The 1122308-nt window shown below is 42.1% G+C and overlaps 3 protein-coding genes and 2 long non-coding RNA genes across 21 annotated transcripts; all 5 read left to right on the forward strand.

Annotated features, from left to right (window-relative positions):
* Positions 1 to 130476: 130476 nt before the first annotated feature.
* LOC121275778 (triple functional domain protein-like) lies at positions 130477 to 781436 on the forward strand. Of its 9 annotated transcripts, XM_041183387.1 has the most exons (58): positions 130568 to 130682; positions 306843 to 306951; positions 326598 to 326672; positions 344918 to 345032; positions 359883 to 360075; positions 364391 to 364903; positions 380502 to 380624; positions 391851 to 392042; positions 405689 to 405820; positions 419328 to 419558; positions 446366 to 446488; positions 461049 to 461240; positions 467343 to 467512; positions 476834 to 477008; positions 481287 to 481482; positions 483079 to 483245; positions 484830 to 484949; positions 493663 to 493854; positions 503043 to 503192; positions 504852 to 504966; positions 515861 to 515976; positions 519551 to 519673; positions 520477 to 520665; positions 520767 to 520882; positions 521306 to 521372; positions 522071 to 522180; positions 526377 to 526446; positions 529916 to 530005; positions 530996 to 531088; positions 531405 to 531516; positions 531993 to 532183; positions 551179 to 551280; positions 552024 to 552163; positions 565690 to 565789; positions 608784 to 609027; positions 679732 to 680027; positions 692653 to 692823; positions 694190 to 694285; positions 695167 to 695321; positions 696812 to 696878; positions 697531 to 697634; positions 715073 to 715142; positions 715701 to 715790; positions 717056 to 717148; positions 718869 to 718919; positions 725394 to 725471; positions 726118 to 726309; positions 728604 to 728784; positions 730235 to 730968; positions 734934 to 735181; positions 737179 to 737317; positions 740956 to 740983; positions 744856 to 745018; positions 745117 to 745238; positions 749978 to 750056; positions 758146 to 758346; positions 775891 to 776029; positions 779511 to 781436. In XM_041183387.1, exons 3-58 carry the CDS (start codon positions 326618 to 326620, stop codon positions 780051 to 780053), a joined length of 9057 nt encoding a protein of 3018 aa, XP_041039321.1. In that variant the 5' UTR covers positions 130568 to 130682; positions 306843 to 306951; positions 326598 to 326617; the 3' UTR covers positions 780054 to 781436. The 9 variants fall into 9 exon arrangements, 8 of the variants coding, with proteins under 8 accessions (XP_041039318.1, XP_041039320.1, XP_041039323.1 ...); XM_041183384.1 differs by lacking the exon at positions 306843 to 306951 and having other exon boundaries at positions 130477 to 130682; XM_041183386.1 differs by lacking the exon at positions 306843 to 306951 and having other exon boundaries at positions 130477 to 130682; positions 737179 to 737305.
* Positions 148687 to 174135, forward strand: LOC121275779. The gene is made up of 3 exons (XR_005942564.1): positions 148687 to 148788; positions 166567 to 166692; positions 172704 to 174135. It is a non-coding gene; the product is annotated as an uncharacterized LOC121275779 (long non-coding RNA).
* Positions 781437 to 919841: 138405 nt separating the features above from the next.
* Positions 919842 to 986654, forward strand: LOC121276099 (inactive ubiquitin thioesterase OTULINL-like). Of its 4 annotated transcripts, none has more exons than XM_041184043.1 (9): positions 919842 to 919962; positions 970728 to 970884; positions 972202 to 972224; positions 972326 to 972417; positions 975178 to 975327; positions 977839 to 977964; positions 979851 to 980120; positions 980860 to 981054; positions 981920 to 986654. In XM_041184043.1, exons 2-8 carry the CDS (start codon positions 970754 to 970756, stop codon positions 981037 to 981039), a joined length of 972 nt encoding a protein of 323 aa, XP_041039977.1. In that variant the 5' UTR covers positions 919842 to 919962; positions 970728 to 970753; the 3' UTR covers positions 981040 to 981054; positions 981920 to 986654. The 4 variants fall into 4 exon arrangements, with proteins under 4 accessions (XP_041039977.1, XP_041039976.1, XP_041039979.1 ...); XM_041184045.1 differs by lacking the exon at positions 981920 to 986654 and adding an exon at positions 951783 to 951989 and having other exon boundaries at positions 919848 to 919962; positions 980860 to 981435; XM_041184042.1 differs by lacking the exon at positions 981920 to 986654 and having other exon boundaries at positions 980860 to 981435.
* Positions 986655 to 1029968: 43314 nt separating this feature from the next.
* Positions 1029969 to 1099199, forward strand: LOC121275822. Of its 6 annotated transcripts, XM_041183480.1 has the most exons (13): positions 1030226 to 1030510; positions 1038327 to 1038761; positions 1047813 to 1048022; positions 1049149 to 1049370; positions 1055356 to 1055583; positions 1057414 to 1057707; positions 1068723 to 1068802; positions 1071542 to 1071633; positions 1072066 to 1072206; positions 1075023 to 1075148; positions 1081682 to 1081951; positions 1098099 to 1098138; positions 1098649 to 1098831. In XM_041183480.1, the coding sequence occupies exons 2-13, from the start codon at positions 1038541 to 1038543 to the stop codon at positions 1098651 to 1098653; spliced, it is 1929 nt and encodes a 642-aa protein (XP_041039414.1). In that variant the 5' UTR covers positions 1030226 to 1030510; positions 1038327 to 1038540; the 3' UTR covers positions 1098654 to 1098831. The 6 variants fall into 6 exon arrangements, with proteins under 6 accessions (XP_041039411.1, XP_041039414.1, XP_041039413.1 ...); XM_041183477.1 differs by lacking the exons at positions 1030226 to 1030510; positions 1098099 to 1098138 and adding an exon at positions 1029969 to 1030043 and having other exon boundaries at positions 1098649 to 1099199; XM_041183476.1 differs by lacking the exon at positions 1098099 to 1098138 and having other exon boundaries at positions 1030228 to 1030510; positions 1098649 to 1099199.
* A 9748-nt stretch (positions 1099200 to 1108947) lies between these two features.
* LOC121275806 lies at positions 1108948 to 1110432 on the forward strand. The gene is made up of 2 exons (XR_005942569.1): positions 1108948 to 1109098; positions 1110097 to 1110432. It is a non-coding gene; the product is annotated as an uncharacterized LOC121275806 (long non-coding RNA).
* Positions 1110433 to 1122308: the final 11876 nt, after the last annotated feature.

Raw genomic sequence — 1122308 nt, forward strand, 5'->3', positions numbered from 1 at the left:
TGGAATCATTCTAATGAATCTTTTCTGCACCCACTCCAATGCCTTTGTATCTTTCCTAAACTGTGGCACCCAGAACTGGAAGCAATACTCCAGCCAAGGCCGAACTAGTATCTTATACAATTTCAACCTAACCTCTTTGGCTTTGTTCGCTATGCCCCTGCCCTAAAATACCTGCAATTGGACCCAAAATATTTTTGCACTTACAGGATAAAATGTTCTGTCAAAAAAAAGTTTGGTAATGGCCCATCCCCTATTCCACAAGCTATAACAAGAAACATTAATCAGTTATAACAAATCAAAGCATTGTAAATCATGGCTTGGGAGCATTCCTGTTCTGTATAGGTCTGATTCTTTTAACCACAATACTGCAGGTGGGATTTTATACTGGGTACACAGCTGGTTTAGCCATCAAGTGTTTAAATCTTGGAACATTATTTTAAGGCAATTACAGTATTGATTGGTGAATGGCGACACTACAGTAATTGAGTGCTCGTAAATCTGGTTTCATTTTCTCCCCTACCTACCTTTCTCAGTTGTTTTAATGTCTACAAAATATCACAAATTCTTTTTCCAAAGCCTTTGCCCAGTGATGTATTGCACTACCATTGCACCACTTCCAAGATAGTCCAGCTTTTTTTGTTGTGTTGAAACCCGTGTGACAGTGACTGTAAAATTGTGTTCCAATTCAGAGGACCAAATTCACTGACTATGCATTGTCACGGCAGGAGAATGGCACTCAAAACTTCATTAAATATTCACAATATATATCAATGATTTGGATGAGGGAACCAAATGTAATATTTTCAAGTTTGCAGACAACACAAAACTAGGTGGGAATGTGAGTGGTGAGGAGGATGTTAAGAGGCTTCAAGGCAATTTAGACAAATTGAGTGTGTGGACAAGATGCAGTATAATGTGGATAAGTGTAAAGTTATCCACTTTGGTAGGAAAAGCAGAATGACAGAGTATTATCTAAATGGTGATAGATTGAGAAATGTTGATGTACAAAGGGCCCTGGGTGTCCTTGTACACCAATCACTGAAAGCAAGCATGTAGGTGCAGCAAACAGTTAAGAAGGCAAATGGAATGTTGGCCGTCATTGTAAAAGGACTTGAGTACAGGAGCAAGGATGTCTTACCGCAGCTGTACAGGACCTTGGTGAGACCACACCTGGAGTATTGTGTGCAGGTTTGGTCTCCTTACCTAAGAAAGGATATACTTGCCATAGTGGCAGTGCAGTGAAGGTTCATTAAATTGATTCCTAGAATGGCAGGATTGTTGCATGAGGAGAGATTTGGCTAATTAGGCCTATATTCACGGAAGTTTAGAAGAATGAGAGGGGATTTCATTGAAACGCATAAAATTCTGACAGGGCTGGACAGACTGGATGCAGGGATGATGTTTCAACTGGCTGGAGGTCTAGAACAAGGGGTCACAGTCTCAGGATCTGGAGTAAGCCATTTTGGATTGAAATGAGGAGAAACTTCTTTGCTTAGAGGGTGGTGAACCTGTGGAATTCTCTACCACAGAGGGCTGTGGAGGCCAAGTCACTGAATATATTTGAGAAAGAAATAGATAGATTTCTAGATTCTAAAGGCATCAAGGAGCAAGGGGAGAGAGCAGGAGTATGGCGTAGAGATAAAGGATCAGCCATGATCATATTGAATGGCAAGCAGGCTCAAAGGGCCAAATAACCTACTCCTGCTTTTACTTTTTATGTTTCTATGACCCTGCAGATCAGGGCTTAAATGGTCCAGTACTGGCTTTCAAATAAGTGTGATTTATGCTGATTCATCTTGGGCAGTAATGTGATTGTGAGAGATATACCATGCACAGTACAGTGGGTGTACATTTCAAACACACTGAAATTTATAACACTGAAACAGGCCATTTGGCTCAACTAGCTCGTGTCAGCATTTATCCTCCTTATGACTTAATTGTGTTAATCATATTTATGTATCCTGTTTCATTTCCCCTTATCTCATTTCCTGTCATACCCAATACATTCTTGAACCTTGCCACAATTACTAACATTAGAAGACAATTATGTAGTCTCACAACTCTCCTACCCTCTGTTCTAAATCTTGAACATTTAATCCTGTATCTAAATTGTACAATGTTAAAGTGATGCAAGAACACAGCAATCTGGGTGCACTTGTGCACAAATCTTTGAAGATGGCAAGACAGGTTAACAAAGTATTTGGGATCCTGGACTTCATAAATAGAATACTAAAGCCAGGAAGTTATGCTAAATCTATGTAAAAGAACATTTTTGCCCAGCTGGAGCCCAAATTTGGGAACCACACTTTAGGAAGGACATGAAGGCTTTGGAGAGGGACAGGAGAGATTTATTAGACAGTTTCAGGGATGAGGGATTATAGTTATATGGATATACTGGGGAAACTGGAGTTGTTCTCCTTAGAGCAGAGAAGAATAAGAGGAGCAAAAACAAAAATCGCTGGAAAAACTCAGCAGGACTGACAGCATCTGCAGAGAGGAATACAGTTCCTATACAGAATAACTGTGTTCCTCTCCGCAGATGCTGTCAGACCTGCTGAGTTTTTCCAGCTACTTTTGTTTTTGTTTTGGATTTCCAGCATCCACAGTACTATACTTTTATCTAAGAATAAGAGGAGATTTAATAGAGGCATGTAAAATCATGAAGGGTTTAGATACAGTACTTAAAGAGAAACTGTTCCCAATAGCTAAATGGTCGATAACCACAAGGCATAGAGGTCAGGTGATTGGCAAAAGAATCAGAGGCAACTTGAAAAACTTTTTTACACAACGATTTGGAAAGCATTGTCTGGTAGGGTGGTGAATATGGATTCAGTAGTAGCTTTCAGAGGGAAGTAGATAAATAGTTAAAAGAGAGAAAAGTTGCGGGGATAGGCAAAAGAGCTGAGGGAGTGAGATTAACTGGATTGCTCTTTAAAAGAGCCTAAGCGAAAGTGATGGGCCTAGTGCTCTCCAGCAAACTCCTCTGCTGAAATGGATAAGTTCAGCTGAAACTTATGACTACGCAAGGAATTTAGTTCCTGCGATGGTGGTCCTCCCCACCAGTTGGAGAACCAGTGGGAGGCCCCCGTTGCTTCTGTCCGAGAGACCAAATTCTACTTAAGTGCAATCAGGCACATAACTGGGCAGCAGCAGGCCTCTCACTGAATTAAGGCCCCATTGGGAGGAAATCCTGCCCCGGAAACCTGCCAGCTCTCCTTTGCTGTAGTGCAACCGGGAGCAGTGGCTTCTGCGAGTAATGCTCTGGGGCCCTCAGCAGGAATCATCGCGGGATCCATGAAGACAAGTGAGTGGGGCGGAACGGGGGATTGCCGGTGAGGGGGGTGCAGGGGAGTCAGATACAAGGGCAGCACCCCCTTCCTGATGCGGTGCCCCTCAAGCAGCCACTGAGTGCCTATCAACAAGAAACTCCCGTTGGCCACTGACAAGCCCAATAAGTTTTGCTGGGTGGCCTTTGGGAGGAACAGGAGACCCATGCAAGTCCTGTTAAATCCCTGAACCACCATTAAATCCCAGTTGGCCCAGGGATAATTGGTTTTAAGTGGCTTATTAATGGGATCCCACTAGTGGGATGATGTCGTCTACTTGATATTCTGCTTGCCCCCACCTCAGTTGTCTTAACACTAAGTACACCTACATGAGGCAAATGGACTAGCATGCAAGGATCAGGTGCTGGCAGAAGTGTGGCACACCAATAATTCAAATGACAGTTTCTCAACAGAAAATTAAAGCAAAAACAACAACTTACATTTAATATGTAAAATGTCCCAAGGTGTTGCACAAGAACATTATCAAACAAAACTACTGTGAAAATCTGTAAGTTTTTTTTGTAAATCATCTTCACTCAACATAGCTGATCTCTCTAATGTTAAGCATGGGTGTCACCCTCCAGATTTAATGTCCCATCCCCTTGGATTTGAGATAGGATCAGAGATGTTGCAGACTGGCTGCTGAGCAGCTACCAGAGAAGTCCAATATATTCAAGTAATTTGTGTACATAGCAAAATTATATGAATAAAGCTACCAACATAAAAGCTTAATAGAACCTGTACACAGAGTATCCTACTGATAACCCCAAACAAAGCAGGCTTGACAAAAAGTTTCAGGGAATGTTAATGACACATGAATATAGCTGGAACGTCTCAACATAAATTTGTCAGTCAGTATAAGTTGAAAGGTCTGATTAATCAACCTTAGCTATGAGGACTTTGTGAAGCTCCACATTAAGCAAAGAACATTGCTGGAGTAGGACCCACTGATAAGTCGTCTGACACTAAAGAACAAATTCTGTGTTGCTGTCCACCTAAGCCTAAAACAAGAATGGAGGCATGCAAAATTTACCCTGTGATGTTCCCATTCATGATTTGGCGATGTATTCAACCCTCACTCACTTTAGCTATTTAGCACCAAGATATACCATGGCTAAAGCAACTGATGTAATTAATGGAGACAGGAATATGCTCTCATTTCTTTTTTCTTTGTTTAGCTTTTTGAAGAATGTTAGGCAATAGAGATAGTTTAAGTAAGTTATATTTGTATTTGTGGGTATTAGGAATGAGTTTTAGCTTTAAAGTTTAAGTTTGATTTGTATCTGTGTTAGGAAAGGTCAAATTGAGTTTTAGTTTCACTATAAAAGGCTGCTTGCATTTCTAATGAGACATTTATGACCCCCATAAAGTAAAGGTAGACACACAAGAGTAGAAAGAATAGTGCTGTTGCCTAGCAACAGGGGCCCAGATAGACAGGTGCCTCCCACAGATGTACACACAGGTCTAAAGAAACAGCAGTTTTAAGTTCAGTTGAAGCCAGGACCCCAGAGAGAATGGACATTGGGAGAGGGAACTGCAGATTTCCCAAAAGAACAAAAAGATCCCAAGCAAAGAAAAACCCCAAAAATCCAGGAGAGAGGAAGAGAAGAAATTCCAAAGGACACCTAGCCATCAAAGGAAGGACAGGAACCTAGGAAAAGGTCCTGTTAAGTGAAGTTAAGAGTGAGGGGAAGAGAGAAAGGCTCCAAGCTTCAGATTTAAAGTGAGAACAGCTTGCAAGAAGCTAGAAGGTTCAAAGGGACAATGGAAGGTCTGTAATTCTTTGCTATGGGCATGTGAAGCAGTGCTGTACTGTTAAGGCTGCGTTGGTGAGAGAGATTGCATGGAAGACAGCTTGAGTGATGACCCAGGGAAGAGGAACATTAGAAGGAGAGTTCGAAATCCTGGAGGTGAACCCTTATGGAAAGCATCTGTGAGAAAGCATTAGTTTGGGAGAAGATTCCAAGGTGAGCTCTTGGAGAGTGGAGATTGGAAACCCTCGTGTGAAGGACAGAATTCAGTGAGACTGGTTGGTTCATGGTATGACAAACATTTGGGAGGAGTTGAGGAGAGAGCCATAGCATCTGGTTGAGGTGGCACCTGTCCCTTGAGGTCAGAGTGTGGTGTGCCTGACCACAGGATTTACATGGACTGGGTACTTACTGTGTACATTAATGTATAAGATAACTTTTGTAACTTGCGTTATCCTTACGAACCTGTATATATCTGTGAAGGTATAGTTGTGGGTGAAGGAGTATTGTAATATAGTTCATCTTTTCTTGTTGAATAAATTTCTTACTCTTTTGTAAAAAGTCCATCAGCTGACTCCTGTGACTCTGTTCAGTAGCTACTCTCCACGTATTTAAACAAACAAATAAAAGTTAGGATCTATCAGGCTGGGTTCCACCCTGGGATCAGGATTGTCCAAGGTAACCTCAGCTGGGGATCATAATAAAGAGATCAAAGGCAAATCTAATATTTGCAGCAGTCAGAGAATCCATTGCAAAAATCTTGGATAAAACAAAATTTGTTTGAAGGTATAGGATGGGCGGCAAAGTGTATTAAGGCAATGATGTGGTGTATTACAGATTTAATTCCACAATCTCTTGAAGTTATTGACCTCAGTCATTTGTTTGTGAAGGAGCATTGACCAAATTTCAGACACTTCCCTTTGGAAGGAAGGGAATCTAAAGAAAAGCTGCCCAGGCTGCTATCACATTTCTCCCACCAGCTGTTTAAAAGTGATCCAACTATTCTTTCAGTCAAGGGCTCCATTAAACAGATGGACCCATAGAAAGAAATTGTGAATAAAGTAGAAATAATATAAAAACAAAATACTGTGGATGCTGAAAATCTGAAATAAAAACAGAAAGTGCTGCAAGCGCTCAACTGGTCATGTATCATTTGTGGAGACAAATGGGCTGTAGTCCCAGCAGTACCATCAGGAGCCATTGCTGGGACTACAAACAGTCTCCAAAGCTTAGGACCCTGGACTGACAGATAATGCCAGAGTTGGATGAGTGGGAATGATATGAGTGAGTGGGAAGGGAGGGGGCAGAGCTGGGCCGGGTTCACAAGGCTGGGGGGGGAGAGTTAAAGGAGGGGATGACCTGGGGGTGGCCTCCAAAGGGCCAAAGGGGTACCCCGAAGGGCTGTCCTCCACCACCACCACCGCCCCCCCCCACTTGCCCAACACCAACCTGTGCGGCTAAAGTTACCAGGCTTCTGTACGGCTTAGGCCTCCTCTGTCAAAGGTTAAATACTGTAGAGGTGGGGTGAGGCCCTTAAATGGCTTTTTGATGCCTCCTCCATCCTCGTAAAATTCCAGACAGGCTGGGGAGAGCAGGTAGACAGCAGGAAGGCCATCTTCTGGATTTCACATTCCTCCCCCCCCCCCGCTTCAAACCCACTAGTGGGGGAGTGTAAAATCCAGCCCAACATTTCTCAGGAAGGGTGACTGACATGAAATGTTAACTGTTTATCTCCACTGATGCTACTTGACCTGCTGAACATTTGCAACATTTTCTGCTTTTAATTTAAAAAATGTAATGTGGGAATGTCACTTTAGGAGTAAGAAATTATTTGGGGAAAAATCTCTCTTCACATTGAGGATCCTGTGTTTAAAATCAGCCCAAATTGCTCTGCCCTCTCCCAATTGTAAACAAAATACAATGTCAGCCCACCTTCCTGTGTTACTGGGCCAACAGTACAAAGCTACCTACAATCCAAAAGAAATTCTAGCATTAAATTACCATTCTTATTGAGAGAGACCAAAAGAGTGGCTGGTTTACTACTGCTTACCTAAGGTTAAGCCTGACGCATAGTTTAAAGTGAAGGCAGGATTATTTTCTATCTAGCCATGCCATATGGGTCTGCTGAATACTGGCATTTGTAACTAGAAATTGCCCCACAAATTATACTTATCCCACTTTCAAATTAAACAAACTTTATTTCATTCAAGAAGCAGTTGTCCTCTGCCTATGTGTTACAAATGTGTTATCTAACAATGGACCACATTGATTCAAACTATTTAAAATTAAAATTGATACCAACGTCAAACAAATCCATAAGTGTAACAACAGCTTCTTTCACTTTGTGAGTGATGAATATCCTACACTGCACCCACAAAGGCTGAATTTATTACACATCTGCTGAGCGCAGCAAAACCCTGGCATCAGCGAGTTCTTTTGAGGGGCTCAAAGCCCCAGGGACGGTCAAGAATCGCAAACTAACACAGAGTCATAGAGTCATTCGTGGCACTGAAAGAGGCCATTCAGCCCATCAAGACCATGCCAGATCCTCACAGAGCAATCCAGTCAGTCCCACTCCCTCACTCGGTCCCAGTAGTCTCAGGTAGGAAACTGTTCATTTAAACAGGGAACCTTAGACCTTCCGATACTAATAATAAACTGTACTGTCTTGGCCTGTGCATTTACGTACTTATCTGAAGGAAAGGCGAAAAATAGTAACTGTGATTTTATGTCTTGGGTAAAACAGCACACCTTCCTTTGTTCTCACCAATTGCCGGGAGAGACTGATGTAAGAATAAACAGTGATGGTTTATTGAGACATAGGGCAGAGCACCAGATCATACATGCTCACTCAGAAACCTCCAAAACTACACGTTCCTGTTCCCAGTTTCCCATGCTGTACAGTGATTCGTCAGTGCTGTCACATGATCAGTACACTTGCATTCTCTTAAAGTATCTCACTTTACCACATCCCTCCCCTTTTACTTAAAAGTACAACTAACAAGCTTAAGACACATTAATTATTTACACAATTACTATTTACAGGTCAAGTCTCTCAGGAAGCCGTCTTTGACGGGTTGAGCGTCATAACCCAACAACCTTGGCTGGTGTTTCTGAGACCTCCTTTTCAGGGACAGTTACCCACTATGTCCCTCAATGGATTATTTCACCATCTCCCGGGTGCAGTCACATTCACTCCTGATGCCCCTCCCCTCTGAGCTGAAACAGATAAATGGCAACAAGCACAAAGCAAGACAGCAATGAGCTACATTGTGTGAGGAGAAAGAGAAAAACGGGAAAAAAATTTGCTTTTCTTTCCAAGGACTGTGAATAATTTCTCTTTTTCTTCCTTTGTGTACTTTTCTTGGTAGCACTGACCTATACCTCTGTCTTCGTTTTCATTTCGCTGTTGGCTGGATTAGACTCAGGCACTAGCTGAACATGAATGAGCTCAGTAGTTAGGTTTTCCAACAGCTCTTCTGAGAATCCAGGGCCTTCTAGCTTTAAAACTTCAGGGCTTTTACACAGCTGCTGCTTCAGCTCTTCCAATTCTTTCCTATTCTTATTAATAGTTTCCTGGAGAATCGTATATCATTGCCCCTTCTCAGTTAATTTGTTTCTTAACTTAGCCAGAGACAGATTTAACTCTTCCTTTTCTTCTTCATATCTTTTTGTGGCACAAATTGAGAGCTGATTGAATGTTGTAGTGCACAAAAAGTCCTTTAATAGGTTTTCCATTTCCTTTCAAAGGATGCTGACTTCAGGTTGAATTCTGTCCCAGCGTAACACTTCTACGGGCTTCTCCCATTGGGTCTTTGCATACTCATTTTTTCTTGCAACAACACTCCTGGTTTCGAATTGGGAACTTATCGGGCCCTCAAGATTTACCTCTCCCAGCCAGTTCCTTCCAATGAGACTCAGTCCCCTGTCTGACATTATAAATAAGGGTAATTTTGCAGATTGTTCCTCATACTGCACCTTGACTTGACATACCCCTTTCACATTTATTTCTTCACTCGTGTATGTCCTCAGCTTCATGTCCAAAATTTCTAACTTCAAAGAATGGGTTCCTTTACTCAGATATCTAAATGTATGCTCTCCAATGATGAACATCGATGCTCCAGTATCAACTTCCATCTTAATGACTACTGTAATGACTACTTGGATTGGCTCAGTTCTACCCACTTTGAGGTTATATAATGAATGGATGTCTGATTCTATTTCTTTTGGCTCTTCCATGAGGCATATTTCACGATTTTTCCTTCTGCATTTATAGTGTTGTTTTAGCCTTTCTCTGCAGAGCTGCATTATGGGCATTGTGGTGGCAGAAAAAGCTTTCAACTTGATTGAGTTGTCGTTCACTCACTGGAGGCTTGGGTGTATTTCTTTTATTCATTTTGTGGTTTTTCACTGCAGTATCGTTGTTTTTCAATTGTCTGGAGCTAGAGAGTGTTTCCTGCCTTTCCGTGGAGTCTGAAGTTTTCATGCCTTTTGCAGCCAGATTGCCCCGTTTGACCAGATGGACGGTGCCATTTTGTGTATCTTTTATAACTTCGGAATTTCTAACAGCACTTTCCATCATGGTAGCTAATTCTAAAGCCTTATTGAAGTCTAGATTAGGTTCAGCTAGTAATTATCTTTGGATAGTATCATCGCCAATCCCACATATCAGCTGGTCTCTCAACATATCATTAATGGACATTCCGAATTTGCAATGCTCTGTTAATGCCTTTAAAATGGCCACATAGTCAGCTATTGTCTCCTCTGGAAGCCTGTTCCTTGAGTTGAACTTGAAGCGCTGCATTGTAACTGAGGCCTTTGGTCTCAGGTGGCTCCGTACAATTTTTATTAACTCATAGAAAGTCTTCAAATCTGGAGCATTAGGTGACATAAGGCTGCAGATCAGTCCATACAGTTTGCTCCCGCATGAAGACAAAAGAATCACCCTCTTCTCCTCCCCTGCGATGTTGTTAGTGGTAAAAAAAAGAACACGCGGCATTCAACATACCAGTCATCTGCAATGGGGTCAAATGGATCGACATGCCCAGTTCGGGCACAGCATCGTGAACAACTGCAAGAGGGCTGCACTTCCAATAGGCTTTCCAGATTATGACAAATCTAGGTGTTTGGTTTACTACAGAGACGCCCTCTCTCTGGGGTCTCTTATAATTTTCTGTTCACAGCCATTTTTCATGTAGTTGCCCTTTTAAATGTATTTAAAGACTTTAAGAGCAGTCACCATTTTTTTAAATTCTGCTTCTCCAGCTGTCAGATTTTCTCTGCTGGGTTTAACACTCTTTTTGAGTTTTGGAGGATCCCCACAATCGTGATTCTGCAGGATTTTTTTGTAAATTTTAAACTGCAGCATTGCTTTCTGCTCCAATTGCCGGCTGTCACCTATTTTACAAGGTAAGGACATTTGCTCTTTCCAATGCTTTGCTCACCCTTCTTGAAATTTATTTTCTTTGTTCTTTATCCTCATCACCACTTGGGTAAATGAGTTCGTTGGCCAACCAAACTTGAACAGCACACCTTCCTATGTTCTCATCAATCGCTGCTTGCAATCAATAATGGGGAGAGGCTGATGTAAGAATAAACAGTGATTGTTTATTGAGACATAGGGCAGAGCACCAGATCATGTGTGCTCACTCGGAAACCTCCAGAACAACACTTCCAGATCCCAGTTTCCCATGCTGTACAGTGATTCGTCATTGCTGTCACATGATCAGTGCACTTGCATTCTTTTAAAGGGACAGTGTACCTCACTTCACCACATGAGACAAACAGATAAATATCCTCGTTAAATACCCCGATATGCAATGTATTGTCAGCAACAATATTAACACCCTTTCCTCTATTACAACAGTGAATATACTTTAAAAATACTTCATTAGCTGTGAAGCACTTCAGGGCACCCAGAAATCATGGAAGACGTTATATAAATGGAAGTTTTCTTTATTTAATTAATGGATTGACAATTTGTAAATCATGATATAAATGAAGCATTTTGGTGTATCTCCTTAAATATTTATTTGGTTGCCCTTCTGCTTATTTTAGAAGTTTATGCTTATTTATTGCATTAAATCTAGATAATAAAATGATATAGTAAATTACTGTAAAAACAAAAAACATAATTTTGGTTATGTACCTGTTTTCACACTGCAATAAGAAAAAAAACTGCACAATCTGTTTTCCTGTTCCTGTTCTCTGAATTAGTTCCAAGACCTCTTTAAATATTGTTACTTTGAGAGCGTGTTCCTTAACTACCAATGAGATAATGGAGAGAGTTCAATGTTCTCTGGTGAAACCTGATATTATCCTTAGTCAATAAGCTTTTGATTACTCCCTCATTTTTTTCATATGAAAGCATTTCTGTTCAGTCATGCACAGTTTTGAAAAAATATGATTACTGTTCAGATGACCAGTATTTTATATTGAAATAGCCCTGCCTGCTTGTCATGGATCTATTAATGAATATAATATTTTGGAAAATATTTTTCTTTTGAAATAGAGGTTTAGTCTGCGGGTGTGTCTTAATTGGATTAAAGTCAGCTAGTCTGGGTGCTTTGATATGTACTAGTTTGAGATGTAAACAGAGAGGTAGAGTGTATTTGCATTTTTTCAATAGAGCATTCAAGAAGTGGGGTGAAAACTTGATGCCCATCTAGCACATACCAAGCCATATGTTTATAATACTAATAAAATTGGTACTATGAAAGGGGTTTCACTGTTAAAATTTGAAGCTCAAAGAGGCTATTGAGACCATGAAAATTTGAACTCAATCAGTGCTGGTAGGTATAACTTCAGTAGTTTTTGGGTGTGCAGAGCAGAAGCAATGTGAGATCAAAAGCAAGACTCCAACTGGCCACACAGTGAAAAAGACATAATTTTGAATTCGTAAGGTGAAACTGCTTTGCCTGGTGTTTGGTTAAGTCTATGGGTTATTGCTGCCTTAATGGAGATTAGTTTGGGAATTTGTTAAAGTTATGATAGTAGTAATTTATAGCCATGTGTATATATCTCAACCTCTGTAAATTAATAAAACGTTTTGATTAGTTTAATGTAAAGCCTCAAGAACTGGTGGTCTGATTCTGGAATTTAGAGTCGCATCTCAAACACAACACTTAAAATTATAGGTTATGACAGTTGTTTAAAGTTTCCCCCTGGGAATTTTAAATAATTCCGCTTTATCAATTGCATCAGTCATAACACTGCTAAATAATTTTATAGAAATCATAATTTTGCTAAGTGAAGCATTTCTCGAAATGTTCTATTATGTTAAAGATATCAGAATAATGGTGCTGACCTGAATTTGCAAATAAATGTCCTTTATCATTCTTGTTTTCAAACGGTGGAAAATGATTTATCCTTTGTAGTGAAGTTCAAACTATTTCACAAGTGAAGGAACTGGAATAGCCACTCCATTGTATTTCCAAACTCATGTCTCTCTCTCTCTCTCTCTCTCTCTGTCTGTAATAGAGGAAAAGTCAGGGAAATTGCTACTTTTTCAAGCAGCAAATCTCCAAAAAAGTAATATTGCTAAACCATATTGGCCTCAAAGACACATGAACCATTTATAGTGGTTGTTGTACTCAGAGTGCATATGTGGGATGTCCAAGCTGGGAGAAGTGTCTCACAATCTAGTCAAGTGGTAGCCTGATGTAATTAGACTCACATAATTCATTCCATCACAACCATCTCAGAGATGGGGTAGCTGGTGTAGTGGTAATGTCATGGGATTAATAATCCAGTATGCCCAAGCTAATTGTCTGGGGACAAGGGGTTGAATCCCCACACAGCAGCTGGTGAAATTTAAATCCCATTATTAAAATCTGGAATTGAAAGCTAGTCTCAGTAATGGTGACCATGAAACTATCATTGGTTATTGTAAAAACTCATCTGGATCATTAATGTCCTTTAGGGAAGGAAATCTGTCATCCTTACCTGGTCTGGCCTACTAATGACTCCAGACCTACAGCAATGTGGTTGACTGAAATGGCCTTGCAAGTCACTCAGTTTAAGGGCAAATAAGGATGGGCATTAAACACTGGTCTTGCCAATGACACTCACATCCCATGAAAGAATAAATAAAAGTCCTCCAGCTCTTGTGTATGTCCTGTTCTATGGTCAGATGAAGGTGAGTAGCTGTCCACATCCCATGAACTGTCATGGCTTCGGGCCAAACAAGGTCAAGTTAACCTCCTGTTGATAACTACTGATAGGGAAAAAATCTGCAAGTTGAAAACAGGTTGTCAATTCACTGTCACCAACATCACTGAACACAATAAAACTTAAAATTATCTCAATATGTCTGTTTGGAATGCTGCTGCACTTTTGACTGTGATGAGAATCCGAATTCCAAGAAAGGGAAAGGAGAAATAAAATTGAAACTTTGCAAATTAAGGTGCGCTCTGTACAACATTGACTTAAGGAACATTAAAACTATTTCTGCACAGCTTGATGGCTATATATTTTCATGTTTAGTAAAGGTACTCCTGGCAGTAGGACATGAATTCACATCTGCAGGACTGCACAAATTGACTTCTCATTTTCTGCTGCTCTGAAACAGGAAGACACCAGCTGTAGATCAAGTGTTTTCCTCGAGGAGAGAGGTTCTGTAACTGGAAAACTGCCAGTGGCAACTTAATTTCACAAAGAAAGCTACCCACAAATTCTGCACACTCCTGCATCCAGACTTGGACACTAGTTACAGCAGGGGGAGGCTCTATTAGTTCCTGTCAAAGTTAGAATTGCTTTGAATCTTTAGATTTCCAGGCAAAAGAGAGCTGCCTCTGTCACATTTCCTGATATTCGGTCCACAAATGTGTCAGTCATGGCTGAGCTGGTAGCCCAAAAATCAAGGCCTCTACCCCAGTGCAGTACTGAGGGAACACTGTACTTTCAGGTGAGATGTTAAATCGAGGGTCTCAGATGGATGTAAAATATGCCATATGGCAATTTTCAAAGAAGACCTGCGGAGTTATTATGAGTGTCCTTCCAATATTAATACCTCAATCAACATCACCAAAACAGATAACCTGCTCATTGTCACATTGCTGTTTGTGGGAGTCGGCTGTGCACAAATTGGCTGATATGTTTCCAACATCACAACACCTCAGAAGTGTTTCATTGGCTCTAAAGTGTCTTGAGATGCTCACTGTCACGAAAGGCACTATATAAATACAACTCTTTCTTTTTCTTTTTTGTAAGAATTGCATCAGCTCTGACTGCCTCTCCACAGAAGATTTGGGCCACAGAATCATTAACGGCATGTTTCTGACATCATAACAATGATTACAGTTCAAAGGTACTTCATTGGTCATGAACGGCACTATATAAGTACAACCTTTTCTTTTTTTTAACAATTGCGTCAGCCGTCTAATTGACACATTATTTTTCCACAGTCAAATGCTTCATCACACTTTTGGTAGAAAGAGTCAGCATCAACAGAGGCCATGCGATAGGGCTCCCATGAGTGTAAGGTATCACTGACTGATCTCTTGTAGTCAGGCATACCCTAGTCCAAACACTGTACTATTCATGAATAAAAAAGACAACTATTCTGTCAACGTAGAGGTAGCCTGCAAGCACAAAAGCAGAATTGTATTCGTAGATTCACATTAACCTGGCAGATTCCCTGATTCATTCATTCATTCTGTAGCAATCAACCATATAAGCCTTATTTGAAAGGCCAAGAAGATTCCCAAGACAGTTTTTGGGACACTAAGGATATTCCCTGCAGCAATAGATCATGGTACAAGGGTTGCACAGAAGGCCAAGAGCTGAGGAAAGGTACAATGTGGTGCACATATTCTTCAGGGCATATTGGCTACAGTGTCATAGCATCCTGAATCAGCAATTCCATTATTTGGATTAATTAATATGAATCCACAGGATAACCTAGACAAGGACCATAGGATTATTCTTGCCTGCCGTGTCTTCCACAAGTTTACCCTGCAAAGGGCCTTAACAACAGAGCAGTCAGGAGAAAGAAAGTTGAGAGAAGATGAGCACAGAGGAGCAGAATTGCTTATTGAATGAGCTGCTGATGCTGTTGCTGGCATCAATCAAGATTTAACTGTCCAAATATTTTATGAATAGTTTTTCTTTCTCCCACATGTGCTCAGACTCATGCCAAACAAAGATTTCTCTTTAATCGGCCCAGCTGCACAGCAAAATTCATGAATGCAACCTCATTTCTCTAACAGCTTGAATTGGCCTCACACCAAAATAACTTGCAGTAGACGGTCAAATATCAGTTAGTGATTGGCATCCTTCCATCTGCAAGAAATGATGGGAGCGCAGCCGCAGAATTTGGTTTTATCATGGGAAAAAAAAACAAAATCTTTTGAAAATTAACTGACAGAAAGAGGGACAGCTGCTTTTGGACACAGGGACACAGAGAGAGATAAAGAAATTACTTCTGTGAAGGAGAAGCAACATCTGTGAAGAGCAGGGTAAACTGTTTTTCTGTTAACAACTAAGCAGAATGTTTGTAAAAGTTAGTTTTCTGGTTGAAAAGAAGGAAACAGGACTGAAGGGGACAATTTGAGATTTAAGGAGCAAGGAGCCTGCAAGGTGTGCTGGTGAAAGTCAGTGCTGGAATATTCCAGCTGAGTGGAAGGATTTTCGAAGGACATCAAAAGACTTGACCTGACATGGCAGGTGGGAATGAGCCTGCTGGAAGCTAGAGGTGCCTTGGGACTTAATTTGTATTGTTACCCATCTGCCAAAAGTGCAGTGCACAACAAAAGGAGTTGAAAGAGGTAACCCGAATGAGTTAATTACTTAATGAGCAAGTATCTTTTCTTTAGTTTGGTGTATTAGTTGCCTGCTAAGTAATATTTTATCTATACTGATTTTATTTTGTTTGATACAGTATAAGTCTTAAAATGTCAAATCTTGTCTTTTGGGCATTTTCATCAATCACTGGGTTATCCACCTTTTTAGAAGTTATTGGGCTCAACGTGGTCTCAACGGATTGTAACAACATGCAAGGTTCCTTAAGGAACATTGAGCTGAAATATTTATTAGTGCTTCATGGTCAATACTAATAGCATTGTGATATGACAATTTGGCTCAATGAAAAACTAGGATAGCCATTCACTTATGAAGCATTTCCTGACTCATTTCTCTCTCTCTATCTCTGTCTTTGTCTGTCTTCCTCTCTTTCTCACACACACGTGCTCAATAATAGAAGAAAAGTAACGAAAACTGCAATATTTTTAAGCAGCAAATCACAAAACGATGCAAGATTGCTAAATTATATTAGCCCCAAAGACACTTTGACCATTTACGCTGGTATTGTGCCCAGAGGTGAGACTTCCACCTGTCGATTTTCTGCAGCACTGGCCCTGCTGTTAAAAAGTGCATATGTCGGATGTCCAAGTTGGAAGAAGTGTCTCATAGTCTAGTCAAGCAGTAGCCTGATGTAATTGGACTCACAGAATTCAATCCATCAGCAACCATCTCAGAGTCATCTATCAGCTCTGTATGCCCTGTTCCACAGTCAGATGAATGCAGCCGTCAACATCAGCTCCCATGAACTGTCAAAGCTTCAGGAAAACAAGGTCAAGATAACCTCCTGTTGATAATCACCTATTGTTCAATTGATGGGATAAAAAATCTGCCAAGTTGAAAACAAGTTGTTGATTCAGTGTCACCTATTTTTTGAACACAATAAATGTTAAAATTATTCCAATATGCCTGTTTGGAATGATGCTGCACTTTTGGCTATGATGACAATCCAAATTCCAAGAAAGGGAAAGGGGAAATAAAATTGAAACTTTACAAATTAAAGTATGTTCTGTATGACATTGACTAAAGGAATATTGGGCGGAACCTTCCGCTCCGGCACTAAGTCCCGAGGTAGGGGCAGGAAGCCAGAGGGACTTCCGGTACAAAGCTTAGCGGGTAAACCCTCCAAATGGTGTCATGTTCAGCTAATTAATTATGCAGCTGCAAGGTTCACGTCAAATCTCGTGGCAGGTTGGGCAGGAGTTTGGCCGGCCCCCCTGTCATGTCAGTGTGCCATATTTAAAATGCACCCAGACTCCCCCCACAACCCTTACAGAGTCGCCCTTCCCAAGACCGCCCCCACCCTATGCAAAGTTACCCTTTGCTGGACACCCCCCCCCCCCTCCCCCATGCACCTCGCCTCTCAATTTGTCCTTCCATTATGTGTTCCAACCTCCCCCTTCCCTTATGTGCATACCATTGAATGTGCGATATACTGCCAGCACCTGGGAGAAGACCAGTGCAAATGATGAAGGCAGCGTTTAGTGGCAGGTAAGTCAAAGGGATCTCCTGCACTGGGTGCATGCCACGTTTGCAGATTGGGAAACAGAACAGTCTGATATCGCACTGGCAGGGTGGAAGATTTCATGGGGCACAAGATTCTGGTCTGTAGCCCCATGAATGAGCACTCATGACATGTAAATAACGATCCCGATGTTCACCAACTGGAAACATGAAAGCAGCAAGAGGGAGATTGCAACTTGATTTCCCGCCGGCAGATTTTTGACTTTTGGCCTCACTCCAAATTTTCCAGTCCCACCCCCATAATTCTCACCACTGGCAGGATTGAAAAATTGCACTATGTTTTTGCACAGTTTGACTGCCATACCTTTTCATGTTTTGTAAAACCTAGGCCGGGATTTTCCATGCCTCCTGGCATCGGGCATGAGCAGACAATATGGTGAGAAGGCCAAAAATCAGCTTCATGGCATCATGAAACCAATTTGCAATCATCCACTTTGCCTGTCAATGATGGGCCGCATTTCCTGCCATCAGACATTGGCAACCTCATTGTAATACATCAGCATATCATTATAAGGCAAGCTCACCACAATCATCCCCTCAGCTGGATCGTCCACCAACAATGGCAGGAAAACACACCAACATGTTTCACAACAACATAATTAAGGAGTGCACCAGGCGGCTGCACTTCGCTCGGGACTTCAAGGTTTGTTTGCCTACCTTGCTTCGGTCAGCACTCGCAGTTATCAGTGCCAGGCTTCACAGTCAGCATCACATCACTTTTATGCGAGCTCATGGGTAGGTATCTACCTACCAGATCAGACATATGTTGATGGCTTTTCAACGGCTGCAGAGCTAGGGCTTACCTGGGCAAGAGGGAGAAGTGGTTGCAGGCAAGGGAAGAGGTTGCAGGATGAGGGCTGTACTGGGGAAGGAGGGTATCCCAGGGTGTGTGTGGGGGCACATGTTGATCTGTGCAAGTGGCCTCAAGATGGTGATGCCAGAGGAGGCAGTCTGCAGAGGAGATGAGGCCAGATGGACATGTGAGGGTATGTGTGTGAGAATGGCTTGTGATGTCCCTTGAGCTGGCAGTGAGTGAGATGCCAGTGAATGTGTGATGGGCTTATGTGTGTGAACTTAGAGTGATGAGATGGTTGCCATACCTTGGCTGCACGAGTGAGATCACTCATCCTCTGTATGCATTGGATGCCCAACCTCTTCTGTGCAACCTTGGCACTAATCACCACTGCCACCATCTACCAGGCCAGGGTGGTAATGTAGCTGCCCCTCCTGTAGCAACAGCGGAGATAGTGGACATCATAGCGGGCCTTCATAGCGTCCAAAAGGCACTCGAGTGCTACAGTCTTCTTTCCTTTCAGGGCCATGTCTTCTTTGCTGCAGTCCTGGGCTGGAAGCATGAGCATGGCTGTACATTGAATGTGGTACCTGGCATGATGAAATGGCGAGGTGAAGGCATGGCAGGCAAATCGGAGCACACCTGCCCTTGAAACGACATGTATGTGGTGGGTTTGGGAGATGACTTTAAAATAAATGTCAGGGAAGGGGTCTGGAGGGGGGATATGTAGGCTTACACAGCAAAAGGACATGGCAGCTTGCAGGGCAGCTACTTAGGTAATGATACCCAGAGTGTGACAGGAAGGGACAGAGTGTACAAACATAAAAAAAAGCAGCAAATAGGGTCAAAGGTGGAAAAAATGTTAAAAAGGCAAAATTAATGTCTCTTTAGTTAAATGCACATAGTATTAGAAGCAAAATAAATGAATTAATGACACAAATAGAGGTTAATGGGTATGATCTTACAGCCATTACAGAGAAATGGTTACAAGGAAATCAAAAAAGTACAGGCAGGAAGGAAAGAGTGGTGGAGTAGCTTTGTTAGTAGGAGATGGAATAAATACAATAGCAAGAAATGCTCTTGGATCGGAAGATATAGAATTCATATGAGTGAAGGTAAGAAATAACAAGGGGAAGAAGACACTGGTGAGAGTATATAGGCCCCCTAACAGTAGCTATGCTGTCGGACAGAGAATAAATCAGGAGATAATGAGAGCATGTAAAAAAGGCAGCACATTAATCATGAGTGACTTTAATTTTCATGTAGATTAGGAAAATCAAATTGACCAAGAATTCATAGTGTGTATTCGGGACAATTTCCTAGAACTGAATGTTGTGGATCCAATCAAGGATCGGGCTATTTTGGATCTGGTAATGTGTAATGAGGCAGGTTTAATAAATGACCTCAGAGTAAAAGATCCCCTAGGAAACAGTGACTATAACACGGTAGAATTTCAGCACTCAGTTTGAGAGTGAGAAACTTGGGTCAGAAACAACTGTGCTAAACTTATAAGGGTGATTACAAAGGAATGAGAGCAGAGTTGACTGGACTGGACTGGGAAAAGAGTTCAGAAGAAAAGACGGTTGATGAAAAATGGCAGATGTAAGATATTTAAAGGAAGTAGCTACAGAGGATAGTGGATGAACTGGTAGTAATCTTCCAAGAATCCTTAGATTCTGGAGAAGTCCTAGAGGATTGGAAAACTTCCAATGTAACACCCTTATTCAAAAAGTGAGGGAGACAAAAAACAGGTAATTATAGGCCAGTTAGCTTAAAATCTGCCATTGGGAAAGTTTTGGAGTCTATTATAAAAGATGTAATAGCAGAGCATTTAGAAATACATAATATAAGCGAGCAGATTCAGCATGACTTCATGAAGGGGAAATCATGCCTGACAAATTTATTAAAACTCAGTGAGAGGGTGAAAAGCAGGATAGATAAACGGGAATCAGTAGATATAATATATTTGGATTTCCAAAAGGCATTCGATTAGCGACCGCACATATGGCTACTTAATAAGAGCCCATGGTGTTGGGGGTAATATATTAGCATGGATAGAGGATTGGCTAACAAATAGAAGACAGATAGTTGGGTTAAGGGGGGCTTTTTCAGGATGCCAATCTGTAACTAGAGGAGTGCCACAGGGATTGGTGCTAGGGCCACAATTATTCACAATATATACTAATGACTTAGATGAGGGAAGTGAATGTACAATCACCAAGTTTGCGGATGACACAAAAATAGGTGGGAAGGCAAGTGGTGAGGATGACACAAAGAGTCTACAGAGGGATATAGACAGGTTAAGTGAGTGGGCAAAAACTTGGTAGATGGAATATAATGTGAGAAAATATGAGGTTATGCACGTTGGCAGGAAGAATACAGGAGCTGAATATTACTTAAATGGAGAAAGACTACAGAAAGCTGCAGCACAGAGGGATTTGGGGATCCTCAAGAATGAATCCCAAAAAGCTAGCATACAAGTTCAATAGGTAATAGGGAAGACAAATGTTGGCCTTTATTTCAAAGGGAATGGAGTTTAAAAATAGGGAAGTCTTGCTAAAACTATACAAGGCACTAGTTAGGCCACACCTAGAGTACTGTGAGCAGTTTTGGTCCCCTTATCCAAGGAAAGATATACTGGGATTGGAGGCAGTCCAGAGAAGGTTCTCTAGGCTGATCCCGGATATGGAGGGATTTTCTTCTGAGGAGATGTTGAGTAGTTCGAGCCCGTATTCATTGGAGTTTAGAAGAATGAGAGGCAACCTTATTGAAATGTGTAAGATTCTTAGGAGGCTTGACAGATGCTGAGAGGTTGTTTCACCTTGTGGGAGAGTCTAGGACCAGAGAGCATAATCTCAGAGTGAGGGGGTCATCAATTTAAGACAGAGATGAGGAGGAATTTCTTCTCTCAGAGGGTAGTGAATCTGTGGAATTCTTTACTGCAGAGGACTGTAGAGGCTGGGTCGTTAAGTATGTTCAAGGCTGAGATAGACAGATTTTTAATCAGTAAGGGAATCAAGGGTAATGGGGAAAAGGTAGGAAAGTGGGATTGGGGGTTATCAGATCAGCCATGATCTCATTGAATGGCAGAGCAGACTCGATGGGCCAAATGCCCTATTTCAACTCTTACGTCTTACGGTCTTATGGTCTAACTCGCCAAGCTTCCTTAGACAGCACCTTCCAAACCTATGACCTCTGTCATCTGGAAGGACTAGGACAGCAGATGCATTGGAACAAGTTCCCTTCCAAGCTACTCACAATCCTGGCTTAGATCTATATCACCGTTCCTTCACTGTCATTGGGTCTAAACCCTGGTACTCACGCCTTAATAGCACTGTGGGTCTCAAGGGTAATTAGGGATGGGCAACAAATGCTGGCCTTGACACTGATTCTCACATCCCCTGAACAAATAGAGAAAAATTACAAGATACATTATATTCAGAACCTAAACTAAGCATGTACAGCAATCTAGTGATGTTAGTGCCTTAACATCAACACAACTGTACCTACATTAAATTGATCACATGTAGGTTGTTATGTTGTATATTTCTTTAGAAATCTTAATTTTTGGTACTTTCTTAAATGATTTTTAGGTTATCGCCTTGATTCATTGGGCAAAAGATAAATCCATGGATATGGGTGCCCCAAAACTCTCATGCGTCTGATCCACCAGTGCAAAAGTCATGCATGCCCTAATGCCTTGTGACACTGGCCTTACCCAAAATCCAAGAGTTATACCTCTGAGCAGGTTGGAAATTCAAATACCGTATTCTCTTCAGTGACCACTTACGCTGGTGGGGAGGAAAATCCAAATGGGAGAAGAGAATAGGCTCAGCATGTTTAGCTGCAGCAGGCAAATGTCTGGGTCTCGGCCAAGAATTCCTTACAAGAAGGTGGCAGCAACTAAACAGCGCGTAACAAACTTTTCCAACAGAGATTTTTAGGTCCTCCTGAGTCACATGCAACAAAGGAGAGGTGGGATGTTTGGGATAGGGCACAAGAAAGCATTGGAACCTGCAATTACAATCTTAAGGCAGGCAGTTGTGGCTGTGAGTGAAAGTTCACCAAGTGCCAGAATGGCTATGCAACGTAGGAGGTTCCAGATGTATGGAGGTGCAAGGCTATCGAGGGATTTGAATTTTAGGGGAGGGATGAGAATTTAAAATGGAGGAATTTCTGAACCAATGTAGGTCAGTGAGCTCATGGAGTGATAGATGATTGAGACTTGGCACCAGAAGCAGAGGTTTGATTGTGTTTAAATTTATTAAGGATAGTAAATGAAAGCCCGGCTAGCCAGGAAAGCCATTCGGGGAATCTGAAGTTAACTAAAATAATGATGCATTTTTCAGTAACAGATATTCTGAGTCAGCAGCAGACACCAACAATGTTATGCAGCTGAAAGTAGGTCGTCTTTATGATGGAAAGGATCAAAACCCCTGCTCAGGATCAAATACGTTGCCAAGGTCACAAACAGTCTGGTTTAGCCTGAGACTGTAAGGCTCATAATAGGATGGAATAGATTTTTAAAATTCATTCACAGGATGTGGGCTTCACTGGCTGGGCAAGCATTTATTGCCCATCCCTAATTGCCCTTGAGAAGCTGTTGGTGAGCTGCCTTCTTGAACCGCTGCAGCCCATGTGGTGTATGTACACCCATGCTGCTGTTAGGGAGGGAGTTCCAGGATTTTGACCCAGTGACAGTGAAGGAACGGCAATATAGTTCCAAGTCAGGATGGTGAGTGACTTGGAGGGGAACTTCCAGATGGTGGCGTTCCCATGTACCTACTGCCCTGTCCTTCTAGATGGTAGTGCTCATAGGTGCTGTCGAAGAAGCCTTGGTGATTTCCTGCAGTGCATCTTGTAGATGGTACACACTGCTGCTACTGTGCATCAATGGTGAACGGAGTGAATGTTTGTGTATGTGGTGCTAATCAAGCAGGCTGGTTTGTCCTATGGTGTCCAGCTTCCTGAGTGTTGTCGGACCTGCACTCATCCAGGCAAGCAGAGAATATTCCATCACATTCCTGACTTGTGCCTTGTAGATGGTGGACAGGCTTTGGGGAGTCAAGAGGTGAGGTATTCACCACAGGATTTCTTGCCTCTAACCTGCTCTTGTAGCTGCAATATTTATATGGCTAGTCCAGTTCAGTTTCTGGTCAATGGTAACCCCCAGGATGTTGATAGTGGGGGATTCAGTAATGGTAATGCCATTGAAAGTCAAGAGGTGATGGTTAGATTCCCTCTTGATGGAGATGGTCATTGCCTGACACTTGTGTGGTGCGAATGTTGCTTGCCACTTGTCAGCCCAAGCCTGGATAATGTCCAGGTCTTGATGCATTTGGACATGGATTGCTTCAGTATCTGAGGAGTTTTGAATGGTGCTGAACATTGTGCAATCATCAGCGAACATCCCCGCTTCTGACCTTATGATGGAAGGAAGGTCATTGTAGAAGCAGCTGAAGATGATTGGGCCTAGGACACTACCCTGAGGAACTTCTACAGTGATGTCCTGGAATGTGAAGGTGAAGCCATACGCTTCAGTGTAAAAAACAGAAAGGCAGAGTATTATTTAAATAGTGATATATTGGGAAATGTGGATGTACAAAGGGGTCTGGGTGTCCTTTTACACCAATAAATGAAAATAAATAGGCAGGTGCAGCAAGGAATTAGGAAGGCAAATGGTATGTTGGCCTTCATTGCAAGGGGATTTGAGTTCAAAAGTAGGTAGTATAACTTACTGCAGCTATACAAGGCCTTGGTGAGATCACACCTGGAGTATTGTGTGCAGTTTTGGTCTCCCTACCTAAGAAAGGGTATACTTGCCATAGAGGTAGTGCAGCGAAGGTTCACTAGGCTGATACCGGGATGGCAGGACTGTGTATGAGGAGAGATTGGTTCGACTGGGCCTGTATTCACTAGAGTTTAGAAGAGTGAGAGATGATCTGATTGAAACACATAAAGTTCTAACAGGGCTAGACAGACTGGATGCAGGGAGGATGTTTTCTCTGGTGGGGAGTCAAGAACCAGAGGCCACAGGCTCAGGATATGGGGCAGGCCATTTAGGACTAAGATGAGGAAAGATTTCTTCACTGAGAGGGTGGTCAACCTGTGGAATTCTCTACCACAGAAAGCTGTGAAGGCCAAGTCACTGAGTATATTCAAGAAAGAAATTGATAATTTTTTGGATATTAGGGGCAACAAGGGGTATGGAGAGAAAGCGGGTATATGGCATTGAGATAGATGATCAGCCATGATCATATTGAATGGTGGAGCTGGTTTGTAGAGCCAAATCGCCTACTCCTGCCCTTAGTTTCTATCTATGGTTGGTCCGAGGACACTATCTTGCAGTGATGTCCTGGAGCTGAGCTGACTGACCTCCAACAACCACAACCATCTTCCTTTGTGCTCGGCATGACTCCAACCAGTGGAGACGTGTCCTCCTGATTCCCATTGACTCGTTTTGCTAGGGATCCTTGATGCTACACTGAGTCAAATGTGGTCTTGAGGTCAAGGGCAGTCACTCTCACTGCACCTCGGGAGTTCAGCTCTTTTGTCCATGTTTGAACCAAGGCTGTAATGAGGTCAGGAGCTGAGTGACCCTGGCAGAACCCAAACTGGGTGTCAGTGAGCAGGTTATTACTAAGTAAGTGCTGCTTGATAGCACTGTTGATGACCCCTTCCATTACTTTACTGATGATCAAGAGTAGACTGATGGAACAGTAATTCACCAGGTTGGATTTGAGTTGCTTTTTGTGTACAGGACATACCTGGGCAATTTTCCACATTGCCGGGTAGATGTCAGTGTTGCAGCTGTACTAGAACAGTTTGACTAGGGGCGCAGCAGGTTCTGGAGCATAAGTCTTCAGTGCTTTTATGGAAAATTGCCAGGGCCGGTATCCTTTGCCATATCCAGTGCCTTCACCCATTTCTTGATATCAGCTGGAGTGAATCAAGTTGACTGAAGACTGGCATTTGAGATGCTGGGGATCATCCACCTGGCACCTCTGGCTGAAGATTGTAGCAAATGTTTCATCCTTATCTTTTGCACTGATGTGCTGGTCTCCCCCATTATTGAGGATAGGGATATTTGTGGAGCCTTCTCCAGTGAGCTGTTTAGTTGTCCAGCACCATTCACAACTGGATGTGGCAGGACTGCAGAGCTTAGATCTGTTGGTTGTGGGATTGCTTAGCTCTGTCTATCGGTTGCTGCTTATGCTGTTTGGAACACAAGTAGTCCTGTGTTATAGCTTCACCTGGTTGACACCTCATTTTTAGGTATAAGCAAAAATACTGCGGATACTGGAAATCTGAAACAAAAACAGAAAACACTGGAAAAACTCAGCAGGTCTGGCAGCAGCTGTGGACAGAGAAACAGAGTTAACATTTTGAGTCCATGTGACCGTACTTCAGAGCTTCAGACTCAAAATTCCAGATTTTTATTAAATTCAAATTCCACCCCTTGCCATGGTGGGATTTGAACCCCAGAGCATTACCCTGGGTCTCTGGATTACTAGCCCAGTGACAATACTACAAAGCCATCACCTCCCCTGACTATGGCTCAGATCTTCCCAAGGTTTAATTGATAAAAATTGTGATGCAGTCTGACAATATAAAGGTAGCAGAGAGATTGAGAAAAGCGGTACTGAGCCAGAGCTAAATGTCAGGTAAAATCATGTCATATATGTAGAAACTGATGTCTTGTCTCCAAATGATGTGGTCAAGGGACAGTTTGTAGATGGCAAATGAGACGTGGCGAAGGATAGATGCAGGCATGAGGAGAGCCATTTCAAGAGGTGCTCTGGCTATGATTGAATGGTTAAGAATGGAACCAACCAAGGACAATCTCTCTTGGTGCAACACAGGGGCGGGGTTGGAGCAGAAGAAGATATTGTCAACCATATCAAAGACTGCAGAAAGATTGAGAAGCTGAGGAGGGATGGTGGATCATGGCCACAGTTGCAGATAATGTCATTTGTGACTTTGAACAAACTAGGCAAGTGATGGTCAGTATTGACTGGAAAGCTGTTGAGAACAGTGCATGATGCTAGTTGTAGATGACAGTTGACAGATGTGACCCAGCAGATGTCATGGGAGTAGTCTTGACAAGCATTTGGTTGAGCAGGAGATGCCACATTGCTTAGCATCCTAAATCAGAGCAAGGTCATTACTATAGCCCCAACTTTGTAGCCCATCGAAGTCATCATCATAAAAAGGAGGCAAAGATAAACACAGCAACTACAGGCCAGTCAGTTTATCCTTGGCAGCAGGAAAGCTTTTAGAAACAATAATCCTGGATAAAGTTAACAGCTACTTGGAGAAGGTTGGGTTAATTAAGGGAATCAGCAGAGATTTGTTACAGGCAAAGTACGTTTAACGTGACTAAGTTGTTGATGAGATAAGAGACTTGATGAAGGTAATGTAGTTGACGTGGTGCTGTAAGAACTCTCTATATAATAACCTTATTAAATCTCAGGTACAGGTTTACAATGAAACACACCACGCCCTGGCACAGGGCCCCAAATGACAAGGGGCCCCCAAAATGAATGAGTATCAAAATGTATGGAGGGGGGGAATCTGGTTAAATAGGCTTGTCCAACCCGCAGCCCGCATCTGGCCCCTGGGAAGAGAAGCTTTCTGCTGTGGGCCCAGAGATGGAGAGGCTGTTTGCCCCAAGGATAAGAAGCTTTCTGCTGCAGGTCCAGGCGATGAGAGGCTTTCTGCCATGGCTTGAGGGAGGAAAAACTGTCTGCCCCCGATAGGAGAGGCTGCCTGCCCCAGGGAGGAGTGTGTGTGAGAGGGTGTGTGGGGGTGGGGAAGGGGGGTGAGAGTGTGTGTTGTGGGGAGGGGCTTAAGAGTGTGTTTTGGGAGGGGGGGTGAGAGTTTGTGTGGGGGGAGCGGGGTGAGAGTGTGTGTTGGGGGTGTGAGAGTTTGTGTTGGGGGGGAGGGGGGTGAGACTGTGTGTTGTGGGGAGGGGGGTGAGAGTGTGTTGGGGGGCAGGGGGATGAGAGTGTGTGTTTGGGGGAGGGGGGGGTGATAGTGTGTGTCGGGGAAGGGTGGTGAGAGTGTGTGGCGGGAGCGGGGTGAGGGTGTGTGTTGGGGGGTGAGAGTGTGTGTTGGGGGGCGGGGGGTGAGAGTGTGTGTTGGGGGAGGGGGGGTGAGAGTGTGTGTTGGGGGGAGGGGGGTGAGATTGTGTGTTGGGGGGAGGGGTTGAGCATATGTGTTGGGGGAGGGGGTGTGAGAGTGTGTGTTGGGGGGCGGGGGGTGAGAGTGTGTGTTGGGGGATGGGGGGTGAGAGTGTGTGTTGGGGGAGGGGAAGTGAGAGTGTGTGTTGGGGGAGAGGGGGGGGTGAGAGTGTGGGTGTCCATATGTGTTGGAGTGAGAGTGAGTGTGTTTGTGTGTGGGAGTGTGAGTATTTGTCTTACTCCCAGCCTCAGGCTTCTCACTCATTCTCACCAACACACATTCACACCCACACACACTGTGCATGAGTACACACCCTGAGACTGGACACACACACTCTTAACCTCTCACACTATGGGTATTTTAATTAATTAATCCTTTTTTAACTTAGTAATGTATTGCTTTGACATTGCTTTATTTTTCTCAGTAATGTTTCTGTTCTTAATATCTCAACTATTTTTTGAAATTCAGTTTGATAATGTACCAAACCTTATGGGCAGAATATTGTATTCGTCGGGCGGGCGTGTGCCCAACTCAAACAAGCATAAAATGATGCGTAATGATGTCAGGCGACCATCCTGACATCATCGTGCGTTTGCGCGATATTTTAGTCGGTGGGCGCATGCGGGAGTCAGCCATCAAAGAACCAACTGAATTATACTTTTCGCCACCCGTCCAAACTTATGGTTGACAGGCAGGTGAAAAGGTCATCTGGATTTTTTAGGAAACCTCATCCATGGGTGGGATGAGGCTTCTAACAGCAATTAAGAATTAAATTAAAATTTTAACATTTCATTCATATCATGTCCCTGCTCATGTAACAGAGTCACATGAGGGGACATGTTTTTTAACACCTTAAATTCTTTATTTTTCATTTTTTAAATCTTCAGCTCCCTGAGGCAGCTTCGTGCCTCAAGGAGCTTTCATTGTGCACACTCACATGCATGCGCGAACTTGCACACCTGCTCTCCTCCCACCCTGACCCAGGTAGCTCTGCAGCTCGCATTTCACGGTGGGCGGGCTTTAGTTGGCCCACCAGCGTGAAATCACGATTGGGGCCCAATCACAGGCGGCCGTCACTTTCGCAGCCGCCCCCCTCTGAGCCAGCCTGACAAGGGTCCTGGCCTATCTTTCCAAAATTAGCTCATCAGCCCTGAGTGTGAAAAAATGGAAATGTGGCCCCTCAAATGATAAGGTTGGACAAGTCTGGGTTAATGTGTTGAGATGGTACTGGGATTAGAGATGCCATTGCGTGAGGATAACAGCAACCTATAATGGTAAAAGAAAATACCACGGGAGTTGGTGGGCTTGTGAACTGATTCATTCTGGTTACAAATTGTCCAGCACTGAATTTTGGCTGAGTGATTAGTGAATACTGGGAAACTCTCATCATCACTCAAGATTTGGACAGCTCACAGCATTTTTCAACAGCTCCCTGATCACAAGGTAGACTGCCAGTGATAACACACTGTACCAAACAGATATAAGGTATATATAAAACCCCATAGAAGCAAATGTCTGTTAACATTTCCCCAGCTCTTCAAATCTAATAAGCATTAACTGTAGAAGATATTGTGCGGGATATTGAGTTATACAATTTTAAAACATTTCTCCAACTATAGTTCCTTACATCTGTCGCAATATATAGATGCATATGTAAACCCGCTTTAAATGCTTTCCACAAACTAAAAGTAATTTCATTTATTCAACTTCTGGAAATCTTCCACATTCTAAATGTCTATTCCAATGCCAATTTCAACAGATTGAAACTGGATTTACAAGGATGCTTCAGGTGAAACTGTCGTGAAATCCCTTCCTTCTGCAAACCCTTCGTCAGTTGTGATTGAGCCCAGCAAGTTCCTCGGAGTTAGATGTCACCTGCCCTTGGTTTGCGCCAGTGTCAAAGTAGCAATTGTTTCCCAAAAATGAATTTTGCTTTAAAATCATTATACCCTGTAGATTCTACTGTCAAATTCCTTAATTCACTGCTTTTGACACTCATTGTTGCTGTGTGGTAGCCTCGCTTGATGGTTGAATTAAAACTTAAAATAACACTTACAAAGCATGTTGGGGATCTGATAGTAAGAATGGTGGTGTCAATAAGAAGGAACTGTATGTGTTTGTATACAGCTCAGTCATTAAATATATATATTATATATATTCAATCACTTTCCACATCGAGATCTATTGATGGGTTCCAACAAGTTACTTTTCAATTATATTTAGCACTATTTCAGTAATTCCACTCGTTTTATTTGATGTTCTGTATTTGTGAAACAAAGTATGTAAGAGAAGCAAAAGGACAGCTTCAAACTAAATCCAAATTAATTGTCCTTAACATAAATGATACCCAATTTTTAGGGGTTTATTTTACCTTACAACACCTTTAAATATACAAAAACAAAAAAACTGCGGATGCTGGAAATCCAAAACAAAAACAGAATTACCTGGAAAAACTCAGCAGGTCTGGCAGCATCGGCGGAGAAGAAAAGAGGTGACGTTTCGCGTCCTCATGAACCTTCGACAGAACTTGAGTGAATCCAAGAAAGGGGTGAAATATAAGCTGGTTTTACCTTAAATCCTGGATCTGCAGAGTTTTTGGAAGATGTTGTTAGGGGGAGGCTGCTCTCAGCGTGTCCAATCAGATGGTTAGTTTTTGATGGGAATAGGCTCACAGTGAACATTATATTGCTCGTTTTGAAAATGTTCAAGGTGGTTAATGTAGTATTAGTCACCCAGATTACTATAAAACTTACAGAAAGCAAGTTGGAGGTCCGAGCTGCAGTACTGGAACAGGATTTCAGTACAGACATACTGAGAGTGTCCTACACTGATAGTGAGATTATTTCACGATAATTGTACACAGGAATGTTTTACAAGTGAAGAAGCACTGATCAATTTGTGTATTTTCTTGGCTTCGGTCTTCAAGTCCTGAGTGAGGGGGGGGGTGGGCAAAAATGAAGCTAAGCATAGGGCTCCACTAAGTGTAAAGCCGTCACTGTAAAATCGTGAGAAATTTAATGAATATCTTCGGAATAGCTCTCTCTTTCTCATGAAGAAATCTTCCTGAGTTGACAAACGCAGGACAGCATGGACCGTTATCTCTGCCACGTATAGCCCTTTACCGCAGGTCCTGAAACAAGGCATTCCCGATAAGGTTGGGTCTCATAAACCAATTGTTTGAGTAAAGGTTAAGCAGGATGTCCTAGCAAGTGATCGTCCACGAGATGACTTCAAGGGCTTCCCATGGAAATAGGGGGATTACATTGAATACCTGTTGCTTGCCAATGGACAATTGAATAAATGATTGACATAAGACAATTCACTAAGTGCGGCAGCAGATATGAAAAACAGCGTTCTACCCACCGGCCGCAATGGCAGGTTTTCACGCTGTATCTCCACTTCCCGCCACATTAATTATGCACGCACAGGGAACACCCACCCTGCCATGAGCTCACTGTTTCCTCACTCCAGGCACCATGTTTGAATGGCACCCGTGCACAGCTTTTCTATTGTCTGCAGCCCAGGGCTCCACAGAAGACATGGCTCCCAAAGGGAGAAAGCATGCTGCTCCGAAATTCAGTGATGCTTCACTGGAACACCTGCTGGATGCAGTCGAGGCCCACTACAATATTCACTATCCCCATGATGGGGGTAGAGGATATCTCCTCCCTGGCTTGGGAGGCGGTGGCAGTGGTGGTCAGTGCCAATGCAGCACAGAAGAGGACAGCCACCCAGTGCAGAAAGAGGATAAATGATCTCATCCATGCCACCAGGGTAAGTCAACCATCTCATCATTCTCAACTCACACGCTCACCAGCCCATCACACATTCACTGGCATCCCACATGCTGCCAGCCCAAGGTACATCACCACTCACTCTCTTACACACACCTTCACATATCCATATGGCCTCCTATCCTCTGCAGTTCATGTCTTCATCCCACCCATGGCTGCACTCACCACCCAAACATGGCAGACATTCTTATCATGTGCCCTGGCATGCTCACACTCTCCATCTGTCTTTATGCAGCATAAGCTCGCACACAATCAAAGGAAGAGGTCTCAGGCTGGGGTTGGAATCACCGAAATCAAAGTCCTCACACCCTATGAGGATCAAGCTGGCTGGAGGGGACGTGGACCATGCCTGCACCGATGGTGAGGTGCACATTCAAGTGAGGATCCTACACTAGCTCATCCCTCAGACAACTGTACTGTGAGTACATTGTCCTGTTTTAGAGTCACCTGCCATGCACTAATTATCTCTCCTTTCATTCATAGTCACCTCTGGTAAGCACCCAAGAGCTTCCACAAACCAGGCCCTCAGCTGCAGCCTTGACAACACCTCAGATGAGGAACCAGAGGAGAGCACATAGAAGACCCATCACAGCACTCACCCACACCCTCCACCAGCACAGAGACACATACCTCAGTGGGGCGTAGTTCTAGAGTAGCCTTAGGGTCACAATCTGGTGAGCACAGCACACAATCTCACCCACAGCAGGAAGAGGCAGGTCCCCAGCAGGTCAGTGGCTCTTGGAAGATTGCTGGGGGGGCCACAATTCTGCTGTGTCTAAGCCAGATGACAAGCCTCCAGAACCAGTCCTAAATCAGTTGGTGGAGCTGCAGCAACAATCACAGGAATATCAGAATGGGTTGTCAGCTGCATTCTTCAGGTTGCAACAGACAATGGAGGAGTCTGTCCGCATTCAGTCTGTGTTGATTGCGCTGGCATGCCAAAGCACCAAGGCTAACACTGGTAGGAAGGCACCCACCATGGGACATTGGTCCTGCACTGCTGCAGGAGCAACACTCTATTGCTGTAGACCTTGGTGGCATCCATCAGTGGCTATGTGAGAGGGACAGCAGGACACTTAGATCTCATTCCAGCTGCCCCTTTTGCTCAGAGTCAGCCAGGGGCCCTTGGGCACCCATAGGGAGGAGGACCAGCAGCTGGACACCCTGAGGCCATCCATCCAGGTGACTCTAGGACTGTCTGGCTGATCCCAATCCGCTCTTCCTGTGACCCCATCACCTCCAGCTCCACAGAGGAGGGGGCACCTGACCCGCAACAGGACACTCAAAGTAGGCCAGGGCCCTCCAGGTCTCAGCCCTCAGAGGATGCCCGCCAAAGTCATCACAGACATCAGGGCATAGCAATCAGCAGGCTGCCTCCATCTCCACCTCCACCAAGGCGTAACGGTAATGTTAGGAAAGTTAAAGAGACTTAAGAGTGCAGCGGTGCCACGGGTGTTCACAACATGTATATAATGTTCACAAATGTAAATAGAATCACATCCATTTCACATCTCCTCTTGTGTACGTCTCCTTTTTATGATGAACTGTGCTGCTGTCAATCAGGTGTGAGACTATGGTCCCTCCCCCACTCTCATCTATGTCGTGTGCTTCCATATCACCGCAGTGTGTGGCCCTTTTCCAGGTCATTCTCGACATCAGTGATGCCTCAGCGGTAATGTAAAGTGTGCTTGTGGAACAAACCTTGTTCACTTGCTTTGTAGGGGTCATGTCATGTTTATTCATGGCTGTGTAAGATTGAAGCAGAGGTGTTCTCCTATCTTGTCTGCATTCTTGAAAGGTGAAGCTGTAGTGTACAAGAGGGGCTGTGTTCATATATCGTACAACTCCATGTGCCCTCTGTCAAATGGCAGGGTTTTAATGCTATGAGCCCATACTCAGAGCTTTTGTGCACTGTTGTCTGCTAACCGCATTTCTGACTTTCCAAGTGTACATCTGCTAAGCTCACCAATAAATTAAAGGACCTTGCCACCTCAAACTGCCAATGCTTGGCCTCTCTCAGCCACATTATTGTCCTGGTGCTCGAACCTACAACCTTGAGCATTTCTCAACTTGTAGTTGTCTGGATTGTGGCCGCAAGGCTCTCGTCACAATGCTGGGATACAGCGCTGAGCGTCTCATCAGCTAAACACTCACTGAGACTTCTGTTGCTCATTGCCTATGGTGATATTTGGCAGTCAGTACAGCCCTTGAGCATGCTCTGGAAGTGCAGATCATAGCTTTAGACAATATTGAGGGGAGCAATGGGATAGGAGCAAGGACATACTGAAGCTGAAGTCTCCTCTTTATTAGCAACAATTTGTAACTTGAGGGCTGCATAATGTGAGAATTTTAGAGTTCATAAGGGACAGGGCTGGCCATGAGGCCACAATGTGTGTCTTAAGGAGGAAGCATTTTAGTGCAAGTAGTTGAAAGCCGTCATCCTCAGGTGGTCCACATTCATAGTAAGGTGAGGATAAAAGTGGGCCAGCATCCCTAACTGAGAGTGCTGGATGTTAATGTGATGAAGAAGAAGATGACACAGAGGATTGAGTCATCTCTGAATAGATGCACACCCATGGAACATCCTCGGCTACCTTGGCCCAAGTGTCACCTCTCAGTTTCACCATTGAGGTTACACAGAATGCATTGTCCCATTGCTGGAGATGGAACACCTTGAGGAGCTCTGTCAGATTGAAGGCATACAGCTATAAGCCCACTGAGGATACTGGAACAGCTCCTGGCTCTTGTAGGCTGCCACTGCAAGTGGGATGCTGGAGAGATGCTTCAAGAGGCAGCACCTTCTGACTTCTGATGCTGGGGCACCCTCCTCCTGTTAGCACTTCACCTCAGCAAGGACACATGCTTCCAAGGCTTCTTCATCCTTCAAAGGATCAGCACAATGTTAGCTTCATGTGTAACTATTCACTCTCATATCAAAGTGCATGGTTGAAATGAGAGGAATAGCAACGCTGGTCTTCATTATGGATGGCACTTGTCCAAGAGGGTACTCACTGCAACTTATCATCCTCCTCGTGAAATCTTGTGGCAATGAGGGCCACATTTACATGTCTGCCTAGTCTGGCCCATGCTATGGCCTCTTATTCTGCATCCTCAGCTTCCTCCAACTCAATGCCCTCATCCCCTTTGATGTTCTCATCATCAAGGAGATGTGCAGCTCCTCCATGTCAGCATCTGGCAAGTCCTTCCCCCTTTGTGGTGCCAGGTTCTGCAGCAAGCAGCAAGCCACAATGATGTGGGAGACCCTCTGGCATGTGTTCTGAAGTGCTCCACCAGATCTGTCCAGGCATCTTGTTGTACCTTCTCTCTGCAGGAGTTTGAGGTCGAGCATGGGCATCACCAGCTATGTCCTTTGCGAGTACCCTTTGTCGCCGAGAAGCCAACCCTGGACCCTGTGGGGTCCCTTGAAGATGCCCTGGATCTGCGATCTACTCAAGATGTATGAGTCATGAATGTTTCCTGGGTATCTGGCATAAACCTGCATGATAAGTTTCTTATGGTCACAGACCAGCTGTACATTGAGCGAGTGGTAGTCTTTCCTATATATGTATTGGAGTACCTGTTGCCAGGGAGCTTTTATAGCCACATGAATCCAGTCGACAACAGCCTGCACCTGTGGGAATCCGGAAATCTCAGCAAAGCCCAGTGCTTTGGTGTCCTCGCTTGCCTGATCTCTGTCAAAATTGACATAATTGTGGCTGTAATTGCCAAAAAGGGCATCTTTGACCTCATGTATGCATTTGTGCGTGGACGCCTGAGAGATCCTGCAGACCTCTCCAATGGAGCCCTGGAAGGAGCCACTGGCGTAGAAGTTGAGTGCGGTTGTTACTTTCAGGGCCACTGGCAGTGGATGCCCTCCCAGACCCATGGTGCCAATTCCAGGAGAATGTGGCAAATGTGATTCACCAGATCCATGGACATGCTGAGGCATTGGCAACACTGGTTCTCACTCATCTGCAGGTAAGACATGCGAGATCTGTAGACCCTTAGCCTTGTGAACAACTTACGCTTGACATCTCTGTGAGCCTCAACCCCTATGTCTGGGGGGTGCCTGCTGGCCCTTGGTTTTGAGGGTTTTGCTCCTTCTTTTGGTGAGACAGAAGCCCCTGTCGCATTTATTAACACTGCCATCCTTCCTCCTTTTCTCTCCAGTAGATCTTCATATGTTCATTTAGGGATGGCCAATAAATGCTGGCCTATCCAGCAATACCCAAATCCCACGAACAAATATTAAAAAAAATAGAAACATAGGTCAGGATTTTCTGGCCCAGTCATGACACGACCTACCATGGGAGATTCGGCAGCCCAGTCACAAGTCCATTGCCTTTCAGCGGGATCAGACAATCCCAGCTGCAGGCAGGGCTAGAAAATTCCGCCCACAGAAACATCTAAAAATATATGGCACAGAAGCAGGCTATTAAACCTATTATCTGTGCCTACCAAAAGTAGACTAACAATCCTAATTGTACCTCAAACCTATGGTCTATAACTCTAGGTTACGGCACCTCAAGTGCATATCCCTCACCAGGGAGAAAGGATCACGTGGAGAGCAAAGACATAAACAAGTTCTGCTGCAGAGACCTCAGACGAGGACCTCAATGGGGTATACACAGAGAAATATTTGGTGCATTTGCAAGTCTGCCAGAAAGCTTACTATCAGTGTCAAATAGCAGGGAGAAGTCCATCTCCAACTTGGCACTTATCTAGGAGCCTATCCTTTTCCAGGGTGGAAGTGGTGGCCAATTCCATGAGAGTTTTTTGCCGAAAAGGCCAAGATGCAGCATTCAATGGCCAATATCTCAAGTTGCATTGCAGCACAAGCAGAACCCACACAATATCTGAGTGCTGGACAGGAAGCCCAGACTGAGATCATGAAATCTCAGCTTGTTGCCATACAGTGGCTCAAATGGATGTCAACGTTAAAAGGAGCTTTCAGCATCTCATAACAGTCCATCAATCTGTCCTTCAATAAGTTACGAGGATTGCTGACGTGCCATCTGGGGGAATGGCAGTTGCTCCATGATTGCTGGATGACAGAATTTGTGCTCTAACCCCTGCCACTCTACCAATGCACCTACTGTTGCCTGTGTTACGGACAGGTCTGGGGTTTAATTTAACAACCCTGATTTCTCCACTCATTACCCGTCTGTAAACAAAAAGGTGTTTTTGACTTTTGATTTCCCCTTTTTATAAGTGGTGGCATATGTTACCCAATCCTTCAGTTTGAAGTGATCAAATTCTCTATCGTTAACCCCACTGCAAACTCAAGATAAGGTAAAATAAGAGGGTTGGTTTATTTTACTCACGCACACAAAACATGGGAAAGGGGTTTCACAACATCCACCCTTTTTTTGCATTCATACAATAAAAGAGGATTAAGGGAAAGAAAGGGGCTCAGGGCAAAGGCCACAATAAAACTAAGAATTATGGTTTCACATGAGTCCAGTGTCCAGAATCAATGTTCAATGAGGAATTCTTTCACAGGGTTCAGCTGGCTGAAAAACCTGATTGTGTAAGATTTGCTTTTCCAGTGGTGTTGACATCCCAAGATAAGTAGGCACACAGAGATTGAATCAGCTCTGTAGGTGATAATACAAATTCTTCCCAGCAGAGTAAGGTTAGCTGGGGGCCAGTTATCCAACATGGCCGGAGCTTGCTTCTGTGTGGCCTGCCCAGCAGACTGAAGATGGAATCCAAAAGCTGTGTAATTAAAGCAATTCAAACAGCTCAAGTCTCAGTCATGTGACAGGTTTCAAATCGAGCTATTCAGCTAACAAGGGTCCCCTGGTTAAAATCCATTGTGGCTTGTGCAGACAACTGTAGAACCATTAGCACAACATTGGAGATGAGGGGTCATAAATAGCTCTACCTTTGTCCATAGTTGGCTGGTGCAAATGTCTCATCTTCTATCCTTTGTGTTGGCTTATCTGGAATATTTTTACAATGTAAGGAGTGTTCCATTCCAGGGGTTTGTCCAGTGGCCTTTGTTCACTTTTAAACTGCTCAGAAACTTCGACAGCTACCATCATATGGGAGCGGTGGCCATTTTATCAGTCCAGCCATTTGTCCATTTTAAAATAAAAATAATAATTTTATAAAGTTGCCTGGGTGATGTAGATGAATATATTATATATATAAATATATATTTCCTTCATGTCTTCTGATCATGACACCCGTCAGCCAGCCAGTCCAGACTACTGCTGCCAATGCTGAGATGGAAACAGGCCTCCTCAGGCCAGAGCTGTTCGAGCTGCAAAACCATCTGCAATTTCCCCCACTTAACATCAGCAGCCTTCTACCTACAATGCTGCAGCCTCTGGAGAGAACACAAGCAAAGGCTCCAGCAAAAAAGGTAAAATGGGAATGCATAAGGGTGACTAATTTAGTTTTTGCATGGGTTATTAGATATTACATTGCATAAGGTTGATATGGAATGGTTGTTTTGTGGTGCTTTTATTTCAGGAATTTGGACAAGAGGATGCTGTGAAGGTTAGTAACTGAGGGATTGAAAGTTGTATGACTGTTGGACAATGCACTTCTGGGGTTACATTCAGGTTAACTGGATTGGAATTCGATGCTTATGGACAGCACACCCATTAAGTAGATGTGCCAGCTGCCTGCTCCCCCTCTTCCACATCCTCCTTCTTCACCTCCACTTCTTCCTCAGATGGCTGCCAAATCCACAGTGGGAAAGGCTATTCCCTCATGATAGCCAGGTTATAGAGGATGCAGCAGACCAATACAAATTAGGAGATCTACTCCAGGAAGTTCTGATGGACTCCTCCAGTGGTCCAGGCAACAGAACACTGCTTCAGCACTCCAATCGCCTACTCAATGATGTTTCTCATGGCTATAAATGGTTATATTGTGATAGGAATTCATCAGGCAGGGTTGAAGTGGACAGTCCTTGCTGCCCACTAGCCATGCTCTGCTTTGACGCAGTGGCTGAAAGATGAATGAGAGTGTTTGCACATCAACTCTACATTGAATCCTAATCTTTGTGGTTGTGGTACATCTCAATGTTCAGATGTAGTGGCTGCAAAGCCATGTACATAAAGGCAATGACAAGTTGCACCTTAGGGAAGCCTACTAAGCTGACAAAGCCACAGGCACACTCCACCTGCTTCTCCCTGTTCAGCCAGAAAACAATGAAGCCCCTTTCCTGCCATTCGACACCCCAGTCACCTCCCAGATTCAGTGCTGGATGAACTGTGAGATATGTCACGTACCTAGAAGGATCTCGATGTGTAGAAACTGAGAGCCGCTGTCACCTTCATCACCACTGGCAGCGCCAACCTAACGCAGCTCTGAAACTGAAGGTCAAGTTCCAAGGGGTGTCAGAATTAGGTGAGCACCTCCTTGGTGAATCACAGAAGCCAAACACACTGCTCCTGACTTAGGTGGAGGTTTGAAAAGTCTTCTCGCAAAACCTTAGATGGAGAATGTCTCCAGCTGGAACCCCTTCTCCCCCTCATTTTCCTCTCTCTGCAAGAAGTCTCCATTTTTCTTTGCCTCCTCTGCACCATCTCCCTCTCCTGCTGCAGCCCCAGGGCAAAAGTTACAATAGCACCTGTGACTGGTAGTGAGTGATGTGCCCAAAACCGTTGTAGTAGCAACTGAAAGGTCCAAGGAATACTCTGGTACAAAATTTCAACACTCTGAGTCCAGATGCAATATTCAAGTGGTTCCTTTATTACGCATGCAGGGAGCAAATGCTGAGCAATCCAGGAGCTTCTCCACCGAAGTTCAAATGAGCAGAGTTTATATATCTTTTACTATCAGTTACAACTTAATGGTATTCATTAGACAAAGGCCACAGCACAATGACCCCCCGATGGGCTGATAATTGTGCTCTTGTACAGTAATTGCAGTGCAGAGACTGAGCATTGTCTTTTTTGAAGATAGCTATCAGACAGTGCGAAATGCTCTTCCCCATCTCTTGATTGAGTTATCCCGTGGCCCCGCCCGTGTGTCTCCCATTTCCTAATTGCAAATTTACAGCTGAGCCCTTTGTACAAGTTTATAGCTTTCATGTAAAGCTGCGACTGTTTGTGTATGCTTTGGTGCCTTAGCTGCTGGTCCTGGCTAGTACTTTAAAATAAATCCAAATTTTCTGCATCTTCAGTCCCCCCTTTTGGGTGCGTAACAGTTAGGTTAAGCTAGCCAATTAAGCTGCGTCCGTTGATCTTCCTAATGTCCGAGACTCCTGCCTTTCCAGTGGTGCATGGCCACCAAGACGGGAGGTTGGGACTCTACTACATTAATATTGTGTCCTGTCCCAGCAGCCGTTGTTGCTCTTTTGACATTATTTTTACCCTATGTCTAAGGGCTTTCTTCTTACATGCTGCAATTCCCCACGCCAATGCTAACACTAGCTGCACAGTGATGAGTATATGAGAGATTATTCTTATCCAGGGGTGTGTATCCACATTCAACCCCCAGTCCCACACTTGCTCCCACCATGTCGGATCTCTCAGTTGTTCTTCCGTATCATTGATTAGCCTTTTAAACACCATCTGTAATACGTAATATTGTTTCATAACCTTTTGTAAGTCACCTTTAATCTTTGTCAAACTTTCGGGAAGGTGGAGAATTGGGGCCTGCTTAGGTTCCTCATACTGTTTCAGAGTGTATCAGAGGCGTTGACTGAGACCTGACCTTTTTGTTGGATGTACACCATTCGCGTGTGTCCGATAGTAACTGGGAGCCGGTGTTTAAAGCAGAAGTTGGGGGTGTTGATGTTACAATGTAGGCCCCCGTACATATTTGACTGCTCAGTAGTTGTCACACAGTATTCCCCCTTTCCCTTGTATCCTGAAAGGGTGTGATGGTTTTCTCTGTGGGTAATTTCTAACATACAACCCTCCGTTCGGTTGTACCCACATTCGTTGTACCCACATTCATCCAGCTCCCCAGTTCCGACTGGATGGGGGCAAATCGTGAGGCTACCTTTCCTCCTGCACCTGCTCAGTGATATTCCATGTATGACCTCATTCTTGCATATGGTAGTACCAGAGGGAGTCATTGTCTCAGATTAACCCAATGTTTTCCACTTGGTACTGAGTGTGCGGGCCTGTGTCTGCAGTGACTGAGGGGATTGCCAATACCATGCCTATCACAGTCATTTGGTCTGTGGTGGACTTCTGAATCACCGGATATACCCTGGTCATTCCTTTCAATGTACAGGAGTCAATGGGTTCTTGGCCATCCCGCGCAACCGGGTACTGTTGATCCAGCCCGGTACCTTCCCCTTTTGGATCTGGGCCAGATTGTATCTTAATCGCCCGATCATCATTGGCCATAAGCATGGCACAGCAGGCTTTTTGGGATGCTGTCCTCTTGTTGTTCCTCCCCTTCTATTAATTGGTTGGTGGTTTTAGCATGGGTCTCTATAACGTGTTTGCTTTCCAATAGAGATGCCACACTCTTGCCGCCTAGGGCCGCTGCTGTTTCACCGCCCTTTGCTGCTCTTATAAGCAGCTGCCTCATGATCCCTTTAAGATTCATGACCTCGGAGTTGATTCCTTGAATGTCAAGAGACTTTACCAGTGAAGTCCCTGTGTTCACCCCTGTCAGTGCGTTGTTAAATAACCCTCTCTTCTGGCAGTGGAAAGCTGCAGGTCCCCTGAATCTAGTGGCGCCCGTGGCGTCAGCTTCCTGATTAATCACAGCCTTAATCAGTAATTTGTACAGTTTTTGTAGGGGCACTTGGTTACAGCAATACTCAGGCAGTTGTATACCTGCCAGGTTCACAATTATCGGTATAATTTCATGCTTAACATTATCATACAATAGTTCACCGTCCCTATACAGTATCAGTCCATTCTGTAGCCCAGGGTCATGTCTGGGCAAGATATTCTCTGTGGTGTCGTCGTGTCCTGCGATAGCGGGGTGGTGTCAGTCCAGGGGTCCGCCGTTGTGGTCAAGTCTGCGTGTTTGGGCCTCAAGATTCAATGCCAGGTATCTGTCATTCCTAAGTCGTCCTCCCTGGGATGGTGACCCCAGCTGTTGTTGTCCTGGGGTGTGAAGGTAAATTGCGAAAACTTCTCACACATTGTATCTGGACCTGTGCCCCCTTCGCACATGTCCAGGGTCCATCCAAACCATCACTGATCTGGAAGCATATTGGGCTCTCATTTTTCCATCGGAGTTCCATTTCCATATGCGAGCTCTGCCCTAGGCGCTCTCCATCACTCATTCCAACAGATAGTTGCATAAGCCCGGTGCCACACTTGAAGAGCATCGACCTTTGCATTATGACATTCACACCTCCTTTCACGCAATATCCGTCGCTGACATTCTTGTAGCATAAGCCCATACCGGCTGCTGCTTCATGGTTTACGTTCTGTATGTCGGTGGCCATGATAGCCAAGGCCCTAGTAATGATTATCGACACCCATCTTTTTTCTATCTTGGCATGGAGGTTACCCAGTTATTGTTATTTCTGTAATGAAGTATACTGCTGGTGATCACCAGGAGTTAGATCGTATATAAGAGGCAGCTTTCTCCTATTCACCTCTCCTTGTGCACAGCCCATGGTGACCAACCCCTTTGTCTTTTGGATGGTCAGTCCTCCAGATCGGGATTGAATCCTAAACCACTTGGCTAACACAGTATGGACTACTCGTTACCCGTTTTCCCCCCACTGCCCGGTAATTCAGTCCTTCTTACTTACATCACACCTTTTCAGTTGCGACCAGTGTTTCCACCTACCTTTTCCCTTCATATCGACACAGGCACATGAATTGCTGGTCAAAATAATATTGTCCAGTCCATTTTGGGGCAAAACCCTGGTTGGCTCGGGCTGATTTGAACAATCACCATGTCTCCGACCTCAGCCGGTGGTGATGGGGGCCCCCCTTTTGTCCTCTCTTCTAAATCTCTAATAGCCTGTTGGTCATTTCACTTCCTGTTGTTATTTCTTTAGCTGTCCATCCAATTGCTTAATATAGTTTTTAATTTTATCTCTGATGGGTCCCATATCCTCGCTTCCGGTGCTATGTCCTCTGGCAAGCGCATAGTCCTCCTGGTCATCAACTCATAAAGGATTAACCTAGGTCCTGTTAGGGGTAGCTCTCAGTCACATCAGTATGCAGGGGAGCACATCCACTCATCCCCTACCAACTGCTGTGATTGCCTTTCCAATAGCGTTTTTTAATGTGTGGTTCATACGTTCTACCATTCCTGAGCTTTGTGGATGGTAAGGTACGTGAAATTTCTGTTCTACCCCTAGCAGCTCACACTTCCTTTTCATAATATTGCCCGTAAAATGCGTTCCTTGATCTGAATCTGTCTGTAAAGGGATTCCCCACCTTGGTACTACTTCAAAAGTGAGGATCTTTGCAATTGTGGTGGCGCTGCAGTCCCTGATGGGGAAAGCCTCCACCCATCTAATGAACTGGTCGATTATGACCAGGCAGTATTTCATTCCCCTGCTGTCGGGAAGGGGGTCCCGTAAAATCTATCTGTAGGTTTTCCCAAGGGCCCTTGGGGTGCGGCTGGTGTGATAGCCTTACTTTGATTGGTTTGCCAGGGTTATGCTGGGCGCAAGTGATGCATCTCTGACAATACTTGGCTATATCCCTGCCAATGCCAGTCCACCGCCAGTTCTGAAGCAGTCTACTGAGCAAACTGCCCCTTCAGCTGTGGTCTGATTCATGATACAGTTTCAGCAGGGTGTATTGAATACAATTCAGGGCCATTTTCCTGTCCTGTGGTAGAATCTTGTTTACAAAACAAAAAAAAAATACTGGAAAAACTCAGCAAGTCTGGCAGCATCTGCGGAGAGGGACACAGTTAACCTTTCAAGTCCAAATGACCCTTCAACAGACCTAAGTAAAAATAGAAGAGAGGTGAAATATAAGCTGGTTTAAAGGGGGGTGGGACAAGTAGAGCCAGCAGTAGGTGGAGATAACCAAAAGATGTCATAGAAGATGTCACCGGCTCTACTTGTCTGTGACATCTTTTGGTTATCTCCACCTACCACTGGCTCTACTTGTCCCACCCCCCTTTAAACCAGCTTATATTTCACCCCTCTTCTATTTTTACTTAGTTCTGTTGAAGGGTCATTTGGACTCGAAACGTTAACTGTGTCCCTCTCCACCTACTTGCACCTTTTTGGGGTTTATCTTAAATCCAGCATTTTTCACTGTCTTTAAGACTACCAAGAGGGCTCCGATGTGGCCTCTTTCTGATTTTGACTCTATTAGGATATCATCTACATATTATAAGATTGTACTGTTGTAAGACTCTACATCGCATTGACTCAGCTTCTCACTCGTGACCCGATGGAAGATATTCGGGCTGTTGTGGAATCCCTGTGGGAGCCTCACCCATGTATACTGTCTCCTTCCCACTGTGAAAACGAATTTATCTTGGGATTCTTGGTCCAGTGGTATCGACCAAAATCTATTGGCTACAACTAAAACTGTAAATATTTTATGTTTGGGTTTTTACAATTAAAACACACCTCGGGTTTAGGGACAGCTGTCGCGGTGGCCACCGTTTCAGTGGGGTCTGTAACCTCCACTGCCGACACCTTTATCTTAGTTTTCCCTATGTGGTTATCTACCCCAGTGGCTCATCTTTCTAGCTCATCATATGTGTTCTTGTCTACTAGCCCGGTGTCTAGGATTGCCTGGTGGGCCAGGCTAAGGCCATCCTTGTACAATTGCATAAACCATACATCGTCTTGGTCCGGTGCAGCACCTACATCCCCCATAGTTACAAAATGCCTCAAACGTCCGATTGCCATATTCATGGGCACCCACGCCCTTTTCTTGTTTTACTCCAGTGACTATATTCCAATTAACTGGGGCTTGCCCTAAGACTTGTGCTATTTCTGCTCTAAAGGCTGGGAAATCGGCTTGCTGCTGTGCATGGTCTGCCTGGTTGTCCGGGCACCAGGGGTACATACTCCATCTTAATTGGGGCCATGGGATGTGGGGGTGGTGATTCCCAACCCGCTTCCCATCGTTCCTCATATCCTGCTGTCTGTTCCACCAGCCCTTTCCAATCTACATTATCTGCGTAGTGTGGAGCTGCTGGTAGCTGTGTTAAAGCTGGCGAAACTGACATGAGATTTTTGTTAAAAACAAAAAAACTGCGGATGCTGGAAATCCAAAACAAAAACAGAATTACCTGGAAAAACTCAGCAGGTCTGGCAGCATCGGCGGAGAAGAAAAGAGTTGACATTTCGAGTCCTCATGACCCTTTTTGTGCCTGCACTAGCTCTTCATTTTGGGATTTGTTGGCCAACATTCTGTTTACTTTCTTACTTAACTCTACATGTTGTCTTAACTTAAGGTCCACGCTCTGTCATCTTTGTCTTTTTTTTAGATTATCCCACCATTTTCTCTGATCAGTGGGTGAGTCAAATGAGTTCCAATCGTTCTTTATCATTTGGCCTATCAATTTCTTATTTTGTCAGCTAAATGCTGTGTCAGGGATCTCTCTGGTCCCTACTCGAGTTTGTCACTACTGGCCATATCCGGGTAAGACAGTCAGGGTATAGTTGTCGACAGCGGTACAGTTCTTATCTGGGTCCTTTCTGACCGAACTCGTTACCTTTGACTAATACCACATGTAATTATAATAATTTATAATACAAGCGTTTCTACCCCACACTTCCCACCTCTCGAACTATTACCTGGAGCCTAGGTTTCAGATACGCGGGGCGCCTGACACTACCTGGGTCGGGATGAAGTCGGATTTAGTATGAATAAAAATGTACTCACACTGTGACTCGTCCAGGTTCCCATTTGGTGTCCTGCGTCCTTTGTACCCTGCTCGCAGTGCCAATTGAAAGGTCCGAGGAATACAAAACTTCAACACTCTGAGTCCAGATGCAATATTCAAGTGGTTCCTTTATTATGCATGCAGGGAGCAAACGCTAGGCAATCCAGGAGCTTCTCCACCGAGTTTCAAATGAGCAGAGTTTATATATCTTTTACTATCAGTTACAACTTAATGGTATTCGTTAGACAAAGGCCATAGCACAATGACCAACCCCCCCACCGTGGGCTGATAATTGTGTTCCTGTACTGTAATTGCAGTGCAGAGACTGGGCATTGTCATTTTTAAAGATAGCTATCAGACGGTGCGAAATGCCCTTCCCCATCTCTTGATTGAGTTATCCCTTGTCCCTGTCCGTATGTCTCCCATTTCCTAATTGCAAATTTACAGTTGAGCCCTTTGTACAAGTTTATAACTTTCATGTAAGGCTGCGACTGTTTGTGTATGCTTTGGTGCCTTAGCTGCTGGTCCTGGCTAGTACTTCAAAATAAATCCAAATTTTCTGCATCTTCACAGCGAATGCCCCTGCATGTGAAATAACACTTCCTGCAGTCCTCACCAACTTTAAGCAACTTCTCCAAATGCCCGGTACTTCCATGAACTCAAACAGAGCCAGCAGAAAGTAATAATGAACTAACCTGCAAGTTGGATGAGAATGCCTTTAAATAGCACAGCTGAAGGTTCCTTCCTGCTGCTGAACACGTGTTTAGTTGTATGTGTTTAAGAAAGGGTATTCACTAAAGCATCAAAGTGCAAAAGGAGAGCACTGGTGTCACAATCCTCCTACTCTGCATACTTCTGGTGCACACACGGAATACCCATGCTAACATCAACAATACCACCAAGACCACCATGTTGTTTAGCAGGCACCACACCAGGAGTGGATGGAATAGACACAGGCACCATTTCACTTCTAAAATGTCACCCATAGTGCAGCACATTGAAGTCAGGCTTTGTGATCTTTAACAAAAACAGAATTACCTGGAAAAACTCAGCAGGTCTGGCAGCATTTGCGGAGAAGAAAAGAGTTGACGTTTCGAGTCCTCATGACCCTTCAACAGGACTGATCTTTCTTTACAAGGAGAGGGAAATATAAGCTGGTTTAAGGGGGGGGGGGGCTAGAAATGGAGGGGGGGCTGTTAGGATAGGAGCAGATCATCAAAAGATGTCACAGACAAAAGAACAAAAGAACACAGAGGTGTTGAAGTTGGTGCTATTATCTAAACGAATGTGCTAATTAAGAATGGATGGTAGGGCACTCAAGATATAGCTCTAGTGGGGGTGGGGGGGCAAAAAAATTTAAAAATAATGGAAATAGGTGTGAAAAGAAAAATCTATATAAATTATTGGAAAAAAAAACAAAAGGAAGGGGGAAGAAACAGAAAGAGGGTGGGGATGGAGGAGGGAGCTCAAGACCTAAAGTTGTTGAATTCAATATTCAGTCCAGAAGGCTGTAAAGTGCCTAGTCAGAAGATGAGGTGCTGTTCCTCCAGTTTGCGTTGGGCTTCACTGGAACAATGCAGCAAGCCAAGAACAGACATGTGGGCAAGAGAGCAGGGTGGAATGTTAAAATGGCAAGCGACAGGGAGGTTTGGGTCATTCTTGCGGACAGACCGCAGGTGTTCTGCACAGCGGTCGCCCAGTTTACGTTTGGTCTCTCCAGTGTAGAGGGGACCACATTGGGAGCAACGAATGCAGTAGACTAAGTTGGGGGAAATGCAAGTGAAATGCTGCTTCTCTTGAAAGGAGTGTTTGGGGCCTTGGACGGTGAGGATAGTGGAAGTGAAGGGGCAGGTGTTACATCTTTTGCGTGGGCATGGGGAGGTGCCATAGGTGGGGGTTGAGGAGTAGGGGGTGATGGAGGAGTGGACCAGGGTGTCCCGGACGGAACGATCCCGACGGAATGCCGACGGTGGGGGGGGGTGAAGGGAAGATGTGTTTGGTGGTGGCATCATGCTGGAGTTGGCGGAAATGGTGGAAGATGATCCTTTTAATGCGGAGGCTGGTGGGGTGATAAGTGAGGACAAGGGTGACCCTATCATGTTTCTGGGAGGGAGGAGAAGGCGTGAGGGCTGATGCGCGGGAGATGGGCCGGACTCGGTTGAGGGGCCTGTCAACGACCGTGGGTGGAAAACCTCAGTTAAGGAAGAAGGAGGACCTGTCAGAGGAACTGTTTTTGAAGGTAGCATCATCGGAACAGATGCGATGGAGGCGAAGGAACTGAGAGAATGGGATGGAGTCCTTACAGGAAGCAGGGTGTGAGGAGCTGTAGTCGAGGTAGCTGTGGGAGTCGGTAGGCTTGTAATGGATATTTGTGGACAGCCTGTCACCAGAGATTGACACAGAGAGGTCAAGGAAGGGAAGTGTCAGAGATGGACCACGTGAAAATGATGGAGGGGTGGAGATTGGAAGCAAAATTAATAAATTTTTCCAAGTCCCGACAAGAGCATGAAGCAGCACCGAAGTAATCATCGATGTACCGGAGAAAGAGTTGTGGAAGGGGGCCGGAGTAGGACTGGAACAAGGAATGTTCCACACAACCCATAAAGAGACAGGCATAGCTGGGGCCCATGCGGGTACCCATAGCCACACCTTTTATTTGGAGGAAGTGAGAGGAGTTGAAGGAGAAATTGTTCAGTGTGAGAACAAGTTCAGCCAGACGGAGGAGAGTAGTGGTGGATGGGGGTTGTTCGGGCCTCTGTTCGAGGAAGAAGCTAAGGGCCTCAGACCATCCTGGTGGGGGATGGAGGTGTAGAGGGATTGGACGTCCATGGTGAAGAGGAAGCGGTTGGGGCCAGGGAACTGGAAATTGTTGATGCCATGCGTCGCCATATGAACACACTCCCTCCAGCAGCACCGCCGTACCCTTTTTCAAGGCTGCGCGTGCCCCCAGTTTCATTTTATTCTTCGTCTCATCCGACACCTCAACAAGGAACTTTTTCTCTTTCTCTCAAGTGCTAAGGTGTCAGAGGAATCATGGATGTAGGTGGGAAAGGACTGGACAAGGGGAGAGAGAAGGGAGTCAAGATAACGAGAAATGAGTTCTGTGGGGCAGGAGCAAGCTGACACGATCGGTCTACCAGGACAGTTCTGTTTGTGGATTTTGGATAGGAGGTAGAAGCAGGCCGTCCGAGGTTGGGCGACTATCAGGTTGGAAGCTGTGGGAGGAAGATCCCAGAGGAGATGACGTCAGTGACAGTCCTGGAAACAATGACTTGCTGTTCAGTGGTGGGGTCATGGTCCAGGGAGAGGTAGGAGGAAGTGTCTGCGAGTTGACGCTCAGCCTCCGCGAGGTAGAGGTCAGTGCGCCAGACAACAACAGCACCACCCTTGTCAACGGGTTTGATGACAATGTCAGGGTTGGACCTGAGAGAACAGAGTGCAGTAAGTTGAGAGAGAGAGAGATTAGAATGGGTGAGAGGAGCAGAGAAATTGAGACGACTCATGTCGCGCCGACAGTGCTCAATGAAAAGATCAAGAGAAGGTAAGAATCCAGAGGGAGGGGTCCAGGTGGAGGGAGAATATTGGAGGTGGGTAAAAGGATCCATTGAATGGGGAGAGGACTCCTGCCCAAAGAAGTGAGCCTGGAGACGAAGACGGCGGAAGAAGAGTTCAGCATCATGCCGAGCCCGAAATTCATTGAGATGAGGACGTAAGGGTATGAAACTAAGTCCTTTGCTGAGCACTGAACGTTCAGCGTCAGAGAGGGGAAGGTCAGGGGGTATAGTGAATACACGGCTGGGGCTGGGATTGGAAGATGGAGCGGGGACGGAGGGACAGGCAGGGGTGGAGGGTCCTAGATGGGTGTTGGTGTCGATCAGTTGCTGGAGCTTGCACTCCTTAGCACTTGAGAGAAAGAGAAAAAGTTTCTTGTTGAGGCGTCGGATAAGACGAAAAATGAAATGAAACTGGGGGCACGCGCAGCTTTGAAAAAGGGTACGGCGGTGCTGCTGGAGGGAGAGGTCGAGTGTGTTCATATGGCGGCACATGGCACTGAGTGTGGATCTCAGAATGTAACGGGAACAGCAGTCCGAGAAACGTTTTATGTCCCGGAGATACCTGTAATCCTGGGTGGGCTCGAAACATGAGGGGTGGAATTTCAGTTGAAATCCACGTGGGGTAAGTCGGAGACGGAGACCGTCACTGAGAAAGGAGATATGGCTGTGAAAGCAGGTTTTAGTAAACACCTTGTCAAACACCAGGAGAGAAATGGAAAGCAATGAAGGTGAGCAAGGCAAAAGAGAGATACGGAAATCTTGTCGCAGAGACGAACAGAACTTCTTCAAGGTAGGCATTTCTTGAAGAGCAGTGGCAGTCAATTAAACACAGAGATAAAAACAAAAAACTGCGGATGCTGGAAATCCAAAACAAAAACAGAATTACCTGGAAAAACTCAGCAGATCTGGCAGCATTTGCCGAGAAGAAAAGAGTTGACATTTCGAGTCCTCATGACCCTTCAACAGAACTGATCTTTCTTTACAAGGATAGGGAAGTACAAGCTGGTTGAAGGGGGGCGGGGGGGAGTGGAAGGGGGGTGGTGTTAGGATAGGAGCAGATCATCAAAAGATGTCACAGACAAAAGAACAAAAGAACACAGAGGTGTTGAAGTTGGTGATATTATCTAAACTGCGAGTTGACGCTCAGCCTCCGGGAGGTAGAGGTCAGTGCGCCAGACAACAACAGCACCACCCTTGTCAGCGGGTTTGATCACAATGTCAGGACTGCTGTTCTCATCACATTCTGAGATCCACACTCAGTGCCATGCGTCGCCATATGAACACACTCGACCTCTCCCTCCAGCAGCACCGCCGTACCCTTTTTCAAGGCTGCGCGTGCCCCCAGTTTCATTTTATTCTTCGTCTCATCCGACACCTCAACAAGGAACTTTTTCTCTTTCTCTCAAGTGCTAAGGAGCACAAGCTCCAGCAACTCATCGACACCAACACCCATCTAGGACCCTCCACCCCTACCTGTCCCTCCGTCCCCACCCCGTCTTCCAATCCTAGCCCCAGTCGTTTATTCACTATACCCCCTGACCTTCCCCTCTCCGATGCTGAATGTTCAGTGCTCAGCAAAGGACTTAGTTTCATACCCTTATGCCCTCATCTCAATGAATTTCGGGCTCGGCACGATGCTGAACTCTTCTTCCGCCGTCTTCGTCTCCGGGCTCACTTCTTTGGGCAGGAGTCCTCTCCCCATTCAATGGATCCTTTTACCCACCTCCAATATTCTCCCTCCACCTGGACCCCTCCCTCTGGATTCTTACCTTCTCTTGATCTTTTCATTGAGAACTGTTGGTGCAACATGAGTCGTCTCAATTTCTCTGCTCCTCTCACCCATTCTAATCTCTCTCTCTCTCAACTTACTGCACTCTGTTCTCTCAGGTCCAACCCTGACATTGTCATCAAACCCGCTGACAAGGGTGGTGCTGTTGTTGTCTGGCGCACTGACCTCTACCTCGCGAAGGCTGAGCGTCAACTCGCAGACACTTCCTCCTACCTCTCCCTGGACCATGACCCCACCACTGAACATCAAGTCATTGTTTCCAGGACTGTCACTGACCTCATCTCCTCTGGGGATCTTCCTCCCACAGCGTCCAACCTGATAGTCGCCCAACCTCGGATGGCATACTTCTACCTCCTACCCAAAATCCACAAACAGAACTGTCCTGGTAGACCGATCGTGTCAGCTTGCTCCTGCCCCACAGAACTCATTTCTCATTATCTTGACTCCCTTCTCTCTCCCCTTGTCCAGTCCTTTCCCACCTACATCCGTGATTCCTCTGACACCTTACGTCACATCAACAATTTCCAGTTCCCTGGCCCCAACCGTTTCCTCTTCACCATGGACATCCAATCCCTCTACACCTCCATCCCCCACCAGGATGGTCTGAGGGCCCTTAGCTTCTTCCTCAAACAGAGGCCCGAACAGTCCCCATCCACCACCACCCTCCTCCGTCTGGCTGAACTTGTTCTCACACTGAACAATTTCTCCTTCAACTCCTCTCACTTCCTCCAAATAAAAGGTGTGGCTATGGGTACCCGCAGAGACAGGTGTTACTTCTGGACTGAATACTGAATTCAACAACTTTAGGTCTTGAGCTCTCTCCTCCATCCCCACCCTCTTTCTGTTTCTTCCCCCTTCCTTTTGTTTTTTTTCCAATAATTTATATACATTTTTCTTTTCGCACCTATTTCCATGATTTTAAATTTTTTATGCTCCCCACCCCCACTAGAGCTATACCTTGAGTGCACTACCATCCATTCTTAATTAGCACATTCGTTTAGATAATATCACCAACTTCAAAACCTCTGTGTTCTTTTGTTCTTTTGTCTGTGACATCTTTTGATGATCTGCTCCTATCCTAACACCCCCCCTCCACTTCTCCCCCCCACCTCTTAAACCAGCTTATATTTCCCTCTCCTTGTAAAGTAAGATTAGTTCTGTTGAAGGGTCATGAGGACTCGAAACGTCAACTCTTTTCTTCTCCACCGATGCTGCCAGACCTGCTGAGTTTTTCCAGGTAATTCTGTTTTTGTTTTGGGTTTCCGGCATCCGCAGTTTTTTGTGGTCTTTAAGTCTGTTAATGCTATTGACATGTTTAACAACATAAAAAAGTTACACTAATGAGGACAAGTTCCTGGTCTTGTACTGCATATAATTTATAGTGGCAGAGGTCAATTCACCCCAATTTCAGTCAATAAATGTCATTGTGAACTGTCCAGTTTTACAAGGTCCAACTTGGCAACAGACAAGTTTGACCCATACCGAGAAGAAAACTAACAATGTCTAAATTGAGCCAAATAGCACCAATTTTTTAAATGTACTACACAACCATCTAAGTTTTCAAAATGATGTCCAAGATGCACACAAGCATTTCTTACTGGAAATGCACACAGTGGACAGAATTTACATCTCGCGGGCGGGTGCATGCTCGACCCCATTGGGCTTAAAGTCAAGCAAGATGACGTAGGGCAGGCATTCCTATGTCGTTGCACACTCGTGCAATATTTTGCTTGGCAGGCATGCACAAAAGTCAGAAGCATGCCCGCTGACAATTAAGTGGGAAATTAAGCCCATTAACAGCGCAATTGATTGCAATTTTTCATGGCCCATCTAACTTTACGGTTGGCGGACGGGCGAATTGGCCAGGCGGCCTTTACATTTTTCATGAAACCTCATCCAAGGGCGGAATGAAATCTCCGTTAGGAAATAAAATAAAAATAAATATCTGGAGGCAGCATTTTTATGAGGTATGCCTCCAGGTGCTTAATTGTGATGCACGGACATTTTTTTTACACCTTTTTACTGCTTTGTTTCATTATTTGCAGGTGTGCAGCTCTCTAAAGTAGCTGTCTGCCTTCAGGGAGCTCCCTCACAGTGCTCACCTGCAACCACAGTGACGTCGTTGCCCACCATCTTCTGCCCCCCCCACCCCAGCAGCATTGAGCTTTCATCGCAGTTGGGGGCCCATTTCCCAGCCATTCCTGGGCCCAATTGTGTGCACCTGACGACCGAAAAATTCAGATCAGTGTCACCTTGGGGAAAGAAGCTCGTGCACACATTTCTGACAGCCACTGGCTCAACACAATGTTAAACATCATGAATGAAACTCCATCCCTTCTCTCCACCAGTGATATATAAAAGGATAATGAACTAGTCACAGGTTAGTTGCAGGATTATTTCCTCTGGCTGCTCGTTTGAATATTCTACAGGAAATCGTCTGGTTCATACAGCTGAAAAAAAATTGCATACAAACATGGATGGTCTGGGTAGTACTTCCTCTGGGATTTGAACATTACTGGAAGAATGAGTGTGCTCACATAATGCAGGGCAATCTGATTGAAAAGGGAGAAGAAGGATGGAAACCAATGGATTAGCAGGAGCCAGTATCTGTTGAGGGTCTCCAAGAAGCAAACCTCTTACCTAGATTTCAGTGAGGCCCAGTGCATTCCAATCCTTAGCTTCATAAAGGAGTAGCAGCTGAAATTGCTTTACCTGCAGCTGTCAAGGAGCCTGTAGCCTTAATTTTACAGACTCTGTCTACTTTCAGGTTGCTTCTGGAGGCACAAGCAAGTTCAGTGGACCCCTGTAGGGAGGTCACTGAGGCTCTGTATACAATGAGAAACATGAATGTCTCACTCCCTCATGAGTCTTACTCCTTTCTAATATTCCTATAGTCCTGTATTTTATATGCATGATTTTTTTTTCTTTATTCTTTCAGAGGATATTAGGATTTGTTGCCCATCCCTAATTACCCTGTGATATATAAAAGGATAATGAACTATTTACAGGTTAGTTGCTTGCAGGGCCATTTCAACCATATTTCTGTGGTGTTGGTGTCACAAGTAAGCCAGACCAAGTGAGGATGACAGATTTCATAGATTCATAGACATTTACACATAGGAGGCCATTCGGCCCATCAACAGATCCCAATATCCAGCACTTGGCCCTTAGCCCTTGTGTCCCATGGGCTCTTACTTTCTTGACCTTTCTTCAAGTCCAGATGGGTTTTTAATGACAATCAATAATAGTCTCATGGAATAATAGTTTCATGGTCATCTTTACTGATGATTATATTCCAGATTTATTGATAGAATTCAAACTTCCCACAGCTGCTGTGGTGGGATTTGAACCTATGTCCCCAAAGAATTAGCTGGGTGTCTAAAATAGTAGTCTAGCAGCATTACCACTACACCACCATCTCCCCTGATAAAACATGAGAAATAGGAGTGGGAGTAGGTCATTCAGCCCTTTGAGTCCACTTTGCCATTCAATAAGATCATGGCTGATCATCAACTACAACTCCACTTCTCCATCTTCTCCTCATATCCCTTATCTCCTTATTGTCCAAAAATCTATCTAGCCCTGTCTTGATTACACTCAACACTTGAAGATTCACAACTTTCTGGAGTAGAAAATTGCTCAGGTTCACAACCATTTGAGTGAACAAATTTCTCCTCACCTAAGTCCGAAATGGTTGACCCCTTGCTCTGACACTGTGACACCTAGTTTTAGACTCCCCAGCCAGAGAAAACAGATGTATCTTTTCGATAAATGAGGTTGGAATTTAGTGCTGATAGCAACTAGGATGTTAGTACAACTGTTAAAAAGCATTCATTAATCTTGAAAATGAGCTGATGCAATGCCACTAGATATTTACCTCATGAACACCATGCAGTGACTGTTTCTGGAAGCTCATTTTGGTGTGGTATGATGTTCAGAAAGCCAGACAGGAAGGAGTAGCGGAACCTAGGGAAACTAAACACAGTATCAAGGGTAAGTATTGAGGTAAAGATCTAAGCTAAAGAACTAAAACATGTAATAGGGTTTAAAAAGTGTGAGGCTTTAAGTTTTAAATCCAACGTTTTTAAGTCTTCACTTCTATTTCTGGTAAGTTTTGATCTTCAGTGAGTGCAAGGTGATTATTTGGTGACTTTTCTTTTTGTCCAGTTCAGGGACAAGTCTTAAGTTTATTACTGGTAAGTTTAGCTCCAATACTAGAATGGAAGGGTATCTCAGCTCCATCAAGTGCACATTCTGCGCCATGTGTGAAGGTCAGGGCACTTCTCATATGTCCTGGACAAACACATGTGAAGCAAATGTCGTCAACTGGAGGAATCGACTTCTAGTTTTAAAGATTGAGCAGCAATTGGCATCACTTCAATGCATCCACAAGGCTGAGAACTATGTCAATGGCACATTTCTGGAGGTGGTCATATACCAGCTTAAGAATGTGAAGGCAGAGAGGGAATGGATGACTGCTAATCAGACAATGAGGAGCAGACGGGTAGTTCAGGAGTCCTTTGAGTGCATCTCGTGATCAAACTGATATTCAGTCTTGAATACTGGTGAAGGTGATGGTTCCTCTGGGGAGTACAGCCAGAGCCAAGTCCATGGCATCATAGTTGGCTCAACTGTGCAGTGGGGAAGAAGGAAACCCAGAAAAGCAATACTGATAGTGGATTCAATAGTTTGAGGAACAGGCAGTAATTTCTACAACTGTAGACTTAACCCCAGGTTGGAATGTTGACTCGTTGATGCCAAGTTCAAGGATGTCACTGAGCAGAACATCCTGAGAAGGAAGGGTGAACAGCTGGAGATTATGATCCATATCAGCACCAATGACATAAGTAGAAAAAGGGATGAGGTCCTGATGGCAGATTTTAGGTAACTAGGAAGGAAATTAAAAAGTGGATGTCAAAGATAGTAATCTCTGGCTTACACCTGATGCCACGTGCTAGTGAATAAAGAAATGGGGGATAGAGCAAAAGAATGTGTAGCTGGAGAGATGGGTTTTGATTTCTGGGGCAATGGGGCTGGTTCTGGTGAGTTGGGATACTTATAAGCCAATGGGCTGCACCTCAACCAGTATTGCAGCAGATAGACTTGCTGGTGCTGTTGAGGAAAGTTTAAACTAGCTTGGTAGGGGGATGGGGATCTGAGTATAGCTTTAGAAGGGAAGAAAGCAAAGCTGAAAGTGGAAGACAGAAAATTACTAAGCAAGCGTAGAGGACAGATAAAACAAAGGCTAGAAGATATACAACAAAGGAGTTGTTCAGAGATTAGAGGTATATATTTCAATGCAAAGAATCTAGGGAATAAGGGAGATGAGTTGAGGGCACAGAAGACACATAGATGCATGATACCATAGTTATTATTGAAATATTGGGCAGAATCAACCTAGTGTTGCACTAAGTGCGGTAGCGGGCTGGAAAAAGAACGTTTTACCTGTCAGTCACAATGAACATACAAAGCAGTAGGAGTAGGCCATTAGCCCCCTCAAGTCTGCTCCGCCATTTAATAAGATCACAGCTGATCTGATAGTAACTTCAAATCTGCATCCTGCCTACCCCGATAACATGATGGCCTCTCATGCTGTGTCGTCCCAATCCTACCTCATTAATCATGCACTCCCAGGAAACATGCCGTTTCAATGACGGTTGTGCTCCGATTCACCCTTGCCGGGTGCCACATTTAAAGTTCAGCCGTGCGCACACCTCTCAGTGCTTTCAGCCCAGGACTGCTGCACAGAAAACATGGATCTGAAAGGCAAGAAAACTGCAGCCACCCAATTCAGTGACACATCCCTCGAGCGCCTTTTGGATGCCATGGAGGCCCTCCGTGATGTCCTCTACCCCACTCTGGCTGCAGGAGGGGCAGCAATATTATCAGTCTGTTTTGGTAGGAGATAGCAGAGATGGTCAGTGCCAGTGCTGCACAGAAGAGGTCAGCCATTCAGTGCAGAAAGAGGATGAATGATCTCATCCATGCTGCCAGGGTAAGGCAACCATCTCATCGCTCTAAACTCAAGTCCACCAAACATTCACTGGCATCTCACTCACTGTCAACTCAAGGGACATCACCACTCATTCTCTCACACATCCCTCACATGTCCATCTGGCCTGATCTCCTCTGGAGACTGCCTCCTCAGCCCTCAGCATTTTGAGGCCACTTGCACAGGTCAATATGTGCCCCCACACACACCTTGAGATACCCTCCTTCCCCAGTACAGCCCCCACCCTGCAGCCGCTTCCCTTGCCTGAGGCCACTTCTCCCCCTTCCCCAAGCAAGCCCTAGCCGTGCGGCCATTGAAAAGTCACCCATGCCTTATGGCTGGTCTGGTGGGTAGGGACATGCCTTTGACTCCCTAAAAGACTGACGCTGATGACTGCCGGAAGCAAGGTAGGCAAACAAACTTTGAAGTCCCAAGCGAAATGCAGCTCGCCAGGTGCACGTCGCTTTTGTACAGTTGTGAAACACATTGGCAGTGCTATAATGATCCAGCGTGGGGGGATGATTCCAGGAAGCTGGGCTTATAATGAAATGTAGATGTATTACAATGAGGTTTCCAAAGTTTGGCAGTGGGAAACATGGCCCGCCATTGACGGGCAGAGTGGACGATTGCAAACTGGTTTCACAATGTCACAAAACCGATTTTTTTGTCTTCTCGCCCTATTGTCTGCTCATGCTGCCAAACACACCCGATGCTGGCGGGCATGGAAAATTCCACCCATAGTTTAAAGAAGAGCAAGAATGACAGTTAAACATTCCTGGCTACAGGCTTTCCAGTTGGGATAGAGAGGGGATTTTAAAAAGAGGGAGGGGACATTATATTGGTTAAAGAAACAATCACAGCTTTGGGAAAGGATATTATGCTTCAAAGGTCATCAAATAAGACCATGAGTTGAACTGAGAACAAAAAAGGGGCAAAAACAGTGTTGGGAGAATACTACTGTATAGACCCTTAGACAGGGAGAGCTAGGGGAAGAAATATGTATGCAAATTGCTGTAAAGTGCACAGCAGAAATAGTAGGAGATTTCAATTACCCTAATATTAATAGGGATAAAATCAGTGTGAAAGGTGTTGAGGGCACAGAATTATATATTCAGGGGAACATTTTCAGCCAGTATGTAGAAAGCCCAACAAAAAATGGGGTAATTTTGGGTTTAGCTTTGGGAAATGAAGCTGGGCAGGTGGAGGAAGTATCAGTCAGAGAGCATTTAGGTGATAGTGATCATAAGAACATACATACAAGGAGCAGGAGTAGGCCATTCAGCCCCTTGAGCCTGCTCTACCATTTAATAACGTCATGGCTGATCTGATAGTAACCTGAAATCTGCATCCCGCCTACCCCCACCCCCTACCCCAATAACCTATTACCCACTTCCTTACCAAGAATCTATCCACCTCTTCCTTAAAAATATTCAAAGACTCCGGTTCCACCACCTTTCCAGAAAGATAGTCCCAAGTGCTCACAACTTTCTGAGTGAAAAAATTTCACTTCATCTCTGTTTTAAATGGGCAACGCCTTATTTTTAAACAGTGACCCCCAGTTCTAGATTCTTCCACAAGAGGAAACATTTTCTCCACATCCACCCTGTCAAGACCCCTCAGGATCTTATGTTTCAATTCAAGTCACCTCTTACTCTTCTAAACTTCAGTGGATACAAGCCTAGTCTGTCCAACCTTTCCTCATAAAACCACCCAACCATTCCACTAATACTAGATTTAGTCTGGTAAATCTTCTCTGAACTGCTTCCAACACATAATCGTAATTTAGTTAGATTCAGTGTAGTTACAGGAAAGGATTAAGACCAACAATAAGTCTTAAATTGAGGAAAGGCCAATTTTACCAAGTTGAGATGTGATTTGGCAAAGATGGACTGGAAACAGCTACTTGAAGGGAAATCAGCATCTGAGCAACGTAAGATATTCTGGGAGGACAGAGGAAAGGTTCTAAAGAAATATGTTCCCATAAAAAGAAAGAGCAGGATTCCCAAAGCTAGACTACCTCCTCACCCAAGCCCCACCCACCAGATGTCAAAGAGCATATGGAGTAGGATAAAGCAAATGAAGCATATGTCAGATTTGTGAGAGCTCAATACTGCAGAAAGCTGAGGAGAGTATAGAAAATGCTAGGGTGGGGTTAAAAAGGAAATTTGAAAACAAAGAGAGTGCATGAAGAACTATTAGCAAGCAATTTTAAAGCAAACCCAAACATGTTTTATAAATACATAACAAGCAAGAAGTTAGTTGAAGAAGGATTAAGGCCAATTAGAGGCCAAAAAGGTTACTAGTGTGCAGAGGCAGAAGATGTGGACATGGTTCTCACTGAACACTTTGCATTTGTCTTCACAAAAGAGGATGGTGTTGAAGACATTGTCGTTAAGGAAGAAGGGTATGAAATATTGGAGGGAAACCATATTGAGATAAGAAATATTCAGGGGTTTAGCACCTATGAAAATGGATAAATTGCCAAGCCCAGATGGAATGTATCCTTGGTTGCCAAGAGAGGCAAGGGAAGAAATAATAGAGGCTAATACTATCATTTTTCAATCCCCTTTAACAACAGGCATGGTATCGGAGAACAGGAGAATTGCTAATGTTGTACCATTGTTTGAAAGGGGGGAAAGGGATAGACCAAGTAATTCCAGGTCAGTCAGCCTAAACTCAGTGGTGGTCAAACTACTGGAAAAAAAATTCTGAGGGACGGCATAAATCATCATTCAGAAAGGCACAGATTAATCAATCTGACAAACAGTCAGCATGGATTTGTTAAGTGAAGGTTGTGTCTGACTAACTTGATTGAATTTTTTGAGGAGATAACAAGAAAGGTAGGACATTTGGTGTTGTCTACATAGGTTTTAGCAAGCCTTTTGACATGGTCTGACATGACAGCCTGGTCAGAAGTGTGGGGGTCTATTGGATCCAAGTGAAAGCCACAAAGTTGGATCTAAAATTGCCTTAGTGGCAGTAAGAAAGGGGTAATTGTCTTTGTGACTTCAGCATGTCTCTAGTGAGATCCTGCAGGGCAAATTACTGGGTCCCTTGATTATAGTGGTATATTTCAATAATCTAGACTTCAATGTTAGGGGTATTATTCAGAATTTTGCAGATGATACGAAAATTGGCTGTGAGCAGGAAGATACTAATGGACTGCTCAGATGGGCAGAAATGTGCCAAAATGAAACTCAATCTAGAGAAGAGTGAGGTAGTGCATTTGGGTGATAAATAAAGCAAGGGAATACAAATAACTGGTGTTGTGTACTAGTTGAGGAAGTGTGGAACAACAGAGGAACCTTGGAGTACATATCCACAGATCCCTGAACATAGAAGGACAGGTAGTCAAGAAAGCAAACAGGATTCTTTTCTTTATTAGCCGAGACATAGGACATAAGGGCCAGAAGGTTATACAAGAACTATATAAAACAATAAGATAAAAGCAAAAAGCTTTGGATGCTGGAAATCCAAAACAAAATTAAAAATACCTGGAAAAACTCAGCAGGTCTGGCAGCATCTGCGGAGAGGAACACAGTTAACTTTTCGAATCCATATGACTCTTCAACAGAACGAAGCAAAAATAGAAAAGAGGTGAAATATAAGCTAGTTTGGGGGAGGGGGGTGGGACAGGTAGAGCTGGATAGAGGGCCAGTGATAGGTGGAGATAGCCAAAAGATATCATAGACAAAAGGACAAAGAGGTGTTGAAGGTGGTGATATTATCTAAGGAATGTGCTAATTAAGGGTAGAAAGCAAGCCAAGCAAGGGACAGATAGCCCTATTGGGGGTGGGGTGGGGTGAAGGGAAGGGATCAAAATAGACTAAAAGGTAGAGATAAAACAATGGATGGAAATACATTTAAAAGTAATGGACATAGGTGGGAAAAGAAAAATCTATATAAATTATTGAAAAAAAAAGAGGGATCGGAAAGGTGGTGGGGATGGAGGACAGAGTTCATGATCTAAAATTGTTGAACTCAATATTCAGTCCGGAAGGCTGTAAAGTGCCTAGTTGGAAGATGAGGTGCTGTTCCTCCAGTTTGCATTGAGCTTCACTGGAACAGTGCAGCAGGCCAAGGATGGACATATGGGCCTGAGAGCAGGATGGAGTGTTGAAATGGCAAGCGACAGGGAGGTCTGGGTCATGCTTGCGGACCGACCAAAGGTGTTCTTGCAGAGACCAAATGCAGACTGGGTGACCGCTTTGCAGAATACCTTCATCTTCCCTGGAAGGTTTCTCTGAGTATTGCAGCACGTTGCTCCTTCATTTCCAAGGCACTGCTCCTCTACATCCAATCTAATGGGGATAAGTGTATTCCACTAGTGGAAACTTCTCTAAAGAGGGAGAGAGGGGCAGGAGGGAGAGGAGGCTGTGAGAGGCACAGACTCAGTTGGTGCAGGGCCAGCAGGGAGCCCGAGGCAGGAGGGCACGCCGAAGACGCCACTACCCAGCATCAAGAGTGTTCAAGCAGCACTCTCACTACTTCCAGATGTCCAAGGTCCAGTGCCACAGGAGGCTCTGCCTCTCCAGGGACACAATGACAGCAATATGTCACATGATAGTTGGAGGTGATTTTCAGACCTGCAAGGGCGGACACCCCATGCCGGTGACTTTGAAGGTCACAGTGGCCCTCAGCTCCTATGCCTTCGGTTCTTTTCAGAGCTCAGTGGGGAATCTGTGCAGCGTTTCTCAATCAGCTGCACACAGTTGTGTCAAGCTGTTGACTGATGCTATCTTTAGACACATCTGCACTTTTATCTAGTTCTGGACAGACAAGGCGAGCCACGCGGAGAGAGCATGAGGCTTTGCTGCGATGGCTGAGATCCCCCACATCCAGGGTGTAATGTATTGCACTCACGTAGCTATCAAGGCACCAGCAGGTGAGCTGGGAGTTTTCATAAACAGAAAGGGGTTCCACTCAATGACTATTCAAATTGTCTGTGATTCTCCAAGCTTGTGCCCGTTACCCTGGGAGCTCACAGGATGTTTACATCTTGCGGCACTCACAGGTACCAAGGCTGTTCATGGCTCCTGCACAAGTGAATGGATTGTTCGTTGGTGACTAGGGCTATCGCTTGAAAAGATGGCTGAAGACCCCACTCCTTCACCCAAGAACTGAGGCCGAGGAGAGATACAACAGGAGTCATACCTCCACAAGGGCAGTGGTGGAGAGGACCATTGGGCTGCTGAAGATGTACTTCAGATGCCTGGACTGGTCAGGGGGAGCAATGCAGTATCCTCCAGAGAATGTCTCCCTCATAGTCATTGCATGCTGCGCCCTGCAGAACCTGGCCTTGTCAAGGGGGGACCCACTGGAAGCTGAGGGAAGCAAAGCAGCTCCAAAGGCCACGGAGGATGACTCAAGTGATGGCTCAGAGGAAGAGTCTGGGGGGGCGTAGGGTGAGGACTTCGAGGCAGAGGACAGGAACCTTCACGGAAGCAGGGACACCAGATATGCTTTGATGCAGCCTTCTGCTAGGCATCCAAAGTATCGATGCCTCTTCAAGCCAATGGCACTGTGTCCTTTGCTAACAATCAGTAAATGAGAACCCAACCCAGTATGCTAGCACCACACAATGCCATACTTTTACAAACCTGTGCTTCATCTGGTGCCTGTTCAAACCATCCAGCCAACTCAGCCCATTTAAGTCAAATAAATGTTTCTGGTACTTAACACAAACGAGCAAAGGACAAACAAAGTGTCCATCCCTAATACAAGAGTCAAAAAATTTAATGGAAAAAATGTCACCTGTGACATGTCCCTGCTGTGCTCAATGTGCCTTCAACCTACGTCTGCAGGTGCTGCGTCTTGGTGACCCCCTCTTGCTGACAGTGGAGTTGGAGGCAGCCTGCTGCTGACTCTACTGTCCTGGCAGCCCTAAGGACCTTGTCAGTCTTCCTCTAGCCGCTGGAGCCTAAGAAGGCTAATCTGGGAGGGTACATCCAGCCCCAAAGCTGGGCGGTCCTCAGTCGTCGCGACATCATCAGATGCAGCGGCCACTGGCAGAGGAGTGGATGCCCTTGAGGCACTCTGAGAGAAGCCCATAGAGATGACAGCAAGCTTGTCTACCAGCATGAGGTACATTTGCACCTCCCTATTCACCATTGATGGGTGGGGAGACTAGGTGCCTCATCCATCTCTCACACTGACACTGACCTCCTGAGGTCACTGTCTGTGTGAGGGCTTGCAGGTCCGAGTGCAACGCCAGGAACCCCTGACACTGCCTCTCCATGAGAATTGCCACTCTTTCAATGGAGGAGACTGTGCGCTCGGTGTTAAGGGTTAACACAGAACTCACGGACTGCTCCATGCCAGAGACCATGGCACACAGACCCTCATGGATCTCCGTCAGTTCTCCCTGCGCATCCAGCTGGACATCCAGCATCTGCCACCTAATGGATGACTCCAGAGGCTAGTCATCTGCCTCGGGCTCAGCATGGTCCTGGTCTCCAGCTGTGCTCCCACTTTCGGCTGCGTGAGGCCTCTCTGCCTCTGCCAGCTCCTCACGCAAGTGTGATGTGCCCTCTCCAGTGTGCATTATCCATGGAGCTGAATATCTAATGCCCACCAACACGTGAATATTTGCACTGGTACCTAGTTCAGAGAGACTGTGTGACCCTGGTGCAGGTGTGATGTTTTGCTGGGAGCTCGATGGGGGACCTTCAGGGTCACCGGCAGCTCCTGCGGATAGCGCATCTGTGGGTAGAAGGCAAAAGGTCAGTACAATCAATCATCAAAGTCACTATGCATGCTAAACAGTTCAGTTTCTGATGAGAGGAGCCTGTTATGTTTCCAGCACCCACCACACACGCGCCTTGCCCTCTTACCTCATCAATGACCGGAGGAGCGAGCTGGCCAGTGTCATTCAAGATCCAGTACGCCACTTTTATGCTTAGTGAGGAAGCACAGATTTGGCACTCCTACACCCATTCTGCAGCGCTCCATGACATTATGACTCCTCTTCTCCTGACAGGGAAAAATAGCCTTATTATTGCTCAGTCTTCCTGAAGGTCCTTTCCTGGTTCCCAAAGACATTCCCAAGGCCGTATCACTGTGGCACATCTCACCCTGCAATGCACTGAGGGCAGCAGTGCTGACACCCTAGCCTTGGCAGGGCAGGTGTAAGTGCCAGTTGGCAAACATACTCTTAGACCCCTGAATGCTCCGAGAAACTGGCACCCGGCTAACATTCTCCGCACATGCCCATTTCCTTTCTGTACTTACCCTTGCTGACTGCAGCAGACCATTGAATCTTTTTCGGCACTGAATCCACGTGCGGCGCACCATGTTGTGCCCACTGGCCTGGGCGGCAATCTCTGTGCAGGCCTTCTTGGTCAGATGGGGCAGTCTTCTCTTGCCGTCCCTGAGCATTAAGATATGCCACCTGGCACAGACCTCCTCGACGAGCACCCCCAGGCACTCATCTGAGAAACGGTGAGGTAGAGTGCCCGCCCAACTTGCCCTCCTGCCTGCCATGACCTCCAGGTACTGAGGCCATGACTGCACACAAGGACACATCTTGAACAGCTTCCAGACAGCTCCCTCAGCCTCCCCCTCAACTCCTGGCAGCCTTCAGGGAGACGCCTCTTCCATTTTTGAACACACCGCCGGTTCCCAGTTGGATCCCGCACCTAACATGTTCCCACCCCCATGCACGGAAAAAGCATCCGGAGGTCGCTTTTCACGCTGGGTGGGCCTTAACTGGCATAAGATCGCATTCACAGTGCGATCTCAGCCAGGAGCAGGTTTTACATCCGACTGTGCTGGATGCACCCTGGTGCACTCTGAGAGTCAAATTCAGGCCTATGGTATTTCAGTGGAAACCCGCAAGCAGATCTATAGAAGGTCCAGAGTGGGATGATACTTCAGAGAAAAGATTAAAAAAAAACAGATTATTGCTGAAATTCCATTTGAGGTCATTCACAAACTAAATTATTTGAAAATGTGGGGATAGATCAAGCTGACATTACCATGTTTGAACACCACATGCCCTATTTTATATCCTTGTACTTTCTTCTTCCTTTCACAGGATGTTGGCATCGCCTTCTAGGCCAGAATTTGTTGCCCATCCATAATTGCCCTTGAATTTTAAAATGTTCATTAAAAGAACAGGGACCCAGGTCTCTTCCCTTCCTCTACCTATGTTTTCACTGCATTTGTTATGTGATGATTACCACCACAAGAAGGCAATATTGCCAAAAAAAACTCTTAAAAAGCTAACAGAAATACCTGGAAAAATTCAGCAGGTCTGGCTTAAAAAGCCAGTTGCGGCAAGATTCTGCAGGCTTGTGTTCTTTAGCCAATGATTTATTCCATACTTCTAAAGTACTGCCAATGAAACAAGATAATAGTGTGAAGATTATTTGTATATTTATGTATGTTGTGGAACTAGCAAAAGCATAAACTGGAACTGTCTATTTTAGTCAATAATAATTACCATGTAACCCTTCTAAGATAATAGGAAACAACCACAACTCTTGTCATACCCTCAGGATGTCCCAAAGAATTTCAAGGCCACTGCTGTAATGCACAGCGGCATGGCATAAATTAACCCTCAACCACATCCCACAAATAGTCATGAGATAAGTGACCAGGTAATCTTTTTTTCAGCGATATGTATTGGCCAAGCTGCTGGGAGAACTCATTAAATGGTATCACAGGATATTTACGATCTGAGAGGGGGAGTGGGAACCTGGGATAATGTCTGATTGGAAAAATTGCACATCTGAGAGTGCAGCATTCCATCAGTAGTTCACTGGAGCATCAGCCAATTGTGTCCTTGAGTTTCTGGAGCAAGGCTACAATCTTTTAACTCAGTTATAAGATAGTGCCACCACTGAGCAAAAGCTGACTCCTTGGACAGAGACGTAATCTATAAGATAATGTTTTAAACTGCATGCACTTCCAGTTTGGTTTTTTTTACATTTTCTTCCTCTAAAACCATAATTTTGCTGTCACACTTTACTTTCCATGCTTTGATTGGCTCAAAAAAACTTAACCTGGATAGAACTGGAAAGAAAGAGAACAGACAAATCAAAAGTGGCTAGACAAAGATCAAAGAGAAGCTATGAAAGAGTTATGAAAACAATAATGATCCAAGAGAACAGAAGAAAGGAAAATGTGAACCAATTGTTTCATTCAAAGCATACTAAAATAAAATTGCCTTTCCTCAGTAAATAAAATTTTAATTGTTTAAAGTTAGACTTTAGTATACCTAATTTAACTGCTTGATGTATTTAAGATCATAAGACATAGGAGCAGAAGCAGGCCATTTGGCCCATCGAGTCAGCTCCACCACACCACATGAGACCATGGCTGATGTGATAATCCTCAACTCCACTTTCCTGCCTTTTCCCCATTACCCTTGATTCCTTACTGATTAAAAATCTGTCTATCTCAGCCTTGAATATGCTTAACGGCCCAACCTCTACAGCCATCTGCGGTAAAGAATTCCACAGATTCACTACCCTCTGAGAGAAGAAATTCCTCCTCATTTCTGTTTTAAATGGGCACCCCTTTAGTCTGAGATTATGCCCTCTGGCCCCAGACTCTCCCACAAGGGGAAACAACCTCTCAGCATCTACCCTGTCAAGCCCCCTAAGAATCTTATATTTTTCAATAAGGTCACCTCTCATTCTTCTAAACTCCAATGAGTACAGGCTCAACATAGTCAACCTCTCTTCATAAGAAAATCCCTCCATACCCTGGATCAACCTAATAAACCTTCTCTGGACTGCCTCCAATGCCAGTATACCTTTTCTTAGATAAGGGGGCCAAAACTGTTCACATTATTCTAGGTGTGGTCTAAATAGTGCCTTGAATAGTTTTAGCAAGAATCCCTATCTTATGCTCCATTCTAGCTTTTTGGGATTCATGCACGAGGACCCCAACTCCCTCTGTGCTGCAGCTTTCTGCAGTCTTTCTCCATTTAAATAATATTCAGCTCCTCTATTCTTCCTGCCAAAGTGCATAACGTCATATTTTCCCACATTTTTTCCATCTGCCGAGCTTTTGCCCAAGCACTTAACCTGTCTATATCCCTCTGTAGACTCTTTGTGTCATCCTCACCCACTTCCCTTCCCACCTATTTTTGTGTCATTCGCAAACGTAGCAATAGTACATTCACTTCCCTCATCTAAGTCATTAATATATATAGTAAGTAATTGTGGCCCCAGCGCTGATCCCTGTGGCACTCCACTAGTTACAGGGTGCTATCCTGAAAATGCCCCCCTTATCCCAACTACCTGTCTTCTATTAGTCAGCCAATCCTCTATCCATGGGTTCTTATCTTATTAAGTAGCCTTATGTGTGGTACCTTATCAAACACCTTTTGGAAATCCAAATATATTATATCTACTGGTTCCTCTTTATCTATCCTGCTTGTTACCTCCTCAAACAATTCTAATAAATTTGTCAGGCATGATTTCCCCTTCAGGAAGCCATGCTGACTTTGCTCGATTATATTCCTCTGCTGTTATATAATAGACTCTAAGTCTAACAATTTCCCAATGACAGATGTTAAGCTAACCGGCCTATAGTTACCTCTTCTTTGTTTCCCTTCCTTTTTGAATAAGGGCATTACATTGTCAGTTTTCCAATCTTCTGGGACTTCTTCAGAATCTGAGGATTCTTGGGAGATTACTACCAATGCATCTACTATTTGTGTAACCACTTCCCTTAATACCATAGGTGCAACCCATCAGATCCAGGGGACTTATCGGCCTTTAGCCCCATTAGTTTCCCTCATACTTTTTCTCTTGTGATAGTTGTCGTATGTATTTCCTCCCCCACATTTTTGGCCCTTGATTATTTAGTATTTTTGGAATGCTAATAGCGTCTTCTACCATGGACACTGATGTAAAGTGTTTATTCAACTCCTTTGCCATTTCCTATTTCTGTATTATTATTTCCCAAACCTCGTTTTCTAAGGGGCCTATGTTCACTTTGGCCTCTCTCTTCCTTTTTATGTACTTAAAGAAGTTCTTACTGTCCATTTTTATATTACTTGCTAGTCTACCTTCAAAGTTTATTTTCTCCATCTATTTTTTCATTGATCTTTTGCTGGTTTTTCATACTTTCCTAATCCTTTGGCGTACCATTAATCTTTGCCACATTATATGTTTTTTCTTTCAATTTGATACTATCCTTAACTTCCTTGGTTAACCATGGTTGGTTTATCCCCTTCCTTGAATCCTTCTTGCTCACTGGGATATACCTTTGTTATGAGTCATGAACTATTTTCTTAAACGTCTGCCATCGTTCATCAACCGTCTTTTCTGCTAAACTCCTTTCCCAGTCCAATCCAGCCAACTCTGCCCTCATTCCATTGTAATTACTTTTATTTAAGTTTAGCACAATTGTTTCTGACCCAAGTTTCTCACTCTCAAACTGAATGCTAAATTCTACCATGTTATGGTCACTATTTCGTGGGGGATATTTTACTCTGAGATCATTTATTAAACCTGCCTCATTACACATTACCAGATCCAAAATAGCCTGATCCCTGGTTGGATCCACAACATATTGTTCTAGGAAACTGTCCTGAATACATTCTATTAATTCTTGCTCAGGGCTATCTCTGCCAATTTGATTTTCTCAATCTACATGGAAATTAAAGTCACTCATGATTAATGCACTGTCTTCATTACATACCCTTATTATCTGAATTGAGCATTCAGTTTGAGAGTGAGAAACTTGAGTCAGAAACAATTGTGCTAAACTTAAATAAAAGTAATTATTATCTCCTGATTTATTCTCTGTCCTATACTATAGTTACTGTTAGGGGGTCTGTAGACTACTCCCAACAGTGTCTTCTTCCCCTTGTTATTTCTTACCACCGCCCACATGGATTCTACATCTTCCAATCCAGGATCATAATTTTGCCTTTTTATCATTTTTTTCCCCCTTTGACACTATTTGTTGCTTTTTTAATGTTTGTACACTTAAATGTTTGTACACCTGCAATCCTTTTGCTTTGTAAGCGTACATATCCGGTCTCCAGAACACTCCCCCTCCTCTACTTAGTTTGAAGCCCTCTCTACAGCCCTAGTTATTCAATTCACTAGGACACTGGTCCCAGCATGTTTCAAGTGAAAAAAAAAACAAAAACAGAATTACCTGGAAAAACTCAGCAGGTCTGGCATCATCGGCGGAGAAGAAAAGAGTTGACGTTTCGAGTCCTCATGACCCTTCGACAGAACTTGAGTTTGAGTCTTGGACTCAAACTCAAGTTCTGTTGAAGGGTCATGAGGACTCGAAACGTCAACTCTTTTCTTCTCCGCCGATGCTGCCAGACCTGCTGAGTTTTTCCAGGTAATTCTGTTTTTGTTTTGGATTTCCAGCATCCGCAGTTTTTTTGTTTTTATCTCTATGTTTCAAGTGAAGCCTGTCCCACTGGAACATCTCCCTTCTATCCCAGTACTGGTGCCAGTGCCCCATGAAATGAAACCCATTCCTCCCACACCAACCTTTGAGCCATGCATTTAAGTCCTTGGGCAGAATTTTCCATTGGGGAGCTCATTGTGATACATCAGCAATTCATTAAAAGATTCACTTCACTTGGTAGAGCAGCGCTAACCTCACCATCAGCACAGGACCAATCCAGATTGTTCCCAGCCAGCTGGATGGCTCTGTTTTCAAAGTCCGTGAGGACCTTGATTTCAGGCATTCCTCCACCAGCCTGCAACATCTCCCTCTTGTTGTGTGCTAGCTTGTCCTGCATGGAAAGAAATGGAGAAAGTGTAAGCAGGATGCCTGCCAGGCCAGATGATAAGTATGCCTGTCCTGTGCAGGTGCTGAGTGGATCTATGGATGGGCTGAGGGCAATGAAGGTATGTCTGAGATAGTGAATGGTGATGTCCCTTGCACTGGCAGTGAGTGAGGGCCCTGTGGATAGGTGATGGGTTTCAGAGTATGTGCGTTGAGAGTGATGAAAAGAGTGACTTTCCCTGGCAGGAGGAGATCATTCATCCTTTTGCGGCACCGTGTGGCTGTCCTCCTCTGAAAGGTGTTGGCACTGACCATCACTGCCACCGCCTCCCATGCTGGATTGGTCACGTTGCAGCCCCTCCTGTGGCCAGAGCAGGGTTAGAGCACATCCTGGCAGACCTCCACAGCATCCAGCAGTCACTCGAGGGACCCATCATTAAACCAGGGGCTGCGGTCCTTTTTCCTTTCCTGGCCATGTCTCCCGGGCAGCGGTAATGAGCTGGTGGCGATGAGCAGTGTGCTGTTGGCTGCCTTTTAAAGATGGTGGCTGGCGTGATGCAACAGCGGGGTGATGGCAGGAGGGCAAATGAGAGCCCGCCCACCATGGAAATGGTGTATTTCGCAGGAATTCATAAATAATGAGGCGGGTTTGGGACAATACAGTGTGAAAACCTGCCATCCCAGCTGGCAGGTAAAACATCGTTACAGCAGTTTCCAATCCAAAAATTGTAACCCTTACATTCCCAAATACATTTGGCCCTTCCAGTTATCAACTTACTGGGCAGAAATTTTAGGATGGCAGGGTTTCCCGCCACCAATTGAATCAGCAGGGAACATATCCCCACCACTGTGTCTCCTGCCAATGCAATATGACCATGCAAGATGGCCACCATTACCTGACTGTGCATGCGCACTGCTCCACACATGCGCAGAAATCCAATGATGTCACTGCTGGAGCCCACAGCCTGGAACTCAGAGTGGCAGAAGGGGGAAGATTGAGGAGAGACAATGTAGTTCTAACGCTCACAGCAAGCTACAATCCACATTACTGGGATAGTGAGACAGAGCTTAGAAACACTGACCAACATGACTGCAGTGAAGAATCTGCAAGGAAAAGATTTTGTGGCACTTTTCCATCTGCAAATCCTCAAAACCCTTTGTAAAAGAAGTTTCCAAGATCCATCACTGTCAGTCCAGGATTGAAATTCACAACATTCTCTCCTCCTGTTGACAGGAACAGTGATGACTGCAATGACCCCTGCTAAATGTTGCCCCCGAAAAAGATGGCGGCCACGCATGCTGCACATTGCCCCCTATAATGATGGTGGTCACGAATCTGGGTCCACCATCAGCACAAAACAACATTGGAAGGAAACGCAGCCTATCCCTGCCAATGTCAGGAATCCCACAACCACTTAATACATTGATTGGCCAAAAACTTAGGAGCCTCAGCAGTGCCACAAGGAGCGGTGGTCATTGCTGAGGAGGACAAGGGCCCTGGAATCTACTGAAGTTAGGCTGAGATAATTGAAAAAGCACAACAATTATATTGATGGAGGCAACACCCCTCAGAGATGACCAATTTCCCTGCCTGCGGCACCCCCTTTAAGTAAAAAAACCCTCCCCAAACTGCCACTGGGAGGCCATCTACATTCAGCTGGCAGCCTCCCCACCTGCTCAGGGTTGATCTGCTGTCAGCAAAATGCCTAAGGCCTGGTAAAATGTCTCTCAATAAGGCATTTGAATATTTAAATTTTCCTCCAAGTGGCGGGAAGTCTGTCTGAAGCCAGTCCTGCTGTCGATAAAATTCCCCAATGGTGGGACATGATCGGGTTTCCTGGCCCCTGCCATGACCCTACTTCACATGGACCAGCAAAATTCACCCAACTGATTCCCGAGTGAATATATTTATACATATTATAATGAGGGCCAGCGGTGCTGCAACTTTCAAGTTCCAGTTTCCTGCTTTTACAGCCACAAAGAACTCAGAGTGTCGTAGACTGAGAATTAGGAGGCACAGATGTTGCTAACAGAAGCTGAAATATATGAAGGCGAGAGCCAGTTGAGGCTGAAGAGTGTCGAGGTTGCCTGGTGATTTCTGCAATTGGGAATTACTTTTAGATGTGATTTTGTTTTCCCATTCTGCCTACACAGACCTGGATTGCTTCTCACTGTTTCGAACGCTACACACCACTAGGGAAGTTTTGCCCTCCCCCACAAACACCATGAGGGCTTTGCAGGATTCTATGGTGTTATGTTTTGTGGTTCCCACCCAGAGCAAAATAATCACACTTTTATACATAAATGCTGGTGCTTTCTTCGAATGTATCTTACAGATCACACCATGTGCTGCAGACTAATACATTGGGGGGAATCGTCTCAGATTTGCACTATGTACGGTAGCAGGCAGGTAAAACGAGGTTTTACCCACCAGCCGTGATGGCGGGTTTTCACGCCGTATCATCCCAAACCCGACACATTAGTTAAGCATTCCCGGGAAAGGTTCCATTTCCATGACGGGCGGGCTCTTATTCGTCCACTCACCATACCTCGCCTCTTCATCATGCCAGGCATCATACTGAAAAGTCCAGACACAAGCAAACACCTGAGTGCTTCCAGCCCAGGACTACTGCAGGAAAGATGTCCAAAAAGCAAAAAGACAGCAGTCCCCAGGTTTAGTGATGCATCACTGGAACACCCTTTGGATGCCGTGGAGGCCCACTGTGATGTCCTCTACCCCTGCTCTGGCTGCAGGAGGGGCAGTGGCATGACCAACCAGGCTTGGGAGGCAATGGCAGTAGTGATCAGTGCCAATGCTGCACAGAAGTGGCTGGCCATCTAAAGCAGGTAAAGTGATGAATGATCTCATTTTTCCATGTGACTATTAATTCTATCCCGAGTAATTGTTTCTACAGGTTTCCTCACCACCGAAGTTAAACTAACTGGTCTATAATAGCAGGGCAGATCTTTACAACCTTTTTTGAACAAGGACCTCATGTTTGCAATTCTCCAGTCCTCTGACACCATCTCCGAATGCAGGGAACATTGAAAGATTGCCAGTGTCTCTGCAATTTCCACTCTCATTTCCTTCACTTCACTTTTGGTGCTGTCTATGAAGCCTGGTGTTGATGACTGCAAGTGCTTACCGAAGCAAGATAGGCAAACAAATCTTGAAGTCCCAAGCGAAGTGCAGCTTGCCAGGTGCAAGTCAGTTATGTGCTGTAGTGAAACACGTTGGCATGTTTTCCTGCCAAAATGGGCAGACAATCCAGCGGGTGGGGATGATTCCGGCAGGCTGACCTAATAACGATATGCAGATGTATTACAATGAGGTTCCTGACATATAGTGGGAAATGTTGATCACAAACTGGTTTCACACTGTCATGAAACCAATTGCATCATATTGTCCACTCGTGCCATCGAACTCGCCAAATGCCAGCGGGCACAGAAAATCCCAGCCATTGTTTTAGTGCCTTATTGTCCCCTTCCCACCTTATAAATATGCAGTTATGGAAAATATGCTAGATTGCTGGCAGCCAGTCTCCAATTGGCCCGACACGCCGTTACCTCACCATTGCCTCACACCGGACGCCATGTCTAAACTGCAGTCACGTGCACAGTTCTCAATGTTTGCAGCCCAGGACAGCTCCGGTCCCCAAAAGCCAAGAAGAGTGCAGACACTGTGACACATCCTTGAGGCCCGCCGCGATGTTCTCTACCCTTGCTCTGGCTACAGGAGGCCCATCAGTCTCAACACTCCAGCTTGGGAGGCAGTGGCAGAGGTGCTCAGTACCAATGCTGCACACAAGAGGTCGGCCATCCAGTGCAGAAACCAATGAATGATCTCATCCATGCCACCAGTGTAAGTCAACCATCCCATCAAACTCAACTCACCCACTCACAAACCCATCACACATTCACTGGGATCTCACTGCCAGCTCAAGAGACATCACCACTTACTCTGGGATCATCCTCATGACTTCAATGTCCATCACCAAGAGTGGCTCAGTAGCACCACTACTGACTGAGCTGGCCAAGTCCTAAATGACATAGCTGCTAGACTTGACATCATCCTCACCAACCTGCCTGCCGCAGATGTATCTGTCCATGACAGTATAGGTAGGAATGACCACCGCACAGTCATTGTGGAGACCAAGTCCCACCTTCACATTGAGGATAACCCTGCATTGTGTTGTATGGCACTACCACCATGCTAAATGAGATAGATTTCAAACAGACCTAGCAACTCAAAACTGGGTATCCATGAGGCGTTGTAGGCAATCAGCAGCAGCAGAATTGTACTCGAACACAATCTGTAACTTTATGGCCCGGCATATTCCCTATTCTACCATTACCATCAAGCCAGTGGGTCAACTCTGGTTCAATGAAGAGTGCAGGAGAGCATGCCAGGAGCAGCACCAGGCATACCTAAAAATGAGGTGTCAACCTGGTGAAGCTACAACACAGGACTACTTGCGTGCCAAACAGCATAAGCAGCAAGTGATAGACAGGGCTAAGCAATCCCACAAGCAACGGATCAGATCTAAGCTCTGCAGTCCTGCCACATCCAGTTGTGCATGGTGGCAGACAATTAAACAACTCACTAGAGGAAGAGGCTCCACAAATATCCCCATCCTCAATAATGGAGGGGCCCAGCACATCAGCGCAGAAGATAAGGCTGAAGCATTCGCAACAATCTTCAGGCAGCAGTGCCGAGTGGATGATACATCTTGGCCTCCTCCAGAGGGTCCCAGCATCATAGATGCCAGTCTTCAGTCAATTCGATTCACTCCACGTGATATCAAGAAACAGCTGAAGGCACTGGATACTACAAAGGCTATGGGCCCTGACAATATTCCGGCAATAGTAATGAAGACTTGTCCTCCAGAACTTGCCGTGCCCCTAGCCAAGCTGTTCAAGTACAGCTACAACACTAGCATCTACCCAGCTATGTGGAAATTTGCCCAGGTATGTCCTGTACACAATAAGCAGGTCAAATCTAACCCAGCCAATTACTGCCTCATCAGTCTACTCTCGATCATCAGTAAAGTAATGGAAGGGGTCATGGACAGTGCTATCAAGCGGCACTTGCATAGCAGTAACCTGTTCACTGATGCCCAGTTTTGCCAGGGTCACTCAGCTCCTGACCTCATTACAGCCTTGGTTCAAGCATGGACTAAAGAACTGAACTTCCAAGGTGAGGTGAGAGTGACTGCCTTTGACATCAAGGCTGCACTTGACCAAGTGTGGCATCAAGGAGCCGTAACAAAACTGAAACCAATGGGAATCGGGGGAAGGCTCTCCACTGGTTGGAGTCATACCCAGCACAAAGGAAGATGGTTGTGGTTGTTGGAGGTCAGTCATCTTAGCTCCAGGACAACACTGCAGGAGTTCCTCAGGGTAGTATCCTCGGCCCAACCATCTTCAGCTCCTTCATCAATGACCCTCCTTCCATCATAAGGTCAGAAATGGGGGTGTTTGCTGATGATTGCACAATGTGCAACACCATTTATGACTCCTCAGATACTGAAGCAGTCCATGTCCAAATGCAGCAAGTCCTGAACAATATCCAGGCTTGGGCTGACAAGTGGCAAGTAACATTTGTGCCACACAAGCGTCAGGCAATGACCATCTCCAACAAGAGAGGATCCAACCATTGCCCCCTGATGTTCAATGGCATTACCATCACTGAATCCCCCACTGTCGACATCCTTTGGGTTACCATTGACCAGAAACTGAACTGGACTAGTCATATAAACATTGTGGCAACAAGAGCAGGTCAGAGGCTAGGAATCCTGTGATGAGTAACTCATTTCCTGACTTCCCAAAACTTATCCAGCATCTACAAGGCATAAGTCAGGAGTGTGATGGAATGCTCCCCATCTTGCCTGGATGAGTGCAGTTCTCACAACACTCAAGAAGCTGGATGCTGTCCAGCACTAAGCAGGCCGCTTGAGTGGCACCCCATCCACAAACATTCACTGTCTCCACCACCGACATGCAGTAGCAGCAGTGTGTACCATCTACAAGATGCACTGCAGGAATTCACCAAGACTCCTTCGACAGCACCTTCCAAACCCATGACTACTACCATCTAGAAGGACAAGGGCAGCCTATAGATGGGAATACCACCAGCTGGAAGTTCCCCTCCAAGTCACTCACCATCCTGACTTGGAAATATATCACTGTTCTTTCACTGTCGCTAAGTCAAAATCCTGGAACGCCCTTCCTAACAGCACTGTGGGTGTACCTACACCACATGGACTGCAGTGGTTCGAGAAGGCAGCTCACCATCATGTTCTTAAGGGCAACTAGGGTTGGGTAATAAATGCTGAACCAGCCAGCAAAGCCCATATCCCTTGAATGAATTTTTAAAAAGCCTCTTTTGCACATACCCTCAAACATCCATCTGGCCTCATCTCTTCTGGAGATTGGTTCCTCATCCAGTCCATGGCTCCACTCAGCACACATGCATGCCTGGCATCCTTCTCATTTGGCCTGGCATGTGCCTTGCTCACACTCTCTCCTTCTGTCTTTATGCAGGACAAGATCGCACACAATCGCTGGGAGAGGTCCCAGGCCAGGGGTGGAGTGCCAGGCATCAAGGCCCTCACCCTGTTCAAGAGTCACACGTTGGAGCTGGCGGAGGGGACATGGATCGTTCCTGCGATGACTATGAGGTTGGCGGTGAACACCCACGTAAAGATCCTGCACCAGATCATCACTCTCTCAATGCTATTCTGAGTCCACTGTTCTGTATTCAATGTGGCTGCCAAGCACGAATAATCTCCACTTTCTCTTCTCGGCACATATCGTCCTCAGGCAAACTTAACCTCGATCACAGCAAAGGGAACAGCTCAGATGAGACACTGAGGGTAGCACCGTTGAAGACCGAACAAAGCGCTCACTCACACCTTCCACCAGCACAGCAACACACGCCTCAGTGGAACTTAGACGTAGCGTAGCTTTGGGATCACAATCTGTTAAGCACTGCACCAAGACAGAGCAGTAGTGTTAGGAAAGTTAAGAAGATATATTTTTAATAAAGTTTCTCTCTGGGAAGACAGCTTGGGCATGGGTGTTCATCACTTGTACATAATGTTCACTATTGTAAATAAACTCCCACAAATGTCTCCTTACCTATGGCTCCTTGTTCTGATGAGCAGTGTTTGTGTCATTCATGTGTGAAACCTTGGTTCCTGCACAAGATAAAGGCAGATGTCTCAGTCCAGGGCCTCTTCCCTTTGCAGTGTGTAACCTTCAGACCAAAGTGCTGGTCTGGCTTCACACTCACTGGACACATTAGTAATGCCTGCACCTCGATGGTACATGTCATTGCTGCCAGAATGTCATGGGCAGGCGTCACAGTTCCGTCATTCTCTCTGTGTGTTCTCAGCACCTTTGAGGTGGAGCTGGCCTCCATCTCATCAGCATCTGTGTCCGGTGACATTGAGCTCCTGAAGGGGTCAGGTGCTGAAGGCTGACAAAGGATCAGATGCATTTAAAGTTTCATGGCTGCGTCTCCACAATATGACCCTGACCACAGAGTGCAAGTGAGCTGCCCTCAGCCAGACAGGAGTCAGATATTCTCAGGGGTTATGTGAAGATCTATGGAGAGTCCTCACTGCATGTCTTCATCATCCTCCTGGAATCTAGCTCCTATTAGGGCCTCCGCTGTGTCTCCATGATAGGAGTCTGAGGGTATGTGAGCTGCCATCAGACACACAGGAGTCAAATGTTCACAGATGCGAGGTGAGGATGTCAGGACTGTCCTCACTGCATCTCGTCATCACCCTCCACAAATCTTGTGGCTATGAGGACCTCCTGAACGTGCCTGCCCCATCTGGCCAGTGTGATGGCCTCATCACCATCATCCCTTTCAATGTCCTCATCATCAGGGAAGACGTGCAGATCTTCCATCTCCTCCTTAACCAGGTCCTCCCTCCGTTGCAGTGCCAGGTTGTGTAGCACACAGCAAGCAATGATCATGCATGACACCCTCAGTGAATTGTATTGCAGTGCTCCACCTGCCGTAACCTAATTTTCAAGATGCCTACCATTTGCTCCACCAAAATCAAGGTCACGGCATGAGCCTTTTTATATCGTCGGTCTGCTGCAGTCATCAGCCACCTCCCCCGACTAACCTCCACAACCACACCCCCTCCAAATACATCCTCCAACTACCTCTCCCACTACACCACCCAACTACAGCTCCCTGACCACCCCTCACCCAACTACCCCCCTGACTACATACCCCACAACTAATCTCCCACCCCCTGACTAATCACCACCTCCCAATGACAACCCCTCAAAATACACCCCAAACTACCCCTCCGACTACAGCCCCCGACTACAGCCCCCGACTACCCCTCACCTGACTATCCTCCTAACTTCAACCCCCACAACCACCACCCAACTAGCCCCGACTACTCCCTCAACTACCCCTCAACTACCCTTTTCCCAACTACCCAATGCGAGCGGAGGATCCTGGGACAGGCAGTCAGCAGCACCTGGAGGAGAATGTGAGAGGAGGGCCTATTTCTAGCTGTCAGAGCCGAAGTGTGAAGTCAAAGGAAAACAGGTAGGTGATTGGTGGGTATCTCTTCTGTGTCTCTTTTGATTGACCAAGTGGTTTAAATCAGGAGATGTTATTACAGCTGAAGAGCACAGTTAAGAAATTCACTTTTAAAATATTTAATATCCAAATCAATGAATTGAATAGAATAGAGATGGCTGGGCAGGCGATGTGCTGCAGCTGTAGCATGCAGGAGCTGGTGGACGCTGGTGCGATCCATGGTGACCACATCTGCAGCAAGTGTTGGCTGCTCGAGGAACTTTGGCTCAGAGTTGATGAGATGGAGTCCAGCTGCGGACATTGCAACAAGTCAGGGAAGGGGAGATTTACCTGGACACTGTGTTTCCAGACAGTCACATCCCTTAGATTAATTACATTAAATTTGGTCCATGGCCAGGGACAGGAGGGTGGGGCAGGTATGGGGATCTAGAATTTAGCTTTGGAGGAGCCTCAGCTGGTGCCCTTGTCCAATAGGTACGAGGTTCTTGCTCCTCGTGTGGACGAGGGCACAGACAGCAGGGAGGATGAGCGAACTGACCACAGCACCGTGGTATACAGCGTGATTCAAGTCAGGGAAGAAAAGAAACACAGCATAGCATGGTTAGGGCAATAGATACTGTTCTCTGCAGCAAACACAGAGTCTCAAAGGCTGTGTTGCCTACCTGGTGCCAAGGTTAAGGACATCTCTTCTGGGTTGGAGAGGAGCTTGGAGTGGGAGGGGAAGGATCCAGTTGTCGTGGTCCACGTAGGTACCAACGACATAAGTAGGATTAGGAAAGAGGTTCTGCTGAGGGACTACGAGCAGCTCGGAGCTAAATTAAAAAGCAGAACCGTAAAGGTAATAATCTCCAGGTTACTACCTGAGCCACATGCAAATTGGCAAAGGGTAAATAAGATTAGAGAGGTAAATACATGGCTTAAATATTGGTGTGGGAGAACTCATGTGGCACTGGCACCAGTTCTGGGGAATGAGAGAGCTGTTCCGTTGGGACGGGCTTCATTGAACCATGCTGGGATCAGTGTCCTGGCGAATCGTGTAACTCGGGTTGTAGATAGGACTTTAAACTAGTTGGTGAGGGTTCAATTGAAGGGAAGTTTAAAAAAATCAAAAAGAAACGAGACAGCAGAGGTACAGGATAGTGACGAGGTGAACGATAATCAAAGTGTCACAGGAAGGGGCAGAAAATATAAGCAGAAGAGTGCAGCAGAAATTAGAACCAGAATGAGCAATAATGGTAAAAAGTCAAAGCTTAAGGCTCTTTATCTGAATTCATGCAGCATTTCTAACAAGATAGATGAGTTCACAGAAGCTCAGTGCAGAAGTGGCCCTTCGGCCCATCGAGTCTGCACCGACATGTGAAAAACACCTGACCTACTTACCTAATCCTATTTACCAGCACTTGGCTCATAGCCTTGAATGTTATGACATGTCAAGTGCTCATCCAGGTACTTTGTAAAGGATGTGAGGCAACCTGCCTTCGCCACCCTCCCAAGCAGCGCATTCCTGACCATTACCACCCTCTGGGTAAAAAAGTTTTTCCTCACATCCCCCCTAAACCTCCTGCCCCTCACCTTGAATTTATGCCCCTTGTGACTGATCCTTCAACTAAAGGGAACAGCTGCTCCCCATCCACCCTGTCCATGCCCCTCATAATCTTGTACACCTCAATCAGGTTGCCCCTCAGTCTTCTCTGCTCCAACAAAAACAACCCAAGTCTATCCAACCTCTCTTCATAACATAAATGTTTCATCCCAAGCAACATCCTGGTGAATCTCCTCTGCACCCCCTCCAGTGCAATCACATCCTTCCTATCATGTGGCAACCAGAACTGCACACAGTACTCCAGCTGTGGCCTCACCAAGGTTCTATACAACTCCAACATGACCTCCCTACTTTTGTAATCTATCCTTGATTGATAAAGGCAAGTGTCCCATATGCCATAAGTGTCCCAAGAGTGTCCCAGTTGACGGCACAAACAGAAATAAATGGATATGACTTGATAGCTATTATAGGGACGTCGTTGCATGGAAGACCAAACTGGGAACTCAATATTCAAGGGTATTCAACATTCCGGAAAAATTGGCAAAAGGGAAAAGGAGGTAGGGTAGCTTTGTTAATAAAGGAAGGTATCAGTGTGGTGGTGAATAGTGATGTGGGTATAATAGATCATGATGTGGAATCAGTTTGGGTGGAAATTAGGGATAGCAAGGGGAAGAATTCCTGGGTGGAAGTCGTCTATAAGCCTCCAAAGAGTTGCTTCACTGTAGGACAAAGTATGAATTGGGAAATAACGGAGGTCTGTAAGAAGGGCGCTACAATTATCATGGGTGATTTTAATTTGCATATTGACTGGACAAATCAGATTGGCAGGGATAACATGGAAGACAAATTTGTAGAATACATCAGGGATTGTTTTTTAGAGCAATAGGTTGCAGAACCTACCAGGGTACAGGCTACTTTAGATCTAGTTATGTATAATGAGGTAGGATTAATAAGAGAAATCGTAGTTAAGGATCCTCTAGGGGGTAGCGATCACAACATGACAGAAGGCATTCGATAAGGTGCCACATAAAAAGTCAATTGCACAAGATAGGAGCTCACAGTATTGGGGGTAATGTATTAGCATGGATTGAGGATTGGTTAACACACAAAAGATAGAGAGTCGGGATTAATGGGTCTTTTTCAGGTTGGAAAGACGTAACTAGTGGAGTGCCACAAGGATCAGTCCTAGAGCCTCAATTATTTACTACCTATATTAATGACTTAGAGGAGGGGCAAAGTGTAAGGTATCCAAATTTGCTGACAATACAAAAATAGGTGAGAGGGCATGTTGTGATGAGGACATAAGGAATCTGCAAGAGGATATCGACAGGTTGACTGAGTGGGCAAAACTTGGCAGATGGAGTTTAATGTAGGAAAATGTGAGGTCATGCACTTTGGTAAGAAGAATCAAAAGGCAGACTATTATTTAAATGGAGAGACACTCCAAAAAAGTGCAGCAAATAGGGATCTGGGTGTTCTTGTGCATGAAACACAAAAAGTTAGCATGCAGGTGCAGCAAGTAATTAAGAAAGCAAATGGACTTTTGGCCTGTATTGCTAGGGGGTTGGAGTTTAAAAATAGGGAAGTCTTGTTACAACTGTACAGGGTGTTGGTAAGGCCGCACCTGGAATACTTCGACAGATTTGGTCCCATTGGGGGCAGTTGAAAAGAGATTCACTAGGTTGAATCCTGGGATGAAGGGTTTGACTTATCAAGAACGGCTAAACAGGTTAGGCCTTTATTCATTAGAATTTAGAAGAACAAGGGGTGAGCTTATTGAAACATGCAAGATTCTGAGGGGGCTTGACAGAGTAGCTGTTGAGAAGATGTTTCCACTACTGGGGGATTCTCAAAGTAGGGGACATAGTTACAGAATAAGGGGACACTCATTTAAAACTGAGATGAGAAGGGATTTCTTCTCTCAAAATTGTGGAGGCTAGATCACTGGAAGTATTTAAAGAGGGGGTAGGTAGGCTTTTGACATATCAGGGAGTTATGAGGACCTAGCACAAAAAAGGAGTTGAGGCCTGCGGCAGATCAGCCATGATCTTATTGAATGGCGGGGAAGGCTTAAAGGGCCTAATGGCCTACTCCTGCTCAAATTTCTTATGTTCTTATGTACCCTTCATTCCCCCAGACTACCCCTCCCCCCGACTACCCTCCTCTCCCCGACTACCCTCCTTTTCCCACCGACTACCCCTAAATGATTACCCCTCCCCTGACCACCCCTCCCTCCCCGACTATCCTCCCCACACCCCCCACTGACCATCTCTCCAACCACTTGACCACCCCATAGCCCCCAATTGACCACCCAACACCCCCCCCCCCCGCAACTGACTACCCAACGCCCCCACAACCACCTGACCCATCCTACCCACCATCCCTCCCACAACCGCCCAATCCTACCAGCTTACCTCATGCACTTACCTACTCCCTGGCTTCTCAATGTGGCTGGACCTTTAAACCTACCTGCTTTACAGCAGCTATTGCCATAAAAAGAAGGCATGGGTTAATTACCTCTGACTCTCCTGCCCTTGACAGAAGGCCTCAAGAACCTGCTGCACTACACTGTTCTCGCCCAGTCTGAGTCGGAAGATTAGATGAGAAAGGAGCGGCTTCATTCCCAGGTAAGTAACTAGGAGCAGAGTGGCATCCAGCTCTGACTGCCACTCCACAGAAGATTCGGGCCACAGAATCATTAACGGCATGTTTCTGATATCATAACAATGATTACAGTTCAAAAATACTTCATTGGTCATGAACGGCACCATATAAATACAACCTTTTCTTTTTTTTAACAATTGCGTCAGCTGTCTAATTGACACTTTATTTTTCCACAGTCAAATGCTTCATCGTACTTTTGGTAGAAAGAGTCAGCTTCAACAGAGGCCATGCGATAGGGCTCCCATGAGTGTAACGTATCACTGACTGATCTCTTGTAGTCAGGCTTACCCTAGTCCAAACACTGTACTAATCATGAATAAAAAAGACAACTATTCTGTCAACGTAGAGGTGGCCTGCAAGCACAAAAGCAGAATTGTATTCGTAAATTCACATTAACCTGGCAGATTCCCTGATTCATTCATTCATTCTGTGGCAATCGACCATATAAGCCTTATTTGAAAGGCCAAGAAGATTCCCAAGACAGTTTTTGGGACACTGAGGATATTCCCTGCAGTATTAGATCATGGTACAAGGGTTGCACAGAAGGCCAAGAGCTGAGGAAAGGTATAATGTGGTCCACATATTCTTCAGGGCATATTGGCTACAGTGTCATAGCATCCTGAATCAGCAATTCCATTATTTGGAATAATTAATGTGAATCCACAGGATAACCTGGACAAGGCCCATAGGATTATTCTTGCCTGCTGTGTCCTCCACAAGTTTCCCCTGCAAAGGGCCTTAACAACAGAGCAGTCAGGAGAAGGAAAGTTGAGAGAAGATGAGCACAGGGGAGCAGAATTGCTTGTAAAATGAGCTGCTGATGCTGTTGCTGGCATCAATCAAGATTTAACTGTCCAAATATTTTATGAATAGTTTTTCTTTCTCCCACATGTGCTCAGACTCGTGCCAAACAAAGATTTCTCTTTAATCAGCCCAGCTGCACAGCAAAATTCATGAATGCAACCTCATTTCTCTAACAGCTTGAACTGGCCTCACACCAAAATAACGGTCAAATATCAGTTAGTGAAAACTCAGCAGGTCTGGCAGCATCGGCGGAGAAGAAAAGAGTTGACGTTTCGAGTCCTCATGACCCTTCGACAGAACTTGAGTTCGAGTCCAGGAAAGAGCTGAAATATAAGCCTATATTTCAGCTCTTTCCTGGACTCGAACTCAAGTTCTGTCGAAGGGTCATGAGGACTCGAAACGTCAACTCTTTTCTTCTCCGCCGATGCTGCCAGACCTGCTGAGTTTTTCCAGGTAATTCTGTTTTTGTTTTGGATTTCCAGCATCCGCAGTTTTTTTGTTTTTATTTAAATATCAGTTAGTGATTGGCATCCTTCCATCTGCAAGAAATGATGGGAGCGCAGCCGCAGAATTTGGTAAGGTCAGATGAGATTATTGTTGCACTTCTTTTGATGGCTGAACAAGCCGATTCTGTTAAAGGCACTGTCTACAATAAGTGCCACATATGAAGTTGTCCCTTGCTGGTGGTGTGGGATGATCTCTGCTGATATTTTGTTTGCAGGGCTGGCATCTGCTTTGGAGCTTCTGAAACCATCTGTTGTCCTGAGATTCTGGGGCATGTCCTTCTGGCAGTAGCCATGGCCTACCCAGTGACGCTGCTGAGCATAAGAGCTGCAGGCTTCTTATTGGCCGGCAGTTCTCATTAGGCGGGACTTCTGTACCCAGGGTCTTGATTCCAGAGGAAGTCCATTGGTGGCCTTGCCACTGCCTGATTGGCTTGTGATGTGGTGGGCCTTTCCAAAAAGAGAAAATGCGGTCTCTCGCTGGCTTTGCAGCCAGCTGGCAAAACCCCTGACACCTCAACAAGATTCCTCCCACAAAGTCCACGCTACACACAAAGTTCTAGTAGCCACTGTCCATTTTAGTTCATCTTACCAAAGCCATGATGACTGAGGCACATTTGCTATGAAATTGTGTCTGCTCCAACTCTTGCATTAAAATCCTCCAGGAACAATAATTTTTCTCCATGTGGCAGATGCTCCAGAGTTGTAGCAGTGATCTTTGTCTTTGGCATTGACATACAAGGTTGATACATAAGCACAAATAATGGTGAGAAAACTTCCATCTCATGGAAAACGAAGTGATCTGAGGTGTTCACAGATTGTGACAGACATCTCAATTATCTGTGTCAATCTGTTGTTGACAGCAAAGCCACTCCATGTTCGCAGTGGGCAGCTGCACTTTTACAATGCCAGGAGAAGGTATAATTGGCCTCATGTATTGATCCACTGTCAACCAATCTAGTCACTTAGAGAGCAGCAATGTTAATGTTGAACTTGTGTAGCTCATGGTCAGTCAGTGCTGTCTTTCGTACATCTTCTCCTGACTGCAGGCCTGAATGTTGTAAGGACACACAGTCCTGATGTTCCAGCTTCCAAGCCAGAGAATCTCCACCTTTTGTTTCTTGGGTACTCATTTACTGTCTGCTTGTCAGGATAGGATCTCTAATCCTCTTGCACCTATAGAGGAAGGCAGACTTTGGTGGGTCAGTACATTATTATCAGGGCTGACCAGCTTGAGGCAGGCAGTGTCTGACCAATAGAATGCCATGGTTCTTCCCACTGTCAAAGGTAACCTGTGGTGCCCTGCCCATACACGCATTGAGCTGGGCTTATAACCTGTAAACTGCTACCTCCCATGTTGATCCCTTGACAGGTAAAAGTAAGGATGAAGTGCCCTCTTCATTCGATTTTTTAAGGATGAAGTATCCTCTACATTTCTTTTATTGTGAAGGATGAAGTGTCCTCTCCATTTGTTTCTTTGGCTGCATAGCCTGGGCAGTATTTGGAGACACAGACTTGCCCAGTATCTGCATCTCCCTCTCGTTGTTATGAACTGAATCCAGAGGAAGAGTGGTAGGGTGGTATTGTTGCTTGACTAGTAATGCAGAGGGTAATGTTCTGGGGATCTGGGTTTGAATCCCACCATGGCAGAAGTCAATAAAAATTAAGAATCTAATGACAACTATGAAACCATGTTGATTGGCATAAATTCTTCATAAAGCTCTGCAGTCTTGTCGCATCCAGTCATGAATGGTGGTGGACAATTAAACAACTCACTGGAGGAGAAGTGCTGCACAAATATTCCCATCCCCAATGATGGGGGGGCCTAGCACATCAGTTGACACTGAAAAGTCTTCCTTGCTAACATCTGGGGGCTGGCCACAATAATGAGATGCAAATGCTGATGCTCGACGGCAGGAAAGATGGCCTGCCATTGACAGGGATCAGTGGGGACAATGACTTCCTGGATTCATATCAGCGGGAAGTGCACCTAAGGCTTTCTCATGAGATTCTCCAAACGTGTCAATCACAGTTGGGTATGAAAAATCCCAGCTTAGGATAAATCTTAGACAGGTAACAACCCTTTGGCCCATAAAGTTGTTTCTCAAATGTCTCCTCCCTAAGTCTGCTCTCAAGGAATGTGGTGGGGTGAGTCAGCAAAAACAGATGCCATGGTGCCACCATGCATCAGAAGGGATATGCTGCAGCTGCTGCTTCAGCCACCTGTCAGTGCCTGGTTGGTTGTTCCCGTCCTTGTCTGTCGCTTCATCACCCATTGCAACATGCAAGACCCAAACAGGAGAGCAGTATGCTGGACTCACTCTGCTGGAATAGAGGAGGTCATTTACCAGATTGCAGTGGCATGACCCCCCCCATGGCTGATGATCTCCTCTACAATCAATCTGGAAGCTTACTTGTCAGGTTGGAGGGTCTCTTCTTGCCATCCTTTGGGAAGAGTACCTCCTGCCTTTCCCATGCAACCTGGAAAAGAACCTGCAGGGATATATCGCTAAACCTTGGGACCACCCAGTGACTTCTATCTGACATTTTTGTAGCAGCCTCTCAATCTGCTCCTTGGGTTCTCAGTTGAGCCACGGGGGCTCAGGGCTCTTCAGTGCATCCATGGGGTGGGAGGAGTCCAGAGTGCAGCCAAAAGGGTCTTCAGTACTACCACTGCAGCAACCCTGAGAAGCAAGGCAGAGCTACATGCAGGGCTGGCAGCTCTTTAAAAATGACACCAGCACAACTTTTCAGTCAGATGATGCCAAGATTGGCATCTTGTTTGCCCGACCCTGCTTATTCATTGGACACCCCTGTGCCGGTAGCTACACGATCATGGTCAGCAAACCATATGTTGCACATGTGGCAAGGGAACCCACTTCTGGTGCCAGAGCTGAAACCAGCTCATACACATAAAATTCAGCTCAGAATGTGTGCTCTTGACCTTTGCTTTACCCAAAATGAGCGTCACACCTCACAACAAGTTTACACTACAAAATAATTTGTTGCATGTGAAGGACTGTGAGATAATTCTGAAAGACATGATAAGATACCATACGTTTTGATCTGTCACCATGTTTTGGTGAAGTTTCACTGTTACCATGCCTTATTGTCTTACTATACATTGTTGAGATTTTGTTCGTTCTATGACAGACTAGAAATCATCGGTATATAGTCATTCTTGAAACTATTTATTAAGAATTAATGTTCAACGGCCTCATGGTTTTCAGGGCACAGACTGTTCTGATTCTTGTTCTCTTGGAGCCTCTTGGCCATCTGACTCTTGATCTCATTAAAATAACTTTTAACCATTACTCTACATCTCCCCCAAGTATAATCTCCAACTGTTACATTCTTTTGTTAAAAAATTAAAATTACATTTCCAATGTATTTAAACCTCCTTCACTGTTTACAGGTTTTATCCAACTTCTAACCTTCCACCCCACCCCACCAAGTCATTGCCACCCAAGACTTCAATCTCCAACAGTGTTCGCAGCTCTCTTGGAGGATGTTGTGGTGTATGCATCCCTTATCTTCTCCTTGGAAAGCAAACACATTGGTGGAGTGGGGTAGCAACTTCTGATGACTGCTGATATCTCGAGACATCTTCAGGACGATCGCATCCACTTCAAAAGGAAGAGAACAAATTAACATTCTCCCTGTAATCTTCTGCTTCTGCTTTGGACACTGGGGAAAGGCCTGAGAATATGGAGCATCTTCAACTTTGATGAAGAATTTCACAGCTGTTAAGACGACAAAAGAAGTATTCAATACCTGAGACTTGAATAAATCTGGTAGACGAAAAGAACAACAAAGAACACCCTGAAGACATTGCAGGATACGAAGAATAGATGACTTCCCTACTACCCTTTGAGTAGGATTTGCACTTTCTGTAGGTGGCCGTATCATTTCCACACTTGCTTCAGCATGTGGCTGCTCCAATAGAGGCAATGGGATGATGGTGTCAACATGAGAAAGTAGGGCTGTACCATCTTCGGCAATGGAATAAACCTCCAGACCCAGATCTAGATGAAATTCCTGTGTAAGGCTCATCAGCTGTAGAAGCGCTATAGTTTGGACCTCTGCTTCTTCAGTGAAAGATGATTTGAATGTATCCACGACTTGCTAGTGCGATTCAAGTGTGAGCTGCAGCTTACGTTCATACAAATTAATAAGCTCTGAACTTCCTCGAGTGGTTTGATCTAACTTGAATTCAAGCATCTCTATCTCCTTGGCAAGCTTACTGTTGTCAACCAACAATTGTTGAAGCATATCATTGTTGGGTTCAGTGGGACAAGTAGATGTTTTCAGTTCTTTAGTACTTTCTTCAATGTTAAGCTGGAACTCCTCAAAAAAGACAACAAAGATTTTAGTAGCATTGGCAGTGGAGTCAAAGAGTGTAGCAATATCTAGAACCACTTCTTCCAAATGATCACCTGTTTCTGCAATGGCTTCATTCTCATGAACTCTGTCAAGGAAGAGCCATTGAGTCTAAAAGTTCCTCTGGTGGATGGTCACCATCTTTTTTCAGTGCCTTCTATTTCCATGCCCTCCAATCTGTCTGTGAAAAGAAGTGAAAGATTTGCAATCTCCTCCTGTGGTCCAGTGGATGGTGTTTCTACGATAACGAGGGACTCACTGTATAATGAGTGAACTTCAATTCTACTGTTGTTTCAAAGTCTGTTGCTCCTATAACCAACTTCAGAACTTCATCCTTGAGTATTGCTTTGCTGTCCTCTGCTGATACTTCATCAAGCTTCTGTATAAGACCAAGTTCTTAAACACACTGACCTGCTGGGCACAGAAATTTGCTGGTTTTGGAAAATATAAAGAGTTTTGTGAATTTCTTTTTCTTCATGCCTAAGGATTATAGTGAAATGGCCCTTCACTTTGAGATCTCCAGATGCTTATAGCTTTAAGTCAGATGGTTCATTTTTTAACCTCCTTAAGCCAATTCTCAAGTCAGTCCAATTTGTCCAATAGGACTAAGGCTCCTGCCCCGATGTCCAGTTTAAATTCTATCCTGTAACATTGGGCTTCCAACTCTACAGACCAGAACTGTTTGTCAGTTTCTTTGATTTCCCCTAGGAAATCATCAGGTCGGTAAGGTGTACCTCCTATTTCTTACACCTCAGAATGGTTGGGAATATGTTCTAGTTTTCTTCTCTTGAATTAGGTTTTAGATCAACAAAACTGTTTAAAATGTACAATCCTGCAACAGTGGAAGTATTTGGCTTTTCCTGCTGGGCAGTCTTCACAGCGATATTGTCTGTTAGCACTGCGTCTAGAACATTTTAGCATAGGTGAAAGAGTTTTCCCCGCCTCTTTGGTGGTTTTGGCAGGCTTTTTTGTGGGCTTGTCAGTGGGCAGGATTCCCAACCTTGGGTCTACATACCTCCTGAGTCTTGATGTCATCTAGAATTACGCCCCAATTCTGTCATCGCAGCTCTGTCTGCTTCGCGATCTATTCGGGCTTCTCTAAGGTTAAATCTTCTTTGGATTATAACAAATCCTACAGTGTGTCATTGAGCATGCCAGCTATGATGCGGGCTCAAACAAATTCATGCTTTAAGGCTTCATAACCTTAGGTACTAGCCAATCAATATAAATTGTTAATGAAGGAATAAATGGGCTCACCAAAGCTTTTGCTCTTTCAATGACTAGATTCTTCTTTGGGCTGAAATATTTATCGAAAGCCCCCATAACCTTTTTGTATGATGCTGAGATATCGTCAATGCCTTTTCATGCCAGGACATCATCAGCTATAGCCCCAACTGCAAATAAAAGTGTACAGACTTGATGTTTCTGAGTTTTTCCTTGTAAACTCGAAGCTGTACAGTACCTTTCAAATTGTGTTTCCAGAGCTCCCATCATTGTCCTTGCTGCAGACCCTTGATATGTTGGAAAGGCTGTGGAAGGGATGGTGGCTGTTCAGTAGCTGTCGACATCGTGTGTGTCTCGCTGTCCCCTCCTCGCAGTACTTTTCCGTTTTGGTCGTTGTGAAGTTGATCTGTTCCAAGGTCTTCACCTGTGGTTATCGATCTGTGGCCTCAGCTTCTTAAACTGTGGCCTCCAGTACTACCATCATGCTTCAGTCTGTCACCATGTTTTGGTGAGGTTTTATTTTTACCTGTTTTATTACCTTACTATACCTTGGTGAGGCTTTGTTTATTCTATGACAGACTTGAGATAGTATATAGATTTTCTTGAAGCTAGTTATTAAGAACCATTTGCAAAGACATCAGGGTAAGCAAATAATTTTCCAGACCCAGACATTTCTGCATCTTGCTCTCTTGGTCATCTGACTCTTGATGTTACACTTACATATTTAATATCATTATGGTCTCATTAACATAACCATTAACCCATTACTCTACACTATACAAAGGCAAATATCTTTTTTGTATTTTTTCCCTGCTTCTGCAATCTGATGTGTAAGATTTTGCTTTAATACAAAACCCTTTGCTTAAATTGTTTTTCTTACAACCTTTATTTTGACTCCATATTTATTATTTAATTGTATAATTAATTAATTATATTATATTTAATTGTATAATTAATTATATAAATTTTTATTCATTAACCTGTTTTAACTTTATTTTAATGATGCCAATGCTTATCGTTGATGTAGTGCACTTTGTACAAACACTACCCCACCCCCTCCTGTTGCACTCCTCCATTTGGATTTGAAGGGAAAGAGGTATGTAATTGATGCACGAGTAATAAGTGTGATATCCTGCAGATGGCATCACTATGACAACAGCCTTGTGTTAATGCACGAAACATTCCGGGCAATGAAAGAGGCCGTTTAACAGTCATATATTAAAAGGCACTGCAATAGAGTCTGTAAGGTACATCTTACAAAGTTTGTGTTTCCACTGTAGAGCTCCACTGCTGGGAGCACATTTGGTAATTCAAGTGCAAAGGTAATCAAACAAAACTGTAGCATATTGATTCCATATGTACCGTAATCCAAGCAGCTCAAGAACAATTAAGTTTTATGCAGAATTTGATGCTCTATATTCTTATGACTTCATTTTTCACCAGCTATTTATCCAGAATCTATTCTGAGTTTCACATCAACCTCTTCTGTCAGTCTCAATCTGACATCAGGGTATGGATGAAACAACAGTTCCTCCAAATGAACATTGGGAAGACTAAAGCCATCATTGTCATAAATTCTGCTCTCCCTTTAAAAAGATTTCAAAGCCTGAGCTGATGTTTTTACCCACTGCTTTTCATCCATTTATTTTCATTCCTTCTATTCATGTTCTCCCCTCTGTAAGATACTCAAGTTATCCTCTACATAAAAAGTGTAAATTAGATATTAATTCAAATAGCCATCCATTAAATGGATTAACTTTGCTAGTTGTGTGCTGACCATAACTGGCTATTTTGAATTGAAATATAGGAATAAAACCCATGAGGGCAAATCTTGAAAGGCTCACTGACCTCAATGCCTGACATGCTCTCTCAATAAGCAAACTGCCACTTCAGAGTATGAATTCATAAACTCCACATGCCAAGCTTTGCAGCTAATCGGTTAAATTTCAAAAGCTGCTACTAATTATAATCAGATTATTTTTAAGAAATGTGTATTGTAATTTTCATAATTATTACTTCTTTTGTTCATTATACAAAAAACAGAGAAGTAATGGCATAGCTTAGATTGCAACTGAAAATAGAAAATTCTACATTCTGTAGTGGGGCACAATGGATTGTACAATAGGCTTGCAATCTGTGCCGGCAAGTAACAGTCGAGGTGAGAAGTTTAAAATTACCTCAACTATCATCTTCTACTGAGATATAGGGAATTGAAGCCCCCTGACTTACTCTGGTCCTACTCTGACTACTTTGCCTGTATGAGACCAGATAGTGATTCTTGATAGGCTATTCCACCGTACCAGAAAGGAGGAAGCATCCCAGCTAAGTGTGATCCTTGTGTCTACAGCCAAAATATCATCATGACTTAGTTGACAGTATACCTTCCTTTGGAAGGTATTTTAATACATTCCAAACCTAGGCTGGCAATGAAGTGCTGAGAGAGTATTATATTTTTGAAGGCCAGGCCTTCAGGTGAAATGATAAACTGAGACCAGATTGGCACATTCAACTGAACTTTGGGGATTCCATGAGACTTTCTGGACAAAACCAGGCAATACCATCAAAAACAGCTAAACTGCTCCTTTGTCACATAACAGCCTGATCGGCACCCCATCCAACACTGTAAACATTCATTCCCTTCATCATTGATGAACAGTTGCAGCAGTGTGTACCAAGAAGGTGGCTCACCACCACCTTCTCAAGGGCAATTAGAGATGGGCAACAGATGCTAGCCTTGTCAACGAAACTCACATCCTTTGAAAGAATAAAAACATGCACAATTAACCTTTGCCAATGCCTTCCAATGTGGACAGCAGGTAAATTTTTTGCTGCCTACTCATTTACAAGATTTTAGTGTGCAACGAACACTTTTCATGCTATGTGGGCAGGGGTGCAAAGTCTTGAGAAGCTAGCATGAGTTTAAGTTAGCCTGCCCCAACTTAATTGAGCTTGCACCTCCTAAGGGAAAGTGCATTTGAAAAGAATAAGCGTAGGAAGTCATTCTAAAAGTGAGTTTGAAATGAGAAAGGCACAAGGACAGCACAACATGGCAGGGAGCATGCTACAAGTTTCTCCGGCTAAGCAATGGATAAGCAATGTATAAAATACATAAGCTTAAGCTTACCATATTTTATACTTTGTATGTTGTATAATTTATCATATAAAGCAGGGCTCCAGGGATAGTGTGGGGGAATGGGACTCATTGGATTCCTCTATAAACAGCTGGCATAGACTTGATGGGCCGAATGGCCTCCTTCTGTGCCAAAGTGACTTTGTGGGGGTAATTTTATAGAGCCTGCAAGAGTGAGAAACTGGCAGAGCCAAAATTTTAGATTCCCAATGACAGGTTGAAATGCAGAGATTAAGTCTGCGAGGGCGCAGTGGCGGGTTGGGCCTCACATGATCCCGTGGTGGATTTCTACCTGTAATACATTTGCATACCATGAATACCCATTATTTTAAAAGTAAAACCAACATATCTATATAAATTACCTGCCAACAACCACATGCCACAAGTTCATCTATGCTGATGACATCTGTTGTACCACCCAAGCTCCATCTTTCTGCACTCTGAACCAGATCCATAACAAAGACATTACAAAGTTGGTGGACTACTGCAGCTAATGACATCTCACATTAAATCCCTCTAAAACTATATCCAGTGTATTCCACCTCCACAATGCCAGTGTCAAAAAAGAATTGCATATCAACATGGATGGCCAGAGATTAAAGCTTGATTCCAACCCAACATACTTAGGAGTGAGTATAGATAGGACTCTGTCTTTCTGGGAACAGTTGAACAAAACAACAACAAAGGTTAAAAACAGGAACAACCTACTAACCAAACTTGCTGAATCTATGTGTGGTGCTGCAGATCTAAGCACTCGACGTATCATACTCCGCAGCAGAGTACTGTGCAACCATCTGTCAAAGGTCATCTCACACACACATCTTGTTAACGCTCCATTGAATGCAACAATGTGCATCATAACTGGATCTCTCTGCTCAACACCCTCCCCTGGCTTCATGTCCTCACAAACATCACTGTGCCACACATCCGCCAACTGATGAAAGCCCACAAGCTGGTTGAAATCATCCACGATGCACCTCACTTGCCACTTCATGATGACCTGTTCAACCCACCTACTGTCTGCCTTCCATCTCAGCACGCTATATGGAATACCCTTCCTGAGCAAGATCTACCAGCAGGCATCCTTTTGATTAAGGAATAGTAAACACAGAAAGTCACTAATAAATTCCTTGTGACAAACCCCATCTGTCAAATGGCAGGCTTTAAACTGCCATGGTGAGAATGGTCCTTGATAAATAGGTTCAGGACAGGCCAGGGCAGCCAACCTCCATGGCTGGGGCCTCAGTACAAACCCCTTATGCACTTGTGGAAAGACACAAACAATGCTGCACATAATTGAGAGTGTCCCCTCCACAGAATAGGTGGCTGACTAATCACTTTAAACTCAGTAAATGAGGAGGCTATCAACTGGCTTCAGGGATTTGCATTCGCTAAATAAAAATAAATTTGTTTTAAATTTTGAAATTAAGTCCTACCATCAACATTAAGTCAGCAGCGCACAAGAATCTCAGGGCACCTGGTTCACGTTCATTTAAAGTTGGCCTACAACAATCAGCTTTGTGCAGTTGTGTCTGAAGGCAGTGGTTTTCATTGTTGAACTCTGCAGCACAAGGGAGGGCAGCAGGAGAATAATAACTTGCATGCAGGGTCAGGACCAGCAAGGGCGAGTCAAGTGTGAGGGGCGGTGTGGAGTGGGGTCAGGGATATGGGGGTGTGAACTAGGTAGTGCCTGACATCCTGGCTGTGTGGGAGTTTGGTTGGGTCAGTCAGTCAAGGTAAAGAAATGAGAAGCCTAAAGCTTGGAGTCAGCACTGTCCAAATGTGGGTTTGTTTCAGGGTGTTGGAGGAACATTCACAGTCATGAGGGAGGTTGATTCAGTAGGAGGTGGCAGGGGTGTGAGGTGCAGGTTGAGTCTGAAGTTGGGATAAATTAAGCTCTCGTAGGGCCGGTCATGGAATCTAACAAAAACTCCAAGGATGATGTGGGGAGGGTATAGGATCAGAGGGAGAATGTCAACGGGGATGGCTGTAGGCTCGGGAGGGAGAGATAGCATTTCCAATTGGAGGGTGACAGGGTCCAGGTTAATGAGGGGAAGGGTGTAGGGTTATAGAGGGATTGTACAAAGCACTTTTAGGAGGGCCAAGTGTGATGGGGACAAGTGAGAAAGTGACAGGAGGAGGGTGGGGGCTAACGGCTTCTAATGCAAACTTTAGAAGTACCTTATTCGCAATGCCTCCAAAGGCATATGTGACTGCCATGAATGGAAATTGAAGTGGGACAGCCCAGTGTCGGGTGGGTGGAGTTTTGTTATGAACAATAGAAGGAGTTGAAAATCTCACTGTTCATCAGTTCGATGGATAAAATCCATGGACACACATTTTCTGATATCATTGTCTGCCTTCTTCACACAGTTCAATTAGTGGAATATATATGGGTCTCATTCACCCAATATTCCAACAAACTTGGGAGCAATGAAGTAGGGCTCTCGCCAGTCAACAACAGAGGCCGCAACGCCAGCAGCAGAGGGGGAGGCTGGTCAGGATGCAGCTATCCAGCGAAGGCATCATAGGAGATGGGCACTGGTACATGATCGAATCCTCAGAATAAGAACTATTGCTTGCAGATGTCTTAGAGACAATGGCTTCAGGGATGGAGTCTGTCCCGGGAAGTGGTCACTGAAATACGTGAGATTGTGCAGCAAAACCTGCAGCCGCATGGATTTGGTTGGAATCCCATGCCAGTGGCTTTCAAGGTGACTGTGGCGCTCAGTTTTATTTTTAGCACCAGTGATTCCAGCATTCCATGGGCAACATATGTGACATATCACAGGTCACATGCAGCTGCATAAAGGATGTTACCAATGTCTTCTTCCATCATGTGAATTAATTCATCAACTTCTCCTCAGATTAGGACAGCCAGGCGGCAAAGACATTGGGCTTAGGGGCCATTGCTCATTTTCCAGTAGTGCAACAAGTCATCGACAGCACTCATGTAGCCATTAGAGCTCCCTGGGACCAACCAGCGATATTTGTAAATCACTTTGGATGTGAAATTGTTCTGCGACCACAGGCAAAGAATCATGCATGTCTGTGCTTGTTTCCCAGGAAGCTCTCATAACTCTTCCATTTTGTGCAACTCACAGGTCCCAGGACTTTTTGAGGCCCCAGCCCAGAGGATCCTGGGTAACAAGAGCTATCCCCTCTGGACTTGATTGATGGCACCAATGAAGCATCCCCACACTGCAGCGAAAGAGCGCTACAATGCATCTCATGATTCCACCAGAGTCATCACTAAACAGACCATTGGCTTGTTGAAAATGCACTTCCTTTGCCTTGACCAATCTGGAGGGGCTCTGCAGTGGGCGCCACAGAGATATCACAAATAGCCATGGTCTGCTGCGCACTGCACAAGGTGGCCATGAAACATGGAGGACTTTTGCAACAGGGAGAGTGGGAAGAGCAGCAATCCTCCTCAGATGAGGATGAACTGGATGTCATAGAGTCATAGAGGCGTACAGCACAGATAAAGGCCCATCAGCCCATCGAGTCTGCGCTGGTCAAACAAGTACCTAACTATTCTAATCCTATTTTCCAGCACTAGGCCCATTGTCTTGTATGCCATGACATCGCAAGTGTACATCCAAATATTTCTTAAATGTTATGAGGGTTTCTGCCTGTACCACCCTTTCAATCAGTGAGTTCCAGATTCCCACCATCCTCTGGGTGAAAATAATTCTTCCTCACATCCCCTCTAAACCTCCTGCCCCTTACCTTAAATCTATGCCCCCTGGTTATTGACCCCTCCGCCAAGGGGAAAAGTTCCTTCCTGTCTACCCTATCTATGCCTCTCATAATTTTATACAACTCAATCATGTCCCCCCTCAATCTCCTCTGCTCCAGGGAAATTAACCCCAGTCTATCCAATCTCTCCTCATAACTAAGACTCTCCAGCCCAGGCAACATCCTGGTAAATCTCCTCTGCACTCTCTGTAGTGTAATCACATCCTTGCTATAATGCGGATTCCAGAACTGCACGCAATACTCTAGCTCTGGCCGAACGAGCACTTTATATAGTTCCAGCATAACCTCCCTGCTCTTATATTCTATACCTTGGCTGATAAAGGCAAGTATCCCATACGCCTTCTTGACCACCTTATCTAACTGTCCCGCCACCTTAAGGGACCAGTGAACATGCACACCAAGGTCCCTCTGATCTTCAGTACTTCCCAGAGTCCTATCATTCATTGTGTATTCCAGTGCCTTGTTTGTCCTGCCCAAATGCATCACCTCACACTTATCCAGATTAAATTCCATTTTCCACTGATCAGCCCATCTGACCAGCCCGTCTATACCCTCCTGTAATCTAAAGCTATCCTCCTCACTTTTTACCGCCCCACTGATTTTCATGTCATCCGCGATCTCACTGATCAACCCTCCTACATTTAAGTCTAAATCGTTTATATATACCGCAAACAGCAAGGAACCCAACACCGATCCCTATGGAACCCCACTCTACACAGGCATCCAGTCACAAAAACACCCTCCACCATCACCCTCTGCTTCCTGCCACTCAGCCAATTCTGGATTCAATTTACCAAATTGCCTTGGATCCCATGGGCTCTTACCTTCATTATCAGTCTCCCATGCAAGACCTTATCAAAAGCCTTGCTGAAGTCCAAGTAGACTATGCAAATGCATTGCCCTCATCTACACACTTGGTCACCTCTTCGAAAAATTCAATCAAATTGGTCAGACATGATCTCCGCTTGACAAAACAATGCTGACTGTCCTTGATTAGTCCCTGCCTCTCCAAGTGTAGATTAATTCTGTCCCTCAGAATTGCTGCCAATAGTATGCCCACCACTTAGGTTAGACTGACTGCCCTGTAGTTCATTGGTTTATCCCTTCCTCCCTTCTTGAATAACGGTACCACATTGGCTGTCCTCCAGTCCTCTGGCACCTCTCCTGTGGCCAGAGAGGTATTGAAAATTATTGCCAGCGCCCCAGCTATCTCCACCCTTGCCTCTCTCAACAGCCTGAGATACATTTCATCCAGGTCTGGAGTTCTATCTACTTTTAAGCCTGCCAAAGCACTTGGAACGTCCTCCCTTTCTATGCTAATTTCTTTAATTATATCACAGTCTTTTTTCCTGATTTCCATACCCACATCGTCCCTCTCACTTCTCAACACCGACACAAAGTATTCATTTAGAAGACTACCTACATCTTCCGGCTCCAAACACAAATTACCATTTTGGTCCTTAATGGGCCATTCTCTTTCCCTAGTTATCCTCTTGCTCTTAATGTACTTGTAAAATAACTTTGGATTTTCCTTTATTTTACCTGCCAATGTTTTTTCATGCCACCTTTTTGCTCTCCTAATTTCCTTTTTAAGTTCCCCCCTACACATTCTATACTCCTCTAGGGCTTCCATTGTTTTGAGCCCTCAGTATCTGGCATAAGCCTCCCTTTTCCTATTTATCCAATCCTGTATATCCCTCAACATCCAGGGTTCCCTGGATTTGTTGGTCCCACCTTTTGTCTTTACTGGAATATGTTGGCCCTGTACTCTCCCAATTTCCTTCTTGAATGAGTCCCACTGCTCTGAAGCAGATTTACCTAAAAATAGCTGCTCCCACTCCTCTCTGGGCAAATCATATCTGATCTTATTAAAATCGGTCTTCCACCAATTGAGAACTCTGATTTCTGGCCCATCCTTGTCCTTTTCCATAACAACCTTGAATCTAACAGAGTTATGATCACTATCTGCTCCCTCACTGATACTTCTACCACTTGCCCAGCTTCATTCCCTAAAATTAAGTCCAGTACCACCCCTTCCCTTGTAGGACCTTCTACGTACTAGTTTAAAAAGCTTTCCTGGATTCATTTTAAGAATTCCGCTCCCTCTAAACCTATCATGCTATGACTAATCCAGTTAATGTTGGGGAAGTTGAAATGCCCCACTATTACTACTCTATCATTTTTACTCTTCTCTGAAATTTGCCTACATATCTGATCTTCTATTTCTCTCAACTGTTTGGGGGCCTATAGTACACTCCCTGCAATGTGATTGATCCTTTTTTGTTTTTAGTTTCTACCCATATGGTTTCATTTGAGGAGCCTTCTAAGATGTCATATCTCCTTCCTAATGTAATTGATTCCTTGATCAATATTGCAATACACCCTCCACTTTTACCTCCTTCCCTGTCTCGCCTGAAGACCCTATATCCTAGAATATTGAGCTGCCAATCTTGCCCCTCTCTCAACCATGTCTCTGTGACAGCAATGACATCATAATTCCATGTGTTAATTTGTGCCCTCAACTCATCTGCCTTATTCATCAGACCGCTTGCATTAAAATAAATACCATCCAACCTTGCCCTTGTGCGTTAACTGGCCTATAATCTCTATGCCTTCCAGACTGACTTGCTCTCTCTTCTAATTTTGGTTGTGCATCTCCCCCTGCTGAACCTCCTCTCAGGATCCCACCCCCCTGCCAAGTTAGTTTAAACCCTCCCCAAAAGCACTAGCAAACCTCCCCACAAGGATGTTGGTCACATTCTGGTTCAAATGCAACCCGTCCACCTTGTACAGGTCTCACCGCCCCCAAAAACTTTGAGGTCCTGTTTTTTAAACTGCTTCCAAGCTCCTTAAATTCTGCTTGCAGGACTTCATGCCTCTTTCTACCTAGGTCGTTGGTACCAATATGTACCATGTTCTCTGTCTGTTTGTCCTCCCTCTTTAGAACGCCCTGCAGCCATGGGAGGAGCCCTTGAATGTGCATGAGCCTGTACTGGATGCCACAACCATGGAGAGAAGTGCATGGATTATCAAGAACAACTTAATATACATCAGATCTGCCCCAAGTGAAGCACCTGCATGACCATGGTTCCATCGCTGGGATTCCATTGCCTGCTTGGGATGTAGAACATCCCTTACCAGTCACCTGGCAGAGCTACCTCTGAACCTGCATTCTCTGACACCTGGAAGAGCAAGGGGAGAGGAGTTTTTGTCACACACATTCACTAGTGAATACTGGCCCTGGTGACATCTGTGTTACACTTGGACATACGTCAATCAGCCTAACATGAGCGAGAACTCAAATTCTGCACCATCCTTACAGAACTTTGTGTTCTCCTACAACATTTCAATTATCTCCGCTGAGAGTGATCTCAGACAATCTCCTTTACAATGCACAGAATGCAGAGTCAACTAAGCTTGCAAGTTCATTCGTGTCCCACAGAGTGGCAAGTACAAAGCTGGACATGAATATGAACTTTCAATAAAGAGTGAATGCAAAAACACAATATTATTTATTCTACAGTCAAGAAAATGTCCCTAATTCTCCTGTAACCACCAATGCGTGCCAACTATGAAAGTTCATTTAGCTCTCTGACTAAGCTAGTCCCATTAAATAATGATGATGTACACATGAACAAAGTGAAACCAACGTAAGGTGCAATATTTACAAGTGACATTTAAATTTGAAAAATACCCATGCCACCTTTGAGCTCTCAATAAGGTTTATGTTAATAGCAATGGAGTCGGGCAGGGAAGTTGTGGTCATAATGCAGAGTGACCCTCTTTGTCCAGGAAACTTTTTTATAATACGCTCTTTAAAGCTGCATTGTCAGCTGACAAATGGTTTCACCAATAAGAAGCACCCACATCTCGTGATTGCACATGCCTCGCATGTCCGCTGCCAACTGTATTAATTTTAACTAGAATCGTGTGGGAACCAGCAAAAAGGAAGAGAATGGAAGCGCTGCCCACTTCTGGTTCCACTGGTGGGAACAGTGTGCCAAGGAAAAATATCATCCTATGGCAGTATTTTAAGCGAAGCTGTTAGCTCAGCCCGCTAGCTGAAATTTCAAGGGCAAGTCTGCTTCCAGCAGCCCGGGAAGCCACAACTAGACTTTATAGTCATCAGCCAGTGAATGACCTGGGTCTTAGCTCCACCCCTATGAGGGAAGATGTGTCATTTCCAAGAGTTGCTGGCCAATCAGAGAGCTGGCAGTTCTCCAGTCGCAGCTGCGCCATTGGGAGAGGTGGCAGCTGTTGGGACTTCAGTCAGTCCCCCCAACAAGGAGGACTCTCCGATGAAGACTTGAAGGTAATTGGGTGAGCCTCACCAGGGCCAGTCAGGCAATTCATAATGAGGGGCAGAGGATGGCAATCGAGAGGCCATTGGTGGGAGGTTCAAGTGGGTATGTCCCTTTCTGCTGAGTGGACCTCCATTGTGCACAGGGTGCCAAACCCTAGCCCTGAGCCCACAGCAAGTCTTCCAGGGTTTACCTGGGAACCTTGCCATCAGATATGGGCAGCCCCTGCCACTGCTAAAATACAAGCAATGTTGGGAGGAGGTCCTTAGGTAGCTATTAATAGCCAACTTAAGGGCCTGAATTGGTCCAAGGGTGACCAGGCTACCCAACACCTACCCTGCCACTGCTAAAATGCTGGTGGAGACAGGTAAGCAATGGGCACCACATCCCCCACGCCACACTAAAATTCTATGCCCTCCTCACCTGCCAACCCATTTCCAAGGGGAGTGTAAAATTCCAGCCCATGACTCTATAACTCTATAATTACAATTGTGTGCAATTAATCAGATCTGAGGCAATAAGGTTAAAATTAAATTAAGAGGGATGGTAATGTTAAAGGGATCCTAATTTTAATTAAATTGAGATATTTAAATAATAAGAGTCAAATAAAGCATTTAAGTAAAGCTACATATAATTTGAAGTGACATCAGCACAGGGGAAGCAGTTGATTGGTGAATAGCTGGTGAATACTTATTTAAGACTTAAATTTATTTTTTTAAATCGGTTAATAAAGACTGTCAAAATAGGGCACCTCATTCCCAGGAAATGTGCAACCTGTTCCACATGGGAACTCCAGGATGTTTCTTGTGTCCTGGACAACCATATGTGCAGGAAGTGTCACCAGCTTATTAGGAATTAGAGATAGTTTAAGTAAGTTATATTGGTATTTGTAGGTATTAGGAATGAGTCTTAGCTTTAAAGTTTGCCAAGAAGATATAAAAATGTCTATAATGTTATTGGAAATTATTTTAAAATAGAGTTTAGTGGTGTCTGAGAATACGTATGTGTATGTCTGAATTGGATCAAAGTCTGCTCGTCTAGAGGCTTTGATGTATAGAAGAGAAGTACGTTTGAAATGTTAATTAGACAAACATGGGGAAGTTTAGAAACATAGGTGTCAAGGGACAATTTGCATTTTTAAATAAGCCATTCAAAAGAATGGGTGAAATATCATACCTAGCCAGAAGAAGCTAAAAACAAAAAACTGCAGATGCTGGAAATCCAAAACAAAAACAGAAATACCTGGAAAAACTCAGCAGGTCTGGCAGCATCGGCGGAGAAGAACAAAGTTGACGCTTCAAGTCCTCATGACCCTTCAACAGAACTAAGTAAAAACAGGAGAGGGGTGAAATATGGAAGAAGCTAAATGTGTTTATTTTTCCAAATCTTATTAATAAAATTGGTGCTATGAAAGGGGTTTTATTGTTAGAAGAGGTGAAGTGCAAAAGACCTAGTGATACAATGAGAATTTACAGTCAAAGAGGAAAATATGTATAAAGGAAGAAAAGGCTACTGGAAAAGGAGGAGAGTTTCTAAGATCTAAAGCCTCCAGCCTATAAACCTCAAGCCACTGTCTGTAAGGACGCAGAGCTGAAAGAAACTCATTTTGAATTTGACTGTCCAGGGGGTGCTTTGCAAGGAGTCTGTTTAAATCTATGTGTTTTACTGTTGCCTTATCAGAGGTGTAACTAGGAGTCAGTTAATTAGGGGATTTTTGTAGTTATTATAGTAATAATTTTGTAGACATATGTATGTGCTTACAATCTTTCTTGTATTTAAAATGTTTAATTTAGTCTTATAAAAACCTCTTGAGACTCAGTTGTCTTATTACAACTGAATTCAAAGCCTGCATCTCAAAACATAAATTGCAAATTAGGTTATGACAGTTGTGTCATGTTTCCCTCTAGGATTTGAACAGCTCAGCATTTACCATTGGCTGTGTCATAATAAGTTTAAGTTTGATTTGTATTTCTGTATTTGTGTGTTAAGAAAGGTCAAATTGAGTTTTAGTTTCATTTTAAAAGGTGTTTGCATTTCTAATGAGAGTTTTAGGACTATAAGCTAAGTTAAGCAAACAACAGAAGGAAAAAACAGTGCTGTTGTCTAGCAACAGGGGTCCAGAGAGACAGGCCCCTCCCACAGATGCACTCAGAAGAAGAGAGACAGCAGTTTGATTTTTGAAGCTGTTTGAGTTCAGTTGGTTTTGAAAGTAGCTGCCAAGAGAGACTGGAGCAAAGGGGACAGATAGCAAATCCAAAGCTAAAGGAAAGACTACAAAATCCAGTGAAGTTGAACAGGAGAAAGTTCCAAGAAGACCTCCTAGTCAAAGGAAGGACAGGAACCTGAAAAAGATTCTGTTAAGTGAAGTTAAGAGTGAGGGGCTGAGGTAAAGGCTTCAAGCTTCAGGTTTAAAGAGCCAAAATCTACAGGAAGTAAATTTAAAGCAAGAACAGCTTGTAAGAGGCAATAAGGTCCAAAGAGATGGCTGAAGGTCTGTAACTCTTTGCTATGGGTTCCACTTTGGGATCAGGCTTGACCAGGGGTAACCTCAGCTAGGGATCATAACAAGCTGGAGCAACTCAAGCTCCAGGGTTCAGGTCTTGAGTGGCAGCTGGCATCATTGCAGTGCATCTGCGAGACTGAGTGCTGTGTGAATACCAGATTTCTAGATATGGTAAACCTGCAGCTTAAGGGTGTGCAGCAGAAAGGGGATGGTTGTCTTCCATACAAATAAAAAGACAAGAATCCCCTGAGTACATCTCACTCTCCAAACAGCATTTAGTTCTGGTGAAATTGATGGTTCCCCTGGGAGGGCAATAGAGCCAAGTCCATCAAGCCATGGATGGTTCAGCTGCACAAGACACAGAAGGAAGATTGGGAAAGAAATACTGCTGGGGATTCTATAGTTAGGGTGACAGGCAAGCATTTCTGCAGCTGCAGGCATGATTTGAGGATGCAATGTTGTTTCACTGGTACCAGGGTCAAGTATATCACTGAGTGGTTGCAGAGTATTCTGAGGAGGGAGGGTGAACAGACAGAGGTAGTGGTCCATAACATGCCAACGATAGAGGTAGAAAGAGGAATGAGATTCTGCAGGCAAGTCTAAGGTAGCTAGGAAGAAAACCATCCAGCAGGACCTCAAGGTAGCAATTCCTGGATTATTCCCAGTGCCATGTGCAAGTGAATGTACAAATATTATAATAAAGCAGATGAATACATGGCTGGAGAGATGGTGCAGGAGGGAAGGCATTATATTCCTCGAATATTGGGACCAGTTCTGGGGGAGATGAGATCTATACAGGCCAGAGAGTTTCCATGTGAACAGAGTGGAGATCAATGTCCTCACTGGGCTGTTTGCTAGTGCTGTTGAGGAAAGCTTAAAATAACTAGATAGGGGGTGGGAAGCAGGATATCACTTTAGAAATTAGAAACAAAGAGTTGGGGGAATTAGATAGCACGAGAGTAAGAAATAATAAGGTGCAATACATATTTGGAATATGAGGGAATTCCATAAAGCCTAAATTGGGTTTGAGTACATATCTGCAAATACACGAAGCATGATAAATAAGGTTGATGAGCTACAGATGCAGATTTTCACATGAGAATCTTATGTTGTGGTGAAAAGGGAAACCTGGCTCAAAAATGTCAGGACCAGGTACAAAATATTCGTGGATAGATGGTATTCAGGAAAGATAGGAAAGGAAAAAACAAGGTGGCAGTGTTTTTTTTTATTCATTCATGGGATGTGGGCTTCATTGGCTGGGCCAATATTTATTGCCCATCCCTTGTTGCCCTTGAGAAGGTGGTGGTGAGCTGCCTTCTTGAACCGCTGCAGTCCATGTGGTGTAGGTACATCCATAGTGCTGTTAGGGAGGGAGTTCCTGAATTTTGACCCAGCGACAGTGAAGGAACAGCAATATATTTCCAATCAGGATGGTGAGTGACTTGGAGGGGAAGTTGCAGGTGGCGGTGTTTCCATCTACCTGCTGCCCTTGTCCTTCTAGATAGTAGTGGTCATGGGTTTGGAAGGTGCTGTCGAAGGAGGCTTGGTGAATTCCTGCAGTGCATCTCATAGATGGTGCACATTGCTGCTACTGTGCGTCGGTAGTGGAGGGAATGAATGTTTGTATATGTGGTGCCAATCAAGCAGGTTGCTCTGTCCTGGACGGTGTCAAGTCTCTTAAGTATTGTTGGAGCTGCACTCATCCAGGCAAGTGGGGAGTATTCTATTACAATGACTTGTGTTTTGGACATGGTGGACAGGCTTCTGGGAGTCAGGAGGTGAGTTACTAAGCACAGGATTTCTAGCCTCTGACCTGCTCTTGTACCCACAGTATTTATATGGCTATCCCAGTTCAGTTTCTGGTCAATGGTAACCCCCAGGATGTTGATAGTGGGGGAACTCAGTGATGGTAATGCTATTGAACATCAATGGGGTGATGACTGGATTCTCTCTTGCTGGAGATGGTCATTGCCTGACACCTGTGTAGTGCGAATATTGCTTGCCTCTTGTCAACCCAAGCCTAGGTATTGTTGTCAACCCAAGCCTAGGTATTGTCCAGATCTTGCTGCATTTGGACATGAACTGCTTCAGTATCTGAGAAGTCGCGAATGGTACTGAACATTGATCAATCATCAGTGAAGATTCCCGCTTCTGTACTCATAATGGAGGAAGGTCATTGATGAAGCAGCTGAAGATGGTTGTGCCAAGGACACTACCCTGAGGAACTCCTGCAGTGATGTCCTGGAGCTGAGATGATTGACCTCCAACAACCACAACCATCTTCCTTTGTTCTATGACTTCAACCAGCAGAGAGTTTTCCCCTGATCCCATTGGCTCCAGTTTTGCTAGGGCTCCTTGATGCCACACTCGGCCAAATGCTGCCTTGATGTCACTCTCACCTCACCTCGAGAGTTTAGTTTTTTTGTCCATGTATGAACCAAGGCTGCAATGAGGTCAGGAGCTGAGTGGTCCTGGCCGAACCCAAACAAGGCATCAGTGAGCAGGTTATTGCTAAGCAAGTGCCACGAAATAGCACTGTTGATGACCCTTTCCATTACTTTACTGATGATGGAGAGTAGACTGATGAGGCAGTAACTGGCCAGGTTGGATTTGTCCTGCTTTTTGTGTACAGGACATACCTGGGAAAATTTCCACATAGCTGGGTAGATGCCAGTATTGTAGCTGTACTAGAATAGCTTGGCTAGAGATGTGGCAAGTTCTGGAGCCTTCAGTACTATTGCCAGAATATTGTCAGGCCCCATAGCCTTTGAAGTATCCAGTGCTTAAGCCATTTCTTGTTACCACGTGGAGTGAATTGAATTGGCTGAAGACTGGTATCTGTGATGCTGGGGGCCTCTATAGGAGGCTGAGATGGATCATCCAATTGATACTTCTGACTGAAGATTGTAGCAAATGTTTCAGCCTTATCTGTTGCACTGATGTGCTGGGCACCTCCGTCATTGAGAATGGGGATATTTGTGGAGCTCCTTCTCCAGTGAGTTGTTTAATTGTCCACCACCATTTATGGCTGGATGTGGCAGGACTGCAGAGCTTAGATCTGATCCGTTGGTTGTGGGATCACTTAGCTCTGTCTATCACTTCCTGCTTATGCTGTTTGGCATGCAAGTAGTCCTGTGCTATAGCTTCACAAAGTTGACACCTCATTTTTAGGTATGCCTGATGCTGCTCCTAGTATTCCCTCCTGCAGTCCTCATTAAACCAGGGTTGATCCCCTGGCTGGTTGGGATGGGTAGAGTGGTGGAATATGCCGGGGCACAAGGTTACAGATTGTGGTTGAGTGCAATTCTGCTGCTGCTGATGGAAAACACCATCTCATGGAGCTCCAGTTTTGAGTTGCTAGATCTGTTCGAAATCTCTCCCATTTAGCACAGTGATAGTGTCACACAACATGATGGAGGGTGTCCTCAATGTGAAGAAGGGGTTTTGTCTCCACAACTGTGTGGTGGTCACACCTACCGATCCTGTCAGGGACAGATGCATCTTCGGCAGGCAGGTTGGTGAGGGTGAGGTCAAGTATGGTTTTCCCTCTTGTTGGTTCCCTCACCACCTGCCGCAGACCCAGTCTAGTAGCTATGTCATTTAGAACTCAGCCAGCTCCGTCAGTGGTGGTGCTACCAAGCCTCTCTTGGAGATGGACATTGAAGTCCCCACTTAGAGTACATTATGTACTCTTGCCACACTCAGTGCTTCCTCCAAGTGGTGTTCAACATGGAGGAGTGCTGGTTCATTAGCTGAGGGAGGGCGGTACATGGGAGGTTGCCTTGCCCATGTTTGACCTGATGCCATGAAGCTTCATGAGGTCCAGAGTCAATGATGAGGACTCCCAGGGCATCTCCCTCCCGACTGTATACCACTGTGCCACTACCTCTGTCCCACACATCTCTCCCACAGGCAGGACAGACCTAAGATGGTGATGGTGGTGTCTGGGACATTATCTGTGTGATATGATTCTGTAAGGATGACTGTATCAGGCTGTTGCTTGACTAGTCTGTGAGACAGCTCTCCCAATTTTGGCACAAGCCCCCAGATGTTAGTAAGGAGTACTTTGCAGATCAACAGGGCTGAGATTTCCATTGTTCATTTCCGGTGCCTAAGTCGATGCCAGGTGGTCCGTTCAGTTTCATTCCTTTTTTGTGACTTTGTAGCGGTTTGATACAACTTGAGTGGCTTGCTAGGCCATTTTAGAGGGCATTTAAGAGTCAACAATATTGCTGTGGGTCTGGTCACGTGTAGGCCAGACGAGGTAAGGACGACAGATTTCCTTCCCTAAAGGACATTAGTGAAGCAGATGGGTTTTTACAACAATCGACAATGGTTTCATGGTCATCATGAGACTTTTAATTCCTGATTTTTATTAAATTCAAATTCTACCATCTGCCGTGGCGGGATTCGAACCTGGGTCCACAGGGCATTACCCTGGGTCTCTGGATTACTAGTCCAGAGACAATACCAATATGCTATATTAAGGAAAATATTTCAGTACTAGGGAGAGAAGATGTTCTGGAGCAGCCAAGCACATAATCTATTTGTTTAGGGTTCAGAAACAATAAAGGTGTAACTACTGGGTGTATTCTCTAGGCCACCAAATGGTGGCAAGGAAATTACAGAGAGCTGCAAAAGCTATGGAGTAGTGATAATTGGAGACTTTAATTATTCCAATAAAGATTGGAATAGCAACATTGTAATATAGCTCTTGGGGCAAAAGGGATCAAAGGACATGGGGAGAAAGCGGGAGCAGGCTATTGAGTTGGATGATCAGCCATGATCATAATGAATGGCGGAGCAGGCTCAAAGGGCCAAATGGCTACTCCTGCTCCTAGTTTCTATGTTTCCATGTAAAGAACAGAGAGAGGAAAGATCTTTTGAACTGTGTTTGGGAGAATTTTCTTGATCAGTATGCTTCCAGCCCAACAAGGAAGGAGACATTGCAAGATCTGGTTTTGGGGAATGGCACAATTCACTTGGCTGCATGAGTGCAGACCCTTGAGTGCTTGGAGCTAGACACCATCCAGCACAAAAGCAGCCCACTTGATCAGCACCCCATCCACCACCTTAAATTTTCACTCCCCCCACCATAATGCACAGTGGCAGCAGTCCTTATTATCTCCAAGGCACACTGCAGCAAGGCTCCTTTGACAGCACATTCCAAACCCTCTATCACCTAGATGGACAGGGGTAGCAGACACATGGGAATACTAGCACCTAAAATTTCCCCTCAAGTCACACAACCCTGACTTCAAACTCTATGGCTGCTCCTTCACTGTCATTGGGTCAAAATCCCCCAAATCCATCCCTAAGTGCACTATACAGACTGCAACAGTTCAAGTAGGCAGATCACCACTATCCTCTCAATGATAATTCAGGATGGATGGTAAATGCTGAACTTGCCAGTGATGCTCATTCCATGAGCAAATAAAAATAAAGATTGAGCAATCTGCTGAGGTACTAAATGAGTATTTTGCATCTGTCTTTACCAAAGAAGAAGATGCTGCCAAAATCGCAGCAAAAGACCAAGTACGTGAGGTAGTCAATGGGCTAAAAATTGATAAAGAAAAGGTATTAAAAAAGCTGGCTGCATTTAAAGTTGATTAGCCACCAGGACATAATAGGCTATATCTGAGGATGCTGGCAAAAGAAAGGGTGGAAATTGGCCATAATCTTCCAATTCACCTTGGAAACAGAGAAGTGCCAGAGGACTAAATAATTGCAAATGTTACAAAGAGTGTAAGGATCAACCCAGATATTACATGCTTAATCGTGAAGGTGGGAAAATTTTTATAAGTGATGATCCAGGGCAAAATTAGCAGTCACTTGGACAACTGTAGATTAATTAAGGAAAACCAACATGGATTTATTAAAAGCAAATCATAAAAGCAAAGATTTCTCCATGGCAACAACTTGGCCAATCAGAGTTGACTTGCCAACCAATCAGCACCCTTTTCTCCTGTTGTATAAATTATTGTTATCATTTGAAATTGGCATTCTTGCATTTGTCCAGATGAGTGCAAGACAAAAATCTTTGGCAACATGTCTCCCTTTTCAGCAATATTTAACTTGATTAAGTTTGTTGATGAGAGTAATGTGGTTGATGAGATTTTTGTGGAATTCCAAACGGCATTTGATAAGGTGCCACATCATAGGCCTGCCAGCAAAGTTGAAGTCCATGGAATAAAAGGGACAGTGACAGTATGGGAACGAAATTGACTGAGCAACAGCAAACATAAGACATAGGAGCAGACCATACAGTCCATCCAGCCTGCTCCGCCATTCAATATGATCCTGATTGATCATCAGCTTCAAATCTACTTTCCTGCTGGCTCCCCATATCCCTTGATTCCCTGAGGGGCCAAAAATCTGTCTATCCCAGCCTTAAGAATATTCAATGATGGAGCACCCACAACCCTCCCGGGAAAAGAATTCCAAAGAATCCCTCTGAGTGAAGAAATTTCTCCTAATCTCAGATCTAAATGATCAGCCCCTTATCCTGAGAATGTGCCCCTGTGTTCTAGATTCCCCAGCCAGGGGAAACAACCTCTCAGTATCTACCCTTCAGAATCTTATATGTTTTAATGTGATCACTTTTCATTCTTCAAACCTCCAGTGAGTATAGGCCCAATTTACTCAGCCTCTCACCATAGGACAACCCGTCACAACCAATTTGGTGCACCTTCACTATACCACCTCCAATGCAAGTACATTCTTCCTTAAGTATGGAGACCAAAACTGCACACAGTACTTCAAGTGTGTCTAGCCAAAGCCCTGTACAATTGTAACAAAACTTTTTTATTTTTGTTCTCTAATCCCTTTTAATAAAGGCCAACATGCCATTTGCCTTCCTAATTGCTTGCTGTACCAGCATGCCAACATTCTGTGTTCCTTGTATGAGTACACCCAAATCCCTCTGAACATCAACATTCACAAGTTTCACACCTTTTAAAGTATTCTGCTTTACTTTTCTTTCTGCAGAAGTGAATAACCTCATATTTCCCCTCATCATTGTCCATATGCCACATCATTGCCCACTCCCTTATATTTCTTTGTAGCCACTTCTTTTCTCCTCACAGCTTTCCCACCTAGCTTGGTATGATCAGCAAACTTTGATATATTACTCTCTGTCCCTTCATCTAAGTCATTAACACAGATCGTGAACAACGACAGCTCCCCACTGATCCTTGCAGCACTCCACTAGTCACAACAGTCAACTTGAAACTACCACATTTATCCCTACACTTTGCTTCCGGTCCATTAACCAATACTCTATCCATGCTAATATATTATCACTAATTTCTTAGCTTGCATATTAACCTTTTATGTGGCACCTTATTGAATACTTCGTGGAAATCCAAGCACACTAACCCTACTGGTTCCCCTTTATTTACCCTACCAATTACATCCTCAAAAAACTCAAATAAATTTATCAAACATGATTTCCCTTTCATAAAACTACATGGGCTTTGTCTGGTTATACCATGATTTTCTAAGTGCATTATTAAGACTTCCTTAATAATGGATTCCAGCACTTTCCCAATGACTGATGTCAAGCTAATTGCCTTGTTTCCTCTCTCACTCCTTCTTTGAATAATGATGTTACATTTGCTAGCTTCCATTCCACTGGGAGACAGAGACCAATGATGAACGGTTGTTTTTCAGACCAAAGGAAGGTATATAGAAGGGTTTCCCAGAAGTCAGTACTCAGGCCACTGGTTTTCTTCATAAATATCAATGAGCTAGACTTTAACGTAGAGGGCAAGATTTGCAGATGACACAACACTTGGAAATATTGTGAACTGTGATGAGGATAGTGATGGACTTCAAGACAACACAGGCAGGCTAGTGGAATGGTTGCCCATGTGGCAGATGAAATTTAATGCAGCGAAATGTGAAATAATACATTTGGTGGGAGGAATGAGGAGATTCAATATAAAATAGAGGGTACAAGTCTAAAGAGGGTGCAGATTTTGGCTACCAAGGCGGGCAGCTTGAATCTGGAAATTTCTCAACTCACCAAACCCACCTCAGTAACAAGGGATGAAATAAGGCCTAGAAACAGAGCATAGGTGGCCATGGGAGCAGGCAAGTGCCAAAGTACGTGATTTGGATGTCCCACTTCAATTCTCTGGAACTTCATCCCATTTGCTTTAGAAGTTCTTGGCCCTGTACCACTCACCTCTCATACCCCTTCACCCCCCTGACCAATAGATCTGAGAACACTGATTTAAGCTGATAGGCAAAAGAACCAATGGACATGAAAAATAAATTTTTGATGCAGCAGGTGTTTAGGATCTGGAACACATTGTCTCAGAGCGTGGTGCAGGCACATTCAATTGTGGCTTTCAAAAGGGAAAGAATTTGCAAAGCTTTGGGGAAAAGTCAGGGGAGTGGAAATAACTCTTTCACTGAGCTGATAAGGGCCTGATGGGCCAAACAGCCTAATTTGGCGCCTTCTATGATCTTACGAGTTGAATTTTTCAGTTGGCAGGGTTTCCCAACCGTCCACCGGAAAAGTCAGTGGGGAACACAGCCTTGCTTTTGATGGCTGTCACATAGCCATTTAATGCTTTACAGAGTGTTAATTGGCTGGAGGCAGGTCTTCCACACCAACATGGGGAGGAGATTTAGCCTCAGTTAGCTGCCAGCCATCTGATTGCCCAGCAGCTCTTTAATCCAAGCAACACCACTAGGAGCAGTGGTCACTGCTGGGACTACATCATGTCCTACGGAATGAAATATCTCTGGCCCAGGATTGAGGTAAGTCCGGGGGTCTCTCAGTAGGGTCAAAAGAGGAGGCCCCTGCAAGGGGGGGGCAAGTGATTTGGGGTCAAGGTCGCAAAGGCCAGGGAGGACCGGCCACAGTGTGGCGTGGAGGTCTTGGGGGCCCCCCAATCAGGAAAGGCAGCCTGTGAGGCCCATGCAGGCTACCCTGCCAGGATCGCCCCTAGCTCATGCCTAACCTCCTCCCATTGGCCTAAAAATTGCAGCCAGTTAGGAAGTAGCCCTTAAGGGCCTCATTTTTTTATTTGTTCACACGACATGGGCATCAATAGTTAGGCATTTATTGCCCATCCCTACTTGCCCTTGAGAAGATGTTGGTGAGCTGCCTTTTTGAACTGTTGCAGTCCATGTGGTATAGGTACAAGGTATGCCCACAGTGGAGTTAGAAAGGGAATTCCAGGATTTTGATCAGTGATTTTGACACTAGGCCTCAAATGCCACACTGCCCCACTTCCTTGTTAAGTCACTGCCAGGTTGGTGACAGACAGGTAGGCAGCAGCATGGAAACTGGCAGAATTTTACATGCCAGCCTATCTGCAAACCCATTGGCATGGGACTGTACTCCATGATTCTATTCTATAGGAGATGGACAGGAGGAGATAGTCTTCTATCTACGGGAAACCAGCAGGCCCTTCAAACAGACACAATGGGCTCTATTTTATCTGGCCTCTAGGGACAAGCTGGGCACAAAGAGGGTGGCCATAAAATGTTAAGGGAAAGTGTTGGATTGTCCACCATCTTCCCGATGCATGATATTTTATCAGCAGCAGGGAAGATGGAAGATAGTCTTTCTGCCCAAAGGCCAATTGAAACCTTAAGAGGCCAATTAAAGGTAAACGCTTACAGCCTCCCTGCAAGCAAGGGGAGGCCCTCCTAATCAGGCACCATGTGGCCCATGGAAGGGTCCCCTGGCAGCAATGGCCACCCTCACAGCAACATCACCTCAACAACCACTACCCACCCCTCACTGAAACCTGCCTGACTACCTAGTGACCCTCATCTCACTTAGCTTCTTTCAACTCCATAACTTTTTTTGAAGCTAGGTTCAGATCCAGCAGTGGCCATTGGCCCTTCAGTTGACAGCAACTCTTGGAGGTGAGATCTCATCAGTTAAAGGGACAGGAGCTTGTTAGCTGCTTGATTGCCACAGAATCTGGTTGGGTCTTCCCATAATGTCTTAGGTGGGGCTTTCTAGCCCCCCAATGAGGCCATCACTACCCCAACAAAATCCAGCCCTACAAAGATAGTGGGAGCAGATCGCAATAGTGATCAATCCAAGCAGTGCAGCCCTGAGGATCTGGATGCAGTGCTGGAAGACGTTCAATGAACATATATAAATGGTCAAGGTCAGCGAATTCATCTTCAAATGCCATATCTTGCCAACTTTGCAACTAGCTTCCCAACTGGCCTCCCAATTCATGCCCACCACCCCCACTTACAGTTCCTAACAATTCCTATCAACCATGACTCATGCATCATTTTAGGATCATGAGAACTTGGGCAGGTCATTTAGCCCTTGAGTTTGTTCCAATTTGAATGAAGTCATGGCTGATTTGCAACCTATCTACATATATCTGCCTTGCCCTATATTCCTTAAAACCTTTGGTTGACAAAAATCTATCAATCTCAGTTTTAAATTTAACAATTGAACTCATTAATTTGCATAAAAGGGTTGCAAACTCCTCCCACTTTTGTGTGTTGAAGCATTTTCTAATTTAATACCTGGAAGGTCTGGCTATTAGTTTTAGACTATGCTTCTAGAGCCCTAGATTCCCTAACCAATGCAAATACTCTCCATCTCTATTTATCCTACCTTTTCCCCTTAATACCTTGAAAAGTTGAACCAAATCACCCCTTAATCTTCTAAACTCCGGGGAATACAACCTTAGATTGTGTAATCTCTCTTCTTAATTTAACCTTTGGTGTTCAGGTATCATTCTGGATAAATCTATACTGCACTCGTTCCAAGGTCAACATACCCTTCCTAAAATGTGGTACCCAAAACTACTCACAATTCTCCAGATGTGATCTAATCAAGACTTTGTACAGCAAAAGCATGATTTCCATTCCCTTCTATTCCAGACCTCAAGATATAAAGGCCAGCACTTCATTAGTCTTTTTGATTTGGACTGTGAACTTGGACATTCAAATCTCCTTGTTCTGCCATTGTTTCTACATTGCCACCATTTAGAAAGTACCATAGGTACACTAAGCTCTACCTCACCACCACCACTTGCGAACCCTCCAGTGTCTCTGATTTGTCACGCTACTTGTTCTGCATCCAGTTGTGGATGGTGTTGGAATGTGCTGGATTACTTTGTATCTTAGATTATCTTTTAATCTCAGAACAATGCAGTGATGACTCTAGTTCTAAATCTTTATTTACAATACTTTAAAACATCTCAGAATTTACAGGACTTCCAACACACATGGTCTTTGCTAGACCTAAGTCCTTTCCAGAACATTCCCAGTCTGGTGTTGGTACTTTACTTTCTAGCTCTACCCACAGGCTTAAGCAATAAGCAAGTGTACAAGGATCTGTTACTATACTAGCATAATCAAATACAGAACAATTAAACCATTGAGCACTACAGATGGGCCACAATTTCCTCCAGTTAAGAATTGTGATGACTGAAGTTATTGTTTTTGGGCTTCACTTTCTAGCCACCAATTCCATTCCCGCTTCCTGGCCATTGTCTCAAACTGAACTAAACTATTCACATATTCAGCGTCATCTATGACATGGAGCTGAGTTTTTGAGGCCATTTCTTCTTCACCTGCAAGACTGCCTACTTCCACCTCCATCATATCACCCGTGTCTGTCCTACTTAAACCCATCTGCTGTTGAAACACTAATCCTTGCTTTGGATACCTCCAGACTCGACTGTTCAAAGCGTCTCCTGGCCAACATCCCATAATCCATCTTCCATAAAAATCAGTGCATTCAAAATCTGTACCCTGACTTGGGCGAAGTCCTTCACATGTGTGCCTTCTGACCTACATTGGATTCCAGCTCACCAAAGCCTCAATTTTAAAATTCCCATGCTTGTGTTAAAGACTTTCACAGCCTTGCTCCTTCCTTTCTGAACCTACAACCCTTTGAGGTTCCTGTGCTCCTCCAACTCTGGCTTCTTGTGCATCCACTAATTTTGTTCCCCTGTTGGTGGCCGTGCCTTCAGCTATATACACCCTAACTCTAGAATTCCCTTCCTAAACTTCCCCGTGTCTCTACCTCTCTCCTCTTTTTAAAACGCTCATTAAAATCTAACTATTAAATATCTTGATCTATGGTTCACTGTCAATTTTTGTCTCAGCTTCTGTAAAGTAGCTTAGGACATTTTTCTATATAAAGGTTCTATATACATACAAGTTGTTATTTTGGAGGTGCAATATTGAATGCTAGCAAACATTTCATTGCAGTTGACTGTGACAAGAAATTTTATGAAGCATTCTACACAACCTTACTTACTTTTTATACATATACACCTTTCATATATAAATATATACAGTTATTTGCAGAAACAAATTTGCTAAATTTCTTAGTCATTTGTTTATGCATAATTAAATTACACTAAATTCTCAGTTGTTTTTTTTTTCACTCTAACTTCTCCCCTACTTTGCAGAAGGTGGTGACTCATGTTGGGAGAGGTTCTACGAATCGTGCACCTCGTCCCAGTAATTAATCTTTATAAATGAGCCCAGACTGAAAACGTTGCAGTCTGTTCAATTGGGAATAGCTTTACAGCCAAACCCAACCCTATCCTCACTCAAAATATATGTAATTACACACATGTTTTCCAGTAATGTCTCTGAATAGCAACCAGAGACAGGAATGCTGGTTGATTTTTCCATTTGCCAAGCCCAGGGCATTGAAGCCAGTTGTAGGATTTCCACCATTGCTCCTATTCAGTTAATTCAGCATGACTCAGGGATTGAATGGTGATTGTCCTGGACACAGAGCTCCAGGATCATTAAACACTGTCTAGTTGTCTTCTGAGGATCAATTAATAGCCCAGCAACTTCTCAATTGTCCCTTCAAGTCAAATGATGAATCAAGAGAAACATTTTGATTCTCAGAATAAAATATGTAAAGCTATTGAAAAGAATGCTGAGACCCAAAAATCATAGTTACATGCCTCATATACAAGAGATTGCAGGCTTAATTTCTAACTTATATGTTCACCAAGCTGACATAGGTAGAATGAGGAATGATATTCTGCTGAGAACATTTGAAGAGTTAGGGTCTAAATTATAACACAGAACCTGAAAGGAAATAACCCAGGATTGTTAACTGAGCCACCTGTCAATTAATTTAGGATCACACAGATTAGAGAATTGAATGCATGGCTCAAATAGTGGTATGGGGAGAAGGAGCTTTGATTCATGGGGCACTGGCAGCAGTACTGGGGAAAGAGGGAGCCATCCCATTGGGAACATTCCACCGCTCCACTTAAATGGTACTGGGATTATTGATAGGCTTTGAAACCAAAAGGAGGGGTACAGGTAGGGATCAGGTGAAGAGACATTTAGAAATCTAAAGAGAAAGGTTGAGGCGATAGCGCAGGCAACATTTACAATTTAGATAAAGACAAACAGAGTGGGACAAAGGGACAGAGAGTTTAATGATAAAATGCATCAGAGTATAATATCCATGCAAAGAATAGTAGGAAGAAAAGAAATCATTAAGAAAATCTTAACAATGCATTTAGAAATTCATGGTATGATTAGACAGGGTCAACATGGTTTTATGCAAGGGAAATCATGTTTGTTAAATTTATTAGAGTTGTTTGAGGGCATAACTAGTGAGGTAGATAAAAGGGAGCTAGTAGAGGTCGTATAATTGGATTTCCAAAAGGCATTCGATGCAATGCCGCACAAAAGGTTAATATGCAAGATAAGAGCTCATGGAGCTGGAGGTAATATATGAGCCTGGATAGAGGTTTGATTAACGGGCAGGAAGCAGGGAGTGGGGATAAAGGGGAACTTTAAAGTTGCCAGACTGTTGCAAGTGGATTCCTGCAAGGACCTGTGCTGGATCTCAGCTATTTACAACATATACTCGTGACTTAGGTAAAGGGACCAAGAATAGTTTATCCAAGTTTGCTGACGATATAAAGCTAGGTGTGAAAGTAAATGATGTGAAGGACACAAGGAAGCTTGAAAGAGATATAGACAGGTAAAGTGAATAGGCAGATGGAGTATAATGTGGGGGAATGTGGGTTTTATTTTTCCTTGTTCTTGGAATTTGAGCATCACTGGCAAGGGCAGCATTTATTGCCCATCCCTAATTGCACTTGAGAGTTGCTTTCTTGAACCACTGAAATCCCCACTTGCTGTTAAGGAAGGAGTTCCAGGAGTTTGACCCAACGACAGTGAAGGAATGGCAACAGAGTTCAAAGTCAGGATGTTGTGTGACGTGGAATGGAACTTGCAAGTTGTGGCCCTTGTCATCCTGACTCCCCAAAGCATGTCCACCATCGACAAGGCTCAAGTCAAGATTGTGATGGAATATTTTCCATTTGTCTAGATTAATACAACTGCAATAATACTCATGCTTGATACCATCGAAGACAAACCAGCCCAACTGATTGATCTCTTGTTGGTTCTCTCACCACCGGCCACAGGCCCAGTTTAACAGATACATCTTTCAGGACTTGACCAGCAAAGTCAGTAATGGTGCTACGAAGCCATTGTTGGTAATGGACATCAAAGTTCCCAACCAGAATTCGTTTTGTGCCATTGTTCACCTCAGTGCTTTTTCCAAGCGGTGTTCAACATGAAGGAGTTCTGATTAATCAGCTGAGGAAGGGCAGGAAGGTAATCAGCAGGAGATTTCCTTTCACATGTTTGACCTGATGCCATGAGATTTCATGGGGTCTGGAATCAATGTTGAGGACTCCCAGGGTCACACTATCCCACTGTCCTGCAGATGAGCCGGAACGTACCCAAGGATGTTGGTGGAGGAGTCTTGGAATGATTATGTAAGGCTGTTGCTTGGCTAGTGTGTGGAACAACACTCCTAATTTTTGGCACAAATCTCAACACATTGTTGAGCAAGACCTTGTAGGGTTGGCTGGGCAGGTTGTAATTTAACCATTTCCAGTGTCTAGTTGATGCCAGGTGATCCGTCCAAGTTTATTCTTATTTGACTTGTCTGCAGTGGTTTGATAGAACTAGGCCAATTCAGAGGGCAGTTAAAAGTCAACCATAATGCTATGGATCTGGAGTCAAGTGTAGGCCATATCAAATAAGGATGTTAAATTTCATCTCTTGAAGGGCATTACTGAGCCAGATGGTTTTGACAAGAACTAGATAGTTTCAGCATCATTATTAATGAGATTAGCATTTCATTCCAGGTTTAACCATTAATTGCATTTAAATTCCCTAGCTGAGATGGTGGAAATTGAACTTACTTCTCTGGAGCTTTGGTCCGGGCCTCTGGATTACTAGTCCAGTAATATTACCACTGTGCTACAGTCCCCTATTCATCTTGGTGGTAAGAATTCAAAAGCAGAACAATTTTTAAACTTCTAAACATTGATGTTCAGTGGGAATTATTGGAGGTCTTGTGGCGCAGCGGGAGTTCAAGTTCAATTTCCGTGCCAGGACTTGTTGACCATGGAAGGAGTGCTCATGACACAGGTTTTTTTTCCATTCATTCACGGGATATGGGCTTCGCTGGCATGGCCAACATTTATTGCCCATCGCTAGTTGCCCTTGACAAGGTGATGGTGAGCTGCCTTCTTGAACTGCTGCAGTCCATGTGGTGTAGGTACACCCACAGTGCTGTTAGGGAGGGAGTTCTAGGAGTTTGACCCAGCTACAGTGAAGGAACAGCGATATATTTCCAAGTCAGGATGGTGAGTGACTTGGAAGAAAACTTCCAGATGGTGGTGTTCCCATGTGTCTGCTGCCCTTGTCCTTCTGGATGGAAGCAGTCGTGGTTTTGAAAGGTGCTGTCTAAGGAGCCTTGGAAATTCCTGCAGTGCATCTTGTAGATGGTATACACTGCTGTTACTGTGCATCAATGGTGTAGGGAATGAATGTTTGTGGATGTGGTGCCAGTCAAGATGTTTGCTTTGTCCTGGATGGAGTCAAATTTCTTGAGTGTTGCAGAGGCTGCACTCATCCAGGCAAATGGGGAGTATTCCATCATACTCCTGACTTGTGCCTTGTGGCTTTGGGCAGATAGGAGGTGAGTTAAACTTCACAGGATTCCTATCTTCTGACCTGCTTTTGTAACCACAGTATTTATGTGACTAGTCCAGTTCAGTTTCAGGTCAATCGCAACTTCAAGATGTTGATAGTGGGGGACTCAGTGGTGGTAATGCCATTGAACACCAACTGGCGATGGTTACATTCTCTCTTGTTGGAGATGGTCAAAGCCTGACAATTGTGTGGCACAAATGTTACTTGCCACTTGTCAGCCCAAAGCTAGATGTTGTCTAGGTCTTGTTGCATTTGGACATGGATTGCTTCAGTATCTGAGGAGTCACGAAGGGTGTTGAACACTGTGCAATCATCAGCGAACATCCCCACTTCTGACTTCATAATGGAAGGAAGGTAATTGATTAGGCAGCTGAAGATGGTTGGGCCGAGGACACCAACCTGAGGAACTCCTGCAGTGGTGTCATGGAGCTGAGATGATTGACCTCCAACAACCACAGCCATCTTTCTTTGTGCTAGGCATGACTCCTATCAGTGGAGAATTCGCCCCCTGATTCCCATTGACTCCAGTTTTCCTGGGGCTCCTCGGTGCCACACTCTGTCAAATGTAGTCCTGATGTCAAGGGCAGTCATGCTCACCTCAGGTCAGGAGTTCAGCTCTTTTGTCCATGTTTGAACCAAGGTTGTAATGGGGTCAGGGGCTGAGTGGTCCTGGCGGAACCCAAACTGGGCGTCAGTGAGTAGGTTATTGCTAAGCAAGTGCCGCTTGATAGCACTGTTGATGACCCCTTCCATTACTTACTGATAATTGAGAATAGAGTGATGGGGCGGTAATTGACTAGGCTGGATTTGTCCTGCTTTTTGTGTACAGGACATAGCTGGGCAATTTTCCACATTACCGGGTAGATGCCAGTGTTATAGCTGTATTGGAACAGCTTGGCTATGGACTCGGCAAGTTCTGGAGCACAAGTCTTCAGTACTATTGCCGGAATATCATCAGGCCCCGTAGCCTTTGCAGTATCCAGTGCCTTCAGCTGTTTCTTGATATCACGTGGAGTGAATTTAAATTAGCTGAAGACTGGCATCAGTGATGCTGGGGACCTCTAGAGGAGGCTGAGATGGATATCTATTCGGCACTTCTGGCTGAAGATTGTAGCAAATGTTTCAGCCTTATCTTTTGCACTGATGTGCTGGGTTCCCCCATCATTGAGGATGATGTTGTTTAATTGTCCACCACCATTCACGACTGGATGTGGCAGGACTGCAGAGCTTGGGTCTGATCTGTTGGTTATGGGGTCACTTAGCTCTGTCTATCACTTGCTGTTTTTACAGTTTGGCATGCAGTTAGTCCTGTTCTATCGCTTCACCAGATTGACACCTCATTTTTAGGTATGCCTGATGCTGCTCCTGGCAGGCCCTCCTGCACTCTCCATTGATGGGCTGATAATCTCTCCACTATTCCCCAAAGGGAAAAAATCTGTTTGTATGTGAAGATAGACTTAAAAAAAATGGTGACTTGGTTGTACTCATAAAAGGAACATAGAAAGTTAGCATGTAGGTACAGCAAGCAATTAGGAAGACAAATGTCAGGGTGGCCTCCATTGCTGGGGAAATGCAGTCCAAGGATAAGGTAGTCTTGCTACATATGTTTAGAGCTTTGGTGAGACAACACCTGGAGTACTCTGCATAATTTTGTTCTCCATATGCAAGGAATGAGATACTTGCATTGGAGGCAGTACAGCAAAGGCTCACTAGATTGGCGCCTGGGATGAGAGGATTGCCCTATGTTGAGAGGCTGAGTAAATTGGATTGATTTTCTCTGGAGTTTAGAAGTATGAAAGATTATCGCATTGAAACACACAAGAATCTGAAGTGACTTGACAGGGTGGACACTGAAAGGTTGCTTCCCCTGGCTGTGGAATCTAGAAGACAGGGACACAGCCTCACAATAAGGGTCAATAATTTAGGACTGAGATGAGGACAAATTTCTTCACTCAGGGATGTGAATCTTTGGAATTCCATATCGCAGAGGGTTTTGAATGCTGTATTGTTGAATATATTTATGGCTGAAATAGACAGATTTTTGGTTTCTCAGGGAATCATGGGACATGAGGAACTGGTAGGAAAGTGAAGCTAAGGCAGAAGATCAGGCATGATCTCATATTGAGTGACAGAGCAGGCTCAAGGGGCGGTACTCCTGTTCTTATTTCTGATGTCCTTATGTTCTTGTATTTTCAGTTTTCTAACTGGCTGCTAGATTTGATTTACTTGTGCAGTTATGTTTTACAGTGGTCCTAGAATTAAGAGTCTGATGGTGCATCCTCTTTCAACTCAAATGCTGTGTTCATTAATTTAGGGGTATGATTCTCACTTGGAGATTTTCATGGTGTAAGTATGCGGGAGGTCCTGGGTTCAATTTGCCGACGAATCTTAGTCCCGCTTTTAAGGATGTGAATGCACAGGAGGGGGTGCAGAGGAGAGTCAGCAGGATGTTGCCTGGGATCAAACATTCTAAGTTATGAAGAGAGGTTGGATAGACTTGGGTTGTTTTCGTTGGAGCAGTGAAGACTGAGAGACGACCTGATCGAGGTGTACAAGGTTATGAGGGGAATGGACAGGGTGGATAGGAAGCAGCTGTTCCCCTTAGTTGAAGAGTCAGTTACAAGGGGACATAAGTTCAAAGTGAGGGACAGGAGGTTTAGCGGGGATGTGAGGAAAAACTTTTTTACCCAGAGGGTGGTGACGGTCTGGAATGCACTGCCTGGGAGGGTGGTGGAGGTGGGTTGCCTCACAGCCTTTAAAAAGTATCTGGATGAGCATTTGTCATGTCATTACATTCAAGGCTATGGGCCAAATGCTGATAAATGGGATTAGGTAAGTAGGTCAGGTGTTTCTCACATGTCGGTGCAGACTCGATGGGCCAAAGGGCCTCTTCTGCATTGTGTGATTCTGTGAATTGAGAACCAGTGGACACCGATTTAAGGTTATTGGCAGGAGAATCAATGATAACATGGGGAAAGGCTTTTTACACAGTTAATGGTTCGAATCTGAGAGTGTGGTAGAGGCAGGTTTAATCAAGGCCCTCAAAAGATAATTGGATAATTATTTGAAGACAAAAAATCTGCAGGGGTGCAAGAAAAAGGCAGAGGAGTGGGGCAAGGTGTGTTCCTTTTGCAGGGAGCCTGCACAGGCACAATGGGCAGAATGCCTTCTTTCTATGCAATATTCATTCTGTGATTTTTATGATTCTTTCTCACTACTTGTGTCTGCTTTAATAATACACTCACTTTAAGGATAGTAATACTTTTACTCCTGTTTGTGAATTTAGTACTGACCAACGATTGAACTTGGACCTTCCTGGCCAAAATTTTTCTTTTTGTTATTCATTTGTGGGATGTGGGTGCTACTGCTAGGCCAGCATTTATTATCCATCCATAATTTCCCTTGAGAAGGTGGTGGTGAGCTGACTTCTTAAACTGCTGCAGTCCATGTGGTGTAGGTACACCCACAGCAATGTTAGGGAGGGGCTTCCAGGATTCGGACCCAGCGACAGTGAAGCAACGACAATATATTTCCAGGTCAAGATGGTGAGTGGCTTGGAGTGGAAGCTCCAGGTGGTGGTGTTCCCATGTGTCTGCTGCCCTTTCCTTCTAGATGGTAGTGGTTGTGGATTTGGAAGGTGCTGTCTAAGGAGGCATGATGAGTTCCTACAGTGCATCTTGTAGATGGTACTTATTGCTGCTACTGTGTGTCTGTGGTGGAGGGAGTAAATGTTTGTGGATGTGGTGCCTATCAAGTGGGCTGGTTTGTCCTGGATGGCCTCGAACTTCTTGAATGTTGTTAGAGCTGCACTTATCCAGGCAAGTGGAGAGTATTCCATCACACTCCTGACTTGCATTTTGGACATGGTGGACAGGCTTTGAGGAGTCAGGAGGTGAGTTATTCGCTGCAGGATTCCTAGCCTCTGACCTGCTCTTGTTATTTGTTATTTATATAGCTAGTCCAGTTCAGTTTCTAGTCAATGGTGAACCCTAGGATGTTTACAGTGGGGGATCCAGTGGTGGTAATGCCATTGAATGTCAAGGGACACTGGTTAAATTCACTCCTGTTGGAGCTGGTCATTGGCTGGCAAAAAATAAAATACTGTGGATGCTGCAAATCTGAAATAAAAACAGAAAATGCTGGAAAACTCAAGATTTGCTGAGTTTTTCCAGCATTTTCTGTCATTGCCTGGCACCTGTGTGGTGTGAAAGTTACTTGCCAGTTGTCAGCCCAAGCCTGGATATTGCCCAGATCTTGCTGCATTTGGACATGGACTGCTTCAGTATCTGAGGAGTCGCAAATAGTGCTGAACATTGTGCAATTATTAATGACATCCCCACTACTGACCTTGTGATGGGAGGAAGGTCATTGATGGAGCAGCTGAAGAAGGTTGAGCCAAGGATACTAGCCTGAGGAACTCCTGCAGTGATGTCCTGGAAATGAGATGATTGACCTCCAACAACCACAACCATCATCTTTTGTGCTAGGTATGGCTCCAAACAGTGGAGAGTTTCCCCTTGATTCCCATTGATTTCAGTTTTGCTAGGGCTCCTTGATGCCACACTCGGCCAAATGTGGCCTTGATTTCAAGGGCAGTCACTCTCACCTCACCTCTGGAGTTCAGCTCTTTTGTCCATGTTTGAACCAAGGCTGTAATAAGGTCAGGAGCTGAGTGGCCGTGGCAGAACCCAAACTGAGCACCAGTGAGCGAGTTATTGCCACTTGTTAGCACTGTTGATGACCCCTGCCATGACTTTACTAATGATGGAGAGTAGACTGATAGGGCGGTAATTGGCTGGGTTGAATTTGTCTTGCTTTTTGTGTACAGGACATACCTGGGCAATGTTCCACATAGCTGGGTAGATGCAAGTGTTGTAGCTGTACTGGAACAGCTTGGCTAGGGACTCAGCAGGTTCTGGAGCATAAGTTTTCAGTACTATTGCCGGAATATTGTCATGGCCCATAGCCTTTGCAGTATCCATGCCTTCAGCTGTTTCTTGATATCACGTGGAGTGAATCAATTTGGCTGAAAACTGGCATCTGTGATGCTGGGAACCTCTGGAGAATGCAAAGATGGATCATCCACTCGGCACTTCTGGCTGAAGATTGTTGCGAATGCTTCGGCCTTATCTTTTGTGCTGATGTGCTGGGCTCCCCCATCATTGAGGGTGGGGATATTTGTGAACTCTCCTCCTCAATGAGTTATTTAATTGTCCATCACCATTCATGGCTGGATGCGGTAAGACTCCTGAGCTTAGATCTGATCTGTTGGTTGTAAAATTGATTAGCTCTGTCTGTCACTTGCTGCTTATGCTGTTTGGTATGCAAATAGTCCTGTGTTCTCGCTTCACCAGGCTGACAAATCATTTTTAGGTATGCTTGATGTTACTCATCGCATGCCCTCCTACACTCTTCTTTGAACCAGTGTTTATCCCCCTGGCTTGGTGGTAATGGTAGAGTGGGGGATATGCCCAGACCATGAAGTTACATATTGTGATTGAGTACAATTTTGCTGCTGCTGATGGCCCACAGCGCCTCATGATTGCCCAGTCTTGATTTGCTAGATCTATTTGAAATCTATCCCATTTAGCACAGTGGTAGTGTCATAAACATGATGGAGAGTATCCTCAATGTGAAGACGGGACTTCGTCTCCACAAGGACTGTGTGGTAGTCACTCCTATTGATACTGTACATGTCATGAACATGTGCAGATCTAAAACAGATTCCCTTAAAATTTTAAATTAAATTTTCTTTCCACTATAAACTTTGATTCAATATAGTTGAGTTTTATTCTTTTGCAATGTTGAACTAGTGTGAAGCAGCGCTACAGGACATTTTGCAGCAATTATTTTTTATGTTTTATGTGACATTGTCAGTTGGTAAATGGTATAAGAAAGGGTTAGCATTAAGAAGTTAGTGTATGCCGGCTAATTATTACAACATGATGGTGTGGCTTTCATTATTTTTATTTTGGTGGTTGCTTTATTTAATGACAATAAATTAATTTAGAAAAGAACCTGCAGAGCTATGGGCTATTAAGCGAAATACTGTAATTCAATGGCATACCAATAGAGTCAATATATATTAGTCTCACTGTGCATGTCTCTTTCTTAATGAGTAGTAAGCATAATGGAGAAGCAGTGATAACGGGTTGTAAAGGCATATGTGGTTTGTTGGCATGGTAACGGTTAAGACACTCAAGGATCCTGAAAACCAGCATTAAGATGTTCAATTTTTATTTTGAGTTAGTTGCATAGAGCAAGCATTCTTTGTTTGTGGTAGTAATGTCACAAAAAGTATTAATCAGTTGTTGTACAGGATGTGGCTAAGATTACGGCTGATGCTCACTGGTGCTAAGAGTGAATGCAGTTTTGTTTGATTTCTTTTCTAGCGACAGTGGTCTGTTGGAAAGTAATTCTCATTTGGTTTCCCTCTGTAAGCCTGTAAGCTTGCCATCGTCCAAAATTCTGTCATCCATGCCCTTACTCGCACCAGGCTCTGTTCACCCTCCAGATGGAGAGAAACTACTTCCTCTGTTGAGAGAGTCCAGAACAGACATGAGTTTAAAAATTAGAGCTAGGCCATTCCAGGGTGATATCAGAAAGCACTTCTTCCTACAAAGGTAATGAAAATCTGGAAAACTTTCTTCCAGAAAGCTGTTGAGATTAAACCAATTGGTAATTTCAAAACTGAAGTTAATAGGTTTTTGTTGTTCATGGATATTAAGGGTTACAAGACCAATGTGGGTAGATGGAATTAAGATACAGAACAGCCATGATTTAACAGAATAGGGGAATCCTGTTCCAAGTTCCTGCCTATGCTCTTAATACTTCTGTGTATATATCTATAGTCTATAGTGATCAATCTAGGTCACAAGATCAGAATAAAAGCAAAATACTGTGGATACTGGAAATCTGAAGCAAAAACAAAGATAGCTGGAAAAACTCGGCAGATCTGACAGCATCTGCGGAGAGGAACACAGTTAACGTTTCGAGCCTGAAGAACTCTTTATAATTACTAATGAAATATGAAAATGTGGTGAAATATAAGCTGGTTGAGGGGGGTGGGATAGGTAGAGCTGGATAGAGGGCCAGTGATAGGTGGAGGCAAAGCAGAGATTCCCAAAGATGTCATAGACAAAAGGACAAAGGGGTGTTGACGGTGGTGATATTATCTAAGAAATGTGCTAATGGTGACATTAAGGGTAGAAAGCAGGACAAACAAGTGTTCCAGTAATGCCTACCTTGAAGAAGTACTGTTCTCTACAACAGGATTTCCGCTTGTCCCTTTTGCCCTGTTCACCTTCACTGCTTTCCAATTCTCTCCTGGTGTTTCACAAGGTGTTTACTAAAACTCGCCTTCACAGCCATATTTCCTTTTTCAGTGTTTGCCTCCGTCTCCGACTTACCCCACTTGGATTTCAACTGAAGTTTCATCCCTCATGTTTCAAACCCACCCAGGATTACATGTATCTCCGAGACATACAACACTCCTCGGACTGCTGTTCTTGTCGCATCCTGAGATCTACGCTCAGTGCCATATGCCACCATACGAACACACTCGACCTCTCCCTTCAACAGCACCAACTCATCCTATCTCTAAGCTGCCTTTGTCCCCAGTTTTATTTTATTCTTTGGCTCATCCAATGCCTCAACAAGAAACTTTGTCTCTTTCTTTCAGGTGCAAAGGAACGCAAGCTCCAAGAACTCATCGACACCAATGCCCATCCAGGACCCTCCACCCCTGCCCATCCCGTTGACTCCATCCCGTCTTCCTATCCCAGCCCTGGCCGTGTATTCACCATACCCCTGACTTTCCCCTCTCTGATGCTGAATGTTCAGTGCTCAGCAAAGGACTCAGTTTCATACCCTTATGCCCTCACCTCAATGAATTTGGAGCTCAGCACGATGCTGAACTCTTCTTCTACTCCAGGCAGGAGCCCTCTCCCCATTCAACAGATCCTTTTACCCGCCTCCAATATTTTCCCTCCACCTGGACCTCTCCCTCTGGATTCTTACCTGCTCTTGATCTTTTCATTGAGATCTTTCGGAATGGCATCAGTTGTCTCAATTTCTCTACACCTCTCACCCACTCTAACCCGTCTCTTTCTGAACTTGCTGCATTCTGTTCACTCAGGTCCAAACCTGACTTTGTCATCAAACCTGCTGACAAGGGTGATGCTGTTGTTGTCTGGCGCACTGACCTCTACCTCACAGAGGCTGAGCATCAATTCGAAGACACTTCCTCCTACCTCTCCCTGGACCATGACCCCACTACTGAACATCAAGCCATTGTTTCCAGGACTGTCACTGACCACATCTCCACTGGAGATCTTCACTCCACGGCTTCCAACCTCATAGTCTCCCCAACCTCAGACAGCCCACTTCTACCTCCTACCCAAAATCCACAAACAGGACTGTCCCGGCAGACCAATATGTCAACCTATTCCTGCCCCATGGAACTCATTACTTGCTATCTTGATTCCATTCTCTCTCCCCTTGTCCAGTCTCTTCCCATCTACATCTGTAACTCCTCTGACACCCTACATCATATCAACAATTTCCAGTTCCCTGGCCCCAACCGCCGCCTCTTCACCATGGACGTCCAATCCCTCTACACCTCCATCCCCCACCGGGATGGTCTGAGGGCTCTCCGCTTCTTCCTTGAACAGAGGCCCGAACAATCCCCATCCACCATTACTCTCCTCCACCTGGCTGAATTTGTTCTCTCACTGAACAATTTCTCCCTAAACCTGTCTCACTTCCTCCAAATAAAAGGTGTGGCTTTGGGTACCCGTATGGGCCCCAGTTATGCCTGCCTCTTTACGGCGTATGTGGAACATTCCTTGTTCCAGTCCTACTCAGGCCCCCTCCCACAACTCTTTCTCCAGTACATTGATGACTGCTTTGGTGCTGCTTCATGCTCTCGTCTGGACCTGGAAAAATTTATTAATTTTGCTTCCAATAAGCCTACCGACTCCCACAGCTATCTCGACCACAGCTCCTCACATCCCGCTTCCTGTAAGGACTCCATCCCAATCACTCAGTTCCTTCACCTCCATCGCATCTGTTCCAATGATGCCACTTTCCAAAACAGTTCCTCTGACATGTCTTCCTTCTTCCTTAACCGAGGTTTTCCATCCATGATGGTTGACAAGGCCCTCAACTGCGTCCGGCCCTTCTCCTGCGCATCCGCCCTCACTCCTTCTCTCCCTCCCAGAACCATGATAGGGTCCCCCTTGTCCTCACTTATCACCCCACCAGCCTCCGCATTCAAAGGATCATCCTCTGCCATTTCCGCCAATTCCAGCATGATGCCACCACTAAACACATCTTCTCCCCCCCCCCCTACCCCGGCGGCATTCCACAGGGATCGTTCCCTCTGGGACATCCTGGTCCACTCCTCCATCACCCCCGCATCTCAACTCCCTCCCACGGCACCTTCCCATGCAACCACAGAAGGTATTTCACCTGCCCCTTTACATCCCCCCACCTCACCGTCCAAGGGCCCAAACACTCGTTTCAAATGAAGCAACACTTCACTTGCACTTCCCTCAATTTAGTCTACTGCATTCGCTGCTCCCAATGTGGTCTCCTCTACATTGGCAAACGCAGACTGGGTGACTGCTTTGTGGAACACTTTTGGTCTGTCCACAAGCATGACCCAGGCCTCCCTCTCGCTTGCCATTTCAACTCACCACCCGGCTCTCAAGCCCACATGTCCGTCCTTGTCCTGCTGCAATTTTCCAGTGAAGCTCAACGCAAACTGGAGGAGCAGCATCTCATCTTCCGACTAGGCACTTTACAGCCATCCGGACTTAACATTGAGTTCAACAATTTCAGATCATGAACTCTCTCTCTGCCATCCCCACCCACTTTCTGATCCCCCTTTTTCCAATAATTTATATTTTTTTAAATATATTTTTCTTTTCCCACCTGTTTTTAAACTTATTTCTGTCTACCATTTTATCTCCACCTTTTAGCCCATTTTGATCCCTTCCTCCCACAACACCCCCAATAGGGCCATCTGCCACTTGTTTGTCCTGCTTTCTACCCTTAATGTCCCCATTAGCACATTCCTTAGATAATATCACCACCGTCAACACCCCTTTGTCCTTTTGTCTATGACATCTTTGGCAATCTCTTCTTTGCCTCCACCTATCACTGGCCCTCTATCCAGCTCTACCTCTCCCACCCCCCTTAACCAGCTTATATTTCACCATATTTCTATATTTCTTTAGTTCTGATGAAGAGTTGTTTGGACTCGAAACATTAACTGTGTTCCTCTCCACAGATGCTGTCAGACCTGCTGAGTTTTTCCAGCTATTTTTGTTTTTGTTTCATAGATCAGGAGTCTGATACAGATAAGAAAGGTATTTGGGCTTTTCTTAGCTCAACCTTCTAGAAAGATTTTACAGTCCTCCGTCACCGTCATGGCACTTAACTGTTTCTTAATCGATTGCTGGACTTCTAAATAAAAATTCCATATATTGGTCACTTTGTGAAATAAAACTTCTTGACATCTATCCTAAATTTTCCTCTGAGTGATTTGAGCTGGTGTTAACTTCCAGTATTTATTTTAAATAGCTTTCTGAATTTTTCTACATCATTTACTATCCCTATTTCTGGCCTTTTGTGCATTGCCAATCATAATTGCCCCCACTATTGGTGGCCGTACCTTTAGCTGCCTAAGCCCACGCTCTGGAATTCCCTCCCTACACCTCTCTGTCTTTACTTCACTTTCTTCCTTTAAGACACTTCTTAAAAACTATCTTTGATCAGGCTTTTGGTCATCCGACCTAATATCGCCTTATGTGGCTTGCTCCTTTGAAGTACCATGGGACGTTTCATTATGTTAAAGGAGTATATAACCATAAATTGTTGTTATCTTATATACCTCTATAGACTCACTTCCTTCCAAGGCTGACTGGTTCAAGTTTCCCAGGGGTCTCATATTTCATTTGAACTGAAAGTAAGAATAATGATTCTTCTTTGAATTTGTTCTGCATTTACCTTTCTATTGTTCGATCCATCCATCCTGTATTTATATATTCAATATCTAACGTATATATTGTGCATGCTGTATCTTGTGTACAATGTATGAACCTATAAATTGTAAATCTATTTCGGTTACGGAAAGAACGTGCATTTCTGCATATTTTAGTTTTGCATCGTTCTGCATATTGTCAATCCGTCCATTGTGAACATTTGTACGTTTCGGAACAATTTAATTGCAATTATACGTAATTATATTTCTGTATAGAAACTTCGTCTAATTCGCACATTATGTGTTTGTCCCTATTTAGTTATGATGCATCCACAATTTAAATTGTGTAGTTGCACCTATTGTAAAAGCTCTAAATCTTAAACTGTTCGTATATCTATATTGCAAAGGCAATATATTCTTTATGTACGCAATATTTCTAAATTATATGTTTGTTTTCGATTCAACTTGATGTAGCCATGCATTTTTGTAACCTTAGCTATTGTCAATGCATCTAGTTCGTAAAGTGCGTACGATTCCATTCTCTTCTACACATATATTCGTATGTTTTGTAACATATGTGTCCGTATCATTGCATATTCAGAACGTGTCTAATTTGTACATTTTATTTATTTCCAGCAAAATACAGCCGTTCATATATTGCGTTTCTGTTCATAATGCATCTTTGTGACTTTGGTTACTGTGAATGTTTCCAATTCGGGTATGTTTCAATCTCTGTTCACCATGCATTTATCTGAATGCTGTCCCTGTGCTAGTATCTTTGAATCCTGGTAATGTTTTGCCTTCGTGAATTGTATCTATTTCTGCCTTTGCTAATACCATAAACCTGCGAGAGTTTGTATCTCTTTGAATGTGCGAAACGATCATTTGTATATTGTTTATGTTTGTATCGCTGTGTCTCTTGGTGCATCGTTGTTGTCTTTGTATTTGTCTCCACATTGTGTGGTACTGTTTCAGGGATTTGCTCTGCTGTTTGCCGGCTTCTTGCTGCTGGAGGAGCAGTGACCTTGGGATGGGGATGGGGATGGGATGGCTGGAGTTCCGGAAGTTGCCGAGGTTTGTCGATGTTTGCCGGACGGTGACTCACGGCTCCAAGATGGAGGAGAGCTGGTAGAGGTGGCAGCGTTTTGCTGCTCGCTCCCTCCTTCCTTCCGCTTGGTGGCTGCCAGTCAGGATCGGGATCCCCGCTTCACGGGAGGATTGTAGCCGCACAGCCCGACAAGGAGAAGAAGGGCGCTGCCGCCGACATGAGCTCTGCAGAGGGGGCGGAGGACGCGGCCGGGGACGCCGATATCGCCGCGTTTTTCCGATCGGGTGAGTGAGTGGGAGACGTGGGACTGCAGCCGGGCTCCGGGAGCTCGGGGATGGGCCGGGCCGGGCTGGGTTGGGCCCGGCCCACAATTGTGCCAGATGCGAAATCCATAAGAGAATGGGAAAGTAGGAAATGGAGGATTTACAACAGTAGATAAGGAAATGAGAAAGAGACTAGGAAGAAACATAAGGGGGGATGGGGAAGGAGAAGAGAACGAGGGAAAAGGGAATGGGAGGTTCTACTGAAAGAATGACGAAGATGCTAACGGGGGTGGGGGGGGGGGGGGTGGGTGGTGCATGTGTGGAAGAACTGAAGACAGAAAAAGAGGTGACGGAAATAAGGAATAGAGGAAACATTGAAATGAACAGAGGGAGATAAGGTAGAAGAGAATGGGAAACTTGGAAGAGGGAGGTAGGGATTAGAGGGGGCGTGGGACTGTTAAAGACGGAGCGAGGGATACAAAAGAGTTGGGGAACTAGGATAACTTTGGAATTCAGCTTCATTGGGCAAATGTGATTTTAGATAATATCAGCAAACATCAAACCTGAGCTTGATTCTGACCTTACTTGTACCCATGTGTACCCTTCAGCTGGTCATTGAATAGTAATCAGGGTGAGGGTTGATTTTATATTTCCCATCACTAGCTCAGGGGTTCTCTAACCAATTATAAATGCTGGTGCTGTTGACTTGAGAAAATGCTGCCAACTTGGTATAGACAAGGAATTGAAACTGGGATTTTTTGGCTTCTGTGGCTCAGTACTAAAATGGGCAGTGAACCAACCAACTGAAACATTAGAAGAGATTTCAAATTTGGCTGTGATGAGTAATGTATGATAAAGATTTGGAGACTTGGAGAGGGTCCAAATTAGAATGGGAGAAAAGTGAGAGTCATGGCAAGCTTATGGAAGGAGATTACGTGGGAATTGAAAATAGAATTGCGCAGCAAGAACAGAGAAGAAGAGGTTTGAGAGGTACAAAATGGAAAGGAATGGTGAGATGGGAAGATAGTGGGGCATAGAACCAGGTATGGGTAATAGGAGAAAAAGGGAGATGTGAAAGAAGACAATATGAGCCAATGAAAAGAATGGAATGTATAAAGTTGGAGGATAAAGGTTATCATATTTTTGATTTATTGGATCATTGGTTTTAGATGTGTGATGGAGCTAGGAAGTACAGTAAGGCAACAAGGTGAATTATAGGGAAAAGCAGAATACCAAAAGATAAACGGAAAATGCTGGTTATAATCAAGAGGTCAGACAGCATCTGTGGGGAGAGAATGGAGTTATGAGGCCTATTTGGCCCTTGGCCAAAAAAAAAGGAGTATAGGCTTCTGTAAATTCATAATGTCACACTGAATATAAGGATTTTTTGTGGAAACTGCTGACTTTGCTTACACATCTGGGAGTAGACGGGCAAGTATAGAGTGGAACTAGAAGCAACATGCATATCAAGGAAGCAATTCTCTTTTGATAAAAGGTGGAAATTGTGACAAAATGAAATTTAGGAGAGGCCAGGCTGGATTTAAAAAATCCATACTGGGAACTGCAGTGGACTTCAATCTAGCTTTTCTGATCTTTTAATTTTTGAATTTTGTTCTGAAGAATGATTTTTTTGTGAGGCAGTAACTGGAAGGCTGACCAGTAATAGCATCTTAGGACTGGCCTGAATCATTCAGCTTTCTGGTTGAACCTACAGGGTTGCCTGTCCAGCTACAAGACATAATTCACAAAAGTTATTGATGTGTTCTTGTTATAGAAATTGGGCTGGGTAACAAAGAAGATGGATAGACAAACAAATTTTGGCTATTTTCCCTTGGTATTTAAAATGAGTATCAGGTTTTTTTTTGTTCAGGGATACTTGTGTTATCCATTAGGTTCAAGAGTCCACCAACAGCTCTCATCTTTTTCTGAAGGGCATAAAGAAGTCTCCTTTTTCTTACTCATCCATAGGAGGATGGCAAAGTGGTCAGCTGTGGAATGGCCCCTAAGTAAAATGTTTAATGAAACTTGAAAACAAACCAGGGTCTTCTGCTTGTGTGGACATTGGAATTATGTTGCTAATTTTGTTTCTCTATCAAAATATGTCAAATCTTATAAAACTTGCTATGTGTCTGGATGTAAACTGTTGAAAAAATACACCATCACAAACATGAATCTTCTATATTTTGGACATCTTTGAGAGCCTGATTTATGTACTCTGTCAAAGTTCATCTTCTGATGGAGAGAAACAGATTTTGTAATTTTGTTTGCAAAACTTAAGTAGTCTGAAGTATTATGTAGCTTCTGCTGAAATTTCTTATCGCTAAATTGAGAGACTCATCTAAACCAAAAGGGTTTTTTTGCTTCAATTGCTGCACCTTTGTGACAGATATCTTTGAAGCTGTTTGCTGTCTGCATACACACACAAGTATGCCACCATAAACTGGATAGTCTTATCGGTAACTTGCATTTGAACTGTGATAATTTCAACAATAAGACACTTCGGTTTTCTTGGTTTCTGGATCAGCTAACCTTGAGTTTAACATCATTCCAAACACCTGAATATTTCTAATTCTTGCAGTTTAATTTGATTGTTGTGAAATGTAACACAAATTTTCCTGCTTGCTGCTGATTGTAGATTGTACATATATGTGAAACCTTGTGATAAATGTTTCTAATGTTGCTTTGTTGACACTTCTCTCAAAGTAAATTCTTGGGACTGCATCTATGAAACAATATTGGCTAAATGTTCTGAACAAATTTGGTGCTTTTGGTCTGTTTCTACTTGACTGTTTATGGGGACAAGAAAAGTAGTAATTTAGATTAATATTTATTGATTAAAGTTCTAATATAGTTACATAAGGTTCTTTACTGAAGATAAGGTATGAGGAAAGCTCTTTCTGCCTATTTAATGCACCCTGATTTAATTACATTTTTGTAGCTGTATTTTGAACTCTTTTTAAATTTTGTCTAAAATTGTTTCGTACAGAAAAGTTGCTATTGGGTTACTAATTACAGAGTTACATAGAAGGTAGAAGCACAGAAACAGGCCATTTGGCTCAACTAGTCTGTGCGGGTGTTTTTTTCCAAACAAGTCTCCTCCAATTTCATTCACCTTATTTCAGCACATCTTCTATTGCCACTTCTCTCATATATCTAGAATCAGGTCCACAATTGTATACGTTAATTTTCAGTACCAGAGAGGTTGTTTGGCAATGATTAAGACTTATCACACCTGTTTAAAGATTTATATACACTGGAATAGACATGTCCTGAATTTAGCTATCACATAAACGCCACAACACCCCCTTCCATGTGTTTGAATGGCAAGTTGCTTGGCAAGATACTGGTCCAGAAAAGCTCTGAGGAATAAAGCAACTTGGACAGCAGCTTCCTGGTTTCTGTGTTTATCTGCACGTGCCCGAGTAATCTTTAAAGGTAACCTCACCATTACATTTAAGCTCAAAATTTGGGCCATTCTCTCCACATATACTCTGCCCAGTCATTTATAATTTCAAAGACCTTTATGAGATTACCAAGTTTTCTCCTTCCTAAAGTAAAAAAACACCAACCTATTCAATCTTTTCCAATAGCTGTAATCTCACAGTCCTGGTACAATCCTTGTAAATAATTTTTGCACTTATTCCAATGCTCCTATGCCCTTTTCTACAGTATGGAGATTAGAACTGTGCACAGTACTCTGTGGTTTGACTAGGGTCCTCTAAAAGTTTAACATAACTTCCCTACTTTCAAACTCAATGTCCCCAGAAATAAATCCCAGCAATCTGTTAGCATTTCTAATTGCTTAGCTGACCAACAACGTGATTCTAATGATTTGTTCAACTGTATCCCTTTGTTCTTCTCCACCATTTAGTTTCTTATTTTTTAAGGCTTAGGTGATGTTTGTTTTTCCTGCCAAAGTGCATCACCTCCCATTTATCCATGTTCATTTCCCACTTAACTGCCCAGCCTGCAAGTTTTCTAATGCTTTGTATTATATTGCATTCTCCCTCAATTTGGTAACAAATCTAAATTTTGATATTAAATTAATTTTATCTAAGTCTAAACTCATTAATGTAAGTTATGAATAACTGTGATCCCTGCACTGATCATTGTGAACATTGCTTTCTATCTTTCTCTAATCTGAAGAACGATCCTTTATCGCTACTCTCTGCTTTCTGGACTTTTTTTAAAGCTGGTTTGCTATCTATTCAGAAATCTGCCCTCGACTCTCATGCCCTAACTTTGGGCATGTCGTACCTAATCAAAGGCCTTTTGAAAATCCAAGTATATGACATCTACTGAATTACCCATGTGTACTCTTTCCATTATCCTTTCAAAGAATTATATGAAGTTAGTTAAGCATGACTTAGTCTTTCAGAATCCATGCTGACTATCTTTGTTTTATCTCAATGTTCTTCAGTCACTTTTTTAGCATAGATAAAGCATACTTTAGCCAGTATCTTTCCTATCACAAACTGGTCTATAGCTCCTGGCTTCTTCATAATTTCTGTATATTAGCTGTCTGTCAATATTTCCTCTTCTACAGAGCTTCTATTTAGTGGATCTGCTGGCTTCTCCCTAGTTTCCTTTATTATGTATGGCTGCATACCATCCAGAACTGGAGTTTTATCCTCTTAATTTTGTTAGTTTGTCAATTATATTCTTTCTTTCTATCCCAACTGTGTTAATATTCATTTCAAGCTCATCTTCTAGCGAAATGTATTTCTTTACCTTGTTCAGTAACAACTGAGGAAAAGTACTTATTCTATACTTCTGCCATTCCTTTGTCATTATGTGTGTGTTTATCTTATCCTTTAGAGGCCCTCACCCTACTTAAATTTTCCTTTTTGTATTTTTGTGTCTATAGAACACTATTATTTCTTTTTATCTTCCTTGATACTTTGATTTTGTAATTTATTTTGCCTGTCTGATGGATTTTTTCTGTCTTCTCTCAAGTTCCTCATTCCTTTCTGTTCTCTTCCTTGAGTATCTTAATTATTTCTTTCATGTCGTCTTTAGATTCAGTTTTCTTTTTTTCTCTCAATTCATGGTGCTCCCTAATTAATTTGCTTATTTTTGGCTTTTAGTGGAATTATATTTCTCTTAATCTATCTTTTGAAGATATTCCACTGTCTCCTTGATTTTCAAGTTTTTCTCCCAGTTTGCTTTCTTTAGCTCCATCCTCTTTCCACATTATTTGCTCTTTTCCAATCCATTACCTTAGTCAGAAATCAGGAAACTTGGCTTGTTAGTCCAACATCTGTCATTGGGAAAATGCTGGAATCCATTATTAAGTAGTAGTTGCAGGACATGCAGAAAATCAAAACACAGAGACATGTCTACAAGATGACAATGGCTGGGACCTGAATATTCAAGGGTACATGATATTTTGGAAGGACAGGAAGCTAGGAAAAGATGGAAGGATATCTCTGTTAATTAAGGATGGCATTAGTACACTAGAGAGGGATGACAGTTCTAAAGATAAGATGGAGACACAGTTTGGGTAGAGATAAGAAATAGTAAAGATAGGAAGTCACTTATGGGATAAGTCAAAAAGCTCCCTAACAGTAGCCACACTCTAGGATGGGGTATACAGGAAGAAATAATGGGGGCTTGTGACAAGGCACCCTTAGGTAGCAGTGATCATAACAAGATTGAGTTTTGCATTCAGTTTGAGGGAGAAAAGAGTGGGTCTATGATTAGCACTTTAAACTTAAATAAGGGCAATTATGAGGGCATGAAGACAGAACTTGTTAAAGTGAACTGGGGATTAGGTTAAGGATAGGTCAGTAGAGGTGAAGTAGCAGACCTTTAAGATATTTCATAACACTCAGCCAAGATACAGTCCAGTGAGAAAAAAAGACTCTAGGAGTAGGACACACCATCTGTGGTAAAGTTAAAGATAATATAAAATTGAAAGAAAAAGTCTACAATTCCATGAAGATTAGTGGCAGGTGAGAAGATTGGACAGAATACAAAAAAAAACCACAAAGAATGACAAAAAGAATAATGCGAAATTAGAGAATGAGAAAACTAGCTAGATATATAAAAATAGGAAGAGTTTCTACAGGTATTAAAAAGGAAAAGAGTAACTAGGGTGAGCATTGGCATCCTAGAGAGAGAGTTTGGGGATCTAATAATGTAAAATATGGAAATGGCAAGTGAATTGAACAGATATTTTGCATCTATCTTTACTGTAGAGGGTACAAATAACATCCCAGAAATAATTGTGAATCAAGAGTGAAAGGGAGGGAGGAACTTAAAACAATTACAGTCACCAAGGAAAGGGTACTGAGAAAACTATTAGAAGTAAAACTGACAAATCCCCAGCTTCTGATGGATTTCATCCTGGAGCCTTAAACGAATAGTATGAGATAGTGGACGCATTGGCTTTGATTTTCCAAAATTCCCAGATTTTGGAAAGGTCCCATCAGATTTGAAAATCACATATATAACTCCTTTCTTTAAGAAAGGAGAGCGACAGACAGCAGGAAACTATAGGCCAATTAGTTTAACATCTGTCACAGGGAAAATGTTGGAATCTATTATTAAGGATGTTATAGCAGGGCACTTAGAAACTCTCAGTGCAATCAGGCAGAGTCAACATTGTTTTAAGAAAAGGAAATCATGTTTGACTAATATTTTAGAGTTCTTCGAGGAACTAACAAGCATCGTGGATAAAGGGGAGCCTGTAGATGTGGTGTACTTGGATTTCTAAATGGTATTTGACAAGGTGTCATATCTAAGGTTACTACACAAAATGGGAGCTCATGGTGTAGGCAGTAACATATTAGCATGGATAGAGGATTAGTTAGCTGTCAGGAAACAGAGAAGGCATAAAAGGGGCTTTTTCAGATTGGCAGGAGGCAATGAGTGGAGTGCCAAGGGATCAGTGCTGGGACCTCAACTATTTACAATCTATATCAATGATTTGGATGAAGAGTCCAAATGTACCATTGCTAAATTTATTGATGACACTTAGATAGGTATGAAAGTAAGTTATGAAGAGGATATAAGAAGTCTGCATAGTGATATAGATAGGTTAAGTGATGGGCAAAAAAATGGCAGATGGAGTATAATGTGGGAAAATGTGAACTTGTCCACTTTGGCAGGAAGAATATTTCCTAAATGAAGAGAGAGATTGCAGAACTCTTGAGGTACAGATGGGTCTGAATGTCCTAGTACAAGAAAATTAGTAGGCAAGTACAGCAAGTGATTAGGAAGGCAAATGGAATGTTGTCGATTATTGTTCATTGCGAGGGGAATGAAATATAAAAGTAGGGGTGTTTTGCTACAGTTGTACAGGACATTGGTGAGACCACATTTAGAGTATTGTGTACATTTTTGGTCTTATTTAAGAAAGGATATAGTTGCATTTGAAGCAGCTTGGAGAAGGCTCACTTGATCGTTTCCTGGGATGAGGGGGTTATCCTGTGAGGAAAGGTTATACAGGTTGGGTCTGTATCCATTGGAGTTTAGAAGAGAGGTGATCTTAACAAAACATGTAAGATCATGGGGGAACTTAACAGAGTGGATGTTGAGAGGATGTTTGCCCTTTTGGGAAAGACTAGAACTAGGGTACAAATTTTATAAATAAGGGGTCTCCCATTTAAGACGGAGATGAGGAGAAAGTTTTTCTCTTAGGGCTGTGAGTCTATTGAAATCTCTTCCCCAGGGAGTGAATACTTTAAAGGCAGAGGTAAATTGACTCCCTTGTTGGTAAAGAATCTGAGGATATAGAGGGTAGGCAAGTAGGCAGGCAAGTGGCATTGAGGTGACAATCAGGTCAGTGATGATCTAATCAAATGGTGGAGCAGGTTTGAGGGGCTTAATGGCCTACTCCTGCTCCTAATTTGTATGCTCATACAATCAGACAGAATCAATATGGCTTTATGAAAGATGTTTGACAAATTTTAGAGTTCCTTGAGGATGTAACAAGCAGGGTAGATATGGAAGAAACGGCAGATGTAGTGCACCAGCCTCCGCCATTTCCGCCAACTCCAGCATGATGCCACCACCAAACACATCTTCCGTTCACCCCCCCAGCAGCATTCCACAGGAATCATTCCCTCCGGGACACCCTGGTCCACTCCTCCATCACCCCCTACACCTCAACCCCCTCCTGTGGCACCTTTCCATGCAACCGCAGAAGGTGCAACACCTGCCCCTTTACTTCCCCTCTCCTCACTGTCCAAGGGCCCAAACACTCCTGTCAAGTGAAGCAGCATTTCACTTGCACTTCCCTCAATTTAATCTTTTGCATTCGCCACTCCCAATGCGGTTTCCTCTACATTGGAGAGACCAAACGCAGACTGGGTGACCGCTTTGCGGAACACCTTCGGTCTGTCCACAAGCATGACCCAGACCTCCCTGTCACTTGCCATTTCAACACTCCACCCTTCTCTCATGCCCACATGTCAGTCCTTGGCCTGCTGCAATGTTCCAGTGAAGCTCAACGCAAACTGGAGGAACAGCACCTCATCTTGTGACTAGGCACTTTACAGCTTTCTGGACTGAATATTGAGTTCAACAATTTCAGATCATGAACTCTCTCCTCCATCCCCACCCCTTTCTGATCCCTCTTTTTTCCAAAAATTTATATAGATTTTTCTTTTCTCACCTATTTCTATTATTTTTAAATGTATTTCCATCCATTGTTTTATCTCTACTTTTTAGCCTATTTCGATCCCACCCCCATTAGGGCTATCTGTACCTTGCTCATCCTGCTTTCTACCCTTAATGTCACCTATTAGCACATTCCTTAGATAATATCACCACCGTCAACACCTCTTTGTCCTTTTGTCTATGACATCTTTTGGCTATCTCTACCTATCACTGGCCCCCTATCCAGCTCTACTTGTCCCACTCCCCCCTTAAACCAGCTTATATTTCACCTCTCTTCTATTTTTCCTTAGTTCTGTTGAAGAGTCATATGGACTTGAAACATTAACTGTGTTCCTCTCCACAGATGCTGTCAGACCTACTGAGTTTTTCCAGGTATTTTTATTTTTTATTTTTGTAGTAGATATAGTGTATTTGGATTTCCAAAAGGCATTCGGTAAGGTGTAACGTGAAAGGTTACTATACAAGATAAGAGCTCATGGTTTATTAACATGGATAGAGAATTGGTTAACTAACAGAGTCAAGTGGGATCTTTTCAGGTTGCCAAACTGTAACTAGTGGAGGACCATGGGGATCAGTGCTGGAGCCTCAACTATTTACAGTTTATATTAATGACTTGCACAAAAAGACTGTATTGTGGCCAAATTTGTGATGATGCAAAGGTAAGTCAGAAAGCCAGTTGAGGCGGATACAAAGAGTTTGCAAACCAAAATAGATGGGTTAAATGACTGGACAAAAATTGACTTGGTAGGAATAATAGAACAGCTGAATATTATTTAAGAGGGGAGAGACTGCAGAATCCTGTGGTGCAGAGGGATCTGAATGTCCTTGATCGTGAAGAAAAAAAGTTAGCATGCAGTCACAGCAATTACTTAGGAAGGCAATGTTGGCCTTTATTGCATGGAGGATGGAGTATAAAAGTAGGGAAGTCTCGCTACAGCTTTACAGGATTTTGGCGAGATCACATCTAGTACAGTTTTGGCCTCCTTACTTGAGGGATATACTAGCATTGGAGGCAGTTCAGAAAAGCTTCACTTGGCTGATTCCTTATAAAACAACCCCTTCATCCCAGGAAAGGTTGAACAGGCTGGGCCTATGGTCACTGGAGTAGAGAACGTGAGGTGATCTTATTGAAACATATAAAATTCTGAGGGAGCTTGACAAGGTTAGATGCTGGGATTATGTTTGCCCTGGTGGGGAAATCTAGAACTAGGGGGCACAGTTTCGAGATAAGGGGTGTTTCATTTAAGATTGAGGTGAGGATGAATTTCTTCTCTCAGAGGGTGTTAATCTTTTGAATTCTCTACCTCAGAGAGCATTGGAAGCTGGATCACAGAAGGCTGAATTAGATTATTTTACAAGAATGTCAAGGATTTTGGGGGGCAGGCATGGCCATGATTAAATCAGATATGTTCTTATTGAATGGAAGAACAAGCTCAAGGGGCCAAATGGCCTACTCTCCTGTTTATTATGTTTGTTCGTAGTCTCTGCCCTACATGTGTCACTCATGACCCTAATCTTGAAACTTGCTATGTTGTGATCACTGTTACTAAGTTGCAATTCTACTCTTACTTCTATCTATTCTTGTTCATAATTATTGCTGGATCATGCAATGGGTGCTTTAGTATTTTTGAATGCTTGAATTAGATTGATGTTTAGGTATAGGACTTCAAATATTTTCCCCAATAACCACCCCTTTCTGCAGTAGATATTTGATAAAGTATTTGTACCTATATCTTGTGGCTTGGATGCTGCATTTACTCGTAGTTTCTGTAACATATTTAAGGGCAAGACTTACCATTTATTGAGCCAGAACTTTTAAACATATCGGCTTAAATAAAATTCAAATTTAATAATTTGATTTCACAATGATAGGATCAAAGAATCATATTCACTGCTGATGTTTTTTGTTAATTCACAAGTTCCAAATATCATAATATGTAAAGCAATATTCTGGCAATAAAATACATTTTGGGTGCATTTTTTTTAAATAACTTAAATAGTCATAACAAAAAAAGACTAAATAATTGAAACTTTTATTGACAATGCACTTTATGGTAGTGAATCAGATTAAGATCATCATGATGTATGTGTATGTATATATAGGTAAGGTTTTAGTGCAGCAGACATTTTGGTAATTGCTTTAAAGTAAACAATGTGGTTACTTTAAGATTAAGATCCAGAAATTAGAGACAGTGTGACCCACAACTGTACTTACTTTGTGTGATGTTGTTGTGGTTTAAATCTGGATGTTGGTGAAACTGTACAATAACCCCAAATGGTGCTGGGTCGTTTTTGATGTGTGCTACAGGTGGAGCTTTCTTATTAAGTAAATTGATTGATTGTGGATTGCATCAGATCATGTTTCGCTGTATATGTGGCTGCGTGTTGTTAATCCACTATGGATTACAATCTGCTTGATGATGACTAGGTTGTTGCATTCTGTTAACGTACTAGGGGGAAATTGATAACAATGCTATATTTTTCGTTTTTATAACCTGGACTAGAATTCAGTAGTGATAACTAATAAAGGGTCTTTCAAATCATGTATGTAAAAGATCAGGTGGACTCTGGCTTGATTTAGAAAAGTTGTCCAACAATGTAAGTGATAAGCTCAACTCAGTAACAAAAAGTGCACAAGCTCATTGTTTTCATGATGTACAAGCATTTAAGTTACTTAGCATTTGTGGGTGGTACAGAAGGAAGCTTGCATGAGTCCATCATCAAGTTCATGATGGTAGATAATTAAACAACTAATTGGAGAAGGTGACTCCATGATTATCCCCATCCTTAATGATGGCGTAGCCCAATATGTGAATACAAAGGAAAAGGCTGAATTGTTTGCAGGCACTCTTCAGCCAGAATTGCTGACTGGATGATGAATCTCCATCTCCTCCTGAAGGCGTATCACAGAAGCTCATCTTCGGCTAATTTGATTCACGCCAAGTGATATCAAGAAATGACTGAGCATGTTGTACAAAGCAAAGGGCCTGATAATATACAACTATATCACCTAAGACTTGTGCTTCAGAACTATCTGCATTGCTAGCCAAGCTGTTCCACTATTGCTACAACACTGGCATTTGCTCATGAAAATGGAAAATTGCTCAGGCATGTCATGTCCTGTCCTGTCCTGAATAAGCACAGAAAATCCAATCTGGCCAGTTACCACTACATAAGCCTACTTCCAGTCATTAGCAAAATGTTGAAAGATATTTCCAATAGTGCTATCAAGCAGCACTTACCACCAATAGTCTGCTTACTGTGTACAGTCTGGGTTCCGTCAGGACTACTCAGCTCATTACAGCCTTGGTCCAAACATGGACAGAAGAGCAGAAATGCAAAGGTGAGGTGTGAATGACTGCCCTTGACATTAAGGCAACATTTGACGGAGTGTGGGGTAAAGGAGCCTTAATAAAATTGAGGCCAATGGAAATCAGGCTGGAATTCTACCTAGCACAGTAGATGGTGATTGTGGTGTTTGAGGCCAATTATCTCAGTGCCAGGACATTGCTGGCATTCCTCAGAGCATTGTTCTAGATGCAACCATCTTCAGTTGCTTCATCAATGACCTTCCCTCCATCATAGAATGGGGATGTTCACTGAAGAATGCACAGCATTCAATGCGCCGTGCAAGTACCAGGCACTGACCACCTCCAACAAGAGAATCGAATCACCTCCCTTTCACATTCAACAGCATTACTATGATCAAACTTCTCCACCATTAAAATCCTTTGGAGGTCACTATTAACCAGAAACTCAACTGGACCAGCCACATAAATACTTTGGCAACAAGAGCAGTTCAGAGGCCGCTCTGTGGATATTCCGTGATGAGTAGCTCACTTCCTGACTTCCCAAAACCTTTCCACCATCTACCAGGCACATCAGGAATGTGACAGCAAACTATCAGCTTGCCTCGATGGGTGCAGCTCCAACGACACTCAGATTGCTCAATTGTATCTAAAACTAAAATAGTCTGCTTGATTGGCAACACGCCCTACATGTTTCACTCCCTTCACCACTGTCATATCATGGCTACAGTGTGTACCATCTATAACGTGCACTGTAGCAACTTGCCAAGAGTTGACACCATCTTCCAATCATGTGCATGGGAACATAACTGCCTTCAAACCCCCCTCCAAGTCACACACTATCCTGATTTGGAAAAGTATCGTCTTTCCTGCATCGTCATTGGAAATTCCAATAACCAGTTTTCCTTTTCACTTCTGTTTGCTGTGTATGGCTGGCTTGTTACATGCACCTTAAAAGGAACATAGCTTATGCATAGCCTGTTTATTCCCTGTGTGGTATATTGTGGATTGTCGTGCACACATGCAGCTTGGAGGGAACATTGCTCCCTACTTACCTTTGTGTGCGGCTGCATCAAGCGGTGCGTAAACCCTCAGTACGCAAACACTAAGTGTCACTACATGCTGACGTTCTACCTGTCCCCAGTGTTACGAAGGATGGGTCTGGCCACGCTGCCGCGGAACGCTCCAAGTAGTTGGACCGTGCCGTACCACCTGTCCCTCGTGGGAAAATTTATGTAGAGAAACACCTTTGACCACAAGTCCATCAGGCAGTGGTCGGCACGTAATGTCTTAAAGGCCCTGAGGGAAAAGGAGAGGGTGGATCCTGTGGGATGGTTCCCTGAGCAGACTGACAAAGTCATTTGGCAGAATGCCTCATCGCCAGAACTTTCCAACAAGCACCAAGATGTAGCTTGGCTGGTGGTGAGAAAGGCCCTCCCTGTAAGATCCTTCCTACATGCCAGGAGTCTCACCCCCTCTGCACGTTGCCCTCGAGGTGGCTGTGGTGGGGAAGAGACCGTTGTTCACCTCCTTGTAGATTGTGTCTTTGCGAAGAAGGTCTGGAGAGAGATGCAGTGGTTTCTGTCGAGGTTCATCCCGAGCAGTTCTGTGACAGAGGACTCTGTGCTCTACGGGCTGTTCCCAGGGACACACACCGAGACAAACATCAACTGCAGCTGGAGGATCATCAACTCGGTGAAAGACGCTCTTTGGTCTGCCCGAAACTTGTTGGTTTTCCAGCGCAAAGAGTTGTCCCCGACCGAGTGTTGCAGACTGGCATATGCCAAGGTCCAGGACTACGTGCTGAGGGACACAGTTAAGCTTGAGGCAGCTGCCACAAAGGCGCAATAGGGAAGGGTCGCAGCCTAAGACCTTTCTGCCACAGTGCACTGAGGAACTGGGAACTGTTTAGAGCCCCTCAGGCTGTACAGCTTAAAATGAATGTCTGCCAGTGATTGTAATATTCATTGTTTGTACTGATACACCTTGTGATTCATGTTGTAAAAGTTGAACCTGATTGTATTTTTGTAATGGTGATTTTGAAATGGTTCGAAATGTTTTTGAAGATTTATGAATAAAGTATATTTTTGCAAAAAAAAACATTGCTCCCTACTTAACAGCACTGTGGGAGTACCTTCACCACATGGACTACTGTGGTTTCATAAGGCAGCTAACCACCATCTTCTTGAGGGTAATTAGGGATGGGCATTGAATGTTGACATTGCTAGTGTTGACCAGATCTCGTTAATGAACAAAAGAAGGGTGGATTTGTGGCATATTCCAATGTTGGCATGTTTCTGAATTGACATCGACATGAAACCTGCTCCTGAAGTGGTTTAAGTTTACTTATTTTTGGGGAATTATCAGTGAGAAACAGAAACTGGATTTCAGTAAATAATTCAGTGGTATGTTAATGTGACTGAAGTGCACCTGCTCTGATATCAGCACTGAAAGATACTGGACACTCTGAATGTTTGTGTTCTAATTGTTGAGACATTCTTTTTTGCTACATTATGCTTAATCAGTTGATCAATTGTAACTCTTTCGAGTACAAACCCATTTCCTTCTGTTTCAGATGAAGTTACATTGTTTCATAGTTTACCATTGTGAGATTTGAAGTTACATTGTTTCATAGTTTGCCATTGTGAGATTTGAACTCTTGATAGTTTTGCCATTGTGAGATTTGAACTCTTGATACTCTTTTGAGTAAACCTGTTTCCATCTGTTTCAGATGAAGTTACATTGTTTCATAGTTTGCCATTGTGAGATTTGAACTCTTGATCTTGGGGTTACAAACCCAATACCATAACCACTTGGCTATTTAGGCCAAGCCCCCTTGATCAATTGTAATGGAGCATGAGGGATTTTACTGCTTAAATCACTTTTGGTAATTTAATTAACTTGTGCAATAGCTTAATTTGGCTCAAGTTTAGATCCTTCCAGATATCTGAATCTGCCATGCTAAAACAGATGCAATATAATCATGTAGTGGAATAGTTAAAATTTGCTCTGTTACAGTTACAAGGTCTTTGTGATTACATTATACTTGGCTTGGTGTGACTTCATGGCAGTTTCTCCATGCGCAGCATTTGTTAACCATGTAACATAGCAAGTGCTGATAATAGTCTATATTGATTGAGCTGACTGAATAGATCCTTTGACTTGGTTTAGATCTCTAATTTTTGTTTACATCTTGTTCTAAATGACTTTGCATGAGGCAGATTTTCCTGACAGATTACCAAAATATGTAACCAGGTAAGAAATTTGGATCTTTTGTGTTCTAAGTATATAGGTGCACCTTAACTTGATGCAACTTTACATTCCTGAATAATTCTCAGCACTGATAATTTTCCTGCAATGAATCATGAATAAAGTCTGAATAAAGGCATATTGTGCTGTGGACAGTTGTTTAGCTTTGTACATCCTGGCAGTTTTTCTGTTTTGCCTCTTTTGTTATTTCATTTGGACTTGCTGCTTTTAAAGGTGAATGTTTAATGTACATAAAAGGCAGGCAGATTTTTCAAATATTGCTCAAAATGCTAAGGAACTCCAGCTCTAGATGCCTTGGCCTGACACTTGTGTTCCTGCTCCCAGGTTCTTTATGCTTGGGGCTTACAAAACTGGCTGCAAGTCAAATGCAAAACAAGGCTGTGCCTTGATCTACAATTATCCCTCAACCAAGATCAGTACAACAGTAAAACTGACCATTTACAACATTAAGAAAATAGCAGCGAGGAACTGCAGAGGAGCAGAGAGGTGCAGGGGTCCAGTCACGAAAAGCTAGTGAACAGACACAAAAATAATGAAACAGGCTAATGCGATATTCCTTCAGCTCAAAGGTGAGAGTTGGAGGATGAGGGATGGTTGCAGTGCAGGTTTACCAGAATGATACTGGAACTAAAGGGGTTAAATTATGAGACTGACAGTATAGGCTTGTCATGTAATTCCCTTAAGTATAGAAAATTAAGGGATGATCTAATTCCAGATGTTAAAGATGACTAAAGGAGTTGATCAGGTAGATAGTTTTTCTTTCTTCTGGTTGGGAAGCCCAGAACAAGAGCTAGCTCATTCAGGGATGATGTCAGAAAGCATTTCTTCAAAGAAGGGTAGTGGAAATCTGGAGGTCCCCCTAAAAGCTATTGAGGCTAGGTCATTTGAAATTTTAAAGCTGAGTGTGGTGATTGTTGCTTTAAGGCCAGCCTTATTAAGTAACAATCATGTGGTCAGAACAGCCAATCAGCACTGAGCATGGGGAAGTTTATGAGGGGTGGAGTTCTCCTGGTCTGTATTGTAGCCTTGTTGGAGGCCTGCAGCTAACACAGTAGCTCTGTAAATTAAGTTCAGTGTTCAATTAAAGAAGCCTCTTAGTGGTACATCTCGACATCTGGCGATGAGGATAAATGGTCCTGGTGCTGCCTCTCACCCTACAACTGAGAGTATCTTGTTTTAAAGAAGGAAAAAAATATATACTCCCCAGGATGCCCCATTTGACTCTTCCACGGAGGACTGGACTCAATACATCAAGCTTTATTTTATTTGCAGGCCAACGAAATAGGAGAGGAGGAAAAGCGCAGGAAATGAAATTTTTTTACCCATGAATATGAATTGAGATATCAGGATGACATCATAATCTGGGGAGCAAGAGTAGTCATTCCTGTACCAGGCAGGGAACTACCCTAGCCTAATTACACAGCCCGCATCCTGGTATTTCTAAGGAGTCACGTGAGGTGGCCTGGTATAGACGCAGATATCGAGAAGTTAGTCAAACACTGTGAACAGTGCCATCTGCAACAAAAGCACTGTGGGTGTACTTACACCACATGGACTGCAGCTCACCACCACCTTCACAAGGGCAACTAGGGATGGACAATAAATGCTGGCCCAGCCAGCGAAGCTCATCCATTGAATGAATAAAAAAAAAACTTCCCAGCCGCAGCCCCACGACACACTTGGGAATGGCCTGGCCGACCATGGGTATGGATCCATATAGACTAGGTGGCTCCATTCCTAGGTGCAGCGTCTTTGCTCATAACCGACTTGCACTCAAAATGGATGGAGATTTTTAAGGGGAAATCACAGATGTCGCATGGTCCAATCGAAAGGTTACGCCAGTGCATTTTGACTCACTGTATCAGACGATGGAGCTGTATTTCAGAACTTCACCAATCTAAATGGCATTAAACACATCCAAACAGCACCTTACCACCCAGCATTAAATGGGTTAGCCAAGAGAGCCGTCCAAACTTTCAAGTCAGGACTAAAAGATTTTTTGGGAGAAATCTTGGAAACCAAAATCTCACGCTTTCTTCTTAGCTGCTGCATGACTCCGCGTGCAAAGGTGGGAGTTCCACCACCAGAACTGTTTATGAAACGTCGTCTCAGAATGAGACTGAGTCTCATATTTGCAAATTTGCCAGGGAGAGTTGAGAAGGATCAGGGTAATCAGAAAACAAGCTATGATCTGCATAGTAGAGCCCAGAAATTTATAGCAGATGATGCAGTATACGTAAAAAACTTTGGTAGTTGGTCTAAGTTGGATCCCAGGTATTATTGTCTGAGACCGGACCCCTTTCATACCAAGTAGACATGGAAGGCTGGATCGTGCGTAAACACCTGGATCACCTGAGGAGCAGGGAGATGCTTCCACAGTGTTGCCACCAAGGAATGTTATTGAACCTGTAAGCACCGCAATACCTGATCAACCTGTTATGGACATAACTGATGTCTCCATTGAATCAAATAGTGATGAACTGCCTGTGCCAAAAGAGGTACCCGTCGCAGTTCCTGTTAGTGTCGGTTCTGTAGGAGAGCCTCAGGCTATAGAATTACCTTGCTCAATGCAGAACAGAAAACCCCTCGATGACTTGATTTGTAATTACTGGTACTAAGTATATAATTTGAATTCATGACAAAGTGCCAGTATGATTATTTCTAAGATTTTTGTTGTGTTCTATTCACCTGTATAAAGTAATTTGTGTAAATAAGAAATTAAAGAGGGAGGGATGTGGTGATTGTTGCTTTAAGGCCAGCCTTACTGAGTAAGGGTCACGTGGTCAGAACAGTTAATCAGCAGCGAGCACGGGGAAGCTTATAACGGGCGGAGTTTTCCTAGTCTAGAGAGTGTATTGTAGCCTTGTTAGAGGGCTGCAGCTCATTCAGCAGCTCTGTAAATGAAGTTCGTTGTTCAACTAAAGGTAGTGTATCTCTACACTTGAGTTTGATTCATTTTTGTTAGGCAAGGATATTATGGTTAGGAGAACAAGGTAGATGAAGTTAAAGCATAGATTAACCTTGATCTTAACTGAATGGCCAGAGGAGATGAGTGTCCTTTCCCTGTTTCCACTAATCTTTAGCATAATTGTGTGCAATTGCCTTAGCGCAAATGTGCTTAGGTCATACATGGCGGAGGTGATTTTAGCATTGCAATCACTAGATTTATAGAAATATCCTTTGTCCAATTTGATTACTGAGCCCTGGAGAGTCTGGGCAGCACAATCATCACTAAGGGATGCAGAAACTGTCTGTCACCTTGTGATAATGGAAGATTCCAATTAACAAGGCCTCACAGTGTGCCATTGCCCCTGATTAAACTTCTAGCTGTCTGCATGTTTACCAACTGAAGTCTGTTCTACAATAATATATGTAGGTAAGAGTAATAATGCAGATTTGATTCCAGACAGGAGAGTTCTTCTGGCTCCTGTGCTGTGCCTTGAATTCCGCCCTGTAATTTTGCCAAAGTCTCTGGTGGAAAAACAAAAAGCAAGTTTGAAGTTCATTTTTTATAGTGATGATTTACAGTTCAACAATGTTACTATATTGCACAATTGCACTTAGCAATTGTGTTTGGAGAGGATAAAAGAAGTAACTAAAAAATAACTTTCATATAGCACCTTTAACATAACCAAATGTCCCAGGATACTTCACAGGAGCATTACAAACCAAAGTATGCCACCAAGCTAATGCCACATTAGGAGTTATTACATCAGATGACCAAAAGCTTGGTCAAAGAAGAAGGCTTTAAGGAGCATTTTAAAGGGAGAAATTGAGGTGAAGAGCTGAGAGATGGAATTCTGGAGCTTAGGGCCTTGGCAACTGAAAGGGTGGCCAGCAATGTTGGCCTGATTAAGATCAAGGATGTTCAAGAGACCAGAATTAGATGAGCACTAATACCTTTGAGGGTTGTGAGGTTGGACAAGATAACAAGATATGGAGTGTTGAGGCCATAGAGAAATTTGAAAACAAGGATGCGAATTTTAAAATCTAGACATTGCTTGACTGGAAGCCACTGTAGGTCAGCAAGCACAAAAATGATGGGTGAATGGGATTTGGTGCGAGTTAGGACTGGGACAGCAGAGTTTTAGGTGACCTTAAATTTATGGAGGGTAGAATATGGGAAACCAGCCAGGAGTGCTTTAGAATATTCAAGTCTAGAGCGAACGAAGAAATGAATGAGGGTTTCTGGAACAGATGAGCTGAGATGCGGCAAAGTCAGACATTGTTGGGGAGGTGGCAATAGGCAGTCTTAGTGATGGTGCAATTATATGGTCAGAAACACATCTTGGAGTCGAATATGACACCAAATTTTGAACAGTCTGGCTTCCAGTCTCAGACAGTCACCAGGGAGAGGGACTGGTTTGGTCGCTTGGGAATGGAGCTTTGAGCAGTGACTGAAATCTATGGCTTCAGTCTTCCCAATATTTAAGTGGAGGAAATGTCTGCTCATCTGGAACAGGATGTTGGATAAGAAATCTGATTCAGCAACAGTGGAGGATTTGAGAGAGGTGATGGTGAGGTCAAGTTAGGTGTTGTCAGTGTACATATGAAAACTAGTCCTGTAGTTTTGGATAATATCAACATGGGGCAGCATGTAGATGAGAAATAGTGGGCCAGGATATATTTTTGTGGGGGCACCAGAGGGAACGGTGTGGGAGCAGGAAGGGGTATGATTAGATAAATAAGAATGAAACCAGGTGAGAGCTGTACCATCCAGCTGAATAACAGTGGAGAGGTGTTGGAGGAGAATGGTGTCATCATACCTGTTAAAGGCTGTAGAGAGGTCGAGAAGGACAAGGAGGGATAATTTATTTTTGTCATAGTCACATACATGTCATTTGTGATGTTGATGAGGGCAGTTTTGGTAATGTGGCAGGGCTGGAAACCTGTTTGGACCAATTCAGATGTGGAATGACAATGTATTCAAGGACTTTGGATAGGAAAAGAAGGATGGAGATTGGAAAGTAGTTTGCAAAGATCTTGGGGTCAAAAGTTGTTTTATTGAGAGGAGTGGTGATAGATTTAGAGGAGAGGAAGACAGCACTTCAAGAGAGAATTTTTAACAATATCAGCAAACATGGTGACCATGGGCAGAAGTTGGGTGGTCAGCAGTTTCGTGGGAATAGAGTTGAGGGAGCAGGAGATGGATCTTATTGACAAGATGAGCTCAGAGGGAGCATTAGGGGAGATAGAAGAGAAATGAAAGCAAGATGTGAGTTCAGGGGGGAGCTTTGGAGGAAGCTTGGCCCAGTCATTCAGTGGAAGGGAGGGAAGCGACAGTCAGCTATCGAATGGTCTTGATCCTATGACAAAGAAATCCATGAGCTTCTCATACTTATTGTTGCAAGTGAGGGCATAAGAGCCAGGGGAGAGGAGTTTTAGATGACAGTTTGCAGTAGAGAATTGAACCTGGACGACCCTAGGATAGTGAGCAGTTTTAGCAGATAAAAGCAGGACCCAGTATTGCTTTGTGATCCAGACAGATGTAGTGCTGGATGGCTAAACCAGTTGTCTGTCATAACCCTTCAAGTCTGCACCCTTTGGATTTAAGGGATAGGAGATGAGGGTTGTACCAGGGGGAATAGCCAGGGTGAGAAAGAGTAATGGTTTTATTGAGAGCTAAGCATCAGAGGTGGAGGTAAGGGTGTGGTTGAACGGATCTGTAACTGCAGAAATGGTGTGGTGAACAGAGGACTAAAGGCTAGACGGTTGGTATCTTGAAATCATAGCTGTAAGTGCATTGGGAAAAAGTTTTTTCCAAGGACAGATGCAGGGGGAGATAGAATTGGGGTGTGGATGGTGAGTGATATGAAGAAGTGATCAGCGATAGCCTTATCTGGGATTGATGTGATGAGCCGAGCAAGATCACATGAGCTAGCGAGGTTCAGGAGATGGCTGTAAATATGGATTGGAGAGTTTACATGGAGAAGGAGATTTAAGGAGGATAAGAGGGCAGTGAACTCAAGAGGAAAAAGAACATGGAGAGTTAGGACGGAGGTTGAGATTGCCAAGGATGAGAAGCCGAAGCTGAGGGATGAAAACTAAACATATCTCAGTGAGATCTTTTTCTTCGTACTTAGGTGGGCAGTAGAAAATGATGATTTTGAAAGAGAGTTGATGGGGGAGAACAAGGTTAGGTGTTCAAAAGAGAAGAAAGTGCCAGAGAAGTAAGGCGTCAGGTCAAGGTGTAACCTGGTGTTAAGTGCTAGGCCACCTTTTCAATGGTCTTGATGAGGCCAGTGGTGGAAGATATAGCCAGGTGGGGAGGCTTAATTAAGGGGAAAGATGTCATCACCCCTCATCCAGGTTTCTGTTAAGGACATGATTACATAGAATATACAGCAGAGAAACAGGCCAGTTGAGCTAACCAGTGTTTATACTCCACTCAAGCCTCCTTTTTTTTTCCTCATCTAAATCTATCAGCATAACCCTCCATTATCTTCTCCCTCAAATGTTTTCCAGCCTCACTTTAAATGTATCTATACTATTCGCATCTATCACTCTGTGGCACATTCTTTCCACCCTTTGGGTAAGGAAGTTTCTTCTGAATTTCCGACATCTACTCTGTCAAAACCTTGCATAATTTTGAAGACCTCTATTAGGTCACTTCTTGGGCCTTTCAAGAGAACAAAGATTCAGTCTGTCATTTTCTGATAGGTGTACTGTCATATTTTTGATATCCTCTTTGTAAATCTTCTCTGCACCCTCTCCATTGTCTCTAAATCCTTTTTGTAATATGATGACCAGTGTGGTCTAACCAAGGTTCGATACAGTTTTGGCATAACTTTCCCACTTTTCAATTCTACACCTCTAGAAATGAATCCTAGCACTTGGTTTGTTTTTAATTATGACCTTGTTAACCTGTGGAGCAACTTTCAGTGATTGGTGTTTTTGTACTGAGATTTTTTTGTACCTCTACCTCACCTAGACTTCTAATTTACTGTTGACTTCCCTAATCCTACTACCAAAATGTATTACCTCACATTTTATCTGTGTTAAACCTCATTTGCCAATTATCTATCCATTCTGCAAGTTTAAGATGCTTTCCTGTAATTTTTGCTGTCCTCCTCAGTAATGATGATTCCCCCCCCCCCCCACCACCCCTTAATTTGATGACATCTGCAAATTTCGAAATTGTAGTCTTTTCCAAAGTCCAAATCATTGATGTAAATTGTGAACCCAGCATTGATCCTTGTGGAAGGAACACCACTTCCCACCTTCTACCTCTCTAAGTAGCTACCTTTTACCAGCATTCTCTGCTTTTTGTCTTGAAGTCAGCTAGCAATCCATTGTGTCATTTGTCCCGATTCAATGATTTTATTCATTAGTGTACAGTCACTAGGGGGTGGGGGGGGCAATCGTGTAGTGCTGATGTCACAGGACTAGTAATCCAGGGGCCCAGACTAATGCTGTGGGGACATGGGTTCAAATCCCACCATGGCAGCTGGTGGAATTTGAATTCAATTAATAAAATTTCCTTTAGGGATGGAAATCTACCTTGCCTAGTCTGGCCCCTATGTGAATCCAGACACACAGTAATGTGGTTGACTCTTAACTGACCTCGAAAATGGCCTAGCAAGTCACTCAGTTCAAGGGCAATTTTCTCTCCCCCTCCTTGAATATATGTATTATGTTAGCTATCTTCCAGTCCTCTGGCACTATACCTTTTTCGAACAAATTCTTAAATATGTGTAGCATTTCCTCTGCAATTCTTCCCCAGGTACTTTCAAAATGCATGGATGCAATCTATTGGGATCAGGGGTTTTATTTTCTTTGACTTTGATTAGTTTATTTAATACACTTACTTCTTTATTTTAAATGCACTTACCTCACAGAATCACACATTGCAGAAGAGGCCCTTTGGCCCATCAAGTCTGCACCGACATGTGAGAAACACCTGACCTACCTATCTAATCCCATTTACCAGCCTTGAATGTTATGACATGCCAAGTGCTCATCCAGGTACTTTTTAAAGGATGTGAGGCAACCTGCCTCCACCACCCTCCCAGGCAGTGCATTCCAGACCATCACCACCCTCTGGGTAAAAAAGTTTTTCCTCACATTCCCCCTAAACCTCTCGCCCCCTCACCTTGAACTTGTGTCCCCTTGTGACTGACCCTTCAACTAAGGGGAACAGCTGCTCCCTATCCACCCTGTCCATGCCCTTCATAATCTTGTACACCTCGATCAGGTTGCCCTTCAGTCTTCTCTGCTCCAATGAAAACAACTCAAGTCTATCCAACCTCTCTTCATAACTTAAATGTTTCACCCCAAGCAGCATCCTGGTGAATCTCCTCTTCACCCCCTTTCGTGCAATCACATCCTTCCTATAATGTGGCGACCAGAACTGCACACAGTACTCCAGATGTGGCCTCACCAAGGTTCTATACAACTCCAACATGACCTCCCTACTTTTGTAATCTATGCCTCGATTGATAAAGGCAAGTGTCTCAAATGCCTTTTTCACCACCGCACTAACATGCCCCTCTGTCTTCAGAGATCTTTGGACGCACACTCCAAGGTCCCATTGTTCCTCAGAGCTTCCCAGTGTCATGCCGTTCCTTGAATACTTCCTTGTCAAATTACTCCTTCCAAAGTGTATCACCTCACACTTTTCAGGGTTAAATTCCACCTGTCATTTATCTGCCCATTTGACCACCCCGTCTATATCTTCCTGTAGCCCAAGACACTCAACCACCCGGCCAATCTTTGTGTCATCTGCAAACTTATTAATCCTACCCCCCCACATAGTTATCTATGTCGTTTATATAAATGCACAGATCCCTGTGGTAAGCCACTGGACACGGGCTTCCAGTCACTAAAGCAGCCTTCTGTCATCACCCTCTGACTCCTACAACTAAGCCAATTTTGAATCCACCTATCAAATTACCCTGTATCCCATGTGCATTTGCCTTCTTTATAAGCCTCCCAGGCTTTGCTGAAATCCATATAAACTGCCTTATTTTACTAAAATCCACTCTCCCCAATCCAAAACATATTTTTGCAACTTGTCTGTTTCTTTGTCCATAACAAGCTTAAATTGCACCATGTTGTGGTCGCTATCACTAAAATGCTCCCCCAACACCACTTCAGCCACCTTTCCAGCTTAATTCCCCCGAATTTCATTAGTCGTCATCTCATCGAATGTTCTCTGTCCCTGGTAAATGTCAAAGCAAGATAATTAATATTTCTGCCATCTCTCTATCATTACTTGCAGTATTATTCTATCTCTTAATGACCTATTCCAAACCCAGACTTCCATTTTTTTATTATTCCTGTAAAATATTTTATTTCGTTTTGTTCCTTGAAAATTTAATTTCATAGTTACTCTTTGCCTTCATAATTTTTTTGATGTTTCTCCTAAATCCAACCATATTCTCCCTTCTCATGCACTTGCCTGTTGCCTATGCACTTAATGTATGCCCCTTTCTGAGCCCTCAATTGTTCCCTCATTTATTTATTTATCCATGGAATCTCACTAATGTTCAGTTTGTCATTTCTTTTTACGGAATATGTTTTTCCTACAGTCCAGTTTTAAATATCGTTGTTCTACATTGTCGTTTGTCAATTTTGTTGCCAATTTTGTTTTTCCAAATTCTCTTCTCAGCTCCTCAAAATGAGCTTTTTCCCAATCTGTTAACTGGGTTTTCATCATACTTGACATCCTTCTTTATTATCATGTCAGAGCATATTCTATATTAGTCATTGTTGCCTGACGTTCCCCTACTTTTACTTCTGTTATTTGCTCTGGTTCATTGACCGTTACTAGACCTAGTGGTGACTCTTCCCTTGTTAGGCTTTTTACATGGAAAAGAGTCCTATGCACATTATAGGAACTCCTTCCTCTTATCACCTTTGCCCTACCTCTTTTCTATCCAATTAATTTTGGAGTAGTTGAAATCCCCCATGGTTATGTTTTTTATTCAGTTCTCTAATTTGCCTATTTCTTCCACATCTCCCTTCCACTATTATGTGTTCTGTAGACTATACTTATTGGTATGATTAATTCTTTATTTTTTTTTTCTATTTCTGTCTGGTGATAGCTAAGTCCTTTATCGTCTACTACCCTCTATGTTTCCATAATATGCATGGCTACTCCGCATTCCATCCTTTTTCCCGCAATCTTTTTAAAAGTATATTATGCGCTGCAATACTTAATTCTTAGTCTCAGATCCCTACTACGTCTGGTTCCACCAAACCCTTGATTTCCTCTAGCTTCCCTGTTTTATTATGTACACTGTGAATTGCTTTGCAGATAGTTTAACTCATTTTTAATAGGATTTGTTTTTACTTTATGTTTAACCTTCTTAATTCTATTTCCTCCCTTGCTATCAATTTCCTCCCTTATTTTATTCTTCTGCTCTGATTTCCTGTTTTGTTTACGTTTCGTCTGCTACAATGTTGATATAATTATCTACAGTAAGCTAGTGGACAGCAAGGGCCTTGTTCACAAGTGAACAGATATTTTGCAATGTCTTTTTTAAAAAAAAATCATTTATGGGCTGTGGGTGTTGCTGGCTAGGCCAGCATTTATTGCCCATCTCGAATTGCCCTTGAGAAGGTGGTGGTGAGCTGCCTTCTTGAACAGCTGCAGTATATACTGCTGCCACTGTTCATCAGTGGTGGAGGGAGAGAATGTTTGTGGAAGCAGTGCAAATCAAATGGGCTGCTTTGTTCTGGATGGTGTCATACTTCTTGAGTGTTGTAGGAGCTGCACTCATCTAGGCAAGTGGGGAGCATTCCATCACACTCCTGACTTGTGCCTTGTAGATGGTCAACAGGCTTTGGGGAGTCAGGAGGTGAGTTACTGACTGCAGGATTCCTAGCCTCTGACCTGCTCTTGTAGCCACAATAATTTATATGGCTAGTCCAATTCACTTTCTGGTCAATGGTAACCCCCAAGATGTTGATAGTGGTGGATTCAGCGATGGTAACACCATTCAATGTCAAGGTGCGATGGTTAGATTCTCTCTTGTTAGAGATGGTATTTGCCTAGCACTTGTGTGGTGCGAATGTTTCTTGCCACTTGTCAGCTCAAGCCTGGATATTGTCCAGATCTTGTTGCATTTGGACATACACTGTTTCAGTATCTGAGGAGTCGTGAATGGTGCTGAACATTGTGCAATCATGAGCGAACATCCCTACTTCTGACCTTATGATGGAAGGATGGTCATTGATGAAGCAGCTGAAGATGGTTGGGATGAGGAGGCTACCCTGAGGAACTCCTGCAGTGATGTCCTGGAACTGAGATGATTGCCCTCCAACAACTACAACCATCTTCCTTTGTGCTAGGTATGCCTCCAACCAGCAGAGAGTTTTTCCCCAATTCCCAGTGGCTCCAGTTTTGCTAGGGCTCCTTGATGCCACACAGTCATATGCTGTCTTGGCGTCAAGGGAAATCACTCTCACCTCACCCCTGGAGTTCCAATCCTTTGTCCATGTTTGAACTAAGGCTGTACTGAGGTCAGAACTGAGTGACCCTGGCGGAACCTAAATTGAGCGTCAGTGAGCAGGCTATTCCTAAGCAAATGCTGCTTGATAGCATTGCTGATGACCCCTTGCGTTACTTTACTGATGATCGAGATTAGACTGGGGCAGTAATTAGCCAGGTTAATTTGTCCTGCTTTTTGTGTACAGGACATAATTGGGCAATTTTCCATGTAGCCAGTTAAAGGCCAGTGTTGTAGTTGTACTGGAACAGCTTGGCTAGGGGCGCGGCAAGTTTTGGAGCGCAGGCTTTCAGTACTATTGCTGGAATATTGTCAGGGCCAATAGCATTTGCAGTATTCAGTGCCTTCAGCCCTTTCTTGATATCATGTGGAGAGTTGAGGACTGGCATCTGTGATACTGAGGTCCTCTGGAGGTTGCTGAGAAGGATCGTCCACTCGGCACTTCTGGCTGAAGATTGTTGTGAATGCGTTAGCCTTATCTTTTGCGCTGATGTGCTGGGCTCCCCCATCATTGAGGATGGGGATATTTGTGGAGCCTCCTCCTCCAGTGTGTTGTTTAATTGCCCACCACCGCCTGTGACTGAATGTGGCAGGACTGCAAAGCTTAGACCTGAACTGTTAGTTGTGGATTTGCTTAGCTCTGTCTGTCGCCTGATGCTTATGCTGTTGGCACGCAAGTAGTCCTGTGTTGTAGCTTCAACCAGGTTGACATCTCATTCTTAGATATGCCTGGTGCTGCTCCTGGCATGCCTTCCTGCACTCTTCATTGAACTAGAGTTGATCCCTGGCTTGGTGGTAACGGTAGATTGGGGGATTATGCCAGGATATGAGGTTACAGATTGTGGTTGAGTGCAATTCTGCTGCTGCTGGTGGCCCACAGCGCCTCATAGATCCCCAGCCTTGAGTTGCTAGATCTGTTCAAAATCTATCTCATTTAGCATGGTGTAGAGCCACACAATACGATGGAGAGTATCCTCAATGTGACGACAGGACTTTGGTCTCCACAAGGACTGTGCGGTGGTCACTCCTACCGATACTGTCATGGGCAGATGCATCTGCGGCAGGCAAGTTGGTGAGGATGAGGTCAAGCATGTTTTTCCCTCTTGTTGGTTCCCTCGCTACCTGCTGCAGACCCAGTCCAGCAGGTATGTCCTTTAGGGCTTGGCCTGCAGTGGTGCTACCGAGCCTCCCTTGGCGATGGGCATTGAAGTCCCCCACCCAGAGTTCATCTTGCACCCTGGCCACCCTCAGTGATTCTTCAGAGTGGTGCTTAACATGGAGGAGTACTGATTCATCAGCTGAAGGAGGGCAGTACATGGTCATCAGCAGGAGTTTTCCTTGCCCATGTTTGACTTCATGCCATGAGACTTCATAGGGTCCGGTGTCGATGTTGAGGACAACTCCCTCTCGACAGAGTCTGCCAGGGATGGTGATGGTGGTGTTTGGGACATGATCTGTAAGCTATGATTTTATGAGTTTGACTATATCAGGCTGTTGCTTGACCATTCTGAGACAGCTCTTCCAATTTTGGCACAGGCCCCCAGATGTTATTGAGGAGTACTTTGCAGGGTTGACAGGGTTAGGTTTGCCATTGCTGGTGCCTAGGTCGATGCGGGGTGGTCCGTCCGGTTTAATTCCTTTTTTATTGGCCTTTTAGTGGCTTGACACAACTGAGTGGCCACTTCAGAGGGCATTTAAGAGTCAACCATATTCCTGCAGACCTGGAGTCTCATGTTGGTGAGGTGACCGGGTGAGGACAGCAGATCTTCCCTGTAGGAACCAGATGGGTTTTTATGGTAATTGACAATGGTTTCATTGTCATTATTAGACTTTTCATTCCAGATTTTTATTGAATTAAAATTCCACCAACTGCCATGGCAGGATTTGAACCTGGTCCCCAGAGTGTTACCATGGGTCTCTAGCTTACTAGTCCAGTGACACTACCATCGCCTTCTCCGTATTGAGTATTTTTAGTATTCTCTGTTTTCATTTCAGATTTCAGGATCCGTAATATTTTGCTTTTGTATTTGAGATTCCCAATAGTGCAACGTGCTAACAACTGCATGCATGTGGCTCTGCAGGCCCCACATCTCTATGGGGGATGTACCAGTCCAGTGACGATACCACTATGCCACCGTCTCCCTCGTATTCTGTTGTCATGGCATCACCTTATGCTTTTGGCATGTTCAAAATCAAAGATAACCAAATTAGCTTGCTGTTTTCTTTCCTCTAAACTGCCTAGGATTTTGTTTTAAAATTATTCATCTTTACATGCTTTTGCTGCTGTCTTTTATATTGCCACTTTTGTGATTGCACATTGCACTGTCTTTTGCATGTGAAAATTAATGGTTGGGTGATAATGTTGTTACACAGGCGATGGACATTGTTTGATTATGGACAGACATATTAAGACAGTCTACTGGGACACTGGGTTAGTAGCTAGGAAGGAGAAGTCAGTAAAGCTGCATCCTGTGAATAACCCCACTATCTTGTTTTGTATTTCATCATTTGGCTTGGACCCATTTAACAAAAATGACCAATGCAACTCTGTCTTAAACTCTCTAATTCAGAAAGAGAAGTATGCATGGTGCCAAGAGCAATTCTGGCTACTCTTGATGCTGCTTCAACATCCAGTTTTCCCTTGTGTCAGTTTCTACAAGGTAATATCATTTAATGTTGTTTTGAAGAACCAGTGACTAATATTTAGAATACGCATTTCTCTTCCCATTTCATTGTTTTTACAAGCCTCCCCAATGGTGGGATGGGCTTAAACATAACACCAAGACAGTTGTTATTCTGTGTACAATAACATTTTTTTGCTAAACAAAAACAGAATTACCTGGAAAAACTCAGCAGGTCTGGCAGCATCGGTGGAGAAGAGCAAAGTTGACGTTTTGAGTCCTCATGACCCTCTATCTCTGTGTTTTTATCTCTGTTTTTAACACTTTTGCTTATAGTCATGATCAACCCTGAAGAGAGAAGGTGCAGTTTTCAGTAATTCAGCAAAATAGTTTTATGCATTATGGAATGCTAAAAACAAAACTTTCCTGGTTAAATGATTTTCATGTCGTTTTTTCTTGTCATACTAAAATCATGAGTATTTACTGGAATAAACCTGGATTTTCAGAGCACCCTTACCTGAAGCCACTGGATGTGCATAAACAAAACAGAGATGTTCAGCTTGACGCTGAGCTGAGCTCATGATCCCCGATCTTCCACCACCAAGACTACCTATTTCTATCTCTGTAGCATCACCCATCCCCATCCTGCCTCAGCTCATCTGCTGCTGAAACATTGAGGAAACCCTGTTCTATGCCATACTTAACTGTAGCCTCAACTATTCCAGTGCTCCCACGTGCACCCTTGATAAACTTGAACTTATTTAAAACTCTGCTGTCCATACCCTATTTCGCACCAAGTCCCATTCATCAAACACCCCACTGTGCTCGCTGACCTTAATTTTAAAATTGTCACCCTTGTTTTCAAAACCCTCCATGGCCTCACCCATCTCTATCTTTTAACCTCCTGCAGCCATATAACCCTCCAATTCCGGCCTCCTGAGCATTCTGCTCCCACTTTGCTGCTGTTGGTGGCCATGACTTAGGTTGTCTAGACCCTTCGCTTGAAATTCATTCCCTAAATCTCTGCATCTCTACCTCTTTCTTCTTTTAAGACCCTTATTAAAAATTATCTATTTTACCAAGCTTTCAGGTGAACTTCCCAATACTTCCTTGCCAATTTTTGGCTTATTACACTCCCATGAAGTGCTTTGGAACATTTTTCTACCTTTCAAAAGCTATGTCACTGAAAGTTGTTATAGTTATTGGATTTCACTCAGCCCTGTGCATAAAAGCGGTTTGGTACATTCAAATTGTAATGTGTTAACAAGAATTAATTTAGTTCTTTATGTTTGCATTGTGAGGTTATCTGTAGTAATTGTGTTGTGGCTATATTATTTTAACAAATGTAACCTCAGAAATGCCTTTGTCATTGTTAGATGGTTTAAGTGAAATGCATTATATGTTTAGTTCCCAGTATGCAGAAAAAGGATCTGGATCGGCTGAGCAATATAATATAATAATTGAAGATTTTTTTAAGCTCCTGAGTATTGTGCATGTACTTGTTTTGTTTTCTTCCCAGCCATTGAAGTGTGTATCTGACTTGCTCCTAAGCTTTCACTCTTGCTGCTTTGAGGCCATTATTCGCAGGCATGCATGTAACTGTGGCATGAGAGCAATTCTTGTTGATTCCAGTTCTCTCTCCCCCTCCCTTTTTTGTATTTTTGTTCTGTGATCTGTGGAGCTTGCTGGCAAATTGTGTTGCTTGATGCAAAGATGATGGTCATTTGACGAAAACGTGCAGAAATAATAATTCTGACAAAATTAATAGTCACATTTGGGTTAATTAAGGAAAGCCAACATGGATTTGTTAAGGGGAAATTGTGTTTGACTAACTTGCTGGTGTTATTTTGTAGAGGTAACAGAGATTGGTGAGGGTAATGCTGTTGATGTGGTTTACATGGACTTCCAAAAGGCATTTGATACAGTGCAGCACAACAGACTTGTGAGCAAAGTTATAGCTCGTGGAATAAAAGGGACAGTAGCAACATGAATATAAATTATCTGTGTGACAGGGAACAGAGGGTAGTGGTTAATGAATGTTTTTCGAATTGAAGGAAGGTTTGTAGTGGAGTTCCCAAGGGTTGATGTTGGGACCCTTGCTCTTCCTGATATATATTAATGCTCTGGACCTTGATGTCCATGGCGCAATTTCCAAATTTGTGGATGATATGAAACTTGGAAGCATTGTGAACTGCGAGGAGGATAGTGTAGAACTTCAAAAGGGTTATAAACAAGTTGATAGAATGGGCTGACAGGTGGCAGATGAAGCTCAATGTGGAGAACTGTGAAGCAATTCATTTTGAAAAGAAGAACATGGAGAAACAGTATAAAATAAAGGGTGTAATTCTAAAAGGGGTGAAGGAGCAGAGGGACCTGGGTGTATATTTGCATAAATCTTTGAAGGTGGCAGGACAGGTTGAGGGAGAGGTGGATAAAGCATACAGTATCTTAGGCTTTATTAATAGGGGCATTGAGTACAGAACAAGGAAGCGATAGTGAACTTGTACAAGACATTAGTTTGGCCTCAGCTGGAGTATTTCATCCAATTCTGAACGGCACATCTTAGGAAAGAAGTGAAGACATTGGAGAGAGTGCAGAAAAGAGTCACAAAAATGGTTCCAGGGATGGGGAACTTCAGTTACAAGGATAAATTGGAAAATTTGGGACTGTTTATATGAATGCTTAAAATCGGAAATAAAAGTACTATGCGCTGGAAATGCACAGCATACAGACCAATTAAATATTGATGAAGGGATGCATACAAGACATTAATATTTTTGCCTCTTTCAGATTAACTTGCTTTGCATTTTGTTTTTATTGCTGACCCATGTGGATTCTGTCAATGGTCCCTTTTTTTCCTTCCGCATGTCCTGTGCCCTGGTTATGGTAAATTATGACTTCAAATATTTTGTGTGATAAATTTGAATTATTTTGTGAAAAATGTAAAATATGGAATGACATTTGGAGTCAAGGTTCAATTTTTAAAATAACCTGTGAGCTAGTTGTAAAATGCAGCTGATGCCTTCCTTGCGTTGCATTTCTCCTTCATCTGATGTACACACTCTCAAAATTCCATTAATAACTGATGTTAATGACACTGGTTAACTTGGTTCATATCCATGAATTTAGCTGTGTTCCAGGTGATTTGTGCCTGTGGACGGAGTTTGAACTCCCAAGTACTTAGGAAAAGAAAGTCGTCTTATTCTGGCAAAAGTGAAAATGAGGAAGTTTTCATTTAGTAGTTGGATTTTGTGATCATTCTGAATCAATTCATAGCCTTTAACTATGTTGCATCTTTGTCGTATATTTTACTTAAAATAATCAGCAAATTAACAGCTATTCTGTCATTTCTGTATTTGATGAGATACTAACAATTATATTTAATTACTCTGATTATTGGAATCTCTTAGTATGGGCTGATAGCCACATTTTTTAAAGTTTACAGATTGAAGTGAATCATGTTGCTTGTGATCAGCTGTGATATTTCCATTTTGGGGAGGAAAGATGATATTTCCATTTTGGGGAGGTAAAAAGCTGTGATTCAGACAGGAAATGATGATAAAGCAGTTGTTCAAGGAAGACAATTTTTTTGGAATAATGGAATTTGGTAAAGGATGTGACTAAGTGCTAGAAGGATTTTCTTTCCTATTTTGGGGAAAGCAGAGCAAATAACAAAGCTCAAGCATCAGAAAGCCGAAAATAAGGTAAAAACATTGGCCCTCCACCTCCTAATTCCTAAATTTTGCACAGCTTATAATCAATAAAACAGAAACATATTTGGTGCTTCTATTATTTTAGTAGGAGATTGGAAGCAAAATGGAAGTGAGAAAATGTCAAAGAAAAAATTTGAGCAAGTGGCTTAATGTGCCTACCCAGTGAATAACTAAGTCATACTGACAAAGAAAATTGCAGATTTGGTCCCCAACTGTGTTGAATTAGTAAGAGTGCTCAGTTGGCCTCAGTGTAGTTGGGCCAGAGTTCCTACTCTTGAACACAGTACAGAGGCCATTAAATTTGGACAATCAACAAAAAGAACTTATATTTACATGACACCTTGAATGTAATGAAACATGCCAAGACATCACAGGAGCATTATAAAAACAAAGTATGACATCAAACCACATGATGTATTAGGTCAGATGACCAAAAGCTTGGGCAAAGATGTAGGTACTAAAGAGTGTGTTAAAGAAGGAAAACGAGGTGGAGAGGAGTAAGGCGGGTATTCCAGAGCTTGGGGCCTAGGCAGCTGAAGGAGCAATTAAAATTGGGGCTACACAAGAGGCTGAAGTTGGAGGAGTGCAGATTTTTGGAGGGTTGTGGGGCTGAGGAGAGTTAGGGAGGGACGAGCCTTGGAGGGAATTGAAAACCAGAATCATTTTAAAATCGAGGCATTGCTTGATCGGGAGCACAGGGGTAAGGGAAAGGGACTTGACGTAGACAGCAGTTTTGGATGACCTCAGGTTTATGGAGGGTAGAATGTGGACGACCAGCCAAGAGTGGGTTAGAAGAATTAAGTCTAGAGGTGACTAGGGTATGAATAGGGTATGAACAGATGAGTTGAGATGGGTGAAATTGGGCAATGTTATGGAGGTAAATAGGCAGTCTTAGTGATGGCATGAATATGAGATTGGAAACTCATCTTGACACCAAACTTGTGAAAAGACTGGCTTAATCTCAGACTGTTACCAGGGAGAGGGATGCAGTCATTGGCTAGGGAACTGAGTTTGGAGTGGGGCCCAAAAACAATGGCTTTGGTCATTCCAATATTTAATTGGAGGGAATTTTTGTTCATCCAGTAGCAGATGTTGAAAAAGCAGTCTGATAATTCGGCAATAGTGGAGGAGTCGAGAGAGGTGATGGTTAGGTAGAGTTGGGTGCTATCAGTGTACGTGCGAAAACTAACTTTGTGCTTTTGTATGTTGTCATTGAGTGGCAGCATGTAGATGAGAAATGGGAGGGGGCCATGGATCGATCCTTGGGGGAACACCAGTGGTAACTGTGAGGGAGCAGGAAGAGAAGCCATTGTAAGTGATTTCCTGGTTACGATTAGGCAGATAAGAATGGAACAAGTTGAGATCGCTCCCAGTCAGCAAGATGACAGTGGAGGGTATATTTCAGTCATGCTTGATTGTGATATCACTACAGCAATGGGCAGTGCCCCTACCTCTGAGCCAGAAGCAAGTCCCACTCCAGGATTTGATTGCCACGGAAGATGCGTTCATAATGTGGTCAAACAAGTTGAGTATCAATCTGTAAATCCTTCCAATATACGCCAGTGGCAGGTGGTGAGAGAAGCAGAGATTCTTGGTCAGCCATGTAATGGAAAGAAAATTGGAGTCTCTACCAGTACTATTCGCTCCAGACCACAACGTGGATTTAAAAGTGCATGTTACCACAGTAACTCGGACTTCTTGGGGGTCCAGTTGGCTCAGTCTGGTTAGACTCTGATGAAGTATGTCCCACATGAGTGAGGCTGCAAAGGACTCTGTCCACTGAATGCTATCCAAGCACATTTGCGGAGTTTTAGGAGAGAAAGCAAGAAATTGAAAGATGAAAGATTTCATTGTTGCTGTAATTTGTTAGCAAACAATCACACCAGTCTGTCACTGTTTATTGGCTCACTGAGCACTCACTCCTAAACTTGTTGCTAGTGACTTTGTGCAGCAATTTCTGCATGGCTATTGTGTGCAATGCCAAACACACACCGTTGATCACAAATTGAATTGGAGAATAGCTTAATTAGTTCAATTTGGTAATCTATATGATTAAATACAGAATATTGTACATTGAACTTGAAACTAAATTGATTATATAGCTCAACTGGAGGTAGAAAACTGCCCACATAAGCAACAAAATAAATGTTCCTTTTCAGTAAGGTTCTTATTATTGCTGCCTCTTGCTAGAGTGCCCAATTTGATATAAAAACGAAAAATGCTAGAAACACTGGCCAGATCAGGCAACATCTGTGGAGAGATAAAGTGAACGTTTTAGGTTGATGACATTTGTCATTTGGAAAATTTTGGAATGTTTTGAGCAAGGATAGAGACTAGGAAAGGGGGAGGGGAGGAAAGAACAAAAGAGAAGGTTTTCTGGTAGGGTGGAAATTCAACAGCATCTTTCCATCTGTGTAAGATTGTGAACATGCAGCAAACCCATTGGTCATAGTTTTATACGGTGATTTTTTTTGCTGATTGCTGATGAGACCAATCCATGAGAAGCAGATTCTGCCACAAGTGCTGCATATGGAGTGGTTATCAGATGTCATTGTGGGTTGTTGTTTACGGTGTTGGTGCCTGTTAAGCTCCTATAGCCACTGATTATCGTGGTGGCGCATGCCAGCTCATAGGTGATGATGCCATTTCCCACTGCAGTTGGCTAGCGTCTCCCAGGTGTGAAAGTCAATGGTTAAGGCCTTCGTGTCATGCTTGCAAGGATCTTTGAATTGCAGTTTTGGGCATCTTGCTGGTCTTCTGGCTCCGTTATGTCAGCATACAGAAAATTCTTTGGAAACTGCCTATTTTTCATCCTGTAACTGTGCCCAAGCCAGCAAAATCGCCTCTGTTTGATGAGTACTAGCATACTTGGGAGATTTGCCTTTGAATTTGCATTTGTGATTTTGCTCTTCCAGGAGATGCCCAGGATGCGCCGCAAGCAATGAAGATGAAAACTGTTGCACTTTTTTTCTTGGTAGCTGTAAGTCATCCATGCTTCACAGCTGTACAACAAAGTGCTGAGAATGTAGTGTAGAAGGCAGGTGAGATTAAATGACAAAAATGATGATTGTGCAAGGCAAAATGGGATGGCACTGGGATAAGTGAAGAAACAAAAGATGGGTCTCAAAGTTGTAAATGGCTATAGCAAAATCATAACCCCAACAGTTGCTGTCTGAAAAAATGGGAGCGATATTATGATCTGAAATTGTTGAACTTGGCAATGAATCCGGAAAGCTGTAGAGTGTCTAATTTAAGAATGAGGAGCTATTCCTTGAGTTTCTTTTGAGCTTAATTTGAACAGTGTAGGAGGCCAAGCGCACAGAGGTTAGAGTGAGAGCCTGAGGGATAATTAAAATGCTAGGCAACTGGAAAGTCAGGGTCATGCTTATGGGCTGCAAGGAGGTGCTCTACAATGTGGTCATCTAATGTGGTTTTGGTCTCCCCAAAGCGCAGTGAATAGGGTATACTGAAATGTAAGAAATACAAGTGAATCACATGTTTGAGGCTCTGGACAGTGGGACGGAGAAGATAAAAGGACAGGTGTTGTATCTTCTGCACTTGCAAGGGAAGGTGTTGAGGGTGTTTGAAGAGTGGACTTGTGTGTCATGGATGGCATGGTCTTTTCGGAATTCTGTGCAGGGAGGGGAAGGTGTGTTTGGTGGTGGCATCACGCAGGAGGTGGCAGCAATGGAGGAAATTGATCTGTTGAAAGTAGAAGCTAGGTGGAAGGCAAGGACAAAATGAACTTTATCATGGTTCTGGAAGGAAGGGGTAGGGGCGAGAGCAGAAGTGCTGAAAATGGAACAGACATGGTCCAGGGCCCTGTCAGCCACTGTCAAGGAGAATCCTCTGTTAAAGAGAAAGATGGTGTTGGAAGTACAGGTTTGGAAAGTGGCATCATCTGAACAGATGCATGGAGAAACTGAGAATGGAGTGGCATCCTTATAGGAAGCAGTGTTGGAGGAAGTGTGGTCAAGATAGCTGTGGGACTTGTTGGGCTTATTTACTGATTGCCGATTTCGAGAAATAGAGCTGGAGAAATTAGAGAGAAGAGTTGGAAATGGGCCATGTGAAGACAAGGGAGAGGTGAAAGTGGAAAGAAAGTCGATGACATTTCCCAGTTTGAGATGAGAGCTGGAAATGGCACTGATAGTCATCAGTGCACCAGAAGAAGTAAGGAAGGGGACCTGAGGAGAATTGGTGAAAAGAATGATCCATATACTCCATTGAAAGGCAAACATAGCTAAGGCCCATACCGATTCCCATAGCAGCATCTTTTAATTTGGAGAAAGTGAGTGGAGTCAGAGAAGTGGTTGCGTAGCATGAATACAGTGCAAAAGGCTTTGGTGAGAGTGGGAACTCTGGTAAGTATAGGTGAATAATTCCCAAACTGATATTTAGCAATAAGGCAGATTCAGTTAGCAGTTAATTTGCCTAAATGCAATTGTAATATAATTGAGTTCAAAGTAATGTTTGAAAGGGAGAAGTACAGAACAGCTGCTAAGATTCTAGATTGAGGTAAGGCTGACTTCAGTGGGATAAGATAGTGTCAGGAAGATATAATAATTCTCATAATATTATTGGAGTTTATTGTAAAATAGAATAATAGTGAGATTTGTCTGTGTGTGTGAATTAATTGAATTAGCCTGGGTGCTTTGAAGCAAGAAGAGAAGTTAGGTTTGAAATGTTATTAGGTAAACATGGGGAAGTTTAGAAACATATGTATCAAGGGAACATCTGCATTTTTAAATAAACCAGTCTAGATTGTTTTCAAAAAAAGGAATGAAATTGTCACCTAACTAGGTAAAGTTTAGAAAGAATGTGTTTATTTTTCCCCAAAGATTACTGGTAAAACTTAGTGCTATGAGTGGGTTTTATTATCAGGAAGATAAAGTCCAAAGACATAGTGAAACAAAGGGTATTTGCAGCCAAAAAGGGGAAATATATATAAAGGAGAGAAGATTGTTTGTAAAGAAACCCATGTATGAGATCGACAAGTGTGAAAAGCCTTCAGCAGCTATGCTTCAAGCTGTTGTCTCCAGGGACTGAAGTTAAGAGAACTTACTTTGAATTCGACTTGTCTAGGGTATGTTCAGGGTTTCTTTGCCTGGGTCTTTTAAAATCTGTGTCTTACTATCGCCTTAACGAAAGTATAACTGGGAGTCAGATTAAGGAGGAGATTTAGAAGTTATCATAGTAATTTGTGGATCTGTATATATATTTAAAATTATTTCTGTTGATAAATGTTTAATCTAATTTTTTAAAAACCTATAAGACTTGGAGGTCTTATTATTACTGAATTTAAGGCACGTATTTCGAAATTAATACAAATTGCAAATAAGTTGTGGTAGTTGTTTCAAGTTTCCCTCTGGGATTTGAACAACTCAGCATTTACCATTTGCCGTGTCATAACAAAAATTTTGCGGGATATATTTGAAATTCCTTGATTTTTTTTGGTGCTGGCGAATCTTAAGGTTATGAGAAGCACTTTGAATTCAGGAGTTTTTTGTGAGGTTTTTTTGCAGTGGTGAGACTGTAACATGGCTTTGGCAGTTGCTCAGGCTTGTTTGGGAGTTGAAGGTATAACTTTGGTTGGTTTACAAAAAAATAAATAAAGCCATGTTAATTGGATTGGAAGATAAGTTACAATTAGGATTACCTGCAGGGGTGAGGAAATCAGGCATAATTGAAGAAATAGCACAGCATTTGAATTGGAAAGAATACCTGAGAGGCTGAGTTCTCCAAGGATGGTTCATTGGAATGGGCTCAAATTCAGTTGCAAATTAAAAAAATGGAGCTAGAGGCAGCAGAAAAAATAAAAGAAAGAGCATTTCAAAGGGAACAGGCAGAAAGACAGGAGAGAGTAAAAAAAAACAAGAAAGGGAATTAGAAATGTCGAGGTTAGAAAAGGAGGAAAGAGAAAAAGAGAGAGAGAATTCCAGTTTAAAATGCAGGCAGTTAAAAAAAGACACCAGTAGGTGAGGAAGGACTTATTTCCAGATCAGATCCCACTGGGGAGATGTTAAAATTTGTACATGCTCTTCCAAAGTTTGTGAAAAGAGATGTTGAAGCATTCTTTATTTCATTTGAGAAGATAACTAAACAGTTGAAATGGCCACAGGAAAGCTGGACATTGTTATTCCAATCCAGGTTGGTGGGTAGAGCGAATGATGTTTATGTTTCACTGTCAGAAATATTGGGGAAGGATGATGTGGCAAAAAAGGCTATTTTGAGTGTGTATGAGTTGGTTCCTGAGGCATACAGACAGACATTTAGGAATATCAGAAAACAGCCTGGGCAAACTTATATTGAGTTTGAGAGAGTAAAAAAAATAATTTTGACCGGTGGATATGGGCATTAAAGATAGAGACAGCATATGCATCTCTTAGAGAACTAATTCTTTTAGAAGAATTTAAAGATTTTGTTCCTTCGGTAGTGAGAACTCATGTGGAGGACCAAAGAGTTGAATCTGTAAGACAAGCAACAGAGTTAGCTGATGATTGAGTTAGTTCATAGAGTTAAATTTTTTATTCCATCACCCTTTCAAATTGAAAAAGGATAGAAAGTGGGAAGGTGAAAGGAAGGTGCGTAGTCAGGGAAGAGAAGGAGTAGGTGGAAATTCCCAAGAAGTTTTTCCTCAGGATAAAAAGGAAGGTGCTGAGGGTAGAGGTGACATTCAGAAATTGAGGTGTTTTCATTGTAATAAAGCTGGACACACGAAGTCAGTGTGCTGGAAATTGCAGGGAAAATCTATTGGAATTATAGGGGTGCAAAAAAGTACCGGAAGTAAGAGTACTGTGTGTTCTGAGGTTCAGGCATAGGAAAAACAGGAAGAATCAGTGATAGGTAAAGAAGTGGGAATGTGTTCACAATTTACCCAGGAGAATTCTGAGGAGCAGGTTGCAGAGATGTTTAGAGATTTTGTATGTGGAGGGAAAGTCTTTCCATGTGTACAGGGTGGAGTAGGTAAAGATCTTAAAATTTTAAGAAACGCAGGGGTTAGTCAATCCTTAATGTTGTAGAATAGTGACATTTGTTGTTCAGAGGGAGTGTTGCAGGAACAGGTGAGGTTCATGGAGATGCTAAACCTATTCCCTCGTGGAAGGTAAATTTAAAGAGTAAGTGGAAAACAGGCAAAGTGACTGTTGGACTGATGGAAAAATTGTCCATTGCAGGAGTTCAATTTACCTTGAGTATTCATATAGCTGGATCATAAATGTGGGTGATACCTATGGTGGCTGAACAGCCTGTAGAGGTGTTTTCAACAGAAGTGTGGCAGAGAGAGCATCCTGGATTGTTTCCAGATTGTTTGATAACAAGATCACAGGCTCATAGTTGAAACAAGAAAAACCAGAAGGACAGGCAGTTCAAAGGCAGGAAGAAGGTGTTGAAATCCAATAGTTCACATTGTGTTTGGGAACATTGTTCAGGAAGAAAGACTGGAAAACAATGCAGTTGAAGTGTTTAACTCAAGGAGGATAGTGGAGTTACAGAAAAGGGATTTGCAAATACGACATTTATATCGAACAGCTTACTCAGAAACAGTGGCAAAATGTATTCCAGAATGTTATTACCTTAAGGGCAATGTGTTAATGAGAAAATGGAGGCCATATCATGTTTCAGCAAATGAAAGCTGGAGGAAGATGATTAGATTGTTATCCCAGTTGGGTATCGAAATGAGATTCTGAGGATAGCTCATGAAATTCCAATGGGGGGACATTTAGCTATTAGATACAGAGGAAGATACAAAACATTTTTTGGCCTGGATTGCGTAAGGATGTAGTCAAATTCTGTAGCCCATGTCACACGTGTCAGGTAATAGGGAAACCACAAGCAGTGATTAAGCCTGCAACTTTAATTCCAATTCCAGCATTTGAAGAGCCTTTTACAAGTCGTGGTTGATTGTGTAGGACCCCTCCCTAAGACGAAAAGTGGAAATCAATACTTACAATAATGAATGTATCTACCAGATTTCCTGAAATTATACCTTTGAGAAACATTACAACAAAGAAGATCGTGGAAAAGTTAACTAACCTTTTTACAAGATATAGTTTACGTAAGGAAATGCAATCAGATCAAGGTTCAAATTTTATGTCACAGCTGTTTAAGGAATTAATGAACAGTTTGGGGATAAAACAATTTAAGACAACAGTTTATCATCTTGAGTCACAATGGGCTTTGAAAAGATGGCATCAAACTCCAAAAACTATGATGAGAGCATATAGTCAGGATTATCCACAGGATTGGGATTCTTGTTATTTGCTATTAGGCACGCCCCTAATGCATCAACTGGTTTTAGTCCTTTTGAACTAGTCTATGGTCATGAAGTAAGGGGACTACTGAAATTGATTTATGAGAAATTGGTGGATCATAATTCAGAAACTATTCTCCTGGACTAAGTATCAAACTTCAGAGAGAAATTGGACAGAGCATGTGAGTTGGCTAGGGAACATTTAAAGATATACCAAGTGATGAAAGTGAAAGCAGATAGAGCTACAGCTCGGAATTTTGTTGCTGGAGAGAGAGCGCTAGTTCTGTTACCAGTACTGGGTGATTCATTAAAGGCAAGGTTTAGTGGGACTTACAAGATTGAAAAGAAATTGAGTGAAGCAAATTATTTAATAAATTCTCCAGATAAAAGAAAGAAGCAAAGGGGCCATGTAAATATGCTAAAAAAGTACTTTGACAGGGAAGAGAACCAAAAGGAGGTGTTATTGGTGGTAGATAATGAGAAAGAAGTAGAAATGCAGGATTCTGAAATTGATTTTCCTCTAATCAAATTGAATAATAAGGGGGTACTTGAAAATTTAAATGTAATATTGAATTATCTTGCAGACAAGTGTCAAAGTGATTTGGAAAAGCTATTGCAGTCACACAAAGCTATTTGTGGAAATAAGTTGGGGAGGACAGATTTAGCTAAACATGATCTGCCTGTAGACATTGCATCTTTGGTAAGGCAACATCCTTATAGATTAAATCCGGCAAAATTATCACAAGCACAGAAAGAAATTGACTTCATGTTTTAAAATGATATCACTGTGTCTACTTGCAGTAACTGGAGTTCGCCTATTATACTGGTACCAAAACCAGATGCAACACACACTCTGTGTGGACTAGTGAAAGGCGAATGCAGTGACAAAAGCGGATTCATATCCTATGCCAAGGTTGGAAGATTGCATTGAGAAAGTGGGACAATCAAAATTTATCATAAGGATTGACGTGCTAAAAGAATATTGGCAAGTACTGTTATTGGAGTGAACAAAGGAGATATCTACTTTTGTGACCCCAAATGGACTATATCAGTTTAAAGTCATGCCATTTGGTATGAAGAATGCACCTGTGACATTTCAAAGACTGACAAACAAAGTAATTGCAGGTCTGAGCAATTGTGCTGTTTATATTGATGACTTGATAGTTTTCAGTCCTACGTGGGAAGAGCATTTACGACATCTGGAAGAATTATTTACTCGATTACCAGAAGCTAATTTGGTCATAAACTTGGCTAAAAGTGAATTTGCAAAAGTGCAAGTTACATTTCTAGGCCATGACATTGGACATGGTAAAGTGGCTCTGAGAGATGTGAAAAGCAAGGCTATCATGGATTTCCCCATGCCTACAACAAAATGAGAAGTTTTGAGATTGCTGGGCATGTGTGGGTTTATTGGAAATTTACACCAAATTTTAGCAGTGTGGTTGCTCCACTGACTGAACTATTAAAAAAGAACAAGAAGTTTCAATGGACACTGGAATGTCAGAAGGCATTTGGCAGTTTGAAAACTGCATTACTCCAATTTTGGCAGTTCCCAATTATGCCAAGCAGTTTAAGTTGGCCATTGACACAAGTGATATAGGCATTGGGATCGTTCTGTTACATCAGGTGACACTGGAATTGAAAAACTGATAGGATATTTTTCACGGAAGTTAAATGCACAACAGAGAAGACATTCAATGATCAAAAAGGAGACTTTGGGTTTGGTGTTAGCATTTTGGCATTTTGAAATCCATGTGGCAAACAATTCAAAAACAATTGTTTATACAGACCATAATCCTTTAAAGTTTCTGGACAAATTTTGAGACAGAAGTGCAAAGATGGAGTTATTCAGAAGGAGTTATTGCTGCAATCATTTAATCTACAGATTATATATGTCACTGGACGAGAAAATCTGATTGCAGTTGCTTTGTCAAGAGTTGGAAACTTAAAGGGAAAATTGGACATTTAAAAACCTGGACTCTGAACTGGAATGATTTCTGTTGATGCGAAGGATTTGTATATATATATCATTATGTTAATGCATGCATCTGGTAATGTGATATAGATAAGTATAGGAGATAGTGTAAGATGGGTTTAATAAAAATGAAGCTATCTTTTTAAATCATGATGCTTCATTTTTCAATACGGAGGGCGATGTGAGGATAATTCTCATCATTTTATTGAAATTTATTGTAAAATCGAGTAATAGTAGGATGTGTCTGTGTCTGATTGTGTGTTTGAGGCTTCATTGAATTAGTCTGGGTGCTTTGAGGTAAGAAGAGAAGTTAGATTTGAAATGTTAATTAGGTAAACATGGGGAAGTTTAGAAACATAGGTCTCAAGGGAACCTCTTCATTTTTAAATAAACCAGACTAGATTGTTTTCAAAAGAGGGAGTGAAATATGTCATGTCGCGAGGTGAAGTTTAGAAAGAGTGTGTATTTTTCCCAAAGATTACTGGTAAAACTTAATGCTATGAGTGGGTTTTATTATCAGGAATATAAAGTCCAAAGACATAGTGAAACAATGGGTATTTGCATTCAATATGTATAAAGGAGTGAAGACTGAAAGAAAAAGGCATTTTTGAGATCTACAAGCGTGAAAAGCCTTGAGCATCTATGCCTCAAGCTGCTGCCTTCAGGGACTGAAGTTAAGAGAACTCGCCTTGAACAAGTCGAATTCAAAATATCATGTTTCTTTGCCTGGGTCTTTTAAAATCTGTGTATCTTACTGTCGCCTTAACAAAAGTGTATCTGAGAGTCAGATCAAGTAGGAGATTCAGAAGTTATCATTGTAGTAATTTGTAGATCTATGTATGTGTTTAAAATCATTTCTCTTGTTAATAAATATTTAATCTAATTTTTAAAAACTTACAAGACTTGGGGTCTTAATACTACTGAATTCAAGGCACGCATCTCGAAATTTATACAAGTTGCAAATAAGTTGTGGCAGTTTCAAGTTTTTCTTTGGGATTTGAACAACCCTCTGCTGTGTCATAACAGATAGATAGAAATTATCCAGAGTAAAATTGGACAAATCTGTTTTTAGTTAAAGCAGATCATTGGGAGGTGTTGCAAAAAAGAATTTAAGATGATACAGAACCAGTTTATGCCCTGAAGGGACAAGAACTCCACTTTCCAGAAAAGACAGCCTTGGACAACTGAAGAAGTAAGAGACAATGTAAAACTAAAAGGAAAGGTCATATAAAACTGCATAGATCTGCAGTGGTTCAGGAAGACAGCTCACTACCACCTTCTCAATTGGTAGTTGGGGATGGGCAATAAATGCTGGCCTAGCCAGTGAAGTCCACATCCCTTGAAGGAATGAAAAAAAGAGAATGGGACAGATATAAAAGCTGATAAAGCAGATAGTAAGAGCTACAGAAGTGGAATATGGAAAGAAACTTGCAAGGGTTATCAAACTCAACACCAAATTTTTACAATTACGTTAGGATAAGGAGGGTGGTTAGGAGCACTGTGGGCCCCTTGTAAACTGGTAACACTGATATTGTCAGTGAAAATAAGGACATTTTGGCATTGCTGAATAATTACTTTGCATCAGTACAACGGTAGGGGAAGAGGTCAGCATGCCAGACATCCCAAGGAAACCAATATTGAATTGGGGTCGAGGACTCACTTAAGTTAACATAAAAATAACAGTAATGAGGCAAATAATGGCATTAAAGAGTGACAAATCCCCAGGATCAGCTGGTATCCGCTCCAGGGTTCTAAAGTAAGTAGGTAAGCACATTATAGATGCCTAACTATAATCTTTTGAAGTTCTCACAATTTGGGAATCGTTTCTTTAGTTTGGAAAATTGTGCCTGTCACTCTGGTTTTTAAGAAAGTTGAAAGAGGGAAGCCAGGGATTTACAGAGCTTAGCTTAGCTTAACATTTCTTGTCAGGAAATTACTAGAGCCTGTAATTAAGGATAGGGTGATTGTCTTGAAAACTTTCAGTTGATTATAGAGAAGTGGCATGATTTACAAAGTGTAGGTTGTGCCTGATGAATCTGATTGAATTTTTTGAAGAGGTGACTAAAGTGCTGGAAAGGGGAATGTCTTTGAATGTTATTTATATGGACTTCCTCTCTGGCATTGATAAAGTTCCTCAAAAGAGACTATTGTTTAAAGTTGAAACTCATGGAATTGACAGCAAATTATTGAACTGGCTAGGAAATTGGCTGAGTGGCAGGAAACAGAGTAGGGAGAATGAACAGGCACTTTAATTGACAGAATGTGACTAGTTGTGTCTTGCAAGGATCTGTCTTAACTTTTTGCCATATTTATGAGCAACTTGGATAATGGGACAGAGAGCTACATATCCTGATTTGCTGTTGACCCAAAAATAGACAGCATTGCAAGCACTGTAGAGGGAATTGTGAAATTATGAAGAGATATTGATAAAGCGAATAGCAAAACTGGCAAATTGATTTCAATGTTGGTAAATGTAATGTTATGCACTCTGGACCTAAAAAGGATAGAATTGTACTTCCTAAAAGGTGAAAAGCTAGAAACAGTGGAGGCCCAGAGAGTTTGTGATCCTGGTACAAGAGATAATAAAAAGGCTAATTGAATGCTGGCCTTTATATCTCGAGCACTAGAATACAAGGGGTTAGAAATCATGCTTCTGCTGTACAAAGCCCCAACTCCTCCATACCTGGAGGACTGTGAGCAATTGTGGGTACCACACCTTAGGAAGGATGTATTAGTTTTAGAGGGAGTGCAGCATAAGTTTATCTGAATGATACATGGACTCCAAGGGTTAAATTACTAGGAGATGGCTGCACTTCCTGGAATTTAGAAGATTAGGGGGTGATCGAAACGTCAACTCTTTTCTTCTCCGCCGATGCTGCCAGACCTGCTGAGTTTTTCCAGGTAATTCTGTTTTTGTCTTGGTGATTTGATTGAAGTTTTCAAGATATAAAGGCGAAAGATAGGATAGATAGATGGTATTTCTTCTGGCTGAGAAGTTTAGGACTATGCTGCAAAATCTTAAAATTATAGCCAGACCTTTCAGGAGTGAAATTAGGAAACACTTGGACATGCAAAGAGCCCTAGAAGTTTGGCACTGTCTTCTGTAAATGGCAATTGATGCTCGATCAATTGTTAGATTTAAAATTGAGATTGATAGATTTTTGTTAACCAAGGGTATTAAGAGATATGGAGCAATGATGGTATGTGGAGTTAAGTCACAGATCAGCCCATGATCTCGATGAATAGTGCATTGGGCTTGAAGAGTTAAATGGCCTACTCCTGTTCCTGTGTAAGAACAAATTCAGCCAGGTGAAGGAGGGTGGTCGTGGATGGGAACTGGTTTGGCCTCTGTTCAAGTAAGGAGCAAAGAGCCCACGGGCTGTTCTGGTGGGGAATGGAAGTGTAGAGGAATTAGACGTCCATAGTTAAAGATGATTAGGGCCAGCAGTCAACTTTAAAAATGATTGAGGATGTCAAAAGCCCAGCAGACGCAGATGGAAAGAGACAGGTCAAGGGGAGAAAAAATAGTCAGGATAGGAAGAAATTTGTTTCATGGGGAAAAAGCAGGGCTGAAATAATGGGTCTCTCAGGACAGTCCTGATGGTAGATCTTGGGAAGGAGGCAGAAGTGGACAGTGAAACGTTGAGGCACTATGAGGTTAGAGACTGTAGGGAAGGTCTCCAAATGAGGTAAGGTCAGTGATGGTCTAGAAAACCAATACTTAGTGATGAGGTAGCGGTCCTGGGGAGTTAGGAAGAGGGGTTGGAGAGTTGTGTTCAGTCTCTGCAAGGCAGAGGTTCACCAATTATCTTATTGACAGGCTTGCAGTTTGCATTCCACACCAATTTAGAGTTATGAGACAGGAGTAATTTTTTGTTAATAACAAGCTCTTTATTTAAAGGGATGGGTTCTTGCTAAAAATGATAACTTGATGCCAAGATCAGCTTTCTGTAAATAAGCTGCAAACAGCTATTTCCTGCTAGTAACTTTTGCCAGATGAGATGTAGATAAGGGTAATGATATTAGGAATTATAGGAGGCTTTGAACTGCACATTCGTATTCATTAAATGCTTGTGGTTGCTCACAAAATAGAGAAACCTTTTATTAAAAACCTCAGGCACCCATTTAGAATTTGGTTTCGGAGGGTTAGTTAGCACCCTTTAGTTTGAATCCCTGTCTTAACACAGTCTTTCACAAATTGAAATTTCAAGGATGCCATTTCGGATAGTAATTCTGTTAGGCTCTTGTTGAATGCATCATGAGAAAAAGAATTAAACTGGTTTAACATTGTTGAAAAAAGACGTTTCACAAACTTTCTTCGTTTGTTGGTCCGGTTAATAGGTGTGTAGTGATAGAGAATTGCTAATGTGGGAAATATGAAATTAAAACAGAAGCTATTGCAAATGCACAGCAAGTCTGTTGGCCACTGAAAGAAAATTATATAGCAATTACCAGAAATGTTAACAGATCTTGAAATCCAGATTAACCTGCTGTGCATTTTCAGTATTATCCATTTTTGTTTAACTGCTGAGGCTTTAATTATTGAAGTTGGAGGTGAAAATTCCTTTGTGTTTATCCTTAAATCTAGCAGGAGATTATTAGAGTTGGATTTCTTTGATTTATAAGATACTTTTATATTGTGTAACACTTGTGCTGGTGCTGTCCTGTTCTCCATGCTAGCTGCAACTCAAATGTAAGACAATGCCTTAATCAACATTTATCCCTCAATCAACATCACCAAAACAGATTACTTGATTATTTCTATTTTCTAAACGCCTATTGAATTTTAGTTTTTATCTCAAGCAGGCTGGAATACAAATGGGCGTAAGTTATGCTACATTTGTGTAGTCTGGCTGTACTATATCAGTCCTGGACACTACACTTTAGGAAGGATATGTAATGGTCTTGGAAGGGGTGCAGTGAAGATTTGAGGCTAAAAGATTTAATTTATCAGGATACATTACATGGACTGCTCTTGTATTCCCTTGAGTATAGAAGGTCATTTGAGGTGCTTGATGGTGAAATGAGTTGACAGGACAGATAGAAACTATTTGCTCTGATTAGGAAGTCCAGGAAATGATCTAATTGAATGGCAGAGCAGACACAAGGGGGCTAAAGGCCTATTCCCATTTCTACTGAATTTGGTGTTTGTGCCAAATAAGTGTGCAAATCATTTGGCATGATTGCCTACATAAATAACAGTCCTTTGTAAGTAACCTGAAATAAGCTGTACAAGTGCAAGTTGTTCTTTAAACTGCTTTATTTGCTAAAGCTGTTTAGACCTGTTTAGCAACTTTTACATTTGGCTTGCAGCTGGTTGTGAGAGAACTGTGCTTGAGGAACCCAGCATTACGTGTGCAGTATAAAAATCCCTTGCGGTTCCAGTGACCAAAAGCAGAATTTTATCCAATACTAAATTATTTCACCCATTTTAATATAATAGTAAACTAAGTACTATGTCTTGTAGACAGTACAAATTTGAATGTAGTTATTGACAAAAAATGAATTGCACTCCTTTGTTTAAAGAAAGCAAAAGACTAAAATTGTGAAATTAGTATTCTTCCTGACAATGGTATAATATAAGGATGAAATTGCACCAAATGAAGCATTATCAAAAATACATGCACTGGTGCTGCTTGTGGTTCAGTTGTTAAGAGTAGTATCCTGTTTGATACTTCACTGTCCAGAGCAGGAAGATGCCAGGTTCAATGTATGCTGAATTAGCAAATCACAGTAAGGATAGCAGATGGTTTACTGCAGTTGCTGTCATTGTCCTTGTACAAGAGCAGGAAAATGTTCCCCTCTTGAACGCTACTCATAAACTACTGCATAAAGTCATATCAGGTGAGGAACTGGACTTAGATGGTGAAAGTTGGGTCAGCTTAGGCTGAATAGCACGTCCACACACACTAAGTTTAGATGTGAGGAATGACCATCTGGGAAGAGTAGAGGACAACAGTTGACACCATTTTGGAATCATGCCTCCGCACTTGGGAAAGAGCGAGAGTGAGGATGAAAAATACATGCATTGGATCATCATCCACATTGGCTAAAGGCTGATCAATCATATGGACTGAGGGATAAGAAGTCTTTTTCTTCACCCCCAACTCCAGGGTTCAGCCTTCCTTTCCCAAAGATGCTAATTTGCCCAGACACTTTATCCCACGAGTACCAGCTCCCACTGGCACCTACCCCAAGTGACCATTCTTAATGGGTACTTATTAAGAGTTGGATTTATCTTTGGGAAACTTGATTGACACAAAGCACAAATCTCATGGCAACAAAGCTTCTCAAAGTCCAGTAGGATCAAATGTGGATAAAACAGGGATTATTATAAATTCCTTACGGAGTGCAAACATGCAGTTGCAGCTCCCCAGTATAAATAACTTCCTGAGTGCCAGCATCCATGTAAAATATGTAGATTGTTTCAAGAGGGATAGTAGGGCCCTATATTGATGCACCACTCTTGATATTCCAGGACAGAGGCCAGACAGAAGGAATTTGTCCTGATGAAGGTTCAAGTAGGCAGTCTGAACTATTGTCCATAAACTGTGATTTGAAACGAGTGTTGGTATTCTTCGAATGGCATAGTTGGTGGTACAATCCAATGCAGCATAGAGTGACAAGTTAATACAATGATCAAAATGTAAAACCAGCTGGATGCTGGAAATCTGAAATAAAACAAAAAATGGTGGAAGTACTCATCAGGTCAGGCAGCATCTGTGGAGAGAGGAACAACATTAATGTTATTAATACAGCAGTCTCTTGTCATGGTCTAAAGATACATTCATAGTAGCCCTGGAAGATTTAAATGGATCGCAATTATATCTGTATTCTGCTTACAAGTGACTGACTAGCCCTGTTCCTTGGCTAAGCTTATACATAAGATGAACCTTTGCTGCTGTTGCTATGACTTAGAGTAGCCTGGGAATGATTCCTCTTAGATCTTTTCTTCCTTTCAGTGGGGAGGTCCCTACCACAGTTTGGTGGCTCCTGTTGACAGCAATAGTGTGACATTTTGGCTGTGAGCCTACATTCTATTTTCCGTGGCACGTCCTTTTAATTTACCAGTGTTGTATGCACCTCTTGATTTCCAGAGTTCTTTGGGAAAATAAAAATTGGCAAGACATTCAGGATTCCCTCCCCCCCTCAAAAATCTGTTGAACATAAGAACATAACACATAAGGAACAGGAACAGGAATAAGCCATGTGGCCCCTTTGCCATTTGGTAAAATCATGACTGACCTTTCTCCACATAAACTACACTTTCTTGCCCTATTCCTGCATTCCTTGGGTACAGAGGGTGCACAGAAGATTTGCAAGAATGATGCCTGGACTGGCAAATTTTAGTTATGAGGGGAACTCTAACTGAAGTAGATAAAATTATTTAGTGGGGGTGGTGTTGCTGCAGCGGTTCTGGATAGATGGTTAGGAAGGACATATTCCCCTTGATTTTATGGGTCCGTAACCAGGGGTATAGATTTAGGGTATTAAGTTTAGAGGGGATTTAAGGGGAAATATTTTCATCCAGAGGGTGGTGGGGACCTGGAATTCACTGTCTAAAAGAGTGGTAGAGGCAGAAACCCTCAATTTTTGAAAAGTACTTGAGTATCTTTACTTACAAGGCGACAGATCAAGAGTTGTGAAGTGGGATTAGGCTGGGTAGCTACTTCTTGGCTGGTGTGGGCACAGTGGGCCAAATGGCCTTCTTCTGTGCTGTACATTTCTATAATTCCCTTAGTCAGGAAGAATCTTGAAGCTTGAATATACTCAGCGACTGAGCCCTCTGAGATTAAGAATTCCAAAGATTCACAACCCAATGAATAAATAAACTTTTCCTCATCTCAAACCTAAGCGACCAACCCCTTATTTTGAGATTGTGACCCCTTGTTGTAGACTCTTCAGCCAGGGGAAACAGCATCTGCCATGTCAAACTCTCTAAGAATTTTATGCATTTAATAAAGCAGTTGAATGGTCCATTCTATAATTTAGATAATTTTAAGGGATTGTCACTGAAGGACATGTTGAACTGCAGCTGGTAAATAAAATGCCAATGTATGCTTCTGTACTGTCATCAAGTATAATTTTCCATTCGCTGCAACTTGTGGAGTGAACCTTGCAATATTTCCCCAGGCAACATTGGTTGTGATCCTTAGCTGTTTAGCATGACCTTCAATGTTTAGGTTCTCCATGTAACTATCTATATGAATATTATTAACTCATATTGCATACAATTTTCCTTGTTCTCTTGGATAAGTTTTTTAATCCCATAGAAGATATTTTGTTCCAAATCTCTCCATTTGCTATGTTTTTTTTTCTGTTTAAATGCCATGTGCCTTCAGCCAGGAAGTTTTTTTTTGTCAGCTAAACCTTCTGTAGTAGTGAAAGAGGTATCAGATTCCGTGATGAAGGAGTTGTTATGTGTTTCTGCAGTTGAATTATTTTGTTTGTCCTGCATAACAAAGATAATTAATTATCAAAACTTTCTCAACTCCTTGGGTGCACTTTTTAGGAAGTGAAGTGTATGTACCGTGACGTTATGATGGTAGCCATGTCTTCCCATAAGTGGGAACATGAATTGTTGCAACATTGTCTTTCTCTTCCTGATTTACTTATCTTTTCTGAAGGGACTGATTCCTTAATGTGGTAATTTTCTATAGGTTAATTTGCCCCCATTACAGGATCAAAACAGTCATTATTTATGAGCCTTGACTGGTCTATGTGACCAGGAGACCATCACAGCTCTCTATGCTCATGTGCCCCTGGATAGTGATCAAGGGAGGAACTTTAACCCCCAAGGGCAAATGGGCAGATTGGGGACAGGAGGGGAGGAGAGATTTTTAAAATTTCTAACTGGACCCCAACCTGCCTCCGACTTGGCCACTTCTGGTTTTAAGGGAGGAAGGTTGGGGAGCAAGTGACCAATTCACTCTTGGGAGGCAGGTCTGTCAAATAAAGCTTTTAAGGAGGCTGCCTCCCTCCATTTTAACCTGTGGAGGCTAGGTTTTCTAGGGCCTGGCAAAAGGAGGAAGTAAGGGCTAGATCTGTAAGTACATTTACATCATTGCTTGTGGGCCAAGAGGAGCAGGAATGTTTCCTCCAGACTCAATAAGTTTACCTCCTTTCAGGCCTAGTGATTGATGAACTCGCCTCACCCAATGTTCCCTGACTTCCCAACTCCATCCTTGATTTCCAAATCCCCAAACCCGCCCTCCACTCACCGGCATCTACGATCTGGGCCATCTCGCCTTTCCCCACCCCGGCCTCTATGATCTTGCCCATCTATTGCTAGCCCACTCCCTGCCCAGCCCCCATGATCCTATCTGATCTCCCTTAAGTATTTTCAAAATGAATTAATAGTTGTTGGATGCATTCTGAAGTGTAAATTTATCCCAGCTCTTTCAAGCTTACTAGATTGAAGTGGGTGAGGTTGGGAGATGGAGGGGAGGAAATTACTTTTTTGGGGTTTTTGAGCATTACTTATGCTTTGTTCTCAGTATAGCAATGCATATTCTCTGCCTTAATAAATGTATATTGTATTTATAGACTGTCTAGCAGCATATAAATTTGAGTGTAATGTGCTGTGGTATATTTCTCATGAAAGTGGTAAATTACTCGTTAATTTATGGATGTGAATCATAAAATAGGTTTTAGCAGTGGCTGTTTTAATCATGAAAAATGACTTCATGAGTCAGTAAGGTACTAGAATTTTGGGGACAAGAATTGAAATTTCCTTTCAAAAGCAGGAATTTTCATCTCTGGGCTTAGTCATTTAATGCATGATGATGAATGTATCATTTCAATTGGGATTCAACATCTGGTTTATGTTATTTGTTCTTTATTCCTGCATTTTTGTTGGTGGTATCAGTTTGGAAATAGAAAGGAGCAACTCACTCAGGCTGGTTTTGAGGAAAAGGTGAAGATTTCAGAATTGGCACAAAAGGACATGTCATTTGAATGAAATCCTTACTATAGTGCTATATTTCACTTCATAACTGAAAGGCTTGATTTTCTGTCTTGCAGGATTTTAGCCACTCTTTCTCTTCCCTGGCCTCCTCCAACCCCATTCTAAATGTTTTTCTAATACAAAAGCAAAATTCTACAGTTTCTGGATATCTGAAATAAAAACGGAAAATGCTGGAAGCACAGTAGCTCTGGAGAGAGACAACTTCTACCTTGCAGAGGCTGAATATCAACTCTCCAGTATTGTCTCCAGGTCTGTCACTGACCTCACCTCCTCTGGAGACCTTTGCTCCAAGGCTTCCAACCTCAGTCCCCCAAACCCGAACAGCCCACTTCTACCTCATTCCCAAATCAGGACTCCCCTGCCAGACCTGTTATTGCAGCCTGTTCCTTCCCTACCTAACTGGTTTCTTCCTATCTCAACACTTTTTTTCTCCCCGTCCAGTCTTTTCTCACTTACATCCGTGGTCCTTCCGAAGTTCTCTGTTCACTTCACCAGTTTCTAATTTCTTGGCCGTTTCCTCTTTCCTCTGGATGTCCAACCTTTCCACAACTACATCCGTCAACAAGAAGTTCTTGAAGGCTATCTGGTTCTTTTGAACAGGGGCACAACCAGCCTGCATCCACCATCATCCTTCTGCATCTAGCTGAAATTATTCTCACATTGAACAGCTTCTCCTTTAACTCTACTTGCTTCCTCCAATAAAAGGTGTTTATATGGGTACCTGCATGGGTCCCAGTTATACCTGTCTTTTTGTGGGATATGCGGAACATTCCTTGTTCCAGTCTTACTCAGGCCCCTGCCTTCACTTCTTTTTCCATACATTGATGACTGTATCTGTGTGGTTTCTGTGTCTCATCTTGAACAGGAAAATTTCATCAACCTTGGTCCCGATTTCCACCCTTCTCTCGCCTTCACATGGTCCATCTCCAACTTTGAGCTTCCCTTTGACTTATCTGTCTCCATTTCTGGGAGCAGGCTTTCATTGAATATTCACTCTAAGCCCATTTATTCCTGCAACTATTTCAACTACACTTCCTTGCATCCTGCTCCCTGTAAAGACTTCATTCCATTCTCCCAACTTCTCTGCCTCCATGCATCTGTTCTGATGATGCAACTACCATAAGAACTAGGAGCAGGAGTCGGCCATTTGGCCCCTCGAGCTTGCTCTGCCATTCAATAAGGTTATGGCTGATCTGATTATGGCTTTGATTCTACTTTTTCTGCCTGCATCCATAACCCTTGACTCCCTCATTCATCAAAATTCTGTATAACTCAACCTTGAATGTATTTAATGACCCAGCCTCCACTGCTCTCTTGGATAGAGAATTCTAAAGGTTAAAGACCTTCTGAGAGAAGAAATTCCCCCTTATCTGTCTTAAATGGGAGACCCATTATTTTGAAACTGTGCCCCCTCGTTCTTGATTCGTCCACGAGGGCAAACATCATGTCAGCATCTACCCTGCCAAGCCGCCTCAGAATTTTATATGTTATAATGTGATGACCTCTTATTCTTCTAAACGCCAATGAGTATAGGCCCAATTGCTCAAGCTTTCCTCATAAAACAACCCCTTCGCTTCAGGAATTAGCTGAGTGAACCCTTCTCTGAACTGCCTTTAATGCAAGTGAATCCCTCCTTAAGTAAGGAGACCAAAACTATACACAGTACTGTAGGTGTGATCTCACCAATGCCCTGTACAGCTGTATCTACACTTCCCTACTTTTATACTCTATCCCCCTTGCAATAAAGGCCAATATTCCTTTTGCACTTGCTGTACAGGCATACAATCTTTCCATGATCCATGTATGAGGACACCTAGGTCCCTCTGAATGTAAAGAGTTTTGGAAGTTTGCATACCAGTACTTCTGATATTTCTCTTTTCCTCAACTGAGGATCTCTTCCCCTGCCCTCCCCACCTACACCCTAGTTGACAGGACCTTTGCCATGTTTGCCCCATTTCCTGCATTTCTACTCTCTCCCCTTCATCTGCCTTACAGAACCAGATGGGGTTCCTCTTCTCTTCACCTTCTAACCACCAGCCCTCTTGAATGGATCATCCACTGCCATTTCTGTCATCACCAGGGCGATGTCACTACCAAATACACCCCCCCCCCACCCCACCCCTCCCAAGCACTCAAGGATCTGTTCCCTCCATGATACACGCTGGCCCACTCATCAATCACCCCAGCACTCCCTGCCTTCCCACGGCACCTTTTTATGCAAGTGTTTAAGATCCAACACCTGCTCTTTCACTTCCTCTCTCCACACCAAGCAAGGTCCCAACACTCCTTCCAGGTGAATTTGCATGTATTGCTTTCATTTTAGCATACTTTTTCATCAACCACAATGCAGTCTGCTCTGGGGAGACCAAGCACAGATTGGCAGACTGCTTTTCAGAATTGTTCACTCAGTCCTCAATCATGACCCTAAACTTCTGGTCACCTGCCATTTTAATTACCCAGCTTGCTGTCACACTGACTTCTCTGTCCTCGACCTCCTGCAGTGTCCATTGAAGCTCAATGTAAGCTCGAGGAACACCTCTTTTGATTCAGCCCTTGACAGCTTTCTGAACTCGATATTGAGTTCAACAATTTCAAACTGTAACCTCTGTCCTTGTTTTGTTCCCTTTTTCTTCGCAGGTTTGGTGTTCTACTTGTTTTTCTTAGGTTTTTGCTCTTGGATGTCAGCTGAAAACCTTTCATTGGAGCTAGGAAATGTTAATCGACCTGCACATATGCTGCCTAACCTGCTGACTTTATAGCATTTTCTGTTTTTATTGTTGGTTTCTAATATTGCTAAATTGGCCTTCCAAATGACTAAGCATGTAAAAAACTTACCTTTTGAAATCATTACATTCACTATTATCAATGTAGCGGCTGTGGAATATCTTACTTATGGCTTACATTGGTTGTTCCTGTTAAGCACTTCCAGGTCAGGCATAGCAAGTGTTATGTACAAGCTGAAGCTTTCTGTGTGCATTCTGCCCCAACAGTGTACTTTGATTTCACTTTATTCAAGCATGTTCTCCCACCACATGTTTGCAATTTTCATTTCCCACTATTACAGACTCTTCTAAACTGTGAATTTTTGGTGGACTGCTCACACTTGTGCTGCGGACCTGTACCTTTCAGGAACCGGAGCTTGGAGCTGAGGGAGAGAGGATATATAATCAGCTTTGAAATTGGTTTCACATCTTGTCAGTGCTGTTAACTATCAATGCATGGGTCCTGTGCACCCAAAGCTTAATGTGTTAGGTTCATTAATATCGTTGGTTGAATTGACACAGTAACGTGTTCGGAAGGCTACCGTCATAAAACCAACATAATTTTCTTTCCATCATTCAGGACTAAATTTTGATGAGATATAGTTGTGGAGGGATATTATGTTAAGATCCCCTGGCACTTAGTCCCATGACTTTTAATTTAAAGAATTAATATTTTACTAAAATCCCTGGTTAAAAATGACTAAACTGACATTCCCCAGACTATTATGTGGCAGAACACAACCATTTTATCAATCATTAACTTCTGAAAAGATCAGCTTCAGTTGCTGCGACACTGATCTTTTGAAGATTGCAGTCTCTTTGAGTTGATAATGTGTGGAGCAAAGCATGTTTATTGGTGATTGGTGGGTGTCTTCGTACATGATCATTTACAGATGCTGCATAAGCATTCCATTTGAATCGCAATTTACTAATTGCATACAGAATTTATTTAATGGTCCGATGGGAGTAGTGATTAAGCTCTATAATAGTATGAGAAGCAGTTGGAAGCAGGGCAATAACCTTGTACAGTACACATGGAGGATTGCAGCTTAGCCCTACTCCTAGTGGATGAGGGCTTGGAATAACTTCACATGACTGCATTTCTTCTGTGGCCAGAATTCACGACAGATAATCTGTGCATCTTGGTTAATGTTTCTCCTTCACAGGTAACTTCTAACAATTTTGGGTACCAGATGAAATATTTTAGAGCTAAAGTAAGTTTATAATTTCAAAGAATCACTGAAAAGTGCTTTTGTTGTGTTCCGCAAAGCATAAAATTTAATGGGGTATTTATTTTACAATAATATTCTTAAAGGGAAAAAGTAAGAATAGGTTTATTATGTTCCCCAACTCCTTCACAGTGTACCAGAATGTTGCACACAATATACTGGAAAATGTCTTTAACTCCTTTTCCTTAGAACCAAACCTCAATGTGCTACTGTTTATAGTTGAAGGTTCCCTAGTTACCAACTCTATCCCTCTCCCTGACAACAGTCTGAAATTAAGCCAGCCTGTTCGCAACCTTGGTGTCACATCTAATCCCAAGATGAGCTCCCGACCTCCTATTTGTGGCATTGCTAAGGTGCCTATTTCCATCACCATAACAATGCCCAACTTCGCCCAGATCTCAGCTCTTCTGTTGCTGTAAACCACATCCATGCCTTGTTACCTCAAGACTCAACTATTCCAACATGCTCCCGTTTGATCTCCCACCCTCTGTAAGCTTGAGGTTGTCCAAAGCTCTGCTGCCCGTGTCTTAAATTCCAGCAAGTTCCGTTCCACTACCACCTCTGTGCTCGCTGACCTGTATTGGCTCTTGGTCAAGCAATACCTTGATTTTAAAATTCTCATCCTTATTTTCAAATCCCTTCATGGCCTTGCCCTTCCCTATCTCTGTAATCTCCTCCAGCTCCCCAATCCACTGAGATATTTGTGCTTCTCTAGTTCTGGTCTTTTGTGCATCCCCAATTATAATTGCACTACCACCTTCAGTTACCTAGACCCCAGGCTCTGAAATTCCCTCTCTTTGACCTAATATCAGTTTATGTGGCTCAATGTTATACTTTGTTTTAAAATGCTCCTGTGAAGATGCTTGGGCCATTTCATTATGTTAAAAATACTATATAATTATAATTTCTTTACATAAAAGAGACAATAATCCAGAACAATAAGCATACCTTTGTGACTAAGGTTGCATCCACAGTTCTTATTAAAGAGCTCAGAATTGAGTTGGATTTTCATATGTTATGTTTAAATAATTTGCTACATGGTACAAATGTGTTTGTTCCTTCATCTTGCAAAAAGTAATTTTACAAATACCTGTAATAATTTTTTTTAAATGGCTGACATAGAGTAGTTTCTCAAGGGGAATTTAGTATTCAAGAATGAATTTCGAGAAAATGGAATAAAATATTCTGCCAAACCAGTTTGTAGAAATGCCTTTTTTATGGTATTTCGTTTCACTAAGTTTGCAAATGGTTAATGGGATAGAAGATTTCAGTGTCTGCTTGGATGTATGAAGAAGAAAGCAATTAAGTCTAAATCACAACAGAGAGCTTTGCACCATCGGCCAGTGGGACTGGTGACCCAAAATAAGAAACACTAGTTTTACAAAACTGCAAGTTGCTGTGCGGGAAATCATATATACAACTGTGGATCCTACTGCTCAGTAATGCTCCATATGTTCAAGGCAAGATGCTCTACTACTTGCCCATGATCAGCAAAACCATTTGTGTTTAAGCACTTATTAATTGTAATGGTAGGCTAATTAATGAATTTCAGGATTTGCTAAATTTCCCCCCAACAACTTTTTCTTTTGTTTTATACCTAGTGATATTGATTTTGGTTCCACTTCCATAATAAATATTTGGAGCATTTTAAAGAACAGCAGATAGTGAATGGGGGAGGAAGAAGAGGTTCACAAAGTATAGAATCATAGAATGGCATCACCGAAGGAGGCCATTCAGTTGTGATGGCTCTCTGCAAGAATAATTTAGCAAATTGCACTCCCCTATCCTTTCCCCATGTCCCTGTATTTTTTCCCCTTCTGATGTTCATCTAATTTACTTTTGAAAGTCATGATTGCCTCCACCACCTTTCAGACAGACAGTACCGGGGTTTTGGTGAGACCATATCTGGAATACTGTGTGCAATTTTGTGCTCCACATTTAAGAAATTATACACTTGCATTGGAGGTGGTACAATGAAAATTCAATAAATTTGTCCCTGGGATGAGGTGGATGTCCTGTAATGAGAGGCTGAGTAAATTGGGCCTATATTCTCTGGAGTTTAGAAGAATGAGAGGCGATCTCATTGAAACCTACAAAATTCTGAAGGAGCTCGATAGGGTAAATGCTGAGAGATTGTTTCCGCTGATCGAGGAGTCTAAAATGTCAGGCCACAATCTCAGGATAAGGGGCCAGCCGTTTAGGACTGAGATGAGGAGATACTTTACTGAAAGGGTTTTGAATCTTTCAAATTCTCTTCCCCAGAGGGTTGTGGTGCTCCATCATTGAATACATTTAAGCCTGGGGTAGATGAGGTTTTGGTGTCTCAGGAATATGGGGAGTGGGCGGGAAAATGGAGTTGAAGGCCAAGGTCAGCCATGATCGTATCGAATGGCAGAGTACGCTCGACTGGCCATGGCCTACTCCTCCTACTTGTGTGTTCTTGTGAGTAACCACTCACTGCATAAGAATTTTTCTTTACATCGTCTCTTGTTCTTCTGCCAATCGGTTAAATCTGTGTCCCCCAGTTCTTGACCCTTCCGCTAATGGGAACAGCTTCTTTCAACCTACTGTTATGATTTTGAGCACCTCTGTCAAATCTCCTCTCAACCTTCTTTATTCCTGGAACCATTCTCATAAATCTTTTCTGTGCCTTCTCCAAAGCCTCCATATCCTTCTTAAAGTACAGTGCCCGGAATTGGACACTACTCCAGTTAAGGCTGAATCAGTGTTTTTATAAAGGTTCATTATTACTTCAGTATGTTTGACGAGCATTATGTTTGTAGGTTTTTGAGGGCAGGGCAGGGAAACAATAGGTTTGAGGAGGGAGTAGCAGATGCTAGGGCGAGTGACAGATGATAGGACACAAATAGGAGTAGAAGTAGACTGTATGGCCATAGTAGACTGGTAGGAATAGGCAGGGCCATGAAGGGATTTGAATTTGAGGTTAAGAATCTTAAAATTGATTTTCAGTAGCACAGGAAGTTAGTGGAGCTTTTCTTCAATATTGCCAATTATAAACACATGTTGGCACAGTATAGCCTCCAGTTATATTGCTTTATTAGTCTTGGATTTTCTCTAAATTAAAACTATGGTTTAGAAAAAATCAATAATATGAATAATGTTCCATCTTGCCCATCCTTTTTTGACTGGGAAATGGGAAGTCAAGTCAGCAGTTTTAAATCTTTGGCAATCTTGTAAACATCCCTGATTATTTGATTAACAAAAACTGGAGGTTTCGTTCCTGAAGAGAATACAGTTGCAGTAGATTTATTAAACTGAATACAACTATTAAGATTCTGAATATAGTTATTTTCCAGACTTTCTTCAAGAAGGTGGAGCAATTTCTCTTTTTTGTCCCCAGACTAGAGAGGAGTACTTCTCTTGAAGGTATTGCATGTGAATAAGGGAGCAGGGAAAATCGTAGGCTGAACCAACCTGCAGTGTTTACGCACACAACCTCAGGGACCGTCCCAGCAGCTTTGGGGGAGAGAACATCATCTAATGAGGCATAAAGTAGAAAGCCTTTATTAATTTAAAGAAATGAGGGTGTTTTTTTTTAAAAAAAAGTACTTCCTTGGCATGGATTGCAAACACTTGGTTGATATCAGTGGTTTTCATTCAAATTTCCTGTTTCAAAAGCTGGCCTCATATGTTGAAATAACACTTTCTTAATTTAGTCTGTACTTCAGAGAATATATCAATATAATGTAATTGCTTTGTCACACATGTTTTGATTCCCCCAGTTTTCTTTTTGCTTGCATGAAGAAGTACAGTTTCATGAATTTCAACTGTCTTCTGTTACCTTGCATGAGGGCCTCATTTTATTAATAATCCTACATTTTAAAATTTGGCTGTGGGGTGCTGGGGATTTTAGGGGATGGGTAGAGGGGATAGCAGGGAGGTGAATGTAAAGTTACATCATTATGGTTGAGCCCTTTGCATCATTTTTTTTTGAAGAAAAAAGAGACAGACACTTTCTAGAAGAAGCCAGAATTGATCAGAATTGAGAAGACTGGCTGTGCGATTTTTCTCTTCACAAGGCAACTGCGGCCAATTGTAGTGGCCAATTTGCTGCATTCACTAAGCTGGGCAAAGTCAGCACAGACCATGGAGAGAGTCAATATGGGTCCATAGCGAATTTAGTTCAACCAGTCAGCCACTGATGCAGCCCGTCTACATAATTATTGGATGCATTTTTAAGCATTGGTTGATTCTGACTTTCTCTGCGAAAACTGTCTCAGTTACCAGAAACATGAGGAGAGGCAAAAAATGTTTCCAGCATAGCAAAACATTTACTGGAGAAACACAAGCTGGAGAATCTAGGGGAGAAGTGAGAGCAGGAAGTGTGCATTTTTAAATATTGTATAGTTTTTTTTAGGGATTCCAGGACTAGTGGCTTATAACAAATTCACTTTCTAACATTGAATATCATTTAAAAGAGGGAATATTTTAAATGAGAAATTGATGAGGATGGGCCGAAACTGATCCACGGTGACGCAACATATCTTACTTGCCTTGCCTCAATTTTACACCATCGGGCCTTAATGAAAGTGAGTATTTATGAAATAATTCAAGCAAGTAATCTTGCATGATTAGCAGGATATACTATTTCTGAATTAATTGATGTATTTAAATGTATTTGTTTATATCACACTGTGTTCTGAATTTATGATGTATGTGCAGTACTGGAAAAAGATGAGATGGTGCTCAATATTTATATTAAAAAAAACAACATCCACTGCCATAGCAAAATTGGTACTTTCATGTCAACTGAAAAGCGAAATATGCCTCTCGGCTTATGTATTTGCTTGCCTGCCTGTATTTAAAAACATCTTGTGTGATGTAGTACTGTAGAATTCATTTGATTAGTCAGATTGCAGAAGCATGACCACCGTCCCTTCATTCAGTTACCTCATCACAAGGCACGACTGCTATCCACCTACATATTAGCCAGTAAGCCTTACTGCAATCTGTATTGACCATTATACAGATTTCCAATTTGTTATCTTCCATTTCTCAGTAGCATATCCCTTAACTAGCAGTGAATAATGCCACATCAGTTAAGATAAAGTTAAGATAGTTAAGATAAAGAACTGTTCTGCCTGGTATTTATGGAAAATCTACTGTGTGGCACTTATCACCAAAGCACCCCTTGCTCTGTTTACTTACTCATCTGGTGCTTTCTCCTCCTGTGAGCACTTCATCTTGTTCCACCCCTCTTGGCTCATTCTCAACCACCCACCCAAATACCATGCCAAGATTCTTAGAGATATCATCACAGTTTTCCTCCCTCAGCCTCTGCATCGAATGACTTGCCATCCTTGGTGATTTCAGCCTCCATCTCAATTCATCATGTTCTCCCCCCCCCCACTGAGTTCACTGCCTTCCTATCCTCCCTCAATCTCTCCCACCATATAAAGGTCCAGAGCCATATTCACAGTCAGCCCCTCGATATTGCCATCTCATGTGACCCCTCTAAGCCCGTTCTGTCAGTCATGGATGAAACCATCTCTGATCACTTTCTTGTATCACTCTCCACCCATAGCCCTGTTCCACCCACCCCACCAACTCCACTTCCTTCTGTGTTTGCCGTGTAGGGGGTGGGGGAAGGAGGAATTGTCTCCAAATCATTTACAAATGGAGTTTCAAATTCCCAACTGGTTAGCCTTTGACCCTCTGTTCACCACCACATTTCTGTAGTTACCGATCTGCTTGTTCACACCCTGCTCTCGCCCTGAATTCAAATCTTATTCTAGTTTCTCTCTTATCTTCTCATATGCCATCTCTGAGCTCATCTTGTCCATGAGGCCCACCTCCTACTCCCTCTATCCTATTCTTACCAACTTTTGACCATCTATTTTCCAAATCTGGCCCTCATGAAAGCTAATATTGCTAACTTGATTCCTTGCGTCAGGTACTGTCCCACTTCTCTTCAAATCTACGGTCAACACCCCTCTCCTCAAAATATGTGTTTTTGCCTCCAGAATCTGTGCCCAACTTTGCTGCAATTCCATGTTTGAATCTCTCCAATCAGGTGTCTTCCCTGCCACTGGAAGGGCCTTATCAAATAACATCCTGCATGAATTTGGCAGTGGTAAATTCATCCTTCTTGACCTGTCTGGAGCCTTCAACATAGTTGACCAAACCATCCTTCAGTGCCTCTGCTCCGCTGTTCAGTTGGGTGGGTAACCAGACAATTACTTGGAACACTGAAGCCATTGTCTTCAATCTTCACCAAAAACTACATTCCCTTGCCATTCGTGCTCTGGCAACTGTATGAGTCTGGACCAGCCTGTTTTTAATCTCGGTGGTGTACTTAACCCTGAGCTGAGCTAAAAACCGCATATACAGCCCATCATCAAGACTCCCTACCTCCATCTCTGTGATATTCCCAAACTCTGCCCTGCCTCAGCTCATCTGCTGAAATCCTCATCCTTGCATTTGTTACCTCTAGCCTTGACTATACCGCTACTCTCCTTGCCAGTTTTTCATCCTCTTAAACTTGAGCTCATTCAAAGCTCTGCTGCCCATATCCTCACTTAGCTCTTTGACCAAGATTTTGGTCTTCTGCCCTAGTATCTCCTTATATGGCTCAATGTTAAATTTGTTTGATAAAGCTCCAGTGAAACACTTTGGGACATTTTGCTATGTTAAAGGTGCCATGTAAATGCCAATCATTGTTATTGGCAGAACCAGCTGGTTGGGTGTGATTGGTTGAATGGGCAGTGGTCTACGGTTCTATATTTAGAGAGATGCAAGATTTAATACTGAGTGATTTAATCTTTCCAGTAACTTAAAAAAAATGGACTTTCACTTTTTTGTGTTCTCAAGTATTCATTTCTCTGTTGGTTTTGAATGTCAATTAAGTGATGTTCTAAACTGTCCTTGATGTGCATTACCTCTTCCCTGGTTTCACTGTATAAAGTTATTCAGTTGCAATGCAAAGGTTTGACATGGGGTTGGTCTGCAGCTGAGTTACATTAGTGAAAGGCAAGGTGTTGCTCATGATGCTATCAGCCTACCTGCCTTACCTGTGTTATACTTTCTATTATAATGTTTGATGTGTTTTGCTATTTAGCAGCTGAAGTGCTAAAGGTGACAGGTTTTGTTAGGTTAATGTCATATTAACATCGAATACCCCAGTATCCCCTACAAATTTTTTTGCTATAGGCTGATTTATAGATAAATGTTTGATCATTTGTCAAACATAGTGCTTTCAACAGATCTGTGTATTGCTAACTTTTAACTTAGTGACTTTTGAGCAGAATTTGGTTGAAAGAATGTGTACGTTTGATCCGTTTCAATATTTAAAAAAGTACAAATTTAGATATTTTAAGCCATGTTGCATGTTGTTATTTTGTAAGAATAAATTCCTTTAGTCATTCCAAATTTAAAACTAAAATAATTTAATGAATAGAAATCTGCTTTGGAAGGTTTTGGAGGATGGCTCTGTAAGTTTCCCTTTTCTTTGGTATGACCAGAAAGTGGAGCTCTCTAATTGAAATGCAGATTTAAGAGAACATCACTCCCTGGGGGAGGGATTTGCTGATGATCGATGGACTCTCAGTATAATCAGATCTAAAATTCTGAAGTAATGTAATGAACAATCACCAGGTTTTATGGAATGTAGTGCATTGTGTACTTCAGACAGGACCTTGTATTGTCAGATTTTTAAACCGACCTTAGTACTTGGAACTTTAATCGTTAATCATCACCTTATAGTTACGAGAGGAAATGACAAACCAGGCAGATGATAATCAAATATGCATTTTTATTTTTGTATAAGATATTTGCTTTCTTTGGCATGGCAGATAGTGTGTGTCAGAATGTGACTTTCCCTAATACGTGGTGACACTAATGACTGTTGATATCCAGGATAGTTTGGATTTGTCTTTATTATATTTGTATTTGAGCAGGCTATTTTAGATACAGCATTGTGAAATGAGACAGGATTAATAATCTTGCAGTAAAGAAACCTGGGGAAATGTAATATGATAGAATTTTATCGTGAGTTTATGGGTGTTTGAGTTAAGTCTTAAATCTAAACAAAACAAACTACCTTGTTATGAGGGACAAGTTAGTTAAGGTAAATTGGGAAGCTGGATTTAAAGCTGTGATGGTAGATAAGCATGGCAAGTTTTTAAAGAATTAATTCATAATCAGTTTATGCATTCCTTTAAGGAACAAAATCCCCACAGGAAAAATGGTCCAACCGTGGCTAACCAGAGAAGCTAAAGATAGTATTACATTAGAGGAAGAGCCTTGTCATGTTGCCAAAAAGACTAGAAAGCCTGAGGATTGGAAGGATTCTGAAATTCACAAAGATGACCCAAAACTAGCTAGAGACTCAAACAAATTGTTAAAGTATCAATACGTACAATATGTAAAAAGCAAGAGATTAGCAAGAGTAAACGTGGGTCCTATAGAGGCAAAGAAGTTATAATGGGACATGGTGGAGACATTAAACAAATACTTTGTATCTGTCTTCATGGTAGAATACACAAAAAAAAAACATTCTGGAAGCAATGGGGAAGTAAGAACCTAGAGAAAATGCGAAACTTAAGGATATTAGTATCAGTAAAAAAAAAGTAGCGGAGAAATTTATGGAACTAAAAATTAGTAAATGCCCTTGACTTGATGGCTTACACTATAGGGTTTTAACAGAGGTAGCAGCTGAGATAGTAGATGAAGTGGTTTTGATCTTCCAGAATTCCTTAGGTCCTGGAATGGCTCTTGTGGATTGGAAGTTAGCAAATATAAAAGTGATATTCAGTAAGGAGGGAGAGAGAAAATAGGGGATGATAGGTCAGTTAACCTGACATGAGTAGTAGCAAATATGCTAGAATTCAGTACTGGGGAAGTGATAACAGAGCACTTGGAAAATCATAGTATGTTTGGACAGAGTCAACAAGGATTTATGAAAAGGAAATCGTGCTTGACAAATTTGTTAGAGTTCCTTGAGGTTTAACTGGAAGGATGGGTAAATGGGAACCAGTGGATGTAGTAGATTTGGATTTTCAATTAGGAAGGCAAATGGTATGTTGGCCTTTATTGCAAGAGGATATGAATACAGGAGTAAAGATGTCTTGCTGCAATTGTATAGAACCTTGGTATGACCAACCTGGAGTATTGCGTACAGTTTTGGTCTCCTTACCTAAGGAATTATGTACTTTTCGTAGAGAGAGTGCAATGAAGGTTTACTAGACTATCCCTGGAATGACAAGATTGCCATTTGAGGAGAAATTGAGGAGATTGGGCCTCTATTCTCTAGAGTTAAGAAGAATGAGAGATAATCTAATTCCAGTATACAAAATTCTTACAGGGCTTGACAAGGTAGGTGCTGGAAGGATGTTTCCCTGGCTTGGGGAATCTCGTCTCAGAATGAGGCCGTTTAGGACATTGATGAGGAGGAATTTCATCACTCAAATAGAGGTGAATCTTTGGAATTCTCTACCTCAGAGGGCTGTGGAGACTCAGTCATTGAGTATTTTCAAGACAGTGATCAGTAGATTTCTAGATATTAAAGATATCAAAAAATATGGGGATAGTGTGGGAAAATGGCATTGAGGTAGATCAGCCATAATCTAATTGAATGGCAGAGCAGGCTTGAGGGGAAAAAATACCTACTCCTGCTCTTATTTCCTATGTTCCTTCCTATTTGACTGCACAAAGAGATTGTACAAAATTAGCACTCATGGGATTGGGGGCAATAAATTAGCATGGATTTGAGGATGGTTAATGGATAGGAAACAGGAAGGGACTAACTATTTACGGTTTGGCAGGCTGTAACTAGTAGGGAACTGCAAGATCAGTGCTTGGCCCTCAGCTATTTACAATCTATATCAATGACTTTGATGAGAGTCCGAGTGTAATGTAGCCAAGGTTTTTGTTGATGCAATGCTGGATGAGAAAATAAGCAGTGAGGAAATACAAAGAGTCTGTAAATGAACTTGGGTTCAATGAGTGGGTAAGAATGTGACAGATGGAAACATAAGCTTCAACAATTGCAAAGAGCTCATTAACATCCTTGGTGATCTCAATCCTTGGTGATCTCAATCTTAGTGACAATCAGCTGCATTTGCTACTTCCCTCACTTTCCTGTCCACAAGGTCAAGTTTTCTCAAAGATTCTCCTATCCACCCTGGACCTGAATTCCAATTGCTCTCCAGTTTCTCTCCTACCCCCCGTTGTGCCCTCTCCAAGTTCATCTTGTCCACGAAACCTGCCTCCTGCTTCATCAAACCAATTCCCACTAAATTGCTGATCACCAGCTTCTCTTCCTTGCTCACATGTTAACTGATGTTAATGGTTTTCTCTCTTCAACAACTGTCATCCTCTCCTTCAAATCCACCTTCATTATGCCATTTCCTCAAAAAAAAGCAAATCTTTTCCCCCTCTGTCCTTGTAAACTACCGCCTAAGCACCACCCCCCTTTCCTCTCCAAATTCCTTGAATGTTGTCTGACTTCCTAAATCAGTATCCACCTTTTATGGAACTCCATATTTGAATCCCTCCAGTCAGGTTTTCACCCTTGTTACAGTTCCATAAGTGTCCTTATCAAAGTCACAAATGATATCCTATGTGACTGTGACAAAGATAAACAATCCTTTCTCATCAACCTGTATGCAGCCTTTGACATGGTTGACGACACCATCCTATTCCAATGCCTCTCCGCTTTTATAAGACCATAAGATATAGGAGCAGAAATTAGGCTGTTCGGTCCATTGAGTCTGCTCTGTCATTCAATCATGGCTGATAAGTTTCTCAACCCCATTCTCCCGCCTTCTCCCCATAACCTTTGATCCCCATACCAATCAAGAACCTATCTATCTCGGTCTTAAAATACACTCAATGACCTGGCCTCCACAGCCTTCTGTGGCAATGAATTCCGTAGATTCACCACTCTGGCTAAAGAAGTTTCTCCTCATCTCTGTTCTGAAAGGTCTTCCCTTTACTCTGAGGCTGTGCCCTCGGGTCCTAGTCTCTCCTACTAATGGAAATATCTCCCCCACGTCCACTCTGTCCAGGCCTTTCAGTATTCTGTAAGTTTCATTCAGATCCCCCCTCATCCTTCTAAACTCTATCGAGTATAGACCCAGAGTCCTCAAATGTTCCTCATATGTTAAGCCTTTCATTCCTGGGATCATTCTCATGAACCTCCTCTGGACCCTCTGCAGGGCCAGAACATCCTTCCTGAGATACGGGGCCCAAAATTGCTCACAATATTCTAAATGTGGTCTGACCAAAACTTTATAAAGCCTCAGCAGCACATCCCTGCTTTTATATTCTAGTCCTCTTGAAATAAATGCCAACATTGCATTTGCCTTCCTATCCAGCTGTGTGGGACTGCACACACTTAATTCCATTCCTATCTGTCTAACCCCAGCTTGTGGGCCACCTCCAGTGGCTTCTGTTCTTGCTCCTGCACCATTACCTCTGGTGGCCCCAAAGAACCTATCCTTTGCCCCTTCCTGTTTCTCAACTACGTGCTTCCCTTGATGACATCATCTGAAAACACTAGTATGCCGATGACTCCCAGCTCTACCTCAACACCTCTTGACCCTCCACTGGCTCTAAATTGTCACAATGCTTCATCCGACATCCAGTACTGAATAGGTAGAAATTTTCTCTAAACAGTGAGATGACTGAATCTATTACCTTGGGCCCCCACCACAAACTCTGTTTGCTAGCCACCAATTCCCATCCCACTCCCTGGCAGCGGTCTAAGGCTGAATCAGATTGTTTGTAATCTTGGTCTAATATCATTGAATCTCAGAATTGTTACAGTGTGGAAGGAGGCCATTTGGCCCATCGTGTCTGCAACGGCTGTCCAAGTCAGCAAAATATTTTACCTCGAGATGGGCTCCTAACCACATATCCATGCTGTTGCTAGGATCACCTATTTTCACGTCCATAACATTGCCCAAATTTCTTCCTGCCTCATCTACTACTGAAATCCTTATCCATTCCTTTGTTACCTCCAGACCTGACTATTTTAATACATTTCTGCCTAGCCTCCCACATTTTGCCTTCTGTAAACTTGAGGTCATCCAGAGCTTTGCGTGTGACCTAACTTGCATCAAGTCACATTCACCCATTACACCTGTGCTTGTTGACCTAAGTTGATTCTCATCCTTGTTTTCAAACCCCTCCCTGCCCTCTCCCCTCCATATCTTTTTAATTTCCTTCAGCTACAAACTCTCCGAGATACTTGTGCTCCTCCAGTTCTGGACTTTTCTGCATCCCCAAGGTTAATTGCTCCACAAATGGTGGCCATGCCTTCAGCCCCCAAGGCCTCAAGCTCTGGAATTGCCTACCTCTTCTATTATATTATCGTGTTATTTTATAGGTGCTATGTAAATACAAGCTGTTGCTGTTGTATGATGTGGAGAAATGTGATGTTATCCATTTAGGTAGGAAAAATAGAAAAGCAGAATATTCTTTTAATGGTGGGACATTGGAAAATGTTAATATTCAGAGAGATCTGGGTGTCCTTGTATGGAAATCACAAAATTAACGCACTTATAGCAATGAATTAGGAAAGCAAATGGTATAATGCCATTTAACATAAAAGGGTTTGGAATATAAGAGTAAAAAAGTCTTATTGGAGTTGTATAAGGCCTTAGCATGACCACACATGTGTACAGTTTTGCTCTCTTAACTTAAAGAAGGATATACTTATCTTGTAGGGAGTGCAACAAAAGTTCACCAGACTGATTCCTGGGATGAGGGTTTGTTCTGTGAAGACACAGTGAATAGCCTAGGCTGATATTTGCTAGAGTTTAGAAGAATGAGAGGTGATCTCATTGAAACATATAAAATTCTTAACGACAAGGTAGATACTGGAAGGATGCTTCTCGTAATACAAGAATTAGGAGCAGGAGTAGCCCATTCGACCCTTCAAGCCTGCTTCGCCATTTGATAAGATTGTGACTAAGCTAATTGTGGCCTCAACTTTACTTTCCTGTGTAACTTGTATAAACCTTTGACTTCCTTGTCAATCAAGAATCTATCTAAGATAAAAGCAAAATACTGCGGATGCTGAAAATCTGAAACAAGAACAAAAATAGCTGGAAAAACTCAGCAGGTCTGATAGCATCAGTTAACGTTTCGAGTCCAGATGACTCTTCATCAGAACTAAAGAAATAGAGAAATATGGTGAAATATAAGCTGGTAGAGGGGATTGGGACAGGTAGAGCTGGATAGAGGGCCAGTGATAGGTGGAGGCAAAGAAGAGATTGCCAAAGATGTCATAGGCAAAAGGACAAAGGGGTCTATCTAACTCAGCCTTAAAAGCATTGTTGACCCTATCTCCACTGCTCTCTGAGGAAGAGAATTCCACAGACTAACAATCCTCTGAGAGAAAAATTTTCTCCTCAACTCTTTCTTAAACGGTAGACCCCTTATTTTTAAACAGTGTTTCCTAGTTCTGGCCTCCCCCATAAGCACAAACATCCTCTCAGCATCTATGTTGTCAAGTCTCCTCAAGATCTTATATGTTTCAATAAGATCAACTCTCATTTTTTTAAACTCCAGACTTAGGCCCAGCCTGTCTTGCTTTCCTCATAAGAGAACCTGTTCATCCCAGGATTTAGTCGAGTGAACCTCCTCTGAACTGTTTCGAATGCAATTATGTCCTTCCTTAAGCTAGTCTCAATAATGGTGATCATGAAAGCATTGTCGATTGTTGTAAAAACCCATCTGGGAAGGAAACCTGCCTTGGTCTGACCTACATGTTACTCCAGACCCACAGCAATGTGGTTGACTCTTAATTGCCCTCTGAAATGGTGTAGCAAGCCTCAGTTCAAGGGGCAACTAGGGATGGGCAACAAATGCCGGCTTTGCTAGTGATGCCCGCATCCCCTGAAAGAATAAATAGATGAAGTAAGGAGACCAAAACTGTATTTCAGATGTAGTCTCACCAAAGCCCTGTACAACTGTAGCAAAGCTATTAACTTTTATGTTGCATTTCCCTTGCAATAAATGTCAACATTCCATTTGCCTTCCTAATCACTTACTGTACCTGCATATCAACATTTTGTGATTCATGTATCAAGCACCCAGATCCCTCTGTACTGTAGAGTTCTGCAAGCTCTTTCCATTTAAATAATATATTGCTTTTCTATTCTTCTTGCCAAAGTGGACAAGTTTACATTTTCCCACATCATACTCCATCTGCCAATTTTTTGCCCACTCGCTTAACCTATCTATATCCCTTTGCAGACTCCTTATGTCCTCCTCACAGTTTACTCCCCTACCTATCTTTGTGTCATTAGCAAATCAGCAAACCGTAAATAGAGTAGGCTTGAGGGGCCTCTACTCCTATTTCATATGGTCATATGTATTTTGGAAATGCAAATGCACTAAATCTACAGGTTCCCCGTTATCTGTGTTGCTTGTTACTTCCTCAAAGAACACTAATAAATTTGTCAAACATGATTTCCCTTTCACACAACCATGTTGACTGCTTGATTGCATTAAGATTTTTTTTAAGTATTCTGCTAAAACCACCTTAATAGATTTTAGCATTTTCCCTGTGACAGATGTTAGGCTAACTGGCTTTCAATTGGTGTAGAAATTTTGTCATACTTCTTGTTAACCTAAACAAGTGAGGTTTCTCAAATCAGCTGGAAACATTCACCAGGCAAGTCAGCATCGGTGTAGGAAGTAGACAAGCCAACATTTCAGAAGCTGAATATTTCACTGTCATTGACACTGCATAATCAGGGCATAAATTTCTTACAGTCCTCCAAAGGAAACACAGTATTGCAATAAATTTAAAAAAGCAAATTGAAATTCCCATTGGTTTTTAGTTATGTGCTTTACAAATTGACTTTTGCCCCTCCATTTAGTAATACTGGAAAAATAAATGAGCTCTTTTCCAATTTTTTCTTTTTAATAGTCAGTGACTATGGATCATAAATATTTGGCCTTTGGTGACCTCACAGTGAGTATAGAATTGATATTAAATGTAACATTTGCTTTTCAAGAAGAACTGACCTTTTATTAACATTAAAATCTGTTGTGTAATTTATGTTGCATTGTTGGTTAAAGAGGAAATTAACGCAACCTCAAGGAAAGATATTAGCTCCGACGATGTGGAATCTGTATGGGTAGAGCTGAGAAACACTAAGGGGCAAAAAACGTTAGTGGGGGTTGTTTATAGACCCCCAAACTGTAGTGGTGATGTTGGGAATGGCATTAAACAGGAAATTAGAGACGCACGTAATAAAGGAACATCTATAATTATGGTGACTTTAATATGCATATAGATTGGGCAAAACAAATTAGTAACAATACCGTGGAGGAGGAATTCCTGGAGTGTATATTTTTTTCTGGACCAATACATTGAGGATCCAACTAGAGAACAGGCCATCCTTGATTGGGTATTGTGTAATGAGAAAGGAATAATTGGCAATCTATTTGTGTGAGGCCCCTTGGGGATGAGCGACCATAATATTCTTCATCAAGATGGAGAGTGATATAGTTGATTCTGAGACTTGGGATCTGAATCTTAATAAAGGAAATTACGATAGCATGAGGCGTGAGTTGGCTATGAAGGATTGGGAAACGTTACTTAAAGGGATGCTGGTGAATAGGCAATGGCAAACATTCAAAGAGTGCGTGGGTGAACTGCAACAATTGTTTATCCCCGTCTGGCGCAAAAGTAAAACAAGAAAGGTGGCCAAACCATGGCTTATAAGGGAAATTAGAGATAGCATTAGATGCAAGGAAGAGGCATACAAATTGGCTAGAAAAAACAACAGACCTGAGGATTGGGAGCAGTTTAAAATTCAGCAAAGGAGGACCAAGGGATTGATTAAGAAGAGGAAAATAGAGTATGAGAGTAAGCTTGCAGGGAACATAAAAACTGAGTGTAAAAGTTTCTATAGGTATGTGGAGAGAAAAAGATTGGTGAAGACAAATGTAGGTCCTTATAGTCAGAAAGAGAGGAATTTATATTGGGGAACAAGGAAATGGCTGACTAACTAAATTCATACTTTGGCTCTGTCTTCACAAAGGAGGATACTAACAATATACCAGAAATGTTGGGGAACACAGAACTGAAAGAAATCAGTATTAGTAGGGAAATGGTGTTGGGGGAATTGATAGGTTGAAGGCCGATAAATCCCCAGGGCCTGATAATCTACACTCTAGAGTACTTAAGGAAGTGGCCCTAGAAATAGTGGATGCATTGGTGATCATCTTCCGAGATTCTATAGACTCTGGAACAGTTCCTACAGATTGGAGGGTAGCTAATGTAACCCCACTATTTAAAAAGGGAGGCAGAGAGAAAACGGGGAATTATAGACCAGTCAGCCTGACGTCGGTAGTGGGGAAAATTCTAGAGCCTGTTATAAAAGATTTAATAGCTGAGCACGTGGAAAATAGTGGCAGAATCGGACAGAGTCAGCATGGATTTATGAAAGGGAAATCATGCTTGAAAAATCTACTGGAATTTTTTGAGGATGTAACTAGTAGAGTTGATGAGGGGGAGCCAGTGGATGTGGTTTATTAGGACTTTCAGAAGGCTTTTGACAATGTCCCACATAAGAGATTGGCGTGTAAAATTAAAGTGCATGGGATTGGGGGTAGTGCATTGAGATGGATAGAAAACTGGTTGGCAGACAGAAAACCAAGAGTAGGAATAAATGGGTCTTTTTCCGAATGACAGGCAGTGACTAGTGGGGTACCGCAGGGATTGGTGCTGGGACCCCAGTTATTCACAATGAGAGAACTAAATGTAATGTCTCCAAATTTGTAGCTGACACAAAGTTGGGTGGGAGGGTGAGCTGTGAGGAGGATGCAGAGATGCTTCAGTGTGATTTGGACAAGCTGAGTGAGTGGGCAAATGCATGGCAGATGCAGTATAATGTGGATAGATGTGAGGTTATCCATTTTGGTAGCAAAAACAGGAAGGCAGATTATTATCTGAATGGCTATAAATTGAGAGAGGGGAATGTGCATCGAGACTTGGGTGTCCTTGTATACCAGTCACTGAAGGTAAGCATGCAGGTGCAGCAGGCGGTAAAGAAGGCAAACGGTATGTTGGCCTTCATAGCCAGAGGATTTGAGTACAGGAACAGGGATGTCTTGCTGCAATTGTACAGGGCCTTGGTGAGACCACACCTGGAATATTGTGTGCAGTTTTGGTCTCCTTATCTGAGGAAGGATGTACTTGCTATAGAGGGAGTACAGTGAAGGTTTACCTGACTGATTCCTGGGATGGCGGGACTGACATTTGAGGAGAGATTGATTCGATTAGGATTATATTTGCTGGAGTTCAGAAGAATGAGGGGAGATCTCATTGAAACCTATAAAATTCTAACAGGACTAGACAGGGTAGATGTAGGAATGATGTTCCTGATGGTGGGGGAGTCCGGAACCAGGGGTCACAGCCTGAGGATATGGGGTAGACCATTTAGGACTGAGATGAGAAATTTCTTCACCCAGGGAGTGGTGAGCCTGTGGAATTTGTTACCACAAAGTAGTTGAGACCATAACATTGTAAGCTTTCAAGAAGGAGTTAGATATAGTTCTTGGGGTGCAAGAGACCAAAGGGTATGGGAAGAAAGCGGGAGCAGGCTATTGAGTTGAATGATCTGCCATGATCATAAAGGCGGAGCAGGCTCGAAGGGATGAATGGCCTACTCTTCCTAGTTTCTATGTAACCCCTGATTTATTTGTGCAAACAGCAAAAATAAACTAAGCTCTTCTGAAAAAAAAATGATATTTTGTGTGTACATACTGACTTGTAAGTTGGCTGGAATCAATTGGAGTACCATCTTAGACTGGCATGGTTGTGTCAGACAATTTTTTGAAATGAGATGAGATAATTTGTTGCATTTCCATTTTCCATCGAGCAAATAAACAGTAACATAAAAAGCATCTGAGGCATTCGTGTTTAAAATAAGTAAAAATATATTTCTTATGTTCTTAATGACTTGTATTTAAGCTGTCCAGGAGAAGCTGCTTTAATTGGTTAGGTAATGCTACAGGGTAGTGTTAGCATGGTGGTGTTCCAGAGAGTAGTAGAAGAGAAGTAGTATGAAAAATGCTGGTATAACCATGGTTTTCTGGAGACCTATAATGGTGGATATGCCTTTCTTAAAACTTTTGAGGTGTCTTAAAACGCTGAATCAGGACAAGTACTGCAATGCTATAGTATTGAAGGAGAATAAAATGTTGCAACTGGTTCTTGGAGACATTTATGCTAACTAATTTAAATTCTTTCATAAGATGTTTAGTAAAAAATCAGGGTGGATGCATATTTATGTTTGAGTTTCTTCCCAAATGTTGTTCTGAATATTGATTGGTTTACAATATAATTATCTTTAAATTCTACAGTGAGTGGTAGGTATTTGGCAGTTATATAAAGTTATATAGTAAATGTGCCTTGCACCACAGTGAATTACAGTTGCAGTGTGCTGTAACTTGAATAGTAGAGCATGGGGTTGTGCTTAGAATTCTGAATACAATCCAGTTTGTGCCATGGTGAGACCACAAGTTTTCCTGAAAAGCGCTCAGGAAAATTGGAGAAGTGTTTCTCTGGGCTGATCTAGTGCATCTTCTATGAGGAGTAAAAAAATTTAGCCTGTAATTTGTGTGAGAAAGCATGTAGTTGAGAAAACTGTTCATCATTGAATTACTTTGTCCTGTCACAGACTAACTTGCTTTCTCACTCTTGAGACATTTCTAAATCTCTACTTGCTCTATAATAATTGTCCTATTGTGAATCCTGCATATTAACACTTTGTTCTGCTAAGTTCCTTAAAATCGTCTTTTGGATTTCCTTACAACCATCAGAAATTTTGGAATCAAAATCTTAAAAATGCTGCCCTAAAGACTGTGGCTGTCCTGAATTTAGATTAGTGCAGTGGAAAGTACCAGATAACTTTTCTGACCTAGAGTAAGTTGTACTACCAATGTGTGATTCTGTGGCCAAACGCAGAGTAAGATCCAGAGACAATACTGCAAGTAGAGTTGGTGAGCACCCTTATCAAGTAGAGTCCATCTGCACCCAGAAAATTGGCAACATATATGTAAATGATGCCATCAGAGTTATAGAGTCATTACGACACAGAAGGAGGCCATTTTGCCCATTGGGCCCATTCTGGACTTTAGAGCAATCCAGACAGTCCCATTGTCCTGCTCTACGCCCATTGCCCTGCAAGTTTATTTCCCTCAGAGGACCATCCAGTTTATTTTTGAAACCATTAATCGTCTCTGCTTCTGTCACCCTCATAGGCTGCGCGTTCCAATTCATCACTATTTGCTGTATAAAAGATTTCTTTCTTGCATACCTCTCCTGCACCTCTTGCTCAAAACCTTAAGTATGTATTTCCTGATATTTGTACCATCAGCTAATAGAACAGCTTTTCTTTCTCTATCTTAATTAAACCTGTTGTAATCTTGCTCACCTCTATCAAGCCTCCCCTCAAACTTCTTTGCTCCAAGGAGAACAGTCCCAGCTTCTCCAACGTAACCTTGGAGCTAAATTCCCTGAAACCATTCTGGTAAATGTCCTTTGCATCCTCTCTAAAGTGTGGTGAAGAGAACTGCAATGCAGTAGTTGTGGCCTAGCCAGAGCTTTATTAAGCTTCAGCATAACCTCCCTTCTTTTGTATTCAATACCTCTATTTGTGAAGACCAAGATTCTATCTGCTCTCTTAACTGCTCCCTCAATATGTGCTGCCACGTTCAAGGACCTGTGCCTCTTTGTCCTTGCACACATATTATAATTGTGCCATTAAGTCGATACTGCCTTTCTATTCTTCAAAATGGTTCACCTAATTATTAAATTTCTTCATCTACTTGTTTGTCCATTCTGCTAGCCTATCTGTCCTTTAAATTTGTATCATCCTCATGTTTGCCACACCAAGTTTGGTATCATCAGCAACTTCTTAAATTTTACTCTGAATTCTAATATCCAAGTCATTTATATATCTAAAAAGCAGGGGTCCTCGCACTGAACCTTGGGAATGCCACTGTGTGCTATCCTGCATTCTGAAAACAACCAACTACCATGACACATTGTTTTCTGTCCTTAAGCCAACCTTTTATCGAAGTTGACACTAATACTCTTATTCCATGAATCTCAATTTTGTTAACCAGTCTTTTATGTGGTGCTTTGTCAAAGACTTTCTTAAGATCCATAATGACAACTTCCGTTGCATTCCCTTCATCCATCTTTGTTATTTCATCAAAAATTTCAATTATATTAGTCAAGGAGGAACTACCTTTTCCAGATCCATGCTGCCTCTCATGAATTAGCTCACATCTTACCCAAGTGCCTGTTGTTTTTTTCTCCAATTTATTGTTTTTAAAACCTTCCCCACCTTTGATGTTAAACTGACTAGCCGGTAGTTACTAGGAATGTTCTACCATCCTTTCTTGAACAAGTGTGTCACATTTGCCATTCTTCAATCCTCTGGCACTGCCTCATATACAGAGCAGATTGGAAGATCATGGTAAGCCATTCACTATCTCCAATCTAGCTTCTTTTAGCAAGCTGGGATGCAAGCCATCCGGACCAAGTGATTTATCCACTCTTAAGCATAGCTGGCCTTTCCAGTACATCTTCCCCATCAATTTTCATCCCATCCATTATTTCTACTATCTCTCCTTCTACCATTGTTTTGTCAGCATCCTTTTCCTTATGAAACACCTACACAGAGTACTCATTAAACATTCTTACCTGGCCCTGCCCCATCACCCTTTTTAGCCCTTGTCAGTTCTCTAATACTTTAGCTCACTCTTAATCCCCTATTACTCTGCATAACTCACTCCCAACCCTCTGCTACTCTGAATAATTCACTCTTAAAACTCTATTACTCTTTGTGTGACTCAGTACCAGCCTTTTAATTTTGTTTGTAACACAGGGGAGGTTAGGATCCAGGGTAGGAAGAATAAACAGAGCCAACTCCTGGAGCAATATGTAAATTCCCAGGACCTATTGCCCACCACTGTTATTATAACAAGTACCCAAATTGGAATTGGATTCTTTCTCTAGTGATTTATTCTCCTGATCGTTGCACTTAATTCTGAGCACCCCAGTAAGTTGCATTTTTCACAATGTGCAGTGTTACAAATAAAACTAAACAGCCTGAATAACATTCCAATGTTTCCACCAACTCCATAACGATGCACCCCTTCCCTTCACCCCCTTGTCAGCATTCCATAGGGACCGTTCCCTCTGGGACACCCTGGTCCACTCCTCCATCACCCCCTACACATCAACCCCCTCCCACGGCACCTTCTCATGCAATTGGAGAAGGTGCAACACCTGCCCCTTTGCTTCCCCCCACTTCTCACTGTCCAAGAGCTCAAACACCCCTTTCAACTGAAGTCGCGCTTCACTTGCACTTCTCTCAATTTGGTCTGCTGCATTCGCCGCTCCCAATGCGGTCTCCTCTACATTGGAGAGACCAAACGCAGACTGGCTGACCACTTTGCAGAACACCTTTGGTCTGTCTGCAAGCATGACCCAGACCTTCCTCTTGCTTGACATTTCAATACACCACCCTGCTCTCATGCCCACATGTCCGGCCTTGGCCTGCTGCAATGTTCCAGTGAAGCTCAATGCAGACTGGAGGAACAGCACCTCATCTTCCGACTAGGCAATTTACAGCCTTCTGGACTGAATATTGAGTTCAATAACTTCAGATCATGAAATTTCTCCTCCATCTTCACCCCTTTGTGATCCCCTTTTTTAAAATATTTATTTTTATTTTTTATATACACATTTTTCCCCACCTATTTCTATTATTACTTTTTGAATTTATTTCCATTCATTGTTTTATCCCCGCCTTTTGATTATTTGATATTTTATCCTTGCTCCCACCATCCCCTCCGCCCACCCCACCCCCACTCAGGCCATCTGTCGGGCTCATCCAGCTTTCTACTCTTAATGTCACCATTAGCATCTCCTTTAGCCAGAATCACCACCATCAACAACCGGTCGACCTTTTATTTATGACATCTTTTGCAATCTCTCCTTTGCCTCCACCTGTCACTGGCCTTCTATCCAGCTTCATCTCTCCCACCCCCCTTATATAGTATATATTTCCCCACATTTCTACTTCTCTTTAGTTCTGAAGAAGAGTTATCTGGATTCGAAACGTGAACTCTTTCTTGCTACAGATGCTGTCAGACCTGCTGAATTTTTCCAGCAATTTTTATTTTTGTTTCAGATTTCCAGCATCCGCAGTACTTTGCTTTTAAGATTCCAGCAATGCCTTTCTTGCTATAATCTGGTCCATAATAAAGTTATTCAGGTTCATCACTGCACAGAAGTTGTGATCTGGGCTGTGGGAACATGAGGTTCTAAATTATTTTCTTTCATGGGCTCAGATTATTAGAAACCAAAAGAAGGGAATGAATGGAACCGAAATGTTTTCAGATTTCCTTATGTATTCCTTAAATTTATTTGTTTTGTTGGTTTCCCTGCCTTGTTCAAATGCTGTTTGGCTGAAACGATATAGATCAGTTGCTTTTAAAAGATTTCCACCGAACTTTTAAAAAAAACATCAGTTCCCCCTTCAGTGAAATTGATTTTTCAGTTTCCTCCTGATTAGCTTGTGATTTTTTAAAAACTGAACATCAATGACTAGGATGTTTTGGGAGTTCAAAAAGCTTTTTTTGAATGTTTTCACGAATAGCCTTTTTTCTCTCTGACCTCTGCGCCTGTGTGAGGCAATGTGTGGGATTCACAAAGTCAGAGAGGGCATCATTACTTTATCAATGAGATTGAAATTGTTCAGAAAATTAGAGGATTGTGGTTTGTATCATTTTGCTTGTGGATTAAGACCTTGCCCCAGAGCCTGGGGCGTGGAGTTGCAGAAGCTGCAAGTCCAGTTACTTCTCTATTTGGCCCTGGCTAGCAGAGATGGTCACCAGTGGCCTGTGGCCACCAAAATCAATTTGCTGTAGGTCCCATTAAAATTCCAGCAGAGTGTAACAGTGAAAACTAGCACTAAGCACTCAGTGACAGACACTTGCCCGATACTGTCGGTCCATACTTACAAACTTCACCTGAACATTGGCTGGGACTCCATTTCAATATCCTTCCAGAGCTGAAGTAGGTTATGAAATGTAAGCTTTTGAACATCTGTGGAAAAAATACCAGATTTCAGAGTTCTCTCATGAGGTCATTAGTGAGGGTGAAGCTTCATTTTACTAGGAAATTGTCCTTTGTGATGAATTTGTGAGAGTTGACATGTGTAGTATAGGAAGAGTTAATTCACAGCACACCTGGAGTAAACAGAGTGGGTTAGTAATGTTGTTTGGGAAACTTACACAGGAACCAAAGCATTTTTTTAATGCCGCCATACAGGTAATAAAGCTTAGTTACCAACAAATTAAGTTTTAGGATTACAGCTAAGAAGTTGTTCAAAATGTAGCAAAAGTTAATGACATTCACTGACATAATTGTGCACTGTCATCTGATCTGGGGGAATTCAGGCTGGGAAATCCTGTTGCCTAGCAGCTCTTTAAATTACTGGCTGCTCATGTGATTTTAAAATTAAGCGCTGTCTAGTCAGCCTTTCCAGACACATTTGAGGTCTATTTGAATGTGTGTTTCAATGTTTAAATACAAGAGAATATAAACTGGAAGAGTGATTCATAGTGCTTTCACACTACAACAGTGGCATCAGTGTAATAATTTCAGCCAAACAAAGAGGGTGAATTGGTGACCTGCAGTTCCATTGACCTGACCTGGATAATTCCTCCTTCATCTCTTGTGTTCACTTCTTTGGGCAGGAATCCTTCCCCCGTTCCACGGATTCTTTCACCTGGCTCCATAGTCTTCCTCCACTTGAACCCCTCCCTCTGACCTCTTACCTGCTCTTGATCTTTTCATTGAGAACTATGGACGTAACATCGGCCCTCTCAATTTCTCTGCCCCTCTCACCCACTCTAGTCTGTCTCCTTCAGAACTTGCCATACTCCATTCCCTTAGGTCTAACCCTGACTTTGTTATCAAACCTGATGACAAGGGTGGTGCTGTTGTTGTCTGGTGCAGACCTCCTACCTCGCAGAGGCTGAGCGCCAACTCACAGACACTTCTTCCTACCTCTCCCTGGACCATGGCCCTAGCACCGAACATCAAGCCATTGTTTCCAGGACTGTAACTGACCTCATCTCCTCTGGAGATCTTCCCTCTACAGCTTCCAATCTCATAGTCCCCCATCCTCAGACAACCAGCTTCTACCTCCTCCCCAAAATCCACAAACAGGACTGTCCCGGTAGACCGATCATGTCAGCCTGTGCCTGCCCCACAGAACTCATTTCTTCTTATCTTGACTCTGTTTTCTCTTCCCCTTGTCCACCTTCTTCTGCGATTCCTTTGATGCCCTACGTCATTATCAACAATTTTCCATTCCTTGGCTCTAACCGCCTCCTCTTCACCATGGATGTCCAATCCCTCTACACCTCCATCCCCCACCAGGATGGCCTGAGGGCTCTCTGTTTCTTCTTTGAACAGAGGCCCAAACAATCCCCATCCACCATCACTCTCCTCCATCAGGTTGAACTTGCTCTCTTCACTGAATAATTTTTTCTTACACTTGTCTCACTTCCTCCAAATAAAAGGTGTGGCTATGGATACCCATATGGGTCCCAGTTATGCCTGTCTCTTTCCGGGATATATGGAACATTCCATGTTCCCAATCCTACTCAGGCCCCCTCCTACAACTCTCTTTTTGGTACATTGATGACTGTTTTGGTACTGCTTCATGTTCTTGTCTGGACCTGGAAAAATTTATCAATTTTGCTTCCAATTTCTACCCCTCCATCACCTTCACATGGTCCATCTCCGACACATCCCTTCCTTGACTCGTCAGACACCATATCTGGTAATAGACTGTCCACCAATATTCATTACAAGCCCACTGACTCCCACAGCTGCCTCTAATACAGCTCCTCACACCCTGCTTCCTGTAAGGACGCCATCCCATCCTCTCAGTTCCTTTGCCTCCATCGAATGTGTTCCGATGGCCACTTTGCAAAACAGTTCTTCTGACATGTCTTCCCTCTTTCTTAACTGAAGTTCCCCCCCACGCGATTGACAGGGCCCTCACCCGTGCTTCTGCCCTCACACCTTACCCTCCCTCCCAGAACCATAATAGGGTTCCCCTCACTTTTCACCCCACCAGCTTCCGCATTCAAAAGATTGTCCTCTGCCATTTCTGCCAACTCCAGCATGATGCCACCACCAAACACATCTTCCCTTCAAACACCCCTCCCTCCTGTTGGCATTCCATGTTCCCTCCGGGACACCTGGTCCACTCCTCCATCACCCCCAACACCTGATCCCCTTCCCACGGCACTTTCCCATGCAAGTTCGGAAGGTGCCAATACCTGCCCTTTTACTTCCTCCCGACTCACCGTCCAAGGGCCCAAACACTCCCTTCAGGTGAAGCAGCATCACTTGTACCTCCTTCAATTTGGCCTACTGCTGCTCTTAATGCAATCTCCTCTACAATGGGAAGACCAAATGCAGATTGGGTGACCACTTTGCGAAACACCTTCGGTCTGTCCACAAGCGTGACCCAGACCTTCCGGTCGCTTGCCATTTCAATACACCATCCTGTTCTTGTGCCCACATGTCCATCCTTGGCCTGCTGCAATGTTCCGTAAAGCTCAATGCAAACTGGAGGAACAGTACCCCATCTTCCGATTAGGCACAATATAGCCTTCTGGACTCAACATTGAGTTCAACAACTTCAGACCATGAACCTCTGTCCTCCAACCCCTTCTGCATTCATTTTTATTTTTTATCCACTTATTTTACTTTTATTTTTATTCATTCATCCGTAGTTTTATCCCCTTTTTTTTATCCCATTTTAGAACCAGAGAAAAGTTACAGCACAGAAGGAGGCCATTCGGCCCATCTTGTCCATGCCAGCCCGAGGACACCCAGGTGCCCTTTCTAATCCCATTTTCCTGCACCTGGCCCATAGCCCTGCAGCTTACAGCACTTTAGGTGCAGATCCAGGTACTTTTTAGAAGAGTTTAAAGTTTCTGCTTCTACCACCAACTTGGGCAGCGAATTCCAGACCCACTATCCTCTGTGTAAAAAAGTTCTTCCTCATGTCCCACCTACACCTTCTGTCACTTATCTTGAATCTATGCCCCCTGGTTCTAGAGTTCTCTATCAAAGGAAACAACTTTATCCTGTCCACTCTATCTATTCCCCTCATAATTTTGTACACCTCAATCAAGTCACCTCTCAGCCTTCTTTGTTCCAGGGAAAATAACCCCAACCTATCCAATCTCTCCTTGTAGCTACACTTTTCTAACCCTGGCAACATTCTTGTAAACCTCCTCTGCACTTTCTCCAGAGCTATTACGTCCTTCCTGTAATGTGGTAACCAGAACTGCACACAATACTCCAGTTGTGGCCTCAGTGTTTTATACGATTCCAACATTATATCCTCACTTTTATATTCTATACCTCTGCCAATGAAGGAGAGCATTCCATATGCCTTCTTTACAACCTTGTCTACTTGAACTGCTGCCTTATGGATCTGTGTACTTGTACGCCAAGATCTCTCACTTCATCTACCCCTCTTAGTATATTCCCATGTGGGACCTTGTCAAATGCATTGCTAAAATCCATGTACACAACATCCACTGCACTACCTTCATCAACCCTTCTTGTCACTTCCTCAAAGAATTCAATCAAATTTGTGAGGCAAGACCTTCCTTTAACAAATCCATGCTGACCATCCCTGACTAGTCCATGCCTTTCCACATGACAGTTAATCCTATCTCTCAGGATTGATTCTACTAATCTGCTCACCACCGATGTAAGACTAACTAGCCTATAATTGTTTGGCATTTTCTTTGATCCCTTTTTAAACAATGGAACTACGTTTGCATTTCTCCAGCCCTCTGGTACCTCCCCTGTATCTAGCGAAGATTGGAAAATCACCCTCAGAGCATCTGCTATCTCCTCCCTGATTTCCTTCAGCTGCCTCGAAAACAATCTGTCTGGCCCTGGTGACTTCTCAACTTTCGAGGATTTCAACCCTTTGAGTACTTCCTCTTTCTTTATGACTATCCCGTCCAATATCTTGCAGTGTTCCTCCTGGACTACTATATCTACATCCACCCTTTCCTTTGTAAACACGGAGACAAAATATTCATTCAAAACCCTTCCCACAACCTCTGCATCTACACACATAAGTTTCCATCTTAATCTCCGATAGGTCCCACTTTCTCCTTAACTAACTCTTTAGCATTTTCTATCCTCCCTCCCACCACTCCATCCTCTACAGGGCCATCTGTCACTTGGACCATGATGTCCTTTCACTCAATGTTACCCTTGTTCTGCTATTATCACATTCTGCTTTCTTACCTTTATGTCACTCTTAGCCCCTTTTTTTTTAGCACTAACCACTACCATTAACACTCCCTTTGTCCTTTAGTTCATGACATCTTTGTCAATCCCTCCTTTGTCCCCACCTATTGTTGGCCTTCTATCCAGCTCCACCTGCCCCACTCTCCTTAAACAGTATAAACATCATCACATTTCCACTTCTCTTCAGCTCCGAAGAAGAGTCATATGGACTTGAAATGTTAACTTTGTTTTTCTCTCTCCACAGATGCTGTCAGACCTGCTGAGTTTTCCAGCATTTTCTGTTTTTGTTTCTGGACAAGGTACAGGTGTTTTGCTTTGTACTTCACCATGCTATACTTGTCCTCCATGCTGACGCTAGCTGCCAAAACACAAAAAGTTGCAGGTCTTTTTAGCATTTTTTTTAGTTTGTATACGATAATTGCCTATCTTGTCAAAGCAGTTTATTTTTAGTAATAGGATGTAGCTTTCTATTGAAAATATTAAAGTTGTCCAATTACTCAGTAAGTTTCTCTCAATAGCTGGGCCATCCAGATGACAATGACCAATATAGCAATGACATATTGTATAAAACATTTTGGATTGTTGAAATTGTTGAACGAATACAGGATGCTATGAAAGAGTTCAGAATCTTAGTGGCATATACAATTGGACAAGAGTGCGCATTACCTGATTCAGAACCAAATGGACTGCACAGGCTTTGAATCATTGAAGTCTTATCATCCTGTTATCTTTAACCTGGCAGAGCATTATCGAAGGGCTGTATGGTCTAATCCTGCTCCTACTTCCTATGAAGTTTGCGACTCAGCAGTAACACGAACCAGCAAACCTGGCAGAATTGTGAAAACTTTACCTAAAACACTTGCAGGATTTTATTTGAATAGATAATTCCATTGAATGTTAATTAATTTTGAAATGTTGATCACCTTCACATTGGTCTTCATCATCATGTACTCATAACAAGGAACACAGCTTGAATACAGCAAACAATTACAAAGGCAAATGGCATGGTAGACACGGAGTTTCCTTAGCTGACAAATCTAGAATATTTGGGCACATAGGATAAGAGGTCAATTATTTTGGACTGAGATAAGGTGAAATTTCTGCCTTCAAGGGGTTGTGAATCTTTGGAATTTTCTACCCAAGAGGGTTGTGGATGTTCCAACATTGAGTGTATTTAAGGTTGAGATGGATGGATTTTTGAGTTCTCAGAATGATGGGATATGGGAAGGTGACAGGAAAATGGAGTAGAGGCAGCAGATTAGCCATGATCGTATTCAATGACAGAGCAGGCTCGAGGAGCAGTATGATCTACTCCTGCTCCCATTTCTTATGAGCTTATTTTGCCAACATCTGCCATGTAGGTGTGCTATAAAACTTCCCAGGAAATTTGGCATGCAAGCAAATTTTTTTTATGATGAGCCAAAGTTCTTTGGAAAGAATTAAACAGGGGTGTGGAGTTTTATGGTATGGCTGTTGAACACAAGCTGGCTGAATTACTAATTTTCTTTGTTGCGCACAGGAGGTGGTTTAATTTTAAACACCCACCCCCCCGCCCCCGATTTTCCCCCTCACTTCCTTCCGTGGACAGAAAGGTGTTTGGTTTTTGATTTTCCCCCTTTATAATTGGTGGTGCCATTTCTCTGATCCCTCAATTTTGGAGTGATCCAATCCTCTATTTATAAATGGACAGCAAGCTTGAACTAGGATAAAATAGAGGGTTAGTTTATTTTACACGCACTCAAAATGTGGGGTGGGAGTGTTGCTACATAACCTCCAGGACATTCATATAATAAAAGGAGGATAAGGGAAAGAAAGAGGTACAGGGCAAAGGCAACAGTGAAGATAAGAATTATTGTTTCGCGTGAGTCCAGAGTCCAAAATCAAAGTCCAGTGGTGTAGTCTTTCGGAGTCGGCAGGTTGAAGATTGATGCTGGATAATTTACCTGTCCGGTAGAAATGACTTCCATGATGAGATGGGCCTGTAGAGGTGAATTAGCCTTTTAAGCACTGGTACAGAAGTTCTTGTAAAAACTGTAGATGGGGACCAGGCAATTTAAACCTGGACAAAGGTCTGGTTCTGCTGTTTGGTTGATGGAAGATGGCAGACTGCCCTTTTCAGTTCCACAAGGCAATGGTGCAGGTTCGAGCAGCTTGGGGAGGTGTGTGTGTGTGTGTGTGTGTCTGTGTGTCTGTCTGTGTGTGTGTGTGTGTGTGTGTGTGTGTGTGATTTCTCCATGTTAGTATCAACATGTAATCTGTACGGTTTTTGGTTCTTTTGCTCAATGTACTTAAAATGAATGTCTTTTTCTGTGCATAACACTGTTGTCTGGAGATGTTCTATTTCTTTTTCTCATATGGATATACAACTTCCAGAGCTGCATTGAAAAGAGAAGATTTTCTACATCTGTCTTATTACCCTTACGCAGATCTAGTACAAAGCACCTAGTGTTGATTCGTTCTGCAGAGTAGTATGCAATGAGACTCTTTGTTGGTCATCATTGTGTCATACTGCTGCTATTCCTGTCTCTTCAGGTATGGTTGAATTTATACCAAGATCAAGAGGGGGATGGACCCAGGCAGTATGCACCCTTGTGCAGTTCAGAGTTGAGATGAAATTTGAATTGAATGTTGCTTGAAGCATATGCCCAGGCCAGATGAAATGTGACCTGAACCAGAAGCCTAGGCAATTACATTTGTAGTTTATTTGCTTTCATTTAAAATGTCCTTTTCCCTTTGTTTTTCCTTCTCTTTTCTGCCTTTGGTACCACTCTCATGGTACAATTCTTCATGTCTGACTGCAGAGAATTGAGAGGCAGATTTAAGTTAAATGAGTAGAATATTAGGCAGGCTCAATTTATTCATTCGTTCATTCATTCATTCATTCATGCATGCTCTGTCCGAGTATAGCTCCTTGACTTGTTTCAACTGGAGCCATTTTCTTGCCAGTTTTTGTCAGTGGTGGTTTGTCATTGCTTTCCACTGTCTGGGGAGCGTGAGGAGGCAGGTCCCAAGTCAACCGGAATAGGAATCAAAGCTGTGTTGTTGACATTAATCTGAACTACATGCTAGCTGACTTATTATGGGTGTGTAACCTGTCCTGCCAATTTTTCCTTCTGCAGATTGCCCAGGGAGACGTTTACACTTAAATTCAAAAAGGAAAATCTGGCCTGAATATCAGTAGGCTTTTCTGATGATGGGAACCATCATAATTGATGCAGATTGTATCTGCAAAGAACCCCTGTGAGTGGAATTTGCTAGATGATAGCACAAATGTTTTGTTATTTCATCATTCAAGTCCAAGTGCGTTGAGGTACAATGGTAGCATCACAATTCCCACCCCAGTGGCTTATTGTCATGGTGAGTATTGAGCCATCAGGGAGAGGGCTTACTTTCCCGCCATCAATAGTCTTTGTACACCTTCCACAGCTGGGAGAGCAAGAATGCAACTTAATGCCTTGTTGCACTGTTATTTTGTAATAGCCTAATTCGGGGAAATGAAAAAGCAATCCAGGATGATTTTTCTGTCTGCCTCTCCTTCCTTGTCATAGGCCAGTATCTGACGGATAGGCAGGCAGTGAAGAATAGAATTGGAGCCAAGTCTTGGTGCACTCACAAGCTTTTATTTAAAGAAAGAAAAAAAAGACTAGCATTTATTGTGCCTTTCACAATCACTGGATGTTTCAAAGTGTTTCACAGCCAATGAAGTACTTTTCAAGTGTAGTCACTGTTATAATGTAGGAAATGTGGCTGCCGATTTGCACACAGTAAACTCCCACAAAAAGCAATGTGATAATGACTTAATAATCTGTTCTTGTGATGTTGATTGAAGGATAAATATTTGCCAGGACATCTTTGATAACTCCCATCCTCCTCTTCAGAATAGTGTCACAGGATATTTTACATCCACACTAACAGGTAAAAAGAACCTCTGTTGAATATCTCATACAAACGACGATACTTCTGACAGTGCAGCACTCCCTCAGTACTGCACTGGGGTGTTAGCCTTAATTTTTGTGTTCAAGTCCTCGAGTAGGACTTGAACCCAGAACCTTGTGACTCAGAGGCAAGTACATTCAGAGACACACATGTGCGCCTACAACCAACAACATCTCTTTCAAACTATATATACTAAATATTAAAATAAAAAAAACACACACAAATATAAGCATAGGTGAGTCCCAAATTATTGCCAAGCATGTGAGGATAATTATCCCCCAACTTATATGCAGTATATAATTTTGTTTAACTTTTGCCCACAGCTGCATAACTGGTAAATCAGCTTATGGGTAACTACAGATTCGAATCCATGTCTCTCTAATGGATGGTGCGGTCTTCCAACATATTAAACTACCTGGGGCCTTTCGATTTTTGACTTGTATAGCTTTAGTTAAGTGGGTTAATTGCATTTTTTGTGATTTTGTAATTTTATTTCTAGGCTACCATAAAGGTGATTGCTTTGAGCTACTAATAACTATCTGTTCATTTATATTTAGAAAGTGTGTGGGGAAATCATTGTTACAAAAATGATGTGACCACAGTATGCTGGCTGTCATTTGATTGACAATGTTCTATGGTTACACCAGGAATAACTACTGCAACACAAATTACAGATTTATTTTGATAAATAATATAGTCCTTAGATAAAAGTGATTATTTGAAGTGATGTGGAATATTCCCAGTATAATGTTGTAGTAATTTGGAGGAATGAGACTTGAAGCTGTATACAAGTGAAGGGATGGTGTTTACATCTCTGCTGTTGCCAGTGCTATAAAGATGCAATCTAATAAGCACAAGTGAAACTAGATTTACACTAAATACAAGTCAGTGCACTGCTAATATTGTTTGGGGATCTTTATGACGTTAAAAGCTTGCTTTTGATCTGCCACAAATTTGGCACTTTAAGAAACCAACATCTCTGCTGTCATGTTATAAAAATGATCTTGCATAGAATCCACAATCAGGTTTTTAAAAATTGGGGTGGTGAGCAAATTATGTTGTCAAAAGTGGGGAGCCTAGTGGAATCACTAGCAATTACAACATAAAATTGGATATCTGTCAACATTCTGTCTTTGGAAGCTGTAGAACTAACATTCATTTTGGTTCATCAGAAGTTGTCCTATAAATGGGGCACATGGACGCAATTGGTATTCCAACTCCATAAGCCACTTGGAAGATGAGAAAAATTTTGTCCAATAATCAACAATCCGACCTGTGATTAAGCAATAATTGTGTGCTATTGTGATTGTGTCAGTAACTTTGAAAGTAAGTAGTAGGAAGCTGCTTATGATGTAGGTATTCCTATTCTGTTGTGTTTTGTCAAATTTTATGTTTATTTTTTTAGTTTGTTTTTCATCAGAAACTGAGAGATCCTAAATTAATTGATTAGTGCAGAGTAGTGCACAAATTGTGTTGGAATTGCTGTGATGTGTTACATTTTTCTTCATTGAGAGTTAATATACCTTTACTCTTTGTTAGTTGCTATCAGTACATAAAGTTTACTTATTATAAGCCTGAGAACCCACATAGCAAAGTGCTAGGTAGCCCATCAAAATGATGAGTTGAAGGGCAGTCATTTGCTACATAAATAGGATCTCAGAGGGTGGCTCCCTATAAGACACTTGTGTGGCCCTATTTGAGTGCCAGTTGTAGAATGGCATTGATGGTGGGCTTTGTATTGGGCTCACTGCAAAAATTTTGGAAATGTTGCATTTGTAGTGGGGAGAAAAAAATACCTGAAGAAATTGTTAAAATATTCCTCCTCTTTGAACTAGCACATGAAATGTTATTGTCTATTTAAAAATTCTGAAAGAATAGTGTATTTTTTTTCTTTAGGACATGTAAACACTTTATTTTCTTCTTGTGGCATGTTTGTGACTAGTTGAGAGGATGGGTGTGCCATCTGATCCCAGGCCCTTAACAGTACCACAATGAATTGCATAAAAGCAAGTGACTGCCTTTGCTTTCCCTTTCCCTTGTGGTGAGTCATTTGGTTTCTGCTTGCCTCCTTCTCACGTCAGTGTGATTGAGATCAGAAACATGATGGAGTGTCTGATTACTCTTTAATGTTTTCTGACTCTGCTCCAAAATGCTGTATGAAGTAAGATGTTTAAAAGTTCGACCACTGCCTGAAACTGTCAGTGCTGGACAGTATCATTCTTTGAGACTAATTCAAAACAAAATACTCCGCTCGTACAGAAATCCATTCACTGTCTATGAGAGGCATTGTGATAAAAAGGTGGTTTAAAGCAGATTTGCTAGCTATCACTTTAGTTGTACAGTGTGTTGCAGAGGATGCTACGCCAGTAACAAATTTTGGGGGGGAGGGGAAATCTTTGAATCTCAGTTTTCAAATAGACTTCTGGTTTGTTCAGTTGATATTTTATGCACAGCTCTTTGTTAAATCTGAGAGGCTGGCTATTCAAATTACAGGATATTTCTGGCCTGTTCATTTCCAGATATACAAAGTAGAGCTTCCTCTGAACACAGTTAGTTGGCTGTGGGCCACTGTAAGAAACACATTGTTCCTCCTTTCTCAAGAAAATGTGTTTTATTTTCAGGTTTGGCAACTACAATGAAGGTGAAGGAACTGTTCATTTTATATTCATAATTGCTTCATGTTTTTATATTTTCAGCATTTTCTATTGTGAATCAACAATTTTGAAAACCAAATGATAATTTTTCTGATAACTTTAGATAGTTCAGCAACTCAACCATTATTACTGAATGAGATGTGCTGCTGGTTTACGAAAGTATGTTACTAAAGCTTTTCTTGGTAAATTAGACAAAGATAGAAACACTCCTGCCCATGAGAATAGTCTAAAATACAAGAGTCTAAATAATGTAAGATAAGATTTGGAAAGGTCCAAAAACTTGGTATTAACCAACATGGCCATGAATAGGCAGGTACCCAAGCCTCACAAACCCTGAGAACCCAGGGCAAGCTTCCTTGGCCCTGGTCTGTTTGGCACTTGGCTGTGGCGATACATTTCTTCAGGAGGCACAGTGCAGTCAGAGTGCCATCAATTCATAAACCATGAATAGGAGTGTAAACTTTCATAAAATATGTACAATTGTATACCTACATATATTATGACCTAAAAAAATGTCTGCACCATTAATTGTATGTCAGCTGTAAGATTTTGCACTAATAGCCTCATAAAATATATATATGAATTTTAGGCCTGCATGTGTAATGGATTAAACATGATTGTACATTCCTGCAGCCCAATTTAAAACAAAAAGTTTCTGTAGTTCAGAGGCTCATTCGTACAGCTTGTTACTGTTTGAAATTTGAATAATGTAATCTAAATGTAACTCCTTTTAAATTCAAAAGTTTTGATAAGTAATTTGATAATCGTTTCACTGCAAGTGAAACATTCAGTATTAGTTTTAAGATAAATCATTCAAAAAATCTATGACATCAATGGGACATAATTGCACTTGGTGTCATTTTACTGTCAGACACAGAAGTACACTATTAGATAGAAGTTTTCTTGTGATACCCTTGGCAGGTGATACAGTGAATTCAGTCCTTTTGTACAGTGGGGTCAATTCCCAGGAGCAACAGCAACAAACAGCTGTGTATATGAACACTCGTTTCCAATGTGCTGTTTGAAATTTTATAATATTAGTAACTAAAACATTCTGAAAATAAAATCCAGTGCTCTGAATAGAAAAAACAACTTAGGTCACTTGAGAAATAACATTTTTATAATATGACTTAGAAAAAAAACTTTTTTGATCAAATGTTGAATGGCTTGACGAATTGTCCACATCTCTATGTAAAATCATTGGCCTTACTGAGGACTTCAGTTTTCTTCAAAGCAATGTACTCTCCCAGGATTGTATGGAATGAGAGAGGATTTTACACCAGTTAAACCTTGGTGTTATAGCATTAGAAAAGTACAGAAACCAATATTTGCTTTGAATTTAACGTAATTCTAGGATTCTCAATCACTTTTTAAATGTGTGTGAAATGGAAATCCTTAAGATGATCTGCTTCTATCACTGCTTGTTTGTCGCTACAACCACACCAACCCCCTCCACCTCTCTGTCTCTCTATCTCTCCGCCCCCCACACACACACCTTAAACCAGCTTATATTTCAGCTCTTTCCTGGACTCGAACTCAAGTTCTGTCGAAGGGTCATGAGGACTCGAAACGTCAACTCTTTTCTTCTCCGCCGATGCTGCCAGACCTGCTGAGTTTTTCCAGGTAATTCTGTTTTTGTTTTGGATTTCCAGCATCCGCAGTTTTTTTGTTTTTATCCTTAAGTGTACTGATCTACTTTCACTTTCCCTAATCCAATGTCTTTGGCTTGCTACCTTACACACACTGTAAGGTTACATTTGTGTCCTATTCAATTGCACTCATTGGTTGAAGCCTAGCAATGAAGTACAGTCATTTCTCCTTTGGTGAGCACACCTGATTCTGCAACCTTCGCTTCTGTTCATTGATTAAATGATCAAAATAAGAAGGCTGTCAGAAACATTGCATTTGTTCATGTAGTAGAAGCTAAAACAAAAAAAATGGAACTAAGATGCAAATTTGTACTGTAATTGAGGCAATTCAAAGAGTATCTTTCACCATAATTTTTGTATCTCAGATTTGGATTAAGGATCCTATCTCTTTGGCATAAAATTATCAAAGTTTTAATATTTTTTACATAAAAGGTTCAGCTTTTTAGATTTATTTGAGTGTTGAGTGATGTTTACAGAATGGAAGCACATTCCTTTATTATGATTAACGTTCTGATGAAGAGTCATACGGACTTGAAACATTAACTGTATTCCTCTCCGCAGATGCTTTCAGACCTGCTGAGTTTTTCCAGCTATTTTTATTTTTGTTTTAGATTTCCAGCATTCGCAGTACTTTGCTTTTACCTTTATTATGATGCTTCAGCTTTATTGGAATATAATATTTCGTCAATGATAGAGTAGTTTTAACTACAGTGCAGTATCTGTTACTGTGAACATCAGAGTGTATGCTGCAAACATTTTTGGGAGTATATTGGTCTTTAATGATCAGAATTAGATTGGGTGTTTATTTTTTTTTTGATTGATTCTAATTTTGGATGTCAGGGTAGAGACCTTTTCCATTGGCTGGAGAGTCTAGAGCTAACAGTCATAGGCTCAGGTTAAAGGGTCAGCCATTTAAAACTAACATGAGAAATTTCTTCACTCGGGCAGTGAATCTGTATTCAACATTAAGATTGACAGATTTTTGGTAACTGAATTAAGGAATATGGGAATAGGATGAAAAAATGGAATTGAGGAAGAAGGTCAGCCGTTATCTTAATGGTTGGTGGAACAGGGGCTGTATTCTCCATTCTTAATTCTTATGCAGCTATGTTCTAATATCAATCACTTTATGGCAGTGACAAAGACTCAATATTGTCAGGTATGTGGGAGGTGGGATTATGCTGCTTAATTTTATCATTTTGTTAAGCGTTATTTTATAATCTATGAAGCTGACCAAGTAACAAATTAATTTTGTGAAACCTCAACATAAATCATTTTCATTAAATTGTTAAAGTTTCACAAAAGAGTAGTTTGAAAGCATTTGGTTGCCTTGCTTTGAGTCATTTATAATATTAGCCAGATTAGCACAATACAAAAGTGATAGGTGTGCTTATTTTAAAAAAAAAAATCACAATTCAGACTTCTTTACACAATATTACATTACACATTCTGCACTTTACAAATACTTTGAGCCCCCTTCTAGTCGCTGTGCTTCGAATTTGCTTAAATAGGTCTTGTCAACAAAATGGTAAGTATAAAACATAGCTTTGAACTCTTTAGCAGAGTACCACTGAACTCGCTCCATGGGTTTAGTTCAACATTTGGTGAATGTGAATTGTGTTATACGTGATATGATGTGGCATGCTGAACATCCTTCAAACTATGTAGTGGTTAATGAATTTGAACATCAACATATACATTGTTTGATACAGGTGATTTGGTTTAAGAGACAATATTTTTTCACATTTCTGGTGTCCTCACTGATCATTCTTTCTCAGACCCAGAATTTGAAAGTCAGGAGCTCCTAAGAACTGAAATACTGTGTAGTCAGGAATGGATAAACAGATTCTAAGCTTAAATCCATGATTTGCCATCTACCGATTAGGCTGAGTTTCATAATCTGACAGCTACCATAAATGGGTGGTTTATAATAATCAAACACACTCTTCTCAACGTGCTGCCAACTACGAGACTCAGGTCAACAAATTGGAGAGGTCTGTGGTGTGGACACTTGGTCTTGTAATGGAGAAAGAAACCTGGAAAACAGAAATATGTGGGAAAAGGAAATCAAAAAAGGTTTGTGTAGAGGAAGGCATTTATTGGATTTTGTGTTACATGATTATGAGATTTATGAGTTTGTGTTTTGGGACTATGTCTTTTATTAGGATAAAATGGAGAGGGTCATGTGACCAGTCTGAAGTCTACTGAACAACAGGCCTGGCTGATGTGGCTGTTACAGATTATAAAGAGGCCCGGGTTCTTTTGCTGGGTAGAAGGTGTAAGTCATTCACACTAGGAGACAGTGGCAACAGTATCTGTGTTTACAATGATTAGACTGCTAGTCTCCAAAGTCCTAGGAAGGTATTGAGAATGTTGGATTGTAAATACTCATGCTTTAAACTGTCCAGTTAGTTCCAAGATGAAAGAGAGTTGGGGTCTCAAGGATAGCTCATTAGCACTTCTACCTGTTATGTTGCTATGGAGGTAGGCTTTGAGAGGCAAAGGATTTCTAAGATATCCCTAAGAATTCACAGATACAGGCAGTCTGCCAGTATCCAGGAGAGAGAGAGAGCGCAGCTGGATTATGGAGTCATAACCACACAGAAGGAGGCCATTCAGCCTAAGAGATTTACCAGAATGGTTCCAGGGATGAAAAAAATTATCTACATGGTGAGTTTTGAGAAGATGGGGTTGTTATTCTTAGAGCAAAGCAGATTGAGGGGAGATTTGATAGAGCTGCACAAGATTATGGCAGGTTTAGATAGGGTAGACAAAGAAAAGTTGTTCCTGTTAACTGATGGTAAAAGGACTAAAGACTCATGATTTAAGATTTTTGGCAAGAGATGCAGAGACTCGGTGAGGAGACAATTTTTTACGTAGCAAGTGGTAATGACCAAATCATTAGTCACTGTGGTTCACTATGCAGGAATGCAGATGGGAGCTCAGACGTAGATTGAAAAGACCTAAATTGTGAGGTTTTGAAACAATGCTGAAAGAATTGCCTAGTTAGAGGGAGGATTGTCAGGAAAAACCCTCTCTGTGAAAGACAATTCTTGGGTTATAAGTTACCAGGCTGGGAAAGAAAAGGAACACAAGTAAACCCTTGGGAGTTGGGAATCACTTTGGACTGGGTCCTGGAAAATCGAATGGCTACTTAAGGGACAGCGTAAAGTATACTGGTGAAGTGGTTTTTTCGGTTATGTTAAAGGTAAAAGGGGAAAGTTCTGTTTTTAAAATATAAGTTGCCTACAAAAATAGTGTTTAGTCAACCATGCTTTTAGTCTGTTTATTACAGTAAAAGTCTAAAAACATGAAATGCTGTTGTTATCCTTTCAGCTTTCAATACATTTCTTTTTTAAAAGTTATTGGTCTCTATGGGGATTGTAACATGAACTCTTAGAAAATCTGCTCAAACGTATTGTAGTTCTGAAATTGTCTTAATGTTTGGAAGTTGACCACCCTCGGATAACTCTGTGCAACAGCTGTATATTTGAAATTGTCCAGATTTCTCTGTGTTCACAGTTGAAGTACATTTTGAAAATGGTACACACATGTTTATGTTTTTATTCCTTTGAAGTTGATGAACATCACCTCCTAAAGAGATTTATAGCAAATTACTTAATATCCATCCTTGGTAAACAATCCTCATTTGAGTTGCCACTGACTAATACATGTAAGGTACATATACACTATTATAGTGATTTATTAGTGTGTTAAGTGTGTGCAGCTTTGGGGAGTACTTTGCTGAAAGTTGAGAAACATCAAAACCCATTCATATCTACTTGAACTTCCAGGTATACAAGAGTAAAGCTCACTTCAGGATGTTAAGTCATTCAGTTTTCACTTGATAAGTGTAGCCTGTTGCATGATTGTAATGTGCATAGTTCAATTTAGTAATCCGAGTTCTGTAGATTAATTTTCGCACATTGTCTCTAAAAATTTTGGACTATTCTGTCTGGTTAGTTGAGTCTTTGTTTGATACAGGTTTGTGTCATTTTTATTTGTTCACAATAGTTACTGCACTTCGAAATTAACTCATTGCGTGAAGCATATTGAGACTTTTTGAAGAAGTACAGTGCTATATGAATGCAAGTATCAGATACCATTACTTCTGCAGTCAACCAAGACAGGCAAAAATCTTTGTAATTCCTGTGGCTTTGTTCATGGAGGTCGTTGAAAATCTTTTGTACAAATGCTCCAATTGACCTGAATTCTGTGAGGACTTGTTTTGATCTTGGGTGACAATGTATCAAAAATGGCAGATTTGAAAAATGGCAAATTATTTTGATGTGCAATACAGTGTGGAATACTAACATCTGGGTTTTCACTTTGAATACCCATGTAGTACATTCTTAATCTAGTCAAGGCAAGGTGGCTCCTTGGAAGGTTAGAGTCTGGGTCACCCGCATTGCTCCTGTCCATCACATAGTGGCTGATTATACACAGTATTGATGGAAGCCTTGAAAGCAGTTGATTTGACACAGTGTGTGTGTAAGAGAAAGAATGTGTGATTTTATTTAGGAAAAGCAAGAGCTGGTTGCTCCCAAAGATGGGTAAATAACCTACATGCTCATGATTTAATACTCCTTTGAAGATTGATGCTTTGAGATTTCATATTTTTGAAGAAATTTGACAAATAGCCATTACATTGTAGAGTTTTATTTGAACAGTAAATATCATGATGTAACATGATGTTATGTGTTTTTAAATAATCATTTTAAAAAGTGTTTGTCTGTGGTTTAGTGTGGTGTAGACATTGTTAAAGTTTGCATTGTTAATCAGAAACAGCAGAGGCAAGGTTCCTAATGCTGTTTTGATTTCATAGTTGCCACATATGTGTTTAAGACTACTTGGCCCCTGTCCAATCAAACAGAAATATTTATCTCACATCATTGCTGGGATTTGCACAAGTGAGGTTACACCAATAACAATGTGTATAGAAGCAGAAGTTGAAAAACTCAGCAAAGAAAACATGTTTTAAAATTAACAAAACCAACTATGTATTTGTTCAAACATTAAAAGCCTTTGGTACTGTCTTGTTAGTACTGTCTGCAATTCTTTTATGCTAATGTGTCCTTAGGATGTGGATAATGTTGACAAGATGGTGGTTGTCTTTTTCCTTGAAGTGTTGCTTATATTTCACCTCTTTTCTATTTTTACTTAGTTCTGTTGAAGAGTCATATGGACTCGAAATGTTAACTGTGTTCCTCTCCGCAGATGCTGCCAGACCTGCTGAGTTTTTCCAGGTATTTTTATTTATGTTTTGGATTTCCAGCATCCGCAGTTTTTTGCTTTTATATATATAATGTTGCTGTCCTGGAACAGTGTGTGCCATGAAAGACAGGATGGTGCTGAGGAGGAGTCTGGCCTAATGGGAACTGCCTGATAAAGTTTTAATTGACTCCTGACCAGGGTTTGTGTGAGAGCAGTGCAATAGAATAGCTCCTAGCCTGAAAGGAAAAAGACCTAAGACCTCTCCTATGTGTGTAAAATTGCAGTAATTCCACAATAATAGCCAGTTGGCTTCTTCTCATATCTCTATAACCTGCTCTCTCTCTGAAAACCCCTGTCAAGAGGCAAAGGAGAAAAATCACTGTTAGAGACATTGAAAGGCAAGTGCTTAACCAATGAATTAAAGGCTGGAAGACCACCTCGTGTCATCAACAAAGAACTGAAAGAAATTTGTAAGACGTCGATCAAAATCAACCCATCGCATCCTGTACTCTGGAATAGGTGCTATTGAAATATTTTAAAACACCCTTTAAAATCCATGCTTTTGTGTGTCTTATGTGTTTTGTAATGGTGTACCTAGGGATTTAAGAAGGGTAGAGTTTAAGTTATAGAGTGACAATTTTATTTTAAAAAAACTTGGATATGCAAGTAATCTACAAGGCTACAGGCCAAGAACTGGAAAGTGAGATTCGGATGGATAACTCTTTTTTGGCTGGCACAGACACGTTGGGCTGAAAAGCCTCCTTCTGTGCCATAAGTTTTCTATGTTTCTGTGCTTTGTCTTGAATGCTTCTTGTGTGTTGTTGTGGATGCTGCCTTTAGGGTACTGCCGAACAATTCCATCACATTCTTCACTTGAGCCTTTTAGATGGTTAGATGCAAGGGAGTCAGGAAGTGAGTTGCCCATAACAGAATACTCAATCTATGCCCTACGCTTGTAGCCATGGTCTTGATATTGCTGACGCAGTGAAGCTTTTTTTGAATTTATTCTTTCATAGCCTAACCTCGTTGCTAGCGAGGCCAACATTTATGGCCCATCCCTAACTGCCCTTGAGAAGATGGTGGTGAACCACCGCTTTGAACTCCTGCAGTCCATGTGGCATAGGTGCATCCACAGTTTTGTTCGGAAGGGGATTCCAGGATTTTGACCCAGCGACAGGTGAAGGAACGGAGATATAGCTCCATGGGGTGTGCCTTGGAGGAGAACTTGCAGGTGGTGATGCTCCCATGCATCTGCTTCCCTTGCCTTTTTAGGTGATAGAGGTTAAGGTTTTGGAAGGTGCTGTAAAACCTTGATGAGTTGCTGCAGTGCATCTTGTGTATAGTACATTCTGCTGCCACTTGCATTGGTGATGGAGGGAGTGAATGTTTTAGTTGGTGGATGGAGTGCCGATCAAGTATCCTGCTTTGTCCTGGATGATGTAGAGCTTCTTAAGTGTTGTTGGAATGGCACTCATCCAGACAAGTGGAGAATATTATATCACACTCCTGACTTGTGCCTTGTAGATGGTGGACAGACTTTTTGGGAGTCAGGAGGTGAGTTTCTCACCTCAGAAGTCACAGTCCCTGACCTGGTCTTGTAGCTGTAGTATTAATATGGCTGGTGCAGTTCTGTTTCAGGTCAATGGTAACCCTCAGGATACTGATTTTTTTTTTAAATTCTTTCACAGGATGTGGGTGTTGCTAGCTAGTCCAACATTTTTATTGCCCATCCCTAATTGCCTTGAACCACTGTAGTTCATGTGGTGTAGGTACACCACATGTGGTGTTAGGAAGGGAGTGCCAGGATTTTGACCCAGTGATAGTGGAGGAACGGCGATATATTTCCAAGTCAGGATAGTGTGTGGTTTTGAGGGGGACTTGCAGGTGGTGGTATTCCCATGCATCTCCTGCCCTTGTCCTTCTAGGTGGTAGAAGTTGCAGGTTTGAAAGATCTTGTCGAAGGACCATTGGTGAGTTGCTGCAGTGCATCTTATAGATGGTACACACTGCTGCCACTGTGCACCTGTAGTCGAAGGAATGGATATTGAAGGTGGTGGATGGGGTGTCAATCAAGTGTGCTACTTTGTCCTGGATGGCATTGAGCTTTTTGACTGTTGTTGGAGCTGCATTCATCCAGGCAAGTGGAGAGCATCCTATCACACTCCTGACCTATGCCTTGTAGATGGTGGACAGGCTTTGGGAGTGAGTTACTCGCTGCAGGATTCCTAGCCTCTGACTTGTATTTATATGGCAAGCCCAGTTCAGTTTCTGGTCAATGATCACCCCCAGGATGTTGATAATGGGGGATTCAGTGATGGTAATGCCATTGAATGTCAAGGGGAGATGGTTGGATTCTCCCTTGTTTGAGATGGTCATTGCCTGACACTTGTGTGGCGCGCATGTTACTTGCCACTTGTCAGCCCAAGCCTGAATGTCGTCCAGGTCTTGCTGCATTCAATACCTGAGGAGTCAAGAATGATACTGAGCATTGGGCACAGGTGAGTTTGGGTGCACACTCTTTCCACCTTTGCCCTCATGAATATTGCTGAGTCAGAAATGGAAGTGGGACATCACAGCCACGTTTTCTGGGTGCTCACCTCACTTCTGACCTGAATTGGGCCATACAAATCTGGTCTCTGGTATTTCTAGTTGACTTAAAATGACATCATGCTGATGCTAGCTTGTATGCTTTGTCGTGCCAAATATGGCCACGAGGAAGCATTAATAATATAAGCTAATCACACAGAACAACTCATGCAAGCAATCTGTTTGATATGCTCTTCAGCTGAAATTCCAGAAATTGACCAGAAGTTTAAAATCTCAAGTTTCCTTCATTATGAAGGAGTCTTAACAGGCAAATACTATATATGGTTGCAGTTTGTTTCTTGACAGCATATCATTCTTGCCCTTTGTCTCTGTGATTGCAGTCACATTTAAAAAAAAAAAATTAGTCAAGATTTTGCCTACTACATATCACTCATTAAAGTGATTAATGTCACTGGATAAACACCCTTCAGCCCAGGTTTCTCTCATGCTTTTTTAAAGTTAGTGAGTCATGCGCTGGGGCACAGTTCTACAAAAGCCCTGCAGTACAAAATCCAAGCTACACTAGTCCAGAATAGTATATTTGTTTGAGTGGGTATTTAACCAACTTCCACACATGTTCTTTCCAGTAGGGATGCTGTATTCCCTCCTAGCCACCAACTATTGAGGCCTTTGCATCGCGTCCATCACCACCCCCCTGTCTGAGATCAGATAATTGAGATAAGTGAGCACAGGCTTTCTAGCTTGTGTGGCTGAATATCTCACACTACTTGCTGGCCATCAGCAGAGCTTATTAATTGGAGGGCGAGTGGAGGAGGGTTGGGGGGGGGGGGGTTCAGTGTGGGGTTACATACAAGGTCTAAATTGATCTGTTCTTATTATTTTGCATATATCTCAAGCTTGAAGTATTAACTGAACCAGGCGCTTGATTTAGATTCATCCATCAATGAGGCATCATGTTTAAATAAAAGAAACTCAAAAAATTTCAACAGAGCAAATAAAATGTATAACTGGAATTGACTTCCCTCGGCTTTGAGGGCTTGAGAAGCACAAACGATATCTTTGCATTATTCCTGTCTCAGTTTTTTTTTATGCTGCAGTAAGGTTAAGCTGTTTTTGGCACTTTTTATTTGAGTACTGTTTTGAAAAAAAACAAGGTTGATGCTTTTGGTAAGCATCAGTGCACATATGGAATGACAGATTGTGATAAATGTGTTCTATCTGCTGCATCTCATTCTAGATCATATTTTTGGCATCATTGCTTTATGTTAACCGGGTTGTGGTAATTGCCAAGGTAGGATTGAACTATTTCATTTCTTTCTGGGTTATGTGTAGGGATAATTCACTGTGTAGATTATATGAACCATTAGTTCATTGAGAAAAGAGCTGCAGTCTGAAGAGTGATATTGATATTTATTGTGAAATAAAAGCAAAATGCTGGAAAAACTCAGCAGGCCTGGCAGCATCTGTGGAGAGAGAAACAGAGTTAATATTTCGAGTGCAATATAGCTCCCTTTGGAACCTGAGTTTCAAAGAAGCCGGCTCATGGATGTAAAAGGATTGTGGTTTGAGGAAATTAGCAAGTTGAAAGTTGGAGCACCCTGAGTTGTCATTACTATAAAACCCCTTTAAATCTTTTAAAAAAATAAACAATCTCAATTGTTGAGACAATAGGGATTTTTAAATATTATTCATTATTATTAATATTTTATATTTCTGTTTAATTTTTTAATTCATTCATGGGATGTGGGCTTCGCTGGCTGGGCCAGGAATTATTGCCCATCCCTAGTTGCCCTTGAGAAGGTGATGGTGAGCTGCCTTCTTGAACCGCTGCAGTCCATGTGGTGTAGGTACACCCAGAGTGCTGTTATTTAGGGAGTTCCAGGGTTTTGACCCAGTGATGAACCAAGGATGACTAGTGTGAGATATGGAAGAGTGTTACGCTTGTTGTGCATGATTTTCTGGCTGAGGAATTATTCTGGGTGAAAGTAAAGGAGCCTTTGTTTTGTGTCTGACTGTTGTTCTTGAACAGGGAGTGCTTGATGTTGGCGCACAGCGTCCCTGAAATGATGTGTGTTGCATTCTTCAACAGTAATATTTCTCATCTTGAAGACCACAAAAAAGAAAGTTTAGAAGAAAACTGGGGTGTGAAGTGGAAAATCTGTGAATATTGGATTTCTGTCATTTGTGAGATGTTATTGGTGACACAGTAGATGGCCTGGAACCTGCCAAGTTTTCCTCCATATAGCTCATAGTCCGGATGCTGTGCGCACTGATTAGGAACACACAAAGTGAGGCAAGAATTTGTAGTTGTAGATTTCAAAAATTGTAGAGTAGTTCAATATGCTGAAGTGGTTACTTTGAGGCATGTAGATTGTTGCAAGGATTTGTTTTTGATTTTCTTCATCCATAAAATTTTTGCAATGATAAAAGCAAAATATTGCGGATGCTGGAAATCTGAAATAAAAACAGAAAATACTGGAAAAACCCAGCAGCATCTGTGGAGAGAGAAACAGAGTTAACGTTTCGAGTGCATATGACCCCTCAAAACATTAACTCTCTTTCTCTCTCCACAGATGCTGTTAGACCTGCTGAGTTTTTCCAGCATTTCCTGTTTTTGTTTCAGATTTTTGCAATGTTTAGCTTACATCACTTCTCAAATGACAACATTATTGTATTTGTATTGCTACTGCAGCTAAGCCTTCTATATTGCTTCAAAATTAGCGGTCACTCTTAAGTACTGGATTTTTAATTGTAAATTTTAAAAAATTATTGCACAACAGTGATGGGGTGGTGTTAATTATGTTTATGTTATTAAATTCTAAACTTATTCTCAAAAGTTAAATTTCAGAGATGGGAGAGTACATCTGAACTTATCAGTTAGTAAACATTATCAGTCAGGAGGTAGAAAGGTAAAGCAATGTGGTAAATGAATGGCTGCCACTTCCTACAGTAAGTTAAATTGGTTTTATTTTTATTACTGCATGCAAAGAGCCTGTAAAAAGGTTTGAAATGCTGTTGATTCTGGAGGGGCTGCAACTGGCTGTTATTGATGCCTTTAATGGGTATATATAAGTTAAGTGCTCTGCATTTTGTATATATTTGTAAAAGTTGGCCCCTTAAGCCATGACCTTTGGCTTAAAAAAAACTAATACTTTATATACTTCGTGTAACGCCTACCCTACTTTTTCAAAGATTAAATAGTGTTGTAAATATTAAGTACTTAACAGTAATTGCTACAGTTTATAAATTTAAAGGCATGCACAGGAACTTTGCGACAATCTCCCAGCCAACTGATGAGACTAATATGTACCATGTGATCTATCACAATGCTTTCAAGAAAGAATAACAAGTACACAGTTCAATTTAAACTGGAGAATGAAGTGGCAGAAAGGATTAACGAGCTTTGGCAAAATGGTCAAAATGCGGAGCCATCTGACTTTACACCCTTAGAGAAGTGAAGAAAGGTACTTTTCCAGAAGTAAAGCCCAGTGCCGGTGCGATTTAGTTCTTCGTCAGAAAATGAAATCTGTGTCTGCCGCTGGAACTCGACAATAAATAATCAAAATTTCACCATTTTGTCACCGACGTTGAAAGAATGTGTACCAATTGGCCTGCGTTCGAAATATGGATGAAACGCCAGTGAACTTTGACATGCCAGCAAACAAGATTGTTACCAAAATTGGTTTTGAAAAAACCACACTTGTAAAGACAACTAGCCACGAGAAGAAGTGATTCACAGTGGTTCTGTTTTGTATATCGGATGGCACAAAATGAAAACTGATGGTGATGTTCAAGTGAAAAATTCTGTTCAAAAGAGAGATTTCAGAAAGACATCATCCATGTTCACCAGAAAGGCTGGATGGATGAAGGCAGTTTCAAGAAGTGGATCAAAAAAGGGTTAGAATTTGAGACCCAGATGACTATTTGGGCAAAAATCAAGTAAGCCATACAGCCGCTAAAACATCCTAAAAAAAAATTTGGCTTTTACATGAGGAAATATGCTGTTTGCACTTGATTTGTTTGTGCATTGTCACTTGTTTATGTTGTTCTTCCAAGAATAAGTGAACAAAAATTTGGACAAAATTCGCTTTATAGACTAAAGTACAGATGAATAATAGCTGGTTTGGTCTGAGCTAATCAAGAGATTCTGGTGATGTAGACTGTGGGAGCAAAGCCTGATTACTAAGACATTTGAATTTCTAAGTTGACCTTTTAACTGGAATATTGTGTCCAAATCTGGACACTATAGTTTAGGAAGGATGTGAAGTCATTGGAGAAGGTGCAGAAAGGATTTAAGAGAATGGTTGTGTTGACACAGGGATATAGACTTCAGTTATGTGGATAGATTGGTGAAGCTGTGGTTGTTCTCCTTAGAGAAGAGAAGGCTCCGAGCAAATTTGATAGAGGTGCTCAAACTCATGAGGGGTCTGGGCAGAGTAGATAGGGAGAAACTGTTCTCGTTGGCGGAAGGATCGAGAACAGTAAGTGGAAAGCTAATGATGCATTTACTACATTAACTTATGCTGCTGAATTTGCTTTTTCTCACATCCCTTATGGGGTGTTGGATGATGTAGGGGTGTCAACACAACCCAACATGCTGAACATTCACATTCTGTGGCTATAGATGTAATCCTGCAGCAGTCATGGGTTACTTTCCTTGATAGTTGGCTATTCAGGCTGTTTCCTAATGAATACCAGATTTCCCTTATTTTGGTATGCTTTTCTTTGTTATGTTCTTTTTATTGATATTTAACAATTACATTACATTAATGTCTTTCTGTGGTGCTAAAACTGGGCCTGGAATTTATTTAATGATTGTGATCATTCATCCAGCAATTAATTTTGCTAGCTTAATTACTTGCATAAAGTGTTTAGATTTTGTTCGAACTTGAATAAATTATCGCGAAACAGACCCTGGGTTCCTTTTTGAAAATGCCCTGCTGAGAACTGTCTGTTCATACATCTGTGAATACTTAGAGCTCTAGTCCAAGCATTAGTGGTACTAAACATATTGCATTCCTGTACATTTAACAGGATAAGGGTTAACAACCTGGCTGGAAAATTGTAAATCAATTATAAATGCTCCCCTGCCTCCCAAAAAACTGGATCTTAACATATTTGTCTAACATGGACTAATAGCTTCCATAGTTTTTGGTAAATTGTATTACAAATTTGAGAATATTCAATAAGAATGACTTGATAAGCTCTGAAGACATTTTTTGAATATCTTTGGATTGTGTTATAGCAGATGGGCAATAATGTCAGTTCAGGCTGACCTTTCTGCATGCAGGCCTGTTTATAGGGTCATTTTTATTTTTAGAATCCTAGAATGGTTACAGCATAGAGGGAGGCCATTTGGCCTGTTATGTTCTTGCCAGCTCTCTGCAAGAACATCTAAGCTATTCCCACTCTGTTGCCTTTTCCCCTTAGCCCTGAAAATATTTTCGCCAGATAATTATCCAATTCTCTTTTGAAAATCATGATTGAATCTGTCTTACCACTCAGGCAGTGCATTCCAGATCCTAAGTACTTGCTGTGCAATAAAATTTTTTCCTTATGTTGTCTTTTGCCTGTCACCTTTAATTGGTGTCCTCTGGTTGTCAGTCCTTCCGCCAACAGAAGCAGTTTCTCCCTATTTACTCTGTCCAGATTCCTCATGATTTTGAACATCTCTATCAAATCTCCTGTTACTTTTCTCGTCTCTAAGGAGAACTGGCCCCAGTTTCTTCAATCTGCCCATGTAACTGAAATTCCTCATGCCTGGAGCCATTCTTGTAAATCTTTCTGCAGTTTCTATAAAGGTTTCTTCACATCCCTCCTAAAGTGTGGTACCCAGATTGGACACATTGCTCCAGTGTTAAGCTAAGCCAGTGTTTTACAAAGGCTCATCATAACTTCCTTACTAAAAGCAAAACACTACAGATTCTGGAAAACTGAAATAAAAACAAAAAAAAACAATGGAAAATCTTAGGTCTAGCAGCATCTGTGGAGATAGAAACAGAGTTAACATTTCAAGTCCATGTGACTCTTCGTCAGAGCTCTGAAAAAGTCATACAGACTTGAAATGTTAACTCAGTTTCTCTCTCCACAGATGCTGGCAGACCTGCTGAGTTTTTCCAGCATTTTTTGTTTTTGTTATAACTTCCTTGCTCATGTGCTCTATGCCCTTATTTATAAAACTCAGGATCCCATGTCATCTTCAAATTGTGAAACTGTGCCCCCCAAATCCAAGTCTAAGTCATTAATTTAGATCAAGAAAAGCAGTGGTCCTAACATTGACCCCTGAGGACCCACTATATTCTGCCAGTTTGAAAAACAGCCGTTCACCACTTTCCTGTAACTCAGTAAACTTTGTATCCATGCTGCCACTGTTCCTTTTATTACATTGGCTTTAATTTTGCTGACAAACCTGTTCTTGATTATCCCGGATTAAGACTGTGCTCTTATTTGATGTCATGAGCACCTTTTGATTTGAGACATATATGGCGTGTGCCCATGTCCAAATCATTTGCAAGCTGAGAAAAATATAGGTCCCAGCGGATGCCACTAGCTCCATCGTCTAAGAAAAATCCACTTAATTTCACATTCTCTTCTGTTCTTCAGTTGTGTCTCTATTCATGTTGCCACCTTGCCTCTAATCTCATGGACCTTAATTTTCATAACAAATCTCTGTGTATCAAACAGTGTTTATCAAACACTTTTTTGAAATACATATGTATTCACTGCTTTTCCCTTGTCCATCCACTCAATTGTTTTGTTGCAGAATTCAATTAAATTATGCAAGCATAACTTGACTTTTGTAACTCTATGTTGACAGTTCTTGATTAATCCTTACCTTTCTAAGTGCTCATTAACATTTTCTCTCGTTATGATTTCTAACAGTTTTACTGCTACCAGCTTGAAGCAACTGGTCTGTTTTTTTAGAGAAATAGGGATGCAATATTCACTTCCTTCCAGTATCTTGGTTGAATTTCTGTTTACAGCAAATTTTGGAAAATTATAATTTAGTGCCATTATTATTTCCTCAGACTTTGCTCAGTTTAATGCTGTGCAGTCGATATGTGCCTGCTAATTTAACAATTTAACCCGCTTAACAGTATTTCCTTTTCTTATATTAAAGCTAATCCATAAACATAACTTGCATTCATTTTTATGGTGCCTTTTATGCCTTCCAGATGCCCCAAAATACTTCAGTCAATTATTTGCTTTTGATGTATAGTCATTGTTTGTCTGCATGCAATCAGCAAATGAGATACGTTGACCAGATAATCTTTTTCGGGAAACATTTTGGCCAGGATATGAGTGCCTTGCTTTTCTCTGAATGGTATCGTGAGATCTTTTGTGCCCATTTGTGCAGGTGGACTGGGGACCTCACTTTAACTTTTCACCTGAAAGATGTCACCTCTGACAATATAGTATTATAGATTGCACTGACGTATCAGTTGTTGAGAGTTCAGTTGCTGAGGCAAGCTGTAATAAAGTAACCCGCCAGGATTTTGTGGTTAGCAAAGAAGGAGTGACACTTGACATTCACGATGTTGACAGCTGCCCAAAAAGTTTTGGCAGGCACTTGAATGGAGACTTGTGCCTCATCTAGTGTGGTGCCCTCTGCAGAGCATCTCTGGCATCTGTGAGTGGGGCTCTTGAACCAATTAGGTTGAAGAATCCTCACTGAGACATGGTAAGATTTTGAGTTTCTGCTAAAGCAGGGAACAGACACGGGTGGGAGCTAAATATAGCTCTGCCAGATGGTGGACTAATTCCCTGGCTGCATCCCACCTCTGAGCCATTTTTGAGGAGGCAACCTTTGGGGAACAGCAGGGCTATCTGCCCACACATACTGGGTAACCATTGCAACTTATTAAGAGCCTATTGAGGCCAATTAAAAGCAGCCCACTAGGACTCTCCTGCAGGTGGCAGGAGCTAGTTTAGATGTCTGGTGTTAGATTCCATGTGGCAGGTCCAGCATTTCAGGCAGATCTAGAGATTTGCCTGCCGAGGCACAGAGAACAGCCACAGGCCATCGTATAGAGAGGATCTTCCCGATGCCCCCAAACCCTTGTCAGAGTGGTGGCCAGGCTGCAAGATTCATTTTTTAAATAATGTTTAAAAAGTTGGAGAGAGGGTGCCTCCATCTTTAAGTGCCCTTTTCCTCACTTGGAGCCTGTTGTTCGTTACAAATTGGAAAGCTTCTGATTGGCCCTTCAGTTTCAACAGCTACTGGCTGCCCTTAACTGAACAGCAAGCCTATGTCCAGGCCAGTTAAGGGGGTGCCCCATAAAAATCACAATGAATGTTTCCCTCTGGGTGCGTGTTCAGGACCTGGAAACATTCCTGACCCCTCTCTCCCACTGTCAGAGGGAAAATTCTGCCCACACAATCGAAATCAGGAAGTAAACATTAGATTTAAATCGTGTACAGAAAGCAGAATAAAGATTGGGGAAGGAAGATCAGATTAAGAGAGGAAGAGAGAAAAGAAACAGAAAAGTATTTTATAATTTAAAAAAAATTTCCAGCATTAGCTCCCTTCTAAAGGGGAGGAGTGGCGTAGTGGTATTGTCACTAGATTAGTAACCCAAAGACCCAGGATAATGCTCTGGGGACCCAGGTTTGAATCCTGCCATGGCAGACGGGGGAATTTGAATTCAATAAAAATCTGGAATTAAATGATGACCATGAGACCATTGTAGATTGTTGTAAAAACCCATCTGGTTCACTAATATCCTTTAGGGAAGGAAATCTGTTATCCTTACCTGGTCTGGCCTACATGTGACTCCAGACCCACAGCAATGTGGTTGACTCTTAAATGCCCTCTCAACAAGCAATTAGGGATGGGCAATAATTGCTGGCCTAGCCAGCGATGCCCACATCCCATGAATGAATAAAAAAAAATGGAATGGGAGTCCACACATCTGTAAAATTACATTTTCAGGACCAGAGAGATGTTTATAAGTAACAATTGCTCATCAAGCTGTTTAAAATCCACTCCTAAATGCAATAACCATAACTTTTTTGGCTGTGTTTGATGGGTAACTACAGTAAATACTCCAACTTCATACCATAGCCATATCTTTGAAATGGATGCAATTGGTTGGTTTTGGTAGTGCATCCTATGGAGGTGCATGGTAACTCAGACCACAGTTCCTGGATTTCCTTGTTTAACTGTGCATGTATGTACTCTGAAGATGGTTGTATGATTTACTCCATAACAATGGTGAGTGCTGCCAGCCTCACTGATTATTAATGCATAATCTGAATCAAGAATTAATTGGGTCGTCTTTATTGGAAATGTTACAAACAGACATGTTAATTTGTTGGTTGGAATTTTGATGGTTTGGTGTCTTGAATTCCCCTGGCAAAGTACCTGAGAAGCTGGAGGTTGCTGTTTCTGCTCTAGCACTAGCCTTATTTGAGCATTCTGGCCCTCTATCAACTCCTCAAAAATTAGCTATCTGTTTGAGCTCATACAGTAACACACAGCTTTTCATTACCTCTGGTGCATCAGTTTTGGGGTGTGATTTGCTCCCTCTCTCTTGCTCTCTCTTTTAGAAGTAACATGCAAGATATTGGCATGGGAATGATCTGGCTAGAACACTTTTAAAATACTGCGTCTATCAGATACTGCTCACTGACTCTCTCTAATCAGTGCAGACTGTCTCGCCCTGGAAACCTACAGTAATGACCTCACTAATCACCATCCATGAAAGTCTTCCTGTGGTGTTTTCAGCCTTTAAGTTACCACAGATATGTGTAGAAGATAAGTTAACGGATGCCTTTTAAAAAAAACCCCCACCAACATACTGAACCAAGCCTTAACCCCTTGTTTTCTTACTGCAACTTTCAAAAATGTTGTCAATACTCATAACAATGCTTTTTTTCTAAACTAATCAGTCGACTGACTTCAAGACTGTATAATGTATTTGAATGGTTCAGATGCAATAAACAGCTTAGGCTTTTTTGTGATTCACCTGTACCGTCTGACTGGGTGTTCTCTTAATTGATACAGAGGAAGTACAATCAAAAGCATTGTGAAAGGAATTCTTAATTGTGAATGCATTACGATTTTACACAAAGTTCCTCTGTTTCATTGTTTTCAATTGTCAGGGCATTTTATGAATTTAAAAGTACCTGTTGCTCTGTTTCCCTGAAAAGAAAACTGTATATACTTTGCCTTTTATATTAATGTATTATTGAGTATGCTGTTCAACAAAATGTTTGCTTTGGCATTTTACATTACGTTGACTCTTCAGAACTTCTGGACTCGAAACGTTAACTCTTTCTCTCCACAGATGCTGTCAGGCCTGCTTAGTTTTCCAGCAAATTTTGTTTTTGTCACCTAAGGATAACTGCATTTATACTGTTTGTCCTTAGATATTTCTTCCAATTTAAGATATGTATGAATATTTTAATACTCTTACATTGCGGTTTAATATTTCAGATTTTACATTATTGCTATATGTGGTTTAGCTTTAAAATTCATGGTAGTTACTGAGCCAAGCTTTTTTTTTTGTTTTCGCATTTGGACAGTGAGGTTGTGTGAGCTAACCTTTGTGAATGTTTGTCCTCTGTATGATGTAAGGTAACAGTGGCAGAAGAGTGTTTCTCAGTTTTACACTTGTGGCCCATTCCTTCAGTTTATTTCTTTCCAAATTTTTGAACTGTTTAAAAGCTCATGTTGCATACGGGAAAAAGTGCCATGCTCTCTGTGAAGTCTACCTAAAGCTCACGTATTCGCATCATTGTAAACATTTTGCTTGGCAGGAAATCACGCTGCTACATGCCAGGCTTTGCAAAGCATGCTGGCATTGTCCGTAGCAAATTGCATTAGTTGATTTTTTATGCCAGGAAGGGTAGAATTTGTTCGTGATAATACTGGATATTGAACCCACCTAAAGTTTAGCAACTGTTCAAGAGAATAGATTCTGAAATGGGTTGTAAATATAAATTCTTTTTATTTTCAAAATTAAAATTTATCTTGAGCCATGTATAGGATGCTGGATAGAAATTGTACGGTATTAACCCTGAAAATAATTTAGTAATAAAAATTATAAATCAGCTAATTGTATAAGCTAAACTTGCTTTATCAAAAGAAATTAGTTGAAAAAAATGCTGCATTTAAAGATGATTCTGAAGCTTCCACAGGCTCAGCTAATTTACTCTCCTCTCAGGCTGGGTATTTAGAAGCCCTAGAAAAGGTTCAAAGGAGGGCCATTACTTTAATCCTAAATTTAAGGGCTCTCAGTTGGGAGAAAGAGAACTAGGCTGGACGCTAGGAAGTACTTTTTGCAGAAAATCTTCAACTTCATTTAATATAAATTCACATACATCTTTACTCAACTGTTTTTGATTTCTGCTTCATATCAGCACTTTGTCCCTCCTAAACAGATTTTGTATTTATTTTTATGTGATGCATCAAACTTGGATGAACAGTTATAATCCAAATTACTTCGGGTGAGGATCCGCTCTCAAATCTTCAAATTACACCATTCAAATCTTGATTGATGATACAAGCTATGGTAGTAGATCACTGACTGGAGGGTTTAAAGCCTTGTTTACTTCAGTGATTTGGTTCCCACAGATCAACACACAGAAAGATCTCTGTGCTCTCTTGCCAGTAAATTACACCTTCTATTTAACACAGCTCTACTCGTAACGTTGTTAGAGGCAGATTTTTTGGGATGACGATCCAATTTCATACCAAGCCATGATGCATGCAGAATGTCATAAACTGGAATTGACAGACTACCTTTTGTTCATTGAACAATAGAGAACAGGAGGAATCTAATAAAATAATAGATTGCAAAACTGACCCATGAAAATCTTCATGTCACTGTTGCTTAAGTAAAAGAAAAGGGTACTGGTGCTAGTAAGTCTGCCAGAATGGCTCCCTTACTCATCCTTCACTTGCACCTTTCTTTTCCTCTCCTCTTCTTTCATTTTACGTGCATCTCTTTCTCCTTTGCCACTTCTGTTCTCCTTTTGTGCCTTCTGTCCACCTAAGAAGGTTCTGAGTTTATGTTCACTCCAGGACTTGAGCATAAAAATCAAGGCTGGCATGCCAGAGGAGTGCCGCTACCGAGAGAGTGCTGTACTAGTAGGAGGTGCCACCTTTCAGATGAAATGTTAAATTGTATGTTAATTGCCTGCCCCCTCAGGTGATGTGGAATATCCCATGCCATTATTTTAAACTAGGGCAGGGGAGTTATCCCCACTGTCCTGGCCATATTTATCCCTCAATCAACATCACAAAAGCAGATTATTTGGGCATTACTACATTGCTGTTTGTGTAATGTACCAAGGTTGCATACAGAGAGTATTATTAACCAAAATTAGAAGGTGTCCATCTAATTTTATCGAATAGTGATTATATCTATAAAGAACAAATTGATAAGGTGTTTGTTTACTGTCCTCTCATAGAAAGTTATTTCAGGTTTAACTTAAAGGCGGGGGGTATTGAAAAATAGAAACTGACCGAACTTCGATGTTCATTCTGGTGCCAGGATATATACCTTTGCCAATGTGTGACCATTACACCAATTAAGTACTTTGAGAAACTGGAAATGAAAAAGTATTTATCTTCTCTTTGTTGCCTCCCAGGGCTGTGTAATCTAGACCCTGACTGTTGGAATGAATGAATAACTGCATACATTTACATAGTCTCTGACGATGCCATCTGTGGCATGTCACTAAAGGGGGAGGCGGGGTGCTTAAATGCAACCAGTTGTCTAGGCACTTTGCCTATGCTTTGTTCAGTGCTGCAGTTGATGATCCAGCTGAGATCAACGATTTACTGTCTGGGGGAAGTGAGTGCAAGTGCTAATTAAGCCTGGGATTAGAATGGAGTCTGCTAGTCTGTGGAACAAAGCAGCAAAGTAATGCCCTTGACAAAAATTGTATAAATTTGCAACATTTTTAATAGCTTGGGGCTAAAAATGTAGCGGGGATGTGCAGTGGGGGGATGGTTAGGGGATAGATGCGAAGAGAATGAGTTTAGTGGCTGCCCTCAGAAATTGCTCATTGGCAATAATACATTATGAAACATGTCTATTCATATGATGTGACCATAGAAATGTTAATTATGCCAAGAAACTGGCCAAACTGAAATAAAACTGGCATAAGCGATTTAATTATTCTGGAACAAAAACAAAAAATGCCGGAAAAGGTCTGACAGCATCTGATAAGAGAGAAAAACAAGGGTGCCTCTTGTTCTGCTATAATCACGTTCTGCTTTCTTACCTTTATGCCAATTTTAGCACCTTTTTTAGCACTAACCACTACCATTAACAATCCCTTTGTCCTTTAGCTCCATGACATCTTTGCCAATCCCTCCTTTGACCCCACCCATCGCTGGACTTCTATCCAGCTCTACCTGCCCAACCCTCCTTAAACAATACAAATTTCATCATATTTCCACTTCTCTTCAACTCTGAAAAATGGCCAAATGGTTTCAAATCGTTAACTTTTTTTTTCTCTCTCCTCAGATACTGTCAGACCTGCTGAGTTTTTCCAGCATTTTCTGTTTTTGTTTCAGATTTCCAGCATCTGCAGTATTTTGCTTTTATCTTAATTATTATGGAATTTTGCTTGATTGTCCTTGGAATTTAGGGAGAAACTTTGCAGATCCTTTGTGTAGTTGATTTAAAGAATTGAGAGATAGGATAGACGACTGGCAGTTTCCAATCGAAGTAGTTTTGTGGCTGCATTGATTTTTCTCATTCCATGCTTTGTGTACCCCCCTTTCCACACTACTATTGGTCTTAGATCCATTCATACTTGCTACTGTCAAGAATTTTTTTTCCAAGGCAGTGCTGATTTCCATTTCCAATTTTAATGTAAGGCCATTGACCTGAAACGTTAATTCTGTTTCTCACTCCACAGATACCGCCAGATCTGCTGAGTATTTCCGGTATTTTCTGTTTTTATTGCTAATTTCCATATTCTTGGCCTGTCCCCAAATTTAAAAGAAATCCTGTTTGCATCAATTTATCTCCCTTCCCTATCTTTACTTTCGAAGCTACTAACTCCTTGATGGGGTGCAGTTCAATCTGCATTGGTTACTGCCCACTACCTTACTCAAGTGCTTACTGTTTCCATCATTTAGCCTAGACAGTGGACATTGGTAGACTGTCTGACTGCAGTGATGTTATTGATGAGCTTATTGCCCCCACACACTCTTTGAGCAGAGATTGCTGCATAACTAGGGATCCTAGCTGATATTTCCCTTCCTAACTTGGGCATCTTGAGCCTTGTTGTTGTGATCATATTGCCTTCCTGGTTTTTGTGGCATTGTACATTGAATACTAATTTGTTGGGGTAACTGGTGAGACGATTGTGTAACTTTTATAAACGTAAGAGTAAAATTTTGTACAATTTTGGTAGTATAGATTTTGAAAATGTATAGTTGTACAGATAGGGGAGCTTTCATGGAATCTGATTATTAATATTAGCTGTTCTGTATTTAATTTTACAGCTTTAACTTGTTCTAAGCCAGGTCTCTGACTTTAATGTTAGGCCATGCTTTCAGTCTGCTGGTTGCTTCCTGTTCCAATGATGAGGCCACTGGTCAGTCTGGCCATCTCGATGACCTCAGCTGTGTGTACTACATTGATCAGTGAGTTGTGAAATTTATTAATAATAAATACCTCAAGAGAGATCTGTGCTTGTTGCAGCTGTGCTTTGATGGCGAAGGTGGAGTCGGACTGTCTCCATGCTTGGCACAGACTAAGCTATTTGACAACTGGAGTCTGCTGTCCAGTGGATGAAATCTGGCCTTTGACTGCAGATGAAATGTTATGGCTGACTAGCAGCCCTAAATTTATTTTTATTAATGAAAGGATAACAAAAACAAACATTATAACATCTCAAAGTAATATAATCACCTCATATCTTTCCTGCAATTTAGTTAATTTATATGCTGAGCCCGGGACTTATCTTCTGAAGAGTAGCTTATCCACTGGGGCCAGGTTTTGGTCAGTTCAAATTGATGGGGCAGAGGATAGCAATTTCCTTTTTTCCTTGGGTTATAGACTCCAGTGGGAAAGGAATGTAGGTGAATCAAATGTATGGAACAGACATGATGAATTGTATGACTTTTGATCATATCACCTGCCAAAAGAATTAATGTCAATATGAGTTTTACAATAAGAGATTTGGTCTCCATGATATTTCAAAGATCTGGAAGGCTAGAAAATCTAGAAAGCCTCAGGATTTTCGCACCAAATGAGCAGTCAAACAAAAAAGCAATTATTCAGTACTTCCAAGAATTCTGTAAACAAAGAAATGTTCCACAGCTGATTCTGTGTCCAATGTATCTATTCACAGGATTGAGAATTTCCTGTTCTACTGCAGGTTGCCTTTCAAAGTGTCTGCAATAATTATGTCACAAACTATCTTCCGTATCTGTTGTCATGCGTCAGGCAGTTCCTGCTGGCACATAAAATGCTAGAAATCATCTTGGATGTTTTGTATCTTTTTTGTTGGATGATATAATATTGAATAATTACTACCTATTTATAAACCTCTAATTAAAGATAGCAAATACCATTAAATATGATAGTAAAGTCAGCATTTTATAATCTTGAAATCACTTTCTTAATTGTTCTTTGCATTTTATTATTTTTAAAAGATTAAGTTTTTAATTCTAACTTCCTTTTGCCAATGGTGGCCGATGTCAATCCTTGCACACATTTATGATGTCATTGCTAAAGTTAGAGAAATACTCGAGTTTATACTAAGACAAATAACCTGTTTGATCATTGAGCCCTCAGATCAGTAAAACCATTTACAAATAATAGTTGGTAAATCACTACGCTGCAGATGTTTTTGAATAACTAATTTTTCCAAATGTACATGTTTGGAGTATGAGACAAGTTTGTTTTTAAATTTTTCTAAAACATTATAACATTAATATGGTGGTTTAAAAATTGTAACAATGAGCATATTAATAAACAATTAACATGGTAAGTATAATGTATATTTTGTAAATTGTATGTTAGTTTTACTCTAACAGTGCAAAGTATTATTTTGTATTCTTTGATCATTCACAACATCTGAGATTGATACAATGTTCTAAACTATCACCTGGCTTGTCAGACCCTGTTTGTTGTCCTGTTCAGTGGAATGTAAATATATATCTCCCAAAAAACCCCAATAATCAATGGAAAATACTAATTCATACAATATTTCATTGTTTACTAATGACTCGAGTGACAAAGGGGTGTTTATGCAGCTGCTTATTTAAAAGGCCTGCTCTACCTCACTTAATTCAGCAGCAATTTAAAAAATTTCTTTTAAGTTTATGAATTATACACATTTAAATAATTAAGGACAAATTATTTCTAAGGCCACCTATAACTAAGTTGGTCAACTAACATTGGCCCTCTTGTCTTCTTCATTGTAATACAGAACTGCATTATAATGTAGCTAAACAAGACATGCTGTCAACAGAGGAGGTGGTCATAATGGTGCGGCTTTCCTTGCTGGGTGCCTTCGTACTTGCTTAAGTAACCAATGGCCATTTCAAGCTCAATGATGAGGGTTCTTTGGGCAGAATATTGCATTTGTTGGGCTGGTGCGTGCCTGACCCGAATGAGTGTAAAATGACTTGCGCGATTTTTCGGTTGGTGGGCACGTGTGGGAGTCAGCAGTGTGCCCGCTGACAGTTAACAGGCCTATTAAGGGCATTAAAGTTCTAATTAAATGAAATTTTTCACTGCCCATCCAACCTTATGGTTAGCGGGCAGGCGAAAAGACCAAGTGGCCTTTGGATTTTTTGTGAAACCTCATCCATGGGGTGATGAGGCTTCTATCAGAGATTTTTTTTAAAAAATTCCATCACATGAGCAGGGACATGTTATTAACATTTGTAAGTTCCTTAGTTTTAAAGTTCTCCAGCTCCCCGAGGCAGCTCTGTGCCTCAGAGAGCTTTTAATGCAGGCACTCCCAAGCATGTGCACACTTCTGCACTTGTGCTTCTCCCGCCCCTACCCTGGCAGCGCTGATCGCTGCAGCGCACATTTCATGCTGGCTGGCCATTAATTGGCTCGTCAGCGTGAAATCTATGTCGGGGCTGATCGCTGGTGGCAGTCAGCTTCGTGACCATTCCCGGGCCTGCCTGCCCGATGAGGGCAAAATTCTGCTCTTTGTCTAACTCAACTGTAACAGGAAACTACAGGAGAATGTCAAAAACAGACTGAGAGTTGCCTGTCTCACAGGAGTACAGCGCACAGTAGTATTCAACCCAGCAGGACATTTGTTTGCTCCTGTTGGTGAATACTTGGCAAAGTGCTGATATTTGGCATCACTAGGGGTGTCGATGTGTAGTGGGTCACCATATTTGGAGCTGTGAAGTTTCAGGGTTGCACTTTCACCCTGCTGCTGATGAGAGTGGTCAGTGTCGCAGTTTGCAGTGTGGTAGGTACGGGCATGGGGAACACTGGGGCAGATCACATCTTTTTGTGTTAATTAGGTCAAGCTGATGTCAATGGCCTGATCCTAGGCGATGCCACGATACCTTATGGTGATGTTTGCCTTGAAAGTAAATGTTGGTGATGCAGAATTCATTTAGGGCACAAAGATCAAGAAGTCCTCATCTATTGAACACGTCTTGATAGAGAACTCCTTTATGTTAATGATGTCATGCTCATCATCACACAAAACTCAGCTACAAAGACTCATGGACTGTCTTTCCCATGCCTGTAACTTGTTCTCCCTTTACAGTAAGCATCAAGAAAACTATGGTTATAGGAGGGGGTATCACATCTCTGCCCTTGATCACTCTAAATAACAGCTAGCTGGAAGTGGTTAGCAAATCTGTCACCTGGGGTCCACAGTGTCAATATGTCTCTTTAAGCATAGCTTCATACATGCATAAGGAAAGCAGTTTTAACCTTTGGCCAACTCTCAAAACGTGCATGGATAACATTATGCCGACTCTTATAACCAAGATGCTGGTTTATGAGGCCTAATGCTGAAACATGGATGACTTGCAGCTGTCAAGAAAGGAAGCTCAGGAACTTAGATCTTTGCTACTATGGTGGGGTCTGAGCATTTCATAGAAGGACAAAATCACGATTGCGGCAGTCCTCTCAAAGGCAAATTTCCCAAGTATGTTGGCACTCAGCAAGCCAGTGCGACGTTGCGAGCTTGGACACATTCGCAGGATGGAAGGCTGACACATACCAAGGATTTTCTCTATGGCGAGGTATCCAGACCCGGATGACCAGCTAGACCCCCAAAGCTCTGCTTCAACGATACTTGCAAGGATGCCAGAAAGACCTTAAACATAGATTTTCACTCTTGGGAGATACTAGCCAACGACCAAGGGAAATTTTGACGTTACCTAGGGGCCGGTGTGCTCCACCATGACTATCAGTGGGTACAGTGGTTTGGCACAGGCACCAACACCAAAACCAACAACAATACCTGATAACCACTTCATATACCACACTTGTGGCAGAACCCACCTCTCATGGATTGGTCTCTTCACCCATCAGCAAAAGTGCGCCATATGGAGCTACTCCATTCCAAAGGGATTTGATTTGCTTCATGTCAGACATCTTATGTAGAATAAAGGATTCCGTCAATCTAGTTAATTGTAAAATGGGTACCTAGTTTAAGCAATAGTTAAAAGGTTATTTTGCTGGAACCCCCAGGAGCCATTTGGTCATAATTCTGATATTTGCAAGCTTGCTGAATTTGTCCAGAAAAAAATAACATTAAGAGGTGAGATGTCTTTGTGAGAAAGTTTTCATCGAATTTGTGAAGCATGAAAAGTTTGTCTAGCTATGTGTAGTTTTGTCCATATGCTTAGCAGTGACTGGATGAGTGCCAAAGGATGTAAATTAGAATCATAAAATGTTGGTCTTACCCTCATTGTACCCCTTCCATGTTTTGTAATTGGACTGGTGAATTGTTTTACTGATGCCTTGAGAATTAGCCCAAGTCAGTCGTTTAGCTGCATTGTATTTTTTTATATTGCTGCTGTTTCAACTTGTATTTAGGGAGATTTGGCTACTGCACTCTGGTAACAATGGTCCGGATCTTTCTGTCTACGGATGGTTGGAGACCAGATGTAACTTGGAAGATGCGCTACCGGTCCCAATGCAAGGACTCAAAGAGAACTGCAGGGAAGTTTCAACTTCAGATGGACAATTCCCCTGCATTGGGAACCCTCCAGAAATGTCTCCAACTCTGAGTTAGAGTCACAGGCTTTGGAGGGTTCTGACTCACTTTTCTAGATAGTTACCAAGGAAATGTTAGACAGAAAAACCATGTCTAACTCCTGGGTAACTATATACATCTGAACACACCCACTCCCAGCCCCCTACTCCCACGCTCCAACTCACCACTGCCCCCACCGACTCTCCAACTCCTTCTAACACTCCCAATCCCAATTCACCATCTGATGCCCCCCACCCAGCTACCCCACCCGACACTGTGACTTTCTGCTGACTCCGACCCTGTGACCCCCCCCACCCCCTGACACTGACTTCCCGCTCACCCTGACCCTGTGGCAATACCCTTCCCCCAGCCCCAACCCTGTGGCCCAGCCCCTCCCTCGTGGCTTCACTCCTCCCATGGCCCCTCCCCCTGTGGCCACACCTCTCCCTCAGCCTCATGGCTCCGCCCTGACCTGACCCAATCTGACCTGACTTTGCCAGTCTATTCAATTTGCCACCCACCCATTTACCTCGCTCACGCTGATTCACTAACACAGTGAAACACTATTTTAAGTGTTCCAAAGCTTTTCGCTGTATTAAATGAATACTTACTGAAATACAGCAGCTAGTGCTGTATAAAGGGGGTATAGCCTGCTTCCCTGATGACCCTGCACTACAAAGAAGGACTCTGCATTCTGAAGAGGCCTGTTTTGTGAGTTTCGGCCCAAAATGTGGAGCTCTGATGACGAGTGTAAAAAAAAAATAAAAAAAAGTTAGTGGGGGGAATGGTAATCCGATGGTGATTGCTACCTCTCGGAAGATTCGGCCCATTGTACACAGTGCAGTGATAGATACAACGATCTCAGTTTTGTGTCTTGTCACTTTTTTACCTGTGAAGAGGTGGAAGCAGTTGGATAAAGGAATCACAATTTCTAATCTAATCTAATGAAGACTGAGTGCATTTAATTTATATTAGTTAATTCCATTGGCTGACATGGCTGTAATAGACTTGGAATTTTTGCTTGTGAATTTATAGAGTAGTAGCTGAATAACTAGTGTGAATCTGACCATTGTTGGTGTCTTGGCCATCTTGAGGTGACTGCACCGAACATTCAGTACTCCATGTGTGGATGTTTTCATTCTGGTGGTTTCAGATTGCCAACATTAAGCAGCATCTATAGGAGTTAAAAACAAAAAACTGCGGATGCTGGAAATCCAAAACAAAAACAGAATTACCTGGAAAAACTCAGCAGGTCTGGCAGCATTGGCGGAGAAGAAAAGAGTTGACGTTTCGAGTCCTCATGACCCTTCAACAGAACTGAGTGAATATAAGGAGAGGGGTGAAATATAAGCTGGTTTAAGGTGTTGGGGGCGGGGGAGTTGTGGAGAAGGGGGGGTGGTGTGGTTGTAGGGATAAGCAAGCAGTGATAGGAGCAGATAATCAAAAGATGTCACAGACAAAAGAACACAGAGGTGTTGAAGGTGGTGATATTATCTAAACGAATGTGCTAATTAAGAACGGATGGTAGGATACCTTGAGTTTTCCAGTGATTGTTTTAAGTTCCTCCTTTTTGCCCTCTGATTTTCTAATATTGGGATGCCTTTAGTGTCTTCTACCATGAAGATACATTCAAAGTATTTGTTCAAAGTATCTGCCATTTTCTTGTTTTTCATTATTAATTGCCCAGTCTCATCCTTAAAGTGACCAACATTAACTTTAGGAAAGCGAAATACTGCGGATGCTGGAAATCTGAAATAAAAACTGAAAATGTTGAAAAAACTCAGCCGGTCTGAGAGCACCCGTGGAGAGAGAAACAGAGTTAACGTTTCGAGCCTGTATGACCCTTCTTCAGAGTGACAGACTCGAAACGTTAACTCTGTTTCTCTCTCCACAAATCCTGTCAGACCTGCTGAGTTTTTCCAGCATTTTCTGTTTTTATTTCAACGCTTACTTTAACTGCTCTCTTCCTTTTTGTATACTTGTAGATGCTCTTACTCTCTGGTTTTATATTTCTTGCTAGTTTACTCACTGACTTCATAACTCTCCCTAGCCATTGGCTTAGGCAGAAGCTGACTTTGCAGCCTTGATGCCCAATTCAAACCTGAGCTGAACTGTTGGCCCATATTTCTCCATCACCAAGGTTGTCTGCCTCCACCTTGATAACATTGCCCACTTCCACCCCCGTTTCAGCCCATCTACTGCTGAACCCTTATTCTGTGCCATTATCATTTTGAGTTTTATTCCAATTCTCTCATGACTGACCTCTCATCACCCAATAAACTTAAACTTATCTAAAACGCTTATGCTTCTCCTACCCTGTACCAATTCCTCTCTATCAATTGGCTCCAAATCCCATAGTGTCTCAAATTTAAAATTTCCATCCTTTTGTTTAAATGCTCTATGGTCTCACTTCTCCCTACTTCAGACCTTTTCCTGTATTATTGCCCTCCCCCAGAACTTATTCTTCTGACTCTGGCCTCTTGTACATCTCTCCCCTTCACCCCACTATTGTCTGCCTTACCTTCAGCTGCCGAGGTTCCAGGCTCAATTCGCTTGTTAAACTCCTTTGCCCCTTAATCTCCCTTGCCTCCTTACGAACTTGCATTAAAACCAACCTCTTATTAGTCTGTTGTTCCACTGCCCTTGATATAATTTTCTTTTGAGTCTGTTGTATTTTCTTTCATTTGTTTCTATGGAAAGCTTTAAAATATTTTTCTACATTCAATGTGCTATATTAATGCAAGTTTTTTTATGAATCAGTAATAGTTTTCCTGTATATGTGCTTGAAAAATGTTACTAAGTATTGACATTTCAATTCTTATCCTAATTCCTGCTTATTATATTTTTGGCCTTGCATTTTCAGAAAGTGGTTGATGAGCTGCATTTCACATTGAGAAAAATAAATATCTGAGAATAAATATAAGATAGTTGTAGTGAGAGGGATTTGTCAGGATAGTCTGATAAACTGGACAAGCTGCCTCACATGCATTAAAAAATAATGTTTTTTTATCTGTCCCAACATGTTTTTAGCTATTCCATTAGCTTTAAAATGAACTTTTTAAAAGGAGAGCTAATATTGCAACTCTTGTCTCTTCAGTAACTTGCAGTCTTTCCCACAACCCTCCTAATGCACCTGTCTCTGTTAAGCCACAATCTCCTGGCATCCGAATTGCATTGGTCAGAAAAGAAATCCACTCACAAGCCAAGCTGAAAAAGTAATATAACATTAATGTCTACTACGAAAGACTTATTTTAAATTCTGGATTAATCAGACCAGTGTGGATCAGTCTATAAACTATATGCCACTTGGACTGTTATCCGATTATGAATTTTCAATGATACTGTAAACCAATTAAATCTTATAGCTGACTTGAATCTTAAATGAAATTGTAACCTTATTTTATGTGTATAATTACTTTTTTGAAAATAAATGTGTACTGGGTAGCTTGTTTTTATTGGTATTTTTCCTTCTATGCTTTTAATATGGTGCAACTGCTTGATGTTATTGGTGCTTGAAGGCAGTCACACCAAAGATTTAATATATCCTTCGGTGTAAGAACAAATCTTTTTGGACTGACAAATTCTGACTCAGTGTTACTTCTTAAAATAGCATGCTTGTATTCAGAAAAAACAGAAAATGCTGGAAAAACTCAGCATCTCTGTAGAGAGAAAGGGTTAATGTTTTGAGTCTGTATGACTCTTCTTCAGAACATCCGCAGTATTTTGCTTTTATGCTTGTGTACAGTACTCACCTTAGTAGGATCATTTCTGGTTCAAGTGAAACAAATCTGACTAGATCGGATTGTTCAGCAAAAGCTACAAGTGTTTGTGCCATGCAGAGCTAACTTTCTTAAAGTATAGAAATGCTCCTCAAGCACACCAAATAAAGAACAATATTGCAGATTTGAGATTTATTTTCATTCTATTTGGACAACATATATTTGCATAGTGCCATTAATGTAATAAAAGATCCCAAGTTGCTTTACAGGAGCATTATAAAACAAAATATGACGCCGCACCACATAAGAATATACAAGGTCTGATGACCAAAAGTTTGTCCAAAGAAGTAGGTTTTAAGGAGCCTCTTAAAAAAGTGAGGTAGAGAGGTGTCGGGGGAATGCCAAAGCTTAGGGCTGAGGCAGTTAAGCAGGAAAAGCATTTATATTGTGATAGCTGACTCAGAGTTGAAATAATTTATTATAGCGCATCATAAGATATAAGCGTACTTCTGTAACTGTGCCATGATCATGAGAGTATCTGAGCCTTAAATTTCTGTATTTATGTTGTGACTTTGCCATAATAAAATATCCCAAGGTGCATTATCAAGCAAAATCTGACACTAAGCCATTTAAGGAGATTTTAGGGCAGATGACCAAAAGCTTAGTCAAAGAGGTAGGATTTAGTAGTGCTTTAAAGGAAGAAAGAAAGGCAAAGTATTTTAGTGAGGTAATTCTAGACGTGGTGCTCTGGCAGCTGAAGGCACAGCCGCCAATTTAGGAACAATTAAAATCAGGGATGTGCAAGAGGCCAGAATTGAGGACGGAGCACGTACCTTGGAGGTTTGTAAGACTGGAGGCCCTTATAGAGATAGGAAAGGTGAGGCCAAGAAGGGATTTGAAAATGAGGGTGGAAATTTTAAAATTGAGATACTGCTCAACTAGGAGCATGGTGGTATGGCAGGTGGTATTTGCTGGGCTGACTAAAACCCAAAGGGAAACTTGGCCAGGCTATCACAACAATTTTGCAATTTGTATTTATTACAAGAAGGTATGTGTACTGAAGTAAGAAGTAAAGGTTCCACTACCCATTTTGGAGATTTTAAATATTAAGTTAAAAGATTTATTAACAAAAGGGAAGAAAACGTAAACACACAAGATTATAGTTATACAGTTAAAGTTAGCCTTATAATATTTCCCATAAGATTTTTACTTAGACTTACAAATAAACACCCTCTTTCAGGCAGCAGTCCCAATAGATTCTTAATCTATAAAACATCCAGTAATATTACTGAAAAATATCCACTGTTGCTATAAGGGAGGTATTTAACAAGCTTCTCTCTCCCTCTCATTTGATGATGGAAATCTAAGGTTTGTAACAAAACCTTGCTTTCTGGAACAAGCAAGCACTTCTCTGGGGTTGCTGGAGACTACTTTTTCACAGGCCTGTCTTCGCATAGCCCAGCCTTCAAAATCTCACATGGCCACTCCCTCATACAGTTTTCAATCTTTGCTTAAATATATTTTGACTCCTTTTCTCTTTTAAATCCATTGTTCTTAACCTTCTTTTGAAATTCACCTTTCCCAGAATCTAAAAATCTTTGCCATTACAGCTAGTACTTTTGGGGTAATAAACTTAACTTTGCTTTATTTATTTATGATCTTTGCCAGTTGTAATAACTTCCTTTGTCTCTATTGTAAATCAACAGCTAAAAATTCAACTCCCTATCTATCTGCTAATGCAAATTCCTATTCACACTGTATCTACTGGGATTCCATCTTAGCTCGTCCATCTCCACTTCAAAATGCCTGCTTTTACATCCACCCTTCGATGGTTTAACGTTTGCAGTCTGACTGTCACACACAAGCAACATACACACAGCCCCCACAAGCCTGCTTTACAGTATCCCACAGTCATATTGGAAAAAATGGTATTTTATTTACAACAGGATTTGGTGTGAGTTAGGATAGCCCTGTGGACTAAGAAGGTCCCAGGGTGATTTGTTGATCTGTGCAGTATAAATTGTTTTCCCCCTTATATTAGTATCCTTGCGAGTGCCCTGACAAGTGCAAGACAAAAAGCTCAGACATGTCTCTTTTTCCGCAGTGTGCAGATTTTGTTGATTTAAAACTTGTCACCATGCAGTCCCTGTGTTGGTTTCTGTACCTGGTCAAATTCTGTAAGGCACTTCCTTCTGATTGCTTTATGACTGCCCTAGTATGGGCGAGGAAATGATGTCTCCTTTGAATAATCTGTTGACATTCATTGTAAAGCTTCCCACACAAATTAGGCTGTTTAGACAAGTTACTGGAGGTGAACCAAAATTCATCGATTCATCGAAGATGAGGAGAATTTAGTGAAGCAAAGGGAATTGTACCCTTGCTCAGGTTTCACACAAGGGAGCCATCTCCTTAAAAGTCAGCATGATGACATGGCTTAAAACTGAAAGCATTCTCTTTTGGAGACGAGAGAAATGGACACAATGCTAGCTCAATTGCTAACTCAGTTGAGTTACTATAAAGCCAAGTCTAACCATACATTAAATACATGTGCTATGTATCCAAAACCACATTTTTGAATGCCTGAATTTTTGTTCAGCCAGATTCCCTCACTGTGTGCTCTTGTATGTCAGAACATAACCATAATTCTTAGTTTAACAGTGGACATTTTATTCCTCCAGCTGTCTGTCTGAAAATGCAGCAAAATCAGAATCCCAGAAATATGATCTGACATTAAATGTTTTGCTGCAAATGGTTTTAATATAAGAACTGAAAGTAAAATATCCATATCAGTCATTCCAGCTGCACTTCTTAAACCTCTAGTGGAATTTATTTATGAATCAGATTTGAACATCTGTATTTCATGGGGTTGTGGAAGTGCTGCACAATGCAAAATTATTTGGACAATTAGGGAACTTTCTAAACATGATGAAATTAATGAGTTTGATTAACAGAACCCAGAGATTACACGTGTTTAAGTGTTTGTAAAAAAAGTTAAAGTGAGAAAAGTGCTCATCTTCGTAATTCATGTTGCAAAGAATTATTTTGTGTTTGAACCTAAGTGGTAACCACTCAGCTGTATTCTGTAGGGAATGTATTATTTGAAGTGTTCTGGTGAGGGGAAGTAAAGTAAATATATGTCAGTCAAGCAACATGCCTTTGTACCAGTAAAGCCAATGTGCATGTAATTATCTCCACCCGCCATTGAAAGTGCGCAGAGGTAACGTTTTCACCTCTGTTAGCCTGCTTGTCCATAAACAATATATCTCAAAAGTGCACGGACAGATTTCAACGAAACCTGATACGTAGATAGAGAATGGCTCAAGGAAGCACTGATTAGTTTTTGGTGAAGACGTGGATCCAAATCCTGGAATTATTTAAAAGACCCATCCATTGACATTGGGAGATAGGACGAATTTACTTTTTCTTTAGAATATTTGTGTGGTTTCATTTAAAATGTTGTGGATTGTCTCAGCTGTTGTGATAAATTTTGTCATAGCTGTCAAGATGTGAGCAGAGTTTTCAGAGCAGCTTATTTGATGTGGATTGGCCTGAAGCCACCTCAGTGAGATGGAATCTCTTAATAAAAAGATTTCTCTTTTTTAGCTTTTGCAGTTACAGAGCTTCAACCAGACAGGGAGAAACCTTAAGGAAGTGCTGCATAATTGTAATAATGTTGAGTTAACACAATGTGATGGAGGTATGTACTCTACTCTTTGCCCTCTTCACTTGTTCTAAGCTGCTTTCAGTCAGAAGTGAGATCAATTTCAGATTCCCCACCACAATTTGCAGGCAATCTCTTAAATTTGTTGAACCTGTTCTATTAGTAGGAAAGTAATTTTCAGACGTTAAGCATCAGGTACCTACATTTGTTCAGAAAATATAGGCACATTGTGGACCTCAGACAGAGTACCTGTACTTTCCTGGGCAGGATTTTTAGTGTTGGACGTAACCTTTTGTTTCTTTCTTCAGCATTGTTATTTTCAGCAACTGCATTATTTTCAGCCCTCTTTGCTCCTTCTCCTGTTTTTAAATTTACTTCCTCTCTCTTTAGATTTTTCCCAGGGAGTTGCAGGATCAAGTTTTTATTGGTGCTATCTCTGAGACAGAAACTGGTGGAGGTGATTTCACAAGTCTGCACTGGTGGGAGAAAGCCTCACTAGTTGGCAGTGCTGTTTTGGAAATTCAGTCAGAAATAGTGAGCAGCATGAATGCCTAAATATCCGATATGCACTAACAGGCAAGGCTGCCTATTAGCAGTGCAGACAAGTAAAATTTACCCCGGGAGAAGCATATGAGAATGGATTGGGGTGATCCATGCCAAACAGATCCATTTTTTAACCCTTAGCCTATCTTGGGCCAAGCTACAAAAAAATCTATGATAATCCTTTAGGTGGCCTAAAAACAATTATGTGAAGTTAAACTGAACCATATAGCATAATCTTTGATCTATCATTTGATAATGTAGCTACAGTTGCCGTTTGAAAGAAAATATTAAATGAAACAAACTTATGACCCCATTGATGAGACTGATGATGAATACTTTAATTCAGTGAAAAATAGCCTACAATGATATATGAACTACTCGTCTCTTTGTGCTTTTCACATTGATGTGTGGTTTTAAAAGCTCGTACATAAATGGAAATCTTTCAAGCAGCTTTTGATGTATGCCTTTGAGATTCCCAGCTGCATTTTAACAATTGAAAAATGCTTCACAGCAGTGTGGAATTAATTTGGCAATCACTTTGGTGGCCCCTGTTCATGCCACAGTGTTGAGGCATAGTGATGTTGGATGGTGTGTAAGCAGCTGACATTCCGCAAATTCAAAACTGTAGGAAGCAATTGAATTAGAGTTTTGGAGTGTACAATTGAATGCAAACTGAGCTGGTTGTTTCTGCATTGTGTTGGTAATGCAACTTCCAGGAAGCAAGAAGTGAATGAGAAGCAAATGACTCCCAATCACAGTTGCGCTATAAGACAAATGCCCTATTACTTTTGTAAACTTCTTGTTTACGTGCCACAAAATGGTCATTGTGTAGTTTTGGTAAGTTATGACGTTGATTGATTGTAGACCTCTGTCCAGCTCCTTTGGACTTGAAAGGCTGAAATGTCTGGCACTTTTTTTTAAAGCACTTGAGCAGCTGTGAGAAAATGCAGTGCTGATATAATCACACTGTGGTGTTTTGGTATGAAAGCACTCAGAAATATCTGAATGCAGAATTGATGAACAGTAATCTCCTGTCATTTACAAGAGTTGCATTTCAATCATTCAAAATGTTTGGGGTAAGATCTCATAGTATTTTTCTCCAATTTAACATTACTGTTGTGAATGACTTGGCAAGGTGGTGTGGGGGTGTATATACTGCATTATATGCATGTGCCACAGCCACAGAATGAGGGTAACAAGGTAAAAGAAACCTCTGAGTCAATTATATAGATAGAATTCTGTGGTGAGTCATGATGTGCATGTGTCTATAGTTTGCACCTGACATGTTTTGAGTTTATTTTGCAGTTCGCAAACTCCTATTTCATTTTTCGATTTTGTAGATGATCTGAACTGTAGTGAAGAATGTGATATGAGACAAGTGAGTGTAAAGAAATATTAAGTATCAGACTGTGGGACAGCAACTAACCTTTTGGTACCTGTGACTGTAACAGGAAATGTAATAAGGATCTGAGAGTATAACAGTGTGGTGCTCAATGTTGTAATAGGACAAAAAGATAGTTTCAGAGGGTGTTGACCTAATTGTGTTGTGGTATCTTTTACATCCATCTAATGGGCAGATGGCTTTGGTTTAACAACTGGTCTTGAGTACAGATGTCTCTGACACTCCATCAGTTTTGCACTGGGGTATTATCCTATGATTAATTGTATACCTTATTTCTCAATAAAATATCAACATCCAAGCCTGTAATGGGAAATGTAATGAAGAACAGTGAATGTAAAGATCTTTATATTCTTGATTACTAAGTGTTAGAAATCAAGATTGAAATGTGGAATTAAAGAAAGGGCAGTCAACATAAAGGGGAAGCTACTGAACTATGGTGTAGTCCAGGAACAAATTCTCATCATAGGAGAACAGATGTTTTGAATTTAAATTTATTCTTTCTCTTTAGTCTGGTTTGATGTCCCTTGCAGCAAAAGAACTGAGTATAGGAGACACCTCAGGATGAAATCCAATATCCCAACACTTAGCAATGAGTCTTAATATTGTTACAGCTGAGTGATCTACTGTAAATAACTTGGATGTATTTTGTTGCAGCTGTTGGTTAAGTGTTGTGTTGCCTGTGTTACATATCTAAGAGTGGCTTCTGTAGAATCCAAATATTTGCCTGAAATTCATTCTTTGTATTGATGTATCCAATTTGTATTCTGGAAAGTGTTAAGTGATAGAGGTTATTAAGTACTAAATAGATAAAATTGCTGATTTATCTTTTCCTGCAATAATTTTCTAGGGACAATAGTGTAACGATGATCCAGTCTGGGACCCTGTTCACTTCAAAAAGCAAATGAAACCTATATTATTACAGCACATACCTCCTTCCAATTTTAGGGTGCATTCATACCAGGAAACCAATTCAGCCCCTCGAGCCTATTCCACCATTCAATTAGATCATGGCTGGCCTGATTCTATTCGTCTGGCTCTCATCAATTCTTTAATGTATAAAAACAAGTTCGCTTGTTTCCGGCAGAAGCCTATCACTTGTTAGGGTGATGTAGGGGTTCCCCTTTTCCCTCAGAGACCCTCCCCACACTCAAGTTTGTGACACCAGATTCACAAGTGTATGGCTTGAACAGAATGACCAGCGAGACAAGTTTATTCTGACAATTCACAATTGCTTCATTGAATTACCCACAACCCCACAGTACAAAACCCAAAATTTAAAACAACCTATTCCTAGCACCTGACACACAGTTACCATGACTCAGTTAAAACTTACAAAAACACTGGCAAAACACCACATCCTGTCCTGAAACCTAAGAGGAAAAAACCCTCAGACGAATATCACCAAGATATGGCTGAAACAAGTTACAAAAAACACCAAGTTTTCGCTCCAAACCTTCACAAACCCTCAGAACATATCACTACGATTTGGCTGAAACTTACAATCCCCAACACGGCTGGCCTGGCCGGTGTTGACTGTAGGTCCAAGTCATGGTGACCAAACTTAACCTTTTTTGCGACTGCATCCCAAAACCTACAGGCCAGTATCACCACGATATGGCTGAAAACATTTATAACCCCCAACATGGCTGGTCTGTTCGGTGTTAACTGTAGGCCTGAGTCAAGGTGACCAGACTCAATTCCTCTTCCAACTACAGCTCAAAACCTTAGATCTGCTCTAATATAAAAACAAAAATAAAAACAAAAAAACTGCGGATGCTGGAAATCCAAAACAAAAACAAAAACAGAATTACCTGGAAAAACTCAGCAGGTCTGGCAGCATCGGCGGAGAAGAAAAGAGTTGACGTTTCGAGTCCTCATGACCCTTCGACAGAACTTGAGTTCGAGTCCAAGAAAGAGTTGAAATGTAAGCTGGTTTAAGGTGTGTGTGTGGGGGGGCGGAGAGAGAGAGAAAGAGAGAGAGAGAGAGGCTCTCTCTCTCCGCCCCCCACACACACCTTAAACCAGCTTATATTTCAACTCTTTCTTGGACTCGAACTCAAGTGCTGTTGAAGGGTCATGAGGACTCGAAACGTCAACTCTTTTCTTAGATCTGCTCACCTTTTATAATAATTTAACTCAGATGTCAAAACATATTTCCTATAGTGTCCATTTAGTTGATTCCACGCAAAGTCCTGACAAATGTCATCAGCTGCTGCTGGTTGAAACAATGCAGGGTTTTCCATGGAAAATATATCCAGATGAAAATTATCAGTTCTCATTGTATGGGCAATTCTCCTGCTGTTTGAGGTGGCATAGTAACAGCACCTGGCTCCAAAGTTAATGAAGGTTTGAATGACCTTATTCCAGTACTATTACCTGTGGTGGTTGAATAATTCCTTGGGTGTACTGTATTGATGATATGTCCTTTGTACCATTATATTGGGTAATTAGACTTCTTGATCATGTTAGTCAATGTCCAAATCCTTTTGATGAGTCACTCTGTTTTCACTAAATGTCCAAATTAACCCCTTGCTGCCCAGCCCTGTACTGCTGACTGCAGTTTATCTTCTTGAAATTTATAGCTCCAATCATGAGGTCAAAACATGTCCGTGGGTTTGAAATTATGTTCCATAAATTTCCCAGTTAGGGGGGAATCCGATCCTACAATGATTAGATGCTAATACCTGAAAGTCTAGCATTTGTGAATCAGGTTTAATGCAGAAGTATAGCAGCTGTTGAAAGAATGATAAGGACTGAAATTATCAATGGGAATTTTTTTATTGGTTATTTTTGAACAAAGGCAGTTATAATGGTGATAATATAAAAAGGCAAGATCTGCACTGAAAGCATCTAGAGGAAAATGCCAGGACGTTAAAATGGCAGTATGTAGAGAACTGCAACAGAAAAGCAGGATGCTTTGTCAATGATAAATGTAAAATACTGCGGATGCTGGAAATCTGAAACAAAAACAGAAAAAGCTGGAAAAACTCAGCAGGTCTAACAGCTGAGCAAGGGCAATGGGGATAACTCATTGCTCTTCTTTGAAGTAATACAATGAGATCTTTCACATCCACCTGAGGGGGCGCACAAGACTTAGGTTAAATATCTCAGTGAAAGATGGCATCTCCAACAGTGCAGCACTCCTTTACTATTGCTCTAGATTGTCAGCCTTGATTTTTGTGCCCAAGTTCTGAACTTGAATTCTCAACTTTATGACTTAGAGACAAGAGTTCTACCAACTGAGTCACAACTGACAGAGGAGTACCGGAGAAATATTTGTTTGAGGTTGAAATTATCATAAGGTACGTCATCAAAAATAGTTTTGAGGCAACCATCAAGACATAGTTTTTCTAAAGGAATTTATTATTTTATTTCAAAGTCAGAATATCTTTAGCCATGGTTCAGGTTACTTTAATTAAATGTTTCTTTTTTGTTGCAATAATAGTGACTAGCTACTTATTATTGTGAATGCTTCAAGTTCGACTGATTTTCAGTTTGGTAAGACCCAGCACAGCCTGGTCATTTAATGTACTGCATTTCAACAATACCTTTTTGTTGGAACAGTGCTGTGTGGAGTGAATATATATTTATTTTAAAACATTGGCGTTGGCTATTTTCCATGTTTTCCATATTGGTGATGATCTTTGAGTGTGGGTAATATAATGCACCCAAAACAAGTTTTGCCCCTTTAAATTGTCCTTTGATCACATGATTGTTACAATATCCTTGTGATAAGGAATCAGTTTTACTCAGTCGTTTGAGATTTTTATGCATTTGAAAGCACAACAGTTAATGATATCTTGGGTCTGCCTTAGTATTTCTGTTTAATATGGGGCATTCTTTCTCAGTTTCTTTCCCTGCTGCCCTTAGCCCAGATGTTGTAGAGAGAGCTTTGCTTCAAGTGGAGGCTGGTTTCTTTGGGACAGTTGGAAGTAGATGCTGACTGTCAGGAATAGAAATGCTCAAAGTATGAGAGCTCTGTGTAGAAACTGGGGCAAAGATTGTCATTTGCAGTGTTTCAGTCTTTCCCTCTGTCATTCTAAAGGTGAAACACCTTTTTGTGTGTCACTTCAATGGAAGTGACATTCACTGAGGCGCATCATAAGCCAGTGGGCAAAATAAAACATAGTTGTTATTATTATAATATCATTGTGCAGCTGGTGCAAACATTGAAAGCTTCTTGCCAAGATCGTGTTTACTTTTATTTCTGGATGAAAGCAAAGATGTCATTTACTTGAGGATTGCAATGTGCAAATTAGTTAGTGGTAAGTTTTAGATTTTAAAAGCATTTAAATATTGGAACATATTCTCAGTGAAAGTTAGGTGATGTTGGATTAATTGTCCCCAAACCCCCCCTCCCCCATGAAAAAAATCCAGATCATTATTTTTTGGAAAGGAGGAAGGAAGGTTACAGAGTTAATAACAGATTTATATTTTTCAGGAAAGGGGGGAGCAGATGATAATAGAGGAAGAGAGAGCCCATGGTATACCAATAATAGATTCAACTGATGTTATTGGGTAGAGAGGAAAATGGGAAATTGCTTGCTCCATGCTCAGAAGTCCTGTAGGCCAGTGAAGTGCCAGCATTGATGTGTTCTACCAGCTCGACTGCTTGAATATCCTATCCCAGGTCTGAAAGGCGAGAAATTACTTCAGCTTAGAGTTTGGAAATGCGGTTTGAGAGAATAGTTAGTAAATGTAAAAGCAAAATACTGTGGATGCTGGAAATCTAGAACAAAAACAAAAATACCTGGAAAAACTCAGCAGGCCTGACAGCATCTGCGGAGAGGGATATAGACATCTTTGGCAGTCTCTTCTTGGCCTCCACCTATCACTGGCCCCCTATCGAGCTTGACCTGTCCCACTCACCCCCCTCTACCAGCTGATATTTCATCTCATTTCTACATGTCTTGGTGCTGATGAAGGGTCATACGGACTCGAAACGTCAATTTATCCCTCTCCGCAGATGTTGTCAGACCTGCTGAGTTAGTAAATGTATTTCTGCAATAAAATGATCACATTGTTGATTGTTAACTGACTACCGTTCAAGGAATACATCAAACACACGGGTTATTACAGAATTAAGAAAATTTAGAGATAAAAGATGATGAACAACAAGTATAATCTGTTTCACTAATCTTGCAAGCATGATCTTCAGAGGTGACCAAGACTATTGAGTTAAACTTAAAGAGCAGCAAATGATAAGACCAGGGTTTTTAGAGTTTTAAGGAAAATACCTTAAGCAATTGCATTTAATGCTTTCACTGCTGTAAATATTAGGGCTTAACAAAATATCTTTTGAACAACAGAAGAACAGAAGAAATTAGAGCAAGAATAGACTGTATGACCCACTAAGTCTGGACCACCATTCAATACGATTTTTGCTCATTTATCTCAAATCCAGTTTCCTGTCCACTCTCCATATCCCTTGAGAGAGCAAAAATCTTCTCCTCTCCCAGCCTTGAATATGTTCAATCACGGACCATCCACAGCTCTGGGGTAGACAGTAACCCTCTGAGTAAAGAAATTTCTCCTCATCTCAGCCCTATATGACCAGCTCCTTATCCTGAGGGGGTGCCCCCCACCCTCCACCCCTGCCGCACTCCATGTTCTACATTCTCCAGGTAGGGGAAACAAGTTCTGAGTCTACCCTGTCAAGCCCCTTCAGAATTTTGTACATTTCATTGATTCTCATAAAACCCAGAGAGTATAGACCTTATTTACTCAGCTCCTCATTGTAGGAAAACCCTCTCATTCCAGGAATCAATCCAGTGATGTACCGCCCCCAATGCAAGTATATCGTTCCTTAGATATGGAGTCCAAGAGTGCATACACTACTTCAGGTGTGATTTTGCCCAAGCCCTCTGCAGTTGTAGCAAGACTTCCTTGTTCTTATACTGCAGTCCCCTTGAAATAAAGGTCAGCATGGGCTATTTGCCTGCTGTATCTGCACTTTAACTTTGTATTCCTTATATTACACCCAAGTCTCTCCGAATATCAGCATTCAAAAGTTCCACACCTTTTTAAAAAAAAATTCTGCTTTTCAACTCCCTGGCATTATACTCCATATGCGGCTTTGTTGCCCACTCAATCTGTCTCTATCTCTGTGTAACCTCTTTGTGGCATTCTCATAGCCTGCATTTCCAACCCACTTTGTATCATCAACAACCTGGACTCTATCTCTTTGTCTGAGTCATTAATGTTTATTGTAAACAGCCGAGGCTCCTGAGGATCCTTGTGGCGCTCCGCTAGCTACAGTCTGCCAACTTGAAAATGCCCTGCTCTCTGCTTCCTGTCAGTTAACCAATCCCCCATCATATTACGATGTTATTCCATGAGTCCTTACCTTGTGTATTGATGTTTTATGTGACATCTTATCAAATGCCTTTTGGAAATCCGAGTATGCTATACCTACCAGCTCCACTTTATCTACCCTGCTTCTAATGCCCTCAAAAAAAATTGGAGTAAGTTTGCCATATGTGATTTCCCTTTCATAAAATCATGATGACTCTGCCTGATCATACTGTGATTTTTTCTAAGTACATTGATAAAAACTTTTTAAATAATAGGTTCCAACATTTTCCTGACAACTGATGTCCAGTATTATGAACCTTGTAGAGACCAATAATTTTTAAAAAGATATTTGTGTTTGCTGTGACTGGATGGATCACATGACAAGACTTCAAGTTTTGAGACTTGTGCTGTAACAAACTAAAAGCAACATAAGAAGGCAACTTATATTTTAAACTATGGAAAAAGTCTCCCATTTAATTTTTAAAACAACCAAAAAATCCCACAGCACAGTTATATTTTACTCTGTCCCTTTAGTGGACACTTCATTCTCCAGGAATCAGCCCAAAGCTATTCTGGATCATGATGGCTGGCTTCCTTTTTCCTTTTCCAGCTGGATAACATCTATTCCCCAAACTGACTTTCATGGTGAAGGATACCCTGGAAATTCTTCCCTCTAGCTGAAGCTAGGCAAAGCATCCGGCCTCATTTAAATCCTCATGAGTTTGATCTCTTTAATCCAAGCATAAGCTCCTTGCTGCATTCTGCGTGGTGAAAAATAGAGACTGGCTGTCTCCATCTCTCTCGCTCTCAGATTCTTGCAGACGGACTGTGTTCTGTGAGGTTCAGGGATCTCTTAAGAAGACCTGCAACCTAATCTTACAATGACTTCCAATGGACTATTCCCTCTTAAAGCCCATCCCCATGGCAACGTGTATCACATGGGCCTTGTACCCAGTTAGAAATGCAAATAAGCTATCCTTTAGACTCTGAACTCTGTTCTATAATGGAATTGAACAGATAGTTTAACGTATAGCCATTTATAAAGCCTGACATTCCTAACACCTCCCCATGAGCCTTGGAGACCAACCGTATGGCCATTGTTAGCATAGATGTTCTTACCATTGTCTACAGTTGTGAATACCTTGCTCCTTCTTCCCAGTAAAAAAATCTGGGGTCCTGTTTAAATTTTAAAAACCAAAACACCCCAGCTTGTCAGGCAGAATTCAGAACATGTCACATGGTCCCCCTTCATTCCTCTTTACCCTAAATTGAAGAAACATTCCCAAAACATCATTATTTTATAAACTTTGCATTTGTAAGACAGCCCAGCTGATGTGTAGTTCTGGGTTTCCTCTCTCTCCTTTATTGAGTAGCAGTGTTATATTTGCTAGCTTCTAATCCACTGGGACCATTCTAGAATTTAGGAAATTTTCAAAAGTTGTAACCAGCGCATCTGTTATCTCTGCGGCTACCTCTTTTAGAACCCTAGGATGTATGTCACCAGGTCCTGGGGATTTGTCAGCTTTTAGTCCCTTAAGTATTTTGAATGCCCCTTCTCTGCTGATATGAGTTAATTTAAGCTCTTCACTCTTGTAAGCACCTTGCTTACCCTCTTTCTGGTATGCAATACATATCTTCTACTGTGAAGACAGACACAATGTTTATTTAATGTCTCAGCCATTTCCTTATTCCCTATGATAGTTTTCCTGCCTTTGCCATTAAAGAACTAATGTGTCCTCCAGCTACTCTTTTTATATCCTTGTAAAAGTTCTTACAGTCTGTTTTTTATATTCCTGGCTAGTTTACTCTCATTCTATTTTTTTCCCTTTTTGTCAACTTTTTGGTTACCGTTTTCTGGTTCCTATATCTCTCCCAATCGTTAGGCTACCTATCATTCCATAGAACCATAGAAAAGTTACATCACAGAAGGAGGCCATTTGGACCATCTTGTCCATGCCAGCCCGAGGACACCCAGGTGCCCTTTCTAATCCCACCTTCCTGCACCCGGCCCATAGCCCTGCAGCTTACAGCACTTAAGGTGCAGATCCAGGTACTTTTTAAAAGAGTTTAGAGTTTCTGCCTCTACCACCAACTTGGGCAGACACCCACTACCCTCTGCGTAAAAAAGTTCTTCCTCATGCCCCCCCTACACCTTCTGCCACTTGTCTTGCATCTATGTTCCCTGGTTCTAGAATTCTCCACCAAGGGAAACAGTTTTATCCTGAACACTCTATTTATTCCCCTCATAATTTTGTACACCTCAATCAAGTCACCTCTCAGTTTTCTTTGTTCTAAGGAAAATAACCCCAACCTTTCCAATCTCTCCTCGTAGCTACACTTTTCTAACCCTGGCAGCATTCTTGTAAACCTCCTCTGCACTCCCCCCAGAGCTATTACGTCCTTCCTGTAATGTGACCAGAACTGCACACACTACTCCAGTTGTGGCCTCACCAGTGTTTTATACAATTCCAACATTATATCCTCACTGTTATATTCTATACCTCTGCCAATGAAGGAGAGCATTCCATATGCCTTCTTTACAACCTTGTCTCCTTGAACTGCTGCCTTCATGGACCTGTGTACTTGTACGCCAAGATCTCTCACTTCATCTACCCCTTTTAGTATATTCCCATGTGGGACCTTGTCAAATGCCTTGCTAAAATCCATGTACACAACATCCACTGCACTACCTTCATCAACCCTTCTTGCCACTTCCTATTGTGTAATCCTTGTAACTGTTTGACCTCCCTAAATGTATGACCTCTCACTTCTCTATGTTAAAATCCATTAACTATTTTACCGCCCACTCTACCAACCCATCTATATCGTTTTGGAGATTATGGCTATCCTCTACACTATCCACTACTCGGCCAATCTTTGTGTCATCTGCAAATTTCCCAATCTTGCCCCCCACGTTCACGTCCAAATCGTTAATATATAACACAAACAGCATGGGTCCCAACACCGAGTCCTGTAGAACACCACTTGAGACAACTTTCCATTCGAAAGGGCATCCATCGATCATTACCCTTTGTTTCCTGTTACAAAGCCAACCTTTTATCCAGTTTGCCATATTACCCTGAATCCCATGGGCTTTTACTTTCCTGACCAATCTGCCATGTGGGACCTTTACAAATGCCTTGCTAAAATCCATGTACACAACATCCACTGCACCACCTTCATCAACCCTTCTTGTCACTTCCTCAAAGAATTCAATCAAATTTGTGAGGCAAGACCTTCCTTTAACAAATCCATGCTGACCATCCCTGACTAGTCCATGCCTTTCCACATGACAGTTAATCCTATCTCTCAGGATTGATTCTACTAATGTGCTCACCACTGATGTAAGACTAACTGGCCTATAATTGTTTGGCATTTCCTTTGATCCCTTTTTAAACAATGGAACTACGTTTGCAGTTCTCCAGTCCTCTAGTACCTCCCCTGTATCTAGTGAAGATTGGAAAATCATCCTCAGGGCATCTGCTATCTCCTCCCTGACTTCCTCCTTCAGCCTCGGAAACAATCCATGTGGCCCTGGTGACTTATCAACTTTCGAGGATTTCAATCCTTTGAGTACTTCCTCTTTCTTTATGACTATCCCGTCCAATATCTTGCAGTGTTCATCCTGGACTACTATATCTACATCCTCCCCTTCCTTTGTAAACACGGAGAAAAAATATTCAGTCAAAACCCTTCCCACAGCCTCTGCATTTACAGACAAGTTTCCATCTTCATCTCTGATAGGTCCCATTTTTTCCTTAATTAACCTTATTGCATTAATGTATTGGTAGAACATCTTTTGGGTTATCTTTAATTTTACTTGCTAATCTTTTTTCATGCCCTCTCTTTGGTTTCCTTATTTCCTTTTTTACTTCGTCCCTGCACTTCCTATGTTCATCTAGGCTATCTGCAGTGCTTAGTCCTTTGTGCCTATCATATGCTTTTTTTTTCTGTTTGATCTTCCCCTGTATTCTTCTAGACAACACTGAGATTCCTGAGAACATCATAAACCTCTTCTTTTAATCCAGTGCTATCCTTAATCTGTTTAGTAAACTGACCTTTTTCACTGAGTTTTATTTTTTTGATGGGACATATCTTTGAACGTTTTGAATCATTTCTTCATATGTTTCTGACTTGTTATTTACTGCCATACCTTTTAAGCCTATTTACCCAATTAACTTTAGACAATTCTTCCCTCATAACCATGTATTTGACTTTGTTTAAATTTAAGACTCTTGTTTGACACTGGAGTATGCCACTCCCAAAATTAATATGGAATTCAATTATATTATGATCACTTTTTCCCAGAGCGTCTTTTAGTATTAAATGACTAATTAACTCTGCGTCATTACACAATACAAGGTCTAAAATAGCTTTATCTCTAGTTGGTTCTATAATGTTGTTCTAGGAAGCTATCGTCTTCCAGACTACTTTTGCTAATTTGATTTGTCCAGTATATATGAAGATTAAAGTCCCACATGATTACATTGCCTTTATTACAAACTTCCATAATTTTTGCGTAATGCTCTGTCCAATGGTATAACTGCTGTTTTGGGCCTATAAACTATTCTCATCAGTTTTTTTTTTACTCTTTTTATTCCTAATCCTCTCACGTTCTGATTCTACTTCCTGATCTTCTGAGCCAAGATCTTACTACTGTCCTTAGCCATTTTTTACTATCAAAGGCACTACTCCTTTTCCATTCTGTCTGTCTTTTCGAAAGGAATATTTATTCCAAACTTTGGTCACCGTGCAACCATGTGTCTCTGCTGGCGATTAAATCAAACCCATTTATCCTATTTTGCAACTAGCTTCTTAATGATGTAACAAATGCTTTGTGCATTCAGATATATTTTATATTTTTTAACACTGTTCTTTCCATGGTCTCATTTGCTGATGCATTGTTTTATCGTTCAACACTGTCTCTTCTGCTTATCTTCATCCAAATTGCAACATTGCCCTGTTGCCTTCTCTTTGGATTTCTGACCCATTCCCCAGCCCCATCCCTTTTTGTTCAAAGACCTATCCACAGCCCTAATTGTACAATTTGCCAGGACACTGATCCCAGCCCAGTTTAGGTGGTTGAGGCTTTCTCTTGGATTCACTTTTCTTAAATGCAGTTGCCTCATACATGTACATCAGCAAAACTGGGAAAAAATATAAGTAATATGTAATCTAATTGAGAAGTCACCTAAGACAAAAATAAACAATTTTCATCAGATGAGTTTTCCTTTTTAATGTTTTTGCCCCCTCTTTTGTATCTTGGACCTCCCTCTGCTTTATTGGCTGAGATGATGAGTAGGCATCCTGCTCCATGTTTCCTTTTATGGCGACCTGAAACCAGACATGAAGGTGAGGTGGAATTTTTAAGAATTAAGCCTGTGACTGATTTGATGTACAAGCAGTAGCAGAGGGAGAGCTGTCCTCATTTACGCTTCTAATGACCAGTTACTGAGTGGCATATTTAAAATCCTGGAACTAGGTTACCTGTTTGGTCTTTGGTAGGGGGAATTGTGTGTGACTTGGATATTTAAAATTATTCAATGTAATCGATAAATAAGCTTTTCCTGAAAGTGTGAAATAGTGCAGAACAATCTCAACATTTCTATAATTGAATAAACTGGCCCGATGGGAACTCATTTCATTGAGTTGGAATTTTGTGTAAGTAGACTCAGCATATTAGTTTACAGCACAATAGTGTATATGAATCATTTGAAGACATGCTGTTAATTATTTATGCTTTTCAAAAACCTCCAATCATTACATTGAACATTCAGCATGGCAGTTTATTGGATCATATGTTTTTTATCAAACCTTTCTCCTGTATTTGCCATTGACTTGACTTTTAAAAAAAAAAATTAAGAATCATTGTAGTAATTAGGCTAGGTTCCTAGCAAATCCATAGACACCTGTTCTTATTTGACAAATCGAGAATATAATTCAGTTTCATATGTTTTGAGTTCAAACTAACCCCAGATTTAACCTTTCTACATATTTAAAAAATCCATGATTGAACCATGTTTAAATAGTGTAGATGGTTGTTTAAAATGTTATCTAATCCAAATTGAATTCACACTGGGAGGATTTCACGTATGGGTTTAAGTGTTCCTTAAAGACTTACTGTAACCTAACTTTCAAGATAGAAGAGGTTTACTTCAACCTAAAAATAAGAAGTGCAAATCATGGGATAGTACAGCACAGAAGAAGGCCATTCAGTTTTTCAATTTTTGCAGTTTTTGAAGAGTAGTCCAGTTAGCTCCATTTTCCTGCATTTTCTCCATGTTCCTGTAATTTTTTTCTCTTTTTGAATGTTTTCTTTTGAATTTCCTTTTGAAGGTTACTATCGAATCTTTATATCCCATAGTATCAGACAGCATATTCCAAATCTTAATATGAAAGCAATATACTGCGGATCTAAAATTAAAACAAAGTGCTAGAAATACTCAGTTGGCCTGGTAGTACCTGAGGATAGACAGAGTTAATGTTTTGAGTCGTGTGACTCTTCAGAAGGTAGAAATGTGATAGGTTTTATGCAGGTGAAAGGGTGGGGAGAGGGGTAAGGGAGAACAAAAAGGATAAAGTAGAGGGTGAGAGATTAAATGATAATGATGTCATGGAACATAAGGCAACAGGAATGATAATGGTAAGAAGCAAAGTATTTGTCCAGAGTGAGAATAAATGGCAGAACAGCTCTGCCCAAAAGCAGAAAAATGAAAAACATGATTAGCCAGGCATGTGGCAAAAAACAGAATTAAACTGGGGCACAAAGTTCATGGTCTGACATTGTTGATTGGGTCCAGAAGGCTGTAAAGTGCCTAATCAGAAAATGATGTGCTGTTACTCGAGCTTGCATTGCGCTTCACTGGAACATGGCAGCAGAACGAGGACAGAAATGTGAGTGTGAGAGCAAGGTGGTGAATTAAAATGGCAAACAACCGGAAGCTCAGGGTCATGCTTGTGGATGGAGCGGAGGTGTTTTGCAAAGTGGTTAGCCAATCTGTATTTGGTCTGCCAAATGTAGAGAAAACCGCATTGTGAGAAGCAAATACAATATACTAGACTGAAAAAAGTACAGGTAAATTACTGCCTCACCTGACAAGAATGTTTGAGGCCTTGGACAGTGAGGAGAGAGGAGGTAAAGGAGCAGGTGTACACCACCTGCAATTGATTGGAAGGTGCAGTGGGAAGGGGACAAAGGTGCTGAAGATAATAATTTGAGGGGTGGACCAGGGTGTCCTGGAGGGAATGGTGCCTTCAGAATGCTGATGGGATGGAAGGAGAGAGGTAGATATGTTTGGTGGTGGCATTACACTGGAGAACACGAGAAATAGGAGCAGGCTTGTTGAGCCTGCTTCGGCATTCATTATGATCATGGCTGATCTTAGACTTCAGCTCCACTGTCCTGCCCATATCCATTGATTCCCTGAGAGACCAAACATCTGTCTATCCCAGCCTAAAATGTTTTCAACGATGGAACGTCCATAACCCTCTTGGAAAGAGATCCAAAACTTCACCACCCTTTGAGTGAAGTAATTTCTCCTCATCTCAGATATAAATGATTGGCCCCTTATCCTGAAACTGTGCCCCTATATTTTCAACTCCCCGAGCAGTAGAAACAATCTCTCAAACAATCTACTTAACAAGCCCCTTCAGAATTTTGAAGGTTTCACTGAGGTAGCCTCTCATTCTTCTGATCTCCAGAGAACGTAAGCCCAAATTACTTAGCCTCTTATCATAGGAGAACGCCCTCACCCCAGGGACCAATTTATTGAATCTTCGCTGTATGCCTTCAATATCCTTTCTTAAATGTGGAGATCAAAACTGCTTGTGGTATTCCAGATGTAGCTTCACCAAAACCTTGTACAGTTGTAGCGAGACTTCTTTATTCCTGGATCCAATCCCTTTGCAATAAAGACCAATATGCAATTTGCCTTCCTAATTGCTTGCTGCACCTGCATGCTAATGTTCTGCATTCATTGTACAAGCACACCTACATCACTTTGAACATCAACACTTATAAGTTTCTCACCTGTTTAAAATTCTGCTTTTCTATTCTTAGGACCAAAGAGAATAACCGCACACTTCGCTACATTATACCCCATCTACCATCTTGTTGCACACTTACTTAACCTGTTCATATCTCTTTGCAGCCTCTCTATGTCCACCCTACAGCTTACCTTTCCATCTAACTTGGTATCATCAACAAACTTGGGCACATTACTCTCTGTCCTTTCATCTAAGCCATTCTTATAGATTATAAATAGTTGAGGCCCCAGCACTGATCCTTGTGAAATTCCACTATTCACTGCTGCCAAATTGAAAATATCCTGTTTCTGTCCACTCTGCTTTCTATCTGTTAACCAACCTTCTGTGCAAGGTGGAGGTGATGGAAATGTTGGGGAATAATCCTTTGAATGCGTAGGTTGGTGGGGTGAAAAGTGAAGACAAAAGGAATCCTATTGTGATCCTTGGAGGGAGGGGAAGGGTGAGAGCTGAAGTGCAGGAAATGGGGTTAGGCATGATTGAGGGCCCTGTCAACCACAGTGTGGCGAAGGGGAAATCCTCAGTTGAGGAGAAAGGAAAGCATATCAGAAGCACTATTGTGGAAGGCTGCATCATCAGAACAGCTGTTACAGAGATGGAGATACTGGGAAATTGGAATGGAATGCTTATAGGAGGAAGTGTGTGAGAAGGTATGGTCGAGGTAGCTGTGGGAGATGGTGGGTTTATAATGAAAATTAGTAGATAGCCTATCCCCAGACATCGAGACAGAGAAGTCAAGGAAGGGAAGGCAACTGTAGGAAATGGACCATGTGAAGGTGAAAGGAGGATGGAAATTGGAAGCTAATGTGAAGACAGGTATAACTAGGACCCATGTGATAATCCCTAGCAACACCTTTGAGCAATTTCTCTTTTACCTTGTTTTAATGGGAGATCAAATTCAGCCAGGCAAAGGAGGGTGGTGGTGGATGGGGACTGGTTAGGCCTTTGTTCATGGAAGAAGTGGAGAGCCCTCAAAACGTTGTGAGGTCATGTAGGGGGTTCTGGAGGTGTAGACAGTTTGGACATCCAGAGTGTAGAAGAGATAGCTAGAACTAAGAAACTGGAAATTGTTGAAATAACATGGGGCATCAGAAGAATCACAGATGTAGGTGGGAGAAGACTGGACAAGGGGAGAAAACAAATAGAGTTGAGATAAGAAGAAATCAGTTCAGTGGGGTAGGAACTGGCTGAAATGGTGGGTCTACCAAGACAGTTTTGTTTGTGGACTTTGGGAAGGAGGTAGAAATGGGCTGTTGAGTGTTGGGGGCTTTTGAGGTAGGTAGCTGTGGAGGGAAGATCTCCAGACAGTCCTGAGAAGAGCATGAGAAGGGCAGTGGCGGCGGGAGATAAAAACATTCAGCAGAGAGGGAAGCCTAGCACATGGAGAACAGACCTGTGTGAGAAGGGCAGCGATGGTGGGAGATAAAAACTGGCAGCAGAGAGCCCTTTTAACCTGTTTCTACCTGTCAGAGCTAAAGTGTGACTTCAAAGGAAAACAGGTAGGTGATTGGTGGGCATCTCTTCCCTGTCTCTTTTGATTGGCCAGGTGATTTAAATCAGATATTCTTACAAAGAGTATAGTTAAGAAATTGACTTTTAAAATATTTAATATCCAAATTAAATAGAATAGAGATGGCTGGGCAGGTGATGTTTTGTGGTATGTGGGAGCTGGTGCGATCCATGGTGACCACACCTGCAGCAAGTGTTGGCTGCTCGAGGAACTTTGGCTCAGAGTTGATGAGCTGGAATCCAAGCTGCAGACACTGCGACACGTCAGGGCAAGGGAGGGTTACCTGGACAATGTGTTTTAGGAGACAGTCACACCTCTTAGATTAATTACATGAAATTTGGTCCGTGGCCAAGGAGAGGAGGGTGTGACTGCGAGTGAGGCAGGTATGGGGATCCAGAATTTAGCTTTGGAGGAGACTCAGCCATTGCCCTTGTCCAATAGATACGAGGTTCTTGATCCCTGCGTGGACGAGGGCACAGACTGCAGGGAGGATGAGCAAACTGATTACAGCACCATGGTACAGAGTGCTATTCAAGTGGGGGGAGCAAAGAGAAATGTAGTAGTAATAGGGGAAAGCATAGTTAGAGGAATAGATACTGTTCTCTGCAGCGAAGACAGAGTCCCGATGGCTGTGTAGCCTGCCTCGTGTCAATATGAAGGACATCTTTTTAGGGCTGGAGAGGAACTTGGAATGGAAGGGGAAGGATCCAGTTGTCATGGTCCACATAGGTACCAATGACATAGGCAGGACAAGGAAAGAGGTTTTGCTGAGGGACTACGAGTAGCTCTGGGCTAAATTAAAAAGCAGAACCACAAAGTAATCTTTGATTACTACCTGAGACACTTGCAAATTGGCATAGGGTAAATAAGAGAGAGGTAAATCCATGGCTCAGAGATTGGTGTGGGAGAAATCTGGTTCCAATTCATGGGGCACTGGCACCATTACTGGGGAAGAAGAGAGCTGTTCCGTTGGGACAAACTTCATTTGAACCATGTTGGGACCAGTACCCTGGCAAACTGTACAACTAGGATTGTAGATAGGGCTTCAGGCTAATTAGTTGGGGGGAGGGTTCAATTGAAGGGAAGTTTATAAAATCAAAAAGAAACAAGAGAGCAGAGGTGCAGGGTAGTGAAAAGATGAATGACAATCAAAGTGTGACAGGAAGGGGCAGAAAATATAAGCAGAAGAGTGTAGCAGAAATTAGAACCAGAATGAGTAATAATGGTAAAAAGTCGAAGCTTAAGGCTCTTTATCTCAATCCACGCAGCATTTGTAACAAGTTGGATGAATTGACGGCACAAATAAAAATAAATGGATATGTCTTGATAGCTATTATAGAGATGTGGTTGCAGATTGACCAAGACTGGGAACTCAGTATTCAAGGGTATTCGATGTTCTGGTAAAATAGGTGAAAAGGAAAAGGAGGTAGGGTAGCTTTGTTAATAAAAGAAGGTATCAGTGCGGTGGTGAATAGCGATATAGGTGCAATAGATTATGATGTGGCATTAGTTTGGATGGAAATAAGGGATAGCAAGGGGAAGAAGTCACAGCAGGGATTTGCCTATAAGCCCCTGAAGAGTCGCCTTGCTGTAGGACGAGGTATAAATCAGAAAATAATGGAAGTGTGTAAGAAGGGCGTTGCAATTGTCATGGGTGATTTAACCTGTATATTGACCGGACAAATCAGATTGGCAGGTGTAACATGGAAGACAAATTTGTAGAGTGCATCAGGGATTATTTCTGAGAGCAATACATTGGAGAACCAACCCAAGATCTAGTAATGTGTAACGAAGTGAGATTAATAAGAGATCTCATAGTTAAGGATCCCCTGGGGGGTAGCGATCACAACATGGTAGAATTTCAAATTCAGTTTGAGGGCGACAGTTTGGGTCTCAAAACAGTGTCCTCAACTTAAATAAGGGCAGTTACAGAGGCGTGAAGAAAGAGTTCTCTAAAGCGGGCTGGGAAAATAGACTAAGGGGAAGGTCAGCGGATGAGCAGTGGCAGACATTTAAGCAGATATTTCATAACGCTCAGCAAAAATTTATCCCAGTCAAAAAGAACTCGATGAGAAGACTGAACCACCTGTGGTTAACAAAGGCGGTGAAGGAGAGTATCCAATTAAAAACTAAGTCACACAAAGCAGTGAAAACTAGTAGTAGACCAAAGAATTGGGAATATTTTAGGAACCAGCAGTGGATGACTAAAAAGCTAATAAAGAGAGAGAAAATTGATTTTGAAAGTAAATCGGCAAGAAATATAAAAAACAAACAGAAAGAGCTTCTATGGGTATATAAAAAGAAAGAGAGTAGCTAAAGTGAGTATGGGAACCTTGGAGGATGCGACTGGAGAATTGATAACGGGAAACAGGGAAATGGCAGATAACGTAAACCAATATTTTGCACCGAATTCATGGTGGAGGACACTATAAACGTTCCAAAGATATCAGATAAGCAAGAAGCTAATGGGAGGAAAGATTTTGTAACAGTCTCTTTCACAAGGGACAAAGCAGTTGAGAAACTAATGAGACTAAAGGCGGACTAGTTGCCTGGACCTGATGGCCTGTATCAAAGGGTTTTAAAGAAGTGGCTGCAGAGATGGTGGAGGCATTGGCCGAACTATTCCAGAGTTCGGTGGATTCCAGGATGGGCCCAGTGGATTGGAGAACCACTCATGCAATGCCCCTGTTCAAGAAAGGAGGGAGACAAAAAGCAGGAAACTGTAGGCCAGTCAGCCTGACATCTGTCATTGGGAAAATGCTGGAGTCCATTATTAAGGAAGAAATAGGACATTTAGAAAAGCTTAATGCAATGAAACAGTGTCAGTATGGTTTTGTGAAAGGGAAATCATGTTTGACGAATTTGCTAGAGTTCTTTGAGGATATAACAAGCGGAGTTGATAAAGGGGAACCGATAAATATAGTGTATTTGGATTTCCAGAAGTCATTCAATAAGGTGCCACATAAAAGGGCATTGCACAAGCTAGGAGCTCTCAGTATTGAGGGCAATGTATTAGCATGGATTGAGGATTGGTTAACGCAGAAGACAAAGTCAGGATTACTGGGTCTTTTTCAAGTTGGAAAGATGTAACTATTGGAGCGCCTGAAGGATCAGTCCTAGGGCCTCAATTATTTATATTATTATCTAATATTTATATTATACTATCTATATTAATCACTTGGCAGAGGGGGCAGAGTGTAATGTATCCAAATTTGCTGACGATACAAAAATAGGTGGAAGGGCATGTTATGATGAGGACATAAGGAATCTGCAAGGGGATACAGACAGGTTGAGTGAGTGGGCAAAAACTTGGCAGATGCAGTTTAATGTAGGAAAGTGTGAGGTCATGCACTTTGGTAGGAAAAATCAAAAGGCAGACTATTATTTAAATGGGGAGAGACTCCAGAAAAGTGCAGCACAGACGGATCTGGGTGTTCTTGTGCATGAAACACAAAAAGTTAGCATGCAGGTGCAGCAAGTAATTAAGAAGGCAAATTGAATTTTGGCCTGTATTGCTAGGGAATTTGAGTTTAAAAATAGGGAAGTCTTTTTACAACTGTATAGGGTGGTGGTGAGGTCACACCTGGAGTACTGTGTATAGTTTTGGTCTCCGTACTTAAGAAAGGATATACTGGCATTGGAGGTGGTTGAAAAGAGGTTGAAAACTAGGCTGATTCCTGGGATGAAAGTGTTGACTTATCAAGAACGGCTAAACAGGTTAGGCCTTTATTCATTAGATTTTAGAAGAATGCGGGATAATCTTATTGAAACGTACAAGACTCTGAGGGGACTTGACAGGGTAGATGTTGAGAAGATGTTTCCACTATTGGGGTAATCTCGAACTAGGAGACATAGTTACAGAATAAGGGGACACTCATTTAAAACTGAGATGTGAAGGAATTTCTTCTCTGAGGGTGTAGTGAGTATCTGGAATTCTCTACTCCAGAGAGTTGTGGAGGCTAGATCACTGAAAGTATTTAAAGACGAAGTAGATGGATTTTTGAACTATCGGGGATTTGAGGGTTGTGAGGAGCTGGCAGGAAAGAGGAGTTGAGGCCTGGGGCAGATTAGCCATGACCTTATTGAATGGCAGGGCAGGCTTGAAGGGTCGAATGGCCTACTCCTGCTCCTATTTCTTGTGTTCTTATGTCCTAGAAACAATGGCTTGATATTAGGTGGTGGGGTAATGGTCCAGGGGGATCTGGAATTGTCTGACAGTTGGCACCCAGTCTCTGCAAGGTAAAGGCCAGTATGCCTGACAACAGCAGCACCACCATTGTCAGCAGCAAGTTCAGAGGGAGACAGGTTGATGTGAGTGACGGAAGCAGAGAAATTAAGATGGCTATTTAAATCCTAACAACTCTGCATGAAAAAGTCCTTCTGAATATCAGCCGCGTTCATATCTGGGATATCTGAATGTAAGAAGTCTTGCTTGCCGAGATCTGCATTTTTTTTCCACTATGACTAAAATGTATAATCTTGAAATGCTGCAGAGCTCAATGTTGATGACTACAGTAGGATTAATTTCTGCACAGCTGTTTCTCTCACTATCATTCCTTACTTCTGGGATTTATGACTTCGATGAGGTTAATGACCTAAGGAATTAATTTTGAGGAACTACTGTGCTCAATGATATAAGGGAGCTGTGAAATATAAACATTGATTCAGTGGCGTTTCAGTAATTGTGTCATTTTGACAATGCATTAATTCAGTTTACTCGGTCACTAAATTCCTAACACCAGTTAAGTTCACTGTTTAAACACTTATTCTACCAATAAGCCAAAATAGGTAGAAAAGCAAAAGGGCACTTATTTTTGTTTGCCAGTTTTCATCCCTCTTTCTTGAGAGTTACTAAGTCCTTTGGAAAAATGGGTATTGTATTCAGACAACCAGTGCTCCATTGCCCAAGTGTCCATTCTTCATGTAAAAGTCTGGACACGCAATATCTTCAAGCTGTTTGAGTGAACTTTCAGAGTCAAGCATCTGACATCTACATTTGTATTTGGAAGCAGCAGATGTCACAGAATCAAGGTAATTCAAGCAAATGTCAGTCGCAGTGCCTGTACTGTTGAGCAGCATGCGCAAGATCCTCTTAACTCAGTTCACATCAAAAATTGAACCTGGGACTTTCCAGTCTGTAAAGATGTTAAAATGAAGCAGAGTCTTGGTAATTGTTTTTAAAAAGGAACACTGATGGTGAAATCTTTTAAAATAAATGCAGCTTTATGAAGCAACCATTTTTTTCAAATATTGTAAATTGTTTTATGTAACAGACTGAAGAAATTGCTTAAAGGATAAATGTTTAAACAGTCATTTGGATGCAGGCAGTACCTATAAAGTGGGTGTCCATTATTTCTGCACTTACCATGGCTCTAATCATTTCTCGATTCCTTGTTTTTCTTGACTTGTACTTAATTTCTAATTCTACCTATTTATTGTGTATTCTCTTACTATATTGTACACTGTCCAGGAAATGTTTGGTGGATGGTTTTCCATCCACCGCCTTAAAGATTCACTCCCTCTGCCACTGACAAACAGTGGCAGCAGTGTACCTTATACAAGATGCATTGCAGCAAGTGGCCAAACTCTCATCCAGAGCACCCTCCAAAGCCATGGACTCTACCACCTTGAAGGTCAAGGGAAGCAGACCCATAAGAACACCACTACCTGCAAGATCTCTCTCTCTCTCTCTCTCTCTCTCTCTCTCTCTCTCTCTCCGCCTCTCCACCCCCCCCCCCCCCCCCAAACACCCTGCCCCCCAAGCCACGTGCCATTCTCACTTGGAACTATATTGCAGCTCCTTCACTATTACTGGGTCAAAATCTTGGAGCTCCGTAACAGCACTATGGGTGTCCCTATACCAGATACGCTGCAGTGGTTCAAGAAGGAATCACCATCCCAAGGGCAATTAGGGATGAGTAACAAATGCTGACCTTGTCACTGATGCTGACATCCCATGAAAGAATGAAAATAAACATGCAGCTGCAGTTAATCCAGTATTCTTGCAAATTGGCAACCCCGTTGGGTATCTGGAGCACTAATGCAAAAGCAATATACTACTTCACTGCCTAAAAGGGTGGTAGAAGCAGAAACCCTCATAGCATTTAAGAAGTATTTGGATATGCACTTGGCCAAAAACATGGGCAATACAGTAGGTTTTGAGGAGTTTTATAACTGATGAAAGAGAGGTAAAGAGGCAGAGAGGTTTAAGGAGGAAATTCCAAAACTAAGTGCTACACAGTTGAAAGCACTCAGCATTTGTGGAGGAAATGAAATTCAGATTCTGAAGGTTTAAATGAATGCGTATCTCAGAGAGCTGTGGGGCTGGAAGAGATTAGAGAGATAGGTGTGAGGCCATGGGAAACGAGGATGAGAATTTTTAAATCTCAATGTTGCTTAACTGGGTATTATTGTAGCTCAGGAAACACAGGGATGATGGATGGACAGACCTGGAATGCATTGGAATAGTTAAGTATCAAGATAAGAAAGGCATGGATGAGGGTTTCAGCAGTATTGATTGAGGCTCAGATGGATGAGACAGGATCTAGGTGATGTTAGGGAGTTGGTGGTCTGTGATAGCATGGATATTTGGCCATTAGCTCACCTTGGAGTTAAGTATGAGATCGAGCTTGTGGAAGGTCTGGTTTAGCATCATACCGTTGTCAGGGAGTGAGATGGTGATGGCAAATAGAGTTTGTTATAGGGACCAAAGACCAAAGACAGTGGCTTCAGCCTTCCCAATAATTGCAGGAAATTTCTGTTCATCCAGTCTGCATGTTGGACAAGCAGCCTGATAATTTAGAGACAGTGGAGGAGTCAAGAGAGGCAGCTGTCAGGCAGAGCTGGGTATCATAAGTGTATATGTGGAAGTTAAATGGCAACAGGAATGATGGTGGAAGACAACGATAATAGGACAATGATTGAATCAAAGGATGGGTCTGGGGAAGCTAAACGTGACAATGCAGAATCATTACTAGCAAATGCTGTCTGGAAAAAATGGGAAAAATGGTTATGATCTGAAATTGTAGAATTAAATGTTGAGTCTGGAAGGCTGTAAAGTGCTTAATTGAAAGTTGAGGTGCTGTTTCTTGAGCTTCTGTTGAGCTTAATTAGAATAATGTGAGGAATGGAAGACAGAGATCAAAGTGGTGGTGGGATGGAAAATTAAAATGGCAAGCAACAGGAAGATCAGGGTTGCAGTATAAACAGAAGTGTTACACAAAGCGATCACCACTCTGTTTGATCTCCCCAAATCATGAGCAGCGAATATAGTATACTTCATGAAAGAAGTGCAAACAAATCGCTGTTTCACCTGGAAGGAGTCTTTGGGGCCTTGGATGATGTGAAGGGAGGAGGTAAAAGGACAATGTTACATCTCCTACACTTCCATAGTAAGTGCTTTGGAAAGGGGATGGACTGTCTGGGGTGAATGAAAGGTGGTCATGGAGGGAACTGTTCCTTTGGAGTGCTGGGAGGGGAACATCTTTTACAGCGTCATGCTGGAAGTGGTGGAATTGATGGACGGCAATCTGTTGATTACGGAGGTTGGTGGGGTGAAAGATGAGAACGAGGGAAATGTTTGTAGAACTGGAACAAAGAATGTTCCACATACTCCACGAAAAAACTAGGCATAGCTAGGACGCATACAAGTTCTCATAGCAACACCTTTTATTTGGAAGAAGTGAGAGGAGTCAAAGAGGAAGCTGTTTGTCTGGCAGAACTTGTTTTTACAGTAGAGAAGTGTGGCATTGGATGGGCATTGGTTGGAAGTCCATTCAAAGATGAAATGGAGAGCCTTTAGGTCGTTCTGATTGAGGGACAGGGGTGTAGAGAGAATGGACATCTATGGTGCTAAGAAGTCAGTTTTGACCTGGAAACTGTTAAAGTAGACGAGGGCATTGGAAAATTTGAGAATGTAGGTGGGAAGAGTCAGGGCAAGTGGGCAAGAAATAGTCAAGCTAAGAGGAAATCAGTTCCATGGGGCAAGAACAGGCTGAAACGATAGGTCTACTAGGGCAGTCCTAGTTTGTCAATCTTGGGTAGAAGTGGCCTATGTTGGTTTGGGGCACTGAGGTTGGAGGCTGGATAGGGAATGTCTCCAGAGGAGATGAAGTCAGAGACAGTCTAGGAAACGGAGTCTTGATGTTGGTGGTGAGTCATGGGCCAGGGGCAGGTAGGAAGAAATGTTAGTGTTGATGTTCAGCTTCTTCAATGCAGAGAGGTTGGTTCACCAAACAACAATAGTGCTGATCCTATCCCACTTTTAATGACAATGTTGGGGTTGGATATGAGAGAATGGAGTGTTGCAAGGTCAAAGTTAGTGAGTGGAGAAGAAACATTGAGGTGGCCAATGTCATGCTGGCAATTTCCAAAGAATAGATCTTATGAGGGTGGGAGGCCAGGTGGAAGGACAATTCTGAGGATGAAAGATTCATTCGAGGTTAAGGGGGTGAGTCTTAAGGGGATGAAGCTGAGGCCTTTCACCTCCATGAGCCCAACTTGTTTTGAGCCCAGCCTGATGCCAAGCTCTTCAGTTGCCTTCACCTCTTTTACTAGCAGTATGTGCACTGTTACTCTATTTGAATTTTTTTTCTAAATTAACTTTTCATGTTATCTGATTATATACTTTTATTTGGTAGATTAATAAAATTGCAATATTGCTGATTCCCAGCAGTGTTCCAGTTGGCTCTGGACCTTTGAGCTATACCTAAAGAAAAAAAAATCAGCAGGATTTTTGCTCTTTCCATCAGGCCATCCCTGTTGGAAATTGCCCCTGGTTGGTGTACACTAGGATAAGTTCTGATGTGATTTTTGCACCCCTGTCCCCACCCTTGCCACCCTGCTTTCAGTTATTGCAGGATAGACAGTTGGGCAAGGATATTTTAGCACTCTGGTACTCCATGAAATGTATTGCAGCATTGCCTTCAAGATAAGAGGATTTAAAGAGTAGAAAATTGGGAGTTGGAAAATTGCAACAATAGCAATCTTACCATGTTCAGGCATATAGCTCCAAGTGCTGGGCTTGTAAATTGATTATTAACATTTGATGGGCCTATGCTTGTTGGCTAAACATGATGATTCTAACCTGCAAACAAATGGCAGATGCAGTACCTTGGATTTGCAGTGTTGTTTAATAACAGTGGCACTTTTAAGGAAACTTGGTGTACTTGGTTCATAGGAGAAAATTAATTGATAAATATGTAATATATATTTTTGACTTGCACTTAGATTTTACAATTGTGATAAAAATATTAGAATCAAAACTGCCGTTACTTGACTTAGCAAGTATATTTCAGGAAATGGGGCTGTTGTCAGATGCCGTTCTGATAATCCCTGGGTTTATGTTATTCTAGAAGAACCCAGTACTTTGAGGAATTGTTAATAACCATTTGTAGTTTTTAATATAGATTTGTCTATTTTTGGTAGCAGTGAATCTCCAGTAGCAAGTAAAACCTGCTGTCATTAACTCACAAGTTGAACCTTAGTGTTATAGTGGATTAAATGCAACCATCGGCAATACTTTTCAGTGGCATATTTGGCTGAACAAATAGTTGGCAAGCTACTAATTTGGTGGAATGGTGTGGAAAAACTATGCAGAATCATCCTGGGATACTTTGAATGTGTGAAGCAGGAATTAAAAGGCTGCATATTTGTCGTAATTTTGTAACTTTTTGTATCCTGTTTAGACTCTGGGCCATTCTTGAATTTACTGCAAACATTTCACATTGGTTCTGGACCAAAAGCAAGCCCTTGTTTCTGTGACTTCTGTAGACCTTTTTTTTTACAAGAATGCATATTTTCTTTTGTTTGACATTATATATAAATGTTCTCAATCACTCCGCCATTATTCATTCTGGAAAAACAGTGAGGCCATCTCCACTTTTTTGTCCCATTACCATCTCCTTTTGCCTAGCACTGTCATCCCATTTTGCTATCAAGGTCTCCTGCCTTCCACCCTATTGTAGGTCTTCTCTTTTGTCCTGTCCCTGTACCTGTTTAAAACCTGTTGCGTCTCTAACTTTTTCCAGCTCTGATTAAAGATCATATACCTGAAACATAACTCTATTTCTATCTCCACAGAGGCTGCTTAATCTGTTGAATATCTCCAGCATTTTCTCTTTCTATTTATGGGAATGAGTTATGTTGGCAGTGATGCAAGTGGTTTATTTTTCAGAAACCACTCATACCTCATGTGATCTGTTTGTACAATACAAATGTCACATTTTTTATTGTTACTTGCTCAAATAGTTTAAAATGCTATTCTTGCTGTTTAGTGACCTATTTGCGAGGTCACAGTCTGGACGTGGAATTCGGAGATTGGATGGGGGAGAAATTGGCTCTCAATTAGTTTTAATATTGCTATTAAGATGCTATTAAAATGAATATTAATTAAGTCACAAAGTTGATGTGTCATCGAGTTTGTGACAACTAATGTTCACCTGAATGTTTCTAATGATTGTGCATCTTTGAGTTGCTATTGTGTCACAAAATTAACAGCTCTTGGTTTGGAAGACACTCCTGTAAATTTATTTTAATATTACCAATAGTGATTTGACCGTTGTCCAGCATGAGAATGTTATATTAAAACTTATCTGAATATGTTTAGTCATGTATTTGTGAGGTCACAATTTGAACATGGAATTTGGAGATTGAATGGAGAAGAAATTAGCTTTTAATTGACATTAATGTTGCTATTAAAATGAATATTAATTAAGGTAACATGTCTCTCTTTCCAGCAATATTCAAGTTCTGTACTACCAAGTGATTGTTTATTTACAGATATACAGTGCCAGGAAGCTGTGGACATGTATCCTTGTTGGTTGCTTTTCTACAGCACACCAATAGCTCAAGTAATTTTCTCTTTGTTGAACTACTGCTGATAAAACTACTTAAACGTTTTAAAAGGTGTTTCTTGATTAAAAATATTTAAAAGGGATTAAAATTATTTAAAAGTATTAAAAACTTCCAAACTACTTAATCATTACGAAGCACCAAGCTGAACACTGGCTTGATATCAAGGAGTATGACAACTTCTGGTGATATGCCTCACTGCTCGGCTTCGGGCATGAGTTCACCACTGGAACTATGTTGCAGGAAGGAGAGAGCAAGTTCCTGCTGCAGCCTATGTACAAGGTAATTTTGGTTTCTCCCGGGCAGTCAGTGGCAAAAGCTGCAGCTTCACTGTTCAGAGGAAAATCTGGGCTGCAATTTTAACTATAGCCTACTGATACTTTGAGTGAATTAAGATTAACCTATGTAAGTAAGCAAAATAAAAGATTGTGATCAAACTTTGTTAAACAACTTTAAATTCAGAGGTTGAAAAAAATTGCCAGTGCATAGATTCCAACCAGCAGCCTGATGAAGGCGGATAGTGTAAGAAATGCTGTTTTCAGTTTCTCCTAATGGCTTAGTGAACTTAGCTAGTGAGTAACTGAACCATACAAATCAGAGGTTCCAGTTCAGTACCCAGTCTGAGTCAGCTGACTGCAGCCAGGACAGGAGAAGCAGCAGTGCACTGTTTTAGTGAAGGGAGAATTGCCCAGGATTATTGTTCCTGAACAATATTCAGAAACCCTTGCTGGAATTGTGAATGTATCAGGTGAGCATATCTTCAAGCTTCAAATGATGCCTATCATGGTATATTGCCCACCAATAATTGCTATTTCGGCTCATATCTGATTAGTTGCTACTTGGGCATTGCGTGGCGGATAACTGCTGCCAGTGGAACCCTATCCTAGGAAGGTTAGATGATATTTGCATCTTGGTTCTGGGAAGGGAAATTGTTCTGACCCCTTATTAGTATCCAATAGCCCCTTCAGGAAAGCTGGAAAAAATTACAGAAGAAAAAATGTAAACAAAATGATGTGACAAGGAAAACATCCATAATGCTGAACTTATTCTACTGCAGTTACACTGTAGTGCTGACACTAGTGGCAGTCCTGCAAGGCAAATAGTGGAGCGCGACTGTCTTTAGGGAGGTACAGACCCTTCTTTAGGGGAATTTTTCACTATGCTATCATAGGAAGCAGAGTATAACCAGCAAGCTACCAGTGACACCACCTCCCATTTTTTTTTCTGTTTCAGGATGGTTGAAGATTATCCCACCCATGCAGACTAGCAGTATATAATTTTTTTTTGTATTTCTACTAGTACTATGGAGCATGCCCAGCAACATAAGTGGGCTGAATTCCAAGCATTGAGAGCCTTGGTATATTATAAAACAATTAAAATTAGAAACAGTTTTGTAATATAAAATCAGCATTAACGGTTTAAAACACATCATGTTGGTTTGTTCAGCTGCACTGGCAGACTGAAAGCCATGTTGCATTCTGATGACAGAATACAATTAGCAGTGGCAGCATTTCCCTTTTTCAGGCTGGATTAGGCATTGCGAGTTGCAGCTGTGACCAAAGCCTGACTGAGATAAACAGCATGAATGATTGCTGTGCTTATGGCAGAGTTATTGGATAATATTCAGAATCTCTGGTTCCCAGAGGATGGTGAGTAGAGATGATGATATCATCTGCTCGGCTCCACATCCTATTGATCATGTGATTAGATATATTGTAATTGGCAGCTACACCGATGGTTAGTGGTACCAGGCATCATCATCTTGAGAGCTGTGTAAAGCAGCAGCATTTGGAATTCAGTAATATTCAGTAGTGGGTCTCAGAAATTTGTTTTCTCTGAACATAAACATTTTTTTTTCTGTTCATCATTGATGAACCGTTATGTTTGGGATGCAGTCAATTCCATTATGTGCCACTCTACATATAGTACTTTAGAACACACTGCCTGTAATCCTTGACAGTGTTGCTTCCAGCAAGCACCTGCCAATTTATCTTCTCTAAAACATGGTTCAGTGGGTTTCCAGTCAGTGCCTTTTTATAAATTTTATAGCTCACAAAGAATTGTAAAACAATGTTGTTATGAATAAAATGTGTATTTTCAGTTGTTCTCAAGTTAGTGAAAAGCCCAGAATTGTTGAGTGACTGAGATATTTTATTGTACAGAAATGATCGACTTTTTCCCTCTTTAATGTCTTTTTGTACTTGATAGCTGATAATTTCCATTGTGAAATATTCTGAGAGATTTTTAAATTCCTCTAGAGGAGAGTGCATGAGGAGGACCCTGAGCAGGCAGTCAGCAGCAGCTAGAGGAGAGTGCAAGAGGAGGACGAGCCAGGTAGCTAGCAGCACCTTGCACCTAACATCACAGGAGAAACATAAATTCATTGGTTGGTGAGAAACTGCTCTGAGAGAGTGTCATCAAGTAGCTCAGAATTAGAAAAACACATTATTTTTAAAAGAAGGGGCTACTGACATTTAAGTAAGAAACACAAGAAATAGGGAAATAAAGTTGTCGAGGCCAGGTAAAATAAAGTTGCATAACGAAATCAAAGTAAAATAAAGTTAACGCAAGGGAAGTAAATTGAAGCCATGGCAGGACAGCTGGATCATGTGGAATGCGTGTCTTGTAATATGTGGGAAGGCATGAATGCAACTGGTGTCCTAGATGACCATATGTGCAAGAAGTGCCACCAGCTGCACAACCTTGAGCTCTGGGTTTTGGAGCTCAAGCGGCGGCTAGAGTTACTGTGGTACATCTGCGAGGCTGAGAGCTACGTGAATAGCACACTTCAGAGAGATGGTCACACCACAGCTTAGGAGCCTGGAGATCGAAAGGGAATGGGTGATGGCAAGGCAGTTCAAGAAAAGTACGCAGGTAGCGCAGGAGTCCCCTGGGGTCCCGCTCACCAATTGGCTTTACATTTTGGATACCGGTGGGGGTGTTGGTTCCTCAGAGCAGTGCAGTCAGAGCCAAGTTTGTGGCACCAGGCAGCACTGTTGTGCAGGAGGGGAGAAAGAAGAGGGGATTCGTTGGTTAGGAGAACAGACAACCATTTCTGTGGCCATAGATATGACTGTAGGATGGTTGCCTCCCTGGTGCCAGGGTGAAGGATGTCACGTCTGCAGGACATCCTTCTGGGAGTGGGTGATCAGCCAGAGCTCGTGGTCCGTGTTGGTACCAATTACATAGGTAGGAAAGAGGATGAAGTCCAGAAAGCAGACTTTAGGGAGCTAGGGAGGAGATTCAAAAGCAGGACCTCTAAAGCAGTAATGTCAGGATTACTCCCGGTCCCACGTGCAAGTGAGCATAGAATTTGGAGAATTAAGCGATTAAACATGTGACTGTAAAGGTGGTGTAGGAGGGAAGGCATCAGTTTTCTGAGGCATTGGGACTGATTCTGGGGAAGGTGGGACCTGTACAAGCCGGACGGCCTACACCTGAACAAGTGTGGGATGAATATCCTTGCAGGGAGATTTGCTAGTGTTGGTTGGGAGGTGTGAGGGATGGGGTTTAAACTAGATTGGTAGGGAGTGGGAACCTGAGGGCAAATTCAGAGCAGGGAACGGGAGATGGAGAATTAGTGAATGACTCTGAAAGACAGAAGCAACACAGACTAAAAAGTGTACAGCACAGAAATTTGGCAGCGATAAGTGCAATATGTAAATGCAAGGAGCATAGTAAATAAAGCCAGTGAGCTGAGGGCACAAATAGACACATGGTTGCATGATATCATCGCTATAACGGAAACTTGGCTTAAGGAGGGACAAAAAAATTGGCAGCTCAACATCCCTGGATGTAGAGTTTTCAGGCAGGATAGGAAGGGGGATTAAAAAAGGTAGGGGTGTAGCATTATTGGTTAAAGAGGAGGAATGATATGCTAAACGAAACATCAAATGAGGCCATATGGGTGGAGCTCAGAAATAAAAAAGGGGCAGCCACACTGCTAGGAGTGTACTATAGATCCCTAAATAGTGGAAGGGAGCTGGAAGAACAAATGTGCAGTCAGATTTCTGAGTGCAAGATCAATAGGTGGTAATCGTTGGGGACTTCAACTACCTTAATATCAATTGGGATGTGAACAGTGTGAATGGCACAGAAGGCACAATATTCTTAAATTGCTTTCAAGAGAACTTTTTTAGCCAGTATGTAACAAGCCTAACACAAGGGGGTGCAATTCTAGATTTAGGTGTAGGAACTGAAGCTAGGCAAGTGGATGAAGTAGCAGTGGGGGACCATTTTGAAGATAGTAACCATAATATAGTCAGATTTAGCAGATTTATGAAAAAGGACAAAGATAGAACAGGAATAGAAATTCTAAACTAGGGAAAGGCAAAATTTACAAATCTGAGAGGTGAGCTGGCGAGAATGGACTGGATACAGCTTTTAGAAGGAAAAGCTGTGTGAAATCAGTGAGAGGTATTCAAAGGTGAGATTCTACAGGCACAGTGTAGACACATCCCCACAAAGGAAAAAGGTGGTACTGCCAAACCTAGAGCCCCCTGGTTATGCAGAAGCACACAGGCTAAGATAAAGCAGAAAAAGAAAGCTTATGACAGTCACAAAAGACTTAATACTGTAGAAAGCCTAAAGGAGTATAGAAAGTACAGAGGTGAAGTAAAAATGGAAATTAGGAAAGCAAAGAGAGGATACGAAAAAATATCGGCAGGTAAAATCAAAGAAAATCCTAAGATGTTTTACCAGTATATTAAGAGCAAGAGAATAACTAAGGAAAAGGTGAGGACTACCAGAGATGCACACTTGTGGGTTGATGCAGAAAATATGGGCGGGGTTTTCAGTGAGTACTTCACTAAGGAGCAGGATGATGCAGTCTTTCTAGTTAAAGAGGAGGAGTGTGAAATATTAGATTCAATAGGCATAGTGAGAGAGGATGTACTGGAGGGTCTGGCATCCTTGAAGGTGGATAAATAACCAGGGCTAGATGGATTGTATCCCATGCTGCTGAAAGAAGCCAGAGAGGAAATAGCAGATGCCCTGAGGAACATTTTCCAATCCTCACTAGATACAGACGAGGTCCCAGAGGATTGGAAGCCTGTGAACGTTGTACCATTATTTAAAAAGGGAGCAAGGGGTAGGCCAGAAAATTATAGGCCGGTCAGTCCGACGTCGGTGTTGGGAAAATTATTGAAAACAATTCTGACAGACAGGATAAACTGTCACTTAGAAAGGCACAGATTGGTCAGGGATAGTCAGCATGGTTTTTGTTAGGGGAAGATCATGTCTTACTAACATAACAGAATTTTTTGAGGAAGTAATAAGGAAGATTGATGAAGGTAGTGGTAGTGCAATGGATATTGCATAGTGAGAGAGGAAGTACTGGAGGGACTGGCATCCTTGAAGGTGGCATGGATTTCAGTAAGGCATTAGACAAGGTCCCTCATAGCAGACTTGTTAGGAAAGTGAGATTACATCGACTGAATGGCCTCTTTCTGTAACTTTTCTGTGGCGCTCTGGTATTGGTGGTAACTTTCTAGTACTTTTTGATAATATTTTTCTGAAGTATTAACAGCTTCTAACTGTGGTGTTAAGTGAAAACAAATTGAAATGATGACCTTTTTGGGCGAACAAATCCAAATCATGTTGTTACAAATAGGATTTTGTGGTTCAAGTTTCCAGCACCCAAGAAGTAAATCATAATTAATCTTAGGACTCCAAACCTTCAGGCCAATTTACCATAAATTCCAAGTTCTTCCAGAGGAAGGTGGCAGGTTGGATCCATAATTGGCTCAGTGACAGGAAATAAAGGATAATGGTTGATGGATGTTTTTGCGAATGGAAAACAGTTTCCAGTGGTGTTCCACAGGGCTCAATGTTGAGTCTCTTGCTGTTTATTGTATATATTAATGATTTAGACATAAATGTGGGAGGCTTGATGGGAAAATTTGCAGATGACACAAAAATTGGTCGTATAGTTGATAGTGAAGAGGATAGCGTTAACTCCAGAATGATATCAATGGTTTGGTTGAGTGGACGGAGAAATGGCAAATGGAATTCAATCTGGAAAAGTGTGGGGTAATTTGGGGAGGGCAAACAAAGTGAGGGAATAGTCAATAAGCGGCAAGGTAGTGAGAGGGGTTGAGGAAGTGGGACACCTTGGAGTGCATGTCCACCGGCCCTTAAAGGTGGCGGGACAGGTGGACAAGGTGGCCAAGAAAACATATGGAAAGCTTTCCTTTATTGGGCAAGGTATTGAATACAAAAGCAGGGATGTAATAATGAAACTGTATAAAATGTTAGTTAGGCCACAGCTAGAATTTTGTGTACAGCTCTGGTCACCACATTACAGGAAGGACATAATTGCTCTGGAGAGAGTGCAGAGGAGATTTACAAGAATGTCACTAGGGCTTGAAAATTGCAGCTATGAGGAGAGTTTGGATAAGCTAAAGTTGTTTTCTTTAGAACAGAGGAGGCTAAGTGGTGACCTTATTGATATGTACAAAATTATGAGGGATGTGGCTAGGATAGACAGGAATAACTTGTTTCCCCTAGCTGAGGGGCCAATTACCAGGGGGCTTCGATTTAAGGTGTTTGACAAAAAGCTTAGAGGGGACATGAGGAAAAACTTTTTCACCCAGAGAGTGGTGGGCATCTGGAATTCACTGCCTAAGTTGGTGGTTGAGGCTGAAATGCTCAATTCATTTAAATCATCTGATGCGCAGGAACCTGCAAAGCTACGGACTAGGTGCTGGAAAGTGGGATTAAAATGAGAGGTTAGTTTTATTTTCCCTTTTTGACCGGTGCAGTCACAATCGACTGAATGGCCTCTTTCTGTAACTTTTCTGTGGCTCTCTGGTATTGGTGATAACTTTCTAGTACTTATTGGTAAAATTTTTCTGAAGTATTAACAGCTTCTAACTGTGGTGTTAAGTGAAAACAAATTGAAATGATGACCTTTTTGGGCAAACAAATCCAAATCATGTTGTTACAAATAGGATTTTGTGGTTCAAGTTACCAGCACCCAAGAAGTAAATCATAATTAATCTTAGGACTCCAAACCTTCAGGCCAATTTACCATAAATTCCAAGTTCTTGAAACCATTAAAAAAATACTGTAGTTATTGCAACTTTCAGGTACTCTTGCATCAAATGATTGTAAAGGAAGTACAAATGCAATGAAATCTGTCCCTCCTGGATCTGCAGTGCAGTAATCTATTCAGACAGCAGCATCTTTCAATTTGTATTGTAAGATGTTTATGTTCCCAGGTACTTTAGTCCAGATTAATATTGGAATAGGTTGGAACTTGTTGCACACTTGAAATATTAACCTTGATGGCATTGCCCCTGCTTGGAACATCTTTCTGTTTTTTAAATGTAAAATATTCTAAAATAATACTCTTGCTCTAGTGTTCTTAAGATAAAATGGCTTGGTCAAATGTTCAAAGTTATTTTTTTATCTTTTACCCACTGAGATCTCTGACCATTTTATTCCACACTAAGTAACTGTTGATTGTGCAGAACTTTACAAATGGCATGTCACTACTAGGTGAATTAGTCTCATGACTAACGTCCTCTCCTCCTTGTATTTCTCCTCCTTGGCAGCTTGTGTGGTACCTTTAAGTATTTTTGCTTTGCTGCTTATGTGTGCTATCTTAAAGTTTGTGAGTGGCCTGTATAGTACACACACAGCTTATGGTGAACATAGCTCATGGCTCTCATTTCTTCAATCCCCATCCAAGAATTAGGGTTATTTGAATCATGCTGACAACACTAGTGTACCATTTGTAAAGGAAAGTACTTATGAAATTTATTGATCCCTGCTCGAAAAATCAATGCTTTTATTTAAAAAAAGGCTGACAGTTACTGTGTGGGGTTAGGAGATTGTTTTAACAGAATATTATTATTTGTGATGAAACCAATTTCTCTAGTTTTACCATTTGATAAAATGATGGCAGCGGCGTATGGGCTACAATTTTGGAGTATCTGGTTCATCAAAAAATTGTTTTGCAAAATCATGGCTTAATAATGGTGTTTGACTGTCTCATTGCTGCTTTGGGTCATTCCTGTTTACAAATTGGCTACTTTGTTCATTTATATCACAAAAGAAACTGCATACTAAGCGTTATTCATTCTTCATGAAGTGCATTGGGATGTTTATATTTTTGAGACCATTGAATTGGCTAGTGGCATTTTGCAGCCTGTTTCCGTTGCTCAGTTGGGTTTTGTACTGACAGTGGGAGGTGGAATTTTCAAATACACTTGCCCCCTCTATTAGTTGCTGGGGTTAGAAAGTAAAATACATATGAGGTAAAGTGATGTGAAAGACCACCTGGTCCATCAGTCTACTGTATCAGATGTGGTGCAACCTCATGCTCTTGAGAGAGAAATGAACCCTGTTTGTAAATTTCCTAACTCTCTGCCTGAAGAATTTCAAGCAATCCATGTGCCACATACTTCAGTTTTACATTGCAGATGTCGATGACTCTCTTGTGAAAAGGAATGTTTACACACCTAACCTACCTTTTTATTTCTCTTATATTACAATGCCTTCTAGTTCACTTATCTCAACGACAGCGATTTGTATTTATATGGCGCCCTTGAAGTAGTAAAATGTTCCTAGCTATTTCACAGGAACGTAATCATACAAAAATTGACACAAGCGAAGAAGCCATTTTGATAGATGGCCCAAAGCTTGGTCTAAGAGGTAGGTTTTAAGGAGTCTCTTCAAGGAGGCAGAGAGCGAGAGGTGGAGAGACGGAGAAGTTTTTAGGGAGGGAATTCCAGATGGCTGTTTCCTATCCAGCTGGTCAGAATCTATTCTCTTTGTTATTTTAATCATAATCTATTCTAAGCCTCCATTTCTCTAGTGAACAAAGGAAGCACGAGCAATGCAAATCTGAAACCTTATTTGCGTTCCCAATAGCTTTGTTATACTGCTTGCACACCTTCAGAAATTATAAGTTTTTAGCATTGTTGCAGCTGCATTCAAAAGGGAATTAGATGGTTATCTGAAAAGGAAGAATGTGCAGGGTTACGGGGAGAAGGCGGGAGAATGCCATTAAGTGAATGCTCATCTGAAGAGCTGGTGCAGTCTTGATGGACTGAATGACCTCCTGCTGTGCTGTAACAATTCTGTGACATTGCAATGCCTGGAGTTTATCAGCTTGAAATACATCAAATACATCTCATTTGTATCTATTCACATTGAAGGATGTCTGGCACACTCAATGCCCATTCTTTAAGTTACCTAAATCGTTCGGTTACTGACTTATTTGATTGTAATTCCACCACCTTGCATGCTGTGCTATTTGCATATTTGTGAAGGTTCTATTAATGCCCTCATCTAAATCAATAATGAGGATATCTGAGGAGCTTTCAAGTCTTTTTCAGGAGTGCATTGTAAGCTACATGATTTAAGATTCCAACTAGTTTAGATAGCAAGTTTAATGTCAATAAAAGGTTATTTTGTATAAAAGATAACTTCCTTTTAAAAATTATTTTTTTTTAAGGAAAATCAATGTTAGGGGTGGGGCAAGAGTTTGTATTAAATTTAATGCTCTCTGGAAAAGTGCAAATTGTTAAGAATATCTCCTCATGATTTCTGTTTCATTGGTCAAAAGACAGTTAAAGTGGGGATCTATCATTTGTCTGTCAGCAGGAAGATCTGTTTTGTTGATGGGTCTGCCAATTCTCTTGCCAGCTGACTAACATTGACTTGAGTGCAAATCAAATGTTCATGTTTCATGGGGGAAGCACAGTTCCGCTTAAAAGTACTGCATTCGCTCACTAGAAATTAGGGGGATGGCAACATAGTAGTAATGTTACTGGACTAGTAATTCGAAGGCTCAGACTAATACTGTGGAGACATAACTTCAAACTCCACCATGACAACAACTGGAGGGTTTAAATTCAATTAATTAATGAATCTGGAGTAAAATGCTAATCTCATGAATAATAATCATGAAAATACCAGATTGCCATAAAAACCCAGCTGGTTCACTAAGGTCCTTGAAAGAAGGAAATTTGCTGTCCTTCTCCAGTTTGGCCTATAGTTGACTACAGACCCACAGCAATGTGGTTGACTCTTAACTACCCCTGAACTGGCCTATGGGCCATGGGTTCATGGGCAATTAGGAAGGGACAATAAATGCTGACGTAGCCAGCAATGCCTGCACCCCAAGAACGAATATTTTTAAAAATGTTTAAAACAGAGCATTTGACAAATTCTAGACAATAGTCGAACATTGTGGTGCAGACTTCAAGTTGAAGTATGAACTTTTCTTTGAATCGAGATAAAGAAGTATTCATTTATTATGCATTTTTTGAGTTCAGTATGAGGGATATGAGTTCTGATGAATAGAATACTTTAAGTTTTAGACGCCAGGCATTACACCAAGTATTTCCAGGTTAAGCATGTTGCGAAGATGTCTTTTTTTTAATGATGCAATTTGTAACTTCCTTTTCCTAGTTGGGTTTAAAAAAAAGGTTGAAACCCTGTAAAAGACAATGGAGACTGTCAGGCAGCTACAATATACACAAAGATAAAAGCAAAGTACTGCAGATCCTGGAAATCTAGAACAAAAATAAAAATACCTAGGGTCATACGGACTCAAGAAATGTCAATTGCATCCCTCTCCGCAGATGCTGTCAGACATGCTGTGTTTTTCCAGGTATTTTATTTTAGCTACAATATACAGCTTGTGTTCCACCAAGTGGGATGGAGAAAAGGACACTCAACCCACTGGGGAGCGTGAAAGACCCCATCTCCTGTTGGCTTTACGCTATTCTGAAACTTTGCACATACATCTGAGATAAGATATCAAAGTGTTCTAAAAATGCAGCAGTTGTGGATTAATAGAATTTCTGTAAAATACACACTCAGCAGAGTACTTTGAGTCTGCTTGCAAGCAGGAGACAGAGATCAGAAAGCTGCTTTTTCTCTCTCTCTCTCCACCTCCGTCTTGCTCCCCTCTTTCTCTCTCCTTCCCTCTCCCTCCCTCTCCTGCTCTCCCTGTCGCGCTCTCTCTCCCTTCCACTCACTCGCGCTCTGCCTCACTCCCTCCCCCAGTCTCTCTGTCTTTCTCTCTCTCTCTGTCTCTCTCCCCCCCTCTCTCCCTGTCTCCCTCTCTACTCCTCACTCTCTCCCTCTGTCCCTTCCTCTCTCCCTCCCTCCTGCTCTCTCCGTCCCTCCGGCTCTCTCCCTCCCTCCGGCTCTCTCTCTCTCTCCCCCCCCTCTCCTCGTCTCTCTCTCCCTCCCTGTCTCTCTCTCTCTCCCTCCCCCTCCCCTTCTCTCTCTCGCTCTCCCTCCCGCACTCGCTCTCTCCCTCCCGCACTCTCTCTCCCCCTCCCGTGCTCGCTCTCTCCCTCCCGCGCCCGCTCTCTCTCCCTCCCGTGCCCGTTCACTCTCTCCCTCCCGTGCCCGTTCCCATTCTCCCACCCGCGCGCTCCCGCCCCTCCCGCGCACGTGCTCTCCCCCTCCCGTGCGTGCTCTCTCTCCCCCTACCGCGTGGGCTCTCTCTCCCCCTCCCGCGTGGGCTCTCTCTCCCCCTCCCGCGTGGGCTCTCTCTCCCCCTCCCGCGTGCGCTCTCTCCCCCCTCCCGCGTGCGCACTCTCTCCCCCTTCCCACGCGCGCACTCTCTCCCCCTTCCCGCGCGCTGTCTCCCCCTCCTGCGCGCTCTCTCTCCCCCTCCCGCGCGCGCTCTCTCTCCCCCTCCCGCGCGCGCTCTCTCTCCCCCTCCCGCGCGCGCTCTCTCTCCCCCCCGCGCGCGCTCTCTCTCCCCCTCCCGCGCGCGCTCTCTCTCCCCCTCCCGCGCGCTCTCTCTCCCCCCTCCTGCCGCTCCCTCTCCCCCTCCCCGCCTCGTTCTTTCCTCCTCTGCCTGTCTCTCTCTCTCCCCTCTGCCTGTCTCTCTCTCTCTCCCTCTGCCTGCCTCTCTCCCCCTCTCCCCCTCTGCCTGTCCTTCCCCCATCCCCTTACTACTATGCCTGTCTCTCCTTTTTTTCCCTCCCCTCTCCCTGTCTCTCTCTCTCCCCCCCACCTGCCTCTCGTTCTCTTTTTCTCTCCATCTGCCTGTCTGTCTGTGTCTGTATCTGTCTCTTCTCTCTCTCTCTCTCCATTGTCTGTCTTTCTCTCCACCTCTGCCTGTCTATCTCTCCGCCCTGTCTGTCTCTCTCTCCCTTCCCCCCGCCTCGCTCTCTCTCTCTCTCTCTCTCCCTCCCTTCCCCGTCTGTCTCTGTCTCTCTCTCTCCTCTGCCTTTCCGTCTCTCTCTCCCCACCGCCTGTCCTCCCCCGCCACCCCCACCACTCTGCCTGTCTCTGTCTCTTTTTCCGTCCCCTCTGCCTGTCTCTCTCTCTCAAGTATTGTGCCAAGATCTTTTGAGAATAAAACATGGCAAACTGCTCGATACAACTACACCCAGGAACACAATTGAACAACACAACTGCAATGTTGAATCACTGCATCGAGACCCACCAGTAATCAGCTAACCATATACTCCTTGGTTTTATCTTTTTTACGAACTGTAAAGAATCCTTAAGCTATCTCCTTAATCTGCTATCTGTACTGGTGTGTGTGTGTGCGTCTATGTGTGTGTCTGTGTGTGGGCTGAGACGAATGTGTGTGACCTATGAATGCTGGTTGTGATTTACCCAGTTTTTTCAAATGTGTGAAATTGTTTCAAAAAACTTATCTTGTTCTTTGTTTAACCTAAGAAAACCTGGCTGAATATGCTTTCAGATAGTAAAGAATTAAATAGTGGGACCCCTGCAGTATTGGCAAAGCGCATCCTCTCTAAATTCACAAAAAAGCCTGTTATGGTAGTACCTGGAGTGTTAGAAAAAGGGAGACAATTTACCCCTCCTCAGGTGGTGGTAACAAGCAGGATAAAGCTCCCTCAATTCTGTTACAGCAATCTGCTTTAACTGCAATCTCAGAAGAATCTCTACTGAAACATTGCAACATTTTTGCGTCTCATGGTAGCAACCTGAGAATGAGGTTTGTTAACTTAGTGCCACTTCGCACTGTTATAAGAGTGGGCTTATGCTGAGAGCTCATGAAAATGTCCAAATTTATTTCACATTGGACCCATATGCATGAGGAAAATTTGATTTCATTATTTGGAGCTAGATGTGGAACCAGAGGTAAAAACTACAGTTTGTTCTGTCTCCCACATCACCGGCATCACTGATAAGCTTGCTTCTATTTTTTCAATTGGTTTTGCAGAATTTTCATCAGTATTTTGGTGATTATATTCTATGACGCTATATATTTATAGTTAGGGCAGTGGTTTATGTGAAAACTCTGAAATACAAGCAAAATACTGCGGATGATAGAAATCTGAAGTAAAAACGGAAAATGTTGAAAATATTCAGCAAGGTCTGGCAGCATCTGTGGGGAGAAAAACAAGAGTTAACGCTTCTGGTCCAACATGACTTCTTCGGAACACGAGGTATTTTGTGATCCAGTCTTTAGTGCAAACCATGAATTGGTGGCCTTGGCTGTGATACACTATTTCTACAACTTTGTCAGTTGTACTGTTTTTGGCATTGGTTCTTTAATTACTCATATGTGTATCACACTGAGATTAATGAGATTTTGTTCTATGTGATGGCAAGTGTTTCAAAGAAATAGCTGGTGGTGACTGTTGTTTTGGTTGGGTCTAGTATTGTGTTGATGCTGCAGATTCTGTTAGGAGTGTAACTTTGTGGTAACTTTTAGGTGTTAAGCGTTCTGATGGTAGTGATTTCTGGTGTGTTGCTTTTAAGGACTCACATTGTGTGGTGATACAAATTATGGAGGTTGGCCTGTGAATGATGTGGAAAGGAATTTTACATTTTTTTTTATTGTGAAACCCCTCAGCATTTTTTCTTGCATGTAACTAGTGGGTTGCTTACTGTTAGATAGTTCAACTGGAACTTTTTTCTTTTTGGAAACCTAAATTTGACTAAGAATGACATCATCAGACTGCTCTAATGCTTTTGCATAAGTTCGGGATAGCATGCAAGGCCTGCTCATGAGTACTAGAGGCAAGGGTGCAGAATATGTCTTTAACGTGAGTGAAATAATGTGATGATGAAGCCATAAGAATGGACCAAAGTGAGTGTAGTCCCACCCCATGGGACAATGGTGGAGAGGCATTGGAGGATTATGATACAGTCAACTATGTCAAAAGCTGCAGACAGGTTGAGAATGATGGGTGGGGGAGGGGTGGGAGCAGTTTACCTTTGTCACAGACACAGAGTGTTATGAGTGACTTTGGTAAGAGCCATTTCAGTACTGTGACAGGAATTCAGTGATGAGTCTGCTACCATTGAGTCAAACTGATACCCCTAGAGACAATGGCCTCAAATTGCTACACCTATGTTAGCAGATGAGATTGCTAAGAAGGGAATATCCATGAAATCAGTTTTACTAAAATGTTGACATATGTTAATATTGTGTTAATGCATTGTTTAGTACACAAATGTTAAGTAATAGCTGTATTAATAATGACTAAAAGCGCAGATCGATCTTAGTCATTTACTGTAGGCAGCTGAGTTTTGTAGGAAGAGGAAAGGTGATTCTTATAACTATCTGCTTTTCCTCCTACTATGAGGAGAGGAGTTGAGGGTGGGCTCGCTCACTTGGCTAGATGGCTAGTGTGTGGTGCAAAATGACACCAACAGTACGGGTTCAATCCCTGTACAGGCTGTGGTAGTTCATGGAGGTCTGTTTCCTCGTGTTGCCCATGCTTGCGGAGTGGTGACCCTCGAGCTATATATGTCTGTCTCGCTCATGGAGAGAAATGCCTATGACCCTGGTCATTACTTGTAAAACAAATGAGCCTATTTTGATTCATTGTAAAGATTTAAAGGTATTAAGATTGTCATAGATGGTTACAAAAAAGGCCATTCAGCCCATTGTGTCTGTGCTGTCTCTCTACAGGAGCAAACCACCTCGTACCATTCCCCTGCCTTTTCCCTGTAGCCCTACACATTTTCCTCTTCAGGTAATGATTCAGGTCTCTTTTTGAAAGCCACAATTGAATCTGCATCCACCACACAATCAGGCATTATTTATTACCACATTTGTGAATCCCACTTTTGTTGCACAAATCAAAATTGTAGTTTAAACATCCTTTTAAAAATTAACTTAGTTCAAACTTTTTATTGCCCTTATTCAAAACATCATGTTCCTCCATATTAAGTTTTTTTCAAGGCACAATACATGTGACTTCTGTCTATAATTTAGACTTTATATTTCTGTCTAAACTAGTCTGAACTCAGCTTGAATAAGTCCTAGTAGTGATTTTAAAAAAAAATTTCTCCAGTAAAATCCTGAATTTCCATGAGAATTGGCCGGATCTCCCGTCGTACCTTTGGTGAAAGGTAGTAGAACACAAAGTTCTATAGTGCAAATCACCATTCTTCACCTGTCTCTGCTGTTTCTGAGGTTCCTAATGCCAAAGTCATGCAGAAACTTCTTAGCAATTTGAGGCCATTGTCTCTAGGGGTATCAGTTTGACTCAATGGTAGCAGTCTCATCACTGAATTCCTGTCACAGTACTGAAATGGCTCTTACCAAAGTCACTCATAACACTCTGTGTCTGTGACAAAGGTAAACTCCTCCCACCCCTCCCCCACCCATCATTCTCAACCTGTCTGCAGCTTTTGACATAGTTGACTGTATCATAATCCTCCAATGCCTCTCCACCATTGTCCCATGGGGTGGGACTACACTCACTTTGGTCCATTCTTATCTATCTAATTGTATCTAGAGTATCATCTGAAATGGCTTCTGTTTGCATTCTAGCACAATTACTTCTGCTGTCCCTAAGATCTTATCCTTGACCCCCCTCCTATTTCTCATCTGCATGCTTCCCATTGATGACATCATCTGAAAATACAGCATTAGTTTCACATACACTAAGAACACTCCCTCACTAGCACTTCTCTTGATGACTCCACGGCCATTCAGTTGTCAGACTGCTTGCCTGACGTTCGATGCTGGTCGAGCTGAAATTCCCATGAATTAAATATTAGATCCTGAAGCCATTGGTTTTGGTTTCCCACAACACATTTGTTCCCTAACTACCAACTCCATCCCCCTCCCTAGCAATTATCTGACGATGGCCCATACTCCTTGCATTAAAACTGCTTATTTCACCTCTTTAATGTCACCTGACTCCGCCCTGCATCAGCCCATCTGCTGAAACCCTTAAACGTACCTTTGTTACCTCTAGCCCAGTGTTGACCAATAGGTTGCCAAACTTTTGGTGATCAGTTCACCATACTTGCCACATGGTACAAAATATGTGCAACATTAATAAAACAAATGTTCAGCCTTTTGAAAAGAGAATTGAAGTTTTAAACAGTCAGGGATCAAGACCAATACGCATGGTGCCAGAGCTGGGAGAACAGTTTAAAAAGGATTTTGCAATCTAACTGTTCCGTATTGCAAGCTTGTTTTCTGCGCTCTCAAAGGGTGCTTGGCAATCTGTTAACTGAAGTGTTCTGTTTCTGACACTGTGCTTCAGTTTTTTTCAAGAAGACAAATTTCAAGAGTAATCTGTCTTCATTTCATCAGAATTGAAATATTCGAAGCCTTGGAAGGGGCAAAGAATTAACTGAGCCCTGCGTATTGACTTTTGCACTGTGACTGTTGCCTTGCTTCCACTCTGTACCTGCCACTTCTGTAAACAGCGTCCGGACATATAATAGACCTTTTGGCTTACGGCCAACCTCCTGTAATCTCACCTAGCTCCAGTAGTACCCTATTCATTTTAATCATTCATTTCAACAGATCTATTAAGATGAAGGCTGAACACATTTGGATGTTGCTGCTTGCCAAATTGAACATTTCAACCCCATTGACATCCATTCAGTACTGTCCGCCCCTCACGTACCTCAACCGTTGTGCAAAAACTGCCAACTCTCTCTAAAACCAAGTTCTTCAGCTCGCATCCCTGTGTCACTAGATCCCTCAAGAAAATTTTGAAACCAGTTGGACCACTGTCCTTCTGAAAGCTCTTTCACAGCACTTCGCAGAGTCGTCTCGCAGATCTAAATGTCTTGTCATTTAGAGGCACCCAGAGAGAACAGAAATGGTGAAAGTAATGCACTGCGGACTATTTTTCTAGTTTCGTTGAACAAGCGGTCCTTGAGTTCAGATCACTAGAAACCTGACAACGGAATTCTATTCTGTCAAATATAGTTACAGTCTGACCGATATGTGACTCCTGCCTAACAGCAATGTGGTTGATTCTCCCTTGCTCAATTACAAATAGCAGTCTAGATATCCACCACTGCAACTTTAGTACAACTCAGTACTGTATGGCTCTGAAAATGATCAGTGTCAGTTTGCCACATGCCTGTGGCTGATTCGTCGCACATGACAATAATTCTCTATACTTCACTATTCCACTGGCTGGCTCACCATATTTTATCCTCCGTAAATGTGATATCATCCAAAATTCTGCAGCCTGTATCGTTACTTGCACCAAGTTCTGCTAACCTATAACTACAGTCCTTACTGATCTACATTAGCTCCGCATTAGCAACATCTTGATTTCCAAAATTCTCATTCTTGCTCTCAAATTCTTCTATGGATCCATTCCTCCCAAACTGTAATGTCTTCTGGCCCCACAACCAACCCTCTAAGACAGGCACAAAACATTCCCTTTAAATTGCCCCATGTGCAGAAGCACAAAAAAAATTTAGAGCTATCTGCACTAATTTTGACCTCTTGAGTATCCCTGATTTTAATTGCTCTAACTGTTAGTGGCTTCACTCAACCTGCATTGCTGTGAGTCTGGAGTCACATGTAGGCCAGACCATGTAAGGATGGCAGATTTCCTTCTCTGAGGGACATTAGTGAACCAGTTGGGTTTTTACAACAACCAACAATGGTTTCATGGTTATCGTTAGACTTTTAATTTCAGATATTTATTGAATTCAAATTCCACCATCTGCCATTGTGGGATTTGAACCCGGGTCCTCAGAGCATTACCTTGGGTCTCTGGAATACTAGTCCAGTGACAATACCACTCTGCCACTGCCTCCCCCATGAACTACTTATGTAGCTTGTTATCAAATTTTGCTTTATAATGATCCTGTGAAGCCTCTTGGAATGCTTTATTACATTAAAGGTGCTATATAAATAAATGTTGTTGTTGTTTGAATCAAAGTTTCAAGTTGAAGCCTCCCTCCAGGACCAACACCCTCTCAAAAAATTATTTATGGAACTGTTTGGAAGGACGTTGGAAGAGGCGAACATAAATGTAAAGCTCAGTTGGCTGAGAAGAGGGCCTGGAGAAAATAGAGCCCAGTGAATCATGCACCTTCTCAGCCCATTGTTTTCCTTTGTTCCTTCACTGTCGCTGGGTCAAAATCCTAGCACTCCCTTCCTAACAGCAAGAAGGCAGCTCACCACCACCTTCTCAAGTGCAACTAGGGATGGGGAATAAATGCTGGCCCAACTAGCAAAGCCCACGTCCTGTGAATGAATAATAAAAAAAAATGTGATGAGACTGCCATGCCAGGATGGAGCTCCTGAACCATACCAAGAGATAGTTGACACAGAGTTGACCCGCCATGGCGCAAACCATCATCTTAGAAGATAGGCTGCCAACCATTAATGTAAGTTATTGTTGTTTGTATATGCTTTTAAACCCGAGTAACTCATGCTTTATTAACCATTTTATCAACTTGCTCTGCCATGATTTAAGGATTTGTGAATAGACACTAAGGTCTCTTGGCACGTCTACCCTTGTCAAAATTGTGCTGTTTATAGTATACTGCCTTTCCATATCTCCCGAAATACATCACTTCACACTTCCCTGCACAGAGCTCCATCTGCCATGCTTCTGCCCATTTCACCATCCTGCCTATGTCAGAACAGGGTTGATGGGATGTATGGCCCACTCCTGTTCCTATCTCTTGCACCATCCTGAAGTTTACAACTGGCCTCATCACTATCTGACTTGCAGTTTGAAATTGCCTCTTAGACAACTCAATCAGTAGTGATTTGGTGCTTTTAGTGGTAATTTACAAATAATGGGGAACACCACTCCTATAGTAATAACCCTTCTCTTTACTATTGATTATATATTGAATTTTTAAAGGACATATGCATGACGCAGCTGAAATCAGCATCACACCACAGGCACTAGTGTTTGAACTAAATTGAGTTCTCCCTCAGGAAAAGTCAGCCCTCTGTTTTGTAAAAGCAGAAGATACGTCATGGCTTATATTGCATGGAATCAAAGTGACCTATTTGAGTTAAGATTTCTTGTATAAAGAGGACAAGGAGAAGAACTTTGCATTAAAAGGTTCAGTTTTCTCTCTTTATTTGAAGTGTTTGTGAGAATTTGTAATTGAGATCACAATGCTCTTCTGTTTGTCATGCTGATGTGCTGTTAGTTGCACGTGTGTGGTGGTGCTTGCGTCTATTTTTAAGGCAGATTAAGGTGATCTTCAGTAAAGGTATTTCATTATTGTATTTCTCATCAGTGCCTTTGAGAACTCTGAATTACCAGCTTCTTCATTGCAAAGCATATGAATTACCACAAGCTTTTGGATTCTGAGATTTTATGCTGCAGAGAAATATTTGTTTAGCAGAAAGAGGAAAGTTAATGTAAATTTGCCTGTGATGGGTGCAGGATAATTGTGCATAGTCTTGCATCATATTTCCTTTGGGCAGCGAAAACAAAGTTGGCTTTTGAGCGGTGTTATTCCTGAGTAAATTTACATTTATGTAAGTGTGACTGTATAAAACAGAAGCATTTTCATCATCACTAAGTTAAACATGAATGCAGAACCATTATTCAACGTACTACCCATGCATGATTGTGCAAAATTTGAATGCTTCATATCTGATTTTTTTTATATAATAAAAAAGGAATAATTGGCAAATGATTACAGAACTAATAGTTAAATGAACTGAAAGGGTTGACTACTGTTTCACAACTCTTAAATATGAATATTATGTTAAGTACATTATGTGTAGGTACTTTAATAGAAATTGCTGGATACTTTTCATGTAGTAAGTCAGAATGACCTGGAATTCGTTGCCTTTGAGGATGGTAGAAGCAGATTTTAAAAGAAATTTGGATGGGCACTTGAAAGAAATAAATTTAAAAGGCTAAGATTTAGAACAGGGGAATGGGACTGACTGGTTTGCTCAATGGAGAAACAGCATAGCCTCTATGAGCTGAATGGTCTCTTTCATGAGACCATTATGACTCTAAAATAAAATGCCAAAATTGTTATTTTTGTTGAATTGCTAATTTAACTGACCTGTGCTCTACTTATTTCCGCTATATGGGCTTGGTGTGCTACTGTAATGGCCTGAATTTAGTAGTCAGTGGCACCAGCTGTTCATTGTGATTAAACATCCCCACAGACTTTTTATGAGATCTTGCATTATAACGTACTGTGATTAGAATTCTATTTCGGCACGCCTTCAACATGGGTTCAGGGATCTGTGTAAACAGAGAAAGTAACTGTGTATCTATTTAACCAATTAGATTGAAGAATTATTAATGAAGTGCACAGAGTCTGAGCCATGAAGTGTAATGCCAAATCATGTAAAGAAAGTGAAATAAAGAGAGAGAAAGATTGGATTAAAGGAGAGAGGTAAGAGATAGAAAGACATTTTTAAAAATTTTTATTTTTATTTGTTTAAATCTCCAACAGTAATTAACGTGAAGAAATGAGACCCCACCCTCAAAAAGTTTATTTTCATTGCCAGAGAAGCTGTTTGATAGTGACTGGGACTTGGGTTGGTAAAATTTACTTACACTGGAACGGACAAGCCCTAATTTTTTCTGGTGTGTTTAGTAAGTGGATAAATAGTACAGCTTCATGTCCTTCCACGTGTTGACGAGATGCAGGTATAGCGAAGCTTCTGGAGCAGACTTAACTCTGAGACCGGCTTCCTGATTTCCATATTTAGCTGCACGTTTACTGTTGCCAAAAGTTTCTGCCTGATTCGCTCTTTCATTGTGCTGAGCACGGATATTCTTGCAGTTCTTGACATAAAATCTGGACCAATGTGCCAAGTGAAATCTCTGCTTTGTTTTAAGTACAGCAGGGACTGTCAAAGACAGAAGTATTCAATGGAACTACATCTAGATCTGCTCTGTATCTACCACTGTTTTACATGAGTGCAAGGTAGAACAGCTGCACATCATATGCGGTGTAACCTCTGTTCTCTGTGACCCATATTAAACTGTTTTACCCTTGGATTGGTTTTCACAGTTTTATATATATTTTTTTAACATGGTGACTGGTTCTGATAAATTGTTTCCCTTTACACAGCAGTTTTCCATTTATACCTTCCGAGGCTTCTCTCTTTTTGTTGCTCACTATCTATTGTGTTTGGGCTAAGAAAATTTTTATGTTGCTATACCAAGCGTAGAGTCACATTCTGTGCTGCTAGTCTGTCTTGGACCTTGGAGAAATATTAAATATCCTTATAAATGCATGTTCGTTATATGGTATCTATAATTAATGTTTTCCTTATAATATATTGTTGCTATATGGTATGATGTTTTACCATGTTTCTGTACATTTTTTTTTTAAAGAAGATCGCTGTTTTCAAAATTGTTTCAACAGGAATTGAATCCAAGATGGACATAGCAGAAGTTTGCGTGAGGCAGATAAAGCAAATATTTACTGTGGCATAGAATTGAGTATAGGTCAAGGTATCACTTTTCTCAGTTGTTTTGAAGAATTTTGTGTCAGAAGCTATACCTTCTTAAAACAACTATTGCAACATCATCCCTTTAAATGCAAGCATACATACATTTTCGTGACAGTATTTGAGAAATTGTAAGATAATATTTCATTTTCTGCAGTTCTTGAGATAGACTTCATGTTCCACTTAATTTGGGGTGAGATTGGGTTGAGATTATGCAGTAGCTTTATCAGTTTTCAAGTTTTCTTTTGAAACATCCAGTAGCCTTTACTGTCATGTTGCAGATGGACTCATGATTGTTTTAGTGTGTGTGAGAGAGAGCAAGTGACCCTTTGTGCCTGTGAATATAACTTTGGGTTATTGAACTATTAAATATGCTGTACTCAAGACAGATGAAATGAAAGCTCCAATGGAGGAGTGACAGACTCCCATGGCCAATACCTGGGTTCAGATTTTAGCATTTTAAATGGCATTCCAATTCATCTATTTTGATTAAATTTCTTGTCGTGGGGAGTGCAAAGATTTTATATTTTGGTGAGATGGAGAGAAGTGAAAATTGGTCTTTCAGCTAATGGGATATAATTCTAATTGATATATTCAGACACAAGTTAGTATGTCGTGGGATGTCAGTAGAAATGACGGGGTAAGAAATGACTTATAAACTATTTTTAAAAAATAAACATTAATGAAGATGAAAGCTATATATTCTCAGGAAATTGTGTTTCAGAGCTTGAAGGGATTGATGTCATGCCAGTGCAGGATCCAGAATGATTCTGTTTCATCTTCATAAAATTGCAAGGTTCAGCTCATTTCACCACGCTCATCTAGAAATATCCTAAAAGGTCCCAAGCTGCAATATTCAGCTGGTCCTTATATTATACTAGTGTTTTTACTTTCACTACTCTATAAGTCCATTCCATATCGATTACTTTGTTTGGAGAAGAATTTTCTGATATTAGCCCTAAATTTGCCTTTTGCTCTACACTCAGTTTAATTACAAGCAATTTTCTAGTTTGAACCTTTCCATGCTGTATCATAAATCTTGTGTACATTTGTAATATAATTTATCAGACATATCCTTTCAAGCCTAAAGAGACCAAGTTTTTCAAGGTTGTCCATTTGAAACCACAAAGGCCGGGGATTCGCATTATGTCCTTCTCTGCACTACATCCATGGCTCAGTGATCATCTACTTAGAAGTTGGACTGACCACTGTAATGTGAAATGAGATCATGCCTTGTTTCAACTTACTATTTGGCTTACGTAATGGTTTTGTTGACTGCTGTTCCGCATTCTTGAATCTTAAATCTACTGAAACTCCTATCTTGTTCAACTTCTTCCATAGTTATTTCAAACCATTCATGGTGCATGTACTAATACATTTTTCTATTTGTCTGAATTTGGCTTGCTACAGTTTAAATGGGATATTACTTTCTTAATGAGTTCAAGGAGGTTGGTCATGTGGGCTCTGTCAACTAAGTTGTTATTGTACAAATTATTACATAGCCTGTTTCAGTACTGTATTTTCTATTTGGCCCCACCAGTCAATGCTAGCAATTATGCTCCATTTGAGCCCTTTCCCGTCCTTCCTCATCTAACTTCATTAACATAACCCTGAGTTTTGTTCTCCCTAGTATCCTGGCCCTCTTTAAATGATCTGTATTATTCACCTTAACAACTCGCTGTTCTTGCAAGTTCCACATTTTCATCGCTCTTTGGGCAAGGAAATTTCTTCTGAATTTCCTATTTTGTTTCTTGGTAGCTATCTTTTATTGATGGCCTCTAGTTTTACTCTCACTCAAAAGTGGAAGCAACTGTTAGGGAGAGCACTTTGAGGTTATAATGGTCATTCAGGTGTCGTCAGAAGACATTGAAGCCAAATGTTTCCATTCAATCAATCGAAAACAATGGTGATTAACTTGCTGGCTGGAAGAGACACAGACAAGGTCACTGTTAAAAGGGTGTGTTGAGTATTAAAGAGTCATGTGATGGCCCTTATAATAAGAAAGATCTATTAATTCTGCAATAGCAGTCACTTCTGACTTCTTTCATTCTTCCAATCTTATTTAACAGAGCAAGTCATGGATGTGAACTAAGGGGGGAAAGAAATCATCTTTAAAGGGCAGTGTAGCCTGGTAAAGTGTCCAGTAGATGTTGAGCAAGTTTCAAAAAAGACCACACTTCATTGCAATCTGTATCACAATGATAATATTGTCTCTACATCAAAAATGTTTTGACTTGTAATGGAATAATATCTAAAGTTCTTGCTAGCAGTCTGATGTGTTCTGCAATGCAAGTCTTTCTTCTTTTGGAACAATTTAATTGGAGAATTAAGTCTGCCTGAACATGTTGGCAATGTTCTACATCTCTTGAACTTCATAACTTATTTTGTGTCCTTGCATTGAGCGATTTTTAAAGATGCTTATGCAGAAACTCCAATTTGATCAGGTATGAGGGAAGCAATGGAGAAGTGGTATTGTCTAGTAATCCAGAGACCCAGGGTAATGCTCTGGGACCAGGGTTCCCCAGAGCAAAAAAAAAATCTGGAATTAAAAGTCTGATGACCATGAAACCATTGAATACAGATTTCCTTCCCTAAAAGACATTAGTCGCCCTTATTTTGCCTACTCCAGACCCACAAGTCCAGACCCCCAGCCACTCAGTTGTGTCAAACTGCTACAAAGTCACAAAAGAAGAATGATCGGAAACGATAACAGCAATCTCGGCCCTATCAACCCAACAAAGTCCTTAATTACATCTGGGGGTCCTCCATCAAGTTGTGTGGCACTACCACCATGCTAAATGCTAGCAACTCAAGACTGGGCATCCATGAAGTGCTGTGGGCCATCAGTAGCAGCAGAATTATATACAACCACAGTCTGTAACCTCATGAACCGGCATATCCCCTGCCTCTACCATTACCATCAAGCCAGGGAATCAGCCCTGGTTTAATGAAGAGTGCAGGAAGGTATGGCAGGAGCAGCACCAGGCATACCTAAAAATGAGGTGAAACTATAACACAGGACTACTTGTGTGCCAAACAGCATAAGCAGCAAGTGACAGAGCTAAGCAATCCCACAATCAGCGGATCAGATCTAAGCTCTGCAGCTTTGCCACATCCAGTCATGAATGGTGGTGGTCTACTAAGCAACTCACTGGAGGAGGAGGCTCCACAAATATCCCCATCCTTAATGGTGGAGGAGCTCAGCACATCAACGATAAGGCAAATTGCATTGAAGCATTTGCTACAAGTGGATGATCCATCTTGGCCTCCTCTGGATATGATTCATTCCACATGATATCATGAGAAGAATGAAGGCACTGGATACTGCAAAGGCTATTGGCCCTGACAATGTTCCAGCACTAGCACTGAAGACTTGTGCTCTAGAACTTGCCATGCCCCTAGCCGAGCTGTTCCAGTACAGCTACAACACTGGCACCTACACGACTATGTGGAAATTTGCCCAGATATGTCCTGTACACAAAAAGCAGGACAAATCGAACCAAGCCAATTACCGCCTCACCAGCCTATTCTCCATCATCAGTAAAGCAATGGAAGGGGTCATCAATAGCGCTTTCAAGCGGCATTTGCTTAGCAATAACCTCACTGACGCCCAGTTTGGGTTCCACCAGGGCCACTCAGCTCCTGACCTCATTACAGCCCTAGTTCAAACATGATAAAAGAGTTGAACTCCCAAGGTGAGGTGAAAGTGACTGTCCTTGGCATCAAAGCCGCATTTGACGGTGTGGCATCAAGGAGCCCTAGCAAAACCGGAGTCAATGGGAATTGGGGAAAACTCTCAGCTGGTTGGAGTCATACCTAGCACAAAGGAAGATGGTTGTTGGAGGTCAGTCATCTCAGCTCCAGGACATCACCACAGCAGTTATTTAGGGTAGGGTCCTAGGCCCAACCATCTTCAGCTGCCAAATCAACGTTTTTCCTTCCACCGTAAGGTCAGAAGTGGGGACGTTGGATGTTTGTTGATGATTGCACAATGTTCACCATTCGCAACTCCTCAGGTACTGAAGCAGTCTATGTCCAAGTGCAGCATTTGGACAATAAGCTGACAAGTGGCAAGTAACGTTCGCGCCACACAAGTGTCAGGCAATGACCACCTCCAACAAGAGAGAACCCAACCATTGCCCCTTGATGTTCAACGGCATTACCATCACTGAATCTCCCATTATCAACATCTTGAGGGTTACCTTTGACTAAAAACTGAACTGGACTAGCCATATAAATACTGTGGGTACTAGAGGAGGTCAGAGGCTAAGAATCATGTGACGAGTAACCTACCTCCTGACTCCCTAAAGCCTGCCCACCATGTCTAAGGCACAAGTCAGGAGTGTGATGGAATACTCCCCATTTGCCTGGATGAGTGCAGCTCCCACAACACTCAAGAAGCTTGACACCATTGAGGCCAAAGCAGCCCACTTGATTGGCACCACATCTACAAAAATTCACTCTCTCCACTACCAGCACACAGTAGCAGCAGTGTGTACCATCTATAATATGCACTGCAGGAGTTCACCAAGGTCCTTTGACAGCACACATCCCGTGAATGATTAAAAAAATAATGCCCAAGTGGCCATCACTTGTCACCTACTCAGATTTTTCTGCTTCTCTCCCTGAATTATAAATAGGAGCCAAAAAAATTTCAACTTTTAAAAAATTTATTTTCCACTGGATATGGGTGTCACTGGCTAGACCAGCATCTATTGCCCGTCCCTAATTACCCTTGAGAATATGGTGGTGAGCCACCTTCTCGAACTGTTGGGAGTCCATCTGGTGTAGGTGTAACTACAGTGCTGTTCAGACTCGACCTAACAAGCAACGTTATGGCTGCATGTTTCCAGAGAAATGTTTCCCAGATGCCAGCACCCTATCTTAATATAAAGATGAAATGATTTGACCGTGGACGCATCATTATGTACAAGTTCTTCCATTGGATTTCTTGCATGAATTTATATAAACTGAACGCACCAACTCAATTTGGAGAGGTCTGGATGGCAGTTTTGAACGTAGTTTAAATACTCTTCAAATCTTCCTTACAGTTATGTAACCAAACAAAAGTCATTCTTCTCACTGGATTCTTCTTCTCACTGCTCGCTCCTCCACCCCCACCCCCTCCAAATAACTCCCTGTACCATCATTTCCTAGGTGAGTAATCTATTACAATTAATCTGCTCCTGAGGTCCTGGTTTTGGGTGTGGTTCAGTAAATCATTTGCTAAAGTATGTCCAAGAGTACTCAAGATGTTCTTCAGTTTTGCCTCTTCCTTGTCTCTTCTCATTGCCTCCCCTGGAGACATCATGTTGTCAGGAGCTTAACAATCGAAGAACTTCAGGTGCATTCCAGACGCAATGTAGATACTATGCAACATCTCCAGTTGAAGATATTCATGACACCTAACAGCACATTGTGCTGTGTTCAACTGGACTTGTCTACATAAAATAATCCTAACATTTCTCAAAGCAGAACTTTGTTACGGTATTGCCTGTGTACTGCTTTGCAGCTCAGAACTTCCATGGTGCCCATCACTTAGCTACTTCCCAGTTTTCATTATTTTACTCTTCAGATTTATAAATCAAAACCAAAGATTTTTGTCATAGATGTGGAGGAGAATCTTTCTTGACATTGAAGTGTTCATGGTGAAGATTGCTCAAAATTGGTGATTTGTGCTTTCATCACTCTCTCTGCCTGCCAATGTTCAGAATAAATTAAGTGAAATTTCTAGATTCAAAAGATAAGACCAAAAATAAGCCTGGCCACGAAGGAAAGCAGCTGAATTATACAGACCAGTTGTGTTCAGTTAACCTCGTTTAATCCAATGCCAATGAAGTACAACATCCTGAGAAAAAGAAAACCAGGGTTCCTTCTCCACACTATGTAAGAATCCCTGATGGAAATGTGAGAGTATATGCCTAATGAGATCAGAATTGTACTTCGGAATGAGATCCCCTGTAAATAGTCTGCCAACTCTGTGTATCGTCTGACGTGAAGAATCGGCTCTTTGGAAAAAGTACCCACAGGCCACGGCATCCATGGAAGTGTACTGGTGAAAAGGTGTTGATGCTTTCAAGAAGGAAAAAAGAAAAGATGGAGCATAAAGGGATAATTTTGTGTCTTGTGCAAGTAGTGCATAGTATATCTGATGTTGAGGGATTATTTAGTCACTTATCTGATGATATGTCATCCATGTAAGGTATCCTTACTGAAGGCAGTGAGAAAATAAATTATGGTAACTTTGCTACTAATTTAATTCTATATGAATCGTACAGTGAAAGCATATCTCTGTTGCAGAATGAAAGTAAATTACTTTATTGTACCATTACTTTTCAGTTGATCAAAATAAAGTGTGAATATTTGGCAGGAATTCAGCATTCTCTTGATTTGACTTAACATTTTAAGAATGTTGAATAAAGCTTTGTGTGTTCCATTACATATGAATAGGAGTAGGCCTTTCAATTCCTTGAGTTGATTCTGCCATTCTACACCACAATTCCATTTACTTATGTTTGATCCATATTCCTTTGTATCTTACCTAATAAAAATGTCTATATTGTCTTGAAAATGTTAATTGATATAGCAGCCATAGTCTTTTGAGGTGGGAATTCACAGAATTTCACCACTCTTTGAGTGAAAAAATGCTTCCTGATTTTGATTTCACTGTGAAATGGAGCAGCACTAATTTCAAGCTTTTGCTCCCTTGTTTTGGGCTCTCCCACCAGAGGAGTTAATTTCTCTAGAACCACCCTAACTAATTCTTTTATCATTTAAAACTTTGATTAGAGCATCCCTCAATCTTTTAAATTGAAAGGAACGCAAACAAAGTTTATGCAACCTGTTTCCATAATTTTAACCCTTGAAGCCCTGGTATTTTTCTGGTGGGCCAAAACATTGCAAGTGTGTTTGTATATGTGCACCTTTCCTTATTGTTAAAGGCCCTTGTGTAAGCTGTAATTTATGAGTCAATTTCTGTTCGGGTGCAGGCCCATCATTTTGTTCCAAATGTTGGTTGACTGGGCCAATAGCTCATTGTCTCCCACAACAGCAGAAAATCCTTTGTGTTCATGTGCTAACCATTTTTCAGTCATACTTAATTGTTGCAATTAGTCCTGTAGATTCCTGTAAATCTCTTAACTGCCCTTAGACAGTGCTTCCTGTAGTTACCTCATTTAATAACTTCCTGAAGCTACTGCAGTTAATCACTTGCTGCAACCTTGCAGTGTAACTGAGTTTCTGTTTTGTGCCTGGGATGTTGGCTCAGTACTTGATAGGGCAGACAGTACATTGGTGGACTAGTACAGTTATTTATGGTGCCAGCTCTGTCGAGATTTAGAATCTAGTTCACATACGTGGTCTGGTTCTAACTGGCTGAAACAGCTGTACTGCATCAGAAAATGGCTTGTTAAAATGCCCCTAATATTAATATCGAAGAAATATATTTTCAGTGATTTTTGTATTCAAAAAATGTTTCAATTTTTACTCAAACCAAGCAATCCAGAAGCATTTTAAACGTCATTGGGGAATTGAATCATTCAATGTGTTTCTTTTACTTCCTGGACCACTCATGGCTGAGATAGGGAAACAGCTGTCCAACACGAAGGCCCCTGTCAATGTCACTCTGCAGCACATACGAGGAGCTACACAACACTGAAAGAAAAGCAATTGCATTGATTCCAGCATCTTATAATGGTGTCAAACTGTCTCAGCATACTTTATGCAGTGAATACTTAGAAGTGCTTGAATGTTGGCCTGTGTGGTACTCGGCTGCAAGGGTAACTTCCCACAAAAAAGAGATGAGATATATGACCAATTAATTTGTTTCTACTGATATTTGGATTATGGAGCTCATGGTGGAAGCTGAAAATGGTGGAATAAAAACAAAATGCTCGAAAAACTCAGCAGATCTGACAGCATATGTGGAGAGCGAAACAGAGTTAAAGTTTTTATTCTGTACGCTTCTTCTTCAGAAATGATGGCTTCGGTCCTCCCAATGTTTAGTTGGAGGAAATTGTGGCTCATCCAAGACTGATGGCCAGGCGGTTTATTAGCATAGTGGAGAACTTTAAGAGAAGTGGTGGAGAAATGGACATGATAGTCAGCAATGCACATGATTCAATGTGTGTGGATAATTACACTAAAGACAACATGTAAATAAGGAAGAGAGGCAAAGAAAGACTTGCATTTATATAGCGCTTTCTCTGACCATTGGGCATTTCAAATTGCTTTACAGCCAATGAAGTGCTTTTGAAGTGTAGTTGCTGTTGTAATGTAAGTTGGCTCTATCAGTCGGCTGAGAACTCTAGGCAGGAGCAGACATCAATGTTGGAGATGCTGATAGTCAAATAGGTAAGAGTGGAACAAAATTAGGTCAGTCTCATCAAGCTGGACAACAGAGGAAAGATATTGGTGGAGACTGGTATTGTCAACCTGTGCATATGACATGTTTTTATAATGTAGCGGAACCTTATGCTTTCATGCAATTGTGCTTTCTTCATTGGTTTACTATAGTTGCTCCACCTTTTGGGGCACTGATTTTACAATTGATGAAAACCCCTTCAGCAACTGGGAGTGGCAAACTTGTAGAGAAAAAAAACTTGTTTATATAAGATATTGTATCGTGTTCCAAAGTGATTATACTCAATGGATTTCTTTTTGAAGGCAGATATGATCCCGTATTCAGCATGCCCTTGAAACAGCAAATGAATAAATGATCAGATAATTTCTTCTTGATTTTTGACAAGATATAAAGGGAATATCTTGCTTTTTGTAGAATAGTGGAATGGGATGTTTTATGTCTACCTGCCAGGAGGATTGATTCATGGTTTAATGTCTGATTGCAGTAGTGCACTATTGGCCTCAAGGCCTGGAATTTGAGTTTGAGATGTTCACCTTTATGCTTGTCTGCCTTAAAGGTACATTGATTAATACACTTGGAATTGGGTGCTTGCTATCTTATGTTACAGTTTCCAAGTTTGTGTTTAATACAAATGCGCTTCTTCAGTTTATAAGTGTGCCATGATGAATATTTATATTGTGACATTAACTTCTAGTAATTCACTTGCATTCATTGTGGTTTGCATCAAAAAATGTAGTGTGCAGTAAAAACCTTCAGTATTGCTTTCCAACATGACATTGGATTATAGTTTTCTTAGGCAATAGTGCTAGAGGAACAATTTGATTTTTCTCTTGTTTTGTTCAAGATGACAACCAAAAGTAATTGTTGCTAATTCAATTGATTAGCTCCATCTCCTAGTGGATTGAGTTTTAGAGAGACTTGTAATTGCGGCACTACTCCTGACACCTGTATGATCACCAGCCAGACCCTATGATCAACCCAATGCACGTGCGCACATTTCTTTCTTGTCTGTCTTTGCAGCAGGCATCAAAGGAACAAGAATCTGGCATATTTTTCCCAATCATAGTATAAAAGCCCAATTAATTATAGCACCAGTGCTGCCACCCTGGATGTGATCAGTTAGCTTAGTTCAGACCTAAACTCAAACAGATTAAGCATGGTGTTTTCTTTCTATGGTTTAGTGCCATAGAGGCACTATCAGGAGGACTGCAATAGAATTTTAAAGTTTTTTTTTGGTGGATCAGATTGGGTGGCAAGCGGCATTACAATGGAACTGAACTTCTGGATGAGCCTGGATAGTTTTGTTTTTTCTGCACTTTTAAGCTGAAAAACATTTTTCACCATAAATTGCTCGAAATGCTAGTGATGGCCTCTGGGGCCTCTGAATGGTAGGACCAGCAGTGTTTCTCTTTAACCAATGAGATTTAAGGACAGAGAAAGAATGAGAGAAACTGAGAAGGAAATAGGTGAAATCACGTGCAAAGGGAGAAATAGGGAAAATTTATATTGCAACAGAGAAAGAATGCAGCATAATGGGAAATTGAGGGAAGAAAAGCAAAATTAACATTTTTAAAATCTGAAAACAGTTTGTCACCTTAAAGAATGAGATTACACAATTTAAATTATTCAACCTGGGCAGGATAGGTTTGAGTGGCAATTCATTAACAATTATGACATTAAAAAGTACTTAAAACACTGGTTATGTGACTTACTGCCAAAAGTCTAATGGTCAATTAATGTGCAATGCCATCAAGTTTGCAAAAACACAATGGGCTGTGTATGGGCGAGTTGCTGTTTGTGCGAAGCAACAGTGTAGTGTAAATTGGCCAGCAAGTTCCAGAAATTCACGAAGCAAAGTGACTCTTTCAATCCCCTGAAATTGTTGGCTGTTTTGCACGTTAATAATGGAATGCGTCATTAACACTACATTATTTTTCTGTGAAGACCTAGCCTAGTATGTTTGAAAATGTAAATAAATATGAGTTGGCTGTTGATTAAGTTTTATAACTAAATGTATGTTGCACAGTGCTATAGTCTGCCTGAATTTGGCTTTCTCACCATTATTTGGAAGTAGTATAACTGGATAACTGTTGCATTTCTCATAATTTATTTTTGCACACCTGTGTAATGATATTATGTATTTTGTCCGGTTGGGCTGAATCGTGCTACGGAGAAAGTAGAGAGCTCCTGTTGTTAACCTGCCACAGATCAACTCTGGTAATAATTGCAATTATGTCAGCGAAAATTGGAGTGAAGCACCTGCTTATTCTACAATACAGTTTTTAATGTATAATTTTAAATATTTCCTCATATTCAAGCAATTGGAAATTAAATATTTTTGACAGATGAATTTGGAATTGTGCAGTATTACATTGAAATAGATCAGAGATTATTAATTAGTCCCATTTATAGTTGTATATGGGGGAATTGTAGAAAAGATAGAAGTGGTAGAAAAAGGTGATTAAAATGGTTTAACATCTGCAAATGGGAATTTTGATGTATTATTTTTTAAAGACTTTTAGTTTGCATTACTACCAGCTGAATTAATGTAAAGTTTATGGTCTTAACTTTTAAATGAGTTTAAAAATGTACTGTACGAACTTAAAAGTATTTTTAAAATTGCAACACTTTAAGAAGTAAAAAATTTACATTTTTGTTTTTATTTATATTGCTTTCATACACAAAATAATTTCATTTGCTGAAAAGCTGTACAGTCAGGTTATGATTTACGTCATTCGAAGGATCTGTTTCCTATGACCTTACTTGTTTAATCAGGTCAAGTAATATCTCTAACATATTACTGAAACATTTTAAAGTAACTTGTTTCAATATACAGTACCAGCAATATTGGTTCCTATACTGCAATGTCAATTCCCTTGTTCTTTGGGAAAACTTTTGCTGAAGCCTGTGTTCTGTTGGGTTTGCTTGATTTGACATAGCAGTATCATTGCAATAATTTGAACTATTTAAATTGATCCAACTTTCATTCCAATTCTGTCATGTATGAATATGTATTTTATCAGCAGTGTAAGCTCTTCAAAATAATTTAATTTGAAGTAGCTCTAGATTTATAGTTTTAATTGAGTGTGATTAGATTATAAGTACTATATTTCAGTTTGGGATTCAGAACATTGAGCACCCTGCACTACTATTTTCCCTCCTGCTGCAAAACACAACTGGGTCCTTCAGATCAGTGGAAGAGAACATGCTGTTTCTATGTTCTGTATCCTAGATCAGGAATTTAAGCCTGTGTGGCTGGATTAAATGGTGGTTGGTCATTTAATGTTGAGTGTTTCCAATTGGGCAACTACACAATGAAGTTTTACAAGAAGAAGCATGATAAGTGTCCACATGGGCACACAGCCAGTCGTTTCGGGGGGAGGGGGTTGTAATTAATGATGACTGGCAGATAACTTGAACACTTCCTTGTATTACCTTCCACCTTGAGCAAAGAGCACACAAAGCATTGGAAGAGTATGTGGCAGGTGGGGTGGTTAGTTTTGGCAGTTTTAACTGAAAAGGTTTTAAGGGGGAAGGGACTCAATTTCCATTTACAACAGGTTAAAGCAATGCTAGAGTGCAGATTGGTATTAAGTTAACTTCTGGCATGGATCCTGTTTCTTTTCTAGCTGCTTTGGGTTGGAATGCACAAATCATTTTAAGACAGTAAGATCTATTAAAGGTAAATCATGTTTGACTAACTTGCTGGAGTTTTTTGAGGTAACAGACGTTTTTCATGAGGTTGTTGAGGGTGATGTAGTTGATGTGGTGTACATGGACTTCCAGAAAGTATTTGATAATGTGTCACATAATAGGCTTGCCAGACAATTTGGAGCCCATGAAATAAAAGGGATAGAGACTACGTGGATACAAAGTTGACTGAGTGACAGGAAGCAGAGAGTAGGTGGACTGGAGGAAAGTGGATTGGGGTTCCCCAGGGGGTGCTGCTCGGACCACTGCTTTTCTTGATCTATGTTACTGAGGTAGGCTTCGAGGTACAGGGCACAATTTCAACATTTTCAGATGAGACAAAACTTAGAAATATTGTGAACTCTGAGATGAACATAGTCGAAGAGGACATAGGCTGGTGGATTGGCAGGACACATGACTAATGGTTTTTAATGCAGAGAAGTGCAAAGTGGTACATTATGGTAGGAATAACAAGGAGAAGCTATGTAAAGTAGGTGAAGGGTACAGGACCAGACTGGGGGGGTGGGGTCGCGTGGTTGTGCATAAATGTGCATATGGCAGGGCAAGTTCAGAAAATGGCTCTAAGGGCACAGGGGATCCTGAGCTTTATACAGAGAGGCATAGAGTACAGAACTGAGGAAGTTATGATGAACCTATATGAAATACTGGCTCAACCTCAACAGGAACATTGTGTCCAGTTCTTAGCAGTGCACTTTAAGAAGGATGAGAAGGCATAGAGAGGATTAAGAACCAGATCTCTCAGATTTCAGGTGATTGGAAAAAAGAATGATGATTAGGCTCTGGAATGTACTGCCTCAGTGTGGTGGAGGCAAACTCAATCATTGTTTTCAAAAGGAAAGTGGATAAGCACCTGTGGAGAAGAAATTTGCAGGGCGACGTGGTATGGGCAGGGAGCTGGCATAGACTTGACCGGCTGAATGGCCTTCTGTTCTGGAACTATTCTGTGATCCTGTGCACCGTTCTTGTGTTGATCTATGTTATTTGCTCACTCACTGCAATTGGGATATGATGCATCAGAAGATTTTTAAACATTTTCTGCAGCGTTACCAATCAAGTTGTTTAAGTTGAATTGTCGATCAAATAATATCCACCAAAGCATGTACGCGCATATGATGAAAGAACATTAGTTGTGGTGATTTATACATAGTCTGCTTGCTTGCTTTGTGTCGGTGAGTGTGAAAATCTTGGTTGGAGATCTTCAGCTGCAGATATGGGTAGAGAAGGAAGGAAGTGAATATAGACCTGAACTATGAGTTGGGAATGAGACATTAGTTGTTGTGACATCACCTCGAATCAGGCTGGGGAAAAATATTAATTTTTTTTATAATTTAAAGCGCACACCCTAGTTAGCGGTCAACTTTTCAGAATATATAAAATAACATTGCAAGGCCCAAATCCTGGAACATTTAAAGGCATAGAACTATAGAACTATAGAAAAGTTATGTTGCAGAAAGAGGCCATTCAGCACATTGTGTCTTCGCCAGCTAAAAAAAAAGGAAAAAAAGAAACTAGTCGCTCCTTTTTAATCCCACTTTTCCAGCGCCTGGTCTGTAGCTTTGCAGGTTACAATGCTTCAGGTACTTATCCCGGTACCTTTTAAATTAGTTGAACATTTCAGCCTCAACCACCAATTTTGGAAGTGAATTCAGATTTCTCTGGGTGAAAAAGCTTTTCCTCATATCCCCTCTACCAATCACCTTAAATCTATGCCCCTTGGTATTTGACCCTTAGGCTAGGGGAAATAGTACTTTCCTGTCTATTTTGTCTAGGCCCCTCATAATTTTGTACACCTTTATTAGGTCACCCCTCAGCCTCTTCTAAGGAAAACATCCCTAGCTTATCCAATCTTTCCTCATAACCACAATTTTCAAGCCCTGGCAACACTCTTGTAAATCTCCTCTGTACTCTCTCCAGAGCAATTATGTCCTTCCTGTAATGCGATGAACAGAACAATAGACAAAATTCCAGCTGTGGCCTAACCAGCATTTTATACAGTTCCAGCATTACATCCCTGCTTTTCTATTCAATACCTTGTCCAATACAGAAAAGCACTTGGTTTATCAAGCCTATTTCTCTGACAGACTTTTTGCACAATCAACTTGACCTATCCAATTTCACAAAGGATAACAGTGAATAAGAATTCAAGGTGAACTTCAAAAAAATCATGCATCTTCATTTAGTGATTCACATATCCATACCTGAAACCTGATAATGTAAAAAACATAAAAAGGAGCAGAAGTAGACCAGACCGTCCCTCAAGCCTGCTCTGGTCGTTCAGTAAGACCATGGCTGAACTTCTACATCAACTCCATTTTCCCACCCAATCCCATATTCATTGATTCTCTTAGTCCCCAAATTTTTATCAGTCTGTGTTATCTTTGGAGTATTTGATTATTCCCATCTACGCATATTCCATAAATGTCAAATTTGGTGTGAACCAAATGTTTATTTGATTGCTTTATGACATAATTGATTTAAAACACACTCGGTTGCTTTTAGCAAGGCCCATTGTGAGTAATATCAATTCTGTAAGAAAGAAAATTTATTGTAACCTCCAGTTTAACCTCAGTTTTATCAATATTAAAATCACACATTTGACTCTCTCCTTACTCCTGGCATAATCTTATTCAAGTGTTTCATCATATTCGCCCATTCACTTCTCCTTTATAGTTGTTACATTCCCCCCGCCGCGCCCCCCCAACACACAGGGCCCCCCCCATCCTGAGTTTGACCCTCTGAGTCAATACCCTGCTTAAAACCCAGACTTTTCAGTCAAGCTTTTGTCACCCATCCTAATATCACCTACTTTGGCTATTTTTGTCTGGGTACACTTCTGTGAAGTGCTTTGGGACATTGTTCTACATTAAAGGCACTACATAAGTACAATAATGACAAAAATATGTCCTCTGTGTCTAAGTTTGCAGTCTCAAGTAAATTACTATTTGGCAAACCTACAGCAGATGAAATGTGATCAATCATAAAGGTGCTAAAACTCCTTTGTGATGGGGAGGAGTTGAGATACTGGTTCCTGATTATGCTCCATAGCACGATATCATGCATGCCTCAGAGTGCCATCACCTCTGCTGAGGAGTACAGGAACAACTTAACACTATGAAGGAAATGAAAAGAAACATGGGTGAATACATGTAAAGATGTTTTCTTCAAATAGTCATTGGCTACCTGAAAGGAGGACGTATTGCTTTTGAGAGTTCTAAAGATCTGAGATGTTGGCTCTGTTTCACTCTCTAAAGATGCTACCAGACCTACTGAGTATTTCCAGCATTTTCTGTTTATATTCAGATTTCCAGCATCTGCAGTGTTTTGCTTTTGTTTTTGAGGGCGTCAGAGCGAAGGTGAGAATTGTGTTTTTTCTCTCGCCACCACTTTCATGGCTTAGAGAGCCATGGTATTGTAGTTAGCAGGCAGATGCTTTCTTGGACATGGGGAAAAAATTTATCTTAAAGTCTTTCAGTTTGAATACAGTGTACAAGTTGCAGACTTGTAATTGTTCCATGCAATGATTGAAACATGAGGCATTTGCAGAGCTTCATTAGCTAAAATCTGGGTATTAATTTCAGCTATTAACCTGGATTTCTTCTATTAATAGCTTTGGACAGAACTATCTGTGTCTTCTATTAAGTTTGACATAGTTTTAACCAAGTGTCTATAAGCATTAACAGTTGACATAACATTCTCATTTAAAATAGTGTTACAGACAAGGGAGGGAGGCAAACTGAACTCCTTTATTTATCTCGCTGTCTGTCTATAATTTTTGAAATAGACTGGCATGTTTCCCCAAGCCCCCTGTTTGTGAAGTAAGTGTTAAAGTAACTTGCAGCAAACTCTCCTTAGGTTAAATCAGAAGTATTGTTTACTCATACATTCAAATGGTCATTGCAACTACATACATACACACTCAAATACACAAGAAGCAGGTAGGAAAGAAGAGTTTTACAGCCAGGAATAACTTTAAACAAAAACACCCCAAAGATAGTGAGATTAATTCATGTGAATGTTAGAGTCCAGAATTTCAGAGCCCAGTGAGGTTTCCTTCACTTAGGAGTTAAAATTCAGGCGGGTTCAGCTAGCTGAAAGCAGGAATAACAGAATTCCTTCAAAGTTGGTAATGACACAGCAAGTTGAGGTTGCTATATAGAAACTTGGGCCAACAAATAGGCGATGGCAGGAGAGAACCAGGCTTCGAAGAGGTTTAGATTTGAGGCAGGCCTTGTTGCCAGACCGGAGCCCAGCTTTAGCGTTGACAGTCTGGATGTTAACAGCAGATTGCATTGGGAGTACAGGAATGTAACATTGAAACTTTCCAAAGGCCAAATGAGTTTGGGGCATGTGGTGTTGTCCATTGATGTGTCAGTTTCAGGTTAGCAATCAATTTCTGTGCCTGTGGTCAAAATTCATTGTTCACTTTAGGAGATGAATGGTGGCTATAAGCACCTCCGCAGATATAACTAGTTTCGATGGCTCTCCCTCTCTTTGTTATTAGTCCAGGCTGGGGAGACAGACTGTCTGCTCTTCCCTTGTTGCATTGATTGTAATGGGCTCACATAATAATAGGTGTGAGATTCCACAAGGATGAGGGTTGAACTTTGTTCTGTAATTACTGTTGGAAGTTTCCAGAACTGCAGCCAACTAGCAAATCCTGTCTCTTTATAGGGTATGTGGAACATTCCTTGTTCCAGTCCTACTCAGGCCACCACCCACAACTCTTTCTCCGCTACATCGATGACTGATTCGGTGCTGCTTTATGCTCTCGTCTGGACCTGGAAAAATTTATTAATTTTGCTTCCAATTTCCACCCCTCCATCATTTTCACATGATCCATCTCTGACACTTCCCTTCCCTTCCTTGACCTCTCTGTCTCAATTTCTGGTGATAGACTGTCCACCAATATTCATTACAAGTCGACAGACTCCCACAGCTACCTTGACTATAGCTCCTCACACCTCGTTTCCTATAAGGACTCCATCCCATTCTCTCAGTTCCTTTGCCTCCATCGCATCTGTTCTGATGATGCCACTTTTCAAAACAGTTCCCCTCTGACATGTCTTCCTTCTTCCTTAATGGAGGTTTTCCACCCACGGTGGTTAACAGGGCCCTCAACCATGTCCAGCCCATCTCCCATGCATCAGTCCTCACACCTTCTTCTCCCTCCCAGTACCATGATAGAGTCCCCCTTGTCCTCACTTATCACCCCACCAACCTCCACATTCAAAGGATCATCCTCCGCCATTTCCACCAACTCCAGCATGATGCCACCAGCAAACACATCTTCCCTTCAACACCCCCCCACACCCCGCAGCATTCCGCAGGGATCGTTCCCTCCGGGACACCTTGGTCCATTCCATCACCCCCTACACCTCAACCCCCTTCCACGGCACCTTCCCATGCAACAGCAGAAGGTGCAACACCTGCCCCTTTACTTGCCCTCTCCTCACCGTCCAAGGGCCCAAACATTCCTTTCAAGTGAAGCAGCATTTCACTTGTACTTCCCCTAATTTAGTCTACTGCATTTGCTGCTCCCAATGTGGTCGCCTCTACATTGGAGAAACCAAATGCAGACTGGGTGACCACTTTGCGGAACACCTTCGGTCTGTCCGCAAGCATAACCCAGACCTCCCTGTCGCTTGCCGTTTCAACACTCCACCCTGCTCTCATGCCTACATGTCCGTCCTTGGCCTGCTGCAATGTTCCATTGAAGCTCAACGCAAACTGGAGGAACAGCACCTTATCTTCCGACTGAGCACTTTACAGCCTTCTGGACTGAATATTGACTGCAACAATTTTAGATCATAAACTCTCTCCTCCATCCCCACCCCCTTTCCAATCCCCTTTTTTCCAATAATTTATTTAGGTTTTTCTTTTCCCACCTATTTCCATTATTTTTAAATGTATTTCCATTTTTATGTTTTATCTCTACCTTTTAGCCTATTTCGATCCCTTCCCCTCACCCCACCCCCACTTGGGCTATCTGTACCTTGCTCGTCCTGCTTTCTACCCTTAATGTCACCTATAAGCACATTTCTTAGCTAACATCACCGTCAACACCTCTTTGTCCTTTTGTCTATGACGTCATTTGGCAATCTCCACCCATCACTGGCCCTCTATCTAGCTCTACTTGTACCCCCAACCCCCCCCCCCCCCCCCCCCAAACCAGCTTATAGTTCACCTCTCTTCTATCTTTCCTTACTTCTGTTGAAGAGTCATAAGGACTCGAAATGTTAACTGTGTTCCTCTCCACAGATGCTGTCAGACCTGCTGAGTTTTTCCAGGTATTTTAATTTTTTTGCTGTGTAGCAAATCATGTGACCAGTTGCAGGGATTTTTTTTCATGTTTTATGGGCATGACAGTAGCAAAAATTACCAACTGGTATTGTAATGTAGCATTTACAATGATAAATTTGGAAAACTAGAATTCCTAGTAATGTGTTATATCCCTGAGATAAATATCTTGGAATGACTTTTCAATAACTTTAAGTAATTCCTTTTCAGGTTTTCGTAAAAATGATGAGATGAAGGCGATGGAAATTCTTCCAATACTGAAGGAGAAGGTTGCGTTCCTCTCAGGTAAGGCAAACTTGTTTCAATTTTAACCTTTTTTTCAAGAATTCGCATCCATATTCATAGTGTATTTGTGCTGCTGTGGTTGTCTTAATTTACAATTGCAAGGAGAAGAATGAAAAATAAAAAAAATTGATTAAGCAAGGATAACTTTTTAAAAGAAACAATGCAGATGAATTATTGAATGTAGATAGTCTTATTGGACATGGAATGTGTGTCAATGCAAGATAAAAATCTCCGGTCTCTTAGTGACCTCTTATTTCAATATAATGCTTGCAAATATTAAGGTATTTGGTGTGACCAGAATAGGACGAAATGCAATAAGATCTAAATCTAATTTACAGTGCAGGTATGCAAATGCGTGGAGCATGGCAAATCGGGTTGCTGCACTGCAGCCACATATAGACATCATGGAATATGATGTTGTGGCGATAATAGAGACTTGGCTCAAAAAAAAGCTCTAAATGTCCCTGAACACAGGATGTTATGCAAAGATAGGGAGGGAAAGCATGGAGAGGAGTGGCGATATTGATTAATGAGAATATTACAGTACTGGAAAATTAATATTCTACAAGGGTCAAGGACGGAAGCTGTTTAGTTGGAACAAAGAAAGATTTGAGATATCATTTTGACTACGGGATTTATTCTATACCGTTACACTACTGGGTTTATTCTCTGGGCTACAATGGGAAAAATATAGAGGAGCAAATTTACAAGGAAATTATAGAGTTGCAAAAGCTATAGACTAGGTATAATGAGAGACTTCTGTTATCCTAGCATATAGACAAGGTATAATAATTATGTAGAGGGCAGAAAGGGGAAAGTTTCTTGCATGGGCATAGTAGAAATTTCCAGATCGGTATGTTTCCAGCCCAACAAGAAAGGAGGCATTTTTGGATCTGGTTCTAAGGGATAAGGTGACTCAAGTGGGACAAGTGCCAGTAGGGGAACATTTAGGAGACAGTGGTCATAGAATCAGAGCATCATAAGGTTTAGAATAGCTATGGAAAAAGACAAGAAGCATTCTGGAGTAAAAATACTTAATTGGAGGAAAGCTAATTTCAATGGGTTGAGAACAGATCTGGCCCAGGTCAAAAATTGGTAGATAAAACTGTAATGGAACAGTGGGCTGCCATTAAAGAGGAGAGGGTTCAGATACAATTCAGATACATTCTCACGAGGAGAAAATGTAGGACAAACAAAGCCAGAGCTCCCCAGATGATGATAGAATAAGATGTGGCAGAAAAAGGATGCATATGGCAAATGTCAGGTTGATGATGCAAGTGAGAGCCAGGCTGACTATTGAATGATCAGAGAGGATGTAACAAAGAAATGAGAAGCAAAGAGAGACTATGATAAAACTAGCAGCTAACATAAAGGGAATCCAGTAGTCTTCTGTAGGCATATAAATAGTAAAATGGCGTTAAATGGAAGAGTGGGGTGAATTAAGTTCCAAAAAACAATATTATGCATTTAGGTCGCGGGCATGGTGAAGGTACTAAATGAGTACCTTGTATCTGTCTTTACCAAGTGTTATGACCAGGTGAGGAGGGGTTTAATCACTCCTCTCTTTTACCCTTCCTCATTTGGTTGTAGCACAGGTTTTGAATTTTAAAAAGGATGGTGTATTGTTAACACACTATTTACTTGACTGTGTGCAGTTTTTAAGAATTAAGACAGAGATATTCTTGAGTTAAACGCTAAACCCTACCCAGGTAGAATAATTAAAGATGTACAATTATGTCCCACTAATGCTTGTAAACACACACACTGAAACCCCAAGCATGCAGAATGAAATACAGCTTTACAGAGTATCAGAGGTTCAAATTGGCCAAGTTAAAGTGCAGATTAAAAAAAGGAAAGTCAATAAAGATTCACTGATTGTATCAGGATGTGTTGGTTTTTCAGCTGAGACTGTTTAAAGCTATAGCTGGTATGTTCCTTTTCTCTGGAAACACTGTTGTAGAAATCCATTGGCTTTCAGTAGAGTCTCTGCAGGAATGTCTGCTATAGGAACGTAGAGACACTTTTAACTCAACAAAACAGGGTTCAAGGCTTAGATGGAATACTGTAGATGGAGAAAGGCAACCATTCTCTCCGGCAGTTATAATATCTCTGTCTAAAGCCCAAATTCAAACATCCATACAAATGGTTGTATCACGTGACCACTCTCCATGTTGTTTCTATATTCCAAAAGGAAGTTGATCAGCTCATGTTTTGCAACAGCTTCTCTTAGCCATTGTGAAAGCTGAGCTAATTAATTTTTAATGCTCCAGAAATTAATGCCTGAATGGATAATTCTCCCTTTTAGATGAGATAGGAAGGAATCTTTTTCACAGCAAGGTCATTGTCTATTGCGGCCTCCATAGACCCTCCTCCTTAGTGAAATGGACTGTGGCTCCACAGATGCAAATTGGCAGCCATTTTACGTCAGCGCCTTTGTGTTCCGGTGAAACGTCTCTTTTATAAAATGTTTAACATGTGAAAACAGCCAATGAGCTATCAAATTAATTCCTTTTAGCACATCTTTGTGGCACAAGAAAGACTATGTTTCCAAAACCACAGTGAAGGAGGAGGTAATTGAGATACTGGATGAGCCAAACATTGATAAAGAATAGGCATTTGGAAGGCTCACTGAACCAAATAAGTTGATAAGTCTACAGGACCAGATCTGATTCTCCTGAGGATGGAATGGATACAGCACAGGAGGAGGTTATTTGGCCAGTCATGTCCACATCAGATCTCTGCAACAGCAACTCATCTAGTCCTAATCCCCCATCTTTCCATCGTAGCCCTGCAGATGTTTACTATTCAGATAATTATCCAATTCTCTTTTGAAGGCCTCAATTGAAGCTGCCTCCACTGCACTCAGACATTCCAGATCCTAATCACTGTAAAAAGGTTTTCTCTCATGTCTCCATTGCCTCTTTTCTCAATCATCTCAAATCGATACTGAGGGAAGTAAGGGTGGAAATTGCAGCCATGATCTTCCAATCCACCTTAGATACAAGGGTGGTGGTAGAGGACTGGAGAACTGCAAATGCTGCACTCTTGTTCAAAAAAGATTGTAAGCATCAGACCAGACAGTTTGACATCAGCTTTTAGAAAAGATAATCCAGGACAGAATGAACAGTCACTTGGACAAATGTGGCTTCATTAAGGAAAGCCAGCACAGATTTGTTAAAGGCAAATCCTCTTTAGCTAACTTGATTGGGTTTTTTGATGAGGTAATAGAGAGGGTTGATGAACTGAGGGTAAAGCAGTTGATCTGTCCGTGGACTCCCAAAGGTGTTTCATTAAATGCCACGTAACAGACTTGTCAGCCAAGTTAAACCCCGTGGAATAAAAGGGACAGTGGCAGCATGGATATAAAGTTGGTTAAATGACAGGAAAGAATAAACGACAAATGGCTCCTTTTCAAATGGGAGGAATGTAAATAGTGGAGTTCTCCAGGGATCAGCCTTCAGACCACTGCATTTATTGATCAGTGTTAATGATCTAGACTTGGTTGTGAAGGGCACAATTTAAAACTTTTCACATGACACAAACGTTTGAAGTATTGTGCACTGAGGAGAAGGATAATGATTGACTTCAGGAGGACTTGGACAGGCTGGTATGGGTGGACATATTGCAGAGGAAATTTAATGCAAAGAAGTGTTAAGTGATACATTTTAGAAGGAAGAATGAGGAGAAACAATATAAAATAAAGAATACAATTCTAAAGGCATGTAGGAGTAGAGAGATCTGGGCGTGTTTATGCACAAATTTTGGAAGTGGGCTGAGCAGATTGAGAAATTGGTTAATAAGATACATGGGATCCTGGGCATTAAAAACAGAAGCATTGAGTACAAAAGGTTAAGGTAAACTTTTATAAAACGCTGGCCTGACCTCAACTGGAATACTGTGTCCAGTTCTGGGCGCCACACCTGAGGGAGCATGTAAAGGCATTGGAGAGGGTGCAGGAAAGATTTACGAGAATGACTTCAGGGATGAAGAACTTCAGTTAGGTGGATAGATTGGAGAAGCTGGGGCTGTCCTTCTTAGAGGAGAAAAGGCTGAGAGGTGAATTGACAGAAGTATTCATAATCATGAGGGATCTGGACAGAATAGACAGAGAGAAACTGTTTCCATTGGCAGAAGGGTGAGAACCAGAGGACACTGCTTTAAAATGAATGGCAAAAGAGCCAAAGGTGACATCAGGAATAACATTCCTGATCAAGTGGTTAGGTTCTGGAATGTACTGCACAAGCATGGGATGGAGGCAGATTCAATTGTGGCTTTCAAAAGGGAATTATCTGATGATGAAAAAAAATGCAGGGCTATGGAGAAATGGCAAGGGGGTGGAGTTGCTCTTGCAGAGGACTGGCGTGGACACGAAGGCTGAACAGCCTCCTCCTATTCTGTAGCCATTCCATGGTTAATCTTGGAATTAATTAAAGAATTTTGCCAATATTTAAAGTGCATTGTTCAAAAGTTCGAATTATGAAGCTTGAAAATAGAGATCAAACAAAGACTATACTGAAACAGTACATTTTCTGGTCCATAGGACGTTTGTGAACATGTTTTTCCACTTTTGGCATCTGGCACATCTAGTTCGGATATTGTCCAGGCCAAGAAAAAAAAGTAAAGCTTGTTCCACTGTACTTATATCAATACACTAAACTGAGAAAGGCATCTTTTAGTACAATATTGTTAAATGTCTTTGTTTACAGGGCCTAACCACCAGTGTTTAATCATGTGCAGGTTTTGACCTATTGACTTACTTCGACAGTTTGCTATTTTGAGACTACCATAAACTAGTGTAACTTAGGAGCTGTACAGCATTTAGAAAGAGAAAGCTTCCCTCTCATCATTCTGAGATGTTGCTTAAATTAAGCTCTATATTTATTTATTTGTTGCCTTTCCTCCTGAAGGCCCTGGCTCTTGTTGTGCTATGCTGCACGGATATTGAATGCTGTCTAGTACCTCAAATAAGTTTTTTTTAAATCTGAGTGTCTTGGCAGGATGCATGACCTTGAAGGGAATCATAGCCGATTTCCTTAATTGATGTCTATTTTCCCGCAGAGATCTATGGATATAAAATGAAGCATAGGTATTGATCAGAAGGAGGAATCCTGGCTAATTTTTATCCTCCTTACCCTAAGGACATGAAGCCCAGTTAAAAAGCCCGAGGTGATATCAAATATCTCAATATAGATAAGGAATCAGACTTTGGACCTTCAAGGAGGGCATGCCAGGAGCAGTACCAGGCATATCTAAAAATGAAGTGTCAATCTAGTGAAGCTATAACACAAGACTACTTGCATGCCAAGCAGCATAAGCAGCAAGTGATAGAGCTAAGCGATCCCACAACCAACGGATCAGATCTAAGCTCTGCAGCCCTGCCACATCCAGCCATGAATGGTGGTGGACAATTAAACAACTAACTGGAGGAGGAGGCTCCACAAATATCCCGTTCCTCAATGATGGGGGAGCCCAATACATCAGTGCAATAGATAAGGCTGCAGCATTTGCTACAATCTCTAGCCAGTAGTGTCGAGTGGATGATCCATCATGTAGAGTGAATCGAATTGGCTGCAGACTGGAATCTGAGATGCTGGGAACCCCCGAAGGAGGCCGAGATGGACTCATAAAGTCTCTCTGACTCTATCTCGGCCTCCTCTTCCGGAGGTCCCCAGCATCTCAGATGCCAGTATTCAGCCAATTTGATTCACTCCACATGATATCAAGAAATAGCTGAAGGCACTGGATACTGTAAAGGCTATTGGCCCTGACAATATTCCAGCAATAATACTGAAGACTTGTGCTCCAGAACTTGGCGCCCCTAGCCAAGCTGTTCCAGTACAGCTACAACACTGGCATCTATCCGGCTATGTGGAAAACTGCCCAGGTATCCCCTGTACACAAAAGGCAGGGCAAATCCAACCCAGCCAATTAAGACCCCATCTGAGTCCATTCTCGATCATCAGTAAAGTAATGGAAAGGGTCATCAATAGTGCTATCAAGTGGCATTTGCTTAGCAATAACCTGCTCACTGACGCCCAATTTGAGTTCTGCCAGGGCCACTCAGCTCCTGACCTCATTACAGCCTTGGTTCAAACATGGACAAAAGAGCTGAACTCCCGAGCTGAGGCGAGAGCATCTTCCCTTGATATCAAGGCCACATTTGACTGAGTGTGGCCTCAAGGAGCCCTAGCAAAACTGGAGCCAATGGGAATCAGGGAAAACTCTCTGCTGGTTGGAGTCATGCCTAGCACAAAGGAAGATGTTAGTGGTTTTTGGAGGTCAGTCATTTCAGCTCCAGGGCATCACTGCAGGAGTTCCTCAGGGTACTGCCCTAGTCCCAGCCATCTTCAGCTGCTTCATCAATGACCTTCCTTCCATCGTCAGATCAGCTGATGATTGCACCATTTGCGACTCCTCAGATACTGAAGCAATCCATGTCTAAATGCAGCAAGACCTGGACAGTATCGAGCCTGGGCTGGCAAGTGGCAAGTAATATTCGCGCCAAACAAGTGTCGGGCAATGACTATCTCCAACAGGAGAGAATCCAACCATCGCCCCTTGATGTTCAATGGCATTATCATCACTGAATCCCCTGCTATCAACATCCTGGGGGTTACCATTAACCAAAAACTGAACTGGATTAGCCATATAAATACTATGTCTACAAGAGCAAGTCAGAGGCTAGGAAGCGTGTGACGGGTAACTCAACTCCTGACCCCCAAAACAAAAACAGAATTACCTGGAAAAACTCAGCAGGTCTGGCAGCATCGGTGGAGAAGAAAAGAGTTGACGTTTCGAGTCCTCATGACCCTTCGACAGAACTTGAGTTTGAGTCCAAGAAAGAGTTGAAATATAAGCTGGTTTAAGGTGTGTGTGTGTGTGTGTGTGTGTGTGTGTGTGTGTGTGTGTGTGTGTGTGTGTGGTGGGGGGGCGGTGGAGAGAGAGAGAGAAGTGGAGGGGGGGTGTGGTTGTAGGGACAAACAAGCAGTGATAGAAGCAGATCATCAAAAGATGTCAACAACAATAGAACAAAAGAACACATAGGTGTTAAAGTTGGTGATATTATCTAAACGAATGTGCTAATTAAGAATGGATGGTAGGGCACTCAAGGTATAGCTCTAGTGGGGGTGGGGAGAGCATAAAAGATTTTAAGATATTTAAAAATAATGGAAATAGGTGGGAAAAGAAAAATCCATATAATTTATTAGAAAAAAAGGAAGGGGGAAACAGAAAGGAGGTGGGGATGGGGGAGTGAGCTCATGACCTAAAGTTGTTGAATTCAATATTGAGTCCGGAAGGCTGTAAAGTGCCTAGTCGGAAGATGAGGTGTTGTTCCTCCAGTTTGCGTTGGGCTTCACTGGAACAATGCAGCAAGCCAAGGACAGACATGTGGGCAAGAGAGCAGGGTGGAGTGTTAAAATGGCAAGCGACAGGGAGGTTTGGGTCATTCTTGCGGACAGACCGCAGGTGTTCTGCAAAGCGGTCGGCCAGTTTACGTTTGGTCTCTCCAATGTAGAGGAGACCACATTGGGAGCAACGAATGCAGTAGACTAAGTTGGGGGAAATGCAAGTGAAATGCTGCTTCACTTGAAAGGAGTGTTTGGGCCCTTGGACGGTGAGGAGAGAGGAAGTGAAGGGGCAAGTGTTGCATCTTTTGTGTGGGCATGGGGTGGTGCCATAGGAGGGGGTTGAGGAGTAGGGGGTGATGGAGGAGTGGACCAGGGTGTCCCGGAGGGAGCGATCCCTACGGAATGCCGATAAGGGGGGTGAAGGGAAGATGTGTTTGGTGGTGGCATCATGCTGGAGTTGGCAAAAATGGCGGAGGATGATCCTTTGAATGCGGAGGCTGGTGGGGTGATAAGTGAGGACAAGGGGGACCCTGTCATGTTTCTGGGAGGGAGGAGAAGGCGTGAGGGCAGATGCGCGGGAGATGGGCAGGACACGGTTGAGGGCCCTGTCAACGACCGTGGGTGGAAAACCTCGGTTAAGGAAGAAGGAGGACATATCAGAGGAACTGTTTTTGAAGGTGGCATCATCGGATTTTTCTTTTCCCACCTATTTCCATTATTTTTAAATATCTTAAAATCTTTTATGCTCTCCCCACCCCCACTAGAGCTATACCTTGAGTGCCCTACCATCCATTCTTAATTAGCACATTCGCTTAGATAATATCACCAACTTTAACACCTATGTGTTCTTTTGTTCTATTATTATTGACATCTTTTGATGATCTGCTTCAATCACTGCTTGTTTGTCCCTACAACCACACCACCCCCCCTCCACCTCTTTGTCTCTCTATCTCTCCGTCCCCCACACACACACCTTAAACCAGCTTATATTTCAACTCTTTCTTAAACTCAAGTTCTGTCGAAGGGTCATGAGGACTCGAAACGTCAACTCTTTTCTTCTCCACCGATGCTGCCAGACCTGCTGAGTTTTTCCAGGTAATTCTGTTTTTGTTTTGGATTTCCAGCATCCGCAGTTTTTTTGTTTTTATTCCTGGGCCCCAAAGGCTGTTCACCATCTACAAGGCACAAGTCAGGAGTGTGATGGAATACTCCCCACTTGCCTAGATGCAGCTCCCACAGCACTCAAGAAGCTTGACACTGTCCAGTACAAAGCAGCCTGCTTGATTGGCACCACATCCACAAACATTCACTCCCTCCGCCACCGACATACAGTAGCAGCAGTGTGTACCATCTACAAGATGCACTGCAGGAATTCACCAAGGCTCCTTAGACAGCACCTTCCACACCCATGACCGCTACCATCTATAAGGGCAAGGGTAACAGATAGGTGGGATCACCACCATCTGGAAGTTCCCCTCCAAGTCACCCATCATCCTGACTTGGAAATATATCGCTGTTCTTTCACTGTCACTGGTTCAAAATCCTGGAACTCCCTTCCAAACAGCATTGTGGGTGTACCGACACCACATAGGCTGCAGTAGTCCAAGAAGGCAGCTCAGCACCACCTTCTCAAGGGCAATTAGGGATGAGCAGTAAATGTTGGCCCAGGCAGTGAAGCCCACATCCCGTGAATGAATAAAAGCACGTGTAGAAACTGACGTGTTGCTGGATGATGACACCTAGAGGCAGCATGTTGGTGAGCAATGGGCGGGGAGCTAAAGATGTCCCCATGGAACTCCAGCTGTAACAATGCAGGTGTGGGAAGAGAAACCATTGGACATGATTCTGTGGCTTTGATTGGATAGAGAAGGATAGAACTAGACCCAGCTGGACAATGGAGCACTGGCATTGGAGGAAGATGGTATGTTTTGATGTGTTAAAGGCTACAGACAGGTTGTGAAGGACAAGGCAGGAGAGGTTACCATGGTCTCAGTTACAGAGGATGCCATTTGTGACTTTAATAAGGGCAATGTTGATGCTGATGTGGGATGAAAACCCAAGTGGAGGGATTTACACATGGAATTGTGGGAAAGATGGGCACAGCTTTGGATCTCAAAACTCAAAACCTTGGGACAACCCCAGTTCAGAAAGCTGAACCATAGATTTGCTGCACAGTATGAACATTTCACACATGTACTTGTTACATATTGCTGAAATTCTAATAACATTGAGAAAAATATTTAATATTTTTCTTTTCCATTTTACATGCATGGCCAGAGTGAAGAAAATATTTGACAGTGGCAACAACATGTTTAAAAACTTTGGAGGAGAAAGGAGTTTTGATATGGGGCAGTAGCTTCCAAGGCCAGAGGAGTCAAGAGTGGGTTTTTTGAAGAGGGGGTGATGATGGCAGCTTTAAAGATGAGGTGGACAGTACCTCAGGAGAGGGAATGGGGAACGATATCAACTAGCATGGAGGCCAGGAAGGAAGGTTGAGTGGTCAGCAGCTTTGTGGGAATTGAATTCAGGGATGAGGACATGAGTCTAAAGAACAGGATGTCCTTGGAGAGGGCCCTCTCCAAGGGCTCTTAAGGCCCCAAGGGCCCTTCGTATCAATTTGAAGAAAAAGCATATAATGTGCCAAAGATTAGTGGTAAGCCAGAGGATTGAGAAAGTTTTAAAAACCAACCAAAGATGACCCAAAAAAATAGAGGGAGAAAATAAACTTTGAGGGCAAACTAGCAAGTAACATAAAAACGAACAGGAAGAGTTTTTTTAAATCTATAAAAAAGAAGAGAGAGGCCAAAGTGAACATAGGGCCCTTAGAGAATGAGGCTTGGGAGCTAATATTGGGGAACCAGGAAATGGCAGGAGAGTTGAATGAATGCTTTGCATCAGTCTTCACGGTAGAAGACACTATTAGTATTCCAAAAATACTAAATAATCAAGGCGGGGGAGGAAATAAATACAATAACTATCACTAGAGAAAAAGTACTAGGGAAACTATTGGGGCCAAAGGCCGATTAAGACCCTGCATCCTAGGATATTAAACGAAGTAGCTACACGGATAGTGGATGCACTGGTAGTAATCTTCCAAGAATCCTCAGATTCTAGAAAAGTCCCAGGGGATTGGAAAACTGCCAATGTAACACCCTTATTCAAAAAGTGAGGGAAATGAAAAACTGATAGCTAAAGGCCAGTTAGCTTCACATCTGTCATTGGGAAAATGTTAAAGTCTATTATAAAGGATGTAATAGTAGAGCATTTAGAAATACATAATATAATCAAACAGAGTCAGCATGGCTTCCTGAAGGGGAAATCATGTCTGAAAAATGTATTAGAATTCTTTGAGGAGGTAGCAAGTAGGATAGATAAAAGGGAACCAGTAGATGTAATATATTTGGATTTCCAAGAGGCGTTCGATAAGGTACTACACATATGACTACTTGATAAGATAGGAACCCATGGTGTTGGGGGGTAGTATATAAGCATGGATAGATGATTAGCTAACTAACAAGGCAGAGAGTTGGGATAAAGGGGGGCATTTTCAGGATGGCAATCTGTAACTAGAGACGTGCCACAGAGATCAATGCTGGGGCCATAATTATTTACAATATATATTAATGACTTGGATGAGGAAAGTAAATGTACTATCGCCAAATCTGCAGATGACACAAAAATAGGTGAGAAGGCAAGTGGTGAGGATGACACAGAGTCTACAGAGGAATATAGACAGGTTAAGTGAATGGGCAAAAACTTGGCAGATGGAATATTATGTGGGAAAATGTGAGGTTTTGCACTTTGGCAGGAAGAATAGAGGAGCTGAATGTTATTTAAATGGAGAAAGACTGCAGAAAGCTGCAGCACAGAGGAATTTGGGAGATCTCGTGCATGTATCCCAAAAAGCTAGAATACAAGTTCAGATAATAGTGAAGGCAACTGGAATGTTGGCCTTTATTTCAAAGGGAATGGAGTATAAAAATAGGGAAGTCTTGCTAAAACTACACAAGGTACTAGTTAGATCACATCTAGGATATGTGAACAGTTTTGCTCCTCTTATCAAAGGAAAGATATACTGGCATTGGAGGCAGTCCAGAGAAGGTTCACTAGGTTGATCCCAGGCATGGAGGGATTTTCTTCTGAGGAGAGGTTGAGTCGGTTGGGCCTGTACTCATTGGAGTTTAGAAGAATGAGAGGCGACCTTATTGAAACATATAAGATTCTTAGAGGGCTTGACAGGGTAGATGCTGAGAGGTTGTTCCCCCTTGTGGGAGAGTCTAGGACCAGAGGATATAATCTCAGAGTAAGGGAGCGCCCATTTAAAACAGAGATGAGGAGCAATTTCTTCTCTAAGGGAGTGAATCTATAGAATTTTTTTACTGCAGAGGGCTGTAGAGGCTGGGTCATTAAGTATATTCAAGGCAGAGGTAGTCAGATTTTTAATCAGTAAGGGATATCGAGGGTTATGGGGAAAAGGCAGGAAAGTGGAGTTCAGGAATATCAGTTCATCCATGATCTCATTGAATGGCGGAGCAGACTCGATGGGCCAAAAGGCCTATTCTGCTCCAATGTCTTATGATCTTATGGCATACAGGAAGATATGAGTGAAGCCAGAGTAATGTAAGTTGAGGGCTGGGGCAGTTGGAAACCGTAGAGGAAGTTTGACTTGGTGTGCTAGGGGTAGGGTGGAAAGCAGCTGATTAGAGGTTCTCAACCTTGGTGGTGAAGAAGTCCATATCATTGAAGTTTATGTCCCTTGGACTTAAGGGAACGAAGATGAAGGCCATTCCGGTTGAGCACCCAGAATGAGAGTAATGGTTTTAATGGAGACAAGTGCATCACACTGCATAGTTTACCCACTAAGGTCATTAAAGCTAATTCGACAAAGAATCATAGGCATCTATCTCCATTAGAGAGAGACAATATTATATGTAGCTTGTGGGGCAAGATGCAGAGGCGTGCCTCCATGAACTACCATAGCTGGCACAGGGATTGAACCTGTGTTATTGATGTCATTCTGCATTGTACTCTCACCATATAGCCAACTGAGATAACCTATCTCTTATGGCATCCAGAGCTACAGGGGGGGTTGTTGCTACCTCTTGTGCCTGTCACTCCCCTCACGTGCCTCTGACTCCACTTCTACACGAGTTCAATTTTAGGAGACAAAAAATGACTCTTAAGATCAATATTCTCAAGATTCAGTGGAAGGATGATTTTGGTTCCACAATTAAGCATTTTATTACTTATTCATGAATAGATGTTCTACTTTGCAATGACCACACGCATTGTCAGATCTGGTTTTTATTTTTGCATTTCTCACCCTCCTTTATAGCAACATTTTGGCAGTTTGTAGCTATGGCATCAGGACAAGCAGTGTGGTGAAAGCATGTCCACTTCCTTATCGAAACCATTGAAAATTAAGATGTTGGATTTAATCACATAATTTGACCACATACTTAGTGAACCTCATTGTGACTCTGGTGCAAATTTGTAAACTCAAGGCTATCGGCTGTTGACAGGATATTAGATTGGGATTTAGGTTTTTTTCCTGGGTTTTCATGTGTAATAAATTTGAAGTTTTGTCCAATAGTTCGAAGCTCACTCCATACTTGAACAAAAGTGAGAATGAATATATTACAACATTTGAGCAGCAGTCTACAAGGAACAGTTGAGAATTGCATTCCTCCACTGATCCTTGGGTAGAAGGCATGATCCATTCCTTGTCCCAATTACTCATGTGCGTTTCTACACTTGATTGGCATCCTCCTTGGCTCTTCTACACTGAGAATGACCCAAATCTCCTTGGAAGCACCCCAAAAATATGAACTACATAAAAATCCATACACTCTTAGGCCCAATAAGTTCTGTGCCCAAGCACAGACCTTGTGCCTCTCTTATTTGCTTTTACCCTTAGAACAAGCAATCTAGCAAAGCTTAAAACTGAATAATAGTAAAAAAAAAGGGATTATATTTGAAAAATTATCAGAAATTCTCAGTGTATTCCTGCAGACATAAAAGAGATGGGTGTTACTCTCTTCTAAGAATAATAGTTTTTTCCACTTCTAAGAGTAATAGTTTTTGGAATAAGGAGGGCACTTTGGTACTGCAACATCCAACACTCAACAAACTGTCCTAAAGCATTGTATTTTGCAGAACAGCAGTTCTAGCAAAAAACTTAGTGCAATTTAAAGCTTGTAATTCGTAAACCCTCAATATCCATGTAAGCCATTTTTTAAATTATTCGGCTTGACACAACTCAAAAGGATCAAAGCACCATACTGAGTAAACTCATGTAACCATTGACACAATCAAAGCAAAATTAACATTGAACAAAAGGCACAATTTGATACATTACTAACATCTACTTTATTTCACTACCTCTATGCAGTAAACTGTAGTAAAATTCTTAACTTAATCATAAATAGAAAACTAATTATGTTTGGACTTATAATAATACAATCTTAGCTAAATTCAATTAATAGGGTAGTTCAGTTCAGAATTACAGTGTCGCAACCTTAACTTGTTCTGCTTAACAAGGCATGACAGTGATATCTAGTTTTGAAAATAACACTACGTGCTTGTCAAATTTATTTGCTTTCATTTTAAGTAATATCAAACGTTCATTTCTTCTTTGTCAATATTTAGATGATGCTAATGTAAAAGTGTAGAACTTCTTTAATAAAGTAGAGGTTTATTTACTAGATCCAGAACAATTCCATTTTCTGCATTATGCTCATTCCAGCCTCTGGAATGCATCTTCACAAAGGCATTTAAATTTCTTTTTTTGCTCGTTCTTTAGGTAACAACACTAAACACTGGAAAAACTCAGCAGGTCTGGCAGCATCGGCGGAGAAGAAAAGAGTTGACTTTTCGAGTCCTCATGACCCTTCGACAGAACCTTCTGTCGAAGGGTCATGAGGACTCGAAACGTCAACTCTTTTCTTCTCCGCCGATGCTGCCAGACCTGCTGAGTTTTTCCAGGTAATTCTGTTTTTGTTTTGGATTTCCAGCATCCACAGTTTTTTGTTTTTAACACTAAACACATCCATTATATTGTTCATTATATTTTTGCTTAATATTAATGAGACAGCACTTATGTGACAACTGTTGTGGTGCTCTGAAATATGCTTGAACAAACTTGTCCTGACTTTTGAAATTTAAGGCAAAAATGTTCTCAATAATGCAGCTTATCAAAACTGAAGCATTATTTCAGCCATCAATCATAAACTAAAAAAAATCTCAATCATAAAGTATGAGTTTCTGTAAAAGAAAAAGCAAGCATATCATTATGGACATTTTGTTTCTGTGAAGTTGTTCAATTAATTATTAAATTAAACAAGCAGTATGTTAATAATGAAATTAATTCTAAAACTTTGGCATTTTTGAGGTTAATTATAAGGAAGAACTGCAATTTATTGATACACAGATATGGTGTTGCCTCCTGATGAAACTTATCTTGTTAGTGATATGCAAAGCCATTTGGAGGAATTATGATTAGACTTTGGTTACCAGACTCATTCATCTACATGTATTAGCCACAAAGTGAAGCTAACAGTTCTTACTTATTTGCGGTCTGTCAGGTTTTTTGGCCTGATCAAAAATCCCAGAGACGCATCTAAGAATGACCCCAGGCAACTGCAAACTTTAGAATGGCCTGAGTTTAAAGCATAACTATTTATTGTTAAGGATGCACTGGTAATGTACAGCATCCATTTATTGTGTAGTAAAAGCAAATCATGTCCTTCAGCAGAAAACTCCTCATTCTCAAAGACTCATTAAAGAAGAAGAAAAAGTTGCACTTTACACTCCAGTCATGATATGTGGGACATTGCAAACTAACTTAAAATGGTTGTTCCGTATCTTTTAACAAAAATATTAATGTGGGAAAGATGATTTACAACCCTGGACAGAATGCATTCAGTGGATTGAACAACTAGAAATAATTTGTGCTTGGAGTTCCATAAAATGACATAATTTTGATTCTGTACCAAATCAAATATGATACATGCTATTGCTAGCAGGCTATTTCCCAATACACTTTATTTTTGTTCACCACAAATCTTAGTTTTTTGAATGAACTAAAGCTTACAGTGGGGTCAGGATAGGAGGTTTGTCAGAAAGAACTGGAGTAGTTGGGTCTCTGGAGATCAGTGCTAGATGGGTTGAGGTAGGGACATCATGCGATGTTAGGGAGGTGGAAGTAGGCAGTCTTTGCAATGGTGAGGTTGTGGAGCCAGAAGCTCAACTCAGTGTCAGACAGAATTCCAAGGCTTCGAAAAGTCTGGTCAGCTGAGACAGTGGTGAGAGCATTGAATTTATAATGAAAGCCAAAGAAAATGTTTCGATATTCTCAGTTTTTTTGGTGACAGTTTGGCTGCCGCATCTCTGACATACCAACAGTGACTCCACTTCAAATAAACTACTACTTTGGCTAAAAAGCATTTTGAGATGTCCGGTTGCCATGAAAAGCGCAATATAAAAGCAAAACTGCCTTCCACCCGGCCCTGCCGGCTTCCGCCCGGCCCTGCCAGCTTCTGCCCCCCGTTCTTGCCTCCTTGTCTCCTGCTATTGCTCCCTCCCTCTTTTGCCCCCCTCCCTTCTTCTTTCTGCCTCCCTCCCTCTTTCTTTTGCCCCCTCCCTCTTTGTTTCACACCCTCCCTCTTTGTTTCACATCCTCCCTCTTTGTTTCACACCCTCCCTCTTTGTTTCACACCCCCCCTCTTTGTTTCACACCCCCCCTCTTTGTTTCGCCCCCCCCTCTTTGTTTCGCCCCCCCCTCTTTCTTTCGCCCCCCCCCTTTCTTTCGCCCCCCCCTCTTTCTTTCGCCCTCCCTCCCTCTTTCTTTTGGCCCCCCCTCTTTTGCCCCCTTCCTCTTTCTTTTGCCCCCTCCCTCTTCCTTTTGCCCCCCGTCCCTTTTCCTCTCGCCCCCCCGTCCCTTTTCCTCTCGCCCCCTCCCTCTTCCTCTCACCCCCCACCCCTTTCGCCCCCCCCTCCCTCTTTTCCTCTTTCTCACTTATCCAAATTAAGCCTGACAGCACAAAGGTAATTCGAAGAAAAATGATGGAGAAGTAGAACTGGGCATCATCAACTTTTCTGAAAATTAAGTATAATTTGATCAGTTGAACTTCAAAGGGCAACCCAGAATTTCTACAACAAAAACAGAATTACCTGGAAAAACTCAGCAGGTCTGGCAGCATCGGCGGAGAAGAAAAGAGTTGACGTTTCGAGTCCTCATGACCCTTCAACCAGAATTTCTACAGCCAGTAATAAATTCCTAATAAAAATTGAAATTTCAGAGCCTTCAGATGGGAGCCCTCTATGTTCACATACAGAAAACCAGTAAGCACTTTTTACCCCAACGCTTTACAGAAACCAATTAAATTTGCCCATTTGATCAAACTAAAATTTTATTTAAAAATCAATAAGATTAAATATACAGTGACATAAAATTGACTTTTTACTAAATCTGGACAGATTTTGTATCTATCACACATACTTTTTTGACGCTGCTTCACATGTAATATTAAACTTTAAATAAAGATGATATGCTGGCAACTAGCAATCACTTTCCTGACATTTGGTTGCATGGATTCTGAGAGCATTATTTCCTGAAGGGTGGATTTAATGGCCTCATTAAATATTTCAAATTGTACAGAGTTTTCATCTGATGAGCAGAAAACTACAAATTTGGGGAACCACAACTACGAATAAGGTTTTAATAAAAACATAAAACACTTGAAATACTCAGCAGGCCTGGCAGCATCTGTGGAGAGAGAAACTTATAAGTTTTGCTTGGCTAAGTTTGAAGCCATGTCCTTGAGTATTCAGTTAAATGAAGATAAAAACTCACTGTGTTAGTTACCAGATGATGAGACTGACTTTATTTTGCTATTTAACACATATATGACGAGGAATTTTCATTTCTGGCAGAGCTTGCACTGTAGAGTGTTGGAACATCCCATTTTAAGATGGCCATGTAGTTGATCTTATACAGCACTACTATGAAGAGTGCCTTCTGTGTAGATGGCAGGTACTTATTGATGTAAAGTGGGTAGGGGACATCAATAACAACTTACATAGCAACTGTACTGTAATAAAATGTCCCAAGGTGCTTCACAGGAGCATCATAAAGCTTAGCATAGCACTGAACTACAAAAGGTGATATTAGGTCAGATGACCAAAGGCTTAGTCAAAGAGTTAAGTTTTAAGGAGTATCTTAAAGGAGGAAAGCAAGGTACAGAGAAAGAGGCAGAGAGTTGTAGAAACTCTCTAGGAATTCCAGAGCCTAGGTCCTAATCAGCTGAAGGTGTGGCCACCAGTAGTGGAGCGATTAAAATTGGGATGCTCAGGAGGCTAGAATCAGACGAGCTCAAGAATCTTGGAGGGCTGTGGAGCTGGAGAAGATTACTGAGATAGGGAGGGGCGAGCCCATGAAGGAATTTGAAAACAATGATGAGAATTTTGAAATCAACATGCTGTTTGATCAGAAGCCAATGTAGGTCAGCGAGCACGGAGGGGAGACAGATGAACAGGACGTGGTGCAAGTTAAGATACGAGCAGCAGAGTTTGGGATGACCTCAAGTTTATGGGGTAGAGAATTTGGGAGAACAGGTAGTGCATTGAACTAGTCATTGGCTTCTCGTCAGTTGGTCATCTCTGTGTGACACAGATGTTAGAGCTATAGCTATTATACTGATTAAAATCACTATTTACTAATCTCTTGCTTTGGGTTTGCTCCATTTTATAACATTTAATCTCTTGTAAAAAGGACAATTTCCTTCCAAATAAACTGGTGAGGAAACTCATTACAGGAACATTTTTCAGAGAAGAATGAAGAATTGCATTTGCTATTACTTGCTTGTCTTTATTCGTCCTTGAATTTTTTTTCTTCAGGTGGGCGAGATAAGCGTGGAGGTCCTGTCTTGACATTTCCAGCACGTAGCAACCATGACAGAATAAGACAAGAAGATCTTAGGCGGCTTATCTCCTATTTAGCTAATATTCCCAGGTATGACAAATACACTGCATTTATTTATCCTGAAAAATATACCCGTGTAGGAATTTTATAGTATTATGTTTTCCTTCCAGAGCTCTTAATTTATTACCTTCAAAATGTGAACCGATAATGAAAACATAAATATTTTTACTAAACACATATATATATATATATCATTGAATTTTACTTAGTGCAAGACACTAAAGGGATGGTAAGTATATAGAGAACATTGAAAATAGTTCTTTGTGACTGATGATGTCGGATTGCAAGTATTTATGGCAATATAAGTTGCTGGACACAATTGGAAGATGATGCTTTTGTTCTTAAATATTGTCTTCCCTGATTTGCAATTCAAAGCCCTTTATGCATGTACAAATGCTAAATTTGATGAGTAATATACTGTGCACTTCAGTAATACCTCCCATTGTTTAAAAAAAGTCTTGATTTTGTTTTAAGTACAATTTATACACTGAGTGGTTTTGTTCCACAGGGTTTGAAAGCTAAATATTTATAAGTTACCTTAGGACTTAGAGAAGAAGGGAGAAACAGCTTCAGTTTCACTTCCACTAGCCCAGATATGATATATTTACTCCGCCTCTCTGTGTCTTTGATTTTGGTTTCCCCAGCTTTGATTCAAAATTGCAACCAGAGGTTACACTAGGAATAAATTGTAGCCCCTGTTGCTTTGTTTCTGGTTTGAATGATACAGATTATCTGAAAAAAGAGTGAAAATTAACAGATATATGTGAGGAGGTGGTAACATAGCGGGAGGTGGTGGCATAGTGGTATTGTCACTGGACTGGTAATCCAGAGCTCAGGGTAATAGTCTGGGTCCGAATCCCACCATGGCAGATGGTGGAATTTGAATTCTTAAAAATCTGGAATTAAAAGCCTAATGATGACAGTGATACCATTGCCAATTGTCGTAAAAACCCATCTGGTTCACTAATGTCCTTGAGGGAAGGAAATCTGCTGTCCTTACCTGGTTTGATCTGTATGTGACTCCAGACCCACAGCAATGTGGCTGACTCTTAACTGGCCCTCTAAACAAGGGAAGTTAGGGATGGGTAATAAATGCTGGTCTAGCCAGCAATGCCTACATCCCATGAATGAATAAAAAAAAATATATGCACACATTGATAGAGGATAATAAATATAGGTTAATTTCAACATACTTTGGTAGAAAATAGAACAATTTTTTATGCACCATGTGATTTAAACATATCACTTTTTGGTGACCTAGTTTGGATTCATTTTTAAAGCCCAATCAAAAGTGAAGGCAGAATACCTGGTGTTTTTCCTGATTGTAATAAGGAAGTAAAATTAATGTAATGAATTCTTGCCATTTTTCTAGTATCCTATCAGAAGGGGAATCCTTTTGAAAATTGGTGATTGCATTAAAGAATTTTATTTAATCTGCAAGACTGAAATATATAAAACTGCTGATGACTTTCAAGTAGACTGAGTAGTGGTCAGTAAGGGATTTCTAAATCTTGGAAGAAAGATATTATCTGTAAAGGAGGTTGGAATGTAAGGTTTCTAAGTCGGGAGAACTAATTTCTATAAACATAATAGTATATAGTACATATCATTGTATTATAAATCATGTCATTTTACTAATATGGAAATGTAAAGCATAAAACACTTTAAACTGATTATTTAAAACTTGTACACAAATCTCAAATAAATTTAAATGGGTGACAGTGTTCAAGTGACAAAATGTTGAATTTAGTTTTGCTTACCCAGGTGCTTATTTCTGCACACTTAAATATGCAGAAATTGTGAAGTTTGCCAATTGCATCAAGAATAAGCAAGTTGCGTTAATATAGAACAAAGAACAAAGAAAAGTACAGCATAGGAACAGGCCCTTCGGCCCTCCAAGCCTGTGCCGATCATATTGCCCGTCAACTAAAACATTTTGCACTTCTGGGGTCCGTATCCCTCTATTCCCATCCTATTCATGTACTTGTCAAGCTGCCTCTTAAACATCACTATCGTATCTGCTTCCACCACCTCCTCTGGCAGCGAATTCCAGACACTCACTACCCTCTGCATTAAAAACTTGCCCCGCACATCTCCTCTATAGTTTTCTCCTCTCACCTTAAATCTATGTTCCCTAGCAATTGACTCTTCCATCCTGGGAAAAAGTTTCTGACTATCTACTCTGTCCACTCATAATTTTGTAAACTTCTATCAAGTCGCCCCTCAATCTCAGTCGCTCTAGTGAGAACAATCCGAGTTTCTCCAACCTCTCCTCATACCTGGTAACCTCCAGACCAGGCAACATCCTGGTAAACCTCCTCTGCACCCTCTCCAATGCCTCCATATCCTTCTGGTAATGTGGCAACCAGAATTGCATGCAGCATTCCAAGTGTGGCCTAACCAAGGTTCTATACAGCTGCAGCATGACTTCCCAGCTTTTATAGTCAATACCCCTGCCGATGAAGGCAAGCATGCCATATGCCTTCCTGACTACCTTATCCACATGCGTTGCCACTTTTAGTACACCCAGATCTCCCTGCACTTAAGTGTTCTGCCATTTACTGTATAATTCCTGCCTGTATTAGACCTTCCAAAATGCATTACCTTGCATTTGTCCGGATTAAACTCCATCTGCCATTTCTCTGCCCAAGTCTCCAACCGATCTATATCCCATTGTATCCTTTGACAGTCCTCTTCAGAATCTGCAACTCCTCCAACCTTAGTGTCGTCTGCAAACTTACTAATTAGCCCAGTTACATTTTCCTCCAAATCATTTATGTATACTACAAACAGCAAAGGTCCCAGCACTGATCCCTGCGGAACTCCACTAGTCACAGCTCTCCATTCAGAAAAGCACCCTTCCACTGCTACCCTCTGTCTTATAGTGCCTTTGACATAGAAAATGTGTTGCCAACACTTCACAAAGACATGAAGAATGAAATAGATGCCATCCGAAAGAGATGCGAGGAATGGTCATGGAGGACCCGATATTATTTTTGATCTTTTAGTTTAGTCATTATAAATTAAGGCTCAACTTAAAATGTTTTCAGGGTAGAAGTGATGAAGCATCACATTCAAAATGCCAATGTAGCTCTGATTTCAAATGCTGATTGACCTACTGTGCATTTAGACCACCTTTTGCTTTAGGTCCAGATTTCCAGCAGTTTTGTTTTCATTTTTATTTCCTAGCAGAGGTATTTTTTTCATGAATCTATATTTTTTTCAGCAACATTTAAAATTCAGATTTTTTTCTATTTTCTTTTTCTGTTCTGTCCATCCGACAGAGAACCTTATCCAACTCCTTGGTCTCTCACTAGTCCTCTGACCTACTGACTGCTGTGCATTCTCTCCATCTCCATTCCATCTTTGTTAGCAGAACTTTCATCTGCATTGCATCAGCAAAGGCTGTAGTCTTTAGAATTAACTCCATAAAACACATCTTTTTGATGAGACCTTTGGCCACCCCATTCGAAGTGACCCATAGATCACACATGTGATTTGATTGATCTATTAAATCTAAGAATTTGTGATATTGTATTTTATTCAATGAGAATTAGTGTTGGTTATTGGTTACTTCAAAAATGATAAACTGAATAATTAATGGTGATCTTTAAGTGTGCTTTTGCATCGAAGTTGTGCAGTGAAATAGCTGTTAGAGTGCATTGTGTGAGATAGCAGAATTAGAGTTGACATGTTACTATAAAATATAGTTTTGCGACCTGATTTGCCATCTGTGCAGATCAGATGGCTAATTGAAATTTGCTAGTATATATGTTTAATGTATATATGTTTGACAGCAACATGAAAGCTGACTCTTCTGATCACCATTAATTTTTTTGATGTATTTTGCCGAAATATACTGTAAAATCACTGGGCTGTAGCTGCTTACATTTGGTTGAGCACATAAGTTTAAAGCGGGAATTAAATTGTTTGCGATGCAGTAGAAGATTGAAACTACAAACTTGTAAACTGAAAAAACTTTTTATTCCTTGTTTATAAAATTTGCCATTTTCTGGGTAACAGTTAATTCATTTCTAAATATGACAGCTGGGGATTTATCCTAGATTTTCTTCAGTGTAGGTTGCAGGCAGGTGATTCCAGTGATACTAAATGAAATGGGCATGGTCTTGCGGTGGACCTACTATATATTCACTTTAGCTGTTTCATTTGTGTAAAAAAAAAAGCAAACTGTAAATTAGTTAGACCCAATGTTCTGTAAAATTGAAACAAATATTCCAAGCCAGTTATTGGCATGGAAACCCCAAACGTTCGGTATGTTTAAACTGTTGTCAGGCGCACCAAACAGGAATATTGAGGACCGTTATTTGATGTACCCTTTTCACACTTTCCATTACAATCAACATAGCACATTATTTATAAATTAAAGCTAAGTATATACAAATGGAGGGCATTGATTGGATGATTACTTGAACATATTAAAGAGACAGTTATTGACACTGGGGGAAGAGTGGAGTTGTAATGTTTCACTCTTGAATAAATGTAAAACTGAGTAAAGATTGTGATAGTGGTTTCTCTTGTTAACTTATATTTATATTTGCATGCTGGAATATTCCTCTCAGCCATTCATGATTTATCTTGAAAAAAATTGAATTTGACCTTCTACCTTTTATGAACAGAACTACACGAAATGTTCAATGTTGGAAAATCATTAATGTTATTGTCCTTTTAAAACACAGATATATTGGTTAAAAATTGCATTTTGATAATATCTAGATTTAAGAAGTTACTGTTTATAACAGAATTGTTGTACTTTCTATACTGCAATTATAGAAATATTACGCTGGAGTTAGTATTGGCTTGTTAGTATTGGCTTTATTACCAACATAGTGTTGAATTTTTGTTTCTGTGTCAGAGCCCTGATGCAGGTGCATTTCCGGGTACTGTTTATGCGTTATGTCGGCATGAGACACCAAATGCAATTTTTGAAGTGATGGCCAATATGTGGCCATGGAGGATGCTCACCATCCAATTAAGGATGGTGCAGGCCCCAGAGATGAGAGAGCCAATAGGAAGCCTTCCAGCCCTGAAAAATCGGCAGACCCACTATCAGAGATAGGAGCTGCTTATGCACGCGAGAGAGGAGTTGATGCCTCAAGATGGAAGAGGCCTCTGAAGACTTTGTTCAAAGGTTAGAATAAAACAGGTTGCAGCTCCCAGACTGCTACTGTACAGGGCGATCCCCTGCACTGAGTGGCCTGTGGCTGCAGCTGTGACCACCTCACAATTGTGGCCACTGGGTGGATCAGAAATGTTAAATGGAGTGCTGGACCCCGGCTTGCACCTGGGAACTTGTCTTGATCCCAGAGCCATGTTTTGACCTGAGTGGATGCCTGCTGCTAAATGGAAAATTCCATTTGGCATCTGTACGGTGCCCTTAATAGGCCATTTAAGGGCCTTCATTGGCCACCCTCCATCTATCATCCATCCACTTCCAAAATGGCTTGGTGGTAGAAAGATGCTGGCCATAGCTGGGAAGTTGCTGGCCTGTCCCCCTCTGTTCCCATCTTCAGGGCCATTTATTAATTTGGCCCATAGTGTTTGCCACATGTTGCTCTTCAATAAACATTAAATGTCTTATACAGTAAGTATGTTGTTTGCCAGATCCAAATACAGTTCTTGAAACCCACTCCAATTTTCTCTTTTGTCAGTATTTATATTTTCAGATTCCTTTAGCTTAGATGCAAAAGGATAACCCAGAATTGAAATATTGAGTTCACTGTTGTGTATTTGCTTTGAGGAGGTTTGTAGACTTGAAGGGCATTGCATACCTAGATCTTTCACATCTTTCATACAATATAATTTGTTTTTTGCCTTTTTGCAAGTAGGGCAAAAGAAACGCTTGCATTTATATAAGGCTTTCTAGTGAGAGTGCAGAATATGGAACTACACCAGCTTGCAGGGATCCCCAACATATTTGCCCTTTTGAGTCAGCAGAATCACAGAGTGCAGAAGAGGTCCTTCGGCCCATTGAGTCTGCACCGACACGTGAGAAACACCTGACTTACCTACCCAATCCCATTTATCAACACTTGGCCCATAACCTTGAATGTTATGACGTGCCAAGTGCTCACCCAGGTACTTTTTAAAGAATGTGAGGCAACCTGCCTCCACCACTCTCCCAGGCAGTGCATTCCAGACCGTCACCACCCTCTGGGTAAAAATTTTTTTCCTCACAACCCCCCCTAAACCTCCTGCCCCTCACCTTGAACTTGTGTCCCCTCATGACTGACCCTTCAACTAAGGGGAACAGCTGCCCCCAATCCATCCTGTCCATGCCCCTCATAATCTTGTATACCTCGATCAGGTTGCCCCTCAGTCTTCTCTGCTCCAACGAAAGCAACCCAAGTCTATCCAACCTCTCTTCATAACTTAAATGTTTCATCCCAGGCAACATCCTGCTGAATCTCCTCTGCACCCACTCCAATGCAATCATATCCTTTCCATAGTGTGGTGACTAGAACTGCATACAGTACTCCAGCTGTGGCCTCACCAAGGTTCTATACAACACCAACATCACCTCCCTACTTTTGTAATCTATGCCTCGATTGATAAAGGCAAGTGTCCCATATGCCTTTTTCACCACCCCACTAACATGCCCCTCTGCCTTCAGAGATCTATGGACGCACACGCCAAGGTCCCTTTGTTCCTCAGAACTTCCTAGTTTCATGTCATTCATTGAATACTTCCTTGTCAAATTACTCCTTCCAAAGTGTATCACCTCACACTTTTCAGGGTTAAATTCCATCTGCCACTTATCTGCCCATTTGGCCATCCCGTCTATATCTTCCTGTAGCCCAAGAACTCAACCTCACTGTTAACCACCTGGCCAATCTTTGTGTCATCTGCAAACTTACTAATCCTACCTCCCACATAGTCATCTATGTCGTTTATATAAATGACAAATAATTGGGGACCCAGCACAGATTCCTGTGGTATGCCACTGGGCACTGACTTCCAGTCTAAAGCAGCCTTCTGCTATCACCCTCTGTCTCCTACAACTAAGCCAATTTTGAATCCACCTTATCAAATTACCCAGTATCCCATGTGCATTTGCGTTCTTTATAAGTCTCCCATGTGGGGCTTGTCAACGGCTTTGCTGAAATCCATATAAACTACATCAACTGCACTACCCTCATCTACACACCTGGTCACCTCCTCAAAAAATTCAATCAAATTTGTTGGGCATGACGTCCCCCTGACAAAACCATGCTGACTATCCCTGATCAAACCTTGCCTCTCCTAGTGGAAATAGATTCTCTCCTTCAGAATTTTCTCCAGTAGTTTCCCTACCACTGACGTGAGACTCACTGGCCTGTAGTTCCCTGGCTTATCTCTACAAACCTTCTTAAATAGCGGAACCACAGCGACACCTTTGGCTGGGTTATGCGAACCAAATGGTTGATAGCCACATTACCCATGACATGCTCTATGGTGAACTTGCTACCGGCACCGGACCAACAGGTCACCCATATATGTGATACATATATGTCTGTAGGAGAGACTTCATGTTGACTTGGATTGGAGTCGATGCATGGGTGTCCTTGCTGTTGACCAGGAGTGCCTGGAAACAAGCATTCAAGAAGAGCGTGGAAAAAGCAGAGGGCAAAAGAAACGACCAGATGGTGGAAAAGCGAGTCTGGCAGAAGGAAAAACATAAGTTGTCTTAAGGCAAATGTTTTTCATCTGTGCCAGCTGCAGAAGGGACTGCCATTCACGAATTAGTCTCTACTGCCAAAACAACTGATGTTCAGTCCAGAAGTGACGTACACCCCAGGCGCAGTCCATCATGTCCCTAAATGGATAATGCCTATACTACACTTTCATGACCACAAGATGCCCCAAAGTTCTTCAAAGCCAATTAAGTACTTTTTAAAAATTGTAGTTACTGCTCTAATGTAGGAAAGAGCTCAGCATATCCTATAGTAGCCTGCACTAATTGTTAGCTGTGAAAGTAAAGTTAGACAACAGTGCTGCTTAATGTGCCAGCACAAATAGTGACTACAAATGTTGTGTTTATGGAATTTGTTTAAATTCAGGCTGTTTAAATATTCACACACGTACTTTCAATATAGCATTGTTTATATTTCTGTTTTCTTTATTGCATCCTCCTTTCCTTAAAAAGTGTGTATCTTGACATTAAGGATCCCACTAAATTAACAGTGATGTATGCAGAATGAATGCCATCAACATCTCTTGTGGTGGATTGGACTAGCAGAGCAACTTGTTTGTCAGTACTTGAAGTCAAGTTGAATTTTCTTGGCTACAACCGTTATAGAATTGTAGCCCCAGGACAACGCTGCAGGAGTTCCTCAGGGTAGTGTTCTAGTCCCAACCATCTTCAGCTGCTTCATCAATGACTTTACCTTCATCTTAAGGCCAGAAGTGCAGATACCCACAACTCCTCAGATACCGGAGCACATTGTGGCTACATGCAGCAAGACCTGGACAACATTGAGGCTTGAGCTGATAAGTGACAAGTAATATCATGCCACACAATAGTCCTCTCCAATGAGAGGATCTAAACATCATTGATGTTCAATGGCATTATCGCCACTGAATCACTCACTATCAACATTTTGGGAGGTTAACTGTTGACCAAAAATTGAACTGGAACAGCTGTATAAATACTGTGGCTACAAGAACAGGTCAAATACTGAGAATTCTGCGATGAGTAACTCAGCTCCTGACTCCGCAAGGCCTATGCATCATCTACAAGGCAGACGCCAGGAGTGTGGTTTGGTTCTGGCTTTTGGAGGCAAAACATCGCTGCAAGAGTTCATCAATAAGATGTCCCATGCTGAACCATCTTCAGCTGCTTCATCAATAACCTTCCCCTCCATCCTAAAGTCAGAAGTTTGGATGTTCATTGATGATTACAGTTTTTAGCGTCATATGTAACTTCTCTGGTAACGAAGCAATGTCTGCCCTGTGGAGCAAGACCTTGGCGAAACTCAGGCTTGCCTGAGAAGTGGCAACTAACATTTGCACTATGTAAATGTTACGTAATGACCATCTCCAATTAGAGACAATTTAACCATCTCCTCATGAAATTCAGGGGAATTACATTGCTGAATCCCCCATCATCAACGTTCTGGGAGTTACCATTAATTAGAATCCTAACTCGACTAGCCATGTAAATACTGTGGCTACAAGAACAGATTAGAAGGTGGGAATTTGGCAACAACTGACTCACCACCTGGCTCTCCAAAGCCTGTCCACTAGGCACAAGTCAGGAGTGTGGTATAATACTCTTGACTTGTCTGGATGAATGCAGCTCGAACTACACTCAAGGAGCAGGCTAAAACAGTCAGCTTGATAGGCACCCCAGCCAACACCTAAATATTCACTCCCTCAACCGCTGGCGCACAGTGGCATCTGCTGTGTACCATCTACAAGATCCCCTAAAGCAAGGGAGTGGGGAGGCAATGGCGTAGTGGCATTGTCACTGGAATAGTAATCCAGAGACCCAGGGTAATGCTCTGGGGGCCAGGGTTCAAATCCTGCCACAGCAGATGGTGGAATTTGAACTCAATAAAAATCTGGAATTAAACCATTGTCGATTTTTGTAAAAACCCATCTGGTTCACTCATGTCCTTCAGGGAAGGAAATCTGTCATCCTTACCTGATCTGGTCTGGCCTACTTTAACTCCAGACCCACAGCAATGTGGTTGACTCTTAAATGCCCTCTGAAATGGCCTAGCAAGCCACCGCTACAAAGTAACAAAAAAGGAATGAAACCGGATGGACCACTTGGCAACGACCTAAGCACCAGAAACGACACTGGTAATCTCAGCCCTGTCGAACCTGCAAAGTCCTCCTGACTAAAGTCGGGGGGCTAGTGCCAAAATTGGGAGCGCTGTCTCACAGACTAGTCAAGCAACAGCTTGACACTGTCATCCTCACGGAATCAAACCTTATAGATAACAGACCACCACTAGCATCCCTGGGTATGTCCTCTCCCAGGCCCAGCAGAGTTGGCGGCAGAGCGGTTTACAGTCGGGAGGGAGTTGCCCTGGCATTCCTCAACAATGACTCCAGACCCCATGAAGTCTCATGGCATCAGATCAAATATGGACAAGGAAACCTCCTGCTGATTACCATGTACCGCCCTCCCTCAGCTGATGAATCAGTGCTCCTCCAAGTTGAACATCACTCGGCGGAAGCAGCGAGGGTGGCAAGGATACAGAATATACTCTGGGTGGGGAAATTAAATGTCCATCACCAAGAGTGGCTTGGCAGCATCACTACTGACTGAGTTGGCCAAGTCCTAAATGACATAGCTGCTAGACTTGGTCTGTGGCAGGTGGTGAGGGAACCAACAAGAGAGAAAAACACATTTAACATCATCTTCACCAACCTGCCTGCTGCAGATGCATCTGCCCATGATAGTGTCGGTAGGAGTGATCACTACACAGTCATCGTGGAAAGGAAGTCCCACCATCACATTGAGGATATCCTCCATCGTGTTTGGCAGTACCACCATGCTAAATGGGATAGATTTCGAACAGATCTAGCAACTCAAGACTGTTCATCCATGAAGTGCTGTGGGCCATCAGCAACAGCAGAATTGTACTTGAACGCAATCGGTAACCTCATGGCTCTGCATATCCCCCATCGTACCATTACCATCAAGTTAGGGGATCAACCCTGGTTCAATGAAGAGTGCAGGAGGGCATGCCAGGAGCAGCACCAGGTGTACCTAAAAATGAGGTATCAGCCTGTTGAGGCTATCACGCAGGACTACTTGTGTGCCAAACAGCATATACAGCAAGTAATAGAGAGAGCTAAGCGATCCCACAACCAATGAATCAGATCTAAGCTCTGCAGTCCTGTCACATCCAATCGTGAATGGTGGTGGACAATTAAACAACTCACTGGATGAGGAGGCTTCATAAATATCCCCATCCTCAATATGGAGGAGCCCAGCACATCAGTGCAAAAGATAAGGCTGAAGCATTTGCTACAATCTTCAGTCACTAGTGCCGAGTGGATGATCCATCTCGGCCTCCTCTGGAGGTCCCCAGCATCACAGGTGCCAGTCTTCAGCCAATTCGATTCACTCCACATCATACCAAGAAACGGTTGAAGGCACTGGATACTGCATGGGCCATGACAATATTCCGGCAGTAACACTGAAGACTTGTGCCCCAGAACCTGCCGTGCCTCTAGCCAAGCTATTCCAGTACAGCTGCAACTGGCATCTACCCAGCAATGTGGAAAATTGCCCAGATATGTCTTGTACACAAAAAGCGGGACAAGTCAAATCCAGCCAATTACTGCCCCATCAGCCTCCTCTCCATCATCAGTAAAATAATGGAGGGGGTTATCAACAGTGCTGTGAGGCAGCACTTGTTTAGCAATAACCTGCTCATTGACATTTAATTTGGGTTCAGCCAGGGATACCCAGCTTTTGACCTCATTATAGCCTTGGTTAAAACATGGACAAAAGAGCTGAGCTCCCGAGGTGAGGTGAGTGTGACTGCCCTTGACATCAAGGCCACATTTGATTGAGTGTGGCGTCAAGGATCCCAAGTGAAACTGGAGTCAGTGGGAATCAAGGCGAAAACTCTCCACTGGTTGGAGTCATACTTAGCACAAAAGCAGATGTTTGTGGTTGTTGGAGGCAGTCATCTCAGCTGCAGGACATCACCGCAGGAGTTCCTCAGGGTAGTGTCCTCGGCACAACCATCTTCAGCTGCTTCATCAATGACCTTCCTTCCATCATAAGGTCAGAAGTTGGGATGTTCGCTGATGATTGCACAATGTTCAGTACCAGCTGCAACTCTTCAGATACTGAAGCAGACCATGTCCAAATGCAGCCAGACCTGGACAACATCCGAGCTTAGGCTGAGAAGTGGCAAGTAACATTTGTGCCACACAAGTGTCAGGCAATGACCATGTCTAACAAGAGAGAATTCGACCATCACCCACTGATCTTCAGTGGCATTACCATCACTGAATCCCCCACTATCAACATCCTAGGGGTTACCATTGACCAAAAACTGAACTGGACTAGCCATGTAAATACTGTGGCTACAAGAGCAGGTCAGAGGCTAGGAATTCTGCGACGAGTAACCCACCACCTAACTCCCCAAAGCCTATCCACCATCTGCAAGGCACAGGTCAGGAGTGTGATGGAATACTCCCCACTTGCCTGGATGAGTGCAGTTCCCAAAACACTCAAGAAGCTTGACACCATCCAGGACAATGCAACCCGCTTGATTGGCACCTCATCCACAAACATTCACTCTCTCCACCACCAACGCACAGTAGCAGCAGTGTGTACCATCTACAAGTTGCACTGTAGGGATTCATCAAGGCTTCTTCAACAGCACCTTCCAAACCCACAACCACTACCATCTAGAAGGACAAGGGCAACAGATAGATGAGAATACTACCACCTGGTAGTTCCCCTCCAGGTCACTTACCATTCTGATTTGGAAATATATCGCCGTTCCTTCACTGAAGCTGGGTCAAAATCCTGGAACTCCTTCCCTAATAGCACTGTGGGCGTACCTATACCACATGGACTGCAGCGGTTCAAGAAGGCAGCTCACCATCACCTTCTCAAGGGCAATTAGGGATGAGCAATAAATGCTGGCCCAGCCAGCGAAACCTACATTCCATGAATGAATTAAAAAAACTCAATTCTTCTTTGATACTGCCTTCCAAACTTGTGAGCTATACCACCTAGAAGGCCAAGGGTAGCAGATGCATAGGAATACCATCACCTGCAAGCCGCACACCATCCTAACTTGGAATTATATTGCATTCCTTCACAGTTGCTGTGTCAAAAACCAGGCATCTCCCCTCCTAATAGCATTGTAGATCTACTATGCATCTTATAGACTGCATTGATTCAAGAAGGTGGCTCACCATCATCTTCTTAAGGGCAATTAGTGATGGGCAATAAATACTGGCCATGCCAATGGCACTGATATCTCATGAATGGACAAAAAAAGTGACTGAAAGCTCTGAGATGGGGAAAGCACTGGATAGAATTTACCAATTGAAGCACTGTATAGGCTATGTTGAGAATGGGGCTGCTATGTGGGTTCAAAGGTCAGAGTCATGCAGTATTGAAAAGGATGCAATTAGGTTATATGCTGCAGATATACTTATTTATTTTGAAGACATTTTTACATGTCTGATGTGTTAAATTTTCTTGAATGAAACAGTCGAATGGAATGCCACATTTCATACAAAATTCTCATTATTTGCTGCCCTCCCAAGCCTTATTCAACCTCATCCTTCATATAAACTCTCCCATTTTGGTCTTCCCTCCACCTAATCATTTTTCACATTTCACCGTTCCAGATGTTTTGATTACTGATAAGGGTATCTTTGAGCTCATCCTAATTATCAGTTGCATCTCCTTAATTTATCTCCCCCTCCAATTTCACTTCCCTTTCCATCTGCGTCTGGGAAGAACACTAGCTGTCTCAAATTCACTTTTAAACTCACCGCCCCCTTCTGGCACTGCACCTGTCTTTCACTTGCCACAGTACCTCTGCTGTTGTCACCTGCAAAAATGCTTCCTTGCCTTTGCCTTCAACATTCTTGCCCCAAGAAAATCAGTTCCAGCCTAGATTCAGTTTTAACACTGACATTATTTCAGCCAATGTAGCTAAATAAGAGAAGGCATGAATTCTATTGAATCATTGAGTAGAAGCAAAACTAGGAAAGTAAAATTGGCAGACCTCCTCTTTTCAGTTAGCCATCAAGTTTGTCTAGCTGTAAAGCAGCATTGTTGGGCTTTTTGTGGTATTGGAATTCCTTCATGTATCAGAGATGGCCCTGCATACAAGTATATGTGACTGAACTATATCCTTGAAAGGTGCTTCTAACTGGGCTAAATGATGAGGATATAGAAATTATTGTAGTTATGAATGAGATTTACAATTTTGTGCTTGTTGTCATATGAAACTGGGTTAAGACTAGCCAAATTCATGTAAATCCAGTGATAAGATGTTCATCTTGCTGAAGTTGGTTAAGGCCCAAGTCCATGAGGACTCAAATGGAGTCACCCAGCTCTGTTCTTATTTCTCTCAGCACTTCTGCATCCTGTCCACTGTTTGGAGAGTTACCAATTAGGTACTTTGGCTGGAGTTTTCTAGCCACTCATGCCGGCAGGATCTTCTGGTTCTGCCGATGTGAATTGAGATTTAATTGGCTCGCCGGCCCTGCCACGAGGAAACCTGTCGCAGGGGTACTGCAAAATTCCAGCCTTTATCGCTGATTGTGGTGTTCTGTCGCTTCTCAACCTCCTTGATATGGGATAAAAGATATAGATGCAGAAGTATTGTGTTTAGTCCCTATTTGGTGCTGCAGCAGCTAACCTCAATCAGAGTGGTGATAAAGCTGCTGGAATTGATTTGGCATTCTGCATTAACAAAGGTAAAAGTTGATGATTCCAACTCCTGATTGTTATCCGTTCATCCCAGCTATAAATATTTACCTGGGCATTTGATGAGAGTAACATCAAATTTACTTGTGATGCTCATATAACCTGCTGTCCCTTGACTGTCTGGATTCACACATGAATGATAACCACTTGGCTGAGTACTGGAAGATGGAGGGTGCTCAGCATCAATGAAATCATATTTCAGCGAGGAGTTCCAGAGAGCCAAAGCTTGAAAAAGGAAAGGGAAAGCAAAAGTTACTTCAGGTTACTTATTTGAACAAAGTCAATTTGTAGTCTTTCTCTGACTTTAAATAAAAATAAAAGTTAAAATTTTTTTGGAAGGAGTCAGCCAAAATCTATCACCACGTCTTCATTTGCTGCTGCTATTCATATGCTATCTGGTTTGCTCTGTACAAATCTATTTTCAGGATGTGACTTGTGTTTCTTTTCTCCAGTGAGGAAGTGTGTAAACGAGGGTTCACTGTGATAGTTGACATGCGTGGATCTAAATGGGACTCCATTAAACCGCTGCTGAAGATTCTACAGGAGTCTTTTCCTGGCTGTATTCATGTTGCACTGATCATCAAGCCAGACAACTTCTGGCAGAAGCAAAGAACTAACTTTGGCAGTTCTAAGTTCGAGTTTGAGGTATTTCCAAATATAAATATTAGACTAATGTTCCTCTGCTTCTAAAGTAACATTTTTGGTATCACCATTTAACTATGTTTCCTTCCTACATATTAAGGTTTGAAAGCTTATTTTAGCCATGCTGCACAGGACAAAGCAATTTTGATAATGTGGGAAAATTACAACGTTTCTAAATACACTTTGTGAAAACACATCCATTATTGTCATAATGTGGTATAATTGTTTAACCCAGTTAAACAGTGCTTGGAAGAAGTTTAAGAAACTAGTCTCACTAGCTGTTAGTGTACTGGAGGACTAACTGGTGAATTTCTCCTGATGAATTGTACTGCTTCACATTCAGTTTGATTATAACATTTTCATTCAAAAAGAATTCCAGGCTCAGACCATATGCAAAAGCGTTGTGTTTGGTCCTTATTCTGTGCTGCAGCAGCTAACCTCAACCAGAGTGGATAGGATTCTATTCTATGGTTCTAGGAAAAATTTTTTAATCAGCAGTCTGGAATAGACTGCATGAGAGGATAGTGGGGCAGATTCAATCATGACTTTCAAAGGGAACTGGATAAGCACCTGAAGAGAGAAAATTGCAGGGCTTTGGGGAAAAGGTTGGATTAGCTAAATTGCTCTTGCATTGACCGACACTCTCAAGTCTAAAATAAAAATAAAATACTGCAGATGCTGGAAATCTGAAACAAAAACAAAAATTGCTGGAAAAACTCAGCAGGCCTGACAGCATCTGTGGAGAGAGAGACAGAGTTAACGTTTCGAGTCCGTATGACTTCTTCAGAACTAAAGAGAAGTAAAAATGTGGTGAAATATATACTGTTTAAGGGGGGTGGGACAGGTGAAGCCGGATAGAAGGTCAGTGATAGGTGGAGGCAAAATAGAGATCGCAAAAGATGTCATAAACAAAAGGTTGAAGGGGTGTTGATGGTAGTGATACTGGCTAAAGGAGGTGCTAATGGTGCTTTCTCTTCCCACCTACATCCGCGATTCCTCTGATGCCCTACACCATATCAACAATTTCCAGTTCCTTGGTCCCAACCGCCTCCTCTTCACCATGGACGTCCAGCCCTCCATCAGGATGGTCTGAGGGCTCTCCCCTTCTTTCTTGAACAGACACCCAAACAATCCCCATCCACCAGCATTCTCCACCATCTGGCTGAACTTGTTCTCTCACTGAACAATTTCTCCTTAAACTCGCCTCACTTCCTCCAAATAAAAATTGTGGCTATGGGTACCTGCATGAGCCCCAGTTATGCCTGTTTCTTTATGGGGTATGTGGAACATTTCTTGTTCCAATCCTACTCAGGCCCCCTCCCACAACTCTTTCTCCGTTACAATGATGACTGTTTCGGTGCCGCTTCATGCTCTTACCTGGACCAGGAAAAATTTGTTAATTTTGCTTCCAGTTTCCACCCCTCCATCACTTTCACATGGCCCATCACTGACACTTCCCTTCCCTTCCTTGACCTTTCTGTCTCAATTTCTGGTGATAGGCTGTCCGCCAATATTCATTACAATCCCACCAATTCCCACAGCTGCCTTAATTACAACTCCTCACACCTTGCTTCCTGTAAGGACTCCATCCCATTATCCCATTCTTTCAGTTCCTTCTCCTCCGTCGCATCTGTTCCAATGATGCCACTTTCCAAAACAGTGCTTCTGACGTGTCTTCCTTCTTCCCTAACCAAGGTTTCCCCACCCACGGTGGTTGACAGGGCCCTCAACCATGTCCGACCCATCTCCTGCGCCTCTGCCCTCACACTTTCCTCTCCCTTCCAGAACTATGGTAGGGTCCCCCTTGTCCTCACTTTTCAACTCACCAGCCTCTGCATTCAAAGGATCATCCTCCGCTATTTCCGCCAACTTCAGCCTGATGTCACCACCAAACACATCTTCCCTTCACCCCCCCCGTCGGCATTCTGTAGGGACCTTCCCTCCGCAACACCCTGGTCCACTCCACTATCACCCCCAACACAACAACCTCCTCCCATGGCACCTTCCCATGCAATCGCAGAAGGTGCGACACCTGCCCCCTTACTTCTCCCCTCCTCACTGTCCACAGGCCCAAACACTCCTTTCAAGTGAAGCAGCATTTCACTTGCACTTCCCTCAATTTGCTCTACTGCATTCGCTGCTCCCAATGCGGTCTGCTGTACATTGGAGAGACCAAACGAAGACTGGGTGACCGCTTTGCGGAACACCTTCGGTCTGTCCGCAAGCATGATCCAGACCTTCCTGTTGCTTGCCATTTCAGCACTATCCTGCTCTCATGCCGACATTTCCGTCCTTGGCCTGCTGCAGTGTTCCAGTGAAGCTCAACGCAAACTGGAGGAACAGCAACTGATCTTCCGATTAGGCACTTTACAACAACTTCAGATCATGAACCCTCTCCTCCATCCTCATCCCTTTTTTCAAATATTTAGTTTTAAATTTTTATATATATATTTTTCCCCATCTATTTCTATTATTATTTTAAAAATTTATTTCCACTCATTGTTTTAACCCCACCTTTGAGCCTATTTCAATCTTTTCTTCCACACCGTCCCCTCCCCCCACCCCACTCCCAACAGGGCCATCTGTCACTTGCTCATCCTGCTTTCTACTCTTAATGTCATCATTAGCACCTCCTTTAACCAGTATCACCACCATCAACATCCCCTCAATCTTTTGTTTATGACATCTTTTGCAATCTCTCCTTTGCTTCCACCAATCACTGGCCTTCTTTCCAGCTTCACCTGCCCCGCACCCCCCCTTAAACAGTATATATTTCACCACATTTTTACTTCTCCTTAGTTCTGAAGAAGAGTCATACAGACTCAAAAGGTTAACTCTGTCTTTCTCTCCACAGATGCTGTCAGACCTGCTGAGTATTTCCAACAATTTTTGTTTTTGTTTCACTCAAGTCTAAACTGGTACTCGATGGACTGAATGGTCTCCTTCTGTCCTGTTATATTTCTATGACCTGAGCAAGTGGAGATGTAGGAGAGTGGAGTTAATGCTGTAACTGGAAAGCAATCTTCCCATTTGTTACATCATTTCTAATTCATGATTTAACATTGGATAGTAGTGTGGTCACATGGAGTTGGTAGAGAGAGGAGGCAATTGAAAAATAGTGCTAAGTATAATTAGCATACATATGGAAACTGCCCCTTACTTGTAGATAATGTTGTCAAGGGGCAGTCTGTGGAGCTGAGGGAAAGGAGTGGAGCTAATTGTGAAAACTATAGTGACTCTGAAGGTGAGGTGTTGTTTGAGATTTCTTGGTTACAATCAATAAATAGTAATGGAACTGTGCATAGCCAGTTCCATAGAGCTAAAAAAAAAGGAGGACAGACAATCCAAGAAAATGTTATTATCCACCTTAAAAAATATTGCAAGGACATCAAGAAGTAACGTCAGTAAATAAAATCAGAATTTAGTCCTGGCACCCTAACCATCCACTGCCTGCTTTAATTATCTCTTTCCTCCTGAAGGGTTGAGCTCATATAGGTGAACAATTTGATGTTTGGTATATTAATGTAACAATATTGCCCTTATGCCAGTAAGTATTTTTTCAATGTAAAAATGAGCCCTCTTGAACCAAGTACTTAAAAATCTGTGTGATTTTCCCTGCCTGATGTTTTAAATTAAATGAATTATGAGCTTCCAACAGAAAAGAGTCATGGAGGTTAAAGTTAAAATGGGAACTGGTTTTAATATAACTAAAAAAAACTTCAATGGTTGATGGTTGCTTCATTTTTCAAACAAATAAGAATGATGAAAACTTTAGAAGACTATAATGTTTGCCAGTGTTTTACACTTGTGTGTTTTACACACAATCTACAAACAGTGAACCCTTAAATGCAGTGCCACGATCCCTGTTTTGCTGCAGACTATTTTTAGGAATGCACCAAAATGCTGTGCGGGGCATGGGTTTGCACGACCAATCACAACGCAGTGTATTCCTGTTTCAAAACAAACCATCCTGTATATTTGCAAAGTGAAGGCTAGGCATTTCCCTCAGAATTGGGAATGAATCTTTAGAATTGGTATTTTTCAACCATAGGTCATGTAATTTTCTTATTTTTTAACTTCAATTGATAATCTTGCTTCTTAAATGTATTCTCTTGCTTTCTCTCACTGTACTGCAGAGAGGAAAAACCTCAGAATCCCAGCTGTGAAAAGCATAAAGCAAGAGTTATGCTGGAATGAATGGAAGTTGATCTGCAAGTGACACCAGGGCTATATGAAGTGTACCACTAAAGTGTAATTCTCAATAATGACTAATTAACTCACGAGAATGACGTATGCTTTTTATTCTGTCTGTTTTTAGACCACCATGGTGTCCATAGAAGGTCTTACCAAAGTTGTTGACCCATCCCAGCTCACTCCTGAGTTTGATGGCTGTCTGGAGTACAACCATGAGGAGTGGATTGAGATCCATGTGGCCTTTGAAGACTTCATAAGCAATGCATCACACATGTTGTCCAGACTGGAAGAACTCCAGGAAATGCTAGCCAAAAAGGACTTCCCTCAGGACTTGGAAGGAGCTAGAAAGATGATTGATGAGCATACACTACTGAAAAAGAAAGTCATCAAAGCTCCGATTGAAGAGCTGGACCTAGAAGGGCAAAAATTGCTGCAGAGGATTCAAAGTAGCGAAAGTTTTCCCCATAAGAACTCTATATCAGGGAATGCAGACTTTCAGGGCCTTGTACCAAAAGTGTCCAGTATGTTGGACAGACTGCACTCAACCAGGCAGCATCTGCATCAGATGTGGCATATACGCAAGCTGAAACTGGATCAGTGTTTTCAGCTTAGGCTCTTTGAACAAGATGCAGAAAAGGTGAGGTTAAATTAATTATTCAAAATGCATTAACAACTCTTTTTGGTCCTGGAGAGATTATGGTATTCCTGGTTTATATTCATGAATTTAGTTTGAATTTATACATTATAAGTTTAACATGTAAACTTTATTTGTGAGCACTTTAAAACAAAACTGTATAAGTTGAACATCTTTTTATTGATTATGCAGAGTAATTGTGCCAATACTGTGCTATGAAAGAGTGCATTGGGCTTATGAATCTTTTGTAAACAGATTTAAACTGATAGCCATTACAGCCCATCAAGTCCATGTTGGCTCTTTGTAGAGCAATTCAGTCAATCCCATTCCCCTGGTATAGAGTGATGTAGAGTCAGAAGTTGACATTGCTGAAGCAGCGAATGGTTTTGATCCATTGACTTCAGGGGTTATGGGCCCAGCATTCTTTTGTTGCTTTGCTCACATAATTTATCAGAAAATGGAGACAAGAGGAAGGTATATTAAGTGAAGTCCCAAAATAAAGGTCACTTTTTTATATACGTATATATATTAGTGGGGAGATGGTGGCGTTGTGGTAATGTTACTGGACTTGTAATTCAGAGGCCCAGCTAATGCTCTGGTTCCCAGTTCTGGTTCAAATCCCACCACAGCACCTGGTGCAATTTAAGTTCAATGAATAAAGCTAGTCTTATTAATGGTGACCAGGAAACCATTGTCGATTGTCATAAAAACCCATCTGGCTCACTAATGTTCCCTTTAGGGAAGGAGAGCTCCCATCCTTATCTGCACCAAAGTGGTTGACTCTTAACTGCCATCTTAAATGGCTTAGTAAGCCACTTAGTTGTGTCAAACCATTACAAAGTCAAAAAGGAATGGAAGTGGACAGTGGCAATGGCGATGGAACACCCAGCCCTGTTGACCCTGCAAAGCCCTCCTTACTAATTCTGGGGGCTTGTTGTCAAAATTGGGAGAGCTGTTCAACAGACTAATCAAGCACCAGAGCCATACTCACCGAATCATACTGTACAATGCCTCAGACACCACCCTGGGTGTCCTATCCCACCAGCAGGACAGACCCAGCAGAGGTCACAGCACAGTTGGAATGGAGTTGCCCTCGGAGTCCTCAATATTGACTCGCCACCCAATGGCACCAGTTGAATAATGGACAAGGAAGCCTCCTGCTCATTACCATCTAGTGTCCTCCACCACCAAACCCCCCCCCCCAACACCCACCCCTGACCTCTGCTGACGAATCTGTATGTTGAACCTAACACCAATTGGAAGATGCACTGAGGGTGGCAAGGGCACCGTCCATACTCCGGGATTTGATGACTATTACCAAGAATGGCTTGGGAGCTCCACTGCTGGTCGAGTCCTGAAGGACATTGCTGCTAATCTGGGACAGATGGTGAGGGAATGAACAAGAGGAAAAATCCTACTTGACCTTGTCCTCCCCAGTCTACATGTTGCAGATGCATATGTCCATGACAGTATTGGTAGGAGTGACAAGCACACAGTCTTTATGGAGGTGAAGCCCCATCTTCACATTGAGGATGCCCTCCACAGTGTTTTGTGCCACTGTAAGCATGCTAAATAGGATTGATTTCGAACAGATCTAGAAATTTGAGACTGGTCATCCATGAGGCACTGAGGGCCATCAGCAGCAGCGGAACTGTACTCAACCACAATCTGTAACCTCATAGTCCAGTAAATCCCTCACTCTACCATTACCATCAAGCCAGGGTATCAACCCTGGTTCAATGAGGAGTGCAGGAGGGCATGCCAGGAACAGCATCAGGTATACCTAAAAATTATGTGTCAACTTGGCGAAGCTACAACATGGGACTATTTGCCAAACACCGAAGATAGCATGTGATAGGCAGAGTTAAGTGATCCCACAACCAACAGATCAGATCTAATCTCTGCGGTCCTGCCACATCCAGTTGTGAATGGTGGTGGACAATTAAACAACTAACTGGAGGAAGCTTCACAAATATCCGCATCCTCGATGATGGAGGAGCCCAGCACATCAATGTAAAAGACAAGGCTGAAGCTTTTGCAACCATCTTCAGCCGGAGGGTGCCAGGTGGGTGAACCAGTTTGGCCTCTGCTGACATCATCACAGATGCCAGTCTTCTGCCAATTCAATTCACTCCATGTGATATCAAGAAATGCCTGAATGCACAAAGAGTCTTGGCCCTGACAATGTTCTAGCAATACTACTGAAGACTTGTGCTCTAGAACTTGCCACACCCCTAGCCAAGCTGTTACAGTACAGCTACAACACTGGCACCTACCCGGAAATGTAGAAAATTGCCCAGGTATATCCTGTCCACAAAAAAATGGATGAATCTAACCCGGCCAATTACCACCCCATCAGTCTACTGTCAATCATCAGCAAAGTAATGGAGTACTTACTCAGCAATAACCTGCTCACTGATGCCCAGTTTGGCTTCTGCCTGGGCCACACAGCTCCTGAATTCATTGCAGCCTTGGTCCAAACATGGACAAAAGAGCTGAGCTTCAGAAGTGAGGTGAAAGTGACTTCCCTTGACATTAAGGTAGCATTTGATCAAGTGTGACATCAAGGACTGCTGGCAAAACTGAATTCAGTGGAATCAGGGGGAAACCTCTCCACTAGCTGGAGTCATAGCTAGCACAAAAGAAGATGGTTGTGGTTATTGGAGGTCAATCATCTCAATCCCTGGACATTGCTTCAAGGAGTTCCTCAGAGTGATGTCCTCGGCCCAGTTAGCTTCAGCTGCTTCATCAATGACCCTCCTCCCATCATAAAGCCAGAAGTGGAGATGTTCACTGATGATTGCACAATGTTCAGTACCATTCGCAACTCCTCATACTGAAGCAGTCCGTATCCATATGCAGCATGACTTGGACAAGATTCAGGCTTTGGCTGATAAGTGGCAAGTGACATTTGTGCCACACAAGTGTCAGGCAATGACCATATCCAACAAGAGATAATCTAACCATCACCCCTGACATTCAATGGCATTACCATTGCTGTAGTCCCCCACTATCAACATCCTCGGGGGTTACCATTGATGAGAAACTGTACTGGTCATATAAATACTATGGCTACAAGAGCAGGTCACAAAGCCTGTCCACCATCTGCAAGGCGCAAGTCAGGAGTTTGATGGAATAGTCTGCACTTGCCTGGATCAGTGCAGCTCCAACAACACACAGGAAGCTTGACATCAACTTGGACAAAGCAGCCCGCTTGATTGACACCCCACCCACCACCTGTAATATTCACTCCCCCCAACACCAGTGCACAGTGACCATGTTTACTACCGCAGCCAATCACCAAGGCTCCTTCTGTAGCACTTTCCAAACCCACAACCCCTGTCACCTAGAAGGACAAGGGCAGCAGATGCGTGGGAACACCACCACCTGTAAGTTCCCCTACAAGTAACCATACTGACTTGGAACTGCATCGCCGTCCCTTTACTGTTTCTGGGTCAAAATCCTTTCCTAATAATAATGTGGATGTACCTACATCACATGGACTGCAGCAGTTCAAGAAGGTGGCTCACCACCATCTCCTCAAGGGCAATTAGAGATGGGCAATAAATGCTGACCTAACTGGTGACGCCCACATTCCATAAAATAATTTTTTAAAAATTAGGTAATTGCCTGTGAGATCATCCATAAAAAGGTTGATATCTAGAATATTTAGAGTAGGATAGAAAGTTGTAAGTAGGTCCAAAATTGAATCGTGAGTATCAAAAAGCCAAACCACGAAGTTAGTCAGTTATCAAGCATTGCCATGCTTTGCCAAACTAAATGACAGAAACTGTTATTATGGCTGAGGGACCTGGAAGATCCACAAAAGTGCAGGAGGTGTGATGTACATTGGTGCAGCAAGATTGGCAAGCAAGGAAGATGTGGAATGGGAAACAAGGATGTGCATTAGAGGGAATCTGTAATCAGGTATTGAAGGAGAAAGATCCAAAACAATGGGAAGTAAATTAAGAAATTGGTAGTAGGAGTTGTTTGGGAAAGAGGAATCAACAGCAGGAGTTAGAGGCATGAATAAGGGGTATTAGGTCTACAAAGGCAGGCCTATGGGAAAAGAACAGTCAGACATTGATGCAGAACAGGGGATGCTCTGCTGCCAACCCTAATGCCCAAATCTGATCAAAATTCCTTGGAAGGCAGATACCAAATATTGAGCTTGGTTGCATAAAGGCAACAAGGCAATAATTTACAGCAACAAATTATAGAAGGATGAAATGCACACAAGCCAGTCTGCTTGACTCAGATACTCTCACCTGTGAGTCAGAGGTTTGTTCCGAAGCTTCAGTGCTTTATGTGGACTGACTTTTCAGTGCAGTACTGACTGAGTGCTACATTGTTGGAATGGTGTCTTTTGAGTGAGGTATTAAACTGAGGTTCTATTTGCCTGTTCAGGCACTATTTTTCAAAAAAAGAGTGGATGAATGCTAAACATCATTAAATTAGATTAACTGGCCATTAATATCATTTGCTTTTGTAATATATTACTATATTATTAATTACTATTGCTGCAATTCACTGACTGCAAAGTGCTTTGGGATTTCTTGGGGATATTATTGGTCCTTTATATAAGAGCAAATTATTTTCTTTCCTCTTAATTATTAATATATATTAATGAAAATAAAAAAATCATATAGTTTTCAATGATCCCTTGGTGATGGTGGGTAGATTGGGTATGCAGGGTTTTAGTGCCTCCCACTGGAGTGCCAACTGGCAACCCAGAACTGGGTCACAAAGGGGCAATTCTTAGCAACTTCGAGTTCTGTGCTATTAGTGGTTGCAGGCAATTAGGGGAAAAGCAAACTTTCAACTAATCTAAATGGAACATAGGAACAGGAGTATGATACTCAGCCCTTTAAACCTACTCTGCTATTCAATTAGATCATGGTAGGTCTGTATCTTAACTCCATTTACCTGCCTTGTTTCCATAAGCCTAATAAAAATCTCAGCAGCTCACGCAGTTGAGTTCAGTTTTAATGACACCATGTATGCCCAATTAAATGGTGTTGCCATGGGATCCCCTTTAGGCCCAGCTCTCGCAAATATCTTTGTTGGGTTCCATGAGAAATGTGAATTCAATGGGATGAGACCCAACCTCCTACCCCTCGCATATTTCTGATATGTGGATGACACGTTGGCTATATTTAAATCCACAGCTGCAGGTCATAATTTCCTTGCATGTCTTAATGGGCTCCATCCTGCGCTTATATTCACCTTTGAAATGAATCAGTCAAATGAAGTCACTTTCCTTGCCATACTAGTTGAGAAAACTGCCAGGGGAATCTCTACTGCGGACTACCGCAAGCCTACCTTCATTGGTCAATACACACGTTGCAACCTTACAGTTCCAAGCACTATAAGATTGGCCATATTAACAGCCTCGTAAATATGGCCTGAACTATTTGCTCACCATACAAGCTTGGTACTGAAATAGGGTGCATCAAAGCCATCCTGCGAGATAATGGCTACCCTGATCAGATCATTTCGTGCTGCATATCGCGCGAACTCATGAACAGGCCCAAAGCTGTCACTTTCGGCCCTGAAAAATGCCCAGCCTACCTCAGATTACCCTGGAAGGGCAAGGTACCTCAAAGATTTGAGCAACAGATGAAGCTAACTGTTTCACGCTGCTATTATGCATTAGCAACATGAGTGGTATTCGCCACTAACAGGATGTTGCTGCCAAGCCAAAAATATGTTCTGCCTATCACACAAATGAATAATGTGGTATATGAATTTCAGTGCCAGTATGATGTTAGGTATGTAGGCTGTACTTCCAAAAGACTGGCGGAGGGTATCAGACAGCCTGTCCTTTCTGTTGTTCGCAAGGCCAAGGTATCGACCGTACCCAACCAGCGCGTGCTTGCAAATTTCAAAACGCTGTGTCCAACATTAGATGTGATTCCGCAATTGCACAACATTTGCTAAATAGTCCTCAATGTGCTAAGAATATGTGTCAGAATCTAAGATTGTCTAAGAATCTAAGATTGTCAGTTGGGCTCACAGTATAGTGCATTTATGTGTATTCGAAGCTGCATATACTAGTATACAGGGCCCAGTTCTTTGCAGACAGAATATGTACACACATTGCACCTGTATCAGCTAAACAAAATAAGTGACAACCATTTGTTGGTTCATTTGCTTGGCAGTTAACTGTCAGTCACTATCAACTTGTGCATTCTCCATGGCAATGCCTCTACCAATCAGAGTCCACTTGCCAACCAATCAGCACTATCTTCTCATACGGTATAAATAGCTTATTTCTCCTGATATTGGTGTTTTATTGCGAATTGTCCTGATGAGTGCAAGATAAAAAGCTTCAACAAAAAAAATCTCTCTTTTTCAGCAATACTGAAGTCCTGTACTACCAAATAACTATTTGCAAAACCTATTAATTTATCTTGAAGGTTTCAATTGACCTAACCTAAAGCTTTCCAGATAATCACCCCAAACAGTCTAGCTATAACTTTCAAGATTTATTCTTGACTCCCCCCCCACCCACCCCCAGAGGCATTGGTTTTCATTCTGTCTATTCTTGTCAATTCCTTTAGCCATCTTAAACATCTCAGTTAAAGGTATTATATTAAAGGGAGTAAAGGCCTAATCCATCGTTCTGGTGAATCTCTGCTGTACCTCCCTGCCAAGGCCATTATGTATCTTTCCTTAAATGGGATGTGTTGAACTGAATAAATGGGCTCTCACCTGAACTTTATATAACTGTAATGCAATGTTCATCCTTTGTATTCCACCTGCCTTTCTCGTTGTATTCCAGCTCTTTTGAGGTAATGGCCAACATCCTATTAGCCTTTTTGTACCTGTTCATTAGCTTTTAGTGATTAAAAACAAAAACAGAATTACCTGGAAAAACTCAGCAGGTCTGGCAGCATCGGCTTTTAGTGATTGTTGTACTTAGACCCCTAAATCTCTCTATGCCTCCACAGTTCCTAACTTCTCACCTTTTAGAAAATACTCTGATCTATTTATCTTAGCTCCAGAGTGAATGAGGTCACACAGTGAATTCTTTCTGCCAGTTTTGGCCATTTAGTCAATCTGACCATATCCCTTTGCAGCATTCTCCTCCTAGCTACACTATTTACTGTGCCAACTAACTTGGCATTGAGAGCAAACTTGGATACATGGCTCTCTTCTTTCATCTAAGTCATTTATAAATATAGTGAAAAGGTGAGGCCCCTGTATAAATCCCTGGGGAGCACCACAAGTCATATCTTGCCAATTTGAGTACATACCTATTATTGCCCTACTCTTTGTGTCTCTTAACCCCTAACCAATTAAGATTTTAATTGAAGGATATAAGACAATCAAAATGTTCAAAAATACTTTTTAAACTTATTGGTTAAGAAAAAGGAGATGCTGCTGCACTGAAGCTATTGGAACAGATCAAGTACCTGGAGAATACTGATTGTAATGTGACAGTCAAGTATGACCTTATCATTCTAATATAGCATTTATTGGATCACAAGGAACCATTCAGACTTCTTGATATGGGATAAGAAATGTTTAGATTGAATTTTCTAATGGAATATACAATGCCACATAGTGGTTTTAGTATATCACCAGCTGATGCTCCGTGGAGTCAAGACCAAGGTGAGCCAGGGCTAGAAGGTAGGGGATAATTAAGTCAAAGCATGCAGTCATGTTAGAGTCACCATTTTAAAGTCATACGTTTTGTCCTTTTAAACTTGCATTATAAATTCCTTTGCCCGCATTTTTAATGGGAACTGTTGATATAGATTTATGTAAATTTATTGTGCTGTAAGAGGTGGGGAGTGGGATTTATTAGATAAATCTATCAAAGACCCAACACTTACACAATAGCCCAAAAGGCCGTCTCCTGTGCTGTATCATTCTATGATGCTAATTGCATCCTCTTGCCAGAAATAGTGGTACAGCGCTTCCAATGTGCGCTCACTCGCTCTTGCTTGCTTGCTCTCTCTCTCTCTCTCTTTTCTCTAGCACCATGCATTAATTAACCCATGATGTAAAGAACCTGTATCATGCTGTTAATCTGTTATATTACCAACTATCCTACAGCAACCTTTAGTTTTTGGTGCTTGTCATTCAAGGCAACTAAGTATTGCAACAGAAACAATGTGCAGGGTTAGAGAGAAAAGGCAGGAGAATGGCACTAAGTCAGAATGCTCATTCGAAGAGCTGGTGTAGATATGATGGGCCGAATGGCCTCCTGCACCATTACAATTCTGAGATATTTGCGGAAATAAACAAATAGACTAGATGCTGCAAATCTGAAGACAAAAACAGAATTACATTCAGAAACTCAGTAAGTAACAGCAGTGGTTGTGGTGTGTGTACTAGGCTAGAAAAGATTACTATAAAGCTTTAAATAGCAGAGCAGCAGAATCATGGCAGCTGAGTCTTATAGGGTAGTCCAACGAAGCTGTGTGGCCCTGATCGCAGAGAAATCCAGGAGACTGGGAAGCCAAATTTGAGCCGATTTCAAGGTGTTGAAAAGAGCTTCAGAAGAACGCAGGATGAGCAATGTGCTCTGTACAGGTAACTTTAAATGTATAGTTTTGAACTTGTAGTCTGATGTTGTAATGTGTCCATTATTTTAGCCATGGACTTTAAGGAGTAGAAAAGAGCAGATTGGATGGAGGATAGGTGTATTGACATAATCCTGCATTATTCACCATAATCTTTGATTTGTTTTATTCTCTCACACTGCCACACTTCACTTTGATCACAGAAAAATTCCTCCCCACAATTATTTAAAAGCACATACTGTACAGTATATATTTGTACATGAAATGTATAAATATTATAGGTATTTTCTCTCCCGTTAAGATCCTCATTGTATTTGTAAATACTTGTTTTGAAGTGTCAGCCTTGGCTTAGTGGTAGCACACACTCACTCTGAGACAGAAGGTTTTGGGTCACTTGAAATTTGATCCTAAAATCTAGGCTGACGCTTCTGTGCAGTACTGAGTAAATACTGCACTTACTGCAGTCCTTCAAGTTAGGCATGGAACTGTGGCCCTGTTTGCCTTCTCAGCTGACATATAACATCCCTTGGTACTGTTAAAGGTGTGCGGGGTATTTCTCCCGGTGCCCTGGCCAATATTTATTGGCCCACACCACCCTTTGGGACTTTGTACAGTGAGTATTGACCACTGTGCTTTCCTACATCACAATAGGTACTAAAATTTAAAAGTAATTACCTGGTGGTGAACTACTTTGGGGCATCCTCCAGTTGTAAAAGGCACCTTTGATCCCTACTTGATCACACATTACAGTACATGGTCACATGTGCCCAAATACTGGTGGTGTCAAGCTCAAATGGGCACTTGATTGATGTGAAGTTTTGCGCGTTCTATGGCATTCAGCAGCCTAAGACAATATTGGTGCTAAAAGACCCTTTACTATGATTGCTCCTTTCATTTCTCACTGGGCTCAACCCCATATTCTGCCTTACTTTCTTCCTTCACTCCCCCCCCCATCCCTCCCCCTCAAACACCCTGATTGGCAAAAAAGAAGGCCTTTTTTTTTCCAGTTAGGGAAATTTGTCAAAAACCACTGGGACCAATGTTTGTGCGAACTGCATAATTAGAGAAGTAGAGAGGGTTTTAAACTAAATAGTGGGGTCTAGAGATCAAATGTAGAAAGATGTGGTATATCAAAGAGTAGAGACAAGGTAAGAGAGGAAAATAGTAAGTTAGGAAATAAGGGTCCGAGAAAGGCAGGAAGAGACAGAAAGAAAAACCTAAGAATGCACAAAGAATCAAGACCAGATGTTAAAGATAACAAAAAGACTAAGCTAAAGGCTCTGTATCTGTGCATAGCATTCATAAAATAAATGAATTGATAGCGCACATTGAAGTAAATAAGTATGATCTGATAGACATTACAGAGAGCTGGCTGCAAGATGACAAGGATTTGGTCCTGAGTATTGAGGGGTATATGACTTTGAAGAAGAATAGGAAGCTAGTAAAGGTGGAGGGGTAGCACTGTTAATCAAGGATGGCATTTGTGCATTAGTTAGTGATGACATTGGTTCAAGAGATCAGGATGTAGAATCGGTTTGGGTGAAGATGAGGAATAGTAGGGGAAAGAAGTCACTAGTGGGCGTGGTCTACATGCTCTCTAACAGTAACCACAATATAGGACATAGAATGAAAGAAGAAATATTATGTGCTTGTGATAAAGGGACGGCAATAATCACGGGTGACCTTAATCTACATATAAACTGGAAAAATCAGATTGGCAGTAGTAGCCTGGATGAGGAGTTCATAGAATGTTTCAAGAGAGTTTCTTAGAGCAGCACGTTCTGGAACCAACCAGAGAACAGGTTAAATTAGACTTGGTATTGTGTAATGTGACAAGATTAATTAATGACCTCAGGGCAAAGGTAACTCTAGGTAGCAGCAACCTCAATATGATTGAATTTTACATCCAGTTTGAAAGAGAGAAGAGTTGGTCTAAGACTAGTATTTTAAACTTAAATAAGGACAACTATGTTGGGATAAAAGCTGAGCTAGCTGAAGTGAACTGGGATACTAGGCTAGGAGATAGATTAATATAGAAGCAGTGGCAGACATTAAGGGGATATTTCAGAATACTCAGAATAAGCATATCTCTACTATAAAGGGAGGACCCACCATCAATGGTTAACTGAAGAGGTTAGGGAAAGCATCATACTTAAAGAAAAAGCATATAACTGCACAAAGATGAGTGCCAGGTCAGATGATTGGTCAGAATATAAACAACTGCAGAGAATGACTGAAAGGTTAATCAGGAGAAAAAAAATTAGAGTATGAGAGGAAGCTGGCTAGAAATGTAAAAACAATGGCAAGAGTTCCTACAGATATTTAAACAGGAAAAGAGTAGTTAAAGTGAGTGTTGGTCTTGTAGGGAGTGAGAAGTTAATAGTAGATATTAAGGAAATGGTGGATGAAATTAACAAATATTTTGCTTCTGTCTTCACTATAAAAGATACAAAAAACTTTCCAGTTCTAGCTTTAAATTGGGAGATGGAGGGGAGAGAGGAACTTGGTGAAATTATAATCACTAGGGAAGCAGCACTGAGCAAACTGGTGCAGCTGTGGGCTAACAAGTTTCCGGGTCCAGAGAGACTTCATCCTAGGGTCTTAAAGGAGGTGGCTTATGAGGCAGTAAATGCTTTGGTGTTAATTTTCCAAAATTTGCTAGATTCCATCAGACTGGGAAATAGCAAATATTAGCCCTCTACTCAAGAAAGGAGAAGCAGAAAATAGGAAACTTAGTCCAGTTAGTTTGACGTGGGGAAGGTGTTATAATTGATCATTTAGAGATTATAGCTGGGCACTTAGAAAATCTCAAGGTAAAGAGTTAACTTGATTTTATGAAAGGGAAATCATGTTTAACCAAGTTATTAGAGTTCTTTGTAGGGGTAACATGTGCAGTGGATAAAGGGGAGTCTGTAGATGTACAGTACTTGGGATTTCCAGAAAGCCTGTAGATGTGCTGTACTTGGATTTTCGGAAAGCATTTGATAAAGGTCCAACATCAAAGGTTATTGTGGAAAATAAAAGCTCATGGTGTAGTGGGTAACATATGATCCTGCGTAGAAAATTAACTGGCTGGTAGAAAACAGAACGCATACATAGATGGATCTTTTTGGCAGGGTATGATGAGTGGAGTCCCGCAGGGGTTTGTGCTGGGGCCTCAACTTTTTACAATTTACAGCAATGACTTAGATGAAGTAAGAGAAGGAATGGTAGCTAAATTTTCAGATGACCCAAAGATAAGTAGGAAAGGATGTTGTGAAGAAAACATAAGGAGTTTGCAGTTGGATATAGATAAGTTAAGTGAGTGAGTAAAAACCTCGCATTGGAGTATAACGTGGGAAAATGTGAAGTTGTTCACTGTGGCAGGAAGAATTAAAAAGCAGAGTATTACTTAAACGAAGAACGACTGAAGAATTTCAGGGTGCAGAGGGACCTAGGTGTTTTTCAAGTATAAGTCACAAAAAGTTAGTATGCAGGTACAACATTTAATCAAAAAAGCTAATAGAATGCTATCCTTTATCACAAGGGGAATTGAACATAAAAGTAAGGATGTTATGTGTTACGACATGGCAGGTGACAATTGCCAGGCGGACCAAATCCACAAGGGAAACTTGGCTATGCCATCACATTGGTTTTGCAATTTATATTTATTACAAGAAGGCTTATGTACTGAATTCAGAAGAATTGAGTCCACTAACACCTTTAGAGATTTTAAAATTAAGTTAAAACATTTAATAAAAAAAAACAATAAACATACACAAGGTTCCAATTACAAGATTAGTTAGTTTTAACGGTTCCCAAAATTCTTAGTTAAACAGGTTCCCAACTGCATACCCTCTTTAAGGCAACAGTCCAAAATAGATTTGAAATTATACAATCAACCCAGCAAGGTTACCACAGCACCCACTTGACAGTGGAATTCCAAAGGCTTGTAACACAACTTTAGTTACTGGACACAGTAGACTTCTGCTAAAGTGGCTGGAGGCTTTTCCACAAGAACTGCTGCATACAGTGTACCTTTCAATCTCACACAGTCACACCCTTGATATAGCCTTCCCTCCCTCTTTTTATATATGTTTTCTCTTTCTTTAATCTGTAAATTCCATTGTTCTGCAGGTCTTTGGAAATTTACTTTTCCCATAATATAAAAATCTTTCATGTTGCAATATGGCCTCTTTCCTTTTGGGAAAAATAAACATCATAACCTTGCCCTATTTAGCTGTTAGTTGTAAACATCCTACCATCCCTTTGAAACCCAAACATCTTTCCACTTATTTTAAAATGCAAATTTCCACCATACCTTATCTATGGAACCCTCATCCTAGCTTGCCTATCTCCATTTCAAAAGCCGGCTTTACGCCTAATTCTTTTGATAATTTCAGCTTTGCAGTCTACCTGATTCTAATTCAATTAAATCAGTCACACAGACAGAACCATCCACACTCTCAGCCATAAACCTACATCAATGTTATGAAAAATATTATAGTAGTTTTGTGATAAATGCTTCAGTTATACAGGGCCTTGGTGAGACTGCATCTCAAATGCTATGTGCAATTTTGTTCTTATTTAAGGAAGGATGTTAATGTGTTGTAGGCAGTTCAGAGGAAGCTTACAGATTGATACCTGGAATAAGTGGGTTGTTTTATGAGGGTTGATACCTGGAATGAGTGGGTTGTCTTATGAGGATAGGTTGGACAGGCTGGGCTTGTTTCCAGTGGAGTTTCGAAGAGTGAGGTGTGACTTGATTGTAGTATATAAGATCCTGAATGGCCTTGACAGGGTGGACGTGGAAAGCATGTTTCCCGTTGTGGTTGAGTCATGAACTAGGGGGGCACTGTTTTAAAATTAGGGGTCGCCCTTATAAGACAGAGATGAGGAGAATTTTTTTCTCTAGTGTTGTGCGACTTAGGAACTCTCCACCTTAGAAGGCGGCTGAAGCAGGGTCACTGAATATTTTTGAGGCAAAGGTAGATAGATTCTTGTTAGACAAGGAAATCAAAGGTTATCGGGAGTAGATGGGAATGTGAAACTTGAAGCTCAAACAGATCAGCCTTGATCTTATTGAATGGCAGAGCAGGCTTGAGGAGCCGATGACCTGCTCCTATTTCATATGTTCATATTCCATGACAATCCTCAGGAAGGCCCCAAATCTCACCTTGCTGCTGCAATAGCTTCATAGTTTTCCAAATGTCGTACATGGGTGCTTCCTGGTCATTTGTCAATCGACTTATACTTAATAGCACATATAAGCCTATCACTTGGAGCAATGCTTATATGCTTAAATGTTTCTAAGTATCACTAAATTTAGCTGCAGCACACTATCCTCTAACAGAGTTGTCATAATAGTGCAATGACTCCTGTCCCTTACTACTTCGTGTACCAATGGCATGTGAGGGATGCTAAATGAAGAAGAAACATAAGAATACCTACCTAATAAGGTTGCCTATATTCTTTAGCTGCGTTATCTGGATATCCTAAGCACTTGCCTGCTGGATAATAGGCTGGGTTTTGCTGGGGGTGGTGGGAAGGTGGTTGATGGTAAGCTGTCAGTATGTGTTTGAAACCCCTTAAAATGTTGCACCTTAACAGAGGTTTTAAATGCTGAAATGATTAACAAAATTTGATGAACAACAGAATTTGTTCTGAAGCTATAATGTCAAAATCCTGGCACGCTGTTAGATGATTAATTAGTAAAACTGTTCGATTGGTGCATGGGTCGGGAACCAAAATGCACAGATTGAAGGTAATTGGCAAAATAAGCATTAGCGACACGAGGAAACGCTTTTGCTCATGCAGAGAGTGGTTAGGAATTGAATGGACTGCCTCAGAGTGTGCTGGAGGCCGTGACAATCGAGTCATTCAAAATGAACTTGGATAATTATATGAACAGGAGGGAAACATCTGACCAGGAATTATTTTAAAAATAATTTCTAAAAATTCTGAATATTTTAGCTTCCACCTTCACACCAAGTGTGCCCCAGTCTTTAATTTATTCAACATTAAAATTTTAGAAGTGATTTTATTTTAGTGCTTTTAGTTTCTTTCTATGGTGGGAGAGGGTTTTTTTTGTGGAAACCCTTTAATCTGATTGGCTGCTTTGAGAGCCTAGTGACATCACTTCAGCTGCACGCTGTGAATCCTCCATAAAGAATGCTGCAAACAGTTACAGTTCCTCTGCTTGCCACTAGAGGTGAAATTCTCACTAGAGAGATTGCTAGAACAAGACTTAATTCCTGCCCTTGCTATACTGCTGACCGCAAGATCTGGCATAATGATTCGTAATATCCATCTGATCCATCAACAGTTTAAAACTCAGCCGAATGTGGGGCAATCTAGAATGTCTTCAGCATTTCATTGAAGTATCATCTTAGCTTATGTGCTCAAGTCCTGCAATCAGGCTTCAATCCACAATCTTCTGAAGCAAGAGTACTACCGACTGTGCCAAGCCTTCACATTTCCATGTATGTGTTCAGTGCACAGTTTCCCCAGCATCTATCAAACTAGGCAATACTGCAGTGTGTGAAGGATGCATGTCATTCAAATACTTTAAAAACCTCCACCTGTATGATGCATTTTTCATTATGCTGTATCTATTAGTACAGCTATATATGCTCCAACATAAATTTGCAGTGTGTTTGTCAGGTAATTTTCCAACCTGTAATTAGTTGTAAACAATTAATGTAATACCATCAACACTGCAACACTGATTCCTTTATTGTACTTTTGAAAACAGTTTACTGTGTGTCAGGCCCCTTTAAATTCTCAAATTATTCTGCTGTTACTACGCACGTGTAGGGTTGTTGCCAAATCTCTTATAAACGTGTGCCCAGAGTGCCTGGTAAAATTGCCTGTTGCTATTCAAGCAAGTTGTGTACAAGGAAAAGATGAAGCTGAAGGAGATGCAGCCTGTGTTAAATTAGACTGATCTATCTTGCACACTGTGCCTTTTTTGTTTTCAGTCACTGGTGTGCAATAACTTACAAGTCACCCAGTGTCCATTGTAATGTGTCATTTCATAAATCTAATTGAGATTCAATGTGTTTAATAAATCTCATGCTTCTATTCAGATGTTTGACTGGATTTCTCACAACAAAGGACTCTTTTTGAATAGCTACACGGAGATTGGAGCTACTCATCAGCACGCAATGGAACTTCAAACACAGCACAATCACTTTGCAATGAACTGCATGGTAAGGATCTATAGATGAGAAACACAAAAGTTGATGCAGTAAGTATTGCGTTTCTGCTTTTCACATGGAGCAAAGAGAGAAGTTTTGGTAAAGAGCTGCGATGTGTTTCACTAATGAATAAGGCAAATTATTTATTATTGCTTAAATCCTTTCAGACAGGTTTTCGCTAACTCTGGTACTTCAATGCAAAATTAATGGCGTTCTAGCACCACATTGCAGTGTATATGGTTGACATTTGTGGAATTTGGCGAGGGAAGCTGTATTATGGCAAATTACTAACTTTGCTAATTAATGAGCTCTACCCAACTATTAATGGAGGGGGACACACTATAGGCAACAGTTTTAATTCAGATCTGAAGCTTTTATACTGACCAAATTACATGTATTAATCTATTGAAGCAATAAGTGACTTCGTGTGTTGAAAGGTAATATAGACCTTCCGATTTAGCAATGGTTGTGAAAGCTGTCTTGTATTTTTGCTCTTAATTTATCTATTGCTATCGAACAATTGCTGATAGAACTCCAGGATTGTGGATTTTGGATCACAATGACGACTGAAATTAAACAGAACTGTGTAACCTGATACATGCCTTGATTGAAGAACTGTTCAGCTTTTGCTCTCTGTGGAACTGTGGATCTGTAGAAGTCAACATTATTTTCTAGGTAAAGGGAAAGGGTGGAAGAAATAATATATTGGCAGGTAGGCTGTGATAATATAAACACACGTTGCTTTGTGTTTCCACACATTGGGATTTTGGCATTAATGGTGCTGTAGTTCGGAGATTACTATCAATTCTGCTCCACACCTTATCCAGCACCTCAGACCCAACCAAATTGTTTGCAACATCATCTTGTTTGATCCCAATCTGAGCTACTAACCTCATCATACCTTTGACCAAGTGCTTAGCCTCCCTATCTGATATCTCCTTTGGTTCTAGAAACATTTCTACCTTAGGGTGTGATGCAAATACAAGTTTATTTTGTGGTGTCAGGTGAGGATCAAGTGCTTCCTTGCAGATAATTTAGAAAAATTTCAGAGAGCATTGACAAATGCCATGGGGTAGGTAGCTGGCCAAATTAGCTATGCATTGTGCAAGGCAAGATGAAATAGTCACATTGTTGCTATTAAAACTATAATATTTCAATTTCACTGCTAAAAAGCTGCCAAATAAAATATAACTCAAAAAACATGGAAGTAAAACAAGAGTAGCAATCCTGCTATCGCACTATCACTGCCAACTTACAGCCGGGTAGTGGTTTAAGAAAGAATGAAAATCTATAGGGAGTGCTTTTTGCTCAATGTTACAAAATAGCAGATACAAATATATTTGCTTTTTAAAATTAATTTCCTTTCCTCTAGTAGAGACCAAGTATTTTTTGTTGAGCATACAATCATTGATGATTGGTCTTCCAGAATGGCTCCACCATGCCTATCTTTGAACATACATGAGAGCTGATCTGCAACTTTGTCAACTAAAGGAAAGTGTATTCCTGCTGGGCACAATGCCAACATGGCAATTCTCATTTTAAATAGAAAATGGATGTCTTACAAAAATATTTGGTGTCTTTTTTTAATCTATTTGCAATGCAAGATGAGTACTTCACGAACTCTCCTTCCTCTACTGATGCTTTAAGTTCCTATGCCCAAGCAATCTGACGTATTACCCCAATGATACTTGGTAGGGCAAGTGGCTCACACTCACTGCAGCTCAACTGAAGAGAGAGGAGGCCAGCTGTATGATTTCCTAATTATTTAAATTTAACAACCATTTTTGAACTCTATTTTTAAAACTGCTCTCATGAGAAAAGGTGTGCTAAGTTTATACATTTTGAAAAATGAAAAGTATGCAACCGATTTAATTAAAATGGTTAAATGTGGATTTATTTTGTCCTATCTAATTTAGCACCCTCTCTTGTTAATTATTGCTGATGATGCAATTCATCTATTTCACTTCATGAAGAAATATGTTTGCTGTGATTCTGTGAAAGCTGCTTCACTCTATAAACATACTGGACAGGTTGTAAAGCCATTTTGAGTTGCTGACATAGGGAATGTGACTGTATTCAGTTACAACTGGAACAAATTTGACATAGTAATATAAAAGCCAAATTCTGTAGATGCTGGAAATCTGAAATAAAAACAAAATGTTGGAAGCACTCAGCAGGTCTGACAGCATCTGTAGAAAGAGAAACAGAGTTAATGTTTCGACTTGAATATGACTCCTCTTCAAGATGCAGTCAGACTTGCCAAATTTGACATAGTACCTTGTTTCTTTCAACTGAATCAGGATATCCTACCATTTATCCATGTCTACTTAATTAGTAAGTCTCTATTTTCCATTAGATTCTGTATTTTTTTTGAGTTTCCTTATAATCAACCACAAGATATTTTCCAATAAACTTGGCCTATGCCACAGAAGAGTACAGTCCCTTTATATGAAATCTTTCGGAACAATGAGCTTGGTGCCATTAAACACAACACTAAAATTGAGATACTTTCAAATTTCATGTCAAGAAATCCTGAAAATGGTTCAAGTTAATTTTCATGTCAAGAAATCCTGAAAATGGTTCAAGTTAATTTTCAACTTATAACACAAATATAGCCCATACTGTACAAAAGAAGATATTATGGCTGAAACACAACTTGCAACCTAATACTGCAAACATAATTTACTGTCTGATAACATCATCCTTTGCCTGAATTAGGTACTTTTCAAATTGCTCCAAGATGGGTGTTATTTTAGTAAAAAATAATCTGGAATACTTTTTGTTTAAAGAATGATGCTGCTGCATTTTTAAGCAGTGAGACATTTATTATTATTTTCAGTTTTAGGAATTTTTTTTAATCAGACATTAATGGCCACTATTGTAACCAATTCAATCGATGTTCAGTTTTACTTCCAAATTTATATTGTATTCCATTCAATATGTATGACACACGCCACTTATTTGGGCATTACCAATGTGACACAGTCACTTTTGCAGCCATACGCTTCTACCAATAGAAGCAGTTTCAGAAGTTGCAGATGCTCCCCTTGCACTAATGTTTTTTAGAACAAGGAGGGGAGAAGTACCAATATATGTGAAAAACAAATAGCCTGTTTCAACCAACTTAATGTGTAGCGCTACAGGGTAGGACAGGTTGGTTTCATATTTCATGTCCTTGGTAGCAGCACATAGACTAGATGAGAACTTGTCAAATCCTTCACTTGTCAAGCTAACACATTGTTCCTGCACCCCCTTCAAAATTGCACCCTTTATATTGCCTCTCTTTGTTTTTCCAACAAAACATACTACTTCACACTGTATTAAACTTCATCTGCCACTTGTCTGCACATTCCAGCAACCTGTCTCTGTCCCCTTGAAGACTGTCACTATCCTCCTCACAGTTTACAATACTTCATAATTTTGTATCATGTGTAAACTTTGAAATTGTACGCTGCACGTGCAAGTGTGGGGCATTAATGTATTTCGAGAAAAGTGGCGGTCATAATATTGACTCCTAGGGAACCTTAATCTAGTCTATTAGAACAACTGAAACAAAAACAAAAATACCTGGAAAAACTCAGCAGGTCTGACAGCATCTGCGGACAGGAATACAGTTAATGTTTCGAGTCCGTATTACTCTTCACCAGAACTCAGTCAGGCCTGCTGAGTTTTTCCAGGTATTTTTGTTTTTGTTGCGGATTTCCAGCATCCGCAGCTTTTTGCTTTTATCTTACTGATAAAATGACTGTTCACCACTACTGTCTGTTTCCTGTCACTCAGCAAACACCATACCCTTGCTGCCGCTGTCCCTTTTTAGTCCATGGGCTTCAACTTTTATGTGGCACTTTATGAAACACCCTTTGGAAGTCCATACGGAACACATCAATCACATTACCCTTATCAAGCATCTCTACCACTTCATTCAAAAACTCTGTCCGCAAACATGAGTTGCTTATAGCAAATCTGTACTAAGTTTCCCTAATTAATCCACACTTGCCCAAGTGATTTTGTCCTGTATAATCATTTCTAAAAGCTTTCCCATTACCAATATTAAACTGACTGGCCTGAAGTTGCTGCGTTTATCCTTACACCATAAGATTTTGGGCTGTACCTTTGCAATCTCCAATCTTACTTCCCTCAGTTTCCTGAGATGCATCATACCTGCCTCTGGTGACTCCAATTTTAGGTAAGCCAGTCAGTCTAATACTTCCTCTTTATCTGTTGTTAACTCATACAGTACCCCAGCTACCTCTTACACTGGACTTTGGTAGCATCTTCTTCCTTGGTTAAAAAAAAACATATGTAATGTAGTCTTTTAGTACCTCAGTGAGGTGAGAGTGACTGCCCTTGACATAAAGGAAGCAAATGACCAAATGTGGCATCAAGGAGCCCTAGCAAAACTGAAGTCAATGAGAATCAGGAGGAAAACTCTCCGCTGGTTGGGGTCCTACCTAGCACAAAGGAAGATGGTTGTGGTTGTTGGAGGTCAGTCATCTCAGCTCCAGGACATCACTGCAGGAGTTCCTCAGAGTAGTGTCCGTGGCCCAACAATGACCTTCCTTCCATCATAAGGTCAGAAGATGATTGCTGATGATTGCACTATGTACAGCGTCATTTGCGACTCCTCAGATACTGAAGCAGTCCATGTCCAAATGCAGCAAGACATGGACAATATTCCAGGCTTGAGCTGACAAGTGGCAAGTAATATTTACACCACACAAGTGTCAGGCAATGACCATCTCCAACAAGAGAGAATCCAACCATCGCCCCTTGATGTTCAATGGCGTTGCTATCACTGAATCCCCCACTATCAACATCCTGAGGGTTGCCATTGATCAGAAACAACTGGACTGGCCATATAAATACTGTGGCTACAAGAGCAAGTTAGAGGCTAGGAATCATGCAATGCATAACTCACTTCCTGACCCCCCAAAGCCTGTCCATCATCTACAAGGCACAAGTCAGGATTGTGGTGGAATACTCCCCACTTGTCTGGATGAGTACAGCTCCCACAGTACTCAAGAACCTTGGCACTGTCCAGGACAAAGCAGCCTGCTTGATTGGCACCACGTATACAAATATTCGCTCCCTCCACCACCAATGCACAGTAGCAGCAGTGTGTAACATCTACAAGATGCAGGAATTCACGAAGGATCCTTTGACAGCACCTTCCAAACCCATGACCACTACTATCTAGAAGAACAAGGGCAGCAGATAGATGGGAACACCACCACCTGGAAATTCCCCTCCAAGTCACTCACCATCCTGACTTGGAAATATATCACCATCCCTTAATTGTCACTGGTCAAAATTCTGGATCTCCCTTCCTAGCAGCACTGTGGGTGCACCTACACCACATGGACTGCAGCGGTTCAAGAAGGCAGCTCACCACCACCACCACCACCTCAAAGACAACGACGGATGGGCAATAAATTGTGGCCCTGCCAGCGAAGCCCACATCCCATGAATGAATATATAAAAAATCTCAGTCATGCCCTCTGCCTCCATGTGTAAACCCCCTTTTTGCTCCCTAATTGGCCCTACCTCTTCTCTTACTATCCGTTTACTATTTATATGCTTATATAAAACTTCTGAATTCCCTTTTATGTTAGCTGCCAGTCTCTTCTCAGACTCGTTGTCTCTCTGATTTCCCTTTCTTTCCACTCTGAATCTTCTGTATTCAACCTTGGTTCTCACTTGTACTATCAACCTGACACCTGTCATACTTTTCTGCTTCATCTCCCCATCTCTCTCGTCACTCGGGGAACTCTAAGTTTGGCTGCCCTTTTTTTCCCCCTTCTCATGGGAATGTATCTCAACTGTACCCGCACCATCTCTTCTTTAAAGGCAGCCCATTGTTGTGCTACAGTTTTGCCAGCCAATATTTCGTTCCACCCCACTGAAATTGAACCTTGTCTTTATCCATATTGAACCTAAAGCTTAATATACTCCTGATCACTGTTCTCTGAAAGGCCCTCAATTGTCACTTGATCCATTTAAATCACCTCATTTCTGAGAACCAGATCCAGCAATGCCCCCTCCTTAGGTGGGCTGAAAACATACTGTTCAAGAAAATTCTTTTGAATACACTTCAGAAACTCTTCGCGCTCTCCACCCTTTTCACTGTTAGATCACAAACTATGTTAGGATAATTAAAAAACCCCATTATTCCACTCGATAGTTTTTACACTTCATTGTACTTTTCCCACAAAATTGCTCCTCTATATCTTTCCCACTATTTGGTAGCATATAGAATGCATCCAGTTGTGTAATGGTACCGCTGTTGTTTCTTAACTCTAACCAAATAGATTCAGTCCTTCAGCCCTCCAGGACATTTCTCTTCAGCACTCTTTAGTCATTGTAGTCACCCCTCTTCCTTTCTTGTTGATTTGTTCTCGCAGCGATCTCTCTGCCCCCTACTGACTTCCTGCCATTGCTTTTACCTGTTTGCCCTGGCACTTTTTCACTCAGACTTGTTCTCTTTGAGTTTTGCCTTTTACAATTAAGAATTTTGATGTACTGAATAGTGAAAGGCTTAATTTTTCTGGTTACTGAAATGGTGATCATAGTTTATCAATTTCAAATCAAAGACATTGAAGAGAGAGGTTAGGAGAAGCAGCATTCCTGGAGCATGGAGTGCTTTGTCAGAGGAATGATTATGGCAGACACCATTGCACCTTTAAAAGGAAATTTGGTTAACTGGTTGAAGCCGAGGAAGACACTGTGCTTTGAGAAGAGAATGGGGCAATGGGAGTAGTTTTGACGCTGTAGGAAGGAACTAGCATGAACTTTGGGTTGAATAGCCTCTTCCTGTATTGTAAACCTGTCTGGTTCTATGCCACTGGATCTTAATGAAATGCATCATAAAATGCTATTAGAAGTCAGATGGAGATTTTAACCGCTGAAGGAATGAAATAGTTAATTATGCATCACCCAGCTTAACCTCAGTAATGACGAAGGTTCAAGTGGCTGTAATTTGGATAAGTTAACAGTCAAATTAAAAAGATGTAGGTTAATTAAAGATAACCAACATGGACTTGTGAAGGCAAGTTATTCCTGGCAGGTGATAGAATTCTTTGAACAATTAACTGATTTGAAGCGAATGCAGTAGGTTTTGGGTGCCACTTAGGAGGCTTGTTGATAAAATTAAGCAGCATGGTATTGAATGGAATGTGGCAGCATGAATAGGAAGTTGACTATAGGAAGAAAATAGAGAGCCAAAATTAATAAATGTTTTTGGATTGGAGAGATGTAAACAGTGGTTTCTCCCAAAGATCACTTAAGACCGTAGTTTATATCACGTTCTCTCTTGTACGCGCTCTCTTCTATTTGTGGAGAAAATGATTAACTTGTGAAGAGGATTGTAAGCATCTTCAGGAGGACATAGGTTAGTAGATTGGCCAGATAAAATTTAATATGTTTTAGGAGAGAGTAGAGGAGGAATTAGATACTTAACAGTAAAACTTTAAGCCGCCTTTAAGATTTTTTTAAATTACTTTTTTTTCCAACAAAATAAATATGTTGCTTTCAAACGGCAAAGTAAAATAAAACTTCACTGATGTTTTTTTTTAAAAAAGAGATTTATTTAATTGTAATTCAAAATAAAATATTAGCTGGGAAATTATTAAGTGATACAAGTTTGCATCAATTTTAACATCAAATTAAATGCCTCTGTTTTTGTTTGAAACTTCGGTTTTCACTAAAGTAGCATATTTTAAGCGGTGGTGTAATGTATAATTACCACTGTAAGATTGTGTTAAATTGAGCCATATGTGCAGGTGTCCAATCCTGGTTGACATTTTAATTAGAAAGCATCTGTTAAAAATGGGATGGGCTGTCGGTATATTAAAATATGGTGTAGTAATTGGGCACTTAGTCGTCATAAGTAGATTGTGTTTAAGAAACACTAATGTACAAATTATATAGCAGAAAATTAGCCACTTATTCTACCATTAATGCTGTTCATGTAACTCCGTCTTTCTACTTGTTTCTAACTCTTGTTTTCTCTTTTATAGCCTTTGTTGTCTTGTTTTTGTTTTCCATGCTCACTCTCTCCTTGTTTTCTCTTTGTATATTTCTATACACTTCTTCTCAATATCTTTGCTTATCTTTGATTTTTTTAAACGTTTCATTGTCTGGCTCTACCCTTCTTATCCCTGTCAATGCCCGTTTCTCCTTTCTCCTGTTCACTTCTTCTCTCCCATTTTCCTTCTGTTTTGGCTCTCTTTCTGCCTCTATCTTTTCTTTTTCTTATATTTCTTGCCTTGCTCCTTAATCTCTGATGTTTTTCTCCTTCCCCTCTTTCACTCTTGTTTTCTTGTCTGATGCTATTTTCATCTTGCCTTCTATTTCTGTCTGCTTCTTGACGCTTACTCTTGCTACCTCTGTACCTTGGTGTTTGTCTAAGACTATTTTCTCTGATCCTTTTATTTAAGTTTCTGTTTCCCTGTTCTTTTCTTGGGTAACTCTTTGTTTGGTTACTGTAAAATAGTGACACTGAACGGCTGCTTAACACCCGTTGTTCTAAAACAACACAGCCTCCAACATGCCTTGAGTGGTATTGCAAGAGATTATTGCATGCAACTATCATAACTGACCCTCAAACATCACATTGTAATGAGGGTTAAAATATATTTACTTAACCAGAAAAGTCAACTTCTTGAAATGCTACAGAACCACTTTTGCACATTAGCTTTTACTTCCAGCTGCGTGTTATTTTGAAATATTTGTTCTTGATAATTGTTAAACTGCCTAAATATAGAAGTTTTATGTGGCCAACTTCTTATGATGGAAAAACAAATAACAGTGTTAAAATTGAAGTTATACATTGGTCCAGCCTCATTTTAATATAATTACAATGGACCTTTGATATAAGGAATGCTGGTTAACAATGTTAATTTTATGTTATGGGGCTGGTGAGGCTTTGTTCCATACAGGAAAACAGAACCAAAGGTTTTGCTTCATGCAATATTTGTGAAGCTGGAACACAGGATGTTAACTAAATTCATGGGAGCGGCTTGCTGCTGGGTCATGGAGTCACAGGGCATGAGAAAATGAGCAGCCAAAAATCAATGAGTTAAGAACCTTCTAGCAGGGAAGAGATCAGTTGATCTCTTAATCGCCTGAATTGAACAATAATACTGATCGCAATAAACACTGTACAAGCTAATTTCTGTTGTGTTATCTTAGATACATTGGGGCACATTTGACTTTTTAGTGGGAGAATTATCTGAGATGATCAGATAATTGAATTGGAGCTCAAGAACGATGGGCAGAGATAGTCTAGAGAGAAGAAAAAGGAGCACAGGGAAGTGGAAGAAAGTATGGGAGAGGATGAAGGAAGACATTGGAGGAAGGATGGATGAGTAGCGGGGAAAGAGAATGGGAGAAAATGGAGATAGAAGGGAAGACGAGAGAGAAGGTGAGAAGTTAAGTGCCTCAGGAGAAGGGATGGTATAATATCTGAGCTCAGTTGCAGAGAGATACCTAATGTGAGGTTGTGGTATATTTGCAGTACTGCAGGGAGGGTAGTATTAATGTTGTGATTTTGGTTCTGCTAAGGGGCTGTTTGGAACATTCAGTAAGTTTTTTTTTAATCGTCTCACCTTGTCCACCACAAAGCTTCTTCAGCAACTGCTACATTTTGCATGCTTATTTAATTATATTTCCACTTCTTAACACAGCTGTTTGGCTTCTTGTTTAAGACTTTAGAAGACCCACAATTGTGTAAGCAACCATGGCTATCGGGCTCAGACTGCATGCATTGGTTTACCTTCCTTCACATTTGTTTTACCAATTTCTGGAACATAGTAAATGTGATTATTTTTATATGTAGGACACAACAGCAGTTGATTGCTCAGGGTAATGTTTGGAGCTGTCCTATAATATTTGGCTTTGTTTTCAATCTGTCACAATGTTATTTTTACCTACTGTTGTTTCAAGGCTTTTGGAACCTTGACTTGCTATTTTTATATGATGGTTAATTTATAGCTAGGAGCTTGGGGGGGCATGCTTGTTAGAAACATTTAGATATAGTAACAGCTATTCTGCAAATATTTTGAATTTTCACAGCAGGAACCTATTTCAAGAATGGATGGCAGTGATCCTTAATATTTGCCTATCTGGCCTTGCAGTAAGATTTGGCAAAAACACAAGGTTGTTTTGGATGTTCAGACATCATCGGCATGATTACACTTGGTGGTGTTCCTAATATTGGTCATCACTGTAAAAACACAGCTGTGTCTTTATAAAGATGTTCAGAGAAAGTTTGTTTTATTATAATATGGGCAGAACCTTCTGTCTGTCTGTCAGGCGGGCTGGTCGGGAGTGTGGGCGGGCGCAGAGCCGATCAGCTGCGTGTCACCATTTTGTGTGGGTGGGCTAATTAAGGCCCGCCCAGTGTGACGCCTGCCTGGTAGCGCAGGGGGAGGAGGGAGAATCGGAGTCTGTGCTGAAAGAACGCAGAAGTCTCCCTGAAGCATGGAGCTGCCTCATGGAGTTTAAGCTCAGATTGAAAGTTTGAAAAAAAGAAAGATTAAAATTATTCAGACATATCCCTTCATGTGACAGTGTCACATGAGCTGGGGCATGCTAATGAACTGTCAACATTTAAAAAATTTATTTAATAAAGCCTTCAGGAACCCTCATCCCGCCCGTGGATGAGGTTTCCTGAAAAACGCGAAGGCCACTTGGGCTCTTCGCCTGCCCGCTCAACTTAAGGTTGGATGGGCAGCCCTGTCAATTACCTAATTTGGCTTATTAAAGGCCTTAACAAGCTTTTGACAGTTTGGTGGGTGCGCAACTGTCTCTGGCGCACGCCTGCCGAACGAAAGATTGGAATGACGCGCGGTGACGCTGGGACGCATGCCCGACATCCCACACGCCAATGTGAAAATTCTCCCCATAAACTCTTTAATTGCTAATCTGATGATATGTTATTTGGGCAATGCAATTATATATGTGAGTGGCCTCTTAGCCTATCTTGATTGCAAATTTAAGTTAAGCAAAAAAGTTTACATTGACAATTTAAACCCCTGCCTTTGTTATAAGAAAAGTGAAAATTAAGCTGAAATATCTTATTGGAATGCATAAACACATGACTGAGACGATTCATTCCATGTTGCTTTGCACAATCACAGTAAAACTAATAATACATTATTCAAACTGCCTATCATTTAGATATCCCTTTGCTTATTTGACAAAGACTAATAGTTGTTTGTGTTGTGTGCTTTTCAACAGAATGTATATGTCAACATCAACCGCATAATGTCAGTGGCCAATCGTTTACTGGAATCTAACCATTATGCATCTCAGCAAATCAAGCAGATTGCCAGTCAGCTAGAGTTGGAGTGGAAGGCATTCGCAGCAGCATTAGATGAGCGTAGCACCTTGCTTGACATGTCTGCTGTCTTTCATCAGAAAGCTGAACAGGTCAGTAAATGTTTACAACATCTGTAACTGCTGTTTATATGGACAGGTGCCACAGGTAATTAATTTGTTAACCATCTGTGTGTTTTTCAGCTGCTTTATTCTCTTAAGAAAAAGCTTCTTGTAGAGTCCAAGCATTTCAACAGGGCAAACCAGACTAAAAACAAAAAAACTGCGGATGCTGGAAATCCAAAACAAAACAGAATTACCTGGAAAAACTCAGCAGGTCTGGCAGCATCGGCGGAGAAGAAAAGAGTTAACGTTTCGAGTCCTTCTGTCGAAGGGTCATGATGCTGCCGGACCTGCTGAGTCAAACCAGACTAATATTGATACACTTCTGCAATACATATGTAAGATTCAAGGCATCCTGATTCCTTGCAAATTCTACTATTCTGAATGCAATCTAAAGTAATTTCAAATGTACTGCCCAGTTTTCAATGGCATGGTTTACACCTCAAACAATTAATGCACCTCAAAAATATTTTTTTTAATTATACTGTAGGAATTGACTAAAGAAGACAATAACTGCTGGTAATAGAATGCTGGTGGTGCTTTTGTGTTATTTGCGCATTTTGTTCATAAAACAATGGCATGATTACATTGGGGTATTGTCATTCAGGGTGATCTCCATCAATTCAATCAACTGGATGCACCAAATAGCTGCCTTTGGAAGCTGCAGCCTGTTTCCTAGCCTTCTCCCAGTTACCTGGCCGTTCAATTTCTGAGGCTTTGTTGAGGATGTTTGTAAATTTGAGTATTTTGGTCATCCATATTTGCCTTGGAGTTAAGTGGTTATCTTATATAGAATTTTACCCCTTTTCCTTGGATGACTTTTCTTTGGCACCTTAATATTGGCCCTGTAATGAGCTGTACAATTAAGAGTGCAACTAATGGATCCCAATATCAAGCGGTATGCAAGGTTGGCTTGTCTAGTCACTTCTTATGACTGGAATTAGCTGTTATAGATACAAAGTTACATCATTAACATAATTAAAAAAAGACTAGAGTTTCTATTGAAAATTACCTCGGGAAAAAAATGCCATTAAAGTCCTTGTACTGAAGTCTGCGTGCATTCTTTATTTGTAGATTGATACAATGGTTTAGCCTGGAGGCTTATGATCAGACTAAAAGTCTAAAATGTCGAGCAGAACCACCAGTCAGGCCCATCTATTTAACAACTGCCTGTTACTATGAAAATACTTGTGCCCAATATCTTTGTTAGTTGGGAGCAAAATCCATTGCTGTAATTGTAACCTAAAAAACAGCAAAATTAGAGAGAAAACATGGGCTAAAATAAGGTATTCTAATGGTATGAATACCTGTTTTTCTCTTCTATGCACGAGTTTTAGTTAGCATATTTAAAGGACAGCAAAAACTATTTTTAAAGTAACTTGATGCCTAGTTGTTGATAATTTTGTGTTACTAATGCCAGAGCATAATTGTGTTGAATATAAAAGTCCAGCAATCATATTATAAACTCTGCTCCATCCTAGTTACTACAGAAAATTTTTGCAATTCCAAATGACCGTTAAGATTAATTTTCATACCTTGGCAAAATGGGGTTTAATGGTCATAACGTACTTATGAACGTCCAGACGCTGAATGTATTTAAGAAGGAAATAAATTTCTAGATTCTAAAGACATCAAGGGATATGGGGAGAGAGCAGGAGTATGGCATTGAGATAGATGATCATGTAGATCATATTGAATGGCAGAGCAGGCTTGAAGGGCCGAATGACCTACTCCTGCTTCTATTTTTCTATGTCCTATGTTCCTGTGACACACGCTAAGGTTACATTCTGCTATTTGTTTAAACATTACATTCTATGTTTTTGACATATTTCACCTTTTACGGAAATATTTGCATATAGAGAATCATAGTCGTAATGGCACAGGAAGAGAACACTGAGTCAATTCTGGCTCTCAGGAGGCCAATCCAATCCATTCCATTCCCCTGCCCTATCCCTGTAGGTCTATTTCGCTCAAGTGCCCATGAAATTTTTTTTTAAAATCATTCATCATCTCCAATCCCCATCCTCATAAGCAGTGAGTTCCACGTCATAACCACTCGCCATGTAAAAAAGTTCTTTGTCATATTCCCCCTCCACCTCTTGCCCAAAATCTTAAATCTGTGTCCCCCTAGCCCATGTACCATCAGCTAATGGGAACAGCTTTCCTTTGTCTACCTTTTGTAAACCTACCATAATCTTGTACACCTCTATCAATTCTCCCCTCAACTTCCTTTGCCCCAAGAAGAACAATACAGCTTCTCCAATCTAACCTTTGTAGCTAAAAACCCTCATTCCTTGAATCATCTGGTAAATCTCCTCTGCGCTCTCTCAAGGACCCTCTCAGGTTTGTCAGGTTTCTTTGTAGTTCCTGTTTAATGAACATCTCACTGGTGTGGAATAATCTATAAATGTCATCAAATAGGCAAGATTTTAAATATATATGGAGTGTATTTATTCTCTTGATTTTTTTGATTGTGGATAACCATTACCATTCCATGTTTCTATCAAAATACCTAGCAATAGATCCACTTAAAATCTAAAATATAATGTTTTAATTTCCATGACAAATTCTGAGCCAGGTGTGTACTTTATTAAAGGTTCTTCATTTACCATTTCGCTTCACAATATGCACTTTTTAAAAGGTAATATAGGACCACATTGAATTTTCAATTGCAACAATTTTTGTCCTCTAGTGCATTAAAGGGAAAACTTAAAAAAACACACAAATCTCTTTCTACACTACCACTTCTTGGCTTTAAATTCTGTTTTCAAGCAGTGATACTCCCTGTTTTAGATTATTTATTATCAATGTACAGTTAATATGATAATTGTGGAAAAAGATGTACAAAAGCTTCCTGTCTATTATGAACCTGCTCTAATCTATTCAATATTAGAAGTGCAAACTATTCCAAATTTAAAGCTTATATTGAAACATATTTGTTTTTATCATATTGTTTTGTTTCCAAGAGCTAATATTTTAATACCCTAGTGAATAAGAGGTATTATCATTCATCCACTGAGACATTCATTTGATTACTGAGTAATATGACTTTGACTAGATGATTTCTCCATTCTTTCCAAGTAACATCTTGTTACAAATTCGGTTGTCGCAAGTACCTACTCAGCTTCAATGGTACAGTTTGCTCTCATAAGGGATCTGAGCATCTTAATCTTACGGAAGTTGATTCATAATGTCCTAAATCATCATGGCTATAGGCACACTCCAGAGGATAGAATCGTGATTTGAACTGGACATTTATATTTCTTGCATGGGCTCAACTTCAATTTCTTTAAGGCAGACCAAAGACTCATTTGAATCAATAATCTAATTATGTCACAAAAGCGTTGTTATGGCAAGAGTTCACATAATTCAATCTGCACACTTTACCTTCATGTAAGCAATACAAAATAAATAATGCTACCCTGCAACAGTAGCTTAGTTTACTTAAGTAGGTTGGCTTCTAACTATCCTCCAGTATTTGTACTTGCTTTACCTCAATGAAATCCCTGTTTTCCTTCAACAAATTTGATTGTCTTCCTGTTTCAAAAAGCCTCCCTGCCACCCTCTGTCCCAGTTTCTGTCTTATTTCTTGTTGTTCATTTGCTGAAGAGTAGTTATAAGACTTTGAAACAATGGTTTTGAGATTTTTTTTGACAATGTAAACTATTTTTTATTTAAAGTGCCTTTTTAGCATATGAACCAGCTTTTGCCCAGATATTTTAAAGCTTATGAAAATACATTTATCTTAAAAAATGAGCATTTTTTTCTATCCCTTCTGATACGTGAAATTTATGGCTGTTTGTATATAATTGAAACACAAAAGTAGCATTTCTTTTTATGCAACAACTATTGTATATTAAAAAAAATAGAAAAAATGCTAATTATTTCCTGCTGTTTTTCTGACCTTGAGAAGGTGGAGATTAACCAGCAGTTGTCAACCTGGAGAGGAATAAAGTGCCCAAGAAGCCACTAAGTTGTATTAGAATATGCCTGTTTAGAGTAATAAGTTTTATGACCTTTTACAGTTCAGGGCATATTATTGTTAAATGTAATAATAGAACAATACATTTTGCATTCAGTGGATCAATACTTCTGCCTTTATGAAAAAGTGCATCATCTGACTCACTTTGAGCAGAGCCAGGGGAGATCTTGATAATATATGGTAAAGAAACGAGCCCATTCATCAAATGTTTTATCCTGTTAAAGAGATTTTAAGATGGCATTCTGACACTTTGTTGCTGTCAATTGTGAGGATTTAGTTTAGTTGACTTAGTAGCCCACTTTACTAATTGGCCACAATTGCTAAAAGCCATGCTACTTTCATTAGTAACTGAATCACAGTCAACCAGATGAGATATATATGGGAGCCCCAGTAAAACTGGACATTGACACTGCACAAGCGCATTTAGTAGCAAATACAGATAAAAGAAAGGCTATTTGTTTATCATAACTCATCAATTAGATAAACTTAAGATCCTTTTACACAGAATCTGAATATCTCTTAAATATTTCCATAATTTTTGTTTCTGCTACCTAACATTGAAGTTTATTCCAAGTATTTGGCATTTTCAGTGTCAGGAATGACTTCCTGTCATCAGTCTTAAACTTATCTTTTACCAGTTTGGATTTGGATTATTTTGGATACCATTATGAAATTTACTTCTTATCACTTGTTTTCAAGGCTGAAAAGCCTTAGATTATCTGGTTCTTTGACAGAAACCTCTGTAGTAGTATTGCATTTGATCTAATTTGTTGAGGGTTTGTTATAATCAGATTTGTCTACTAGGAAGTAATTTCAGTAGCAAATATGTAGCATAAACTATTTGTCATTTGGCTGTTGCTGCAGTAGATCTGTAATTATATAAGGAATTGTTGTACATAAAACCATAGGCAAAGTTGGGTGGAATATCAGTGTAGATATTCCCAAAATTGAAAAGAGGTGGGTTTACACCAATCTTCTCTGCTGTACGTTCTTGATATATTGATGTGGGAGAGCGCCACAAAGTACTGAGCAGCAGTCGTTATGCTTCCTGAAGTCTTAACTGTTGATTGGCAAAGCTGTAGGGAGAGTAAAAGCAGGGAATTTAAATTGGACCCTTAAAAAGATAAATAAATTATGTTGCATGGTTGGAAAGATTTTGGAAAATAAAAATTGTCTGTGGAGAAGATTTTAAGTAAACTGCAAGGCTGGGTGTTGTGAATTCAAAATGTTTTAAAGGTTTTATGGGCATGAGTTTCTGCTAGGTTGTGCTGTCTTTTTCAGCGCAATTTGCTCAAGCTCAACCAAGCTCGTGCAAAAAATCATGGAATTTTAAGCTCTCATTATGTTTAGTGAAAATCATTTGAGCTAAGACCATCGCACAAAAAGCCAGACTTGCCCAGAAAATGACCATGACCGTCAGTATGAGTTTTTACTAAGTTACTAATTTTTATTAATCCTATCAAGGATGTTCTGAAAATTGAACTTTTTATTTAGGCGCAAGGACATCAATGGGCATGTTTTAAAGCTTTTAATTTTAAAAAAATTCTGCAAATCTGACTGCAGTGCACCAATGCAACTAGTAAGTGGCTCTGCATAGCTTTTGATAGTCATTTTCAATTGTTTAAGATCGTTGCTCACAGGTGGTCACTGATTAAAAATCATTAATTACTTTGATAAATACATTTTAAGCTGTATTAATAAAGTTGCTTTTCTTAAGTATACTTAAGTATACTCTTAAGTATATCACAAATATTTTCTAAATGCAAAACCTTTCAAAAAATTATGTTCTAAAGTATGCTGCCTGATTGCATTGGTTTATGGAAGAGTTTTTTGTTTGTAATATGCAAATTATTTCGAACAGCAACTTTGGGGGAAAAACGTTTTTCAATGCTGTTGCATTTTTTGCACCCAGATCACCAATTGCACCAAAAGTGAAACTTTTGCCCTGTTTATATATCTCCCCGTTATAAATTTCACAATACCTAATTTTGGTAAGGAGAATAACTGAATAAGATTTCAGTGAAAGGCAGATGTGATGGTATTGGATATATTTCAAATAGTTCAGCAGTGAGATTATCGCTAAGGTTATCGATTATTTAATCTTTTTATTGGCAAATACAACCCCAACTGAAATACTTCAGTTTACATGTAAATCCAACTGAAGAGCTAATTAACTGCCTGTATTAGTACTGTCTGTTTAGCATCTCATTGCATGTTTGAGTGCTTGAAACAGAAGACATTTTCTCTCCTACTTAAATAAGTAAGAAAGAACCTGCATTCACACAGTGCTTTTTGTGACCTGCAGGCACCCTAAAGTGCTTCACAACCAATGAAGTCAATGTTCAATTGTAGACCAACATGTCTTTAAATTTGCTGACTACAAAGTTCCTCAAGCAGCAACGAGATAAATGACCAGATAAGCTATTTTAATGATGATGCTGAAGGATACATATTGAATATTAGTCAGAACTCTCGGAGAAGTCACCTGTTCCTCTTTAGATAGTGCCATGGGGTCTGTTTTGTCCACCTGAGAAGGCAGACAGGGCTTTGGCTTAACCTCTTATCTGAAGAACACTTAATAGTTAGATACTGTTTCAGTGCTGCACTGAAGTGTCAGTTTTAGATAATGCTTTCACATTTCTGAGTCTAACTGGTAGCTATTTTTTCCAACATTTTGTTTCAAGTATTGCTGAATGAAGTTAATTTTCTTAGAGAACCATTTGTGCAACATTAAGTGCAACTGCTGCCATCATAATATATGGAGACCCCATTTTTGGAGTGATTTTTCAAGGCTTCTTAATGTTGACACATATACACCAAAGTCTATGGTAGTAGTTGCTGCATCTTAATTGCTATATTACAGTACCTTTAACATTGCTCAAACCTAATTGAAATTTAAAAATAGAGGCATAGCTCTGTCTTCCAAAGAATTATAACACTTTATACTTCCTTGTTGTACAATCATCTTGCTGGAAATTTTGATTAAGTCATGGTAAGATAAACTCAAAGAAGTATTTTATAGAAGATAGGCCAAGAATCAAGTTGACTATATTCAGATTGCTTCTGTTGGGGATTGTGTGCAAATGAAATGCAAATTGTCTAGATGCGAAAGATGTACAAAAATGGAATTGGGGGTGTTTAGTGGTTCAGAGCAGTAGGCTTACTGCTTTGTATGTTACAGAACCATATAATCAAATAAAATCACTGGTATTTGATGAGCTAACTCTTAGCCAATGAATCAGTAGAGTAAGGAGAAAATGGCCTGCTGGTTGGGATATTGCAGGTTGGGAGAAGCAGGGAAGAATATTAGCCAGTTCCTGCCCTTGGTTGCCATTTACAATATGCATTTGATTGTAGGTATATATGTAAGAAAGGAACAAGTCTCTCATCAGTCTTAGCGCACCATCAGTCTAGTCTCAACAATGAAGAATTGTCATTTGGGTGAGATATCAGAGGGCTGACGATACCTGCATAACCTTACCCTGCAGCACCTTCAGGATAAAATTAGGGGAGGAAACACTTTAAAGGAACAGACTACAGTCAAACCCACTTAAATTAAAAATTGATAAAATAATAAAATGCTTGAGAATAAAATTTTCATGCACAAATCCATTTTCTATCTTTTCTAGCACTTGCTGTCCATGTTAAATAAATAAAACATTTAAATAAGTTGCAAAAGTCTGGCTCTCTTCATTTAATTTGTTTGCTGCCTTGCTAAAGCCAGTTAGTGTATTAAGCACATTATACAAATGTTTTTATCTCAATGTGAAAGATCCCCAGTAACCAATTCAGTGATGGTTCAAAATCTTTCATTTGATAAAGTGCTAGGACTGGGGCATTTTTGGCAATCGATAAGCACATTTATTTAGATGTGAAAAACACCTCATCAGGTGTTAATGGTCAAGCTTTGTAATGTTTATAGATCACTCAACAGTTTGTCTTTTAAATGATGTTAAAAACATGCTGCATTTGTAGATATGATTAATTTGTTCTTAAGTCCTATTTTAAAGATTTGTTGAGCTTTATTATATTGTATGGATCGTAATGCAGCACATTACAAATATGCTTGCAGCTATCAATAGCAACTGTGATATTTTTACAGAGCTGCAGTCCAGGTAATATTACGTTGGCAAATTCTAGCTAAACTTGAATGTAGCTATTAAAACTGTTTAAAAAAAGAATGCTTGGCAAATATTAGGCCAAATAGTTTTGTACATATAACAATGAGTTCATGATTTATGATGTTATTAATGTGTAAATTGGTTAGCAAGTTAAAGCAAAGAAAAGATGCACTGTGGGCTGCAAATCTCCATAAACACACATGCGGCAGCTTGGTCTCAACCACACCCCCAATATTAGTTAGAACTTGATGGATTTTCATATTAATTGGCTATTAAACTCACCACAGAATGTTAAGGCTCATCATTAACAACATAAGTACCTATTTAATTACTTGATAGTTAATAAAGCAATTCCACTTAATTTCTTGGCCCAGAAGGTTTAAACTGTTGAGTCTCTTCCTACATGTAGTAAATTGTCTGTAAAGTTTTTTTAAAAAATATATATATTTTTACATTTTTTGTTTATCAATCCTTTTATTCCTGTGTCTCTTAATCAAACCCTTTTCCCCTCCCTTTATTTCTCTTTCTTTACCCACTTTTAAATCACCCTCCTTCTCCATTCTTTTCTTTCTCAATTCTTAAATGTCACTGGTTAAGGTTTAGACCCATTGTTCTCCCTGTACTGTTCTCAACTTGCACTTCCAGCAAGGTATTGTGTAAATTATGCTTGAACTGAAGAGTACAGGAAAATATCTAATGTCACACATTATGAGAGTGCCACTCAGAATCACGAAATCACAGTGCAGAAGAGGTCCTTCGGCCCATCAAGTCTGCACCAACACGTGAAAAACACCTGATCTACCTACCTAATCCCATTTACCAGCACTTGGCCCATAGCTTTGAATGTTATGATGTGCCAAGTGCTCATCTAGGTACTTTTTAAAAGATGTGAGGTAACCCGCCTCCACCACCCTCCCATGTAGCGCGTTCCAGACAGTCACCACCCTCTGGGTAAAAAAGTTTTTCCTCACGTCCCCCCTAAACTTCCTGCTCTTCACCTTGAACTTGTGTCCCCTCGTGACTGACCTTCAACTAAGGGGAATAGCTGCTCCCTATCCACCCTGTCCATGCCCCTCATAACGTAGCAGGAGGGATACATGGAAACCTAGCAAAGAAGAGAATGCCCTGATTACAGAGACAGTGAGGGATAAGGCCATGATGAGAATTTTAACATCGTGGCTTTGCTGGACTGGAAATCAAGGTAGGTCAATGTAGCAATGGGTGAAAAGAAGTCAGCCTGAGTATGAAATGGTCAGCTTATATGTACTGGGGGTGGAAGTTGGGAGGGTGGCCAGGAGAGCGTTGACATGCACACAAACTTCACATCAGCTGTTAGGTTTCAGGAATGAATTCCCTAACAGGTAATTCCCTTCCATAGCTGAAGAATACTGCAGCTCCAACCACTAGAGGTACTCACCAAATCCATCTGGAGGATGCAATTGAGCAATTTTGTGGATTAATATTATGCACTACGGTGATTCCACTAATCAACTTGAGTTGGTCAAAGGTTTCAGGTATAATTACAATTCCTCCTAGCAACAGTTTTTTGACTCAGCACTTTGAATCGTCCACTCCAGCAAGATTTGGCCCATTATTGCATTGTGTACCCCATAAAATAGGAGTATGTGTTAGAAGATTAAAATTCAAATGGCCTTTAAACAGTTTGGCTAGATAGGAAACCTATCCAAATTTAAAATGTATTGGTAAAAATCCTTGCTTTCCTGTTGCATTTAGAATTAATTCAAATCCTGGTTCGGGGCACCCATTTCTAAGGTACAGTCACTTCTGGTCCAGAACTATTTTTGAGGTGAGGTCAGGTGGAAGGGAGTAATACTGTTAATGCTGAAGGTAAGAATATACAAAACCAGCTTATTGAATATTAGATGTGAAAGAGGAGACACTTGTATGAGATAGAACTCATCAGACCAGGAGCTGTCAGTTGACCCATCACTAACTGTGTCCAAACGTGTCGAGTTAGCAGTACAGATAGTGGGGATGGGATGGTTCAGTTGGCTAGATGGCTAGAGTGCGATGCAGAATGATGCCAATAGCGGAGGTTCAATCCCCATGGTAGTTCATGGAGGTCTGTCTCCTCGCTTTTCCCAATGCTTGCAGGGCGGTCCCCTTCAAAAAACCAACTCTCTCTAAAGGTGTCCGTGATCCTTTGTGGACTCTGGATAATTACAATATCAAAATTACCTTAGCAATAAGCTGAGTTATATTGTCAGTTCAATTGCTTTGAAATGCCCAGAATTAATACTGATGTCAGTGCTCTGGATGGGCCCACCTAGAATACAACATACAATTTTGCTGTGACATAAGAGAGCTGCCCTGCCCTGAGAGATTATGCAGGAAAAGCAATGCTGGCAAATGATTATGCAAAGCATCCTAAGATAATTAGATGTGTAAGTATCGGTGGATCGATGTAGTGTGAATAGCTGTTTTGCTTTCTTGGGTTTAGGTAGAATGTGGAAGCATGAGGGCATTCAAGACGCCAGCAAAGTGAAAAGATATTTTCCTGGAGTTGGTATTGAAAGTAGTTTAAAGATATTCTTGTCTGTTGCTGCTTCTAAATCCCATTTATTTTGACAAGTCTGGGAGAAAAAGAAAAACTGCTAGGCAACATAAGCAGAAATAGTGCAGGATTTTATAAACACACAATAAAGATGAAACAAAGTCAAAGAAAGGATAGGATAGAACCAGTTAGAAGTGAAAATGAAAATAATTTTATGGAGAATGAAGGAATGGTGACAGTACCAATTAGTTTGCCTCACTTTTCATAGAAGAGTGTGCTAGTGGCAATGAAAAGGTGCAAGGAGAGAAGGTGGGACAATTATACAGGATAATTGCTGATTTTAAAAAAAGTAGCATGAAATTTGAGTGGAAAAGGCTTTTGACAGTGTGCATCCCAGAACATGAAGGGACACCAGACAGGAAGGGGTAGTGGCTCTGTCCAATGCCTTTTAGTCATCTTGAAATGTAAAAGTTGTGCCAGAAGACTGGAGGGTTGTCAACAATGTTCCCTCTCAATTTTCTTTGCACTGGGCAGGCTGCAAATGAGTACTTTTTTTTTGTCCATGGGCAGTTTACATTTTAAATGTCATGACTTACATTGTGCTTGAAATTTGTCCTGACAAACTGACAGTTATAAGCGCCCTGTTTATTTCAATGTATGGTAAATGTGGAAAGTTGGTTACCAATGCAGCACCTGTATTTAAAAAGGGAAAAGGTGATAAGCCTGGTAACTGTAGACCAGTAAGTCTAACATTGCTAGTAGGTTGGTTTTCAGAGGCCAAAGGAAATACATGGTTCAACTAAGAGCACCCAGCTAAGATTTGTAAAGGACAAATTATGTCCGATAAAATGTATTAAGAGTTCCTTGAGACAAAAAAAAACTAATTTGATTGATAAAAGAAGTGCAGTGGCTGTTGCGCTTATAAATTTTCAAAAGGTGTTTGGATATGCTAGAAAGGAGACCCACTAATATAAGTAAATCATTAAAGGGAATGTAGCAGAATGGTTAGGAAGTTGGTCAAAGGACAGAAAACAGTAACACTTAATGTTTTCAGTCTGGAGGAAGGTAGACATTTGTGTTCCCAAGAATCAGAGTTGGAACTAATGCTGTTTTCAATATGTGTGCATGTATTTAAACAAATGATTGGAACATACACATGGGATTACAGTAGAAGCTTAAGTATCAATGAAACTTCTAAAAAGTATTGTTTCAATGATGATTTTCTATCATAATGGAAAAATTTGACATTCAACAAATATAAAACTGGTTTTACAGGAAGGTGACCAACTCTCAGGGGGTAAAATTAAGGGATAATTTGGCATTTGTGACTGTAGGAGTGGGGATTTGCTACCAAGACTGTTTGGGAGGGTGGGGTGGTGTAGTTATGATGGGGAGCGGCGAGTGGAAATGGGAGGGCAGGGGTGTACTGCACATGTGCAAGAATCACAGACCTGAAATACAGGACAGAGGCCATCCTGGCAGCAAACACGCTGGGGCACTGGCAAACAGCTTCAGATACGGTCCTGTAAACTCTAGGACAATTGGTCGCCCTGTTTACAGGGGACAGTGAGGTTGCTTGGTAGTAATTATGAGGTCAGTACTCAGTTAAAAACCCAGTTACACCATTCAAAAAGGTCTCACTTTTTCAAGGATTTTTGCAGTGAGACTAATGAAATAAAAGGACAAGTTCTTGTCAACTGAGTGATTTCTACTTGATTGCATTCGGGGTTGAGTGGGGGTGGGGGGATCTTGAACAGCATACTCTATGGAGAAACGTAGAATCACTATCAACAACTTCTGGATTTCTGCATTTAATTGCCCATATGCAGACTTCAAAAGTTGCTGTCAGTTTTGGAGGAGTCATAATGGTGAATGCTGAGAGCTTTGTCGTCATTACTAGATGGGCCAACCCAGTTTTGGGTACCTTAATTTAGAAAGGATGCTAACACCATGAAGAGAGTCAAGAAGAAATTCACTGAGATGATACCAAGGATATGAAAGATAAAATAAATTAAGAAACCTGTTTGGGTTTTGTTGAAGTAAATCATAAAAGCATTGTTTTCACTTGTTGGCTAGTGAGTAAATCAACTATAAATTTAAAGTCATCATCAAAAATAGGGATTGAAAAGCGTAGATTCACCAGATGATGTTAGAAATAGAAAACTAATAATTGAGAAATATATTAATAATGAGATGGTAGGACTGTTTCCACCAGAGCAGGGAAGACTAAGGAGATTTAACAGATTTTTTTTAATATGAAGAATTTTGGAAGTGAAAATGTAAAAATATTTTCTCTGATTTGTGAGTGAGGAGAACTTTTTAAATATAGAGAGTTGTTTGAGAATAGAATGCTTTTCCACAGAGAGTAATTAAAACAGAAATCATTGCATCTTTAAATGAAAATTTGGGCAGATAGTTCAAATTGATAATGTTACAGAGGCTTTGTAGAAGAAGGCAGGAGCAGTGGCATTTGTTAAAGGTAGGAGCAAGTCAATGGCTTAGTGCCAAACGTCCAAAATAAAGTATAAACAAAAGATCTCTCCAAGACTGCAAAATACTGGAGCCTCTTGCTTGACATCATCCAATATTTATTTAAAAACAGCAACCTCTTAAAGGGCTGCACCTACACTTCACAGAATCTATTTTGCATGGCATTATAAAACAATGTGCAACCTGACTCACTGTAAGTAACGCCGTGAGGGAATATTCTGATATTATTAAAAGCAGTAGATGTAGTGTTTACTTCTGCTCTGTGGTGCTGAAATTTCTACATCATTTCAAACAAAAAAAAACAATGTATCATGAGGCAGGGGTGTTTGTTCATGTAGTGCCGCATCTAGCAATGGTTGATACCATTGAAGAATGCCACATATGGTTTATGCCTGCCCCCAGGTAATCACCCTAGTCTGCATAAAGAAGTGGCACTAAGCAAACAAATTTCTCCCCCAGGAACTTTTTCAAATGCAGTAAGCTAAAGAACTGAAGTGTCCAACATTGACCATGGGTTTCTATTCCCCAGTACATGAGCAATGTGGATTCATGGTGTAAGGCCTGTGGAGAGGTTGAGCTTCCTTCAGAACTGCAGGATCTGGAAGATTCCATTCACCACCACCAAGGTTTATATGAACAAATAACATTGGCGTACTCGGAGGTAAGTGATTTACTTTGGAGCGAATGGCAAGGTGTTAGGGAAATAGGACCAGCTATGTCAAATTTAATGGAGGGTTCTATAGTAGATATGCTGAAGTTCCAAGACCAACTCATTTGCATACACCAGAATATAAAAAAAACTAGTGGAAAGGCACATAACCAATCAGGACACAAAGAAAGCATGGAACTTGTGACATTTTCCTTTAAGACCCACTTTATGCATGTTTAAAATTTGAAGTATCAAACCAACATTTTTACGTACATTCGGCACACCATATTTAAGAAAATACAGTACTGGAAGTTTTTAATTTTTAATGTAACTCATTCTGTTGCCATAAAAATGTATTCACATATACGGAAAAGGTAACAGAGGTGAGCAATTTAAAAATTACCATTAAACACTAGAAATCTGACCTTGGTTTTAGCTGGACTTAAAATTTTAGATGTAAATTTACAGGCTACTCATAACTGACATTGCCCTGGATTTTACATGGGTGACTGAGCTTTATTATTGCAAGACAGAGCTTTTGCAGAGGTTCTGCTAAATTGCTTTATAAAGGAACCTGGGCATAGCGTAAAAACACTTATGTGCAAATTTACATAGCCTTCTATGTTAAAGATCAGCGTTATGCCATACTTAGGCTGTTGTCTTTGCAAAGGTTTAGAGGAAATTCAAAGCATTCCCCTGTGAAATCTGTGGTGGTTTTAAATTAAGAATCCTTTGAGACTTCCAAAACAGTATTTGGTTGGAACTGATTGTTTTTGAATTTTTTTTGTCAAATTATAATCTTTGTCATAGTTCTTTTATGTTGGAAAAGATAACATTTAATGAGTGAATTTAATCTCTAGATTTCAGTAAACTCGATTTGTGGAAAAACGAATACAATTTGTGCATAGATTTTTTTATCAAGCTTCTTACAAAGTGTGGGATCTTCAAAAAAAGAGTCTACCAAAAACCTAATTTCCCATAACTAGCACTTTTGGAAAGGCTGGCATGCTTATAATCACTTTAAAAAAAAACTTTTTTTTAACCTCTTCTGAAAACAGTAACTCTTGATTTGTTGTGATTTCATGAGTTTGAACAGGCATGAGTGACCACTCTTAATAAGTAAACATTAAAAAAGTTACTAGCTGATTTGATTTTGAGGATATCACAGTAAAGCTGAATCCTGTTCTTGACTAATGTGTACATTTGTGCACCTTCCAACAGGGACCAGTAGAAAGTGGTCAATAGCAAGAAGTTTGGCTGATTTTTATTAAATCTTATTTAATCCAGGGACATGAGGCAATTGGAGCAATCTATTTCTGCTCTCCTTACAAACCAGAAGTTTAGTTTGGAATATTTGGAGTCCATATTATTTATACAATTCAGAGATAGAATGCCCAAAATCATCATCTCCAGATAGCATCCTTCATTATTTAAGGATCGTGAACCATGGCTCAAACCGTGATTTTACTATGGGACAGGAAGAGAAGCCAGGCCCCCAAATCTACCACAGCTGGGAAGGGGATTGAACCCTGAGCTGCTGGCGTAATTCTGAACCATACAAGCCAACTGAGCTAACCGATCCCGCCACCAACCTCCCCCCCACCACCTCTCCTTCCCCGCCCCAGTGCATTTTATTAGATCGATTAATGTGTGGTCAGTTTTCCACTTAACAGATACACACGCTTTGTGTAGCTTTCACGTATTCTGTTAACAGAGGATTGTTTTTGTAGGAATAGCTACTGTTAAAGGATAAAAATGGCTTAGTTTTGAGGGAGTAAAATTTTTGCAATTCTGTCACGAATAAAATAGTACTAATTAAAATGTTCTTTTAGTGTCTGATGTTTCCCTATATGAAAGCAAAGTACTGGATGCTGGAAATCTAAAATAAAAACAGATAATGCTTGAAAGTACTCAGCAGGTCAGGTAGCATCTATGGAAAGAGAAACATAGGTCAGTGACTTGAAATGTTCACTTTCATTCAAAGACCATCGGCCTGAAACAATGGCCTGGATTTTGTGAGGGTGGGAGTAGGCATGGTTAATGACAAAATATCAGGGTTTCCCATTCTTGAACTCTGATACTGATTACAACTTTGGAATATAGCACATGCACAAATTAGCGCAGAAATCCAGAAGTTGCAGTCTGTACTCAGTTCTCCCCTACAGGCTGCCCCCACCCTCCCCGTTATGACTATCATTGAAATGAGGAGGAACTTTGACTTTCCTGCTCCCACATCGCTGTTGGAAACCCCATAAAAAGTTAAACTTGCTCAGTCAGGTGTAACTGGGTTTCTAATGGTAGTGTGATCAATAACATTTAATTAATAGAACTGGCAGTGAAAAAGTAATTTTATACTTGTGGAGTGCTGTCAAATGATTAATTTTTAAACTATTTTTTGAAATAGTTTTTAATTTTTTAAAATTAATATTCTAATACCCTAATGTAAACTTGGATAACAGTGTAAAGGGGAGAGAAGATGAAGGGTTTCTGAATTGTGTTCAGGAGAATTTTCTTTATATTTCCAGTCCAATGAGGAAGGAGGCATTGTTTGATTTGGTTCTGGAGAATGAGGTTGTCAGTAAGGGAATCTTCAGGGAACAGTGATCATGATATCGTAAGGATTAGGTTAGCCATGTAAAAGGACAAGGAGCAAGCTAAGCTAAAAATCCTAAATTAAAGGAGGCAATTTGTGAAGTGAGAATGGATCTTTCCTAGGTAAATTGGAACCAAAGAGTGGCAGGGAAAACTAATGGAACAGTGAGCTGCATTTAAAACTGAGATAGTTCAGCTACAGTCTTTGCAAGTTTTGCATCATCTGCAAATTTTAAAATTGTGCCCTGCCTACCCAGTCTAGATCATTAACATATATCAAGAAAAGCAGTGGCCCTTGTACCAACCCTTGGGAAACTCCATCTTCCTCCTGTCCAAAAAGTAACCATTCATCACTACTCTCTGTTTCCTGTCACTCAGCCAACTTCATATCACAGAATCACAGAATTTCAATGGCTCAGGAGGAGGCCATTTGACGCATCGTGTCTGCACTGGCTCTCCAAATGAACGTTATAACCTAGTGCCATTTCCCTGCCTTTTCCCCGTATCCCTGCACATTGTTTCTATTCAAATAGTCATCTAATGCCCTCTTGAATGCCTTGATTGAACCTGCCTCCATCACACTTCCAGGTATTGCATTCCAGACCCGAACCACTCGTTGTGTGAAAAAGTTTTTTCTCACGCCACATTGCCCCTCTTGCAAATTACTTTAAATCTGTGCCCTGTCATCCTTGATCCTTTTATGAACAGGAGCAGTTTCTCCCTATCTACTCTGTCCAGCCCCCTCATGATTTTGAACATCTCTATCAATTCTCCTCAGCCTTTTTTTACCCCAAGGAGAACAGTCCCAACCTCTCCACTCTATCTTTGTAACTGAAGTTTCTCATCCCTGGAACCATTCTTGGAGACCTCTTCTGTACTCTCTGCAATGTGTTCACATCCTTCCTATAATGTGGCACCCATAACTGTGCACAATACTCCAGCTGAGGTTTAACGAGTGTCTTATATAAATGCAGCATAACCTCCTTGCTCTTGTACTCTATGCCCCTATTAATAAAGCCCAGGATACTATATCAAAAACAGAATTACCTGGAAAAACTCAGCAGGTCTGGCAGCATCGGCGGAGAAGAAAAGAGTTGACGTTTCGAGTCCTCATGACCCTTCGACAGAACTTGAGTTCGAGTCCAGGAAATCGAACTCAAGTTCTGTCGAAGGGTCATGAGGACTCGAAACGTCAACTCTTTTCTTCTCCGCCGATGCTGCCAGACCTGCTGAGTTTTTCCAGGTAATTCTGTTTTTGTTTTGGATTTCCAGCATCCGCAGTTTTTTTGTTTTTACCAGGATACTATATCCTTTATTAACTGCTCTCTCCACCTGTCTTGCCACCTTCAATGATCTATGTACATATAAGCCCAAGTCTTTCTGCTGCTGCACCCCCTTCAGAATTTCACCACTTATTTTATATTGTCTGTCCATGTTGCTCCTACCAAAATACATGACCTCACACTTCTCTGCATTGAACTTTATCTGCCTCCTATCTGTCCACTCCACCAACTTGTCTATGTCCTTTTGAAGTCCTACACTGTCCTCCTCACAGTTTACAACACTCCCAAACTTTGTAACATCTGCAAACTTTGAAATTGTCTCCTGCACACCAAGATCTAGATCATTAATATATATCAGGAAAAGCAAAGGTCCCAATGCTGACCCCTGGGGAAACTCAACTATAAACTTTCCTCTAGCCCGAAAAATATCCATTGACCAATACTCTCTGCTTCCTATTTTTCAGCCAATTTTGTATCCACGTTGTTACTGGCCCTTTTAATTCACGAACAATAACTCAAGTCTGTTGTGTGGCACTGTTTCAAATGCCTTTTGAAAGTCCATGTATACCACATCAACAGCATTATTCTTATCAGTCATCTCTGTTACCCTTCAAAAAACTCCAGCAAGTTAGTTAAACACAATTTCCCCTTTCGAAAACCATGCTGGCTCTTCCTTATCAATCCATATTTTTCCATGTGACTACTAATTTTATCCCGAATAATTGTTTCTAGAATCTTGCCCACCACTGAACTTAAACTGACTAGTCTGTAGTTGCTGGGTTTATCCTTACAATCTTTTTTGAACAAGGACGTAATGTTTGCAATTCTCCAGTCCTTTGGCAGCTGCCCTGAGTTTAGAGAAGACTTAAAAGTTATGGCCAGTGCCTGCAATTTCTACTCTCACTTCCTTCAATATCCCTGGTTGCATCTTGTCCAGTCCCGGTGCCTTGTCAACTTTAAGTTCCAACAGTGTATTCAACACTTCCTCCTTATCAATTTTGAACCCATCTAGTAGCTGCCCCTTTCCATTTTATTCCATGGACTTCAATTTTGCAACTATGTGGCTTTTCATGAAATGCCTTTTGGAATTCCAGATACAGCATATTAACTGCAATATCTTCATCAACCATCTCCATTACCTCACCAAAATACTTAATCAAGTTTGTTAAATATGATTTGTCTTTAACAAGTCCATGCTGGTTTTCTATCAGGCAGGGAAGCCAAAGCCAGGCACCCCCTGGATAATGAGAGAGCTAGAGAGTAAGGTGAAGCAGAAAAAGGGAGTGTATGACAGATGTCAGGTTCATAATACAAGTGAGAACTAGGCTGTAGAAAGTTGAGTGAGAGTGGAAAAGGAAATCAGAGAGACCAAGAGAGAGTATAAGAGACTGGTAGCTAACATAAAAGTGAATACAGAAGTTTTCTAACAGCAAATAAAGAGTAAAAAGGGCAATGAGAGGAGGGTCGGGGCCAATTAGAGACCAAAAAGGGGATCTGCGCTTGTAGGTAGAGGGCATGATGATGGTGCTGAATGAGTACTTTGCATCTGTCTTTACCAAGGCAGAAGACCCTGCCACAGTCATAGTGAAAGACCAGATAGTTGAGACTTTGGATGGGCTAAGCAATGATGATGAGGAGGTACTAGAAAGGCTGTCTGTACTTAAAGTTGATAAGCCACCAGGACCATATATGATGCATCCAAGAATGCTGAGTGAAGTAAGGGTGCAAATTACAGAGATACTGACTGTAATCTCCCAATCCTCCTCAGATGAGGGGATAGGTGCCAGAGGACTAGAGAGTTGCAAGTGTTTCTTACACCTTTAGTGAAAAATCGATGCAACGATAAGCCGCGCAACTACAAGCGGTGGGAAAGCTTTTAGAGATGATAATCCAAGACAAAATTAGCAGTCACTCGGGCAAGCTTAGATTAATGAAAGAAAACCATCATCGACCTGTTAAAGGCAAATCATATTTAACTAACTTGATTAAGTTTTTTGATGAGGTAATGGAGAGGGTTGATGAAGATATTGCAGTTGATATGTGGTATCTGGACTTCCAAAAGGCATTTCACAAAGGGCCACATAATTGCAAAATTGAAGCCCATGGAATAAAAGGGAATGGGATGGAAATGAAATTGGTCGAGTTCCAGGAAACAGTAGTGATGAATGGCTGTTTTTGGACTGGAGGAAGATGGAGCTTCCCAAGGGTTGGTACAAGTGCACTGTTTTTCTTGATATATGTTAATGATCTAGACCTGAGTCTGCAGGGCACAATTTTAAAATATGCAGATGACACAAAACTTGCAAATATTGTGAGCTGTAAGGAGGATAGTGTTAAACTTCAAGAGGACAGAGGCGGGCAGGTGCAACGGGTGGGCATTTGGTAGTTGAAATTCAATGCAGAGAAATGTAAAGTGGTGCATTTTGGTAGGAAGATCTTGAAGAGGCAATATAAAATAAAGGATACATTCTAAAGTGGATAGAGAAACAGGGAGACCCGGAGTTATACGTTCAGAAATTCTTGGAAGATGGAAGGCAGGTTGAGAAAATGGTTAAGGCTACAACCCTGGGCTATATAAATAGAGGCATAGAGTACAAAAGTAAAGAAGTTATGATAAACCTTTATAAAACACTGGCTTGGCCTCAACTGGAGTAGTGTGTCCATGTCTGGGCACTGCACTTCAGCTAGGATGTGAACCCTTGTGGGTGTAGAAAAGATTTACAAGAATGATTCCAGGGATGAGGGACATCAATAATGTGAATAGATTATGGAAGCTGGTGTTTTCTCCTTCAAGAAGTGATGGTTGAGAGGATATTTGATAGAAGTATTCAAAATCATCAGGGATCTAGGCAGATTAAATAGAGAGAAGCTGTTCTATTGGTAGAAGAGTCGAGAACCAGAGGGGTCAGATTTAAGGGGAATGGCAAAAGCAATAATGGTGACACGAGAAAAGTCTTTTTTTTTACGCAGCAAGTGATTTGGAACTGGAATGCACTGCCTGAGAGTGTGATGGGGGCAGATACAAATGTGGTTTTCAAAAGGGAATTAGACAAGCAAAATTTGCGGGGTTACAGGCAAAGTTCAGGGGAGTAGGATTAGCTGAGTTGCTCTTGCAGAGAGTACGTATGGACTCAGTGAGATGAATGGTCTCCATCTGAGCAGTGGCCATTCTATGATTTAAGCATCTACCTTCACTAGTGTATGTCCCAATCTTTAATTTGCCCTATGTAAAAAAAAAATGCAAAACCAATTTTACTTCACTGATTTTTGTTTCCTGGTTGGAAAAACCCTTGAAAGTGATTGACTTTTTTCGGCATTATCACATCAGTCCAGCTCCACACTGGGAATTCTCCTGTAAAGAACACTGCAATCAGGTGCTGAACCACACGTTGTGGTAGAAGTGAAATTCTTATCAGATAGATTGTTAGATCTGCCAGCAAGGCTTGCTTCAAGGTCAGTGGTGAGCGCCTTTTCTTCACCACTGACTGCAAACTCTGAGCCATTGTTATTTTCTCTGCTCAGATGCTGCCTTACCTGTTGAGCATTTCCAACATTTTCTGCTTTTATTCCAGATTTCTCCTTGTAATACATAATGCTACCACTCTGCAACCACCATCTATCCCTCCGCTGTACTGCCAAACATTCCTCCAGCTGTACAATGAAAATCCAAAGTCATCAACTCTGTATCCTCACCATTGACGCCACCCACTGTCATATGGTGAACCAGACTGTTCATGACCATGGTGTCTTTGGTAGAAGGCACTAAAAGCTTTCCAATAATAGTAGGAAATGAGGGGGCATACGGAAGGAACTTTAACAATCAATATCACTAGAGAAAAAAATAGCAGGCAAAATAATGAAACAAAAGATTGTCAAGTGCCCCACGACTTGATGGCCTGCATCTTAAGGCCTTAAAAGAAGAGAGAAACCCAGAAATTATAGGCCAGTTTGGCTAACATCTGTCATTGGGAAAACACTGTAATTCCTGCCACCAACCGGAAAGGTGTCTGGAATGGAACAGTTTCACATGTGCACTTGGCCTGCACTTGCATGTGCAAATGTTCTTGACACCTTTCCAGTTGGGGGTAGCAGGAGTTACGGTGATTTTGAAATATTTAAGAGGGGGTTACTTGTGCAGCTGTCTTTAGATGCAGTGTCACCTTTCCTGCTTTATTAAAAAGGCTGAGTTTATTTAAACAAGTGAATAAGTCTGACAAGTGCAGGGATTTCCTACACAGCCTAGCTAGCTCAGTTGATTGATTGTAGGTCTCTTAATTTCAGGGTCATTTTTGAGCCCCAGGATGGGGTGATGCTTTTTTCTTAAACATTGTAAAGAATTTTTTATTTTTCTTAAATTTTTAACAGGTTGTTGGGGAAAGAATATCAACATGTCACTCCCAGGCATCATGTGTTCACTACTGTAAGACTGAAAAACAATATTTCTTTATTTAACTTGCAAGCCTTTACCTTTAATAAAACTCTCCATCGTAAATAAAGCATAAATAAACGGTTACAATTTTTCCCATTAACTAATTTTGTTGTACATAGTTGTAAGACAGCGCCTTGCAAAAAAAATTTAAGCAACAGAAAGCAGAGCTTCACTTAAAAGCATCTCTCACTTTTAACAGTCACAAGTTGACACTGACTACATCTGTGCAAGTGCAGGAAATGCTCCTCCTAGTGTTGTGGTACAAATAAACAGCCTTGGGGAAAATGCTGGAATCCATTGTTAAGGAACTAGTAACAGGACATTTAGAAAATCACAATACAATCAAGGAGGATCAACATGGTTTTATGAAACTGAAATAGCATCTGAAAAATTTATTAGAGATTTCTGAGGATGTAACAAACAGGATGGAAAAGGGGGAAACTAATAGATATAGTGTATTTGGATTTCCAAAAGACATTTGATAAGGTGCCACATTAAAGGTTACTACACAAGATCTTGGGGGTAATACATTAATATTGGCCAACTAGCAGAAAACAGAGTTGGGATAATTGGGGTTTTTTCGGGTTAGCAAACTCTAATAACTACAGCTGGCCAGATGGATCAGAACTGGGGCCTCAACTCAAATGCAGTCTGTATTTGTGACATTAATGGAGGGAGGCAGTATATTATAGCCAATTTTGCTTATTATGCAAACATGGGTGGGAAAACAAGTTGTAACAATGTCACAAAGTATCTGCAAAGGGATGTAGGTAGGCTAGCTAAGTGGGCAAGAATTTGACAGATGTTTAATGTGGTAAAATGTCAGATTGCCTCATTTCCCTGCTCTATTCCATAGCCCTGCAATTTTCTTCCCCTCAAGTGTCTATCCAGTTTCCTTTTGGAATCACTAATTATTTCATTAACACTCACTGTGTAAAAAAATTCTTCCTTATATCTCTCCCATATCTCTTGTTCAAAATCTTAAACCTGTGTCCAAATATTAGTTAATGAGAACAGCTTTCCTTTGTCTAACATAGCTAAATTGCCATAATCTTTTACACCACTATCAAACATCCCCTTAACCTCACTAAGATAAAAGCAAAATACTGCGGCCGCTGGGAATATGAAATAAAAACAGAAAATGCTGGAAAAACTCAGCAGGTCTGGCAGCAACCGTGGAGAGGGAAACAGAGTTAATGTTTCAAGTCCGTATGACTCTTCTTCAGAGTCATGTGGACTCAATGTTAACTCTGTTTTCCTCTCCACAGATGCTGTCAGACCTGCTGAATTTTTCCAGCATTTTCTGTTTTTATCTCCCCTTAACCTTCTTTGCTCCAAGGAGGACAATCCCAGCTTCTCTACCCTAACATTATAGCTAAATTCCCCCATCCAGGAACTATTCTGGTGAACCTTCTCTGCACCCTCTCAAGGACATTCTTCCTAAAATCTGGTGAGCAAAGCTAGACGCAGTACTCTAGTTGTGGCTTATAAGCTATGTTTATAAGCTTCGGTTTGTCTTCCCTAGTTTTGCACTCAATAACTCTATTTATGAAACCTGAGATCCAGTATGCTTTGCTAACCACTCTCTCAAAATGTCCTGTCACCTTCAAAGATCAATGCAGATGAATCCCTAGGCCCCTCTGCTCATACACATTCTTTAGAACTGTGGCAATAAGAATATATTGCCTCTCCCTATCCCTTCTGTGAAAATGCATCACCTCATACTTCTCTGTATTAAATTCCATCTACCACATTTCTGCCCATTCTGCTAGCCAATTGATGGCCTATTGCAGCCACTTAGTCTCATCATCACTGTTTGCCATACCTCCAAGTTTGGTATATTTGTCAAATTTTGAAACTTTGTATTCCAATATTCAAGTCCACTTACATATGTCAAAAAAAATGGTGGTCCTCACACTGACCCTTGGGGAATACCACTGTCTACCATCCTTCAATCTGAAGAACAATCATTTCCCACGACTTGCTGTTTTCAGTACTTGAGCTTTTTTTAAATCCAACTCAATGACCCTTTCATTCTATGAGCCTCAGTTTTGTTAACCAGTCTTTTATATGGCACTTTGTCAAATGCCACTGCAAACATTCCCACATGGCTGTGTGTGCTTACAGCTCACCAATCTGTATTTACATACCTGCATTCTAAACTTGTCTTATATTCCTTATAGCCCTCCTTCGTCTGCTCTTATGTAATATGATACCGCTTCCTTCTCCAGTACAATCGAGCTCCTCTCACTGCTTTATACACCTTACTCTTTTCTACTTCAATATAATGGTGACCACCTTCCAATTTAGTATAGACCCTCCCCAATCATTAGTAAACCTCCACTCGAGGACATTGGTCCTAGTCCTGTTTAGATTGTCCCAGTCCTGTTTAGGTGCAACCCACCCCTTTGCCCCAAGACACTCTAGCCCTCCCTCTTGCACCATGCTTCAAGCCACATACTGATCCTCCCTCTCTTCCTATTTCTACTGTCACTAGCGCATTGCACTGAGTGTAATCTAGAGATAACTACCTTTTAAGGTCCTACTTTTTAACTTCCTTCCTAGCTAATCTGACCGAGAACCTCAATACCTCTTCCATGTCACTGGTACTGATGTGTAGCAGAACTTCTGGATCACTACCTTCCCCCTGCAGGATATTCTGAACCCTCTCCATGATGTCCTTTACCCTGCCTCCAGGGAGGCAATACACCTTTTGAAATTCATGATGGTTACAAAAACACCTGTCTAACCTCTTAGCCATGGAATCTCCTGTAATGACCTCATTTCAAAGCTTTGCTGTTTTCCTAGTGTGCAGCCCTTGCTGATTGGCACTATGGTCAGGACTGCACTCCTCCGAGGTGTCATCATGACCAGCAGTCTCCAATGCTGAGTACTGGTTTGAGAGTGGTACACACCATGCGATTCCTGTGCTTCATGTCTCTTCCTGCTCACATGAATGGCCATCCATCTCCTATCCTGAGCACACACTGCCTGTGAGCTGGCCACTTCGCGTACAATCCAACAAACTCTCAGCTGCGCTGATGCTCTTCAGTGACTCCAGCTGCCCCTCAAGATCAAAGTCTGAGCTCAGCTCAAGTAACTGGTGACACTTACTATACACAAGGCCATCCAAGGCACGTGAAATGTCCTGAAGTTTCCACATGGAATTGCAGGCAGCAAGTCTCAGTTGTCCATCCATGATCCAAAGAAAAGAAAAATCTCTATTCTCTCTTTTAGAGTATAACTGGTACCTTGTTTAAACTATTAATTTTAATTAATGTCTCTAGATGTCAGCTTTCAGGTCTTGCTTTCAGCTTCCAGCTTTCTTATCAACTCTTGTTTTTTTTAAATGACACCACTTTCCTCACTGCGCAAAATTGTGCAGAAGCAGTATCTTGTAGAACTGGCCTCCATACTTGCTAGGAAGAATTGAAAAGCGAAATATTATTTAAGTGGAGAGAAACTAGAGAATACTGCAGTACATATGGATTTGGGCTCCTTTGTACATGGAAAGACAAAAAGCTAGCATGCAGGTACAGCAAGTAATTAGGAAACTGAAATGTTAGCCTTTATTGTCAAGGGGGATGGAGTATAAAAGTAGAGAAGGCTTGTTACAACTGTATAGGGCATTGGTGAGACCACACCTGGAAGTACTGCACACAGTTTTAGTCATCTTATTTCAGGCATGATATACTTGCATGGGGACAGTTCAGAGAAGGTTTACTTGGTTGATTCTGGGGTGAAGGTGTTGTCTTTTGAGGAAAAGTTTAGCAGGTTGGGCAAATACTCATTGGTGTCGAGAAGACTGGGATTTGACATTATCGAAACATTCTGAAAGTTTCTGAGGGAACTTGGCAGGATAGATGCTGAAATAGAGTTTCCCCTCATAGGAAATCTAGAACTAAGGAGCATCTAGAACAGGTTGCCCATTTAAGACAGTGATGAAAAGGATTTTCTTCTGAGGTTCGTGAATCTTCCCATTTCACGGAGAGTTGTGAGAACTGAATTGTTGAATATTCTCAAGGCTGAGATGGACAGATTCTTGAACTATAGTGGGATCAAAGATTGAGGTACAGGCAGGAAAGTGGAGTTGAGGACAATATCAGATCAACCATGATCTTATTGAGTGTCTCTGCTGCTTTAAGACCCAACTTAAAACCCAACTGTTTGACTAAGTTTTAGCCTCATCTAATCTAATCCTTCTAGCACTTGAAATCCTTTTTGGGACTACCTTAGTCGGAACAGTGCTGCACAATAGTTTATGAATGCATTTATAAATTTGTTTCCAGAACAATACCTTAAAGCAAGACAAGGATAAATTTGGGAAATTTTGCTGAAAATGTAATTATTGATTCCCTTATAACCTGTTAGTAAAGGCATTGCCTGGTGTAGCGTGAGAAATGCAGACCAGAAAATCTGAAATTGGACTCCTGGATTGCGTTGGGTTAGTCAGTCTTTGCCAGGGCACATCAACTGAACAGTAGAAAAAAATTCAGCCAAACACCTGTGCTATCTAGTGGCTTCTGCTGGAACACATGCCTTATAGACATTGAATCAAACTCAATTGTGATATCCTCCACAAAAGATTTGCGTTTATATAGTGCCTTTCATGACCAATGGCTGTCCCAAAATGCTTTGCAGCCAATGAAGTACTTTTGAAACATAGTCACAGTTATAATGTGAAAAACATACCAGCCAATTTGTGCACAGCAAGTACCCTCAAACTTAAATCTGCTGTTGCTGTTGACTGAGGGATAAATATTGGTCAGGATTTGGTGATAACCCCTCCTTCTCATTTCTAAAATAGTACCATGGGATCTTTTGTCTACCTGAGAGGACAGACGGTGCCTCACTTTAAGTACTCACCTGAAAGGTGACTCTTCTGGCAATGCAGCCCTCCCTCAGTACTGCACTAGAGTGTCAACCTTGGATTTTTGTACTCAGGCCCTGGTGTGGGTTTTGAACCCACAACTCTTTGACTTAGAGATGATAGTGCTACCAACCAAGCCCGTGGCTGATGCAGTCCAAATGTTTTCTAGTATTTACTGCTGTGGTTCATGAATGAAGAATGATGCCACTGTAGAACTGTATCCTGCCTTCAGAAGAGGAAGGGAAATGCACATACTGTTAGGTTTCACTTTAGATTATATTTTTATTTTTAAAATATCCCTAGTTTAATTTTTAGTTCATATTCATGATGTTTTAACTTGTGCAGGTGAGTCAAGATGGGAAAGCTCTGCTGGATAAACTCCAGCGACCCCTGACCCCTGGCAGTGCAGACTCATTAATGGCAACAGCCAATTATTCAAAGGCTGTTCATCATGTCTTGGATATTATTCATGAAGTCCTCCATCATCAGCGACAGCTTGAGAACATCTGGCAGCATCGAAAGGTTCGACTTCACCAGCGGCTTCAGCTTTGCGTTTTTCAACAGGATGTGCACCAGGTGGGTGCAAAGGTTTTGCTGCTCTTGATGTAAAATGAAAGCAATGGAATGCTTGTTATGAAACGTCAAGGATTACCTGTTTTTTCTTAGTCCATTGTGATTTTTTTTCCATATGTTATATTTTCAGTAATTTCTAAAGGAAAGTCTGTGGATGATTAACAAGAAATTGTTTGTATGTTGGTGTCTTGTTAGGACTGCTGGTAAAATAGTGATGCAAAACGGAATTTTTAAACAGGTTATTTTACTTTGGAATGTCTCTTTTCTATTTGTTGAAAGCTGATACCTCAACGTTTGAAATTATCGCCAGAGTTACTGATTTAAAGTGTATGACTTAAAGGATATGGTAGCATAGTGGTTACGTTACTGGACTGGTAATCCAGAGGTCTAGGCTAATGGCCAAGCCACATGAGCTCAACTTCCACCATGGCACTTGAGGAATTCAAATTTAGTTAATTAAATAAATGTGGAATGAAAAGCTAGCCTCAATACTGATTTTTTTCTTTTATCCTCTCATGGGATGCGGGTGTCGCTGCTGGGCTAGCATTTATCACCCCCATCCTTAATTGCCCTTGAGAAGGTGGTGGTGAGCTGCCTTCTTGAACCGCTGCAATCCATATGGTGTAGGTACACCCACAGTGCTGTTAGGGAGGGAATTCCATGATTTTGACCCAGCGACAGTGAAGGAATGGCGATGTATTTCCAAGTCAGGATGGTGAGTGACTTGGAAGGGAAGTTCCAGGTAGTGGCATTCCCATGCATCTGCTGCCCTTGTCCTTCTAGATATTAGTGATCAAGGGTTTGGAAGGTGCTGTCTAAAAAGGATTGGTGAGTTCCTGCAGTGCACCTTGTAGATGTACACACTGCTACTACTGTGTGTCAGTAGCGGAGGGAGTGAATGGTTGTGGATGGGTTGCCAATCCAGCTGGCTGCTTTGCCCTGGATGGTGTCACACTCCTGACTAGTGACTTGTAGCTGGTGGACAGGCTTTGGGGAGTCAGGATTCCTAGCCTCTGACCTGCTCTTGTAGCCACAGTATTTATATGGCTAGTCCAGTTCAGTTTCTGGCCAATGGGGGAATTCAGCGACGCTAATGCTGTTGAATGTCAGTGGTTAGATTCTCTCTTGTTGGAGATGGTCATTGCCTGACACTTGTATGCTGCGAATGTTACTTGTCACTTAGAACCATAAAAAAATTACAGCACAGAAGGAAGCCATTTGGACCATCTTGTCCATGCCAGCCCGAGGACACCCTGGTGCCCTTTCTAATCCCACCTTTCTGCACCTGGCCCATAGCCCTGCAGCTTACAGCATTTAAGGTGCAGATCCAGGTACTTTTTAAAAGTGTTGAGTTTCTGCCTCTACCACCAACTTGGGCAGCGAATTACAGACACCCACTACCCTCTGCGTAAAAAAGTTCTTCCTCATGCCCTCCCCCCCATACCTTATGCCACTTACCTTGAATCTATGTCGCCTGGTTCTAGAATTCTCGAAGGGAAACAATTTTATCCTGTCCACTCTATCTATTCCCTTTATAGTTTTGTACACCTCAATCAAGTCACCTCTCAGCCTTTTTTTTTCTGAGGAAAATAACCCCAACCCATCCAATCTTTCCTTGTAGCTACACTTTTCTAACCCTGGCAACATTCTGGTAAACCTCCTCTGCATTCTCTCCAGAGCTATTATAACCTTCCTGTAATGTGGTGACCAGAACTGCGCACAATACTCCAGTTGTGACCTCACCAGTGTTTTATACAATTCTAACATTATATCCTTATTTTTATATTCTATACCTCTGCCAATGAAGGAGAGCATTCCATCTGCCTTCTTTACAACCTTGTCTACTTGAACTGCTGCCTTCATGGACCTGTGCACTTGTACGCCAAGATCTCTCACTTCATCTACCCCGCTTAGTATATTCCCATTTATTGTGTAATCCCTGTAACTGACCTCCCTAAATGTATGACCTCACACTTCTCTATGCCACTTTACCACCCACTCCACCAACCTATCTATATCGTTTTGGAGATTATGGCTGTCCTCTGCACTATCCACTACTTGGCCAATCTTTGTGTCATCTGCAAATTTCCCAATCGTGCCCCGCCATGTTCACGTCAAAGCGTTAATATGAAACACAAACAGCAAGGGTCCCAACACCGAGCCCTGTGGAACACCACTTGAGACAACTTTCCATTCGCAAGGGCATCCATCAACCATTACCCTTTGTTTCCTGTTAGAAAGCCAACCTTTTATCCAGTTTGCCACATTGCCCTGAATCCCATGGGCTTTTACTTTCCTGACCAATCTGCCATGTGGGACCTTGTCAAAAGCCTTGCTAAAATCCATGTACACAACATCCACTGCACTACCTTCATCAACCCTTCTTGTCACTTCCTCAAAGAATTCAATCAAATTTGTGAGGCAAGACCTTCCTTTAACAAATCCATGCTGACCATCCCTGACTAGTCCATGCCTTTCCACATGACAGTTAATCCTATCTCTCAGGATTGATCTATTTGCTCATCACCGATGTAAGACTAACTGGCCTATAATTGTTTGGCATTTCCTTTGATCCCTTTTTAAACAATGGAACTACGTTTGCATTTCTCCAGCCCTCTGGTGCCTCCCCTGTATCTAGTGAAGATTGGAAAATCATCCTCAGAGCATCTGCTATTTCCTCCCTGACTTCCTTCAGCAGCCTCGAAAACAATCCATATGGCCCTGGTGACTTATCAACTTTCAAGGATTTCAACCCTTTGAGTACTTCCTCTCTTTTTATGACTATCCCGTCCAATATCTCGCAGTGTTCCTCCTGGACTACTATATCTACATCTTCCCTTTCCTTTGTAAACACGGAGACAAAATATTCATTCAAAACCCTTCCCACAGCCTCTGCATCTAAAAACAAGATTCCATCTTCATCTCTGATAGGTCCCACTTTTTCCTTAACTAACCTTTTTGCATTAATGTATTGGTAAAACATCTTTGGGTTATCTTTAACTTTACTTGCTAATCTTTTTTCATGCCCTCTCTTTTGTTTCCTTATTTCCTTTTTTACTCGGAATATTGTGTGCAATTCTGGTCGCCACATCACCGGAAAGAAATGGAGGCATTGGAGAGGGTGCAGAGAAGGTTTAAGAGGATGCTGCCTGGTCTGGAGGTTATTAGCTATGAGGAGAGGTTGGAGAACCTTGGATTGTTCTCACTAGAGCAACGGAGATTGAGGGGTGACTTGATAGAATTTTGCAAAATTATGAATGGCGTGGACAGAGTAGATAGTCAGAAACTTTTTCCCAGGGAGGAAGAGTCAGTTACTAGGGGACATAGATTTAAGGTGAGAGGCGAAAACTTTAGAGGAGATGTGCAGGGCAAGTCTTTTACGCAGAGGGTAGTGCGTGCCACTCATAGTTTTGTAAACTTTTGGTAAACCTTCCAAAATGCATTACTTCGCACTTGTCTGGATTAAACTCCATCTGCCATTTCTCCGCCCAAGTCTCCAACCGATCTATATCCCGTTGTATCCTTTGACAATCCTCTTCACTATCTGCAACTCCTCCAACCTTAGTGTCGTCTGCAAACTTACTAATTAGCCCAGTTACATTTTCCTCCAAATCCTTTTACAGAAATTACTGAACACAGTGGGACTGGGGGTCTGAAATGCATTTATTTCAATGCGAGAAGTATAACAGGCAAGCAGATGAGTTTAGAGCTTGGATTAGTATTTGGGATTACGATTTTTTTGCTATTACAGAGACTTGATTGAAGGATGGACAGGATTGGCAGATAAACTTTTCAGGATTTAGATGTTTCAGGCAGGATAGAGAGGATTGTAGAAGAGGTGGGGGAGCTGCACTGCTGCTTAAGGGACATTTCACAGCTGTACGACAGGAGGACACTTCAGTGGGCTCATGCAGCGAGGCAATATGGGTAGAGCTCTGGAATAGGAAGGGTGCAGTCACAATGTTGGGGGTTTACTATAGGCCGCCCAATTGCCGGCAGGAGATTGAGGAACAGTTACGTAGGCAGATTTTGGAAAGATGTAAAAGCACTAGGGTTGTTGTGGTGGGTGCTTTTAACTTTCCCTATATTGACTGGGAATCACTTTATGCTAGGGGTTTGGATGGTGCAGAATTTGTAAGGTGCATCCAGGAGGGCTTCCTGAGACAATATGTAGATAGTCCAACTAGGGAAGGGACAACACTGGACCTGGTATTAGGGAATGAACCCGGCCAGGTGGTCGAAGTTTCAGTAGGGGAGCATTTCGGGAAAAGTGACCATAATTCATTAAGTTTCAAGGTACTGGTGGATAAGGATTACAGGAGTCCTCGGGTTAAGGTGCTTAATTGGGGGAAGGCTAATTATAACAATATTAGGCAGGAACTGAGGAATCTTGACTGGAGGCGGATGTTTGAGAGCAAATCAACAACTGACATGTGGGGAGGCTTTCAAACGTCAGTTGATAAGAATTCAGGACCTGCATGTTCCTGCTAGGATGAAGGATAAGCATGGCAAGTTTCAGGAACCTTGGATAATGAAGGAGATTAGTGAAAGAGAAAAGGGAAGCATTTGTAAGGGCTAGAAGGCTGGGAACAGATGAAACCCATGGAGAATATAAAGAAAGTAGGAAGAAACTTAAGCGAGGAGTCAGGAGGGCTAAAAGGGGTCATGAAAAGTCACTGGCAACCAGGATTAAGGAAAATCCCAAGGCCTTTTATACATATGGAAAAAGCAAGAGGGTAGCCAGGGAAAGGGTAGGCCCACTCAGAGGTGGGAATCTGTGTGTGGAGCCAGAAGAAATGGAAGAGACACTAAATGAATACTCCTCATCAGTATTCACCAAAGAGAAGGACTTAGTGGTCAATTTGTCTAGGGAAGAGTGTGTAGATAGCCTGGATCATGTTGAGATCAAAAAAGAGGAGGTGTTAGGCATCTTGAAGAATATTAAGGTGGATAAGTCCCCAGGGCCAGATGGGATCTACCCCTGAGTACTGAGGGAGGCAAGGGAGGAGATTGCTGGGGCCTTGACAGAAATCTTTGTATCCTCACTGGCTATGGGTAAGGTCCCAGAGGATTGGAGAATGGCCAGTAGTATTCCATTGTTTAAGAAGGGTAGCAGGGATAATCCAGGAAATTACAGGCTGGTGAGCCTTACATCAGTGGTAGGGAAATTATTGGAGAAGATTCCTCGTGATAGGAATTACTACCATTTGGAAGCAAATGGGCGAATGAGTGAGAGGCAGCATGGTTTTGTGAAGGGGAGGTTGTGTCTCACTAACTTGATTGGGTTTTACGAGGAAGTGACAATGATGATTGACGATGCAAAGGTAGTGGATGTTATATACATGGATTTCATTAAGGCCTTTGACAAGGTCCCTCATGGCAGACTGTACAGAAGGTAAAGTGGCACGGGATCAGAGGTGAGCTAGCAAGATGGATACAGAATTGGCTTGGTCATAAAAGACAGAGGGTAGCAGTGGAAGGGTGCTTTTCTGAATGGAGAGCTGTGACGAGTGGATTTCCGCAGAGATCAGTGCTGGGACCTTTGCTGTTTGTAGTATATATAAATGATTTGGGTTTGTCACTAATTGGTTGCGTTTGTCACTAACTTATTAGTCCAAGCCTGGGTAATGTCCAGATCTTGTTGCTGATGACCTTGAAACAACTGGATTGTCATAAAAATGTCCTTTAGGGAAGGAAATCTGCTGTCCTGACCCAGACTAACTTCTGTGACTCCAGACCCATAATAACGTGGTTGACTTTTAACTACCCTCTGAAATTGCCTCACAAGCCACACAGTTGAATCAAACCACTATTATACAAAAGTATAATAAGAATAAAACTAGATGGATCTCTCAGCATCGATCTAGGCACTGGACAAAACAAAGGTTCACACTGCCCAGCAATCCTGCAAAGTCCTCCTTTCTGACGTGGCAATTTGTGCCAGAATTGGGAGAACTCCCCCCTAAACTAGTCAAGCAATAGCCCAACCAAGTCTTGTTCACAGAATCATAAATTATAACCAAATTCCAACAACACCATCCCCCAGTGATAGGTTATGTCCACTGGCAAGACAGACCCACCAGCGATGGCGGTTGAGTGGTATACAGTGAGGGCCCTGGGAGTTCTCGATATTTACTCTGGACCCCATGGTGCCTCATGGCATCAGGTCAAACACGGGCCATACTGTAGCTGCTGGAAACCTGAGCTATAAAAAGAATACTCAGCAGGTTAGGCAGCATCTGCGGAGAGAGAGAAACAGAGAGAACTTTACAGACAGATGACCTTTTCTTAAAACCTGGTTAAAGTTAGAAATGTAATAGGTTTTATACAAGTGAGAGGTGGGAGAGTGGAAAAATAAGTAAAGGGAATGTCTGTGATAAGGTAGAAGATATGAGAAATTAAAAGGGCTGGTGGTGCAAAATCAAATGGAGTGGTAATGAAACAAATTGGGGGCTGAGATTGTTGTCTGAAATTTTTGAACTCAAACTTGAGTCTGGAAATTGTAACATGCCTAATCAAATGATGAGGTGTTGTTTCTTGAGTTTATGTTGAGCTTCATTCTGCAGGCATTCTGCAGGTGACAGGAGGTAAGGGTCATTCTTGTAGACTGAAAGGAGGTGTTCCACAAAATGGTCACATAATCGGTATTTAGTCTCACCAGTATAGAGCAGACTGCTTTGTGTGCAACAAATAGAGCATTCTGAATTAAAAGAAGCACACACAAATCACTGTTTCACCTGGAAGGAGTGTTTGGGGCCTTGGAGGGTGAGGAGATAGGAGGTAAAAGGGCAGGTGTTGCATGTCCAGTGCTTGCATGGAATGATGACATGGGAAAGGAGGTGGGGTTGGGAGTGATTGAAGTGTGGATTGTGATGTAACAGAGGGAATGGTCCTGTCGGAATGTTGAAATGGTAGGGAAGAAGTATTTTGTGGTGATGCTATTTTGGAGATGGCAGAGATGGCAATGGATGATTCGTTGAATATGAAGGTTGTTGGGGTGGAAGTTGAGTACAAGGGAAACCCTATCGTGGTTCTATGAAGAATGGGGAAGGGCTGGGAGCAGAAGTGCAGGAAATGGGACGGAAATGGTCGAGGGCCCTACCAACCATTGTGGGCAGGAATCCTTGCTTGAAGTAAAAGGAAATAGTTCCAGAAGCAATGGTATGGAAGGTCGTTGTTTATTTAATTAACTGGGAGAATGGAATGGAGTCATTTTTGGAAGCAGGGTGTGAGGAGGTGCTAAGTTAGCTGAGAAAATCAGTGGCCTTGTAATGAATATTCATTGACAAATTATCTGCAGAAATGGAGACAGAGAAGTCGAGGAAGGAAAGAAATAGAAACAGACTTTGTGAAAGTGAGAGAAGGGTAAAAATTAGAAGTGAAGTCAATTAAATTTTCCAGCTCAGGATGAGAGCAGGAAACAGCACTGATATAGTCAACAGTGTACCAGAAAAAGAGGTGAGGGAGAAGGCTCGAGTTGGGCTGAAGCAGGGAATGTTTCACATAACCCACAAAAAGACAGACATAGCTGGGACCCATGTGGGTATCCATAGCAACACCTTCCTATTTGTAGGAAGTGAATGGAGTTAAATGTAAAGGTAAAAACAAAAAAACTGCGGATGCTGGAAATCCAAAACAAAAACAGAATTACCTGGAAAAACTCAGCAGGTCTGGCAGCATCGGCGGAGAAGAAAAGAGTTGACGTTTCGAGTCCTCATGACCCTTCGACAGAACTTGCGTTCGAGTCCAAGAAAGAGTTGAAATATAAGCTGGTTTAAGGTGTGTGTGTGGGGGGCGGAGAGATAGAGAGACAAAGAGGTGGAGGGGGGGGTGTGGTTGTAGGGACAAACAAGCAGTGATAGAAGCAGATCATCAAAAGATGTCAACGACAATAGTACAATAGAACACATAGGTGTTAAAATTAAAGTTGGTGATATTATCTAAACGAATGTGCTAATTAAGAATGGATGGTAGGGCACTCAAGGTATAGCTCTAGTGGGTTTTTTTTTATATAATGGAAATAGGTGGGAAAAGGAAAATCTTTATAACTTATTGGAAAAAAAAGGGAAGGGGGAAACAGAAAGGGAGTGGGGATGGGGGAGGGAGCTTACGACCTAAAGTTGTTGAATTCAATATTCAGTCCGGAAGGCTGTAAAGTCCCTAGTCGGAAGATGAGGTGGACTGATGAAGATGAAGGTGAACTGGAGGAACAACACCTCATCTTCCGACTAGGGACTTTACAGCCTTCCGGACTGAATATTGAATTCAACAACTTTAGGTCGTAAGCTCCCTCCCCCATCCCCACCCCCTTTCTGTTTCCCCCTTCCCTTTTTTTTCCAATAAGTTATAAAGATTTTCCTTTTCCCACCTATTTCCATTATATAAAAAAAAACCCACTAGAGCTATACCTTGAGTGCCCTACCATCCATTCTTAATTAGCACATTCGTTTAGATAATATCACCAACTTTAATTTTAACACCTATGTGTTCTATTGTACTATTGTCGTTGACATCTTTTGATGATCTGCTTCTATCACTACTTGTTTGTCCCTACAACCACACCCCCCCCCCCTCCACCTCTTTGTCTCTCTATCTCTCCGCCCCCCACACACACACCTTAAACCAGCTTATATTTCAACTCTTTCTTGGACTCGAATGCAAGTTCTGTCGAAGGGTCATGAGGACTCGAAACGTCAACTCTTTTCTTCTCCGCCGATGCTGCCAGACCTGCTGAGTTTTTCCAGGTAATTCTGTTTTTGTGTTGTAAATGTAAAGGTGTTCAATGTAAGAATGCGTTCAGCCAGGCTGCGGGTGGTATGATAGATGGAGGCCGGTTGGGCTTCCATCCAAGAAAAAACAGATAGCTGATAGTGAGGCATGGAGGTATGGAGAGATAGGACGTCCATGGTTAAGAAGAGACAGTTAGGGCCAGGAAGCTAGTAACTGTTAAAGTGACAGAGAGCATCAGAAGATTTACAAATGTAGGTGGGAAGAGACTGGACAAGGAGAGAAAAATAGAATTGAGCTAGGAAGAAATGTGTTCAGTAGGGCAGGAGCAGGCTCAGATGGCAGGTCGACCAGAGCAGCCCTATTTGTGGATCTTGTGGGGAGATGGAAGAGGGCTGTTCAGAACTGGGGAACTTTGAGGTTGGAAGTTGTGGAGGGAAGATCTCCAGAGGAAATGAGGTCAGTGACAGCCCTGGAGACAGTGGCTTGATGTTTAGTGGTGGTGTCATGGTCCATAGGGAGGTAGGAAAAAGTGTCAGAGAGTTGGTAATCGGCCTGTGCAAGATAGAGTAAGTTCAACGGAGAACAAGAGTATCATGCTTGTCAGCAAGTTTGATAGTTTTATGAAGGGACCTGATGGAACAGAGCGCAGCAAGAGAAGAAGGGGACAGAGGTTAGAGTGAGCGAGGGGAGCAGAGAAATTTTGACGGCCAATGTCACACTGGCAGTTCTGAATGAAAAGATCAAGTGAGGTTAAGATGCTAAAGGAAGGGGTCTGGATCAAGAGACAATACTAGAAGCAGGTAAAAGGGTCTGCTGTGCAGTGGCAGGACTCTTGGCCAAAAAAGTGGGCATGGAGGCAAAGGTGATGGAAGAAAAGCTCAGTATCGTGTCAAGCTGGAAATTTATGAAGGTGGGGCAAGCGGATGAAGCTAAAACCTTTGCTGAGGACAAGGAAACCTCTCACTGATTATTATCTACTACACTTTCTCAGCTGATGAATCAATAATACACCACTTGGAATAAGCATTGAGAGATAGCAAGAGTATTTTGGTGGGGTACGTCAATGATCATTATCAAGAATGGTTCAGTAGCCCCATTACTAACCAAGCTGGCTGAGCCCTTATGGATGGAACTACTAGACTGCACCTGCAGCAGGTGACGAGAGAACCAACATGAGGGAAACACCTTCTTGACCTCATCCTCAGGTGTCTACCTGAAACAGTTGCTTCTGTCCATGACAGTCTTGATTAGAGTGACCACCACCGCAGTGCGAGTGGAGACAAAGTCCTGTCCTCACATTAAGAGCACCCTCCAGCATACTCAATGGTTTGATTCAGACAGAATTTCTTATGAGGATCGTTAGCCTTTGGAATTCTCTTCCAGAGAACCGTTGAGGCTGGGTCATTGAATATGTTCAAGACTGAGTTAGACAGATAGTTGATCTACAAGGGAGTTGAGGGTTATGGGGATCAGGCAGGAAAGTGGAGTTAAGGCCACAGTCAGATCAGCCATGATCTTATTAAATGGCATGCAGGCTCAATGGGAGCCAGATGACTTACTCCTACTTCTGCTCCTATTTCTTTTGATCTCTTTGTCTCCATTGTGCTATTGAAATCTGTTTTTCTACTTTTTAGTGCAGATCACCATTGCACCACCAATGGCTAGCTGCTGCCTCATTGGATTTTCTGTGCCACAGACCACGTTTCCTGGACAAGCTTTCCCTGTGCCTGTAACCTATTTAAATTTAGGGAAAGGGATTGCTTGCCCCAAGCAAGCCTGTGCATTGGGTCAGTTCAAATGGAAAATTGTGGTTTATCAGTGATAGTCTCCAAGCTGGCTAAGCATTCTGTTTACTACATTTTCTGTTATCAAAATTTAGTGTAAATTACAATGGGGGAGCGCCCAAGGGAGTCCCAATTTATGAAAGATATTTTAGACGTGTGAATTATTTTCCCCCATCTTATATCTATGCAGGATTTGTTCAGAACCTTTTAAATCTATGGGTAAGCCGAAGTTTTCATTTCGAGCAAAATATCTCCAATTATTTTGTGGACCATTTCAATCAGGCATATAAAACCATAGCTCTGAGCAACAAGATTTTTTTTTAAAAATTCAAACAAATGCTTCCTCTTCAAAATGTATACTGCTATTATTTTCTTGCCAGTAGATGGCAATAATTAGTAGTTAGCTATGCCTATGAATGACTCAATAGATACTTTGCTAGCTCTTGTTAGCATCAAGAATCGGTAAACTGCGTGCATTCATGGTAAAGTTAACTGACCTTGTTCTTGAAGCATCTTGGGATATTTTTGCTATATTCATGGCACTTGTCTCAAAATCATTGTGCTGAAGCTTCATTTATAAACCCACACTTTTTTCATTGATAAATACCACTTGGTTATATGCGTTAAAGGCATTGGCCTTTTTTGTATGTAGGCTGAAGGAACTTTGTGAGTTTACTTTCGGTGGTTGTGAATTTCCAAATGAGACAACATTGTAGATTCATAAACAACTAATTTACAATTAATAAACAGGTTGGGAAATTGGCACGTGGTCTCCTATACTTGTGCTGTGCTCTCTAGCATATTGGCCGTGGTAGCAACTTACTGTTGTCAATAAAAGAAATGTGCAGCCAGACACAGTCATTTGCGTAACCATATGCAAAATGAGGACTATATTGTGTTATTTGTTTGTTCATTTTCTGTCAGATGTGATTAAGACAGGAAGATTTGTCTTCGACAAATTGCCGACGAGAAGAGCTAGCTTGTGATTACGGATGCTGCATTTGCAAAATTAAGCATTAGAATAAAGTACTTTCACTGAAGGATATGGATCCCATTAAAGCACATAAATCATCCTTTGTGATGTTTCAGCAAATGGGAACCATTCATAATAATTCATGACTCAGTTCAACACTTTTCTTTTCAGATATTGTAGCCTATGGATAAATTAATACATATGCCTGCATATCTCTATTGTAAGGAGTACGAAGGGCACTTGATTGGTTTTAATTCACTTATGTTTATTGATCTATGAACTGTTTGAATTTTTACTATACTACCTGTTGGATCTGGTTTGGTCATATATAATTGCTTATTAGAAATAGTGTCTCGTTAGTCAATGTCAGTTGAGCCATGCAGACCAAGTTACAGGACAATGATGGGGAAACAGTTTAAATTGTGGAAGAGGAGGTAATTCAAAAACTGCAGTCATTACAGGACATAGAATGAAGGCTGATAGAAGATTAAATGTAGAATTTAAAATGAGCAAGAGAAACTTCTTTACACACAGAATTTTGTTCCAGGGTTAGTGGTTGAAGCAGAAGCTGTGTCAGCAATTCAAGATTAGATTGGATATTTGGGTAAAGGAAGAGGAGATAAAAGGATGTGGGAACAAGGTTTGTGATTAGGAAAAATTGCTTGTGTCGAGCATAACCACAATCACGAACAGATTAAGCTAAATGGTCTATGTTGTCATTGTTAACTCCTATGAAAAAGGAAAGGCTATTTATATAGTACTTTTCATGACCATCTAGCTCCCAACATACTTTACAGCCAATAAAGTACCTTTGAAATGTAGTCACTGTTGCAGTGTGGGAAATGCAGCAGCTTCCATATGCAGCAATATGACAATGATCATATAACCTGTTTTTGTGATGTTGATTGAGAGATAAAGATTAGCTAGGATATAAGGGATCTTCATCTGAGTGTCATGTGATCTGTTATGCCCACCTGAGAGGGCAGATGTTTAACTGTGTAATGTCTCATCTGAAAGACTCATTTAACAATGCAGCATTCCCCCAGTACTGCACTGATGTGTCAGCCTGGAACATTGTGCTGAAGGCCTGGAGTGGCACTTGAAACCACAAACTATGAATTATGTTTGATTCCCTACAGAGTGCTGAGTTATTTGGTGTGAATTGGACAGGTGGCAAGGCTCCTATTATTGGCCTTAGCACTTTAGGATTGGGGAAGCCAGTCAAGTCCTCACTCCAGCAAAGGAATCAGTGCCTTCAGGAAGTGAGGGAGAAAAATTAGTGAGAGCAAGATGCAGTTTTATTTTGTCCTTGTTCAAATCTTTGAAACATTTTTGGAACTGTATTGGATTTTAACTCCTAAATTAATGATACTTTCCTATTTGTATAAAAAAAACTATTGGAAGTCAAACTGGCCCTGACACATGTAACATTTGCACATTAATGTACTGGATTACAGACTGAAGAAGTTTGAAGTTGAGAGTTCCTAGATGTTAAGTTGCTTAGGGAGACATGCTTATTGATAGACAAAAATCAGAGGGTGAGTGACCTTCACTTCCTCTCATGCACCTCCTAGAATGAAAATATCCAACCATTTGCAACTGAATAGGCTGCTAACTTTTGAATCAGGGATTATTTAGCTGTAGCATAGCATGAAATTGAGGCCACCTATGTCCTCTCATATTTATCCTTAAAGTCAGCTCCCTGTGTGCAAACATTTTATAGGGTGTAGTTAATAGAGTTCCTCTAAAAAATCACTGTCTGGTGATTGATCTTCCAAATGATGTAATAACAAAACTATCAGAGTATTTTATTTTTAAAGTCTATTTTTTTAATATTTGTAAAGAAAATCTTTTTGTAGTTAGTGAAGTAAACATTTTGTAAAATCATCATAATGCTGTACATTGTATTTTGATATTTGTACAGTCACCGAGATAATATTCTGTGTCTTGGAAAAGCAGTGAAATTTATTTAATAAGTGTTTTTCTTTTTTGAATTTTACAAGATTTATGCAATCACCATGCTAATTTTGGTTACGTTTAGTGTTTTAAGAAAGAAGGAAAAATTGACAGACTGGCAATTTGCTCCTGCCCTCCAGAGGCTTGGCCTACTTCCCTGCTTATTTGGATCGATGGGGAAAATTTGTAATCTCCCCTCCTCCCACACATCTCTGAAAATTTTTAATTTATTTAATTGTGACACAGATCATTAAAAGTATGAGTGTGAATAAGCTACATTCAAAGAGCTACATGCTGCTTGGGATATTTAAATTTATGTGAAAGCTCAAATCATTCAGAAGTCAGCCTACTTGACTCTCAACATGAGTCAGAGAGGTTTCTAACAGACCAACATTGGAGGAGTCTGGCAGAATGTGTTAGGAGAGGAGAACGAGGAAAGCAATCAAGAATTTGAAAATCTTTCCATTCCACTAAAGTACTTTGCCTATTCAAATTGCTTTCTCAGCAGATGCCATTCCCAAACAGCCTTGAAACTATAGACCACATTATGGCTCAAATCTTACAGCCTTCTGATCGCTGGAGACTGGACATATGACCGAAGATGTGTGTCAGGACCCATTGGAAGTCCTGACATGTGGTCCTATGCAGGAATTGCCCTGGAAGTTTAAACTTCCAGTGGGCAATTCCCCTGCTCCCCAGGACCCTGTGCAAATGTCTCCGACTTGGAGCTAGAGTTAGAGATTTGCGACTGATCTGCAGTACTTACCTAAATAGATATCCCAAGCTTTCTCCACTCGTCCACTCACCCACCTACCCACCTCCTACTTCACCCACTCACCCACCTACCCAGTCACCCTCCTCACCCACCATTTCAGGATGGCAACCTGTAACTAGTGGAGTGCCACAGGGATCAGTGCAGGGGCCACAATTATTTACAACATATATTAATGACTTGGATGAGGCAAATGAATGCACAATCGCCAAGTTTGCAGATGACACATAAATAGGTGGGAAGGCAAGTGGTGAGGATGACACAAAGAGCCTACAGAAGGATATAGACAGGTGAAATGAGTGGGCAAAAATGTGATAGATGGAATAAAATGTGGGAAAGTGTGAGGTTATGCACTTTGGCAGGAAGAATAGAGGAGCTGAATATTATTTAAATAGAGAAAGACTGCAGAAAGCTGCAGCAAAGAGGGATTTGGGCGTCCTCGTGCATGAATCCCAAAAAGCTAGCATACAAGTTCAGGTAATAGGGAAGGCAAATGGAATGTTGGCCTTTATTTCAAAGGAAATGGAGTATAAAAATAGGGAGGTCTTGCTAAAACTATACGAGGTGCTAGTTAAACCACACCTAGGATATTGTGAACAGTTTTGGCTCCCTTATCTAAGGAAAGATATACTGGAGACAGTCTAGAGAAGGTTCACTGGATTGATCCCAGGGATGGAGGGATTTTCTTATGAGGAGAGGTTGAGTTGGTTGGGCCTGCACTCATTGGAGTTTAGAAGAATGGGAGGCGACCTTATTGAAACATATAAGATTCTTAGGGGGCTTGACATGGTAGCTGCTGAGAGGTTGTTATGGGAGAGTCCAGGACCAGAGGGCATAATCTCAGAGTAAGGGAACGCCCATTTAAAACAGAAATGAGGAATTTCTTCTCTCACAGGGCAGTAAATCTGTGGAATTCTTTACCACAGAGGGCTGTAGAGGCTGGGTCATTAAGTATATTCAAGGCTGAGACAGACATTTTTAATCAGTAAGGGAATCGAAGGTTATGCAGATAAGGCAGGAAAGTGGAGTTGAGGGTTATCAAATCAGCCATGATTTCATTGAATGGCAGAACTTGATGGGCCAAATGGCATACTTCTGCCCCTACGTCTTCTGGTCTTACCTAATAACCCACTGACCCATTTATCCACTCACCAATACACTCACCTGTTCACTAAATTATAAAGACTAAGCTTTTAAACTTACTTGAATACCACAGCTAGTGTTGTGAAAATAGGGTGCCTGCTCTCTTCCCTGACTCTGCTCCTCTCCACAGGGAATGCTGTGTTGCGCATTTCTTTGATAGCCAGGATTGGAAGATTCCAGAAGAAATGTGCAACAGTGTTGGGTCATTGGAGAATCTTCATGCATGCTGCTCAGAAGATTCATGCCAGTATTAAAGCCAGAGTAACAACTGTGTTATTATGGAAGAAGATCTAACAATATTGATCGAAATTTACTGCAAATATCTTGAGCTTTTCAGGATGGGGAAGAGTAGAGAGTGGGTCGGGTATCACACTGGGGCATAGTTATAGATCAGATGGCTGAATTTTAAACATCATGTAAGGCAAGTTCAAATCTAATGTTACTGAAGCAATGCCTGCGTTTGGTGCTCTAATGCACATATAAACCATGACATTAAGTGACGTTTTTAATATCACCTCCAGATTCAACCCAGCAGGGACTGGCAGAGTCTCTGAAACTTTTCTGTGTACTATTAAAGGGCTAAGTTGCAGTACAGTTAAGAAGTAGGGTTTCAGATATAAATACAAGCCTGAGAATCGCACTTTCCATTTGTAAGAGATGTCTGTTTTCATCAATTTCACTTCAGAGTTCATTGAGGAGCTGTACATGTTGGACAGAATTTTTATTTGCTATTTTGCTTGAAATGCAGATCACTCCTGGACTTAGTGTCGTATTTGACCCCAGATTACCTTCCATTAAAAAACTGACAACTTCCACCTCTGTCGTATTGGCTATATCCACCCTGGCCTCAGCTCACCTGCTGAAACACTCATTCGTGTATTTGCCCTCTCTAGACTTAACTATTCCAGTGTTTTCCTGGGAAACTCCCCATCACCCATCCTCCATAAACTTGAGCTCACCCTAAACTCAGTGCCCCCATCCCAACTCGCATGAATTTCTGCTCGTTCATCACCCCTGTAATCGCAGACCTACAATGGTTTTCAGTCCAGCAATGTCTTGATTTTAAAATTCTCATCTTTGTTTTCAGATTCCTCATGGACCTACCCCTTTCTATCTCTGTCAGCTCTAACAGCCCGAGGACCCTCTTGAGATCTCTGCACTCCTCCAGTTCCAACCTCGAGCACATCCCTGATCACTTTGCCATTGATGGCTGTCCCTGCAGCTGTCGGGCCCATAGCTCTAGAATTCCTCGCTAAGTTTCTCTATAGCTCTCTCCTCTGATGTTCCTTAAAACTTCCCTCTTTAATCTTTTAGCCATATGTCTTATTACCTCCTTATGTGGCTTAATGTCATATTTTGTTCAATAATTCTTCTGTGGAACACTTTGGGGCATTTTACTACATTAAGGGTGTTATATGAATATAGATTGTAGTTGGTTGAAAGCATTGTGATTCTTTCCTGTTTAGGTTGTCCTATTTTTAGACCTTGTATTTTTTTTTATTTTTAAAACAGCTTTATTCCCTCAGTAGTTAGCTTAAACCTGGTGCATGGGCTGCACCATCCACAACTTTTGTTGAATGGAAAAAAATCAGTTGCATCAGTGGATATACACATCAACAAGTTTGCAGGTCATAAAAACCTGTATGTAAGTGAGAATTTTGCACTGGCCGTTACTATAAGGAATAATAAAACTAAAAATTTCCAGCCAAAAATATGATGGATTTGCCTGTCTTCGGTGGATGTATGTTCAGCAAGGAGACCAGTTGTTCACTTTACAGATTGGCGTTGTCTCGTATGTGATGTTAAACCAAATCTTGATTTGCAGACCTGATAGCAAATATTACGTATAGAGTCACTTTTGGAGGGGTGGAGTAAAGACTGACTTTGTGCAATGCTCACTTGGCCTACAATGAGTAACATGGTGGGATCCCATGTGTCCTGGGCCACTTTGATTACAGTGAAGGTCTGCTAGGAATGCTATAAATACCTCAGCACACAGGCTTTGGCAAACAAGTCCTCAAAAGTAGAACAGGTGGGGGAAGATGTGCTATCTGGAATATCTCAACGGCTGCTCCAGCAGACAAAGGCTGCAGCAGAATGAAACGTCCAGTTTTTTGGTTTCCTTGCCGTTGGATTAAGGTTTTGCTCTGTCACAACAAGTGTGAAAGCTGGTGTGCAATAGCTTCTCCATGCTTAAAGATGTCACGTACAGCTTAGGACTCGCGGAAGACAATCATCCATACCAGCAAGAGATAGCCAGTAACTTGTCCTTCAGGGACCTCCTCAGATGTTGAAGTTGCTTGATGACAGAGACTTCTTCATTTGGATCTGTCCAGGGTTGTTTGTTCCTTTTTCGTGGGGACCACCACTCTGGAATTGGCTTTCAGAATGTCTTTGTATCCAAGTTTGGGACAGCCTATGTTTCCATGCTAAGCTGGCTGTATAATACTGCCTTTGGTTTGCAGGAATCCTCCATGTGAACCACATGGCTGAACCAGGAAAACTGATGAGCACGCTCTCAATACTAGGTATGCAGCACCTTGCAAGAACTTGGGCGTTAGGGATTTTAATCCTGCTGCTTGATGTCGCTGATAGACCTTAAGCAGTGAAAATGGAAAGCACCTAGATGCTTTATATGATGCAGGTAGATTGTCCATGCCTCACAGCTGTAGAGAAGTGATTTGAGAACCAATGTTTGGTAGACTTTGATCTTGGTTCTGAGAAATTCTATGCTTCCTCCAAAGCCTGTGGATGAACCTGCTGAATTCTGAGTATGTCGTTGGCTGAGCTTGCTTTTACCAGGCTATGGGTGATTTCATCACCTGACGTAGATACTCTCAAGATAGCAGAACTTCTGAACTGAGTTGAGGAGTGTCTTGTTGATTGTGACAATGGTGTCTTGGAATGAAAACAGAAATGCTGGAAAAATTCAGCAGGTCTGGCAGCATCTGTGGAGAGAGAAACAGAATTAATGTTTCAAGTCCATGTGACTGTTCTTCAGTGGGGTCTTGGAGTTTGTGACCAGCGGCAGGATGGCACAGGACCTTTATTTTTGTCAGATTTAGGCCAAAGCATTGTGAGGCTTGAACAAAGCGGTCAATAAATAGCTGGATAGAGTGTGTACAATGAGAGCACAGCCGTTGACAAACAAGAGTTCACTTAGCTGTTCTGTGATCCTTATGCAAACCTGGAGCCTTTGCAGATTAAAGAGATTGCCATCTATCCTGAACTGAATATGTGTTCCTATGTCAAGATCTTTGATTGCATACATATAACTGTTGCATTTGTGCTGGCAGCTGCATTGTGGGTCAAACGTGTGTGTGCACCTGTTCTTGCTGCACTTCTGGTTGGCGGCAGGAGTTACAGTGGGATAAAAATTAATTTAAGGACAGAAAACAGCGAGTTATGGTAACTGGGTGTTTTTTCTTTTTTGAGTGCAACATTACAAGTGCCTGCTTTCTTCCCTAGCCAACACTCAGTGTCCCAGAAGTCTCTATATACCTCAGTTAGAAACCCAGTAATAATTGAGCCATTACCAATTAAGTGCCCGATTTGAAAGGGGTACTTTTACGTCACTGTACCAAAAGCAAACTTTAAAAGGAGACATATGAAATTAAAATAACATTTCCAGAGGTGATGATGCACACCCCCCCCACCACTGGTCACAGAAGGCCTCAGGTGTACCAGTGGACATTGCATGCTCTCTTTCCAGGGTTACCTGGATGCAGAAGTTGCTGCAGAATAGAGGCAGGCAGTCAGGCTGAACAACCCCTTCGACAGTCTGCTGCCTGGACCTGTTCAGAATCACCTTGGCCAGGCTTAGGAGCAGACCGGCAAGGAGATCCTCTGATCTTCCTGTTCCCCTCCACTGGGTGGCCAAAGATCATGAGCCTGGGGCTAAAGTGCAACAAATGGTTGTTTTACAGGCTAGAGGATGGTAGACAGTGGTGTTCCCCTAGACTTTGTGATAGGATCACGTTTTTTTTCATATAAATATAAGTGGCTTGGATATTGAAATACAGAGTAAAGTTTCAACATTGGCTAATGATACCAAACTTGGGGGTGTGGCAGACAGTGAGGATCATACCAATAAACTGCAACAGGACGTGGAGTTTTTCAGCAGCAAAGTGATGGAGAGGGTCGTCGACGGTTCTACCAAGCAGCATTCTGAAATAACCTGCTCACTGACGTTCACTGTGGGGTCCGCCAGGGCCACTCAGCTCCTGACCTCATTACAGCCTTGGTCTAGACATGGGCAAGAGAGCTGAACTCAAGGTGTAATGAGAATTACTTCCCTTGACATCGAGACAATATTTGACTAGGTCTGGTATCAAGGAGCCCGAGCAAAACTGGAGTCAGTGGAACCAGGGAAAGCTCTGCACTGGTTGGAGTCATACCTAGCAAAAAGAAAGGTGTGGAGGGTTGTGGTTGTTGGAGATCAATCATCTCAGTCCCAGTTCGTCACTGCAGGAGTTCCTCGGTAGTATCCTAGGCCCAACCATCTTCAGCTGCTTCATCAAGGACCATCTGTCCATCATAAGGTAAGAAGTGGGGATGTTCACTGATGTTTGCATAATGTTCAGCACCATTTGCGACTCCTCAGATATTGAAGCAGTTCATATCCATATACAGCAAGGCTTGGGCTGATAAGTGGCAAGTAACATTTATGCCACACAAGTGCCAGGCAAAGACCATATCCAACAAGAAAGAATCCAACCATCTCCCCTTGACATTCAATGGAATTACCATTGCCGAATCCCCCACTATCAACATCCTGGGGGGGCTTATCATTGACCAGAAACTGACCTGGACCAGCATGTAAATACTGTGGCTATAAGAGCAGGTCAGAGGCTGGGAATTCTGCGGCTGGATGAATTAACTATGCAAATAGATGTAAACAGGTATGATATAGTCGGGATTACAGAGACATGGCTGCAGGGTGACCAGGGATGGGAACTGAACATCCAGGGGTATTCAATATTTAAGAAAGACAGACAAAAAGGAAAAGGCAGTGGAGTTGCATTGCTGGTTAAAGAGGAAATTAATGCAATAGTGAGGAAAGTTATTAGCTCCGACGATGTGGAATCTGTATGGGTAGAACTGAGAAACACCAAGGGCCAAAAAACATTAGCGGGGGTTATTTATAGACCCCCAAACTAGCGGTGATGTTGAGAATGGCATTAAACAGGAAATTAGAGACGCATGCAATAAAGGAACATCTGTAATTATGGGTGACTTTAATATGCACGTAGATTGGGCAAATCAAATTAGTAACAATACCGTAGAGGAGGAATTCCTGGAGTGTATATGGGATGTTTTTCTGGACCAATATGTTGAGGAACCAACTAGAGAACAGGCCATCCTCAACTGGGTATTGTGCAACGAGAAAGGAATGATTGGCAGTCCAGTTGTGTGAGGCCCCTTGGGGATGAGCAACCATAATATGACAGAATTCTTCATCAAGATGGAGAGTCACGTAGTTGATTCTGAGACTAGGGTCCTGAATCTTAATAAAGGAAACTACAATGGTATGAGGTGCAAATTGGCTATGATGGATTGGGAAACATTACTTAAAGGGATGATGGTGGATAGGCAATGGCAAACATTCAAAGAGCGCATGGGTGAACTGCAACAATTGTTTATTCGTCTGGCACAAAAGTAAAACAGGAAAGGTGGCCAAACCATGGCTTACAAGGGAAATTAAAGATAGTATTAGATGTAAGGAAGAGGCTTATAAATTGGCCAGAAAAAGCATCAGAGCTGAGGATTGGGAGCAGCTTAGAATTCAGCAAAGGAGGACCAAGGGATTGATTAAGAAGGGGAAAATAGAGGACGAGAGTAAGCTTGCAAGGAACAGAAAAAACTGACTGTAAAAGTTTCCATATGTATGTGAAGAGAAAAAGATTGGGAAGACAATAATGTAGGTCCCTTATAGTCAGAAGCAGGGGCATTCATAATGGGGAATAAAGAAATGGTTGACCAACTAAATAGATACTTTGGTTCTGTCTTCACAAAGGAGGACACAAATAACATACCAGAACTGTTGGGGAACACAGTTTAGTGAGAGGGAGGAACTGAAAGAAATCAGTATTAGTGGGGAAATGGTGTTGGGGAAGTTGATTGAATTGAAGGCCGATAAATCCCCAGGGCCTGATAATCTACACCCTAGAGTACTTAAGGAAGTGGCCCTAGAAATAATGGATGCTTTGGTGGTCATCTTCCGAGATTCTATAGAATCTGGAACAGTTCCTCCAGATTGGAGGGTAGCTAATGTAACCCGACTATTTAAAAAGGGAGGCAGAGAGAAAACGGGAAATATAGACCAGTCAGCCTGACGTTGGTAGTGGGGAAAATTCTGGAGCCCGTTATAAAAGATTTAGTAGCAGAGCACGTGGAAAATAGTGGCAGAATCGGACAGAGTCAGCATGGATTTATGAAAGGGAAACCATGCTTGAAAAATCTACTGGAATTTTTTGAGGATGTAACTAGTAGAGTTGATGAGGGGGAGCCAGTGGATGTGGTTTATTTGGACTTTCAGAAGGCTTTTGACAAAGTCCCACATATGAGATGTAAAATTAAAGCGCATGGGATTGGGGGTTCTGTATTGAGAAGGATAGAAAACTGACATGAACAGACAGGAAACCAAGAGTAGGAATAAACGGGTCTTTCTCCGAATGACAGGTAGTGACTAGTGGGGTACTGCAGGGATTGGTGCTGGGACCCCAGTTATTCACAATGAGGGAACTAAATGTAATATCTCCAAATTTGCAGATGACACAAAGTTGGGTGGGAGGGTGAGCTGTGAGGAGGATGCAGAGATGCTTTAGTGTGATTTGGACAAATTGAGTGAGTGGGCAAAAGCATGGCAGATGCAGTATAATGTGGATAGATGTGAGGTTATCCATTTTGGTAGCAAAAACGGGAAGGCAGATTATTATCTGAATGGCTATAAATTGAGAGAGGGGAATGTGCAATGAGACCTGGGTGTCCTTGTACACCAGTTGTTGAAGGTAACCATGCAGGTGCAGCATGTGGTAAAAAAGGCAAACGGTATGTTGGCCTTCATAGCCAGAGGATTTGAGTACAGGAACAGGGATGTCTTGCTGCAATTGTACAGGGCCTTGGTGAGACCACACCTGGAATATCATGTGCAGTTTTGGTCTCCTTATCTGAGGAAGGATATACTTGCTATAGAGGGAGTGCAGGAAAGGGATGGCATGACTGACATTTGAGGAGAGATTGAGTCATTTAGGATTATATTTGCTGGAGTTCAGAAGAATGAGGTGGGAATCTCATAGAAAACTTTCAAATTCTAACAGGACTAGACAGGGTAGATGCAGGAAGGATGTTCCTGATGATGGGAAAGTCCAGAACCAGGGGTCACAGCCTGAGGATACAGGATAGACCATTTAGGACTGAGATGAGGAGAAATTTCTTCACCCAGAGAGTGGTGAGCCTGTGGAATTGGTTACCACAGGAAGTAGTTGAGGCCAAAACATTGTATGTTTTCAAGAAAGAGTTAGATATAGCTCATGGGGCGAAAGCGATCAAAGGATATGGGGAGAAAGCGAGAGCAGGCTATTGAGTTGGATGATCAGCCATGATCATAATGAATGGCGGAGCAGGCTCCAAGTGCCCAGTGGCCTACTCCCGCTCCTTGTTTCTATGAGTAACTCACCTCCTAGCTCCCCAAAGCCTGTCCACAAGGCACAGGTTAGGAGTGTGATGGAATGCTCTCCACTTGCCTGGATGAGTGCAGCTCCAACAACACTCAAAAAACTCGATACAATCCAGGACAAGGACAGCAGACACGTGGGAACACCACCCGCTGGAAGATCCTCTCCAAGCCACTCACCATCCTGACTTGGAAATATATCACTGTTCCTTCACTGTTGCTGGATCAAAATCCTGGAACTCCTTCTCTAACAGCACTGTGGGTGTACCTACACCACAGGGACTGGAGCAGTTCAAAAAGGCAGCTCTCCACCACCTTCTCAAGAGCAATTGGGATGGCAATAAATGCTGGCCTAGCCAGTGACACCCACATTCCATGAACAAGTCAAAAAAGTCAATTGGCACCCACCCGCCACCTTCAACATTCACTCCTCCTATCACTGATGCATAGTGGCATCAGTGTGTATAATCTCCAAAATGCACTGCAGCAACTCATCAAGGCTTCTTCAACTGTACTTTCCAAACCTGGGACCTGTATCACCATGACAAGGGCAGCAGATGTATGGGAACACCACCACCTGCAAGTGCCCCTCCAAGCCACACACCATCCTGACTTGGAACATTATCAGTTTCTTCACTGTTGCTAGGTCAAAATCCTGGAACTCCTTTTCTAACAGCACTGTGGATGTATTTACACCACTTGGACTGCAGCAGTTCAAGAAGGTGAGCCACCATCACCTTCTCAAGGGCTCTTTAGGATGTGCAATAAATGCTGGCCTAGCCAGCGATGCCTGCATCCTGTGAAAGAATTTTAAAAACTGGTGGGCTAGCAGAATGGACAGGCAAGTGTCAGATGGAATTTAATACAGAGGAGGTGATGCATTTCGACAGAAGGGATAAGGAGAGGCAGTACATTAAATGACACAGCTCCAAACAGTGCATAGGGACAAAGAGATCTGATATTCATGTGCATAAGTCCTTGAACATGGTAGGACATATTAACACAGTAGTTAGCAAAGCATAAAGGATCTTGGACTTCATAAATACAAGTATTGAGTACAAAAGCAGGGAAGTTATGCTGAACCTGCATACAGTTCTGGTTAGGCCACAACTAAAGTTTTGCAACCAGTTCTGGTCGTCACACTTTCCGAAAGATATGTGGTTCCTTGAGAGGTGCAGAGATAATTTACCATTGGTTCCATAGATGAGGGATTTTAACTACAAACTTAGGTTGGAGAACTGCGGTTGTTCTCATGGAGCCAAGGAGACTGAGGTGGGATTTGATAGAGGTGTACAAGGTTATAAAGCTTGGACAAGATAGATAAAAGAAAAGCTGTTCCCATTAGCTGATGATACATGGACTAGGGGACACAGATTTAAAGTTTTGGGCTAGAGCTCCAGCAGGGATGTGAGGATGGACTTTTTTTTAACGTAGTAAGTGGATACCTGGAAATCGCTGTCCATATGGTGGTGGAAGTGAAGATGAGAAATGATTTCAAAAGGCAATTGGATGGGCAATTGAGTGAAACAAACTTTCAGGGCTATGGGGATAGAGCAGGGGAATGGAATGATTAGATTGCTCTAGAGAGAGCCAGCCTGGACTCAGTAGGCCAGATGGCCCCCTCCTGTGCTGTTATGACTCTAAGAGCATCGCGGAAATGTAGATGACAAACAGAACTGAAGCTATTACACAGCCTTGCTTGGTGCCATTAGTGACAGGAAAGGCGTCTGATGCGGCACGATTCTATATCATAACATCATGAAATGAATAGATAACCTTGATCATCTTTTCAGGGAGGTCATATTTGTATAGTACCTTTCACAGGCGTTCACAAATTACTGTGTTGAAGACCTTGGTTGGGTCAAGGAGCACCAGGTAGAGATCCTTATTCTGCTCTTGGGACTATTCTTGAATTTGACGTGCTGCAAAGATCATGCAATTGTTCCTTATCTAGCATGGAAACCACACTGTGATTCCGGGTACACTAATTTTGTAAGATGAGTGACAATCCTGTTGCAAATAACCCTTGTGAGAATTTTTCCTGCAGTGGAGAGAAGTGAAAGGATGATTGTCACAGATGGACTTGTGTTTGTACAGGTGAGTTATGGAAGCATCCTTGGAATCCTGGGACACAATGCCCTGCTCCTACATTAAGCAGAAGAGACTAATGAGTTTTCTAATCGTTTAAGCACCTCTGTACTTGAATACTTAAGGTGGAATGCCATTGGCTCCCAGAGACTTATCCACTTTATGCCCTTGGTGACTTTGGCTTGAGATAGATCGAGGGCAAGGTTGTCCAGAATGTGATGCTATTGAAATAATTCAATGGCATCGTTGCACTCTATGGATTCTTGGTTCAGGAAATTGTTGAAGTTCTCTTCCCAATGAGAGAGAATTCATGCCTCTTTGTTAGGAGCTGATTTCCATCTGCTGAGGGGACAGGTGTTGTGCCATTGATTTGGGGCCATAGACAGTTTGGGGACCTTTATGGAGAGCCTTCAGGTCGTGCTAATCAGCAGCTTCCTGAAGCTCCTGGAGCCTTGTTCACCTACCATCAGTTCTTCATCTCTCTTAGATTAACCTTCCGTATGTATTTGGCTTGATGGTATCTGGCTTTTCTTGCTGGTGATTTTTTTGTCAGATGTATAGGATCTGTGAGTATTGTGCATATAAGCATATAGCTTGACTATATCTTGGTCATTCTTGTTGAACCAGCTTTGGTGCTTCCGTTTGATTAACCCGTGGTCCTCAGATGCCATGTTATGAGTGATATCCCTTAACATCTCCCAAGAAGCTTCAATGTTTTTGTTCCAGTTCCTGTTTCAGGGCCATGTCTTTTAGAATAGTTACATCAAACTTTCTTTGTGGTTTGATTGTGTCGTAGCACTTTAGTTGTTACTTTCAATAACAAGATGCTCCTGAGAAACTAATGGTCTGACCATTCAGCAAATATACCATCTGTAATACCCCAAATCAAAGAAACAGTGTCTCTGGAACTTTTTTCTATGTTAAATGCATTATATGGCCGGAATTTAATCCGGCCTATGGGACTGGGCCGGGAAGTGGGAATTGGAAGGGAAGGTGTGGTTGGATTGCCCATTCCCTTTCCCAACTCTGTGTAGCTAAATCAGCTCCACAGAAGGTCAAGGACAGCATTCCCACCCGGAAACCAATTGAGGCTCTCAAATGGCCAATTAAGGGCCACTTAAGTGTCCCTTCCTGTCACTGCCAGTGGGGCGGGCAAGTTCTCCATGAGGGGAGACAGCCCAGTAAAAGCAGGCAGCCTCTCTGCAGGCTTGAGGACTGGGTTTGGTGGGGCAGTGGTTGGCGTGGAGGGGCTCCTGAAAATGGCTGAGGTGCATTGCTCACAGCTTTCCAGCCCAACGTTGGACCACCACTGTTGGCATTATATTTAGACCCATCAGTGCAAGTTGTTATCATCATTGTTATTGTTTTGGTCTCTTCATTACAGCAGCCCAGAGCATGTCAACTGTAGTTGATTAAAATGAAAAGAAATTGATCTGACTAAGAATGTTCTTTATCTTAGTTGATCATTGTATTTATTACAAAAACTGAATACATTGATCATCACTAGAATTCATTTTATGACCCGTTTCCTCTACACAGATGCTGCCAGACCTGAGTTTTTCCAGCATTTCCTGTTTTTATTTCAGATTTCCAGCATCCGCAGTATTTTACTTCCATTTTATGATCATTGCTTTGGTCAAAATATCTGATAGTGTGTTCCTAATTGAGTGCTTTCGTTAAATTTTGCAGGTATTGGACTGGATTGAAAACCATGGAGAGGCCTTTCTCAGCAAACACACTGGAGTGGGGAAATCACTGCACAGAGCCAGGGCTTTACAGAAACGGCATGAGGATTTTGAAGAAGTTGCGCAGGTGAGGATATGCAAAGCCTGTATTAAATACCCTTACTCATGCAAGTTTGGAGGTTGAAGAGCTAAATGTTTGAATTTTTCAAGGAGATGCTAAAGGTTGCTACACATTATCTTTTATATCATATTTTCAGCACTTTTTTTTTCCTATGCCACCTCAATTTCAGCTGTGTTTCTACTTTTGACACTGCAGTTGTTCAGTGTATTGTCACCAGTTAAGTCAATTTCAATGATATTAGCCCTCCATGAATAACTCTAATTTCTACCAAATTCCTGAGACTACTGAATATCTTTGGGGAACAGATGTAAGTGCTGCTTTTATTTTCTATGTTTTATATATTATATTATTTATTTTTTTTAGGATTAGTTAACTTACTAAGTATTTTGAGAGTCCATATGCTAAGTCCAGTGTTTATTTTGTGTTACTTCTTTGAACTCTAGCTCAGCTGTTTATACTTCCTTTGACTCTTCATATTTTAATTTTTATTGAATTTACTAGTTGGTGCACAGAAACAAGAAGTGGTTTTATTACTAAATTTTAGTGATTTTTGCAGTTGATTTGAAAGAGCTGATGCAAGTGTTTCTATTTCTGCTTCAGTGATGCATTTAAGTTGTCTCCAATTTCCAGTTTCTAACACTTTGGTAGTGTTTTTGCAAATTTGCAGAAGACGGGATAAATCAATATAATCTTAAGAAGCAAACCTTTCACATTATGTACCACAACTATTCTCATTAATCAGAAACATGGCTGTTTAGGATAATATAAAAGGATGTTTTCAAAAACTTTTATGGCATTTAATGCCTGCAATATGTTGGGCACTGAGATAATGCTATTTAGAAACTTAATTCAGAAATCACCATTTTTCAGTGGGCTTCATCTTCATCAAAGATTAAACACTTTGGGTGTATGTGCTGTGAAGCAAGTATTTAAAGGCAAGTAAAGTAGCAGTCTTCTGGAATTTATTTTTTAACTAATTGCACTGTCCCCACAGTACTCTCGAAGATATCATTGTTTTAAAACGCACTCATCTAACCCAAACCAACATGCCCACTTTCCTCTATATTGTTTAGGTGGCTGACATCATAATGGGATGGATTGCATCTATCATTCCTATTACTTTATTACTCATTACGATTCAAAATGTTGGCTCTTTTGGGGAAGCCAGGGTGATAATCTGCTGGAATAATAATTTTTTAAAATTGTAATTGAAATAAAATGTAAAGAAAATTCTAGAGAGAAACATGATCAGGAAATAATGTCAACAAGTTCCTTAGATAATGCCATAATTGGCATGAACAAAGCTAATTTAGAACACTTTGAGTTCAGTTCTCAGTCATAATATTTCAACAATAACTCTATATTTTAACCTTAGCTTTGTTTTCTGACTTAGTTCAAGCTTTGGAGCTATTTGAAGATTAATCTGTATCTCTCTGCTTGACTTCTTTAAAATTTTACCATTACTTTTTTCTGTCTGGCTTCTCCAAACATTCTTGTTGCTCTCCATTCCCTCATGGGCGATAATTTCCCCTTCTAAATCTATTTCTTCCTTCTGTTGAAACTGGAATTCATTAACATATGTTTTATATTTAATTGGTAACATAACATTTTGCTGTCAGTAATGCTAATTTAGGCATATTGTTTTCAAATCATGTGCATTCTTCTTATAGAAAAGCAATTTATCATCCATACAAAAAGATGGATGTAGCTAAGTCACTATTTAAATGTTCTGAACAGTTGGAGAGCTTGAGATACTAGGAAAACATTTTAAATGGAATCCTGTAGGCCAGTGAGCTTGGGTAATTAGTGATTTGGTGCGGGTTAGGATATGCAAAGCTAGTTTTTGGATCAGCTGAAGTTTATGGAGAATGGGGGATGAGAGGCTGGCAGAGAGAGCATTGGCAAAATAGAATCCGTAGGTGAAAAAGGCAAGGGTAAAGGTTTCGGCATCAGATGGGCTTGGCAGAAATGGGTGACTTGTTTAGCTACATTATAACCTATCCCAATAGGACAAGCAGGGACTGATATTTCTGTGGGTCTATGGACAGGAAAATAAATGGTTAGCTTTGTGTGAGGGATTTGTGAGACAGCCCAATGTACAAAGGAAGCCTGTGTGCAATTCTATGCTTGAGTTAGAAGATACTTTGCTTTGCAAACACAGCATGGCATCAAGCTGACTTGATTCAACATGCATAGAGCTTCATCTTTTTTTTAAAAAAAGTCACCAATTCCCACTAGATTTGAAGCGAGAGTGCAATCACTGAGCCAAGTTGATATGAGTCAACTTAGAGCTGTCAGTTTTCACTTGGAAACTTTGTTTATTCTGCGTCACTGCTCTTAAAGTTATTGATTTGTGATAATTTTGTTCTCTTTAAACAAAAATTTAAATCAGCAGGAAGTTACAAGTTGCAAGCCTTATTAAAAGGCTTCTTCAAAATAAAATGCCAGCCTTGCACATTACAGGGAGTGCCTAAAAGCAAACCTAAGGCACAGAAGCAAATTGTTCCCATCTCAGAAATCAATTCGTTTGAATGTTTTTGAAGAATCTTTCTTGTTTGTAAATTACCATCTTCATTTCTACTCCTGAGAGAGTTCCCAGTATATTTTGTGTGAGATTTCCGCCAAGATGAAAATACTTTCTTTACAGATGAGGCGTAATAATTTGCTTATGGAATTAGTTTTTCCCTCCATCTCTCCAATCCAACTCTCCTATAGAAACTCTCTGACTATTTTGTGTTCTCCTCTGATTTACAAATGTTGGCCTCCCAAAAAATATCCTGACCCAGGCCTTCTATGATGAAGTGAATCAGGCAAGCATTTGAATCAGCACTTAAAGTAAAGTTACTGTTTCCTTTTACTTATACCATCATTCCTTTTATTATCTAATCTCTCCTGCCTTTCACAGACTTTCCCTTTTGTTCTCTCCTCCTACCACTCCTTTCCTTACCTCTGCACTTGCTTAAAACTTGTTGCATCCTGACTTTCTCCAGTTTTGAAGAAACATTATTGACCTGAAACATCTATTCTTTTTTTCCTGGTACCATCCTTGCCTCTGAATCACAAGGCTCTGGGTTCGAGTCGCACTCCAGGGCTTAAGCACAAAAATCAAGGCTGACACTCCAATGCAGCACTGAGAAGGTTGCATTGTTGGAGGTACCATCTTTCAGATGAGACATTAAAATTGAGGACCCATCTGCGTGCTGAGGTGGATGTAGAAGATCCCAAGGCACTATTTTGAAGGAGAGCGGGGGAGCTTTCCCTTGTGCCTTGGCCAATGTTTGTCTTTCAATTATCATCACCGGTCATTATCACATTGCTGTTTATGAGAATTTGCTGAACGCAAATTAGCTGCTGTGTTTCCTACGTTACGTCACTGCAGTACAACAATTACTACACTTCAAAAAGTACTTACTTGGCTGTAAAGTACTTTGAGGACCCGGTGGTCATGAAAAACAGGATATAAATGCATGTCTCTCTCTCTCCCTGTCCCCGCAGTAGTTTTCCTTTGTATTTAAAAACACTGATTACAAGCAGGCATAATCGCTACTGAAGTAATGTCGACAGAAATCTTCTTTACAAGCCATTTCTTCCATTTTTGGAGAAGTTGCTATGTTACTACAACACCACCTGGTGACAGTTGACCTCAGCTTATTGAATTGGAGATCTGTAATTGACTAAAAGTGAAGATTTGTTTTCAATTACTCTTGATCAAGGCTCTGAAACCATATTTGCCAATGATCTTAAGTTAAAAAAACAGAAAATGCCATAAACTGAGAAAGGGCCGACACCAAAACTATTAACCTCTTTTTTTCAGATACTGATGTCTCATTCCAGCATTTTCTGCAGTTCTGTCACCAGCTTCATTTAGTCATAAATTCATTTAGATGACTACATTTTGTCTAAATTAAGCATTTTATTATTGCTACTGCCACATTATTTGTGAGTCATTTCGTTTAGTAATGTTTAGTGTTATCTTTATTGATGATTGCTTCTGGAAATCTAGTCTGGCTGCAGTTGATAAAACTCCTTGGTTGTGTTTGTTTATAATGATCAGTGGGTATTGTGTTGATCAGATTAGGATTAGTTTGTTTCAGCATGAGAAAGAGTTTTGCAGTTCATTCTGTGACCAAGCTATGCAGTTCTTTCCTACTGTGAAATAATACTCTGATACAATGAGGACCATTGCTACAAAGTTTAAAACATATTGCTGGAGATGCAAAAGTTGGAAATGCACAACAAATCAGTCAGCAACTGTGGAGAAAGTGTTCTGCATTTCAGGTTCAACATTTATGTGACCAAGTTCCGAGGGCAATTGGGGATCGGCAACAAATACTGGCTTTGCCAGTGACACTCGCATTCCATGAAAGCAAGAAAAGTCCTAGAAGGCTGTGCACACTTGCAACATAGATTATCTACATCACTGCTAACCTGTTGTGTTTGCAAAGCACAACAGCATCTTATCTCTCAAGCATAGAATTGCTGGCAAGCTTCACTTTGCGCCTTTACCTGAGCCCCAAATCTCTTACCTAATGGAGTGAAAACCCTTTGAGAGCTGGTTGAATGCATTAGTGAGATTGATGAAGGCAATAGTCTTCTTTGTTCACCATGTTTCTCTTGCAGCTGCTGGACTCACAATTGTCAGTTGTAGATCTTGAAACCACACAAGGACCCAGGGTAGATGTATTCAGCCAAGATCTGCAGTCTTACAGGGCAACAGGGCAAATACTTTCCCACAGTGCTCAGCAGGAAAAAGCCTCGATATTTGTTGCAATTGTTGTGGTCACCCTTGTTCTCGTACAGGGTCACAGTGTTTGCATCACATATAACCTGGGGAACTGCCCCTTCCCTCCAGCAGAGACAGAGAAGATAGTGCAGATGCTGTAGGAGTGCAAGTTTCCCGTGCTTGATGAGTTCAGACGGTATAGCATCAGCACCTGGATTTTTGCCGATGGCAAGTGAGTCAATAACTTTGCTAAGCACCTCCACTGTATGTTCAATATCCAGCTCTGCCATGACAGGGAGGCTTTCCATGGTGTCTAAGCCTTCCTTGGTGACAGTGTCCTCCCTAGAATACAGCTCAAAGTAGTGTTCCGTCCATCTCTCCAGCTGTTTATTACAGTCAGTGACGACCACTTCTTTGTTTTCAGTAGAGCCGTTTTCTTTGTTGATGGACCTGTTGGCTTTTTTATCCCTTCATACATACCCCAAGCATTCCCTGTGTCAAAGGACGTCTGGATATTCTGGCTAAGTTGTAGCTAGTTATTGTCGCACCACTTAGCAATCTGTTGGACATTACTTTGAATGGCTCTTAGTGCATTCCAAGATTTTTTTGCTTGGATCTCTCTTTTAATTAATGAGAACGGCCAACCTGGCTTCAATGACAAGTTCCATTACAGTGATATTAGCCTTGAATCAGTCAGCATTTTAGCGCTTTTGCTTTTCAAATGTTGAGAATGCAGTACCTTGAAGTATGTTCCATTTTGCTCCTGCACTCTGTATGGGAATGCTAGAGAACGCCTCTTCAATAGAGTCGTAGAACTGATGGCTTTTATTTGGGTAGGCAGTGTGGCTGAAGCTGATACAAGGTCGGTGAGGATGGCTGACTTTGACACAAGGATGGAATTTCTGCTTTGAATGAAAAAGCTTCAAGGGTTGCATTCTAACCTGGTACCCACTGGAGAGTGATCTGTATCACATCCAATGCTGTGGTAGCTGCATGTGTTGAGAATGCTGTTCAGAGGCATACCTGGTGATGATCAGATCCAGCTGGTGCCAATGCCCTGACCTTGGTTGTCTCCAGGATGCCTTGTGGCATGGTTTATTCTTAAAGAAGGTTTTAGTTGCACAAAGCTCATGGTAGCAGCAAAGCTCAAGCATTCTCTATTCACTCTCATTTATCTTTCCCAGGCCATGATATCCAAGGTGAGAGGGCCGTGTCTCATGGTCTGTACCCACTCGTGTTGAAATGCCCCAGACGGTAAAGATGTTCTGACTTAAGGATTCTGCTGATAGCAATCTTAAGTCCCTAATAGAACTTGTAGAGCACAGTGTTGGAGCATAGATACACCTGAGATTAATTAGCACTGTTTTAGTTGAGAGGCTGGTGGAGAGAACGTGTTCTGAACCATATGTTTGGGACAGGGTGGGAGTGCGGGCCTATTATTGAGAGGAGCGAGTTCCTTACAACAAAGCCTACACCTTGTTCATGTGGTTCCTTTGAACTCTTCCTCTGCCAGATGAATGTGTAACGTTTTGCTTTCAAGTAATCTGCTCTCGCTAAGCCTGGTTTCTGGAGGGAAGCTATGTCAACATTCAGCCTGTCAAGTTCAGTGGTTATCATGGCTGTATTTTGTGCATTATGGATCTGCTGCAAGTCGTCTGTTAATCCTGTGCACATGGTCCTAACATTCCAGCTTGCCATTCAAAGTGTTGGCATCTTCTTCAAAAAGAAAAGATACCAGAAAAACTCAGCAGGTCTGGCAGCATCTGTGGAGAGAAAGTTAGAGTTAACATTTCGAGTCTGTATGACTCTTCTTCAGAGCTTTTCTTTTTGAGTCATATGGACTCGAAACGTTAACTCTATCTTTCTCTCCACAGATGCTGTCAGACCAGCTGAGTTTTTCCAGAATTTTTTGTTTTTGTTTCAGATTTCCAGCATCCGCAGTATTTTGCTTTTATATTATGTTTGCATCTTCTATTTGTTTCTTTTGTTTGTTCGCTTGCTGCGAAGGATTGCATCCACTTGTTGAGCAGAAACTCTAAGCTCCAAGCATCCATTGAAGCAGATGGACCGTGGCAGGTCAGTGCGTTAGTAGTCTCGGGCTGCTTAACTTGAGGTGGGCGGTGGCTGAACAGTGGGACATGACTGTCCCTCCCACCATTGGAGACAGCTTGTAACACCCATTCTCTATGCCAGTCTAGTTGGGCTTATTACTGGTAACTGCTGTCTTCTGTGTTGTGTTAACTTTCTGCAGCGAAACTGGAACGTCCTCTCCAGGGTGCAAGCCTAGGCAAAATTTATGGACACCTTTTGGCTGCCCAAATGTCAGGCTCGCCCTCTTGATCTCCTGAGTTGAGTCCAAAGGAATGCAAAACACTACGTTTTGCACTGGCTCGTTTGCAGGAGTTGCTGAAAAGATGACATATTTAGACATCAAGCAGCCTTCGGGCTCCACTCCAGATCTTTTGTCAGTGTTTACTCCCTTAGCCTTTAACTCTCCCGATGTATCCACAAGGCGCTAGAGCTATTCAGCGATAGTTGGGAGTTTGGATTATGAGTGCCAGGGCATGTCCACATGCCAGGTCTACGGGCCAGACCTCCTCTGAGTGCTTCTGAAGCTTTAGCCTGAGATGCAAGGCTCTCAGCTTTCATTTGTTGTCACAAGGAGGCACAGCTGAGGACTTGCCAATGGAGTTGCTGAATACTGACCCAGAGAAATTTACACACTGGGATCTCTTTGCATTGCTGAAAGCCAAATATGTAGGCTGAAAAAGAGAAGCAAGCTTGCACACAAAAGTGGAAAGCGTGCTCTCTTGACCCACACACCAGATGCATCACATCAATCTGTTGGACACTGGATGGGCTAAAAATTGATCAAGGGAAGTATTAGAAAGGCTGCCTGTACTTAGAATTAATAAGTTACCAAGACCGGTTGGGATGTATTAAGGATGCTGAGAGATGTAAGGATGGAAAATTGCAGAGGTGCTGACCATAATCTTCCAATCTTCCTTAGATATGGGGGTGGTGCCAGAGGACGGTAAAATTGCAAATATTATACCCTTGTATGAAAGAAGGTGTAGAGATACACCCAGTAACTACAGGCCAGTAAATGTAATCTTAGTGATGGGAAAGCGTTTAGAAATGATTATCCAAGACAAAATTGACAGTCACTTAGAGAAGTTGAGATTAATTGGAGAAAGCCAACATAGACATGTTAATGGCAAACTCTGTTTAACTAATTTGATTGAGTTTTCTTTTGATAAGGTAATATAATGGATTGATGAGTGTAAAGCAAGGAAACTATAATGAACTTTTATAAAAACCTGGCTCTGCCTCAACTGGAATATTATGAGCAGTCCTGGGCACTGCACTTTAGGTGGGATGTGAAGGTATGAGAGAGGATGCAGAAAAAATTATGAGAATGGCTCAAAGGATGGGGAGCTTCAGTTCTGTGAATAGATTGGAAGTTGAAAAGAGATTTGATAGAAATGTTTAAAATCATGAGAGATCTAGCCAGCGCAGAAAGAGAAGAACGGTATGCATTGGTGGAAAGGTCGAGAACCAGAGGACACTGAATTCAGGTGGTTGACAAAAGAAGCAATGGCAACACAAGAAAAACATTTTTTGCACAGCAAGTGATTTGGATCTGGAATGCGCTGCCTGAGTGTGTGATGGAGGCAGTTTCAATTGTAACTTTCAAAGGGGGATTGGAGAAATTCCTGAAGGGAGAAAATTTGCAAGGCCACTCGAAAAGAATGGGCGAGTGGTGCTAGATGAGTTATTCTTGCAGAGTGTTGCCATGGACATGATGGGCTGAAAGGCCTTTTCTGTGCTGCAGCCATTCTCTGATATATAAAATATATATATAAAATGCTTTTGCCCTAGTACAGATCCAATGGGTTGCCTCAAAATCCAAACATTTTTGTCAACAGTTTATTTTGTAAAACCTTGTTGAATGGCTTCTATAGGCCAGAAATATAAATATATATTATATGAACTATATAAATAACATGCACAAGCACTTCTTCGTCTACCATATTTAATACTGCTTCAAAACATTCAACCAAGTTCATTAGTCATGATTTACTTTTTGTATCCCTGAGAAAAGACATTTTGTGGAAGCACTCATCAGGACAATTGCAAGGATACCAATGTCAGGGGAAGCAACAGCTATATACTGTATGAGAAGAGAATGCTGATTGGTAGAGGCGTTGCCATGGAGAATGCACCAGCTAATGGTGATCGGCATTTAACTACCATTTAACTCAGGCAGTTTGACTCTGGTTAAGGCATTGTCCTGAGGAATGAACTACCGAGTGACTATCACATCTTTTGTTTAGCTAAAACAAGCACGATGCATGTACATGTTCTTTCTGCCTGCAAAGAACAGGGCCCTGTATATTAATATATGTGGTTTCCAGTACATGCAAATGTGCCACTCTGCAAGACTGACTGACAATTGGTTGTCAGCGTAATTTTTGACACACTGAGGATTATTTAGCAAACGTTGTCCAATTGTAGAATCACAACTAATGTTGGACACTGTTTTGAGTTTTGCAAGCGTGCGCTGGTTGGGTACGGCCTGTACCTTGCCCATTGCGAACAGCGGAAGGGAAATGTTGTTTGATACGATCCACCAGCTTTTGGGACATATGGCCTACATATCTAGCATCACGCTGGCACTGAAATTCATATACCACATTACTCATTTGTGTGATAGGCAAAGCATCTTTTTGGCTTGACAGCAGCATCCTGTTAGTGGCAAACACCACTCGTGTTGCTGTTGCATATTAGCAGCATGAAACAGCTAGTTTCAAATGTTTTTGACCAACTTGGACATACACATCAGTAAACCTGATAAAGGAACAGGAATAGTCATTCTTAACAAGCGTGATTATATCAACAAAATGCATGCCATTCTAAATGACGGGTCCAAATTTATTTCCATTGGACCTGCCGCTCAACATGACTGGACCGCCTTGCTCGAAAGTAAGCTAAAAAACAGCTTGACAGGGCCCTCAACCGTGTCCGGCCCATCTCCCACTCATCCTCCCTCACACCTTCCTCTCCCTCCCAGAACCATGATAGGGTACCCCTTGTCCTCACTTATCATCCCACCAGCCTCCGAATTCAAAGGATCATCCTCCGCCATTTCCGCCAACTCCGGCATGATGCCACCACCAAACACATCTTCCCTTCACCCCCCGTGGCGACATTCCGCAGGGATCGTTCCCTCCAGGACACCCTGGCCCACTCCTCTATCACCCCCTATACCTCAACCCCTTCCCACGGCACCTTCCCATGCAACCGCAGAATGTGCAACACCTGCCCCTTTACTTCTCCCCTCCTCACCGTCCAAGGGCCCAAACACTCCTTTCAAGTGAAGCAGCATTTCGCTTGCACTTCCCTCAATTTAATCTACTGCATTCGCTGCTCCTAATGTGGTCACCTCTACACTGGAGAGACCAAACACAGACTGGGTGACCGCTTTGCGGAACATCACCCAGACCTCCCTGTCGCTTGCCATTTCAACACGCCACCCTGCTCTCATACCGACACGTCTGTCCTTGGCCTGCTGCAATGTTCCAGTGAAGCTCAACGCAAAGTGGAGGAACAGCACCTCATCTTCCGACTAGACACTTTACAGCCTTCCGGACTTAACATTTAAGTTCAACAACTTCAGATCATGAACTCTCTCCTCCATCCCCACCCACTTTCCAATCCCCCTTTTTCCAATAATTTATAGTTTAAAAAAAAAATTTTCTTTTCCCACCTATTTCCATTATTTTAAAATTTACTTCCATCCATTGTTTTATCTCCACATTTTAACCTATTTCGATCCCTTCCCCCTACCCCATCCCCCGCTAGGGCTAACTGTCACTTGCTCATCCTGCTTTCTACCCTTAATGTCACCATTAGCACATTCCTCAGCTAATATCACCACCGTCAACACCATTTTGTCCTTTTGTCTATGACATCTTTGGCAATCTCTTCTTTGCCTCCACCCATCACTGGCCCCCTATCCAGCTCTACCTGTCCCACCCCCTCAACCAGCTTATATTTACCTCATTTCTATTTTTCCTTAGTTCTGATGAAGAGATGTATGGACTCAAAACGTTAGCTGTATTCCTCTCCGCAGATGCTGTCAGACCTGCTGAGTTTTTCCAGCTATTTTTGTTTTTGTTAAAAACATGCTTGCTGGACTTATGTAAGAGCAATGAGCTGGCGCATGACATATATGACATGGTTCATCCTCATGGCTCGCTGCATCTGCGTATGTATGGCTTGCCCAAGACATACACAAGTGATGTCCTATCTTACCTATGACCAAAGCTTAAAGCAGAGTCATACGGATTTGAAATGTTAACTCTTTTTTTCTCCACAGATGCTATTAGACCTGCTGAGCGTTTTTGGCATTTTCTGTTTTTGTTATTTATGACTGGTTCTGCACAGCATGAATTGGCGAAATAGTTGGGCGAGTTGTTAACTCCAGTTTTGAACAAGTTTTCCAGATACGCGGTGAAGGATTCCTTCACATTTGCAAATGCCACACAGGACTTGCATATCTATAGCAATGCTGTGTCCATGCGCTCATTTGACATTGCTAGTCTATTCACCAATGTTCCACTTAAGGAAGCCGTAGATGTTTGCTCTGTGGCACTATATCATGGTGATCTAGACCCGCCACCATTGCTTGAATCAGTATGCATTGAGCTTATGAGCTTGGCAACTCATGTGATTGAGTTCAGCTTTAACCATCCACGCATGCTCAAATAGATGTTGTTGCCATGGGACCCGCTTTAGGCCCAGCTGTCTTAAACATCTTTGTTGGGTTCCATGAGAAACGTGTTTTCAATGGAATGACACCTAACCTCCTACCGCTTGCATATTTCCGATATGTGGATGATACATTTGCTATATTTAAATCCGTAGCAGCATGTAATAATTTCCGGATATGTCTTAATGGGCTCCATCCTGCAATCAAATTCACCTTTGAAATGGAGCAGTCAAATGAACTCCCCTTCGTTGACACACTAGTTGAGAAATCTGCCAGAGGTTTCTCTATCACGATCTACTGCAAGCCTACCTTCACTGGTCAATACATGCATCAGGATTCTTGCAGTTCCACAGGCTATAAGATTGGTAACCTCATAAATGGGGCCCAAGCCATTTTCTCACCATGCAAACTTGATGCTGAAGTAGGGTGCATCAAAGACGTCCTGCGGGATAATGGCTACCCTGATTCAGACCATTTTACACTTTTTTTAATTCGTTAATGGGCTAGGCCAGCATTTATTATCCATCTCTAATTGCCCTTGAGAACTGAGTGGCTTGCTAGGACATTTCAGAGGATATTTAAGAGTCAACCACATTGCTTTGGGTCTGGAGTCACATGTAGGCCAGACCAGGTAAAGACGCAGATTTCCTTCTCTTCAGGACATGAGTGAACCAGATGGGTTTTTATGACAATTGACAACAGTTTATGTTTAATTCCAGATTTTTTAAAAATTGAATTCAAATTTCACCATCTGCCATGGTGGGTTTTGAATGGGGTTCCCAGATCATTACCCTGGGTCTCTGGATTACTAGTCTAGTGACAATACCACTGCCCCCCCTATATATCGCGCATTCACAAACAGGCCTAAGGCTGTCATTACCCTGGAAGGGCAAGGTATCTGGAAAAGGTGAAATTAGCTGTCACACAGTAACAACACAAGTGGTACTCGCCACTAACCGTTTGCTGCTGTCAAGCCAAAAAGACCTTCTGCCTATCACAAAAATGAGTAATGTGGTATATGAATTTCAGTGCCAGTATGATGCTAGGTATGTGGATCGTACGTCCCAAAGACTGGTGGATCGTATCAAACAGCATGCCCCTTCTGCTGTTCGCAATGGGCAAGGTATAGACTGTACCCAACCAGCACGTGCTTGCAAAATTCAAAACAGTGTCCAACATTAGTTGTGATTCTGCAACTGGACAACATTTGCTAAATAATCCGCTGTGCTAAAAATTATGCTGACAACCAATTTAAGATTGTCAGTCGGGCTTGCAGTGTGGCACGTTTGCATGTACTGGAAGCTACATATATTAATACACAGGGCCCTGTTCTTTGCAGACAGAAAGAACATTGCGCCTGTTTTAGCTGAGCAAAATAAGTGATAGCCATTCGCTGTTTCATTCCTCAGGGTAATGCCTTGACCAATCAGAGTCAAGCTGCCTGATTTAAAATCAGATGCTCACAACTGGTTTATTTGCTTATGACAGTGAACATAGTACATGAAGCATTGCTGGCGAGTTTACTAGTACATTGGGACCTTGCTCCAGACCTCAGGAGACTGAGTTACAATGGGGCCCTGATGTGTTTGGTGGGAAAAAAATCTAGCTGGGTATAAAAGTTAGAGATATATTCATGTTTTTGTTTCCTAGATTAGCAGCATTTCCTCCCAGGCAAGGAAGATGTGTATGCAATGGGCCCACTCATTGCGGTGTCTTTTGTTGGTGCCGAGTGTTCAGACTTACACATATATACACAATCCAGCAGGGGTTAATGGACAACCAGCAGTAGAGCTAGCAGGCTTGCCTCTTTCCCAACAGGGGTGTAGAGGTCAACTGAAATGCCTTTACTGCTGCCACAGCAGAGCTCAGTTACTGAGCTGGAAGCTTTCATGCTGAGCATGGTTCGATACCACTTTGGACAAATTCTATTTAAAAGAAAGTTTGAGTCCAAGACAGACCCATGTTATACAGAGTACCACACCACAGCAAACTGTGTTATAGCAGGGTTCCAGTGTAGAATCAATGTTAAAAGTCTTTGTCACTAACTTTAAACAAAAAAATACCAAATTTGCTTCCAAATGTATATGGTTCCTAGAATATTTTTTAAATATTAAAAGTATACATGCTGTTCCTTCCCTTTGTCATGCTCGGTGAAGGTATGTTCTATTTATAATTTCAAACATGGACTGTGTTCCTGTGGAAGCTTCTGGAATTGCCTTTTATATTTTAAAATGGATCGTGCTCACAAAGATGGCTAAGGTGGCTGCTAAGAGGTCAGGCGACCTTTGCTTATTCAACAGACTATCTCATGCTTCTGGAAAGTTCTAACTGAATCACCCTGGGTGGGTGGCCACCTCCTGGAATCAACATATCCAGACTGCACCCCTCTGGAATTCACACCTGCCATTGTTCAAAGCTTATTCCAAACATGGAATCAGTGGGCTCCCTGACTCTATCTCTCCAAGTTTGCAATTTAACAAAAGACCCCTCATCAGAACTATTACCTGAAATGTTGACTATGTTTCTCTGCACAGATGCTGCCTGACCTGCTGAGTATTTCCAGCATTTTCAGTTTTTATTTCCGATTTCCAGCAGCTGCACTATTTTGCTTTTGTATGAACTAACTGAAGGTAATCCTGTGTTTTACTTGCACACTCGTCGTTTCTTTCTCCATTACTCTAAACCTAGTTCTCATTAAATCCATTCCTTTTGTGGCATAATTTAAATTAGAAGCTCATTGTGTAAGGAATTGTGCAAATTCCACCCTGTCTTTCTATAGAGCACAAGCATGTTGCAAAAGTGTAGCATTTAGTCCATAATTAAACTAAGATGAAAACTTTCTGTATTTAATGTGAAAACCAAGATCTTTTTGCAAAAACTGTTCAAATTTTCTTGTGTATTCTCAAAATTTCTATAATAATTGTTAGTTCAATATAGAAAGTTAACATTTTCGTATAAAAACAGTAGCTCCTGTTGAGAGTTAGCAACACTTTTGTACAATTGATATTGTGTTGTGGAGTTCCGCTGAATGATACCAGGAAATATTGATGCATTCCTTTCTTGTTTAGAACACATACACCAATGCAGATAAACTCCTGGAAGCAGCAGAGCAATTGGCTCAGACTGGGGAGTGTGACCCTGAAGAAATTTACCAGGCAGCCCATCAACTGGAAGATCGGATTCAGGACTTTGTGAGAAGAGTGGAGCAGCGGAAGATCCTTTTGGATATGTCGGTATCTTTTCATACCCATGTCAAGGAGGTGAGGCAACATTTTATTTTCCACTAAGTAAATTCATTAAGTATATTGAAAATTCCACTTCTGCACAAACGTCCTGTTGACATTTTCCGTTAGAAATTTCTGTGACCACATTGGTAATGGAAATTGTCTCTGGAAACATATCCTGTGGACGTGAGTTGTGACACTGTTTGGCCGGTGGTGTTAATGGTCAGAGAACTGCGTCCAATCTGCTGACTAGGATCTTAAACAATATTTTAAGTAGAAATATGGGTCTGGAGAATGAGAAGCTGGTGGGACCAGGGCTTTTTATGAATTAGCATTGATGTTACTAACAAGGAAATTCCTGGAAGAATGCTTGTCTCTTTATCATGCTCTTAAGTGTTAAAGTCATTGATGAGCTATTGCCTTGGTAGAATTTGGCTGGATAGCTATTTAGGCCAGGAATCATTTAATTTTGGATGTTTCTACCTGACTGGGATCTCATTCTAAATTAGGAAGTCCAGCGCCTGCATCCTCCTTAGTGAATTAGGAGAGAGGGAGCTTTGCTCTCTAGCCATCCTGCTCAAAATAGTTAGCCTGCTGCGTCAGAGGAGATTTTTCTACTCCTGTTGACAATGGCTGTTTATTTAATCTGTTGCTTGTGCCAGGGTTTGCTTGTTCAGAAATTTTATGGCATTGGCTCTACTTCAGCTGGGGTTGTTGTCCTCCTTCTGAAGAAAACAGTAATCTTTGCTGGGACCAGTGATTACTTTTCTGTTTTAAATAGGTGCAGGACTTCCATTTTCAACTGCTTAGTCAGAAAGTTCCCTAATATTCTGGTTCAGGTGCCCTATTTGAGAATAATTTCCTGGAGCTTCTGGGTGGGTTCTCAAAGGTGAGTTCATTTTGGGACTTTTGTTGGACTTGAATAGTTTTCTAGCCACATTCCTTAATGACATGTTGTGGGGAGGAAATATGTTCTTTAATTAAATGTTTTGATTCTCTCAGGTAATTTCTGCCAAGAATTGGAATCAGAATGTGAAGCTTTTATCTTAGCTACTTAACTAATTCATCCTGAAACTGTAGGGCTGGTTTTCATTTTCTTGAGATTATTTTGCATCTGGTGCGTGATGGACAAAATGCGAACTAGCCGTATAAAAGTCAATTTTTATTGAAGTTAGAGAATATGGTGTGCCTCACTGGTCTTTGATGTCCTGTTGTTTCTTTTTCTGCTGAGGTCTGCCAGAAGCTAACAAAAGTTCTGTCAGTATAGCTGACTGAAAGGTACTGATGCATCCTGGAACACTGCACATGCTGAATTGGCACAATCCAAATTTAGTTTACAAAGTCATAGCTCTGGGTAAAAACATCATGTGCAAGTCCAAGCTTTTTATTTGTTTTTGGGAGGTGAGCATTGCTGGCAAAGACAGCATTTATTGCCATGCCTAATTGCCCTTGAGAAGATGGTGGCTCACAACTTCTTGGACTGCTGCAGTCAATGTGGTGTAGGTACACCCTCCTGTTAGGGAAGGAGTTCCAGAATTTTGAACCAGTGACAGCGGAGGAACAGCAATATAGTTTCAAGTCAGGATGGTGTGTGGCTTGGAGGCGAACTTGTAAGTAATGGTATTCTCAAGCATCTGTAGCCCTTGTCCTTCTAGGCAGTAGAGGTTGTGCATTTGGAAGGTTCTGTTTAAAGACCTTGGCAAGTTGTTGCAATGCATCATGTTGATAGTATACATTGCTTTTATTGTACATTGGTGGTGGAGGGAGTGAATGTTTAAGGTGCTGGATGAAGTGCCAATCAAATGGGCTGTTTTGTGTTGATAGTGTCAAGCTTCTTGAGAGTTGCTGGAACTGCACTCACTCAGGAAATTGAGAGTATTTCATCACATGCCTGACTTGTGCCTATTAAATGGTGGGTAGGCTTTGGGGTGTCAGGAGAAGTTACCCACTGCTGAATTCCCAGCCTCTGAAATGCATATGTCGCACAGTATTTATATGGCTGGTACAGTTAAGTTTCTGATTAATGATAACTCCCAGGATGTTGTTGATGGGAGATTCAGTGATGGTAATGCTGTTGATTGTTGAGGGCAAATGGTTAGATTCACTTTTGTGGCAAAAATATTACTTGTCATTTTCTTCTCAAGCCTGAATGTTATTCAGATCTTGCTGCATAAGGAAATAGGCTGCTTCAGTACCTCAGGAGTTGTGAATAGTACTGAACAGTGTGCAATCATCAGCGAACATTCCCACTTCTGACCTTATGTTGGAGGAAAGGTCATTGATGAAACAGCTGAAGGTGGTTGGGTTGAGGGCGCTACCCTGAGGAACTCCTGTAGTGATGTCCTGGAGCTGAGATGACTGACCTCCAACAACCACAACCATCTTCCTTTGCGCTAGGTATCACTCCAGCCAATGGACAGTCCGCCTCCCCCCCCCAACCGATTCCCATTGACTATAGTTTTGCTAGGGCTCATTGATGCCACGCTTGGTCAACTGCTACCTTGATGTCAAGGACAGTCACTCTCACCTCATCCCAGAAGTTCAGCTCTTTTGTCCATGTACGGACCAAGGCTTTAATGAGGCAAGGAGCTGTGGCCCTGGCAGAACTACTACTGCTCTGAAAGGGAATCATGCTCAGGGGAGGGGTTGTGGGGTCAGTAAACAGGAACCTGTCGTGGAGTGGCCAAAGGTTTAAATCGGTAGTTGGTCAGATCAGGACAGTAAAGAAATGGGGAAGCATTTACACCATTGTAAACTACCTCTGTGGGGTGGAGACAGGGTGGTGGGGGAGAGTTTAAATTGACCTGGTGACTTTCAAGTTATAATTCCAAACACTTGTTTAATGGTATTTTATTTTGTTCTATAATGACGGTGGTAGCCTCCTGAATTTTAAGATGATGGTTTGCGCTCTGGTGGTCAACTTGTTTTGAGTGTTACCTGGTGTGGATCAAGAGCTCTACCCAGGCATGGCAGTCTCTGCCATATTTGCTGAAGAGGAAGATAGTGCACTGAGATGGTGCATGATTCACTGGTCCCTGTTTTCTCTGGGCCCTTTCCTCACCCAGCTGAGGTTTTGCTTTTTGCTTGCCTCTTCTGATATTTCCTCAAACAGTCTTACCTTCAGAGGTCATGGCCTCCATCGATTGTCTTCCAGTTGTCAGTGTCAAAGTCCACCCTCTTCATATCTTACTTGCAGGTGAACTTGTAGTGGAAGTATGGAGGTTGAAGAAGTCATGACTCAGTGGTTAGTTTTTGGGTGACTGTCATCCATCCGATAAGCATGACCGAGCTAGGGCAGACATTGTTGGCTTAGCAATGAGTGTACGCTGATGGAATTAGCCTGTTCCAGGATCTCTGTGTTGGTGATCCTGTCCTGCCAAGAGATACCAAGGATACGTCTGAGACAGCAAAGGTGAAAATTGTTCAGCCTTTTTTCCTGCCTAGCATATATTGCCCAAGTACCGCCACAGTAGAGGAGTGCACTGAGGAAGAAGGCCTGGTAAACCCGCAGTTTAGTGCTCTCAGCCATGTTTCTGTTGTTCCACTTTCTCTTACCCAGCCTGGACATGACAACTGCAGCTTTTGATATGCATTTGTTGATTTCAGCATCAAGTGGCATTGCTGGTGAGTGTGGAGCCTAGATATGTGAAGCTATCAACAACACCCAGCATCATGTTGTTATATTAATGTTCTATAATAAGTTTTACAATTCTAGTCACAATGTTCATTCTACTGTGCATGTTAAGTTATTATTTTTATAATTAATGGTTGAGGTGTCTGGACTTACAAAGTGAAGTGATGAGAGATGAAAGGGAGTACAACATAATTGGGCGAAGGAGAAATGTGATGCAGATTTTCATTTAAAACAGCTGAATGTATTTTAACTTTATTACTTTTAGTTATGGATCTTAGGGATGTGTGGATGTTGGAGGAGAGCTGAATTGAGCTCAGCTGTGAGTGTTTGCTGTCAACCTGCTAATGTAAAGAATTGTCTTGGATGAACAATGCGAGGGCTACTGCTACCTGTGACACAGTCATTCAGCTCCTGACCTCATTACAGCCTTGGTTCGAACATGGACAAAAGAGCTGAATTCCAGAGGTGAGGTGAGAGTGACTGCCCTTGAGATCAAGGCAGCATTTAACTGAGTGTGGCATCAAGGAGCCCTAGCAAAACTGGAGTCAATGGGAATGCTGGTTGGAGTGATACCTAGCACAAAGGAAAATTATTGTGGTTGTTGGAGATCAGTCATCTCAGTTCCAGGACATCACTGCAGAAGCTCCTCAAGGTAGTGTCCTAGGCCCAAACAACTTCAGCTGCTTCATCAATGACCTTCCTTCCATCATACAATCAGAAGTGGGGACCTTCACTGATGATTCAACAACATTGAGCACCATTCGTGTAGCCCATGTCCAAACGTAGCAAGACCTGTACAACATCCAGGCTTGGGCTGACAAGTGGCAAGTATATTCACACCACATAAAGTGCCAGGCAATGACCATCTCCAACAAGAGAGAATCTAACCATCATCCCTTGACACTCAATGGCATTACCATCACTGAATCCCCCACTATCAACATCCTGGGGTTACCATTGACCAGAAGCTGAACTGGACTAACCATATAAATACTGTGGCTACAAGAGCAGGTCAGAGGCTAGGAATCCTGTGGCACGTAACTCACCTCCTGACTCCCCAAAGCCTGTCCACTATCTATAAGGCATAAGTCAGGAGTGTGATGGAATACTCTCCAGTTGCCTGGATGAGTGCAGCTCCCACAACACCCAAGAAGCTTGACACCATTCAGGACAAAGCAGCCCACTTGATTGGCACCCATTCCACAAACATTCACTACCTCCACCACTGAAGCACATTGGCAGCAGTGTGTATCATCTACGAGATGCACTGCAGAAGCTCACCACGTCTCCTTAGACAGCACCTTCCAAACCCACGACTGGTACCATCTAGAAGGACAAGAGTAATAGACACATGGGAACACCACACCTGGAAGTTCCCCTCCAAGCCAGTAATCATCCTGACTTGGGAATATATCCCCGTTACTTCATTGTAGGTGGGTCAAAATCCTGGAACTCCCTAACAGCACTGTGGGTGTACCCACATCACATAGACTGCAGCGGTTCAAGAAGGAAGCTCACCAACACCACCTCAAGGGCAATTAGAGATGGGTAATAAATGCTGGCCTAGCCAGCGATGCCGCACACTCTAAATGAATCAATAAAAATAGTAGAACCCCAGCAAAGTACCCTCAGAATTTCTAAAAATAAGCCAAAAAATGGTAAATGAGGACAAATTGTATCATCATTCTTCTGAAGCTAGTTCTGAAATTTAATACATTTCAAAACCATCAAGATGTGTGTATGTCTCTAACTTGAAAGGTCTATTGGATTGACTAGCGACAGTCACTAAAATGAGAAGTTGTAGTAGCCTTTCTCCCACCCACATCACAGATAATGTGGCTTTTGGCCATCAGCTAGCAGGAAATTAAGAGGACATTGAAGAAACACCCTTCTCATCCTATCATGGACATTGCATTGCAATTTATTAGGAATTTGGCAGAATGGGAGGTTTGAGTCTTGATTATAGCATTTCATGATGTTGCAATTTGACACACCATACTGTCACCTTGGCTACCCAAATTTTAAGTACGCTGACAGCTTTTCAGAGTAGTGTGAAGTTTTACATTTTAATTTGTTATTTGCTCGGAATTTTTTTTTCTAAAGCTGCTGCCTTTGTTAAATCTCTATGTAATCTCAACAGTTTAACCATGACTATGAGCTTGAACCTCGTAAGGTGAGTATATTGATTAAACAGCAGCAGCAATGCATTTCTAGCTGTTGTAAAATGTCCATCAATAGATCACTTCGTAGTAAATTTTAAGTGGAAAGCCACTGCTCATTGTGTTTGACTGCAAAAAAGCAGGCAATACAATGGAATAGGCCTGTTTTTTAAGAAATCTGATGACTGGTCACTGGTCCACCTGCAAAAAATCCTAACCTAATGTGGTAGGAACTCACTTCAATTGGCGCTTTACAGAGATTTGTACAGCAGAGATTTTTCCCCCTCAGATCTGTTCTCAATCACATTGTTAATGTTTTGCCTGTGTGTGTTTGCTGTTTTGCAGCTCTGGACGTGGCTGGAGGATTTACAGAAAGAGCTTCTGGACGATGTGTATGCTGAATCTGTGGAGGCAGTGCAGGATTTGATCAAACGCTTTGGGCAGCAGCAGCAGACCACCCTGCAAGTGACAGTGAATGTCATCAAAGAAGGAGAGGATCTAATCCAACAGTTGAGGTTGGCAATCAGATTGTTACAAACTTTAGGATTGTCACTGTCTCATTTAGTTCAAACTCCCTGTTCCTGATCTCAATTTGCACAGCTAAATTCCCCCCTCTTGTCCTAGTGGCAGGATTAGAGATGGGTGAAAAACAACGCTTAGGTGTCTGTCACTGGGATAACGAGACTGTTATAGCGGTGTGAACTAGGAGAGTTAGCACAGAGGTAGCAGTCTCCCAGAATTTTTGCTAAATGAGCAACTAGAAAAATCTAGCTTATTGCAGAAGTTAAGTATATTCCTTTTGAGACTGAACTGTACCGTGAGAGTGATAAATGTGATTCAAAAATTGAATCTTTCTTTGGGATGCTAAAACAAATCCCACCATGGCAGCTGGGGGAATTTAAATTTAATTATTAGAGCTGGAATAAAAAGCTAGTCTTAGTAATGCTAAGACCATAAGACACAGGAGCAGAAATTAGGCCATTCGGCCCATCAAGTCTGCTCCGCCATTCAATCATGGCTGATAAGTTTCTCAACCCCATTCTCCCACCTTCTCCCCGTAACCTTTGATCCCCTTACCAATCAAGAACCTATCTATCTCAGTCTTAAATACACTTTCTGGAGGTCAACAAGTATGTGACAAAATGATGATTACAAAACTACCAGATTGTCATAAAAGCCCATCTGGTTCGCTAATTTCCTTCAGGGAAAGATATCTGCAGTCCTTCCCTGGTTTGGCTTAGTTGTAACTCCAGACCTACAGCAATGTGGTCTTAACTGCCCCCTGAAAAGGCCTAGCAAGCCACTCAGTTATGTCAAACTGCTACAGACCAGTTAAATAAGAATAAAGCTGCATGGACCACTTGGCACTGATCTCTGCTCTGGAAACAATAAAGATGCATCCGGTCTAGTCGACCCTGCAAAGCCCTCTATCCTAGCGTCAAGGGTCTTGTACCAAAAATGGGAGAGCTGTCCCACAGATGAGTCAAGCAACAGCCTAATATAGTCATGCTCACCGAATCATACTCAATGTACCAGACTCCTCCATCATCCACTCGGCACTTCTGGCTGATGATGGTTCCAAATACTTCAATCTTGTCTTTTGTGCTGATGTGCTGGACTCTGCTGTAATTGAGGTCAGGAATGTTTCTAGATTATGACCAGATGCGGCAGGATTGCAGAATTTAGGTCTGATCTGTTGGTTGTGGAATCATCTAACTTTGTCTGTAGGATGCTACTTCCGCTGTTTAGCATGCAATTAGTCCTTTATTGTAGCTTCACCAGGCTGGCATCTCATTTTTAGGTATGCCTGGTGCTGCTAATGAACGGGCAGTTTGCATCTCAAAGGAGCTGGGACGCATCCTCACAGGGGGTTTTGCTAGTGCTGTTGAGAAGGGTTTAAACTAGTTTGGTAAATGAATAGGATTCTAAGTGTAGATTTAGAAGGGAGGGGCAGAAAGTTGGAAATGGAAGGCAGAAAATTAGTAAGAGTTTTGGAAAACAGGGAAAACAAATGCTGGAAAATAGACAACAATGGAATTTGACAGGGTTAAATATACTTCTTTGGAAGGTGTTAAGGTGAATAAGGCAGATGAGCCAAGAACACAGATTGACGTGTGGTAGTATTATGTTTTGGCTATAATGGAGACGTTGCTGAAAGAAAGGCTGGAATGGCAGTTCAAAATTCCTGGTTACAGGGTTTTCAGCTGAGAAAGAGAGGGGTATAAAAAATAGGAGGGCAGGGTCGCAATATTGATTAAATAAATAATAATAGCTGAGAGGAGGGATGATATGAGAGAAAGATCATCAAATGAGGCCAAATGGGTTGAACTGAAGAAGAAAAAAGGGGCAATCACGCTACTGGGAATGTACAATGGATGACCAAACAGTCAGAGGGTAATGGAAGAGCAAATATAGAGGCAAATCTCTGAGAATTGAAAAAACAATAGGGCAGTAATAATGGAGGATTTAGAATATCCTAATATGAGTGGCGATAGAAGGGCACAAAGGGAGCAGAATTTGTAAAATGCATTCAGGAGAACCTTTTTAGCTAGTACCTAGCAAACCCAACAATATAATGGATGGTTCTGGACTTGGTTTTAGAGAATGAAGCTGGGCAGTTGGAGGGGCTTTCAGTTGGGGAGCACTTTAGTGGAAGTGATAATTCAGTTTTTAAATTATCTTTTGGGAGATGTGAGCGTCACTGGCAAGACCAACATTTGTTGCCCTTTCCTGATTGCCTTTGAAAAGGTGGTGGTGAGGCACCTTCTTGAACTGCTGCAGCCCATCTGGTGTTTGTATGCCTACAGTTTTGTTAGGAAGGGAGTTCTAGGATTTTGACCCAGCAGCAGTAGAGGAATAGCCATACAGGTCCAGGTCAGGATGGTGTGTGACTTGGAAGGGGAACTTGCAGGTGGTGGTGTTCCCAAGTGTCTGCTGCTCTTGTCCTTCTAGGTGGTAGAGGTCACAGGTTTGGAAGGTGTTGTTGAAGGAACTGTGGTGAGTTGTTGCAATACATCTTGCAAATGGTACACACTGCTGCCACTGTGTATCAGTGATGAAGGGAGTGAATTTTTAAGGCGGTAGATTGGGTGCCGATCAAGCAGGCTGCTTTGACCTGGATTGTGTCAAGCTTCCTGATTGTTGTTGGAATCTTACTCATCCAGGCAATTGGAGAATGTTCCATCACACTCCTGACCTGTGCCTTGTAGATGGTGGACAGGCTTTGGGGACTTCAGGGTAAGTTACTCACTGCAGAATTCTCAGCTTCTGACCTGCTTTTGTAGCCACATTTTACATGGCTAGTCCAGTTAAATTTCTGAATAATGGTAACCCCTCCAGGGTGTTGATAGTGGGGGATTCATTGATGGTAATGCCTTTGAATGTTAAAGGGATTTGGTTAGATTCTCTTTTCTGTGGAGATAGTCATTGCCTGACACTTTAGAGTAGTTATGGAAAAGCACAAAGATAGACCAGGAATAAAAACCCTCAATTGGGGTTAAGCTAATTTTACTAAGCTGGGATGTGATTTATCTAAAGTGGACTGGAAGAGCAGGGGAGGTGATGATGTAGTGGTATTGTCACTGGAATAGTAATCCAGAGACCCAGGATACCTGGGGACCTGGGTTTGAATTCCACCACAGCAGACGTTGAAATTTGAATTCAGTAAAAATCTGGAAGTCAGTTGATGACTGATGTCGTTTAGTCCTTTGATGTCCTTACCTGCCTACATGTGACTTCAGACTATCCAGATACTAATCCATAGCCTTCTGGATGTCAAGGAAAAATACCAAGGTCTCTCTATTGCAGAAAACCTAGAGGAGTATAAAAAATGTTGGGCGTTAAAGGAAAGTAGGAAAGCGAAGAGAGAGCATGAAAACAATATTGTCAAGTAAAACCCAAAGATTTTTTGGGAACCACAAGGGTAACCTGAGTGTGGATGCAGAGGACGTTGGTGTGGCTCTTAATGAATACTTTGTTTTCACAAAAGGGAGAGACAATACAGATCTTGGGATCAAGGAGCATCAGTGTGAACTATTCGACAAAATTAAAATAGTGAGGGAGATAGAATTAAGGCATGCAGTTCTGGTCACTGCACGATAGGAAATGTGATTACACTGGAGGGAGCACTGGGGACATTCATGATGATGTTGTCTGGGCTGGTGATTTTTAGTTGTGAAAGATTGGATAGGCTGGGGTTGTTTTCTTTGGAACTGAGGAGGCTGAGGTGACCGAATTGAAATGAATAAAATTGAAGGTCCAGATGGAATGGATAGGAAGGCTCTATTACCCTTAGTTGAGGGGTCCAAAACCAGGATGCGTAGATTTCGGGTAAGCGATAGGAGGTTTAGAGGGGATTCAAGGGGAAATTTTTTTCACCAGGTGTGATGGGAATCTGAAACTCTCTGCTTCAAAGGGTGGTGGAGGCAAAATCCCATATAACATTGAAAAATACTTGGATATGCACTTGAAGGGCCCTAACTCACAAGGCAATGGAATAGAGGTGTAATATGGGATTTGGCTGAATTGCGCTTGTCAGCCGGCAAGGAACAATGGGACAAATTCCCTCCTTCTATGCTGTAAATTTCTAAGATTCTATGAAGTCAGAGTGCGATGGAATACTCTCCTCTTGCCCAATTGAGTGCAGCTCCAACACCATTCAGGAAGCTCCACACCATTCAGGACAAAAGAGCTTGCTTGATCAGCGCTTCATTCAGTGCCTTAAAACATTTACTTCCCGCAACCAAGGGCACATAGCAGCAGTAATGTGTACCATCTACAAAATGCACTGCAGGAACGTGACTAGGCTGCTTCAACAGTTGCTTTCAAACCCGCAACTTCCAACACCTGGAAGAACAAGAGCACGTATGAACACCACCACCTGCAAGTTCCCCTCCAAGCCACACACCATCTTGACTTGAAGTTAAATTGCTGCTCCTTTACTGTTGCTGACTCAAAAACCTGGAATTTCCTCACTAACAGCAATGTAGGTGTATCTGCACCAGATAGACTGCAGCTCAAGAAGGCAACTCACCCCTAATTTTTCAAGAGCATTGGGGATGGACAACAAATGTTGTACTCCCATACCATGAGCAATTTTTAAAAAATCTGTAATATATCTTAGCAAACTCAGTTGGGCATGCATGCAGTCGTGGAGACAGGCTTAGGGAGAGAAAATTAATCATCCCATCCTACTTTTGTACATACTCCAGCAGAATGGCAGAGGCCTAGGAATAAGTCATTTATGTATTTATGCCTCATCTGACCACTAGTCAGCTGTGAATTTATGCTATGTAAGGTACTTGGTGTGCAGAGATGAATCAAGTGGGGGCTAAAAGGAAACAGCCCAAATATTGGAAACCTGAAATAAAAATAAAATTGCTAGAAAGGCCCAATGGCTCCTGTCGCGGCTCTTTGATTGAGCTGATGTGTATTTCCAGCATCTTTTTTGTTTTAATTTTAATAAGGGGAATGGGATTGCATTTTTCTTGAAAAAAAATAAATCTTAAAGACAGCATCCTTCTTTCAGTCTAAAATAAATTAAAAACTTGAAGTTAAAGGCAATTATCAGGTTTTGGAAATCTTGATTGCCAAAACACAGTTGCAGTTGTATTCAGTTACAGATGTGATCTGATTGCTTTGATTTTAATTCCATTTTGTAGCCACTGTTCCCTCTGATATATGAAAGATCATACTAACAGTAAGCTGATGGCAGAGTTAAATTGTCACATATGAGAATATAGGATAAATTATTGTTTGGAACAAATCCTATGTTATGTAAAAATTCATAAGGTTTCATGAGCAGTTCATTTTGTGTGCAGTCATACTTTTAAAAAAAAACGCAGTTGATGTATGATGTACTTTTCTTCAGTAAGACTTGTGACAAAAATAACAACATAACCTTTCCTTGATCAGAAATGGATGGGATGCCTCATTAATAATATTGCCATCAAAAATTTGTTCCTTTTCATAATGCTAAAATGGGAAGCTTGCTCTCTTTCATCTCATGTCTTCTGTGATCAAGCACGAGAGATTTGTTTTGTACCTCTATACCATTATTTCACACTGTTACTCAGGCATGATCTGAAGAAGCACATGCTTTCCATTTTAATAATACCATGCACAGAAACAGTATTCTTTATGAATTCAGGTCTTGCTGAGTCAGTTGTTCTCAACCAGTGCAGCAGCAATGGGATTTGACTTAAGTCATCTTAAATCAGTGGCCCATGGTTCTGAGTGTCTTGCATTCAATGAATTTGGACAGTATCATTCCACTTCTTTATAGGCATGGGTCTAGAGCATAATACTGTCATTTTGCACTTCACTTTGTCATAGGATAGCTGATATGGGAAGTTGAAAAATGACACACCGTAGAAGGTGCTCTGTTAAGGTTAGGGCTGAGGCACATAATTGGGGCAGAGTTGAGAGAATTAGACTCTGCATTTAACTTTGCCACACCTGAATGGAAGAAGCTAGTTGCCTCATAGAGGGAAATAGAATATTACAATGCAGAAAGAGGCATCCCATCAAGTCTGCACTAGATATTTAAAGGAACCATCTCCTTAATCTCACTCTTTAGCCATGCTTCTGAAATTGTTTCTCCCTCCAAGTCTTCCCATCCTCCATTTTGAAGGCTGGTAATGCTTCTGTATCCACCACCCTATAAGTTCACTCCAAATTCTAATCACTTGTTGTGCAAAAAACGCTTTTTCTTCATACTGCTTCTGATTTTTTCAGCAATCACCTTAAAATTGTGCTCTCTGGTTATCGACCTTTCAACCCTGGAAACTATTTCCTTTTAAACATTTCATGATTATAAACACCTCTATCAAATGTCCTCTTATTTTCTGCCTTTTCTGCTGTCAGGAAAACAACCGCAGCTTCCAGAATCAGTTCACACAACTGTAATCCCTCATGCCTGAATAATTAGATGATTAAAAGTTTTTAATGCTTTTATCTCTACAGATTTTATAAATATAAAATACAGGATGTTACCAATTTTATTTCAGCATCGAGAATGGCTTCTTAACTAATGTTTGATGCACTAGTGAATCTTAACAGTAAAATATGTACCTGGCAGATGCAGCAATAATCTTGACTATAATGCACCATTGGGTATTAAAGTTATTTTAATTTTTTGTATCATTTAGTTTGTCTTTGGTCCAGAATATTTTGTGTTAAGGATGGAAGGGGTCTCCTTATCCAGTTATTTATAGTCAGGTGATTGGAGGATGTGAGTTTTTATGACTGCTGCTTAATGCGAGTTGTGAGCTGTGGTGGAGGCAGTTCAGAGGAGGTTTACTAGATTGAGACCTGGAATGAGCGGGTTGTCTTATGAGGATAGATTGGACAGACTGGGCTTGTTTCCAGTGAAGTTTAGAAGAGTCAGTGGTGACTTAATTGAAGTATATAAGATCCTGAATGGTCTTGACAAGGGGGATGTGGAAAGTATGTTTTCACTTGTGGGTGAGTCTAGAGCTAGCCTTATAGGACAAAGATGAGAATTTTTTTCTGAGGGTTGTGTGACTTTGGAGCTCTCCATCTCAGAAAGCGAAGGAAGCAGGGCCACTGAATTTTTAAAAATTATTCGTTCATGAGATTTGGGCATCGCTGGCTAGGCCAGCATTTATTACCCACCCCTAACTGCCCTTGTTCAGAGGGCATTTAAGAGTCAACCACATTGCTATGGGTCTGGAGTCACATGTAGGCCAGACCAGGTAAGGACGACAGATTTCCTTCTCTAAAGGAATTAGTGAACCACATGGGTTTTTACAACAATCAACAATGGTTTTATAGATACAAAAGCAAAGAACTGCGGATGCTGGAAATCCAAAACAAAAACAAAAACAGAAATACCTGGAAAAACTCAGCAGGTCTGGCAGCATCGCTGGAGAAGAGCACAGTTGACGTTTCGAGTCTCGTGACCCTTCAATAGAACTAAGTAAAAATAGGAAAGGGGTGAAATATAAGCTGGTTTGGGGGGGGCGGTTGTTGGGACAAGAAGAGCTAAGAAGACCCACCCCCCCCCCCCCCCCCCCCCCCCCCCACCCCAGACTAGCTTATATTTCACCCCTTTCCTATTCTAACTTAGTTCTGTTGAAGGGTCATGAGGACTCGAAACGTCAACTATGCTCTTCTCCACCGATGTTGCCAGACCTGCTGAGTTTTTCCAGGTAATTCTGTTTTTGTTTTTGTAACAATGGTTTCATGGTCATCATTAGATTTTTAATTCCAGTTTTTTTTATTGAATTCAAATTCCACTATCTGCCGTGTCAGGATTTGAACCCGGGCACCCAGAGCATTACCCTGGATCTCTGGATTAATAGTCCAGCGACAATATCACTACGCAATCAGCAGATGTAGATGGATTCTTGTTGGGCAAGGGTATCAAAGGTTATCTGGGATAGATGGGAATGTGGAACTCGAAGCACAAACAGATCAGCCATGATCTTATTGAATGGTGTAGCAGGCTCGAGGGGCTGAGTGGCCTACTTCTATTCCGTTTGTTCGTATCCTACATTCAAACACCTGTGCCTTATGATAAAGTAGTTTTGATTTGGTTGTTATCTCCTCACCTGGAATAAATTCTATCAGGTCAAATTGGATACAGGCCACTGATGGGGAAACATAAAAGAAATGCCACAAAAGTATTGCCATATATGTTGGAAAATTGCCAGTTTGCATGGTACCTTGAGGTATGATGCCGACAGTTAAGGCTCTCGCTTTCAGCACACATTTATTTAAGTTAGCCCTCTTAGCTTAAATTTGTGAGATAATTATTTCTCTCTGCCACATAAACAGCATCCTCACCATCTACTGTTTTGTTAAAATTTGTATTTTTGTTGATTTTGACATGCAGGAGCTGGTTTTCCTCTGACTAATGAATGGTGTTCACCTATTTCCAGTGCATTACATAACAGGAAAAATAACCATTTGCAATTGATGAAAGCTTCTGGTCATGGGTCCAGCAGTAGGCATGAGGAGGTAGAGGTTGGACATTGTTGCGCCTGTTGTACAGATGTAAAATAGTTGCAATGAGGACCATTCTTGAGGGCAGCATCCCACACCAGATTCACATCAGAGGTATGGTAGCTACTATATTGGCACAAGCAGCCGCTCAGGCAGCTGTAGCGGCAATGTAATGGCTGATGATGTTGAGAGATAGACAATGGCTAGTACCCTGGAGACACATCTCCTGCTCCTTTCTGAAACCGTGCCATGGAATCTTCCTCGTTCACTTGAGAGGGCAGACAAGTCCCTAGTTCAGCGCTCATTTGAAAGGTGACACCTCTGATAGTGCTGAGGGAGTGCCGCACTACACCGGTGAGCCTGTTCAGATCTCTGAGCCCGTGTCTTGGAGCAGGATGCAAGCAAAAGTGCTGCCAACTGAGCCATAGCTGACACTCTGATAAGCAGAATAGGTTCTGGGCTTTCATTTCTCAGGATTCTTCAGTGGTCACTAAAGCCCAAGCAGGAACTACTAAAAAAATAATTTTGAATAGAAAGATCCAGTGAAGATAAGAGCAACGTTAGTGAGGACTGCTGGTGGCCTGCAATTGTCTTTGCTCCCATTGTCCATCCTTTCTCATTAATAAACAGAATTTTTCTTTAGTAAGTTACAGTGCATTACCCACTTGAAATAAGATTGTATTTATATCTTACTGATAGGGCAATAGGGTGCTAAATTGAAAATTCAACAAGTTAATTGACTTCTAAGTAACAACTTCAAAGGATTTAAAGGTTTTTGTTTGTAAAACAAACCAGGAATTCAACCAGAAACGAATCAGTCATTGTGTGTATTACCTGTTGCAATTACCTTATTGTAATTTTCTTGCTAGGGATTCTGCTATTTCAAGCAACAAGACTCCACACAATAGCTCCATTAATCATATAGAGAGTGTTCTTCAGCAGCTGGATGAAGCCCAGGCTCAGATGGAAGATCTTTTTCAGGAGCGCAAGATCAAACTGGATCTCTTCCTTCAGCTCCGAGTATTTGAACGGGATGCAATAGATGTAAGTGTCACATGGAGGAAAACATAGGTTTTCTTAAACATCTGTTTTATCTTATGGATCTATGAAGTTCTTGGAGTGATTATTTCCATGCTGTTATTTCTTAGGTTTTCTTCCTTCCATGATAGAAAGGTACATTGCATTTATTCTGCTGTACATGTCATCTCCTCCACCACAAGGCAGGTAGAGGGCACAGATGCACCCCTGCCGTTGCTGCATTCTAGCATAGCACATGCAGATCACACCATTGTCACTATTTATCACAACAATTGGATAAAATTCCCACAACTCCATTTAATTGACTTAGTAATCAAAGGTTCTACAGGATTGCAGTCACATTTACCAGTTCTTCAAATCTTTTGAGAAGATTTTATTGCGAAGTGGGTAATCCTGAATATTTAACTGACTGTCAATTTTGTGGTGAAATTCTGTTGAATTCATCACACCCATTGTCACTTGTTAATACAACAAATACAAATTGAGTTATGATACCAGAAATTTTGTGATATACTTTTTCTGAATCATGATGCTAGCAACTATTGTGACAATAAGCAGCATTGATGTCACAGTAATTGCTGAATTCAGTGAAATGCTGTACTCATTACCTTCATGCTGAAAAAAAAGCAAATCCAATCTTTTAACGAAAATATTCTCACATTCAATAAATAATCCTACTTTAAAAAGATCAGAGAGTTCAAAGCACATTGTTCTTGCATTTCTTTGGTTTTGCCTATCACTTCCAGCTGTAAGACTTCCAACTCTCAATCCTATCATGTGCAAGAAGTGTGCAAGCATAGTTTCTCTTGCTGTGTTTCATTTATCCCCGATCCCTCTTTACTCTAGAATTAGCTATTGTTAGTCAAGGTTTTCTCCGAGGTCAAAAATCTCAAGTTTCTCTAGCCTCAAATAATTCCCAGACTGCTTTAATTTCCATTCTCCTATGCATCAATCAACAACAACAATTATTATCTTCTGTGCTATTTCTGTTCCACCTCTGAGCCCTTTCTGTGCTTGTCTCAGTAAATGCATATAGAAATCAAATGGGTGCTTTTAAAAATAACTTAAATTCCCAAATAAGTAAAGGAATTCAATCATTAAGCCAGTTTATGAATTCTTAGATTTGATCCTAGTTGTCCGTTTTAAGGGCCGTATCCAAATCGATTGAACATTAGGAAAATAACATTGTTTTAATCTGAAATTAATCCAATTTAGGCTCATATCACACTCCAATAACATTTGGGGATATTAATTTCTGATATATCCCTCAAATAATTATCTTCCTGTACTCCAAAAGAATCTGTAGTGATATGTTTTTGCATCAGGAGAAGCAGCTACAAACAAATCCTAGTCTTTAAAATTATATCTGCTTTATTACCAGAGCTGAATTTTCTCATAGCTTTATTCTACATACATCTAGCACTGGCAATAATAATTGGTTTAAAAAAATTACAACTAAGGGATTCAACCACTTTTGAGACTGAAGAGAATTGCTCTCAACTTCATTGATGCACTGCGATTAATGGAATGACCAATCATAATATGGTTTTACTAATTAGATGTCACTTTAAAAGCAGCAGTAACACCATAATTTTGGTTGTTGTCAGCACTGATTAGTATGTCTTTCATGAGCATAATAAAGTTTCCCCTTGGCCTGGATGCATGGCAAGAGCATGTGTTTATGTATGGCTTAATCCATTAAAAAAAAACACTTCACATGGATGAGATAATAATCTGCACTGCCTGTTCTTAAAAACTGAGTTTTGGTGATTACTGTTTTAAAGGTTCTAATGAACTGTTGCTAGGCAACTGAATGATCAAATTTCAATTGGTCATTTTCTTCATTCATGAGGATGAATTGTTAGCATGGATTTTTATCTGATGGTCAAGTTCGTATTTCCACTAAGATTGTTGTGGGTTAATATACTACCAAATGACATCAACACTGTGAAACTTCTACAATCATATATTTTGTTTTGTACATTTTCAACGATCCAGTTTGGAACTACACTTGTAAGTGTAGTGATGTGCAATTAGTAATCTCCAGTAGAAATCAGGGCATGCTAACAAAACAAGTAGAAAGATTGAAAAGGGAATCAGTTTTATTTTTCCTTGTAGCGATGGAGAATCAACATATTTTGCGTATCATCCCTAATCGCCTGTGGGCGACTTTGCTTTCTGCAGTTGCTCAGAAAATGGCTTATTCTGAAGGCACAATGGTCAATATCTGTTTTATCCATTACCTTTATCTTTGTCCTTTCACTTCTTCCCCCAGTGCTGTATATGCAAAAAACAATGGCTATAGCTTTGCCTTCTAAGTTCAAGGGAAAAGAGAACAGATTGCATGATATTTTAGGAGCAATAGCAATGATTAGCAAATGAAGGGCATTTTCTTAATAGTATTCAAAATGATTTAATGTTGCTAATATCATAGAAAGTAAATCTGACTCTGATATAATTGAAGTATCAAGATGAGAAAATCACAGGTTTATAATCCCTGGTTTATGTCAAATCAAACCTTATAATTGGCTTTAGTACCTTGAATTAGTCAAGCTTTCCACTCCCAATGGTGACTTTTCTTAGAAAATACATGTGTTTGAATGTTGGGCTAGGCCACAATTCAGTTCTGGTGCCCTCTACCATCAAATAGTTTGCCAATATACACTGTCTACTAACTCATGAAGAATGTTGATAATAGGTGATATGCTAGAGGGCACCCAGTTTGTGAGGAACAAAATTAACAAAAGTTAATTATTGCATCAGAAGATGGGGGAAAAATTGGAATGGAAGATGAAATACAATAACAATTTAACACTTCATAGTTTCTGTGTACATGTTAAAATTTGTGCTAATAAGTAGAATCAAGAGATATTTTCAATCAATTTCTGTTGGTGAGTAATTTGAGTTGTGCTGCCTTTCAGAATAGTACCGTAATTTCACAAAACTAACTCTCATAGGTTATACAAAATGAGCCATCCAATTTGTCTGTTTGCAGTTCAGGTTACATCTGTGTGGGTTATAAATGTGACTCTTTTTGCAGAAGGTTGGCCAGTTCCAATTTCCTTACAGTTCACAGGTAAGAATTTGGAAGTGTGGCAATGGGTTCAACTGTGTTTGTATGTGTAATCAGGTGATTGTGAAGTCCCTCTGCAAGGGTGAGTGAATCGGTATTTGTTGTGAGTCTGTATAAATATGAATTAGCATTCAGTGTCTATGTATAGAATTTATAGAAAATTATGGATTATTGGAAGTAATTCTTAGAGTGGCATTGGGCTAAATATCCTTTTGACACTGAGGTTAATTTTTCAACTTTATTGCAACAACCTGGGATGTGGATTGCCCATCTTTTTATTGATTTTAATGGACAGTGGTCAGCTGATCTACTCCATCAGGTAACCAACAGGGATGGGAGGTGGAAAATGACCCCCTTTGTGTTTAATTATTTCTGTAACCCTCGATCCCAAATCCAGTAGAGTTATTTTTGCCTCGTATTTGCATAGTTCGTTAAATAAAATTAGTTAGAAATGCTGGGATAGATATAAGACTTAAATCGATAGGTTTTTACTACAGGTTTGCTACATAGCTAATGGAAAAATATGACCATCTGCATCTTGTACTGCAGAATTTAGGGCAGAGGGCATGTCTGTACAGGCAAGACTTGGGATTTTAAAAAGTTATATACATAATAGAATTGAAATTGAGTTTGTCTCTATTGTAGTGAAGGTTATTTTGTGAAATTACGGTAGTTTATAAAAGGTGACATTTTCATAATTTATATAGCACAGAGCCAAATCTCAACAATGAAATGATTACTTGAAAATTCAGCTTCTGTTACTGGCCAATGATCCTAACGTTGACCTTGATAAATGAATGTTAGTGCAATTTAAATGAAACTGTTTCAACTGAGAACTGATAAATTATCTGTTTTGGCCTGATTATCTTGAGACTGAGCAAATGTATAAATGAATGCTGCAATAATTGATGTTTTTTTAACTGAATTTCTGATTAATTTGTTAATCTTTCTTCTGTTTTTGCCTTAAAATATTGTATATTGAAGCTCAGTATTCATTCATCTATTTTCTCTGAATACAGAACATTACATTTGCAACATTGTTACATATTAATACTGTATATAAACCTGAGTGTCTGTGACTGTCTTAAGTTTTTGATGCTAAACTGATGTTGTTCATGTTGAAAGTATTCCTTCCTGATGGAGTTTTCATTCAAGTCAGTGCACTAATTCAGCATAGTTTTCTATAAATTATGATGGCTTGCCTCTTTCAGATCATTTCAGACCTCGAGTCTTGGAATGATGAGCTGTCCCAACAGATGAATGACTTTGACACTGAGGATTTGACCCTTGCTGAACAGAGGTTGCAGCACCATGCTGATAAAGCTCTAACTATGAATAACTTGACTTTTGACGTCATCCATCAGGGGCAGGAATTACTCCAGTATGTGAATGAAGTACAAGCCTCAGGTATGTTACACAGAGTGTTTTATAACTCCAATCTTGGAGGCTATTTGACTGAGGTTTATAAAATAATGAAGGGACTAGATTGTGTCCACGTTGACAAATGTTTTCAATTGTATACTTGACCTTATATAGGGCTGGAAGTGCTAAAGTTATAATGGTGGTAGGCAGACCAGGAGAGCCTTGGAATAGTCAAGTCTAGGGGTGATCAAGGCATACATGAATGTTTCAGTAGCTGAAGAGCTGAGGAAGGGGCTGAGGCAGCCAACATTATGTAAGTAGTTTTGGTGATGGAGGGTTCAGAAGCTCAGCTCAGGGCCAGATAGGATGTCATGATTGTGAATATTCTGGTTCAACCTCAGGCAGAGACCAGGGAGAGAGAGCTGGGGTTGGTAGATAGGAAACAGAGTTTATAGTGGGGACCGAAGTATAACTTTGGGCTTCCCAATATTTAATGGAATAGTAACTAATTTTATTAACTGAATAGCAATTATGAAACATGGACATTGCAAGGTACTTACTTTATTAACTAAAACAAAATATACTTTTATAATTTGCTGCAATTTTTCTCTGAGGGTTGCTATGAAAATATATGAAATTGGGCTAACCAGCATGCAAAGGGTAAACTTGAAGCTCTGGTAATTTTGACATTTTGGCTCGTCTAAAATAACTGAAAGGCAGAACGGGGAGCAACAGCCGGATTCTAAAACATCCGCTATCCAAGGTCAATATGGGAGAGATATCTCTCCCGCTACAGTTACAACTTGGCTGTTTGAATAAGGTATCTATGCTGGAATAGGTAACAGTTTCCCAGTTACAGATCGTCACAAGTATCTTGTGAGCAAATTAGAAGTTCTTGTTAAACCAATCTGTGATTGTGACTTGAGCTTCTACTGAATGAAGAAAACAGCAATGCCCATTTTATTTTATTTTAATTTTTTATATTTTATCATAGTTTAAATGTATTGTGTTTTCCCAGTTGGAAGGATGGCCTGAAGAACTCCTCCAGTTTTTTACCTGGCCACTAGAAAGTACAGAAAAGTGGCTAGAATGTGTCTCAGATTTTCCCTTCCTGGAGAAAAGTAGCTTTTGTGTTGTTGAAACTCAGAAATTGCCATAAATTATAGGTATCAGCTCCCAAGTAGATGCCATGGCACAGCATCTTGGAAGTTGTGCAAGTTGAAACAGCTTATAGGATTTTCAGTGAGCATGATGTTAACCTGCACTGCCTGACACAGATAGAAATTAGTTCTTGATAAAAGACCAGCCTTTTAGCATGAAGTCCTTATTTCAGCAGATTGTTTGGGATAGACAATAAGTCACACTGCTTCTTGACAGGTTTGGAGCATATTAGATGATTGCTCTTATGACTCTGTTAACCCTGGTTACAAAGGTGTTGACAGAAAACTTTGAAGCCTTTAGACTGTGAATGCTTCCCCTTGGTCAAAGAACAATTTAAATAATTTGTTAAAAGATGAACTGGAAAGCTAAATGGTTAATACCGTAACTAGGTGAAGGGTCAATGTTTTGAGGAGAGGAAGCCACATGTTTAGGAGTGAATAAAATTTTCAAATATGTTTTGTACTTGCTGTTACCCTTTAGGTGTTGAGTTAACCTGTGACAGAGATGTCGATATGGCAACCCGTGTGCAGGACCTCCTGGAATTTCTTCACGAGAAGCAGCAGGAACTGGACCTCACCGCAGAGCAGCACCGTCGGCACTTGGAGCAGTGTGTGCAGCTGAGGCACCTACAGGCTGAGGTCAAACAGGTTAGCATTGAGGTTGTTTTGCATGATTATGACTAAAATGTCATAATTTGTTTTTGATGAGAGTGCAGCATTCACGTGGGAGGAAACCACAAATTGCACATTGTCATAGGTTGAGAGTTGCAGTTCTGAGGTTCCGTTATCGGCGCATTGTTTGAGTGCAATAAAGATTCAATTTCTGCACACCTTCACAAGCAATACTAGGCCTGGGAACGCATGATGCTAACATTGGGGCAACCATCAATGGGAAAGGGTAATTTTTGTTGCTTAGCACTAATACCCTCATCGTAAAAAAAAAATGAAAAATTTGGACTGCTATATGTTGTTGATCTTTTTAATCTTCCATGGGATGGCAGTGGATACATGGGAACAACACCACCTGCAATTCCGCTCCAAGTCACAAACCCCACACTGAGAACCATATCAGCATTTCTTTACTGTCCCTGGGTTAAAACCCTGGAAGTCCCTCCCTAACACCACTGTTGCTGTACCTACTGCAGAGGTTCAAGGAGGCAGCTCACCACCACTTCTCAAGGGCAGTTTGAGATTGGCAACAAATGTTGGCCTTGGCCCGTCACTCGCATCCTACGAAAGAACAAAAACAATGATACTACCCTGGGGAGCTCCTGCAGTGATGTCAGGTGTTGAGATGATTGGCCTTCAACAACCACAAATATATTTTATACTAGGTCAGACTCCAACCAGTGGAGAGTGTTCCTCTGATTCCCATTGATCTCAATTTTGCTAGAGCTACCTTGATGTCAAGGGCACTCAACTCATTTTTGAAATTCAACTCTTTATTTTCCATGTCTGTACCAAGGTTGTATGAGGTTTGTAATGACTATGAGTTCACCATATGTTTCGCAAAGCCATTCCAGTGGTATGAATGAGATTATTCATTTATTGCTAAATCATGGACAGCTTTGGACATTCAAATCCAAAACTCTTTAGGGCTCAGCTGAGACTTTCCATTCTGTGAAAGACCCCCCCAACTCCATTTGAATCGAATTAAAACCTGGGTGTCACAAGTAACATACTGTTGACCAGCTCGTCATTGTGTATTATACCTGAGCTGGTACAATTTCAATTTTAATGTGGTGTATTCTGCGTGTGTAGGCTCACGTACTTCTAAACTTATGCTCCCATTTATATTTAAGTTTTGCAATGGAGGGCATTTGCATATGTATCTGTTCTCTAGTTGTGAATTTGCATCTTGTTTGTAGGTCTTAATGGTAAATGTGGCAATCTTCATTCTGATACTAAAAGTAAAGGATCAAAAGAAAAATGTAAACACTTTTGTATGTCATGCATAAAATAATCTAAATTACAAAGCTGTGCATCTTGGCGCTAGTGGTATTAACAGTGAGTTACTGACTCTTCAAATATTATCTTCTACATTCCTCCCTCCCTTTCTCCATTGTTGGTGGATGTGTGTTCAGCTATCTGAACTACATGAGCTGGAATTTCCTTCCTAAATCTCTTTGCCTCCTCATCTCCTGCTCCTACTTTACATCTCTCCTTAAAACACAGCCCTGAGACAACTGAAGCCTCACTGTGCACTATTAGCAATATTTGTATTTCTTGCAGGTACTGGGTTGGATTCGGAATGGAGAATCCATGCTAAATGCAGGTCTCATCACTGCTAGCTCACTTCAGGAAGCTGAGCAGCTGCAGCGTGAGCATGAGCAGTTCCAACATGCTATTGAGGTAAGGTCATTTCTAGCAATAATGTGCTGTTATTGCATGATGAAGAACTTAAATGTGTCTCAGAGCAATTTAGAGACTTCCCTGGTCAAATTCTGATACTTTCCTGTTCTAAAGCCATAGTTTGTTTCACACTTGGTTTAAGATTATCTTTTTCTCAAAGTGTTGGCTCTGTCAAACAAAAAGAGAATAGTTAAGTTCTTAAACATAACCGATTTGTTTTTGAGTCCACATCTGAAAGTACACACAATGTGACTTCCAAACCAAAAGCATTCAGCTTAATACTCAGAATTGTCAATCTTCAGTTCTCTTGGACCTGGCAAATTTTGTAGAAGTTAGCTAGGATTGTAATGGAGAAACAAACAAGCAAGCTGCTCTATGCCAGAATGATGGAGATGGAGGTCATAGAAAAGTCCATCCACACTAAGCCCACACCCCCCCCCCACCCAGCCAGGTAAGCAGGAGTTGGTGGTTATCTGCTCCATCACAAAGACAGTTTGCTACCACCTTTGTTTGTAGTTCAGCTATTCAAACCCTAAATTGTGCCTTTTCTATGTCCACATTTGACTAATCCAATGCACTCCCTATCAGTCTCTAATCTGTCTCTGTCCACACACTGCAGCTCATCCAAATCTCTGCTGATCCAACCTTACTGTTCACCAATTAGCCCTTTCCTCACTGACTTACATTAGCTTCCAGTTCACCAAGATCTCGTTTGAATTTTTGTTCTTGCTTTTAAATGGCCTTGCCTCTTTTTTATTCTGTAATCTTCCCCCCTCCAAAATTGTTACCCTGACTCCAGCCTCTTGTAGATCCCCTCTCCTTCTGCCTCACCCTGAGTGACTGTGCCTTCAATCACCTATGCCCCAGTTTCTGAATTTCCCCCCGAAATCACTTCAGCTTTCCCTTTTCTGCTCTCTTTTAAGATTCTCCTTAAGGCCCTTCTCTTTGATCTTTCACCACTTTTCTCAAATCTCTGTTTCTTGGCCTTGGTATCTGTGAAAGGTCATAGGACATGTAGAAGTATTCTGTAAGTGTTGGTGAGCAGCGGGAAAGAAGATTATTGTGCAAAAACCTCTGCCACGACAAGAATTATCCAATTAACAAGGTAAATTGCCTAATTCTCATTAGACAGCTGTTTTTCTACATTTATATGGTAGATATTTAAAATATTACCTGAAATCTAAGTTACGTATAAATTAATTCAACAAATTATATGTTCCTGTTGGGAACTTGTGTGGCGATAAGTTAAACGATGGGACATCAGTATTTTAATAAGCGACTAAATTAGCTATTGTAGAAACTATTTTTAGTTTAATTTAATTTAATAGAAAAGCTCTCAAAGATAGTGGTTTGGTATTGCAAGTTACTTTGTGTTTTGATCTCTTCCCTTTTAATCTCCTCATATCATATATACTATGACAGCTAAGACCTGGAAGAGCTAGCAGACCATTTCAAACTGCAGATCAGAGAATGCATGACTTCAGTTCCAGGTGACCAGCATTTTTTATTCCCCCACCCCTATTACTGTGAAGAAGCACATGATGACTGATGGGATTGCCAATACTGAGACCACCATGTGGCACTGTGAAGCACAGCATTCCTTCAGAGCCTGGAAGTGCCTTGAAATGAGGGCAGCAAGTGGGAAATTATCAGAAATAATGTAGACATGCTATCTGTTAATACCAGGAGCAAATTTTGCTGTTTTTACTCAAGTAAATGGAGCTCCACTGATTCTATTTATTCCTCAGTGGAATGCATTTGTTCACAGGATTCATAATACTAAGGAGCTTTTTCTTGTTATCGTAGTTTTTTCTATTCATTCATGAGATGTGGGCTTCACTGGCTGGGCCAGCATTTATTGCCCATCCCTCATGGCCCTTGAGAAGCTGTTGGTGAACTGCCTTTTTGAACTGCTGCAGTCCATGTGGTGTAGGTACACCCACAGTGCTGTTAGGAAGTGAGTTCCTGGATTTTAAACAGTGAAGGAACGGCAATATATTTCCAAGTCAGGATGGTGACTGACTTGGAGGGCAATTTCCAGGTGGTGGTGTTCCCAACTATCTGCTGCCCTTGTCCTTCTGGATGGTAGTGGTAGTGGTTGTGGGTTTGGAAGGTGCTGCCTATGGAGCCTTGGTGAATTGCTGCATTGCATCTTATAGATGGTACACAATGCAGCCACAGTGCGTCAGTGGTGGAGGGAGTGAATGTTTGTGGATGTGGTGCCTGTCAAGCAGGCTGCTTTGTCCTGGACAGTGTCAAGCTTCTTGAGTGTTGTGGGAGCTGCACTCATCCAGGCAACTGGAGCGTTTTCCACCACACTCCTGACTTGTGCCTTGTAGATGGTGAATAGGCTTTGGGGAGTCAGGAGGTGAGTTACTCGTCGCATAATTCCTAGCCTCTGACCTGCTTTTGTAGCCATAGTATTTGCATGGCTAGTCCAGTTCACTTTCAGGTCAATGGTAGCCCTCAGGATATTGATAGTGGAGGATTCAGTGATGATAATGCCATTGAGTGTCAAGGGGCGATGATTAGATTCTCTCTTGTTGGAGATGGTCATTGCCTGGCACTTGTGTAGCGTGAATGTTACTTGTCACTTGTCAACCCAAGCCCGGATGTTGTCCAGGTCTCGCTGTATTTGGACATGGACTGCTTCAGTACCTGAGGAGTCATGAATGGTGCTGAACATTGTGCAATCATCAGTGAACATCCCTGCTTCTGGCCTTACGATGGAGGGAAGGTCATTGATGAAGTAGCTAAAGATGGTTGGGTCTAGGACACTACCCTAAGGAACTCCTGCGGTAGTGTCCTGGAGCTGAATTGACTGACCTCCAACAACCACAACCATCTTCCTTTCTGCTAGATATGATTCCAACCAGTGGAGAGTTTTCCCCCTGATTCCCATTGACTCCAGCTTTGCTAGGGCTCTTGATGCCACGCTTTACCTCACCTCAGGAGTTCAGCATTTTTGTCCATGTTTGAACCAAGGCTGTAATGAGGTCAGGAGTTGAGTGGCCCTGGTGGAACCCAAACTGAGTGCCAGTGAGTAGGTTATTGCTAAACAAGTGCTGCTTGATAACACTGTTGATGACACCTTCCATAACTTTACTGCTGATCAAGAGTAGACTGATGGTACGGTAATTAGCTAGGTTGGATTTGTCCTGCTTTTTGTGCACAAGACATACCTGGGCAATTTTCCACATAGCTGCTTAGATGCCAGTATTATAGCTGTACTGGAACAGCTTGGCTAGGGGCACAGCAAGTTCTGGAGCAAAAGTCTTCACTACTATTACTGGAATATTGTCAGGGCCCATAGCCTTTACACTATCCAATGCCTTCAGCTGTTTCTTGATATCACATGGAGTGAATCAAATTGGCTGAAGACTGGCACCTGTGATGCTGGGGCCCTCCGGAGGAGGCCGAGATGGATCATTCACTTGGCACTTCTGGCTGAAGATTGTTGCGAATGCTTCAACCTTATCTTTCACACTGATGTGCTGGGCTCCCCATTATTGAGGTTGGGGATATTTGTGAAGCTTCCTCCTCCAATGAGTTGTTTAATTGTCTACCACCATTCATGACTGGATGTGGCAGGACTGCAGAACTTGGACCTGATCTGTTGGTTGTGGAATGACTTAGCTCTGTCTATTACTTGCTGCTTCTGCTGTTTGGCATGCAAGTAGTCCTGTGTTATCATTTCACCATGTTCACTTTCCAAACCCACGACCACTACCATCTAGAAAGGCAAGGGCAGCAGATAGATGGGAACACCACCACCTGGATGTTCTCCTCCAAGTCACTCACCATCCTGGCTTGGAAATATATCGCAGTTCCTCAACTATCACTGGGTCAAAATCCTGGAACTCCCTTCCTAACAATACTGTGGGTGAACCACACCACATGGATTGCCGCAGTTCAAGAAGGCAGCTTACCACCACCTTCTCAAAGGCAACTAGGGATGGGCAATTAATGCTAGCCCAGCCAGCAAAGCTCACATCCAGTGAATGAATAAAAACAAAACACTTTATTTTTAGGTATGCCTGGTGCTGCTCCTCACATGCCTTTCTGCACTCTTCATTGAACCAGGGTTGATCTCCTGACTTGACGGTAATGGTAGAGTGGGAGATTAGATTACAGGTTGTGCCCGAGTACAATTCTGCTACTGCTGATGGCCCACAGTGCCTCATGGATGCCCAATCTTGAGTTGCTAGATCTGTTGGAAATCGGTCTCATTTAGCACTGTGCGGTGGTCAGTTCTGTTGACACTGTCATGACAGATGCATCTGCGGCAGACAGGTTGGTGAGGATGAGGTCAAGTGTGTTTTTCCCTCTTGTTGGTTCCCTCACCACCTGCCGTGGACTGGTCTAGCAGCTATGTCCTTTAGAACTCGACCAGCTCAGTCTGTAGTGGTAATGAACATTGATGTCCCCACCCGGTGTACATTCTGCGCCCTTGTTACCCTCAGTACATCCTCCAAGTGGTGCTCAGCACTGATTCATCAGCTGAGGGGGCGATGGTACATGGTAACCAGCAGGAGGTTTCCTCGCCCTTGTTTGACCTGATGCCAGGACCTGGGGTCCAGAGTCGATGTTGAAGACTCCCAAGTCCGACTGACTGTATACCACTGCGTTGCTGCGTCTTCACTGGCACGACAGACCCAGGGATGGTGATGGCGGTGTCTGGGACATTTTCTGTAAGATATGATTCCGTGAGGATCACAATGTCAGGCTGCTGCATGACTAGTCTGTGGGACAGCTCTCCCAATTAAGGCACTAGCTCCCAGATGTTAGTAAGGAGGACTTCGCAGGGTCGCCATTGTTATTTCCAATGCCTAGGTCCATTCATGCCTTTTTTGAGACTTTGTAGCAGTTTGATACAACTGAGTGGCTTGCTTGGCCGTTTCAGAGTCAAGCATTGCTGTGGGTCTGGAGTCATATGTGGACCAGGTAAGGACAGCAGATTTCCTTCCCTAAAGGGCATTGGTGAACTAGATGGGTTTTTACGACAATCAACAATGGTTGCACGGTTATAATTAGATTTTTATTGAATTCAAATTCCGCTATCTGCCGTGGTGGGGTTCGAACCCCAGAGCATTACCCTGGGTCATTGCATTACCAGTCCAGCGACAGTACCACTACACCATCGCCTCCCCTCATTTCTCTCCTGATGCTATAGTACTGAAAGCAGTACAAATATATTGGCTATATAATAGGAATAATCACACACTTACATAGAATACACAGCAAAGAAACTATTTGACCCCCAACTGGCCCATACTGGTGATTATGTTCATATGACCCTTGTCTCACCCTACTTCAGCTCACCCTTTCAAAATATTATTTTATTCCTTTTTCCCTCGTGTTTATCTGGATACCCCTTAAATGCAACTTTGCTGTTCGGACCAACTACTCTGCAATAGCAAATTCATATTCCAACCACCCTATGGGTTAGAATGATCAAGAGGAGGATATTTATTAACAGCAGAGAAACCTTAAATATTGAATTCCATTTTAACTCGTAGACATGTGCCTATAACAAAAGAGAAATATAAATATTTTGCACAATAAATTTAATTGATTGTAGTGCAGTGGCTAGATTGTGGATTCTTCGAAGGAAATCGGAGTCAAGGACTTATTAAATGAGTTAGCTGATGATCTTTTCTCTGGAATGTTTTGTTCTTATTTATTCTGTACCTGGTTCAAGCTCTCTTTTAAGAACATTGGTTGTAATTCAATGAACAGCTCAGGTTGCTGAATATTGGGAGGAGTACAAACAAGCTATTTTTGTTTCAGTAATGTACATCTGCTGCTGGTGTTTGGGAGACTAAACTGGTTGGTGGTCATAGCAACTGATAGTTTAATTTTCTGTAGCTGTGGGAACGCTTGTTAACAACTTGGATGAGGAGACCTGGAAGTTGGCATTATCCCCACCACAGGAGCCTTCACATTTCCCTAGTTTTTTTCTTCCCATCCTTTTTCTCATGTTTTCCACAGTGCACACCTGGCTGAGGGAAGCAGACCAGTGGCCTACTATAAGATTTCTGCTGATGCATGTTTTGATCTCTGAGCTAGGAGGTGAATTTCAGCATCATTTGATGACTTGCCTCCTGATATTTGCCTGTTGTCTTGTTTACTTTACACCTTTATCCAACTTACAACTGAAATCAGGAACTCATTGACTTATTATCTAGGGAATAGTGGAAAATTGGTTCTCAAGTTTTCAGGTAAAAAGCGATAGGATTCTGGCATCAGCTGCTAAAAACGGGCAATACAATGTGGAAACTACTGGATAAGCATTTTGTTTTCAGTTCCATCTGACAACAGCCTGACTCTTCCCCCTCCCCATACTGACTAATCTCATCAACCTGTCCTTTTTTGAACTACAGCTGAACAAACTGAACATTGCGTTTTGCCAATCTTGAGGACCAAAGAGCCATGTGGCCCCTTGGCTCCTCTAATGTGCTTATCACTAATGAACCCAAGATATTCAAATTAATTTGTGACTGTTAATAACTAAAATCTGTCACTTGCAATGGATCTGACAACTCTAACAATTGTAAAAAGACATGCATTTTGAAAGGGATAAAGTTTAAATTTTAACCATTCTTAAATTGCTAGTAACCACTTAAAAATACATTAATCAAATTTGGTGTGTTGGATTTTCTTTGTATTCATACTTGGAAGCATTTAAAAAATTGCTTGCAGCGTGTCAAATTTTCTCCAAGCTGGAAGCCGTGCCTTATTTAAAAGCACATCTGCAACATATTAGTTATAATATCTCAAAAATAACAACACCCACAACCTATTTGTATACTACCTATCACAAAGTAGAATGTCCCAAGGTGCTTTGCAGGAGCATTATAAAACAAAATATGGCAGGGGTTTGAAAGCAAGGATGTGAATTTTAAAATCAAGATGTTACCTGATTGGGAGTCTAACTGGCAGGCCCCATTGAGAGAGTAATTAGCAAAGCATATGGGATTTTGGGCTTCATAAATGGAGTTATTGACTACAAAAGCAGTGAAGTTATGGTGAATCCTATATAAGGCTCTGGTTAGGCTATAACTGGAGTATTGCGTCAAGTACCACACTTTAGGAAGGATGTGAGGGTCCTTGAGAGGGTGCAGAGGAAATTTACCAGAATGGTTCCAGGGATGAGGGATTTTAGCTGCAAGGTTAGGTTGGAGAAGCTGGGGTTGTTCTCCTTGGAGCAGAAAAAATTGAGGGGAGAATTGATAGAGGTGTACCAGATTATGGCAGGTTTATACATGGTAGGCAAAAAAAACATGTTCCAATCATCTGATGGTACAAAGTCTACGGACATAGATTCAGGTTTTGGACAAGCGATGCAGGGAGGATTTAAGGAAGAACTTTTTTTTACATAGCAAGCAGTAATAACCTGTAACTCGTTGCCCACAAGGTGACGAAGCAGCGACAGTCAGTGATTTTAAAAGGAAATCGGTTGGGTACTTGAAGTAAATAAGGTTGCAGGGCTATAGGGATTGAGCAGGGGAATGCTCTATAGAGAGCTGGCATAGGCATGGGCCAAATGGTTCCTTCTGTGCCATAATGGTTCCTTCTGTGCCATAATGACGCTATGACTGTATAAGCACAGAGATGAATGGTGAACAGGACATACTGTGAATTAAGGCAAGGGTAGCAGAGTTTTGGATGAGCCCAGTTTACAACGAATAGAATATGGGAGACCAGCCAGGAGTACATTGGAATAATCAAATCCAGAGATAACAAAGGCATGAATGAGGGCTTCAGTAGCAGATGAGCTGAGATGGGGCAAAGTTGGTGATGTTACGGATGTCGAAAAATTAATATTAATTATTGATGGTGCAAATATGTGTCAGAAGCTCATCCAGGGTCAAATATAACACCAAGATTGTGAACAGACAGACAGGTTTAGCCTTAGATTTTTTGATCAACAAGGCAGTTGAGGCTTATGGGGGGCAGACAAGAAAGTGAAATTGAGGCCACAATCTGATCAGCCATAATTTTATCAAATGGCGATGCAGGCTCGAGGGGCTGAATGGCATATTCCTGCTCCTAATTCTTGTGTTGAATGAGAGGAGTGGAGTTGGTAGTGAAGGAATGGAGTTTGGAGCCAGGATCGAAAACAATAGCTTCAGCCTTCTGAATATTTAATTGGAGGAAATTTCTGTTCATCCAGTGCAGGATGGCCAGATAAGCAGTCTGATAATTTAGCGCTAGTGCAGGAGTTGAGAAATGTGATGATAAATACCTGAGAATGCAGAAATGAAAGGGGGCATGATGATAGAATGGAGTAAAGAGAATAGTAGTAAAAAAAAAAGAGTAGAAGTACAATTGGAGTGATAGGTTCAGGTCTGGAGCAGCAGCTGAAATGTGTGCTGAAATGGATTAAAGGAAAACTCAAGTTACATCAGTCTGTTTTGGTAAGCATTTTGATTCGTAAAAACCTGATAGTAAATGGGAAATAGATAAGATAAAGGAGTCCAGAGTAAAGGCCAGATAATGATGATGTAGATAGGGTGGAGCATCAACGAACTGTTGCCTGAGTTTGGAGACAGGTGTGGTGTGTGAAGTCCAGAAGCATTAAAGTAATTAATAACGTGCATTTAAACAGCAAATTTTGCTTGAATACTTATATTGATGAGTCCTACTTGCACAAAAAAGTTAATGGATGTTCGAAATTATTTCTGACATTCCTATCATTTCTTTGTAATAGAAAACCCATCAAAGTGCACTTCAAGTGCAGCAGAAAGCAGAAGGCATGCTGCAGGCCAATCACTATGATATGGAAATGATTCGGGAATGCGCAGAGAAGGTGGCTTCCAATTGGCAACAGCTCATGCTAAAGATGGAAGATCGTTTGAAACTTGTCAATGCCTCCGTTGCATTCTATAAAACCTCTGAACAGGTAAATAATTCTAAAAGCCTGTAAAATGGGTGTTTTGTCTTGACTCATTTTCATTGCATGGCTACATTGTGCAAGTAATAATGATACAAAGCCCTTCATTAAATAGGTACTTCAGCAAGCTAGCACATTGCCCAATGAATAGGGCAAAAGTAAAAAGTGAGGCTGAATGATACTGACATGCATAAAATAGAATAAACGTGATTCATAACAAATATTCAGTTATAGCTATTGTTGCAAATCTACTTTGCAACATAGGGCAGGATTTTACATTGTGCGGGTGGGCTCACACCCGTCCCAATCGGGCATAAAATAGTGCATGATAATATTGGATATGTGCCTCGATGTCATCGCGCACTCGTGCGATATTTCGGTCGGTGGATACAAGCGAGAGTCAGCAGCGCCCGCTGACAATTAAGAGGCCTATAAGGCCTTTAATCAATTAATTTAAACCTATTTTTCACTGCTAGCCCAACCTTACAGTTAGCGGGCAGGTGAATCGGCCAGGCAGCCTTTTGATTTTTTGGCAAACCTCATCCATGGTACACAATCCAATTAAATAAAAAATAAATATAAATAATTGGGCAGAAGTTTTATTTTGCTAATGTTATTGTGAGTGAGTCCCATGTCGGGACATTTTTTTCAGATTTTAAAAATCTTAATTTTAGATTTTAAAATTGTTCAGCTCCCTGAGGCAGCGCCCTTCCTTCAGAGAGCTTTCAGTGCGCACTCCCCTGCGCATGTACAGACTTCTGTACTCACGCTCCTTCTGCCCTCCCCCCCCAACCCCAGCAGTGCTGAGCTTCTCGGCGCACCTGTCATACTGGCTGGCCATTAATTGGCGGGCCAGTCGCGGGCGGTGGACCACCCCGGCCCACTCGACGACCCGAAAACCCTGCCCAGAAGAACAAGAGTGATGCTTTCTTTTCGCTGCAGTACGGTAAAATGTTTGGACATGTTTAGCCACGTTGAAATAGACCTTAAAAAAAGGAATAAGCATGACTAATTAAAAAGTAAACCATGACTTCATTATTTTAGTAAGTTGCTTTGGATTGATAGCACAGATTAAGTTTTCGTGGAGTTTGATATTGTTGTTGAGCTTCCAGTCCCAGAACTCTCCCACACACGCCGCCCCCACCTTCACCCCAGAATTATTGTTTGTTTCAGAAGGCGATCAAAGGATATATCTGATCACTGTCACCCCCGCGGATCTTCTAGAAACTAGAGAAAGGGCAAAAATGCTCAAGAAATAATCATTTGTCCACTGTCCATTTTTATTGTGGAGGAAGGGGAAGGGAACACCACCAAAATAAATGAAAATTACCACATTTAACTAATAGTCATGGGTGACTTGTCGAACAAAACTAAAACTGCTTTTGGCTGTTGATTAAATTGCAAACGGGACTGCTTTAAAAATATCACTAATGCCATAGTGCTAATTTGAATAAGCTGCAGAAGCACATTTTTATCTGTTTATACTGTGATTATCTGTGTATTATATAATTAATGAGGTAATTCCATTATTCTCTGGATGATTGTGGATCCATATATGTAATCTATGAAGCAAATTATGAGTGTGTTTATTACAAGTAAATAAGCAATTGGGGAACAGGTTCCAAAACAGTATGGAAAAGCTCATAAAGCAAAAACTACGGATGTTGGAAACCTAAAGTAAAAACAGAAAATGCTGGAAATGCTTAACAGGTCAGCAGCATCTGTGGAGAGAGAAACAGAGTTAATGGGAGGAATCTTGTATTGTGTTGAATCACCTGATGTCGGGACCAGAAGTGCACAGGGCTTCCGTTCAGAGGTGGAATGACTGGCCACATGAAGGCCAGCCGATTATATACCGACTCGAGGAGCTCGGCTAATCACGCTGCAGGAGTGAGCATGAGGTCAACCTGCCATTACCTCACTGGGATGGAGGTCCAGATGCCATATTTAAAAGACATCTGGACAGGCATCCACTCCCTGCAATCCAACAGCATCAGTCTGACTGTGTAAGTGGATGTTTTGAAAGTTCAACCGCTGTTGCAAACGCTTGATTTGACTCCCCCACCGCCCACCCCACCCCATTTCTCAGAAAGCTGCAACTGCTGTTGCAACCACTTACTGTTCTTTATTAATGTTTCAGTGCAGAAAACGAGTGGCCCCATGGTTTAACGATGTCTCGCTGCAGGTTCTCCTTCAGGCTGCCCAGGAATGGCAGGATGTTCTGTTTTCTAAGAATGGCAGCAGGAGACCCTCCTGCATGACTAAGGCAGCCTGGACAGAGATTGCAGTGGCAGTGAGGTCTGCAAATGAAACTGGGTCAAATGGGTCAATGACCTCTTGTGCTTCACAAGAGTAGGTGGCACAGTGTAGTCACTGCAAAGTGGCACTCATGATGGCAAATATGCGAGTGGTGAGGTATCAAGGCAGGATTTTGTGTTCCAGGCCTCAACACCAGATGGATTATGTGGATTGAATGTGTGGGAGCCAGTTGTAGGAGGGTGCATGTGTGGAACACTTACTCGGGAAGCAAAATTAGCTGTCATAGACCTGCAAGCTCTTAAAGGGATTTGCTGTCTATTGAGATGATACTCAGTCCTGTCTGCCTGCAGAACAATGTTCAGAGTGCTTGACCCCTGACATCTGCATACTGACGTCTACAGAGGAAGAGGTGGGTGAAGTGACCAGGGAGCAGGGAGAACGCTCAGTTACAGAGGATGTTGAGGCCAGAGTATCAGGCCAACCGAATGACGATGCCTCCAATCTGATGTCGAGAACTGGGCATATGGGAGGCACGTGCGGCTCTGCTCTGGGAAATGGGATTGTGCATGACCTCAAGCTAATTCTTTGTATCCTCCAATAGAGGTCCATGCAGTCAGCAGACATATTGCCCACAGTCCAGAACACCAGAAATACCACCTCTGAGGATAATGACACGGAACATCTAGAGGATGCTCTATCACATTGTTCCCCTGCACCCTCCACCAGTGCAGAGACAGTCACCTAAGTGGGAATACTTCTGCAAATTAGCTTGGGATCACAACATGGTGAACACATCACAGGCACATTGCAGCAGTTAATGGAGAATTTGACAGCGGAGATCTCTGACAATTAGAGGACTGAAGACCAGACCCATGCTGAGCCCCACACTGATGACATGCCTCTGGAAATGGCTGCAAGAAATGTGCTGGAGATGCAGCAATAGGCAGGGTAATATCAGGCAGAAATGCCAGAAACTATGCGCAGCCTTGAGTGAATGGGGGAAGGAATCCATCCAAGTCATGAGTTCTGTCATGGCGCCAGCATATGAGCATGTGGCTCCCTCCATGGAGAGGTTGGCAACTGCCATAGAGAGCCAATTCCAACAGAGAACACTGTACAACTCCTGGATATGTGCGGGAACTTGCATTCTGTAACTCTGGCCATGGACTCCATACACTATTGGCTAGGCAAGAGGCGGACGAAGCACCGCAACCTCCCTCCAGGTTCCCCTTCTCCTCCTGGAGCCAGAAAACGCCATTGTGTACCAAGGAGTGGCAGCAAGCAGCCTTGGGACCATCGTTTCAGGGCGCTCCAAGGCTGAATTGCCACTTCTCCTCCTCCTCCTCCAGTGCCTCCAGTAGGTGAGGCCAACGAGGATGCACTTGTGCAAGAGATCCTCAGCAGACCAGAACCCTCTAGGCCTCGGACCACCAGAGGACAACTGCCAGGGTCGTGTCAGGCAACAGAGAATAGCACTGGGCCAGCTGCCTCCACCTCAACTGTGGATGTCAGGGTCACACCAAGGCATAGTGCTAAGAAAAATAAACAAAAAAGCCTCCAATGGCACAGGTGCCCAATCATTCTGTGACGTTATAGATCTATGATTAAATATATACAAACAAAGAACAAAGAAAAGTACAGCACAGGAACAGGCCCTTCGGCTCTCCAAGCCTGCGCCAATCACATTGCCTGTCAAACTAAACCACTCCCGAGATCTGTATCCCTCTATTCCCATCCTATTCATGAACTTGTCAAGCTGCCTCTTAAATACCACTATCGTACCTGGCAGCCAATTTCAGACACTCACTACCCTCTGCGTAAAAAAACTTGCCCCGCACAACTCCTCTAAAGCTTTCTCCTCTCACCTTAAATCTATGTCCCCTAATAATTGACTCTTCCACCCTGGGTAAAAGCTTCTGACTATCTATTCTGTCCATGCCACTCATAATTTTGTAAACTTCTATCAAGTAGCCCCTCAATCTCCATCACTCTAGTGAGAACAATCCGAGTTTCTCCAACCTCTCCTCATTGCTAATAACCTCCAGACCAAGCAGCATCCTGGTAAACCTCCTCTGCACCCTCTCCAACACCTCCATATCTTTCTGGTAATGTGGCAACCAGAATTGCACGCAATATTCCACTTGTAGCCTAACCAAGGTTCTATACAGCTGCAGCATGACTTCCCAGCTTTTATACTCAATACCCCTGCCGATGAAGGCAAGCATGCCATATGCCTTCCTGACTACCTTATCCACCTGCGTTGCCACTTTCAATGACCTGTGGATTTGTACACCCAGATCCCTCTGCCTGTCGATGCACTTAAGGGTTCTGCCATTTACTGTATAATTCCTACCTTTGTTAGTCTTTCCAAAATGCATTACCTCGCATTTGTCTGGATTAAACTCCATCTGCCATTTCTCCGCCCAAGTCTCCAACCGATCTATATCCCGTTGTATCCTTTGACAATCCTCTTCACTATCTGCAACTCCTCCAACCTTAGTGTCGTCTGCAAACTTCCTAATTAGCCCAGTTACATTTTCCTCCAAATCATTTACGTATAATACAAACAGCAAAGGTCCCAGCACTGATCCCTGTGGAACACCACTCGTCACAGCTCTCCATTCAGAAAAGCACCCTTCCACTGCTACCCTCTGTCTTCTATGACCAAGCCAATTCTGTATCCACCTTGCCAGCTCAGCTCTGATCCCTTGCGACTTCCTTCCTTGGGGGACCTTGTCAAAGGCCTTACTGAAATCCATGTAGATAACATCCACTGCCTTTGCATCGTTGATCATCTTTGTCACTTCCTCGCAAAACTCGATCAAATTAGTGAGACACGAACTCCCCTTCACAAAACCATGCTGCCTCTCACTAAAACGCCCATTTGCTTTCAAACGGTAGTAAATCCTGTCACGAAGAATCTTCTCCAATAATTTCCCTACCACTGATGTAAGTATAATTTCCTGTATTATTCCTGCCACCCTTCTTAAACAATGGAACAACATTGGCCATTCTCCAGTCCTTTGGGACCTCATCCGTAGCCAGTGAGGTTGCAAAGATTTCTGTCAAGGCCCCAGCAATCTCCTCCCTTGCCTCCCTCAGTACTCTGGGGTAGATCCCATCTGGCCGTGGGGACTTATCCACCTTAATATTCTTCAAGACGCCTAACACCCCCTCTTTTTTGATCTCAACATGATCCAGGCTATCTACACACTCTTCCCTAGACAAATCGACCGCTAAGTTCTTCTCTTTAGTGAATATTGATGAGTAGTACTCATTTAGTATCTCTCCCATTTCTTCTGGCTCCACACACAGATTCCCACCTCTGTCCCTGAGTGGGCCTACCCTTTCCCTGGCTACCCTCTTGCTTTTTACATATGTATAAAAGGCCTTGGGATTTTCCTTAATCCTGGTTGCCAATGACTTTTCACGACCCCTTTTAGCCCTCCTGACTCCTTGCTTAAGTTCCTTCCTACTTTCTTTATATTCTCCACGGGCTTCATCTGTTCTCAGCCTTCTAGCCCTTCCGAATGCTTCCCTTTTCTTTCTGACTAATCACACAATATCCTTCGTTATCCAAGGTTCCTGAAACTTGCCATGCTTGTCCTTCATCCTAGCAGGAACATGCCGGTCCTGAATTCTTATCAACTGACGTTTGAAAGCCCCCCACATGTCAGTTGTTGATTTGCCGTCAAACATCCGCCTCCAGTCTAGATTGCTCAGTTCCTGCCTAATATTGTTACAATTAGCCTTTCCCCAATTAAGCACCTTAACCCAAGGTTAAGTTTTGAGTACTTTATTTGTATGCTCAATTGTTATGTTGGGCTTTTAAGGACTTGGCGCTTCATTGAAACTCAGTGAAGGTTGAGGCTATGGACACACCATTTATTGTTGAGCCTTGGAGGTATTGGCAATTCTGAGCTTCTTGACAAATGGTAGTTCCTATGTTTGTCAACCCTGCTGGCAAGCCAGCATATGTTGCTCAGCCCTTTATCACCATTCAGAAGCTGTTGCCCCAGCAGCATCTGCAGCTGAGAAAATCCATATTTTGCAGTTGAGCGTGTAGAGTCCAAAGCCAGGCCTTGCCAGGATTGGAGCATGTGTGACTGAGTCATTGGTGACTCCCTCCAAGTCAGAAGTGTGTGAGGCTTTGGTGAGACCATGTATATGGGCTTTTTCATGCCACAGGCCTGAAGCCTTTTCCCTTCTTGGTGTCAGAGGTTATGGGCTATTGGTTGGAGGAAGTGTTCTGCATGTGGTGGCACTTTCACAGTAACATTTCCTGAGATGGAAATCAATAGATCTCATTGGGACATCATTCTGGCTGAAATCGGGATGCAGTAAGGCTCTCACAGGCCTGTCTGGTGCAACGTTCCATGACCCTGGCATTTGCATCTGAAGAATCACCTTACATCACCTCATGGTCTTCTGATTCTGTCCCTTTGCTGCTTGAGGTTGGGTAGGGCGCAGCAGACCACAATGATTCAAGTACTGCTGTGTTTTGCATGAGCGGTCCAAACAATGGAGCCTCATCTTCTGGCAGTCCAATATTCTGCTCTATTGGTGCCCTTGTTGAGGCTTGGGCAGCATCATTACCCCTTCTCTGTTGAGCTTTGGAGGCTCCACACAGGTGTCATGAGCCAAATCTTATGTGGCTATCCCCTTTCACCCAGGACTCACCCCTGGAGTGCACAGACATTCCAGGGAGCAAACAGCTGTGGCACCTGAGTGACTGAGAATGTACAAGTGAGCTCCCTGGGAAACAAGGGCACACCTGCAGGATTTGTTTTCGGTGGGTCACAAAATAGCTGCACATTGATGGAATGAAACCCCTTTTGTTTTATGAATGTTGCTGTCTGTTCCCAGGGGGCCCTGAGCTCCACATGTGCAATCAATTGCCCCTAATACTTGTGGAAATCCAGCTATTGTATCTAATCCAACTGTTCTGGTTATTTGCCAGGGATGCCACATATGTCCCTTGTGGAGTCCTGGAACAACTCAGTGGCATAGAAATTCAAGATGACAGTGACTTTTAAGGCTACCGGCATATGATTGCTTCCCATTGCACGGGAAGTAGGTCTTCCTGCAGGAGTTCACATGAGTGAATGACTGACTGCTATGACATCTCTCCTCTTCTGCCACAACATAAAAAAGTACTGGGTGCAGGAGACCCACCCTCCCTTTCACAGGCAGACAGCCATGCCCTGACCTGCCTCGAAAGCTGCCATCTGAGCTCAATGCAACAACTTAGGCCCCTCTCCCCATGTCCAGTAAAGCTCCTGATACAAGAAAGCAGTGCCCGTCAGGAAGACTACATTGCCTGTTATGCGCCACCTTTAACCAGTTGTGAATCTGAAGCCACATGTTTCCCATTTGCTGCCAGCTTAATTGCAATGTACAATATGACCTGGTGAACACGTGTTTTAATGAGTATGCATTTTGTGCTAATGCATTAAAAATAAGTTCCATTCGCTTACCAAAAGGAACCACAATCCACCTTTAATCCGCTGCCAACTTATTTCCCAACTTTCATCCCGTCGTCGGGAAGCTGACATTTGCCTCCTGCACAATTAAGCACCCCAACCCACCTTGTTTTCCGCTCCCGTGAACTTCACTGGATTCAGCTCGATGTTTCAGGTCAATGACCTTTTGTAAGAAGGAATGCCTGAATTGATCCAAAGTTAGGAGTCTTAATTCTTGAATTTTCTCTCATAGAATTCTCTCCCAAAAATTGTTGACTTTCAAATTTATTCTTTTAATCAACATTTTCCACCTTTTTTTATGCTCTACCTTCTTCTCCTAAAGTATTAATTTCTCACTGAATTATTGTTCCATGAGTGTCATATACCCTCTAATAGCTCTTCCAAGTAATTATTCAATTTGAAGCTTTATTGAGTGAACAACCGTGTCCTCATATGACATTCACACGCACTTGCACAAATACACATTTCTAAGGCATTGCCCAATCCTGATTGGGAACTGGAACTCTATTTTGCATGAATTTTATGCACCCATGTTCTGTTTATGTGCTTGTGATCACCATAGATTTTCATGGCTGGCAACAAGCAAGGAGTTGCCAAATATTTCTGGAGTTAGAACTGATGCTTTTTTTTTAACCTAACAGGTGGAGATTTGTGATTGAACTAATTTACCCAATATCCCCAGTGTGGTAAAGAGGGAGCTAGAACCAAATATCTATTTTTCTGGTTTAGTATATATAATTGGATTCTTAGCAGTCTTTATTCCTCTCCGCAGATGCTGTCAGACCTGCTGAGTTTTTCCAGCTATTTTTATTTTTGTTTATGCACTTTTGGTTTTGTTTCTTGCTGATATTGTGACAGCATAGTAAACATTGATAATCGTTAGCAATTTGGCCTGCTGATTGGTCAGCCTTATGCCTTAATTACATGTTGGTGTGGAGGTGAGTATGCAAATCTGTTCCCAGTTGGTTCTAGGGAGACTTGAATAAAAACTAGCAGGATTGCTTCTTTAGATTTAGCTCTGAGAATGCCCAGATCCAGAACCTCAGAAGCCAAGCTGCAGAAAAATTTGAACTTTAATCTTTTTATTGTATGACTTTTGCTGGGTTGAAGATGAAAATATTCTTTAACATGACACCTGATGTGAACTGTTAAGTCTTATTTTGTGCTTCTGATGGAGTAAAATATTAACTTTGGTGCCTACGGAAATATCAATTGTGGCCAAGATGTAAAATTATGTTTTCTTTTTGTTTAATGTGAAGCCAAAATAACACAGTACTATTCATGTTAAAACAAAATTTATTTTTAACATAAGCGATGTCAATAAGTTAGATAAATATCCGTAAAATGCCTTTCACTTATTGTGAATTACAGGCACAGTATTTTTATTGTTGCTGTCAGCCTCCAGTGAAAGACTTTAATTGAATTAGCAGCTGTTTATTTGGTTTTTGTGCAAAGGTCTGCAGTGTTCTGGAGAGTCTGGAGCAGGAGTACAAACGGGAAGAGGACTGGTGTGGAGGAATTGATAAGCTTGGTCCAAATTCAGAGTGTGATCACGTGACACCCATGATCAGCAAGCATCTAGAACAAAAGGAAGCCTTTCTCAAAGTAAGTGGAAACACAAGTGTCCATTTGTTCACTATTAGTCATTTCCAAGTAGACATTCACCAGCTGAAGGAGAATGTGTGATTCTGCCAGCAACTCTTAAACATGTAAAAGATAACAGATACAATATTCAATACTTATACATACAAGGCAGCTCCACTTCCAGCTTTAAAGTGGGTATTCCAAAATTAGTGTTATTTTTCAGAAATGAGTGACACAGGTGGGGAAGAGGCTTTTATAATTTTTTTTACACTGAATTAAACGACTAAGTTTCAGCATATTTATGAGTTGAAAGAATCATTAAAAACTGATTTTTTTTGGCCAAATTTTCCCCTTCCTTGCGGATAACAAGATACGTGCGCAGTGCACTAATTACATGATTATACATGTTGAGTAGTGACATCATGTATACAGAGCTGGTTCAGACTAACTTTGTTTCACTCACGTGGAAAGCTCAAATAAGATGTATTAAATAATGTCACAGCATATATACATACCTGCGCATGTGCAGAGGTTCTTTGAATATCAAAGGATGCCAAATCATACAATTTTGTGCAAAGTAGCCCATTGTACACAAAGTACATCTACCTATAGCATAAATTTATGTACTGACGAGCTTGGATTTGACATGGTAGACTGATATAGAACAGGGTCAACGTTTCATAACATAACCTGGCTTTGAGGATTCTGCATCAGCATAAGATTTTATATTGGTAGCCACGTAATATTATTTAACAGATCACCACCAAAATAGACCCTGGTGGAGCTAGTACGGCTAAATGTAATTTAGCAGTTCTGTGTTAGCTATAATCCACAAAGGACCATAGGCATCTCCCTCCATTAGATGGAAACAATTGGTTATGTAGATTGAGGGACATGACTTCACATCAAGCATGGGGCAAGGCAAGGGGGCAGGCCTCCATAAAGTACTACGGCCAGTACAGGAGTTGAACCTGTGCTGCTAGTGCCATTCTGCACCACATTCTACTCAACTTGCCAATCCCAACCCTCTAAGGACAGGTCTATTCTCACAAGGATTTAAGTATTTCTAGGTGGGCTGCAGGTGTAAGGAGCTCCTTGAATACACCACCATCTATCCATAAAATATGTGTACTATCCTTCTGACCAGAACATGGATAAAAAGTTTTAGCAGTGGCTGCTTCTCTCTCTACAAACCAACTTCATAGGTGCAAAGCCCTGTTTCCAGATACTACCAGCAGCTGTTGCTTCAAATCTCAGAGCTGCCTCATCAATCAAAAAATGGACATCTGTTTTCAGCATATTGGAAGGATCTAAAACTAGCAGCCAGTCACCTTATTCTGCTCGATGCCCACTTCAGCAAGGAAGGATGCTCTGTACCATATCTGTTGATAGTGAATCCAGGTCCCTGTGTGAGAAGTTTTGGTAAAGACCCCTACATGCCTTGAGTCTGGCTCCTCTTCCATGGTATTGGGAATGAGTATTTTAGATTATCCCTTGAATTTTATTAATACTGTTAATTTTTGATAATTTGTAATCAAATGCCATGTGAGCATGAATCGTTTAAAGTGGTTAGATATCTTTACATGGGGACAAGAGTAAAATTGTGCTTGAGTGCAAGATTTGAGCTAAACAAGTGACATTTACTTTCTATGTTTAATTTTAGTTAACCTTTTCTTATAGGCCTGCACTTTAGCAAGGAGGAATGCTGATGTTTTCCTGAAGTATCTCCATAGAAACAGTGTCAACATGCCAGGAATGATGAGTCATGTCAAAGCACCTGAACAGCAAGTAAAAAGTAAGACCTTGTTACTGCAGACAGAAACTAGGTCTTTATCATAGAATCACAGAACAAGGCCATTTGATCCATCATGCCTCAGCTGGCTCTTAAACAGAACTTGTGTCTAGTCCCTCACATCCATTTTTTGTTTATAACCCTGTAAGTTCCTCATTCTTAAATATCTGCCTCTCAATTGCCTTCTGGAATTATGGAATCATCATCTACCATCTTTTTAGGTAGAATGGTCCAGATTCCACCAACTATGAGTAAAAACATTTCTGCTATTCTCCCCTCTAGATCTTTTGAATATGTGACCTCATAACTTAAGGCTCCCATCCATGGGAACATTGTTAAACCTCCTCTGTACCTTTTCTTAGGCCTTTACATCTTTTCTTAAGTGTGGTGTTCAGAATATTCCACTGTACTCCAGCAGAGGCCTAACCAGTGATTTATAAAGTTCTAGTACGAACTTTTGCTTTTGATGTTCTACCCTTCTCTGTAAACTCAAGTAATCCATCTACTTTTTGAAACACCTTATTTATGAAATTGCCATATCATCTTTAAGGATTTGTCTACATGAATGTGATGGTCTCTCTACTCATCTAGACTTATGAAAATTGTGCCATTTATAGTATACTTTTTTATATTAGACCTCCCAAAGTGCTTCAATTCATACTTCTCTGTATTCAATTTGACCTGCCGTACTTCTGACTGTCTCACCATCCTATCTATGTCACCTTGGAGCCCAAAACTATCGTAATCACTATCTATTACCTTGTCAAGTTTCATATCACCTGAACATTTTATAATACTGGTCTCTGTTTATATTGTTTATAAAAAGTGGAAATAATAGACCCAAAACTGACTCTCAGGGATACCACTGCAATTCCCTTATCGTCCGAAAAACTTACATTCACCCACCACTGTCACTTGGCAATTTTGTAACCCTACCACCACTTTCCTCTTAAATCCCCGAGTGTCCATCTTCTTAAAAAACCTCTTATGTGGCACTTTGTCTTCCAAAAGTCTATATGTACATCTACTACACTATCTTGATCAGAATTCAAACAAGTTAGTCATACATAATTTTTCTTTAACAAATCCATGTTGACCTTCTTTAGTTAGCCTGTACTTTTCAAAATGAAAGTTTAATTTATCCCTGATAATGGTTTACATAACTTCTCTAGCACTGGTTTGCCTCTCTCTTTTCTTCAATAGTGGTAGGGGGTAACATATTAACCTGGATAGAAGATTGGCTGGCTGGCAGAAAACAGAGTATGCATAAATGGGTCTTTGTCTGATTGGCAGGATGTGATGAGTGGAGGCTTGGTCGGGCCTCAACTTTTTACAATTTACATCAATGACTTAGGTGAGGGGAGCGAAGGCATGGTAGCTAAATTTGCAGATGGCACAAAGATAGGTAGGAAAGTATGTTGTGAAGAAGACATAAGGAGTTTGCAGACAGGTATAGATAGGTTGAGAGAGTGGGCAAAAATCTAGTAGATGTATAATATGGGAAAGTGCGAAGATGTTCACTTTGGCAGGAAGAATAAAAAAGCAGAGTATTACTTAAGCAGAGAACGACTACAGAATTCTGAGTTGCAGAGGGATCTATGTGTTCTCGTGCATGAGTCACAAAAAGTTAATGTGCAGGTACAGCACGTAATCAAGAAGGCTAATGGAATGCTATCCTTTATTACGAGAGGAATTAAACATAAACATAAGGATGTTGTACAGGGCGTTGGTGAGGCCACAACTGGAATACTGTGTGCAGTTTTGATCTCTTTATTTAAGGAAGAATGTAAATGCATTGGAGGCAGTTCAGTGGAGGTTTACTAGATTGTTACCTGGAATGAGCTGGTTGTCTTATGAGGAGTTGGACTGGATGACTTGATTAAAGTATATAAGATCCTGAATGGTCTTGACAAGGTGAATTTGGAAAGAGTATTTCCTGTTGTGGATGAGTCCAGAACTAGGGGGGCACTGTTTTAAAATTAGGGCTCGCCCTTATAGGACAGAGATGAGAACTTTTTTCTCTGACGGCTGTGAGACTTTGGAACTCTGTGCCTCAGAAGGCATTGGAGGCAGGGTCACTGAATATTTTTAAGGCAGAGGCAGATAGATTCTTGTAAGGCAAGGGAATCAAAAGTTATTGGGGGTAGATGGGAATGTGGAGTTTGAAACACAAACAGATTAGCCATGATTTATTGAATGGTGAAGCAATTTCAAGGGGTCGATTGGCCCCCAACTTCTATTTCGTTTGTAACATTGGCAACCCTTCAGCCCTCTGGCACTACTCAAAAATCAATGAGGATTTAAAGATTGTGATCAGTGCCTCTGCATCATTGGAATCATATAGTGGTTACAGCACAGAATGAGACCATTCAGCTCATTGAGTCCGTGTCCATTCTCTGCAACAGCAACTCAGTTAGACCCACTTCCCTGCCCTTTCCCCATTGCCCTGTAATTGTTTTTTCTTTGGGTGCATATCCACTCCTGTTTTGAAAGCCATGATTAAATTTGCCATCACCACAAGCTCAGGCAGTGCATTCCAAGATCCTAACCACTTGCTGCATAAAATTTTTCTCATGTCACCATTGCTGCTTTTGCCAATCACCTTAAATTGGTGTCCTTAGGCTCTCAAGCCTTCTGCCAATGGGAACAGTTTCTCTCTATCTTTTCTGGCTAGACCACTGTAATTTTCTAACAAATCTCCTCTCAACATTCTCTTCTCTAAAGAGAACAACTCCAGCTTCTCCATTCTGTCCAAATAACTGAAGTCAATCATCCCTGGAATCACTCTCGTAAATCTTCTCTGTACCATCTCTAAAACCTTCACAAAGTGCGGTGCTCAGAATTGGACACACTATTCCAGTTGAGGCTAAATGAGTGTTTTATATAAATGTTCATACTTCCTTGCTTTTGCCACTCTATCCCTCTGTAAAGCACAGGACCCCATAAGCCTTTTTAAACACTTCATCAACCTGCTGTGCCATCTTCGAAGATTTATACCACATTTACGTAAATATTTCTCTGTTCTTGCACCCCCTTTAGAATGGTAAAAATGTATTTCATATTGCTTGGCCTCATTCTTCCCAACAAAATGTATCACTTCACACTTCTCTGCATTAAATTTCATCTGACTTAATCAAATGACTTAAAAACAAATTGTCTTTTACAAATCTGTTCTAGCTTTCCTTAATTAATCCACAATTGTCCAATTGACCGTCGATTTTGTACCAGATTGTCATTTGTAAAAGCTTTCCTACTACTAAGTTTTGAACTGTTTTGCCCGTGATTGCTGGGTTTATCATTCCACTGTTGTTTGCAAATCTCTACCCTCTGGCACCATATCTGTATCTAAGGAGGATTGGAAGATTACGGCCAGTACCTCCTACACTTTTCCACCCTTACTTCCATCAGCATCCTCCGTTGAATCCCAGGTGGTCCTGGTGACTTATCAACTTTTAGTAAAGCCAGCCTTCCTAATATCTCTTCATTAATTTTTATTCCATCCAGTATCTCAACTATCTCCTCTTTCAACTATGACTTTGACTGCATCTTCTTCCTTGGTAAAGACAAATGCAAAGTACACATTTAGTATCTCAGCCATGCCCGGTGCCTCCATGCATTGATCTTTTTTTGGGTCCCTAATTGACTACACCCCTCCTCTTATGACCTTTTTACTACTTATATGCATTTAGAAGACTTTTGGATTCTTGTTTATGTTAGCTGCCAGCCTCTTCTCAGACTTTCTCTTTGCCTTTCATTTCCTTTTTTGCCTTTACTCTGAACTTTCTATATTCAGCCTAGTTCTCACTTAAATTATCAGCCATACACTTTTTTCAACTTCATTTTACTCTCTAGCTTTATCATATCCTGGGAGTTTTGGTTGCCCTAACTATCCCACTCATGGGAATTTACCTCGGCTGTCCCTGAAACATCTTTTTAAAGCCAACCCGTTGTTCCCTTGCTGTTTTATCTGTCAATCTTTGATTTTAGTGTACCTGGTTCAGATCTGTTTTCATACTACTAGAATTTTCCCCCCTCCAATTAAATATTTTTACTCAAGATTGCTCCTTATTCTTGTACTTAGCTAACCTAAATTATGATCATTGTTCCCTAAACTTTTCCTTCCTGACTCTTGATCCAACTGACCCATCTCATTCCTCAGAACCAGATCTAACAATGCCTCATCCCTCATTGGGCCGGAAACCTACTGGTGAAGAAAATTCTCCTGAACATATTTCAAAACGCTTCCCCCTTTCTGCCCTTTACAGAATTACAATCCCAGCCTATATTTGAACGATTAAAGTCCCCCATTATTACTACTATATAGTTTTGCATCTCTCTGTAATTTGCTTGCCAGTTTGCTCCTCTGTATGTTTCCCACTATTTGGTGAGCTATTGAAAACACCCAGTAGAAGCTATTCCACCTCGATCTTACCAACTTTCAGTAATGCTAATTATTTGAACTTGCCTTCTCTATCTATTACTATATTGTGCATAGCTTCCCTCTGTTCTTTTAGTGTAACCTTTACATCATCCACTTCCTTTGTGAAGACAGTTGCAAAGTGCTTATTGAATACCTTAACCACATCTTTTGTATCTACATGAAGATTTTCTTTGGGCCCTCAATGCCCCAATTTTTCCCCAGCTAACTGCTTACGCTTTATATGTTTGTAAAACATTTTTGGCTTCAATTTAATGTTGCTTACTAATCTTTTCTCAAAATCTCTCTCTGTCTCCTGTATTAACTTCTTCACCCCAATCCTGTACTTTGCATACTCTTCCTGGTTATTAACTGAATCCTTCACCTGCTTTTTGTCATAAGATTCCTTTCTCTGTTCTATTTTAACTTTTATTTCCTTTTGTCATTCAGGGCATAATAACTTTCAATGTCCAACTTTTCCCTTCAAAGGAATCTGCCTAGTTTGTACCTGATCTGCCTTTTCCCTGAATACCCTCCATTGCTCCATTATTGCTTTACCCTGCAATCACCTTTTCCCATCTACCTGTGCCAGATCCCTCCTTAAATCACGAATTCATACACACCCAGTTGAACATTTTTCCCTTTGTTTTTTGTTTGGGCTTTTTTCCTAATTAAGATGGTTTAAAACGAATTATGTTGTGGTCACTGTTAGCTAAGTGATTTCCTTCTGTATCACACACCACTTGCCCTACTTCATTTCCCAGAACCAGATGCAACACTGCTTCCTTCCTCGTGGAACGGAGACATTGGATATTAAAATTCTCCTGTGTGCATATTAAAAATTAAAAATATTAAATGTTCCTCTCCTTCCCCTCATTAACACCATGCTTTTTCCCAACTTATATTTAGGTAATTAAAAGTCTTCTAATATTAGTACTCAATTTTTCTTATACACCTTAGAAATTTACCAACAAATGTCCTCATTGAACTTTTCAATGTTTGGGACACTATTTTTAAAAATCCACATAATAACGTAAAAGCTCCTGCCCTGTTGCTTAGCTCATGCAAAATAAATTCAGTCCGAGAACCATTTAGTATATCCTTTTTATTTAAAACTGTAATATCCCTAACCAATACTACCATGTGGCTCTTGTTTTTTCTGCTCTAGAATTTCTGTCTACTTGGTAACCAGGAATATTAAGAACCCGGCCTATTTTTGAGCCATCTCTCTGTTAATGAAACCACATCGTAATTCCATGTCACAAAAACAGAAAATGCTTGAAAAACTCAGCAGATCTAGCAGCATCTGTGGAGAGAAAACAGAGTTAACATTTCAAGTCCGTATGACTCTTCTTCAGAGCTTCATAATGCTTCACAATTCCATGTGGCAATTTGTGCACGATGCTCACCAGCCATATTAATTACACTACATAAATCAATGTACTTTAATACCTCCTTTGCCAATTTTGATATTATTCTCTACCTGGCTCCTGCAGTTTTTGGCTTATTTTTCATTTTACTGTTATTTATATCGCTCTGTTCTCTGAACTCATTCCTGTTTCTTTTGCTTTACCTCCTCCCGTCAAGTTGGTTTAAACCCTTCCCAGCATTACTAGTTAACTTCTCAGCAAGAACATTGGTCCTAGCTTTGTACAGTTGCAGTTTCAGAACCATGTGCCTGTGTCTCTATTGAATTCTCAACAACCACTGCATTGTTGATCTCTTTCCCTTGTGCAGTCAAGTCTTCTATGGTGCTGGTGGTTTAATTCTTACTGCATTCCACCAAAGAGTCATCACCCTCCTCGGTATTCAAATCTTTTAAACAGTTAGTGAGCTCCACTACTTGTATATTTCTCCGATCCAGTGTGGTGGCCACTCCCACTCTCACTTCTGCACTTTTAGGCGCTGTGGGTGATCACCTCTTGGAGAATAGGTTTGAAGAAACTCTCAGGTTTCCAGATGCACTGTAGTGACTCACGCTGCTCCCCAAGCTCCAAAGCTCAGAACTTGAGCCCGGACAACTCGCGGCACTTTCTGTACATGTGATTATCTAGGATGCATGAAGTGTTCTGGAGTTCCGAGATAGAACAGGGTGTGCCCACAGCAGATATTGGCTAGCTAGTAGTCAATCCACTGACCTTAAAATCACTGATACCCTAACTATTAAAATACTTGACACTGAATTCTCAAAAGCTTTAAACAGATGTCTAAGGCATTGAGGCACTGACCTATAAAAAAATCTAGGAAACTGACCTCTGAGTTTCTAAAATAGTTGAATGATAACTAAAGACAATGGAAATTGTATCTAATAAAGCTAAAACACAATGAAACTATGATGAAGTGAATTTCAACAGTGAAAAAGAAAGTTTAATAAAACAAACTTAACACTGACTGGTTATCCACAAGTACACTACCTCTGTGACAGTGGCATCATTTTGAATTTCTTTCTCAATTTTCCACAGTCAGTTTGCACTCTGATTCTGACTCTTTCCTTTTGCACTATTTTCCCAAAGGCTCATTCTGTTTCCCTTCAGTCTTGTCCTCTGCACTCTCATTGACTCTTGCACTCTTTGCCTTCATAGGTGCCTTCTCTGCTCTCACTGACTCTTGCACGGTTTCCCTTCAGCCACTTTTTTCGCTTTCACTGACTCGAAGTGCTTCTCCTCGAGTTCTTTTCGCTTTTACTGACACTCACATTTCTTCCTCTCAGACTCACCCTCTCTGCTCTCACTGACTTTCACACTGTTTCCCCTCAGACTCACTCCCCACTCTTGCTGACTCCCACGCTGTTCTTCTTCAGTTGCACGCTCTCGCTGACTCTTGAATTGCTCCCTCTGACTCTCTATCTGTTGGTCCATCATGTTGACTCCCCTTAAGCTTGTTCTCTTCATTCTCTTTTTATGTAATGTTTTGCAGGGCTAGAGGGGCAATAATCTGAGCTAATCTGCATCAGGAGAAAGTCTGCGATGGATGTTTATCTTTTGATTTAGCCATTAATGACAAAATTTAGAATTTGTATTATATTGAGACATATTTAATATATCAGAGTAGAATCAAATTTAGTTGTTAATGACATATGACATAGCTCAGATTTCTTCATATTTGTTCATTGCAAGTACCTGAGAAATTGTGTATTATTGCTAAACTTAAGAATCAAATTAAGCTGTGATGCTGAAGACCTGTGCTCCAGAACCATCCCTACCACTAGCCAAGCTGCTGTCCTATATGTACAAAACTGGCATTTACCTAATAGTGTGGAAAATTGTCCAGGAAAGTACTATGCACAAAAGGCAGGATAAATCCAACCTGACCAATTTCTACTCCAGCAATTTCCTCTTAACCACCAGCATAAAAATTGACAAAGCACCATCAAGCAGCATTTACAAATAACCTGCTCATTGATGCTCAGTTTCAGTTCTTTCTGGACTATTCAGTTCCAAAGCTCATTGTAGTCTTGGCCTAAACATGGACAAAGGAGCTGAATTCCAGTGATGAAATGAGAGAGCCAAGCTCCCTTGACACCAAGGGAACATTCAATCCAGTGTGGTACCAAGGAACCCTAGCAAAATTTATGTCAATGGAAATTGGGGTGGGGGGTAAACTCTCCTCTGATTGGAGCCATGCCAGACACAAAGGAAGATGATGTGGTTGTTGGCACCAGTCATCTCAGCCCCAGGCCATGTGGAAGTTCCTTAGGGCAGCATTCCAGGCCCAACTATTTTCAACTGCTTTGTCAGTGTGCCTATCTCCATCACAAGGCCAGAGTTTTGCTGCTTGCCAATAATTGTACAGTGTTCAGTTCCTTTTGCAATCCTTGAGCTAATAAAACAGTGCATGTCTGTATGCTGCAAGACTGGACAACAATCAGGTTTATACTGGTAAGTGGCAGATTAACATTCATGCCAAGCAAGAGCCAGGCAATGGCCATCTTCAGCAAAAGGGAGTCAAACCACTTCCTCTTGATATTAAATGGTATTAGCATCACTGAATCCCCTACCATCAACATTCTGTGATCACCATTTATCAGAAATTCAACAGGACCAAGCTGGTGGCTACTAGAATATACCAAAAACTTCTAATGGTCCATGGCTGTGTCTCCCCCTCTGTCCCCTGCAAAGCCCAAATCAGAAATGTGATGGAATACTCTATACTTGCTTGGATGGTTATAGCTTTAACAACATTAAAGAAAGTTCACACTATCGAAGCCAGTGCACAATGCTTGATCAGCACTTCATCCACTAGCCTAAGTATCTACCCACTCCAATACCATTGTATCCTGGGCTGCAGTGTATTATCTATAAGATTGACTGCAGCATGTCACCATAGCTTTTTCAGTATCTCCTAATTTTGTGACCTGCCTAGCTGACAAGGGCTGCAGGTGCTTAGGAACACCATCACCCCCAAATCACACACTGTCTTGGATTAGATGTATATTCTATTTCATTTTTTTGGGCCATATCCACTGTCTCTCCTGCTGTTCCTTTTTTTTGTCATCAAATATGATAACCCCAGCAGTTAACTTTGTGTCCAGACTATTTAGAAAGATTAGAAATTACTTTGGCAGAAGTATATAGGATTCCAATGAACACTTTCACCCATAAAAACAAAAAACTGCGGATGCTGGAAATCCAAAACAAAAACAGAATTACCTGGAAAAACTCAACAGGTCTGGCAGCATCGGCGGAGAAGAAAAGAGTTGATACTTTCACCCATAGTTTGACATTGCACCTCTTACAAATACTTTCTGTTTCTTGTTATTTTCAGCTGGTTTGTAATGCTGTGCCATATTCCTCTGGTGTTTTGGACAAATTTCATTTTAAAATCTTCCAACTGAACTGAACTTTCTGAAACCCTAAAGTGTGCAATATACTGGGGAGTGTCACTATTCACTTTAACTGTAACATACTTAAAGAAGTCAGGCAGCACTTTTTCCTTCGAAATCCAATGTTAAACACGTCTCTTTGTTGTTGTTATTGTTAGGTATTACTTTTGACTATTTCTAGCCCTGCAGAACCTCACCAGTGGCTAGTGGTTCTTTCTTGACAATAGCAATGCCCCACAATTTCCTTCCTAACCACCACAGCATCCTAGGCTATACATGATAAGTACAGGAACTCACCAACGCTCCTTAGACAGCACCTTCCAAACCCACGACCACTACCTTCTAGAAGGACAGGGGCAGCAGACATGTGGGAACACCACCACCTGGTAGTACCCGTGAAAGCCCCTCACCATCCTGACTTGGAAATGTGTTACGGTTGCTTCACTGTCGCTGGGTCAAAATCCTTGAACTCCCTCCCTAACAGCACTGCGGGTGTACCTACACCACGTGGACTGCAGCAGTTCAGGTAGGCAGCTCACCACCACCTTCTCAAGGGCAATTAGAGATGGGCAATAAATACTGGCCCAGCCAGTGATGCCACATCCCATAAATGAATTTTAAAACATGACCTGGTCACAAGATTTGCCTGTCATATGCCACCCATAATTGTCAAGCAATGGTCACACTCTCTTCAAAATCGTCTATAATACTGTGCTGGGTATATGACAGAATGATAAGTTAATATTTCTATGCAATACTTCTAGAAATATATATTTATTAAATACTTGAACTATTTTATCTTTAATGGCATGTTTTATCTTTTGCCATTCTAACTTCTCAAACTGTTTTTATAGATCTGATAAAGGAAGTTCTATACCTTTTAGTATTATGCTTAACATCTTCAGTTGTACCCACCTTTCATATTCTCACTGTACTTCTGATATTGCTTGTCACTTTTAGCAACTTCCCATATTCCTCCCAGACCACACATACATTTTATCCTACAATCTTGGTGTAGTTTCCTTTTCATTTTAATTCCCATATGATTGGCATGTTCATTCATTTTAGAGGATGTTTCCTAAGTAATTTTTCCAGCATACAACATCTTTATCTTACAAAAAATTTTAAGAACAGTTCACATTACCTGTCTCCAGCAGCTTACCTCCTGTTTACTCTGTTGGTGTCAGAGCAAGATATCAGCTATGCTCACTCTTCCTGTCTCATTCTGGTCTCTCTGTAAACTTCTCCAGCTCTTCAACCCTTCCCCTTAAGCTCTGCATTCCTCTGACTCTGCCCTCTTGTGGACTTTCCTCCCTCTCGATCACAGCCTTCAGCTGCCTAAGTCCATTGCTCTGGAATTTACTCCCTAAACCTCTCAATCACCTCCTCCTTTAACACACTCCTTACAATGTACATCTTTAACCTCCCTTAGTATTTTTGATTACCCTCTTTGAAGTACATGAAATGTTTTTCAATATTACACACTTTATAAAAGCAAGTTGTTATCCTTCCTAGAAATCTGTAGCATACTTACAGTTAATCCCATCCTCTGTCTGCTTGTTAACACTTGCAAATTTCTTTTTCACATTTGAACTCAAATTGGTATAGTCATACAGACTTTCTGAATGTTAATGTGGTAAAATCTTTGCATGTTACAGACATTCTTAATGAGTTATTACAAAGGGAGAACCGGGTGTTGCATTTTTGGACCATGAGGAAGAAGAGACTGGACCAGTGCCAACAATATGTGGTATTTGAGAGGAGTGCTAAACAAGTAAGTAATGTACTTTATTGTGTGTGTGAAGAGATCGTCTTGAATTAATAACATTCAGAATTATTTTTCACTTTTAGGTAAATGGGAAAAAAAAGGAAAATGGATACAAACCTGACGTATTCGGACCAATTTTTTCCCCTTTATAGATTCTAACAGATCTCCTGTGTATTTCCAGTAATTTTTTTAAAAGTTGATTTTCTAGCAATTCCAAATTTTCAATTTTATTTGAAATTCCTTCAATAAGTTTTAACTCCATACGACAATAGAAGTTTTGGATGAAGTAGCGATAGGGAATGTGTTTCTAATTTCTTCTTTCACACTCACCCTGCTTTATATTCTTGACTTAACAACAATTTAACTTTTAAAGAAAAAGCACATGCTTAATGAAAGCATTGTCTTAAACAAGTTGAAATGCGCATGTTTTGAAAATGTCATGGCATTTCATTATGCAGACAATAGAGATGTGCCAGCAATAAAATATTTTACCTGGAAATAAAAATGGGAAATCATGACAGTCAACAGATATACTTTATTTCACATGGTTAGATTGCTCAGAATTATTTGCACTTCACATAAATTATATAATTCAGAATGGGTTAAATTTATGTTAAAATGTTCATTTTACGCAAATAATATGAAAAGTATGTTACACACTAATAGGGAAACTAAGTGTTAATTTAATCATTCTGTAGTTTTTAACTTCTGTAACTTGTTCTGTCTAGTCTAGCAAACAACCCTAACTCTGAAAATAGGTGCCTCCACTAGCAATATAGAATAAAACAGCAAAAGAATGTTTGAAGGGTAAAGTGCACAATCCAGATGTGATTGGCACCAACCTTTGGCATTCGCACTTTGATTAATTTTGAACTGCTAACTTTTATATTATCGGCTTAACTGAATTTCAAGCCTATTGCATAAAGATATCTGTAGCAAAATAATGTACAAGTTATAATATTGCAACTCGCTCTACCTGTAACACCTTCTCGCCTAATAAATGTGATACACTTGACAATTTTTTCTCTTCTGATAAAGCTAAAATGTAGAGAAACCAGCATCAACAAAACATTAGAGATTGTCACATATCTGTGTTAGACATTGTAATAATTCAAATAAAACAGAAAATGCTGGAAACACTCTAAGTCAGGCAGCATCTGTGGAGAGAGAAGCAGCATTAATGTTTCAGGTCGATGACCTTTCATCAGAATTGCGAAAAGTTAGAGATGTAATAGGCTTTGAACACGGGCTGGGTGGGAGAAGGACAAAGGAAGGTCTGATAGGGTGGGTGAGGTTGAATGACAGTAGAATTAGTTTTCCAGGGCCAAAGGGAATGGTGATGGGACAAGAAAAGAAACTAAAGATGTGCCTAGAGCAGGTGTGCTAATGACTGAAAGCAAAAATAAGAGAAAAACTGAAACATGCAAAAAGGAAACAAAATGGGGGGACAGTGTTAAGTATGGAAGGCTTTAAAGTGCCTAACTGAATGACGAGATGCTGTTCCTCAAGCTTACATTGAGCTTCATTGGAACAGTACAGCAGGCCAAAGACAAAGATGTTAGCATGAGAGCAAAGTGGAGAATTAAAATGATAGGCCAACAGAAGCTCAGGGTCATGTTTACAGACTGAATGGAGATGTTAGGCAAGGCAGTAACCCAATCTGCTTTTGGTCTCCCCAGTGTAGTGCAGACCATATTGTGAGCAGTGAGTACCTTATATTAAATTGAAAGCAGTACATGTAAATCACTGCTTCACCTGGAAAGAATGTTTGGGGCCTTGGATGATGAGGAGAGAGGAGGTAAAAGGGTGGGTGTTACATCTCCTACATCTGCATTGAAAGGTGCTGTGGGAAGGGGGATGGGTTGTTGGGAATGATGATGATAGAGTAGTGGACTAGGGTATCATGGAACGGACAGAACCTTCAGAATGCTGAAAGGGTAGAGGAGGGAAAGGTATGGCATCACACTGGAGGTGACGGAAATAGCAGAAAATATGGAGACAGGTGGAGATGGAAGGTGAGGACAAGGGGAATTCTATTGTGGTTCTGGGAGGGAGGGGAAGGGTGGGAAACATGCAGAAACATTTGACGGCCCTGTCAACAAGGATGTGGAGAAAAAAAGACATCTCAGAAATGCTGGTGTTCAAGGTTACATCATTGGTTCAAATGCAATGCAGCTGGAGGAAATGGGAGAATGAAATGGATTCCTTATAAGAAGTGGTGTGTGAGGAAGTGTAGTTGAGGTAGCTGTGGGAGTCAGTAGGCAAACACTTTTTACCTTTTCCCATTCAGAAGGGACTGTTTTCTCCGTGATACCCTGGTCCCTGGTGAAAGATAGAGTACAACACGCTGCAAAGGAAATATTGCCAAAACAGAAAAGAGAGAGAGACCAGGAATGAATGGCACATGAGATACTAGCAATGAAGGTAGAAAGCGGAAATAAAAACACACCTGAGTGTGATGAAATTGAAAAGAAAATAAAGAATGCATGTAGGCAAGCTAAAGAGAAATGGTATAATAAGGTGCGTGATAAAGTATTGCAGCTGGAAAGAAATCACAAAATGAGAGTTGTGCTCTAGAAAGTGAAATCCTTGATAGATAGAAAGAAAGGGTTAACAGCAGATAGTGGATGCATAAAAGACAAAGATGGTAAGATTTTATGCAGCAGTAGAAAGGTGGACGGAATGTGTAAATGAATTGTATGATGATCCAAATCGAGGGAGACCTCATGATATTGAGGCAAATGAAGGGCCAAACATTATGATATCAAAGATAAAGAATGCTTTGAAATTGGTGAATACAGGAAAAGCTTCGGGCATAGATTAACTAACAACAAAACATCTAAAAGTTCTTGGAGAAGAGACCCTACAAAATATCATAGATCAAGTAAAATCTAGAAGTTTAGAATATGTATCAAGAATGAACAGCAAAAAGACAAAACATTGTTTGAAGGAATACATTAGAATAAAAGAGTGAAAATTGAAGTGAATGTTGTCACACTGGAATAAGTAGATAAGTTAAAATCAAAATACTGCGGGTGCTGGAAATCTGAAATAATGCAGAAAATGCTGGAAAAACTCAGCAGGCCTAGCAGTATCTGTGGAGAGAGAAACAGAGTTAATGTTTCGAGTCCAATATGACTTCTCTTTGAAAGTAGATAAGTTTGTCTATTTAGGACAAATGATAACAGAAGATGGTAGATGAGATGCCAAAGTAAGAAGAAGGATAGATAGTCAGAAGTCATTTCGTGAAAATGAAGGATATGTTAATGAGGAAAATCAAGCTTGTAACAAAGAAAATACACATAAATGCTACATTCTATCCACTTTCCTGTGTGCCTCAGAAATCTAGACAATAAATAAAGATATGTGGAAGAAAATAGAGGCCTTTGAAATGTGGATGCGAAGACATCTGCTTAAAATTCCATATGCAGATCACAAGACAAATAAAGAGATGCTCAAAGTTGCAAAAGCACAAATAATTCTAAAAATTGACATCCAGAAAAAAAATGTCAGTTTTCAGGCATTTGATCAGAGCTGAAATGGCCTTGCTTGTGACACAGTAAACTTCAATTATTTGTAGGCTTTGGAGTGGATCCATGATACTGGAGAGTTCTATCTGTCCACACACACATCCACAGGCTCCAGCATTCCACATACTCAAGAGCTTTTAAAAGAACATGAAGAGTTCCAAATTACTGCAAAGGTAAGCAAGATGCCTGGGTTTGAAAGAATGATGTACATTTAGTCCATATGTGGAGCAAAGTCGGGAAGTCTACTTTGCCCTAAGTGATTTGAATAGCATTTTGAGCGATGTCACCATTTTCAACTGAACCCAAGATAGGATAACAGGTAGAATAGGACTATGGAAAAAGTTCAAGGGCATTTATGTCTATTTGCACTTTCTAGTGGATGTAGTATAATTACCACCAGACTTAATGATATTTGAAGACATAACATCATCATCATTCCTTATTAATTCTTGCTTTTTTTGCTTAGTTCTGCTCTTGTGCTGTTATGCGCAAGGTTATATTTAAGTGTCATACAACTTATCTCCATCTTGGCATTTTTTTTTAAATGGCCTTGTATGAAAATAGTACCTTTACACAGCCCATGATATTAATGATTTAATATATGGTACTCTTACACAGAGTGACCTAATATTTACACTTGAGTTGGCATAGCTGTAATATAAGGGTATTGGGCATAGCAAGGGTTAATATAGGACTGGGAAACAGTACGCCCACAGTGTGATGTTAAGAGATTAGTGTCAATTGTGGACTGGACTGAGACCTGTGTAGAAGCAAGCATGGAGTTAGCTCATAGCTTGGGCTATGCCCTGTATATATGTACATAGTTATGTGTTATCAATAAACACTTAATGTACAACCATACAAGACCCAGAACCTCTTTGTGAGACCTACTGAACATACAATTTACAGCAATGTCTATTCTTAAAAAGAAAATTTCAATGCCAACACCTTAAATTCGGTTGAACCTTCTTTCTAGCAAACCAAAGATCGGGTGAAACTGTTGATACAACTGGCCGATGGCTTTTGTGAAAAAGGGCACTCCCATGCAGTGGAAATCAAAAATTGGGTCACAGCAGTAGATAAGCGTTATCGAGATTTTTCCCTTCGCATGGAGAAATATCGTGTAGCATTAGAGAAAGCACTTGGAATCTCAGACTCCAAAGGGGTAAGTTAACATGGCAACCAGGGATTATGTTATTTTATTTCCAATATCTTTCGCACATGCATAGAGAACTTATGTACTGTTTTCTGCACCTCCCAATGCAGAGCAAAGACTTACAATTAGACATCATCCCGGCAAGTGCTCCTGGTTCAGAGGTGAAACTCCGTGATGCTGCACATGAGCTGAATGAAGAAAGGCGTAAATCAGCTCGCAGGAAAGAGTATGTTTTGATTTCCTTAAAATTTTAATTGAGTTTTCCAGTTTTAATGTAAGAAAATTAATTATATTTAATTGTTTTACAGAACCTACTCCTTTTACAACTTCACCAATCTATAGTCATGAATGTAGACACATGAATGTTAACTAAGTTTGAAAGCATCGTAATTTTTTTTGTAAAATGGAAAGGATATTCCATAAGGAAGACATGTTAGTTTGGGTACTATTGCTGACATGTACTATGTTGTATTTTCTGCTTTAAGTTCTGTATAATTTGTGCAATAATGCAACCTTTAAATGCCTATACACAGGTTTGGTTTCTCTAAGTCTGGGTAGGTAGTTTAGAATTGATTAAGATTACTTTTAAACAGTGAACAATGTTAATAATTATAAATCTTAATGAAGCAACCTATTGCCTTATCCTCAGATTTATTATGGCTGAACTGATCCAAACTGAAAAAGCTTATGTACGAGATCTTCGAGAGTGTTTGGAAGTAAGTTTCTCTTATTATAACTGGGCATACTTCTAGAAATGATGTACAATGTGGCAGAAATCCTGCAACTCCGTTGTCTTTGCCAGTTATTGATTGAATACTATGTTTAATGATTTTTAAAAACAGGGCCGATATTAAAAATTAGCTTAAAAACAAATAATTAAATTTTGTATATATTTATTCCCATGTTTTATTTTTTTAAAAATCAGTTAAAGCTAAAGTACTGCACAAATATGCACTATTTTTGAAAACTTCTAGTCAACATAATTTTAGCAATAGTAAGAGTAATTTTGTGGAAGTATTTTTTTCTTGGCATTTGTCCGCCTTATTGTAAATAAACCAGGCTGTCATGTATTGGTACCATAAATTCCTGCATTTGGAGATCTAGATCTTGCTTACAAACTTAAAACTATTGATAAAGTGTGAATTATTCGAAGCAGCGTGCTTTAAACCTTATCAAGTATAACTCTGAGAAGAATAAAGAGTAATCCTTCTGTCCTTTAACAGGGAAAATATTTTTTTTCAGGGTAATTTTCTTTAACCCATTTGAGAGAGAGAGACACCATTTTCATTGGAAGTTTCTAAAATTCTTAGTTGTAAAATAGCTAATGATGTTTCACCCTTGTAAAGATGTAACTGCTAACAATTAGTGTGTTCAGTGTATGGTCCTCAAAAATGTTTTTCTCCTTCCAAACTAGACATATCTCTGGGAAATGACGAGTGGTGTAGATGAAATTCCACCTGGGATTGTAAATAAAGAGCATATAATATTTGGCAACATGCAGGAAATCTATGAGTTCCACAATAAGTAAGTAAGCCTAATATATGATGTCACAGTTTTGTTGCACAGCCTACATTCGCAAGTTTTAAGAACAAATTGTAGCATTATCCAGGAGCAATCTGTTTTGCAAAATGTTTCTTGTTTTGGGGGTGAAAATCAGAAGAGATTTATGTTTTTGCATTGTCTGTCCAAGAATGCTGAATCCTCACTTCAAAAACTTCAAAATGCTTTGTCAAAGGGTATTGTATTGGAATAGGCCTGCATGCCACATAGAATGGTGCAAGGTCATGTAAATGCCTTACTCTACTGAATTACCTGATTGCAATCATACTGCGAAAAGTTGCTCAAGGTCAGGTGGGCTAATTTCCAAATCTGCGAACACACTTGGCAACACAGAAGATTTTTAGAATTATTTAGAACATTATGCCAATTGATTTGCTTGAAAACATTCTGCACTTGAACATGATCTTGTAGTCCTATTAACACACAAGGGTACGAACGGATTATTATCACCAAATTTGATATGGACCTCGTTTTTGTCAAACTCAGTTAATTGAGGGATGTGTTTCTCTTCTCGTAGAAGTAATCAGTCGAATGTTATCGCAGGGCCATTGGATCCCATCAGGACCATATAAGAGCCCCAAGCCCACATCTGCTGGCAAGGAGACCAGCAGCATAATCTTCCAGGAGACAGCTTCCTAATTGGCTGCTTCCACGTCCAACATCCTATTAATGAAAGCGGACAAGGTTCCAAGGTTGCAGGCCCAATCATAAGGCTGGTACCTCCAGCATAGGAGCCTCAACATGGAGGTTCTTTCGCTAGCCTCCAGAGAAGATAAAGATTAAAGGTTCCTGAAGCCAGTAGGGCCTCCCTGAGATCAGACATGGCTCCAATTGCTGCCTTTCAACACTGTAGCCTTGCCACCTCCAATGAGCTGGCAGTCTCCGCATGCAGTGAGAGGGCTGCTCCACCAATGAGAAAGTTCTGACGATGGCACAGAATTGCCTCTAATGGAGGTTTTAACTACCATAATTGGCAACCTTTCTCTGTGGAGCAGACAGCCGACCCTTTTCGCAGCCTGCCTCTGGCAAGTTCCCAAGTTATGGGCATGTGTGGGGAACAGTCCTGATGTGGCTCCTCCCTATTTACTCAGACCCTCATCTCTAACCTTGTCTCCACAGGACTGGGAAAATACAGCCCAATAGCTTTTTAACACCCAGAAAATTGAAGGCTTAGTTAGATTGTAATCCAAGTATTTATCCATCGTCTGACATTGGATTAATTAAAAATAATGAATGAGAAGGAACTTTCCATCCGTGATTGCAAACACCCTCAATATTGCCCTGAACTAAAGCTTAATTGAAAAACTACCTATTACGTAATGCGGGTGCAAAATGCACATTTTCAAATTATAAGCAACAGGTTTTCTTTAGTGTATCAAGCACAGGGAAGAAATTAACACCGAGCAGTAATAGGAGAAGTAACTAACGACAGAGTTGAAGGGATAGCCAAGCTGTTCCAGTACAACAATAACACGGGCATCTACCTGGCAATGTGGTAAATTGAACAGCAGAAAATTGAAAAGCAAAACAAGTCCAACCTGGCCAATCACAGCCCTATCAGCCTATTCTCGATGATCAGTAACGTGATTGAAAGAATCATTAACAGCACTAACAAGTGGCACTTGTTTAGCAATAATCATCTCACTGACGCTCAGTTTGGCTTCCATGGGGGTCACTCAGCTCCTGACCTTATTACAGCATTGGCTCAAACATGGACAAAAAAGTTGAACTCCAGAGGTGAAGTGAGAGTGACTGCCTTTGACATCAAAGCAGTATTTGACCAAGTGTGGCATCATGGAGCCCTAGCAAAACTAGAATCAATGGGAACCAGGGAGAAAACTCTCCAATGGTTGGAATGATACCTAGCACAAAGGAAGATGTTTGTGGTTGTTGGAGGTCAGTTGTCTCAATACCAGGATATCACTGCAGGTGTTCCTCATGATACTTCCTAGTCCCAACCATCTTCAGCTGCTTCACCAATGACCTTCCTTCCATCATAAGGTCAGAAGTGGGGATGTTCACGGATGATTACACAATGTTCAGCACCATTCAGGATTATTCAGCTACTGAAGTAGTCCATCTCCAAATGCAGTAAGACCTGGAAAATATCTAGGCTTGATCTGACATGTGGTAAGTAACATTCATGCTATACTTTTTTTATCTATTCATGAGATGTAGTCATCAGTGGCTAGGCCAGCATTTATTGCCCATCCCTAATGGCCCTTGAGAAGATGACGGTGGGCTGCCTTCTTGAGCCACTGCAGTCCATGTGGTGTAGGTATACGCACAGTGCTGTTAGGGAGGGAGTTCCAGAATTGTGAGGCAACGGCTGTGAAGGAATGGTGATATATTTTCAAGTCAGGGTGTTGAGTGGCTTAGAGGGGAACTTCCAGGTGATGGTGTCCCCATATGTCTGCTGCCATTGTCCTTCTAGATAGTAATGGTCATGGGTTTGGAAGGTGCTGTCTAAGGACCTTTGGTGAGTATCTTGCAGATGTTACACACTGCTGCCACTGTGGATCAGTGGTGGAAGGAGTGAATGTTTGTAGATGGGGTGCGAATCAACCATGCGAATTGAAGCTGCACTCATGCAGGCAAGTGAAGAGTATTCCATCATATGGCTGACTTGTGCCTCATAGATTGTGGACAGGTTTTAGCGAGTCAGGATGTAAGTTACTTGCATCTGAACTGCTCTTATAGTCATGGTATTTATATGGCTAGTCCAGTTCAGTTTCTCATCAATGTTAACACCCCCCAGGATGTTGATAGTGGGGGATTCAATGATGTTAATGCCATTGAAAATCGTGGAGCAATGGTTAGATTCTCTCTTGTTGGAGATGGTCATTAGTGGCACACAAGTGCAAGGCAATGTTACTTGCCTCTTGTCAGCCCAAGCCTGGATATTGTCCAAGTCTTGCTGCATTTGGACATGGACTGCTTCAGTATCTGTGGAGTCGTGAATGGTGCTGAACATTGTGCAACATCAGCAAACATCCCCACTTCTGACCTTATGATAGAAGGAAGGTCATTGATGAAGCTGCTAAAGGTGGCTGGGCCTAGGACACTATCTAAGGAACTGCTGCAATGATGTCCTGGAATTGAGATAATTACCCTCCAACAACTGCAACCATCTTCCTTTGTGCTAGGTATGACTCCAACCAGCGGAGAGTTTTCCTCCTGATTCCTATTGACTCCAGTTAGCTATGGCTGCTTGATGCCACTCTCGGTCAAATGCTGACTTGTGCCAAGGGCAGTCACCCTCACCTCACCTCACCTCAGGAGTTCAGCTCTTTTGTCCATGTTTGAACCAAGGCTGCAATAAGGTCAAGAGCTGAGTGGCCCTGGCAGAACCCAAACAGAGCATCAGTGAGCAGGTTATTGCTGAGCAAGTGCCACTTGATAGCACTGTTAATGACCACTACCATCACTTTACTGATGATCGAGAGTAGACTGATGGGGCGGTAATTGGCCGGGTTGATTTGTCCTGCTTTTTGTGTGCAGGACGTACCTGTGCAAATTTTCACATTGTCAGGTAGATGCTAGTGTTCTAGCTGTACTGGAACAGCTTGGCTAGGGGCGCGGCAAGGCCTGGACCACAAGCCTTCAGTACTATTGCCATAATATAGTCAGGGCCCATAGCCTTTGCAGTATCCAGTGCCTCCAGTCGTTTCTTGATATCACGTAGAGTGAATCGAATTGGCTGAAGATTGGCATCTGTGATTCTGGGAACCTCCAGAAATTGGCACTTCTGGCTGAAGATTGTTGCAAATGTTTCAACCTTTTCTTTTTCTTGGCTACCTCATCATTGAGGATGGGGATTTGTGGAGCACCCTCCTCCAGTGAGCTGTTTATTGTCCACCACCATTCATGACTGGACTTGGCAAAACTGCGGAGCTTAGATCTGGTCATTGGTTGTAGAATCGCTTAGCCCAGCCTATGCTGTTTGGCATGCAAGTAGTTTAAGCTGCGCATTATAAATTGAGGATTTTAATTTGAAATCTTTATCACATTATCCAACTCCTTTGCACGCCATCTGTAAAATTACTGACAAGATATCCTCATCATATTTATCTCAATGCAGACCATCCTGGTTGCAAGTCAACATTGAAACTATATTTTATCAATTGTTTGATTTTGCATACCTCAAAATATCTTTGCAGTTTATTTCTGAAAGAGCTGGAGAAGTATGAACAGCTGCCGGAAGATGTGGGGCATTGTTTTGTCACCTGGGTAAGTCATTTGTCGCTTTCAGGAGATTTTTTGCACCAGAGAATTATAAGAATTATGGCAACAGTTTTGTGCGGCGTATTACTTTAAACTATGCAAACTATATTAAGCTATTATTTTAAACTATTTTTGTAGTGCAAACATATTATGGCCCACTAGTTAAATTCAAAATCTGAATGTCAATATATTAAAAATCATTGAATTTTCATCAAACCATGATTCAGATTCTATGTTGCAGTGGAAAATTGGCTTACCAACAATTATCAATAAACACACCCTGGCATCCAAAATTATCTGAATAAGTTAAAATACTTTGTGGAATGCCCTGAATGATAAATTGGTTAAAGCAGATGTAACTGAGCTTTCCATAGTGGTCCACTCTCATTAGTTAGCTGTTCTTTGGTCAATAGTAAGGGTGAAAGAAATGGCCGCCTCCCTGTGGTCTAAGGAAGGGAAAATTTAGCCAGGGTTCCTCCTGCTAACACTAGACAATGATTTCTGATGTGCACATAAGGGCATCAGATGAAGACAGGGTTATGCTTAGCTGTCATACCTCACAATCAGCTTGTCAGTTTATCTGGCCACCCTGCAAAGTCTTTTCCATTAACTCGTCCTTCTAGAAGATCAGAAATTGCTTATTTTCCAGATGTCACCTGAATAAAGGCAGTGATTACATAGTGTATACTGTATTCTTACATCATCAAAAATTTTATGCAGTTGAATATATTTCTACTTGGCATATTGAAAAATATAATAAAAGTGAATTATAATTTATAGATAAAAGATCATCACATTTCTTAAGATCTGCGTATCAAGAAAAATCTTCTTGATTTTTCACTTGTTACACTGGCTTATTTACTGTTTCCAGCTTGGATAATCAGATTCACAAGTTGATGGGAGTTCACATGTATATTCTAAATGTTTAGACCTGCTATGTGTTGGTCTTCAGAACTCATGATCGCCTAATTTAAAAAAAAATCTGAACTATCTGAATGTTTTCAACTTCTTTAGAAAACAAATCACAAGTGCATGTGTGTAAATGCACAAACCCTGGTAAATAAACATGTGGCTGTGGGGAAATTTCTTCACTTAGAGTTGTGAACCTTTGGAATTCTTTACCCTGGAGGATTGTGGATGTTTAGTTCTTGAATATATTCAAGACTGGAGTTGATGAATTTTTGGACTCTAAATGAACAAGTAATCAGGTGGGAAAATGGAGTTGAGATTCAAGATCAGCTATGATCTTATTGAAGACCGAGCATGTTCAGAAGGCTTTTGGCCTGTTCTTGTGCCTAATTATTGTACTTTTATGTTCTATTTGACCCTGAGCTGAGCTTTCATCCCCATATGCTCTCCATCATTTAGACTGCTTACTTCCACCTCCAAAACATCACCCGACTCCCCTCCAACTCAGCTCAGCTGTTGCTGAAAATCTTTACCATACCTTTTGTTACCTCTAGAATTTAATAGAATTCCAGTGCTCCCTTGGCTGGCCTCCCACCTTGGATCCTGCTGCCTATATCCTAGCACTCAACAAGTCCCGATCACCCGTTACCCATTTATTCTCACCCAACAAAGTCCTGATTGTAAAGTTCTCATCCTTGTTTTCACTCCTTCTGTGACCTTGCCCTTCCATTTCAGTGTGACTATCTCCAGCCCTCCAATCCTCATATCTCTGTGCTTTTCCAATTCTGGCCTCTCCCACATTCCTGATTTTCTTCTCTGCACCATTGGTAGCTGTGCCTGCATCTGCCTCAGCCTTAAGCTCTAGAATTCCATTCCTAAACTTCACAACCTCTCTACCTATTTATGTTGATTTTTAAAACATTTCTCTTTGACAATGTTTTGTTCACTATCCTGATGTTTTTTCCTGTAGCTCAGTGTCCAATTTTGCTTGGCAATTACTCCTATGAAGTGCCTTGTGATATTTTACTATGTTAAAGCCATTATATGAATAATAATTGTTGTTTCAGGATCACACCAACAATACATTAAGCCATGCTAAGGTATTAGGGAGCGTTTACCACTGCATATCCTAGCCAACATTGTTCACTCCAATGTGCCATTAATTTTTTTTTAAACAAAGCAATTTTGGAAAATTCTCATTTCTTCCCATTCTCCCTCAACATGCACACAGACCATTCCATAAAAATTTATTACATCCCATCATGAATGTTTAGTTTGGTGATGTACTGTAGATGTCAGTGTATGAGTTAACTTTTGGAGCATTGAAACGTCCCTCCGCAAACATGTCAACTCATACGCTGAGTATAAAAGTGAAGTGCCTGTGTGTGTGTGGTCCCCATCCTTGTCGTTCGCCACGTGGGGTTTCCTCTATATGGGCTTGTCTTAACTCTTGCCCTTCATTGCCTGATTAATCCTTTCCAGCCAAGTGATAAGGTACCAGTAGGTAAAATATCTATTTGTGGGGTGAAAAATTGAAGCTGACTACTAATGCGAGTATAGAAAGGAGTGGCTGAAAAGCAAGGTTGAGTCTTATTCTGAGTGTATGCAAAAACATGACTTTTGGGACTGGTAAGATTGCGTTGAATGTTATGCTGGGTGGATTTATATTACCGTAGACCACAGCATATAAAATAAAATAACTTGTAATTAGGTGGTGTGTTCCACATTCTCAGGATGCACCAGAGCATTTCACAGCCAAAGTGACAAAGTATTAATGACAGGATAATCTTTTTTAATAATGATGGCTGAGAGATAAATATTAGCCTAGGTGTCAGTGAGAACTCCCAGCTGTTCTTCAAAATAGTGCCATGGAAACTTTTGCAACCACCTGCATGGGCAAACAAGGCCATTAACAAATCACCCAAGAGGGCGGCACCTCCATCAGTGCAGCAATCCCTCAGTGGAATGTCAATCTAGATTATGCGCTGATGCTGCTCAAGTGGGACTTGAACCCTCAACCACCTGGATCAGAGTCAAGAGTGTTACCCCTGAACTAAGGCTGGCATCTGCTATCTTCTGCTATGATGTTTATGTGGGTCTAGAAGGGGAAGGTGCAGGTTATTTGGCAACATTGGATATTCTTATATATACTGCTTAATTATCCTCTGCAAAACAAACTTGTCAAAAATGCAAGGCAGGGGTACAGTGCACAAGGTGTTTTTGAAAAATTTGAAATTCTCCTTTTTGTGTTACTATGCAAACAAAGGGAAGCTCCTTAATTTCCTACGCAAAAAGTGACCAGTATGAAGGTGTACATCATAACTGCCAGTCTCTCTATTTTTATCTCACCATTAAGTCATATTTAAAAATTATTACTTTTTAACTCAGAATGCTAGGCTTGTCTCTGCACGTTACTGTCTCAAGACAGTTATTAACAAATAATTTTTAAGTTTTATTTTTCTCCCATAAACAGATGCTCCAGATGTTACCATTCCTTCAGAGTTTGACTAATGAAGCAATGAGAATGTGGTTTGTGACTTTGTTGTTTTTGTTTTCTCCTAAACAGGCTGACAAATTCCAGATGTACGTAACATACTGTAGGAACAAGCCAGACTCCACACAGCTCATACTGGAGCATGCAGGAGCATACTTCGATGTCAGTACTATTCATTGACTTGGTGCTTTTTACCATTTCCTATTCCCTTTGCTTAGGATGGTCATTCTTAGCAATAATATTTAAACTTCCTTTCAGCAAAATTTCAAAACTGAGAGAGATTTGTATTAGGCAACGGTATTAAGGGTTATGGAACCTGGGTGGGTAGATGGAGTTAAGATGCAGATCAATTGTCATCTCTTTGCATGGAGGAAGGAAACAGACTGAAAACCTACTTCTGTTGCTATGTTCCAGACAGGTGGGCAACCTCTTCTTGGGTTTAATAATGCTGCTTACAGGTTAAAAACTGTCCCTTTTTTTATTGTCATGTGGGGAAAAACTTGCCTTTAGTTGTCACTTTTCTCAAAGTGGCTTCATTTGGATTGGGAACTCAGTACCATGAGGTGAGGAAGGAGAGGTTCACACACCTTGAAACTGATAGATAAACTTTGATCCATGGGTTTCAGTATCATCTATACCCACAATTTCCCTATCACCCCTCTAAGAATAACTTGGTCTGCCATGTTTAAGAAAAAAAAGAAAAACACATTAGTGCTAAACCTACCAGAAATCATCAAAAAATATCGGGGTAGAAATTGGAGAGTGCCAAAATTGGGCATGATTGCTGTGTTTGAGAAGCAATGACAATCCAGATTGGAAAGGACTGCCTGAAAAAAATGATCCCATGCCAATTTGTCACTGCCTGAAAAGCTCATACAAAGACCTCTGCTCTGCTAAATTGTTTATCATTGTGCCAATTTTACACCCGGGAGCAGCAAAGTTTAATTTAAGCCCCAATGTATCTAGAAAATGTGTCAACAGCAATGCAGGCTTTTTCAATATAGATTTGCAGCTATCAATATTTGGAGATGATGAGAGTTGTTGGCACCTAAGAAATTGTCTTTCACTGTGAATTACTATATTTTTCTATATTTATAGTCTATATTTAACTGATTATTGCAATCTAAAATTACATTTATTTAAAAAAAACAGGAAATACAGCATCGGCATGGACTGGCCAACTCGATCTCTTCCTATCTTATCAAACCTGTCCAGCGAATAACTAAGTATCAGCTGCTTTTAAAAGTAAGTTAAAGTGATAAGACAGGACTAACCAGTTGTTTTGCAGAACTTAAAATATAACATGTCTGATGGTTTATATGAGTAGTGGGTCTGCATATTCCATCTACAAATGGATAGCTGTGCTTTATTAGAATGGACTCCAGAATTAAATACCCTGTTTAGCCATATCTGCTTTTGTGTATTTGTATTGTTGCCAACCCTTTCAATAAATCAGGAAAAATATCAATTCAGTGGAACTAGGTCTTTTGGAATTTGTGCCTTCACGAAAATTTCTAAATAGCAATAAAGCTGAGTTCTGCTTTGCATTTTTAACTTGTAGGAACTGTTAACATGCTGTGAAGAAGGAAAGGGAGAAATTAAAGATGGCCTGGAGGTGATGCTAAGTGTGCCAAAGCGAGCCAACGATGCCATGCATCTCAGCATGCTAGAAGGTGCGCCTTTTTATATACACCTGAGCACTGAGGTTCAGAATTATTGTGAAGTAGGTCAAAAATTGTAATATATTTATCACTATGTTCAGATGGCTATATTTGGTTAATATTGCAAAGTAAAAATTGAATTGTGTGTGAAATTCTTGAAAGTTGCCTTATTTAACTAGACTTTTAGCTTGAAGTTATTGGACATGTAAAGGACATAAAAACCTGAAAAAAATTGCAAAATTCTCCTTGAACTATATTGTTCCACAGAAAGTCAGACTTACTTGTCATTTAGAAGCAAATGTCAGAATAACCATGCTGTGTAACCTGTTCATTGTGTTTAGAAGGCATGTTCATACAGAACATAATACCTTTTTATTTGATCTGAATATTTACACAAAGGCCTTTTTCAGCAAAATCAGAATGTGAAGGAAATGACTTATGCTTGCATCCTAAAGAAAAAATATGAAAGTTGTTGTTGTCGTCATTAGGCTTTGATGAGAATCTGGAATCCCAGGGAGAGCTGATCCTTCAAGAATCCTTTCAAGTGTGGGATCCTAAGTCTTTGATCCGCAAAGGCCGAGAACGACACCTCTTCCTGTTTGAAATGTCACTTGTCTTCAGCAAAGAAATCAAAGATTCCAATGGGAGGAGTAAATATATCTACAAACACAAACTGCTTGTAAGTTCAATGAGTGGAAGCTGGAATGCCGATGCTTCAAAATGAGGATGGAAATTAAATCTTGTGCATTTAAGGATGTGGCTGATCAGAAAGCATTTTCAGTGTGATTATTCACCAGAGTGGTGAATTTGAACTCTGATGAAAGGTTTCAGATGGAACTAATCATTCTTTTTCAGTTTCTGATTAATCATTCAGTTTCATCAGTTTCTGTTTAAGTATTTATGTAAGTTGAAAATAGCCTCATTATTTAACTTCTCCATTATTTTTACAACCACTAGCATTTGTAAAGCACCTCTTTAACATAGTCAGACATCGCAAGGAGCTTCACAAGAGCATTACCAAACAAAACTTAGCACCAAACCATATAAGGAGATATAGGCTGATGACCAAAAGCTTGGCCATTGAGGTAGGTTTTAAAGAGCATTTTCATTGAGGATTCAGGGAGGGAATCCAGAGTTTGGGCTTCGACAGCTGAAGGCATATCTGCCAGTGGTGGACCAGTTAAATTCAGGCATGCGAAGGAGGCCAGAATTGGAGGAGCACCGATTTCTTAAAGGATTGTAAGGCTGGAGGAGGTTACAAGATTCAGAGGGGCGAGGCCATGGAGGAATTTGAAGACGAGGGGAGTTTTAAAATCAAAGCATTGCTCAACTGGAAGCCAGTGAAGGTCAGTGAACACTGGGTGATAGGTGGATAGGACTTCTGTGCAATTTAGGATACCAACAACAGAGTTTTGTGTGAGGTTAAGTTTATGAAAAGTGAAAGATGGGACTGCTTTGAACTAGTCAAGTCCAGAGATAACAATGGCTCGGATGAGGGTTTTGGCATCAAATGAGCTGAGGCAGGGCAGAATCAGGTGATGTCATAGAGATTTGTTGTCAGGAGCTCATTCTGAGGTCAAATAAGGTACAAAGGTTGTGGGCAAAGTGGGTAGCCTCAGTTGCCAGTGAAGGGAATTGGAGCTTGTGTCAGGGAACCAAAGATAGTTTCTTCAATTTTCTCAATATTTAATTGGACAAAATCTCTGCTCATTCAATACTAGATGTCAGATAAACAGTCTGACAATTTAGCAGTTTAGACAGTGGAGTGTTTCAGTGGCAAGGTAAAGTTGTGTGTCATCAGCAAACATGTGAAACTTTGTGATTTTGAGTGATGTTGCTGGGGAACAGCATTTAGATGAGAAATAGGATGGAGCCAAGGATCGATCCTTAGGGACTGCAGAGGTCATGCCACAGGAGTAAGAAAAGCCATTTCAGGCGGTTCTCTGGCTATGACTGGATAAATGAAAATGGAGCCAGGCAAGGACAGTCCCATCCAAATGGACAAAGAAGGATAGATGTGGGCAGAGGGCACTGTTTTCAATTGTGTCAAGCCCTGCAGATAGATTGAGAAGGATGAGGAGGGGTAAGTTGTCACCGTCCTAGTCAAATTAAATGTCATTCGGTACTACGGCAACACTGGAAATCTGATTGAGGGGATTTAAACATGGAGTTTTCAGAAAGATGGACACGAATTTGGAAGGAAAATGCAATTTAAGGCTTTGAAGAGGTGAGATGTTCAAAGGACAAGAAAGTGCCAGAAGAGCAGGGGGGACAGATCAAGCTCTGATTTGCTGATTAGAGCCATGGCTGTTAGGGCAGGCAAATGGTGGTAGGGTACAGGCATGCATGAGGGTCTCATTTCAGGGAAAGATATCATCACCCCTCAACCAGTTTCTAATAAAGCCATGATGTTGAAGCAATTATCCGTAACAAGCCCATGGATGGCCTGGGCCTTGTTCAGAAGTGACTGAGACATTCTGGTGGGAGATGTGAAGAAGGGCATTGATGGCTGATCTGTTGGCAGAGTGCACACAGACAACATTTAGAGTGGTGAGTGGGATGGGAAGGAGGTAGATTAGAATAACCCCCAGTTATTCCCCCACTTTTCCCCAGTGGAAAAGTTGGCGGAAATATCTGTGAGGAAATAAGATGGAGCAGCTTGGGTTGCTGATTGTAAGGAGTTAAGGAGGCAACAACAAATGCCCCAATGTGCTCTTAGGGGATGCCAAGAAAGACTTAAATTTATTTAAGAGGGAGTCAAAGCTGGGATGGCAGCAGGAGAGTGGCAAGGCCAAAGAGTGCTGATGAGTGGAAATAGGAATTTTACATCAAAATTGACTTCTGGATGTTGATCATGTTACAAGGTGAGTCAGTATCTAATTAAGTAGGAATTGACTTTAATTTCTACAACTGCAATGGAAGTTTCTTACCTCCTTACCTGAGAATTGTCTAGTAGTAGCAAAGTTTATAATCTAATAGTAATGCCAGTGCTGCTGTGACCTCTATAGCGCACATCCTGTGCTGAGTGGGAACTCCAGGATGCTTCCAGTGTTCTGGATAACCATTTGTGCAGGATTCCCCTGAGTGCATCCCACTCTCCAACCAGTATTCAGTTTTGAATTTTTGTTTTTCCATTCATTTACGGGATGTGGGTCTCACTGGCTGGGCCAGCATTTGTTGCCCATCCCTAGTTGCCCTTGAGAAAGTGGTGGTGAGCTGCCTTCTTGAACTGCTATAGTCCATGTGGTGTATATACGTCCGTAGTGCTTTTGGGAAGGGAGTTCCAGGATTTTGACCAGCGACAGTGAAGGAACGGCGATATATTTCCAAGTCAGGATGATTGATGAGAGATCATTGATGAGAGTCTTGATTCATATCGGGAGTGCAGCCAGAGCCATGTCCATGGCTCAGCAGGACAGGGGTCACAAATAAGTCTGGAAGAACAATTTTGATAGGTGATTGAATAGTTAGGGGAATGGACAGGCGTTTCTGTAGACACATTTGAATTTTCTTCATTCATGGGATGTGGGCATCACTGGCTAGGCCTGCATTTATTGCCCACCCTAATTGCCCTTGAGAAGGTGGTGGTGTGCTGCCAATGTTACACAAATGTTACTTGATACTTGTCAGTACCTATGGAGTCATGAATGGTGTTGAACATTGCACAATCATCAGCGAGCTTCCCACTTCTGACCTTATGATTGAAGGAAGGTAGGTCATTGATGAAGCAGCTAGGTCACTGATGAAGCAGCTGAAGATGGTTGGGCCGAGGACACTAACCTGAGGAACTCCTGAATCCAGAATGCTGAGTTGCCTCCCTGGTGCCACAGAGCACCCTGAGGTGGGAGGGTGAACAGCCAGAATTGTGGCCCATATTGGTGCAATGGGCAAAGGCGGAAAAAGGGATGTGATCCTGCAGTCATAATTTAGGGAGCTAAGCAGAAAATTAGCAAGCAGGACCTCAAAAGTAGTAATCTTCAGGTTATTCCCAGTAGCACATGCATGGGAGTATAGAAATAGGAGGATAAAGCAGATGAATGCATGGCTGGAAAGATGGTGTGAATGGGAGGGATTTAGATTCCCGGGACATTCAAATCAATTCTGGGTGAGATAGGATCTGTACACGTTGGATGTGTTGCACCCCTAAGCAGAGCCAGGATTGAGTTCCTTGCAGGATGATTTGCTAGTGCAGTTGTGGAGGGTTTAAACTAACTTGGCAGGGATGTGGGAACTAGCAGGTAATATTGGAGTGGAATACCAAGATGCATAGAATGCTGGGAGAGAAAGATAGCACTAGCATAGGAAATAATATGTTATTAGGTCGGCTCAGAGTAAGGGAGAAAGTAATAAAGTTTAAATCAGGAACACTGTGCATATATGTGAATGCATGGGGTGTAGTAAATAAGATTGGTGAGTTATAGACATGGATTGCCATCTGGAAATACAATGTTGTGGCTATAAAAAAGACCTGGCTCACAGACTTGCAGGACTGAGTATTAAATATTCTTGGATGCAAGACGTTCAGGAACGATAGAAATTGGGGAGGGCTGGCACTACGGATTACAGAGAACGTTTTCAGTGCTGGAGAGCAACGTTGTGTCAGGGGTCAAGGACAGAACCTACTTGGCTAGAGCTAAGGAATGAGTAAAGTGCAATTACATTGCATGGTGTAGTCTTTAGGCCACCAACTAATGGGAAAGATGGCGAGAAACAACTTTTCAAGGAAATTACACATAGGTGCAAAAATTAGAGGGTTGTTATAATGGGGAATTTTAATTACCTGAATATAAACTGGGATAGTAGCAGTGCAAAGGGCAGAGGGTTAAGAGTTTCTAGAGTGTGATCAGGAAAATTTTCTTTGTTTCCTGTTCAATGAGAGAAGGAGGACTGCTAAATCTAGTTCTTGGAAATGAGGTGGGTCAAGTAGAGCAAGTGTCAGTTGGAAAATATCTAGAGGACAGTGAATATTGCATCATAAGGTTTAGGATGGCTTTGGGAAAGGACAAAGAACAATCCATAGTACGAATAATTAACTGGGGGAAAGCTAACTTCAGTGGGGTAAGAATGTCTCTGGGCAGACAACAAATTGGAATTAATGAATGGCAGAAAAAAACTGAACAATGATCTACCCTTAAAGAAGAATAGTTTGGGCACAGTTAACATGAAGGGATAAGGTAGGGGAAACAAATCCCGAGCTCCCTGAATTAAGAAAGAGTTAGAGTTTAAGTTGAAGAAAAAGTGCGCTTATGAAAGATATCAGGTAGATTATACAGCCACAAACCAGGCTGAATATAGAAGGTTCAGAGAGGAATTGAAAAAGCAGTTGAGGGAAGCTAAAAGAGAGTATGAAAAGAGACTCAGGGGTGTGGGTAACATGAAAGGAATTCCAAAGTCTTTTATACGCATGTAAAGAATAAAAGGGCAGTAAAAAGAGGACTAGGGCCGATTAGGGACCATAAAGGGGATTTATGTCTGGAAACAGGAGGTACTAAATGAATACTTTGCATCTGCCTTTACCAAGGAAGAAAATATTGCCCATGTCATGGTGAAAGAGGAGGTAACTCAGGCACTTGAAGAATTTAAAATTGATAAAGCGAAGGTATTGGATAGGCTGTCTGCACCTAAGTTTGATAAGACACCAGGACCGGATGAGATGCATCCAAGGATACTGAGGGAAGTGAAAATGGTAATTGCAGAGGCACTGCCATAATTTTCCAGTCTTCCTTAGACTTGGATGGTGCTAGAGGACTCGAAATTTACAAATGTTACACCCTTGTTCAGAAAAGGGTGTGAAGATAAATCCAGTAATAGGCCAGTCAGTTTAACCTGGGTGGTGGGAAAGCTTCTAGAAACAATTTCTGTCCCAAATTATTAATAGGCACTTGAGGAAATGTGGGTTAATTAAGGAAAGCCAGCATGGATTTGTTAAGGGAAGATGGTGTTTAACTAAGTTGCTGGAATTTTTTGAAGTTGGTACTGCTGTTGATGTGGTTTACATGGACTTCCAAAAGGCATTTGATACAGTGCTGCACAACAGACTTGTAAACAAAGTTATAGCTCATGGAATAAAAGGGCAGTAGCAACATGGATACAAAGTTCATTGAATGACAGGAAACAGAGAGTAGTGGTTAATGGATGTTTTTCAGACTGGAAGAAAGTTTCCGCTGGAGTTCCCCTGAGATTGGTGTTGGGACCCTTGCTTTTCCTGATATATATATATATGTATTATATATATATACAACCTAGATCTTGGTATACAGGGCACAATTTCAAAATTTGTGGATGATATGAAACATGGAAGTATTGTGAAAAGGATAGTATAAACCTGACATAGATTGTTAGAATGGGCAGACAAGTGGCAGATGAAATTTAATGCAGAGAAATGTGAATTGATTCATTTTAATAGAAAGAACACAGAGACAAAATAAAATAAAGGCTATAATTCTAAAGGGGTGCAGGAGCAGAGGAACATGGTGTATATAGGTCATTAAAGGTGGCAGAACAGGTCAAGATTTTCTTTCTTTATTCTTTCATGGAGTGTAGGTGTCACTGGCAAGGTCAGCATTTGAACTGAGTGGCTTGCCATGCCGTTTCAGAGGGCAGTTAAGAGTCAACCACATTGCTGTCAGTCTAGGGTCATATGTAGGCCAGGTAAGGATGGAATAATACCTTCCCTAAAGGACATTAGTGAAGTGAACAACTGATGGCCATTTCGTGGTCACCATTATTGAGATTATCTTTATATTCCAGATTAATTAATTGAATTCAGATTCTACCAGCTTCCATGGTGGGACTTGAACTCTTGTCCCCTTTGTTCGGCCTCAATTGAAGTTTTGTATTCAGTTCTGGGCACCACACTTTAGGAAAGATGAGAAGGCATTACAGAGGGTGCAGAAAAGATTCACTAGAATGGTTCCAGGGATGAGGAATTTCAGTTGTGTAAAAATTGGAGAAGGTGGGACTGTTTTCCTTGGAGTTAAGTAGGTTGAGAGGAGATTTGATAGAGGTATTCAAAATCATGAAGGTCTAGACAGAGAGATAGAGAAAAACTGTTCCCGCTGGTGGAAAGCTCGAGAATGAGAGGGCCCAGATTTAAGCAATCACAATATGAGGAGAAACGTTTTCACAGGAGTGGTTAAGATAGGGAATGCACTGCCTGAGAGTGTAGTGGGGGCAGGTTCAATTGAGGCATTCAAGAGGAAGTTGGATTATTATTTGAAAAGGAAGAATTGTGCAGAGTTAAGGGGAGAAAGCAGGGGAATGGCACCACGTGTATTGCTAATTCGGAGTGCTGGTGTACACCTTATAAGCTGAACGGCCTCCTGTACTATAACTATTCTGTGATTCTGAGAGTTCCACACTCGTCTCATGGCAACTTTTCATGTCATTTAAAGATCAGTCAGAAATATAACTACAATTAACATGAAAGTTATAATTATCAGTGTGAATAGAGCAATTCGTAACATCGTATTTAATAAGTTAACTGGATAGCACTCAGATTCTCAGGGTACTCATTTACAATTTTATTTTCTACATTGTATTATGCTAAAAAGCAATATATCATTTATTTTACACTTCTAGTACAGTATTTATATTTTCAGTGATTAATATTTAGATACTCCTACAAAAATATTTTTAAAAGTCCCAGTGAATTTTTATGGCATATATTAAACGCCTAATTGAACATTAAAACTTAATTTCCTCCTCCCATGATCCGTCTGACTGCAAAAGGATCAGTTTGCTAGTAAAAGTTCATACCCAATATGGGTGGAATTTTAACTGCTGGAAAGGAGGCGAATTTGGGTGCAGACAGTGGACTAAAGCCCTAAAATGTGGCAGTGGGTCAGAAATCTGGCATGATACTGCCCACTTCCAGGTTTCACCAGACAGGATAGGAGGCGAGCAAGGATCCCCTGTGGATCTGTTGGTGAGTAATTTAAACCACCCAAGTCAGCAATTGACCCTTGTTTTCAGCCAGAGTTCAGGGTTTAACAGCCAAAGCTCCAGCTTCCGCAGTTTTTTTGTTTTTATCTCGGGTTTCATGAACTGTGTGAAACTTGCCAGGTGCAACCAGGCAAGAGCACAGCAGGGATTCAATTTTGCATTGAAACTGACAGGCTGGGAATCCTTCATACAGTGAAACTGAGGAGCTATTTCCCTTCCTGAGTGAAAGGATGGTACTCGCACCACTTCCGACAGGTGATTTCAAACTTCTTGGATTTCAGTTCACATACTTTGCTCTTCATTCACCTTTATCTGCACTTGCCTGCTGTCAGCCTTCACTGTGGCATAGGAGCAGCTTATGCAATTCTACCTTGCACCTCTGATGGCCTAAATGAACAGCACTAGCAGCACCAGGAGAAGCAGGAGCAACACTATCAGGAGTAGTAACTGCCTTCTGCAACAACTGCAGTTACTACCAAAATCCTGTACCAAGATTATAAGCACATCTTGTTAAAGGTATCCCTTTTAACGTTTGCGATACAAAGGCAACTTCTGCTGCTCCACAGGACAGAGGGATTGAGCTCAAATGAGAGGGGATCCCAACACACGATCCACAGCAAAGGATTAGCTCTCTTGATATGTTTTTTTAAATTCATTCACGGGATGTGGACTTCCGCTGGCTGGGTCAGAATTTATTGCCCATCCCTAGTTGCCCTTGAGAAAGTGGTGGTGAGCTGCCTTCTTGAACCGCTGCAGTCCATGTGGTGTAGGTACACCCACAGTGCTGTTAGGAAAGGAGTTCCAGGATTTTGACCCAGCGACAGTGAAGGAATGGTGATATATTTTCAAGTCAGGATGGTGAGTGACTTCAAGGGGAACTTCCAGGTGATGGTGTTCCCATCTATCTGCTGTCCTTATCCTTCTTGATGGTTGTGGTCATGGGTTTAGAAGGTGCTGTCGAATGAGCCTTGGTGAATTCCTGCAGTGCACCTTGTATACGCACTACTGCTCTTGTGCGTTGGTGGTAGAGGGAGTGAATATTTGTGGATGTGGTACCAGTGAAGCAGGCTGCTTTGTCCTGGATGGTGTCAGCCTTCTTGAGTATTGTGGGAGCTGAACTCATCCAGGCAAGTGGGGGTTATTCCATCACAGTCCTGACTTGTGTCTTGTAGATGGTGGACAGGTTTTGTGGAGTCAGGAGGCAAGTTACTCATCACAGGATTCCTAGCCTCTTACCTACTCCTGTAGCCACAGTACTTACATGGCTAGTCCAGTTCAGTTTCTGATCGGTGGTAACCCCAGGACATTGATAGTGGGGGATTCAGTGTTGGCAATGTCACTGAACATCAAGGGGTGATGGTTAAATTCTTTCTTGTTGGAGATGGGCATTACTTGGCACTTGTGGCATGAATGTTACTTGTCATTTGTCAGCCCAAGCCTGGATATTGTCCAGGTATGCTGCATTTGGACACGGACTGTTTCAGTATCTGAGGAGTCGTGAATGGTGCTGAACATTTCACAATCGTAAGCGAACATCCTCATTTCTGATCTTATGATGGACGGAAGGTCATTGATGAAGCAGCTGAAAATGGTTGGGCTGAGGACACTACCCTGAGGATCGCCTGCAGTGATGTCCTGGAGCTGAGATGACTGACCTCCAACAACCAAAACCATCTTCCTTTGTGCTAGGTATGACTCTGTGAGTGTAGCAGTTGGTAAAGGTTGAGCTGTGTGGATCACAAAGGGAAACTTGAACAACTGTCATAACCTATATTTTCAATTGGTATGTTTGAGATGCAGCTCTGAATTGTGGAATAAGATCACTGAGCCTCATGAGGTTTTTTTTATATCAAACTAAATTAGACATTTATTAATTTAACAACAAAGTAAACACATACACAGGTCTACAAATTACTACCCTAATAACTTTTAAACAAATCAATCACTCCCAGGTAAACCTTCACCAAGGCAATAGTAACCTATAGACTTTAAACAGACACTAAGCAAAGCACATTTGACTTCCAACAATTTCAAAATGAGCTTCCTTGCAATTTGGCTCCTTTGCGGACACAGTTATAGGTTTACAGCCTGGTTAGATCTTAAATGCCTCTGACTTACACACGAACTCCTTTCTGTTTATACCTAGCTTCCCCATTGAATGTAAATTTTCCATGGTATCCTAGGCTTTTAACGTTACATCTTCTAACAAGAACATCTTAATCCCACTAATTTTCTTAATAACATAAACACATTGCTTGGTGCCTCCCAGCTGGGTGCAAGATTTTACTCCCACTTTTGAATGTTTTATTCAACAAATGCAAATTTACACTTTACCTTCTATCCTCCTTACTGTTTACCCAATTAACATATCAAATTACTATGCAGCAAAGCACCCAGACCAGCTGGCTTTAATTTAATTAAGACACACACAGTCAAAACACATGGACACAGACCCTACTACAACTCTATTTTAAAAATAATTTTCAGTAACATTATAGATATTAATATCTCTTCATGACACCCTACCTATCAAAAAATGAACCGTGATCATTTTAAAGGACGGCTTCATTTTTAATAACCCATCTCACAGTATCTCCTATACTTATTACACTATTACATTACCAGGTATATGCATTAACATTATATATATATATGTAATACACTCAAGCCCTTGGTATCAATAGAAATCACTCCAATTCAGTGCCCAGGTTTTTTTAAAAATGTCTAATTTCCTCTTTAAGCTTCAAACTCTTGATAACACATCTGCAAACAGATTTGCTCTACCAACAACATGTACAATCGTTAGATTGAATGGTTGTAATAATAGACTCCACCTGAAAAGTCTTGCACTTTTGTCTCGAAATTTGTCCAAAAACTTCAAAGGATTGTGGTCTGTATAAACAGTTGTTTCTGACGAATTGTTTGCCACATAAATTTCAAAATGCTGCAATGCTAACGCCAAACTCAATGCTTCTTTTTTGATCATTGAATATCTTCTCTGTTGTATATTCAACTTCCATGAAAAATACCCTATCGGTTTTTCAATTCCAGTGTCGTCCTCTTGTAACAGTATAGCCCCAATGCCTACATCGCTTGCCTCAAAGGCCAACTTAAATTGCTTGACATAATTGGATACTGCCAAAACTGGTGTCATAGTTAATACAGTTTTCAAATTGTCAAATGGATTCTGATACTCCAGTGTCCATTGAAATTTCGTGTTATTTTTAATAGTTACCAGTAGAGCAACCACTTGGCTAAAATGTGGCACAAATTTCTGGTAAAACCCACTCATGCCCAGAAATCTCAAAACTTCTCATTTTGTTGTAGGCACTGGGAAATCCACGGTAGCCTTGACTTTCACATCCCTTGGAGCCACCTTACCATATCCAATGGTATGGTCTAGATAGGTAACTTGCGCTGTTGCAAATTCACTTTGAGCCAAGCTCATCACCAAATTAGCTTCTTGTAATCGAGAAAATAATTCTTCCAGATGCTGTAAAAGCTCATCCTACATCTGACTGAAAATAATCAGATCATTAATATAAACTGCACAATTGCTTAGACCTGCAATTACTTTCAGTCTTTGAAATGTCACGGGTACATTCGTCATACCAAATAGCATGACTTTAAACTGATATAGTCTATTTGGTGTCACAAAAGCTGATAATTCCTTGGCTCTTTCTGACAACGCTGGCTGCCAATATCCTTTTAGCAATTTTTGTGATAAATTTCGATTGCCCCACTTTCTGAATGCAATCCTCCGACCGTGGTATGGGATATGAGTCCCTTGTTGTCACCACATTCATCTTTAGATAGTCCGCACGCAGCCTTTGTGTTCCATCCGGTTTTGGTAACAGCTCAATAGATGAATTCTACTTACTGCAACTAGACTCAGTGTTTTCATTTTGAAGCATAAAGCCAATTTCTTTTAGTACTTGTGATAACTTTGCCAGATTTAATCGATGAGGATATTGCCTTATTGAAGATGAAACTTGTACAGGTACATCATGTATAGCTAAATTTGTCTTTCCCCAACTTATTTCCACAGATAGCTTTGTGTAATTGCAATAGATTTTCCAAATCACTTTGACATTTGTTTGGAAGGTAACTCAATATTTCTTTTAAACTTTCAAGCACCCCTCATTATCCAATTTGATTAGAGGAAAATCAATTTCAGAGCCCTGCACTTCTACCTCTTCCTCAACATGCACCATCACTAATTCCTCTTTTGTTCCTCTTCCCTGTCACAGTACTTTTTAAGCACATTTACATGACACACCCTCTGCTTCTTTCTTCTACCTGGAGTATTTATTAAATAATTTACTTCACTCAATTTCTTTTCAATCCTAAACCTTGCGTTTAATGAATTACCTAGTACTGGTAACAGAACTAGCACTTCTCTTCAGAAACAAAACTACGAGCTGTAGCTTTCTTGCCTGCCTTCATTTTCATTACTTGTTGTGACACCTTTAAATGTCCCCTAGCCAACTCACATGTTCTGTTCAATTTTTCCCTGAAATTTGATACATAATCCGGGAGAATAGTTTCTGAATTTTGACCCACCAATTTCACATTAATCAATTTCAGTGGTCCCTTACCTCATGACCATAACGTAGTTCAAAAGGGTTAAAACCAGTCACTGCGTTAGAAGTGTCTCTAATAGCAAATGACAAGAATGGAACTCCTCTATCCCAATCCTGTGGATAATCCTGACAGTATGCTCTTATCATAGTTTTTAAAATTTTATGCAATCTTTCCAAAGCTCCTTGTGACTCCAGCTGATAAGCTGTTGACTTAAATTGCTTTATCCCCAAACTGTTCATTACTTCCTCAAATAGCTGTGACATGAGTTTTGACCCCTGGTCTGATTATATTTTCCTTTGGTAAACCATATCTTGTAAAAAATTTAGTTAACTCCCCCACAATCTTCTTGGTTGTAATATTTCTTAAAGGTGTCACTTTAGGAAACCTGGTAGAACCATCCATTATTGTTAATAAATATTGATTTCCACTTTTAGTTTTAGGGAGGGGTCATATACAATCAATCATGACCCTAGTAAAAGGTTCTTCAAATGGTGGTATTGGGATGAAAGGTGCAGGCTTAATCACTGCTTGTGGTTTCCCTACAACCTGACATGTGTGACGTGCTCTACAGAATTTGACTACATCCTTATGCAACTCTGGCCAAAAAAACTTCTACCTTTTCCTATGTTTTCCTAATTCCTAAATGTCCCCTCTTTGGAATTTGATGAGCAATCCTCAGCATCTCATTTCTATACCCAACTGGGATAACAACCTGATGCACCTCCCTCCAGCTTTCATTCACTGAGACATGATCCGGCCTCCATTTTCTCATTAAAATATCACTCTTAAGGTAATAACACACCGGAATGCATTTTGCCTCCGTTTCCGAGTTAGCTGCCTGATATAACTGTTTTAATTGAAAATCATTTTTGTTTAACTCTACTAACCTCCTTGAGTTAAACACTTCAGCTGAATTCTTCCTAAACAATGTTATCAAACACAGCGCCAGCTAATTGGATTTCGACACCTTCTTCTTGCCTTTGAATTGACTGCCCTTCTTGTTTCTCTTGGTTCAATCTATGAACCTGTGACCTCGTTACCACACAATCTGGAATCAGTCCAGGATATTCTCTCTGCAGCACCTCTGTTGAAACCACTTATACAGGCTGCTTAACTACCATAGGCATCACCCAAATCTGCGATCCAGCTATATCATTACCCAAATTAAATTGAAACCCTGCAATGGGCATTTTTCCACTACCCCAACAATAATTTACCTGTTCACCTTCCATTTGCTCTATAAATTCAAACTCCAGAAGGGGATAGTTTTAGCACCTCCAATAACCCCATGTATTAGTACCTGCTTCTGCAATACTCCCTCTGAATATCAAATGTCATTATCCCACTACAGTAAGAATTGACTAGCCCCTGTGTCTCTTAAAATTTTAACATCTTTACCTATTCCACCCTGTACACATGGAAAGATTTTCCCTGCACACACAAAGTCTTTAAGCATTTCTGCAATTTTCCCCTGGGAATTCTCTTAGGCAAATTGTGAACACATTCCCCATTCTTTACCTATCACTCCTTCTTTCTGTTTTACCTGTACATTCACCATTGGTTTTTCTGGAACCTCAGAATCAGTAATACTTTTATGTCCAGAACTTTTCTGCACTCCAGTAATTCCAACGGATTTTCCCAGTAATTTCTAACACACTGACTTTGTATGCCCCACTTTATTACAATGAAAACACTTCAATTTTCAAATGTTACTCCTACCCTCAGCACCTTCCTTTTTATTGTGAGAAAAAAACTTCCTGAGAATTTCCAGCTACTCCTCCTCTTCCCTGACCACCCACCTTCCTTTCACCTTCCCACTTTCTAACCTTTTCCAATTTGAAAAGGTGACAAAAAAGGATGAGCTAACTCATAATCATCAGCTATCACTGCTGCTTGTCTTACCATTTGAACCCTCTGTTCCTCCATATGAGTCCTCACTACTGAAGGAATTGAATCTTTACATTCTTCCGAAAGAATTACCTCGCTAATGGCTGTATATGTTGTCTGTATTTTTAATGCTCATATCCATCAGTCAAAATTACTTTGTTTTGCTCTCTCCAACTCAATATAAGTTTGCCAGAATGTTTTCTCATATTCCTAAATTTCTATCTGAATGCCTCAGGAACAAACTCAAATGCACTCAAAATAGCCTTTTTCACTGCATCATAATTCACCCATACCTCTCCAGATAGCAAAGCATATACCTCATGCGCTCTACCCACCAACCTGGATTGCAACAACAATGTGCAGTGATCCTGTGATCGTTTCATCTGTCTATCTACTCAAATGAAATAAAGAACGCTTCAACATCTTTTTCTTCAAACTTTGGAACTGTTTGTACAAATCTAAACATCTCCTCACTGGGTTTTAGGTTAAAGGTTTTATTATCGTCAGAACTCTCCTCAGAATCTGCGATCTCTTTTTTTTAACTTCCAACCTGTTAAACAGGTATACTCTTTCTCTTTCTTTCTCTCTTTCCATTGCCTCTCTTTCTTTATATTTCCCTCTTGCCTGAAATTCCAGTTCCAGTTTCCTTGCTTTCGCCTTCCTTTCTGCTTGCTCGCTTAGAAATGCCCTTTCTCTCTCCTTTGCTCCTAATTCAAATTTTTTCAGTTCATTTGCTTGTTCAATTTCAAGCGTCTTCATTTGTAACTGAAGTCTCACTATCTCCAGCTGTGACTCACTAGTGTCAGGTTTCACTTCCAACTGTAGATGCTATGCTATACCTTTATATCTGCTTTCTTCACCCCAACAGATAACCCCAATTTTAACTTACCTGCCAACTCTGTTAACTTATTCTTAGATTTTTTTATAACCCAATCAGAGTTATATCTTCTACTCCCAGACAAGTCTTAGAAATTGCCAAAGCCATCTTGCAGTCTCACTACTTATGAAAAACTTCACCAACTCCTATATTCAAAGCGCTTCTCGTACTCGTAATCTTAAGATTCACCAATTTCAAAGCCGATCAAGCAATTGCAAATGTTATCCCGGATGAGCCCCCAGTTGTAATGGCAGAGCAGTTGGTAAAGACTGAGTTGCTTAAATCCCACAGAGAAACTTGAACACTGTCAGAACCTTTATTTTCAATTGGTATGTTTGAGATGCAGCTCTGTATTGAGGAATAAGACTACCGAACCTCAAGAGGTTTTTTATATAAAACTAAATTGGGCATTTATTAATTTAACAACAAAGTAAACACATACACGTATATAAATTACTACCATAATATCTTTTAAACAAATCCCCTAATTAATCACTCCCAGGTAAATCTTCACCAAGGCAACAGTAACCTATAGACTTTAAACAGACACCAGGCAAAGCATATTTGACCATATGAATTTAAAATGATGTTCTTTGCAATTTGGTTCCTTTACAGACACACTTGTAGGCTTACAGGTTGGTTAAATCTTAAATGCCTCTGACTTACACACAAACTCCTTTCTGTTTATACCTAGCTTCCTCTTTGAATGTAAATTTTCCATGATATCCTAGGCTTTTAAAGTCACACCTTCTAACAAGAACATCTACATCCCACTAATTTTATTAATAATATAAACACATTGCTTGGTGCCTCTCAGCTAGGTGCAAGATTTTACTCCAGCTCTTGAATGTTTTAATCAACAAATGCAAATTTACACTTTACCTTCTATCCTCCTTACTGTTTACCCAATTAACATCTCAGACCACTATACATCAAAGCACCCAGACTAGCTGGCTTTAATCCAGATAAGACACACAGTCAAACACATGGATACTGACCCCAATACAACTCTATTTTTAAAATAATTTTTCAGTAACATTATAGATATTAATATCTCTTCATGACATCCCCCTCCCTATCAAAAAATGAACCATGATAATTTTAAAAGACAGCTTCATTTTTAATAACCCATCTCAAATTATCTCCTATACTGGTTGGAGATGTACCTAGCACAAAGGAAGATGGTTGTGGTTGTTGGAGGTCAGTCATCTCAGCTCCAGGACATCACTGCAGGAGTTCCTGAGGGTAGTGTCCTCTGCCCAACCAACTTCAGCTGCTTCATCAATGACCTTCCTTCCATCATAAGGTCAGAAGTGGAGATGTTCGCTGATGATTGCACAATGCTCAGCACCATTTCTGACTGCACAGATACTGCAGCAACCCATGTCCAAATGCAGCAAGATTTTGACAATATCCACGCTTGGGCTGACAAGTGGCAAGTAACATTTGCACCATGCAAGTGCCAGGCAATGACCACCTCCAACAAGAGAGAATCCAACCATCGTCCCTTGACGTTCAATGGCATTACGATCACTGAATCCCCCCACTATCAACATCCTGGGGGTTACCATTGACCAGAAACTAAACTGGACTACCCATATAAATACTGTGGTTACAAGAGCAGGTCAGAAGCTAGAAATCATGTAACTCACCACCTGACTCCCCAAAGCCTGTCCACCATCTACAAGGCAGAAGTCAGGACTGTGATGGAATATTCCTCATCTGTCTGGATGAGCGCAGCTCCTACAACACTGAAGAAGCTTAACACCGTACAGGACAATGCAGTCTACTTGATTGGCACCACACCCACAAACATTTACTCCCTCCGATGCAAAGTTGCAGCAGTGTGCACCATTTGCATGATGCACTGCAGGAATTCACCAAGGCTCCTTCAACAGCACCTTCCAAACCCATGACCACTACCATCTAGAAGGACAAGGGGAGCAGATAGATGAGAACACCATCACCTGGAAGTACCCCACCAAGTCACTCACCATCCTGACTTGGAAATATATTGCCATTCCTTCACTATCACTGGGTCAAAATCCTCAAACTCCCTTCCTAACAGAGCTGCGGGAGTACCTACACCACATGAGCTTCAGTGGTTCAAGAAGGCAGCTTACCACCAGCTTCTCAAGGGCAACTAGGGATGGGCAAGAAATGTTGGCCCAGTCAGCAAAGCCCACATCCTGTGAATGAATAAAAAAAAATGCCTCGGAGGGCTCAGGCTCTCATGGCAGGTCATTGCCAATATTTAAATAAAAACAAAAAAACTGCGGATGCTGGAAATCCAAAACAAAAACAGAATTACCTGGAAAAACTCAGCAGGTCTGGCAGCATCGGCGGAGAAGAAAAGAGTTGACGTTTCGAGTCCTCATGACCCTTCGACAGAACTTGAGTTTTTGAGTTCTGTTCAAGGGTCATGAGGACTCGAAACGTCAACTCTTTTCTTCTCCGCCGATGCTGCCAGACCTGCTGAGTTTTTCCAGGTAATTCTGTTTTCATTGCCAATATTTGCAGCTCCTGGAACAAGACCTCCTTCACGGTGGCTGTGAAGATAGCTATCAATAGAGGGCCACCCCTTCCCCCGGTTCTAACTGCTTGACCCTACTCTATTCTGCTTGAAAAGAAAGCAGAATGTGTGAGAAGTGGAATGTGTGGAGAGAAAAGAAGGCCATCATTTTTGGAGGGTGACTGTGAGCTCTGTCTGTGAGATGGCCCAAAATTGAGGGTGTGTGAGAGTTTTGGCTGTTCACATGGGTGAGTGAGGGGGTGGCTGGAGAGAGGAATGAGTGTAATTGCAAGGTGCCTTAGTACAAGAAGTGCTGTGCAGGAGAATGCTGGGATGTCAGAATGTCAGGCTTGGCATCTGAATGTGTTACACCACTCACCTGCCATACCCTCCTGAGGTCCTTGAATCTCTTGGGGCACTGTCTCCAGATTCACAGGACCCTCTCCTGTTCATTTTCCTGAATACTTCCATCCATGACTGCTTGTTTAGAGAAACTGTCTCCTTCCTCCCATCCTTGGCAAATGTCAGTTTCAGTCTCTCCAGGAGTTTGGTGGTGGTGGTGGTGGTGGTGGTGGTGGTGGTGGTGGTGGTGGTGGTGGTGGTTGGGGGCGGCGGCGGTGGCGGGCGGGCGGGCGGGTTCTAGTCTTCCTAGATGTCCTTTCCATTCCAGTGGTTGCTGAAGCCTGAGGAATCCATGTGGAGTTCATCCATTCAGAACTCTGACTTGGTCCATTTAACTACAAATTCACCAGATTCAACAAATCATCCCACCCACACACTCTAGAAACCTGGAAGCAGGATGCTAATGCTGTGTTCACAGCAGTTTCCAGTGGTTTCCCAACCCACTGCAGGTCCCTCCATTTCAACTTGAACTATAATTTCAAATTTTTGCCCTATATGTTGAAGATATGTCAGCATATAGTAATATCTATTGTCTATCCCACAAAAATAGATGGTAATTGGGGGCTTGGTAGTGGTCAGTGGGAATGTCACTAGACTATTAACCGGAAGACCCAGGGTAATGCTCTGGGGACATGGGTTCAAATCCCCCTATGGCAGTTGGGAGAATTTAAATTCAATTAATAAATCTAGAATTAAAAGCTAGCCTTAGTAACGACGACCATGGAACTATCATCAATTGTCTAAAAATCAATCTGGTTTACTAATGCCCTTTAAGGAAGGAAATCTGCCATCCTTACCCAGTCTGGCCTATATGATTCCAGATCCACAGCAATGCGGTTGACTCTTAACTACCCCATGAAATGACCTATAAAGTCACTCAGTTCAAGGGCAGTTAGGGATGGTCAACAATTGCTGGCCTTGCCAGCAACGCCCACATCCCAAGAAAGAATAAATACTAAAAAAGCAGTGCTTTACATTATAGCTTTTGTTTTCTGGAAGATGTATGCATGATCAGCATGCCATCAGGGTAGACCCTTGGAAAAATGACTAAATTTGCCATGTCTTAAATATACATCTATATGTAAACTCTACATAGTATCATATTCCCTCTGCAATACGTTATTTAAAATACTCTCCAAGGAAGACTAATGATACATTTTGGTGCAGACACTGCAGCACTTAATTTTTCTGTCTGTTTTGTGATGATCTTTGAACAGTAATGCAGCAATTATACTTGTTCATCCTCTCAGCTATCATTATGATATTACTATTTTCTGTTTTATTTTGTTGATTTTGTATATGTACTAACTGTGCCTTCTGATCTGCTGTAGACTATTCAGAAATTTAATTGGTGTAGCAATAATACTCTAGAAAATTGACACGTCAGATATGAGCATTTCTTGCCAGTGCATGTATTATCAGTTAGAAAACAAAGGAGGATTGAACAAATATTTTTTCTGTTTTTTAGACCTCAGAACTTGGGGTTACAGAGCACGTTGAAGGAGATCATTGTAAGTTTGCATTGTGGGTTGGACGGACTCCGACATCAGACAACAAAATTGTTTTAAAGGTAATTTTGATTTGCTTTTAGAATTTGAGAAGTTTCAGGTAACTTAACACAAGGTCATTTTTGGCTTAGCTCTATTCATGCTCTGTTCAGTTGTGAGAAGTTGACTGTGGTTCAGCACTGTTCCATCTCCTTTTCTTGTTCTTGAAAAAATAGTAATATGGATCGAGATTAAGGCCCTTCCATGTAGCAAGCAAAAGAAGCTGAAAATAAAACTATGCATCCTATTTTTATTCCTTTTTCTTCCTTCAATAAACACCTGGCTTCCACTCTTCAGCTGCCCTCATTAGCATGATGAAAGCCAAAAACTCCCCATCTGGAGAAACCCACATGCCTGACATAGTTACACCACTCCATGGTATTGCGCCAGTCATAAGATTGGCCTTTGATCAAGACACCAGTTGAGATTGTGGACCTCAACAGTGAGATAGTAACACAGTAGATTAAATCAGTGAATTAATAATTAATTAATTGCAGTAAAGCAACTGACTTATTTCATTGTCCACCCCATTTTAGTTCTATTAATCTTTGTAAATAATGAGCATATGTTTGCAAGAGGTAAATTTTATAATCTGGTCATGTGCCCCTCTATATGCTTTGTGTAATGAAATAATTTATAATTGAAACCTATTTTATAAACAACTGTCTTACAATTCCATAACATACACTCTGCAGAGAAAATATTTCATCTTGATTATTTTCTCGTGTGTACCTTTTTGTCTTGAATCTTACTGTTTGTGTTGAAGGCATCCAGCATTGAAAATAAACAAGATTGGATCAAGCATATACGAGAGGTTATACAGGAAAGGACTATTCATCTGAAAGGTGCCCTGAAAGAAGCAATCCACTTGCCCAAACCTACATCTCACAAACATAAAGGGAGAAGGTGAGTGTTGACATCTTGCTGCATCACATAACAGTTTAGTACTTGTTTTGCATATTGTCCTAGTAAACTAAGATATCATCAATACTTAGTGTGCATTGAATTTTAAGCAAATCCTTTTCAAAAATCATGACATTGGATGCATGTAACCTTTCAGACACCTTTTAACACCATTTAAATGTGTCTTCCTCTATAAATGCACAAGTTAGTTATATGTATGTTGAACAGTGAAACCGACGCCAAATTTACAACAACCTACTTACTCATCAGCGTGTAGGACTCAGTTTGCCACCTTTGACTGATTAACTTATTTTGTGCATCTGTAATAGGTCTAAGTTAGCGAACTCCATAGGTGAGGGAATGACAGATGAGGAATTAGGTTGTTGCAAATCTGATTTGAGTTTCAGAGTGGACTGCTCCGCAATGCGTATATTTCTTTTCTCGGGCGTTTGAAGATACAATCGGGTATACACTTGTGTAAAAGCCGATCCTAGATTTTCAGGGAACAAAGCCAGAAAATTCAGGGCCAAAGTATAATCCTGGAGATGTTGACAATTCAATTTCATTGTAAATGTATAAATAATAATGAAAATGAGTATTGGTAACTAAATGCTTAAAACATTCATGTTCAAGTTTTGTTTTTATTTCTTCAAATTATTGAAGTGATCAAACTATGAATGATAATTAATATGAATTCTTTAGTGTTTTTGATTTTTTACTTTATTTCATTGTGACGGTCTTTTTTGGATTTGACTTGAGTCCAAATCAAGCCCATATATGTCAACCCCTTGAAAACTTTACCCATATAAAAGTCAACTCCCCTGACTTTTAGCCTAAAAAATTTGACTTCTACGTCAGTATATATGGTAATTTAATGTTAGCAATGCAAATGAGCACTCGTCTGCACAGTGTCACTGAATGGATTAAAAAGCAGCTGAACCTAAACTGAGCTACCACAGGGACAGGTTCACATTGTGTTAATTGACTGCTGATCTTGTTCACTTGATTTGGTGCCAAGACTGAGGGGACTGGTGGTGTGTAACAACATGTCAGGAATGAAAAATATTCAGTGCCTTCTACCATAGATTCATATCTGAAGTCAGAAGGTTCTAATTGACAGCTATGTAGTTTGCAGGAATATTGGCAGAAAATGCAGAAGTTTCTTGAAAAGATTATTAAATTACATTTCAACATTTATGTAGCTACAAGTCTGTAGGTAAATTTTCAGCAGCATGATGGTTTAACAATAATAATATTGGATGTGCAAGAAGGTAATATCAGGCACAGGTTCCAGGGACATCGGATGCACAAGTTTGCAGTGCTTCACTTCATCTAAATGTCATATATAGTGAACCAATGTTAGCCTATTTCTTCTGATTACTCTGAGTATCAAGTACTAAACAAAAGTTGAATGTCAGCCCCATTAGAAATATTGTCACTGACACATTTGCTTTCTTAGTTGAGTGTTGCTAAGAACTTTACCATTGTGCCATGAGGAGACGGAAGGCATTCGTTAAACAAAGTGAAATGTCAAAAGATTTTGATGTCCACAATATAACATTTGTGGTTCGAAAATTCTGTTTGTCTTGCAAATTGAAAGAAGTAATTTTCTGTAAATATTGCTGAATGGTACTGAATATCACAAGTGCAATGGGTTGCCATAGTGACTGCCAAATTAGAGAGTAATTTGACTGCAGCGACGCCTGATGATCAAAAGTCAGACATTTACAGAAGTGCTTTTGTGTGCTGTGTAATGTCTAGAAGTGTTTTTATAATCAGTAAAAAGAGGTTAATCTTGATCCACTACTCAGAATCTGAACTTTAGGCCTGTCTTTCTCTCTGGTTCATTATTTTTGTTTAATTTTTATGGCCGCTTTCAAAATCCATTGATGTTCAACTTTTAAATTTTGCCGATGTTTTATGCCAGAACAATTGATATTGTTCAAAGGGATATTAAGTGATTCCTTTGATTTCTTTTCCAAAACCAGCTAACACACTAAATCTTTAACTTGAATGAGAGATCAACACATGGGCATTGCTTTTGTGTCATTATTTATTTGTATTTTTTAGCAACAATGTGATAAAATATAAAAGGAATATTGGATATTTGAAATGCTACATTCTGTGTGGCGTAGGTACACCCACAGTGCTGTTAGGAAGCTCCAGTATTCTGACCCATCAGCAGTGAAGGAACCAAGTCATGATGGTATGTAACTTGGAGATGGTGTTCTAGGTGGTAGAAGATACAAATTTGGGAAGTGCTATGAATGGGCATTTGTGAATTGCTGCAATGCTTCTTAATATGTGCTGCTGTCCTGCCAGGTAGTGGAAGGAGGAAATAAATGTTTAAGGTGATGGATGAAGTGCCAATCAAGTGTGCTGCTTTGTTCTGGATGGCATTGAGCTGTTGTTGAGTGTTGTTGAAGTGTTGTTGAGTGTTGTTGAAGATGTGCTCATCCAGCTAACTGAAGAGTATTCCATCACACTTCTGACTTGTGCTTTGTAGGTGTTGTAAGGAACATATCTCGATATTTTCTGTTGGACTGTGGATTAAAATTATAATGGCTACAGTTTGAAAGACATGTCCACTGGAACAGGATGAGAGATGTATACAGTGTTGCATTCCTGGAACAGAGTGTGCCATGAAAGACAGGATAGTGCCAGAAAGGAGTTCTGGACCAAGGGAGCTGCCTGGTAACAACATTTTAATTGGCCCCTGACCAGGTGACCAGGTTTTGTGTGAGGCCAGAGCAGCTGAATAGCTCCTAGCCTGTAAGGAAAAAGACCTTTGACCTCTCTCTCCTGTGTAAGATTCCAGTAATCCTATAATAGTAGCTAGCTGGCTTTTTCTTCTCATATCTCTATAATCTGTTCTCTCTCTGAAAACCTCTGACACGAGGCAAAGGGGAAAATCATTGTTAGAGATGTTGAAAGGCAAGTGCTCAACCAGTGAACTAACTACTGAAAGTGCTGGAAGACCACCTTGTGTCATCAACAAGATCTGGAAAAAATTTGGAAGACACTGATCAATATCAACCTATTGAATCCTGTACTCTGGGATTGGTGCTATTGAACTGTTTTATCCCACCCTTAAATCCATGTTTTTGTGTGTCTTGTATGTGTTTGTATAGGGACTTAAGAAGGGGTAGAGTTTAGGTTGTAGAGTTAGAAATTAACAGTTCATATTTCTCTTTTTTGTCACTGGTAAGTGACAGTTTGTTCAATAAACAATTATTTACTTATTAAGTTTACAAACCTGATGCTCGTATTCTGTTAACTTAAATTAAATAATTATGGGGCAATCAGGTGGTTTGGTCAAAATTCTCTCATTTGTTGCAGCTCGGTGGCAGTGGGGCTTGATATGACAAGTCTCCAGTGAGTAGTGGCAAAGTTGGGGGCTTAGGTCGGGGATATTTTGGAACAAAAGATAATTACTTTGAGTGTAGATTTAGTAAGTAATAAAAGCTAAAAGGAAACACCAGGTTTGTACTGTCAAAAATAAGATGGCACTAGAAACTGCATGTCCTTGATGATTTTACAAAGGATCCCAAAAGCCAGGTTTATTGAATTGGCAAATAAATTAAGAGTAGGATTGCCTGCCAAAGCTAAGAAGGCAGAGGTAATCGAAGAGATGGCACAGCATTTGAAATTGGAAGGAATACCCGAGAGACTGAGTTCTCCAAGGGGTGGTTCATTGGTCAGGGCTCAAATTCAGTTGCAAATCAAAAATATTGGAACTAGAAGCAGCAGATTAGGAAAGAGAAAGGACATTTCAAAGTGAGTTAGACCTGGTGAAGTTAGAAAAGGAGGAAAGAGAAAAAGAGAGAGAATTCTAGCTTAAAATGCTGACAGTTAAAAAGGTGACACCAGTATGTGAGGCAGGGCTTATTTCTAGATCAGACCCCAGTAGGGGGATATTTAAATTTGTACAAGCTCTTCCAAAATTTGAGGAAAGGGATGTTGATGCATTCTTTATTTCATTTGAGAAGATAGCTAAACAGATGAACTGGCCAAAGGAAAACTGGACATTTCCCATGCAGCGCAAATTGACAGGTAGAGCACAAGAAATTTATGCTTCACTGTCAGAGGACTTTTCTAGGGATTATGATGTGATGAAAAGGGCCATTTTGAGTGCCTATGAGTTGGTCCCTGAAGTATACAGACAAAAGTTTTGAAATTTAAGGAAACAGACTGGGCAAACTTACATTGAATTTGAAAGGGTTAAGCAAAGTAGTTTTAACAGGTGGATTCAAGCATTAGGAGCTGAAACTATCTATGAAGTTCTCAGAGAGATCATTCTCTTGGAAAAATGTAACAACTCCCCACCTTCTGTAATAAGAACCCACATTGAAGGCCAAAGGGTTGCAACTGCTGGACAGGCAGCAGTTATGGCTGATGATTATGAGCTGGTCCATAAAACTAAACCTTTTTTTCATCAACCCATAAATTTGAAAAGGATGGAAAGTGGGAGAGTGAAAGGAAGGCAATTAGCCAGGGTAAAGAATGGATAGCAGGGAATACCTTGAGATCTCCTCCCCAGATCAGGAAGGAAGGTACTGAGGGCAGAAATGAAACTCAAAGACCTAACTCATTGGAGTCCCTAAAAATGACCCTGAAAAGGGAACTCAAAGAAAATGTCATGGATCTACTTATAGCTTTAACTACAAATAAGCGCCTGGAGGTAAACACTGCTGTGAATGCAGGTGAAGTGAATACGGTAGATAAGAGATATAAAAGGTTTTGTCTAAAGGGAAGATAACCCCTTTTTCATCAAATGATGCAGCTAAACCCAAAACTATATTAAGGGGAACTGGAACTACTCAAACTCTTGCTGGAGAAGGACCCAGTTTTCCCTCCAGAGAATTCAATGAAAGCTATAGTATTGGTGAATGAGATAAGTGGAGAGTATATCCCGGTTCCATTGTACAAGGTGTAATTGGAGTGTGATTTGTTGTCTGGATCGGTGGTTGTAGGACTGGTTAAGAAATTACCCGTGATTGGAGTTGATTTACTCCTAGGGAATGATTTGGCAGGAATGAAGGTCATAGCTTCGCCCATAATTACTGAAAGCCTGAGAGAGGCTAAAGAGATGGAGCAATTACAAGAACAAGTTCCTGGTACTTTTCCATTGCGTGTGGTGACCAGAGCAATGGCTAAACAAAGTCCATCACCAGAGGTCAAAGTAATACCATGAGCAGATCTTAGCGTAGCTGAAATTTTTTTAAGGATGAGGATAATTCAAAGGAAGTATCTGGCATGTCTTCATTAATTGAAGCTCAGAAAGCAGATCCAGAGTTAAACAAGTTAGCACAGTCAGCTCACGCTGAAGCTGAGGCGGAAGGAGTTCTGGAGCGCTATTACATTAAGAACGGAGTTCTGATGAGAAAGTGGAGGCACCCTCACAGACCTGCAGATGAGGAATGGACAGTTGTTCATCAGATAGGGGTACCATCCAAATATCGCAAGGAGATATTGCAGTAGCGCATGAAGCTCCTGTGGCAGGACATGTAGGAATACGGAAAACCCAAATATCGATAAACGTAACAATATCAATACTTCATCTTCTTGGAACATTCTAGTTGTAGCATGTTTGTCTGCCCATTCTTTCATTTTGGCTTAGGAAATTTTTAAGCGCTCTTGTGTTACTTTACATGCTCCTGTGAGTCTTTCTAGAAACTTGGACACATAGGATTACTGGAATCTTACACATATAGGAGAGAGAAGTCTTAGGTCTTTTTCCTATTACTATAGGAAAGTAAATATAGTAGCGAGGACAGATTCGTACTTAATTCCTCGGTTAAAAGTTGCATCGATGGGGTTGGCAGTGCGTCATTTCTTTCTAAAATGGATCTATTGAAGGGGCACTGGCAAGTGCTATTACATCAAGGGCTAAAGCAAAGGGGAAAATCATTGTTAGAGACATTGAAAGGCAAGTGCTCAACCAATGAACTAAATACTGAAAGTGTTGGAAGACCACTTTGTGTCATCAACAAGAACTGAAAAGAATTTAGAGCCATAAATGTCTGCAGCACAGAAAAAGGCCCTTTGGCCCATCAAGTCTGCGCCAGGCAAACAAGTGCCTAACTATTCTAATCCCATTTTCCAGCACTATGCCCATAGCCTTGTGTGCCATGGCATCACAAGTGCACATCCAAATACTACTTAAGTGTTATGAGGGTTTCTGCCTCTACCACTCTTTCAGGCAGTGAGTTCCAGATTCCCACCACCCTCTGGGTGAAAAAAAATCTTCCTCACACCCCCTCTAAACCATCTGCCCCTTCCTTTAAATCTATGCTCCCTGGTTATTGATTCCCCCCACCAAGAGGAAAAGTTCCTTCCTGTCTACCCTATCTATGCCCCTCATAATTTTATACACCTCAGTCATGTCCCCCCTCAATCTTCTCTGCTCCAGGGAAAATAACCCCAGTCTATCCAATCTCTCCTCATAACCAAAACTCTCCAGCCCAGGCAACATCCTGGTAATTTGGAAGACACCGATCAAAATCAACCCATTGAACCCTGTACGCCAGAATTGGTGCTATTGAACTGTTTTATCCCACCCTTAAAATGCATGTTTTTGTCTGTCTTGTATGTGTGTGTATAGGGATTTAAGAAGGGGTGACGTTTAGGTTATAGAGTTAGAAATTTGCAGTTCATATTTCTTTCTTTTGCCACTGGTTAACGACAGTTTGTTCAATAAACAGTTATTTACTTAAGTTTACAAACCTGGTGCCCATATTCTGTTAACCTAAATTAAACAGTTAGGTCAACTTGAGGCAATTTGGTGGTTTGGTCGAACTTTTCACATTTGTTGAGGCTCAGGGACCGTGGGGCTTGATATGACAGTGCACAATCCCCAGTGAGTCGTGATAGTATGGCCAGTGTTTGGAGTGTCAGGAGATGAGCTACTCCCCACAGAATTCTCAGCCTTTGACCTGCACTTGTAGCTACAGTATTTATATTGCTGGTCCAGTTCAGTTTTTGGTCATTGGTAACCCCCCCCCCCCCGCCCCCGGGATGTTGATAGTGGGGGATTTGGATTTGGTGATGGTAATGCCATCGAATGTCATGGGGAGATGGTTAGATTCTCTCTTGTGGAGATGACTGGTGCCTGTCATTTGTATGGCATGATTATTACTTGCCACTTACCAGTTCAAACCTAAATGTTGTTCAGGTCTTGTATCATGTGGGCACGGACTGCTGAGGATTTGCACAATTTACTGAACACTGTAAAATCATCAACAAAGATCTTCACTTCTTACCTCATGTGGTAGGGATGGTTATTAATGAAGCAGCTAGAGAACGCTGGACTTAGGACACTACCCTGAGAAGCTCCTGCAGCGATGTCCTGGGGCTGAGATGATTGGCCTCCAACAACCACAGCCGTATTCCTTTGTGCTCAAAGTGTTGGTTTGAGCCTAAATTCACAATAGAGGTGATTCACAGAGCTCTAAAATGCATCCCATAACTCAGATTCGCTATATCATCCTTCATTTACAAGTGTTGCATAGAATCTACTGAACAGAAACAGGACATTGAGTGCAACTGCTCTATGCCAGTGTTTATATGCTACACAAGCCTCCCCCATTCTTGTTACCTTTTCTTACCCTATCCCTCTATTCTTCTCGTTCTCATCTATGCATTAAGCCACCCTTAAATGTAGCAGTGCTATCTGCTTCCATCATTCTATTATGCAGCAGGTCCCACATTTTCAACACACTTTCTTTAAAGAAATTTCTCCACACAATAAATTGGCTGTTCATTTGGATAGTAAATAAAATTTACCTTAGATATGTACTTTGCGTGAGCCTTTGGTTACAGCACCACCTGATGAACATGGAACATCTTTTGCTCCCTTCAAGTTGTTGTTTTTAATTGAGCAGAAAGAACTTAAAAATACTTATTCATAGATAGAAATAAGTGTACAAAACTGCAGAATATTCCTTGATGCATAGTTTTCTTCGAACAACATTTAAAAAAAAATCAATCCTCTTTGATAATCAGAGCTAAAAGTTTGTGTCCCACAGGATATTTGTACAATTAATTTCGTTAGTTTTTCTGCAGATTATTTCACCACCTCCTCTCATTTTCGACACTGAGCCAATTTCTAACTTTGTTTTTCTATGATCATTTTCCGGTTATACTTCTCTTGAGGTCTGAGGTTTTGTGAGGCTGTGACACCAGTTGGAATTGAGGATTTACCACACGTACGACAATGCACCCAGCTTATTCTCACTAACATCCCACTCAATCCTTCCACTGTCTCAAAATTATCAGACTGCTTTCTGACATCCAGTACTGAATGTGCAGAAATTCCCTTCAGTTAAATATTGAGAAGGCTGAAGCCATTGTCTTTAGTTACTCCAAATTCTGTTACCTTGCCACCGACTCCATCCTTCTCCCTGGCAACAGTGTGAGGCTGAACCTGTGTGCAACCTCAGTGTCATATTTGACCCTGAGATGAACTTTCAACCACATCTGCACTATTGCTAAGACCACCTATTTTCACCTCCATAAGATTGCTTAACTCTGCCCTTGCATTAGCTGCTGCTGATAACCCTCACTCATGCCTTTTTTACCTTCAGCCTTAATTATTCTAGCACATCCCTGGCTGGTCTCCCGCTTTCTCATGGAGAAACTCTGCTGCCCTATGACACCAAATTCCGTTTGCCCATCACCCCTGTGCTCACTTGCCTATTCTGGCTTCCAGTTAAGCAGTGCCTCAATTTTAAAATCCCCACCGTTGTTTTCAAATCCCTCTATGGCCTCGCCCCTTCCTATCTCAGCAATTCCTCCAGCCCTACAACGCTCAGATATCTACTCCTCTAATTTTGGCCTCATGGATATTCCTGATTTTAGTGGCTTCACTACTGGTGGCTGTGCCTTCAGCTGTCCAGACCCTAAGCTCTGGAATTCCTTCCCTAAACCTCTCTACCTTTCTATCTTGCTTTTCTAATTGACCAAGCTTTTGGTCATCTGATCTAATATGTCCTTATGTGGCTCAGTGTCATATTTTGTCTCTATGCCTCTGTGAAAATGCCTTGGGATATTTTAATATGTTAAAGGTGTTCTCTAAATACAAGTTGTTGTTGAAAGCTGTCTTCTCTGGCTCCACCTTTGAAGCAGAAAAGCTCAAGTCTCTTCAGTCTTTCTTCACATGTCAATGCTTGATGTTACTAATCAATCTCATGGTTTCCCTCATCATTGCCTTCACAGTTAGCATGTCTCTGTTGTGGTTCACTCAGTAGCACTGGACACAGCAAAGTATGGTCTGACCAGAGCATTGGAAAATTTTTGCATAATTTTCTCTGACCTTTACTTTTTTGGTTACTTAAGCCTTCAATTTGTTTTGCCAATTGTTACTCCTCCATGATTGGACATATCGAGTGTTAGATCTGCTAATATCTGTCAATTGCTTCCAATTTCTTACCTACCTATTCCAATTTCTTGAAGTGCTTTATATTCCAGTTCTTTACACTTGTCTATATTTAACTTCTGAAATAGTTTTAAATAGATATTACAGCATGGAAACAGGTCATTCAACCCAACAAATATGTATTTGTGTTTATTATTCACCCAAGCAGTAGTTCTAATCCCATACGAAAACCCTGTTCCTACATTTTTTTTATTCTCCTATCCCAAGGCTCCATGTTAATCTGTTCTTGGAAGGTGACCTGATATCTGCTTCAATTACTAACGCCAGTGTATATTGTAGTATCAATCCTTTGTGTTAGAATGTTTCTATTGTTCTCTATCCTAAATCTCTTAGATTTAATTTCTTGTTCTAGACCCCCTCAACCACTGAAAACATACACTTTTCTATACACTTTGGCTCATCCATTTAAAAATTCAATGTGCCCACTTACATTTGACATGATATTGCTTGCAGGGATATTTGTCTTAATGTTTTTGAGGGGAGGAGTAGAGCTAAAACAAGTGTATGAAAGTTAGCTTTGTGTGTGTCATACAAATGGTGTTGGCTAACAGTTATTCAGATCTCAAATATAATGGGTTGACTTTTGATTGGAATAAAGTAGATATGAATAATTATGGTGCACAAATAGCCAGAGAGTCTTGCTTTATTGTATTTCTTTGCTTTTCTTCACACAGGTAAACAAAAGTTCTCATTTATTGGCCTGGTTGCTTTTTGTAAAATTCTGGGCCCATATAAATATTTTTAACTGAGTGGTTAAAAGGAAAATATCTTAATTTTGGGGATTGTCAGAATACACAATAACTTGCATTTATTTGGCATGTAGAAAAGTGTTCCAGGGCACATTACAGAGGGGAAAAATAAAAAGTAATATACACCAAGCCATCTGTGGATATTGATGAGCAGGTTCCAGAGTGTAGTGTGATGGTGGCCAGTGGCACCCCCAACAGCGGTCCAGAGGGAATGAAATTTCTTCAAAGGCCAAAGTTGATGGCAGGATAAGACATAGCTCACGGAAAGGTTTGAAGATGAGAACAAAGATGGTCGACTTGATGCACTGGGGTACAAGGGTGGTGGTGATGAGCATATAATAGGCTACAACTTACTCAGTTTTGTATAAGTTGCAGTTTGGGAATGGAGGCGGTTGAAAAGTGGGTAAGGAGGATGTTGAGGAATTAACTCTCGATGTGACAAAAACCACAGATAAGGATTTTGTTGGCAGTGGGATTAAGGTGAAAGGCATTCAGGCCACAGATGTAGATGTATGCAGCCTTTGTAATGAATAGGTTTGCAGTTCAAAAATCCATTCTGGATCCTGAAGGATACCTTGGTGTTTCACAACCTATCTTTACCTGATGAGTAACCACAAAGGTGGTAGAATAAGTGGCAAGGAAGGAGGTTTATGATGGCCAAAAGAAAAGGCTTTGGTTGTCTAAATATTCAGTTGGATAGAAACTTTATCTTATCCTTGATTTCATGTCAGGCAATCTGTCAACACAGGGATGATAATGATGAATTTAAGGCTAGTATTAGAATGGTAGAGCTGGATTGTGTTAACATTTTGGAGTTGACCTTTTGCATGCAAATGAGGTCATTGGGGGCCACATTTAGATGAGAACGAGGAGGTGGCTGAGGATAGATCCATGTAGAATTCCAGAGATGACTGTGCAGGGCAAGAAGAGAACGCATTTCTGGAGATATTGTGTTGGAAAGCATGCAGTTGGAGATATGCAGCCTTTTTCTTGTCCTCGGAGCATCCCCAAATGCTTTATAATCAATTAATTGTTTTTAAACAGTAGTTTGTTATGATCCCCGTAGAGACCAGTAACTTTTAAAAAGAAATTTGAACAGCCAGTTAATAGGTGAAAGGATGACATGACAAGGTTTCACATTTTTAAGACCTTTACTGTAACAAAAAGCAGCAATGACTAAACATTATTTCATAGGCAAGTTATACTTTAAACTACAGAATGGAACGATGGCCTTTTACTTTTAAGACAGCTGAAAATCCCACTGTCCCATAAGTAGTCATTTGATTTTCCCAGACCCAGTCCCAAAGTGATTCTCTTCCCTTTCCTGGCCTGGTAACTTTTAACCCCAGAACTGTCTTTAATGGTAAGGGTTTTTCCTGGAGATTTTGTCTCGAGTGCAAGCTAGGCAAATCTTCCAGCCTCATTTCAAATCCCCACAAATTTGGTCTTTTCAATCGGAGCGCACGCTCTCACCACCTCTCTTGCACAGTGAGCTATAGGGACTTTTGACCTCTCGCTTCTGATTTGCTCCCAAGTCCTGGCAAACTGCCTAAGTCTGAGAGTTTTCAGGGATATTTTAGAAACCCTCCCCTTTTCAAAGCCCATTTCCATGGCACCGTAAATCATGTGGGTCTGGCATCCAAGTAGAAATGCTGATTAGTTATCCTTGAGACTCAAAGGCCTGAATTTTTCAGGCGGCGGGTGGGCTCAGCAGGAGCGTGTGGGGGTGGTCACAGAGTCGATCGCTGTCAATTAAGGCCTGCCCAGCATAAGACGCTAGCTGTGGCAGTCAGTGCTAACTGTGTGGGAGGAGGGAGAGACAAGGCCAGCACTCTTTTGCGCGAAAGAGCGCTTCAATCTCTCTGAGGCACGGAGCTGCCTCAGGAAGATTAAACCAACATTGAAATAATTAAATAAATTGCTCAAAAATTTATTTAAACATGTCCCCTCATGTGACTGTGTCATATGAGATGGGACATATTTTTATATTTCATAAATTTTTAAAATTTAATTAATAAACGCTTGAGGAAACCTCATCCCGCTCGTGGATGAGGTTTCCTAAAAAATGTGAAGGTTGCTTGGCCTTTTCGCCTGACCGCCAACATTAAGGTTGGACAGGCAGCTTTAACAATTACATTAATGGCCTTAATAGGCTGTTTAAATATCGGGAAACATCGCAAGACAGTGCAATAACTTTGGGACCCATGCGCAATGTCATCACGCTTCATTTTACACGTCGGCATGTCAGGCCCACCCCCGCATGCCAACTGAAAAATCCTGCCCCAATTGTCTTTTACCTTGGAAGTACATGGACGGTTTAAAGCATAACTTGTTGTAACCCGACATTCTCAACACCTTCCTGGAACTTTAGAGACTAGCGGTCTAATAACTGTAAGCACCTTATGCTTTGCCTCCAACAAACTTTAATTTCCCTTTAATCTTCAACAGCCACATCACCCAGGCCTGTTGTTAGGCAGACTTCAGAACAGGTAACATGAGCCACTTCATTTTATCCTAAATTAAAGACAAAAACTCAAAACATAACAGCCTTATAAACCTCATTTTTGTAAAAAGTTATTGTATTGAAAGCAAATGCGGCAGCGAAATTGTGAACAGCAAAATTTCAGAAATTGCAGTCAGTTAAATAACCAGTTATTCTGTTTACATTGGTCTTGTTGAGATTGAACTAGACTCTTTTTGAAAACTTTGCCATCTCAGAGTCAAATATGAACCTTCTGACTATGTATTCCATCACAAAACCACCTACTTCTTCCATAACATCACCTGACTTTGCCCCTGCCTCCGTTCATCTGTGCTAAAATTTACAAAATTCACGTCCAGGCCTTTGTTACCTTTCACATTGACTATTGCAATGTTTTGCTGACCATCTTTCCATTTTCCTCCTTCCATAAACTTGGGTTCATCCAAAACTCTGCTGCCCATATCCTAACTGGACTCTGCGTTCACTTACCTATACTGACTCCTAGTCCAACAGTGCTTCAGTTTTAAAATTTTGATCTTTGTTTTGGAATCCCTTGATCACTGCACCACTCTCTATTTTTGTAATCTTCTTCAGCCATGTGACCCTCTGATATATCTGCCTCTTATGCAGCCTTTAGCTGGTCAGGATAAATGAGTCAAAAATAATAACTAATCAGCAGACATCAAAATATGAACGTGTTTTTATTAAGTGGGGTGTGGTCCACCTTATTGAGTCAACTAATTGAACTTGTGACAGCCCAAAAAATTACTATAATGAGAGATCTGTAATAATTAAGAACCACGGTCTTTTTAGTACTTCAGATGAATGTTAACAGACAATGAGACACTTTATTTTATTTCAGGGATGGAGAAGAACTAGACAGTCAGGGAGATGCAAGCAGTCAGCCCGACACAATCTCCATTGCATCACGGACCTCACAGAACACTTTGGACAGTGACAAGGTAGGTGATATTCTGTAATTTTCAACTAAGCAACGTTAAGCTTTCACGGTTTGAGTTCATTGCAATGATTTGGCTGCAGAAATTGTACTCTTCACAATTAAAAATGCAGTTGTGAACCAAGGGTTAGGATTTCTTAGTCTTTTGATTAGAAGCCATAAACATCACATAGATGAGTTTGTGACCAGAAACTGAAATGTGTTAAGCTTACTTAATGTTTTAGTTTGCTGCCAAAATGCCACTACAAACCTTGAAAGGTTAAATGCGCGCATTGATGTACTGGAAAGAGGAAGGTGAAACATGTTTCATGCAAAGGACCAGCAAGTATTGCTTGCAGCAACATAAAATTTAATTAAAAACTGTGGTTTATGATTATTGTTCTGGTGCTGAAAAGCTGTGTGTCAAAAAAAATGTTGCTCATGCTGATTACATTTTTGTACCTTCGGTGTTATTCACAGAGAAAAATACTGCCTGTAAGAAAACAAAGAAGGCAGGCTATAGATTCATTTTCTTGGCCTATAACCAGAAGTGAGGATATTTAAATGGTTGAAAGCCAAGCCTCCAATTTCAACATGCGCCTTATTACCTTAAGCCCTCTTGTGGCTCACAATTTCACAATCTCTCAGTTGGAAGTGACACTGAAGCTTTAAAGCATCAAAGTACTTCAGAAACAGCTGGAAAATGATCAACAAGAATACTGTTTGATATGGTGTTGAACCATATGAATGAGGAAAGTACCAGGCTTCATCTTTAAATTGTGTTGAGTTAGATGGAGTGGTGGTGGCTAGAGAAAGCAAGAGCAAAGCATGGTTCTGGATACTGACCTTTAGCAATTGAACAAAACCGAAGAACGCTTACATCTGGATTTTGGGTGTGAGGACAAACTGAAGAGCTGCTGTGATTTTTCCTGTGGTCAGAAAGTTGCCAGGAGTTGATTAAAGGTCCTCACTTCACATTAGCATTTAATTGCTATAATAGTATAAATCTTATAGCTAAATTTAGCATCACCCACCTTCCAGAGAAGTATATATTCATGCAGTAAACTGAAAACACCATGAGAAATCCTTTTTCAAAACTGAGTGCCAGAAATAACTCTCATTAGCACTATGGCCTGCAGTTTCACTCAGTTGCGCTGTTTTTCCTTCAGCTCAATTCCCCAGTATCAGTGATCAGCGAAAAGGATCACTGAATTGAAAGCAAAAATTATGTTCGACATAAATTGAGTTTCCGTGATCTTTTACTCTAGTTTTAAAAACATCACGCCGGAAGCAGGCCACACTCTAGGGTGAATTAATTAGCATTGGGAGTTTTTGCTAATTGCACTCTTTGTAGGCATTCTAAGAAGCTCCAAAAATTAAGCTGGATGCTATTACATATATTTTGATCATTTCTAAATGATTTCTATTACTAAGGAACTGACTAACGTACCCCAATTAAACTAGAGAGTAATTTTTTTGAAATTATCTTATGTAACTTAACCATTGGGTGACTCAGGTTGTGGATTACACTTATTTAAAATGAGTTAGCTTCTTCTTGCTTTTCAGTGAGATATATTTCTCCTGGATTCTCTTGATCGCCGTTTTAAATGTTACCAACTACTTTGACTACAACTGGAGTACTATGCGTAGTTTTGGTCTCTATATCTAAAGAAGGATACACTTGCATTGGAGGCAGAACAGTGAAGATTCACTAACTTGGTTCCTGGGAAGCGAGGGCTCTCCTGTGATGAGTAGCTGAGTAAATTTATAGAATCATATGGCTACAGCACAGAAAGAGGCCATTGGCCCATGGTGTCCATGCTGCCGTCTGCAAGAGCAGCTCACTTAGGCCCACTGTTCCCCATTGCTCTGCAATTTTTTTCTCTTCAGAATGTCATTCAATATCCTTTTGAAAGCCATAATTAAATCTGCCTCCATACTCTCAAGCAGTGTGTTCCAGAACCTAACCACTCAATGCATAAAAAAGAATTCCCTTTTGGTCTTTTGTCATTCACCTTAAATCAGTGTCCTCTACTTCTTGACCATCCTACCAATGGGAATAGTTTCTTCCCATCTACTCTGTCCAGACGCCTCATGATTTTGCAGACCCTGATCAAATCTCTTTGGGAGAACAGCCCCAGTTTTTCAAATCTATCCCAGTAACTGAAGTCCCTCATCCCTGAAAGCATTCTTGTAAATCTTTCCTGTACCCTGTATAATGCCTTCACATCTTTCCTAAAGTATGGTACCCAGAACTGGACACAATGTTGCATGGGGTAGCAGTGTCATTTAAGACGTGAGGATGGCCATCCCTGCCTTTTTGAGAATTGCCCTAGGCCCAGGAAAAGGTCCAGTGCTCCGGATTATGAGCCATGGCTAATGATGGAACTGACAAGTTTTCACTGGGGCTGGCAGAAGTGCTAGAATCTTGAGAGACAACAGCTGCATTCAGGTTCCCTTAGGATCCTTCAGGAAGGGAACTTGTGTTTTCTTTAAGCACACACAAGGAAGGCAATGGGAAACCACCTCATACTCTTTCCTTAGTCCTATTGTTCGTTGCCCATTGAAATTGAAAATGGGAGGCTCTCACAAGCAAATGAAGAGGAAAGCGCAGAACTGTGAGACATGGAGAAATGGGCAGAGGACCTGCCCTTGGACAGATTACCATTACTCCATTTCATGCTGAAGCAGCATTTGAAAAGGTTCACCATAATTTCCTTTTGTACTCTGTGCCTCAATTTATAAAGCCCAGAATTCCATATGCCTTATTAACCGCTTTCTCAGCCTGCCTTGCCACCTTCAACGATTTGTGCACCTATATGCCCAGGCCCCTCTGCTCTTGCATCCCCTTTAAAACTCTCCTTTATTTTATATTACCTTTCCTCATTCGTTTTCCTAAAGTGTATCAAATCTCAACTCTCTGCATTAAATTTCATCTGCCATGTATCCGTTATTCCACCAGTCTATCTATATCCTCTTGAAGTTTTTTTGTGTCATCCGTAAATTTTGAAATTGTTCCCTGCACACCCAAATCTAGATCATTAATATAGATCAAGAAAAGCAATGGTCCTAAAACTGATCCCTGAAGAACCTCTCTATACAGCTTACTCATCTGAGGAACAACTGTTCACCATTACTCTCTTTTCCATTAATCAACCTATTTTGGACCTATATTACCAGCAATTCAGAAGAGAGGTAAATAAGAAAGTCTTGCTACAATTGTATAGGGTTTTGGTGAGATCACACATGGAGTACTCTGTGCAGTTTGGGTCTCCATATTTAAGGAAAGATATCCTTGCATTGGAGACAGAACAGTGAAGGTTCACTCGATTGGTTCCTGGGATGAGAGGATTGCCCTATGATGAGAGGTTGAGTAAATTGGGCCTCTATTTGCTCTCTGGAATTGAGAAAAATGGTGATCTCATTGAAACATGTAACATTCTGAAGGGGCTTGACAGGATAGGCACTGTGAAGTTGTTCCCCTGGCTGGGAATCTAGAATATGGGGCACAGTCTCAGGAAAAGGAGCTGATCATTTAGGACTGAAGTGAGAAGCATCTTCTCTCAAAGGGTTGTGAATCTTTGGAATTTTCTACCCCAGAATGTTGTGGATGCTCCAGCGTATATTTAAAGCTGAAGTAAACAGATTTTGGGGGTCTCAGGGAATCAAGGGAAATATGGGGAGTGGGTGGAAAAGTGTAGTTTAGGCAGAAAATCAGTCATGATTGCATTGAATCATGGAACAGGTGCAAGAGCTCATATGTTCATCTCCTAGTTTTTCTTCTGATCTTTTATTCATTCTCTGCCATCCTCCCAAGAACTTATTCTCTGCCAACCTCCCAAGTCCCCCATTTAAAATATGGTCTCACTGAGGCATCTTCATTGCTTCTCTTCCTCAGCCTCTGCACAGAATGACTTCTCAGCCTTCATCTCAACTCATCGTGTTCTCTCTCCTCTGAGTTTATTGCTCTCTTATTCTCCCTAAATCTCTGCTGCTTGTTATCTCTCAAATCCATATTAACAGCCATCTTCTTGACCTTGTCATCACATGTGATCTCGCTACTCTGTTGTGTCAATCACAGATAAGACTTGATCACTTCCTTGTATCACTCTCCACTGAAATCCCCCTTGCATGCCCTAACCCTCCCTCCTTTCTGTAACCACCTCTATAAAAAAGGCTATTCCCCCAATTCACTTAGGACTGCACTTTCAAAACCCCAACTATCTAGCCTTTGGCCCTCTATTCACCACAGCATTTCTGCACTTACTGATTTGTTCTCAACTGCACCCTCGCCTCCACTTTTGATGCCCTAAACCCAATAAAACCATTACTCTCTCTTACCCTTTCTGTTTCCCTTACCCTCATTTCTGCTCCTTTAAGTCCAAGGATTGTAAACTTGAAGGGACACGGCAGACAACTGATTTAGCCATCCACTTCCAGATGTGCTTGGACCACATAAAATACCATTGGTGGTCCTCCTGTGTGCTAAGACTGCTCAATATTTCAGGATCATCTGGAAATTAAAGAAAAACTTCCAGCTTTTCTCTAATGCAAACCATCTTCTGAAACACCTCTCCCTATCTCCTCCAACAATAAGTGCAGACTTCTTTGCCACTAAGATCAGCTGCCTCTGGCTCTTCCCTCAATTCCACCAGCCCACTGGACCAAACTTCCTCTAAAGCCTCCCCACTTGCCTTAGCCCTGAACTCATATCTTTGTCTCCTATGTCCCCTCATGCCCTTTTCAAGCTCACCTTTTTCAGACAACTCATCTCCTGCTCCCTCAGCCCTATTCACATTAAACTACTGGACACCAATTGCCCCTCCTATTCTCATGTTGTTATTATTAATGGTTCTGTACATGTACTCTGTCTCTCTTTTATCACTCCCCTCAAAAAAGCCATGACTTGACCCCACTGCACTTGGAAACCTATACCCGTCTCCCCCCACCCCGGCATCAGTCTCCAACCTCCCTTTCCTCTTAAGTCCTTGAACGTCACCCCCAAATCCATGCCCATCTTGCCAGGAACTCCACGTTTGAATGCCTGCATTCAGGTTTTCATCCTTGCCACGGTACTGAAATGGCCCTTAAAGTCACAAATGACATCCTAGCTGAGTGTGAAACTGAATGTAAACTATCCCTCCTTGTCTTTCGGCCTATCTGCAGCCTTTGACAAGCTCAACCACACCATAATCATGCCCACCACCGTCATCCAGTTGGGTGTGTCTACACTTGACTGGCTGCATTCGTTTCTATCTAATTGTAGCCAGAGTGTCACCTGCAATGGCTTCTTTTCCACTCTTGCACTGTTATGACTGGTGTTCCCCAAGGAGCTATCCTTGGCCCCTCCTACAACTCTTCTACACACTGCCCTTGGAGACACCATACAAAACACTGCATTAGTTTTCAAATATACATTGATAACACCCAGCTCTACCTCACCGCTGCCACACTCAACTTCTCCACAGTCACTAAATTTTCAGACTACTTGTTAGACATCTAGTACTGGCTGAGCAGAATTTTTCTACAATTAAATATTGGGAAGACCAAAGACATTGCTTCATTCTTTGCCTCGCACATACAGCAGTTCATCTGCAACCTCAACAATTATGTCTGGATTTACATATTAAACTCAAACTAAATTCACCACAGAAAATCAGAATTGGTGCTTAACAGCATAAGTATCCTTTTGATGACATGATAATTGTTAGTGTAATGCCAGTTAACACCGCACCCCCTCCCCCCCACCCCAGCTCAGAAAGTGTACTATTTAAACTGCTGAATCTGATTCGTGCAGATAGTAAATTCTTCTCAGAGACTTTAAGATAATTACATTTTGTTTTTTCTTTTCTATCTTTTTTCTTTCTCTTCCTTCAGTTTCTCTTTGCTTTAATTCTGTACCTGTATTAACTCTAATTCACCCTTATTTCAAATTATTCACCCTTCTTTCTTAATTCTTAAATCTCATTGGTTATTTGTCAAGATCCCTGTGTTTCGTTGCCATCAGCTCGCACATATAGGGCAAAAATTATATCAGCTGAAAGGTGTAGGAAAAAGTCAACCCAACAGCATACATAACAGGGTGCCCTGCTGCAGCAAGATTTGGACCATTATAAAATGATCACAAACATCTTTGATCTTATCACATGTTGCTTGACCAATTATTTAGTTTATGGACAACATCTGTTGAAGCTGTGATACCATTTTGAATGTTCAGTGTTCCAATGTTAAGAATACTGCACCAATAACCAGTAAAGTTTCCCAATCCAGATCAAAGGACCAACTGATGTTACAAAGTCTGTCAACAGCAGTCTTCTATTTAAATATTTATTAGAACAAACATTTTATATGCTTTTGTTTAACATTTACTAATTTGTAAAATTTTAAAACGAAATAATCTAAAATAACAGAATTTTAGCTAATGAACTTGTATATAAATGTTTTTCCCTCAATGAAAAAGCATTTGAAGAATGACTTTCTATACCTGTAATTTATCTCCTTATTTGTGGATCTTCTCCAATGCCGGACAATTATGCCTGTTAAGGTGCAGGTACTAATGTTGTTTCCATGCAATACCATGTTATTAGATATTAGATATCAAAAGTTTTGAGAAAGGAAGAAGAATACTTTATTTTCAAACAGAACATTCAACTAAACCAATTTCGCCAGAAAGGAGGTGGGTATTTCTAAGTTTCACATTGAAAATAGTCTTTTTTAGTGAGGTTGACATTAAAAACTTTAAAATATCCTCTAGGTTTAACCTAGGATGGCATGAAATGGAGTCTATCAATCATATATCTGAAAATATTTAGCATAGAACCAATGGAGTCACTTTAATCCAACAATGATTTATAAGTAGGTGTTAGTGTCAACAGATCTGCAACCAAAACTTAAGTGCCTGATTATTTTTCTTAAACCATTTGAAGCGGCTGTTTTTATTTAAGATTTTAAATTCTTCCAAACATGTCTACTCTTGATTGAAGTGTCATTAATCATTATGGCAGCTTAACACATGCATTCTCAATGTTTGTGTTCAATAAAATCACATTTGTGCCATGGGTCTGAGCTATGGAGTTGTCTATACGTTCGTATTTCTTTCAGTTTGGGAAGAAATAATATTCATTGCCATGAGCAATCATCACAAACTTATAGGAAATTCACATCAAATCTGTATTAAAAATGAAGTAAATATAAATGTATTCATAGAAGGCAGGAACTATTTGCACTATGAATTTTAATTGGACAAGTTTAGATAATATGCCTGCTTTCATACCATTCCAACAATTCTGTGGATACATCTGAGTCCATTTGTAGATTGTGTTCTGAAAAATGACATCAGTTTTCTCAACATTAATAATTTTCCTACATTACCACTGTACTTCACTAAAACACCATTGAAGTTGTGAAAGGCACTATGTAAATGACAGTTCTGATCAGTAGAAAAATAACACTTCAAACAAATGATCATAACATGTACACTGATTCTAACTGTAATATGCCTGGATTTTGCGGTAAAAATAACGGAGGCTATTAGGGCTATCATAATGGGGAGATTAGACATTCAGCGAATATAAAATTACTCCTTCAGGACTAATGAGGTGGTTTAGCAGTAATTATGAGTTTAGTCGGCCAATAAAAGTACATTTACCCTTCATTCCGGTGTAATCATTACAAAGGTTTTACAGCCAGACTAAGCACGGAATAGCCCCAGATTTGTATGGTAGTGGGTAGGCCTCAATGGCGGCTTTTCACGCCGTATCGTCCCAACCGCTGCATTTGTTATATATTCTTGGGAAACATGCCATTGCCATGGCGGGCAGGCTGTCATTCGCCTGCCACGCCATCACCTCGCCGCTTCATCATGTCGGGTGCCAAATCTGAAGTCCAGCCACACGCACACATCTCAGTGCTTCCAGCCCATGACTGCTGCAGGGAAGATGTCCACAAAAGGCAAAAAGACTGCAGCCCCCAGGTTTAATGACGTATCACTGGAATGTCATTTGGATGCTATGGAGGCCCACTATAGTGCCCTCTACCCCCCAGTCTGCCAACAGGACAGGCAACGGCATCACCAATCCAGTATGGCAGGCAGTGGCAGCACTGGTTAGTATCAATGGCCTGCAAAAGAGGACAGCCACACAGTGCCACTGCAGGATGAACAGTCTCATCCGTTCCAGGGTAACTCATTCTTCTCATCACTCTCAACTCTCACACTCACAAAACAATCACACTTTCACAGGGATATCATGCCTCAAGAGACAAAATCACTAACCCTCTCATACACCGTCACATCTCCATCACACTCATCACCTTGAGCTTGCATCCTGAACCTCTCCATGACTCCATTCACCACACAATCATTCCACACAGTGCCATGTATCCTGCTCACACTCTCTCCATCTGTTTTCATGCAGGAGAAGCTGGCTCACATCAGCAGGGAGAGGTCCCACATTGAGGGAGGGGGGGTGGAGTGGCCCACATTAAGCCCCTCACTCACTTTGAGGAGCCTGCCATCACGCTGACTGGTGAGGACATGGACCGTGCCTTTGGTGACAGTGAGGTCGGCGGCGAACACCCACCTGAGGATCCTGCACCACATCATCCCTCCCTCAACGCAACTGTGAGTGCTCTCTCTCCTGTTTTTGACTCTGCTGTCACGTACTTATTATCTCTACTTTGGTTCACAGGGAGCTCTGCCAAGGGACCGACACCTTCAACCAGCCAGTCCTTCAGCTCCATCCAGGTCCTCATCTGCAGCCAAGAGGACACCTCCTCCAATGAAGAGGTGGAAATAAGCAGACCGGAAGGCATGTCATAGCACTTACCCACACCCTCCACCAACGCAGAGACACACACACGGTGGGACCTAGATCTAGAGCAGGCTTGGGTTCACAATCTGGTGGTCACTGCACAGACACATATCCGCAGCAGGAGGAGGCAGGTTCAGACGAGCTCCCTGGCACTCGGAGGGCCACTGGGGAAGAGGCATCTTTGAGGTCTGAGTCAAATGATGAACCTCTGGATTTGGCCTCCTAACTCATCCTAGAGAGTTAGCATAAAGTGTGGGAACATCACACAGAGCTGTTGGAAACCCTCAACAGAGTGGCTCACACGTCAGAGGAGTGCGTCCACCTGCTCTCTGATGCAGTGGTGTCTCCATGGGGAGGATGGCAGATGCCATGGAGACCCTTGTCTAGCAGAGCGTGGCGATGTGTGCTGACCTGCACTCCATCACGGGAGCCAAGGGTGAATTCCTGCAGTGGCAACACGAGAGGGAAACCGGACACCTCAATATCCCTTTAGGTGCTTCTTCCCCTCAACGTTTAAAGTTGGGGCCATCAGGCACCCAAAGGAAGGAGGAGCGGCAGCTGGACACTCCTGGGTCATCCACTGAGGAATCTCAGAGGCTGTCTCTCCACCACCACCACCCCCCCCCCAAGTCCCCTTTGCCTGTGAGCCCCTCAACCTCGTCCTCTGTCACTGCAGAGGGAGTAGCTGGCCCACGAATGATTCTGGAGGGAAAAGTGTGTGTGTGGCAGGGCCTTTCGCAGCATCGTGCAAGCACTCTCACGTGCACACAGATCTTTTATGTATCACACTCATCTCAATGTCCTTAGCATTTTGAATGCTGCCAGCTGGGGTTCACTTTCAATTGTTCATCTGAGCTGACCTGCATTCTGTCCACCCAAGGATCACAGTCCCATGCAGCACCTGTTCTCACCCACCACGACTGTTATTTTACTTTCGATTTGGACAGCATATTCTAGATTCACTTTTTCATCTGCTCCCTTGTCTTTTCCCCTCCCCTAGTCACCCAATTCCTTTCCCCCATCACAGTTGACCCTCCTGCAGGATCACTTTCCACCTCCCTCCATGACATACCAGCCACAACCCTTTTCTCTCGGGGATGTCCAGGTGAACGCACACATTTCCTTCCTTCCTGAAAATTCCACCCCCATCCACATTAACCCTCCCGACCTCTGCCTTCCCACCCCTAGGGTCCGTGTCTGTTTCCAAGTCCCCACCAACCACCCTCACCGTCTCTTCTATCACTACTGTCGAACTCTCACCCTCCCCTACCACCTCACTCTGCCCTCGGCCATTCTTACCATACCTTCGTACCACACTCACCCTCAGTTCGCTCCCCAGGAGGCGGACATGGACCTATCAGACCTCTCCCTTGCACTTTTATCTGCACACCCCCCTCCGCCTCCAGAACCCTTCCCCCCCCCCCCTCCCCTTCTGCAACCCTTCCCACCCCTCCACACCGCTTAGCCCCCTTCCGCACCATTTAGCCCCCCTCTGCACCATTTAGCCCCCCTCCGCACCATTCAGCCCCCCTCCGTACCATTCAGCCCCCCTCCGCACCATTCAGCCCCCTCCGCACCATTCAGCCCCCCTCCGCACCATTCAGCCCCCCTCCGCACCATTCAGCCCCCCTCCGCACCATTCAGCCCCCCTCCGCACCATTCAGCCCCCCTCCGCACCATTCAGCCCCCCTCCGCACCATTCAGCCCCCCTCCGCACCATTCAGCCCCCCTCCGCACCATTCAGCCCCCCTCCGCACCATTCAGCCCCCCTCCGCACCATTTAGCCCCCCTCCGCACCATTTAGCATCCCCCTGCACCATTTAGCATCCCCCCGCACCATTTAGCCCCCCTCCGCACTCGTTCTCCCCCGCACCCCTTGTCCCCTCCGCACCCCTGCATCCCTTCTCCCCACATGCCTTCCCCCCCACCCCCTCCTCCGCACCCCTTCACCCACCCCCCAGCTTTGTCCATCCCCTTTCCTGACTCCCTCAGACACCCTTGCATCTTCCACCAGCTTTACTCCTTCCCGACTCCTCCCTTCACTCTTACTTCTTCCTCCACCCTTTCTCCCTCCCCTCTCCACACTGTTTCCTTCTCTCTCTCTCTCTCTCTCTCTCTCTCTCCCCTCCCCCCAGACTGCCCCCTCCGCATTCCTTCCCCTCCCCAGACTACTCCTCCCCCTGCACTCCTTACCTTACACCAACTCTTGCCGTCTTCTCTCCCGTTAACACTTCTTCTCCCCCGCCCCCGTACTCCCTGCCCCAACCTCCTCTCCCACCCCACCCTGACACCTTCATTCCTCCCTCCCAACCTCACCCTCCTGGCACATTCATTCCCCCCTCCCAATCTCCTCCCCTTCCGACACCTCTTCCTTCCCCAGTCAATCCTAGACCTTTCTCTCCCACTCCCTCAAACATCATCCGTTGTGAACATCAATAATGACTTTCCAGCTGCCGTGAGCTGCTTTGCAGCAGGGCCATGTCCATGAGAATCCACCCAGCATGCCATGGACATTCTTCCAGTGGGTTGTTGCTGTCGGCTCCAGCATCTTCTGCTCCTCGGATGTCCGCAATGTGAGCATGGCCCTAGCGGGTAATTCCCGGCTTCTGCACGTCACATTTGTCAAGATGTGTTCCACACTGGCGTGTTTTCCCACTGACATGGGTGGACAATCCAGCAGGAGGGATGAGTCTGGTGGGCTGGTCTTATAATGCTTTTATTACAATGAGCTTCCCGATGTCTGATGGTGGGGAATGCAGCCCGCGCAAACTGGTTTCGCGACATCGTGAAACCGATTTTTGGCCTTCTCACCATATTATCAGCTCACACCTCCGAGCACGTCTGATGCCAGCAGGCACGGACGATTTCGCCCTGAAAGTGGAAGTTTTTGTCAGTTCACTGCTTTCTGATTTATTGCATTCGAGGGCAACCTCAACAGTGACACTCTCTGGAGAAGCATTGAGTCACTGACAGCAACTTCTGAATTTCCATGTTAACTATGCATGCGTAGATCTCAAAAGTTGTCAGTTTCAGAGGAGAAATGTCAACAAATGATTATGGTTTTGCAATCATTACCACTGCAAAATCCAGGCCATTATGTGTTAGGTTCCCAAACTAATCTGCATTTATCTCCAAGCCAATAATTTTTCATATGTTTCTCATTGTGTCATGATGACTGTCAATCAGCCATTTCAGACTCCAACACCTAAGTTCAGTAATCTTTGTTTCCTGTGAGAATGAAAGGACACCTGCTTATATCTCTGTACATGTGCGATAACCTTTCATTATATTTTCTGATGTTTTCCCTTGTGACAACTTAGAGATACGTTTGGAACAGTCATTGTGAATTTTGACTTGGTAGAACTAATTTTACTGACATATATAAATGCCAAAACAAGATTGTGAGCATGTGGTATAATTAATAGACTCAAAATTAGTCTTCTGTTCTGGTAATCTTCAGGGAGATATTGTTATTCCTTTTCATTCTTTTAAAGCTGTACATGGCATCTAACTTTTTTAATGATTTCCTTTCATTCTGTCTCTGCCTCCATCTTCAACTTTGCAGATAAATTGTATCTATTCCCTTCATAAAAATATTAGACTCTAGTTGTGTTTTTTTTTTACAATTTCTGTGTTTTTACTGCTAAATTTCATAAAACCAGAACATTTTAAAGCACAGAAGAAGGTGATTTATCCATCAAGCTGGTACTGGTTCTTTGCTCACCAGTCTCTGTCATTCAGGAGTTGCTTACCAGAGAGAAAGAAAAAACCGGAAGGCATTGGTCCTAATCTTGATCCTTCGGAACACCAACGTTTTTATCACCACATGTCTAATAAGTACTATAAATCACCACATCTAAATTGACTTGGCATATAAGACAGCCCAATTTTTCAAGCCCTAAAAATCATGTTTTTGCACATACTCAGCATATAGGTTAACCCCCCTTTTCAGCCACTCACATGTGTTATACTCTCATTAGTTGTCAGCCTCAATTTCTCACCCCACAATTGGATGATTTACTTACTGGTACTGTATAACTGAGTGCAAGGGAGCAAGCAGGGAATATGGTCTGTATTGTAGGGATGTGCCCAGTATCACACTCTCCTCTTAATTCCTAACCATGGCTGCAGAAAAAAATAAGTGTGGATAAGACAGTATACTGCACAAGCCATCCTTGTGATTTTTTGAGTGAGACTACCAACTAATGCAGGATTCTGAGTAGGTTTTTGCTGACTGTAAAATGAATTGCAACTACAATAAATCAGTTTCACTTAGGGCATTTACAGCCACCAAAAAAATTAATATTCATCCCATCACTCTCTACTGAATTCAAAACTAAAAATGACAAGGCAATACACCATCCCATTCCAGTAGATAAAAGCAAAATACTGCAGTTGCTGGAAATCTGAAATAAAAACAGAAAATGCTGGAAAAACTCAGCAGATCCGAGAAAGAGTTCTGAACAGAGCTCTGAAGAAGGGTCATACAGACTCGAAATGTTAACTGTCTCTCTCTCTCTCTCTCCACAGATGCTGCCAGACCTGCTGAGTTTTCCAGCATTTTCTGCTTTTATTCCGTTCCAGTAGAGCCTGGGAAAAGATAGGGTGCAAGAGAAATCTACCTTCCACTAATTTATCATGGGTTTGATTCCAGAGATTACATTCGTCTAATTCTGGTCACCATTTAAAATGAGTCTTGGGGAAACTGCAGTAGAATCACATGCTATACCGAATACTCCATTGCTTTCAGAGATTTCAGAGCTTGCTGATGGATGCTATGTTAATATTCGGGAAGTAGCATTTAAAATCATTTTTTAAGAATCCTCTACTTCCAGTGACAGCAGCGATAAAAACTGAAAAATGCTAGAAGTGCTCAGCAGGTCTGGCTGCGTCTGTGGAGAGAAATAGAGTTAACATTTCAGGCCAATGACCTGTCATCAGAACAGAAGGGAGATACAAATGTAAGATTTTTAAGCCAGTGGAAAGGGGCAAGAAGAACAAAAGGGAAGGTCTGTGATAGGGTGGAGAACAGGAAAGATGAAATAATAAACGATTTCATGATGCAAAAACCAAGGAGAGTATAGTAAAGAAACAACGGTTGTGACCTGATGACATATGAATGGCTGTATTGTAGCCATCTAAATACAACATTCAGAAGAGATAAAGAAAGGGACAAGCCAACCAAAAAAAAAGCCAGCAGCCAGTGGCAGCAGGATCAGCATCCAGAGAAAAGGTGGTGATGTAAGGTGATTGGCAAAAGAACCAAAGGTGAAATGACTTTTTTTTGCACTGCAAGTTGTTATGGTCAAGAATGCACTACCCAAAAGGGTGATTAAAGCAGATTCAGTAGCATCATTCAAAAAAGAATTGGATAAATAATTAAAGGGAAAACGATTGCAGAGCTCTTGGGAAAAGGCAGGGGAGCTAGCACAAGCAAGATTATCTAAATGGCTGTCTCCCCTGCTTATTCATTCTTTGATTCTCTGGGTGACAAGGTACCTCAGCCCCAGACAACGCTCAGCCTGTTTGCCCAGTTAAGATCGGTTGTACTATCTTGTCGAAGACCAGCAAATTTTAGATTAAAGGTACAGTGCGTAAATATGTTTCATAACTTGTGTTGCCTGTCACAAATTAGTCTTAGGAATGATATAAAATACTGTGTTCACTTGATGGGAAAGAGCCTGAGCAATCCTCTCCTATAATGAAAGGATGAAGAGATTCACTCAATTATTTTCCTGCATTGGCAGTGGTTTATGATACTCATTAAGACTGTTCCCTCTTCAGTGGAAGGCCATATGTTTTTGGAATCTTTGTTTTCTATCCCATCATGTCATGGAGTATTACAGTTTTGGTTACTAGAATGGGATACAGTTAAAGTATGAACCTTTGAAATATGGAGGGTGGCAGCTGTAAATTAGTTGTATTTTGTAAATTAGAAAACAAAGCTGCAAGGAGGTGAAAGTAATTGGGAATAAAAATGGGATTTTTGGTCTATTTGGTAGGTTTCCATGCACATGCTTATTCTATGTCACAAGTGAGCTGCTGGCCCTATTGGTTAGGTGTACACACTGGGTAAGTAAAACTGATAGGCTCATTGTATGTGCATGTTTCAGGCTCCTTTCCAAAATTCGACTGCAGATGATTGCAGCATGCCTGCTGCAGCAGGTCCTTTAGGTGTACAGCAGCCAAACTGGCAGTCCTAGAAGGAACTGCTGGAGACTGTCACTGGAAATGAAAAGTCTATGTTTTCAATTTTCCTTTTTGTGGAACCAACGGAAGCAGGAACATAGGACTTAGGACCAGGAGTAGACGTTTGAGCCTGTTCTGCCATTCAATAAGATCATGACTGATCTGGTTGTGGCCTCAATTCCACTTTCCTGGCTGCCCCCATAACCCTGGACTCTCTTGTCTATCAAAAATCTGTCCAACTCTGCGTTGAATAAATTCAATGACACAGCCTCCATTGCTTTCTGGGGAAGAGAATTTCACATACTAACGACCCTCTGAGAGAAAAACTTTCTCTTCATCTCCATCTTAAAAAGGAGACCTCTTATTTTTAACCTGTGTCTCTAGTTCTAGTCTCCCCCACAAGTGGAAACATCTGTTGTCTACCCTGTGAAGTCCCTCAGGATCTTATTTGTTTGAATAAGATCACCTCTCATTCTTCTAAATGGGTATAGACCCAACCTGTTCAACCTTTCTTCATAAGATAAGCCGCTCATCCCAGGAATGAGTCGAGGGAACCTTCTTTGTACTGCTTCTAATTCAATTATATCTTTTTATAAATAAGGAGACAAAATTGTACACAATATTCCAGTTGTGGTCTCACCAAGGCCCTGGACAACTGCAGCAAAACTTCCCTGATTTTATAACCAATACTTTTACCTTTGCTATAAACCATTTGCCTTCCTAATCACTTGCTTTACCTCCATACTAACTTTTCAAGATTCATGTACCCAGATACCCAGATCCCTCTTTACTACCAACTCCTGTAACCTCTCTCCATTTAAATAATGTAACCCTTTTCTATTCTTCCTGCCAAAGTGGACGAGTTTACATTTTCCCGCATAATGCTCCATCTGCCAAATTTTTGTCTGTTCACTTAACTTGTTGATATCCCTGTGCAGACTCTCTACCTCCACTTGTCAACTTACTTTCCTGCCTATCTTGGTGTGATTAGCAAACTTAACTACCATACATTCGGTTCCTTCATCCAAGTCATTGATGTAGATTGTAAATAGTTGAGGCCCCAGCACTGATCCCTGTGGCACTCCACTGTGTTACAGCTTGCCAACCCAAAAAAAGACTCATTTATCCTATTTCTTATCTCTGTCTAAACTGATTCTACATCTTGCTCTTTTAAGCTAAGGTCATCTCTCAATAGTGTATGAATTACATCATTAATTATCAGAGCTGCACTAGCTTCCTACCATTTCAAAATGTTAAATACCCTTCAATGTTCAGGCCCCAGCCTTGGTCACCCTGCAACCATGTCTCTGCGAAGGCTACTTGTTGTCCCTTTCCTGATTGCCTCCTTTTTCTCCCTCACCCGGACTGACCTGAGAACCTCATCCAGCATCTGAACAGGCCTAATGAGCTGCTGCTGGGGTGCAAATGGAAACCGCAACTCACTGTTACTATCCCGGTGAGGCCAATAGACCAATTTGCCACTGTCCTACCAATGACCTCACTAGGTATGTGCAAACATAGAAGCATAGAAAATAGGAACAGGAGTAGGTCATTCGGTCCTTTGAACTTGCTCCACCATTCAATTTGATCGTGGCTGATTTTCCATCTCAATGCCATAATCACATGCTCTCCCCATACCCCTTGACACCTTTAGAGTCTAGAAACCTATCTATTTCCTTCTTAGATATATTTAGCGGCTTGGCCTCCACCTTCTATGGTAGAGAATTCCAAAGATTCACCACCCTCTGAGTGAAGAAATTTCTCCTCATCTCGGCTCTAAATGGCCTACCCCACATTCTGAGACTGTGACCCTTCGTTCTAGACCACATCCTCCCACCCAGAGGAAACATCATCCCCGCATCCAGTCTGTCCCACCCTGTCAGAATTTTGAGTTTCAATGAGAGCCCCTCTCATTCTCCTAAACTCTAGTGAATACAGGCCTAGTCGACTCAATCTCCTCTCCTACAACAATCCTGCCATCCCAGGAGTCAGCCTGGTGAGCCTTCACCTCACCCTCTCGGTGGCAAGTATATAATTTCTTAAGTAAGGAGACTTACCTAACTACCAACGTGCGCTGCACTGGGATCACACCCAAAACAGGGCAATCATTCATTTGATTTTTTTTTCATCCATCTTCTTTCTGTTGAATTTGACTGCATGTAGCAGGGGGGAGATCCTTTGTGGTGAATAATAAGTTAAATGGGCAGTCCCATATAATGACAGGAGGCAACCACTACCCACTCACTGCTTTTAATGCAGACCCATTAGCTGAAGGTAGGAAAAGCTGTTCTGCAGTTATTGATGTAGCAGTTAAGCGTATTCATCCAGCACTGTTCTTGTAAGACTATAGGTGCTCTCAGTTAGAAATTGGATTAATAGAGAGCCCTTCAGTTAGGATATTTTACCTTTAATGTGAAGGCAGTTGAAAAGAGTACCAATTGTGCTCACAGTTTTCAGGCATAAACATGGTTCCTCTTTGCTACTAAATAAGCAAAGAATCCGAACCAATGTGGGTGCAAACCTATCTTTAAAGCAGCCTCAGCCTTTGAAGTAATAGGAGAAAACAGTGAAGGATTTAAACAGCTCAGCTGGAAATACAAGTAGAAGTATGGAGTCTGTAACGCAGCTTCTGAGTTCATTAGCTATGCCTCATCAAAATTGGGTAAGTTTTTTTGTACCACAGTTTATACTTCCAGGGTATGCATGTTTTTATAATCAAACAAAATGTGTAAATGTACTATTGGTCTTTATTTCCTAAGCTTGTACTTAGAACATTGTTTACTGGTCAGAGTATTACCCAATCTAACTCCGGTAATCAAATAATGCTCCACTAATTTTGTGGCCTTTGGAATTTCATAGAATTGTGTGTAGAAGAGAATAATTCATCAATCACCTAATTTTGTTCCTCTTCAATTTACGAGATAATTTCTCATTCTTGAAATTTCTGTTGACCCTACCTTATGTGCAACATCCATATCTAAAAAGAAACAGATTATATATGAACCCTTGATCTGTTACCAAATTTATATGAAATTTTGCTTTTCAGCTGGCTAAAATTTATCATGGTAGTCTGTGAATGTAACAGATGTTTATCACATAGCTAAAAATGTTACATGTCCTCAAAACAACTAGTTTTGCTGACATATGGAACTGCATTCAAAGTAATACTTTATGCAGTGGGTTATCCATAATGATTTAGTGAATGATCGTGCTAATGAGAGAGTTAACAATAGATTGGTGCTTGCCCAATGGAACCCACTTAAAATCTGATTAAAGAATAATCTCTGTTTGATTGTAGAAAATAACATCACCAAAACATTTCTTCATCACCAATTTATGATGTTTTTAATTCTATTTATGAAGCTTGTTGGCCTTGATCCTAAATTAATTTTATATCTTCTGAGCTGAAACTCCGTTGTTTTGATACTTAAATAGGTTCAGTCTTAGCCTAGTTGGAAACTAGGAATAATGTAATAAATTGCTCTGTAACTACAATGGAACCAATTTATAGTGAAATCACGTCTCCATTTTACTTTGTCATTTAATGTAACTAAACGGTTTTTTCAAAAAATATAATTGAGTGAAAATGCAATTTGTAGGTGCACTCACAGTGTACAATGATAAATCCTGCTTTTATATTTTGATCATCTTTCACTGTTTCATACATCTTTACAGTTTGAATATGTGTGTGAGATGAGAATGATTCTTCTGGTATAAGGAGGTAGCATTCACAAGGAAAATCCAAGTGGTAATCTGAAGCTTAGTTCAGAAGAAGCAGTAGTTATGTGACTCACAGGTGGAATTTGGTGTCCTGTAATAGGGAGCTTAGATTTTGTCTGTGTATTAAGAGATTTCCTTTTTTAATTATTCAATTTGGTTTAGCTTCAGGATTTTAATTTTGCAAGTCACATAGAACAATTCAGCGAACCACATTGAAGTTAAGATCCCAGTGTATTTAAATATTCAGAGTCTCCATGTTACCATCAGAATCCAAGTCAGCCATGCAGCAACTTCCAGTTAAAATGTTTGCATAACTGAAACTGGACTTGAGTTTGCATTCTGTTGCTAAATATTTGTGGAGTAAATAAAACTTGAATATAAAGGAGTTTGACTTTTTGGTATCATGTGACGATCTAATTGGTGTTAACTGTGACTCAGTGATGGCACTGTCCTGACACACCTATCCTGAGGCGTGCTGCACTTTTGAATGTGCTGCCTTTCAGATGAGACATTAAATCGAGGCCCTACCTGCCCTCTCAAACAGATCCCAAGGCATTATTTTGAAGAGCAGCAGGGGGCTTTGACCAATATCTATCCCTCAACCATCATCATCAAAACAAATTATCCATTGCTGTTTGTGGGAGCTTGGCATGAAGGTACTGGCTGCTGGGTTTCCTACACTGCAACGGCAATTAAACTTTAGAAGCACTTCATTGGCTGTAAAACACTTTTGAGACATCTCCAGGTTGTGAAAAGGGATATATAAATGCAAGTCTTCCTGTTCTTTTTACAATATTGAGTAAACATGCCTCTTCCAATGTTAGATTCATCCGTGTCTCAGTCCACAGATAGGTAGTCATTTGCTCGACCCTGATTGTTTCACCAATTCTAACTTGGCTTTCCGAACATACATAATTCCTAGTGTTTTTGTGATATTTACCATATTTTTCAATTATTACAGTTGTGTATTTAGTGCTGAGCTCCTGCCACAACATACTGTTACTGTCTTAGAATTGTTCCAGTTAATTGAGTATTCTAATAAAAGAACCTAGTAAATAGTGGATGTTTAAGGGCTGAACATCTCTCATGATTAATTTATTGACAGTGCCAGCATATTAGCACCCATTTGTTAGATGAAATGCTATACGTTGCATTTAATATAATGCTTATCATTATTTTCATCACAACATGAAATCCTAAATTGTGAATTTTTAAACCAGAAAACAAGACCACAAAATAGTGAGATAAGGAGCTCGTTAGCTTAGACTGCATTTGCCTATACAGTATAAACCTCAGCTTGTTACTACTCTGTCACTTACTTATCCATTGATAAGAGATTGCAAGGTCAGCATTTATTGCCCATATTTCAATGCTCTTGAGAAGGTGGTGGCGAGACACTGTCTTGAATACAACCAAGTGTTTTGTTAGGCCATGTTAGCTGGTTGTTAAAACTCAACTCCATTGCTATGGATCACATAGAGGTCAGACTGGGTAAGAATGGCAGATTTTCTTCTCTAAAGGATTACAGGATATTGGTGAACCAGTTGGGTTTTTAATGACAACCCAGTAGTTTCATCGTCACTATTATTGATACTAGCCTTTTGATTTCAGATTTACCTAATTAATTGAATTTAAATTCCCAGCTGCCATGGTTGTATTTGAACTCATGCCTCAGGATTATTAGTTCATGCCATAAGCAAAATACTGCAGATATTTGAAATCTGAAATACAAATAAATGTTGGAAATACTCAGCAGGCCTGGCAGGATCTGTGCAGAGAGAAGCAGAGTTAACGTTTCAAGTCAACAACCTTTCATCAGAACTGGGCAACTGGCATTTCTAACTTTTCCCAGTTCTGAAGAAAGGACATTGACCTGAAAAGTTAACTCTTGTTTCTTTCTTCACAGATCCTGCCTTACTTGAGTATTTATAGCATTTTCTGTTTTCATTTCATTAGTTGATACCTATGAGTTACTAATCCAGTAACATAACTACTATCTTACCATAATCCATCAAAAATGTCAAAAATACATATTTTAAAATTAGAATTTATTCTATAGATAAACTGTGCATTACCAGTGTAAAGTACAATAAGTTGTGAAATCCTCAATGATCATCTAATTTGATTTTTTTAAATATGCGAAGTTCAAATTTTATGCAAGCCCAAGATGAAATCCAATATATGTTAATCATTGAATTAAACAATGCTTTCTGAGCCAATATCAAGAAAAGGTGAAGCATTTGATATTTCATTTATTTATTGCATTTCAGCCATTGCAAAAACAAGCACCCAAAAAAACACACTTCCCAGCAGTGGTTTCCACCTCAGGCATAACTCTAATTAAAATTTTGAAAGGTTGTAAAGCCCAGTGAAATCTGTGTTGGTGAAAAGTCGTCATAAATTGCAGAAAAGGCCATTCTGCCTCATGTACTTTTAATATTGTTGATGAAAGAAGAATTTTCTATGGGATAAAATGAGTATTAGTATCCTTTATTATTATTCATGCAGCAGCCTACAGGTATTCCAGCAGAATGCACCATAGGAAATAGTAAATATTGTGTTTAAAAAAAGCATTTGTGCAGTTGTTGAAGAAAACAGGATCAATAATGATTACAAAGTCTGTCTATGTATGGTTGACGGTACTCAGTTTTTCCTAAATTATTTTATGTTCTGTTATTTAAAAAGAAATTAAAGGTGCCAGTATAATTCCAGAGTCAGGTTCTGACCTGACGCCACACTTGAACGATGTGAGTTTGCTTTGCGAGAGGCTACATCACACTACTTGGGTTTGATGTTGCATGGAATCACTTGGATCTCCTTGCCACTTCATATTGTTAAGCAGAGAGGGTTTTTTTTTGTTTTGAGAGACTCACTGCCCTGTGCCAAAATTATTAAAAATTTGGAAACAAAACTCAACGTATTCATCTAAGTCCTGTTATGGCCTTGCAATGCCATTTGGCTTTTTGAATTTTCAGTTCTGTCATTCAAGTGTTATTTTCAGAGGTATTAAACATTAAAATAAGGAGAAATTACCTAATGCCAAGATATTTGAACATTAACCTGCTCTTTTTCTATGAGTGCAGGCTTTTTCCTGCAAACGATCTGTGACTTTCATTTCAGTACAATTGAAGTAGTCTGGAAGAACTTTCCAGAAATTATCCAATTCTGGGAGAAAATATGAAAGAGAATAACATTTATTTTGTGAAGGGCCTTTTTATTCAAAAGTCCGCATCATCTGTTTTAGTTTGCACATTCAAATGTTATCCTTCAATAAAATAACAATCTTCTATTGCTTTATAAAACTTTTGAATATTGGCTTCCAGGATTATGTTAGTTGAGGGGGTTATAACAATTATTTAAATCCATTTTGATTCGCAAAAATGAATAGTTTGCATTGCTAGACCTAATTGAGTAAATATCTTTAATGTCCGTTTTTAAAACATCTATATTTGCCAAGCTTGAGCTGTAACACTATGTTAAGGCTCCGTTCAGTTAATTTCTATTAAAATTATTTGTTTGACATGGAGTGTAACCTCCTTTCATTTTGTTAAGGTTAGTAAAAAGAGATGCTTTTAATATTTTCATTTGGCATATGCTTGGGGGGAATCAGATATTTAAAGCTGATATTTAAAGTGATTTGCCTTACATAATGCTTAAAAAATAGAATAGAAGACTGCTCTCACACTCAAGTCCCAGTCAGGAATAATGGATGGTTGAGAAAGGTGTTAGAGAGTGAATGACAATCTTCTAACCATGTTGTAACAAGGGGTTGTGCACTATATTAATTTGAAATAGCACTAAACAGATTTTTTAAACTTTAATGTAGGGAAATTAAAATGTAGATGTATGGAGTTTAAAGGGAGTTTGTTATCTTTTTATTATTGTAATTTCTTCATAAAATAAGAAGCAGTATTTGCTGAACTGAGAATGAATAATCCTGCTTAATAATTAATTGAAAATAAAAGTGTATGTTCACTAATTTTATTACCTGAAGTAATGGGTGACTTTTATATTGAAGAAACCTAAGGAACAAAAAAGGTGCAATTATATTATTTGGTGCAGTCTATAGGCCACCAACTGGTGGGAAGGATGTTGAGGAACAAATTTACAAGGAAATTACAGAGAGGTACAAGGGGGGTCTCTAGTTACACCAATATAGACTGGGATAGTATTAGTATAAAGGGTAGAGAGGGTCAAGAATTCCTAGGGTGTGTTCAGGAAAAATTTCTTCAGTACGTTTCTAGTCCAACAAGGAAGGAGGCAGTTCTGGACCTGGTTCTTGGAACCGAGGTGGGCCAAGTAGATCAACTGTTAGGAGGAGGACATTTAGGGGACAGTGAGGATTGTATCAAAAGTTTTAGACTGCCTATGGAAAAGGGCAAAGAGAAGTCCAGAGTAACAAAAATTAACTTGGGGAAAGCCAACTTCATTGGGATAAGAACAGACCTGGGCCAAATAAATTGGAGTCAGTGGTTGGCAGGTAAAATGGTAGCTGATCAATGGGCTACCTTCAAAGAAGAGATAATTCAGGCACATTCAAGGTATGTTCCCTCGAAAGAAAAAGGTAGGGCAAACAAACAATTCCCTAGATGACCAAGGAGATGGAAATTAAGATAAACAACTTAAAAGATCACCAGCTTGTTGATAGCCAAAGGATATTAATTACTATAATTACAAACCGCCTATGGTTTTCATGCCATGCATAATAATCAGAATGTATTATTATTTGGTAAACACTTAAAGTCAATTATGTGGAACTGTGGTACGAATTTGCTATGGATTATGAAATGTCACACATTGAGTTATATATGCTTAAGTGCAGTAATTTGTCATGATAACATTTTTGCAAAGCCCAAAGCAAAACATTCACCACAAGCTTAATAATGAGTCACCAGAAAGCTTTTGAGCTTGGTTGCATTTTTTCACTTTATAAAATGTATCCTTCTAATTGGAGTAAGGGTCAGTCATTACAGAAGGTCACAGATTCACCAAGAGGTAAGTGCAAATTGTAATGAGCAAGTGAAAAATAACGGTCGTGTGGGAACAGAACATTCTTGCTTTTGTAAGATCATTTGTAAGCTGAATAGAAGCAATTTCAACCATTATATATTCAGGTAAAATGCATAGTGAATATTTAAAGTAAATACATAAAGCTTTTCTATTCTTCTTCTCAAAAGTAAAACAGAACCCAGAGCTATTTGAAACATTTTATCTTGTATTTAATCCAGTGAATTGTGCTATTTAACTTTAGAGTTGTCATCCAGTTTGTCAAAGTCATAGTTGCTAGAAAATTGCACTCAAAAGTTTCCTTGTAGTCAATTTTCCTAATGGCATTTTTGATATAAAGAGATATTATTTCAGAAATATTGTATAATCCAAATATTTAGTCCAAAAGTTCATCAGTACAATTGAGCCATCAATTGAATTTAAGAAAAAAACACACATATTGTTTTCAATATTAATAACTGCTGTCATTTGACTTAGTGTGCAATATAATGAAATATTTTGGAGATTTTTTGTGAAAAATAAATGTGACAATCTTTCTCAGAAGTTTTTTTGCATGGGACAGATATAAGTATTAGGCTTCACCTGTCGTTCGTGAACTGCAAAAGATTCATCTTAAGAATCACATTGGCCATTACTGAAAATATTTGGAAAATGTTAATATGTTATTTTGTAAATTTTGCTTCCTGGGAGTTTTTTTTGTCACTGCCACAAGGTATAATGGCATGAGTAAGAATTTTTTTCCAGTACACAGAAAAATAGTAAGCTTCAGGAAATGTACAGAATTCTCCTGACTGTATATTGTTGCTTGTAATTATTTTTATATTGAATATCTGGATGAAATACTATTTAATTTTTGTAATTTGGTAAGAATAGCATAAAGTGAAAATGGACAGTTATGCTCCCTTTGCCTAGAATCCAAATACAAAGAGTAAAACTTTAGGTTTTCCTTTCCTTATACAACCAACACTAAGAAATCTGTTCAATTTGTGTCATTATCATTACAGGCAGGGAATTTCACCAATTTCAGTTCTCAAAAAATGGTTATATAGTTCAGCTTTGTTTTTTGCAGTGTTTCGCCCTATAATTTGTACTGCAGTCCTCTCTTATTTTCAATAATATTTTTAATAGGTTAGTAAAAGTAAGCAATTTCACTTCTGAAATCAATAAACAGTGATCTAAGCACTTTATATGTCTTTTCCTGCAAGATGAAAATGAGAGAGGACATTGGGTTATATCTTGCTAGTAATCTGATTTTCTCTGGAATTTTGTAATTTTGGCATCGTGTAACCTTTAGCTTAAATTGCCCTCTAGTTCTGCTTCTTTCAGAAGAAAGTATTATAATGAAACGTTATTCAAAGCCCTTTACAACTCTGAAAGCGTACACAATTTCTTCATTTTTTAATTCACTCCACAAGTGGCAAACAGCTAAAGCATTACATTTTGGGAAGTTTAAAACATCATTGTTTGCTGGTATGGAGATGTGCTCAGTTGTAATTGGTCATAAATTATTGATCCATGGAAGAATAACTTGCCTTTTGTTCTAATATATCTTGATGTTGATTCACACAAAGAATTGGACAAAAGTTTCCACCTTGAGCTAAATTAAGGATTTATACAGACTTAGCACAACTTATTGACTTTTACACACAATACCTCTGATTATAAATCCCAGGATTCCGTATATGTTGTTAACTGCTTTGTTAACCGATCCTACCACCTTCAAAGATTTCTATCCAAGCCCCCCCGCCCCCGGTCTGACTCCTCTTGTGCCCCTTTAAAATTGGCCCATTTAACATGTATTGCCTTTCCTCATTCTTCCTACCCAAATGTATCACTTCACATGTTTCTGAATTGAATTTCATCTGCCATGTGTCTGCCCATTTCAGCAGCCTGGCTGTATCCTCTTGAAATCATACTATCTTTCTCACTGTTTGCTACCTAAGTTTTGTGTCACCTGCAACTTTCAAAGTTGTGCCCTGAATCATAAGACCATAAGACATAGGAGCAGAAATTAGGCCATTTGGCCCATCGAGTCTGCTCCGCCATTCAGTCATGCCTGATAAGTTTCTCAACCCAATTCTCCCGCCTTCTCCCCGAACCTTTGATCCCCTTACCAATCAAGAACCTATCTATCTCGGTCTTAAATACACTCAATGACCTGGCCTCCACAGCCTTCTGTGGCAATGAATTCCATAGATTCACCACTCTCTGGCTAAAGAATTCTGGGAAACACAACTGTACAGCTCACTCCAATCTGAAAAACAGTCATTCATCACAACTCTCTGTTTCCTATTCTTTAGCAATTTTATCCATGCTGCTACTGCCCCTTTTATGCCATGGGCTAACAAGCCTAATATATGGTACTTTATCAAACAGCTTTTGAAACTCCATGTACTCCACAGTGAAGGCACTGGCCTCATTCAGCTTTTCTGCAACTTCTTAAAATTTGGTTAGTCAAATGAATGAATGCTGATTCTCCTGTATAAGTCCATGCTTGTCCCTGTGGCTGTTAATTTTTTCCTCAGATTATTATTTCTAAAAGCTTCCCCACCACCAGCACTAAATTGACTGGTCTATAATTGCCTGGTTTATCCTTCTCCCTTTTTTAAACAAGGGTGTAATATTTGCAGTCCTCTGCTACCACGCTAAAGGAGGATTGGAAGATTATGGCCCATACCTCTGCAATTTCTACCCTTACTTCTATCAACAACCTAGAATGCATTCCATCTGGAATGGGCAACTTATCCACTTTAGTTACTGCCAGTACTTCTAGTACCTCCTCTTTTTCTATTTTTATCTTATCCAGTATTCTGACAACCTCCTCAAATTTTTGAAGCTTTGGAAATGTCCTCTTTCTTGGCAACCTGCGATGCAAAATTTAGTACACGAGCATTCTTTCTGCCCTATTGGTAGATCTCTTCATTAGTCCTGACAACCTTTTTCTTGTTACTATGACTATAGAAGATCTTTGGGTTCCCTTTTTATGTAAACATAGTTAATTAGATTATTATACTAAATATGCTGACATTTTTGGATCTTGTTATCAAAACAAAATGAAATTGTAAAAAGCAATTTATTTCACTCAAAGCAAATCTGAATGACCTAGCAATAGTACAAAAGAGTCCCAAAAGTAGTCTCTGTTGTTAAATGATGTAATTGCAGGAATTTTACAAGAGTTGGAATGTAGTGAATTATTGAATAATTTTAAAAATGGTTGTGTTTGTGATCTTTAAGTTGGTTTGCTGCATACCTTCATTTTTTTTAAAATGTGGTTAAAAATCTCAACAAAAGCCAAGAAGAATAAAGCCCCAAAATAATCCAAGCATATTGATGTCAATGAGAGGAAATAAAAAATACAGGAGGACCTTCTAACTGATTTTGTCAGTGCGCATGCATTTCACGAAGCAATTGCAAGACATGAAGGAGAAATCTAAAGATGTGATCTTGGTCATAACAAATTCTTTAAAATGTGCTTACGATTTGTAGAATCTGTAAAAAAAAAATGTATTCTACTTTATTGCCACTTGTCTATTATCATGTCAACACGACAAATCTATATAAAATATCCCAAGCATTCCTTGCATGACAACTGGAAATGGAAGCTTTTTGTGCCTCAGCTGCTTGTACTGTTCCATGCTCATTAAATAGGCACCTGAAATTTTTGATACATGCCCCAATTTTATTTAATTATTTCATGCCCCTCAGTACCTTCTCTCAATCAGTTCATATGTTTGCAATTTGACTGTGTCTGAGCAACAAATATTGAGTATGATTTGAATTCAGTTGAATTGAAAACTTGCTTCAGAGTGCATGTCTCAAAGCCATTATGTTAGTAATAAATAAGGTCAGAAACCAATGATTAGTATTCAGAGTAAGACAGACATTTTCTATAACCAGCTGAAGGACTGGACTGCCATCTCTTTTATCCTTTTTATTTCTTTTATGGTGGTGGTATCACTTTTTGCTACAAAGCAAAATAGAATTGTTTTTGGCCCACTGATCTCAAGTCTACAATTTATATTTTTCTAATTAATATTTAATAGCACTTGCATGACCGCAGGTGTTGGGTTATAATTGTATATAGTTGACAAATATCAAATTGTTGATTGCTTTAATAACAACAATCTAAGATATGTTGAGAAAAAATTGAAAAAAGCTTTGGTAATCTAACCATAACTGTCAGCCGTGGCTCAGTTGGTAGCACTGTCACCTCTGAGTCACAAGGTTCTGGATTCAAGCACTACTGCAGTGCCTGAGCACAAAAATTGCTGACACTTAAGTACAGTTCTGGAGGAGTGCTGCACTCCTGGAGGTGCCATCTTTTTAATGAGATTCTAAACCAAGACCCCATCTACCTGCTCAGGTGGCTGTAAAAGGTCCTTTGGCAATGTTTGGAAGAAGAGCAGGGACATTATCCCTGGTGTCCTGGTCAATATTTTTCCTACAGTCAACACCACAGATAAAAACAGATTATCTGCTCATTATGACATTGCTGTTTGTGGAAGTTTGTTATGTGCAAATTGGCTGCTGCGTTTCCCACGTTGCTACAGTGACATCACTTCAAAAGTACTTAATTGACTGGCGCCCTGTGAACATGAAAGGCGCTGTATAAATGCAAGTCATTTTTCTTGTAATGGTCATGGACTAATCAGTTCCGAGCGATGCAGTGGTAGTTATCTCATCCTTTTTAGATGTTTTACCAAATAACTTTCATCAAATCTTTAATACTGTGATCAAAACAAATTTTCCATTAATTTTCTCATGTTGATCAAAGATATCAAAGACTTTTTGTACAGCTATTTGTGTCATAATTACAGTGATTTGTCATATTTTTGAAGCTGAATGCAGCACTTTTCAGCTGCCACTAGATGTCTTCAGCACACTTCAAAAATGTTTTGCACATTTACTACTTACTAAGAGAACTGGTAACATGAAGAGCTTTTCCTTTATTAATATTATATCAGCAACCTACAGATCTAGGATTTTTCTGATGTCTTGTATGTTAATGTGCAGCTTAACAACAGTGCAAGTACATGTGTCTCACAGGTTGATCTTTATGGTTACTAGGAGTGCAGGAAGTCTTTTATATCAAATGTTGCCTTTTTGAAGCAATAGAATTGAGTTTGCATCTAATGGCAAATGCATAGGGCATGGGAAAATTTGGCAATAAGGTCTTACCTTAAAAGCCTCTGAAAGGCAGACAGTTCTGATAAGCAGACCTTGCTGATTAATTGGAAGCACTCTAGTGACTAAATATGTACAAGCCACAATTCACTATCGTTTTAACAAGTCACTACATTACTTAACAATATTTATCTTCACTCAAAAGCTAGCAATTAAAAAGAAGTAGCTAATGGTTTCTTGGTCCTTTAAATAGCCATATTGTATCCCTGCACAACCCACAATTATCTCTTCCCAAGTCACTTAAAATTGCACTTGCAAAATCCCAACTGTGTAGCCTTTGGCTCTCCATTTGTCACAATGCTCTTGTGGCTGCCAAATTGCTTAATTATTCCCTCACCCTCACCTTTGTTGCCCTTGTCCCTTGATATGGTTCCATGTTTTCTGCTGTAAGTCTTAAGATGTACATATTTGACTGGATTTGACATTCAGTTGACTTTCCATCCATCCCAAATCTGGTTGGATCAAATCAAGCCTCATCAGACCTCACCCACTTCTGCCAAACTGTCCACGACTTCAGGAATGTCCTGGAGATCAGTGGTAAGCCCTGGCTTCTTTCCTATACTACTAATGTTTCCTTACACCTGTCCCCCCACTTCCTTAGTCCTCCACTCCAACTAATACAAGGAGCTCATGGATTTGTTTTTATCACTAAAATAGAGACCATCCACTCAACTTCCCTCTGCTTCTTACTTATTCAGCCACCAGCCAAGCTAAACATATGCCAACCAGCACTATCACCTTGGCCCCCAAGGCTCCACCCTCCTATTCTCATCCCGATCCCCATATTTCTCTAGTTTTTCTCCCACCTCCCCTCATGTCTCCACTGTCATCTTGCCTATAGAGCCCACCTGCAGCTCCCTTAACCCATTAAAACTAAATTGTTAATCAATAAGCTTCCCTAGCCCCCATGCAAGCTGACATTTTAACTGACTCCCTCTCCTCAGCTATTCCAACCCCCTCCGCTGCCACTGTGTTAGGTTAAGCCACTCTGTTCACTTCTTTGCTGTTCAATTCAACCCTAAACTGAGTTTCTGACCCTATTTCCTAAAGTCATAAAATCATTTCCAGACTTGACAGTTCTAATATCCTCCTGGCCACACTCCCATCATCCATCTACTATAGCTCATCCTTAACTTTGCTGCCTGTATCTTATCCTGCACCAAATCCCACTTGCACGTTATTGGTGCCTTTATTGGACTACATTTCCCCCAAGTTGTTCTTCTCGTGTTTAAACCCTTCATGGTCCTACCCTTCCCTATCTTGTGACCACCTCCTGCCTTACAACCAGAACCCTTGCCCCAGGAACACTGCTTCTCTGATTCTGGCCTTTTGTTTGTCCTCCCCCTGCACGCACCCCACCTCCCCCAACCTTGGTGGACATGCCTTCAATTGCCTAGATCCCACATAATAGAACTTCCTTATTATTTGAACCTCTTATCTACTTTTCCTCCTTCAAAACCACTTTTTCAAAAAAGCTTCTGGCTCCGCCTTCTAGTATCTGGCCCTTTGGCTCAGTCTTAGTCTTTTGGATTATACATTTGTAAGCACTTTGTAACGTTTTTGTAATTGAAGCTGCTATATAAACACAAATTGTTATTATCTTTTAGAAATTAAATTTCTATGCTATAATATTATTCCCTTACTGGGTACTCTGCAACAAGTGGCTCACCTTGTCCAATGCCTTTCCACCATCTACAAAGCTCAAGGGTGTGATGGAATACTCACCACTCACTTGGATAGGTGCAACCACAGCAACGTTCAAGAAGGTCGGCACCACCCAGGACAGGACAGTTCACTTGATTGGCACATCGTCACTGGACTCAATATTCAACTATCCATCACCCGCTTACTGTGGCTGCGCTAAGTACGATCTACAGGATGCGCTGCAGATACTCACTAAGGGCACTTCAACAGCACGTCCCTCCTCTATGACCTCTACCATGAAGAAGAAGAGCAGCAATGTTGAATGAATATTATCTCCACATTCCCCTTCAAGTCATACACCATCTTGACTTGGCATTTTCTTCATTGCCTCAGGTCACAATTCTGAAATCCCAATCTAATATCATTGTGGAAGCGCCATCACCACAAGGACTGCAGTGGTTCAAAAAGCCTCAGGGTGCCTAGAGATGGACAATCAATGTAGTCTTTCCCCATATCCTCAGAACAAATTAAAAATACATTCAAGAACTCAAGCTTGTTCTCTTTTGGGAGCCAGAGGTTTGAGTTCCAACCTGTCCCCAGACCTTGAATCCTTTACATGAACGTAGAGTTCTAGCTTCTGCTGGAAGATTTTTTGTGTATGTGTGAGGGAGAAAGGGAGCTCCATAATTGGAGTTTCTATCCTTAGAACCTTTAGTTTCCACACCTTTCCTGAAGAACCAACTAGTTTTCTAATAATCTCAAATCAATCATACAAAATATTCACCTAAACATCCTTGAAATACAGGGAGGAGGGGGAAATTAAACATTTTTTAAGCATTTTATTAAATTTAAGACATTAAATAAAGAAAGTATTTGAAATAAATGTCTTACTTTGGGATAGTTGACATGTTTGCACTGAGGTCAGAAAAGCTTTAATGCTGAACTTAGATATTGTGGCTGCAACAGTCAGGCAGGCCTGGACTATAGCCAATTACCATTTGTTTAAATTGCTGTTCATTGGAGACTTAACTTTAGGAAGATCACCATGCGTAGCACCACACTGACAACTGCTTTTGTAAAATCTACAAATCCTCCTGAGAAATTTGAATGAGAAGAAATATCTTTCTGAGGACAGAGGAAATTAAAGCAAATACGTATCTTAAAATTCGACAAACCACATGGGTGGTTGGACTAATAATATAGATCATGCAAAATAGCTGAGTAAAAGGTTTGGAGCAAAGAAGAATAAAGTTACTTGTATCTTAACCATGTTTTGTAAAGCTGTAGGTAAATAAAATTGTATTGCAAATATATCAGAGGCCCTGTATCCTTTGAGCTGTGTCATTTTTACTTATCAATCACATGAACAGCAACAGATTTTGCATTGATGGAACCATGATACATGTCAAAAACCATACTTGCGTCCAACCAGAAAGCATAGGTGGAATATTTTGGGGTTATATATATGGAAAAAATTGAGAAACCATTGGTAACAAAAGGCTTTCAAACTGAGCATTAATCCAGTGGCCCACTTTTGAAGCTTTTCCAGAGCCTATATATCAGTAGCTATGTGAGGGACTGGGTTGTGAAGAGGGGACAGGTTGAGTGGAGGCAAAACAGCACAGTCAACTTTAAACATACGTACAAATTAGGAGCAGGGGTAGGCCACTGGGCCCTTTGCACCAGCTCCACCATTCAATAAGATTGCGGCTGATCTGACTGCAACCTCAACTCCACACTCCTGTCTACCCTTGATTGCCTTTCACCCCTTTGTTTATCAAGAATCCATCGACCTTGGCAGTTTTAGCTCACTACCCACTATACTTTCTATACATTAAAATCACTGGAAAATAACAATACTGCAGCACATATAACAATATGATCTCACATTATATCATCTGATATCACTGGTTTTATGCCTCCAAAATTGAAAGTTAACCCCCCACCCCACTCCCCAGTATTCTAAATGAGACCTAACCAAGGTCTTATAAAAGGAAAGTATAGTACGTTTTGTCCTTGTACAAGGTGGTGTGATTTTTATTGTTTAGCCATGCAGCCTAGCTCTATTTGCATTTGCAATATCCTCACAGCATTGTTAGTGAACCTTCAGAGATTCATGTACTCTAACCTATAGAACTTTATCATGCTGTACAGTCTTAAGCTTGCATCTTGCATGTTTGGCTGTACCAATGCGCATGAAACTTGGCTCCAGGACCATTCCCCTATAGCATCTAGATTTGCTAATATTCAATTTTTCTCATCTAAGGTCATAACCCCCACCCAGATCTTTGTATCATGAGTGAACCTGCAGACAATTCCCCTATTGCTTTCAACTGGATCACTTAAAGATGGTGAAGAGAACTGGCCTTGACACCCAGCAGGAGTTCATCTCTAACCAGTCCCTCTGCCAAGTCACTGTCACTAATAACAATTGTGTCGACAAGAATGCAACTAATTTCTTATCTGGCCCAAAATCTGCCAATTTATGTCTTTATCAAATACCCTAAGGTGTTTTGTCTCACGTCAACGTTAAATTTTATGTGCCACCCGTCTACCTATTCTGCTAGTATGTTTATGTCCTATTGAAGTTTTTTGCATTGTACCTTGTTGTTTGTTAACCCCAGTACAAGAGCATAAGAAATAGTAGTAGTTCATTTGGCCCCTCAAACCTTTAATAGGATCGAAGTGTGGTCTTAACTCCACTTTTCTGCCTGGCATTCCCCCCCCCCCCACCCCCCACAAACAATAACCCTTGACTCCATTTTTATGTCGTCAGATTTCAATATCATTTTCCTTATACCTTTGTCTAAATCATACATTTACAACCAATGAGGTACTTTTGAAGTGTAGTCACTGTTGTAGGAACGCAACTCTGAGCTGAGCTTTCGACACCATATCCTCTCCATCACAATGACGGCCTATCTCCAACTTTGTAACATTGCCCGTCTCTGTCCTTGCCTGCTGCTGAAACCCTCATCTATGGCTTTATCAATTCCAGGCTTAACTATTTTAATAAAAACACAGAGCAGGCCAGGAAATATCTGTGGATAGAAAAAAAGTTAATGTTTCAGGTCAATGACCTGCTGTCAGAATTGGAAAACATTAGAGACGTAATACGTTTTGATTAATTATGAGGTAGAAAAATGGAAGACAGGAAAAGAACAAAAAAGGAAAAATCGTATGATGGAGTGGAAGGCAGGAGAAACTAAATGAAATGGAATGATAGTGCAAAGTCAAAGGCGATGATAATGGAACAGATAAAAAAAACAAAAGATGTATCTAGGGGGATAGATGCGAAATAATATCAACAGCTGCTGTCTGAAAAAATTGGGGACAAAGGTTATGAGATGAAACTTTTGAACTCAGCATTGGGCTCAGGAGGCTGTAAAGTGCTAATCGAAAGATGAAGTGCTGTTCTTTAAGCTTCCCTTGAACTTCAAAGGAACAACATAGGAGACCAAGGTCAGAGAGGGAGTGGGGTGAAGAACAAAACTAACAGAAAACCAGAAACTTGGTGTTATGCTTATGGACTGAACTGAGGAATTCTATAAAGCAGTCATTGCATCACAAGCAGCGAATGAAATATACTAAATAGTAAGAGGCACAAGTAAATTGCAGTTTGCTCTGGGAGGCAAAAATGTAGGTATTTTATCTCCACAATCATGGCAAGATGCTGACAAGGTTGGCACTGTTTTTGTTGGCAAACCGACCTCTACTTTGGAGAGGCCAAATGCTACCACCCTGGTCTGTGACCCCATCAAGATTGCCATAATCTACTGTGGAGATTTTCTCTCCCCCTCCAATCTCATGGTCTCCCAACTTCGCACAGCCATTAATATCTCCTTCCCAAGATCCACAAACAGGACTGCCCTGGTAGACTCATTGGGTGGAATTTTACGGTGGGATTTTACGTTCCTGAAGTTAGTGGAGTTTAGAATGGCTTGCCGCATTTTAGAGCCTCGTCTCCGCTGCAACGGGGGCCATAAAGTGCCGGCCATTGTTTCAGCCACTTGTTGCCACAGAACTATTTTCTTCCCATCTCAAGTCTATTTTTTCTCCCCTTGTCCAATCTCTTTCTAGCTATAGCCACTACTCTTCCACATCTTCCACAATTTTAGCAGTTTCCTTTCCCAATTGTTTCCTTTTTGGGCACGTGTATGCCCAATTCCTCTTCACCTCCATTCCCCCAGCAGGAGGGTCTGAGGGTTCTCCACTTCCTCCTTGGACAGAGGCCCAACCACTTGCCTATTTGTAGAATATGTGGAGCGTTTTTTGTTCCATTCCTACTCATGGCCCCTTCCCCATATATTGTTCCACTACATTGATGCAGTTGCCTACTCTGACCCTGAACTGGATAATTTCATCAACTTTGCTTTTAGCTTTAACCTTTACACAGACCATTTCTGACCTTTCCCTTTCTCAATCTCTCTGTCTACATTTCTGGGAAAAGGCTTTCGATCAGTATGCACCATAGGCCCACTGACTCCCACAGATATCTTGACTACACTTCCTCCCATTCCACTTGCTGTTAGGACTCGTTTCTATTTTCCCAGTTTCTCCATCTCCATTGTATCTGTTGTGACTGTCAATCTCGCTTCGGAATAGTCTTCCTATTTCCTCAATCCAAGATTCCTCTCCACCGTGGTCACACAGCCTTCAACTGTCTCCATTCCATTTCACATACTTTTGCTCTCCCTCCTCCCACTCCCAGAATCATGATAGAGTTCTACCCTACCAGCTTCCATATTTAATGGACCATCCTCTGCCATTATTGCCACCTCCTGTGTGATGCCACCACTAAGTACTTCTTATCCTCATCTCCCTTTCAGCATTCTGAAAGGATGGTACCATACTGTGCTGATCCTTAATCACAAGGCCCCACCTCACCAACACCTAACCCAACTGTTCAGGGTCCCAAACATTCCTTCAAGGTGAAACAGCAATTTATTTATGTCTTTCAATTTAGTACACCGCTGCTTACGGTGCAATCTCCTTTACTTTGGGGGCACCAAACGCAGCTTAGACCACTTTGTGGAATGCAGCCATTCAGTCAGCAGGCAAGACTTTACGCTTCATGTCTTCTGTTACTTTAATTTCCCACCTTACTCTTTCATTGATCTCTCTGATCTCAAGCTCCTTCACTGTTCCAGTGAATTGAATATAAGCTTGAGGAATAGTACCCCATTTTTTGATAGGTGCTTTAGAGCCTTCTGGATTCAAACATTGAGTTCAAAAATTTTGGTTCATAACCTCTGTCCCCATTTTTTCAAAAAGCAGCAGTTGTTGGTGATGATTCTGCTATTTCCTTCCTCCAGACCCATTTTTTGTTTCTCGCCCCATTTGAATCTTCTTTGCTGAGCGCCATCATCCCTTTTGTCATTTAATATCTCCTGTCTTCCATCCTATCACAGACTTTCCCTTTAGTTGGTCTGCCAACCTTTCCCATCTCTACCAATTGAAGCTCATCGATATGAAACATAAACCCTGTTCTCTCTCCACAAATGCTGTCTGACCTGCTGAGTATTTCCAGCATTTGCTATTTTTATTTCAGATTTCCAGCATCCGTTGCATTTTGCTTTTGTATTAGTGTTCAACTACTTCAATTTTCTCCTGGCTGCCTTCCCATTTACACTACCATGAACTTAAACTCATTCAAAACTCGACACCAAATCCTACTCAACAATCATCCACGACTTTGCTGACCTACAATAGGTCATGATCAACTAGCACCTTAATTCTCATCCATGTATTAAAATCCCCATATAGCTTTGCCTCTCCTTATCTCTGTAATCTGCAACCTTACAACCATCTAATAATTCTGTTCCTTCAACTGTGACACCTTATGTCCCACCACTGGCAGCTGTGCTTTCAGCCATTTAAAACTATAAGCTTTGGGATTTGCTGCTCCCAGTGCGGTCTCCTGTACATTGGAGAGACCAAACACAGATTGGGCAACCGCTTAGTGGAACACCTTCACTCAGTCCACAAGCGTAACCCAAACCTTCCTGTCACTTGCCATTTCAACACACCATCTTGCTGTCATGCCTACATGTCCGCCCTTGGCCTGATGCAATGTTCCAGTGAAATCCAGCGCAAACTGGAGAAATATCACCTCATCTTCCGATTAGGCACTTTACAGCTTTCCGGACTTAACATTGAGTTCAACAACTTCAGGCCAAGAACTCTCTCCTCTATCCTCACCCCCTTTTTTAAATATTCATTTTTATTTTTTACCGCTTATTTTTATTTATTTAAATTTTTATTCATTTATTCATTGTTTTATCCCCACCTTTTACCCTATTTTCAATCTTTTTTCCCACCACCATCCTGTCCCCCCACCACACCCCCACAAGGGCCATCTGTCACTATTTCATGTTCTTTTCAGAGCGCTTACCCTTGTCCTGCTAGTATCACATTCTGCTTTCTTACCTTAATGTAACTATCAGCACCTCCTTTAGCCCTTAACACTATCATTAACACCCCCTTTGTCCTTTTCATGACATCTTTGTCAATCTCTCCTTTGCGTCCACCTATTGCTGGCCTTCTATCCAGCTTCACCTTCTCCACTCCCCTTAAACAGTATAAATTTCAACACGTTTTTACTTCTCTTTAGCTCTGCAGAAGAGTCATATGTACTCGAAATGTTAACTCTGTTTTTCTCTCGACAGATGCTGTTAGACCTGCTGAGTTTTTCCAGCATCTTCTGCCTTAGTTTCAGGTTTCCAGCATCTGCAGCATTTTGCTTTAGCTTTGGAATTCCCTCCCTAAACCTCATCACCTTTTAAACCTCCTGAAAACCTATTTAACCAAACTGCTGGTCACCCATCCTAATATCTCTTTCCTTGGCTCAGTATCAATTTTTGTCTGATTATATTCGTGGGATGTGTTCCTGTGTTAGAGGCAGGTTGTTAACATTGGTTACGGCTGGGATACCACATACACCCTTTTCCCACTAGGGGCAACATCAGTTAATCCTAACCCTTCATTTCCTATCTGCAAACCAATTTTCTATCTATGTTGCTACAATTCCTCTTATACCATGTGACCTAATTTCATGTAAGAAACCACTTATGAGGCGTTTTATCAAACACCTTTTGAAACCCACTAACACAGCATCTATTGTATTCCCTGATCTATCTAATCTGCCCCTTCCTCATTTTTCTCAAAACATTGTGATCCTTGGCAACACCCCGGGTCGTTGGGGTGGGGGGGGTGGGGTGCGGGGGGTGCGAGATCCGGCTAAGGATCAATAACATTTTGTTTAAAGTAAATGAAGTTTGCGATTCAAGATGCTTACTAAGTGAATAAAGCCACAAGATTCCACGGGTTTTGAATAAACAAAAATAAACTTTACAAGTTCAGAAAGATAAAACAATTTACAATATCCATCTTATACTCTAATATTCAGAGTAAGGATGAGGTTCGTGTGGATTAACAGGTGAACAGTGGTCGGAACTGCCACATTACACAATAGATGACAGATGAGACCAAAACAGATTCCATGGATTTCTCAACAACCCACCCAGATGTTTGTCACATTGTGAGACAACCTGTCTCACTGAAACTTAATCTTTCTCACAAGGGTTTCCAATCTCCACATATGAAGATCTCGTCTTGAAATTCTCTCCAAAAGTCGATCCCACTCAGACAGCCTCAACAATGACCCACGTCGCAGGGTTTCAATCTCACCTTCTAAGATTCCTTTCCCCTGGATTTTTGAATGCACTCAAACATCACTTTCCAAGCACAATTTCAGATATTTAATTGTGCCAAGCAGAACACCACTGTTTCAAAGGGGTTCCTTTGCACCATCGGTCCACAGCAACCTTCAGCTGCCTTCTCAGAACTTCATGGCTTCTTTGGTGCCCACTTTGCTTAAAGTCTGCTCCTTGCAGCACTTCCTTTAATTTGGAGCATTTTTCTCTGCTCCTTTTCTTTAACTAATGGAACCTATGTTTGTCCCCCTCACATGTACCTCTCCCTGGGACACCTACTTGATAATGCCACTCCAAATCATGTCATCTGACCTGTCCTTTTCATGCCTTTCTTCTCCGGAGGCTGGTTCTCGGCCTAAATAAGGTAAAAAGATAGCACTGCACATGTGCACCAGTTCCTAGTCAATGCATATGCGAGAGGTTCAAAGATCATCAGGAATCGGAGTTCCCAACCTCCAACTAAAAAAGGTGAGTTTAGGTTTCATTACAAAATTCAAACTTGTCAAACACAGCTTGACTATGAAGAAGACTCAAAATGATAACTCTGTTTTGCTCTCCGCAGATGCTGCCAGACCTGCTGAGTTTTTCCTGCATGTTCTGTTTTCTCTCAGATTTCCAGCATCTACAGTATTTTGCTTTTATTTATTTGACTTTAATAAATCTTTGCTGCCTATTGGTTGATTCATGCATTTCTGAATGCTCGCTAATTATTACTTTCTATAATTATGTACATTTGTGCCTTACCAAGAACTGTAATGGCATATAAGATCTGTCACTAAATACAGGAGGATCTGTTGTGTTGACTTGGTAATACTAATTTGTACATGCAACTTTTGTAATTTTTACTCTTCCGGTTTTACCTTCCCCTCCACACATCCAACCATTCCAATACCAACATTTCAGTATTTAATTTTTGAAATAATAGCTAAGAATAAAAATCAATGAATTAAAAATTAAACCTCTAATATTGCAACATGGATATTCTTTGTTAATGACTGCTTATTTGCCTGCATGCTCTGTTCCTCATTGCAGCTATAGCAACAATAGCTGTTGGAATGTTAGAATATCACTGATTTTCTTTTTAAATTTGACTCCTACATACTCTACCTCATTTGCAGTATTAAGTAACCATTGATGAAATTGGTAGTAGCATAGGCAGTACCATCAGGAATATTTTTTCTCCTCTTTTTATGATTCATACCCTAAATGCAACCCTGATTGTTTATTGAAATGTCCCTTAGAAATCAGGTTGTCACTGCTCTTCAGTCTTGTTGCAAATGTGCAGATAAAGTGTTCAGGCTGATTGAGGATGCTGTTTTTTTCCTATTTAATTTTTTTAGGTTTAGATATGCTATAATCCCTGCTTGTTTTAAAAGTTTCAACATGGAATCCATACCAAAATTTTTAATACCTTCTAACTATTAAAATGTTGAGTCCTTTCCATTATAATTTTTATGTGGTCTGATTGATTTGTATTTTGTAAAGAGCCAATTGAATTGCAGAAAAATTAGTAGAAAGATTAATTCAAGCTTAGTGCATCATTAGGAATGCATAGGTGAAAGCTTAGCTTTTAGTCCCTTAAATCCATGCTTCAAATAATAACCACAGCTGTGCTCACATTAAACACCTCAAATATTCTCATGTTTAAAACTCTATATCTTACTTACACCTAATTTGAAGTGCATAAAGGCATTGTAGTTCCTAGTATGTGTGTAAACAATGATCGGCACAGTTTCTGAGTTCCACTCTTAGCAAAGATAATTGTGATGTCATTCTTTGGAACTTTTTAAAATCATTTCTTTCATGGGAAGAATTTAGGATTCAAATTTGCAGGAGATTTGTAACCACCTTTATTGGCAAGCCTACTGGTAGGGTTTTGCTTGGTGAAGGTGTCAGAAACAGCACTTGGTGAAGAAACAGCACTCTGACTGGGAAGACAGTTGAGGACACAGGGACACATAATAAGTTAGCCACCCAACTGGTTGGAGGAGGAAATTTTGGCCAAGTAAGCAAAAACTCATTCACTGAAGCCAAAAAATGATCAGAATTGGAACAGTACCCAGGTAAAATTAAGTGAGCCCACAACTGGCGAGAGTGTGGCATATTTATTATTCATTTCATTGATTTTGAGATTTCTGTAGTTAGTTTAATTAAGGTGAAATTTTATCACTTCAATTTCTTTGCAAGTTCACTTGCCATTTATAAAAGAAATCATAAATATAATTTAATTTGTAATTGGCCTTCATTCACATTGTTTTAGTTGTACTCAGAAGGATTGGAGATGAACATGTATTAGAGACATGTTCCAATCACAAAGGCTCTTCCTGTTACTCCCCTGAATTATACTATTCCATAATTAGGTAAAGGATACAGTGCAGAAAGATATTGGACCATTTACAGGAGTAGCCAGCATCTATGCACAGAAAATTCCCCCTGTCGGTGGGATTGTGCGGGGGCAGGCGCAAACCCGATGGGCACCCCCGATCGGGGCCACACCACCATTTTACGTGGGCAGGTCTTAATTGTGCTGTACGCCCAGGAGCGCTGAGTGCTCCCTTTGCGGGCAGGAGAGGATTCCCCGAGTTGGGGCTTGCGCTCTTTCGCGTGCAGGCGCATCCACTGAACTGAAAATCTAAATGATGCGCGGTGATGTCAGAATGCCCACCCGACGTCACCGCATATCATTTTATGCGGGCCCTGCCCCTGCTCACCGACCCAAAAAGGCAAGCCCAAAATTTGCAACAGGTATATTTGTGAAGAACTTGCAAATCTTCTGCGCATCCATGCATGCATTGTTGACTCTATCATCTGCAGAGAAGCACAGTTTTCATCAGAAATAATTGATGATCAGAGAGACTTAAGATCTCTAGGTTGGATCCAGGGGATTGAATGTCACATACTTTTGAAATGAAATATTTTCACTTTTTGGACACTTTGTGAGAGCCATTAAAAGAGCCATGCAAATTAATTAAAAAACAATATGAATAGTTAATACATAATGCAGTATAGGTATATGTATATATAAATATAGATGTTTTGAGTACTGTGATTGAGACATGCAATAGTGTAAAATGGGTGATAGTAAATTGGCAGAGAGATAAAACAAGCTGTCAATTTAACCTGTTTATACTGCACACATTCAAAATCTGTCCCTATAATTATTTATCAACTGTTATTTGGCTCCCTGGCCAGTGACTCTGGACCCCAACCTTCCAAACCTCAGCAATAAATCTCCCATTGTCTTAATGACCACTATATGATCCACTCCAATCCAGGAAGCACACTGGCTCTGCTTTCAGCGCTGGCCCCAGATTATCCCACACTGGGGCCTCTCTACTTGAAACTCCAGGTCTCAGATCCCTTCCTCTGTAGCTGCACCTCACCTCAGTTTATTGGGTTCCTGTCTCCCTGAGCTCTTGTTTGGGAAGGAAGAGAAGAGAGGGATTGACTCGTTACATGGGTGGCAGAGCCTTTTGGTGCTGGGAATTTGGTCATCATTGGGAGCTCACTGTTGGTCCTTTACCAGTTCTAACCAACATTAAATCATGAAAATGATTGAGCCTCGCATCAGTGAAGAAGATCTGTTCAAAGAAAGAAAAAGCATTTATTTATATGGCACCTTTCGCAACATCAGAATATCCAAAGCACCTTACAGTCAATTAAGTATTTGTTTTGAAGTTGTACTGTATAGAATTCACAGGGCAGTAGATCCTTTCAGGTACAATAGGTCTATGCCAGTGTTTATTCTCCCTCCAGTATACTTCATCTCGCCCTATCAATATATCCCTCTATTTATTTCTCCATCATGTATTTATCTAGCTTCCCCTTAACTTATTTATGCTAGTTGACTCAACTACTCCATGCTGTAATAAGTTCCACATTCTCATCTCTCTCTGAGCAAAGTTTCTTTTGACCTCCCGAATGTGATGTAGGAAATGTAGGCAGCAAGGTCCTACAACCAGCAATGGAATAATGATCAGCTAATCTATTTTACTGATGTTAGATGAGAGATAAATATGGGCCAGGACACAATGGAGAACTCCACCATTCTTCTTCGAATGGTGTCTTGGAATCTCTTATATTCACTGAGAGTACAGATTGGGCTGCTGTTTAAATCTCATCTGCATCTCCCCACAGTGCAGCACTCCCTTAGCAATACACTTAAGTGTCAGCCCAGATAATGCGCTCAAATCTCCGGAGCTGAGATCTTGAGATGATGAATGACCCAAGTTAGCAAAGTTGGGAACTTGCATAAATGAGGTGTCAGTGAGTGAGTACTAAAGAAATGCTTGAATTTATATAGCCCCTAGTGCCTCAGGATACCCCAAAGCACTTCACAGTCAATGAAATACCTTTTTGAAGTGTAGTCAATGTTGTAATAGAGGAAACGCTGATGTGGCATCACATGAGATCCCTCTACCGAGACCCACCTTCTGCGCATCTGAAACCATGTCATGGACAAGCCTGTCTCTTCTTCAACCTAGATGCCACTTTGACAAGATCCACTGGTAGAAATATATAAAACTCGTATTTAGCTTTTTGACTCAAGCTTTTTTGTATGATTTTCTTTGAAATAAATCGCGTGATTTGCTCAATGCAATGTTTAAATATTTATTAGAATCTGATTTTTTTTTGTAGACAATTTTGCATCAAGAGGGAGTTTTAAACTATTTTTTGTAAGTGGAAGATTTTATTTTTGTTATGGCCAGTATGCTGCATCATCTTTGTGTTTCTTTTCTCTCCTTCACAGCTGTCCGGTGGGTGTGAGTTAACAGTCGTCATCCATGATTTCTCGGCAACCAACAGCAATGAGCTGACCATTCGCCGGGGCCAGACTGTGGAGGTTTTAGAGAGGCCTCATGATAAACCAGACTGGTGCCTGGTCCGGACAACTGATCGGTCCCCTGCTGCAGAAGGAGTTGTTCCCAGCAGTGTTCTATGTATTGCACATTCACGTAGCAGTATGGAAATGGAGGGCATTTTCAACCATAAAGGTAAGATTATTAATTACAATTCTAGTTTATAATGTGCTTATCTTTGATTCTGAGTTACGCTGGAAAAACATAATGCAGAATCTAGTTCACCTAGTGGTGTTTTGAAGTCAGTAAGCCAAACAAGTTACAGTATTTCCATTTGATGCTTGTTTGTTTGAATTTCCAGTGGAACACAGTTAGCCAGGTTTTTAGGGCCAGCTTTTCATGCCCAGATTTTCATGCCTCTGTCTGTGTCGGAATGGAGTGGAGAGGGATTTAAAAATGGCGGACAGAACACAATTCTGGGATTTCCACCCCCATATTTGTCGTGTGGGATTTTTGTGACCTTGAGTTAAGGTTGCCGGTAGTGCGCCGGCAGGCAGCAATCTAGCCCATGCCTACTCCATTCCAGGGTGGGAATTTTAGACCCCGCACTATTTCCATGGAGTCAGGCCCATTTTGTTAGGAAATGTGGTGCACAGCACCTAAGAGAAGTTGTGAACCACGGGAAGCCTAGTCTGGAGCTTGGAACCTTTTGACAGGTATGTTCAAAAGGTGCTGACAACTTTACATGTCATAATGTAATAATGTATAATAAGTTAAATATGTTTATAACATAGTGATTAATAATAGACCTTTGTTTAGAACAGATAAGTGACTATGAGGGTTGTGTGAGGGGTGAGGATAGGATGCCTAACAATTATTTACAGAAATAAGCCAATGTCCTAGTGTATGAAGGCAGACCCCCTAGCTTGCTGGCCTCAGCATCCGCCTGCCTCCGTTCCCACCTCGGACCTGCTTCTAGAGGCGGCAGGCCCCAACTCCTGCTCACCTTAGACTCCCCTTCATAACATAACATGGGCAGACACTGTCTGGCAAGAGGCAATGCCAGGAAATGGCCCAATTCTCAATTCCCACCTCAAGGATGAAAATCTGGGCCCTATTATACTCATTTTGGGAGCAGAGTAGTACTCTGGGCTCTCTGTATTCTGCTCCTGCCGGCAAGACCAGCTGACCCAAGAATAATTTGTTGATTTGCTGGCTCAGTTCTCTCCCATTGGCACCCAATTGCAACTTCAACACCTGCACTTCCCAGAGATCCTAGAGAGATGACCAAACTGCTTTTAAGTCATTCACAGTTGCGCGAGCATAAATATAAGTGTGGAGTCAATTGCAGATGCAATGATGTTAGTGTAGGTACTGACTGCTTCACTGGAGTTGAGCACATTGCCTTTAGCACTCACCTCTGAATCTCAGTATGCCTATGACTGATGTTGATGCACATGTCCAGTGGCTGAAATCACAAGGAAGTAAAAACATTGAGCTGATGGTTCAACCTTTCCAGTGCCAGCTGTGATTGTGCTTACAGAAGCACAGTAACATAGGGGAACACTGTTAGAGAAGATTGAAGCAAGTGAATGTGGCGAAGAAACACATTTAAATATTAATTTAATTCATTGGATGTGGGTGTTGCTGGCTGGGCCAGCATTTAATGCTTATCCCATTTTCCCATTGTTCAGAGGGCATTTAAAAGTCAACCACTCTTGGTTGCTGTGGGTGTGGAGTCATATGTAGGCCAGATCAGGTAAGGATGGCAGATTTCCTTCCCTAAAGGACGTTAGTGAAACAGATAGGTTTTTACAACAATCAGCAATAGTTTTGTGGTCATCATCAGACCTTTAATGCCAGATTTTTATTGAATTCAAATTTCACCATCTGCCATGGTGGGATTCAACCCTAGGCCCCCAGAGCATTACCCTGGGTCTCTTGATTACTAGTCAATGACAACGGCACTATGCCACAGCCTGTCCATGACATTTAAATGTCGTATGTGATCAGCATTGTAATTTAGGCAGTCTCAATTGTCGTTACTAATGTGTAATTGCAGGACGGCCACTCCAATATGGCAGATAAAGATTGTCTCTTTAGTCCTGTCAAAATATTGATGATGATTGCATGTAAACTATTTATGCAGATAGAAATCTAACAACTCCCATTCAAGTTACAATCTTATTCCTTTCAGAAGATTGTCCCTTGATTATAATGGAGGATTCTAATTCACATATTTAGAGCTGCACAAAAAGAGCATGCTATCCTGTTTTAAAATTGTACAAGCAAGTGAACACCAGTTTATTGGCAGGGGGTGGGGAGTTTCTCATGTCTTTACATAGGAAAATCTTCCTAGAAGCAGTGACCTGGAATTTCTTGAAAATTTATGCCATTATTCAATCACAGAAGTTCCTGGGAAATATAGCTTGTTGATTTTTTATGCCATTTCCTCTGCTTCGCCAATATCCTTGCAGAAGCAGATAAAAACTAATTAAGTTAATTCACCCTCCACCCTCCATTCAATGCAGTAGTGATGGCAAACTTTCTTGATTTGCTGAAGAAAAACAAATGCATGCACACACGCGCGTGCACGCGCACACACACCCACCCAGCCATCACTACCACCACTCATTACGACCAACAATAACGACAATGAAACTACCCTGATTGGTAAATAAGTGCAGTTCTGACATTTCTATGGAGATTTAAGCAAATAATTCAATTCCCTTGGCAGCTTGCTTCTGCATTGCAATTGCTACAGTTTTTATTTCCTGGATCTATATATCTGTGTGCACTGAAATTGAACTCAGTGCATTGGGTAGAAAAGCAGCTTGGTCGGAATGGCTGTCGCCACAGAGTCTTTGCATACAGTAATCAGTAGTTGATGCTTGTGTGAGATGAAAAATCTCTAAAGAATCTCATTAAACAAAACTAAAAGCGATAAAAGTGAATATTATTTTTGTTAATACTCAGAAAGATCAAGTTAGATAAATCGTCAGTTATCGTTGTTGTGATTGTCCTTCGAACCGAGGATGATGTCTGCTCAGGATCATGAGTTTCTGCCATGGGTCTTCATGCGACTGGACAGGCCAATTCTTGATTTACACATCTTTGGGCATGTGGGATAGGACATCTCTCAAGGGAGTGGGGCCCAGAGTGCAGGATTTGCTTTCTTTTCTTTCTGTCTCCGTTGCTGCACTTTCTCATCATTAAAGCATTTGGATTCAAAGCATGATGCAGCTTTGAATGATAGGAACATAGAAAATAGGAGCAGGAGTAGGCCATTCAGCCCTTCGAGCCTGCTCTACCATTCATCATGATCATGGCGGATCATCCAATGCAATAGCCTGCTCCCATTTTCTCCCCATATCCTTTGATCCCTTTTGCCCCAGGAGCTATATCTAACTCCTTCTTGAAAACATACAATGTTTTGGCCTCAACTACTTTCTGTGGAAGCGAATTCCACAGGCTCACCACTCGCTGGATGAAGAAATTTCTCCTCATCTCAGTCCTAAATGGTCTACCCCATATCCTCAGACTGTGACCCCTGGTTCCGGACTCCCCTACCATCGGCAACATCCTTCCTTCATCTACCCTGTCTAGTCCTGTTAGAATTTTATAGGTTTCTATGAGATCCCTCCTCATTCTTCTGAACTCCAGCGAATATAATTTTAACTACGTCAGTCCCGACATCCCAGGAATCAGATTGGTAAACCTTTGCTGCAATCCCTCTATAGCAAGTACATCCTTCCTCAGATAAGGAGACCAAAACTGCACACAACATTCCAAGTGTGGTCTCACCAAGGCCCTGTATAATTGCAGCAAGACATCCCTGCTCCTGTACTCGAATCCTCTGGCTATGAAGGCCAACATACCATTTGCCACCTTTACCGCCTGCTGCACCTGCATGCTTACCTTCAGCAACTGGTGTACAAGGGCATCCAGGTCTCATTGCACATTCCCCTCTCTCATTATAGCCATTCAGGTAATAATCTGCCTTCCTGTTTTTGCTACCAAAGTGGGTAACTTCACATTTATCCACATTATACTGCACCTGCCATGCATTTGCCCACTCACTCAGCTTGTCCAAATCACACTGAAGCATCTCTGCATCTTCCTCAAAGTTCACCCTCCCACCCAACTTTGTGTCATTTGCAGATTTGGAGATATTACATTTAGTTCCCTCATCTAAATCATTAATATATATTGTGAATAGCTGGGGTCCCAGCACTGATCCCTGCGGTACCCCACTAGTCACTGCCTGCCGTTCGGAAAAAGGCCCGTTTATTCTTACTCTTTGTTTCCTGTCTGCCAACCAGTTTTCTATCCATCCCAATACACTACCCCCAATCCCATGCGCGTTAATTTTACACTCTAATCTCTTTTGTGGGACTTTGTCGAAAGTCTTCTGAAAGTCCAAATAAACCACATCCACTGGCTTCCCCTTATCAACTCTACTCGTTACATCCTCGGAAAATTCCAGTAGATTTGTCAAGCATGATCTCCCTTCGTAAATCTGACTCTGTCCGATTCTGCCACTGTTTTCCAAGTGCTCAGCTATTAAATCTTTTATAATGGACTCTATAATTTTCCCCACTACTGACGTCAGGCTGACTGGTCTATAATTCCCTGTTTTCTCTTTACCTCCCTTTTTAAATAGTGGGGTTACATTAACTACCCTCGATCTGTAGGAATTGCTCCAGAGTCTGTAGAATCTTGGAAGATGACCACCAATGCATCTACTATTTCTAGGGCCACTTCCTTAAGTACTCTGGGATGTAGATTATCAGGCCCTGGGGATTTACCAGCCTTCAATCCCATCAATTGCCCCAACCCCATTTTCCTACTAATACTGATTTCTTTCAGTTCCTCCCTCTCACTAAACCCAGTGTTCCCCAACATTTCTGGTATGTTATTTATGTCCTCCTTTGTGAAGACAGAAAGTATAAAGTCACATTATGTCTCTGGAAGGATTTCCTCCCTCAGCCACAGGAAATAGGTGATTCTGGAGAATGTGTGTCAGGATTTTCCCTGCTGTGGGCAAGAGGGAAATAACTTCATAGTTTCCACAGCATGGTTTGTATCATGTCTTGAAGATAGTTACAACTGTCGCAATCGTGATGTCGGGAGGAATTTTTTTTCCTCCCTAATCTGTAGGATAAGTGTGTGGAACCTTAATGTAAACAAAAGCCCATGAGCTTTGAAAACTCAGCTGCCAATCCCCAGGAAGGTGGGTTTCACTGAGGGCAGCGATGTCAAATTGAAGTCTTACTAGCTCTTGTGATGCAATTGCAGTTGTTCTTTTCAAACAGTCACTGTTGAGATTATCCATGAGTGTTCTGACATTTCAAGTCACAAAATTTAAAGTTTTCTTTCTTAGACCACAAAAATAGTGATCCACAGGATGTGGTTCCCCAGCCAGGGCACTTCTTCTAACCCCTCCCGATTTGTGATGGTATCCTGAAGAGGACTGCTCAGTCACAGATGCTGCTGCCCAAAGACACCTCTGTCCTAATATAATTGTCCAATGACCTTCATGTATTTGTGGCCTGTGTGCAGATTCTCGACTAGGGGCTCCCAAGCTCACAGCCCTGTGCCTGTCGACAATTCTCCATCATCCAGGATTTGGGAAACAGACTTTGGTAGAGCCTGTACATGACTTTGTTTAACATGGGGACCTTAGGGTGCTATCATTGTCCACATGTTCTTGACGGGTTGGTGGTCAGATTTCATTGATGTGTCAAGCCGATGGACCACTTTGCCTGCAGCCTTCCTCCACCTTTGCAGCTGGTGAGAGGTACCGTCTTTCTTTGCTTATTCTGCCATTGAGGACTTTCTGGACCACACTTTGTCTGGCACCTCCGTCTGACCTTGCTGCCATGGGTGGCCCTACCAGGAGCCAGGAGCTCCTGATGGCATTACCCAATGGATCATTGGAGCACTCAGATCTCTCCATCACCTCAAGGCAGTGATCACAAAGACACTAGATAAATTTTTACCTTTATTGGCCATAGGCCATGCCTTCATCCTCTCTGTGGTGTATTTAAATCAGCTTCCCAGTAAATTAGCTTTTCAATTCACCACAAAACAGTCTAATTTATGGTTGATATGATTGTATCCTTTTCTGTTCAGAATGAAATATTAAATCTTTTTAAATCCAAGCCAAAAGAAAACATATTGCTTTGTGGCATTTTTATTCCCTGAAACAAACTTTCAGCCTGAGCAACAATTTATTTTAAGCACAAAATCAAGGAACAAGATAATGTGCATGCTTATAAATAGGCAGACAGCTGAGAAGGAAAGATAAATCTAGTCACAGGAAAACATCATGGGCGCACACTAAATAAGAGAAAACCAAGAAAGACTGAAGAGTGAAAAGCACCCAAAGAGGGATTAGTTGGAGTGCCATGCAATACATGTGACACCACCTGTTGTTTTTAATAATGTTTATGTTTTGCGTGTGGGCCAATGTGTTACTTTAAATATACGGCTGAGTCAGAACTTAAAATGTCAAATCTGAATTTGTCTAATGTTGCTAGTTCTGGCTAAGTGGGCAGTGTGGAAGCTGTTTGAAATTTAGAGAACCGAGTGTAAATCCCTGTATTCATTAACATTCACACACCTGTGATTCCCACAGTGTGGAGGTTTTGCCAGGTAATCTGTAAAGGGAAAGTGACTGGCTGAGGTTTGGTTTTTCTTCAAAAACCCTAAAATGTGCATTCAGGTAGGTCACTTAAATCATGGAAGATCTCACGTTCCTGATTCAGAATTCTTTGCTTCGTTACCATTTTAGAATTGCAATTAAATAGCTTTCCCAAAGAACCAAATGAATCAAATGCAGCTTTGTTTCATTATCTTCTATTTTAATGACAAACTAGTGACTGTCCTCCTTGGGGTTGGAGGTAAGCTGGATCTTTTTAGGGTGAAGGACAGCAAGCCTGGTGAAAGTTTTGAGTCACTCTTTTGTGGCACTTCAGGTTAACCAATAATCCAAATCAGCCAAAACCACAGTATTCCAGAAAGTCATTAATAATTGACCAGCCAGTCTGGCTCATTGATGGATACAGTAAGATGAAGCTGTTCAGGGACATGGGATAGTTGGTTGGATTGCAGAGTTCTTGTTTGGCTGCAGGCAATTTTGCAAACTAACAATTGCTCCATACTGCATGGCTTTAGCTGGTTCAACTCCAGCAATACCTCTGTCCACTATTGGGTGGCCTTAAACCTTAGCTGTTGCCAACTTGTTTTAGATGACTGGATATAAATGAGTCAGCTGCTTCTCTACAGAGAGAGAGTGCATTTCACATTGGGCAAACACAGTTTTTACATGGATGGATTTCCCAGTACTCTGGAGATTCTTGTGATTGTTGTGGGTGTCTGGGCATCAGCTGATGAAACAAAACCTGTTATGTTAATGTGACATTGGTTTTGAGTTTTCACAAGGATGTTTACATATTCATTATTTTGCTGAATGTTTTTGATTTATTTACTTAATGTTTACTATTTACAAAGTAATCATAAATGAGGTTTTATGGGAGTGAATTGCTTTCCAGTGAAGTCAGTGGAAAAGAAATTCAGATAATGTTGAAAACAGACTTCTGATTCACTGTGAGCCTTTTTCCTGCTACTGGCCAGTTTCATCCCCTGTTTGTGTTATGTTTATATGTCTGTTTTTGTTGTTAAAGATGAACAGTGGAAATGTTGCCTTTGTTTTTGTTGCACTATTAACGGCTGTGGGATAAATATTCTCTTAATAGTTTTGTTTTTATTCTGCAAACAGATTTAATAGGAAGGAGCATTTCAATTGCAAATAGTAAGATTTAATAGGAAATTAACTTTGTATTAATTCCTTGCATATACAGGATATTTAATCACAGTTTAGTCATTATAAAGGTAGTAGTGCTGGCATCTTGTGGATTGGCATGTGATACTTGATTGCACAAAATGAAAAGGAACAGTCCAATGATAACACAAGTGGCCACCTCTTTTTCATTATCTGTTATGTCATTGAATGTAAAATCATGTAGATTCAATCATATTCATAAAGCTGATTGAAATGTTGCTGTTGCTTAAATTTAGAAAACATTAACTGATGTCTCCCATTTACGCTGTAATGTTTCAAAGGACACGACCACTATATCTACTGTTTCCCACAGCATCTGTGTAAATTTAACAAGATTTAGGATTACCTCATTCCTCCTTAGTTTTCTGTGCCATTATGTTGATCTTTCACTTGTTTTAATAAAGTCTTGTACTCATCTCCTGAGTGATTGCTGGGGGGAAATTCTTTTTTCACAATTTGAAAAGCTGGAAACTCAGCTGTAACTGACAAATCCCTGGCTGCAAATTTACTGCAGAAAGAAACTTCTTTTGCAGGTAAGCAGTAAATCAGTAATGGGAGGTCTTCAAAGAGGCGATAGTTTGGGTAAGGACTAGACACATTCCAAAAAGGAGGAAAGACTAGCACCCAAAATTAGACTATCCTGGATGTCTAAAGATATAGAGATTAAAATGATATAGAACGTGGAGACTTATGATAAAAGGCAGGCTCATAATACAGCAGAGGACCAAGTACAGAGGAGAACCGAAAATGAAATAAGAGTGGCAAAGAATAGATGATAAATGAAAATAAGTTAATGGGTAACATAAAAGGCAACCAAAAATCTTTTATAAATATATAAAGAGTGAAAGGCAAGAGGGCAAGACTGAGGTACAAAATGAGTACTTTCTACCTGTCTTCACTAAAAAGGAGGATGCTGTCACAATAAAGGAAGAAATGGTACAGAATTTGGATAGGATAAAGTAGAGAAAGTGGAGGTACTTAAAATACTGGCAGTGCTCAAAGTAGTCAAGTTACATGTTCTGAATGAGATGCATTCTAGGTTGCTGAGAGGAGTAAGGATGGATAGAGTAGAGATTCAGGCCTTCAAATCTTAAATATGAGAGTGGTTCCAGAGGACTGGAGGATTGCCAATGTTTCCTTCCTGTTCAAAAAAGGGGAGAGGGATTGGCTTATCAGTGGTTGGGAAACTTTTAGACGCAATAATGTGGGAGAAAATTCATTGTGATGTGGAAAAATGGGGGCTAATAGATGACAGTGAGCATGGATTGTTAATGGAAAATTGTGTTTGACTAACTATTTGCATTTTTCGATAAATTAATGGAGAGAATTGACCAAGCTAAGGTGGTTGATGTTATGTATATGGATTTAAAAAGGTGTTTGAAAAGACAAGACATAGAAATTGGGAGATGCATGAGAGGTGAAATGTTATGCAGGGAAGTGTGAAATGATCCATTTTGGTAGGTGTGTGACTGCCTCCTGGATCAAAATATCCAATACCTCTCCCCTCCCTGATGCATTGCAACCCAGATGTCAGCTCAACAACTCTGAGCCAAGGTTCCTCAAGTTGGAGACACTTCATGCAGATATGGTTGCCTGGGTTCATGCTGCTCTCCACAAACTCCCACATGCTGCAGATGCAGCACACTTCCTGCACTACCACCTCTATCTAACCTTGTTTTATACATTTAGCCTTATGTACTTAGTTCCCTTGGTTCATTTTAAACTATTTAATTAACCAAATTACCACTCACCGACTTCTTAATTTCTCGCTCAATTTACGACACACTCAGTTAATGTCACAAGCTGTGGTTACATTCTGTGCCTCAACACAAGGAGGAGACCATTCGGCCCATCATTCCTGTGCTGCTCTTTGGCAGAGCTATCCAGGTAATCCAGCTGTTTCCACTAGTTTTTCCCCTTCAAATATTTATCAAATTTTTTTTTTTGAACAGTACTATTCTATCTCTTTGTCAAACATTTCGTGCATTTTATCTTCCCTGGCTCCATTCTCATCCCCTCAATATTAGCTTTTTTCAATCTACTACGTTAGTCTTTGTCTTACTTATGTCTTTCTGAATCATTATTTTAAACAACAACTTGCTTTTATATAGAGAAAACCCTATTATGTTGTAATCAGAATTGCCTAGATGTTCTCCTTTGCTCACTTCTCCTATTTGTTCTGGCTCATTTTCTGTTACGTGATGCAGAAGTATATCCTGCTTTGCTGGGTTTCTTACATACTGGACAAGAAAGGAAACTTGAACACACTATCACTGGGTGAAAATCCTGGAACTCCCTGATAAAAACAAAAAAACTGCGGATGCTGGAAATCCAAAATAAAAACAGAATTACCTGGAAAAACTCAGCAGGTCTGGCAGCATCGACGGAGAAGAAAAGAGTTGACGTTTCGAGTCCTCATGACCCTTCGTGAAAATGTTGGAGGGGTGGAGATTGGAAGCAAAATTAATAAATTTTTCCAAGTCCCGACGAGAGCATGAGGCGGCACTGAAGTATTCATCGATGTACCGGAGAAAGAGTTGTGGAAGGGGGCCGGAGTAGGACTGGAACAAGGAATGTTCCACATACCCCATAAAGAGACAGGCATAGCTGGGACCCATGCGGGTACCCATAGCCACACCTTTTATTTGGAGGAAGTGAGAGGAGTTGAAGGAGAAATTGTTCAGCGTGAGAACAAGTTCAGCCAGACGGAGGAGAGTAGTGGTGGATGGGGACTGTTCGGGCCTCTGTTCGAGGAAGAAGCTAAGGGCCCTCAGACCATCCTGGTGGGGGATGGAGGTGTAGAGGGATTGACCCAAACCTCCCTGTTGCTTGCCATGTTAACACTCCACCCTGCTCTCTTGCACACATGTCTGTCCTTGGCTTGCTGCATTGTTCCAGTGAAGCCCAATGCAAACTGGAGGAACAACACCTCATCTTCCGACTAGGCACTTTACAGCCTTCCGGACTGAATATTGAATTCAACAACTTTAGGTCGTGAGCTCACTCCCCCATCCCCACCCCCTTTCTGTTTCCCCCTTCCTTTTTTTTCCAATAAATTATATAGATTTTTCTTTTCCCACCTATTTCCATTATTTTTAAATATCTTAAAATCTTTTATGCTCTCCCCACCCCCACTAGAGCTATACCTTGAGTGCCCTACCATCCATTCTTAATTAGCACATTCGTTTAGATAATATCACCAACTTTAACACCTATGTGTTCTTTTGTTCTGTTGTTGTTGACATCTTTTGATGATCTGCTTCTATCACTGCTTGTTTGTCCCTACAACCACACCGCCCCTGCACTTCTCTCTCTCTCTCTCTCCCTCTCTGCCCCCCCCCCCCCAAACCAGCTTATATTTCAACTCTTTCTTGGACTCGAACTCAAGTTCTGTCGAAGGGTCATGAGGACTCGAAACGTCAACTCTTTTCTTCTCTGCCGATGCTGCCAGACCTGCTGAGTTTTTCCAGGTAATTCTGTTTTGGTTTTGAAGATACATATTGATTGCATCATAGTTCAGACCGGTATTCTTGGACAGGTTGGATGTCAGTTTTTCCAAGAAGTTTTTTTTTTTCTAACTATGGGCAGAATTTTACAGCAGCAGGATTTTACATTCCCACTTAATGCAATGGGATTTATAATGACTCGCCGCATTTTACGGCCCCGTCCCCACTGAAACAGGGCCGTGAAGTTCTGCCCTACGGTTCTAGCAGAACTGGGGAATGAGGGGGATTGCAGTTTGGACAACTGAAGGAGACCAAAAAACACTTTCTAGCTCGGAGTCACCTGTTCCTTTCATTTAAGCATTTCCTGATTTATTTTTTAAATCTGGTGAAAATTTTGGAAAGCTGAAACTTTGTTCTCCATACTGTTTCTCAGAACTAAGATTTCTGCTGAATGTGAGTGGCATGTGCCTTTTATCATATATTGCAATGTCATTCTACATTTGCCATCCCAACCGCAACTGACCCTGCGACCTGAGGGAGGCAGAAAATCCCGGCTAGTGGTGGGGCTGTGGTTTTTGTCAACAACTTCCAGACATATAGGCTGGATTTTATCATCCCTGATTGGGTTGGAATGTAGCTAGGCCAGTAAATAAAATGACTGTGATATGCGTGGCCAGAAGCCCCACTTCTGTTTTTACCCTCCCCGATATTCCCTAGGCAGGTGCGAGCATGGGCCTTGGAACAGGCTCACACCCATTTTGAGGCCAATTAAACTTGTTCTGGACTTGTGAAAAGCCCATCTCCCACAACTTTTTGAATTTTCTGGGAGAGGGTCAGAGTTTAGCAGCTGCATGAATCCGGCCAGCTGAATGGAAGCAAGGATCATGTCTGGGGCAAGTCCTGGGGACTGGAAGAGCTTACATGTTGTTCAAAGTTTTAAAGGACTCATCCTGTTGAAATTAGCAGCCCATCACGGGTGAAAGGAGGAGTCAGCGTTAAGAACTTGTGACAGGTAAGGGGATTGTCACCTTCATGGCATTGTGTTGTGGGCATCGAAATAATGAGCATGGCTGCATGGACTCCACGTGAGCACCAGGAAGGGTTCAGGTGAAACTGGGTGCTGAACCCTCATAAGCCAAGAGCATTGGATTTGAGCAGCAGCAATCTGCACAGGAAGGGCAGAGCACCAAGCATCAGGAAGCCAGATGAGAAGAACAAATGGTGCAAAAGAGAAGGAGACACTACCCTGAAACAGGATCAACAGGCAGAGATGAAGATGCCTGGAGATGACTGGGAATCAGTGCCGAAGGAGACTGTGATTCTCTAGGCGGATGGTCACAGGCATCTGTGCCCTTGTCTGTGCAGACCCCTGAGGCACTGTGCTGCAGTGCATCACCAAGAAGACAGAAGTTCTCTTTACTGATGCTGGACAACACATTAGAATCACAATTGATTTCACATCACAGGCTCAGAGGATACTGGGTCCAGTGCCTTGTACCATCAGGTGATACTCCGCAATATCTCCCCTGTAAGGGTCTTGGGTCATTGTGGTGGTCTGCTGCACTCTCCATAATATGGCCCTCCTGAGAGATGCGGACCGTGGGGATGGTGAGGCCCTGGAAGACGACAGCTCATCAGCAGGGGAGCAAGAGGAAATAGAGGAAGAGAAATTGGTGGTTGAGGGAAATGACGCTAAACAGAGAGGTGCCCTTGCTACATAATGAGACAGTTGACGGTTGCTACTCTCCTCTCTTTCAAGGCTGGCAGTCCTGCAGCTCTCCTGTGCCATCTCCAGTCTCTGTGGTGCAGTGCAGACTCTTCCTCAGGACAAACAGCAGCCTCAGTGATGGCTATCTAGGGTGTCTGAAACCCGCCTCCATTCCTGCCCTCACTGGCTTTAATTGGACGGGAAATCCATGTTCATATCAATTAAAAGTCCACTCCTGGGAAAATCTGAAACAGTTTATTTCCCATTGGAGATGAGTTAGTGACACACAAACAGACCCGGCTCCTGTTTCCCATCTCCAAGGGAAAGATCCAGCCCTATGTTAAAGCAATAAAGCAAATTTGTAGCCTGGTGTTTTCCCTTGGAAAGGAAGAGGAAATTATTGGGTGAAGGAAGCTTTGACAGAAATTTGGGAGCAGGCTACCTCCCAATCTCAAGTCTCAGAAGTTCCACATCATTGACAACAAAATGCCTTAAAATGAGGAGGCTGAGAAAAGTTTTATACAGCAAATCTCTCCTGCTCTGATTCCACACAATCTAAACCTCTGTGTTTCTTTTCCCCTTACCCTACTTGCCCTCCAGAATTAACCTTGCTTCCCCTGCTGGTTCTTGAAAACTGAAAGCTAATTATATCCTAAGTTTTAAGACATTTTCCCCCTTAATTTCTCCAACATTTTCTGTGTTTATATAGCAAAGTTATCCTGAACCAACATCTGTATTTGCACAGCTGAGTAACTTTGATTGTTATGTGAAGCTGATTTATAAAACAGGCATTTAAGATCTTTATATTTAGAAGAGTTTAACTGTGAGTATGTTGCAAGTTGTCAGTTTTATCCTGCACCTGGATTTAAACATAATGGATTTAAATTTGACTCTTGTAATTTAAAAAAATAACAGGTTAAGATCAGGAATAAGCCATTCAGTCCCTCGAGCTTATTTCACCATTCAGTTTGATTATGGATGATCTTTATTTTAACTCCATCTACCCATCTTAGTTCCATATCTCTTAATACTCTCCACTAACAAAAATGTATCAATCTCAGTTTTGAAATTTTCAATTGACCCACAGACTCAATAGCTTTTTAGTGGAGAGAGTTCCAGACTTCCACAACCCTTTTTGTGACAAAGTGCTATCACCCCTGAATGGCCCAGCTCTAATTTTAATGTTATGCCTCTTGATGCGAGACTTCCCACCAGAGGATATCATTTCTCTCTGCCCTATCAAGCCCACTTATCATCTTTAACACCTAATTTAGCTCACTCCTTAATCTTTAATATTCAAGGGATTACAAGCCTGGGTCATGCAACCTATCCTCGTAATTTAACTCTTGTAACCGTGATATCCTTCTGGTGAATCTACACTGCAGCCCCTCCAAAGCCAATATATCCTTCCTGAAGCGAGATGACTAGAACTGAACACAGTACAGTATATTCAAGAAGAAAGAAAGAGCAATAGTGATAGGGGATTCGTTGATTAGGGGAACAGACTGGCCATAGACATGATTCCAGGATGGTATGTTGCCTTCCTGGTGCCAGGGTCAAGGATGTCACAGAGTGGCTGCAGGACATTCTTCTGGTGAAATTATTGAACAGCCAGAGACCGTGGTCCACATTGTAACCAATGACTTAGGTAGGAAAGGGGTCCTGCAATCAGAATTTAGGGAGCTAGGTAGAAAATTAGCAAGCAGGACCTCAAATGTAATAACCTCCAGATTACTCCCAGTGCCATGTGCTAGTGAGTACAGAAATAGGAGGATAAGGCATATGAATGCGTGGCTGGAAAGATGGTGCAGGAGGAAGGGCTCTAGATTCCTGGGACACTGGGACTGACTCTGGAGTGATGGTACCTGTACAAGCTGAATGGGTTGCACCCCAACAGAGCTGGGACTGAGTTCCTTGCAGGGTGTTTTGCTGGTGCTGTTGGGAAGGCTTTAAACTAACTCAGTGTGGGAAACAAGAGAAAATATTAGAGAGGAATACCAGGGTGCACAAAATACTGGGAGGGACAAATAGCATTAGAATAGAGAATAATAAGTTAACAGGTAAAGTCGGGATAAGGGAGAAAGTAACAAAATCTAAATCAGGGCTACTATGCACGTATGTGAATGCATGGAGTATAGTGAATAAGATTGTGGTGTTACAGGTGCAGATTGCCATGTGAAAATATGTTGTTGTGGCGATAACAAAGACCTGACTCAAGGAAGGGCAGAACTGGGTGATAAATATTCCCAGGTACAAGGTGTTCAGAAAAGATAGGAAAGGAAGGAAAGGAGGAGGGGTGGTGGTATTGGTTAAGGAGAGCATTGCAGTGCTGGAGAATGAGGATGTCCCAGAGGGTTCAAGGACAGAATTAATTTGGTTAGATCTAAGGAACAAAAAGGGTGCAATTACATTGCTCAGTGTAGTCTATAGACTACCAACTAGTGAGTTGGAAGTAGAAGAATAAATTTGCAGGGAAATAGCAGAGAGATGTAAGCATTATAGTGTAGTTATAATAGGTGACTTTAATTACCCGAATGTAGACTGGGACAGTGGTAATGTAAAGGGCGGAGAGGGGCAAGAGTTCCTGGAATGTGTTCAGGAAAATTTTCCACAGCGGTATGTGTCGAATCCAACAAGAAAAGACACACTGTTGGACCTGGTTCTTGGAAATTAGGTGGGCCAAGAAGATCAAGTGTCAGTGGGGGAACATTTAGGAGACAGTGATTATTGTATTGTACATTTTAGGATGATGATAGGAAAGGACGATAGACAATTCAGAGTAAGAATAATTAACTGGATGAGAGCCGACTTTGATGGGGCAAGAACAGAGCTGGGCCAGACAGACTGGAATGAAAGATTGGCGGGAAAGAACTGTAGCTGAACAATGGGCTACCTTGAGAAAATAATTCGTTCGGGCACAGTCAAGGTTTATTCCATCGAAAGGGAAAGGTAGGACAAACAAATCCAGAGCTCCCTAAATGAAAAAAGAGATAGAAATTAAGATAAAGAAGAAAAAGTGTGCTTTTGATAGGTGACAGGTAGAAAATACAATTGAGAACGAAGAGGAATACAGAAGGTTCAGAGGGGAGGTGTAAAAGCATATTAGAGAAGCAAAGAGGGATTACGAGAAAAGACTGGCAGCCAACATGAAAGGGGAATCCCAAAATCTTCAATAGGCATATAAATAGTAAAAGGGTGGTAAAAGAAGGAGTAGGGCCGATTAGGGACCTAAAAGGGAATTTACACATGGACAAAGGGGCCATGACTCAGGTATTAAATGAATACTTTGCATCCATCAGGTGGATGCTACTTGGTGACAGATGAGGAAACTCGGTTGCTAGGAGGGTTCAGAGTTGATGTGGAGGAAGTGTTGAATAGACTGTCAGTACTTAAAGTTGATAAGGCACCAGGATCGAACAAGATGCATCCATGGATATTGAAAGAAATAAGAGTAGAAATTACAGGGGCACTGGCCATAATACTTCAGTCTTCTCTAGACTCGGGAGGTGCCATTGGACTGGAGAATTGCAAACGTTATGCCCTTGTTCAAAAGAGGTTGTAAGGATAAGCCCAGTAATTACAGACCAGTCAGCTTAACTTCAGCGGTGGGCAAGATTCTACAAACAATTATTCGGGATAGAATTAGTAGTCATATGGAAAAATATGGGTTGATAAAGAAGAGCCCGCAAGGATTTCTAAAGGATAAATTGTATTTAACTAACTTGCTGGAGTTTTTTGATGAGATAACAGAAAAGGTCAATGAGGGTAATGCTGTTGGTGTGCTGTACATGGACTTTCAAAAGGCATTTGATACAGTGCCACACATCAGACTTGTGAGAAAAGTTATTGTTTGTGGAATAAAAGGACCAGTAGCAATGTGGATACAAAATTGGCTGAAAAATAGGAAGCAGAGAGTAATGGATATTTTTCGGGCTGGAGGAAGGTTTCTAGTGGAATTCCCAAGCGGTCGGTATTGGGACCCTTGCTTTTCCTGATATATATTAATGATCTAGATCTTGGTGTGCAGGGGGCAATTTCAAAGTTTGCAGAAGATACAGTGCTTGGGAGTGTTGTATACTTCGGGGAGTAAAGTGTAGAATTTCAAAAGGACATAGACAAGTTGGTGGAGTGGGCAGATAGGTGGCAGATGAAGTTCAATGTGGAGAAATGTGCGGTGATGCATTTTGGTAAGAAGAACATGGACAGGCAACATAAAATAAGGGGTGAAATTTTGAAAGGGGTGCAGGAGCAGATAGACCTGGGTGTATATGTGCACAGATCATTGAAGGTGGCAGGACAGGTGAAGACAGCAGTTAATAAAGCATATGGTATCCTGGGCTTTATTAATAGGGGCTTAGAGTACAAGAGCAAGGAGGTTATGCTGCATTTACATAAGACACTCTTTACACCTCAGCTGGAGTATTATGTACAGTTCTGGGCATCACATTATAGGAAGGATGTGAACACATTGGAGAGAGTGCAGAAGAGGTTTACAAGAATGGTTTCAGAGATGAGAAACTTCATCATGAGGATAGATTGGAGAGGTTGGGAACTGTTCTCCTTGGAGAGAACAAGGCCAGGAGGAGATTTAATAGAGATGTTCAAAATCATGAGAGGGCTGGACAGAGTAGATAGGGAGAAGCTGTTCCCACTCGTAAAAGGATCAAGAACCAGAGGGCACAGATTTAAAGTGATTTGCAAAAGAAGCAAAAGTGACGTGAGAAAAAACTTTTTCACACGAGTGGTTCGGGTCTGGAATGCACTGCCTGGAAGTGTGGTGGAGGCAGGTTCGATCGAGGCATTCAAGTGGACAATAGATGATTATTTGATTAGAAACAATGTGCAGGGGTATGGGGAAAAGGCATGGCAATGGCACTAGGTCATAATGCTCATTTGGAGAGCAGTGGTGCAGACACGATGGGCCGAATAGCCTCCTCCTGTGTCATTAAAATTCTGAGATTCTGCAGCATAACTTCAACTCCTTTGTGTTCCTGTCCCATTGAGCTAAAGGCCAACATTCTATTTGCCTTTTAATTTTTTTTTAACTTTTCTCCAATTTAATCGTGATTTTTGTACTTGGACCTCTACAGTTTCTAGCTTCTCACCGTTTAGAAAATGGTGTTCAAATAGATTCAAATATTGCTTACCTGGTGCTTAAATAGAAAGCCAAGTCTAAGGAGATAGTTTTTCTTTTATAGTGAAAGAATAATATACTCAATAGAATTTACTCACCAAGAGACTCTCAGTTTGACTCTGCCCTTCTGTAGGCTGGTAAGAACTCAGAGTACGCAGCCTGCAGAATGATGTGTCAAAGTCCTATTGTTGGTGGATGACCTGCAGTAATCTCTCCTATTTCTATGTAACTGCTCTAAGACAGATATTACCAGAACAGCCTAATGATGGGATGGCAGGATTGTCGTATGAGGAGAGATTGGGCCGACTACGCCTGTATTCACTTGAGTCTAGAAGAATGAGAGGGGATCTCATTGAAATATATAAAATTCTGGACAGACTGGATGCAGGATGATGTTTCCTCTGGCTGGGGAAATCTAGAACAAGGGGACACAATCTCAGGATATAGAGTAGGCCATTTAGGATTGAGTTGAGGAGAAACTTTTTCACTCAGAGGATGGTGAACCTGTGGATTCTATACCACCGAAAGCTGTGGACACCAAGTCACTGAATATATTTAAGAACAAAATAGATTTCTAGACTCTAAAGGCATCAAGGGGTATGGGGAGAGAGCGGGAATATGGCATTGAGATAGAGGATCAACCATGAGCATATTGAATGGCGGAGCAGACTCAAAGGACCGAATGACCCACTCCTTCTATTTTTCTATGATGAGAAGAAATGGTTTGAGGTTCTCTAAAGTTAGGTATAAAAATGTCAAAGAACTGACAAATTTTTACTATGAAATGGAATAGTGATTTGCACAAATAGTATTTGCCTTGATTCACCTTCCCCTTAATTGCTGAGAAGGTAAAGCCTACTGCTCTAGATGTGAAAGGAAGAGATATTTTTTAAGTCCTAGGAATAAATAACTGACCTTTCCAGATGTCAAGTGTTCATCAATTTTCAAAGCTGAGGTACTGACCTTGCAAGCTTTATATTTATCTCTTAATGAGATAAAAGAATGCTGCTGAAGGGAATTCATTAACCTGCATCTCTGCAAAATGTTGTCACTTCCAAAATTATTAATCATAATCCCATTTAAATATAATGGCCCAAAAATGTTTATTTTTCATTCTGGAGCATATTGAAGCACCAATGTGATGCCTGATTTAATGGTTTCCAGTCTCAGGTGCATCTCGCTGGAGGGACAGTAATTGAGAGACTGATGTTTTCTGAAAAAAAGAGGGTGCCCTAACACTAGGTCATTCCACAGAGTTCCGAACAGTTGAGTTCACCATGGCAATAGTGGAGACCTGGAAGCAAGTGGTGGGTATGATACCTGGTATAGTAGAGATCAAGAAAGATGAAGAAGTGAAATACCCTCCAAAGAAGTGTTCTAACTTTCAAAAACAAAGAAACCTTATAAGTTTTGCAGCATGCTTTATAGTTTCACTGTGATGTCTAATCCATTCTAAATTGAGTAACAACCCAGGTCAGTAAGATCCCAAGTTGCTTTTACATACCACCTATAGGGCTTTGCTGAAGGACTTTGACATAGCTCTTTAGCTCTAAAATGGTTTGTGGGATAAAACTGTGGGCTGGATTTTACACTCCTCCGCCAGCAGGTTTGAAGGTGGGGGAGGGGAGTCTTGTCAAATCCAGTAGGTAGCCTGCTCGTGGTCTACACGCCCACCCCCAACCTGTTTTATAGGGGGTGGTGGAGTGTCAGGCGACCTGCCTGACCTTGGGCCTGTTGAGGCCCTTAAGTGAGCAATAATAAGGCCACTTAACAGCCTTATCCATCTGACGCCACTATTACCTGCTGTAGGGGGCTGCCCATACCAACCTTTTTTTTATTCATTCATGGGATGTGGGCTTCACTGGCTGGGCCAGCATTTATTGCCCATCCCTAGTTGCCCTTCATAAGATGGTGGTGAGTTGCCTTCTTGCACTGTTGCAGTCCATGTGGGGTAGGTACACCCACAGTGGTTAGGAAGGGAGTTTCAGGATTTTGACCCAGCGACAGTGAAGGAACGGTGATACATTTCCAAGTCAGAATGGTGAGTGACTTGGAGGAGAACTTCTAGCTGGTTGTGTTCCCATCTGTCTGCTGCCCTTGTCCTTCTAGATGGTAGTGGTCGTGGGTTTGGAAGGTGCTGTCGAAGGAGCCTTGGTGAATTCCTGCAGTGCATCTTGTGGGTGGTACACACTGCTGCTACTGTGTATCAGTGGTGGAGGGAATGAATATTTGTGGATGTGGTGCCAATCAAGCAGGCTGCTTTGTCCTGGATGGTGTCAAGCTTCTTGAGTGTTGTGGGAGTTGCACTCATCCAGGCAAGTGGGGAGTATTCCATCACACTCCTGACTTGTGCCTCGTAATTCTGCTGAACAGGCTGGTTTCAGGCAAGATGGGAGACCTCCTATAAAAAAGGTTGGGGGTGGGCGCATAGACCATGAGCAGGCTACCTGCAGGATTTGACAAGACCCCCCTCCCCCGCCTTCAAATGTGCTGGCAGAGGAGTGTAAAATCCAGCCCACAGTTTTGTCCCACATTCCATTTGCGAGTCCCTTAAGCTCATCGGAGGTAGCCCCCTTCAAGATCATACTTCCTCCTTTATCTTCCCTGCCTGGCCTCTCAAACCCGACCCCCCCCACCATAGCCTGCCTGCCAGCCAGGCCTGGTGATACCCTGGACTTATCTTGAGCCCGGGCTCCTTTCTGTCTGGACTGCCTATAATCCCAGCAGTGGCTATCGCTCCTGCCTGGTGCAGTTGGGACTACAGAGCTGCGGGCCATCCAACTGGCCAGCAGCTCTCTAAGGCAGGACATCTTCCCAAGATAGTCTCGCCTTCAAGCAAGTAATGCAATTGCCAGCGTTAAATTGCTGAGGAGCAGTCGTCAGTATGTTTGGTAGGCTTGATACTAACCTGTTAGCCAGGTGATTGGGAACCACGGTGCCCCATAAAATTCTGCCCTGCATAGGAATTGAAGGGCGGTGAGGAGCAAAAATAAATTTCAGAACTATTCCAAGAATTGGCTCAAAATGATAGCAGAGTTGGTTTTGTCAGTATTTTAACACTTGTTACTCACCCATCTTGCTAGTTTTGATGTTTCATTTTAAGTGTATATATTAGCTTCTTTGTTATTTTCTCAGTGAAGAACTGGGTCAGATTTTTGATCATTGCTGAGCATTCATGTGATGGACTTGGCAATAATTCCATTCACATGATGCAGAACTAATGTGTTGGCTATTAACGTCTAGCAGCATAAGCTGCAAAACTAATCATTTTAATGATGTCTTAAATGAAACCAGGGAGAAGTCAGCCACAGGTTCCAAACTCTTTCATTTTTCTGTCTAGTCTGTCCATGTTCCCTGCCTTTTGAGGCTGATTTCAGTTTGTCTCCCTTCATAGATTCATGCCTTATTACTGAGTTAAGCTGTTGCCCCTGGAGACTACTTTAATACAAATAGAGTTTAAACATTGTTTAGTTGTGCTGTTCATTGCAGTGGAAGACTATTTTTTGTGCAGTATAGTTACATGTTTAATGAAAACTGAAAATGCTGGAAATATTCAGCATGTCAGGTAGCATCTGTGGATAGAAAAACAAAGTTAATGTTCAGGTCTCAACTTTTAGTCAAAACTGGAAAAAATAGAAACACAACAGGTTTTAAGCAAGTACAGAAGCAGGGAAAGGGAGAAGAAAAACAAAAGGGAAAGTCTGATAGAGTAGAAAGCAGGAGAGATTAAATGGCAAAAGGGACGATGAGACAAGACAAAAGGAGATCGTGATATGATAAGTATAGGAATGAAAGGTGGGCCTAGAGGAGGTATAAATGGGAAAAGCAGAATCATCAACAGAAACGAAATACTGTGGATGCTGGAAATCTGAAATAACAGAAATTGTTAGAAAACAGCGTCAGATTAAATCCCAAACATCATACACATAGGACATAAAACATTTTAATCAATACTGTACATTAATTAAGGATATGAGTAATTACCTTGTTTCCCAGAGATAAATAATGAAATTCAACCTCAGTTAAAATGATTGAATTAAATATTTTGTAAGTTCTTGATCTTTTGCCTCCCAATTTACATTCCAATCAACCTAGCTGAAAGAATAAAATTTGCCCAGTTCTAACCAGTTACTACTTTGCAAAGCTGGACTTGATAGCATACCTTGGTATCTCTAGTACAACAATCCAGGCACATGATGACTAAATCAGCAATTAAATTGTATAGTAAACTAAATTTTCAATCCTTAAATGAAACTAAGAGAAATTTCTGAATACATAAAGAACCCAAAAATAAATCTGTTATAGCAAGACCAGATTACAAGTTTGTTATTGATTCAGTAACCATTAGTAAGAATCTTAGTACTTGGGTGTTATCACACTGCAATTACACACAGATTTGTAACAAAACGGCCCTCACTGTTCAAAATGTTCTGGAATCCATTTAAAGCAAGCATATAAGCAGAAGCAAAATAATATGGATGCTGGAAATCTGAAATAAAAACAAAATGCTGGGAATACTCAATAGGTCAGGCATTTGAAGAGAGAGAAGCAGAGATAACATTTCAGGTCAATAGCCTTCATTAGAAATGGAAAGAGTTAGTCATGTAACAGATTTGAAGCAAGTGCAATGGCAGGGATGTGATGGAGGGTGTGGGTAGTGGTGGTGGAAACCAATAGGTTGGAGGCAGCGAGTTCTGTTTTCTGAACCATGACCTCCTGTTACATGTTGGCTTCTCTGTTCCATATTGGTGCCAGCTTGAAGAAGACCCAGTTCAGACAAATTTTGGTGTAATCTGCCCAACTGAGTTGCAAATGCTACTCCTTTTTCCCTAATCCATCCTCCTGTTGCACCTGGCAAAATCCCATAGCTTCACCTTGTCCCTTACATCACACCTTTCCCCTTTCCTATCCACAATTGCAGTGCCTATGATCAAAGTAATATTTTTACAGATTGTTTGCATAAAAAGGCTATTTTCTTTTTCTAAGTCTGAAACCATTCAGAGGAACTGTAGCAGATTCACTTAGCGGATTTGAATTTTGAGTTTTAGTTGCATCTCCCCACATCTCTAATATCACTCATTGGTTTGACAAGTGGCTAATTTATAATCTGTTTAGAGATTACATTGTTCATGTTAATAATCCAACTGCTCAATTAGTTATTGATGAAACAGTCCTTCCCTTCAGTTCGCATAAGTGATACTAGAATACACTTGGTGCTATTGTGTGGCTATATTTAAGTGCATTGAAGTAAAGTTAAGCATATAATCTCTTGCCCAAACTGATACTGTCTGCTAAATATTACTGTTAGATCAAAGTAATGAAAGACACTGATAATGAGAAGGTAAAGCCAGTGTCGTTATCACAAGAATTCAAAAATGACTTGAGCTGCAGAACTAAATATGAATTTTTCTTCTTGATTAACTGAGTATCAGAAACAGGCAAAAGTCCAACACAATGTTAAGAATTTCCAAAACTACCGAAAAATCTGCAAAAGTTTTTTGGCTTCTCGGGAATGTAAACTCTTCGCGATAGAACTTATCCCTTTTTCGTGATGTTCCCATGTGATTAGTTTTCTTTACTTTTAAGGAAAGAATAGACTATGATTTAAGGGTTCAAAAAGATAAAAATTTTAATGGTGGGACCCCAGGAAGAAAAGATCATCGAAAAGACAACAGAGTAGTTTTATATACAATATAGGGAAATCAATAGAAAAGTGAGGGAATTGTGCTGAATTTGTATAAGCCATTGGTTGGACAATATTTGATGTATTTCAAGTAGTTTCTAGACATTCCATTATGGAAAGGATACAATACAGGTTCACTCAACTAATGTAAGGTTATTATTATGAAGTAAAGTTCAATATTTATGTTTTATTCGCAAACACACAAGATTAGCAGGGATCAAACACACGTTTTCAAAATTATAGAACATTTTGAGGGGATAAATAATGAAAGACTGTTTCCACCAATTGACGATTGATGGCATAAACTCATATTATTAATAGAAAAATGAAGGGAAAATAAAATTTGTTTTCTACCTGAAGATTAAAAGTGAACTTGATACAGGTTTAAAAAGGAAAATATATAAAGCAGATGTGTAAATTGACTAGGAAGAATCTAAAAGATTAGAGAAAAATGGGATTAGAGTGGACAGTTCGAGCACCAGCACAGGTACAATGAGGCCACTTTGAACCCCCAAAAATGGGTGGTCTTGGATCGTGTGGAATCTTAACATTTTTTTAAAATTCAAACAGAACCCAACCCGCCCTGAACCAAACCACTTTGGTTTTTAACAGAGGTGGAGCAAGGACGGGGGTGCAATCAACCCACTCTCAAAAGGGAGGTAGCTCATTTAAAGATTCAAATAAGGCTGCGTGCCTCAGATTTTATCTCTCTTCTAACTCCAACACTGCCCTCAAAAACCCAACAGCTAAAGGGAGGCAAGGACTGCTACATGGAGGGGCTAAGTGCTTTACCTGCACTGCTTCAAGACCAGGAGGGAATAAAATGTTATCCTTCCCCCTCAGCCTCCCTCGACAATCAGATTCCCTCTCCTCACAATCATTGAACCCCTATCTCTGCCCCTGATTTCTCCAACTCACTGTGATTACCCATTGGCACTTCAAACCAGACTGTATCCATCCTTCCTTCCCCACCTACCCTCCATGCTTTGCAATTTCTACCGAAGAGCAGGAAACCTACCTGCTCCTGGACTGTGGCCCCCTATTATCAATCAAGCTGGCTTCTAGGCAAGGAACCTGCTTAAAGAGAAAAAATGTATGCTGTAGAATTAAAACTTAATAGGGGCATTGTACCCTCCTAATCTATAATTTCTGTGAAAATCCCAGATAATTTAAACATAATTTAGGAACCTTCTGTTGTGCAGAGGGTATTGCTGGTGTTTAACCAGCTAAAGAAGAGCAGCTCACCACAGATTGGTTTATCACCCTTAGTCCAGTTTAGACTATTCTATCCTCTGAGGCACTTGCTGGCCTATCTGGAGCTACATGGAAACTGTTTCAGAGCCCAGTAATTCACAAAAATACCTTCAAAAAATAGGCTGGATTATCAATTATCAACAATACCCTGGAGTTACAGCACACCTGTTTTCAAAAAGTATTGGACAACCAAGTTTGGCAGAGGATTAGCTCAGTTTCAATCTTTCTTTGCCAGGTTTGTCATTTGGCAGCCAATATGATCTCAAAAAGAATAAAACGTATTAAGTATCTCACACAGGAGAATGCAGACACTGAGCAGGAGTAGAAAGTTAGAGCCATAGCCGAATGCAGTTAAAAATGTATGTTTTGAAAGATAGGAAGAGAAGTAGACAAGGAAAGAGATTTATGGAAAAGCTGCAGAGGATAGGATTGAAATGGCTGAGGACTAGACACGCAGGTGATTGGAGTCAAAGGACCATAGGACTTGGGCTGAAGAAGGCGGCAGGATTAGCAAACTACAAGAATTTTGAATTCAAACTTTTGATTTTGAACTACCTAGACTTATGAAGTAGTATCATTTGTGAAAAGATTTAATAAGGTCAAACAAGGGCTAAAATTTCACCAACTCGAGATGACTCGGGCCCTTTTATAAAATGGCGGCCAGGACCCAATTTCCAAGGTTTTTGATTTTCGCAAGTGCTTTTAAGGGTGCGAGCTGGTTCAGATTGCAAATCTGCACCCTGCACTCCTGATCTGGCCGTCTCCATTGTGGGGATAGGCATGTCCTAGTCCACCACAATTTTCATGGAGTCAGGCCAGCTTTTCAAAGAGCTGTGGTTCACAGCACCTCAGAGGTGTTGGGAATGAGGGAACTTCTTGAAAGGTAAGTTCAAAAGGTCATCCTCATGCCCCCCCCCCATGCCAGGTTTTGCACCCCCAAAAAGGATAAAAACGAAACTTTGAAAAATGAATAAATTAATAATTTTTAAATTGGTTTTAAGAAGGGGTAAAGTTGGAGGAAAAAGTTAATTGTCTGAAATTGTTGAGCTCTATTTTAACTCCAGAAAGCTGTGAAGTGCCTAATTGGAAGATTGTGGTGCTGTTCGTCCAATATGCATTGGGCTGCATTGGAACATTGCAGCAGGCCAAGGAAGGACGTGGACATGAGAGCAGAATGGTGTGTTGAAATGGCAAGTGACAAGAAGGTTTGGGTCATGTTTGCGGACTGAGTGAAGATGTTCCGCAAAGCGGTCACCCAGTCTGCATTTAGTGTCCCTAATGCTATGGGATAGACAGGGCTAAGCGATTTCGCAACCGATGGATCAGATCTAAGCTCTGCAGCCCTGCCACATCCAGCCCTGAATGGTGATGGACAATTGAACAACTCATTGGAGGAGAAGGCTCCACAAATATCCCCATCCTCAATGCTGAAGGAGCCCAGCACATCAGTGCAAAAGATGAGGCTGAAGCATTCTCATCAAGCTTCAGTCAGAAATGCCAAGTGGATGATTCACCTCGGCCTCCTCCGGAGGTCCCCAGCATCACAGACACCAGTCTTCAGCCAATTTGATTCATTCCATGTGATATCAAAAACCGGCTGTAGATACTGGGCACTACAAAGGCTATGGGCCCAACAATATTCCGGCAATAGCACTGAAGACTTGTGTTCCAGAACTTGCCGTGCCCCAAGCCAAGCTGATCCAATACAGCTACAACATTGGCATCTACCCAGCTCTGTGCAAAATTGCCCAGGTATGTCCTGTACACGAAAAACAAGACAAATCCAACCCACAACTCTTGATCAATAAATTGATAGAAGGGATCATCAGTGCTGTCAAGCAATAACCTGCTCACTGACACCCAATTTGGGTTCTGCCAGGGCCACTCAGCTCCTGACCTCAACAGATCCTTGGGGCAAACATGGACAGCAGAGCTGAACTCCAGAGGTGATATGTGAGTGACTGCCCTTGACATCAAGGCAACATTTGACTGAGTGTGCCATCAAGGAGCCCTAACAAAACTAGAATCAATGGGAATCAGGGGGAAAACTCTCCGCTGGTTGGAGCCACACCTAGCACAAAGAAAGAGAGTTGTGGTTGTGAAGGTCAGTCATCTCAGGTCCAGGACATCACTGCAGGAGTTCCTGAGGGTAGTGACCTAGGCCCAACCACTTTCAGCTGCTTCATCAATGACCTTCCTTCTATCATAAGGTCTGAAATGGGAATGTTTGATGATGATTACACAAATGTTCAGCACCATTCACAACTCCTCAGATACTGAAGTAGTCCATGTCCAAATACAACAAGACCTGGACAACATCCAGGCCTGGGCTGACAAGTGGCAAGTAACATTCGTGTCACACAAGTGCCAGACAATGACCATTTCCCACAAGAAATAATCTTAACCATTGACCCTTGACTTCAATGGCATTACCATCACTGAACCCCCAACTATCAACAACCTGGGGGATACCATTGACCAGAATCTGAACTGGGCGAGCCACATAAATACTGTGGCTACAAAGAGCAGGTCATAGGCTATGAGTCCTTCAGCAAGTAACTTAACTCCTGACTCCCCAAACCCTGTCCACCATCTACAAGGCACACGTCAGGAGTGTGACGGAATACTCTCCTCTTGCCTGGATGAGTGCAGCTCCAAGAAGTTTGACACTGCCCAGGACAAAGCAGCCTGCTTGATTGGCACCCCATCCACAAACATTCACTCCCTCCACCAATGACAATTGCAGCAATGTGTACCATCTACAAAATGCACTGCAGAAACTCACCAAGGCTCCTTAGGCACCATCTTCCAAATACACGTCACTACCATCTATGGACAAGGGCAGCAGATACATGGAAACACCAGCACCTGAAAGCCAGTCACCATCCTGACTTGGAAATATATCACCGTTCCTTCACTGTCGCTAGGTCAAAATCCTGGAACTCCCTCCCTAACAGCACTATGGGTGTACCTACACCACAGGGTCTGCAGCGGTTCAAGAAGGCAGCTCACCACCACCTTCTCAAGAGCAGTTAGGGATGGACAATAAATGCTGGCCTAGTCAGCGATGCCCACATTCTGTAATGATTTTTTTTTAAAATTAGGTATAGGGAATAAATGTTGGCCTAGCCAGCGATGCCCACATCCCATGAAAGAATAAAAAAGTAGATAATGAGGTTTCAAGTGCTTGCAGTTTCAGCTATCCATACTTTAAAGTGTCTGGATGATTGACACTTTTATTGGCTTGTAGCAAAAAGTTTTTTAAAGAAAGTGTAAAGTTATCAATTACTTTTTAGAAGCTGTCACTATAGGGTTCATTCATTCTATAGGGTATATGGGCATGGAAGTGCCATACGGGGCATGGGCATATGGGGCCGTTGGGTTTGTACCTTGGGGGGCGGGGGGGGTACCTTGGAATGGGCATGAGCTATCGGGATTGTTTGAGGGATGCATGTGTTGGAATGAGGGCATGAAGGGACATAGAGTTGGGTGGGACATGAGGTGGCATGGATGGGGCATGGGGAGTGTGAGGAATGATGGCTGGTGGGCCTTCCTGTTTTTATCATAACTGGGACAAAGTCTCAAAGCACTGAGGCGGAACACGTTTATACCTCGAGGATGATCCAGTTCTCAGTGTCTAAAGAAAGAATCATTATTGAAGTTATTTCACAATTAAATTGGAATTAAACCACGAAGTTCACTGAAATAAAACCCTGTCTCTGAAATCGTGGTTGGGATTGAGTTCAGGTGTATGTTTTTGGCAGGTTGTTTTCTGAAACATTTAGTGCACTTTTAATTTACTTCGCAGTTCAGACAAGTGGGAACAGAATTCCTCTTCACTATTCCTGACAAAGCTTTGCATGCCGGCACCCTATATTGGGAATTTGGGGCAGGCCTGATTTACTGACCCAGAATTTTTATTGTAACTTTTATGGATGAAAAAATATGGGTCCTCTATTTTGGTATTTGCCTAAATTATCAATATGCAGCGCTAGCAAACAAAGCTGCATAACAGCATTGCTAAAGCCACAAATTTACTGTCCATGGTATTTATGGCAGTTCTTCCTGGTATCCATGAATATGAAGATAATGAAAGCTTTTCAGAGAACCTCAGTAGTCCTTTTGTTAGACATGGGAGTTTGTTTTGTTTTTATTTGCTTCAGTTTGCCTTAGCTACCAAAGTATAATTTCATTAAACTCTCCCTTCCTCTGCTCACCCAATCTGGTTATATTTTAACAATTTTTTATTTCCCTTCTGTTCTTTTGCAAGTTGAAATGTACAGAGAAGGCACATTCATTATTAATAAACACCTGTTATCACTATGTAATCTCCACTGCAAAGGGCTTTTTTTTCAATTGCTTTGAACCTGATTAAAATCTGAATTTTTCATTTAGCCCAAACTTCTTTTAGCACTCAGTATTATTGTTGTTGTATCTGTAATATTCTAATCATGATCCAGATTCTGGAGCCCTTCTCACATGGTTGATCAAGATCAAATAGGCTCACTTCTTAAAGGGAGCATTTAGACAAAGCATCTCTATGGACATTTTAAATGTACATGTATATGAGTGGATGCACCTAGTTCTGTTGAAGGGTCATGAGGACTAGAAACGTCAACTGTTTTCTTCTCTGCCGATGCTGCCAGACCTGCTGAGTTTTTCCAGGTAATTCTGTTTTTGTTATGTATATGAGTGTCTGTTTATGCGTGCAGATATGTAAAATGTATAAACACAGACACCTATTAGTAGGACAATATCATTAAATTGGGTTGACAAACATGTCATTTTGGGCTCCTGCCCTCCAAAGCCAAACTAGTGATATCAGCCATGGAGAGTGGTGCAAGTGCTCCAGAGCTGTCATTCATTTTGAAAGAGCCAGAATCCTAGTCAGATATGGGAACTGATCCCTAGTAATCCAACACTGAGAAATCCTCCACTTGCTAAATATGCTGCAGTATCCAGCTAACAGTATTTGCTTTTCCCCTGGACTCAAGTCCCAGTCAGTCTTAAGGTCCTTTGGAATGATTGGGGCTGCAGGTTGCTGCTTCCCATACTTGGGCGCAGATTTTTGTTCTCGAGGCAGATAGCGCGAGTCAGTGGCTGGGGATTTAAATAACTTCACAGCTTGACAGTTCTACAGATTTTATCCACCCTTCGCAAGCATTAACAACTATTCTAAAAATGTGTAACTCCCACACTGCAGCCCTTGCTACAGTGAAAATGAGGTCGGTTTGAACTCAACACTGAGTTTAAATGGCTCTGCTGAGTTCAGGTTTCCCTCATGCATGAGTCATGCCCTGTCCCCTTTCCCCTACCAGCGAAAACGGAATCTGTCGGAAGTGGAGGCCAAACTTCCAAATCTGGGTCCTGCCCATCATTTTTAGAGATCCACAGAGTCTCTAGACCCTGTTAAAACCCGGGCTTTGATGACTGCTTTAAAATTGGATAAGGTGCCAAACAAGAGGTTATTACACAAAAAGACGACTCTGTGGTTTGGGGTGATATATTAGCATGGACTAAAAATTTTGTTAAATTCCAGAAAACAGAGTAGGGGGATAAAAGGTCATTTTCAGATTGACAGTTGTAACTAGTAGGGTACAACAAGAATCAGTGTTTAGGCTTCAACTATTTATTTAGACTCATTATCATTTGCTTAGATGAGCAGACCAAATGTAATGCATCCAGGTTCGCTCATGATGCAAAATGAGGTGGGAAAATAAGCTGTGAGGAGGATGCAGAGAGGCTGCATAGGATATATGGGTCAACCATTTAAGACAGTGATGAGAGATTTTGTCATTCAAAGGGTTGTGAATTGTTGAAATTCCTCGCCTGAGAGCGCTGTTGTTGATTATATTCAAGACAGAGATCAATAGATTTTTGAATACTAAGGGAATCAAGAGATATGAGGATCCTCCTGCTACTATTTCATATATTCTTATTTTCCAAGCAAAAGAAACTTGAATTTGTAGATCTTCAACAAGCAAGATGTTCAATTATAATTTAATGCTAATATGTTTATTTATCAATCTTTTTGCCTAGAAATGTACAATGAACAAAAAGTACTCCCTCTACACTTTCCTCCCACTTTAAATTATGTACTGAAACACTTTCCCATACATAAAATCTGTATGGGAAGTTACTGTATGTAACTTCAACCAAATTAGCAGCATTGTTATTTTCCCCTTTCTGAAAAGTCACACCCTAGCATACAAAGTGGGACATTGAGGAAAATACGACTGGCAAAAGGAGAATATGAGAATAGAATGGCAGTTAATGTAAAGGGGAACTCAAAAATCTTCTACTGACATGTAAATGGTAAGCAGATAATAAGAACTGGGGTGGGGTTTATTAGGGGCAAAGCGGGTGAAACATGCTTAGAGGCACAGGGTAAGGCTAGAATTCTCGATGAGCACTTTCTGTCGGCGTTTACTAAGGAAGAGGATGCTGACAAAATATCGGTACAAGAAAAAATGGTAGAGGTAATGGATGGGTGGAAATTGATAGGATGTGCTGGAAAGGCTGGCAGTGCTTAGAATGGTTAAGCCGCCTGGCCCAAGAGGTTTGCATCCCAGGTTGCAAAAGAAATGGGGAGTGGAGATAGCAGAAGGCCTTGCCCTAATTTTGCAATATTCTCTAAATATCGAGGAAGTACCAGAGGATTGGAGAGTGGCAAACATTCCTGTAATTACCAGCTGGTCAGTTTAACATCAGTGGTGGGCAGGATTTTAGGAACAATCATCAGGGAAAAAAATCAACAGGCCCTTGCAGAGGTTTAAGTTAATTTAGGAGAGCCAGACCAGATTTGTAAAATGCAAGTTGTGCTTGACTTAATTGAATTTTTTGATGAAGTAACAGACAATATGTTGAACCTCTGGTTAGGCCACAACCAAAGAATTGCATCCCGTTCTGGTCACCACACTTCAGGAAGGATGTGAGGGTCCTTGAGAGGGTTCAGAAGAGATTTACCAGAATGGTCCCAGGGATGAGGGCTTTTAAATGCAAGGTTAGGTTGGAGAAGCTGAGGTTATTCTCGTTAGAGCAAAGAAGATTGAGGGGAGATTTGATAGAGATTATGACAGGTTTAGATAAGGTAGACAAAGAAAAGCTGTTCCCATCAGCTGAAGTTAAGGGACTAGGAGACACAGGTTTAAGGTTTTGGGCAAGGGATGCAGGAGAATTTGAGGAAGAATGTTTTTTACGCAGCAAGTGGTAATTAACTGGAAGTGTTGGAAGCGGAGACACTGGATGATTTCAAAAGGACATTGGATGGACATTTGAAGGAACTAAATATTCAGAGGTACAGAGATAGAGCAGAGAAATGGGACAGACTGGATTGCTCTACAGACATAGACTCAATAGGGCGAATGTCTTCCTTCTGTGTCATAAAGACTATGACCTAATGAAATACTGGAAGTTTAGGTTGCAGTCATGTTTGCTTTCTTATCAACCATGCAGCTTGTCCATAATATTATTGCTGACTGCTGTGCGAATGGTTAATTAGTTGAAAGTCTGGGGAAGTATGACTTTTTATGAAGAATTGTTCAAAAGACTTTCTTTGTTTTTGGCCTAACTGAATGAAGAAATGAGAGGAAGTAATGCAGTATGTAAATTATATAAGAAGGGCCTGACCTATATCTCTTCAGTACAGCAGAAAAAGTAAACTCAGCAAATACTACCTGCTCGAACAACATCTTTGTAATATTAGCACTGTGGGCACAAACACATCCATGCCTTAAAAATGAATAACCCAGCAATGTTGTGTCTTTGCTTTGTCATGATTAAAATGCATAGCATTAGCTCTGTTTCTACATGATCATCTCTGAAGTTTTAAACTTATTTACTACAAAATCAAATTTAATAAAAAGCTCTTGTGTGAATCCTGACCTCATTTGAACAACTTGAAGGCACAAACCCTCAGGGAGCTGCAGATTAAAGACTTTTTCAATTGTTTTTGGTGATACCAAGTACAGTAATTATGCTGCAAAAGGATTCAATCACTAAAGCTTTAATATAGACCAGACAGGGAGTTTTCACATCCATTGCGTGTCCCAGTGTAATACCTCAGCTCAGGAATCAATGAAGGATATTTTGTAAATTTCATTTAATAGAACCAAACTGTTCCTGACCTTGTTGATATTTGTAAATGGAGCAATTCCTATGTTGTTTACTGTGGATACATGACTTGAAACAACTTTGGTTGTCAATGAAACATTATGTTACTGCCCAATTAACAAATTCATAATCTTAATTGTCAGATGCAGTCACCAGGCACAATGGAGTCATTATCCTTTCTTAAAATGACAAGTTAGAGGCTAAGCCAATCTGGTTCTAAAATAGCATAGGCATATTGCTGCTCCATGAAATGGTCTATGATATGGAGAGAGACTAAAAGCAAGAGAATGAGATTTTTTTAAAAAAAGAAGCTGCTCTTTAGAGCACTTGTGGAACAAGTCAGTGAGTATTTGGACCATGCAGTCAGGATAATAGTTTACTACCAACATTTTCTTGAAGCATGCACATATGCGTGTTTTCAGGGCAATCTTTATATCGCAAGCATTGTTGACTAGATGTGATATTGAAGCCAGATTTCTGTGACAAGGGTGCCATGTTTCAATCTTTTTATTCTACATTGCTTATTCAGGATTAAATTCACACTTCAGTTTATCTTGAATAAAATCTGTAGTGCAAATTGGGAGGTTACATGTAAGCCAATTCAGTTAAAGAATGGAACTTAGTGATAAATTATGGTCTTATGAAGTGCTTATCTCATGAGGTTAAACAGGTTGGGCCTATACCCATTGGAATTTAGAAGAACGAGAAGCAATCTTATTGAAACATATAAGATCCTGAGGGGACTTGATAAAGGATGTTTGCTTTTGTGGGGGAGACTAGAAATAGGGAACACAGTTTAATAATAAACAGTATCCTCTTTAAGACATAGATGAGGAGATTCTTTTTCTCTCAGCAGGTCATTAGCATACTACATTCTCTTCCCTAGAGAGCAGTGGAGGCTGGATCATTGCATATTTTCAAGGCAGAGTTAGATAGATTTTTGATAGATGAGGGAGTCAGGAATTATGGGGGTGCAGACAGGAGAGACCACAACCAGCTCTGCCATGACCTTACTGAATGGCGGACGTGGCAGGCTCAAAGGGCCAAATGGCCTACTCCTATTCCTAAGTCCTGTTTTCCCTTTAGGGTTAATCAGCAGAGCGAGCTAGAACAGACTAGAATCAGATCTGCTATTTCTTATGTATTTGGGCAAGGGATCAATTGACAATCTCTGTCAGGGAGTTTGGTTTAATTCTGCATAACAAGTCAATATGTGGAAGATGAATTGTCTTCACTGTAGCCAACATTTAATGCAGACATCTGTGCTAGTTTAGATGAGTGGTTGGAAGCATTTTTTTATTAACTTCATGAGTGATCTGCAGTGCATTTCCTTACTTCAAATAGAATTTGCAATACAGCAAATGTAAATTATAGCTTGTATTAGCTATTTAACTAGCAAACTGCGAGCAGAGGTGAGACATTCCTGGTAGAGTAATACCAGTGAGGTTGCTGTGCATTGTCTCTGAAAGTTTTTATTTGTTTCCTTGACTAGTTCAAATTTTGATAATATTTCCATTCAACCAAATATAACATTAATGTGAACTAGCAGAGACCCACAGACATCTATCTGCAGCCAAATTAGTATCTTTATTGCAACAGTGCTTCGTTAAATACAAGATTTCTAGTTATTCTTTCACTAATTATTTCTCAAGAATCAAAACTCCTCACAATGGAAAAAGCTACATAAAGCTGTCCATGTGTGAAAACAAGCTAGGACTATAAATGCAAAATTTGTCAAGTCGACCTTGTGATTTTTTAATAGAATATGAAAGCCTAATTGTTTTAACCCAAATTGAAAAGGCAGTTTACATCTGATGGGCTCAATATTATTCAAGGAATAAACACACTATTTCCTTGAAACCTGTCTGTTATAATTTCAGCATCTATCATTAAAGAAAACCAATCTCATTCCATGACAAAGTCCTTGTTTAGGATTCAAGTTTCGTAGCAATATTATAATTGCTGTTTCCTTGAATCTAAGTTTGTACAGTGGCATGTCTATTGGAGTTAGACTATGTAGAAACTCTGGACTGTTATCATCATCTTCATCTATGGAATCAATGTTGATATATTTTAATTCACTTGTCAGCTTTTCTAAAACACTTTCAGTTGAATTGTAACTTTTAGCACAAAGAATACCTTTCCTATAATTTATATTAAACAATTGTTGCCATCATTTTGGCACACATCATCTCATTCCTCTGTTCCGTGCCATTCCCATTCCCATCCCATGCCGTCCCTATCCCATTCCTCCTAGCCCTCCCATGTCATACCCATCCCTCTCTTGCCATCCCCATGCCTTTCATTAATCTCATCCCTCCAAGAAACAAAACCTCCAGCCAGGGTAACTTTATCATTGGGCTCCCCTTACTCTTCACTGTTTATGCTCTCCAGTAAACCTTCACCCGCCATCGCCGCCACCAACTGTTGACAGCCACATGTGCCTGTGTGTGTGACAGGCACCGCCCACCCCTTAACCTTACTAATCAAAACAGTCTGGACAGGTGAAAACTATATTATAGATTTAATGCATAAACTGACAAAGGTATAAAATTGCACCCATTGTGGTGCATCTTTTACACAGCAAGTAGTAAAAATGGGTTTAAGTCATCCAGAACTAAAATATTGGTATGTGCTGCCAAAAGAATTATTCTCTAGGTTATAGACTTGCTGTTTTTTATGTACAAGTCAAATAGATTCTCACCCTTTCATCTTAATTTATACTGCTTTAGTCAGACTTAGCCTTCACCTGAGCTGGAGTTTGGATGTGCTGACCTGGACATATGTGAATTCATAGGATTCAGGTGATCAGGTATTAGGTCTCAAACCTAATAAATCAATTTGTAGTCAAGTTATTGCAGCAATTTTAACACTTAAATTCTGAAGGAATAGTAACAGATTATACTATTTGTACTTGGTAGGTATATACAAGTATATGAAATACAGGTTAAAAAAATCTCCATTGTTGATTAATAATTATGTTGCGCTTGGATCTGAATCGAGTAATTAATCTACAAAGTTGCTGAAGCAGATAGAGTGCAATAATTTAGTGAATTCCTGCTGCCAAGAGTCCAGTTTAATGGCTGTTTATTGGTCTGAGAATATAATAGCTGCTTATTTTTTTTCTTAAATGGCAATCTTTTAGCAGTTTTGCTGTTTTGTAAAAATTATGAAAAATTACTTTATATTTGTAAGTGAATTAATCAACAATGATAATCTAACATTATACTGTAGATTCTTTGTCAAGTTAAGATCTTGCCAGTTATGGAATTAGTTTGTGAAATAATCTAACTTTAAATGAGTTTGAAAATGAATGCTGTTAATGAGCATCTTCAGCAATTCCATTCAAAAAATTTGAAGTGTGTGTGCCAAACATTTAAGCCCACCTGAGTTCTGTTGAAGGGTCATGAGGACTCAAAACGTCAACTTTTTTCTCCTCCGCCGATGCTGCCAGACCTGCTGAGGTTTTCCAGGTAATTCTGTTTTTGTTTGGATTTCCAGCATCCGCAGTTTTTAGTTTTATATATATATTATTATTTAAGCCCACCATTTGGCTTTTTCCACATCTGTACTGCAATCTATAGGCTGCTGAATAAAGAATTCCTTTGCTCTAGGTTTTGTTGACAATGCTGAATGGAAAACTCTGTTCATTTTTTTAAAAAACCTGGGTTGGTCTGTTTTATTTTATACCTCATTTGTATCCTACATTAAAACTTTTTAAATGGGTTCCTGCAAACATGGATTAAGGGCTAACTAAATCAGATTATTTCAGAGGTTTTTTCAGTACCAAACAGTCATAAAAGTAAGATCAAACAAGAAGCATTTCTATTTTTAAAATTAGATAGGATTACTAGAATATGGCACAGAGAAAGGCCGTTTTGCCCAACCAGTTTATGTCAGCATCTGTGCTCCACTCGACCCTCCTCCCACCTTTCCTCGTCTAAATCTTTCGATGTAATCCACTCCCTTCTCCCTCATATGCTAGGCTGGCTTCCCCTTAAATGTATCTATGCGATTCATTTCAAACAAGATCCCCTCCCCAATTTGTTGTCATCTATACCACACCTCCCCAAATTTCATTTAAATCAAACTGTAATTCTGTGCTCTACAGCAAATTATCTCCACGTTTATGTTATGCATTCTAGAAGTCATCCTGATCAGGATAGTGTGCTGTTTTCCTCAATGGTACGAGAATTTAAACCACCTTTTTGATTTATTTTAAAGTTCTTTTTTTTAAAAAAAACCTTCCAACTAGTTTCCAATTTGTGTTTTTTTTCAAACAGTAACACATAAATGCAAGTAGTTATCGTTATTCATAATAAATTTAAGTATTAAGTTTTACAAGTTGATTCTAAATGCCAACACCCCTCAAGTCCAGCCTGAACAGGATGTAATCAGTAAATCAGAATTAATAGTGTAAACTTTATTAGACTTGATGCATATCAACTTGATTTAGTGGCTTTTCATTCTGAATACACCAATATAAGGTTGGAGCTGTAACTAAAGTAATTACGGTAGTCTGTGACTCATGCATATGTAACTATCCCCTGATGAAAAGCTTAGCCTCCAGAGCTGTGTCTGAGTCACTCTGGATAGTATCCCTCAGGAGAGAATTGCTGCTTGATGAAGTCATGACAATGGGTCAAGAATGTTAAACAATGAAAGCATTTATATGAAGAGCTTGAAGAAGTAGTGTAGGGTAAAGAGGAGTACAGTCGATATTTAACTTGGGTGCTGTCAGCTCCTGAGCCCTAACCATGCCAAAAGGCAAAAAAGAGATCCATGCACTGCAGTCTGTTTGTTCAGTGAACTCTTCTTGTAGTCGCAGAACCTCCAGCAACTGCAAATTCTGGATTCTTGATTTAGGTAAGAGTCGGTGGCAATTTTTAGATTTTCTCAAGTTTTTACTCTTGTGTTTTTTTTTAATAAATATGAACATTCTGGTACGATCTGTTTTGGACTTTTAAAAAATAAATTGAAGCAAAATTAATTATTTAAGAATATTTGTGATAAGGAACCAAGTCTTTGCTCTGTTAACACTTTAGTAACACTATTTACTAACAGTGGTTTTATTTAATTGGCTGTATCCATTGCTGAAATAGAGCTACATATTTATATTGCTGAAGAAATTCATTTCACAAAGTAACAGAAAAGAAGGCGGCGATAACAAGTGCACAAAGTAATTTGTGTTTTATAACTTGGCAATGGAATATTTGATACTATTTGCAGTTTTGACTTTTGTACGTGGAATTTTGTACAATTTTTGTTTATGTAACTAAATAAACAAATTAGCCATACTTTGTGTATGATATGAAATAGAAAAAGCTATGATAATGGGTCCATTTTGTTCATATAAGTGCTGTTCCATTAAGTGATGATTTCAAGAAATGAGAGACTTGAATTATATATTAAACCGGCACATAAGTTATTTCCCTGTCTTAGTGTTACTATTTTAATAAACATGGTTGAAGTTGTATATTGTGTATATTACTCCCTTATATTTAAGACAACATTAATATCATTAACAGTGCATGTTACATGCCAGATTTCATGTTAATGAACACTTAAGTTGTAAAATGGTAATTATCCATTAAGACTATTTTTTTCTGTGGGTTACAAGATACATCTCTGTATCTCTCTTAGTTCCATAGCTAACGACTCCAATCCTTGCCCGGCAGCAGTCTGAGATTAACCCAGTCTGTTCTCAGCCTTGGTGTCATTTGATCCCGAGATGAGCTTCCGACCTTGTGTGTGGCGTCCCAAAGACCCCCTATTTCCATCTCTGTAACGTTGTCCAACTTCAGCCCTGTCTCAGCTACCTGCTACTGAAAAACTCATTCATGCCTTCCTTACCTTGAGCATTCCAATATACTCCTGGCTGGTCCCTCACATTCTACCATCTGTAAACTTGAGGTCATCCAAAACTCTACTGCCTGTGTCTTAACATGCCCCAAGTGCCATTCTCCTATCATCTTTGAGCTTGCTGACCTACTCCCAGTCAAGCAATGTCATGATTTTAAAATTCTCAAAACTATCTTCAAATCCCCCCATTGCCTCACCCCTCCTCTGAAATGGCCTTCAAACCCACAACCCTCTGAGATATCTATACTCCTCTAATTCCAGGCTCTTGAGCATCTCCGATTTTAATTGTTCAATCATATCGGTGACCATGCCTTCAATAGTCTAAGCCCTAAGCTCTGCAGGACCCTCCCTAGACTCTCCACCTCTCTACCTTTCCTACTTTAAGACACCCTTTAAAAGCTTGGTCAAAAAAGTAGGTTTTAGTCATCTGACATAATGGCCAGGATTTTCAGCTTGGCGTCTGGGTGTGTGCCCAGCACGCCCGAATGTGAAATAGCGCATGATGATGGGCGAGCTTCCCGATGTCAACGTGCACTCGCGTGATATTTTGGTAAGCGGGCGCACGCAAAAGTCGGCTGCACGCCCACTGACAATTAAGGGGCCTATTAAGATCCATAAGCAGCTCATTAAGTAGATTTTTTCGCTGCGGGTGAATAGACCAGGCGGCCTTTGCATTTTTTGCAAAACTTCATTCATGGGCGGGATGAGGTTTCCAGCAATGAATAAAAAAATAACATTTTTTAAACTCATTTTTAACATGTCCCTCTTCATGTGACTGAGTCACATGTAAGGACATGTTTAAATTATTTGTGAAATCTTCATTTTTAATTTTAAAAATCTTCATCTCCCTGAGGCAGTTCTGTGCCTTCTGGGAGCTTTCAGTGAGCGCACGCCCACACGTGCAAAATTCAGCTTTCATGCTGCTCCTGCTCCCACCCTGGCAGCATTGAGTCTCTCAACACACGTTTCACGCTGGCTGGCCGTTAATTGGCCAGCCAGTGTGAAATCGCAGTGGGGGCCCGATCATGGGTAGCAGACTGTTTTGTGGGCCCAGGCCTGCCCGCCCAACAAGGGGAAAATTCCTGCCTAATATCTCCTCATGCATATCATATTTTGTTTTACAATGCTCCTGTGAAGAACCTTCTGACGTTTTATTATGTTAAAGGCGCCATATAAACATAAATTTATTAATAGCTACTTTCCTTCAACTTTTAAACTTCAGTTCCTATCTGGAAAAATATAAACACAGAAATGCTGGAAAATACTTCACAATTCAAGCAGCATCCATTGGAGAGAGAAACACTTAACATTTCAGGTCAATGACCTTTGATCAGAAATAAAACAGAAAATGTTGGAAAAACTCAGCAGGTCTGGTAGCATCTGTTGAGAGAGAGACAGAGTTAATGTTTCAAATCCAATATGACTCAAAAGTCCAATATGAGTCATATTGGGTTGAAAACATTAACTCTGTTTCTCTCTCCACAGATGCTGCCAGACCTGCTGAGTTTTTCCAGTATTTTCTGTTTTTATTTAAGATTTCCAGCATCTGCAGTATTTTGCTTTTATTTTAGTGACCTTTGATCAGAATTTGTTAATTGACTATTTTGTAAGTTAGCCTGTATTGTCATACATCCACCTGTACCCCAACATAAGTTGTTTCCTTGTTGAAGAAATAGGATGAAGAGATTGGGGGATCAAATTTCATAACAACAATAACAAATTGTATAGTGCCGTTAACATAGTAAAATGCCAAAGGTGCTTCACAGGAGCATTATCAAAACAAAATTTGACTTCCGAACCACATAAGAAGATAATAGGATATTTGGACGAAGCTTGGTCAATGGTAAGTTTTAAGAAGAGTCTTGAAGGAGAGGTAGTGAGATGGAGAGGTTTAGGGACCAAGTTTTAGGACTTAAGCAGCTGAAGGCACAGCTGCCAATAATGCAGCAATTAAAAGCGAGGATGCTGAAAAGAGGCCAGACTTAGAGGCGCTCAGAGATCTCAAAGGGTTTGCAGGACTGGAGGAAATTACAGAGATAGGGAGGGGTGAGGCCCAGGAGGGATTTCAAAACAAGGATGAAAAATTCAAGATTGGTGTATTGTTTAACCAGGAGCCAATGTAGGTCAGTGAGCACAGTGGTGACCGAGATTTGGGATGAGTTAGGATACAGGCAGCAGTGTCTTGAATGACCACAGGTTTACAGAGGGTAGAATGTAGGAAGCTGGTTAGGAGTGCATTGGAATAGTCAAGTCTCAATGTTAGAAAGGCAGAGACACATAAATAGCATCAGTAGAAAGCTAGCTGCCATGAAACACCAGCCTATCCTCACAAGTAGACTTGTAAGTAATCCTGATCTCAATTTCATTTACTGTAAGATGACTACTGGCTCTTTCTTCTTTCTCCTGACTTTGTTCTGGATTACCTTGAAAATTGTTGCCTGTTTACCTGTTTTACTCTGAATTTTTCTCTTAGTTATCTTGTCTTTCCTTTCTTTAGTTCAGTTTTGTTGCCTGTATTGTCTCATGTTTTGCTTTCTAGTCGTTATTGTTTAGACCGTTTGTGTTTTTTCTGTTTTTGGATTGATAATATCATTAATCGCATTCTATCAATAAGCAAATAATCACATTCTGCGAAACAAAACGGTAACATGTTTCCTGCCCAAGAAAATCTAGAGCCCATTTTCAAAAAGATACAGCCACCATGGTGCGCTTTGTGTGTCAGTTTGTGATTTCTCAAGGATGCAGGACTGGCAGAGATGAAAGTCTGATTTCCACAAACTTTAATCTACGCCACAGGAAATGGACTCCTATTTTACCAAAACAAATTGATTCAGTAGAGGTAGTAATAATGTGGAGGATTCAATGAGTTCCACATTAACCTTTTAAGCAGCCAGGAGCAATAGTAGAGCAGGTACATGCCGTCTGTGCTATTTCACAAAGCTTCGTGTGTACAGCCTTTTAGGCCAGCTAAATATTCATTATACCTGAATAGAAAAATATATTAAATTGCTGTGTTAGCAGGTATCATAGAAACAATTTGAAGAAAGTCTGTACCTTCAGAAAGTGTAAGAAACATTGCAAAAATATTTACCCCACAACCAGACGTAGATATGTTTACAGCAGAAGGAATCTACTTTTATTGTACTATTCTGTGGAAGTTTTTTTTAATGCAAAATATGTGGGAGCATTTTAACTGACAGTATAAATGTGACAAACAGTGATGTAGATACTTGTATGCTTGCTTTATTTTGCTGAACTTTGGATCAAAAGGAAAGAATAATCTTAACTTCATCACCAAAGTTGAAATGTATAAATATAACTAAATTGTATGGAGTTTTCAAAGCCACTTTGTTAAGTGCTTGCCTGAGGCAACTAAATACTTTTGAGGAAACCCAAAGCACTTTTGAAATTAGCTAAGAATCTTTTTTAGGAAAGGAAACAGTAAAGAGAGACTTTTAATATAGCTGCAACATTTAGAGACCGGCATGATGCACAACAGATTCTACCTGCCAAACATTAGAAAGGAATTTCTGCCTTTATTACAAATAGATCGCAAAGACAACTAGAAAAAATAGACCAAAGAGAATACAAAGTTATACAGAGACACCCATTGCAAATATCTTTTTCTTCCTCTCCCATTCTCTGCTAAAAGTCAGCCATGCTGAGGTATAATTCTGCACAAACACCCAGCCCTGTGGCAAATTGATCAAGTGGCCGTCCTTCTCATCTGAATCAGGGCAGCCAATTGATTGGGAAAGGGATATCACAACTGATTGTGCTCTCACCCAACATCCACACAGATGCACTTGCCAGTAGCGGGTCCTAGATGGCACTCAGAATGCAATTTCCTTAGCCTGAAGGCATTGAGACCAATTTTAGTGCTGTTCTTATTTTGATACTGCACTGTGCCACCAGGAACATCACAGTCACACATGGGACATTATAGTAGCCTCTAGCATGTGCCCTAAATAAGAATAGAGCCCATGCTGAACTAATTTACCTAGAAATTGGTTCTCAGCCAACTGCAAATCCAATGGTAACCTCGAACCACTGTAGCAAAACAAATGTGCAGAAGAATCACGCAAAATTGATTCTCTTGTGTCATTAGGACATGACTGGTGTGCTGAGTAATCCAATGGCACTCCAAGGGGCAGTGTACTGGTCATGGAAATGATGAAATTTGGCTGATGGGAACTCCATCGATTGACCAACACTGAACTGACTAGGGATAAAGCTATCTTAGATCTAGTATTGTGTAATGAAGCAGGGTTAATTAGTAATGTCATAGTAAAAGGTCCACTTGGAAATAGTGATTATAATACCATTGAATTCTATGTTAAGTTTGAAAGTGACATTCCAATGGCAAACAAATTCTTAAATTTAAGCAAAGCCAATTACATGGATATGAGGGGAGAGCTGGCTAAGGTTAATTGGGTAAATAGACTAAAAGGTATGGAGGTAAATGAACAATGGGAAATATTTAAAGAAGCAACTCAAAATGTACAACAAAAATACATTCTATTGAAGGGCAAACACTCAGAAAGAAGGACCCATCTGTGGTGCACTCAAGAATTTAAGGACAGTATTATATTAAAAAAATGTGTCTTGCAATGTAGCAGAAAATGGTAGCAGGTCTGAGGATTGGGAGTGTTTTAGAAACCAGCAAAGGGCCACCAGAAAGTTGATAAAAAACAGAAAAAATTGAATATGAGAGTAAACTAACCAGAAATATAATAATAGATTGTAAGAGCTTTTATAAGTATATGAAAAGGAAGAGAGTAACTTAAGCAAACATTGGTCCCTTAGAAGCAGAGACAGGAGAAATTATGGGGACTGAGGAAATAGCGGAAGCACTGAGCAAATATCTTATCTTTCTCTTCACAGTAGAAGGCACAAGTTCCGTACCAGAAATAGATGGTAACCTAGGAACTGAAAAGAGTGAGGAAATTAATATCGCCAGAGAAAAATTATTTGAGAAACTTAAGGGACTAAAATCCGACAAATCCCCAGGACCTGATGGCCTAAACCCTGGGGCTCTAAAATAGATAGTTGCTGAGATAGTGGATGTGCTAGCTATGAATTTCCAAAATTCAGGAACGGTTCCATTAGATTAGAAATTGGCAAATGTTGTACCACTTTTCAAGAAAGGAGCAAGAGAGAAAACAGTGAACCACGGGCCAGTTAGCCTAACATCAGTTGTTTGGAAAATGCTGGAATCTATCATTATGGAAGTCTTAATGCACTTAGAAAAGCATAGTATAATTAGAACAAATCAGCATGCTTTTACAGAATCACAGAATTGTTATGGTGTAGAAGGAGGCCATTCAGCTCATCATGTCAGCATTGGCTGTCTGAGCATTTTAACTTAATGCCAATATCCTGCCTTTTCCCTGTAACCCTGCACATTGTTTCTATTTAGATAATCATTCAATGCTCTCCTGAATCTTCAATTGAACTTGCCTCCACCACACTTCCAGGCAGTGCATGCCGAACTCTAACTACTCGCTATGTGAAAAAGTTTTTGCTCACCTTGCATTTGCTTCTTTTGCAAAAAAACTTTAAAACTGTGTCCTCTGGTTTTTGATCCGTTTACGAACAGGAACAGTTTCTCCCTATCTATTCTGTCCAGGCCCCTCGTAATTTTGAGAACTTCTATCAAGTCTCTTCTCAGCCTTCTACTTTCCAAGGAAAGCAGTCCCAACTTCTCCAATCTTTCCTCAAAACTGAAGTGTCTCATCCCTGGAACCATTCTCGCAAACCTGTTCTGCACTCTCTCCAATGCGTTCACATCCTTCCTATAGTGTGGCGCCCAGAACTGCACACAATACTCCAGCGGAGTTCTAGCCAGTGTCTTATATAACTTCATCATAACCTCCCTGCTCTTGTACTCTATGTCCCTATTAATAAAGCCTAGAATACTGTATGCCTTAGAAACAGTCCTGCCATCCTTAACGACTTAATGACATAGAGCCTAGGTCTCTCTTCTCCTGCATGCCTTTTAGAATAGTACCCTTTATTTTATGCTATCTCTCCATATCCCTTGTACCAAAATGTATCACTTCACACATCTCCGCATTGAACTTCATCTGCTACCTATCTGCCCACTCCACCGAAGTGTCAATGTCCTCAAATTCACAATTCTCCCAAGTTTTGCATTGTCCGCAAACTTGTCCCCTGCACACCAAGATCTAGATCATTTATATATATCAGGAAAAGCAAGGGTCCCAATACCAACCCCTGGGGAACTCCACTACAAACCTTCTTCCAGATCGAAAAATACCCATTCACCATTACTCTCTGCTTCTTATCCCCGTAAGAAGGCAAATGGCATGTTGACCTTTATTGCAAGGGGATTGGAGTACAAGGATTAAAAAGTCTTGCTACAGTTGTTTTAGTGAAACCACATCCAGAGTACTGTGTGCAGTTTCAGTCTCCACATTTAAGAAAGGATATACTTGCATGAGAGGCGGTACAGCGAAGGTTCTCCAAATTGATCTCTGGGATGAGGCGGTTGCCCTATGATGGAAGGCTAAGTAAACTGGGCTTATGTTCTCTGGAGTTTAGAAGAATGAGAGGTGATCTCATTAAAAACGTACAAAATTCTGATGGGGTTTGATAGGATGAGTGCTGAGAGATTTTATCCACTGATCGGGGAATCTAAAACACGCGGTCATAGTCTCGGGATAAGGGACTAATTGTTTAGAACTGAGAAAAAGAGAAATTACTTCACTCAAGGGGTTGTGAATCTTTGGAATTCTGTACCCAAGAAGGTTGTGGTTGCTCCATTGCTGAATACATTTAAAGCTGGGATAGACAGATTTTTGGTGTCTCAAGGAATTAATGGATATGGGGAGCGAGTGGGAAAATGGAGTTGAAGCCCATTTAAGAGAGAGATGAGGGGAATTTTTTTCTCATAGAGGGTCTTGAGTCTTTGGAACTCCCTTCCTCAAAAAACAGTGGAAGCAGAGTCTGAATATTTTTAAGGCAGAGGTAGATAGATTCTTGATAAACTTTCACTACCTTGTTTATCAAGGGTAGGCCGGAGGTTACAATCAGATCAGCCATGATGTATTGAATGGCAGAGCAGGCTCAATGGGCTGTGTGATCTACTCCTATTGTGCGATTGTGAGTTGAGGGAGGGTGGGCAGGGGGTGGGGAGTGCAAGCACAAAATGAGTATTGTTCGTTAACAGTTTTCTGAAGTCTCTCAGCTTCACATTCAGATTAGTGCCTGGATGGATTCTTAAGACAGTGTCAAGTGAGGTGAGGAAGTAAGCTTTGGGCTTATCCAAGGCAGTTTCAAGCCTAGAAATAGCAGGAGATTGGGTAGGTTGAATTTGTGAGAAGGATTTGGGGTTGAAAGTAGTTGGGAAGATATAAGTAAAAGGTGGCACAACTGGGTATAAGGAAGGGGAGGAGATAAAAGAGACGGAACTGTCGGGAGGAAGATATTAAATAAAAGAAGATAAAAAGAATAAGCTTAGGTGTGGAGCAGCAGCCAAAATGTGCACATGAATGAATCCACGTGGAAGAAGGTTGGATAGGAATGGCAATAGTTGAAGTTGAATGGATTAGGGCAGACATGTCCTAGTTATAAATAGTGGTCATGGAGAAGATATTATGAGAGATTTCCAAGTTCAATTCTGAGGTCATGGCGGGAAAAAGTTGACTTGATGACAGGGTGGAGTCAGCTCGGAGCACCAACAAATAATTGGGAGAGTGTGAATCCACGAGCTATTTGTGGGCCAGAGTATTAGTGGGGACATAAGTTTGTCCTGTGCAAAGTCCTGTGCCAATTTGGTGCTGGACTCCTCTACACACCTTGGCAGTGACAATAGGCCTTCTGGCAGGTCTGTCAATACCACCGAGCATTTTGTTATGCGTGTTCATCTGTCTTTTCCTTCATGCCTCCCAATTGATGCATCCTCATCTGAGTCCTCAGCAGTAGAATTCAAATACAGCCTAACTCTCTAGGCAGCTGGCATCCACCCTATCCATAAGGTTAAGTTATCATTCTGGTAAACCTGCGCTGTATTCTCCCTAAGCCCAATGTATCCTTCTTAAGATGTGGTTCCCAGAATTATTCTCAATTTTCCAGGTGTGGTCTAACCAAGACTTTGTCTAGCTGATGAAGACATCTACCCACTTGTATTTTAGTCATCTAGATTTCAAACGACCAGCATTCCATTAGCCTTTTTGATTATTTTCTGTATTTGTTCATGACATTATAATCCTATTACCTTGGACCCCCCCCAAGTCTGTTTAGACCTGTACTGTTTCTATATTTCTACCATTTAGTTAGTTCTATCCTGTTCTATCCTCTTAGGGCCAAAGTCCTCCAAAAGTTCTTCACCATTGCCGACATTGAAATCCATTTGACATAACTTTGTCCATACACTTAATCTCCTTGTAATTTTATGCTTCCATCAACACCATTTGCAATGCTGCCTAACTTTCTGTCATCACATTTGGATTTATGGTTTTCTACTCCATTACCTAAGTTGTTAATAAATATGGTGAATAGTTGACAGCTCAACAAATATCTTTTCTGTACATCATTAGTCACCTGCCAATTAGAATATCTGCCTAATTTCCCTACTGTCTATCACTCAGCTAATTTCTTAACCAGATCAATAAATTGCTTTCAATTCTATGAGATTCAACTGAAGCTATAATTCTTTTATGAGGGTCTTTATCAAGTACCTTCTGAAAGTTCAGTTCTGAAAGTTATAAATAACATCCATAAACATTTCCCTGTCCCCTACTTTAGTCACAGCCTCTGGACTTTTGGAAAGGTGTGAAGGCCTTAGACATAATTCTGTAAAGATTTACAAGAATGGTTCCAGAGACAATGGATTAAGTTATGAGGATAGATTGGAGATGCTGGGGTGTTCTCCTTGGAGAAGGTTAAGGGATTTGATAGAGGTGCTCAAAATTATGAGAGGTCTAGACAGAGCAGATAAAAGAGAAATGTTCCCATTGGCAGAAGTGTTCAAAATTAAAGGACACAAATTTGAAGTGTATGGCAAAAGAATCAAAGGCAACATGAAGAAAAGCATGTTCATGCAGCAGATGGTTACGATCTTGAATGCACTATCTGAAAGGGTGGTGGAGGCAGATTCTTAGATAAAAAAGAAACATATTACCTAAATGGTGAGAGATTTCAGAGCTTTGAGATTCAAAGGGATCTAGGTGTCCGAGTGCATGAATCACAAAAGACTAGTGCAGATACAGCAAGTAATTAGGAAAGCTAATAAAATGTTATTGTTTATTGTGAGGGGAATTGAATATAAAAGTAGGGAGGTCATGCTTCAGTTATACAGGACACTGCTGAGACCACATCTGGAGTACTGTGTACAGTATTGGTCTCCTTTTTTAAGGAAGGATGTAAGTGCATTAGAAGCAGTTTAGAGAAGATTTACTAGACTAATACCAGAATGGGCAAGCTGTCTTAAGAGGAAATGTTGGACAGGCTTGGCTTGTATCCATTGGAGTTTAGAAGAGTAAGAGGCAACTTGGTTGAAACCTTTAAGATTCTGAGGGATCTTGACAGAGCAGATGTGGAGAGGATGTTTCCTCTTGTGGGCAAATCTAGAACAAGGGATCACTGTTTAAAAATATGGGGTCGCCAATATAAGACAGAGATGAGGAGAAATTTTTTCTCAGAGTGTCATGAGTCTTTGGAACTCCCTGCCTCAAAAGACAGTGGAAGCAGAGCCTTTGGGCTGAATTTTCTGTTTGTCGGGTGAGCAAAGCTCACCCAATCGCGGGCAGGCGCAGACCCAATTGCTGCCAGCAATCAGGGCCACACCGCCATTTTGCGCGGGCGGGCCAGTTAAGGCCTGCTCGGAGTGACATCCTCAGGGAAGCGTTATGCACTTCCTGTGCGGGCGGAGGGGATTCCCTAAAGTCGAGAGTGCGCTCTTTCGCACATGCGCACAGTAGAGCGCACTCATCTCCCTGAGGCTAAGTGCAGCCTCAGGGAGATCGCCTCTACTTTCAACAATATTAAAAAATAGAAAAAAAAAATTCCCTTACATGTCCGCTCATGTGACAATGTCACATGAGTTGGGACATGTTCATAATTTCCATAACAATTTTATTAAAATTTTAAAAGCCCTACATGAAACCTCATCCCGCCGGTGGATGAGGTTTCATGTTTTTTCTACTTGCCGCCGGGGCTTCTGGCCTGCCCAACAACCTTAAGGTTGGACGGGCAGGTCCTTTAATTGCTTAATTGATCCTGTCAATGGCCTCAATTGGCCATTGACAGGTCGGCGGGCGTGCAGCTGATTTTGCTGCGCCCCTGACTTCCTGAAAATTTAAATAGGCCCGCATCATTTTATGCGTCGATGAGCGGGCCCTGACCCCACGTCGCCAACAGTAAAATCCTGCCCCTTGAATATTTTTAAGGCAGAGGTATAGATTCTTGATAAACAAGGTGGTGAAAGTTTATCAGGGGTAGGCGGGAGGTTACAGTCAGATCAGCCATGATCTTATTGAATGGCAGAGCAGGCTCGAGAGGCTGATTGGCCTACTCCAGCTCCTAATTCGTATGCTCGTATGACCTTCAATAGGGAATTAGTAAGCACCTGAAGGAACACATTTACAGGGGAATGGAACCCCTCTTTTCCACATCATTCCTTCAGCCACGTGCTCACCTCCCTAATCTCCTTATCCCTACAGCAATTTGCATGTGGCTCAAGTAATAGTCTTGTGATTAGGTTCTCTTGCTTAATTTAGCTCCTAGTTCCTGGTGCTGTCTAAAATGGACCCACCTGCCTAGTTTTCCCAAACTTTGTTGGTCTGAACATGGATCACAACTACTGGACCCTCTCCAATATCCTTTAGAGAGATACCTATCATTCTGGCACCAAGTGGGCAAGGCATCATGCGAGACTCTCCATTCCGTTTACAATCAGGCTACTGACCCTGACTGAATTCTCTCCAGAATGGTTAAATACATGGAGGCTGTGTTCTAAAAGCCCCTTGCTTACATAAGTGCATAGAAGCTGATTAATACACACAGAAGAAAGGGATAGAGGATATGTTGATAGACTGAGGTGAAGTAACTAGAGTGGGACAAGGATTGTGTGAAACATAAACAACAACCAATGGCTGAATTGCCTGTTTCTGTGTTGTAAATCCTATATAATATATTTAGTTTTTCTTTGGGGTCTGACATTCTTCCCATGGATTGTACAGAGGCCTTTGAGGCAGCTATATTTGAAAAAGACAATATGTTTGAATAGGCCTATTAATTTGACTTTTGTTGTAATATGTTGCTGGAAAGGATCGTCAGTGATTACCTCATGTCCACTTTGAAAGCGATAGATTTATTGGAGAACTTCAGCATGGTTTCTGGAAAAGGTGATATTTCACCCATTTGGTGTAATTTTATGAGGAGAGCACAAAGTTGGTGGATGTTGGAAGCCTGGTCAACACCACATCTTACAGACTTTCAAAAAAGTGCCTCACGAAGACTACATAGCAAGGTTGAGTCTTATGGATTGTTGCCACATTTTGACAGGATAAGGAACTGATCACATTCCCATGGACAGAAATTAGTTATTAATTTCCTAATTCAATTCACTCCAAGTGATCTCAAGAAATGTCTGAAGGCACTGGATAATGCAAAGGCTATGGCCCTGCCAATATTTCGAAAATAGCACTGAAGGCTTGTGCTTGGAACTTGCCTCGCCAAGCTGTTCTAGTAAAGCTACAATGCTGGCATCTACCCAGCAATGTGGAAAATTGTCCAGATATGTCCTGTACACAAACAGCAGGACAAATCCATCCCGGCCAGTTACCGCCCCATCCGTTTACTGTTGATCATCAGTAAAGTGATGGGAGGGGTCATCAACAGTGCTATGATGCAGCCACCTGCTTAGCAATAACCTGTTCACTGATGCTCAGTTTGGGTTCTGCTAGGGCCACTCAGCTCCTGACCTCATTGCAGCCTTGGTTCAAACTTGGACAAATAAGCTGAACTCCTGAGGTGAGGGGAGAGTGACTGCCCTTTACATCAAGGCAGCATTTGACCGAGTGTGGCATCAAGGAGCCCTTGCAAAATTGGGGTCAATGAGAATCCAAGGGAAAACTCTCCGTTGGTTGGAGTCATACCTAACACAAAGGAAGATGGTTGTGGTTGTTGGAGTTCAATTATCTCAGGTCCAGGGCATCACTGCAGGAGTTCCTCAGGGTAGTGTCCTAGGCCTAACCATTTCAGCTGCTTCATCAATGACCTTCCTTCTGTTATAAGGTCAGAAGTGGGGATATTCGCTGACGATTACACGATGTTCACCATCTGTGACTCCTCAGATATTGAAGCATCCTGTGAACAAATGCAGCAAGACCTGGACAATGTCCAGGCTTGGGCCAGCAAGCAGCAAGTAACATTTGTGCCACACAAGAGCCAGGCAATGGCCATCTCCAACAAGAGAGAATCTAACCATCGCCCCTTAACATTCAATGGCATTACCATCACTGAATTTCACACTATCAACATCCTGGGGGTTACCATTGACCAGAAACTGAACTGGACTAGCCATATAAATACCGTGGCTACAAGAGCAGGTCAGAGGCTAGGAATCGTGCGATGAGTAACTTGCCTCCTGACTCCCCAAAGCTTGTCTACCATCTACAAGGCACAAGTCAGGAGTGTGATGAAATAGTCTCCATTTGCCTGGACGAGTTAAGCTCCAACAACATTCAAGAAACTTGACACCATCCAGAACAAAGCAACCCACTTGATTGACACCCCATCCATAAATATTCACTTTTTCCACCACTGCCCAGAGTTGCAGCAGTGTGTACCATCTACAAGATCCACTGCAGGAACTCACCAAGCCTCCTTAGGCAGCACCTTCCAATCTCACAACCACCATCATCTAGAAGGACAAGGGTAGCAGACACTTGGAAACACCACCACCTGGAAGTTTCCCTCCAAGCCACTCACCGCCTTGACTTGGAAATATATTGCCTTTTCTTCAATGTCGTATCAAAATCCTGGAACTACCCCCCCCCCCCCCCCCCCCCACCCCTGCAATCAGCACTGTGGGTGTACCTACACCACAAGGACTGTAGCAGTTAACGAAGGCAGCTCACCACCACCTTCTTAAGGGCAATTAGGAATGGGCAATAAGTGCTGCCATTGCCAGCAATGCCCACATCCCATGAACGAATAAAAAAAGTAATAGTAGACATTCTGTTAGGACAGGTGACTAATGGAGTCCCACTTGAATTGGGGTTATTGTTCTTCACCATCTTTATCAGCAATCTGGATGCAGGCATCACAGGAATTATCAACATGTTTGCAAAGGACATGAGGATATGTGCGATTGTAGGGATCTTAGATGAAAAAAGTAAACTGCTGGTGGTTCAAGGTGTAATGGAAGGATGGACCCATTTCTGGCAGAATTTTTTTAATGTTTTGATAGAGCATTATGTGCTTGGGTAGGGGCAGTTCCGCGCAAGGTCGTGAAATCAAGGCTAAGTGGGTGAATTATTTTGATTGAAAGTACCTCACTGCAATAAACTCTTCCTTTTTGTCAACCACCCCTGACCCCTTACAGCTATATGCTAGGAGTCATTGAAGGTCCGTGACCAGTGCTGTGAAGGTATTATTGAAAGAAAATAGAATATTTGAATGTATTGCAATACAGGAAATGCTGTATTTTAATTGTATATGACCTTAACCAGACTACTTTCAGAGTCCAACATGGAGTTTTGGCTCCTTCCATGTAGAAATCTTAGAAAATATTCAAAGAGCTTTCAAAGAATTGTAGCTTTATACTTTGGAAAAATATGGGACAAAACAACTGGCGTTGGGCTGGTGCTGTGCAGAGCGTACACCATGCCAGGATGGGACCCGTCTGTTGGATGAGCTGGTCTTATCCTGTCCTCTTTCATGCATTCATACAGTTGTATAATGGCCAGGCTCCAAAAACATGTTTTGTACTCATTACTTTATATTCTTTATAGAAACATCATTCAGTGATTTGGGTAGAGGGGATTTTGCCTGACGTAATAGAAGCAGAGTGGTTATGTTGCAGCTTTTGTATGTTATTTTGGGTGTATTATTTCTGCTAATACCACAAATTAAATATTTCATTGTAATATTTTGTACAGAAGCATATTTGGTTTGACTTGACTAATCAATCACAGGAAAGACTTGTAGTACTTTTTTCTGAGGCTTTCTTTTATTATATCTTTGTGAAGGTTTACAGATTTGATATTTGGCTTTCATGGTGACTGAGTTACCTAAACAGTGCCAAGAACAAAGTAAAGCAAGATTGGAGCAATTGGTCACACAACAGCCTAGCTCCATGACATTGATTTACCACCTGCAGTTAGGCTCCACTAACCAACTTGAACAGGCTTTCAGTGTACCTCTTCAGTTTGATTAATTCCAGAAGTTTCAGTTGCTTGAATAGATTCTTAACAACTTAAATCTGTTCCCTTCCATGGTGTTGTTGTTATCACCACCTCCTCCAACTGTCATCACTGAAACCGTTCTTCAAAATGATTCCAATTCACCAAGATAGCTCTGACTCGAGTGTGTTGGGAAGCTTTCTAGAGTACATGAATTTTCCCTCTTATTTCCTCGGCTTCTCTCTCTCTCTGTCAAGGTACTGGGCTTTGATTCTGCATGCATTGATTATTTTCCTGTACTTTGCCCATGTCTAGGCAAAAGATTTTTCCTACATTCTTCCCTACTCATTCATTTGTAATTATTGTTCCATTTTTCCAAATGACCATTCCTATTTTTATACATTTAGCAAAAATATGCTACTTCCATATTTCCATTAAAATTGAGTCCGGTTGCAAAATAGTGACCAAAGAACTGCAGTAAAGTATGAGACAGGAGTGGGTAGTAAGTGTTTGAACACCTCCTCCTGCAAATTCAGCAGAGTATCAGGCAGTCAGAACTGCTAGGCAGTATGAGCTATGTGTGTTCCAAGGCCAAAGATAAAGATTTGGAGATAGTTCCTTCAGACCAAAGTGACAGTACTCCAAAACCCACAAGCAAAGTTCTGCTCCAGCCTATACAGGACAATTAAGTTGACAGGAGCAGAATTTCACATCGTTCTAAAAGAAAATCTTCATTTTCTCTAATTTGAAATAAACTGTATCCACGGAAACCTTGTAATCTATTTTGCAAATTAAATGATATAAAACCTAAAAAGGCTCCTAACCTGATTCTTAAATCCAAGTCCACCTGTAAAGAAATTGAACCTCCTGATATGAAAACCAAAAGTGCCTAGCTTCGTGTCCTGCTATACGTTCATGTCTTCAATCCTGCAATAATCCTAATACCCAATTTCAGATATTTAAACTGATCTAAACTACAAGAGTGGAGAAGATTCCTTTCTTTACTGGGCCCGCTGCAACTGTTCCTCTACAATGAGCCAGACATGTGAACAATGAACTATTTTCTGTTTACAACTTGTAAAAGTACACTATTCTCTCTAAATGTATTTTTTTTCTTGAGCGTATGTGTGAGTGCGCTGAGTGATTGGTGTAGCATTTAGGCTTTCGGGGTTAATGCGCAAATAATTAACCCTCTTTATTTAAACCAATGAAAGCTTGCTGCTTTTATTTAAATTGACAACACACTCTAGGGGCTGAGAAACACACACATCTTCACTTTGAAAAACCACACGATTATGGGCAGTAAGGGAAAGGGTGCAACGGTTTCAGTTCACTCCCAATCCTGTCCATAACACTTTGTACAACTGAAGCATCGCTTACGAATTCCATCCCCCTTTGAGGTAAAAGCTTGCACTTCGTTAAGCTATTTTTGCATCTGAAGATTCAATCATACTTGAGCCTGAAAATATGGCAAATACTCCCATGATACTTTGTAATAAAAGCTTAATAATTTCACTTATTGAATCATCAAAAATCAGCAGATTATCAGAAGTTTTTTTTTGACAGAACCTTGCCTAAAGCAAGGTTCCCCCAACTCACTATGAACATCAGCGAGAGAGACCCCCTCGTTTGTGTACAAGCGGGTATAATTTTGATGATGATACTCAAAGGACATGATCGACCTTTTGTGAAATGGATGTTTTGTTTAAAATTGAGTGCCGATGATGATGACACAACTAGTTTGGATAAACTAATTATCTGATAGGGAATTGAATTGACACAACAGTTGAAATTAGAATATGGCTGAAGCATCTTGAATTAATAACTATATCTGTTAATGTGTTAACTTTGCACCTTACCAGGAAAGCTTTAAGTTGGAATAAAAATATTCCAGACTTACAGCAAAAGAAAAACAATAAACAATACGAAAATGTTAATTGAAATTCTTTGCAGTGATCCTCCCATTTTAATACAGAAATATTTTGTTTTTCTTTTAGTATGATGTTGGGTGCAAGTTTAATTCTGCAAGTGCCTACACATCTAAAAGCAGATTTTAACCCAACTCATCCAGCATTTACCCAGCAAGCAGGGATGGGGGATGTGCTGTGGGGTGTGTTCGTTATGCATTTATGACATTTTCCCACTCCTTGTAATTCTAACTACTGATATTCCGGCAGTATGTTGGCTGCTTGCTGATGGCCTCATTAAAACGGGGAGGTCATATCCCGATGATATCATCAGCGCCATGACAAAATTTTAACTCCCAGGACAGGAAGACCTGCGTGGCAAAAGCTGATAGCCATCAGCGTCCAGCCAGAAGAAGTCTGTGTAACTTGTTTTCTTTTTTGAATTTTTTCAAGATTCCTTGGGGCCCAAGAGGAGCCAGGGTTGCTTGATAAATCAGATGTTTGAGATGCTATTCTACATTTCTACAGTATTGGTGTACGATAGTCAAGAGAATTATTTTGAATGAAAGTTGCTCACTGCAATAGCTTTTACTTTTTGTCAACCACCACTGACCCCTTTACAGTTTGTTTTTAATTACTAAAATTGGACAATATGTTTAAACAGTTGACTAGACAGATGGTTGTGCTTTTCTGTTCAGGACATCTATCAATTACCTTCTAGTCCCTTATGACCATTTGCTACTTACAGAAAATTTCAAATATATACCAACCAAAATAAGTGCAGACTTGGGGAGGGCAAGAAGGGAGAGTTGTCAACTTCTATACAAGAGTGATTGAAGAACTGCATGGAAAGGGTCAATACTCCCAAGATTTATGTGGTGGTCAGTCTGGCCTGCCCAGAACGAAAGGGGTCACATGTCTGTCTGAGTGATAAATATTCTCTGGTATCTGGTGCAGTATTCCACTGCGGCATTTTCACAGGCAAAAATGTTTCACAGCTGTATTTCTGTTGGTTTTATCGTGACTTACAAATTCTTTCTCCAATACCTTCAAAGTAGATCCTTTGTTTCCCCACATTTACATTTATACACATAATTTGAATAAATGGAAAAACTCTAATAATGCATTTGTTTTGTCACAATAGAAAGAATTTTGATAAATGTAGTGAAAGTTTTATTTTTTTCTGTAGGTTTGCAAACTTATGATTTAATATTACATAGCCAAGGCCACTAGCTTTTGTTTTTCACAGGAAAACAGATGGAATTGTGAATGCAGTCCTCAGACGCTATTAAAAATCCTGGAATCTCATGTAATACAGACAAAATCTGATTCACTTTGTCACCATAAACTAGAGGCCCCAATCATCCTACTGTATACTAATTACATAGAGCAGCAACTTAGATCTAGCTGGTATATCAAAAATGCCACAGTTTACTTCATCTCTGCCATTTCTTAAGGTTGGGCTTTGTTGTTCCAAGCAAATTTTATTTCGAATTGTAGTTTAAAGGGTCCATCGGACTTCCAGTCTGTAGCCATGTTACCTGAGGTTACCTAGATTCATTAGTCTTAGACAAAAGCAAAATACTGCAGATGCTGGAAATCTGAAATAAAAACAGAAAATGTTAGAAATACTCATCAGGTGTGGCAGCATTTGCGGAGGGAGAAACAGAGTTAATGCTTCAGATCGTGACTTTTCATCAGAATCAAATGCTGAGTATTTCTAGTATTTTCAGTTTTTCTTTCATTAGCCTTGGTGTTGGTTTACTAAATTAACCAATGAGCAGCAACATTTTGTTATAAAATATTTGTGATACCTGCTAGCATTACTTGTAGATAGAATGCAGCCCATTTAGTGCTTAGAGCTGAAATGCTGTTTCCTTGCATTTCTCTCGGAAGCCAGGCTCCCCACACCTCCTCAATCACCACTTCTTGATGTGTCTTGAAAATGGCAGTGACACTTAGAGCAGGTGATAGGGAAGGTGAGAAGAGGCCAAAGAGAAATCAGCAAATAGAGGCATTGGATAGCAGCAGGAGAGCTTTGTTTGTCCTGAAGATCAGGCAATAGAGTCATGGCCATGAATTTTCACGGCTTTCCCCAAAGTTAGGAACAGAGGAAGGGTTGGGGTGGGGTGAAAATACCAGTGCCGACACATCAGCATGTCAACACCTGATCATGTAGTTAAAACCACTCATCCCTGGAACTATTCTGGTAAATCTCCTCTGCACCCTCTTAAGGGTCCTCACATCCTTGCTAAAGTGTGGTGACTAGAACTGCATATAGCACTCTAGTTGTGCTCAAAGCAGAGCTTGACAAAGGTTCAGCATAACATCCCTACTTTTGCATTCAATACCTCTATTTTTGAAGCCCAAGATCCCATATGTTTTGTGATCTACTCTCAATATGTGTTACTAGCTTCAAGAATCTCTGCACACTAAACCCTAGGTTCCTCTGTTCCTGCACACTCTTCAGAATTGTGCCATTAAGGTTGTATTCCCTCTTTTTATCCCTTCTAAAATGCATCACCTCACACTCTGTGTATTAAATTCCACCTGCCACTTGTCTGTCCCTTCTACTAGCTGATCTATGTCCTGCTGCAGACGATTGGTATCATCCTCACTATTTGATACTGGGTATCATCGGCAAATTTTGAAATTTTACACTGTATTCCAATATCCCAAGTCATTTATATATGTATCAAAAAAATCTTGACCTGGTTTTGGTGTAGATCTTGCATCCATTTGGTCACCATGAATGAAATAGGCCCATCAGATTAATGATTATTCTTTAATCAAGAACCAAGCATTGCTGAAAAAAGTGACTTATCAAAGCTTTTCATCTTGCACTCATCAGGAAACTTTGCAAGAATACAGCTAAAGAGGAAAACAGCATCTTATATTGTATGTGAAGAGTGTGCTGATTGGTTGGCAAGTAGACTCGGATTAGTAGAGGTATTGGCATGTCCCAGCCTCTGTTCACAACAAGCAGGGTACAGATCATACCATACCCAACCAGCCCGTGCTTGCAAAGCTCAAAACACAATATCCAACATTAGATGCGATTCTGCGATTGGACAACATCTGCTAAATAATCCTCAGTGTGCTCAGAATAACACTGACAACCAGTTTAAGATTGTCAGTGGGGCTCGCACTGTGGCGCATTTGCATGTTCTAGAAGCTACATATGTTAATACACAAGGCCCTGTTCTTTGCAGATAGAAAGCACATGTTATACACACTGCGCCTGTTTCAGCTAAACAAAATAAGTGACATCCATTTGCTGACTCATTCCTCAGGGCAATGCCTTGACCAGTCAGGGTCAAGCTGCCTGATTTAAATTTCAAACAATGCTTGGCAGTTAACTGTCAGTCACCATTGCTGTTGCATTCTCCATGGCAACACCTCTATCAATCCGAGTCCATTTGCCAACCAATCAGCACTCTCTATACTCTATACATAGAGTATAAATTGTTGTTTTTCCCTTATATTGGTATTCTTGTGGTGTCCTGTAAATATCTTTATCTCTTAATGGAACTTATACTATCCAAGTCACAGAAGGTAAGGTACAGCTGTTATCAACTCCACAGACTAAAAATACATTGCTGTTGGATTAATGAGCCAGCAATATTTTGGCAACTTTTTCCTAGGCCTTTAATTTAGTCATCATATTTCATTTTATGGAGGTTTGCTCTGTATAGTCTGAGATTCTGTTTTTTACAAAGCTATTAGTTGATTAATCCATCAGTCCAAAATTTATATAAATCTTCAAGTTGTGCTTATTTCACAAAAACCTAACCAAGCATTCTGATTGATTTTCATAGCAGGATGCTGATGCAAGCGACTCTGAGATATTTTATTTAAATCAAGGTGAATTTGTTGCTAAAAAGGTGAAAAAAAACCATTACATATAAAATGTTTCTTAAACAATGTAACATTGAAGGAATAACATTCAAAAGCTATGTTTTTTCCCTGCAATTAATTGGACTTCCCTCTGTGTGTTTAGTTCATGAATAGAAATCATAAACAGCAACAGAGTTGGTATTCAATACTGCCCTATGTTTGTTTGGACCACATCCATGGAATGAAATATTTTTGTGTTCTATGAATAATAGTGTAAGTTGTTGAAGTAGGAGTAGAGAGAATATTCATAACCACGGATGTATTTTCGTATAGTACTTTATTGCTTTTTTCTGTTGGTTCACATTTTGTGTGTAAATGCATCAGGCCTGATTAATGATTACTGCTATACAATGGTAGGTTAGATTAAGGAAAATGCTAAGCTGTCCACTTGCAGAGAATTTAGTAATGGAGTAAAGACTTGTATTTTTGTAAAGTGGCTTATCATGCCTCACGGAGGCATTCCATATCGCTTCATATAATGTACTGTTTTGAAGTGCAGTGGCTTGTTATGAAGACAAGTAGCTGATTCGTATAAGCAAAATAATGCAAGCAAGAATTGGTATATGCACAGTTAATCTAGTTTTGCAGGTGGTTGAAGAAAGAATATTGCCTGGGACACTGGATGAACTGACTATTATTTGTTAAAAAATACCATGGGATCTTTAGCAACCAAATGAGATTATTACAGATGAAGCTAGATTCTAGGGGTAGAATTTTTAGATCAGCGTGCAGGCAAGTGCCCGACCCGCTCAAGTGTGAAAGTCCTGATGTCATCGCGCACTCGCGCGATATTTCAGTCAGCGGGTATGCACTAAACTCCAAAGCGCGCCCACTGACAATTAAGAGGGCAATTAAGCCCATTAATGGTGCAATTAACAGATTTTTTGTTGTCCGTCCAACGATACGGTTGGTGGGCAAGTGGGCAAATCGGCCAAGTGGCCTTTGCATTTTTCAGGAACTCTCATCCATGGGCGGGATGGGGTTTCCATGATAAATTAAAATAAATTTCTGTGGACAGCAGGTTGATTACCTACAATTTCAGCTCACTGATTATGAAGTTTGGACACTTTTTTCCAATTTCTGTGACCTTCATTTTAGGTTGTTCAGGTCTTCAGCTCTCTGAGGCAGTTCTCTGTCTTCAGGAGTCTTTCTGTGGGCACTCGCCCACGCCCACGCTGACTTCAGCGCTCACCATCCTCGCCCACACCCCGGCAGCGCTGAGCCTTTCAGCAGGCACTTCACGCTGCCTAGCCGTTAACTGGCCAGCCAGCGAGAATTCGCGGTCAGGGGCCGATCGCAGTCGACAGTCTGTTCCCCGGCCAATCCCAGACCCACTGACCACGCCCACCTGCCGAACTGAAAATCCTGCCCTAGGTCTACAGAAAATGCTGGAAAATACTCAGCAGTCAGGCAGCATCTGTGAGAGAGAAAAATCAAGTTAAGTTGATGATCTTTCAGCAAATCACAATTGAAAAACAAGGTAACACACAAATGCTGTATAATTTCTTTAGAGCTACAGACAGGCAGCTTGGCAAGTTCTTGAACTCACTTATGGGGTATACTAACATTCTAAGGTTTATTGATAGCTGCAGAATAACCAAACATTCCAGTAGTGACATGAAGTTCCAGGTCTTGTTTGACCCCTGCACGAGAACATCACAATTCACTTGATTCCCTGTCACTTGTGAGTTCTGAGTTGTTTATGTGCTTGAAAAAAACATTGGTAGCTTGATTTACCAGTGAGAATTTCTTTCTTTCCTTCTTTTCTCTTCCAGTTTTTATTTATACTGGACCACAATAATGAAATTAAAGTTAAATCTTTACTGAAATTAAGTTATCACTGAGCAGTTCAGTTCCAAAATATCCTTAAAAGTTGAAATGTGAATCACCTATGGAACAAGTCAAATTATGCACCGTACCTTTGACATTGCATGACTAATATTTGTTTGCATTAGAGTCACCATAGCTGAATTGCCCATGCATCACTTCTAAGATACAAGTCTTTTATGACAATCTCTTTTTCAACATCCTGCAAGTGACCAGATGTCTCTCTCAAGGACTTTTGTTTCTATACAGCGTTCTGCTCTATCAGTGTTGTTGAAAGATCTGTCTAACTCTGAAGGGAGCATGGCCTTTGCTCACCTATGCCATTCTTAAACAGTATTAAACTTCATGTGATGATAATGTCAGTTAAATAAAACACTCAATTATCCTGTAACAAATAAAACACTGGCATTAGCATTTGTTAAATTTGGGACAGCTGGCTGTTTTGCATGCCAATTTATGAGGATGTATTGGTGGAGTATTTTATCCATTTGAGTAAATTTAATTAATTAATTACTTGGCCAAAAAGTTTTCTGTAGTGCTTGGTCTAAATCATAACTTGGTCATATGTATAGATATTATGTACTTAGCTGTGTGTGATGTGAGAAAGTGGTGACTCTTATAGTCATGGTTTTAGCTGGTGTATTGTCAGAAGTCACTCAAGATTCATGACTGTAGCCTCAGGCATGCTCACTTTACAGCAAACTACAGGAAGTCAGTTATTCCCAGAGATTGAAGTTGCTTCTAAAGCAATTTAAAAAAAGAAAAAGTTTGAATTCCGCTTTTAAAATGCATTGACTTCAGATGGTCCTATTTTGTGGATATCTTTTATTCTTGTGGTCTGCACAGTGTCTTGCACAGTCTGGAACAAGCACTAACATGGTGGGAATGAAAGGTAAAGCTCAACAGGACATGGTCTGTCAAAACCCCAGCATGTGGCACTGAACTCTGTCTGAGAGCACTACAGTGCGTAGTCACTGCCAACTAATTAAAAAATAACTCTACTTTAAGTACTGATAAATCCATTTTCTTTTATATTTTCCAAGTCCAGTCACTGAATTATGTAAATAGTAATACATACTTCTTTACCACAACTCAAATGAGGAGAGAGAGAAACAGAGAAAACTGTATAATAAATGTTGTAAACAGAACTGAAGTTTGTTCAGGATGTAATTATTTACCAATATGTAAAAGAAGTATATGTCATACAATCTTAACCTTGACTTGTGTCGTTGAGGACAAATGATACTTTTTTTTAGATTTATATTGATTTTCATATTAAGCAGCCTTTAATAATGAGATTTGCTTATCAGTGAGTTACTGTGTTTTAAAACTCAATCTAATAAAAAATATCATGAATGAGGAGTTGCTTGTGGAAAAACAGAATTTTAAGGGATGCTTATAGCCAAAATAGAATCCACATCTCAACTAGGAATCAAAATAACATCACTGTTTCAACTGCTTTCACACTGAAGGTTTCTCTGAAAGTCTTTCATTGAAAAGAAATTGTGTCCAGGAAATGGTTGCTTCAGCCAATACTGGAACACAGTGTCTGTTGTGTCAACAAAAGAACAGTACTTGATTCCTTTATGGAAGTGGTAATAGTTTTTTTTGAATGCTTTGGGAATACATAGATTTCACATAAAAGTCTCTTTATCCTGAAGCTTTTTGGAAAACAAGAGTCAACTGATAAAATCTAAGGTTCTATAAATTCAACTCTAGAAACGCTTTCTATGTTTATGGTTTTTGTAGTGAGGGCCAATGATCTTGTTGGGATATAACCAGAGTTCAGTGGTCAAAGCTATGAAGTTTATAAATTTTAGAGACTTTGCCTCACTGTTCTCAGACAACATGGCATTAAATGGTCCAAGGCGGTCAGAATTGAACCTGTTTGAATTATTCTCTAATTGGTATGTGAATGGATTGATGAGTAGATGGATCATTTCGTATTATATTCTCTCAGAATAGAAAACAGTATCACGTCAGTAAGGAAGGCAGCCAAAATCTGCTTCAGCTGACTGGATTTAAATGAGCATTATCCAGAGAATTGTATTTCAAGCTGAAATTCTAAAAAATTAGTGACTTCCCTTTCTCTTTCTCAGATCTTTACTGCTCCCTATCTCCACTTATTTACTGCTTAATTATCATTGCTGGCTAATTGACCAGGATTTGAAGATTCTCTGATTCATTCTGCTGATTTCATCATTAATTCCACCAATAATGTAATTACTCACAGTGGGTGTGACAAGAACAGTGCAGAGCCGCAGTGCTCCTTAGTTGACCACCTCTCAATTGCTTGTGAACTGGACAGGAATAGTAAATCTCAAATCTTAACCTTCATACCAAGACAAATGCTCATGCAGGAAAATACAAACCACATCTCACATCGCTGAATCTTGCCCATTGGTTAGGCTACCTGGAGGCCTACATACTTTGCATGCTGGTGATGACAGCGCTTTAAGATGGCTGGAATTGTATGCTGAGTCCACATATGCTTATTAAGTAATAATTATATTAATTGACTCTGTTCAAGAAAAGTGAAGGTTATGGGTAGGGTCGCATAAGATATGTGCTTCATATATTATGCAGCATTGTGACAACTTTGGCACATGTTCAGTGTTCATGACATTAAAACTCAGTGTCCATTATGGACTTTGTATGAACTATGACTTCATCAAATTACGGCTTGGGAACTGAAGAACCAGCTGTGAAAGGGAGAGGAAGGGGGGCAGCATACATGGCTATGGAGCTTCTTACTCCCACCCTCCTTTCATTTAAACAGTACCATATGTATGTTGTCACTGAATACTCCGACCTTTTGCTGCAGTCACAGTTGGGAGTTAGACACTGTTACAAATAAAATAGCATAGTCCTGTTGCTGTCTCCCTGTAATGGGTGAAAGATGAAGCACTAAATTACATAAAAGGAAAAAGGTTTTATGGTCCATATGGAACAGGACCAATGATTTGCAAGGAATTGCTATTAAGCTGCTTGTAGATGATTTAATGCCTAATGTTGGCAGTGTGAATGAACATGTCAAGCAAACAATGAGAAACAAGCACATAAATTAAGTATAACTTTTAAATATTTACATTCTAGAGCTAAGCAAGTATTTGGACATGGAGATTTTCAGGATTATTTTTAAAATGAAGTGTTTTTTTCAATTTCTGATTCTTGGTGCAGAATCTCGTAGAGGCAAAGGGGGGTTTTGGATGCCGGATTCAATCCCATGTCGCCTCTTTCCGAGAAGTCCCACCGTATATCTTGTGTCACTCAGGCACTTGGAAGGCCAGTGCTGGGCTTCCCTGGGAGCAGAAATTCTGCCTGCTAAGAGCTGCCAGCCAATCAGAGGTTGGCAGTTTTTCTGAACTCAACAGCGCCACCAGGAGATGTTGGCTGCTGCCGGCCCTACAGCCACCAGAAGACTCGGATCAAGGAGGGACCCAGACATAGATGAAAAATGGCAGAGAGGGAGTCATGGAGGATAGATGGGAAGAGGTGTTGGGGCAGCAAGGGCAGGGATGTGGATCTCAGAGCCCACGCCTCTCCCCCCCCACCACCACCACCTTTTTCCAATGCCAAATCCCATGATCAGGCATTGTGTGCCTTTGAACAAGATCCCCTGGGACCCTGTTACCAAACATGTCAAGGTTTGCTTGCCATGCCCCACACTGTGTTACTTCTTAAAGTTTTTTAAAATTTATTCTTTCAAGGGATGTGGGCGTTGTCAGAATTTACCCATTCCTAATTGCCCCTGGGGAGGTGTTGGTGAGCCACCTTCTTGAACTGCTGCATTCCACGTAATGCAGGTACACCCACAGTGCTGTTCAGAAAGGAAGTCCAGGATTTTGACCCAGTGACAGTGAAGGAACAGTGATATAGTTCCAAGTCAAGATGGTGAGTTACTTGGGTGGGTCCTGGTGTTCCCATGCATCTGCAGCGCTTGTCCTTCTATGTGGTGGAGATCACAAATTTGGAAGCTTGGTTTGGCGCTGTCGAAGGAGCCTTGGTGAGTTGCTACATTGCATTCTGTTGAAGGTACACACTGCTGTCACTGTGGCATTGGTGGTGGATGGGATGCCAATCAAGCAAACTGCTTTGTCCTGGATGGAGTCAGTGTCCTTGAGTGTTGTTGGAGCTGCAGTCACCCCCTGGCAAGTGGAGAGTATTCCATCACACTCCTAACCTGTGCCTTGTAGATGGTGGACAGGAGGTGAGTTACTCACCACAATACTACCAGCCTCTGACCTGCTCTGGTAGCCACAGTATTTATATGGCTAGCCCAGTTCAGTTTCTGGTCAATGCTAACCCCAAGGATGTTGATAGTGGGGTGATTCGGTGATGGTAATGCCATTTGAATGTCAAGATTGTCATAGTGTGGCACAAATGTTACTTTCCACTCATCAGCCCAAGCCTGAAAGTTGCCTTGCTGCATATAGACACAATCTGCTTATTATCTGAGGAGTTGCGAATGGTGCTGAACATCGTGCAATCATCAGCACACATGCCCACTTCTGACCTTACGATGGAGGCAAAGCCATTGATGAAGCAGCTGAAGATGTTTGGACCTAGAACACTACCCAGAGGAACATCTGCAGTGATGTCCTGTGGCTGAGGTGTTTGACCTCCAACAACCACAAACCATCTTCCTTTGTGCTAGGTATGGTTCCAGCCAATGGAGTGCTTTCCCCTGATTCCCATTGATTTCAGTTTTGCTAGGGCTCCTTGATGCCACATTCATTCAAATGTTGCCTTGATGTTAAGGGCATTCACTATCGCCTCACCTCTTGAGTTTAGTTCTTTTGACAATGTTTGGACCAAGGATGTAATGGGATCCGCCGCAGAGCGGCCCTGGCAGGGATCCAGGGTAATGCTCTGGGGACCCGGGTTCGAATCCCACCACAGCAGAAGGTGGAATTTGAATTCAATAAAAAATCTGGAATTATAAGTCCAATGATGACCATGAAACCATTGTCGATTGTTGACATTATTGAACCCATCTGATTCACGAATGTCCTTTAAGAAAGGAAATCTGCCATCCTTACCTGGTCTACATGTAACTCCAGACCCACAGCAATGTGGTTGACTCTTAAATGCCCTCTGAAATGGCCTAGCAAGCCACTCAGTTCTAACAAACCGCTACAAAGACACAAAATGAATGAAATGGGATGGACCACCCGGTATCGACCTAGGAAACAACAATGGCAATTGCAGCCCTATTGACTCTGCAAAGTCCTCCTTACCAACATCTGGGGGCTAATGTCAAAATTGGGAGAGCTGTCTCACAGACTAGTCAAGCAACAGCCTGACATAGTCATCCTCACAGAATCATACCTTACAGATAATGTCCTGGACTCCACCATCACCATCCCTTGAAATGTCCTGTCCCGCCGGCAGGACAGACCCAGCAGGGGTGGCAGCACAATGATAGACAGTCGGGAGGGAGTTGCCCTGGGAGTCCTCAACATCGACTCTGGACCCCGTGAAGTCTCATGGCATCAGGTCAAACATGGGTAAGGAAACTTGCTGATTACGACATACCGCCCTCGCTCAACTGATGAATCAGTGCTCCTCCATGTTGAACATCACTTTAGGAAGCACTGAGGGTGCAGATTGTACTCAAAGTGGGGGACTTCAAAGTCCATCACCAAGAGTGGCTCGGTAGCACCACTACTGACCAAGCTGGCAGACTCCTAAAGGACATAACTGCTAGACTGGATCTGCGGCTTGTGGTGAGGGAACCAACAAGAGGGGAAAACATTCTTCACCTCATCCTCACCAACTGGCCTGATGCAGATGCATCTGTCCCTGACAATATTGGTATCAGTCATTGTGGTGACGAAGTCCCGCCTTCACATTGAGGATACCCTCCATCATGTTGTGTGGCACTACCACCATGCTAAATGGGATAGATTTTGAACAGATCTAGCAACTCAAGACTGGCCATCCATGAAGTGCTGTGGGCCATCAGAAGCAGCAGAATTGTACTCAACCACAATCTGTAACCTCATTAACATCAAGCCAGGGGATCAACCCTGGTTCAATGAAAAGTGTAGGAGAGCATGCCAGGAGCAGCACCAGGCATACTTAAAAATGAGATGTCAACCTGGTGAAGCTATAAAACATGACTACTTGCGTGCCAAACAGCATAAGCAGCAAGTGATAGACAGAGTTAAGCGATCCCACAACCAATGGATCAGATCTAATCTCCGCAGTCCTTCCACATCCTGTCGTGAATGGTGTTGGACAATTAAACAACTCACTAGAGGGGGAGGCCCACAAATATCCCCATCCTTAATGATGGAGGAGCCCAGCACAGCAGTGCAAAGGATAGGACTGAAGCGCTCGCAACAAACTTCAGCCAGAAGTACAGAGTGGATGATCCATCTCAGCCTCCTCTGAAGGTCCCCAGCATCACAGATGCCAGTCTTCACTCCACATGATATCAAGAAACGGCTGAAGGCACTGGATACTGCAAAGGCTATGGGCCCTGACAATGTTCGGGCGATAGTACTGAAGACTTGTCCTCCAGAACTTGCTGCACCCCTAGCCAAGCTGTTCCAGTACAGCTACAACGCTGGCATCTACCCGGCTATGTGGAAAATTACCCAGGTATGTCCTGTACACAAAAAGCAGGACAAATCCAACCCGGCCAATTACCGCCCCGTCAGTCTACTCTTGATCATCAGTAAAGTAATGGAAGGGGTCATCAACAGTGCTATCAAGCGGCACTTACTTAGCAATAACCTGCTCACTGATGCCCAGTTTGGGTTTCGCCAAGGCCACTCAGCTCCTGACCTCATTATAGCCTTGGTTCAAACATGGACAAAAGAGCTGAACTCCTGAGGTGAGGGGAGAGTGACTGCCCTTGACATCAAGGCAATATTTGACCGAGCATGGCATCATGGAGCCCTAGCAAAACTGGAGTCAATGGGATTCGGGGAAAGCTCTCCACTGTTTGGAGTCATAACTAGCACAAAGGAAGATGGTTCTGGTTGTTGGAGGTCAGTCATCTCAGCTCCAGGAGATCACTGCAGGAGTTCCTCAGGGTAGTGTCCTAGGCCCAACCATCTTCAGCTGCTTCATCAATGACCTTCATTCCGTCACAAGGTCTGAAGTGGGATTGTTGGCTGATGATTGCACAATGTTCATTCAGCACCATTCGCGACTCCTCAGATACTGAAGCAGCCCATGTCCAAATGCAGCAAGACCTGGACAATATCCAGGCTTGGGCTGACAAGTGGCAAGTAACATTCACGCCACGCAAGTGTCAAGCAATGACCATCTCCAACAAGAGCGAATCCAACCATCGCCCCTTGATGTTCAATGGCATTACCATCACTGAATCCCCCACTATCAACATCCTGGGGGTTAACATTGACCAGATACTAAACTGGACTAATCATATAAATACTGTGGCTATGAGAGCAGGTCAGAGGCTAAGAATAGTGCAACAAGTAACTCGCTTCCTGACTCCTCAAAGCCTGTCCACCATCTACAATGCACAAGTCAGGAACGTGATGGAATATTCCCCACTTGCCTGGATGAGTGCAGCTCTTACAGCACTGAAGAAGCTTGATACTGTCCGGGACAAAGCAGTCCACCCGATTGGCACCACATCCACAAACACTCACTTCTTCTGCCACCGACGCAGAGTAGCAGCAGCGTGTACCATCTACAAGATGCACTGCAGGAATTCACCAAGGCTCCTTAGGCAGCATCTTCCAAACCCATGACCATTACCATCTAGAAGGACAAGAGCAGCAGATAGATGGGAACACCACCACCTGGAAGTTCCCCTCCAAGTCACTCACCATCCTGACTTGGAAATATATCGCTGTTCTTTCACTGTCGCTGGGTCAAAATCCTGGAACTCGCTAGCAGCACTGTGGGTGTACCTACACCACATAGACTGCAGCAGTTCAAGAAGGCAGTTCACCACCACTTTCTCAAGGGCAACAAATAATAAATGCTAGCCCAGCCAGCGAAGCCCACATCCCGTGAAGGAATTTTAAAAAAACTCTGTGTCAGGGAGCAGGTTATTGCTGAGTAAGTGCTGCTTGATAGTACTATCGACGATACCTCTCATCACTTTGCTGATGATCGAGAGTAGACTAATGGGGTGGTAATTGGCCATGATGGATTTGTCCTGCTTTTTGTGGACTGGACATGCTTGAGCTATTTTCCACATTGCCAGTTAAATGCAAGTGTTGTAGCTGGACTGGAACTGCTTGGCTAGGGGCACGGCTTGATTTGGGGCACAAGTTTTCAGTGCCGTCACTGGAATTTTGTCAGGGTTTGTAGCCTTTACAGTATCTAGTGCCTTCAGCCATTTCTTGATAGCATTGAATTAGCTAAAGAATAGTGTCTGTATTGTTGGGAACCTCAGGAGGAGGTGAGATAGATGTGGTGGCGGGATGAGACCCTAAAGTGGGCATTAATTGCCTTTCCACCACTGACTTAATCAAGGTGCTGGTGCGGTCCCCATCTGCCACCATCCCACCCGATAAGATGTCTTCTCCCCCCACTGCCGTGGCAAGTAAACTCACCACGGGGAGGACACAGGATTCTGCCCTTGAATATAAAATGCAGTGATATCATGACAGAATTATTCTCCAAATTAAATCTGCTACTTTTGCAGCAATGTAACCTTCTGTGATTTTTTTTTAATGTGTGAGTCTTTCACTGGCTCATAATTCTTATTTTACAGAAGTGGCATGAACGCGCAATAACAGAAAAAACAGAATGAGTTCGGCTTCTCTTTGTAATTAAACATGAGGACTAACCACTTGTTTTTAACTTCCTGTTGCACAATGAGCAAACTCTCACTTGAGATAAGAAGAAAAAAGGCACACATCAAAAACCAAATACTACAAAACTGAACATTTGTGCAAGTTAATAAATGTCTGAAAAAGGAAGGAATGGTTAACTTTTAAACCTTTTTTCATATCCGGAATTAGATTAACGTTATACATTTTCAGTGTTTATTTGTTAAATATTTTTTCCAGATTTAGTCTTTGCAGTAAGGGGGCAAAAACTTCTTTTAAAGCTGTGTTATTCAACATATTATGTTAAGAATCTCAACAAGTGAATAATTTTTACTCATGTTCTTAAGAACCTAAGATAACCCAGATGAAAAGTGGAAGTAAAAATCACACAAATTGTAAATAAGCAGTCTTTCAACCAGTCTTTTCAACTCTACAAAGGTTAAAAAAAATGATTGCTACAGGATCTGTATTGAGTCCTTCAGACCAGTAAGATCCCACCTTTCACCTGTAGCCTCTGCTGAATTAAATGATCTCGGTTAGCAGTATGTATTAAAAGAGACCTTGGTTCCTGAACAAGATATTGAAAGGCTGCCTGTAACTGTAGGATTAATCTGAGGAGTGATGGAGATTTTTTTTTATTATTTTAACTCTAGGCAAGGGCACATAATATACCCTGGGTGGTGTACTTCACCGTTCACTGTAAGAATGACTCAATTGTATCATGTTTAATATGCCAGACTATACCTGCATCGGGTCATGAGGGAATCACCGTGAACAAGTAACCGACAGGGCCTTGTCGTCATCAACATACCAGTTGCAAATATCAGTTCCTTATAGCATTGGTAGGATGAACTGCTGTCCAGGTCTTATAACAGCAATTCTCATCATCACGGTGAGAATACGATCCATCATGTTTTATGACACTACCACCATACTAAGTTTGCATTTGTGAATGTTGCGTGCTTACTGTTTTTGTAGTTAACTAACAAACTTTTTCGTTTGGGAAAAATGGCTTTCCCAAGCAAATCTAATACCTTGCCATTTATATATCCAGTGTTATCATTACTATATGCTTTTCTTCTACAGACTCACTTTCAGTGTCCAGCAATGATGCAAGTCCTCCTGCCTCAGTGACCTCACTTCAACCCCACTCAGTGAGTACAACACAAAGTTCACCAGGTCCAAAGCGCCCAGGTAACACTCTACGGAAGTGGCTCACCAGCCCTGTAAGGCGTCTCAGCAGTGGAAAAGCAGATGGCCATGTGAAGAAACTGGCTCACAAGCATAAAAAGAGCAGGGATGTCCGGAAAAGTGCTGACACCGGGGCTCAAAAAGACTCTGATGAGAGTGCTGCTACACCCCAGGAAGAAACTGTGGATGAGGTCAGTAGCAGGGAATTTAAAAATCTGGCTGAAACTTGGCAGAATTTAAACAAGTGGAAAGCAGATATGATTTAGATACACAGGAGCCCAAAAATGCATTGAACTCTACTTTTTAAAACCAATAAGATATTTTGCTTTCAGGTTTAACTTGATCAGTTAAACAGAAACATTATAAAGTTAATTTCATAATTTTAAAACATCTAAGTATATCATATTTCACAGTTTAGGGAGAATTAGTAAAATAAATGAAAGACTACATGAAATGGAAAATTCCAGGAGGTTTTGTGATGTTACTTTTGTGTACTGTTGATGTAACAGACACATCTCACTGTTGAGTAACTTACAAGATAAGAGAAAATTACATTGAAGAAAAGCAGATTTATTTTTGAGAAGCCAAAATGAAATGTCAAGATCCATATCGGTAAAAAACAAAAAACAGCGGATGCTGGAAACCCAAAACAAAAACAGAATTACCTGGAAAAACTGAGCAGGTCTGGCAGCATCGGCGGAGAACAAAGTTGACGTTTCGAGTCCTCATAACCCTTCAACAGAACTGAGTAAAAATAAGAGAGGGGTGAAATATAAGCTGATTTAAGGTGGGGGAAGTGGGGGGAGAGAAGTAGGGGGGGTGGTTATAGGGACAAGCAAGCAGTGATAGGAGCAGATAATCAAAATATGTCACAGACAAAAGAATAAGAGGTGTTGAAGGTGGTGATATTATCTAAAAGAATGTGCTAATTAAAAATGGATGGCCGGACACGCAAGGTACAGCTCTACAGGGGTGGGGTGAAATAAGATTAACGGCATAAAATGTATAGATTTAAAAATAATGAAAATAGGTGGGAAAAGAAAAATCTATATAAATTATTGGAAAAAACAAAAGGGAGGGGGAAGAAGCGGAAAGGGGATGGGGATGGAGGAGGGTGTTCAAGATCTAAAGTTGCTGAATTCAATATTCAGTCCGGAAGGCTGTAAAGTGCCTAGTCGGAAGATGAGGCGCTGTTCCTCCAGTTTGCGTTGAGCTTCATTGGAACAAGGGGGACCCTATCATGTTTCTGGGAGGGATCAGAAGGCATGAGGGCGGATGCGCGGGAGATGGGCCGAACACGGTTGAGGGCCCTGTCAACAACCGTGGGTGGAAAACCTCGGTTAAGGAAGAAGGAGGACATGTCAGAAGAACTGTTTTTGAAGGTAGCATCATCAGAACAAATGTGACGGAGGTGAAGGAACTGAGAGAATGGGATGGAGTCCTTACAGGAAGCGGGGTGTGAGGAGCTGTAGTCGAGGTAGCTGTGGGAGTCGGTAGGCTTGTAATGGATATTGGTGGACAGTCTATCACCAGAAATTGAGACAGAGAGGTCAAGGAATGGAAGGAAAGTGTCAGAGATGGACCATGTGAAAATGATGGAGGGGTGGAGATTGGAAGCAAAATTAATAAATTTTTCCAAGTCCCAACGAGAGCATGAAGCAGCACCGAAGTAATCATTGATCTACCGATGCACATCCGTGATTCCTCTGACAGCTTATGTCACATCAACAATTTCCAGTTACCCTGGCCCCAACTGCCTCATCTTCACCATGGACGTCCAATCCCTCTACACCTCCATCCCCCACCAGGATGGTCTGAGGGCCTTTAGCTTCTTCCTCGAACAGAGGCCCGAACAATCCCCATCCACCAGTACTCTCCTCCGTCTGGCTGAACTTGTTCTCACACCGAACAATTTCTCCTTTAACTCCTCTCACTTCCTCCAAATAAAAAGTCTGGCTATGGGTACCCGCATGGGCCCCAGCTATGTCTGTCTCTTTATGGGGTATGTGGAACATTCCTTGTTCTAGTCCTACTCCGGCCCCTTCCCACAACTTTTTCTCCGGTACATCGATGATTACTTCGATGCCGCTTCATGCTCTCGTCGGGACTTGGAAAAATTTATTAATTTTGCTTCCAATCTCCACCCCTCCATCATTTTCACGTGGTCCTTCTCTGACACTTCCCTTCCCTTCCTTGACCTTTCTGTCTTAATCTCTGGTGATAGACTGTCCACCAATATCCATTACAAGCCTACCAACTCCCACAGCTACCTCGACTACAGCTCCTCACACCCCGCTTCCTGTAAGGACTCCATCCCATTCTCTCAGTTCCTTCACCTCCGTCACATTTGTTCTGATGATGCTACCTTCAAAAACAGTTCCTCTGACTTGTCCTCCTTCTTCCTTAACTGAGGTTTTCCACCCACGGTCGTTGACAGGGCCCTCAACCGTGTCCGGCCCATCTCCCGCGCATCCGCCCTCACGCCTTCTCCTCCCTCCCAGAAACATGATAGGGTCCCCCTTGTCCTCACTTATCACCCCATCAGCCTCTGCATTCAAAGGATCATCCTCCGCCATTTCCGCCAACTCCAGCATGATGCCACCACCAAACACATCTTCCCTTCACCCCCCCTTGGCAGCATTCCATAGGGATCGTTCCCTCTGGGACACCCTGGTCCACTCCTCCATCACCCCCTACTCCTCAACCCCCACCTACGGCACCTCCCCATGCATATGCAAAAGATGCAACACCTGCCCCTTCACTTCCTCTCTCCTCACCGTCCAAGGGCTCAAACACTCCTTTCAAGTGAAGCAGCATTTCACTTGCATTTCCCCCAACTTAGTCTACTGCATTCATTGCTCCCAATGTGGTCTCCTCTACATTGGAGAGACCAAACGCAAACTGGGCGACCACTTTGCGGAACACCTTCGGTCTGTCCGCAAGAATGACCCAAACCTCCCTGTCACTTGCCATTTTAACACTCCACTCTGCTCTCTTGCCCACATGTCTGTCCTTGGCTTGCTGCATTGTTCCAGTGAAGCTCAACGCAAACTGGAGGAACAGCACCTCATCTTCCGACTAGGCACTTTACAGCCTTCCAGACTGAATATTGAATTCAACAACTTTAGATCTTGAACTCCCTCCTCCATCCCCATCCCCTTTCCGTTTCTTCCCCCTCATTTTGCTTTTTCCAATAATTTATATAGATTTTTCTTTTCCCACCTATTTCCATTATTTTTAAATCTATACCTTTTATGCCCTGTTAGTCTTATTTCACCCCACCCCCACTAGAGCTGTACCTTGCGTGTCCTGCCATCCATTCTTCATTAGCACATTCTTTCAGATAATATCACCACCTTCAACACCTCTTTCGTTCTTTTGTCTGTGACATATTTTGATTATCTGCTCCTATCGCTGCTTGCTTGTCCCTACAACCACCCCCCACCCCCACTTCTCTCCCCCCACCTTAACCCAGCTTATATTTCACCCCTCTCCTATTTTTACTCAGTTCTGTTGAAGGGTTATGAGGACTCGAAATGTCAACTTTGTTCTTCTCCGCCGATACTGCTAGACCTGCTGAGTTTTTCCAGGTAATTCTCTTTTTGCCAAGATCCATAGTTCAGGGCATAACCAAAGTTGAAACGATTTGGTGAGGTAAACTACAAAGCAGTAACATTTTTAAAATCATAAGGAATGTAGAAGGGAGGAAACATTGGTGACATAAAAAGCTCCATAATTTTAGAATCCTAGGAAAGAATTAGTTTAAATAGAATTTCAACATTATGGAATGCAGAGAAGAGAAAGAATGCATAGGATCGCATCTTTATAGCTTTAAAGGAACAAAGCAGGAACATTCAGAGGAGTGCTAAACATTAATGTTGATAAAATGTATTACCTATCAGACAACTAAAATTTGCTTGCATCCTAAGAGTGTAAGTGAAATACTAAAACAGCCTCCTAGCTACGGAAGCACTATTCAAATCTTGGACAGACTTGGATTTCACAGACAGTTAAGAGTTGTTAAAGGAAAAATAAATTGGACAATGTGGAAACACAGCTTCTTTGGGGATTACTAACAATAGAAGATATAGTGATGTTCCTTGTGAGGAGTGTCAATGGATTAAGAAGCACTATCAGTAGAACCATCAAAGGCAAGAGGTGATATCTGTTGAGAAGTGAGTGTTTGAAGGATTGAAAGAAACATTTTTTTTATGATAATAAAAAAAGAAAATGCTGGAAATACTCAGCAGATCTGGTGGCATCAGTGATGAGATAAACAGAGAGTTAATGTTTTAGGTTGTGAACTTTCACCAGAATGGCAGTGGAAGGGTTTTTTTTAAATGTCCAGCTGAAGAGCTTGGATGTGTTTACAATCTAACGATTCAATCATTCTCCTGCAAGAACATCACAGACACAGAAGGAAGTTGATGAATATAGAGTGGAATTATCAGCACTATAATTAATTGTGTTTACAGAGCTCCAGAGTTAATGGCAAGGGTAAGCCACAAACTAAAGCTTTGGGAGAAACTAAGTGGCCATAATCATAGATTTGGTGGTGCTTATGGTTACTTGTTTGGAAGTGCATGATGACAGACACTGTCAAATATGTCCAGTGACCCAAAGTATTGAAAAGCTGAGCTCCAGAAATGTATAATGTAGGCAATGAAATTACCACCAGATCAGGGTTGCTAAAAATCTTACCAATGTTCAGAACTTGCAAATTATGGTTAATTTGTAAGTTAACAACACATTTCACAATCTTCTGATATAGGGCAATAGAGCAATAGTTAGAAATTAGAGAAGGTGACTATTCTTAGGGATAGAGTGAACCCTGGAAGATTTCCAAGAATTAAAAAACATAGTCAAGGAATAAAAAAAATCATAGGGCTGGCATTAACCAGCAAAATCTCAAGGGTTTTGAGAGAGATGCCATCATAACCATAGTCCAAAGTGCAGAGGATCAGAGGAACCTGATGGTGATGTTACGATCCCTGTGCAGGCCAATAATGTGAAAGGGCCAAACTTTCCCTAGCAATCTAAGCCACAGGCTGATTACTCCAAAGTCTGATGTCACAGCCAGGAATTCCAATTTATAGCCCCCCTCCGAAAAACCTGGGAATTTGGGCCTAATTTTTCGGTTGCTGGGCACATGTGATTGGCAGGCCTGGGAGCAGCCGAGAAACGGACCCTCAACCACGATTTCGTGCTGGCTGTGAATTAACGGCCAGCCAGCGTGAAACACACGCTTAAAAGCTTAGCACTATCAGGGTGGGGGAAGAAGAGGGCGGGTGATGGCATCACCATAGGCGTAGGTGAGCGCTTCAAGACAACTGCCTCAAGGAGCTGCAGACCTACAAATAATGAAATAAAGTTGTAAAATGCTGCAAAGAAAAGTCCATGCATTACAATCAAGCATCTGAAAGCATACCTAATAAAAATGCTGTCCCCAGATATTTAATTTAATTTTATTTCCTAACGGAAATTTCATCCCGCCCTTGGATGAGGTTGAATGAAAAATATAAAGGCCGATTCATCCATCCGCCATCCGTAAGATTGGACGGGTCACAAAACATCGCAGACAATTGTGAGGTTAATGAGCTTAATTGCCCGCTTAATTGTCAGTGGGTGTGCCTGCCAAGCAAAATATCGCGATGATGGCGTCAGGATGCCTGCCCGACATCATCTCGTGCGATTCTACAACTGATCAGGTCAGGCGCGCACCCGCCCACTGGATGTAAAATTCTGCCACTGGCTTCTGTTTCAATTATGGGCTGCCTCAAAAAAAACACAGGTTTTGAAACCACAGTCAATATGGACAAAAACTTGCAAACTAAAGATTCCTGCATAGTTACTAAACTAAGTAAATGTATTTATCAAAATCATCAAAATCAGAATTAACAGAGCAAAAATAGCTAAAATAATTTGTACTCACAGCGGAAGATAAAAAGATAGGCCAGAAAATGTCAATTTTGAAATACAGCAAAATTATAGGTGTAATGCCATTCAATTAATGAGATCTGGGCTGATAACATGAATAAAAAATTTGGGAGGAGGAGGTGGCGTATTGGTACTGTCACTGTACTAGTAATCCAGAGGCCCAGGCTAATGTTCTGAGGACATGGGTTCAGCTGCTGGAATTTAAATCCAATTAATAAATCTGGAATTAAAAACTTGTCAGTGGTTTTAAAAACCCATCTGGTTCACTAACGTCCTTTAGGGAAGGAAATCTGCCATCCTTACTTGGTCTGGCCTACATGTAACTCCAGACCCACAGCAATGTGCTTGACTCTCAAAGGCCCACTAAAACAGCCTATCAAGCCATTCAGTTGTATCAACCCACTATAAAGGAATGAAACTGGACAAACCACCTGGCATCAACCTAGGCACTGGAAACGACACACCCAGCTCTGTTGACTCTGCAAAGTCCTCCTTACTAAGTTCTGGGGGCCAAAATGGGGAGAGTTGTCCCACAGACTAGTCAAGCAACAGCCTGACATGATCATTCACACAGAATTATGCCTTATAGACAATGTTCAGGCACCACCACCACTATCCTGTCCGACATACAGACCAGACCCACCAGAGGCGGCGGCACAGTGGTATACAGTCAGGAGGGAGTTGACATTAACTCTGAACTCTATGAATTCTCATGGCATTGGGTCAAACGTGGGCAAGAAAACCCCCTGCTGCTTATCACCTACCTTCCCCTCTCAGCTGATGAAACAGCACTCCTCCATTTTGAACACCACTTGGTGAAAGCACTGAGGGCGGCAAGGATACAGAGTGTACTCTGGGATGTCCATCACCACCACAGATCAAGCTGGCCAAGTCCTAAAGGACATAGCTGTTAGACTGAATCTGCGACAGGTGGTGAGGGAACCAACAAAAGGGAAAAACCTACTTGACCTTGTCCTCACCAATCAACCTGTCGCAATTGCATCTGTCGATGACAGTATTGGTGGGAGTGACCACTGCACAGTCCTTGTGGAGATGAAGCAACTCAAAGCTGCAGCAGAATTGTATACACCCACAATCTGTAACCTCATGGCCTGGTATATTCCCCACTCTACCATTACATCAAGCTGGGGGATCAACCCTGGTTCACTGAAGGGTTTAGGAAGGCAAACCAAGAGCAGCACAAGGCATACCTAAAAATGAGTTGGCAACCTGGTGATTCTACAATACAGGACTTCTTGCATACCAAACAATGGAAGCAGCATGAGAGACAGAGCTAAGCAACCCAAAACCAACAGAACAGATCTAAGTACTGCAGTCCTGCCACATCCAGTCATGAATGTTGGTAGACAATTAAACAACTGAATGGAGGAGAAGGCTCTGCAAATATCCCCATCTTCAATGATGGGGGAGCCCAGGACATCAGTGTAAAAGATAAGGGCTGAAGCATTTGCTACACTTTTCAGCCAGAAGTGCCAAGTAGATGATTCATCTCGGCTTATTCTGGAGTTCCCTAGCATCACAGATGCCAGTTCTCAGCCCCAATTCAATTCATTCCACGTGATATCAAGGAATGGTTGAAGGCACTGGATACATCAAAGGTTATGGGCCCTGAAAGCAACCTGACTATAGTACTGAAGACTTGTTCTCCAGAGCTAGCTGTATCCCTGGCCAAACTGTTCCAGCACAGCTACAACACTGGCATCTACTCGGCAATGTGGAAGTTTGTCCCCAAAGAGCAGGACAAATCCAACCCAGCCAATCACTGCCCCATCAGTTTACCCTCAATCATGAGCAAAGTGATTGAAGGTGTCATTGATAGTACTATCTAGCAGCACTTACTCAGCAATAACCTGCTCACTGGTGCTCAGTTTGAGATCTGAGTGCCACTCAGCTCCTGATCTCATTTCAGCCTTGGTCCAAACATGGACAGAAGAGCTGAACTCTGGAGGTGAAGTGAGACTGCCCTTGACATCAAAGCAGCATTTGACCAAGTGTGGCATCAAGGAACCCTAGCAGAGCTGAAGTCAATGGGAATCAGGGGATAGCTCTCTGCTGGTTGGAATCATACCCAGCACAAAGGAAGATGGTTGTGGTTGTTGGAGTTCAATCATCTCAGTCCCGGGACATTGCTGCAGGAGTTCCTCAGGTAGTGTCCTAGGCTGAATCATCTTCAGCTATTTCATCAATGACCTTTCCTCCATCATAAGGTCAGAAGTGGGGATATTCGCAGATGATTGCACAATATTCAGCACCACTCGTGACTCCTTAGATACTGAAGCAGCCCATGCCCAAATGCAGCAAGACCTGGACAATATTCAGTCTTGGGCTAATGAGTGGCAAGTAACATGCATGCCATGCAGTGTCAGGCAATGACCATCTCCAACAAGAGAGAATCTAACCAAAACAAAAACAGAATTACCTGGAAAAACTCAGCAGGTCTGGCAGCATCGGCGGAGAAGAAAAGAGTTGACGTTTCGAGTCCTCATGACCCTTCGACAGAACTTGAGTTCGAGTCCAGGAAAGAGCTGAAATATAAGCTGGTTTAAGGTGTGTGTGTGGGGGGCGGAGAGATAGAGAGACAGAGAGGTGGAGGGGGTTGGTGTGGTTGTAGCGACAAACAAGCAGTGATAGAAGCAGATCATCAAAAGATGTCAACAACAATAGTACAATAGAACACATAGGTGTTAAAGTTAAAGTTGGTGATATTATCTAAACGAATGTGCTAATTAAGAATGGATGGTAGGGCACTCAAGGTATAGCTCTAGTGGGTTTTTTTTTTATTTTATATAATGGAAATAGGTGGGAAAAGGAAAATCTTTATAATTTATTGGGAAAAAAAAGAAGGGGGAAACAGAAAGGGGGTGGGGATGGGGGAGGGGACTCACGACCTAAAGTTGTTGAATTCAATATTCAGTCCGGAAGGCTGTAAAGTCCCTAGTCGGAAGATGAGGTGTTGTTCCTCCAGTTTGCGTTGGGCTTCACTGGAACAATGCAGCAAGCCAAGGACAGACATGTGGGCAAGAGAGCAGGGTGGAGTGTTAAAATGGCAAGCGACAGGGAGGTTTGGGTCATTCTTGCGGACAGACCGCAGGTGTTCTGCAAAGCGGTCGCCCAGTTTACGTTTGGTCTCTCCAATGTAGAGGAGACCACATTGGGAGCAACGAATGCAGTAGACTAAGTTGGGGGAAATGCAAGTGAAATGCTGCTTCACTTGAAAGGAGTGTTTGGGTCCTTGGACGGTGAGGAGAGAGGAAGTGAAGGGGCAGGTGTTGCATCTTTTGCGTGGGCAAGGGGTTGTGCCATAGGAGGGGGTTGAGGAGTAGGGGGTGATGGAGGAGTGGACCAGGGTGTCCCGGAGGGAGCGATCCCTACGGAATGCCGATAAGGGGGGTGAAGGGAAGATGTGTTTGGTAGTGGCATCATGCTGGAGTTGGCGGAAATGGCGGAGGATGATCCTTTGAATGCGGAGGCTGGTGGGGTGATAAGTGAGGACAAGGGGGACCCTATCATGTTTCTGGGAGGGAGGAGAAGGAGTGAGGGCGGATGCGCGGGAGATGGGCCGGACACGGTTGAGGGCCCTGTCAACGACCGTGGGTGGAAAACCTCGGTTAAGGAAGAAGGAGGACATGTCAGAGGAACTGTTTTTGAATGTAGCATCATCGGAACAGATGCGACGGAGGCGAAGGAACTGAGAGAATGGGATGGAGTCCTTACAGGAAGTGGGGTGTGAGGAGCTGTAGTCGAGATAGCTGTGGGAGTCGGTGGGTTTGTAATGGATATTGGTGGACAGTCTATCACCAGAGATTGAGACAGAGAGGTCAAGGAAGGGAAGGGAAGTGTCAGAGATGGACCACGTGAAAATGATGGAGGGGTGGAGATTGGAAGCAAAATTAATAAATTTTTCCAAGTCCTGACGAGAGCATGAAGCAGCACCAAAGTAATCATCGATGTACCGGAGAAAGAGTTGTGGAAGGGGGCCGGAGTAGGACTGCAACAAGGAATGTTCCACATACCCCATAAAGAGACAGGCATAGCTGGGGCCCATGCGGGTACCCATAGCCACACCTTTTATTTGGAGGAAGTGAGAGGAGTTGAAGGAGAAATTGTTCAGCGTGAGAACAAGTTCAGCCAGACGGAGGAGAGTAGTGGTGGATGGGGATTGGTCGGGCCTCTGTTCGAGGAAGAAGCTAAGGGCCCTCAGACCATCCTGGTGGGGGATGGAGGTGTAGAGGGATTGGACGTCCATGGTGAAGAGGAAGCGGTAGGGGCCAGGGAACTGGAAATTGTTGATGTGACGTAAGGTGTCAGAGGAATCACGGATGTAGGTGGGAAGGGACTGGACAAGGGGAGAGAGAAGGGAGTCAAGATAACGAGAAATGAGTTCTGTGGGGCAGGAGCAAGCTGAGACGATCGGTCTACCGGGGCAGTTCTGTTTGTGGATTTTGGGTAGGAGATAGAAGCGGGCCGTCCGAGGTTGGGCAACTATCAGGTTGGAAGCTGTAGGAGGGAGATCCCCAGAGGAGATGAGGTCAGTGACAGTCCTGGAAACAGTGGCTTGATGTTCAGTGGTGGGGTCATGGTCCAGGGAGAGGTAGGAGGAAGTGTCTGCGAGTTGACGCTCAGCCTCCGCGTGGTAGAGGTCAGTGCGCCAGACAACAACAGCACCACCCTTGTCAGCAGGTTTGATGACAATGTCAGGGTTGGACCTGAGAGAATGGAGTGCAGTAAGTTCAGAGAGAGACAGGTTAGAATGGGTGAGAGGAGCAGAGAAATTGAGACGACTAATGTCGCGCCGACAGTTCTCAATGAAAAGATCGAGAGAAGGTAATCACTGCTTGTTTGTCGCTACAACCACACCAACCCCCTCCACCTCTCTGTCTCTCTATCTCTCCGCCCCCCACACACACACCTTAAACCAGCTTATATTTCAGCTTTCCTGGACTCGAACTCAAGTTCTGTCGAAGGGTCATGAGGACTCGAAACGTCAACTCTTTTCTTCTCCGCCGATGCTGCCAGACCTGCTGAGTTTTTCCAGGTAATTCTGTTTTTGTTTTGGATTTCCAGCATCCGCAGTTTTTTTGTTAGAATCTAACCATCTGCCCATGACATTCACTGGCATTACCATCACTGAATCCCCCACTATCAACTGTTATGGCACAGCGGATGGTAAATGCTAAGCTGCTCAAATCCCAGAGGGAAACTTGAAACAATTGCTGCAACTGTTTTGCAATTTGTATTTTTATTTCAAGATATGTGCCTTGAATTCAGTAGTAACAAGTCCACCGAGTCTTAGAAGTTTTTTACAAAACCAATTTAAACATTTATTAATAAAATAAATAATTTTAAGCACATACATAGGTCTACAAATTGCTACTATGATATCTCCCAGTTCCTTTAATTAATCTGACTCTGAGTTACACCCCTATTAAGGCAACAGTAAAAACAAAATAGATTTTAACAGACCCAGGCAAAGCACACAATATCCTGGCCAGGGATATTCACGGTGAATTCTCTTAGCTTCGGTTCCTATAGGCAGCAGCTTGGTACATAGAGGCTAGAGACTTTTCACACTTGTTAGATCTTAAAATACCTTCTCCTTACACATAACCTCATCTCCTTTATACATACCCTTTGAATGCAAATTTCATTGTCCCAATATGTCTTTGCAACTTTACTTTTCCAATAATAAAAACCTTTCATAGTACCAATTTTATCAGTAAGCTTTTGGGAAAAATAACCACACTGTTTGGCTTCTTCTGGCTAAGTGTAACATTTCACCCTCTTTTTTGAAATTCAAACTACTCTGGTTTATCTAAAAATGCAAACTTACCTTTCCACCTCACATTCTAAAATTTCAGCCATGTTTACTTATTTAGCTTTTCAAATCTAGCTTCTTTTCTGATATACACACACGCGCACACACACACACACTCCCTCACTCTACCCAGACCCCACGATTCCTACTTCACAATAAATACCAATAACATTGTGAAAATTATTATATTGACATGACATCCTCATAGCGGGGGTTACCATTGACCAGAAGCTGAACTGGACCAGCCATATAAATACTGTGGCTATAAGAACAGGTCAGATGCTGGGAATTCTGCAGAGCGTAACTCACCACCTGACTGCCCAAAGCCTGTCTACCATCTACAAGGCATAAGCCAGGAGTATGATGGAATACTCTCCACTTGCCTGGATGGCAACTCCAGCAACACTCATAAAGCTCGACACCATCCAAAGCAGCCTACTTGATTGATACTCCATCCATCACCTTAAACATTCACTCCCTTCACCACTGACGCATAGTAGCAGCAGTGTGTACTATCTATAAGATGCACTGCAGCAACTCACCAAGGCTCCTTAGACAGCAGCTTCCTAACCCACGACCTCTACCACCTAGAAGGGCAAGGACAGCAGATGCATGGGAACAGCACCGCCTGCAAGTTTCCCTCCAAGTCATACACCATCCTGACTTCAAACTATATCGCCTCGCCATTCCTTCATTTTTGTTGGATCAAGATCCTGGAACTCCCTCCCTAACTGCACTGTAGTTCCTACAACATGTTGACTGTAGCGATTCAAGAAGGCAGCTCACCACCAGCTTCTCAAGTGTAATTAGGGATGGGCAGTAAATGCTGGCCTAGCCAGTGACACCACTTCCCATGAATGAATAAAACAAAAATTTCAAGCCTCACCAATAAAATTGGAAAATGCCTCCAGATCAGAACTCAACACAGTACATGCACCGTGGCTTGTATGTCTTTTTGCAGAAATGCTTTCATTATGCAGCTTAAAAAACTCAGTTTGCATTGGTGATCCAGGATTTTATTTGCATTGGTGTTTTTTCCTCAGAGGGGACGGAATGAAGGACTCAGCAGTGGAACACTGTCAAAATCCTCTTCTTCAGGAATGCAGAGCTGTGGGGAAGAGGAAGGTGAAGAGGGGGCAGATGCAGTGCCCCTTCCACCCCCAATGGCAATTCAACAACACAGTCTTCTCCAGCCTGACTCGCAGGATGATAAGGTAAAGCATCAATATCACATCCTACATACTTAACCAACAAAAGACAAGTTGTAATAGTTCTGAGATAATGTCTTTCAGACGTTTCTTTCAAAAATCCAAGTTTCTAATTTAAATATTTAATTTTTAAAGATTTTCTTAAAGTTTATTTTCCTGTAAAATTTAAAGTGAAGTAAATTAAATCCCTGATGTTTTAATTTTCAACAACACAAGTAAAACAAATAGAAAAATAATTTTGAATGTTTTATTCAACCATGTAAACAAATGATGGAAATCGGACTGTATCAGAATAAATTTCCCTTAAGTTCCATAATTGTCAAATTACTGACCATATATACAATGCCTGCATAAATTGTGAATAGTCAGTGTTAAGTCTGATGTTATACAATGAAAGATAAATTATTTTCATTGTATTTAAAATTGAAGTTTACATCAGTAGTTTTGACTTGCATTGCTCAACATTTCCTAATTATCCTACAGTCTGTTTAGAGCTTCACAGAACTTTGTAGTTACTGAATAATAATTAATATGTGGTGTATCACATGAAGTCTGTTCACGATGTGAAAAGATTACTTGTATGCTGTAACTAATTGCTTTATTTTCTCTTTTTTAAATGTACTCTTATCACAGCATTATGTTGATTTATGTTCTGTGTCTGTATTTTCTCAGTTTCCTTACCTTTCTATTTAAATCATTATGCTTCCCCAGTCTTAGCCCTTTTATACTTTAATTGCTTTTGTTGTTTCTATACCATTTTGGCCAAAATTTGTGTGAAGCTTGCTTTGTTGCAAGGTTCAACTGAACCATGTCAATCTTTTTTCTCAAAAAAAAGAATGCTGGAAGTTGTTTGTTGTGTTTAATGAACCTCCTGTGTCTCAAGAACCTTTCCTTTTCTATTAAAAGCCAGTATGTGGAAATCCAGTCTGTTGTGCACTTAATGGTACATGAAGCATATAAAGGCCATGTACTTGTACTTCACTCTGATTGGTTAAGTGTCCCTACCCAGAGATCCTTATTGTTGGTTCCCACAATATTCTACCAACTGCATGCAATTCTATACAACTAGACATAATTTGACGTCAGATTGCTTTTGAGGCCAGAGATCTCCTAAATTCCTGCAGTCCTGGTCTGGAAACAAATCCATACATCCGAATATTCTTTGAGGATACCTCAGAAATGGTGAGCCATGACCCCTTTAAAAAAAAAAGTAAAACTCAGCAATTGTTTACTAGAAATGCCTGGATACCCAGCATAAACAATTATATACAGTATTTTTGTAATGCTGTTATTATTTTTTTGCTATCAACGCAGGAGTTCGCAAAAGTCACATTATTCTGTCAATGAAAATTCTCTGTATCTTTTTTCTCAGACATCCTCTCGTTTATCAGTCCGCCCTACAAGTTCAGAGACCCCTAGCGCAGCAGAGCTTGTTAGTGCTATTGAAGAGCTTGTGAAAAGTAAAATGGTAAGATATATTACCATTTAATGTCACAGATAAAACTTAATCAGACTCACCAAATCTGAATGCTTCATTACCACTCAATATTGCCTTTGAATGCCTAGTCCTACAGTGTGTATACTATTTCTTCATGTAAGTGGGTCCAAAAAAGTTAAAAACTAGTGATATGTGGTCTAAATTTTGCTCTTTTACATTTATATTTTATGGGATTTTTTTGTGTTCCTTAAAGTGAAGATGCTCCTGCTTTAAATGCAGTACTTTTTAATGATTAGCGTCCACTGTCTGATTCAACGTGGCCAGCTGCAAGTAAATCTCCCACTATTCCGCTCCAATAACATGCCTTAGCTTCAGAAGACCCTATTATTTATCATGAATCCTGTATTTCCCATATTAGTTATCCTCATGACGATTGTAAGTATGATTGCTAATTTTCACCAATTTCTGCCAAATTACAAGCATTTTAATAATGTGGTCCTTGGCCCACAAGATATGACAGAGGTGACTTTCACCTCATTAATCAGCATTGGATTTAAACTCAGGTCTTAGGCATGAAAGAGCACCCAGTGTGAAATCCCCACCATATCCAGTACCCAATGATTCATTGTTGCTGGGTCAAAATGTTGGAACTCCTTAGATAATAGTGTTGTGGGAATGCCTTCATCACAGCAGCAGGTTAAGAAAGCAGCCTGCTACCACCTTCTTGAGAGCAGTGCGCACATCCCAAAGAAAAATATTTTTAAGAATTAATTTGGTAAATATGGTGACAGCAATCCAACAGATTTGAATTAAGTTATTTTTACTTTTTTCCTTTAAATGCATTTCTTATGTTACAGCTATTAAAAATATTCAATACCTTTCCCCCCCAACCCACCCCCAAAAAATTACAGGCACTGGAGGATCGTCCAACGTCCCTCTCTGTTGATCAGGCAGACAGCAGCAGTCCATCTTTCAACCCATCTGATAACTCTCTGCTGTGTACTTCCTCTTCCTCTCCCATTGATGAAATGGAAGAAAGGAAATCTAGTTCTTTAAAGAGGCGCCAGTAAGTCACCTGTGGATTAACCATAAAGCATTTTTTCATTGACCTTGATTTGGAAAACGTATTACAGGGATATTAATTTCAGACAATAAGCCAATCAGTGATGAATTGGCAATTTTCAGTGTGTTTCATTTTAGATGGAAACGTAAACGTAGTTATTTGGCAGGCCATTTATAATATGGGCCACATTTAGAGTGATTGCAATGAGCATGAGTAGAACAGAATGATCAATTTTTTAAATAAGTTATTGGCCCATAACTTCTGAGCTCCCCAGCATCGGATTTGTGCGGTACCCCAAAAATGGGCCGGGAAATCCCCCTGGGATGTTCCCAGGTAAGGGTTTGCACGGCAATTGCCTGAAGTGCACACGTCCTCTGGACAATTGCGCTGTGCTGGGAGCCATCCAAAATTGCGGTTTAAGTCGCAAACCCCAAATGGTTCCACCGGGGCTATACCAATAGTTACTCAGAAAAAGTTTTAAAAATTAAAACCTCTTCTAACTTCTGAGTGACTATTGTAAAGACCCAGATGACCCCACGGGACTCCATCGACCCTCCGACACCCTCCACCCCTGGACCTCCGACTCCACCAACCCCGACCTCCGACACCTACCAAACCCCAGCAGCCCCCAACCTCTGACACCCCCAACTACCACGCCCCCCCAACTTCCAGCACCTCCCATCACCCCAACCTCTGACATCCGACATCCCCAACCCCTGACACCCCCAATGCTGACCTCCGACACCCACCAACCCTGACCTCCGACACCCCCATCCCCCCCAACCTCTGACATCCCCCTCCCCGACCTCTGACATCCCCATCCCCGACCTCCGACACCCCCCATCCCCCCCACGACTTCTGACATCTCCACCACCCCAATCTCCGACACACCCCTACCCCCAAACAACGACACTCCTCACCACCTTGACCTCCAATCAACCCACCACCCCGTACCTCCAAACGGCCCACCCCCACCCTACAACTCCTATGCACTTACCTTAGACACTTACCTTCTCCATGGCCTGTCTATTTCCCTGGCCCCTTAAACTTACCAGCCGACAGCAGCAAGTGCTGTAAAAAAAGGGGCATGGCCTCCCTGAATACGCTGCAGCTACACTTTGCTGGGGCCTGCAAGGAGTCTTTCAATGCAGGCCCCAAGCAACTCCAGCAAAAGGAATTGGCAAAACAATTTTCAAGACCAGGTAAATAGGTATTTATTTCTTCTAATTTCTGAAGGCCAGCACTTTCCAACACTCCGGTAACGGCCCATTTTATTTTTATAGCCTCCTTTTAAAGTCATTAGGTGAGTTTAAAGTATTTAGATGCCATCCACATATAACTTTATAAAATATAATCTTATGAACCTAAATTTAGATGCTTCTTACTATGACATTATCGCTATGAGATAGATATATTTGATGCAAGATAGCAGCATTATATATAGCTTATTTTTTACAATCATCTTATATTATAACCTTGGTCTTTTCTTCTAGCTATGTCTTACAAGAGTTGATCGAAACTGAGCGCGATTATGTACGGGACCTCGGATGTGTGGTCGAGGTAAGTCTTGCGTATAATTTATAAGAAATTGGTAGCTTTATGTCTTTAATCTGTTCCTTATAACTAACAAATTATGATGTGCATATTTTGAACAGATGGCATAATTACATAACATTTCTGGCATCAGCTCTGTGGTGAGAATTTTGAATTATCCAGGTGGCAATCATGCAGCACAACACGACTGAAATATGCCAACTTGATCTTGAATGTATCATCTTAAATTAAACGACCTCCCAGAGGCTTTGCTTCACACCAGCTGTAGTGTAACTGCATCTGGTGCAAGCTCATTTATCTATTTCTATTTTATTGTAAATTTTGACTCCTTGCTTCTGGTAATAAACAATGATCAGGACCATCTGCTCTTTTTCAATCAATGGAAAAAATATTACAGTTTGCCCTCAACCCAATTATATGCAGCATGTTAGTGTGCTTGATCTTCATGCCACTGCACAAAAAGTGGCAAAAATGTACTGTCACCATCAGTGTAAAAATAGCAGTAGTACATCAATTCAGTTTATCAGTTGTATACCAATACAATTGTGAATGTCACTACTGTTTTCCGTGATAGCTAAATATACAAGTTTACATCTTCTCAACTCAGAAATTTAAGAGAATGAAGATTGTTAATTCAGGCAATGGCTTCTCTCTTCAGGGCTACATAGCAGTGATGAAAGAAGATGGTGTCCCTGATGACATGAAGGGGAAAGATAAGATTGTATTTGGTAATATACATCAGATCTACGACTGGCACAGAGAGTATGTAGACTTTTTATTTTCATTTCTTTATGTTTATCAAAGTGAGAACAAAAATATTTTTCATTAGCTCTGCACCAAGAATCTGCATTAAACACTTCTAGATCAGATTATGGGTCAAGCCAGCCAGTGGAGAACTTTTTGTTATGCACACAGAAAATGCTGGAAAAACTCAGCAGGTCTGACAGCATCTGAGGAGAGAGGAATAGAGTTAACGTTTCAAGTCCATATGACCCTTCAGAACTTTTTGTTAACCTTTTTAGCCATTCACGTCTAATATTAATTGTCACTGTCATACCAAGACGTCAAATTTTGTTGTTCAACACTACATACTTTTAAAAGTTGTTTTTTCATTGGAGAAAAGTCTGTTTTGCAGCCAAGTCAAAAGTACATTGGGAAGCCTTGGAAAGTTTTGGATCACTTCATGTGTGGCTTAAAATCATGCTTTTCAATGCATCAAAAGACCCTTTTGTACCATAGAGGGTATTATGTTCAAATTCAAACACAAATGCAGTCAGGATCCAGAAAGGAAGTAGACCTAACTGCTTTCTCCTCCAGGAATACTGCTGGTAAGCCTAATGTTGGAACACTATATCAGACCACCTATAGACACGTGATAGGATGCCTGTGCTACCCTCAATATTACAACAACTGATGTCAGCGAAATGTCACAACCTAGACCATTCAATCATGTCACAAGGCACTTATGTGTCACAGTGGATGTCCTTGACAAAACAAAGGTTTACCTATTAAAAAATTAACTTTCCATCATGAGTCTTAAATCAAATGGTAAGGTTGCTCAGAAATATATCTTACGGTGGTTTACAGTGCAAAAGGCCTATTGCCAGCTCTATAATGAAATAATCCAAAATCTTACTGCCCCACACTCTCCCTGTAATCCTGCATTTTCCTCAGTTTCAAATACTTATCCACATTTCCATTAGTTTCCTGTGATGAAACATTTCACACTCTTAACAATTCTTTGTCAAAATATTTTATGTGAACTTGCTGATAGCTTTCTTTGTGACCATTTTAAATCAATGGACTTTTATTACCATTTCTACAGAGAAGTTTGAGGAAAGACTATCCATAAAACCTTTCTTTAAGAATGAGAAATTTCAGATGGTTAGTTATAGGAGGCAGCGTAATCAAGCTGTAAAACTAAACGGTCCCATAGTCTCCTGGAAAGGGTATTTTCGTCATTTAATTTATTTTTCAGTCCAAAGCAGAAGATCTACAAATTATCTTAGTAGTTCCTTGCTGACTGAAGCAAAAATTGATTCTTGGATTTGAAAACTTGATTCTGAGACCTGCTTGGCCTTCTGGTGTCTTACATATAGAATCTATTGTCATAGGTCATTGCTGGCTGTGCCTTCAACTGCCTAGTCCTATGCTCTGGAATTCCCTCCCTGAACTTCTCCATCTTGCTACCTCTCGCTCTCTCATCCTTACGATGCTCCTTAAAACCTAGTTCTTTGACCAAGCTTTTGCCCAGCTATCCTAATACGCCCTTGTGTGGCTTGGTGTTAAATTTTGTTTGGTAATCACTCCTGTAATGTGCCTTGGGACATTTTAATACTTTAAGGTTCATTCTGTGGTGTATGCATTAGAGTCTCAAAAGGCTTCCATCTTAAAATCTTATAAAGCAACAGGCAAAAAAAATTGCAGATTGTTGTCAAGAGTATCACTAAAATGATTTTGTAATCAGAACATTACTACTTGTTATACTTACAGCTACTCACAAACTTTTAGTGGGCTTCTACATGATAATTAGAGAACCTTCCAGCATGATACCTGCTACTCGGGATCTGGAACCTCTGTGAACAGGCGAAGCAACATTGTATTTCTTCAACCAGTTAGATTGAAGAATCCTTACTGAGACATGCAGACCTAAACAAAGCTGCCTGCTATCTACCTGCTCCCCCGCAAATTTACCAATGGCCAATGGGCCAATTGAGGCCCTTAAGTAATATACTTAAGGGCCTCATCCAGCCACTGCCAAGATTTAACCTCCAAGTGGCCCGCCCAGCAGGTTTCTCTGTGCAAGCTGATGGCAGTCCGTTGGACCTATTGGGGGGCCCAGCTAAGGTTGTACCTCATCCTTTTCTTGTGGGGGGGGGGGTTGCCCTGCCCTGCCCCGCCCCGCCCTGCCCCGCCCTGCCCCATGCCCCCTCAAACCCCTCACCACCCCTCCAATCCTCACCCCTTGCCCCAGCTTGGCGTCAGATGAGACCCTCAAACACTTCCTAAACTTCCCATAGCAAAACTGGAGTCATTGGGAACCAAGGGGAAAAACTCCACTGGTTGAAGTCATACCTAGCACGAAGCAAGTTGGTTGTAGTTGTTGGAGGCCAGTCATCTCAGCTCCAGGACATCACTGCAGGAGTTGCACAAGTAGTGCCCTTGGCTCAACCATCTTCAGCTGCCTCATCACTGACCTTCCATCATAAGATCAAAAGTGGGAATGTTTGCTAATGATTGCACAATGTTCAGCACCATTTGCAACTCCTCAGATACTGCAGCTGTCCATGTCCAAATGCAGCAAGACCTGGACAATATCCAGGCTTGGGCTGACATGTGGCAAGTAACATTCGCGCTACACAAGTGTCAGGCAATGACCATCTCCAACAAGAGAGAATCCAACCATCGCCCCCTGATGTTCAGTGGTATTACCATCACTGAATCCCTCACTATCAACATCCTGGGGATTAACATTGACCAGAGACTAAACTGGGCTAGCCATATAAATACTGTGGCTACAAGAGCAGGTCAGAGGCTAGAAATCCTGCAAAGAGTAACTTACCCCCTAACTCCTCAAAGCCTGTCCACCATCTACAATGCACAAGTCAGGAGTGTGATGGAATACTCCCTACTTGCCTGGATGAGTGCAGCTCCCACAAAACTCAAGAAGCTTGACACTGTCCAGGACAAAGCTGCCCACTTGATTGGCACCTCATCCACAAACATTCACTCCCTCCAGCGCTGGCGCACAGTGGCAGTAGTGTGTACCATCTACAAGATGCACTGCAGGACTTCGCCAAGGCTCCTTAGACAGCACCTTCCAACCCCACTACCACTACCATCTAGAAGGACAAGGGCAGCAGATAGATGGGAACACCACCAACTGGAAGTTCCCCTCCAAGTCACTCACCATCCTGACTTGGAAATATATCGCTGTTCCTTCACTGTCTCTGGGTCAAAATCCTGGAACTTGCTCCCTAACAGCATTGTGGGTGTACCAACGCCACATGGACTGCAGCGGTTCAAGAAGGCAGCTCACCATCACCTTTCCAAGTGATGGGCAATAAATGCTGGCCCAGCCAGCGAAGCCCACATCCCATGAATGAATGAATAAAAAAAAAATCCTGATCCAGCACCGCACGCCTTTGTCCTGAAGTGCTGGAGAGCTGCCAGTCTTAGATTTGCCAGCAGCTCCCTGAGGCAGGACTTCCTGATCCAGAAGGGTGGAATCCTATCTCCAGCCTATTAATAGCTGATTGGCCATTAAATCTGATGCCTCATATAATTCAGCCCGAGCAGTTGCTGTCTGATTTACCATTAGTAATGGTGTGCACCGATAGCCTCACCATTATTTTAATGCAGAATCAGGGCCAACATGTTGTAACAGTGTTGCTATTATAATGCACTTCAGTTATTACTTAATGCCAATTAGACAGTATGTTCAGCGTTCATGTGACGACTGTTTCAGCCTGTTATACACCATTAGTAAATTTGATTTGTGTTCATGGAAGCCACCTCAACATCAAAATCCATATGATAAGTTTATGTTATGCATGTCTGTAACCTAAAGAATCTTTATTTCAAATTTGATCTTGTATCAAACCAGAGGGTTAATAAAATTTATGCCCTGGTAATAGACACCTTATATATGATTGGCATTATAATATGCCAGTCTTGAAACAGCATCCACTATTCTTTGTTGAAATCATATCTGAGTTTCAATCATATTAGGTTTAGTGCTGAAGTTTTACCATTTACATTTACATTTTTTGCACAAAAAGAATGTGTACTTTGTGATTCATAGCAACTAGTTATGAGTCACAATTAATCTAAGCAGTTGTTCAATTAATTTAACTTCAGTCAAGCAATGAATGCACAGCTGCACATTGTAAAATAAATTCCCTCTGCTGTTTCATTGCAATCAGACCAGCAAGAAGAATTAAAACCCATTCCACGTGTGCTATGTACATCTCTGGCATCAACATGTATTGGCTTTCTCTTGACATTAAAAAAAAACCTTTACTGAATAACACATATTTAAACCAGACATTATTTCCTAAGTTGAAGATGAACAACCCTTTTATGATGCCTTAACCTCAGGTCATATCATTAGATCTAGAACATTTCAGGTCTAACTGTCTTTGTACCACATTTAACTCATTTATATGCCGATAATTCAGAATGAAATGGATGTTACGAGTTTCATTTAAAATTATTAAAGTATTTTGGGGGAAAAAAGTTAATTTATAGCCGTTTTCAAAATAGTGGCCTTAACAAAAGCCAATTAACCTCTCCATTGCTTCTTCAAGATTATTGGCATTTAGTCATTTTTACTCTTAATATGATTTGTCTTATGACAGTGGATTACATTTTTACAGCACTACATGTGACTTATAAGACCTTAGCTCACTCCAGAGCAGAGCAGGAGTGCTGTACTGTCGGAGTTGCTGTCTTTCAGATGAGATGTTAAACTGAGGCATTGTGGGCTTGTTAACCAGGGCTTGGATGGAGTGGATTTCTTGAAATGTGTACAGGAGAACTTTTTAGGTCAATATGTAGAGGGTCCAACAAGGGACGGTACATTGCTGGACCTAATTCTGGGGAATGAAGCCGGATAGGTAGCTGAGGAGGTGGTGGGCGAGCATTTTAGGGATAGCGACCTCAGCATAGTACTGTTTAAGTTTGTTATGGACAAAGAAATCGACAAGTTGCAAAAAAATGTTTTGGATTGGGGGAGAGTGGATTTTAGTAAAATAAGGCAGGATCTGGCCAAGGTAGACTGGGAACAGTTAATTGTGGGGAAATCTACAGAGGAACAGTGAGGGGGTGTTCAAAAAGGAAATGGGGAGGGTACAGGCTCAATATGTTCCCTCTAGGATGATAGGAAGGAGTAACAAGCCCAGAGAACCATGGATGACCAGAGATACGATTAGAAGGGAAAGAGAGGCTTTTAGCAGGTACAAGGGAAGCAAATCAGCAGAGGCATTAGTGGAGTACAGACAGTGCAGGGTGGAGCTGAAGAAAGCAATTAGGAGAGCAAAGAGGGGATATGAGAAAGCTCTGGCTGGTAAAAGTAGGGAAAATCCCAAAATATTCTATAAGAATACCAAAGGGAAGAGGATAACCAGGGAAAGAGTAGGGCCCATAAGGGACCAAGGGGGCAATCTCTGGGTGGAACCAGAGGACATCGCTAGAGTGTTGAATGAATACTTCACCCAAGAGAATGAGGATGAAGGTATCGAACTCGGGGAGAGAGCTTGCAAAGTTCTTAAGCAAATTGATATAGGGAGTGACAAGGTATTGGAGGTGTTGGCAACTTAAAAGTGGACAAATCTCCAGGTCTAGATGATTTGTGTCCCAGACTGCTGAGGGAGGCAAGGGAGGAGATCGCAAAGGCTCTGACCCAAATTTTTAATTCCTCTCTGGTCATGGGCGAGGTGCCAGAGGACTGGAGAACAGCTAATGTGGTTCCGCTATTTAAGAAGAGTTGTAGAGATAAGCCAGGGAACTACAAGCCAGTGAGTTTCACATCAATGGTAGGGAAACTATTGGAGAAATTTCTGAAGGAGAGTATCTATCTCCTCTTGGAGAGGCAAGGTTTGATCAGGGATAGTCAGCATGGCTTTGCCAGAGGGAGGTCATGCCTAACAAATTTGATTGAATTTTTTGAGGCGGTGACCAGGTGTGTAGATGAAGGTAGTGCAGTTGATGTAATTTATACGGATTTCAGCAAAGCCTTTGACAAGGTCCCACATGGGAGACTTATAAAGAAGGCAAAGGCACATGGGACACAGGGTAATTTGATAAGGTGGATTCAAAATTGGCTTAGTTGTAGGAGGCAGAGGGTGGTGACAGAAGGATGCTTTAGTGACTGGAAGCCAGTGTCCATTGGCGTACCACAGGGATCTGTGCTGGGTCTCCTATTATTTGTCATTTATATAAACGACATAGATGACTATGTAGGGAGTAGGATTAGTAAGTTTGCAGATGACACAAAGATTGGCCGGATGGTTAACAGTGAGGTTGAGTGTCTTGGGCTACAGGAAGATATAGACAGGATGGTCAAATGGGCAGATAAGTGGCAGATGGAATTGAACCCTGAAAAGTGTGAGGTGATACACTTTGGAAGGAGTAGTTTGACAAGGAAGTATTCAATGAACGGCATGGCACTAGGAAGTTCTGAGGAATAAAGGGACCTTGGCATGTGTGTCCATAGATCTCTGAAGGTGGAGGGGCATGTTAGTGGGATGGTGAAAAAGGCATATGGGACACTTGCCTTATCAATCGAGGCGTAGATTACAAAAGTAGGGAGGTCATGTTGGAGTTGTATAGAACCTTGGTGAGGCCACAGCTGGAGTTCTGTGTGCAGCTCTGGTTGCCACATTATAGGAAGGATGTGATTACACTGGAGGGGATGCAGAGGAGATTCACCAGGATGTTGCCTGAGATGAAACATTTAAGTTATGAAGAGAGGTTGGATAGACTTGGGTTGTTTTCGTTGGAGCAGAGAAGACTGAGGGGCGACCTTATCGAGATGTCTAAGATTAGGAGGGGCATGGACAGGGTGAATGGGGAGCAGCTGTTCCCCTTAGTTAAAGGGTCAGTCTCAAGGGGGCATAAGTTCAAGGTGAGGGGCAGGAGGTTTAGGGGGGATGTGAGGAAATACCTTTTTACCCAGAGGGTGGTGACAGTCTGGAATGCACTGCCTGGGATGGTTGTGGAGGCGCGTTGCCTCACATCCTTTAAAAAGTACCTGGATGAGCACTTGGCACATCATAACATTCAAGGCTATGGGCCAAGTGCTGGTAAATGGGATTAGGTAGGTAGGTCAGGTGTTTCTCATGTGTCAGTACAGACTCGATGGGCTGAAGGGCCTTTTCTGCACTGTGATTCTGTGATTGCCTGCTTTTTCAGGTGGGCATAAAAGATCCCACTGAACCGTTTTGAAGAAATGGTGTCCTGATCAATATCTATCCCTCAATCAATATTACTAAAACAGATTATCTGGTTATTATCACATAACTGTTTGTAGTAGCTTGCTGAATGTAAATTGGCTATCACAGTTCCTCCATTACAAGTGACTACACTTCAAAAGTACTTCATCGACTGTGAAGTACTGTGGGACAACCTGAGATCATGAAAGGCACTATATGAAAATAAGTCTTTCTTTCACAATAATAGAGATACTAACGATAATTATTGCTGAAAAAAGGGACATGTCAAAGCTTTTTGTCTTGCACTCATCAGTACACTTTGCAAGAATACCAATATAAGTGGAAAACAACAATTTATACTGTATATGAAGAGATGCTGATTGGTTGGCAAGTGGACTCTGATTGGTGGAGGTGTTGCCATGGAGATTTCACCAATGATGGTGACTGACAGTTAACTGCCAAGCATTGTTTGAAATTTAAACCAGGCAGCTTGACCTTGATTGGACAAGCCATTGCCCTGAGAAATGAGTCAGTGAATGGCTGTCACTTGTTTTGTTTAGCTGAAACAGTGTGTACATGTTCTTGCTGCCTGCAAAGAACCAGGCCCTGTGTATTGATATGTGTAGCTTCCAGTACACGCAAATGCACCACACTGCAGGCCTGACTGACGATCTTAAATTGGTTGTCAGCGTAATACTTAGCACAATGAGGATTATTAAGGAAATGTTGTCCGATCATGAAATCACATCTAATGCTGGACACACTGTTTTGAGTTTAGCAAGCATGGGCTGGTTGAGTACGGTCTACCTTGCCCGTTGCGAGCAGCGGCTGGGACATGCTGTTTGATATAATCTGCCAGTCTTTGGGCTGTACGGCCTACATACCTAGCATCACACTGGCACTGAAATTCATATACCACATGACTAATTTGTTTTATGGGCAGAACATATTTTTGGCTTGATGGCAGCATCCTGCTAGTGGTGAATACTATTCGCGTTGCTACTGCATAGCAGCAGTGTGAAACAGCTAGCTTCACCTGTTGCTCAAATTTTTGAGATACCTTGCCCTTCCAGGGTAACCTGAAGTAGACTGGGCATTTTCGGGGCCGCAAGCGACGGCCTTAAGCCCGTTCATGAGTTTACATGGTGTACAGCGCAAAATGATCTGGTCAGGGTAGCCATTATCCTGCTGGGTGTCTTTGATGTGCCCTATTCCAGCAGCAAACTTACAAGGTGAGCAAATGGCTTGGGCCCTGCTTACAAGGTTGCTGATAAGACCAATCTTATAGTACGAGGAACTGTAAGAATCCCAATGCATATTGACCAGTGAAGGTAGGCTTGCAGTAGACCGTGGTAGAGAACCTCCCGGAAGTTTCCTCAACTAGTACATCAAGGAAGGAGAATTCATTTGACTGCTCCATTTCAAAGGTAAATTTGAGCGCAGGATAGAGTCCATTAAGACATGTAAGGAAATTATTATGCAGCTGCAGATTTAAATATAGCAAATGTAGCATCTACATATCGGAATATGCAAGGGGTAGGAGGTTACATACAAACAAGGAGTAGGCCATTTGGCCCTTCGAGCCTGCTGCACCATTTAATATGAGCATGGCTGATCTGATAGTAACCTCAAATCTGTATCCCCGCTACCCTTGATAACCCATCACCCCCTTGCTTACCAAGAATCTATCCACCTCTGCCTTAAAAATATTGAAAGACTCCGCTTCTACCGCCTTTTCAGGAAGAGAGTTCCAAAGACTCAGGCCCTTTGAGAGAAAGATTTTTTGCCACAACTCCATTTTAAATGGGCGACCCCTTATTTTTAAACAGTGACCTCTATTTCTTGATTCTCTCCACATCCACCTTGTCAAGACCCCTCAGGATCTTATATGTTTCAGTCAAATCGCCTCTTACTCTTCTAAACTCCAGCGGATACAAGCCCAACCTTTCTTCATAAGACAACCAGCCCATTCCAGGTATTAGTCTGGTAAACCTTCTCTGAACTGTTTTCAACGCATTTACATCCTTCCTTAAATAGGTTAACCAATACTGTACAGTACTCCAGATGAGTTCTCACCAATGCCCTGTATAACTGAAGCATAACTGTATAACTCTCTACTTTTGAATTCAATTTCCCTCTCAGTAAACAATAACATTATATTAGCTTTCCTAATTACTTGCTATACCTGCATATTAGCCTTTTGCGATTCATGCACTAAGACATCCAGATCCCTCTGCATCTCACATCACAGCTTTGCAATCTCATACCATTTAGATAAAATACTTCTCTTTTATTCTTCCTGCCAAAATAGATAATTTCACATTTTCCCACATTATACTCCATTTGCCAGATCTCTGCCCGTTCACTTAACCTATCTCTCTATCTTGTTGTAGCCTCCTTATGCCCATAAGACCATAAGACGTAGGAGCAGAAGTAGGCCATTTGGCTGATCAGGTCTGTTCCACCATTCAATGAGATCATGGCTGATCTGATAATCCTCAACTCCACTTTCCTGCCTTTTCCCCATAACCCTTGATTCCCTTACTGATTAAAAAACATTTCTATCTCAGCCTTGAATATACTTAATAACCCAGCCTCTACAGCCCTCTGCAGTAAAGAATTCCACAGATTATCTACCCTCTGAGAGAAGAAATTCCTCCTCATCCCTGTTTTAAATGGGCGCCCCATTACTCTGAGATTATGCTCTCTCGTCCTAGACTTTCCCACAAGGAGGAACAACCTCTCAGCATCTACCCTGTCAAGCCCCCTAAGAATCTTATGCTTCAGTAAGGTAGCCTCTCATTCTTCTAAACACCAATGAGTACGGGCCCAACCTACTCAACCTCTCCTCATAAGAAAAAAATCTCCACACCCAGGATCAATCTAGTGAACCTTCTCTGGACTGCCTGTAATGCCAGTATATCTTTCCTTAGTTAAGGGGACCAAAATTGTTCACAGTATTCTAGGTGTGGTCTAACTACTGCTTTGTATATTTTTAGCAAGACATCCCTATTTTTATACTTCACTCCCTTTGAAATAAAGGCCAACATTCCATTTGCTTTACCTATTACTTGCTGAACTTGTATGCTAGCTTTTTGAGATTCATGCACGAGGACCCCCAAATCTATCTGTGCTGCAGCTTTCTTCATTCTTTCTCCATTCAAATAATACTCAGCTCCTCTATTCTTCCTGTCAAAGTGCATAACTTCACACTTTCCCACATATTCCATTTGCCACATTTTGGCCCACTCACTTAACTCTGGGTCATCCTTATCACTTGCCTTCCCACCTATTTTTGTATAATCTGCAAAATTGGCAATAGTACATACATTTTCCTCATCCAAGTCATTAATATATATTGTAAATAATTGTGGCCCCAGCACTGATCCCTGTGGCACTCCACTAGTTACAGGTTGCCATCCTGAAAATGCCCTCCATATCCCAATTCTCTGTCATCTGTTAGTTAGCCAGTCCTCTATCCATGCTAATATACTACCCCCAACACCAAGGGCTGTTATCTTATTAAGTAGCCTTATGGGCGGTACCTTATCGAACACCTTTTAGAAATCCAACTATATTACATCTACTGGTTCCCCTTTATCTATCCTGCTTGTTACCTCCTCAAAGAATTCTAATAAATTTGTCAGGCATGACTTCCCCTTCATGAAGCCATGCTGACTCCGCTTGATTAGATTATGTATTTCTAAATGCTATGCTATTACGTCCTCTTCACAACTTGATTTCCTACCTATCTTGGTGTCATCAGCAAATTTGCCAACCATCCCATCCATACCTACATCCAAGTCATTTATATAAATTGTAAATAGTTGAGGTTCCAGCACTGATCCCTGTGGCAGACCACTCGTTACATCTTGCCAACCTGAAAAAGACCCATTTATGCCTACTCTCTGCTTCCTGTTAATCAGCTAATCTTCTATCCATGCCAGTATGTTACCCCCATACCATGAGGTTTTATTTTCCACAATAACCTTTGATGTGGCACTTTATCAAATGCCTTCTGGAAATCTAAGTACAGTATATCTACCTGTTCCCCTTTATTCACGGCACATGTTACTTCCTCAAAGAACTCCAATAATTTGGTTAAACATGATTTCCCTTTCACAAAACCACGTTGACTCTGCCTGATTACCTTGAACATATCCAAACGCCCTGCTATAGCTTCTTTAATAATAGCTTCTAACATTTTCCCTATGACAGATGTTAAGCCAATGCTAATTGGCCTGTAGTTTCCCACTCTGTCTCACTTCCTTTTTGAATAATGGAGTTACATTTGCTATCTTCCAATCTAATGGGACCTTCCCCAAATCTAGGGAATTTTGGAAAATTAAAACCAATGCATCAACTATCTCACTAGCCACTTCCTTTAAGACCCTAGGGTGAAGTCCATAAGTTATCCTTTGCTGTCCCTTATATCCTGGCCAATCTTCTGGCCTTCCACCTATCTTTGCACAATTATATACTTTTTGTTTAACTTTGATTCTACCTTTTAACCTTTCTAGTTAACCACAGATGGTGTGTCCATCCATTGGACTTTTTCTTACTTGTTGGAATGTATCTATTCTGTGTATTCTGAAATATCTCTTTAAATGTTCACCAATGCATCTCAGTTGACCTATACCTTAACCTAATTTGCCAATTCACTTTAGTCAGCTCTGCTTTCATGCCCTCATAGTTGCCCTTTTTGAAGTTTAAAAACATAGCCTTGGACCCACTCCTCTCTCCCTCAAACTGAATGTAAAATTCAGTTAAGGCCACCTAGGGGTGCCTTCACTGTGAGGTAATTAATCCCATCTCATTGCACATTACCAGGTCTAGTATAGCCTGCTGTCTCGTTGCTTCCAGAACGTGCTGTTCTAAGAAACTCTCCGGAAACATGCTATGAACTCCTCATCTAGGCTATCTTTGCCCATCTGACTTTTCCAGTCTATATGTAGATTAAAATCTCCAATGATTATCACCATGCCTTTCTGACTAGCTCCTATTATTTGTTCCTTTATGCTCCATCCTACCATGTGACTACTATAAGGGGGCCTGTACATGACTCCCACAAGTGACTTGTTGCCTTTACCATTTCTCATCTCTGCTCAAACAGTTTCCACATCCTGGTTTCCTGAACTTATGCCCTCCCTTTCTATTGTACTAATACCATTGTTAAGTAACAGAGCCACCCCTTCTCCTTTTCTTCGCTTCCTGTCCTTCCTAAATGTCCCATACCCTTTAATATTCCGGTCTCAATCCATGTTCTCCTATAGCCATGGCTCTGAAATGTCTATCAAATCGTACTTATTTATTTCAATGTGCGCTCTAAGTTCATCTGTTTTGTTTCAAATGCTTCATGCATTCAGAAACAGAGCCTTTATTTTTATCCTTTTATCCTTTTTATAACCTTAAGTCTCATCTGTTGATTTACTGTTGGATTTGTACTTTACCCCTTTCTGTCACAGTCTGTTTTTCATTTCCCATAATAATACCTTTCTCTTTTGCCTTGTCTCTACTCTTTGATTTACCACATCTTCCCAGATATGTACCCTTGCCCCCACTACTTAGTTTAAAACCCTCTCTACTTCCCTAGTTACGTGGGTCTCAAGAACACTGGTCCCAGCACAGTTCAGGTATGGACTGTCCCAGCAGTACAGATCTCACTTTCCCCAGTATTGGTGCCAGTGCCTCACGAACCGGAACCCAGTTCTCCCACACCAGACTTTCAACCACGTGTTCATCTCCTTAATCTAATTTGTCCTATGCCAGTGGCTCAGGTAATAATCCTGAGATTGTGACCTTTGAGGTTCTGCTTTTTAATTTCGTGCCAAGCTCCTCATACTGACTGTGCAGAACCATCTCCTTTGTCCTGCCTATGTCATTAGTACACCAGCATGGACCATGATGACTGAGTCCTTCCCCTCCCACTGCAAGTTCCTCTCCAGCCCCGAGCAGATATCCCGAACCCTGGCACTGAGTAGGCAACACAGCCGTCTGGACTCTCACTCTTTGCTGTAGTGAATGGTGTCATTTCCTCTGACTATACTGTCCCCTACTACCGCTACATACCTTGTAACTCCCCCCACTTAAATGACTTCCTGTACCACAATGCCATGGTTAGTTAGCTCATCTAACCTGCAGCCCCACTCTCATCCAAACAAGCCGAAAATACCTCAAACCTGTTGGACAATTGCAGTCGCCGAGGCTCCTGCATTAAGCCCTCTGGTCCCCCTTACCTGCCTCACTTGCAGTCACACCCTACGGTCCCTGACCATTGACCAAATCAGAAGACACTATCTTAAGGGGTGTGACACTTCCTGGAATAAGGTGTCCAGGTAACTTCCCTGCTTCCTGATATGCCGCAGTGTCTGCAGCTCAGCCTCCAGCTCAATAACTTGGAGCCAAAGTTCCTGCAGCTGCAAACATTTACTGCAGATGTGTTTGCCCTGGGTCACACCAATATCCAGAAGCTCCCACATCCTGCAATCGTAGCACGTCACCTGCCCTGCCATTTCCAATAGATGTTAATTAATTAATTAATAATTGCTAATTAATTAATTATAGTTATTAAAGCCTACACCTCCCAGTAGGTTTCGGCACTGCCAATAAACTTTATAATACTGATAAAACTAATAACACCAATTGCTGGTTTACCTGCTTCTTCTGCTGCACCCAAGTGGAAATCAAATATTGGAGGCTGAAAAAGGGTAGAAGAATAAAAACACCTCCACCCCATCCTTCACCGAATTCCCCACTGAACACACTTTACTTATTGCAGTAAACCATACCAAAGGCAGTTCCTTCCCCCTATGCATCGACTTCCCATTTTGAACCAAATTCCCAAATATACTCACTCGGTCTCTGTTTCACTCAGGCCGAAGTCTCCCCTCACTGACCGTGCGTCCCTTGGGTATCATTCCATCGAAGACGTGTTTCTCATGGAACCCAACCTAGATGTTTGCGAGAGAATCAAAGGCATCCTACAGGATGAGTAATGTGGTATATGAATTTCAGTGTCGGTGTGATGCTAGGTATGTAGGCCAAATGTCCCAAAGACTGGCGGATCATATCAAACAGCATGTCCCAGCCACTGTTTATAACGGGCTACCGACATTAGTTGTAATTCTGCAATTGTACAACATTTGCTAAATAATCCTCAGTGTATTAAGAATTACACTGACAACCAAGTGATTGTCAGTCAGGCTCACAGTGTGGTACATTTGCGTGTACTGGAAGCTACAGATATCTGCAGAAAGAACATGTACACACTTTGCACCTGTTTCAGCTAAGCAAAATAAGTGACAGCCATTCACGGACTCATTCCTCAGGGCGATGCCTTGGCCAATCAGGGCCAAGCTGCCTGGTTTAAATTTCAAATAATGCTTGGCAATTAACTGTCAGTCACCATCATTGGTGCATTCTCCATGGCAACATCTCTACCAATCAGAGTCCACTTGCCAACCAATCAGAGCATTCTTCATATACAGTATAAATTGTTGTTTTCCCCTTATATTGGTGTTCTTGCAAGGTGTCCTAACGAGTGCAAAACAAAAAGCTTTGACATATCCCCTATTTCAGCAATACTCAAGCTCTGTACTACCAAACGACAAATTATAATTATATCTGACTTGAAACACGTACTTTTAATGCATTTTAATGTTACACTGAGTTTTGTGTGATAAGATGGTTTTTTTTACTCAGGGCGTTTAGAAACCATAAAATTATCATCCCAAGTTCTTCCACCTGTTGGCAACCTCAAGTCACCTCTTATCTTAAAGCTTTAAATTGATAGGGCAATGTTGAGCACATTATACTTCCAACCAAATTGTTTTTACCAATGATTTGACTTTTTTTGTGTGCAGAGCTTTTCAGATTATCTTAACATTGTGCAAATCACTTGATACATTGGAGTCTGTTCAGAGAAGAGTGACAAGCATGATCCCAGGATTGAAAGCTCTAGGTTCCGCAGAGAGCTTCACAGAGCAGAATTGATTTCAAAGGATTTACAGGGATACAGCGATATGATCCAGTCCAGCTTTTTACTATGCTAGCTGGCAAAGATGACAACATAATCTGGCTATTGGATGTGGACTTTGAACACAGAACTAGGCATCCAGTTCAAGCTAAACAAAGCTCACAAGAAAGTAGAGATTGTGGGGTTTTTACCCAGCCAAACTATTTTTAGTTAAGAAGGAATGAAAATAAATGGTTTAATAAATAACTTTGTGGTAGAATTGGTATCTCTAAGAATAGAGGTGTTGGCTGAGATGATCAAATTCTCAGTGGGACAAATCAGTTAATGTACTGGGTCGACTTGAGATAGAAAAATTTCTGTGGAGGGCCTGATGGTGCAATTGCCTTTTCTCGTTCCATGTGTTAGGAATAATGTATAATTTTGAGTTTAATTTACACTTATATTTGTTTGTTAAGAAAGGTGGAACATGGTTTCAGTTTTATGGTTTCAGCCTGGAGGGCCTCCTAGCAAAAAAAGTCAGGTCTATGAATTTGTTTGTATGTATGCATATTTAATGAGATTTTACAATCCTTGATGTGAAGAGATGGGCTAAACAGGGGTTAGCAGTTTAATGATTTGGGGGCAAAAATGCAAAGTAGAAAAAACTGTGACATTGCCTAGCAACAAGGGCCCAGTGAGACACAGAGAAAAACAGAAAAGTTCAGAGTGTGTATGTCAGAGAGTGAAGGCAGAAGCTCTAAGCTCTCTGATAAGAAATACTACAAGACTGCTCAGAACTTAATTTAAGGAACTTGTGTATTTGCTCTGCAGTTGAAGTAATAGTGAGTTTAAAATGCAGTTTTGGGTGTCTCAGGGAGAGATATCAGCTGGGGAAAAAGTATCTAATAAATGCTTAAATGCCGGAAGAAAATCATTTGCAACTGGGCCAGCCCAAGCAAGAAGCCTTGGTGTTAAGTTAGTGGTAAATCTTCACTGGGCTTTTGTGTCTGTAAGGGTATTGCTGGGATAAAAGGAATTGTGAGAGTTTGAATTATTTTCTTGTGTTCGTATTGAGATCTTTCCAACCTTGTTGTCTCGTGTAATATAGTTCTTTTGTTTAATAAATGTTTTATTCTTTATGTTAAAAGTTCATCAGTAAGCTCCTGTGAATTTGGTTAGTAACTTATCTCCACGATTTCTAAAAAAAAGTTAGGATCTATCAAGCCAGGTTTCATTCTGGGATCTGACTTGTGGAGTATTAACATCAGCTGGGATTGTAACACATGCTTATACTCTAAGCTTATTGTTTCTTTACTCTTGTGCTAATCTCTGTGATAAGAATCAGGATGTCTTTGGAAGTAATTAGCATGTGATTTATTTACATGTTGGAAAAAATTGATCACCACTCAAAAAACAAAATAATTTGACAACAGAGCTGCATTTCAACTGCAAAATAATTAATATGAAAAGCAAACAAACATTTGGGACCTGCATGTACTGGCACAGTAGTGTTTTTGCTGTGTGCATATTGGGCCAAATTTTGATGTTGGGCAACTAATGGCATCTTCCTTTAGTTAGACTAGCTGCTACATGCATACGTTTTTGCCTATTAAGTATTACTGAAAGTGTGAGCTGATAACAATGCAGTGAGGAAAACGGTGTCTGTGACCTGAGTTAACAGGGCAAGCAACTGTGCATCTACTTAGTCAATCAGAATGAAAAATTGGAAATAAACAGTGGAAGGAATGAGAAGGCATTCTAAATTAGAATAGGTGAATTCAATGTTAACTCAGCTACAGAAAGAGAAATAAAAAGAGGGAAATGAGATAGGATTCAGTCAGAGCGATAAGACAGTAAGGAAAAATGAAATTAAGTTTAAGTTGCCTTTCTTAAAATGTTGCAACAACTTGAAGGAGTAATACTGCACACTTGTGGTTAATTTTCAGTGCCAGAGAGTTTGGTTGACAGTAATTAACAAATATCATGTCATAAAAGATAGTGATGCTTCAAATGAAGAGCCTTAACTTTCTGTGGCGAGTTTAATTTGTATCTACCACACAAGCACACAACTGAACAACATTCAATGTGATTCAGTGGTAAGATTGACAGCAAAATGAATTTCTGCAAAACTAACAGCAGAATGGCACAACTCGACAGCAACCTTTTGATAATGCCATTTAACCACATATCTGCTCCACTCTGAAGTTGCTGTACCATTTACACTTAAATAAGAGCGAATGCCTCACTGTTATTTTGACAGCAAAATCTGACTGATTGTGTAATTGATTTTTCTTTCTTTCTTTGATGTTTAGCTTCTTTCTTGGCGAGCTGGAGAAGTGCCTTGAGGATCCTGATAAGTTAGCTTCTCTCTTTGTCAAACACGTACGTTGCATTTTCTGCAAACAGAAAATATCTTCTTCCTTCCCATCCTTCCATTTTTAAAGGATGGTTAAAGTGCAGAAATCTCTTATTGTCATAGTAACCACAGGAAAACAATTATAGTCTTCATAAAAAATTCCAAATTTAGGTGGCTTTTCATTCCTACAGGAAAGTTTCTCTCACTCTGATGCCACAAAGTAAGGCCATTATTACTAATTAAGTATTTATCAGTAACAAGCCATAATGTTTAGTGTACTTTTGACATCCTATGATAGGTTTGCACAGATTTTAACAAGGCAAGATTGTAGCTCTCTTCTTTAAGTGTTTCTCACACAATGAAATATGCAGCAGGACAAGCATATTGCGTGAGTACTTACATAGTAATGCCAGCCAGCAGGCTTTCCTGAGAAATTTAGCAAAAACGCTAATACAATCCAAACCAAAAATATTTCCTCAAATTAGAATAACTAAGGAGAGAATAATTTTTGATATTTTTAAAAATGTACTTTCCAGTAATGCTGTTACTTACAACCTTTTCTATTTCTCCACTAAATCACAAAGGAGAGAAGATTGCATATGTATATAGTTTACTGTCAAAACAAGCCCAAATCAGAGTACATTGTGTCCGAATATATTGACACCTATTTTGAGGTGAGAACTTTGGAAATATTTTATTAAGTTTTAATTAAATATTATGTTCTTGAGCTTTGATGCTGATATTTGCTATAGACAGAGCTTGAACAAGCTCAGATTTAATATAATATTTTTTAAACGGCATATGTGAAACATTGAGCCAAATCTTCCGGTCAGGGTCGATGCTGAGCATGTTGACGCTGCCCTTGAGATTTCTGCAACCCGATCCTTTTACGATTTTTCAGTCGTATCTTGCGATCCCGGCTGAAGCAACAAAGAGTCAGTGCATCCTTTCCAGCGGTCGGTGGAGTATGGGTCAGGGAGTGTGGTCGGGTGAGTTAGTCGGGTCTGGTCAGGGGGTCAGCGTGGTGTTGGAGGAGTAGTCAGGTGCTTAGGTGGGGTGGTCGGAGCTAGTCGGGTCTGGTCAGACAGGTTGTCAGGTGGTCGGGGATGTGTTGGAGGGTGATGGTGGGGGGGTTGGTTATGGTGTTCAGTTAACTTATGCAGGCTGCCGCATATTTGGTTCAAGTCTCCACCCTGAGCTCAGGGTTGCAGACTTTCGTGGAGGGGTCCCAGGCAGCGCAAATCAGCCCCATCAGAAGTTTAAACTTCCTCAGGGTCCTGACATGCATCTCCCAGCTTCCGTCCCATCTCCAATAATCTGGAGACCGTTAAGATTTGGGCCATTATTTCTTTATTCTGTGCTTTTCTGTTTTGAAGTATTGTGGTTTGTATGTTGAGACAAAAATGATCACTTTGCATTATTTTGAGTATATGAAGTCCCTCACTTTGTTCCCTATTGCCCTTTCTTCCCCAGACCACACCATTGACTTGTTTCAAGTAGGTGGTTGTGGCTTTCTCTCTGGCCACTTCCAGTGCTGCACTGAACAACCACATGGTGCTTGATCAGCCTCAGAGCAATTGTCCTTCAGGCATTTCCTTCCCACAGTACAATAACTGAGATAAGGAACTCACCAGTGAGGCTGACGAACTTGTTGCCCATCTGTTGGCATTTGAACATGTTAAAGAAACTTTATCACTGCCTTGAATTATAATATTTACAAAAAGCTTCCAAGTATTATATCTGTGACATTTTCATGGTTATGTTTGTTTTACTGTGCATCTGCAATTAATGTTCAAGACTCCAAAGAAAATAGTGCACTGAGTGTAGTACTTAATGCAATTGAGATGGAGAAGACTAATACATGAGCAGCAAAAGCAATATCTCAATGAGACTATATTAAAAAAAAGATTTAAATCATACGTTTTAATGTAATCTTAAGGACGTAAAACAGCGACTTGGTCATCGACTGCAACTGACAGACCTGTTAATAAAACCAGTGCAACGGATAATGAAATACCAGCTCCTGCTGAAGGTTAGTACTTTATGGGAAGTCTGCAATTGAAAGACTGTTTTGTGCATTAAGGAAAATGTGTGCAACATACAAACATACGAAACAGGAGAAGAAGTAGGCCATTCGGCCCATCGAGCATGCTCTGCCATTCAATAAGATCATGGTTGATCTGTTCGTGTTTCGAGTTCCATTTTCCCCCCTACCCCCGATAACCTTAGATTCCCTTGCCTGACAAGAATCTATCTACCTCTGCCTTAAAAATATTTAGTGACCCCCACTTCCACCACCTTCTGAGGCAGAAAGTTCCAAAGTCGCACAATCCTCTGAGAAAAAATTTCTCCTCATCTCTGTCCTAAAAGGGCAACTCTCTGTCCTAAAAGGGCAACCCCTAATTTTAAAACAGTGACCCCTAATTCTGAATTCATCCACAAGAGGAAACATCCTTTTCACATCCACCTTGTCAAGACCATTCAGGATCTTATATACTTCAATAAAGTCACCCCTCACTCTTCTAAACTTGACCGGAAATAAGCCCAGCCTGTTCAACCTATCCTCGTAAGACAACCCTAGTGGGAAATCCAAGTATTGCACGTCAACAGGCTCCCGTCTATCCAGTGCACATGTTACTCCTTCAAAGACCTCTAATAAATTGATTAAACATTAATTCCTTTTCATAAAACCATGCTGACTCTTCCCAATGCTCTTGAGTTTTTCTAAGTGCTCAGCTATAATCTCTTTAATGATCAACTCTAACACCTTCCCTACAATAGACATCAAGCTAACTGGCCTATAGTTTTCTGTTTTCTGCCTCCCTCCCTTTTTGAATAGAGGGGTTATATTTGCTACTTTCCAGTCTGATGGAACCTTTCCAGAATCTAGGGGAATTTTGGAAAATTAACACCAACCTATCTACTATCTCATTCACCATCTCTTTTAAGACCCTAGGATGAAGTCCACCTGGACCCCGAGATTTGTCAACCTGCAGCTCCATCAGTTTGCTCAGTACTGCTCCCCTAGTGATTGAAATTTCACCAAGTTCCTCTCTCCCCTCCAACTACCAATTTACATATATTACTGGAGTCTTTTTTGTATCCTCTGTGGTGAAGACAGAAGCAAAATATTTGTTCATTTCACCCGCCATTTCCTTTTTATCTACAGTTTCCTCCCCATTCTCACTTTTTAGAGGACCAAGACTCACTCTACTTACTCTTTCCCTTTTTAAACACCTGTAGAAACTCTTGCTATCTGTTTTTACATTTCTAGCGAGCCTTCTCTCATACTTTAATTTCTTTCTCCTGATTAACCTTTTAGTCATTCTCCACCATTCTTTATATTCTGACCAATCATCTGTCCTATCACTCATCTTTGCACAGTTATATGCTTTTTCTTTAAGTTTGATGCTTTCCCTAACTACTTTAGTTAACCACAGGTCCTCCCTTTAGGATTTTTCTTTATAGTAGGAATATGCTTAAGAATATACTTATTCTGAATATTCTGAAATATCGCCTTAAATGTCCCTTTAAATGTCAAATGGAAACAACTCTGAATTTATTAAAATAATCATTTGACAATTAAAATTGCAAATACGTTATGCAATCTGCCTATGATGAGGGGAAAGTTGTTCACACAATGTTAGAAAAATTCATTTTAACTTTAATTAATATGGAGACAATTATCTGAAATTAGGTTCCTGGATTAACAGTGTAACATTGACTAATTCTATTTTTTTTTCTGTGCACAGGACTTCCTTAAATACTCTAGGAAGGCTGCTGTAGACACAACAGAGCTGGAGGTATTGTCTTAATACATCAGTGTCAAAATGAATACTTACCATGTCATGGAAACGATGTCATTATATAATCTATGTAGTATTGTTACATTTATCTATTCTACCCAGAGGACAACATGTTATTCTCAACTAGAGCAAGCTTTTATATTGCACCTTTAACATAGAAAAGGCACTTCACAGAGGCGTAATCAAAAAAAAATTCTTGTTGCTTTGAAGTGTGAATATTGCTGCTTCTTACATCTGTTGCATTTTTGAAAGACATACAATTTTGCCTTCCCTATGAACATGACTACTCGTATTTGTGCAGTCAGAGTTGACTGTGGATTTTTGGATGGTTAGCCCACATCCAACCTACATCATGAAAGCCCAGTTTTATTAATTGCTTTCTTTTGGGGGTAATGTGATATTTTACTTACTGGTACCTTAGCTTGTCAGAAAGTCTTGTGATGTATGGATATATTCATTCAGTAGGTGGCTTTGGAAAGTAAGTGTTATGTACTGTATGTCTTGTTTAGCTTGCCGTACTTTGCAAACCAGTGCACTGTGAGATCGCAAAATCCATTTTGTTTTGTTAGTTCAGTTGCTGAAGTAAACTAAATTAAAGCACAGTGTTCAACCACCTCCCTGCCTACGTGAATATTAATTAAAATTTTAAAAAAGTTATCAGCAGTACCAGTATTAAAATGTAACAAATTGGCGACAAGGATGACAGACCTTTGCGATAATGCCACTCGGAAAGCAAAAGTAAAGTGAGAGAACGATTAAAAGGAAATTACTAGTAAAACAAAGAAAGACATACCCAGTGATACTCCTGAAGCGCAAGTTCAAAAACACCAAGGCTCTGCAGAATTTTAAAAAACAGACCCGCCCAGAAAAGAATTGCTGCAGTTCTAAAAGTTTTGAGGGTTTTAAAAGAAAAAACGAGAGGTCCACAATCGCTAGGATCTTCTCCAGCTCGAAATGCACAGGAAAATTATTGGGAGAGTACTAGCTAGCTGAAGACGACCCCCAAAGTTCAAAAAAAGCAACACCTGCAGAATAAAAGCAAGACAATCAAAAATTAGCTTAAGGTCGAGGGGTTTTCTCCACTGGTTCTTCAGAAGTTTGGAAAGAAAACGCCCATACTCGCTGGGAGCCTGCCAAAACCAGGGAGGTGCGGGAACCTCAAAGACAAAGCTACAGAGAAAGCCTGACGTAAAAGAGTTACAGCTCTTAAAGCAGCAACACATTTAAGGTGGAAAATGACTAAATTTACTGGATCTATGGGACGTTTTGATGAGACTGTTGAACCGTGAAGCTCCTACACTTGAACGCTTTAAGTTTTTTGTCCTTGCAAATGGAATTGAAAATGATAAGAAGGTGGCAACTTTCTTAAGTGTGGTGGGAGCTAAAACCTTTGGCTTATTGAGAAGCCTGGTGCAACCTTACAAACCTGGCACAAAATTGTATGAGGACATTGTAAAAGTCCTGGAGACGCATTTAGGTTTCACAAAAGAAACCAAGAAGGGGAATCAATTGCGCAGTATGTTGAAGTACTTAAAAAGCTCACTGAATATTGTGAATTCAAGGAAGTGAACGATGCCCTCTGTGACGGGTTCGTCTGTGTCCTTCATAGTAAAGCAATCCAGAAATGCCTCCTGACCGAGACTAACCTCACATTGCAAAAACCCATAGAGATTGCAGTTTCCATGGAGCTGGCAGCAAAAGAAGCATAGCAGCTGAGTGCATCAACTCACGTGCATAATGTGACAGCTGATTGTGCACACAAAATAGCAAGCAGCCTAGAATGTTACTGTTGTGGAAAGCCTTGTGGTCACCATCCATCTGAATGTTGGTGCAGAGACCTTGAATGCTATCAGTGTGCCACACATTGAGCGTGCCTGTAAAAACAAAAAAAATAGCAGGGAATCCGAAAAGCAGACCACGGGAAAAGAAATCTGCCATCTGGCATAAGAAAAAGAAAAACCTGCATGTCATACAGCAGGAATGGAAGGACCAGAGTGACACCGAGTCCAAAAAAGAAATGTTGCTCCACATCTTGTCAGTGGCAGGTGGCTCACAAGACTACTGGGTAACACCGCTGCTGGAGGGCCAACCAATATGTATGGAACTGGATACAGGGGCAGCAATTTCTCTGGTCTCAGATGCTGTGTATAAGGAGAAGTTTAAACATCTTCCCTTGACACCTGCAAAAATCGTTCTGAAAACATATACAAGGGAATTTGTACCTATGATGGGCAGAGCAGAAATTAAAGTGGAACTAAATACTACTAAGCTACCACTGTTTGTGGTGAAAGGCAACTATCCAGCTTTAGTTGGTTGGTCATGGCTTGAGAAGATCAGGTTAAACTGGACAGAAGTACACAAGTAACTGGTCTGACAGCTGTTATAAAAAAAATGCTGTTGTTTTCGAAGGAGATTTGGGAAGCATGAAGGAAATTACTGTAAAATTGAATATCAAAGCTGACTCTCAGTCAAATATTCTGAAGGTCGCAATCGTGCCTTATGCTATACGACCAAAAGACAAAGCTGACTTGGACCTGGTCAAGGTAGGAGTCTTGATACTTGTCTCCCATAGCGAATGGGCAACACCCCATCATTCCAGTGCTCAAGAAAGACAGCTGCACATGCATCTGTGGAGATTTCAAGGCTATTGCTAACCCCGTGTTGTGTGCTGAACAATATCCACTTCCCCATATTGAGGACCTATTTGCTGGCCTGACTGGTGGGCAAAAATTCAGCAAAATGGATCTATTCCTGGCCTATTACAAATACATGTTGACAAGAAGTCACAAGAATATCTTACCATCGCAACACACAATACAGGCATTGCCACTTGCCCTTTGGAATAACATTGGTTCCAGCCTGGTTTCAGAGTGCCATGGACCAGATCCTGAGTGACTTGCCCGGAGTTCGGTGCTACCTTGATGATGTCTTGGTAATGAGCAAGACATCTCAAGAACTTGGATGTCACCCTAAAAAGGCTAGAGGAATACAGCCTACGGGTTTACAAAGACAAATGCAAGTTTTTTCAACCCTCTGTGGAATATTTGGGGCACGTCATTGATGCTGCTGGGCTTCACAAAGCACCCTCCAAGGCCAAGGCAATTGTGGATGCTGCAGTTCCTCAGAATATCAGCCAGCTTCACTCATTCTTAGGGCTGCTGAATTATTATGGGAGATTTATTCCACAGCTGGCAACCCTGCTGAAACCCCTGCATAAGCTTCTGTGTCAGAACAAAGCTAAGAAATGGACAGAAGACTGTGATGCTGCATTCAAGAAGGCTAAAGCAACGCTGACACACTCTGAGGTACTGACACATTTTGACCCCCTCCTTCCCACTACAACTTGCACGTGATGCATCGCCTTATAGAGTTGGAGCTGTTGTTTCACACACAATGCCCTCAGGTGTGGAGAGGTCCATAGCATTGCTTCACGGACTTTAAGCAAAGCGGAGAGCCAATACGCTTAAATCGAACGCGAAGCACCGGGAATCATTTTCAGAACCAGAAATTGCACCAGTACCTGTTTGGATGGAAATTCACGCTGTTGTCTGATCATCAACCCACTCACCTCAATATTTGGTCCACACGCAGGCATCCCTTCTTTAGCTGCAAGCAGGTTGCAAGGTTGGGCATTGATGTTGAGTGCACACACATATGACACAAGTATCGAAAATCTACTTTTCATGTTAATGCTGATGGTCTTTCGAGGCTGCCCTACCAGTTAGCAACGTGAACACTGCTCAGAAAGACATCTTCTACTTTGCACAAGTGGAGAACCCATCACTTCAGTCCAAATCAAGAAGGCTACTGTAAACCAAACATTGTCCAAAGTCATGGATCTTGTGATGCATGGCAACTCTTCCCCGAACTTCCGAGTCTCCCCTGACCCTCATCCTTAGGTTTCCAGAGGGATGGAGTTATCAGTCACTTCAGGATGTTTGTTTTGGGGCATGCGAGTTATTATCCCACCAACATTGAGGAAACCAGTGTTGGACCAATTCCACTTTGGAGACTGTGGAATAGTTCACATGAAAGGGATTGCAAGAAGCTACTTTTGGTGGCCTGGCCTGGACCAAAACATTGAAGCCAAGGCAAGATCTTGTTCGTCATGTCAGAGAGTGAGAAACATGCCTCAAGTGGCACCCCTCCATCCGTGGAATTGGCCGGAAAACCCTTGGCAGTGCATCCACGTCAATTTTGCTGGACCATTTGAAAGAACAATGTGCATGGTGGTTGTGGATGCTTATTCCAAATGGCCAGAAGTTTCAGTGATGTCCTCTACTACTGCTGAGAGTGCAATTCAAAGGCAAAGAGAAATGTTCAGTCCTTAAGGGTTACCAGAACAACTTGCGACCGACAATGGACCTCAGTTTGTCTTGCAGGAGTTTGAGAATTTTTTGAGAAGTAATGGAGTTCATCACATCACCTCAGCACCATATCACACACCACCAATGGATTAGCAAGGAGATTTGTTCAAACCATGAAACATGCTTTAAGCTCGGCACAAAGATATTCCTCTATTCATAAGCGTCTGGACACATTTCTGCTGACATACCGAAACATGTCATATGCTATGACTAAAGCATCTCCAGCATTCCTACTAACGGGACGGCTACTGCGCAGTTGCTTTGATCTGCTGAAACCAACAAAAACACAAGTTGTGTAAGATCAACAGCACAACCAAGTGAAGAGAAGAGCTCAGAGATCAAAGCCAAGAATTTTCTGTTCTGGACAAGAAGTTCTAGCTCGTAATTATGCTACCAGAATTAAATGGGTTCCTGCTACTATGATTGCTCAGACAGGACGTGTTTCGTACACAGTCCAAACTGTGAATGATCTCATCTGGCGGAGACATGTTGACCATCTGTTGCCAAGTCAAGCACCATCTAAGGATACACCTCTTATGAAAGAGCCATCTCCAAGTCAAGAAATGTCAACTCCAGTCTCACCACCTCAATCTAGCTCTACTGAAGTTGAAGTCACCTCATCTTCTCTGCCATTAGACACAACTTCGGATTCTGCTACAATAAGTTATCATCAGTCTCCAATGAACATTACTCTGTAAATGCACCAGAAGTCTGCCACAACCATGCCGGGAGAGAAGACCTCCTGAGTGTCTGAATTATAGTTAAGGCGAATGCATATGTTTTTTTGGTGGGGGCAGGATAATCCCCAGGGTTCAGGTGGAATTGGAGGCAGTCTACCCTTTTTCCCTAGCTCAGAAATGTTTTGTTAGACTGACATTTCCAATAAGGAGGGAGGAATATGTTATGTACTGTATGTCTTGTTTAGTTTGCTGTACTTTGCAAGCCAGTGCATTATGGGATCGCAGAACCCATTTTGTTTGGTTAGTTCAGTTGCTGAAGTAAAATAAATGAAAGTACAGTGTTCAACCACCTTCATGCTTATGTGAATATTAATTAATCTTTCCAGTATTAAAACGTAACACTAATTTTCTTAAATTTTTCTATTTGGTATGCCATGCATGAGCAACAAGCATAGTGTTCATCTTAGTTTAGGGTAGGTTATATATACATTTCTTTCCCCTGATTGTGCATATTGAGCTAAATATCTCATAATTAAATATAATTGACCAAAAACATGTACAGTAGAAAGCTGAATCTTAAGCATATTGAGTAGAGACTAAATGTGAGCATAAGTAATTTAGAAGTCAGTGCAGTACAGATGGTTGCTTTTTACAAGGCAGATAAATAATTTGGGGTTGGATGTTGTTTCCTATTTACCAGCAAAAGATTATGCTTGTACAGATAATAAAGAATTAATATGGCTGCTGTGTTCCATGAAGTGATAGGTCTGAGTTCTGCAATGTCAGTTGAATTTTGTGGGGAAAGGCATGGGCTGGAATTTTGCACTTTGGCTTCCATGCATCATAAGACTCCTGAGCCAATTTCTCATTGTCACCCACCAACCCTGATGATACTATTCCTTTCTCAGGAGGGAGACAGTGCTGCATTATTTAAATGTGGCCTGGAAGTTAAAATGGCCCAGGCCTCATGGAGCTCCTTGTAGGACTTTATATCTCACCCTTGTCCTCCAGTTAAAATCGAAGCTATGATGCTTTCCCTGGGTAAGGGTGGAACCCTATTATACCTCCTAACAACCAATTTTAAAACACAATCAACAGTTGTCCTGTGTACTCTGACTCCCTCTCTGCCAATTTGGCAGTGAAGTATGTGAGGAAGGGAAGCAAGTAGAACCTAGGAGACCTAACAAAGAGAGAAAGTTCTATACTTAGCCAGCTTTACGAAATTATGATGTAAGCCCTTGTGACCTCACACCATAGGAATTTCTAACTTTACTTTTCATTCGCTTGCAACAATCAAAATAATATAATTAAGAAAGATGCTCACAAAAGGATGACAATTTTTAAAAATATATTAAAATCCTTAAAACTAATAATAGGTAAGAATATTAAATGCTGATATTTTCTTTCCTCTCTTCCAAATATAGAAAGCTGTGGAGGTCATGTGTGTTGTACCAAAACGATGCAACGATATGATGAATGTTGGACGTCTGCAAGGATTCGATGTAATTTTGACAGTTTGATTTCTCTCAGTTGTTCTGTTTTAGGAAAGCCTCCCATGTTGTTATTTGCAATAGCCCAGTTTCATTTTCTAAATTGAGGTGGATTGTCTTAATGCTTATTATTCCATGTATTAAAGCAAAACAGCAAGGATGAAGATAGCATAAGATTAACTGTGATAGTTTAAATTTTATATTACAATACTTGGTATTTTGTAAATTTATAATCATTTTCAGGACATCGAGTATTTCACAACATCATAAATAATGTATAATGGTGCAGCCATGCTCAAAATAAGAATATAGTGTAACTCTTCAGAATAATTTACCTTCAATTTTCATCTGCCATAGTTATCCTATAAGATAGTTGCAGTGTGAATGAGAATTTCTCTTTTCTATGCGTGGGACAGGTATGGTTTACTAACAGGTCTGTGATTTCAACATTAACCAGGAAGACAAGCAGTATATTTACTTACTGCAAATTGTATCCATCTGGTTAGATTTGCAAGAGTCTGTTTTGGCTATATACACACTCCCTTTTGGGTTCTATAGACCCATAGATTACGGTATTTTTAAAAAATCTTTATACTGGACATATTAAATTTTTTCATTGAATTGCAGTGATAGATAATATTTTTCCCTCTGTTTTCAGGGCAAAATTATAGCCCAGGGAAGATTGCTTCTCCAGGACACATTCTTTGTTGCAGATCAGGATGCTGGGCTTCTTTCACGCAGTAAAGAGCGAAGAGTCTTCCTGTTTGAGCAGATTGCAATATTCAGCGAGCCTTTAGATAAGAAAAAAGGCTTCTCCATGCCTGGCTATTTATTTAAAAATAGTGTCAAGGTAATAAATATTCTGCCCGTAGAATTCTGGCAAACCTTTTCTTATAAATACCCCAAGAATAATGCATTATTTCATGTAATTTAAGCAAATTTAATTCATTCACAATTTTCTTGTTTAAGCCCCAGTTGATGTCTGACTTTTAAATCCACAAAGGATTTGGGCTCCAGTTGGGTGGGTGAATCTATTATAGTTTCGTAAAGAAGCAGTCAACAGGATGTATGATGTAATCCATTCACAGGTCAGTCACGCTGTGAAATTTGCGATTTCACCATCAATGATACGCTGGGCTGAAGTCAGTGGTCACAGCAATGGCTTCATCCACTGGCCAGAAAGCTGGGAGCAGCCCCGCTGCATTCCTTTCCTGAAGCTTCAACGGAATTCAGTGTCATTCAGGAAGTCAACTGCCTGGCATCAGGGCTTCCATGCTTTTAAGGGTGGAGGTGCCATCTCCGACAGTTGCCAGCCAATCAGATGGCTGGCAGCTCTTCACTGCTAGCATTGCCACTGGTAGCAGTAGCCACGGCTGGCGCTGCAGCAAGTGCTATAGCAGCAATGATAATCTTTTAAATGAAAACCAAATCAACAAAATTGGGATAAATCAGGCACAGCCCCTAATTCAGGTCAGCTGTAAAACCAAGAACAAAGTTTAAAGGAAACTTACAAACTTTAAATCAAAATGTGATTAAAGGGGTCAACAAAACACCCCAGTCCCCGCGGTGCCCACCGAGCACGGAAGGCCTCGAGAGTGCCAGCAGACACCGCGTGCTCCTTCTCCAGGGACATCTGGCAGCGAACGTAGCCACGGAAGAGGGACAAACAATCGGGCGGGACTCCCCTGTCGATCGCCCGCTGCCTGGACCTGTTAATGGCCAACTTGGCCAGGCCCAGGAGCAGGTTCACGAGGAGGTCCTCCTCCTTCCCGACCCCCTTCCGCACCGGGTGCCCATAGATCAGGAGCGTGGGGCTGAAGTGCAAACAAAACATCAATAAAAGGTTTTTCAAATAACTAAAAAGGGAGATAGCAGCAATGATGTCGGAGGCCCCAGAGTGCAAGTAAGTGGGGTCAGCTGCTGGTAGTAATGGGGCAAGTCCCTTAATTGGCTACTTAAGGCCTCAATTGGCATTCGGGTGGGAAGGTCTCTCCCAACTTTCCTCACCCTGACTTAATTGGGGGGGAGTTGGGCAGGACGACACTTCACCCTCCTAATTTTATGGCACCCCCGCCTGCCAGCCTACTCCTGAGAGTGAGAATTAAATTCCACCCACTGTGCACAAACTGTCTTGTGACTCCTGTTATATCACAGCCATATTCTTGCTTGCTAGCACAAGGTGTTGATGTATCATTTTGATACAGTCTAGCATCATTCTCGGGATTTCTCTAATTTCAGACCTCAGGAGGCTGCTGAGACAAGATTCTGCCCCTGGGGAAAAATAAATCAGAGAGTAAATCAATCACACTACTTTCATACATCTGCCAGCTTTTGTTTAGACAGTGGAGTTGGCAGAGAACTGGTAATATCTTTTATTTTCTGGTCATCAGTCAAACTTGTAGCAATTACATCACTGAACTCTTTCATCATGGCCTGAGCCAATGTTCCCAATAAGCTGTGCAGCGATCCGCACACAAGCTCTAAGTTACTGTGCAAAAAAAATTTTAAGGTACTTAAATAAATCACCCATGTAGTCCAAAAAAAAATTAAGAGGAAACATTGGTTGGAGCATTATCCAGCGTTACACCATTTAGAAAATATTACTAAAAGAAAAGGCTACATGAGAGGTGTTAAGGTACTACTCTAATTTCAGGGTTCATATAATGTTTATAAATTGTTTAAGCTTTTACTCTTTAATGAGAATATCCTTGCCTTGACCATCTCTCCTGACTGCATATTGTGCTGCATAAATTTTTAGGATTCGGTATATCATTTTAAAAACAATTTTCTCATTTCTTTAAAAATAATAGTGCTACATTAGAAAAGTAGTTCACTCTGAAACGCAAGTTATAACTGTCAGTATATTATGGGGTAAATGTTCTGATGTGCTTCTGAAACAGGCCATGAGCATTTTCCTGCAAAATTGTGGACTGAGACTCCTCCATTCTCTGTCCACTAATCTTAATAGACAGAAAGTCATGCCCTGGGATTGCAATTTTGCAATATGTCATGGAGCAGACAAGTAGAATTTTTATCTCTGTATGAATGATCTGACAAGTGGCATTTTAGGAAGCTAAAATTTGAACTTCTGGACTGAGAAGTCAGACCATTTAATACTTGAGGACTTATTGGTTTGTGTTTCAGGTGAGTTGCCTTGGCCTGGAAGAGAATGTGGAGAACGATCCATGTAAATTTGCACTTACCTCACGATCAGCTGAAGGCGGTGTGGAAATCTACATTCTCCAAGCATCAAATCCTACAGTCCGCCAAATGTGGATTTATGAAATCAACCAAATTCTGGAAAACCAACGCAACTTTTTAAATGGTACTTTGAGATTTTCTTTTGATGAATGCATTAAACAGAATTTCACTGTTCCTCTTCCCTGTTAATTCTCCAAACACACACATCTACATTAGTTAATTGCATAACACAAATTGTAAATCATAAACTATAGTTTAATTAGTACCACATTAAATTGTTTGATGTTAGGCTGTAATGCAACTATCTTGGAAACTACAGATTGATCTTTCCCCTTCCTTTGCCCTAAGACTTCTCTGAAAGTAATGGTGAATATGATTTTTATTTAAACTGGCTTTTTTGTCAGCCTTATTAATTATATATAAGTATATTTGCATAGGCAAAATGATTTTTTACTATATTTTTGTAGAGTGTTGATAAGTTAGAATATTTAATGTTTTTGTAAAATATCTTTTTTTAAACTGTAATAAATGTTGGTGGTTTCAGTCTTATTTCCCCCCTCACCATATTTTTTAGTCTTGATTTCCCTGACAGATGTAGCCAACGTGGCCTAGGGAAAGAGGAAGTGGTCTCTGTGAGTTAGCTTACCATGAGGTGCACCCCAAGAAATAAAGACGTAATTTACCAGTTATCATCCTCCTTTTCAGTTGAAGCAACTTAGCCTCCAGCCATCATACCCCCTTAAAAACTTGGCTAAAATTGAGAACTTTACAGAATGATTAAACCTGCATCCCATCATTCCATTAAACCCCGAGCATTAGTAGTTTTTTTAACTCTTAAGCATTTGAGAATGCAGTAACTTCCCAATATGGAAATTTAGCATCTTCTGTTTAGTCAACGAATATTGTGAATTAAGCCACTTTAGCACTAGAAAACTTTAAAATAATTTCAAATGCACAGATATGCTCTGGTGTTTCAGCATCAGCTGTGTTCTAATTGAATGTTTCAAAATTGCCTGCATAGTGGAGCCCATAACTAATTGTCAGGTAATGGTGTCAAGGACGTGAAGCTGAGGTGAATAAGTAGAATTGAGGAACAGATCAGCCATGATCTAATTGAATTACAGAACAGGCTTGAGGGACTGAACAGGCTACTTCTGTTCCTACTCTATCATAAGAGTTCCCAGTGGAAATTTTCTGTAGCATTCTCATCATATGTGATATTGTAAAAAGAAGGATGCGGATTAATAATTAAACCCTTTTCATAGGCAGTCCTCAAAAATATGAACTTCATGAAAAATTGCATTTGTACAATAGATTACCACATTTTACCTGTCATGATTGAATTATTTGTGTAATCCATGTCAGGAACAGACACACATGATGTTAAACTCATAAAGCACAACATTCATATAATCAGGAAATGTTTGAAAATAGCTGAACATAAATGACCCTTGAGAGGGTTTTTCTAATGCCCACTTGCCATTCATCCCAACCTGGTTTCCTTAATCCACACTTTGCATTCATCCCAACCTTACAATGTTCAATTTGTCTAATTAACCTTTTTTTGGCTTCAGCTTTGACATCTCCGATTGAGTACCAGAAGAACCATGTCGGCCCTAGTGGACCCAATAGCTGTAGTGGAATGAGCAGCACAAGCCGTTCCAGACCATCTCGGATCCCCCAGCCCATCCGGCACCATTCCCCAGTCCTGGTCTCCTCTGCGGCCTCGGCCCAGTCAGAGGCAGACAGATTGACAGGTATGTCCGCTCGAAACCCTACCCTGACGACACTCAACAGCACCTTAGATTCTGGCTGCAGCCAATCTGACAGGCACCTGGAACGAGAAGGCAGCGAAAGGGACTTGGAACAGATTCCTAGGAAAAAGGTCCTTGAGAGTCCCAGGAAAACATTAGGACCGCTCACCAACACAGGAGATGGAAACATAAAGGAATTACGAGGTAGTCTAGAAGAGAACCGGTCACCAAGAGGGAGTGTTGGCACTCTGACAATAGGAAAGCAACGGCCAGGCACTACTTCGCCCTTGAGTTCACCGCTGTCTACAACCTTCCCTTCCTCTCCCTTCAGCAAAGAACCCTTCCCTCCCAGCAGTCCTGTTCTTAAGGGCTCCTTCTGGAGCTCACACCCAGCTTCACCTGCCAGCCGCCCCGGCTCCTTCACCTTCCCAGGGGACATGGACTCCCTGCAGCGCCAGGTCCACCGCCACTCCACGCACAGCAAGGACACTGATCGTATGAGCACGTGCTCCTCGACCAGCGAGCAGTCGGTGCATTCCACCCAGAGCAACGGGGTAAGAGCGGAGCACGTCTGTCCTGTGAGCTCCTCTAAAACCTTCCCACGCTCTCCTTCTGTGCGTCAGTATCACTCTCCGTACTAATTCCTCCTGGCTCTGCAAAAAAAACTGCTCTGTTCTGAAACTTAAAAACTTGCCTAACTACTCATCGCTGTGACTGTCTACCTGTCAAGATCTTTTAAAAAAAACTTATCAACCTAAACATCTACTAACCACTGCTCCTGCAACTGCCTCCCTTGCAGAAGGCAAATAACAGCTAACGCAACTTTCGGCAAAAAAACACCTGCATCTTCACCCTTTCCCTTTATAGACCAGCATACTGCATATATTAACGGGGCATTTCTCTGGACTGGTCGCGCTACTTTAAATTTGCTAGTTGCAACTTTTTTTTTTATTGCCAGTTGCTGATTCAATGCATCATCCCCCATCTTGTTCAGCCCAGTTTCTGCAGCTGACATATGGAGTCCTCTGTTCAAGAAGCTGTCCAGCTCACAATGTAAGACATTGAAACCGCTTAAGGGTGCCATAACATCTGAAGGTTTAAATGCACTGACCGTCTCAGATTAATTTTAATTTTTATTATCAAGCATATTTTGTTTTTCAGTATCTTGCAAATCTGTAATGCTTTACCTTATGGTATGGGAGGCAGTATTCCGTTCCAAAGCAAAAGCAATTCTATCAAATGTCTTTCCAAAATTTGTTTCTTTTTCCCATCATTTGTTTGCTTAGAAATCATTGTATCAATTATAATGCAAATAATCAGAATGAAAATGTTTCACTGAACGGTGTAACAAACTCACAAAAACATTGTTACTTACATTTTAGCCTAGCTTATTTTATTTTAAACTCTTGCATGCTCAAAATGCATTGCATGTCCCTCAGTTTCCAAGCACAGCATTTTGGATAAGTTCCACTGTATTAATCCAATTTGCTTGAAAGCATGTGCTTTTTGCTGCATTAGCAAATGCTAAAATAATATGTACACTATGACATTCTGCTGTTCCACTTTCTATGTTCTAGTCTTTAACTTTCTTTTCCCCTTCATCTTTGTTTCAATTTGTATGTTTTTCTGTCTCAATTAAGGGAGCAACTTTGTACCAGTTATGTCAAAAAATGATTCTTGTTGTATTTTGTATGTCAAAAATGGTCTTATGTAATCCACAATTAAAATGTGCAGAGTACTTGTGGTGCTGAGTTGTCATGTAGGTGGGACTGAGATTCTGAAACACTATGGTCAAAAACTGGATGTCACTTTGATGATCCCTAAAGAACAATGCTACGTGGATGTTTTTAGTAATAATGGCTTGACTTCATGCTTTAAGCATAGAAAATTTAAGGCAGGTATTTCTCTTGTTTGAGAATTTGCTTTAAAAAACTATATTCCTGTTCCTCCTCCAGGTAGTACAAAAGGACAGAATATTGATTTTACCAATATACTATATTACAGACACGGGTACATGCCATAAATGGCAGTTGGGTTATCGGGGAATGGCAAAGGAAAGCAGAGGTGAAACAATTCTGGCAAAGACTCAATGTGTGAATCATTCTGGCCTATTTTCTTCACTTTCTAGCAGTTACTTAATGAAGGGCAGTTGCAAAGGGATCAAAGCAAATTGCCTGCCCATCATCTTGACTGATGAAATATGCACAGTAAAGAGGCGAGGATATTCAATATTATTCCCCCTCCCTCCCCCATTGACAGCTGCATTATGTGACTTGTAGCTGAATTATTCACTTTCTGGTTGAGATCCAATTAAATGTTCCTCGATAGGTATTAATAAGTCCTTGCAAGCCCCCATTGGTTTTAAACTATAATGGAACAGATGAAACAAGCTAATACAAAAGCAAGATATTTGTGGGTGCTGGAAATCTGAAATAAAAACAGAAAATGTTAGAAATACTCTGCATGTTCAACAACGCTTGCAGCGAGAAACAGAGTAATCGCTTCAAGTCGATGATCTTTAGTGAGAATTGAAAAAGTTAACGATCTAACTGGTTTTAGGCAAGTACAGATGCAGAAAATGTAGGAAGGTTGGAAAGAATAAGGGAAGTCTGCAATAGGATAGAAGGGATGTAAATAGGAAAAGCAGCATGATCACTAATAGCTTCCATCCAAAGACAAAGAGGACAGAGGTTATGTATAATCTTAAATTGTGGAACTCAATGTTGAGTTCAGAATGCTGTAAGGTGTCCAATGGAAAGGTGATCCTCAAGAAAAAGCACTCCAAGTTGTGATTAGCTACTTTACAGTCTTCCATTCTCAATGTTGAGTTCCACAATTTCAAATTGTAACATCTGCCCTTTTTTTTCTTACCTTTGTTTGACATTTATTAATGATTCTGCTTTTCCCATTACATTTCTCCTGGACCCATATTTTGTTTCTTTGCTTGTCCTATTACCATTGCCTTTTGCATTGGACCATCATCCCTTTGTCATTTAATCATTTCTGCCTTCCACCATATCGTAGACCCTCTTGACCCTGCCTATGTACTTGCTTAAAACCTGTTATCTCTAACTTGTTCCAGTCCCAATGAAAGATCATCAACCTGAGATGTTGGGCAGAATTTTATGGCCCCATCGTGGTGGGGCCAGGCCCGTAAAATTCAGCTAGCCATTCACAAGCTCATTGACTTTGGTGAGACTGTAAAACCCCCCTGACCTAAAATTCCGCCATTAACTGTTGCTTTCTTCACAGATGCTGCCAGACCTGTTGAGTATTTCCAGCATTCTCTGTTTTTAAATGAAACCAGCTGTTGGATTTCAAAATATTCTATGTTGCGAGAGCAGAGTTAGGAATGAACCTTAAGCCACTTCTCCCAATTCTGTTCCAGTTGCAAATTCATAGAGAAGTGATACATTTGAATTTGACAGGCCTTGTTTATGAAGCATTAACTTTAGTTATTTTCTGGAACTGGGCTGCTATTACTAAATTAAGGGCTATTCATCACTCTTTCACAAGTTATTTGATTCAGAAGTAGGCAAGTTGTATTATTTTAAAGAGCTCTCTCAATAGCCTAGCATTTTTCAAACACATTCAGTAAGTGAACCCATACAGATCAGGAAGGTTACAGCAGTGTCCCACAGTCTGCTGAGTTAGTTGATCTTAGCTAGGGCAGCGGTAAATGCAAGACAGTAGCTTCAAGTGTGTCTGTTTAAGGGAAGAGGTAGTAGGCCAATTTTCCTATTCCTGACCACTGTCCACCAACCTTTGCTCGAAGTGAGCCTGTGTGAGTTTAGCTGTGATGCTCCCCATAGTTGAGCATCCTGTCCAGGTTCATAAACGAAGTCTGGTCACTTATACCAAATAACTGAGGTGTTTGCGACCTCTGGAAACGTATATCAGCGAAGAGTCAATGCTTCAAAAGGAGGAAAGGAAGAGAGAACATCAATGGAAAAAAAGCAATGTCGGTTTTAAAATAAACTGTAAAGTGGCAGAGTTCTTTTTCTTAAAATATTAGTTTTAGGTTTATTAAAATTGGGAAAATTCAAAAGTTGCTAACAGCCCAGACTCCAGATTTCTCTCATCTTTGTTAAAACTATATATTTAACCTTTGAGTAGTCAAGGTAAAGGTGCTGATTACAGTTACGCTGGAGAGGTAGGTATTAGGAAATGAGTTCAAACCCCTCCCAAAAAAGATATTATCTGAAAGAAACATTTCCCTTCATTGTTTAAACATATTAGATTCCTAAACAGTTATTCTGCAATGTGCTGTAGCCATTTTTAATGATTTTACTTGTCAGTTTGTTGTATCCATGTATTTGTGTAAGTCTTAATAAAAACAAGAGTGTTACATTATTTGAAGTGTTGAAAGCCAATAAAATTAGGTTCATGTTTAAAGCCATTTTTAATTGATGGAGGGAGGAGAAGCAGCATCTTTATGAAATTAAAACAGTGAACCATGTTTAAACTACTTCAGAAACCCATTTTATTTTTGCAACCTTGTTTTTTTCCTCCCCTGTAGAGTGAAAGTAGCAGCAGCAGTAATATCTCCACCATGCTGGTAACACATGATTACACCGCCGTGAAAGAGGATGAGATCAATGTCTGCCAGGGCGAGGTGGTGCAGATTCTGGCCAGCAACCAACAGAACATGTTTTTGGTGTTTCGGGCAGCCACTGACCAATGCCCTGCAGCTGAGGGATGGATTCCTGGCTATGTACTAGGTCACACAACTATTATAATCCCAGACAACCCTGAAGGAACATTAAAGTTAGTCTGTTTTCATTTATAGTTTGGTTGCATAACTCTAAATTGTCAATCTTTCAGGTAATTTCTTCTAAATCGTCCAAAAATTCTCTCCTTTTCTTTACATCTGATGACAAGTGAGCAGGAATTTTTCTCTTTATCAATTTTCTCCTGCCTGCTTTTCGCTAAGATATGGCTACATGGATACTGGCAGCTTTCTGGTACAAAATGCAAGTGGCAGTACTTTGTGTGTGCGCCCTTGACGACCAATATTAGCAGGGATGTGGGTGGTGAGGGGGAGCAGAAGAATTATATTTACTTCTACCCTAACTTTACTCAAAGTCCACATACATGCACACTTTCCAACTGAGATCGCTGGATAACACTCAGAAACAGGAACACTAACTGATTTCCCATTACCCCATCTCTAGTCCAGGAACACTGTGGTGGTCCAACTGAAATTAACTACCTCAGCGCACACAGGGGTTGAATTTTGCACTTATTAGGACACTTCATCGGTGGGCCTGGAAGCGGCCGCGATTTCCGTGCCCGGTCACGATCGGACCCTGAACACAATTTCACGCTGGCTAGCCAATTAACCATCAGCCAACATGAAAGGCATGTTAAGGGAGGCTCAGCACTGCTGGGGGGGGCGGGGTGCAGGAAGACGACAGGTGCAATGAGAAGTGAAGGTACGGGCAAGTGTTTCCAACAAGCTCCCTGAAGGTTGAAAACTGCTGTAGAATTGCCTCAGGGAGCTGCAGTATTTTTTTTTATTCATTCATGGGATGTGGGCTTCGCTGCCTGGGCCAGCATTTATTGCTCATCTCTAATTGCACTAGAAAAGGTGGTGGTGAGCTGCCTCCTTGAACCACTGCAGTCCATGTGGTGTAGGTACACCCACAGTGCTGTTAGGAAGGGAGTTCCAGAATTTTGACCCAACGAGAGTTCCAATGAAATTTGCAGAAAAAATGCCACAAGCTCTCTCTGTAATGTAAGATCAAGCGATGAGCCATTTAAAATCTCTAATAATTGCCTCCTTTATGGACTTAATTGCCCAATTAATTGTCGGCAGCGTGTTTTTGACTCCGCTAACCGTAATATTGCGTGCAAGCCTGAAGAGGTCAGGATGTGCGCCAGATGTCTTCCTGCACTAATTCACATGCTTTTGGTTGGTTGGGCACCCCCCGCCCCTCCCAACCCCCCACTCATTCAACCTAAAATTCCTGCAAGGAATCGGACCTGGAATTTTCCTGGTCTATGTGGCTTAATACCAGACCTGGTGGTACACTTACCCACTGAGTGGTATGGTACCCATTATTATAAAGAAGGCACATTTCTTTGTATATTTCTAGTTAAGCAGTTTTATTATGAGATTTAACTGATTTCCAAAGTATTAACGAAGCTCAGTGAGGCCAACATCACGCTATGCCACTATAATTCTGTGCCTAGCTTGAATAGCTGGTAGCTGCTATTATTTCATACGCTTAACTAAATCACTCTTGATATATACTTGTAATTAATCATAATTCAGTGAAATGATAGAGAGCCTGTGATTGCTGTTTTCCACCCAACTGTGTGAGAGGTGATTAAAGTTACTCTATTTTGGGGATGGGGTGAAGCTAAATTTTTATTCATAACTTGCCTCCCTTGGTCTGTCAACAGCATACAACATATGCCAGAGAAAGAGGCCAAAGGTTATTCTGTTTCCATACCTCTGACATTGCTGATTTGAAGCTGGCTGCTAGGAGTACACAAGCATACCTTGAGGAAATGCTGTCTAATTTCAACCTCCCCCTCCCCCACACTCCCTCAGTGTGTAGAAACCCACATCCCATCATTCTGGGTCAGTGTGTTGGTCCTCTAATACGCTACACTCAAAGTGAATATAATTTATCAATTATAGTGTGTATTTTATGTGCCATGATTATTGGGGTTTTTTTACATTTATTTTTCTAAAATGGGATGTGTTGTTCTGTCTCCTGTCCTCTCTCCTCTGGATTGAAATTTGGCAACATTAGAAAGTCAACATCTTGGCACACTGCACTCCGTTTAAGAAAGAAAAATGAAAAGAAGGATAAAGATGGCAAGAAAGAAGGAAAGCTAGAAAATGGCTTCCGAAAGTCACGAGAAGGATTACCCAATAAGGTATCAGTTAAGGTATGTTCTAGTAGCAGCCATTAGCTAAAGTACCTGTTTGGAAATTCTCTACAGCAGCCCACATTCCATCTAGCGTGTTTTGAAGTTAAACAGTAAACATACAGAAAGTGAGATTAGAATTCCAGCAAATAATTCATGAGAGTACTGTTATCACTGAAAAGTTGTATGTTCATTTCTCTTTGTTGAATTAATTTTTACTTTGGTGGAGGAATGAGAATAGATGTACTCATAGCCAATTTCAACTCATTCATAATCAGCTTGTGACTCCTTGCAGTATTCCAACATCCCCCCCACTGCCCCCCCCACAATTGAGCGACCAAGCAATTGGCTAACCTACGAAATGTGAAGCAGAATTGAAAATGATTATGCACACAGAAATGCCATAACATACAACTTAATTTTCTTTATTAACTGTACACTTCTTCAAGTTAAGTCTGGAAAAGTAGCAAGTAGGGAACAGGCAATAGAAGAGGGACTGGTTTTAGATAAGTAGGAGTCTGGATTGAACCTCAAGTACCAATTTATTCATCAGTATACACCCTAAATCCGAATTAGTTAACAACACAGACCAGGTCTCAACTAATGCAGAGCCCAGGTGAAAATGTTGCTTATTCAGTGTCCCAAAAAAACTTTGATTCTGTAGGATCAGTATGAATTGTTTTAATATTTCTACATCTGCTAAGATTTTATTTGATTCTTGTAATTTTAAAAAGTTCACGTACTGCCTGTGAATCCTAGGGTTGCTAGAATGATGAATTTTGCTTTATTATGCATTCAGTAGTCTTGATTTTTTTCAGATAAAGTCTCCCATATAATTGTATCTGATCAGTAGGAAATCGATTGATGTGTATGATGTTAAAATCGAAATTTGGGGCAGAATTTTCACCCCATCAGGGGGGAAGTTTAAGAGCGGGCATGCAGAGGCGCGCCTCTGATCAGTGCCCACAATCGGGGGCGTGCAGCCATTTTACATGTGCAGCCAGTTAAGGCCCACTCAGCGTGACGTCTGCAAGGAAGTGTTGTGCGGGCTGGGCGGGGGAGTGGGGAGGGTGGGGAGGGGATTCCCTGATCCGAGAGTGCGCTCATTCACGCATGCGCACAAAAGAGTGCACTCATCTCCCTAAGGCTAAGTGCTGCCTCAGAGATCGGCTCTACAGTAAAAAATCTGAAAAATAGAAAAAAACATTTCCCTGACATGTCTACTCATGTGACACTGTCACATGAGCTGGGACATGTCCATCAGTTTTAAATACACTTTAATTACATTTTTTAAAGCCTACATGAAACCTCATCCCACCTATGGATGATGTTTTATGCTTTTTCTAATGCCCGCCAGGACTCCAGGCCTGCCCACCAACCTTAAGGTTGGACTAGTAATTAGTTTAACGACTTTGTCAATGGCCTCAATTGGCCATTGACAGGTCGGCGGATGCACAGCTGATTCTGCTGAGCCCCCACCCACCTGAAAATTGAAATGGGGTGGGGTGGCATTGGGAATTCCGCCCGACATCATCCCGTGTCATGTTACGTGTCGGCGAGCGGGCCCCACCCCCCCCGCTCGTCAACCGGGAAATCCTGGCCATAGTGTAAAATGAGTAATGACTGCAAAAATGTTACTTGGGCTTCTTATTTGACTTAAGTGTATGTGGACTTGTTTGTAATGTGTAGTACTTAGAAACATAAATAGGAGCAGGAGTAGATCATTCAGCCCTTCGAGCCTGCTCCACCATTCAATATGATCTTGGTTGATCCTCCATCTCAACACCATAGTCCCGCACTCTCCCCATACCCCTCAACGCCTTTAGAGTGTAGAAATCTATCTATTTCCTTCTTAAATATGTTCAGCGACAGCCTCCACAGCCTTCTAGTGGTAGAGAATTCCATAAGTTCACCACCCTCAAAGTGAAGAAGTTTCTCCTCATCTCAGTCCTAAATGGTCTACCCCATATCCTGAAATTGTGACCCCTTGTTCTAGGCACCCACCCCAGCCAGATGAAATATCATCCCTGCATCCAGTCTGTCCATCTTTGTCAGAATTTTATATGTTTTCAATGAGATCTCTCATTCTTCTAAACTCCAATGAATACAGGCCTAGTCGGCCTAATCTCTCCTCATACGACAATCCTACCATCCCAGGAATCAGTCTGGTGAACCTTCGCTGCACTCCCTCTATGGCAAGTATACTTGGAACGCTTTACAATCCATCACTTCAAGTAATTTCCTATGCTAGATTTGTGGCATCAGTAAAGCTAATTGCTTTGTTTTAAAAGTTTGACCATTGAGCTAATCAGGTCAAATTCACTTCGATAAAAGCAAAATACTGTGGATGCTGGAAATCTAGGACAAAAACAAAAATACCTGGAAAAACTCTGCAGGTCTGACAGCATCTTTGGAGAGGGATACAGTTAATGTTTCGAGTCCGAATGACTCTTCATCAGAACTGATGAAGAGTCATTCGGACTCGAAATGTTAACTCAAATTCACTTTGAGCTGTGTTTCTGACCATTAACTTCCACTAAACTCATAACCATCAACCAACAGCTAAAGTTGTTTCTCGTGCAGTTTGACCAGTTTCAAACAAGTAAAAATATAATAATATTGCCACTTTCAGTTAATTTAACATATCCTGAACTTATTTTACGCTTAGAAATCTTTTAGTTGGAGTGTCCATCATTTATTTACTTTTTATTTTACCTCTCAAAAATGAGGCCAAAGTACCATTTGCTTGTTGATGCACCACTCACACTTAAGGTGGTTGGCAATCTATGATAAGGCCTCTGTTCATGTATTCTTGAACTGACACAGGATGACCTATGAAAGCAGCAGTGGATCAACTCTTTTTATTTCCGCCTATCTTGTGGCAAGTACCTGGGTTTGGTTTCCACTTTGCCCCAGGTTGAGGCTAATATCATGATTTAAGTGACGATAGAATAATCGAACACACACAAATATTTGCAATATACCCATTACTTCTATTAGTAAATACCAATAAGAAATGCATCTACTTAGTTAACTATATATATCTCATTAGCATCAGTTACTAAAGTTGCTAACTCTTTAACTGACTTAATAGTGCGTATACTGTGCTGCAATAACTAGAGGCCATGCAAAGTATCCTCAATTATGCTATGTGCTTTTGAAACATCTTAATTGACAGTTATTGCCAAGTGTCAGAACATAATATTCTGATAATTACTCAAAAGCCTGATAAATGAGTTGTAGGCCTTCTAAGGCATTTATGATACTGGTGGCATTTTTAGAGTAGTAGAAGGGAACAAGAGTTCTGCTGCCAAACAACACTGTTTGCTGGCCAGGCAAGACACAGTTCACAGAATGGTTACAGTAGAGAAGGAGGATATAAATAGGTTTAACTTGAAGGTTCTGAAAAGGCTGTTTTAAAAATAAGTTTGCAATTATTACACAACTAATACAAGCTTTGGCTTTGCTTTTATTTATAGTTATTGTTTTCAATAATCCATTACCCATTGTATGGTAATGCAAGTCTATTAAGGAATGCAGAGGAAACTTCTTCACTCAGTGAGTGCTGAGAATGTGGAACTTGCTATATCACATGGAGTGGTTGAGACAAATAGCAAGATGCATTTTAAATTAAGTCATTCTCATTTCTTTCTTTTCAGCTCTTGAACCCTAATTATATCTATGATGGTAAGTTATCAAAATAATTTTAAATTTCACAAAGCACAAATAAACAGCTTTATTCTGAAGGTTGGGATTTTGTACAGCAGTTTGGTGCTCCTATGTACTGTGCCATGAACTCTGCTATGAAACAGGGGCTCATGTCAGCTCTTCTCCAAGCAGAAAGGTACAGAGTTGAAGCTAGTTGATGCAGCACAGCAGATTATTGTTATTTTCATTCCCTTTTACAATGCAGTTTCCTGAATGTATTGGTTGAACTTTTCTACTTTTACACATCTGGGAGCAGTCATTGAAAGCAGAACATATTAACACGTTTGTTGGGTGAAAACTGAGTGAGAAGCGTTATCATAGAATCATTGAATAGCACAGCACTGAAGAAAGCTTTCTGGCCATCAAGTCTGCACTGGCTATTTTGAAGATCCGATTAGACCCACTGCCATGCTGTTTCCCCAATATCCCTGCAATGTTTTGTCGTTCAAGTATTTATCCAGTTTCCTTTCAAAGGCTCTTATTGAATTTGTATCCACCACCCTGTCAGGCAGCACATTCTAAATCCAAATCACTGATTTCATAAAAATTCTTTTTTCCTCATGTTGCCTCTGGTTCTCTTGCCAATCAAATTAAACCTGTGCCTTCTGGTCCTCAACCCTTCTGCAAATGGGAACAGTTTCTGTCCATCCACTCTATCTAAACCCTGCATGATTTTAATCACCTCTATAAAATCTCCTCTTAACCTTCTCTGCCCTAAACAGAACAACCCAAGTTTACCGGTCTATCCATAGAACTGTAATCTCTCATCCCTGTAACCAATCTACTCTTCCCTACCCTCTTCAAAGCCTTCATCTCCTTCCTAAAGTATGGTGCCCAGAATTGGACACTATACTTAAGCTGGGGAGGAACTAGTGTTTTGCCTGGGCTTAGCATAACTTTTTGGCTTTTGTACTTAAGTCTCTATTAATAAAGCCCAGGATCCCATATGCTTTATTAACTGCTATGTTAACTGTCCTATCACCTGAAAAGATTTGTCCACAAGCACCCTTCTCTCTCTTCTTGCACCCCCTCAAAAATTATACAATTTAGAATTCTTCATAGTAAGAAGTATCATCTCATTTGCCCATTCCACCAGCCTATACATGTCCTCTTGATACCTGTTACATTCTTCCTCAATGTTGGCTGTGCTCCCAAGTTTCATGTCATCTGTAAATTTCAAGGTAGTGCCCTATACCCTCAAGTCCAAGCCATTAATGCATATCAAAAACAACAGTTGTCCTAGTACTGAACTTTGAGGAACACTACAGTATACCCACCTCCATCCAAAAAAAGCAGCCATTCACCACAATTTTCAGTTTCCCTCCCTTAGCCAATTTTGTATTCATACTGCTACTATTCCTTTTATCCCAAGCATAATTTTTATCTCAATTTTATTAACAAGCCTGATATGTAGTACTTTATCAAACATCTTTTAAAAATCCACATACACATCGACTGCACTGTCCTCATCCACCCTCAGTGCCTTGCCAAAAAGCTCAATCTGACTAGTTAAACAAGATTTCCCTTAACAAATTCAAGCTGGCTTTCAAACTGAACCCGTTGTTTTCGGTCCCTGCTCCAGACTCCAATCCTTAGCTACCGACTGCATCCCTCTCCCTGGCAAAAGTCTGCGATTAAGCCAGTCTGTTTCCAAACTTGCTGTCACGTTTTATCCTGAGATGAGCTCCAATCTCATATTCATGCCATCACTAAAACTGCCCATTTCCGTGTCTGTAACATCACCTGACTTTGCCCTGACTCTGCTTATCTACTGCTGAAAGGTTCATCCGTTCCAACGTTACCTCTAGACTCAACTATTCCAATGCATTCCTGGCTGGTGTCCTATATTGTATCCTCTGTGTACTTGGGGTCATCCAAAACTCTGCTGCCCATGTCTTAACTTGCAGTAAGTACCATTCCACTATCACCCCTATGCTCACTGACTTCCAATGGCTGCCTGTCAAGCAATGTTTTAGTTTTTAAGTTCTCATTCTTGTTTTCAAACCCCTCCATGGCCTTGCCCCTCCCTACCTCTGTGATCTCCTCCAGCCCCACAACCCTCTGAGTTACCTGTTCTCTAATTCTGGCCTTTTGGGCATTCCCAATTATAATTGCTGCACCATTGGTGGCTGTACCTTCAGTTGCCTAGGCCTCAAGTTCTGGAATTCTCTCCCTACACCTCTCCACCTCATTTCCTCCTTTAATACACTGCTTAAAACTACCTATTTGACCACGTTTTTTGGTTACAATATTTCCTATCTGGGTCGGTGGCATACTTTGTTTCATAATGCTCCTATGAAGAGCCTTGGGATGTTTCATTACATTAAAAGAGCTACATAAATATAAATTGTTGTTGTTGATCCGCTTCATTCCCAGGACTAAATCCAGTAATGCCTCCCTCTTCATTGGGTAGAAAACATACTGGTGCAGCCCTTCAAGATATTGATACCCCAGTAGTCAGTGCTGAATATTGGTTTGAAAGTGCCACATTCCTGAAGAGTCCTGCACTACTTGTCTCTTCCTACCCTTTCTGGTAGGCACACACTTGCTGTTCTGAATTTTGTCTGGCTGTATGGTGACCACCTCCTGGGACCTGCGACTGAGGAAACATACAGCCATCCATATGTCCTGAAGTGAATCCAGCTGCCCTCAAACTCTCATCCTCAGCATGAGTTTGAGCACCTGGAGGCGCTTACTCAAAACATGGGCCCCGGGAACACAAGGAGTGTCCTGAAGTTCCTACATTGTGCGGGAATTGCAGAATATGGGCCAGGGTTGTCCCTTCATTCTAATTAGAAACTTAAAATAAACTCCTTTGATACAAGGTGATTATTTATATATTTGCTGTTAATTAGCCTTAAACTACATGGCTTTTTCCCTATAATAAAAGCAAAATGTTGCAGATGCTGGAAATCTGAAATAAAAACAAGGTGCTGGAAATACTGAGCACATCTGGCAGCATTTGTGGAGAAAGAAACAGTTAATGTTTCAAGTCTAATATGACTTCTTCAGAATTAAGAAAAGACTAAATTATTTACTCAAACTTGACAAGAACTAAGACACTAAACACAAAACCGTAAATATTAGACATCTAGATACTTAAATCAAGGAATATACCTTAGAATCCATGGACTCTGTAGCTCCATTCTTGAGTTGATCACGAGAAGCCATTTTCCTGCTCATTATCAAATTCCTAGCTTCCACTCTGTTTGCAATTCACCCAGCTCCATCTGCAAGCTGTGGGTCCAGCATATTAGATATATTCAACTGGATAGTGTAATCTATGCCATAAGTGTGAGCTTTTCTTTAGGCTTGCTTTGTAATTATCTTTAGTAATACAGCAGAATCACGTACCAATAAGAAATCTCCAGGAGTTGTATTTGAAATCTGGGATAATCACACACACACATCTTGTTTAGACTCTCAGAAATTGGGTAGACCTTAAATCCAGGCTAAATAAATGGGCATTCTGCATTTTGATTTGTTTCTGTGGGCCATGAAGTGCAGAGTCTTAGCAGGTTCGTTACCAATTTCAGCTGAATTGTGCCCATTCCTCCTGTCTTGTCAGCCCTGTGCTCCCCACTGCTTCAATTCCTGTCCCTTCCTGCTGTTTAACACATTTTAATGGGGGATTCATGCCTGTAAAATTCCACATCATACAATCTAGGTCAATTGAAAATATGTAGCTGATTGTAACGTAACTGGTTTGTACTTACCTTATTCATAGAAAAGTGTGTGTGCCATCCATATAACATGATCATAAGTCTCTTGTGAAGAACTTCATGTTTTCTTGCAGCCTTTCATATCATATATTTACTGACCAATTCTATTAAACTAAACTTTTCTCCCAGTTCCCCCTGAGTTCATCAACCCACTGACTGATGTGACCTGTGAGACAGGGGAGACTGTTACACTGAAATGCAAAGTCTGCGGCCGTCCCAAAGCTACAATAACATGGAAGGCCCCAGACCACAGCATTTTGAGCAGTGATGGTCATAACAATATTATGTACAGGTAAATAACAAATAATCTGTTATGAGAAAGTATGTTTCTGGTTTTTGAGATTGTTTCATTACCAATATGATGATTTTATTACGTGATGGTGATTACAGCGATTCTGGTGAAGCTACACTTAAAATACTGAACGTGACCACTGACGACGATGGCACTTACACTTGTGTAGCTGTAAATGATGTGGGATCAGCCTCCTCTTCTGCAATCCTGCGAGTTGTAGGTGAGATTTTTGACATTTTATTGTCTTGGTAGTCTTAAGAATCTAATTCATCTAAAGTATTATCACTTTATGGCATTTATTTTCGATTTCTTAGGAGGTCTTTTAATAGGTTGTTGCTTTGCTGTCTAGCCATTGACTTTGGCTGTTGTTGAATTTTTACATTCTTAGCGTTTATTTGAATAAATGAGAAGCCCATTGCTTGTTTTAATCTTTACCACAGGTAGGTAATTGTAGGAGTTCAAATCTAGACCTGTGTTAGACCCTAAACTCCTTGCTGATGTAATAATGGTTTGGTAGGAGTACTGTGGGAGTCTGGTAGTATAGTCGTTATGTTAATAATACAAAAGACTACACTAATAATCCAGTGGTAAAGTCAGACCATGGGAGTTACAGAATGTAAATTTAGTTTTTTATTTAAATCTGGAAATGTAAGCTTGGTATCAACAAAAGTGGTCACGTGGCAGTCGGATTGCTGTAAAAATCGAACTGATTCATTGTTGTTCTTTAGGAGAGGAAACCTGCTGGTCCAGCCTATAGGTCATTCCAAACTCATACCAACTTGATTGACTCATGAAATGCCCTCAGAAGCGTCCTAGAATGCTACTCAGTTTTATCAAACAATGGTCATTCAAGAAGACCCATCACCACCTGCTCAGGGCAGCTAGGGATTGGAAATAAATGCCAGCCTTGCCTTAGATGCCCACATCCTGAGAATGAATTTAAACAAAACATTGAAGAGAACATTAGAATCCTAATGATTCATCAGAAAATAATAGATAACAATGACAGCATTTACATTATTTTTGCGTTGATAATCGTCGGACTAACAGCACTCACCGTTATTCTGGAGTAAATCAGACGGCAACTTCTGATGTCAACAAGTACAAATCTAAGCATGGAAAATCACAAATTGCTTTCACAGATACACACTCCTCCACAAGCCGCACTATATCAGTCTTCAATAAACTCACTGAAATTCAAGACCAATTTGAAGCTGCAGTACTTAACAAACAGTTACCCACTAAACACACCAGAAAAAGAAAGGGCTGGTTCATTCAAGGCTAAATGATAATTACTGACAACCTCTCCAGCCCTGCAAATTTAATTTTACAAATGTGGAATCACATTCCTTCAAAGTTTAATTAGTGTTCAAGGTATTTTTTAAATAACAAACTAAATTTGCATTCTTTAACTCCCATGGTTTTTTTGTCTCCCTTAATTCCAACGTTCTCTCTTAACCTTCATTTTTTTTTCCTGTACATGCTTTAAAACTAATTTTATTTCCAGGTTTAGACTATAGTGTTAATTTTAAATCAGAAACAGGGGAAGTGGGGTCAGGAGATTATAAAACTTCAAACCCAACCCCTACCAGCCTCCAACCTACCACTTCCAAGTTTAACAGAGAAGCAGACAACCAATTCAATCTCAGGAGGCTGGTAGACAGTTTAAATATTATAATGAGGCTGTGTGTCTCAGATTTAATCTGCCTTCCTTAACCTGGCAGCTAAAGGGACTGCTTCGTGAAAAGTCAAATGCATTTATAGCACTGCGTATTGTCCAGGTGAAGCAGGAGTGCCCTGTAGCCACTAACCCCCCCCCCCCCCCCCCGCCCCAGTTTACCTTATTACCTGCATTGTACAGCTGCAATAAAACTTCATTACTTTTATATTCCATTCCCCTTGCAATAAATGCTAACATTCCATTTGCCGCCTTAATCAGTTGCTGTAGCTATCATTTTATGATTCGTGTACCAGGACACTCAGATCCCTCTGTATCAATGAGTTCTGCAATCTCTCTCCACTTAAATAGTATACCACTTTTCTATTATTCCTGCCAAAAATGCACAATTTCACATTTCCCCACATTATGCTCCATTTGCCAAATTTTTGCCCATTCATTTAACCTATCTATATCCCTTTGTAGACTCTTTACCTTCTCTCGACAACTTACTTTCCTACCTATCTTGGTGTTATCGGAAAAATTAGCTACCATACATTCAGCCCTTTCATCCAAGTCATTGATATAGATTGAGTCCCCAACACTGATCCCTGTGATATGGACCCATTTTTCCCTACTCTTTGCTTCCTGTTAGCTAACCAATCCTTTTTCCATGCTAATATGTTACCCCCTGCACCATGAGCTCTTATTTTGTGTAGTAACCTTTGATGTGGCATCTTATCAAATGCCTTTTGGGAATCCAAGTACACCACATCTATCGTTTCCCCTTTATCCACCCTGCCTATTATTTCCTCAAAGAACTCTAACAAAATAGTTAAACACAATTTCTCTTACACAAAACCTTGTTGACTCTGCTTGATCCCATTATAATTTTCTAAGTATCCTGCTATAACACCTTTAATAATGGATTCTAGCAATTTCACAATGTCTTATGTTAGGCTAACTGTCCTATAGTTTCCTGCTTTCTGTCTCCCTCTCTTGAATAAAGGTTTGCTATATAAATGTTTACGTTTGCTATTTTCCAATCCACTGGGACATTTCCAGAATCTAGGGAATTTTAGGAGATTGTAACCAATGCATCCAATATTTCTGCAGCCACTTCTTTCAAGTCCCTAGGATGCAGGCTATCAGGTCCTGGGGATTGTTCAGCCTTTAGGTCTAATAGCTTTCCCAGTACCTTTTCCTTGGTGATGGTGATTGTTTTAAGCTCCTCCCACCCTTTCACTTCCCTATTTTCAAGTAAGAAGTTTTCTAGGTCTTCTAAAGTTAAGGGAGACACAAAATATCTGTTTAATGCCTCCACTATTTCCTTGTTTTCCATTAATAATTCCCCAGGCTCACTGGGGACCAACGCTTTTGTTACTCTTTTCCTGATTAAATACTTGTAGAAACCATTACTATCAGTTTTTATATTTCAAGCTAGCTTTCTCTCATATTCTAATTTTTACTCTTTGTTTTAGTCACTCTTTGCTGGTCCTTAAAACCTATTCAACCTTCCGGCATTTGTACAATGTTTCTATCAATTTGATGTTGTGAGAATGGATGTTATTTTTAAAAATATTTTGGGGAATATTGTGTTACTCTGTAAAGAAGGCTGGATGTCTGTGTGTGTGTGATTTGATTAAGCTGGGCAGAGTTGATAGGAATCAGGTTGTCTGGAGGTTTAGAAATATGAAAAGGATAAAGGTGTTAAGTTGAGGCACAATTAAATAAGTTAGATCTAACATTTGCATTTTTAGATAAGTTGAAAGTTTGTTTGAATTTCAAAGGGGAGTCAGAATTGACAAGGAAAATGTTTGCATCCTGCTGGAGTCCATAGGTAAATAGTAGTAGGGATTTTATATTCTTATTAACCCTAAAGCAAAGACAAGATGGAAACATGAAAGATCTTATATTTGGAAGGGTTTGAGTTTCAAAGAGGTGAGAAAACAATGAGACTGAAATGAAAGGGGATAAAAGGTATATTAGAGTTACTGTGGATAGCTGGTTTTTAGCTATTGAACTGGATAATTGTTACGGTGGAGAGATGACTGTATAGCTGTTAAGCTGGAGATAGCTGGAGCTGTCTGAGCTGTTGAGAAGTCTTGGGCTGCAGCAAGCAGTTTTATTCTGAAGTAGGTTCCATTCCATAAAATGGAAGTGGGTAAAGGTCATGTGGTATACCTTTATTGAAGCTACAGCAGTTTGCCTTGTGTGATATTACTGGGATTTTTCATATTTAAACATCTATAAGGGAGTGTTGCCTGGAAGGTGTTTACTTATGGGTTTGACCAAGTAGAGAGTTTTTGAGGGAATGTTTTGTAAGACTTACCTTAATTGTGTAACTGTAATCTTGTGTGCTTAACTTTTCTTTCTTGTTAATAAAACTATTACTTATAATTTTTTAAAAACCCAAAAGTGTTACTGGACCTCTTCCTACTGAAATTGGTATGTTGTCTTCTCGTTATCAGAATACAAAAAAGGGTGTGGCCCGTAAGCCAAGATTCCCTCTGAACTTTTGTTTGCGCAGCAATTAATACTAGCTGTGGTCATAAGGATGTTATCCTTAACTTCTTTAATTAGCCATGGATGATGCATCATCTACTAGAGCCTTTCTTTCTCACTGAGATAAATCTTTGCTGGGAGTTATTAAAATCTCCTTAAAAATCTGCCGCTTCATCTCTACTGTCCTACTTTTTAACCGAGTTTACCAATCCACTTTCGCCAACCCTATCTTCATACCCTTATAATTACTTTTATTTAGATTGAAAGCACCAGTCTTAGACCCATGTTTCTCACTTTCAGATTTAATCTTTCCCTTCCCTTTGATTATTGATTACATAATTCTGTCATTTATTTCCCGATATCCCTCCAAGTTTCCCACTACTTGCTCCACCTCTACAGCCAGGAGTCTGTAAAATGATGTTTCTCCATCATCCAGGATTAAAAAGTACTCAGATTTATCCATGTTCTGTAATTAATCTATCATCACTGGGTATGTCGGGGCAAGTAGAAAATGAGCAGGTCTTAGAGGAGGTAAAAAGCCTGTTAGTTAAATGCTTCACATGCTTTATAATGCGTATGAACAACGCCCTGCCCCCTGCAAAGAGACGGACAAAAATATCAAGTGCCATGCATTATGTGGAAAAGTATAGTAGGAATAAAGGATGATTTGCAGTCATGATTCTTTGAAGCGAAGCCATTGGTATTCTAGCTGCTTTCATTTCAAAAGCAGAGATTGAATTTTTTTTTCAATTTCCATTTGATTAATATGATAAAAGTTTTCTTTTTTTGTCTTTAAGGACCTGGAAGTGACGGAGTAAGGGTCACCTGGAAGGACAACTTTGATTCTATTTATACTGAAATAGCAGAAATTGGCAGGTAACATTTTAATTCTCATAATTCCCATTGATTTTATTTTTTATTTGAGAAGCTTTCTGAGTCCCAGTTTTTTTTCTCAAGAAGCTCTGAGCAGCCCTGTTTAAGAACATAAGAATTAGGAGCACAAGTAGATCAGATAACCTTCCAGACCTGCTTCACCATTCAATACAATCATGGTTGATCTTCTGTCTCAACTCCACTTCCCCACCCACTCCCCACATCCCTTAATTCCATGATAGACCAAAAATCTATCTATTTCAGTCTCCAATAGACTCATTGATGGAGCATCCACAACCCTCTGGGGTAGAGAATCCCAAAAATTCACAACCCTTTGAGTGAAGAAGCTTCTCCTCAGCTCATTGCTGAATGATCAATCCTGAGAATGTAGCCCTGGAAATTTGATTAGATTCCCTTCCAGGGCAAACAACATCTCAGGGTCTACCCTGTCAATCCCCTTCAGAATCTTTTATGTTTCAATGAGATCAACATTCATTCTCAATTCCAGAGTACAGACCCAGTTTATTCAGCCTCTCATCATAGGACAGCTCTCTCAACCCAGGGACCAATCTAATGAATCTTCACTGCAATGTTTCTAGGGCAAGTATATCCTTCCTTCGATGTGGAAGCCAAAACTGAACGTAGTACTCCAGTCTCACCAAAGCCCTGTACAACTATAGCAAGGCTTCCTTATTATTGTACTCTAATCCCCTTGCAATAAAGGCTAACATGCCATTTGCTTTCCTGATTGCTTGCTGTACCTGCATGCTAACTTTGTGTTCCTCGTACATTTACATTCAGATCTCTTTGAACATCAAAATGTAGAAATTTCAAACCTATCTGTTCGCACATTTTCCCACAGTATACTCTATCTCCCACTTTGTTGCCCATTCACTTATACTGTCTATATCTCATTATGCCCTCCTCACAGCTTACCTTCCCACCTAGCTTTGTATCATTAGCAAACATAGATGTTCTATGGTTCTATGGAAGAGACAGAGTAATATATCTAAGTCATGATTATTGATTATAAATAGCTGAGGTCCCAGAAATGATCCTTGCAGTACTCCACTAGTTACAGCCTGCTAATTTGAAAATTCCCCATTTATCCCTACTCTCTGCTTCTTTTCCAATCCTCTATCCATGCTAATATATTATCCCAACTCCATGCACACTTAAAGTATTGGCATTTTAGCGAATGTCTTTTGGAATTCCAAGTATCCTTCAACTACTGGTTGCTACTTACCCTACTAATCACATCCTCAAAAAGCTCTAATCAAAACATAGGAGCAGGGGTAAGCCAATCGGCCCATCGAGCCTGCTCTGCCATTCAGTTAGATCACGGCTGATCATTACCTCAACGTCTCTTTCCCACGCAATCCCCATATCCCTCGATGTCATTAGTATTCAGAAATCTATCAATTTCTGCCTTGAACATGCTCAGTGTTTGAGCTACCACATCCCCATGAGGTGTAGAATTCCAAAGATTCACCACCCTCTGAGTAAAGAAATTCCTCCTCATTTCAGTCTTGAATGACCTGTCCCTTATCCTGAGATTGTGTCCTCTGGTTCTAGACTCACCTGCAAGGGGAAACATACTGTCTACATCTAACGTGTCATGCTTAGAATGAATTTTGTAAGTTTCAACAAGATCACTTCTCATTCTTCAAAACTCTAGAGAAAACAGGCCCAGTTTCTTCAATCTCTCCTCATAAGACAATCCTGACATTATAGGGTTTGTCTAGTGAACCTCCGTTGCACTCACTCCCTCAATGGCAAGCATATCCTTCCTTAGATAAGGAGACCAAAATTGTACACAATACTCCAGATGCATTCTCACCAAAGTTCTATATAATTTTAGCAAGACATCTTTATCCTGTACTCAAATCATAGGGCAAATTTTTTACCTTGGCGGGCAGGCACGCATCCGACTTACAAGCGTAAAATGACACGCATTGACATCAGACATACGTCCCGATATCAACGTGCAGTCATGCGATATTTTGTTCAGGCGCGTACCAGAGTCGGCAGCATGCCCGCCAACAATTAAAAGGCCTGTTAAGGCCATTAAAAAGATAATTGAATGAAACTTCTCGCTGCCCGACCAACCTTACAGTTGGCAGGCATGCAAAAAGGCCAAGTGGCCCTTGCACTTTTTAGGAAACCTCATCCATGGGCAGGATGTGGTTTCCTAAAGCAAATAAAAGTAAAGTAAAAAATGTAAAGGGAGATTATCAAGCGTGCGCATGCGTGAAGTTTGTGCTTGCCCCGCCCACGCAGGCAGCGCTATGTGCTGCCATAGGAGTTTCACGCTGGGTGGGCCTTAATTGGCCCGCCAGCATGAAATCGCCTTCTGGCCTCGATAGCGAGCGGCGGTCAGCTTCCCGACCGCCCCCGCCAAGCTCGCCGAACAAGGACAAAATTCTGCCCCTAATAAATCTGATAAATTTTTCCAAACAATTTCCTTTTCTTAAAACCATGTTGATTTTACCTGATCATAGTATGATTTTCTAACTGCATTGTTAAGACTTCCTTAATAATAGATTCCAGCATTTTCACGATGACTGGTGTCAGGCTAACTGACCTGTAGTTCTCTGCTTTCTCTCTCCCTCCTTTCTTGAATAGCACTGTTAGATTTGCTAACTTCAAGTCCACCGGGACCATTCTAGAATCTTGGGTTTTGGAAAATCATAGCCAGTGCATCCACTCTCTCTGCAGCTACCTTTTTTAGAACCTGAAAATGTAGGAAATCAGGCCCTGGGAATTTGTTGCTCAGTCTCTTGAGTTCCTCCAATGCTTTTTATGTGCTAATTATTATTTCTGTATTAATTTTCTTAAGTTCCTCACTCTTATTAACCCTTTGGTTACCCTCTAAGCATGTTATGTAATTTGTGTATTCTACTGTAAAGACTGATACAAAATGTTTGTTCAATGTCTCTTCCACCTCCTTGTTTCCAAAGATAATTTCTCCTGCCTCTGTTTCTAAGGTACCAATGTTTATTTTAGCTGCTACTCCTTTTATGCACTTTTAAAAGCTCCTACAATCTGCTCCTTTGTTCCTGGCTAATTTATTCCGTAGTTTTTCCCTTTTTCTCAATTTTTTGTTTGCCCTTTGCTAGGTTCTTATACACACCCAATCCTTAGGCTTACCACTATTCTCTGTAGCTTTATAAGCTGCTTCTTTTAATCTAATACTATCCTTAATTTCCCTAGTAAGCCACGGATGGATCTTTCTTCCTGGGATTTTCTTTTTAATGGAATGTATGTTTGTTGCTCATTTTGAATTGTTTCTTTAAATTGTTTCCCACAGTTTATTTACTGCCATAACCTTCAGTCTATTTACCCAAACAACCTTAGCCGACTCTCCCCTCATATGTCTGTAATAGACTTCTTGTTTGGGACTAGAGTTATGCCACTTTCAAATTTAATAAGGAAGTCAGTTGCGTTATGATCACTTTTTCCCAGAGGATTTTTTACTATGACATTACTAATTAAACATGCCTCATTGCACAATACTTGAGCTAAGAAAGCATTATCCCTGGTTGGTTCCACAATGTATTGTTCCAGGAAACTGTTGCAAAAGCATTCTGCAAATTCATCTTCAGGACTACCTTTGCGAATTTGATTTGTCTAGTCTATTTGAAGATTGAAGGCCGCTACAGTTATTACATTGTCTTTGTTACAAGCTATAATTATTTCTTGCTCACTGCTTTGTCCAATGGCATCATTACTGTTAGGGAGCTTATAAATTACTCCCACCAGCATTTTCTGACCCTTTGTATCCCCACCCATACTGATTCTACTTCCTGATCCTCTGCACCAAGATCCCTTCTCATTACTGTCCTTATTTCATCCTTTACTATGAGGCATACTCCCCCTACTTTTCTATTCTGTCTGTTCAAAATTTTATGTACCCTGGAATATTTACTTCCAAACCTTGGTCACCATGTAATCAGATCTCTGTAATGTTGTTTAGATACAAACTATTTTTTTCCATTTGTGCTGCTAGTTCATCTGTCTTACTGCAAATGCTTCGCACATTCAGATAAAAAGCCTTTAATTATATGTTTTTACTATTGTTCTTTGCATCAACCCTATTAACTGATGTTAATAAAAAATTGCCCAGTATGTCCTGTCCAGAAAAAAAGCAGGACAAGTCCAAAATGTCTAATTACCACCCCAAAGGTCTACTCTTAATCATTAACAGAGTGATGAATGGTGTCATCAACAGTGTTGTCAAGCGGTACCTGCACACCAATAACCTGATCATCAGTAACCTGCTCACTGATCCTCAGTTTGCTTTCTGTCAGGACTGCTCAGCCCCAGACCACATTTCAGCCTTGATGAAAACATGGACAAAAGAGCTGAACTCCAGTGATGAGGTTAATATCAAGACAAAATTTGGTTGAGTGTGCAATCAGGAGACCTTATAAATTTGAAGTCAATAGAATCCGAGGGAAAACTCTCCATTGGTTGGAGTCATACCTGTCACCAAGGGAGATGGCTGTGGTTGTTGGAGGTCAATCATCTTAGTCCCAGGACATTGCTGCAGAAGTTCCTCAGGATAGTGTCCTAACCCAACCATCTTCAGCTGCATCATCAATGACCTTCCCTCCATCATAAGGGCAAAAGTTTGCTGATGATTGCACACTGTTCAGTTCCATTTGCAGCTCCTTGCACAATGAAACAATCCATATCCATATGTATTAAGACCTGGGCAACGTTACTGTTTGGCCTAATAAATGACAAGTAATAATAGCCACACCATAGAAGTGCCAGGGAATGACCATCTCCAACAAAAGAGAATCTAACCACCTCACCTTGACATTCAAAGGCATTACCATCACCAAATCCTCCATAATCAACCTGCTAGGTTTCACCATAAACTATTGCAGTAATTTGAAGCCAGTAGAATCTGAGGGAAAACTCTCCGTTCGTTGGAGTCATACCTGTCACCAAAGGAGATGGGTGTGGTTGTTGGAGGTCAATCATCTTAGTCCCAGGACATCACTGCAGGAGTTCCTCAGGGTAGTGTCCTAGCCCAACTATCTTCAGCTGCATCATAAATGTCCTTCCCTCCATCATAAGGTCAGAAGTGCCAAGCATCCCGCCAATCCTCTATCAGTTATTTCTATCCACTTCTTCAATTATTGACCGCTTAGTTAAAGGAAAATGAACGTTCTTATCCACTCTATCTAGTATCCCCTCCTTTATTTTGTGCGCCTCAATTCAATCTCCCTCAACCTTCTCTGTTCCAAGGAAAACAACCTCAACCCTGTCCAATCTTTTCTCATAGCTAAAATTCTTCATTCCTGGCAACAACGTTGTAAAACTTCTCTGCCCTCTCTAGTGTGATCATATCCTTCCTGTAATATGGTGACCAGAACTGTACGCAACACTTTAACCATGGCTTAACTATTGCTTTATACAGTTATGGCATAAGCTCCCTAATCTTATACTCTATGTGTCAGCCAATGAAGGAAAGTACCACGTATGCCTTTTGACCACCTTTTAATCTACCTGCTACCTTCAGGGATCTGTGGACATGCACTCCAAAATCCCCTTGTTCCTCTACACTTCTCAATATCCTACCATTAATTGTGTTTTCATTTGCCTTGTTTGTCCTCTCCAAATACATTGCCTCACAATTCTCCGTATTGAATTTCATTCGTCATGTTTCTGCCCAGCTAACCAGTCCATAGATATTTTCCTGAAATATCAACCACATGGCCAATTTTGTATCATCTGCAAACTTCTTAATCACGCCCCCTACATTTAAGTCCAGATCATCGATATATGCTGTGAACAGCAAGGGACCCAGTACTGAGCCTGTGTAACCCCATTGGAAATTTCTTCAAGTCACAAAAACACATGTTAACCATTGTGCTTTGTTTCCTGCCACTGAGTCAATTTTGGACCTAAGTTGCCACTTACATTTGGAGGTCTTTGGATCTATCAAATCTATGCTGGCTCTGTCAGTCCCATTCTTCGCATATACTGTGCACCCCACCCCCCTCCTCCCCCACCCCCCCCCCCCCCCCCCCCCCCCCCCCCCCCCCCCCCTCCCCCTCCCCCCGCCCAACCTTCCCCTCGCCACCCACCATCCTTGTAGTCCTTGTAGTTTATTCCCCTCAAGTGCCCGTCCAATTTCCTTTTCAAGTCATTGATCTTCTCTGTTTCCACCATCCTTGTAAGCAACACGTTTCAGGTCATTATCACACTGCATAAAAATGTTCTTCCTCACATCAACCATGCGTCTCTTTCCCAAAACCTTATATCTTTGTCCACTCTCCCTTGTACCATTAGCTAGTGGGAACAGCTTTTCTTGTCTACCTTATTTAAACCTGTGTGAGACCTTGTTAAAAGCCATCACATGCAAGTTCCCTTCCAAGTCAGGCATCATCCTGGCTTGGAAGTATATCTGTTCGTTCATTGTCAAAATCCTGGAATTCCCTAACAGCACTGTGGGTGTACCTTCACCATTTGGACTGTAGCAGTTAAGGAAGGCTGCTCACCACCACCTTAAAGGGAATTAGGGATCGTTAATAAGCACTGGCCTTGACGGTGATGCCCCCACTCAATGAGCAAATTCAAAAAAATCTTATTTCCAGTTCTGCTGTTCAGGGTTTAATAATTCAGTCGTATGTGTGACCGAATTTACACCTCATAATTTAGTTCTTATGCTATTTTTGTGGTATTGCTGGAAGATGCAATAACTGAGATTCTTTCTTCGTTAAAGCCCACTTCAACAGCAGGATTTCAAATTGCCTGCTAGTTTTCTTGATAGTCCTGCTATATTCAAATTTTCTTTCTAGATGGAAGCAAAGACTTTTATTTATATAGTTGTTTATCTGAGAAAATTCTCATTGTGCTTCACATGTTACTTTGAATGTTAAGTAACTGTTATAAAGGAAAACATAGCAGCCAATTTGTGAACATCGAAGTCCCACAACTGCAAGGAGATAAAAACAAAAAAACTGCGGATGCTGGAAATCCAAAACAAAAACAGAATTACCTGGAAAAACTCAGCAGGTCTGGCAGCATCGGCGGAGAAGAAAAGAGTTGACGTTTCGAGTCCTCATGACCCTTCGACAGAACTTGAGTTCGAGTCCAAGAAAGAGTTGAAATATAAGCTGGTTTAAGGTGTGTGTGTGGGGGGGTGGAGAGATAGAGAGAGAGAGAGGTGGAGGCGGGGTGGTGTGATTGTAGGGACAAACAAGCAGTGATAGAAGCAGATCATCAAAAGATGTCAACGACAATAGTACAATAGAACACATAGGTGTTAAAGTTAAAGTTGGTGATATTATCTAAACGAATGTGCTAATTAAGAATGGATGGTAGGGCACTCAAGGTATAGCTCTAGTGGGTTTTTATTTTAAATAATAGATTCAATCCATTCTTAATTAGCACATTCGTTTAGATAATATCACCAACTTTAACTTTAACACCTATGTGTTCTATTGTACTATTGTCGTTGACATCTTTTGATGATCTGCTTCTATCACTGCTCGTTTGTCCCTACAACCACACCACCCCGCCTCCAACTCTCTCTCTCTCTATCTCTCCACCCCCCCACACACACACCTTAAACCAGCTTATATTTCAACTCTTTCTTGGACTCGAACTCAAGTTCTGTCGAAGGGTCATGAGGACTCGAAACGTCAACTTTTTTCTTCTCCGCCGATGCTGCCAGACCTGCTGAGTTTTTCCAGGTAATTCTGTTTTAGCAAGGAGATAAATGTTGGCCAGGGTACTACAAGAACTCCTGAATGGAATATTTAATGTATACCTGAACAGACAGACAGAGTGCCTGGGTTTAACATATCATTCAAAAGTGAACACCTCTAACAATGCAAGACTCTCTCAAGAGTGCACTGAAATATCATCTTAGATTATATGTTCAAGTGCTGGTTTGAAATTTGAACCCACAACTCTGTGTGAATTATAATATATCCACAACTATTTAAAGTCCAGATGTTTTTAAAAAAAAATGAAAGATTTTGAACACAATGATTTTCTATGTGTATATTTGGATAGTACCCAGTGAGATATGGAAGACTATTAAGTTGACAATAATTTGTTTCTGTTTCAGAGGAAGGTTCTCTGTGGTTAAAAGATGTGACCAAAAAGGAACTAAACGAGAGGTGGCTGCAAAGTTCATCAACAAAAAAATGATGAAACGGGATCAGGTTATACATGAACTTGGAATTATGCAGAATCTCCAGCATCCCCAGCTCATTAGCCTTCTGGATACCTTTGAAACTTCATCCAACTACATAGTCATTCTAGAATTGTAAGTAATGGTTATGATAACCTTGTTGTGCCCTCAATTCTCCATTTCACTTCAAAACTACAGGCTTAGTTTATCATGGCAAACTGTCTTCTCTACACCATTAGCAGTGTTGCATTGTGATTCTTAAACTAGAGGAATTCTGCTCCCCTTAACTTTTTCTGAAAATAAGCAATATGTTTCTATGAAAGGCTATACCTAGCATCCTTATAGTAAAGGTTACTGAAGCCCACTGGTAAAGGATTTTGAACTCTATACTTTCAGGACTTTTGTTGCAGTGTGGTATTGCTGCAAGAAAATCCACACAAGTGTAATAAACACAACAAAATCCTGCTGCATTGGAAATTTTTCAAACTCTTTTAAGCCTTCCAAAAATACATCATTCCGGATGTATTCACAGTTTAGTATATCAGCCAGGTTTTTTCAGAAACCTATTAATCTAGTTTGCTGTTGGTATGATATCATCACCATCTGTTTATTTTTTTTAAGTCAATGTTCCTTCTAGTGCCACTTTTGTGTTCATCAAAAGAGTGGGTTTGTTTAGTGCCGGAAAACAGGCACTGAACGGTCAGATCTCTAGGCCATATATGTTTATGGCAGTGTTGCCACAAATTGCGAGTACAACAGGAAAAGGAAACAAGGCAGATGCTTAGATGCTCAGGAAAACCAGGTTATTAAAATCTTCCTAAATTTCCTTCGATGGTATTTACTCATATGTTTTGTTTGTCAAAATGATTCACTTTTATATACTTTGTTGTTCTCCATTGTAGTGAGAGGTACATTGACTAAATGTTAATCTTTGGACCATTTGCAGTAGGAATTAACATCCTGCTTTGGGTTCCGCTCCAGTCGGAAAAGAAAGCCATGATCAAGACCCACACTTGACTGGTGAAGTCTTAGTATTTAAAGGAATCCAGATGAGGGAAAAAAAGAAAGTATTCTACAATTGGCAACTGAGAGACAACAACTGGATTGATGGGAGCCTCAAAGAGGAAAGTCTGTTCACTCCCGCTTCTCTGAGGCATCCCTAGAGATCACGCTGCAGGCTGTAATATTATAATGGGGGTGATAGGAGGAAGAAGCCTGCCTCTGAAGCCAGGCAGGCGTAGCTGGAGGTGGCTGAAGAGCTGAACAGCAGAAGCTGTTCCCTTGTTAATGGATACAGTGTTACAAGAGGTTCAATGATCTTATCAAAGCTGGAAAGGTGAACAGCATGTCACTTTCAAGTGTCAAACCCCCTCATTTCAACTTCACCAGCCTTCTCCAGCAGAGCACTCCTCAGACCAACACACCTTGCAGATCCATCCCATCCTTCACTCTTGTGGCACTTGCTCACATCCTCATCTGAACAGCCATTACTAACCCTCAACAAAAACAGAATTACCTGGAAAAACTCAGCAGGTCTGGCAGCATCGGCGGAGAAGAAAAGAGTTGACGTTTCGAGTCCTCATGACCCTTCGACAGAACTTGAGTTCAAGTCCAAGAAAGAGTTGAAATATAAGCTGATACCAGCTTATATTTCAACTCTTTCTTGGACTCGAACTCAAGTTCTGTCGAAGGGTCATGAGGACTCGAAACGTCAACTCTTTTCTTCTCCGCCGATGCTGCCAGACCTGCTGAGTTTTTCCAGGTAATTCTGTTTTTGTTTTGGATTTCCAGCATCCGCAGTTTTTTTGTTTTTATTACTAACCCTCATCTTATTGTCCTCTCATACCCTTCCTTACAGTCACTCTCCACAAATGCTCTCATTCTGTCTTCTCAACCTGTTCCATTTCTTTCACTCAGCACTCTCCTTTCTCCACTTGCAGAAGAGAGCACAGAAAACCAAGAGGAAACAGAGAATCAATGATAGTCACCCTGACTGTCACAGAGAACAAAGCACTGGAAGTAAATGGAGTCTTGGAATGCATGGCCATTGGCATTGGAGCGATAGGGTTCAGATACCTGGTGATGGAATTAGATATTGCATTACTACATGGGAACTCGTGATGGCTTGATGTCAGTAGCTACTGAAATATGAAGATCGACATTGATGACTTTGAACCCTTTCACCTTGTCAATTCAAATCCTTCATCTCCCACAGGTCCTTCAAGCATCTCTTGGGTGCTGGAGGAAGAGGAAGTCTCCTCAGAGGAGATCGTGCACATTGCATAAGCACCGTCACACAACTCATGCTTGCCCTCCACCAGTTCAGACACTCATACCTCAGCAGGGCTTCCAAGGCATGTTTTTTTATTCGCTTTTGGGATGTGAATTGCTGGCAAGGCCAGCATTTATTGCCCATCCTTAATTGACCTTGAAGAGCTGCCTTCTTGAACCACTGCAGTTCAAATAGTATAGGTGCACCCACAGTGCTTTTAGGGAGAGGGTTCCAATATTTTGACCCATCAACAGTGAAGGAACAGCGATTATGGTTTCAGGTCAGGATGGTGTGTGACATGAAGGAGAATTTGCTAATGGTGGTGTTCCCATGCATCTGCTGCCCTGTTCTGCTAGGCTGTAAATTTTGTGGATTTAAAAGGTACTGTCAAAGGAGCGTTCACGAGGTAACTCTTTTGTTACATGGTGAGCCACATATCACAAGTCAATAGGAGCAGATGTTTGAAATAATTAGAGCAGTGAAGAATCCTGGCAGAGGGTGCAAGACTTCCAAGCTCTGTTCAGCTCAGTGCAGATTCCTGCCCCCAGCTCTGCTGAAACCACAGGAGAGTACCACATGGGAGTAATAGGAAAAAAAAGGGAGAGGCTCGGATTTTCCTCGCAGTCTCATGAAATATCTCCAGCAACTTCTGAAAAGCACACCAGACTCATGACTGACTCTGCCTCAGATTTTTGTTTTTCAAGCAAGGGCAGGTTCCATGTGCAGTTTGCGAGCTGCAATGCAGTGCAAGAGGAGTGTGGACGCAAAAGAAAATTAGTTCGAAAGCCCACCTCGGTTCTTGGGGACAGCACCTAACTCTCAATCTCATTCCTACCTCACCTAGTCCCACCCCCATGCCTTCTCCATACCTTCTCATTCTCCCCATGCCCCCATATGTCTTCTATGCCCTGCCATATCTTCTCCATAACCACTCACCCAGTATCTACTATGTATAGTCCTCAGCAACCATGCAATAGCAATGGGTGCAGGTGAATAAAATTAAACCTGTAATAATCTAGTAAAACTCTCATTCAACTCTCATTGATACTAAAATCACATAGAAAAAATGTTTAATCTCTTAAGTGTCCATTAACTTGTGTAAACAAACAGCCATGTATTCAGAAACCACATCAACCCCTTAAGACTGTCAGTCAATCTCCTGAGCAGCTGTGTCAAGAGAGCTGAGTACACCACCAACTTTTGGAACTCCACCAAACATTCATAATGGCCACAGCTATCAACATAAGCTTTCAGTTCCAGACTTGCCCCCCCCAGCCCACCCAAAAAAAACTGGAAAGAACAGATGGTGTCTTTTCTATTTCAAAGCAGATTACCTATCAATCAATGGGAACACTTACCTTTCAGAGTGTTCCTGACTCTTCAGCAGGCTTCCCCTATTGGTGGTGAAGTCTCCAAGGAGTTGCATTTTTGAGCTTCCAAAACTTGTACCAGCATACAAAAATAAATTGGGGAAGGAAATTCAAATTTCCTGTGGTCTTCACAATCCCGATCCCAACTACAGAGGAGATGCGAGTGCATTTTGCACCCTAGGCCTTCCTGATCTGTGAAAAGGCCAAACGGAAATAGCACAAATTTGGGAAGGTAGAGGAAAATTGCTTTTGCAACCAAAAAAATCAAAATTTGAGGTTTCCTGAACTGATACCTGCCTTCATTGGGAGACAAAGATACAGCCCAAACTCTCTGTACTTTCACAAGGGAAGGGTGTTAATGTTTATGCACTGTAAACTTTATTTCAAAGCACCATTGTCTAGTCATCCCTATTGTTAACTGTTACCTGCCTAGTGGCCTTCAGTGTTGAGGAAAATGGTATGACAAAAGTAGAAAACAAGCAGTGGGTATTAACAAGAGGGATGGATTGTTGACTGTGGGACTGCTTTGTGCTGAGGGTGGGCACAGTGAGTTTAGAATTAGTGTGCCAGATGGCCACCCTGCTTCAGATTCACTGAAAGGTGCCTGAGTGAGTCTGTCCCATACACCCTTAGCCACTACATTTGCAGTTGTTGATACCTTGGTCACAGTGGGCTCTTTCTCCTCTGAAAATGTAGCAAGGTCATCACCTTTCTTATCCTGCAGCTCTGGTCCTCTCTGCTGTGTGTGCAAGACACAGCCAACCACTATTCTCTGGGCACCCTAAGTGGAGCATTCAAAAGGGCACCCGCCCAGAACTGTCCAGGCACCTGAATCACATCTCAGCATCACGATTACTTGCTGAATCACCATTCTTATGTCCATGTGGCTTCTCATAGCTGTCCTTAGAGGGTGGTAACCCTTGTCTCCAAGAAACCATTCCCTAACTCTGCTTGGAGGTGCAAATATCTGTGGCAGACTTGACTGCTACAGAATGAAGGCTTCTTGGTAACTTCCTGGGTATCTTACACAAACATGCATGGTAGTTACACATCTGCTGAACGCTAATGGAGCGGAATCCCTTTCGATTGGTAAGTACTGCTGGTTGATCTGAGGATGCCTTGAATGCCATATGTATACAGTCTATGGTTCCCTGCACTTGTGGAAATCCAGAGCAGCACATCCATGTGCCTGCTCAATCTGACTTATCTCATCAGTAGCCAAGTAGATGCAATTGGCAACCCTGGCAAACATGACATCAGTCACCTTGGGGTACATTTGTGTGTGGCAGATTGTGAGGTTCTGCAGATGACAGAACCATATCCCTATAAAGAGCTGGAGGCATAGAAATTCAGGGCTGTGATGTCCTTGAGGGCCTCTGGCAATGCATGGCAGGAGGCCATGTTCCAGGAGGCTGCAAATGTCAGCATTGACTTGCTATGAAAGTCAGCCTCCTGAGGCTCTGGTGCTGAGCTTCTGCCTGTATACCCTGTGTTAGGGCAAATGGATCCTGCAAGCTGGAGCTCTGTGTTCATTCCCTGTATCCTCTGGAGGAGCAGGTGGCTGCTGTTGTTCCTGTTCATGTTGCTCCTGCTGCCAGTAGTGTTGCTGATGCTCTTCTTGTTCCTCAGTAGAGGTCCAGGATAGAGCTGCATAAGCTGCTCCCACGTTGCTGTGAAAGCTTCACTGATACAAAAGCAAATTATTGCCAATTTAATAGTCTTTCTAGCTATCTTTGACACCCAACTCTCTATTATCTTGGAAGTAGTTTATGACCCAATAATTTCAACACCTTCCTAGGACTTTGGAGACTACCAGTCTAACCATTGTAAGCACAAATACTGCTGCCATTGTGCCACACTTTCACCTTCTTCCCAGCAAAACAAACCGAGCCCCCCGCCTTTAATCATTAGCAGCCATGTCTCCCAGGCCTGTTGTTAGGCAGACTTGAGAACAGGTTACATAACCCCCATCATTTTATCCTAAATTAAAGATAGTCCCAAAACATAACAAACATCATATGCACTTCTAAAATATGCATTTCAACTTACTGGTTAGTAGGAGCCTGGAGGAAATTATTAGTATTGTACCCCTAATGTGATATGAAGAAACCTCTTTCAAAAACTTGCATTTTGATGGTACATTCAATGCAGTAAAGCGTCCCATGACTTGTGTCTACCAATTGCCTCTAACAATTCTGAAGCAGAAATGAGGTTACCCCAAAAACAGCTGAGAGACAGCAATTAGGGTTTAGGTTTATGATATTTTGCATTGTGCAGTAATTCAGCAAAATACACTTCCCCTTTATTCTATTGAAAAGTTGCTAATACACAAGTGGCATCTTGTGCTTTGGCATGTGAATATAACAGATGGTAGCTGCATCACAAGGAAGTGTGTGTATTTTGGATGGAAGCAACTAGTATCTGCCAAATAACAGGTCTAATTATTAATAGTTTTACATTTTATCTCAAATAGTCATTTAGTAAAGGAAAAACCTGTATCTACATGCAAAGCAATACATACTCTTTGCCGATGCAAAATATTGCAGGCACTGGAAATATGAAATAAAAAGAGAAAATGCTAGAAATACTCAGTCAAGCAGCGTCAGTGGAGAGAAAAGCAGAGTTAATGTTTCAGGTCTGCGACATTTCATCATGAACTGTCAGAACTGCTGAGTATTGACAGCAACTTATTTAATACAGATTTAGTATCTGGTTACTAAAACACATCCTTGGGAAAGAAAACATAATTGCTTTTAATGATTCCATTAAGGAGAAAATTATAAATATTTTGTACATATATTATATATAGTTTTTAAATTTAAAAAAGCACCAAATTGCATTAGCTTTCAAAGTATGTTTCAAGTATGCACATATGAAATAGGAGCAGAAGGGTTGATGGTACATTTAATGCAGTAAAGTGTCCCATGACATGTGTCTACCAATTGCCTCTAACAATTCTGAAGCAGAATTCAAGCCTGCTCTGCTATTCAATAAGATCATGGCTGATCTGTTTGTGTTTCAAGTTCCACATTCCCATCTATCCCTGTTAACCTTTGATTCCCTTGCCTAACAAGAATCTTTCTACTGCTGCCTTAAAAATATTCAATGACTGCACTTCAACTGTCTTCTGAGGCAGAGAGTTCCAAGGATGCCCAATCTGTTGATAAAATATTTATGCTCATCTCTGTCCTATAAGGACTGTCACTAATTTTAAAACAGTGCCCCCTTGTTCTGGACTCACCCACAAGAGGAAACATCCTTTCCACGTCCACCTTGCCAAGATCATTCAGAATTTTACATACTTCAATCAAGTCACACCTCACTCTTCTAAACTCCACTGGAAACAAGTCCAGCCTGTCCAACCTACCCTCATAAGAAAACCCACTCATTCCAGGTATCGACCTAGTAACCCTCCTGTGAACTGCCTCCAATACGTTTACATCCTTCCGTAAATAAGGAGACCAAAACTGCACACGGTATTCGAGATGTGGTCTCTTGTATAACTGAAGCATAACATCCTTACTTTTATGTTCAATTCCTCTCATAATAAAGAATAGCATTCCATTAGCCGTCTTGATTATATGCTGTGCCTGCATACTAACTGTTTGTGACTCATACATTAGAACACCTAGATCCCTCTATACCTTGGAGTTCTGCAGTCATTCTCCATATAAGTAATACTCTGCCATTTTATTCTTCCTGCCAAAGTGAACAACTTCACATTTTCCCACATTATACTCCATCTGCCAGAATTTTGCCCATTCACTCAACCTATCTATATCCACCTGCAAACTCCTTATGTTTTCTTCACAACATACTTTCCTACATTTCTTTGTGTTGTCTGCAAATTTAGCTACCATGCCTTCACTTCCCTCATCTAAGTTATTGATGTAAATTGTAAAAAGTTGAGGCCCTAGCACAGACCCCTGCAGGGTCTATTCGTTACATCCTACCAGCAGAAATTAATTCCAGAATTTGGGGAATTTTGGAAAATTAATACCAATGCATATAGTATCTCATTACCACCTCTTTTAAGACCCTAGGATGAAGTCCAGTTGGACCAAGAGACTTATCAGCCTGCAGATCCATCAGTTTACTCAGTACCCTTTCCCCTGTGATTGTAATTTCACCAAGTTCACCTCTCCCTTCCACCTCCTGATTTACAGCTATTACTGGACTGATTTTGTATCCTCTATAGTAAAGACAGAAGCAAAATATTTGTTCATTTCATCCACCATTTCCTTATTATCTACTATTAACTCCCCGCTGTGTCACTCTCTAGAGGAGCAACACTCACTTTATTTACTCTTTCCCTTTTTAAATACCTGTAGAAACTCTTGCTATCTGCTTTTACATTTCTAGCTAGCTGCCTCTCATACTCTAATTTCTTTCTCCTGATTAACCTTTTAGTCATTCCCTGCCGTTCTTTATATTCTGACCAATCATCTGACCTGCCACTCATCTTTGCGCAGTTATATGTTTTTTCCTTAAGTTTGATGCTTTCCCTAACTTCTTTAGTTAACCACAGATGGTGGATCCTTCTTTTAGAATTTTTCTTTATAGTAGGAATATATTTATTCTGAGTATTCTGAAATATCCCCTTAAATGTCAGCCACTGCTTCTCCAATAATCTATCCCCTAGCCTACTATCCCAGTTCACATCAGTTACCTCAGTTTTCATGCCCACGTAGTTGCCCTTATTTAAGTTTAAAATGCTAGTTTTAGATCCACTCTTCTCCCTTTCAAACTGGATGTAAAATTCAATCATATTGTGGCTGCTGCTACTACATAGGGGCGCCTTTACCCTGAGGTCAATAATTAACCCGGTCACTAAGTCTAATATAACCTGCTCTCTGGTTGGCTCCAGAACATGCTGTTTAAGAAAATATCTTGAAAGCATACTACTACTGCCAATCTCATGTTTCCAGTTGATATGTAGATTAAAGTCACCCATGATTATTGCTGTCCCTTTATCACAAGCACCCACTATTTCTTCTTGTATACTTTGTCCTACATTGTGGTTATTGTTAGGGAGCCTGTTGACCAGTCCCACTAGTGGCTTCTTTCTGGTACTATTCCTCATCTCCACCCAAATCGTTCTACATCTGACCTCCTGAACCAAGGTCATCTCCAGCTATTGCACAAATGCCATCCTTGATTTACAGTGCTATCCCTCTGCCCTTACCTAGTTTCCTATTCTTTTTGAATGTCATATGCCCCCACAAAATTCAGGACCCAATACTTGTCATCCTATAGCCACATCTCCATAATATCAGATCATACCTATTTACTTCAATGTGTGCTATCAATTTGTTTACTTTGTTATGAATGCTACACACATTCAGATACAGAGTCTTTAGTTTTGTCTTTTTGTTATCTTTGTAACATCTAGTCTTGATTTGTGCATTCTTAGGTTTTTTCTCTCCGTCCCTCCTGCCATTCTCTGACCCTCATTTCACATATTACTATTTTCCTCTCTTACTCTGTCTCTACTCTTTGATATACCACATCTGCCCACATTTGATCCCATGGCCCTACTATTTAGTTTAAAGCCCTCTTTACTTGCCTAGTTATATGGTTCGCAAGAACACTGGTGTCAGTGTCCAACAAACCGGAATCCACTTCTCCCCCACCAGCCTTTGAGCCTCATATTCATCTCTCTAATTTTATGTATCCTATGCCAGGTAGCACACAGCTCAGGTAATAGTCCAGATATTATAACCTTTGAGGTTATGAGGTTCTCCTTCTTAATTTGGTGCCTAGCTCCTGATACTCTTTATGTAGAATCTCTTTCCTAGTTCTGCCTATGTCATTGATACGTACATGGACCACGACAGCTGCATCCTCCCTCTCCCACTACAAGTTCCTCTCCAGCCCTGAGCAGATGTCCCAAACCCTGGCACCGGGGAGACAACACAGCCATCTGGACTCTCTCTTTACTGCAGGGAACAGTCTCAGTCCTCCTCACTATACTGTTCTCTGTTACCACTAGATTCCTTTTTGCTCCCCCAACTTGAATGGCTTCCTGTACCATGGCATTATGATCAATTTTTTCAACCACCTTGCAGACCCTACTCTCATCCAAACAAGCTGAGAAAACCTCAGATCTATTGGACAATTGTAGAGGCTCACACTCTTGCACTCCTGCACTCTGGGTCCCCTTACGTGCCTCACGCACAGTCACACCCTCCTGTCCCTGACCACTGACCAAATCAGTAGACCTTATCCTAAGTGTTGTGATTGCTTCCTTGTGCAAAGTATCCATATAATTTCCCCCTTCCTCGATGCATCGCAGTGTTTGCAGCTCAGCCTCAGTCTGAGCCAAAGTCCTCAAGCCACAAACATTGCAGGCTTATTCGTCCTGAATCACAATGTGATCCAGAAACTGCCACATGCTACAGCCTTGACACATAGCCAGTCCTGCCATCCTTAATATGTTTTAGTTAATTATTTAATTATATTATTAACTTATTTATGTTGTTTTTTATATGTTTTATTAACTTTACCACAACTTGTATACTAATTTAAAATTTAGGAATAGAGTAGACCTTAATCTCTTACCAGATACTCACCAAACAGCTAGTTCATTTCACTGTAGTAGAATAAGAACCAATTCCTACAGGGTGAGAAAGATACAAAAAGCAATAAGAGATGAACACCACCTCCCCCCTTTACTGAACTCCCCCGCTCACCAAACTTTCAGGTTTGCATTCAGTTTCCTCAGCTGCTCTCATTTGCATGAGCATATGAGTATCATAAACATATGTTACCAATTCCATGCAGTGTAATAAATATCAAGGAACTAACTGCAAGACTACTGTAATCCAGTAATGCAATTCACATGACATAAACTCTATAGACTTGGTTTGAGCAGTTTGTGACCGTCATCTGGACTCTTTGTGATGATATTACACCCACTAGCTCTCTCCCTGGTGTCATGATTTTAATCTTTCAAAAATAGTTGTTTCTAATCATCTAACCATCTAATCAATCATAGTCAACTGCAACCAATATGGTGGGATGTTGCGCTTAATCAGAGTTTTAAGATGGAATGTAACACACTATTTATAACAGCAAAAGCATACAATCTTGACAGGTAGTGAGTCTACATCGGGCAGGACAGTTGGCGTATGCAGAGAATTTGTTTGTTCTTTTTCCTCCTTTCAGTGCCCCAGGTCATCTTGACTTCTCCAATCACGCAAGGGCATTGGACCGGAATCTTCCTTGAGCGCTTTTCTCTACTGCCTAATGACACAAAGTCTCTTACTTTATACCCTTTTTTGGGGTAAACCTGAATGGATTATTGACAAGGCCCTTTCATCCTATAAATACTATGAAATACCCTATAAAATGTTGAGTTCTTTGTTAAACCTTGGGTTAAAAAGCCCATCTTTAATTACATTAACCTATCATTTGCTTTTTAAGCCTTCACATGTATCCTCTGCATGCTCTTGATCAATCAGGCTTAAGCTTTACGGTATCATTTCCTTATCCTAACCCTAACTCTAGGCTGTTCCCCATGGCCAGTTTCATCCTCCCAAGAAGCATTCCACCTTCGGCCTTTAAAGCTAACTTGCAGAAGTCTCATTAATTTTTTTCTGTGTTTTCACCATATATTTATGTCCAAAGCTATTCATAGGGCCTGTGATTGAACTGTATTTTGTATAGTCTAATTCTTTATCAGCTTGTTGAACCATGGTATTGTTTACTAAATTAACTTCTATTCTCCTTCCACATATTAATTAACTTATGTTCCAGGTGGATCCTAATTAAACGAGGTTGAATGAAAAGCCCAGCACAGTTTTGTAATATGGTTCTTTGTTTTAAGTACCTACCAGTTGCTGAGGCATTGTCTGACCATCGGCCCTTTTTCAAACGATGTACATTTGTCATCATGTAAGAATACTCATTCCACGGATAAGAGAAGCAAAACCTTATCCAGTTTGCAGGAAAAAGAAAACTGCAGTGTGTATCAGTTATTACTAATTTCTAACGCTGGTGTTTATGTACAGTGTATGTTGTGGGGAAAAGATTATTATATTTTTATGTCAGCAGCAACTCTTACATTTAACTCTTCAAAGCACTTCATCTTCTAATTCCAACTTTCCTACTCTTTCTGCAGTTACTTTAATTGCCTTATTTCCTAAGTAAGTATCCATCTCCCTTTTAAATATCTGACTTAATTCTGAAGAAAACATTCCACATTCTCATATCGCTTTGTGTGAAGAATTTTTTCCTGGATTCACTTTTAAGTGAGGATTTGTTAAAATTTTAAGATTATGGGCAGAATTATCCCAAATCGAGTTTTCACACCGTACCGCCCCAAACCCGCCACATTACTTATGCATTCCCAGGAAACATGCCGTTTCCATGGTGGATGGGCTCTCATTTGCCCACCCACCATCACCTCGCTGCTGCTTCAAGCCGGCTGCAATATTTAAAATCCAGCCCCACACACATTCCTCCATGCTTCTATCCCACGACTGCTTCAGGGAAGGTGTCCACAAAAGGCAAATTGACTGCAGCCCCCAGGTTCAACGAGTTGTCACTAGAATGCCTTTTGGGTGCTGTGGAGCCTGCCAGGATGCCCTCTAGCCCCGCCCTGGCCATAGGATGGGCAGTGACATGACCAACCAGGCTTGGAAGCGGTGGCAGCATTGTGGTCAGTGCCAATGCCCTTCAAAAGAGGACAGCCACCCAGTGTCACAGGAGGATGAATGATGATCTCCGTTCCATCAGGGTAAGTCACTCTTCTCATCACTCTCAACTCACACACTCACAAACCCATCACACATTCACAGAGCTCTCACTCGCTGCCGGCTCAAAGAACCTCACCGTTCACTCTCTCACGCTCATCATTATTGTCCTCATCCTGCCCATGGGACCACTCACCACCCACACATGCCAGGCATACTTATCATCTGGCCTGGCAGTTGTCTTGCTTACACTTTCTCCATCTCCATTCATGCAGGACAAGCTGGCACACAATAACAGGAAGAGGTCACAGACCAGGAGAAGAATGCCTGAAATCAAGGACCTCATGGACTTTGAAAACTGAGCCATCCAGCTGGCTGGTGACAATCTGGACCAGTCCTGTGCTGACAGTGAGGTCTGCAGTGCTCTACCAAGTGAGGATCCAGCAGTGCAACATCCATCAGACAACCATGCTGTGACTGATGTGTCCTGTTTCACAGGCCACTGCCATGCACTAATTATCTCCCCTTGCTTCCACAGGCATATCTGGGAAACAGCCGACGGAGTCCATGACCCAGGGCCTCCAATTAAGCCCTGAAGAAACCTCTGAAGAGGAATTTGGAGACACCCTCCCTGAAGTCCTGTCACAGAGCTCACCCACACCCCCTATCAGCGCACATTTTCGGTGGGACCTAGCTTTAGAGTAGCCTTAGGATCACAACCTGGTGTGCAAATCACACTGATCCAAAACAGGCAGCAGCAGGGACTTCCCAGGTCCCGGCATTCGGAGGATTGCTGGAGGCCAGAAATTTGCTGAGTCCGAGTCAGATGATCAGCCTCTGGACTCGGTCATGTCATAGTTGCTGGAGATGCAAAAGCAAGCTCGGGAACGTCAGAAAAGTATGTCCACTGCACTTCTCGGATTGCATGGCACAATGGAGGAGCCCATCTGCCTACATTCTGAGGTGATAGCACTGGCATTGCAACACACCGAGGTCAACACTGGTATGATGGCGGCTGCCATGGAGACCTTGGTCCAGGGCATTGGTCCCGCACTGCTTTGTGGGCTCAGCTCCATCACTGATACCGTGGTTGGCCTCCAATAGTTTGTATGCAAGAGAGCTGCCAGGCAGCTTGATCTCACTCCAGCTACCCCTTCTCCTCAAGGAGTCAGTCTGGGGCCCTCAGGCACCCATAAGGAGGAGGATCAGCAGGTGCACACCACGGAGCCATCTGCCCAGGTGACTCTGGGAGTGTCCAGCCCATCAAAACCTCTTCTTCCTATGACCTTAGCAGCTCCAGCTCCACAGGTCGAGGAGGGTGCCATTGCCACACAGCAGGAACCCAAAAGCAGGCCGGGGCCCTCCAAGTCTCAGCCCTCGAGAGGATGCCAATGAAGGTCATCACAGACAGGGTGTTGTAGTCAGTAGGCTGCCTCTACCTCAGCTTTGGATGTCTGGAGAGCACCAAGGCGTAGCGGCAGGTTTAGGAAAGTTAAGAAGATGTAACTCTTTTGAGTACAAATCTGTTTCAGATGAAGTTACATTGTTTCATAGTTTGCCATTGTGAGATTTGAAGTCTTGATCTTGGGGTTATAAACCCAGTACAATAACCACTTGGCTATTTGCACAGCCTGGGCACGGGTGTTAATCGCTTGTACATAATGTTCATTATTGTCAATAAACTCCCAAGAATGTCTCCCTGCCTATGGCTCCTTGTTCTGATAAGCAGTGTTCCTGTCATTCAGATGTGAAACCTTTCTGCTCAAGATAAAGGCAGGTGTCTCAGTCCAGGGCCTCTTCCCTCTGCTTTGTTCAGCCTTCAGACCAAAATGATGATCCGGCCTCACACACCCTGGACACATTACTGATGCCTACACCTTGATGGTGCTTGGCATTGCTGCCAGAATGTAGTGGGAAGGCACCACAGAGTTCTCTAAATCTCTCTGTGTGCTCTCAGCACCTTTAAGGGAGACTGGCCTCCATCTCTTCACCTGTGACCAGTGATGCTGTGCACCTGAAGGGCTCAGATGCTGAAGGTGGACAAAGGATCAGATGCTTCCAAAGTTTCTGGCTGTGTCTCTGTGACTTGATCCTGATCGCAGAGCACAAGCGAGCTGCCCTCGGCCAGACAGCAGTCAAACATTCTCAGAGGCTATGTGAAGACCTATGGAGTGTCGTCACTGCATGTCATCATCATCCTCCTGCAGTCAAGCGACTATTAGGGCCTCCACCACGTCTCCATGACAGGAGTATTCTCACAGAGGACATTTGCATCGCCATAAGTCAGACTGAAGTCTAAACATTCACAGATGCAATGTATGGTGTCTCCTCACTGCATGTCATCATCATCCTCCACGAATCTAGCAGCTATGAGGACCTCCCAAGCATGCCTGCTCGTCTAGCCTATGATGGCCTCATCCCCGTCATCATTGCCTTCAAGGACCTCCTCACCCTCTTCCCCAATGGCATCTTCATCAGAAGAGACATCCAGCTCCTCCATCTCCTCCTCAGCCAGCTCCTCTCCCCATTGCAGCATCAGGTTGTAAACAGCGAAGCAGATGACGACAATGCGTGACACCCGCTGCAGACTGTATTGCAGAGCTCCACCAGACTGGTCCAGGCACCGGAACCTCATCGTCAACATCCTGATGGTCTGCTCCACCAAGTTGCGAGCTGTAGCATATAACCTGGTTATAGCATCGCTCTGCTGCAGTTTGAGGCTACTGCATGGGTGTCATCAGCCACAGCTCTGCGGGTAGCCCTTATCCCCAAGGAGCAATCCCTGCAGCTTCTGTGGACCCTGGAAGACTTCAGGGATCTGTGAGCGACTGAGGGTGTAGGCGTTGTGGACACTCCTTGGAAACCATAAGCACACCTGCAGGATGTGTTTCTGGTGGTCACATAATAGCTGCACATTCAGCAAATGGAATCCCTTGCGGTTGATGTAGTTGACCGTGTGTTACGACGGAGATCTGAGCACCATGTGAGTGCAGTAGATCACATCCTGCACCTGTGGGAAACCTGAGATTTGGGCGAATCCAATCCCCCTTGCATCCTGGTTCTCCTGGCCCCGGTGAAATGTACAAAGTTGTGCGCCCTTAAGAAGATGGCATCCATGACCTCATGGGTGAATTTGTGGATGGACGCTTGTGAGACCCTACAGAGATCACTTGTGGAGCCCTGAAAGAAACCAATGGCATAAGAATTGAGCTTTGTGGTCACTTTCACAGCCAGTGGCAGTAGATGCCCTCCACATCCCCCTGGGTGTTGCGCAGCATGTGCAGGAGCCCCAGCCACCCCTTTTTCCTGAGGTTGCTGCTCCTGCCTCTGCGCAGCCAGGAGCCTCACTTGCACTCTCTCCTCCATCATCTTCGCTCTCTGTAGGCCATCAGGCATGCAGCTAGTTCACCTGGCTCCATGATCCTGATGTACTCCTCCTGAAGGATGAAATAGAGAGACATGTGGTTAGCATTGGTGTACTAAGAATCTGTCCTAGTTAAGTGCGAAGGCCCCTTAACACTTCACTTGGATGGCCAGAGGTTAGTGCACTGCATGGCTGCCCAAAACTCCACCCAACCAACTGGCGGCAGTTTTGCCTACTGGACTGCATGCTGTGCTCTCAGCTCAGGCGCAGGCATCTCCTAACCCACACTGCAAGGCTGCACTGTTAACTTGAACTATGGGGGAGACTGGCCCAAACCATGATGCTGACATTGCAACGGACTGTGAGCGCCTTCACCAGTGATTGCTCCATGGCCAGCTTTGACAAGGAGATTGTACAACGTGTGCAGTCGTCCAGCTGTCCTGCCATCCACTACAATGCTCATGACTTTGCAGTCTGTGCAGGGGTGGAAGGTGAAAAGCTTTGGAGCACTTGGTGGCATTTTGATGCCTCTGCATTGCTTGAGCGGGCAGATAAGCTAGAAGCCCGACTCCAATCATATCAATGTGGCTGCGCCAGAACTGTCTCAGCTGCAGAGGAGTGGTCAGTTTATACAGGTTTCCCTAATGCGTGGCCACTTCTATCGCCCACCCAGCCCCCGACCCCAAATACTTGTGTGTTATAATCAATGGCAGGGCTGACCTTAACCCTGCCCCCCCCCCCCCCACCCCCCCCCCCAACGCACTTCAAGCTTGAAATCCAACGGTCCACCCTGGCGAGCGCTGCACATCATTGCTGTGCACCCGCCTCCGAGTTCCCGTCAAAGTGCAGCCCGCCAAGTGCACACCTTTTATGTGCTGCTGTGATGTCGATGTGCTTTCCCACCAATGTGGACAGACGATCCAGCCCGGGGAACGGTGGGGGACGATTCCAGTGAGCTGGCCTAATAATGATATGCCGATGTATTACAATGAGGTTCCCAGCATCCAATGGCAGGAAACACAGCCCATGAGTCGACATTCGCGAACTGGTTTCATGCCATCGTGAAAGTATTGTCCACGCACACCACCAAACACAGAAAACACAGGCCTATGTCATCTTGTGTATATGAGAGAAAGTGTCTTGTCAATTCCTTTCATTATTTTAACCTCATTTCACTCCTTAATCTCTTCATCTCTATCTCATCTAGGAGATATAACCCAAATTTATCCAGTCTCTTACAATTAAGCCCCTGAAACCTGTGTATCATCTGCAGAACCATTGCTGATCTTCCTTTAAGCTGTTGAGGCAGATGCCAAATGGTGGAGTCTGTTACTCAAACTTCAAGAATTTGCTGTGTATTTTTCTGTTAAACTTTCTCAGCTTATTTATGCATACTGGTTTTTAATAATATTTCTGATTGTTGGCTAAAGTTTGCAGTGCCTTTGTTTAATTGAGAAGGAAAAAATATTTGGAAATCACTTACAAAATGTGATGTTCAATAAAAAGTCATAAAGTGAGGTATACAGAACGGACCAAGTCTAAAATTAGTTTTTCACTATAAATTTGCATGTTATAATTGAGTTAATATGGTAATTTATGCATACTGCAGCTAAATGTACTTAAGGTTATCTGATCACATCTTGCTGCTGTCCGAGGACCTTGCCAAACAGAAATTGTTGTCCATATTTCTCCGTATTACAACAATGACCACACTTCAAAAGTACTTCACTGGCTCTGATGCAGACATCTTGTTGCCCTGAAAGGCATTGTAGAAATGCTAGTTTGCAATTTTATTATTTTTTAAAAATGTCTTATTTCAAGGAGTTTAGAAGCTGGAGAGACATGTTGAGGTGTAATAAATCAGGCTAAATGCATACTAGGAGGAGAAAAAAATAAAAAATGTTAAAAAAAAAACAATTGTATCACCATGCTCACAAAATAGTGTTTGTTAAATTAATTAGTATTTTTATTTTTCAGAGCAGACCAAGGTCGCCTTCTCAACTACATAATAGAGTGGGGGAATTTGACTGAAGAGAAGGTGACATCATATCTCAGAGAGACTCTGGAAGCTGTGCAGTATTTACACCACTGCAGAATAGCTCACCTAGATATAAAGGTTGGTGAGACCAGTTCACTCTAACAACTTTACAAAATTCGTACTTCTGAAATAGTGATGTGTTTTTACTGACATACCACACTACTTTTTGTCATTACTGACATATGTTGTGAATAATAAGGAATAATTAATTCTTTCACTTTGGATTTCTTTAACGTGTGAAATTTGTGTAGTGCACAATGGAGCTCAAATATGCTAAGTTATGGAATGGTAGGATGTAGATTAACATTCTCAGTTGCTGACCTCAGCCATAAATTTATGGATAAATATTAAGTAGAGGCCAGGTGTTCCTGACAAGAAAAAAGGGAAAACTAGAAGAAGGATCTCTCACAATTGCTCTAGAGTAGTTGCTGGCAGCTGATTTGGAGAGGCAATGCCAGTGACTTTTGTCCCATCTCATGCAGAGATACTGCATGGCACAGTAAGTCCAGTGAAAAATGCAGGAAAATAATAAATGCTTTTCAAAAATATAAATTTCTGATGTATATTTTGTAATCCAATTGTAAAATTTACTAAAATAACACGGTTTAAAATAATTGAAAATGTGATATTTGGACTTCCTACTTCAGGCTGTATTTTGCAATGGTGAGACCAATGGCGCTCATGGTTACTTATGTGCAAATTGAACAGGAACTTCCACCATGTGCACATACATAACACAATTAAAAGTTAAATTCAGGCAATTGATGGTCCAAGTTGCACTGCTGTTATATAAACTGCAAGAAAATAGCATCTCCCTGACTGACTCACCCTGGCACTGAAAATTAACTTTTAGAAGCGTGGAGTTTAATTCCTTAAGCTTTTGATTATTGTTGGAGATTTTAAGTGAACATTTATTTTGTACCTTTTCTGTCTGCCACCTTTACTTCTCTTGCCTTTAATCCAGTATTCTTTCCCTCTATTTTGCTTTCTGCATATAATTTGATATTGAATTCACTGTTCAGATTTATACTTCTTGATTCTGACACTGCACTTAACAGTTCTTCATTGTGACTTGTTACAATCTGGAGAGGAGGGGTTAAATGGCTTCCCTCTTTTCCCTCTCCTCCTTTGACCACAACAGGTTTTTTAAGATATTCTTGCAATTCCGTGAGTGTTTAACTGTTTACGTGCTTTCGCCATAAAATCACAATCAAGCAAGTTTTCTTGAGTCTTTTAATAAGAAAAGAGGATAGCTTTTATTGTACTTAACCCAATCTAATTAAAAAAACAAAAACACTCTGACTTTCAAACAGACTCAAAGTTCACATGCACACACGAATAAATTAGAGTAGGGAGGTAAGAATAAGTAATTTAGAGTCCAGTAAAATGAGTGGGTTATATAGCTCTTGAAGATTAGTGACTCAGCTCACTTCAGGTTGAACTCGATGGTCCTGCTGCTTTCAGTCGGTGGCCCTGCAGCTTTCGGCGTTGAGACAGTTTAAAGCTGTAGTTGGACTTTTTATCTGTTCTTCTGGAGACAGCAGCGCCAGGTTGAATTCTTTTTAAAATCTCTCTGCTGCACCTGGATAGTCAAAATTAACAGATAGGATTCAAAACTTTTAGTTGAATGGAGAGAGAGGGACCCACTCAGGTTCATGTTCCTTCAGTGCCTCAGACGCTTGACCTGTTCTGCACAGAAAGCAAGTACTTAAACACACAAGGGGTTGACTTGTCACATGACCTTCTCTCCAATTGTCCAGTGACCCAACAATGGTCATGGCTAGTGTATTCCAGTTACCTTGATTAGATCATGGCTGGGAATTCCTCCTTCAGCCAGGGTCGCATTGTCCAAGTGGTTATGGTTTGTGTATAATGGTTTGTCTCCACCCAGTTGAGTTCCCAGGTGATTGTCTGGATACTTTGCTTTGTCCTAGGCCCAACCATCTTCAGCTGCTTCATCAATGACATTCCTTCCATCATAAGGTCAAATGTGGGGATGTTCACTGATGATTGCACAATGTTTAACACCATTCACGACTCCTCAGATACTGAAGCAGTCTATGTCCAAATGCAGCAAGACCTGGACAATATCCAGGCTTGGGCTGACAAGTGGCAAGTAACATTCGCACCATCTCCAACAAGAGAGAATCTAACCATCACCCCTTGACATTCAAAGGCATTACCGTCACTGAATCCCCCTCTATCAACATCTTAGGGATTACGATTGACTAAAAATTGAACTGGGATAGCCATTTAAATACTGTGCTTATAAGAGCTGGTCACTTGCTAGGAATCCTGTGGTGAGTAATTCACCTCCTGACTCCCCAAAGCGGTCCACCATCTACAAGGCACAAGTCAGGAGTGTGAAGGAATACTCTCCACGTGCCTGGATGAGTGCAACTCCAGCAACACTCAAGAAGCTTGACACCATCCAGCAGCCAGCTTGATTGCACCCCTTCCACAAACATTCACCCCCTCTACCACCTTTGAACAGTGGCAGCAGCATGTACCATCTACAAGATGCACTGCAGAAACTCAACAAGGCTCTTTAGACAGCACCTTCCAAACCCAAAACTGCAACCATCTAGAAGGACAAGGGCAGCAGATGCCTGGAACCACCACCTGGAAGTTCCCCTCGAAGCCACTCACCATCCTGACTCAGAAATATATCGCCATTCCTTCGCTATCACTAGGTCAAACTCCTGGAACTCCCTCACCAACAGCACTGTGGGTATACCTACACCACATGGGCTGCAGTGGTTCAAGAAAGCAGCTCACCACCTTTTCAAGGGCAATTAGGGATGGACAAGAAATGCTGGCTTAGTCAGCGATGCCCACATCTCATAAATGCATGTTTAAAAAAAACAATGGAATAAGGGAAGGCTCCCATTCATTTCTTTCAAGGCAGTTGTTCCTGGTGCAGCTTTGCAGACAGCTTGTCTCCATTTCACTTGTTTTGGAATTTATACAGTACAGTGATGCAAATTTGTAGCCATCTTTGACTCTGATCCCAAGTCACTGGAATGTGGCTTTAGTATTGTTTTTAAAAATCAATTGGGGGTTTCCAGCCAGTAATTCTAAAATCATTTTTTGAAATAAAGCATGGTTTCACAACAGATTGGTTAAGGAGATACACAGTTGCTTGCCCTGTTCACACAAGCCCCAGATGCCCTATAAAGGTTGCTGGACCATTTTTTATGCTCTGCTGATAACAATTTGCTGTGCAAAGCACCCATAGAAAGGCTATGGTCAGGTGCAACTCTAATGAATATTCACTGATCACGGCAAAATCTGGCCCAGTATTCATTCCATTTTGAATCCTGCCATTTCATGGAGCAGCCTGTTAGGAATCCAGCATATTGCGTTTTCCCTTCTATCAGTACTGTTTATATAGTTAAAAATTAAAACTGTATTTGGTTAGTACTAATGATATCACAGCTTATAATATTAATGCTTATTAAATGATTTCTTTAGTGAGTTATTGTTGGTTTATTATAGCAAACCGTTATGTTTGTGAATTAACTGTTACTAATCTGTTATATGTTTTCATCATTTAAAGCCAGAAAATGTGCTGGTGGACCACAGCAAAGCCAAACCACTCATCAAGCTTGCTGATTTTGGGGATACCATGCAGCTAACCACAACATATTACACCCATCAGTTGCTAGGAAACCCTGAGTTTGCAGCTCCAGAAATTATTCTGGGAAATCCTGCCTGTCTTACATCAGATACCTGGAGTGTTGGGGTACTTGCCTACGTCCTTCTTAGTGGGGTGTCTCCTTTTTTGGATGAGAGTGTAGAGGAAACCTGTTTGAACATTTGTCGATTGGACTTCAGCTTCCCTGACGACTACTTCAGAGGGGTCAGTCAAGCTGCCAAAGACTTTGTTTGTTTCTTACTGCAGGGAGATCCAAACAAACGTCCCTCGGCTGCAATGTGCCTTCAGGATCCTTGGCTGCAGCCAGGTGTCAACAGAGACACCGAAACTCTAAACACGTCTAGACTGACTTCATTTATTGAACGGCGCAAACACCAGAATGATGTTCGGCCAGTTGGTAGCATAAAGAACTTCTTACAAAGTAGACTCTTATCAAGAGTGTGACCCTAAAGTGGAGATTTTTTTGCTCATTCTCTTTCACCTGCCAATAAGGTTGGAGACTGTGTCTTCAGCCAGTCAGCTGTTGACTTGAAATAAAACTGACAGCAAACCAGCTGCTTTATACATGTGTCATTGTGTGGAATTGCATGCCAAGGAACCTTGCACAAACAGTACTTGGATTCAATGCCATCCATGCAATGCAAAGCTGGTGGGGAGGACTGCACAAGCTCTGCACAACCAGCTGGATTCTCATTACTTTGACAGTATTTTGTTTCTGATCACAGGAAACCATTTTTCACACATTGCCTAGGAAAATTTAGAGAAGAATCATTGTTGTTACTGTATTTAATTAAACTCACTGGACTTTGAAACATTTAATTATGTGATTAAAAATTAGCCAACAAAGAACAAAGATTTTTTAAATTCTTTCCTCCTTGACTGATTTTAATCAAGACAGCCACTGAATATAATCTCCAGTGAAACGTCTGATTTTTACTGGTCATGAAGCTTTCCAATTGCCTCACCAATGTATTTAAATTATAATCCCTTGCATTTTGCCAGATATGGCTCAGATTTTTACTGCTGCAAGTTGAACCATGGCCCTTTTGCGTATAATAGAAATAAATTGTGTTGCTCCGATTATATATAAGCCTTACTTGTATAAAGACCGTTATCTGCCTTCAGTCTGTATTTTTAATGCTGGTATGCCATTCTGGAACCTTTTTCCCAAACACCCCCAAGTGAAAAGGCAAATGCTCATTTATTTCTGATGGGGGATTTTGGAGTTGCACCTGCCAATCGGATTGCAGAGCAGTTAAGGAGGAATATGTACTGTAAATGCACTCATTGTATTTTATGTTTTAATTCATATCATGTGCAATGTTGTGGCTTTAACATTTTATGCAACTCTATTTATGAAGACTTCTGTTGTATCTGTAATAAATATTAAAGAAAAGCACGTACTTCGTACTGCAAGCTACACGGCCGTTTGATTTCTTTATCACATTGACCTTTTGAAAAAGTATTTGACTACTAGGAATTGCATCACAAACTCGCCATTATGGAACAGGCACAAACAATGAACCAAACCCAGTACTTTTCTTAGCAATGCAGTATGGTTATATCAAGCATAAACTTGTACTCAAGGGTCTCAAGGAATAAATCTGTGAGAGAAGGAAAATGGGAACTCAAAACTGGATGTATTGTCACATCAACCTCACATTATTATTTTTTAATGTATTATAGCCTGTTAGTCTCCTTTCTAAGTTTGAACTCTGTTTTTGCATGTATATTCTTTTGTACAGCATCCATTAAGTGTTTCCCCAAATATGTGCTGTAAATATATTTTTCTGCCATCTGTTGTTAAAATTAAACTAATGCAACACAGATGTTTATTTTACTGCATCAGTTTCAGTTTGTCTGCTCCTTGTGGTTCAGTAAAAAGGCTATTAATTGGAACTACTGAAAAAACAATGATAAAAGCTGTGCAAAATCATTTTTAAAATGATTCTAGAAAAGGCAAATCTTGATTTGTCTTCTCCACCCTCAACACTCAACAACAAGTGCTGAGTGCTCATGGTCGTCTTTGTCACTGGGATTGAGACCATTCGATGAGCTGGCTTTGCTTCTTCCGCAACCCCCCCGGCTGCTAGCCCACAGAACCAAACTTCCTGCAAGCTTCTCCACTATCCTAACTCTGAGCTCTCATCTTTCTCTAATTTTGCTCCTATCTCCTCTGCTTTCTTTTCCAAGCTCATTTATCTATGAGACCCAACTCCTACTCACTTGACCCTATTCCCACCGAACTGCTGACTACCCAACATCCCTCCCTGGTTCTCATGTTAGCTGATATTGTTAATGGTTCCTTCTCTCCTCAGATTCTCAGAAGGGGATATTGTGTTCGACAAATCTATTAGAGTTCTTTGAGGATGTAACCAGCAGAGTGGATAAAGAGGAACCAGTGTATTTGGATTTTCAAAAGGCATTCAATAAAGTGCTGCACTAAAGGTTATTACACAAGATAAGAACTCATGTTGGGATTAGCATATTAGCATGGATTGAGAACTGACTACGTAACAGGAAGCAGAAAGTTGGGATAAATGGATAGTTTTCAGGTTGGCAAATTGTAACTGGTGGAGTGCCCACAGGGATCAGTACAGACGCTCAAGTATTTATACTAATGACTTGAATGAAGGGATTGAGTGTATTGTGGTCAAATTTGCTGATAATACAAAGATAGGAAGAAAAGCAAGTTGTGAGGAGGATACAAATAGCCTACAAAGGGACCGATAGGTTAAGTGAGCGGGCCTAAATGTGGCAGATGAACTGTACTGTGGGAGAAATGTGAGGTTGTACACTTTGGTGGGAAGAATAGCAAAGCAGAATATTATTTGAATGGAGAGACAGACTGCCAAATGCTGAAGTATAAAGGGAATTTGGGTGTCCTCGTACATGAATCACAAAGTTAGCATGCAGGTACAGCAAGTAATTAGGAAGGCAATTGGAACGTTGGCATTTATTGCAAGGGGGATTGAATATGTAAAGAGGAAAATCTTGTTACAAATGTACAGGGTACTGGTGAGACCCCTGCCTAAAGCGTTTAGATCCAGTTTTGGTCTCTTTATTTAAGGAGGGATGTGCTTGCATTGGAGGCAGTTCAGAGAAGGTGCACAAGGTTGATTCCTGAGATGAAGGGGCTGTTATTTGAGGAAAGATTGAGCAGGTTGGGCTAATACACATTAGAGTTTAGAAGAATGTGAGGTAATCTTTTTGAAACAACTATTGCTTCTGAAGGGCTTGACAGGGTCGATATTCTCATGGGAGAATCTAGAACTAAGCGGCACTGTTTCAAAATAAGAGGTCTCATTTAAGACTGAAGAGGAGGAGGAATTTCTTCTATTAGAGGGTCATTACTCTGGAATTTTCTGCCCCAGAGACTGCTGGAGGCTGGATCATTATATATATTCATTGCTGAGCTAGACAGATTTTTGATCTACAAGGGAGTTAAGGTTATGGTGGGGTTGTGTGTGTGTGGTGGGCAGGAAAGTGGAGTGAAGGCTACAAAGCAAATCAACCATGATCTTATTGAATGGCAAGCAGGCTTGAAGGGTCAAATGGCCTACTCCTGCTTCTATTTCTCTGAATTACATTCTTAGACTGCCTCTCTCTCCTTCAAATTTGCCACCATCACCACCACCTCAAAAAATACCCCTGACTCCTCCATCCTTACAAACTTTCAGCCCATCTCCAACCTCCTTCCAAGTCTTTGAAAATGCTGTTGTCTGAAATCCGTGCCTTTCTTTCCCAGAACTCTTTTTGAATCCCTTCGATTAGATTTCTGCCCCCACCACAGTACTGACTGTTAATGAAGTTACAAGCTCTTCAGATAATCCAATTCCCTCTTGAATGACTTGATTGAACCTGCCTCCATCACACTCACAGGCAGTGCACTCCATATTTATCATGAGGAATTCCTATCCATTCTAAAGTTTAGAACCACAACCTTAACTCTGAATAAATTATCCCCGAGTCCTATTTGCATGCTTAAATCAAAATGGGCTGCATTTGTCATGTGAATACATGAGCTTATCTTGATAGAGATAATCAAATTCAGGAACAGAGTAGATAGGAATACACTTCCCATTGGTGAGAACTAGAGGACACAGATTTAAGGTAAGTGACAAAATAAGCAATGGTGACAAGAGAAAAAACTTTCACACAGCAAGTGTTTAGGATTTGAATGAACAGCCTGAGAGTGTGGTAGAGGCAGGTTCAATCGAGGTATTCAAAAGAGAATTGGATTATTATCTAAAAAGGAAGAATGTGCAGGGCTATGAGGAGATGGTGGGTAGCACTAGATGAATTGCTTCTTCAGACAGCCAGCACAGAGACAGCAGGCCAAATGGTCTCTCCTGTAACCGTTCTATGGTTACAACCAAATAGCAATAGCGTGGATGAGACTGCCCATCTTCGCACCTCTCACGTTGCCCAACTCTACCCCGCTTCAGTTTTCTGCTAAAGCCATCATCCATATTTTTGTTATCTCCAAGCTTGAATATTCCAATACACTCAAGACTAACCTCCTACATTCTACCCTTTATAAACTTGAGGACATCCAAATCTTTGCTCTAGCTCATACTGTTCTGTTCACTCATTGCCCCTAAAAAACCTAAATTAGCTCTGCAGAAGTCATACAGACTCAAAATGTTAACGGTTTCTCGCTCCACAGATGTGGCCTGACCTGAGTATTTCCAGCATTTTCTGCTTTTATTTAAGACCATAAGGCGTAGGAGCAGAAGGAGGCCATTGGGTCTGCTCTGCCATTCAATGAGATCATGGCTGATCTGATAACCCTCAACTCCACTTTCCTGACTTGTCCCCATAACCCTTGATTACCTTACTGATTAAAAATCTATCTCAGCCTTGAATTTACTTAACGACCCAGCCTCTACAGCCCTCTGCGGTAAAGAATTCCACAGATTCACTATCCTCTGAGAGATAGAATTTCCTCCTCATCTGTGTTTTAAATGGGCGCCCCTTTACTCTGAGATTATCCCCTCTTGGTCTTAGACTCTCCCACAAGGGAAAACAACCTCTCAGCATCTATCAAGCCCCCTAAGAATCTTATGTTTCAATAAGGTCGCCTCTCATTCTTCTAAACTCCAATGAGTACGGGCCCAACCCACACAACCTCTCATAAGAAAAAATCTCTATACCTGGGATCAACCTAGTGAACCTTCTCTGGATTGCCTCTAATGCCTATCTTTCCTTAGATAAGGGGACCAAAATTGTTTACAGTATTCTAGATGTGGTCTAAACTAGTGCTTTGTATAGTTTTAGCAAAACTTCCTTATTTTTTATTCTCTGTTCCCTTTAAAATAAAGGCCAATATTTCATTTGCCTTCCTTATTACCTGTTGAACTTGCATGTTAGCTTTTTGGGATTCATATACAAGAACTCCCAAATCAGTCTATGCTTGTAACCTTCTGCAGTCTTTCTCCATGTAAATAATATTCAGCTCTTCTTTTCTTCCTGCCAAAGTGCATAACCTCACATTTTCCCACATTATATTCCATCTGCCAAGCTTTAGCCCACTCACTTGACCTGTCTATATCCCTCTGTAGACTCCTTGGGTCATCCTCACCACTTGCCACCTATTTTTGTGTCATCCACAAACCTGTGATAGTACATTCATATCCCTTAATCTAAGTCATTAATATATATTGTAAATAATTGAGGCCCTGGTGCTGATCCCTGTGGCACTCCACTAGTTATAGGTTGCCATCCTGAAACTGTCCCCCTTATCTTAACTCTCTGGTCTTCTATTAGTTAGCCAATCCTCTAGCCATGCTACCCCCAACACAATGGGCTCTTACCTTATTAAGTAGCTTAGTATTGGTACCTTATCAAATGCCTTTTGGAAATCCAAATATATTACATCTACCGGTTCCTCTTTATCTATCCTGCTTGTTACCTCCTCAAAGCATTCTCTAATAAATTTGTTCGGCATGATTTCCCCTTCATGAAGCCTTGCTGACTTTGCTTGATTAGATTATGTTATTCTGAATGCTCTGCTATTAATTCCTTTATAATAGACTCCAACATTTTCTCAATGACAGATTTTAAGCTAACTGGCCTATAGTTATCTGTTTTTTGTCTCCCTCCCTTTGTGAATAAGCGTGTTACATTGGCCGTTCTCCAATCATCTGGGACTTGTCCAGAATCTAAGGATTCTTGGAAGATTACTACCAGTGCATCCACTGTCTCTGTAGCTACTTCCTTTAATATCCTGGGATGCAACCCATCAGGTCCAGGGGACTTATCGGCCTTTAGCCGCATTAATCTCCCAAGTACTTTTTCTCTAGTGATAGTAATTGTATTTATTTCCTCCCTCCATTTTGCCCTTGATTATTTAGTATTTTTGGAATGCTATTAGTATCTTCTACCATGAAGAATGAAGCAAATCATTTATTCAACTCCTATGCCATTTCCTGGTTCCCCATTATTATTTCCCCAGCCTCATTCTCTAAGGGGCCTATGTTCACTTTGGCCTCTCTCTTTTTATATATTTAAGGAAGCTCTTAATGTCTGTTTTTATATTACTTGCTAGTTTACCCTCAAAGTTTATTTTCTCCTTTTTTGGTCATCTTTTGTTGGTTTTTAAAACTTTCCCAATCCTCTGGCATACCACTAATCTTTGCCACATTGTATGTTTTTTCTTTCAATTTGATACTGTCCTTAACTTCCTTGAATCCTCCTTCCTCACTGGGATATATCTTTGCTGAGTCATGAACTATTTTCTTAAATGTCTGCCATTGTTCATCAACTGTCTTTTCTGTTAAACTGTTTTCCCAGTCCACTTCAGTCAACTCTGCCCTCATTCCATTGTAATTACCCTTATTTAAGTTTAGCACAGTTGTTTCCAACCCAAGTTTCTCTCTCAAACCGAATGCTAAATTCTACCATGTTATGGTCACTGTTTCCTAGGGGATCCTTTACTCAGATCATTTATTACACCTGCCTCAATACACATTACCAGATCCAAAATAGCCTGATCCCTGTTTGGATTCACAACATATTGTTCTTAGAAACTGTCCCAAATACACTCTGAATTCTTGTTCATGTCTACCTCTGCCAATTTGATTTTCCCAATCTACATGAAGATTAAAGTCACCCATGATTAAGGTACTGCCTTTTTACATGCCCTCATTATCCCCTGATTTATTCTCTATCCTACAGTATAGCTACTGTTAGGGAGCCTTTAGACTACTCCTACCAGTGTCGTCTTCCCCTTGTTATTTCTTACCCCCACACCTATGGATTCTACATCTTCTGATCCAAGTTCATTTCTTGCTATCGTACTTATTCCATCTTGTACTAACAAAGCTACCCCACCACCATTTCCTTTCTGCCTGTCAATTCAAAAAGTCTCATACCCGAGTATTTAGTTCCCAGCTTTGATCTCCTTGCAACTACGTCTCTGTAGTGGCTATAAGATCATACCCATTAACCTCTATTTGTGCTGTTAATTCATTTATTTTGTACAGAATACTACGTGCATTTGAGTAAAGGGCCATTAATATTGCCTCTTTACCATTTTTTCCCCTTTGAACCTATTTGCTGCTTTTTTTTATATGTTTGTACACTCTGTCCCTTCCTGTCACACTCTGGGTATCATTACCTAAATAGCTGCCCTGCAAGGCTGCCATATCCTTTTGCTTTGTAAGCCTATGTATCCCCTTTCCAGAACCCAACACCACCCCCCCCCCCCCCCCCCCATCTATTTAGTTTAAAGCCCTCTCTATAGCCCTAGTTATTTGGTTTGCCAGGACACTGGTCCCAGCATGGTTTCTAAGTATAAAGTTTGACTCTTACACAATACAAGGTGTTGACTCAGCGAAAGGGTTTGAATGAATCTCTCAAAAGCTGCTCATGACAGAAGACAGATGTTGAGCATTGGGAAGTAGCCATAGTATTCTGCACGGATCTTGGAGCTGGTGTTGGCAAGGAGTTGTGATTGAACAAAAAATTTTAAATAGCGGGAAAAACTTAGCAGGACAGGCAGCATCTGTGGAGAGAAACATAGAAGAAGAGTCATACAGACTTGAAACGTTAGCTCTCTTTCTCATCCCACAGATGCTACCAGACCTGCTGAGTTTTTCCAGCATTTTCTGTTTTTATGTTAAATTTCAGGTCTGACCTTTCATCAAACTTGGGAAAAGTTAGAAATGTGTTTGATTTTGAGCAAGCGAAAGGGGGGAGTGGAGGAAAAAGAACCAAGGGAAGGTCTGTGACAGGAGAGTTTAAAGGACAAAATAAGGTTTCATGGTGTAAGGCCAAAGGGAGTGTTAATGGGGCAAGTAAAGAAACAAAAGATGTATCTAGAGGAGGTGCGCATATCAGGGTCCTGAAAAGCTGCTGTCCAAAAGCGAAGTAATGGAAATAAGAGAAACAAGAGTTAAAAAAAATACACCAGCAAAGAAAAACTAAACAAAATTTGGGCAGAGGTTATGAAATAAAATTAAAAACAAAAAATATTGGAAAAACTGAGCAAGTCTGGCAGCATTTGTGGATAGAGAAACAAGAGTTAATGTTCTGAATCTGTATGACTTCTTCATATGGACTCGAAACGTTAACTCTGTTTCTCTCTCCACAGATGCTGCTAGGACTGCTGAGTTTTTCCAGTATTTTTTGTTTATTTCAGATTTCCAGGATCTGCAGTATTTTGCTTTCATGTTCTAAAATTGTTGAATTCGATGTTGAATCCAGAACTGTAAAGTGCCCAGTCGAAAGATGAAGTGCTGTTCCTCAAGGTTACATTGAGCTTCATTGGAACATTGCAGTAGGCCAAGGACAGAATAGTCAGAGTGTGGGCAAGCTGGATGATTAAAATCACCAATGACTAGGAGAGGATCATGTTTGTGAACTGAGTGGAGTATCCTGCAAAGCGGTCACCCTGACTGTGTTTGGTCTCCCCAAGAGGAAACCATATCATGAGCAGTGAGTACAGTATATTAAAGTGAAAGAAGTACAAATAAATTGAGGTTTCACCTAGGAGTATTTGGGGTCTTAGACCGGTAGAAGGTAAAAGGGAAGGTGTCGCATTTCATATGCTTCCATGCAAAGGTGCTGTAGGAACAGGATGGCATGTTGGAGGTGACTGAGGATTGGACCAGGATATTTCAGACGGAATGATCCATTTGAAATTCTGAAAAGGGGGGATGTGTTTGATGGAGGAAATGCCAGAGGATGATCTGTTGGAGGCTGGTGGAGTGGAGGGTGAGGGCAAGGGATGTGATACCACGGTTCAGGAAGGGTGGGGAAGGGGAGAGAGTGAAAGTGTGTGAAAAAGAACAGATGCAGTTGAGAGCTCCATCAACCACCCAGCTGGCTGGGGAGACCCACTGGCTTGAGGATAAAGGAAGACATATCAGAAGCAGTATTGCTGAGAGTTTCATCATCTGAACAGATACAACAGAGACAGAAAAACTGGGGGAATGGAACAGAGTCCTTACAGGAAGTAGGGTGTGAGGAAGTGTAATCAAGGTAGTCATAGGAGTCAGTGGTCTTCTAGTGAATATCATTTGTTAGCCTACCCCCCAGAAACAGGCAAGTCCAGGAAAGGAAGAATTGGAGATGGACCATGTGAAGGTGAGAGGAATTGGAAACAAAGGCAATTAAATATTCCAGTTCAGGGTAAGAGCAGGAAATGGCACCAATACTGTCATCAATGTACCGGTAAAAGATTAGATTGTGGGGGGGAATTCAAGTGCGACAGGAAGAAAGGATGTTCCACACATTCCACAAAAAGTCAGGAATACCTCGTATCTCCCAAAACACCTTTTATTTGGCAGAGTTGAAGGGGACATTTTTCAGAATGAGAACAAGTTCAATCAAATAGAGGAGGGTGGCAGTGGATGGGAGTTGGTTGGGTCTTTGTTCAAGAAAGAAGTGGAAAACTCTCAGACCGTCCTGATAGAGGGTGGAGGTGTACAGAGATTGGACGTTCATGTTGAAAATGAGATGGTTAGTGTTGTAAGGTTGTTTGGTATCTCACTGTCTGGAGGCTTGTATGGTTGAACATAAACTGTTTATTGGTAACCCATAATTATATAAATATCCAAGGTGCGGCCATGCATAGATACTGTCTCTAAGCTAGCTCCTTCCAGTCCCTATTTCACACACACGGCAGAATTTTCCGAGCCTGCTGGCGACGGGCGTGATGGGTGGCATGCGTAGAAAACATGGCACTACCTGCTTCATGATGGCAGGAAGGCAGGTCGCGAGTGTCCACTCAGCCTGCTGATGGCAGGCTGCGTTTCCCACCATCGGTTGGCGGGGAGCTAATTATAATACATCAACATATAATTAAAAGGCCATCCTGATAGGCGCTTGGAACCCTGCAATATCGTCCATCCACATCAGCAGGAAAGCACCACAGAAATGCATCCTACAGATATGCGCATGGTTTCCAGGGAGTGTGCACGATGCCTACATCCTGAGTCACTTGCAGATCCCTGCAGTCTTCCAGGATCCACAAAGGCTGCAGGATTGGCTCCTCGGGGAAAAGGGCTACCCACAGAGGCCATGGCTGATGACACCCATGTGGCAGCCTCAGACTGCAGCAGAGCGATGGCATAATGAAGCTCAAGCAGCAGCTCGCAACTTGGTGGAGCAAACCACTGGTCTGGTGGAGCCTTTCAATACAGTCCACAGAGGGTGTCACGCATCATTGTCGTCTGCTGCACCCTTTACAACCTGGCGTTGCAACGGGGAGAGGAGCTGGCTGAGGAGGAGATGCAGGAGCTGGAGGTCTCCTCGGATGAGGAGGGCACCAATGGGGATGAGGGCGAGGGCATCCTCAGTGGTGATAATGACGGCGATGAGGCTCTCGCAATGGCCAGACGAGGCAGGTGCACTCAGGAGGTCCTCATAGCTGCCAGATTTGTGGAGGATGATGACGCAATGCAATGAGGTGCCTCCATAAATCCTCACATTGCAGTTGTGAACGTTTGACTCCAGCTTGGCTTATGGCAGCACCAATACCCTCTGTGAGAATGCTCCTCTCATAGAGATGCAGTGGAGGCCCTAATAGACGCTCAATTGCAGGAAGATGATGATGACATGCAGTGAGGACACTCCATAGATCTTCACATGGCCTCTGAGAATGTTTGACTCCTGTCTGGTCGAGGGCAGCTCACTTGTGTTCCATGATCAGGGCCATCTCAGAGATGGAGCCATGAAATATTACACGCATCTGATGCTGTGTCCTGTCCGCCTTCAGCACCTCAGCCCTTCAGGAGCTGGTGCACAGCATCACTGGTTGCAGATGCTGGTGTGATGGGGGCCAGCCCCACCTTAAAGGTGCTGAAAGGACACACAGAGTATGAGAGAACTCTGTGGGGCCTGCCCACTACATTCTGGCAGCAATGACCAGCACAGCCGAGGTGCAGGCATCAGTAATGTTTCAAGGGAGTGTGAGGCTGGACCATCACTGTGGTCTGAAGGCTGCACAGAGCACAGCGATGGTCCTGGACTGAGACACCTGCCTTTTATCTTGTGCAGAAAGGTTTCACATTCGAGTGACAAGAACATTGCTCATCAGAACAAGGTGCCAGAGGCAGGGAGACATTCTTGGGAGTTTATTGACAATAATCAACATTATGTACAAGTGATAGACACCCGTACCCAGGCTGTACTTCCTGATTGGTCAGCTGAGTAGCTTGTTACTGCTGAGCTGTGTGCTGTTGCTGTGGTTGTGCTTGGTGCTGGCTTTGGCTGTTCCTGCTGCTGTGGGATTTCCTGTGGCTGTTCCTGCTGCTGTTTTCCTGTGGCTGTTCCTATTATTGTGTTGCTGACTTCCCTCAAGCTTTCTTCCATCCTCTGTGTTGCTGGGGACCTGGAGTCTGCAGGGCCTGAGACCTGGAGGAGAGAGAGAGAGGAGGTGCTGCTGCTGCAGGACAGGGAGGACAGGAGGCAAGGACTGTTTGGTTTAACATCCAAGGTGGGTGTCTGGACTTTTCAGTGGGGGCTGAAGACAGCCTTGTGTTTTGTAGGGGGAGGAAAGACCACTGCAGAAATTTGGGGGAGAAAGCGTGGTGTGTTGTTTAAGATCTTGCCACCACTCCCCTCCTCGCTCCAACCGTGTCTGAGTCCAGGTAGTTGGTGCTACTGGGTGAAGAGGGACAGGGCTGACTCCTGTGTGCCAGGCAGGACTGGCTGCCTGGTGAAGATATCGCCCTCCTCTTATGGGAAGAATATCCAGGCCACCACCCACACACCACTGAACCAAGTGACACCCACCTACCCTTTACCCTTTTCCTCCTGTGTCTCCCTGTCCTTTACCCCTCTCCCTCCTCTACTCACTGTTTTTGTCATCCCAGAGGGTGAAATTACACCATCCTTTCCCCCTTTTCCCGGGGTGGGGTATTACTGAATACAGAGTTCGGGATGAGCGTGGTTCAGCCCCACTGGCCGTGACAGAGTCGTCTGCAGCCAGACCTCTGCGGGTGACTGTGGAGGCAGTGCTGTCACTGGTGGCGGGGCCCCCAAAGAAAAACTATGTGGGGGCAGTTGCTCCCATGGCCCCTTCACCCTTCCGCCTCATCACCAATGTCTTGGGGGTGAAGAGCTGCATCCACCCCGACATGACGATCGTAAAGGCTACATAAAGGCTTTGGCTGGAGTTGTCGATCCCTCAGCCGTAGTTGCCGCCTCGAAAATGTACGGCAAAGCCGTAATTTTCTTGAGGTCAGAGCGGGCGGTGAACCTGGCCCTAGAAAAGGGGCTCACTGTGGATGAGACGTTTCCGGCGGTGGACCCCTTGGAGGCCAACATCCAGAGGATCATACTTTTCAACGTCCCACTTTGGCCCCAGTGGCCTCCTCCTCCCCCATCTCCATCAACTGGGGAAGGTTAGGTCAGGGGTTGCGCTGATCCCACTCTGCCTCAAGGTTGCAGCCCTCGGACACCTGTACTCCTTCCGGTCCCAGGTTTTCGTCCGCCTGACCCGGAAGGAGTGTGTGGAGGGGGGCTTTCATGTGGAATATGAGGGGTCTGCCCACAGGTTTTTTTGGGCTGTGGATGGCCTGTGGTGCCATGCCTGCAAGGAGGTGGGGCATGTCTGTAAGAATTGCTCCACCTCAAAGGCCGCAGCTGGCATTGCCACTCCTCCCCCCACCACCACTCCACCTGGTGCCACCAGCAGCCACCACTGCTGCCGGCGAGGCGAGGGAGAAACCCCGCGCCATACGACAGAGCGGAGGAAGATCCACCACCTGGAGGCGACTCCCCCCACCGACCCCTGAAAACACCGGCTCAGGGGTAAAAACATCATTGGGTCCTGGCGTCACGTTCACACGTGCTCCCTGGCCTGTGTGTGCCTCAGCGCCATGTGCTGGGCCCAGCGTCGTACCCACATGGGTTCCTGGGTCCAGCGGTGGTGGGGTGCGCGACCCTGAGCCGGTGGTCCTATTAAAGAAGGCGGACCTGCCCAAAGCCCAGATGGTGGAGTGTCTGGAGGGGCTGGACGTGGCAGTGGGGGCCTCGCAAGTGGAGGTCTCCCCAGCTCCCAGCCTACCCCAGAAGAGACGCCGCCCCTCAGAGGGGTAGGACCTCGTGATTTATGAGGTTGGATGTGTCCCCTCCCCCAGTGATGTGGTGATGGCGTCTCTGCCCTGTAAGTCCTCACTTTGCCCTCTGGGGGGAGCCCAAATCCCCAACCCCTTGCTGCAGTTCCCTGAGCAGGGCCCCTTGGGGATTGGTGAGGATATTGGACTTACGGTGGTGCCCCACCCTGACCCACCTTGTACCCCCAAGATGCCATCAGGCCTGCCAGGCAGTCCCTTCATGGCCCCGACAACTCGGTCACCAGGCAGCAGTGATGAGGTGGGCCTCCCCGCTCCCTCCCAACCTTCTGCACCGAATGTCTCCGTCCTTGGTCTGGAGCTTTTACCGGGTGACCCGGTGCCTGGGGGGGAGCGGGGCTCTGAGCCGCCGCTGCCCTTTAGCCCATATCCCCAAGAGGAAACAAGAGAGGACCCCTCTGGCCTTGATCCAGGGGGTGGGATTGAGGTGGAGATGGAGCTGACTGGCAGCTCCAAACCAGCCCCGTGTACTCAATATGGGGGAGGGTTTGGAAGCTGGAGGCGACGACCTGGGGAGGGACAGGGTTTCGGTGGTGGAACACTGGGGACGACTTAGAGTCGTTGTCAGGTGAGGTGGTGGATCCCCTGGTGCCCCCCACCGACTCTCCCCTATTCCCTTTAAGGGAGCTCCAGGATTTTTTAGCAAGTAATCGCGGTCACTGAGACAGGGTCCAGTCGGCCCTGGACCGGTGACATTCGTTTCCTCTCGAGTTCTGCTCCGCCTGCGAGGCTGTAAAAGTCCTTGGTCTGGACTGGAAAGCCCTGCAGAAGGTCCATACATTTCTTGCTGGGCTCCTGAAAAAGAGGAAGGATTAAAATAGTCCTCTCCTTCTTGCATTTTGCACTAGGTGATCGTAGCACTTACCTCTGGCAATGAAGACTACTATAGCCTGTCTCAACATCCACGGCAGCAGGGACGCACAGCGCATGTTCCAGAACCTCTCGGTCCTCGGGGACGGGAAGTACGCGATGTGCTTCCTGTCGGAAACCCATACCATTCCGGGAGACAAGGCTACGTGGCTCCTGGAGTGGCGAGGGAGGGTCTACATGAGTCACCCAGCCTCCAATTCTGACGGGGTAGCTATCTTGTTGGCCCCACATTTTCAGCCAGAGATCTTGGGGGTCAAGGAGCCGGTGCCAGGCGGGTTGCTGCACCTTACTGTGCGCCTGGGGGGCGTGGCGCTTCACTTTGTGAATGTGTACGTTCCCCTGGGCGTGCAGCAGCAAGTGAGCTTCTTTGAGGAAATGTCCACTCATCTGGGCTCCCTTGACACGGGCGAGTGCATCGTCCTCGGGGGGGATTTCAACTGTACCCTCGAGGCCTGGAACCATCACGGTGCCCAGCACCGCACTTTAGGTGTGAGTAAGTTGAGAGACCTGGTCGGGTCCTTTGACTTGGTGGACGTCTGGCAAAATCTCCATCCTGACTCCAGCATTTTCACTTTCATGTCACCTGGAGCTGGAGCTCCCAGACTTGACCGTCTCTACGTTTCCAAGGTGTTCATGTCCTGCGTTCTATCAGTTTCTGTGGCATGCATGGACCACCATCTGGTGTGAGCGGAACTTGTTCCGTTCTGTGCTCGGACAGGGTCTGCGTACTGGCACTTTAACAACCTGCTGCTGGAGGATGAGTAGTTCCTGGACTTGTTCCATCGTTTCTGGGCTTGTTGGAGAAGGAAGTGGGGCGGCTTCCCCTCCTGGAGGCTATGGTGGGACCTGGGCAAGACTCACATCCGCGTTTTCTGTCAGGAGTACGTGAGAGAGGTCGACAAAGAGGCGGAAATCCAGGGTGGAGGAGTTGGAGAAATGGGCGCTCGACCTGGAGGCACATCTCTGTCAGCCTGATGCGGACCCGGCCCTGCAGTCGGTGTACGATGAGAAGAAGGGCGCGGTGCAGGACCTGCAACTCGTCAGGTCCCGGGGCACATTCGTGAGGTCACAGATACAGTTCCTCCGGGACCTTGACTGTGGCTCCCCCTTCTTCTACTCGCTGGGGAAAAGGCACGGGGTCCATCAGCCACTCCTTACGTTGCTGGCCGACAACTGATCCCTTGTCTCGGATCCGGAAGGCATCAGGACCATTGCCCGAGACTATTACACAGCCCTGTTCTCTCCGGATCTGTCCAGCGGGGATGCTCACAGAGTTTTGTGGGTGGACCTGCCACAGGTCGGCCCGGAGGGCACCGGAAAGCTTGACTCCCCTATAAGTCTGGGGGGGGGGGGCTGACCAGCACCCTCAACAGTTCTCAAGGGGCAAACCCCAGGGTGGACGGGCTGACCGTGGCTGCCTCCTGTCTGGCCAACTGTATTCTATTTGCTTGGAGCCTTTCCTGCACCTCTTGCGGAGGAGGTTGTTGGGATTAGTTCTGCGCGGGCCGGGCATCGGTTTGGTGTTCTCGGCTTATGCCGATGACGTGCTCCTCATGTTCCCCAACCCGGCTGACCTGCGGAGGATGTACAAGTGCCAGGAGGTCTACTCTGCTGCGTCCTCTGCCAGGATCAACTGGGGTAAGTGTTCTGGACTCCTGTTCGGTCAATGGCAGATGGATCCCCTACCCGAGGAGCTCAGGCCTTTCATCTGGAGCAGGACCAGCTCCTCTACTGGAGGGTCCACCTCCACCTCTGTCCTGCGTATTGGCAGGAGCTGGAGCCCAAAGTTACCACTGGCCTGCGCTGCTGGACAGGACTGCTCTGAGTGCTGTCTTACAGGGGTTGAGTTCTGGTCATAAACCAGCTGATTGCCGCCATGTTGTGGTATCGGCTGGTCACTTTGACCCCTCCCCTGGACTTTGTCACAAAAACCCAGAGAATATTCATCGACTTCTTCTGGGACAAAGGCTGCACTGGGTCACTGCTGAGGTTCTGAGTCTCCTGCTTGGGGAGGGTGGTCAGGCGCTGGTGTGCCTACACACCCAGGTGGCATCTTTCCAGCTTCAGGCCCTGCAGTGATACCTTTACGTTGAGCCTCCTCTGAGATGGTGTGCCCTGGCAACGTATTTCCTCCGCCAGGTGCATGGCCTGAATTATGACGTGCAGCTCCTGTTTGTAGAACTGAGGGGCCTTCTTGGCTCCTTGCTGGCATTGCCCATCTTTTACCAGGACCTGATCAAAGTTTGGAACATGGTCGCCTCGTGATGCAGCTCTCTGCCATCAGGAGTAGCGGCTGCTCAGGAATCCATCTCTCCGCCCTTTTCAATGACTGGCAGAGGAGGGCTGTGGCTGCCGGGGTGACCAGGATCGGGGGCGTTCTGGGTGGTGGAGGAGTGGGCTGGATGCTACCACAGGAGTTGGCGCATGGCGCATCCATGGACATCCAGTTTGAGGCCAATGCCACTCAAGACCTTAGGACAGCCATGCTCAGTCCCAACATCATTCTGGGTCTTGAGGTGGCGCAGGTGCGTGGTGGTCTTCCGTCTGAGCGTACCCCTTTTCAGACAGAATTCCACATTGGCCCCGAGCCCCGAACCCTCCCTCAGGAGCTGGTGCCCTGTAACATGAGTCATCTCGTGGAAATGCCATCTGTGCCCTTTAGCACGGCGAGGAGGGGTTTCCTGTATGGGCTACTGCTGCACACACTCCACTTCCTTGCTCCTGCCCACCACCCGGACACGCCCTGGTGTGCCTTGCTGCCATCCGGTGGTGGAAGTCCCCAGTGGGGGATTCCATATGGAGGTGTCTTCCCGCTTTCCACCAGGGACCTGGAGTGGAGGTTGTTGCATGCAGCAGTCCCATACAATCATAGGATGTGTCGGTTCACCGACTCCCAAGGTGCCTGCGTCTTTTGCAGCCTTGTGGAGTCCGTGGACCATGTTTATATAGGGTGATATAGGCTGCACCCACTTTGCAGTTATTTAAAAAACATTTAACTGTTGTATCTTTGCACTTCAGTCCCACGCTCCTGATCTACAGGCACCCGGTGCAGAGGGGGGCCGGGACGGAGGAGGAATTCCTCGTGAACCTGCTCCTGGGACTGGCCAAGTTCCAACAGATCCAGGCAGTGGGAGATCGAGGGGGTTGTCTGACCCGACTGCCTGCCCCTCTCCCACGGCTACGTTCACAGCCAGGTGTCCCTGGAGAGGGGGCTCGCGGTATCTGCCGGCACCATCGAGGCCTCTGTGCCCAGTGGGCACTCAGAGGACTGGGATGTGTTATTGACCCTCTTAATCACATTTTGATTTGCTATTGATAAGTTTCCTTTCCATTTTGTCTTTTGTTTTTGCAGTTTCCGTTTAAGGGGCCGCTTTTACTTTGTCCCTGCTTTTGTTAATTTAGTTTAACTAGTTTGACTCAAAAGAGTTACCTTTACTTAACTTTCCTAACTGCTCCGCAGACATCCACAGCAGAGGTGGAGGCAGCCTGCTGACTGTGACGCCCTGTCTGTGATGACTTTGGCAGGCATCCTCTGGAGAGCTGAGACTTGGAGATCTCTTGCCTGATTTCAAGTTCCTGCTATGTGGCAGTGGCACCCTCCTCGGCCTGTGAAGCTGGAGCTGTGGAGGTCACAGGAAGAGGGGAGTTAGATGGGCCAGTCACTCCCAGAGTCACCTGGGTGAATGGCCCCGGAGCATGCACAGACTGATCCTCCTCCCTGTGGGTGCCTGAAGGCCCCTGGCTGACTCCATGAGTGGAAAGGGTAGCTGGAGTGTGATCGAGCTGCCCAGCACCCCTCTCACAAACACACTGTTCGAGGCCAACCATAGCATCAGCGATGGAGTTGAGCCCATGCAGTAGTGCAGAATGATGTCCTGGACCAAGGTCTCTTGGTGGCCGCCATCCTGCCAGTGTTGACCTTGGTGAGTTGGTATGCCGGCACTATCACCTCAGTCTGAAGGCGGACGGACCCCTCCTTCATGCCTTGTAATCTGAGGAGTACAGCAGACATCCCTTCCCAATGTTCCCGAGCTTCCCTTTGCAGCTCCAGCAACAGTGATATGACCAAGTCCGGAGGCTCATCATCTGACTCGGACTCAGCAACATTCTGGCCTTCAGCAGTCCTCCAAGTGCCAGGGACCGGGGAAGTCCCTGCCTCCACCTGCTGTGGATCCTGTACACTGGCAGCGAGTGAGGGCCCTGTGGATGTGAGAGTTGGGAGTGATGAAAAGAGTGACTTACACTGGTGGAAGGGAGGAGATCATTCATCCTTTTGCGGCACTGGGTGGCTGTCCTCCACTTTAGGGTGTTCACGCCATCCACCGCTGCCACCACCTCCCAAGCTGGGTGGGTGACTTTGCTGAGCATCCTGCGGCCAGAGGGGGGTAGAACACATCCCAGTGGGCATCCATGGCATCCACCAATCACTCGAGGGACCCGTTGTTGAAGCGGGGTGCTACAGTCTTTTTTCCTTTGCTGGCCATGTCTCCTGGGCAATAGTGGTGAGCAGGTGGCGATGAGCACTTTGCTGGCAGCTGCCTTTTAAACATGGTGCCCCCCGCCAAGTCTGCAATGTTATAAATTCAGTCTGGAAGCTTGACAATTCTTTCATGGCTCATTCTGTCACGTTTGGAGGAATGGTAATCAAAATTGTTTTGGGTTGATATTGTCCATTGTCGTACTCAGTCTTCTGGTACTTGGTTGTCTTCATTTGATTCACTTTTTGCGCCCCTTTGAGTTGCATTTCTCTTTATTGACAACCTTTCTGCTTTGTTCAGACATCAGGGGTTTGTCCCCTTCCTTCTGAAGGGAATATTTGCTCCATTCATTCCTAGAGTGGACTCGGATTTTCTTTTTCACTGGGGTCTGCCATGTTCTTTCTGGATGTTGATGTTTCAAAAATGAAACCTTCATTCCCACTGGTTGCACAATTTCAACCAAGGATTTGTTTACTCTCTTATTTTCCAATCCTTTTTCAAGCTTATGAATCTTTTCATTCAGCTGAGCAACTACTTTGATGAGTTCAGTTGTCTTTGTTTCAGAGTTATCTGGGAAACCCCTATACAAGCTTAAAAACATCACCTGTTCCTTTCAGAATCTTTCTTCCATGGTCACTGACTGCTCTTTAGACTTTTCCAATGCACTCGTTAGGTCCTCAACCTGTTCCCTAGAATTTTCCTTTTCTGCTTTTAAAGTCTGGATTTGCGCTTCCATACTGCACATCTCATCTTTCATGTTCTTCTTCAAGTGCTCTACTTTCTATGAGAGACACTTCAGTGCTCTCCTCAGTTCTCATTTTTCATTAGCAAACTCATCTGTGAAAGTTGGTTCTCTACACTGAGCAGTTTTTCCTTAACTCCTGTGTGCTATCCTTCAAGCTCACATTCTTTAATTTCACTTCTGCTAATTGTTTCTGAGACCCTTCATGTTGCTTTGTGAGAACTTATACGTTTCCTTGCAGCTCTTCAACTTTTTCTAGACACTCTCAGTTCTTGATTTTGATGTCAATCATGTCATTTTTCAACAGCTCAATAGTTTTTGTACTTTTGAGGTATCCAGTGCTTTTTCTTCTAGTTCCTTGAGCTTCAGTGGTGGATTTACATTTTCCCATTGTCATGAAGAGATATTAATGTCTATAATGTTATTGGAAATTATTTTTAAACTGGAATTGTAGTACGGCCTGTGTCTATGGGTGTGTGTGTGTGTGTCTGTGTGTGTGTTTGTGTGTGTGTGTGGTTTAATTGGATTAAAGCTACCTAGTCTGGGCGTTTTGATGTATAGTAGTTTTGAGATGATAATTAGATAAATGTAAGGTGGCACACGTAAAAGGCAATTTGCATTTTAAAATAAGCCATTCAAAAGAATGGATGAAATCATGCACCTAGCTAGGAGATGCCAAGCATCGTGTTTATATTACTAATAAAATTGGTGGGATGAAAATGTTAGAAGATGTGACATTGAAAGCCTAGGATACAATGGAAAATTTACATTCGAAGGGGAAGCTAGGTATAAACAGAAAGGAGTTTTTATGTGTAAGTCAGAGGCATTTAAGATCTAACCAACCTATAAGCCTACAACTGTGCCTGCAAAGGAACCAAATTGCAAGGGACCTCATTTTGAATTTGTACTGTCAAATGTACTTTGCCTGGTGTCAATTTAAGGTCTATGGTTTACTGTTGCCTTGGTGAAGATTTATCTGGGAGTGATTAATTTGGGGATTTGTTTAAAAGTTATTATGGTAATAATTTGTAGACATGCGTATGTGTTTAATTTGTGTTAAATTAATAAATGTTTAATTTACTTTTATATAAAAAAAAGCTCTTGAGTCTTGATGCTTTTATTCCTGAATTCAAAGCAGCATTTCAAACATACCAATTGAAAATATAGTTTATGACAGTTGTTCAAGTTTCCCTGTGGGATTTAATCAACTCAGCCTTTACCAACTGCTGTGTCATAACACCATCTTGTTTCTGCCTTTTCTTTCTCTGTCTGCAGCAGAGCTTTGTCTTTGTCCTTCATTTTGGTTTCATTGTTAGCCAGGCCACAGCAATGTGTTAACTTGTTTCCGTTCTGTAGTTGTGCTACTCATGACTTCATTATATGCTCGCAGCTTGGAAAGTTCCAAGGCTTTTCCTTTCAATGTCCCCTTTTTTCCATTCAACTGCTTCTTCAGCTCTTTGATCTCTTTCTTGTGTCTCTTGGCTTCCTCCTGGGATATTGAACATTGCTGAATCTTCTCTGCCAACTGGCTCTTACATTCATTCAGAGTGACATTAAATTCATTGTGCTCCTTTTCATAATTTTCCAGAGGAATAACTTTGACCTAAGGGATCCTTATAGGGTGTGAAGGTCCAATACCAGGTTTTCCTTTTCTTTGTGAAGCTCAATTACTTCATCTTGAGTTTTCTTGTACTTCAGCAGTGTCCTTGAGCTTTTTTTGCTGTTGTTCCCTTCTGCTGTTCAAGACAGTTTGTTTCTTCAAGCTGCTGAAGGGTTACATATTCTTTTTGCATTTGATCTTGTCGGATAATCAGCTGTCCTTTCAATTTTGTTTGTTTTCTTGTTGATCTTGTAAGGAACATATCTTTTTATTTTCTGTTGGACTGTGGATTGTGTTTGCAATGACTGCAGTTTGAGAGACATCTCCATTTGGATAGGATGAGAGATATATACAATGTTGCAGTCCCAGAACAGGGTGTGCCATGAAAGACAGGATAGTGGCAGAAAGGAGTCCTGGATCAAGGGAGCTGCCTGACAATAGCATTTTAATTGGCTCCTGACCAGGGTTTTGTGTGGTAGCAATACAGCAAAAAGCTCCTGGTCTGCAAAGAGGAATCATCTAAAATCTTTTTTTCCTCATATCTCTATAACCTGCTCTCTATCTGAGGAAACCCCTGTAAAAAGGAAAAGGGGAAAACCACTGTTGGAGACATTGAAAAGCAAGTTCTCAACCAGTGAACTAAATACTGAAACTGCTGGAAGACCACCTCATGTCTTCAACAAGAACTGAAAGGAATTCGAAAGACATCGATCAAAGTCAACCTATTGAATCCTGTACTCTGGAATTGTTGCTACTGAACTGTTTTATCCCACTCTTAAAATCCATATTTTTGTATGCCTTGTATGTGTGTGTATAGGGATTTAAGAAGGGGTAGAATTTAGGTTATAGAGTTAGAAATTAGCAGTTCATATTTCTTTCTTTTACCACTGGTTAACAACAGTTTGTTCAATAAACAGTTATTTACTGATTAAATTTAGAAACCTGGTGCTCGTATTCTGTTAATCTAAATTAAACAGTTTGGGAGAATTGGGCAATCTGATGTTTTGATCAAACATTTCACATTTGTTGTGGCTCAGGGAACAGTGGGGCTTGATATTACAGCACACTATCCCCAGTGAGTCGTGACAATCCCTTGCCAACTCATGCTGTGCTTCAGTGCATTGCTTTGTCACTACTGATAGCTCCAACATTGCTTTTGCTGAAGCAGTATTCAACATCTTTTTTAGCTCCTCGTGTTTTCCCAGGGCCATGTATTGATCGTTCAAAGCATCTTTCAGAGCAGTGACTTCTTTGAGTCCCTTTTCTGCCTGCTCTTGTGCCTGGTTGTATTTTTGATTGAGTTCCTTCTAGCATTTTCCTGTGGAATTTTTTCATTTTCTTTTTGCAGCATTTGTTTCTTTTAGATTATCTCAGATAGCTCTCTTTCATTCATGGCCAGCTGCTCTCTCCTCACTGCCACCTGCTGTTGCAGTTTGGGTAATGTGCCTGCATTTTCAAAAAGATATATTTTTAAGTCTTCTGGCTGCATCTGAGCCCCTTCTTTCTCCTGCATTAAACTCTTCAACTCATGCACTTCATTGTGCTGACATGGTCTGTGACCTTCTTGGAGTTTCCTTAGGTATTGTCTCCCTTGACCCAGGGTCTCGCAGTCTCCCTTACTCTGGGGTCTCCAGTCTGCTTTGGCTTGGAGTCTTCTGTCTCCCTTGGCCTGGGGTCTCCTGTCTCCCTTGGCCTGGTGTCTCCTGTCTCTCTCAGCCTGGGGTATCCTGTCTCTCTCAGCCTGCGGTCTCCTCGCCCCGTTGGTGCTTTATTAGGGGTGTTGTAGACCTTTAAGGTCTGCACTGTCCACAACTTGGAGTTTAAAATATTTGTTAAAGTCTTTTAACATCCCACCAAATGTGATTGAGCATTCATCCATAGCTTGTTTTAGGATTACTTCATCCGCAAATACACCAAACAAGTATAAAAATGTATTAACTTGAACTTCATTGATTTCTTACTTAATCCTGATGTACTTCTGTAACCTAAAAAAATTCTTCTCCAAGACTCCCAATTTTGGATCTGGTTCAACCTTTGCCTTAGCCTAAACTGGTCTGGTAATTTAGTTTCCTCTCCATGGCCATTTTTTGTAACAGGTGAATACCTCTTTAAATTTTTTTCTCTCCCAAATGGTTCCACAGCTGCCATTTTTTTTCTCTCTCTCTGTTCTTCCGCGTGGCCGGGTGGTTAACAGTGAGGTTGAGTGTCTTGGACTACAGGAAGATATAGACGGGATGGTCAAATGGGCAGATAAGTGGCAGATGGAATTTAACCCATCTGTGTGAGATGATACACTTTGGAAGGAGTAATTTGACAAGGAAGCATTCAATGAACGGCATGGCATTAAGAAGTTCTGAGGACCAAAGGGACCTTGGCGTGTGTGTCCATTGATCTCTGAAGGTGGAGGGGCACGTTAATGAGGTGGTGAAAAAGGCATATGGGACACTTGCCTTTCTCAATCGAGACTTAGATTACAAAAGTAGGGAGGTCATGTTGGAGTTGTATAGAACGCAGCCACAGCTGGAGTACTGTGGGCAGTTCTGGTCACCACATTATAGGAAGGATGTGATTGCACTGGAGGGGTGCAGAGGAGATTCACCAGGATGTTGCCTGGGATGAAACATTTAAGTTATGAAGAGAGGTTGGATAGACTTGAGTTGTTTTCGTTGGAGCAAAGGAGACTGAGGGACGACCTGATCGAGGTGTACAAGATTATGAGGGGCATGGGCAGGGTGGATAGGGATCAGCTGTTCCCCATAATTGAAGAGTCAGTTACAGGGGGCATAAGTTCGAGGTAAGGGGCAGGAGGTTTAGGGGGGATGTGAGGAAAAACTTTTTTACCTAGAGGGTGGTGACAGTCTGGAATGCACTGCCAGGGAGGGTGGTAGAGGTGGGTTGCCTCATATCCTTTAAAAAGTACCTGGATGAGCACTTGGCACATCATAACATTCAAGGCTATGGGCCAAATGCTGGTAAATGGGATTAGATAGGTAGGTCAGGTGTTTCTCATGTGTCAGTACAGACTCGATGGGCTGAAGGGCCTCTTCTGCACTGTGATTCCCGCACTTATCAGTTTTGGCGGACTCCTGCTGTGCTGATTGAGCTATTTTTTCAGCTATTCTCACTACAGGAAATCTTCAAAACAAGTTGCTTGGCCCCTGGAATGGATTTTAAATCAGAGAAAAGATAGTGGAAGGTGATTTTTTTTAACCCTGCATGCCGTTTTTAAGAACTTTTTTCTTCAGTCCAGTTCGACCGTGGTGGTGTTATGGTGCCAGCTGTGGACCCATTGCTTCAGCTTTCTTGCAGCTGTGCTCTGAATGTGCTGATCTGATTGCTGCCTAGTTTAAAAGGTAATTACAGCTTTTTTTTAACTGTATCTTGCTCACCCTTCTTGTGATTTGGCTATGGGTTCAGTCAGGCTCATCTTTTCATCAGTGGATTCTTCTGCCTTTTTATTTGAAATTTGCTCAGTTTTTTTGTGATTTGCCTTGGTCTCTTGACTTTGCCTTTGTGTTCAATCAGGTCGGGCTTTTCTGCACAGTGAATTCTTCTACTCATCAGCTTTTTTCCCTTTTTTGCGTTTTGCTCAGTCTTTTTTTTTATCTAGCTAGGTCCCTTGATTCTGCCTTCGATCAGGTCTGGCAGTAGACTTCCATATGTCCTGGTGGAGTCCTTCAGCCTCCAGATCTGCAATGGAGATTTTTATTTAGGTTATCTCCAACTGTGTCTTCAATTTAGGTGCTCTTTGCTCGGGTTAGGCTTTAGTTTCTTTAGGTTTTCATGCTTTGAGATTCTGGGTTCCTTGTCCATCTCCTCTGAGATTTCAGGGTCCAACCTTCACTGCCACCATATTGTAACGTTGTTTGGTGTCTCACTAAGAGGCCTGGAGGCTTGTATGCTTGAACATAAACTGTTTACTGGTAACCCATAATTATGTACATATCCCAGATACTGCCATGCATATGTGCTGTCTCCATCCAGACTCCTTCCAGATTCTACTATGCACACAGGCTACTTTCATGTGACCCTCTGCATCATACCATGGGTGTTACTGTTCTCCAGTCCCACATTAACCGTTGCTCTGTCGAAAACCCTCATGCTACAGTTAGGCACAGAAAACTAGAAACTGTTAAATTGACTGAGGGTATGGAAAAAGTAAGTGTTGTAGGTGGGAAAAGACTGGAAAAGGCAAGAAAAAATAGAGTTGAGATGGGAAGAAATCAGTTCAGTGGGGAAGGAACAGGCTGAAGCAATATGCCTATCAAGACATATCAAGGAGGTAGAGATGGGCTGGGCAGAATTGAGAGACTGAGGTTGGAGACTGTGGAGGGAAGATCTCCAGAGGTCAGTGACAGTCCTGGAAACAATGGTTTTATATTGATTTGAAATAAAATTGATAGTTATTTTGTTAGCTATGGGTATTAAGGAATATGGAATGAAGGATAAGCCCAGAAATTACAAACCAGTCAGTTTAACTTCAGTGGTGGGCAAGATTCTAGAAACAATTATTCGGGATAGAAAAAATATGGGTTGCTAAGGAAGAGCCAGCATGGATTTCTAAAGGGGAAATTGTGCTTAACTAACTTGCTGGAGTTTTTCGAAGAGGTAACTGTAAAGGTCGATGAGGGTAATGCTGTTGATGTGGTGTACATGGACTTTCAAAAGGCATTTGACACAGTGCCACACAACCGATTTGTGAGAAAAGTTATTGCTCATGGAATAAAAGGGACAGTAGCAACGTGGATGCAAAATTGGCTGAAAAATAGGAAGCAGAGTAATGGTCAATAGATATTTTTCAGGCTGGAGGAAGGTTTGTAGTGGAGTTCCCCAGGGGTCAGTGTTGGGACCCTTGCTGTTCCTGATATATATTAATGATCTAGATCTTGGTGTGCAGGGGAGAATTTCAAAGTTTGCGAATGATACGAAACTTGGGAGTTTTGTGAACTGTGAGGGAGACAGTGTGGAACTTCAAGAGGACATAGACAGGCTGGTGGAGTGGGCGGATAGTTGGCAGATGAGGTTCAATGCAAAGAAATGTGAGATGATGCATTTTGGTAGGAAGAACATGGACAGACAATATAAAATAAGAGGTGAAATTTTGAAGGGGGTGCAGGAGCAGAAAGACTTGGGTGTATATGTGCATAGATCATTGAAGGTGGCAGGACAGGTAGAGAGAGCAGTTAATAAAGCATTTAGTATCCTGGGCTTTATTAATAGGGGCATAGAATACAAGAGCAAGGAGGTTATGCTGAATTTATATAAGTCACTGGTTAGACCTCAGCTGGAATATTGTGTACAGTTCTGGGCACCACATTATAGGAAGGATGTGAACACATTGGAGTGTGTGCAGAAGAGGTTTACAAGAATTGTTCCGGGGATGAGAAACTTCAGCTATAAGAATAGATTGGAGAGGTTGGGACTGTTCTCCTTGGAGGGGAGAAGGCTAAGAGAAGATTTGATAGAGGTGTTCAAAATCATGAGGGGGCTAGACAGAGTAGATAGGAGAAACTGTTCTCACTCTAAAAGGATCAAGAACAAGAGGTCACAGATTTAAAGTGATTTGCAAAAGAAGCAAAAGTGATGTGAGAAAAAACTTTTTCACACAACGAGTGGTTCGGGTCTGGAATGCACTGCCTAGAAGTGTAATGGAGGCAGGTTCAATTGAGACATTCAAGAGGACATTAGATGATTACTTGAATAGAAATAACGTGCACGGATACAGGGAAAAGGCAGGGCAAAGGCACTAGGTCATGATGCTCATTTGGCGAGCTGGTGCAGACACAATGGTCTGAATGGCCTCCTTCTGTGCCATTAAGATTCTGGGATTCTGTGAAGGTGGGTGGATAGAGATAAGATACAAGTCAGTAATGCTCTCATTGAATGGTGGAACAGACTTGAATGGCTGAATGGCCCATTTCTGTTCTTATATTCCTAGAGAGTGGCGATGTGCTCTTCTCTTGAACTGTTGCCAATTATTGGGCCTTTTCTGCTTCCCTGATGGAAACCAAGTAACTCAGCACAGACCAGGGATTGAATTCAGATTCTATCAGATTTGTATGGTTTGATTCCAACTAACATGGTACTTCTACATACAAAGTCCTGATTTTTCTTATATATTTGTATACTTTTGAAAGGCATGATAACAGTGAAATCTGACAGCTGGTGATGAATATATTAGACAGAGGCCTGTTTTCCTTAGATTACATAATAGTCACAGTGTAATGGAAAGTATGGCTGCCATCTGGTGGATTTGAAACAAATGATTCACAAACATTCTGTCTTTATGGAATCAAATCTAAAGTTTCAAAATAATTTTTGCTGAATACTGCATACTTTACATCCAATTGATCAAGTTAGATATGCAAGCTCAGTAGAAGAATAATTACCGGAGAATGACCCTAGAGGAGCTGAGACCAAGGAGGGAGCTTTTAACATGTAAGGAGTGTCGGTGCAGGCTGAGAGTTAGATTTCCAAAAATGGGCGTCAAACCCTTCAACTTCTGTATTGAACCGATACTCTTAATGGTGGGCAGTAAACACTTTGGGACATTCCGTGCAGTGATTTAAATGTGTAAGGAGGTAATTGACCCTGATTCAGCCCAACATTCCGGCTTTAACCACCAGTGGCCGGCTTGTCTGAGCTTTATTTCAGCTCTTTCCTGGACTCGAACTCAAGTTCTGTCGAAGGGTCATGAGGACTCGAAACGTCAACTCTTTTCTTCTCCGCCGATGCTGCCAGACCTGCTGAGTTTTTCCAGGTAATTCTGTTTTTGTTTTGGATTTCCAGCATCCGCAGTTTTTTTGTTTTTATCTCTGAGCTTTGTGAAACCTGCCAGCGTCAATAAGGTGTGAGGACAATGGGGATTCACAAAGCTACGAAGTTGACAGGCTGGAAAACCTTTCAATACTGATTCAAGACAGCTGCTTCTTTGCCTAAGTGAGAGGCTTTTGCTCACTAGACTTTTTCTGAGAGTGTTTTCACTGCTTTAGAGGTGTTTCCTTACATTTTGGAGGGCATTTTTGCTACCTCAAGAGTTTTTTGGAATTTGATCTGTACTTCCCAGCTGTCAGCCTTTACAGCAGCATAGCTCTATCTTGGGCCTTTAATGAGGATCAATAGGAGCAGCAGGAACAACACCAGTAGGAGCAGCAGGTGCCTTCCCCTTAGTTGCCTGCTGCTCCACAGGGGACTCAGAGCTTCATCACAGTGTATATCTACAGAGGACCAGTTTTCTGGACATTGTTGAGTGGCAGCTCAAGATGCCATTGCTGATATCTGCAGCCTCCTGAAACAAGATCTCCTTCCCAGTGAAGTAGGTGGATACCCATTACCTGTGCCTGTCAAGGTCACCAAAGCCTGAATTTCTTCACCTCTGGCTCCTTCCAGTGATCTAATAGGGACATCTGAAGGGTTTGACTATCTGCTGCCCACAAGTGCATCTCCCAACACACGTATTTGCCTGGACTGCCACTTATGCCTACTTTGTCACTGATGAGACCAGTCAGAACAAGAGGGCCCTTGGATTGTTGCAATGACTAGTTTCTCAGAAGTTCAGGCTGTTATAATTTGCAACATGTGGCAATAAAAGCACCCTCACATAAATCGGGAGTATAAATTAATATAAAGGTATTCAACTCCATTAATGTTCAGCTGGTATGTAACTACTGGAAGACATTTATGAAGGCTGGAGATGTCACAGTGGGAGCGGGATGGGGAAGGTTGCACTTGGAAGTGGGATGCCACTCACCTTTCCTGTCAATATGAGGTAATTGAATCCCTCTTGGTACTGTATCCAGGATCACTCCTGCTGCTCACCTCCCCTGCAACTTTCAGCCACACACAGAAGTTGGCCTCTATCTGCCATCCACCTGGAATAATACAGCTCTGCCGGCCCTTATTGCCACCAGGGAAGCATTGAGAACTGGGGCGGCAAGTGGGAGGCGGGGGAGGCAATATTTCCATGTTTATACGCGATTATAAAAGCTCCTGTCTGCGTTGATGAATTGTATCTCCTGTCGGGGTCCCTTTAATTAGAAATCCTTTGAAAGTCAGAAAGCCTGGAAGCAGGATGGTAATGCTGTGGCTGAGTTAAAAAACCATGGCAAAGCCTGCTCTCAGACATTGGTTCACTGCCTGCCTCCCCGCGCCCCCCCACCACTGTGTGCAGGTCTCAGTTAAAATTTAACCCCAATTGTCCCCTTGATACATTTTGGAATCAAACACCCACCCATACTGATGGCAAGGATATTCCTTTTTGCTCAATGCACGATTCTTTTTATACAATAATAGACAAATATAATTCACAGAAATTAATCATAGAATTGATATTCCATTTCAGCTGTATATAGGGTGGCCCATTGAATTTGACATTTATTCAATGAACTCCAGATGCTTTAATACACTTGCAATTACTCTGTTCATTGTATGAATATTGAAATCAGTGGGAGCACAGAAGTATCCTTTGGGCTGTAACTTCTGAGTTCTGAGGTGTTGTATTGGAGGGATACCCCAAAGATGTGTTGGGGAACACCCGCCCCCCCGACAAAGCTCCCAGGTAAGGTTTGCATGGCAATTGCCCAGAAGTACAAACTTTCCATGGACAATTGCCCTGCTCTGGCAACCGTCTGGAAATGCAATTTAAATCGCAAACTTCTGATGATTCCAACTGGATTGCAGTAATAGTTACCCAGAAAAAGTTAGAAGAATTAAAACCACTCCTAGCTTCTGGGTGACTATTATACAGACCCATACTGACACCCCATGGGACTCCCCTCTACAACCCCAAACCCCCAGGGTCTCAGACCAACCCCCTGACTTCCCCCCAAAATGGGACTCCCCCATCCCCAAGGGACCACACCCCCCAATGGTAACTCCCCAAAGCGCAGGATTCCCCCCAGCCCCATGGGGACTCTTTCCCCTCCCCACTAGGCCCCAACTCTCACACCCCTCCCAGTCCCCACTGTCAGGCCTGACCCTTACCCTTTCTCCCCACCTGGCCTTACCCTCACCCCTTCCCCTTCCCTTCCCTCCTGCTAGGCCCAATTCTCATCCCCACCCCCACCCCCACCAAGGCCCGACCCGATGCTGCCCCCTCACAGACCCAACCTGACTGAACCCAATCTCTCCTATGGCCCAACCTGACAACCCACAGGCCTGACCCAACCCAACTATTGGGGAAGGAAAGTTAATTCACAAGGAGTTCAATTGGTAATTATCAGTTAATTAGCTATCAGTTAATGAGCTAAATACCCATTTGAATGTATAAAAGAGAAAACACCTTCTGTGCCCGGTGGGTACCATCGGGCCTGGGGTGCTTTGTTGGCCCCTTTAATCTTATTTTGATTCGATGTTATAAGTTTCCTTTAAGATTAGTTCTTATTTTTGCAGTATCCATTTAAGGAGCTGCCTCTTACTTTGCCCCTCATTTCCTTTAATTTAGTTTGATTGGTTTGCATCAAAAGAGTTGAAGAGAAAACCGGTGAGACAGGGTCTCTGTAGAGTTTATGGACCAAAACAAAAACTCTGTTGGAAGAAGCCACTCTTAGTCTTAATCTTTATTTCAAGCATGCATTGTGACTTGATCACTGACCTGACCACCCACCCCCACCCCACCAGCCCCACCCAAGGCCCGGCCAGACCCAAACCATCCCAAGGCCAAACCCAATCCAACCACCCTCCCTGAGGCCTGACGCGACCCCTTCTCAAGACCCCTGACCTGGCCCCATGCGACACCCCAACCCAGGTCTAGCTTAACCTAGCCACCCCCCTCCTCGCCATGGCCTGCCCCCTCTCACTAAGGTCCATCCCACCCCCCCAAGGGCCCAACTCAACCAGGCTGCGCACCCCCTAATTCCAACCCGACCCAACACCTGCAGCACCCCCCCCAAAACCTATCCGCTTACCATAGAAACTTACATTCTCCCTGACCTGTCAAGGACCTTTAAACTTGGCTGGACCTTTAAACTTACCTGGTTTAAAGCAGCTCATGCTGTAAAAAAGGGGGCATGGCCTCCTTGCATCTGACAGAGTGGCACTCGATGCTGGGCCCTGAGGATGCACTGCACTGCACACAGGATCTCATCTGGCCTGAGTTGGAAGGTCGGGCGAGACAGGGTGGAAAATCATTTCAGGTAAGAAAGTAAGAGCAGCATGGCAATCCAACGCTAATTGCCACTCCGAGGAAGTTCAGACCCTTTAGCTTGAATAAATATAACATAATTCAGGAACATGGTTGTGAGAGGGGCAGGATTGGCAGCTCAATATTCCAGGATATAGGGTCTTCAGGCGAGACAGGGAAGGAGGTAAAAGAGGAGTGGGTATCGCAGTATTGATCAAGGAATCAGTTACAGCAGCAAGGAGATATGACATCTTAGCTCCTCAAATGAAGCCATATGGGTAGAACTGAAAAACAAAAAAGGAGCAATCACATAGCTGGGAGTGTACTATAAGCCCCCAAACAGTCAGAGAGAAATAGAAGAACAGATATGTAGGCAAATTTCAGAGAAGTGTAAGAATAATAGAGTAGTAATAGTGGGGGGTTCAACTTCCCCAACATTAACTGGATTTGTCATAGTGTAATAGGTTTAGAAGGAGTGGAATTCTTAAAATGCATCCAGGAGAGCTTTTTAAGCCAGTACATAGAAGGTCCTACAAGAGAGGGGGTGGCCCTGGACTTAATTTTATGGAATGAAGCCGGGCAAGTGGTAGAGGTATCAGTGGGAGAGCATTTTGCAGATAGTGATCATAACTTCGTTAGATTCAAGGTTGTTATGGAAAAGGACAAGGATGGGCTGGAATCAGGGTTCTAAATTGGGGAAAGGCCGATTTTAATAAGATCAGATATGATTTGGCCAGAGTGGATTGGGAGCAGCTACTTTTAGGTAAATCTGCATTCAGGAAGGAAATAAGGAGAGTACAGGGCCAACATATTCCAGTGAAGACAAAGGATGGGACCAACAAATCCAGGGAACCCTAGATGTCAAGAGATATGCAGGATTGGATAAAGAGAAAAAGGGAGGCTTATGGCAGATACCGAGGGCTCAAAACAGTGGAAGCCCTGGAGGAGTATAGAATGTGTAGGGAGGGAACTTAAAAATGAAATTGGGAGAGCAAAAAGAGGGCATGAAAAAACATTAGCAGGTAAAATAAAGGAAAATGCAAAGTTATTTTACAAGTACATTAAGAGCAAGAGGATAACTAGTGAAAGAGTAGGGCCCATTAAGGACCATAGTGGTAATTTGTGTGTGGAGCCAGAAGACATAGGTAGGGTTCTAAATGAATACTTTGTGTCGGTGTTCACAAGTGAGAGGGATGACATTGGTATGGAAATCAGGCAGAAGGATTGTGATATAATTAAAGAAATTAGCATAGAAAGGGAGGAGGTTCTAAGTGGTCTGGCAGGCTTAAAAGTAGGTAAATCTCCAGGCCCAGATGAAATGTATCCCAGGCTGTTGAGTGAGGCAAGGGAGTAGATAGCAGGGGCGCTGGCAATAATTTTCAATACCTCTCTGGCCACAGGAGAGGTGCCAGAGGACTGGAGGACAGCCAATGTGGTAACATTATTCAAGAAGGGAGGAAGGGATAAACCAAGGAATTATAGGCCAGTCAGTCTAACCTCAGTGGTGGGGAAACTATTGGAAGCAATTCTGAGGGACAAAATTAATCTACGTTTGGAGAGGCAGGGATTAATCAAGGACAGTCAGCATGGTTTTGTTAAGGGGAGGTCATGTCTGACCAATTTGAATGAATTTTTCGAAGAGGTGACCAGGTGTGTGGATGAGGGCAATGTATTTGAGGTAGTCTATTTGGGCTTCAGCAAAGCTTTTGATAAGGTCCTGCATGGGAGACTGATAGTGAAGGTAAGACACCATGGGATCCAAGGCAATTTGGCAAATTGGATCCAGAATTGGCTGAGTGGCAGGAAGCAGAGGGTCAAGGGACCAGAAGCCTGTGTCCAGTGGGGTTCCACAGGGATCGGTGTTGGGTCCCTTGCTGTTTGTGGTATATATAAACGATTTAGACTTGACTGTAGGAGGGTTGATCAGTAAGTTTGCGGATGACACAAAAATTGGTGGGGTGGTAAATAGTGAGGAGGATAGCCTTAGATTACAGGAGGATATAGACGGGCTGGTCAGTGGCAAATGGAATTTAATCCGGATAAATGTGAGGTGATGCACTTGGGCAGGACAAACAAGGCATGGGAATACACGATGAATGGTGGGACCCTGGGAAGTACCAAGGATCAAAGGGACCTTGATGTGCATGTCCACTGGTCCCTTAAGGTAGCGGGATAGGTAAATAAGGTGGTTAAGAAGGCATATGGGATACTTGCCTTTATTATTCCGAGGAATAGAATATAAGAGCAGGAAGGTTATGCTGGAACTGTATAAAATGCTGTTTAAGCCATAGCTGGAGTATTGTGTGCAGTTCTGTAATCTGCATTATAGGAAGGATGTGATTGCATTTGAGGGAGTGCAGAGGAGATTTACCAGGATGTTGCCTGGGCTGGAGAGCTTTAGTTATGAGGAGAGAATGGATAGACTGGGGTTATTTTCCCTGAAGCAGAGGAGATTGAGGGGGGACATGATAGGGTAGATTGGAAGGAACTTTTCCCCTTGGTGGAGGGATCAATAACTAGGGGGCATTGATTAAAGGTAAGGTGTAGGAGGTTTAGAGGGGATGTGAGAAAGAAATTTTTCACCCAGAGAGTCGTGAGAATCTGGAACTCACTGCCTGAAAGAGTGGTAGAGGCAGAAACCCTCATAACATTTAAGAAGTATTTGGATGTGCACTTGCAATGCCATGGCATAGAAGGCTATGGGCTTAGTGCTGGAAAATGGGATTAGAATAGTTAGGTACTTGTTTGACCTGCGCAGATTCGATGGGCTGAAGGGTCTTTTTCTGTGCTGTAGACCTCTATGACTGTATGACTTTAATTATAGATCATAAAATTATGATGAACAGGGAAGGCTATTTGACCCATTTTAATGCATTCAGCCACAAACATCCGACAGCCTCCCCACTGCAACATCCAATTGTTTCTCAGATGATGCTTTCACCTCCTCTAATTGATCTGAGCATACAAGCCAAGGAATGATCATTCTTTGACTTTTTAAAATTCATTCTTGGGCTGCAAGCATTGATAGCTGGGCCAGCATTTATTGTCCATCCCTTATTGCCTTTGAGAAGGTGGTGGTGAGCCACCTTCTTGAACCACTCCAGTCCATGTGGTATAGATACACCCACAGTGTTGTTAGGAAGGGAGTTCTAAGTTTTCGACCTAGTGACAGTGAAGGAATATTATTATAGTCCCGAGTCAGTATGGCGTGTTTTTAATTCACCACCTTACTCTCACACTCAGATTTCTGTTCATGGCCTGCTACGGTTCCAGTGAAGCTCAATCCAAGTTCAAGGAACAGCATTTCATCTTTCAGTTAGGCACTTTACAGCCTCCTGGACTCAACATTGAGTTCAATAATTTCAGACCATGAACTCTGTCCCCCATTTTGATTCTGTTTTTTTGACATATGGTGGTCTGAATCTTGTTTATTTCATATTTTTGCTTTTGGAGGAGCTGTTCATTATTTTGCCATTCACACCCAATCCGGACAAATGCTTTGTTTCTTTACTGCAACCATTACCACTCCCATTGTCTTTTCTTCCATAAACTCTTTGTCATTTAATCTCTCCTGCCTTCTACCCTATCCCAGTCCTTCCCTTTTGTTCTTCCTCCCACTCCCCCTTTCAATGGCAAAAAACCCAGCGCATCTCTACCTTCCTTTTGCAGAATAGTCATATTAGACATGGAACATTAACTCTGTTTCTCTCTCCGTAGATGCTGCCAGACCTGCTGAGTATTTCCAGCACTTTCTATTTTTAATTCTGATTTCCAACATCTGCAGTATTTTGCATTTAATTCAGTGGATTCACGAATCTCCTTCAGGGAAAGGAGCCTGTCATCCACCATGGTCTGGTTTGCATGTGGCTCCAATCTCACACTATGCAGTTGACTTTATTGCCTTAAAGAGTGGCCAAGGAAACCTTGCACCAATATACAAACATGTTTCTGGTTTTATTTCTCTCTACTGCTGACATTTAAAGGCATTTTACCTTGATGAAAGAAAACACTTAGGGAAAAGGGCTGGAAGATGGTGTTATTTTCTTTAAATCAATGCAATAAATTACACACAAAAGGCAGTATTTTGTTTCCTACAATTTAGACCATTGCTACATGGCTGTAAATAAAAAGCAATCATATTTTTATGTGAGCATCTTGGGAAAAAAGCAGGATTATATTCAGACAAAACAGCTGGAATCAATATTTGTATTCTTCTTATACTGCCAGAAATCAAACTTGTTTTTAAAATACAGCCACATTTTTCTGGCATTATCTAGCTGTGTATGAATACAAATTCCACTGTATGAAAATTCAACTGCAAGTACAATAAATTCTGCACCCGGCTCTCTTATATATGACATGCTCTAAATACTTTGCTGAAATGTTAAATAAACATATGAGAACTGGCGGTTAAATACAGATTGTGATCCTAGGAATAGTTTTTTTATGATCTGAGTGTGGTTTGTGGACCCTAATAGAAATATAAAGGCTGTGAACATATTTTATCTTGAAAGGAAGTCACTTTACAAATGCAGGTGATCAAGGAATATCACATATGCAAGTGATCAAAATAAAATGCATAGGCTTACATATATCATGACAGTGGTTAAATATATGTCATTTCAGATAACAAATTTTAATCCAAATCCATGCTATTTTGTAAATTTGAAATGGGAGTTTTCTCTGCTTCCTAATTGTTGCTCTATTGGATTTACTTCTTAGAATTATGTATATATTAAATGCGAATAGCTCGATCACAGTCCTACTCATCACATCTGACCATTTCAATAAATATCCTTGTACCCTTAACCTTTGCTAATTGCCCCCAAATTCTCTCTATCCTTCTAGCCACAGATGTCTTAATTTCATTTGATAATATGTTTGCCATAAATTGGATGTGGCACATTTTTAATTATTGCTGCCTTTTTAACAATAGCTTAGTTACTCTGGTACTTCATTGACATCATTTGAGTGGCCATTGCTTACAAGTGAAATGAGGTACTGAGTGTCAGCAGAGTAACTGAGTTTGTCAGGCATGGGTGGGTGATGATGAGTGCAGAGGACAATGCAGCAATGTAATGAATCCTAATCTTGTCCTTACTTAAAATACAGACCATGTAATTTTTATAGGGAGTCACAAATAGAAATCAGACATGGGAATCAGGGCTAATTTTCTCACTCCAATCTAGGGGTGAAATTTAATACCCCCTATGGCAGCGAGTTGAAGGCTGGGGAAGGGACATTTAATCAGGTGGAGGGTGCCTGGTGGGGACCCCACCACCTTCCTGCCTCTGCCTGAATAACTCTGGGTGGGAAGGCTTGTAGGTGGCATTAATTGCCTACTTAAGGGCCTCAGCCAGTTGGGGGGAGGAGCCACACAAGAAGCCCAGAAAGCAAAATCTTGTTAGGTTTTCTTGCGGGGTCCCTTATTCAAAGGCACTCAGTGCCTGATTGAGGGATCCAGAATCGGGGGGATGGGGTAATGCTGAAAGCCATCTGCCTGTCCTTGCCTCCAACCCCTCTCTCCCCTTTTCTGTGACCTCCACCCCGCGTGCCCCATCCCACCCTCACTCACTGTAGTATAAAAGGTTAACAGAAGGGGTATGCTAACATATGACATAGATGATGCTGTATTACTAACATCAGTCAGTCATGTGTGAAAGTTTTGAGAGGGAGAAGTTGGAAGACCATCCCTATTCTGTAACCTGTTTAGATGTAGTGTGTAGTATTTGTAGCTCTAAGAAATGTAGTGACTGTAGCTTTACACTTGTGTTGTATAGTATCACGTGACAGTGTGAATGAATCAACTCTAAGAACACTGGAGTGGGAGTTCTTCTTTTAGTTGGGGAGCTTGTTGGAAGCATGTAACTACTGCCGCAGCCTGTAAATAAAGTTCGATGTTTCTAGTGAGAAATCTGTCCGGAAAATCAAGTCCATAACAAACTGACAATGAGGATAAATCAGGTCTGGTATTGTCCCTCGCCCAGTAACAGTGAGTCTATTGTTTAAACAGAAGAAAAGGAAAATATACTCAACCAAATATTTTGGAAGGACTTACCCCCTTTGAACTATCCACAGAGGATTGGTGTCAATATGTAGAATGCATCGGGTTCTCTTTCCAGGCAAATGAAATAACAGGGGGGGAAAAGAAGAGAGCAGTTCTCCTAAGCATTTGTGGAAGTGAAACCTATAATTTAATCCAAATGTTTGACAGTCCCAAACGCCACCAATTCAAAGAACTTCAGTGAATTAGTAGACCTCATTAAGGGACATTTTCAACCCAAACCCTCAGTCACCGTGCAGAGATTCAGGTTTAATTCGAGGGTTAGAGCCCCGTGGGAGACCATTGCTACATACGTGGTGAAATTGAAACAACTGTGATTCCAGGGAGACCCTAAGCAATATGCTCAGGGATCGTTTGGTCTGCGGTGTGCATGATGATGCCATTCAATGGTAATTATTAGCCGAAGTAAACTTCGATTTTAAAAAAAAGCATTGGAAATAGTGCTCATGATGGAAAGCTGCGAACAGGACGTGCAGGCTATACAAGGTGCACACAATGGTGCCATTTTCCAGTTGGGGCAGGAACGGACAGCCAGGTGTGGTACAAAAGCTGGGACTCCGCCTTGAAGCAGGAGGCAGTCCCCGCTACCCGAAAATTTAAAATAAGTACAGGAAACAGCTCAGTAGCAAACTTGAAAATGAATTGTTACCAATGTGGAAGCAATCATACTCCTGAAACTTGCCATTTTAAAGAAGTGGAGTGCTATTTTTGCCATTAGAGAGTGCACATACTGCAGCGTTGTAGAGCAAGATTGAGGCAGACTCCCAGGCAGCAAACTAAATTAATCGAAGTACATAATGTAGAACAACCAGAAACCACCAATTCTGATATTTATTCCTTATTTAACGTATAAGTAAGGAAAACAGAGTTACGCTGTTATGCTGCAGGTAAATTGAAAACCTTTAATGCTTCAATCACTGTAGTGGGAGAGCACACCTTCAAATATTTAAACAAGGGCGCTCAACAATTGAATTTGAGCGGACTTTAGCCAAATTGAAAACTTATACTGGTGAAGCTATCCAAGTGAAGGGTATTACCACTGTACCTGTTTATTATAAACACCAAACAGCACAACCTTCTAGGTTGAAATTGGTTGAGGGAAATAAATTTTAATTGGCCAATGAGATTTCAAAAGGAAGAGGAAGAGTTCCTCAGTTGGGAAAGGAACAAGGCCAAGGTACTTCAGAAAGAGCCTGGAGAGTCAAAGGACCTTAATAAGATGTGAAAGGGGTGTGTAGCCATTCAGCAGCCTGAGGCAATGAAGACTGTCTTAAACAGTAGCATGGAGGAACAGCAGGGGAAACTCAAGGAAACGCTGCTGAATGATAGAATTCAAGATGAAGCAGGCGAGCTCCACAAAGAAAAGGAAAACCTGCTGAAAGGCCTTCACACACTACAAGGACCCCTCAGGTCAAATTATGTGCCTCTGGAAAATTACAAAGAGAAGCAGAATGAACTTAGCGTCACTCTGAACAAACTGAAGAACCAGTTGGCACAGAAGACACAGCATTGTTCAAGGTTCCAGGAGGAAGCCAACACATACAAGAAGGAGACAGAAGAGCTAAAGAATCAGCTGCGTGAAACAAAAGAGGCATTAGAAGGAAAAGTTGTGGAATTTTCCAAAATGCAAGTAGGTGATGAAGCCATGGGTAGCTGAACCCCTGAACTGAACCAAGTTTGGATTTCACCTGAGAGAATTCTGTCTGACTGTGAAGTCAAAATGAAGGACGAGACTAAACTCTCAGGTAGACAGAAGAGGACAAGATGGAAGATGGTTCAGAAAAGACAATGAACATAACCCTCCACACTACTACAGGTTCAACAATTTCAGAGTTACATATGAAGCGACGCCTTTGAACGAGATTGTGGTAATCTGATGTGTAATTTACCTTTAATGTTATAATGAAAGATCACATGATATTAGTATCCAATAGCAGAGTAGCACAGGCTACCTTAGTGGTCAGTGGTGAGTAAGTCTAGAGTTAGAGTCTGTAATGTAGAGACAGAGTTTGAGTTGTAAGCACGCAAGTGTAGCTGCTGAGTTGTTTTATAAATAAATATTATGGGCAAAAGTTTTACCTCGGTGGCCGAGTGTGCACCTGACCCGCTCGAGCATAAAATGACGCACGTTGACGCAGGGCAAGTGCCCTGACATCAACGTGCGATGTTTCGGTTGGTGGGTGTGCGCAGGAATCGGCAGCCTGCCAGGTAACAATTAAAAGGCCTGTTAAGGCCATTTAAGTGTTAATTAACTGACATTTTTGCTGCCAATTCAACCTTACAGTTGGCGGGCAGTCAAAAAGGCCAAGAGGCCTTTGCACTTTTTAGCAAACCTCATCCACGGGTGGGATAAGGGTTTCCAAGGTCAAATAAAAATAAAATTAATATTTAAAAATTTATTTAATAACATGTCTCTGCTAATGTGACAGAGACACATGTGACAGAGGCTCTGTGCCTCAGAGAGATTTGCAACCATGTACTCACACACATGCGTGAAGTTCACGCTCGCACTGTCTCCCATCCCACACAGGCAGCACTGAGCATTGCTGCTCACATTTCACGCTAGGCGGGCCCTAATTAGCCTGCCAGCGTGAAATCGCAGTCTGACCCCGAACGTGGGCTGCGGTCGGCTTCCCAACTGAGCCCGCCTGACAAGGGCTAAATTCTGTCCTACGTGTTTTGCATAAGAACCGTCTGCTGATCTACTCTGTCTAGGGCACCAACTCGGCCATCCCGAAACAAGCGTGCAACCCGGATCCACTAGTCCAACTAAACTAGTGACCAGGATCCAACAAACTGGCGACAAGGAAAAAGCCAGAAAAAGCAAGGAAGGACAAGAATAAAACAAGAAAAAGCGAGGATGAGGAAGCGATCCTCATATCCACATGTGGGAGTAAGACCTATGGATTGATTCGAAGTTTGCTGGCATCCAGTACCCCGGATGCAAAAAACATTGATGATTTAGTGAACCTTGTGAAGAGTCATTACCCACCCAGGCCCTCAGTAACGATGCTACGGTTCAAATTTAACTCAAGAAATAGAGCCCCAGGGGAGACAGCTGTTTGTTATGTGACAGGTCTGAAACAGTTAACAGAATATTGTGAGACTGGTACTTCTATAAATGATATGCTTAGAGATTGTTTGGTGTATGGTTTAAATGAAGATACGATTCAGAAGAGATTACTGTCTGAAACAAATTTGGATTTTCAGAAGATGCCAGAAATAGCACTGACCATGGAAAGCACAGTGAGGGGTTTGAAAGCCATACAGGGAATGCCAAATGGCACCGTCCTCCATGTTGGGCAGGGAGCCCCAGCCAAAAAGGGTGCAAAAATGCACAGCTCTGATGAGAAGCGGGAAGCAGCCACCACTTGCAGACAAATAAAAAGAAATGACTTAGCAGCAAAAACATGGAATAATGGTAACAGGGTGGAAGCAGACAACCTTGTAATGAATGGAAGTTTTTAAAAAAATCAAATGTTTTTACTGTCATCGAAATGGACATCTCATGAGACATTTCAATCAAAAGCAGACTTTCGATCAAAAAAAAACCTCGTGAGATTCATAACATAGAAAAGCCTGAAGTAACAGATTCAGATATTTATTCATGGTATGACTTAAAGGTAGGAAGAACAGAACCAATCTATGTAACAAGTGAGGGTGAATGATTGACCTGTCAGGATGGAGGTGGACACAGAAGGTTCCACTATGGTAATAGGTGAGCATACCTTCAAGTACCTGAATTATGGGGAATGTAAATTAAATTTGGAAGACACAGGTGCCAAATTGAAAGCTTACACGGGGGAAGACATCAAAATCAACGGCATAAGCAGGGTTACTTTACAGTACGGAAGTCAATTAGTAAAATTACCCTTGATGGTGGTAGCAGGAGAGGAGCCAAGGCTCCTTGGACGAAACTGACTGAAAGAAATTAAATTGGATTGGGCTGAGATTTTCCAGCTGAGAGCCAGTGGGCTACCTGAGCTGCTACAAAAATAAGCCCCAGTTTTCCAAGATGAACTCAGGAAGATCCAGTGGCTACAAGCAAAAATTCAAGTGGATCCAGACACTACCCCGCTATTTATAAAGACAAGACCAGTATCTCATGCAATGCGGGAAAAGTTAGATGCCAAATTGGACAGATTAGAGAAACTGGAAGTTATACAGTTCTCAGAATGGGCATCACCAATATTCCCCACACTTAAAACTGGCCAAAGCGTTCGAATTTGTGGGGACTACAAATTGACAGTTCATAAAGTGGCTAAGTTGGACAAACACCCTATACCAGAAATTGAAGACCTGTATGCTAAGCTGGCAGGTGGAACTGCCTACACGAAGCTTGATATGAGTCATGCTTATCAACAATTGGAGTTAGAGAAGGCCTCCCAGAAATTTGTCACAATTAACATATACAAAGAGTTGTACCGATATACCTGTTTGCTTTTTGGTGTATCCTCAGCTTGCACCGTATTCCAACGAACAATGGAAAGTTTACTGCAGGGGTTGCCTCACATAGTTTATTTAGATGATGTTCTGGTGACAGGACTCACTGAAAAGGAGCATTTGGCAAAGTTGGAAGAAGTTTTGAAACATTTCTCACAGGTGGGATTGCATTTAAAGAAAGAAAAGTGCACAATCCAAGCAAAAGAGGTAATTTATTTAGGTCACAGGGTAGATTCCCACCTGGGTGAGGAAAAAGTGCGAGCCATGAGAGAGGCACCAGTGCCAAAGAGTACCTCCGAGTTCAAATCATTCTTGGGGAATGATCAATTACTATGGACGCTTCTTGCCTAATTTGTCGACAGAACTGTATTGCCTACTTAAAAAAAAAACATTAGTCTTGGGGAACACACAGAAAGAAGCTTTCACAAAGGTGAAACAACTGTTACACTCATCCACCCTATTAGTACATTTTAACCAAAGAAAAGAGTTAGTTTTGACATGTGACGCATCTCCCTATGGAGGTGGTAGCAGTGCTCTCCTATCAAATGGACAATGGCTCAGAATGGCCTATTGGATATGTATCAAGAAAGCTCAGCACAGCAGAAAAGGGATATTCACAAATAGAAAAAGAAGGCCTGTCAATCATCTTTGGTATCAAGAAATTTCACCAGTAAGTACACTGTCGTCATTTTACTATTGTTTTGGACCACAAGCTTTTGCTAGGATTGTTCAGCGAGGACAAGGCTATACCACCCATTGCCTCAGCAAGAATACAGAGATGGGCATTGATTCTGGCAGCATATGAGTATACTTTCATCTTAAGGCCTGGAAATCAGATTACAAACACTGATGCGCTTAGTCGTTTGCCTTTGAAAGGAAACAATGAGGATGTTCCAGTTCCTCAAGAACTCCTTTTATTATTGAACTTCTTAGGTTCATCACCGGTATGTGCTAGACAGATCAGAGATTGGACAAGGTGAGACTCAGTCTTATCTAAAGTATGAGAACAAGTTCTTCATGGTTGATGAAGAACAGGAGTCTGATTATATGAAACTGTATTTTCACAGAAGATATGAGATAACCAGCCAGGATGGTATCTTATTGTGGGGAGCTCGAGTGACTGCTCCTCAAAAAAGGATGAAAGTCTTTGTTAACTGAATTACATAGTGCACATCCACGTATTTCCCGAATGATGACTATAGCACGCAACGATTTATGGTGACCTGGAATGGATGGAGAAGTAGAGATCTTAGTGAGAAGTTGTATGCAGTGTCAGCAAGTACAACAGTTACCTCCAACAGCTCCATTACACCTTTGGGAGTAGCCAGGAAGGCCATGGGTGTGAATTACATATTGACCATGTGGGACTTTTTATGAGAACAATGTTTCTCCTTATTGTTGATGCACACTCAAAATGGATGGATATATATGAGGTGAAGTCACCAACATCTTCTGCTATAATTAACAAGCTACTTAAAAGATTCGCCACCAACAGACCACCAGAAGTGGTCGTATCAGATAACGACACAACATTTACGAGTGCTGAGTTTCAACAGTTTATCAGCCTCAACGGTATCACTCATGTAAAAACTTCACCATATCACCCTTCCTCAGATGGACTGGCCGAGACAGCAGTTCAAACATTCAAAACTGACGTGATGAAATTAACTGGAGACTCCATAGCGACCAAGCTAGCATGTTTTCTTTTCCATTATAGAACCACCCCTCACACAACAACAGGTATCACACTTGTGGAACTGTTGATGAAACACTGTCTCAGAATGAGATTGAGCTTAATAACGCCAAATTTAGGGTGGAAGGTGGAAAGGAGTCGGGGAAGTCAAAAAACTGGACATGACTGGCATGGTTGTGACAGAAAGTTTACTGTAACAGAGGCACTGTATGTGAAAAATTTTGGAGAAGGACCCAAATGATTATTAGGTGAAATAAATGCAGTGACTGGACCTCTTTCTTACGATGTGAAAGCGGAAGACCAAGTTATACGGAGCCATATGAATCATACAAGGAGGAGAGAAACAAAGTATCAGGAAATGACTCCTCTAGTGTTCATGACTGTGTCAACGTCTCCTGTTGAAAGAACTCAACTGAGTACAGATGTGTCTGAATGATTGACATGCATAAGGAAACCCTGAGAAAGACTGAATTTGTAAATTACTTACCTGTGTAAATAATTTGATATTTTGAGAAAAAATGTAATTGTATCTGTAAAAATTATTTCTGAGTAAAGGGGGAGGGATTTGGTAATCTGATGTCTAATATACTTTAATATACTATATTTAAGAATGTTATAATGCAAGATCACATGATCTTAGTATCCAATAGCAGAGTAGCACGGGCTACCTTAGTAGTCAGTAGTCTAGAGTAAGAGTCTGTCATGTAGAGACAGGATTTGAGTTGTAAGACACAAGTGTAGCTGTTGAGTTCCTTTGTAAATAAATAGAACGTGTTCTACACAAGAACTGTCTGCTGATCTACTCTGTCTATGGCACCAACTCGACCACCCTAAAACAAGCCTGCAACCCAGATCCACTAGTCCAACTAAACTAATAACCAGGATCCAACAGAGATTAAGCCTGATGCTTCCCAACTTGGAGGGAAAGGTGGAGAAAAGTCAAGGGAATCAAAAACCGATTCATGATTTGCATAGTCGTAAGCGAGAATTTTCTATTGGTGAAGCAGAATATGTACGAAACTTCGGTGGTGGATCGAGTTGGTTACCTGGTGTAATAGTTTCTATGACCAGACCCTTGTCTTACCACATAAAATTGGAGGGCTGGATCACCCACAACATGTGGATCATTTGAGAAGAAAGGAGATACCCTAACAAACCAATGTTCTACCTGTAACCATTGTAGTACCCATGGTCCCTGTTGAAATTGGTCAACCAAGGATAGACATACCAGATGTCTCTGTTGGAGTGGATAACACTGAACCGCCTGTGCCTAAAGAGGTACCTGATGTTGCTATGGTTCCAAAGAATGTGGATCCTGTAAGAGATTCGAAAGTTATGGAGCCAAGATGTTCCATCCAGATCAGGAAACCACCTGAGAGACTGAACTTATAATTCCATGACCTGTGTATATATTTCTAATGTCATGAAGGTAGTTGTCCTTATAAATACAAACTGTACAAAAAATTTAAAGGGAGAGGAATATAGTAATTGTAGCTTTAAGGAATGTAATGACTGTAGCTTTAAGACTTATTGTGTTGGATAGTAGCACATGACAATATGAATGAATCAACTCTAAGCACAGAGAACCTTAGAGTGAGAGTTCTTCTAGCTATGGAACTTGATGGAAGCATGTAACTGCTGATGCAGCCTGTAAATAAAGTTTGATGTTTCTAATGAGAAACCTATTTGGAAAATCAAGTCCATAACTTAGTGCTAATAAACAAGTGTTAAGCAAGGAATAGAGTATGACTACAGCCTTCCCAGTAACCAAGAACAAAGCCTAGAGTCTGCAGATAAAAAGAACCAACTCAGGACAACTCATCTTTGGCCTTGTGTTCCTCATTGATCCTGGGCCCTCTGATGGGTACATTGCCGGCAGCAGCCACTACCCCTGGAGGCACTGTTTACAATGGAGTGCTGCTGGCCTTGGATTGGCTGGCAGCTCTTAGGGAGCAGGATTTTCACCCCATGTCCTTAATCGTGGGGAGGGCCCATCCCTGGCTACTTAATTACCTGATGGGCACTTAATACCAGTGGGCCTTCACCAACAGAGGCAAAGTGGAACTCTTGACAGCTCTTCAGCTGGTGGATGAGACCCCAACATCTGGGTTAAATTCTGCTCTGGAGACAGAGGGCAATTGTACACTGCTACTGTTAAATTCAATTAACTCAGGAGGAACCAAACACAGAATCTGAGATGTTCCTGATCTATATTGGGAAGGGGGAAGTCTTTCAACATTAACCCATATCAGGCTGGAGGTGGTCGGAATGATTGCCCTGATCACCTGATGCCTGTAGACTGGGCCTCATTTGCATTGGGTTGGCGAGCTCCCAAACACTCACTGGTCCAGGATACAGGACATCCAGTGGCTGTATAATAAAGCCAAGTTTGAATAAAACTGTAAGTGAGGTTGAGGGCTGGGAATTGCAATCCAGGCTTCACTGAGTAGCCAGCAGCAGGTCATAGTGTTTTTGTGGGACCAGGAGGTATGTTCCTGCGCCTCATGACTCCACTTAAATACACAGAAATGTTGTGGGAGTTCAATTATGTGGCGAATGACTGAGATTGTTCTTCTCAAAGATGAGAAGGTTAAGAAATTCAATAGCAGTGTTCGAAGTTATGAATGGTTTTGATAGAATAAGCAAGGAGAAACTGTTTGCAGTGGCAGAAGAGTCAGTACCCAGAGGACACAGATCGTAGGTAATTGGCAAAAAAAAAATCAGAGTGACGATGATGAGTCATGTTGTTACACAGCAAGTGGTTACAGTCTGAAATGTGTTGTCTGAAAGGGAATTTGATAAATACTCGAAGGGAAAAATGATGGCACAGCAAGGTTGTGGGACTCATTAACTCTTAAACGAAGCAGCACAGAAAAGATGGGACGAATTATTTCCTGTACTGTATCATTCAATGAATTTTAATGGTTATTTGTGAGCAGCTTCCAGCAGTCTCTTTAACATCTGCTAGTTAGGTCTCTCAAATCTTAGCACCAAAGGTAGTAGTACACAAATACTTTTCCCATTGGCAGTGGATATTGCAAATTGGGTTCTAAAACCCATGTAGGATCCTAATTTGCAGAGTCAAACAGGCTCCTGCCTGTTTGGGCAGGAGTCCTGACTGCCCGTTTGCAGGCTCAAGTGTGAGTTGAATTGAATGGGCCTCAGGCCACCAAGGGGTGGGCATTTTTGGAAAAAAATATAAATTGCCATTTCAATTTCTAGCTTTGACGGGCTGGGCACCAGTTAAGAATTACCATGTCTCCATTTCAAACTGACTCATCAGGGAAACATGAACATCTGTTTTTGTTCAAAAGAATGAAGGAACAGAAATTCAAATCTAGCAATATATTAACAAGAATTCACAAGGGAAGACACGAGTAACATACCCCTGCCGAAGAAAAAATACATAAAATCAGGGACTTCGATATAAAGCTGAAAGAGTCACAAAATAAATTAATCAACAGGAATGGATAGTTATTAGCCCAGGGAAATGGCTAATGATTGCCTAAATCCAAAAAGGTGACAAAGCAGACCCATTATGCTCACTTCGTTCTATGAAAAATAATTGAATTAATAATGAAGTGTAAACTTGATAAGTAAATGCAGTAAAAACCTAGTAAACCATAGCCAACATGGATCCAGAACCAACCTCTTGAATAACTTTGAGAAATTGAGATCTGAGATGAACTATTTAAAACTCCATATATAGTGTACCTCAACTTTGTGAAAGGTATTTGACAGAGTATCACACAAGAAAAATATTAGACAAATTCAAAGCTCTAGGAATCCAGGACAAACCCTGGGACGGGCTGAAGGTTAGAAAATAATGACTACTCATAACAGGAGTTACATCAGGGTAGCAGCTCTACTATTCGAGTGTTATGATGCCCCAGGCTTGATGTTGGGACTATGGCTGCTTCTCATTCCCGTAAAGAAATGGACTCAGAAACTCAATACAACCTGTTTAAATCTGCTGATGATATTAAACTTGGAAGGATGGTAGAATCAAAGGAAGCAGAACAGATAACGCAGAATGTATTGAGCAAAGTGGACAGTTGATGAAATTTACTGCTCGTAGGAGGGAAAAATAAGCAGCACACACACTTCTTGAAATATGCAGGGATAGCCCAGGATGAATCTGAAGAGGACTAAGGATTCTTAGGATTGTTAACACTGGACATGTCCAACCAATACAAACAGTAATCACAGACAATAAAATGTTGAACTGTACACTGTAGTTCCACCACTTGACTTGAACCAAACTACAATGGTGGCAGTGTGGCCTTTTCATCAAATTTGATCTTGGTCTCTCCCCCTATTGTGTTGGTTCCTTCTTGTTCAAGCACTTCACCTTGTTTCCCATTTTCTTTTAAAATTCTCATTGTATAACACTCAGGTCAGAGGCTGGGAATCTTGTGGTGATTAATTCACATCTTGGGCAGAATTTTCCATTTATGAGACTAAGTGTGGTGGTGAGCGGTTTTGGCGGCACCCACCCCTCTGGCCGGAATGGCAGGAACTCAGGCCTGACTCCGCGCTTGAAATGTCATTAGTTATGCACAGGCATGTATCAGGCCAAATCACCTGACAGGTTGGGAGCTGATTCATCTGCCTGCTGTCAGCTGGCAGGGTCGAAGGTCTGGGCACCATATTTAAATGTCAGTGCAACACATAGGCAAAGACCTTTCCTATTCTGGGCGGGCTGGGCAGGAGTGGATAGGGGTGGAAGCGGAGCCAATCACTGCCCACGATCGGCTCCACGCCGCCATTTTACGCAGGCGGGTCAATTAAGGCCTGCCCAGCGTAATACTTGGCCAGTAGCGCTCAGCGCTACCGGTGCGGGTGTTGGGGGTTGGGGTGGTGGGGTGGGGGGGGGTAGGAGAGTTGGGGCTAGTGCTCTTTCACGCATGTGGGTGAAAGAGCGCAGCAATCTCCCTGAGGCATGGAGCTACCACAGGGAGATTGAATGGATGTTAAAATAATTAAAGAATTCATTAAAACATTTATTTAAACTTGTCCCCACATGTGACTGTGTCACATGAGTGGGGACATGTTTTTATATTTATGAAAATTAATTTATTGATTTAATAAAAGCTTCAGGAAACCTCACCCCACTGGTGGATGAGGTTCCCTGAAACATGCGACGGTCGCTTGGGCTTTCCGTCTGCCCGTCAACCTTAAGGTTGGACAGGCAGCGTTCACAAGTGGCTCAATTGATTTCTTAATGGCCTCTATAGGAAATTTACATTTCAGCAGCCGCGCAGCTGACTCCGGCATGGGCCTGCCAAACAAAACATCGCGATGGTGTGCAATGACGTCAGGATGCACGCCTGATGTCATTGCGCGTCATTTTACGCATCGGTGTGTCGGCCCCACCCCCACCCACCCCTGCACACTGACCAGAAAATTCACCCCATAATCTTACTTTCTCCAACCCACCTGACTTCCAGACATGTGCAGAGATGTCTTGCAGTCAGAAGAAGAAGGCTGAGAGCCTAAAGAAGGCAGCACCCCACACCAGACCCTCTAGTCTCTGAGCAAAGGAGTGCAGATGCACAGGCAAGTCCTGTATCCCAGGGATGGCTGCAGGAAGCACAGCAGCCTCACCTCTCCAGCCTGGGAGGCCGTCACAGAGCAGGTGAGCAAGGCTGGCAACCGTACCCGAAATGCCACCCAGTGCAGGAAGAGGATGAATGATTTCATCTGCTCAGCCAGGCTAAGTCATCTTTCAACTCACTCCAATATCAAACTCTCATCACGGCATCATGCATTCAAAGGGCTACTCTCTTCAGGGATCTCACACAACCATTAGCAGGTGTGAGAGAGCGCAGACCAGAAGAGGGAAGGCTGTCATCATTGACCTCGCTGAGTTTGAGGAGACTGCAGCTGATCTGGCTGGGGAGGACTGGAATCGTTCCTGTTGGGCAGGGGAGATTGGCTTCTCCCAGCAACCCAGTACGGATCATAGCTCCATCACTTCATCAAATCCTGACTTTCACAGTGAGTCACATACACACTTATCTAGCTCATGCTCATTAACTGAAACTCTATTTTTTATTCTCTAGGCACCAGCTGATCAAGGCCCCAAAGCCAGCCCAGCACCGGTGTGAGCTCCAGACCACGTCCGAGGAGGAAACTCCAGAAGAACCTTCACGGCGCTCACACCCACCCTCCATTAACTCAGAGACACACACATCGAGAGGATGCAGCTGTAGATTAGGCTCAGGGATGCCTTACTGACACATCCCTGCAACAGTCAGAGGCATGAACAGCCCAGGTCTCCAGCACTCAGAGGGCTGCTGGAGACCAGCCACCCACTCAGTCTATGTCAGATGATGAGCCTCTGGAAGCGGCAGCTAACTCAATGCTGGAGATGCAATGACAGGTGGTGGAACATCAGGCAGAGATTCAACAGTCACTCAGCAGACTGGAGCACAAAATGGAGGAGTCCATCCACATTCTGTCTGATGTAATGACTCTGACATGCCAACAACTTGAGGTCACCATGGGAAAGCTGGTGACCACCACGGAGACCTTGGTCCAGCAGGTCTTCCCAGATTTGTGCTTCGCCCTGCACTCCATGATCACACATCATGGTGGGCACCATCGGGATGTAGGAGACACAGGGACGAGGCACCTTGACCTCCCTCCAGGTGCCCCATCTCCTGCAGGAGTCAGGGCAGGGCCCTCGGGCATGCACAGTGAGATTGAGCATCAGCCGGACACCCCGGGGGCCTCCTCTCAGGACACTCCAAGGTGTCCAGCCTCTCACAGTCCCCTCTGCCTGTGACCCCATCCAATCCAGCTTCTCAGGATGCCCAGGGCACTTTTGCCCCTGAGCAGCTGACGCTTATCAGGCCAGGGCCCTCCAGGCCTTGGTCCACCAGAGGACGCCCACCAAGGTCATCACAGGCATCAGGATGTAACAGTCAGCAGACTGCATCTGCCTCTGTTGCAGATGTCGGGGCTGCTTCCAGGCGTAGCGGTAGAGTTAGGAAAGTTAAGAAAAATTGATGTCACTTTTGGGTCATGGGTGTGCTACCACTGTAAAGAAAATGCACTTTTGTGAATACATTTGATGGTTATGTGACAGAAGACTTGATTTCGTAAGCTGGAATCCTCTTATGTCGAGGTTTAGCCTCCATCCCACTCAGTGATAGTGTCCCACATTTCTGTGATGTCAACCTCAGTTGAACTAGTCTCCAAAACCCTTGTGTGATGTCAGGGAGATGTGTTTAAATCTTCATTGGAAATGTGTGATGGAAGCGTTTCTCACCCTTCTTCCTCAAGGAACACCATTGAGCGATGGCAGCTCATCAGCATTGATAATCTAACGGCATTTGTGTCTATTCAGGGGTAGCGGCAGAAGGAAAGACAGGCATGGGAGGAGGAGGTCCCTAGCCATGTCCACATCTCAGTTGCAGCAGTGTTTGCATCATTAGATGGCGGTGAAGGCTTCAAGTCTTCCCTCGCATCGCTCTTGTTCCTAAGCAGACTCTTAGTTCCCAGAGTGAACTCACTAACAGGGCCCCATGGACCAAAGCAATGATCATGGCCTGGCAATTCATAAGGCCAGAACGTGTTTTTGTGAATGTGGGACTCGTTCTTGCTTCAAGTGAGTGAAAATCTCCTGAGATGAAAGAAAATGGCATTTAGGGCTAGGAGAGATGTGGCCATATTCCCTCACTTAACTTTACTCTTCCTGGAACCTGTCAGCAATTAACATATCATGGGCACATCTCCCAAGTCTTCTTTCCTCCACGGCATGATTGTGCTCATACTCACCCTTAACAGCCTCTTGAGGTTCCTGGGTCTCCTGATTTTCATCCTCTAATGAGCTCTCATCCTCCTCCAGGTCATCCTCTAGCAGGGGGTCACCTCCTTGCTTAGCCAGATTGTGAAGGGCATAACATACTGCGATGATGTGGGAAACCCTATCGAGAGTGTGTTGCAGTGAGCCACCTGATTGGTGCAAGCATCTGAAGCGCATCTTCAGAAGTCCTATGGTCTGCTCTATACAGGAGCATGTGGAACTGTGAACAACATTGTACCTCTCCTCAGAACAACTCTGAGGGCGATGCACCGGTGTCATCAGCCAGTGTTTCAGTGGGTACCACTCATCCCCAAGTAGTCATCCCCACAGGCATAAAGGCTGCTCAAAAATCTCAGGCACCTGGGAGTGACTCAGGATGTAGGAGTCATGGCAACTCCCAGGTTACTGTGCACAAGTGTGCAGGATGTGCTTCCCGTGATCACCCAACAGTTGTACGTAGATAGAGTGATAGACCTTGTGGTTTATAAACATTAGGGCCTGCTGCCATGGAGCCTGTATAACCACATGGATGCAATCGATCGCACCCTGCACTCTTGGGAACCTGAGATGGCTGTGAAATTGGTGAATCTTGCAGCCTGGCTATCTTCGTCCAGAGCAAACCTTACATAATGATGGACCTTCCTGTAAAGGATATTTGTGACATCCTTTATGCATCATTGTGTTGCAGACTGAGAGATGCCGCAAAAGTCCCCTGTTGATCCTTGGAAAGAACTAGAGGCAAAGAAATTGAGCATTGTGGTCACCTTCAAAGCCACTGGCAGGGGATACACTCCAACTCCATGTGGCATCAGGTCTTCACGAAGAATGTGGCATATTTCATGTACCAGAGCTCGGGACAAGTGCAGACGTGCATGGCTTTGCCTCTCACTCATTTGTAAATGAGAGATTCTTCTATGATAAACCCTAGGTCTTGTGAGTCACCCCCCCTTTGTCTAGGTCTCTACTGCTGACCCTCCTGTTCATGCTGTGGCTCCGCTTGACTATATCTCTCCTGCTGGAGCTGCGCATGGAGTCACCTCTCCCTCCTTCACCTTCTCCATTGTATTAGGACCCTGACAAAGGCAGGATTGAGCCCTGGATCCATATCTGTTTTTGCCATCTCTCAGAAAGGAAACATTGAAGACATTAATGATTCAAGGGGCAAGAAAGTGAAGATCAGAAGATGAAAGGTATGGAAACTGTAAGGGTCCATAATTTTTCCTGGCCTACTTGCATAGTGAATGATGTTGCCTTGTCCCTGAGACACGAGTGCACACATCCAGGTGACCAAGATGGCATCATAGGTGTAACATCTTGAGCTCTGTGTGGGATGCTAAAGTTTAAGTGAGATGAGTGACCCAACCTAGCTCTGTGCTCCAATCTTTGACGTGGCATATTAATGACCAATCAGTATTTTTGGGATTTTTTTAACATTAATTTATGGGATGTGGGCATCGCTGGCTAGGCAAGCATTTATTGCCCACCCCTAAATGTCCTCAGAAGGTGGTGGTGAGCTGCCTTCTTGAACCATTCAGTCCACGTGGTGTAGGTGCACCCACAGTGCTTAGGGAGCGAGTTCCAGGATTTTGACTCAGCGACAGTGAAGGAATGACGATATATTCCAATCAGGATGGTGAGTGGATTGGAAGGGAACTTCCAGATGGTGGTGTTCCCATCTGACTGCTGTGAGTGGATGCCCTTTGGCTCTTTAGGAGTGTCAAGTCTGGTGAACACATGACAGGCCTTCATTGATAGAATGCCATATATGATGCAGCTGTGCCTCCTTCACTATAGCCTGCATTCCTAAATTCTACATTCCTATGTGCTACTCTTGAGGTGCAGTGATTGTGATGTGAAGCCACTGAGTTCTGAGTAGCTTTTTAACAGTGCTAATGAAGCCATTGGCTTTAAGTGGCTTTCATCGCAATGAGGTGTTCCTCTTTTCTTTCTAAGCAGGCTCCTGCTCACTCCTGCAGCAACAAGAAGTTAGAGACTGAACCTAGAAAGGCACCCCTCGTGTATGGCCTTCCCTCTTACTGCCATTCCACAGTCTTCCTTCCCCGTTGCCTCACTCATGTTCATCAAACTCACCCTCGCCTCACAGCCCACCCCTGGTTGAAATGCTAGTTTCTGAAAGAGGAGGCCTGCATGAGTACCACTACACAGTGGGTGTTCTATGGGACAAAGGCAAAGAGCAGGAGCAGACCAAGCCTACAGCCCCAGCAGAGTGGCATTCTTTGCACCAAGACCGGCGCAGTGCTATGGAGCACCTACATTCACCTCGAAGTTACAAGTGAACTGAGGTCCGATTTGTGCATGCCACCCCTTTTCAAATGGATTTGAGGCTGGCGTAATTTCCTGCTGGCGTGATGTAAGGTTGGAAGGTGAACCCAGCAAGCAGCCGTTTTAATGAGCATTCATGAGATGCTAATAAATGCAAATGGCATTCATGCCACTGGTCAGTGGGATAACTGATCTGCCTCAAACCCACCATCAGAAGAATCGCAATGTGGTTTTACACCGACAGATTTCCGACTTTCTGCCTGCCGCTGGATTCTCCACTCCCGCCCACCACGAAAGCCACCGTAGGTGGGTTGGGAAAATTCCACACCTTGACTCTCTCAAGCCTGTCCATCATCTACAAGGCACAAGTCTGGACTGTGATGGAACACTCTCCACTGGCATGGATAAATGTGACTCCAACAACACTCAAGAAGCTCGACACAATCCAGGGCAAAGCAGCCCACTTGATTGGCACCCCATCCACCACATTAAACATTCACTCCCTCCACCATTGATGCACAGCTGTAGCAGTGTGTATCATCTACAAGATGTGCTGCAACAGCTTGCCAAAACTCCTTCGTCAGCACCTTTCAAACCCATTAGCTCTACCGTTAAGGGCAGCAGACACATGGGAACAACACCCTCTGGAAGTTCCCCTCCAAACCACACACCATCCTGACTTGGAAATATATCACCATTCCTTCACTGTCACTGGGTCAAAATCCTGCAGCTCCCTTCCTGACAGCACTGTGGGTGTACCTACACCAAACAGACTGCAGCAGTTCAAGAAGGCGGCTCACCACCACCTTCTCAAAGGTAATTAGGGATGGGCAATAAATGTTGGCCCTGCCAGTGACACAAGCATGAACAAATAAATAAAAACTTTTATTGAGAAAAAGCTGCAACAAATGTTGGTATTGCCCATGATGCTCACATCTCGTGAAAGAATTTTTAAAAATTAATTTGATCATGATTCTTCCACAGGATGTTCTGAATGGTGACAGAGGTGATTTTGAAGGACAAGGGGCCTTCTCCAGCTCTGTGTCACTATCACCCCTTGGATAGTTTTCAGGACTCTCAGGCTTCTTCTGGTTATCTGTTGCTTCACTGGTGCATTCTAGCTTTTGATCTTCAGCTACTCTTTCTGGTTTAGAGCAGGGTTGTGCTTCATTTGTTTTCTGTAAGAATTTCCAGTTTCTCCTGTACTGTTGTCCATTTGGAGTCTGCACTATATAAGACCTTGGTCCTCCTGTGATTCCTGTGATAACAGCTGTATTCCAGATCCCTTCATGAATCCTCACTATCTTTCCCATGTTCAGGAAGCTTAGTTTTTAGTCTTCTCCTCATCAGGAGCTGTGCTGGAGATGATCCATTGCCCTCTAATGGAGTATGCCTGAAATGCAGCAAAGCCAGGTAGTGGTCTCTTCTGTCTGCCTTTGCCTTTTTCAACAGGTGTTTTAAGGTCTGCACAGCACGTTTCACCATTCCGTTGGATTGTGGATATTTGGGACTTGATGTAGTGTGGCAAAACTTCCAGTCCTGCAAAACTCAGTGCCTAGAATTGTGGACCATTATCTGAGATGAGCACTTGAGATATGCCGTGGCGAGCAAAAATTGATTTTAAATGAGTTCTTACACTGATGCTCTTACTATCATTTCTCAGCAGCACAGACAGAAAGAAATTTAAGTAATAATCTACTCACTGTTGTCAAATATGAACAAGTCCACTTCTATCTTCTGCCAGGGCATCTCTGGAACACTGTGTTTGAAGTGGTTCTTTTTGTTGCGACTTACTGTACTTTTAGCACACTGCACACGCATTCCCCATTCCCCCAATTTGTGGTCCCATTCCAGGCCAATACATTACATCTCAATCTCTTCTCCTGCATGTTTCTATGCCGAGGTGACTTGCATGCATGCGCTGTAGCATTTCTTTCCTCAGTGTTGCAGAAATTATGATCTTTTCTCCCTTGAGACGTATTCCTTCTGCTACATCAAGTTCCTCACGAATGTCCAGGTACTCATGTACAGCAGAAGGGGCTCCTCTCCAATGCGTGGGCCAGACAATTTGCACAATCTGCTGCAGATTTTTCAGTGTGGCGTCATTCTTGGTTGCTTCCCTGGTCTCATCCAGTTTTGTTACAGCTACAGATAAGTTCTTTGTCAGTATGTGAACTTGTGCTTCCATTTCTTTATCCTTTTCTTCACTGGTGGGTAGGTAGGCACATGACAGAGTGTCTGCGATGTACATTTCCTTGCCCGCTTTGTATTTAACTCTGACCTGGTACTTTTGCAGACATCTTAGTAATCTTTGGATTCTTGGTGGTGCACAGTTCCAGGTTTTTTAAGTATAGTTTCCAAAGGATTATGATCAGACTCTACCTCCACGTCTTTACCATAAACAAATTGATGGAAGCGTTCTAAGCCAAATTGCTAGCATTTCTTTCTCTATTTGGGAATACCGCTGCTGTGTTTCAGTCATTGCCTTTGAAGCGTATGCCACTGGAGCCTCCTAGGCATCCACTGAGATCTTGACAGGCTGACTGACATCGTAACACTTATCACTGTGCCTGGGTCAATGTTCTCTTCAGACTCGTCAAAGGTTCCTGGTGACTTTGTTCCCAGTGCCATTCCATATCATTTTGTAGAAGTTCTCTGAGAGATGCTGTCAGGTCTGATATGTTCAGAATGAATTTCCCAAGATAGGTTACCATTCCCAAAAACCTCTCCCAGTCTTTCTTACATTCTGGACGTGGCATGTTCACGACTGTTTCGATTTTACTTGAGTCTGGCTTCAGTTCTTCACTTGTTAGCACATGTCCCAAGTACTTGATTTCAAAAAGACCTATTTTGCACTTTTCCTTCTTCAGCATGAGGTTCCTTTCTCTAGCTCTGGCCAGCACCTGCCTCAGTCTGTGGTTGTGTTCTTCTCGTGAGGCTCCCCAGACCAGCACATCATTTATAAAGTTTTCCATGCCCTTTAACCCTTCAAACAGCTGCTTCACTGTTCTGTGGAACAACTCCAGAGCTGAATTAACACCAAAAGGTAAATGTAAAAACCTGTATCGCCCGTATGGTGTGTTGAAGGTACAGAGATAGGAGCTGCGTTTATCGAGCTTGACCTGCCAGAAGTCTGAACTCGTGTCCAAGACTGAATAGTATTTAGCATCAGCTAGCTTACGCGTGATCTCTCCTGGTGTGGACAACTGGTAATGCTCTCTTTGTACTACCTGGTTTAGGTCTTTGGGATCCAGACAGCCCCACAGACTCCCATCTGATTTTTCTACAATTACAATTGGAATCACCCACTCTGTCAGTTCTTCAATTTTGCTGATGATGTGAAGTTTCTCCATTCTGTCTAACTCTGCTTTCAGTCGATCTCTCGCCATTACTGGTATTTTCCTGGATGGGTGTATTTTGGGTGCCACAGTTTCATCAATGTTGATTGTGTGTTCTCCTTTTAGGCAGCCAATCCCCTGGAATGCATCTTTATACTCGCTCAGGATGCCATCAGTGGTAACAGCCATTATTCTCTTGATTAGCTTCAGATTTTCACAAGCTTTGATTCGAAGAATGGGTTTTGCATCAGTTTTCACCATTATGAATGGAAGTGCTTGAGACTGTTTTTAATGGTTCACTTTAAGTGTGCACTTACCTTCTACAGCAATGTTTTCACCTGTATAAGTAGACAGCTTCACTTTTGTTTTAGTTAGCTGTTTTTCTTTGCTTATCTTATAATACAGGCTTGTGGGAATTACATTTGCTTGTGCACCTGTGTCAAGCTTGAAATTCACCATCATATTGGTCATTTTTAAATCAAATTACATTTGCCTTCTTTGGAATTTGTTGTTCCTGCACCAATGAAAAGTTCAGTGTCTGTGTCAATTGTGTGCACTTCCTTCAATTTACATATCTTAGCAAAGTGGTTTAGTTTATCACAGTTCTGACACTGCTTTCCTTAGGCTGGACAACTATGCACTAAATGCTCTGTTCTGCATTGGCTGCATTGAAATGTTTTAATAGCAGTTTTGTTCTTTTTACATTCAGGCTGAATATTTGTTCTTTCCCAGGGCTGTTTCTGTTTACCTGCATCTAACTGCTTGACCGTGTGTAGCTTATCATCTTCCGTCATGGGCTTAATCTGGAATTTTGTTGTCTCTGCTGCTCTGGAGATATTTATTGCCTTCTCCAGCATGAGATCAACTTCTCTCAAAAGCCATTCTCTCAAAGTGTCATTTACGATTCTTTGATGAGTGATTCTTCAAGCTCTCCAAATTCATAGGATTTAGCTTGTTTTCTTAGCTCAGTTACATACTGGCTAATGTTGTCACTGCCTTTCATGTATGTAAAAAATTGTTGACTTTCATATGTGATTTTTCTTAGGGCTGCAGGCTTTGAATTTTTCCATTATTTCTTTCAAGTCATTTCGTTACCCATCAGTTTCAAACATGAATGTGTTTTAGACTTCTAGGGCTGCTTCCCCTGCTACATGAAGAAAGATGGAAGACTGTACCTGCGGGTCTTATTTATCACTGCCTGTCACTGTGAGGTACAGCTTAAATCACTGCTGGAACCTTCTCTAATTTTTGGCGATTTTCCTCTCCAAGCTGAGCTTTGTCGATGATTTCTGAGCCTCCATTGTTGTGTTTGGTTTACTTCTGACATGTCTTGTTTTTTGTTTCAATGATACACACAGACCGTTGATATTGTAGCTGAGCTATCTTTATTGTTAACACATGTTCCTAACATAAACACAGTTCTGCAGTAACTGAACTCTATCAAGATAGGCTCCAACATGTGCTATCTGACCTTCAACTCCCAGGTCAGGTGACACCATTCCTAGTATAGAGTACCATATAGTATCTAATACTGGAGTCCATTACCACAATCAGCTATTATCATGGCAGGAGTTGGTCAAGGCCAGGAGGGGATGAGATCAGGGATTTAGGTTGGTAGGGTGGAGGTCACAGGCCTGGTGGTGCAAGTATTAAACAGTTTTCCTGTTTTATTTTCTCTGCAATGCATCCCTTTTCAGCAGAACAGAAAGGTGTTTTTATCTCTTTGTGTGCTAATCCACAAACAACGAGGCACTTTGAGATACATAGGGAGTGTGACTCCACATTCCTACACTTGCCTGCTTCTTCTTCTCTGTTTTTTTCCACCAGAAATTATCTGGGTAACATTTATACAGTCATTTTAACCCACTCAACAATATTATCCAATTACAGTCTTTCTTTTTGAACATGCCATCCATAATAAATTAATATCACCAAGACAATTAGCTGAAACAATGCCAGTGTAAGAACAGGGTGTATTATTGCACTCATCACACCAGCAGTTGTCAGGCTCCATCTGAATAATGACTCACACAGCTCACATGTCCATTTTGATCCAACATTGTGAGCAAGTTCTCAATTTCAACTATGCGATAGTTAATGCCCACAACAATCACGTTATTCAAACGTTGAAGCTGTTGAAACTTTTGACTCCATTACTGCATCTCCTTCTCCCTAATGGCATCAAGATTGAGATCAAAGTGGGGTTCCGCAATTCTCAGGATGTCATTTTAAAATGTGTTGGTCTGTCACCACTTTGTGCCAAAAGAATTGTAAACTACCATATTCCACAATTAGAAGAGATTGATTCGAATAATAAAGTGTAATTTCCGTCTGTATATATATCAGTATCAGATCAATAATAACAAGCCTGTGATAACGCCACCAATTAGGTACAAATTTCCGATAAAACCTCAGATCAATTTCCATTGAACTTAATAAACCTTGTGTTGACACCTATGAATCCCAAAATAATATAAAACAATCCCAATAAACTTGAGCCTGAAAGTTACAGTTTTTTATCTTCCTTCCAGCTGCCATGAGCTGCTTGTAAGTTGTACAATTTCCTCATGTCCAGCCTTGAAACTCTTCTCCTACCTTTTGAACTCCCAGCAGGGGTAGGTCTTGTGATGCAGTGGATAGCCTCCATACCTTTGAGCCAGAAGCTTTGGGTTTGAGACCTACTCAAGGACTTTGTGGCCATGGAAGGCACATTCACAATGTGGACAAACTGGTTAATTATCAATCCTTCCAAAACACCTAAGGCAGGCAGTCAGAGTAGAAGAGTCTCCTGGTCAGTCAGACCTGTGTGGTACAAAAACACAAAACACTGAAAAAACTTAGCAGGTCTGACAGCATCTGTGGAGAGAGAAACAGAATTAACATTTCAAGTGTGTATGACCCTTCTTCAGAGCTGCGTGTGGTAGCTGCAGTGCAACTGCCTCTCTATGTTAAAAGACTCCATGAGCAGGTTCTTGCCACAGGATTTAATCGGTGGCAAGTTCTTCCTCCCTTTGAGGGGCTACCAGAGAGAGAATTCTCAGCACTAGACCTTATGGCCTGGATTTTTGGGGAGTGGGACCAAGTTGGGAGGCTTTTAAAAATGATGGGCCCGACCTGATTCTGGGATTTCTGTCTCCATTACCCTTTCTGGCAATTTTCACCAGCTCAGGATAAGGGTGCAGGCAGCCAACCCACATGCAGCACTCCTGCTCTTACTGGCTCCATTACGAGGGTGGCCATTTCAACTCTCCCCCTTGCAATTTTTATGGAGTCAGGCCTGTTCTGTTAGTAGACATGGTTCACGGCACCTCAGAGGAATTGTGAACCATGTAAGAACCCTAGTCCCAAGTCAGTAACCAAAAAAACAAATCATCCAACATTCCCTGTGAAAAACATTGCCCCTCTTATCTTCTCATAAAGCTGTAAATCAATCATAGCCATTCATCATTACAATTTCAAAATCTTTTATCCACTTCAGACCTTTTAATCGTGTATAAATAAACACACAAGCATTGAAAAGCCACATCAAGAAAGAATAACTTATTACAAGGTAATAGACGTATCAGTTAAACAAAATTTGTATTCCCCATTGCAACTTTGTAAAAATTGCCTGCTCAGCTAAGTGAATTAGTCATTCTTGCAGCTCAGCTAAGCATTCATAATGAAGCCAACTGGCAACTCTGTCATCAGAAACAAGCACCAGTTTTTCCAGAATCTCATACATGCATGACCAGCCCAACTCAGCTGTGACTGTCTCAATATGGTGTGGATATTTGGCATACCAACTTAAGTGAATGCCTTATTGTCTGGTATTTTGTTCTACCATCTGATCTTCAGAAGCTGACAAAGGCAGCTCAAATGAAAGTGATTGAGCTTCCTAGCCTGGCGCTGGTACATAGTTCAAGTATCGTGTGCGTAGAGCAGAGTGGGCAGCTCTATAAACTTTCAGTTCAGTAGGCTGACTTATTCTGCTTCACTCCCAGACAGATGATCATAGCCCGCCAAAAACTACATTTGCTTTGGCAATTCTTGCATGTGTCACGTCATCAATATGGACAGCTCAAGAGTGTGTGCTACTGAGATAAGTGAACTTAGCCACTGCTGACAGGTTCTGGTCAAGGACTGAAACCTTGGGCTTGAGATAGGGCTTCCCTGAAGCAGGTTGGTAGGTTACTTTAGTTTTCTTCATGCTGATCATAAGGCCAAAGTTGTCATATGCATTGGGGGACAAGTCCATGCTACCTTGCACGTCCAGCTCTGAACCAGCAGCCAGTGCACAATCATTGGCAAGCAGGAAATTGAAAAGTATGTCCTTGGGGATCTTAGTCTTCATCTGGAGTTGTTTCAGATTGAGCAGCTTCTGTCCATATAATTTTGATGCTAGGATCACCATCATGGATAGCATCAGGAAGCATGGCAGAGAAAAACATGCTGAAGAGTATGAGCGTTAGCACACAGCCCTGTTTAACCTTATTAGTAAATGTGAATGAGTCAGGAACTCCCCATCATCCAGGACGTGTAAGCATGCCAGTTGAATTATTCTGATGAATTTCTCAGGGCACCCAAATTTCTCCATTACCTCCCAAAAGGCCCTCATGGCTGACTGTGTCAAAGGCCTTGGTCAGGTCTACAAATGTGGTGTAGCGATCCACGTTCTGTTCATGCCATTTCTCCTAGATCTGTCTAACTGCAAACACCATATCAGTGGTTCCTCTATCTTTGGTGAAACCACACTGACTCTCTGGCAGGAAGTCCTGTTTGAGATGTTGCACTAAGTGGTTCAGAAAGATTCTGGCAAAGATTTTGCCAGTAATGTAGAAGAGTAAGATTCCTCTATGATTGGCACAAGATTGATGAGTTTATTTCCGCTTGTACAGGTGGACAATAGAAGCATCTTGAATTCTTGCAGGATGATTCCTTGCTCCCAACTAGGCTAAAAGAGTTCAGTGACCAGGCATTGACCTCCAGCCTTGTAGATCTCAGCTGGGATAGCATCAGCTTTGTCGCTCAACAGAAGTTTGATTGTGTTTGTCATTTCTAACAGTGGGGGAGGATAATCAAGAGATCATTTGAGAACAACCTGTGGCAGCTGTTGATTACTTCTTCATTAATGGATGAAGGCCAATTAAGGATGTGACTGAAGTGCTCTGCCCATCTTTCTAGAAATTAAGCTTTTTACTATGAGCAATATTGATTTGTCAGCGCCGAGGATTGGTGATGAACCAGAATACTTGGGCTTTAGATAGATTTTAGAGCATCGTAGAATCTCTTCCAGTCTTCGTGGTTGCATACGACTGAAGTTAGCCTGCTTTCTGATTCAGTCAGTGTCTTGCACCTCTCTGAGCTTGCAGTGGAGAGTCCTGCGGATGTTTCAGTAGGCATCATGCTCAGATAGTGATGACTTGTCATTGAGGTAAAACCTGTAGAGGCATGCTTCTCCTCCAGTAGTTTCTGGATTATCTCATTGAACCAATCATGATGCTTAAGAGGTATAGGGCCAAGAGCCTCTAGAGCAGTGGAGTACACTATGTCACTAAAGGTTGCCCAGTCATCCTCAATGTATTTTCGCTGTACACAGGCAACTCTCGAGTTTCTCTGAGAAAGGTTTCTTCATGGCTGCCTGTTTGAGCCTGGAGACATTGCAACACTCCTGGACCTTCATGCCCTGGGGTTGTTAAGGAAGATGAATCTTAACGTTTAGCTTTGAAATGATAAGACAGTTGTCAGTCCAAAAATCAGTACCTTCATGGCTTTTCTTATATGCATACCCTGCCTGTCCCTCTGCCTGATGATGATATAGTCGAATAGATGCCAGTGCATAGAACGGGGGGTGCATCCAAAGACTTTTTATTGAGAATAGGGAGGCAGAAAACTGTGTTGGTGATTAAGAGCTTCTGCTCAGCACACATCTTCAGTAAGAAGAGACCATTGCTGTTACAACTGTTAACCCTGTTTTTTTCGAATGACCCCTGCCCACACTTAGTGATCTCCACTAACGCTTGCATTGAAGTCACCAAGAATGATTAGCTTGTCTGACTTAGGCACAGCAGCAATCCAGAAGTGGAGATCATCATAGAGTTTATCCTTGACTTCATCAGGGTTGTGCTTGGTAGGAGCTGATGAGAGTTGCTTGCCTGTTACTGTGTCGCAGGAGTTTAGGTACCATCAGACAATCATTAACATCCTTGGGAAGGCAAGTCAACTTACTGACGAGATGTTTCTGGCAGAAAAGCCAATGCTAGCTTTGCACCACTCTTCTCTTCCACTGTCACTCCAGAAGAATGAGAGGATTCAGTCTCAGGTTTTCACTTCAAGAACCAGGCATTTTTCTAATCTTGCTTTTGTTCATGAAAATGACTGGTGTCAGATCACAGTGGATGTTCTTCACATGAGATTGTAGAGGATGAAAAATAACAGATGTGTGAGGTCATTGATACAAGACAACAAAAATGCATCTTGTACATGACAAAAAAATAGTGTCAGAAATGTGTTATGCAGGAATTCGTGGTCAGTGAGGCTATACTGTACTGCTATATCTGCAGGAAATGTCTCTACCTTAAGACACTCCTGTTCAGAGTCCTTGAGCAGAAGTATGAGTTAGAGACACTCTGACACAAGAAGGAAGAGGAGAAATTTCTGGATAGTGTTCACACTTAGGGAAAGTACAATTGCAGGAAGGGAAGAGTGTGATATTAGTCAGTAGGATAAGGGGAACCTAGCAGAGATAAAGAAGGAACTTCTGCAGTCACCGGTCCTGTCCAACAGTTACAATATAGTTGATACTTGTGAGCGTGAGAGAAAGACTGGTGAGGACAGCTACAATACTGATCTAGGCTCTGTGGAGCAGAAAGATGTCCAAAGGGCAGAATAGTAATGTAGTGATTATAGGTAATTCAATATTAGCATCCTCTGCAACCACAATCTAGAGTCCTGAAGGGGGTGTTTCCTAATTGGTCCTTGGATAAGGGGTACCATAATGCTACAGGTAAGAAAAGGGGATGGTCCAGTTGCCATAGTCTATGTCAGAAACAATTGTGAAGAAAGGGAAGGTGATTCTGCTGAGCAATTATGAGTGTTTAGGAGCTAAATTAATAAGTAGCACCTCAAGATGGTAAACTCAGGAAACATTTTTAGAAGAAAAAATAATGACAATAAAGTCCTAATGGTTTTCACTCCAGGGCTTTAAAAGGAGGTGAGGTATTTGCAAGTGCTTTAAGCCATAATCTTCCAAATCTCTCTCAATACAGGAATTGTCTCTTTGGATTAGACAATTACACTAATAACTGGATTATTTAAGAAAGGAGAGAGAGAGAGAGAGACCTCAAAATTATGGGTCTGTAGTCTAACATCTGTTCTGGGAAAGTCATTGGAATAATTAAGGACAGAACGATACAGCACTTGGAAATAAATTTGAGTGGATTTGAGGCAGCCAAATTGTATTTGGTCAAACAAAGCTAATTGAATTTTTTGAGCCAGTAGCTAAAATGGTAGATAGGGAAATGTCTATAGGTGCAGTTATATGGACTGGAAACATTTGATAATCTTTTAAATGAAAATCAAATCAACAAAATTGGGAAAAATCAGGCACAGCCCCTAATTCAGGTCAGCTGTAAAACCAAGAACAAAGTTTTAAAGGAAACTTACAAACTTTAAATCAAAATGTGATTAAAGGGGTCAACAAAACACCCCAGTCCCCGCGGTGCCCACCGAGCACGGAAGGCCTCTAATGGTTGGAACTAGGAGACTACTCAAGGAAATCTGCAACAATGTCCTGGGGCTGAGATGATTGGCCTCCAACAGCTACAAACATTTGCTTTTTTGTGTTAGGTATAATGTCGACCAGTGGAGAGCTTTTCCCTTGATTTCAATTTTGCTAAAGATCCTTGACACCAAACTCAATCAAATGCTGTCTTGATGTTATGGGCAATCACTCCCACTTTACCTATGCTCTTGTGCCTGTAACTCTTTCAAGTACAAACCCGTTTCCATCTGTTTCAGATGAAGTTACATTGTTTCATAGTTTGCCATGGTGAGATTTGAACTCTTGATACTCTTTTGAGTAAACCTGTTTCCATCTGTTTCAGATGAAGTTACATTGTTTCATAGTTTGCCATTGTGAGATTTGAACTCTTGATCTTGGGGTTACAAACCCAGTACCATAACCACTTGGCTATTTAGGCCAAGCTCAGATAAGCATTGTAACTCTTTCAAGTACAAACACGTTTCCATCTGTTTATACAGATGAAGTTACATTATTTCATAGGTTTGCCATTGTGAGATTTGAACTCTTGATACTCTTTTTGAGTAAACCTGTTTCCATCTGTTTCAGATGAAGTTACATTGTTTCATAGTTTGCCATTGTGAGATTTGAACTCTTGATCTTAGGGTTACAAACCCAGTACCATAACCACTTGGCTATTTAGGCCAAGCTTTTTTAAATTGTTTCATAGTTTTGCCATTATGAGATTTGAACTCTTGATCTTGGGGTGTACAAACCCAGTACCATAACCACTTGGCTATTTAGGCCAAGCCTGGAAACATTTGATAATCTTTTAAATGAAAACCAAATCAACAAAATTGGGAAAAATCAGGCACAGCCCCTAATTCAGGTCAGCTGTAAAACCAAGAACAAAGTTTTAAGGAAACTTACAAACTTTAAATCAAAATGTGATTAAAGGGGTCAACAAAACACCCCAGTCCCCGCGGTGCCCACCGAGCACGGAAGGCCTCTAATGGTTGGAACTAGGAGACTACTCAAGGAAATCTGCAACAATGTCCTGGGGCTGAGATGATTGGCCTCCAACAGCTACAAACATTTGCTTTTTTGTGTTAGGTATAATGTCGACCAGTGGAGAGCTTTTCCCTTGATTTCAATTTTGCTAAAGATCCTTGACACCAAACTCAATCAAATGCTGTCTTGATGTTATGGGCAATCACTCCCACTTTACCTATGCTCTTGTGCCTGTAACTCTTTCAAGTACAAACCCGTTTCCATCTGTTTCAGATGAAGTTACATTGTTTCATAGTTTGCCATGGTGAGATTTGAACTCTTGATACTCTTTTGAGTAAACCTGTTTCCATCTGTTTCAGATGAAGTTACATTGTTTCATAGTTTGCCATTGTGAGATTTGAACTCTTGATCTTGGGGTTACAAACCCAGTACCATAACCACTTGGCTATTTAGGCCAAGCTCAGATAAGCATTGTAACTCTTTCGAGTACAAACACGTTTCCATCTGTTTATACAGATGAAGTTACATTATTTCATAGGTTTGCCATTGTGAGATTTGAACTCTTGATACTCTTTTTGAGTAAACCTGTTTCCATCTGTTTCAGATGAAGTTACATTGTTTCATAGTTTGCCATTGTGAGATTTGAACTCTTGATCTTAGGGTTACAAACCCAGTACCATAACCACTTGGCTATTTAGGCCAAGCTTTTTTAAATTGTTTCATAGTTTTGCCATTATGAGATTTGAACTCTTGATCTTGGGGTGTACAAACCCAGTACCATAACCACTTGGCTATTTAGGCCAAGCCTGGAAACATTTGATAAGGTTTCATAAGAGTGTTAGCTAAAATTAAAGCACATGGAATTGAAGGCAAATTATTGACCTTGTTAGGAAATTGGTTAAGGTACTAGAAGACAGAAAGTAGGGATAATGGGTATGTACTTAAATTGGGGCTTTAACTATTCATGACAATTACCACTTGTAATGTTATAATGCTTTCAAAGTAACAAAACAGAGTAAGGCCCTTCATAAGAGTAGTACTGATTACAATTTGAAGGAACTAATAGGACATATGACTAAAAGCTTGGCCGAAGAGGTTGATTTTAAGGAGTGTCTTAAAGGAGTAGAGCAGGTGGAGCTGTTTAGGGAGGGAATTCCAAAGCTTAGGACCTAATCAGTTGAAAGCCAATAAAGGAATGAATAAACTCGGGGAAGTGCAAGATGTCAGGACTGGAGGAGTACAGAAATCTTGAAGGTTTGTAGGGCTGCAGGAGTTTACAGAGATAGAAAGACTAGTGGCATAAGAAGTGGAGTGGACGGAGTATAAAATTATAAAGAGATATTGATAGATTAAGTGAGTGCACAAAACTGTGGCAGATGGATTTCAATGCAGGCAGGATCAGTTATTAATTTTGGGCCATAAAAAGGATAAATCCAAGAGTTTTTTCATACTGTGAAAAGCTTGGAACAGTGGAGGTTCAAAGAGATTTACGGGTCCATGTACAGAGATCATTAAAATTGAGTAGTCAGGTATGGAATTGATACCTGTGAGCATCAACTACTCATGGAATGTTAGCCTTGATAGCTAGAAGACGAGAATAAAAAGGAGGAAGTTATTTCACAGCTATACAAAGCCCTGGTTAGACCACCCCGGAGTGCTGTGGCACTGCACCTTATGTCTTAAAAGGAGTCTATTGCAGATTAACTAAAATGTTACCAGGGCTATAAGATAAAGTGCTTGCAAACAGATCTCCAGTTTTTCAATGGAATTTCCATAAAGTTTGTGTTCCAAACACCACTGATTTATTTAGCGGTACTTTCTTGGGACAACGTTTTGGAATCATGGATATTAGAATAAAGAATTTGTTACTGGTGATATAATTTTAACTAATTTGGTCACACATATTCACTGGACTCATGAAATTTTTCTTGTTTAACTCAAGCACAGTCTACTTTTAATTGAAAGTTACTCTATTTATGTTACATAAAGTGCTTGTCTAGCCTCCCATCTAACTACTGTGGGTGCAAATGAGACCAGGCAATCAAAATGAGTAATATGTCAGGAAAATTAAAAAAAGCTACAGGGTCAAAGAAAAAAAACAAAAGCAGCAGATATGCCTGTGTTGAAATTAAAAACAATCTTGTGCAGAATAAATTGTATGAACCATTTAAAACAACTGGTTTCCCTGCCAGTTATATTAATTGCAATGCACGATAAGCAGTGGCTGGAATTTGAGCATTAGAAGAGATTCATGAGCTGAGTGCAAAGAATGGAAGGTACTGTTGGAGCCTCACAGCAGTGGAAAAACTTCTAGAAGCCCTCCAACTCTGCACAATGTTGTATATTAAATCTTTAAGGTGTTATAAAACCATGAGCAGTACATTACAGGGGAGCGGATAGCTTGACCCCCTCCCCACCACTCCACAGACTCCACGCCAGCCTGCCCTGCAGCCATAACGTGGTGCAGTGTGGGACTTCTACCCCTCACTGGGGAGGACGTCCCATCCTCGGGAGCTCCAGCAGTTCTGACAGCACCAATGGCACATTAGTGGATACTGCTGGCACTGCAAGCAGATCCAAGAAGAAGGCCTATGGGTCCCAGAGCAAGGTAAGTCCAGATTATTGGACGGGAGGGTTTGGGTAGTTTAGGGATGGGGATCGGGAGGGTGGGGGTGGTGGGTTTTACACAGTAGGCGGGTAGGAAGAAAGGAGGGTACTATCTTAGCGGGGGGGGCTGCCCCCCGATGTGCAAAGGACACCTCCTGAAGATAGTACCCCCCACCCCCCTTCCTTCCCACTCTTTTAAAAAGTTTTTTAAGAAATGGCCTGCCCACTCCCGCCTGACTGCCTACAGCAACCGTATTAACAGCCACAGGCTGCAGGCAATGTCTTAAATTTCAATCCAGCAGCTGTTAACTCCAGAATAAAAGACAGAAATTGTCCATCAACATCTTTAAATCATCTCAACGCAGAATCCAGAAAGACCATTGAGCCCAATCTGAAACCATGCAAGCCATTAATCTACACGATCTGTGTCCAATTAACTTTTTTGGACTCTTAAACAATTTAACCTACTCTGCCACTTTGTAATTTACCTATGTGTGTGTTTGTGAGTGCGTGTGAACTCTCCAATGCATGTGTGACAAAGAGTTGGAACACATTTTTTTGATCTAGTGTTAAGTACAATAAACACTATTTCCTTTTCTTTTATAACTTACAATAAAAACCTGTCTGTGTGTGTCCTTTACAGTCGCGGCACTTAAACAGTGAAACACTCAATGAATCAGCAAACAAATTCTTTAAGAAACACCTGTTGCAGTCAACAGAGGCAGGAAAGAGAGGGGAGCCATTCTACCACTTCTCACCCAACTGTAATAAAGACATTTTATTAAACATTTGTGTTTTAATGAATGGGGGTTGTGACATAAATGTTCATGGTGCCTCCAACAAAAGAATACTTCATACTTGCTTACTTGAACAGTGAGAGTGGCTTAGCTGGCCTCAGCATCCCCACGTCCCGAGAGGGGAGAGATTAACTAGGATTCCCACTTATAATTGCCACACAGCAACTCCTGCTAGGGATATGCCCCCCTCTTAACATCAAGTACTGCTCCATAACAAGATTAGGGATGGGCAATCAATGCTGGCCTAGCCAGCAATGCCCATATCCCATAAATGAATATAAAAAAAAAATGCAAGCAAATTAGAAACCAATGAACTTCAAATATTACAACAAATTATGTTCAAATTGCAATCATTGATGTTACCAGATCTCTGCTGTTCAGAATAGGAGAATCTGCCCAATGACAAAAAAAAATGTTAGACTTTGAGATTCTCTACTCTGAAAAAACATTACATGGAGATTAATGTAAGATTGGGAGCAATGAGGGACGGGACCCTTGAAAAATTGGCTAAATACCCGTGGTTCCGAGGAAGAAAGTGTTAGTGATCTAGTACAACTGGCCAATATTGAAACAGAAATAAATCCAAGAAATTAACTTAGGAAGAAAAAAATTAACAATAGAGAGTAGAGATAGGAAAAGAGAGGAAAGCGGTAAAGCAAGAGAGAGATGAAAATACTCAAAATGGGGCATGAATTCCAATTATGTGAACTTGAGTTGATGTGGAGAAGAGAGACTGATTCAGGGAGAACTCCTCCTAATTTGATTTGGCAAAGAATTTTCACTTAGTACCTAAATTTAGTGAGGCGAGAGTGGAGAAGTATTTTGTGTCATTTGAGAAGATTGCCACAAATTTGAACTGGGCGAAAGAACAGTGGACTTTGGTCCTACAAGTATTTTGATAGGGAAGGCTTTGAAGGTGTACTCATCTCTTTAAGCAGAGCACTTGTGTGATTATGAAGAAGTAAAGCCTGTTGTACTCATAAAGCTTATGAGTTGGTGCCAGAGGCCTATCGGCAGAAATTTAGAAATTTGAGAAGGATAATGGGTCAGGCCTATGTGGGATTTTCCAGGGAAAAGGAAATGGCATTCAATAGATGGCATAGGTGAAGGAATTAATAGGAATTTGTGTAGATGAAGGCATAACAGAACTTCCATAACCTTAGGGAGATGATGATGGTGGAGGAATTCAAAAATAGTGCCTTTTGGGGTTAAGGTCTCACCTGGAAGATGTCAAAGTTTGTAAAGTAAGGGAAGTCTTGTTAATGGTAGATGATTATGGATTGACTCATAAGATTATTAGTTACAGGTTCCACTTTGGAACCTTGCAGAGAAACTAGAATGAGAGGAAGGTTGATGATGATAAAAGGTCAGGCCCTGTTAGGAAGGTGGAAAAGGTAAGACCCAGGTCCTTCTTGGATTTGTAGAAGTGAAGGTAAGAGCACGGGTTTAGTTCATAGGGACCAACAAGCTACTCTTGTCACAAGAAAGAGCACATGAAGGCTGAATGCTGGTAGTTAAAAACAAGGCTGTCGCATTGGTCCCGTAAAGGGGTGTTCCTCCTGATGATAATGTTCCTGACCATTAAACTTCATGGCAAGTAGGGATTCTCCCCAAAATTTACTGAGAAGGGTGAGTCGAAGTATGGAAAGCCTTAGAGATTTAATTCTCAAGGGTAAAGTGTCCCCTTGTTCATTTGGCAAGGCAGGCAAATCGTTTATTAACCTTAGAGATACGGGTGGGGAGAGGGAAACACAGCCATTGATGTTGACCAATGATATGGCAACCCCCACAACATAGTTCGATGAATGCCAATGTACTAGATCAGAGGATCGATGGAAGCTATTTACCCATTACCTTGTATAGGGTTGATTTAAAATGTAACATAATTACAGGTCTTGTAATTTTTGGTGTTGTTCCTCATTTACTTATTGATGGTGCATACTTTTTATTAGGTAATGACTCAGCTGGGGATAAGATCTTGCCATCTCCAGTGGTTTCGGGAAAACCCATTGAGGCTGTTGAAACTGAAGTTGTAAAGGGAAAGCCGAGTGACTTAAAAGGATCAATGACTTTCTGTAAACCTGCAGCAAGAATTAATATTTCAACTAAGAATGTGTTCAAAGAGTCAGGAACTCAGCCTAGTAGTTTCAAAAAGACATTGGAGCATCAGGCTGATAAGGAAAAGTTAATGGCAAGTGGAGATGTGTTAATGCTGTCTAAATTAAAGAAAAACGTGACCAAAGTGTGACAAAGCAGATAGCAGCACTACCCAAAGCTAACAATGAAGCAAAGAAAGGGAACACTTTAGAGGAGAGTGGAAAAGCTGAACTATTGCTGACAGTATAGAGTGGTGAGGAAGGATATGTGCTCTTGAACATAAATTAATCTTCAAAATAATGAGGCAAATGCTCTTGCTAGAGCAGAATTAGATAAAGTTCAAACTCAGCGGAAGGCAGAAAAGCCAAAACAGATTAAGGAAATTCATGAACTGAATAAAAAGGGGTATCAAGCTTTCTTAGCTGAGCATTGCCATAGTCTCAATGAAGTTCTTAAAACAGCTAAAGAGGATTTTACTCAACAGAAAAATGAACTGCTTGTACAAAAGGATGCAGTGTCTCCTGTGTCTCCTAGAAAAGAAAACTGAAGGGTTAGATCTTGGAGAAGAACTAATGGTTAAAAGTGATCCTGAATTTAAATAGGGTAGGTGAATTCAATTGGCATGAAGAACAATTTTGATACTTGGTTGATTGAAACATTTTTCAAAGATCTGGACATAAAAAGCTTGCAAAGAAAATGGAGAACAGAGGTTGGAGGTTAAAAGATGAACGAAATGGTTCAGAATCTGTTCTAAAAAGTGAAAACCCTAATGACAATTTAATGTCTGGCTTTAAAGAAAAGCAAGAGAAGTTGCTGAATCCAGAGGGAAAGAAGCAATATAACAGGGGATTTCTCCTTGGAATCCAGTTCACAGCTATCAGTAACCAGACATCAAGTGGCTTACCAGCAATCAGCAGTATCGTTCTTGACAAAGTTACCAGACCAAACAAATTGTAAAACCTTTGGACCCCTTACAAATGCTAACCTGGGTTCCTGACTGTACAAAATCCAATACAGATTTTAAAAAAGCGACATGAGAAACACAATGTTAAGGTACAATCTTTTAATCAAGGATATGGGAAAACTGTAATGACTATGCAAAATGGAAAAGGAGATATTTTGCTGAGATGGAAAGAAAGTAAATTAAATAAAAGTAAAATACACTCTCATTTGCAAGACAGTTGTGACTCCACGTAAGCTGAACTTTAAATCTTAATTTTCACATTTAGTTGGCTTTGTTACAGGTTAATCTTTATGGTGTTGCCGGGACAGAATGTTTAATGGTGAAATGTCTATACAGACCATCATCCACTGGTGTCACTAGAAAAATTCAAAACAAAGAACCAAAGGCTGTGTTGGTGGCATTTGCTGCAGTCATTTACACTAAAAATTGTGCATTGGCTGCATTTTCCGGTTGGCAAGTGGGGCGGGGCCTGATCGCCGACGCGTAAAATGATGTGGTCCTGACGTCACCGTGCGTCACTCCGATCTTTAGTTCGGCGGGCGTGTACTGGAGTCGGTTGCATACTCGCCGAACTGTTAACAGCCACTTAAGGCCTTTAAAAAAGTAATTAACTTAATTAATGCACCTGTCTGTCCAACCTTAAGGTTGGTGGCAGGCAAAGAGCCCAGGTGGCCTTCAGAAAAAACATGAAATCTCATCCACTGGTGGGATGGAGTTTCATGAGGGATTTAAAATGTGTATAAAATTTTAAAATAAAAATAATTGACATGTCCCTGCTCATGTGACAGTGTCACATGAGGGGACATGTCAGGAATATTTTTTTCTCCCTTTAATAAAGTTTTCAAACTTGAGCCGAGCTTCCTGAGGCGGCACTTTGCCTCAGGGAGATCTGTGCGCTCTTTTGCGCGCATGCACAACAGAGCACACTCCCGGCTCAGGGAATCCCCACCCACCTGCACAGGGAGCACTCTGCGCTTCTGGGCAGACGTCATGCTGGGCTGGCCTTAATTGGCCTGCCCACATAAAACAGTGGCGTGACCCTGACTGGAGGCGCTGATCGGGTATCCGCCTGCCTGCGCCCACACCTGCGCACCCACCCTGATGGGGGAAATGCTGTCCCGTGTTGCCGGCCGAAAAAATGTGACAAGGGACAGTTACAATGTCTTAAATCCAGGTGAATGTTGGGTCTGATAAGATTGTAAAATAAAACTGGATGTTTGCAATTAAGTTTGTGAAAACACCCCTGACGGGGGAGCATAAAACCCCGCCCATGGAAGAAATCCTCCAAATTTTCCAAGCATCTGTTTATAAGGAATGCATCACTTCACCTGTACTATCAATTGGTCAACTATCTGAATATGAGTGGCCATACCAGAAGTCTTAAAGAGATAAGCAAAGATATATCATTATATACCAGATCAGATAAGCAAGGAATAGCTTGGTTAAAACATAAATACCCATTCCAAATCTAATCATGAATAGCTTCATTGTTCTACATAGTCTTTCAAAGAACCATTTCAGGTTCCTGAACCTGGACATGTTGAGGGATTTTTTTTTTCTTTTGTCAGGTTGCAACATCTTGAATGTCATTCATAGTCATAGGGAGGACTGAGGAGATATTTTGCCCATAGGCCTCCAGCAATGCTTTCCTGAACTGATTAATGGAGCTATGCAAAGAACGATCAAACTTGGCTCAGGGTTCAATTGTTCTTCACTCCTTGAACAGAACTACATGAGGTCCAATCAGCTCTTGCTGCCTTATGAAATACGTTCACACTTCAGTCCGGAATCCCTTGTTTGGAAACATTTGTTGTCTGGAAATATTTTGAGCAGAAGCCAGCAACTCATGGACTATCCACTCGACTTTTTGAAATGAGTGGCTTTTCTTATTCAATATACTATAACTGTATGCTGCATTTTCCTGCACCACAGTCACTGCCTCCCCTCATTACCTGCCATTTTCTACCTCAGTCCATTTACAGCAGTGCTTTTGAGCAGACCCAAACATTCCCACAGTACAGCTTGGTTTTTAAACCTTCACCTTGGTATCTAAGAAAACAGAGTTATTTAAAAATCCCAGATGGAAACTTTAAACAACTGTCATAACCTATAATTTTAAATGTTATGTTTGAGATGCGACTCTAAACTCAGGAATCAGACCACTAGTTCTCAAGGCTTTACATTAACTAATTGAAACGTTTTATTAATTTACACAGGTTAAAATATATTAGAATATAAAACATGGCTCCAAATTACTACTATCATAACTTTTTAACAAATTCCCAAACTAATCTCCACTAAGGCAACAGCAACCCATAGACTTAACCAAACACCAGGCAAAGCATTTTCACCTTACGAATTCAAAATTAGGTTCTTTTTACTTTGGAGCCAGTTGGAGGCTTGCAGCTGCTTTTTAATCTTACATTGCCTCTGCCTGCACACCCGAAAACCACTGAAGTTAAACCTACCAGCCCCATTGAATGTTAATTCTCATTGTATCAACAGTCTCTTTGAACTCTACCTTTTAACAATGAAACTCTATTCATTGTACCAATTTTATTAGTAATATAAACATTGCTTGGTAGCTGCTAGATGGGCATCAAGTTTTCACCCTACTTCTTGAATGCTCTATTCAAAAAATGCAAATACACTCTACCTCTCTGTTTATATCTCAAACTAGCAGATGACACAAAGATTGGCCAGGTGGTTAACAGTGAGGTTGAGTGTCTTGGGCTACAGGAAGATTTAGACGGGATGGTCAAATGGGCAGATAAGTGGCAGATGGAATTTAACCCTGAAAAGTGTGAGGTGATACACTTTGGAAGGAGTACGACAAGGGCACGACACGGGCAAGTACTGAGGAACAAAGGGACCTTGGCATGTGTGTCCATAGATCTCTGAAGGCAGAGGGGCATGTTAGTAGGGTGGTGAAAAAGTTATATGAGACACTTGCCTTTATTAATCGAGGCATAGAATACAAAAGTGGGAAGGTCATGTTGAAGCTGTATAGAACCTTGGTGAGGCCACAGCTGGAGTACTGTGTGCAGTTCTGGTCACCACATTATAGGAAGGATGTGATTGCACTGGAGGGGGTGCAGAGGAGATTCACCAGGATGTTGCCTGGGATCAAACATTTAAGTTATGAAGAGAGGTTGGATAGACTTGGGTTGTTTTCATTGGCGCAGAGAGGACTGAGGGGCGACCTGATCGAGGTGTACAAGATTATGAGCGGCATGGACAGGGTGGATGGGGAGTAGCTGTTCCCCTTAGTTGAAGGGTCAGTCATGAGGGGACATAAGTTCAAGGTGAGGGGCAGGAGGTTTAGGGGGGATGTGAGGAAAAACGTTTTTACTCAGAGGGTGGTGACGGTCTGGAATGTGCTGCCTGGGTGGGTGGTGGAGGCGGGTTGCCTCACATCTTTTAAAAAGTACCTGGATGAGCATTTGGCATGTGATGACATTCAAGGCTTTGGGCCAAGTGCTGATAAATGGGATTAGGTAGGTAGGTCAGGTGTTTCTCACGTGTCGGTGCAGACTCGATGGGCCGAAGGGCCTCTTCTGCACTGTGTGATTCTGTGATTCTGATTCTGTGATATCAAAGCACCCAGATTAGCTGGCTTTACTCCAGTTAAGACATACACACAGACCAAACCTCTATTTTAAAAGAAAAATATTTTCCAAAATATTATATACATTAACAGCTTCATGACAGTGCTACAGTGTGAAGAATTTGTGTGAGGCCTATGGTGTGAACTTCTCAACAGTTTAAGACATCAAGAAGCAGTGTGAAGAACTATTTAAACTCTATGCAGAAAGTTACACTGTTAAGGGAATTAGTGAGTGTAGAACACTGCATAGTGCTCAATCTGATTACCATGATAATTTGTTGTATGAATGGTTCCAACAATGTCATATTGTGGGTTTCCCTATTTCACGGACAATGCTTTTGGAAAAGGCCAGACAATTTCATACTGATTTGAAAATTAGTTCTGTGCATGACTATGCTCAAGGTTGGTTGCAAAATTTAAACATGGGGTTAGGTTTCACCATTTAAAGGCTACCGGTGAATAAGCGCCTGCTGATAGAGAGGCTGACGAATGTTACATAACTGAATTTATGAAATTAATGAAGGATGAGGAACTTGCCACGACACACGCTTGTCAGTAGTGCATAGTTGCAAAGAGTCGATAAAAAGGCTTCCAGTGTCACATGCAAAAATGCTGCTGGAGCACATGTGTGTAAACTTTTGGTTCTTGGTAGAAGTGCAAATCCTCGTGTTTTTGAAAGGGTGAAAGTAATGGCGATGTTTTAAGTGGCCAACAAATGTAAGTGGGTCACCTAGGAGATGATGAGTAAATAGTTCCATTATCATTTTGTCTCTGAGGCTTGTGCACACTATCGTAAGGTTGGGTTGGCTGCGGACTGCAAAGTCATGCTTCTTTTGGATAATTGTTCAATTCAGTCCCCTATGGAACAATTGGATGCTGACAATTTCTTCATTACATATTTACCCCCCAACTGTACACCTTTAATTCAGCCAATGAACCAGAGTTATTGATCAACGAAAAACCACTATGGGAGCAGTTTTTTATAACATCTTGTGAACAGTTGCAACGTGGTAATGTTGATGCTTTTAAGGAGGCTTTCAGTATCAAAGATGCTGTTTGGTGTTTGGCAAATGTATGGGTCAGTGTCACTAGGAGAACTTTGCACACTGTGTGACATTAGTTGTGTTCTGTAACTAATTTTAATGATGAGGATGCAGGGGAAAACTTTGAGGGCTTTAATGCAAGCAAAGCCAAGGTGAAGGCAGCTGACCTCTTGTGTTACGTCAAGCAAATGTAAAGTCATATAGGCATTGACTTGGACAAAGAAGACATTGTGACATGACTAAATTGTGAGGATGATGCTTCATGTGTGGAGTGCCACAGGGATCAGTGCTAGGCCCTCAACTATTTACAATCTATATCAATGGCTTGGGTGAAGGGACTGAATGCATGGTTGCTAAATTTGCTGGTGACACAAAGATAGGTAGGAAAGTAAGAAGTAAAGAGGACATAAGGAGTCTTCAAAAGGGTATAAATACATTAAGTAAGTGGGCAAAAATTTGGCAGTTGGAGTATAATGTGTGAAAATGTGAACTTGTCCACTTTGGCAGGAAGAATAGAAAAATAGCATATTATTTAAATAGGGAGAGATTGCAGAACTCAGCAGTATCTGGGTGTCCTAATACATGAATCACAAAAAGTTAGTATGCAAGTATAGCAAGTGATTAGGAAGGCAATTGGAATGTTGGCATTTATTGCAAGGGGAATGGAATATAAAAGTAGGGAAGTTGCGCAGGTCTCTGGTGAGATCACTGAGTACTGTGCACCGTTTTGGTTTCCTTATGTAGGAAGGGATATAATTCCATTAGAAGCAATTCAGAGAAGGTTTACTCAAAAGATTCCTGGGATGAAGGGGTTATCTCTGGAGAAAAGGTTGGACAGTTTAAGCCAGTATCCATTAAAGTTCAGAAGAATGAGAAGTGATCTAATTGATCATTTTACGTGATCCTGAAGGGGCATGATAGGATGGTTGCTGAGAGGATGTTTCCTCTTATAGGAAAGACTGGAACAAGAGGACACTGTTTAAAAATTAGGGATCTCCCATTTAAGATGGAGATGAGGGTGAATTTCTTTCTCTCAGAGGTTTGTTAGTTTATGGAATTCTCTTCCCCAGAGAACAGTGGAGGCAATGTCATGGAATATTTTAAGGTTGAGTTAGATAAATTCTTGACTTACAATGGAGTTAAAGGTTATTGGGGTTAGACAGGAAAATAGAATTGAGGCCACAATCAGATCAGCCATGATCTTATAAAATGGCAGAGCAGGCTCAAGGGGCCAAATGGCCTACTCATACTCCTAATTCATATGTTCCTATGCTCATATGTTGTGCAACAAGTAACACATCCAGAGATAAGTGATAGAGATAGGCTTTACAGCCTAAGTCTGTGGAAATTGACAACAGCAGTGAAGAAGATAATGGGCAGGATTTTTTGCTCGGAGTGTGGGTGCGCACTGACATGCCCAAGCATAAAATAGCGCATAATGATGTTGGGCAAGTATCCCAAAGTCATCGCATACTCATGCACGCTCGCCGATAGTTAAGAGGCCTATTAAGGCCATAGCGTATTAACTATGAGCGAATTTTCACTGCCCGTCCAACCTTACGGTTGGTGGGCAGGCAAATCAGCCAGGCGGCCTTTGGAATTTTGAGGAAACCTCATCCACAGGCGGGGTGAGGTTTCTGAGATTAATTAAAAAAGAAATGAAAACGTTTTGACAGAATTTTTGTTATCTATATGTTCAGGTGAGTGAATCCCATGTGGGGACATTTTTTTCAGCATTTCATAATCTTTATTCTTGTTCTTAAAATGCTTCAGATCCCTGAGGCAGCTCTCTGCCTTCAGAAAGCTTTCATTGTGCGCTTCCCCGTCCCTGCACTTATGTCAGCGCCCACCCACTTCCTGCCCCCACCCTGGCAACACTGAGCTTTCCAGCATGCCTTTCAATCTGGCTGGCCGATCACGGGAGGCGGCTTGTTTCCCGGCCACTCTCGGACCTGCCCACCGTGCCTGCCCAACAGCCCGAAAATCCTGCCCAATGTTCCTGAAGAAACATTACCATGGAGGAGGGGATAAATCTGACCTCTAAATTCATTCACTTGCTAAAACAATTAAATTTTATAAGCCAGCAAGATGAAATGCATGTGCACATGATCCAGGAGCAATTAATAAAGGAGTAGCCAAATACATGAAACAATAATGTTACAGAAAATGTTTGATGAAGTTGGAAAGTCTTGTGCCCGCACATCACAGCATCACCAAGCTCAATTCCATCAATCAGCATACTGGACGAAACACAGGACCCAGAACTATCTGCTCTTCCTGTTGATGATCAACCATGTTTTTCTATGCCCCTTCCAACAATTGGTGAAATAAGCCAGTGTATGGAACCACCTGTTCGCTCTACACCATCAGCATCATTTTGGAACAGTATTTTGGGAGCATAAATATAGAAGGTACAGTTTTTGGATAACTAAAGCAATTTTTATTACTACTTTATAATGTTTTACCACTGTTTCATGTTTCAGGTGAATATTTATATCTAAGGTGTGTTTTGGTTCACACAGTTGTAGTTAGGCATTCAAACGTCAATCTATATGCTGAAAATTCAGAAATGCAAGCATTCCAGACTGGAGACATTACACTGTATATGAAAAAGTGCAGTAAAAGACAAACTGGTTTATCTAATCTGTCCCAACCAAGCATAGTGCAAATTTCACATAATCACATATTACTGAGAAAGGAAAAGAAGCTTTGGGAAACTTCTTTCTGATTGTGCAAATTATTCATTTAGCTAGGCCATTAGATCTAGGATAATGAGCAGAAGTGGTCTGATTGATTATCCACTTCTCACACATATCCTAAACTGGTTTATGAATAAATTGCAGACTGTTATCCTCAATGATCTCTCTATGCACACCATAAATTGAAAATAGTACTTAGAGTGCGCACGACAGTTGTGCTTGACATTTTGTGCAATTGTTGAACAATGGGGTATTTGGTAAAGTAATCAACAATGATGATGAAGTCAGTGCCATGGACATGAAAGAGGTTGGATGCGATTTTTGGACCAAGGATGGATAGGAACTTTATGTGGAATCCATGGTGCTTTGTGCTGACATGGCATATCCTCCTGACATGCCTTGCACTTCTTGGTGACAACTTCAATGTCATTGTTCATACCCAGCTGACAGACTGTCTCTCTTGTGAAACTTCTTGTCCGATCTGTGCCCAGGTATGAGTGATGATGCTATTGAAGAGTATCAGTTCGTTAAGATTCCAATATGATGACCTGCCTGCCTTTAAAAGTGACTCCCTGGGAAATGCCTAGCTCATCCCAATAAGGCTAAAATGGTCCCACGTGTTTGCGGATGTGCTGAATTGAATCAGGCCATCTTCAACTATGATTTTCCATAGTTCCTGTAGTGTAGAATCTTCTGTTGTTTCTTTTTGTAGCTGTTGGCATTTGCATTGTGCAAAATGTACCAGATCAATTTGGAAACATCTTCAAGTTTGATGTCAGTGAAGTCGACAAACGATATGTCTTCTGTTTTCCCTGGGTTAGGCAATCTGCTAAGTGTATCTAATGTGACTGTCAATTAACCTGGCATGTATCTAATCCCGCAGTTGTAATCTTGAATCTTTATCAAGAGATGTTGCAATCTTGGCAGTGCACTGGTCAACGGTTTTCACCAAATCATCTCCAGTGGCTTGTGATCGGTCTCTAGCAAAAATCTTTTGCAAATTAGATAGGTATGAAAATGCATGACTCCGAACACTAAAGCTAATGTTTCCTGCTGGATATTGTAGTAGTTAGATGTAATCGGTTTGCCTTTTTCTAGTATGCATGTAGTCAGCCCTTTCTGTGAGGCATCCATATGCAGGGAAGTTGTCTCCCTAGGATCATAAAATTGCAATGTCAATGCTTCTGAAAATGACTGTTTCAGTGCTTCACAGGGGTATTGGTGGTTTTCATGCCACTGGAAAGGCACATCCTTTTTCAACAATTCCCTTATTGATGAAGACTTTTGAGAAAAATTGGGAATGTATAGACACAAGAAATTAAAAAGACCTAGACATCTTTGAAGATTGTCCTTAGCTTGAGGAGTTACTATGGCCATAATATTCTCAATTTTACTTGGATCGGGACATATGCCAGCACTGGGATAAATAGAACCAATTAAACTGATCTGCTGCATGTTTATGTTGTATTTCAATCTGTTGTGCACCAATCATTCATTACATGCTGCTTGCGTAAATAAGTGCATATTATGGACATGTTCATGCTTAGTTCTTCATACAATAACTAGGTCACCTGTGATACAGATACATCCTGCTATAGGGCATATAGTGCGGTCCATGTGAGCTTGAAAGAGATCCTGGCTAACAGATAACCTGAAAGGAAATCACTGAAAACAATATCGTCCGTTTTTTTTTAATATTCATTCACGGGATGAGGGCTTCGCTGGCTGGGCCAGCATTTATTGTCCATCCCTAGTTGCCCTTGAGAAGGTGGTGGTGAGCTGCCTTCTTGAATCGTTGCAGTCCATGTGGTGTAGGTACACCCACAGTACTGTTAGGAAGGGAGTTCCAGGATTTTGACCCAGTGACAGTGAAGAAACGCTGATATATTTCCAAGTCAGGATGGTGAGTGACTTAGAGGAGAACTTAGAGGTGTTCCCATCTATCTGCTGTCCTTTTCCTTCTAGATGGTAGTGGTTGTGGGTTTGGAAGGTACTGCTTAAGGAACCTTGGTGACTTCCTGCAGTGCATCTTGTAGATGGTATATACTGCTGCTACTGTGTGTCAATGGTGGAGGGAGTGAATGTTTGTGGATGTGGTGCCAATCAAGCAGCTGTTTTGTCCTGGACAATGTCAAGCTTCTTGAGTACTGTGGCAGCTGCATTCATCCAGACAAGCAGGGAGTATTCCATCACATTCCTGACTTGTGGTCAGGATGAATAGAGTATGAAATGTAATAAGCTCTTGGGACTTCACTGCGAAATGGACTGAACATTAACCATGCTTGGCATCAAACTTTGAGCAGAATCTTTCACCTGCAAGTCTCAGACTTAACTCTTCTATTGTGGTATTTTGTAAGGACAACGTTTCATATAATGTTGTGGATTGAGCCATATTTGCAATGATCCATCCTTCTTTACAACACGTGATTGAGCTACACCAATCTGTGTGCTCTTGTACTCTTCTAATGATGCTGTCTTTCTCCATTTTGTCTAGTCTGACCTTCAATTTCTTTTGTATGTGGATCAATTAACTTATGTGGTGGATCAATTGACAGGCTTGCATTCTCCTGCAAGTATAATGTTGCAGTCCCCTTGAAACTGCCAATTTTGTTGAAATATTCTGGATATTTTGATGTTAGGTCATAAACTGAGGTGATCGGGGTAGTTTCTGAGGTTGATATGCCTTGTGATGTCTGACTGATTCCATAAATTGTTTCTAGTGTGAGGTCATAACATGTCTGGAGACCTACAATCACTGGCCCCTTAGTTTCCATGATGTAGAACTTCTATGTCACCCAGGAGGATTGGCTGTACTTGCACTCCAGGACAACGGATCCTGTATATGGAATTAGTGAACCACTGCACGCTGAAAATTTCACAGCAGTAGGCTTCGCCATGGCCTTCCACATCTGTAGATACAGGTCCTTTAGAATTCACAGAGATACTATGTTGGCACATGCCCTTGTCATTGTTGGTCAATAAAGAATAGTTACCAACTTTCTTAGGACAGATAATTTGAATCTTGGCAAACACTTCAGATGGTTTGATGGTATCTATTATTTCCACAAGATTGACGGTGTGAAACATGTGTTCAACCCTCTTTGTCGAGTTGTGCCATCACCTTTATTTTCTGGTTTATCAATCATCTTATGTATATGTTTCTAATGGGATACCAGATGGTCATTCTTATTGCTGAGGGTACCTGTTGTGTACAGTCAGTTTGATCAGTGCACGGCTCTTTGCAGCTGCATTAGCCTTTGCCCTAGTGCATTGTTGCTGTCAATGGCCTTTTCTGCCAGATGCCTTGCAGAACTATGAAGAGCTGGGCATTGCCTTGGTGCATACAGAAGTCCACACCGTCCACATGTCTTGCTAGGTTTGGCTGTTCTAATGAGTGCATTAACGATTGACGTTGTACTTAAGGCCTGTAAGCTTTGCCGACATGCGAGGATCGCTTCAGACTTTTGTCCATTCTTGAGTAGCTCTTCAATACTATACTTTTTAGACTTGTTTAGCAGATTTTTCTGGAATGCTTCCATGGGAGTGGATGTGATCATCAGCTCAACAATTCTGTGTGCTGGCTCTGTGTTTTAAAAATCACAGCACGTGACCTTTTCTCTACATCTACTGCCAAAGCAGTCTATGGATTCTGTAGGCGGTTGTCAAAGTGACATCAACTCTAGTCAATGAATATGGAAGTTTAACCTGATTCTGAACTGATCTTCCATGGTGGGATTTTCTAGCCTCACCCTCCGCCAGGATCGTCTAGTCCGCCAAACGTCAATGGACATTTGGCTGTGCCGTTGAGTCTACCGCGGTGGGTCCTACATGACAGGGCTGGAAAATCCCAGAGCATACCTTTTGGGGGATCATTTAGCTCTTCTTCTATTAATCCTAGCATGCTCAGCTTGTGTAGACCTTCACTCCCAGTTAAATTTTTATGGCTTGCTTGTCTGTTTCAGACATGCCTGAATCATGAAACCATAGCTCTGTCCGCTGTTTAAACATTTTGAATTCAGATGGTAGATCAGCTGCATCTGAATTCAAAGTGGGCAATTTTGTGGACATTCTGACAATACCCCTTTGACCTTCCTTCTTCTGTAGTACCTGGGATGAGTGTTGCAGTAGCCGCTTTTGTGCACTTTTCTGAATCTCAGCCCATGAAGACGAGTTGCTTTTTATTCAATTTATTTTATTATTCAGCAACTCTTGAAACCACCCATTATAATTGCAACCATCTCCGGCCCAACTTTTACGATTTTTTTTTTGTTTTATTTTGTTTTCTCTCCCTTACTCGCTATCGATCCGGCCCACATCCTGGTCACTCACCTTTCCAAACTGAGCTAAGCCAGTGCTGGACCTCTTGATGTATTGTCCCACTCACTGAACTGACAGGCTATGCACTGCAATCTCAACACGAGGGATTCATCTGCTTACCAGCTCTTTATTTGAGCACTAGGTCAGCACTGTATCTCCAAAGCTTTTCTTTGCAGTCACCACACTGTTTTCACAACACTCTCTGATGCTGTGACTTCACTGAGGTCCAACCAAAATGTCAAGGATCTTCTCAGAACATGTAGCATGATCGAAGGCTGTTCACCTGGTCACACCTGTACTTAATATTGCTGCCAACTGTCTTACCATCACTGATCACCATGTTGTGTTATTATAATGATATAATGCTGTGAGCTTATTTACTGTACAAGACACAAGGCACCAATCACTCATAAGGGATTGGGTAAACAGGTTGTGTGTTTAAAGGTATAAAGCTTGAAGGCATCAGATCTGTCTGAGTTCTGCTCAAAGCTAAAGTGAAACTAAGACTGGATCACATGTCACACTTCCCTTCCAGTGATGTCATGCTAATATCCCATAAAGGCATCTTACATCTTTCAGCGTAACTATTGTGAAAAGAGTCAAGCACGTAAGCCTCTCCTGCCAGTACATAGCCTCTATATCAGAAAGCCCTTTGTAATGCCTCCCCATGATGACACACATAAACTTGGTACCTCGCAAATGCAGAGTGAACTACAGGGAACTTGAAAGAGGCCTGGCCTCCAGATGCCTGGCACACAGATCCACCGGTGTGCGGATATGCCCTGGTGCCCATAAACCAGCTATGGGTAAACAGCCCCACCGACTTGTGGGTACCTCAGGAAAGAAGAAGGATAAGGCTAAACCTGACAGAAAATCTGAAGTGAAGCCCATAGGTGATAACCTAACAGCTATCAGGCAGCCTTCTGGAAACTCCTACAGCAGGGCTAGTACCAAACAGTACAGGTCTCATCCTTCCTTTTGGACAACACTAACAATGCTGAGAGGGGGCCTGGATATTTGGGCAACTCAGGGTCTACATTCTATTTGCCCAGGCCTGCATCCAGCAGGGGACACTCCAGCTTCATGGTTTACGTTGGCACAACACGGGAAGAAACAGTGACCAGATATAAGGTCTCACTGGATTAGTGTAAAGCACAAGTGCCTGGGGTTACTTCAGTGATGGAAAAGATCATTGCGTCTCATTGGACAGCTACCACCCACCTCAAGCTGGACAGCCCCAAGTCAGTTAAGTGCTGTCCCACATGGCCTGCTTGTTTTAATGGATGCTTGGAGCTTAGAGAGTCATCTCTCAATAGGCGGGCTGGTAGACAAAACAAACTCAACAAAGCAGCCACCAGTCCTTCTCAAAGCAAGCTGGTACACAAGGACCATGCACCCTGGCCTTAAGATGACCTTCTGCAGGCTGGTGACGCATGCAAGACAGCTGTGATTGACACAGAACTTACAAGACTCAATGTGAGCATTACTGTGCTGCAAGAAACTAGGCTCCTTCAAAGTGGATCCCTTAAAGAGAAACACTACATGTTCTTATGGCAGGGGAAAACCCCAAGAGGCACCACGTGAGTATAGAGTGGGTTTCGCAGGAAAAAAACTCTACTCGCTATGATTGAACCCCCACAGAAATCTCAGGGAGAATTCTCACTCTTCGCTTGTCAACAAGCATGGGCCTACTTAAGCTCATGTGCATCTATGCCCCGACACTCACCTCCACCCTAGGTGCCAAGGATCAGCTCAATGAAACACTTGATGTTGCCATCAGCAGAATCCTCAGCACCAAGGAACTGTACCTTCTCGGGGACTTCAACATAAGGTTGGGTACTGACTACACAGCTTGGCCAAAATGCATAGGGCACCAGGAAATCGGCAAGATGAATGAAAATGGATCGAGGTTGCTGGACCTATGCTGCTACCATGGACTCTGTGTGATGAACAACTGCTCCAAACCAAGCTGTGCAACGAGGTATCCCGGAGATAAAAACAAAAAACTGCGGATGCTGGAAATCCAAAACAAAAACAGAATTACCTGGAAAAGCTCAGCAGATCTGGCAGCATCGGCCAAGAAGAAAAGAGTTGACTTTTCGAGTCCTCATGACCCTTCGACAGAACTAAGTAGAGAACTACTTAGTTCTGTCGAAGGGTCATGGGGACTCGAAACGTCAACTCTTTTCTTCTCCGCCGCTGCTGCCAGACCTGCTGAGTTTTTCAAGGTATCCTGGAGACATCCAAGATCATGCCACTGGCATCAGTTAGATCTCATCATTACCAGACTTACCACCCTCAACAGTGTCCTGATCACTCAAAGTTATCACAGCGCTGACTGTGACACTGACCACTCCCTGGTGTGTAGCAAGACTTCATCCAAGGAAACTATGCCACTCCAAGAAGAGAGGTTGTCTTTGGATCAACACTTGCTATACCACTGACCCTGAAAGGACCCAGGAATTCCTCAGCATCCTCGATCAGGCTCTTTTTGACAACACCCAAGGCCAGAGTGCAGTGTCAAAGTGGAGTCAAATGCTCGACATCTTCTATAACTCTGAAATCCGTGTATAGGGAAAGAGATCAGAGGAATGCTGCCTGGTTTGAGACTTATTGGACTGAAATGGAGCCAGTTACTGCAGCCATGAGGAGAACTGTCATAAGCCACAAGTAAGTCCCCAGCAAACAAAATCTAGATGCTCTCAGAGCTGCCAGAATTAAGTCTCAGCAGATTGCTTGGCTTCGCCAATGTTGTGACCAATGCAGTTGGTAAAGCAGATTTATTAAAAATCTCAGAGGGAAACTTTAAACGACTATCATAACCTATAACTTTAAGGGTTATGTTTGAGATGCAACTCTAAATTCAGGAATCAGGCCACCAGTTCTCGAGGCTTTACATTAAACTAATTGAAATATTTTATTAATTTACACAGGTTAAAATATATACACGTGGCTACGAATTAATACTATCATAACTTTTAACAAATTCCCAAACTAATCTCCATTAAGGTAACAGCAACCCATAGACTTAACCAAATACCAGCAAAGCATTTTCACCTTATGAATTCAAAATGAGGTTCTTTTCGCTGTAAAGCCAGTTGGAGGCTTACATTGCCTCTGTTCTGCACACCCAAAAACTGCTGAAGTTATACCTACCACCACTGATTAAATTCAAATTCTCATTGTCTCAGCAACTTCTTTGAACTTCACCTTTTAACAATGAAATTCCTTTCATGTACCAATTTTATTAGTAATATAAACATTTGCCTTGGTATCTGCTAAATGGGTATCAAGTTTTCACCTCACTTCTTGAATGCTCTATTCAAAAAATGCAAATGCACACTATTTCTCTTACATATCAAAACTAGTACACATCAAAGCACCCAGACTAGCTGGCTTTAATCCAATTAAGACAAACCCACAGACTAAACCTCTATTTTAAAAGAAAAATATTTTCCAAAATATTATATACATTAATAGCTTCATGACAGCCAATCAATACTAGTTGAAACTCTGCACAGCATACAATCTGCTGCTGAATCTAGGGATGTATGATGGAATTAGGAAAGCAATGTGCTAAGCAGCAAGCAAATCAGCTCCCTTGAAGACAAAGACAGGGATGATCATCACTGAACCTAGCAAGCAGATAGAAAGGTAGGTGGAGCACTACCTGAATCTCTACGCAATGGAGAATGTCTTCACTGAAGAAATTCTCAGCGCCATTCCAGACTTTCCTGACATTGAGATGGACATAGTAAAGTTCAACAAGGCCATTGGCCATGTTGCCAGTGGTAAAGCCTCAGGAAATAATGGCATTCCACTTGGAATCATCAAGAGTGGAAAACCAGCACTGCTGCAGCGGTTCCATGGACTCTTGTGTCTCTACTGGAATGAAAGATTTGTGCCTCAAGTGATGTGTGATGCAAAACTAGTCACCTTATCACAAAAACAAAAGTGATTGCAGTGACTGCAAAAATTACTGAGGCATCTCCTTGTTACGTATCACGGAGAAGGTCTTTGCTCACATTGCATTGACCAGATTGAAGACCATGGCATTAGTGAGCTTCAGTGTGGCTTCAGAACTGACAGATCAATAGTTGACATGATTTTCTCACTTTAACAGTCACAGGAGAATTACCGTGAACAGCACAGATCATTCTACATTGCTTTCATAGACCTCACCAAGGCCTTTGATCTTGTCAGCAGAGACAGACTCTTTAAACTGCTGTGTAAAATAGGCTGCCTGCCTGGACTCCTGGGCATCATTTCTTCTTTCCATGAAAAGATGCAGTTTCATAAGTTACCATGGAGCACCATCGGAGGCTTTCAAGATCAGCACCGGGGTAATGCAGGGCTGCGTCCTGGCGCCAACTCTCTTTGGCATATTTTTCTCCATGCTGCTATTGCACGCTTTGGGTGACTCAAATGAGGGTATCTACGTGCATATCAGAGCTGACAGCATGCTGTTCAGATTAGCAAGACTGTGCACTGAGCCCAAAGCACATGATATTCTAGTCTGTGAATTGCAGTTTGCTGATGACGCCACACTGGCAAGACAGACTGCAGTTCACTTACATCAGCTTGGAGATCAGTTCTCTCAGGCCTACAAGGAATTTGGACTGTCAATCAGCATCAGGAAGATCAAAGTTATGGGCCAGAACGTAGAAACTTCACCTTCCATCAACAATGACAACCTCACGTACCTTGGATCTACAATTACCAGTAACCTGTCCCTTGATACTGAAGTCAGCACCAGGATTGCCAAGGTCGCAGCTGTGATGTCAAAGTTGAGAAGTTGACTGTGGACCAAGAGCAAGCTAACAAAAAATACAAAGATCCATGTGTACCAGGCTTGTGTTCTCAGCACCCTCCTTTACAGCAGTGAAGTATGGACAACTTACGCAATTCAAGAAAAACGTTTGAACAGGGGCTGAACAGCTTCCACTTCCACTACCTCTTATGAATATTGAGCATCTCCTGGCAAGATAGAGTGCTGAAAATGTAAGTTCTCCAGCATGCAGAGTTCCCCAGCATGTTTGCCCTCTTGAGTAATCACAACTCCGATGGCTGAGTCGTGTGAGCCAAATGGATGGTGGCTGCATCGCTAAAGACGTGGTCTACGATGAGCTTGCTATCGACACAAGATCAACAAGTCACCCATATCTGTGATACATGGATGTCTGCACAGGAGACTGCAAGGTGATCGGGATCAGAGTCAATGCATGGGAAGTATTCACTGCAGACTGGAGTGCCTAGAGTCGAGCACTCGGTAGGTCATGGAAAAGCAGAGGACAAAAGAAATGACCAGATGGTGGAAAACAGAGCCCACCAGAGGCAAAAGAAACACATTAGTCCACCTCAGACCAATGATATTCATCTGTGCCAACTGCAGAAGGGACTGTCACTCACAAATCGGTCTCTACAGCCACAACAGACATTGTTCAATACAGAAGTGACATACACTCTGGGCGCAGTCCATCATCTCCTGAAAAACAACCCGGGGTGTTTCATTCGTGATGCAAATAATCTAGGGAGCCACTGTTCTGACTTCATTAATGTTAGTATTTTGGGCTCAAAAGCTCTGCTGTTTCTGAAAATGGATGCAGTATGTGTTCACTCTGAAGAAACATGCAAGAGTCACTTTTAATGTCCAGTTAGATAACACCAAGTGAGCATTTCTCTCTTGGTTGAGCTTCATCAAAAGTTATTGGAGAAAATAAGATCAATTCCCAAAATGTATTTTTGATCCATTAATTAATTTGAACTATGGAAATCAAAAAACCTATACATAACCCATTTATCTTGGGCTATGTATGCCAGGAGCCTCAGAATCCAAGTCATTTATTCAGAATATTAAGCATAAAGTGTGGTAATCCTAAAGCATGGGATTGTTATTACAAAATACGGAAACCTGTGCATGATCAGCCTTCATGTCACCACATTAAATCCTGCAGTAAATCTTCTGAAGCTATGAATTAGACACAACTTTTGAGTTATAGTATTTCCAAATCTTCACCCTATTTCACAATTTAAATCTAAATGGCTTTTGACTAGCACTGCATTAACTTCAGTGCAATCCTGAAGAAATGTTGCATTCTCTGAGTTGTCAAAAATCTTTTCGATGAGGGATTAAGCTGTCACCTCATCTGTCACCTCATGTTAGTATTTTGGGCTCAAAAGCTCTGCTGTTTCTGAAAATGGATGCAGTATGTGTTCACTCTGAAGAAACATGCAAGAGTCACTTTTAATGTCCAGTTAGATAACACCAAGTGAGCATTTCTCTCTTGGTTGAGCTTCATCAAAAGTTATTGGAGAAAATAAGATCAATTCCCAAAATGTATTTTTGATCCATTAATTAATTTGAACTATGGAAATCAAAAAACCTATACATAACCCATTTATCTTGGGCTATGTATGCCAGGAGCCTCATCTGTCATCTCAGGTGGACATAAAAGATCCAGGGCACAATTCAAATAAAAAAGAGAAGTTCTCCTGATATGCTGGGCAACATTTATCCTTCCACCAGCAGCTCTCAAACAGGTTATCTGGTCATTTATTTCTTGGCTGTTCACAAATTGTAAGCCATGTTATCTTACACCTGAAAATACTTCAATGACTTTAAAGCACGTTGGGATGTCATGAGGATGTGAAAGTTGCTGCATTAATCCAAATTCTTTCTTTAATAATGTCATCTTTGGTTTCAGAGGACAGTTACTAAATGGTTTAGGTATTTTTTGACATAGTCTGAAACCCTTTGACAACCACAATCGCTGCTAGGTATCTCCATATCAATTAGCTGCTTTTGCTGAGCTCCAGTAATTTGAGATTAAGTCAGTTTTTTGGGAGGTACAAATATATCAGGAAAGACAGCTTCAAATTCACTTTGTCTGTCAGCTTTTTTTAACGACAGCATGGGATAGCCTGTATGTACTACATATTCCTTCACTGTCACTGGGTCAAAATCCTGGAACTCCCTTCCTAACAGCACTGTGGATGTACCTACACCACATGGACTGCAGTGGTTCAAGAAGGCAGCTCACCACCACCTTCTCAAGGACAACTAGGGACAGGCAATAAATGCTGCCCCAGCCAGTGAAGCCCATATCCCGTGAATGACTAAATAAGAAAATATTCAATTTGAGAGTATTGCCCTGGGGAAGATCAGAAAACTCAGCAAAGATCAGTGATTGAAGCTGGGCATATATTGATTCATATAGAACAGTAATTTATAATGTGATTGTGTTTAGAAAACTTTTCTGTCTCTACTGTCAAAAGATACAAATTTCTTTGATATGATAATTTAAAAAAAATTATCATTTTCCCAACAATTATTCGTGGTTCTATTTCCTCTCTGACATCTGTCTAATGATCACTTAATGACTTTACTTTTTATCATGAAAGAAATAATCTGTGCATTTTGAAAGCTGGAAATGTCTCATTGTTCAATAGGTTAATTATTATAATATAAATGAAAACAGTGCATGATTTAATATTCAGAATGATACAGCACAGGTATTGAAATCCTAATCATAATATTAAAGTAGCAGGCGCTCTGATGCTATTTAACTCTGATGGGTCTATTTTCTGAAATTAATGAAGATATAGATTAGGGTGTAAAATCCTCTGACATCCTGCCAGCACTTCCAGTAAGCACTGCTCTGCATTGAATGTTGTATATTTTATATCTCAGAACCATGCAGAGATGACACTAGTGTCTATGTGTGAAAAAGGTCATATTCACAGTGCTTTAAAATGTCTACTCCATACTTCAGTCCTGGCTTCCAGCTGACGCTACAATTTGTTTACTTTTGCCTACTTGAGCCCACACCTAAGCTTAACCGATCAAGCACAATGAGCATGAATAGTAAACAAATTTATATAATCAAATAGAAAACTATTGAACACTACACTGAAGGTGTCCAATTGGGAAATCAGTTCATATTTCTGGGTTTTTTTAGCAGTTTGGAATTCTCTACAAATGAGACTAAGTGCAGTGGCAGGCGGTTTCAGCAGCGCTAACCCCGCCAACTGGAATGACGGGAACTCGCACCCCATTCTGCGCTAGGAGCCTCAGTAATTATGCAAAGGCATATATCGGTCTGAATCACCTGGGCATTGATTCATGCGGCCGTCATCAGTTGGAGAGTTTGCAGGTCCAGGCGCCATCTTTAAAGGCCAGTCCAACGCACAATCTCACTCTCTCCAGCTCACCAGAGATGTCTGACAGCTAGAAGAGGAAGGCCAAGACCCTGAAGAACAAGGCAGCGCCCTGCTTTACACACCCGGCCCTCCAGGCTTTGATCAGAGGGGTTCAGGCACACAGGCAAGTGCTCTGTCCCAGGGATGGCTGCACAAAGCACAACAGCCTCACCTCTCCAGCCTGGGAGGCCATCACAGAGCAGGTCAGCGCAGCTGACACCCATGCCCGAAGTGCAGGAAGAGGATGAATGATCTCACCCACTCTGCCAGGAGAAGTCATCCTTCACCTCCCTCTAATATCAAACTCCCATTATGGCATCATGTACTCAAATGATTACCCTCTTCAGGGGTTTCACTTAGCCATTAGCAGGGGTGATATATCAACACTCATTATTTCACTGAGACTTTCACATTACCACCATCCCATCTGTCATGTTGCTCACACTCCATCCTCTGGTCCTTCTGGGGACAGGTCACCACAAACAAGGGACAGGCATCTCACCCAACCCGCTGCTCTATCCTTTCTTATCACATGCCTTTCTTTCTTCTTCATACAGGCCAAGCTGGTGCACAATAGGTGTGAGAGAGCGCAGGCTGGGGGAGGGACGGCTGACATCATCACCCACACTGAGTTCTGACTAGCCCTTTAACATTGCTAATGAAGCCATTGGCTTTAAATGGCTTTCATTGCAAGGAGGTCTTCTTCCTTTCTTTCTAAGCAAACTCCTGCTAATGCCTGCGGCAGTAAGAGGTTAAAGGGCGACCCCAGAAAGGCCCCCATCGTGTTCATCCTTCCCTCTCACTGGCATTCCACCATCTTCCCTCCCTGCTGCCTCCATCGTGTTCATCAACCCAACTCTCGCCTCACAGCCCATCCTTGGTTGAAGTGCTAGTCTCTGAAAGTGGAGGCCTGCATGAGTATTACAGTGATGTTCCTCGGGACAATGAAAGCAAAGAGAAGGGCAGTCCAACCCTATAACCCCAGCAGAGTGGCGTTCATTGCAACTAGACCGGTGCAGCGCTATGGCAGATAAATTCCACACACCTCGAAGTTACCAGCAAAATGAGGTCTGACTTGTGCATGTCATCCTTTTTCAAATGGGCCTGAGGCCGATGTGATTTCCTGCTGGTGTGATGCAAGATTGGAAGGCGTGTCGAGATTCCAGTGAGCAGCAGTTTTAATGAGCATTCATGACATGCTAATGAATGCAAATGGAATTCGTGGCACTTGTTGGCGGGATAACCAACCCACCATGAACACACCATCAGGAGAATTGAGACTTGTTTTTATGACGGCGGATTTGTGACTTTTTGCCTGCTGTGGGGTTCTCCACTCCCGCCCACCAAGAAAACTGCTGCAAGTGGGATGGGAGAATTTCGGCCTTTATTTCAAATTAACCTGTCTTTATATGGCACATTAAATGCAGTAAATGCCCCAAAGCACTTCCCAGGAACATTAAATAACAAAATTTGACATTGAAATACTTAAAGAGACATTAGCGCAGTTGACCAAAATCTTGCTAAAGAGCTAAGTTTTAAGATGTCTTAAGGGGGAAAGAAAGGTCGAAAGGTGGAGAGATGTAGGAAGGATATTACAGTTTAGGGCCTTGTCAGATGAAGGCACAATAACCAATGGTGAAGCGATTAAAATTGGGGATACTCAAGAGGCCAGAATTAGAGGAGTGCAGAGAACTCAGAAGGTTTTGGAGCTGGAGAAGGTTACAGAAAAAAGGATGTGTGAAACCATGGAGGAATTTGGAAAAAGACAAAGGGCAGAATTTTGCCCTTGGTGGGCGGGTGGGCAGCCGAACCCCACCGCCGAAATGGGGCCTGCCGCCATTTTGAGTGGGCAGGCCAATTAAGACACGCCCAGCGGCCTGCCTGACAGGAAGCGCCATGCGCTTCCTGTGCAGGGGGGGAGGGAAACCCCAACTGTCAAAGTGCGCTCTTTCACGCATGCGCGCGAAAGAGTGCATTGCTCCCTGAGGCAAAGTGCTGTCTCAGGGAGTTTACTGACAGGTAAGAAAAGTAAAAAAATAGAGAACTATTAAAATTATTAGCATGTCCCCTTCATGTGACAATGTCACACGAGATGGGACATGTTAATAAGAAACACATAAAGTTTATTAAGTTTTTAAAAAACGGACATGAAACTTCATCCCACCAGTGGATGAAGTTTCATGAATAATCAGAAGCCCACTGGGGCTCCTGGCCTGCCTGCCAGCCTTAAGCTTAGACAGGCAGGGTCTTTAACCAGGTTAATTAGTCTGTCAATGGCCTTAATTGGCCATTGACATGTCGGCGGGCAGACAGCTGATTTCGCTGTCTGCCCGCCTTCCTGAAGATTTAAATGGACCGGGATGACATTGGCGGTTCCTCCTAATGTCATCCCGTGTCATTTTCCCGTCAGTGAGCGGGCCCCACCCCCAAATCGCCAAGGGGAAAATCCTGGTGAAAGTCAGGTGATCTTACAGAGGTAGTAATAGATGGTCTTATCGATGATGTGGAAATGTAATGTTAGGTTCAGATGAGGAAGGGTCAAATGACTGCCCTCTTATCCTTCTCCCCATTTGACCACAGCAGGTTTAAAAAGATTATACTTGCCAATTCCATCAATGTTTAATTGTTATCATGCTCCAGTATATTATGAGCTTTCAGACAATACTTATAAGAGTTTAGACACAGTCTGCTAAAATAGCCACTGCAAATCATGTGACCTGTGACATTCTGAGCCAGTCAGTCCCGAGTCTCAAGCAAATACCTAATTGAGTCTGGACGTTCACAGCCACCTGGGAAAGTCACACTTCCCTTTATTTAAGCATGGACTGTCAATAACAGAACTACAGCATTCAAGCTCACTCACCTTCATGTTTCACCATGGACAAAAGAAACATCAAAACTCAATGTATGTTGGATGAATGTGAAAGGGATTCCATTAACCCTCCATTGTATTATGATGGTCTCTCATCCAAACTAGACAGGATGAATTTCGAAGTATCAAACAATGACATAGGATGTGTAATCAATACATCATCTTGCTTTGAACAAAGGATTTTGAACTTGTACAAGTCACATGATGAGCACAGCTATGTTTTCTGTCTACTTTTAAAACAGAAGAAACTGCTTGCAAGGGGAGTTCTGTCAGAATCCATCAGAGAATCCATCAAACCAGATGGACATCAACCAAGTAGCCAACAGCAATGCACTGAAAATGGGAGAAGGACCCTCCCCAATCTGTTCCAACTTCAAGTTCAGCTGAGAACACAACCTCCTGGAAACTCAACTACAAGAAGCCTCACAACTGACTGTGAAACCTCTGCTTATAATACTGTCACTTCGATTAAAATCATCAACTCATCTAAGAAACTATAGGCCTGCCATGAAAGAGAGACTGAGACAACTACACATTGTAATCATATTGTTTCTTCTTCATCTGTATTTAATCTTTGTGCGAGTGATAGTGTGTATGAGTCAAGTAAGTGTGATGTGTTTTTAAATCTTTGGGGAAAGTGTGGAATAGTAAATAATAAATAAATATATAAATTCTCTATTTTTAAACACACAAAAAAGATTGTTGCTTGAATTATTTTAATTGGTTCAATCACTTTGAAGATAAGAAAATACACACACCTCACAAACAAAACAAATTAATCACAGGCAGTAAGAAAACACATAGGCCAGACTTTTTCGCATATTGGGCGGGCATGCGCCCATCCTGAATGAGCATAAAATTACCCGTGATGACGTCTGGTGAACGTCCTGACGTCATTCGCACTCGCGCGGTATTTCAATTGGCGGGCATGTGTGGGAGTCGGCAGCACACCCGCCAACAATTAACAGGCCTATTAAGGCCGTTAAAGATCTAATGGAATTAAATTTTTTGCTGCCTGTGCAACCTTATGGTTGGCGGGCAGGCGAAAAGGCCAAGCGGCCTTTGGATTTTTTAGGAAACCTCATCCACAGGCGGGATGAGGTTTTCAACAGCAATTAAAATTTAAATGCAAATGTTTACATTTCAATCATAACATAACATGTCTCTTTCAAGACAATTGATCTTGGTGCGGCTTTTCAGACAGGTTGTCTCCATTTCAATGCTTTTTTGGAATGTAGAGGATACAGTGATACAAATGTGAAGCCATCTTTGACTGATCCCAAATCGTTAGAATGTAGCTTTAGTCCTTTAAAAAATCAATTAGGGTTTCCAGGCACCAAATTCAAAAATATTTTTTTGAAATAAAGCATGGGTTTCACAGCAGTGGTCAGATGCTCATCTTGGGAAATATAACACAAAGGTGATAAACAGCCTGGTTCAGTCTCAGACAGTTGCTGGGGAGAGGGTGGATTTGGTAGCAAGGGAACAGAGTTTTTGACTCTTAACTCCATTTATACAGCTCCCCTGTGCAGTTATATATCCTTTCCTATGCTGTGGCACTGGGTCTTGTAAACCTCCTCAACTGTGCTTGTTTCGTTCCAGTGGTGCCAATGTGACTTATCCCCTAATTTAGATACTGACACGATTGCTGAAATGGATAAAAACGATGAAAATATAAGACCATTTAGGCAAAAAAAGCTGTTTAAAAAATGACCAGGAACATATTTAAAGGTAAGAATTTACTACTTATACTACTTGCGCCCAGATTTTTCTTCTCTTATGCTTCAAAGGTGAAATGTACGGCTATGGCAATCCTCTATTGTCATCACCACAATTATTTTGTGTTCTGCTACACTGGCTCCCTCTAGTGAAATCATCATGCATGTCTACACATACTGTAGCTTAAAAGGACTGGGAAAAATGTCTCTCACACTGTAATATTTGAAGGCCATTAGTTGACTGCTTTCATGGTAATAAAGTAGAATTAGAACTACTATTCATGGGATAGCTAAACATTGCTGGCTGTCATTGTATTTTAGACAGAAATTGAGCTTCTGAAATATACTGATAATGTAATGAAACTGATCATTCTTGTCTATTTTGATGTGAAGTAGTCAGATCATTTGTAGTCTCAAAAATCAAAAAATGTCGTTAAACATGTACTGAATAAATGCTTGTAATCAAATTTGAAACAGCAAGCCTTTTGAATATGTTTTCCCATATAATGAACAGGTGACATTCTTACAGCTGCTGAATTCCTCTGGAATTCATTCCTATTTGGGAAGTGGCTGGCACACATAAAATTTAGCAACCCTATTACTGTAAAATGCATGAAGATAAGAGCTTCTGTGTGACTGAGTGGATTTCACACATTCTACATTTACTGAAGTATAGATAGTTTATATACAAATTGACAATAAGTGAAGTTTTGGGATCCTTAAGTGACCATTACTGGAATTTAGCTGGCCAAAATTATGCAGTTTTCATGTATAGGGTGCTGGTAAACATCTGGTTGCATGTCCAACAAGGACCATTTACTTGTAGGTTTATCTGGAACCAAATGGGGAGAGCCCAGTGATAAGTGTACTCCCTTTGGTCCCATCACTGAGCCAGTCTGGCTGGTCAGTTATTAGTAATGCCTGGAATATTGTGCACCTGCTTGACTTGGTTATTGGGTTATCAAGTCTGATATTGTTCATTTGCCACTTGTGAAGGAATACTGCCATAATGAGGGTTTATAAGGTTCAAAGACTTATTTTCTACAAATTAGGCCTTAAAATTTTTAAAAAGAATTATGTTTTTCTAAAAGGCAACTAAGACTCATCTCTCTAATACCAAATGGTCGTGGGTACCTGAGTGAAAAAACTTAACCTCATCTTAAAACCATACGAGTAGCTTCTGATAAGAGGGAATCCATCCTAAGGTCTCAAAGCTTACCACAGGGTAAAATGAAGAGGGCCAGGTCTTACACAGAAATTAACAGTAAAACAACCTTACTTGGGAATTAAAGGGGGACTAATTTGCTTACAATTGAGGTACCACCCCCATATGCAAGAAATTAGTTATACAATTTGAGAAACTATATCATCATTCTCTCTGTGTGCTCCCTGCACCCATCTCATCAGCATTTGTGTCCTGTGAAAGTGGGTCCTGAAAGGTTCAGCTCATGAAGGATGCCATAGGATCAGGAGAAGTTAATATATCACCGCTGCATCTCCGTAACCTGTTCACCCTGTTCACAGAGCACAAAGCGATGTGCCATCAGCCAGACAGGAGTCAGACATTCATATAAGCTGTGTGAGGATCTATTGAGTGTCCCCACTGCATACTGCCATCATTCACCTGCAATGTAGGCTCTATGGGCATCTCTGCATCTCCATGACAGGAGCCTTATCATGGTGGATGTATGCACTGTGATCAGCCAGACAGGAATCAAACATTTACAGATGCAACGTGAGGATCTATGGTGTCTCCTCACTGCATGTCATCATCATTGCCATGAATCTAGCAGCTATGAGGGCCTCTCAAGCACTCCTGTCTCATATAGCCAGTGCAATGGCCTCATCACCGTCATCCTTGCCTTCGAGGACCTCCTCTGTTGTGATACAGCAGGTGGTATTTGCCAGGCTGACCAAATCTACAAGGGAAACTTGGCCATGCCATCGCAACAATTTTGTAATTTCTATATTATGAGAAGGCTTATGCACTGAAGTCAGAGGTAATGAGTCCATTACCACCTTTAGAGATTTTAAAGATTAAATTAAATCATTTATTAACAAAAGAAGAAAAAACACACACACAAGATTACAGTTACACAGTTATAACAGTTCCCAAAATTTCTACTTAACCAGACTCCCAACTACACACCCCCTTTAAGGCAACAGCCCAAATAGATTCCAAATTTATAAAGTCATCCAGAATTTTACCACAAATACCCACTGGACAATGGACTTCCAAAAGCTTTTAACACAACTTTGTTTACTAAAACAGCAAACTTCTGCAGGGTGGCTAGAAGCTTTTCCCCAAGTCTGTTTCACACAATCACCTTTCAAGATCTCATGCGGCCACACCTCACACAGCCTTCCACTCTTCTTTAAATATATTTTTCCCGTTTTGATTTGTAAATGCCATTGTTTCCACTTATCTTTAGAAGTTCGTTTTCCTAAAACATAAAAATCTTTCATGTTCTGATTATGACCAGCATTTTTGGAAAAAAATCAATGTAAAAACTTTGCCTTGTCTTGCTAGTTGTAAAAATCTTACCATGTCCCTTTGAAAATCAAACCTTCCCACTTAACTAAAAATGCAAATTTCTTTTGCATCGTATCTGTTGACCTCATCCTAGCTTTATTCATCTCCATTTTAAATGTCTGTTTTATACCTCACTGCTTTGATAATTTAAACCTTGCAGTCTAATCATCTCCAGTTTAATTAAATGAACCACACAAACAGAACCATATACAATACACACACACTGCTTTGAAATATCTGACAATAATATTAGGAAAAATATGATAGTTTCTTGACACTCACCCTCATCCCTGTCGACTTCCTCCTCGCCAGAGAAGTGCAGCTGCTCCATCTCCGCCTCAGCTAGCTCCTCTCCCCATTGGAGCGCCAGGTTGTGAAGATCACAGCAGGTGACAACGATGCCTGACACCCTCAGTGGACTGTATTGCAGGGCTCAAGTGGTGCTAGGCAGAGGCCTTAATTGGCCACTTATGTGGTTTAGTTGGCCCCTGAACAGGGAGGCTATCCTCCACCTCCAAAATGCCATGGTAGCTGGAAGGCAATAGGCAGCCTCTGCTTTGCTTGTCATCTTATAGGTCCTCCAACCTCCCAGCCCATCTCTAGAGGGCTGGTAGAATTCAGCCCAATATTTCCACTATTTCTCTGTCATTACCTATGAGTTTATCTTGTTCACCCATTACTAACCCTATCCCAACTTTAATTTTCATTTTGTTGTGTTACAAGTAATCTTCAGCCTAGAGGAGTCAGTGGACAGCCCATCACAATTTCTAGGTTGTCTCTTGTTTACATTGTTTTGGCAAATCCTTTTTACATCTTTCATACTTCCGCAAAGCTCTCCAGGATCTTTCCTTAGCATCAATGCTATCAATCATTCCCTCTCCCACTTGCCTTGACTCTCTATAACGCAACAGGGAATATTTAATTTCCCCCCTCCCACCCCCACACTCCTGTTCTGTACACAAAAGCTGCTATTGCTCTCAAAGCTTTTCTGCCTCAGTCACATTTGCTGTTTCTTCCTGTCAGCAACCTGCTTGATATAAACCTTGGCTCAGTATTAGGCCTTGTGGTTTCATAACAAAAATAGAATTACCTGGAAAAACTCAGCAGGTCTGGCAGCATCGGCGGAGAAGAAAAGAGTTGACGTTTCGAGTCCTCATGACCCTTCGACAGAACTTGAGTGAATCCAAGAAAGGGGTGAAATATAAGCTGGTTTAAGGTGTGTGTGTGTGTGTGTGTGTGTGTGGGGGGGGGGAGAAGTGGAGGGGGTTGGTGTGGTAGTAGGGGGGGTTGTAGGGACAAACAAGCAGTGATAGATAGAAGCAGATCATCAAAAGATGTCACAGACAACAGAACAAAAGAACACATAGGTGTTAAAGTTACTGATATTATCTAAATGAATGTGCTAATTAAGAATGGATGGTAGGGCACTCAAGGTAAACCTCTAGTAGGGGTGGGGGGAGCATAAAAGATTTAAAAATATTTAAAAATAATGGAAATAGGTGGGAAAAGAAAAATCTATATAATTTATTGGAAAAAACAAAAGGAAGGGGGAAGAAACAGAAAGGGGGTGGGGATGGAGGAGGGAGCTCAAGACCTAAAGTTGTTGAATTCAATATTCAGTCCGGAAGGCTGTAAAGTGCCTAGTCGGAAGATGAGGTGTTGTTCCTCCAGTTTGCGTTGGGCTTCACTGGAGCAATGCAGCAAGCCAAGGACAGACATGTGGGCAAGAGAGCAGGGTGGAGTGTTAAAATGGCAAGCGACAGGGAGGTTTGTGTCATTCTTGCGGACAGACCGCAGGTGTTCTGCAAAGCGGTCGCCCAGTTTACATTTGGTCTCTCCAATGTAGAGGAGACCACATTGGGAGCAATGAATGCAGTAGACTAAGTTGGGGGAAATGCAAGTGAAATGCTGCTTCACTTGAAAGGAGTGTTTGGGCCCTTGGACGGTGAGGAGAGAGGAAGTGAAGGGGCAGGTGTTACATCTTCTGCGTGGGCATGGGGTGGTGCCACAGGAGGGGGTTGAGGAGTAGGGGGTGATGGAGGAGTGGATCAGGGTGTCCCGGAGGGAACGATCCCTACGGAATGTCGATAGAGGGGCTGAAGGGAAGACGTGTTTGGTGGTGGCATCATGCTGGAGTTGGCGGAAATGGTGGAGGATGATCCTTTGAATGTGGAGGCTGGTGGGGTGATAAGTGAGGACAAGGGGGACCCTATCATGTTTCTGGGAGGGAGGAGAAGGCGTGAGGATGGATGCGCGGAGATGGGCCGGACACGGTTGAGGGCCCTGTCAACGACCGTGGGTGGAAAACCTCGGTTAAGGAAGAAGGAGGACATGTCAGAGGAACTGTTTTTGAAGGTAGCATCATCGGAACAGATGCGACGGAGGCGAAGGAACTGAGAGAATGGGATGGAGTCCTTACAGGAAGCGGGGTGTGAGGAGCTGCAGTCGAGGTAGCTGTGGGAGTTGGTAGGTTTGTAATGGATATTGGTGGACAGTCTATCACCAGAGATTGAGACAGAGAGGTCAAGGAAGGGAAGGGAAGTGTCAGAGATGGACCACTTGAAAATGATGGAGGGGTGGAGATCGGAAGCAAAATTAATAAATTTTTCCAAGTCCCGATGAGAGCATGAAGCAGCACCGAAGTAATCATCGATGTACCGGAGAAAGAGTTGTGGAAGGGGGCTGGAGTAGGACTGGAACAAGAAATGTTCCACATACCCCATGAAGAGACAGGCACAGCTGGGGCCCATGCGGGTACCCATAGCCACACCTTTTATTTGGAGGTAGTGAGAGGAGTTGAAGGAGAAATTGTTCAGTGTGAGAACAAGTTCAGCCAGACCGAGCAGAGTAGTGGTGGATGGGGATTGTTCGGGCCTCTGTTCGAGGAAGAAGCTAAGGGCCCTCAGAACATCCTGGTGGGGGATGGAGGTGTAGAGGGATTGGACGTCCATGGTGAAGAGGAAGCGGTTGGGGCCAGGGAACTGGAAATTGTTGATGTGATGTAAGGTGTCAGAGGAATCACGGATGTAGGTGGGAAGGGACTGGACAAGGGGAGAGAGAAGGGAGTCAAGATAACGAGAAATGAGTTGTGTGGGGCAGGAAGATTGTGGTTTCATGTTCTACTCCACAGGCTTGAGTGTATAATCTGGGCTGATACTTAAAGGTAGTGCTGATAAAATGCATTTAAGATGTTAAAATGAAACCCTTTCTAACGCTTTAGGGAGGTGTAAAACATCCCATAGTACAATTTGACGAAGAGCAGTAAAATTCAACTGGTGGTCTGGCCAATATTTATTCTTCAATGAACATCATGAAGTGCTTACCTAACCACTAATTCCATTTTTTTTGAGGGACTTTGCTGCATGCAAATTCGTTGTCGTATTTCTTTAAATTGCAACAATAACTATACTTCAAAAGTACTTCATTGGCTGTGAAGCACCTTAGGACATACTGAGGTGGATGTGATGGCATGTTCACTTCTTTCCCTCTTTTAGCTTATTTTTTTCAGTCACACACTCTACTACTGAGCCTGACAATTTGGTATATTTCTTACAGAGGCTCCAGTAATATCAATAAGGGCTGACCCTTTGTTCCTCTGCCCATTCAGCTGGCAAAATGCTTTCTGGGTTGAGTAACTCTGGAACAGTCTCCTAAATAAATGCAGATTGACAAATACAAAGAAAGACTTAAAAACTTGAGAACATAGGCCAGATTTTCACCTTCAAGCTGGGAAGTGTGAGTCAGGCCAATTCCCAATGTTGCATTCCTAACTTCTGAAAGTCAGTTCATTTAACTAGGATTTTCATCTTTCAGACGCAGGTGCAGGCTGGAGGTGTGGCCTCTGGCTTCCGAAGCAAGCCTGAGATAGAAACAAAGGCAGGTGCATGACGATGCCGGCAGGTTAGAAGGCCCACATCTGTTTGCTGGGACATTGGCCAATCAGATTGTCTGGCAGTTCTGTAAAGCGGGACTGCCTTCTGAGTGAGGGGTGGAAGTCCTGCCTGCAGCCGCTTCATATTCATTTGAGCGTGAAATGGCTGCACAGCACTCGGAGTCAGCGAGGATGTGTTCCCCACCAACTCCTCGGATGGCAGGACATGAGACACCGCCATCCAAAAAATTCGGGCCATGCATTCAAACCTCAATTGAAAAAAATTGGCTCTCTTAGAAGTGCTTAACATTATCAATCACAAACACAGCCTTTGAAACTCCCCTTGAAAACACTCTCTCCTCACAAGTGCTCATTAATCTGTCAAAATAAACAGTCATTCAGAACTCTCTTCAAAACATTTAATCCTACTAGCTGCTCATAAAACTGTCAATCAAATAAAGCACACAGTCCCCTCCATAATTGTGTCAACAATCCCTGTTCAGCTAAATCCATTAGTGTGATTTAGAATTCAGCAATGCATTCACAAGAAGATTACATTGGACAACTGTATAAACAAACCCTTCTGAGCTCAATACAATTAAGTCTTTGAAGTCTCCTGATTAGATGTCTTGCCATCTGATCCTTTTTCTCAAAGGCTCAATAGCATTTCAATGAAAGAAGCCTGGCATCTTTTCAGAGTTATTTCAAAGGTTCAGCAGCTCTTAAGACTCTAAATCAATGTAAAAATCAAAGCATAATGTCCAGGTAGCCCATTTAAATCATAATGCAGTGCAGTTTTTTGAAGGAGTCACATGTGCTGTGCATAAAGAGGTACAGGTGGATGTACTGTACTTAGATTTCCAGAAGGCATTTGATAAGGTGCCACATCAAAGGTTATTGCAGAAAATAAAAGCTCATGGTGCAGGAGGTAATATATTGGCATGGATAGAGATTGGCTAACTAACAGGAAATAGAGGGTAGCCATAAATGGGTCTTTTTCTGACTGGCAGGATATAATGAGTGGTGTGCCACAGGGGTTACTGCTGGGGCCTCAACTTTTTATAATTTATATAAATCACTTGGATGAAGGGACAGATGGTATAGATGCTAAATTTGCTGATGATAAAAAGATAGGTAGGAAAGCATGTTGTGAGGAGGATCCAAGGAGGCAACAAAGTGACATAGGTAGGTTAAGTGAGTGAGCAAAAGTCTGGCAAATGGACTATAATGTGGGCAAATGCGAATTATGCTATTTTGGCAGGAAGAATGAAAAAGAAGCATATTAGCTAAATGGTGAGAGATTGTAGAGGTCTGAGATTGAGGGATCTGGATCCGAGTGCATGAAGCACAAAAGGCTAGTATGCAGGTACAGCAAGTAAGTTTGAAAGTTAATTGAATGTTATCATTTATTGTGAAGGGAAATTGAGTACAAAAGTATGGAGGTTATACTTCAGCTGTACAGGGCATTGATGAGAGCACATCTAGAGTTTTTTTATGCATTCATGGGGTGTGGGCTTCGTTGGCTGGGCCAGCATTTATTGCCCATCCCTATTTGCTCTTAAGGTGGTGGTGAGCTGCCTTTTTGAACCGCTGCAGTCCATGTGGTGTAGAGCCACTCACAGTGCTATTTGGAAGGGAGTACCAGGATTTTGACCCAGCAGCAGTGAAGGAACAGCGATATATTTTCAAGTCAGGATGGTGAGTGACTTGGAGGGGAACATCCAGGCGGTGGTGTTCCCATCTATCTGCTGTCCTTGTCCTTCTAGATGGTAGTGGTCATGGGTTTGGAAGGTGCTGTCTAAGGAGCCTTGGTGAAATTCTGCAGTGCTTCTTGTAGATGGTACACACTGCTGATACTATGTGTCAGTGGTGGAGGGAGTGAATGTTTGTGGATATGGTCCCAATCAAGTGGGCTGCTTTGTCCTGGATGGTGTCAAGCTTCTTGAATGTTATGGGAGCTGCACTCATCCAGGAAGGTATTTCATCACAATCCTGACTTGTGCCTTGTAGATGGTGGACAGGCTTTGGGGAGTCAGGAGGTGAATTACTTGTCAAAGGATTTCTAGTCTCTGACCTGCTTTTGTAGCCACAGTATTGATATGACTAGTTCAGTTCAGTTTCAGGTCAATGGTAACCCACAGGATGTTGATAATGGGAGATTCAGTGATGGTAATGCCTTTGAATATCAAGGCGCAATGGTTGGATTCTCTCTTGTTGGAGATGGTCATTGCCTGGCACTTGTGTGACGCGAATGTTACAAGCCTGGATATTGTCCAGGTCTTGCTGCATTTGGACATGGGCTGCTTCAGTATCTGAGGAGTCGCAAATGGTGCTGAGCATTGTGCAATCTTCAGCAAACATCCCCACTTCTGACCTTATGATGGAAGGAAGGTCATTGGTGAAGCAGCTGAAGATGGTACTGTGTACTGTGTACAGTATTAGTCTTCTTATTTAAGGAAAGATGTAAATGCATTAAAAGTTCAGAGAAGGTTTACCAGGCGAACACGAATATGAGGAAAGGTTGGACAGGTTAGGCTTGTACCCACTGGAGCTTAGAAGAGTAAGAGGTGACTTTATTAAAACCGTTAAGATCCTGAGGGGTCTTGACAGAGTGGATGTGGAGAGGATGTTACCTCTTGTGGGAGAATTTAGAACTAGGTGTTACGGTTCAAAAATAAGGGATCACTCACTTAAGAAAGAGATGAGGAGAAATATTTTTCTCTCAGAGGGTTATAAGTCTTTGCAACTCTCTTCCTCAAAAGACAATGGAAGCAGGGTCTTTCAATATTTTTAAGGCAGATCTAGATAGATTCTTGATTAATAAGGGGGTGAAAGATTATCGGGGGTAGGTGGGAGTTTACAAGCAGATCAGCCATGAACTTATTGAATCTTATTGAGCAGACTTGAAGGGATGAGTGGCCTACTTCTGCTGCTAGTTCGTATGTAAATACTGTTGAATGCAAAGGAGCACCCTATTCTCTGGATTAAATACTCTAATGCATGTGGACACAATGTGAATAGAATGCTAGTCAATTTAATGGACATTTACCTTTTAAGGACAGAGCCCTATGATCAAGAACTGCATTGAAAAAGTACTTAAATCATCTTACACTGTTACATTATGACATTTGAACTTGGCAAGAGCTTGGAAACTTACCTGTCAAAAGATTCCCGACACCACAGCAGCCTTCCCACAAGGTTCATAAACTGACTTACCTGGCAGGAATCTACCCACCTTCACGAAAATACCAATGTCAAGTAAAATTGCATTTGCAGCAGGCATTTAAATGACAATCCTGAAGTCATATTACGCGAGTGTCAGGTCACGAACTGCCATGTTTCCTGCCCCAGAGAAAATGGCACCCATCAGGAAAGCCATGGTACATATAGTATTACAGCCCCACAAAACTCTAGTTTGGGTCGCCTGGCAAGGGTTTGGTAAAAAGCTGGAGGAGAAAACGTGATCTCATGTTTTCATTAGAACAGATGCTTTGATAGAGGTGTTTAAAATTATTAAAGGGTGGGGCAGAATAGATATAAACATTCTATTGAGAGTGATTTGGGAGTCTAAAACAAGTGAGTATAGATGCAAGACTAAATGTACAATGTTTAGGACAGAGAGCAGGGGAGACTTTGTTATACAAATGGTTGCGAGGCTGTGAAATGGATTATCAAAATTAGTCATTAAAGCAAAGACAATATCAACTTTTTGTAATAAGTTAGATAAGTGCTTGAAGGAAAAGAGAATAAAAGGATATGGCAAAATAGTGAGCACATGAGATTAGGGCAACTGTTTGTTTGGAGGATTAGCACCAACACAGAATAGCTGCACTGAATAGTGTGTTTTCATGTTGTAAATGGCCTGCGGTTATTGTCGGTGGCTGTGAACCTCTGTTTCGAAAAATGAATTTAATATTAAGAGGTCAGATGTAATTTTTAAATTTCATGCCCCCTACTTACACAAATATGTTTTTATTATCTTTCAGGTCATTACTGGGAAAATCTGAATACGTGTGCAGAGTTATTTAGTTTATCGAAAAGATGTTGGTTTCAGCAAGTTAGCAAGCACATCTGACATCCAAATTGAATATTAAGTCCAGCATATGAGATTCCAGAAATGAGGTCTAAATAGCCAACGAGAAGACATTCACAGCTTTAACTGCTGGTACTGACATTAACCTTAGTTGCACAAAATAAACAGTTACAACAATTCAACTGAAAAAAAAAATGATGTAATTTATGGGGCAGAATTTTACGCCTCACAGGTGGGTGTGCACCCGAGCCTATCGGGCTTAAAATTGTGAGAGAAAATGTCGGGCGAGCATCCCAATGTCATCCCACATGCGCGCGGGTGTCGGAGCCGTGCCAGCCATCAATGAAAAGGCTACTTAAGGCCATTAAAAACCCAATTGATCCAGATTTTATGTTGCCTGTGTGATTTTGCGCTTGTCGCATAGGCAAAATAGGCAGGTGGGCAGCCCACATTTTGCAACACCTAATTGAAGGGCAGGATAAAAAAGGGGCAGCAGCATTGCCATTTTAAGTAGTGAGGATTTTAGGAGATAGTTTGCTCCTGGTTGCTTATTTAGGCTTGACAGCTTCATCTCAGTTCTGAGCTTTATTCTTAGCATTTCTAGGCTTCATTTCAGGACTCATTGGTGTTTCCAAGACCCCCAGAGCATTTTGACCTTATGGACCCTTCCAGGTATCAGACCAGCCTTCTGTAATCCTGGCAACGGGGGTTGTGCTTTCTGCTGGTGGCACCTCCTCTGAGGAGGAAGAGAGGGGCAGAAGGGAGAGAAGGCCAGATGTCCCAATGCAGCTTCCAGGGGAGCAACCTGTGGGAGGAGAGGCGCAGACACAAGGGGAGCAGGGCCAGCTGGTATCCAAGGTGGAAGGGAACGCAGGAGGCACCACCATCCTGCTGCCAAGGTTTACAGGCAGCAATGCAGCTACCTCAATATGTCTGAGGTGTAATGCTGAAGGAGGCTCTGCCTCTCCAGGGAAACCATGACCTCCATTTGCCAGATGATTGGGCCTGAGATCAGCTCCGACTGTGCGGGTGGACACCCCATGCCAGTGGCTCTGAAGGTCACAGTAGCCCTCAACTCTTTCCAGGGGTCAGTGGGGAATCTGTGTGGAGTCTCCCAATCAGCTGTCCACAGCTGCATCAAGCTGGTGATAGAAGCTCTGTTCATGCGGGTAATGACATTTACTCATTTCCATTAGGATGAGACCAGCCCATCTGAGTGAGCCAGAGGCTTTGCAGCGATTGCTGGGTTCCTCTGTATCCAGGGTGCAATTGACTGCACACATGGCCATCAAGGCGCCAGCGGGTCAGCCGGTTGCCTTCGTCAACAGGAAGGGCTTCCACTCCATGAACATGCAGATAGTTTGTGACCACAAGACCCAGATTCTGCAAGTCTGTGCAAGATACCTGCCAGCTCCCATGTCGCTTATATCTTCAGATACTCCCAGGTGCCAAGACTATACAGTGCTCCAGCCCGACTGGATGGACGGCTGCTAGGTGACGAGGGCTATTCGTTGAAAAGGTGGCTTATGACGCCTCTCCAGCACCCAAGAACAGAGACAGCATGGCATTATAATAGGAGTCATGCATCCACAAGGGTGGTGATAGAGAGGACCATATGTTTTCTTAAAATGTGCTTCTGATGTTTGGACTGTTCAGGGGTTGCACTACACTAACCCCCCCGAGTGGGTGTCACTGATAGTGGTTGAATGCTGCACTCTCCACAATCTGGCACTGGCAAGGGGGGGACCCATTGGAGGAAGAGGATTTTGGACGCAGCTCCATAGACCACGGAAGATGAATCCGGTAGTCAGTCAGAAGAGGAGCACGGTGAGAACACTGTGGACGTGGAGGCAGACCTCTGTATCCTTCAGGGAGGCAGGGACTCCTTGATCCAATGCTCCTTCAGCTAGGCTGCCAAAGGTCTGTTTCCACATCATGGCAGGGCTGCCGCTTCCATCCTGGATGTCTGAAATGACCCTTTCATTTGAACCCAAACTCCATGCACTGCCTGTGCAATAAAGTTTAGAGCCACTCACATCCAGCATTACAGATTGACGTACCCTGCACCAAAAAAAAGCTGAAGCATACTCAGACCATTACAACAAAAGCAAAATTTATGCAATTTTCACAATCAAAACAAATTAACATTATCATCTCTGATGTTCATTTCCACACCAGTAAACATATAAATAAAACATTACAGAACAGAAGATCACCCGTGACCAGTCCCCCTTGTGCTCATGGTGCCTTAAACTTATATTTACAAGCGCTGCGTCTTGGTGCCCCACCCTTTCTGGCAGCAGCATTGGAGACAGCCTGCTGACTCTGCTGACTTGTTAGTCTTGGTCATCCTCTGGCCAGTGGAGTCTGTGCTGGCCCTGCCTGGGAGGGAGCAGCCAGTGCTACGGCTGGCATCTCCCCAGTCATCGTAGCCTCATCAGATGCCATGGTTGCTGGCAGAGGGGCAGAGGAGCTGCTGCCATCATCCAGAGCATCCTGAGGGGAGCCCACAGAGACAACGAGCAGCTCGTGTGCCAACATGAGGTCGCTCTGGAGCTCCCTGCTTACCATTGATGGATGGGCATCTAGCTGGGATACTGGGTGCCTCGTCCATCTCCATGACAGTCGCCACTCTCTCAATGGAGGAAGCAGTGCACTCAGCCATGAGGGTCACCGCAGTGCTTATGCTCCATATGGACTCCTCCACAACAGAGACCATGGTACGCATACCCTCATGGATCTCCGCCAGATTCTCTTACACATCCCGCTGGACATCCAGAATCTGTTGGCTAAAGGACGACTGCAGAGGCTCATAAGCTGCCTTCGACTCAGCATCGTCCTTGTCCCCAGCAGTCCTCCTACTGCCAGCACCCTGAGCACTCTGCTTACTCCTCAATTGAGTGTGAAGTGCCCTCACTGCTGTGCTCTGACAGTCTAGCCGATGATCTAACGCCCACCAAGGTGCTGGTATCTGCGCTGGTGCCTGGCTCAGAGAGCGGGTGTGATGCAGGTGCAGCTGATGCCCGGAGGCCCTCTGGCATCAGGGGTAGCTCTTCGAGGTCCTGCGAATGAGTGCCCGCAGGCAAATCTAAGGGAGAAGAAGGACATGTCATTAGTTAAAGTCATCACACTGTCACTGTACATGCCAGGCATCCTGGTGACACAATGGAGGTCTACATCATGGTGTCATCGTCTTTCAATGATCGATGGGGACTCCAGTTTTGAGGCTCCCTTCAATTAAGAGACTACACAAGAACGCTTGCACCATCCGAAACTCTCACCTCAGCGCATTGCATTCTTACCTTTGTCTGACACCCCAGCCTCTCCACGACTGACTGACCGAGATGTGTGGCAGATCTCGACCTCTAAGGTGTCCTGCTCAAACCTGGTCAATATTAGGAGGTTTGGGGGGACCTCTGCCTGTCCATGACCTCTCAATATTGTTATGGTTCGTCTTCTCCTGAAAGGATAGAGGAGCATTGATTGTCCACTCTACCAGCAGCGCCATTGCAGCCTGGCCAACCGCACCTGAGGAACACCTTACAGGCCACATCTGAGTCATGGCCCTTGAACCGCAAGCAACTCAGTCCAAGCAGCCAGGGCTCTCCCCCTTGACCAGCTCCAGTGTCACTGACAGTTGGCACTCAGACTCTAACACCCCTGAGCTCCATGGAGAGACAGGCAGCCCTTAACACTTCGCCACACTGATCCATGCCAAGATGGTACTCACCCTTCTGAGCACAGCAGGCCTTTTGTGCCACTGCACCCATCTGTGCCACACAATGTCGTGGCTGCTAACCTCGGCTGCCACCTCCTTGCAAGCTTTTTTTATCTGGTGCGGTGGCCTCCTCCACCCACCCAACAGGCGCCCAACAGGCCCCCAACCCTGCCTGGCCCTTCCCGACCATTGGGAACACGTGTTTCACTCTGGGGAGGCCTTAATTGGCCAGCCAGTGTGCAATCCTGGTTGTGGGCCAATCGTGGTCAGGGGTTCGGGGGTCTGTTTCCCAACCGGTCCTGGTCCTGCCGATAACATGTGCCCGCCAAGGGTAAAATTCAGACCATGATCTCCTGATGCACGTATAGTGAAATGATGGTCGTGAATACCCATCTTGTTCAATAATGTCCTTTAGGAAAGGAAATGCGATAACAGGCCCACAGCAATGTGATTGACCATTAACTCCCCTCTGAAGCGGCCGCATAAGCCACTCAGCTGTATTTTAAAGGTAACTCACCACCACCTTCTCAAAGGTAGCTTTGGATGGTGAATAAATTTTGGCCTTGACAGCTATACCCACATCCTGTGAATGAATGAATAAAAAAATTAACTGTTTCTTCCTCAAAGTCTTAACTTCTCAATTAGTGTCAATAAAACCTTCTTATTTACTCCTTCAACATCCACATACAAAGGGTTATTTTCTCCAGTGCAATGACAATATCCTATTTATATATGGAGGTCACATATTTTTTTCCTGAATGAGTAAAATTGTATCTATAACAAGTAACTTAACATCCTCTTAGAGTTAATGCTAATTTTTAATGATTAACTTATTTTACTGCATATATGTGCCCAATTTTGTGATATTGAACATTTTGATTGCACGTGCACCCAAACAACTGTAGTGTGAGGCTGGGGGCAGAGGGGAGAATGATGGGCTAAGCAGGGATTTTTTTAATATAAGCTGTGGACTACTTTGAATAGACTAAAGTCAAAGGCATAGCGCACGGAGCTTGTCTTGAGCATACTTAGCTTCGGATCACAGAAATCAGGGCAGTAGCAGCTCTTAAATGGCCACAGTTAAACAGCAAAAGGTGGATGAATTGTTCCCAGTGGAACGAATAAGATGAACAGGCAACACTGCATCCTCTGTCAAAAAAAGTTGGAGGGCCTGCTGCAGGAAGTACCCAAAAGGAAAGTGGCCTTATTTGGAGTTGATGGTCATTCTCCAATGGCAGTGCAGGTGCCATATTTATAGAGAGAGAAAAAAGAAAAACTTGCATTTGCATCGTGCCATTCACATTCTCAGATCATCCAAAGTGCTTCACAATCAATGCATTGCTTTTTTGAAGTCGAGCCACTATTATTTTGTAGGTAAACCTGGCCACAACTTTGTGACATCTCACAAGGAGCACTGAGAATAGTCAATGGGCAGAATTTTCCATGCCCACTGGCATCGGGCGCATTTGGCATGTGAGTGGACAAAATGGCAAGAAGGCCAAAAATCGGTCATCATGATCCAGTTTTTTTTAAGTTCGTTTATGGGATGTGGGCATTGCTGGCTAGGTCAACATTTATTGCCCATCCTTATTTGCATTTGAGTTGATGTGCTTTCTTCTTCAACCGCTGTAGTCCATGTGGTGTAGGTACACCCACAGTGATGTTAGGGAGGGAGTTCCAGGATTTTGACTCAGCAACAGTGAAGGAATGCCAATATATTTCCAAGTCAGGATGGTGAGTGGCTTGGAGGGGAACCTCCAGATGGATCATGTTCCCATGTGTCTGCTGCCCTTGTCCTTTTAGATGGTAGTGGTTGTGGGAGAGGAAGATGCTGCCTAAGGGGCCTTGGTGAGTTCCTGCAGTGCATCTTGTAGTTGGTAAACACTGCTGCTACCGTTTGTTGGTGCTGGAGGGAGTGAATGTTTGCGGAAGAGGTGCCAATCAAGCGGGCTGCTTTGTCCTGGATGTTGTCAAGCTTCTTGAGTGTTGTTGGAGCTGCACTCATCCAGGCAAATGGAGAGTATTCCATCACACTCCTGACTTGTGCCTTGTAGATGGTGGACAGATTTTGGGGAGTCAGGAGGTGAGTTACTTGCCGCAGAAATTTTTTTCTTTATTATTCATTCACGGGATGTGGGCTTCAATGGCTGGGCCAGCATTTACTGCACATCCCTAGTTGCCCTTGAGAAGGTGGTGATGAGCTGCCTTCTTGAATCGCTGCAGTCCAAGTGGTGTAGGTACACCCATAGTGCTGTTAGGAAGGGAGTTCCAGGATTTTGACCCAGCAACAGTGAAGGAACGGCAATATATTTCCAAGTCAGAATGGTAAGTGACTTGGAGGGCAGCTTCTAGGTGGTGGTGTTCCCATCTATCTGCTGCCCTTGTCCTTCTAGATGGTAGTGCTTGTGGCTTTGGAAGGTGCTGCCGAAAGAGCCTGGGTGAATTCCTGCAGTGCGTCTTGTAGATGGTACACACTGCTGCTACTGTGCATCGGTGGTGGAGGGAGTTTGTGGATGTGGTGCCAATCAAGTGGGCTGCTTTGTCCTGGATGGTGTCGAGCTTCCTGAGTGTTGTGGGAGCTGCACTCATCCAGGCAAGTGGAGCATATTCCATCACACTCCTGACTTGTGCCTTGTAACTCTTTCGAGTATAAACCCATTTCCATCTGTTCCTATTCAGATGAAGTTACATTGTTTCATAGTTTGCCATTGTGAGATTTGAACTCTTGATCTTGGGGTTACAAACCCAGTACCATAACCACTTGGCTATTTAGGTATGCTGAACAGGCTTTGGGAGTCAGGAGGTGAGTCACTCATCACAGGATTCCTAGCCTCTGACCTGCTCTTGTAGTCACAGTATTTATATGGCTAGTCCAGTTCAGTTTCTGGTCAATGGTAACCCCCAGGATGTTGATAGTGGGGGATTCAGTGATGGTAATGCCATTGAACATCAAGGGGCGATGATTGGATGCTCTCTTGTTGGAGATGGTCATTGCATGACACTTGTATGGCTCGAATATTACTTGCCACCCTTGTCAGCACAAGCCTGGATATTATCCAGGTCTTGCTGCATTTGGACATGGACTGCTTCAGTATCTGAGGCGTTGCGATTGGCACTGAACATTGTGCAATCATCAGCGAACATCCTCACTTCTGACCTTATGATGGAATGAAGGTTATTGATGAAGCAGCTGAAGATGGTTGGTCCCAGGACACTACCCTGAGGAACTCCTGCAGTGATGTCCTGGAGCTGAGATGACTGACCTTCAGCAACCACAACCATCTTCCTTTGTGCTAGGTATGATTCCAAACAGCAGAGAGTTTCACCCTTATTTCCCATTGACTGCAGTTTTGCTAGGGCTCCTTAATGCCACACTCAGTCAAATGCAGCCTTGATGTCAAGGGCAGTCACTCTCAATTCACCTCGGGAATTCAACTCTTTTGTCCGTGTTTGAACCAAGGCTCAAATGAGGTCAGGAGCTGAGTGGCCCTGGCAGAACTGAAACTGGGTATCAGTGAACAGGTTATTGCTGAGCAAGTGCCACTTGATAGCACTGTTGATGACCCTTTCCATTACTTTACTGATAATCTTTTAAATGAAAACCAAATCAACAAAATTGGGATAAATCAGGCACAGCCCCTAATTCAGGTCAGCTGTAAAACCAAGAACAAAGTTTAAAGGAAACTTACAAACTTTAAATCAAAATGTGATTAAAGGGGTCAACAAAACACCCCAGTCCCTGCGGTGCCCACCGAGCACGGAAGGCCTCGAGAGTGTCAGCAGACACCGCGTGCTCCTTCTCCAGGGACATCCGGTAGCGAACGTAGCCACGGAAGAGGGACAAACAATCGGGCGGGACTCCACTGTCGATCGCCCGCTGCCTGGACCTGTTAATGGCCAACTTGGCCAGGCCCAGGAGCAGGTTCACGAGGAGGTCCTCCTCCTTCCCGACCCCCTTCCGCACCGGGTGCCCATAGATCAGGAGCGTGGGGCTGAAGTGCAAACAAAACATCAATAAAAGGTTTTTCAAATAACTAAAAAGGGAGTGCAGCCTACAACACCCTATGTATACATGGTCCACGGACTCCACAAGACCGCAAAAAGGGCACGTGTCCTGAGAGTCCGTGAACCTATGCATCCTCTTATTATAAGGGACTGCTGCATGCAACACCCTCCAACCCAGGTCCCCGATAGAAAGGGGGAGGACACCTCCGTAGAGGGCCTCCCATTGGGGGCCTCCGCCGCCGGACGGCAACAAGGCACGCCAGGGCGTGTCCGGTCGACGGACAAGGGCGAGAAAATGGAAGGTGTGCAGCAGCAGTCCGTACAAAAAGCCCCTCTTTGCCGTGCCAAAAGGCACAGAGGGCATGTCCCCGAGGCGGCTCATATTGCGGGGCACCAGCACCCGAGGGAGGGTTCGGGGCTTGGGGCCAATGTGGAATTCCGTCCGAACGGGGGAACGTTCAGACGGAAGACCACCGCGCACCTGGGCCACCTCAAGACCCAAAATAACGTCGGGTCCGAGCACGACCGTTCTCAGGTCTTGGATGGCATCGGCTGCGACCTGGACACTCACAGACGCGCGTCACGCCAACTCCTGCGGGAGCATCCAGCCCAGTCCTCCGCCACCCAGCATGTCCCCGATCCTGGTCACCCCTGCGGCCACAGCCCTCCTCTCCGCCAACCACTGAAAAGGACGGAGGGGCGGATTCCTGAGCAGCGGCTCTCTGACGATAGCCGCTACTCCTGACGGGGAAGAACTGCGTCGTGAGGCGACCACTTTCCAGACTTTGATCAGGTCCTGGTAAAAGACGGGCAACGCCTGCAAGGAGCCACCGAGGCCCAGCTGTTCTATAAACAGGAGCTGCACGTCATAATTCAGGCCGTGCACCTGACGGAAGAAATACGTCATTAGGGCACACCATCTAGGAGGAGGCTCGACGTAGAGGTATCGCTGCAGGGTCTGAAGGCGGAAAGTCGCCATCTGTGTGCGTAGGCACACTAGCGCCTGACCACCCTCCCTAAGCGGGAGACTCAGAACCTCGGCAGCGACCCAGTGCAATCTTTAGTCCCAGAAGAAGTCGACTAACAATCTCTGGATTCTTGTGACAAAGTCCGGGGGAGGGGTCAAAGTGACCAGCCGATACCACAACATGGCGGCGATCAGCTGGTTTAAATTACTTTACTGATGATGGAGAACAGACAGATGGGACGGTAATTGCCCGGTTGGATTTGTCCTGATTTTTGTGTACAGGACATACCTGGGCAATTATCCACATAGCCAGGTAGATGCCAGTGTTGTAGCTGTCTGGAATAGCTTGGCTAGGGGCATGGCAAGTTCTGGAGCACAAGTCTTCAGTACTATTGCAGGAATATTGTCAGGGCCCATAGTCTTTGCAGTACACAGTGCCTTCAGCCGTTTCTTTATATCACGTGGACCAGATCAAATTGACTGAACATTGGCATCTGCAATGCTGTGGGCCTCCGGAGGAGGCTGAGATGAATCATCCACTCAGCACTTGTCGCTGAACATTCTAGCAAACGTTTCAGCCTTATCTTTTACACTGCTCTGCTGGGCCCCCCCATCACTGAGGATGGGGATATTTGTGGAGCCTCTTCCTCCAGTGAGTTTTTTAATTGTCCTCCACCATTCACAGGACTGCAGAGCTTTAGATCTGATCTGTTGATTGTGGAATCGCTTAGCTCTGTCTGTCACTTGCTGCTTATGCTGTGTGGCGCTCAAGTAGTTCTATGTTACAGCTTCAGCAGGTTGACACCTCATTTTTTGGCATGCTCTCCTGCACTCTTCATTGAACAAGGGTTGATCCCCTGGCTTGATGCTAATGGTAGAGTGGGGGATAAGCTGGGCCATGAGGTTACAGATTGTGTTCGAGTACAATTCTGCTGCTGCTGATGGCCCACAGTGCTCATAGAGGCCAAGTCTTGAGTTGCTAGATCTGTTCGAAATCTATCCCATTTAGCATGGTGGTAGTGCCACACAACACAATGGAGGCGGGACTTCGTCTCTGCAACGTCGGTGCAGTGGTCACTCCTACCAATACTGCCATGGACAGATGCATCTGCGGCAGGCAGTTTGCTGAGGATGAAGTCAAGTATTTTTCTACCTCTTGTTGGTTCCCTCACCAACTGCTGCAGACCCAGTCTAGCAGCTATGTCATTTAGGACTCGGCCAGCTCATTCAGTAGTGATGCTACTGAGTCACTCTTGGTGATGGACATTGAAGTCCCCACCCAGAGTACATTCTGCACCCTTGCCACCCTCAGTATTCCTCCAAGTGATGTTCAACATGGAGGAGCACTGATTTATCAGCTGAGGGAATGCATTATTCATTAGGAGGTTTTCTTGCCCATGTTTGACCTGATGCCATGGGACTTCATGGGGTCTGGAGTCAATGTTGAGGACCCCCAGAGCAACTCCCTCCCAACTGTATACCACTGTGCTGCCACCTCTGCTGGGTCTGTCATGCTGATGGGACAGGACATACCCAGAGTTTGGTAATGGTGGAGTCTGGGACACTATCTGTAAGATATGATTCCGTGAGGATGACTATGTCAGGCTGTTGCTTGACTAGTCTGTGAGACAGCTCTCCCAGTTTTGGCACTAGCCCTCAGAGTTAGCAAGGAGGACTTTGCAAGGTCGACGGGGCTGACATTGCCATTGTCATTTCTGGTGCCTAGGTTGATGCCAAGTGGTCTGTCCGGTTTCATTCCTTTTTTGTGGCTTTGTTGTGGTTTGTTACAACTGAGTGGCTTGCTAGGCCATTTTAGAGGGCAATTAAGAGTCAACCATATTGCTGTGGGTCTGGAGTCACTTGTAGGCCGGATCAGGTAAGGAGGATAAATTTCCTTCCCTAAAGGGCATTAGTGAACCAGGTTGCATGGTCATCATTAGACTTTCAATTCCAGATGTTTTTATTGAATTCAAATTCCAACATCTGGTGTGGTAGGATTTGAACCCAGGTCCCCAGAAGCTATACCCTGGGTTTCTGGATTACTGGACCAGTGGCAATACCACTAGGCCATCCCCAGATGAGGAGAGTGTGGGTGGATTCATCTGGTTTTGTTGGTGGCGGCTGTCATTGCAGGTGTGAGTGGACATTTTCACGCTGTCGTGAAACCAGTTTGTGTTCATACACTCCATCCATCAATGGTGGGCTGCATTTCCCAACGCTGCACATCGGTAACCTAATTTCAATGCTTTGGCATCTTATTATAAGCCCTGCTAGTCAGAATCATTCACTCACGTCAAATTTACTGCCCACATTAGCGTGATTTCAGAACAGTGTGCTTTGAGACTGCCTTTAAAAGGCGTGCACCTGGAGAGCTAAACTTTGAAGAGAACTTGGAGGTGAGTGCACACAACCTTGCACAGCGCTTGTGAGCATCGCCGTAGGACATCAAGGATGAAGCACTGCACATTCAGCGGGGGCACAGGCACATCGCTTTTTCCCAGTCAGCTTTTTGGTGTGATGCCGGGGCAAGTTCTCCCTTGCAGGTTGGCCGGGGGTTTGGGAGGTGGGGGTGGGGGGGGTTGGTGCCAAGGCTGCACAGACTGAAGAAGGTACAGAAGCACATGCCAGTCTTGTTGGGGGAGAAGTGGGTGAGGGAAGTGGTCACATGCTTGGAAAAGCTTGTCAAAACTAACATTCTTCTGCACTTGCTCAGCAGTAGCTCCACTGACATGCTTGGAGTCAGGCCTCTGAAGTTTCTCTGCCCACTCAAGCAATGCAAAAGCATGAATGTGCCACCAAAGGCTCCAGAACCTTTCACCCCTCAGGCGCAGACTGCAAATTAATCTATGTTTTATGGTGCAGCAGAGCAATTGGACAACTGGGCAAGTTGTAGAATCCCCTTGTGAAAGGTGGCCATGGCACAGTCACTGGTGGAGGGGCTCACGGCCCCTTGTAATATCTTTAATAAGGTTTGGACCAGTATCCATTATGGTTCAAGCTAACAGTGCAGCCTTGCTGTGCAGGTTAGTAGAATGCCTGTGCCTGAGCTGAGAGCACAGCATGCAGTCCAGTGGGCAAAGATCAGTCAAGTGGAGTGTGCGGAGGTGGATGGGGTTTCAGACAGCTAAAGAGCACACTGCACATTGTTCATCCAAGTGGTGGCCGGCACCCCCCGGCATGGGGAAAGAGGCCTTGAGACTTAACCAAGAGAAGTCCTTAGTACACCCATGCTAACCCACACTTCTGTCTCTTTGATCCTGCAGGAGGAGAACATCAGGATCATGGAGCCTGGTGATTTAGCGGTATTCCTCATGGTTTACAGGGAACAGAGAAGAAGAGAGTGGCGGAGACGCCTGGCTCAGCAAAGGGAGGAACACCTCCCTCAAGATGAAGGGGTGGCAGAGCCTGTTGCGCATGCAGCTGAAGATCCACAGTGAGCAGAGAGCGTAGGCGCTTTGCTAGACTCAGGGGGCAGAATTTTACGCAGGTGGCTGTGTGCCTGACAGATTGAGCATAAAATAGCATGAGAAGACGTCAGGCAAGTGTCCCGATGTTATCCTGCATGCATGTCACCTTTAGGTCAGAGGGCGTACACGGGTGTCAGAGCCACACCTGCCATCAATTAAAGGCCTCTAAAAACCCAACTGAACCAGATTTTACCTCTCCCATGTGATTTTGCACTTGTCGCACGGGTAAAACGGGCAGGCAGGCAGCCCACATTTTGCAAAGCCTCATCCAAGAGTGGGATAAAAGGGGGCAGCAGCATTGCCAATGTGAGCAGTGAGGAGTTTGGGAGATAGTTTGCTGCTGGCTGCTTATTTGAACATGACAGTTTCATCTCAGTTCTGAGCTTCATTCTTAGCATTTCTAGGCTTTGTTTCATTGGTGTCTCCAAGGTCCCAGGAGGATTCAGACCGTGTGGACCCTTCCAGGCACCAGACAGCCTTCTGTTACCCTGGTAATGGGGATTGTGGTCTCTACTGGAGACACCCCCTCCTCTGAGGAAGAGAGGGGTAGAAGGGGGAGGAGGCCGGGTGTCCCAATGCAGCTTCCAGGGGAGTGACCTGTGGAAGAACAGGCACAGGCACAAGGGGCGCAGGACCAGCAGGTAGTTCAAGGCAGAAGGGGCCGCAGAAGATGCCACTATCCTGCTGCCAGGGTTTACAGGCAGCAATGCAGCCACCTCAATATGTCCGAGATGCAATGTCGAAAGAGGCTGTACTCCTCCAGAGAGACTGTGACCTCCATTTGTCAGATGATTGGGCCTGAGATCACCTCCAACAGTGTGGGGTCCACTCAGTTCCTGTGCAATAAAGTTTAGAGCCACTCACATCCAGCATTACATATTGGCCTACCCTGCACCAAAAAAAGTGAAGCAGAGTCAGGCCATTATGACAAAAACAAAATTTATGTAATTTTCACACTCAAATAAACATATATACAAAACATTACGGAACAGAAGATCACCCATGAACAGGCTCTCTTGTGCTTATGGTACCTTAAACACACGTTTATGAGTGCTAAGTCTTGGTGCCCCGCCACCCCCCCACCCCCCCCACCCCCCAACCTCGCTGGCAGCGGCATTGGAGACAGCCTGCTGACTCTGCAGTCTTTTTGGCCTTGATGACCTTGGCAGTCGTCCTCTGGCCAGCTGAGCCAGGGCTGGCCCTGCCTGGGAGGCGGCATCAGCTGGCATCTCCTCAGTCATTGCAGTCTCAGCAGATGCCATGGTCACTGGCAGAGGGTTAGAGGAGCTGCTGTCATCATCCAGAGCGCCCTGAGAGGAGCCCACAGAGATGATAGGCAGGTCGTATGCCAACATGAGGTCGCTCTGGACCTCCCTGCTCACCATTGATGGATGGGCACCTAGCTGGGATACTGGGTGCCTCATCCATCTCTCACACTGGCACTGACCACCTGAGGTCATTGCCTGTGTGAGGGCTTGCAGGTCTGAGCGCAACCCAGTAAACCCTTGATTCTGTCCCTGGAGCTGTCTCTCCATGAATGTCGTCACTCTCTCAATGCAGGAGGCAGTGCACTTGGCCATGAGGGTCAACGCAGTGCTCATGCTCCACTTGGACTCCTCCACAACAGAGACCCTCATGGATCTCCTCCAGATCCTCCCACACAGCCCGCTGGACATCCAGCATCTGCCGCCTAATGGACGACTCCAGAGGTTCATCATCTGCCTTTGACTCAACATTGTCCTGGTCTCCAGCAGTCTTCCTACTGCCAGCACCCTGGGCACTCTCTGCCTCTGCCTGCTCCTCAAGCAAATGTGAAGTGCCTTCACCTCTGTGCACTGACATTCTAGCTGATGATCTAACACCCACCAAGGTGCTGGTATCTGCGCTGGTGCCTGGTTTAGTGAGCGGGTGTGATGCAGGTGCAGATGAAGCCCAGCAGTCCTTTGGTGCCAGGGGTGGCTCTTTGGGGCCTGTAAACAAGTGCCCACAGGTGAATCTAAGGGAGAACAAGGACATGTCATTAGTTAAAGTCATCACACTGTCACTGTGCATGCCAGGCACACTGGTGAAACAATGGAGATCTGAATCATGATGCCGTCGCTCCCCCCCTTTGGCCAACTCCGGCGTCACTGACAGTTGGCACTCAGACTCAAACACCCCTGAGGTCCACGGGGGGACGGCCAGCCCTTAACACTTCACCACACTGATCTATGCTAACTCGGTACTCATCCTTCTCGAGCACAGCAGGTCATTGGACATTTTGCGACACTGCACCCATGTGCGCCACACAATGGCATGGCTGCTGACCTCAGCTGCCACCCCCTCCCAAGGTTTTTTTGTCTGGTGCGGTGACCTCTTCTGGCCATCTCTGGAGATGAGGGTGTCCCTTCTGGCAGCCACATCCTCCAGGAGAAATGCGAGGCACTTGTCCAAAAACCAGGAGGTCAAGTGCCCACCCGACCTGCCCAGCAACTGTTGAGGCCATAGCTTCACTCTCTAGAATGCCGAATATATGATTCCCTCCTGGCAGCCTTCAAGGGGCTGCCTGTGCCATTTTTAAACTGTCCACTGGGTCACATTGGTCCCGGTGCCCGACAGGGCTGGGCTCTTCCCGACCATTGGGGAAGACACGTTTCACGCTGAGTGGGCCTTAATTGGCCAGCTATTGTGAAATCGTGGTCGTGGGCCAAGCGCAGTCAGGGGCCTGTGTCCTGACCGGTCCAGGCCCCGCCAATCGCACACGTCCACCAAGGGTAAAATTCAGGCCAGGTTCTACAGACGGTGCTCATTATCCCTGCAAGTGATGGAGAACCAGTGTCTCCGAACACAACGCATGTCTAGGGAACTGGTCAGTCACATCTGCCAGCTACTGCAGGATTTGTTGCCTCGGGAACATGGAGGGCATCCACTGTCAGTGGCCGTGAACGTGACCACGGCGCTCAGTTTTTACACCAGTGTCTCCTTCCAGCTCCACAGGTGACCTCTGTAGTATATCACATGCCTCCATGCACAAGTGCATCCATGAGGTCACAGACGCCAACTTTGTGAAGGCACAGAACTTTGTGCATTTCAACCGGTATCAGGAAAGCCAGGAAGCAAGAGCACTGGGATTTGTGCTTGTTTTCCACAGGTGCGGGGTGCCATCGATTGCACTTATGTGGCCCTAGACCTTCGTGGCAACAAGAAGTCAATTACATCATCCGCAGGGGCTTCCACTCGCTGAATGTTCAGCTAGTGTGCGACCACCACAAATGCATCCTACAGGTCTGCACATGATTCCCAGGGAGTGTCCACAAGTCCTACATCCTTAGCAGGTCTCAGATCCCTGACACCTTCCAGGGTCCAGAGAGGCTCCAGGGTTGAGTCCTCGGGGACAAGGGCTATCCACAGAGGATGTGGCTGATGACGCCAACGTGGTGGCCTCAGACTGCAGGGAGCGACAGTATAATGAGGCTCGTGCTGTGACCAAGATTTTGGTGGAGCAAACAATAGGCATCTTGAAAATAAGTTTCTGGTGCCTCAACAGATCTGCAATACAGTCCCCAGAGGGTGTCGTGCATCATTGTAGCTTGCTGCATGCTACACAACCTGGTGCTACAACGAGGGGAGGACCTGGCTGAGCAGATGGAGGAGCTGCACGTCTCCTCCAATGATGATGACATCGAAGGGGATGATGGTGCTGAGATCCTCGATGGTGAGGATGCTGGTGATGAGACCAGCGCACTGGCCAGAAGAGGCAGGCGTGCTCGGGAGGCCCTCATAGTCGCAAGATTCGTGGAAGATGATGATAAAATGTCATGAGGACAGTCCTGACATCCTCACTTTGCATCTGTGAACATTTGACTCCTGTTTGGCTGATGGCAGCGCACATCCCCTCAGTGCTTAGGCACATGACATGGAGATGCAGTAGATGCCCAATAGTCACTAGATTCCAGGAGGATGATGACGACAATGCCGTGAAGCACTCCATAGATATTCACATTGCCTCTGTGAATGTCCGGCTCCTGTCTGGCTGAGGGCATCTCACTTACTGTCTGTGATCAGGGTCATATCATGGAGACACTGCCATGAAACTTTAAATGCACCTGATCTTTTGTCAGCCTTAAGCAGCTGTTGCCTTCAGGATCACACTGTTACCGGTCACAGATGCTGATGAGATGAGGGGCGGTGGGGGGTGGGGAGGGCAGCCCCATCTCAAAGGTGCTGAGAGCACACAGAGAGAATGACGGAACTCTGAGACACCTGCCCACGACATTCTGGCAGCAATGACAAGCACCATCAAGGTGCTGGCATCAGTAATGTGTCCAATGAGTGTGAAGCCAGACCATCACTTTAGTCTGAAGGTTACACACTGCACAGGGAAGAGGCCCTGGACTGAGAAACCTGCCTTTATCTTACGCAGGCCACCAAAGTGACACAAAAACTGCTCATCGTAACAAGGAGCCATAGGCAAAGAGACATTCTTGGGAGTTTATTTATAACAGTGAACATTATATACAAGTGATTAACACCCATGCCCAGGCTTTAAACTAAACAAAAGGGGTGAGGGGTCAAGTTTGGGCAGAGGTAGCAATTCAAGGTGTAGAGTCAAGAAAGGAGAGCAAAATAGTAATATAGAAATGTGGGTCAGAGAATGGCAGGAAGGGACAGAGAGAAAAAAACCTAAGAATACATCAACAGTCAAGGTTAGATGTTACAAAGGTAAAAAAAGGACAAAACTGAAGGCTCTCTATCTGAATGCACTTGGCATTCATAACAAAGTAAATGAATTTATGGCCCCACATTGAAGTAAATGAATATGATCTGATAACAATTACGGAGATGTGGCTGCAGGATGACAAAGATTGGGTCCTTAATATTGAGGGGTACATGACATTCAAGAAGAATAGGAAGATAGGTAAAGGTGGTGGGGTAACACTGTTAATTAAAGAGGGCATTGGTGCAATAGTTAGAGGTGACTTTGGTTCAGGAGATCAGGATGTAGAATTGGTTTGAGTGGAGATGAGGAATAATAGGGAAAAAATTCATTAGCGGGAGTGGTCTACAGGCCCCCTAACAGTGGCCACAGTGTAGGTCAAAGTACTCAAGAGAAAATATTGCATGCTTGTGATAAAGGAATGGCAATAATCATGGGTGATTTTAATCTACACATAAACTGGGAAAATCAGATTGGCAGTAGTAGCCTGGATGAGGAATTCTTAGGATGCTTTCGAGATAGTTTCTTAGAGCAGCATGCTCTGGAACCAACCAAAGAGCAGGTTATATTAGACTTGGTATTGTGTAATATGACAGGATTAATTAATGACCTCAGAGTAAAGGCACCGCTAGGTAGCAGCAAACACATGATTGAATTTTACATCCAGTTTGAAAGGAAGTAGAGTGGGTCTAAGACTAGTATCTTAAACTTAAATAAGAGCAACCATGTGGGGATGAAAGCTGAGCTAGCTGAAGTGAACTGGGGAACTAGGCTAGAGGATAGATCAATAGAGAAGCAGTGGTAGACATTTAAGGGGATATTTCAGAGTACTCAGAATAAGTACGTCCCTACTATAAGGAAAAATTTTCAGAGGAAGACCCACCATCTGTGGTTAACTAAAGAAGTTAAGGAAAGCATCAAAGTTAAGGAAAAAGCAAACAACTCCCCAAAGATGAGTGGCAGGACAGATGATTGGACAGAATATAAAGAACAGCAGAGAATGGCTAAAAGGTTAATCAGGAGAAATTAAGTATGAGAGGAAGCTAACTAGAAATGTAAAAACTGATAGCAGAGTTTCTACAGGTACTTAAAAAGGAAAAGAGTAAGTAAAGTGAGCGTTGGTCCTCTGCAGAGTGACAGTGGAGAGTTAATAATAGATAATTAGGAAATGGCAGAAGAAATGATAAAATATTTTGCTTTTGTGTTCGCTCTAGAGGATACAAAAAACATTCCAGTAGTAGCTGCAAATCAGGAGGTAAACAGGAGAAAGCAACTTGGTGAAATTGAAATTACTAGGGACAGTACTGAGCAAACTGATAGAGCTGCGAGCTGGCAAGTCTCCAGGACCCGATGGACCACATCATAGGGTCTTAAAAGAGGTGGCTAAGAGGTAATTGTTAATTTTCCAAAATTCGCTAGATTCTAGAAAGGTTCCATCAGATTGGAAAGTAACAAATATAACCCCTCTATTCAAGGGAGGGAGGCAGAAAACAGGAAACTATAGGCCAGTTAGCTTGACGTCTGTTGTGGGGAAGTTCTTAGAATCGATCATTAAGGAGGTTATAGCTAGGCATTTAGAAGAGCTCAAGGCAATTGGGAAGAGTCAGCATGGTTTTGTAAAGGAAAATCATGCTTGATCGATTTTATTGGAGTTTTTTGAAAGAGTAACATGCACAGTGGGTAAAGGGAAGCCTGTATATATGCTGTACTTGGATTTCCAGAAGGCATTTGTCACTTCAAAGATTATTATGGAAAATAGAAGTGCATGGTGTAGGTGGTAACATATTAGCATGGACAGAAGATTGGCTGGCTGGCTGGCAAAAAGCAGAGGGTGTGAATAAATGGGTCTTTTTCTGACTGGCAGGATGTGGCGAGTGGAGTGCCACAGGGATCTGTACTGGGGCCTCAACTTTTATCAATGACTTAGATGAGGTGAGTGAAGAAATGGTAGCTAAATTTGCAGATGACACAAGGATAGGTAGGAAAGTAGGTTGTAAAGACTACATGAGGAAGTTGCAGATGAATATAGATAGGTTGATGAGTGGGCAGATGGAGTTTAATGTGGGAAAATGTGAAGTTGTTCACTTTGGCAGGAAGAACAAAAAAGCAGAGTATAACTTAAATGGAGAAGAGCTGCATAATTCTGAGGTGCAGAGGGATCTAGGGTTCTAGTACGAGTCACAAAAAGTTAGTGTGCAGGTACAGCAAGTAATTAAGAAAGCTAATGGAATGCTATCCTTTATTATGACAGGGATTAAAGTAAGTATGTTATGCTTCAGTTATACAGGGCATTTGTGAGACTGCACCTCGAATACTGTGTGCAGTTTTGGTCTCCTTATTTAAGGAAGGATGTAAAGACATTGGAGGCGGTTCAAAGGAGGCTTTTTAGATTGATACCTGGAATGAGTGGGTTGTCTTGTGAGGAAAAGTTGGACAGACTGTGCTTGTTTCCACTGGAGTTTAGAAGAGTGAGGGGTGATTTGATTGAAGTATACAAAATCCCAAATGGCCTTGACAAAGTAGACGGCAAAAGGATGTATCCTCTTGTAGGTGAGTCCAGAACTAGGGGGCACTGTTTTAAAATTAGGGGTTGCCCTTTTAGGACAGAGATGAGGAGAAATTGTTTCTCTCAGAGGGTTGTGAGACTTTGGAACAATGCCTCAGAAGGTGTTGGAGGCGGAGTCATTGAATATTTTTAAGGTGGAGGTAGATAGATCTAAGGTTATCGGGGTTAGATGGGAATGTGGAAATCAAAACATAAGAAGTTCAGCCATGATGTTATTGAATGGCAGAGCAGGCTGGAGGGGCCAAATGATCTTCTGTACTTATTTCTTATGTTTTTATGTTCAGGCTGTGCAACCACATCTTCTTAACCTTCCTAACCCTGCCGCTACAACTTGGTGCTTCTCCATCATCCACAGCAGAGGTGAAGGCAGCCTGCTGACTGTTACACCCTGTCTATGATGACCTTGGCGGGCATGGCCTGAAGGGCCTAGACCTGGAGGGCCCCGGTCTGCTTTAGGGGTTCTGCTTTGTGTCAGCTGTACCCTTCTCGGTCTGTGGAGCTGGACCTGTTGGGGTCACAATAAAAGGAGATTTGGATTGGCCGGACATTCCTGGAGTCACCTGGATGGATGGCCCTGGGATGTCGAACTGCTGGTCCTCCTCCCTATGGGTCCCCAACAGCCCCTCGCGGACTCCTTGAGAAGAAGGGGAAGCTGGAATGAGATCGAGCTGCCCCACACCCTTCTCACATTGACACTGTTGAAGGCCAACTATGGTGTCAGCAATGGAGTTCAGCCCACACAGCAGTGTAGGACCGATATCCCGGACCAAGATCTCCATGGCGGCCATTATCTTGCCAGTGTCGACCTTGATGCATTGGCATGCCGACATGATCACCTCAGACTGAAGGTGGACAGGCTCCTCCATTGTCCCTTGCAATCTGAGAAGTGCACCAGACATCCCTTCCTCACGTTCTGGTGATTGCCTTTGCAGCTGCACCAACTGGTTGAGGACCAAGCACAGAGACTCATCGTCTGACTCAGATTCAGCAGATTCTATGCCTCGAGCAGTCCTCTGAGTGGCACCCACCTATCTCTGCCTGCTGTGGAACAGATTGTGGTGTGCTCACAATTGTGATTGTGATCCCAAGGCTATTCTACATCTACATCCCACTGAGGTGTGTGTTGTTGCACTGGTGGAGGGTGTGGTTGTGCGCCATGATGGGTCTTCAATGGTGCTAGCCTCAGGGTCCTTATCCGAGATTCTCTTGCCGCTGGGGTTAGGATCATGGTTGCCTCAGGATGATGTGTAAGATGTGCCTAGGACAGAAAGTGGAGGTTATTAGTGCTTGGCAGCCACATTGAACACAAAACAGTGGACTCAGAGTAGCATTGAGAGAGGGCTGATGTGGTGCAGGATCCTCACGTGGGTGCCACCAACGACCTCACCATCACCACACGTATTGTTGACATCCTCTCCAGCCAGCTTCAACTCCCGAATGGAGTCTGGACCTTGATGTCTGGCACCTCTCCTGGCAATTGTGTGCAATCTTGTCCCATATAAAGACAGATGGAGAGAGTGTGAGCAAGGCGAATGCCAGTCCAAATGAGAAGGATGCTAGGCATGCGTGTTTGCTGAGTGGAGCCATGGATGGGATGAGGACGCAATCTCCAGAGGAGATGTGGCCTGATAGAGATGTGACGGTGTGTGTGGGAGAGTGAGCGGTGATGTTCTTTGAGCTGGCAGTGAGTGAAATACCAGTTAATGTGTGATAGGCTTGTGAGTGGGCGAGTTGAGATTGATAAGATGGTTGACTTACCCTGGCGGTGCAGATGAGATCATTCATCTGTTTTTTGCACTAGGTGGCTGACCTCTTGTGTGCAGCATTGGCGCTGATCACCTCTACCACTGCCTCCCAAGCCAGACTGGTGAGATTGCAGGGCCTCCTGTGGCCAGAGCAGGGGTAGAGGACATCGCGCCGGGCCTCCACAGCATCCAGAACGTGTCCCAGGGATGCCTCAGTAAATCGAGGAGCTGCAATCTTCCTGGTTTTTGGGGCCGTGTTTTCAGTGGAGCAGTTCAGGGCTGCAAGCATTGAGCAGTGTGTGCGTGGCTGCATTTTTAATATGGTGCCTGGCATGAGGAAGTGGTGAAGTAATGGCATGGCGAGCCAATCGGAGGCCTACCACCAGCAATCCAGCGTGTTCCTCATGACTGTATAATTTTTGAGGCGGGAGGGGGACGATACAGCGTGAGAACCTGACATTGCAGCTGGAGGGTGAAACGACTTTTTCACGCTTGCTACTGCACTTAGAGCGAATCTGGGATGATTCCGCCCAGTCAGTGCATATGTGTGTGTGTCTGGCTGACTTCCGGTCTTCGGTTTCTCATTCACCCTCACCTCCACAACACAGTGGGTAAGTGAGTGAGCACGCTGAGACTGGAAGAGTGCCAGGCATACATACACTTAACCTCTCACATTCTAATCATCATTTTTATTTATTACTCATTCTTTTTAATTATCAGTTTATCACTTTGACATTGTTGTTTTGCTCAGCAAGTTGTTTTGTTTCATACATCAGCTTTTTATTTTGAAATTCATGTTTAATGTTGTGCCAAACCTGATCTTTCCGAAATTTGCTTATCAGCCCCTTGAGTGAGAAAAAAATTGAAATGTGGCTGCCACCTGAAAAGGTTGGACAAGCCTGATCTACAAGTTGCACTGCAACAACTGGCCAATACCTCTTCAACAGCACCTCCCAAACCCAGAGCCTCTGCTAACTCGAAGTTCAAGGGTAATAGGGACATGGGAACACTACCACCTGAAAGTTACCCTCCAAGTCCAAAACCATCCTGACTTGGAAGTGTATTGCTGTTCCTTCATGTTGCTGGGTCAAAAACCTGGAACTCCCTACTTAACAGCACTGTGGGACTATCTCCACCACCCAGGTGGCAACAGTTCAAGAGATGGCTCACCATCGCCTTCACAAAGACAGTTAGGGGTGGGCAACAACTGCTGGCCTTGCCAGCAACACACACATCCCATGGATGAGTTAAAAAAAAGATTAATTGGTCATTATTTAATGGATGCTTGTGGGACATGATACATGCAAATTGGATAGTATTTGCATACATAAAACAGGGACTACAAAAGTAATTAATTGGCTGGAAATGTTTTGGCTGAGGACATGAAAGGTGCTATATAAATGCTAGTTCTTTCTTTTGCACACTTAGATTAAACTCAGCAGTCACTGCATGGTAATTTAGTGCCCATTAATTGAATTTTCATTGGAAATCCTGAAGGATTCACTCCAGTTTGAGTTCTTCTGACACAGATCAAGTACCATTTGAAGAGGTAGAACTCAGAGAGCAGGAATGGATGTTTGGTTTAACATTCAAAGTTGGGGGGTGCATGGAACTGCGTTGGAATTGTATGGGACTCTGACGCTGAGAATGCTGGGCTTCATTATACTGGTGGTGGGTAGGCAGTGAGTCAGCGATGCCGTATGGAAGAGGTGGGAGGCAACTGAGATTGTTAAAGGTGTACTAATGTTGCCTTTCCATTCAACTGAATACAATTTAATGATATCTTACAAATCAAACTTCATCACATGGGGATCACAGGCCATCAGATTCTCTGTTCCATTCAAAGATGGTGAGGCCTCAACCCTGAGGGGAAGTTCAGCCATTGTGGAGCTGCCTTACATGGGAGTGGAAACTGCTCCTGAAAGGGGAGAGGAGGCCATCGTACTCATCAAGCTAAAAAGCAGCTCAGAGGAGATGAGAGGCAGCTTAAGGAGCTGAAGAGCTGTGCAGTGAAGCTAAAGGGCAGTTAAAGAGGTAGTCGCCTCTCAGCGAGGTAAGCAGAGGCACAGTGCCATAGGTGCCAAGTGTATTGGGAAGGCCTGGGCCCATTAGAGGACAACTGCTGCAAGGCAGAAACCAGCAAAGGGGGATTGAAACAGACATAGGACTCATCCACCCAGTCGTCCTGGACCCCTGATCAGAGGAGGAGCAGGACAGAGGGATGGTGGATCAGCAGCATCAAGAGGTGCAGACTGCAGCTAGGCAAGCTTCAGAAAGATGCCAAGGGGATTGGTAACAAGACCAAGTCTGAGACATGTCGTGCCATGTCCCAAAGTTTTCCGGAGTCGCATGAACTACATCCAGAAATTGGAGCACCAGTGCCAGAGAAGACTGCAGCTGTCAAGGGAGGCTGTCACTGACCTCTACACAATGCTGCAGGGCAGCCTGCAACCCATGAAACTCAGTGGACACCCTCTGTCAGTGGCCTTGAAAGTCACTGCTGCCAGGACCTTCTAACCATCCAGTTCCTTTCAGAGATCCACCGGGGACATCCACCCAGGCAATCAGATACCGCTGCATTAAGGAGGTCATCAATGTCTTGTTCAAGAGGAATGAAAGTTTGTGCATGAGTGATTGACCCTGACAGCCAGGCAAGGAGGAGTGTTGGCTTTGGGGCTAATCCAGCCTTTCTACAGGTGTTGGGCTATACCACTTTGCCCATATGCTCATTAATGCACCCTTGGACCAGCCTGTGTCCTTCATTAACAGGAAGGGCTTCTACTCTATCAATGTCCAAGTGGTATGTGACCACCAGAAGCGCATCCACTTCCCAGAGAGCACTCATGACACCTATCTACTTTGACATTCCCAGGTGCACAGCTGTACCAGTATGCCTGTGCAACTTCAGGGATGGGTCCTTGGGGACAAGCAGAACCCACTGAAGACATGGCTGCTGATGTCGGTGAAGATCACTTGCACTGCAGACAACGTCAGACATTGTGATGTATCAGGGAGGGAGAAAGTTACCTGGACACTTTGTTCCAGGAAGCAGTCACAACCCTTAAGTTAGGTACTTCAGATTTGGTCAGTGGTCAGGGACATGAAGGTACTGGGATCCAGGAAGTAGCACTTGAGGACCTACAGCCCTTGCACTTATCCGACAGGTTTGAGGTTCTTGCAGCTTGTGTGGATGATAGCAAGGGTCATAGGGCGGATGCACAAACTGACCACAGCGCCATTGTGCAGGGATCTACTCAAGTGGGGGAGTAAAAAGGAGTGTAGTTGTGGAAGGGGACAGTATAGTTAGGGGGATAGATACTGTTCTCTGCAGCCAAGAGCCTGATTCCTGAAGAATGTGTTGCCTGCCAGGTACCAGGGCTAAGAACATTTCCTCAAGGCTGGAGAGGAAATTGGATTGGGAGGGGAAGGATCCAGCTGTTGTGGTCCATGAAGACATAGGTGTAACTAAGAAGGAGTATGACCAGCTAGGACTAAATTAAAAAGCAGGGCTACAAAGGTAATAATCTATGGATTACTACCTAAGCCATGAGCAAATTAGTATAAAGTAAATAAAACCAGACAGTTGAATGCTTGCCTCGAGGATTGATGTGGGAGAAATTGGTTTCAATATATGGGGGACTGGCACCAGTACTGAGGAAAGAGGGAGCTGCACTGTTGGGACAGCTTTCACCTGAACCACGCTGGGGTCAGTATCCTGGCAATTGTATAACTAGGACTCTAGAGAGTGCTTTAAATGAAATAGTGGAGGGCGAGGGTACATGTGAGGGGAGATTTATGAAGTTAAAGAGAAAGGAAGACAACAGTACAAGATGGCAATGCGAGGAATGATATCTAGAGTGTGACAGGAAGGGACAGAGCATACAAATATAAGAGTGCACTAGCAAAAATGGTCAGAATAGGGAAAAATGGTAAAAAGACAGAATTAAAGATTTTTTATCTGAATTTATGAAGCATTTGTAACAAGATGGATGAATTGGTAGCACAAGATAAGAGCTCTTGGTATTGACAGTACCTATAATATACTAGTATGGGTAGAGGATTGGCTAATTAACAGGAAAGAAAGAGTTGGGATAAATGAGTCATTTTCAGGTTGACAAGCTGAAACCAGTGAAGTGCCACAGGGATCAGTGCTGGGGCCTCAACTATTTTACTACCTATATTAATAACTTGGATGAAGGGACCGTGTGTATTGTAGCCAAATTTGTTGACGATACAAAGATAGGTCAGAGATTATGTTGTGAGGAGATACAAAGGGTGGAATCTTCTGGTCCCACAGTAGCGGGAAAGTGGTGGGTGGGGGAGCTTAATTTGGCATGAGGCCAAAACTCAGTTTCCCAATGGTGGGATGAACTGTAGGAATTTTGTTCTCGGGACTTTAAAGGTGGATTTAGGGTGGGTGGGTAGAGCTTCCCGATGAAAAATGTCAGGAAGCTTCCCTCTTTTGCATGTATTAGCATGTCATGTACGCTCATTAAAATACCAACTTGCTGGAATTAAGCTTCCCCGCCAAATTGTTTTCCACCAGTGAGAAATTAGAGCATTCAATTTCACGACTATATATACATGGCCTGCAGCTGGTCAGGTAGATTTCTTCCAAGATTAACAGTGAGTTGCTGCTGCATTGGCCTCTTTGGGGAGTGTCTGTAAATGCCAGCCTATTCTTGAGACTAGGTGGTGGCAGTGGCAAAGGTGGAAGGGATAGTGCAGGCTTTCTGGGTACCCTTTAAATATGGCGCCTGGACCTTCAACCCCATGAGGTAATTGCGGGGACAGCAACTTCCTGCCTGTCCCCACCACATGATTCATTATACTATGCACGGATGCATAAGTAATAAACTGAACAGCGTATGATCGTGCGTGTTCAGCTGTCCTGCTGCCCCCAGAGTGGACTTACTCTGACTTCCACACCTGTCATTGAACGTAAAGACTTCAGAGTGAAAGATTCTGCCAAATAATCTGCAAAGGTACTTAGGTAGGTTAGGTGTGCGGGCAAAAATTTGGCAGATGGTGTATAATGTGGGAAAATGTGAGGTTGTTCACTTTGGTGGAAAGAATAGAAATGCAGAATATTTAAATGAAGAGAGACTGCAGAATGCTGCAGCAGAGAGGGGTCTAGGTGAACTTATACAAGAAACACAAAAAGTTTTCATGCAAGTAGCAAGTAATTAGAAGACAAATAGAATGTTGGCATTTATTGCAAGGGTGATGGAGTATAAAAGTAGAGAAGTCTTGCTACAATTGTACAGGGCATTGGTGAGACCACACCATGAGCACTGCGTACATTTTTGGTCTCCTTATTTAAGGAAGAATATACATGCATTGGAGGCATTTCAGAGAAGGTTTACTACGTTGATTCCTGGGATGAAGGGGTTGCCTTATGAGGAAAAATTGAACAGGTTGGGCCTATACTCATTGGAGTTTAGAAGAATCAGAGGTGAGCTTATTGAAACATATCGTTTTCTGAGGGGGCTTAACAAGGTAGATGCTGAGAGAATGTTTGCCCTCATGGGGGAATCTAGAATCTAGTTTCAAAATAAAGGGGTCTTCTACTTAAGATGGAGATGGCTTCTCTCAGAGGGTTATAAATCTTTGGAATTCTCTAATTTAGAGAGCTGGGCCATTAAATATATTCAAGACAGCATTACACAGATTGTTGTTCTACAAGGGAGTCAAGGCCATAATCAGATCAGCCATGATCTTATTGAATGACGGAGAAAGTTCAAGGTGCCAAATGTCCTACTCCTATTTTTTATGTTCTTACGTGACACATTCATTAACACCCACTTCCAGCAGCCATGACGCCTTTGAGATGCCTTCTGCAGAAGACCTTTAACCCACATTACCTCTACATCTCCTTAAACTTAGTACTTAACAGCATCCCTCAACCAGCACCTCATTCACAGAGAGAGAGCCAGACTCTGCCTTGCTTGCTATAGGCAGGCAGATGACAGTGCAAGGGTTCTAGCAAGTGAGAGGACAACAGTCAATGCATAAGATGCAGGAATAAATGCATTAACACTACTTAATGAGACACAAACATGATTCAGTAACATGTAGAGTATAACTCCCCATGGCACCCTGGTGTGTCTAGGTGCTCTAACACTCTTTTGAGTGCTTCAATGAGGCACGGACTAGAAATTTGCAGCTGAGGTGGAGGCAGGCTGCTGATTGTGATGATCTTGGCAGCTGTCCTCTGGGTGCCTGAGACCTGGTGGGCCTCAGAGTGCTGAAGAATTCCTGCATAGGTGTAGCTGCCTTTTTTGTGGCTGCAGATACTGGAGGTCATCAAGTCCCTTGCAGAGGGGCTGAGGAGAGGCTGTGCACCCTTAGAGTGCCTTGACAGGTGCTCCCAGATGTGACAGAATGCCGCTCTTCTTCGTGCACATCTCCCTGTCTACCTGAGGAGGAAGAGCACCTGGAGGGGAGTCCAGGTGCCTCGTGCCCTCCTGCCTGGCCACTGCTGCATAGAGCTCAGGGCCAAAGCAATGGTATGCAGGTCTGGCAGCCACTGAGTGGTCTGCTGAATGTGGCCCTCCTTGAGGGTGCCAGCCCCTCAGTAGTGGAAGCCATGCACTCAAACATCTGAGAGCTCATGGCCTGGATGGATTCTTCCATCATCCGCACATGGCTATACATAGCCTTTGGCAGCTCCATCAGATGTTCCCCTGTTTATCACCAGGGACTCAGCACAAGCCTGGCCTCAAACAGTCCTGTCAGGGTCCTCAGTTGTCAAAGCTTCCATCAGCTGCCCCCGCTTGTCTGTGACATACTCACAAGCTTGTGACCTTTAAGCGTGTTGCAAGTGCATATACACTGACATGAACATATCTGCACTAGCGGAGGTTGCTAGGGAATGATGTGACACTACATTCTTTGAGGCTCCAATGTCCTCTTCCTTAGAGGTGGACTGCAGCGTCTCTGCCAAGGAAACAGCTCGTCCACCTAGAGTGCAAAAATCTGCATTGGAGAAGACAAGCAATTAGGGAAAAGGCTTCTCTATTCTGTCTTCCCATCCCTGCTTAACATGTGCTTTCTTCCAATCGTGGACACCAAGCACGAGGCCTCCTCAATCTCTTTATTCACTCCAATCTCACTATCCTCCATAAACTGGCCTTCTTTGCTCTCCTGTCAGGTCGAAAGCCTCCTCCTGTCTGATGTCAGGTTGTGGATGTCCGACCCACCTCCACCTGTCTTTGCCTCCTCTCTCGTGTTCTGGCCCCTATTCTCCTGCAGGTAGAAGGGGACATTGAGTCTCCACGTAATAATCATCTGACCACCCCCCACCCCCAATCAGCTGGCATCCTTCTGACACATAATGACTCCTGGATGTCTCATCCATATGTTGACTCTCACAGAACTGGAGAACGCTGGCACTGAGAGGCAGATGCCTGTTGTCCACATGCAGCTTTTCCTCATAAGGCAGCTGCTGCTGGGGCATATAATCTTTTGCCTGCCTAGTCAATCCCATCCCACGTTAAGATTCATTATGTGTTGCCCACATGAAAATCACCGCGCTCTCAGCATTCAGTTACACTCACCCTGGTGATGCAGGGGAGGTCCAGCCCGCTTACGACACTGCACCCATGTACACTGCTGGATTCCAAGGCTGTGACCTTCACTGCTATCTCCATCCAGGCTTCCTTGGCCAAAGGGAAAAGTCTCTCCTTGCCGTTTATAGGGAACAGCAGCTCCAGCTGTCTGGCTGCCATTCAAAAATGGTGCCAAGCACCTATACTCCCATCAGCTGATGCCAAGATCAGTGCCTTCCTGCCCACCCCTGACACTTGATTCACCAGTCCCACATCTCCATCTTTTTAATTGGCAGGTCACCATGTAATTGCGTTCGGCCAGTCACTTCCCCCTCAAACGGCAATGCTGCCTGCTTTCAGGCTCACCCCCCACCCAGACATGCTCCACTGACATTAAATTTTGTTCCATATTCCTGTTTATGAAACCATTTAGTACTGGATTTATGGCTATTTCTTCTCTCCTAAAGTGCATAATCTTTCTGGTGGTTTTCTCTTAATGTGCATTGGAGATTGAGTAGAAACTGAGTGAGGGAATATTTGAAGAAGCTATTTTCATGGGATTATTTTGAGTAGGTTTATGTTGAGAAGTTAAAAGAATAGCAGTGATTATTTTAAGTGTCCAGTATTTGGAAGCAGAATCTGCATGGGATTGATTCCTTCAAATTGGTTTGGGCCTTAGCCTGAGTTATGTGTCACCCAAATCAAAGTCTTATTTGAATGCAGGATTCCCATCATTTAAATTTTTAAATGGAGATCAGATTCAGCAGAATTACTATGTAAATATGATGTTTGTTTGTAAGACTGAACAAATTATGGAAATACTATACTTAGGGTGAGAAAGGGATGATTTCCTCTGGTTATTGTAAATATTAAATTTCCTACACACAAAAAAATTGTGAAAGAACATTTTGAACTTGTTATAAATAGCAATCAGATTAAATCTTTTTGTTACACTCTGATGTTGCTAATAAATAGTAAACAGAGGAAATCTTCTCCCTCTGGTGTCATAAACAGGGCTTTAAATTTAATAGGTTCACTTTGGTAAACTGTTATATTGGCAAGCAGCTTACTAAAGCTGGATATTCCCATTTCCCCTCCTGTTTATTGGCATTACATATTGTTACCATTGGATCCAATAATACAAATTTCAAAAGGCTGTTCAGTCCCACCAGTTCTGTTGGTGTTCGTTTATCCTCCACATGAGCAATTGTCTTAATTGCATTTGCCCAATTAGTTCCCACTTCCCTTCATTCTCCCTTCCTTGAACCACATAGCTAACCTTCTTAAATTAAACTCTATTACAGTACAATGAAATCTGCAATGCCCAGAAGTGACTAATATTAACTTTATTATTGTCAGTCTATCACAGTTTGCGATCTGAATAAATTAAAGTACCGTATTACAGAATGGTGGCCCCGATAATAAAACATATTTTTACATCTGTATTTGTGTAAACAGGAGAACACATTCTCCATTAATTTTTACCTCACATCTGATCTGAATGAGTTCTACCTGAGAAGACACACATTCAAAATACTAGACTAAAAATATTCTGAAATCTCACATTTTACATTTTTGCCACTTTGATTCAAATCGAATAAATCAGCTAGAAAATATATTATGCCATCTTTAATGTTTGTGATCAATACTTAATGCACAATGGAAAAAATTAAAAATGCTCCAACTATTTTTTGATTAACTTATGATGGAAATATGGAACCAGGTTTTCAGAATTTTACTTCTCATTTGTTCTCAGCATTTGGTTGATGCTGGGAAGGTCTCCCTCATGTTACAGGGTTTCAGGCTGTATTACTGCTGAGGATTTTGATACCATATATATGAAAGAAATTATGGTGATGTTAAACTGAGCTGTCAAGTGTCTAAATTTACAGGACAGCATGACTAGAAGCAGTAGATTAAAATTCGGACATGATGTGTGAACTGGCTTGTTTTAGGCAAATAAATTTAGTTTGGATATTTTAGTTGCCAATAAACCTCACCTAGTCAAGGTGACTTAATTCATCTGAGTTTAGCAGGAAGAGATCCACTTCCTGAGGCTAGAATTAACAAAGAAGAAAAGACACATTTTCAGGATCAGTAGGCACTAGAAGAGGCTGCCAGAAAATGGTTCTGGGCCTGATCTGCAGAACCAGTTAGTATTTTGCTCTCATTTCCAAATGCAATGTACTGCCGGGATCTGCCTGTGCCTGAGGCACATTGGGTTTAAATGAGCTGAACCTGCAAATACAGGCGCAACACATTTTGGTTGTGCTTAGCTTGGCTTGTACCCAGGTATGGAGTGAATTTATTGTTCTAATTCAGCCGTACACATTTAATTTAGTTCTGCATTCACAGCCCAAGTCAAATAGCCTGCTTGCACATCATCTATGCTTCTCAACTTTTTAAATTCCTAGATTATATTTCCTATCAGTATTCTTTTCTACATTTAAAAGAAATTCAATTCTCTGTATTGGTTCCTAGCTGAGGGTCTCAGTATCAGCCATGTCACTTTTCTTTGAATACTTGCCAACACATCAATGTCACTCCCCCCACAATTATTTTTTTCAATTACTTTGGTACCACACGGATTAAACTTATTTTGCAACTGATTAAGGGTTAGATAGAGGACCTTAGATAAAAAGACCTTACGGGACATTACTTTAAGCCATTGGAGTAGTTGTAAGTTAAACCATTTCTTACTGTTATGGGGACCATATGACTGTATAGACCAATCAGCCCTAAGTGTGGGGAATCTTAGGGGCAGAGCTTTTAGGCCTTGGTCTTGGAGCAAGCACGTAGCCTCACCTGGCGTCTGTAAATAAAGTTCACTGCTTCTTACAAGAAACCCGTCCTGCACTCCAAGTTTATTACAGTCCTAAGTGAACTGAACTTAGTGACTTTGGCTTTAAAAAGTTGCAAATAAATAACTTATACCAATAAACCAGTGGAATATAAATCATGCCCACTGGCTCTTTTCAAAGTAGTTTCATGACCAATGTGATTAAATAAAAAACCCATTGGCCCAAGGTTCACTATCATTTTCTCCCGCTCCCTCTCCTAGTTATTCTCTAGCATCCTTTTTAGATTGCAATCATCCTGCTCCTTATAAAACTTACGCTCAAATTCCATTGCCCTTTTCAACTATTGCCCACTTCCAACCATCCCTTCCATTCTAAGGTTGCAGAAAATGTCACTGTCACCTAACTCTATTCCTATCTCTCTCACCATTCCCTATTTGAATCTTCACTTTTAGTTTTCATATTATCAGTAGAATTGAGGCTGCTCTGGTCAAAGAGACCGATGGTCCATTATGTGTGACTCTGACCATGCTCACCACCTCAACCTCACTTTTAACTTGGTTAACTCGACTGCCAATCCTCTGCTGATGTACTATGCTCACATAGTTTTGTCCATACCTATCTCAACAGAACCAGTATATTCCCTGCTTCTGCCCCCAGGCCCCCACGGTTATCCCGGGCGTGCCCGTGGCCTCCATGTTACCTATATGCTGTCCCTTGACAGCATTATACATAAGGAATCTTTCATACATTTGCCAGCGATACACAGTTTAACCTCAACACTGCCCTTGATTTCAGATGTGACATAATGCTATTTGCCTGGAACATTTGTTCAGCAGTTTTTAAAAGTACATTTTTTTGCAGCGATGTACTGTGACAAAAATGACCATCATATTGATTAAGCAGAGATTTGCTGAAAAATCTTTGCCAAACAATAGCTGTAGGAAAAATGCTCCAAAAATCTCGCAGCAACAATAGTCAAATTGCTGGATCAGCAAACGACAAAACCAGAGCCTCCAATGACCATTTCTAAAACATGGATTTAACAGTTGGATCATTAAAGCCTCTTGATTAATTATGGTATTTGATAAAGGAAACATAAAACTTTCTACCTCTACCGCATTTGCATAAGAACATAAGAAATAGGAGCAGGGGTAGGTCATTTGGCCCCTCGAGGCTGTTCCATCATTCAATAAGGTCAAGGCTGATCTGACAGTGCCCTAAATTCCAATTTCCTGCTTGCTCCCAATAGCCGACACCCATTTGGTTGTGGATCAGCTGCAAGTTTGCACAGGGCACCATCGAAAGTATTACACGTATTTACTTTTATGTCACAGTTACTTCCTAAAATTATGTCTCGTATTTTGAAATATAAGCATGCCTTGTCTCATTAAATGCTGGACTTTATCGAGGCGCCGCGGATTTCCGCTCTCAACATTCGCAAAACTCCTACATTTTCTCTTTATTCAATGTTGCTGCGTTTTCCTGCTTTAATTCCTAATTCACTGAAGTCAAGCTCGAACTCAGGCCGCTTCGCAACTCCGTCAGAATGTAGATCCTCATTGGTTCACTACTCTTCCTTACCCTTAGCTGATTGGCTGTGTGAGCTGTCCGTCAGAACACGGTAGTTGTTGCTCAAAGTGAAAGCTGCGGGAGCGACTGACTGAGACGCACGGCATAGGAAACTTCCTTTCCAGCCCAAACATCAATTTTACTGCTTCAGGTAAATCTTGCACCTCTGTTGGTTGTTGGGGGAAAGAGCGCACTGTGATATTATCCAGCCTTGTAAGCTTTCGCCTGGTTGTGTGGAAGAGGAAGATCCCGCAACCCTGGGCGATCCTTTGAAGGGGAAACACGCTTCCCCTGTGCATTTGGAACCTTTGTTGCTTTTTGGTTTTTGCACATTTGCGTTCAGAATCACCGAGAGTGTGGGTGTGATAATCGGTAAGTAAGTGAGGAATAAGGACCAAGTGTTTCGGTTCAGTGAGTAGATTATGAAAGAGAGAAGAGCATCCTGAGAGTGGATGTAATCCAGCAGTTCACGGTTAAGTGGGTGGGTCGTGGTTGATTATTAAACATGACTTATTTCTTGGAAAGTTTATACTTTATTCAAAAGAACTCAGCCAAACATTTTTAGCACCATTTAGGTTTTTATAGGTTGTTTCCTCTTTTCATAAACGTGTTTCTAAATAATATATATAGTTATGCACTTTATTTTCTTGATGATTTTCTTTTCCTCTCAGTAAGTTGTTGACTCTTTATGGTTTTGCAGGTGCCCTAAGTCGTTTTGGATATGAATTTAATCCATTCAAGAACTCGCTCCTCCCGATTTCCATAATTTGTCCGGTGCTACCACCTCACCAGCTCCAAACTTGCTGCTCCTCTCAATCTGACCTTTTAAACAAACCATGATGGTGTCAATTGTAGGACTGTGCCTCACCTACATTGGAAACTGAGACAGCAGTCAGCAGACACTGGTCAGTCTGGTAAAAACAATGAAACTGCGGATGCTGGAAATCCAAAACAAAAACAGAATTACCTGGAAAAACTCAGCAGGTCTGGCAGCATCGGCAGAGAAGAAAAGAGTTGACGTTTCGAGTCCTCATGACCCTTCGACAGAACTTAAGTTCGAGTCCAAGAAAGAGTTGAACTATAAGCTGGTTTAAGGCCTTAAACCAGCTTGTATTTCAACTCTTTCTTGGACTCGAACTCAAGTTCTGTCGAAGGGTCATGAGGACTCGAAACGTCAACTCTTTTCTTCTCCGCCGATGCTGCCAGACCTGCTGAGTTTTTCCAGGTAATACAGGTCAGTCTGGTACCGCTACTGTAGAGGTCCTGCATTTTTCATCTGCATTTTACGCCTTTTGAATTCAAAATTTAGCCCCTTGTTACTGGTTGAAATTTTGTGGTCACTGATGTATAGTACTGCACATCTTCAACAAAATTTATGTCCTTTTGTCCAGGCTTGTCAACAGGAATGCATGACAGTGTGTCTGCTGTAGACGATTGCTTTCCTTGGACATACTTGGTTGTAGGATCATCTCAAATGAAATCTCTGGGTGCCCGGCAGCATTTTTGCTAATTCTTTAGCATTTAATAACATAACCAATGGCTTGTGGTCTGTCTCAATGGTAAACTTTAGGCCTGAGTTGGCAAACTTCCCACAAGCCCAAGTAGCTGTTAATGCTTCTTTTTCAATTACAGTGTAACTTTGTTCCATATCAGTCAATGTTCCATTTTAGTCAATGATCGAGATGCTTAATATACTAGTCTGGGTTTACCACCTCTCTGAATTTGAAAGACTTCTCTTGGTCTATAATGCATCTGCGGCAACTACCATAGGCAGTTCAAGAACATAGTGAGCCAGTATGTCTGGTGGAATTGGTATCTCTTTTACCTTCTCAAACAAAATTAATTGATTTTCTTCCCAACACCATGCTTGGTCTTGTCTAAGCAATTGTCACAGTGGTTCACTTACATATGCCAGATTAAGTAAGAACTTTCCTACTTGATTGATCATGAAGCTCTAAAGCTCCAAGATCTTGCGAGGTGGTGGAAAATCTTTGATTGCCTTGATTTTTTGAGGATCAGTCCCGATGCCTAATGTGTAAACAATGTGTCCCAGAAATTTTAATGGTTATGAGAAATCACATTATTAAGAGTTAGTCCTGCTTCTTGCAAGCATTGCAAAACTGCTCTCACTCTGGCATCATGTTCCAGTGTAGTAGACCTGTGGATCAGGATGTCCTTCATGTGGCACACGACTCCTTCTAATCCTTCTAAACTGCCCATCATTGTTCCTCTGGAAAATCTCTGGTGCTGATATAATACCAAACGGTAGTCGGTTGAAGCATTATCTACCTAAAGGTGTGATGAATGTTGTCAGTAGTTTGGATTCCTTGTCCAAAGGTAGTTGCCAGAAGCCACTGTTTGGATTTAGTCTGATAAAAGTTGTGCTTTTTGCTAGCTTTGCCAGACTCATCCACAGACGCCATTGGATGGATCTCCCTTTCCACAGCTTTCCACTCCCTTTAACTACAGATTCGCAGTGAGCTGTTTCGGTACTGGAACCATACCTGAATACCAACTTGTAGGTTTTGTTACAGATGAGATTACTCAACTGATGCAGCATTGACTCAAGTTGTTGTTTCACCTTCTTGGGGTGAACAAGCACACTGGTTTGACATCTGGTCTCAGTGTGATGTGATAGGCTGCTTTCAGCTCCCCAAGACCTCCAAATAAGTTTGGAAATTCTGTCCTGAATTCTTTGTCTGTCTTGGCTTCCCAATTTGTCTATTTTATAGTTGAGTTGTAGATCTGTGCAAGCTTTGCAGCTTAATAGTGAACACTCTTGGTTTTGGATCACATTCAAAGTTTCTGTGATTTCTCTTCCTTTGTACTGAAGTGTAGTAGTCAGCTGTTCCTTGACTTTCAGTTGAATGCCTCCTGAACTGGAGTTGTGCTGTGTCTGAAAGAACTGAAACTCCTGCTCCAGTGTCTAATTTGAAATATGTTTTCTGCCTGTTGACCATAATGTCTGTGCTCTGTTGGTTCCCTTTAGATCCTGTAATTTCTCCCAAGAACAGCACTTCGTTGACTTTTGCATCTTCAATTTCTTGAATGCCTTTTGCTTTAATTGGTTTCTCCTTACATTTCTAAGTTAGGAACCTTTTGCTGCAGCATACAGCTTTAAAATGACCCTCCTCTTCCTGGAATGACACTCCGCATTTTTGGCAGGATACTCTTCCCACCAAGGCAACCTTTTCCCGCCACAGCAAGAACACTGAATAGTGACGGCTACTGTACCCCTTCGCTCTTTCTCTGTTTTTGAGTAGATACGCTGCTACTCCTGTGTCCTACAAACTGCACTGTCCGTTGTTTTTATCCACAAGATTTCCCTAACACTTCAAATAAATACATGGTTTTGCTTTCTTGCTTTTGCCAGCCTTGTTAACGGCACAGCTTTTGATAGCATTAAAGCCTCCCTCAACTGAAGAAAATCTGATAAAAGTCTTCTCTATGACTTTTACAATAATGCAATCCCAAATTAATTCATATTTCAGGGCTCCATATTCGCAATTCACAGCTAGTGGATATAAATTATTAATAAAGTAATCTATGGTCTCTCCCCATCTTTGCGTACGCCTATTGAACTTCACCCTTTCTATGATTGTATTCCTTCTAAGGGTGAAATATGTATCAAAAGCTTTTATAACATCTCCATATGTTGCTGCTTCTTCGTTTATGCCTTGTCTGACCATTATTTCATTTCCACTACCGCCTATGGCATACAGAAGGGTGCTGACTTGTTCCTTGCCAGGCTTCTCTGCTAGTTTTGAAGCAGTTCTGTACCTGGTAAACCTGTGATGCCAGTTCTGCCACTTCTCGGCTTGATCCGGGTCTTCCACATGTTCAAAACACTCTGGTAAGGGTAAGATTTTCTCCATGGCTTTTCTTCACTCTTCGAATTCTGTTAGTCTTTGTTCCCATGGTGTCCTTTCCTTGCAATCGTTTTGATTACAGCTTTTTCTGTCTTGAGCTGTTTACCGGGTGCTTTTTTTTTGTTGTCTTTACCGCTGCCACCATCTGTTAAAGGTCTTAGATTCAGTTGTCCTTGGTTTAGAATGATAGAGACTGCTAGAGGCAAGGCTGTTGGTAAACTTTAACTTTCATTCAACATTCTTCTAGCTATATACAGGACAAGACTTAGCATGAGGCTTCGCATAGAGCTATCTCAACATGTTCTGTTGTCATGTGATGCTACTCACTGATGATGTAGACTTTCTATTTACAGATTTAACATTAGCCCTCTACACTACAGTCACCACGTCCTCAGGTCAAGAACTAACTACCTGCAGATGTCAGAGAGGCAATGCCAGAGATAGTTGAGGCTGTCCTGGGAAGTGTCACTAAAATATGTGGGATTGTATAGCAAGACCCACAGTCACGTGGAATTGGCAGGAACCCCATACCAGTGGCCCTCTAGGTGACTGCTGTGTTCAGGTTTTTTCACCAGTGGTGGTTTCCAGGGCTCCAAGGTGACATGTGACATTTCACTGGCTGCCACACAGAGCTGCATAAAGGAGGTGATCACTGCCCTTTTCTGTCATGTGAATGAATTCATCAATTACTTCACAGATGAGGACAGTCATGTGGCAAGGGCATTGGGCTCCACTTATCTCCCTAGAGTGGAAGGGGTCATCAACTGCACCCGTAGCCATTACAATTCCCCGCAACCAGCCAGCGCTATTTGTGAATTGCAAGGTCTTTCACTCTTTGAACCTGCAACTGGTCTGCCACCACAGACAAAGAATCCTGCATGCCTGTGCTTGTTTCGCCGGGAGCTTTCATAACTGGAACATTTTGCACAGTTCACAGGTCCCAGAACTTTTTGAGGTCTCAGCCCAGATTGAGGGCTGGATCTTGAGTGACAAGGGGTGTCACCTCCAGACCTGGTTGATGACACCAGTGAGGCATCCCCCATGGTGCAGCGAAGAGCAGTAACAATCCAGTTCATGCCTCCGACAGAGCATCCGATTGAGCAAACCATTAGCTTACTGAAAATGCGCTTCCGCCATTTTGATTAGCCTGGAGGGACTCTGCAGCACGCACCACATCGGATATCATGAATAGCTGTGAATTAATAGCTGCACTGCACAACTTAGACATGCATCACTGAGAAATTGCAAGAGGACAAGAGAGAGGAGCAGCACTCTTCAGTTGAGGATAAATTGGATGAGCGTGAGGAGGAGGCCATGAATATGCATGACCCTACTGGTTGCCAGAGCCATGGAGGAATGAGATGCCAGGAACAACCTCTCACACACCAGAACTCCATTACCTGTTCGGGATATGAACCAACCCATGCCAGCCTCCCTCCCAGAGCTACCTCTGACCCTGTATTCTCTGCCATGTAGAAGACAAGGGGAAGAGACCTCTGTCTCTCAAATTCACTTGTGAACACTGGTTCCTAAGACATCCATTTCACAGTTGGACATAGATTTATCAGCCAACCATGACCGAGAACTTAGATTCTGCATCATCATTACAGGGGCTTGAGTGCACCTATAACAGTTCCATTATTCCTATTGAAAATAATCTTGGACCACCTCCTTGGAAGGCCAGCCGAGTCTGAATGTACAGCCATCTCCCGCAGACTGGTGAGTGCAAAACTGGACAATAACGGACATTCAATAAAGACTGAATACAGACACACATCATGGTTTCCTTCACAATAAAGGAAATGACCCTAACTCCTCTGTAGCCATCAGTGCATACCAACCGTGAGGTGTGCCAGTACGTTTATCTCTCTGACTAAGGTCCCAAGTAATGATGATGATATACACAAAAATAAAATTAAACCAGTCTAATGTGCAATATTAACAAGTGACGAATTGAATTTTTTTAACACCCCTGTTCCACCTTTGTGCTCTCATAAAATCTAGAGTTTTCTCTTTTACCCACTATGCCTTGGTGCAACCCGATATCAGTAGCTGAGATGGAGGCAGTCTGCTCAGTCCCCTGCCCCATTGCCTTTGATGACAGTGGTGAGTGTCTATGGAAGTCCAAGGCCTTGAGGGCTCTGGCCTATGGAGGTCTCCACTGGTGCAGGGACATTCTGCTCTGTGTTGTCTACTGGAGGCAAAAGGGGTCAAAGGCAGAAGGGATTAGAAGAGGCACTCACCCTTGCGGTGTCCTGAGAAGAAGGCCATGGGGCACCAGGAGAGGAAAGCTGCAGGGTGCTAGGAATGTGTTCCTTCTCCCACTCTGTGTGTAATGGTACTTCCCTGCCTTCCTGAAGGGAAGGGGAACCTTGAGGGAGGTCCACGTGCCTAGCCATCCTCTCATCTAGCTACTGCTGTATGGAGACCATGGCTTGAGCAATGGAAGGCAGATCAGAATGCATATGGGTACGTTAGACCTGGCTGTCCTTGGCGATCACCAACTTCTCCATGGAGGATGGCATGCACTCATGTGCCCGAGGTTTGGCAGAATTCATGGCTTACATGGAGTCCTCCATCGGCTGTGCAAAACTGTGCATGACCCCTGGAATCTCTGCTTTATGTTCTCCTAACTCTTGCTGCATGTCCAGCAAACTTGTGGCTCAACCAGAGGCCTGTCATCAATGTGAGGCTAAGCAGGAGCCTGGTCCCCAGTAGCTCTCAGACTGTCATTGGCCTCAGCTGTTAAATCCTCCATCAGATGCTGGAATGTGTGTGCGTTGTGCTCACCGGGTTGTGCTCCCAGTTCTAAATGTGACCCCTCCACAACCTGCATGGCGGTAACTGTATTGGTGGAGGTTCTGGAAGAGGTGGGTGACATCTTCTGGGCCTCTAGTGTCATCGTCCCCAGAGGTGGAGTCTTCATGCTTCTGCTGTGGCTGTGGCCTGGGCTGGGCATTGCCTGTAGTGAAGATCAATAGTAACCGTATTATGGATAAGCATCACATTTCCTTGTGTGCCCATATGTCAGCACCAAGTTGGAAGCATTCTCATGCTTATGGCTGGTCATTCCAGCCTTGCCGTCTGTGATTGCTCGGCCTCCCTCTTCTCTGCAACCTGCATTGTTTCTTCCACTGCAGGGGTGAGCAATCTCATGTCCGGCACTCCACCCCTGGTCCTTGACCCCTTGAGTTGTGGGTCTGCTTATCCTGCATGATAACATGCAGATTTAGTGACATGTCATGTGGCACCTAACCCCTCCCACCCCTTTGTCTCCACCTATCCCTATTTCTCACACATGCTCACAGAAGCCAAACTGAGAAACCCTTTAGCCTCAATTGCCATGTGGTACTAAGGCTAATCACACATTTACTCACCTGGCCTAGCTGCCCACTTGCAAGGATACATCCACTTGATGAACCCATGATATACCCTTTGGTAACATGTGATTGTGCCACTTACCCTGGTGGATTGGAGCAGGTCGTTCATTCTTTTCTTTCACTGAACCAGGTTCTTTGGTAAACCCCATGGTTGTTCACTTCCTCTGCAATCTCTGTTCAGGTTGCCTTGATCATTATAATTTCTCCTGTCTCTGCCTCTGAGGGACCCACATTTACTCTCGCTAATCTCATTCTTTTTACACACCACCTAGATGGCTTTATAAAAACAAAAAAACTGCGGATGCTGGAAATCCAAAACAAAAACAGAATTACCTGGAAAAACTCAGCAGGTCTGGCAGCATCGGCGGAGAAGAAAAGAGTTGACGTTTCGAGTCCTCATGACCCTTCGACAGAACTTTATAATATGTTTTTGTGTCTTTATCTTGTTTCATTTCATATCCTATTTTCTCTTTCTCGATCAATTGGTGAGCCTTGCTGAATTGTAAATTTCTCACCTCCCTTTTCCCCACCTATCCTTGGGTTTAATGTTGCTATCTGTGGGAAAGAGCATCTCCTGATGGCCTGGAGGTGAATCTGCAGTGACATGTTGCTAAACATGGGGAGTCTCAGGACTCGTGTGTGTAGTTGAAAAGTCTTCGTGATGTGGAGAGAAGTTTGAGCAGGATGATGAAGGGTAGCAGCAAGAAATAGGACAAAGTTTTGATAGTGGAGATGGGCAGGAATGTTGTGGCTGTTATGCAGAGCCTCACTGTTTGCCCAAGAGGCTCTTTTATAGCGCAAAACAAAAACAGAAATACCTGGAAAAACTCAGCAGGTCTGGCAGCATCGGCGGAGGAGAGCGAAGTTGACGTTTCGAGTCCTCATGACCCTGAGTTTTTCCAGGTATTTCTGTTTTTGTTTTGGATTTCCAGCATCCGCAGTTTTTTGTTTTTATCTCTTTTATAGCGCACCTGTGCTTGCTGCATTGTCAGCTAAAGGCAGGATTCACCAATGATCATGTGTCTCCTGTGCATGCCACCAAAACTTAAATTTAAGTTTGAATCCCGTGGGAACCACTCCCACCACAAAAGTGAAGTGGCACCCACTGTCTGGAATGATGTGCCAGTGAATAAATACAGCCAAAAGTGTTAGTTTAATGTCTTTGCCATTTCCCTATTCCCATTATAATTTCTCCTGTCTCTGCCTCTGAGGAACCCACATTTATTCTCGCTAATCTCATTCTTTTTTACACACCACCTAGATGGCTTTATAATATGTTTTTGTGTCTTTACCTTGTTTCATTTCATATCCTATTTTCTCTTTCTTGATCAATTGGTGAGCCTTTGCTGAATTGTAAATTTCTCACCTCCCTTTTCCCCACCCATCCTCAGGCTTAAGGTTGCCTTTTGGCAACATTATAAGCCTCTTCCTTTAATCTAATTTGATCTTTAACTTTTTTTAGCCATGGTTGGACCATTTTTCTTATGGGGTTTTTTTCCTTAAGGGAATGTAGAATGATTCTGTATTTTCAGCGAATTCTTTTAAATTGCTTACCAACTGCCATATTAGTTTCCCAGTCTAACTTAATCAACTAGCAACTTCTAACAATGTGGTGTGCTTTCTGCTGATTTAAGACCCTAGTTTTGGTTCATAGTCCCTAGTGCTGATCCAAATAGAATATCATGGTTCCAGGGTTAATTCATATCTGATCACATTCAAGGTGGAATTATCAACACAATTTAGAGTTTTTGCATTAGAAAGGGGAAGCATCAGCTATGATTTCTGTTCAATGTTCAATGAACCTCTGGCCACCTGCAAGCTTCACTCCAAGCCACCCATCATCCTGACTTGAAACTGTATTGCTCTTGCTTCACTGCACCTGGTTCAAAATCATGGAACTCCCCCTTAACAGCATTATGGGTGTACCTAAAACACATGGAGTGCAGTGGTTAAATAGGGAATTCACCGATACAACACGTTCACAAGGAAAATTAGAGATGGGCTATAAATGCTGACCTTACCAGCGATGCTCAAACTCAAGGACAAATATAAAAAAAAACGTGCTAGAAACTATTGAGCTACAAAGGGACACCTTAAATGAACCTTATATAGACCTTTACTGATGGACACAAGCATGGGCATTTAGGTTGGTAGTGTCAGCCTCAGTTAACATGGCCCTTTGTGACTGAATAGCTTGCCAACACTTGCTTTGTAGACTCAATCATGAAGAATGGCTGTTTGGGTGAAATTATGGAGGTCTATTGTAACTATGGTACCAAATTACAGCAAAATTCGTGTCTTTGGAAGAGGTGACTAAGGGGAAGGGAGAGAGAGAAATTATGGACTAGGATTTTTAGGATGGTGGGGTTTCCTTACATGCTGAAGAGTTATTAGCCAATGCATCACCATCAATGCTAATACTAGCTGTTCTGCAATCATTTAAACCTCCAAGAAAGTTAATTGGCTGGAGGTGAGACTTCTGCTCCTCAGTCAGGAGGAAGCCCCACTCAGAGATCTGCTGACCAATCTGATTGGCCGGCAGCTCTCTAGTCCCAGCAACGCTAGAAACTGCAGTGGACAGGACTGAGACTACAAGCAGTCCCCAGATTCTAAGACACAGGAGTCCAGGACCAAGGAAGTATGGGGATCTCATGGTGTGGTGGGGGGAGGGGTGTGTGGGGTGCAGAAGGGGGGGATGGGGGGCAGAAGGGTGTGGGCGGTGTTGATGGAGGGGCCAGAAATTGTGGGGGATTGCCTGAAGTTGAAAGGAGGCTGTTGATGGAGGCACCCCCATACCCCTCCCCCCCTCCCTCTTATTCAAGGCCAGGGCAGAACCATTTTCCAGGCTTCCCCACCTGCCCTTGAACTCCTCCCACCAGCCTGAAAGTTGAGGCTGGGCAGGAAATGGACCTCTGATGGTCATTAATTGGCCACTTAAAGGCCTCATTTGGGGCAAGGGGGTGGTCCGGCCTGGGCCTTGGCTGTCCCACTACAAAATTGGTCCAAGTCGTTTGGAATGCCTGAGTTGGTGGCTGCGGCTAAGGGTGGTGGCATCGAAGCAGTCACTAACTAAAGTTACCAAGAAGCCGCCCAAGAAGTGGAGGAAATCTCGCAAGCAGAGCTATTACATTTACTTGTACAGGGGGCTGACCCAGGTTCGCCCTTCCACCAGGATCTCGTCCAAGGCCATGAGTGTTATGAACTCCTTTGTTGTTGACATTTTTGTGCGCATCACTTCCGAGGCCTTGCACCTCATTAACTACAACAAACGCCACACCAACTCAGTCAGGTAGATCTAGAGCGAAGTGGCCAAACATGCCATCTCCGAAGGCACGAAAGCGGCCACCAAATAAATCAACTCCATTTAGGGCGATCATTCTAAAGATCATAAAATTGCGGAGAGGTCGGAATGGGTGAGAGCCCAGTGGGAAGACCATTCGAGGAATTTTTACGGGCCCCCCTGCCTACAAACCTGCCAAAGGGGGAATGTACGTTTCTGCCTATGGTGTATAAAATGCACTTATATCCACCTAGAAGCAAATTGATATCATGGTATTATTCAATATTTTATTTTTTTGCAAAAATATACTTTATTCATAAATCTTCAAAAACATTTCGAATATTTTAAATCACCATTACAAAAATACAAACAGGTTCAACTTTTACAAACTGAAACACAAGGTGTATCAGAAAAAAACAATGAATATTTCAATCATTGGCAGACATACATTTTAATCTGTACCGACTGAGGGGCTCTTTACAGTTCCCAGCCCCCCAGTGCACTGTGGCAGAAAGGTCTTAGGCAGCGACCCTTCCCCATTGCGCCTTTGCGGCGGCTGCCTCAAGCTTAACTGTGTCCCTCAGCATGTAGTCCTGGACCTTGGAATATGCCAGTCTGCAACACTCGGTCGGGGACAACTCTTTGCGCTGGAAAACCAACAAGTTTCGGACAGACCAAAGAGCGTCTTTCACCGAGTTGATGATCCTCCAGCTGCAGTTGATGTTTGTCTCGGTGTGTGTCCCTGGGAACAGCCTGTAGAGCACAGAGTCCTCTGTCACAGAACTGCTCGGGATGAACCTCGACAGCAACCACTGCATCCCTCTCCAGACCTTCTTTGCAAAGACACAATCTACAAGGAGGTGAACAACGGTCTCTTCCCCACCACAGCCTCCTCGAGGGCAACGTGCAGAGGGGGTGAGACTCCTGGCGTGTAGGAAGGATCTTACAGGGAGGGCCTTTCTCACCACCAGCCAAGCTACATCTTGGTGTTTGTTGGAAAGTTCTGGTGATGAGGCATTCTGCCAAATTACTTTGTCAGTCTGCTCAGGGAACCATCCCACAGGATCCACCCTCTCCTTTTCCCTCAGGGCCTTTAAGATGTTACGTGCCAACCACTGCCTGACGGACTTGTGGTCGAAGGTGTTTCTCTGCATAAATTTTCCCATGAGGGACAGGTGGTACGGCACAGTCCAACTACTTGGAGCGTTCCGCGGCATCGTGGCCAGACCCATCCTTCGCAACACCGGGGACAGGTAGAACCTCAGCATGTAGTGACACTTGGTGTTTGCATACTGAGGGTCTACGCACCGCTTGATGCGACCGCACACAAAGGTGGCCATCAGTATGAGGGCGATGTTGGGCACGTTTTTTCCCCCTTTTATCTAGAGGCTTGTACATCGTGTCCCTGCGGACACGATCCATTTTCGACCTCCAGATAAAGCGGAAGATGGCTCGGGTGATCGCCACCACACAGGAGTGTGGAATGGGCCAGACCTGCGCCACGTACAGCAACAGCGAGAGTGCCTCACACCTGATGACCAGGTTCTTACCTGCAATGGAGAGGGAGCGTCGCTCCCACATGCCCAGTTTCCTTTTCACCATAGACACTCGCTCCTTCCAGTTGCTAACGCGTGCCCTGGTCCCTCCGAACCATATCCCCAGCACCTTCAGGCCATCAGCACTGACAGTGAAGGGGACAAAGGATCGGTCAGCCCAGTTCCCAAAGAACATGGCCTCGCTCTTCCCACGATTTACCTTGGCTCCCGAGGCCAGTTCGAAACGGTCGCAGATGTGGATGAGTCTGTGCACCGACAGCGGATCAGAGCAGAAGATGGCGACATCGTCCATGTACAGGGAGACTTTGATCTGAGTGCCTCCACTACCTGGGATCGTCACTCCTCTTATGCCCGGATCCTTCCTGATGGACTCAGCAAAGGGTTCCATGCAACACACGAAAAGAACAGGCGAGAGAGGGCAGCCCTGCCTGACTCCAGATTTAATAGGAAAGCTATCTGATTCCCACCCATTGATTGAGACTGCACTACTGATGTTAGTGTAGAGCAGTTGGATCCAATTGCGAATTCCCTCCCCAAACCCCATTTTGGAGAGCACATCCACCATATAGGTGTGCGATATTCTGTCAAAGGCCTTCTCCTGATCCAGGCTGATGAGGCAGGTATCCACACCCCTGTCCTGTACGTAGGCAATCGTATCCCTGAGCAGCATGAGGCTGTCAGAGATCTTCCTGCCCGGTACAGTGCAGGTCTGGTCAGGGTGAATCACCAATTCCAGAGCGGATTTGACCCGATTGGCGATGACCTTAGACAGAATTTTATAGTCCACATTCAACAGTGAAATGGGTCACCAATTTCTAATTTCCTCCCTTTCCCCCTTGTGCTTGTGGATGAGGGTGATAATGCCTTTCCTCACGGATTCTGACATACTGCCGGCCAGGAGCATACTCTCGTACACTTCTAGCAGGTCTGGGCCGATCCAGTCCCACAGAGCCAAACACAACTCAGCCGGCAAGCCGTCGCTTCTGGGAGTTTTACTCTTGAAGGACTCAAGGGCCTCAGTCAGTTCGTCAGGAGTTAGCGCTTTGTCCAGACTCTCCCATGTACTGTCATCTAAGACCTCCGTGATAGAGGACAGGAAGGACTGGGAGGCCGTGCTGTCTGTGGGCTTTACATCATACAATCCGGCATAGAAGGATTTGCTAATCCTCAAAATGTCAGATTGCAATGACTTAACTGAGCCGTCTTTTTCCTTCAGGCTGCTGATCACAGAGCTCTCTCTGTGTACCTTTTGGAAGAAGAAACGTGAGCACGTCTCATCCTGCTCTACAGAGCGGACTCTGGAACGGAAGATGATCTTGGAGGCCTCCGAGGCAAAGAGTGAGGCTTGCTGGCTCTTCACCTCTTGGAGTTCCTCCTTGATATCGACCCCCATCGACCGCAGCCAGAGCAGATTCTGCATGTTTTTCTGGAGTCGGGACATTTCCCTCTGTTCCTTTCTAGCTTTCTGGGTGCCTTTGAGGACAAAAAACCTCTTGATGTTTCCCTTGATCGCTTCCCACCAGTGTGTCAGGGACTCAAAGTGGGGTTTCATGGTTCTCCAACCTTTGTAATCCCTCTTGAGCTCCTCAATGTTCTCTGGGGTCAGCAGTTGCACGTTTAGCTTCCATACCCCCGTGCCAACCCTCTGGTCCTTCTCTAAGTGGCAGTCAGCCAGTAGGAGGCAGTGGTCAGGGAAGAACACCGGCTTGACATCGGTGGATCTGACTGCAAATGCGCGGGACACAAACAGGAAGTCTATCCTGGAACAGACGGACCCATCAGGCCGCGACCAGGTGTATCTACGCTGTGCTCCATCTGCAGGGTTGCTGAAGACGTCGTGCAGCTTGGCATCCTTTACTGTTTCCATCAGGGATCTGGATGTAGCGTCCAATCTGCTGTCGGCCCTGCCGGATCGTCCAGCCGCATCGATGATGCAGCTAAAGTCACCGCCCAGAATGACCGGCCTGGAGGTTGCCAGCAGCTGTGGGAGCTGCTGAAAAACCTCCAGCCGCTCAGCCCCTTGTGACGGGGCGTAGACGTTAATTAACCGGAGTGGAGCATTCTTATACATTATGTCTGCTACGAGGAGGCGCCCGCCCACCACCTCCTTAACCTGGGAGACGGTGAAGCTGCCTCTCCGCAGCAGAATCCCCAGGCCGGAGGAACGAGAGTCGTTTCTTCCCGACCAGATCGATGGCCCATGGGACCACCATCGTGACCATTGCCTGTAGGAGCTGAGGTGCGGTATTGCACACTCCTGTAGAAACAGCAGGTCAGCTTTGACCTTGGCAAGGTAGTCCAAGGTCGCCACACATCGCGTAGTAGATTTAATGCTACGCACATTTATGGATACAATCTTTACACCCATTTTAAAGCAGTTAGTCACTTACCAAACCTGTTGTCTCTGAGAGTTCCTTCATGCCCGTGGTGTGCTCAAATTGCTTCACTTGGGATGGGCTGAGGAAAGCGTCCTGAACCTCCCCATTGGAGATGTTCTGCTCGGGTGGCATCTGGGGGTCCGTGCAGAGAGCGGGGTTTGAAATGTCCTCTGTTGGAGAAGCGTCTCCAATCCTCTCCCCCACTGGGGCGTTGCTGCTCCCGGCTTCCCGGAGCTGGGGTGCGCTGAGCGCCTCACTGCTCCCAGATTCCTGGGGTTGTGGTGCACTGGCCTCTTTGGGTTGTGGGCCAAGTTGGGGTGCGCTGGTCTCCTCATTGTCACCAACGTTCTGGAGCTTGGGTGACTCGTCCTCCAACTCCCTAGCGTTTTGCCGCTTCTTCTGTTGGCGCCACCCTGGCCCTTCTTCGTTCGAAGAGCTGCTCTTGTTATCCATGTCGGATAGGAGACGCCTCTTGACTCTTGTCTGGGAAGTGGCTTGGTTTCTTTTTAGCCCCTTCTTCCTTTTGGCTCTCTTCACCAGCTGCCGCTCCCACTGCTGCCTCCTCCTCCTCCGTTGATTTGCTCTCCTGAGGAGTGGGAGGTTCAGGGGGCAGTGCTGTTGACTGGCTGTGTGCTGCCTCAATTTTTTCCTCCACCTTGTCTTTCTCTGTGTCCTCCTTTGTCCCGATGTTTTCCCTGGGGGCCTTGGTGGTTGGTGTGACACGAGCATTTCTTCTGCTTCCCCCTCGTTGGCTTTAGCTGACTGTGCATAAGTACGGCAACGTTTGGGGCAGGTCTTGTAACTCTTTCGAGTACAAACCCGTTTCCATCTGTTTCAGATGAAGTTACATTGTTTCATAGTTTGCCATTGTGAGATTTGAACTCTTGATAATCTTTTAAATGAAAACCAAATCAACAAAATTGGGATAAATCAGGCACAGCCCCTAATTCAGGTCAGCTGTAAAACCAAGAACAAAGTTTAAAGGAAACTTACAAACTTTAAATCAAAATGTGATTAAAGGGGTCAACAAAACACCCCAGTCCCCGCGGTGCCCACCGAGCACGGAAGGCCTCGAGAGTGCCAGCAGACACCGCGTGCTCCTTCTCCAGGGACATCCGGCAGCGAACGTAGCCACGGAAGAGGGACAAACAATCGGGCGGGACTCCCCCGTCGATCGCCCGCTGCCTGGACCTGTTAATGGCCAACTTGGCCAGGCCCAGGAGCAGGTTCACGAGGAGGTCCTCCTCCTTCCCGACCCCCTTCCGCACCGGGTGCCCATAGATCAGGAGCGTGGGGCTGAAGTGCAAACAAAACATCAATAAAAGGTTTTTCAAATAACTAAAAAGGGAGTGCAGCCTACAACACCCTATGTATACATGGTCCACGGACTCCACAAGACCGCAAAAAGGGCACGTGTCCTGAGAGTCCGTGAACCTATGCATCCTCTTATTATAAGGGACTGCTGCATGCAACACCCTCCAACCCAGGTCCCCGATAGAAAGGGGGAGGACACCTCCGTAGAGGGCCTCCCATCGGGGGCCTCCGCCGCCGGACGGCAACAAGGCACACCAGGGCGTGTCCGGTCGACGGACAAGGGCGAGAAAATGGAAGGTGTGCAGCAGCAGTCCGTACAAAAAGCCCCTCTTTGCCGTGCCAAAAGGCACAGAGGGCATGTCCCCGAGGCGGCTCATATTGCTGGGCACCAGCACCCGAGGGAGGGTTCGGGGCTTGGGGCCAATGTGGAATTCCGTCCGAACAGGGGAACGCTCAGACGGAAGACCACCGCGCACCTGGGCCACCTCAAGACCCAAAATAACGTCGGGTCCGAGCACGACCGTTCTCAGGTCTTGGATGGCATCGGCTGCGACCCGGACACTCACAGACGCGCGTCGCGCCAACTCCTGCGGGAGCATCCAGCCCAGTCCTCCGCCACCCAGCACGTCCCCGATCCTGGTCACCCCTGCGGCCACAGCCCTCCTCTCCGCCAACCACTGAAAAGGATGGAGGGGCGGATTCCTGAGCAGCGGCTCTCTGACGATAGCCGCTACTCCTGACGGGGGAGAGCTGCGTCGCGAGGCGACCACTTTCCAGACTTTGATCAGGTCCTGGTAAAAGACGGGCAACGCCTGCAAGGAGCCACCGAGGCCCAGCTGTTCTATAAACAGGAGCTGCACGTCATAATTCAGGCCGTGCACCTGACGGAAGAAATACGTCATCAGGGCACACCATCTAGGAGGAGGCTCAATGTAGAGGTATCGCTGCAGGGTCTGAAGGCGGAAAGAATATAACTCTTTTGAGTACAAACCCATTTCTATCTGTTTCAGATGAAGTTACATAGTTTGCCATTGTGAGATTTGAACTCTTGATACTCTTTTGAGTAAACCTGTTTCCATCTGTTTCAGATGAAGTTACATTGTTTCATAGTTTGCCATTGTGAGATTTGAACTCTTGATCTCTTAATCTTAGGGTTACAAACCCAGTACCATAACCACTTGGCTATTTAGGCCAAGCCATTATTTCCTTGTATGGGCTATTTCCTAGTACATGGTTAATTATCTTAAAATGGTGTGTTTTATGAGATGCTGAGCTAATAACGTTGTTAACTAGTAGACCTTTGACTTGCCACAGTAAAAGGAGCTTGGAATAAATTATTAAAATTAGTTACAACAGGTGTACTGCAGTGGATTGGAACACAAACACAGTGATCAGAGATGAAGAATGACTGACTGGCTTATGTTTGCCCTGTTTCTCATTCTGCTGAATTTCTCACTGAAGCTGCATTGCACTGTGGAGAGGGGCTGTGACACTCTCCTCACAATTGGCTGAGTTAGCCAGTTGCAGGCAACGTATGTTCTAGTGACAAAAACAGAATGACCTGGAAAAACTCAGCAGGTCTGGCAGCATCGGCGGAGAAGAAAAGAGTTGACGTTTCGAGTCCTCATGACCCTTCGACAGAACTTGAGTTCGAGTCCAAGAAAGAGTTGAAATATAAGCTGGTTTAAGGTGTGTGTGTGGGGGGCGGAGAGATAGAGAGAGAGAGAGAGGTGGAGGGGGTGGGGTGTGGTTGTAGGGACAAACAAGCAGTGATAGAAGCAGATCATCAAAAGATGTCAACGACAATAGTACAATAGAACACATAGGTGTTAAAGTTAAAGTTGGTGATATTATCTAAACGAATGTGCTAATTAAGAATGGATGGTAGGGCACTCAAGGTATAGCTCTAGTGGAGGTTTTCTTTATATATAATGGAAATAGGTGGGAAAAGGAAAATCTTTATAATTTATTGGAAAAAAAAGGAAGGGGGAAACAGAATGGGGGTGGGGATGGGGGAGGGAGCTCACGACCTAAAGTTGTTGAATTCAATATTCAGTCCGGAAGGCTGTAAAGTCCCTAGTCGGAAGATGAGGTGTTGTTCCTCCAGTTTGCGTTGGGCTTCACTGGAACAATGCAGCAAGCCAAGGACAGACATGTGGGCAAGAGAGCAGGGTGGAGTGTTAAAATGGCAAGCGACAGGGAGGTTTGTGTCATTCTTGCGGACAGACCGCAGGTGTTCTGCAAAGCGGTCGCCCAGTTTACATTTGGTCTCTCCAATGTAGAGGAGACCACATTGGGAGCAACGAATGCAGTAGACTAAGTTGGGGGAAATGCAAGTGAAATGCTGCTTCACTTGAAAGGAGTGTTTGGGTCCTTGGACGGTGAGGAGAGAGGAAGTGAAGGGGCAGGTGTTGCATCTTTTGCGTGGGCATGGGGTGGTGCCATAGGAGGGGGTTGAGGAGTAGGGGGTGATGGAGGAGTGGACCAGGGTGTCCCGGAGGGAGCGATCCCTATGGAATGCCGATAAGGGGGGTGAAGGGAAGATGTGTTTGGTGGTGGCATCATGCTTGGAGTTGGCGGAAATGGCGGAGGATGATCCTTTGAATGCGGAGGCTGGTGGGGTGATAAGTGAGGACAAGGGGAACCCTATCATGTTTCTGGGAGGGAGGAGAAGGCATGAGGGCGGATGCGCGGGAGATGGGCCGGACACGGTTGAGGGCCCTGTCAACGACCGTGGGTGGAAAACCTCGGTTAAGGAAGAAGGAGGACATGTCAGAGGAACTGTTTTTGAATGTAGCATCATCGGAACAGATGCGACGGAGGCAAAGGAACTGAGAGAATGGGATGGAGTCCTTACAGGAAGCGGGGTGTGAGGAGCTGTAGTCGAGATAGCTGTGGGAGTCGGTGGGTTTGTAATGGATATTGGTGGACAGTCTATCATCAGAGATTGAGACAGAGAGGTCAAGGAAGGGAAGGGAAGTGTCAGAGATGGACCACGTGAAAATGATGGAGGGGTGGAGATTGGAAGCAAAATTAATAAATTTTTCCAAGTCCCGACGAGAGCATGAAGCGGCACCGAAGTAATCATCGATGTACCGGAGAAAGAGTTGTGGAAGGGGGCCGGAGTAGGACTGGAACAAGGAATGTTCCACATACCCCATAAAGAGACAGGCATAGCTGGGGCCCATGCAGGTACCCATAGCCACACCTTTTATTCCTTTCTCAGTGACTGTCTCCGTCTCTGACTTACCCCACGTGGATTTCAACTGAAATTCCACCCCTCATGTTTCGAACCCACCCAGGATTACAGGTATTTCCGGTACATAAAACGTTTCTCGGACTGCTGTTCCCGTCACATTCTGAAATCCACACTCAGTGCCATGCGCCGCCATATGAACACACTCGACCTCTCCCTCCAGCAGCACCGCCGTACCCTTTTTCAAAGCTGCGCGTGCCTCCAGTTTCATTTTATCCTTCGGCTCATCCGACGCCTCAACAAGAAACTTTTTCTCTTTCTCTCAAGTGCTAAGGAACGCAAGCTCCAACAACTCATCAACACCAACACCCATCTAGGACCCTCCACCCCTGCCTGTCCCTCCGTCCCCACCCCATCTTCCAATCCCAACCCCAGCCGTGTATTCACTATACCCCCTGACCTTCCCCTCTCCGATGCTGAACGTTCAGTGCTCAGCAAAGGACTTAGTTTCATACCCTTACGCCCTCACCTCAATGAATTTCGGGCTCGGCATGATACTGAACTCTTCTGCCGCCGTCTTCGTCTCCGGGCTCACTTCTTTGGGCAGGAGTCCTCTCCCAGTTCAACGGATCCTTTTACCCATCTCCAATATTCTCCCTCCACCTGGACCCCTCCCTCTGGATGCTTACCTTCTCTCGATCTTTTCATTGAGAACTGTCGGCGCGACATTAGTCGTCTCAATTTCTCTGCTCCTCTCGCCCATTCTAACCTGTCTCTCTCTGAACTTACTGCACTCCATTCTCTCAGGTCCAACCCTGACATTGTCATCAAACCCGCTGACAAAGGTGGTGCTGTTGTTGTCTGGCGCACTGACCTCTACCTCACGGAGGCTGAGCGTCAACTTGCAGACACTTCCTCCTACCTCTCCCTGGACCATGACCCCACCACTGAACATCAAGCCATTGTTTCCAGGACTGTCACTGACCTCATCTCCTCTGCGGATCTCCCTCCCACAGCTTCCAACCTGATAGTCGCCCAACCTCGGACGGCCCGCTTCTATCTCCTACCCAAAATCCACAAACAGTACTGCCCCGGTAGACCGATCGTCTCAGCTTGCTCCTGCCCCACAGAACTCATTTCTCATTATCTTGACTCCCTTCTCTCTCCCCTTGTCCAGTCGCTTCCCACCTACATCCGTGATTCCTCTGACACCTTACTTCACATCAACAATTTCCAGTTCCCTGGCCCCAACCGCTTCCTCTTCACCATGGACGTCCAATCCCTCTACACCTCCATCCCCCACCAGGATTGACTGAGGGCCCTTAGCTTCTTCCTCGAACAGAGGCCCGAACAATCCCCATCCACCACTACTCTCCTCCGTCTGGCTGAACTTGTTCTCACGCTGAACAATTTCTCCTTCAACTCCTCTCACTTCCTCCAAATAAAAGGTGTGGCTATGGGTACCCGCATGGGCCCCAGCTATGCCTGTCTCTTTATGGGGTATGTGGAACATTCCTTGTTCCAGTCCTACTCCGGCCCCCTTCCACAACTCTTTCTCCGGTACATCGATGATTACTTCGGTGCCGCTTCATGCTCTCGCCGGGACTTGGAAAAATTTATTAATTTTGCTTCCGATCTCCACCCCTCCATCATTTTCACGTGGTCCATCTCTGACACTTCCCTTCCCTTCCTTGACCTCTCTGTCTCAATCTCTGATGATAGACTGTCCACCAATATCCATTACAAACCCACCGACTCCCACAGCTATCACGACTACAGCTCCTCACGCCCCGCTTCCTGTAAGGACTCCATCCCATTCTCTCAGTTCCTTCGCCTCCGTCGCATCTGTTCCGATGATGCTACCTTCAAAAACAGTTCCTCTGACATGTCCTCCTTCTTCCTTAACCGAGGTTTTCCACCCACGGTCGTTGACAGGGCCCTCAACCGTGTCCGGCCCATCTCCCGCGCATCCACCCTCACGCCTTCTCCTCCCTCCCAGAAACATGATAGGGTCCCCCTTGTCCTCACTTATCACCCCACCAGCCTCCGCATTCAAAGGATCATCCTCCGCCATTTCCGCCAACTCCAGCATGATGCCACCACCAAACACATCTTCCCTTCACCCCCCTTATCGGCATTCCATAGGGATCGCTCCCTCCGGGACACCCTGGTCCACTCCTCCATCACCCCCCTACTCCTCGACCCCCTCCTATGGCACCACCCCATGCCCACGCAAAAGATGCAACACCTGCCCCTTCACTTCCTCTCTCCTCACCGTCCAAGGACCCAAACACTCCTTTCAAGTGAAGCAGCATTTCACTTGCATTTCCCCCAACTTAGTCTACTGCATTCGTTGCTCCCAATGTGGTCCCCTCTACATTGGAGAGACCAAACGTAAACTGGGCGACCGCTTTGCAGAACACCTGCGGTCTGTCCGCAAGAATGACCCAAACCTCCCTGTCGCTTGCCATTTTAACACTCCACCCTGCTCTCTTGCCCACATGTCTGTCCTTGGCTTGCTGCATTGTTCCAGTGAAGCCCAATGCAAACTGGAGGAACAACACCTCATCTTCCGACTAGGGACTTTACAGCCTTCCGGACTGAATATTGAATTCAACAACTTTAGGTCGTGAGCTCCCTCCCCCATCCCCACCCCCTTTCTGTTTCCCCCTTCCTTTTTTTTCCAATAAATTATAAAGATTTTCCTTTTCCCACCTATTTCCATTATATAAAAAAAAACCTCCACTAGAGCTATACCTTGAGTGCCCTACCATCCATTCTTAATTAGCACATTCGTTTAGATAATATCACCAACTTTAACTTTAACACCTATGTGTTCTATTGTACTATTGTCGTTGACATCTTTTGATGATCTGCTTCTATCACTGCTTGTTTGTCCCTACAACCACACCCACCCCCACCTCTCTCTCTCTCTATCTCTCCGCCCCCCACACACACACCTTAAACCAGCTTATATTTCAACTCTTTCTTGGACTCGAACTCAAGTTCTGTCGAAGGGTCATGAGGACTCGAAACGTCAACTCTTTTCTTCTCCGCCGATGCTGCCAGACCTGCTGAGTTTTTCCAGGTCATTCTGTTTTTGTTTTGGATTTCCAGCATCCGCAGTCTTTATCTCTATGTTCTAGTGAGATCTTTTGTATTGGTGTGGCGCTGGAAATTGAGATTGGTCTTAAATAATGCACACTGAATTGATTATGCATTTCTAAAGTTTTGATCTTGCACTTGTAAGTCAGCATGCACCTGTCACATCAAGTTGTCAGATTATAAAGATCTGTTTGAAGAGTAAATAATATACTGCCTTTACAGCAGTGTTCAAGACATGCATTTCAAAGGCAGTAATGGCAACTTTGGATGAAGATGTTGTAAACCTCACTGACATTTCTAACCTGTAACTGAAGTTCTGGTACATGCTATTCTATCGAATAATTCTCTACATAGGATGCAACCATGACATGTGGAATTTCATTTAAATGCAAACATGAGCTATTTAGTGAAGAGGTGCACAGCTTTTGTCTTCCAAGTTATTTTTGTCTGCTGATTTATTTGTAATGACATTTTATGTTGGGAATATATTTGAATGCTATTTCCTCAGTCTGAACAGAAAGGAAGTAAACATTACTAAGGAAATTGTTAACACTGGAATAAAATACCTGAAACTAATTTTAAAAATTGTTACTGAGTTTTTACTGTATTCCACTGCCATGTTGCTTCAGATACAATTATGCAACTATATTTTAAGACATTAATGTCGCATGCTAATTATGCTTATTTGGGTGTTAGTTGTATTCAGTTAGTGGGTATTAAAATAGATAGAGGGTTGACTATTATCAATCTTACCAACCCGTTCAACCTTATAGATCTCATCTAAAAAGAAACAGGCTGAAAGGAAGCTCCTTTTAGTTGGTGGACGTGCATGATATGCAATGTGTCTCCGTAAATAAAAGCTTGTAACTGGATAAAGACTAGGTTCCAGTATCATATCCTTCATCACCTGATAGTCTGAGTTTTAGCAGCTGATTCCCACATTTGTTGGGAGGACAGCAAATGATGACAGGCAGGTCCCTCTGGTTCGTTCAGCATGTCCCACACAATTGTGGTGCCTTGTGTTGCACAATATATAGAATTCCCATCCCAATGGAAATCATTTTATCTTCAGGGAGTAGGGAAAAACAGATTAAAATCTCAGGTTATTAGAGACATTCCTCTCCAACCTACCTAGTTCCATTGGTCTAAGAAATTAATCTGGTCCTGACTTCCCTGAAGTACCTATCTTTTGTAAGAGATGATTGCTGCCCTAAACCCAAAACAGGTCTAGCTGCTGCCTGACGGAATTCAGCGAGTTGGTGTCTCGCACAACCTGTTCCAGTGATCCACTATACTCTGGAAATAGAACCCCCTGTTGACATCTGGAAGATTGCAAGCACTCCCGTCTGTTTATGGTAAATTATTTCGTGATTTTCACAGAGACAGTAAAATCTGCCCCAGTGTGTTGAGATTGTGTGAATGCAGGAGGTAGTGGCATGTAAGTTTGGTCTCTTAGTGTGGTTGATTATAAAAGCGATGCTAAAAGTTTTAGTTTTTCTAACATCATTGGAATTTTTGGAAGCCATGCATTTGGAGTAGGATGATCATTGTGAGCTGTATTTACTTTAGATATATCAGTAATGGGGCGAATACTGTATTCGATTGTGAACCCAAAAGAGTTATGTGTTTGGTTGACTTATGAAGGATGATGAATTGAATTTACTGAACATTATTGCAAGTAAGGCTATAGCTGCAATTTAGCTGTATGTAATGGAGAATAAAATATAAACGTTTTCAGGCAACATGTTGCCAATTTTTTTGAAAAGAATGTAAGATTCACATTGTTCTTTTTAAGTAAATAGTTTCTTTTCCAAAAGCCACTTTTTTGGTGCCAAATACTGAGATTGTGCTACAAACTGCTCCCAGTAATTCAAACTAAACAATATAAATAATATAGTACAGGAGCTAATTTTTGCATGAAAAAAATCTAATAGAAAATTTAAACTAAGTCATTTGAATTGATAGGATGAGCTACACTGAAAAATCAGTTCTGTCAATTTTCTTTCTTAAACTTTGAAGCTCTGCTCGTACCCTTCCCTTAACTTGCTGATTGAGCCATCCTGCAGTTCTGCCACACTGGTTTAGAAGTTCAAGTTTTGAGCTTCCTTTTTCTTGACCTCCATTTTGACTGAAGTTAAATCAGCTGCAAAAGTATATTGTCCCTGTGTGACATATTGTTGCAGCTCCTATGCATATTAAATATTCTCATTGGAATAATTATTTGTATACTGTGTAAACATGACCTATGCTTACAATGATTTGCAAGTCCAACAGCCTAGGCGCTGTATGGTTAGTCATGAACTGTGAATATAATGGACAGTTCAGTTTTGACTTCGAGTGTGGTCTAAAAATGGAAATTGATCATGGCTTGTAAATCATAAGGTCAGAAGTGGGGATGTTTGCTGATTGTGTGCAATGTTCAGCACCATTCTCAACTCCTCAGATATGGAAGCAGTCCATGTCCAAATACAGCAAGAGCTGGACAATATCCAGGTTTGGGCAGACAAGTGGCAAGTAACATTCACGTAACACAAGCGCCAGGCAATGACCATCTCCAATTGGAGGGGATCTAACCATCGCCCCTTGATGTTCAATAGCATTACCATCACTGAATCTTCCACTATCAACACCCTGGGCATTACCATTGACCAGAAACTGAACTGGACTAGCCATATAAATACTGTGGCTACAAGAGCAGGCCAGAGGCTAGGAACCCTGCAACAAGTAACTCACTTCCTAACTCCCCAAAGCCTGTCCACCATCTACAAGGCACAAGTCAGTGAAATACTCCCCACATGTCTGGATGAGTGCAGTTCCCACAACATTCAAGAAGCTTGACATCATCCAGGACAAAGCAGTCCACTTGATTGGCACCACATCCACAAACATTCACTCCCTCCACCACAGACACACAGTACCAGCAGTGTGTACCATCCACAAGATGCACTAGAGGAATTCTCCAACGCTCCTTAGCACCTTCCAAACCCGTGACCACTACCATCTAGAAGGACAAGGGCAACAGATGGATGGAAACACCACCACCTGGAAGTTCCCTTCTAAGTCACTCACCATCCTGACTTGGAAATATATTGCTGTTCCTTGACTGTTACTGGGTCAAAATCCTGGAACTTCCTTTCCAACAGCACTGTGAGTGTACCTACACCACATGGACTGCAGCAATTCAAGAAGGCAGTTCACCACCACCTTCTCAAGGGTAACTAGGGATGGACAATAAATGCTGGTCCAGTCAGCAAAACACATATCCTGTGAATGAATTATGGTAAAGATCATTCCTTATAGGACCACTCCATTGCACAACATGTTGGAATAACGATGTACTTCACCAACTTCTGATTTATACTTTAGTAATGAAATTAATACCCCAGTTTGGTGATCCTTTGCAATAACAGCTAGTCAGCAATCGAGCAGTTTCCAAAGTCTTATGTTTGGAATCACCTGTATTAATGACTTTATTCTAATGAACCTCCTGTACTAATTTACCAAACAGTCAGCTACTCAAAAGAAAAGTACTATTATTATAGGAATTGTTTTTTCCTCCTGATATACAGAGACCCCTGATTGCCATTTTTAGACTAAGTTGTGTGGAGTATGCACCACAAGCCAAATGCCCAAAGGCTGATCAAGGGTGAAAGACCACTGTGTAGAATGCAAATTCCTCAGTGCTCGCAGTGTATGGTATACCCAGGTTTCACATGGACATATTGTATGGTCACGATATACTGAGATTCCCTGCTGGACCATCTGGATTTTGGGCACATCTATGCAAAGTACTGCTGGAGAGTGACCAGCAGCATAAATTTTCAGAGGACAGTGTTATTTCCTAGGCAACCTCATTGTGATTTTTGCATCTGAAAAGAGAGTAAAGGTTTTGCATTCCATGGATTTTGTAAAGTGCTTTGCAAATATGCAAGCAGGTGCACCTGTGGCTCCATTCACTCTAATCTGATTTTCAGTACAAGTGCAAGGACACAGATTTGACTTTACCAGCTTATTTACATCCCTAGGCCTAATTTTTTGTGGGGATGGCTGCCAACTTAGCCAAAAGGGTGCCTGAACCTTGATTCCAGAAGTTCCACCCACAAACCTGGCAGCCAACATTTTTGCCATGGAGGGGAAGGGGTGGGGAATGGGGCACACTGTAGTTGACACATCTATGGTTCATGGAGGTAGCTGCACATGTAAAAGTGCAGCTGCCATCAAACAGATCCAGTTTTCATTAGCGGGATGTCCAAAACACAATTCATGGGCTTTAGACATTTCAGCAAAAGATCTAAATCTTCAGGAGTTATTTGGAGATGTCCAGGTGTCCTTTTGGGAGAGATCAGGTACCCTTTGTGATTGTTAAAGTTAGGCATGAATGTGTGTAAAAATGGACTCAGTGACTGTCATGCTGTCAAGGCATTTAAATCCCCAAGCTCTTTAAATTTTTGGAAAAATACACTCAGCAGTTGAAAAGCATCAGTTCTTGCAATCTCACTAAGCTGTCTGTTGCTATAAGCCTGAGGGTTATCATTACAGGATTAGTGCTGCACGAATGATGCCAAAACCTACCATTATCACCGGGGGGGGGGGGGGGGGGGGGGGGGGGGGGGCTTGTAAATTCACAATTTGATAGTTCCAAGCCTTTGATGAGGGGATACGAACACAAATGTGTGTTTTCATAGGGGATTAAATATTTGAAGGAATTTAAATGTATTGAGTAGGTTTTTATCAATGAAAGTGTTTTGTTTTAAATACTGAAGTCATGAATAGACATTTAGAACTTTGTTCTATTTCATCTCAGCATGGCTGTTGAGGTCTGCTCATGGTGGATATTAGGTGAATTCATATGGAGGATATATAGGCAAAGGTTGGTGGGTGGGGGTCATAGTTTGGCATGAGTTGGCACTAAGTTGGTTTAGGGGTATAAAGGGCCATGGGGATGGGTAGGGGGCATAGGTTAGTATGGAGGATATCAGGGGCCTTAAGGGGTGGGTGGGGGGCATGAGGTGGCATGAGTTGGCATGGACGTGGCATGTGAAGATGAGGGGGTGTGAGAATTGAGGGCTGTTTTTTGTTTGTGTTTTTGTTGCAGCTGGTATTAAATCCCAGATCACCGAGAGTCTGTGAGTATGTCTGCGATGGAAGGCCGGGGAAAAAAAAACGGACAAGTTTTTAAGCAGCTTGTCTCTGCACCCGACAGCCCCTGTGGCTGCCTTCTCGCTGTTTGCAGGGTCAGCGGGCCTGACTTCTGTTAACACCCCTCAGTCCCTGAAAAGAAAAGTCGAACATCTGTAGCACTTTTTGCTGAGTCAGGTTAGCGAGCTCAGGAATGTTTCAGGCTTTGCGCTCCTGACTCGGGAGCAAAAATTTGGCCCATGGTCTCAGCCATGCTGCTGTAGGGAGATGATAGACAAGCACGCTCTCATGAGTGGAGTAAACATTAGAAGTGCATTCAAACTGACCCCCTCAATCATAAGGCAGTCAGTTGCCTGGCATGATCATTACTAAGCGAAGGAAAAAATGAATGGGAGATAAGGAATTTAATACTTAGACGTGGGGTAGAAAACTGTGAACTTTTGAATTGCTGGTATTTATCTTTTGCTATTTTTCCTGCATATGTCACGCACAATCTTCTGCCAAGAGGATGGACTGGAACATAATTTCTGGAGTTCTGATGCAATTGTTCTATTCTTCAACACTGAGGTATATTGATCTACGTTTAATTTACGGCCCAGAAGCAAACCATTTGGCCCAACTGATCTATGCTGGTGCTTGGTCCACATGATGCTCCTCCTGCCCTAACTTCATCTCACCTCATCAAAGGTGGTCTAGAGATGCTCCAGGATTCATTTCCTTTTTGACAGTAAAAGTAGGAGGCTCAGGTGAATAACTCAACATGTGGTGAAATTGTGAACACAGATCCATACCCTGCCTCAAATGTTTTGTGCCAATTACAGAAATCAACGAGTGAGATTGAGGTGGTTTTTATGCTTCTGATGGTTCTAATTAGATTTAAAAGAAACAATCAAAAATTTTAAACTTAAAATGAAAATACCTGTACATATTTTACAAACTGGTCAATTGCTGAACTGAAGAAATACAGAATCACCTATTTTTTCCTCATAAGTGAAGTAAATAAGAAGCTTGTTTACCAGTATTTTACAAAAGCTAAGAATATAGTAGCAATGCCACTGCTATTTGTAAGTGAAAAGAGAAATAGTTAATTGTATGTATGCACATAACCTACTGACTAATCCTATATTTCTGGTGAAACAAAACACAAGCGTGTGCACTCTCAAATATAATAGTTATTTTCAGCTTGTCATTTACAACTTTGGTGTTTCTAGATTATGTCAGTGACTTGAACTCAGAAATGCAGTGCAAATTGGTCCAATTTATAGATGATACCAAATTAGGAGCAGTGGAATCAATTGAAGCAGCTAGAGATGAAAAAATGATTGGGACAATATGTGAATGGGCAGAAATTTAATGTGTGCAAGTACTGCATGTAGAAGACTAAATGAGGGTGACACTCATGCCCCTTAAGTGGTGTTTACATAGCTGTGGATAACATTGAAAGAGTGAGAGCAGTCTTGAGAGACTCAACACGTGTCCAAACAAGGCAGAGCAGTAATCTTATGGTTAAACTGGCCCTAGGCTGCTGTGTTCAGCCCTGGCCCCAGAGACACCAGGAAGACATGCAAGTATTTGGCGTCGGTGCTGAAAAAAACAACTAGGCTGATCGTTTGTGTATTAGAGGTTTGAATTATTACGAGAGTACGGAGAAATATGGAAAACAGGTGTCTGAGAGGTTTACTTGTATAGGTATACAAAGTAGTGAAAACAGAAAATATAGATAAAGTAATCTGCAAAATTACTCACAAAATTGTAGAAGGATGAGGTGACAAGCTCAAACAAGTGAAAAGCATGTTCTGGACTGATAAAAGGAAGTTTATCACATATTGAGAAATGGAATGTACTTCCAGACAGAGTGGTTGAAGTTAAAATCTTCGAATCATTAAACTGCTACTGGTTGCAGAAATTGGAACTTTGAGTTTTTCTTGTATGGATAAACTAAGATGGGCTGAATAGTTTTCCTCACTGTAGTTATATTTTATCTTGTGAAGAAAAGCATTTTTATTTATTCATCTAAGAGGATGCGGGCATCAAGGGCCGAGCCAGTAATCATTGATCATTTCTAATTGCCCTTGATCAGCACATGATGAGCTGCCTTCTTGAACCATGTGGTGAAGGTACTCCCACAGTGTGGCTAGATAGTTCCGGGATTTTGTCCCAGCTGCAATGGAAGAACAGCAGCATATTTCCAAGCCAGGATGATGTTACACTTGCAGGTGGTGGTTTGCCATGTGCTTGCTGCCCTTGTTCTTCTACGTGGTAGAGGCTATTTGTTTGGAAGATGCTATCAAATAAGCCTTGGTAAGTTGCTTTGGTGCATCTTTTAGTACACATTGCTGCCACCGTGTGCCAGTAGTGGAGGGACTGAATGTTTAAGGAGGTGGATGGGGTGCCAATGAAGCAGGTGCTTTATCTTGGATAGCATTGAGCAGCTTGAGTGTTGTTGAAGCTGCCGTTATCTAGGAACGTGGAGGGTGTTCTATCACACTCTTGACTCGTAGACAGTGGACAGGCTTTTGGGAATCAGGAGGTGAGTTACTCTCTGCAGAATTCCCAGCCTTTGACCTGCTCTTGTAGCAATAGAATTTATATGGCTAGTCCAGTTCAGTTTCTGGTCAATGGTAACCCCCCAGGATGTTGATAGTGGGGGAATTCAGTAATGGTAATGCCATTGAATATCAAGGGGAGATGGCTAGATTCTCTCTTGCTGGAGATGGTAATTGCCTGATGCTTTTGTGGTGTAGATGTTAATTACCACTTGTCAGCCCAAAGGTGAATGTTGTTCAGATCTTGCTGCCTGCTGGCACAGAGTGCTTCATCACCTGAGGATTTTCAAATGGCATTGAACAATTCAATAATCCTGTAAATATCCCACTTCTGACTTTATGATGGAGAGAAAGTCATTAATGTTGCAGCTTGGTGAAGATGGGTGATGCTAGGACACTGCCCTGAGGGACTCCTGAGGCTGAGATGATTGATCAGCAACAACCATACCAACTTCCTTTGTGCTATATATGATTCCAGGCAGTGGAGAGTTTTCCTCCTAATTTGGTTAACTTCAATTTTACTCGGGAAATTTGATGCCACACTTGGACAAAGGCTGTCTTGATGAAAAGGGAGTTGCTTTCACATCACCTATGAAATTCGGCCGTTTTGTCCATTTTTGAGTCAAGGCTATAAGTTCTGGAGCTCAGTCCCAGAAGAACCCAAACTGAACATCGGTTAGCCTGATAGCACTCCTTTCATCACTTTATTAATGAACGAGAGTAGACTGAAAGGGTGCATTTATTTCAAGAGGACTAGAATATAAAAGCAGGGATGTGCTGCTGAGGCTTTATAAGGCTTTGGTCAGACTACATTTAGAATATTGTGAGCAATTTTGGGCCCCGTATCTCAGGAAGGATGTGCTGGCCCTGGAGAGGGTCCAGAGGAGGTTCACGAGAATGATCCCAGGAATGAAAGGCTTAACATATGAGGAACGTTTGAGGACTCTGGGTCTATACTCGATGGAGTTTAGAAGGATGAGGGGGGGTCTGATTGAAACTTACAGAATACTGAGAGGCCTGGATAGAGTGGACGTGGGGAAGATGTTTCCATTAGTAGGAGAGACTAGGACCCAAGGGCACAGCCTCAGAGTAAAGGGAAGACCTTTTAGAACAGAGATGAGGAGATACTTCTTTAGCCAGAGAGTGGTGAATCTGTGGAATTCATTGCCACAGAAGACTGTGGAGGCCAGGTCATTGAGTGTATTTAAGACCGCGATAGATAGGTTCTTGATTGGTAAGGGGATCAACAGTTATGGGGAGAAGGTGAGAGAATGGGGTTGAGAAACTTGTCAGCCATGATTGAATGGCGGAGTAGACTCGATGGGCCGAATGGCCTAATTTCTGCTCCTATGTCTTATGGTCTTATGGTGCTAATTGACTGGGTTAGCTTTATTCTGCTGCTTGTTGATAGGACATACCTGGGCAATTTCCACATTGTTGGGTAGATGCCACTGTTGTAGCTGTATTGGAAGAGTTTGGCTAGAGGCACGGCTGATTCTGGAGTACAAGCCCATCGCATTACAGCCGAATGTTGTCAGAGCCCATAGCTTTCGCCTTAACCAGAGTGACATCTGTCTTGGTGCAGCCCTCAGGAGAAGTCTGAATTAGATCATCCACCGACACTTCTGGCTGAAGATAGTTGCAACCGGTTCAGCCTTGTCCTTTGCATTCATGTGTGCTCTGTCATCATCGAGGGTGGGGATATTCTTTGGGTCTCCTCCTCCCATTAGTTGTTTAATTGTTCACTACCATTCACGACCGGATCTATCAGACTGCAGAGTTTTGATCTAATCCGCTCGTTGTTGGATTGTTTAGCTCTCTCAATAACATGTTGCTTCCACTGTTTGACATGCATGTAGTCCTGTGTTGTCACGAACAAGGTTTGATTCTGTGTTTTTTCGATAACCATAGATTAAGGGATATATGCCAGACCATGAGATGGAATACAGATCTGCCACTGATGGCCTAACATGCCACACGAATCCCCAATTTTGAGCTGCTAGACCTGTTCTGAATCAATCCCATTTCACATGGAGGCAGTTCCGTGCAACACTATGGAGGGCATCCTCAGTGTGAAAACAGGACTTTTTCTCCACGAGGACTGTGTGGTGGCTGCTGCTACCAGTACTATCTTGGACAGAAACACCTGGGACAGGTAGATTGGTGAGGATGAATTCATGTAGGCTTATCCCTTGTTTTTGGTTCTAGGTTTTAGGGGTTTTAATCAGCAGGAGATAATCAGAATGTTTGACGTGACGCCGTGAGACCTTATGGGGTCCAGAGTCAATGCTGAATACTCGCAGTGCCACTCCCTCTGACAGCGCAATCACCTCTCGCACGCCTGCCTTGCTGGTTGGCCAGCACATACCCTAGGATGGTGATGCACCTGAGACATTGGCTAAAAAGTTTGATTCTGTGAGTATGACTTTGTTAGGCTGTTGCACTAGTCTGTGGGACAGCTCTCTAATTTTAGCACAAATCCCCATTTGTCAGTGAGGAGGACTTTGCAGGGCCAACTGGACAAGTTATACCTTTGTCATGTCCAGTGCCTAGGATAATGCTAGTTGATTTGACCAGTTTGATTCCTAGGCTTTTTTGTAGCGATTTAATACAACTTGAGTCGTTTGCTATGCTGTTTAATAGGGCAGTTAAGACTAAACTGGAGTCTGGAGTCACATATAGGCTAGATTGGGTAATGATGGCAGATTTCCTTCCCTAAAAGATAGCAGTAAACCAGCTAGGTTTCGACAATCTGGAAGTTTCCTGGTCACTGTTACTGTTAATAGGTTTTTAATTCCAAATTTATTTATTTTTAAATTTCCCAGGTGCTGTGGTGGGTTTGAATTAATCTTTCCAGATCTTTTTCAGGCCTCTGGATTACTAATCCAGTAGCATTACTATGCTATAATACCCTGGTAGTTAAGAGGAACTTGTAACTGAGGGCCTATTAATATTGTGTTGGAACAAAAGCTTCTTAGTCACTGTCATGATGATATGACTTTGTGGCGAAATAGAAATGCCCAATACTTACGGATAAGGTACTGTGTAACAGAATGAAAAGTTCATAGAGTTTGATTAAACAATACAACAGAATTAAGACAATTATTTGAAAGGTAAATTAACTGCATCAGAGATTGATTTTCAATCGCATGCGCATTTCTTCTGAAGTCAAATGACGTACCAGAAAAATGTCTAGTTTTATGTTGATGTGTAAGAAGGTATTGAATGGATACACAGTATGTTGAACCAAAATTATATGGAAAAGTAAACTTCAAGTATCTCATTACATATTTTAGGCATTGACACACCTAGTGTTTTTAGGAGAGAATTTTGATATTCGAGTTACTTTAGTTGTTTTCTCATTAAGGCTGCAATTCAATTTATCCCTACAGTTTTGGCAGAGGTTAGGAATTTGAGAGAGAGAAGAAACCAAATGCTGCCTTTATATGTTCCTTTTTAGAGTGAAACTTGAAGACAAACTAATTTACAACCTATCTTTGGGGGCTAGTGAAGGTACAGTTAGCCTTAGGCCACCCATGTTATGAAGCTAGATATCTAGAGGTGGGGTCTCTAGTCATAACTTTATGTTGACTGAATGCTAGTTGCCCTAAAATGTTCCTTGGCATGGAGCTGCCACTGTTGGCTAGTTTTTTGGATCTGAAATGTATTCAGCATTAAAAAGGAGTTGTATCAGATATGTTTTTAAAATTCCTTTTTTGCCAGTATAAAGAGGATTGGAATGTCAGTTTTGTTGTTGTAATTTTTTTAAAAATGGTTTAATCATAAAACATTTCTAAATGGCCATCACAAGTGCAATTGGATTCAACTTTTACACATGGATCATGAGGTGCTTCAACACAATCAATGAATATTACAGTAATTTCAATATGGTCATTACAGACAGTCAGTGCAATGGGATTGGAGTTATCGACATACATCATGTTGCACTCTGAGGTGTTTCAATACAATTTAATACATTTATTGTTCATTACATACATTTATTGTGAGTTGTACAGCCCGAGGGGCCTATACAATTCCCAGTCCCTCGGTGCACTATGGCAGAAAGGTCTTAGACAGTGACCTTTCCCCATTGCGTCTTTGCGGCAGCTGCCCCAAGCTTTAGTGCATCCCTCAGGACTATTCAGCACATAGTCCTGGACCTTGGAATGTGCCAGTCTGCAACACTCGGTTGGGGACAACTCTTTCCACTGGAAGACCAACAAGTTTCAGGCAGACCAGAAAGCATCTTTCACCGAGTTGATGATCCTCCAGCTGCAGTTGATGTTTGACTCTGTGTGTATCCCTGGGAGCAACCCGTAGAGCACAGAGTCTTGTGTCATAGCACTGCTCGGGATGAACCTCGACAAAAACTACTGCATCTCTCTCCAGACCCTCTTTGCAAAGGCACATTCCACAAGGATGTGAACAATGATCTCTTCTCCACCACAGCCACCTCGAGGGCAACATGTGTGAGACTCCTGGCATGTAGGAAGGATCTGACGGGGAGGGCCCTTCTCACCACTAGCCAAGCTATATCTTGGTGCTTGTTGGAAAGTTCTGGCGATGAGACATTCTGCCAAATGACTTTGACAGTCTGCTCAGGGAACCAGCCAACAGAATCCACCCTCTCCTTTTCCCGCAGGGCCTCTAGGACATTACGTGCTGACCACTGCCTGATGGACTTGTGGTCAGAGGTTTTTCTCTGCATAAATTTTTCCACTAGGGAGGTGGTACGGCACGATCAAACTACTTGGAGCATTCCGTGGCAGTGACCAACCCATTCTTCGCAACACCGGGGACAGGTAGAACCTCAGCACGTAGTGACACTTGGTGTTTGCATACCGAGGGTCTACGCAATGCTTGATGCAGCTGCACACAAAGGTGGGCATCAGGATGAGGGTGATGTTGGGCACATTTTTTTTCCCACTTTTATTTAGAGGCTTGTACACCGTTTTGTTATTGTAATTGCTATCTGGAGACTTGTTTCACTATTGCCTGTCCAGCTGAATGATCATGAAATGCTTCAAGTTTGAGGGAAGGATGAAGGAATATTTTAGTAAGACTGCCTATCTACATGTATTCTGACAGTCTAGTTGTAGCAGTCAATATATGCATGATTTTATATTACTTTAGGAAATTTAAATCTCAAGTATGTTCATGAATAATGAAAGCCAATACTGTGGGTTTCTTTTTTTTATACCCATTGATACATGCAGCAAAAAAAGGTTACAGAAGATAGCAAAGTCCACTACATCAACTCTTGGAACAGAAATACCTGGAAAAACTCAGCAGGTCTGGCAGCATCGGCGGAAAAAAGAACAGTTGACGTTTTGAGTCCTCATGACCCTTCAACAGAACTAAGTAAAAATAGGAAAGGGGTGAAATATAAGCTGGTTTGGGGGTGGGGCGATTGTTGGGACAAGCAGCCAGTGATAGGTGGAGATAACCAAAAGAACTGCATTTGTCTACTGCATCAATTGCTCCCAATGTGGTTTCCTCTACATTGGAGAGACCAAACGCAGACTGGGTGACCGCTTTGCAGAACACCTTCGGTCTATCCGCAAGCATTACCCAGACCTCCCTGTCGCTTGCTATTTCAACACTCTCTCATGCCCACATGTCTGTCCTTGGCTTGCTGCACTGTTCCGGTGAAGCTCAACGCAAACTGGAGGAACAGCACCTCATCTTCCAGCTAGGCACTTTACAGCCTTCCGGACTAAATATTGAGTTCAACAATTTTAGATCTTGAAATCTCTCCTCCATCCCCAGCCCCTTTCTGTTTCTTCCCCCTCCTTTTTGTTTTTTCCAATAATTTATATAGATTTTTCTTTTCCCACCTATTTCCATTATTTTTAAATGTATTTCCACCCATTGTGTATCTATACCTTTTATGCCCATTTAGTATTTCACCCCACCTCCACGAGAGCTATTTGTACCTTTCTAGTCCTGCTCTCTACTCTTAATTAGCACATTCCTTTAGATAATACCTTCAACACCTCTTTGTTCTTTTGTCTGTGACATCTTTTGGTTATCTCCTCCTATCACTGGCTGCTTGTCCCAACAACACCACTCACCCACCCCCCCCAAAACCCCCTTAAACCAGCTTATATTTCACCCCTTTCCTATTTTTACTTAGTTCTGTTGAAGGGTCACGAGACTCGAAACGTCAACTGTGCTCTTCTGTGCTGATGCTGCCAGACCTGCTGAGTTTTTCCAGGTATCTCAGTTTCTGTTTTTGCTTTGGATTTCCAGCATCTGCAATTTTTTGTTTTTTTCATCAACTCTTGGAGCTGACTGCAAGAAATAATTAGGTTAGCCTTTTCCCTTGGGTAAATAAAGTTTCAACCTAAATTTCTACTTATTCTGCCCTTCCTTTTTCTAAAACAACAACTGTAAAGGAAGAAGTGGAAAGTACTTAGGTGAGGGAAGGGGAATCTCTTTCTGTCCTTGGATTTCTAATTTATTTTTGAATGGATAATTTCAAGTTGTGTAAAGATTATAATGGTCCATTCTCTGTGACCTATGGATATGAAATATGTATAAAATGTCTTGTCTGATCATGATGCAAATAATTGCAGTACTTGTGTTGGGGACTGTAATTATATTTACAAAAGCTGAGTGCTGCACCTGTCGTGCCTGCAGCACAATAAACTAGAAAGCTAAAACAAACAAGAAAAATAAGCACTACAAAGAAAAGACTGGATGAAAAGAAAGGCTCTGCTATGGAGTGTGCTGGTGCTGAGCTCTTAAGATTGAATAACGTAGACAACTCGCCAGCACTATCCAGCTCCAGAAGTGTCTCTGCATCCATGGGTGCTAAGAATGAATTGAAGAGATTAGGTGCAAGATCCAAATTAACAATCTCAATCTGGTACTTCATTAAAACTGGCACCTTCCAGCACTTGCCTGACATTAATTTCACCAAACATTGGATTCAGTTCACACTACTTGCCACCCATTTCAATGATCCTACATGACACAGCTACTAGCACTAAGTTGCGCTGAGGTTCAATTCAACGGAAGAGTTTGCTTTAGCAATAATAAAGGACAACGATCTCAGGATGTGAGTTTTGCAAGGAATGTAATGTCACTTGTAATGTAGACATAATACGCAAATGCAAATTGAACTTCCCAATTATGGAAAAGTTAGAAGAATATGCCAGCAGAAGGCTCCTAGAATGAAACCTTAAATTACAGAAGCCTTTTCATTGTGGGTAGATGAAGCTTTCAATGAGTTATCTCCGGAAACCTATCCCCTAAAATACAACCCTTTTATTAATTTTCATGCAGACACTAGACAAACACATTTTCTAGGATTCATTATACTTCCTCCAGGATATGAATCTTTGAGAGATGTATGCAAATTATCATGCCTCCCCTGCCCTCTATAATATTTGCTGTGTTGTAATACTGTTTGTTGAAAGTTACTTGGATTTGGTTTCAAAATTGCAACGAACTTATCTTTGGCCTCTTCGCAACACAAGTGCCAGTCTTTGGTGACTGTGCATCTCGAGTTGCTGTATCTTTTATCTATTCCACTGACTGGACTTAACATTCCAAGAAACATATTTCTGAATTCCCCCTATCAGTTGATCAGATTATTGTGCTTAGGGATGTAAATTGGTCTGGTTCTTCAACCTCCTGTGAACGACGAGAGTTTCTCCCCATCTACTTTGTCTAGACCAGTAGCTTTTTGGTGCTCATCAAACTTGTGATGATCAGGTCACCATATTTGCCATATGTTCTTAAATAGATGCAATATCAGTAAAAGAAATACGCGATTTTTTGAAAATAGGTTTCAGGTTTTAAACTGTCAGCACTCAAGACCAGTATACTCACTGCCAGAGACAGAACAGCTTCAAAAGGGTTTTGCAATCTAAGTGTTCCACAAAGCAAGCCTGCTATATACACTCTCTAAAAGGCTGGTAGTAATCTGTTAACTGTAGTGTTCCTCCAGTGTAAACTGTCTATATTTTATCATAATTGATATATTAGGAGACTTTGGGAGGGAAAAGAAAAGAATCGACAATTCTTCTGTATTCTGACACTTGCCTCACGCACACTCTTGTCGCTTGCCATTTCCAAACGCAGCATCTGGACATTTAATGGACCGCTGGCTCATATCCAACCTCTTGTAATCTTTCCATTCACGCCAGTTGAGTCCGATTCCTTCCAATCGCTCATTTTAACAGATCTACTATGACGAAGGCTGAACATGTTTGGATGTTGCTGCACCAGAACCACCCGTTTGGCAGCTGTACAGCACTGACCGTCACTCTCACACTTCAGCTGCAAAAACCACCAACTACTAGCTAACAAAACCATGTTGTTCAGTTAGCATCCTGTGCCACTACATTCCCAAGAAAATTTTGAGAGCAGTAAGACCATTCTCCCTCTGAAGGCTGGCCCAGCTTTCACAGCGCTTCACAGAGCTGTTCCACAGATATAAATATAACATCATTTAGAGGCACTCGGAGCGAAGGTAACACGCAGCAGACTGTTTATCTCGATTCTGTGAGCAAGTGACCCTTCAGATCCAGGTCACTAGAAACCTGAAAACTGAACTATATTCTTATAAACATAGTCATGCAGTGACCAATATGTGACTCCTGTAATGTAGTTGTTTCTTCCTCGCTCAATTAGGGACAAGGGCTTTTCTGAGATTTGATCGGGGGGCTACTCTTTGATTTTTGGAACTCCAAAGTGACCTCAGCATTTCAACATTTAAGCTTTTCATGTATTTAGTACATATAATATAGGATGGAGTACTAACAACAAAACATAACCTTGCTGGATTATGTACATAGGCAGAGAAGCTTCAGTAAAGGGCAAGGAGTCATCGCCCATGAGCTAAGTTTGCTTGACATTTGAAAGGTTTCTGCTCATCACCTAAATACAATTTCCAATTTACCATAATAAACTAAGACTGCCTTATCACCCACCACCACCACAGGATTACAGGGAAATTAAAATAGAACATTTTCTCTGCTGGCTGATGCCTTTGAAGACATTTTCGATTGAGAGAAGACTAGGGGGTATCTCCTTTCTCTTTTTGACTACACAGTAATATCAGCTTTAAATTCCTTAGACCTAGCTAATCCAAAGTGGCATTCAACACCCCTTTGCCCCCTTGCTGCCAAACAGCCTTGTTGAAATTAGCCCTGATCTTTGTTGCAAGGCCACACGAGGAATGGGAAATTTCCCAATGCTTGAAGTTCGCCGACCTTCTATTTACCACAATTGGGTCATCCCCATCGTGAATTGCTCCTGGTTCTCCTGCCTAATATCTTTATTTCAGTCTGTTACAACGTCCTTGAGGTAACAACCTTCTCCATTTCGTCATTGATTTGTCATAACATATCTGAATTGTCAAGACTTAAATGGGTGGATTTTTGGTTTTGCACGATCAGTATTGTTATAGGAGACCTTTCTAAGTCTATTCAATTCACATCACTGTCACCATTATCATTAGATGGTCTCTGTGATGACATGCCACCTACTCACAACCCTCTACTGCTCTTGCTCCTCAAATCTGTCTCTATAAGACATAGGAGCAGAAATTAGGCCATTTGGCCCATCGAGTCTGCTCTGCCATTCAATCATGGCTGATAAGTTTCTCAACCCCATTCTCCTGTCTTCTCCCCGTATCCTTTGATCCCCTTACCAATCAAGAACCTATCTATCTCGGTCTTAAATACACTCAATGACCTGGCCTCCACAGTCTTCTGTGGCAATGAATTCTATAGATTCACCACTCTCTGGCTAAAGAAGTTTCTCTTCATCTCTGTTCTAAAAGGTCTTCCCTTTTCTCTGAGGCTGTGCCCTCGGGTCCTAGTCTCTCTTACTAATGGAAACATCTTCCCCATGTCCACTCTATCCAGGCCTTTCAGTATTCTATAAGTTTCAATCAGATCCCCCCTCATCCTTCTAAACTCCATCGAGTATAGACCCAGAGTCCTCAAACGTTCCTCATATATTAAGCCTTTCATTCTTGAGATCATTCTCGTAAACCTCCTCTGGACCCTCTCCAGGGCCATCACATCCTTCCTGAGATACGGAGCCCAAAAGTCTTCTAACAGACCCAAAGAAGGGTCTCCTCCCTTGTTTCTTTAGCCAGATGATTCCCTCTCCTCTATGTGTCAGACCTGAATGTTGCACTTGCCCCTGATATCTTGTGTGCAACTTACACAGAAAGTTGACCAGCTCATTAAATCAAAGTTGGAGTTGATAGATCCAATGTAGTTTTATAAGTAGAAAAAAATTGGATTGAGCTGCATGTGACACAGTGCAAACATAACTTGACCTGATCTGTGCTCTGTACCTTGTTACTAGCTTTCTAGCCGCCGCCTCCCTCCTCTCTTGTTCAGTAGCTGGTTGAAGCAATTGGCGGTGATGCAGCCGGAGGTCTCCTGCATGGTGAAAGTGGGACCAGCCAGAATACCTGCTCCTCAACTTCCAATTGCAGGTTCCCTCCCCCCTGCTGGAGCAGCTCCTCACGGATTCTCTCTTCCACGCTTGCTGCTTTTCTGCATGTTTTCCTGGAAGTGATACTTCAGTTGTACAGAGCTTGGTCAGACCCCATCTGGAGTACTGCACTTTAGGAACCAAACATTAGGAAAGGTATTTTAGCCTTGACGAGGCACAGATTCACCAAAATAACATCAGGATGTAAATTATGAGAACGGGTTGAATGAACTTTTGCCCTATTATTCCCTCGAGTTTTAGAAGATCTAATCAAGGGCCCAGATACTCTTTCCCGGGTCAGGTGTGCAAAGTTGGGAGATTTCTTGGCTCAGCGAACCTGGCCTTTAAAAATGGCCACCCGCAGCTCAGCTTTTTGGATGGGGGGTTGGTGACGGGCTTAAATAGGATCAGGCCAGATGACCCTGGAACAAAAATGGAGACTACCAGGTGTGGAGGCGGGCTGGGTGCAAGGCCTGCCTCTGTGCTCCAGCACTGCATTTTAAAGAAATTAAAAAATAAAAATAAAACCAGAACACCCATCCAGCCCTCCCCTCCTCAGCCCCCCACCACACACTCCATATGCTCCATCCATGCCAACCTATACCAATACATGTGCCCACTCACCACCATATGCTCCACCCTTATGCCAACCCATGCCCCGTTATCAACCCCCATGGCCCTTCATATTCCTATGCCAACTTAGTGCCAACTTATGCCCCTCACACACCACCCTTTGTCCTTCCCCCATACCAACTCACCTAGTATCCTTGGATAGTTCATGGGCAGCTTTGGCACTTTCTGGACAGCTTTGGAACTTCCTGGACAACTTTTGACAGTTCATTGACAGCTGGACAGTTCCACTGAGTTTGTGCATAATCATATTTAATTCTAACCTCACCTCTCCAAAGGGGTATTCCAGCTATCCAAGGGATTCACCAAGTTCAGACCTCCTTTTTCCTGGCCTGCTCTGTGCACCCCGGGATTCACGCCACTGAGGGTTCAAAAATCAGAAGTCAGAGGAGGCAGCTGGTGATTTAAATGGCCAGCTGCATCCGCGATTCACGCATGCGTGAACTCCGACATGACTTCATTCCCACCCCCTGCCAAGATGGGAAATGCCGGGTTCGGAGGTGGGACTTAGAAAATTCAGCCATTTCTGGGATTTTTGCCATGTTGGAGAGCCTCTCTGTTGTGATGAAAATCTGGACCAAAGTGTTTAAAATGATAAAGGATAGATACAAGAAACCATTTCCTCTAGTAGGAGACTTTAGAGCAAGAGGGCAAACTCTTATTTAAAAGTAAAACAGGCTTGAGTAGTTGGATAGCCTACTTTGTTCTCGTGCACTTATTTTTCTATGAATGCGAACCATTATCAACTGTCAGAGTGGGCGGATTCTGGCAGGGAAGTTCCATCTAGATCAGAAGTGAACTATTGGCCAAGGAAGCAAGTGAATTGCGTATATTGGATTTGATGCAGCTGTTTTCCTTGTCTAATAAAGGTGATACTGATCGTTGTGGCCATACATATTCCCTTTTAAAAATTATGCCCTTTATGTTGAAGCTACTTCCAGAAATGTAATACAAACATTTGTGTAGAAAGTGACAGTTGATTTTCATGAATATAGTTTCTGTGAATAAGGAAACCTGTGTACTAATAAATCCACTATCCTAAATGTGAAACAATACTGGCATCCTATAACAATTTTAAGAGTGAAGATCTTTTTTAGGGGAATTATTCACATTCGAGTTGGATCATGGTAGTGTAATTGAAGAGTGAGATGAAAAAATAATGCCTCAATGTCCGTTGAGCTTGTTATCGCAAGAAGATAATTTGTTCTGCAAATATAGGTTGCAACTTGAACTTCTGACTGGTGATCAGTGACTCTTTAGCATACTGCATTTCTGCAAGAATTAGACACAATGGCCCCAGTTTTACCTAACCCAACCATTTGCCCAGTTGGAATACAGTGGATGAGCAGTTAATAACAGCAGTGGCTCAGTGGTAGCACTCTTGGCCCTGTGTCAGAAGGTTTCATTCCAGTAACTTAATCACAAAATCTAGTCTGACACACCAATCCAGTACTGTAGCAGTGCTATGAAAAGTGCTGTCTTCTAGATAAGATGTTAAACTGAGGCTCTATCTTTCCACTAAGGTAGACATAAAAGATCCCATTGCACTATTTGACATTAAGCTTGATCGAGTCAAGCTGTCTGATTTGTCTGGTTTTCAGAGGTTTATAAATGGGTGTAAATAATGGAAGTTCTGTTTAGATAAGCCCCCAAATTTAAACTTGTATTCTGACTGGTCATCGTCTTCATTCACGTTGTATGCTGCTTTATCCTGCAGAAAGTGTGGGCAAGAGTTAGCATGTGTGAAAGAGATGCTGAGAGAAAGTAAAATGCAGAGTTGGTAAGAAGTTGGTAATAAGTGCCCTGTAAATAGCTGAAGGTTTGAATTTTGTGGGCAAATGGTATTTAAGCCTGAACGCTGATTAAATGGAGTACAGCTGTTGAATATTGGGAGGAAGCTTTTAGCGAACACAAGTTCTGCTTTCCATTTTTTGACTTGACTAATTCTTTGATCCTCTCATTTAAGTAACATCGTAGTGAAGCAGCTATGGTGACAGTTGCATATCAGCTGAATCATTCATTAGTTTTGATGACATATCTATTCATTGTTCTGAGTCTTTTTGCACCACCTCCTCATCTTAGGCCTCTCTTTTCTTTCCTGCTATCCAATCCTCTAACGGAAATGCATTTGTCCTTTGAACATAATATCTGAGGAAGCTTTCATCCCATGCGGATGGCCTAAGATTTGCTGGTTGCAGGGATGTTGGAGGACTTGCCTGCAAGGGATTAGAATGAATAAGCACAGTAGGATGCCATTCAGCTTGTTGTCTGTGTCTGCTTTTTGATGCAATTATTTAATTAATCCCCCTCCCTCTGCTCTTTCCCCATAGGCAATGAAACCTCTTGGTTCTTCCTGCACTCCTCAAAGTTTCTGCCAATTCAGTTTCTGTGTAAAAACTGAACGTGTCAGTCAGTCACTGAGTTACACTGCCTGCATCAAGTCAGCGCGCCAACATCCCAGGCCTGTTCAGCATTCGCCACTAATAGTGTTTTCTAAGGTTAAAGGGCACTTTGGGTTTACCATCCTCCCCTTGCTGTTTGGCAGCATCTATGCGGTAGATCCAGCGCTTTTGGACAGGGTAATCTCCGTTCCACAGTCACCGTTGATGATCCTTCTTGCTACTTTGGGGAAGGGGGTGTTTGCGACCCCATCTGCTGTTTCTGTGACCCCGACTGGGGTCGTGACCCACAGTTTGGGAACCACTGTTCTATGTCTTCTTGCAGCCTACAAAGAGAGGAATCTTTAATCTTTTCCCATGCATTTTGTTTGGATTTGAGTCCTGTTGATAGTAGTAAAACCTCACTAAACTAACAATGCAGCATACAGCCCCACTTTGTGACAGAATTTTCATTTGAATCTTGATAATTAGGAAAATTCTTTCATCTTTTAAGTCTTCACAGTAAACAGAGAAGTAAAACTCACTTCTTTTAGTATTTATATGGTACCCACTTTTTTATTGTTATGATTGATCAGTATTAGGTAAGCTTATCTACCCCTTTTGTAAATTGTTAAAGAGTTGTCAAATAAAACATTTTACACGTTAAACTGCAAGCTTTAAAGCTTAGATTGACAGCCTACATGATACATGAGGTTTTATCAATGTATTATGTAATTCCATCATTGAGATCTGAGTTCTGTATTTTACAGCTCAGGTAATAGTATCACAATGGATAGTATTGGGACTGAGAACTTCTATGTCAGGTACCTCCCTTCTTACCACTATCTCCCCATAGATAAGTCTCACTTCAGGTTGCTTTGTTCAATAAAAAGCAGACGTATAGCAGAGCAATGTATGGATATAATAGCAATACAGACAATAAGTATCCAAGCTTGGACTGCCAAACAAACTGCTACAGATAATTGGTGGGTAAGGTTCATCTCCTGCTGAGGTTTCATTGCTGTAGGTTCATCAGTTTCTCAGCTCGCACTGCCTCTGTATTTGTTTTATATTCCCTTTCAATTTGTAGTTTTGACCTATACTTGTTGCAATATATTAGATTTGTGCCCCTTTTAAATAAGCTGTACTTTTTTCCCACTTCCATAGCACTTGGCTCATTCTAAGTGCAGTCAGAAGTTAGAACAGTCCCTTTTAAGAGTAAATAGCCAAATTAAAAGGGAGGGACCCTGTCCTCCTGCAACAATGTTCTAAAAATTAGAACAGAATTCTAGGAGAAATTATCTGAAATGCCCTTTTTAAGATACAAACCAAATTTGTGAACTTGGTGTATTCATATTTACACAGTTATACCTGTGCAAAATGGCTATGCTGATCAGATCATTTTGCACTGTTGTGAATGGGCCTAAGACCGTCACTTTCGGCCCTGAAAATTACCCAATCTACCTCACTTGGGTAATCTATCTCAAAAACTTGAACAGGTGAAGCTAGCTGTTTCACGCTACTACTGTGCAGTAGCAACACGAAGTGGCATTCGCCACTAACAGGATAATGTCATCAGCCAAAAAGATATTCTGCCTGTCAAACAAATGAGTAAAATAAAAGCACAATACTGTGGATGCTGGAAATCTAAAACAAAAACAACAATAGCTGGAAAAATTCAGCAGGTCTGACAACATCTGCGTAGAGGAAGACAGAGTTAACGTTTCGAGTCCATATGACTCTTCATCAGAACTAAAGCGAAATAGGAATGTGGTGAAATATAAGCTATTTTAGGGGGGTGGGACAGGTGGAGCTGGATAGATAGGTGGAGGCAAAGGAGAGATTACCAAAGATGTCATAAACAAAAGGTCAAAGGGGTGTTGACGGTGGTGATATTAGCTAAAGGATGTGCTATTGGTGACATTAATGGTAGAAAGCAGGATGAGCAAGTGACACATGGCCCTAGTGGGGGTGGGGTGGGTGGAAGGGATTGAAATAGGCTAAAAGGTGGAGATAAAACAATGGATGGAAATACATTTTAAAAGTAATAATAGAAATAGGTGGGAAAAGAAAGATATATGTATATTTAAAAAATAGATATTATTAGAAAAAAGGGGATCAAAAAGGGGGTGAGGATGTCATGATCTGAACTCAATGTTTAGTCCGGAAGGCTGTAAAGTGCCTAATCGGAAGGAATGTGGTTTATGAATATCAATGCCAGTGTGATGCTAGGTATGTAGGCCATACGGTCCAAAGACAAGCAGATTGTATCAAATGGCACGTTCCTTCTGTTTGTAACAGGCAAGGTACAGAGCATACCCGACCAGCCCGTGCTTGCAAAACTCAAAACAGTATCCAACATTAGATGTGATTCCACAATTGGACAACATTTGCTAAATAATCCTGTGTGCTAAGAATTACGCTGACAACCAATTTAAGATTGTCAGTCGGGCTTGCAGTGTGGAGCACTTGTACATTAATACACAGGGCCCTGTCCTTTTCAGACAGAACATGTACAGGTGTTTCAGCTAAACAAAATAAGTGGCAGCCATTCGCTGGTTCCTTCCTTGAGGAAATTGTTTGGCTAATCAGATTCAAGCTCTCTGGTTTAAATTTCAAACAATGCGTGGCAGTTAACTGTCAGTCACTGTCAACTGGTGCATTCTCCATGGGAATGCCTCCACCAGAGTCCACTTGCCAACTAATCAGCACTCTCATACAGTATAAGTTGTTCCCTTTACATTTGGTATTCTTCGAATGGTCCTGATGAGTGCAAGATAAAAAGCTTCAACAAAAATTTCTCCTTGTTTCAGCAATACTCAAGTTCTATACTACAAAACAACAAATACACTTATTCTAAGTAGCTATATCTACTAGTAGTAAAGTGAATGCTTATATTGTTTCCACAGAATAGTTTATACAAGCAAGCTAACCTCTATTAACTGAGTGTACTGTGAGCTAGGGCAGTTCCACTCTGTTAGATCCTGGTTGTTGGCTCGTAAACTGATTCCCACTGATGGATAATTAACACAAAAGCATTTGGAAAGAGAAAATTGGCACTACATTCATCTGCATCAATACAGCCTTGTTCATTTGCACTGCCTCCTGACGTTGTACTTAAATTTTAAGGGTAAGTTTTAAGTTCTCTTACTTACAGGTATCTTTGAGTTACACATGAATTAGGAGTAAGCCACTTATGTTCTATGCATCCATAGTAACTATAGTATAGTTTTCTACAATACCTGTAAATTGCAAGAGACCTTAGGCAATGGCATCAGCTGTCCTATTATGCAGGTGTCCTTATTTTCAAAATGGTCATTTGTATAGTCTAAACCTTTCAGTAGAATGTGGGCGTTCTTTAATCTGCATCCTTAGCAGCAGAGAAACTTCTATCCCAGAGACAGTGCCATGCAACAACAAATCCTATTTATATAGCACCATTAATGAGTTATAAGCCTCAAGGTGTTTCACAGGAGCATTAACAAACATATTTTGACACTTATTGTGCCACAATAGGGATATATTAGGGCAGGTGACTATAACCTTGATCAAAGGGGCATGTTTTATCGAGTTTTAATGAAGGATGGAGAGGAAGAAAGGCAAAGAGGTTTAATGAAGAAAATTCTAGACCTTGGCATTCAATCCCAGAGATACAATCTCTGTGCTATGGATGTCAGGTAAAAAGCTCTCTGTTCCACGAAAAATGTTTTTCTACAATACCTGTTGACCTGTGTTTTTAAGTTGTAAAAGGGTTTGATGTATTAAAGGACATCCATAGCTTGTGGTCTATGGGTGTCATTTTTTTTTTCAGAATATCTCTTGGACTGCATTTTCCTGCCGTTTGTAGACTCTGGAGACCTTTAAAATGGCAGGCAGGTCCCGGATTGGGAATTTCCATCCCCATTTCTGGCAGATTCTATTTTTGCCAGGATGAGGAATGAGGGTGCGACATGACTTCCATGTACTGAGTTCAGACAGACTCCAGTTTCGCTGGAGTAAGGGCCTCCTGCAGTGTGCAGTGTGGGAATTACGTATGTTTAGAAAGGTTGTAAATACTCTTGAAGGGCAGATCAGGTACATAGAACTGTTAAGTTGTCAAGTTATTTAAATGGTCAGCCCTTTACTAATTGTAAAAAAAAAACTGCCTACCCGTGTCAAAGTTGAACAGAAATCTGTTCTACTGGTTTCAATAGCTGCTTGTTAACATAATCCTAAATGTTATCAGTATAGCATTATTAATCCTAGGTTGCTTTCTATAACCTATCATCACAATGGGGTGTTGTATGTTCACAGTTGATTGACTGCTCACAAGAGTATATTAAAGGATTAGCTGCATTTAATGTGGGGTTATGAATACAAACTTTGCTTTTATAAGGAATTAATTACTTGAGGGGATTTAAATGTATTGAATGGGCTTTCATGAATGGGAGTCTTTGTTTATTATAGTGAAAGCTACCTTAGATAGTTATATCTTTATTTCATCTCAGCATGGCTCCTGAGGTCTGCCTATAGTGGATACTGGGTGGGTTGGCATGGAGGGGGTAAAGGCAAAGTTGGTGGGGGCATTAGTTGGCATTAAGTTGCCATGGAGGCTATAAGGGGACATGGGAAGGTGGATGGGTGACCTAAGATTGCATGGAGGGTGTTTGGGGGCCATGAGTTGGCATCGATGGGGCATGGGGAATGGGTGAGGGTGATGGAGTGTGAGGGGTTAGGGCTAGAAGGCCTAATATTTAATGAAACAACTGTGACAATGTCCCAGAAAATTGAGGTGGGCCTTTTTAAACAGCTCGTTTCAGCATATGACAGCCCCTCTGGTTGCCTCCAATCCGCATCCGGGGAAAGCGGGGCCGACTGCATCCCACCTGCCCAAGAAAGAAAATCAGGCCATTTGGGGAACGTCCTCCTGTGTCGGAAACCCCGAACTGGGAAATTTCCTCATTCGAGCTATCCACCGCCAGAGCAAAAATCCGGCCCCTTGTACGTTTTGCCACCCAAGTTATTTGGGCCTCTCAATAAATGTTCATTTTTTTTGGGAGTGTCCATTTTTACATTTTTCTCTGTATATTGAGTGTCATTTAAAAATCTGGGATCAACTTCTTTTGTTGATCCAGATCCTCCTTCAATCTGTGTTACTCTGATAAGATTGTGACTCAACCACAATTTGATGTCATCTGCAAATTTAATTGCCATACTGTCACAGGATGGAATTGTTTATTCCTTTTGGCTAGCTGTACGTGTTTATGAAGTAGAGCGTGATTTCAGTGTAAATGTTAGGAAAACTTCTCAAATATCATTTTAAAAGAGCTTGCTAATTTGATTTTTATAACAGGGGTCTAAGTGCCCCAAGTAGATCCTGAAACTTTGCAATTCAGCCCTTAACTGAGGCAACTCTGTTTTGCTGGAATTGTATTTCTTACTCAATAGTTTGACATTTTTGAATAATGCTGCCAGGATATTTAGAAATGACTATTAATTAGCACTGGGGCCTCATTGCTAGATAAATCCTAAATCTCAACATCTGTAAGTATCATCAGCTTGAGATACACACACATTACTGTAAACACTCCAAAGACCAGTGTATGTCCCTTGAAGATGATAAGCTCAGGTGTTACTATCATGCAATAATTATTCACCGAGAAAGTGTACTCACTGAAAAGCTAACAATTGATTTTAAGTATGCGTGGAATGGCAATAATTGCCTGCAGAGGATGCCTGAGTGGTGTGAAGAACTTTTCAGAAAGGTTTGCCTTTAGTGGGCAATGTTATTGTACTTGTTGATGGATCTAAATCAGTGGTTCTCAAACTCCTGGTTGAAGGACCCCTTTTCAAATGGATTAGTAATCATGGACCCCTCCCAAATTATAATGCTATACGATAGTCATAATAGGAAACTGCTGCATGTTAAGGATGTTTTAATAATTTTTTTTTGAAAATAATAAGTATTTACAAATATCAGTGAGATGGGAGGGCCTACTTTTCATTGCAGAGTCTGATCATCTCGTCTTGTCTCACAGGTCAAGATCTTCTATGTTATGGGATTAAATGTTGGTTTTGTAGATTAAGGCGGTTGAGCTGAAATCTGCATGTTATTGTATATCTGGGGTTTGGGGCCACAGAGACCTAAACAGGCAGTTGACTAGTCATAAGCAATTTTAAGATGGTTTATTAAGAAGCAATAGTTCAGATATATATTAACTAATTAGACAGTAAAAGCATACAATCCGTAACAGCTTGTGATAACAGCATTCCGCTCTCAAGTCGACGTGTTAGGAAACTCTTCTCTCAATCCCTTGATCTTCCTCCTTCTCCTGTGGTCCATCTTCTTCTGAAGAAGGCAGCTGTCCAGTGAGCATTGCTGCCTCACCAGCACCTCAGCCCCCTACCAGCAGTATGACACCAAAATGTATACCCTTTTTGGGGGGGCTGGTAGCTTACCCAGTGTCAATCATCTATTCAACCAATGAGAGGTACTCAATACGTCAGGGTGGTTACCACCCACCTTGTGCATCACCCTGCTCGAGTCAGCTTTTTAGTTTACGTCTTGCTGAGGGTCATATCCTGGCCCTTTCTAAACCCTTGCATAGATAAGGGGGTGCACAAGACGCCTTTCTAGCAGCTTAGGAATGTCAACATAGCAGCCTGAACTAAGACTATTTAGAGGTCAAAGTATTTGGAAATCCTCTTTCCAGAGAGAGAATCAAAGCTGTTTAGCTAATCCCATAAAATGCAGAAAATACTGGTTTATTAAAGATTCCAACTTCTTACAATTGATTTAATTGGCAAGTTGAAGGAGTGGTTATAAATTCTGTGAAATTAGTGTTACATGGGAACGCAGAAATAATCTTCAGTCTGTGCAATGAACTGTTCATACTTTGTATAAGCACTGATAGAGATAGCTGATCTAGATCCATGAATCTGTGTATCAGTACCAGAGGTTCCAGGGCTGTCCTGCCTCAGGGCTGCTGATTGACTCAGCAGATCCGACTCCAGCTTGAACTGGGGCCTTTCACCATGGAAATCCATTTCCTGGCAGCCTCGTGATGGAGGCAGTATTGCAAAGGCGGGATTCGTCCCTTCTCCTGATTCCTGCCTCTGATATGATAATCTGGCCCTAACTGTCTTGACCTTTCACTTGGGTTTCTCAGTTCGAAGAATTTTAAAAAATGACACACTCACCTGAATCAGAAAAATATGGTTTGAAACCCTGCGTGTGGAAGTCAGTACATAATCAAGCTGGCATTCTTGTAAGGGAGAGCTGCAATGTTGGAAGTGCTGTCTTTCAGATGATGTGTTAAACTGAGCCCTGGTCTGTCGTCTTGGGTGAACGTGATGGATTTCATGGAAACTATTTGAAGAAGAGCAGGGGAGTTTTCCTGGCCAACGTTCATCTCTCAACCAATCACACCAGAAAACAGATTACCTGGTCATTTATCACATTGCTGTTAAGGGACTTTATTTGCAAATTATCTGCTGCACAGTAACACTTATTACACTTAAGGAGTTATTCAATGACTTGTAAAATGACTTCGGGCATCCTGAGGACATGAAAACTCCTATACAAATGAAAGTTAATTTTCCTTTCCTTCCTCCTTCACTCAAAATTACGGTGAACCTGAAATTTTGGCATGGTGCTTTTGCTCCTTCATATTGAGTAAAGTTGGTTATTTTGCCATCACAGAAACAAAAATACACTCCTCGAGAGAAATGGTCTCCTGGATCATAGACACTTCCTGGAAAAAACTTCAGAATCCATTCATCGTTGGAATAGTAGCAATATTGTTGAGCCCATGGTTTATCAGAAGACCTTATACTTGGGTAGGAAATCTTGTAAAGTGGTGAGTGTACTTATTTTATCTGCTGTCACTTCAAATGTCCAACAGTTACGCTGCTCTCCTCCCTATAATCTCTTCCTTTCCTCCCTTCCTCTCATCCAGGTGAAGCTAGCTATCTGTACCTTTTTTAATACCATTCCTCTAGGTTACCTTGGTAATCCTGTAGTGTCAGCTCCTGAAAGTCATTAATGAATAGCTCCGCATATCACTGTTGTTTTCAAAATCAACACAGCTTGCTTGAAAACATGACAACTCCTGGTTACTATGGCAGGTGACAACAGTGAGAAAAAACACACTTTTTATCACCAGTAGTAACTTGAGTAGATTTGTTTCTTTAAACTTCAATATTCAGGGCAATGCCTGCCAACCCTGGGCATCTGTACCTAGAGAGTTATTAAAGGGGAAGAAAAGTTTAAAACTGTATGTTTTGTTCAATTAATTCCCTTAAACTTTCCGGAAAACAAATAATGATTTGTGCTGATATTAAGCTCATAACATACATGCTGCCTATATGTCTACTCAAAACTATAATTTAACTTTTACTAATTGATTGATGCATCAGTTTATAATGATTTTAGCAGTAGTTATATTCTAGGATCTGAAAAAAAACTTTGCCCCCTGACCAAAGAATGGTGGTTCATCATTTTTTAATCATTTACAGCAGATTAATAGTTTTTACAGTAATTACCATAGACTACTTTCAATAGGCCAAACTAAATATATCATCATATTCTTACAGGTTTTGGGGGAAGTTCTCTATGTTGCAAATATCTATATTTTTAAAAATGATTTAGTTGGAACACCAGGTGGTGAAATACCAAAATGCTGTTAACAAGCCTCTATACTAATGGCTAACTGGAGGTTATGAATTTTGGAATTCTATATTTTATAAAACATGCAATGCGATGCATTATATCTCTTGGAGTGGCCAGACAGGATGATAGTTCTTTATAAAAACAAAAAAACTGCGGATGCTGGAAATCCAAAACAAAAACAAAAACAGAATTACCTGGAAAAACTCAGCAGGTCTGGCAGCATCGGCGGAGAAGAAAAGAGTTGACGTTTCGAGTCCTCATGACCCTTCGCATGATAGTTCTTTAACCCACCTTCTTCATTCTGGGTGTGCCACTTGAGAGCAGAGTTCAGAAACTTGCCTTGTAGGGAATTGTGAGCATGATTGCGTGACCATTCACTTGGCTCTCATTGCACTCTAAGTTTGAACTGATCTGAAATAATGGTCAATGTTTTGTATATACTTTTTTAAAGGGTAAACCAACTACTCAAGCTTGATTCTTTTCCCCTCTCATTTTACCATTACAGGCTATTTAGGATAAGAAACAAAAGTAAGAGATGATTTCTTTCTGCATCGTTTATTATTTTTACATTGATTTTGTCCCATAAATTAAGCAGTGGAATAATATTTTTGTGCCTTATCTTGGTTCAGAGAACACTGCCGTTGGTCCTTTAATGGATCTTTTGGAATATGGAAAAATCGAATGGAAGGGACACACCAAGCAAGCTGAACAGATGAGAAAGGTAACAATAATGTGAATTATAACTGTTGAGACACCCATTATAAAGTACTTTTGGAACAATATGTGTGTGGTTAGGATGCACTTACTTCCTAATATAAATGGATAGTTACAACATAGCACAGCAACCTCTTAGTTGCAGATTGTCCTCAACATCATAGTCACGTAAAGCAATTAATTCTGTGTCCTATTTTCCAAACTCAATGCTGTTTAGTTTTCCTCATCCACTCAGGGCTTTCCCCCAGCTCAACTGAGACTGTCAGCTCATCTTTCAAAGTAGATTAATACCAATAATTTACTTTGCACCATCCTGTACATAATATCTGTACAGTAAGTTTCTCTCGCTTGCCTAGTTGTTTGCCTAATTATTTACACCTTTCCTTTGTCAAGGAAAAAAAAAGTATGGACAGTCAATTTGTTCAGTTCTTCCTGTTGGAGGAGTTGGTGGGCAAGAGTTGAGGACTTGAATCAATGTGTTGAATTTTAACCTAACAAAGGGTGATTTGGGTTGGGTGGGGGATTAAAGTCTCAAGAATTTGTTCCCAGACCCAACCACCAACTCCAACATGACCATTTCCAGCTTTAACTGAGGCTGGGAGACGGACGGGTGACCAACCAGTTCCAAGGAGGTGAGTTGGAATTTAAAGTCTTATAATGAGGTTGTGAACCTCATTATTGTTCAGTTTTTCAACTTGAACTCTAGTTGGCTGGGTTTCCTGAATTACAGAGGAAGGATGGAGAACTATAGGACACTGGTTTAGGTGATTGGCAACATGAAGATGCAGCAAGTTGTTAGAATATGGAATCCACAGGAGGTGGATTCAACTGTGGCTTTCAAAAGAGCATTATCTGAAGAAAAAAAAAGTCGGGGCTGTACAGCAAAGGCATGGGAGTGGGACTAGGCGAGTTGCTCCTGCAGAGAGTCAGCATGGACATGACAGGCTGAGTGCCTACCTTCTGTGCTGTAACCATTCTGTGATTCTTCAGGAAACCCTGCAGTTTCGTTGAGGTGGGGACTTGGCAGATCCAGGAGGTAAGGCCTTTACACCTACCTCCTGAATCCAGGTCCCTCCCTCCACCAGCAGGCCCAAAATATCCTCCTCCCTCCATCTCCCAGTTCCTTGATTTCCCCCTCCCCCCACCCCCGACCATCACTATTAGACCACTGTTTTATTTAACCTTCCCCTAAACCTCATCACCAGGTTTCTGATTTCCCCATCCCCACCATGTAGGATCAGCCTGAAAAGAATTCTACTGACTTGCTGGATTTTCAATTTTTGACCGTTTAAATTTGAAAATGAAAGGCAATGCTGTTCCTATACGAATAAATGACCTCTGTGAACTTGTCATGCTGCAATTACACCCTTGTGCCAACAAAGGCGCTGCATTATCACTATTGGCTGAATGATGTAATTGGAGCACAACAAGGTTACCTCGAAGTTTTCCATTATAGGTATGGACAACACAATTTATAAGTTAAAATGTTGATATGAAGAACATGCAGACATTAGACAGACATCTTTCTTCAACAGTCCCTCTACAAAGTGTTCCACCAAATAACAAAACAGACCTGATTTAAACTAGCCAATGAGATGGATATGAAGCTAATGGTCACCAATATATTTTAAGGAGATTGAAGTATGTATGAGCTAGTTTGCATTTAGACTTTATCTGTAATATATTATTTAATTAAATGTGGAATTGACAACCGGTCTCCGTAATGGTGCCACAAAACTATCATCAATTGTCACAAAAACCCATCTGGTTCACTAATGTTCTTTAGGGAAGGAAATCTGCTGTCCTTACCTGGTCTGGCCTACATGTAACTCCAGACCCACAGCAATGTTGTTGTCTTTTAACTGCCCTCTGAAATGACCCAGCAAACCACTCAGTTCAAGTGCAGTTGAGGATGGGTATAAAATGCTGGTGTTGCCAGCGATGCCTACATCCCGTGAAAGAATAAAGAAAAAATAATCAGCGTGATATGGTTTTGCTTCACACAGACGTTGCATTTATACTATAAACCACATCTTCAATCTAGTGTCAAGGTTCAGAGTGACATTGGAACAAAGATCTCTGAAGGAGGGAGTCTTGTTCCATTTTGCTTTAGGGAGCCCTGGGCATTTATAACCTTATAAGTTTACTGTCTGCAAAGTTGTTTTTTCTTCATACTCATGCTAAACTTAAGTGGGGAGGGTGGGGGGAAAGTTTGCTCACGTGTTGCTACTTTGCAGAGTTATGTTGGTTCCCTAGGGCAGATAGTGTGATGGGCTACAACCTGTGCAGTGTTCCTCATTGATACCTTTGAAGAAAGCCTCGCAGGCCGCACGAGTATAAGCTTGTGATGCGCCTCGAGGGGCGCTATGCAAATCAATCTCTTCCCTCCCATTAAGTCAGAATGTGCTGTTAATAAAACAAATTGCTTTCTAACATTAAGTGAATGTAACTAGCAAGTATGTAAAATGTAAAGGTGCAAATGATCAGGACTGATTGTGCTGTGGATTGTGGTGTGAGACCTGCATGAAACAACAACTGACATGAATATTGGATATGATCTATTTGAGCAATGATTAATCATTACAAAGTGACACTAATTTGTCTGTTATGTGACTAGAATGCAGGAAACTCAAGAAATTGTTACTCATCTATGAATTTGTAATGTTATCAATATATGTTTTCAAATCCCTTAATGTGGTAAATATCATACATTGATTTGTTGATTTGTAAACTGTTTCTTGTATGAATCTGTGTTTCTGTGTTCTAGGCTTATGAAGATATTTATTTGGGGCACAACATTAAAAACTTGCGAAACATCAGAGGAGATAACTACTGTGCATTGAGGGCAGTTTTGTTTCAGGTTCTCTGCCAGGGTATACCTCTTCCATCATGGATGAGGGAACAGGATGTAACCAAGGTAACTTGATGTTTCGAAACTATGTGCAGGCAAGTGCACAACTGTTATAGCTCCGTCCATTGAAGCATTGAAGGGTTGTCAAATGCATATTTTTTTCCTATTTTGTATATGCACAAAAAGCTTGTTACATTTCAAGCAGCCTTTGGGAAATCTGCATGATGCTAAACAGTTTTTTGTTTAACAATGTTTTTATTTGGAATATACCACATTTCTATTGTGGAAGGTTGATTTTTGTGTTGTGCAAACACATAGTAGTTGAATATGATGCATAGCTATATGTCACTTTGACATGTCATTTTAACACAAAATGTTAGAGACACTTGGCAGGTCTGGCATCATCTATGGAGAGTGAAAAAACAGTTCATGTTTCGGATTAATGAACTTTTGTTTCTCTGACTTGGTAAAATGAATTGGCTTGAATAAGAGTTAAAAAAACATCATAAGCAGCTTTATTTTAACAAATTGTAAGAGATGTAATTTGTAATGGGCTAGTGTTGTTTATAAAGGTGCTTCTAGCTTTACCAGGGATATTTTATGAGGTGAGCAACCTTCTGTGCATTGTCTTCCTGCATTTATGACCACACCTTATGTGGTCTCTATAGGCTTGACAGAGATTGGTCTACAGGCTGTGCTGGAAATGTTCTGCCATGACGCAGTTGAATGTAATAGGAATCAACATGCTTGGTTCATGATTGTACTTTGTATTGTGATGCAAGTATGTTGGTGCATTGAACTGGCTCAGCATGCTTCACAAGGCTCTGACACAAAAAAAAGTAATGCCGCTAGTATTGGCTGTGAGGAACTGAAGTTTGTTTACACCTGATCGCCTTTGGTGATCTGAGATATGTGCTGGCAGTCATCTGCGCTAAATAAGGTAAAAGTATTTTTAAACATAATTGGGATAAAATCTGTATTAAGAAAATGAAATTTGTGATGCTGCAGTAGCATTAATATCAACCCCACAAGGTGGGATATGAACCTGAGACCTTTTAGATCAGAGGTCAAATGCTGCGGGCTGAATTGTCCCAGATTTGCACTAATTGTGATAGCGGGCAGGAAAAAGGATGTTTTACCTGCCGGCCGCAATGGCAGCTTTTTGCCGTATCATCCCAATCCTGCCTCATTAGTCATCCTTCCTGGGAAACATGCTGTACTGATGATGGGCAGGCTCTGATTCGCCTGCTATACCGTCACCTTGCCACTTCATCAGCTGTACGCATGCCTTTCAGTGCTTCCAACCCAGAAATGCTGCAACAGAGACATGGCCCCAAAAGACAAGAAGACAGCAGCAACAACCCCCCCCCCCCCCAAGGTAATGATGCGCCCCCCAAGCGCCTTCTGAATGCCGTGAAGGCCCGCCGTGATGTCCTGTACCCCCACTCTGGCTGCAGGAGGGGCTGCAACCTTACCACTCAGTCTTGGTAGGTGATGGCACTGATCACCACTACCAATGGTGCATAGAAGAGGTTGACCATCCAATGTAGATAAAGGATAAATGATCTCACCCGTGCCACCAGGTTAAGGCAACCACTTTATCACTCGAAACACTCTCACTCAAGCCCATTATACACTCACTAGCATCTCACTCACTGCCAGCTCAAGGGACACACCACCACTCATTCCCTCACTCAGGCCTCTTCAGCCCTCACCACCCCGAGGCCGCTTGCACGGATCAACTTGTGGCCCACACACACCCTGGGATACCCTCCTTCTCCAGCACAGCTCTCGTCCTGCAGTCTCTTCCCTTGCCTAAGGCCACTTCTCCCCCTCCCCCAAGCAAGCCCTAACCCTGCAGTTAGGGCTTGCTTGGGGAAGCCACCCCTGCCATAAGACTGGTCTCGTGGATAGGCACTGGATCCAGAGCCCCCCTAAAAGTGATGATGTGCTGCCTACAAAGCCTGGTGCTGATGACCGTGAGTGCTGCCCAAAGCAAGGCAGGCAAACAAAAAAAAAACCTCAAAGTCCCGAGTGAACTGCAGCTTGCCAGGTGCATGTCGCCTATGTACCGTTGTGAAACAAGTCGGTGTGCTCCGATGATCCAGCATGAACGGATGATTCCGGCGAGTTGGGCTTATAATGATATGTAGATGTATTATGATGAGGTTCCCGATGTCTGATGGTGGGAAACGCGGCCTGCCATTGATGGGTAGAGCAGATGATTGCAAACTGGTTTCAGGACGTCGTGAAACGGATTTTTTTAGTCGCCTTGCCATATTGTCTGCTCATGCTGCCAAACATGCCTGATGCCAGTGGACACAGAAAATTCCGCCCTGGATGTATTTTTGATCCTGGCTGATAACAAATATTATAAACATTTTATGAGAGATGATCCATTGAACCCTGTTTATGATACAAGTACAGTAAAACAAATTTTCTGTGTAACTGTTTTGAAAACTGAAGTTTTCTTTTAATCTTTACAACACCTGCACTGTCTGAAAATATTTGGTAGTTGAAATGTAAGAAAAGAGAGAATTTTCATTTGATCCTTTTTTTGTTTAACTCCATTTCTAGATTCCTGAAAAAGTATTTACACAAGGCTGCAACTGGGTACAGCAATACAGTTTTGGTCCTGAGAAATATACTGGGAGTAATGTATTTGGAAAATTACGCAAGTGCCTGGAATTGTTTAAAGGGCAGGTAAAGTGTGTGTGCGTGCGTGCGTGCGCGCGCGCGTGCGTGTGTGTGTGTAACTCTGGCAGCCAACAAAGTCAGACTAACAGCAATGAGATGAATGATCAGTTAATGTATATGTTTAGAATGAACTTTATGCAAAATGTTAAATTAGTTGAAGCAACCTGATAGTTCCAGTAGTGGAGAGCTCATTATTTCACCAAGGGGGATCCTTAGACTAGGCCCTTGCATGGAAATAAATGTGAAGGTCCACTTTCTCTCATCAAAGAGAGTTACATGTTTTGACCATGAGAAATACTCTGACTAGTAACAAGTTGAATCAAAGAATGGCTGCGTTTAAAAGTGAGCTTTTCTTTAAACTTCAGTTAGAATACAGTATGATATTTATTTTGTTTATTTTCTTTGTATTGTGAGTATTCCCATTTCCTTTTTTTGGTTTACTTCCTCCTTTAAATTGTCTTTTTTTTAAATGTAAGTAAATTCATATCTCCAGTTTAAGTTCTTTGTTTACCTTTGTCTTTAACCCTGGTATTTTAATGTCTCATCTGTCTTTTTTGCTTCCCCTTCCTTCAGCAATGTCCCAAGTTAAACTCTACCTGCCAGGTGTTTACTACTTTATGTTAACTTAAGGGTCTGTGCAACTGTATTGCAAAGGAACTCTGCTTTTCTATTCCTTTTAAAGTTCCACCTTATTATAGATTTCATCATTCTTCCAACCAAAATTTTATCTGACATCTGACTGTCCTTTTTACTAAGCCACCTACATCCTGAAGTTACTAGGTATTTCCAGCATTTTCTGTTTTTATTACTGATGTTAGGCTGACTGGTTTTGTGGTTGCTTTGTACCCTTTCTTCACTTCTTAAACAGAGGTGTTGCATTGGCTGCTCTCCTTTGGCACACTCTCCATATCCAATGATGTTTGCAAGATAGTGGTCAGAGCCTGTGTTATTTTCTACCCTGGCTTTCCTCAGCTTCCCAAGATTCATGCCATCAGGGTCCTAAAGCTTTTCCACTTTACTTCCTACACCTTTCACGTCTTTTTCTAAATACTGTGATAATTTCCAAAACAAATTGTGAAATGTTGTGGCAATGGATCATCCTACCTCTAGGGTTTGGGTTCAAATTCAAGACAGACTAATTCATATAAATCTCTTATGTCTGCTGGTGATAGGGGGCTCCTGCATAAATCCGTCCTGAATTCAACAACTTGTATTTACATAGCACTTTTTACATAACAAACATCCTGTGGCACCTCACAGATTAATTAGAGAGCCCTCATTAACTGTTCATCAGTTGTAAGCAAGCAACTAAGACAGCTAAAAGTACTCTTGCCTTATTTTCTTTAATGTCCTGGACCTCTTTAGCAATACATTTATGTTCTCTTTCCTGACCTAGAGTCATCATCAGAATCCAAGATTTTCACTCCTTTGTTTAAGTTGGCTGCCTTGTAGGAAATTGAATTACCAGACCCAGTCTCAAATGGCCTTCCTTTGGAGTTCTTTGTCCAGCTTTTGGCAGAAGATTATGCTGCATCACCATCTTCTAAATTCAGAAATAATGAGCAGTGTTTCTCTGAAAGATCACAGGAGGTGTGGGAAATGGAAAAGATGTCACATTTGTGCAGTAACAGTGGCTGTTCTTAGCCTTCTTGATGTGGGTGGATAGAAAGAGCTGTACTACACAACTGTCTGGGCAATACCTTCCTTGAAATGGAAAGACTTCCATTCTCTGGCACTAACACCCCTCACCTTTTGAAATATTATTCAAATGAGTTCTTGTCTGTCCAACAGTAGGATTATATTTCTGTGCCATGCTAATCTACTGTATTCCCTTCTCACTGTGTAACTCAATTTGTTGCACTTTGATTAAAAACCTGTTCACTTTGTTCCAGTGGATCAACATTCACGGAATTAAGGACCATGAGAAAAGAACAGAAATGTGTATGAAATTATTCAGTGAGCAGGAGAATGAATACAAGATGTTCGAAGCCATGAAATTTCTTATGTTGTACATTGTGGTTGAGCTTCATGAGAACATGAAAAATGGAGAAGATGTTCCCAGTTTTTGTGCTTTTTTCTTTGCTCGTGATTCTTCACCTGATCCTTTAAGTTTCATGATGAACCATCTCAACTATGTTGGTGACACAGGTGGACTGGAGCAGGTATGTAGTGGTTATGGTTTGGACTCTCTACAAACTTTCTTTATTTATTTACACAAATTTTCTTTATTGTGTAATTCTGATGGTGACTCTGCTTTCCTGATAGCCAAAACATCCAAATTTAGATGATGCATTAAATGGGATAGTGAACCTCAGGATTAACAATCAATCATTCCATTGTATGATATGCTTAACACTATAATTATAGATAATACTATATCACTCTTCAGACAAACAGTTTCAGCCATGTGAAACTTTTTATCATGGTGATCTACTAATCTGATTTATAATCAAGTAAAATTATTTATAGAGGTGAACAATACAGGTGAAGTATTAGTGTACAGTACTAGATGTCTAGAGATCATTTGCAAAGCATTACCTAAATAAACAGATCCCTTTGTTCCACACAGGTATATAATTTTCTAACTTCTGATTTGCATGTCTAGTTCCATTTGCAGCATTATAGTTCCTGGCTTGTTCTTTGTATATGAAAGAGAGTATTTGCATTTGCTCATCCCTGAGTAACATGCAAGGTCACCAGCTATTAGACAGGGAAAGAGATAAAATCTCAAATTGTATTTCTTTAGTTGAAGTGAAGGAACATTGTGTGGAGGGAGAGGAATTAGGGGCTAAGAATGGATCCTTGGAAGATTCCTGAGGTGAGATAAAATCTTATGTCTGAAAGTTGAGATCTTTATTTCTGTTCTGTGTGTGCTTGTTTATTTCTTCCTCCTTCTTCTAGATTGAAATGTTTCTCCTTGGATTCACATTTCATTTGAAGATCAAAACCTTCAGACTCTACAAGTATGGCACTGAGGAATTTGAATCATGTTATCCTGAAGATTGCCATAGAGAATGGCATGAAGTTCTCCTTCTAACTGAGGATGACCGGCATTACAATGTTCCCATTACCTGGAGCTGAATTATATTAGAGATTGTGAGGAAACATTTTGTCTCCATTGTAAATATCTTGGTATTTATATTGGCTTAATGCGGCTATGATAATCATTGTATGCAAACCTTGCAGCAACAAAGTATTATTTCAATTTTTATTGAATATTTTTTGAATACACTTGTAGTTTTGCCAAATGCTACAAGCCTGAAGGCATCCTGCAAGATACAAATAATGAAAACCTCAAATCCCTAATCGAAAATAACATTATATAAAGAGTGAAAGTGTTGATGTTTTTCACCATCTTTCTCCTGTCTCATCCTGAAACTTTCCACCCTCTGGTACATGTAAGCTTAAGACAATGTGCTCATAGTCATCCTAATGTTGCCAGCAGAGGTCATTGGATAATCAGTAAACAAGGGATAATATTTTTGGAGAGGGTAGGAGGTCATTATAATGGTGAGAAAGAGAGACAACTTCTGGAACGCCTCCCATCATTCTGTATTCTGGAGCTCTTCATCACCCAAAAGCAGATCTGTTCTCTGCTTGTACAACCCACACAACCTCACCCCCATCATCCCGCAAGCCCAACCCAAGAAACTGCTGCCAAGAGGCTCAAACTCCACACCCCTCTCCCCATTCATGTTTAATTTGCTGTTCCTCCACCAATGAAAACACCACCAAGTGAAGACAAAGAACTCTTTTCAGTGTGATTCATGGAAAGTGATTTTTATTAATTTAGACAGTGATTCTTGAACTATTTTCTGCTGCACCACAATTGTCACAGAATCTTGTCTTCTCTAACTTAGGATAGATAGTACTATGGTAAATTGTAATGGGTGGAGAGTGGTGGAGAAAAAAAAAATCTTTCTTTAGCTTTTACTTTTTTTTTTCTCTATTCTTGACAAAGAACTGAATTCCAGAGGTGAGATAAAGTGACTGCCCTTGACATCAAGGTAGCATTTGACCAAGTGTGGCATCAAGAAGTCCTAAAAGAAGTCAGTGGAGAATGGGGAAAGCACTACAGTGGCTGGAGCCACATCTGGCATAAAAGAAGATGGTTTTGGCTCCCGGAGACCAATTATCTTAGTCACAGGAGAATTGTAGAAGTTCCTTAGGCTAGCACCCTAGGCCCAGTTATTTTCAGCTACTTCATTATTGGCCTTTTCTCTATCATAGAGTCAGAATAGGGGTGTCTGATGATGATTATACAGTATTCAGCACCATTACCTCAGATACTGAAGCAGAATATGCCAACAAGTCCTGGACAACATCCAGGCTTAGGGCAAGTATCATTAATGCCATACGCTGCCAGTCAAAGAACATTTTCAAGAAGAGAGTCTAACCACCTCACCTTTCAATATTACCATGGCTAAATCCCCCACCAACAATATCCTGGAGGTTACAATTGACCAGAAACTCAACGGGAACAGCCATGTAAATACTATACTAGGCTAGGTATTCTACAGTGAGTGGTTCATCTCCTGACTCCCAATGCCTCTCCACAGCCTACAAGACATAAATCAGTTTTATGGAATATTCTCCACTTGCCTGGAATGGGTTCAGCTGCAACAACACTCAAGCTCGACACCATCCTGGACAAAACTTGAGTGGTAGTCTGTTCACCAGCTTAAAGAGTTGCTTCCTCCACCAGTGGCACACAGTTGTAATGTATACTATCTACAGGATGCACTGCAGCAACTTGTCGAGGCTTCTTCAACAACACTTCCCAAACCTGCAATCTCCAGCACCTGGAAGAACAAAGGCAGCATGGGACACCTTCACCTCCAAATTTCCCTCCAAGCCACAACCCATCCAGTTTGGACATATGGACTGCAGTTCAAGAAGGCAGATTACCGTCTCAAGTCTTGTAGGTTGTGAAGAGGAATAGTTAATAAATGATAACCTTGTTAGCGACATGGATATTCCCAGAATGAATAAAAATAATTTTAAAACTTAGCTTGTAATAGCATCAATTGCAACGCAAGACTGTTTGGTGTTTTGATAAATGAATCTATATTTAGATGGGGCAATACAGAAAATAAAACACCTTCTTTGTCTTTTATGACATTAGGAGAACATAACCCCTACATCCAAAGCTTACGACTAATGTTATTTTAACGACAATTAAAAGAATGTGGGTTAATGGTGATCATCTGGCACTCCTCAAATCTGATGTTCACTACAATTCCAATTTGTAATAGTACAGTTGATCTTTTTTTAGATACTTACAAAAGTAGACAAATAAACTGATTTTTATTCTATCAGAATTGCACAGAGTTCCAAAAACGAGAGATGGTGAATGCAGTGCACAAATTCCTGGATTAAAATTTGTTATATATTCTGTTCTTATTGTGTTAATGCATAGAGATATTTTCTGACATGGGTTTTATGAAATATCAGTGGATCCAGCATTTGGTTTCAGTACTGTATTCTGGAATTCCAGAGAAGTGGACTGTCACTATATTTAGTCATGTAATACAGGCTACTGAAGCCTCATACACTCCACCATCAGGTGGTATAAGTTACTGCACTTCAGTTGCAGGGTTAGCAGATTCAGGGAGGCTTTTTTGTATTTTTTCAATTCACTCATGATAATGGAAATATTGTAATAAAGCTATTCAAACATAAGGACAAACATTTATGACAATAATATTAAGCCTTAGAGAACCTTCAGCCACCTCTCTGAAATTTGCTCTTCAAACTTTTTGGTCACTCCAACATCCTTTCCCCTTTTTAAAAAAAAAAATCTCAAAGCTTTCAATCACCCCTTTTAATTCCTTCACCCCAGCTTGGTTTCTGTTCCCTCGCACACATCTGTAAAGCCCCTAGGGACCAAAATAAATCCCTGAAATATAATCATTTTAAGATAGTTAACATGTGGCACATTTTGGTCTGACAACCTTGATGTGTCAAACATCTACTTTTGCTCCTTGGCAGGAGGGATAAAGAGATGATTTCTGAACAGGTGTGTAGGCTATATCAAATCAGGAAAATTTCTGGAGTAATTTCTATAATATCAAAATGATTCAAAAACCGGTTGCAGTTGTAGTTTGCAGAGAATCCTTTTGTTTATCAGGAGAATGGCATTAAGTTTGAGAGTTGGCTCGGATTCTTTGATACCAGAAACTAATTAGTCAAAGTTTGCTTAGCAGCTAGCTGCGTAGTCTCTCTTGGATTAGATGAGTTTGTTATATTAAATGCATAACTGTTTGAAGGAAATGCTTGAAAGTCTGAACTTGAGGGAGAGGCAGAAAGGATTCTCAGTTTAATATCTTATCCAAAACTTGGCACTTCTATAGTTCAGCATTCCCTCAGTACTGCATTGAAATCTCAGCCTCTATACATTATGTTCTGAGCCCATTGTGTGCATTTTGAACCCACGTGCTTATCCATCTGAATAGGGTACACCATTAAGACAATCTAAACTCCAAGGGCAGGATTTTCCGGATGATGGAATCGCCACCTGAAAAGTTGGCAGGGAACCTAGCCCTGTCGATCGTAACGGGCATGGAGTCATTTAATACTCGGGCAGAAGTTCTGCCTCAGAGAGCAGCCAGCCAATCTGATTTCTATATGCTGGAGTCCAGGTGAGGTAAGTGTGGGGGGGTGCTCGCAGCAGGGAGTGGAAGTGAGGTGAGGCTTCAGGAAGGTGGGGAGAGGTATTGATGGAGAGGCAAGTGGGGAGGGTGCACCCATAGGGCAGAACATAGGGGGAGGGGGTTCACTTAATGTGGAAAGGGGGCCCTTGAGGGAGGCCCCCTTTTACATCTGAGGCCCAAGCAGGGTCACAGCTTTTCCCCCGCCCCAAACTCCTGCCAGTCTCAAAATTGAGGCAGGAAGTGGCCCAGCTGAGACAAGGACAGGAGGGCCACCCAAGGGCTCACCCTATAAAAGTGCAATCAGGTCGAGGACGGGCAGGAAGGCCATCTGGAGAAATTTATGGGTCCCCCACTTGCATACCTGTAAACAGGTGACTGTAAAATTCTGCCCCAAGATTTGCTTTGGTCTGAGTTTGTGGCATTGTTAGTCTGAAATGACCTGGTTGGAGGTCTATGATAGCAGTGTTGGGTTTTCCTCCTACGTTAAAACTTAACACCAACAAACTTCTTCTAATGTTGCATTGTTTATTCTAGTAGTATAATACTTGACAGCGATTCAAGACAGTGAAAGAAATAATTTGGTGCTTTTGATGAATTGACTGTCCTTCAAAAATATTTCATTGGCAGCAAAACTATTGGAATGTCCTAAGGTTTTGAGCGGCACTATGGAAATGCAAGTTTTCCTTTATGCTGACTGATGATGCATTTGTTCCTTACACTGTTTGTTTCCTCCATATTCCACCTCAACCATCACCCCTCCCAGGAAGCAGAAAAAAAGGTTGTGTTACTTTAGTATTTAAGACAGTCCTTTTGAAGTAGTAACCTACAGTAATATTGGGTGTTCTGATTTTGGTACCAGTGGCAAGCTCAACTTTCAGTGGCTTCTTTGCTTCTTGTTGGCAACTTAGAGAATGTTGTTTCCACAACTGGTTTATATTTTTGTGGTTGCGCTTAGTCATGAGCTTTGTACCATATATGAAAATTTAGATGACAACATAGTAGTTCTGTTGAATCCTTCCTGTAATTCACAACAATATTATGAACAAATAGACAGGAAAGCCATTTTAAAATGATTTAGTTTGATGACTTTATCAAGTAAAACTTAATTTCTGTTATTTCTCTCAGAAATATGTGGTGGGAAATTAAATTTACATCATTTATGCATGTAATTCTGGGTATCTTGTTCACAAAATCTTGCACTTCTACCAATAATGAAAGAGATGTTATTTACTAGTTTTAAGATCTTTTAGTTTTGATAAATTGTGATAGATTATATATTCCATAATGTCTATGAGTCATTAAGATTTGGGTACTGTAAAATAAATCTGCCTTCAATATAGATTTATTTGTTTTGGAATATGGAAATGCATGGTATTTGCAGAAGATCTTTTCATGCCGCTCTGTTTAAGATCCAAGTGTTGGAAATGTTTTGCGATATTCTTGTATATTTTATGATACTGAACTGCTGACAACCCCTTAAAAGCAGGCTTATTTGTTCAGCCGCAGCACATTCCAGTTGTGTAAGGTAGTGCTGTACTCATCCAGACTGTAGATTTCCCAGTTTTCCATTCCTGTCAAAAAATATTAGACTCTAAATTGTCTGCTTTATAAAAGGTGAGAATAAACTGGGGTGTTGTGTTACAATAAATAGAAATATTTTTTATTGTGGGATCATTCATGCACTTTCAAAAAAGTTGCTAAACATAAAAATGTGACTGAAGAATGTTTAATGTACAAGCATTTCCACAAATGCAATAGTGGATAATCAAATTCGTGTTCCTGATATTTTTAAGTTGCTCTTTTTTTGTTTTGCAAGACATGCAATTCATTTCTTTTAAATATAGTCATTTGTACTGATTTATTACTAAGCTTATTACTAAAACAAAGCTTGATAATATAAAGTTGAGTAATTTCATTATTTTACAAATATTGATTTTAAAATTATATTCAATTTTTTGTGGCTTTGGAGATTGAAACATTCGTATTGATGTATTTGAGCATTTGTTGGAATTGGCCATGCACAATAAAGTATTTTTAAATTCTTTTATTTCTTTTTACCCCCCAAAAAATCTTGGGTATGTACAAGGCAAAGTAGCTTTTGATAGTGTTCAACTTGTAAAACTCTTTTTTGTATTGAAGTGATCTTTCGCCTCTGCTTTCAACATTCCAGATTTCTTCATCACCGTCCCTGTGCATGAGCTATCCCAGTGGCAGGACAGATGGAGGCACAGTGGCATACAGTCTAGTCGGATTGGGCAATAAATAAAGCTGGCCTTGTTAGCAATTCCTATGTCCTGAACAAATTAAAAAAACCCTTGTCCCTAACAGATTACTCACCACTCTTGCTGTTCCCCCAGTACAGTTTCAATATCCACTGCCTTATATCCAAGAGCTGCAATCTTTAGGTCAGTTATACACCAGGCACCTTAATCTGGCACTAAATGATTAGGGCTTCACTTTCCTCAACCAAATGTTACTCATTTCTTGATCCCCTTCACTCTTACAGCCAACATCAAGAAGCAATGGATTTCTTTGTTTCCAAGATTGAGACATTCATGCAGCTGACTCTGCCACCAGTTTTCTCTTTTTTTTCCCTGCCCAGCTGATCTTTGATCTCCTTTCATTTTGTACTTTCTCTCCCATACCCTCTGCACTTTCCAAGTGGGTCACATCCATAAAACTTACCTGCTTCCTCTTCCCTACCTAACTTCTGACCACTCCATTGCCTTCCCTAACCCATGTTTGCCACAGTAGCTCCCATGGCATCTGACTCTTTCAAAACAGCGGTCGTTATTCCATCTTCTAAATCCCATTCTCAGATCCATTCAACTACTGGCTTTGGAAACGCGGTCCTCTTTAAGGATATTAAATGTCTCATCATCTGTGAGTAACATGCCTGTTTCTCCTAAAACTTTGAATAATTTCAGTCCAGCTCCCATCTTGCCATACTAAAACTGTCCTGGTCAGATGTCTACACAATGTTCAACACAAATCCTCCTTCATTGCCTTTCCTCTGTGCAATTTCTCAGTGTAATTCATCATCTATTCATCTCCAAGAATTATATTTCTCACCATACTTTCAGTCACAAGGAGCCAGCCTTTGATCTGGATATCCATGAAAACTGATAAATGTTGTCATGCTGGGCTTAAGATTCTGGAAATTACTTGTCTTTCTTGAGATAGTGATTAGCCTTCTAGATAAATGTACTTTGGAGTGCCTTGAGTGTTTGTGATCTGCCCTTTATATCTCTCTCTTGCCTATGTTTGAGGATCTGGCAATGGAATCGTAAGCTCAGTTTCATTCTTATCATCCAACAAACTGAGATGAGCAGCATCTAAAAGCAACACATACTGATAAGTAAATATGTTGCCCAGCAACCACCCAAAAGCCAGTTTTGTGTATCTACGTGCCTTCAGTCTAGACCTTTGTTTGGAACTGACTTAAGAGCTGCTGCTGTAATTGTCACTAACATCCATAATGGTTTTATTAACATTACATCTCATTGTCATGTTAATAGAGCAACAGAGAAGTAAGCAAGCATGAAGGTAACAGTATGCGACTGAGTGCAGACTGAGACAGAGTATGAGCTTGGGAATTTAGTGATTGAGGGAATTATAAGAATTAATTTTAAGAGTTAAGCTTGTTCTAAAATCTAATCAAGTTTGCATTTATCATTTAAGTGCAAATTACTGTTTAAGTTAAGTTTCTTACAGACTTAGGGATAAACAATCTCTTTTCTGGAGAGGCAGTGACAGTTAATTAAGTAGCTTGCGAGAACTGGTTTCTCTAGCCAGCAGTGGCTGACTTACCTTTGCTTTCTCTTATTCATTCAGGGGATGTGGGCTTCGCTGGCTGGGCCAGCATTTATTGCCCATCCCTAGTTGCCCTAGATAAGGTGGTGATGAGCTGCCTTCTTGAACTGCAGCAATCCATGTAGCATAGGTATACCCGCAGTGCTGTTAGGAAGGGAGTTTCAGGATTTTGACCCAGCGACAGTGAAGGAATGGTGATAGATTTCCAAGTCAGGATGGTGAGTGATTTGGAGGGTAACTTCCAGGCGGTGGTGTTCCTATCTAGCTGCTGCCCTTGTCCTTCTAGATGGTAGTGCTTGTAGGCTTGGGAGGTGCTGTCTATGGAACCTTGGTGAATTCCTGCAGTGCAGATGGTACATACTGCTGCTATTGTGCGTCGTAGTGGAGGGAGTGAATGTTTGTGAATGTGGTACCAATCAAGCAGTCTGCTTTGTCCTGGATGGTGTCAAGCTTCTTGAGTGTTGTGGGAGCTGCACTCATCCAGGCAAGTGGGGAGTATTCCACCTCACTCCTGACTTGTGCCTTGGAGATGATGGACAGGCTTTGAGGAGTCAGGAGGTGAGTGACTCGCCGCAGGATTCCTAGCCTCTATGGCTATTCCAGTTCAGTTTCTGGTCAATGGTAGCCCCCAGGATGTTGATAGTGGGGGATTCAGTGATGGTAATGTCATTGAATGTCAAGGAGCGATGGTTAGATTCCCTCTTGTTGGAGATGGTCATTGCCTGGCACTTGTGATGCACGAATGTTACCATCTGCCAGCCCAAGCCTGGATATTATCCAGGTCTTGCTGCATTTGGACATGGACTGCTTCTGTATCTGAGAAGTTTGCAAATGGTGCTGAACATTGTGCAATCATCAGCGAGCATCTTCGCTTCTGATGTTATGATGGAAGGAAGGTCATTGATGAAGCAGCTGAATATGGTTCAGCCAAGGACACTACCCCTGAGCAATTGCTGCAGTGATGTCCTGGAGCTGAGATGACTGACCTCCAACAACCATCTTCCTTTGTGCTAGGTATGACTCCAACCAATGGACAGTTTTCCCCCTTAGGCTAGGTGTTTCAGATGTTGTCCGTGGTCAGGGACAGGAGGATGTGACTGTGACTGGGGCAGGTATGGGAATCCAGAAGACAGCAAAGGAGGAGCTTCAGCTCTTGCAATTTTCCAATAGGTTCGAGGTTCCTGGCAGCTTATGTGGATGAGAGCAGGGACTGCAGGGAGGATGAGCAAACTGACCAAGGCACAGCAGTCCAGGGGGCCATCCAAGTGGGGGCCATTAAAAGTGGTTGTAGTAGAGAATAGTACAGTTAGAGGGATAGGCACAGTTCTCTGCAGCCGAGAGTGAGAGTCCCGAAGGCTCTGTTGCCTACTCAGTACCAAGGTCAAGGATATCTCCTTAGGGTTGGAGAGGAACTTGTAATGGGAGGGGAAAGATGGGAACATTGGAGCAGGAGTAGGCCATTCAGTCTGTCAAGCCTGCTCCTAAACTAAATAGTGGAGGGGGTGGTGGGGGGGTGTGGGGGGTGCTGGTGGTGTGTGTGTGTGTGCGGTGGTAGGTGGTGGTGGCAAGTGAGGGAAAATTTGTTAAGACAGTTAAAGGACAAGGCAATAGTGCAGGAAAGGACAAAGCATATAAACATAAGAGTGTACTAGAAAAAAGATCAGAATAGGCAAAAACAGTAATGAATTGATAGCACAAATAGAAATAAATGAGTATGATACGATAGCCATTACAAAGACATGGTTGCGAGGTGATCAGGACTGGGACTTGAATATTCAAGGGCAGTTGACATTTCAGAAAGACAGGAAGAAAGGAGACAGAGATGGGGTGGCTCTAATAATAAATGATGAGATCAGTACAATAGTAAGAAATGATCTTGGTTCAGAAGATCAAGATGTAGAATCAGTGAGTAGAGATGAGAAATATCAAAAGAAAGAAGTCACTGGTGGAATAGTTTATATTCCCCTGCACCTATCCACCACCACCACCCCCCCACCCCCCCAATCAATAACAGTTACACAGCATACATCAAGAAATAAAAGGGGCTTGCAAGAATTGTAAGTGACTCTAACCTTCATGTCGATTGGACAAATTAAAATGGCAAAGGTAGCCTGGAAGATGAGCTCCTAGAGTGTTGACGGGACAGTTTCTTAGTAGAATACATTATGAAACCTAGCGGGACCAGGCTATTTTGGGCCTAGTAATGTGTAATGAGATGGGATCAATTAAAGATAGTAAAGGATCCTTTAGGCAAGAATGATCATAACATGATAAAATGTCATTTCAGTTCAAAAGTGAGAAATGTAGGTCCACAACTAGTCTAGAGTCTTGAAGGGTAAATAAAGGCAATCACAAGGGTATGAAGACAGAGGTGGTGAGAGTATATTTGGTAAATGGGTTAAAAGGTAAGATGATATATAAGCAGTGGCAAACATTTAAGGAGATATTTTGTAGTGCTCAATGATTATTCCTCACTAGAATGTAAGATTCTACCACAGGATGCATCATCTTTGGCTAACTATGAAAGTTAACGGTGATATCAAATTGAAAAAGGTGTATGTACAATGCTGCAAAAAATTAGTGATAGCCTAGAAGATTAGGGAAGTTTTAGAAACCAGCAAAGAATAACTTTAAAAAAATAAAGAGGTAGAAATTGGCATATGAGAGAAAACTACCAAGAAATATAAAAACAGACAGTAAAAGCTGCTACAAGTATATAAAAAGGAAAAAGTAGCTAAAGTGAGGTCTTTTAAAGGGTGAGACTGAGGAATTAATAATGGGAAATGAAGAAATGGCAGAGGCTTTGAACAAATATTTTTAATTTGCCTTCACAATAGAAGACACAAAAAGCATTCCAAGAACAATAGAAAGAGGCAAAAGGGGGGGAGAAACTTAAAATAATTGCTATCACTAGAGAAAAAGTAATGGGAACACTAATGGCGCTTAAGGTTGACAAGTCCCCTGGACCTGATGGCCTGCATCCTGGGACTTAAAAGCAGTGGCTGCAGAGACAGTAGATGCATCAGTTGTAATCTTCCAAAATGCCCTAGATTCTGCAAATGTAACACCTCTGTTGAAGAAAGGAGGGAAACATAAAGCAGGAAACTGTAGGCCAGTTAGCCTAACATTTGACATTGAGAAAATGCTAAAATCCAACATTAAAGAGGTAGCAGTTAGAAAATCATAATACTATCAGGCTGGGTCAACATGGTTTTGTGAAATGGAAATCGCTCTTGACAAATTTATTAGAGCTCGTTGAAGATGTAACACAGAGTGGATTAAAAGGAACCAGTAAATGTAGTGTATTTGGATTTCCAAAAGGCATTCGATAAGGTGTGACATAAAAGATTACTACATAAGTACTTTTGGTGTTGGGGATGATATATTAGCATGAATGGATGACTGGCTAGCTAACACGAAACGGAGTGTAAGGATAAATGGGTCACTTTTGGGATGGCAAACTAACTAGTTGAGTACCACAGGGATCAATGCTGGGGCCTTAACTATATCCAATCTAAATGACTTGGATGAAGGGACCAACTGTGTTCTAGCCAGATTTGATAATGAAATGAAGATATGTAGGAAAGCAAGTTATGAGGAGAATACAGTCTGCAAAGCGATTATAGATAGTTTGAGAGTGCAAAGATTTGGCAAATGAAACATAATTTTGGAAAATTTGAGTTTGACCACTTTGGCATGAAGAATATTAAGGCAGAATATAATTTAAATGGGGAGAGACTGCAGAATGCTGTGGTACAGAGGGACTTGAGCGATCTTATACATGAATCACAAAAAGTCAGTATGCAGATAATTAGAAAGCCAAAGGGAATGTTGGCCTTTATTGCAAGGGGAAATGAAGGTTAAAAGTAGGGTTAAAAACAAAAAATTGCGGATGTTGGAAATCCAAAGCAAAAACAGAATTATCTGGAAAAACTCAGCCGGTCTGGCAGCATCAGCGGAGAAGAAAAGAGTTGACGTTTCGAGTCCTCATGACAATTCAACAGAACTGAGTGAATATTAGGAGAGGGGTAAAATATAAGCTGGTTTAAGGTGGGGTGGTGGTGTGGTGGTTGTAGGGACAAGCAAGCAGTGATAGGAGCAGATAATCAAAAGATGTTGCAAGCAGAAGAACAAAGAGGTGTTGAAGATGGTGATATTATCTAAACGAATGTGCTAATTAAGAATGGGTGGCAGGACACTCAAGGTACAGCTCTAGTGGGGGTGGGGTGGAAAGACTAGCAGGGCATAAAAAAATAGATTTAAAAATAATGGAAATAGGTGGGAAAAGAAAAATCTATATAAATTATTGGAAAAAACAAAAGGAAGGGGGAAGAAACAGAAAGGGGGTGGGGATGGAGGAGGGAGTTCAAGATCTAAAGTTATTGAATTCAATATTCAGTCTGGAAGACTGTAAAGTGCCTAGTCGGAAGATGAGGTGCTGTTCCTCCAGTTTGCGTTGGGCTTCACTGGAACAATGCAGCAAGCCAAAGACAGACATGTGGGCAAGAGAGTAGGGTGGAGTGTTAAAATGGCAAGGGACAGGGAGGTTTGAGTCATTCTTGCGGACAGACCGCAGGTGTTCTGCAAAGCGGTCGTCCAGTTTACGTTTGGTCTCTCCAATGTAGAGGACACCGCATTGGGAGCAACGAATGCAGTAGACTAAGTTAGGAGAAATGCAAGTGAAATGCTGCTTCACTTGAAAGGACTGTTTGGGCACTTGGACGGTGAGGATAGAGAAAGTGAAGGGGCAGGTGTTGCATCTTTTGTGTGGGCATGGGGAGGTGCCATAGGTGGGGGTTGAGGAGTAGGGGGTGATGGATGAGTGGACCAGGATGTCCTGGAGGGAACGATCCTTACGGAATGCCGACAGGGGGGGTGAAGGGAAGATGTGTTTGGTGGTGGCATCATGCTGGAGTTGGCGGAAATGGCGGAGGATGATCCTTTGAATGCGGAGGCTGGTGGGTTGATAAGTGAGGACAAGAGGGACCTTATCAGGTTTCTGGGAGGGAGGAGAAGACGTGAGGGTGGATGCGCAGGAGATGGGCCGGACACGGTTGAGAGCCCTGTCAACGACCGTGGGTGGAAAACCTCGGTTAAGGAAGGAGGAGGACATGTCAGAGGAACTGTTTTTGAAGGTAAAATCATCAGAATAGATGCGACAGAGGCGAAGGAACTGAGAGAATGGGATGGAGACCTTACAGGAAGCGGGGTGTGAGGAGCTGTAGTCGAGGTAGCTGTGGGAGTCGGTAGGCTTGTAATGGATATTGGTGGACAATCTATCACCAGAAATTGAGACAGGGAGGTCAAGGAAGGGAAGGGAAGTGTCAGAGATGGACCATGTGAAAATGATGGAGGGGTGGAGATTGGAAGCAAAATTAATAAATTTTTCCAGGTCCCGATGAGAGCAAGAAGCAGCACCGAAGTAATCATCAATGTACCGGAGAAAGAGCTGTGGGAGGGGGCCGGAGTAGGACTGGAACAAGGAATGTTCCACATACCCCATAAAGAGACAGGCATAGTTGGGGCCCATGCGGATACCCATAGCCACACCTTTTATTTGGAGTAAGTGAGAAGAGTTAAAGAGAAATTGTTCAGTGTGAGAACAGTTCAGCCAGATGGAGGATAGTGGTGGATGGGGATTGTTCAGGCCTCTGTTCGAGGAAGAAGCTAAGGGCCCTCAGACCATCCTTGTGGGGGATGGAGGTGTAGAGGGATTGAACGTCCATGGTGAAGAGGAAGCGGTTGGGGCCAGGGAACTGGAAATTGTTGATGTAATGTATGGTGTCAGAGGAATCACGGATGTAGGTGGGAAGGGACTGGACAAGGGGAGAGAGAAGGGAGTCAAGATAACGAGAAATTACTTCCGTGGGGCAGGAACAGGCTGACACGATCGGTCTGCCGGGACAGTTTTTTTGTTTGTATTTGGGTAAGAGGTAGAAGCGGGCTGTCTGAGGTTGGGCAACTATCAGGTTGGAAGCTGTGGGAGGAAGATCCCCAGAGGATTTGAGGTCAGTGACAATCCTGGAAACAATGGCTTGATGTTCAGTGGTGGGGTCACGGTCCAGGGAGAGGTAGGAAGAAGTGTCTGCGAGTTGACGCTCAGCCTCCGCGAGGTAGAGGTCACTGCTGTTGTTGTCTGGCACAGACATATCCTCCTACCTCTCATTGGACCATGACCCCACCACTGAACATCAAGCCATTGTTTCCAGGACTGTCAATGACCTCATCTCCTCTGGAGATCTTCCTCCCACAGCTTCCAAACTGAAAGCCACCCAACGTCGGACAGCCCGCTTCTACGTCCTACCCAAAATCCACAAACAGAACTGTCGCGGTAGACCGATCGTGTCAGCCTGTTCCTGCCCCACGGAACTCGTTTCTCGTTATCTTGACTCTCTTCTCTCTCCCCTTGTCCAGTCCCTTCCCACCCACATCCATGATTCCTCTGACACCTTACTTCACATCAACACTTTCCAGTTCCCTGGCCCCAACCGCCTCCTCTTCACCACGGACGTCCAATCCCTCTACACCTCCATCCCCGACCAGGATGGTCTGAGGGCCCTTAGCTTCTTCCTCGAACAGAGGCCCGAACAATCCCCATCCACCACTACTCTCCTCCGTCTGGCTGAACTTGTTCTCACACTGAACAATTTCTCCTTTAACTTCTCTCACTTCCTCCAAATAAAAGGTGTGGCTATGGGTACCCGCATGGGCCCCAGCTATGTCTGTCTCTTTATGGGGTATGTGGAACATTCCTTGTTCCAGTCCTACTCCGGCCCTCTTCCACAACTCTTTCTCCGGTACATCGATGATTACTTCAGTGCTGCTTCATGCTCTTGTCGGGACCTGGAAAAATTTATTAATTTTGCTTCCAATCTCCACCACTCCATCATTTTCACATGGTCCATCTCTGACACTTCCCTTCCCTTCCTTGACCTCCCTGTCTCAATTTCTGGTAATAGATTATCCACCAATATCCATAACATGTCTACCGACTCCTACAGCTACCTCGACTACAGCTCCTCACACCCCGCTTCCTGTAAGGACTCCATCGCATTCTCTCAGTTCCTTCGCCTCCGTTGCATCTGTTCTGATGATGCTATCTTCCAAAAAAGTTCCTCCTTCTTCCTTAACTGAGGTTTTCCACCCACGGTCGTTGAAAGGGCCCTCAACCGTGTCCGGCCCATCTCCTGCGCATCCATCCTCACGCCTACTCCTCCCTCCCAGAAACATGATAGGGTACCCCTTGTCCTCACTTATCACCCACCAGCCTCCGCATTCAAAGGATCATCCTCCACCATTTCCGCCAACTCCAGCATAATGCCACCACCAAACACATCTTCCCTTCACCCCCCTGGCAGCATTCCATAGGGATCATTCCCTCCGGGACACCTGGTCCACTCCTCCATCACCCCCTACTCCTCAACCCCCACCTATGGCACCTCCCCATGCCCACGCAAAAGATGCAACACCTGCCCCTTCACTTTCTCTATCCTCACCGTCCAAGGGCCCAAACAGTCCTTTCAAGTGAAGCAGCATTTCACTTGCATTTCCCCTAACTTAGTCTACTGCATCTGTTGCTCCCAATGCAGTCTCCTCTACATTGGAGAGACCAAACGTAAACTGGGCGATCGCTTTGCAGAACACCTGTGGTCTGTCTGCAAGAATGACCCAAACCTCCCTGTGGCTTGTCATTTTAACACCCTGCTCCCTTGCCCACATGTCTGTCCTTGGCTTGCTGCATTGTTCCAGTGAAGCCCAACGCAAACTGGAGGAACAGCACCTCATCTTCCGACTAGGCACTTTAAAGCCTTCCGGACTGAATATTGAATTCAACAACTTTAGATCTCGAACTCACTCCTCCATCCCCACCCCTTTCTGTTTCTTCCCCCTTCCTTTTGTTTTTTCCAATAATTTATATAGATTTTTCTTTTCCCACCTTTTTCCATTATTTTTAAATCTATATCTTTTATGCCCTGCTAGTCTTTTCACCCCACCCCCACTAGAGCTGTACCTTGAGTGTCCTGCCATCCATTTTTAATTAGTACATTTGTTTAGATAATATCACCACCTTCAACACCTCTTTGTTCTTCTGCCCGTGACATCTTTTGATTATCTGCTCCTATCACTGCTTGCTTGTCCCTACAACCACCACCCCCCCCCACTTCTCTTCCTCACCCTACCTTAAACCAGCTTATATTTCACCCCTCTCCTAATATTCACTCAGTTCTGTGGAAGGGTCATGACTCGAAACGTCAACTGTTTGCTTCTCCGCCGATGCTGCCAGACCTGCTGAGTTTTTCCAGATAATTCTATAAAAGTAGGGTGTTTTTTTGTATCGGGCATTGGTGAGACCACGCCTAGAGTACTGTGTATAGGTTTGGTCACCTTAAGGAAGGACATGTGGAAGCAGTTCAGAGAAGGTTCACTAGCCTTGTTCCGGGGTGAGGGGTTCGTCTTCTGAGAAAAGGTTGAGCAAGTTGAGTCGATGCTCATTAGAGTTTAGAAGAATGAGAGGTGATCTTACTACGACATAAGATTCTGGGGCAGGTTGACAAGGTAGACGCTGAAAGGGTGGTTCCCCTCATTAGGGAATCTAGAACTAGGCGGCACAGTTCCAATTGAGATGGACATGAGACAGAATTTCTTCTCTGAGGGTCATGTTTGGAATCTCTTCCCTAGTGAGCAGTGAAGGCTAGGTTATTGAATATATTCAAGGTTGAGTTGGGCAGATTTTTGATTGACAAAGGAGTCAAGGACTACGGGGGTAGGAGATGTGTGACACCAAGCATCCCTTTCAAAAATTGAAGTTATTGAGGAATCAGGAAAAATTTTCTACTAACTGGAGTCATACATAGTACAAATAAAAATGTTGTGGTTGTTGTCGCCACTATCTTTAGCTGCTTCATTAGCGACCTTCCTTCCATCATAAAGGTCAGAATTGGGGACACATGCTGATGATTGCACAGGGTTTGGTTCCATTCACATTTTCTCAGATAATGAAACAGTCTGTGCCCATATGCAGCAAGATCTGGATGACATCCAGCCTTGGCAAGTGGCAAGTAACTTTTTTGCAACGTAAGTGTCAGATAGTGACCATCTCCAACAAGAGGGTGTCCAAAAACCACCCCTTGACATTCAATGGCATCACCATTGCTAAATCCCTCATCATCAACATCCTGGTGGTCATCATTGACCAAAAGTTTAACTGGGTGAGCAATATAAATACTATGGCTACAAGTGTAGGTCAGAGGCTTCAATGGAGAAGCAATCAACAGGCTGCCACTGGTTGCCATCAACTGCCCTCTTGATATTAGAAATGACAAGCACAATCAAACTCCTGTCTAGTGGCAAAGCTCCAGAGCTGATGCTATCCCAGCTGAAGTCTACAAGGCTGGAGGTCAGTGCCTGGTCAAGAAGGTCACTGAACTCTTTCAGCCTATGTGGGAGCAAGGAACAATCTTGCAAGAATACAAAGATACCTCCACTAGTCATCTGTACAAGTGGAAAGGAGCTCGGAAATCTTACGACAATCATGGAGGAATCTCACTGCTCTTCGTTGCCGACAAAATTTTTACCAGAATCTTTCTAAGCCGCTTACTGCAATATCTCGATCAGGACCTGCTGCCAAAGAGCCAATGCGTTTTCAGCAAAGGTTGAGGAACCACTGATACGGTGTTTGCAGTTAGACAGCTCCAGGAGAAATGTCAAGAACAGAACATGGACTCTGCACCATATTTGTTGGCCTGACCAAGGTCTTTGAACAATTAACCACGAGGGCCTTTGGAAGGTAATGGACAAATTCAGCTGTCTTGAGAAATTCATCACAATGATTCAGTGGTTCCATGATGAAATGCTCACACATGTTCTGGATCATCTGACCCATTCAGACTCACTAATGGAGTTAAACAGGGCTGTGTACTAGTTGCAACCATCTTCAGCATGGTTTTCTCTGCCATGCTTTCCGACGCTGTCCATTATGGTGATCCTGGCATTGAAATCAGATATCGCTTAGATGGGAAGCTGCTCAACCTGAGATGACACCAGGCAAAGACCAAGGTCTCCAAGGACATACTTCAGTGAGTTCCTGATTGCTGATGACTGCACTAGCTGCCTGTTAAGAGCTGGACATGCAATGTAGCATAGACTTGTTCTCCAATGCATACGACAACTTAGGGCTTACGATCAGCTCAAAGAAAACTGAAGTAATGTACCAGCTTACTCCAGGAAAGCCCCATCTTGAGCCTATGTTTTAGTCCATGACCAGAACCTGCGAGCTGTTGTTAAGTTCACTTATCACAGCAGCACAGTTGAGTTGTCTATATTGATGACGAGACACATGCAAGAATTGCAAAGGCAAATTAGCCTTCAGCAGACTTTGAACATCAGCCTGAGAACAAAGAGGAGTAAGTCTGTCTACCAAACTGAAAGTATATAGAGCAATCACTTTCACTTGAGCTTCTTTCAGAAGCTTCTGAAGATCAGATGGCAGGACAAAATACCAGACACTGAGATGCATACCCAAGCTGGCATGCCAAGCATCCTCACCATATTGAGACAGTCACAGTTAAGTTAGGCTGGTCATGTAGCCAGAGTGTCTGACAGTCACTTACCAAAGTGAATCCCCCTCGGAGTACTTGAGTCTCCAGTGCACTCTCATGATGGTCAAGAGGACACCGTGGAGGCTTGACTTAAGAGTTTTGATATCGACCTCAAATCCCTGGAGAAATTTGCCCAGGATCGCTGCACCTGGTGCAACCAAATAAAAACTGGCGTGGCCTCCTTTGAAAGCCAGCACATATCAGAGGCAGACAGAAAACACAAGGAGAGGAAATCCCAAACCAGCAACTTGTCCACAACTCATCTATGGTATCCTGTCCTATTTGCAGCAGAATCTTCCAGACACAAATTGGCTTTAGCAGTCACCTCTGTATCCACTGGAACCCTATCAAACACCCCACATGATGAACATGACCATCTTCACTTCGAAGGATGAATAAGAAAAAAATTACCACAAGAACAGGTCAAAGGCTGAGTATTCTGTGGCCAGTGACTCACCTCCTGACTCCCCAAAGGCTTTTCACTATCTGCAAGGCACAAGTCAAGAGTACTCTCCACTTGCATGAATAAGTTTTATTCTAATGCTTGGGAAGTTCAGTGCCATCCAGGACAAAGCAGCCCATTTTATCAGTACCCTGCCACCACCTTAAACATTAATTTCCCTACACCACCAGCTCAATGTGGCTGCAGTGGGTACCACCTGCAAGATGTACTTCAACTTGCCAAGGCTTCTTCGGCAGTGCCTCCAACAGCTGCAACTTCCAAATTATTTCATTAAAAATGGACAAAAAGGAGATATTGACCCCCCTCCCCTTCCAGCTGTACAACTCCAACAACAAAGAAAGGAACAAAGGCTGGAATGATCAAACTATAAAAATATGGATATACATGGTGCTTTAACATAAAATATTTCTGGCTCTGAGAAGGGTTTGGTTCAGGTTGAACTATTTTAACAACAGGGCATAGAATATAAGAGCAGTGAGGTTATGTTGGAGCTGTATAAAACACTAGTTAGGCCACAGCTGGAGTACTATGTGCAGTTCTGGTCGCCACACTATAGGAAGGATGCGATTGCACTGGAGAGGGGGCAGAGGAGATTCACCAGGATGTTGCCTGGGCTGGAGCATTTCAGCTATGAAGAAAGACTTGATAGGCTAAGGTTGTTTTCCTTAGAGTAGAGAAGGCTAGTGGGGTCGGGGAGTGGAGGTTGGAGGTTGGGGGTTGGGGGTTGGGGGTGGGGGGTGGTGGGGGACCTGATAAAGGTATACAAATTGTGAGGGGCACAGTTGGGTAGAAAGGAAGAAACTTTTGCCCTTAGCAGAGGTGTCAGTAACTAGGGGGCATAGATTAAGGTAAATGACAGGAAGTTTAAAGGGGATTTGAGGAAAACCTTTTCACCCAGAGGGTGGTTGGAATCTGGAACACACTGCCTGAGGGGGTGTTGAGGCAGGAACCCTCACAATATTTAAGAAGTATTTAGATGAGCACTTGAAGCACCATAGCATACAGGGCTACGGGCCAAGTGCTGGAAAATGGGATTAGAGTAGATAGGTGCTTGATGGCTGGCATGGACATGATGGGCCAAAAGACCTGTTTCTGTGTTGTATAACTCTATGACGATTTAAGCCACAGAATCAGTGCGAAGAATGAGCAGCTCTGCGGTATCTGGAGCTGAGGGTTTTACCTGACCTCAGCCCTCATTTTCTAGGGCAAGGGCAGCAGATTCATCAGAACACCACCAGATCTACTATAATAAAGACAAAAATGCTGGAAAAATTCAGCAGGTCTGACAGCGTCTGTGGAGAGAGAAACAGTTTCTCACATAACCCACAAAAAGACAGTCATTAAGGGGGCCCATGTGGGCACCCATAACCACACCTTTAATTTGGAGGAAGTGAGACAAGTTAATGGAGAAGTTGTTCAGTGAGAGAACAAGGGGATGGAGGTGTATAGGAATTGGGGAAGAAGAGGTGTTTAGGGCTAAGAAACTGGATATTGTTGATATGTCATAGGGCACCAGAGGAATTGCAAATGTAGGTGGAAAGAAACTGGACAAGGGCAGAGAGAATAGAGTCAAGATAGAAAGAAATGAATTCCGTGGGGCAGGAACAGGCCAACATGATGAGCCTACCAGGACAGCACTATTTGTGGATTTTGGGAAAGAGGCGGAAATGGCCTGAGGAGGCTATGAGGTTGGAAGTTGTGGAGGGACGATCTCCAGAGGACATGAAGTTAGTGACAGTCCTGGAAACAATGGCTTGCTGTTCACCACCAGCTCTATGTTCCCATCCATTACCGCTTTAAGGGCAATTAATGAATGGCAATAAATGCACATCTTGCGACACCTCTTTCCCATGAACAAATAAATTAAAAGAAAAACAGTGGTAGGATACTAACATTGGCTAAATAATTCTTGAATTAAGGATAAGAAAAATATCCTATTGTGTCGGTCATGGCTCAGTTGGTAGCACTTTGCTTCTAAATCAGAAGATTTGTGAATTTAAATTCCCACTCCAGGACTTGAACACAACAATCTAGGCTGACACTCCAGTGCAGTACTGAAGAGATGCTGCACTGTCACAGGTACCATTTTTGGATGGGATGTTATCTGAGGACCTGTGAGTTCTCTAAGGTAGACATAAAAGATTGTATGGCACTATTTCTAAGAAGAACAGGGAGTTACGCCTGGTGCAAAAGCTAAATACTGCAGATTTGGTAAATTTGAAATAAGAAACAGAAAATGCTGGAAATAATCAGCAGAGAAACATTAACCCTGTTTTTCTTTCCACAGATGTTGCCTGCTGAGTATTTCCAGCATTTTCTGTTTTTATTTCAGTTATCCCTCATGTCCTGGCCCAAATTTATTCCCAATCAACATCACAAAAACATATTATCTGGTCATTACCATATTGTTGTTTGTGGATATTTGCTAGGTGCGAACGAGCTACTGTGTTTCCTACATTACAACAATGAATACATTTTGAAAGCACCTCATTGGCTGTAAAGCACTTTAGGACATCTAGTGGCCATGAAAAGTACTAAACAAATGGAGGTTTTTTTTTGTTTTGCTGGTGTTGACATGGGCTGTAACTCCTCTCCACGATCTGCAAGCCTTGATTTCTATGCTGATTGAAGAATTGACCCCATGTATTAAAAGCCTTCCATCAGAACAGTCCTAAGAATCATAAAATGATTACAGCTTAGAAGGAGGTCATTTGGCCTGTTGTGTCCATGCTGGCTCTCTGCAAGAGCAACTCATGTTGTCCTACTGCCCTGCCTTTTCCCTGTAGCCTACCAATTTTTCTCTACAGGTAATATAGCATTTAGAAGTAGAAAAGAGAATAAGGTGCATAATGCGACAGTTGCTTGACAGCACTAGAGAAGGTAGTAGCACCATATTAGATAGGAGGGGACAAATAATAACTACAAGGAATGCAAAGGCTGGTTCACAATGCATGTATGTAAACACACAAAATGTGGTAAATAAGTTTGGTGAGCTATAAACACAAATAGATGTGCGGGAATATTATGCAGTGACAATAAGAGAAATGTGGATGAAGAATAGTGAGGATTGGGTGCTTAATATTCAAGGATATAAAGTGTCCAGAAAAGATAGGGGAAGTGAAAAAGGAGGTGGGGTGGCAGTACTAATTAGAGAAGGCATTGTAGCATTAGGAAGAGGGCATGTCCTTGAGGGGGCAAGGATAGAATCCATTTGGTTAGAGTTGAGAAGCAACTGGAGGTATTCTATAGGCATTCAAATAGTGCAAGAGAGATGAAGGATCAAACCTATAGAGAAATCACAAAGATGTGCAAAAACTGGTGATATTGGGGGACTTACATGACCCAAATATTGATTGGGATAGTATTAGAGTATAGAATAAGGAGAGAGAGAAATTCCTGAAATCCTTGATCAGAATCTCAGCCCAACTAGAAAAGCATTGCTGGATCTGGTGCTGGGAAATGAGGCGATGTGGATCAAGTGTCAGTGGGGAAACATTTGAATAAGAGTGATCATCATAAGGTTTAGACTAGTAATGCAGAAGAGCAAAGAACAATCTAAAGTAGAATAAGACAAATTTCAATGGGATGAGAAGGGATCCACCCAGAGTTAATTGGAACCAAAGGCTGACTGGAAAAAGTGTAACAGAACAATGGGCGATCTTTAATGAAGAAATGCTTCAGGTATAGGCTAGGTACATTCCAACAAGGGTGAAAATGTAGGGGAACATGACCGCTCATTGAATGACAAGGAAAATATAGAATATGATGAAACAAAGAAAGAGGATGTATGATGCATGGCAGGCAAATCCTTCAAACAAGAACCAGGTCACACACAATGGGTTGGGAAGGGCAGAGAGAAAATGAGAATAGAATTGCAGTTAACATAAAGTGGAACCCAAAAATCTTTTATCAGCGTGTAAATAGTAAATGGGTTTAAGAGGTGGAGTGGATCCTATTAGGGACAAAGAACATGATATGTGCTTAGAGGTGTAGGACAAGGCTGGAATACTTAATGACAATAACAATTTATATTTATATAGCCCCTTTAGCATAATGAAACATTCAAAGGTGCTCCACGGGAGCATTATGGAACAAAGTATGACAGAGTCACATAAGGTGATATTAGGTCAGATGACCAAAAGCTTGGTCAAAGAGGTGCAGAAGTATCTTAAATAGGCAAATGAGGTAGAGAGGCAGAGAAGTGTAGGGAAGGAATTCCAGAGCTGGGGGCTGAGGCAACTGAAGGCACGGCCACCAAAGGGGGAACAAATGGAAATAATTAAAAGGCCAGAACTAGAGGAACACAGATATTTGGAGAGTTGTAGGGTTGGTTAAGATTACAGAGATAAGGAAGGGCAAAGCCATAGACGGATTTGAAAACAAGGATGAGAATTTTAAATTAAGGGGTCAGAACTTCTGAGGGGTGGCAATCACAGTTGGATTGCCACTCCACTCCTTTTTACTTACCTTAGTCGGGAGCCGCACATTTCTCACCCGACCTCCTGACTTGGGGCTGGTTAGAAAAATACAGTGCAGCGGGTTCTTCAGTGCAGGGCTGCAGTGTTGGGGGATGTGAAACCACGCCCCCTTTTTACAGCACTAACAGCCACAAAGCGGGTAATTGGATGGACTACCTAGGCATTGGGAACAACAACAGCAGCAAACCCAGCCCTGTTGTCAACCCTGCAAAATCCTCTTTAATAACATCTGGGAGCTTGTACCAAAATTGGGACAGCTGTCCCACTGACTAGTCAAGCAGCAGTCTGACATAGTTATACTTGCTGAATCATACCTTACAGACAATGAGTGGAATCGTCCCAGATTTGCACTAAGTGCAGTAGCAGGCGGGTAAAACAATGTTTTACCTGCCGGCTGCGATGGCGGCTTTTCACGCCATATTGTCCCAATCCCGCCACATTAATTATGCATTCCCGGGAAACATGCCGTTTCCATGGTGGGCAGGTTCTCATTCACCAGCCAAGTCATCACCTCGCCGCTTCATCACGCTGGGCACCATATTTAAAGTGCAGTCGCACACACATCTTTCAGTGTTTCCAGTCCATGACTGCTGCAAAGAAGACATGGCCATGAAAGACAAAAAGAGTGCAATCCCCAGGTTCAATGACACGTCCCTTGAGTGCCTTTTGTATGCAGTGAAGGCTCACTGTAATGTCTTGTACCCCCTATCTGGCTGCAGGATGGGCAGCAACATCACCAATCCAACTTGAGAGGCAGTGGTAGCAGTGGTCAGCGCCAATGCCCTACAAAAGATGACAGCCACCCAGTGTCGCAAGAGGATGAATGATATCTGTTCCACCAGGTTAAATCCCTCTTCTTATCACTCTCAACTCACACACTCACAAACCCATCACACATGCACAGGGCCCTCACCCACTGCTAGTTCAAGGGACATCTGCATTCACTCTCTCAGACACACCTTCATTGTCCTCATCCTATCCAAGGGGCCACTCACCACCCACACACACCAGGCATGCTGTGCAATCGCAGAAGATACAACACCTGCCCCTTTACTTGCCCCCTCCTCACTGTCCAAGGGCCCAAACACTCCTTTCAAGTGAAACAGCACTTCACTTGCACTTCCCTCAATTTAGTCTACTGCATTCGCTGCTCCCAATGCGGTCTCCTCTACATTGGAGAGACCAAACACAGACTGGGTGACTGCTTTGCGGAACACCTTCGGTCTGTCCGCAAGCATGACCCAAACCTCCTTGTTGCTTGCCATTTCAACACTCCACCCTGCTCTCATGCCCACATGTCCGTCCTTGGCCTGCTGCAATGTCCCAGTGAAGCTCAATGAAAAATGGAGGAGCAGCACCTCATCTTCTGACTAGGCATTTTACAGCCTTCTGGACATTGAGTTCAACAACTTCAGATCATGAACTCTCTCCTTCATCCTCACCCCCTTTTCAATCCCCTTTTTTCGAATAATTATATATTTTTTATATATTTTTCTTTTCCCAACTATTTCTATTATTATTTTAAAATGTATTTCCATCCATTGTTTTATCTCCACCTTTTAGCCTATTTCAATCCCTTCCCCCCCCACCCCACCCCAGCTAGGGCCATCTGTCACTTGCTTGTCCTGCTTTCTACTCTTAATGTCACCATTAGCACCCCTTTTAGCTAATATCACCACCGTCAACACCCCTTTGTCCTTTTGTCTATGATATCTTTGGCAATTTCTCCTTTGCCTCCACCTATCACTGGCCTCTATCCAGCTCCACCTGTCCCACCCCCCCTTAAACAGCTTATATTTCACCTGATTTCTATTTCTCCTTAGGTCTGATGAAGAATCATACGGACTTGAAACGTTAACTCTGTTTTCCTCTCCGCAGATGCTGTCAGACCTGCTGAGTTTTTCGAGCTATTTTTGTTTCTGTTTCAGATTTCCAGCATGTGCAGTATTTTGCTTACTTATCACCTGGCCTGGCAGGCATCCTGCTTATACTCTCTCCATCTCTATTTATGCAGGACAAGCTGGCACACAACAAGAGGGAAAAGTCACTTACCAGTGGAGGAATGCCTGAAATCAAGGTTCTTATGGACTTTGAAAACAGAGCCATCCAGCTGGCTGGTGAGGGTCTGGAGTATTCCTTTGCTGACAATGAGGTCGGCTTTGCTGTACCAAGTGAGGATCGAGCAGTGCAACATCCATCAGACAACCATGGTGTGAGTGATGTGCCCTTTTTCACAGGCCACTGCCATGCACTAATTATTTCCCCTTAGCTTTTGCAGGCACATCTGCCAAACAGCTAACAGAGTCCAAGCCCCAAATCAAGCCCCGAAGAAACCTCTGACGAGGAATCTGAAGGCACCCTCCTTGAAGTCCCGTCACAGCGCTCACCCATGCCCTCCACCAGCGCAGAGACACACACCTCGGTGGGGCTTAGCTTTAGAGTAGCCTTAGGATCACAATCTGATGAGCACATTGTACTTTCTGATCCACAGCAGGCAGAGGCAAGGACTTCCCAGGTCCCTGGCACCCGGAGGATGGCTGGAGGCAAGAAATTTGCTGAGTCCGAGTCAGATGACGAGCCTCTAGACACGGTCATGTCACAGTTGCTGGAGCTGCAAAGGCAATCTAGGGAACATCAGGAAGGGTTGTCTGCTGCACAAGCAGATAACAAGGCACAATGGAGGAGTCTGTCTGCCTTCAGTCTGAGGTGATGGCGGCCACCATGGAGACCTTGGACCAGGACGTCACTCCTGCACTGCTGCGTGGGCTGAACTCCATCGCTGATGCCATAGTTGGCCCCCAACACTGTGTATGTGAGGTGGGTGTGGGGCAGTTCGATCTCACTCCAGCTACCCCTTCTCCTCAAGGAGTCAGCCTGTGGCACCCATAAGGAGGAGGATCAACATCCAGGTGACCCCAGGGGTGTCCAGCCCATCCGAATCCCCTCTTCCTGTGACCTCAGCAGCTCCAGCTCCTCAGGCTGAGGAGAGTGCCACTGCCACACAGCAGGACCCCGAAAGCCAGCCGGGGCCTTCCAGTCTCAGCCCTCCAGAGGACGTCTGCTAAGTTAATCACAGACAGGGCATAGCAGTCAGCAGACTGCCTCCACCTCCACTGTGGGTGTCGGGAGAGCACCAAGAAGTAGTGGCAGTATTAGGAAGGTTAGGAAGATGGAGTTGCACAGCCTGGGCATGGGTCCTAATCACTTGTACATAATGTTCACTATTGTCAATAAACTCCCAAGAATGTCTCCCTGCCTATGGCTCCTTGTTCTGATGGGCAGTGTTCATGCCATTCAGATGTGAAACCTTTCTGCACAAGATAAAGGCAGTTGTCTCAGTCCAGGGCCTCTTCCCTGTGCTTTGTGCAGCCTTCAGACCAAAGTGATGGTCCAGCCTCACATTCTCTGGACACATTACTAGTGCCTGCACCTCAACGATGCTTATTATTGCTGCCAGAATATCGTGAGCAGGCATCACACACGGTTCTGTCATTCTGTGTGCTCTCAGCACCTTTGAGGTGGGGCTGACCCTGTCTCTTCAGCATCTGTGACCAGTGACGCTGTGCTCCTGAAGGGGACAGGTGCAGAAGGCAGTCAAAGGATGAGATGCTTTTAAAATTTCATGATTGTGTCTCTCTGATATGACCCTGATCATGGAGCGCAAGTGAGCTGCATACAGCCAGACAGGAGTCAGATATTCTCAGAGGCTATGTGAAGATCTATGGAGTGTCCTCACTGCATGTCGTCATCATCCTCCTGTGATCGAGTAACTATTAGGGCCTTCACTGCGTCTCCATGACAGGAGCATTCTCACAGAGGGTATGTGCGCTGCCATAAGCCAGACTGGAGTCAAACATTCATAGATGTAATGTGAGGATCTTATGGTGTCTCCTCACTGCATGTCGTCACCATCCTCCACAAATTTAACAGCTATAAGGGCCTCCTAAGCACGCCTGCCTCGTCTAGCCAGCGCGAGGGCCTCATTGCCATCATCGTCACCTTTGAGGACCACCTCACCCTCACCACTGTTGATGTCCTCCTCATTGGAGGTGACCTCCAGTTCCTGTATCTCCTCCTTCGCCAGCTCCTCTTCCTCTCCCTGTTGCAGTGCCAGGTTGTAAAGGGCGCAGCATGCAATGATGATGCGTGACACCCTCTGTGGACTATATTGCAGGCCTCTACCAGACCAGTCCAGGCACTGGAACCTCATTTTCAGCATCTTGATGGTTTGCTCCACCAAGTTGCGAGTTGCAACATGAGTTTTGTTATACCTTCTCTCTGCTGCACGGGTGTCATCAGCCACATCCTCTGCAGGTAGCCCTTGTCCCTGTGGAGCCATCCCTGCTGCCTCTGTGGACCCTATGCCATGAGGCATGCAGCTAGGTCACCAGGCTCCATGACAATCACCATCACTAGAGAAAAAGTACTGAGCAAACTATTGGGATTAAAGGGTGACAAGTCCCCAGGACCTGATGGCCTACATCCCAGGGTCTTAAAAGAAGTGGCAGCGGAGATAGTGGAGGCATTGTCTATAATATTCCAAAATTCCCCGTATTCTGGAAAGGTTCCAGTGGATTGGAAAAATGCTAATGTAATGCCCTTATTCAAAAAGGTGGGGGAGGCAGAAAGTAGGAAACTATAGGCCATTTAGTTTAACGTCTGTCATTGGGAAATTGTTGAAATCCATTATTAAGGAAGTAGTAATAGGACATTTGGAAAGTCAAAATGCAATCTATCAGAGTCAGCATGGTTTTATGAAGAGTAAATCGTGTTTGACTAATTTGCTAGACTTCTTTGAAGATGTGACAAGCTAAGTGGATAATGGGGATCCTGTAGATGTAGTATATCTGGACTTCCAGAAGGCCTTTGATAAGGTGCCGCACAGAAGATTAATACACAAGATAAGATCACACGGAGTTAGGGGTAATATATTAGCTTGGATAGTGGATTGGCTAACCAACAGAAAGCAGAGAGTCGGGATAAATGGGTCTTTTTCTGGATGGCAAGCTGTAACTAATGGGGTGCCACAGGGTTCGGTCCTTGAGCCCCAACTATTTATAATCTATATTACTGACTTGGATTCAGGGATAGAAGGTACTATAGCTAAATTTTCAGAGGACACCAAAATAGGTGGGAAAATAAGTTGCAATGAAGAAATAAGAAATTTATAAATGGATATGGACAGGTTAGGTGGATGGGCAAAATTTGGCAGATGGAATTTAATGTGGATAAGTGTGAGGTTATCCATTTTGGTCAAAAGAATAAAAAGGCGACTTATTATTTAAATGGAGAGAAACTTCAGAATGCTTCAGTGCAGAGGGATCTGGGTGTCCTCATGCATGAATCGCTGAAAGCTAGTTTGCAGGTACAGCAGGTAATAAGGAAGGCAAAAAGAATTTTAACATTTATTGCTAAAGGAATAGAGTATAAAAATAGGGAAGTGTTGTTGCAACTGTACAAGGCATTGGTGAGACCACACCTGGAGTACTGTGCACAGTTTTGGTGTCCTTACTTGAGGAAGGATGTAGTTGCTTTGGAGGCGGTTCAGAGAAAGTTCACTGGATTGATTCCAGAGATTCGGAGCTTGTCTTATGAGGAGAGATTGAGCAGTTTAGGCCTATACTCGATAGAGTTTAGAAGGATGAGAGGAGATCTAATTGAAGTACATAAGATGCTAAAGGGGATAGATAAAGTAGACGTGGAGCGGATGTTTCCCCTTGTGGGGCATTTTAGGACGAGAGGCCATAGTTTTAGGCTAAGGGGTGTTAGATTTAAATAAGAGATGAGGAGGAATTACTTTTCTCAAAGGGTCGTGAATCTGTGGAATTCACTACCTCAGAGTGCAGTGGATGCCGAGACGTTGAATAAATTTAAGGAGTAGATAGACAGATTTTTAATTAGTAATGGGTTAGAAGGTTATGGAGAGAGCGCGGGAAATTGGAGTTGAGGCCGAAATGAGATCAACCATGATCATATTGAATGGCAAAGCAGGCTCAAGGGGCTGAATTGCCTACTCCTGTTCCTAGTTCTTATGTTCTTATGACCCTGATGTACTCCACCTGCAGGATGAAAGAGAGAGACGTGTGAGTTAGCATGGGTGTACTAAGAACATCCCTTGGTTAAGTCTGAAGGCCCCTTAACCCATCCCAGAGTGTGTTGGCCACCACTTGGATGGCCAGAGAAAAGTGCACTGCCTGGCTACCCAAAACCCCACCTTCCTCCGCCCCACTCCACCTGATCGATTGGCGGCCACTTTGACCACTGGACTGCAGGCTGTGGTCTCAGCTCAGGCGCAGGCATTCTCCTAACCCGCGCTGCAAGGCTGCACTGTTAACTTGAACCATGGTGGAGACTGGTCCAAACCTGAATGATGACATTGCAAGGGGCTGTGAGCGCCTCCACCAGTGACTGCTCCATGGTTAGCTTTAGCAAGGAGATTGTACAACTTGCCCAGTCGTCCTACTGTTCTGCAGTCCACTTAGTTTGCAGTCTGTGCCTAAGGGGTGAAAAGTTCTGGAAAACTTGGTTGCAGTTTGGTGCTTCTACGCTGCTTGAGGGGGCAGATAAGCCAGAGGCCTGACTCCAGTCATATCAATGTGGCTGCACCTGAACTGTGTTAGCTGCAGAGGAATGGTCACTTTATACAAGGTTTCCCTAATGTGTGGCCACTTCCCTCGCCCACCGTCCCCACAACCTGCACGTGCTTGTGCGCTACCTTCAACTACAGGGCAGCCTTTGCAGTCCCCCCAAACGTGCCTCAACCTTGAACTCCAACAGGCATCCCTCGCGAAGGCTCCGTAAGGTTACTGTGCACTCACCTCCGAGTTCCCCATAAAATGCAGGCAGCCAAGTGCACGTCTTTTATATGCTGTTGTGAAACATGTTCGTGTACAATCACACTGACATAGCCAGACAATCCAGCAGGGTTTGAGTCTGGTTTGCTACCGATGGGCTAGTACTGATGGATTACAATGAGGTTCCCAACATCCGATGGCAGGAAACATGGCCCGCCATCGATGGGCTGAGAGGATGATGGCAAACTGGTTTCACAATGTTGATTCCGCCCAATATCCCAGACATCATAATCACCATCCCTGGGAATGTCCTGTCCAACTAGCCGAACAAGCCCACCAGAGTGGCAGCACGGTGGTATACAGTCAGGAGGGAGTTGCCCTGGGAGCTCTCAACATTGACTACAGACCCCATGAAGTCTCATGGCATCAGGTCAAACATGGACAAGGAAACCTCCTTCTGATTAACGTCTAATGCCCCCCCCCCACTCCCAGCTGACAAATCAGTACTCCCCCATGTTGAACACCCCTTGAAAGAAGCACGAGGGTAGCAAGGGTACAGAAAATACTCTGGGAGGGGACTTCAATATCCGTCACCAAGAGTGGCTCAGTAACACAGTACTGAGCGAGCGGCCAAGTCCTAATGGACATAGCTGCTAGACTGGGTCTGCTGCAGGTGGGGAAGGAACCAGCAGGAGGGAAAAACCTACTTGACCTTGTCCTGAGCAATCTACCTGTTGTCCATGACAGTTTGGTAAGAGTGACCACCGCACAGTCCTTGTGGAGACAACATCCCACCTTCACATTGAGGATACCCTCCATTGTGTTATGTGGCACTACCACTGTGCGAAATGGAATAGATTTTGAACAGATGTAGCAACTCAAAATTGGACATCCATATGTCTATCAGCAGCAGCAAAATTGTATTGAGCCACAATCTGTAACCTTATGGCCTGGTATACCCCCCACTCTAGCATTACCATCAAGTTGGGGATCAACCTGGTTCAATGTAGGAGGGCATGCCAGGAGCAGCACCAGGCATACCTAAAAATGAGGTGTCAACCTGGGTGTGACAACACAGGACTATTTACGTGTCAAACAGTGGAAGCAACATGTGATAGAAAGAGCTAAGCGATCCCACAACCAATGGATCAGATCTAAGCTCTGCAGTCCTGCAACATCAAGTCATGCATGGTGGTGGACAATTAAAAAACTAACCAGAGGAGGAGGCTTCATAACTATCCCCATCCCCAATGATGGGGGAACCCAGCACATCAGTGCAAATGACATGGCTGAAGCGTTTATAACCATCTTCAGCCAAAAGTGCCAGGTGAATGATCAATCTCGGCCACCTCCTGAGGCCACCAGTATCACAGATGCCAGTCTTGTTAATTCAGTCCATGTGATATCAAGAAATGGCTGAAGGCACTGGATAATGCAAAGGCTATGGACTTTGACAACAATTTCAGCAATATTGCTGAAAATTTGTGCTCCAGAACCAGCCACGCTCTGAACCAAGCTGTTCCTGTACAGCTACAACACTGGCATCTACCCCACAATGTGAAAAGTTGCCCAGGTATGTACTGTCCACAAAATGCAGGACAAATCCAAACTGGCCACTTACCATCCCATCAGTCTACTTGATCATCAAAAAAGTGATGATGGAAGGTGTTGTCAACAGTGCTATCAAGCGGCACTTACTCAGCAATAACCTGCTCACTGGATCTCACTTGGGGTTCCACCAGGGCCACTCAGCTCCTGACCTTATTACAGCCTTGATCCAAACATGAATAAAAAAGCTGAACTCAAGAGGTGAGATGAGAGTGACTGCCCTTGACATCAAGGCAGCATTTGACTGAGTGTGGCATCAAGGAGCCCTAGCAAAGCTGAAGTCAATGGGAATCAGGGAAACTCTCCACTGGTTGGAGTCATACCTAGCACAAAGGTGAGGTCAATCGTATCAGTTCCAGACATCACTGTAGGAGTTTCTCAGGCCAAACCAATTTCAGCTGCTTCTTCAATGACCTTCCCTCCATCATAAGGTCAGAAGTGGGGATGTTCGTCAATGATTGCACAATGTTCAGAATCAGTCTGTGTCCACATGCAGCAAGACCTGGACAATATTCAGGCTTGGGCTGATAAATGGAAAGTAACATTCATGCCACACAAGTGCCAGGCAATGGCCGCCTCCAACAAGAGAGAACATAACCATCTCCCCTTGGCATTCAATGGCATTACCATCACTGAATCCCCCACTATCAACATCCTGGGGGTTATCATTGATCAGAAACAGAACTGGACTATGTTAGGGGGAAATTAAAAATGCTAAAAGAGAATACAGTAAGAATTTACTGAAAAACCCCTAAAATCTCCAGGCAGACATGGCTGCTAAACATATTAAGAGTTGAAGATTACCAGATGAACATTGCACAGCCTTGAGAGTCAGACTGGAGACAAAAGTATGACATAAATTAGGTTAAGTGTACTCCTCTCTCAGATAGGGAAGGGGCAGATCGTTTTAGCCTAGATATGGGAAGATGAACAATGGACAAAGAGGGGGCTTTGATGAAACACAGTCTTGAGTTGTAAGAACCAAGTTCTTTGTGTACATGTTTTAATTTTGATTGGATAATATAATTATGTATACATCCTTTAGAATGATTGGTTAACCAAATCACATGTTTATGTACTCAATAGGATAGAGATAGTGAAACCGGTGTGTTAGTTACCGATTGGATGTATTCAAATGTATTCAAATGTGTTATGATAAGAAAAAGTACAAAAGTAGTGAAATGTAATCAGTCAAGGAGCTGGGTCTTCATTCTTAGGAATGATTGCGGCTCTCTTGCATATGCTTGAATAAAACCGGCTAAAAGGAAGCCTGAGACTCTGTGGTCGTTGCGGGATCGGAGAGTGTAACTTCTCTTAAGTGGCCTCTGTGGTCATTGCGGGATCGGAGAGTGTAACTTCTCCTCTTCAGTGGCGTAATTGGCAGGATTCGCCCGGACCTCTGTGAAGCCGGAAAAATTATCTAGTGAGTATTTTCATTTGAAAAATACTCTCCGGTTGTTTGCATCAGACTAGAACGGAGGTCTAATAGGGCGAATCCGAACATTTCAGCCAGGGAGACTCAGGTGGACAGTTGGGGCAATTGAGCCTCGGGAGATGGAGTGTCTCGGGGGAACTGTGGGTCTCTGTTTAATGTATGAATGTGAGTATGACTGAGAAAATCGAACTCAAGTTCATTGCAGAATGGGGAGGTGAAGGAACCATATCCCTTCACCTCACCAGGAAGCATAAAAGCTGATCAACAGAATGAAACAACAAGGTTGGCAGCCGAGCGATCCACCGTCTCTAAGGAATGGTGGAAAACTCATTAACAATAAAACTGATAAAGCTACAGTACTCATTTTGAGTCTGTATCTGCAACAAACTAAATTGATACAGAAATATCTCAGTCGAGTTGCGCCGGTCACAGCGGCAGATCGATTTCTCCCAGAGGCCACCAACAGATATTGGGAATATGTGGAAGGATAATGGGGACCTGAAGGATCCTCTACTGAATTTTTGTAACTTAACAGAAATGAATTGATCTAAGTTTCAAGAGCTGTTTGTGCTGAGGAGAGAGAGAGAGAAAGGGGATACCCCTAGGGAAGTTAGTGAGCAGTGACAGGTAGGAGCAGAGGAAATGTGAGCTTCAGCCAGTTTAGTTGTCCCTATAGATGGAGCCTCCAAGACCCCTTTATTCCCCCCATTGCTACTTGAAGTTTTGTTTAGAGTTAAGTTCAATATTATATATGTGTTTGTTTGTGTGCAAGGAAGCATTTGAATGTGAGCTTTAACGTGTTTTCACCCCTAAGTTGTCATTTATGTGTGTAGTTCAGCAGTTAAGAGTCAAAAGCCCCATATTAGATTAAAGGAAAAGTATACTCAAACTTTCCAAAGTTTTGAGTATCAGGTTTGAACTGAGATTTCTGGCAAAAATTGCAATTTGAAGGTATTGTAAAGATAAAACAGGGTTTGCCGTTGTTTGAGATGAACCAACCTTTGTACCACCCCCTTGCAGACTAGTAGGGAATAACCCTCATCACCAGCTTCCAAGCTGATTGGGATTAATACATACGAGTTGGTATTCTAAAACTCTGAGGAAAAAAAAATTGCCTGAAATTCAAAAGGATTCTAGGAAAACCAAAAGATATAAACACACGGTCTAGGTGGTTCTAATGGATAAAAAGGGGTCTCTTTTGAAGAGATGAATTAAATATTAAAGGAAATCTGCATTCCAAAAGCATTATAATTTGAATTTGGGACAATCTTGAGATGTAAAGCACAGTGTAATTTAACAGGTTACTTTTGAATAACAAGGATGCTATTCAAAGATAAAGAATGTATTGATAAACATATGGGACTTCTAATCTGGATACAAATCATTACACATGAAAAAGAAGCTGTTTTAATTTTGATAGTGTAAATTACAGTTCTTACAAAGTTTAAAAATTTGAAGTTTGGTTCTTGATAAAGTTCTCAGAAAGGTATTTTCATTTTAAAAGGTTTTTGACAACAATTGGCACTATTTCAAATGCTGCAAGCTTTTGTATTTGTAAGTCTGTTCCCAAAATGCGAAGTTAAGCTCAAGACATTGACAAAGTTTGGCAGAAATCCAATTTTTAGCCAAGATAATCAATCTGGGATAATGCTAAAAAAAAGTCAGACATACTTTAGTGGGTTACTTTTGAGACAATAAGATGGTGTGTGAGAAGATAAGGAAGCAAAACATGTCAATGCCTGATTTCTGTTTTAAAACTGTTATGAGAATACTTTATTGGACTGTAAAGTCTCTCCAGACAACCTGAACAAGATAAGATGGTAGCTATTGCATGTGTAAAATGGTATGAGGAAAGGATTAAGGGTAGAAGAAAGAGTTATGGAAAGAGGACATCATAATGTACAAACTGCTTTAAGCGAACTGAATTTGATCATCTCGCCTCAACTGAGACATTGGAGCCGCGCAGGGGAAGATAAGCAAAGATCTAGAGACAGAGATCCCCGTTGATATGGTATAGTTAGTATGGCCTAAAGAGTAAGGAAACATTTTAAACGATCAAGACAATAGAGAAACTGACCTTAAGAGAATCTTAGGATGATCGTGGTCAGGAAAAAAAACCTTAGAGGTCAAACTATTCGGAACCTGTAATTGAGGCAATTGAAGGGTAAGGAGAAATAATACTTAACAACAAGTTACCACAATATGGATACAGGTAAAGGGAAAGCTGGGAAAAGGCTAAATTGTTATATTACTGACTATATTAATGTGCCTGTGAGCTACAAAGAGTAAGACCACAGGATTAACACCCTGATGACAGGCAGAATTAAGCAGCTCCCAGAGAGAACTGCCACTGGAAGTGGAGATAGTGAGCCACTGAAAGATAGGACAAGAGGGTGCATTGTAGAGTTGTGTAGACAGCTTAAGGAATTGAGGTCCAACATGAGTCAGCAGCAGGAGATAGTAAACTGGAAGGAGTGGGGGTGCCTACCCAGATGGATTCAGATCAGGGAACTCATTTCACTGGGAGAGTCAGTAAAGAAATGTGTAAACTTATGGAGATTAAACAAAAATTCCATATTCCTTACTACCCCCAGAGTTCAGGGATGGTGGAAAGGATGAACCAAACTTTAAAAACATCTATAGCCAAAGCAATTCAGGAGACAGGGTACAACTGGGCCACCGTATTGCCCAGCATTCTGATGAGCCTTAGGGCTACACCAAATAAGACCACCGAGTTCACCCCATTAGATTGATGACCGGAAGGGCCATGCAATTACCTGAAGGCATTATAGTAGGAAGAGGAGATGTAGGGCCACTGGAAGGAAAAATACGGGACTATATAAGGGAATTAAGTAAGCAATTCCATGATTTGAGAGAGGAAGTTAGGGACTGACCGATGACTAAACATACGGAAACAGGCAAATCCAAAGAGCAACAACATGAAGACCATACAGTGGCATGGACCGTACGAGGTAATTATGACAGGTGACACATGTGCACTTGTAGGTATGAAAATGGGAAATAAATGGAAGCATTACACACAGTTAAAGATATACAATGAATCACCAAGCGGTAACCCAGACAACGGGAGCCAATGTTAATGTTTTCACAGGTCTGTGATCCTTGCTATGAGCGTGTCAGTGCTGGCATGGGAAGCACCAATGGTCAAAGTCAATAATGACACCTGCCTTCGCCCTGGGCAGTACGTACTACCAAGGAGGAAGTGGGGAATGGATAAGAAAGCCCAACACCTGGATTATGGATCAAGTCACTGCATGGACACATCAAATGAACAGTTGGGAACAGGACTCCCGTGTTTGATCACACAAAGATTTGTCAGAGTACTTTACATTTAACAGCACCAGGGCAGCCAGTTCGATTGATACCACTCGAGTGTAACAATGGGAACTTCATGGAATGGTGGTACTTACCTAGGAGTAAGGACAATGATGAACTGATGAATGCACTTTTGAGGATACACCCCAGCGGGAAATACACACCCAGTAACACTTCACTAAGCATAAGCATAGACATGAGTGGTGGGGTAACGATAATTGGTATTTATGACAATAGAACTGGACTGGGTTGGTGGTATGGGGGATGTAGAACATACCAGTTTTTCATCAACAAGCATTTGGATGTATTAAGTGATTAATGTGACCGCCAGATGGACAGACCTACCTCTCTTTGTTTTGGAACCACGTCTTGAGGGACAATATTGTCAAGAAACATGTAAATATGTAATAGATAGGCATGATTGTTATGATACATAATGTTTTTCTTTGACTACGTGTGGATATCAAAGACCCACTCAACGTCCAGATGTAGTAAGACCCGCCCCTGAATGGGATAGTCAGGAAAGGAAAGTCGAAACCACTACTACATGATGTAACTATGGTCTCCTTGGAAGTAACATACGTTATCTTGGGACTCCTGTCTGTGTTACATACGACTTGACACAGCCACCAGAGTTCCATAAAATGGGCTAGAAGCCAACTGAAGAGGATAGTCAATGACTATGAATTTTGAATCATTCCGGGAATTAGAGCAAAAGCACAGGCCAGGTTAAAAAGAGGTATACCAGGCGATATCGGAGGCCTACTTGGGAGTGCCAATTCCATGCTTAATTCAGATCAGGTCCATGACTTAAATGATTATGCCTCCTGTGTGGCTGCTGAGACTGCCTGAGGGTTGCACTTCAGTGCGCGTGGAACAGAGCATACCCTGACAGCCATGGAGCTACAAGGAGAAGGTCTGCTACAGATCCTTAGGCAGACCGCAGACAGGATTAAGGACACAGCCGAATCACAAGCCACAGGGAAGGTATGCGATATGCCAATACGAGATGTAATTGATGGGGTAAAATCTAACATTGAAGATATCTGCTGTCTGTGACATCTTTTGATGATCTGCTTCTATCACTGCTTTTGCCTACAACCACACCACCCCTCTCCACTTCTCTCCCCCCACCCAACCCCCGCCCCCCCCCCCCACCCCCCACCCCAACCACCACCTTAAACCAGCTTATATTTCACCCCTTCCTGGGATTCACCTAGTTCTGTCGAAGGGTCATGAGGACTCGAAACGTCAACTCTTTTCTTCTCCGCCAATGCTGCCAGACCTGCTGAGTTTTTCCAGGTAATTCTGTTTTTGTATTGAAGATATCAGGTTGGGAACAATTCCTGAACACAAGTTTGAGTCAGTATACCAATTAAACCTAATAAATCTACGCAAGGATAGGTAGGAATTGGTGGTTACACAACCTCAAGGTGGAGGAGAAGATGGAGTCATAAAATTCATCATGGTCATTCCCCAAGAACATCATCCAAATGGGACTTTCCTGAACAGCTACAGATTTAACTTCCTAGGAGTAGATAAAGGGAGGATGGTATTCCATGTAGGGCTACATATCCTACGTAAAAGACATGGTACTGATGAGTACTAGAGATTCTTGTACAGAATCAAGAAATTACATTGTGTGCTCATGTCAAACACTGGAGGTATTTACAAATACTAGTAAAGTCACATTCACCACATTTCCAATTCAGGAAGCATTTAAGGCAATTCAGGTGTCCTCAACTCAATGGTGCTTCATGACCAGCGAAGCTGAATACCTTTATGGGGACTTACTTTGTGCTACCAACTCGAGTTTTTGCCTACAGCTGACCGATCCTTTTACTATAGTAGACTTCCATTTGCCAGGCAGAATCACAGGATACTTGTTTAGCCGTTGGTGGGATGACACATTGTTCACTGATCAAGCTCCTGTCACAATAGCATGCCTAGCCATGTAGGAAGCAACAAGGAAAGCTCAATCGTATGTAGAAGCTTCTAGAGACCAAATCGCAAGGAGGTGTGTGCAAGTGGATTTAACCACCTAATCGTCTTGGAGGTTAGCCCAATTAGCTACTTCCGATGCCATGGCCGGAAGATTGATGAACTGGTGCGAGATTGTTAGAATGGGTATGACGATATTCACAAGAATCATGCTCTTATGGGCTATTGGACTCTGCTGGCACCAACGTAAAACCTATAGAGGGACTCTCCAGGCACAGACAGCAACAAACCAAAGGTGCGCATCAGTTCCCTGACCTATGCATAGTCCAAGGGAGAAGACAGGGGAAGGGAAGGTTAGGTTATACAACCAGGTGGTTTAGGATTCCTCTGGTGGTCTGGACGACTGGCCACCCGAAGGACCTGAAGAGGAATTTTCAACTTAAGGTGTGGCCAGCTTGGGCTTTGCCAAGGACTGTTGGGGGGAAATTAAAAATGCTAAAAGAGAATACGGTAAGAATTTACTGAAAAACCCCTAAAATATCCAGGCAGACATGGCTGCTAAACATATTAAGAGTTGAAGATTACCAGATGAACATTGCACATCCTTGAGAGTTAGACTGGAGACAAAAGTATGACATAAATTAGGTTAAGTGTACTCCTCTCTCAGATAAGGAAGGGGCAGGTGGTTTTAGCTTAGATATGGGAAGATGAACAATGGACAAAGATGAAACACAGTCTTGAGTTGTAAGAACCAAATTCTTTGTGTACGTGTTTTAATTTTGATTGGATAATATAATTATTTATGCATCCTTTAGAATAATTGGTTAACAAAATCACATGTTTATGTACTCAATAGGATAGAGATAGTGGAACCGGTGTGTTGGTTACCGATTGGATGTATTCAAATGTACTCAAATGTGTTGTGATAAGAAAAAGTACGAAAGTAGTGAAATGTAATCAGTCAAGGAGCTGGGTCTTCATTCTTAGGAATGATTGTGGCTCCCTTGCGTATGCTTGAATAAAACCAGGTAAAAGGAAGCCTGAGTCTCTGTGCTCGTTGTGAGATCAGAGAGTGTAACTTCTCCTCTTCAGCCAGCCATATAAATACTGTGGCTACAAGAACAGGTCAGAGACTGGGAATTCTGTGGAAGGTAATTCACCTCCTGACTCCTTAAAGCCTGTCTACCATCTACAAGGCACAAGTCAGGAGTGTGATGGAATACTCTCCACTTGTCTGGATCAGTGCAGCTTCAACAACATTCTAGAAGCTCAACACCATCCAGAACAAAGCCATACACCATCCTGACTTGAAACTATATTGCCATTCATTCACAGTTGCTGGGTCAAAATTCTGGAACTCTCATCCTAACAGCACTGTGGGTATACCTACACCATAACGACTACAGCGATTCAAGAAGGTGGCTCACCACCACCTTCTCAAAGATAATTAGGGATGAACAATTAAGGCTGGCCTAGCCAGCAATGTCCACACCCAGTGAATGAATACATTTTAAAAATACAATTGACATAAAATTAACTTGGTATTCTCATCTTTTCTTTAAATTAAAACTTTGTGATGCAAACAACCTTTCGAAACTAAAAGAAAAAATTATTTTTCTACGTTCTACTCATCACATCATTTTACATGTCATCTCTCTTCAGGACCTCCAATAACCTCTTTGTGCAAGCATTCCTCTTTATAAAACAATCTGACAATTGGTGACTTGCATTGATCCACTTTACCTTGGAGATTTCTTTTCTCTCTAGCATCTTTTTTATACTAGCAAAGTCAATCCTTAACCTTGTCTCCATCATACTTTCTGTCAAATGTACATGATCCCACAAGGAACAGCTGTCTGAATAGCATTTAATGGGCAAACTTTTCTCCAAATGCCCCTTGTATAGGATTTCAATATGTTTGATAAGTAAAGTCCCATATCTACCACTTCTATCAGTGTCTGTGTTCCTGTCTTTTTGTTTTCTTGGCTCCCTGAGCTGTACTCAACTACTCAGCTGGAAGACTGGCATTGGAAGCATCATTAAAAAGGACTAATTTCATATCTTTCAGGTCACCCAGTGCTGGAAACTTGAGAACACATTTCTCTGAATTTAGTTGCTTTAATGTTTTTTTTTGCCCTCAAAACCTCTTCAATTGTAATGTGTTTCATCATTGTACTAAGTTCCAATACATCATAACTAGCATCGTGTCTTGTCTGAGTACACAGCCAATTTAACTGTCAAATTAAGTCTCTTAATTGCTCTGTTTCTTCTTTGGATGTCAGGCCAAATTTCTGTAATGACCTGGCCGCATTTATCAGATACAATTATAGATACTTCATAGGTATGATTGTCGATTCAAGGTTACTCCTAACCTATTCTGATTAATGTCTAAGCCATATAGGCTTCCAATCCCTGACTTCCAATCTTAAATTTCCCTTTTTATCTTACCTTTAACAAATTGATCAAATTCTGCAGAACTTCCCCTATAGAAAATCTTGACGTACATTATAAAGGTGCCTGCGAGTTTCTTTTTTTGTGATAGAAACAAACAGAAATAGAAAGAGATAGGAATGGATAGTAGAACATTGCTGGTTCTGCTTTTAGTTGAATCCAGCCTACTTTTAGTGAGACAGACCTAACTGAGAAACACCAAATCCTTGATGCATCATGCAATCCACAAACATATTAGTTTAATTTCCACAGCTTCTCTTCTACATCACTCGCTTCTCTAGGTGGGTTCAAAACCCTTCTCTTTGAAACTTTTCACCCTGCAAAAATGTAGCTTTTATATCAATTCACCTACATTCTCACACATATGTAGCTAAGAGAGCTAAGAATATCTTCAAGATCACTTTTCCTGATGTGGCGAAGTCCACTCTAACATATGATCACTAAGTTTCTTTTTGAAAGCCCAAGCCGTTAGTCTCGCTTTAGCTTTACATGTCCCATCTGGGAGCACCTTTCCTGTACATATCTGCCTATATGATAAGGCTGGCTGTCCCCTATGTCGCTCTCTAGTAGCCACTAAATATCTTCCAACCGCCCAACTCTCATCATTTTACCTCTCTTATTGATACATCTTATAATTTGTTTGCAGCCACCAAAACTTCCTGATCATAAGGGCTTCCATATCTAGTAGTGGTCCTGGATTGTTCTGTCGTCCTTGTTTTGTTGCATAGCTTAGTCCAACCATGGCTTCTAATTGCCCTCCTATCTCTTTCTGGACCTGCTGCTACAAGACCTCTTGCTCCCACGGTCAGAGGTTCTGTTGCCAGTATGTGATTGTTTCCTCATGCTAGAGTCACCTCAGGATCCATTATGGATGCTCACACTACGTTTTCTTGCTTTCCAGCATTTCACCTCATTCTGCCAGTCCATAGATCTTACCTCTTGTCCATCATCTTGGACATTTAGCTAATGTTTGAATTTGCCAGTAGCTTCCCTGATGTCCCTACGATGGTTGCAACCCTCTAGTCACTGGACCCTTCTGGTATGTACGTTACCTTGGTTCCAACTTTAGGCAGTTATCCTTTGGATACAATAGCCCTATCCTTTGCATCAGTATCACTTTGTCTATCACCATCCTACATTTTATCTACCATATTCTGTTCCTCATAACTGTCAAACGACCATTTGAGGTACAGGGTGCCTCATCACCTTGTAGTAATTTTTCAATTTCTGAAATTTTATAATCAATCCCGGTTTGACTACCATGTTGCAGAATCACTGTCTTCCCATCATGTCCTTTCACTTTATCTGGACTTTTCCACTCTTTCTCATTCTTTCTTGTATAATCTACTAAATCCCCAGGATTAAGGTTTATCTCTGATGGATTTATGCAATGCCATAAGGCTTTCTAAATTTTCTGTGAGAATTCTGTCTTGATGCATGCCCTTCACCTTGCATGTAGGGCATTTAAGTGTGCAGAAAAGACTAATTTTAGTCCAATTTGAGACTCCTTGTATTTTACATGCCCCCCACAACCCCTGCCCTGCTGTTGAAAACATGCCCAGTGGAGAGCCATATATTCCAGGCCAAGGAACTTTATTTTGTAAATCAAAAATATAAAAGATGGTATTTCAACACTTAAGAGAAATGAAACAATCAGATGTTTTTGGAAGGATTGAAGTGATTTCAGAGAGACCTGGATAAATCTGAAGAGTCCAGAAACTAAAAATAAGCAAGGGCAGGGGTAGATGCAACACCTGACCTTTCACCTCCTCCCTTCTGACCATCTAAGGCCCCAGACACTCCTTTTAGATGAAACAGTGATTTATTTGTATTCTTTCAATTTAATACACAGTATTCACGGCTCACATTGTGGACTCCTCCACACTGGACAGACCAAACACAGATTGGGTGATTGCTACACCTTTAACTTTTTCCAGTAATAATGAAAGCCCATCAACTTGAAACATTAACTTTGTTGCTCTCACCACTGATGCTGCCTGACCTGCTGCGATTTTCCAGTATTTTCTTTTTTTTAATATTTCCAAGCAGTTTTTGCTTCTACCTATTTCTAGTTTGAATTCTTAAACTCAAAGGGCCAGATTTTAGTCTCCCAATGGAGTTGCAAGTTAGGTCGTGAATTGCTGAATGGAATTTTTTGCTGGAAAAGCAATCTTCCTGTGCTGTCCCGACCTCACATCATTTCGTGTGACCTTTTAGTGGGATGGGAAGGCTTTGGTTTCCGAGATCAGGGTCCCCGTTGTGAGGACCAAGGAAAATTATATTTCCTTCTGGACACCATTTTTGTGTATTGGTGTGGGGTTTGGAAGCTCTAAAAAAAAATACCTCCTTTGAGAGTTTGTGACCATTTGGAGAAGCCTGCTGAGTCTGGAACATTCTGATAGGAATTCTGACATTTTCAGATAGCACTGCTAGATGCCATATTGTAATACAGATCCAGTGATTCATCATAGAGATCTGTTGAGCCTTATATTGACTAGCATTGTATAATTGTTGTCATGCCTTATAGTATTTTTCCAATTGTCAAAAGCCTCAGAATGCATTAAAATGAAAAAAAAAATGTCCTGTCAGCCTCTGCTGTCATGTTTTGTGCTGTGTATTAAATTGACTGACAGCTCTGGATGTTAAAAAAAACCCTGCTTATGAAAGTTGAAAAAAAAATTGCACCCGCTCTCCTCTACTGATTGACAAGCATTCTACTTTGAAATGGAAATGTGACACAATCTGATCTGTGAGTTTCATGCAATGTAGCTGAAAATGTTTATTATAACAGTTGAAGCCATTGTGAATGCTTGGCTGGGTTTCAAAATCTGTTAATGTCTTTAGCTCAGTAGGAGGTCTATCGATTCAAGAACAAATGAAACTTTTAAGAGGTTGTAATATCAGAATATGCCATTGATGTGTTTGATTGTTTTCTTTTGACAAACATATTAGGTACTTAAAATTTTTTCTTTACATTGGAGTAGGTTTTATCCCAATATCAATGTGTTGAATTCAGGGTTTTATTAATTTTTAGAGACTTAACTTTTTCCCCAATAACTTTAAAATCAGTCCCATTGCTATTGCATCACTTCTGCAGTCTGTACATAGTGGATATTGGGTGAGTGGCTATGGAAGATACATGGGGGTATGTAGGTGGTATGGGGATCTGAGGAGACATTGAGTGGCACAGGGATTTGAGGGGACATGGGGTGGTGGGTGGAGGTTGAAGAGGCAGGGGGTGGCATGGGTGATCTCGGGGACATGAGGTGACATGGGGGTGGGTCAGGGGGGTGAGGGTTGAGGATTAGATGACCTTTAAATGATGTTGGAAGCTTGGCTGCTCTGTTGGAGAACAGAAGTAGGCCTTCTAACCGGCCCGCCTCCACACCTGCACTCCTCACACATTCCATCATGGTTTGCAAAATGCACTGCACACCTGAATCCAGTGTGAAAAAACAAAAAGCCTTGGCAAACTCATACATGGGTCGGGTGTGCATTTCAGAAGGCACAGAAGTGCACAGGTTGTGTTGTCCTGAGCCCACACACAAATCCGGTCCAAAGTCTCAGTCTTGACACCTTCAACTTGGAAATTGTCCCTCGCCAGTTATTCTTTAATTTAATATTTTGGAGTCTTCTTCAGGTTCTTTCTTGTCTCACCTTCCATGCAATATTAATCCATCTAAGTACTATACCTTATTGCAAGCATTCCCTATTTTGGGGTTAAAAACCTAAACAGGCATCACTCACAATAAGCATATTTTAATTTCTTGAGAAAGACTATTAGTTGGAAAAAGTTACTTTCCTAAAATATTGGCAGAGAGAGAAAGTGAGATAAGGATGCTATTTTCTAACAGATATGTGCTTTACCTTTGTCATTAATAATATGATCCTTTATTCAAACATGTTAAGTCTGGAGGTACTTAGCTCTGGGTACTAACTGAGACCAGACACTAACTGTGAAAGATCATTTGGCCTCATAGTACTGTTCTGGAGTACCCATGCTTCTTAGCATTAACTATTTCTGTTTTCCCTTTTCTCAGACCTCGGCATATTAAAAGACCTTGGTTGGAATTTTCCAGGCCCCCCCCATGGAGGGTTCCCCCATGACAGGGCCAGTGAGCCATTGAAATCTCCGTTCACATTGGTGGGACTGGAAGATCCCGCTGGCGTGAGGGGCTGGAAAATTCTGGCCCTTGTTACAGTACTTTAAGCATTTTCAACACTCTCTTAGGTAGCTTCACCAATGGCAGGAAGTCCAATCTGAAAGTGATACTCCAGAACAGCCAAGGCACCTAAAACGCATTTTCAAGATGCCAATAACCTGCTCTACTATATTGCGGGTCAGTACATGGCTGTTGTTGCAGTGTCTTTTGGACTCCATTTGTGTAGGCCAAATGAGGGTGATCGGCCACCTCCTTAAGGGGTCCTTGTCCCTGAGAAGCCAGTCACAAACTTGCGTTGTTGTATGAAAAAGCTGAGGCAGCTGCAAATTTCACAGTACAAAAGAATAGCTGCAGCTTCCAAGATATCATGCACACACATACAGGAGCGCCTATTTATGAAAATCATTCACTTGATGACTTGGTGCCCTTATGACGAAGTGGGTGCAGTCGATAGCCTCCTGTACTTGAGGAAGCCTGCTAATTCCACAAAACCTCTGTGACACCACATCTATTGGGAAGTTTACGTGCTCCCCCACCCAAGCAAAGAAGGCACCTGTAACTGTCTTGATGCACCTTTGTGCGGCTGATTGTGATACACCACAGAGATCTGCAGCTGACCCCTGGAAAGATCTGGCAGCATAAAAATTCAAAGCCACTGTGACCTTAAGTGCCATTCGCAGGGCATGAGGATCCGCAGACTATGGTCCCAGGTCTTGTTGCTCAATGGCACATTTGTCAGCAACTAATTCCCAGTTTAATCTGAGCATCTTCTGCATGGAGTCGGGAAATGCAGGCCAGTGTCTTCATGAGCAGGAATTTGGGAATTTTTTAAATCCTCATTTAGCTCACCAATCACTCTGTGGGTGTAAGTACTCCTCTTCTGGCTCTGAGCCATAGAGAGTTGGAAATTGTCAGTGTTCCAATTTCTAGCCTCTGTGCTGAGTCAACCGGGATGATCGTGGTTATGATTTGAGACAGCGTTTTGTGATAGAGTGTGAACAATCGCCTAGAGTTTCAACTCCTGAAATACTGACTCTGTTGAAAAAATGAACACATAGGAACATAAGAAAGTGCAAAAACTAGGCCATTCGGCCTTTTGAGCCTGCTCCACTATTTGCTAAGATCATGGCTGATGTGGTTGTGGTCTCAGCTCCACTTTCCTGTCTCCCCTTCCATAACCCTTGACTCCCTTGTCTATCAAAAATCTGCCTAACTCAGCCTTGAATAAATTCAATGATCCAGTCTCCAATGCTTTCTGGGGAAAATAATTCCACAGATGAATAACTCTCCGAAAATATTTCCTTCACTTCTGTCTTATTCTTAAATTATGTTCCCGAGTTCTAGTCTCCCCCAAAGAAGAAACATCCCCCCATTATTCACCCTATCAAGTCCCCTCAAGATCTTACATGTTTTATGTGACAAGTTCTTATTTACATTTTCATTACACTTAAACACTGATGTGATCTGGAGTTGAATAGTCTGCAAACATTTACTATCAAGGCTTATATACCAAATATGTGAATCTGCACACAACTACTTGGGTGTGCTTGCACAATAAATGCAGAAAGTTAATGTGCAGGGAGAGAAAGCAATAAGGAAGGCAAATAGAATGCTGGCTTTTATTGGAAGGGGGTTAGAGTACAAGAATAAGGAAGTATTGCTAGAATTGTATGGGCTTTGATGAGACAACGCCTGGAATACTATGTGCAATTTTGCTCTCCATATCTAAGGAAGGATATACTTGCCTTGGAGGCAGAACAGCAATGGTTCACTAGAACAAAAACAGAATTACCTGGAAAAACTCAGCAGGTCTGGCAGCATCGGCGGAGAAGAAAAGAGTTGACGTTTCGAGTCCTCATGACCCTTCAACAGAACTTAAGGGTCATGAGGACTCGAAACGTCAACTCTTTTCTTCTCCGCCGATGCTGCCAGACCTGCTGAGTTTTTCCAGGTAATTCTGTTTTTGTTTTGGATTTCCAGCATCCGCAGTTTTTTGTTTTTATCTAATGGTTCACTAGATTGGTCCCAGAGCTAAAAAGATTGTCCTATGATGAGAGGCTGAGAAAATTGGGATTATATTCTCTGTAGTTTAGAAGAATGAGAGGTGAGCTCATTGAAACATTCAAGATTCTGAATAGGCTTGACAAGGTAGACACTGAGAGGCTGTTTCCCTGACTGGGAACCTAAAAAAAAAGGGACACAGCTTCAGGAAATCATTTAAGACTAAAATAGAGTTTTTTTTTCACTCAGAGTGTTGTGAATCTTTGGGATTTTCCACCCCAGAAGTTTGTGGATGCTCCACCATTGAGTATATTCAAGGATCAGTTAGATTTTTACCTCTCATGGAATCCAGGAATATGGGAGCAGGCAGAAAAGTGGAATTGAGGCAGAAGATGAGCCACGATTGCATTGAAGGAGATTGGGAAGTGGGGGTCCGAGAAAAAGGGAGATGAGAATTGGTATCTGGGGACAGGAATAGTGAATCAGGATCGGAGATAAAGGGAGAATGTAGATTAAAGAGAAATGTGGAAATGGGTTTGAAAGAGGTGGAGATTGGGGGATATGGATCAGAGACAGGGACATGGGTTTGACAGTTGAAGAGAGGAGGAGACTGGGAAGTGGGGGTCAGGGAGAGAGGGAATGGACAGCGTGGGATCAAGGAAAGAGGGAAATTGGGGTTCGGGAATTGTGGAGAGATGCAGAATAAGCATTGTGGCTTCAGGGTGATTGAAGAATGGGGGTCAGTGATGGGTGTTGGGAATTGAGGGAGACTGACAGTTCGAGAATTAGGTAGAGAGAGGGAAACGGGATCATGGGATTAGACAGGACAGTGGGAGGAATCTTGAGGTCAGGGGAGTTAGGGGAATAGAAGGAGACTGGGCTGGACATAGGGCCCGGTACTTTTAGGAAGCCATGAATGTGGTGAGTGGGAGCACTGCTGTGAAAGAAACAGAGAGTAAAACCTGAAGACTTTACTGCAGAAAGAATGAGGAACAAGAGGCTGAAAAATGAGAATTCTCCCTCGAAAATCTCCAGGAGGGGGGGAAAGGAAGATTCTTGAATTGAGGGCCATTAGACCATGGGATGCTTCATTGCAAGTTGATATTGAAAAAGAGGAGAGAACATCTTTTTAAAGTGAACAAGAAAAGCATTTGCAAAGGAGAAATATAAAAAGACCTGGGGGTAATGGGGTAACAGGTCAGAACACTGGGCATATGTACTGGGGGCTGCATGGCATCTCCTTGTTTCTATCATTCTATTATTCACCTCTTATTGAGTTCAAGCCCTGAAACTGGTTCAGGAATGTTGGCTCTGAACTGAGTTTATGACAAGGTGCCTGTGAGAAGTATCCCAAATACAGCTCTTCCCATGATGTCTTGGTTTGGTTCAGATTGTTCAGACTGTGCTGGCCAGTTTTGGCACCTGAAGTACAAGTATAGAATGGCTCTGACTGTGGTTCCCAGTTTAAACTCTCCCCTTCATGCAGTACCGGAGTCCAAGGAGTGAGAGAGAAAGAAACAGCTCTGTTATAAGTGTCATTGACTGCAGACTCTGACTGCTCTTGTCCAGTGTGGGGATTCTGGCTTTTGTTTCAGGGTGAATCAGGATTATTACTGGTTACAAGTAGGATATCAGTATTGCATATGTTACTTTCCGTTAGGTACCATTGTAGGTTATGAGGACAATCTGACTGTTAACCCAGTTATCAGTAAAATTTCAGTGGGTTACCCTTAGTTATTGGTGGTTTTTTCTCCCACCTCAGGTTTCCCCCAACATTACCCACCCTCTTCTTTGACTTTGGTTTCCTTTTCTGGGCCACATGGATACTTCCTGGTTCTCAGAACTTCTGGCACAGCAGCTACTGAAGAGAAACCAGAAACATCTGAGGATCCAACCTTTATATTATAAATGCAATAACATTTACAGGTGTCACAGCTGTCCTGCGGCCAGAATGTCACGTAATCAACTCTCCAAAAATGCCTCCAGCCAGAATTGTCCATGACTTCCAGACCAAAATGGCACTTAGCTTTCTGGTCCCTCCCCCGTTAGACCAAAAACGTTTGCCTTATGTAATTGTTCCCATTAACATAAAAACATCAGTTCACATAAATAATTAATATATTTCTGGGCTCAATAAAGACTTCAAAGTAACTTCTGGAAATGGATCTCGTATTTAAGTTAAAAATGAGCTAAACGACATACATTTATTAACATAAATGTAAAACGTTAAGTGGAAAATGTGGAACTTAAACTGAAAGCGAAATTAAAAATGCTTTAATGGAGATCACTTCCTATGAGGAGGCGTGGCCAGTGAAACACAAGTACGGAACATAACGGCCGAATTTTAACAGGTAATGAAAACAGTCGGACAGTTCACAGACCTGCAAAGGAATACTCTTTTATTCTTATTGTTTATGAGTAGAGTTTGAGATTATTGCTGCCGCAAAGGCCGAGTATGTGGTGTTTAGTGTGTGTTTTTTGGGTCAAGGAATTTCCAAAACCGAAACTGATGTCCACCGAATGCAATTAAAAGTAGTCAAATGATTCCTTGTGATACGAGACTGCGCTGCTGCTGAAATGTTATGAATGCGAATATTTTGTCCATGCTCGTGCGCTGTACTCGGCTCATGTAAACTATATCGGTTGGCAGCACTGTTTCTGGAAATATACAAATATGCAGAAGATATCGCTTAAAAATATAACTCCTAAAGGAAATGACTCAGTTGAAACATCCTGTGGAGATATAAGTAGGCTGCGAACAGGCCGGAGAAGTTAATAAATGTCTGCTACCAGTCCGATGTGAGGGGAGCGAATTATGGTAATTTTTTTGAAGCGGAAGTGGCCAGCAGCAAATTTAATTCTCAATTTGAACTTTTGAGTGTTATAGTGGTGTCCTGAGTCTCGGAAAATGCAGTGTATTTGTGTACTACCTAATGTGCGTTAGCATTTAATCCCACCCCGTTCTGGAGAGTGAGTAAACAAAACTGCCTGCCTTGTGTCTCAGAAATCATGGCGTGGAAAATCTTTGGTAATGTAGGATGGGTGATATTTTGTGTGTTTATACAGTTGGGGTGATAAATTTTTTGGCCTTATATAAATAATGTTGTCATCAGACTTGAACGGTAGTTGAAAATTTTGGAGGATATCAGCTGATTTTAAAATCAAATCAACATCAATTATAAATGGCAACAGTCCCATCTCCAGGCTTCAGTTGGGAGTGGGAAATACTTTTAGTCCAATAAGCTTTAGTTGCAACAGTTTTGAGAGGCCTTGACAATAGAGAAGGGCAGAACTGGGTGTTAAATATTCCTGGGTACAAGGTGTTCAGAAGAGATAGGAAAGGAAGGAAAGCAGGAGGGGTGGTGGTAATGGTTAAGGAGAGGATTGCAGCGCTGGAGATAGAGGATGTCCCAGAGGGTTCAAGGACAGAATCAATTTGAGTAGAGCTAAGGAACAAAAAGGGTGCAATTATATTGCTCATGGTTGTCTACAGTTACTGACGAATAGTGAAAAGGATGTAGAAGAACAAATCTGCAGGGAAATTACAGAAAAATGCAGGCATTATAGAGTAGTTATAATGGGGGACTTTAATTACCCGAATGTAGACTGGGACAGTGGTAGTGTAAAGGGCAGAGAGAGGAAAGAGTTTTTAGATTGTGTTCAGGAGAATTTTCTACAGCAGTATGTGTTCAATCCAACAAGAAAGGAGGTACTGTTGGACCTGGTTCTTGGAAATAAGGTGGGCCAGGTAGATCAAGTGTCAGTGGGAGAACATTTGGGAGACAGTGATCATAAGGTTTAGGATGACAGTAGAAAAGGACAATGTGCAATCCAAAGTCAGAAAAATTAACTGGAGGAGAGCCGACATTGATGGAGCAAGAACAGATCTGGGCTGGACAGACTGGAACCAAAGGTTGGCAGGAAAAACTGTAGCTGTAACTGAACTGAAGCTGGGTTACCTTCAAAGATGAAATGGTTTGGGCATAGTCAAGGTATATTCCATCAAAAGGGAAAAGTAGGGCAAACAAATCCAGAGCTCCCTGAATGAAAAAGGAGATTGAAATTAAGATAAAGAAAAAAAAGTGTGCTTATGACAGATGCTGGGTAGAAAATACAATTGAAAACCAAGCGGAATACAAAAGGTTTAGAGGGGAGGTGAAAAAGCAAAGAGGGATTATGAAAAAAGACTGGCAGCCAACATAAAAGGGAAATCCCAAAGCCTTCTATCGGCACACAAATAGTGAGACTGCTAGTTCTGTCCTGGGTGATTGTCTCTGGAGGCTTCCCCACCACTGAAGTTGGACTGGCTGGTCTGTGGTTGCTGGGCTTATCCTCGCAACCTTTTTGAGTGGGGGCGTGGGGTTTGCGGTTCTCCGGTCTTCTGGTGCCTCCCCTGGGTTTGGGGAGGGCTGGGGGATTGTGGCCAGTGCCCCTGCAGTTTCCGCTCTTGCTTCGTTCAGTGTCCTTGGATGCATCCCATCTGGTGGTAAAAGAAGATGTGGGATTAGGGACCAAAAAGGGGATTTACACATGGGGGCATGGCTGAGGTGTTAAATGAATACTCTGCAATTATCTTTACCAAGGAAGCAGATGCTACTGAGGCCATAGTGACAGAGGAGGAAATTCTGTCACTACAAGGGTTCAAAATTGGCAAGGAGGAAGCATTGGATAAAATTCAGTACTTAAAGTTGACAAGGCGCCAGGACCGGATGGGATGCATCCAGGGGTGCTTTGGGGGCGGGGTGGGTGGGGGGGGGGGGGGTTGCAGGGGCACTGGCCATGGTCTTTCAGTCTTCCCTGGACTCAGGGGAGGTGCCAGGGAACTGGAGGGTTGCGGACATTGCGCCTTTGTTTGGAGGGAGTTGTGGGGATGGGCCCAGTGGTTGCAGACGGGTCGGTTTGGCTTTGGTGGTGGGGAAGCTTCCGGAGATGGTTGTTCAGGATGGAATTAGTAGTTGCATGGAAAACTGTGGGTTCATTAGGAAGATCCAGCAAGGATTTCAAAAGGGGAAATCGTGTTTAACTAACTAGTTGGAGTTTTTTGAAGAGTTAACAGAGAGGTTTGATGAGGGTAATACTGTTGATGTGGTATTCATGGACTTTCAAAAGGCATTTGATACAGTGCCACACAATAGACTTGTGAGATAAGTTATTGCTCATGGAATAAAAGGGACAGTAGTAACGTGTATACAAAATTGGCTGAGTAATAGGAAATGGGTGAAAGGATGTTTTTCGGGCTGGAGGAAAGTTTGTAGTGGAGTTCCCCAGGGGTTACTATTGGGACCCTTGTTTTTATTGACATATAGAATCTAGATCTTGGTGTGCAGGGGATAGTTTCAAAGTTTGCAGATGATACAAATCATTGTAAACTGTGAGGAGGACAGTGTAGAACTTCAAAAGCACATAGACAAGTTGGTGGATTGGACAGATAGGTGGCAGATGAAGTTCAATGTAGAGAAGTGTGAGGTGATGCATTTTGGTAGGAAGAACATGAACAGACAATATAAAATAAGGGGTGAAATTTTGAAGGGGGTGCAGAAGCAGAAAGACCTGGGTGTATATGTGCGTAAATCATCAAAGATGGCAGGATAGAGAGAGCAGTTAATAAAGCATATAGTATCCTGGGCTTTATTAATAGAGGCATAGAGTACAAGAGGAGGGAGGCTATGCTGAGCTTATATAAGACACTAGTTAGACCTCAGCTGGGTGCCACACTATAGGAAGGATGTGAACACATTGGAGAGAGTGCAAGAGACGTTTACAAGAATGGTTCCAGGGATGAGAAACTTCAGCTAAGAGGATAGATTGGAGAGGTTGGGACTGTTATTCTTGGAGAGATGAAGGCTAAGAGGAGATTTGATAGAGATGTTCAAAATCATGACGGGGCTGGACAGGGTAAATAGGGAGAAGCTGTTCCTGCTTGTGAAAGGATTAAGAATGAGAGGGCACAGATTTTGAGTTTTGCAAAAGAAGCAAATGTGACTTGAGCAAAAACTTTTTCACGCAGTGAGTGGTTTGGTTCTGGAATGCACTGCCTCGAAGTGTAGTGGATACAGGTTCAATTGAGGCATTCAAGGGAGCATTAGATAGTTATTTGAACAGAACCAATGTGCGGGGGTACGGGGAAAAGGCAGGAGATTGGCACCAAGTCATAATACTCATTCAGAAAGCTGGTGCAGACAAGATGGGCCGAATGGCCTCCTCCTGCACCGTAGCATTGTGATTCTGTGCTTTGCGGCATTTGTATGTATTATACATGTAGTAAGAAAGGTAGGATGTGGGGAGAACACAGGCTGCAAAGAGGTATAGGCAGGTTAAGTGAGTGAGCAACAAGATGGCAGGTGGCGCATATAGGGAAGTGCAAAGTTATTCACTTTGGTCATAAGTTTAAAAAAGTTTTTTTTTGATAGCTGAAAGACCTGTAAGTGCTGATGTTCAAAGAGACTTGTGTGTGCTTGTACAAGGAATGTAGAAAGTTAGCATGCAGGTGCGGCAAACAATTTGGAAGGCAAATGGCATGTTGGCCTTTATTGCAAGGAGATGGGTATACAAGAATAAGGAAGTCATTCTGTAATTGTACAGGGTTTTGATAAGACCACTTCTGGAGTCCTGTGTGCAGTTTTGGTCTCTACATTTACGCAAGGATATACTTGCATTGGAGGTGGTACAGCAAAGGCTCACCAGATTGGTCCCTGAGATGTGGGGGTTGGCCTCTGATGAGAATTTGAGTAAATTGGGTTTATATTCTCAGGAGTTTAGAAGAATCAAAGGCGATCTGATTGAAACATACAGAATTCTGAAGGGGCTTGATAGGGTAGTCACTGAGAGATTGTTTCCGCTTGTTGGGGAATCCAAATTATGGAGGCACAGTCTCAGGATAAGGGGTCGATCATTTAAACCTGAGATGAAAAATTAATTCACTCAAATTAGATATAAACATATGTACATATGAATTAGGAGCAGGAGTGGGCCACTTGGCCCCTTGAGCCTGCTCCGCCATTCAATAAGATCATGGCTGATCTGATTGTAACCTCAGCCCCACATTCCTGCCTACCCCTGATGACCATTCACACCTTTGTTAATCAAGAATCAAGAATATTCAAAGACCCTGTTTCCACCGCCTTTTGAGGAAGAGAGTTCCAAAGACATTACCCTTTGAGAGAAAAAAATTCTCCTCACCTGTTCTAAATTTTTAAACAGTGGCCCCTCGTTCTAGATTCTCCCACAAGAGAAAACATCCTCTCCACATCCAGCAAGACCCCTCAGAATCTTAAAGGTTTCAATCAAGTCACCTCTTACTCTTTTAAATTGTTGTGAATCTTGGGAATTCTCTACCCCAGAGGTTTGTGGCTGCTCCATTGTTGATTATATTTAAAGCTGGGATAGACAGATTTTTGGTGTCTCAGGGAATTAATAGATATGGGGACTGGGCAAGAAAATGGAGTTGAAGCCCAAGATCAGCTGTGATCATATTGAATGGCGGAGCAGACTCTGAGCAGTGTGGTTTACTCTTCCTATTGTGTTCTTGCGTTAACTTCTGCAGGATCTTAATGCCATGATTACTGCATGTATTGATCACTTTCTTTAACAAGGAGATGCCTCTGTAATTGTTGCAGTCACTGCAATCCTCTGTTTTTGTAAGGTGATTATTTTGCATCACACACATCTTGAGGCATGAATCTTTCATTCCAGCAGAGACACAAAAGTTCATGTAAATGCTGCAGCGGTGCCAGTTCTCCATTTTTGATTAATTTAAGTGGAATGCCATCATTTCCTAGGGCTTCATCACTGGCAACATGGTCAATGGCCTCGTTGAATTCTACAACGGCAGTGCTCCACCTACCTTTCTATCTGCTTGCTAGGTTCAGTGATGATCATCCGTCTTTGTCTTCAAGGGAGATGATTTGATTGCTGCTGGACATGTTGCTTTCTTAATTCCTCTCTCTAGCATCCCCAGATTCAGCAGTAGTTTGTATGCTGTTGCAGAGTTTCAGCTAGTATTAATTGGCAGTGCCGGTCAGTCTGCTGAGACTTAATTCTGGCAGCTCTGAGAGCATCATGATTTTGTTTGCTGGGGTCTTGTTTGTAGTTCATGAGAGTTCTCTTCGTGGCTGCAGTAACTGGCTCCATTTCAGTCCAATGAGCCTCAAACCAGGCAGCATTCCTCTGATCTCTTCTTGTCCATGGAGTGCAGAGTTATAGAAAGTGTTGCGCCACTTTGATAGCTTACTCTTGGCCGTTATTGCCTGAAAGAGACTGATAGAGGATGTTGAGGAACTCCTGGGTCCTTTCAGGTTCGGTGGTACTGCAAGTGTTGATGTGAGAATGACCTTTCTTCTTGGAGTGGTATAGCTTCCTTGACTGAAGCCTGATCTTGCTACACACCAGGGAGTGGTCAGTGTGGGACACTGTTGAGTGTGATATGTCTGGTGATGATGAGATCCAAATGGTACTAGTAGTGTGATCTCTGATGTCTCCAGGACACCTTGAGGCATGGTGTAGTTTGGAACTAATTGTTTGTCACAGAATCCATGGAAATGGCATTCCAGCAACCTTTGTCCATTTTCATTCATCTTGCTGATTCCCTGGTGCCCTCTGCACATTGGCCAAGCTGTGTAGTCGGTACCAAACCTTGTGTTGAAGTTCCCAAGAAGTACAGTCCCTCAGTGCTGGGAATTCTGCTGATGGCATCAAGTGCCTCATAGAATTGATCTGACCAGATTACAGACCCTGTAATCATGCATCTACCCTGAGTCTTAGTGTGGCTTCAGGGTTGGTAGATCGCCAGTTGATATGATTTTCTCACTTCGTTAGTTACAGAAGTCCCATGAACAGCACAGACCACTCTACATTGCCTTGATAGACTGCACCAAGGACTTCAACCTTGCCAGCAAAGACAGATTCTTTAAACTGCTGTGGAAAATAGGCTGCCTGCCAGGACTCCTGGGCATCATTTCTTCTTTCCATGAGAACATGCACAGTTTCATCAGTTACCGTGGAGCATCATCGGAGGCTTTCAAGATCAGCATTGGGGTAAAGTAGGGCTGCTTCCTGATGTGAACTCTATCTGGCATATTTTTCTCCGTGCTGTATGCTTTGCGTGACTCAAATGAGTGTGTCTATCTGCATGCCAGAGCTAATGGCAAGTTGTTCAACTTGGCAAGACTGCACGTCAAGACCAAAATGCATAATGTCCTAGTCTGTGAGTTGGGTGTTTGCTGCTGATGTCAAGCTGGCATCCCATACCAAAGCATCCCATACCAAAGTTCACTTGCAATAGCTTGTAGATCAGTTCTCCAGGGCCTGCATGAAGTGTGGACTGCCAATCAGTGTCAGGAAGACCAAAGTTATGGGCCAGAACATAGAGACTTCACCTTCCATCAAAATTGACAACCTCACTCTGAACATTGTTGTCAGTTTCACATATCTTGGATCAACAATTACCAGCAACCTGTCCCTTGATGACGAAATCAGCATCAGGCTTGCTCTAATTAAATGGTGGAACAGTTACAATGAGCTGGATGGCCTACTCCTATGTTCCTTAGTTGATTGAAGCAATGTGGTACCTGAATGCAATACCAAGTAGCTTGTTGCATTTTCTCCAACACCAATATATTCTCCCTAATGTGTGGTGCCCAGAAATACTTGCAATATTACAGGTGTAATCTAACCAGGGCTTTGTATAGCACAAGCATGTATTTTTACCCCCTTGTGTTCTAGTCCACTAGATATACGTTCCATTAGCCTTTTTGATTATTTTTCTGTACTTATTTATGACATTTTAATGATCTGTCTAAACAGGACATCTTTCCTACTCTTCCTTATATTGTTGTTCCCTACATGAACAACAACAACTGGATCCTCTCCTCTCTCTCCAATAACCTTTCAAGTGGTTCGAGTTGTCCCTCACATGCTGCCACCCATGGTGTTCATCAGCAGATACTGTCTACCGTTGTGCACTTTTTTGAGCCACACCCAAGTCACAATTTACAACTGCTGGTTCAGCTTCCAGCTGAATTGCATGGTGGACATCAAGTAAAGGTTAACTTAGTAACTTGGCAGAGTAAAGAGGCAAAGTTTAGATGTGCCAAAGTACAATGGTTGATGTGATAGGAGGTCAAAAGCATGCTGAGGACATCTGTATGCACCAAAGAACACACCTAGCATTATGCTGTCAACCATGTGTTGGCACACTTGGATCTTACTTTGCACATGTATAATATCCTGTACTACATAACTTGACCTACTCTTGAATTATACTTAATTGATCAGTATGGCTTTCTGCTAAATGTGACAAAAAGTCTAATATACATTGTTCAAGTGTGCAAAGTTAAGAGTTGCCATTAAGCATGAGTACGATCTGTTTCATAAAAGTGACCAGTAGATAACCCAGCTAAAAAAGTAAATTTGGGGTTAGCCCTCTGAATTACCACTCTTGTATTTAAATAGTTAAAATTTACATTAGTGGTTTGCTGTGCTTTGTACATGTTCTGGACCTTTATACTCAAAACTTAATCTCCGATTGTCACAAGAGTCTCAAGAAGTTACAAATTGATATCTTACGTTCAAATAGGAAAATAAGAATATACAATAAGTCAATTCTGGTTTATTAACTCAACACTTTTCTGTTCTAGGTCTATGGAAATAAATGCATTGATGAAATGAGATTGGTGAATTCTTACAGCCTTTATACCAAGGAGTGAACACCTAGTTCAAGCACCTGTATGTCTTGTACTCCTTTTAAACAAATTTGGAAGTTCTGGTGAATGTCCATAAAGGTTACACAGTATCTATACCCAGCAGCAAACAGGGATCCAAACATGGATTAGCATTCCACAAAAAACTAAAATGGGGAATTTTTGTTGTATGGATAATCCCCATCATAGTGAGCAAGGACCTGGACCACAAAATGAATGGGAAGCTTTATTAAATTCTGCGAATTCATGCAATGCATGTGTTGAAGAGCAGCCAACGTCTCCACAGAAGTATATTTCCAACAAGCATCCTATAGACCTGCAAAATAAAATTGGCATTGAAGATGTAAATAATGGTGCTGTTCCAACGAAGAGGTAAATTACCTTTCCCGCCTCACCTGCCGTTCTGCTGATTTGATCAGCTTCACAGCCATTAGGACTGTTAGATTAGTATTATGACCTTTTTCATAGTTCTTCATTATAATATTTATATCTTGAAAGGAGTTTTTTTTCAATCCCTTTAAATTCAATCTTGATTTTATTCAAATTTTAGGTATGTTAACAGTAATTCTTAACTGTGCACCCTGAATTGCAGTACAGCCCAGTCTTGATTGCTCTGGTGCACTGACCTCTACCTCGTGGAGGCTGAGTGTCAACTCGCAGACACTTCCTCCTACCTCTCCCTGGACCATGACCCCACCACTGAACATCAAGCCATTGTTCCCAGGACTGTCACTGACCTCATCTCCTCTGGGGATCTTCCTCCCACAGCTTCCAACCTGATAGTCGCCCAAACTCGGACGGCCCGCTTCTACCTCCTACCCAAAATCCACAAACAGAACTGTCCTGGTAGACCGATCGTGTCAGCTTGCTCCTGCCCCACAGAACTCATTTCTCGTTATCTTGACTCCCTTCTCTCTCCCCTTGTCCAGTCCCTTCCCACCTACATCCGTGATTCCTCTGACACCTTATGTCACATCAACAATTTCCAGTTCCCTGGCCCCAACCGCTTCCTCTTCACCATGGATGTCCAATCCCTCTACACCTCCATCCCCCACAAGGATGGTCTGAGGGCCCTTAGCTTCTTCCTCGAACAGAGGCCCGAACAATCCCCATCCACCACTACTCTCCTCCGTCTGGCTGAACTTGTTCTCACGCTGAACAATTTCTCCTTCAACTCCTCTCACTTCCTCCAAATAAAAGGTGTGGCTATGGGTACCAGCATGGGCCCCAGCTATGCCTGTCTCTTTATGGGGTATGTGGAACATTCCTTGTTCCAGTCCTACTCCGGCCCCCTTCCACAACTCTTTCTCCGGTACATTGATGATTTCTTCAGTGCTGCTTCATGCTCTCGTCGGGGCTTGGAAAAATTTATTAATTTTGCTTCCAATCTCCACCCCTCCATCATTTTCACGTGGTCCATCTCTGACACTTCCCTTCCCTTCCTTGACCTCTCTGTCTCAATCTCTGATGATAGACTGTCCACCAATATCCATTACAAGCCTACCGACTCCCATAGCTACCTCGACCACAGCTCCTCACACCCTGCTTCCTGTAAGGACTCCATCCCATTCTCTCAGTTCCTTCGCCTCCATTGCATCTGTTCCGATGATGTTACCTTCAAAAACAGTTCCTCTGACATGTCCTCCTTCTTCCTTAACCGAGGTTTTCCACCCACGGTCATTGACAGGGCCCTCAACCGTGTCCGGCCCATCTCCTGCGCATCCACCCTCACGCCTTCTCCTCCCTCCCAGAAACGTGATAGGGTCCTCCTTTGTCCTCACCCCACCAGCTTCCACCATTTCCACCAACTCCGGCATGATGCCACCACTAAACACATCTTCCCTTCACCCCCCCTGTCGGCATTCCATAGGGATTGTTCCCTCCGGGACACCCTGGTCCACTCCTCCATCACCCCCTACTCCTCAACCCCCACCTATGGCACCTCCCCATGCCCACGCAAAAGATGTAACACCTGCCCCTTCACTTCCTCTCTCCTCACCGTCCAAAGGCCCAAACATTCCTTTCAAGTGAAGCAGCATTTCCCCCAACTTAGTCTACTGTATTCGTTGCTCCTAATGTGGTCTCCTCTACATTGGAGAGACCAAATGTAAACTGGGCGACCGCTTTGCAGAACACCTGCGGTCTGTCTGCAAGAATGACCCAAATCTCCCTTTTGCTTGCCATTTTAACATTCCACCCTGCTCTCTTGCCCACATGTCTGTCCTTGGCTAGCTGCATTGTTCCAGTGAAGCCCAACGCAAACTGGAGAAACAGCACCTCATCTTCCGACTAGGCACTTTACAGCCTTCTGGACTGAATATTGAATTCAACAACTTTAGGTCCTGAACTCCCTACTCCATCCCCACCCCCTTTCTGTTTCTTCCCCCTTCCTTTTGTTTCTTCCAATAAATTATATAGATTTTCCTTTTCCCACCTATTTCCATTATTTTTAAATATTTTTAAATCTTTTATGCTCCCCCCACTTGAGCTATACCTTGAGTGCCCTACCATCCATTCTTAATTAGCACATTCGTTTAGATAATATCACCAACTTCAACACCTATGTGTTCTTTTGTCTGTGACATCTTTTGATGATCTGCTCCTATCACTGCTTGCTTGTCCCTACAACCACACCACCCCCCTCCACTACTCTCTCCACCGCCCCCCCCCCCCAACCTTAAACCAGCTTATATTTCACCCCTTTCCTTGGATTCACCTAGTTCTGTTGAAGGGTCATGAGGACTCAAAACGTCAACTCTTTTCTTCTCCGCCGATGCTGCCAGACCTGCTGAGTTTTTCCAGGTAATTCTGTTTTTGTCTTGTGACTACACTACTGGGGCCTCATATCTTTAATATTACCAGTTTCCCTGCTTACAAAGCCTCACTGTACATCAGTGGGTGTATTATGACTGAATCCATTATTTTATTTGGCTTTCTTTTGTGCTTAGGAGTGTTTCACATTTTGTGCTGATGGTCACTGCTGTGAAGGCTGATTTGTGCATTCTATATGTTCATTAGGCTACATACACATGACCCAGTCAGTGGATGCAATTCCTCCTAATCTAAGTCTTGGAAAGAAAGAAAATGTTTTATGCATGCTTTCCCACAAGATATTACCAAAATGACCGCGGACCATCCTGAATGTTTCCATAACTAATTGCAATCTGAGGACAGAGGTACAAGCGACGCCCACTCTGAGGCGGTAATTTCCGGGGCGGGACTCACATGTTGTGACCCGGATGTGCTTCTTTTGGTGCGGCTGCCTTTATGACGTGTTCCCTAAGCCCCGCCCTCCAGGTACCGCCCATTGATGGAAGTTGAGAGAATCTGACTTGAGTATATAATAAATCGCTTTACACAGGAACGTGAACCTTTCTAAAGGTGTTGCAAGTGATTAATTTGACAATATTTTTACTCGATGTGTGCTTTTTGCTTGAGTCCAAGTGTAGTTAGCTGGTGGTGTTGGGGTAAGTAAATTTGAGGTGACTAAGTTTCAGTGAGTTCCAGGTTATTAGCCTGCCACCTTTTGATGCTGTTCAGGTTTGCTTTGGGCAGGTGCAGGTTGGCTGGTCTCTGTTAGTATTGTATTGCACACTCGTGTACATTTAATACAGAAGTTTCACTGTCAGGCCAAATAAAACCAGACCTGCAGCTGTCATCCCCTGAGTGACATTTCCCCATCCATTAACGTTGTCATTCTGAAAAATAAACTGAAATATTTCAATTGATTTACAAACTGTAAGTTATTGACAGTATAACTTGCTCTCAACCGTTTTCCTGATTATTTTTTTCTAATTTGCAAAAGTCAAAGTGTAGAATATGCAGCTAGCTGTAGTACTGCCAACCTTTAAATATCTCTAAATGGAAAAAAAAGGTCTAGAGGTTCTGTGGAGGTTCTGGCTGCAGTTCTTCAATAGCCCTTGGATGTGATGCCAGAGAACCGGAGGATTGAAAATGCTACATCCTTGTTCATAACAAGGGCAGGGGGATAAACTCAGCATCAACCATCTCCATTACAAAAAAAATTCAATCAAGTTTGTCCAATACAATTTTCCTTTTACAAATCAATGTTGACTTTCATTTATTTATCCACATTTTCCCAAGTGGCAATTATTTTTTCTCCAGATTGTCGTCTTTTAAAGGTTCCCCAGCATTGGCATTGATCTGGACTTTCAAAAGGCAATTGCTACTTATAACAGACTTGTTAGCAAAATTAAGGTACTGTGGCAACATGGATATAAAATTGGTCGAGGGTCAGAAAGTACAGTAGTGGTGAATAGTTTTTCAAACTGGATGGATATGCAGGGATATTCTGTGGGGGTTGGTATTGGAGCTATTGCTCTTTTTGGTAGTTATATATTATTGAGATATATGGGGTATAATTTCATGTTTGCAGATAATACACAAGTTCAATATGAAAGAAACAATGCAACACTTTAGGAGGGCATAGATTGTTGAAATAGGCCATCAGATTAAATTTAATGTGTTTTGGTAGGAAGAATGGTGAGAGGCAATACAAACTAAATAGTTCAATCTTAAAGGGGGTACAGGTGGGTGTAAGCGCACACATCTTTGAAAGCATATGGGATCCTTGGGCTTATTAATCAAGGCATAGAGAACAAAAACAAGGAAGTTATATTAAATCATTATAAAACACTTGGTTAGGCCTCCGCTGGAGTATTCATTTCTCAGCACCAGACTTTGGGAGGGGTGGCTGGGTCTTGGAGAGGATGCAGAAAAGATTTACTAAACTAGTAACAGTGCTGAGGGCATTCAGTTATATGGAGGGGTTGGTGAAGCTGGGATTGCTCTTCGAGCAGAGAAGGTTAAGAGGAGATTTGGTAGAGTTATTCATAATCTAGAAGGATTTTGACAGAGTAAATAAGATGAAAGTGTTTCTGTTGACAGAAGGGCTGATAACCAGATGAAAATTTTAGGTGATTGGCAACAGAACTAGAGGTGACCTTTTTTCTAAAATTACTTCCTCTCCAGGCTGCCACAGCATGAGTTGCCCACCCTTTGAAAGTGAGGGAGGTTTTATCCTTTCGTCTGAGGCCATGCCCCAGTTGCTAGTGGTTTTAGAATCTATTGATGGTATTCCGAGACTATTGCTGGGAGATGTATGTATGGGCTGGGATGATTTTGGTCCCCTGCTAACTTTTACACAGGTGTATGAATGAGTGGGAGAGCTAAGTGAGTTCAGTAGTGTGCCACCTTGCCCTGGCAACAGTCTGAGGTTGAGTCAGTTTGTTCACAACCTCGGGTCACATTTAACCCCAAGATGAGTTTTCGACCTCAGCCGTGCCCCTGTCTCAGCTCATCTCAGCTGATGAAACCCTCATTCATGTCTTCTAGACTTTACTAACCCAAAACGCTCTAGGCAGGTCTCCCACATTCTACCCACCATAAACTTGAGGTCATCCACTATTCTGCTGCCCATGTCTTAACTTGCAGCAAGTCCTATTCCCCTTTCGCCCCTTTGCTCACCGATCCACATTGGCTCCTGGTCAAATAATGTCTTGGTTTTAAAATTCCCATTCTTGTTTTCAAATCCTACCATGAGCTTGCCCCTCCCTATTTCTGTAATCTCCTCCAGCCCCACAACCTCAGAGATATGTGTTCCTCGAATTCTAGCCTCTTATGCATTCCAAATTTTAATTGTTCCACGATTGATGGCCATTCCTTCTGTTGCCTAGGCCCAAACTCCGGAATTCACTCCCTACAGCTCTTTGCCTCTCTATCTGACATTCCTCCTTTAAGACACTCCTTAAAACCTACCTCTCTTGTCAAAGCTTTTAGTCATTTTTTAAAATTCATTCACAGGATGTGGGCTTTGTTGGCTGGGCCAGCATTTATTGCCCATCCGTAGTTATCCTTGAGAAGGTGGTGGTGAGCTGCTTTCTTGAACCACTGCAATCCTTGTGGTGTAGGTACACCCATAGTGCTGTTAGGAAGGGAATTCCAAGGTTTTGACCCAGCGACAGTGTAGGAATGGCGATATGTTTCCAAGTTGGAATGGTGACTGACTTGGAGGGGAACTTCTAGATGGTGGTATTCCCATCTATCTGCTGCCCTTGTCCTTCTTGATGGTAGCGGTCGTGGGTTTGGAAAGTGCTGCCGAAAGAACCTTGGTTGGAGGAGTTGCAGATAGTGAAGAGGATTGTCAGAGGATACAACGGGATATAGATTGGTTGGAGACTTGGGCGGAGAAGTGGCAGATGGAGTTTAATCCAGACAAATGTGAGGTAATGCATTTTGGAAGGTCTAATACAGGCAGGAATTATACAGTAAATGGCAGAACCCTGAAGTGCAATGACGAGCTGAGGGATCTGAGTGTACAGGTCCACAGATCACTGAAAGTGGTAACGCAGGTGGATAAGGTAGTCAGGAAGGCTTGCCTTCATTGGCAGGAGTATTGAGTATAAAAGCTGGGAAGTCATGCTGCAGCTGTATAGAACCTTGGTTAGGCCACACTTGGAATATTGCGTGCAGTTCTGATCGCCACATTACCAGAAGGATATGGAGGCATTGGGAGGGTGCAGAGGAGGTTTACCAGGACACTGCCTGGTCTGGAGGTTATTAGCTATGAAGAGAGGTTGGAGAAACTCGGATTGTTCTCACTAGAGCGACAAAGATTGAGGGGCGACTTGATAGAAGTTTACAAAATGATGAGTGGCATGGACAGAGTAGATAGAAACTTTTTCCCAGGGTGGAAGAGTCAATTACTAGGGGACATAGATTTAAGGTGAAAGGAGAAAACTATAGAGGAGTTGTATGGGGCAATTTTTTTTTTACGCAGAGGGTAGTGAGTGTCAGGAATTCGCTGCCAGAGGAGTTGGTGGAAGCAGGCACGATAGTAGTGTTTAAGAGGCAGCTTGACAAATACATGAATAGGATGGGAATAGAGGGATACGGACCCTGGAAGTGCAAAATGTTTTAGTTGACAGGCAATATGATAGGCGCAGGCTTGGAGGGCCGAAGGGCCTGTTCCTGTGCTGTACTTTTCTTTGTTCTTTGAATTCATGCAGTGCATCTGGTAGATGGTACACACTGCTGCTACTGTGTCGGTGTTGGAGGGAGTGAATGTTTTTGGATGTGGTGCCAATCAAGTGGTCTGCTTTTCCTGGATGGTGTCAAGCTTTTTGAGTGTTGTGGGAGCTGCACTCATCCAGGTAAGTGGGGAGTATTCCATCATACTCCTAATTTGTGCCTTGTAGGTGGTGGACAGACTTTGGGAGTCAGGAGATGAGTTACTCATCGCAGGATTCCTAGCCTTTGACCTGCTCTTGTAGCCACAGTATTTATATGGCTAGTCCAGTTCAGTGTCTGCTCAATGGTAACCCCCAGGATGTTGATAGAGGAGGATTCAGTGATGGTAATGCCATTGAACATCAATGGTTGGATTTGGATTCCCTTTTGTTGGAGATGGTCATTGCCTGACACTTGTGTGGCGCGAATGTTACTTGCTAAGTCTGGATATTGTCCAGGTCTTGCTGCATTTGGACATGGACTGCTTCGGTATCTGAGGAGCCGCGAATGGTGCGGAACAATGTGCAATCATCAGCGAACATCCCTACCTCTGATCTTATGATGGAAGGAAGGTCATTGATTGGTTGGGCCAAGGACGCTACCCTGAGGAACTCCTGCAGTGATGTCCAGGATGACTGACCTCCAATAACCACAACCATCTTCCTTTCCAACCAGCGGACAGTTTTCCCCCTGATTCCCATTGACTTCAGTTTTCCTTGGGCTCCTTGATGCCACACTTGGTCAAATGCAGCCTTGATGTCAAGGGTAGCCACTCTCACCTCACCTCGGGAGTTCAGCTCTTTTTTCCATGTTTGAACTAAGGCTGTAACAAGGTCAGGAGCTGAGTGGCCCTGGCGGAACCCAAACTGGGTGTCGGTGAACAGGCTATTACTAAGCGAGTGCTGCTTGATAGCACTGTTGATGAACACTTCCATTACTTTACAGATGATGGAGAGTAGACTAATAGAGCAGTAATTGGTCGCGTTGGATTTGTCCTGCTTTTTGTGAATAGGACATACCTGGGCAATTTTCCACATAGCCGGGTAGATGCCAGTATTGTAGTTGTACTGGAACAGCTTGGCTAGGGGTGCGGCAAGTTCTGGAGCACAAGTCTTCAGTACTATTGCTGGAATATTGTCAGGGCCCTGACCTAATATCTCCTTATGTGGCACAGTGTTGAACTTTTTTTATAATGTTCCCGTGAAGCAGCTTTCATTATGATAAGGTGCTATATAAATATAAGTTGCTGTTGTTGAAGTTAACTTTAAAAGCTGGCCTTCCAGTGTTCCAGATAGCTCATACAAGTTGGATGCGTTACTACTACTTTGCTCTCAAAGAATGAGCAAGAAATTAGGTTTCTCACTTTCTAAAGTTTCCTTACTGGTTCCTTCAGGAACTACAAAGTGAGTGTTTTACATACAGTATGCCCATGTTTTAAGTTGCCTCATTCAGCATCATTTCACTTTAGAGTCGCGGATATAATAGGACTGGTATGTTCACTTAGCATCGGAGCTTTTCACTAGTGTAATTTCAGGCTGGGGCCAACGGAGCTTGCGTGATCCAATCGGCGCCATTTTTGGAACGACCTCTGTCGCTTCCCAAGACTTTCTGTCTTGCTCACTTCCTCCCTCTTGCCATTGACTGTAATAGGAAAATCTGATTCACTTTAAGTTGCTTCACTTCATGTCGCACTTTTCAGGAATTCAGCTACAACTTTGTGAGGAATTGTGATGTATAGTACATATGTTGTTTGACAAAGAAGGTATCACACCTGAGCCTCCTCTTGCTGAACACCCACACAGGCATTCTTCAGGAGGTAAAATTCTACTTTTTTCCCTTTCCCTCACCATACATCGGTATATGTATGTCAGCTTATTGGGTTCATCCATATACTAGCAATTCATAGATGCACCACATAGACTCAGGAATGCCACTTTAAAAATGAATAGTGAAGAGCAAGAAGCTGTGGGAATCTGCAAAACCTAGTATGTATCTAGTTTCTAATGTGCATTCAAATGTCAGCCTACAATTTTTCAGAAACTTACTGCTGTAGAATAGGTATGGTGACACAAATGCCAAATGTATAATCAATCATTTGATGTCTGGGTGGCATTATTGAGAAGGGAAGAAGATAATTTAAACAAGCTGCTCATTAGGGTCAGGTGGTCATGCAAGAATATGGTTTGTGGAATGTGGATAGATTTGAATTCTTTTGAATGTAAGTTGCAAGGAGTGTGGAAGTAATTTTTTTTAAAGCAGATATTATTTTGTCTTATTTGTTAAGTTTATTATCTTTAATAGCTCATGAGCACATATTCAGGCCATACCACTGCAGTTGTTCAAGGAAAATGGTCTGTATTTACAACTCTGTGAGACTACCTTTTTTTTTAAAAGTTTCCACCCACAGTCTTCAATTGCAATTGGAGCAGATTTTGGAGCAGATCTTGAAAGTGAAGAATATGATACCAACATACTGCAGTTAAAAAGTGATGAACAAGTTTGTGCAGTGCAGAGTACTGCTGTGGCTTCAGAACTAAATGCAGCACCTGTATTCAAAAGAATTGAAGATCATTACTCCAATTCTGAAACACAGGACGATGTAAAGTAAGTTGTCCCTTTTTTGAGAGTTGTATGTTGAGGCCCATCAGAATATCTAAGCTACTACTGTGGGAGGGGAGGGTAGAGGGGGTGCTAGGGGAAAAGAGAAAAAAACTGAACAAAAATATTGTTGAATAAGAGGGGAAGTGTTTTGGAGAATCTCAAGTGTGTTAATCCAGAATGCAGCCTTTTGATAATTTGAACGGCTACAGGTATTATGAAAGTTTAGCACTTTTGGATCACTGCTATCGCAAAATCTAGGGCATTATTTCTGTGCCAGAGAGAAGATCTAAATTCATGGAAGCTCTTGGCTTGTTTACAAATTGACATCCTAATGGAAAGTAACCTACCACACATACCTTAAAGCAAGACTAATGTACCTGTCTGAGGTAATGAATATTATAATGAGTATTATTGACCAGTATCTTGAATTGACCAGTAGCTTACAACAGGAAGTATAGCCAAGTTCTGTTGAGGAAGTTGGTTCATTGGCCATTGTTTTTTTTAATCAGGGTTTTAGTTTGTATTCAAACATCTGCTTCCTATTACAACATTCAGTTGCTGTTATTCACTGAGTAGTTTGGCTAAACTCTGGACAGCCTTGGATACTTGCTGGGCTGCACCAAAGTTTGTTTCATCATTACTTTTGTTATTTTGGGAGCCTGCAAGGAGGTGAGAGAATGGGTAGGGAATTGTTTCTGTTGCAGGTGTCCTTTTAATAAAGAGAACTCTATATTTGCAATTTGTTTCTTTGGCTATAGCTGCAGGAACAGAAATTTCACTGGGATTAAGGGTCTGAGATCTTAATTATGAACTTTATTTGCAAAGAACAAGGGATCAAACAAAGATAACATTTCTTCCTTTTGTTAGATATGCTCATATTGGCACAGCACATTGATTTTGATATTTTAAGCATCCAAGTCCCTTTGCATTTTCTTTGAGCAAGATCCTATAACAGTCAGTCATGTGGGTTTTGCTGCATTATCGCTAAATGGTTTAAAATACTGATTTAGGCTACCAATTGTTGTTGCTGGCCATATTCTGAAAATGTGCTCAACATCTCAGCAGATCTGTTGCACAAGAAAATCTGGTGTATAATTGATGTCTGACTCTTCTGTTTGTTTTTTTCAAGTTTCTTCCTGCAGGCTTCATCTGAGAGTGGGCCTGATCTGGAAATTGTACAGGATGAAAAGTATGACTCTCCCTCCAATGCACAGCAGGTAGAAAGTGAAAAACGTACAGTCAAAGTTCAGGGTACTAATGTCACATGGGAACTCAAACTAGAACCAGACGTGAATGGAATTGCAAATGTAGAAGATAAGCAGGCTGGTTCTAATACACGTGAAAGTATGAGGTAAGGTCAATCTTATGTAGCTGTGCCTAGTTTGTTGCATATACCAAGTCACAATTCTTCCAAACCACAATAAACTACATTGAGTGATTATTGCCATTCTGTATTTTTATGCATTAACTAACTTGCAGCCACCCTGAAGAATAATTATACAACTTTGTTCTTCTATGGAAATTGAACAAATTTCAAGTATTTTTTTTTCACCTTTTTATTTGCGCTTTCAGGAGATGTGGGTGTCCCTGGCTAGGCTAGCATTTGTTGTCCATCCCTTGGTACGATGGTGGTGAGCCACTGACTTGGACCACTGATGCCCATCTGGTGTAGGTACATCCATAGTGCTAACTTGAAAGTTTTTTTAACTTATCTTTATGCTGGTAGACACCCTGCAAGCTGATCATAGTTTAATTGTGAGGTCAGCAACTACATGGGCCCAGATCTTCCAGCCCTAATAGCAGTGAATATAGAGGGCATGGAAAGAATGTTTCCTCTTGTGAATGAGTCCAGAACTAGGGGGCACTGTTTTAAAATTAGGGGTCGCCCTTTTAGGACAGAGATGAGGAGAAATGAGGGTTGTGCAACGTTGGAACTCTGTCTCCGAGCAGTGGAGGCTGGGTCATTGAATATTTTTAAGGTAGAGATAGATAGATTCTTGTTAAGCAAGGGAATCAAAGGCTATTGGCGATAGATGGAACATGGAATTAGAACATGGAACATGGAATTAGAAACACAAACAGATCAGCCATGATCTTATCGAATGGCAGACAGGCTCGAGAAGCCAAATGGCTCTGCTCCTATTTCGTATGTTCGTACATAAATTTAGGGTGTCTGCCTGATACTTGCTCAGTTGCTTAACTGATTTATTTAGTGTTGCTTCTGGCAGGAGTATAGGCCTTTAAATTAGGAGTGTCAATGTACTTGCTCCCTCCCCTCCCTGGCACCACCAGCACCCATGGCACTGCTCAACTCAGAATCGCAGAATTTTAACAGCACAGAAGGAGGCCATTCGGCCCATCATGTCTGCACTGGAACTCCAAGTGAGCATTATGACCTAGTGCTATTGTCCTGCCCTTTCTCCGTACCCCTTCACATTGTTTCTATTCAAATAATCTTTAATGCTCTCTTGGATGCCTCGATTGAGCCTGCCTCCACCATGCTTCCAGGCAATGCATTCCAGACCCGAACCAATCGGTGTTGAAAAAGTTTTTTCTCAAGTCACATTTGCTTCTTTTGCAAATCACTTTAAATCGTTTTTGATCCTTTTACGAGTGGGAATAGCTTCTCCCTATCTACTCTGTCCAGCCCCTCATGATTTTGAACATCTCTATCAAATCTCTTTTTAGCCTTCTCCTCTCCAAGGAGAGCAGTCCCAACCTCTCCAACCTATTCTCATCCCTGGAATCATTCTTGTAAACCTCTTCTGCACTCTTTCTCCTTCCTATAATGTGGCACACAGAACCATATTCCAGCTGAGGTCTAACCAGTGTCTTATATAAATGCAGCATAACCTCCTTGCTCTTGTACTCTATGCCCCTATTAATAAAGCCCAGGATACAATATGCTCTATTAACTGCTCCCACCGCCTGTCCAGCCACCTTCAATGATCTATGCACATATACATCCAGGTCTTTCTGCCTCTGCACCCCATTCAAAATTTCACCCCTTGTTTTTTACTCTGTCCATGTTCTTCCTACAAAATGCATCACCTCACACTTCTTCACATTGAATTTCATCTGCCACCTATCTGCCCATTCCACTTGTCTATGTCCTTCTGAAGTTCTACACTGTCCTCCTTGCAGTTTATGACACTCCCAAGCTTTGTATAATCTGCAAACGTTGAAATTGTCCCCTGCACACCAACATCTAGATATCAGGAAAAGCAAGGGTCCCAATACCGACCCTTGGGGAACTCCACGACAAACCTTCCTCCAGCTCAAAAAATATCCATTGACCATTACTCTCTGCTTCCTATTTTTCAGCCAATTTTGTATCCACGTTGCTACTGACCCTTTTATTCCATGAGCAATAACTTTTCTCACGAGTTTGTTGTGTGGTATCAAATGCCTTTTGAAAGTCCATGTACACCACATCAACACCATTACCCTCATTGACCTTTATGTTACCTGTTCAAAAAACTCCAACAAGTTAGTTAAACATGATTTCCCCTTTAGAAATCCATATTGGCGATTTCCCCTTTAGAAATCCATGCTGGCTCTTCCTTATCAACCCATATTTTTCCAAGTGACTACAAATTCTATCTTGAATAATTGTGTCCAGAAACCTGCTCACCGCTAAAGTTAAACTGACTGGCTGTAATCGCTGGGCATATCCTTACAACCTTTTATGAACAACAACGTAATGTTTGCAGTTCTCCAGTCCTCTGGCCTCTCCCCTGAGTCTGGAGAAGACTGAAAAATTATGGCCAGAGTCCCTGCAATTTCTGCTCTCACTTCCTTAAACATCCTTGGATGCCTGTCATCTGGTCCCGATGCCTTGTCAACTTTAAGTACCAACAGTCTATTTAACACTCCTCCTTATCAATTTTGAACCCTTCTAGTGACTGAGTTTCCTCATCTGTCATCATGGCCTGGGTAGCATCTACCTCCTTGGTAAAGACGGATGCAAAGCATTCATTTAATACCTCAGCCATGGCCCCTTCGACCATATGTAAATTCTCTTTTAGGTCCCTAATCAGCCATACTCCTGCTTTTACCACCCTTTTACTATTTATATGCCTATAGAAGACTTCGGGATTCCCCTTTATGTTGGCTGCCAGACTTTTCTCATAATCCCTCTTCTCTAATGTTCCTTTTTACCTCCCCTCTGAACCTTTTGTATTCCTCTTGGTTCTCAATTGTATTTTCTACCTGACATCTGTCATAAGCATACCTTTTTTCTTTTTTATCTCCTTTTTCATCCAGGGAGCTCTGGATTTGTTTGCCCTACCTTTCTCTTTTGAATGGAATATACCTTGACCATGCCTGAATCAATTCTTTTTTGAAGGTAGCCCATTGTTCAGTGACAGATTTTCCCGCCAATCTTTCGTCTGACCTGGCTCTGTTCTTGCCCCATCGAATTCAGCTCTTATCCAGCTAATTATTCTTATCCTGGGTTGCCTATCGTCCTTTTCTCTCATCATTCTAAGATGGACAATACAATGATCACTGTCTCCTAAATGTTCCCCCATGGACACTTGATCTACCTGGCCCACCTTATTTCCAAGAACTAGGTCCAACAGTGCATCTTTTCTTGTTGGATTGGACACACAATGCTGTAGAAAATTTTCCTGAACACATTCTAGGAACTTTTGTCTCTTTCCATCCTTTACCACTGTCCCAGTCTACATTCGGGTAATTAAAGTCACCCATTATAACTACCCTGTAGTGCTTGCATCTGGCTGCAATTTCCCTGCAGATTTGTTCTTCCATGTCCTTCTCACCATTTGGCGTTCTATAGACTACACTGAGCAATGTAATTGCACCCTTCTTGTTCCTTAGCTCTAGCCAAATTGATTCTGTCCTGGAACCCTCTGGGACATCCTCTTTCTCCAGCACTGCAATGCTCTCCTTAACCAATACTGCCCAGGCTCCTCCCTTCCATCCTTCCCTATCTTTTCTGAACACCTTGTGCCCAGTTCTGTCCTTCCTTGAGCCAGGTCTCTGTTATCACCACAATATCATATTTCCACATGGCAATCTGCACCTATAACTCCCCAATCTTATTTATTATACTCCATGCAGTCACATACATTTATAGTAACCCTGACTTAGATTTTGTTACTTTCTCCCTCATCCTGACTTCACCTGTTAACTTACTATTCTCTATACTAATGATATCTGTCCCTCCCAGTGTTTTGTGCACTGTGGTATTCCTCTCTAATATTTTCTCTTTGCTCCCACACCCCTGCTAAGTTAGCTTAAAGCCCTCCCAACAGCACTAGCAAAATGCCTGGCAAGGAACTCAGCCCCAGCTCTGTTCAGGTGTAACCCCTTCAGCTCTTAAAGGTGCCATCTCCCCCAGAGCCAGTCTCAGTGTACTAGGAATCTAAAGCCCTCCTACACCATCTTTCCAGCCACGTATTCATATGTCTTCTCCTACTTCTGTACTCACTGGCATGTGGTACTGGGAGTAATCTGGAGATTACTACTTTTGAGGTCCTACTTGCTAATTTTCTACCTAGCTCCCTAAATTCTGATTACAGGACTACGTCCCCCTTCCTACCTAAGTCTATTGGTACCAATGTGGACCACGACCTCTGGCTGTGCCCCCTCCCCTGGAAGAATGCCCTGCAGCCGCTCTGTGACATCCTTGACCTTGGCACCAGGGAGGCAACATACCGTCCTGGAGTCACATCTACGGCCACAGAAACACCTGTTTGCTCCCCTAACCAATGAATTCCCTATCACTATTGCTCGTTCTTCCTTCTTCCTTCCCACCTGTACAGCTGAGTCGCTCGTGGTGCCACAAAATTGGCTCTGACTGCACTCCTGAAGAACCAATGCCCTCACCAGCTTCCAAAGCGGAAAACCAATTTGTGAGCGGGAACCCAGGGAACCCCTGCACTACCTGTCTGCTTCTCTTGGACTGCCTGGTGGTCACCCATTTCCTCTTGGTCTCCAGGCCTTGAAGCTGCGATGTGACCACCTCTCTGAATGTGCTACCCATGTAGCTCTCAGCCTTGCAGATATGCCACAGTGACTCCAGCTGCCGCTCGAGCTCTGAAACCTGGAGCTCAAGTTTCTGCAGCTGTCAGCACTTCCTGCACATGTGGTCACCTAGGACACCAGCAGCATCCATGACTTTGCATGTATTAAGGACACGCATTTACTCGACTGAGCTGCCCTGCCATGTCTTAACTCTACTTCCCTTATATTAACTTTATTCTACTTTGGATTATTTATATTACTTTATTATATAGGCCCTAATTTTCCCTTTTTCCTGAAACTTCTCAGTTAAATCGAAGTACAGCAACTTGTTTAAAGATATTACATTTTTCTAATTTGCTCACCAGGTCCTACTTACCAAGGCCACTGCTCTTCTTTCTGAGGAAAGGTAGAAAGGAAAGAAGTGCCTCCTCCCTCCTCACTGAACTCCTGCAGTCACCTCTACTCTCGAACTCTCTCCACTTCTTGTGCTGTTTTTATAGCTCTTATGCTCTCCCCTAGGTGCTGCTGACTGCCTGTCCCAGAGTTTTCCTATTGCACACTCCTGTAGATGCTGCTGACTGCCTGACTTGGGGTCCTCCTCTTGCGCTCTCCTCCTGCGTGCCCCAAGGTGTGCACAGAGCTGGGGGGTGGGAGGGGGGGATGCACTTCGCCCCTGATCAGACGATCCGAGCTCTTATCAAAGTTAATCACCATTTTTAATGTTGTGACAACAGTGCTCAGTATTAGAACTGTAAAATGGTAAATAGAGTTTAAATGCATATTGTTTTGTTGTCTAAAGCTTCATTTAATGGGTACCTGTGGAAAAACTGATAACTAAACAAAACTGCCTTTCTATTCTTTGTTTCTTTTGAACACTAATACTCATAATTGGGTTGCCATATTAATTTCCAACTAAGAATTAATGCTGGTTCTTTTTAAAAATTATGAACTATGGTACCTGCAATGCCTAAGCAACGAAATTGAGTCCTGTTGATTTCTTGATTGCCCATACATTTTGGAAGGAGGCAGAGGAACTGTCCATTGCATCCCAAACAATTGAATGCAACAAGAAATGTGACAAAAATTCACAGTAACTTTAAATATGGATCATTGTGAATTAAAACAAAGTGAATATCAATAGTTTTTTTTTAGATTTTATACACCCACTATATTTTGTATATTTTAAAAAAGGGCAGTAAGTGAAAATATCAAACAAACTTTTTGACTGATTTAAAATGTAACGTGGCCTATATTTCTAACAAGTGTAGCAATTGAAGATTTTGTAAAGACCTTTTAACTGCCACATCAATGAACCCAATTTACGTTAAATCCTTCTAAAACCTAGCTGCAACACTTCTGAAAAACCTGAAGAGGAAAAATGTGCTCACATTGAGGCTGTGTGGAAAACCATGCAAAATGATAAAAGCAACGAGGTGGCGGATGCTGTGTCACAAGAATGTACAAGTGACTTGCTAACAGAATCTGCAGTTGGATCGCACTGTTCTAATATGGAAAACTCTATGAATACTGCAAAAAGAGCAAGGCTTTCTCAAGGCAGCGACGGGAGCATTTGGTCAGTTTTTTTTTGATTGTCGCACTTTTTTAAATAGCTCTTTTACCTCACTAAGTAAGTATAAATTGCAAGGAATGGTTTCTATGATGATTGAAGAATTGTAGTTCTGATTTTTAATTTTTTGGGAGCACTGGAGTCGAGGATGACTTGGTGCCATTGTAGTAGTTTGTCAGAACAGGGGAGCTCAAAAACTACCAAGTACTTTGGATAGGCAGATAAACTAGGGAACCTTTTTGGGTAGGCCAGTCAGGAAACACTTGGGCTGGGTGAATGAATACATGAGTTGGGAGGTAAACAAGCTGATGGTCTCTGATGCACTCTGAATCAAAACTTTTTGCAGCCTGGCCTGCCAGAGTTCTTAATCACACTTAAGTTCTCATGTTATTTAGTAGGATTACATAGTGCTTTTGTACAGTGAAAACATTGTGGGGAAGTGGCAGTATGGTTAATTGCTAATCGGGCTTTGAAGAAGGGATCCCAGTTGTCTACACCTGGACCTCTGCATTGGGAGAATATTCCTCAATGTGACTGGGAGGAGTACAAATGCACAACTAACTCAATTATGTATAATTTATTGTCAAGGCTTTCATTCAACTTTGGTGTTTTTAAAAATAATTTTGTCTCTTTCTGGCAGGAATTTGTTGTCACGTAAATGGGAGGAGGGTGGATTCAGAGTTCCATCATTTGGAAATGAGAGCAGGGATTCTAAAATACTGGCATCTTCTGAAATGCTGATCTTGTCACTCAACTTACAAAAGTAAAACATGCTGGTGTAGGCTGCTGGTGTGTGCAGCTTGAGTTTCCAGACCTACTGCTAATAGGTCTATGATTTTCAGGCTTGGTAGATAGCACAAGCCTGTGACAGAAATAGACATTTCAAACTGTTATGACATTGTAGAGGTTTCTTGTAAATTTGGTAACTTATTCTTATCATTGTTTTTTCTGTAACAGATGTTCATTTTTTGGAGAATCTTAAGATGGCAGCCAAAAGGATTTTCCAAAAATTGGTCATTTGGATTGCATCTCTTAAATTGCTCATTTTTGATTTGAGTTTCATTGGTAAAACTTGGTAGTTTTAGCTCTTACCCGATTGGTTTGATTCCTACTTGGTTCAGTTGTAATTTTGTATCCACAAAATGACAATAACCAAGTGGACGTTTGCTACCAAGATTTGTAAATAGGTATTGAGATGGATACTGTTCTGTCTCTGGACTATGGAACTATACAAGACAAACATGAATATGGAGCAAGAATCAGGTTGCAACATTTGAAATTGATCCACTGTATCACTTGAACACCTGATGTTTAATCTGCTGAATAGGACTTAATATCATGGATTTCTTTTACCCTTTACCTCTTCCTTTTCCCTCTGATGCCTAGCAGATCCATGCTGCTTTTTTACCACCTCCTGCTTGGCCATAGAATTTAGTAGTAAAAACAAAGCTTTGGAAAAACTCAGCAGGTCTGGCAGCATCTGTGGAGAGAGAAACAGAGTTGACATTTCGAGTCCTGTATGACTCTTCTATAGTAGGTCTGGCTGTTGATGTTTTTTGCTTTAGAAGAAAAATAATAGCAATGGAACATTCTAATAGGAAAATGCTGTGCAAAATTTTAAAATATAATTTGTCCTTATTTAGTGAGAGATGAAATGCCTGTTTGCTTTTTTGAGAAATACTTTATTGCATAATGCTCATCTAGCTGTTCAACAAAGGAAGTGAGTGCATTAATGACAGGCACAGGCCTGAGGCACAATTTCGAACCAGATGGTCATTGTTAGTTTGCATTTTTTTGAAGTGTTCCTGTACCCATGGTTGGCCTTTATTTTAACAGTGGTCATGAAGGGGAGCATGAACAGACGGAGGTCGTCTTGCATGAGGTTGAAGAGGGAACAAAGAAATTTCAAAATAAACAATCTGATCATGAAATGGAAGAAATGAAGAATTGCCAATCAAGTGTAGAGCCCATCCATACCAGTGTACAAGGGACTGAATTGGCATTTGAAGAAACGCATTCACCAGAACTAAAAGAAAACCTCGCCAACAATGAAAAAAGCACTTGTGAAAAAAGTGTTGTTAAAGAAACTCCCGAAAATATAAAGAACTGCAATGAAGAATGCATTGATGGGTATGTTATAAAGTACGGTGTACAACTCTATTTACTGGCAGTTTTCTAAATTGACTCCAAATGGATGCAGTTTTTCAGAAGATGAAGTCCAAAATTCAATATACACATCATTTACCATAGAACAAGGATATTTATAAAGCAGAAAAAAACTTAAGAAAAGTAGTCTAAACTCTACATTAACATGGTGGTAACATTTGGAAGCTCCCTGACCGTACCAAAGGGGATCTGAAATGAGATTGTGGTATGAATTTAATGACTGTGGTGGTGGCCCAGAGCACCGGCCAAAAAGCTGGGCGGTCCTTTGGAAGCCCTGATGTGGTTGCATGGTCATCGGGCAGCCTGGTGTCAGGCTTCAGTGCCTTTAAGGGAAGAGGTCCCAACTCCAAGCTCCATCAGCCATTTTGATTGCTGGCAGCTCTTCAGTCTCAACAGCACCACTGGGAGTGGTGGCCACTGTAGGGATTCCAGCCAATCCTGAACAGCGAAGGTGGAAGAGCAAAAACAAAAATAAAAATACTTGGAAAAACTCAGCAGGTCTGGCAGCATCTGCAGAGAGCAACACAGTTAACGTTTCGAGTCCGTATGACTCTTCAACAGAACTAAGTAAAAATAGAAAAGAGGTGAAATATAAGCTGGTTTAAGTGTGGGGAGGCGTTGGGTAGAGCTGGATAAGGGGCCAGTGATAGGTGGAGATAGCCAAAAGATGTCGTAGACAAAAGGTCAAAGGGGTGTTGAAGGTGGTGATATTATCTAAGGAATGTGCTAATTAAGGGTAGAAAACAGGACAAGCAAGATACAGATAGCCCTAGGGGGGTGGGGTGACAGGAAGGGATCGAAATAGGCTAAAAGGTAGAGATAAAACAATGGATGGAAATATATTTAAAGATAATGGAAATAGGTGGGAAAAGAAAAATCTATATAAATTATTGGAAAAATAAGGGGGGGGGTCGGAAAGGGGGTGGGGATGGAGGAGAGAGTTCATGATCTAAAATTATTTAACTCAATATTCAGTCCAGAAGGCTGTAAAGTGTTTAGTCAGAAGATGAGGTGCTGTTCCTCCAGTTTGCGTTGAGCTTCACTGGAACAATGCAGCAGGCCAAGGATGGACATGTGAGCATGAGAGCAGGGTGGCAAGCGACAGGGAGGTCTGAGTCATGCTTGCTGACAGACTGAAGGTGTTCTGCAAAGTGGTCACCCAGTCTGCGTTTGGTCTCTCCAGTGTAGAGGAAACTACATTGGGAGCAACGAATGCAGTACACTAAATTGAGGGAAGTGCAAGTGAAATGCTGCTTCACTTGAAAGGAGTATTTAGGCCCTTGGACGGTGAGGAGGAGGGAAGTAAAGGGGCAGGTGTTGCATCTTCTGTGGTTGCATGGGAAAGTGCCGTGGGAGGGGACTGAGGTGTAGGGGGTGATGGAGGAGTGGATCAGGGTGTCCCGGAGGGAACGATCCCTATGGAATGCCACCGGGTGGGTGAAGGGAAGATGTGTTTGGTGGTGGCATCATGCTGGAGTTGGCAGAAATGGCGGAGGATGATCCTTTGAATACGGAGGCTGGAGGGGTGATAAGTGAGGACAAGGGGGACCCTATCATGGTTCTGGGAGGGAGAGGAAGGTGTGAGGGATGCGCGGGAGATGGGCTGGACACGGTTGAGGGCCCTGTCAACCACCTTGGGTGGAAAACCTCGGTTAAGGAAGAAGGAAGACATGTCAGAGAAATTGTTTTTGAAAGTGGCATCATCAGAACAGCTGCGACGGAGGAGAAGGAACTGAGAATGGGATGGCGTCCTTACAGGAAGCGGGGTGTGAGGACCTGTAATCGAGGTAGCTGTGGGAGAGACCCTGGAATAAAGATAGGTTTGTGGGCATGCTGGGCAGTCAGGCAGACTCGGGTAGGGGTGTCATTGGGGAGGGTAGGGGGCATTCAGTGGGGGCAGCATGCCACTGGGGTGGCCCTCCATTGCTCGATCAGGTGCCCTGTGGTTAAAGAACTTTATTTGTCGTATCACACAATAGCTGCTGATGCGATAAGTTCCAAGAATCAGGAGGCCACCTGAAAACAGGCAAAGGGTGGAAAAAAGAGGACAGAGAAAAGGGGAAGCTATTATTTCCATCTCTCCTCCTGAGCCCCAGTCTCCATCTCTGTCCCCAGGCCCTACCTCAAGCTTGCAAGGGCCTCAATTGGCCATCTTTAACCTTCCCCACCCCTGTCATTTTCTATTCATTGTGCAGTAGAATATTGCCTGACATCCAGTTATCTAGGTTAGTGAATTATGGCGGCATTCTTTCTGTGGGGCTGAATGCTTGCACTGCTCTCTAACAAGGGTAGAGGGTTTCTCTGCTGATATGGATGCTTGAGAAAGAGATTGCTATTCTACAAATGCCAGGAATTGCTAGCTGGGGCACTGGAGAGTTGAGTCAGGATTTGGGAGGGCCCTTAAATCACAGGGGCTCTCGAGATTGGGGTAGAATAGGATTTGGGAATGGGAGCGCCGGGTGAGAGGGAGTTTAGGGGTTAGGGAACAGAGATGACACAGATAAAGATTTTCAACCACAAGGGACCCAACCTTTTTAAAGTAAATCCAACAATATTTGTAGAAGTCATTGACCTGATGGTCACAAAGCCTCATTTTGTATGTTTGGCTGAGAGCACAGACTAATTTGAGTGCTAAAACACCTACACCCCAGAGAAAACATTGTTTGCTTGATAGCTCAGGCTCTCTGATCTCTGCTGTCAAGTTCACAATGTTTGTTTACACAAATTAAATGGTTTCAAGAGTTTGTGGCTTTTGTTAATGATAAAGAACCTGGATGATTGACACCTTTATTAGCTTGTAGTGAAATTATGTCTTTTTCAACATAGGAGAAAGTTCTGAACGAATTGCTTTTTTTTAAAACATATTCCACTATACACTATAGGGTTTATTGACTCTGGACAGTGTATAGTTCATTAGTGGGCAAGGAAGTGCCATAGACAGGCATAGGCAGCATGAGGGAGTGGATGGAGGGGTAGCACTGTGGCCATAGGGAGTGGGTGGGGGGCATAAGGTGGCATGAATGGAATATGGGGAGTGTTTGGAGGGTGAGTGGGTGTTAGGGCTGGAGGGCCTTTGTGTTTTACTTTAACTGGAATAAGTTCCACAGCACCGAGGTGGGCCTTTTAAACAGCTCTCCTCTGCACCCGGCAGCTCCTGTGGCTGCCTCCAAACTTTTTCCCAGGTTGGCTGGCCTGACTTCAGCCCGCACTTGCCCCTGGCAACAAAGATCCCGCCTTTGCGAGGTGGGCGGACCAAGCTGGGAATTTTCCCAATTCCCACTACCTACCTTGAAGTTGAAAATCCAGGCCCAAGTCTCAGAAATGTCAACTTGTGCTACCTTTTTGTGACAATTTTTCTGAACATATTTACTAAATATGTTAAAGATGCTTAAATATGCTTAAAATCATGGTTTTATTTTTCTTTGCCATGGTTTTTGGAATAAGCAGCTTGGAAAAACTTGTTTATGACAAAAACGACTTAGATTTATGTGGTGCAGTTAAAGTAGTAATAACCCAAGGTGCTGAACAATTATACTATCAATTTAAACCTTTTCTTGACACTGAGTCATAGAAGGAGAAGTTAAGATGTTTAAGAGCTTTTTGTAGATGTTTAAGAGCTAGGTTTGTAGGCTATCTTTAATGAGCTAGAAAAGCAGAGGTTTCAGTAGCTTAGGGCTAAGGAAGCTGCAAACCTGGTTCTCAGTGGTGGAGTGATTAAAATCAGGAATGCACAGGGAAGTAGAATTGGAGGTATAAATCAGGAATACACAGGGAGGTGGAATTAGAGGAGTGAAGAAATCTTGCAAGCTTGTATGGCTGGAGCAGGCTACACAGATGGGGAGGGAATTAGGCTATGGAAGGATTTGAAAACGAGGATGAGGTTTTTAAAATTGTGGTTGTTATTGGAAGCCAATTAAAGGTCAACATATACAGGGATGATGGATCAATGACATTTGAAGTGAATTAGGATATGAACAGCAGGAACATATTATATGTAGGGTGGAAGAGGGGAGATAGCCCAAGAACACATGAGAACACAAGCCTATAGGTAATAAAGGCATGGATGAGAGTTTCAGCAGCAGATGAGCTGAGTGTAGGTCAGAGTCGAGCGATATTTCAAAGACGAATGTAAGCTGTCTTAGTGATGTTGTGGAAACGTGGTCAGAAACCCAACTTGGGGTCAAACACAACATTGAGGTTGCGTTTGGTCCTATTCAGCTTAAGTCAGTTACTAGGGGTGGAAAATTGGACAGGGAACAGAGTTGTGCTGGGCACCAAAGACAATGGCTTACCTCTTCACAATGTTTTGTTGCAGGAAATTTCTGTTTGTCCAATATTGGATGTCGGACAAGCAGTTTGATAGAGCAGAGGCAGTGGAGGGGTCCAAGAAGTTGGTGGTGAGATGGAACTGAGCGTTGTTGGCATTCATGTGCAGGTAGAATGTATATAAGAAATAGAAAGGATGTGGGGAAGAATACATCCTTGAGAACACCAGAGGTAATAGACCAATAATCGGAGGAGAAACAATTGCAGGTTGTTCTCTTACTATGATTAGAGTGATAAGAATAGAACCAAGCTAGGATCGTTCTACCCAACTGGACAACAGAGAAGACGTGTTAGAGGAGGATGATGTGGTCAACTGTGTTGAAAGCTACAGATAAATCGGGAAGGATGAGAAGGGATAGTTTAACATGGTTATAGTCACAAAGATTGTCATTTGTTATTTTAACACGGGTAATTTCAGTGCTGTGGCTAGGCCGGAAATCTGATTGGAGGATTCAAACACCAAATTGTGGGAAAAATGGGAATGGATTTGGGAAGTGACAATAAGTTCAAGAACTAGAGAGGAAAAGGAAGTTGAAAATGAGAGGTAGCCCCTTTGAACCTGCAAACTATGAGTAAGTTTTTGAGGAGAGGGGTGGGGACAGCAGATTTGAAGGGAAGGGGTTAGTACTTGAAGGAAACAAACCATTAAAAATATCAGCTACCATAGGCCCAGGGAGGTTGAGTAATTAATTTGGTTGGATTTGGATTAAGGGAGCAGGAGATGGGTCTCAGGGATAAGGTTAGAGAGAGAGCCGCACAAGAGATGGATGGGTTCTACAGCAAAATGTAAGTATAGGGCTAAGGCAGGAGGGAATTTTTGGAGAAGTTTGCCCTGAAGGAATAGGGCAGTGGTTTTCAGACTGGGGTCCATCGAATCTTTCCAGACAGTCTGTGAAATAATTACTCTAGAACAACAACATTAGGGAGAGGGTGGGGAAGGGATGGACCAACAAAAAGGCTGGTTTTTTTTAATTAATGCTAATATTAGAGCCTGACATTTACTTTTGGTGGGATAGGAGGTGGAAGGTGAGATACTTGAATGCAAACAAGCATATTCAATTTGCACTCATGCAAGAAGCAAGTGCTTATAATGGTCTGTTGAGTATTTGCAGCATTTTCTGTTTATGTTAAACTCTTGTTGGTTTGATTGCTGTAATTGTGGACATGCTGTCATTTTGACTTAGTTAAATCTTCCACCAAAGAATATACATTTCTTGCATGGTTAAATAGGGTGAGAAATAGTTCTAGTGGCAAGGACATTAAAGGTGGTGGAGAATGTGTGATTTACAAATAAATAGCTGCAGAGGTGTTGTGATGAATTGAAGATCAAAGGCAATATAGATGGGAATCTGAGTGCAGTGCTAAGTAACTTGAGGGAGAGTTTTTTTTACAGGGATGGGAATGGAAGGAAGTGGGCTTGGGAGGGAAAAGAGGATGGGGAATAGATACCAGTGCAGAAAAACGATCAGAGATTGACTTATCAATGATAGTAAAGATAGGGGTTGTGTGATGACAAGATCGAGGGGTGACTATGTATTTGGGTAGGAGAGTTTATGTGGAGGGAGAGATTTAGGGAGGAATAGAGAACAGAAAGCTCAGAGGAGAGAGCACAAGAAGAGTTGATGTGGAGATTGAAATCAAAGGGTGAGAAGTCACTCTGCAGCAACAGAGGGAGAAAAATGGAGAAGATAGCTCAGTGAGAAATTTGGAGTGATATTTGGATGGATGGTATAGAATAACAATTTTAACTGAGCCTTGAAGATGGATCAAGGTGAGATGCTCAAAGTGGAGGTTGCCAGAGGAATAGGGAGATAGAATAAGATGTGATTTAGAGGACTACACCACTGCTGTTAGGAGTTTCAGTGAGTTAAGATATAGAACGTATAGCCAGATAGGGAGGTTTCATTAAGGGATAATCATCTCTCTGCCATGTCTTTGTCAAGGCCATAATGTCCATACCTCACTGATGGCAAGGGCTTTATTTGTAAATGAACGTGCGTTCTGCTGGGAGATGTGGAGGAGAGCAGTAAAGTCTGATTTACTGAAAGAGCTGCAAGTAATAAGGGGAGAAGGAGTTTGAAAGGTTACCCTCCAGCAAGCACAAAAATCAAGAAGATTGGTGAGAGAATAGGACGAAGTAATGGCGGTTCCTGCTTGTAAAGAGGTGAACGCCTTGATTGGCTTTCTAGGGTACAAAGAGACAAACAGAGGGAAGGCGTCGGACTATTTAAGAGGGTGTCAAGTGTGGAATGGCAGTATGAGTGTCAGAAAGACGATGAGTTCTGAAGAATTGGGGTTTTTGAGGGTAGATCGCAGGGTAAAGTAAAGGGAAAAGTGATAGAAGAGGGAAATAGAAGTGATGGGTTTGAGTCCAGAGCAGTAGCTGAAAAACGCTGAATGGACACTCGGTAGCTAAGCTAGATAGGCGGTGAGATTACAAGCTACATCATGAAAGCTAAGCTTTGATGTACAGGTGGAGTAGAGAGAGCTAATGCCTGGGTAAAACTAGATTTTTGACTTTGACTAAAAGTCAAAGGTTTGTAATATTGATGCAGTGAAATTGGTGACAAACTGTGACCCAGTTGCAAGACAGATGGGTGTGACTAGAGGCAATTCAATGTACTGAACAATTAGGCGCATATTTGCAAAGCCTTTATTATTTTCCATGTTTATATTAAAATAGCCAAAACTTGCACTTGTGCCATCGGGAATCGCTGAAGACACTTCTAACAGTTGAAATAAAGAAGCATGGTAATCTTCAACTGTCAAACCGGCAGGTCAAAGCCACAGTTCAAACCACTGGTTGAGTTTTGAAATAGAGGAGCCAGAGACTGTGAAAAATTTCTGAAATAAAAATGTTTGATGCCTAGTCTAAATGAGGAAAATATGAAGTTTGTTGAAAATGACCGGAGCTGAGGAGTAGATCGATGTTTGTCTGTGTTAACATCGTTATTGTCAATTTCAGTTTTCAACTTCAATATTAAACCACAATCTGCCACCTCATGGCCTGGCATATCTCTCACACTGCCATTACCATCAAGCCAGCAGATCAACCCTGGTTTAATGAGGAGTAGAGAAGAGAAAGCCAGGAGAAGCACAGGCAAACCTAGCCTGCCAAAACAACAGAAGACTACTTGCTTGCTAAACAGCGGAAGCGACATGCGATTGACAGAGCTAAGCAATCCCACAACCAATGGATCAGGTAAAATCTCTGAACCCTTGCCACCTCCAGTCGTGAATGGTGGTGGATGATTAATCAAAGGATTAATCCACAAATATCCCCATCTGGGGGAGTTCAGCACATCCGTTGCCAAAGACAAGGCTGAAGCATTTGCAACCATCTTCAGCCAGAAATAGTGAGTGATTGATCCATCTGGGTCACCTTCTGGGGTCCCCAACAACAGGGATGCCGATCTTAGCCAATTTGATTTAAGAAATGGCTGAATGCACTGGATACAATAAAGGCTATGGACCCTGACAACATCTTGGCAGTAATACTGATGACTCTTGCTCCAGAGCTAGCCGTGCCCTAGCCAAGCTGTTCCAGTACAACTATAACTATGACATTTACCCAACAATGTGAAAAATTTTCCAGGTATGCCCTATCCACAAAAAGCAGAACAAATACAACCCAGCAAATTACCACCCAATCAGTCTACCCTCGATCATCAGCAAAATGTTGGAAGGTGTCGTTGATAGTACTATCAAGTGGCATGTCCATGGCAATAATTTGCTCATCAATGCTGATTTCAAAAGGTGAGGTGAGAGAGACTGCCCTAGACATCAAGCAGCATTTGGCCGAGTGTGGCATCAAGGGGCCCTGGAAGAATTGAATCAATGGGAACCAGTAAGAAAATACTCCCCTGGTTGGAGTCATACCTAACATAAAGGATGATGGTTGTGATTGTTGGAGACCAATCATCTCAGCCCCAGGACAATGCTGCAGGAGTTCCTCAGGGTAGTGTCCTAGGCCCAAACATTGTCAGCTGCTTCATCAATGACCTTCAATCCATAATAAGGTCCGAAGTGAGGATGTTTCTGATGATTGTTCAGTTTGCGACCCTTCAGATACTGACGCATTCCATATCCATACGCAGAAAAACAGCATTCAAGCTTGGTCTGATAAGTGACAAGTAACAGTCATGCTGCAAAACTACCAGGCAATGACCATTTCCCCATTCTCATCTTTGGCTGCCCTCGATTCGAGGATGATGTCTGCTCAGTTTTGCGAGTTTCTGCCATGAGTCTTCATGTGACTGAACAGGCTAATTCTAGACTTGCAGATTTTTGGGTCCCATAAGGTACTGCGCTCCGGAATGCAGGATTTTCTTTCTTTTCCTTTCTGCTGCTGTTTTGCCTCATCATTAAATGTTGTGACTCAAAGCATAAGGCAGCTTCATGGACAAGTTGTCACTCTTTTGAATGCTTGGTAGTAAGTTTCTAGTCGTCAGTGTCAGTGTTGCCATTCTTCAAGGAGAGCTTCACAGTGTCTTTGTAGCATTTTCCTTGTCCTCCCCTGGATTGCTGGCCATTTGAGAAGTGAGAAAACAGGACAAGGCGTGGGAGATGCTTTTCAGCCATCTGGACGCAGTCCATTGTATTTGACTTTGCAAGCGTTTTGCCTGAATTCTTGTGGAGCTGGCTTCAAGAAGAACACTAGCATTTGTTCAACGGTCCTCCCATTGAATCCAGAGGATGTAACTGCGGTATGCTGATGGAATTTCTCTAGCTCTCTGGTGTGTTGCTGATACACAGTCCAGGTCTTATTGCAGTACAGGAGTGTGATGACAACAACTGGTCTGTACACCAGGACTTTTGTTGACTTGCAGAGGTCTTTGTTGTCAGTCATTGCCATAGTTTGTAGAAGGCTGAGTTGGCACAGCTGATCTGGTGTTGGATCTCCCCGTCAATGTTGGCCTTTTGAGAGAGGTGGCTTTCAAGGTATGGGAAGTGCTCAACATATTTCACACATATGGGAGGTGGAATATTTGGCTGACCAAGCTTGGGTTGATATGAGTTTTGTTTTGGTAATATTCAAGGACAGGCCCAGTTTCTTTGCAGAATTGAAAAGTGGCTCGCAAATCTAGTGCCGAGTGGGCAATGACACTACAGTTATCCGCAAACTGAAGACCGTGTGTGTCCGTGGTGGTCAGTTTACTTTTGGCACAAGGCAACTCAGGTTAAAGAGTTTTCCATCTGGGTAGTAGATTTTTGAAGAAGCGAATAGACACTGTCAGTTAGATTGTAAATAGCATGGGGGCTATCACATAGCCTTGCATGATCGCGGTCCAGGTTTTAAAAGGGACTGTTCCTGATCTCCTGTTCAAGGCAATTGCAGTCATATCATCATGAAGCAGTTGCAGGATGGTGATGAAGTTTCTTGGCATCCAAATCTCTGGAACACAATCCATAGAACCTCGAGATTTACTGAGTCAAATGCTTTGGTCAGGTCATCTCCAACAAGAGAGAATCTAACCATCTCTTGACATTTAATGGCAGTACCATCACTGCATCCCTGACTATCAACATCCTGGGGTTACTATTGACCGGAAACTGAACTGGACTACAAGAGCAGGTCAGGGGCTGAGAATTCTGAAGTGAGTAACTCACTTCCTGACTTCCCACAGCCTGTTCACTATCTACAAGGCACAAGTCAGGGGTGTGATAGAATAATCTCCACTTGCCTGGATGAGAGCAGCTCCAACAACACTTAAGATGCTCAACACCATCTAGGAGGATTTAGCCTATTAGAGTGGCACCCCATCCGCCACTTTAACCATTCACTCCCTCCAACACCGGTGCACAGTGGCAACAGTATGCACCATGTGCACTGCAGCAAAGCGAGGCTCCTTTGACAGCTCTTTCCAAACCCACAACCTCTACCACGTAGAAGGAAAAAGGGCAGCAGATTCATGAGAACACTAACATCTGCAAGTTCCCCTCCAACCCACACACCAACCTGACTTGGCACCATATCAAAGTCCCTGGTCAAAAACCTGGAACTCCCTTCTCTAACAGCACTATTGGAGTACTGACACCACATGGACTGCAGTGGTTCAAGAAGGCAGCTCACCATCAGCACGTTAAGTGCAGTTAAGGATGGGCAATAAATGCTAGCTTGTCAACAACACTTGCATCCCACAAAAAGAATAAAAAAGTTACTGCACCTGCAAGGCGATTGACAGCAGCATTTCAATTAATCTGAAGCATGGATTTGATCCAACAAGTAGTATGAATCGTGAATATCCCAATGGACAGTTCTTTCCTCAGCAATGAGAAATATGAGATCCAAGGCGCCCACTTTAACCACAGTTCAGCAGAAAAGACCTGGGATACAGCTTTACTGTAATGATAGCTGAGGAGCACAACTACAGATCGATGTTATGGCTGCCATGTACATTTTCCGAATGAAGATTACTTTATGAAAAATGTATTACCCCTGTATTTTGAATGCAGTGTTTTCTGTAGAATTGACACCTTTGGAAACCCCATCAGTGCTGATTGGCTTATCATGTTGGACACCAAATGCAACATTAGAATCAGGAGAGAGGAGGTAACATTAATTATACCTCTTTTTATGTATCTTTTAAGCTATGGTGCTAAAAATAAATTAATTGTGTAACAGAAATTACTTTGTTGTTTTTCTCATGCAGAGAGGAAGATCTATACCGTGATGAAGTTGAGATAGAAAAGGAAAAATTTCAACGATTGATATCTCAAAGTCAACTTGCAGGTAACCTTTTTTTCTCTCCCAAAGCGTGTACTTCTTTTTTTTGCTGCTGACCTCACCTTCCCATTAATTAAGTTAGTAGAAACCCAAAACCATCACTTATGATATTATGCTTCTTGGTGAAGTAAAACTGGCATTGAAGGAGAGAGTATGTTATAGTTATATTGATTATATGAACTGGATGGACAAGCACTCAGCTGATAGAGCTAGATGAGGTTTGATGCATATATGGTTTCTACCTTTTTAACTATTTGTAATAAAATATAGTCCTCCACTATACAGTATATTCATTTTGGTACTCTACTTTAAAGATTTTCCTGATGTTTGTAACTTTCCAAGCTTTCAAATATCTAAGGTTAAGAAAGAAATGGTGATTTCAGTTGAAACTGCATGGTATAAAATGCCATCTGAGAATTTCCAGTCTTGTGCTGCATTAGAGCACTGCTGGTAGCAGCCCTGATAACAGTAGTGTTGTGATATAAAAGAGAAAGTGCCAAAAGGTCCAGGATCACCTCCACTTCCTTCTCCATCCCCAACCCACCCCTTTACTTCTGCAAAGACAAATAGATTATCTGGATCATGGCACAATGCAATACAGGTTTATGCAGGAAAAAATTCTAGTACAGGTAGATTGAACAATCAGGCCTGTATCACATTACATTGGCCAGATTTGATTTGCTTGTGGTAATTTATTCAAAAATTTGTCAATCTTTTAATGTCTCCACATACATAGCCGGGTGGCAAATGTAGACTTAATTTTAAAAATAAAGATATCCAGACCGTAACTAGATGGTAACTTGGAGGTGATTTGTATGGAACTGTTTTGCTTTCCTTTGGGATTTTTTAATGCAGTTTGGGATATCGCAGTGACTCATTTGGTTTCTTGAGTAAGGCACGATTGGAGGCTTGATCACTCCCAATCTGACTGTAGTTGTCTCATCTCAGCCAGGATGTAAAGGTGATGCCATAGTTGCCCTGGCTAAAGATGGGGAAAATGTTCCAGTTTCACCAGATAAGGACAAGATTGGGTTCAACTATGATGTGCCTCCCAAGCACTAACAACTTGGCCACAATTAAATATCTTACTAACACCTTCCAAGGTTCCCGCACAAATAATTTGCCAATGGAGTGAGCTCGGCTAGAAAAATACCACTCGCAAGGTGTCAATACATTCACAAGGGGTGTGGGGAAAAGATAATTAATGAGAAAACTCTGACTTGCTCTTTCAAACCTCTGTGAAACATCAGCCTAGAAATTGCTATGGATGTGCACTTCAGAGGTAAACTTCTGCTAAAATTCTTTTTTTAGAGTAATACGTGTGCTTTTTCAGTTTTTGATCTGGGGGCTATATCTCACAAAAACGGAGCCAACCAGCATCATCACTGGGTGACTATTGTTGGAGCTCTTTTGTTTTCTTACGTACTACAGCTGCGCCACCACTTGCAGACATGGATACCATTGGAGGATTAGATAATCTGTCTTTTGATGCCGTTTCTCCATCAAGGGTTCTACTACCCTCCTGCAGGTGCTCATCTGGCCAAAGCCATTGTGTCAATTACTTCTAGCCACTGGAAGATATTCCCCTGACGTCATTGACTTACTTTTACTTGGGGTCCTTGGTGCTGCGATCAGTTGAATTCAGCTTTGATGTCAAGAGAAGTTAATCTTCCTCCTCCTTTGCTATTTAACTCTTATCTATACTTGGATTAAGGCTGGAATGAGGTCTGGAGCTAAGTGGTCACAGCATAACCTAAATGGAGTATCAGCAGACAAGTTATTGTTGAGTTAGAGCACTTGATGGAAGCAGCCATCATCTATAAAATTACTTTTCTGATAAACTGGTGGCAATTACTCAAATGTTAATTAATCAGGTTAGATTTATCTTGCACGCGAATAGGATACCTCAGCATTTTCATATTTTCAGTGGGCAGCATAATAAACTGGAAGAGCTTGGCTAGAGGAAGCAGCTAGTTCTGGTGTTTGGATCTTCAGCACTGCAGTATAGATGTTGTTAGGGTCCTTCTTTGTGCCCAGTGCACTTTGCTTTTGTTCACTTAGCATCATTAAGAATTGGCTGGACACTGGAATCTATGATGATGGGGCCCTTGGGATCTAATTCACTTAATTTTTTGTTCTGCCATGCAAGATCAAATTGCCATCACCAGCACATAAATTTGCTGCTTTAGATCTTTGTGACAGGGTCATACCTCTCAAAATAGCTCCTTGCAGTTGTAAAAGATGAGTATTTAGATAAGATTTCACTGAGGGGTTAAAGATAGAAAAAAAAATGCCTTTTATATTGTGCCTTTCACATCTTTGGAATTTCCCAAAATCTTGAAGATACAATTAATTACTCATGAAGTATAGCCACTGTATTGTATACAGCAACCAATCTGTATATGACAAAGAGATGATCTATTGGTTTATGTTGGTTGAGGGGTAAATGTTGGCGAGGAAACCCAGGAGAACACATCTTGCACCCGTCAACAGGCAGTTAGTGATGCGGTTTAATGCATCAGCCAAAAGATGGCATCTCTACAAAGAATCACTAATGAGGCATCAACCTAGATTAAGCGCTCCTAAAGAAGGATTTGCACTATTCATCCATATGCATTATATCTTGACTAATGCCTAAAATGATCACATTTAGTGTTGGCCTTGCAACTTTCATTGTTTTGCAAAGTAAGGAAGCTGAAAGTCTCTTTTATATTTGGTTTAATTTTCCATGTGCAACTGCCACAGAGCGGTCCACTATCGAACCTGGTGTGGCCATTTTGGAATATTGTACCAGAGAATGGAAAGGAAACACAGCAAAAGCACAACTCATGAAAAAGGTAGATAGCTACTTTTTGTGTTTGAAATTTTGTTCCTAAGTTAGTTGCATTTGTTTAAACTATTTGTTCCTATATTTTGATTTGGGCCCATGTAAGAGAGAAGGATTTTTTATTTGCACAAAAAATCTGGATAATTACAATTTGGAATTGAAAAGTAATTCATTGTATGGGAAGAATTTTGAGATGTTTTTACATTTAGTTATGCATAAATGAACCCTTTTTAGTTCTTGGAATTCTGGTAGGTGTCCATGATCTAACTAATCAACTCTTGAGTAATCTCTTCTACTGCAGGTAAATTTTTCAAGACCAGGAGTAACTTGAAGTTTTAAAAAAAAACACAATGTTGATGCAAACGTGAAATTTTCCTTTTGTACTTTACTGAATGTTTCACAACATATTTGAGAATGCTATAAGCAGCTCTTCTTTTAACAGGCGTATGAAGCTGTCTGTCAAACTTTCAGTTCTCTAAGAAGAGTTAGGGGTGATAATTATTGTGCTCTAAGAGCAACACTGTTTCAAGTATTGAGGAATGTTAAACTTCTTCCCTGCCTGCAACAGGACAGCCTAATCCAGGTACCTTTGTGCATTATTTCACCTATAGATCTAAATGTGCCTTTTTCATATTCAAATCTTATTTTTTTCTCTTTTTTTCAATTAAGTTATCATTCTGCATTTGGAGCTTGTGTGCATATCATAGTTTTTTGAGCTAGGTTGGGGCTATAGTGTTGGTGTTGAAGCAGGAATCGAATTGGAGCTAGCTTTAGATTTAGAACTTCTGATGAAAGGCCACAACCTGAAATGTTAACTCCATTTCTGTCTCCATAGATGCTGCAAGAACTGCCAAGCATTTCCAGCATTTTCCATTTTTACCACTAGTGCCCTTGGTGGGTTGTAATGTGGGAGCAGATTTTGGATGGCCCTATTGGTGTAATCTTATCATAAGTCTAATAGGCATGCAGTAAAAGTGCTGGAATTGAGTCAGGACCTTGCTTTCTGCCAGTTTCCAAGGGACCTTGTTTATGGCTGACCCTCTCTTCACTCCAAAGAAAGTCACCCATGTTGGGGAGGATTCCCAGGCTGTCCATCTCTTAACTTGCAGCAAATCCTGTTCACCCATCTCCCTGTGCTTGCTGACCTATATTAGCTTCTGGTCAAGTCCACCTTGATTTTAAAACTCTTATCCTTGTTTTTAAATATCTTCATGGCCTTGTCCATCCCTATTTCTGTAACCTCATCCAACGTCAGCTCTTCAACCCTCAGAAATTTGCTCTCATCTAATTCTGGCTCCTTGTGCATCCCCAATTTTAATCATTCCACCATTGGTGGTCATTCCTTCAGCTGCCTAGGCCCTAAGCTCTGGAGTTCCCTTCCTAAATCTCTCTGCCCCTCTACTGCAAAGTTGACCAAGCTTTTGGACATCTGTCCTAGTATTGCCTTATACGGTTCAGTTTCAGATTTTGCCTAATAACACTTCTGTGAAGCACCTCAGGATGTTATACTAAAGGCACCAAGTGCAAATTGTTACTCTAACCGAAAGTCAGCTCCTTGATAGCTCGATCTGTAAATGCAATAGGAAGGCCCTTTGTTTGATTTTGGGCTGGCATTCATAGCATCTATAGAATAGTCCAGGTGACCATTCAATCCATCGAGTCTGCGCCAGTTCTTTTGAAAAGTTAGTACCATTCCCTTTCTCTTCCCCATGTATCCTTACAATTTTTTTCTGCTTCAAATATTTATCTAATTCTCTTTTGAAGGCTGCTATCCACCACCTTATCAGGTTGAGCATTCCAAATCCTAACCACTTGTGTGTAAATGCTTTTCCTCATGTACCCTCTGATTCTTTTGCCAATCACCTTAAATCTGTGCCCTCCAGTTATTGACCCTTCAGTCATTGGAAATAGTTTCCTGTTTATTCTATCAAAATCCTTTATGATTTTGGACATGTTTATCAAATCTGCTTTTAGCTTTCTCTGCTCTAAGGAGGGTAACCCCAACTTCTTCAGTCTAGCTATGTAACTGTAATCCCTCATCCACGGAACCATCCCAGTACATCTTTTCTGAACCCGCTTAAGCCTTCATATCTTTCTTAAAATGTGGTGCCCAAAATGGGGCACAATACTCCAACTGAGGCTGAACTTCATTCTTTAAAAAAAGGCTTAATAGCCATGTGTGATTTTTTTAAAAAATTGTTCATGGGATGTGAGCGCTATTGGCAAGGACAGCATTTATTGCCCATCCCTTTGATGTTTCCAGTAGAACTATGTGGAAAATATTCCAGTTGCCAGTTCTGGTATTTCTTCACCTTGATGTGCATTTTGAAGGGAAGGATGGAATGGGAGGGAAGCCATTTTGAACGTCACTGCGAGAATGAATCTTAAGTTTTCAGTTTGTACCACTAGATGGCCCTCTTATTGCTGTAGTTACTGTTATGACACAACAGATAGTAAATGCTAAGCTGCTCAAAGCCCAAAAGGAAACTTGAAGCAACTGTTCTACAGTTTGTATATTTTGACATGCGTGCCTTGAATTCAGTGGTAATAAGGCCACCGAGTCTTAGGTTTCTTACAAAATTAAATTTAAACTTTATTAATGAAGAAATGATTTTAAGCACAAACATCTACATAAGTTACTACTATGATAGCTTCTAAATCCCCTAATTAATCTAACTCCCAGTTACATCTCCATTAAGGCAACAGTAAAACACACAGATTTAAACAGGCCCAGGCAAAGCACACATCATGGACAGTCAAATTCAAAGTGAGTATTTCTCAGCTTTGGATCCTTGTAGACAGCAGCTTGAGACTTAGATGCTGGAGGCTTTTCACACTTATGTTAGATCTTAAAATGCCTTCTTTCCTACACACAACCTCATCTCCTTTATACAGATTTCCCTTTTGAGTGCAAATTCCCATTGTTTGACTATGTCTTTGGACTTTACCTCTCCAATAATAAAAATCTATCATAATACCAATTTTACCAGTAATCTTTGGGAAAAATAAGCACACTGTTTCTTAACTTGTCCTGGCTAGGTGACACATTTCATCCCCTCTTTTGAATTCAAGCAGCAAATGTTCCCTTTACACCTCACATTCTAAAACTTCAACCATGTTTACCTACTTAGCATTTCAAACCTAGTTTCCCATCTGATACGTCAAAGCACCCAGACCAGCCATCTGTAATTCAATTAAAACCTGCACAGACATGCACAGACCCCACTATTGCTCTGAAGTAAATTCCAGTGGCATTATGAAAATTATTATATCTTCTTGACGTTTCTTGTGAGATTATGTCATTCATGATAAAATAGGGTTGATAGTGAACTGACTTGCTCATTGTTGTCTAATTGCAAAATTGTATAGTCATCCAATAACTATCTCTTTCTTTTCTAGCTTCCAGAAAAGCTGATTGCAGCAAAATATACCTGGATTAAGCAGTGGTATTTTGGAGTTCAAGACTGTGGGAGCAAAGATCCTGTAAAAAAGCTGAAGGAATATCTGGCAGTATTGAAACAAAAGGTGCATTTTTTGTGGGTTTATATAACATATATGCTCAATGTTCATTGCTAAAATTTTAACTGTTCATCTTTTTTCTTGTTTCCAATCTCCATCCCAATCTTATACTTGTCAACCCAAAAAAACTATCAAAAGCTAATCTACAGCTCCAAAAGGCTGGTGATTCAATAATTATAGATATATTAAACATATGAAGTGGTTGTTTCAAGTTACAGTTGACTCTTGATTTTATGGTGTCAGGTTGTAAATTGTCTATATTATCTGCATGGGCTTTCTCTATTTCCACTGTAATTTTGGCAAGGGATTGCCAGGAACCCTGGTGAAATGGGTGTTTGTGGCTTCTCTGGGGTATCTGCTGAAATTACAGTGGGAGATCTGGAAAACTCCTGTCAGTAGAACATAGCATAATGCTGCTATTAGTATAGGAATGATTGAATCACAGTGACATCATCTATGGCATCAACAGATGCTAATGGCTGGAAATTTTAAACTCTCTGGTCTTGCATAATGGAACTCTCTAATTCAAAAGGAGGGTTAGCTGAGAATTTTCTTGGGTATTTGAAAATCAGCTGAACTCATGTTCCCCTCAACAGCTGCCCCCCAGGCCCTCAATATGTGGACAGGCTTTCAAGCATTTACACCAGAAACAGGTCAGTCATGATGTGCTGGAGCAAAACCTTGAAACTGTGGAGCAAAATGTTTTTTTCAGCCCAAGTATGCTCACAGGTTGCTAATGTCAAACTTGACAAATCTAAAATGATAAGATTCAGCACAAAACGTTTTAATTTTTTGTTTTGGGGAAAGAAACAACTAAGCCCACAAAATAGTTCTCGCTCTATTAATGCTACTGAGCTGTTCAGTGCCGAGATAGTCAAATGGTGACAGCAATATCCGTAAGTACCATCATTTTCCAAATATTATTCGTTCCCAAATATAATCTGAAATACACACTGATTTCCAAGTCAAAATTGTCTTATTACCCTGTATAATATGCACCTAGACTTTTGCAATGCCGCAGTCAAATTGTAATTATCCCAGGGGCATGACAGGTTTAGTTACAAATAACGAATATAAGATGCAGCAGACTGGGGGGCCTTTTGAGTGTCACACGCTTGGAAGATTCCTCTTACTTTTTTATTATATGATTATACCTACTAACAGATATGGGCCATGAGTATCAAAACAGTCTTCCCATTAAAGGTTTTGGTTGTCATCCTACAGCTTATGATACAATTGAGTCCTTTGGTGAATTAAAGCCTTGCAATTCTTAAATGGTTTACCTCAGAGGGGAGCCATCACCAAGCCGATCTTAAAAGAATCACTATAAGATGCATTGTTTAACCCTCTTGGAGGCAGCAATTTCCTATTTCTAACAGCCTCCCTGTTTCATTGTGAGAGTTTCCTTCCTTTTGTCCTTGTACAGATTCAGGCAAGGAAACCGAGATCTGATCTGAGTTACTCTGTGGGCCTAATAGAAGGACCCAAACCTTTGCTGGGGAAAGATAGTGGATCCCAAACAAGATTGACTGAATTCCACTTGAGGCCCACTCCTGGCTACTAAGAAATCCACTTTGATTTGTTACCACGTATAGTATAATACATACCCTAATTTCTAGGTCGGTTTTTAGGGAGAAAAGTGTGCATTATATTCAGAAAATTGCAATAATTAGAAAACAATAGAAGTAAGATTCAGAAAGAAAGCTCTATTTCTGAGCTGTATTGTATTGTGAACACTATTTGCCTCTATTACTAACCTGCTTATTGAGGTTGTTGGTTCTGGCATGCAGAGTCAAAAGCTGATTTCTGGTCTGCAAATAGGGAAAGTGTGGATGCCAGTGCGAATAAATGGTAAAAAATAGTCATAGAATACTTTGTGCCACAGAATGGTGGGCTGTGTGTGTTTACTTGCTCTATTTTCTGTTGGGAGGAAGGGAAAAGTCAAAGTAACCATAGGAAAAGGAGTAGGCCATTCAGCCCCTCAAGTCTGATCCGCCACTCCATTGGCTGATCTATGCCTTAATTCAATCTACCCACCTTGGTTTCATAACCTTTAATTTCCTTGCCTAATAAAGATCCAGCAGTATAAAAGCAAAGCACTGCAGATGCTGGAAATCTAAAATAAGAACAGAAAATGCTGGAAACACTCAACGTCTGTGGAGAGAGTTTCAGGCCAATGACCTTTCAAACGTCATTGACCTGAAATGTTCTTCTATTTCTCCCCACAAATTTTTCCAGAATTGCTGACTATTTCCAGCATTTTCTGCTTTCATTATTATTAATAAAGATCTGTCGGCCTCAGTTTTGAAGTTTTCAACTAACCTCAACAGCTTTTTGGAGGAGTGTTTTCCAGATTTTCGCTACCCTTGGTGTGAAGGGGTACTTCTGACATCACCCCTGAATGATCTAGCTCTAATTTTAAGGTTACCTTCCCCTTGTTCTGGATTTCTCCACCTCTTTATCTAACTTTTCAATTCCTTAAATTATCTAAAACACCTCATATCACCTCCTGATCTCTATACTGAAGTGAATACAAGCCTAATCTGTTATACCTCTCCTCAATAATTTAATTATTTTAGCCCCAGAAACTCTGCCCTGGCTGCTCTGTCCACCTCTGGTGGCTGGCCTCTACATGGGTTTGCTATTTGTATTCTTGAGTCCCAGTTTTGAGCAACGTGCCAATACCAAGGAGTGAAGGGGAGCTTGGATATGGTTATTTGTCATAGTGTTCATCACCATTGTTATGTTTTTGTTTTTGTGTACTAGTGCATCTCCCATACTATTAGTTGTAGACCAAAGAGTGGGAGGCTTGGTGAGGAGCAAGTGATAGCTGAAATCCTTAGGGGCAGATGGCCTTGATGAAGGCAGGTCAGGTCTGAAGTGGTGCTGTTGGCCGTGGATGTTGCTCGGCTTGTTGTGCAGATATGTCAGTGGAAAAATCTTTTAAAACGATAATCTGCGACAAAATTAACAGTCACTTGAACAAACGTGGATTAATTTAAAAAAACCCAGCACAGAAGGGAAATCGTGTTTAACTAGGTTGAGTTTTTTGATGAGCTAACAGAGCTGATGCGGGTAATGTACATGGATTTCAAAAAGGTGTTTGAAGAAGTGCCATATAACAGACTTGTTGGCAAAGTTAAACTCTGTGGAATAAAAAGGACATCCCTTTGCCGGATGTATTTTCGGTGGTGGGGGCCATGTAAAATATGACGGGTAGCTGGCCTACCGCCTTCCCACCCACTCTCACCTGGTCAGTGTAAAAGGGTAGTCTGCCTGCCATTTTTTAAAAAAATAATTGATGGGCACTTGAGCTTGTTAAGATGCCAGTTGACCTGAATATTACACTGCCCACACAGTTGACTTGGGCTGGTGGGGTGGGAACGGGCAGGCTATTTCTTCCCTCCTTTTAGCCAGTTGGGTTAACAGAAAGGAGGGATATGTCCTTCAGGTGGTGCCCTGTGCGCATCTGAGGCACCCCTCCACCCTCCCAAACCCTTTTTGCCTCCCTGCCTGGCCTCCAAGACCTGCCCCTCACACCCCTACAGTGCCCTGTCCCTTCCTGCCCTAAAAGTCCAGGACTTACCTAAGTCCAGGATCTATTGCTCTTCTTCCAGGGGCCTGCTTGCAGCCCCAGCAGTGCACACTACTGGGTTCTGATGCTGCTGGGACTGCCTGATCTGCCGATCAATCAGATCAACCAACAGCGGTTGAGGGTGGGGCTTCCTCCCACTGAGGGGTGGAAGTCCCACTCTGCTTGTTTCAGCTGCCCTCAGTGTACTTTTGTAGCGGGCCGGCCTTTTTTTAAGCTGGTCAGTTTGAAACTGTCTTTTGTAACTATCGGGGGATGTGAGCAAATTGAACCACAGCTTTCAAAAGGGTATTGGATAATTATTTGAAGAGAAAAAAATTCAAGGCTGGGGGAAAAGGCTGCATGTAGGACTAGTTGAGTTCTTGTGGTGAGCCACCGTGGACACGACAGGACCTTCTTCCGATTCTAACTGTTGCGGCTGAATGCTTTCCAACTATGTAATTGTTTAATGCATCTTGTTGTACTGATTGTTGCAGTGTTCTGACAGATTAATGCTTCTTCTGTGCTTTCTTCAAAAGCCAATGCATATGTGTAAATAATATGCTTCAGTAACAAGCTAAGATAGTTTAAAACTCTTATTCTGTGTGTTACTGTTTTACTGGTATGCCATATCTTGGTAGTCTGCTTCACACTTCTTTGTTCTCTTCCTTTTTGATTGTTTCTTTTCCGCTTTCTATTACTGTTCTGTCTTCCTGCTGCTCCTCTGCCCCCTACCCAATAAGGGGGATAATTTTTTTTTCTCCAACAATGTGCTAATCATAAAATTTGTAAGTACATTCCAAAACATTTCAACTTAAGTTACAGAAAGTGCAATAAAATTCAACTTTTCTCCTTACAGCATGTTCCACTCTTAAGTGCCTCTATGTAATTATAATATTGTTGATATTTACCATATAGATTCCATGTCAGGCATACAGCCCAATGGGTTCTGCAGATTTTCCAGCCCCCTGATGTACTATGGCTAAAAGATTTTAGACAGCGACTTTTCCCCGTTGAGCCCATGGAGGCGGCTGGCCCAAGCTTTAGTGCGTCCCTCAGCATGTAGTCCTGGACCTTGGAATTTGCCAGTCTGCAACATTTGGTCGAGGACAACTCTGCAGAAGACCAGCGAGTTTCAGGCAGACACAGAGCATCTTTCACTGATTTAATGATTCTCCAACAGCAGTAGATGTTTATCTCGGTGTGCATCTCTGGGAACAGCTTGTAGAGCACAGAGTCCTGTATCACAGAGCTGCTTGGGCTGAACTGTGACAGAAGGTCTCTCTCCTGACTTTGTTTACAAGGACACATTCCAGCTGCCTCGAGGGCAAATGCAGAGGGGTTGAGACTTCATGCATGTAGGGAGGTTCTGACAAGGAGAGCCTTTTCACCACCAGCCAAGTCACATACTGGTGCTTGTTTGAAAGTTCTGGTGATGAGGCATTCTGCCAAATGACTTTGACAGTCTGCTCAGGGAACCATCTGAAAGGATCCATCATCTCCTTTTCCCACAGTGCCTCTCGGAAATTTCTTGCAGACCACTACCTGATGGACTTGTGATGTAAGGTGTTTTTCTGCATAAACTTTCCACAAGGGATAGGTGATACTTGGAGTGTCCAGTGGCAAGATGGCCAGACCCATCCTTTGCAACACCATGGACAGGTAGAACCTCAGCATGTGGTGACATTTGATGTTTGTGTACCGAGGTCTATGCACAGCTTGATGCAGCCAAATAAAGGTGGCCATCAGGATGAGGGTGATGTTGGGCACGATTTTCCCCCTTTTATCTAGAGGTTTGCACATCGTGTTCCTGTGAACACAGTCCATTTTCGACCTCCAGATAAAGTGGAAGATGGCTCGGATGATCGCCACAGTGCAGGAGTGAGAAATGGGCCCAAACTGCACCACGTCCACGCACAGCAACATTAGTGCCTCACACCTGATGACCAGGTTCTTACCCGCAACGGAGAGGGAACATCACTCCTACATGCCCAGTTTTTGTTTAACCATAGCTCCTCGCTCCTTCCAGTTTTTAATGCAAGCCCTGGTCCACCTGAACCATATCCCTGGTAACTTTAGGCAATCAGACCTGCTGGTGAAGGGGCAAGTTGCCACAACTTACCTCGGCTCCCAAGGCTAGTTTGAACTGATCGCAGATGGTCACCAGTTTGCGTGCCAACAGCAGATCTGAACAGAAGACAGCGAAGTTGTCCATGTACAGGGAGATTTTGGCCTGCATGCCTTTGCAGTATTACTCTTTCTTGGACTCGAACTCAAGTTCTGTCGAAGGGTCATGAGGACTCGAAACGTCAACTCTTTTCTTCTCCGCCGATGCTGCCAGACCTGAGTTTTTCCAGGTAATTCTGTTTTTGTTTTGCAGTATCCTTCCTGGTGGACTCTGCAAAAGGTTTATACAACACATGAACAAGACAGGGGAGAGAGAGCAGCCCCTCCAGATTGGATCGGAAAGCTTTCTGATTCCCAGCCGTTGATTGAAACTGTGCTATTGATGTTTGTTTAGGGCAATTGGATCTAATTATGGATTCCCTCCTGAAACCCCATTTTGGAGAGCATCTCCATCAAAAAGTAAACAAAAGTAAACACTTTTTGACTTTCTAATTTCTGATGTACTTGCATGAGTTGCAGAACTGAGTCCAGTGATCTATACCCAGGGACAAATCACTTCAGACTGGGCTCAAGCATTTTTGATCTCCAGTTGTTAGCATTGGCAATTTTTTGGTGCAGGATGCTATTTTGAGGGGAATAATATTTGAAGCAATGGATCCAAAGGACATATGAACTTAATTTTTACCAGCAGGGCACAATGCATTTTTGAACTTCCATGCAAATTTAAACAAAGCATTGTGAAATCTGATCACTTGCAAACAGTGTTGACACTGGAATGACAAAATATCTGGTATTCGCAGAATCAATACATGGTGATTTTTTATTTTTCTCTCTCTTCTAGTGGACACAGATATGTGAAATGGATTCTTTGGAAGAACGACAAGTTGTCTGTGAAGAGGTGTTTAAAAATGACCAGGAAGAATACAGGTTGTACGAAGCTATGAAAATTCTTATGCTGGCCAAGGCTATTGAACTGGATTATGATAAAGTGCAAAAAAAGGAAATTCCTCTCTTCTGTTGGCTGCTGTTTGCTCGTGATACTTCCACTGACCCTTACCAGTTCATGAAAAATCATTTGAATCATGTTGGCTACACTGGTGGACTGGATCAGGTAAGTGATTGAAATATCAAAAATCTTGGAATAAACTACCAAAGGACAGAAGCAGTGCTTCACCATGAGTCCAAAATTACAATTTCACTCTCCATAGCTTTGGTATTTTCAGGAATGTAGTGTTGTTAATTTTATTCTGCACAGCACAAGGTTGCTATTATGTGCATTTCTTTCATGTGTCCTTATTTTTCATGAGCTGTGCAAAAATTGAAATAGCTCCAGTGCTAACCTGAATGTAGATTTTGCAAAGGTGCATTGCCTATTTGAGTCCCAAGTTGATGAAAGTAGATATAATTATGGTGTTATCTGGCTAGTAAACAAAAGCAAATATCAAATTATAATGCCAAACTTGAATTCATTCTCAGGCGCTGGTGTTGCTGACATTTACTGTACATCTTAGTTCGCCTGAGAAAGTGACCGGTTTGCTAGCCCAGTTCAGTGGGCAGTTAAAGGTTGACCATGGTGATGTGGGGCTGGAGTTACTTAAAGACAGGGCAGCTAGGATTTCCTTCCTTAAAGGACATTTGGAAACCAATTAGATTCTTATGACAATCCACTTGCATTTTAAAAAAAAAAAATTGAATCCAAATTCTCAAATTGCCAGGGTTGGATTTAAACTTATTCTCTGGATTACTAAATCCAGTAACAATATTACTACACTACTGCACCCATTTTGAGTTTCATGCAATAGGTAAAGCTTTGAACTTGTAATTAGTATTCATCAGGATTCAAAACGCTTGCTTTATTCATTTCTTAATCTATATGTTAATTCAAATCAGGCTATCGTTGTCTGCAGATGCTAGAAATCTGTTCATCTATATGTTCCTTCTGCAGAGTTCCAATGAAAATATCCCACGATAACTATGAACATCTTATTTCTTAGCTTCAATGATACATTTAATTTCTTGCTCAAAAATTTAAAACTACTTCTTGTGCAAAGGCTGTCCCTTTTAAGCCCTTCCAAATTGCTGCACTGTGTTTCCTGATTCTAAGACTGAAAACTGAGGAAAAGCAGGGCAGAGTGATGCGTTCTGGATTTTCTTTTCTCGATTAGGCTTGTGCTTGGTCTTGTGCAGTGCTTTGGTCAGTTGTTTTGACTGAAAGCAAAATTTGTAGGGACCTAAGAGAATTCTATCCCTGCTTTAGTCTGCTGGTGTCTTTTAAGCACTGTGAAACATTATTAATCAGACAGAATTGAATGTACAGTATTGAACAGAAAATGATTCTAATTTCTTCTACTTCCTGTTCCTTTGAAACTGAGTACAGTACAAAGTGCACATGGAGTGTCTCTTATTCAGTCTAGATGAAGATACATCGATTGTTTTAGGATTGCCAACTTCCATTAGAGATATCCCTGGAGATTTTATGATGTGACATTTAATCACATGACAATTTCCCACAGTTTGTAATTGTTATTGTAATATATAAATGTTGATTCACAGAAGTTGAGTATCTTGGATTGCAGTTTTGTACCAGCAGCTGTTGTATAAGAAGTTCTGAGAATCAGGAAGCTGAGGCAAAGAAAGTGCATGGATGCAAACTGCAAATATGAAGTGTAAACTGTACTTTTCTGTCAGGTTGCTAGCAACAGTGAGATTAATATTTCATTTCTGAAGACTTAGACAACCTGGGAGGATTGGCATCTCTGTGTTCAGCTTGAAACTGGAATCCAATGTTCAGGATTTTTGTCCAAGTAAATTCACAGTAGCAGAGCATTCTGTGTCACTACAGTAATAAACCTAAATGCCTCAGAATTTCTACTTATTTCTCAAAAGTTATGTTCTTGCCTTGCATCATGCACCCATTTCAATACAATAGCTGTAGTGACCTAGAAACTAGCTGGGAACATGTCCAGTCTGTACGTGCTAGCCTCAGTGTCTGCTGAGCCATGTCATTTTACCCAGACACATCATAGAACCTTAATATTTAGGCACACAGACTAAATGCTTTCCTCTAACTGTACTGACCGACAGGCAGTGTTGCACTCTGCTTTGCTGCTTCCAGTTTTTTACTGAGCTGCCTGTTGCTTTTATCGGAAATCTGTTCCCTCTGTTTGTCATTCACTAAAGCGCTTTCTAGCACTGCTGATACTGCCAAAACTATAACTGGCTGGGGGTGGGGATATGGTGCAAGAAATAGATCTTCTCATGATTTTGTTCACTTCTCTAGCTAGATTGTGCATATTTAACAGGGAAGGAAGTGTACAGGCACAAGCATAGGACAAAAAAATTCTACTTTTCTGCTTGATTGCTCGAAGCATGCCCAGGAAATTCATCTTCAAATCCTGAAGACTATGGAATAACTTGGGAGAATTGGTAACCTTAGTTGTATCTTTTCTGAATATCTTTCCCACTGTGTGAAGCCCAAATGTAGCCCTCAGATTAAGATATAGAGTAAGATCTAGAATCCTATTGGTTTTCCTCATAGCCTTACCAAATTCAGTGCTACCCTAATGTTCTTTAATCGGTCCCCCAAGTCCCTCTGAGGTTTCACAGTAGCAAGCTAACTTTAATTCTGGGTGTAAGTATTGCTATTCATTTACCAAAATGCATCACCTCACATTGAATTCCATCTGCTACTCTTTAGGCCCATTGCAGTTTCCTTTGGTATTCCTAAGATTTAGTTGTATCCCCAAATTGGCAGTAATCTGAAAACTGACGTCACTTGCTTTAGGTCTGTGGGCTAGAAACTGCCTGTTATGCAAATTTTGCATGGAGTTGGCCATTTTAATGTCCTTTCTTCAGAATGTGGTATCTATTGCAGCAAAAGTATTTTGTGAACTTCATGGTGTTTTGAAGGAAAGCAAGAAAAAGAGTTGCATTTTTTTAACCACATTTCATAACCTCATGACATCCCTTTATAGCCAGTTTTACTTTTGAAGTGTTATTGTAATTTGAAAAACGAAAGTTAACTTCATAGCAAATTAGTCACAACACAATGACAGTGCAGTAATAGCCACATTACTTTGCCCTTCTACTTACAAACCTGACAGTTATATACTGCTTCAAATGATAGTGCCTCTTTAATACCATTGTTTCTCTACAGCTCAAAATTGCAATGTGCTTACTCCCACCTCCTCTGCCTCAGCTTTCAATGCCAGAGTAAAGCTATCAACTACACAGGTAGTTCTTACAGACAATACACTGGCATGACAAGCAGACACAGTGGGTTGAAACAACACTTTTATCCATCAGCTGCATTTCAAGTCAGCCAGGTTGAGGACACACTTCAAAGATCCTGACAGAAATTGTGACAACTTCTGACAGATATTCATTCTACAAGAACTGCAAGCCCCTTGCTACTAAGTGTTGTGATTTATAGAAAACTGGAGGGCTAACCTTTAGTGGCGGTGAGGTTAGGGTTATACCTCCCCTGAATCTGACTGCAAGTGGGAAAAACTCCATAGAAATATTGTGGTTCCTACTTTAAGCACACAAAACAGTTACAGGAAGAGCAGTTTGTTTTTATTACACAGGTCTCCCATAAGATATTTTCATTCTGTTGTAAGTGAATAGAAAGATTTGTTATAAAACATCAGCTAATGTTGAAATAGAATGCACCAAGATTCCAACGTTTAATGTTCATACGCCTGAACCAAAGCATAATTCAAAAAAAAAACAAAGGAAATTGCCCAAATTAATGACTTTGTTGCTGAGGCTTGGGGTAAAAAAAAAATCAGTGCAGTTCAGGTTGCATTGAGTTGATTCCCCCACCCCCTGGCGCACCAACCTCCTTGTCCCCCCAACCCCATGTCACTGAGAGCACCAACCAGAGTGTTTTGGTGAGAGCATGGGTCACAGGGAAGGAAGTATGCAGCATCTAAAGCATTTCTCCCAGGTTGCTAGCAGCAGGAGAGATGGTGGTTTGTGGTAATGTCACTGGACTAAATAATCCAGAGGCCCTGGCTAATCCTCAGGGGACATAGCAACTGGTGGAACTTAAATTCAATGAATTAATAAAACAAACCTGAGTTGAAAACTCGTCTCTGTAATGATACCATCATTGTCGTATAAACCCATTTTTTTCTCCAATGCATTTTAAGGAAGCAATCTGCTGTCCTTGTTTGGGCTGGCCTACATGTGATTCCAGATGCACAGCAATGTGGTTGCTTAACCACATCTCTCATCAGAACGCTTTGGCTTGTGTGCCCAGTAACATGGGGGGGTGATCAACCCAATCCAACCTGAGCTCAGTGATTATTTTTTATCCCAACCCTCAGCAGCAAAGGTATTAAGTTGTTATTATTTGTTTTTTGGGAATAATTTCTGGTGAATTCACCAGAAATGAACTGACTCCAAAATGGCGTAGCAAGCCACACATCTGTGCCAAAATTCTACAGAAGGAATAAAACCAGACAGACCATGTTGCATCAACTGAAGCACTAGAAACAACAGCGTCCCTGTTGACTCTGCTAACACCTCCTTACATTTGGGGGCTTGTGCCAAAATTGGGCGAGCTGTCCCACAGACTACTCAAGCATCAGTCTGACATAGTCATACTCATAGAATCATACCTTTAGCTAATGCCCCAGACACCACCATCACTATCCCTGGGTATGCACTGTCCCATCGGCAGGACAGACCCATGAGTACAACAGCACAGTGGTATACAGTGGGGAGGGAGTTGCCGTGGGAGTCCACAACATTGACTCTGGACCCCATGAAGTGTCATGGCCAGGAAAGCTCCTACTGAATACCAGCAACCGCCCTGCCTCAGCTGATGAATCAGTACTGCTCCATGCTGAATACCATTTGGAAGTAACTCCAGGGGTGGCAAGGTCACAGTGGTACTGTGATTGGGAGACTTCAATGTCCATCACCAAGAGTGGCTCGTAACAGGACTACTGACCGAGCCAGCCATGTCCTGAAAACGTATCTGCCAGACAGGCCTGCAGCAGATGATGTGAGAACCAATGAGGGAGAAAAACCTACTGGGCCTGGTCCTCGCCAATCTACCTGTTGCAGAAGCATCTGTCCATGACAGTATAGATAAGAGTGACCACCGCACAGTCCTTGTGAAGATAAAATGCTGCCTTCACACTGAGCATACCCTCTATTTTGTTGTGTGGCACTACCAGTGTGCTAAATGGGATAGATTCAGAACAGATCTAGTGGCTCAAAACTGACCATTCATGAGGCGCTGTGGACCATCAGGAGCAGCACAATTGTATTCGGCCACAATCTGTAACCTCATTGCTTGGCATGTTCCTCACTCTGCCATTACCATCAAGCCAAGTGATCAATCCTAGTTCAATGAAGAGTGCAGGAGTATATGCCAGGAGCAGCATCAGGCATACATAGTTACAAAGGAGATGTCAACCTGGTGAAGTTACTTGCATGTTAAACAGTGGAAGCAGTATGTGGTAGAGCTAAGTGGTCCCACAACCAATGGAACTGACCTAAGCTCTGCGGTCCTGCCACATCAAGCGGCGAATGGCAATGGGCAATTAAACAACTAACTGGTGGAGGAAGCTTCCTATCTTCAATGATGGGAAAGCCCAGCACATCAGTGCAAAGGTCAAGGCTGAAGCATTTACAATTATCTTCAGCCGGGAGTGCGAAGTGGATGATCCATCTCCGCCTCCTCCTCAGGTCTCCAGCATCACAGGTGCCAGTTTTCAATCAATTCAATTTACTCCCATGTAATATCAAGAAACTACTGAAGGCATAGGATACTGTTGTCAGGGCTATGGGCCCTGACAACATCCAAAGAATGAAGACTGAAGACCTGTGCTCCAGAAATAGCTGTGCCCTAACCGAATTGTTCTAATACAGCTCCAACACTGGCATCTACCGGACAATGTGGAATATTTCCCAGGTATGTCCTGTCCACAAAAAGCAGGTCAAATCCAATCTGGCCAATTACCTCCCCATCAACCTCCTCTCGATCACTAGCAAAGTGATAGAATGTGTTGTCGACAGTGCTATCAAGTGGCACTTATACATCAATGACCAGTTCACTGTTGCTCAGTTTGGGTTGCGCCAGGGCCATTCAGCTTTTGACCTCATTATAGCCATGGTCCAAACATGGACAGAAGAGCTGAATTCCAGAGGTGAGAGTGACTGCCCTTGAAATCAAGGCAGCATTTGACCGAATGTAGGATCAAGGAGCCCTAGCACAACTGGAATCAGGGGAAAGCTCTCCATTAGTTAAAATCATACTTAGCATAAAGGAAGTTGGTTGCAGTTATTGGAGGTCAGTTATCTCAGTTTGAGGACATCACTGCAGGAGTTCCTCAGGGTAGTGTCCTTGGCCCAACAATCTTGAGCTGCTTCATCAATGACCTTCCTTCCATCATAAGGTCAGAAGTGGGGCTGTTTGCTGATGATTACACAATGTTCAGCACTATTCGCGACTCCACACACATTGAAGCAATCCATGTCCAAATGCAGCAAGACCTGGACAATATCCAGGCTTGGACTGACAAGTGGTAAGTAACATTTGTGCCACACAAGAGCCAGGCAATGACCATTTCCAACAAAAGAGAATCTAACCATCGCCTCTTGATATTCAATGGCATTGCCATCACTGGATCCCCCACAATCAGCATCCTGGAGATTACTTTTGACCAGAAACTGAACTGGACTAGCCATATAAATACTGTGACTACTAGAGCAGGTCAGAGGCTAGGAATCCTACGATGATTAACTCACTTCCTGATTCTCCAAAGCCTGTCCACCGTCTACAAGGCACAAGTCAGAAGTGTGATGGAAAATGTTCCACTTGCCTGAATGAGTGCAGCTCCAACAACACTCAGGAAACTTGACATTATCTAGAACAAAGCAGCCCACTTGATTGGCACAGCCTCCACAAAGATTCACTCCTTCGCCGGCAAGCAGTGGCGGTTGTGTGTACTGTCTACAAGATGCACTGCAGAAACTCACCAAGGCTCCTTAGGCAGCTCCTTCCAAACCCATGACCGCTATCATCTAGAAGGACAAGAGCAGCGGATACATGGGAACGCCACTTGAAGTTCCCCTCCAAGCCACTCACCACTCTGACTTGGAAATATATCGCCGTTCCTTCGCTGTCGTTGGGTGATAATCCTGGAACTCCCTCCCTAACAGCACTGTGGGTGTTCCTGTACCACAGGGACTACAGCACTTCAAGAAGGCAGCTCACCACCCCGTTAAGGGCAGTTAGGGATGGCAATAAATGCTGGCCCAGCCAGCGAAGCCCACATCCCGTAAATGAATAAAACAAAGGGCAGCAAACATATTTGAGCATCACCACCAGCACATTCCCCTCCTAGCCACACAACCCTCCTCACTTGCAACTATATTGCCATTCTCCTAATGTTGCAGGATCAAAATCCTGCAACTCCCTTCCTAACAGCACTGTGATTTTTATGTACACCACATGGACTGCAGTAGTTCAAGAAGGTGGCTTGCCTCCATCTTCTGAAGGACATTGGAGAAGGACAATAAATGTTGGTCTTGCCAGCAACGGTCTCATCCCATTAAAGAATAAAACACTACTTGTGTTACGACTTGGTTAGGAACAGTTAACATTTAAAAAATAAATTTGAACACCTCATTTTAACCAATAAAACTACGTCACAGCATTTTACGTTTTTAAACAAAACAAACTTGTTTATAAAGATTAAAGCAAAATAAGCACTATTAACTTAACATTATTGTTTATAACAATGTAGATTATACACTCCATTTTACTTTTTACTTTCCCAAAGAATTGTCTTGTACTTTGATATCTTAGAGTTATTTATTTCTGTCAGCACCACTCAAAGCATGCCACAGTCCTCTGGAATTTACTTTAATCTCCTCAGTTCCAGCTATTCTCCGAGGTAAGACTATTTGAGGCATCTACAGTCAAGATGTATTGAACAGTCAACGAAGGTCTGGTTGCCTTCTCAGTCCTTCCCAGCTAATTCTGCTGATTGCTTTCTTTGCCATATGGCCTCGTGAGGACCGCTGTGAGCTAGAGTAAACCTTCCAGCTGCTTTTTGCTCATGAAATCCAAACTGAGACAGTGCCCCCATGGACAATTCACTCAGAACAATGAGGTTAGTATTTTGAAACAAAAACAAAAATAGCTGGAAAAACTCAGCAGGTCTGACAGCATCTGTGGAGAGGAGCACATTAATATTAGTTGCTAATTTAGTATTTTCTTGGCTTAACTGCTGGCCTGACTAACACCCATCAAATCTGACTATCCTCTCCGAGTGAGCTGCAACCGCCTGTTTCCAGGATGTGGGTTCCCCCTGCTTCTCTCAACCAGTCTTATCTTAATCTGAATTCACAGAAATAACTCATAACAAAGAATCTCAGTAAGCTCCACCCATCTCCATGGCAATATGCCACACCTGGCCTTTTCCCAGGTAAAAATGCAAATTAACTTTTAATTACCTTTTAGTTCCAAATCTTTCCAAAATTTGAATAACATACCCTTTTACTGGAATAACTGCAGAAGTCATGTCTCCAGCTCTTTAACTAAGTAAGCCCACCAGCCATTTTATGATCTTCCCTTTCTAGATGTTAATCTCTTAAATTAAGATGGCCCCAACCTTTTAAGGCCAAACCTGTTAGTTCCAAATCTTTCCAAAATTTGAATAACATACCCTTTTACTGGAATAACTGCAGAAGTCATGTCTCCAGCTCTTTAACTAAGTAAGCCCACCAGCCATTTTATGATCTTCCCTTTCTAGATGTTAATCTCTTAAATTAAGATGGCCCCAACCTTTTAAGGCCAAACCTGTTTGAATTGTATTTACTCTAAGATTGCTTGTCGGTTTTCCAACAAGATGCCTCATTCTCCACAGTCAAAATTTTAATTTCCAAAACTAAAAGTAGAATTCTAAAACGCACGAATTATGAACTACACTTGCAACACCTGGGGTATTAATTTTTCCCATTCTGAGTTTGGATGACTAACAGGCAATTTGGGAGGGTTAGCAATCCTATATAGCGCATAGTTTCTCATTTCCTTTAAACCTTATTTGGTGTGTTAATTGACCTCGTTCTTGCACTTAAAGACTAATTGAAACTCAGCCTAAAGGGTCCTTAAGAAACACAGTTCAACTGAAAGCTGTTATTACTACATATGTTAGAATGAAGACGACCCTTTGGTTTTCTTTCCTGGGTCCCAACCTTACAGTCCTTCATTATAATATTTTGGGCTCCAGCTGAATGGGCAGTTAGAATTTTTTTGTTTAATTCGTAATCAGGTTGCCATTACTAACAGTATTTTGTACTGTACTCAACATCTGTCAAAATTATGCATTCAAACTTTGATCTGGGAGTCTGATCATAGGCAAGAGGGCTAATTGAGCCAAGTTGACTCGTGTACAACGTGTTTTATTATTTTATGCTCATATTTGGGATTAGGTTTTGGAATCCACAGTTTACAAGATTTTCCATTCGCAATTTTAATGAAAATCCTTCATGGCTTGTTGATCTGTTTTCTTGTTGTGAGCTCTCAGAAGTGTAAATTAATTAAAATCTACCTCCATTATTAGAAACTCATTTTTCTATCTACAGGATTAACACAACAAATATCGTTAGAAATGGAGTGAGAGAATACTTTTACACTTCAAAGCTGTGGCACGCTTGTGGATTTCTTGTCACCTATTGCAGTTGGTAATATAAACTGACCATCTAACAATAGAAATCTCTTTGGTAGCTCTTGGGCTACCAATTACCAGATTCTTCTGCACCAACTTTACTCAGTGTTTGATGTAGAGCAATGCTAAGTGCGAAGGTATACAGTGAGAGTAGCACAGGTTTGGTGCTGCTTCCTTAAAACCAGTGCGAAAACTGGTTTGTGAAAGACTAACAAACAACTCTTTTGACCGTAATACTCCATAAATAGTTGGCTGATGACACTAGATGGCAGTGATTTGCAGCAAGATTTTGAAATTGACATTCCTCTGCTTTTTGTCTCACTGAAATTTATTTGCATCACTTGTGCTCTACAGAACTTTACTTCCCTTCCCAGAGATTTCAATTTAACAGGTTGTGAGACCTTTGTCTGCAAACATGTGAATACATATCATACATCAATTTTATGATGACAAAAAACATCTGCTCAGTTGCAACAGTCTGATATTGAGGTGGTGAGAATGATTGGAGGGGTTGCAATTTCTGGCGAACTTCTTGTAATTTGTGTTAGTGCTACTATTGAGTTTAATTTAGCTTTGGAGGGAGGGGCTGGTGAGGGTGTTTAAATTCTCAGGGCAGCATGGCTAGGAGATTACAGCCCAGATTTCCTTGGAGATTGCGGAATAGTGTTTGACTTGCGCCATTAAAGTCCCAGAAATGATAGTGTAGGTGAGTTACCCCATTATTTAGATTGTGCCACAATTTCCTGGGACATTTGCTATTGTTTCCCTCATCTGGCAATGAACAGTTAATTGAGTTGACGTTTCGAGTCCTCATGACCCTTCGACAGAACTGTCGAAGGGTCATGAGGACTCGAAACGTCAACTCTTTTCTTCTCCGCCGATGCTGCCAGACCTGCTGAGTTTTTCCAGGTAATTCTGTTTTTGTTTTGGATTTCCAGCATCCGCAGTTTTTTTGTTTTTATGAACAGTTAATTGTTTGCTCCCCACCAGGCCTCTCCCCCTCATTAGTATCAACGCCGATTGAGTACTACTTAGATTGCTGCTGCCTTATTGATGGGCTCTGCATGTATGGTTTAAAATGGCAGATTGACGCTGCTTAATTTTTGCATGAAAAGCTTAACTTAAAGTAGGAGATTGAAAGTCAAAATTCCCACCAAATCTAAATCAGTTTGGACAAACATTTTACGTTTTAATGCTTTTCTAGTTTATTGAGAAGTTTAAGGCTCTCCCTGAACTTGTTTATATCACATTAGGTTGAAAGGAAATCTCGCTGGTTCACAGTCGTAATGCTCTGGTTGCTGATCTAGTACATGGTTCAGGCACTAGATTGCTGGCAAAGTAAACATTTTATTTTCCGCTGATTAGTCTGAGCGGCTTTATTTTTGGAAAATATATCACACTCTGTACTTTCCATAAAATTCTTGTCCAAGCAAAACACTGTAACATGACTCATAACCAAGTCTATTAAACTTTCCCTTTTGAGTTGGGAATTGTCAAATCCAAATTAATTAAGCCATTGCAGTTTTTGGCTCCCATAGCAACTGTTTCATTTAATAATAGGATTAAATCCCTCTTTATAATCGGAATGCCCTGACACGAAGGTGCTTGGAGAAGGGAATGCCAGGGCTGGCAGAAGGGTATTTGCTACCTTAGGCGAACCTTCAGCCTGGCACCCCCCCACCACCTCCCCCGTGATGGATCTCTGATTTCCGAGGTAGGAAAGAGACATATAATAAACTGACCAACAGGTAGGGCTGTCAACCCTGGCTGGACGTATTCCAGGAAATATCTTTTGAAGTGACATCATGGAAAGCAATGTGCCCAAGTGGCAGGAAAGATACTTAAGTTGATACTCCCGTGCATTCCAAATCTCAGCCAAGAGACAGAGTGCTATGTGAAAGCCAGTCACTTCCCTGATGGGCTGCAAAAATTAGATGGGAGTAAAGGAGGTTCTAAGAGGAAGCCAGTCCTGGGAGCCTGGGGAAAGGCTTAGGGAGCAGGTAAACGTAGGGATTCATTTTCTATCAGGTGAGAACAAGCAGCAGATGCTTACAACTTTTGCCTTAAAACATGCAAAATTGGTGAATTATTCAGCAAGTTTGTATAAAATTGAAATGATACCAAGTATTATACATATTGCAAAGTCAAATGTTACCAGAAATCCATCCACAGAAACAAACTGATAGCACTGAATAAAAGCACAATACATTTATTAATAGCCTGCACCAACAAGTCCTATAATCCAGTGTCTCACATAATGTTTCTGAATAGTTTTGGAAACACCACACACCTGGCGTACAACCTTTTGCAATAAGTTATATAAACATACACATGAAATGTTTAATTATTTTTATTGCACATATACCAAATGTCCACACATTTCATTGAGGTGTATCTATTTGCCAAAAAGCAGAAATTGTGAAAAATGCATTACACACAGCTGTACGTGTATTTATACAGAGTAGGTGGGAAAACGCCTTTTGCGGTTTAGAATGAAAATGTTAGAGTACATAATTAAACACGAGTTCCCTTTTCTGCACCTGTTCTCAATGAAATAGATGTTTTGTTTCTGAAAACCTATCAGGAGTTTCTGGGTCTGTTCTTACTAAGATTAGCTGTAAAATATATAAGCAGTGTTACAACGTGGCACAGATAATCTTCATACTGGAGAGATATCAACTATCAACACTTCGGAAAAGTCTGGATGTGAAGTGAAGTTGGTCCTCTGGAATTTAAATAAGTAATAGATGGCTGCCTTCACACTGGGAGTTCAAACCCTGCTGTGTGAACATGTCTGAGCAACGACCAGGCTGTGGGTTAAAGCTCTGCTTCCAGTCACAGTCATTAATAGAAATAATGTGAGACTATTTGTAGTAAACCTTAAAAACAAATCACTGACCTGATCAGAGTTGAAGTGATCTGAAGCTCTGACCCCTCCCATCGCAGTGAGACTAACATTTGCTGCTCATGCCAAATCCCTCAATGAAATTCAAAACCCCAGGGAACTCGTGTTTGGCAGCCTGCCAAAATCCCAGCCAATCAGAGCCACCCTGGCTTTTTTCTGACTTGAGGTTTGAATTTGATTGGGTGGTGGGGCACTGGATGTGATGTCATCAAGTGGCAATGCCACCTGATGATGAAAGTTGGAATTTCTTTCCCCTTGGTTGCTGATGATGAATAATGGACTGATTTGTTTAAAAGATCATTTCAAAATCTTCCGAAATGCTTTCTTTGGTCACCAGGAGATTGATGCTGAGCTTCGTGGGTTTCTGGGCAGCTTTCAGTTCCAATTTTCTTTTAAAGGACGGCAGTATTGTGCTGCTCCCACCCAAATCTTGCCATCCTAGGCAACCATCTCGTTTGCACCATCCTGGGGAATGCTAATCTCTATCTCCTTACAGCTGTGCAACTTGTAACTTAACGTTATACCCAACGTGGCATATTCCAATTAGAATTGTTGCAGAAATGGAGAGATCTGACAAGTTTGCAGTAGGGCACCTATTTCAGCATTGCAGAAAAACCAGAACTCTGATTTGGGGAGTAGACTTTCAGCTTACCACTCAAACGTAAAACCGGCTTTGGATCAGCTGCTTGTTATTGAAACATAAGATTCTGAGGGGACTTGACAGAATAGGTGCGAAGAGGATGTTTTCCCCCTGTGGGGGAATCTAGAACCAGGAGGCACAGTTTCAAATTAAGGAGACTTCCATTTAATATGGTGATGAGGAAGAATTTCTTCTCTGAGGATCTGAGGTTTTGAATTCTCTCCCCCATCGAGCAATGGAGGCTGGGCCATTGAATAAACTCAAGGCTGAATTAGACAGATTTTTGATTGACAAGGGAGTCAAAGGTTATGGGGACAAAGCAGGAAAGTGGAGCTAAGGCCACATCAGACTAACTATGATCTTATTGACTGGTGGGACAGGCTCAAGGGACCAACTAGCTGCTTACTGCTCCCATTGCTTATGTTGTTATGGAAACTAGCCAGTTTTTATTTCTGTTGAAGCCAATGGGAATGAAAAATGAGTGGGTTTTATAAGTATTGGCTGTTATACAAGGCAAAATTTTAATTCCTGTGGTGATGAATTGAAAATTTATCTCAGAATATCTAAACCAACATAACCTCATGTTGAATGAAAGATAGTTATTTTGGACATTTGTGATTTGTTTACGCACAGCTTTTCTGATTTGAGCAGATGTTATTTGATCTTAGCAGGGATAGCTGCCAGGTAGTTTAGTAAGATTCTGCTTCTTGGGATGTGAATTAATTAAACAGAAAGGTAAAACCCATGTTTAGGGTCAGCCAGGTTTAAGGCTGCAGGAAGGAAATTAGGATGTTGGACCCTGAGACAAAAGGAAATAAAACAAAGTAGATTGCCCTTCTGTTTTAGAGAGTTTAGCCTGATTTTGGTATTTTATGTTGAATGGAAGACGTGGAAATGCTGTAAGGTCTTGAATTTCTACTTTGGTTCAGTCATGTGTATTTTGCAAAATAAGTGCTTGGTTCATAAAGCATTTCTCAATTCTACCTATAAAGGGGGTGGGGTAGGGGTACATTTCTGTAGTTCCTAGGTTATATCTCATATTAAATAAGTTTTGGGCAGTAGACATGCGATCATTTACAGGAGTGACTGACACCATTGAACTCAAAGGTAGACTTCTAATTTATAATGGGGTACATAAAGGTTCAAACTGTTCATATCACTAATCCAGAAAAGCATGGAGAAATGATTTTTTAAAAATAAAACCTGATGTGGACATTTTGGATGTGGGGATTAAATGTAACATTTCCAAGTTTGCAGATGACAAAATTAGGTGGAACTGTGAATTGAGGAGGGTGCAAAGATGCTTCAAGGAGATTTGAAGAGGTTAAGCGAGTGGGCAAAAATTTGGCAGATGGAATACAACGTGGAGAAATGTGAGGTTATCCATTTTGGTAGGAAAAATAGAAATATAATATATTTCTTAAATGGTGAGAGGCTGGGAAGTGTTAAATTTCAAAGGGACTTGGATATCCTTGTTCATGAGTCACTGAAAGCTAACAGTGGTACAACAAGCAATTACACTCAAATCCTCTTGTGGTAAAATGTCTTATTGCAATTATATAGAGCCTTAGAGACCACACCTGGAGTATTGGATGCAGTTTTGGTGGTCTTACCTAAGGAAGGATATACTTACCATAGAGCGAGTGCAACGAGGGTTCACAAAATTAGTTTCTGGGATGGAGCAATTGAGGAAAGATTAAATAGACTGGGCCAATATTCTCTGAAGTTTAGAAGAATGAGAAGTGATCTCATTCAAACATACAAAATTCTTACAGGGCTTGACAGGGTTGAGCAGGAAGGGTGCTTCCCTTGGCTGGGGTTCTAGAACCAGGGGACACAGCCTCAGAATAAGGGGCAGGCCATTTAGGACTGAGATAAAGAGGAATCTTTTCACTCAGAGGGTTTTGATTCTTTGGAATTCTCTACCCCAGAGGGCTGTGGAAGCTCAGTCGTTGAGTATGACTGAGATCTATAGATTTCTACATATTAAAAACATCAAGGGATACAGGGATAGTGCAGGAAAATGGTGTTGAAGTAGAAGATCAGCCATAACCTCATGAATGATGAAGTGGGCTCGAAGGGCTGAATAGCCTACTCCTGCTCCTGTCTCTTATGTTCTTATGTTGACCTCATAACCTGGGAGTATGAAAAGTGATATTACAAGGTGGTTTAACATTACCTGAACCCTAACTGCTTTGTATTTTGTTTCTTGTAATATGTTCATCCCTCTTCACCTCTTACTGAATTTAATATTTTTGTGGGAGGTGAGGAAGGAATGAAGGGAAACAGCGAGCCTACCTATCTTGCATTGTAGCAATTGTGGGGAGCTACCTGGAATTTGTGTGGAGTCTCTGGTGGGAGATTGGGGTACCACTAAATCAGTCCATTTATACCATTTCTCCCGGACTTCTGTCAAATTTAGAGCAGGAGATTGGGAGAATCTTTTGGAAATACTTCCCAATTTTTTCTAAGCTTTCTACTTTTTCTGTCTGTCATTATTATCCCTTAACCCCAGAGGATGTGCAATATTTGCATTCTTTTGACCCACTTATGTGCCAATTGCCATGGTTTTCTACAGTACAATAATGAGATGATTTAGTGATGATGTTTGAAGGGCAAATGTATACCAGGAGGGCTCCTTTGTTGTTCAAAAAAAGGGCATGAGATCATTAACTTCTCCCACCTGAGGGCAGACTGTTCTCTTCCAAAAGATGGTATCCCAGTAAGTGCAGCCTCGATACTACACTGAAGCATCAATCTAGATTATGCTTGAAACTCTGGAGTCGGGCTTTCCTTCACAACTTTGTTTCTAAGCCAAGTGTAACCACTGAGCCAGGCCTGGCATACTGATGGGGAAAGGTATATTTAGTGTTATTTTTAGGCTCCCCTGCCCCTTTCTCTTATTTTCAGCCACCCAGCCCATCTAGAGTGGCCAGCACCACACCTTTACTTTTACTTGGTGGGAAAAGGAAAGAACATTCCCAAAATTCAAAGTTTTTGACATTTTATTTCTCCTATCTAGCGGATGCAGCTTGTTCTTCTGTGCAATAAGATGCCTCCTGGTAAGGTTCCTTTTATTATATTCTACCCCCACCACCCTTGTATAAATCTGCTCTGAACCAGGCTGCTGATCTGGGAGACTTCCTATGCGCTAGAACTTGCACATGACATATTAATGTATCACTTGTAGATTTGTCTGTAAGGATTTAAATTTTATAATGCCTCTGCCTTCCTCTAAATTTATTTCTGTTACTTCAGCCCCTCAACTACTATGTCCACATAAGAAAGAATGTGAGCAGTACAATAAGCTCAGCTAAAAATATTTGTTTAGTTTTCATTTATCTTAAAGGTGTAATGGGATCACAGAAGTGAATTGTACATAGAGGCAACCTGGAGAAAGGCCTAGGCTGCACAAATAGTAGCTACTTTTTATCAGCTTGGGCTTTTTGAATTGAGTTATTGATTGTTGGTGTATTTATGTATAATTAGTTATTCATTCTGCTGCATTCAACAATCACAATAAATGGCTGTGCACATCATGAAATTGACGTACACTCTGGCTTTTTTTTTAGGTTGAAATGTTTCTTCTGGGATACTCTTTAGAGTTGACTATCAGAGTTTTCAGGCTATACAAATTTGGAACTGATGAATTTGTCACCTTCTATCCTGATGATCACAAAGAGGACTGGCCAATGGTTACTCTAATAACTGAGGATGACAGACATTATAACGTACCCGTGGAGGATGCTCAAGTGACTGATATAAGTTGAATTTCATGGAACTATGTAACCTGGAAAGAGATTGTTATAACTTTTAATTGTTCTGAGATTGCTGCTTTTTAATCTCTTACTTATGGAAAAAATTGCAGCAGAACATGCGTGAACTGGAAAATGTATCGCTTAAAGTTTAAGAAATGAGCAACTGTAAATTAAAGGGATTAGGTGTCTAAACTTGTAAGCTAGGAGTGTAAACAGAATAAATTTAAAATGATTGATCTGCTGTTCTGGACTTCTTGTCTTCCACTGATATTTTTGTAAGATTGACTAAATCTGTAAATAAATCAGAAACTGCCTTTCTAAGCATTTCTTGGGTATGGAATAAATAAATAAAATTAATGGCCGAATGTAACTGCGAAGATGTGTAATGATTTGACTTTAAACTTTTTCAAACTTTATCAGCTGATGGGACTTGAGGTATTTCCTTTTTCCTTCTTAAGCTTTAAAGGTTGCTTTGATACTATTTGCTGAACTCCAATGTTGAAGGTTACCTTATCAACACAGCTGTGAATTATTATTTAAAAGAAAAATCCTTTGTTATAATTTTCTTTCTTTTCATCCCTCCCCTAGCAAATCTTTGAAAAGATGGTCTGTTCACCCACTTGGCTAAACCCATTCTGTCCACTGAGGTTTCCAGGAACTGACGTGAATACTTGAGGTTTTTCCATTTGCAGTGGAGCAGCTGAGATCCAGAATTGTATACAAAACTTAGGCAAGTGAAAATCAATTATAACATCACAAGTGTTAGTATTCGATTCAGTTCAGCAGTGAGCACAGATTCAGAAGGGACAGATTCTTCCTTGAGGAAATTATAAACCCACGTGGAATATTCTATGGGGTTGTGTATCAAGATTTTCAGTAGATATTTAACGAAGTTACATGTGGAAAGCCATTAGTTAAACTTGAAAGCTGGTATGGATTCATGGTAAACTAGGTCAATGAATAAGACCAGCATGATGCCACCACCAAACACATCTTCCCTTCACCCCCCCTAATGGCATTCCGCAAGGATCGCTCCCTCCGGGACACCCTGGTCCACTCCTCTATCACCCCCTACTCCTCAACCCCCTCCTATGGCACCACCCCATGCCCACGCAAAAGATGCAATACCTGCCCCTTCACTTCCTCTCTCCTCACCGTCCAAGGACCCAAACACTCCTTTCAGGTGAAGCAGCATTTCACTTGCATTTCCCCCAACTTAGTCTACTGCATTCGTTGCTCCCAATGTGGTCTCCTCTACATTGGAGAGACCAAATGTAAACTAGGTGACCGCTTTGCAGAACACCTGCGGTCTGTCCGCAAGAATAACCCAAACCTCACTGTCACTTGCCATTTTAACACTCCACCCTGCTCTCTTGCCCACATGTCTGTCCTTGGCTTGCTGCATTGTTCCAGTGAAGCCCAACGCAAACTGGAGGAACAACACCTCATCTTCCGACTAGGCACTTTACAGCCATTCGGACTGAATATTGAATTCAACAACTTTAGGTCGTGAGCTCCCTCCCCCATCCGCACCCCCTTTCTGTTTCCCCCTTCCTTTTCTCTTTTTTTTCCAATAAATTATATAGATTTTCTTTTTCCCACCTATTTCCATTATAAAAAGAAAAAAAAAATATTTATTTATTTATTTATTTACTTTTACATCTTTTATGCTCTCCCCACCCCCACTAGAGCTATACCTTGAGTGCCCTACCATCCATTCTTAATTAGCACATTCGTTTAGATAATATCACCAACTTTAACTTTAACACCTATGTGTTCTTTTGTATTATTGTTGTTGACATCTTTTGATGATCTGCTTCTATCACTGCTTGTTTGTCCCTACAACCACACCCCCACGCCACCTCCCAGTCTCTCTCTCTCTCTCTCTCCACCCCCCACAAACACACCTTAAACCAGCTTATATTTCAACTCTTTCTTGAACTCAAGTTCTGTCGAAGGGTCATGAGGACTCGAAACGTCAACTCTTTTCTTCTCCGCCGATGCTGCCAGACCTGCTGAGTTTTTCCAGGTAATTCTGTTTTTGTTTTTGTTTTGGATTTCCAGCATCCGCAATTTTTTTGTTTTTATCTCTGTGTTTAATTGACTGCCATTGCTCTTCAAGAAATGCCTACCTCCTTGAAGAAGTTCTGTTCCTCTCTGCGACAAGATTTCCGTATCTCTCTTTTGCCCTGCTCACCTTCCTTGCTTTCCATTTCCCTCCTGGTGTTTGACAAGGTGTTTACTAAAACCCGCTTTCACAGCCACATCTCCTTTCTCAGTGACTGTCTCCATCTCCGACTTACCCCACGTGGATTTCAACTGAAATTCCACCCCTCATGTTTCGAACCCACCCAGGATTACAGGTATCTCCGGGACATAAAACGTTTCTCGGACTGCTGTTCCTGTCACATTCTGAAATCCACACTCAGTGCCATGCGCCGCCATATGAACACACTCGACCTCTCCCTCCAGCAGCACCGCCGTACCCTTTTTCAAAGCTGCGCGTGCCCCCAGTTTCATTTTATCCTTCGGCTCATCCGACGCCTCAACAAGAAACTTTTTCTCTTTCTCTCAAGTGCTAAGGAACGCAAGCTCCAACAACTCATCGACACCAACACCCATCTAGGACCCTCCACCCCTGCCTGTCCCTCCGTCCCCACCCCATCTTCCAATCCCAACCCCAGCTGTGTATTCACTATACCCCCTGACCTTCCCCTCTCCGATGCTGAACGTTCAGTGCTCAGCAAAGGACTTAGTTTCATACCCTTACGCCCTCACCTCAATGAATTTCGGGCTCGGCATGATGCTGAACTCTTCTTCCGCCGTCTTCATCTCCGGGCTCACTTCTTTGGGCAGGAGTCCCCTCCCAGTTCAATGGATCCTTTTACCCATCTCCAATATTCTCCCTCCACCTGGACCCCTCCCTCTGGATTCTTACCTTCTCTCGATCTTTTCATTGAGAACTGTCGGCGCGACATTAGTCGTCTCAATTTCTCTGCTCCTCTCGCCCATTCTAACCTGTCTCTCTCTGAACTTACTGCACTCCATTCTCTCAGGTCCAACCCTGACATTGTCATCAAACCCGCTGACAAGGGTGGTGCTGTTGTTGTCTGGCGCACTGACCTCTACCTCGCGGAGGCTGAGCGTCAACTTGCAGACACTTCCTCCGACCTCTCCCTGGACCATGACCCCACCACTGAACATCAAGCTATTGTTTCCAGGACTGTCACTGACCTCATCTCCTCTGCGGATCTCCCTCCCACAGCTTCCAACCTGATAGTCGCCCAACCTTGGACGGCCTGCTTCTATCTCCTACCCAAAATCAACAAACAGAACTGCCCCGGTAGACCGATCGTCTCAGCTTGCTCCTGCCCCACAGAACTCATTTCTCGTTATCTTGACTCCCTTCTCTCTCCCCTTGTCCAGTCCCTTCCCACCTACATCCGTGATTCCTCTGACACCTTACGTCACATCAACAATTTCCAGTTCCCTGGCCCCAACCACTTCCTCTTCACCATGGACGTCCAATCCCTCTACACCTCCATCCCCCACCAGGATGGTCTGAGGGCCCTTAGCTTCTTCCTCGAACAGAGGCCCGAACAATCCCCATCCACCACTACTCTCCTCCGTCTGGCTGAACTTGTTCTCACGCTGAACAATTTCTCCTTCAACTCCTCTCACTTCCTCCAAATAAAAGGTGTGGCTATGGGTACCCGCATGGGCCCCAGCTATGCCTGTCTCTTTATGGGGTATGTGGAACATTCCTTGTTCCAGTCCTACTCCGGCCCTCTTCCACAACTCTTTCTCGGGTACATCGATGATTACTTTGGTGCCGCTTCATGCTCTCGTCGGGACTTGGAAAAATTTATTAATTTTGCTTCCAATCACCACCCCTCCATCATTTTCACGTGGTCCATCTCTGACACTTCCCTTCCCTTCCTTGACCTCTCTGTCTCAATCTCTGGTGATAGACTGTCCACCAATATCCATTACAAACCCACCGACTCCCACAGCTATCTCGACTACAGCTCCTCACACCCTGCTTCCTGTAAGGACTCCATCCCATTCTCTCAGTTCCTTCGCCTCCGTTGCATCTGTTCCGATGATGCTATCTTCAAAAACAGTTCCTCTGACATGTCCTCCTCCTTCCTTAACCGAGGTTTTCCACCCACGGTCGTTGACAGGGCCCTCAACTGTGTCCAGCCCATCTCCCACGCATCCGCCCTCACGCCTTCTCCTCCCTCCCAGAAACATGATAGGGTCCCCCTTGTCCTCACATCACCCCACCAGCCTCCGCATTCAAAGGATCATCCTCTGCCATTTCTGCCAACTCCAGCATGATGCCACCACCAAACACATCTTCCCTTCACCCCCCCAATGGCATTCCGTAGGGATCGCTCCCTCCGGGACACCCTGGTCCACTCCTCCATCACCCCCTACTCCTCAACCCCCTCCTATGGCACCACCCCATGCCCACGCAAAAGATGCAATACCTGCCCCTTCACTTCCTCTCACCTCACCGTCCAAGGACCCAAACACTCCTTTCAAGTGAAGCAGCATTTCACTTGCATTTCCCCCAACTTAGTCTACTGCATTCGTTGCTCCCAATGTGGTCTCCTCTACATTGGAGAGACCAAACGTAAACTGGGCGACCGCTTTGCAGAACACCTGCGGTCTGTCCGCAAGAATGACCCAAACCTCCCTGTCGCTTGCCATTTTAACACTCCACCCTGCTCTCTTGCCCACATGTCTGTCCTTGGCTTGCTGCATTGTTCCAGTGAAGCCCAACGCAAACTGGAGGAACAACACCTCATCTTCCGACTAGGCACTTTACAGCCATCCGGACTGAATATTGAATTCAACAACTTTAGGTCGTGAGCTCCCTCCCCCACCCGCACCCCCTTTCTGTTTCCCCCTTCCTTTTCTCTTTTTTTTCCAATAAATTATATAGATTTTTCTTTTCCCACCTATTTCCATTATAAAAAGAAAAAAAATATATTTATTTATTTATTTTTTTTTTTACATCTTTTATGCTCTCCCCACCCCCCCTAGAGCTATTACTTGAGTGCCCTACCATCCATTCTTAATTAGCACATTCGTTCAGATAATATCACCAACTTTAACTTTAAAACCTATGTGTTCTTTTGTATTATTGTTGTTGACATCTTTTGATGATCTGCTTCTATCACTGCTTGTTTGTCCCTACAACCACACCCCCACTCCACCTCCCACTCTCTCTCTCTCTCCGCCCCCCACAAACGCACCTTAAACCAGCTTATATTTCAACTCTTTCTTGGACTTGAACTCAAGTTCTGTCGAAGGGTCATGAGGACTCGAAACGTCAACTCTTTTCTTCTCCGCCGATGCTGCCAGACCTGCTGAGTTTTTCCAGGTAATTCTGTTTTTGTTTTTGCAATGGATAAGATGGCAAACAGATAATCGCTGAAGGAGTTATGTTCATTGATTTGAGTGGGATGTCCCAGGGATCAGTGTTGGCATTGCTACTGTGTCTAATTTATTTGAAGAAATCAGATAAAACAGGAAGATAAGGTTAATAAAGTAGAAGAGGGACAATAGACAATATTGGACACAGAAAAGAGTTAAGTCAACAACCTTTAAGTATAGATAAGTGTGGAGCACTGTAGTAACCATGGGGTGTATTTTTGCCATGGAGTCGAGAAACAGGAGTAATGTTTGTTTTTGGGCCAAAACTCACTTCTGGGTGGACGGGGGGAAAGGGGGGTGTGGTTAAACTTGAAATTAGAGCCCTTAGTTGACATGGAGAAAGGCTTCCTGGCCCATTAAGGGTGCTGGTAGGCTCTTGAAACTGGAGGGCCAATCAGAGGCCTTCCAGTTTCAGCGAAGCACCCGGTTGCAGTACAAGGTAAAGAATGTAACAGGGAGGGTGCTTCAATCACTTTAAAAAAAAATGTAATTCGAAATCAGTAAAAGCACCATGGAGCCCTCCACAGTGGTCTTTGGCTGTACCCCCACCCTGGCTGGCAGGGACACATGATGAGGAGCAAGGAGGGTCTGTGTGCCTCCCAGTACCAGGAGCATTGCACTCCAGTTTGCTGCTCGATGCCTGCTTCCAGACAGTTAATATGCATGTCCCACCCCTCCATCCTACCCGAGAATGTCAGGAAACTGGAGGCCAACTGGAAAATCCCAGTTGGCCTCCATTACTTAACTTTAACAAGGCTTTTAATGGGTCTAACTGCCTGCCCACCTTGTGGGAGCAGTGACCTTCATGAGCCTCAAAATTGCCTCCCCTAAAATGGCTGGCACCGAGAATAGCATCCTGAAACTGACATGCCAGTCAGTGCTAGTATTTTCGGCCCCCCCCCATCCACCTCTGTTCCCAACCTGGGGTGAAGAGGGGGCGGGGTTGCAAAAATTCAGCTCTACGGCTCTACTCCTACGTACATGTGAAAACAGGTCTGTTTATCACCGTTAACTGAAAAAAAAGTAAAAGCATGAATGACTATAATGGAGAGGGTGTAGATTAGCTAGCTGCTTCAGGGGAATAGGATTCAGGCAATATGCTCGAGTTGTGAATATTTAATTACTTAACACCTATTCTATTACACGGTGCTAATACCATCAACCAGGTATGAATTAATGCTGAGTGAAGTTTGGGTGGAGTTTGATAGTTCAAACTAAAGTGTCTTGAATCAATTGACGTGTCATTTGATGCATGCAATGTCAGGAGATGAAAGTGGAGAAAAATAAGTGGAGTTTGTATGCAGTGGTGATGGCAACATGGGGAAATAACATGCAATTCATAATAGAATGCAACCTATGATTTATGTAATTGGCAATCTTTCGCATCCAATGTTCAAATAAGCTTAAACCTGACACCTGTCCCATTTACAAAAACTGAATTAGCTGTTCTCACAGAATGGTTACAGCACAGAGGAGGCTATTCGGCCTGTCATGTCTTTGTTGGCGCTTTGCAAAACCAACTGGTAAGTTCCACTGCCCCACCTTTTCTCTGTAACCTTGTAAATTTTTCTCTTCAGAAAATTATCCAATTCTCTTTTGAAACCATGATTAAATTTGACTCCACTACACTCAAGGTAGCGCATTCCTGATCCTAACCACTTGCAGCGTTAAAAATTCCATTATAACTTGGTGTCCTTGACCTTTCTGCCGCCGGAAACAGTTTCTCCCTATCTACTTTGTCCATGCCTCTCATGATTTTTAAAACCTCTATCAGATCTCCAAGGAGAACAGCCCCAGTTTCTCCAATGTAGTCATGTAACTAAAGTCCCTCACCCCTAGAACCATTCTTGTGACTCTTTCTAACTCTGTTCATCGAATGCTGCTTCAGCTATTTAGCTTGTAAGCAGTCTTGTAGTGTAGCTTCACCAGCAACTCATTTTTAGGAATGCCTAGTGTTGCTTCTGGCATGCTCTCCTTTATTCTTTATTGAGCCTGGGGCGACACCTGGTTTGCTGATAATGGTTTTGTGAGGGCTATCCTGGGCTATGAGGTTACAGATTATGGTTGAACAAAATGCTGTTGTTGACAGACCACAGCGGCTCATGCTCGCCCTGTTTTAAGCAGCTAGGTCTGCTCTGAATTTATCCCATTTAGCACTACTAGTGCCACATAACACGATGGATGTATCCTCAGTGTGAAGATGGGACTTCATCTCCACAAGGACTGTGCGCCAGCCACTCTGACCAATGTCATAGGCAGATGCAACTGTGACAGGTAGATTGGTGAGGATGAGGTCAAGTAGGTTTTTCCCTCTTGGTTATATCGCCATTTGCCACAGGCCTATATTCTGGCAGCAATTGGCATAAGTGAAAAGGTCATCCATTGCAGTTACATAATTTTTCCACTTTGCCATTGAAATTTATTGAATTACTTAAGTAATTTTTGAAAATCAAGCTACTTTCAAAATTTCCCATCTTGTTTGAGATTTTGCCTGAAGAAGTTATTTATAAATCTTTGGAGAAATGAGCAAAGTGCAAGTGCAGGTAGATGAAGCCATTAAAAGGACCAATGTTGGATTTTATAAATAATGACATGGAACATAGGACTGGAAATGGAATAATTACTATTTTGCAAAATATTTGTTACAGAGTAATCAGAGCACTGTTTTGGGCCGAAGACGTTAAAGCAGTAACCAGTGTTGTCACAAAACTATAATAATTTTCATATTATTGTGGGTTATTGTAAAGTAGGTTCATGGGGTGAGTATGGATGATTCTGTCTTTGTGTGATTTAATTGAATTGGAGTCAGCTGACTGCAAGATTGAAGTTATCAAAAGAATTTGGGGGTAAAGGGCATTTGAAATGCTAATGAGTAAACATGGATGAGGTTTTAGCATAGAAGGTGTGAAGGAAATTTGGATTTTCAGATAAGTGAAGGAGATGTTTGGGTTTCAAAGGGATGGTAGGATGTTCACAGCTGGTAAGGTAAGCAAGGCCAAGCAGTGTGTTTATTTTTCCTAAAAGGGGAGACATCATATTAGTAACATGAAAGATTTTTATATTGTAGGAAAAGTAAATTTGCAAAAACATATAGAACAATGGAAATTATAGATTAAGGAGAGAGAAGCATATATAAAGAGGAATGACAGACTATGTTGCGGGCCATGTTAAATCTAACACGGGTATGTGAAACAGCCTTGAAGAAGCTTCCAGCCACTTGTGCAAAAGTCTGCAAAAGTGTCTAGTAACTAAAGTTGGAGAAAAGCCTTTGGAATTCCACTGCTGACTGGGTGCTGTGGTAACTTGGATATTTTTTATATTTAAAATCTATTTTGGACTGTTGCCTTGTGTAGTTGGGAGTTAGGCGAATTAAGAATTTTAGAATTTGTTATAGTATTAAGTAACTGTATTCTTATGTATGTGCTTGAAATTTTTTCTTTTAAATATTTTATTTAATTTTTAAAATCTCAATGGCCAAAATTTTCCATTTGGCAGGCAGGTGGAGCAAGAGTGGACGTGGGCGGGCGCGGATCTGATCAGCGCCCATGATCAGGGCTGCACTGCCATTTTGCGCGTGCGGGCCAATTAAGGCCCTCCCACGCATTTCCAACTTCCATGGGTAGCGGGCTGCGGCGGGCATGCACAAACCGCTGGGCCCAACAGCGACCCGGCAGCCTGTTTAAAAGAAGGCCTGGCAGCCTCCTGTAGGCTGCTCACAATGGCCACCTCGAGGTCCAACCGCAGGGGGTCTACTGAGCAGGGTAGTCTGGAGGGAACGGCAGAGGTGCAGGCCAGGCTGCAGGGTCTGCCACATGAGCAGGGTAGGCCAGCGGGGGGCCAATGTGCCCCTCACTTTTCTGAGATTGCCTTGCCTTCCTCGAGGAGGTGGCAGCACGGTGGGAGGTGTTAGTCTCCCAGGATGGGAGGAGGAGGCCCCCCCCACATGACCAAAGGTGCCTGGGAGGAGGTGGCAGGGGTGGTGAGCTCCCACAATGTGGTGCAGCGCACCTGGATCCAGTGTCACAAGCGCTTCAACGATTTCTTGCACTCTGGAAGAGTGAGTACCATATTAGCATTCGGCAATTAACCCAGCAGGTAGCCTTTGAGGACAACCCCCCCCAAGTCTTATTGTCGTGATTGCATTGAATCACCTTGGCCATTTCCCATACGCTGGGTGGGCAAGCAGATAGTGCCCGTGCTTATATCAGCCTGAGTGACTCATGAGGAGATGAGTTCTCCCTGCATCATGTGTTGCTCTTAGTCACACATGACTAGTCTGGGGGCAACCTGCAGGAGATGTAGCTAGGCGCATACTCAGAACTCCAACGCATGTTCTATTCACCGTGATGAGATTGTGGAAGGGGAGCCTCAAGGTCTCATGGCCAAGAGCCATCTGTGCCCTCGACACTGCACCTAGTTGCGCCTCCTTGCTATGGGAGCTAAGATCGTGTTTCCTAAAGTGATGGACGCAGAATGTGTCCAAGGTGGCCGTTGGGGGTGGGGATGGCATTGGGGGCAGGTGTACTATCTTTGTGTGACTGATCAGTAACGGGGAGAGGAGGCACTGGAGGCCTGAGATGGGCCACTGTGGTTGGGGTGTGGTGTGCGCGTGCAGAGTCCATGTGCGATTAGCCGCAATGAATGGTCTTTTCTGTTTTACAGGAGAAAAATGCTCACAATGTTTGTGACCGTTCGCGGACTGGAGGTGGCCAGGCCCAGCTGATGATTTTAAGCTGCTTCGAGCAAGAGGCTCTAGAGCTTGAGAGGCGCCATGCACCCAGATCCACTGGTGTCGGTGAGGCTGGGTTAGAGCGGCCAGGTATTTGAGGTCAACAGCGACATCTGCTCTGTCTTCCCACCATCCATTAGCACTGATGACTGTTTGAATCGTTATTGTTGCAACATTGCTCAGTTACAGATTGATAGAGTCAGAGGTGTGGATCATAGACAAAGGTCCCTCGGCCCTTTGAAGATACGCATGTCAAGCACCTTCCAAAGTCGCCTTATCCCATTTCCGACCACAAACCTCATGGCCTTGTATGCCATGGCATTGCAACTGCACATCCATATACTTATTACATGTTAGGAGGGTTTCTGCGTCCACCACCCTTTCAGGCAGTGCGTCCCACATTCCCAACACACTGTGTGCAAAAGTTCCTCAACACCTCACCTGTCAACCTCATGCCCCTTACCTTAAATCTATGCCACCAAGTTACTCATCCCTCCGCCAAGGGGAAAAGTTCCTTTCTGTCGACCCTATCTATACCTCCATCCCAGCATACATCCTGGTCAATGACCTTTGCACTCTCTCCACTTCAATCAGATCCCTCCCGTAAAGCGTGTTTCACAACTGCACGCAGAACTAGAGCTGTGGCCAAGGTAGCATTTTCTGCACTTGTAACATGACCTCCCTGTTCCTATATTCTATTCCTCGGCTAATAAAGGCAAGTATGGCATTTATCTTCTTAAACACCGTCCCGCTACCTTAATGGGCCTGTCGACATGCCCAGCAATGTCCCTCTGACCCTCCTTATTTTCCACGGTCCTACCATTCCTAATGTATTCCTGTACCTTGTTTCTCCTGCCCAAATGCATTACTTTGCACTTATCCACATAACATTCCATTTGGCTTTCCTTAGGCCATCTGACCAGCCCATCTGTATCTGCCTGTAATGTTACGGTCTCCTCCTGACTATTTGCCACCCCACCAATATTTGTCTCCATAGGTTCTGGAAGTTTGAGCGCATAATGAGCCAGGGGGAAAAGAATGAAGTGTGTCACTGTGTGAATGCTAACTGTCCTTGTTGTTAATTTCAGCATCATCAAAGCATGGCTGCCAGGAGGAATTGCAGATGCCCCTTCTCACACTTGAGGGCCCTTAACTGTCATCTGCGTGTCACCATTTTTGCGAGGCAGGCACCAGCGCAGGTACTAGCACATCGGTGGGCATTGCAACATCGGCTAGTGTCCCGGGGCAGAGTGCGGAGGGCATTTCGCAATCGCTGGAGGAACTGGCAGAGACACCATGGATTAGGCACACCATGGATTTCTCACTGGTGCTTTTGTGTTGGCCCTGGATTAGGGAATTATTATTTGTTAATGGTTTGATTTTGTGTGACCTTATGATGGTGAAAATTAAAACCAGATGCGTTACTATGGCTGAGGGTATCTCCTTTGTTCTGCATTTGTTTGTTTTACATACATGTCATGAGTGTTTGAGTGGACATTGAGGTTTATGATCAAAGCCCTTAGTTGCAGCTGATGAAGTGGCAGATGAAGCATTAAGTGCTGAGTATGGAGGGGCCAGGCAAGGCTGGTCCTCCTGATCCATTTGTGTGGAACTAGCTGAAGGTTCATTGGATTAAAGTCTCCCTGCCTCCTTGGTGTAGTCCTGGGTCAGTGTTCAGCCCCTCATCATTCCCCTGTGCTTCCTCAAACTCGGAATTAGTGCTGGATTCATCGTTTGCAGCCACATCCACTGCGTCACCCCTTTGCAGCACAAGATTGTGGAGAGCACAGCATGCAACCACTATCACCGACACACAATCTGGGGGGTACTGGAGTGGGCCCCCTGAGCGGTCCAGGCATCGGAAGCGCATTTTGAGAAGACCTTGTGGAGGCGTGGCTCCTATTATACCGCTGCTCAGCTTCTGTTCTTGGATGGCGGAGAGGCATCATGAGCTACCTTCTGAAGGGATAGCCCTTGTCATCCAGCAGCTATCAAGCTGAGCCAGAGCACTGAAGAGCCCTGGTATCTGGGAGTGTCTGAGGATGTGGGCGATGTGGGAGTTGCCTGGGTACCTTGCACAGACTTGTAAAATCTGCATCCTGTGATCACACACTATCTGCACATTCATGGAGTGGAAACCCTTCCTGTTGATGAAGGTACCCGGCTCACCTGCTGGCGCCTTGATGGCCACCTATGTGCAGTCTAAAGCACCCTGGATGTGGGGGAAACCAGCAATGGCCACAAAGCCTCTGGCTCGCTGTGTCTGGCTTACCTGGTCCCAGCAGAAGTGGATGAAGGTCAATGCATGCCTGAACAGAGCGTCTGTAACCTGCTTGACACAAGTGTACACAGCTGATTGGGAGACACCGTACAGATCACCCACTGAGCCCTGGAAGGAGCCAGAGGTGTAGAAGTTGAGGGCAGCTGTGACCTTCAGAGCCGCTGGCATTGGGTGTCCGCCCACACAGTTAGGAGAGATCTCAGGGCCAATCATCTGAAAGATGTAGTTGACTGTCTCCCTTGACAGTCGGAGCCTCCTTCAGCACTGCACCTCAGTCGTATTGAGGTAGCTGCTTCGCAGCCTGTATACCCTGGCAGCAGGATAGTGGCGTCTTCTGCGGCCTCTTCCACCTTGGTCTACCTTTTGGCCCTGTGCCCCTTGCGCCTGTGCTCCCAAAGGTAGCTCCTCTGGAGGCTGATTGTCCAGTCCTGGCCTCCTCTTCTTCCTTCTAGCTCTCCCTTCCTCCTCAGAGGAGCTGCCTCCAGTGGACATGTCAGAACCCATACCCAGGCTAAAGGGAGACCTCTGGAAATCTGCAGGTCCGATAAAGATTACTGACTGCAGAGTGCTGTCCTGGAGGTTCAAAGTACACAGAAAGCTGCTGGAATTTGTTCTGAACTGCTACAGATCACTCAGGCAAGTTTAAAAAACTTTCTGCAATAAATACTCTCAGACCAGATTGACAACCCCACTGAACCCACTTATCCCACTCGTGGATGAGTTTGATTAAAAAGTCTCTTACCCACCTGCCCTTTGCGCCAGGACGTTGACCTGAAGATTGCACGGGCGGCTGAAAATCGGCGTCCATCGCCGATTTTAAGAGCCTTAACTAGTCTGTTAATTAATGGCGGGCGCGCATCGAACTTCATTGCAGGCTCGCCCAGCGAAATATCGCAATGGTGTGAGGTGATGTCGGGACGCTCGCCTGACGTCATTGTGTGTCATTTTACACACTGAGGTATGGGGCCCGCCCCCAGGGGCATCCCCCCCCCCAACCCCTGCACATCAAGCAGAAAATTCTGCCCAATGTCTTGGTAGACTCATTGAACTCAATGCACACATCTCATAATAAATAGAAATTGAAAATCTATTGTGATAGTGTGGCCCAGTTTCCCTTGTGGATTTGGTCCACCTGGAAGACATCATCTGCCACATCGTAACAAAATTGGTGGCTCTTTGATATTCCTTGATTGGCTTGGAGTTAGTGAATCTTAAGGCTACAAGTACGAGGAGCATATTGAACTCGGGAGTTGGTGTTGACAGTTTTTAAAGTGGTGAGACTGCAAAAATGGCATTTTCCATAGCTAAAACTTTTCTGGGAGTAGAAAATATAACTCTGATTGGTTTCCAAAAGGTATCTAAGGGTAAGTTAGTAGAATTGCTGGATAAGTTGAAGTTGAGATTAACTGTAGGGGCAAAGAAAGTAGACATAACTGAATTAATAGCACAGCATTTGAATTTGGAAGGGATACCTGAATCTAGTAAGTCACAGCTGAAGGTAGCGAGGCTTCGGTTGCAAATGAAGAAGCTTGAACATGAATAAGCATTGGAAATGAGGAAACTGGAATTGGAAGCAAAAGAAAAAGAGCATTTCAAAGGGAGCAAGCAGAAAGGTAGAAGAGAGGAAGAAAACAAGAAAATGAATTGGCACTGGAAGTAAGGGAAGAAAGAAAGAAGGAGAGGGAGAGAGAATATCAGCTTAAAAACCTGTAAGTTTAAAAAAAGAGATCTCAGAGGCTGATGGAGGTTCTGAGGATAAGATGACCACTTTCTATCTAAAGCCCAGTGGGGAGATGTTTAAATTTGTGCAGGCTCTTCCGAAGTTTGAGAAAAGGGAGGGAGAGGTGTTCTTTATTTCATTTGAGAAGATAGCTAAGCAGATGAAATGGCCACAAGAAATCTGGGCATTGCTTTTACAGTCTAGGTTGGTCACTAGAGCTCATGAGGTTTACGCTTCATTGTCAGAAGAAGCATCGATGGATTATGATGCAGTAAAAAAAAGCTATTCTGAGTGCATATGAGGTGGTTCCTGAGGCATACAGGTAGAAATTTAAGAATATAAGGAAACAGCCTGGTCAAACTTATATTGAGTTTGAGAGAGTAAAACAAAGTAATTTTGACTGGTGGATATGGGCATTAAAGGTAGAGACAACATACGTAGCTCTTAGAGAAGTAATTCTTTTGGAAGAATTTAAAGATTCAATTCCTTCTCTAGTTAGAACTCGTGGAGGAATCGAGGGTTACAATGGCAAGACAAGCAGCAGAGATAGCTGATGAGTTAGTTCTTAGATCTAAACCTTTCTTTCGTCACTCTTTTAAACACGAGAAGGATAGAAAGTGGGAAGTTGAAAGGCAGTTAGGGAAAAGAAGTAATGATTGGGAAATTCTCAGGAAGTTTATCTTCAGGCTAAAAAGGAAGGTGCTGAGTATAAAAGTGACACTCAAAATGGAGGAGTTTTTAATTGTAATGAAGTTGGGCACACAAGGTCAATGTATTGGACGTTACAGGGAAAATCTGTTACAGTGGTTGGAATGCAGAAAAGTTCTGGAAATAAGAGTACTGTGGGTTCTGAGATCCAGGCACAGGAAAAACAGGTGGTTTGTGTACAGGTAAAGCAGGAAGAATTAGTGATAGGTAAAGAAATGGGAATGTGTTCACAATTTACCCAAGGGAGGGCTAAAGTGCAGGTTACAGAAATGTTAAATGATTTTGTATGTGAAGGGTAAGTCTTTCCATGTGTACAGGGTGGAGTAGGCAAAGATATTAAAATTTTAAGAGACACAGGGGCTAATTAATCTTTAATGTAATGGAAAGGTGATATTTGTTGTTCAGAAGGAGTATTGCAGGAAAAAGTGATAATAAAGGGGATTCATTGAGATATTAAACCTATTCCATTGTGGAAGATAAATTGAAAAAGTAAGTGGAAAAGGTAAGGTGATTGTTGGAATAATGGGAAAATTGCCCATTGCAGGGGCTCAATTTATTATAGGTAATGATATAGCTGGGTCACAGATGTTAGTGATGCCTACTATAGTCCAGCAGCCTTGTGGAGATGCATTCAATACAGGTGTTGCAGAAAGAGCATCCTGGATTGTTTCCAGATTGTGTAGCAATGAGGTCACAAACTCACAGGTTAAAACAGGAAGAGGAGGAATTTAAAATGTAGGGAAAAGAAGCTAATATTCAATTAGCTGATACTAAAGTGGAGTTGAGGATTATCAGATCAGCCATGATCTCATTCAATGGCAGAGCAGATTCAATGGGCTGAATGGCCTACTTCTGCTCCTATTTCTTATGGTCTTATCTTTGATGAGTTTGTTCAGCCGGAGAGAATGGAGGAGAATGAAGCTGAATTGTTTAGCTCAAGGAAGTTGGTGGGGTTACAACAGAAGTATCAGTCAGATTACTCAGAAAGAGAGGCAGAATGTTAGTACCTTAAAGGTAATGTGTTAATGAGGAAGTGGAGGTCATCTTCATGTTTCAGCAGATGAAAAATGGATGGAAGTACATCAGATAGTTATACCGTCTGGGTACAGAAATGAGATATTGAGAGTAGCTCATGAAATTCCAATAGGGGACATTTAGTAATTAAGAAGACGCAGGCAAAAATACAAAAAGCATTTCTATTGGCCTGGATTGCATAAAACTGTAGTCAAATTCTGTAGAACATGTCACACATGTCAAGTGACAGGAAAACGTCAAATACTATTAAACCAGCAAGTTTAATTCTGATTCAAGTATTTGAGGAACTTTTAATAGGGCCCTGGTTGATTGTGTAGGGCCCCTTCCTAAGATTAAAAGTAGAAATCAGAACTTGCTGACAATGGATGTATCTACAAGGTTTCTGGAAGCAATACCTTTCCAAAATATTACAGCAAAGAAAATTGTGGAAGAATTGACTAAATTCATTACCAGATATGGTTTACCAAATGAAATACAATTGGACCAAGGTTCAAATTTCATGTCACAGCTGTTTAAGGAAGTAATGAACAGTTTGGGGATAAAACTGTTTAAGTCAACAGCTTATCATCCGGAGTCACAAGGAGCTTTGGAAAGATGGCGTTAAAATTTTAAAACTATGATGCGGGCTTATAGTCAAGACTATCCACAGGATTAGGATAGGGGAATTCCATTCTTGTTATTTTCTATTAGGGATGCTGCTAATGAATCAACAGTATTTAGTCCTTTTGAATTAGTCTATGGTCATGATAAAGGGATCACTTAAGTTGATTCAACGGAAGCTAGTGGACCAGAATTTGGAAACTACTCTCTGTGACAAACTTCAGGGAAAGATTGAACAGAGCACGTGAGTTAGCTAAGGAACATTTAAAAATATCACAGCAGGCGAGGAAGGCGAAAGAAGATAAGAGGGCTACAGCTCATAGTTTTGTTACTGAGGAAAATGTGTTAGTTTTATTACCCATGTTGGGTAAACCATTAAAGGCAAGGTTTAATGGCCCTTACAGAATTGAAAAGAAACTGAGTGAAGTAAATTATTTAATAAATACTCCAGATAGAAAAAGAAGCAGAGGGTGTGTCATGTGAATATGCTTAAAAAGTACTTTGACAGGGAAAATGACCAAAAGGAGTATTAGTAGTGGTATAGATAAAGAAAGAGGTAGAAATGAAAGATTCTGAAATTGATTTTCTTCTAATAAAATTGGACAAAGAGGGGGTACATAAAAATTTAAATGTAACCAGAAGTTACCTTCTGGACAAGGATCAACGTGATTTGGAGAAGTTATTGCAGTCACACAAAGCTATTTGTGGAAGTAAGCTAGGAAGGACAAATTTAGCTACACAAAGAAGGCTGAGAGGTGACTTGATTGAGGTGTACAAAATTATGAGGGGAATAGATAGAGTGGACAGGATAAGATTGTTTCCCTTGATGGAGAATTCTAGAACCAGGGGACATAGATTCAAGATAAGTGGCAGATGGTGTAGGGGGGTCGTGAGGAAGAACTTTTTTATGCAGAGGGTAGTGGGTGTCTGGAATTCACTGCCCAAGTTGGTGGTAGAGGCAGAAACTTTAAACTCTTTTAAAAAGTACTTGGATCTGCACCTAAAGTGCTGTAAGCTGCAGGGCTATGAGCCGGGTACAGGAAGATAGGATTAGAAAAGGCACCTGGGTGACCTTGGACTGGCATGGACAAGATGGGCTGAATGGCCTCCTTCTGTGCTGTAACTTTTCCAAGGTTCTATGATGTAAATGTGGTTAATAGAGTTTCAGTAAGGGAAGATCCTAACGCATTAAGTCCAGCAAAATTATCACTAGTGCAGAAAGAAATTGAATTCATGCTTCAAAATGACATAATTGAGTCTACTTACAGTAACTGCCTATTGTGATGGGACTGAAACCGGATGGAACACAAAGATTGTGTATGGATTATCGAACGGTGAATGCAGTGACAAAAATGGATTCATATCCTATACCATGGTTGGAAGATTGCATTGAGAAAGTAGGACTATCAAAATTTATCACAAAGATTGACTTGCTGAGATGATATTGGCAAGTACCGTTGTCAGAGCAAAGAAGATATCGGCTTTTGTGATGTCAGATGGACTATAATCAGTTTAAAGTTATGTCATTTGGTATGAAGAATGCACCAGCAACATTTCAAAGACCAACAAAGTAATTACAGGGGTGAGCAATTCTGCTGTTTATATTGATAATTTGATAGTTTTCAGTCAAATGTGGGAGGAGCATTTACAACATCACTACAACATCAGAAAGAACTTTTGACTGACTGCAAGAAGCTAATTTGGTGCTGAACCTGGCTAAGTGAGTTTGCAAAAGCGCAAGTTACATATTTAGGCCATACATGAGATGTGAAAGTAAAAACCATCATAAATTTCCCATGCCTACAACAAAATGAGAAGTTTTGAGATTTCTAGGCATGAATAGATTTTACCGGAAATTTGTACCAAAATTTAGCAGTGTGGTGGTTCCATTGACTGGGCTATTAAAAAAGATCAAGCAGTTTCAATGGACACAGAAGTGTTAGAATACATTTGACAGTTTAAAAACTGTATTGGCAGTACCTAATTACATCAAGCAATTTAAATTGGCAGTTGACGCAAGTGATGTGGGCATGGGTGCTGCACTGTTGCAAAAAAATGAAACTGGAATTGAGAAACCGATAGGATATTTTTCATGAATGTTCATCAGAGAAGCTATTCAACAATTGAAAAGGAGACCCTAGGTCTGGTGTTAGTGTTGCAGCATTTCAAGATTTATGTTGTAAGCTATTTGTCAGAAACAATTGTTTATACAGACCACAATCCTTTAAAATTTTGAGACTGAAATGCAATACTGTACAGATGGAGTTTATTACTGCAGCTGTTTAATTTACAGATTATATATGTGACTGGATGAGAAAATCTAATTGTAGATGCATTGTCAAGAGTTTAAATCTCAAAGGAAACCGGATATTTAAAACCTGGACACTGGACTGAAATGACCTATGTTGATACCAAGGGTTTCTATAAATCGTTATGTTAATGTATGCAATTGGTAATGTAATGGTTTGTGAATATTTAAGATGGGTTGAGTAAATGAAGCTGTCTTTTAAAATTATGACGGTTCATTTTTTCATAAGGATGGAGGTGTCACAGGAGAGTGTGAGAGGAGGACTCTGAGATAGGTAGTCAGCATCACCTAGAGGAGTTGGGAGTCGAAGAGGAGCGCGAGAGGAGCCGGGAGTCGAAGAGGAGCGCGAGAGGAGCCGGGAGTCGAAGAGGAGCGCGAGAGGAGCCGGGAGTCGAAGAGGAGCGCGAGAGGAGCCGGGAGTCGAAGAGGAGCGCGAGAGGAGCCGGGAGTCGAAGAGGAGCGCGAGATGAGCCGGGAGTCGAAGAGGAGCGCGAGATGAGCCGGGAGTCGAAGAGGAGCGCGAGATGAGCCGGGAGTCGAAGAGGAGCGCGAGAGGAGCCGGGAGTCGAAGAGGAGCGCGAGAGGAGCCGGGAGCCGAAGAGGAGCGCGAGAGGAGCCGGGAGTCCAAGAAAAGCTGGGAGAGCAGGGGTGACTGAGGGACTTCAGTGAGGAGGGAACAAGGTGATCCTTTGAGTACCATAAGTATGGCTGGGTAAGCATTTACTACTTTTATTGCTTATAGTTTTTAAGGTCTTATTTTGTGGTTCATCATTTGTAGGGGCTATATTCTGTAACAACAAGGAGCAGGGAAGAAAAGCCCAAGAATAATTCATATTAAGTATCTTCCAAAAGGTTTAATTTAATTTAAATGGCTAAGTCATGGCAGGAGAGCTCAAAGCAATGGTATGCTCCTCCTGCTCTATGTGGGAAGCCAGGCACATTTCCAGCATGTGTGCGGGAAGTGTCTCCAGCTGCAACTCCTGGAAGCCTGGGTTTTGGAGCTGGAGTGGCGGCTGGGGACACTGTGGAACATCCGCCTCGTGGATAGCACGTATAGAAAGGTGGTCACACCACAGGCTAAGAGTCCACAGGCCGGAAGGGAATCTATGACCACCAGGCAAAGCAAGAGGACTAGGCGGGCAGCGCAGGAATCTCCTGTGGCTATTCCCCTGCAAAACAGATATACCATTTTGGATATTGTTTGGAGGAATGGCCTCTCAGGAGAAAGCAGCAACAGCCAAATTCGTTGCACCACGGTTGGCTCTGCTGCACAGGGGAGGGGTAAAAAGTGTGGGAATGCAATACTTATAGGGGATTCAGTTCTAAGGGGAATAGATAGACGTTTCTGTGGCCGCAAACGAGACTCCAGGATGGAATGTTGCCTCCCTGGTGCTAGGGTCAAGGATGTCTCAGAGCGGCTAGAGGACATTCTGAAGGGGGAGGGTGAACAGCCAGTGGTCATGGTACACATTGGTACAAACAACATAGGTAAAAAAAGGGATGAGGTCCTAAAAGCAGAATACAGGGAATTAGGAAGTAAGTTGAAAAGTAGGACCTCAAAGATAGTGATCTCAGGATTACTACCAGTGCCACGTGCCAGTCAGAGTAGAAATAGCAGGAGATATCGAATGAATACGTGGCTGAAGAGATGGTGTGAAGGAGAGGCTTTTAGATTCCTGGGGCATTGGGACTAGTTCGGGGGGAGGTGGGACCAGTACAAACTGGACGGGTTACACCTGGGCAGGACTGGGACTGATGTCCTCGGGGAACATTTTGCTAGAGTGGTTGGGGAGGGTTTAAACTAAAATGGCAGGGGGATGGGAGTCAGAGGAGGGGGAATCAAGGACAAGAACAAAAGACAGAAAGCGGAATAAGAAAAGTTGACAGGCAAAGAAATCAAGGGCAAGAATCAAAGAGCCTCAGTGAAAAATAGTGGGGGTGGGACAAGTAATGTTAAAAAGATAAGCCTTAAGACTTTGTGCCTTAACGTAAGGAGCATTTGCAATGAAGCGGATGAATTAACCTCGCAAAAAGATGTAAACTGGTATGATATAGTCGGGATTACGGAGACATGGCTGCACGGTGACCAGGGATGGGAATTGAACATCCAGGGGTATTCAGTATTTAGGAAGGGCAGACAAAAAGGGAAAGGCGGAGGAGTTGGATTGCTGGTTAAAGAGGAAATTAATGCAATTGTGAGGAAAGATATTGGCTCCAACGATGTGGAATCTGTATGGGTAGAGCTGAGAAACACTAAGGGGCAAAAAATGTTATTGGGGGTTGTATATAGACCCCTAAACTGTAGTGGTGATGTTGGGAATGGCATTAAACAGGAAATTGGAGGCGCATATAATAAATGAACATCTGTAATTACGGGTGACTTTAATATGCATATAGATTGGGTAAATCAAATTAGTAACAATACCTTAGAGGAGGAATTCCTGGAGTGTACATGGGATGTTTTTCTGGACCAATACATTGAGGAACCAACGAGAGAACAGGTCATCTTCGACTGGGTATTGTGTAATGAAAAAGGAATAATTGGCAATCTAGTTGTGTGAGGTCCCTTGGGGATGAGCGACCATAATATGATAGAATTCTTCATCAAGATGGAGAGTGACGTAGTTGATTCTGAGATCTGGGTCCTGAACCTTAATAAAGGAAACTACGATGGTATGAGGCGCGAGTTGGCTATGATGGATTGGGAAACGTTACTTAAAGGGATGACGGTGGATAGGCAATGGCAAACATTCAAAGAGCGCATGGGTGAACTGCAACAAATGTTTATTCCTGTCTGGTGCAAAAGTAAAACAGGAAAGGCTGGCCAAATCATGCCTTACAAGGGAAATTAGAGATAGTATTAGACGCAAGGAAGAGGCAATCAAATTGGTCAGAAAAAACAGCAATCCTGAGGATTGGGAGCAGTTTAGAATTCAGCAAAGGAGGACCAAGGGATTGATTAAGGGAAAAATAGAGTACAAGAGTAAGCTTGTAGGGAACATAAAAACTGACTGCAGAAGTTTCTATAGGTATATGAAGAGAAAAAGATTGGTGAAGACAAATGTAGGTCCCTTACAGTCAGAAACAGGGGAATTATAATGGAGAACAAAGAAATGGCTGACCAACTAAATACATACTTTGGTTTTGTCTTCTCAAAGGAGGATGCTAATAACATACCAGCAATGTTGGGGAACACAGGGTTTAATGAGAGGGAGGAACTGAAAGAAATCAGTATTAGTAGGGAAATAGTGTTGGGGAAATTGATGGGATTGAAGGCCGATAAATCCCCGGGGCCTGATCATCTACATCCCAGAGTACTTAAGGAAATGGCCCTAGAAATAGTGGATGCATTGGTGGTCATCTTCCGAGATTCTATGGACTCTGGAACAGCTCTTATAGATTGGAGGGTAGCTAATGTAACCCCACTATTTAAAAAGGGAGGCAGAGAGAAAACAGGGAATTATAGACCAGTCAGCCTGACGTCAGTAGTGGGGAAAATTCTAGAGTCCGTTATAAAAGATTTAATAGCTGAGCACGTGGAAAACAGTGGTAGAATTGAACAGAGTCAGCATGGATTTATGAGGGGGAAATCATGCTTGACAAATCTACTGTGAATTTTTCAAGGATGTAACCAATGAGGGAGCCAATGGATGTGGTTTATTTGGACTTTCAGAAGGCTTTCGACAAAGTCCCACATAAGAGATTGGCATGTAAAATTAAAGCGCAGGGGACTGGGGGTAGTGTATTGAAATGGATAGAAAACTGGCTGGCAGACAGGAAACAAAGAATAGGAATAAACGGGTCTTTTTCCGAATGGCAGGAAGTAACTAGTGGGGTACCCCAGGGATCAATGCTGGGACCCAGCTATTCACAATATATATTAATGATTTAGATGAGGGAATTAAATGTAACATCTCCAAATTTGCAGGTGACACAAAGCTGGGTGGGAGGGTGAGCTGTGAGGAGGATGCAGAGATGCTTCAGTGTGATTTGGACAAGCTGAGTGAGCGGGCAAATGCATGGCAGATGCAGTATCATGTGGATAAATGTGAGGTTATCCATTTTGGTAGCAAAAACAGGAAGGCTGATTATTATTTGAATGGCTATAAATTGAGAGAGGGGAATGTGCAAGGAGACCTGGGTGTCCTTGTACACCAGTTGCTGAAGGTAAGCATGCAGGTGCAGTAGGCGGTAAAGAAGGCAAATGGTCTGTTGGTCTTCACAGCCAGAGGATTTGAGTACAGGAGCAGGGATGTCTTGCTGCAATTATACAGGGCCTTAGCGAGACCACACCTGGAATATTGTGTGCAGTTTTGGTCTCCTTATCTGAGGAAGGATGTACTTGCTATAGAGGGAGTGCAGGGAAGGTTTACCCGACTGATTCCGGGATGGCAGGACTGACATATGAGGCGAGATTGAGTCGATTAGGATTATATTCACTGGAGCTCAGAAGAATAAGGGGGTATCTCAAAGGAACCTATAAAATTCTAACAGGACTAGACAGGGTAGATGCAGGAAGGATGTTCCCGATGGTGGGGGAGTCCAGAACCAGGGGTCACAGTCTGAGGATATGGGGTAGACTATTTAGGACTGAGATGAGGAGAAATTTCTTCACCCAAATAGTGGTGAGCTGTGGAATTCTTTACAA

Source organism: Carcharodon carcharias, chromosome 3 (genome assembly GCF_017639515.1).
Source record: "Carcharodon carcharias isolate sCarCar2 chromosome 3, sCarCar2.pri, whole genome shotgun sequence".
Lineage (NCBI taxonomy): Eukaryota > Metazoa > Chordata > Chondrichthyes > Lamniformes > Lamnidae > Carcharodon > Carcharodon carcharias.

Excerpts from the sequence above, each read along its gene's own strand:
- LOC121275822 (XM_041183477.1), top strand. The coding sequence starts at position 1,038,541 with ATGGGGAATTTTTGTTGTATGGATAATCCCCATCATAGTGAGCAAGGA. Across the intron at positions 1,049,371-1,055,355 it reads AATACACGTGAAAGTATGAG|CTGCAACACTTCTGAAAAAC; the intron begins GTAAGGTCAATC and ends TCTAAAACCTAG. Across the intron at positions 1,055,584-1,057,413 it reads GGCAGCGACGGGAGCATTTG|TGGTCATGAAGGGGAGCATG; the intron begins GTCAGTTTTTTT and ends TTATTTTAACAG.
- LOC121275778 (XM_041183384.1), top strand. The coding sequence starts at position 130,616 with ATGAGCTCTGCAGAGGGGGCGGAGGACGCGGCCGGGGACGCCGATATC. Across the intron at positions 530,006-530,995 it reads ATGCAGGAGCATACTTCGAT|GAAATACAGCATCGGCATGG; the intron begins GTCAGTACTATT and ends TAAAAAAAACAG. Across the intron at positions 717,149-718,868 it reads AATACCAGCTCCTGCTGAAG|GACTTCCTTAAATACTCTAG; the intron begins GTTAGTACTTTA and ends TTCTGTGCACAG.
- LOC121276099 (XM_041184043.1), top strand. The coding sequence starts at position 970,754 with ATGGTCTCCTGGATCATAGACACTTCCTGGAAAAAACTTCAGAATCCA. Across the intron at positions 975,328-977,838 it reads GGGAACAGGATGTAACCAAG|ATTCCTGAAAAAGTATTTAC; the intron begins GTAACTTGATGT and ends CTCCATTTCTAG. Across the intron at positions 980,121-980,859 it reads ACACAGGTGGACTGGAGCAG|ATTGAAATGTTTCTCCTTGG; the intron begins GTATGTAGTGGT and ends TCCTTCTTCTAG.